This window comes from Bos mutus, chromosome 16 (assembly GCF_027580195.1).
Source record: "Bos mutus isolate GX-2022 chromosome 16, NWIPB_WYAK_1.1, whole genome shotgun sequence".
In the NCBI taxonomy this organism is placed as follows: Eukaryota; Metazoa; Chordata; class Mammalia; order Artiodactyla; family Bovidae; genus Bos; species Bos mutus.
Genome location: NC_091632.1, coordinates 30742716 through 31896148, shown reverse-complemented (window position 1 = coordinate 31896148; position 1153433 = coordinate 30742716). Strand labels below are relative to the sequence as shown.

General features: G+C 40.9%; 21 protein-coding genes, 1 long non-coding RNA gene, 11 other non-coding genes and 5 pseudogenes across 59 annotated transcripts; 13 read left to right on the top strand and 25 right to left on the bottom strand.

The window, feature by feature from the left end:
* Positions 1-27247: 27247 nt before the first annotated feature.
* Positions 27248-30144, bottom strand: LOC106700574 (PRAME family member 8). The gene is made up of 4 exons (XM_070384393.1): positions 29858-30144; positions 29563-29565; positions 28815-29369; positions 27248-27812 (listed from the first exon to the last, which is right to left on the bottom strand). Exons 1-4 carry the CDS (start codon positions 30142-30144, stop codon positions 27248-27250), a joined length of 1410 nt encoding a protein of 469 aa, XP_070240494.1.
* Positions 30145-35380: 5236 nt separating this feature from the next.
* On the bottom strand, positions 35381-38892 carry LOC102270742 (melanoma antigen preferentially expressed in tumors). The gene is made up of 3 exons (XM_014476398.2): positions 38606-38892; positions 37608-38180; positions 35381-35954 (listed from the first exon to the last, which is right to left on the bottom strand). The coding sequence occupies exons 1-3, from the start codon at positions 38890-38892 to the stop codon at positions 35381-35383; spliced, it is 1434 nt and encodes a 477-aa protein (XP_014331884.1).
* A 9440-nt stretch (positions 38893-48332) lies between these two features.
* Positions 48333-51154, bottom strand: LOC102270444 (PRAME family member 8-like). The gene is made up of 3 exons (XM_005889794.2): positions 50868-51154; positions 49861-50433; positions 48333-48855 (listed from the first exon to the last, which is right to left on the bottom strand). The coding sequence occupies exons 1-3, from the start codon at positions 51152-51154 to the stop codon at positions 48333-48335; spliced, it is 1383 nt and encodes a 460-aa protein (XP_005889856.2).
* Positions 51155-72276: 21122 nt separating this feature from the next.
* LOC138991142 (PRAME family member 15-like) lies at positions 72277-74763 on the top strand. Its single transcript, XM_070384392.1, has 4 exons — positions 72277-72563; positions 73031-73603; positions 73909-74020; positions 74431-74763. Exons 1-4 carry the CDS (start codon positions 72277-72279, stop codon positions 74761-74763), a joined length of 1305 nt encoding a protein of 434 aa, XP_070240493.1.
* Positions 74764-127316: 52553 nt separating this feature from the next.
* Positions 127317-129898, top strand: LOC102269604 (PRAME family member 8-like). The gene is made up of 4 exons (XM_070384391.1): positions 127317-127561; positions 128202-128328; positions 128476-128555; positions 129325-129898. The coding sequence occupies exons 1-4, from the start codon at positions 127317-127319 to the stop codon at positions 129896-129898; spliced, it is 1026 nt and encodes a 341-aa protein (XP_070240492.1).
* A 9114-nt stretch (positions 129899-139012) lies between these two features.
* LOC102269323 (PRAME family member 8-like) lies at positions 139013-178482 on the top strand (annotated as a pseudogene).
* Positions 178483-182596: 4114 nt separating this feature from the next.
* On the bottom strand, positions 182597-206570 carry LOC106700572 (PRAME family member 8-like). Its single transcript, XM_070384389.1, has 8 exons — positions 206495-206570; positions 203509-203695; positions 202517-203092; positions 201070-201617; positions 190517-190676; positions 187499-187728; positions 183123-183198; positions 182597-182684 (listed from the first exon to the last, which is right to left on the bottom strand). Exons 1-8 carry the CDS (start codon positions 206568-206570, stop codon positions 182597-182599), a joined length of 1941 nt encoding a protein of 646 aa, XP_070240490.1.
* Positions 206571-249404: 42834 nt separating this feature from the next.
* On the bottom strand, positions 249405-255075 carry LOC102266892 (melanoma antigen preferentially expressed in tumors). The gene is made up of 3 exons (XM_070384388.1): positions 254789-255075; positions 253242-253814; positions 249405-249978 (listed from the first exon to the last, which is right to left on the bottom strand). The coding sequence occupies exons 1-3, from the start codon at positions 255073-255075 to the stop codon at positions 249405-249407; spliced, it is 1434 nt and encodes a 477-aa protein (XP_070240489.1).
* A 24055-nt stretch (positions 255076-279130) lies between these two features.
* Positions 279131-294013, bottom strand: LOC102266921 (PRAME family member 12). Its single transcript, XM_070384387.1, has 3 exons — positions 293727-294013; positions 292718-293293; positions 279131-279704 (listed from the first exon to the last, which is right to left on the bottom strand). The coding sequence occupies exons 1-3, from the start codon at positions 294011-294013 to the stop codon at positions 279131-279133; spliced, it is 1437 nt and encodes a 478-aa protein (XP_070240488.1).
* A 17653-nt stretch (positions 294014-311666) lies between these two features.
* On the bottom strand, positions 311667-322807 carry LOC102266637 (PRAME family member 6-like). The gene is made up of 5 exons (XM_070384386.1): positions 322683-322807; positions 321919-322104; positions 321620-321874; positions 320351-320637; positions 311667-312322 (listed from the first exon to the last, which is right to left on the bottom strand). Exons 1-5 carry the CDS (start codon positions 322805-322807, stop codon positions 311667-311669), a joined length of 1509 nt encoding a protein of 502 aa, XP_070240487.1.
* A 91261-nt stretch (positions 322808-414068) lies between these two features.
* LOC102265494 (PRAME family member 27) lies at positions 414069-417760 on the top strand. The gene is made up of 3 exons (XM_005890846.2): positions 414069-414355; positions 414942-415514; positions 417187-417760. Exons 1-3 carry the CDS (start codon positions 414069-414071, stop codon positions 417758-417760), a joined length of 1434 nt encoding a protein of 477 aa, XP_005890908.2.
* Positions 417761-483124: 65364 nt separating this feature from the next.
* Positions 483125-486659, bottom strand: LOC102264645 (uncharacterized). The gene is made up of 3 exons (XR_011467145.1): positions 486507-486659; positions 485503-486085; positions 483125-484501 (listed from the first exon to the last, which is right to left on the bottom strand). It is a non-coding gene; the product is annotated as an uncharacterized protein (transcript).
* A 14281-nt stretch (positions 486660-500940) lies between these two features.
* Positions 500941-503056, top strand: LOC138991252 (histone-binding protein RBBP4 pseudogene; annotated as a pseudogene).
* Positions 503057-506655: 3599 nt separating this feature from the next.
* On the bottom strand, positions 506656-536782 carry CFAP107 (cilia and flagella associated protein 107). Of its 2 annotated transcripts, XM_005890840.2 has the most exons (4): positions 536495-536782; positions 519412-519525; positions 508643-508820; positions 506683-507098 (listed from the first exon to the last, which is right to left on the bottom strand). In XM_005890840.2, the coding sequence occupies exons 1-4, from the start codon at positions 536606-536608 to the stop codon at positions 506914-506916; spliced, it is 591 nt and encodes a 196-aa protein (XP_005890902.1). In that variant the 5' UTR covers positions 536609-536782; the 3' UTR covers positions 506683-506913. The 2 variants fall into 2 exon arrangements, with proteins under 2 accessions (XP_070240554.1, XP_005890902.1); XM_070384453.1 differs by lacking the exon at positions 519412-519525 and having other exon boundaries at positions 506656-507098.
* A 15111-nt stretch (positions 536783-551893) lies between these two features.
* AADACL3 (arylacetamide deacetylase like 3) lies at positions 551894-707507 on the bottom strand. 10 transcript variants are annotated; one of them, XM_070384926.1, is made up of 9 exons: positions 707204-707507; positions 698553-698639; positions 636518-636701; positions 631965-632202; positions 561425-561558; positions 558391-558607; positions 556338-556401; positions 555114-555165; positions 551894-554936 (listed from the first exon to the last, which is right to left on the bottom strand). In XM_070384926.1, the coding sequence occupies exons 4-9, from the start codon at positions 631972-631974 to the stop codon at positions 554391-554393; spliced, it is 1023 nt and encodes a 340-aa protein (XP_070241027.1). In that variant the 5' UTR covers positions 631975-632202; positions 636518-636701; positions 698553-698639; positions 707204-707507; the 3' UTR covers positions 551894-554390. The 10 variants fall into 10 exon arrangements, with proteins under 10 accessions (XP_070241027.1, XP_070241026.1, XP_070241019.1 ...); XM_070384925.1 differs by having other exon boundaries at positions 551894-555165; positions 631902-632202; XM_070384918.1 differs by having other exon boundaries at positions 551894-555165.
* On the bottom strand, positions 601847-601980 carry LOC138991313 (U2 spliceosomal RNA; annotated as a pseudogene).
* Positions 707508-707515: 8 nt separating the features above from the next.
* PRDX6 (peroxiredoxin 6) lies at positions 707516-717398 on the top strand. Its single transcript, XM_005890839.3, has 5 exons — positions 707516-707687; positions 711721-711877; positions 713731-713877; positions 714869-715015; positions 716311-717398. Exons 1-5 carry the CDS (start codon positions 707593-707595, stop codon positions 716437-716439), a joined length of 675 nt encoding a protein of 224 aa, XP_005890901.1. The 5' UTR covers positions 707516-707592; the 3' UTR covers positions 716440-717398.
* Positions 717399-720773: 3375 nt separating this feature from the next.
* Positions 720774-871207, bottom strand: LOC102287883 (ankyrin repeat domain-containing protein 45). 2 transcript variants are annotated; one of them, XM_070384930.1, is made up of 26 exons: positions 819442-819679; positions 812586-812686; positions 808668-808796; positions 806451-806616; positions 797566-797682; positions 796298-796459; positions 791146-791245; positions 786639-786782; positions 784212-784380; positions 778977-779058; positions 773072-773238; positions 772404-772502; positions 766173-766270; positions 764831-764950; positions 755800-755998; positions 754912-755100; positions 751014-751163; positions 750237-750288; positions 748352-748500; positions 746226-746351; positions 740168-740266; positions 736131-736298; positions 733299-733430; positions 724835-726763; positions 723367-723422; positions 720774-721364 (listed from the first exon to the last, which is right to left on the bottom strand). In XM_070384930.1, exons 1-24 carry the CDS (start codon positions 819674-819676, stop codon positions 726557-726559), a joined length of 3360 nt encoding a protein of 1119 aa, XP_070241031.1. In that variant the 5' UTR covers positions 819677-819679; the 3' UTR covers positions 720774-721364; positions 723367-723422; positions 724835-726556. The 2 variants fall into 2 exon arrangements, with proteins under 2 accessions (XP_070241031.1, XP_070241030.1); XM_070384929.1 differs by lacking the exons at positions 720774-721364; positions 723367-723422; positions 724835-726763; ... (19 more) ...; positions 812586-812686; positions 819442-819679 and adding exons at positions 840841-840979; positions 843425-843519; positions 856364-856531; positions 866377-866746; positions 871147-871207 and having other exon boundaries at positions 806471-806616.
* On the top strand, positions 833102-833789 carry LOC102287596 (putative large ribosomal subunit protein eL32'; annotated as a pseudogene).
* Positions 849702-851130, top strand: TEX50 (testis expressed 50). Its single transcript, XM_005890838.2, has 2 exons — positions 849702-850025; positions 850915-851130. The coding sequence occupies exons 1-2, from the start codon at positions 849702-849704 to the stop codon at positions 851128-851130; spliced, it is 540 nt and encodes a 179-aa protein (XP_005890900.1).
* Positions 871208-871248: 41 nt separating the features above from the next.
* KLHL20 (kelch like family member 20) lies at positions 871249-942878 on the top strand. 7 transcript variants are annotated; one of them, XM_005890837.2, is made up of 12 exons: positions 871258-871361; positions 886675-886738; positions 903590-904163; positions 919983-920141; positions 920840-920934; positions 923431-923546; positions 929384-929567; positions 930379-930522; positions 934576-934709; positions 935321-935529; positions 939075-939181; positions 941323-942878. In XM_005890837.2, the coding sequence occupies exons 2-12, from the start codon at positions 886716-886718 to the stop codon at positions 941405-941407; spliced, it is 1830 nt and encodes a 609-aa protein (XP_005890899.1). In that variant the 5' UTR covers positions 871258-871361; positions 886675-886715; the 3' UTR covers positions 941408-942878. The 7 variants fall into 7 exon arrangements, with proteins under 7 accessions (XP_070241016.1, XP_005890899.1, XP_005890898.1 ...); XM_005890836.3 differs by lacking the exon at positions 871258-871361 and adding an exon at positions 885611-885745 and having other exon boundaries at positions 941323-942877; XM_070384913.1 differs by lacking the exon at positions 871258-871361 and adding an exon at positions 885757-886103 and having other exon boundaries at positions 941323-942877.
* Positions 942879-956081: 13203 nt separating this feature from the next.
* CENPL (centromere protein L) lies at positions 956082-980356 on the bottom strand. Of its 2 annotated transcripts, XM_005890835.2 has the most exons (5): positions 979872-980355; positions 970208-970384; positions 961747-961998; positions 957894-958436; positions 956082-956681 (listed from the first exon to the last, which is right to left on the bottom strand). In XM_005890835.2, exons 2-5 carry the CDS (start codon positions 970379-970381, stop codon positions 956610-956612), a joined length of 1041 nt encoding a protein of 346 aa, XP_005890897.2. In that variant the 5' UTR covers positions 970382-970384; positions 979872-980355; the 3' UTR covers positions 956082-956609. The 2 variants fall into 2 exon arrangements, with proteins under 2 accessions (XP_005890897.2, XP_070241013.1); XM_070384912.1 differs by lacking the exon at positions 957894-958436 and having other exon boundaries at positions 979872-980356.
* On the top strand, positions 965184-970197 carry LOC138991251 (small ribosomal subunit protein uS10-like; annotated as a pseudogene).
* A 257-nt stretch (positions 980357-980613) lies between the features above and the next one.
* DARS2 (aspartyl-tRNA synthetase 2, mitochondrial) lies at positions 980614-1008357 on the top strand. 3 transcript variants are annotated; one of them, XM_005890834.3, is made up of 17 exons: positions 980614-981317; positions 981954-982053; positions 983309-983375; positions 985123-985224; positions 985611-985706; positions 987146-987269; positions 988933-988979; positions 991126-991232; positions 992020-992089; positions 992858-993037; positions 994319-994426; positions 997275-997337; positions 1001032-1001184; positions 1003705-1003923; positions 1004116-1004226; positions 1006158-1006233; positions 1007138-1008357. In XM_005890834.3, exons 1-17 carry the CDS (start codon positions 981197-981199, stop codon positions 1007350-1007352), a joined length of 1959 nt encoding a protein of 652 aa, XP_005890896.1. In that variant the 5' UTR covers positions 980614-981196; the 3' UTR covers positions 1007353-1008357. The 3 variants fall into 3 exon arrangements, with proteins under 3 accessions (XP_005890896.1, XP_070241011.1, XP_070241012.1); XM_070384910.1 differs by lacking the exon at positions 981954-982053; XM_070384911.1 differs by lacking the exons at positions 981954-982053; positions 983309-983375 and having other exon boundaries at positions 981190-981317.
* Positions 1008358-1011017: 2660 nt separating this feature from the next.
* On the bottom strand, positions 1011018-1011094 carry LOC138991340 (small nucleolar RNA SNORD81). The gene has a single exon (XR_011467359.1). It is a non-coding gene; the product is annotated as a small nucleolar RNA SNORD81 (small nucleolar RNA).
* A 132-nt stretch (positions 1011095-1011226) lies between these two features.
* On the bottom strand, positions 1011227-1011303 carry LOC138991289 (small nucleolar RNA SNORD47). Its single transcript, XR_011467318.1, has one exon. It is a non-coding gene; the product is annotated as a small nucleolar RNA SNORD47 (small nucleolar RNA).
* Positions 1011304-1011971: 668 nt separating this feature from the next.
* On the bottom strand, positions 1011972-1012052 carry LOC138991293 (small nucleolar RNA snR60/Z15/Z230/Z193/J17). The gene has a single exon (XR_011467322.1). It is a non-coding gene; the product is annotated as a small nucleolar RNA snR60/Z15/Z230/Z193/J17 (small nucleolar RNA).
* Positions 1012053-1012222: 170 nt separating this feature from the next.
* On the bottom strand, positions 1012223-1012303 carry LOC138991341 (small nucleolar RNA SNORD79). Its single transcript, XR_011467360.1, has one exon. It is a non-coding gene; the product is annotated as a small nucleolar RNA SNORD79 (small nucleolar RNA).
* Positions 1012304-1012544: 241 nt separating this feature from the next.
* On the bottom strand, positions 1012545-1012609 carry LOC138991302 (small nucleolar RNA SNORD78). The gene has a single exon (XR_011467331.1). It is a non-coding gene; the product is annotated as a small nucleolar RNA SNORD78 (small nucleolar RNA).
* A 242-nt stretch (positions 1012610-1012851) lies between these two features.
* Positions 1012852-1012912, bottom strand: LOC138991292 (small nucleolar RNA SNORD44). The gene has a single exon (XR_011467321.1). It is a non-coding gene; the product is annotated as a small nucleolar RNA SNORD44 (small nucleolar RNA).
* A 275-nt stretch (positions 1012913-1013187) lies between these two features.
* On the bottom strand, positions 1013188-1013256 carry LOC138991300 (small nucleolar RNA SNORD77). The gene has a single exon (XR_011467329.1). It is a non-coding gene; the product is annotated as a small nucleolar RNA SNORD77 (small nucleolar RNA).
* A 265-nt stretch (positions 1013257-1013521) lies between these two features.
* LOC138991339 (small nucleolar RNA SNORD24) lies at positions 1013522-1013603 on the bottom strand. Its single transcript, XR_011467358.1, has one exon. It is a non-coding gene; the product is annotated as a small nucleolar RNA SNORD24 (small nucleolar RNA).
* A 159-nt stretch (positions 1013604-1013762) lies between these two features.
* Positions 1013763-1013825, bottom strand: LOC138991303 (small nucleolar RNA SNORD75). Its single transcript, XR_011467332.1, has one exon. It is a non-coding gene; the product is annotated as a small nucleolar RNA SNORD75 (small nucleolar RNA).
* A 355-nt stretch (positions 1013826-1014180) lies between these two features.
* LOC138991291 (small nucleolar RNA SNORD74) lies at positions 1014181-1014260 on the bottom strand. Its single transcript, XR_011467320.1, has one exon. It is a non-coding gene; the product is annotated as a small nucleolar RNA SNORD74 (small nucleolar RNA).
* Positions 1014261-1014694: 434 nt separating this feature from the next.
* Positions 1014695-1043285, top strand: ZBTB37 (zinc finger and BTB domain containing 37). 4 transcript variants are annotated; one of them, XR_011467224.1, is made up of 5 exons: positions 1015297-1015661; positions 1016679-1017635; positions 1019312-1019411; positions 1019561-1019690; positions 1026036-1026169. XR_011467224.1 is itself a non-coding variant. In XM_070384908.1 (4 exons), exons 2-4 carry the CDS (start codon positions 1016713-1016715, stop codon positions 1026522-1026524), a joined length of 1512 nt encoding a protein of 503 aa, XP_070241009.1. In that variant the 5' UTR covers positions 1014695-1014931; positions 1016676-1016712; the 3' UTR covers positions 1026525-1043285. The 4 variants fall into 4 exon arrangements, 3 of the variants coding, with proteins under 3 accessions (XP_070241009.1, XP_005890894.1, XP_070241008.1); XM_070384908.1 differs by lacking the exons at positions 1015297-1015661; positions 1019561-1019690 and adding an exon at positions 1014695-1014931 and having other exon boundaries at positions 1016676-1017635; positions 1026036-1043285; XM_005890832.3 differs by lacking the exon at positions 1019561-1019690 and having other exon boundaries at positions 1026036-1043285.
* A 118-nt stretch (positions 1043286-1043403) lies between these two features.
* On the bottom strand, positions 1043404-1064626 carry SERPINC1 (serpin family C member 1). Its single transcript, XM_005890831.3, has 7 exons — positions 1054075-1064626; positions 1051750-1052116; positions 1050874-1051089; positions 1049928-1050065; positions 1047462-1047852; positions 1046483-1046547; positions 1043404-1043826 (listed from the first exon to the last, which is right to left on the bottom strand). The coding sequence occupies exons 1-7, from the start codon at positions 1054113-1054115 to the stop codon at positions 1043650-1043652; spliced, it is 1395 nt and encodes a 464-aa protein (XP_005890893.2). The 5' UTR covers positions 1054116-1064626; the 3' UTR covers positions 1043404-1043649.
* A 1704-nt stretch (positions 1064627-1066330) lies between these two features.
* RC3H1 (ring finger and CCCH-type domains 1) lies at positions 1066331-1142142 on the bottom strand. Of its 4 annotated transcripts, XM_070384903.1 has the most exons (21): positions 1141879-1142141; positions 1128310-1128403; positions 1108399-1108767; positions 1106102-1106222; positions 1105140-1105379; positions 1104585-1104760; positions 1103297-1103497; positions 1098999-1099131; positions 1094221-1094339; positions 1092785-1092897; positions 1089123-1089404; positions 1088572-1088786; positions 1086657-1087027; positions 1085935-1086102; positions 1081598-1081750; positions 1079371-1079584; positions 1078820-1078910; positions 1078562-1078694; positions 1076528-1076701; positions 1075122-1075237; positions 1066331-1073881 (listed from the first exon to the last, which is right to left on the bottom strand). In XM_070384903.1, exons 3-21 carry the CDS (start codon positions 1108627-1108629, stop codon positions 1073731-1073733), a joined length of 3402 nt encoding a protein of 1133 aa, XP_070241004.1. In that variant the 5' UTR covers positions 1108630-1108767; positions 1128310-1128403; positions 1141879-1142141; the 3' UTR covers positions 1066331-1073730. The 4 variants fall into 4 exon arrangements, with proteins under 4 accessions (XP_070241004.1, XP_070241005.1, XP_070241003.1 ...); XM_070384904.1 differs by lacking the exon at positions 1128310-1128403 and having other exon boundaries at positions 1098999-1099125; positions 1141879-1142142; XM_070384902.1 differs by lacking the exon at positions 1128310-1128403.
* A 148-nt stretch (positions 1142143-1142290) lies between these two features.
* On the top strand, positions 1142291-1148084 carry LOC138991250 (uncharacterized). The gene is made up of 3 exons (XR_011467225.1): positions 1142291-1143608; positions 1144643-1145312; positions 1146061-1148084. It is a non-coding gene; the product is annotated as an uncharacterized lncRNA (long non-coding RNA).
* The last annotated feature ends 5349 nt before the right edge of the window (positions 1148085-1153433 follow it).

Here is a 1153433-nt window from a genome sequence, read left to right as displayed (position 1 = left end):
GACACAGGATCACTGCTGGGTCAACACTGATAAATAAGATGCATGAGGTCTTATAAGCCCCCTGGAGCTGGCCACCCCAGAAGAAATAAGAATGCACATCATTTCAAATTGTGATGTTTGTTCTGTGGAGGAAACCAATAGAGTGAATGATGGGGAACATCAGAAGTGATCAGGGAGGGCTTCTCGGAGGAGGTGATATGGAAGCTGAGACCTGGAGGATGAGAACGAGCAAGTCTAGTAAAAAGGGAAGAGGGTGGGAGAAGGGTAGGAGAGGATTCCAGACAGAGAGGAGGTGTCCCCTGCCTATTTCCTTCCACTAACCCCACCTTCCAGAGCCAAGGTTACGCAGACCATTGAAGCTCCTGTATCACCCTCCAGCCCAGCCTGTGACAGTGGGAGATTTTACCCAGAGGGAGAAAGGCCACGTCTGTCTTGTTTGGAGGTGAGTTAATGTCCCCTGCAATGTGCTGCAGAAGAAGGTGACAGCTCTTTGATTTATCTCTTGCTGACATTCCTCCCAATCAGTGAAGAAGCAGCACCAAAATAGACCTGAAGTGCATTCGGAGAAGCCCACCTGCATATGTATTTTACTCAGGAAGCAGAAACTGCCTGGACAAAAGAGAAACTATGTGACAGCAAAATGAATTGTTGAGAAACTGAAAGGGTTTGGCCAAATCCATGTACAGACGGTGGATACAGGACAAGCTGCCAGCTTGATTACTTATTTATCACACTGACCAGATTCTCTTCAAGACAGCCTCAGTGAAATACAGCATGGAAAATCAATTTCAGCTTCTCTGCAAAGCAAAAATGAAACAAAACCCCACCACCACCATTAATTACTATAATATTTTATAAAGTTCCTTGATTATTCCAGAATATAAGCTTGAATCTCCAATGGTACTTGAATTAGACAAAATGAAGTCTTTTATTTTTTTCAAGTCTGTTTGTATGGAGCACGAGAGTCGCCTAAACTGACTTCAATTTTTATCCTTCCCTCTGACCTTGGAAATGGCATTTGCTTCCTTAAAAGTAACTTTTCCCTTTGACTTCCTTGCATGACCCTGGCAGATAAAACCCCTTTATTCCTTCTTTTCCCTTCTTTGTTTTGTTCACTGTCTTGGGTTTGCTTCTTTGTCCTAAATAGAGGCAATCACAAGAAAAGCTCAAAGATTCAAATCAGACTAGTTAAATATGTAGGTTGTACTCTGTGCTAACCAAAGAATTAAAAACAATGCATGTTTGCCTCCCTTGATAAAAGAACAAAGGGGAAAACGTAGTAAATCTTAAAATTGACCTCTCCTTTTGTTATCATTTGTTTTTCCTCAGGGGAAAGGGATCTTACAAGGTTGAGGATTTTTCAGAGAACTGTCATTAAAACCAACTCGGATTCTGCACTGACTTTTCCCTCCTGGGAGCAAAGAGAGATTTGAATGTTCAAGGAGGCTGAGCCCTCCGTGTGTAACCACATCAAAGTGGGTCATAGATCTGCTCCAACAGATTTCACTGTCAGATTGGAAGCTGGCACCAAGCCCAGCCCACGATGGAAAGTTAATAGACTAGTTCTCATCCTGGAGTGCTTGGATTGCATGGAGATGTTAGGGACGTGAAACCAGGCCACAGTGTTAAGTGGAAGAAAAATTTCATGTTTTGACAGCGAGTTAACTTTCAGACACCCTCTCCCACTGCCCACTCATGAATATGTATGTATTTCAAGAACAGTTGAGTGAGAAGCAATTACCTCCAGTATATTCCTTGGTTTTCTTCAAGTGTCTTCTTGAAATGTCTTCTCTCTTTTGCACTTCACAGCTTTTTCCAATGGGCTGAGTGCCTGGGTCCTAAATTCCTGGAGCAATGTCGACGACTGGCATAGCTGTATTTTGTGCTGTGACGTTGATGGCTACATCTCAGTCACTCAGCAGCGCCCTCAGCTAGAAGCAGGTTAGGCTAGGTGTAGTGGACTGTTAAGAGTCCCATCCAGACCCCTGTGCTGGGCATGTGCGCATGCATGGTAAGTCTCTTCAGTCATGTCCTACTCTTTGTGATCCTATGGACTGCAGCCCACCAGGCTTCTCTGTCCATGGGATTCTCCAAGCAAGAATACTGGAGTGGGCTGCCATGCCCTCCTCTAGGGACTCTTCCTGACCCAGGGACTGAACTATGCCTCTTATGTCTCATGCATTGCAGGAGATTCTTCACCACTAGCAGTCACCTAGGAAGTCCGTCACACCCATTCCCCACTGCTGTGAGGATTGATGACAAATGGCTCTCAGCTCTTGCTTCACCTAGAGAACTATTTCCCCCACCTCCCCAACAGAGTTCAGTTCAGTTCAGTTGCTCAGTCGTGTCCGACTCTTTGAGACTCCATGGATTGCAGCACACCAGGCCTCCCTGGCCATCACCAACTCCTGGAGTTTACTCAAACTCATGTCCATTGAGTTGGTGATGCCATCCAACAATCTCATCTTCTGTCATCCCCTTCTCCTCCTGACTTCAATCTTTCCCAGCATCAGGGTCTTTTCCAATGAGTCAGGTGGCCAAAGTATTGGAGTTTCAGCTTTAGCATCAGTCCTTTCAATGAACATTCAGGACTGATTTCCTTTAGGATGGACTGGTTGGATCTCCTTGGAGTCCAAGGGACTCTCAAAAGTCTTCTCCAATAATATAGTTCAAAAACATCAGTTCTTCGGTGCTCAGCTTTCTTTATAGTCCAACTGTCACATCCATACTTGACTCCTGAAAAAAACCATAGCTTTGACTAGATGGACCTTTTTTGGCAAAGTGATATCTCTGCTTTTTAATATGATGTCTAGGTTGACCATAACTTTTATTCCAAGGAGCAAGTATCTTTTAATTTCATGGCTGTGGTCAACATCTACAATGATTTTAGAGCCCAAGAAAATAAAGTCTCTCACTGCTGCCATTGTTTCCCCATCTATTTGCCATGATGTGATCAGACTGGATGCCATGAAGTTAGTTTTCTGAATGTTGAGTTTTAAGCCAACTTTTTCACTCTCTTCTTTCACTTTCATCAAGAGGCTCTTTAGTTCTTCGCTTTCTGCCATAAGGGTGGTGTCATCTGCATATTGAGGTTATTGATATTTCTCCCAGCAATCTTCACCCCAGCTTGTGTTTCATGAAGTTTGGCATTTTGCACATATGTACCTCATGCAAAATGCCAGACTGGAAGAAAGCAAAATGGCCATCCAAGGAGGCTTTACAAATAGCAGTGAAAAGAACAGAAGTGAAAAGCAAAAGAGAAAAGGAAAGATATACCCATCTGAATGCAGAGTTCCAAAGAATAGCAAGGAAAGATAAGAAAGCCTTCCTCAGCAATCAATGCAAAGAAATAGAGGAAAACAATAGAATGGGAAAGACTAGAGATCTCTTTAAGAAAATGAGAGATACCAAGGGAACATTTCACGCAAAGAAATGTTATGCAAAGAAATATCCATACCAGAAATGGTATGGACCTAACAGAAGCAGAAGATATTAAGAAGAGGTGGCAAGAATACACAGAACTATACAAAAAAGATCTTCAAGACCCAGATAATCATGAAGGTGTGATCACTCACACTCATCTAGAGCTGGACATACTGGAATGTGAAGTCAGGTGGGCGTTAGGAAGCATCACTATGAATAAAGCTAGTGGAGGTGATGGAATTCCAGTTGAGCTATTTTAAATCCTAAAAGATGATGCTGTGAAAGTGCTGCACTCAATATACCAGCACATTTGGAAAACTCAGCAGTGGCCACAGGACTGGAAAAGGTCGGTTATCATTCCAATCCCAAAGAAAGGCAATGCCAAAGAATGCTCAAATTACCACACAATTGCACTCATCTCACACGCTAGTAAAGTAATGTTAAAAATTCTTCAAGCCAGGCTTCAGCAATATGTGAACCATGAACTTCCAGATGTTCAAGCTGGTTTTAGAAAAGGCAGAGGAACCAGAGATCAAATTGCCAACATCCGCTGGATCATTGAAAAAGCAAGAGATTTCCAGAAAAACATCTATTTCTGCTTTATTGACTATGCCAAAGCCTTTGACTGTGTGAATCACAATAAACTGTGGGAAATTCTTCAAGAGATGGGAATTCTAGACCACCTGACCTGCCTCTTGAGAAACCTATATGCAGGTCAGGAAGCAACAGTTAGAACTGGACATGGAACAACAGATTGGTTCCAAATAGGAAAAGGAGTTCGTCAAAGCTATATATTGTCACCCTTCTTATTTAACTTATATGCAGAGTGCATCATGAGAAACGCTGGACTGGATGAAGCACAACTGGAATCAAGATTGCTGGGAGAAATATCAATAAGCTCAGATATGCAGATGACACCACCCTTATGGCAGAAAGTGAAGAAGAACTAAAGAGCCTCTTGATGAAAGTGAAAGAGGAGAGTGAACAAGTTGGCTTAAAGCTCAACATTCAGAAAACTAAGATCGTGGCATCCGGTACCATCATTTCATGGCAAATAAATGGGGAAACAGTGGAAAAAGTGGCTGACTTTATTTTTCTGGGTTCCAAAATCACTGCAGATGGTGATTGCAGCCATGAAATTAAAAGACGCCTACTCCTTGGAAGGAAAGTAACCTAGAAAACATATTAAAAAGCAGAGACATTACTTTGCCAACAAAGGTCCATCTAGTCAAGGCTATGGTTTTTCCAGCAGTCATGTATGGATGGGAGAGTTGGACTGTAAAGAAAGCTGAGCTCTGAAGAATTGATGCTTTTGAACTGTGGTGTTGGAGAAGACTCTTGAGAGTCCCTTGGACTGCAAGCAGATCCAGCCAGTCCATCCTAAAGATCAGTCCTGGGTGTTCATTGGAGGGACTCATGTTGAAGCTGAAACTCCAATACTTTGGCCACCTGATGTGGAGAGCTGACTCATTGGAAAAGACCCTGATGCTGGGAAAGATTGAAGGCAGGAGGAGAAGGGGACGACAGAGGATGAGATGGTTGGATGGCATTACTGACACAATGGACATGGGTTTGGGTGGACTCCGGGAGTTCGGGGTGGACAGGGAAGCCTGGCATGCTGCGGTTCATGGGGTCACAAAGAGTCGGACGTGACTGAGAGACTGAACTGACACTGCATGTAAGTTAAATAAGCAGGGTGACAATATACAGCCTTAACGTATTCCTTTCCCTGTTTGGAACCAGTCTGTTGTTTCATGTCCAGTTCTAACTGTTGCTTCTTGACCTGCATACAGATTTCTCAGGAAGCAGGTAAGGTTGTCTGGTATTCTCATCTCTTTAAGAATTTTCCACAGTTTGTTGTGATCCACACAAAGGCTTTGTGGTAGTCAATAAAGCAGAAATAGATATTTTTCTGGAACTCTCTTTTTCAATGATCCAAGGGATGTTGGCAAGTTGGTCTCTGGTTCCTCTACCTTTTCTAAATCCAGTTTGAACATATGGAAGTTTTGGTTCACATACTGTTAAAGCCTGGCTTGGAAAATTTTGAGCATTACTTTGCTAGTGTGTGCTGCTGCTGCTAAGTCACTTCAGTCTTGTCCGACTCTGTGCGACCCCATAGATGGCAGCCCATCAGGCTCCCCTGTCCCTGGGATTCTCCAGGCAAGAACACTGGAGTGGGTTGCCATTTCTTTCTCCAATGCATGAAAGTGAAAAGTGGAAGTGAAGTCAAAAGCTCAGTCGTGTCCGACTCCTAGCAACCCCATGGAATGCAGCCCACCAGGCCCCTCTGTCCATGGGATTTTCCAGGCAAGAGTACTGGAGTGGGGTGCCATTGCTAGTGTGTGAGATGAGTGCAATTGTGCCATAGTTTGACATTCTTTGGCATTGTCTTTCTTTGGGATTGGAATAAAAACAGACTTTTTCCAGTCTTGTGGCCGCTGCTGAGTTTTCCAAATTTGCTGGCATATTAAATGCAGCACTTTCATAGCATCGTCTTTTAGGGTTTGAAATAGCTCAACTAGAATTCCATCGCCGCCACTAGCTTTGTTCGTAGTGATGCTTTCTAAGGCCCACTTGACTTTGCATTCCAGGATGTCTGGCTCTAGGTGAGTGATCACACCATTGTGGTTCTCTGGGTCATTAAGATCATTTTTGTATAGTTCTTCTGTGTATTCTTGCCACCTCTTCTTAATATCTTCTGCTTCTGTTAGGTCCATACCATTTCTGTCCTTTATTGTGCCAGTCTTTGCATGAAGTGTTCCCTTAGTATCTCTGATTTTCTTGAAGAGATCTCTAGTCTTTCACATTCTATTGTTTTCCTCTATTTCTTTGCAATGATCACTGAGGAAGGCTTTCTTATCTCTCCTTGCTATTCTTTGGAACTCTGCATTCATATGGTTATATCTTTCATTTTCTCCCTGGCCTTTCACTTCTCTTCTTTTCACAGCTATTTGTAAGGTCTCCTCAGGCAGCCATTTTGCCTTTTTGCATTTCTTTTTCTTGGGGATGGTCTTGATCCCTGCCTTCTGTACAATGTCACGAACCTCCATCCATAGTTCATTAAGCACTCTATCAGATTTAATCCCTTGAATTTATTTGTCACTTCCACTGTATAATCATAAGGGATTTAATTTAGGTCATACCTGAATGGTCTAGTGGTTTTCCCTACTTTCTTCAATTTCAGTCTGAATTTGGCAATAAGGAGTTCATGACCTGAGCCACAGTCAGCTCCCAGTCTTGTTTCTGCTGACTGTATAGAGCTTCTCCATCTTTGAGTGCAAAGAATATAATCAATCTGATTTTGGTACTGACCATCTGGTGATGCCCATGTGTAGAGTCTTCTCTTGTGTTGTTGGAAGAGGGTGTTTGCTATGGCCAGTGCAGTCTCTTGGCAAAACTTAGTTGCCTTTGCCTTGCTTCATTCTGTACTCCAAGGCAAAATTTACCTGTTACTCCAGGTATCTCTTGACTTCCTTCCTTTGCATTCCAGTCACCTATATCACCTATAATGAAAAGTACATCTTTTTTGGTTGTTAGTTCTAAAAGGTCTTGTTGGTCTTCACAGAATTGTTCAACTTCTGCTTCTTCAGCATTACTGGTAGGGGCATAGACTTGGATTACCATGCTATTGAATGGTTTGACTTGGAAATGAACAGAGATCATTCTGTCGTTTTTGAGATTGCATCCAAGTGCTACATTTAGGACTCTTTTGTTGACCTTGATGGCTACTCTATTTCTTCTAAGGGTTTTGCCCATAGTTGTGGATATAATGGTCATCTGAGTTTAATTCATCCATTCCAGTCAATTTTAGTTCATTGATTCCTAAAATATGGACATTCACTCTTGCCATATCCTGTTTGACCACTTCCAATTTGCCTTGATTCATGGACCTAACATTCCAGGTTCCTATGCAATATTGCTCTTTACAGCACCAGACTTTACTTCCATCACCAATTACATCCACAACTGGGTGTTGCTTTTGCTTTGGCTCGTTCTCTTCATTCTTTCTGGGGTTATTTTTCCACTGATCTCCAGTAGCATACTGGGCACCTACCAGCCTGGGGAGTTCATCTTTCAGTGTCCTATCTTTTTGCCTTTTCATGCTGTTCTGTGGTCTCAAGGCAAGAATACTGAAGACCATTCAGGTATGCTGCTGCTGCTGCTAAGTCGCTTCAGTCATGTCCGACTCTGTGCGACCCCATAGACGGCAGCCCACCAGGCTCCCCCATCCCCGGGATTCTCCAGGCAAGAACGCTGGATGGGTTGCCATTTCCTTCTCCAATGCATGAAAGTGAAAAGTGAAAGTGAAGTCACTCAGTCGTGTCCGACCCTCAGCGACCCCATGGACTGCAGCCTTCCAGGCTCCTCCATCCATGGGATTTTCCAGGCAAGAGTACTGGAGTGGGATGCCATCACCTGACCTAAATCAAATCCCTTAAGATTATACATTGGAAGTGGCAAGTAGATTCAAGGGATTAGATCTGATAGACAGAGTGCCTGAGGAACTGCGGATGTAGAGCCCTTTTGGCAGTCCTGACTCAGGCGTCTCACAGCCATGACTCACTGACAAGGGAGAACAAAAGGCAACTCCCTGGATCCACAGCGTGATACACTCCCAACTCCAATGTAATACCCTGGAGGACAGGGAAGATCAGGTGGAATCAGGCTCCAGCTGGGACCATGTCCTTGATGGGCTTCTTCCCCTGCCTTCTCCATGTCCTTCATGCTCTTTTCCTTTTCCAGTTAACCTGTGTGCCTGCATCCTTGTATCAATTTCTGCTTCTAGGTACTGGTACCTAATACATTTAGATGTGCAGGTGCCCAAAAGTCACCAACAAGGCACACTTACCAACTGGGGGTAAACTCATCTTCATTACTGTTGCAGAAAAGCTTTTGCATTTGAGAGCCTAACAGTGCACATCGAGGGCATTTTCTCATCACACTGGGGTGTGGTGTTGCAGATTGCAGCTGCAACTGTGTTCACCTGGGGAATAAGTAACTTTCTCATAAAGCTCTTATACTTGTAATGGCTACAGTAATATGAGACTGAGTGAGTCAGGATTGAACATGGCTGGCAGATAGTGGCAAGGGTGAAAAAGAGCCAAGGAGGTAAAAGAGGGCATCTCTGACAGTGCTTGCATTATTGTGGGGAGTAGATTCAGCAGTAATCTGAGACCCTTAGAATGTATGCAGAACTTGACATCTCTATGGAAGTCTCCATAATGCCATTGCTTCTATTAGTATGATAGATATTTACACCTAAAGTAAAAATTCTGGCCTATAACAACATTAAAAGTGAAAGTGGAACTGAAAATCACTCAGTCGTGTCCAACTCTTTGCGACCCCATGGACTATACAGTTCATGGAATTCTCCAGGCCAGAATACTGAAGTGGGTAGCCTTTCCCTTCTCCAGGGGATCTTCCTAACCCAGGGATTGAACCCAGGTCTTCCTTATTGCAGGCAGATTCTTTACCAGCTGAGTCACAAGGGAAGCCCAAGAGTACTGGAGTGGGTAGTCTATCCCTTCTCCAGCAGATCTTCCCCACCCAGGAATCCAACTGGGGTCTCCTGTATTGCAGGTGGATTCTTTACCAACTGAGCTATCAGGGAATTAGGAAAATCATCTAACATTACTTGAGTTATTTGAAAAGTGAAAGTGTTAGTTGTTTAGTTGTGTCCAACACTTTGCGACCCCATGGACTGTAGCCTGTCAGGCTCCTCTGTCCATGGGATTCTCCAGGCAACAATACTGGAGTGGATAACCATTCCTTTCTACAGGGGATCTTCTTGACCTAGGGACTGAACCCAGGTCTTCTGCATTGCAGGTAGATTCTTCACTGTTTGAGCCACCAGGAAAGCCCAGAGTGTTAAATTTTATAGGCTCAGAAAAGGTTTTTTTTCTTTAGTAAAGAGCATCTTCCAAGAACCTACAGAAAATACAATTAATGGTGAATCAACAGAAAGCATTATAAGCAGTGTGGTGCTGGAGAAGACGCTCGAGAGTCCCTTGGACTATGAAATGAAACCAATCAATCCTAAAAGAAATGAACCCGAATATTCATTGGAAGGACTGTTGCTGAAGCTGAAGCTCCAATACTTTGGCCACCTGATATGAAGAACTAACTCTTTGAAAAAGACCCTAATGTTGGGAAGGATTGAAGGCAAAAGGAGAAGGGGGAGAAAGAGGTTGAGATGGTTAGATAGCATCACCGACTCAATGGACATGAATTTGAGCAAACTCTGGAGTCAGTGGAGAACAGAGGAACCTGGTGTGCTGTAGTCCATGGGGCCACAAAGATTCGGACATGACTTAGTGACTGAACAACAACAGCAACAAATAATATGCCTTTGTTAATTATTCAATATTGCACTAAGAGTCTTGGCCAATTTTTCAAGAAAAGGAAATAAGAGGTATAAATATTTGAAATGAATTGTGTGTTAATAAATGACATGATTGCCTACATAGAAAATCCAAGAGTATCTACTGGTAAACTTTACTGAACTCATCTGTTAGTTCAGCAAGATGTGTGTGTGTGTGTGTGTGTGCATGCTCAGCCACTCAATTGTGTCCACCTCCTTGCAACTGCATGGACTGTAGCTTTCCAGGCTTCTCTGTCCATGGAATTTTCCTGGAAAGAATACTGGAGTGGATTGCCATTTCCTAGGGGATCTTCCCAACCCAAGAATCAAACTTCCGTCTTCCTCTCCTGCATTGGCAGCTGGATTCTTTACCACTGCACCACCTGGTGGACAGGCACAAAATTAACGCGCACAAGTCAGGACCTCTTAGACTAACCAATTCTTGCACAAAAACTAACCACAAATTGAGGAATGTACAAGTAACTCAGTGGTAAAGAATCTGCCTGCCAGTGTAAAAGATGCAGGAGACATGGGTTTGATCCCTGGGTTGGGAAGATGCCCTGGAGAGGGAAATGGCAACCCACTCCAGTATTTTTGCTGGGATAATCCCCATGGACAGAAGAGCCTGGCAGGCTACAGTCCATGGGGTCACAAGAGTCAGACATGACTGAGTGACTGAGTGCATAGATAAAATATAATCCAAACTGCTTTTAAGTCAAATCCCTTATGATTATACAGTGGAAGTGAGAAATAGATTTAAGGGCCTAGATCTGATAGATAGAGTGCCTGATGAACTATGGAATGAGGTTCGTGACATTGTACAGGAGGCAGGGATCAAGACCATTCCCATAGAAAAGAAATGCAAAAAAGCAAAATGGCTGTCTGGAGAGGCCTACAAATAGCTGTGAAAAGAAGAGAAGTGAAAAGCAAAGGAGAAAAGGAAAGATATAAACATCTGAATGCAGAGTTCCAAAGAATAGCAAGAGATAAGAAAGCCTTCTTCAGCGATCAATGCAAAGAAATAGAGGAAAACAAAAGAATGGGAAAGACTAGGAATCTCTTCAAGAAAATCAGAGATACCAAAGGAACATTTCATGCAAAGATGAGCTCGATAAAGGACAGAAATGGTATGGACCTAACAGAAGCAGAAGATATTAAGAAGAGGTGGCAACAACAGACAGAAAAGCTATACAAAATAGATCTTCATGATCCAGATAACCATGATGGTATGATCACTCACCTAGAGCCAGACATCCTGGAATGTGAAGTCAAGTGGGCCTTACTTAGGAAGCATCACTATGAACAAAGCTAGTGGTGGCGATGGAATTCTAGTTGAGCTATTTCAAATCCTGAAAGATGATGCTGTGAAAGTGCTGCACTCAATATGCCAGCAAATTTGGAAAACTCAGCAGTGGCCACAGGACTGGAAAAGGTCGGTTTTCATTCCAACCCCAAAGAAAGGCAATGCCAAAGAATGTTCAAACTACCACACAATTGCACTCATCTCACACGCTAGTAAAGTAATGCTCAAAATTCTCCAAGCCAGGCTTCAGCACTATGTGAACCGTGAACTTCCTGATGTTCCAGCTGGTTTTAGAAAAGGCAGAGGAACCAGAGATCAAATTGCCAACATCTGCTGGATCATGGAAAAAGCAAGAGAGTTCCAGAAAAACACCTATTTCTGCTTTATTGACTATGCCAAAGCCTTTGACTGTGTGGATCACAATAAACTGTGGAAAATTCTTAAAGAGATGGGAATACCAGACCACCTGATCTGCCTCTTGAGAAATTTGTATGCAGGTCAGGAAGCAACAGTTAGAACTGGACATGGAACAACAGATTGGTTCCAAATTGGAAAAGGAGTTCATCAAGGCTGTATATTGTCACCCTGTTTATTCAACTTATATGCAGAGTACATCATGAGAAACGTTGGACTGGAAGAAACACAAACTGGAATCAAGATTGCTGGGAGAAATATCAATAACCTCAGATATGCAGATGACACCACCCTTATGGCAGAAAGTGAAGAGGAACTCAAAAGCCTCTTGATGAAAGTGAAAGTGGAGAGTGAAAAAGTTGGCTTAAAGCTCAACATTCAGAAAACGAAGATCATAGCATCTGGTCCCATCACTTCATGGGAAATAGATGGGGAAACAGTGGAAACAGTGTCCGACTATTTTGGGGGGCTCCAAAATCACTACAGATGGTAACTGCAGCCATGAAATTAAAAGACGCTTACTCCTTGGAAGGAAAGTTATGACCAACCTAGATAGCATATTCAAAAGCAGAGACATTACTTTGCCAACAAAGGTTCATCTAGTCAAGGCTATGGTTTTTCTTGTGGTCATGTATGGATGTGAGAGTTGGACTGTGAAGAAGGCTGAGCACCGAAGAATTGATGCTTTTGAACTGTGGTGTTGGAGAAGACTCTTGAGAGTCCCTTGGACTGCAAGGAGATCCAACCAGTCCATTCTGAAGGAGATCAGCCCTGGGATTTCTTTGGAAGGAATGATGCTAAAGCTGAAACTCCAGTACTTTGGCCACCTCATGTGAAGAGTTGACTCATTGGAAAAGACTCTGATGCTGAGAGGGATTGGGGGCAGGAGGAGAAGGGGACGACAGAGGATGAGATGGCTGGATGGCATCACTGACTCGATGGACGTGAGTCTGAGTGAACTCCGGGAGTTGGTGATGGACAGGGAGGCCTGGCGTGCTGCGATTCATGGGGTTGCAAAGAGTCGGACACGACTGAGCGACTGATCTAATCTGATCTGAAGCCCAGAAGGGGAAAAGGAAGTGTTCATTTACATTCTAGAACAAAGCAGAGCTTGAGACTAGAGTGGTGAGAAAGTGAACTAGCAAAATGAGTGATGGGGGAAAAGAGATGTTAGGGCAGGGAGTCATTATGGGCCCAGGAACCTAGGGGCCTGGGTTTTAAGACCCACATGGGGGACGAGTACAAAACTAGCCTGGAAAAGATAGGCAACTGGAATTAATATCACGACATAAAACTGTGTCATCAAGATCTTACTTTAAGTGAAAGGAGGAATTCTAGAAGTCCACCTGCCACTGCAGGGAGGTTCTGGGTGGGTAGGGAAAAAATTATTTCTCCTTATAAATTCAATTATCCAGCCCATTCCTTAGGTAGATTTGCAGCCTATTTTATTTTTAAAATAACTTTTTCCTTTTTATTTTGTATTGGGGTATAGCTAATTGGGGGCTTCCTAGGTGGTGCTAGTGGTGGTCAAGAACCCACCTGCCAATGCAGGAGATGTAAGATATGAGGGTTTGATCCCTGCATCAGGAAGATCCCCTGGAGGAGGGTATGGCAACCCACTCCAGTATTCCTGCCTGGAGAATCCCATGGACAGCGAGCCTGGTGGGCTATAGTCCATGGGGTTGCAAAGAGTCAGATACGACTGAAGTGACTTAGCATGCATGCACGTAGCCAATTGACAATGTTGTGATAGTTTCAGGTAAACATCAAAGAGACTCAGCCATACACATACATTCATCCATTCTCCCCCAAACTCCCCTCCCTTCCTGGTGTAGCCTATTTTATATGCACTATGTGGTCTAGGAGACTCTAAGATGAGAAATGAAGTTACAATTTGTCCCATGTCACTGACATCACCGGGACACTTGAAAATCACAGTAGCAAAAGGACCTTAGGATGGAATGGATGCTGTTGGAGAATAACCCAGTAGCAGAAGCTACAAAGAATTCCCACATATAAAGCCTGGTGAAGATGAACCCAAACCCAAATTATAGTACTCATTCTAAAATATTCCTCTAAGAGTCAGGATCAGCAAACCATAATAATCAGGAGGATTTGAACCCTGGAAATAATACAGATAGAACAATCTGGAAGAGGCTCTAAAATAAGATATTAGAAACGAATGAAAACATAAAGGAATTGAAATCTTAAAAGATACTAGTTTTAAAAAACCTATTTAAAAAAATAGAATCAAATAGAACTCTTTGAAACTCTTTATCCAAGAGATAAAAATTAAAAATTTCTCAGGATTTGTAGAAGACACCATCTTAGATTCAGGAAGCCCAATAAACCTGAGCTGAATAAAGGAAAATGAATCCATCTTGATAAACTATATGAAATTCAGAACGTCAAAGGCAAAAAGGTTACCTTAAGAGTGCCAGAGAGAAAAAACCAATTACCTACAAGGGAATGACCATTTGCTTTACAGCTGGCTTCTCAGCTCCATTAAGGGAAATCAAATGCCCTTCAAATAGGAACAGTATCTCCATATCATTAAGAATGTAATTGTCTTCTAAATTCAGCAAAATTCATTCAAGAGTGAGGTGGAATAAAAGCCTTTTATGATGACAACTGAATTTCCCACTTTTAGCTGTTGAAAAAGAAAATCACATCTATAAAAAAAGGTCTGAGATTCAAAAAGAAATGGTAAGTAAAGAAATTGAAATAAAGGCTGTTAATCTAAACAAACCCCAACTGTACAAAACAGAAATAATGACAAGTTTGGAGTACAAAAGCAAGGGGTAAATAAAATCCTAAACTCCTAGCCAACAATGTAATGTAAGAAAAGAGGAGTAATTGGCATTAATTTTTTTCCTATTGTTTAAAAGGAAGATAGAGACACTATTTTTCTTTTTTTTCAGTTTTTAAATTAATTTTTATTGGAGTATAGTTGCTTTACAGAGTTGTGTTAGTTTTTATTGTACAGCAAAATGAAACAGCTATGTGTGTGTGTGTGTGTGTTAATCGCTCAGTCATGTCTGACTCTTTGTGACCCCATGGCCTGCAGATTGCCAGGCTCCTCTGTCCGTGGAATTTTCCAGGCAAGAATACTGGAGTGGGTTGCCATTTCCTTCTCCAGGGGATCTTCCCAACCCAGGGATGGAATCTGGGTCTCCTGCATTGCAAGCATATACTTTACCATCTGAGCTACTAGGGAATCCCAGCTATATGTATACATATATCCAACCATGAAGAAGGCTGAGCACCAAAGAAATGATGCTTTAGAACTGCGGTGCTGGAAAAGACTCTTGAGAATCCCTTGGACTGCAAGGAGATCCAACCAGTCCATTCTGAAGGAGATCAGCCCTGGGATTTCTTTGGAAGGAATGATGCTAAAGCTGAAACTCCAGTACTTTGGCCACCTCATGCGAAGAGTTGACTCATTGGAAAAGACTCTGATGCTGGGAGGGATTGGGGGCAGGAGGAGAAGGGGACGACAGAGGATGAGATGGCTGGATGGCATCATCAACTCGATAGATGTGAGTCTGAGTGAACTCCAGGAGTTGGTGATGGACAGGGAGGCCTGGCGTGCTGCAATTCATGGGGTCGCAAAGAGTTGGACACGACTGAGGGACTGAACTGAACTGAACTGAATAAGACTTCCATCACCCAAACCTCCAGGCTCAGCTGTCTGATGTGATTTTTCCACACTTTAGGGTAATTCCTGTCTTACACAAGTTGTTCCAGAAAATAGACAGCAGAGAAAACTGTGCAGTTAGTTTATGAGGCTGCCTGTAACCTATGTTTCAAAGCTGAATAAGAACATTAGAAGGGAAGTAAATTATAGGCCCATTTGGCAAACATTCTTAGCTCACTGAATCCAATAGTGTATTAAAAAGCAGTATATCATGATTAAGTAAAGTTCATTCTGGGAATTCAAGACAACCTCTGAAAAACCTATCATTATAGTTCACAATGACAGACTTAAAAAGGAAAAGTATGATTCCCTCAAAAATTCAGAAGTTTTTTAGAAATCAAATCTTATTTTTTAATTAAAAAATTCTTGGAAAATGAAATGTCATAAACTAAAAAGTCACATTAAACATCAGATACAGTGTAGAAACTTTAGCTATCTTCCTACCCGGTTTGAAGTAAGATAAGAATCTTTGTGGGCAGCTGTGCTCACCACTATGTGACCAGTGCTGCCCAAACCCTCAGAATCTTTGGATTCAAAGACAGCTATGGTATTATGGTCAGTAGCAGAGACTCCAGAGCCAGACTGACTAATTTAGGTTCGAAACCAGCTCAGTCCTCTTTGCCTGTGTGACCTTGTGTGTGTGTGCTCAGTCATGTCCTACTCTTTGCGACTCCATGGACTGTAGCCTTCCAGGCTCCTCTGTCCATGAGATTTTCCAGGCAAGAATATTGGTCTGGGTTGCCATTTCCTCATCCAAGACAGCTTCCTGACCTAAGGTTCGAGCCCACGTCTCCTGCATTGGCAGGAGGATTCTTTACCACTGCGCCACCTGGGAAGCCCTTTGTGACCTTGTACACACTTGCTTAATCTCTCTGTGCTTCAGTTCACTCACGTATTCAATGGGGTAATAACAATGTCTACCTTAGAGAATTACAATGGTGTTTGCCATGACAACTAATATTGCTATCATCATTATTAAATTTTAAAAATGTTACCAATTGAAAAAGTAAGTAAAGAAGGTCTATAGTTTAGATAATTATAGGTTCACCAGGATTTCCCTGTTGTTCTGGAAGTATTAATAATAATAGCACTTTTGTTCACTCTTCAAAGGATTTCTGGGTTGGGCAGTTAATTGTAGTATCAAGCTGTCTATAGCACTATGTGCTATGCCATGTATATGAATTCAGTTCAGTTCAGTTCAGTCACTCAGTTGTGACCAAGTCTTTGCGACCCTATGGACTGCAACATACCAGGCCTCCCTGTCCATCATCAACTCCCAGAGTTTGTTCAAACTCCTGTCCATTGAGTCGGTGATGCCATCCAACCATCTCATCCTCTGTCATCCCCTTCTCCTCCTGCCCTTAATCTTTCCCAGCACCAGAGTCTTTTCAAATGAGTCAGCTCTTCGCATCAGGTGGCCAAAGTGTTGAGGTTTCAGCTTCAACATCAGTCCTTGCAATGAACATTCAGGACTGATTTCCTTTAGGATGGACTGGTTGGATCTGCTTGCAGTCCAAGGGACTCTCAAGAGTCTTCTCCAACACCATAGTTCAAAAGCATCGATTCTTCAGTGCTCAGCATTCTTTACAGTCCAACTCTCACATCCATACATGACTACTGGAAAAACCATAGCCTTGACTAGACGGACCTTTGTTGGCAAGGTAATGTCTCTGCTTTTTAACATGCTGTCTAGGTTGGTCATAACTTTCCACACAAAAAGTGACACTACATATTTTATAAGGATACGTGCAAATTTAAGGCTAGGTCACATGGTAGAATAGTTACCTATGGTGGGGAAGGGAGTGGAAGTGAATAAGGGGAATAAAAGGGAATTTATACAGTTGTATATACATATACCTGCAAGTGAGGGCCTCTTGTGGACCAATTATGACCGTGAGCCATGAATGAAGAATCTAGAATAGTCCAATTCTGAAAGATGGAGAAGGAGGAAAGGGAGGGAAAAGAAGAAGTAAAAGAGAAAGAAGAAAGAAGAAAAGAAGCAAAATATGAAATTAGTGTCTTTAGTGGGATGAATTGGGATATTGTGATTGACATATACACTATTGATTGTTGTTGTTCAGTCACTAAGTCTGAATGTCACCAACTCCCAAGGGCAAAAATGAACATTTGGGAGTGTGGAAATATGCTGTGCTTGATTGTGTTGCTGGTTTCACAGGTGAATACATTTGTCAAAACTTATCAAATTGTAAACTTTAAGATGGTAACAATAACCCTGTATGCCAGACAGCAAAAGAGACACAGATGTATAAAACAGTCTTTTGGACTCTGTGGGAGAAGGCGAGGGTGGGATGATCTGGGAGAATGGCATTGAAACATGTATATTATCAGTCATATGTGAAACGAATCGCCAGTCCAGGTTTGATGCATGATACAATACGCTTGGGGCTGGTGCACTGGGATGACCCAGAGGGATGGGATGGGGAGGGAGGTGGGAGGGGGGTTCAGGATGGGGAACACATGTACACCCATGGCTGATTCATGTCAGTGTATGGCAAAAACCATACAATATTGTAAAGTAATTAGCCTCCAATTAAAATAAATTTATATTAAAAACTGTAGACTTTAAATGTGTGTAGTTCCCTATCAATAAATTATAACATAATAAATCTATATGAATCAATATGAATAAATCTCAAAGACAAAATCTTGGCCAAAAAATGCACATGGAAAAGGATATATAGAGTATCGTGTGTACTATGTCGCTTCAGTCAAGTCCAACTCTTAGTGACCCTATGAACTATAAGCTCACCAGCCTTCTCTGTCCATTGGATTCTCCAGGCAAGAATACTGGAGTGGGTTGCTGTGCTCTTCTCCAGAGGGGCAGGGATTCCTGACCCAGGGATCAAACCCACATCTCTTATGTCTCCTGCATTGGCAGACAGGTTCTTTACCACTAGCGCCACCTGGGAAATTCAACATAAAGTGTCACATTTATGTAAATTTTACCAGCATCTGAAATTAAATGCTATTTATGGAAAAATTAATTTGAAAACACTGAGTTGGCCAAAAAGTTTGTTTTTTCCCCTAACATCTTATAATTAAAACGTGCATAGTAATAGTATATGACAAGTTTAAAATAATGGTTATCTTAGGAAGGGAGGGAGAGACAGAGGTTCAAGGATAGGGGAGAATTCCCCAGAAAGAGTCATCTGTACCTATAATATTATAATGGACTTACAAATAGCAAATACGAGAGAAGGTGTGGGGAAAGGGGAATTGCCCTACACTGTTGATGGGAATGTAAATTTGTGCAGTCACTATGAAAAACAGTATAGAGTTTCCTCAAAAAACTAAAAATAGAGTTGTCATATGATCCAGCAATCTCACTCCTGGGCATATATCTGGACAATACTCTGATTCAAAAAGATACATGTACCCCTATGTTCATAGCATCACTATTCACAATAGTCAAGACACAAAAACAACCTAAATGTCCATTGACAAATGAATGGATATAGAAGATGTAGTGTATTTATATGATGGGATACTACTCAAGCATAAAGAAAGAATGAAATAATGCCATTTGCAGCAACTTGGATGGATCTAGATATTATCACACTAAGTGAAGTAAGTCAGAAAGAGTAAGACATATTTCATATGATATCATTTATATGTGGAATCTAAAATACAGCATAAATGAAATTCTCTGTGAAACAGAAACAGACTCACAAACATAAAGCACAGACTTGTGGTTTCCAAGGGGGCGTGGGGTGAGGGAGGGACGGATTGGGAGTTTGGGATTAGCAGATGCAAACTATTATAAATAGAATGGATAAACAACAAGGTTCTGTTGTATAGCACAGGGAACTATATTAAATATCCTGTAATCAACCATAATGGAAAAAATATGAAAAAGAATATATATGTATAAAAATATTGTAATAGGCTTAAACATTTTAAATGAATATGGCAAAATGTGGATTCAGAAGTGTAAAACTGGCTGTGAGTACCTATGTATTTTTATTTTATATTACTCAGCAAACTTCTCCGTGTATTTGAGAAATAGAAAAAACAATGTGAATATGTGAAATATTAAGACATGGAGATAAGGAATGTTGAGACCTCTTTAGAAAAGATTTGCTATCAAGGAAAAGAAATGAAACAAGAGATGGAGGATGCTATGAAGTCAAGTGAGGTTTTTCTTTTCTTTCTTTTTGCTTCTTTTTTAAACTGAAGATAGTGGACAGCCTGTCATAAGTTGATGAAAATGATCTAGCTTGAGGATGAAATGAATGATTCAGGAGAGATGGGGCTAAATACAGGGAAAAAACATTGCAAAACCAAAGAGAAGCTTTGGTGAGTATAAGGATTTTTTTACTCTGTGATTGATAGGAACCAAAAAATTGGAACAATATACATTTACATAAACAGGTAAAGGGTCAAATGATGGGCCATTCTTATTCTGAAATACTGTAGCCCTGCTAATACAAATGAGGACAGAGGTTTAAAGACCTGGCTTTAAAATTTTTTTTAAAGGAAGAAGATCAAAGCTACGTGAAAACACTTTTTCTATAAGAGAAGATGAAACCAGACATTTCCACATGCACATATAAATGTACAGAAAGTCAGGGAAAAGTCTCAGGAGATACACTAAATAGAACCCTCTGGAGAGGGGCCTGGGATGAGGAGGAAGTTCATGAAGAATCTTGTTCTGTCTATATTACTGGGATGGTTTGTGTGGAGAATACTTTCCTATATTACTTGGCTGAAACCAGCAAAAGCGAGGAGAACAAATGGAAGTTTTTCTCCACGTACAGTTTACACGGACAAATGTATTGACCACAGAAGCACAAGTGCTATTTCTTCCATATCCAACTTCTTAAACTATTGGTAGCCAACTAACAATGAGCTTCCCCAAATTTGCGTTTTAGTGAATGATAACAGTTGGCTATAAACTGATGATAAAGATTTCCATGAATCATGAAGCTGTAAGCATTTACTGCCACAACAGAGTCCGTGTTCAGCTATGGGACCACAGGGTGATACAGACATGGTCCCTGCCCTGTGGGAAAATCTCTAACAGGTGAGACTGAAAGGAAAAATAAAACCAAAACTGTAACCCATGCCCTCATCCAGAAATCTCACTCCTTGATATCCACCCAGATGAGCTGAAATCTTATGTCTATACCAAACATGCACACAGAGGCTAATGGAAGCTTTATTCATAATTACCAAATCTTGCAAGCAACCAAGATGTCCTTCAAGAGGTGATTGAATAAGCTGCAATATATACAGAATATGAAAAGACATGGAGGAAACTTAAATGTCTATTACTAAGTGAAAGAAGTCAATCTGAAAAGGCTACTTACTGTATGATTCCAATTATATTATATTTTGGGAAAGGTGAAACTCTGGGGACAGCAGAAAGATCAGTGGTTGCCAGGGCTGGTGGGAGGGAGGGATGAGTAGCCAGAGCCAAGAGGGTTTCTGGGCAGTGAAAGTGCTCTGTATGATATTACAATGATGGATACATGTCATTAAACATTTGACCAAACTCAAGGAGTTCGCAACACCAAGAGTGAACTTTAATGTAAACTGTGGACTTTGTGTGAAATGATGTGTCATTGTAGGCCCATCAGTTATCACAATTACCAACCCAGTGGGGGTTGTTGGTAGTGGGTGAGGCTGTGTGTTTGGTGGGGGCAGGAGGTAAACGGAAATTCTCTGTCGTTTCTGCTTGACTTACTGTGAACGTAAATCTGCTCTAAAAAGTAGTCTACTTAAAAAATAGATATAATTGAAATCCAGTTCTAAAATTTTATTATTCTAAATATTTTTAAGAAAATAAAAGTTGATGTATGGCAAAACCAATACAATATTGTAAAGTAATTAGCCTCCAATTAAAATAAATAAATTTAAATTAAAAAAAAAATAATTCCTGTTCATTGACCTTTAATATTAGTTTTAAAGTCTCATTTGTTTTTTTAATTTTATTTAATTTTTAAACTTTACATAATTGTATTAATTTTGCCAAATATCAAAATGAATCCACCACAGGTATACATGTGTTCCCCATCCTGAACCCTCCTCCCTCCTCCCTCCCCATACCATCCCTCTGGGTCGTCCCAGTGCACTAGCCCCAAGCATCCAGTATCGTGCATCGAACCTGGACTGGCAACTCATTTCATACATGATATTTTACATGTTTCAATGCCATTCTCCCAAATCTTCCCACCCTCTCCCTCTCCCACAGAGTCCATAAGACTGTTCTATATGTCACTGTCTCTTTTGCTGTCTCGTACACAGGGTTATTGTTACCATCTTTCTAAATTCCATATATATGCGTTAGTATACTGTATTGGTGTTTTTCCTTCTGGCTTACTTCACTCTGTATAATAGGCTCCAGTTTCATCCACCTCATTAGAACTGATTCAAATGTATTCTTTCTAATGGCTGAGTAATACTCCATTGTGTATATGTACCACAGCTTTCTTATCCATTCATCTGTTGATGGGCATCTAGGTTGCTTCCATGTCCTGGCTATTATAAACAGTGCTGCGATGAACATTGGGGTACACGTGTCTCTTTCCCTTCTGGTTTCCTCAGTGTGTATGCCCAGCAGTGGGCTTGCTGGGTCATAAGGCAGTTCTATTTCCAGTTTTTTAAGGAATCTCCACACTGTTCTCCATAGTGGCTGTACTAGTTTGCATTCCCACCAACAGTGTAAGAGGGTTCCCTTTTCTCCACACCCTCTCCAGCATTTATTATTTGTAGTTAAAGTCTCATTTGTTTTGAGGCTCCAAACCAAGTTAAATATTTTAAAAAATGTCTACATGCATTATTTAAAAGTACTATATATGCTTTATACTTTTAAAAGAATACTTACATTTTTAATATTATGTATGTCACAGTGCAAATATTTACATTCAAATAACATTTACATAATGTCAGATTTCGGAGAAGGCAATGGCACCCCACTCAGTACTCTTGCCTGGAAAATCCCATGGATGGAGGAGCCTGGTAGGCTGCAGTCTATGGGGTTGCGAAGAGTTGGACACGATTGAGCAACTTCACTTTCACTTTTCCCTTTCATGCATTGGAGGAGGAAATGGCAACCCACTCCAGTGTTCTTGCCTGGAGAATCCAGGGACAGGGGAGCCTGATGGGCTGTCGTCTACGGGGTCGCACAGAGTCGAACACGACTGAAGTGACTTAGCAGCAATGTCAGATTTAAAAAAAAATATGAACTATACACCTGCTTGCCAAATTGCTTAGTATCTTTTGACCTGATCTACCAGCAGATGGCAGAGGACACCTGAGGCTCAGAATGTCTATCACTAGCGATGACTCCAGCCTCTCCTGTGCTCTTCCCTCGCCCTCCCTGCATTGGCTGCTAGAGCAGCTGGAGAGACTCATGATACACTGATGCACTGCGCTTGCATACTCAGCTGTGCTTCACTCTTTGCAATCCCGTGCGCTGTAGCCTGTCAGGTTCCTCTGTCCATGGAATTTTCAGGCAAGGATACTGGAGTAGGTTGCCATTTTCTACTCCAAGGGATCTTCCTGACCCAGAGATCGAACTCCCATCTCCTGCATCTCCTACATTGGCAGGCAGATTCTTAACCACTGCAAAACCTGAGTTATTGTTGTTCAGTCACTCAGTTGTGTCTGACTCTTTGCAACCTCATGGACTGCAGTGTGCCAGGCTTCCCTGTCCTTCACTATCTTCCAGAGTTTGCTTATGTCCATTGAGTGAGTGCTGTTGTTGTTCTGTCATTCAGTCATGTCCGACTGTTTGCAACCCCATGAACTGCAGCACACCAGGTTTCTTTGTTGTTCACCATCTCCCAGAGCTTGCTCAGACTCATGTTCCTAGAGTCAGTGATGCCATCCAACCATCTCATCCTATGTCATCCCCTTCTCCTCCTGCCTTCAATCTTTCCCAGCATCAGAGTCTTTTCTAATGAGTTGGCTCTTGCATCAGGTGGCCAAAGTATTGGAACTTCAGCTTCATCATCAGTCCTTCCAATGAATATTCAGGGTTGATTTCCATTAGGACTGACTGGTTTGATCTCCTTGCAGTTCAAGGGACTCTCAAGAGTCTTCTCCAACATCACAGTACAAAAGCATCAATTCTTTGGCATTCAGCCTTCTTTATGGCCCAACTCTCACATCCAAAAATGACTACTGGAAAAACCAGAACTTTGACTAGATGGGCATTTGTTGGCAAAGTAATGTCTCTGCTTTTTAATATGCTAAGTTGGCCATAGCTTTTCTTCCAATGAGCAAGGGATTTTTAATTTCACCGCTCACAGTGATTTAGGAGCCCAAGAAATAAAGTCTGTCACTGTTTCCATTGTTTCTGCATCTATTTCTCATGAAGTGATGGGACAGGATGCCATGATCTTAGTTTTTTGAATGTTGAGTTTTAAGTCAGTTTTTTTCAATCCCCTCTTTCACCTTTATCAAGAGGCTCTTTAATTCTTCTTCATTTTCTTCCATAAGGGTGGTATCATCTGCATATCTGAGGTTATTGATATTTCTCCCAGCAGTCTTGATTTCAGCTTGTGCTTCATTCAGTCTGGCATATCTCATGATGTATTCTGCATATAAGTTAAATAAGCAAGGTGGCAATATACAGTCTTGACATACTCCTTTTCCAACTTGGAACCAGTCTGTTGTTTCATGTCCAGTTCTAACTGTTGCTTCTTGACCTGCATACAGATTTCTCAGAAATATTTCTCAAAAATCCTGAGAAATACCAGATCAGGTGGTCTGGTATTCCCATCTCTTTAAGAATTTTCCGTAGTTTGTTGTGATCCACGCAGTAAAAGGCTTTAGCATAGTCAATGAAACTGAAGTAGGTGTTTTCCTGGAATTCTCTTGCTTTTTCTATGATCCAACAGAAGTTGGCAATTTGATTTCTGGTTCCTCTGCCTTTTCTAAATCCAGTTTGGACATCTGGAAGTTCTCAGTTCATGTACTGTTGAAGTATAGCTTGAAGGATTTTGAGAATGACCTTGCTAGCATGTGAATAATGCAATTGAGTGGTAGTTTGAACACTATTTGGCATTGCCTTCTTTGGGATCGGAATGAAAACTGACCTTTTCCAGTCCTGTGGCCACTGCTGAGTTTTCCAAATTTGCTGGCATATTGAGTGCAACACTTTCACAGCACCATCTTTTAGGATTTGAAACAACTCAGCTGGAATTACATTACCTCCACTAGCTTTGTTCATAGAGATGCTTCCTAAGTTCCACTTGACTTCACACTCCAGGATTTCTGGCTCCAGGTGAGTGATCACACTATCGTGGTTATCTAGGTCATTAAGATCTTTTTTGTATAGTTCTTCTGTGTATTCTTGCCATCTCTTCTTAATATCTTCTGCTGGATGGCATCACCTGGGTGGCCACATGTAAAAACTGAGACCCACTTCAGGTCCAGGGCTTGTTCTCCTGGTCTTATAAGCAATAAAGTGTAGGCTAGAGGGATGAAGAGTCCTGGGGGTGTCTACTAGAAGGGAAAAAGAAAGAAAAGACTCATTTATTGAACTTTTACTGTATGCCAGATCCAGTGCTAAGCCCTCAAGTGCATCATCTCATGGGATTCTACAAATATCCCATAAGGTGGGTGTCCAACATTATTATCATTTCATGGAGAAACTGAGGTTCTTGCCTAAGGTTCTCTCACCCCTATATCATGTCCCCCTCTGAGCCAATTACACCAATCCCTGAAGCCCCAACAGGAAGCCTTCTTATGAGTGCCCTTTGTTTAGGGTCAGTGAGATGGATAGATTTTTTTGTGTGGATATTGGTTCTTGTAAAGGCATACCCAGATCACTAGTAAACCTTTAATTCTGGGTGTGTTTCGGAGAGTGTTTCTGGAAAAGAAGAACATTGGAATCAGTAGACTGAGTAAAGAGATTTACTCTCACCAACATTGGTGGGCATCATCCAGTCCTTGGGGTCTGAATGAAACAAGAAGACAAATTCTCTCCTGTCTTCTTACCCAAGAACATCAGAGCTTCTGTCTTGAGCCTCCATACTCTGAAACTTAAGACAGTGGTCCCCTTGGTTCTCAGGTCTTCAGCCTCAGACTTGGAGTAACACTATCAGCTCAACTGGTTTTCAATCTTAATCCTTAGTCTGAGTTATAGCACTGGCTTTGCTTGTTCTCTAGCTTACAGACAGCAGATTGTGGGACTTCTCAGCATCTGTAACCATGAAAGCCTGTTCCCATAATAAATCTCCTCTAATATATCCCTATATATGCACATTGCCCTGGAAACATGAATTTGAACTGCTCAGATTCATTTACACACAGATCCTTTTAAGAATACATATAGTTCTGCAGGATCTGAAGTTGGTGGAATCCAAGGATGTGGAAATGAGAGTATGGAGGGCAGACTGCAAGTTATATGGGGATTTTTGACTGAACAGGGCAACCCTGACTACCATGTTGTTACTACAATGATCCATTGTACCTTATTGGTAGGCTTCCCTGGCGGCTCAGACAAAGAATCTGCCTGCAATGCAGAAGACCCAGGTTCCATCCCTGGGTCAGAAAGATCCCCTGGAGAAGGGAAATCATGTACCAATCTGAGAGTTGGACCATAAAGACAACTGAGCGCCAAAGAATTGATGCTTTTGAACTGTGGTGTTGGGGAAGACTTGAGAGTTCCTTGGACTGCAAGGAGATCAAATCAGTCAATCCTAAAAGAAATCAACCATGAATATTCACTGGAAGGACTGACGCTAAAGCTGAAGCTCCAATAATTTGGCCAGCTGATGTGAAGAGCTGACTCACTGGAAAAGACCCTAATGCTGGGAAGATTGAGGGCAGGAGGAGAAGGGAATGACAGAGGATGAGATGGTTGGATGGCTTCACCAACTCAATTTGAGCAAACTCTGGGAGATAATCAAGGATGGAGAAGCCTGGCATGCTGCAATTCATGGGGCTGCAAAGAGTTGGATATGACTCAGCAACTGAAGAACAAAAACAAACCTATTGGCTATACTGTGTCTTACCACAGGCAAGGAGGTCACATATATCCATGGGTGTTTTGTTATACATCCTGATTATCTGATGGCAAAACATGCTATTCTAGTCTTCCCTGATGGTGAGAAACAGGTGTTATGGGAGTTTTGTAAATCTCTCATTGACATGATCTACCCTCTAAAGGATATAAATTTTTACATGTGGCATAGAAATAATAAAACTATGTTAAATGCCTATACTATTTTAGCATTTTGCTAAAATGAATTTGGATGTGCACAACTAGATTAATTCAAGAAGGACCACTACCCAGCCATGGCAGGCATGGTTTTGTGAGATCCAGTCTCCAGATTATTCAGTTTGGACTACCCCTCCCAGAACTGGAGGGTTTGCCTTATATAGTCAAACCCTTTCTCAGCAACACAAAGGCCAGGAACTAAGACTTATGGACCCACCAGGAGAACCATGAGGACTGCTCATGTCCAGGGTCATGACCTGTGTCAGCAGTGAGGACCCTGGAAAGAGCTCTTCACTCCACTGGTTCATTGGCCAATGAGTATGTTCCCCTTTGTGTGTATTAACCCAATTAACAGACACAGAAATAAGCAAGGAGGGATGAGATGCCCCAGATAGAATAAAGAACTTGCAGGAATAGTAAGGCTTCAGATCATAGACAACTCCATGTTTTTTTAAATTTTATCAGTATCTGGAAATTCCCGAGATATAAACTGAGAAAACAGGATAATACTTCATGCAGGATAGCAGTAGGTTTACACTAGGGGTCTTTTTATTTCTGACCATTTCTTTACAATCGTCCACCAGAGATAACTTTAACTTATGCTTCTCAAGCTCAAATCCCTCTAAAGTCATTTAGGTTCACATTTCTAACTTTGTGGGACACATGTTCCCGAAAGTCACATCAGCTCTCCAGGTCAACATTTTCCTTCTGCACCTTCATTGGCTCACTTTTCCTTTTCTCATTCACATGAGCAGATGTCTGAAACCATGGGCCTGGTTTCCCTTTATGATGTACCTGTGACATAGATTTCAGCTTCCAAGTGCCCAGAAGAAAGCTTTTGATAGGTGCACCCAACTAGGCAGGGATGTATTCAATAATTTCTAAATTAGAGTATTCGTCATAGCCATAGGAAGCAAAGAAGATGGAGTTAAGCCAGATGGTCCTGGGATGTCCCAAGTCTCTCAGAATCTCCAAAAGTTCAGCTCGAAGCTGGGCAAGTCTTTCTTCTGAAAGAACTGCCTGAGAGCTGTTACTCTCCAGAGGGGCTGGGTAAAACTCTTGACTTAACCTGGGCAGCCCTGAGGTGTGACGCAGCAGCTTCTCCATAGCAGCCATGGAGAGGAGGTTCCCACACATGCTGATGGACCTGAGCTGGGAGCAGTGGCTCAGGGCAGGCAGGATGGCCTCGATTTGGGAGTCCATGATCTCACACTGATTTAAGTCCAATACCTGGAGGGTATCTGCAACTTGCTCCAGCAGAACTTGAAGGAGCTCAGGACTAAAGTCAGCCAGGGTGATACCACTCAGATCCAGGCCTTTTAGCTGACTGATTCTTGGGCACTGGGACAGGTGGGTCAAGTCTGATTCTGTAAGGAGGCAGTGAGTTATCGTGAGGTTATCCAAGGGGCTCATCAGACACCTGTGAAGAAAGGGCCATTAGGTCTGAGAAACAGGGGAGGCAGGTGACCTCCAGGTAAGAAACAAGTGATTTGCCCAAGGCCAGGGTCATTCTGACCATCAAATAAAGGTCAATATCCAACATGCCCAGTCTCATTTTAGCCTGAGTTCTTTCACCTTCACTGTGTGACTGAATGAAGTACATAGAACCTTGAAATCTCTCTTTCCTAATCTGTCAAGCAGGGTGTAACATACTCTACTTCCTTATGAGGGTGAATGAACATAATGGAATATCTAGAACCTGCTCAGAGGGAGAGCCTGACATCACGTCTAAATCAAGTGCAGGCATCTCTGAGTGTTAGTATTGGGAGAGAAGGCAAAAGATACTTTCATCTCAGGCTTTCTTCTGTCTGTGCTGGGCTCAGGCACTCATATCTCAGGCTTGGTGAGGTACCTGGGTTACATGAATAAAAAAAACAACTTGGGTAATTTCCTGCAACTCAACTGAGCTTTCCAGTCTGCAGGGGCTCATTTACGCCCCTGTGTCATCTGCTAAGATCTACCACTTTCTACTGTCCCTTTGGCTCCTGCTCTATTATCATCATCTCCAGAACCATGCATTTCTCATATATTAAATATCTTATCTGAAGTGCAAAACAACATTTTAGGGACAGGGAATTTGAGAGAGGCTCATTGTGGCCACAGACTTGCAGAGCACAGAGCTTCCATTTAGAAATGCTCAGGTCCCTCCTCAAGACCCTTTCCACTTGTTTTCCTAAGTTATCTGGACATAGATCTCTCCTCCTAAAGTAGAAACCTCAAACTGTTCTTTGGTAGAGTCCAATCCCCTAGTTTATAGCTCCCTAGATGGTGTCCCTTTCCAGTGCCTCTATCCATTTGTTCCTCGACCTTGACTTGGGTAGCTGTGTGTTACCACACTTCAGACTAGAGCATAAAATAAGACAGTGCACTTGACATTGCAGAGTTGTGTTCATTGTTTCTCAACTAGTGGTGCCCCCCTCACCTGAGCATCTGGTCCAGGCGGCCTGACAGGAAGAAGGGAGATTCCAGATAGAGATCCCGGAGGTGGTGCAGCTTGAGGAACTGAGAGGTAAACTGGACAACAACATGCTGTTCCTGCTCTTTAGAGGCAGAAAGTATGAGTCTCTGCACGTTACTCATTTGGCCCAGGAGAGGAGCGAATGTGGCCAGGCTGGACAGATGCCAGTTCTGGTTGACTTCTACATCCTGGATACAGTCCAGCTGCACCATACTCAGGACCTTCATAATATTTTCCACAGGCATTCCAAAGATCTTCAGCTTCTTACAGCACAGGTGTATGGAACCTTTTCTCTGTTCTGCCCACCTCATGAGGTAGGTGAGGAACTCATCCATGGCCCATTCCTTGAGGTTCATCTCTATGAACACCTCCAAGGGAGCCAAGGGCTGCTTTGTCCTTGACCTGTCCTCAGGAACTGGTGCCGTCAGTGAGCTTGAGTACATGTGGTCCATGTATCCAGACCATATGCTCCAGAAGTTCTGGCCAGTATTCCTTAAATCCAACACCTGCAGTTTGCACCTCGTGTGGGGAAACAGCAGATGGGCAGCAATGGTTTAAAATCCAAACTGAATGAAACCACAGTCTCAGAATATAGGCTGAATGAAACCACAGTCTCAGAATATAGGCAACACTAAGACTTCTCACCTGAGTTTTTACTTCAGATCCCTGACATTACCTGCTGCCTTGCCCACTTCCTCTTCAGTAGGGATACTGCCTCACTTTCCTCTATCTCCTTTGCCCCTACATGCTTCCTGATTTTCTACTTCTACAATCCTTAAGAATCCCTGGGAAGAGGCTGGGACATGTTCTCTTAGGTTTCCCTGCATCTTAGACACTCCTACACTTCCAGAAGGCGTTTCCCAAAGAGGGCTCAGCAGTGGTCAAGGCCTCGAAATTCATTGACATCATCAGAAGCCTTTGGTGCATTCCTTGACCATTCACTCTATGACCCCAGCTGTCTTTTCAGGATGTCTAGTAACCTTCCAGGCTACCTGGATTAGACTCACCTGGGGTGCTCCTTCTGGGAAAGCAGGACATCAAGTCCATCCAGTACTGCTTGTAAGGTTATCAGATGAGGCGGCTCCATCAGGCCCCCCAGAGGCAGGCGGACGAAAGGCCAGGAATACACCATGGTCTTCAGGGTCTTAATGTGACTCCCATAGAAGGCTTCCATGAAGAGTAGGGGGAAGAGCTCAATGGGCAGAAACTCCAAAGAACTCATGGCCAAATTCTCATTCCTTAGCAGGCTCATAGCTGCCAGGTCCAGGAGTCTGGGTGGGGCCCAAAGACTCATTCTGATCTGACTCTGCTACAAAAGAAATCCTGTGAAAACTTCCAGAGAACAAGGCATCCTTCTCAGGCCAAACAAGAACACACCTCTCTCTCCCACTCGTCAAAGGAATCTTCCTGGCAGTAGTGCAAGTGCCTGTTAGTCCCAAGTACACTCTGGACCCAGTGAGCACAAAGCCATAGCTCTACCCCTATGGGCACTAGAGCATGATCTCACAAGGAGCAAGAAGGGAGAAATCCAACCATTAGTCCATCCATTTCCATCCACTGCTTTGCTTAATCATGTGTCACTGGGAAGTGGGTACCATGAGCTAAAGGCTGAGCTTCATCTTTTTTGGGGTAAAATTTTAATATATCATTTAGAGCCTTAAAACTATGGGAATAGGAGCATTATGTGGCCCAATATAGCCCACAGTTCACTGGGCTGGGAAAGGGTAAGAGATACCCCTAGTATGAATGATGTTTGTGCTCAAACTAAACATTTTAAATTTCAAGAAATAAAATTTCAAAAAAAAGAGAAAAAAATTTTAAAAAGAAATGAAATTCCAAAGATGTTTTTTTACTAAAAAGAGCATCTGCTTTGTTAAGACATTTAAAAAGAACCAATCAAATATTTGGGATTAAGTCAATACTACATTCAAGGTAAAACCAAAATCTTAAATCAGTATATATGAAAATAAATAATTTTTATTCATTTATTTTTATTTTTCAATTTTGGCAGCACGGCATGGGGTGTCTTAGTTCCCAGACCAGGAATGAACCTGCGATCCTGCAGTGGTCCAATTCCAGGATCCCTAGGGAAGTCCCCAGTAAGCAGTTTTTAAAATTAATCTCTCCTTTCATCCTGATACGCCTGCCACCATTCAAGACCAGTTGACCATGGGTACAGTGAAGGTGTCTTTAGTTGTATCTGTAACTTACCAGCTCTGTTGTGGTTGGTAGGCTGCTCACACTCAGACTTGAGAACCCCGGTGGTGACTCTGGAACCCTGAAGATTCTGCATCTCTTTGGTGTCTAAGGCTTATATAGACCTTTCTAATCACATCTTCCTTCTTTCCAACAACTAACTGCCAATCAGAAAGTGATACCTGATTAGATTTCAGACTGTCTATTGGGTTAATCCTGATTGGATCTTTGTTACCTTCAGAGGAACTGATTGAATCAGATTTCATTCAGGCAGGATAAAGAATGAGGGAGGGGTATTGGATTTCTTGATTCACCCACAAATATTGATTTGGCTTTACTAATATTAATAGTAATAGGCCTGGGTGTGAGACAGGAAAGGGGTTATCCTTTTGTGACAGGAAAAACAAAACTTTGAAGTACCGTTGTTTGGGGATCTTCAGCCATAAAAAAATTATCGAAATGTCCGAGAATTAACATTGCTTTATGAAGACAGTAGTGTTGTTCCCAAAGGAAGCAAAATAAAAGTATCCACCTCTATCAACTGTCACTCAGGTGTTATGTTGGACAAGTGGAGATCAGGAATCTACTCAGAAAGTAAAGGGAAGTCCTTTTGGGGATGTGACTGGTATTCCAATCTTAAGTCAAACGATCTCTGAAGACATCAGGTCAAAATCACATTTGAGAAGTAAGAGTGAGGGCTGGGTAGTTGGAGCTGGATGTCCCTAGAGGGACAATGTGAGTAACGCAAATAGTGTAAAATGTAGGTTTTTTTTTTTTTTTCCTTCTCTTGGGGAAGAAGGAAATTTAGAAAACTTTTCTCTGGGTTGTGTTTAGAAATTAAAAGGAGTGACTAAAAGGAAGCAGTATCATCTCTGAAGGGTTTCCTCTCCAAAAGTTGAGATTAGTACCATAAATTGAATGAAAAGATTGTTTTCACTTTAAAAATTTAAAATGAGAAATTGCAGAAGCCATGTAACTAAGAGTGTTATTAAGATGTGGGAGTCTGTCTGAGCTGGAAAGCTTTGAGATGCACATTTTTAAACATTCTTTCTTTACATATATAAGAATTACTGAGACAGGAAAGGGGCAAGGCACAACCTTTAAAAGAAGGACATGACATAAACTGATTAGAAACAACCAGGTCCAGGACGGTGGACTCAACTTGCACTTGCCCTTGATCTTCAGTATAGCTCATAGTAGCCACAACCCAGCTGCCACGATGGTTATGAACATTAATGGTCAAAAAGTGGGCAGTGGTCCAATTCCTGGAAATCCCCACCCCTTCCCCAAGATGAAAGGGGCTTCCCTAGTGGCTGAGATGGTAAAAGAATCTGCCCGCGATGCAGGAGACCTGGGTTCGATCCCTGGGTCAGGAAGATCCCCTGGAGAAAGGAATGGCTACCCACTCAAGTGTTCTTGCCTGGAGAATTGCATGGACAGAGGAGCCTGGCAGACTGTAGTCCATGGGGTTGCAAAGAGTCAGACACAACTGAGTGACTCTTTTATTGCCCCAAGATAGCTGGAATACTCCCACTCATTAGCCTATAAAATTACCCACCCCTATAAAAATTGACAAACCTGGTGCCTCTCTTGCTTTCCATGATGGCCCACTCTATCTCTATGGAGTGTGGGCCTTTATAAACCTTCTTTATCTTTACAAAGGTTCATTCTTGAATTCTTCCCTGCACGACGCCAAAACCCACATGTGGCAGCCTTCCCAGAGACTCTTATGTGACCTGGGATCTGATCATTCTCCTGCACCCCTACTTTCATTCCTGCAACATTACTGCTTTGGAAAGGAGTTCAGTGAATGGAACACTTCATACCCAGTTGTTATTGTTTCAGTCAATAAGTTGAGTCAGGTTCTTTTGTAACCCCATGGACTGTAGCCTGTCAGGCTCCTCTGGCAATGGGATTTCCCAGGCAAGAATACTGGAGTGGTTGCCATTGCCAACTCCAGGGGATCTTCCTGATGCAGGGATTGAACCTTTGTCTCCTGCATTGGCAGGCAGTCTCTTTACCACTGAGACACCAGGGAGAGACTTTAAAAATAGCATATGGAATGCTTTTAAGTTTCTGTTTAGAAAGCCTAACTAGTAAAATTTTAAAAACTGCCAAGTATGTGAGTGTCAGTAGCACACCAGCTCTGATGGGGTTGGCAGGATGGTCAGACCTCAGACCCCTTGTAGAACCCAGGAAATGCTTCTATATTCCTTCTTTGGTGCCTGAGGCTTTTAGAGGACTTTCTAATCATTTCTTTCCCCTTCCAACAAGTAACTTCTGATTGGAAAGTGATACCAGGTTAGATTCCAGAATATCCAGATGGTTAATCCTTAAATTTGTGTTTCTCCAGATAGATTGAATCAGATTTTCATTTCAGGAAAGAGAAATAATTAGGTCAAAGGGAAAGTCAAAACACATTCCTGGATTCACTCCACAAACACTGATCGAGTTTTACTAATACTGGCAGTTGTAGCCCTGGGTGTGTCAAGGAAGGGATTAATCTGTGCCTGACACTGCACCAAAAAAGGAAAACCTGGAAGCATCATCTTTGGGGGACTCTTTGGCCATATTAAAACTATTCAAATGGCCTAGAAATAAAGCAGCTTCACAGGAACAGTGGTGCTGTCCCAAAGAAAACTAACTAAACTTCTCCTTGTATCAAGTTGTTGTGCCAGTGTCATGTTGGAATAATAGCAGATCAGGAGCCTATTCAGGGAGCAAGGGCAGTCTCCCGGGGATATGGTTGGTCCTCCAGTTTAAGTCATGGCTTCTCTGATGGAGATCAGGTCAAAGTCACAGTGAGAAGTGAGGGTGGGGTAGGGCAGCCTGGAGCTGGGCATTCCTACAGCAGCCCTCTGAATGACTGAAGACAGTGTAAAATATGGATATATTGTTTTCCACTGACTTGGAGAGAGATTAAAAGACTTTTCTCTGGGTGAAAGTGAAAAGAAAGTGAAGTTGCTCAGTCGTGTCCAACTCTTTGCGACCCCATGGACTGTAGCCTACCAGGCTCTTCCATCCATGGAATTTTCCAGGCAAGAGTACTGGAGTGGGTTGCCATTTCCTTCTCCAGGGGATCTTCCTGACCCAGGGATCAAACCCGGGTGTCCCGAATTTTCTCAGGGTAAAGTTTAGAAACTAAAGGGTGTGGCCAAGAGGAACAGTGTCGCCTTTGTTGGTGTTACCTTTCCTGAAGATGGGATCGGACTAGCAAACTCATTTGAAAGACTAAACCTAAGAATGTGAGCAGAGAGAGAGGTGACCAGTCCTGGAATATGAGACATTTCCAAGTCTGAGAGCCCCTGATGGAGGTGCTGTGGGCTCTTGAGGAACTTGGACCCAGGGAGAGAATTAAACATGAGTCAGTCACACACAACCTTGTCATCATCATGCCAGCTGCTATCAGAAGTTATCTTCCAGCTCCTTCCCAGAAGGCAGATAGCCCCAGCCATTGTCCAGGGGCCTGAGATGTGGAACCATAATCTCATTAGCCGATTTCCAAGTAGTATGTATATATATATGTATGTATGTGTGTATATATATATAATGACAAACCTAGATAGTGTGTTGAAAAGCAGAGACACTACTCTGCTGACAAAAATTCACATAGTCAAGGCTATGGTCTTTCCAGTGGTCAGGTATGATTGTGAGAGCCGGACCGTAAAGAAGGCAGAACACCAAAGAATTGATGGATTAGAACTGTGGTGCTAGAGAAGACTCCTGAAATTCACTTGGACAGCAAGGAGATCAAATCAGTCAATTTGATTTACTGGGGATCAATCCTGAATATTCACTGGAAGGACTAATGCTGAAGCTCCACTATTTTGGTCATTTTATGTGAACAGCTGACTCACTGGAAAAGTCCCTGATGCTGGGAAAGATTGAGGGCAGAATAAGGTGTCAGAGGATGAGATGGCTGGACGGCATCACGGATGCAATGAACATGAACTTGGGCAAACTTTAGGAGATGGTGAGGGACAGGGAGGCCTGGCGTTCTGCAGTCCATGGGGTTGAAGAGTTGGACACGACTGGGCAACTGAACAACAACAATCCAGGGACAATTGCAACATGTGAATCTCAAGTTCAAATCCAGCTAAATAAATTTAGGTTCCTATCTCTGACTCTACAGGACACATGTCCACAAGCATTGCATTACTGGGGAGACTACATTTCCCCCTGCAATCCTGCTCCCCTGTAGGACCACCTTTCCTTTTCACATTCACATTGAGTAGATGTCTGAAACAATATGTCTGTTTTCCCTTCACGATGTATCTTGTCCAAGATTTCAGTTTCCAAGGACTCAGTAGAGAGCTTGGGATTGATGCACCCAACTAGGCTGGAATGTTACCGCCATATATGATGGGCTCAGGATGATAGAATGTGTTATCTCCACAGTGTGGACAGGGGGTGAAGCAAATCCAGATGGTCCTGGGGCGTCCTAAGTCCTTCAGAATCTCAAGCAGTTCAGTCCGACACTGGGCAAGTCTCCCAGGTTGGAGGATCCCCTGAGAGCTGAAACTCTCCTGAAGGACAGGGTACAGCTCTCGACTTAAACTGGGCAGCTCAGAGGTATGTCGCAGCATCTTCTCCATGATGGGCATGGAGAGGAGGTTCCCACGCAGACTGAAGGATGTGAGCTGGAAGCAGTGGCTCAGGGCAGGCAAGATGGCCTCGAGGTGGGAGTCCCTGATCCCAGATTGCTCTAAGTATAGCTCCTGAAGGGTGGCTGAAACTTTCTCCAGCAGAGCTGGGAGGAGCTCAGGACTAGTGTAGGTCATGGTGACCCCAGTCAGATTCAGGCTCTTTAGCTGACTGATGTTCGGGCTCTGGGACAGATGGGTCAAGTCTGAATCTCTAAGGAGGCAGTGAGTTATTGAAAGGTTGTCCAAGGGCTTCATCAGGCACCTGGGGAGAAACAGAGACATTAGGTCTTAGAAACTTGAGGTGAAAATTGACCACAAGTTGAGAGACAAGTGATCTGCCCAAGCCCAGGTTTGGTATGATGATCTGATAAGGATTGAAACCCAGAATGGCCAGTCTTATTGTAGCCAGAGTCATTTACCCTTCTGTGTGATTGGGTCAAGTACATAGAGTCTTGAAAACTCTCCTCATTAGGCAAGCAGAGAAAAACTCACTCCACTTCTGTCTGAGGATGAATGAAGATAATGGGATGCACTAGGACAAGTTCAGAGGAGAGCCTGATACCTTGTTTCAATTGAGAGTGGGTATCACTAAAATTTAATACTAAGAGATATACTTAAAATGCTTCCAATCCATGCTTCCTTCACACATGCTTTGGCCCCAGGTACCCATCTCAGGCTGGTGAGGCTTTTGTGTGACATGCATAGAGGGCCAACCTGGACAAGATCCCACAACATCCACTGAGGATGCCAGTCTGCACAGGCTCACTTACATCCCTCCTTTATCTGCAAACCATCTACCAATTTTTATGATCCCTTTGATCCCTACTCTATTACCATCATCTCCAGAGTCATGCATTTCCCATATATTAATAAGCTTATCTGAGGCTTCCCAGGTGGCACTAGTGGTAAAGAATTGGCCTGCCAATCCAGGAGACATAAAAGACAGGGGTTTTATTCCTGGGTCGGGAAGATCTCCTGGAGGAGTGCATGGCTACCAACTCCAGTATTCTTGCCTGGAAAATCCCATGGAAAGGGAAGCCTGATGGGCTACAGTCCATAGGATTACAGAGAACTGGGCATGATTGAGTGACTTAGCATACACACATGGAGAAAAAAATCGACTTTTATAGATGGGGAATTAGGCTCATTGTGGTCACAAAACCAGTGAGCATGGAGCTTCTGTTTAAATGCTTATTTATGACTGATGGAATTTTCCATCTTCAACGCTCCATTCCCTTAATTATTTTCAAGTCACCTAAGCTATTGTTGTTCAATTGCCCGGTCATGTCTGACTCTTTGTAATCCCATGGACTGCAGCATGCCAAGGCCTCTCTGTCCCTCACCATCTCCTGAAGTTTGCCCAAGTTTATGTTCAATGAGGCAGTGATGCCATCTAGCCATCTCATCCTCTAACACCCTCTTCTGCTTCTGCCCTCAATCTTTCCCATCATCAGGGACTTTTCCAATGAGTCACGTGTACGCATCAGATGACCAAAATACTGGAGTTTCAATTTCAGCATCAGCCCTTCCAACAAGTATTCAGGATTGATTTTCATTAAGATTGACTGGCTTAATTTCTTTGCTTTCCAAGGGACTCTCAGGAGTCTTCTCCAGCACCACAGTTCAAATGCATCCATTCTTGGTGTTCTGCCTTCTTTACAGCCCAGCTCTCACAATCATATATGACCACTGGGAAGACCATAGTCTTGAGTATGTGGACCTCTGTGGCCAAGGAATGTCTCTGCTTTTAAAACACTGTCTAGGTTTGTTATAACTTTCCTTTCAAGAAGCAAACATCTTCTGATTTTATGGCTGCAGTCACCATCTGAAGTGATTTTAGAGCCCAGGAAGAGGAAATCTGTCACTACCTCCAGCTTTTCCCCTCTATTTGCTGGTCAGTGTGGTACACACTCACCTGAGCATCTGGTCCAGGCAGCCTCCAAGGTAGAAAGGGGATTCCAGATGGAGATCCTGGAGGTGGTGCAGCCTCAGGAACTGAGAAGTAATTTTGACAATGTGCTGCTCATCCCACTCCTCAGGATCAGGCAGATGGATGTGGGAGACAAACAGTTTCTGCACATTGCTCATCTGGCCCAGGAGAGGAGCAATCATGGCCAGAGTGGACAGATGCCAGGTGCAATTCACATGTAACTCCTGGATACAGTCCAGCTGCACCATGCTCAGGACATTCATAATATTATCCATGGGAAATGAAACAATTTTCAGCTTCTTACAGCACAGGTGTATGAAAGGGTCTCTCTCCTCTACCCACTTTAGGAGGTAAGTGAGGAATTCATTCATGGTTCTTTCCTTGAGGTGAAGTTCTGTGAACACCTCGAAGGGAGCCAAGGGCTTCTCGATCCTTGACCCATCCTCAGCCATTGGTACCATTGATGAGCTTGAGGACACATGGACACTGGATCCAGACCACATTCTCCAGAAGTCCTGGCCAGAATTCCTTAAATCCAGCACATGCAGTTTGCACTTCCTGTGGGGAATCAGCAGATTGGCAGCTATAGTTTTTAGATTCACACAAAATTAGGCAACACTCTGACTTTGCACCTCAGCTTTTACTTCACATTCCTGACATCACCTTCTTCCTTGCCCTCTTCCCTCTCTGCCTCACATCCCTCCATCTCCTTTCCCTTGCCATTTCCCCTAACTTTCTACTCTAGTACCCTTAGGCATCCCTGAGAGGAGGCTGGGCATGTACTTTCACATTTCCTTGCATTTTAGGCACACCTGCACTGCTGGAAGGCATTCAGCAAAGTGAACTCAGCAATGACCAAGTCTCTGTTTCTTCACTGGCATCATCAGAAGCCACTGGTCCATCCATTTGTCATTTACTCTCCTACTGTCACTTGTCTCTTCAGGACTGCCCATCTCTTACCAGGTTACATGCATCTGACTCACCTTGGACGATCCTTCTGTGTGAGCAGGACATCAAGTCCATCCAGCACTGCTTGTAAGGTTCCCAGATGAGGTGTCTGCATCAGGCCCCCCAGAGGCAGGCGGACAAAGGGCCAGGCTTGCACCAAGGCCTTTAAGGTCTTTCTGTGTCTTCCACAGAACGCTTCCATGAAGAGTGGGGGGAAGAGCTCGATGGGCAGATACTCCAGAGCAGAAATGGTCAAGGCCTCATCAGTTAGTAGGCTCTTCCCTGCCAGGTTCAGGAGTCTCAGGGGGTTCCGGACACTCATCCTGAATCTGCTCCTAAAGGAACCCTATAAGAACTTGAAGAGGAAAAGGCATCTTTCTCAGGTAAGCATGAACACCCCCTCACCTGTCTCCCCACCCTTCAGAGGAACCAACTCAGAGGAAATCTGTGCTCTGGCAGTTGTGGAACAGCCTCGGTTTTGCACAGTTTTACTCTGGGCTCAGTGAGGAAAAAGCCATAGCTCCGCCCCTATGGGCACCAAAACAAGCATCTCATAAGGACCAAGGAGGAAGAAACCCACACTAGCCCATCCATTTCCATTCACTGTTGTGCTCAATTTATGTTGCACTGGGAAGTGGATACCAGGAGCCTGAAAGGTGAATATTTTCAGGGGGAAACCTTTCACTCACTTACTTAGGGCCTTGTGGCTTCAATGGTAAAGAATCTGCCTGTAGTGCGGGAGACCTGGGTTCGATCCCTGGGTTAGGAAGATACCTTGGAGAAGGAAAGGCTACCTACTCCAGTATTTTGGCCTGGAGAATTCCATGGACTGTATAGTCCATGGGGTTGCAAAGAGTTGGACACGACTGAATGACTTTCACTTTCGGGCCTTAAAACTATGGGAATAGAGCATCATGAAACCCACTGCAGTCTCCAACCTCAGCTTCCACAGTTAACGGCCTTGGAAAAAGGCAGCAGATACCCCTAAAAGTGAATGCCATTTGCACAAACTATTTTTAATGTCAAGAAATAAAATGCCAAATAATTAGATGTTTTCATTACATAAAATCTAGTTGGTTAAGATATTTTTAAATGCCATAAAGGAAAGCATAGATCAAGATATTTGGGGCTAAGGAAAAATTACACTTAGAGACTAAATGATACATCTGAAAAGAAAGAGGAAAATCTCCCTGACATCCATTGCTGCTTGCCACCAATGGAAACCTCACCATCAAGATGAGGATGTCCTTTGCTGAGGGCTGCCCAGGTGGTGCTAGCGGTAAAGAACTCACCTGTCAATGAGGAGACATAAGAGACTGAGGTTTGATCCCTGGGTTGGGAAGATCATCTGAAGGAGGGCATGGCAAGCCACTCCAGTATTCTTGCTTGGAGAATCCCATGAACAGAGATGCCTGGTGGGCTACAGTCCATAGCATCTCAAAGAGTTGGACACTGACTTAGTTGGAAGTGACTTAACACACATGCCCTTTGCTGAGGTCTGTAACTTACCAGCTTTGCAGTAGTTGGCAGGGTACTCAGAGGTCGGATCTGGTGGAGAAGCCAGGCAGTGACTCCAGAGGAAGAAGTTTCTGCACCTCTTCTTTGATGCTTCAGCTTTTTATAGGCCTTTCTAATTATGTCTTCCCCTACCCAACTACTACCATCCAATAGGGAACGTGATGACTGATTAGATTTCTGAATGTCCGTCAGGTAAATCCTGATTGGATCTTTGCCTATAATCAGATGAATTGATTGAATCAGATATTCATTCAGGAGGGATACATGGGGGGAGGGGTGTCAAAGACTCAATCATCGATTCATTCCAGGAACACTGATTGGGTTTAACTAATAGGGTCATTGACGGAGGATGCCCAGGTGGTGCAGTGGTAAAGAATTTGCCAAGCAGGAGATCTTAGAAACCCGGGTTCCATCCCTGGGTTGGGAAGATCTCTTGGAGAAGAAAATGAGAACCCACTCCAGTATTCTTGCCTGGGAAATCCCAAGGACAATGGAGCCTTGTAGGCTACTCTCCATAAGGTCACAAAGAGTCGGACATGACTAAGCATGGCACACACACACCCTCCACACACAATAGGGTCAGTTATAACCATGGGTGTGAGACAGGGAAGCCATTAATGTTTCCTGAGATTGGAAATTAAAACAAAATTTGAAAGCCCATTGCTTTGGAATCTTTTGATAGATCAGTATAATCAAGTTCAGTTCAGTCGCTCAGTCGTGTCTGACTTTTTATGACCCCATGAATCGCAGCATGCCAGGCCTCCCTGTCCACCACCAACTCCCGGAGTTCATTCAGACTCACATCCATCGAGTCAGTGATGCCATCCAGCCATCTCATCCTCTGTCGTCCCCTTCTCCTCCTGCCCCCAATCCCTCCCAGCATCAGAGACTTTCCAATGAGTCAACTCTTCGCATGAGGTGGCCAAAGTACTGGATTTCAGCTTCAGCATCATTCCTTCCAAAGAACACCCAGGGCCGATCTCCTTCAGAATGGACTGGTTGGATCTCTTTGTAGTCCAAGGGACTCTCAAGAGTTTTCTCCAACACCACAGTTCAAAAGCATCAATTCTTCGGCGCTCAGCTTTCTTCACAGTCCAACTCTCACATCTATACATGACCACTGGAAAAACCATAGCCTTGACTAGACAGACCTTTGTGGGCAAAGTAATGTCTCTGCTTTTCAATATGCTATCTAGGTTGGTCATAACTTTTCTTCCAAGGAGTAAGCGTCTTTTAATTTCATAGCTGCAGTCACCATCTGCAGTGATTTTGGAGCCCCCAAAAATAAAGTCTGACATTGTTTCCACTGTTTCCCCATCTATTTCCCATGAAGTGATGGGACTGGATGCCATGATCTTCGTTTTCTGAATGTTGAGCTTTAAGCCAATTTTTCACTCTCCTCTTTCACTTTCATCAAGAGGCTTTTGAGTTCCTCTTCACTTTCTGCCATAAGGGTGGTGTCATCTGCATATCTGAGGTTATTGATATTTCTCCCAGCAATCTTGATTCCAGCTTGTGCTTCAGCCCAGCGTTTTTCATGATGTACTCTGCATGTAACTTAAATAAGCAGGGTAACAATATACAGCCTTGATGTACTCCTTTTCCTATTTGGAACCAGTCTGTTGTTCCATGTCCAGTTCTAACTGTTGCTTCCTGACCTGCATATAGGTTTCTCAAGAGGCAGGTCAGGTGGTCTGGTATTCCCATCTCTTGAAGAATTTTCCACAGTTTATTGTGATCCACACAGTCAAAGGCTTTGGCACAGTCAATAAAGCAGAAATAGATGTTTTTCTGGAACTCTCTTGCTTTTCTGATGATCCAGCGGATGTTGGCAATTTGATCTCTGGTTCCTCTGCCTTTTCTAAAACCAGCTTGAACATCAGGAAGTTCACGGTTCACATAGTGCTGAAGCCTGGCTTGGAGAATTTTGAGCATTACTTTACTAGCTTGTGAGATGAGTGCAATTGTGCGGTAGTTTGAGCATTCTTTGGGATTGGAATGAACACTGACCTTTTCCAGTCCTGTGGCCACTGCTGAGTTTTCCAAATTGCTGGCATATTGAGGGCAGCACTTTCACAGCATCATCTTTCAGGATTTGAAAGAGCTCACCTGGAATGCCATCACCTCCACTAGCTTTGTTCGTAGTGATGCTTTCTAAGGCCCACTTGACTTCACATTCCAGGATGTCTGGCTCTAGGTCAGTGATCACACCATCATGATTATCTGGGTCGTGAAAATTTTTTTTGTACAGTTCTTCTGTGTATTCTTGCCACCTCTTCTTAATATCTTCTGCTTCTGTTAAGTCCATACCATTTCTGTCCTTTATCGAGCCCATCTTTGCATGAAATATTCCCTTGTATCTCTAATTTTCTTGAAGAGATCTCTAGTCTTTCACATTCTGTTGTTTCCCTCTATTTCTTTGCATTGATCACTGAGGAAGGCTTTCTTATCTCTTCTTGCTATTCTTTGGAACTCTGCATTGAGATGCTTATATCATTCCTTTTCTCCTTTGCTTTTTTGCTTCTCTTCTTTTCACAGCTATTTGTAAGGCCTCCTCAGACAGCCATTTTGCTTTTTTGCATTTCTTTTCCATGGGGATGGTCTTGATCCCTGTCTTCTGTACAGTGTCATGAACCTCCGTCCATAGTTCATCAGACACTCTATCTATCAGATCTAGGCCCTTAAATCTATTTCTCACTTCCATTGTATAATCATAAGGGATTTGATTTAGGTCATATCTGAATGGTCTAGTGGTTTTCCCTACTTTCTTCAATTTCAGTCTGAATTTGGCAATAAGTAGTTCATGATCTGAGCCACAGTCAGCTCCTGGTCTTGTTTTTGCTGACTGTATAGAGCTTCTCCATCTTTGGCTGCAAAGAATATAATCAGTCTAATTTCAGTGTTGACCATCTGGTGATGTCCATGTGTAGAGTCTTCTCTTGTGTTGTTGGAAGAGGGTGTTTGCTATGACCAGTGCATTTTCTTGGCAAAACTCTATTAGTCTTTGCCCTGCTTCATTCCGTATTCCAAGGCCAAATTTGCCTGTTATTCCAGGTGTTTCTTGACTTCCTACTTTTGCATTCCAGTCCCCTATAATGAAAAGGACATCTTTTTGGGTATTAGTTCTAAAAGATCTTATAGGTCTTCATAGAACCAACCATTCAACTTCAGCTTCTTCAACGTTACTGGTTGGGGCATAGACTTGGATTACTGTGATATTGAATGGTTTGCCTTGGAAACGAACAGAGGTCATTCTGTCGTTTTTGAGATTGCATCCAAGTACTGCATTTCGGACTCTTTTGTTGACCATGGTGGCTACTCCATTCCTGCCCACAGTAGTAGATATAATGGTCATCTGAGTTAAATTCACCCATTCCAGTCCATTTTAGTTTGCTGATTCCTAGAATGTCGACGTTCACCCTTGCCATCTCCTGTTTGACCACTTCCAATTTGCCTTGATTCATGGACCTGACATTCCAGGTTCCTATGCAATATTGCTCTTTACAGCATCAGACCTTGCTTCTATCACCAGTCACATCCACAACTGGGTATTGTTTTTACTTTGGCTCCGTCCCTTCATTCTTTCTGGAGTTATTTCTCCACTGATCTCCAGTAGCATATTGGGCACCTACTGACCTGAGGAGTTCCTCTTTCATTATCTTTTCATTTTGCCTTTCGTACTGTTCATGGGGTTCTCAAGACAAGAATACTGAAGTGGTTTGCCATTCCCTTCTCCAGTGAACCACATTCTGTCAGACCTCTCCACCATGACCCGCCCATCTTGGGTGGCCCCACAGGCATGGCTTAGTTTCATTGAGTTAGACAAGGCTGTGGTCCTAGTGTGATTAGATTGACTAGTTTTCTGTGATTATGGTTTCAGTGTGTCTGCCCTCAGATGCTCTCTTGCAACACCTACCATCTTACTTGGGTTTCTCTTACCATGGACGTGGGGTATCTCTTCACGGCTGCTCCAGCAAAGCGCAGCCACTCTCCTTAATGTAATGAAAATGTCCCACAATTAAAGCAGTTGCAAAAACACTGTGATGTCATTCCCGAAGGAAACAATATAAACTATCTGTATCAAACTGTTAGTTAGGTTGTACATCAGAAATATAGCAGATCATGAGTCTGTTAAAGGGAGGAAGACAAATGCAACTGGGGATGTGCTTGGTCCTCTGGGCTTCAGTTCAGTTCAGTTCAATTAAAGGAAAAGTTGCCAAAGAACTCAATGTCCACCATTCTATTGTCATTGGATATCTAAAGCAAATTGGAAAGGTGAATAAGCTCCATAAGTGGGTGCCTCATGAACTGACAGAAAATCAAAAAATTCTTTTTGAAGTGCCTTCTTCTCTTATTCTATGCCACAACAATGAACTATTTCTCAATCAGATTGTGACCTGTGATGAAAAGTGGATTTTATACAACAACTGACAATGACCAGGTCAGTGGTCAGACCAAGAAGAAGCTCCAAATCTCTCCCCAAAGGCAAACTTGCACCCAAAAAGATCATGATCACTGTTTGGTGGTCTGTTTCCCATCTGGTCCACTACAGCTTTCTGGATCCTGGGAAAACCATTACATCTAAAAGGTATGCTCAATAAATCAATGAAATGAACTGAAAACTGCAATGACTACAGCTGGTGTTCATCAACAGAATGGGCTAATTCTTCTCCACAATGACATTTGACTGCAGATCACACAATCAACGCTTCAAAAATTGAACATATTGGGCTACAAAATTTTGCCTTATCCACCATATTTACCTGACCTCTCACCAAACAAATACCACTTCTTCAAGTATCTTGACAATATTTTTCAGGGAAAATGCTTCCACAACCAGCAGGAGGCATAAAATGCTTTCTAAGAGTTCATTGAATTCTGAAGCATGGATTTTTACACTACAAGAATAAACAAACTTATTGGCAAAAATGTGTTGATTGTAATGGTTCCTACCTTGATAAATAAAGATGTGTTTGAGCCTACATATAATGATCTGGTAGCTCACAAGTAAAAGAATCCACCTACAATGTGAGAGACCTGGGTGTGATCCCTGGTTTGGGAAGATCCCCTAGAGGAGGGCATGGCAATCCACTCCAGTATTCTTGCCTGGGGAATCTCCATGGACAGAGGAGCTTGGCAAGCTACAGTCCATTGGGTTGCAAAGAGTCAGATACCACTGAGCAACTATGCACGGCAAAGCACATAATGATCTAAAATTCATGGTTCAAAACCACAATAGAGGGATGGTATGGGGAAGGAGGTGGGAGGGGGGTTCAGGATGGGGAACACATGTACACCTGTGGTGGATTCATGTTGATGTATGGCAAAACCAATACAATATTGTAAAGTAATTAGCCTCCAATTAAAATTAAAAAATTAATTAAAAAAAAAACCACAATAATGTTTGCACAGACTTAAATAGTTGAGGATTCCAGGCTCTTGAGCACAAGTTCAGGCTTAGTTACTCTGGGGCATGTTCGAACTTCCCAGATCAGAGATTGAACCCGAGTCTCTACTTTGGCAGGTGGATTCTTTACCACTGAGCCACCAGGGAAGCCCCCTACTCTTACTCCTTATTATGATTTTAAGCCAACTTTTTCAGAGAAGTCCTGACTTAAGCCCAGAGGGGTGAAACCACACTTAGAATAAAACCCCATACCCGCCAGAGATGCTAGGAGGGCTCAAACAAAAGCTTGTGTGCACCAGGACCCAGGGATCACACTAGAGACTGAGACAGACCTGCCTTTGAGTGTCTGAATGCCTCCTGCAGCAGCACGGGTCAGCAGTAACCTATCATGGGGACAGGAGCTCTGTCTGTAGCAGATCTGGGAGACAGGGCATATGAGCCCCACCATAGAGCCACTGAACAGACAATCTACAGCCTGGAGGGCACAAACAAAACCTTGTGCCCACCCTGACCCAGGAGAAAGGAGAAGTGACTCCATAAGAGACTGATCCAGACCTGCTTGTGAGTATCCAGCAATCTCTATTGGAGGCGTGCGTTGACAGTGGCTGCCATGGGGTTATGGGCACTGAATTAAACAGTCCTGGCATAAGCCCCAGAAAAGGCGATGGCACCCCAATCCAGTACTCTTGCCTGGAAAATCCCATGGATGGAGGAGCCTGGTGGGCTGCAGTCCATGGTGTCGCAAAGAGTCGGACACGACTGAGCAACTTCACTTTCACTTTTCACTTTCATACATCGGAGAAGGAAATGGTAACCCGCTCCAGTGTTCTTGCCTGGAGAATCCCAGGGATGGTGGAGCCTGGTGGGCTGCCGTCTATGGGGTTGCACAGAGTCGGACATGACTAAGTGACTTAGCAGCAGCAGCAGCGGTGGCATAAGCCCTTTTGGAGGAGGTCACCAATACTGCCACTCAGTTCAGTTCAGTCGCTCAGTCACATACCACTCTTTGCAACCCCACGGACTGCAGCATGCCAGGCCTCCCTGTCCATCACCAACTCCCTGAGCTTGCTCAAACTCATGTCCATCGAGTCGGTGATGCCATCCAACCATCTCATTCTCTGTCATCCCCTTCTCCTCCTGCCTTCAATCTTTCCCAGCATCAGGTTCTTCGTATCGGATGGCCAAAGTGTTGGAGCTTCAGCTTCAGCATCAGTCCTTCCAATGAATATTCAGGACTGATTTCCTTTAGGATTGACTGGTTTAATCTCCCTGCAGTTCCCTTAGTTCTCAGATCTTGGCCCCAGACTTAGTGTAACATCATCACCTTACCTGGTTCTCAGCCTTAATCCTCAGTCTGAGATAAACCTCTGTCTTTGCTGGTACTCTAGTTTATAGACAGCAGACTGAGAGACTTCTCAGCCTCTAGGCAGACCCATTCCCATAGTAAATCTCCTCTAATACATATACAGGTGACCCTGGAAAACACTGGTTTGAAATGCTCAGATGCACTTAAACACAGATGTTTTCCAAGAGTATATATTGTTTTATAGGATCTAGTTGGTGGAATTCAAGGATGTGGAAAAGAAGAAAAGAAAGGCAGAGAATAAATGATACAGGGAACTCAACTGAACAGAGGGTAGTGCCTCTAATGGACACATTGCTCAACAATCAGTTATACCCCTAGTGGTTACTCAGGAGAACCCTGACAAATACAGTATCTTACCACAGGCAAGGAGGTCACATACACCCACAGGTGTTTCCTTACACAACCTAACATCTGATGTCAAAACATGCTATTATAGACTTCTGTAATAGAGAGAGACAGGGGGTTTTATGGAGATAAAGACAATTTCTCATTAATATAATGTAATCCTTGAAAGAATACAATTTTTGATGAGGTATAGAAATACTGAAACCATGATACATGCCTCTATGATTTTAGTATTTTGCTAAAGGAAATTATGTAACTTCCCTGGTCAATAGATTAATTCAAGAAGGATCATTATCCACCATGGGTAATAGGTCAGCAAGGCTCAGAAGTTTAGCTTATCTGCAGTGTGGATGACCCCTTCCAGAATTGGGAGCCATGCCTCTTTCAGTAAAACCCTTTCCACCCCCACAAAGAGGTCAGTAACTGAAAGTTATGGAGGGACCAGGACAACCAAGAGGGCTGCTCATGTCCAGGGTCATGGCCTGAGTCAGCAGTGAGAGGCCTGCCTGGGGTCTGCACTGGAGTGGCTCACTGGCCACTGAGTCTGTTTCTCTGTGTGTATATTACCCCACTGAACAGCTCCAGAAGTAAGCAAGGAGGTAAGAGATGCACCAGGTTGAATAAAGACCTGGTGGGAATGGTAAGGTTTTGGGATCATAGACAACTCAGTGCTTTTTTTTTTTTTTTTAATCAATGTCTGGAGATTTCCCTGATATGAACTGAAAAATCAGGAAAAATACATCATGAACACCAGCAATCCATTTACAATGAGGGACTCTTTATTTCTGACCATTTCTTTACAGCCATCTTCCCAGGGATTACTCCAACATGTGAATCTCAAGCTCAAATCCACCTAAAGAAATGTAGGTTCTTAGTTCTGACTCTACAAGCATTCCTATTCCAGGAGACAGTATTTCCCTCTGCAATCCTGCTTCCCTGCAGGATCACCTTTCCTTTTCACATTCACATTGAGCAGATATCTGAAACCATGGCTTATTTCCCTTTCATGATGTGTCTTGTCCTAGATTTCAGTTTCCAAGTGCTCAGAAGAAAGCTTTCCACTGATGCTATGGACTAAGCAAGGGTGTTATCACTGTATATGATGGGCTCAGGATGATAGAATGTGTTATCTCCACAGGGTGGACAGGGGCATGAAGCTAATGCAGATGGTCCTGGGATGTCCCAAGTCCTCCAGGATCTCAACCAGTTCAGTCTGACACTGGGAAAGTCTCCTGGGTTGGAGGATCCCATCAGAGCTGAAACTTTCCTGAGGGACAGGGTATAGCTCTTGACTTAACCTGGGCAGCCCAGAGGTGTGTCGCAGCAGCTTTTCCAGGATGGCCATGGAGAGGAGGTTCCCATGCAGACTGAAGGACATGAGCTGGAAACAGCGGCTCAAGATATGCAGAATGGATTCCAAGTGGGAGTCCCTGATACCACATTGCTCTAAGTACAGCTCCTGGAGGGTGGCTGAAACTTTCTCCAGCAGAGCTGGGAGGAGCTCAGGACTAGAGTAGGTCATGGTGACCCCACTCAGATCCAGGCCCTTTAGCTGACTGATGTTTGGACTCTGAGACAGATGGGTCAGGTCTGAATTTGTAAGCAGGCAGCGAGTAATCCCAAGGTTGTCCAACGGGGTCATCAGGCACCTGGGGAGAAAGAGAGGAATTAGGTATTGGAAACTGAGGTGGAAGTTGATTGCAAGTTGAGAGACAAGTGATCTGCCCAAGCCCAGATTTGAACTGATCATCTGATAAGGATTAATACTCAGAATGGCCAATCTCATTGCAGCCAGTCATTTCACCTTTTTTGTGTGACCAGGTCAAGTACATAGAGTCTCAAAACCTCTCTCTCCTCATTACTCAAGCAGAAAAAAATGTTCTCTGCTTCCTTATGAAGAGGAATGAAGATAATGGAATGGACTAGAACAAACTCAGAGGAGAGCTTGACATCTTGTCTCAATCAAGATTGGACATCGCTGAAAGTTAATAGTAAGAGATATACTTAAAATGCTTCCTACCCAGGCTTCCTTCTGAACACACTTTGGCCCCAGACATCCATCTCAGGCAGGTGAGGCTCCTGGGTGACTTGCATAGAGGACAAACCTGGGCAAAATCCCACAGCATCCACTGAGAATGCCAGCCTGTGGGGCTCACTTATATCCCTGCTTTATCTGCAAACCAGCTTCTAATTTTTATGATCCCTTTGACACCTGCCCTATTACCATCATCTACAGAATCATGCATTTCCAATATATTATTTACCGTATCTGGAGCAAAAAATATCCTTTTACAGACAGGGAATTTGAGATAGGCTCATCCTGGTCAGAAAGCTGAAGAACCCAGAGCTTCAGTTTAGAAATGCTCAGGGCTGTTGGAGTTGTCCGTGTTCAATGCCCTTACCTATTATCCTAAGTCACCTAGAAAAGATAACTCTTCCTAAGAAGAAACCAAATAACCATCCCCTAGATTCTAACCCCTAGTCTATAGTTTCCAGCACAGTGTCCCTTTCCAGAGCCTCCTCCCAGTTTGGACCCCTACCTAGATTTGGGTGGTTATGTGATACCACAGTTCACAATGGAGCAGCAAAGGGGACGGTGCATTTGATATTCTAGTGTTGGGTTCACTGTTACCCGGTCAGTGGTGCACACTCACCTGAGCATCTGGTCCAGGCAGCCTTCGAGGTAGAAGGGGGATTCCAGATGGAGATCCCGGAAGTGGTGCAGCCTTAGGAACTGAGAAGTAATTATGACAATGTGCTCTTCCTCCTGCTCCTCAGGATCAGGCATGTGGATGTGGGAGATGAGGAGTTTCTGTAAATTGCTCATCTGGCCCAGGAGAGGAGCAAATGTGGCCAGGGTGGACAGATGCCAGGTGCGATCCACGTATACCTCCTGGATACAGTCCAGCTGCACTATGCTCAGGACCTTCATAATTTTATCCATGGAAAGTGAAAGAATCCTCAGCTTCTTACAGCACAGGTGTATGGACGCTTTCCTCTGCTCCACCCATCTCATAAGGCAGGTGAGAAATCCATCCATGCTCCTTTCCTTGAGGTGAAGTTCTATGAACACCTCGAAGGGAGCCAAGGGCTGCTCGGTCCTCGGCCTGTCCTCAGCCCCTGGTGCCATTGAAAAGCTTGAGGACACATGGATGCTGGATCCAGACCACATTCTCCAGAAGTCCTGGCCAGTATTCCTTAAATCCAGCACACGCAGTTTGCACCTCCTGTGGGGAAACAACAGGTTGGCAGTGATGGTTTTAATAATATCCACACAAACTTTAGGCAACACTCGGACTTCCCACATGAGTTTTTACTTCAAATTCCCAACATCATGTGCTGCCTTGTCCTCTCCCCTCTCTGCTTCACCTTCCTCCATCTTCTTTTCCTCTTCCATTTTCCTTAGCTTTCTACTTCTAGTGGCCTTAAACATCCCTGGGGGGAGGCTGGGGCTTGTACTTTCAGATTTCCTTGCATCTTAGGCACTCCTACACTGCTGGAAGGCATTTCCCAAAGTGAGCTCAGCAATGGCCAAGTCTCTGTGTTTCTTCATTGGCATCATCAGAAGTCACTGGCCCATCCATGTGCCATCTACTTTCCTGTCTTCAGCTGTCTGTTTGGGATTGCTCACATCCTACCAGATTACCTGCATCTGACTCACCTTGGACGATCCTTCTGTGTGAGCAGGACATCAAGTCCATCGAGCACTGCTTGTAACGTTAGCAGATGAGGCATTTGCATCAGGCCCCCCAGAGGCAGGCGGACAAAGGGCCAGGCTTGCACCAAGGCCTTTAAGGTCTTTCTGTGTCTTCCACAGAACGCTTCCATGAAGAGTGGGGGGAAGAGCTCGATGGGCAGATGCTCCAGAGTAGAAATGGTCAAGGCCTCATCGGTTAGTAGGCTCTTTCTTGCCAGGTTCAGGAGTCTCAGGGGTTTCCGGATACTCATCCTGAATCTGCTCCTAAAGGAATCCTGTAAGAACTTGGAGAGAAGAAGGCATCTTTCTCAGGTAAGCATGAATATCACTTTATATGTCTCCCCACCCTTTAGAGGAACCAACTCAGAGATAAAGTCTCTGCTCTGACAATTGAGAAGAGCCTTAGTTTTTCAAAATTTCACTCTGGGCTTAGTGGGCATAGTGGCATAGCTCTGCCCTTATGGGTACCAGAACAAGCACTTCTTAAGGATCAAGAAGGAAGAAACCCAACCACTGGTCCATCCATTTCCATTCACTGCTTTGCTTAATCATGTTTCAGTGGGAAGTGGTACCAAGAACTGAAGGTTAGGATCCATCTTTTAGGGGGAAAATACTGAAATCACTTACAGCCTTAAAACTATGGGAAGAAGAGCATCATGTAGTCCAATACAGCCTCCATCCTTATTTCCCACAGTTAACAGGCTGAGAAAGATGAAACAGACTCCTTAAATGAATGCCATTTGCACAAACTGAATATTTTTAATGTCAAGAAATAAAATTTCAAAAATATGAATGTTTATCCTCCAATTAAAACAATTTAATTAAAAAATTAGACGTTTTCATTAAAAAAGGAAATCTTGTTGGTTAAGATATTTTTAAATGATATAAAGGAAAGCACATATCAAAATGTTTGGGATTGAGGCAAAATTACACTTAGAGGTAAAACCAAAGCCTTACATGTACACATCTGAAAAGAAAGAAATCTCCCTGACACCATTGCTGCATACCACCAGTGGAAACCTGCTGACCATAGGTAAGATGAGGGGTCTTTTGCTGAGGTCTGTAACTTACCAGCTCTGCTGGGGTTGAACGGTGCTCAGAGGTCAGATCTGGTGCAGAAGCCACCAAGTAGCTTGGAGAAGACAGGCAGCGAATCCAGAGAAAGAAGTTTCTGGACTTCTTCTTTGATTCCTCAGGTTTTTATAGGCCTTTTTAATCACATCTTCCCCCTGTCCAACTGCTACTATCTAATCAGAAAGTGATGCCTGATTAGATTTTCAAATGTCCGTTAGGTAAATCCTGATTGGATCTTTGCCTTTAGTCAGATGGATTAATTGAATCAGATATTCACTCAGGAGGGATACACTGGGGGAGGAGAGTCAAAGTCTCAGCCATGGATTCACTCTATGAACACTGATTGAGTTCTTCTAATTGGGTCACTGACTGAGGCTTCCCAGGTGGCTCAGTGGCAAAGAATCCAAGCAGGAGACTCGGGTTCCATCCCTGGGTTGGGAGGATCCCCTGAAGAAAGAAATGGCAAGCCAGTATTCTTTCTTGGAAAATCCCATGGACAGAGGAGCTTGGTGGTCTATAGTCCATGGGGTCACAAAAGAGTCAGACACAGCTTAGCGACTAAGCAGCAACATCAAGTTGTGACTTTTGTTTTACACTGGAAACAGCAGATCATGAACCTATTAAAGGGAAATGCAATTGGAAATGTGCTTGGTCTTCTGGGATTAAGTCAGGGCTTCTCTGTAATAGCTGACTCAAAATCACAGTAAGGAGCAAGGGTGTGGTCTAGGCAGTGTGGAGGGGGTCATTCCTAAAGGGACTCTGAATGACCCAAACAGAATAAAATAAGTTTTGTCTGGTTTTTTTTTTTCCCCCTCTTGAGGAGGAGGGAAACTAAAAGACTTTTGGTGGGGTTTAGAAATTAAAAAGGAAACTGTTAACTTTGAGAGCGTTTCTTTCCATAAAGATGGGATCAGCAGAGAAAACTGACATGAAAAGATTAAATCTGAGAATGTGAGCGCAGGGAGAGTTGTGAGCCCTGGGAAACCAGACATTTCCAAGACTGAGAGGCACTGATGGTGGGTCCTATGGGCTGTTTGAGAACTTACCAAGGGGAGGTAAGTAAACTAGTTAACTTGCACCTAACCATGTCCTTCTTATGGCAACTGCTTGCTTTTGCTGTTGTTTATTTGCTCAGTCGTGTCCGACTCTTTGCCACCCCATGGACTGGAGCATGCCAGGCTTCCCTGTCTATCACCAACTCCCGGAGCTTACTCAAATGCATGTCCAGCCAGTCAGTGATGCCATCCAACCATGTCATCCTCTGTTATCTCCTTCCCCTCCTGCCTTCATTCTTTCCCAGCATTAGGGTCTTTTTCAGGGAGTCTGCTCTTCCCATCAGGTGGCCAAAATATTGGAGCTTCAGCTTCAGCATCAGTCTTTCCAGTGAATATTCAGGGTTGATTTCCTTTAGGATTGACTGGTTGGATCTCCTTGCAGTCCAAGGGACTCTCAAACATCTCCAACACCACAGTTCGAAAGCATCAATTCTTCGGTTCTCAGCCTTCTTTATGATCCAACTCTCACATCCATACATGACTACTGGAAAAACTATAGCTTTGACTATAGGAACCTTTGTCAGCAAAGTAATGTCTATGCTTTTTAATATGCTGTCTAGATTGGTTATAGCTTTTCTTCCAAGGACCAAGCAAGCTTTTTTACTTTCATAGCTGCAGTCACCATCTCAGTGATTTTGCAGCCCAAGGAAATAAAGTATGGGTTTCCCTCGTAGCTGCAGGCAAGTAAAGAATCTACCTGCCATGCAGGAGACCTGGGTTCCGTTTCTGGGTCAGGAAGATCCCCTGAAAAAGGAAATGGTAAGCCACTCCAGTATTCTTGCTTGGAGAATCCCATGGACAGAGGAGCCTGGCAGGCTACAGTGCAGGGGGTTGATAGAGTCAGACATGACTTATTGACTGAACCACCAGTTTTCTTTGTTTCCTCATCTATTTGCCATGAAGTGATGGGACTAGATGCCAAGATCTTCATTTTTTGAATGTTAAATTTTAAGCTTTTTCGCTGTCTTCTTTCACCTTCATCAAGAGGCTCATTATTTCCTCTTTGCTTTCTACCATAAGCATGGTGTCATCTGCACATCTGAGGTTATTGATATTTCTCCCAGCAATCTTAATTCCAGCTTGTGCTTCATCCAGTCTGGCATTTCACATGAGGTACTCTGCTTAGAAGTTAAATAATCAGGGTAACAATATATTATATACAGGGTGGCAGCTGCTACCAATATGCATTTTCTTTTAGGTTCTTCCCACATGACACTAGTGGCAAAGAACCCTCTTGTCAATATAGGAGATGAAAGAGACCCGGTTTCGATCCTGGGTTGAGAAGATCCCTGGAGGGCATGACAACCCACTCCAGTATTCTTGCCTGGAGAATCTCACAGACAGAGGAGCCTAGTGGGCCACAGTCCATAGGGTCACAAAGAGCTGGACATGACTGAAATGATGTAGCACACACATACAGGTCAGCATGCACAGAAGTTACTCTTAGATGGCAATTTACTCCAGCCATTTTCCTTGGGGCTTGGTAGCCTAACCAAAGTCCTATGGGCTTTTTTCCAAGTAAATTTTGATAATTCTATTTCTTCAAAACTAGAGAAGTTGAACAAAAATTCTGACCAAAGTGATGCTATTCCCCAGAAAATAAAATTCTGTTCTCCTTGTAGTGTGCATTTGTTCACAAATACCAACAGCTTTCGCTACAAAATTCAGACGCTCTCTCTCCATATATATGTATTAAGGATCTGCCATGTACAGGGAAGACTCCCACCCCGGGCTGCATCTCACAGAGATTTTTTGCAGTTTCAGGATGCAGAGAAAACAAGACTCTCTCTCTACCCCCAAGAAGTCTCCATGCCTTTCTTTCCTCCATTCACTGAGATGGCCAAATAATTCAGTTATAAAACAACCAAAGAAAGCTAGGGGTTGTATTTTATTCATTCATTAATTTATTTTTGGCTGCACTGGGTCTTCGTTGCTGCACCACTCTAGTTGCTGTGAGCAGGGGCTACTCTTTGTTGGGGTGCTCTGGCTTCTCACTGCAGTGGCTTCTCTTGTCTCAGAGCACAGGCTCTAAGGCACAAAAGTTTCAGTAGTTGTGGCACTTGGGCTGGAATCTCCCCAACCAGGGATCAAATCCATGTCATCTGCCTTGGCAGACAGACACTTGTCTCCTGAAATATCAGGGAAATCCAAGACTAGGAGTTTTGAATTGTGTTCTCTACCTTGGTATCCTTCCAAAGGATTCCTTTCACCATATTTCTACCACGGATATAAGTGGCCTTTGCATAAAGTAAGCTTAAATTGGATTGTACTTAATTAGACATTTTAACTCCTTAGGCTACCAAAAGCCTTTATTAATGACCTTCCATGGAGTGACTTAGTAACAATGATAATCACGAACATCTCTGTTTACTGAACACAGACTGGATGAGCAAGGGTGTCGGCACTTTTTACCCACTACCCCAAGTAAGCTTCATAGGAAATGTAAAGTTCACTGCTCTTTTCCAAATTTTAGCTTGGTGGATTCAGGGCTGGGCTTGGGAGAGGAAGTTGTGACATCCATGCTGTGAATAATTGGTAGATTCCCTCAGTTGAAAGGTTCAGAAGGCCCCCTGAGTTGTCAGACAAGTTAAGTTGTTAGGATGGACTGACTTACAGACTTCATGTGATGTCAGTGAAAATGAGGAAATAGCAGAGTCCAAGCTGAGGATGTTTGTATGAGAGTCCAGCTTCTGTGAGATCCAAGGAGGTAGAAGTAGTCCAAGTGTTGGAGTATTCTAGAAACTATAAAAGCCCAGCCCTCTCCCTTCCCCGAGTAGAGTGTAACATCCTCTGTTCACCTCCAAACAGAGCCTGTTTGCTCAGGAGACACACTTTGTGTCAAGGAGAAGAGAGCCTATGTGTATAGAGGTACCATCCTTCCTCCCCCAGTCCTGGGCCAGTAGGACTCCCAGAGTCTGGTGAGGAGCCTAGGTTTAGCATTTTTGCCATCTTGGCTGCTTTTCCTCATGGCCTTACTTGCTGCACAGGTCAGGGCAGCCTCTTGAGCCCATCAGGGAGTTGTTCTGTCCTGATTCTCCAGTCACAGGATCCCAAGTGAGACTGCAAAACGTCTCTTTTGGCTTTCTGCTCCAGCATTTAGAATGTTTCTTTCTGTGCATCCAGTTCCCTCTCCCAGCATAAGCCAGCTCAGAGCCCCCTCTCTCTCTCTGCAGCCTACCAACGTCTCCTCTCCTAGAACCTGGAGCATGGCCACAATGTTGAGACACCCTTCCACTGAAACCAGCAGAAATGGTCTCAAATTCCTCTGGGTTATTTGGAGTTTTATGACTAACCCCAAGGCATAGTCAGTTTGCACTGCTCTTCTGGACCCATTAGGCACCCAGGAATGCTGGAGGCAACTCCACCCAGGTTACAGAGGAGGACCCTCACTCCTCTGCTCTTCCTAGAGGTGACAGCTTTTAGGAGACCCTTGGGACCAGTTCCCTGCAGAGGCCCTCTCTGTGGCTCTCTTGTTCCAGTGCTGGAGCTGACCAAGTTTTTCTCAGGTCCAAAAAGTCTCTTACTCTCCCAACTCAGATCTCTTCTTTCCCTGAAATGTCTTGCCCTTTGTGCTTTTTAAAAAAGACCAGGTGTCTGATTGGTGGCCCTTGCCCCCTGTAGTGCTCAACAGGCTCTGGTCCCACTTTAGATCCATTACCATCTTGCTGTAAACAAGGAGCTGTTTCTTTTTCAGTTCAATCACTCAGTCGTGTCCGACTCTTTGCCACCCCCATGGACTGCAGCACGCCAGGCTTCCCTGTCCATCACCGACTCCCAGAGCTTACTCAAACTCATGTCCATCGAGTCAGTGATGCCATCCAACCATCTCATCCTCTATCGTCCCCTTTTCCTCCCACCTTCAATCTTTCCCAGCATCAGGGTCTTTTCCAATGAGTCAGTTCTTTGCATCAGGTGGCCAAATTTTTAGCTCTAAAACTTCCAATGAGTATTCAGGACTGATTTACCTTAGGTTGGACAGGTTGGATCTCCTTGCAGTCCAAGGGACTCTCAAGAGTCTTCTCCAACACCACAGTTCAAAAGCATCAGTTCTTCAGTACTCAGCTTTCTTTATGGTCCAACTCTTACATTCACACATGACCACTGGAAAACCCATAGCTTGGACTAGATGAATCTTTGTTGGCAAAGTAACATCTCTGCTTTTTAATATGCTGTCTATGTTGGTCATAGCTTTTCTTTCAAGGAGCAAACAAGCTCTTTTACTTTCATGGCTGCAGTCACCATCTGCAGTGATTTTGGAGCCCAAGAAAATAAAATCTGTCACTATTTCCATTCTTTCCCCATCTATTTACCATGAAGTGATGGGACTAGATGCCATGACCTTAGTTTCCTGAACGTTGAGGTTTCTAAAATCAACATGAATCAGCCAAAGGTGTACATATATTCACTCCCTTTTGGGCCTCCCTCCCATCACCCTCCCCATCCCACCCATCTCGGTTGATACAGAGCCCCTATTTGAATTTTCTGAGCCATACACCAAATTCCCTTTGGCTATCTATTTTACATATGGTAATGTAAGTTTCCATGTTATTCTTTCCATGCATCTTTCCCTCTCCTCTCCCCATGTCCATAAGTCTGTTCTCTATGTGTGTTTCTCCATTGCTGCCCTATAAATAAATTCTTCAGTCCCATTTTTCTAGATTCCACATATGTGCATTAGAATGTGATATTTATCTTTCTCTTTCTGACTCACTTCACTCTGTATAATAGGTTCTAGGTTCATCCACCTCATCAGAACTGACTCAAATGCATTCCTTTTTATGGCTGAGTAATATTCCGTTGTGTATATGTACCACACCGTCTTTATCCATTCATCTCTTGATGGGCATCTAGGTTGCTTCCATGTTGTAGCTATTGTAAATAGTGTTGCAATGAACAATGGGATACATGTGTCTCCTTCAATTTTGGTTTCCTCAGGGCAAATGCCTAGGAGTGGGACTCCTGGGTCATCAGTTCAGTCAGTTGAGTCATTCAGTCATGTCCGACTCTTTGCAACCCCATGAATCGCAGCACGCCAGGCCTCCCTGTCCATCACCAACTCCCGGAGTTCACTCAGACTCACGTCCATCGAGTCAGTGATGCCATCCAGCCATCTCATCCTTTGTCGTCCCCTTCTCCTCCTGCCCCCAATCCCTCCCAGCATCAGAGTCTTTTCCAATGAGTCAACTCTTCGCATGAGGTGGCCAAAGTACTGGAGTTTCAGCTTTAGCATCATTCCTTCCAAAGAAATCCCAGGGCTGATCTCCTTCAGAATGGACTGGTTGGATCTCCTTGCAGTCCAAGGGACTCTCAAGAGTTTTCTCCAACACCACAATTGAAAAGCATCAATTCTTCATCGCCAAAGATGGAGAAGCTCTATACAGTCAGCAAAAACAAGACCAGGAGCTGACTGTGGCTCAGACCATGAGCTCCTTATTGCCAAATTCAGACTTAAATTGAAAAGTAGGGAAAACCTATAGACCATTCAGATATGATCTAAATCAAATCCCTTATGATTATACAGTGGAAGTGAGAAATAGATTTAAGGGACTAGATCTGATAGATAGAGTGCCTGATGAACTATGGACGGAGGTTCGTGACATTGTACAGGAGACAGGGATCAAGACCATCCCCATGGAAAAGAAATGCAAAAAAGCAAAATGGCTGTCTGAGGAGGCCTTACAAATAGCTGTGAAAAGAAGAGAAGCAAAAAGCAAAGGAGAAAAGGAACGATATAAACATCTCAATGTAGAGTTCCAAAGAATAGCAAGGAGAGATAAGAAAGCCTTCCTTAGGGATCAATGCAAAGAAATAGAGGGAAACAACAGAATGGGAAAGACTAGAGGTCTCTTAAAGAAAATTAGAGATACCAAGGGGACATTTCATGCAAAGATGGGCTCGATAAAGGACAGAAACTGTTTGGACTTAACAGAAGCAGAAGATACTAAGAAGAGGTGGCAAGAATACACAGAAGAACTGTACAAAAAAGATCTTCACGACCAAGATAATCACGATGGTGTGATCACTGACCTAGAGCCAGACATCCTGGAATGTGAAGTCAAGTGGGCCTTAGAAAGCATCACTACAAATAAACCTAGTGGAGGTGATGGCATTCCAGGTGAGCTCTTTCAAATCCTGAAAGATAATGCTGTGAAAGTGCTACACTCAATATGCCAGCAAATTTGGAAAACTCAGCAGTGGCCACAGGACTGGAAAAGGTCAGTTCTCATTCCAATCCCAAAGAAAGGCAATGCCAAAGAATGCTCAAACTACCGCACAATTGCACTCGTCTCACACGCTAGTAAAGTAATGCTCAAAATTCTTCAAGCCAGGCTTCAGCAATATATGAACCATGAACTTCCTGATGTTCAAGCTGGTTTTAGAAAAGGCAGAGGAACCAGAGATCAAATTGCCAACTTCCGCTGGATCATTGAAAAAGCAAGAGAGTTCCAGAAAAACATCTGTTTCTGCTTTACTGACTATGCCAAAGCCTTTGACTGTGTGGATCACAATCAACTGTGGAAAATTCTTAAAGAGATGGGAATACCAGACCACCTGACCTGCCTCTTGAGAAACCTATATGCAGGTCAGGAAGCAACAGTTAGAACTGGACATGGAACAACAGACTGGTTAGTACGTCAAGGCTGTATATTCTCACCCTGCTTATTTAACTTATATCTAGAGTACATCATGAGAAACGCTGGGCTGGAAGAAGCACAAGCTGGAATCAAGATTGCCAGGAGAAAAACCAATAAGCTCAGATATGCAGATTACACCACTCTTACGGCAGAAAGTGAGGAGGAACTAAAAGCCTCTTGATGAAAGTGAAAAAGCTGGCTTTAAGTTCAATATTCAGAAAACTAGGATCATGGCATCTGGTCCCATAACTTCATGGGAAATAGATGGGGAAACAGTGGAAACAGTGTCAGATTTTATTTTTTTGGGCTCCAAAATCACTGCAGATGGTGACTGCAGCTATGAAATTAAAAGACGCTTACTCCTTGGAAGGAAAATTATGATCAACCTAGATAGCATATTCAAAAGCAGAGACATTACTTTGCCAACAAAGGTCCGTCTAGTCAAGGCTATGGTTTTTCCTGTGGTCATGTATGGATGTGAGAGTTGGACTGTGAAGAAAGCTGAGGGCCGAAGAATTGATGCTTTTGAACTGTGGTGTTGGAGAAGACTCTTGAGAGTCCCTTGGACTGCAAGGAGATCCAACCAGTCCATTCTGAAGGAGATCAGCCCTGGGATTTCTTTGGAAGGAATGATGCTAAAGCTGAAACTCCAGTACTTTGGCCACCTCATGTGAAGAGTTGACTCATTGGAAAAGACTCTGATGCTGAGAGGGATTGGGGGCAGGAGGAGAGGGGATGACAGAGGATGAGATGGCTGGGTGGCATCACTGACTCGATGGACATGAGTTTGAGTGAACTCCGGGAGTTGGTGATGGACAGGGAGGCCTGGCGTGCTGCGATTCATGGGATCTCAGAGTCAGACACGACTGAGCGAGTGAACTGAACTGAACTGAACTGATGTGCAGCATTATGTCACCTGCAAACAGTGAGAATTTTACTTCTTTTCCGATCTGGATTTCTTTTATTTCTTTTTCTTCTCTGCTGTAACTAGGACTTCCAAAACTATGTTGAATAATAGTGAAAGTGGACATCCTTGTCTTATTCCTGATCTTAGAGGGAATGCTTTAAGTTTTTACTGTTGAAAATAATGTTTTCTGTAGGCTTATCATCTATGGCCTTTACTATGTTGAGTTAGGTTCCTGCTATGCGCATTTTTTGAAGAGTTTTCATGATAAATGGGTACTGAATTTTGTCAAAGGCTTTTTTTCTACATCTATTGAGATGATCATATGGTTTTTATCTTTCAATTTGTTAATATGGTGTATCATATTGATTGATTTGCATATATTGAAGAATCCTTGCATCCCTAGAATAAACCCAACTTGATCATGGTGCATGAACTTTTTGATGTGTTGCTGAATTCTGTTTGCTAAGATTTTGTTGAGGATTTTTGCATCTATGTTCATCACTGATATTGGCCTGTAGTTTTCTTTTTTTGTGTCGTCTTTGGTTTTGCTATCAGGGTGATGGTGGCCTCATAGAAGAAGTTTGGAAGTGTTCCTTCTTTTGCTATTTTTTGAAAGAGTTTTAGAAGGATAGGAATTAGCTCTTCTCTAAATGTTTGATAGAATTCTATCAAACATTTGATGGCTTCTATCTGTGAAGCCATCTGGTCCTGGGCTTTGGTTTTGGGGGAGATTTTTTTTTTTTAATCACAGCTTCAATTTCAGTGCTTGTAATTTGGTTGTTTATAATTTATATTTCTTCCTGGTTTAGCCTTGAAAGATAGAACTTTTCTAAGAATCTGTCCATTTCTTCCAGGTTATCCATTTTATTACCATATAGTTGTTAATAATAGTATCTTATAATCCTTTCTGCTTCTGCATGATCTGTTGTAACCTTTCCTTTTTCATTTCTGATTTTGTTGATTTGATTCTTCTCTCTTTTTTCCTTGATGAGTCTGGCTAAATGTTTGTCAATTTTGTTTATCTTCTCAAAAAACCAGCTTTTAGTTTTATTAATCTTTAATTTTATTTCTTTTTCATTTATTTCTGCTCAGATCTTTATGATTTCTTTCCTTCTACTAATTTTGGTGTTTTCTTTTGATGTTGTTCTTTTTCCAGTTGTTTTAGGTATAAAGTGATGTTGTCTATTCGATGCTTTTCTTTTTCTTCTTGAAATAAGATTGTATTGCTATAAATTTCCCCCTTCAGTTCAGTTCAATTCAGTCGCTCAGTCGTGTCCGACTCTTTACGACCCCATGAATCGCAGCATGCCAGGCCTCCCTGTCCATCACCAACTCCCAGAGTTCACTCAGACTCACGTCCATCGAGTCAGTGATGCCATCCAGCCATCTCATCCTCTGTCATCCCCTTCTCCTCCTGCCCCCAATCCCTCCCAGCATCAGAGTCTTTTCCAATGAGTCAACTCTTCGCATGAGGTGGCCACAGTATTGGAGTTTCAGCTTTAGCATCATTCCTTCCAAAGAAATCCCAGGGCTGATCTCCTTCAGAATGGACTGGTTGGATCTCCTTGCAGTCCAAGGGACTCTCTAGAGTCTTCTCCAACACCACAGTTCAAAAGCATCAATTCTTCAGCCCTCAGCTTTCTTCACAGTCCAACTCTCACATCCATACATGACCACAGGAAAAACCATAGCCTTGACTAGACGGACCTTTGTTGGCAAAGTAATGTCTCTGCTTTTGAATATGCTATCTAGGTTGGTCATAACTTTTCTTCCAAGGAGTAAGCGTCTTTTAATTTCATGGCTGCAGTCACCATCTGCAGTGATTTTGGAGCCCAGAAAAATAAAGTCTGACACTGTTTCCACTGTTTCCCCATCTATTTCCCATGAAGTGGTGGGACCGGATGCCATGATCTTCGTTTTCTGAATGTTGAGCTTCAAGCCAACTTTTTCACTCTCCACTTTCACTTTCATCAAGAGGCTTTTGAGTTCCTCTTCACTTTCTGCCAAAAGCGTGGTGTCATCTGCATATCTGAGGTTACTGATATTTCTCCCAGCAATCTTGATTCCAGCTTGTGTTTCTTCCAGTCCAGCATTTCTCATGATGTACTCTGCATATAAGTTAAATAAGCAGGGTGACAATATACAGCCTTGACGTACTCCTTTTCCTATTTGGAACCAGTCTGTTGTTCCATGTCCAGTTCTAACTGTTGCTTCCTGACCTGCATACAAATTTCTCAAGAGGCAGATCAGGTGGTCTGGTATTCCCATCTCTTGGACTGCTTTTGCTGCATCCCATAGGTTTTGAGTTGTCGTGTTTTCATTGTCGTTTGTTTCTAGAAATTTTTTAATTTCCCTTTTGATTTCTTCAGTAACCTGTTGGTTATTTAGAAATGCATTGTTTAGTCACCATGTGTTTGTGTTTCTTACAATATTTTTCTTGTAATTGATATCTAGTCTCGTAGAGTTGTGGTCGGAGAAGATGCTTTATACAATTTCAATTTTCTTAAATTTACTGAGGTTTGATTTGTGAACCAAGATGTGGTCTGTCCTGAAGAATGTTCCATGCACACTTGAGAAGGTGTATTCTTCTGCATTTGTATGGAATGTCCTGAAGATATCAATGAGAGCTATCTCTTGTAATGTATCATTTAAGATTTGTGTTGCCTTATTAATTTTCTGTTTTGATGATCTGTCCATTGGTGTGAGAGGGATGTTAAAATCTCATACTATTATTGTGTTACTATCAAATTCTCCTTTTATGTCTGTTAGTGTTTGTCTTATGTATTGAGGTGCTCCTATGTTGAGTGCATAGGTGTTTACAATTGTTATGTCTTCCTCTTGGATTGATTCCTTGATCATTATGTAGTGTCCTTCCTTATTGCTTGTATTCTTTATTTTAAGGTCCATTTTGTCTGATATGAGGATTGCTACTCCAGCTTTCTTTTGCTTCCCATTTGCATGAAATATATCTTTTCATCCTCTCAGTTTCAGTCTATATGTGTCTTTGGGTTTGAAATGGGTTTCTTATAGATAGCATATATATGGATCTTGTTTTTGTATCCATTCAGCCAGTCTGTGTTTTGGTTGGAGAATTTAATCCATTTACATTTACAGTAATTATTGATATATATGTTCCTATTGCCATTTTCTTAATTGTTTGGGATTTATTTTGTAGATCTTTTTTTTTCTTCTCTTGTTTTTCTTGACTATATAAGTCCCTTTAAGCAGGTATTGTAAAGCTGGTTTGGTGGTACTGAATTCTCTTCACTTTTGCTTTTCTGAAAAACTTTTTATTTCTCCATCAATTTTGAATGAGAGCTTTGCTGGGTAGTGTAATCTTGGTTGTATATTTTCCCCTTTCAGTACTTTAAATATATCCTGCCATTCCCTTCTGGCCTGCAGAGTTTCTGATGAAAGAACAACTGTTAAACGTATGGAGTTTCCCTTGTATGTTACTTGTTGCTTTTCCTTTGCTGCTTTTAATATTCTTTCTTTGTGTTTAGTCTTTGTTAGTTTGATTAGTGTATGTCTTGGTGTGTTTCTCCTTCAGTTTATCCTGTATGGAACTCTTTGTGCCTCTTGGATTTGATTGACTATTTCCTTTTCCATTTTGGGGGAATTTTCAACTGTAATCTCTTCAACTATATAACTAACTATAATCTCTTTCAACTATAATCTCTTTCCCATACCTTTTATTTATTTTTTCCTTCTTCTGGGACCCCTATAATTTGAATGTTGGTGCATTTGATACTGTCCCAGAGGTCTCTGAGACTATTCTCAGTTATTTTCATTCTTTTTACTTTATTCTGTTCTTCAGAAGTTATTTCCACCATTTTATCTTCCAGCTCACTGATTTGTTCTTCTGCTTCAGATATTCTATTGATTCTTTCTAGAGTATTTTTAATTTCAGTAATTGTGTTTGTCTCTGCATGTTTAGTTTTTAATTCTTCTAGATCTTTGCTAATTGATTCTTGCATTCTCTCCATTTTATTTTCAAGGTTTTTGATCATCTTTACTCTCATTATTCTTAATTCTTTTTCAGTAGTTTGCCTATTTCCCCTTCATTTATTTGGATTTCTGTATTTCTAGTTTGTTCCTTAATTTGTGTAGTATTTCTCTGCCTTTTCATTATTATTATTTTTTATTTTTATTTTTTGCTTTTTAATTTAAATTTATTTATTTTAATTAGAGGCTAATTATTTTACAACATTGTATTGGTTTTGCCATACATCAACATGAATCCGTCACGGGTGTACATGTGTTCCCAATTCTGAACCCCTCTCCCACCTCCCTCCCCATACCATCCCTCTAGACTTTTATTTTATTTTATTTTATTTTTGTTGACATGTGTGGTTTTTATTTTTTTTCTTCCAGTTTTATTGAGATATAATTGGCATATAGCACTGTGTAAGTTTAAGGTATAAACTTATATCATGAAATGATTATGACAATGAGTTTACTGAACATTCATCATCTCATATAGATATAAAATTAAACAAATAGAAACAAATTATTGTCTTGTGATGAGTGTTTGAGGTCCCCTTTTCCCAGGCTTCAGAGTTGAATTCTTTCTTCCTTTTGGTTTCAGCTCTCCTAAGGTTGGTCCAGTGGTTTGTATAAGCTTTGTATAGAGTGAGATTTGTGCTGAGCTTTTTTTTTTTTTTTTTTTTTTGTATGTTTCTTCATTTTTCCTCTGATTGGCGAGGCTGAGTGAGGTGGTTATCCTGTCTGCTGATGATTGGGTTTGTATTTTTGCTTTGTTTGTTGTTTAGATAAGGCATCCTACACAGTGTGCTACTGGTGGCTGGGTGCTTGGATGCAGGGTCTTGTATTCAAGCGGTTTCCTTTGTGTGAGTTTTCACTATTTGATACTCCCTAGGGTTAGTTCTCTGGTAGTCTAGGGTCTTGGAGTCAGTGCTTCCACTCTAAAGGCTCAAGGCTAGATTTCTGTTTATGAATGAAGATTCCACAAGTGGTTTGTTATGGTATTTAGTGAGATTAAAACAAATAGCCAAAAACAAGAAACCAAAGATGAACCCCAGACAAATGGCAGTTACAAAATCAGGCACATAATAATTAAAATAATGGAATATACACATATACATATACACTCATAGCAAAGTCAAAACAGTCCAACAAGAATAAAGTACAGTAGATTGACCCAGTGGACAAAGGAAATCAAAAATTATATTTACCATTTAAGAACAAAACTAGCTAAAGCACAAACTGGAGAACAAAACTAAAGTTAGATGCCAAGTGGGGAATAAAGCAATGAAAACAAAACTAACAAACATGTTGAGAGGAAAAGAAAGAAAATAAAGAAAGAAAGACTAGATATGTAAAGTTAAATAGAGGTAGATGAAGATTTATATACATTAAAGGTTACCTGAAAGGGAAAAATAGTAGGAAAAGCAAACAAAAGAATAAATATAGAAAAAATGAGAGAAAAAAAAAAAAAACAGCTCAAAAGCTTAATTAGATTTCATAGTGCCAAGAAAATGGACAACTACATAGAGAGCAGGGAAAATAGGCTAAAAAAAAAAAAAAAAAGAATAGAAAAAAGTCCAAAAGAATCTACAGAACAAGTCAAAACTTAAGAATAATAAATGTTTTTCTTGAGTCATTGCTGTCAGAGTCCTTTCCCTCGTTGGGAGTTACAGTCCACCTTAAATTCCTAGGATGCCCTCCAACACTGTGCTGATCTCTGGACCTGCTGTAGGGGCAGCTCAAATTCTAATCTGGTCCTGTTCCTGTGTGTTCTTGCCTCCAGTGTCCACAGCTGTCAGAACTAGTGTGTTTTCTTTTGCAGGAGCTCTCAATGTCCTTTTATACATTCCATAGACAGAGTCTGCCTAGTTGATCGTGTGGATTTAATCTGCAGCTTGCATAGCTGGTGGGAAGGTTTTAGGTCTTCTTCCTTAGCCACATTGCCCCTGGGTTTCAATTGTGGTTTTATTTCCACCTCTGCATGTGGGTTGGCTCCTGAGCCTGCCCTGGAGGACTTGGGTTTGCCTCTGTGTGGGCCAGGTGTGGAGGTGGTGCAGCTTCTTGGGTCGCATGGGTTCTGGCAGCACCGGGTACTCAGGGGAGTTGGCGGCTAGGGAAGCAGGAAATATAGTGCTCTAGAAGGCTACAGCAACCAGTATTGGCCCAGACGCTCCAGGATGCTTGCCTGGAGAACCCCCCTGACAGAGAAGCCTTGTAGGCCACAGTCTACAAGGTCTCAGAGCTGGACACCACCAAAGAGACCCCACATGCATAAACGCAAGACTTTTTTTTGCTTGTGACAGCTTTGCCCCGGTGAGAGTTGAGCATGAAGGGAGTGCAGCTGCTTGGCTTGCAGGGACCCTGTCGGTGTCAAGTGTGCAGGGACACAGATTGCCTCCTCTGCAGGAGTTATGGCCCTATCAGAGTCTTTTTTTGAGCCTCTTGTAGCTGGTGATCAGAAGGACTCTTTGGCCAGTCTTTCTCTGTAGCTCTGTTATCTGTTCAGGCACTCAGATCAGGCACTTAATGGTGCACCCTGGTGTGGTCCTGCTCTGTAGTTCAGTACCTCAGGCATTTGATGGGCCAGCCTCTCTATTGTTCAACTCCGGATGCTGATGGCTCCACCCCCTACACATGACTTAGCAGTATTGCCTTGCTTCCAAGGCTGCCTGGCTTTCCTCCACCGGCATTTCCCACCACAGTCTCCTCCCTCACAGCCCCTCGATCTGACTCTCCACAGTCAACAGCAGCCCTTGCCTTGCTATTGTTCCATAATCCCTAAACTCCAGCTCCCAGCCACCAGGCCTTCTAGGAGACCGGCGTCCCTGTCTGGGGTATGCATGGCTGTGGCAAGGACTGTTTGATTCTCATTCCATTTAGGCTGCCACAGATCAACTGTTTCAGTCTCAGCCTTAAATGTTTCTTCTCTGACTCAGACAATTGCCCTGATGTGGGGATGGAACTCCTGCTTCAGTCCCCCACCCGCCGAGGGCAGGTCCAGTCCTACTAACACTCTTATTTTACCCCCTAGTTCCTTCATCCTACCGAGTTTTGCATCGTTCTTGCTAAGAGTCAGATACGACTGAGTGACTTCACTTTCACTTTTCACTTCCATGCATTGGAGAAGGAAATGGCAACCCACTCCAGTGTTTTTGCCTGGAGAATCCCAGGGATGGGGGAGCCTGGTGGGCTGCCATCTATGGGGTCGCACAGAGTCGGACACGACTGAAGCGACTTAGCAGCAGCAGCAGCATATATTCTTTTCCACTGGTCAGGTACTCCTGTTCGCTCTCAGCTGGTGTTCTGCATGCACTCTGTGTCTGAAGGTGTATTCTTGATATATCCGTGTAGAAAGATGTACTCCACATCCACCTACTCCTCTGCCATCTTGTTCTCTCCCAATCCCAATTCTCATTCTTTTCCCGTCCCTTCTGTTAACTATAAATTTTCTTTCTAGATCTGTACTCTATTTCTGTTTTGTAAATCAGTTCATTTATACCATTTTTAAATGGTCCACATATAGGCAATATCATATGATTTGTCTTTTTCTCTGGCTTACTCAGCATGACAATATCTGGATCCATCCAAGTTGCTGCAACTGGCATTCTTTCATTCTTCTTTTTAACCGACTAACAGTTCATTGTATATATGTACCACATCTTCTTAATCTATTCCTCTGTTGATGAACACTTGGGTTGCTTCTGTGTCTTGGCTTTGGTAAACAGTGCCACAATGAACATTGTGGTGGATTATGTAATAGTTTTCTTCAGTATATGTCCAGGGGATTGCTGGATCATATAGTAGCTCTATTTTGAGCTTTTTAAGGAACAGCCATACTGTTCTCTATAGTGATTGAACCAATTTACATTCCCACCAACAGTGTAGGAGGGTTTCCTTTGCTTCACACCTTGCTAGCATTTATTACCTGTAGATATTTTTATAATGGTATTCTGATGCTGTGAAGTGATACCTCATTGTAGCTTTGATTTGCATTTCTTCAGTAATTAGTGATTCTGAGCATCTTTTCATGTCCTTTTTGGCCATCTATATGTCATCTTTGAAATAGATGACATAGATGAAATAGACATCTAAATGTCTATTTAGATCTTCTGCCCATTTTATGATTGAGTGGTTCACCTTTTCTTTTTTTTTTTAATATACATATGTTGAGCTGCATGAGCTTTTTGTACATTTTGGAGATTAATCCTTTGCTGGTTGCTTCATTTGAAAACATCTTTTCCCATTCTGTGTGTTGTCTTTCTGCTTTGGTTCCCTTGCTGTGCCAGAACTTTTTTTTTGCCAGAACTTTTAAGTTTAATTAGGTCCCATTTGTTTATTTTTGTTTTTACTTTCATTACTCACCAGTGAATCCAAAAAGATCTTGCTGCTATTTGTGTCAGAGGGTGTTCTGCTGTTTTCCTCCAAGAGTTTTATAGTAGCCAGACTTACATTTATAGTATCCGGGCCTCCCTGGTAGCTGGTAAAAAAATCTGCCTATAGTGCAGAAAACCCAGGTTCGATCTTTGGGTCAGGAAGATCCCCTGGAGAAGGAACTGGCAACCCACTCTAGTATTCTTGCCTGGGAAACCCCATAGACAAAGGATCCTGGTGTGCTGCGGTCCACAGGTCACAAAGACTTGGGCACAACTGAACGACAGACAGTTTTGGCCCTTCACTTTGGATTTATCATTTAGTTCTTTAATCCATTTTGAGTTTATTTTTGTGTTTAATGTTAGTGCATGCTTAAATTTTATTCTTTTTATGTTGTCCAGTTTTCCCAGCACCACATATTGATGAGAGTGTCTTTTATTCCATTGTATATTCTTGCCTTCTTTGCCATAGATTAGGTGACCACTGACCCATGGGTTTCTCAGTGGACTTTCTATACTGCTTCATTGTGCTATATTTCTTTCTTTGGGTGAGTGCTACAACGTTTTAATTACTGTAGCTTTGTTGTAAAGTCTGAAGTCAAGGAGCCAGATGAGTACATCTCCATTTTTCTTTCTCAAGGTTGCTTTGGGTATTCGTGGCCTTTATTGTTTCCATACAAATGGTAAAAATTTTGTTTCTAATTCTGTGAAAAACGTGATTGGTAATTTGATAGGGATTGCACTGAATCTATAGATTGCTTTGGGTAGCATAATCATTTGACAATATTGACGCTTCCAAAAAAGTCCATGGTCTAGCTCTGCATCTGTGCATGTTGTCTTTGACTTCTTTCATCAGTATCTTATAGTTTTCTGAGTACAGAACTTTTGCCTTCTTATATAGGTTTATTCCCAGATATTTTATGCAATGCTAAATGGGATAGATTCCATAATTTTTTCTCTGGTATTCAATTGTTAATGTATAGGAATGCAACAGATTTCTGTGTATTAATTTTGTATTCTCCAGTGTTTCCAAATTCACTGATGAGTTCTAGTTGTTTTCTGGTAGCATCTTTAGGAGTGAGTATGAATATACCATGTTCTTTGCAAACACTGAGAGTTTTACTCTGTCTTTTACAAACTGGATTTATTTTTCTTCACTGACTGCCATAGCTAGGACTTCCAAAACTATGTCAAATAATAAGGGGAGAGTGCATATCCTTGCCTTGTTTCTGATATTTGAGGAAATGTTTCCCGTTTTCCAACATTAAGGTTGATACTTGCTGTGAGTTTGACTTATATTTTTTTTATTATGTTGAGGTAAGTTCCCTTTCTGCCCACATTTTTGAGAGTTTTTATCATAAAATAAAAAGGTGTCAGTTGTTAACTTTCCTTTCATATTTTACTGATTTGAGTACATGATTTTTCTTACTGAGTGTGGCTTAACATTGGCCAGTTTCATTTATCCTTTCATTTTTATCATAAATGAACTTACTTGCAGAAACAGAAAGACTCATGACTTAGAAAATGAACTCATGGTTTGTGTGTGTGTTTGTGGGGGCGGGGGGAGGGGTGTGTGGGAGGAATGGTTGGGCCTTGAGGGAAGTCATGACCACACCACTGTGGTTAGAGTGGATAACCACTGGGAAACTATCATATAGCTCATGGAGCTCCACTCAAAGTTTTGTGCCACACTGTATTGAAGGGCTGTTCTGGGGAGAATGGATACGTGGGTTATCTATACTGAATATCTTGGCTGTTCACCTGAAACTATGGCAACACTGATAAGTGGCTATATTCCAATGCAGAATGCTTTTGAAATTCACCAAACAAATTTTTGAAGCAGAGAACTTGTGAAGAATAAGGAGATCCTCCAGGTTACCAAAACGGAAAAAATAAAAAATGAGAGGGGATAAATTCACACATATGACTTATTGACTATATGGTTTAGCAAGAAAATAATAGGACATTATAAAGCAAATCGATCCCAATAAAAATTAATTAAATGAAATAAAGAAACACTCATGGAAAACCTACTGCTGTCCTCCCTGACATATTATTCTGAGTTCAGTTCAGGCCTCGATGATCTCAAGTCACTTACTAAAAAAGAAAACAACGGCACCGTGTTGTCCATGGTACAAAACCTGACTATTCTCAGAGTTTCTTTATTTCTGTGTGGAACATCTTCTTGTGTGTGTGTGTGGAGGGTGTGGGCACATGCACTAGGGCAAAAGAGGGCATGCTGGTGTGTGGGCGTGTCCTGGCTTAGTAACTCAGTCATGTCCGACTCTTTGGAACCCCACAGACTCAGGCCCACCAGGCTCCTCTGTGCATGGAATTCCTCAGGCACAGACACTTTAATGGTTTGCCATTCCCTTGTCCAGGGATCTTCCCAACCCAGGGATGGAACCCAGGTCTCCCACATGGCAGGCAGATGCTTTACCAGCTGAGCCACAAGGGAAGCACGACTGTCTATATCTCAGTTCTCATGGTAGAATTCAGTCATTGTTTGCAAAGTGAATGGTGAATGCAGAAAGGATCCTGGATTACCCGGCCACCCCATCAATCTCTGCTCCCTGAATCGACTGATAGAAATGAAGATCCAAGCGGGATCAATCCAACGAGAGCTCTATAGACTAATCAGGTGCCCGTTTCTGATTGGCTTCGCAGTGGGCCAGAGGGATGATGGGAATAGAAAGTCCTTTTCTGGCTCTGGAGTCACAGCTGGGTTCTCCGCAGTGTCGATGTCTGAGCGCCCTGCAAGCCACAGCAGAGCAGTAAGTTACTACCCTCGGATAAGGACGTCCTTTCCTTCCTTAAGGTAAGCGAGCTAATGTTGAAGGGTAGCGTGTGCCTCTGGATGGCAAGGAGAGTTTTCAATAAAATCATTTGTTTCCCAAGAACGCATTTCAGGGTCTGATTTGGCCTCTCAAGGTAGTTTTACCTGCATCTCATCACATTTTCATCAGTGATGTAGCTGGAATCATTTTAAATGTCTTTACCGAGCAGATGTCATTCATGAAATACATCGGTTTGGAATTTTCGTTCTTTGCAGGAAGTTTAACATGCATATCGACACACAATCGGCATTCGTGTTTTGGCTCCTCAGTACGAATGAGATGTGTGTTCCAAGCGGGCAGAGAGATAGCACTTTGTCCCCCACTGGGCCCTGTCTAGTGTTCCATGGCTACGTGCCGCACTTGCACCCCCGCTAGCACAGTGACCTTGGCCCTGAGTGGCTTGCATGGAAGGGAAGGGAGACCGTGTAAGGTGTGCTCCTGCATTGTCTAAAACGGATCCCTTGATCCCTGGCAGCTTCCACAGGAGTCGTCTTGGAGCAGAGTCAGGATGAGTGCCCCAACCCCACCCAGACTCCTTGACCTGGCAGGAAGGCACTTGCTGAGGGCCAAACACTTGGACGTTTCTACTCTGGAGAGTCTGCCCACGGAGCTCTTCCCGTCCCTCTTCCTGGAAGCCTTTGACGGATATCGGACTGAGACCCTAAAAGCCATGGTGCAAACCTGGCCCTTCGTCCGCCTGCCTCTGGGGGCCCTGATTGACCTGCCTCATGTGGGGCCCCTACAAGCCATGCTGGAAGCACTGGATGCTCTGCTTGCCCAGAAGGTTGGATCCAGGTGAGTCTGTCATGGGAACCTGGTCAAATCCTGGCAGTCCCAAGGAAGACGGCTGGGCTGAGAGAACGTAGATGGAACGGGATGGATCAGGGGGTTCTGGAGATAGCAACGAAGAAGCCTTGGTTGGCTATGAGAAGTACCTTCTGGTAGCGTAAGGGTGCCTTAAATGAAGGGGAGCCTTCTAGACTATCCCCCACCTCTACCCAGTCATGCTTAGACTTACTAGAGTGGACAATCAGACAGGAAAAGAGGGCAAAGGGGAATGGAGGAAAGTGAGGCAGAGAAGGAAGAGGGCAAGGCAGCTGGTGACGTCAGGAAGATTAAGTTACAGCACAGGTAGGCAGTCTGTTTTCCAAATGGGAGGCTGTTGTTTTGCTTTTTCGATTTCTGTTTGTTTGTTTGTTTATTTATATATTTTTGACGGTGTGGATCTTACTACATCATTACCAATCTCCTTCTTCTCCCAGGAGGTGCAAACTGCGGGTGCTAGATTTACGAAACACGGGCCAGAACTTCTGGAGCATGTGGTCTGGAGCCAGCAGTTATGGGTGCTCAGGCTCACGGATGGCAGCAGTGGCTGAGCCCAGGTCGATGACGAGGCAGCCCTCGACTCCACTGAAAGTTTTTCTAGACCTGTGCCTGAAGAAAAGGACCCTGGACAACTTCCTCACCTACTTCCTTTGGTGGGTGGAGCAGAGAAAGTCTTCCATCCACCTATGTTGCAAGAAGCTGAAGATCGTCTCCATGCCAATGGACAAGATCTTGAAGGTCCTGAGCATGGTGCAGCTGGACTGTATCCAGGAGGTGCAAGTGAGTTGCACCTGGAGTCTGTCCACCCTGGCCACACTCGCTCCTTTCCTGGGTGAGATGAGTAACTTGCAGAGACTCCATCTCTCCCACGTCCACGTGTCTGCCTTCAAGAAGCAGGAGCACGATCACGTTGTGCAAATCACCTCCCAGTTCCGGAGGCTGGGCCACCTCCGGGATCTCCATCTGGAGTCTCCTTCCTTCCTTGAAGGCTGCCTGGACCAGATGCTCAGGTGAGTGTGGTAACCTTAAACACAACATTAGGACGTCCAAAGGACCGTCTCTCACGGTGCTCTGTCCTGAGGTGTGGTGTCCCACAACCCCGCAAGTCAAGGGAGGGGGTGAAACTGATCGAGTGGGGCCTGTGAGGCAGTAGAGAGTATTATCTGGGGGTGTGGGCCTCCCAGAGTCGGTAATTTCCTCCTAACTTGGAGGCATCTATGTTATCACGGTAAAAATAGGGAAGCAAACAGGACACTGAAGTGGGGAAACGACATCAGATGAGAGCATCCCTGAAGAGAAGCTCTGTGCTCCCCAGGTCGGTGCCCCCAGTGAACCCTGTTGTAAAGGCCCTGTCTGTAAGAGATGGTGTTGTGCTCTACAGTTGGTTCCTGAGGCATGTCTCCCTAGAGCCTGGCCTGGCCAGAGATGTAGGATCTGGGGTTCCACCTGGGGCTGAAGGAAGCCTTACCCGAAACCATTTTTTGATCTCCTTCTCACGCTAATATTCAATAATGTCCACACTTGATGGAGGTGCTCTATGGCTCTCCTCACAGCATGTTCTTGCCATGCCATGATCTTCACTTGTCCTCAGAAGGAAGTGGAGCACGTGGTACTCCGCTCCATAGATGAGGAGAGAGTGTCTTTGAGACACTGTGCAGGGATTCGGTGCCACAGTGAGGCTGACAGCCCTCCAACTAGAATGAGACGGGGCAAATCAGCGTGTTGACCCTCAGTGGATGGTCAGGCTAATGTCAGTCTTTGTAGCAACCTTTTGTCTATCAGCTGTGTGCTACCTGGCACTCGGTTCCCAAGAGCTAATTGCTTGGTTTCTCCCCAGGTGCCTGAGGTCCCCCCCTTGGACAGCCTGTCAATAACCAAGTGCCGGCTTACAGAATCAGACTTGACCCACGTGTCCCAGAGCCCAGACATCAGTCAGCTCAAGAGCCTGGATCTCAGCGGTGTCCCCATGACTGACTTTCGGCCTGAGCTCCTCCAAGTTCTGCTGGAGAGAGTCGCAGCCACCCTCCAGGAAGTGGACTTGGACGCGTGTGGGATCACGGACTCCCAGCTGGAGGCCTTCCTGCCTGCCCTGAGCCGCTGCTCCCAGCTCAGGGCCATCAGCCTGTGTGGGAACCTCCTGTCCACGGCCGTCATGGAGAAGCTGCTGTGACACACCGCTGTGCTGCCCTGTTTAAGGCAAGAGCATTATCCCGCCCCTCAGGAGAGTTACAGACCTCAGGGTGTTCTCCTGGAAGCGAGACTTGCCCGGCTTCGGGCTCAGCTGTTGGAGATTCTCAGAGACTTGGGACGTCCCAGGATCATCTGGATAAGCCTCAGCCCCTGTCCTCGCTGTGGTGAGGATGTATGCCATCACATGGAGCCCCCTGCATAGAGGGTTGCCTATCAGAAGCTTTCTTTTGTGCACCTTGAAACTGAAATCTAGAACTTGGGGACATCATGAAGGCAACAGACCCAGGGTTTCAGACATATGTTCATCGCGAAAGGGAAAAGGAACCATGTTAGAGGGCGGCAGAGGGCCTTGGCGGTGGCGCAAGATGGCAGTGGGGAATTATAGAGTCTGGGAGAGGATGGGACGTTCATGTACATGTGCTTTTAGACTCTGATATGAACCCGCTGTGTCCACGTGTAGACCCACGTGTTAAAGTTACTCCTGGGGAGAAATTTGTCAAGAAATTGTCGGGAAATCGCGTATGACACCCTTTATACGTGGAATGCAAAAGGAAATGACCCAAATGAACTTACTTGCAGAAACGGAAAGACTCACGACTTAGAATATGAACTCCTGGTTTGTGTGTGTGTTTGTGGGGGGAGCGGGGCGTGGGTGTGTGGGAAGAATGGTTGGGCCTTGAGGGAAGTCATGTACACACCACTGTGTTTAGACTGGATAACCACCGGGAACCTATCATAGAGCTCATGGAGGTCTGCTCAATGTTTTGTGCCAGCCTGGCTTGGAGGGCTGATCTGGGGACAATGGATACGTGGGTTGTCTATACTGAATCCCTTGGCTGTTCACCTGAAGCTATGGCAACACTGTTAAGTGGCTATATCCCAATACAGAATGCTTTCGGTGTTAAACAAACAGATTTTTGAAGCAGAGAACTTGGCAAGGATAAAAAGATCCTCCAGGTTACCCAACCGAAAGAAAATCTAAAATTAGGGTGAATAAATGCATCGATATGACCTATTTATTGTGTTGTGTAGCAAGAAAATAGTAGGACATTATAGACCAAATCTACCCCAATAAAATTAGTTAAATGAAATAAAGAAAGTCTCATGGAAAATCTGCTGCTGTCCTCCATGACGTATTATTCTTTTTTTAACATATGTTTTGCCTTTGGCTTCTCCAGGGAATCTTCCTGACCCTGGAATTGCCCTCGGTCTCCATCATTGCAGGGGATTCTTTTGTTTCTCGGGTAATTTGTAAGACTTTGGTGCAGCTCTTAGCTCCTAGTTTTCTCCTGTGACTGTTTAGTGGGTCAGTATACAGAAAGGGGAACATACTCAGTATCCCATGAACTATCAGTGCGGAACTCTCAGAGGGTTCTCACTATTGACTAAGTCCATGATCTTTGCATTGCTATTTTTCATGCTTCTACCAGTCAGAGCATGAGTCTCAGTTTTCTGCCTTTGTGTGTGCTTCACTGCCAAAGCAAAGTCCTCATTTCGACAATATGTTTTCCACACTGGCAACGTGGTTGAACCTGGTTCTCCCCATTCCATGCCTAATGTGTGTGGATAGTGTTCCTCATGGACATAATCGAGTGGTGGGCAGACTTCCAATTTCTTTTAGTAAAATGCTAAATTAACAAAAATATAGATCCCCTGGAGAAGGAAATGGCAATCCACTCCAGTACTCTTGCCTGGAAAATCCCATGGATGGAGCAGCCTGGTAGGCTACAGTCCATGGGGTTGCAAAGAACCAGACAGGACTGAGTGACTTCACTTTTGTTATGTATCATTTTGGCTGGTTGGTCATATCAGAATTGGCTGATAATTCCCACTAAAATTCCAGTCCCTCCCTATCAGAAAATGATATATATTACATATCATTCACAGTTGGCTCTCTGTATCTTCAGTTCTTCATCCTTAGATTCAACCAACTACATATGATGTAGACCAAATTTACTGTGTAAAAAGCCTCATCTAAGAGACCCATCTAGTCAAAGCTATGGTTTTTCCAGTAGTCATGTTTGGGTGTGAGAATTGGACTACAAAGAAAGCTAGGTGCCAAAGAATTGATGCTTTTGCACTGTGGTTTTGGAGAAGACTCTTGAGAGTCCCTTGGACTGCAAGGAGATCAAGCCAGTCAATTGTAAAGGAAATTAGTCCTGAATATTCATTGGAAGGACTGATGCTGAAGCTGTAACTCCAATACTTTGGCTGCCTGATGGGAAGAACTGACTCACTGGATAAGACTCTGACTCTGGGAAAGATTGAAGGCAAGAGGAGAAGGAGACAACGGAAGGTGAGATGGTTGGATGGCATCACTGACTCAGTGGACATGTGTTTGAGCAAGCTCCAGGAGTTGGTGATGGACAGAGAAGCCTGGTGTACTGCAGTCCATGGGATCACAAAGAGTTGGGTCACAACTGAGAGACTGAACTGAACTGATGTGACCCTGAGCAGTTCGAGCACATTTGTTCAGGATTCACCTTATATATAAACACATATGTAGTTTGAGAAGAGGCTGACATGATCACAGAGGCTGAAGAGTCTCACTGCCTGCTGCCTAGAGAACTAGGAATAACTCTAGTATAATTCAGACTTAATTTTAAGTTTGAAAAGTAGGAGAAGTGATGGTGTAGCTCTAAGTCAAGGCTGAAGGCCTGGTAGCCAGGGGACCACTTGTGTATGTCCTGGAGTTTCAAGGTTCAGGAGACGGAAGCTCCAGTGTTCATGGCCAAGATGAGAGAGTGAGAGCAGTAGTGCTTGTCCCATTCAAGCCCCCAGAGGATAATAGGATGCCCACCCCACACTGATGAGGGCTGATCTCTTGACTTTGTATACTGATTCCAGTGCTAATCTCTTCTAGGAATTCCCTTCAGATTCTCCCAGAAATTAATATTTGACCCACGATCTGGGCATCTCATCTCACAGTGAAGTTGACTCGTAAATATAATCTTCACAGGGCATCTAAACAGAATGCAGCCAAAGGAAGTTTCCCTGCTAAGGGTTCAGAGACCAGGATTGTTTATTCTGGGGAGGAAGTAGATTTAGGGCCGGGAGGACATTAGGCAGAGCTTTGTTTTCCCCCACAATAAATGTAATGCTGCACACAGAACTTATGGGATTTTTAGTAGGATCCAGTGATACATTGCTTGCTGAGGGTTTGGCTCTGGAATTGTTGAGCAAGAGCTCCTTATTATGTGAGAACTCCCCAATGCTTTGTTGTTGTTGTTGTTGTTTTGCAATCTTCTCCCTGCTAGTGAAGAGCCTAAGTCTTCATCCCTTGAACTTACCCTCTATTGTTTACAACAGTGAGGAGGGCAAACCCCAGGGATTGAAATTAGTCTCACATATTTCATGGTGTCACCAATGAATCAGGATTCACCCAAGCTGTTCCCATAGCCAGTGCAGGGGGTTGGGGGTGGGAGGGAATCAGTTCAGTTCAGTTCAGTGCAATTCAGTTGCTCAGTCGTGTCTGACTCTTTGCCACCCCGTGGACTGCAGCACACCAGGCCTCCCTGTCCATCACCAACTCCCAGAGCTTACTCAACTCATGCCCATTAAGTCGGTGATGCCATTCAACCACCTCATCCTCTGTCATCCCCTTCTCCTCTTGCCTTCAATCTTTCCCAGCATCAGGGTTTTTTCAAATGAGTCAGTTCTTTGCATCAGGTGGCCAAAGTATTGGAGTTTCAGCTTCAGCATCAGTCCTTCCAATGAATATTCAGGACTTTAGGATGGACTTGTTGGATCTGCTTGTAGTCCAAGGGACTCTCAAGAGTCTTCTCTAACACCACAGTTCAAAAGCATCAATTCTTCAGTGCTCAGCTTTCTTTATAGTCCAACTCTCACATTCACACATGACCATTGGAAAACCCATAGCTTTGACTAGATGGATCTTTGTTGGCAAAGTAATGTCTCTGCTTTTTAATATGCTGTCTAGTTTGGTCATAACTTTTCTTCCAAGGAGCAAGTGTCTTTTAATTTCACGACTGCACTCACCATCTGCAGTCATTTTGGAGCCCCCTCAAAATAAAGTCTGTCACTGTTTCCATTGTTTCCCCATCCATTTGCCATGATGGGACCAGATGCCATGATCTTAGTTTTCTGAATGTTGAGTTTCAAGCCAACTTTTTCACTCTCCTCTTTCACTTTCATCAAGACACTCTTTAGTTCTTCTTCACTTTCTGCCATAAGGGTGGTGTCATCTGCATATCTGCATATCTGAGGTTATTGATATTTCTCCTGGTAATCTTGATTCCAGCTTGTGCTTCATCCAGCCCAGTGTTTCTCATGATGTACCCTGCATATAACTTAAATAAGCAGGGTGACAATATACAGTTTGGGGAGGGAATAGGAGAGAATAGATTCGTCTCCAGTGATAGATATTCTGAGCCTCAGGTCTCCTAGACCTCCTGCTGCTTGATTAGACCAGAGGAGAAAAATCAACTCTGTAGTCAGGACTGTATACTTTAGATCTTTCAATAAATCTTTCTATCCTAGAACTTCTCTTGTGGTCTGTGGGCTCGACTCCATACTTCCAATGCAGGGGGCCCTGGGTCAATCCCTGGTCAGGGAACTGGATCCCATATTCTGCAACTAAGTGTCCCTGTGCCATAACTAGAAGATCCTTACACTTCCCGGGTGGTGCAGTGGCCAAGGATCCAGCTGCCAATTCAGGAGACCAAGGAGATGTGGGTTTGATCCCTGAGTTGATAAGAACCCCTGGAGGAGGAAATGGCAATCCATTCCAGTATTCTTGCCTGAAAAATTTCATGGACAGAGGAGCCTGGTTATAATCCATGGGGTAACAGAGTCAGACATGACTGAGTATGGAGATACAAATACACAGGGCACCAAGGAAGAGCAAAAGTTCCATGTGGGTGGCTAAGACTAGGCTCAGCCAAGTAATTAACCAAATGGATATTTATAAAATTTTACAGTCATGTACATGTCACATAAGTTTAAGTTTTTTCACAGAGATTTATATACAAAATTTCTCAAAAGTTTATTGAGGTAATATAGTTTTTTAAAGAATGCATGTAGGTAATTTTAAAACATTTTACTTGCTTTGAAGCTGCAAAAAAAAAAAAAAAAAAGCAATTTTAAAACTGTTTTTGACCCTAAATGAGCAAGAATTGTTTCCTTGAAAAAAATTATGCAGATCAATAAAAATTTGAGCCCAAGGCTTCCAGGGATATTTTTGAATGTAGGCATTGTGTTTTACAGCAGCTTTAGGTTCACAATAAAATTGAATAGAAAGCACAGAAAGTTTTATGAAATGAAAATATTTTCTGCCATTTCAGTAAACAAGAAATATTGCAGCCATCAGCGATTTTTGGCCTCAAACTGTGAATGAGGGCTCCCAGACCTCCAATCTAGAAAATGCTGCCACCCCACAGTGATGACTGAGAAACTGGGGGAATGCAAGAAGCAACCATCTGCCACCCCTTAAGGTGAACAAGGAAACAGGATTTGATCCCAGAGAGCTGAAGTGCATAGGAAAGGGATGGATTCAGGGAGCCCAGAGGCTTGCATCTTCCCATACATACAGTGCTAAATTCCTTAATTTGATTTCTGATTTTTTTTTTAACCTCACAACAATCTTTGATGTTCAGACTGCCTTCTGTCTTTGTTACAAACTTGTATGTAGCCTGTCTCCCTCTTCTGCTTCCTTGGAGCAATTTTCTCAGAGCTACTGAAATGCTGTATCCCAGGCTTCTTATCTTATGTCTTATGTGTATGTTAGTTAGTTGCTCAGTCATGTCTGGCAGTTTGTAATCCCATGGACTGTAGCCTGTCAGTCTCCTCTGTCCGTGGTACTCTCCAGAAATGAACCCTGGAGTGGGTTTCCATTTCTTTTTCCAGGGGATCTTTCCAACCCTGATATCCAACCCTAGTTTCCCACATTCCAGGCAGATTCTTTATTGTCTGAGCCACCTTGGAAGCTCAGGATTGGATCCTAAATATTCCCACCCAATAAAATAACTCTCTACTTTCAGGTGGTTACTAATGTTTTAGTTGACAGTTTTCATCCAATTCGTTGAACTCTGGTGAGTAGGGACAGGACAGACAGTGTGGGTTGGTTTAAGGTCTTAGAAGTTCATGCCAAATGACAAAAAATGCACAACCTAAAACATGACAAATATGTTTTATTTGGTGACTTACTTTACAGAAGATTGTAGTCGGAAAGATGGCTTCTCAGATAACTCTGAGGAACTGTTCAAAAGTTATAAGGGAGAGCCAGTGTATTTTCTTCATTTGCCAAAGAAAAATTCAGAAAACATCAAAACTTTACTGCCTATGAGAAAAAAGATACAAACTAATGACTTTCATACAATTTAAAATTGTTTATTTTTCTGATCTTATTTATTTACTTATTTTGGCTGTGCTGGGTCTTCCTTACTGAGTGCAGTAAGGAAGACTTACTCTCTACTTGAAGTGCGTTGGCTTCTCATTTTGGTGGTTTCTCTCATTGCAAGGCATGGGCTCCAGGGTGCGTGGGCTTCAGTATTCATGGCTCCCAGGCTTTAGTCCAGTGCTCAGTAGTTGTAAGGCATGCATTTAGTTACTCTACAGTATGTGGGATCTTCCCAGACCAGGGATCCAACCTTTGTCCCTTGAACTGACAGGTGGATTCTTAACCACTGGCCCACTAGGGAAGTACCTTTCCATGCTTTTTTATGTATGTGAGAGGGAAGAGTCTGGGCTTCTTTAAGTCATTCATATGATATGCATCTTAACTACCTTAGGGCACACTGTCTTGGGGGGAGGTGGAATTTAGTAGATAATGGCCTTTTGGCTGCAACAGGCTTTGTTTACTAAGATGGCAAGTGAAATATTTGTCCCCAAGAAAAAGCTTAGAAGACCGAAAGTTAACTGAGAGAGAATGTCTACTGTGTCCCCTCTAGATGTTTCTGCTCACCAGGTTACAGAAGTGAAACTGGGAAATCGTTCTTATTCTGACCAAAATTTATTCAGGCTCATGAACCTTCTCCTAGAATTATCTGAGAGCTTCCTTGTAAAATTCAGTTTGAACAAGATTCTAAGTCAATTCAGCAAGAACCCAACTCTTGATATATGATCACTGCAAAAATCTGATCAAAATTCCTCACTGTTCTCTATTAGTACCCAGTCCAGCTGGGCTGCTGTTAGCAGAAAATCTATTAGCTTGGTTCAGCCAGAATCCTCCACAGACCTCATGTCTCCCCTTAGGAATTTACCAGCTAGGAAACACACTGCTTCTTAGCTGTGAGTACCTACCACCTGGTTCTGTTGAACTTGAACGAAGACAGATGCTAGGGTATCCTTGCCTCTACTGTCATCATCCTAAGTAATATTTGATGTCACCTCTCACACCTGTCTCTGTCTCTGATTATCCTTGGACATAATTCCTTCAGCTGACTACTGCTCAGGCAAGAAGGCTTCTTCCACATATCCCCAGATTCTCATACACCAAGAATGACCCACTTGGAGTCTGGCTACTTTGGTAGCTTCTGTGACTTTGGTAGCTTCTGTATCGAAACCTGGAGTTTTTTCAGAGAGTTAGTTTCAAATAGCTACTTTAAAACAATGTTCTTTCTGATCTCATAGTAATTGTAATCCCATGGGAACGTCCCTAGCTTATATTCTGAAATTTCCACATTTGCACTCACATCACGGGAAGTCTCCTGAACAGCCCTTTCCTACATTTATATTGTCTGACAATTGGAGGGATCCTTCTCATCCCTTCAGCTAATCATTCACTACTCAGAAATGGGCAGATTCCTCCACCTGGCAAAGACCTTGGCTCGCCAGCCTAAGAATGGGGGAATAGTAGTGATATTCAGATATCAGTAGTGAATAAAAACTGCCCACAGAATTGCCTACCCAGTTGTCTTCAAAAAACAGAGATGTTTATGAGTAACATTATTACTAATCTCACCCTATTGTAGGTCATTAATAAAAGGGATTGATGACTTAGGGTTTAAAATGTCTATTGAATAAAATCAATTTAACCCTACTTTGATGGACTTAGAAAAGCCTATAAAAGTCTCAAGTACTGAAGAAGATAAGCAGAATCTTCTGGCTCTGGAGTGACCAGTTAGGTTCTCCACAGAGTCTGAGGTCTGAGTACCCCTCCAGTCACATCAGAGTAACTTTCCAACCTCCTATAAGGACACCATTTTCTTACCCATGGTTAGCTAATCTTAAAGAGTAACGTATATTTCTTGATGGCAAGGAAAGTTTTTCAAAAAATTATTTTTCATATGACCACATTTAGGAGTACATCATGAGAAATACTGGGCTGGAAGAAGCACAAGCTGGAATCAAGATTGCCGGGAGAAATATCAATAACCTCAGATATGCAGATGACACCACCCTTATGGCAAAAAGTGAAGAGGAACTCAAAAGCCTCTTGATGAAAGTGAAAGAGGAGAGTGAAAAAGTTGGCTTAAAACTCAACATTCAGAAAACGAAGATCATGGCATCTGGTCCCATCACTTCATGGGAAATAGATGGGGAAGCAGTGGAAACAGTGTCAGACTTTATTTTTCTGGGCTCCAAAATCACTGCAGATGGTGACTGCAGCTGTGAAATTAAAATATGCTTACTCCTTGGAAGAAAAGTTATGACCAACCTAGATAGCATATTCAAAAGCAGAGACGTTGCTTTGCCAACAAAGGTCCGTCCAGTCAAGGCTATGGTTTTTCCAGTGGTCATGTATGGATGTGAGAGTTGGACTGTGAAGAAAGCTGAGTGCCGAAGAATTGATGCTTTTGAACTGTGGTGTTGGAGAAGACTCTTGAGAGTGCCTTGGACTGCAAGGAGATCCAACCAGTCCATTCTGAAGGAGATCAGTCCTGGGATTTCTTTGGAAGGAATGATGCTAAAGCTGAAACGCCAGTACTTTGGCCACCTCATGCGAAGAGTTGACTCATTGGAAAAGACTTATGCTGGGAGGGATTGGGGGCAGGAGGAGATGGCTGGATGGCATCACTGACTCGATGGACGTGAGTCTGAGTGAACTCCAGGAGTCGGTGATGGACAGGGAGGCCTGGAGTGCTGTGATTCATGGGGTCGCAAAGAGTGGGACACGACTGAGTGACTGAACTGAACTGAACTTGCGTCACAGTGTAGTTTTGCCTGAATCCCAAACATTTTAATTTGTGCTTTGCCTGATACTGTTTGTATGTGTATGTGTAAATTAATTTATTTACTTTAAGTGAAGTGAAGTCGTTCAGTCATGTCCGACTCTTTGCGACCCCATGAACTGTAGCCTATTATGCTCCTCCGTCCATGGGATTTTCCAGGCAAGAATACTGGAGTGGGTTGCCATTTCCTTCTCCAGAGGATATTCTTGTCCCACGGATTGAACCCAGGTCTCCTGCACTGTAATTAGCCTCCAGTTAAAGAAAATAAATTTATTTACTTCAACTGGAGGCTAAGTACTTTACAATATTGTGGTTTTTGCCATATACTCACATGAATCAGCCATGGGTGTACATGTGTTCCCCATCCTGAACCCTCCTCCCACCTCCCCCACCATCCCATCCCTCAGGGTCATCCCAGTGCACTGGCCCTGAGCACCCTGTCTCATGCATGGAACCTGGACTGGTAATCTATTTCACATATGGTAATATACATGTTTCAATGCTATTCTCTCAAATCATCCCACCCTCACCTTCTCCTACAGAGTCCAAAAGTCTGCTCTTTACATCCATGTTTCTTTTTCTGTCTTGCATATAGGGTCATCATTACCATCTTTCTAGATTCCATATATATGCATTAGTATACTGTATTGGTGTTTTTCTTTTTGAATTACCTCAATCCGTATAATAGGTTCCAGTTTCATCCACCTCATTAGAACTGATTCAAATGCATTCTTTTTAATAGCTGAATAATATTCCATTGTGTATATGTACAACAACTTTCTTATCCATTTGTTTGCCGATGGACATCTAGGTTGCTTCCATGTCCTGGCTATTATAAACAGTGCTGCGATGAACACTGGGGTACACGTGTCTCTTTCAATTCTGTTTCCTCAGTGTGTATGCCCAGCAGTGGGATTGCTGGATCATAAGGCAGTTCTATTTCCAGTTTTTTAAGGAATCTCCACACTGTTCTCCATAGTGGCTGTACTAGTTTACATTCCCACCAACAGTTTAAGAGGGTTCCCTTTTCTCCACACCCTCTCTAGCATTTATTGCTTGTAGACTTTTTGATAGTAGCCATTCTGACCAGCGTGAGATGGTACCTCATTGTGGTTTTGATTTACATTTCTCTGATAATGAGTGATGTTGAGCATCTTTTCATGTGTTTGTTATCCATCTGTATGCCTTCTTTGGAGAAATGTCTGTTTAGTTCTTTGACCCATTTTTTGATTGGGTTGTTTATTTTTCTGGAATTGAGCTGCAGGAGCTGCCTGTATATTTTTGAGATAAATTCTTTGTCAGTTGCTTCATTTGCGATTATCTTCTCCCATTCTTAAGGCTGTCTTTTTACCTTGCTTATAGTTTCCTTCATTGTGAAAAAGCTGATACTGTTTTTAAGTGACCTGACTAATTAGATATTTTAAATGAAAGCCATCAGTTTGAAATTGTATTTATCCAAACTTAAAATGATTTTTATACACAAATATAATTCAAGTTAGGTGTATATCCTTCATTTTACCAACCACTTTAATGGGAGCAACTGAGGATGGAGGCTGTGTTGATACACATGACTCTCCTCTTCCTATAGATTTAGGGCTCTAAGTCATAGTTGGAACATTTTCTGCAAATAAATATTGGAGTGAGCTTTCAGGCTCCTTGGTACTGACTTTCAGGTGAGACATGAATTAGGCAAAGCAGTGGATGTACCTGAATGGGCTAGTGGTTGCATTTTTCCTCATCAGTACTTGTGAGATGCTTGTGCCAAATCCAGTAGGGAAAGAGGTATTGCTTTGTGCCCCTGAGCTCACCGTGTAATATGGGCTGTTTTGCCTCATTCCCACCTTTTCCAGCTTCTTGTTGTGTGCTGTGTGATCTTTGAAGAAAAAAAAAGTTATGTGCCCGAAAATATCTCCTACCTTCCTGTACACTCTTTCTATCCCATTTATGTGTGTCTGAGTCAATTCATGCCATTATAACCATACTCATTGAGGGGCTTAAACAAAGAAAATTTACATCTTCCAATTCTGGAGGTTGAAAGCCTGAGATCAGAGAGGCAGTGAAGTTAGGTTGTGGAGGGAACAATGTCCCTAGTTTCCTCATTTGGTGTGTGAAGGGGAGCACAAGTCTCTTCATTTGATTCTAAGGGCACTGAATGACTCAAGGATCTCCAGCTCCATGATCTCATTCAAATCTAGTTATATCCTAAGGTAACTTCAACTTCCATCACCCTGGGGAGTAAAGCTTCAAGGTATGGATTTGTGGTGTGTGTCTGTGGGTGTGTGTGTGTGTGAGGTAGAGTAGGAGATAGGGAACAAATATTCAGTTCATAGAAACCCATCACCGTGAAGAAAAGGCAAGATTACAGTGTACCCATCAATATTCTGGTGGTCATCCTTCTCTCTATGTTTTTGCCACATCCACACCCAAGCTGCCTGCAAACAGCCAAGGCCATGGCATCTCCTGTGTCTGTCCATTTATGTGTGTCCAACACGACTGCTCTGATCAAGCCAAGATGCAGGTTGTGCCCTTTCCTTTCTCTCCATTCCTGCTTCTCTGTCTAGCAACAAAATCATTTCCCATCAACCATTGCAGAGATTGAGAGAATATTACTCAGATCATGGAAATCTTACAAAGTATTTCCTCTTTATTCCAAGCCCATGTGACCTGCCTGAGCCCTCCCTGCCCAGCAGCAGTGATCTTCATCTGTTCCCAAGTTGACCACACACTTCACTACATCAGTGTTTGCTCAGTCCACCCAGTGTCCCAACAAAATCCTCCCAACTAAAACCATTCTTTGTTTGATCAACAATTATTCAGGTTCCTGAACTTCTCCCAGGAGTGTCTGAAGGTTTTCACATAAAATTCACTTTGAATAAGAATTGTAACTCTGTTTAGGAAGAAACCACACTCTTAATATCAGGTCACCCCCAAAATGTTACCAGAATTCCTCACTGTCCACTCTTGTTATCTGATAAAGTGTTCAGCAAGAAAATTGGTTTAGCCAGAATTCCTCCCAGAAGTGATATCATCTCTTCAGAATTTACCAGCCAGCAAAACTCTGCTTCTTGGTATTGAATCCGTACTTGCACCTGTTGAATTGTGAATGAAGTCCATTTACATAATGGGGTATGTTTTCCTGTATTGTATAGTTTTGAATAAAAGTTGACTTTACCACTGACACCTGTGTCTGTGTCTGAGTTTCTCTGTCATAACTTCACAGGTGATTACTTCTCAGGCAGGAAAGGTCCCCTGAATACCCTCCATGTTCCCAATTCCTTGAATGGCCTACTTGGAGTCTGGCTACATTTAGAGCTTCCTTATCAGTCTTTGGGGGACTTCTCTGATAGCTCAGTTGGTAAAGAATCTGCCCGTAATACAGGAGACCACAGTTCAATTCCTGGGTTGGGGAGATCTGCTGGAGAAGGGATAAGCTACCCAGTCCAGTATTCTTGGGCTTCACTTGTGGCTCAGCTGATAAAGAATCCACTTGCAGTGTGGGAGACCTGGGTTTGATCCCTGGGTTGGGAAGATCCCCTGGAAAAGTGAAAAGCTACACACTCCAGTATTCTGGTCTGGAGAATTCCATGGACTGTATAGTCCATGGGGTCACACAGAGTCAGACACGATGGAATGACTTTCACTTTTCACTATCAGTCCTCGCTCCCAGCATGTCCCACACTTCTGAAAACTGCCACATCATCGCAGCACAGTGTGAATCACCTGGAGGTCTATCACTCTGTCAGAGAGCAAGTGGCTGCAGATATACTCTCAATTTTAAAAAGGACCATCTTTGAAGTCTTGGAATCACAATCTGTGTTATATTGTTCCTGTGCCTCCTCCAAATCTTCCCAGTTCATGCAGTGGTAAGGAACCTGCCTGTCAATACAGGAGACCCAAGAGACTTGGGCTTGATCCCTAAGTCATGAAATTCCCCTGGAAGAGGAAATGGCAACCTACTCCAGCATTCTTGCCTGGAAAATTGATGGGCAGAGGAGCTTTGGGGCTACACCCCTCAGGTATGACTGAGCATGCATGCATGCACCCACTTCCTTCAAACCTACAGGTTCCTTTCTTTACAAGTCCACAAATAAAGAAGTGTCAAACAAGGAGTATCATGAGTGCAGAAGACAGGCTTGAATGTCAGGAGAAACTGGAGGGACCTGCATTACCTCCATTTCACACAAGAGAAAACTTAGACCTAGAGATATAACATGACTCCAAGTTCTCAAAACTTGTTACAGACCCTCAATGAGTAATGTTCATTGAATGAATGACTTATGGGAGAATAGGAAAGAGACGAAGGTTGGGGTGAAGACACAGTGACAGCTGAGCTGGAGTCAGCTGGCCTCCTCACACCTCCTGCACCATGCATTCATCCCACAAACATCTACTGAGCCACAGTCAAGCCAGACTCTGGCCTTCAGTCCAGAAGGAAAGAGATATTAAGCAAATACTGATGTGAGAGTGTGATGTCAGGGGGCAGGCTTACAGAAGTGGGTACTTTGTAGGTCAGTGGGTCCTAAGGGAGTTCCCTGGGGGTGTGTTGAAGTGGAGGGGCACATGGCAGCAGCAATGGGGTTATGAGGACATGACCTAATCAGAGACAGCTTCCTTAAAGAGGAAACATTCATGTTGAGACTAGAATGCTGTGAGGAACCATCCAGGTGCAGGGACATTGGGAGGGAGGACTAGGTGATGCAGACTGTAAAGATGGCATGTGTTGGCACAGCTGGGAAGGAGCTTCAAGGGTTTGCTGAAGTCCCAGAAAGATGGTGTATTAAGTCCAATTGCAGCTGTAACAATAAACAAAAGCTCCAGTGTCTTAAAGCAACACAGGTTTATTCCCTTAGAGCTCTAGAAATGAGAAGTCCACAGGACGTTCTGTGCTCCCTCTGGAGGCTCTAGGAGTGAGTTGTTTGCTTGTCTTCCAGGAAGCACCTGCATTCATTGGCTCCTGGCCTCCTCCTCCATTTCTAAAGCCAGCAGTATAACATCTTCTTTCCTTCCTGTCTCCCTCTATGTAAGGACCCTGTGATTACATCTGGCTCACTGGATAACTAGCCTGATCTGCACATCTCAAAAAAGTTCATCACAACTGCAAAGTTCCCCCTGAATATAAATGATCAAATTCACATATTCCAGGGATAAGGATGTGAATATTTAGGGGATGGGCATGATCAATCTGCATCCTGGAACCAGGCAGGAGTCCTCTGGCTTAGTACCTGTTCCATCACTTAGACCTCAACCCATCTATTCCTTTCTGGGCAGTTGAGAAGGTGGAAGACAATGGTTGGGGGTTAAGGTGTACTGAATGGATCCCAGTGCTCTATAAACTTACACACATGAACACACATGCACACACACGCACATATGCACACACACACAGAGTCCAACGTTGACTGTTAACCCTGCACTAACTGGAAGTCTGTGAGACAGACTGCTAAGCGTTCAGACATAAGACTGAAAGTTTACTACCGGGTTAACAATGGGGCTGCCTGACCACTAGCTCTAAAAGAGTGGAAATGAGGGTGGAACTGAGCCAGAGAGGACCTTCATCCCACATCCCTGTTTCCCCTGCACTCTCACAGTGAGGAAGCTCAGCCTCTTTGATGGATGTGGTGAGGACTAAGGGAAGTGCTTATTCAAGCACTGATGTGGGTCTCACCCTCTGAGTTTCTGGATCAGTAGGTTTGGCATGGGGCTCAAAAGTCACTTTTTAAAAAGTTCTCAGGGCTCCCCTGATGGTCCAATGGTTAAGAACCTGCCTTGCAATGCAGGGGACACTAATTCTACCCCTGGTCTGAGAAGGTCCCACCTTTCATTGACTACTACTGAGCCAGTGATCTAGAGCCAATGAATCACAACAACTGAAGCTGGATTGCTTAGAGCCTGTCCTCCACAGCAAGGAATGCCACCGCATAAATGGCAGGCACATCAAAAACTAGAGTGTAGCCCCACTCTCTGCAGCTAGAAAAAGCCTGATAGCAGCAGTGAAGACCCACCACAGCCAAAAATAAAATAAATGGTAAAATAAATGAAATCTTTAAAAATAAAATTTTTTAAAGTTCCCAACTGATGTTTATGCTGCTGGTTGGGGGACAAGACATTGAGAGCCACTGTAGTGGGTGGAGCTACTCCATTGTTATTTTATCTGTACAGTTTTTGGAGTAATAGATTCTTCAGAGAAAACAATGTGGAAAAAATCTGAATCTCATGCTCCTTAAAACTTCCTCCTGGAAGTGAAAAGCCTGTGACTCCAGGATTTTATTACAAAGCTCAAAGTGGGCAGAACACTGCTGGCACAGTGCAGTATTTAAGAGCATCAACAAAAAGAACTTCCAGTTCCATGACTTACAGGCTGTGTGCCTTGGAAGAAATTACTGCCCCTTCTCTCTCCTCTACTGAATGGGTACCATACTGGACTCAGATAAAAACACTAAGCTCAGAGTTTGGTGCAGAATAAATCCTCCATAAGTGGCAGGGCTATCTGACATTCAAAGACCACAAGCATTGAAATAGCCAAGGCCACAGGGACAACCAGAACCTGAGGCAGAGTCTCACATGCTAGCCATTCCCCCTTCCAAACTGTATTGTTTTGATCCTAGAAACAAGTATTTTAAGAGAAAACCCTGGGAACCAAGTTCAGCCCATTGACTGGGAGAAACCTGGTGGCCAATTGGACAATTACCTATATTTGGGTACGGCTCAGGCTCCCACTGAGTGGCCCAGTGGTAAAGAATCTGCCTGCAATGCTAAAGACCCAAGAGGCAGAGGTTCCATTACTGGGTTTGGAAGACCCCTGGAATAGGAAATGCCAACCTTCTCCAGTGTTCTTGCCTGAAAAATTCTATGGACAAGGGAGTCTGGCAGATTACAGTCCATGGAGTGGTAAAGAGTCCATGGAGTCCATGGAGTTACAGTCCATGGAGTGGCACCTATATGACTTAGACTCAGGATTTCTCTGATTGGCACTAATCCAGGGAGCAGATGTGAGAGAAAATCGAAATCAGACTTCTCCATCCAGCGACTTTCTATTCTTTCTTAGAAACCATCTGTGTGTACAGATGTAGGTATACAGACATTAGGATAAGTCATGCCTAAATGGAAAGACTAAGCCTTGTTGACCCACAAACCATTTGGAGCTTACTCCAAGGTCCCAGTTCTGGCCAGACATTACCTTGCTCACAGCTCAATTCAGACCTTGGGCCTCAGGATCTTTGTTTGAGATAGAGATTGTTTCTGAGGGTCCTGTGACACAGTAGGTACCCTGGGTGATTCCTGAGTCTGACTTTCCTGCTGGGTCATGTTTATCCTGGACTTGGACTTGGAGTTGGTTGGCCCCCAACCCACACTTGGGGGTCTTCTCACCCATTGCTCACTGCTGAGCAGTTTTCTTCTCTCTCTGGTATAAACCTCCAGTCTCAGGTCAAACTGTCTGGCATCTTCCTGCAAGAGACAGAAATCTCATATCCCCAAGGCCAGGTGGTGGGTGAGTGAAGGACTGTAGGTGGGGGCCAGGGAGACCTGGAGGGCAGGGGAGCTCATATCAGAGAAGCTGTTTCTGAGTTAATGCTGAGTGATGCCCTTTAAGAAGGTGCATCAGTGCTGCTACATGTTTCTTTTACTATTTTTTTCCCCAAGGGACATTAGGGAATAAATTTTGAAATAAAATCTGATTTTCTTCTTTCTGAATTATTTTATTCTGTATGATAGACTCTAGTTCCATCCGAATCTATGCATGTGGTACAATTTTGTTCCTTTTTTAAGGCTGAGCAACATTCGGTCATATAAATGTCACATCTTTAACCTCTCCTCCATTGGTAGATATTTAGTTTACTTCCAGGACCTGGCTATTGTAAATAGTGCTGCAATGAACAATGGGATGCATGTATCTTTTGGAATTATGGTTTTCCTTAGGGATATGTCCAGGAGCAAAATATATATGGAATCTAGAAAAAATTGTACAAATGGACTTACTTGTAAAGCAGAAATAGAGACATAGATGTAGATAGCAAACATATGGACAACAAGGAAGACAATGGAAGGGATAAATTGAGGGACTGGGATTGACATGGACACACTACTATGTATAAGATAGATAACTAATGAGAACCTACTGTATAACACAAGGGATAAAAAATGTACAGTCTGTTTGTAGGATGTATATTAATTAACCTTAAAAATGCAACCAATGGATTGCAGCACAACAGGCTTCCCTGTCCTTTACCATCTCCTGGAGTTTGCTCAAACTCATGTCCATTGATTCAGTGATGCCATCCAACCATCTCATTCTCTGTCACCCCCTTCTCCTCCTGCCCTCCATCTTTCCTAGCATCAGGGTCTTTTCCAGTGAATTGGGTCTTCATATCAGGTAGCCAAAATATTGGAGCTTCAGTCATCTTCTTGCTCTATTGAATGATTACCATATAATCTCTAACTCAGAAAAAAGCTCTGAGCCTCCAGTTTGGTGCAGAATAAATCCTCTGTAAATTACAGGGCTGCAAGCATAATCAAGACAATATTGAAGGCCACATATGATGGAGAGCCTCACATGCCAGCCATTTCCTCTGCCAAGTTGCGATGCTTAGATTATGGAAGCCAACACTTTAAAAGCAAGCCTGGGTGTCTCTGCCTGGAGTTCAGTCTATTGGCTGGGAAAAGTCTGTCCTCTGATGGCCAATTTGACAATTCTTTAACATTGGCTTTGGCTTCAGGATCAGGGTTTTTCTGATTGGCACTAACTCCAGGGAGCAGGAGTGAAAGAAAATCTAAATCAGATTTCCCCATCCAGTGACTTTCTCTTTATTCTTGGAAATTTCCTGGGTCCTGTTGGTGATTGTAGGTTTAGGGATGCTCAGAGAATTCATGCCTGAATTGGAAGGCTAAGCCTTGTTGACCTACAAACACTTCGAGGCTCACTGCCAGGTCCCATTAAATTTCTGGCAGCTCAATTCATGCCCTGGGCCTTGAGTGAGTTCTTTTTTTGAAAAATAGTTTTTGGGGTTTTTGTGACACTGTAGGTGCCCTGGATTGCTCATGAATCTGGCTTTTAATGTTGTATCTTGTTTATTCTTAATATGGACTCCCATGGCCACTGGAGAAAAAGCTTGGGCATATGTGGTTCCTGAGACCCAGGACTCCAACTCCCACCTGGGAGTTAACACCATCACCCCCAGCCCCCATTTCCCACTGAAGTTGTGGGAGAACAGAATTCTTCTTTCCCTGGCGCAAACCCCCAGTCTCAGATCCAATTGTCTGGGATCTTCCTACAGGAGACAGGAGCCCCACATCCTTCAGGGCCAGCTGGAGGGTTAGTGAAGGATGACAGGTGAGTAGGGAGACCTGGAGCGCATGGGACCTCACATCAGTGCACTGCTTTTGAATGAATGCTGAGAGAAGGTCTTCAGGAAGGTGGGTTCAGTGTTGTTACATTTTTCTTTAAATATTTTCCCCCCAAGGGACACTGGAGAGTAAACTGTGGTGTAAAACATGGTGTTCGGTCTCTGGTCACAAATTTTATTTAAAATCTTGTGTGTGGTACATATGTGGCCACCCTGTAGCCTCTGGTTTGAGAAAACTGTTAAGCCTGGAACTCTAACCTGTCCCACAGTGACCCTTACGATATCAGAGGAGAAAATGCATGTCTTTGTTGTTCTAGACCTAAGACCTCCCTTGGTCTGTGGGCTTGGTGGGGATGTTGCTGGGGCTGGAATTGCCTTTGCCCCTCCATGATTCTGCCAAACCAAATACAAAATTTAAATTTCATAAGAGACATTTACCATTAGCACTTGAGTGAGTATGTGTATGATTTTATGTGAATAGGATTTTGTTTCAGGTGCTATTCGGTACTTGATATTTCTTTTTACTTAAGGCTGTCACTATTTCAAATCTAATGTGACTTAATAGATTACTTATTTTATTTTTCCATACCTGCTCCTGCCTCATCCTTCCCAGTCTCAGGAACCCACAACATCCTTATAAGAGCAAGGTGCTTCTGATTCTGCCCCCAGAACATCCTCAAAGCTGTCCTGAGGCCCACTCAAGTGCTGTCCCTCACCTCCTGCCTGGAGCAGCAAAAGGCCTCCTGCTGGTGTTCTGTTTCCTTGTCAACCCTCCCAACATGGTCGAACAGCAACCAGGTGAACTGGGAAATGGGCAGCAAGTCATGTCTTTACCCTACTCACAAAGTAAGTATCAAAGTAAGTCAAGTATTATCAATGTAATATCAGTAATTACTTAGAAAAGGGGCCAATGTGGTTATAGTTCCATTCCAAGAGTCCAGAGAATATGCCTGGGGTTAATTGCCATCTCAGGTGCATCCTCTGTGGGAAGAACTGCAAAGACAATATTTACCGGTAACAGCTGCTACATTGGGGACAAGGTTAGATGGGACTGATCCATGCTTATTTCACTCCTCACCCTAAGTTCGCAGAGTCGACACTGACCACCTTCACTGGCTCTCAGATGTGAAAATGTACTCCTTCATAGAACTAACTAGTCATGTCTCCCTATGCTCACATTTTCAGATTTAGTCTTTGCAAGTCAGTTTGCTGTCCTGACCTCAATATTCTAGGAGGAAAACCCTCAAAGAAGACTGTCTCCTCAGCCACACCTGTTTATTTTCTAAATATCACCCAAAGAAAAGTCTTTAATGTCTGTCTTCCTCAGATAAAAAATAAAAAACATCCATGAGGCTGTTTGAGTCATTCATAGGGTCCCTTTAGGAATGGCCACTACCACACTGCCCAGCAAGCACCCTCAGTTCTCACTAGGATTTTGACCAGATATCCTTTAGAAAAGTTAGGACTTAAGCCTGAATGGTCAACTGCATTGCCAATTGCACATTCCTTGCTCTCTGATTACACTCACAATCTGCTGTGTTTTCCATATAATCCCTAAGAATAACTTGGAAGCAAAAGGAGTTAATTTTGTTTCCTTTGGAAATGACACCCCTACCTTTATGAAGCTGCTTAATTTTGATATTTAATCAATTTATTTGGCCAAAGATCTCCCAACAATGATGTATTCAGGACACTTGGTTTTGTTTTTCATATGATGTCAGGAACTCATAACCTTTCTCCTACTCAGAAACACAACTGCCCATTTTAGCAAAACTCAATTCAATTGTATGGTGTGAATCAAGAAATAAATCCTGGATCCTTCGCCCCCTCCAACAAACCCCATTCTTTCTCTTTCAAGAATGGAGTCTGACTCAATCAATTCACCAGGAGATTGACAGTAACCCAATCAGGATTAACCCGATGAACACTCTGGAATCTAATCAGGTAGTGCCTTGTGATTGGAAGTTAGCAGTTAGAAGGAGGGCAGACGTGGTTAAAAAGTTCTATAAAAGCCTAAAGCAACAAAGAAGAGACACAGAAGCTTTTCACTCTAAAGTCAATGCCTGTGTTCTCCACCAGGTTTGGTCTGAGAAGCCTGCAACATCAGATCTGGTAAGTTACCAACTTCAGGGAAGATATTCTGCCAATGCCAGCATGTATGAAAGATGGAATGTAGTCTGACATGACAAGAAGAATTTTCCTCTTTCTTTTCTTTTGGTTAAACAAATTTTAGGCTTTCTTTTTGGCTCAAAGTGTAGCTTTGCCTTCATCCTAAACATTTTGATTTTGGCTTTGGTTTATATCATTTAAATGTCTTATCAAGCAGTTTTTCTGGATAATAAAAGACATCTGTTTGAAATGCTATTTCTTGACATTTAAAGTTTCAATCTATGCACAAATGGCATTTCTTTTAAGGTATCTCCGTAAGCCTTCCAATCAAAGTTAACTTTGGGAACTGAGAATGGAAGCTCAAGTTCCACATGAACTTCTAACCCCATAATTTGGGCCCTATGCGATACTTTACATGTTTTCTCCTTTGAAAAGGGGAGTCAGCTTGTTCAATCTCCTGAAACAAATGCACAACAAGGAAACACATTAAGCAAAGCAGTGGAAGGAAATGAATGAGCTACTGGTTGCCTTTCTTCATTCTTCGTACTGGAGAGATTCTTGCTCAAGTGCCAGAAGGGGCAGACCTATGGCTTAATGCCTACCAAATCCAGACTGGAAGTCAGACAAACTGAGTTTCTTCCATTCTGGTTCATCATTCCCGAGACAATGACTTTGGCTCTGATTTGATTTTCCTGAAGGATGGGGAGAGAGACCACCCTAATGGGTATGATTGACCTGAGAAGAATGCTTTGTTCCCTTGCATTTTCACAGGATTCCATTCAGACAAGAGTCATTATGAGTGCTTATGACCCACACAGACTTGTGAATTTGGCAGCAATGAGCCTAGTGAGAGATGAGGCCTTGGCCATCTCCTCTTTGGAGTATCTGCCCATGGAGCTGTACCCACCACTATTCATGGCTGCCTTCTCTGGAAGACACAGTGAGACCCTGAAGGCCATGGTGCAAGCCTGGCCCTTTGCCCACCTGCCTCTAGGAGGCCTGATGCAGAAGCCTCACCAAGGAACCATACAAGCAGTGCTGGATGGCCTTGATGTCCTGTTGGCCCAGAAAGTTCACCCCAGGTGAGTCCAAACCAGGTAGCTTGGTAGGATCTTGGGTGTCCTGGAAGACACTGCTGGTGTCAGGGAGAGTGAATGACCAAGGGGTGGACCAGAGACTTCTGAAAATGCTCAGAAGCTTTGAGCATTGCTGAGATCACATTGGGAAATACCTTACAAAAGTATAATGAGAAGGATGGAAGGGGAAAAGGAGCTGGAGGAAAGTGAGCAAGAGAGGAAAGAGAAAAGACAGAAGGTATATCAGGAATGTGATGTAAAAGCACAGATGGGAAGTTAGAATGTTGCCTAAGTTCTGAAGCTGTAGTTTCATTCAGTGAGTATTTTAAAGAATCCCACCCAATCTTCTGTTTCCCCACAGGAGATGCAAACTGCGGGTGCTGGACTTGAGAAATACTGGCCAGGACTTCTGGAACATGTGGTCTGGAGACATGGACCATGTGCCCTCAAGCTCACTGATGGCACCAGTGGCTGAGGACATGTCACGGACAAAGCACCCATTGACTCCCTTGGTGGTATACATAGAACTTTGTATCAAGACAAAGACCTCGATCAAATTCCTCACCTACCTCCTCAGGTGGGTGGAGCAATGGAAAGGCTCCATGCACCTGTGCTGTAAGAAGATAAAAATTATTTCAAGGTCCAAGGAAAATATTAAGAAAATTCTCAGTATGGTGAAGCTGAACTGTGTACAAGAGGTAGAATTGAGTCTCACCCAGAAGCTGTCCACCCTGGCCAAGTTTGCTTCTCTCCTGGGCAAGATGAGAAATGTTCAGAGACTCCTTCTTTCCCCGATTCATGGGTCTGTTGCTGAGGAACAGGACCATCAGGCTCTTGTTCAATTTACCTCTCAGATCCTCAGGCTGCAGAACCTCTGGGATCTCCGTATGGAAGGTCCATCTTTCCTCGAAGGCCGCCTGAACCAGATGCTCAGGTGAGGGGACTAGCAATGATTGAGTAACAGTGAACACAATAGTAAAGTATCAAGTGCATTGTCTCATTTGCTGCTCTACTGTGACCTGTGGTAACACATATGCAGAGCAATCAGGGTGTGAGAAAACCAGTATAGAAAGGTTAGCAAAGGGACATCAGGTTAGGAATCTACAAATAGGGGGGCATAAATATAGTGCAGACATGTATGTGATTTCTTCTTTGGGAAGGGATATCTCTGTTTGGATGACTTAGGCAAACAGGTTAGTGAAGGTGGCATTGACAAGGAAAAACCACATCAGACCTTAGCATTTCTAAACAGAAACTCTGTCGTCACTAATCTGTGACCACAATGAGCCTGTCTTAAAGTCCCAGCCCTTAAAGGTGGTCTTGTGTTGCACATAAGGTAATATTCCGGAAGTGCATGACTCTAAAGTTAATGGTAATGAAGCAGAAGCAAAAGGAGAGTGAACAATGATAGAAGGTTTGTAGATGATGCCTGGTTGGAAGTTGCTGAAGTTTGGCAGCCCCAGGGCAATGTATGGGGTCTTATTGTTTCTACACATCTTACAAGTGCTTGACCTGGCCAGAGATACAGGCATCTGGAGCCCAAGCATCGACTGAAGGGATCTGAATTAAAAGCATATTTATCTCATCTCCCGATACTAAAATTCAGTGGTGTCCACACTTGATGGTGACTGTCTCAGGCTCTCCTTTGAGCATTTCTAGTGCATTCTATTATCTTCATTCATGCTCCTAAGGAAGTGGAATGTGTTGTACTCTGCTTGACATATGAGGAAAAGGAATTTTCAAGATTCTTTGAGCTTGATCCAGTCACAAAATGAAAATGGCAGGACTTAGGTAAAATGAGACTTGACATTCTGGGTACTGAGTTTTATCAGATGGTAATAACAAACTTGGCTTCAGGCCAATCATTTATCTCTCAAGTGGAGATCACTTATCACTCTGGTATTCCAGATCTAATTACTTGTTTTTCTTTTTTTTTCCCCTCCAGATGCCTGAAGACCTCCTTGTACAACATCTCAATAACCAACTGCCTGCTTACAGAATCAGACTTGACTCATCTGTCCCAGTGTTGGAACATCTGCCAGCTAAAGGGCCTGAATCTGAATGGTGTTACCTTGACCAACTTTCATCCTGAGCTCCTCCAAGTTCTTCTGGAGAAAGTTGCAGGCACTCTTGAAGAGCTGGACTTAAACCTGTGTGGGATCATGGACTCCCACCTCATGGCCATCCTTCCTGTCCTGAGCAGCTGCTCCCAGCTCAGGGTCCTCAGCTTGTGTGGAAACCTCATCTCCATGACTGTCCTGAAGAGTCTCCTGCGTCATACTGATAGGTTATCTGCTTTAAGTCTAGAGCTTTATCCTGCCCCTCGGGAGAGTTACAGCTCTCTGGGTATTCTTCACCAGGAGAGACTTGCCCAGCTAAAAGCTGAGCTTTGGGAGTTCCTTACAGACTTAGGATGTCCCAGGAAGATTTGTGTTAGCCCCAGCCCCTGTCCTCACTGTGGTGATGACATGTGTGATCACCTGAGTCCCAATGCATAATACTGTAATACCCTGCTTGCTGCTGCTGCTGCCAAGTCGCTTCAGTCGTGTCTGACTCTGTGCGACCCCATAGACAGCAGCCCACCTGGCTCCTCTGTCCCTGGGATTCTCCAGGAAAGAATACCTGAAGTGTGTGGCCATATATTTCCTTCTCCAAATACCCTACCTAGGTGGTTCCTTCTATCGAAAACTTTCTTCTGGATACTTGGAAACTGAAATCCAGGGCATAGGTCCATTATGAAGGGAAAATGCACCCCTGGTTTCTGATATCTGCTCAGTGTGATTGAGAGAAGCAAATGTGATCCAGCAGGGGTGCAGGATTCTAGAAGGATGTGTTGATTTGGGTAGTTGCTGGGGACTTTTAGAGACATATTTATAAAGTCAAATATGAACTTGAATTTCTGGATGATTCAGTTTGAGTTATTTCTGTATGAACAGTTGTACAAATGATCAGAAATAAAGAGACCTTCATTGCAAATGAAAAATGTTGTCCATGATATCATCATGCTTTCTGTGTTTACATCTCTGGAATCTCCAGTTTCTGATGTGAGTGAAAAGCACTCCATAGACTATGATCTGAAACTCCATCATTCCTTTATATTTTTTTCCTTTTGATTTCCTTACTTTCTTCTATTGGTTAATACAAGCAACAAAGGAATCATACTCAGTGTCCTCAACAACACATCCCAGTTGGGAACAAGATGGCAGAGGAGTAGGTCGATGTACATCTCTCTGCAGGTACATCAGGAATACACCTTCAGACACAGAAGTGCTTGCAGAACTCCAGCTGAGAGTAGGCAGGAGTACCTGACCACTGGAAAAGAATATATAGAACCACGCAAAACTCAGTAGGATGAAGGAACTAGGGGGAAAAACCGGAGTGTTAGTAGGACTGGACCTGCCCTCAGTGGGTGGGGGAACTGAAGCAGGGGTCTGATCCCCACATTGGGGCAATTGTCTTGGTCAGAGGAGAAACATTTGAGGCCAAGAGTGAAGAAGCTGATCTTTGACAGCCTAAATGGAATGAGAATCAGACAATCCTTGCCACAGCCCTATTTACCCTAGACAGGGATGCAGGTAACCTAGAAATAGCTAGGAGCTGGAGCTTAGGGATTGTGGAACGATCCCAGGGCAAGGGCTGCTGTTGACTGCTGGGAGACTGACCAAGGGGATGTGAGGGAGGAGATTGTGGTGAGAAATGCCTGTGGAGGAAAGCCAGGCAGCCACGGAAACAAGACAATACTGCTGAGTCATGCATAGGGGGTGGGGCCATCACCATAACCTCTCCCCACCTGTCAGCATTGGCAGCTGGACAATAGAGAGGCTGCCCATCAAGCGCCTGATGCATGGAACAACAGAGTAGGACCCCACCCAGGGTGCATGATGCAAAGAACAACAGGGTAGGACCCTAGCCAGGGTGGCCACTTTATGTGCCTGAGGCATTGAACAACAGAGAAGGACCCCAGGCAAGAGAATCCTCTAAGTGCCTGAACCAGTGGAGCAATGGAGAAAGACTAGCCAAAGAGGTCTGATCACCAGTTGCCAGAGGCTCCAAAAGACTCTGTTAGGGCCATAACTCCTTAAGCTGAGGCAGTCCGTGTCCCTGAACACTTGGTGCCTCCAGGGTTCCCATGACCAAGCAGCTGTGCCACCTTCAGGCTCAGCCCTCACTAGGGCAGAGTTGCCATAGGTAAGAAAAGTCTTGCTTCTATATATGTGGGGTTGCTTCAGTCATGTCCAACTCTGAGACCCTGTGGACTGTGGCTTGCCAGGCTTCTCGGTCAGTGGGGTTCTCCAGGCAAGAATAGTAGAGTGGGTTGCCTTCCAGAGCACTATTTTTCCTACTTCTCTAGGCACCACCTCCCCTGAGTACCTGGTGCTGCCAGGGCCCCTGCGACCCAAACACCTGCTCCACTTCCACACTTGACACTCACTGGGGAAGACCCAAGTCCTCCAGGACAGCCCCAGGAGCAAACCCCAGTGGACGACCCACATACAGAGGTGAAGATAAAACCACAGGTGAAACCCAGGGGCAGTGTGGCTAAGGAAGAGGACCCAAAACCTTCCCACCAGCTGTACAAGCTGCAGGTTAAATCTACATGATCAACTAGGCAGACTCTGTCTATGGAATATATAAAAGGACATTGAGAGCTCCCACAGAAGGAAACACACTAGTTCTGACAGCTGTGGACAGTGGGGGCAAGAACACACAGGAGCAGGACCAGATTAGAGTCTGAGCCTGCCCCACAGCATGTTCAGAGTCCAGCACAGTGTTGGAGGACATCCTAGGGAGACAAGGTGGACTGTGACTCCCAGCGAGGGAAAGGGCACTGACAGCAAAAGCTCAAGAAAAGCATTTATTAACCTTATATTTTGACTTTTTCTGTAGTTTATTCTGATTTTTTTTCCCTTTTTCCTCCCTCTGTTGTCGTTGTTGATTTTATTAGCACTATGAAATCTATTTAAGCTTTTGAGATTTTTTTTAATCACACTTTTTGTTTCTGTTATAAACTTCTGCCTCTATGCTGCCCTTTTGCAGTTCTATAAAGTTTTCCTTTTGTACTTTTCCCCTTTTTTTAATTTAAATTTTTAAAGTTTATTATTTTTCTACATTTATTCCTTTGTTTGCTTTTCCTACTGTTCTTTTCCTCTTGCAATTAATCTTATATATATATATATATATATATATATATATATATATATTCTTTTTATCTACCTCTAACTTTACATTTCTATTCTTTCTTTTCTTTCTTTTTCTCACCATATTTGTTCATTTTGCTTTCATTGCTTTTTTATTTCCAATTTGGTACCTTGCTTTAGTTTTGTTTTCCAGATTTTTTTTAAGTTAGTTTTGTTCTTAATTGATGGATATCATTTTTGGTTTTCTTTGTTCACTGGGTCAATCTATTGTACTTTATTTTTGTTGGACTATTTGATTTTGCTTATGGGTGTATATGTTCTGTGTATATTATTTTAATTATTATTTGCCTGATTTTGTAATTGCTATTTGTCCGGGATTTGCCTTTGGTTTCTCATTTTGGGGTATTTGTTTTAAACCCATTTAATGTCATAACAGACCACCTGTGAAATTTCCATTCCTGGCCAGAGATCAAGCCCTGAGCCTTTGGAGTGGGAGTGCTGACTCCAAGGCCCTAGAGTAACAGAGAAATCCTAACCCTGCTGCTGCTGAGTCACATCAGTCATGTCCGACTCTGTGCGACCCCACAGACAGCAGCCCACTAGGCTCCCCCATCCCTGGGATTCTCCAGGCAAGAACACTGGAGTGGGTTGCCATTTCCTTCTCCAATGCATGAAAGTGAAAAGTGAAAGTGAAGTCACTCAGTCGTGTCCGACCCTCAACGACCCCAAGGACTGCAGCCTTCCAGGCTCCTCCATCCATGGGATTTTCCAGGCAAGAGTACTGGAGTGGGGTGCCATTGCCTTCTCCGAATCCTAACCCTAGGGAGTATCAAATAGTGAGAACTCCCACAAAGACAAACACTTGTATATAAGACCAAGTATCACCCAACTACCAGCAGCACCCTGTACAGGCCACCTCATCCAAACAACAAACAAGACAAAAATACAAATCCAGTCATCAGCAGACAGAATTATCAGCTCACTCAGCCCTGTCCATCAGAGGGAAAAATAAAACTCACCTCCTCCCACTAGAATGTAAGCACAAAGTTATACCCTACATGCAGCTTATACAAACCACTGGGACAATCTCAAGAGGGCAGAAACCAAAAGAAAGAAAGAGTTCAGCCTTGAAATCTGGGAAAAGGAGACCTCAAACACAATAAGTTAAAAAACATAATGAAAAGGCAAAGAAATACTGCACAAATGAAGGAACAAACTAGAAACACACAAATCCAAATAAATGAAGAGGAAATAGGCAAACTACCTGAAAAAGAATTCAGAATAATGGTAGAAAGATGATCCAAAATCTTGAAAATAAAATGGAGAAAATGAAAGAATCAATTAACAAAGACCTAGAAGAATTAAAGGATAAACATGCAGAAACAAACAACACAATTACTGAAATTAAAAATACTCTGCTACTGCTATGTCACTTCAGTCATGCCCGACTCTGTGCGACCCCATAGATGGCAGCCTACTAGGCTCCTCTGTCCCTGGGATTCTCCAGGCAAGAACACTGGAGTGGGTTGCCATTTCCTTCTCCAATGCATGAAAGTGAAAAGTGAAAGTAAAGTCCCTCAGTCGTGCCCCACTCTTAGCGACCCCATGGACTGCAGCCTACCAGGCTCCTCTGCCCATGGGATTTTCCAGGCAAGAGTGCTGGAGTAGGTTGCCATTGCCATCTCCAAAAAATACTCTAGATGGAATCAACAGCAGAATATCTGAAGCAGAAGAATGGATTAGTGAGCTGGAAGATAAAATGGTGTGGAAATAACTGCTGAAGAGCAGAATAAAGTAAAAAGAATGAACAGAACTGAGCATAGTCTCAGAGATCTCTGGGACAATCTTAAATGCACCAACATTCAAATTATAGGGGTCCCAGAAGAAGAAGAGAAAAAGAAAGGGTATGAGAGAATGTTTGAAGAGATAATAGTTGAGTTTGAGTAAGCTCTGGGAGTTGGTGATGGACAGGGAAGCCTGGTGTGCTGCAGTCCATTGGGTCACAAAGAGTTGGACATGAATGAATGACTGAACTGAACTGATAGTTGAAAAATTTCCCAACATGGGAAAGGAAATAGTCAGTCAAGTCCAAGAGGTGCAAAGAGTCCCATACAGAATAAACCCAAAGAGAAACACACCAAGACAAATACTAATCAAACTAACAAAGATTAAACACAAAGAAAGACTATTAAAAGCAGCAAGGGAAACCCCATATGTTTAACAGCTTACCTTTCAGCAGAAACTCTGCAGGCCAGAAGGGAATGGCAGGATATATTTAAAGTACTGAAAGGGGAAGATGTACAATGAAGATAACTCTACCCAGCAAGGATCTCATTCAAAATTGGTGGAGAAATCAAAAGCTTTATAGAGAAGCAAAAATTAAGAGAATTCAGTTCTACCAAATCAGCTTTACAACAAATATTAAAGGGACTTATATAGTCAGGAAATACAATAGAGGAAAAAGATCTACAAAAACAAACCCCAAACAATTAAGAAAATGGCAATAGGAACATATATATATATCACACAGTCAGTCAGTTTAGTTACTCAGTTGTGTCTGACTCTTTGCAACCCCATGGACTGCAGCATGCCAGGCTTCCCTGTCCATTACTAACTCCTGAAGTCAGCCATCTCTTCCTCAGTCATCCCCTTCTCCTCCTGCCTTCAATCTTTCCCAGTATCAGGGTCTTTTCCAGTGAGTCAGTTCTTCACATTAGGTGGCCAAAGTATTGGAATTTCAGCTTCAGCATCCGTCCTTCCAATGAACATCCAGGACTGATTTCCTTCGGGATTGACTGGTTGGATCTCCTTGCAGTCCAAGGAACTCTCAAGAGTCTTCTTCAACACCACACTTCAAAAACATGAATTCTTCAGTGCTCAGTTTTCTTTATAATCCAACTCTCACACCCCAACATGACTACTGGAAGAACCATAGCTTTGACTATATGGACCTTTTTTGGCAAAGTAATGTCTCTGCTTTTTAATATGCTGTCTAGGGTGGTCATAGCTTTTCTTCCAAGGAGTGTCTTTTAATTTCATGGCTGCAGTCACCATCTGCAGTGATTTTGGAGCCCGCCCCCCCCCCCCAAAAAAAATAAAGTCTTTCACTGCTTCCATTGTTTCCCATCTATTTGCCATGAAGTGATGGGATGGGATGCCATGATCTTCATTTTTTGAATGTTGAGCCAACTTTTTCACTCTCCTTCTTCACTTTCATCAAGAGGCTCTTCAGTTCTTCTTTGCTTTCTGCCATAAGGGTGGTGTCATCTGCATATCTGAGGTTATTGATATTTCTCCTGGCAATCTTGATTCCAGCTTGTGTTTCATCCAGCTTAGCATTTTGCATGATGTACTCTGCATAGAAGTTAAATAAGCAGGGTGACAATATACAGCTTTGACATACTTCTTTCCCAGTCTGGAATCAGTCTGTTGTTCTATGTCCGATTCTAACTGTTGCTTCTTGACCTGCATACGGATTTCTCAGAAGGCAGGTAAGGTGGTCTAGTATGTGCATCTCTTTAAGAATTTTCCATAGTTTGTTGTTATCCACACAGTCAAAGGCTTTGGTGTAATCAATAAAGCAGAAGTAGATGTTTTTTCTGGAATTCTCTTGCTTTTTTTGTGATCCAATAGATGTTGGCAATTTGATCTCTGGTTCCTCTGCCTTTTTAAAATCCAGCTTGAACATCTAGAAGCTCATGGTTCACGTACTGTTGAAGCAGGGCTTGGAGAATTTTGAGCATTACTTTGCTAGCATGTGAGTTATCTCGAAAGAGAAGATGAGTGCATGTCCTTCTACTCTGCCAGCAGTAAATAAATAGATATACATCAATAATTACTTTAAATGCAAATGGACTAAATGCTCCAACCAAAAGACACAGACTGGCTGAATGGATAAAAGAGCATGACCCATATATACGCTGTCTACAAGAAACTCACTTCAGATCTAAAGACACATATAGACTGAAAGTGAGAGGATGTAAAAATATATTGCACGCAAATGGGAAGCAAAAGAAAGCTGGAGCAGCAATCCTCACATCAGACAAAATAGACCTTAAAATAAAGAATATTGCAAGAGATAAGGAAGGACACTACATAATGATCAAGGAATCAATCCAACAGGAAGACATAACAATTGTAAATATCTATGCACCCAACATAGGAACACCTCAATACATAAGACAAACACTAACAGACATAAAAGGAGAATTTGACAGTAACACAATAATAGTAGGAGATTTTAATACCTGACTTACACCAATGGACAGATAATCAAAACAGAAAATTAATAAGGAAACACAAGTCTTAAGTGATACATTAGATTCTTTGCCACTGAGCCACCCAGGGAGCCCCCATAAGTGACCCTATTAGTCGAATTCAGTCAGTGTTCATAGAGTGAATCCATGGTTGAATATTTGACTCCCTTCCTGCCATGTATTCCTTTCTGAATGAATACCTGATTCAGTCAAATCATGTGATTATAAGCAAAGATCCAATCAGGATTTACCTGATGGACGTTTGGAAATCTAATCAAGCCTCACTTTCTGATTGGATGGACAGAGGAAAGATGTGATCAGAAAAGCACATAAAAACCTGAGGCATCAGGAAGAGGTGTAGAAACTTCTTCCTCTGGAATTGCTGCCTGGTTTCTCCACAAGATCTGACCTCTGAGCACCCTGTCAACGCCAGCAGAGCTGGTAAGTTACAGACCTCAGCAAAGGAGCCCTCCTCTTTCCTATGGTTAGCAGGTTTCCACTGGTGGCATGCAGCAGTGGATGTCAGGGAGATGTCTTTCTTTTCAGATGTATACATGTAAGCCTTTGGTTTTACCTCTAAGTGTAATAATGCATTAATCCCAAACATTTTGTTATGTGCTTTCCTTTATATCGTTTAAAAATATCTTAACCAATAAGATTTTATTTTCTAATGAAAACATCTAAATTTTTGACATTTTATTTCTTGACATTGAAAAATATCCAGTTTGTGCAAATGATATTTATTGAAGGAATATCTGTTTCATGTTTCTCAGTTCAGTAACTGTGGGAACTGAGGATGGAGGCTGTGCCGGGCTACATGATGCTCTTATTCCCATAGTTTTAAGGCTGTAAGTGATGATTTAAATATTCCCCCCCAAAAAAAAGATGGAACTTAACCTTCAGCTCATGGTACATGCTTCCCAGTGAAACCTGATTAAGCAAAGCAGTGAACGGATATGAATGGACTAGTGGGTTGGGTTTTTTCCTCTTTCAGTTCAGTTCAGTTCAGTCACTCAGTCCTGTCTGACTCTTTGAGACCCCATGAATCACAGCAGGCCAGACCTCCCTGTCCATCACCAACTCCCGGAGTTCACTCACTCATGTCCATCAAGTTGGTGATGCCATCCAGTCATCTCATCCTCTGTCATCCCCTTCTCCTCCTGCCCCCAATCCCTCCCAGCATCAGAGTCTTTTGCAATGAGTCAACTCTTTGCATAAGGTGGCCAAAGTATTGGAGTTTCAGCTTTAGCATCAGTCCTTCCAATGAATACCCAGGACTGATCTCTTTTAGAATGGACTGGTTGGATCTCTTGCAGTCCAAGGGACTCTCAAGAGTCTTCTCCAACACCACAGTTCAGAAGTATCAATTCTTTGGCACTCAGCTTTCTTCACAGTCCAACTCTCACATCTGTATATGACCACTGGAAAAAACATAGTCTTGACTAGACGGACCTTTGTTGGCAAAGTAATGTCTCTCCTTTTGAATATGCTATCTAGGTTGGTCATAACTTTCCTTCCAAGGAGTAAGTGTCTTTTAATTTCATGGTTGCAATCACCATCTGCAGTGATTTTGGAGCCCCCCAAAATAAAGTCTGACACTTAGTCCTTGTGAAATGCTTGTTTTGGTGTCTATGGGTCATAGCTATCACTTTTTCCTCACTTAGCCTGGACTGGCATGAAATTGTGCAAAACTGAGGCTATTCCACAACTATCAGAGCAGAGACTTTCACTCAGAGATGGTTCCTCTGAAGTGTGGGGAGACAGATGAAGGGGTGTTCATATTTACCTGAGAATGACGCCTTCTTTCCTGCAAGTTCTCACAGGATTCCTTTAGGAGTAGAATCAGGATGAGTGCCCCAAACCCCCAGAGACTCCTGAACCTGGCAGGAAAGAGCCTACTAACTGTTGAGGCCTTGTCCATTTCTGCTCTGGAGCATCTGCCCATCGAGCTCTTCCCCCCGCTCTTCATGGAAGCATTCTGTGGAAGACGCAGAAAGACCCTAAAGGCCTTGGTGCAAGCCTGGCCCTTTGTCCGCCTGCCTCTGGGAGGCCTGATGCAGACGCCTCATTTGGGAACCTTACAAGCAGTGCTGGATGGCCTTGATGTCCTGCTTGCACAGAAGGATCAGCCCAGGTGAGTCTGGTGCAGGTAATCTGATAGGTTATGAGCAGTCAAGAAGAGACAGCTGACATCCGGAGAGTAGATGACACATGTATGGATCAGTCACTTCTAGTGATGCCAATGAAGAAACACAGAGACTTGGCCATGGCTGAGCTCCCTTTGGGAAATGCCTTCCAGCAATGTAGGAGCACCTAAGATGCAAGGAAATGTGAAAGTACATGCACCAGCCTCCTCACAAGGATGCTTAAGGGAACTAGAGTAGAAAGTTAGGGAAAATTTAAATGGAAAAGGAGATGGAGGAAGGTGAGGCAGAGAGGGAAGAAGAGGGCAAGGCAGCTTGTGACATTGGGAATGTGAAATAAAAGCTCAGATGGGAAGTCAGGGTGTTGCCTAAATTTTTTGTGGATCTTAAAACCATCACTGCCAATTTGCTGTTTCCCCACAGGAGGTGCAAACTGCGTGTGCTGGATTTAAGGAATACTGGCCAGGACTTCTGGAGAATGTGGTCTGGATCCAGTGTCCAAGTGTCCTCAAGCTTTTCAATGGCACCAGGGGCTGAGGACAGGTTGAGGACTGAGCAGCCCTTGGCTCCCTTCGAGGTGTTCATAGAACTTCACCTCAAGGAAAGGAGTGTGGATGGATTCCTTACCTACCTTATGAGATGGGTGGAAGAGAGGAAAGCTTCCATACACCTATGTTGTAAGAAGCTGAGGATTATTTCATTTTCCATGGATAATGTTATGAAGGTCCTGAGTATGGTGCAGCTGGACTGTATCCAGGAGTTACATGTGAATTGCACCTGGCATCTGTCTACCCTGGCCATGTTTGCTCCTCTCCTGGGCCAGATGAGCAATTTGCAGAGACTCCTCATCTCCCACATCCACATGCCTGATCCTGAGGAGCGGGAAGAAGAGCACGTTGTCAAAATTACTTCTCAGTTCCTGAGGCTGCACTGCCTCCGGAATCTCCATCTGGAATCTCCCTTCTACCTCGAAGGCTGCCTGGACCAGATGATCAGGTGAGTGTGCACCACTGACCAGGTAACAGTGAACCCAACACTAGAATATCAAATGCACCGTCCCCTTTGCTGCTCCATTGTGAACTGTGGTATCACATAAACACCCAAATCTAGGTAGGGGTCCAAACTGGGAGAGAGGCTCTTGAAAGGGGCACTATGATAGGAAGCTCTAGACTAGGGGTTAGAATCTAGGGTGTGGGTATTTGATTTCTTAGGAAGAGATATCTTTCCTAAATGACTTAGGAAAATAGGTAAGGAAAGGGGGCATTGAACACAGAGAACTCCTCTAGCCCTGAGCATTTCTGAACTGATGCTCTGTGTTCTCCAATTTTGTGACCACGATGAGCCTATCTCAAATTCCCTGTCTGTAAAAGGTTGTTTTTTGCTCCAGATATGGCAAATAATATATGGGAAATGCATGATTCTGGAGATGATGGCAATAGGGCAGGTGTCAAAGGGATCATAAAAATTGGTAGATGATTTGCAGATCCCTTGCAGACTGGCATCCTCTGTGGATGCTGTGGGATTTTGCCCAGGTTGGTCCTCTATGCATGTCACCCAGAAGCCTCACCTGCTTGAGATGGATGTCTGGGGCCCAAGCATGTTCAGAAGGTAGCCTGCCTAGGTAGCTAGTAAGTATATCTCTTACTATTAACATTCAGTGATGTCCACTCTTTATTGAGACAAGATGTTAGGCTCTCCTCTAAGTTTGCCTGGTACATTCCATTATATTCATTCCTCTTTGTAAGGAAGCAGAGTACATTTTTCTCTGCTTGAGTACTGAGGAGAGAGAGCTTTTAAAACTCTGTGTGCTTGGCCCAGTCCCACAAAGAAGGTGAAATGACTGTCTACAATGAGATTAGCCATTCTGAGTATTAATCTTATTAGATGATCAGACCAAACTTGGGCTTGGGCAGATCACTTGTCTCTCAACTTGTGATCACCTTCCACCTCAGTTTCCAATACCTAATTCCTCTCTTTCTCCTCAGGTGCCTGATGACCCCGTTGGACAACCTTGAGATAACTCACTGCCTGCTTACAGATTCAGACCTGACCCATCTATCCCAGAGCCCGAATATCAGTCACCTAAGGGGCCTAGATCTGAGTGGGGTTACCATGACCTACTCTAGTTCTGAACTTCTCCCAGCTCTGCTGGAGAAAATTGCATCTACCCTCCAGGAACTGTACTTAGAGCAATGTGGGATCAGAGACTCCCACCTTGAAGCCATCCTGCCAGCCCTGAGCCACTGCATCCAGCTCACGTGCTTCAGTTTCTGTGGTAACCTCCTCTCCATGGCCATCATGGAGAAGCTGCTGCAACACACCTCTGGGCTGCCCAGTTTAAGTCAAGAGCTGTACCCTGTCCCTCAGGAAAGTTTCAGCTCTGACAGGATCCTCCAACATGGGAGACTTGCCCAGTGTCAGACTGAACTGCTTGAGATTCTGAAGGACTTAGGACGCCCCAGGACCATCTGGATTAGCTTCACACCCTGCCCACACTGTGGAGATAACACATTCCGTCGTCCTGAGCCCATCATATACGGTGGTAACAGCCTTGCCTAGTTTGGTGCATCGATCAAAGCTTTCTTCTGAGCACTTGGAAACTGAGATCTAGGACAAGATACATCATGAAGGGAAAATAAAGCTGGTTCCAGACATCTGCTCAATGTGAATGTGAAAAGGAAAGGTGATCCTGCAGGGGGAGCGGGACTGCAGGGGGAAATGTAGTCTCCCTGGTAAAGGAATGCTTGTGGACATGTGTTCGTCCTGTAGTGTCAGAACTAGGAACCTAAATTTCTTTAGGTGGATTCAAGCTTGAGACTCACCTGTTGGAGTTATCCTTGGGTATATAGTTGTAAAGAAATGGTCAGAAATAAGAGACCCTCATTGTAAATGGATTGCTGTCATCCATGATGTATTATCTTAATTTTTCAGTTTATACCACAGGAATCTCCGGACACTGATTTTTTTTTTAAGGCACTGTGTTGTCTATGATTCAAAACCTTACCATTCCCACCAGTTCTTTATTCTTTGGGGGCATCTTTGACCTCCATTGTTACTTCTGGGGCTGTTCTGTGGGTTAATACACACAGAGAGGAGCATACTCAGTGTCCAATGAGCCACTCGAGTGAAAGCCCAGCCAGGATCTTTACGGCTGACTCAGGCCATGACCCTGGTCATGAGGAATCCTCATCATTTCCTGGTCCCTCCATAAGTTTCAGTTTTTGACCTTGACCTTTCTTTGTGGGAGGAAAGGGTTTAACTGCAAAAGGCATAGGTACCAATTCTAGAAGGGGACTTCAGGACTTCAGATAAACTGAACTTCTGGACTTTGCCAACTCATTACCCAGGTGGATAATGATCCTTCTTAATTAATCTGCTGGGCTAGGGAAGTTATTATATATCTTTTAGCAAAACACACAAATCATAGAGGCATATAACATGGTTTTAGTATTTCTATAACTCATTAAAATTATATTCTTTCAAGGACAGGGAAGCCTGCCTTGCTGTAGTCCAAAGAGTAGGACACACAACTGAGGGACTGAACAAAAAATAATATAAATGTGTAGGATATAAAACAAATAATACTTGCAGGCAGTATATATTTTCACATGAATTGCCTATAACCTGAATTAATGAACAACTGTTAGAGTCATAGGGAATTTTATGCAAGAGTGGATTACATTATAAAGTCAATCATACCACCTGTATTTTACTTTAACCTACTATATAAAGCACCAACTTCTTATGTGTTGTGTGATTTTTCAAGAAAAAGAAAATCATGAGCCCACAAATATCTTCCACCTTCCTTCACAATCTTTCTATCCTATCATGCGTGACTGAGGCAATTCAGGCCATTATAATAATCCAATGGACTGAGGGGCTTAAACAAAGAAAATTTACATCTTCCAATTCTGGAGGCTTGAAGACTGAGATCAGAGAGGCAGTGAGGTTGGGTTATGGAGAGAACAAGCTTCCTAATTTCCTCACTTTGTCAGGGGAGGGGAGCTCAAGTCTCTTCATTTGATTCTAAGGGCACTAAATGGCTCAAGGATCTTCAGCTCTATAATCTCAGCTAAACCTAGTTACCTCCTAAGGTAACTCCAAATCCCATCACCCTGGGGACTAAGGCTTCAAGATATGAATTTGTGGGGTGTGGGGTGTATGGGAGGTGGGGTAGGAGTTCATAGAAACCCATCACCATGAAGAGAAAGCAAGATTACAGTAAACTCATCAATATTCCAGTGGTCATCCTCCTCTCTATGTTTTTGCCATATCCACACCCTAGCTGCCTGCAAACAGCCAAGGCTGTGGTGCCTCCCGTGTGTCCAATACGAGTGCTCTGATCAAGCCAGGTTGAAGGCTGTGCTCTCTCCCCACTCTCCACTCCTGCTCCTTTGTTGGCTGACAAAATCATTTCCCTGCAACCACTGGAGAGAGAGAGAGAATATTACTCAGATCATGGAAATCTTACAAAGTATTTCCAGTTTATTCCAAGCCCCACGTGACCTGCCTGAACCCTCCCTGCACAGCATTAGTGACCTTCACTTTTTCCCAAGTTAACTACATACTTCACTACATCAGTGTTTGCACAGTCCACCCAGTGACCCAACAAAATCCCGGTAATTAAAAGCATTATTTGTTTCACATACGATAATATACATGTTTCAATGCTATTCTCTCAGATCATCCCACCCTTGCCTTCTCCCACAGAGTCCAAAAAAGTGTTCTATACATCTGTGTCTCTTTTGCTGTCTTGCATGTAGGGTTATCATTACCATCTTTCTAAATTCCATATATATGCATTAGTATACTGTATTGGTGTTTTTCTTTCTGGCTTACTTCACTCTGTATAATAGGCTCCAGTTTCATCCACCTCATTAGAACTGATTCAAATGTATTTCAGGATGCGGAATACATGTAAACCCATGGCTGATTCATGTCAATGTATGGCAAAAACCACTACAATATTGTAAAGTGATTAGCCTCTAATTAAAATACATAAATTTTAAAAATATATAAATAAAAGCATTCTTTGTTTGATCAACAATTATTCAGGTTCTTGAACTTCTCCCAAGAGGGTCTGAGGGTTTTCATGTAAAATTCATTTTGAATAAGAATTGTAACTCTGTTCAGGAAGAAACCACACTCTTGACATCAGATCACCTCCAAAATCTGATCAAAATTCCTCACCACCCACTCTTGTTATCTGATAATGTTGTGTTCCCTTCAGCAAGAAATCTTCTAGATTGGTTCATCCAGAATCCCTCCCAGATCTGATGTCTCCTCTTAGAAATTTTACACCTAGCAAAATCCTGCTTCTTAGCATTGAATCCATACTTGTGCCTGCTGAATTGCAAATAAAGCCCATTTTCATAATGGGGTATATTTTCCTGTATTGCATAGTTTTGGATAAAATGTGACTTTACCACTGACACCTGTGTCTGTCTCTGATTTTGCTGTGTCACAACTTCACAGCTGATTACTGCCCAGGCAAGGAAGGTCCCCTGAATACCTTTCATGTTCCCACATCCTCGAATGGCCCATTTGGAATCTGGCCACATTTAGAGCTCTTGTATTAGCTCTTGCTCCCAGGATGTCCCACACTTCTGAAAACTGCCACACCACCACAGCACTGTATGACTCACCTGGAGCATCATCTCCACATCTCAAAATCCTTCATCACAACTGCAAAATTCCTCTTGAATATAAACAATCTTATTCATATATTCCAGGGTTGAGGTTGTGGATATTTTGATCGGGGAGGGCATGATTCATCTGTATCCTGGAACCAGGCAGGAGTCCTCTGGCTCAGAACATGTTCCATCACTTAGCCCTTGATCTATGTACTCCTTTCTGGGCATTGAGAAGGTGGAGGACAAAGGTTGAGAGTGGAAGTGGGCTGATGAATTCTAGTGCTCCATGACCTTACACACACACACACACACACACACACACACACAGTCTAAAATGGGCTCTTAAACTGAACTGACCAGAAGTACTTGAATCAGATTATTAAGGGTTCCAATGTAAGTTTAAAACTTTGCTACCAGGTTAATAATTGGGCTCCTTGACCAGTAGCAAGCACTAACATGGTTGGTGGAGGATTTCCCTACTCTCTCTAAAAGAGTGGAAATGAGGGTGGAATTGAGCCAGAGAGGACCTTTATCCTTCCTCTCTTCTTCACCTGGTCTCTCAAAGTGAAGAGGCTCAGCATCTCTGGCAGATGTGGTAGGTACTGGTGGGGGTGGGGGTGGGCGGTGCTTGTTAAAACACTGATGTTGGTCTCACCCTCTGAATTTCTGGACAGTGGGTCTGGGCTGGGGCTGGGAAGCCACTTTTTGAAAAGTTCTCAGGGTTTCTCTGATGATCCAGTACTTAAGAAGTCTCCTTGCAATACAGGGAACACTGGTTTGACCCCTGGTCTGTGAGAGTCCCACATGCCATGGAGCTGTGGGCCCCTGCACCACCACTACTGAGCCAGCGCTCTAGAGCCTGAGATCCACAACTAGGCAGCCAGATCGTTCAGAGCCTGTGCTCCACAGGAGAAACCACCACACGAGAAGTGTGTAGCCCCTCTCTCTGCAACCAGAGAAAGCCTGAGAGCAGAAGTGAAGACCTACCACAGCCAAAAATAAAATAAATGGATAAAATAAATAAAATCTTTAAACATAAATTTTAAATAAGTTCTCAATTGATGCTGATACTACTGGGGGACCAGACATTGGGAACCACTGTAGTAGATGGAGCCACTCCACTTTTATTTAATCAGTGCAGTTTTTGGATAACAGGTTCTTCAGAGAAAGCAATGTGGAAAAATCTTAATCTTGTTCTCTTTCATACTTCCTCCTGGAAGAGAAGAGCCCATGACTCCAATATTTAATTACAAAGCTCAAAGTGGGCAGAACATAGCTGGCATAGAGCAGTATTTAACATCAACCAACAGAACTTCCAGTTCCACGACTTCCAGGCTGTGTGCCTTTGAAGAAGTTACTGCTCCTCTCTGAATCTCTCTCTCCTTCTATGGCATGGGCACCATATGCTCTCTAACTCAGATAAAAACACAAAGTCCAGAGCTTGGGGCAGAATAAGTCCTCTGTAAATGGCAGGACTGTTGTTTGACATTCAAAGACCACAAGGTGAAACAGCCATGGCGACAAACAGAACCTGAGGCAGAGTCTCACATGTCAGCCATCCCCGCACTGGGACGACCCAGAGGGATGGTATGGGGAGGGAGGAGGGAGGAGGGTTCAGGATGGGGAACACATGTATACCTGTGATGGATTCATTTTGATATTTGGCAAAACTAATACAATTATGTAAAGTTTAAAAATAAAATAAAATAAAATAAATCTTTGCCTAAACAATTTAAATAAAATTTTGCCTACACAAAAAAGAAAAATTGTGATGCTTTGATTCTGGAAGCCAGTAACTTAAGAGAAAACCCTGGGGGCCAAATTCAGCCCACTGGCTGGAACAAGGCTGTCCTCTGGTAGCCCATTAGACAATTATTTATAGTTGGCTATGGCTTAGGCTCCCAGTTGGCACAGTGGTAAAGAACCTGCCTGCAATACAGGAGACTCAAGAGGTGGGGGTTGAATCCCTGGGTTGTGAACACTCCCTGAAGTATGAAACAGCAACTCACTCAAGTATTCTTGCCTGGAAATTTCCATGGACAGAGGAGTGTGTTGGGCTACAGTCCTTCGAGTGGCAAAGAGTCAGACTCAATTGAGCATGCAGACACCTATAAGGCTTAGGTTCAGGGTTTCTCTGATTGGCACTAATCCAGGGAGCAGATGTGAAAGAAAATCTGAATCAGATTTCTCCATCCAGCGACTTTCTGTTTTTTCTTGGAAACCATCTGAGGTGTTTTTAGGTGTACAGATGCTAGGAGAAGTGATACTTAAAATTGAAAGACTAAGCCTTGCTGCCCTACAAACAATTTGGGACTGATTCCAAGGTCCCAGTTTTGAGCCAGACATTATCTTGCTCCCAGCTCACTTCACACCCTGGATCTCAGGTTCTTTGTTTGAGGAAGAAATTGTTTCTGATGTTCCTGTGACATGTTAGGTACCCAGGCTAACCTCTGAGTCTGACTTTCCTGCTGGGTCCTGTTTATCCTGGAATTTGACTCCCACAGTCACTGGAAAAGAAGTTTGGCTGCAGGTGATTTCTGAAACCCAAGTCCCCAACTGCCACCTGGGGCTCTTCTCATCCATTGTCCACTTCAGTTGTAGGAGAGCAGTTTCCTCCACTCAAATCCCCAGTCTCTCAAACTGTCTGGCATCTTCCAACGGGAGACTGTAAACCCACATCCCCAGGGCCAAGTGGGAGGTGGGTGAAGGACTGTAGGTGGGGGCCAGGGAGACCTGGAGGACACTGGACCCCACATCAGGGAAGCTGCTTCTGAGTTAATGCTGAGTGATACCGTTTAGGAATGTGCATCAGTGCTGCTACATGTTTCTTTTACTGTTTTTCCCCAGGGGATATTGGGAGTAAATTGTGAAACAAAACTTGATTTTTCCTTCTGAAATACTTCATTCTGTATGACAGTCTCTAGCTTCATCCCTGTGTATGCAAGTGGTATATTTTTTCCTTTTTAAGGCTGAATAATATTCCCTTGTGTATATATGTCACATTGTCTTTAACCACTCCTCTATTGATAGACATTTATGTTGCTTCCACGTCCTGGCTACTGTAAATAGTGCTGCAATGAACATTGGGATACATGTATCTTTTGGAATTACAGTTTTTTCTGGGTATATGTCCAGGAGCAAAGGATATATGGACTCCAGAAAAAAATAGTACAACTGAATCTACTTTCAAAGCAGAAATAGAGACATAGACATAGAAAACAAACTTACGGACATCAAGAAAGGAAGGGGGAGGGATAAATTGGGAGACTTGGGTTGACATATGCATACTGCTATGTATAAAATAGATAACTAATAAGAATCTACTGTATAGCACAGGGGATAAAAGAGAATGTACAGTCTGTAGGATGTATATTAAGTTAACTTTTAAAATACATTCCAAAATACAGTAGGTTCAGACAGATATTGCTTGATTTCACTTATATGAATTACCTAGAATAGGCAAATTCATAGAGTCAGAAAGTACATTGTTGGGGGTGTGGTGTGTGGGGGTGGGGAAGGACTTAGTATTTAATGGGGACAGAGTCAGTTTCAGTTCAGTTCAGTTCAGTCACTCAGTCGTGTCCAACTCTTTGTGACCCCACGAATCACAGCACGCCAGGCCTCCCTGTCCATCACCAACTCCCAGAGTTCACTCAGACTCACATCCATCGAGTCGGTGATGCCATCCAGCCATCTCATCCTCTGTCATCCCCTTTTCCTCCTGCCCCCAATCCCTCCCAGTATCAGAGTCTTTTCCAATGAGTCAGCTCTTCGAATGAGGTGGCCAAAGTACTGGAGTTTCAGTTTTGATGAAATAGAGTTATATCATTTTTGTGTTGACCAATCATGATACAATGGTATTAAGTGAGTAATAGTTACATAATCATAGTAGTGAAAGATGTTAATTATTTTCACAATCAATAGCCAGACAAAAATAAAAGATAATTACAATTGCAAGCCATAATGTGAACATGATTAATGATTCCCTGGTGGCTCGGATGGTAAAGAATCTGCCTGTGATGCCAGAGACCTGGGTTCAACCCTTGGGTCAGGAAGATCCCCTGGAAAAGAAAATAGCAACCCACTCCAGTATTCTTACCTGGAAAATCCCATGGATGGAGGAGCTTGGCAGGCTACACTCCATGGGGTCACAAAGAGTCAGACACGACTGAGTGACTTCATGTTCGTTCATAAAATAATTAAGTACAGTTTGGGGGCGGGGGTCAAGCCAAGTGATGTGGTAAGTGGAAGTGAATACATGCATATGTTTTCATCCACCCAGTCTGTCTATGTCTTTTGAATGGTGCACTTAATCCATTTACACTAAAGGTAATTATAAATATGTATGATCCTATTACCGTTTTCCTAATTGTTTTGCGTTTATTTTCTGTAGGTTTTTTCCTTCTCTTGTGTTTCCTGCCTAAAGAAACTCCTTTAGCATTTGTTGTAAAGCTGGTCTGTGGTGCTGAATTCTCTTAACTTTTGCTTTACTGGAAAGCTTTTGATTTCTCTATCAAATCTGAAGGATAGTCTTGCCGTGTAGAGTATTTTTGGTTGTAGTTTCTTCCTTTTCATTACTTTACATATATCATACCACTCCCTTCTGGCTTGTAGAGTTTCTGTTGAGAAATCAGCTGATAGCCTGATGGGACTTTGAATGTTATTTGTCATCTTGCCCTTGGTGCTTTTAATATTTTTTCTTTATCTTTAATTTTTGTCAGATTGATTACTATGTGCTTGGTGTGTTCCTCCTTGGGTTTATCCTTCCTGGGACTCTGTGCTTCCTGGACTTGGTTGACTATTACCTTTCCCATGTTTGGGAATGTTTTAGCTACTATCTCTTCAAATATTTTTTCAGGTCCTTTCTCTCTCTCTTCTCCTTCTGGGACTTCTATAATGCGAACATTGGTACGTTTAATGTTGTCCCAGAGATCTCTTAGGCTGTCTTCATTTCTTTTCATTCTTTTATCAATATTCTGTTCTGTGGCAGTGATTTCCATCATTCTGTCCTCAGGTCATTTATCTGTTCTTCTGCCTCAGTTATTCTGCTATGGATTTCTTTTAGTGTATTATTCATCTCTCTTTGTTCTTTAGTTCTAGCTCTTTGATAAACAATTCTTGCATCTTCTCAATCTTTGCCTCCATTGTTTTCCCAAGATCCTGGATCATCTTCGCTATCATTATTCTGAATTCTTTTTCTGAGAGGTTGCCTATCTCTACTTCATTTAGTTTTTTAGTTTTTTAATTTATTTATTTATCTTAATTAGAGGCTAATTACAATATTGTGGTGGTTTTTGCCATACATCGACACGAATCAGCCATGGGTGTACATGTGTCCGCCCATCCTGAAACCTTTCCCACCTTCATCCCCACTCCATCCCTCTGGGTTGTCCCAGAGCACCAACTTTGAGTGTCCTGCTTCATGCATCAAACTTGCACTGGTCATATGTTTTACATATGGTAATATGCATGTTTCAGTGCTATTCTCTCAAATCATCCCACGCTTGCCTTCTCCCACATCATCCAAAAGTCTATTTTTTACATCTGTGTCTCTTTTGCTGTCTTGCATATAAGGTTGTCATTACCATCTTTCTAAATTCCATACATATGCATTAATGTACTGTATTGGTGTTTCTCTTTCTGACTTACTTCACCCTGTATAATCAGCTCCAATTTTATCCACCTCATTAGAACTGACTCAAACGCATTCTTTTTCATCGAAAGTGAAAGTGAACTCTCTCAGTCATGTCCAACTCTTTGTGACCCCATGGACTGTAGCCTGCCAGGCTCCTCAGCCCATGGGATTCTCTAGGCAAGAATACTAGAATGGGTTGCCATTTCCTTCTCCAGGTTATCTTCCTGACTCAGGGATCAAACTGGGTCTCCCACACTGCAGGCAGATTCTTTACTGTCTGAGCCACCAGGGTCTCCTATATTCTTTTCCATAGCTGAGTAATATTCCATTGTGTATATGTACCACAACTTTCTTATCCATTTGTCTGCCAATGGACATCTAGGTTGCTTCCATGTCCTAGCTATTGTAAACAGTGATGCAATGAACATTGAGGTACACGTGTTTCTTTCAGTTCTGGTTTCCTCAGTGTGTATGTCCAGCAGTGGGATTGCTGGGTCACATGGCAGTTCTATTTCCAGTTTTTCAGGGAATCTCCACATTGTTCTCCACAGTGGCTGTACTAGTTTGCAGTCACACCAAGAGTGTAAGAGGGTTCCCTTTTCTCCACAGCCTCTCCAGCATTTATTGTTTGTAGTCCTTTTGATGGCAGCCATTCAGATGAGTGTGTGATGGTACCTCATTGTGGTTTTGATTTGCATTTCTCTGATAATGAGTGATGTTGAACATCTTTTCATGTGTTTATTAGCCATCTGTATGTCTTCTTTGGAGAAATGTGCGTTTAGTTCTTTGGTCCACTTTTTGATTGGGTTGTTTATTTTTCTGGTACTGAGCTGCATGAGCTGCTTGTATATTTTGGAGATTAATTATTTGTCAGTTGCTTCATTTGCTATTATTTTCTCCCATTCTGAAGGCTGCCTTTTCACCTTGCTTATAGTTTCCTTCATTGTGCCAAAGCTTTTAAGTTTAATTAGGTCCCATTTGTCTATCTTTGCTTTTATTTCCATTATTCTGTGAGGTGGGTCATAGAGGATCTTGCTGTGATTTATTGTCAGAGAGTGTTCTGCCTTCTAAGAGTTTCATAGTTTCTCTCTTACATTTAGATCTTTAACCCATTTTGAGTTTATTTTTATGTATCGTGTCAGAGAGTGTTCTAGTTTCATTCTTTTACAGGTGGTTGACCAGTTTTCCCAGCACCACTTCTTAAAGAGATTGTCTTTTGTCTATTGTATCTTTATCTTTTTGCCTTCTTTGTCAAAGATAAGGTGTCCATAGGTGTGTGGATTTATCTCTGGGCTTTCTATTTTTTTCCATTGATCTGTATTTCTATCTTTGTGCCAGTACCATACTGTCTTAATGACTGTAGCTTTGTAGTATAATCTGAAGTCAGGAAGGTTGATTCCTCCAGTTCCATTTTTATGGGATTTTATCTCGTCCTTTCATCTGGGACATGACTTTCTTATTTTTTTATCATGATTAACTCTGTAATATAGTTTTTGTTTCAGCTGCTGTGAGACTATGCTTCTTCTTGCTTCTTATCTGTGGCCTCTGGTGGATGAGGCTAAGAGGCTCGTGCAAGCTTCTTGATGGGAGGGAATAGCAATGGGAAAACCTGGCTCTTGCTCTAGTGGGCAGGGCCTTGCTCAGTAAAGCTTTAATCTAATTATCTGCTGAGGGTTGGGGTTGCATTCCTTCCCTGGTAGTTGTTTGGCCTGAGGCAACACAACTTGGGGTCTATGGGCTCTATGATAAGGTTAATGGTGAACTCCAAGAGAGTTTATTCCACTAGAGACCTTCCAGTGCATCAGTCCCTGTGATGAGCCCTTGCAGACCCATGCCTCCACAGGAAACCCCCAAACAATGGCAGGTAGCTTTGATTCAGGCTCCTGTAGGGTCACTGCTCCTCTCCTCTGGGTCTTAGCGTGTGCAAAATTTTGTTTGTGCTCTCCAAGACTGGAGTTTCTGTTTGCTTCAGTTCTCTGGAAGGCCTGTAATCAACTCCCATTGGCTTTCAATGCCAGATTCCCTGGGGATTCCCAGTCGCTTTTCAGATTCTTAAGCTGGGAAGCCTGATGTGGGGTTCAGAACCTTTAAAATAGCTCAAGAACTTCTTTGGTATTATTGTTCTCCAGTTTGTGGGTCAACCACCCATGTATGGGATTTGATTTTTTCATGATTATGCCTTTTCTACAGTCTTGATGGGGCTTCTTCTTTGCCTTTGGATGTGGGGTATTGACTTTTTTTATTTTCATTTTTTAGCAGGTTCCAGCATCCTCCCGTCCATGGTTGTTTAACAGCTGGTTGCACTTTTGGTGTTCTCGCATGATGAGAGGACCACATGTCCTTCTACTCTGCCATCTTGAACTGAAAGCCTAATGCACTGTACTTATTATAATTCTCTGGATCTCCTGTCTTACTAGTCTATTAAGATGCAGAAAATATTTTCCCTTGTTCTGTCTTCTCATATCTAGAGTTGTACTATTACAAATATTCTCTGTAAGGTTATAGATATGCCTCATGACCTCAAGATGTTTAACTATGTCAGAAGCCTGAGTTCAAATTGAGTAGTGCAAGAGACACTGATTTTATGAAGTAGATGAGATATAAGATATATAGGTAGTTACACTTATAAATTCATAATCAAACAAAGAGAGGCACAAGACACAAATAATTTGAAAACAAGTGAGAACAAATTAAGCAATGATTAGTAGAACTAATTATCATCTGATGTCAGTAATCCATCAGGTTCACAGGGTAGCCATCTGGAAAAGCCAAATTCTGGAAGAGTCAGTTAGAGAAAAAAAGATAAATGCTTCATCTTTGTTTACAAGGGTATAAATTACCAACTCTTTGAAAGTCATTGTAAAAGGAAAGGTTTTGTGGAAAACAAAGATTAATATTAAAACCTGTACAAAAACCACTGAGCTGAAGTTGAGACCAGAAATAAAATTTCCAAACCGATTTTTGTTTGCTTGTTTCATTCATTTTAAACCAATGGACATCTTAGGTTAGTTATTATATGTTTGTATTTTTATCTACTTTTAAGGTTTTTTTTTTTTAATAGATACCAATAAAGTGGCTCTTCATAAAAATAGGGGTGAGAGGGAAATTCAAGAGAGAGGGGATACATGTATGCTGATGGCTGATTTGTGCTGTTGTGTGGCAGAAACCAACACTACATTGTAAAGAAATTACCTTGAAAATTAAAATTCAATTGTTAAAAGTTGATAACATATTCTTTTGCAACTTATGGAGTCTTGAAGCACAGTATTATTTTTAGAAAAACAAAATTTTCCAATTGAGAAGTTTCTCCAGTTTAAGGATTTACTGAAGAGTAGTATTTTAATAGCAATTTATACCAATAGAGATGCAAGAGGCATTCACACATGATGGTGCAAACGATGTGGCTTTCATAACCTCTAGAAACCTCAGTCCCAATAAATAGACTAAGAAAGTAAAAAGTCTCTTTTATACAGCTGATGAAACAAAGGTTAAGTTGACAAAGGTCTCTGAAAGTTGGCATAGAATCCCAGTTTATTAGATTGGTTGTCAGATGTATAACATATGTGTACCTTCCTCATGGCAGTGACCAAGGTATCAATACTTCTCAAAGAAGCAGGATGATAAATACAAGTTACTCCTCAAAGTCCTTTGCATTTGTTTTTGTTTGTTTGTTTGTTTCTGTAAGATTAGAATTCTGAAAATATATTTTATCAAGCTGGCTTTTCCTAAGTATTTGCAAAACTATCAAATTTGGAATATCAAAAGAACCCCATTTGGTCCTCTGTTGTCATAGTCCTGAATAAAATTTATCTCCAACACTTAAACTTGGGTCTGTCTCTCATTTTCTTTGGCACAATTCCCACAGCTGATGACTGCTCAGACAGGAAAAGTTCTTCTCGGTATCCCCAGGTTCTCACATACCCAAGAATGACAAACCTGGAGTCTGGTCACTGTTGTAGACTTCCATATCAGCTGGCGGGTTTTCTTCAGAGAATTATTTATAATTTTTTTTAAAAACAACTTTTGGCTGTGCTCAGTCTTTGTTGCTGCATGGGCTTTCTCTAGTTGTTGTGAATGGGGGCAACTGTTTACAGCAGTGCTTGGTTTCCTCATTGTGGTGGCTTCTCTCTTTCTTTTTAATGGCTGGATAATATTCCATTATACACACTCACACACAACTCATCTTCTGTTTCCATTTTTCTTTTGATGAATGTCTAGGCTGTTTCCATTCTTGGCTACTGTAAATAATACTATGAATATAACTATGTGTGTATCTTTTTGAATAATTGTTTTTTTCTGGATATTTGCCCAGCAGTGAGATTGCTAGACCATGTAACAATTCTATTTTTAGTTTTTGGAGGTGTCTCCATACTATTTTCCATAGTGGTTGCACCAATTTACATTCCTACCAACAGTGTAAGAGGCTTCCCTTTTTGTCACACACTCACGCATTATTAAGTAGTTTAAAATTCCCTTTTATTTATTACTTGACTGGAGATGCTAACTACAAAGGAATGAAGGATGAGCCTTCAGAACAGTGCCTCTTTGGAATTTAATAGAAGCTGTGATCCCATAGAGACAACTTAGACTTCTCAATTTCCAAATTTCCACTAACATCACACTAAGTCTCTCTGACCATTGTTTCCAACATTTAGGTTTCCTGGCAACTTGGGGGACTCCTTCCAATCCTGTCAGCTAATTATTCTCTGCACAGAAATGGGCAGGTTCCTGTACTTGGCAGTGACCTTCGTTCAACAGTTTACACATAGGGAAAATATGAGTGAAGTTTAGGTTTTCTCTTAAGGTTACCCGAAGGAATGCATAAAAAGTGTCTGTGTGGTTGCTCACCCAGTTTCTGTTCAATAAAAGAGATGTCTATGCTTATTGTTGTTACTAATCTCAATCTAATTGCAGGGCATTAATAAAAGATATTGATGGCCTAGGATTTAAAATGTCACGAGTAGAATCCAGTTTAAACCTATTTTATGTAAAAGCCATTTATATAAATGAGAGAAATATGGTAAAAGTGATCTTCCGGAAAGTGACCAAGACAGAATACCCCTCAGAGTATCTTCATCTTGGTGGCCACAGATGTTAAGAATAATTTGGGCATCAAATAACTGGGGTGGGTGTTAAACTGACTTAAACTAAAACTGAAGTCGCTCAGTCGTGTCTGACTCTTTGTGACCCCATAGACTGTAGCCTACCAGGCTCCTCTGTCCATGGGATTTTCCAGGTAATCGTACTGGAGTGGATTGCCATTTCCTTCTCCAGGGGATCTTCCCAACCCAGGGCTTGAACCCTGGTCTCCCGCATTGTAGACACTTAACCATCTGAGCCACCAGGGAAGTCCAGGGTGGGTGTTAGGCATGGAAAATTATTAAAGGTGGACAAAGGGTCTCCCTTTATGTGTGGCCATAGACTTCAAAGAAATCCTTGTATGATGCAGCCTCAAGTGGAAATCATACCTGAATGTGGTAGAACATTAAATACCAATAAGTGTTTCCATATTTAGTGCAGAAAAGTTGTTGGTATTTATGAAGAGAAAAACAGAAACTTATTTCTGTGCCTAATGGTGTCACTTTGATCAGAATCTGTGTTGAACATAGCTAGTTAGGAGGAAACAGTAATGATCTAAATGCACTAGGGAAGGGGCCAATGCAATTATGGTTCATTTGGCTTCTACTCCAGTATTCTTGCCTGCAGAATCCCATGGATAGAGGAGCCTGGCGGGCTACAGTTCATGGGGTCCTAAAGAGTTGGACATGACTGAAGTGACTTAGCATGCACCCATGAAAAATGGCTGGGAAGTTTGCTATTTGAAAATCGTCCTCAGTGAAAAAAATAAATAAGTAAATAAACAAACCTCAGCTGGTAGCACTTGCCCCTGGATGACAGGGTTATTTGGAGCTGAACAAGGTTTATTTCTTCTCTGGCTCCAAGTTCCCAACGAACCCAGAGTGCCCACCTTTAGTGCCTCTCAGTCTTGGAAATATCTGATTCCAGTATTCACACCCCTTCCTCTTCTCACATCTTAGATTTATTCTTTTCTTGCAGTTGGTTGTTCTGATCTCAACTTTTGGGGAAAAAATGCCATCTAAGATGACAGTGTCTCCTCTAAACCATTCTCTTTTCCTATATTTCTTTATTTTATTTTATTTATTTTTGTAGCCCGGAGTCATCATTTCTGTGGGGGCTTTTCTCTACTTGTGTTGAGAGAGGGCTACTTTCTAGTCGCTGTGCATGGGCTTCTCACTGCAGTAGCTTCTCATTGTGATAGCTTCTCTTGTTGTGGAGCACAGGCTCAATAGTTGTGGCACATGGACTCAACTGCCCTGTGTCATGAAATCTTCCCCAACCAGGGATCAAACCTGTGTATCCTGCATTGTTTGGTCAGATTCTTCACCAATGAGTCACAGGGAAGCCCTCTTTTACTATCTTAACATCACCTAGAGCAATGTCTTTAAATTTCCCTGTTTCCAAAAAAATAGAAATAAAGAAGAAAACTTTAAAAAAGAAACATTGCTGCTATCACTCACGTTGTCTCTTTAGGAATGCCCAGCTGCAAACTGTCCAAACCCCTCTTATTCTCGCTGAGATTTTGACCTGTCCACCTTCAGAGAAGGCTTGACTTAAGGCTGGAAAAACCACCACATCCCCAAAGCTCTTCCCTGGCTGCCTGAATAGGCTCACAATCTCCTGGGTTTCCCAAATAACTCCTGAGTGAAAAGCTGATACAGGGATGAGTGTATTTTGTTTTCTTTTATAACATACCATTGTTTTCATGAGACTGTTTTAATCATGGACATATTGCTAATTTTGATTTGGCCAAAGTTCCCCCAACAATGTTTCTGTCAACTTTTTTTTTTCCTTGTTCAGTGGCAGGAACCAAAAATCCCTTTCCTGTCTGACACACAAGAATACAACTGTCCATATTGGTAGAATTCAGTCAGTATTAGAGAAGTGAGTCTGTGAATAGGTCCTGGATCACCCAGACACACCATCATTCTATTTGTTTCCTGAATGTGTATCTATTTCAATCAACTACTCTAGATAAATATGATGATCTAATCAGGATAAATCCAATGGATCCTCTATATTCTAATCAGGTGTTCCTTTCTGATTGGATTAACAATGGGATAGAGGGGTTATGGGGGAAAAAAAGGTATATAAAAGTCTGAAGCACTGGAGAAGAGAGGCAGAATCTTCCTGCTCTGGAGACATAAGCTGAGTTCTCCAGTGTCTGGGGTCTGAGCACCCTGCCAGCCACTTCAGACCAGTAGGTTACCACTGTCATAAAAGAATACCCTTTCCTTCCCCACAGTTAGCTACTCTTGAAGACTGACTTGTAGTTCTGGATGGCAGGGAGAGTTTTCAAAATTTTATTTCTTTATGATGAACCCATTTCAGGTGTTAGTTTTGCCTCTCAGTGTAGTTTTGCCTGAATCGCAAACATTTTCATTAGTGCTTTAGCTGGTATCATTTTTTTTAACATCTTTACGATATTTAAAATATCTGTTTGGAGTTTTGTTTCATGAGATTTCAAATACACATTTTTTACACAAATGGCATTCATGTCAGGGGAAACTAAGGATGGAGGCTGTGTGGGTCCCCATGACCTTCCTCCTCTCATAGATTGAGGGCTCCAAGTGGTGGTCTGATGTCTTCCGCTCATAAAGATTGGAGTGAGCTTTCAGGCTCCTTGCTACTCACATCCAGGTGGGACACAAATTAAGCAAAGCACTGGGTGGAAATGAAATGGCTAGTGGTTGCCTTTCCTCCTCATTGATACTTGTGAGAAGCTCGTTCTGAATCCAGTAGGGAAAGAGTCATAACTTTGTGCCCATTGAGGCCTGAATGTCATATGGTCTAATCGAGGCACTTACACGTCTGCCAGAGCTGAGACCTCAGTCCTGAGTAGATTTCTCTGAAGGGTTGGGGGATTGTCTTAGATGTGTTCCTCTTTGGCTTGACATGGATTCTTTGTTCCTTAGCAGTTTCCAGAGGATTCCTTTTGAAGCAGAGTCAGGATGAGTCCCGACCCCACCCAGACTTTTGGACCTGGCTGGAATGCACCTGGTCAGGGAAGATGCCTTGGTCTGTTCTGCTCTGGAGTTTCTGCCGACGGAGCTCCTCCCACTCCTCTTCATGGACGCCTTCCATGGGAGACACATCAAGACCCTAAAGGCCATGGTGCAAGCCTGGCCCTTTGTCTGCCTGCCTCTGGGGGGCCTCATTGACCTGCCTCATGTGGGGCCCCTACAAGCAATTCTGGAAGTACTTGATGTCCTGCTTGCCCAGAAGGTTCGTTCCAAGTGAGTCGGATCCAGATAGCTTGATAGGGTTCTGGGCATCCTGGAAGAGATATCTGGGCTGGGCTAAGTGGATGGCCAATGGATGGGCCAGAGGGTTCTGAGGATGGCAGTGAAGAAGCTCAGAGGCCTTGGATCACTATGGAAAATATTTTACTGATGTGTAAATGTGCCTACAATGCAAGGGGGATTGAAAGAGCATGCCCTATCTCCTTCCTATGATGCTTAATCCCACTAGAAGTGGAGAACTAGAAAGGAGAAGAGGAGAAAGGGAGTTGGAGGAAAGAGAGGCAGAAGAAGGCAAGGCAGCAGGTGATGAGATATCTGAAATAAAAGCATGGGTGGGCAATTATTTATGAAATTCTGAGACTGTGGTTGCATTCTGTGTGGATTTTAATGCATCCCTGTTAATCTCCTGTCCTTATAGGAGGTGCAAACTGCAGGTGCTAGATTTGCGGAATACTGGCCAGAGCTTCTGGAGCATGTGGTCTGGAGCCAGCACCCATGGGTTCTCAAGATTAGGAATGGCACCAGTGGCTGAGCAGAGCTCAAAGACCCATCAGCCCTTGGCTCCCCTGAAGATTTACATAGAGCTTTGCCTAAAGAAAATGACCCTGGATAACTTCCTTATCTACCTCCTCAGGTGGATGGAGCAGAGAAAAGCTTCCATTCACCTCTGCTGTAAGAAGCTGACCATCTTTGCAATGCCCGTGGAAAATGTCATGAAGATCCTGAATATGGTGCAGCTGGACTGTATCCAGGAGGTGCAAGTGAGTTGGATTTGGCATCTGTCCACCCTGGCCAAGTTTGCTCCTCTCCTGGGTCAGATGAGCAACATGCAGAGACTCCTTCTCTCCTGCATTCACATGTCTGCCCTTGAGAAGCAGGAGTAGCAAGTTGTCCTATTTACCTCTAAGTTTCTCAAGCTGTACCATCTCCAAGATCTCTATTTAGACTCTCCCTCCTTCCTTGAAGGCTGCCTGGACCAGATGCTCAGGTGAGTGTGTACAACTGGCTGTTAGCAGTGAACACAACATTGGCAAGTCAAGCACACTGGGTTCTTTGCTGCTCTATCCTGAGCTGTGCTATCATCACCACCGAAATCAAGGTAGAGGAACAGGGACACCATACTAGAAAGCTGTGGATATGGTTGTTTGGATCCAATGAGGGTGGGCATGGGTTCTTCCTTAGAAAGGGAAAACTATGTCAGATAATTTAGTAAAATAGGTAGGTGAAGAGGGCATTAAAGAAGGGAAACCACCTCAGACTTGAGCAGTTTCAAAAAGATGGTCTGGGATTTCCCTGATGGTCCAGTGGTTAGGACTCTGCTCTTTCAGTGTTGAATACTCAGGTTTGATCCCTGGTGGGGGAAGTAAGGTTGCATAAGTGGCATATGTGGTACAGCCAGAAAAAAAGACAGTGAGGGAGAGAGACAGAGAGAAGAGGTCTGAACACAATGAGCTTGTCTCAAATGACTAGTCCCTAAAATGTTATCTTTTGCTCCAGTTAAGTTAGTTAATATTTAAGATATACATGATTCTGAGAGGATGGTAGTGAAGCATGTCCAGAGATCATACAAAGCTGCAGGTGGTTTGCTGGTGATGCAGAGATGAAATGTCAGCTAAAAGGAGAATAGTCATTCTGGGTACTGATGCAGTTAGTAGGACCTTGTCTTTGTGCAAATCACCTATCTGACAACTTTAGCTCAGCTGCTACCCTGCTTTCTCAGACCTAATTGCTTCTCCCCGCCCCCCCCCCTCCCCCAGATTTCTGAGGACCCTCTTGGATCACCTGGCAATAACTAACTGCTGGCTTACAGAATCAGACCTGACCCATCTGTCCCAATGCCTGAACATCCATGAGCTGAAAGGCCTGGATCTGAGTGGGGTCACCATGACTGACTTTAGTCCTGAGATCCTCTGCATTCTTCTGGAGCAAGTTGCAGCCACCCTCAAGGAACTGAACTTAGAGCAGTGTGGGATCACAGAGTCCCAACTTGAGTCCATCCTGCCTGTTCTGAGCCTCTGTTCCCAGCTCAGGACCTTCAGTCTCTGTGGGAATGTCCTCTCTATGGCCATCATGGAGAAGCTGCTGAGTCACATCACTGGGCTGATCAACTTAAGTGATGAGTTTTACCCTGCCCCTCAGGAGAGTTACAGCCCTCATGGAATCCTCCAGCTGGGCCGACTGGCTGAGCTTCGGGATAAACTCATTGAGATTATGCAGGATTTAGGATTTCCAAGGGCCATCTGTCTTAGCTCCAGCCCATGTCCTCGCTGGAGCAATAAGACATTCTATCCTGAGGAGCCTTTTCTGTATCAATGTTACATGTCTGCCTAGTTGGATAAATCTGTCAAAGCTTTCTTCTAAGCACTTGGAAACTAAAATCTAGGCAATAGATGCACCATGAAAGGAAAACTGATCCATGGTTTCGGACATCAGTTCAGTATGAATGGGAGAAGGAAAGATAATACAGCAAGGGTGATTATAGAGAACTGTAGACTCTGGGAGTGACAGGACATTTGGGAATATGTGTTTATACATTCAAATATGAACTTATAGTTTTGGAGGTCAATATAGGCTTGAGATCCACATGTTGGAGCTTTTCCTGGGTAGATGTTTGTAAAGCAATGATCAGAAATAAAGAGATCCTCAGTGAAGACCAACTGTTGCCCTCCATGATTTATTACTCTCTTTTTCAGTTTATACCTCAGTAATCTCCAGTTATTAATCTAGAAAAAGGCACTGAGTTGTCTATTATCCAAAGCCTTATCAATTCTGCACATTCCTTATTCTGTCTGGAGCACTTCTTACCGTATCTTTGCTTACATCTTTTGCTGTTCAGTAGATTAATAGACAAAGAGGAGCATACTCAGTAAGACGGTCAGCAAGCCAAATGACAAATCCTGAAATTTACAGCAGAATCAGTGTTTATTTACAAGACAGTCACAAGATGAGACAGGAGAACAAATCTGAGACCTAGCACTTCAAAGAGAAAGGAGCAGGGATATTTGTAGTGAAGAGCATAGGGAGATTGCAGGTTCAAGAAAAGGTTAGTGAATGCAGGGAAAATCTGAGGTAGCTGCTGCTCTCTGCAGGTTTATCAGAGTTTCATGCCTTTTCATGGAATACACATCCAGAAGATGGTGGCATTAGCATGATCTGAGGATAGAGATTTTGGCCTTCTCTTGGAAAAAGGTCATCTACTGTACACTCATGGAAACCTAATTGAAAGTTCCACGGTCAGTACTGGAGTGAACTGGGTAAGGCTAGATCCATGATCCAAAAAAACTTCAAGAACCATTACTATAGTGACTGTATACCAGAGATGTTAAAATGGGTGTGGTTAAGGGAGTCTTGTCATAAACTGTTTAAACTCTGGGATACTTGCAGGGTAATGCAATTTGCTTGAACACTGAAAGTGAGCATGACAGGTAAAGACAGGTGAAGACATTTGTTGTTGTTGTATTTAATTTAATTTTATTTTTTAACTTTACAATATTGTATTGGTTTTGCTATGTTGTTGCTGTTCCATAGCTAAGTCATGTCTGACTCCTTCTGACCCCAGGGACTTAGCACGCCAGGCTCCTCTGTCCTTCAGTATCTCCCAGAGTTCATTCAAATTTAGGTCCATTGAGTCAGTGAAGCTATGTAACCGTCTCATCCTCTGTCACTCCCTTCTCTTTTTGCCTTCAATCTTTCCCAACATCAGGGTCCTTTACAATTAATTGGCTCTTCACATCAGGTGGCTAAAGTATTGGCACTTCAGCAACAGCCCTTCCAGTGAATATCCAGGAATGATTTCCTCTAGGATTGACTGGTTTAATCTCCTGTCAGTCCAAGGGACTCTCAAGAGTCTTCTCCAGCACCACAATTTGAAAGCACCAATTTTTTGGCAGTCTTTCTTATGGTCCCACCGTCACATTCGTACATGACTACTTGAAAAACCATAGCTTTGTATGAATCACTGTCAGCAAAGTGATATCTTTGCTTTTTAATACTCTGTCTAGGTTTGCCATAGCTTTCCTTTTAAGGAGCAGATGTCTTTTAATTTCATGGCTGCAGTCAATGTCCACAGTGATTTTGAAGTCCAAGAAAATAAAATCTGTCACCTCTTTCACTTTTTCCTCTTCTATTTACCATGACATGATGGGACGAGATGGCATAATCTTATGTTTTTTAATGTTGAGTTTCAAGCCAGTTTCTTCACTCTCCTCTTTCACCTTCATCAAGAGAATCTGTTTTTCCTCCTCAATTTCTGTTATTAGAATGGTATCATCTGTATATCTGAGGTTGTTGATATTTCTCCTAGAAATCCTGATTCTAGCTTGTGACTCATCCAGCCTGATATTTCACACGATTAAACTCTTCAAAGCAGTTAAATAGGCAGGGTGACAATATGCAGACTTATCAAGCTCCTTTCCCAATTTTCAACCAGTTAGTTTTTCCATGTTGGATTCTAACTGTTGGTTCTAAACCCTCATACAGATTTCTCAGAACACAGGTAAGGTAGTCTGGTACTACCTCTTTCAGAATTTTCCATAGTTTGTTGTGATACACACAGTCAAAAGCTTTAGTGCAGGCAATGAAGCAGAGTTCAGTTCGGTTCAGTCAGTCACTCAGTAGTGTCTGACTATTTGTGAACCCATGGACGGCAGCACGCCAGGCTTCCCTGTCCATCACCAATGCCCGGAGCTTGCTCAAACTCATGGCCATCGAGTCGGTGATGCCATCCAACCATCTCATCCTCTGTCATCGCCTTCTCCTGTCTTCAGTCTTTCCCACATCAGGGTATTTTCAAATGAGTCAGTTTTTCGAATCAGATGGCCAAAGTATTGGAGTTTCAGCTTCAGCATCAGTCCTTCGAATGAATATTCAGGACTGATTTCCTTTAGGATTGACTGGTTTGATCTCCTTGCAGTCCAAGGAACTCTCAAGAGTCTTCTCCAACACCACAGTTCAAAAGCACCAATTCTACAGCACTCAGCTTTCTTTATGGTACAACTCACATCCATACATGACTACTAGAAAAACCATACCTTTGACTAGACAGGTCTTTTTTGGCAAAGTAATGTCTCTGCTTTTTAATATGCTGTCTAGGTTTATCAAAGCTTTTCTTCCAAAGAGCAAGCATCTTTTAATTTCATGGCTGCAGTCACCATCTGCAGTGATTTTGGAGCCCAAGAAATTAAAGTCTCTCACTGTTTCCATTATTTCCCCATCTATTTGCCATGAAGGGATGGGACTAGATGCCATGATCTTTGTTTTTTGAATGTTGAGTTTTAAGCCATCTTTTTCACTCTCCCTTTTCACTTTCATCAAGAGGCTGTTTAGTTCCTCTTCACTGTATGCCATAATGGTGGTGTTATCTGCATATCTGAGGTTATTGATATTTCTCCTGGCAATCTTGATTCCAGCTTGTGCTTCATCCAGCCTGGCATTTCACTGATGTATTCTGTATATAAGTTAAATAAGCAGGGTGACAATAAACAGCCTTGATGTACTCGTTTTCCAATTTGGAACCAGCAGAAGACTTTTTTCCTGAAACTCTCTTGCTTTCTCCATGATCCAATGAATGTCGGCAATTTGATCTCTAATTCCTCTGGCTCTTTGAAATCCAGCTTATATATACATCTGGAAGTTCAAGTACTGTTGAAGCATAACTTGAAGGATTTTGAACATTACCTTACTAGCATGTGAAATGAGTGTGATTGTGTTAATGAGGTAGTTTGAACATTCTTTGGCATTGCCCTTCATTAGGACTGGAATGAAACCTGACCTTTTCCCATCCTGTGGCCTCTGCTGAGTTTTCCACATTTGCTGGCATATTGAGTGCAGCCCTTTAACAGCATCACCTTGTAGGATTTGAAATAGCTCAGCTGTAATTCCATCACCTCCTCCTGCTTTGTTGGTTGTTATTCTTCGTATGGCCCGCTTGATTTCACACTCCAGGATTTCCAGGTCTAAGTGACCATACCATTTATGGTAACCTGGGTCATTAAGACCTTTTTTGTGTAGTTCTTGTGTGCATTCTTGCCATCTCTTCTTAATCTCTTCTGCTCCTGTTAGGTCCTTACCATTCTGTCTTTTATCATGCTCATCCTTGCATGAAATTTTCCCTTGACACCTCCAATTTTCCTGAAGAGAGCTCTAGTCTTTCCCATTTTATTGTTTTCCTCTATTTCTTTGCATAGTTCATTTAAGAAGGCTTTCTCATCTCTTTTCTGTTCTCTAGAACTCTGCATTCAGTTGTGCATATCTTTCCCTTTTTCCCTTGCCTTTTGCTTCTCTTCTTTCCTCAACTAACTGCCAAACCTCCTCAGACAACCACTTTTCCTTCTTGCATTTGTTTTTCTTTGGGATGGTTTTGGTCACTGGCTCTTGCACAATGCGGAAGTCTTTAACCAAGCTGTTTCATTCTCTGCTTCTCTGTGAAGCAAACTCAAGGATTTCTGTTAGTTACCAGTTTCCATTAACTCCAAGAGGCAGATTTCAATTCAGCAAGAGTGGAGCTCATGTAATCTTCACTTCCCAAACCCCATATAGATCCAGTGAAACCTCTGGAATATAATAAAGAATTTGTATTTTTTACAAAATTTTTTACAAATTTCAACTTATGTTGAAATAATGAATGAAAGAATGATTCTTTTATTCATAAGAAATTTTATGTAAGAATAGATTACATTATAAAGTCATTCATGTGACCCGTGTTTTCCTTTAACCTGCTATGGACAGCATCACTTCTTATTGTGTTTTGTGTGAGTTGTCCAAAAACAAACAAAAACACACACACAATAACACGAGTTTCCATATACTTTATGCCTTCTGCACAGTGTTTCTGTCCCATTCATTATGCCTTAGTTGACTCAGTCTATGAAAACAAAACAGAATATCATAGACTGGGTGGCTTCAATAAGGAAAATTTATTTCTTATAGTTCTGGGGGCTGGAAGCCTAAGATCAAGGAGGTAGCACAGTCTGATTGTGGAGGGATCCAGGTTCCCAGTTTTGCCACATGGTGGTGAAATAAGTGGGGCACAGGTCACTTCATTTACTTCGAGGGGCATTAAACCTATCTTGGGGCTTCACCTTCACCATCTCATTCAAAACTAGTTACAGCCTAAAGGCCAATGTCCAAATACCATTATCCATTACCTTGGGGGTTAAGGCTTCCAGATATGAGTTTGTGGGTTGTGGAGGGGCATGTGCAGGAAGTAGGATATGGAGAACACATGTTTAGTTCATAGCAATCCATTAACATAAAAGACCAATCAACACTTCAATGAGCATCTTCTTCTCTTTGTTTCCCCTACACCCACACCCAAGCCTCCTGCAAACTACCACTGCTATGGTGACTCCTGTGACTGTCCACCTCTGTGAGTGCCCAGTAAGACTGTTCTTTCCAAGCCAGGGTGCAGGTTGAAATCTCTTCCTACTCTGTTTTTCTGCTCCTTTGTCTATCGACAATATCATCTCCATGCAACAACTGAAGAGAGTGAGAGAGCATTAATCAGATCATGGAAATCTTTCAAAGGCTCCTCTCTTCATTCCACATCCAATGTGACCTGCCTGTGCCTTCTCTGCCCAGCATCAGTGACCTTCACCTATTCCCAAGTTGGCCACATGCTTCACTACATCAGTATTTGCACCATCCACCTAGCATGGTCTCTTCAACTGAAAACATCTCTGTTTAACCAAAATTTATTCAGACTCCTGAAACTTCCTCTACAAGTGTCCATGAACTTTGTTCTAAAATCAAGTTTGAACTAGAATTCTAAGCCAGTTCAGAGAGAATATTTACCCTTGATATCTGATCACCTCAAAAATTTGATCTAGAGGCTTCCTTGGTGACTCAGTGGTAAATAATCTGCCTGCCAATGCAGGAAACATGAGTTTAACCCCTGGTCCATAAAGGTACCCCATGCCATGGGGCAACTCAGCCACAACTATTGAGCCTTTTCCAGGAGAGGCAATTACTAAGCCCTCATGCTGCAACTAGTGAAGCCAGCATGCCCTAGGGCCCGAACTTTACAGCAAGAAAAGCCTCTGCAATGAGAAGCCTGCGTCCTGCAGCTGAATAGTAGCTCCCACTCACCACAGCTAAAGAAAAGGCTTTGCAGCAACCAAGACTCAGTGTTGCTAAACAAACAAACAAAAAAATCTGATCAAAATTCTTCACTGCCCACTCTTGGTATCTGATCATGCTGAGCTGTCTTCAACAAGAAATCTATTAGACTTGTACAACCAGAATGGGCTTCCCTCATAGCTCAGTTGATAAAGAATTCGCCTGCAATGTGGGAGACCCTGGTTCGATTCCTGGGTTGGGAAGATCCATTGGATAAGGGATAGGCTACCCACTCCAGTATTCTGGCCTAGAGAATTCCATGGACTGTATAGTCCATGAGGTCTCAGAGAGTCGGACATGACTAAGTGACTTTCACTTTCACAACCAGAATACTGCCCAGATTTAATGCTTCCTCTCAGCAACTTATGAGCCAGGAAGCATAGTGCTTCTTGGTTTAAATCGCTGCCTGTATCTGCTGAATTGTGAATGAAGTCCATTTACATGATGGAAAATATTTTCCTCTGTTGTCATAGTTCTGAATTAAATTTGCCTTTACCACTTACACCTGTGTCAGTTGCTGATTTTTATTTTTGGCACAATTTCCCAGCAGATTACTGCTCAAGAGCAAAGGTCCTTCTGAATATCCCCAAGATTCCCACATATCTGAGAATGACCAACTTGGAGCTTGTCCACTGTTGTAGATTTCTATATCAGCTCAAGATGTTTCTTCATATAATTAGTTTCTTTTTAAAAGATTTAATTTAAATATAGTTGATTTACAGTGCTGTGTTTAATTTCTACTGTATAGCAAACTGACTCAGTTTTACATATATATATATACACACACATTATTTTGCATATTATTTTCCATTATGCTTTATAACAGGATACTGAATATAGTTTCTTTTGCTGCACAGTAGAATCTTGTTGCTTACGCATCCTGAAGATGGTGACTGCAGCCATTAAATCAAAAGACGCTTGTTCCTTGGAAGGCCAGGAGGAGGGCATGGCAATCCACTCCAGCATTCTTGCCTTTAGAATCCCATTGACAGAAAAGCCTGCCAGGCTAGAGTTCATGGAGTTGCAAAGAGTCAGAGTTGCTACACAACTGTAGCAACTTAGCACCCATGTTCCTTGGAAGAAAATCTATGATAAACCTAGATAGCATATTAAAAAACAGAGCCATTACTTTGCCTACGAAGATGTGTATAGTCAAAGCTATGGTTTTTTCAGTAGTCATGTATGGATGTGAGAGTTGGACCATAAAAAGGCTGAGTGCTGAAGAATTGATGCCTTCAAACTGCAGTGCTGGGGAAGACTCTTGAGAGTCACTTGGGTAGCAAGAAGATCAAATCAGTCAATTCTAAAGGCAATCACCCCTGAATATTCATTGGAAAAACTGACGCTGAAGGTAAAGCTGTAATACTTTCGCCACCTTATGTGAAGAGCTGACTCATTGGCAAAAAGCCTGATGCTGGGAAAGATTGAAGTCAGGAGGAGAAGGGGACAACACAGGATGAGATGGTTGGGTAGCATCACTGACTCAATGGACAGAGTTTGAGCAAGCTCTGGGAGATGGTGAAGGACAGGGAGGCCTGGAGCACTGCAGTCCACGAGGTTGCAAAGATTCGGACACAACTGAGCAACTGAACAACTATATATGACAGTTTGAATCTGCCAATCCAAACCTCCCCTTCCCCATACCCCTCCCCAGTGGCCACCACAAGTCTGTTCTCTATGCCTTTTATTCTGTTTCATTTTCATAGGTGAGCTCATTTGTGCCACATCTTTGACTCCATATATACATGACAACATAGGGTATTTGTCTTTCATTTTTTCACTTGCTTCGTTAGTATCGTCTCTAAGTTCATCTTCATTACTGCAACCAGCAATAGTTTATTCTTTTTAATGGCTCAATAATATCACATCTTCCTTATCCATTCTTCTGTCAGTGGACATTTAGGTTGTTTCCATGTCTTGGGTATTTTAAATGATGCTAATATGAACCCAGGGGAACACATATATTTTTGAATTACAATTTTTTCTTCTGGGTATATGCCCAGGGGTGGGGTTGATGGATCACATGAGAATTCCATTTTTAGTTTTATGAGGAGCTTCCATACTGTTTTCCCTGGTGGCTGCACAATTTACGTTCCCACCAACAGTGTAAGAGGATTCCCTATTCTTCAGAGGCTCACGGGCATTTATTAATTTGATTTAGAGTCCCTTTTATTTATCATTGAACTGAAGGTGCTGGACTGCAAGGGGATGAAAGGTGAGCCTTTAAAACAGTGTTCTTTTTAGATCTCATAGAAGCTTTGATCCCATAGAATCATCCCAACCTTAGACTTTGAAATTTCAAAATTTCTACTAACATCACGTGAAGTCTCTCAGACAGTCCTTTCTAACATTTAGGTTTCCTGTCAGCTCTGGAGCAGACAGTGGTCCTTTGGATACTGTCAGCTAAATATTCTCTGCAGGGAGTTGGGAAGATTCCCCTGCTTGACAGTGACCTTGGTTCATCTGCCTACAAATGGGGAAAATATGAGTTAGGTTTAGGTTTTCTCTGATGGTTATCTAAAGGTTATATAAAAGTGCCCACACGGTTGCTCCCCAGTTTGTGTTCAAAATCAGAGATGCTTATGATTATCATTGTTACTAATCTCACTCTATTGTAAGTATGTATTGATGGCCTGGGATTTAATATGTCTGTTGAGTAGAATCCAATTTAACCATGTTTTATGCAAAGGGCATTCAAACCCATAGAAGAAACATGGTGAATGGAATCTTCAGGAAAGTGACCAAAGGAGTGAACAGCTTTCAAATAGTCGTCACTAAGGTGGCCAGAGGTGTACAAGAATAGTTTGGGCATCAAATAAATGGGGTGGGAGAGAGGCAAGGAAATTGTTTAAGCTGGGTTCCCTTTCATGGGTGCCGTTACACTCAAAAGAAACTGTGTGGTGCAGCCTCGGGTGGGAGTCACCCCTGATTGTGGCACAACTTGAAACACCGGATTCTTGACCTTGGGACCACCAGGGAAGTTCCCAGAAAAGTGTTGATCTTAATGAGCACAGAAACACAATTTTCTTTCTGTACCTAATGGAGTCACCTTGACCAGAATCTGTATCGAACTTACCTAAGTTTGAAGAAATAGTAACTGTCTAAATACACTTATAAAAAAGGTGGATTCATGTTGATGTGTGGCAGAACCAATAAAGTAATTAGCCTCCAATTAAAATAAATAAATTTATTATACAGAATGAAGTGAGTCAAAGAAAAAGGTAAATATTATATTCTAACACATATATACAGAATCTAGAAGAATGGTACTGAAGAACTTATTTGCAGGGCAGCAGTGGAGAAACAGACCTAGAGAATAGACTTATGGACATGGGGAGAGGGGAGGAGAGGGTGAGATGTATGGAAAGAGTAACATGGAAACTTACATCACCATATGTAGCATATACAACCAATGGCAATTTGCTGTATGGCTCAAGAAACTCAAACAGGGGCTCTATATCAACCTAGAGGGGTGGGATCGGGAGGGAGATGGGAGGGAAGTTCAAAAGGAAGGGGATATATGTATACCTATGGCTGATTCATGTTGAAGTTTGACAGAAAACAATAAAATTCTGTAAAGCAATTATCCTTCAAGAAAAAAAAAAGAAAAAAAAAAAAGAGGGGGCCAATAAGATTATAGCTTGGCTTCCATGACCACTGGAAAATGGTTCAGGCTGCTAGCCATCTGGAAGCTGTCCTCAGTGAGAAAAAAATCTTAAGAAAACCTCTTCTGATAGCACCTGTCCCTGGGTGACAGTGTTATTTTCCAGTGACCCACATTTATTTTCCTCTGGTGCCATGCTCCCGAAGAGTCCACAGTGCCCACCATTAGTAACTGTCTGTCTTGGAAATGTCTGATCCCAGGACTCCACCTCTCCCTCTTCTCACGTATTAGATTACATCTTTTAATGTTGTTTGCTGGACTGATCCCAAATTTCTAGAGGAAACACCCTCCAAGATGGCACTGTCCCCTGTGAGCCACCATATTTTCATTTCAAAATATCACCCAGAATAGCAGCTTTAAATCTTCCTTTTTCTTAAAATAAAGGAGAGAAAGACATGTATTTTACACTGTTGGGATCATTCACAAGGTCCCTTTAGGAATGCCCGGTTCAAAACTCTCCTGATCCACTCTTACATCTCCTTTGTTGCCTGTATAGGCTCACAATCTTCTATGTTTCCTACATAACACCTAAGTGACAAATTGATACAGGGACACTTTTTTATTATTTTTGTATCTTTTGGGAATATCTGGACTGTTTTTATGAAGCTGTGTTAATTCTGGGACATTCTGATAATTTTGACTGGGCCAAAGTTCCCCCAACAAAGTTGGTTTCAAGTTATTTTCTTTCTTGTTCAATGTCAGGAACCAATAAATTGTTCCATGACCAAACCCAGGGATATAATTGTCCATATTGGTGCATATCAACCAATGTTTGTGGAGTGAATCCATGTGTGAGTTCTTGATTCCCCGATCATTATTCTGTTTCCTGAATGTATATCTGATTCAGTCACCTAATGTGGAGAAAAATGAAGATCCAATCAAAATCAATACAGTGGGCATTTTATAATCTAATCAGGCACCCCTTTCTGATATTGCTAGTAGTTAGACAGAGGGTTGATGGGATTAGAAAAACCTGTAAAAGTCTCAGCCTCTGAAGAAAGGATGCAGAATCTTCTGACTCCTGAGTCACTGGCTGAGTCCTCCACAAGGCCTATGGTCTGAGCACCACACCAACATCACAGTGGTAAGTTACTGTCAGGACTGTTCTCAGACATCTTTAGCTGACCTTAAGGGTGGCATGGAACTCAAAATGACACAGAGAGGTTTTGTGTTTTTTTAATTATTTCTCTTTAGATGATAATATTTCAGGTTTTCATTGTACCTCTACTTGTATTTACCCTGAATCCCAATTATTTCGATTCATGCTGTAGCTGATACCATTTTCAGATAGCTTTACCATGATGATATTTTTAATAAAAATACCTGTAAATTTATTTTTTGAAATGTAAAATACTTTTTTTTGTGTACACCTGACTTTCATGTAGGAGCATTTTTTCAAATTTACTATTCGTTGTAACTGCAGTAACAGGATGGAGGCTGTGTTGCTCCACATGACAATCTTCTTCCCATAGACTAAATGATCATCTGAAAGTCTTCCCCAAATAAAGTTTGGAGTCAACTTTCAGGCTCTTGGTAACCACTTCTCAGTGGAACATGAATTAAACAAAGAAGTGGATGTATCTGAATGTGCTAGGGGTTGAGATGCTTGTTACTGAAACCAGTAGGGAAAAAGCTACAGCTTTGTGCCCAGTGAACCCACAGTATCAAAAGGAACAACTGAAGGGCTTCCACCCTTGCCAGTGCATAGATCTTGGCCTTGACTAGGTTCTTCTGAAGGGCTGGGAGACAGTCTATGGTGTGCTCACATTTGCCCTGAAATGGGTGCTTTGTTGCTTGGCATTTTCCACAGGATTCCTTTTGGCGAAGAGTCAGGATGAATGTCCCAACCCCACCCAGACTCCTGGACCTCGAAAGAACAAGCCTGCTGAGGGATGAGGACTCAGTCATTTCTGCTTTGGAGTTTCTACCCACGGAGCTCTTCCCACCCCTCTTCGTGGAAGCATTCCAAGGGGGACACATTGAGACTCTGAAGGCCATGGTGCAAACCTGGCCCTTTGTCCGCCTGCCTCTGGGGGCCCTGATTGACCTGCCTCATGTGGGACCCCTACAAGCAGTGCTGGAAGCACTTGACGTCCTTCTTGCCCAGAAGGTTCCCTCAAGGTGAGCCTGACTTGGGGAACCTGGTAAAATCCTGGGTGTCCCAGAGAAGACAGCTGGGGTGAGGGAATGTGGGTGCAAAGGAATGGACCAGACGGTTCTGAAGATGGAAATGAAGAAGGCTTGTCTCATTAAGGGAAGTGCCTCTGGAAGCATAAGAGTGCCTGTAATGAACAGGAGCCTGAAATATCATGTACTTCTCCTCTTAGTAATCCTTAAAGTTACTAGAAGTGAAGATTCAGAAAGGACAAGAAAAGAAAGCAAGATGGAAGAAAGTCAGAGAGGAAAGAGGGCAAGACAGCAGGTGACATCAGTAATCTGAAATTACAGCGGAGGAGAGCAGTGTGAGCTTAATTTTTGTGGCTATTTTTTCTTTCTGGGTGGATTTTAATGCATCTCTACCAATCTCCTTTTTCTCTATAGGAGGTGCAAACTGCAGGTGCTAGATTTGCGGGACACTGGTCATAAATTCTGGAGCATGTGGTCTGGAGCCAACAATCATGGATGTACAAGCTCAGGAAGAGCACCAGTGATTGAACCCAGCTCGATAACAAAGCAGCACTTGGTGCCATTGAGGGTTTTCACAGACCTTTCCCTGAAAAAAAGGACCCTGAAAAACTTCCTCACCTACCTTCTCCAGTGGGTGGAGCAGAGAAAAGCTTCCATACATCTGTGCTGTAAGAAGCTGAAGATCTTTTCAATGTCAATGGAAAATATTGTGAAGGTCCTGAGCTTGGTGCAGCTGGACTGTATCCAGGAGGTGCAGGTGAATTGCACCTGGCATCTGTCCACCCTGGCCACTTTTGCTCCTTTCCTCGGCCGCATGAGTAATCTTCAAAGACTCGTTCTCTTCCCTATCCACGTGTCTGCCTTTAGGAAGCACGAGCAGGATCACGTTGTGCAAATTACCTCCCAGTTCCTGAGGCTGGGCCACCTCTGGGATCTTCATCTGGAGTCTCCCTCCTTTCTTGAAGGCTGCCTGGACCAGATGCTCAGGTCAGTGTGCACCACTGTCTGGGTAACACTGAACATAACATTAGAATGTCAAAGTCACTGTCACTGAAGGGTGGTGTCCCATGACCATGGAAATAAAGATTGCGTGCTAAACTGTTATAGTGGCTCTTGAAAGGGACACCTTGCTGTGAAGGTATAGATTATTGACTGGGATGTTTGGATCTGGCCCTGGAGGGTTTGTAATTTCTTCATTCAGCAAAGGTGTTTATGTTCAAATGACTTCAAAATAGAGGAAATAAAGGGGACTCTGTTGGGGAATCACATCAGAGCAGAGCATTTCTGAAGAGAAGCTCTATGTTCACCAGGATTGTGGCCACAATGAGCTTGTCTTAAACTATCTGTCTGTATAACTTGTTTTTTTGTGCTCCAGACAAGGTAATTAATATAAGGGAAAGTGATGATTCTGGAGATTATGTTAATCCAGCTGAGCCAAATGGATAATAAATAGTGATGGAAAGTTTGTAGATGATCCAGGAATGTAAGTGAGCCCATTAGCCTGGCATCACATTTGATGTTGTAGAATCTTGTGTAAGTGTATTCTTTATGAATTTCTCTCTAGATCCACACCTGGCCAAAGATATAGGCATCTGGAGCCCAAAGTTGGACTGAAGGAATCCCTAGATTAAATAATTTTTTATTTCATCCACCTAGCAATAAAATTCAGTGACGACCACCCTTGATCGAGGCTCTGTGTCAGGCTCTCCTCTGAGCATGTTCTAGTGCCTTCCATTATACTCATTCATCCTCATAAGGAAGTGGAGTATGTTGTATTCTGCTTGATAGATGACGGAGAGAACTTTCAAGATTCTATTAATTGACTCAATCACATAGTGAAGGTAACAGGACTGAGCCTAGATTGAGACCGGGCAATCAGTGTATTGACCCTCATCAGATGGTCAGACTTAACTTTTGCCCTGAAGAAACCATTTGCTATCACATGTAGCCACCATGGGGCTTCCCGGGTGGCACTAGTAGTAAAGAACCCGCCTGCCAGTGCAGGAGACACAAGAGACTCCGATCGGATTCCTGGGTCAGGAAGGTACCCTGGAGAAGGAAACAACAACCCACTCCAGTATTCTTGCCTGGAAAATGCCATGGACAGAAGAGCCTGGTGGGCTACAGTCCACAGTGTTGCCAAGAGTCAGACTCGGCTTAGCAACTGAGTACCACACCACCGTGTAGCCACCTGGCACCCAGTTTCCAAGAACTAATTGTTTGGTTTCTCCCCAGGTGCCTGAAGACCACTTTGCACAACCTCTCAATAACCAACTGCTGACTTACGGAATCTGACTTGATCCACTTGTCCCAGTGCCCGAACATCTGTCAGCTAAAAAGCCTGGAAATTGTTGGTGTCACCATGACTGATTTTAGTCCTGAACTGCTCCAAGTTCTGCTGGAGAAAGTTGCAGCCACCATCCAGGAACTGTACTTAGACCAGTGTGGGATCATGGACTCCCAGTTTGAGGACATCCTGCCTGCCCTAAACCGTTGCTCCCAGCTCAGTTCCTTCAGCCTATGTGGGAACCTTCTCTCCATGGCTGTCATGGAGAAGATGCTGTGACATACCACTGGGCTGCCCTGTTTAAGTCAGGAGTGGTATCCAGCCCCTCAGGAGAGTTACAGCCCTCAGGGTGTCCCCCTGGAAGGCAGACTTGCTCACCTTCGGACTCAGCTGTTAGAGATTCTGAGAGACTTAGGCCAGCCCAGGATCATCAGGATTTTCCTAAGTCCCTGTCCGCACAATGGTGAAGACTTATGTTGTCATGTGGAGCCCATTATATATAGCTATAGTACCCCTGCCTTGATGGTTGTCTCTATGAAAAGCTTTCTTCTGGGCACTTGGAAACAGAAATCTAGGACATGTGTACTTCATAACATGAAAATCTATGGTTTCAGACATCAGCTCAATGTGAATGGGCAAAGAAAAGATGATCCAGTGGAAGTTCAAGATTGTAAGGGGAAATGTAGACTCTGGAAAATGATGGCACTTTCAATGACATGGGTTAAATAGCATAAGAATACAGAATGTAATTTTCTGAGTATACTGAAATGGTCAGAAATAAAGAAATCTTCAGTATATATGGACTGGTGCCCTCCAGGATACAGAATCATTTTCTCTGTTTTCACCTCAAGATATTTAGTTACTGATGAAAGAAAATGCAATGAATTATCCATTATCTGAAACCTTACTATTCCCACTAGTTCTCCATTCTGTCTTGGATTCAGCATTTATACAAAGCTACCAAAGAATTATAGTTCACCTAAGCTGCTTTAGCAGCCAGCACAGGGAGGAGCAAGGGAAAGAGTCCAGTCCTCTCTCTAGAGATAGACATTCTGAGCCTCCAGACTCCTAGGTTACCTGCTGGTACATGAGACCAGGTGACATGAACTAACATGGTGAGCAGGACTGTAGGTTTTAGCATGCTATAAACATTTGCTGTAATGTACATGTTCATTTAGTACAAATATTTGTGCTGTGATTTATATAAATAAGATCCATCTTTCAAAACTGTAAAAAAAGTTGAGTACTTAAAAAAATGCATGAAAGGCCCCATGGATTGTAACCTGCCAGGCTCTGCCTATGGAATTCTCCATGCAAGACTACTAGAGTGTGTAGCCATTCCCTTCTTCAGGGGTTCTTCCCCACCCAGGGATCAAACCCTGGTCTCTTGCACTGCAGGCAGATTCTTTACTGCCTGAGGTACCAGGGAAGTCCCAGATAGAGGAGCCTGGTGGGTCCTCTGGGGTCCCATAGAGTTGGACAGGACTGAGCGATTAACATGAGGAAATAAATGAGAAAACTGTTTTTAAAAACTAAATTATAATACTAGGTAGTTCTCTGACTAATGCACGTGGATAATTTTATAAAATGCTTGAGTTCGTTTGGAGCCACCAAAGAAAATAAATTATTTTAATAATCATTCAAAAAGAACAGTTTCTTCTTTAAAAACTAATTAGAATAGGGACCTCCATGTTGGTCTAGTGGCCAAGACTCCATGTTCCCAATGAAGGGGCCCCGATTGGATCCCTGGGCAGGGAATTAGATCCCACATGCTGCAACTAAGGGTTCCCGTGCTGCAACTAAAGATGGATCCTGCATGCCACAATGGAGTTGGATGGACTGTCCTGAATGCCACAACCAGACCTGGAGCAGCCAAATAAATAAATGAATAAATAAATGTTTTTAAATTAAATAAGTCAAAATAAAAATCTGAGCCATGTGATTCCAATAACTATTTTTTAAATTTAATTTTATTTTTTAACTTTACAATATTGTATTGGTTGTGCCACACATAAAAATGAATCCACCACAGGTATACATGTGTTCCCCATCCTGAACCCTCCTCCGTCCCCATACCATCCCTCTGGGTCGTCCCAGTGCACCAGCCCCAAGCATCCAGTATCATGCATCGAACCTGGACTGGCATCTCGTTTCATACATGATATTTTACATGTTTCAATGCCCTTCTCCCAAATCTCCCCACCCTCTCCCTCTCCCACAGAGTCCAAAAGACTGTTCTATACATCAGTGTCTCTTTTGCTGTCTCGTATACAGGATTATTGTTACCATCTTTCTAAATTCCATGTATATGCATTAGTATACTGTATTGGTATTTTTCTTTCTGGCTTACTTCACTCTGTATAATAGGCTCCAGTTTCATCCACCTCATTAGACCTGATTCAAATGCATTCTTTTTAATGGCTGAGTAATACTCCATTGTGTATATGTACCACAGCTTTCTTATCCATTCATCTGCTGATGGGCATTTAGGTTGCTTCCATGTCCTGGCTATTATAAACAGTGCTGCGACGGACATTGGGGTACATGTGTCTCTTTCAATTCTGGTTTCCTCAGTGTGTATGCCCAGCAGTGGGATTGCTGGATCATAAGGCAGTTCTATTTCCAGTTTTTTAAGGAATCTCCACACTGTTCTCCATAGTGGCTGTACTAGTTTGCATTCCCACCAACAGTGTAAGAGGGTTCCCTTTTCTCCACACCCTCTCCAGCATTTATTGCTTGTAGACTTTTGGATCACAGCCATTCTGACTGGCGTGAAATGGTACCTCATAGTGGTTTTGATTTGCCTTTCTCTGATAATGAGTGATGTGGAGCATCTTTTCATGTGTTTGTTAGCCATCTGTATGTCTTCTTTGGAGAAATGTCTATTTAGTTCTTTGGCCCATTTTTTGATTGGGTCATTTATTTTTCTGGGATTAAGCTGCAGGAGTTGCTTGTATATTTTTGAGATTAGTTGTTTATCAGTTGCTTCATTTGCTATTATTTTCTCCCATTCTGAAAGCTGTCTTTTCACCTTGCTTATAATTTCCTTTGTTGTGCAGAAGCTTTTAAGTTTAATTAGGTCCCATTTGTTTATTTTTGCTTTTATTTCCAATATTCTGGGAGGTGGGTCATAGAGGATTCTGCTGTGATGTATGTCGGAGAGTGTTTTGCCTATGTTCTCCTCTAGAAGTTTCATAGTTTCTGGTCTTATGTTTAGATCTTTAATCCATTTTGAGTTTATTTTTGTGTATGGTGTTAGAAAGTGTTCTAGTTTCATTCTTTTACAAGTGGTTGACCAGTCCTACTCAAACTCTTCCAGAAAATTGCAGAGGAAGGTAAACTTCCAAACTCATTCTATGAGGCCACCATCACCCTAATACCAAAACCTGACAAAGATCCCACAAAAAAAGAAAACTAAAGGCCAATATCACTGATGAACATGGATGCAAAAATCCTTAACAAAATTCTAACAATCAGAATCCAACAACACATTAAAAAGATCATACACCATGACCAAGTGGGCTTTATCCCAGGGATGCAAGGATTCTTCAATATCTGCAAATCAATCAATGTAATACACCACATTAACAAATTGAAGGATAAAAACCATATGATTATCTCAATAGATGCAGAGAAAGCCTTTGACAAAATTCAACATCCATTTATGATCAAAACTCTCCAGAAAGCAGGAATAGAAGGAACATACCTCAACATAATAAAAGCTATCTATGACAAACCCACAGCAAACATTATCCTCAATGGTGAAAAATTGACAGCATTTCCTCTAAAGTCAGGAACAAGACAAGGGTGCCCACTTTCACCACTACTATTCAACATAGTTTTGGAAGTTTTGGCTACAGCAATCAGAGCAGAAAAAGAAATAAAAGGAATCCAAATTGGAAAAGAAGAAGTAAAACTCTCACTATTTGCAGATGACATGATCCTCTACATAGAAAACTCTAAAGACTCCACCAGAAAATTACTAGAACTAATCAATGAATATAGTAAAGTTGAAGGATATAAAATCAACATACAGAAATCCCTTGCATTCTTATACACTAATAATGAGAAAATAGAAAGAGAAATTAAGGAAACAATTTCATTCACCATTGCAACGAAAAGAATAAAATACTTAGGAATATGTCTACCTAAAGAAACTAAAGACCTATATACAGAAAACTATAAAACACTAGTGAAAGAAATCAAAGAGGACACTAATAGATGAAGAAATATACCATCTTCATGGATTGGAAGAATCAATATAGTGAAAATGAGTATACTACCCAAAGCAATTTATATATTCAATGCAATCCCTATCAAGCTACCAACAGTATTCTTCACAGAGATAGAACAAATAATTTCATGATTTGTATGGAAATACAAAAAAACCTCAACTAGCCAAAGCAATCTTGAGAAAGAAGAATGGAACTGGAGGAATCAACCTGCCTGACTTCAGGCTCTACTACAAAGCCACAGTCATCAAGACAGTATGGTACTGGCACAAAGACAGAAATATAGATCAATGGAATAAAATAGAAAGCCCAGAGATAAATCCACGCACATATGGACACCTTATCTTTGACAAAGGAGGCAAGAATACACAATGGATTAAAGACAATCTCCAATAACTTTAAAAAATATTTAGAATAGCAAAATTTCAGAGCTGGAAGAATTACAATTGTGTTTTTAAAAATGCATTTTATATTTTAGAGAAGTTTTATCTTCTATCTAAAACTGAGCAGAAAGTAAGGGACTTCCTATGTAAATCCTGCCCTCAGCACATGCATAGCCTTCTGAGCTATCAACATTCCCCACTGGATTGGTATATTTGTTATCAATGATGAACCTACATTGATGTATCATTATCCCCCCTACATATATAGTTTATATTGAGGTTCCTTCTTGGTGTTGTGCATTCTCTGAGTTTTGTCAAGTACATAATGACATTGTAGAATCACACAGAGTGTTTGCTCTGCCTATTTATCCCTCCTCCACCTCAACCCGGAGAAAAATCTGATTATGTCACCATTCTCAGAGTTTGCCTTTTGCAAATTTTTTTTTTGCAAAAAAATATTCATAAAAAAATAATTGTCATGTAGTTGGACTCACTTATGTAGCCTTTTCAGATTGGTTCTTTCGCTTAGTAATAGACATTGAGGATACCTCCATGTCTTTTCATGGTTTGATACCATTTCATTGTTTGAATATATCACAGTTCACTGGTTCTTTCACCTTTTGAAGGACATCTTGGCTTCTTTCAAGTTTTGGCAACAATGAATAAAGCTGCTATAAGCTTCCATATGTATGCTTTTTTTGTATGGACAGAATGGACTGATACCAAGGAATGAAACTGTTGGATTGTAGGATAAGAGTACATATTAAAATTATTTTTTCTTGACAATCCCCCCTGTTAGACAGATACCTTTCCATGAAGAGTAGGAACAGTGTCTCTACCACCCTATGGTCCATATCAGACCACAAGGCTGTTAAGGTAGTAAATAATTACAACTGCATGATCCCTGGAAAGCTTTATCATCAGTTTATGGTCAAATGTTATTTTTTATTGAAAAGTCAATTTGGGGAAGATCAATGTCATATTATTGAATACCAGCCTTTGACTGTGTGGATCACAATAAATTGGAAAATTCTGAAAGAGATGGGAATACCAGACCACCTGACCTGTCTCTTGAGAAACCTATATGAAGGTCAGGAAGCAACAGTTAGAACTGGATATGTAACAACAGACTGGTTCCAAATAGGAAAAGGAGTACGTCAAGGCTGTATATTGTTACCCTGCTTATTTAACTTATATGCAGAGTACATCATGAGAAACGCTGGGCTGGAAGAAGCACAAGTTGGAATCAAGATTGCCAGGAGAAATGTCAATAACCTCAGATATGCAGATGACACCACCCTTATGGCAGAAAGTGAAGAGGAACTAAAGAGCCTCTTGATGAAAGTGAAAGAGGAGAGTGAAAAAGTTGGCCTAAATCTCAACATTCAGAAAACTAAGATCATAGCATCTGGTCCCACCACCTCATTGGGAATAGATGGGGAAGCAGTGGAAACAGTGTCAGACTTTGTTTCTTGGGGCTCCAAAATCACTGCAGATGGTGATTGCAGCCATGAAATCAAAAGACGCTTACTCCTTGGAAGGAAAGTTATGACCAACCTAGATAGCATATTCAAAAGCAGAGACAATTTGAATCAGTTCTAATGAGGTGGATGAAACTGGAGCCTATTATACAGAGTGAAGTAAGCCAGAAGGAAAAACATAAATACAGTATACTAACGCATATATATGGAATTTAGAAAGATGGTAACAATAACCCAGTGTACGAGACAGCAAAAGAGACACTGATGTATAGAACAGTCTTATGGACTCTGTGGGAGAGGGAGAGGGTGGGAAGATTTGGGAGAATGGCAATGAAACATGTAAAATATCATGTAGGAAACGAGTTGCCAGTCCAGGTTCGATGCACGATGCTGGATGCTTGGGGCTAGTGCACTGGGATGGCCCAGAGGGATGGTATGGGGAGGGAGAAGGGAGGAGGGTTCGGGATGGGGAACACATGTATACCTGTGGCGGATTCATTTTGATATTTGGCAAAACTAATACAATTATTTAAAGTTTAAAAATAAAATAAAATTAGAAAAAAAAAAAAAAAGCAGAGACATTACTTTGCCAACAAAGGTCTGTCTAGTCAAGGCTTTGGTTTTTCCAGTGGTCATGTATAGATGTGAGAGTTGGACTGTGAAGAAGGCTGAGCACCAAAGAATTGATGCTTTTGAACTGTGGTGTTGGAGAAGACTCTTGAGAGTCCCTTGGACTGCAAGGAGATCCAATCAGTCCATTCTAAAGGAGATCAGTCCTGGGTGTTCATTGGAAGAACTGATGCTAAAGCTGGAACTCCAGTACTTTGGCCACCTCATGTGAAGAGTTGACTCACTGGAAAAGACCCTGATGCTGGGAGGGACTGGGGGCAAGAAGAGAAGGGGACGACAGAGGATGAGATGACTGGATGGATCACCGACTCGATGGACAAGAGTTTAAGTAAACTCTGGGAGTTGGCGATGGACAAAGAGGCCTGGCGTGCTGCAATTCATGGGGTCGCAGAGTCAGACACGACTGAGTGACTGAACTGAACTGAATATAAATATGTAAGATATAAAAGAAATAATACTGCAGTTAATATATATGTCCATGTGAATTACCTATAAAACAAAACTCCATGTGTTTTCCATGCTCCCAGTCATACAATAATGTCATAAGGATGTACTGTACAGTGTGGGGATAAAAATTACTAATACTATATCTTACATTTGAGTACTGCTAAAAGAGTAGGTCATAAAAGTTCTCACCACAAGAAAAAACTATAACTATGTGACATAATGGTTGTTAAGTATTTATCGTGATGATCATTTTTAAATATATATATCAAATTATTTACATATACACACAAAATAAATACAATGCTATATGTCAATTGTATTTTAATAAACATGGGAAAAAATGTAATCTGAGAAAATATGCCAGAAGAGAAACTAGAAAAAAAGAGACAAAGGTTTTACTATGAAAACAGTAACAAATATTTGTATTTCTGATTGATTCAGCTGCATAAACTGAAATGGCCAGCTGAGATGGAGCAGAGAAAGTGTTGCTGGGTGATCCTGTACTAATCTTCAACACTCAGACAAAACCAAGTGTGACTGGGTGGCATGGACGTGATTAAATACCAATTTAAGGAGGAAGGATCTGTCACCTAACTTTCTCATCAATAGAGGAAAACTACCCCTTATTTTTGGTAAACTTTCTTCCTAGATTAGCAGTATTCAAAGTTCTGGTCTCAAGACTCCTTTATATTCTTAAAATGTACTGAGGATCCTAAAGAGCTTTGTGTATGTGGGGTATGTCTATCAATATTAATCATATTAGTTAAAGTGGAAGGATGCTTAAAAACTCATTTATTAACTCAATTATGCATACCAATTCAAACCTATTTCATATTTTTACCAAAAGTGGTTATGTTTTACAAAAAAATGAGCATAATATAAAAGCCAATACAATATTGTAAAGTAATTAACCTCCAATTAAAATAAATAAATTTATATTTTTAAAAAAAGAGTCATACCTAAAAACTAATAATTTTATTGGGATGTAATTTAAATATTTTATAAAACATCCAGTTAATCTCACCTGGTGGCTCAGATGGTAGAGTCCACCTGCTATGCAAGATACACAGGTTCAATCCCTGGGTTGTGACGATCTTCTGGATAAGGGAATGGGAACCCACTCCAGTATTCTTGCCTGGAGAATTTCATGGACAGAGGAGCCTGGTGGGCTACAGTCCTTGGGGTCATTAAGAGTTGGACACATAAATTTGGTCACATAAAGACTAACACACACACATACAATTTATATATCTTACAAAATATACACTTAAAGTATGCAATTCAATGTTTTTCAGTATACTTACAGAACTCCATAGCTGTCACCAAAATCTTAGAACATTTTTATCACCCCCAAAGAAACTCTATACCCACTAAGAGCAATGCCCCATTTTCTCACAAATGTCTCAGGTCTTGACAGCCTCTGATGTACCTTCTGACTTCACGAATTTCCCCACTTCCACTGACATTCACGTGATGGTCTGTCAGTCAGTCCTTTCCAACAATTAGGATGTCCGACAGCTCAGTGGAGGGGATCCTTCTGAGTCTCCTGCTTGAGGGAATCTACCAATCACTCACTTCCTGGAAGAGGGCAGTCTCTACTCCCTGGCTCAGATCAGAGTTTACCAGCTTAAAAAGAGGGAAAAGGGCAGTGGCATTTATATTTTCTGTGAAGATTTTTTGAAGAAGTGGATGATAAGTGCCCTTTCAATGGATGTTCAACCAACAGAGATGTTTATGATTATTATTGATACTAATCTCACTCTACGGTACCTCATGAATAAAGAATTGAAGAACTGGTTATTAAAAGTCTATTTAGTACAATCCAGCTGAACTCATTTTAATGCAAAGACCTTGATACCCAGAGTAGAAATGTAGTAAATGAAATCTTTTCAAAAGATACCAAGGTGGAGAACACCCTTAAGAGAATCTCAGCTTTGGCAGCCAGTGGTGCAGAAATATTTGGGCATCGCTCTGAATGGGGGAAAGAAAGGTATGGAGAATTCATTGGAGTTGAGGGAGATTCTCACTTTATGTCTTGAAATTTCAAAAGGATCACTGTGTGGAACCCAATGTGGCAGTCACCACTGAAAATAGCAGGCAAACACCAAATATAGCTTCTGAATTCTTAGGGGAAAGGTGGTGAAATTTGTGAGCATGCTAAATATGAGGAGAAAAACAGAATTTTATTTCTATTCTTAATTGCATTGCCTCAATCAGAAATTGCATTAAACTTAGCTAAGTGTGAAGAAGCAATCATTATCAAAATATACTTGGGGGAATTCCCAGGTTGTCCAGTGGTTAAGAATCCACCTTCTAATGCAGGGGACATAGGTTTGATCCCTGGTCAGGAACTAAGATCCCACCTGCTGTGGGGCAATTAAGTCTGTGTGCCAAAATGATGGGCTTGCACATGTAAGACTGCACATGTAATATCCTGCATTCTACCACTAAGACTCAATACAGTCAAATAAATAAACATTTTTTAAATATATGTACGTGGAAAGGGCCAATGGGATTATGGCTGGGTTCCCAGGATCCCTGGAAAATGGCTGCTGCTAATTGCCAATTGGGAAGCATCTCCTGTGGGAAGAATCTAGAAGAAAATATGTCCTGGTAACAGCTGCCATGATGAGGATAGGGCTATTTGCAACTGACTCTTGTTTATGTCTCCCCTGGCTCCAAGTTCCCAAAGAGCCCACACTATCCATCCTCAGTGGCTCTCAGGCTTGGAAAGGTACGAGTTCCCAGGATTGGATGCCTCACTCTCCACTCACACTCTCATAGTTAGTGTTTTTAAGTAAATTTGCTGAGTTGATCCCATCCTTATGGGAAGTAAGGAGCTCAAAATTAACACTGTCTCCTCATAGTTACTCCCTTCAAATTTCTAGACTCCATCCAGAGAAAAAATTTAATCTTGATCTTACAAAATAGGAATAAAATATTTTACACTGTTTGGGTCATTCACTGGGTACTTTTAGATATGTGAGTGCCTGCTAAATCACTTCAGCCATGTCCAACTCATTGCAATGCTGCCAGGCTCCTCTGTCCATGGGATTCTCCATGCAAGAATACTGGAGTGGATTGCCATTTCCTTTTCCAAAGGATCTTCCTGATTCCAGTGATTGAACCCACATCTCTTATGTCTCCTGCATTGTCAGGAGTGTTCTTTACCACTTGCAGATACACTCAGCTGCCATTCTTAAGAAACCATTGTCTTTAGAAAGAGTTTTAATTCTGGGACATTTTGATTATTGCTTTTGGTAATTGTTTACTATTATTATTATTAGTCTCATTCAGGAAGACATTAAACTCTCCTTATTTCACATCTAGGACTACATGGGTACCTATTAGTAAAACCCAATCAATGTTTGTGGACTAAATCCAGAAATGATTCCTTGATTGCCATGACCCCCTGTCCCCCATTTTTTCTCTTTTTTGAATGAATATGTGGTTCTATCATTTCATCTAAATAAAGACAAATATACACTCAGGATTAACCTGATGGGCTGTGTGTGTGCTTAGTCTCTCAGTTGTGTCTGACTCTTTGTAACCCCATGGACTGTAGCACTCCAGACTCTTCTGTCCATGGGGATTCTCCAGGCAAGAATACTGGAGTGGGTTGCCATGTTCTCCTCCAGGGGATTTTCCCAACCCAAGGACTGAACCCGGGTCTCCCACATTGCAGGTGGATTCTTTACCATATGAGTCACCAGGGAAGCCCAATCTGATAGAATATAATTAGGTACAACTTCCTGATTGGAAGGTAGTAGTTGAAAAGACAGATAATGTGATTAGAAAGGTCTACAAAAGCCTTACCCCTTACCCAGTCACCCAGGAAAAGATGCAAAATTTCCTTGCTCTGTAGTCACTACCTGGGTTCTCCACAGAACTGAAGTCTGAATACCCTGCCAGTCACAGCAGAGCTGGTAAGATAACAGTCTAAGGACACCCAGGTCTCCCTTATGGTAATCTGTTCATGAATGATGGCATACAGTTAGGGATTTCAGGGAGATTTTCCTTTTTCTTCCTTTTCAATGAATAGATTTCAGGTTTTGGTTTTGCCTCTAAGGGTAACTTTACCTTTAATAATACTTTGATCTGCAATTTGATGTATATCATTTTTAAATACCTACACCAACTAGATTTACTTTTTAATGAAAAATCTCTATTTGGAACTTTATTTCTTGACATTTAAAATATTTAGTTTGTGCACAAATAACATTCATTTTAGTGGTATCTCCTTAATCTTTCCCAGCCAGTTTACTGTGGGAACTGAGGATGGAGGCTCTTTTGGCCCACATGACTCCCCTATTCCCATAGGTTAGGGCTGTAAGTGATGGTCTGAGAATGTTCCCCCAAAACAGATTGTGATCAGGTTTCAGGCTCATAGTACCCACCTCCCAGTAAGACATGATTAAGCAAAGATATGGAAAAAATGGATAGGGTAGTGACTGATGTTTCCATCTCCATGGTACTTGTGAGACACTACTTGAGGTTCCAGAAATGGTAGACCTATGTCATTTTGTTAGGGGAAGCACACTGATTGAAACTGCCCACCCTGGCCATGCACCATAGTAACCATTTGCATGAGTTGTTTTACGACAGGAGGTCCTGGTAAGGAACATGGAACTAATAAGCCACCACCAACCAGAAGAGTTCAGGAAAGGTCAAAAGGAGACACCATATGTCTGACCACCTCCCAGAATCCTTCTCTCTGGCATCCATCTTGGCTGAACAAGGCATGCACCACCAGGAAGGACTCTGAGTCAGAATGATTGGCTAAAGACAACCAGGAAATTAATCCATCACCATAAAACCTAAGACCACAAACCATGTGGCAGAGCAGTTCTCCTGGGTTCCCTTACCCTACTGCTCTCCGCCCAGGCTCCCTTTCCCAGTAAAATCTCTTGCTTTGTCAGCATATGTGTTTCCTCTGACAATTCATTTCCGAGTGTTAGACAAGAGCCCAGTTTCAGGCCCTGGAAGGTGTTGCCTTTCCTGCAACAATTTTGTCAACAGAGCCCAGAGTATAACTTGTGTAAGCTAAGGCTCTTCCACTACTGCCAGAGGAGTAACTATGGCCACAATTTGGTTCTTCTGCAGTGTGAGGAGACACATGAAGGTCACGCTTGGCCTGAGAAGAATGATTTATTCCCTAAAAATACTCATGGGATTCCTTTTGGAGTAGAGTCAGCACGAGTGTCTGGAACCCTCTCAGACTCCTGGACCTGGCAGCAATGAGCCTGTGGAGGGACGAGGCCTCAGCTATCTCCCCTTTTGAGTACCTGCCCACCGAGCTCTTCCTACCACTGTTTATTTCAGCCTCCTTTGGGAGACACAGTGAGACCCTGAAGGCCATGGTGCAAGCCTGATCCTATGTCTGCCTGCCTCTGGGGGATAGTCTGATGTAGTTGTTTCACAGAGAGAACCTACAAGCAGTGTTGGATGGGCTTGATGGCCTGCTTGCCCAGAAGGATCACCCCAGGTAAGTCTGATCCAAGTATCCTGGTAAGATCCTAGACATCCTGAAGAGATAGCTGGTGTCATAAGAGTGGATGGCCAAGGGATGGACCAGAGGCTTCTGATGAGGCTGATGAAGAAGCTCAGAGGCTTTGGCTATTGCTCAGTTCACTTTGAGAAATGCTTTCCAGCAGTGCAGGAGTGCCTAAGATGCAAGGGAACCTGAAAGTACATGTCCCGGCCTCCTCCTTAAGGGTACTAGCAGTAGAAAGCTAGAGAAAATGGAAGAAGAAAAGGAGATGGAGAAAGGTGAGGTGGAGAAGGAAAAAGAGGGCACGGCAGCAGATGATGTTAGGAATGTGAAGTAAAAGCACACATGGGAAGTCTGAGTGTTGCCTAAAATTCTGAGACTGTGATTTCATTCTATGTGAATCTTAAACCATTACACCCAATCTGCTATTTCTCCACAGGAGATGCAAACTGGAGAAGGGCCTTGGATGAGGAGGAAGTAAGTGGAAATCCTCATTCTGTCTGTATTACTGGGATTTTTACAATGAGAATATTGCCCTGTACTCCTTGGGCATAATCAACAAAAGCATGGAAAACAAAAAAAGTTTTCTTTAATTGCTGAACCAAACCTGCTTGCTCACCACAAAGCAGTGAAACTAATATACTAACTGGGAATGGCAGAGAAAAGTGCAGGATTTACTACAGGAACTAAGAAAAGAACAGGGACAACCAGTTACTCAAAAGGACAAAATTTCCAGATGACTTTCAGGAAAAGACTTTTGAAGACAAGGTGAGGGAGAGTGTTGTGGAGAGCAGCTCCTGAACATTCTTCTGATTGGTTGGTGGTGATGTAATTAGAAGCCAACTTCATCAGCCTTCTTCTTCCAACTGCTCTGTGGTCTACTCGCTTCTGGTCAGCATGCAGTTAACTTCTTCCACATGGTGGGAGTTTCAGTATATACAAATGGCTCAAGAATATGGCTATAGCCCCTGAAGTGGTTTTAAAGATCCTTGAATTTGATTAATGGCTGCTGCTAAGTCACTTCAGTCGTGTCCGACTCTGTGCGACCCCATAGACAGCCTCCTACCAGACTCCTCTGTCCCTGGGATTCTCCAGGCAAGAACACTGGAATGGGTTGCCATTTCCTTCTCCAATGCATGAAAGTGGAAAGTGAAAGTGAAGTCGCTCAGTCGTGTCCGACTCTTAGCGACCCCATGGACTGCAGCCTACCAGGCTCCTCCGTCCATGGGATTTTCCAGGCAAGAGTACTGGAGTGGGGTGCCATTGTCTTCTCCAGATTAATGGCTAAATTATTATTATCTGTTGCTTGATTGTTCCCCCCTGTTTCCCCATTTTCTCATATTTTCTGTTTATATTTATTCTTTGGAACTTGAAGAAGGCCTAGAAGCCTAAAGGTTCTCTACAAACAAGAGGCAGGAGGAGAACTTGGTGGAGGATCAGTCCAGGAATGCCCCGTAGGGTCCTGTTTTGTTACACTTTCATATACAATTTACATTGTGCACTGTATTGACCACAAGTGTTATTTCTTCCATATCCAACCTATTTGTGATATTGATAACCAACTAGTGTTGAATTTCCCAAGATTTACATTTCAGTGCAAAATAACATTTGGTTATAAACTGACTTTAAAGGTTTTCAGGATGTTACTGCTTTACTGCTCATCAGGCTTCTTGTTCATCTGTGGGACCACAGGGTGAGAGAGTTCCTGCCTTTTATGGGATAATCTCTAACAGGTAAGATTGTCAAGGGAGAAAAATAATTGCAATACATACCCTTTTCATATAATCCAGCTATCTTTCTCCTTGATATTTAATGAGTTTAAAACATGTCCACATAAAACGTGCACACAGATGCTTGTAGTGGCAAACCAAGGAAGCAACTAAGATGTCTCTCAGTAGATGAATGAATAAATAATGTCTGGTACATTCAAACAATTCAACATGAAACAGGAAAAGACACAGAAGTAACTTACATGTATATTACTAACTGAGAAGCCTGCCTACTGGACAATTCCAATTATATAACTTTCTGGAAAAAGCTTCCTTGATAGCTCAGTTGGTAAAGAATCCACCCACAGTGCAGGAGACCCCAGTTCGATTCCTGAGTTGGGAAGATTTGCTGGAGAAGGGATGGGCTACCCACTCCAGTATTCTTGGGCTTCCCTGGTGGCTCAACTGGTAAAGAATCCGCCTGCAATGTGGGAGATCTGGGTTTGATCCCCGGGTTGGGAAGATCCCCTGGAGAAGGGAAAGGCTCCCCACTCCAGTATTCTGGCCCGGAGCATTCCCTGGACTGTGCGCATGAATTGGTGGCCATATGTCCAAGGTGAGTCCCACTTTAGGTCCTGGGTATGTTCTCCTTTCTATTGTAAGGAATAGAGGGTAAGCTAGAGGACTAAAATATCCTGGGGATTTCTGCTAGGAGGGAAAAAGTAGGCAAAGACCCATTTAATAGTGTCTTGCTATATGCCAAGTTGGGTGCCAAACTCTCAAGTGCATCATCTCATTGATTCCTAGAAAATTCCAGAACCTAGGTTTGTATCATTGTCTTCCTTCACACACACACACACAGAACAGAAAAACTGAGCTCTTGCCTGACACACCTTCTTTCCAATATTCCCTCTCTCCTTGAATCAGCATCACCAGTCCATGAAACCTCAGCAGACTGTTTTTCTGTGAATGCCCTCTGTTTAGGGTCAATGTGATGGTTAATTTTCTTGTGTAAATGTTCCTATGCAAAAAAAAAAAAAAAAAGTGCTGGTAAAACATGAGTTATGGTTGAAGATGTTTCTGGAAGAAATTAGCATTGAAAACAACTGAATGAAGAGATCTGCCCTTACCAATGTGGATGGGCATCATGCAGTCCTTGGGTTCTAAACGAAACAAGGAGGGAAAATTCTCTCCTCTCTCTCTTCTTACCCACAAACGTTGAAGCTTCTGGCTCTCAAGTCTCCATGCTGTGAACCTTAAACAGTAGTCCCCTGCTTCTTTGGTCTTTGGTCTCAGACTTGGAGTAACACCATCACTTTACCTGATTTTGAGCCTTAATCCTCAGTCTGAATTATAGCACTGGCATCTCAGGTTGTCTAGGTTACAGATAGCAGACTGTGGGACTTTTCAGACTGTGTAACCAAGCAAGTCCATTAGCATAACAAAAGTCTTCCTATATATATCTGCATATACAGGTGACCCTAGAAAACACTGGTTTGAAATGCTCAGATTGACTTACACACAAACATGTTTTAAGAGTAAATGTCATTATACAGGATATAGTTGGTGGAATTCAGGGATGTGGAAATGAGGAAATGGAGGGTAGACAATAAATTATATGAAGATTTTCATCTGAGCATGGGTAGCACCGCTCACTGACACATTGTTTAACAATCAGCTGTACAGTATTTTTTACTCAGAAGAACCCTAACAACTACAGTGTCTTACCACAGACAAGGAAGCAATCCTTTCAGTGTTTTGACTGATATCTGGGGTCAAAGCACGCTATTCTCATCTTCCTTAATGGGGAGATACTGAAGGTTCCATGGGATTTAAGTCAGTCTTCCATTAATATAATCTAGTCCCCAAAGATGTAATTTTTAATGAGATATACAAAAACCATGTTACATGCCTGTATAGGTTTAGTTTTTTGTTCAGAGAAATTTGTATAACTTCACCGGTCCAACTAGAATAATTCAAGGACTACTACTCACTGGGGTAATTGGTTGGTGAGGTACAGAGGCTCAGCTTATCTACAGTGCAGATGACCACTTCCAGAACTGTGAACAATGCCTTGTGGAAAAAAGCCCTTTCCCAACACACAGAAGGGCCAAGAACTGAGACTTATAGACCTATCAGGAGAAACATGGGGACTACTCATGTCCAAGATCAAGGACTGAGTCAGCAATGAGGGCCCTGCCAAGAACTCTTCACTCCAATGGCTCAGTGGACACTGAGTATGTTCACCCTTCTGTATATTAACCAATTGGACAGACATAGGAATATGTAAGGAGGTAAGAGATGCCCCTTAAGTCTCAACATTCAAAAAACTAAGATCGTTTAGTTGGAATGGCATCCAGGCCCATCACTTCATGGTAAATAGATGGGGAAAAAGTGGAAGCAGTGACAGGTTTTATGTTCTTGAGCTTCAAAATCACTGTGGACAGTGACTGCAGCCATGAAATTAAAAGACTCTTGTTCTTTGGAAGGAAAGCTATGGCAAATTAGTGTATTAAAAATCAAAGACATCACTTTGCTGACAAATGTCTGCATAGTCAAAGCTATGGTTTTTCCAGTAGTCATGTATGGATGTGAGAGTTGAACCTTACAGAAGGCTGAACGCCAGTGAATTGATGCTTTCAAACTGTGGTGCTGAAGAAGACTCTTGCAAGTCCCTTGGACTGCAAGGAGATCAAATAAGTCAATCTTAAAGGAAATCAACCCTGACTATTCATTGGAAGGACTGATGCTAAAGTAGAAGCTCCAATACTTTGGCAACCTGATATGAAGACCTGACTTATTGGGAAAAGACTCAGATGCTGGGAAAGATTGAAGAGAAAAGGGGAGGGGATGGAAGAGGATGAGATGACTAGATAGCATCACTGACTCAATGGACAAGAATCTGAGCAAACTCTGGGAGATAGTGAAGGACAGGGAAGCCTGCAGTGCTGCAAACCATGAGGTCCCAAGTAGTAGGACATAAATTTGCATCTGAAAAACAACAATGAGCTGCCTCAGACAGAATAAAGAATGGGTGGAAATGGTAGAAACTCAGAAACTCTGACTCTTTTTTCATCTGTATTTGGAGATTCCTGCAATGTAAACTGAGGGGGAAAAAAGCTCATACATGGAAGGCAGCAGTTGGTTTATACTGAGCATCTCTTTATTTCTGATTATTTCTTTACAACCATCTACCCAGGGATAACTCCAACATGTGGGTCTCAAGCCTGTATCCACCTTCAGAAATTCAGGTTTATAATTCAGGTTTATAAACCAGAAATTCAGGTTTATAAACCAGAAATTCAGGTCTTACTCTGTGGGACACATGTACACAAAGTTCCATTACCACTCAGCATCAGCTATTCCCTCTGCAGTCCTGCACCCCTGCAGGATCACTTTTCCTTTTCACATACACATTGAGTAGATGTCTGAAACCATGGGTCTGTTTTCCCTTCACAAAGTACCAGTATCATAGATTTCAGTTTCCAAATGCTCAGAAGAAAGCTTTTGATCAATGCACCCAACTAGGCAGAGGTGTTACTGCCATATGTGATGGGCTCAGGATGATTGAGTGTGTCCTCGCCACAGTGAGGACAGACACTGGAACTAATCCAGATGGTCCTGAAACATCCTGAGTCCTTCAGAATCTCAAGCAGTTCAGCCCAACCCTGGGCAAGTCTCCCCATTTGGAGGATTCCTAGAGAGATGAAACTTTCCTGAAGGACAGGGTAGAGTTCTTGACTTAAACTAGGCAACCAGGAGGTACATCACAGCATCTTCTTCATGATGGCCATGGAGAGGAAGCTCCCAAGCACACTGAAGAAACTGAGCTGGAATCAGTGGTTTAGGGCAGGCAGGATGGCCTCGAGTTGTGAATCCATGATCCCACACTGATCTAAGTACAGTTTCTGGAGTGTGGCTGCAACTTTCTCCAGTAGACCTGGAAGGAGCTCAGGAATGGAATAGGTCAGGGTGAATCCACTCAGATTCAGGCCTTTTACCTGACTGTTTTTGGACACTGGGAAAGATGAGTCAAGTCTGAAATTGTAAGAGGCAGAGAGTTATTCCAAGGGTGTCCAAGGGGTTTGTCAGGCACCTGGGGAAAAATAGAGTTATTATCTCTTAGAAACTGGTGTGAAGGTGACCTAAAGATTACAGACAAGAGATTTGCTGAAGGCCAAGTTTTGTCTGACCATCTGATGATGATCATTATCCAGAATTCCTAGTTTCATTTAAGCCTGAGTCCTCTAACCTTCACAGTATGACTAGGTCAAGTTCACAGAACCTGGAAATCTCTCTTTCTTCATCTATGTGGCAGAGTAAAACACATTCCACTTCCTTATGAGGATGAATAAGATAATAGAATGGACTAGAACAAGCTCACAGCAGAGCCTGACATCTTGTCTCAGTCAACAATGGGCATCACAAATGTTAATAGTAAAAGACATACTTAAAACGCTTCCTACTCAGACTTCCTTCCACCCATGCTTGGGCCCCAGGCATTCATGCCCAAAAGCCAGGTAAGGCTTCTGGGTGACATGCATAGAGGACCAACCTGGGCATGTACCCACAACATCCCTCAAAGACGGCAGTTTCCAGGAGCTCACTTACATCCCTACATTATCTGCAAACGATCTACCAGTTTTTATTTTCATAAAAAATATTCATCTACCAGTTTTATCCCCATTGCTCCTGTTCTATTACCATCACCTCCAGAATCATGCATTTCCCATATATCAATTATCCTATCTGCAGCAAAAAGCCTTTTACTGACAGGGAATTTGAGACAGACTCATTATGGTCACAAAAGTATTGAGCACAGAGCTTTGGTTTAGAAATGCTCAGACATAGAGTTTTCCATCTTCAATTTCCCCCTTCCCTTACTTATTTTCAAGTCATCTAAACTAAGATGTCTCTTCCTAAAGAAGAAATCATATTCCCACCCCACTAGATCCTAACCCTTAGTTGATAGCAACCTACAAGATGTCCCTTTCCAGAGCCTCTATCCAGTTTGGACTCCTGCCTTGATTTGGGTGGTTATGCTTGGACTGCAGGGAGATCCAACCAGTCCATTCTGAAGGAGATCAGCCCTGGGATTTCTTTGGAAGGAATGATGCTAAAGCTGAAGCTCCAGTACTTTGGCCACCTTATGCGAAGAGTTGACTCATTGGAAAAGACTCTGATGTTGGGAGGGATTGGGGGCAGGAGGAGAAGGGGACGACAGAGGATGAGATGGCTGGATGGCATCACTGACTCGATGGACGTGAGTCTGAGTGAACTCCAGGAGTTGGTGATGGACAGGGAGGCCTGGCATGCTGCGATTCACGGGGTCGCAAAGAGTCGGACACGACTGAGTGACTGATCTGATCTGATCTGTGATACCACAGTTCAGGATACAGCAACAAAGGAGACAGTTTGTTTGACATTCTAGAGGGTTTTTTGTTTTGTTTTGACCAACCAAAAAACGTGTTTTTTTTTTTTTTTTTAAATAGTCTGGGTATGCCTGGGTTCTGGACCCTTCAGCACCTTCCCCAAGTCAGCCCATCTGAGGCTCCTGTGACAGGGGTTTGACTGTCCCTTCCTTGGGTGCCTGAACTCTTTCCCCAGAGGCTAGGCACAAAATGTTAAGCTGGAGCTTCTGCTTTCTGCTTCTCAACTTTGCCAGCTACTGTGCCTCAACCTTTGCAAGTCTCCCTACCCCAGACTTTCTCCTGATGTAGATAAAGAAATACTGTGCATTTATATGTTATAGCCCACCTCTCATTTGGAGGCCTACAAAAATTCTGAGGAGAAGAGGATGACAGAGGATGAGATGGTTGAATGGCGTCATTGACCTAATGGACATGAGTTTGAGCAAACTCCAGGAGATAGTGAAGGACTGGGAAGCCTGGAGTGCTGCAGTCCATGGAGTTGCAAAGAGTTGGACATGACTGAGTGACTGAACAGCATGAAAATCCTAGAGGAATTCTCCTTTCATATCCCATCCTCTGTTGTCCCAGCCCTGGCCCCTGGGCTCTAAGAGCAACAGCACAGACTTCCCCAACTCAGATACCAGTGAAACCGAGTTCTGTGCCTGGAGGGGTGGAGGGTGGTGAGTTGTGTTCACTGTTACCTGGCCAGTGGTGCATAGTCACCTGAGCATCTGGTCCAGGCATCCTTCCAAGAAGAAGGTAGATACCAGAAGGAGATCCTGGAGGTGGTACAGCCTGAGGAACTGAGAAGTAATTTGGACAACATGCTGCTCCTTCTGATCTTCAAGTGCAGACATGTCCCTGTGAGAGAGAAGAAGTCTGCACATTGCTCATCTGGCCCAGAAGAGGAGCAAACATAGCCAGGCTGGACAGATGCCAGGTGCAATTTACTCACACCTCCTCAACACAGTCTGGCTGCACCATACTCAGGAACTTCATAATACTGTCTTTGGGCATTGACTCTATCTTTAGTTTCTTACAGCACAGGTGTATGGAAGCTTTCCTCTCCTCCACCCATCTCGTGAGGTAGGCGAGGAATCCATCCATGGTCCTTCCATTGATGTGAAGTTCTATGAACACCTCCAAGGGAACCAAGGTCCACTGTGTCCTTGGCCTCTTCTTAGCCACTGGTTCCATGAATGAGCTTGAGGACACCTGGACACTGGATCCAGACCACATTCTCCAGAAGTCCTGGCCAGTATTTCTTAAATCCAGCACACGCAGTTTGCACCTTCTGTGGGGAAATAGCAGATTGGCAGCAATTATTTGAAGATCCACTAAAATGAACCACAGCCTCAGAATTTAGGCAACACTCAGACATCCCACCTGGGCTTTTACTTCACATTCTTAACATTTCCCTCTTCTTCCGTCTCTGTCTCAGTTTCTTTTTTTTTTTTTCTGTCTCAGTTTCTTACATCTCCTTTTCCCCTTCCATCCTTCCCTGTTCTCCATTTCTAATATCTTCCATAAGCATCACTAGAAGGAGGCAGAGAGTGTACTTTCAGGTTCTCTTGCACATTAAGCATTCATACACTTCCTCAAACTTTCCCCAAAGGGTGCTCAGCAATGACCAAGTCTCTGTACTTCCTCACTGGCATCATCAGAAGCCTCTGACCCTGGCTGTCTCTTGAAAGACTCCCCTAACTCTACCAGTCTACCTGAATCAGACTCACCTGGGGTGATCCTTCTGCACAAGCAGGATGTCAGGTCCATCCAGCACTGCTTGTAAGGTTCACAGATGAGGCATCTCCATCAGTTCCCCCCAGAGGCAGGTGGACAAAGGGCCAGACTTGCACCATGGCTATCAGTGTCTCATTGCAACTCCCATAGAAGGCTTCCATGAAGAGTTGGGGGAAGAGCTCGATGGGCAGAAACTCCAGAATAGTGATGACCAAGGCCTCGTGCCTCAGCAGGCTTATTGCTGCCAGGTGCAGGAGTCTGGGTGGATTCCAGGCACTCATCCTGACTCTGCTCCAAAAGAATGCTGTGGAAACTTGCAGGGAACAAGGCATATCTCTCAGGCAAGCATGAGCACCCCTTCATTGGCCTCCCCACTCTTCAGAGGAGCCAACTCATAACCATATCCACTCCTCCCACAGGGCTGGAAAACCCAGGAATAAAACCCTGGTCTCCACCATTACAGGCAGATTCTTTACCATCTGAGCCACCAAGGAAGCCCAGAAGACTCCCAGTTTACCAGAATTCTACTCTAATCCCTATGGGCACAAATCCATAATGCTACTTCTATGGGAACCAGAGCAAGCATCTCATAAGTACCAAGGAGGAAGAAGCCCAACCACTTGTCTATTCATTTCCATTCACTGCTTTGCTTTACTTTGATGAACTGGGAAGTGGGTACTCCCAGCCTGAAGATTGACCCTAATAGTTTTGATGGAAACTTATAGACACTTTCTTAGGGCCCTAAAACTATTGAATAGGAGCAACTCAACTTTCATCAATTCCCACAGTTAACTGAGCTGGGAAAGATGAAGGACATACCCCTAAAATGAATGCTGTTGCACAAACTACATATCTTAAATGTCAAGAAATAAAGCTCCAAACAGTAAGCTATTTTAATCAAAAGGAGAATCTGTTTGGTTAAGATAGTTAAAAATGATATAAACCAAAGGACAAATCAAAATGTTGAGAAAGAGGCAAAACTACACTGAGAAGAAAATTAAAGCGTTAAATCTGTTCATCAGTAAAGAACTAATTAGGGACTTCCCTGGTGGTGCAGTGGATGGGAATCCATCTGCCAATGCAGGGGACATGGCTCAATCCCTGGTCTGGGAAGATTCCACCTGCTGCAGAGCAACTGAATCAGTGTGCCACAACTACTGAGCTCACATCCTGCAGCTACTAAAGCCTGTGCACCTAGAGCCTACGTTCTGAAATAAGAGAGGCTAACACAGTGAAAAGCCTGTGCACTGTAATGAAGAGTAGCCCCTGCTAGGTGATATTAAAGAAAACCCAAGTGAAGCAATGAAAACAGCACAGCCAAAATCACTGCAGATGGTGACTGCAGCCATGAAATTAAAAGACGCTTGCTCCTTGGAAGAAAAGTTATGACCAATCTAGACAGCATATTGAGAAGCAGAGACATTACTTTGCCAACACAGGTCCATCTAGTCAAAGCTTTGTTTTTTCCAGTAGTCATGTATGGATGTGAGAGTTGGACTATAAGGAAAGCTGAATGATGAAGAATTGATGCTTTTTAACTGTGGTGTTGGAATAGAGGAGATCTAACCAGTTTCCTAAAGGAAATCAGTGCTGAATATTCATTGGAAGGACTGATGCTGAAGCTGAAACTCCAATACTTTGGCCATCTGTTGTGAAGAAATGACTCATTGGAAAAGACCCTGATGCTGGGAAAGACTGAAGGTTGGAGGAGAAGGGGACGACTGACGATGAGATGGTTGGATGGCATCATCGACTCGGACCTGAGTTTGAGTAAACTCTAGGAGTTGGTGATGGACAGGGAGGCCTAGCATGCTGCAGTCCCTGGGGTCACAAAGAGTCAGGCATGAATGAGTGACTGAACTGAACTGGCAGCTGAACCATAATCCTATTCCATAAACCTTTCCAAGTACATATAAATAATGCTATTTCCTCAAAATTAAGAAAGTTCCAAAAAATTCTGACTAAAGTGATGCCATTAGCCACAAAATAAAATTCTGTTTTTCTCATATTAAGCACTGTTCACGAATACCAACACTCTTCCCTACAAAATTCAGAATCTATCTGTCTATGTATCTACCTATCTTTCTATCCTAAGGATCTGCCATGCTCAGAAATGACTCCTACCCTAGGATGTATCACCCAGAGATTTTTTGCAGTTTCAGGATGCAAAGAAAGCATGACCCTCCCTCTATCTCCAAGAAATCCCCATGCCTTTCTTTCCTCCGTTCACTGAGATGTCCAAGTAATTCAATTATAAATCAATCTACCAGGACTAGGATTTTTGTAGTGTTCTAAATCTTGTTAACCTTCCAAAAGATTCCTTTCACCACATTTCTTCCATGGGTATAAATGGCCTTTGCATAGAATTGGGCTAAACTGGATTGTACTCAATATTCTTTGTAACTCTCAGTCTACCAATCACCTTTATTCATGAGCTGCAGTAAACTGAGATTAGTAACAACAATAATAAACATCTATGTTTGCGGAACACAAACTGGGTGAGCAACGATGCCAGTAATTTTCATCCACTACTTTAAATAATCTTCACAGAAAATGTAAAGTTCACTGCTTTTCCCCATTTTTAGCCTGGTGGATCTGAGCCTGGGCTTGGAACAGACACCTGCCCAATTCCACATAGTCAATAATTGGTAGATTCCCTCAGGTGAAGGGTTCAGAACATCCCTGGAGCTATCAAACAACCTAAGTTTTAGGATGGACTGACGGACAGACTTCATGTGATGTCAGTTGATACTAAGAAATTGCAGAGTCCATGTTGGGGATCCCAGGGTCCCTGATATTCAAGGAGGTAGAAGGGTTCAAAGTGTTGAAATGTTCTAGAAATTATAAAAGCTCAGCTCTTCCCCTTACCCCTGAGAAGAGTGTAACCTCCCCTGTTCAGTCCTGAGAGACTATACTCAGGAAACACACTGTTTCAAGGAGGAGTAAGAGGGAGACCATGTGCACAGAGGTGCACCCTTCCCACCCAGTTCTGGGCCAGTAGGACTCCCAGGTCTGGTGAGACTCTGGATTTGGCATTTCTCTCCTCCTCTGATTGTCTGTCCTCATGACCTTGCTTGCCACCCAGGTCAGAGCAGTGTCCTAGCCCGTTAGAGTGTTGTTCCGTCCTGATTCTCCAGTCACAGTATTCCACATGAGATTCCAAAACATCTGCTCCCCAGTCCTTCCACTGGAGTTTAAAATGTTTCTGTGCAGCCAGTTCCCTCTGCCAGAATGAGCTGAATCAGCAGCCCTCTCTTTCTGGAGCTCACCAATGTCACTTCTCCTATAGGACTAAAGTAGACTTTCCTTCCAGTTATACTCAGTCTTCTCCTAGTTTCAGAAGGATATGTATTAACTCCTCACTAAATATCTGATAGAATTTGCCTGTAAAGACATCTGGTCCTGGAATTTTATTTTTTGGAAGTTCTATAATCACAGTTTCAATCATAGTACTTACGACTGGGCTGTTTATATTTTCCATTTCTTCCTTTGTGTAGTCTTAGACAGTTGTAACTTTCTAAGAATTTGTCCATTTCTTCTAGGTTGTTCATTTCATTGGCATATAGTTGCTTTCAGGAGTCTCTTAATTCTATATATTTCTGTGGTGTCAGTTGTAGCTTCTACTTTTTCATTTCTACTATCATGGATTTGAGCCCTATTTGCTTTTTTCTCGATGAGTCTGGCTAAATGTTTATCAGTTTTTTAAAAAATCAACTTTTAGTTTCACTGATCTCTTTTATGGTTTTATTCATCTCTGTTTCATTTACTTCTCATCTATTATTTATTATTCCTTTCCTTCTACTTACTTTGGGGTTTGCTTTAGATTTAAGGTAAGGTTATTTATTTGAGATTTTTCTTGTTTCCTGAGGTTAGGTTGTGTTGCTATAAACTTGTCTCTTAGAACTGTTCTTGCCATATCACATAGGTTTTAGATAATTGTGATTTCATTGTCATTTGTCTCTAGCTATTTTTTTTAATTTCCTCTTTGATTTCTTTGGTGATCCATTGGTTGTTTAGTAACATATTGTTTAGTCTCACAAAAAAACAAGTTTGTGGTTTTTATTTTACAGTTTCTTTTTCCGTGTATTTTACTTCTAATATCATAGGACTATGATCTGAAAAGAAGCTTAATAAGATTTCAATTTTCTTAAGTTAACCAAGGTTTGATTTTTGGCCCCAGATGTTATCTATCCTAAAGAATGTTCCATGTGAACTTGAAAAAAAGGTGTATTCTGCTGCTTTTGAGTGGAATGTTCTACAAATATCAAGTTCATCTAGTCTAATGTGCCATTTAAGTCATGTGTTTCCTTATTGATTTTTCTCCCTGGATTCTCTGTCCATTGATATATATCAGATGTCACAGTCCCCCACTATTATTATGTTGCTGTTTATATCCTCTTTTATGGCTCTTGGGAGAAGGCAATGGCAACCCACTCCAGTACTCTTGCCTGGAAAATCCCATGGACGGAGGAGCCTGGTAGGCTACAGTCCATGGGGTCGCAAAGAGTTGGACATGACTGAGCAACTTCACTTTCACTTTTCACTTTCATGCATTGGAGAAGGAAATGGCAACCCACTCCAGTATTCTTGCCTGGAGAATCCCAGGGACGGGGGAGCCACTGGGCTGCCATCTATGGGGTTGCACAGAGTCGGACATGACTGAAGTGACTTAGCAGCAGCAGCAGCAGCATGGCTTTTAGTCTTTGCCTTATTTATTGAGGTGCCCCTATTTGGGGTTGCATATATATTTACAATTGCTATATCTTCTTCTTAGGTTGATCCCTTGATTGTTATATAGTGTCCTTCCTTGTCTCTTGTAACAGTTTATATTTTCTGATATAAGTATTGTTACTGCAGCTTTTCTAAAAAAAAAAAAAAAAAAAGCATGTTGCATAGGCTATCTATTTCTATCTCCTCACTTTCAGTCCATATTTGTCCCTAGGTCTGAAGTGGGTCTCTTGTAGACAGCATATATATGGGTCCTGTTTTTGTATCCATTCAGCCAGTCTATGTCTTTTGGTTGGAGAATTTAATCCATTTATATTTAAGGTATTTATTGCTATGTGTGTTTCTATTAACAGTTTTTTGTTTTCAACTTGTTTTTGTTGAACTTTTTTCTTCTCTTCCTCTTCTATTTTCTGCTGTTGTGATTTGATGGCCATCTTTAGTGTTCTGTTGGGATTGCTTTTTATTTTTCTTTTTTTGTTTGTTTGTGTATCTTTTGTAGTTTTTTTATTTCCAGTTCTCATGAAATTCTAATTTAGAAGTCTTTAGCATTTGTTTTGTAAAGCTGGTTTGATGCTTCTGAATTCTTTTAGCTTTTGCGTCTCTGTAAAGTTTTTGGTTTCTCCATCAAATCTGTATGAAAGCCTGGCTGAGTAGAGCATTCTTGGTTTTATGTTTTTCCCTTTCATCACTTGAAATATATCATGTTACTCCCTTCTGACCTGCAGAGTTTCTGCTGAAAAATCAGCTAATAACCTTATGGTTATTTCTTTGTATGCTGTTTGTTGCTTTTAATATCTTTTCTTGTCTTTAATTTTTTTCAGTTTGATTAATATATGCTGACATATTCTTCCTTAGTTTCACCCTCTATGGTACTCTGTGCTTCCTGGACTTGAGTGAGTGTTTCATTTCTCATGTCACTGAAGTTTTCAGCTATCAGTTCAATTCAGTCGCTCAGTCATGTCCGACTCTTTGCGACTCCATGAACCGCAGCACTCCAGGCCTCCCTGTCCATCACCAACTCCCAGAGTTTACCCAAACCCATGTCCATCTAGTCAATGATGCAATCCAACCATCTCATCCTCCACTGTCCCCTTCTCCTCCTGTCTTCAGTCTTTCCCAGCACCAGTGTCTTTTCCAATGAGTCAGCTCTTCACATCAGGTGGCCAAAGTATTGGAATTTCAGCTTCAACATCAGCCCTTCCAATGAACACCCAGGACTGATCTCCTTTAGAATAGACTGATTGGATCTCCTTGAAGTCCAAGGCACTCTCAAGAGTCTTCTCCAACACCACAGTTCAAAAGCATCAATTCTTCTGTGCTCAGCTTTCTTTATAGTCCAACTCTCACATCCATACATGACCACTGGAAAAACCATAGCCTTGACTAGATGGACCTTTGTTGGCAAAGTAATGTCTCTGCTTTTTAATAGGCTGTCTAGGTTGCTTATAACTTTCCTTCCAAGGAGTAAGTGTCTTTTAATTTCATGGCTACAATCTCCATCTGCAGTGATTTTGGAGCCCAGAAAAATAAAGTCAGCCACTGTTTCCACTGTTTCCCCATCTATCTGCCATGAAGCAATGGGACCGGATGCCATGGTCTTAGTTTTCTGAATGTTGAGCTTTAAAATCTCTTCGAATATTTTCTCAGGAACTTTCTTTTTTCCTTCTTCTGAGACCCCAATAATAGGAATGTTGGTGTATTTAATGTTGTCCCAGACGTCGTTGAGTATATTCTCCTTTATTTTTATTCTTATATGCTTTATTTTGTTCTGTGGCAGTGATTTCTGCCTCTGTGTCTTCTAGCTTACTTATTCATACTTCTGCCTAAGTTTCTGCTATAGATTTCTTCTGGTGTATTTTTTCACTTCACTTATTATTGTTTATCTCGGTTTGCTCTTTAAATCTTTTGGCTCCTTGTTAAACATTTCTTGTATCTTCTTGATCTGTGCCTCCATTCTTTTTCTGAGATTTGAGATCATCTTTATGATCATTATTCTACAGTATTTTTCAGGTTGACTGTTTATCTCCTCTTCATTTAGTTTCTGTGGGTTTTATTTTGTTCCTTCATTTGCAATGTGTTTCTCATCGTTTCATTTTGTTGAACTTTCTGTGTTCATGGTCTCCTTTCTGCAGGCTGCAGGATTGTAGTTCCTCTTGCTTCTGCCCCCTGGTGGGTGTCTGCCCCCTGGGGGTGAGGTTGGTCCAAGGCTGCAGGCTTTCTTATGGGGGAGAACTGATGCTTGCCCTCTGATGGGTCAAGTTGGACTTTGTTCCTCTGATGTGAAGGGCTATGTCAAGGAGTGTGTTTTGAGGTAGCTATTAGTTCAGTATGACTTTAGACAGCTTGTTTGCTGAGCATCAGTTCCTGTCTTGCTGGTTTTTTGGTTTGAGATATTCCATCTCCCCTTGTTGTTGTTCGGTCACTAAGTCTTGTCCGACTTTTCACTACTGCATGCTACAGCATGCCGGATTTCTCTGTCCTTCACTGTCTCCAAGAGTTCGCTCAAACACATGTGCACTGAGTTTGTGATGCCATCCAACCATCCCATCCTCTGTTGCCCCTTCTCCTGTCCTCAATGTTTCCCAGCATTGGCATCTTTTCCAATGAGTTGACTCATCACATCAGGTGCCAAAGTACTGAAGCTTCAGCTTCAGCATCAATCCAACCAGTGCATATTCAGGGTTGATTTCCTTTAGGATTGACTGGTTTGATCTCCTTGCTGCTTTTAAGAGTCTTCTCCAGCATCACAGTTTGAAAGCATCAGTTCTTCCATGCTTAGCCTTCTTTATGGTCCAACTGTCACATCCATTCATGACTACTGGAAAAACCATAGCCTTGACGAGACACTAGATAAACTTTTGTTGTCAAAGTAATGTCTCTGCTTTTTAGTAGGTTATCTAGGTGTGTCATAACTTTTCTTCCAAGGAGCAAGATTTTAATTCTGTGGCTTCAGTCACTATTCACAGTAATTTTGGAGTCCAAGAAGAGAAAATCTGTCACTGTTTCCACTTTTTCACCATATATTTGCCATGAAGTGATGGGACCAGATGCAATGGTGTCAGTTTTTTGAATGTTCAATTTTAAGTCAGCTTTTTCACTTTCCTCTTTCACCTTCATCAAAAGGCTCTTTAGTTCCTTTTCACATTCTGCCATTAAAGGGGCATCATTTGCATATCTGAAGTTGTTAATATTTCTCCCAGCAGTCATGATTCCAGCTTGTGATTCTTCCAGCCTGGCATTTTGCATGATGTACTCTGCATATAGGTTAAACAAGCAGGGTGGTCATATATAGTCTTGATGTACCCCTTTCCCAATTTTGAACCAGTCTGTTGTTATAGACTACTGGGTGGGATCAAGGCTTGGTGCCTAAAATGAGGACCTCTGGGATAGCTCATGTTGACTAATATTCCCTGGGGCCTCTACTGCCTGTGTCCTTGCCCACACAGTGAGTCACTAACAACCCCCACTACCCCAGGAGACTCTCCAAGAGTTAGGTCTACCCTGATTCCTGTGGAGGTATAGCTATATGCTGTGTTACAGTGCTTGTGAGTTCTTATGTGCATGCTCCAAGAGTGAAAATTCAGTTTTTCCCAGCCCTGTGGCACTCATGCACTGAGGCCCCACTGGCCTTCAAAGCCAAAAGCTCTGTGAGTTCTTCCTCTTGTCTTGGAGGGCTATTTTCTATGTGGGAATGTCACTGTGTAGCCTGTGTAGGTTTAATATTTTTGTGGTGCAAAAGCTGTTTTTAATATGTATATATGCCTCCTCTTTCCTCTGTGTATGAAGGCCATTATCCTATTGAAAGGAAGTGTGACTGAGGTTGCGATGACCTGAGCCTGCACTGGATATTAAGCAGGACTGCCCCTTTGGTCTGTGGTTGTCACTGCCCTGTCAGGAGCCAGATTTGCTCCCTAGTTGTTGGAGTAGAGACCTTCATATCTTTTCCTGAGCTGTGTTTGTGATCTGATTGGAACATTCCCACTGGGAGAGTAGTCACTGAGTTTTCCTCATCTGGAGTGGTTCACCTTTGAGTGTACTCTTCTTATGTCACTTTTTATCCATTGGGCTGACTCAGAAACTACACTGCTATTGGAAGAACTCTCAGCCCCACCTTAACTATGGTCAGTTCAGTCAGTCAGCTCAGTCTCTCAGTCATATCTGACTCTTTGCGACCCCATGAATCGCAGCACGCCAGGCCTCCCTGTCCATCAACAACTCCTGGAGTTCACTCAAACTCATGTCCATCAGGTCGGTGATGCCATCCAGCCATCTCATCCTCTGTCATCCCCTTCTCCTCCTGCCCTCATCCTCTGTCGTCCCCTTCTCCTCCTGCCCTCAATCCCTCCAAGCATCAGAGTCTTTTCCAATGAGTCAACTCTTCACATGAGGTGGCCAAAGTACTGGAGTTTAAGCTTTAACATCAGTCCTTCCAATGAACACCCAGGGCTGATCTCCTTCAGGATGGACTGGTTGGATCTCCTTGCAGTCCAAGGGACTCTCAAGAGTCTTCTCCAACACCACAGTTCAAAAGCATCAATTCTTTGGTGCTCAGCCTTCTTCACAGTCCAACTCTCACATCCATACATGACCACAGGAAAAACCATAGCCTTGACTAGACAGACCTTTGTTGGCAAAGTAATGTCTCTGCTTTTGAATATGCTATCTAGGTTGCTCATAACTTTTCTTCCAAGGAGTAAACATCATTTAATTTCATGGCTGCAATCACCATCATCAGTGATTTTGGAGCCCCCCAAAATAAAGTCTGACACTGTTTCCGCTGTTTCCCCATCTATTTCCTATGAAGTGATGGGACCAGATGCCATGATCTTAGTTTTCTGAATGTTGAGCTTTAAGCCAACTTTTTCACTCTCCTCTTTCACTTTCATCAACAGGCTTTTTAGTTCCTCTTCACTTTCTGCCATAAGGATGGTGTCATCAGCATATCTGAGGTTATTGATATGTCTCCTGGCAATCTTGATTCCACCTTGTGCTTCTTCCAGCCCAGTGTTTCTCATGATGTACTCTGCATTAACTATGGTAATACAGGCAATTGGTCCTGGTGTATCTCAGGTATTGTTTCCACCAAGCCACCTGCTTGAAGTCAGGTCCCAGGACCTCAGGAATCATGCACCTGAACCCACTGTAGGGGCTAAGGTGGCAGCTCTCATTCTGTCCTGAACCAATCCCCATGGATATATGCCCAAAGCCTACAGCTGCTAAAGGTAGACCTGTCTCCACTGTGTGAATGCTCATCCATTTAGATGTTCCACGGGCACTGAGTTCACAAAGCTAGCAGCTGGGGTGTAAATCCATGGTTCACAGTCTCAAGGAGAGATTTCAGCTCTTCTCCCTTAGTTGCACAACTCCTGGGGCTCAGCTGTGGCTTCAGCCCCACCTCTTTGTGTCATCCTCCCACCAGTATCTGCTCCAGGGCTGACCTGGAGCACATTTCCTCACTCAGGCGAACAGATGCAGAGGTGGTGATGGGCTAGGAGACTGAGTCCCCTGGGGCTCTCAAGAGTCTGGGACGCTGTGGTGGGTGAGGTATGCAAGCCTGTTCAGGTGGGTGCTGCTCCTTATACCCATGGAGCCTGGGACCAGAATGTGTGGAAGCCTCCATAGTGGCCCTGCCCCTGGTGTGTAACTCAGCAGTGTCACTGTGGTTCTATGGTAGCCTGAGCTTCTTCCACAAACACCCCTGGCTGTGGAGCTCCTTACTCCCATCCCTTCAGTCTGTCTCTTTGCACCTGACAGCAGCCCATCACAGGGTCTGCTCTCCAAATCCCATGTTCCAGTGTTCAGCCTCCATCCACAATGGCAGACCCACATCTCAGGCTGGGGCATGCAGGATAGTAGCATGGACCTTCAGCGGATGTCTTATTCTGTCCTGTCTGCCACAGACATGTTGCTGCACTATCCTCTGAGCCCCTGAAGCTCCCCTCCTGTCTTAGCTGATCTCTCAACCAGTGAGGGGGCTTTTCCAAGTGTGGGACCCTCTCTTCTCCTATTCCTTCACCCCATGGATGTATGTACCATTCTGTTTTCTCTTTTCTTTTATGTTTCTTTCATCCTACCTGGTTGCCAGGGTATTTTTCTAGTCCTTTTAGGTCCCCAAGGTATTCTACTAGTGTTAAGCAGGTGCTCTGTGATAACTGTTCCATTTGCAGATGTATTCTTGAAGTACTTGTGGGGAGAGGTGAGCTCACATCCTCCTATTCTGCCAATTTGACTCCACATCAAAAGGTTTTAGAGGTCTTTTCATTTCATTAATGGCTGAACTAGTCTCGCTTGACTATTTCCCCACTTTCTCTTATTTTCTTTTGCTTTTTAAAATTAGAATTGTTTCACTATGGTTTACTAAATAATAAGCACTCCCAAGGCACAAACAGGATTTATTAGACGTTTAATTTTCATACAGTTTTCAAGGACAGTGCTGGTGCATACAGATGAGAAATCCCAACAGCCTAGGAGGAAGTTCCTGAGGTCTAAAATGTATTCTGCACCTCTCCTTGGATTACCACACAACCGCTGGTAACAGCCTGAATGGCTTTCAAATATGCTCCAAAAGCATCTCTATGGGGTCCCAGAAATAGGTACGTTTTCTCCTTTACCTATCAGTTATCCTCCAGAGTTCACTATGACCACAAAGGACCTCCTCTCCTCCTGCTATCTTCCCATTTACTCACTCATTGAAAAGAAACCACTGAAAACTAAAAACCAAGAAAAATTCAAACAATACCTACTTTTAAAATTCATGTCAGTTCTATATGATGGTTATAGTCAGTTATGGGAGAAAGAGAATAGATGACAAAGAAAGAAGACAAAGTCACAAACAGTACAATGACACTCACCTGGGGTGGGGTGAATGGCAAAACCAATACAATATTGTAATGTAATTAGCCTCCAATTAAAATAAATAAATTTATATTTTAAAAAAAGATAGGTAAAGGCAGAATCTCTGCAATAACATTCTCATTGGTGGCATTAAAGCCATGGTCACTGAATATTTTTTAACTCTACGTTGCGCTCTGAAGATCGGAGTCTTGGCAAATTCACTTGTCAATTCTCCCATCTACCCCCACATGCACTCTCAAAGGACCTAGCCTCAAGGCCTCACACATGTTTACTGAATGAAAACAAAATCAAGTGCCCTCTGACACTCCCACTAGAGTCCAGACTCCTGTTAATAAGTGTGCAGCACAGGACACATCAAAAGGCATTTGGGGAAAGGAGAGTCGACTGTCAACCATCTCAGACTAGCCCTAAGGCCTAAAAACACTACTTTGGACCAGAGTTCCTCATATTTTTAAATAGTAAAACCTTCAAGAAATAAATTAAGAGGATAAGAAAATTATGTGATATACAAGATTAGAAAGAATTTTATAACATGAAATGGCATTAATTTTTAAAAACTATTTTTCAATTTAATTGTTCAAAACATTGATACTGCTCCTCACTGGTAGTTCCTTACTCTACTTATTGCAGTTTCATTATTTTTTCATACTACAAGAACAACAAAATGCTATGCTTTTAAAAGTTCTGATTCTCATTAACTCATCTGAGTTGGGCAAAAAGTAAACTACACAACAATTTATAGATGGCAACTCCTATCACTATTTAATATTAATTTGACTCAAGAAAATTCAAATTCCATTAGATATGGAAATGATTCCACCACTTTCTATTGATACTGTTTTTAACAAATTATCATAAATTGTATACAAGCTAAAAAGGCATACTGTGAAAAAATCCTGCTCAAATGTGTAGGCTCCACCTCTAGCCTAGGCACAAAACACAGTGTGGAGACTCCAGACATTTTTATCTCTGCCCATTTGAATAAAAGCGGGTATGTTAGGCATGGGAAAGCATATGAAGTACAGATTGCCTTTGCGGCCTTTGCTGAAGGACGGAGTCAGGTCCTTCAGCTCCAGGTGTGTCCCGAACCCCTGTGGACCCATAAGCCACATTGGAGGTCAGGTACTTCCCAATGCTTTTAGGACTTTCCACTTCTTCCTCTTCAGCAATGATGTCTTTGGGTTCTAAATAAATAAGTTTGACCAGGGTCCTACCAATATCCATGCCAAACCAGGGAAAAAGGGGCCACTTCTTCCTGAGGCTTTTGAGGGCCTGACTGGAGATAGAGGCAGCCCCATTGGAAGAGCCGGTCCTGTCCCCGCTTACGTCCTACATGAAGGGGAAGCCCAGGCGGAGGCCCGGGTGACAGGAGCCGACGCGCTGCTCGCCCTGTGCAGCCCACTGGGGCCCCGGACACCGGCTCCCGGGCTACAAGGCGGAAGTGGGGCAGCCCTGCCCTGATGCCGAGCAGAGCTGCTGCATCCACAGCGGCCTCCGCTGCCACCCGAGCCAGCCCCTCATGCCCATCGCCTCCTCGCCAACTCCATGGCAGACCAGCCGGAGTAGAAGAACACCTTCTGCAGGCCACCTCTTCCCTCTCTTACTTTCTTACTAAATTCACTCACTGGGACTCAGGGAAGGCCTAGGAGGCTAAATGTTTTCTATAATGAAGAGGTAAAAGGAGAATGTGGGGTATCTGGCCTGGGAAGGACCCATAGGTTCCTGGTTAGTTATACTTTGATGTACAGTTTACTGCACAAATGTATTGAGCACAGTGCTATTTCTTCCCTATTCACTTTATTTATGTTATTGGCAGACAACTGATGTTGAATTTCCTCAAGTTAGCATCGCAGTATGAAATAACATTTGGATATAATCTAATGTTAATTATTTTTAAGACCCAAGTTAGATGCATTTAGTGTCACACCAGGCTTTTTGTTCCGTTGTGAGAATCACAGGATGATAGACACAAAGTCCCTGCCTTTTGTGGGACCATCTCTAACAGGAAAGATGGATAAAAAAGAAAAAAAAATTGTAATGCATTCCCTTTTCATTTTTAAAATTTTCTTTAACTTTTAATTTTGTTTTGGGGTGTGGCCGATTAGCAATGTTGTGACAGTTTCCAGTGAACAGTGAAGGAACTCACACATGCATATACATGGATCCCTTCTCCCCTAAACTCCCCTCCCATTCTAACTGCCGCGTAACCTTGAGCAAAGGTCCATGAGCTCTACAGTAGGTCCTTGTTGATTATCCATTTTAAATAAAGCAGTGTGTACATGTCCATCCCTTTCTATATGATCTGACAGTCTCACTCCTTGGTATCTACCCAAATGAATTTAAAACTTATGTCTCCATCAAATGTGAACATAGATACTTATAGCAGCAAACTAAGTAACCAAGATACACGTCTGTAAATGAATGAATAAATAACCTGTAGTGCATTCAGGCCAGAGAAGGCAATGGCACCCCACTCCAGTACTCTTGCCTGCAAAATCCCATGGATGGAGGAGCCTGGTAGGCTGCCATCTATGGGGTTGTACAGAGTTGGACACGACTGAAGCCACTTGGCAGTAGCAGCAGCAGCAGCAGTGCAATCCGACAGTGGAATATTGTCAAAACATGAAAAGTCATAGAGGAAACTTATATGTATATTACTAAATGTGAAGCCAATAAAAAAGACTATATACTGTATGATTCCAATTATACGACATTTTGGAATAACTGTGGGGAATGCAAAAAAGACTAGTGGTCTCCAGGGTTGTAGGGACAGAAAGATAAAGAATAAAGTAAAGCTGGCAGGCTACAGTCCATGGGGTCCGAAAGAGTCAGACATGACTGAGCGACTAAGAACAGCAAAGTGGAGTAAAGAGGATTTTTAGGGCAGTACAATTACTCGGTAGGATATCAGTTTAGTTGCTCAGTAGTGTCCAACTCTTTGCGACCCCACGGACTGCAGCACACCAGGCTTCCCTATCCATCATCAACTCCTGGAGCTTACTCAAACTCATGTCCATTGAGTTGGTGATGCCATCCAATCATCTCATCCTCTGTTGTCCCCTTCTCCTCCTGCCCTCAATCTTTCCCAGCATCAGGGTCTTTTCAAATGAGTTATTTCTTGGCATCAGGTGGCTAAAGTATTGGAGTTTCAGCTTCAGCGTCGGTCCTTCCAATGAATATTCAGGACTTTAGGATGGACTGGTCGGATCTGCTTGCAGTCCAAGGGACTCTCAAGAGTCTTCTCCAACATCACAGTTCAAAAGCATCAATCTGTAGGATATAGAAGTACATATTTCCCCAAACTCATAGACTCCACAATTCCAAGAGTGAATCTTAGTGTGAACTATGACATGTGGGTGATAATGATGTCTGTCTCAGTGTAGGTTCAAGAATTATAACAAATGTATTGCTCTGATCATGATGCTGGTAGAATGATTGTGAGTATGTCGGGTGAGGAGCTAGACGGAAATTCTCTGTACTCTCTGCTCGATGGTTTAGTCGCTAAGTTGTGTCCAATTCTTGGGACCCCATAGACTGTAACCTGCCAAGCTCCTCTGTCCGTAGGATTTCCCAGGCCATTTCCTTCTCCAGGAGATCTTCCCAACCTAGGAATCGAATCCTGGACTCCTGCATAGCATACAGATTCTTTATGGACTGAGCTACGAGGGAATAGTTATAGTGTAAATGTCAAACTGTTCTTACAAATAAGTCTGCTTAAAAAAACATGATTTCAATCCTTCCAGCTCTAAAATTTGATTATTTTTAAGGGAGAAAAAGAACTTTGTTCATTGATTTTTAAAATCAGTTTGAAAATCCTATTAGAAACCAAGTGAAGCATTTTTTAAAATCCACATTCATTCTTTAAAAGTAATTATTTTATAACTTTCAAATGACATTTATATCTTTAATATTTAGGTAAATCACAGCACAATTATTTAGTCAACTAGCACTTACATAGCAGCAGCTTTAAAAATAAACCAAAACTGAAGTATACAGACGTGCTTACAAAACTGCTTTATGTCTCATGGTCTGATCTACCAGCAGGTGGCCTAGGAGACCTGAGGCTCAAAATGTCTATCTCTAGAGATAACTCCAGTCTCTCCTATACCCTCTTCAACCCTTCCAGTGCTGGCTGAGACTTACAGGCCCAGCAGGAGAGCCATGAGGACTGCTCATGTCTATGGTCATTGTCTCAGAAAGCAGTGAGGGCCCTTCCCAGAGCTCTCAGGTTGCTCACTGACCACTGACTGTGTTTCTTTTTGTGTGTATTAACCAACTGAAGAGCCACAGAAATAAGTATGGTGGTAACAGATGCCCCAGGCAGAATATAGAACCTGTATGAATGGTAAGGTTTCAGAACCTAGCAACTCAGTGCTTTTTTCTATTATCAGTGTCTGGAGATTCCTGAAGTATACACAGAAAACTGAAGAAGACATCACAGAACACAGCAGTAAGTTTACACTGAGGATCTTTTTGCTTTTGACCTTTTGTTTACAAATATACAACCATGGATAATGCCTACATATGTGTCTCAAGTTCAAATCCACCTAAAGAAATTTAGGCTCATATTTCTGTCTCCATAGGACCCATCACCCCAAGACACCCTTTACCTCTCAGACCCAACTTTTCCCTCTGCAACCCTGCATCCTCACTGAATCACATTTTCTTCTCATATTCACATTGAGCAGACATCTAAAACCATGGGTTTCTGTCCACTCACAATGCAACTGTGCCTTAACTTTCAGTTTTCAAGAAACTTTTGACAAACACACCCAGCTTGGCAAGGATATTGCCCCAGTATATGAAGGGCTCAGGATGATACAAAGTGGCATCTCCACAGTGTGGACCAGAGATGGAGCTAATGCAGGTGGTATTGTGGTGACCTAAGACTTTCAGTATCTCAAGCAATTCGGCCCGACACTGGGCAAGTCTTCCCAGTTGGAGGATTCCCTGAGAGATGAAACTCTCCCAAGAGACCAGGGACAGCTCTTGACTTAAACTGGGCAGCTCGGAGCTGTGTGCAGTGTCTTCTCCATGATAGCCGTGGAGAGTGGGTTTCCATGCATACTGAAGAGTGTGAACTGAAAGCAGTGGTTCAGGGCAGGCAGGATGGCCTCAAGGGGGGAGTCCCTGATTCAACACTTTCCTAAGTACAGTTCCTGGAGGGTGGCTACAACTTTCTCCAGCAAAGCTATGAGGAGCTCAGAACTAGAGTAGGCCAGGGTGACACCACTCAGATTCAGGCTCTTTAGCTGATTGATATTTGGACACTGGGAAAGGGGTCAAATCTGAAGCTGTAAGGAGGCAGTGAGTTATAACAAGGCTGTCCAAGGGGGTTGTCAGGCATCTGGAATATAAAAAGAGGAATTATGTGTTAGAAACTGGGGTAGAACGTGACCTCAAATTGGAAGACAAGTGATCTGGCCAAGGCCACAATTTGTCTGACTGACCATCTGATAATGATCAAACCCAGGGTGCCCAGTCTTATTTTAGCCAGAGTCTCAATTACATAATATCTTGAAAGCTCCCTTTCCTCATCTGTCCTGCAGAGTAGAACATACTCCACTTCTTTATGAGGATGAAAGAAATTAATGGAATGGACTAGAACAAACTCAGAGTAGAGCCTGACACTTTGTCTCAATCAGTGGGCATCCATGGTACTTTCAATGAGGTGAAGTCCTGTGAACAACTCCAAGGTAGCCGAGGGCTGCCCTATCCTCAACCTGTCCTCAGTCACTGGGTCCATTGATGACTTTAAGGACATAAGGACACTGGATCCAGACCACATTCTCCAGAAGTCCTGGCCAGTATTCCCTCCTGTGGGGCAACAGCAGATGGTTTAAGATCCGAACACAGTGAAGCCAGTCTTAGAATTTAGGCAACAGTCTGACTTCCCACCTAAGCTCTTACCGCACGTTCCTGATGTCACCTGCAGCCTTGCCCCCTTCTTGTCTCTCTGGCTCTGTTTCCTCCCTCTCCTTTTCCCCCTCCATCCTTCCTAGATTTCTACTTCTAGTACACTTAGCATCACTAGAAGGATGTGTAGCATGTACTTTTAGGTTCTCTTGCATCTTAGGCACTCTTGTACTGCTGGAAGGCTTTTTCCAAAGAGAGCTCAGCAATGGCCAAGGTCTCTGAGCTTCTTCGTTGACATCATCAGAAGCCTCTGGTCCATCTTTTGGCCATCCACTTTCTGATCCCAGGTCTCTCTTCAGGTTGTCTATTAACCTACAAGGCTACCTGGATTAGACTCACCTGGGGCAATCTTTCTGGGCAAGCAGGACATCCAGCACTGCTTGTAAGGTCCCCACACAAGGTTTCTGCATCAGGCCTCCCAGAGGCAGGAGAACAAAGGGTCAGGTGTGCCTCATGGCCTTAAAAGTTTGTTTCTTCCATAGAAGGCCCTCATGAACCGTGAGGGGAAGAGCTCAATGGGCAGATACTCCAGAATAGTGATGGCTGAGGCCTCATCCCTCAACAAGCTCATTGCCACCAGGTCCAGGAGTCTGGGTTGTGTTCAGAGATATATCCTGACTCTGCTCCAAAAGGAATCCTGTGGAAACTTCCAGGGAACAAGCCATCCTTCTCTGGCCAAACAAGAACACACCGCAGCCTGTCTCCCCATGTTCAGCAGAAACTTTTCTGGACCAAGGGCAGTGACTGCCCTGGCAGTGGTGCAAGTGCCTGTTAGTCCCAAGTACACTCTGGGCTCAGCAGGCACAAAGGCATAGCTCTACTTCTTTGGGCACTAGAGCAAGAACCTCACCAGCAGCAAGGAGGAAGAAACCCAACCACTAGTCCATCCATTTCCATCCACTGCTTTGCTTAATCATGCTCCACTGGGAGGCGGGTACCATGAGCTGAAAGCTAAGCTTCATCTTTTTTGGGGAAAATTTTAATCCATCACTTAGAGCCTTAAAACTGTGGGAATAAGAGCATCATGTGGCCCAACACAGTCTTTATCCTCAGTTCCCACAGTTCACTGGGCTGGGGAAGGGTAAGTGAAGTGTGAAAGTCACTCAGTCGTGTCCGACTCTTTGTGACTCCAGAGATTATACAGTCCGTGGAATTCTCCAGGCCAGAATACTGGAGTGGGCAGCCGTTCCCTTATCCAGGGGATCTCCCAACCCAGGAATCGAACTTTGGTCTCCTGCATTGAAGGCTGATTCTTTACCAACTGAGCTATAAGAGATACCCCTACAATGAATGCTGCTTATTCACAAATTAAAATTTTAAATTTCAAGAAATAAAATTCCAACAGATGATTTTCACTAAAAATAGCATCTGCTCCTTAAAAAAATATTTTAAAATGGTATAAACCAAGGCACCAATTAAAATATTTGGGATTAAGTCAAAACCACAGAAGAGGCAAAATAAAAACTTTAAATCAGTACATAAAAAAATAAATAATTTTTGTTCATTTTAATTTATTTATATATTCAATTAGGCCATGTGGCATGCGGGATCTTAGTTCCTGGACCAGGGATTGAACCGATGCAGTGGAAATGCAGCATCTTAACCGCTGGTTTGCAAAACTGTGCAAACCTAGACGGCATATAAAAAAGCAGTAATGTCACTTTGCTGCCAACAACAGCAGAGCTGGTGAGTTACTGATATGAAGTATTCCTTCCACTAAACTCCATTCCTTCATATCCAGTACAAAGACTCCACTCTCTGAAAATAGCATATGGAATGTTATTTTAAGCCTCTATTTAAAAAGCCTAGCTAGTAAAATCACAAAGTGTATGAGCTATAATCTAAGTGCAGAAACGAAATACTTCAAATGTCAAGAAATAAAATTCCATACAGTCAGGTGCTTTTTATTTTAAAAAATGTACTTAAGTCAATTAAAAGTTATATAAACCAAGCACACACAAAAGATATGGAAATAAGGCTAAACTACACTTTGATGAAAAATCAAAGCCTTAAATTTATCTTGAAAAAAAGAAAGCGGACGACTTTTTCTGCCATCCTGAACTGTTTGCCACCATTCAAGACCCACTGGCCATGAGTAAGATGAGAATGTTTTTAGCTGAGATCAGTAATTCACCAGCTCTGCTATTGTTGGCAGGGCACTAAAACCTCAAATCCCTGTAGAATCCAGGCAATGACTCTACATCTCTTCTTTGGTGCCTGAGGCTTTTATAGGACTTTCTCATAATTTCTTCCCCCTTCCGATTAGTAACTCCCAATTGGAAAGTGAAACCTGGTTACTACTACTACTAAGTCGCTTCAGTCATGTCCGACTCTGTGTGACCCCATGACGGCAGCCCACCAGGCTCCCCCGTCCCTGGAATTCTCCAAGCAAGAACACTGGAGTGGGTTGCCATTTCCTTCTCCAATGCATGAAAGTGAAAAGTGAAAGTGAAGTTGCTCAGTCATATCCGACTCCCAGCGACCCCATGGACTGCAGCCTACCAGGCTCCTCCATCCATGGTATTTTCCAGGCAAAAGTACTGGAGTGGGTGCCATTGCCTTCTCCAGAAACCTGGTTAGATTCCATAATATCCAGCAGGTTAATCCTGATATTTGTCTGTCTCCAGATTGATTGAATCAGATTTTCATTTTTAAGAATTAGGTTGAAGGGGAAGTCAAAACACATTCCTAGATTTACCCCTACAAACACTGATTGAATTTTATTAATACAGACAACTGTAGTAGGGTGTTATCAAGGAGGGATTAATTTGTTCCCAACACTGGGCAAAAAAAGAAAAACCTGAAAGCATATTCCTGGAAAATCTTTGGCCATATCAAAAGTATCAAAATGTCCTACAAATAAGACAGCTTTGCAAGGGCAGTGGTGCTATATCAAAGAAAACAAAATAAATTTCTCAATGTATCAAGCTGTCTGGTTTCAAATTGAGAAATGAGTACATCATGGTTGTATATTGTCACCTTGCTTATTTAACTTATATGCAGAGCATATCATGCAAAATGCTCGGCTGGAAGAAGCACAAGCTGGAATCAAGATTGCCAGGAGAAATATCAATAACTTCAGATATGCATATGACACCACCCTTATGGCAGAAAGCAAAGAGGAACTAAAGAGCCTCTTGATGAAAGTGGAAAAAAGAGAATGAAAAAGCTGGCTTAAATCTCAACATTCAAAAACAAAGATCATGGCATCCGGTCCCATCACTTCACGGCAAATAGATGGGGAAACACTGGAAACAGTGAGATATTTTATTTTCTTGGGCTCCAAAATCACTGCAGATGGTGACTGCAGCCATGAAGTTAAAAGACACTTGCTCCTTGGAAGAAAAGCTGTGACCAGCCTATACAGCATATTAAAAAGCAGAGACATTACTTTGACGAAAAAGGTCTATCTAGTCAAAGCTATGGTTTTTCCAGTAGTCATGTATGGATGTGAGAGTTGGACCATAAAGAAAGCTGAGCACCAAATAATTGATGCTTTTGAACTGTGGTGTTGGAGAAGATTCTTGAGAGTCTCTTGGACTGCAAGGAGATCAAACCAGTCAGTCTTAAAGGAAATCAGTCCTGAATATTCATTGGAAGGACTGACGCTGAATGTGAAGCTCCAATACTTTGGCCACCTGATGTGAAGAACTGATCCATTGGAAAAGACCCTGATGCTGGGAAAGATTGAAGGCAGGAGGGGAAGGGGATGACAGAGGATGAGATGGTTGCAGGGCATCACCGATTTGATGGACATGAGTTTGAGCAAGTTCTGGGAGTTGGTGAAGGATAGGGAAGCCTGCCATGCTACAGTCCATGGGACCACAAAGAGTCTGAGCTACTGAACTGAATTGACTGATCAAGTCGCCTCTCCAGTGTTATGTTTGAATAATAGCTGATCAGGAGCCTATTAGGTAGCAAGAGCAGTCTCTTGGGGATGTGGTTGGTTCTCCAGGCTCAAGTCATGGCATCTCTGATGGAGATCAAGTCAAACTCACAGTGAGAAGTGAGGAGGGATTAGGGCAGCCTGTAACTGGGCATTCCTACAGCAACCCTGTAAATGACTGAAGACACTGTAAAATATGAGTATATTTTCCCCCATTGAGTGGCAGAGAGATTAAAAGATCTTTCTGAGTGGAGTTTAGAAACCAAAGGGTGTGGCCAAGAAAAGACAGTTGTCACCTTTGAGGGTATTTCTTCCCAGAAAGATGGGATCATTTGAAAGACTAAATCTGAGAATGTGAGCAGAGGGAGAAGTGACCAACCCTGGGACCATCCCCAGTGATCAAATATCAGAAACCATGAGTGGGTGTTCCCTTCATAGTGTCCCCAAGTCCTAGATGTCAGATGTCCCCAAGGGCTGAGAGGAAAGTTTTATAGAGGCAATCAACTAGATGTGAGTATTACAGCTGTATACAAGGGTGCTATGTGATCACATATGTAATCACCCTGTGTGGACAGGGGTTGAGGGTAATCCAGATGCTCCTGGGACATCCTAAGTCTCTCAGAATCTCAAACAGCTCAGCCTGAAGCTTGGAAAGTCTCCCTTCCAGGAGAACACACTGAGGGCTGACACTCTCCTGAGGGGTAGGATACCATTTATGACTTAAACAGTTGCAGCATCTTCTCCATAATGGCCATGGACAGGAAGTTCCCACTTAGGCTGAAGGACGTGAGCTAGGAGCAGCAGCTCAGGGCAGGCAGGAGGGCCTCACACTGGAAGTTCCTGATCCCACACATATCTGAGTCCAGTTTCTGGAGAGTAGTGGAAACTTTCTCCAGCAGAACTGGGAAGATCTCGAGACTAAAGTCAGTCATGGTGACACCACTCAGATCCAGGACTTTGAGCTGACTGATGTTCAGGCACTGGGACAGATGGATAAAGCCTGATCCTATAAGTTGGCAGTAAATTATTGAGAGGTTGTCCAAGGTGGTTTTCAGGCACCTGGGGGAGAAACATCAGTTAGTTCTTGGAAACTGAGGTACCAGGTGAGCTGGAGGTGAGAGACAAAAGATTACTACAAAATTAGTCTGACCATTGGATGCTGGCCAATACACTGGTTGTCCAGTCTCATTCTAGGCTGAGTCCTGTCACCTTTACTGTGTAACTTCACAGAATCTTGAAAGCTCTTTTCCTCAAATATCAAGCAGAATACAACATACTCCACTTCCTTATGAGAATGAATGAAGATAATGGAATGCACTAGAGCATGTTCAGAGAAGAGCTATAGAGAGCCACAGTCAAGTGTGGCCATCCTTAATTTTAGTACTGGGAGATGAGATTTTAAAAATCATTTCACTCAGATACCTCAGTCCTTGCTTGGGCTTCAGACAACTGTATCTCTGGCCAGCTGAGGCTCTAGAGAGAAATGCATAAGGAACCCACCTGCACAAGCTCCCACAACATCAACTAGAGTTGCCAGTCTGCATGGACCCACTTACATCCTTGCATCACTTTATAGAACCTATTACTTTTTACTATTCTTTAGGCCCTGATCCACAATCATGATTTTATTATATATTAGTTACATGCTCTGGAGCATGAAACAACATTTTACAGCTAGGGAATTTAAGACAGGCTCACTGTATGCAAAAACACAATGTGAGCATATAGCCTCTTCAGAGATACTGTGTTCTGATGTGATTTTCCTACTTTAGTGTCCTGTCTACTTAACCTAGTTTTCTAAGTCATTGTGTGATCATTGACCTAGAGCCAGACATCCTGGAATGTGAAGTCAAGTGGGCCTTAGAAATCATCACTACGAACAAAGCTAGTGGAGGTGATAGAATTCCAGTTGAGCTATTTCAAATCCTGAAAGATGATGCTGTGAAAGTGCTGCACTCAATATGCCAGCAAATTTGGAAAACTCAGCAGTGGCCACGGGACTGGAAAAGGTCAGTTTTCATTTCAATCCCAAAGAAAGGCAATGCCAAAGAATGCTCAAACTACCGCACAATTGCACTCATCTCACATGCTAGTAAAGTAATGCTCAAAATTCTCCAAGCCAGGCTTCAGCAATTCATGAACCATGAACTTCCAGATGTTCAAGCTGGTTTTAGAAAAGGCAGAAGAACCAGAGACCAAATTGCCAACATCTGCTGGATCATTGAAAAAGCAAGAGAGTTCCAGAAAAACATCTATTTCTGCTTTATTGATTATGCCAAAGCCTTTGACTGTGTGGATCACAATAAACTGTGGAATATTCTGAAAGAGATGGGAATACCAGACCACCTGATCTGCCTCTTGAGAAATTTGTATGCAGGTCAGGAAGCAACAGTTAGAACTGGACATGGAACAACAGACTGGTTCCAAATAGGAAAAGGAGTACATCAAGGCTGTATATTGTCACTCTGCTTATTTAACTTATATGCAGAGTACATCATGAGAAATGCTGGACTGGAAGAAGCACAAGCTGGAATCAAGATTGCTGGGAGAAATATCAATAACCTCAGATATGCAGATGACACCATGTGCATAAAGTGGCAGAAAGTGAAGAGGAACTCAAAAGCCTCTTGATGAAAGTGAAAGAGGAGAGTGAAAAAGTTGGCTTAAAACTCAACATTCAGAAAACGAAGATCGTGGCATCTGGTCCCATCACTTCATGGGAAATAGATGGGGAAACAGTGGAAACAGTGTCAGACTTTATTTTTTTGGACTCCAAAATCACTGCAGATGATGACTGCAGCCATGAAATTAAAAGATGCTTACTCCTTCGAAGGAAAGTTATGTCCAACCTAGATAGCATATTCAAAAGCAGAGACATTACTTTGCCAACAAAGGTCTGTCTAGTCAAGGCTATGGTTTTTCCAGTGGTCATGTATGGATGTGAGAGTTTGACTGTGAAGAAAGCTGAGCACCAAAGAATTGATGCTTTTGAACTGTGGTGTTGGAGAAGACTCTTGAGAGTTCCTTGGGCTGCAAGGAGATCCAACCAGTCCATTCTGAAGGAGATCAGTCCTGGGATTTCTTTGGAAGGAATGATGCTAAAGCTGAAACTCCAGTCCTTTGGCCACCTCATGCGAAGAGTTGACTCATTGGAAAAGACTCTGATGCTGGGAGGGATTGGGGGCAGGAGGAGAAGGGGACGACAGAGGATGAGATGGCTGGATGGCATCACTGACTCGATGGAGGTGAGTCTGAGTGAACTCTGGGAGTTGGTGATGGACAGGGAGGCCTGGCGTGCTGCGATTCATGGGGTCACAAAGAGTCAGACACGACTGAGTGATTGAACTGAACTGAACCTCTTCCTAAGGAAGAAATCAAAATCTCCCCATTGCTAGATCAAAACATTCCAGTCTATAATCTGTACCTCCCTAGCAAAGTGTCCCTTTCAAGACTGCTAAGTCGCTTCAGTCGTGTCCGACTCTGTGCAACCCCATAGATGGCAGCCCACTGGGCTCCTGTGTCCCTGGGATTCTCCAGGCAAGAATGCTGGAGTGTGTTGCCATTGCCTTTTCCCTTTCAAGGCTACTATCCAGTTTATCTTCCCCTCCTTTCTGATTCTCTGCTTCAAGTAACTTTAAGGAGGTGGGGCATGTTCTTTCAGGTTGCCCTGCATCATAGACACTTCATGCTTCCAGAAGGCATTTCCCATAATGAACCATAGCCTCTGAGCTTCTACACTGCCATCTTCAGAATCCTCTGGTCCATCCATTGGCCATCCACTTAGTCTATGCCAGGTGTTTCTTCTGGGATGTTCAGGACCCTCTCAGGCTACCTGGATCTGACTCACCTGGAATGAACCTTCTGGTCAGGCAGAACATCAAGTGCTTCCAGCATTGCTTGTATGGGCCCCACATTAGGCAGATCAATGAGGATCCCCAGAGGCAGGCAAACAAAGGGCCTGGCTTGCACCATGGCCTTCAAGGTCTCAATATGTCTCCCATAGAAGGCTTCAATGAAGAGGGGAGGGATGAACCCCATAGGTAGCTCTTCCAGAGCATAAATGGCTTAGGCTTCATCCCTTAGCAGGCTTGATCCTGCCAAGTCCAGGAATCTGGGTGGGATTGGGCACTAATCCTGACTCAGTTCTAAAAGGACTCCTGTGGAAACTCCAGAGAACAAGGCATCCATTTCAGGCCAAACTTGAGCAAATCTTAGACTGTCTCCAAACCCTTCAAAGGAATTCACTCAGTGCCAAGATCACTGCCCTGGCAGGGGTGGAAGCACCTCACTTATGCCCAATTACACTCTGGTCTCAGTGGATACAAAACTATAACATTATCCCTACTGGATCGAGAACAAGCAGCTCAAAGGTACTAGTGAGGAGGAAAAGCAACCACTGTCTCATTCAGGTCCATCCTCTACTTTGCTTAATTCATGTTCCACTGGGAAGTGGGTACTTACCAGCCTGAATGCTAACTCCAGTTGCTATTCGGGGGAAAACATCCAGACCACGACTTACAGTCCAAAATCTATGGGAAAAGATTGTCATGTGGAACAACACAGGCTATATCCTCCTCAGTTACCCCAATTAACCTGGCTGGTGAAGATGAAAGAGAACCTTTAACATAAATTCCATTTATGCACAAAATATGTAGACGACCCAGAGGGATGGTACAGGGAGGGAGGAGGGAGGGGAGTTCATGATGGGGAACACGTGTATACCTGTGGCAGATTCATGTTGATGTATGGCAAAACCAATACAATATTGTAAAGTAATTAATCTCCAATTAAAATAAATAAATTTGTATTTAAAAAAAATAAAAATTAAAAATTAAAAAATTTCAATAAATAAAATTCCAAAGAGAAACTTTCATTAAGAACATCTGCTTGATTAAGATATGTAAGAATGATATTAGCCAAATCACTAATCAAAATGCTTAATAATAATAATAATAATAATGCTTAATAATCAGAATTCAGGCAAGATTACTTTGAGAGGCAAATCCAAAATATGAAAGAAGTCTGTTACTCTAAAGGAAATGATTTTATTTAAAACTCTTCAGACACTCTAGGAAGAGTTTGTTAGAGTTCGTTCCTGAAGCTAACCTTCAAGATTAGCTAGATAAGGGAAAGGAAAGAGTCTCCTTATATGAGGTTGGAAACTTATTGCTCTTATGTGGCTGGAGGGGTGGATCAGACCTCAGACTGCAGATCCCAGACCTCAGACCGCAGACCCTGAGCTGAGAACCCAGACGGTGGCTTCAGAGCAAGAAGATTCTGCTTTTCTTTTCTTTGGTGTTTGAGAGTTTTATACACCATTCTAATTCCCTCCAGAGAAGGCAATGGCAACTCACTCCAGTACTCTTGCCTGGAAAATCCCATGGGCGGAGGAGCCTGGTAGGCTGCAGTCCATGGGGTCACGAAGAATCAGACACAACTGAGCGACTTCACTTTCACTTTTCACTTTCATCCACTGGAGAAGGAAATGGCAAGCCACACCAGTGTTCTTGCCTGGAGAATCTCAGGGACAGGGGAGCCTGGTGGGCTGCCGTCTATGGAGTCACACAGAGTCGGACACGACTGAAGCGACTTAGCAGCAGCAGCAGCAGCAGCTAATTCCCTCATCCCTGTTCACAACAAACTGTGGAAAATTCTTCAAGAGGTAGGAATACCAGACCACCTTCCCTGCCTCCTGAGAAACCTGTATGCAGGTCAAGAAGCAACAGTTAGAACCAGACATGCAACAACAGACTGGTTCCAAATCAGGAAAGGAGTATGTCAAGGTTGTATATTGTCACCCTGCTTCTTTAACTTCTATGCAGAGTACATCATGAGAAATACAGGTCTAGACGAAGCACAGGGTGGAATCAAGATTGCCAGGAGAAATATCAATAACTTCAGATATGCAGATGACATCACCCTTACGGCAGAAAGCAAAGAGGAACTAAAGAGCCTCTTGATGAAAGTGAAAAAAGAGAGTGAAAAAGCTGGCTTAAATCTCAACATTCAAAAACAAAGATCATGGCATCCGGTCCCATCACTTCACGGCAAATAGATGGGGAAACGCTGGAAACAGTGAGATATTTTATTTTCTTGGGCTCCAAAATCACTGCAGATGGTGACTGCAGCCATGAAATTAAAAGACACTTGCTCCTTGGAAGAAAAGCTATGACCAAACTATATAGCATATTAAAAAGCAGAGACGTTACTTTGCCAACAAAGGTCCATCTAGTCAAAGTTATGGTTTTTCCAGTAGTCATGCATGGATGTGAGGGTTGGACTATAGAGAAAGCTGAATGATGAAGAATTAATGCTTTTGAACTGTGGTGTTGAATAAGACTCTTGAGAGTTCCTTGGACTTCAAGGAGATCAAACCAGTCAATCCTAAAGGCAATTAGTCTTGAATATTCATTGGAAGGACTGATGCTGAAGCTGAATCTCCAGTATTTTGGTCCTCTGATGCAAACAGTGGACTCTTTGGAAAAGACCTTGATGCTGGGAAAGATTGAAAGTGAAAGAAGGGAATGACAGAGGATGAGATGGTGGGATGGCATCACCGACTCGATGCATATGAGTTTGAGCAAGCTCTGGGAGTTGCTGATGGACAGAGAAGCCTGGCATGTCAGGCTGCAGTCCATGGGATCGAAAAGGGTCAGACACAACTAAGAGACTGAACTGAATTGAACTGAACCCAAAACAGATTCCTGATTAGATTATAGAACACCCATTGAATTTATCATGACTGGATCTTCACTTTTCTCCAGATTGGTTGATTGAATCAGATATACCTGCAGGGTGCAAAAAAAAAAAAAAAAAAAAGATGGAGGGGGAATCAAGATTTCATTCATTGATTAACTGTGCAAAAGTTGATTGAATTCTATTCATATGTACAGTTACTTCCTGAATATGAACAAAAAAGTAAATTATTGATTTCTAACATTGGACAGAAAAAACCAAAGTGGAAAGTATCATTGCTGGGGGGACTTTTGCCATATAAAAATTATAAAAATATCCCTGAATGAACACAGCTTTATGAAAACAGTCATGTTGTTCACATAAGAAACAAAATACAGAGGTCTCTGACAAAAATGTCACTCAGGTGTTATGTGGGAAGCATAGGAGGTTGTGAGGCTATTTAGGCAGCATGAAAGACCTTTAGGGGGTTGGGGGTTGGTTTCCTAGGCTTAAGCCAAGCCTTCTCTGAAGGTAGACAGGTCAAAATTACAGTGAGAAGTAAGAGTGGGTCTGGCTGGGTTGGATCTGGGCATTCATAGAAGGTCCACATGAATGATCCACAATGTAAAATAGAGTTTTGGGTTTTTTTTCTCTTTTATGAAAGAGGTAGATTTAAAGAAGTTATTCTGGGTGATATTAGGAAAGTGAAAGAGAGTGGCTCAGAGGATACAGTGTTGTCTTTGAGAGTGTTTCCTTCTAGAAAGTTTGCTCCACAGAGCATTTGATCTTTGAAGTTGTTCAGTCACTAAGTCCTGTCCTGCTCTTTGTGACCCCATAGACTTCAGCATGCACAACAGGCTACACAGCCCTCCACTATCTCCCTGAGTTTGCTCAAGTTCATGTCCATTGAGTCTGTGATGCTATCTAACCATCTCATTCTCTGCCACTCTCTTCTCCTTTTGCCTTCAGTCTTTCCCAGCATCAGGGTCTTTGCCAATGAGTCGGCTGTTCTCATCAGGTGGCCAAAGTATTGGAGCCTCAGCTTCAGCTTCAGCATCAGTCCTTCCAATGAATAGTCAGGATTGATTTCCTTTAGGATTGATTATCTCCTTGCTGTCTGAGGGACTTTCAAGAGTCTTCTCCAGCACCACAATTGAAAAGCATCAATTCTTCAGTGCTCAACTTTTTTTATGGTCCAACTGTCACATCCATACGTGGCTACTGGGAAAACCATAGCTTTGAATATACAGACCTTTTTCAGCAAAGCGATGTCCCTGCCTTTTAATATGCTGTCTAGATTTCTCATAGCTTTCCATCCAAGAAGCAAGTATCTTCTCTTCAAATCTCAGAATCTTCTGGTTTTTCTTGCTCACTCTAAGGAAAATTAAACTGGCCTAGTAACAGAATATCATAATTCATATTTGTGATCATCTTAATCAGCAGCTGAAATGTCCAGAGGGTTATCATTATGATAAAAGTGCTGGTGATAGCAAAGTTCTTTGGAATTTTTATTGTGTTTCTGTTCAACTTTTTGTATTTTATTGAATATTCTCTTATTATCAGATTCTTTCTCATGACCAGTGTTGAAAATAAAGGCATCATCCTTTCAGAAAAGCAATCTTGAGAAAGAAGAATGGAACTGGAGGAATCAACCTGCCTGACGTCAGGCTCTACTACAAAGCCACAGTCATCAAGACAGTATGGTACTGGCACAAAGACAGAAATATAGATCAATGGAACAAAATAGAAAGACCAGAGATAAACCCACACACCTATGGACACCTTATCTTTGACAAAGGAGGCAAGAATATACAATGGAGAAAAGACAATATCTTTAACAAGTGGTGCTGGGAAAACTGGTCAACCACTTGTAAAAGAAGGAAACTAGAACACTTTCTAACACCATACACAAAAATAAACTCAAAATGGATTAAAGGTCTAAACGTAAGACCAGAAACGATAAAACTCCTAGAGGAGAACATAGGCAAAACAGTCTCTGACATAAATCACAGCAGGATCCTCTATGACCCACCTATCAGAATATTGGAAATAAAAGCAAAAATAAACAAATGGGACCTAATTAAAAATTAAAAGCTTCTGCACAACAAAGGAAACTTTAAGCAAGATTAAAAGACAGCCTTGAGAATGGGAGAAAATAATAGCAAATGAAGCAACTGACAAAGAATTAATCTCAAAAATATACAAGCAACTCCTGCAGCTCAATTCCAGAAAAATAAATGACCCAGTCAAAAAATGGGCCAAAGAACTAAACAGACATTTCTCCAAAGAAAACATACAGATGGATAACAAACACATGAAAAGATGTTCAACATCACTCATTATCAGAGAAATGCAAATCAAAACCACAATGAGGTACCATTTCACGCCAGTCAGAATGGCTGCTACCCAAAAGTCTACAAGCAATAGATGCTGGAGAGGGTGTGGAGAAAAGGGAACCCTCTTAACACTGTTGGTGGGAATGCAAACTAGTACAGCCACTATGGAGAACAGTGTGGAGATTCCTCAAAAAACTGGAAATAGAATTTCCATATGACCCAGCAATCCCACTGCTGGGCATACACACTGAGGAAACCAGAATTGAAAGAGACACATGTACCCCAATGTTCGTCGCAGCACTGTTTATAATAGCCAGGACATGGTAGCAACCTAGATGTCCATCAGCAGATGAATGGATAAGAAAGCTGTGGTACATATACACAATGAAGTATTACTCAGCCATTAAAAAGAATAATTTGAATCAGTTTTAATGAGGTGGATGAAACTGGAGCCTATTATACAGAGTGAAGTAAGCCAGAAAGAAAAACACCAATACAGTATACTAATGCACATATACGGAATTTAGAAAGATGGTAACTATAACCCTGTATACAAGACAGCAAAAGAGACACTGATGTATAGAACAGTCTTTTGGACTCTGTGGGAGAGTGCAAGGGTGGGATGATTTGGGAGAATGGCATTGAAATATGTATAATATCATGTGAAATGAATCGCCAGTCCAGGTTTGATGCAGGATACAGGATGCTTGGAGCTGGTGCACTGGGATGACCCAGAGGGATGGGATAGGGAGGGAGGTGGGAGGGGGGTTCAGGATGGGGAACACATGTACACCCATGGCGGATTCATGTCAATGTATGGCAAAACCAAAATAATATTGTAAAGTAATTAGCCTCCAATTAAAATAAATAAATTTGTATTTAAAAAAAATACGCTAAAATGTTAAAAAAAGTAAACACACAGTGAATTGGAGAATTAAAGAGAGTTTAAGAAGCTTGCATAAAGAAACAAAAAGAGAAGTTCAGTTATTTAGATTTCACAAGAAAATGAGAATATACAGTGTTTATCTTTCTCTGACATATTTCACTGAACATAATGCCCTCAAAACACATCCTGTTTTGTGGAATATGGTAGGATATCCTTCTTTTCATGGCATAATTATATATATATATATATATATATACACACACACACACACACACATATACATATATGTACTTGTACACACACACTTATGAGGAGAAAGTTCAGGGGAGTAGCTTATTCTATCTGTAGTACTAGAATGTTTTTTTTTTTTTCTTATTGTTTGGGAAAATTAAGAAATACATGGAAAACAAATGGGGTTTTTGTTCATAAGCCTTTTTCATGGACATATACATTGACCAGAAAAGTTATTTCTTCTGCATGTTTATATTTCTGTTATCAGCAGCTGGTTAGCATTGATTTTCTCCAAGTTGGCTGATCCAGTCTTGCCTGTGAGTGTCCAGGAATCTCTGGCGGAGGCGTGGGTTGGCGGTGGCTTGATGCAGGGTCAGGGGCACTGAGCTTCCATAAGCCTCTTATCCATATTAGAGGGGCAGACAGAATGAAAACCACAATCACAGAAAACTAATTAAACTGATCACAAGGACCACAGTGTTGTCTAACTCAGTGAAACTATGAGCCATGCCATGTAGGGCCACCCAAGACAGATGGGTCATAGTGGAGAGTTCTGACAAAACGTGGTCCAATGGACAAGAGAATAGTAAACCACTTCACTATTCTTGCCTTGAGAACCCCAAGAACAGTATGAAAAGGCAAAAAGATAGGACACTGAATCCTGAGGTCGGTAGGTGCCCAATATGCTACTGGAGAAGACTGGAGAAATAACTCCAGAAAGAAGAGATGGAGCCAAAGCAAAAACAACACACAGTTGTGGATGTGACTGGTGATGGAAGTAAAGTCTGATGCTGTAAAGTTTTCCAGGGACCATGCATTTATAACCATTTACTGCCTTGCCTTTCTCCATGATCAGTTATGGGCCACAGGAGCATGGTTCCCTACCATTTTTTGGACAATATCTGTCTAACTTGGGAGTTTGCTAAGAAAAAAAATAATTTTAATACATATTAGTATCTTACAATCCACCAATTTTGCTCCATTCAGATGAGTTGAAACATTCTTTCCAGGCAAACATATGCACATGGAAGCTTATAGCAGCTTTACTCATCTTTGCCAGAACTTGAAAGGAACCAAGCTGTCCTTTAGTATGTGAAAAAACCAATGAACTGTGATGTATACTGACAATGAAATGGTGTCAAGCCATGAAAAATAATGGAGGAAATCACAATGTCTATTACTAAGTGAAAGAATCAATCTGAGAAGCCTACATAAAGTGAGTCAAAATACAGGACATTTTTGCAAAAGGCAAAATCACAGAAGAGTGAAATAATCAGATTTTTTTCCCCAGAGATTGAGATGGAGGAGGGATAAATAGGCAAAGCAAATACTTTGTGTGATTCTGCAGTGTTATTATATACTTGATAGAAGTCATAGAACACACAACGTTAAGGGGGAAACTCCATGTAAACTCTCTACTTTGGGTGACGATGTTATGTCAATGTAGGTTCATCAATTATAACAAATATTCTAATCAAATCAAATGGAGACTGTTGATAGCTGGGGGTCAATGCATGTGGAGGGAGGATTTAAGAGGAAATGCTCTGTACCGTATCCTCTATTTTACTCTGAACACAAAACTGCTCTTCAGTAGAAAGTCTACTTTAAAATTTACAATTGTAATCCAGTTCTGAAATTTTCTTATTCTAAATATTTTTAAGAAGAAATTATTAGTTTGAATGATCTTCAAAATCAGTTTTAAAGGTATTTTTACTTTGAAATTCCAAATCAAGTTAAGTACTTTTTTAAAATATCCACATGCATTCTTTCAAAGCACTAAATTTTCTTCATAATTTTAAAAGACAACGTTTATCTTCTATATTTATATCAATCACAGCACAAATATGTATATTAAATGAGCATTTACATTGCAGCAGATGTATACAGGATGCTGAACCCGACAGACCTGCTTGCAATATTAGTTCATGGCACCTGGTCTGATCTCCCAGCAGGTGGCCTAGGAGTCCTGAAGCTCAGAATGTGTATCACTAGAGAGGAATGGACTCTTTCCTATGACCTCCTCCTGACCCTCCCTGTGCTGGCTACTAGGGCAGCTTGGGGGAATTCTTATTCATTCAAGGCCTCATGTAAATGCTGAGCCCTCCTTCATTCTTTTCTGTCATAGAAATATAGAGTAAGCTTGAGGAATGAAGAATCCTGGGGGTGTCTGCTAGAAAGGGAAAAGAAGGAAATGACTCTTTTGTTGAGCTCCGACTGTATGCCAGCTCCAGTACCAAGGCCTCAACATGTTTCATCTCCTTGATTTACAGGAACCCCATACACTGTGGGTGCATCATTACTTCCATTTTATGGAAATCAGAGCCTCTTGCCTAAGATCCCTCAGTCCAATATCCACACCATCCCCAGAGCCAACAATACAAGCCCTTGAATCCTCAGCAGGGCCTTCGTTTGGGTGCACCTTTTTTATGGTCTTTGTGTTGGTTACATTTATGTGACTTTAAGGGTGGGTGTTTCTGAGATGGTGTTTCAGGAAGAGAGTAGCATTTAAACCCATCAAGTGACTGACGAAATGTGCCCTCACCAATGTGGCTGGGCTTCATTCAATTCCTGAGGGCCTGAATGGAACAAGATACCATCTTCTCTCCCTCTTCTTGTCCATGAACATAGCAGCTTCTGGATCTTGAGACTTGAAACTCCAGGACTTACACAAGTGTTTCCCTGGTTCTCAGGCCTTTAGCTTCACACTTGGAGTTACATCACCAGCTCCCCCAGTTTTCAGCCCTAAGCACTGGCCTGAGATAGAAAACTGGATTTGCTGGTTTTCTCACTTAGAGTAGACCATGGGACTTCTCCATCTCTGTAGCCCCTTTGAACCCATTCCCACAATAATCCCTTCTAATACATACTACATATACAGATCACTCTTGACCAACATGACTTTGAACTGCTCAGATCCTCTTCCTTGTGAACATTTTTCTACAGTAAATGTAATACTACCCCACCTGCAGGTGATTAAATCTGAGGATGTGGAACTGAGGACAGAGAGAATTGACTATAAGATGTATATAAGAATTATTTTGGAGAGCAGGCTGATATGTTGATAAAACATGTTACTAGTCTTCCCAGATAGGAAGAGATAGTAGGTGTTACAGGAATGTCAATCTCTCGAATACATGACCTACTCCCACAAAAGAATACAATCTCTTAATGTGGTTTAGAAATAGTAAAACCATGTCATATGCCTGTATGATTATAGTATTGATGACTCAGTGGTAAAGAATCCTCCTCCTGATGCAGGAGATGTGGGTTCAATCCCTGGGTCAGAAAGATCCCCTAGAGAAGGATATGGCAACTCACTCCATATTCTTGCCTAGGGAATCCCAGTGGAGCCTGGTGGACTACGGTCCATGGGGTCGCAAACAGTCAGGTGTGACTTAGCGACTAAACAACAGCAAAGAAAACTGTGTATCTTTGCTGGTCACAACTACTTTAATTCAAGGACAACTACACATGCATGACAAGCGTGGATTGGTGAGGACAGGGCCTCTGGTTCATCTGCAACGTGGGTGACGTCTTCCAGAATGGAGGATCCTGACTTGTATTAAACTCCTTTCCCAGCACAGAAAGGCCAGGAACTGAGACCTACGGACCCACCAGGAGAACCATGAGGACAGCTCACATCGAGGGTCACGGCGAGTCAGCACTGAGTACCCTGTCTAGAGATCTTCACTCCAGCGATTCAGTGGCCGCTGAGCATGTTGCCCTTGTTGTGTGAAGTAACCAAGTGAACAGCCACAGAAGTAAGAAAGAAGGTAACATGTTCTCAACGGAATAGCGAACTAGTGGGGATAGTGGGGTTTCTGATCATACACAATTCTGTGTGTTTTCTGTCATGAATAACTGGAGATTCCTGAGGTGAAAACAGACAAACACGATAATGTATCATGAAGGGCACCAGATACAAATACAATGCAGGTTTCTTTATTTGTGACCATTTATTTCCAATCTCCACTCAAAAATAATGCCACATATGCATACAAAATTTCCATCCAGAAAATTAGATTCATCTTTGTGATGCTATAAACCCAAGTCTCTGAAGGTCCCAACACCTCTCAGAGTCTACATTTCTCCTTGAAATCCTGCATCTCCACTGTATCATCTTAACTTTTCCCATTCATACTGAGCTGATGTCTGAAACCATGGATCAGTTTTCCTTTTATGATGCATCTATTCCCCATGTTTTAGTTTCCAAGTGCCCAGAAGAAAGCTTTGGCAGGTGCATCCAACTAGGCAGACATGTAACATTGATACAAAAGGGCTCCTCAGGATAGAATGTCTTATTGCTCCAGCGAGGACATGGGCTGGAGCTAAGCCAGATGGCCCTTGGACGTCCTAAATCCCGCATAATCTCAGTGAGTTTATCCCGAAGTTTGGCCAGTCGGCCCAGGTGGAGGGCTCCATGAGGGCTGTAACTCTCCTGAGGGGCAGGGTAAAACTCATCACTTAAGTAGAACAGCCCAGTGGTGTGACTCAGCAGCTTCTCCATGATGGCCATAGAGAGGACATTCCCACACAGACTGAAGGTCCTGAGCTGGGAACAGCAGCTCAGGACAGGCAGGATGGACTCAAGTCGGGACTCTGTGATCCCACACTGCTCTAAGTTCAGTTCCTGGAGGGTGGCTGCAACTTGCTCCAGAAGAATGCAGAGGATCTTAGGACTAAAGTCAGTCATGGTGACCCCACTCAGATCCAGGCCTTTGAGCTGATGGATGTTCGGGCACTGGGACAGATGGGTCAGGTCTGATTCTGTAAGCCGGCAGTTAGTTATTGCTAGGTGGTCCAAGGGGGTCATCAGGCATCTGGGGAGAAAAAAAGTGATGAAGTCTGAGAAACCCAGGAGGGGCAGCTGTTTTGGGAAGGTGATCGGCCCAAAGACAAGGTCCTACTAACTGTCTCCTGAAGATCAGTACTCAGAATGATCAGTCTCCTTTTAAACCTGACAATTCATCTCTGCATCACCTGCAAACCATCTGTGGTTTGTATGTTCTCTGGTCATACTTCACTACTATTGTCTCAGAATCACGCATTTCTTAAATATTTACTAGCATATCTGGAAAAGGCAACATTTAGGGCCTGGTAATTTGAGACAAGTTCAGAAACTTGGAGAGCACAAAGTTTTTGTTTTTTTTTTTTAATTTAAATTTATTTATTTTAATTAGAGGCTAATTACAATACTGTATTGGTTTTGCCATACATCAACATGAATCCGCCTGTGAGAGCACAGTTTTTCTTTCTGTCTCTGTCTCCCTCTGTCCCTCACGTTCTTTTCCTTTTTTTTTTTTTTTGCTGGCCATATCACATGTGCGGCTTGTGCAATCTTACTTTTCCCACCAGGGATCAAACCTGGACATTCAGCCCTGAAAGAGCAGAATTCTAACCATTGGACTGGCAGGTAATTCCCCAGACCATCTCTTTAAAATTGCTCTGATTATAGGTGACTTCCCTTCTTTGATCTCCTTTCACTTACCTATTTTCCTAAGTCATGTTACATAGATTTCCCTCCTTAAGAAAGAATCTGCCCTCACTGGGTCCAAGCCACACCATACACAGCTTTCTAGTACGGTGTCTGTGTTTGTTTTTCTACCTTGATTTCGGTGGTGAAGTGATACCACGGCTCAGGATAGAGCAGCTAGGGACCCTGTGTGCTTCACATGCCAGTGATGTGTTCACTGTTACCCAGCCAATGTTCCACACTCACCTGAGCATCTGGTCCAGGCAACCTTCAAGGAAGGAGGGAGAGTCTAGATAGAGATCCTGGAGATGGTGCAGCTTGAGAAACTGAGAGGTAAATTGGACAACTTGCTCCTGCTGCTCCTGTTTCTCAAGAGCAGACACGTGACTGCGGGAGAGAAGGAGTCTCTGCACGTTGCTCATCTGACCCAGGAGAGGAGCAAACTTGGCCAGGGTGGACAGATGCCAAATCCAATTCACTTGCACCTCCTGGATACAGTCCAGCTGCACCATATTCAGGACCTTCGTGATATTTTCCACAGGCATTGCAAAGATGGTCAGCTTCTTACAGCAGAGGTGAATGGAAGCTTTTCTCTGCTCCATCCACCTGAGGAGGTAGGTAAGGAAGTTATCCAGGGTCATTTTCTTTAGGCAAAGCTCTATGTAAATCTTCAGGGGAGCCAAGGGCTGATGGGTCTTTGAGCTCTGCTCAGCCACCGGTGCCATTCCTAATCTTGAGAACCCATGGGTGCTGGCTCCAGACCACATGCTCCAGAAGCTCTGGCCAGTATTCCTCAAATCTAGCACCCGCAGTTTGCACCTCCTATAAGGACAGGAGATTAACAGGGATGCATTAAAATCCACACAGAATGCAACCACAGTCTCAGAATTTGACAAATGATTGCCCACCGGTGCTTTTATTTCACATATCTCATCACCTGCTGCCTTGCCTTCTTCTGCCTCTCTTTCCTCCAACTCCCTTTCTCCTTTCTAGTTCTCCACTTCTAGTGGGATTAAGCATCATAGGAAGGAGATGGGGCATGTTCTTTCAATCCCCCTTGCATGGTAGGCACATTTACACATCAGTAAAGTATTTTCCATAGTGAGCCAAGGCCTCTGAGCTTCTTCATTGCCATCCTCAGAACCCTCTGGCCCATCCATTGGCCATCCACTTAGCCCAGCCCAGATGTCTCTTCCAGGATGCCCAGAACCCTATCAAGCTATCTAGATCTGACTCACCTGGAACGAACCTTCTGGGCAAGCAGGACATCAAGTGCTTCCAGCACTGCTTGTAGGGGCCCCACATGAGGCAGGTCAATGAGGCCCCCCAGAGGCAGGCAGACAAAGGGCCAGGCTTGCACCATGGCCTTTAGGGTCTTGATGTGTCTCCCACAGAAGGCGTCCATGAAGAGGGGTGGGAAGAGCTCTGTGGGCAAAAACTCCAGAGCAGAACAGACCAAGGCATCTTCCCTGATCAGGTGCATTCCAGCCAGGTCCAAGAGTCTGGGTGGGGTGGGGACACTCATCCTGGCTCTGCTTCAAAAAGAATCTTGTGGAAACTGCCAACAAATAAAGCATCCATGTCAAGCCAAAGAGGAACACATCTAAGACAATCCCCCAACCCTTCAGAGAAATCTACTCAGGACTGAGGTCCCAGCTCTGGCAGGGGTGAGAGTGCCTCAATTAGACCATAAGACATTCAGGCCTCAACGGGCACCAAGTTATAACTCTTTCCCTATTCAATTCAGAACAAGCTTCTCACAAGACCAGTAAGGAGGAAAGGCAACCACTAGCCATTTCAATTCAATCCAGTGCTTTGCTTAATTCATGTCCAAGCTAGAAGTGTGAAGCCAGGAGCCTGAAAGCTCACTCCAGTCTTTATGAGTGGAATATGTCAGACCATCACTTGTAGCCCTAAGTCTATGGGAAGAGGAAGGTCATGTGTACCCACACAGCCTCCATCCTCAGTTACCCTTAACACAAATGCCATTTGTGTAAAAAATATGTATTTGAAATTTCATGAACAAAACTCCAAACAGATAGTTTAAATATCTGCTGGGTAAAGACATTTAAAAATGATACCAGCTAAAGTACTAATCAAAATGTTTTGAGATTCAGGCAAAACTACACTGAGAGGCAAAACTAAAACCTGAAATGGGTTCATCATAAAGAAATTATTTTTTGAAAACTCTCCCTGCCACCCAGAACTACAAGTCACTCTTCAAGATTAGCTAACCATGGGGAAGGAATGGTTATTCTTATATGATGGAGGTAACTTACTGGTCTGATGTCGCTGGCAGGGTGCTCAGACCTCAGACGCTGTGAAGAACTCAGCTGGTGTCTCCAGAGCAGGAAGATTCTGCCTCTCTTTTCCAGTGCTTCAGATATTTATACACCTTTCTTGTCCCATAATTCCTCTGTCCCACTGCTAATCCAATCAGAAAGGGACTGATTTAACTATAGAAGACCTGTTGGATTGATCCTGATTGGATTATCATATTTATTTAGAGTAGTTGATTGAAATATATACACAGTCAGGAAACAAAAAGAATGATGGTGTGGCTGGGTGATCCAGGACCTATTCACAGTCACTTCCCTAAAACTGACTGAATTCTACCAATATGGACAGTTATATTTTTGAGGGTCAGACAGGAAAAGGATTATTGGTCCCCACCACTGGACAAGAAAAAAAGTTGACAGAATCATTTTGTTGGGGGAACTTCGGTCAAATCAACATTAGCAATATGTCCATGATTAAAACAGTCTCATGAAAACAGTGGTGTGTTATGAAAGAAAACAAAATACACTCATCCCTATATCAGCTTTTCACTGAGGAGTTATGTAGGAAACACAGGAGGTTGTGTGCCTATTCAGGAAGCCAGGGAGGAGCTTTGGGGATGTGGTGGTTTTTCCAGCCCTAAGTCAAGCTTTCTCTGAAGGTGGACAGACTGGAATTTCAGTGAGAATACGAGTGGTTCTGGACAGTTTGGAGCTGGGCATTCCTAAAGGGATAATGTGAATGATAGCAGCAATGTAAAATAGAGGTTTATTTTTTATTTCTTTTTTTTTTTAAACAGGGAAATTTAAAAACATTGTTCTGGGTGATATTAAGATAGCAAAATAGGGTTTCCCTGTGGCTCAGTGGTGAAGAATCTGACCACCAATGCAGGAGACACAGGTTTGATCCCTGGTTGGGGAAGATACCATATGACACAGGGCAACTAAGTTTACACGCCACAACTGTTAAGCCTGTGCTCCACAAAAGAGAAGCTACCGCAATGAGAAGGCCATGCACAGCAACTAGAAAGTAGCCCCCTCTCGATATAGGTAGAGAAAGGCCCCCGCAGCAGTGATGACCCAGGGCAATAAGAATAAATAAATAAACTGAAGAAATACAGTAAAAAGAGAGTGGCTCAGAGGAGACACTGTCATCATAGACGGCATTTTTTCCCAAAAAGTTGAGATCAGAACAACTAACTGCAAGAAAAGATTAAATCTAAGATGTGAGAAGAGGAAGGCGTGTGAATACTGGAATCAGATATTTCCCAGACTCAGAGGCAGTGAAGGTGGGCACTCTGGGTTCTTTGGGAACTTGGAGCCAGAGAAGAAATAAACCTTGTTCAGCTCCAAATAACCCTGTCATCCAGGGGCAAGCGCTACCAGCTGAGGTTTGTTTACCCATTTATTTATTTATTTTTCTCACTGAGGGCACTTTTCAGACGGCAAATTCCCCACATTTTTCAGGAGTGCATGCGTTTGTGCGCCAAGTCACTTCGGCCGTGATCAACTCTTTGCAACTCCATGGACTGTGGCCCACCAGGCTCCTCTATCCATGGATTTCTCCAGACGAGAATGTTGGAGAAGAAGCCAAACAAACCATAATTTCATTAGCATTTTTCCTAGTGCATTTAGATCATTACCATTTTACTCATAACTAGCCATGTTCAGCACAGATTCTGATCAAAGTGACACCATTACGCACAGAAATAAAATACTGCTTTTCTTGTCATAAATGCCAACACCTTTTCTGCACTAAATATGGAAACACTTATTGGTGTTTAATGTTCTACCACATTCATGTATGATTCCCACTTTGGGCTGCATCATACAAGGATTTCTTTGAAGTCTATGGCCATACATAAAGGGAGCCCCTTTGTCCACCTTTAAGAATTTTCAGTGCCTCTCATTCACCTAGTTATTTGATGCCAAAATTATTCTTATACACCTGTGGCCACCAAGGTGAAGACACTCTGCAGGTAGTTCTCAGTCTTGGTCACTTTGGGGACGATGGCTTCCACCATATTTCTCTCATGTATATAAATGGCCTTTACATACTACAATTTTAAAAAAATTAAAAAAAATTAAACTTTTTCAGATTTAACTATTAAAAAAGAAGATTAAATTGGATTCTACTCAAGTGACATTTAAATCCCTGGCCATCAATCCCTTTTATTAATAACTTGCAATTAGATTGAGATTAGTAACAACAATAAGCATGAACATCTCTGTTATTGAACAGAAACCGGGTGAACAATCATGCAGGCACTTTTTATTCATTCCTTCAGATAACCTTAAGAGGAAATCTGAACTTTACTCATATTTTCCCTATGTGTAAGCTGTTGATTCAAGGTCACTGCCAAGTAGAAGAAATTGCCCATTTCTGTGAAGAGAATAAGTAGTTGACAGGATCGGAAGAACATTCCCCCCTCCTCCGCCACCAAATTGCCAGGAAACCTAAATGTTGGAAATGACAATCAGAGAGATTTTGTGTGATGTTCCTGGAAATTTGGAAATTGAGAAGTCTAAGCTGGGAATAGATGATGTTGTGAAAGTGCTGCACTCAATATGCCAGCAAATTTGGAAAACTCAGCAGTGGCCACAGGACTGGAAAAGGTCAGTTTTCATTCCAATCCCAAAGAAAGGCAATGCCGAAGAATGCTCAAACTACCGCACAATTGCACTCATCTCACACGCTAGAAAAGGAATGCTCAAAATTCTCCAAGCCAGGCTTCAGCAATACGTGAACCATGAACTTCCAGTTGTTCAAGCTGGTTTTAGGAAAGGCAGAGGAACCAGAGACCAAATTGCCAACATCTGCTGGATCATTGAAAAAGCAAGAGAATTCCAGAAAAACATCTATTTCTGCTTTACTGATTATGCCAAAGCCTTTGACTGTGTGGATCACAATAAACAGTGGAATATTCTGAAAGAGATGGGAATACCAGACCACCTGATCTGCCTCTTGAGAAATTTGTATGCAGGTCAGGAAGCAACAGTTAGAACTGGACATGGAACAACAGACTGGTTCCAAATAGGAAAAGGAATACGTCAAGGCTGTATACTGTCACCCTGCTTATTTAACTTCTATGCAGAGTACATCATGAGAAATGCTGGGCTGGAAGAAGCACAAGCTGGAATCAAGATTGCGGGGAGAAATATCAATAACCTCAGATATGCAGATGACACCACCCTTATGGCAGAGAGTGAAGAGGAACTCAAAAGCCTCTTGATAAATGTGAAAGAGAGTGAAAAAGTTGGCTTAAAACTCAACATTCAGAAAACTCAGATCATGGCATCTGGTCCCATCACTTCATGGGAAATAGGTGGGGAAATAGTGGAAACAGTGTCAGATTTTTTTGGGGGCTTCAAAATCACTGCAGATGGTGACTGAAGCCATGAAATTAAAGGACTCTTGACTTCGGAGGGAGGAGGGAGGTGGGGACTCAGCAAAAAAATAAATAAATAAATATAAATAAATAAAAATAAAAAAATAAAAATAAAAGACTCTTATTCCTTGGAAGGAAAGTTATGACCAACCTAGATAGCATATTGAAAAGCAGAGACATTACTTTGCCAACAAAGGTCCGTCTAGTCAAGGCTATGGTTTTTCCTGTGGTCATGTATGGATGTAAGAGTTAGACTGTAAAGAAAGCTGAGTGATGAAGACTTGATGCTTTTGAACTGTGGTGTTGGAGAAGACTCTTGAGAGTGCCTTGGACTGCAAGGAGATCCAACCAGTCCATTCTAAAGGAGATCAGCCCTGGGATTTCTTTAGAAGGAATGATGCTAAAGCTGAAACTCCAGTACTTTGGCCACCTCATGCGAAGAGTTGACTCATTGGAAAAGACTCTGATGCTGGGAGGGATTGGGGGCAGGAGGAGAAGGGGACGACAGAGGATGAGATGGCTGGATGGCATCACTGACTCGATGGAGGTGAGTCTGAGTGAACTCTGGGAGTTGGTGATGGACAGGGAGGCCTGGTGTGCTGCGACTCATGGGGTCGCAAAGAGTCGGACACAACTGAGCGACTGAACTGAACTGAAGCTGGGAATGTTTCTATGGGATCACAGCTTCTGTGAGATCAAAAAGGAGCACTGTTCTAAAGGCTTACCTTTCATCCCCTTGTAGTCAGTATCTCCAGTCGACTAATAAATCAAAAGAAATTTAAATCTGCTTAATAATGCTAGTGAGTATGTGATGAAAATTGTAGCCTCTTACACTGTTGATGGGATGTAAATTGGTACAGCCATTATGGAAAACAATATGTAGGTTCCTCCAAAGCTAAAAATAAAGTTGCTACATGGTCTAGCATCCCACTTCTATGCAAATATCCAGAAAAATCTATTATTCAAAAAGATACACACACCATTATGTTCATAGCATTATTTACAATAGCCAAGAATGGAAACAGCCTAGATATTTATCTACAGAAGAATGAAAATAAAGATGAGTTTTATATACAGATATAGGTAAAGAATATTAAAGAATATATAGCTCAGTTGGTAAAGAATCTGCCTGCAAGCAGGAGACCCTGGTTGGATTCCTGGGTCAGAAATATTTGCTGGAGAAGCAATAGGTTACATGCTCCCAGTATTCTGGGGCTTCCCTTCTTGCTCAACTGGTAAAGAATCTGCCTGCAATTTGGGAGACCTGGGTTCAATCCTGGCTTGGGAAGATCACCTGGAGAAGGGAAAGGCTACCCACTCCAGTATTCTGGCCTAGAGAATTCCATGGACATAGTCCATGGGATCCCAAAGAGTCAGACACGACTGAGTGATTTTCACTTTCACTTTCACTTTCACTGGAGCACACCAGGCTTCCTGTCCATCACCATCTCCCGGAGCTTGCTCAAACTTATGTCCATTGAGTCAGTGATGCCATCCAACTATCTCATCCTCTGTTGTCCCCTTTTCCTTCTGCCTTCAATCTTTCCCAGCATCAGGGTCTTTTCCAAGGAAGTCAGTTCTTCAAGTCAGATGGTCAAAGTATTGGAGCTTCAGCTTCAGCAGCAGTCCTTCCAATGAATACTCAGGACTGATTGCCTTTAGGATTGACTTGTTGGATCTCCTTGCAGTCCAAGGGACTCTCAAGAATCTTCTCCAACACCACAGTTCAAAAGCATCAGTTCTTCAGTGCTCAGCTTTCTGGCTATGGGAAAAGCCATAGCTTTGACTAAACGGACCTTTGTTGGCAAAGTAATGTCTCTGCTTTTTAATATGCTGTATAAGTTTGTTCGTGGGGTCGCAAAGAGTCAGACACGACTGAGCGACTGAACGGAACTGAACTGAACTGATAGGTTGGTCACAGCTTTTCTTCCATGGAGCAAGCGTCTTTTCACTTCACGGCTGCAATCACCATCTGCAGTGATTTTGGAGCCCAAGAAAATAAAGTCTTTCGCTGTTCCAATTGTTTCCCCATCTATTTGCCAAGCAGTGGTGGAACTGGATGCCATGATTTTCGTTTTTTGAATGCTGAATTTTAAGCCAGCTTTTTCACTCTCCTCTTTCACTTTCATCAAGAGATCTTTAGTTTTTCTTCACTTTCTACCATAAGGGTGGTGTCATCTGAATATCAGAGGTTATTGATATTTCTCCTGGCAATCTTGATTCCAGCTTGTGCTTCATCCAGCCCAGTACTTCACATGACATACTCTGCACAGAAGTGAAATGCAGGGTGACAATATGCATCCTAGATGTACTCCTTTCCTGATTTGGAACCAGTCTGTTGTTCCATGTCCAGTTCTAACTGTTACTTCTTAACCTGCATACAGATTTCTCAGGAGGCAGGTCAGGTGGTCTGCTATTCCCATCTCTTTCAGAATTTTCCACAGTTTGTTGTGATCCACACAGTCAAAGTCTTTGGCATAGTCAATAAAGTGGAAGTAGTTTTTCTGGGACTCTCTCACTTTTTCTATGATAAATGGATGTTGGCAATTTGAGCTTTGGTTCCTCTGCCTTTTCTAAATCTAGCTTGAACATCTGGAAGTTCACAGTTCACATACTGTTGAAGCCTGGCTTGGAGAATTTTGAGAATTACTTTGCTAGTGTGTAAGATGAATGCAATTGTGCAGCAGTTTGAACATTCTTTGGCCTTGCTTTTCTTTGGGATTGGAAGGAAAACTGAACTTTTCCAGTCCTGTGGCCACTGCTGAGTTTTCCAAATTTTCTGGCAAATTGAGTGCAGCACTTCACAGAATCATCATTTAGGATTTCAAATAGGTCAACTGGAATTCCATCACCTCCACTAGCTTTGTTCATTGTGATGCTTCCTAAGGCCCACTTGAGTGTGCACTCAAGGGTATCTGTCTCTAGGTGAGTGATCATACCATTGTAGTTATCTGGGTCCTGAAGATATTTTTTGTATAGTTCTGTGTATTCTTGCCACCTCTTCTTAATATCTTCTGCTTCTGTTAGGTCCATACCATTTCTGTCCTTTATTGTGCCCATCTTTACATGAAATGTTCCCTTGGTATCTCTAATTTTCTTGAAGAGATCTCTAGTCTTTCCCATTCTATTGTTTTCCTCTATTTTTTTGCTCTGATCACTGAGGAAGACTTTCTTATCTCTCTTTGCTATTCTTTGGGAACTCTGAATTCAGATGCTTATATCTTTCCTTTTCTCCTTTGTTTTTCACTTCTTCTTTTCTCAGCTATTTTTAAGGCCACCTCAGACAACCATTTTGCTTTTTTGCATTTCTTTTTCTTGGGAGTGGTCTTGATCCCTGCCTCCTGTACAATGTCACAAGCCTCCATCCATAGTTCTTCAGGGACTCTATCAGATGTAATCCCTTGAATGTATTTGTCACTTTCACTGTATAATCGTAAGGGATTTGATTTAGGTCATACCTGAATGGTCTAGTGGTTTTCCATACTTTCTCCAATTTAAGTCTGAATTTGGCAATAAGAAGTTCATGATCTGAGCCATAGTCAGCTCCTGGTCTTGTTTTCACTGACTGTATAGAGCTTCTCCATTTTCGGCTGCAAAGAATATAATCAATCTGATTTCGGTATTGACCATCTGGTGATGTCCATGTGTAGAGTCGTCTCTTGTGTGGTTGGAAAAGGGTGTTTGCTATGACCAGTGTGTTCTCTTGGCAAAACCCTGTTAACCTTTTCCCTGCTTCATTTTGTACTCCAAGGCCAAATTTGCTGTTACTCTGGGTATCTCTTGACTTCCTACTTTTGCATTTTAGCCCTCTATGATGAAAAAGACATCTTTTTTGGTGTTAGTTCTAGAAGGTTGTAGGTCTTCATGTAACTTTTCAACTTCAACTTCTTTGACATTAGTGGTTGGGACATAGACTTTAATTACTGTGATCTTAGATGGTTTGCGTTGGAAACTAATAGAGATTATTCTGTCATTTTTGAGATTGCACTCAAGTACTGGATTTCAGACTCTTTTGTGGACTATGAGGACTACTCCATTTCTTGTAAGGTATTCTTGCCCACAGTAGTAGCTGTAATGGTCATCTGCATTAAATTTGCCCATTCCAGTACATTTTAGTTCACTGATTCCTAAAATGTCGATGTTCACTCTTGTCATCTCCTGTTTTAACACTTCCAATTTACCTTGATTCATGGACCTAACATTCCATGTTCCTATGCAATATTGTTCTTTATAGCATTGGACTTTACTTCCATCACCAGTCACATCCACAACTGGGCATTGTTTTTGCTTTGGCTCTGTCTTTCTTTCTGGAATTATTTTTTCTGCTCTTCTCCAGTAGCATTTTGGGCACCTACTGACCTGGAGAGATCATCTTTCAGTGTCATTTTTTTTTCTTTGTCTTTTCATACTGTTAATGGGGTTATCAATGCAGGAATACTGAAGTGGTTTGCCATTCCCTTTTCCAGTGGACCACGTTTTATCAAAACTCTCCACTATGACCCATCTGCCTTGGGTGGCCCCACACAGCATGGCTCATAATTTCATTGAGTTAGGGAAGGCTGGGGCCCTTGTGATCAGTTTGATTAGTTTTCTGTGATTGTGGTTTTCATTCTTTCTGCCCGCTGATGGATAAGGATAAGAGGCTTATGGAAGCTTTCTGATGGGAGAGACGGACAGGAGTCTGTTAGGTCATATTAGACTTGATATGGTTACAACATTAAGTAAAAAGAAATATCAAGTACCGAATAGCACTTGCAACAAAATCCTATTGATGTAAAATTATATACATACTCATTCAAGAGCTAATGGTAAATTCCTCTTTCAAAATTTCAACTTTATACCTGGCATAGCAGGATTGTGGAGGTGCAAAGGCAATTTCAATGCCAACATCATCAAAACCAGGCACACAAACCAATGTAGGTCTCAGGTCTAGAACAACAAAGACATGCATTTTCCCTTCTGATTTTTTGAGGGTCATTGTGGGTCATATTAGAGTTTTTTTTTTTTTTAAGAGTTTTTTGCTGAACACTTTTCTCATATCAGAGGCTATAGGGTTCCCAAATATATCCCACACACAATGTTTTAACAAAGAAAGTTTGTTGTCAGAGACAAAGAAAAAAAAAAAGTTTTATACTAAATTTCCTCTGCACTGTCCCTTGGTGGAAAAACATTTAAAGAAAAATGTAGCAACACTGGTCCCAATTTCCTAAATGGCATCACTTGGCATAATTAAAAAGCAGCTCACTGATGTGGGGTCCCATGCCCTCCAGATCTCCCTGCTCCTCTGTCATCCTTCACTCACCCAACCTGATCCTGGGGAATGTGGGGTTCCTTTCTCATGGAGAAAAATGTCAGACAATTTGACCTGAAGCTGGGGTGTTGTAACAGGAAGAGAATAATACTGTTTTCCCCATAACTTCAGTGGGCAATGGAGGGGACGACCCTCTGGTGTGAGTTGGGATCTTGGGTTTCACAAACCACATTTACCCAAGATTCTTTTCCAATAGCTATGGGAGTTCAAATCAAGCATTTTTAAAAACAACAACAACATAAAGGCAGATTCAGGAGGGACCCAGGGCACCTACATTGTCACAAGAACCTCAAAAACAATTTATTTTTCCAATAAAGAACCAGAGACCCAGGGCATGAAATGAGCTGCCAGAAAGTTACTCGAAACTCCCAGGGAGCTCATAAGGGTTTGTAAGTCAACAGAGTTTACCATTCTCTAAGCATTCCTATACCTATGATCAACTAAAGGCCCCAGAAATTTTTCAAGAAAAAAAAAGAAAGTCATTGGATGGGGAAATCTGATCTGGATTTTCTTTCTCCTCTGCTCCATGGAGTTAGTGCCAATCAAAGAAATCCTGGGTATGAAGCCACAGCCAATGGAAAGAATCGTCAAACTGACCACCAGAGGACAGGCTTGTCCCAGCCAATAGGCTGAACTCCAGGCAGAGACACCCAAGGTGACCTTTAAAGTGCTGGCTTCTGTAATCAAAGCATCACACCTTGGCAGAGGGAATGACTGACCTGTGAGATTCTGCCTCAGGTTCTGATAGTCACTGTGGCCTTGGTTATGGTCTTGATTATGTTTGCAGCCTTTAGGTCAAACAACAGCCCTGCCATCTATGGAGAATTTATTCTGCACCATGCACTTGGCCTAGTGCGTTTTTATGAGTTAGGGATTATATGGTACTCATTCAATACAGTGAGAGAGAGACTCAGTGGAGAGCAGTAACTTCTCCCAAGGCACACAGCCTACTGATGGTGGAACTTGAAGTTCTGTTGTCAGTGCTTCTGAATATCAAACTGTGCTGTCCCAGCGCCCTCCAGTGTGTCGACTGACCACTGTGAGCTTTGTAATAAAATACTGGAGTCATAATTTCCTCTCTTATAAAAGGGAGAAGGAACAAGCATGAGGTTCAGGTATTTACCATGTTGCTTTCTCTTCAGAATCTGTTATTCCAAAAACTAGGCAGATAAAATAAAAGTGTAGTAGCTCTACTTACTGCAGTGGTTCCCAATGACTAGTCCCCTGACCAGCAGCATCAGCATCCCTTGAGAATTTTTAAAAGAAGTGGTTCTCAGCTTTTCCTCAGATCTACTCATTCAGAAACACAGAAGGACCAACATTGGTGTTTAATGAAAACCTTCCCCATCCCCTACCACATCTGGGGGATGTGCAGACAGTCATAGGCTCTGACAACCACTTATCTCACCTCCATCCCCAACCACTGTCCCTCCACCTTGTCAACTGCCTTGAAAGGAGTAGATGGATTTAAAGCTAAGCAATAGAATGTGTACTGAGCCCAGAGAACCCCTTCATTCTGTGTTCCTAACATTGACCAGGAGGCAGTGATCAAAACCATTCCCAAGAAAAAGAAATGCAAAAAGGCAAAGTAGTTGTCTGAGGAAGCTGAGAAAAGAAAAAAAGCAAAAGGCAAAGAGGAAAGGAAAATATAAACCCATCTGAATGCAGAGTTTCAAAGAATAGCAAGGAGAGAAAAGAAAGCCTTCTTAAGTGAACAATGCAAAGAAATAGAGGAAAACAAGAGAATGGGAAAGACTAGAAATCTCTATAAGAAAATTAGAGAAACATTTCATACAGAGATGGGCACAGGGAAGGAAAGAAATGGTATGAATCTAACAGGAGCAAAAAATATTAAGAAGAGGTGGCAAGAATACACAGAGAAACTGTACAAAAAGGTCTTAGTGACCCATAACCATGATGGTGTGATGGCTCACCTAGAGCCAGACATCCTGGAGTGTGAATTCAAGTGGCCTTTAGGAAGTGTTACTAAAGCAAAGCTACTGGAAGTGATGGAATTCCAGCTGAGCTATTTAAAAATCCAAAAAGATGATGCTATTAAAGTGCTGCACTCAATATGCCAGAAAATTTGGAAAACTCAGCAGCGGCCACAGGATTGGAAAATGTCAGTCTTCTTTCCAATCCCAAAGAAAGGCAATGCCAAAGAATGTTCGAACTATTGCTCAATCACACTCATTTCACATGTTAGCAAGCTAGTTCTCAAAATCCTTCAAGCTAGGCTTCAACAGTACATATACCAAGAACTTGCAGTTGTATAAGCTGGATTTAGAAAAGGCAGAGGAACCAGACATAAAATTGCCAACAAACGGTGGATCATAGGAAAATTGAGGGAATTAAAAAAAAATCTCCTTATGTTTCATTGACTATGAGGAAGACTTTGATTGTGTGGATCACAGCAAACTGTGTGGAAAATTCTTAAAGAAATGGGAATACCGTACCACCTATCCTGCCTTCTCAGATATCTGAATGCAGGTCAAGAAGCAACATTTAGAACTAGACATGGAACAACAGAGTGGTTCAAAATTGGGAAAGGAGTACGTCAAGGCTATATATTGACATACTACTTATTTAATCTACACACAGAGTACATCATGGGAAATTTCAGGCTTGTTGAAGGTCAAGATGGAATCAAGATTGCTAGGACAAATAGCAGTAACTTCAGATATGCAGATCATACCACCTTAATGGCAGAAAGTGTATAGGAACTAAAGAGCCTCTAGATAAAGGTGAAAGAAGAGAGTGGCAAGGCTGGCATAAAACACACTTAAAAAACTGCAATTGTGGCATTATGTCCCATCACTTCATGGCAAATAGATGGGGAAAAAATGGAACTAGTGACAGATTTTATTTTCTTGGGCTCCAAAATCATTGTGAATGGTGACTGCAGTCATGAAATAAAAGAGGCTTGTTCCTTGGAAGAAAAGCTATGAAGAACCTAGACAGCATATCAAAAAGCACACCTTGCTGACAAAGTTCCATAGAGTCAAGCTATGGTTTTCCAGTAGTTATGTACAGATGTGAGAGTTGGACCATAAAGGAAGGCTGAGTGCCAAAGAATTGATGCTTTGGAACTGTAGTGTTGGAGAAGACCCTTGAGAGTCCCTTCGATGGCAAGGAGATCAAACCAGTCAATCCAAAGGAAATAAGTCCTGAATGTTCATTGGAATGACTGATGCTGAAATGGAAGCTCCAATATTTTGACCACCTGATGGGAAGAGCTAACTCATGGGAAAAGACCCTGATGGGGTCTTTTGGGACGGATCGAGGGCAGGAGGAGAAGAGGGTGACAAAGGATGAGATGGTTGGATGGCATCACCAACTCAATGGACATGAGTTTGAGCACACTTTGGGAAATAGTGAAGGACAGGGAAGGCTGGTGTGCTGCAGTCCGTGGGGTCACAAAGAGTCAGTCACAACTGACTGACTGAACAACAACTCAGTTCCACTTCCAATCTTCTCTTAAGCTTTTTCTTGGGGACAAGTATTTCACTTGCCATTTCAGTAAACAAAGGGTGTTGCAGCCAAAAGGCCATTATCCACTGCAGTTCCCCTTCCCTCAAGATAGTCTGCCCTGACGTAATTCAAGAAGGAGAAAACAGGATGGTTTCCTGAAGTAGTTAAGATGCATATCGTATGGATGACTTCAGTAAGTCCAGACTCTTTCCATACATAAAAAACCATGAGAAGGAACTTCCCTGGAAGTTCAGTGGCTAAGAATTAACCTGGTAGTGCAAGGGATACAGGTTGGATCCTTGGTCCAGGAAGATCCTACATGCTGTGTAGCAAATAAACCCATGCCCCACAAACACTGAGCACTCGACTAGAGACTGGGACCCATGACTACTGAAGCCCACATGCACTGGAGCCTGTGCTCTGCAATAAGAGAAGCCACCAAAATGAGAAACCAATGCACTTCAACTAGAGAGTAACCACTGCTCACCAGAACAAGAGAAAAGCTGTGATCAGCAAGGAAGACCCAGCAGAGCCCCCCCCAAAAAAAAAAGGTAAAATAAAATTATAAAAATAAATAACAATTTTAAAAAGCATGAAAAGCATTAATTTGAAATGTATCATTTTTATAATATGCAGTAATCTTTTAATATTTTCTGAATTTTTTTCCAGCAAATGACCTTATGTACTCTAGCTCCCCTTATGAGAAGCCACCTTTCTGGCTAAAATCTTCTGTAAATTCACCAAATAAAACATTTGTCCTATTTTAGGTTCTGTATTTCTTATCATTTTACATGCTCTTCCAAGACATTTTCCCAATCCACAGTGTCCTTTTCCCATTCACCTGAGTTCCAGGGGTTACATGGAAACTGTCAGCTAAAACATTAGTCACCACCTGAAAGCAGAGAGTTATTTTATTTGGTGGAAATGTTTAGGACCGAAGCTGGGGAGACAGCATCTCAGAAACTCTGAGAAAACTACTCCAAGGAGGAAGGAAGGAGAGTCAGGCTATATACAAGTTTGTAACAAAGGGAGCAGGCAGTCTGAATATCAAAGATTACTGTGAGGTAAGAAAAGTCAGGTATCAAGTTAAATTTAGTTTTGTATGTATGGGAAGATGCAAGCCTCTGGGCTCACTAAATCCATTCCTTTCATGTGCACCTCAGCTCTCTGGGGCCAAATCCTGTCTCCTTGTTCACCTTAGGCAGTGGCAGACATGACAGATGGCTGCTTCTTTCATTCTCAGCTCCTCAGCAATCACCGCAGGGAATGGCAACATCTGCTGGATTGGAGGATTACATCACTGTGCAAGGATTTGTACTCAAGTGGCATTTATGGGACAGCATAATTGTTTTTTAATATTTATTATTTTGATTATTGGACTGCACTGGGTCTTAATCATGCATGTAGGATCGTTGATCTCCCTTGCGCCCCTGAGGGATCATTTAGTTGTGGCAGGTAAATGCTTAGTTGCAGGATATGGGATATAGTTCCTTGATCAGTGATTGAACTCGGGCCTCCTGCATTGGGAGCATGGAGTTGTACCCACTGGCCCACCAGGGAAGCTCCAGGATAGCAAGAGTTATTAAAAATTCTAAAGTATACAGTCCTGATTAGGAAATTGATTTCTGTCCTCTGGCCTGATCTACCAGCGTGTGACCTAGGAGATCTAAGGCTCAGAATGTCTATCACTGAAGATGAATCCAGTCTCTCTTATTTCCTCCCACACCCAGTTTCCCTGTACTGGCTACTGGAACAGCCTAGGTAAACCCTGATTCATTGGTGACCCCCTGAAATATGTGAGTCCAATTTCTGTCCCTGGGTTTTGCTTTCCTCCCTGTTGTGAGCAATAGAGGGATAAAGACTTATGCTATTCACTAGGAAGGAGAAGATGGATTGGGGAGGGGAAAGCATCATGGAGTTCTTTCATGATAAGGAGATCTTTCTAAATAACTCTAGAGCCAATCCCTCAACAAGCAATATCTCACTGGATCCTACTAAAAATCTCATAAACTGTGTGTGCATCATTCTATTCATTGTGGGGGAAACAAAGATCTGCCTAAGAGCTACATTTCATCCCTATATCCCCTTCCTCCACAGAATAAACAATTGCAGCCTCTGAATGCTTCTCAGTGAAACTTTATTTGGCTTCATTCTGTTTAGACGCACTGTGAGGATTAAATTTATGTGTCAACTTCACTGTGAGATGAGATGCCCAGATCTCGGGTCAAACATTCATTCTGAGGGAATCTGCAAGGGAATTCCTAGAGAAGATTAGCATTGGAATCAGTAGACTGAGTTAAGAGATCAGCCCTCACCAGTGTGGGAGGGCATTGTCTTATCCTCTGGGGGCCTGAATGGAACAAGGGCAATTGCTCTCCCTCTCTCTCTTCTTGGCCATGAATACTGGAGTTTCTGGTTCCTGAACCTTGAAACTCCAGGACATATACAAGTGGTGCCCTAAATCTCTGTCCTTTAGCCTTAACTTAGAGCTACACCATCATTTCCCTGATTTTCAACCTTAATGTCTGAATTATACCATAATCTATCCTAGTTCTCTAAGCAACAAACAGCAGACAGTGAGACTGTTCAGCCTCTGTAATCAGAGGCTGTAATCAGCCTCTCGTCACCTGTCTGTATAACTGGTGAATCTTGAACAACCCATGGTTGAACTGCTCAGGTCACTTAGACAAAGATATTTTTAACAGTGAATTTAGTCTGCATCATATGTAGTTGGTTGAATCTGAGGACGATAAGCTGAGGATAGGGAGAGCCAACTGTGAGGTATATGTAATACATAACATATATTTGTTGTATATTTGAACATTCTGATATCCAGACAAGCTATCTTTGACCTTTCTGTTAGGGAAGGACTGGAATTGTAATGTGAATTATCAATTTATTCCAATATGACCAATCACCCAAAATGATATATATATATGGAATGTGGTATGGAAATAATAAATGCACGTTAAATGTTTTTGCTCTTTTAGCAATTTACTAAAAGGAATTTGGATGCCTGGCCACAACTAGATTATATCCATGAGGACCACTACTCATCCATGACAAGCATGGAATGGTGGGAACCAGATTCAACCTTATTGGCAGTGTGGAAAACATCTTGCAGAACTGAGGAGCTTGCCTTTGGCAGTGAAACATACAGAAACGCAAGCGACTGCAATGTACACATCCACTGGTACAAGCATGAAGAATACCCATGCCCCAGGTCATGGCCTGAGTCATCAGTGAGAGCCCTGCCAAGAGCTCTTCATTCCAGTGGGTCAGTGGATACACTTTGTGTTCCCGTTTGTGTTATTAATGCACTAAACAGCCAAAGAAATAAGCACAGAAGTGAGAATTGCCCCACAAGGCTTACATGGTGGCTCAGACAGTACAAAATCTGCCCACAATGCAGGAGTCCAAGGTCTGATCCCTGAGTCAGGAAGACACCCTGGAGAAGGGAATGGCTACCCACTGCAGTATTCTTGCCTGGAGAATCCCATGCATAGAAGAGCCTGGCAGGCTACAGTCCATGGGATTCCAGAGAGCCAAACATGACTAGGTGACTAACCACACACACACACATATACAAACACACACACAAACACAGGAGATGCCCCAGACAGAATAAAGAAATTATAGGAATGGTAAGGTTTTGAATCACGGACAACAGTGTGCCTAATTTTATCAGTAGCTGGAGATAACGGAGTCATAAATTGAACACAGAATAATACATCATGGAGGACAGCAGTTGATTTTCCATGATTGTCTCTTTATTTATTTCTGTTAATTATTTTTTATTGGACAATGTCACATTATGTTCTTTTACAACAAAATAAATGTCACATCTATACATTTATCCAGTCTCATTTTAAATTTCTTTCCTGTTTAACTCACCAAGAGGATTTCTTTATTCCTAACAATTTCTTTTTTTTTTTAATTTTTTTGAATTGTATTTTTATGTTTTTAGCACCAAAAACATTTTGTATTGGGGTATAGCCTATTAACAATGTTGTGATAGTTTCAGATGAACAGTGAAAGGACTCAGCCATATACATACATGTATCCCTCAAACCCCCCCTTCAATCCAGGCTGGCACATAACACTGAGCAGAGCTCCATGTACTATATGGGCTCCATGTGATGGCATACATCCTCCCCACAGCGAGGACAGGGGCTGAGGCTTATCCAGATGATCCTGGGACGTCCCAAGTCTCTGAGAATCTCCAACAGCTGAGCCCCCCAAGCCGGGCAAGTCTCGCTTCCAGGAGAACACCCCCGAGGTCTGTAAGTCTCCTGAGGGGCGGGATAACGCTCTTGCCTTAAACAGGGCAGCACAGCGGTGTGTCGCAGCAGCTTCTCCATGACGGCCGTGGACAGGAGGTTCCCACACAGGCTGACGGCCCTGAGCTGGGAGCAGCGGCTCAGGGCAGGCAGGAAGGCCTCCAGCTGGGAGTCCGTGATCCCACACGCGTCCAAGTCCACTTCCTGGAGGGTGGCTGCGACTTTCTCCAGCAGAACTTGGAGGAGCTCAGGCCGAAAGTCAGTCATGGGGACACCGCTGAGATCCAGGCTCTTGAGCTGACTGATGTCTGGGCTCTGGGACACGTGGGTCAAGTCTGATTCTGTAAGCCGGCACTTGGTTAGTGACAGGCTGTCCAAGGGGGACCTCAGGCACCTGGGGAGAAACCAAGCAATTAGTTCTTGGGAACCGGGTGCCAGGTTGCATACAGCTGATAGACAAAAGGTTGCTACAAAGACTGATATGAGTCTGACCATCCACTGAGGGTCAACATGCCGATTTGCCCCGTCTCATTCTAGTCTGAGGGCTCTCAGCCTCACTGTGGCACCGAATCCCTGCACAGTGTCTCAAAGACACTCTCTCCTCATCTATGGAGCGGAGTACCACGTGCTCCACTTCCTTCTGAGGACGAGTGAAGATCATGGCATCGCAAGAACATGCTGTGAGGAGAGCCATAGAGCACCTCCATCAAGTGTGGACATTGTTGAATATTAGCGTGAGAAGGAGATCGAAAAATGGTTTCGGGTAAGGCTTCCTTCAGCCCCAGGTGGAGCCCCAGATCCTACATCTCTGGCCAGGCCAGGCGCTAGGGAGACGTGCCTCAGGAACCAACTGTAGAGCACCACACCATCTCTTACAGACAGGGCCTTTACAACAGGGTTCACTGAGGGCACCGACCTGGGGAGCACAGAGCTTCTCTTCAGGGATGCTCTGATCTGATGTCGTTTCCCCACTTCAGCGTCCTGTTCGCTTCCCTATGTTTACCATGATAACATAGGTGCCTCCGAGTTAGGAGGAAATTACCGACTCTGGGAGGCCAACACCCCCAGATAATACTCCCTACCACCTCACGGGCCCCACTCGATCAGCTTCACCCCCTCCCTTGACTTGCGGGGTTGTGGGACACCACACCCCAGGACAGAGCACCGTGAGAGACGGTCCTTTGGACGTTCTAATGTTGCGTTTAAGGTTACCACACTCACCTGAGCATCTGGTCCAGGCAGCCTTCAAGGAAGGAAGGAGACTCCAGATGGAGGTCCCGGAGGTGGCCCAGCCTCCGGAACTGGGAGGTGATTTGCACAACGTGATCGTGCTCCTGCTTCTTGAAGGCAGACACGTGGACGTGGGAGAGATGGAGTCTCTGCAAGTTACTCATCTCACCCAGGAAAGGGGCGAGTGTGGCCAGGGTGGACAGACTCCAGGTGCAACTCACTTGCACCTCCTGGATACAGTCCAGCTGCACCATGCTCAGGACCGTCACGATCTTGTCCATTGGCATGGAGACGATCTTCAGCTTCTTGCAACATAGGTGGATGGAAGACTTTCTCTGCTCCACCCACCGAAGGAAGTAGGTGAGGAAGTTGTCCAGGGTCCTTTTCTTCAGGCACAGGTCTAGAAAAACCTTCAGTGGAGTCGAGGGCTGCCTCGTCATTGACCTGGGCTCAGCCACTGCTGCCATCCGTGAGCCTGAGCACCCATAACTGCTGGCTCCAGACCACATGCTCCAGAAGTTCTGGCCCGTCTTTCGTAAATCTAGCACCCGCAGTTTGCACCTCCTGGGAGAAGAAGGAAGAAGGAGATTGGTAATGATGTAGTACGATCCACACCGTCAGAAACAAACAAACAAACAGAAACCGAAAAAAAAAAAACACAAAACCACAGCCTCCCATTGGGAAAACACACTGCCTACCTGTGCTGTAACTTAATCTTCCTGAGGTCACCAGCTGCCTTGCCCTCTTCCTTCTCTGCCTCACTTTCCTCCACCCCCCTTTGCCCTCTTTTCCTGCCTGATTGTCCACTCTAGTAAGTCCAAGCGTGATTGGGTGGGGGGAGCGGATATTCTAGAAGGCTCCCCTTCATTTAAGCCACCCTTCCGCTACCAGAAGGTATTTCTCATAGCCAACCAAGGCTTCTTCGTTGCTCTCTTGAGAACCCTCTGATCTATCCCGTTCCATCTACGTTCTCTCAGCCCAGCCGTCTTCCTTGGCACTGCCAGGATTTGACCAGGTTCCCATGACCGACTCACCTGGATCGAACCTTCTGGGCAAGCAGAACATCCAGTGCTTCCAGCACGGCTTGTAGGGGCCCCACATGAGGCAGGTCAATCAGGGCCCCCAGAGGCAGGCGGACAAAGGGCCAGGTTTGCACCATGGCTTTGAGGGTCTCAGTCCGATATCCGTCAAAGGCTTCCAGGAAGAGGGGCGGGAAGAGCTCCGTGGGCAGACTCTCCAGAGTAGAAACGTCCAGGTCTTCGGCCCTCAGCAAGTGCCTTCCCGCCAGGTCAAGGAGTCTGGGTGGGGTCGGGGCACTCATCCTGACTCTGCTCCAAGACGACTCCTGTGGAAGCTGCCAGAGATCAAGGGATCCGTTTTAGACAATGCAGGAGCACACCTTACACGGTCTCCCTTCCCTTCCATGCAAGCCACTCAGGGCCAAGGGCACTGCGCTAGCGGGGGTGCAAGTGAGGCTCGTAGCCGTAGGAACACTAGACAGGGCCCAGTGGGGGACAAAGTGCTATCTCTCTGCCCGCTTGGAACACGCTGTCTCACTGTACCGAGGAGCCAAACACGAATGCCGACTGTGTGCTCGATATGCATTTTAAACACCCTGCAAAGAAGGCAAATTCAAACCGATGTGTTTCATGAATGACGTCTGCTCCCTAAAGACATTTAAAATGATTCCAGCTACATCACTGATGAAAATGTGATGAGATTCAGGTAAAACTACCTTGAGAGGCCAAATCAGACCCTGAAATGCGTTCTTGGGAAAGAAATGATTTTATTGAAAACTCTCCTTGCCATCCAGAGGCACACGCTACCCTTCACCATTAGCTCGCTTACCTTAAGCAAGGAAAGGACGTCCTCATCGGAGGCTAGTCACTTACTGCTCTGCTGTGGCTTGCAGGGCGCTCAGACGTCGACACTGCGGAGAACCCAGCTGTGACTCCAGAGCCAGAAAAGGACTTTGTATTCCCATCATCCCTCTGGCCCACTGCGAAGCCAATCAGAAACGGGCACCTGATCAGTCTATAGAGCTCTCATTGGATTGATCCCGCTTGGATCTTCACTTCTATCAGTCGATTCAGGGAGCAGAGGTTGATGGGGCGGCCGGGTAATGCAGGATCCTTTCTGCACTCACCATTCACTTCGCAAACGCTGACTGAATTCTACCATGAGAACTGAGATATAGACAGTCGTGCTTCCCTTGTGGCTCAGCTGGTAAAGCATCTGCCTGCCATGCCGGAGACCTGGGTTCCATCCCTGGGTTGGGAAGATCCCCCGGACAAGGGAATGGCAACCCACTGCAGTGTCCGTGCCTGGGGAATTCCATGCACAGAGGAGCCTGGTGGGCTAGAGTCCGTGGGGTTCCAAAGAGTCGGACATGACTGAGTGACTAAGCCAGGACACGCCCACACGCCAGCATGCCCTCACTTGCCCTAGTGCATGCCCCCGCCCTCCCATGCACACACATACACACACGCACACACACACACACACACACACACACACACACACACACACACACAAAGGAGATGTTCCACACAGAATAAAGAAACTCTGAGAATAGTCAGGTTTTGTACCATGGACAGCACGGTGCTGTTTTTCTCTTTTTGAGTAAGTGACCTGAGATCATCGAGGCCTGAACTGAACACAGAGTAATACGTCAGGGAGGACAGCAGTAGATTTTCCACGGGTCTTTCTTTATTTCATTTGATTAATTTTTTTGGTGTAGATTTGCTTCTTAAGGTCCTATAATTTTCTTGCTATACCACATCATCAATAAGTGATATCTGTGCATGTATCCACTCTCATTTTAGATTTCCTTCCTCTTTGGTAACCTGGAGCATCTTCTTATTCTTGACAAGTTCTCTGCTTCAAAAACTTGTTTGTTTAACAGCGAAAGCATTCTGTGTTGGGACGTAGCCACTTAACAGGGTTGCCATAGTTTCAGGTGAAGGGCCAAGGGATTCAGTACAGATAACCCACGTACCCATTCTCCCCAGATCAGCCCTCCAATCCGGGCCGCACAAACTTTGAGCAGAGCTCCATGAGCGATAGGATAGGTTCCCGGTGGTTATCCAGTCCAAACACAGTGGTGTGTACACGACTTCCCTCAAGGCCCAACCATCCCTCCCACACACCCACGCCCCGCTCCTCCCCCCCCCCACCCCACACACACACACACAAACCAGGAGTTCATATTCTAAGTCGTGAGTCCTTCCGTTTCTGCAAGTAAGTTCATTGGGGTCATTTCCTTTCGGATTCCACAAATGAGGGGTGTCACACGCGATTTCCCAACAATTTCTTGACAACTTTCTCCCCGGGAGTAACTCTAACACGTGGGTCTCCCACGTGGACCCACGCGGGTTCATATCAGATGCTAAAAACACGTGTACATGAATGTCCCATCCCCTCCCAGACTCTATAATTCCCCCCTGCCATCTTGCGCCACCGCCACGGCCCTCTGCCACCCTACTAACACGGTTCCTTTTCCCATTCGCGTTGAACAGATGTCCGAAACCCTGGGTCTGTGTTGCCTTCATGATGTCCCCCAGTTCTAGATTTCAGTTGCAAGGTGCACAGAAGAAAGCTTCTGATACAGGCCACCCCCTAGGCAGGGGCAGGACAGCTGTATACAATGGGCTCCATGTGATGGCATACATCCTCCCCACAGCGAGGACAGGGGCTGAGGCTTATCCAGATGATCCTGGGACGTCCCAAGTCTCTGAGAATCTCCAACAGCTGAGCCCGAAGCCGGGCAAGTCTCGCTTCCAGGAGAACACCCCGAGGTCTGTAAGTCTCCTGAGGGGCGGGATAACGCTCTTGCCTTAAACAGGGCAGCACAGCGGTGTGTCGCAGCAGCTTCTCCATGACGGCCGTGGACAGGAGGTTCCCACACAGGCTGACGGCCCTGAGCTGGGAGCAGCGGCTCAGGGCAGGCAGGAAGGCCTCCAGCTGGGAGTCCGTGATCCCACACGCGTCCAAGTCCACTTCCTGGAGGGTGGCTGCGACTTTCTCCAGCAGAACTTGGAGGAGCTCAGGCCGAAAGTCAGTCATGGGGACACCGCTGAGATCCAGGCTCTTGAGCTGACTGATGTCTGGGCTCTGGGACACGTGGGTCAAGTCTGATTCTGTAAGCCGGCACTTGGTTAGTGACAGGCTGTCCAAGGGGGACCTCAGGCACCTGGGGAGAAACCAAGCAATTAGTTCTTGGGAACCGGGTGCCAGGTTGCATACAGCTGATAGACAAAAGGTTGCTACAAAGACTGATATGAGTCTGACCATCCACTGAGGGTCAACATGCCGATTTGCCCGTCTCATTCTAGTCTGAGGGCTCTCAGCCTCACTGTGGCACTGAATCCCTGCACAGTGTCTCAAAGACACTCTCTCCTCATCTATGGAGCGGAGTACCACGTGCTCCACTTCCTTCTGAGGACGAATGAAGATCATGGCATCGCAAGAACATGCTGTGAGGAGAGCCATAGAGCACCTCCATCAAGTGTGGACATTGTTGAATATTAGCGTGAGAAGGAGATCTCAAAATGGTTTGGGTAAGGCTTTGTTCAGCCCCAGGTGGAGCCCCAGATCCTACATCTCTGGCCAGGCCAGGCGCTAGGAGACGTGCCTCAGGAACCAACTGTAGAGCACCACACCATCTCTTACAGACAGGGCCTTTACAACAGGGTTCACTGAGGGCACCGACCTGGGGAGCACAGAGCTTCTCTTCAGGGATGCTCTGATCTGATGTCGTTCCCCACTTCAGCGTCCTGTTCGCTTCCTTCCTATGTTTACCATGATAACATAGGTGCCTCCGAGTTAGGAGGAAATTACCGACTCTGGGAGGCCAACACCCCCAGATAATACTCCCTACCACCTCACGGGCCCCACTCGATCAGCTTCACCCTCCCTCCCTGACTTTGTGGGGTTGTGGGACACCACACCCCAGGACAGAGCACCAGAGAGAGACGGTCCTTTTGGACGTTCTAATGTTATGTTTAAAGGTTACCACACTCACCTGAGCATCTGGTCCAGGCAGCCTTCAAGGAAGGAGGGAGACTCCAGATGGAGATCCCGGAGGTGGTCCAGCCTCAGAAACTGAGAGGTAATTTGCACAATGTGGTGCTCTTCCTGCTTCTTGAAGGCAGACACCTGGATGGGGAGGAGAACGAATCTCTGCAAATTACACATCTCACCCAGGAAAGGAGCCAGTGTGGCCAGGGTGGACAGATTCCAGGTGCAACTCACTTGCACCTCCTGGATACAGTCCAGCTGCACCATGCTCAGGTCCTTCACAATATTGTCCATTGGCATTGAAATAATCTTCAGCTTCTTACAACACAGGTGGATGGAAGATTTTCTCTGTTCCACCCACCCAAGGAAGTAGGTGAGGAAGTTGTCCAGGGTCTTTTCCTTCAGGCAAAGGTTTATAAAAACCTTCAATGGAGCCAAGTGCAACTTTGTTGTTGACCTGGGCTCAGTCCCTGGTGCCATTCGTGAACCTGAGCACCCATAACTGCTGGCTCCAGACCACAAGCTCCAAAAGTTCTGGCTTGTGTTTTGTAAATCTAGCACCGACAGTTTGCACCTCCTGGGAGAAGGAGATTGATGAGGATGCATTAAAAGGTACACAGGGTACAAAAAAAAAAAAAGCCTCACAAATTGACAGAAGACTGCCCACCTGTGTTGTCACATTCCTGACATCACCAGCTGCCTTGCCTTCTTCCCTCTCTGCCTTACTTTCCTCCATCTCCCTTTCCCCTCTTATCCTTTCTGATTCTGCACTTCTAGTAACTCTAACCATGACTGGGAAGAGTTGCGGAATATTCTTTCAGGATCCTCTTCTTTGAAGGCACTCTTATGCTTTCAGAAAACATTTCCCTTAGTGAGCCAAGGCTTCTTCATTGCTATCTTCAGAACCCTCTGAAGATGTCGTTACTTCACCCCAGGTGTCTCCCCTGAGACACCCAGGATTTTACCAGATTACCCGGAATCAGACTCACCTGGATCGAACCTTCTGGGCAAGCAGAACATCAAGTGCTTCCAGCACAGCTTGTAGGGGCCCCACATGAGGCAGGTCAATCAGGGCCCCAGAGGCAGGTGGACAAAGGGCCAGGTTTGCACCATGGCTTTCAGGGTCTCAACAAGTCTTCCAAGGAAGGATTCCAGGAAGAGTGGTGGGGAGAGCTCCATGGGCAGACTCTCCAGAGTAGAAAAGTCCAAGTCATTGGCCCTCAATGACTTGAGGTGCCTTCCCGCCAGATCAACGAGTCTGGGTGGGGTCTGGACACTCATCCTGACTCTGCTCCAAAATGACTCCTGTTGAAGCTGCCAGGGAGCAAGGGATCAATTTTAGACAATGCAGAAGCACACATTAGAATGTCTCCCTACTCTTCCAAGGAATCCACTCAGGGCCAAGGTCATCTATCTAGCAGTAGAACAAGAGAGGCACTTAGCCATATTACACTAGGCAGGGCTCAGTGGAGACAAAGTGATGACTCTTTCTGTATTTTGAATATACATTTTACTAGTACTGAGGAGGCAAAGGCAACCACTAGCCCATTTGGGTCCATCTACTGCTTTTCTTACTCATTTGCACCTAGAAATGAATGCATACTACAGTGCAAGAAAACTGACTCCATCTTTATATGGGGGAAATATTCTGACCATCACTATGGGAAGAGGAGAGTCATGTGGATCCACACAGCCTCCACTGTCAGTTATTCCTAAGATGAATGCCATTTGTATACTAATATGTATTTTAAATTTCATGAAATAAAATTCCAAACTGATATATTTCACCAAAAATATCTGCTTGGTATAGACATTTAAAGTGATACCAGCTAAATCACAACTCACAGTGTTTGAGATTCAGGCAAAACTACCCTGAGAGGCAAAACCAAAACCTGAAATGTGTTCATAGGAGAGAAATGATTCTTTTTGAAAACCCTGCCTACCATCCAGAGACACATGCCTCCCTTCAACATTAGCTAGCCATAAGTAAGAAAAGGACATCCTTATCTGAGGGTGGTAACTTACTGCTCTGCTGTGGCTGGTGGAGCATTCAGACCTCAAACTCTGTGGAGAACCTAGCTCGTGTCAGAACCAGAAAAGTCTACACCTCTTCTCCAGTGCATGAGGCTTTTAAGGGCCATTCTATTCCCATCATCTCTATGTCCCACTACTAACCCAATCAGAGAGGGACATCTGATTAGATTATAGAGCTCCCACTGTATTGGTCTTGACTGGATCTTCATTTTTTCTGTAGGTTAGTTCATTGCATCTTATATACATTCAGGAAGGAGAAAATGATCAGGTATCTGGGTAATCAAGGACCTATTCACTTCCTAAACATTGACTGAATTTTACCAATATGAACAGGTAAACTCTTGGGAGTCAGACAAGAAAGGATTGTTGGTTGCTAACATTGAATACAAAAAGAAACAAAAGTTCAAAGTATCATTATTGGGGGAATTTTGGTGAAGTCAAAATTAGCAAAATATCCCGGAATTAAAATAGCTTCTTTTGTGTATGGTGTTAGAAAGTGTTCTAGTTTCATTCTTTTACAAGTGGTTGACCAGTTTTCCCAGCACCACTTGTTAAAGAGATTGTCTTTTCTCCACTGTATATTCTTGCCTCCTTTGTCAAAGATAAGGTGTTCATAGGTGTGTGGGTTTATCTCTGGGCTTTCTATTTTGTTCCATTGATCTATATTTCTGTCTTTGTGCCAGTACCATACTCTCTTGGCAAAACCAATACAATATTGTAAAGTAAAATAAATAAATAATAATAAAATAAAATAAAATGGCTTCATGAAAATGGTGATGTTGTTCCCAAATAAAACAAAATGCACTCATCCATGTATCAGCTTGTCACTCAGGTGTTATGTAGGAAACACAGGAGACTGTCAGCGTGTTCAGGCAGCAAGGAAGAGCTGTCCAGGATATGGTTGGTTTTCCAGCCTTAAGCCACATCTTCTCTGAAGGTGGACAGGTCATGACACTTCTCAGAAGTAAGAGTGGGTCTGGACAGGTTGGAGTTGGGCGTTTCTAAAGGGACCATGTGAATGATAAACAACAATGTAAAATTAAAGATTCTCTTACTTTTTGGAAACAGAGAAATTTAAAGATGTTATTCAAGGTGATATTAAGATAGTAAAAGAAGGCTCCCCTAGTGACTCAGAGTAAAGAATCCCCCTGCAGATTCAGGAGACACTGCCTTGATTTTTGATCCAGGACGATACTACATGCTCCAGGGCAACTGAGCCCAGGAGTCACAACTACTGAGCCTGTGCTCTACAAGAGAAGCCACAATGAGAAGCCTGGGCACCACAAGGAAGAGTAGCTCCCTCTCACCACAACTAGAGAAAGGCCTGCGCAGCAGTGAAGAACAAGGCAACCAAAAATCAGGAAAATAAATTTTTTTTTAAAAAGGAGAATGGCTCAGAGGAGTCACTCTCAACTTCAGTTCAATTCAGTTTAGTCGCTCAGTCATGTCCCACACTTTGTGACCCCATGGACTGCAGCACGCCAGGCCTCCCTGTCCATCACCAACTCCCTGAGATTTCTCAACTCATGTCCATTGAGTGGGTGATGCCATCCAACCATCTCATCCTCTGTCATCCCCTTCTCCTCCCATCTTCAATCTTTCCCAGCATCAGGGTCTTTTCAAATGAGTCAGCTCTTCACATCAGGTGGCCAAAGTATTGGAATTTCAGCTTCGACATCAGTCCTTCCAATGAATATTCAGGACTGATTTCCTTTAGGATTGACTGGTTGGATCTCCTTGCAGTCTAAGGGACTCTCAAGAGTCTCTCCAATACCACAGTTCAAAAGCATCAGTTCTTCAGCAATGAGCCTTCCATAAGGTCCAACTCTCACATCAATACATGACTATGGGAAAAACCGTAGCTTTGACTATGTGCATCTTTGCTGGTAAAATGGTGTCTCTGCTTTTTAATATGCTGTCTAGATTTGTCATAGCATTCCTTCCAAGGAGCAAACACCTTTTAATTTCATGGCTGCAGTCACCATCTGTAAGGATTTGGAAGTCCAAGAAAATAAAATCTGTCACCACTTCCACTTTTTCCCATTCTGTTTGTCATGAAGTGATGGGATTGGATTCCAGGAACTAGTTTTTTTAATGTTGAGATGCAAGTCACCTTTTTCACTCTTCTCTTTCACCACCATCTGGAGTTTCTTTAGTTCCTCTTCACTTTCTGTATATCATCTCCATATCTCAGTTTCTTGATACTTGTCCTGACAATCTTGATTCTAGCTTGTGACTCATCCAGTCCAGCTTTTCCTGTGATGTACTCTGCATAGAAGGTAAATAAGCAGGGTGACCATATATGGTCTTGTCTTAATTCTTTCCCAGTTTGGAACCAGTCAATTTTTCCATTTCTAGTTCTTGACCCCCATACAGGTTTCTCAAGAGACAGATAGGGTTTCTGGTACTTCCATCCCTTTAAGATTTTTCCACAATTTTTTGTGATCCACACAGTCAAAGGTTTTAGTGTGGTCAAGAAAAAGTAAATGTTCTTTTGGAACGCCCTTGCTTTCAACCTGATCCAAAGAATGTTGGCAATTTGATCTCTGGTTCTTCTGCCTGTTTTAAACCCAGCTTGAATATCTGCAACTTCTTGGCTCAGTACTGCTGAAGGCTAGATTGAAAGATTTTGAGCATAACGTTGCTAGTATGTGAAGTGAGTACAATGTGCGGTAGTACTCACACCATGCAGAGGGATTAAATAGTACAACTCACAATGCCAGCACCCATGGCATTGCCTTATTTGGGATTGGAATGAACTGATCTTTTCCAGCCCTATGGTCACTGTTGAGTTTTTTTAAGTTTGCTGACATATTGAGTGCAGCACTTTAACAGCATCATATTTTAGGATTTTAAATAGCTCCAACTGAGCTATTTAAAATCCATTCACCTCAAACCACTAGCTTTGTCCATAGTAATGCTTTCTAAGGCCCACTTGATTTCACACTCCAGGATGTCTGGCTCTAGGTGAGTGATCATACCATCATGATTATCCAGGTCATTAAGACTTTTTAATGTATACTTCTTCCATGCATTCTTGCCATCTCTTTTTAATGTCTTCAGCTTCTCTTAGGTCCATACTGTTTCTGTCATTTCTTGTGGCCATCTTTGAATGAAATGTTTTCTTGATATCTCCAATTTTCTTGAAGAGATATCTAGTCTCTCCCATTCTATTGTTTTCCTCTATTTCTTTGCATTTCCCTTTAAGAAAGTCTTCTTATCTCTCCTTGCTCTTCTCTATAACTCTGTATTCAGTTGAGTATATCTTTCCCTTTCTCCCTTACCCTTCACTTCTCTTCTTTCTTCAGCTATTTATAAAGGCTCTTCAGACAATCACTTTGCTTTCTTGCATTTCTTTTTCTTAGGGATGATTTTAGTTTCCTCCCATACAATGTTATAACCTCTGTCCATAGTTCTTCAGGCACTCTGTCTACCAGATCTAATCCTTTGAATCTATTCTTCACCTCCACTGTATAATCATAAGGAATTTGATTTAGGTCATACCTAAGTGGTCTAGTGGCTTTTCCTACTTTCTTCAATTTAATCCTGAATTTAATAACACGGAGTTCATGATCTGAGCCACTGTCAGCTCCAGGCCTTGTTTTTTACTGACTGTATAGAGCTACTCAATCTCTGACTGCAAATAGCATAATAAGTCTGATTTTGGTATTGATTCTCTGGTAATTTCCATGTGTAGAGTCATGTCTTGGAATGTTGGATAAAGGTATTTGCTATGACCAGCTTGTTCTCTTAAAACTATATTAGCCTTTGTCTTTCATTTTGCACTTCAAGGTCAAACTTGCCTATTGTCCCAGGTGTCTCTTGACTTCCTACTTTTCATTTTAATCCCCTGTGATGAAGAGGACAACTTTTTTGATGTTAGTTCCAGAAGGTATTGTATGTCTTCATAGAACTGATCAACATCACCTTCTTTGGCATTATGGTTGGGGCACAGACTTGAATTACTGTGCTATTGAATGATTTGCATAAGAATCATTTCAAGTTTATTCTGTTGCTTTTGAGATTGCACCCAAGCACTGCATTTCAGACTCTTTTGTTGACTATGAGGGCTACTCCACTTCTTTTAAGGGATTCCTGCCCATGGTAGTAGATACAATGGTCATCTGAATTAAATTCACCCATTCCCATCCATTTCAGTTCACAGATTCCTAGAATGTCCATGTTCAATCTTGCCATCTCCTGCTTGACCACATCCAATTTACCTTAATTCATGGACCTAACATTCAAGGTTCCTATGCATTTTTTTTTTTTCCAGCATTGGACTTTACTTTCACTACCAGACTTATCCACAGCTGAGGGTCATTTCTACTTTTGCCCTGCCACTTCATTCCTTCTGGATGAATTAGTGATGGCCCTCTACTCTTCACCAGCAGCATATCGGACACCTTCTCACCTGGGGGGCCCATCTTACAGTGTCATATCTTTTTACCTTTTCATACTATCCATGGTGTTCTCTAGGCAGGAATACTGCAGTGGTTTGCCATTTCCTTTTCCAGTGGTCCATGTTTTCACAGAATTCTTCACCATGACCCACCTGTCTTGGGTGGTCCTGCGCAGACTGTGTCCTACCTTCACTGAGTTACTGAAGCCCCTTTGCCATGACAAGGGTCAGGAAACTAAGATCCCTCATGCCCCACAGCGTGGCTTAAAAAAAAAAACCTTTATTATTATAGCTCAGTGAACAGAATGAACCTCATTTAAGCTATGATCCTTTCATGGGAACTACAGAGACCCCCACATGATGGTGTTCTTATATCGGGTTTACTTCACAGCTTAGGAACCCTGACCTTAGGGAACTCAAATCTTTTATAAGTAAGCATTCTTGCCTGGCTTTTTCCCAATTTTTTTTTCTTCTTAAGCTTTATTTTTTAGAGGAGCTTTGACTGTAAAATGTTATCAACTAAAACACAAATTAAAATGTTTCAGATTCAGGCAAAACTACAATGAGAGGCAAAACCAAAACCTGAAATATATTAATTAGAAAGAAACAATCTTTTGAAAACCCTCCCTACCATCCAGAGATACATGCCTCCCTTCAAGATTAGCTAACCATAAGTAAGAAAAAGGGTGTCCTTATCTGAAGGTGATAACTTACTGCTCTGATGTGGCTGGTGGGATGCTCAGACCTCAGACTCTGTGGAGAACCCAGCTGGTGTCTCTAGAGCTAGAAAAGTCTGATCCTCTTCTCCAGAGCTTGAAACTTCTAATAGGCCTTTCTATTCCCATCATCCCTCCATCTCACTGCTAAGCCAATCAGTAATGGGCACCTGATTAGATTACTGAGGTCCCAATGGATCTTCATTTTTCTCTAGGTTAGTTGATTGGATCAGATATACATTCAGGCAGCAAAGAATGATGGGATGACTGAGTAATCAAGGACTGATTCAAGGATTCACTTCACAAATACTAATACCAATTCTACCAATACAGACTATATTTGAGTCAAATAAGAAAGTGATTATTGGTCCTGCCATTGGACAAGAAAAAGCGAAAGTTGAAAATATCATTGTTTGGGATCTTTGGTCAAATCAAAATTATCAAAAAATCCCTGAATTAAAACAGCTTCATAAACACAATGATGTTGTTCCCAAAGGAGAAAAAAAATACCCATTCCTGTATCAACTTGTCACTCAGGTGTTATGTAGAAAACATAGGAGGTTGTGAACCTATTCAGGCAGCAAGGGAAGAGCTTTGGGGATGTGATTGGTTTTCCACCCTTAAGCCAAGTGTTCTCTCAAGGTTGACAGGTCAAAATCACCCTGAAAAATAAAAGTGTGTGTATACAGTTTGAAGCTGGGAATTCATAAGGGATGCACTAATGATGACAACAATCTAAAATAAAGGTTTCTTTCTTTCTGTTCTTTTTTTTTTGAAAAGACAGAAATTAGAAATGTTATTCCTGGTGATATTGAGAAAGTAAAGGAGTGAGTCAGACTGATTCTGGAAACACTGTCACCTTAGATGGTGCTTTTTTCCCCAGAATCCTGGCATCACCACAACACACTGCATGAAGAAAGTAAGCCTAAAAATGCCAGGAGAGAGAGAGGATGAGTCCTTCTATCAGACCTTTCCAAAACTGAGAGGCACTGAGGGTCAGCACTGCAGGCTCTTTGGGAACTTGGAGTCAGAGAAGAAATAAACTTGGGGCAGTCCCAAATAACCTTGCCATCCAGAGGCAGCTGCTGCCAGGTGAGATTTGTTTATTTATTTATCTCACTGATGACATTTTTTTAAATTTTATTTTATTTTTAAACTTTACAATATTGTATTAGTTTTGCCAAATATCGAAATGAATCCGCCACAGGTATACCCGCATTCCCCATCCTGAACCCTCCTCCCTCCTCCCTCCCCTACCCTCCCTCTGGGTCATCCCAGTGCACCAGCCCCAAGCATCCAGTACCGTGCATCGAACCTGGACTGGCGACTCGTTTCATACATGATATTATACATGTTTCAATGCTATTCTCCCAAATCTCCCCACCTTCTCATCACTGATGACATTTTACAGATAGCGAATTTCCCTAGTCATTTTCCAGGGGTGATAGAAGCTACATCTTATTTTCACTGCCCTGTTTCCAGGTGTATTTAGATCACTACTGCTTCCTCAAACTTAGCTATGTTCAACACAGATTCTGATCAAAGTGACACCATTAGGCACAGAAATAAAATTTTGTTTTTCTCTTCATAAATGCCAACACCTTGCCTGCACTAAATACAGAAGCCCTTATTGGTGTTGAATGTTCTACCACGTTCAGGATGACTTCCACTTTGAGCTGCATCACACAAAGATTCGTTTGAAGTTTAAGCTCACAAATAAAGGGAGACCCTTTCTCCATATTCAAGAATTATCCATGCCTCTCTTCTACCACATTTATTTGGTGCACAAGCTATTCTTGTATACCACTGGCCACCAAAGTGAAGACTCACTGAAGGGTGTTCTTCCTCTTGGTCACTTTGGGGAGGATTCCTTTCACCATATTCTCCCGTGTATATAAATAACCTTTGCATGCATGTGTTAGGGAAATTAAATAATTAGCCTTGCTTGGCCTTCAGAGACAGAGCAGAGCAGGCCTCTGACCTTGCTTCTAACCTGCCTGGACACTGCCCTGACTGTGAGTGACTGCCTCCTGTGAGTGCAAGTCTTCTAGCACTATAGATAAGATGTTGTTATTCAGTTGCTCAGTTGTGTATTGCCCTTTGCAATCGCATAGACTGCAGCACACCAGGCTTCCCTGTCCTTCACCATCTCCCAGAGCTTGCGCAAACTCATGTCTGTTGGTTGGAGAATGTACTGCGCTGGGTGAGAGGTTAGGTCCTCCTCTCTGCCTACTTTAGCATACATGAATCTAACTTAAAATCATCTGAAGAGAAGTTAAAATTAGAAAAAGAATTATGCAATTTGTAAGGACCATTGTCCATGTTACAATGGCAAAATTATACTTCAGGTGATCAAGTCTTCATTTTCTGAAGTTGACTCTCCCTTGAGCTGGCCCACAACCCTAACTACCCTTTCTCTTTCCTTTCTTTGTCCAGTTGCCACCTACCCCCCCATCTCTCCCTGTCTCTCTCTCCATCAGCTAGTCCCTTTTAACTTCCCCTATCTCTCTGGGAAGGTGGGGAGCTTAGTTTCCCCCACTCTAGCAAGTTTCTATCTGCCCCTATTATCACAGTCAATTTGAGCGCTATTGGGTCTGTATTTTAGCTGTAAAACTATGACTACAGGGGGAGGAGCCAAGATGGCAGAGGAGTAGGATGGGGAGAACACTTTCTCCCCCACAAATTCATCAAAAGAGCATTTAAACGTCGAGTAAATTCCACAAAGCAACTTCTGAATGCCGGCAGAGGACATCAGGCACCCAGAAAAGCAACCCAACTCTTCGAAAGAAGAGAGAAGAAATACAGCTCCACCCACCAGAACACCGACACAAGCTTCCCTAACCAGGAAACCTTGACAAGCCACCTGTACAAACCCACACACAGCAAGGAAAAGCCACAATAAAGAGAACTCCACAAACTGCCAGAATACAGAAAGGACACCCCAAACTCAGCAATTTAAACAAGATGAAGAGACAGAGGAATACCCAGCAGATAAAGGAACAGGATAAATGCCCACCAAACCAAACAAAAGAGGAAGAGATAGGGAATCTACCTGATAAAGAATTCCGAATAATGATAGTGAAATTGATCCAAAATCTTGAAACTAAAATGGAATCACAGATAAATAGCCTGGAGACAAGGATTGAGAAGATGCAAGAAAGGTTTAACAAGGACCTAGAAGAAATAAAAAGAGTCAATATATAATGAATAATGCAATAAATGAAATTAAAAACACTCTGGAGGCAACAAATAGTAGAATAACAGAGGCAGAAGATAGGATTAGTGAATTAGAAGATAGAATGGTAGAAATAAATGAATCAGAGAGGATAAAAGAAAAACGAATTAAAAGAAATGAGGACAATCTCAGAGACCTCCAGGACAATATTAAATGCTACAACATTCAATCATAGGGGTCCCAGAAGAAGAAGACAAAAAGAAAGACCATGAGAAAATACTTGAGGAGATAATAGTTGAAAACTTCCTAAAATGGGAAGGAAATAATCACCCAAGTCCAAGAAACCCAGAGAGTCCCAAACAGGATAAACCCAAGGCGAAACACCCCAAGACACATATTAATCAAATTAACAAAGATCAAACACAAAGAACAAATATTAAAAGCAGCAAGGGAAAAACAACAAATAACACACAAGGGAATTCCCATAAGGATAACAGCTGATCTTTCAATAGAAACTCTTCAAGCCAGGAGGGAATGGCAAGACATACTTAAAATGATGAAAGAAAATAACCTACAGCCCAGATTATTGTACCCAGCAAGGATTTCATTCAAGTATGAAGGAGAAATCAAAAGCTTTTCAGACAAGCAAAAGCTGAGAGAATTCTGCACCACCAAACCAGCTCTCCAACAAATACTAAAGGATATTCTCTAGACAGGAAACACAAAAACGGTGTATAAATTCGAACCCCAAACAATAAAGTAAATGGCAACGGGATCATACTTATCAGTAATTACCTTAAACGTAAATGGGTTGAATGCCCCAACCAAAAGACAAAGACTGGCTGAATGGATACAAAAACAAGACCCCTACATATGTTGTCTACAGGAGACCCACCTCAAAACAGGGGACACATACAGACTGAAAGTGAAGGGCTGGAAAAAGATTTTCCATGCAAATAGGGACCAAAAGAAAGCAGGAGTAGCAATACTCATATCAGATAAAACAGACTTTAAAACAAAGGCTGTGAAAAGAGACAAAGAAGGTCACTACATAATGATCAAAGGATCAATCCAAGAAGAAGATATAACAATTATAAATATATATGCACCCAACACAGGAGCACCGCAGTATGTAAGACAAATGCTAACAAGTATGAAAGGAGAAATTAACAATAACACAATAATAGTGGGAGACTTTAATACCCCACTCACACCTATGGATAGATCAACTAAACAGAAAATTAACAAGGAAACACAAACTTTAAACGATACAATAGACCAGTTAGACCTAGTTGATATCTATAGGACATTTCATCCCAAAACAATGAATTTCACCTTTTTCTCAAGCGCACATGGAACCTTTTCCAGGATAGATCACATCCTGGGCCATAAATCTAGCCTTGGTAAATTCAAAAAAATAGAAATCATTCCAAGCATCTTTTCTGACCACAATGCAGTAAGATTAGACCTCAATTACAGGAGAAAAAATATTAAAAATTCCAACATATGGAGGCTGAACAACACACTGCTGAATAACCAACAAATCACAGAAGAAATCAAGAAAGAAATCAAAATTTGCATAGAAACGAATGAAAATGAAAACACAACAACCCAAAACCTGTGGGACACGGTAAAAGCAGTCCTAAGGGGAAAGTTCATAGCAATACAGGCACACCTCAAGAAACAAGAAAAAAGTCAAATAAATAACCTAACTCTATACCTAAAGCAACTAGAAAAGGAAGAAATGAAGAACCCCAGGGTTAGTAGAAGGAAAGAAATCTTAAAAATTAGAGCAGAAATAAATGCAAAAGAAACAAAAGAGACCATAGCAAAAATCAACAAAACCAAAAGCTGGTTCTTTGAAAGGGTAAATAAAATTGACAAACCATTAGCCAGACTCATCAAGAAACAAAGGGAGAAAAATCAAATCAATAAAATTAGAAACAAAAATGGAGAGATCACAACAGACAACACAGAAATACAAAGGATCATAAGAGACTACTCTCAACAATTATATGCCAATAAAACGGACAACGAGGAAGAAATGGACAAATTCTTAGAAAAGTACAACTTTCTAAAACTGGACCAGGAAGAAATAGAAAATCTTAACAGACCCATCACAAGCACGGAAATTGAAACTGTAATCAAAAATCTTCCAGCAAACAAAAGCCCAGGTCCAGACGGCTTCACAGCTGAATTCTACCAAAAATTTAGAGAAGAGCTAACACCTATCCTGCTCAAACTCTTCCAAAAAATTGCAGAGGAAGGTAAACTTCCAAACTCATTCTATGAGGCCACCATCACCCTAATACCAAAACCTGACAAAGATGCCACAAAAAAGAAAACTACAGGCAAATATCACTGATGAACATAGATGCAAAAATCCTTAACAAAATTCTAGCAATCAGAATCCAACAACACATTAAAAGATCATACACCATGACCAAGTGGGCTTTATCCCAGGGATGCAAGGATTCTTCAATATCCGCAAATCAATCAATGTAATACACCACATTAACAAATTGAAAAATAAAAACCATATGATTATCTCAATAGATGCAGAGAAAGCCTTTGACAAAATTCAACACCCATTTATGATAAAAACTCTCCAGAAAGCAGGAATAGAAGGAACATACCTCAACATAATAAAAGCTATATATGACAAACCCACAGCAAACATTATCCTCAATGGTGAAAAATTGAAAGCATTTCCTCTAAAGTCAGGAACAAGACAAAGTGTGCCCACTTTCACCACTACTATTCAACATAGTTTTGGAAGTTTTGGCTACAGCAATCAGAGCAGAAAAAGAAATAAAAGGAATCCAAATTGGAAAAGAAGAAGTAAAACTCTCACTATTTGCAGATGACATGATCCTCTACATAGAAAACCCTAAAGACTCCACCAGAAAATTACTAGAGCTAATCAATGACTATAGTAAAGTTGCAGGATATAAAATCAACACACAGAAATCCCTTGCATTCCTATACACTAATAATGAGAAAACAGAAAGAAAAATTAAGGAAACAATTCCATTCACCATTGCAATGAAAAGAATAAAATACTTAGGAATATATCTACCTAAAGAAACTAAAGACCTATATATAGAAAACTATAAAACACTGGTGAAAGAAATCAAAGAGGACACTAATAGATGGAGAAATATACCATGTTCATGGATTGGAAGAATCAGTATAGTGAAAATGAGTATACTACCCAAAGCAATTTATAGATTCAATGCAATCCCTATCAAGCTACCAACAGTATTCTTCACAGAACTAGAACAAATAATTTCACAATTTGTATGGAAATACAAAAAACCTTGAATAGCCAAAGCAATCTTGAGAAATAAGAATGGAACTGGAGGAATCAACCTGCCTGGCTTCAGGCTCTACTACAAAGCCACAGTCATCAAGACAGTATGGTACTGGCACAAAGACAGAAATATAGATCAATGGAACAAAATAGAAAGCCCAGAGATAAACCCACACACCTATGGACACCTTATCTTTGACAAAGGAGGCAAGAATATACAATGGATTAAAGATAATCTCTTTAACAAGTGGTGCTGGGAAAACTGGTCAACCGCTTGTAAAAGAATGAAACTAGAGCACTTTCTAACACCACACACAAAAATAAACTCAAAATGGATTAAAGATCGCAACGTAAGACCAGAAACTATAAAACTCCTAGAGGAGAACATAGGCAAAACACTCTCCGACATACATCACAGCAGGATCCTCTATGACCCACCTCCCAGAATATTGGAAATAAAAGCAAAAATAAACAAATGGGACCTAATTAAACTTAAAAGCTTCTGCACAACAAAGGAAACTATAAGCAGGGTGAAAAGACAGCCTTCAGAATGGGAGAAAATAATAGCAAATGAAGCAACTGACAAACAACTAATCTCAAAAATATACAAGCAACTCCTGCAGCTCAATTCCAGAAAAATAAACGACCCAATCAAAAAATGGGCCAAAGAAATAAACAGACATTTCTCCAGAGAAGACATACAGATGGATAAGAAACACATGAAAAGATGCTCAACATCACTCATTATCAGAGAAATGCAAATCAAAACCATAATGAGGTACCATTTCACACCAGTCAGAATGGCTGCTATCCAAAAGTCTACAAGCAATAGATGCTGGAGAGGGTGTGGAGAAAAGGGAACCCTCTTAACACTGTTGGTGGGAATGCAAACTAGTACAGCCACTATGGAGAACAGTGTGGAAATTCCTTAAAAAACTGGAATTAGAACTTCCATATGACCCAGCAGTCCCACTACCGGGCATACGCACCGAGGAAACCAGAATTGAAAAAGACACGTGTATCCCAATGTTCATCACAGCACTGTTTATAATAGCCAGGACATGGAAGCAACCTAGATGCCCATTAGCAGATGAATGGATAAGAAAGCTGTGGTACATATACACAATGGAGTATTACTCAGCCATTAAAAAGAATACATTTGAATCAGTTCTAATGAGGTGGATGAAACTGGAGCCTATTATACAGAGTGAAGTAAGCCAGAAGGAAAAACACCAATACAGTATACTAACGCATATATAAGGAATTTAGAAAGATGGTAACAATAACCCGGTGTACGAGACAGCAAAAGAGACACTGATGTATAGAACAGTCTTATGGACTCTGTGGGAGAGGGAGAGGGTGGGAAGATTTGGGAGAAGGGCATTGAAACATGTAAAATATCATGTATGAAACGAGATGCCAGTCCAGGTTCGATGCACAATACTGGATGCTTGGGGCTAGTGCACTGGGAGGACCCAGAGGGATGGTATGGGGAGGGAGGAGGGAGGAGGGTTCAGGATGGGGAACACATGTATACCTGTGGTGGATTCATTTTGATATTTGGCAAAACTAATACAATTATGTAAAGTTTAAAAATAAAATAAAATTTTTAAAAAAAAAAAAAAAAAAAACTATGACTACAAAAAGGAAAGATAACTTTTTTTGACACAGGATGGCCATGATATTCTTTAGACTCTGGAGAAAACTGGTTAAAATGATTCTTATTTCCTTTGAAACAGCAAAATCAGTTCTTCTAGCATATGCAATTTAAAACAGCTAGTCATTAAAAAGGCCTGCCTAGGAAAAAAAAAAACAAAAACTTGAAGTTAAACTTTACCTGGGCTTTCTGCTGCTGCTGCTGCTGCTAAGTCGCTTCAGTCATGTCCGATTCTGTACGACCCCAGAGATGGCAGCCCACCAGGCTCCCCCGTCCCCGGGATTCTCCAGGCAAGAACACTGGAGTGGGTTGCCATTTCCTTCTCCAATGCATGAAAGGGAAAAGTGAAAGTGAAGTCGCTCCATCATGTCCGACTCCCAGCGACCCCATGGACTGCAGCCCACCAGGCTCCTCTGTCCACGGGATTTTCCAGGCAAGAGTACTGGAGTGGGGAGCCATTGCCTTCTCCGACCTGCGCTTTCTAGATGGGGCTAAAGGGAGAGAATCTTTCTGCCAATGCAAGAGACACAAGAGATACAACAGATATGGGTTTAATCCTTGGGTTGGCAAGATCCCTTGGCAAGATCCCTTGGAGGAGGGCATGGTGGCCTCCAGTACTCTTGCCAGAGGATCCCATGGACAAAGGAGCCTAGCAGGCTGTAGTCCTTGGGGTCACAAACAGCTGGAGATAAATGAAGCGACTTAGCAGAGCATGCAACCTTTGCCATGTCCTTGAAATACTTTGCCTGAGACCTCAGCCTTGGGCAAATTGGAATTTCAAGACAAGGTGGGTGGAGGGAAGAGTCAAAGAGACATTTTAAATATCAAGTGGAAAGCTATTAGATCTCTGGCTGCCTCTCTGGATTTATCTATGTCTCAGTGTGTGTCTTTGTTTTTGGAGTTTCACTTGTAAATGAGTTCTAATTCAATTGGCTTAAAGAAAAGTAAGCACTTACAAATCAAACAGTTACAAGAGAAACTAACTAAATGAATTTCAGGTTCACATGTACTGGGAAATATTAAATATCAGGTATTAATTTTATTATTAATAAATATCAAATATTAATAAATATCAGGTATTAATATCAGGTATTGTTTGCTAATCTCATCATGTCTTGAATTATCAGCAATGTGTAATACTTTTATTGTGCCTAGATTTAATTTAAGCTAAATTTGCCAACAAGGAAAGTAACTCAAGTAAAGAAACTTTTAAAACAGAAAAATATATAAATGAGATGAGAGCTTTTAGATAAACTCTATTAAGAATAATTATAGTTAAACTGTTATAGTCAGATCTCTGTAGGTAGCAGTGGAAGGCAGTTCTTGGCAGATTCATAGGGCTTCCTGGAAGAGGAGAGATCTAACCAGTGTGTGTTTTCCAGGGGTATGAAGAAGAGGAGGGACATTAAAGGGTAAGGCAGGCCCTATCAGAAGAAACTGAACAAGAACACCAAAGGATGAAAACTTCTAGCCCAAAAAGATCAACAACTTTCATGTTTTCTGAAATAATTTTGCTAAGTGTGTTAGGGGAACCCATTACGATCTAGGTAGCCTGGATTCTCTGCTCTAAACTATTTTATGACCTTCCAGTGAAACTGGAAGTTCAGTCTCTCAGATTTGTTTTTTTTAAGTTCAGCTGATCAGTTCAGTCTCTCAGATTTGTTATTTTTTTATTATCTATAAAATGGGGGTAATATTTGTCTTACTTATCTTGCAAGATTTGGTGAAGATCAAATAAAAGAATGAATGTGAAAATATTTTCAAAAGTATGAATCATCATACATCAAAAAAAGAAGAAGAAGAAGAATTATACTTTAAGGATGTCTAAGAGTCTCTCCAGACCGGGGTAACTTGAATTTCTGCTACTGCTGCTAAGTCGCTTCAGTCATGTCCGACTCTGTGCGACCCCATAGATGGCAGCCCACCAGGCTCCCCCATCCCTGGGATTCTCCAGGCAAGAACACTGGAGTGGGTTGCCATTGCCTTCTCCTACTTGAATTTCTAGGGTTGTCCTAAACTAAGTGATGAAAATTTATTGAATAGCTAGGTTATTTCCAAATAAAATAAGATTTTGAAACATTAATCACTAAGCACTAACTCACTCTTACAGAGAAACTAAAGAGATTTTGGACTATTAATAATTATGCTTGGTGCCATCCTGAGATGTTCTCTATAACAAAGCAAATGTTTTTAGAAATTATTACTGGTATTTATGTTCACCAGTCTACAGAATGCTAATATGAAGGACAGTTTATGGTTACTTAAGGAAAGTAGCATGTGTGTTTTTAGTAAAAAAAGGGTGTAAAAAATGAAATTACATTTTATTAAGAAAAAACAAAGTAGGCCTGACTTAAAGGTGGCTGTTTCTAATTGAACAAAGTGTTTAAAAAAAAAAGAGGTCTATGAAAAGTGGACCCCAAGAAAAGAATTTTGTGTTTTCTTGAGATGTTGAACTGCCCTTGATAATGGATTTTAAATTTCTTTACCTCTAAAGTGATCTGTTCTATGTTTACCTTTGAAAGCTTCTGTTACTTTGGCTAAGTGAATAACTGTTGTTTCACAGTGACCTTATATTATCCTATCTCAATGAGTGTTATAAACCCTTTTGATATTTTTTGGCAGAACTTCCTAAAATTAAATCCTAATAAAGTTCTTTTAACATCTAGCTGACTTTCAGGTGCTTCAAAAGGCCCATGAGACATCCCAAAGAGAAATATCAAACTGCATGTGTTCATTTGACACGTTAAATTACATGCAAAGTATTGTTGGAGGACTGGTAAGTTTTCTTAGGTTATACTGTATGATTGATGTTGCTAATATAAGTATCCTAAAAATTAGGTGAAATTCTTGAAGATTTGATATGTCCTGATAAAATATTGTCAATTATAGTTCTAGTTATCATTTTAAAGAGTTAGGTGTCACAGCAATGACCAGGTTGCTTTGTCAATTCCAGTACAATCACATTTTAAACATGCCTTCTATGATTTCACTCTGATGCCTTTGGAAGAATACTGCTACTTCTTACAAATTTATGGAAAAGATGTTTTAACACTAACCAGATAAACAAATTTTGTTATTAAGTGTAAGCTGATACACACAGGAATTTGATTTTCTCTCTCTGTTAAGAGAACAAAGTTTTCTTAGAATGTGGCTTTTGATAACAGATTGTTAATTTCTTTGCCTTTATGTGATTTATACTTGTTTTAAAAATCTTTTGTTATTTTAGTAAAGTAAATAAGTATTATTTCACAATGATCTGTGAAGACTATGGTATGTGTAAATAAAGCACATCCTGCTTCTACAAAATTAACACCTCACTGTCAAACTATTGCTATCCTGATGCCCTTAAAACACGGACAGGTTTGTCTACCGCTGAAGACTAGCTTGAAGGATTTTGAGAATAACCTTACTAACATGTGAAATGAGTACAATTGTACAGTAGTTTGAACATTCTTCGGCATTACCCTTTTTTGGGATTGGAATAAAAACTGACTTTTTCTAGTCCTCTGAACATGGCTAAGTTTTCCAAATTTGCTGATATATTGAGTGCATCATTTTAACATCATCATCTTTTAGGATTTGAAATAACTCAGCTGAAATTCCATCACTTCCACTAATTTTGTTCCTAGTAATTTTTCCTAAGGATTCTTCATTCAAGGATGTATGGCTCTAAGTGAGTGTTCACAACAGTGTGGTTATCTGGGTCATTAAGACCCTTTTTATATAGTTCTGTATATTCTTACCACTTCTTATTCCTCTATTCTGTTTTTATTACATCCCATTTCTGTCCTTGTTCTTGCCCATCCTTGCATGAAATGTTCCCTTGATCTCTCCAATTTTCTTGAAGAGATCTCTAGTGTATCCCATTCTATTGTTTTTCTCTATTTCTTTGCATTGTTCTCTTAAGAAGCCCTTGTCTCTTCTTGTTTTTCTCTGGAATGCTGCATTTAGTTGGGTATATCTTTCCCTTTACAAATCTTCTACCTTTTAACAGAGGGACAAGAAGAAGAGCTGATATAGGGCCGAAAATGAGGGCAACAGAGGGAAATTGCAGATAAGCTGGAGATCATGTACTTTGGCTGTCACAGGGCTGTGTCCTTTCAAGTCTGGGGACTTGTGTCTAGACCTCTGAGGGTCACTGCAGGCCTGGATTTGTGCTTGTGAATTTCTAAAAAACTAGAACTTTCTTATACTGACCTGCATTAGACTACACTGACTGACCCACCCCCACTCCAAGGGTACAGAGTGGCCAATGGCAGTTTGGAGAAACAGTGAATAGCCTCCATTCTGTTTTGTTATTTTTAATTTTATTTTAAATTGGGGTAAAGTTGATTTGGGGCTTCCCTGATGGCTCAGATGGTAAAGAATCTGCCTGCAATGCAGGAGACCCAGGTTTGATCTCTGGGTCAGGAAGATCTCCTGGAGAAGGAAATGTGAATCCATTCCATTGCCAATCCAATCCGAGTATTCTTGTCTTGCCTGGAAAATTCCATGGACAGAGAAGCCTAGCAGGCTACAGTCCATGGGGTCACAAACAGTCGGACACTATTGAGTGATTAACAATGTGTGACTAACAATTGAGTGACTAACACACACATAGCAGATTTACAAACAATGTTGTGACAGTTTCAGGTAAACAGTGAAGGAACTCAGCCATACATGTACATGTATACATTCTTTCCCATATTTCTTCTCTCCCACCCAGGCTGCCACCTTACATTAAGCAGAACTCCATGTGCTATACAGAAGCTCCTTGCTGGTTCTCCATTTTAAATACTGCAGTGTGTACATATCCATCCCAAACTCTATAACTACCCCTTTCTCCTATCCTTCCTCCAGGGCGAGCATTCTCTAAGTCTGTGAGTCTCTTTCTGTTTTGAAAGTAAGTTCATTTTTATCATTTCTTTTTAGATTCCCACATATAAGGGATGTCATACCATATTTATCCTTCTCTGTCTGACTTATTTCACTTGGTAATTAATGACCATTCTGGATGCAAAGATGAGATGCAATTTGGGTGGTAAGTGGAGGATCCCCCATCTTGGCTGAGGACAAGGAAAGGGATGAATGTTCTTTGGAAATTTTGCAATTTAGTCTTCTCACACATCACAGCCTTCAGACTTTGAGAATTGTGCTTTACAGAAGGAAATGAGAAACTATGAGGCCTAGTACCGTGCTGTTGTCATCCAAGTGTTACCAGGTTGTCTGCTTTGATCCATAGAATGTCATGGGAGATGAAAGTCAAACCACATCCCTTTGGTTGCCTGACACAGATCAAGGAGGAACATAGGGACCTGCAGTGGCTTCAGGGGCCCTGGCCCGGCCTCCCCTTTGTGGGGAAACTTCTTTACTGTCCAGAGCTGAGGAAGCAGTGAAGATGCTGATGGGTAGAGTGACTGCACCCCACTCCAGTACTTTTGCCTAGAAAATCCCATGGACGGAGAAGCCTGGTAGGCTGCAGTCCATGGGGTCGCTAAGAGTCAGACACAACTGAGTGACTTCACTTTCACTTTTCACTTTCATGCATTGGAGAAGAAAATGGCAACCCACTTCAGTGTTCTTGCCTGGAGAATCCCAGGGACGGGAAGCCTGGTGGGCTGCCGTCTATGGGGTCGCACAGAGTCGGACACGACTGAAGCGACTTAGCAGAAGCAGCAGCAGCAGCAGCAGAGTGACTGCATGTTGTGGGGTCATGTGTTAATGAGCCCTCAGTGTACTTTCTTCTCAGTTTTACTTTGAAGCAAAAATTACTCTAAAAAGAAAATCTAGTTTTACAAATATAACTGTAACCCTTCCTGCTCTAAAATTTTATTGTACTAAATATTTTCTAAAGTAGAAGAAAAACTAATGCTCATTGATTGTCAAAATCAGTTTCTAAGTCCTATGTTTTTGAGATGCCTAACCAAGTTAAACATTTTGAAGAATCCACATTAAAATAAAACTAAAATTTTAAAAATTAATTAAAACTCCAAACAAAACAGTTATATCCTTTATAACTTTTTGAAGAGCATTTATATCTTAGGTATTTAAATGAATATTATTTAGTCACACAATTATTTAGTGAACTAGCATTTACAGAAAAGTGACTTCCCAGGTGACTCAGTTTATAAAGAACCAGTGTATGATGCAGGAGACACAGGAGACTGGGGTTTGACCTGGGTCTGGACAATCCCCTGGAGGAGGAAATGGCAACCCACTCCTATATTCTTGCCTTATGGAGGGACCAAGGCAATCACAAGGACTGCTCATGTCCAGGGTCATGGCCTGAGTCAGTAGTGAGGCTCCTCCTGGGGTCTGCACTCGAGTGGCTCACTGTACACAACATGTTCCTCTCAGTGTGTATAAACCCACTGAACCACCCCAGAAGTAAGCAAGAAGGTCAGAGATGCCCCATATAGAATAAGGAACTGGTGGGAGTGTTAAGGTTTTAGATCATAGACAACTTAGTGGCTTTTAAAAAAAATCAGTGTTTGGAAATTCCCGTGGTATGAACTGAAAAATTAAGACAACACATCATGCACAGCAGCAGCAGTAGCCTTACAATGAGGGTCTCTTTGTTTCTGACAATTTATAACCATCTACCCAGGGATAGCTTCAACATGTGAGTCTCAACCTCAAATCCACCTAAAGAAATTTTGGTTCCTATTTCTGACTCTACAGGACACATGTCCACAAATATTCCATTACCACAGAGACTACATTTCCCCCTGCAATCTTGCTCCCTGCAAGATCACATTTCCTTTTCACATTCACATTGAGAAGATGTCTGACACCAAGGGTCTGTTTTCCCTTCACAATGTACTTTGTCCTAGATTTCAGTTCCCAAGTACTCAGAAGAAAACTTTTCATTGATGCACCCAACTAGGTAAGGGTGTTATTGCTGTATATGATGGGCTCAGGTTGACAGAATGTGTTATCTCCACAGTGTGGACAGGGGGTGAAGCAAATCCAGATGGTCCTGGGACGTCCCAAGTCCTTTAGAATCTCCAGCAGTTCAATCCGACACTGGGCAAGTCTACTTGGTTGGAGGATTCCCTGAGAGCTGAAACTCTCCTGAGGGGCAGTGTACAGCTCTCCACTTAAACTGGGCAGTCCAGAGGTGTGTCGCAGCATCTTCTCCATCATGGCCATGGAGAGGAAGTTTCCACGCAGACTAAAGGATGTGAGGTGGATGCAGAGGCTCAGGGCTGGCAGAAGGAATTCCAGGTGGGAGTCCCTGATCCCACATTGCTCTAGGTACAGCTTCTGGAGGGTGGCTGAAACTTTCTCCAGCAGAGCTGGGAGGAGCTCAGGACTAGAGTAGGTCATCATAACACCACTCAGATTCAGGCCCTTTAGCTGACTAACTTTCGGGCTCTGGGACAGATGGGTCAGGTCTGAATCTGTAAGGAGGCAGCAAGTTATCGTAAGGGTGTCCAAGGGGGTCATCAGGCACCTGGGGAGAAGGAGAGGAATTAAGTCTTAGAAACTGAGGTGGAATTTGACTGCAAGTTGAGAGACAAGTGATCTGCCCAAGCCCAAATTTGGTCAAATCATCCAATAAGGATTAATACCCAGAATGAGCAATCTCATTGCAGTCAGTCATTTCACCTTCTCTTTGTGACTGGGTCAAGTACATAGAATCTTTTTTTTTCCTTATTAGCAGATATTTTTATTCATGAAAAAGATCAAGATATCAATTTTTAGGTTGACATTTTAAGGAATTTTCTTTTATTTTTTTAATTTATTTTAATCGGAGGCTAATTACTTTACAATATTGTGGTGGTTTTTGCCATACATTCACAAGAATCAGCCATATGTGTACATGTGTTCCCATCCTGACCCTCCCTCCCACCTCCCTCCCCATCCCATCCCTTAAAGTATATAGAATCTTAAAAGCTCTCTCTCCTCATTACTCAATCAAGGAAAACTTACTTTGCTTCCTTATGAGGATGAATGAAGACAATGGAATGCACTAGGACAAGCTCAGAGGAGAGCCTGACATCTTACTTCAATCAATAGTGGACATCACCAAATGTTAATAGTAACAGATATACTTAAAATGCTTCCTAGGCCGGCTTCATCCCATCAGGCTTTGGCCCTGGACACCCATCTCAGGCAGGTGAGGCTTCTGGGTGACATGTGTAGAGGACCAACCTGGGCAATATCCCATGACATCCACTGAGGTTAACAGTCTTCAGGGGCTCACCTACATCCCTGCTTTATCTACAAACTATCTACCAAATTTTATGATCCCTTTGACCCCTGCTCTATTACTATCAACTTCAGGACCATGTATTTTCCATATATTAATTGCATTATCTGGATCCACAAACAAGCTTTTACACATAGGGTATTTGATTCCCCACCCCCTCGGTGGTATCAGATTTTTTTTATATATAAATTTATTTATTTTAATTGGAGGCTAATTACTTTACAACATTATATTGGTTTTGCCATACATAGACATGAATCGGCCACAGGTGTACATATGTTCCCCATCCTGAACCCCTCTCCCACCTCCCTCCCCATCCCATCTCTCTGGGTCATCCCAGTGCACCAGCCCCGAGCATCCTGTATCATGCATCAAACCTGGACTAGCGATTCATTTCACATATGATATTATACATGTTTCAATGCCATTCTCCCGAATCATCCCACCCTATCCCTCTCCCACAGAATCCAAAAGACTGTTCAATACATCTGTGTCTCTTTTGCTGTCGGGCATACAGGGTTATCATTACCATCTTTCTAAATTCCATATATATGCGTTAGTATACTGTATTGGTGTTTTTCTTTCTGGCTTACTTCACTCTGTATAATAGGTTCTAGTTTCATCCACCTCATTAGACCTGATTCAAATGCATTCTTTTTAATGGCTGAGTAATACTCCATTGTGTGTATGTACCACAGCTTTCTTATCCATTCATCTGCTGATGGACATCTAGGTTGCTTCCATGTTCTGGCTATTATAAACAGTGCTGTGATGAACATTGGGATACACATGTCTTTTTCAATTCTGGTTTCCTTGGTGTGTATGCCCAGTAGTGGGATTGCTGGGTCGTATGGAAGTTCTATTTCCAGTTTAAGGAATCTCCACACTGTTCTCCATAGTGGCTGTACTAGTTTGCATTCCCACCAACAGTGTAAGAGGGTTCCCTTTTCTCCACACCCTCTCCAGCATCTATTGCTTGTAGACTTTTGGATCGCAGCCATTCTGACTGGTGTGAAATGGTACCTCATTGTGGTTTTGATTTGCATTTCTCTGATAATGAGTGATGTTGAGCACCTTTTCATGTGTTTGTTATCCATCTGTATGTTTTCTTTGGAGAAATGTCTGTTTAGTTCTTTGGCCCATTTTTTGATTGGGTCATTTATTTTTCTGGAATTGAGCTGCAGGCGTTGCTTGTATATTTTTGAGATTAATTCTTTGTCAGTTGCTTCATTTGCTATTATTTTCTCCCATTCTGAAGGCTGTCTTTTCACCTTGCTTAGAGTTTCCTTTGTTGTGCAGAAGCTTTTAATTAGGTCCCATTTGTTTATGTTTGCTTTTATTTCCAATATTCTGGGAGGTGGGTCATAGAGAATCCTGCTGTGATTTATGTCAGAGTGTTTTTCCTATGTTCTTCTCTAGGAGTTTTATAGTTTCTTGTCTTACGTTTAGATCTTTAATCTATTTTGAGTTTATTTTTGTGTATGGTGTTAGAAAGTGTTCTAGTTTCATTCTTTTACAAGTGGTTGACCAGTTTTCCCAGCACTACTTGTTAAAGAGATTGTCTTTTCTCCATTGTATATTCTTGCCTCCTTTGTCAAAGATAAGGTGTCCATAGGTGTGTGGGTTTATCTCTGGGCTTTCTATTTTGTTCCATTGATCTATATTTCTGTCTTTGTGCCAGTACCATACTGTCTTGATGACTGTGGCTTTGTAGTAGAGCCTGAAGTCAGGCAGGTTGATTCCTCCAGTTCCATTCTTATTTCTCAAGATTGCTTTGGCTATTCAAGGTTTTTTGTATTTCCATACAAATTGTGAAATTATTTGTTCTAGCTCTGTGAAAAATATTAGCTTGATAGGGATTGCATTGAATCTATAGATTTCTTTGGGTAGTATACTCACTTTCACTATATTGATTCTTCCAATCCATGAACATGGTATTTTTCTCCATCTATTAGTGTCCTCTTTGATTTCTTTCACCGGTGTTTTATAGTTTTCTATATATAGGTCTTTTGTTTCTTTAGGTAAATATATTCCTAAGTATTTTATTCTTTTCATTGCAATGGTGAATGGAATTGTTTCCTTAATTTCTCTATTTTCTCATTATTAGTGTATAGGAATGCAAGGGATTTCTGTGTGTTGATAGGGTATTTGAAATAGGCTTATAGTGGTCACAGAACTGGAGGGCACACAGCTTCAGTTTATAAATGCAGGCCTGGTTGAGTTGTCCATATTTGATGCCACATTCCCTGACCCATTTTCCTAAGTCATCTAGGAAAGATAACGCTAACTAAAAAGGAATTCCAATACCCACCCCACTATATTCTAACCCCTAGTCTATAGCTTCCTAACAGGCTGTCTCTTTCCAGAACTTCTGTCCCAGTTTGGACCCCTACGTTGATTTGATGGTTGTGTGATACCACATTTCGGGATAGAACAGCAAAGAAGATAGTGCATTTGATATCCTAGTACTGTTTACTGTTACCTGGCCAGCGATGCACACTCACCTGAGCATCTGGTCCAGGCAGCCTTCAAGGTAGAAGGGGGATTCCAGATGAAGATCCCGGAGGTGGTGCAGCCTCAAGAACTGAGATGTAATTTTGACAACGTGCTGCTTGTCCTGCTCCTTGGGAGCTGGCAGGTGGATGTGGGAGATGAGGAGTCTCTGCACTTTGCTTATCTGGCCCAGGAGAGGAGCAAACATGGCCAGGGTGGGCAAATACCAGGTGCAATTCACGTGTACCTCCTCGATACAGTCCAGTCGCACCATGCTCAGCACCTTCATAATATTTTCCATGGGAAATGAAAGAATGCTTAGTTTCTTACAGCACAGGTGTATAGAAGCTTTTCTCTCCTCCACCCACTTTAGGAGGTAGGTGAGGAATCCATCCATGCTCCTTTCCTTGAGGTGAAGTTCTATGAACACCTCGAAGGGAGCCAAGGGCTTCTCCGCCCTCAAACTGTCCACAGCCCCTGGTGCCATTGATGAGCTTGAAGACACATGGATCTTGGATCCAGACCACATTCTCCAGAAGTCCTGTCCAGAATTTCTTAAATCCAGCACCTGCAATTTGCACCTCCTGTGGGGAAACAGCAGATTGGCAAGGATGGTTTAAGATCCACACAAAATTTAGGCAACACTCTGACTTCCCACCTGAACTTTTACTTCATATTCCTGACATCACCTGCTGCCTTGCCCTCTTCTTCTGTCTCTGCCTCACCTTCCTTCATCTCCTTTTCCCCTTTCATTTCTCCTAGCTTTATACTTCTAGTGCCCTTATGCACCCCTGGGAGGAGGCTGGGACATACTTTCAGATTCCCTTGCATCTTGGACACTGATGCACTACTGAAAGACATGTGCTTAGTCCCTTCAGTCATGTCTAACTCTTTTGCGACTCCTTGGGTTGTAACCCAGGTTCCTTTGTTCATGGAATTTTCCAGGCAAGAATACTGGAGTGGGTTGCTATGCCCTCCTCCAGGGGATCTTCCTGACACGGGGATTGAACCCATGTCTCCTATGTCTCCTGCATTGGCAAGCAAGTTCTTTACCACTAGTGCTACCTGGTATTTCTCAAAGTGAGCTCAGCAATGGCCACATCTCTGTATTTCTTCATTGACATCATCAGAGGCCACTGGCCCATCGATTTGCTATCTACTCTCCTGACGTCCCTGATAACTCAGTTGGTACAGAGTCTACCTGAAATGCAGGAGACCCTGGTTCTATTCCTGGGCCGGGAAGATCCACTGGTGAAGAGACAGGCTACCCATTCCAGTATTCTTGGACTTCCCTTGTAGATCAGCTGGTAAAGAATTTGCCTGCAGTGCGGGAGACCTGGATTTGATCCCTAGGTTGGGAAGGTCCCCTGGAAAAGGAAAAGGCTACCCACTCCAGTATTCTGGCCTGGAGAATTCCATGGACTACAGTCCACGGGGTTGCACGGAGTCAGATGTGAGTGAGTCACTCAGTCGTGCGACTTTCACTCACTTCACTCCTGACTTTGGCTGTCTCTTCAGGACTGCCCATATCCTACCAGGTTACCTGCATCAGACTCACCTGGGCTGATCCTTCTGTGCAAGCAGGACATTAAGGCCATCCAGTACTGTTTGTAAGGTTCCCAGATGAGGCGTCTGCATCAGGCCTCCCAGAGGCAAGCGGACAAAGGGCCAGGCTTGCACCAAGGCCTTTAAGGTCTTTCTGTGTCTTCCAAAGAACGCTTCCATGAAGAGTTGGGGGAAGAGCTCGATGGGCAGATACTCCAGAGCAGAAATGGCCAAGGCCTCATTGGCTAGTAGGCTCTTTCCTGCGAGGTTCATGAGTCTCAGGGGGTTCTGGACACTCATCCTGAATCTGCTCCTAAAGGAATCCTGTGAGAACTTGCAGGGAACAAGGCATCTTTCTCAGGTAAGCATGAACACCCCTTCACTATCTCCCCACCCTTCAGAGGAACTTACAGTCAAAGTCACTGCTCTGGCAGTGGTGGAAGAGCCTCAGTTTTTGTACAATTTCACTCTGGGTTCAGTGGGCAGAAAACCATAGCTCTGCCCCTACAGGCACCAGAATAAGCATCTCAGAAGGACCAAGGAGGAAGAAACACAACCCACTAATCCATCCATTTCCATCCACTACTTTGCTCATGGGAAACTTGTACCATGAGTTGAATGTTAAGCTCCATCTTTTTAAGGGGAAGAAAACTTTAAATCGTCACTTATAGCCTAAAGCTATGGGATTAATAGCTTCATGTACCCAACACAGCCTTTACCCTCAGTTCCCACATTTAACGTGCTGGGATGAAACAGATACTCCTTATATGAATGCTACTTGCACAAACTATTTTCAATGTTGAGAAATAAAATTTCAAAAATTTAGATGTTTTCTTTGAAAAATAAAAGCTTATTGATTAAGATATTTTTAAATGACATAAACCAAAGCACAAATTCAGATTTTTGGGATTAAGGCAAAATTACACTTAGAGGCAAAACCAAAGCCTTACGTTTACACATCTGGAAAGAAAGAAAAAGGAAAATCTCCTTGACATCCATAGCTGCACACCACCCGTGGAAACCTGCTGACCATAGGTAAGATGAGGGTGTCCTTTGCTGAGGTCTGTAACTTACCAGCTCTGCTGTGGTTGGCAGTGTGCTCAGATGGATCCCAGGCAGTGACTCCAGAGAAAGAAACTTCTGCACCTCTTCTTTGATGCCTGGGGTTTTTATAAGCCTTTCTGATCACATCATTTCCCTGTCCAACTGCTACCATCCAATCAGAAAGTGATGCCTGATTAGATTTGGGACTCTCCTCCAGGAAAATCCTGATCAGATCTTCACATATAACCAGATGAATTGGTTTAATCAGATATTCATTCAGGAGGGAATATATGGGGGGGGGGGAGAGGAATCAAAGACTCAATCATGGATTCACTCCTGGAACATTAATTTTCACTAGTAGGTCACTTCTGGGGGCTTCCCAGGTGTCTGAGTGGTAAAGAATCTGCCTGCCAAGCAGGAGACTCAGGTTCTGCCGAGGTTGGGAAGATCCCTGGGGAAGGAAATGACAACTCACTCTAGCATTCTTGTCTGGGAAATCCCATGGACAGAGGAGCCTGGTGGGCTATAGTCCATGAGGTCGCAAAAAGAGTTGGACACAACTTAGCACTAAACAGTAACAACAAATGGGGTCTGTTATAGCCATGGGTGTGAGACAGGAAAGCCATTATTTGTTCCTGCCATTGGAAAGCTAAAATGAAGTTTGAAAGCATCATTGTATTGTTTGGGAATGCTTTGACAGATCAATATAAACAAAATGTCCCACTATTAGAGCAGCTTCAAAAACATGGTAGTGTCATTCCCAAAGGAAACAACATAAATTCCTCTCTGTGTCAAGTTGTCACTTTGGCTTTACATCAGAAATAGCAGATCATAAGCCCATTAAAAGGAGCAAGGGAAATGCAATTGGGCATGTGTTTGGTTCTCTGGGCTTAAGCCAAGGCTTCTCTGAAAGAGCTGGCTCTAAATCACAATAAAGAGTAAGGGTGGGGACTGAGTAGTGAGGCAGGGGGCTGGGCGTGGGGGTGGGGAGGGGGGCATGTTCCTAAAGGGTCCCTGTGAATGACACAGTGTAAAATATTGTTTGTCTGTTTTTTTGTTTTTTGTTTTTCCTCTTGGAGAACAAGAAGAATAAAAAGATTGTTGGTGGGTTTAGCAATTAAAACCCTTGTATGAATCACTGCCTTATCATGGCAAAAAGGCTTGCGTAACTCAGTGAAACTATAAGCCACCCAAGACAGATGGGGCATAGTGGAGAATTCTGACTAAACATGATCCACTGGAGGAGGGAATGGCAAACCACCCCAGTATACTTGCCATGAGAACCTCATGAACTGTATAAAAAGACAAAAATATAGGACACTGAAACATGAGCCCCCCAGGTCAGAGGTGTCCAATATGCTACTGGGAAAGAGCAGAGGACAACTACTAATAGCTTCAGAAAGAATGGAGCAGGTGGGCCAAAGTGGAAATGATGCTCAGCTGTGGGTATTTGGTGAAAAACGTAAAATTTGATACTCTAAATAACAGTATTGCATAGAAACCCAGAATGTTAAGTCCAGGAATCAAGGTCGAGATGGAGATGACCATCTTAGGAATCAGTGAACTAAAATGGATGGGACTGGGTGAATTTAATTCAGATGACCGTTATAGCTACTACTGTGGGCAAGAATCCCATAGAAGAAGTGGAGTAGCCCTCACAATCAACAAGAGTCCAAAATGCAGTACTTGGGTGCAGCCTCAAAAACGACAGAATGTTCTTGATTCATTTCCAAGGCAAACCATTCAACATCACAGTAATCCAAGTCTATGCCCCAACCACTGGTGCCAAAGAAGGTGAAGTTGTCCAGTTCTATGAAGACCTACAAGACCTTCTAGAACTAATAACAAGAAAAGATGTCCTTTTCATCATAAGGGATTAGAAGGCAAAAATAGGAAGTCAAGAGATGCCTGGAGTAAAAGGCAAGTTTGGCCTTGGAGTACAAAATGAAGCAAGGCAAAGGTTAACAGAATTCTGCCCAGAGAATACACTAGTCATAGTGAACCCCCTTTTTCAACAACATAAGAGATGACTTTACACATGGACATCACCAAATGATCAATACCAAATTCAGATTGATCACATTCTTTGTAGCCAAAGATGGAGAAGCTGAAATCAGTCAGCAAAAAATAAGACCCAGAAATGACTGTGGCTCAGATCATCAGCTCCCTATAGCAAACTTCAGGCTTAAAATAAAGAAAGTGGGGAAAACTACTAGGACAGTCAGGTACTGACTTGAATCAAATTCACCATGAATATAGAGTGGAAGTGATGTATAGATTCAAAGGATTAGATCTAGTAAACAGAACACCTGAAAAACTATGGACAGAGGTTCTTGAAGAACACTGAACAGGAAGCAGTGGTGGAAACCACCCCAAAGAAAAAGAAATGCAAGAAGGCAGGCTGGTTGTCTGAGGAGACTTTATAAATAGCTGAAGAAAGAAAAGAAGCAAAAAGTAAGGGAGAAAGGGAAAGGTACACCCAACTAAATGTTGAGTTCCAAAGAATACCAAGGAAAGACAAGAAAGCCTTCTTCAACGAACAATACAAAGAGAGGAAAACAACAGAAGGGGAAAGATTAGACATCTCTTCAAGAAAGTTGGAAACATCAAAGGAATATTTCATCCAAAGATCATTACAATAAAGGACAGAAATGATAAAGACATAATAGAAGCAGAAGAGATCAAGAAGAGATGGCAAGAATACATAGAAGAACTGTACAAGAAAGATCTTAATGACCCAGAAAATAACAACGGTGTGGTCACTCACTCAGAGCCAGACATTGTGTAGTAAAGTTAAGTGAGACTTAGGAAGCATTCCTGCCAATAAAGCTAGTGGAGGTGATGTAATTCAAGCAGAGCGATTTTAAAGCCTAAAAAATTATGCTATTAAAGTGTTGCACTTAATATGTCAGTAAATTTGGAAAACCAGCAGGGGTCACAGGACTGAAAAAGGTCAATCTTCATCCCAATTCCCAAGAAGGGCAGTACTAAAGAAAGTTCAAACTACCAGACAATTGCACTCATCTCCTATGCTAGTAAGGTTATGCTCAAAGTCCTCCAAGCTATGCTTCAGCATTACATGAACTGAGAACTTCCAGACATTCAAGCTGGTTTTAGAAAAGGCAGAGGAACCAGAGATCAAATTGCCAGCATCCCCTGGATCATGGACAAAGCAAGGGAATTCCAGGAAAAAAATATCTACCTCTATTTCATTGACTATGCTAAAGCCTTTGACTCTGTGGATCACAACAAACTGTGGAAAACTCTTAAAGAGATGGAAATACCAGACCACCTTACCTGTCTCCTGAGAAACCTGTATGCAGGTCAAGAAGCAACAGTTTGAACCTTATATGGAACTGATTGGTTAAAATTGAGAAAGGAGTACTACAAGGCTGTTTATTGTCACCCTATTTATTTAACTTATATGCAGAGCACATGATTTGAAATGTCCAGCTGGGTGAGCTACAAGCTGAAATCAAGGTTACTGGAAGATATATCAACCACCTCAAACATGCAGATGATACCACTCTACAGTAGAATGTGAAGAGGGACTAAAAAGCCTCTTGATGAGGGTGAAAGAGGCGAGTGAAAAAGTCAGCTTAAAACTCAATATTAAAAAAACTAAGATCATGGCATCTGGTCCCATCACTTCATGGCAAGTAGAATGGGGATTTAAAAGGTGGAAGCAGTGACAAATTTCCTCTTCTTAGGTTCTAAAAATCACTGCAGATGGTGACTGCAGCCATGAAATTAGAAGATGATTGCTTCTTGGCAGACAAGCTATGACAAACCTAGACAGTGTATTAAAAAGCAAAGACGTCCCTCACTTTGCTGACAAAGGTCCGTATAGTAAAGGCTCTGGTCTTTCTAGTACAGTTCAGTTCAGTTCACTCGCTCAGTCGTGTCCGACTCTTTGTGACCCCATGAATTGCAGCATGCCAGGCCTCCCTGTCCATCACCAACTCCCGGAGTTCACTCAAACTCAAGTCCATTGAGTCGGTGATGTCATCCAGCCATCTCATCCTCTGTCGTCCCCTTTTCCTCCTGCCCCCAATCCCTCCCAGCATCAGAGTATTTTCCAATGAGTCAACTCTTTGCATGAGGTGCAAAGTACTGGAGTTTCAGCTTTAGCATCATTCCTTCCAAAGAACACCAAGGACTGATCTCCTTTAGAATGGACTGGTTGGATCTCCTTGCAGTCCAAGGGTCTTTCTCGTAGTCATGTACAGATGTGAGAGCTGGACCATAAAGAAAGCAGAGTGATGAAGAATTGATGCTTTCAAACTGTGGTGCTGGAGAAAACTCTTGAGAGTCCCTTTGACAGCAAAGAAATCAAACCAATCTTAAAGAAATCAACCCTGGATGCTCATTGCAAGGACTGATGCTGAAGCTGAAGCTCCAATACTTTGGCCACCCAATACAAACAGCTGACTCATTGGAAAAGACCCTGATGCTGGGAAAGATTGAAAGCAGAAGGAGAAGAAGGAAACAGCAGATGAGATGGTTGGATGGCATCACAGATTCAATGGACATAAGTTTGACCAAACTCTGGGCGATGGTGAGGGACAGGGAAGCCTGGCATGCTGTAGTCCATGGGGTCACAAAAAGTCAGATATTACTAGTGACTGAAGACCACAACAAATAAATTAAAAAGGAAACAGGATCATCTTTGAGGGTGTCTCCTTCCAGAAAGATGGGATCAACACAGTAAATTGGCATGAAAGAATGTGAATGGAAGGAGAGCTGGGAAGCCATACATGTTTAAGACTGAGATGCACTGGTGGTGGGCACTGTGGGTTCTTTGGGAACTTGGACCCATTGGAGAAAGTGAACATAGACAACTTGCATCTAACCCTTCCCTCATCATGGTTGCTGCTACCAGTATACATTTTTTTAGGTTCTTCCCAGGTATCACAAGTGCTAAAGAACCCACCTGCTAGTGTAGGAGATGAAAGAGATGGGTTCAATCCCTGGGATGGGAAAATCCTCTGGAGGAGGGAATGACAATCCACTCCAGTATTGTTGCCTGGAAAAATCCAATGGCCAGGGGAGCCTGGCAGGCTACAGAGTCACTAAGAGTCAGACATGACTGATGGGACTTAGCACACGTCAGCACACGCAGTAGATACAACCAGATGGCAGTTTGCTCCAGCCTTTTTCCTGGGGGCTTGGCAGTGAAACCATAATCCTATTGGCCCCTTTCCAATATGTTTTGATAATTCTATTTCCTTAAAATTAGAAAAGTTAAAAAAAATTCTGGCCAAAGTAATGCCATTAACTACAAAATAAAATTCTTCTCCTCACAGTATGCACTGTTTACAAATACCAACACCTTTCCCTACAAAATTCAGAGGCTCTCTCTCCATATATGTGTATTAAGGATCTGCCATGCTCAGGGATCATTCCCACCCTGGGCTGCATCCCACAGAAATTAGAAAAAAATTTTGCAGTTTCAGAATGCAGAGAAAGACCTTCCGTCTACCCCCAAGAAATCTCCATGCCTTTCTTTCCTCCATTCACTGAGATATCCAAGTAATTCAGTTGTAAAACAGCCAAAGAAAGCTAGGAGTTTTATTTTACTACTTACTTACTTTATTTTTTTATTTGTGGCTGTGCTGGATCTTCGTTGCTACACAGGCTTTCTCTAGTTGCAGCAAACAGGAATTCTCTTCATTGCTGTGTTCTGGCCTCTCATTACAGCGGCTTCTCTTGTTTCAAAGTATAGGCTCTAGGGTGTGAAGTTTTCAGTGTTGTGGTACACAGGCTTAGTTATCTGGCAGCATGTGGAATTTTCCAAGTCCAGGGATCAAACCTGTGTCCCCTGCCTTGACAGACAGATACTTGTCCACTGAAGCATCAGAGAAATCCAGGACTAGGAGTGCTGAAGAGTGTTCTCTCCCTTGGTATCCTTCAGGAGGATTCCTTTCACCATATTTCTACCACAGATATAAATGGCTTTTGCATAAAGTAAGGTTAAATTGGATTATACTCATCAGACATTTTAACTCCCAGGCCACCAAAAGCCTTTATTAATGACCTTCCATAGAGTGAATTAGTAACAAGGATAATTGTAAACATCTCTGTTTACTGAACACCAACTCTGTGAGCAAAGGTGCCAGCACTTTTTTTACCCACTACCTCAAGTAAGCCTCACAGGAAATGTAAAGCTCGCTGCTCTTTTCCCATTTTTAAGCAGGTAGATTCAGGACTGGGCTTGGGAGAGGAAATTGCCAACTTCTACATGGTAGAGTCCCTCAGGTAAAAGGTTCAGAAGGCCCCCCAAGTTGTCAGACAACCTAAGTGTTCGGGTGGACTGACTGACAGACTTAATATGATGTCAGTGCAAAATAGGAAATATCAGAGTCCAAGCTGAGGATATTTGTATGGAATTCTGGCTTCTGTGATAGCCAAGAAAGTAGGAGCACTCCAAGTGTTGGAGTATTCTAGAAATTATAAACGCCCAGCCCTCTCCCTTCCCCCTGAGTAGAGTGTAACATCCTCTGTCCATCTCCACACAGAGCCTGCTTGCTCAGGAGACACACTCTGTGTCAAGGAGAAAGGAGCCCATGTGTACAGAGGTGCTGTTCTTCCCTCCCCTGCCCCCAGTTCTGGGCCAGTAGGACTCCCAGGGTCTGGTGAGGAGCCTGGATTTGGCAGTTCTGCCTTGTCCTGGTTGCCTCTCTTCATGATCTTGTTTGCTGCCCTGGTCAGGGAAGCCCCTTGAGCCCATCAGGGGATTGTCCTGTTCTGATGCTCCAGTCACAGGATTCCAAGTGAGATTCCAAAACAGCCTCTGACTCCCTGCTCTGGCATTTAGAATGTTTCTTTCTGTGCATCCAGTTTCCTCTCCCAGCATGAGCTGGCTCAGAGCCCTCTTTCTTCAGCCCACCACCATCTCCTCTCCTAGAATCTGGAGCGTGGCTACAATGTTGGGGCACCCTTCCACTGGGACCAGTAGGAATCAAGGGATTCTTCTCAAATTCCTCTGGATTATTTGAAGTTTATGACTAACCTCAAGGTGCAGAGTTCACCACTGCTCTTCTGGATCCATTCAGCACCCAGGAATGCTGGAGGCAACTGCACCCAGGTTACAGAGGAGAACCCTGACTCCTCTGCTCTTCCTAGAGGTGACAACTCTAGGGAGACCCTTGGGACCAGACACCTGCAGAGGTCCTCGCCTCTGTGGCTCTCTTGTTCCAGTGCTGGAGCTGACAAAGTTTTCCAGGTCCAATAAGTCTTTTACTCTCCCAACTCAGATCTCTTCTTGCCCTGAAATGTCTTGCCCTTTGTGCTTTTTTAAAAGTCCAGGTGTCTTGATCAGCCTTCCTTTCTCCTTCCAGTTCTCAACAGGCTCTGGTTCCACTTTTACCATCTTTCTGTAAGCAAGGAGTTGTTGCTCTTTCTTTCTCCTCAGTAAAGGCTTGATGACATTATTACCCTGGGTCCAGGCAATTAATCCTGAGGGACAGACATACAGATACATGGTGGTTGGGGAGGATGTCTGGGACTCTCTCCTGGTGGTATTGGAAAACAGAGACTGGAGTCAGCTGAACAGGAGACCATGTCTTCTGACTCTCACAGGGCTGTGTCCCTTAAAATCTGGGGACTTCTTTCTGAGGCCATTGGGGGCACTGAGGACCAGAGTTTGGAAGTGTGAATTCCGGAGAGACTGGATTTGCTTGCCCTGGCCTGCCTTAGGCTCCAGTGTCTGCCTTCACCCCCAGGCCAAGGGCACAGAAACAATCTGGAGAGAGAGAGTGAAGAGTATCCATTCTGGATGCAAAGACGAGGAGCAAGTTGTGTGGGATATGATGCAGGGCTCCTATCTTGGTTGAGGCCAAGGCAAAGGATAAATATTCTTTGGAAATTTTTATTGCAGTCTAGTCTCCTCACTCATCAGAGCCTCCAGACTTTGAGAAGTGGGCTTTTCAGAAGGAAATGAGAAAGAAGGAGGTCTGGCACTGAGTCCTTGTCATCCAAGTGACCTTAGATTGCCTACTTTGACCCATAGAAAGGTCATGGTAGATGAAATCTCATGTGCCACTGGCTGCCTGGCACAAATGAAGGAGGAGCACAGGGAGCCGCAGGGGTTTCAGGGGCACTGGCCTCCCCTTTGTGGGAAAACTCCTCTAACGTCCAGGGCTGAGGACAGCAGGAGCCCAGAGTGAGGGACTCTGTGACACCTGCACTAAGTCTCCAGTACACGACACCCCTAACACTCAACATCTGGTATTGCCCCTCACTCCTCTCAACCTGATTCATTTCAAAATCCTTGTTTATTTTTTTTATAACTGAAATTTTGTACCCTTCAACTTCTTCTCTCCATTCTCCCTGGCCCAGTGCCTGGCAACTACCATCCTATTCTCTGTTTCTGTGAAATCATTTTTTTGTTTGTTTTGTTATGTTTTTATTTTTGGATTCTATTTTTTTTCAAGACCTTAATTTTTATTTTATTTTTATTTTTAAATTTATTATTATTATTTACTTTACTAAATACAAATGATTCCATAAAACATTTGTCTTTTTCTCTCTGGCTTACTTCAGTTAGCATCAGATCAGATCAGTCGCTCAGTCATGTCTGACTCTTTGTGACCCCATGAATCACAGCACACCAGGCCTCCCTGTCCATCACCAACTCCCGGAGTTCACTCAGACTCACCTCCATCAAGTCAGTGATGCCATCCAACCATCTCATCCTCTGTCGTCCCCTTCTGCTCCTGCCCCCAATCCCTCCCAGCATCAGAGTCTTTTCCAATGAGTCAACTCTTCTCCAATGAGTCAACTCTTCGCATGAGGTGGCCAAAGTACTGGAGTTTCAGCTTTAGCATCAGTCCTTCCAAAGAAATCCCAGGGCTGATCTCCTTCAGAATGGACTGGTTGGATCTCCTTGCAGTCCAAGGGACTCTCAAGAGTCTTCTCCAACACCACAGTTCAAAAGCATCAATTCTTCAGCGCTCACCCTTCTTCACAGTCCAACTCTCACATCCATACATGACCACAGGAAAAACCATAGCCTTGACTAGACGAACCTTTGTTGGCAAAGTAGTGTCTCTACTTTTGAATATGCTATCTAGGTTGGTCATAACTTTCCTTCTAAGGAATAAGCGTCTTTTAATTTCATGGCTGCAGTCACCATCTGTAGTGATTTTGGAGCCCAGAAAAATAAAGTCTGACACTGTTTCCACTGTTTCCCCATCTATTTCCCATGAAGTAGTGGGACCAGATGCCATGATCTTCGTTTTCTGAATGTTGAGCTTTAAGCCAACTTTTTCACTCTCCACTTTCACTTTCATCAAGAGGCTTTTGAGTTCCTCTTCACTTTCTGCCATAAGGGTGGTGTCATCTGCATATCTGAGGTTATTGATATTTCTCCCGGCAATCTTGATTCCAGCTTGTGTTTCTTCCAGTCCAGCGTTTCTCATGATGTACTCTGCATAGAAGTTAAATAAGCAGGGTGACAATATACAGCCTTGATGAACTCCTTTTCCTATTTGGAACCAGTCTGTTGTTCCATGTCCAGTTCTAACTGTTGCTTCCTGACCTGCATACAAATTTCTCAAGAGGCAGATCAGGTGGTCTGGTATTCCCATCTCTTTCAGAATTTTCCACAGTTTCTTGTGATCCACACAGTCAAAGGCTTTGGCATAGTCAATAAAGCAGAAATAGGTGTTTTTCTGGAACTCTCTTGCTTTTTCTATGATCCAGCGGATGTTGGCAATTTGATCTCTGGTTCCTCTGCCTTTTCTGAAACCAGCTTGAACATCAGGAAGTTCACGGTTCACATATTGCTGAAGCCTGGCTTGGAGAATTTTGAGCATTACTTTACTAGTGTGTGAGATGAGTGCAATTGTGGGGTAGTTTGAGCATTCTTTGGCATTGCCTTTCTTTGGGATTGGAATGAAAACTGACCCTTTCCAGTCCTGTGGCCACTGCTGAGTTTTCCATGTTTTCACAAATGGCAGGATTTCCTTCTTTTCATGGCCTAGTAATACGCTGTTACATACATATACATATACATATAATATACATATACATTGGAGAAGGCAATGGCAGCCCACTCCAGTACTCTTGCCTAGCAACTCCCATGGACCAAGGAGCCTGGTAGGCTGCAGTCCATTGGGTCGCTAAGAGTTGGACACGACTGAACGACTTCACTTTTACTTTTCACTTTCATGCATTGGAGAAGGAAATGGCAACCCACTCCAGTGTTCTTGCCTGGAGAATCCCAGGGACAGCGGAGCCTGGTGGGCTGCCGTCCATGGGGTTGCACAGAGTCGGACACGACTGAAGCGACTTAGCATACTTTTATTTATTCATTCATCCACCAAAGGACATTTAGATTGTTTCCATATCTTGACTATTATGAATAATGCTGCAGTAATTATGGGTGTTCGGATATCTCTTCAAGGATCTAAGACACTCATGGTGACTATAGTTAATAATACAATATTGTATAGTTGAAATTTTCTGTAAGTAGATTTTAAGCATTCACAACCCGCACAGCACACAGCAGTTAACTATAAAGTGATAGGTGTCTTTTTTTAAGGTTTTCCCATTTATTTAATTCTTATTTTATATATAATTTATTTATTTGGCTCCCTTGGGTCTTAGTTGCAAAATGCAGGATCTTCACTGCAGCCTGTGGGACTCTAGTTTTGGCATGCAGGCTCCGGAGCTTGTGGGCTTCAGTAGCTGTGGCTCAGAGGATTAGTTGCCCTGGGGCACATGGGATCTTAGTTCCCCAACCAGGAGTCGAACCTGGGTCCCCTGCATTGCAAGGTAGATTCTTCACTAGACCACCAAGGAAGTTCCAGATAGATGTCTTAAGTCTCCTGATCTTGATAATCATTTCACAATGTTTTTGTCTATCCCATCATCATCATTGTGTATTTTAAACACCTACAATTACATTTATCATTTATTACACAATTAGAAAAGTATATAAATGTATTTACTTAGTGTCTAGGGTGTGCCAACTAATACTCTGGGTGTCAGGGAAACATCCAATCGATGTGACATGATACTACTCTCATGTTACCTCTATGAATAGTTCTTACATTCTATTGGTTTAGACAAAAAAATATATAAACTGAAAAGCAAAATTAAGAAAATTCTTCAAGAGACGGGAATACCAGACCACCTGATCTGCCTCTTGAGAAATTTGTATGCAGGTCAGGAAGCAACAGTTAGAACTGGGCATGGAACAACAGACTGGTTCCAAATAGGAAAAGGAGTTCATCAAGGCTGTATATTGTCACCCTGCTTATTTAACTTCTATGCAGAGTACATCACGAGAAATGCTGGACTGGAAGAAGCACAAGCTGGAATCAAGATTGCCGGGAGAAATATCAATAACCTCAGATATGCAGATGACACCACCCTTATGGCAGAAAGTGAAGAGGAACTCAAAAGCCTCTTGATGAAGGTGAAAGAGGGGAGTGAAAAAGTTGGCTTAAAACTCAACATTCAGAAAATGAAGATCATGGCATCTGGTCCCATCATTTCATGGGAAATAGACGGGGAAACAGTGGAAACAGTGTCAGACTTTATTTTTTTGGGCTCCAAAATCACTGCAGATGGTGACTGCAGCCATGAAATTAAAAGACGCTTACTCCTTGGAAGGAAAGTTATGACCAACCTAGATAGTATATTCAAAAGCAGAGACATTACTTCGTCAACAAAGGTCCATCTAGTCAAGGCTATGGTTTTTCCAGTGGTCATGTATAGATGTGAGAGTTGGGCTGTGAAGAAAGCTGAGCACTGAAGAATTGATGCTTTTGAACTGTGGTGTTGGAGAAGACTCTTGAGAGTCCCTTGGACTGCAAGGAGATCCAACCAGTCCATTCTGAAGGAGATCAGCCCTGGGATTTCTTTGGAAGGACTGATGCTAAAGCTGAAACTCCAGTACTTTGGCCACCTCATGCGAAGAGTTGACTCATTGGAAAAGACTCTGATGCTGGGAGGGATTGGGGGCAGGAGAAGGGGACGACAGAGGATGAGATGGCTGGATGGCATCACTGACTTGATGGACATGAGTCTGAGTGAACTCTGGGAGTTGGTGATGGACAGGGAGGCCTGGCGTGCTGTGATTCATGGGGTCGCAAAGAGTCAGACACGACTGAGCGACTGAACTGAACTGAACCTATACTATAGTAGTGAAGGAAAGTGAAGGTATTAAAACGCCACCCCCAAAATGTGCCATGTTGGTATGCATTTTTTCTTTTTTTGAGCTGTAGGCAATCAAGACACTACCAATTGAAACAAAGAAAACTTTCTTTCTCTGAACTACCTGAAATAACTTAGAAAGGGAGCCTGAGAGAGCTATTACCGAGACAACTTCCTCTGAATGACATCTGTATGGCAGATTGCTATTGTGGTTATTTAGTCACTAAGTTGTGTCTGATGCTTTTGTGACTCCAAGGACTGTAGCTCACCAGGCTCCTCTATCCATGGGACTTTCCAGGCAAGAATACTAGAATGGGTTGCCATTTCATTTTCCAGGGATCTTCCCAACCCAGGGATTGAAGCCACATCTCCTACATTGGCAGGCAGATTCTTTACCACTGAGCCACCTGGGAAGCCCCCTGTATGGCAGGATAAACTTATAATTATCAAATGCCTGCTTTTCTATAAATCACCCTTTTCTTGAAGCCCAGGGCCCATCTCCCTATCTATGTCCTGAGATCATACCTAAGCTTCAATTTCTTGGCTTCTGCTGGGGACTTACTGTGCTTGTTGGATTTACAAACATTTCCATTTAAATTTATCTTCTTTTCTCATTTTAATCTGCCTTATGTAAACTTCATTAGTAGACCAATTAAAGAATGTAGGGAGATTAGACGAATAATTCCTCCCCACAATGATAAAAATGAATATGCAAACAGAAGCTACAATACTATGTTAATAGTCAGTACAAAAAATTATGATTATTCTCCAACCTTTAAAAAAATTTGAGAACTTTCTTGCTGTGATTATAAATATGCAGATGAATGAAAACTAGTAAATTAATATTTACTTGCTGCTAAGTCACGTCAGTCGTGTCTGACTCTGTGCGACCCCATGGACTGCAGCCTACCAGGCTTCTCCATCCATGGGATTCTCCAGGCAAGAATACTGAAGTGGGTTGCCATTTCCTTAATATTTACTTAGCACACTGTAATTTAAAATGTAGAGAAATGCAATGTTTTGTTTCTTTGTGAGAAACTTCTCTAGAGAAGTGTGAGCAGTGACTGCTTTCTTCTCATGGCATAGCTGAAAACAGGGTCTGAGCATCTCTTTTATGCTTTGTAAATTGTCATCCTGAGTTTGGATCAGTCTCCCACATTGGATCCTTCATCCTTCCAATGTCATGAAATTCCCTGAAAGTCCTGTGAGTGTGAAGTTTTGGCCCAGCATCACCTCCTCTGGGGCTTCTTCATTTTAAATTTTTTTTGCTTAATTATTTATTTCCTTCTTTGCTGTGATGTACCTTTGCTGCACGTGGACTTTCTCTACTTGCGGAGATCGAGGGCTACTCTCTAGTTGGAGTGCTTGGGTTTCCCAATGTGATGGCTTCTCTTACTGCAGAGCATGGACTCTAGGGTGCCTGGGGCTTCACTCTTGTGGCTGGGGGGTCCTAGAGTGTACAGCTTGCAGTAACTGTAGCATGAGGGCTCTGTAGTTGCAGCACTTGGTCTTAGTATCTTCCAGGCATGTGGAATCCTCCTGGCCCAGGGATAGAACCCATGTCCCCTGCATTGACAGGCAAATTCTTATTCACTGTACCACCGGAATGTCCTCTTCATTCATTCGTTTCTTCATGCAATTTCCTCCTTCCTGCCTCTCTTGGAGAAGGTGAGTGCAACCCTGAGAGGAACAAAAGCCATGGAGAGAGGGTCACCCTTGACTGATTCAAAGTCACACGTGGGAAAATGAAGGGGAAAGGGTCTGATTTACATACTTTTTATTCACAGGAGATGCCTCACCATGTTGTCTCCCCATGCAGGCTGGCTTCACTGAAGGATAAAGAACACTCATCAGAAAGTCACTGGAACATCAGGCAGGAAACATTCCTACCAGATTTAATGGGGTGTAGCTGATGGAAGCTGGTTTCTGTTTGTCAGCAGAAACTCACAGGACACTGGGGAACAAGGATCAAATGAACCATGGAGTTGGGAGGAGTTTTTTCTCCTTGGGCTGGGAAGCCATGGGGCTGGGGCAGTGTTTGAGGCCACACCCACCCACTGGGGACTCAGGAACTCTGGGAGGGGGAGGATGAGGGACAGAGACAAGAACCCACCCCATGCCCTGAGTACAGGTGAGCCCTTTCCTCTCTCCCCTCTATCAAGTGCAGAGTCAGAAGCCAGCTGGGGCAGGGGTCCCCATGCACCCCAAGTTCCTGCTGTAGAGGAGTCTCAGCTTCAGGACACCTGCATCTGGCCCTGTGCAGGAGAGGATCCCAGAGCCCACCCAGTCCAAAATACATATGGGACCAGAGTCATTTTTCAGTGGGTGTAGGTTGTGGGAGGGTTGTCCCCCGGGTCCCCTCCCCTCCTTTGAGTTCACAGAAGGTTTCTTTCCCTTTAAGTACTTCTGGGATCCTTGCACTTGGAAATCAGGCCAGGGTCAGTCATGGTCCAGTATGAAGGAGAAATTCTACTCAATATTCTTTAATAACTTATATGGGGAAAGAACCTGAAGAATAACGGATATATGTGCATGTACAACTGAATTACTTTGTCATACCCCTGAAACTGACAGAACATTGTAAATCAACTATTTGTTGTTGCTGTTCAGTCGCAAAGTCCTGACGGACTAACTCTGCGACCCCATGCACTGAAGCCCACGAAGCTCCTCTGCCCATGAGATTTTGCGGGCAAGAATACTGGAGTGGGTTGCCATTTCCTCCTCCAGGGGATCTTCCTGACCCAGGGATGAAACCCACATCTTCTGCGAATCCACATCTCCCATGTCTCCTGAATTGGCAGGCAAATTCTTCACCAGTGAGCCACCTGGGAAGCCTGTGACATATGTATATATTGTGAAATAATCACAAGAAATAAGTTATCATCCATCACATCATCAAATCATGTTTGTTTGTTTTTTTATGATTAGAACTTTAAAGATCTACTCTCTCAGCAATTTTCAAACACAAGATACAATATTGTTAACATTTGTCACTGTGCTGTGACAGACACATTACATCCCCATGGCTTATTTATCTTATAACCGGAAATGTGTTTTGCTTTGGTTCCATCTCTTCATTATTTCTGGAGTTATTTCTCTACTCCTCTCCAGTAGCATATTAAGCACCTACCAACCTGGGGAGTTCATCTTCCAGTGTCATATCTTTTTGCCTTTTCATACTGTTCATGGGGTTCTGAAGGCAAGAATACTGAAGTAGTTTGCCATTCCCTTCTCCAGTGGACCCCATTTTGTCAGAACTCTCCACCATGACCTGGCCATCTTGGGTGGCCCTACACAGCATGGCTCATAGTTTCATCGAGTTAGACAAGGCTGTGGTCCATGTGATAAATTTGATTAGTTTTCTGTGATTGTGGTTTTCATTCTGTCTGCCCTCTGATGGATAAGGATAAGAGGCTTATGGAAGCTTCCTGATGGGAGAGACTGACTGTGGGGGAAATTTGATCTTGTTCTGATGGGCAGGGCCATCATCATCATCTTTGAGACAACCTAGAGGGGTTTGGGGGTGAAATTCAAGTGGAAAGGGACATATGTATACTTACAGTCAATTCACATGGTTTATGGCAGAAGCGAACACAATATTATAAAGGAATTATTCTCCAATTAAATACAAATTTAAGTTTTAAAGAATACAAGAAGGAAACTTTGAGAAACCAAAGAGAGGCTTTGGTGAGTATAAGGGTTTTTTCACTCTATGGCTGATAGAACAGAAACAATTGCATGCTAAGTCGTTTCAATCATGTCCCACTCTTTTTGACCCTACAGACCATAGCCCACCAGGCTCCATTGTCCATGGGATTCTCCAGGCAAGAATACTAGAGTGGGTTGCCATTTCCTCCTCCAGGGGACCTTCCTGACCCACGGATCGAACGCACATCTCTTATGTCTCCTGCATTGGCAGGTAGGTTCTTTACTAGTAGCTCCACCTTGGAAGCCCCAGAGAAACAATTGAAACAACCTAAATTTACAGGAGCAGGCAAGAGGTTAAACTGCGGAACATTCGTTTTCTGAACTACTATATGCCAGCTAATACAAAGGAGGACAGATTTTTTAAAGATTTTTCACTGCATTTTTGTCTGTGCTGGGTCTTGGTTGCAATGCACAGTCTGGCACTTCATTGCTGTGCCTGAACTTTATCTAGTTGAGGCTTGTGGGCTTCTAGCTGTGCTGGTCTCTCTTGTGAGGAACATGCACTCTAGGGCAGGTGGGCTTTAGTTGTTGCGGGGTGTAGGCTCTGAGTTGCAGCACTCAGATTAGTTGCTCTGCAGTATGTGGGATATCAGTTCTTGGACCATGGATGGAACCCATGTTCCCTGTACTGGCAGGTGGATTCATAACCACTGGACCACTAGACAAGTTCCTGAGACCTACTCTTCTTTTTTTTTTTTTTTAATTTCTCATTTTATTATTATTATTTTAGTAAAAAATGCATACCATCCTATATGCACTCGATAGTGTCTGACCTTGGAAGCTAGGCCTGGTTTAGTACTGAATGGGAGACCTACTCTTAAATGAGTAAAAGCAAGGTGACCAAAACCATGCTAGGTGCCTGTTCTATAAGGGAAGATATACCAGACATTTGTACGTGCACATAGAAATGTACAGAAAATCAGAGAAAAGCCTGGAAAGTACTCCACATGGGGAAGCCTGAAGAAGGGCCTGGGATGAGAAGGAAGTACAGTAGAGATGCTTATTCCCTCTGTATTATTGGGATTTTTTCAATGAGAATATAGTCCTGTCTTACTTGGGCATAACAAAAAAAGAAAACACACACACACAAACAAAAACAAAAATTTTTTTTTTTCCTCACTGAATCAAACTTGGGTCTGCACACCAGCATGCAATGAAGCCAGTATTCTGACACTAGGATTGGTGAAGGAGCGTGCAGGATTTATTGCAGATGCCAAGCAAAGATCAGAGACAACTATTGCTCAGAAGACCTAAATTCCTGGATAGCTATCAGGGAAAGACTTTAAAAGACAGGATGAGGGAGAGGCTTGTGGGGTGTGTGCTCATGGCTATCCTTCTGATTGGTTGTGCTTGTGCTCAGTCACTCAGTGGTGTCTGACTCTTTGTGGCCGCATTGACTGGAGCCCACCAGGCTCTTCTGTTCATGGAATTTTCCAGGCAAGAATACTGGAGTGGGTTGCCACTTCCTACTACAGGGGTTCTTCCCGACCCAGGGATCAAAACCCCATCTCTCGCATCTCCTGCCTTGGCCAGGAGACTCTTCACCACTAGTGCCACCTGGGAACGTGGTGTTTAATTGAGAGTCAACATCATCAACTTTCTGCTTTCAACTGGCCTTTGGTCTACTTGCCAGTGGTCCGCATAAAATTAACTTCTCCCACCTGGTAGGGATTTCAATATCTGTAAAACATGTCATGATATTATCTATAGCCCCTGAAGATGTTTTTGTTTCTGATTTCTTTTTGTTAGGCAAAGAACTTTTGATTCTTTTTTCTTTTTACTGGAGTATAGCTGGTTTACAATGTTGTATTAGTTTCAGCTGTACAACAAAGTGAATGAATAACACATATACATATATCCCTTCTTTTTAGATTCTTTTCCCACACAGATCATCACAGAGTATTGACTGGAGTTCCCTGTGCTATACAGTAAGTCCTTATTCATTATCTATTTTAATATAGTGTGTATATATCAATCCCAAACTCCCAATGTATTCATCCCCCTTTCTTTCTGGTAACTATAAGCTTATTTTCTACATCTGCGACTCTACTTCTGTTTTGTAAATAACTTCATTTATACCCTTTTATAAGATTCCGCATATAAACAATATCATATGATATGTCTTTTTCTGTCTGACTTAGTATGGCAATTTCTAGGTCCATCAACATTGTTGCAACTGGTATTATTTCATCCTTTTTATGATTGACTAATATTCCATCAAATATATGTACTACATCTTCTTTATCCATTCCTCTGTAGATGGACATTTAGGTTGTTTCTGTGTCCTGGCTATGGTAAAGAGCACTGCTATGAAGAGTTGGGTGGATGTAGCTTTTTGAATTATATAACAATCTTCTCCAGGACATGCACAGGCAGACTGTTGGATCATATTGTTGTTGTTGTTTTTCAGTTACTCAGTTCAGTTCAGTTCAGTTCAGTTACTCAGTTGTGTCCAATTCTTTGTGACCCCATGGACTGCAGCACACCAGACTTCCTGTCATTCACTATCTCCCGGAGTTTGCTCAAACACATATCCATTGAGTCAGTGGTGCTATCTAACCATCTCATCCTTTGCCACCCACTTCTCCTCCTGCCCTCAATCTTTCCCAGCATATGGGTATTTCGATATGGTAGCTCTATTTTGAGTTTTTAAAGAAACTTCCATACTGTTCCACAGTGGTTGAATCAATTTGCATTCCACCAACAGTGTGGGAGGGTTCCCTTTTCTTCATATCCTCTCTAGCATTTACTGCTTGTAGATTTTTTGATGATGGTCATTCTGAGGATGTGAGGTGATACCTCAATGTAGTTTTGGTTTGCATTTCTTCTATAGTTAGTGATGCTGAGCATATTTTCATGTGCTTTTTGGCCATCTGTGTGTCATCTTTGGAGAAAAGTCTATTTAGATCTTCTGCCCATTTTCTTGACTGGCTGTTTATATATATATATAAATATATATATATACACACACATATACATAAATATATATACACATACATGTATAAATATAGAGAGAGAGCTGTATGAGAATTTTGTATATTTTGGAGATTAATCCTCTTGTTGGTTGCCTCATTAGCAAATATTTTCTCCCACTCTGTGTGTTGTCTTTCTGTTTTTTGTTTGTTTTTTTATGGTTTCCCTTGCTGTTCAAAAACTTTTAAATTTATTTAGGTCCTATTTGTTTATTTTTATACTTTCATTACTCCAGGAGGTGGATCCAAAAATATTTTTAATTAATTTAAATTGGAGGCTATTTACTTTATATTAGTGGTTTTTGCCATACATTTATGGGTGTACATGAGTCCCCCATCCTGAACTCCTCTCCCACCTCCCTCCCCATTCCATCCCTCAGAGTTTTCCCAGTGTACCAGCTTTGAGTGCCCTATTTCATGCATCAAACTGACACTGGTCATCTATTTCATATATGGTAATGTACATGTTTCCATGCTATTCTCTCAAATCATCCCACCCTTGCCTTCTCCCACAGAGTCCAAAAGTCTGTTCTTTATATCTGTGTCTCTTTTGCTGTCTTGCATATAGGGTCATTGTTACCATCTTTCTAAATTCTATATATATGTGTTAATATACTTTATTGTTTTTCTTTCTGATTTACTTCAGTCTGTATAATAGGCTCATTTCATCCACTTCATTAGAACGGATTCAAACATGTTCATTTTATTAACTGAGTAATATTTCACTGTGTATATGTACAACAGCTTTCTTATCCATCTGTCTGCCAATAGACATCTAGGTTGCCTCCATGTCCTAGCTATTATAAACAGTGCTGTGATGAACATTGGGGTACACATGTCTCTTTCAATTCTGGTTTCCTCAGTGTGTATGCCCAGCAGTGGAATTGCTGGGTCATATGGCAGTTCTATTTCCAGTTTTTTAAGGAATCTCCACACTGTTTTCCATAATGGCTGTACTAGCTTGCATTCCCACCAACAGTGTAAGAGGGGTCCCTTTTCTCTGCACCCTCTCCAGCATTTATTGTTTGTAGACTTTGATAGCAGCCATTCTGGTTTTGATTTGCATTTCTCTGATAATGAGTGATGTTGAGCATCTTTTCATGTGTTTGTTATCTATGTGTATGTCTTCTTTGGAGAAATGTCTGTTCAGCTCTTTGGCCCATTTTTTAATTGGGTAGTTTATTTTTCTGGTATTGAGCTGCATGAGCTGCTTGTATATTTTGAAATGAATACTTGCTATTATTGTCAGAGAATGTTCTTCCTATGCTTTCCTCTAAGAGTTTTACAGTATCCAAACTTACATTTAGTTCTTTAGTCTATTTTATTTTTGTGTTTGGTGTTAGGGAATGCTTGAATTTTATTCTTTTTATGCTGTCCAATTTTTCAGCACCACTTATTGAAAAGACTATCTTTTCTCCATTGTATATGCTTGTCTTCTTTGTCAGAGATTAGATGACAATTGATGTGTGGGTTTACCACTGGACTTTCTATCCTGTTCCATCGTTCTATATTTCTGTTTTTGTGCCAGTACCATACTGTTTAATTGCTATAGCTTTCTTGTAAAGTCTGAGGTCAGAGAGCCTCATTTTTCTGCCTCATACAGCTATATTTTTCTCTCTCAAAGTTATTCTGGGTATTCATGGTCTTTTTTGTGTTCATACAAATTTGTAAAATTCTTGGTTCTAATGCTGTAAAAAATGCTATTGGTAACTTGATAGGGATTGTGTTGAATCTATAGATTTTCTTGTGTAGTATGGTCATTTGACCATATTGACTCTTCCAAAAAAAAAAATACATGGTCTACCTCTCCATCTGTTTGTGTTATCTTTTACTTCTTTCATCTATACCTTATAGTTTTCTGAGTACAGGTCTTTTGCCTCCTTAGATAGGTCTTATTTCTAGGTATTTTATTCTTTTTATGCAATACTAAATAGGATAATTTGTTTGATTTCTCTCTCTGATATCCTATTGTTAGTATATAGGAATGCAACAGATTTATGTGTATTAACTTTGTAAACTTTAATATTACCAAATTCATTGATGAGGTCTACTGGTTTTCTAGTAGTATATTTAGGATTTTGTATTTATACAGTCATATTATCTGTAAACAGTGAGAGTTTCACTTTATATTTTCCAAACTGGATATTTTTTATTTCTTTTTCCTCTCTGATTGCCAAAGCTAGGACTTTAAAAACTATGTCAAATAATAGGGACAGGAGTACACATCCTTGTCTTGTTCCTGATCATTGAGGAAATGCTTTCAGTTTTTCACTGAAATAGGGCACTGTTAAGAATGATATTTTCTGTGAGTTTGTCATATATTTATTATGTTGAGACAAGTTCCCTTTATGCCTACTTCCCTGAGACATTTTTCATAAAAATAAGGTGTCACTTGTAACTTCTCCTTTTTCATTTCTAATTTTATTGATTTGAATCTTCTCTGTTTTTTACTTAAAGTGTCTGGCTAAAGGTTTACCAGTTTTGTTTGTCCTTTCATTTTAATCATAAATGGGTGTTGAATTTTGTCAAAAGATTATTCTACATCTATCGAGATTTTTTCATAGATGTTTTTCATTCTTCAGTTGGTTAATGTGGTGTGTCATGCTGATTGATTTGCATATACTGAAGAATCCTTGCATCCCTGGGGTGAATCCCATTTGATCATGGTGTATGATCTTTTTGATATAGTTGGGTTCTATTGATATCTGGTAGTGTTTTGTTAAGGATTTTTGTGCCTATGGTCATTGGTGATATTGGCCAGTAATTTTCTTTTTTGAGCGTATCTTTGTGTGGTTATCATGGTGTATGATCTTTTTGATACATTGTTGGATTCTATTGATATCTGGTAGTGTTTTGTTAACGATTTTTGTGCCTATGGTCATTGGTGATATTGGCCAGTAATTTTCTTTTTTGAGCATATCTTTGTGTGGTTTTGGTATCGGGGAGATAGTGGTGCCATAAAATGAACTTGGGAGTGTTTCTTGCTCTACAGCTTGATGAAACAGGAGGAGGATAGGTGTTAACTCTTTAAATGTTTGATAGAATTCTCCTGTGGAGCCATCTGGTCCTGGACTTTTGTTTTCTGGAAGTTTTTAAATCACAGTTTCAAATTTTCAGTTTTCCTGGAGAAGGAAATGGCAACCCACTCCAGTACTCTTGCCTGGAGAATCCCATGGAGGGAGGAGCCTAGTAGGCTACAGCCCATGGGGTCGCAAAGAGTCGGACACGACTGAACAACTTCACTTTCACTTTTCAATTGTAGTGTTTGTGTTTGGTCTGTTCATGTTTTCTCTTACTTCCTGGTTCAGTTTTAGAAAGTTGTACCTTTCTAAGGATTTGTCCATTTCTTGTAAGTTGTCCATTTTATTAGTAAATAGTTGCTTGTGGGAGTCTGTCGATCCTCTGTGTTTGTGATGTCAGTTGTAACTTATCTGTTTTCATTTCTAATTTTATGGATATGAGTCCTCTCCCTCTTTTTCTTGATAAGTCTGGATAAAGGTTTATCAATTTTGCTATCAGTTTTTAGTCTCATTGATATAAAAAACAAAACTCATTGATCTCTTTTATTGTTTTCATTTCTATCTCATTTATTTCTGCTCTCATCTTTAAGATTTCTTTCCTTGTACTAACTTTTGTACTAACCTTGTATAACTAGTTTCTGTTAGTTTTTTATTACCAAGTTAACAATCCCTACTTGTCAAAGTAATTTTTATCCTTTGGTCTGATCTATAAGCAAGTAGCCTAGGAGATCTGAGGCTCAGAATGTCTATCCCGAGAGATAACTCCAATCTCTCCTGTGCATTCTCCAACCTTCCCAGCAGTGGCTGAGACTTATGGACACAGCAGGAGAAGCATGAGGACTGGTCATGTCCAGGATCATGATCTGAATCAGCAGTGAGGGCTCTACCAAGAGCTCTTCAATGGCTCATTGAACACTGAGTATGTTCCCCTTTCTGTGTATTAACCCAGTGATCAGCCTCGGAAATAAGTGCAAAGGGAAGAGACAACCCAGAAAGAATACAGAACTTGATTAAATGGTAATGTTTCATATCATAGACAATTCAGTGCCTTAATCTTTTATCAGCGGCTGGAGACTCCTGATGTATAAAATGAGAAAACTGAATAATACCTCAGAGAAACAGCAGTAAGTTTACACTGAAAGCCTCTTTATTTTTGACCATATCTTTAGAAACATCCAACCATGGGTAACTTCATATGTCAAAAGCTCCAAATCCACCTAATGAATTTAGGTTCATCTTTCTGGCTTTTTAGGACACTTGTCCTCTAAGCCCCCTTTTCCTCTCAGAGTCAACTTTTCCCTCTGCAATCCTGCACCTTTGCTGAATCACTTTTTCTTCTCATATTCACATTGAGAAGATATCTGAAACCATGAGTTTCTATTCCCTTATGATGCAACTCTGTACTAGCTTTTAGTATCCAACAAAATTTGTCATATAGGCAGTCAACTAGGCAAGGATATTTCCCTGGTATATAATGGGCTCAGGATGATAGAATGCATGACCTTCACACTGTGGACAGGAGATAGAGCTAATCCAAATGGTCCTGGGACGTCCTAAATCCTTCAGAATCTCAAACAGTTCAGCCCGACACTGTGCAAGTCTCTGTGGTTGATGGATTCCCCTAGAGAGCAAACTATCCTGAGGTACAGGATACAGCTCTTTATTTAAACTGGGCAGTGCAGAGGTGTGTCGCAGCATCTTCTCCATGATAGCCATGGAGAGGAGGTTTCCACACATGCTGAAGGACTTGAGCTGGAAGCAATGGCTCAGGGCAGGCAGGATGGCTTCAAGATGGAAGTCACTAATCCCACACATGTTTAAGTCCAGTTTTTCAAGTGTGCCTGCAACTTTCTCCAGCAGAACTGAGAGGCGCTCAGCATTGGCGTATGTCAGGAGGTCACCAGTCAAATCCAGGCTCTTTAGCTGACTGATGTTTGGACATTGGGACAGATGGGTCAAGTCTGAATCCGTAAGGAGAGAGTGAATTATAGCAAGGTTATCCAAGGGAGTCATCAGGCACCTGGGGAGAAAAATAGCTGTCTTTTAAAATCTGGGGTGGACTGTAACCTCAAGTTAAGAGATAAAAGATCTGTCCAAGGCCAAGTGTGGTCTGACTATCTGATAATGATCAAACCCAGAATGCCCAATTTTATTTCAACCAGAATCATTTCATCCTCCTTGTGTGACTGGATTAAATACACACAGTCTCAAATACTCTCTTTCATTAGGTATCGAGAACAGTAAAACATATTCCACTTCATTATGAGGATGAATAAACATAATGGAATAGACTAAAACAAATTCAGGAGAGCCTGACATCTTGTTGCAACCAAGTACGTGCTGTGCTGTGCTTAACTGCAGTCAAGTCCAACTCTTTGTGACCACATGGTTTGTAGACTGCCAGGCTCCTCAGTCCATGGGGATTCTCCAGGCAAGAATACTGTGGTGGAGATTCTCTCCAGGGGATCTTCCCAACCCAGGGATCGAACCCAGGTCTCCCACATTGCAGGCAGATTCTTTACCATCTGAGCCACTAAGGAAGCCCTAATAAAAGTATGAGCGTCACTGAATTTTGGTCATAAGAGACATACTTAAGGGGCGGTCCTAAGATTGTGGAGCAATAGGACAGGGAGACCACTTTCTCCCCCACAAATTCATCAAAAGATTGTTTGAATGCCAAGCAATTTCCACAAACCAACTTCTGAACACTGCTGGAGGACACCAGGCACCCGGGAAGGCAGCCCATTCTCTTTGAAAGGAGATACGACAAAATATAAAAGACAAAAAGAGAGACAAAAGAGGGATGGAAACCTGTCCCGGGGAGGGAGTCGTGAAGGAGAAGTTTCCAAACACCAGGAAACCCTCTCACTGGCAGGTCTGTGGGGAGTTTTGGAATCTCAGAGGGCAGCATAACCGGGAGGGCGGAAAAAAAAATAACACTGAATATGCACCTAACTGCAACTCCCAGCAGAGAAGTAGCCCAGAAGTTTGCATCCGCTACACCGAGTGGGGGCTGAACAGGGAGGCGTGGACTGCATGCTTAGGGTAAGGACTGGGCCTGAATGCCCTGAGGACAATCTGAGGGAGCTAATTTGAGATAGCAACTGAAACTGTGGGATAGCCAGAAACAGAAAAAAAAAGAGAGAGAGAGAGAGTACATTCCCTTGAAAAGTTCTAACCTAAGGTGCAGCCTGGCCTACTCACAGAACACAGGGCTGAGCGAACACCAAAGGAGAGCTAGCTGGCTGTGGACCGGCCCATCCCCTCGCCAGAGGAAGAGAGGCAGGCGGGCAACAGCCAGAGTCAGAAGACAAGGGGCAATTTCAGCCCCAGAGATGGCATCCTACACCAAACTGTGAGCAGGCTCCCAGTTGCTAACCAAGTCTTTCTGGGATCCTGGATGACTGACATCTGCCAGGAGGGTCTCAGCCAGAGATCAGCTCCCCAGAGGAGACACATGGCAAACCTGAGACGGTGCTCTTGCAGTGCACCCAGGAAACTGAGCAGGGACCGGGGAGGTGATTAAGACACACTGGCCACCCGGGACAGTGCACTCACCAAGCATTGGTCGCCTGAGCTGCTTGGACCTGGGAAGGGCACAAAACACACGCCCACCTGAATCTGTGCCTTTGCGGCATACTTGAGAACCTGAACCTGAGCAGTTTAGCCCTCAGAAGTGCACAAAACCCAGGGCCCACTTAGGACAGTTCCCCTATAGAGCAACCTGGAGCCTGAGCAGTGTAGAAAGCACAGGCTGCGGTGAGCTGAGGCAAACCCAGTGTCGTCCATACACTGCAAATTCCCCACACACGCCAGTGATATTTGTTTACAGTGTTTCTCCCTCCCCATATCCCAACTGAACAAGTGAGCCTAAATAAATGATCACCTTCGCCCCCTTGTGCCAGGGTGGAAATTAGAAACTGAAGAGACTTGCAAACAGAAGAAGCCAAAATAAAGAAGAGAGACCCGCCCTGGAAGTGACAGGTGCAACAGATTAAAACCCTGTAGTTAGCATTGACTAAGCACTGGAAGGGGCCTATAGACCTTGAGAAGAAGTATAAGCTGGAACAAGGAACTATCTGAAACTAAACTGACTCCACACTGCCCTCAACAGCTCCAGAGAAATTCCCAGATACAGTCTCACTATTATCACTTTTTAATTTTTTAGTTCTTTATTACTCCTTTAATTTTCATTTTTAAAACTTACTATTACTTTTCAAAAAAGACCCTATTTTTAAAGCAAATTTCATATATATTTGTTATAGTTTTTGTGATTGATTTTGCTTTGTATTTTTAATATTTTATCTTTGAGAGTCTAACCTCTACTCTAGATTTTTAAGCTTTGCTTTTTGGTATTTGTTATCAATTTTGTACCTTTAAGAATCTATCTTCAGTACCCATTTTTACTTAGGGATATGATCACTGAATTGGTTGCTCTCTCCCCTTTTGACTCTCCCTTTTCTCCCCCGGGTCACCTCTGTCTCCTCCCTCCTCCTTCTCTTCTCTACTTAACTCTGTGAATTTCTCTGGGTGTTCTTGGCTGTGGAGAACACATAAGAGAACTGATTACTGGCTAGACTGGTCTCTCCCCTTTTGACTCCCCCTCTTCTCCTCCTGGTCACCTCTATCTCCCTCCTTCCTCTTCTCTTCTTTGTGTAACTCTGTGAACCTCTCTGGGTGTCCCTCACTGTGCAGAATCTTTTCACCATTAACCTAGATGATTTATCATCTGTGCTGTATAGATGGAGAAGTCTTGAGGCTACTGTAAGAATAAGACTGAAAGCCAGAGGCAGGAGGCTTAAATCCAAAACTTGACAACACCAGAAAACTCCTGACTTGAGGGAACATTAATCTACAAGAGCTCATCCGAAAGCCTCCTTATCTGCACTGAAACCAAGCTCCACCCAAGAGCCAACAAGTTCCAGAGCAAGACAGTGCCATGCTAATTCTCCAGCAATGCAGGAACAGAGCCCTGAGAGTTAAAATATAGGCTGCCCAAAGTCACACCAAAGACACAGACACTTCAAAGCTCACTACTGGACACTTCATTGCACTCCAGAGAGAAGAGATCCAACTCCACCCACCAAAACACCAACAACAAGCTTCCCTAAATGGGAAACCTTAACAATCCACTAGTCCAATTCCACTCACAAGGAGCAACCTCTACAATAAAGAGGAACCACAAACTTCCAGCATACATAAAGGCCACCCCAAACACAGCAATCTAAACAAAATAAAAAGGTAGAAAAATATCCAGCAGGTAAAGAAACATGATAAATGCCCACCAAACCAAACAAAAGAGGAGGAGATAGCGAGTCTATCTGAAAAGAATTCAGAATAATGATAGTAAAGATGATGCAAAATCTTGAAAACAAAATGGAGTTACAGGTAAATGGACTAGAGAAAAGGATTGAGAAGATGCAAGAAATATTTAACAAAGACCTAGAAGAAATAAAAAAGAGTCAATCAATAATGAATAATGCAATAACTGAGATCAAAAGCACTCTGGAGGGAAGCAACAATAGAATAGCTGAGACAGAAGATAGGATAAGTGAAATGGAAGGTAGAATGGTGGAAATAAAGGAAACAGACAGGAAAAAAGAACTAAAAGAAATGAGGACAACCTCAGAGACCTCTGGGACAATGGTAAACACCCAAACATTCAAACCATAGGACTCCCAGAAGAAGAAGACAAAAAGAAAGGCCATGAGAAAATACCTGAGGAGATAGCAGTTGAAAACTTCCCTAAAATGGGGAAGGAAATAGCGACCCAAGTCCAAGAAACCCAGAGAATCCCAAACAGGATAAACCTAAGGCGAAACACCCCAAGACACATATTAATAAAATTAACAAAGATCAAACACAAAGAACAAATATTAAAAGCAGCAAGGGGAAAGCAACAAATAACACCCAAGGGGATTCCCATAAGGATAACAGCTGATCTTTCAATAGAAACTCTTCAGGCCAGGAGGGAATAGCAGGACATACTTAAAGTGATAAAAGGAAATAACCTATAGCCCAGATTACTGTACCCAGCAAAGATCTCATTCAAATATGAAGGAGAAATCAAAAGCTTTACAGACAAGCAAAAGCTGAGAGAATTCAGCACCACCAAACCAGCTCTCCAACAAATGCTAAAGGATCTTCTCTAGACAGGAAACACAAAAAGGGTGTATAAACTCAAACCCAAAACAATAAAGTAAATGGCGACAGGATCATACTTATCAATAATTATGTTAAACGTAAATTGGTTGAATCCCCCAACCAAAAGACAAAGACTGGCTGAATGGATACAAAAGTAAGACCCCTATATATGTTGCCTACAAGAGACCCAACTCAAAACAAGGGACACATACGGACTGAAAGTGAAGGGTTGGAGAAAGATATTCCATGCAAATAGAGACCAAAAGAAAGCAAGAGTAGCAATACTGATATCAGATAAAACAGACTTTAAAACAAAGGCTGTGAAAAGAGACAAAGGACAACACTACATAATGATGAAAGGATCAATCCAAGAAGAAGATATAACAATAATAAATATCAGTTCAGTTCAGTTCAGTCCCTCAGTCGTGTCCGACTCTTTGCGACCCCATGAATCGCAGCACACCAGGCCTCCCTGTCTATCACCAACTCCCGGAGTTCACTCAGACTCACGTCCATTGAGTCAGTGATGCCATCCAGCCATCTCATCCTCTGTCGTCCCCTTCTCCTCCTGCCCCCAACCCCTCCCAGCATCAGAGTCTTTTCCAATGAGTCAACTCTTCGCATGAGGTGGCCAAAGTACTGGAGTTTCAGCTTTAGCATCAGTCCTTCCAAAGAAATCCCAGGGCTGATCTCCTTCAGAATGGACTGGTTGGATCTCCTTGCAGTCCAAGGGACTCTCAAGAGTCATCTCCAACACCACAGTTCAAAAGCATCAATTCTTTGGCGCTCAGCCTTTTTCACAGTCCAACTCTCACATCTATACATGACCACTGGAAAAACCATAGCCTTGACTAGACAGACCTTTGTTGGCAAAGTAATGTCTCTGCTTTTGAATATGCTATCTAGGTTGGTCAAAACTTTCTTTCCAAGGAGTAAGCATCTTTTAATTTCATAGCTGCAGTCACCATCTGCAGTGATTTTGGAGCCCCCAAAAATAAAGTCTGACACTGTTTTCACTGTTTCCCCATCTATTTGCCATGAAGTGATGGGACCAGATGCCATGATCTTTGTTTTCTGAATGGAGCTTTAAGCTAACTTTTTCACTCTCCACTTTCACTTTCATCAAGAGGCTTTTTAGTTCCTCTTCACTTTCTGCCATACAGGTGGTGTCATCTGTATACCTGAGGTTATTGAAATCATAGCGCATAGCATGGGCAGCTGCAACTGGCGCACATAGCACAGCCGAGATAAGCTACCCCACGTCCGAGGTCAGAGGCGGCGGCCAACAGTGCCAGGCTGCGACAGCGCAGGAGCAGCTGAGAGGAGCGACCCCACACCCGAGGCCAAGGGCAGTGGCCGGGAGGAGCAACCCCATGTCCAATCAGCGGTGGCTTCACGGGTGCAGAAGGGCCTAGAGGAGCTATCCCACGTTCAAGGTCGGGGGGGCAGCGGTGAGGAGATACCCCTCGTCCAAGGTAAGGAGCAGCGGCTGTGCTTTGCTGGAGCAGCCATGAAGAGATATCCTACTCCCAAGGTAAGAGAAACCCAAGTAAGACGGTAGGTGTTGCAAGAGGGCATCAGAGGGCAGACACACTGAAACCATACTCACAGAAAACTAGTCAATCTAATCACACTAGGACCACAGCCTTGTCTAACTCAATGAAACTAAGCCATGCCCATGGGGCAACCCAAAACAGGTGGGTCATGGTGGAGAGATGTGACAGAATGTGGTCCACTGGAGGAAGGAATGGCAAACCACTTCAGTATTCTTGCCTTGAGAACCCCATGAACAGTATGAACAGGCAAAAAGATAGGCTACTGAAAGAGAAACTCCCCAGGTCAGTAGGTGCCCAATATGCTACTGGAGATCAGTAGAGAAATAACTCCAGAAAGAATGAAGGGATGGAGCCAAAGCAAAAACAATACCCAGTTGTGGATGTGACTGGTGATAGAAACAAGGTCCGATGCTGTAAAGAGAAATATTGCATAGGAACCTGGAATGTTAGGTTCATGAATCAAGGCAAATTGAAAGTGGTCAAACAAGAGATGGCAAGAGTGAACGTCGACATTCTAGGAATCAGTGAACTAAAGTGGACCAGAATGGGTGAATCTAACTCAGATGACCATTATATCTACTACTGGGGACAGGAATCCCTTAGAAGAAATGGAGTAGCCATCATGGTCAACAAAAGAGTTCGAAATGCAGTACTTGGATGCAATCTAAAAAACGACAGAATAATCTCTGTTCATTTCCAAGGCAAACCATTCAATATCACAGTAATCCAAGTCTATGCCCCAACCAGTAACGCTGAAAAAGCTGAAGTTGAACAATTCTATGAAGACCAACAAGACCTTTTAGAACTAACAACCAAAAAAGATGTCCTTTTCATTATAGGGGACTCGAATGCAAAAGTAGGAAGTCAAGAAACACCTGGAATAACAGGAAAATTTGGCCTTGGAATATGGAACAAAGCAGGGCAAAGACTAATAGAGTTTTGCCAAGAAAATGCACTGGTCATAGCAAACACCTTCTTCCAACAACACAAGAGAAGACTCTGCACATGGACGTCACCAGATGGTCAACACCGAAATCAGATTGATTATATTCTTTGCAGCCACAGATGGAGAAGCTCTATACAGTCAGCAAAAACAAGACCAGGAGCTGACTGTGGCTCTGATCATGAACTCCTTATTGCCAAATTCAGACTGAAATTGAAGACACTAGGGAAAACCACTAGACCATTCAGGTATGACCTAAATCACATCCCTTATGACTATACAGTGGAAGTGAGAAATAGATTTAAGGGACTAGATCTGATAGATAGAGTGCCTGATGAACTATGGACTGAGGTTCGTGACACTGTAAGGGAGACAGGGATCAAGACCATCCCCATGGAAAAGAAATGCAAAAATGCAAAATGGCTGTCTGTGGAGGCCTTACAAATAGCTGTGAAAAGAAGAGAAGTGAAAAGCAAAGGAGAAAAGAAAGATATAAGCATCTGAATGCAGAGTTCCAAAGAATAGCAAGAAGAGATAAGAAAGCCTTCCTCAGTGATCAATGCAAAGAAATAGGGGAAAACAACAGAGTGGGAAAGACTAGAGATCTCTTCAAGAAAATTAGAGATACCAAGGGAACATTTCACGCAAAGATGGGCTCAATAAAGGACAGAAATGGTATAGACCTAACAGATGCAGAAGATATTAAGAAGAGGTGGCAAGAATACACAGGAGAAGTGTACAAAAAAGATCTTCATGACCCAGATAATCACGATGGTGGGATCACTCATCTAGAGCCAGACATCCTGGAATGTGAAGTCAAGTGGGCCTTAGAAAGGCCCACTTTCTAGGCATCACTACGAACAAAGCTAATGGAGGTGATGGAACCCCAGTTGAGCTATTTCAAATCCTGAAAGATGATGCTGTGAAAGTGCTGCACTCAATATGCCAGCAAATTTGGAAAACTCAGCAGTGGCCACAGGACTGGAAAAGGTTAGTTTTCATTCCAATCCCAAAGAAAGGCAATGCCAAAGAATGCTCAGACTACTGCACAATTGCACTCATCTCACATGCTATTAAAGTAATGCTCAAAATTCTACAAGCCAGGCTTCAGCAATATGTGAATCGTGAACTTCCAGATGTTCAAGCTGGTTTTAGAAAAGGCAGAGGAACTAGAGATCAAATTGCCAACATCTGCTGGATCATGGAAAAAGCAAGAGAGTTCCAGAAAAACATCTATTTCTGCTTTATTGACTATGCCAAAGCCTGTGACTGTGTGGATCACAATAAACTGTGGAAATTATAAATATATATGCACCCAACATAGGAGTACCACAATATGTAAGGCAAATGCTAACAAGTATGAAAGGGGAAATTAACAATAACACAGTAATAGTGGAAGACTTTAATACCCCACTCACACCTATGGATAGATCAACTAAACAGAAAATTGACAAGGAAACACAAACTTTAAATGATGCAATGGACCAAGTAGACCTAATTGATATCTATAGGATATTTCACCTCAAAACAACGAATTTCACCTTTTTCTCAAGTGCATATGGAACATTCTCCAAGACAGATCACATCCTGGGCCATAAATCTAACCTTGGTAAATTCAAAAAATTGAATCATTTCAAGCATCTTTTCTGATCACGATGCGGTAAGATTAGATGTCAACTGCAGGGAAAAAAAAAAAAACTAATAAAAATACAAACATATGGAGGGTAAACAACATGCTTCTGAATAATCAACAAATCACAGAAGAAATCTAAAAAGAAATCAAAATATGCTTAGAAATGAATGAAAATGAAAACACGACCCAAAACCTATGAGATTCAGTAAAAGCAGTGCTAAGGGGAAGGTTCATAGCAATACAAGCTTACCTCAAAAAACAAAATAAAAGGCAAATAAATAACCTAATTTTACACATAAAGCAACTAGAAAAAGAAGAAATGAAGAACCCCAGGGTTAGTAGAAGGAAAGAAATCATAGAAACCAGGGCAGAAATACATAAAAAAGAAACAAAGGAGACTATAGCAAAAATCAACAAAACTAAAAGCTGGTTCTTTGAGAAGATAAATAAAATAGACAAACCATTAGCCAGATCCATCAAGGAAAAAAAGGAGAATAATCAAATCCACAAAACTAGAAATGAAAATGGAGAAATCATGACAGACAACACAGAAATACAAAGGATCATTAGAGACTACTATCAGCAACTATATGACAACAAAATGAACAACTTGGAAGAAATGGATGAATTCTTAGAAAAGTATTACCTTCCAAAACTGAACCAGGAAGAAATAGAAAATCTTGACAGACCCATCATAGGCATGGAAATCAAAACTCTAATCAAAAATCTTCCAACAAACAAAAGCCCAGAACCAGACAGCTTCGTAGGTGTATTCTACCAAAAATTTAGAGAAGAGCTAACACCTATCTTAATCAAACTCTTCCAGAAAATTGCAGAGGAAGGTAAACTTCCAAACTCATTCTATGAGGCCACCATCACCCTAATACCAAAACTGGACAAAGATGTCACAAAAAAAGAAAACTACAGGCCAACATCACTGATGAACATAGATGCAAAAATCCTTAACAAAATTCTAGCAAACAGAATCCAAAAACACATTTTAAAAAATCATACATCATGACCAAGCGGGCATCCCAGTAATGCAAGGATTCTTCAATATTCGCAAATCAATCAATGTGATACACCACATTAACAAATTGAAAGATAAAAACCATATGATTATCTCAATAGATGCAAAGAAAGCCTTTGACAAAATTCAACATCAATTTATGATAAAAACCATCCAGAAAGCAGGCATAGAAGGAACATACCTCAACATATTAAAAGCCATATATGATAAACCCACAGTAAACATTATCCTGAATGGTGAAAAATTGAAAGCATTTCCCCTAAAGTCAGGAACAAGACAAGGGTGCCCACTCTCACCACTACTATTCAAGATAGTTTTGGCCACAGCAATCAGAGAGGAAAAAGAAATAAAAGGAATCCAGATTGGGAAAGAAGAAGTAACTCTTACTGTTTGCAGATGACATGATCCTCTACATAGAAAACCCTAAAGACACCACCAGAAAATTACTAGAGCTAATCAATGAATATAGTAAAGTGGCAGGATATAAAATCAACAAACAGAAATCCCTTGCATTACTATACACTAACAATGAGAAAACAGAAAGAGAAATTAAGGAAACAATTCCATTCACCATTGCAACGAAAAGAATAAAATACTTAGGAATAAATCTATCTAAAGAAACAAAAGATCCATATATAAATGCTATAAAACACTGATGAAAGAAATCAAAGATGACACAAATAGAAGAAATATACCATGTTCATGGATTGGAAGAATCAATACAGTGAAAATGAGTATACTACCCAAAGCAATCTATAGATTCAATGCAATCCCTATCAAGCTATCAACAGTATTTTTCAAAGAACTAGAACAAATAATTTCACAGTTTGTATGGAAATACAAAAAAACTCAAATAGCCAAATCAATCTTGAGAAAGAAGAATGGAACTGAAGGAATCAACCTGCCTGACTTCAGGCTATAATACAAAGCCACAGTCATTAAGACAGTATGGTACTGGCACAAAGACAGAAATATAGATCAATGGAACAAAATAGAAAGCCCAGAGAAAAATCCACGCACCTATGGACACCTTATCTTTGACAAAGGAGGCATGAATATACAATGGAGAAAGACAATCTCTTTAAAAAGTGGTGCTGGGAAAACTGGTCAACCACTTGTAAAAGAATGAAACTAGAACACTTTCTAACACCATACACAAAAATAAAATCAAAATAGATTAAAGATCTAAATGTAAGATGAGAAACTATAAAACTCTTAGAAGGAAACATAGGCAAAACAGTCTCTGACATAAATCACAGCAGGATCCTCTATGACCTACCCCCCAGAGTACTGGAAATAAAAGCAAAAATAAACAAATGGGACCTAATTAAAATTAAAAGCTTCTGCACAATGAAGGAAGCTATAAGCAAGGTTAAAAGACAGTCTTCAGAATGGGAGAAAATAATAGCAAATGAAGCAACTGACAAAGAATTTATCTCAAAAATATACAAGCAGCTCCTGCAGCTCAATTCCAGAAAAATAAACGATACAATCAAAAAATGGCCCAAAGAACTAAACAGACATTTCTCCAAAGAAGACATACAGATGGATAAAAAACACATGAAAGAATGCTCAACATCACTCATTATCAGAGAAATGCAAATCAAAACCACAATGAGGCACCATCTCACACCAGTCAGAATGGCTGCTATAAAAAAGTCTTCAAAAAATAAATACTGGAACAGGTGCAGAGAAAAGGGAACCCTCTTACACTGTTGGTGGGAATGCACACTGGTACAGCCACTATGGAAAACAGTGTGGAGATTCCTTAAATAAATGGAAATATAACTGCCATATGACCCAGCAATCCCACTGGTAGGCATACACACTGAGGAAACCAGAATTGAAAGAGACCTGTATACCCCAATGTTCATCACAGCACTGTTTACAAGAGCTAGGACACGGAAGCAACCTAAATGTCCATCAGCAGACAAATGGATAAGAAAGCTGTTGTACATATACACAATGGAATAGTACTCAGCTCTTAAAAAGAATGCATTTGAATCAGTTTTAATGAGGTGTGTGAAACTGGGGCCTATTATACAAAGTGAAGTAAGTCAGAAAGAAAAACACCAATACAGTATATTAATGCATATGAGTGGAATTTAGAAAGATGGTAACGATGAACCTATATACAAACAAAAGAGACACAAATGTAAAGAACAGACTTTTGGATTTTATGGGAGAAAGCAACAATGGGATGATTTGAGAGAATAGCCTTGAAACATGTATATTACCATATGTGAAATAGATCACCAGCCCAGGTTCGATGCATGAGACAGGATACTCAGGGCTGGTGCACTGAGATGACAGGATAGGGAGGGGAGGTGGGAGGGGGGTTCAGGATGGGGGACACAGGTACACCCATGGCTTATTCATGTCAATGTATGGCAAAAACCACTACAATATTGTAAAGTAATTTGCTTCCAATTAATATAAATAAATTAAATTTTTTTTTAAAGAGACTTACTCAAAGTGCTTGCTATTCAAGCTTACTTAGGCACATGATTTGACCTGAGGCAGTCTTATCTCAGCTTTCCCAGGTGGCTCAGTGGGTAAAAATTACCCTGCAGTGCAGGAGTCGTAAGAGAGGTGAATTCAATCCCGGGTTGGGAAAATCCTCTGGAGAAGGGCATGGCAACCCACCCCATATTCATGCCTGAGAATCCCATGGATAGAGGAGCCTGGCAGGTTATAGTCCTTAGGGTTTTAAAGAGCCAGGCACAACTGAAGTGACTGAGCTTGCACACACACCCTTATCTCAAGGCATCTGGGTGATATGCATAGAGGATCAGTTTGGGGAAGATCCTACAACATCCATTGGAAGTAACAGTCCACAGTGGCTCACTTACATCCCTACATTATTTGTAAGGCACCTACCAATTTTTAAGATCTCTTTTGACTCCTGCTCTATTATCATCATCTCCTGAATCATGCATTTACTATATGTTAATTACCTTATCTGGATAAAAAGATAACCTGTTACAGACTTGGAATTTGAGACAGGTTCCTTGCAGTCACAAAACCGGAGAGCATGGAACTTTCATTAAGAAATGCTCAGGACTAATGCAAATTTCCCTTTTCAAAGTCCCCCTTCCCTTATCTATTTTTCCAAAGTCATCTAGGAAAGATATCTCTTCCTAATGGAGAAATTGTGCTGTGCTCAGTCGCTTCAGTCGTGTCCAACTCTTTGCAACCTATGGACTGTAGCTGGCCAGGCTCCTCTGTCCATGGCATTCTCCAGGCAAGGATACTGGAGTGGGTTGCCATGCCTTCCTTCAGTGGATCTTCCAGACCTAGGAATCGAACCCATATCTCCGGTATCTCTTGCACTGCAGGCAGGTTCTATACCCACTGAGGCACCTGGGAAGCCCAGTGAAAAAATTACATACCTACTACCCGTACATCCTAACACTTAGTCTGTATCTTCCTAAAAGAGTGGCCCTTTCCATATCCTCCATCCTAGTTTGGGCCGCTACCTTGATTTGGGTGGTTATATGATATCACACTGGATGGCATCACCGACTCAATGCACATGAGTCTGGGTGAACTCCGGGAGTTGATGATGGACAGGGAGGCCTGGTGTGCTGCAATTCATGGGGTCGCAAAGAGTCAGACACGACTGAGCAACTGAACTGAACTGATGATATCACAGTATCAAAGGGAGGAGTGCTTTTGACTTTCTAGTGTTGGGTACACTGTTACCAGGCCAGTGGTGCACACTCACCTGAGCATCTGGTTCAGGCAGCCTTCAAGGAAGGAGGGAGTCTCCAAATACAGATCCCGGAGGTGGTACAACCTGCGGAACTGAGAGGTAATTTGGACAGCATGGTGATACTCTTCCTCCTCTTCAAATGCTAGCCCATGGATGTGGGAGAGATGGAGTCTCTGTATATTACTCATTTGGCCCAAGAAAGGAGCAAACATGGCCAGAGTGGACAGATGCCAAACGCAACTCACTTCCACTTCCTGAATACAGTCCAGTTGCACTATACCCAGGACCTGCACAATATTTTCTAAGGACATTGAAGCGATCTTCAGCTTATTAGAGCACAGGCGTATGGAAGCTTTTCTCTGCTCCACCCACCTAATGAGGTAGATGAGGAAGTCATCTATGATACTTTCCTTGAAATGCAGTTCTATGAACACCTCTAAAGGAGCCAAGGGCTGCTCTGTCCTTGACCTGACCTCAGCCATTGGTGTCATTGATGAGCTTGAGGACACATGGACACTTGATCCAGACCACATTTTCCAGAAGTCCTGGCCAGTATTCCTTAAATCCAGCACCCGCAGTTTGCACCTCCTGTGGGGAAACAGCAGATTGGCTGTTTGAAGGAAACCACAGAATAAAACCACAGACTTGGAATTGAGGCTACACTCTGACTTCCCACCTGAGATTATACTTGACATTCCTACAGCCTTGCCCTCTTCTTTCCTCTCTGCCTCACCTTCCTGCTTTTCCCCTTCCATCCTTCCTCAGTCTCTGCTTCCAGTACCCATAAGAATCACTAGAAGGATGTCAGGCATGTTCTTTTAGGTTTCCTGGCATCTTAGGCACTCCTCTCACTGCCAGGAGGCGTTTCCCCAAAGTGAGCTCAGCAATAGCCAAGGACTCTGAGAGTCTTCATTGGCATCATCAAAAGTTTCTGGTCCATCCTTTGACCATTCACTCTCATGACCCCAAGTGTTTCTTCATGATGTCTAGCAACCTACTGGGCTACCTGGATTTGACTTACTTGGAATGATTTTTCTGGGCAAGCAGGATATCAAGACCATCCAGAACTGCTTGTAAGGTCCCCAAGTGAGGCTTTTGCATCAGGCCCCCCAGAGGCAGACGGACAAAGGGCCAGGCATACACCATGGCCTTCAGGGTCTCACTTCGACTCCCACAGAAGGCTTCCATGAAGAGTGGGGGGAAGAGTTCGATGGGCAGATACTCCAGAGCTGTGATGGCCAAGGCCTCATCCCTCAGCAGGCTCACTGCTGCCAGGTTCAAGAGTCTGGGTCGGGTCTGGAGACTCATCCTGACTTGGTTCCAAAAGGAATCCTGTGGGTACTTCCAAGGAACAAGACATTTTTTTCAGGCAAATCAGGAACACACTTCAGTTTGTTTCTCCCCACCCTTGAGAGGAACCTACTCAGGGCCAAGGCCACTGCTCTAGTGGTGGTGGAATTGTTGCAGGAAGAGCCAATTCTCTCTCCAAAATAGATCTCTCTCATTGACTTGAATCTGTTGCTTTTGTTATTACAATCATACATAATGGCCTGCTTCAGGGAACCCTGGCCCTCTGCCTGAAGACTAAACTAAAAGCATCTTTTTTCAGCTCACAGGGAGATAATTTGCCCCTACCCAACTGTGAATGACTGCAAGAATGAAGAGATTAACACACCCCTTCCCCAAGGATGGACATTCCAGGAGATACTTGCAAGATATTATTGCCTTTCTACTTTACTTTCTCAACTCCTCCTCCTCTCTATTCTATAAAAGAATCTGGCACCCAGCCTCCAGCAAGATGGTTATTTTGAGACATTAGTTTGCCATCTTCTTGGTCAGGCTGTTTTCTGAATAAAAGTCATATTCCTTGCCTCAACACCTAGTCTCTCATCTCTTGAATTTATTGGCCTGTTGTGAGAGTGAGCAGACCAGGCTTGGATCTGGTGATAGAAGTGCCTTAGTGCCAGTTGCCTGTCACAAGTAGAGGGGGAAAAAATGCAACCACTGATTCATCCACTGCTTTGCTTAATAATGTTCCACTGGTGAGTAGTTACTGGGAGCTGGAGGCTGAGCTTCATCCTTTCAGAAAAAAAATGCTTAAAATATCACTTATAGCCTTAAAAGTATGGGAATAAAAGCATCATGTGGACCACACAGCTTCCATCTTGAGTTCCACAGTTAACTGGGGTGGGAAAGGTGAGGAGATACCCCTAAAATGAATGCTGTATGTGTACAAATTAAATATTTTAAATTTCAGGAAATAAAATTCCAAGCAAACATCTTTCATTAAAAGGGGCATCTGCTTGATTAAGACATTTAAAAATGATATAAACCAAAGCACCAATCCAAATATTTGGGATTAAGTCTAAACTACTTTAGAGGCCAAACCAAAACCTTAAATGAGTACACCTGAAAATATACTTTTATTCATTTATTTTTATTTATTCATTTTGGCCACATCACCTGTAGGATCTTTGTTCCTGGACCAGAGATTGAACAAGTTCCCCCTGCAGTGGAAGAGCAGAACCTTAACCACTGGAGCCCCAGGGAAGTCTCAAGAAATACTTTTTAAAAGCTCTCCTGCCATCCCAAGGTGCATGCCACCAATCAACACCAGTTGATCATGGGTAAAATGAAGGTGTCCATAGTCCGTAACTCACCAGCTCTGATGTGGGTGGCAGGCTACTCAGATCTCAGACATGATGGAGAGCCCAGGTGGTGCCTCTGGAGCTGGAAGATTCTGTATCCTTTCTTTAGTACTGAGGGCTTTTATAGACTTTTCTAATCACATCTTATTCTTTCCTACTACCAACAGCCAATCAGAAAATGATACCTGATAATGTTTCACACTGCCCCTCTGGTTAATCCTGATTGAGTCTTTGTCAATCTGCAGAGGAATGAATGGAATCAGATTACATTCAGGGAAGATAAATAATGAGGGAGGGCTATTGAAGTCAAAGGCTCCTTCCTAGGTTCATTCTAGAAACACTGATTGGGCTTTACCAATACCAGTAGTAGTAGCTGTGGGTGTGAAACCAGGGAGGAGTTATTGATTTGTGACAGCAGATAAGATGAAACTTTAAAGCATCACTGGGGATCTTTGGCATTAAAAATTATCAAAATGTCCAAGAATTAAAGCTACTTCACAAAGACAGTAGTGTTGTTCTGAAAAGAAGTAAAATAAGCCATCCACTTATCAAGTGTCACTTAGATATTGTGTGACACATGGAGATCAGGAATCTATTCAGGAAGGAAAGTGAAAAGTGAAGTCGCGTCTGACTCTTTGCGGCCCCATGGACTGGGGGCCCACCAGGCTCCTCCATCCATGGATTTCTCCAGGCAAGGGTACTGGAGTGGGTTGCCATTTCCTTCTCCAGGGGAATCTTCCCAACCCAGGGATCAAACCCGGGTCTCCCGCATTGTAGGCAGACACTTTACCATCTGAGCCACCAGGGAAGTCCATTCAGGAAGGAAAGGGAAGTGCTTTGGGAGATGTGATTGGTTTTCCAATCTTAGGTCAAGACTTCTCTGAAGGAGATCAGTTCAAAATCACATTGAGAAGGGTGGAGGCTAGGTAGTTGGAACTGGGCGTTTCAAAACTGAAAATGTAACTCAAATAGTGTAAAATGAACTTTCTTTTCCTCTCTCTTGGGGAAGAAGAAGATTTAAATCCTTTTCTCTGGGTTGTGTTTGTAAATTAAAGGGAGTGACTAAACGGAAACTGTGTCACTTTTGAGGGTGTTCTCTCCCAGAAATTTGGTATCACCACAAATTGGCTTGAAAACATTATTTGCTTTCATTTTAAAATTTTTAAATGAGAAATTGAAACTGAGTGGGGCCCTGTGGGTCTCCCAAGCACAGAGGTCTTTCTGTCTCCCCTTTCTTGTAGGCAAAACTTTAGCCTCCATGAGCTTACCTGAGTTCCCAGGGATGGATTCCAACAGTTGCTAATCAAGGGAGGATCAGGCAAGAAATCACCTAAGGAAAGATTAAAGGGACCTTAGAAGCTCATCAAGTTTAGGAGACCAGAACACCCTAGACCCTGCACACACCCTAATCTTATCAGAGACCCAACCTTTGACTCACTGTTATCAAAACTCTCATCAAGTTCTCTGGGTTTAAGACACATCATAGTTTTTGAGGCAGAAGCCTGGTGTGTCTACCTTTGCCTGCCAAGGCAATAAAGCTAGGTTTTTCTACTTCACCCCAAACTCTTCCTTCAGGATTTCAACGTCATGTTGGAATAATAGCAGATCATGAGCCTGTTAAGGGAGCAAAGGCAGTGCTTTTGGGGATATGGTTGGGTCCCTAGGGTTTAGTCATGGCTTCTCTGATGGATATCAGATCAAAATCACAGTGAGTAATGAAGGAGGATTCAGGCAGTCTGGAGCAGGGCATTCCTAAAGGGACCCTGTAATGACTCAAAACAGTTTAAATTATGATTGTATTGTATTCTTCGGCAGCGACCGGCGCACTAAGCGCGGGTGGCTGCGACCGGCGCACTAAGCACGGGCGAGAGAAGCGACCCCACGTCCGAGGTCAGGGGCAGAAGCCGAGAGGACCTCATGCCCGAAGGGCGGCAGCCAAGAGGAGTTACCCCACGTCCGAGGTCAGGGGAAGTGGCCGAGAGTGCCAGGCTGCGACGGCGCAAGAACGCCGAGAGGAGCTACCCCGCGTCCGAGGTCAAGGGCGGCGGCTGGGAGGAGCTACCCCGCGTCCGAGGTCAAGGGCGGCGGCTGGGAGGACGAACCCCACGTCAAAGGAGTGGTGGCTGTGTGGGCCCAGGAGGGCCTAGAGGAGCTATCCCACGGTGAAGGTCAGGAAGGGCGGCAGTGAGGAGATACCCCTTGTCCAAGATAAGGAGCAGCGGCTGCGCTTTGCTGGAGCAGCCATGCAGAGATACCCCGCGTCCAAGGTAAGAGAAACCCAAGTAAGACGGTAGGTGTTGCAAGAGAGCATCAGGGGGCAGACACACTGAAACCATACTCACAGAAAACTAGTCAATCTAATCACACTAGGACCACAGCCTTGTCTAACTCAATGAAACTAAGCCATGCCCATGGGGCAACCCAAGATGGGCGGGTCATGGTCGAGAGATCTGACAGAACATGGTCCACTGGAGAAGGGAACGGCAAACCACTTCAGTATTCTTGCCCATCAGATCAAATCAGATCAGTCGCTCAGTCTTGTCCGACTCTTTGAGACCCCATGAATCCCAGCACGCCAGGCCTCCCTGTCCATCACCAACTCCCGGAGTTCACTCAGACTCATGTCCATCAAGTCAGTGATGCCATCCAGCCATCTCATCCTCTGTCGTCCCCTTCTCCTCCTGCCCCCAACCCCTCCCAGCATCAGAGTCTTTTCCAGTGAGACAACTCTTCGCATGAGGTGGCCAAAGTACTGGAGTTTCAGCTTTAGCATCATTCCTTCCAAAGAAATCCCAGGGCTGATCTCCTTCAGAATGGACTGGTTGGATCTCCTTGCAGTCCAGGAGACTCTCAAGAGTCTTCTCCAACACCACAGTTCAAAAGCATCAATTCTTCAGCGCTCAGCCTTCTTCACAGTCCAACTCTTACATCCATACATGACCACAGGAAAAACCATATTCTTGACTAGACGGACCTTTGTTGGCAAAGTAATGTCTCTGCTTTTGAATATGCTATCTAGGATGGTCATAACTTTCCTTCCAAGGAGTAAGTGGTTTTTAATTGCAGGGCTGCAGTCACCATCTGCAGTGATTTTGGAGCCCAAAGTAATAAAGTCTGACACTGTTTCCACTGTTTCCCCATCTATTTCCCATGAAGTGATGGGACCAGATGCCATGATCTTCGTTTTCTGAATGTTGAGCTTTAAGCCAACTTTTTCACTCTCCACTTTCACTTTGATCAAGTGGCTCTTTATGTTCCTCTTCACTTTCTGCCATAAGGGTGGTGTCATCTGCATATCTGAGGTTATTGGTATTTCTCCCGGCAATCTTGATTCCAGTTGTGTTTTTTCCAGTCCAGTGTTTCTCATGATGTACTCTGCATATAGGTTAAATAAGCAGGGTGACAATATACAGCCTTGACGTACTCCTTTTCCTATTTGGAACCAGTCTGTTGTTCCATGTCCAGTTCTAACTGTTGCTTCCTGACCTGCATACAAATTTCTCAAGAGGCAAGTCAGGTGGTCTGGTATTCCCATCTCTTTCAGAATTTTCCACAGTTTCTTGTGATTCACACAGTCAAAGGCTTTGGCATAGTCAATAAAGCAGAAATAGATGTTTTTCTGGAACTCTCTTGCTTTTTCCATGGTCCAGAGGATGTTGAAAATTTGATCTCTGGTTCCTATGCCTTTTCTAAAACCAGCTTGAACATCAGGAAGTTCACGGTTCACATATTGCTGAAGCCTGGCTTGGAGAATTTTGAGCATTACTTTACTAGTGTGTAAGATGAGTGCAATTGTGCGATAGTTTGAGCATTCTTTGGTGTTGCCTTTCTTTGGGATTGGAATGAAAACTGACCTTTTCCAGTCCTGTGGCCACTGCTGAGTTTTCCAAATTTGCTGGCATATTGAGTGCAGCACTTTCACAGCATCATCTTTCAGGATTTGAAATAGCTTAACTGGAATTCTATCACCTCCACTAGCTTTGTTCATAGTGATGCTTTCTAAGGCCCACTTGACTTCACATTCCAGGATGTCTGGCTCTAGGTCAGTGATCACACCATCGTGATTATCTGGGTCATGAAGATATTTTTTGTACAGTTCTTCTGTGTATTCTTGCCACCTCTTCTTAATATCTTCTGCTTCTGTTAGGTCCATACCATTTCTGTCCTTTATGGAGCCCATCTTTGCATGAAATGTTCCTTTGGTATCTCTGATTTTCTTGAAGAGATCTCTAGTCTTTCCCATTCTGTTGTTTTTCTCTATTTCTTTGCATTGATCGCTGAAGAAGGCTTTCTCATCTCTTCTTGCTATTCTTTGGAACTCTGCATTCAGATGTTTAACTCTGCATTCAGATGTTTATATATTTCCTTTTTTCCTTTGCTTTTGGCTTCTCTTCTTTTCACAGCTATTTGTAAGGCCTCCCCAGACAGCCATTTTGCTTTTTTGCATTTCTTTTCCATGGGGATGGTCTTCATCCCTGTCTCCTGTACCATGTCACGAACCACATTCCATAGTTCATCAGGCACTCTATCTATCAGATCTAGGCCCTTAAATCTATTTCTCACTTCCACTGTATAATCATAAGGGATTTGATTTAGGTCATACCTGAATGGTCTAGTGGTTTTCCCTACTGTCTTCAATTTCAGTTTGAATTTGGCAATAAGGAGTTCACGATCTGAGCTACAGTCAGCTCCTGGTCTTGTTTTTGCTGACTCTGTAGAGCTTCTCCATCTTTGGCTGCAAAGAATATAATCAATCTGAAATGGAGTAGCGATAATGGTCAACAAAGAGTCTGAAATGCAGTACTTGGATGCAATCTCAAAAACGACAGAATAATCTCTGTTTGTTTCCAAGGCAAACTATTCAATATCACAGTAATCCTAGTCTATGCCCCAACCAGTAACACTGAAGAAGCTGAAGTTGAACGGTTCTATGAAGACCTACAAGACCTTTTAGAACTAACACCCGAAAAAGATGTACTTTTCATTATAGGGGACTGGAATGCAAAAGTAGGAAGTCAAGAAACACCTGGAACAGGCAAATTTGGCCTTGGAATATGGAACAAATCAGGGCAAAGACTAATAGAGTTTTGCCAAGAAAATGCTCTGGTCATAACAAACACCCTCTTCCAACAACACAAGAGAAGACTCTATACATGGACATCACCAGATGGTCAACACCGAAATCAGACTGATTCTTGCCCATGGACAGTATGAAAAGGCAAAATGATAGGATACTGAAAGAGGAACTCCCCAGGTCAGTAGGTGCCCAATATGCTACTGGAGATCAGTGGAGAAATAACTCTAGAAAGAATGGAGGGATGGAGCCAAAGCAAAAACAATACCCAGCTGTGGATGTGACTGGTGATAGAAGCAAGGTCCGATGCTGTAAAGAGAAATATTGCTTAGGAACCTGGAATGTCAGGTCCATGAATCAAGGCAAATTGGAAGTGGTCAAACAAGAGATGGCAAAAGTGAATGTCAATATTCTAGGAATCAGCGAACTAAAATGGACTGGAATGGGTGAATTTAACTCAGATGACCATTATATCTACTACTGCAGGCAGGAATCCCTCAGAAGAAATGGAGTAGCCATCATGGTCAACAAAAGTGTCCGAAATGCAGTACTTGGATGCAGTCTCAAAAATGACAGAATGATCTCTTCGTTTCCAAGGCAAACCATTCAATATCACAGTAATCCTAGTCTATGCCCCAACCAGTAACACTGAAGAAGCTGAAGTTGAATGGTTCTATGAAGACCTACCAGACCTTTTAGAACTAACACCCAAAAAAGATGTCCTTTTTGTTAAAGGGGACTGGAATGCAAAAGTAGGAAGTCAAGAAATACCTGGAGTAACAGGCAAATTTGGCCTTGGAATACGGAATGAAGCAGGGCAAAGACTAATAGAGTTTTGCCAAGAAAATGCACTGGTCATAGCAAACACCCTCTTCCAACAACACAAGAGAAGACTCTACACATGAACATCACCAGATGGTCAACACCGAAATCAGATTGATTATATTCTTTGCAGCCAAGGATGGAGAAGCTCAAAAACAGTCAACAAAAACAAGACCAGGAGCTGACTGTGGCTCAGATCATGAACTCCTTATTGCCAAATTCAGACTGAAATTGAAGAAAGTAGGGAAAACCACTAGACCATTCAGGTATGACCTAAATCAAATCCCTTATGATTATACAGTGGAAGTGAGAAATAGATTTAAGGGCCTAGATCTGATAGATAGAGTGCCTGATGAACTATGGAATGAGGTTCATGACATTGTACAGGAGACAGGGATGAAGACCATCCCCATGGAAAAGAAATGCAAAAAAGCAAAATGGCTATTCCAAAGAATAGCAAGAAGAGATAAGAAAGCCTTCCTCAGTGATCAATGCAAAGAAATAGAGAAAACAACAGAATGGGAAAGACTAGAGATCTCTTCAAGAAAATTAGAGATACCAAGGGGACATTTCATGCAAAGATGGGCTCCATAAAGGACAGAAATGGTATGGACCTAACAGAAGCAGAAGATATTAAGAAGAGGTGGCAAGAATACACAGTAGAACTGTACAAAAAAGATCTTCACAACCCAGATAATCACCATGGTGTAATCAGACCTAGAGCCAGACATCCTGGAATGTGAAGTCAAGTGGGCCTTAGAAAGCATCACTACGAACAAAGCTAATGGAGGTGATGGAACCCCAGTTGAGCTATTTCAAATCCTGAAAGATGATGCTGTGAAAGTGCTGCACTTAATATGCCAGCAAATTTGGAAAACTCAGCAGTGGCCACAGGACTGGAAAAGGTCAGTTTTCATTCCAATCCCAAAGAATGGCAATGCCGAAGAATGCTCAAACTACTGCACAATTGCACTCATCTCACACGCTAGTAAAGTAATGCTCAAAATTCTCCAAGCCAGGCTTCAGCAATACGTGAACTGTGAACTTCCTGATGTTCAAGCTGGTTTCAGAAAAGGCAGAGGAACCAGATATCAAATTGCCAACATCCGCTGGATCATCAAAAAATCAAGAGAGTTCCAGAAAAACATCTATTTCTGCTTTATTGACTATGCCAAAGCCTTTGACTGTGTGAATCACAAGAAACTGTGGAAAATTCTGAAAGAGATGGGAATACCAGACCACCTGACCTGTCTCTTGAGAAACCTATATGCAGGTCAGGAAGCAACAGTTAGAACTGGACATGGAACAACAGACTGGTTCCAAATAGGAAAAGGAGTTCATCAAGGCTGTATATTGTCACCCTGCTTATTTAACTTCTATGCAGGGTACATCATGAGAAACGCTGGACTGGAAGAAACACAAGCTGGAATCAAGATTGCCGGGAGAAATATCAATAACCTCAGATATGCAGATGACACCATTCTTATGGCAGAAAGCGAAGAAACACTAAAAAGCCTCTTGATGAAAGTGAAAGTGGAGAGTGAAAAAGTTGGCTTAAAGCTCAACATTCAGAAAATGAAGATCATGGCATCTGGTCCCATCACTTCATGGGAAATAGATGGGGAAACAGTGGAAACAGTGTCAGACTTTATTATTTTGGGCTCTAAAATCACTGCAGATGGTGACTACGGCCTGAAATTAAAAGCCACTTACTCCTTGGAAGGAAAGTTATGACCAACCTAGATAGCATATTCAAAAGCAGAGACATTACTTTGCCAACAAAGGTCCGTCTAGTCAAGACTATGGTTTTTCCTGTGGTCATTATGGATGTGAGAGTTGGACTGTGAAGAAGGCTGAGCGCCAAAGAATTGATGCTTTTGAACTGTGGTGTTGGAGAAGACTCTTGAGAGTCCCTTGGACTGCAAGGAGATCCAACCAGTCCATTCTGAAGGAGATCAGCCCTGGGATTTCTTTGGAAGGAATGATGCTAAAGCTGAAACTCCAGTACTTTGGCCACCTCATGCAAAGAGTTGACTCATTGGAAAAGACTTTGATGCTGGGAGGGGTTGGGGGCAGGAGGAGAAGGGGACGACAGAGGATGAGATGGCTGGATGGCATCACTGACTCGATGGATGTGAGTCTGAGTGAACTCCGGGAGTTGGTGATGGACAGGGAGGCCTGGCGTGCTGCGATTCATGGGGTCGTAAAGAGTCACACACGACTGAGCGACTGATCTGATCTGATAATGGAATATTACTCATGTGTTAAAAGGAATGAAATAAGGCCATTTACAGCAACATGGATGGACCTAGTGTCATACTGAGTGAAGTAAGTCAAACAGAGAAGTAAGTCAGAGAAACAGAAATATCATATGACACTCCTTATATGTGGAATCTAAAAAGAAATGATACAAATAACAATTACAGAACAGAAAAAGACTCACAGACCTAGAAAATGAACTCAGGGTTGCAGAGGGGAGGGATACTTAAGGACTTTGGAAAGGTCACCGTATACACTGCTATATTTAAAATGGATAACCAACAAAAACCTATTATATAGCACATGGAACTCTTCTCAATTTTATGTGCCAGCCTGGATGGAAGGGGAGTTTGGGGAAGAAGGGATACATGTATATGTAAAGCTGAGTCCCTTTACTGTTCACCTGAAACTATCAAAACATTGTTAATTGGCTATACCCCAATACAAAATGTTTTTGGTGTTAAAAAAATTAAAAATAAAATTTTAAAAAGAGAAAATGTCAAAGTTCCTTCTTTTTATGGTGTGTGTGTGTGTGTGTGTGTGTGTAAAATGCCATTTTCTCCATCATCCATAGATAGACACTTAGTTTCCATATCTTGGCTTTTTAAAATAATGCTGCAATGAACATGGGAGTGCAGTATCTTTTTGAAATAGCAATTTCATTAAATTCAGATATAAATCCAGAAGTAGATTGCTTGATAATATGATAGTTCTCTTTTTAATGTTTTGAGGAACTCCCATACTGTTTTCTCGGAGAAGGCAATGGCACCCCACTCCAGTACTCTTGCCTGGAAAATCCCATGGATGGAGGAGCCTGGTAGGCTGAAGTCCATGGGGTCACTAGGAGTCGGACATGACTGAGCGACTTCACTTTCACTTTTCACTTTCATGCATTGGAGAAGGAAATGGCAACCCACTCCAGTGTTCTTGCCTGGAGAATCCCAGGGATGGGGAGCCTGGTGGGCTGCCATCTATGGGGTCGCACAGAGTCAGACATGACTGAAGCGACTTAGCAGCAGCAGCAGCAGCATACTGTTTTCTACAGTGATTAGACCAATTTAAATTCCCACCAACCATGCACAAAGGCTTCCTTTGCTCCACAACCTCCTCAACACTTGTTCTCTCATCTTTTTGATTGCTGTCATTCTAAAAGATATGAGGGGATATCTCAAGGAGGTTGTGACTTGCATTTATCTGATTAGTGATGTTGAGCATCTTTCATGTAACCTGTTGATCACCTATATGTTTTCTTTTCTGGGATTATATTTAGTATGAATCCTGAGGTCACCTTTAATTTGCCAGCATATAGAGAAATAAGAGTTGCAGCTAAACCTGGAGTGGTTTTTGTAGGTTCAGGCAAACCTAGGGTCTGGGGTGGAGAATAGCTCCCCCAGGAAGCCTCTCAACATTGGGATCCAATAGAATGCTTTCCATCACCTAGTCCCAACCCAGGCCACACAGCCAGCCTTGTGGTACCTTAACTGGTCATCTGCATTGCCATTTCATTATTGTGGTTTACACTTGGAACACACACTACCTCCTGAAATGCCACCTAAAAAACCAAGTCAACAAATGTCACAGGGGTCTTGGGAAGTAAGAGATGTTCCTTGTACTTCTGAGGAGAATCGCACGTTCTCAACTTTATAACTGGTGTTTCCTCATCAGCAGCCCTGGTTCTCACTGTGCACAGTCATGGAAGTCACCTATGAACTCTTCCCACCCATATTCATTATATAGTTCTTCAGACCTTGGAAAAGTGGACACATAGGGTGGACTGAGATCCTGCAATTGTGTGTTCAGGGCCCAGTCAGCCCCAAATTTCCAAAATGATTCCCATCAGAGTCACTGACCCCCTGTGTAGTAATCCAATGCCACTTCTGTCTCCAGGAGCTGCCCACACCTGGCCTCTACCCATGGAAGAGACCACCTGCAGGAAGGAGCTGACTCAGAGTCCAGGTCCCAGGAGATTCACTGATAACACTCAGACACAGCCTCTCCTGCCCATGTTGGACATAGGTCTGTGATTGAGCTTAAACACTTCTGAAGGCAACTGTTCTCCATTTCCATTACCCAGCAAGTAGGTGCGTCTCAGGGAGGACTGAAGTAGACTTCTCTTTCCAGTCGCACTTGTGGTCTTCTCCTAAGCTTTTGCTTGTGGACAAAGAATGCCACCTGCCATTTCATATATGATGAATGCTTCAGCCAGAGTTTTCAGCCACTGCAGCTCCTCCAACAGAGCACCCTGAGGGGAATTCAGGATGGAGAAACAGGATACTGGCCCTAGATAGTTAAGATGCGTATCAAAGGAATGGATTCAATAAGCCCAGACTGTTATACCTTCCCATACATAGAAAAGTGTCATAATCACTAATTTGAGATATCTGGTTTTTGTGATTAGCAATAAATTTTTGATGTTTGACTTTTTTTTTTTTTCCATCAGGGTCTCCTATATACCCTGACTCCTCCCTTACCTCTTTGAAACAGTTCCTCAGAACTATTTGAGATTTCTCCCTGAACTGTAGTTCTCAGTAAGGCCACTATATAAAACATAATTCTCAACTTTCAGGCTGTGTACATTTTTACAGGAAACAGTTTTGGTGACCATGAAAGGAGCCAGAACTGACTTCTCTCCTTCACCTAACTCTACAAAGAAGCAGAGCCTTGGTACCAACAGAGTCCCCTTTTACAAGATACTTTCTGGGAGACTTCAGACTATGTTGGATTACTCTCTTCTGATTCTCAGATCCTCAATTATTGATTCATGATCCTGACTTTTATATGATGGTTAATAGCAGGCACTTGGCCCCACAGTTGAAAGACTCTGAGGGAGTCCAATTGGAAGACACTGGGACTTACTTAATTGAAAGACACTGAGCAGTCTTGGCTGAGTGGTTAAGTAGGAGGCTGACCTGACCTCTTTCCTCAATTTGGCTGTCTATAAGTGTTTGGGGTAAAAGTGAAAACAACACATGAGCATTTTGCTCCAATTAAGAGGAAGGAGATTCTTCCCAGTTGGTTAGAGTGTTCTCAAGTGACTCAGAGACTGAGGGGAGTGGTGGAGGCAGAGTATTCATACCTTACTGTTGTCCCACGGGGAAACCCACTTAGTAATTAAAAGACTTGCTTGTCCTGGGATGAGGTAGAAGAATTGGACATCAGTCAGCTGAGCACCCACAGCATTTTTAATTGGCTGGAGGGAACTGCTAAGTCGCTTCAGTCGTGTCCGACTCTATGTGACCCCATAGACGGCAGCTCCCCCATCCCTGGGATTCTCCAGGCAAGAACACTGGAGTGGGTTGCCATTTCCTTCTCCAATGCATGAAAGTGAAAAGTGAACGTGAAGTTGCTCAGTCGTGTCCGACTCTTAGCCACCCCATGGACTGCAGCCCACCAGGCTCCTCCGTTCGTGGGATTTTCCAGGCAAGAGTGCTGGAGTGGGGTGCCATTGCCTTCTCCGGGCTGGAGGGAGAAACAGAGACAATTCAGAGAGCTGCAATGTCTTCAGGGTGACACCTAGTGGAGTTAAGCTTGCAAGGAGCACACTGATCCACCACACAGTTTAAGTTTCATCCTTAACAAATACAATTTGATAGTAGGTTTCTCTGGTGGTTCAAATGGTAAAGACTCTGCCTGCAATTCGGGAGACCCGGGTTTGATCCCTGGGTCAGGGAAATAACCTGGAGAAGGGAATGGCTACCCTCTCCAATATTCTTGCCTGGAGAATCCCAGGGACTGTAGCTTCGCAGTCCATGGGATCGCAAAGAGCCAGACACGACTGAGTGACCAACACTTCCTCAGTTCCACTTTAATAGTAAACAGAGTCTCTCAAACAGAGAAAAGAGTGGTGTCAGAAAGCCAAACTGTAACACTCCAGCTTAATTTGTGTCCAATATATATGGAGCATATGCTTGTAAGTATTTACTGGACAGGGGAAATAATACTAAAGGAAATTTCAGCTTGAAAACAGCCAATTTGGGATTCTTTTGATATTCCATAAGTGGTAGCATAATGCTCACAGCTATATACACCAGGCTTGAAAAAAAAATCTTTTTTTCTTTCCTTTTCAGAATTCCGACCTTAAAGATACAAAAGCCCTTCTAGGGGGAACTTACATTTCTCTCCCAGTGTCTGTGAGGCGTAAATGTTTTATCTGAACATCTACGGCATTTTTATTTTCCTGAGTTTGAGAGCTTGGTCTCTGCCATCGGAAAGGTACACATATGGTGTATGCTTGGGATTCTGAACAGTCCTTTTGGCTGTACCAATTGTCAGGAGCCTTTCTCATCTTAACCTTTGTTACAGCCACCTGTGCAATGAAGGTACTTTCTTAGATTATTTTTTGGAGCAAACTTGTCAGATTTTGTGAGGATTCCATATAGCCTTTGCATTTTCTTGTGAGGATATCTCTTGTGTCTTATAGGTTTAAATCACTACTAAAATAATACTTACAAATGGCCAAAGAGTGGATACATTAAGTTGGAGGAAATTCTAAAATGAAAAATTTTATAGAGAGCTCTCAGCATAAACAACTAATTTATCGGTAACTATGGGAAAGAGTGGCAGAGGATGAGACGGTTGGATAGCATCATGGACTATTGACTATAGAACATGAACTTGGGCAAACTTTGAGACAGTGAGAGACAGGGAACCCCGGTGTGCTGCAATCCATAGGGTCGCAAAGAGTCTGACTGAACAACAACAAATGGGAAAAATCAAAATAGAAAGAAAGGGAAAATATATGTATAACTATGGGTGGTTCAGCTGGTAAAGAATCTGCCTGTAATGCAGGACACCGGGGTTCAATCCCTGGGTCAGGAAGATCCCCTGGAGAATGGAATGGCAACTCACTCCAGTATTCTTGCCTGGAGAATTCCACCGACAGAGAAGCCTGGTGGCCCCCAGTCCATGAGATTGGAAAGAGTTGGAGATGACTGAGTGACTAATACTTTCACTTTCATTAACCTAATAACTCACATATTTTAAAACAAATAAAAAACCAGTTTGGGAAGCCTCACTTATTATTTCAATTTCTCCTCAATTTGTTTCATAGATGCTAAGAAAAACATTAGGCTCATTAATGTTAATTAGATTGATTAACAAGGAAATTTTTTTAAAAAGATAGAAATTCTAAAGACTTCTTGCTGCTGCTGCTGCTGCTAAGTCGCTTCAGTCATGTCCGACCCCATAGACAGCAGCCCACCAGGCTCCCCCGGCCCTGGGATTCTCCAGGCAAGAACACTGGAGTGGGGTTGCCATTTCCTTCTCCAATGCATGAAAGTGAAAACTGAAAGTGAAGTCGCTCAGTCATGTCCGACTCCTAGAGACCCCATGGACTGCAGCCCATCCATGGGATTTTCCAGGCAGGAGTAGTGGAGTGGGGTGCCATTGCCTTCTCCAAAAGACTTCTTAACAAGCTGGAAAATTTAAAGGTATTCATCTCCCCAAAATAAAAATCTTTAGATGATTATTAAGACATGGAATAAGGAAAACAAATGTTAATGGGGGTTAAAATGTTCTGACACAACACTTCCCAAGGTGGGATGGGTAAAAGGGAGACACCTACGTTAAATGACCTCATACAATTCTGCTCTAATTATTCAGGTTTAAATATGCACATATACACTGGCTGAATCCCTGGCAACTTTTTATACAAAAACAGATAAAGTGGTCAATGGATAAAACGAAAGGAAGGCTTCTAGGACTCCTTATAAAACCAAGGCTTGTTGATAGGGTCCTAATGGAATCGGAAATTAAAGTTGTAAACTTGAAAAAAATGGAGATAAAATTTCATTAAAACGTGTGTACTTAAAATAGGCTATATGTAAGATGGCTATATCTCTTTTCCCTTATTATATTATGGAATAGACATTATATCTCATTAGGAATTGCTTCCTTAGTATAAGGCAGAACCTGTGAATCTGCCCCTCAGAAAGATTAGTTGAAAACACTAAAGGAAACTGATGTTACCTGAACCTGCCCAATACAAAGTAAAAATTAGAGAGCAAATATCCAGGGGCTAATAAAAATAATGATAGAGGGTTCTTTTTGTTGTGGTTGTTCTGGGTTTAACTTGCACAATCAAAAAGAGAGCCTTTGATGAACGCCTTGTGCCAGTTTTGAGGGCATCATAAATTGAACTCTCAAATTCTAGAATGTAGAACTCTTGACTTTCAGTTTACTTAGAAATCTTCTCACTTGCATATAAAAAAGGAAGTTAATGACTATACGGTTTGAAAAATCAATCATTTCACATCATTTCCCTGGCAGATCAGTTCTTCAGGGAAATAGAAGCAACTGCTTTGCTTTGCATCTCTGCAAATCCGAGAAATAAACACAGCACACAATAATCTGAGGCTGAACTCTATCAACTCAATCAAGTAAAACCTACAACTAGTTGAGGAGTAAAAAGGTGGGAAAAGAGGCCTTTTTAAACTGCTGGAAAGGCTCCCTTACCCCAAATCTAATTCATAGCCTCTTAAAGAATTGTCAAGCAAAAATACAAAATCTTAAAAAAGTTTTTCCCAAAAAAAAAAGAAAAAAAAAAGTTTTTCCCACATAGTAAAGCCTTAGTCATCTGAGAAAAAATTTTTTTAACTTTTTCCAAATGTTATTTATAAATGGTAAATTAACATTGTAATACCTGATTCATAACTGTTGAATTGAAGCTGTGAGTTCTCTAGTTTTGTCTGTTTATATATTCTACGTACATTATACATATGATATATCTCTACCTCTAGTTAATATTAAGATAAGTAAATTTATAATAAACCTAAAAGTATGTACAAAGTAAATATTTTAAATATAAATGAAACTGAGTAAGAATTTTAGGTTTATGTGACCTAAAAAATATTCAGTGACTATTCAGAAATATTCAACCCATTAAAATAATATCTGATATTAAATCTAGTTTAAAATTGTTGGTTTAATCAACACAGACATGCCTTAGTTCTTTTTTAGCTTTTTATTCTATATTGGAGAATAGCCAATTAAAAGTTGTGAAAGTTTCAGGTGGACAGCAAAGGAATTCAGTCATACATACACATGTATCCATTCAATCCCCAAACTCCTGTTCTATCCAAGCTACCACATAATGCTGAGCAGATTTTCCTGTGCTATACAGCAAGACCTTGTTGATTATCTATTTTAAATATAGCAGTATGTGCCTGTGAATCCCAAACTCCCTATCTCTTTCCCCCATTATTCCCCCTGTAAGATCAACTCTGAGTCTGTTCCTATTTTGAAAATAAGGTCATTTGTATCATTTCTTTTAAATTCTGCATATATGGGATGTCATATGATGGTTCTCTTTCTCTGTCTAACTTATTTCCCTTAGAAAGACATGCCTTACTTTTATTGTTCCTAGGTTTTCTGAAGGTCAATAAGTTCATGTTAGTTCTGTTGCAGAGTTTGCCAGCAAAAGAAAATAACTTGGCAAAATGATGATATTTTCTTGATTTATAGAGTAAACGTAGTATTTTTCAGGTAAATGTTAGAAATAATTATGTTTTGGGTATGTCTATCTAAAACAGTTTCTCCAGATTTTTGATAACTTAAAACTTTAGAATTTTGCAAAATTAAGTTAAATGATCGTTATTCACTGAGTATCCATTCATTTCAAGTAACATAAAATACAGAAACATTAATTGCTAATGAGGTCCTGGTTTATTTAATTTTGTCTTCTTACCCAAGGAAATCTAAAGATTTTGGAGTTTATTAAACACATTAAGCCCGGAGAAGGCAATGGCACACCATTCCAGTACTCTTGCCTGGAAAATCCCATGGATGGAGGAGCCTGGTGGGCTGCAGTCCATGGGGTCGCTAGAGTCGGACACGACTGAGCGACTTCACTTTCACTTTTCACTTTCACACATTGGAGAAGGAAATGGCAACCCACTCCAGTGTTCTTGCCTGGAGAATCCCAGGAACGGGGAAGCTTGGTGGGCTGCTGTCTATGGGATCGCACAGAGTTGGACACGACTGAAGTGACTTAGCAGCAGCAGCAAACACATTAAGGAATGAAACTCTGCTATGAGAAAATACATAGAGGCTACAATCTCTTCATGGCTGCTCCAGCAAAGTGCAGCCGCCGTTCCTTACCTTGGACGAGGGGTATCTCCTCACTGCCGCCCTTCCTAACCTTCAGCGTGGGATAGGTCCTCTAGGCCCTCCTGTGCCCGCGAAGCCACCGCTCCTTGGACGCGGGGTAGCTCCTCTCCGCCGCCGCCCCTGACCTCGGACGTGGGGTAGCTCCTCCCGGCCGCCGTCCCTGACCTCGGACGCGGGGTAGCTCCTCCAGGCCGCCGCCCCTGGCACCCAGCACGGGGTAGCTCCTCCCGGCCGCCGCCCCTGACCTAGACGAGGGGTAGCTCTTCCCGGCCGCCATCCCTGACCTCGGACGCGAGGTAGCTCCTCCGGGCCGCCGCCCCTGACCTCGGACGCGGGGTAGCTCCTCTCGGCCGCCGCCCCTGGCCTCGGACGCGGGGTAGCTCCTCTCGGCCGCCGCCCTGACCTGGCTTCGGCCGCCCCTGACCTCGGGCGGGTAGCCTCCAGGCCCCGCCGCCCCCCTGACCTCGGGCGCGGGCGAGCTCCTCCCGCCGCCGCCGCCCCCTGACCTCGGACGCCGGGGTAGCTCCTCCAGGCCGCCGCCCCTGGCACCCAACACGGGGTAGCTCCTCCCGGCTGCCGCCGGCCTCGGACCTCGCTCTTCTAGGCCGGCTCCTCCCGGCCGCCATCCCTGACCTCGGACGCGGGGTAGCTCCTCCCGGCCGCCGTCCCTGACCTCGGACGCGGGGTAGCTCCTCCAGGCCGCCGCCCCTGGCACCCAACACGGGGTAGCTCCTCCCGGCCGCCGCCTGACCTAGACGAGGGGTAGCTCTTCCCGGCCGCCATCCCTGACCTCGGGCCGCCGGTACGCTCTCGGCCGCCGCCCCTGGCCTCGGCGCTGGCTTGGTCCTCCCGCCGCCGCCCCTGACCTCGGACGCGGGGTAGCTCCTCCGGGCCGCCGCCCCTGGCCTCGGACGCGGGGTAGCTCCTCTAGGCCGCCGCCCCTGGCCTCCGACGCGGGGTAGCTCCTCTAGGCCGCCGCCCCTGGCCTCGGACGCGGGGTAGCTCCTCTAGGCCGCCGCCCCTGGCCTCCGACGCGGGGTAGCTCCTCTAGGCCGCCGCCCCTGGCCTCGGACGTGGGGTAGCTCCTCTAGGCCGCCGCCCCTGGCCTCCGACGTGGGGTATCTCCTCCAGGCCGCCGCCCCTGGCCTCGGACGCGGGGTAGCTCCTCTCGGCCACCGCCACTAACCTCGGACGCAGGGTAGCTCCTCCCGGCCGCTGCCCCTGGCCTCGGACATGGAGTTGGTCCTCCCGGCCGCTGCCCCTAGCCTCGGGTGTTGGGGAGCTCCTCCCGGCCGCCACCCCTGGCCTCGGGCATGGGCGCTTGGGGTAGCTCCTCCCAGCCGCCACCCCTGACCTCGGACGTGGTGTAGCTCCTCTCAGTCACCCCTGACCTCTGATGCGGGGTAGCTCCTCTAGGCCGCCGCCCCTGGCCTCAGACGTGGGGTAGCTCCTCCAGGCCGCCGCCCCTGGCACCCGACGCGGGGTAGCTCCTCCCGGCCGCCGCCCCTGGCCTCGGGCATGGGCGCGTGGGGTAGCTCCTCCCAGCCGCCACCCCTGACCTCGGACGTGGTGTAGCTCCTCTCAGTCACCCCTGACCTCGGACGCGGGGTAGCTCCTCCCGGCCGCCGCCCCTGGCCTCGGATGCAGGGTAGCTCCTCCCAGCCACCGCCCCTGGCCTCGGACGCGGTGCAGCTCCTCTCGGCCGCCACCCCTGGCCTTGGACACGGGGTTGGTCCTCCCGGCCGCTGCCCCTAGCCTCGGGTGTGGGGTAGCTCCTCCCGGCCACCACCCTGGCCTCGGACGCTGGGTAGCTCCTCCTGGCTGCCGCCCCTGACCGCGGACTCAGGGTAGCTCCTCCCTGCCGCCGCCCCTGGCCTCGGACACGGGGTTGGTCCTCCCGGCCGCCGCCCCTAGCCTCCGGTGTGGGGTAGCTCCTCCCGGCCGCCACCCCTGGCCTCGGGCGTGGGCGCGTGGGGTAGCTCCTCCCAGCTACCACCCCTGACCTAGGACGCGGTGTAGCTCCTCTCAGCCGCCCCTGACCTCGGGCGCGGGGGTAGGTCCTCCCAGCCACTGCCCCTAACCTCAGACTTGGGTAGCTCCTCTCGGCCGTTTCTGCGCCGTCGCAGCCTGGCACTCTCTGCCGCTGCCCCTGACCTCGGATGTGGGGTGACTCCTTTGGCCACCGCCCTTTGGGCATGGGGTACTCCCGGCTTCTGCCCCTGACCTGGGACATGGGGTAACTCCTCTTGGCCGCTGCCCTTCAGGCATGGGGTCCTCCTGGCTTCTCCCCTGACCTCAGACGTGGGATAGCTCCTCTCAGCCGCGCTTAGTCCGCTGGTCACAGCCGCCCACTGGTCAATCTAATCACACTAGGACCACAGCCTTGTCTAACTCAATTAAACTAAGCCATGCCCGTGGGGCAACCCAAAACAGGTGGGTCATGGTGGAGAGATCTGACAGAATGGGGTCCACTGGAGAAGGGAATGGCAAACCACTTCAGTATTTTTGCCTTGAGAACCCCATGAACAGTATGAAAAGGCAAAATGATAGGATACTGAAAGAGGAACTCCTCAGGTCAGTAGGTGCCCAACATGCTACTGGAAATCAGTGGAGAAATAACTCCAGAAAGAATGAAGGGATGGAGCCAAAGCAAAAATAATACCCAGCTGTGGATGTGACTGGTGATAACAAGGTCTGATGCTGTAAGTAGCAATATTGCATAGGAACCTGGAATGTCAGGTCCATGAATCAAGGCAAATTGGAAGTGGTCAAACAAGAGATGGCAAGAGTGAATGTCGACATTCTAGGAATCAGCGAACTAAAATGGACTGGAATGGGTGAATTTAATTCAGATGACCATTATATCTACTACTACAGGCAGGAATCCTTCAGAAGAAATGGAGTAGCCATCATGGTCAACAAAAGAGTACGAAATATAGTACTTGGATGCAATCTCAAAAACGACAGAATGATCTCTGTTCGTTTCCAAGGCAAACCATTCAATATCACAGTAATCCAAGTCTATGCCCCAACCAGTAACGCTGAAAAAGCTGAAGTTGAACAATTCTATGAAGACCTACAAGACCTTTCAGAACACTCAAAAAAGATGTCCTTTTCATTATAGGGGACTGGAATGCAAAAGTAGGAAGTCAAGAAACACCTGGAGTAACAGGCAAATTTGGCCTTGGAATACAGAATGAAGCAGGGCAAAGACTAATAGAGTTTTGCCAAGAAAATGCACTGGTCATAGCAAACACCTTCTTCCAACAACACAAGAGAAGACTCTACACATGAACATCACCAGATGGTCAACACCGAAATCAGATTGATTATATTCTTTGCAGCCAAGGATGGAGAAGTTCTATACAGACAATAAAAACAAGACCAGGAGCTGACTGTGGCTCAGATCATGAACTTATTACCAAATTCAGACTTCAATTGAAGAAAGTAGGGAAAACCACTAGACCATTCAGGTATGACCTAAATCAACTCCCTTATGATTATACAGTGGAAGTGAGAAATAGATTTACGGGCCTAGATCTGATAGATAAGGTGCCTGATGAACTATGGAATGAGGTTCGTAACCTTGTACAGGAGACAGGGATGAAGACCATCCCCATGGAAAAGAAATGCAAAAAAGCAAAATGGCTGTCTGTGGAGGCCTTACAAATAGCTGTGAAAAGAAGAGAAGTGAAAAGCAAGGAGAAAAGGAAAGATAAGCATCTGAATGCAGAGTTCCAAAGAATAGCAAGAAGAGATAAGAAAGCCTTCCTCAGCGATCAATGCAAAGAAATAGAGGAAAACAACAGAATGGGAAAGACTAGAGATCTCTTCAAAAAAATTAGAGATACCAAGGGAACATTTCATGCAAAGATGGGCTCTATAAAGGACAGAAATGGTATGGACCTAACAGAAGCAGAAGATACTAAGAAGTGGTGGCAAAAATACACAGAAGAAGTGTATGAAAAAGATCTTCACGACCAAGGTAATCACAGTGGTGTGATCACTCACCTAGAGCCAGACATCCTGGAATGTGAAGTCAAGTGGGCCTTAGAAAGCATCACTATGAACAAAGCTAGTGGAGGTGATGGAATTCCAGTTGAGCTATTTCAAATCCTGAAAGATGATGCTGTGAAAGTGCTGCACTCAATATGCCAGCAAATTTGGAAAACTCAGCAGTGGCCACAGGACTGGAAAAGGTCAGTTTTCATTCCAATCCCAAAGAAAGGCAATGCCAAAGAATGCTCAAACTATCACACAATTGCACTCATCTCACACGCTAGTAAAGTAATGCTCAAAATTCTCCAAGCCAAGCTTCAGCAATATGTGAACCGTGAACTTCCTGATGTTCAAGCTGGTTTCAGAAAAGGCAGAGGAACCAGATATCAAATTGCCAACATCCGCTGGATCATCAAAAAATCAAGAGAGTTCCAGAAAAACATCTATTTCTGCTTTATTGACTATGCCAAAGCCTTTGACTGTGTGAATCACAAGAAACTGTGGAAAATTCTGAAAGAGATGGGAATACCAGACCACCTGACCTGCCTCTTGAGAAACCTATATGCAGGTCAGGAAGCAACAGTTAGAACTGGACATGGAACAACAGACTGGTTCCAAATAGGAAAAGGAGTTCATCAAGGCTGTATATTGTCACCCTGCTTATTTAACTTCTATGCAGAGTACATCATGAGAAACGCTGGACTGGAAGAAACACAAGCTGGAATCAAGATTGCCGGGAGAAATATCAATAACCTCAGATATGCAGATGACACCATTCTTATGGCAGAAAGTGAAGAGGAACTCAAAAGCCTCTTGATGAAAGTGAAAGTGGAGAGTGAAAAAGTTGGCTTAAAGCTCAACATTCAGAAAACGAAGATCATGGCATCTGGTCCCATCACTTCATGGGAAATAGATGGGGAAACAGTGGAAACAGTGTCAGACTTTATTTTGGGGGGCTCCAAAATCACGGCAGATGGTGACTGCAGCCATGAAATTAAAAGACACTTACTCCTTGGAAGGAAGTTATGACCAACCTAGATTGCATATTGAAAAGCAGAGACATTACTTTGTCAACAAAGGTCCGTCTAGTCAAGGCTATGGTTTTTCCTGTAGTCATGTATGGATGTGAGAGTTGGACTGGGAAGAAGGCTGAGTGCTGAGGAATTGATGCTTTTGAACTGTGGTGTTGGAGAAGACTCTTGAGAGTCCCTTGGACTGCAAGGAGATCCAACCAGTCCATTCTGAAGGAGATCAGCCCTGGAATTTCTTTGGAAGGAATGATGCTAAAGCTGAAACTCCAGTACTTTGGCCACCTCATGCAAAGAGTTGACTCATTGGAAAAGACTCTGATGCTGGGAGGGATTGCGAGCAGGGGGAGAAGGGGATGACAGAGGATGAGATGGCTGGATGGCATCACTGACTCAATGGACGTGAGTCTGAGTGAACTCCGGGAGTTGGTGATGGACAGGGAGCGCTGATGTGCTGCGATTCATGGGGTTGAAAAGAGTCAGACATGACTGAGCGACTGAACTGAACTGAACTGAGAGGGTACAAGATAGATACCTTATTTTGCCAATGAGGATTGTTGGTGTGTTCAAAATTCCTTGCTTCTTGGCTTTTGCTGGAGATTTGGGTCTTTAAGAGTTGAGAATTCTAACTGAAATACGTAATTAAAGCTACAAGAAATATTAAGGGAAACATTTCAGTGTGCAAGGAAAGTAAGATGTGTGTTTTCAGCCAAAAGAAAAAGAAAAAAGATATGGGGAATGGAAATGTATTTTTTTAAAAGGAAAGAAAGTTATTTTGTACTAAAGCTGGTTGTTTCTCGACAGGAAAGAGAATAAAGAATAGACTACTATACATACAGAAAGCCGTGTAAAGTTTATAAACAGAGACCCCTAAGAAAAGATTTTTGTACAAAGTGAGGGTGTAATCAGATTGAATTTAATTAAGTAAATGAAGTTTGTCATTGAGAGTGGGCTGGTACAGGTCTGCATTTTACTGTTCTCTTTCTGTTAAGAGAACAGAGGATTTTTTGTTTGTTTTTTAAGTTGAATTATTTTTTTATAACAGACTGTGAGCTTCTTTGCTTTCTAATAATCTGTATTTGCCTTAAAAAATCTTCTATTGTCATGTTGGTTGAATGAATAAATATTGTTTCACAGTGACCTATGCTTCTCTATGACCACATTTGATACATTTGGATACCTTTGACATATTTTCCCATGTCAAATTCTAAATAAATTTCTTTTGACCTCTAGGTAACTTTGAGCTGCTTCCAAAGGCCCCAGAAAAGTCCCAAAGAGAAATATTAAACACATTAAATGTATTTGGTATGCTAATTCCGTGGAAACATCACATAGGTGGTGGTAAACCCTTCTTGGGTTATATTGTGTGGGTGCTGCTGCTGCTACTGCTGCTAAGCCGATTCAGTCGTGTCCGACTCTGTGCAACCCCGTAGACGGCAGGTCACCAGGCTCCCCCATCCCTGGGATTCTCCAGGCAAGAACACTGGAGTGGGTTGCCATTACCTTCTCCAATGCATGAAAGTGAAAAGTGAAAGTGAAGTCACTCAGTTGAGTCCGACTCTTCGTCCATGGGGTTTTCCAGGCAAGAGTACTGGAGTGTAAGTGTCATTCATACAGTTAGTCGCTCAAGTTGTGTCTGACTCTTTGCAACCTGCCAGGCTCCTCTGTCCATGGGATTCTCCATGCAAAAATACTGGAGTGGGTTGCCATTTCCTTCTTCAGGGTATCTTGCTGACTCAGGGATCGAACCCGAGTCTCCTATGTTGGCAGGCGGGTTCTTTACTGTCTGAGCCACAGGGAAGCCTGTCATTAATACAGATATTCTAAAATATATGTGGACTTTCTAAAAACCTGATATGTGCTGGTACAATGTTATCAGTCATAATTCTAGTTCTTATCTTGAAATGTTGTGTGTCACCGAAATACCCAAGTTTCCTTTCAATTGCATCATAATCAGATCTTTAATCCTACCACTTGAAGTCTTTTGTTATTTATCAACAATAATTGTTTTACTCTGATACTTTTATAAAAGGAAAATCTTTGAAAAGATTCATAAAGAGAACTTTTAGGCAAATATAAATTTCTGGTGATTTTAGACCATTCCATTGAACTGGGTAAGAAATTATAAAACTAATGGAAAACCTGATGACTTCATTCAGATCAATAGGAAATAATTGGGAATGGAATGAATGAACTGAAAATATGATTTATAATTTTATGATTTATTTTGAAATACATTGGCTTTTTGTATTTCTTTTCCAGAAAATCTTTACTCTTTGCTAACTATGACTTACAACAAGTTGATAAATTATTCTTTTGTAAACAACAGTGAAGCATTTATCCACTTCTCTCTTCCTGATACTTTAGAATTTGGCTTCTCCATCTGACTCCCATCTGGACTTGATGGTTTATTACAACCAGATTATAATTAGTTATGCTAACCATTGTGTTAATTTATTCTCTCTTGCCGTTTTCAACTTATTTCTACCTTGTGCTTCTGCTGTACTCAGACTTTATTAATATTATTAGTAGTATTACTTATATCTTGTCTATTTTATAAGGCTGTCGTCTGTCACATTACTCAATCGTTAACCAGGCCTCCAACAAAGTAATGATGACTGTGTGCTCAGTTGCTTTATTTGTGCCCAACTCTTTGAGACTCTATGGACCATAGCTCACCAGACTCCTCTGTTCATGGGATTCTCCAGCCATGAATACTGGAGTGAGTTGACATGCTTTCCTCCAGGGGATCTTCCCTACCCAGGGATCGAATCCAGGTCCCTGGATTGCAGATTCTTTTATCACTGAGCCACCAGGGAAGCCCTGTGTATGTGTTAGTCACTTAGTCATGTCCAGCTCTTTGTGATCCCATAGACAGCAGCCCACCAGGCTCCCCCATCCCTGGGATTCTCCAGGCAAGAACACTGGAGTGGGTTGCCATTTCCTTCTCCAATGCATGAAAGTGAAAAGTGCAAGTGAAGTCGCTCAGTCGTGTCCAACCCTCAGCAACCCCATGGACTACAGCCTTCCAGGCTCCTCCATCCATGGGATTTTCCAGGCAAGAGTACTGGAGTGGGGTGCCATTGGTTTTCACTGAGGATCCCTTTATTTCTGACCATTTCTTAACAACCTTAACAACATTTCAGTCAACTCAGGTATGACTCTAACAAGAGTATCTCAAGCCCTTTTCCCTCAAAGAAATTTAGGTTCACATTTCCAACTCTATAGGATACATGGCCCCCAAAGTCATATCAAGTCCCCAAGCCAACATTTCTGCCTGCAATCCTGCACCTTTACTGGATCACCTTAACTTTTCCCACTTGAAGTAAACAGATGTGAAAAACCATTGATCTCTGCTCCTATACAATGCCACTGTAGCCTCATTTTAGTTTCCAAGGAAGCTTTTGATAGAGGCATCAAATAGGCAGAACTATTGCAGTGGTAGGTAATAGGCTCCATGTGATAGAGCATGTCATCACTGCAGTGAAGAAAGGGGCTGGAGCTAAGCCAGATGGTCCTGGGCTGTCCTAAGACTTTCAGAATCGCCTTCAACCCAGCCTGAAGCTGAGCAAATCTCCCTTGGAGTAAAACTCCTTGAGACCTATAACTCTCCCGAGGGGCAGAATAAAATTCTTTACTTAAATTGGGCAGCCCAGCAGTATGGAGAAGCAGCTTCTCCGTGGCAGCCATGGATAGGATGTTCCCTCACAGACTGAGGACCAGAGCTGGAAGCAGAGGCTCAGGGCAGGCAGGATGGCCTCAAGATCTTGGGAGTCCAAGATCTCACAGTCATCTAAGCCCAGTTCCAGGACAGTGGCTGCTACTTTCTCCAGCAGAATTTGAAGGATCACAGGCCTAAAGTTGGTCACAATGACCCCACTCAGATCCAGGCCCTTTAGCTGACTGATGCTCGGACACTGGGACAGATGGATCAAGTCTGATTCCGTGAGCAGGCAGTGCATTATTGCGAGGTTTTCCAAGCTGGTCTTCAGGCACCTGAGGAGAAATCTAGAAATTAGGTCTGAGAAATCGGGGAGTCAAGTGACCTCCAGGTGGGAGACAAATGATTTGACTAAAGTCAAGGTCTTTCTAACCACCTTCAAATCAGCACCCAGGATGTCGTCTCATTTTAGCCTGAGTCCCTTCACTTTCACTGTATGACCAGGTCAAATTCCCAGAATCTGGAAAATTCTTTTCCTCATCTCTCAAGCAGAGTACAACATATTCCACTTCTTTAAGAGGATGAATCAAGATAATGGATTTTCTATAACAAGCTCATAGAAGAGCCTGACACCTTGTCTCAATAAAGAGTAGACATCACTGAATTGTTTTATTGGGGGGGAAGAAAAAATTCTCTCAAACCAGGCTTTTCTTCAATCATTTCTTGGTCCGAAGGCTTCCTTATCTCTTGGTCAGATAAGGCACCTCAGTGACATGAATAGAGAACCAACCTAGGCAAAACCCACAACATTAGCTAAGGTTGACAGTTAGCAGGGGCTCACTTACATCCCTGCATCATCTGTAAATCACCTACAGATTTTTACTATCCTTTTGGCTCCCATCATTTCCAGAATCTTTATTAAGATATATGGAGCAGAAAACAATCTTTTGAAGATAGGCGATATGAGACAGGCTCATTGTGGTCCCAAAGCTAGTGAGCATAGAGCTTCTCTTTAAAAACGTTAAAGTCTAATGTGGTCTCTCCCTCTTTCACTTTCCTATGTTCTTAAATCATCTGAACACAGATAACCCTTCCTAAGGCAGAAATGACAAACCCTCCATCAGCAGATATGAACTCCCCAATCTGTAGCGCCTTAGTAGTGTGTCCCTTTCCAGAGTCTGGATCCAAGTTTGGCCTCCTACCTTGATTTCTGTGGTCGTGTGATACCACACTTCAGGATAGAGCTGCAGAGGACAACATGCAAATAACATGCTAGTGTGGTGTTCACTGTTACTCGGTCAGTGGTGCCAGTCTCACCTTAGCATCTGGTCCAGATGGCCACTGAAGAAGGAGGGACATTCCATAGAGAGATCCTGGAGGTGGTGCAGCTTGAGGAACCCAGAGGTAAATTGGACAACCTGCTGCTCCTGCTCCTCAAAGGCAGACACAAGAATGGGGGAGAGGATGAGTCTCAGTACGCTGTGCATCTGACCCAGGAGAGGAGCAAACAGGGTCAGGGTGGACAGCTGCCAGATGCAATTCACTTGCACCTCCTGGAGACTGCTGCTGCTGCTGCTGCTAAGTCACTTCAGTCATGTCCGACTCTCATCAAATGCAGAAACTTCATAAGGTTTTTGATGGGGATTGAATCAATAGTCAGCTTCTTACAGCACAGGTATATCAAATCTTTTCTATCTGCCATCCACAAGATGAGGCAGGTGAGGAATTCACCCATGGTCCTTTCCTTGAGACAAAGTTCTATGAACACCTCCAAGGGAGCCAAGGGTATTCCTTTCCTTAAACTGTCCTCAGACATTGGTGCCATCAGTGAGCTTGAGGACCCATGGTCCATGTCTCCAGATCACATGCTCCAGCAGTTCTGGCCAGTATTCCTTAAATCCAGCACCTGCAGTTTGCACCTCCTAATGGGAAACAGTAGATTGAGTGGGATGGTTTAAGATACATATTGAATGAAACCACAGTCTCCAAATTGAGGCAATACTCGGACTTCCTACTTGTGCTTGTACTTCACCATTCTAACATCAGCAGCTGCCTTGTCCTCTTCCCTCTCTGCCCCACCTTCCTCTGTCTCCTTTTCCCCTTCCATCCTCCACTTTAGATAGCTTTTCAATTTCCACTATCTTTAGCATCCCTGGGAGGAAATGGGGGTATATTCTCCTAGGCTCTCCTGCATCTTAGGCACTCCTACACTTCCTGAAAGCATTTCCCAAAGTGAGCTCAACTATGGCCAAGTCTCTGTGTTTCTTCGTTGGCATCATCAGAAGCCTTTGGTTCATTCCTTGGCCATCCACTCTCCCTGACACCAGCAGTCTCTTCAGAGAAGTCTTTAAACTTGCCAATGTACCTGGATCAGACTCACCTTAGGTGAACCTTGTGGGTAAGCAAGGCATTAAGTCCATCCAGGATTGCTTCTAAAGTTCCCTTGTGAGGCATGTGCATCAGGCCCCCCAGAGGCAGATGGACAAAGGGCAAAGCTCGCACCATGGCCTTCAGAGTCTCTGGGTGTCTCCCATAGAAGGCCTTCTTAAACTTGGCAGGAAGAGCTCAGTGGGCAGAAACTCCAGAGCAGCGATAGACGAGGCTTCATCCTTCAGCAGGCTCCCTGCTGCTAGTTACAGGAGTCTAAGTGGGGTCTGGACACTCATTCTGACTCTCCTTCAAAAGGAAATCTGTGAAAACTGTCAGGGAACAAGGTATACTTCTCAGGCCAAGCAGGAACACACATTAGTCTGTTTTCCAGCCTTCAGAGGAACAAACTCAGAGCCAAAGTCACTGCTCTGACAGGGGTGGAAGAGCCTCAAGTTTTCCCAGTTCCACTCTAAGCTCAGTGGACACAATGCCATAGCTCTGCCTCTCCTGGCATCAAAACAAGTATCCCACAAGTACCGAGGAGGGAGAAAGGTAACCACTGTTCATCTCCTTCCACTGTTTTGTGAGTTATGTCCCACTGAGAAGTGGGTACAAAGGAACCTGAAACCTGATCCCCATCTTTTTGCAGGTAAAACTTTCAGTCCATCACTTAGGGCCATAACTCTGGGAAGGGAGCTATCATGTGGACCAATGCAGCCTCTTTCCTCAGTTTCCAGTTAATCTGGCCCGTAAAGATTAATAAGATAGCTCTAAAATGAATGCCATTTGTGCACCAAGTATTTTTTTAAATGTATTAGATATCAAGAAATAAATTTCAAACAGATAGGTTGTTTTCCTTAAAAAGAATATCTGCTTGGTTAAGATATTTTAAATGATATAAACCAAAGTCCAAATCAATATTCTGGGGATTACAGCAACAGTAAACTGAAAGGCAAAACCAAAGCCTTAAATCTGTTCATCTGAAAAGAAAGAAAAAGAAAAACTCAAAAAAAGAAAAAGAAAAACTCTCCCTTCCATCCAGAGTTGCCTGTCACCATTTGAGACCTGCAGACTGTGGATAAAACGAGAGTGTCCTTTTATGAGGCTGATAACTTACCAGCTGTGCTATGGTTGGTGGGGTGCTCAGATCTTAGATCTGGTAGAGAACCCAGGAGTCACTCCAGAGGGAGAAATCTCTGCATCTCTTCTTCAATGCCTGAGGTTTTTATAGGCCTTTCTAATCACATTGTCCCCCTTTCCAACTGTTTACACCTAATCAGAGACAAATGCATCATTAGATTCCAGAGTGTCCATCATGTTAATCCTGATTAGATCTTAGCCTATATCCAGGTGAAGTGATTGAATCAGATATTCATTCAGGAAAGAGTATGGAGAAGGGATGGATTCAAAGAATAATTCATTGATTCACTCCACAAATCTTGATTGAGTTTCACTAACAGGAATAGTTGCAGCCTTGAGTGTAAGAGACAAAGAAGGGTTTAAACAGTTTCTGAGATTATAAATAAAAACCAAAATGAAAATTATCATTATTGAGGGATTTTTGGCCATATCAAAATTATGAAACTGTTCCAGAATTGAAATAGTTTCCAGACAGTTGTGTCATTCCCCAAAGAAGCATCACAAAGTTGTCCCCATATCAGAATGTCAATTAGGTGTTATGTAGGTAACATAGTAGATTGTGAGCTAATTCAGGAAGCAAAGGAAACGAAATTGGGGACGTGGTTAGTCCTCCAGAGTTAAGTCAGGCTTCTTTAAAGCAGGTCAGGTCAAAATCACAATGAGAAGTAAGGGTGAGGGCTGGACATTGTGGAGCAGGGCATTCCTAAAGGTGTATTGAATCTTTTCTATCTGCCATCCACTGGCAGAATGACTCAAGTGTGAAGTGTGGCATCACATGACCACAGAAATCAATGTAGGAGGTCAAACTTGGATCCGGACCTTGGAATGACTCAAGATAGTGTATAAAATTGGGTTTATTTTTCTTATTACATTTTTACCAAAAACCCATGTTTTGCAAAACTAAAACAAAAAAGTAATGTGAATTGTATCATTTTAAAAATGTAACACCTTTTATTGTTGTTGTCCAGTCACTCCATCCTTTCTCACTCTTCATGACCCCATGGACTGTGGCACGCCAGGGCTCCCTGTTCCTCACAATCTCCTGGAGTTTGCTCAAGTTCATGTCCATGTAACATCTTTGTTGGGATATAATTTACTACTATGCAGTTCATCTTTTTCCTAATTTAATTTTTATTTCATATTGAGTTATATTTGATTTACAACAGTGTTCATTTCAGATGTATAGGTAATTGATTCAGTTATCCATATACACATATCCATTCTTCATCCCATACAGGTTGAATCTTTTCCTATAAAGGAATATTATAGAATATTGAGCAGAGCTCCTCCTCTACACAGGACTCTGGCCTGACTTCCAGGTGCAAGAAACCCAGGAGGACTTGAAGGAAACCTACTGTGAACTCAAGGGAAGGGAAGGGGCCAGGAGATCAACCCTCCCAAAATGTACCCCCAATTGCCAAATGCCTCTGGTCTCCTTGTGGATTTTGGACCCAGGTGGGTTCTGGGTCCTCTCCTACACGAGGCCAGGTACAACTGTCCTGCAACTGAGACTTCTCAAGAGCAGGGACACAGGACTGTGTGAGCACACCTGAGGCAGCGGGGCCCTGACTCTGCACCTGATAGACGGATAGGGCTCACCTGCACTGCAGGCCCTGGGATGGTCCTGGTCTCAGCCCCTCTGTCTCTCCCTCCCAGAGATCCAGAGTCCTGTAGGTGTGGTTCTGCCCTTGATTTCTGTTGATCCCATTGGAAGTTGCCCCAGCATTGCAGTCAGGCCCCAGGTTCTAGAAGAGGATACACTGGTGGGCTGGAGAGAAGGCTCTGAGCTGGCTCATGCTGGGAGAGGGGGCTGGATGCACAGAAAGAAACATTCTAAATGTTTTTGTGTGGGTGTAGATTCCAATTCATTCAGGGAGAACAAAGAAGTAAGATTGCTGCATAGTATGATAACAGCATGTATTACATTTTTATTCCTTGACAATCTCACCTGTTGGCAGAGATTGGCCCATAGGGCAGGAACTGTCTCTCTGCCACCCTGTGGTCCCACAACTGAACATGGACCCTGGTACCATAGTAAGCGCTTTTAACTGCATAGTGAATGGAAATCATTACCATCAGTTTATAACCAAATGTTACCTTTTCCTGAAATGTAAATTTGGGAAAAATCAACTTTAAATGGCTATCAATAATTTAAAAATTTGGATATGAAAAAAAAATAGCATTTGTGATGAATATATTTGTATATGAAAGAAAACCTGATATGTTTTCCAAGTTTTGCTGGTTTTGCCCAAGTAAGACAGGCCAACACTCAGGGTAAAATATCCCAATAATACATTTAGAACAAGCACCTTCCCTGAAACTCCTCCTCATCCCAGGTTCCCCTCCAGAAAGTTGGGGGGGACAGTGTAGCTTACCTTCTAGACCTCTCTGTGACTTTCTACACGTTTATATGAGCATATAGAAATGTCTGCTTTCATCTTTCTTGTAGAAACTGCCATTGTGGTTTTGGTAATCTTGTTTATTTTCACTTGAGGATAGGTCTTAAAGATCTATCCTCATTGATGTCAGCTGGCATCTAGTATTCAATAAAATGAATGTCTCACAGTTTAACCCTTTGCTTATGCATGTACATTTGATTGTGACTTCTTCTTTTTTTTGTTTGTTTTTTTGCTGTTAACACCCACAGACTCCCCAGGTAGTACTAGTGGTAAAGAATCCACCTGCCAATGCTGGAGACACAAGAGACTGGAGTTTGATCCCTGAGTCCAGAAGATTCCCTTGGAGAAGGCAATGGCAACCTACTCCAGTGTTCTTGCCTGGAGAATTTCTTGGACAGAGGAGCCTGGCAGGCTACAGTCCATGGGGTCATACAGTCCATGGGGTCATAAAGTCCATGGGGATAGTACTTTCACTTTCACTTTAAAGAGGAAACACTTGTCAACTAACTTTTTCATCAATAGGGGAACCCCTTTTATTTGTAATGAACTTTCTTCCAACATTAGCAGTTTTCAAAATTTTGAGCTCCCCTGCCACCTTGGTTTCTCAGATCTAATTGTGTATTTTCTCCCCAGGTGCCTGAAGACCCCACTGGTAAACCTCACAGTAACTAACTGCTGGCTTACAGAATCAGATTTGATCCATCTGTCCCCGTGTCTGGACATCTGTCAACTCTAAGGCCTGAATCTAAGTGGTGTCACCATGACTGAAATTAGTTCTGGGCTCCTCCAAGCTCTACTGAAGAAACTTGCAGCCACCCTCCAGAAACTGCACTCAGAGCAGTGTGGGATCATGGACTTTTAACTCAATGCCACCCTGCCTGCCCTGAGCAACCGCTTCCAGCCTAAGGCCTTTACCCTCTTTGGGGACCTCCACTCCATGGCCATCTTGGAGAAACTGCTGAGTCACACTGCTGGGCTGCTCAGTTAAAAGGAAGAGTTTTATCCTGCCCCTTGGGAAACCTATAGCTTTCATGGAGCCCTTCATTGGGCAGACTTGCCCAGCTTCAGGCTGAGCAGATTGAGACTATGAGGGGCTTTGGAGGTCCGAGGGCCATCTGACTTAACTCCAGTCCATGTCCTTGCTGGGGCAATAATATATTCTATCATGAAGAGTCCTTTCTATGCCACTGCAATTCTCCTGCCTAATTGGGTACATCTATCAAAAGCATTTTCCTGGGCAGTTGAAAACTGAAATCTAGGACACAGGTGTATGGTGAAGGGAACAGAGACCCATGTTTTCAGATGTCAGCTCAATTTGAACTTGAAAAAGAAAGATGATATGTGTGTGTGCGTGCATGCTCAGTTGTGTCCACCTCTTTTGCAACTGCATGGATGGTAGCCGCTAGTCTCCTCAATTGATGGGATTCTCCAGGCAAGAATATTGGAATGGGTTGCCATATTTCAGTGGATCTTCCCAACCCAGGAACTGAACCCATATCTCTTGCATCTGCTCCATTGGCAGGTGAATTCTTTACCACTGTGCCATCTGGGAAGCCCACAGGTCATTTAGAAGGTTTGCAGAACTGCTTTGGAAAATGTTGACTAGGAGAGTTGATGGGACTTTCTGGGACATGTATTTACAATCAGAAGCATGAACTTAAGGTTCTGGGTGTAAATGTGGGCTTGTGATATGTTGCAATAGTCCCTAAGTCCCTAAATCACAGCAAGATCCTCTATGACCCGCCTCCCAGAGTAATGGAAATAAAAGCAAAAATAAACAAATGGGACCTAATTAAACTTAAAAGCTTTTGCACAACAAAGGAAACTATAAGCAAGGTGAAAAGGCAGCCTTCAGAATGGGAGAAAATAGTAGCAAATGAAACAACTGACAAAGAATTAATCTCCAGAATATACAAGCAGCTCATGCAACTCAATATCAGAAAAATGGGCCAAAGAACTAAACAGACACTTCTCCAAAGAAGACGTACAGATGGCTAACAAACACATGAAAGAATGCTCAACATCACTCATTATCAGAGAAATGCAAATCAAAACCACAGTGACATACCGTCTCACACCGGTCAGAATGGCTGCTATCAAAAAGTCTAGAAACAATAAATGCTTGAGAGGGTGTGGAGAAAAGGGAACCCTCTTACACTGTTGGTGGGAATGCAAGCTAGTACAGCCACTATGGAGAACAGTGTGGAGATTCCTTAAAAAACTGGAAATAGAACTGCCACATGACCCAGCAATCCCACGGCTGGGCATACACACCAAGAATACCAGAATTGAAAGAGACACGTGTACCTCAATGTTCATCACAGCACTGTTTACCATAGCCAGAACACGGAAGCAACCTAGATGTCCATCGGCAGATGAATGGATAAGAAAGTTGTGGTACATAAACACAATGGAATATTACTCAGTTATAGAAAAGAATGCATTTGAGTCAGTTCTAATGAAGTGGATGAAACTGGAGCCTATTTTACAGAGTGAAGTAAGTCAGAAAGAAAAACACCAATACAGTATATTAATGCATATATATGGAATTTAGAAAAATGGTAATGACAACCCTATATGTGAGACAGCAAAAGAGACACAGATGTAAAGAACAGATTTTTGGACTCAGTGGGAGAAGGCAAGGGTGGGATGATTTGGGAAAATAGCATTGAAACATGTATATTACCATATGTGAAATAAATGACCAGTCCATGTTTGATGCATGAAACAGAGCTCTCAAAGCTGGTGCACTGGGACAGCCTAGAGGGATGGGATGGGGAGGGAGGTGGGAGGTGGGTTTGGGATGGGGACTCATGTACATCCGTGGCTGGTTCATGTCAATGTATGGCAAAAACCACCATGATATTATAAAATAATTAGCCTCCAATTAAAATAAATAAATTTAAAATAAAAGAAATGGTCAGAAATAAAGAGACCCTCAGTGTAAACTGACTGATGCCTCCATGATATATTGTATTGTTTTCTCAGTTTATACCTCAGAAATCTCCAGCTACTAATAAATAATTTTAAAAAGGCAGTTAGTTGTCTGTGATCTGAAACCCAAACATTCCCACTAGTCCTTTATTCTGTCTAAAGCGTGTCTTACCTGGCTACTTATTTCTGTGACTGTTCACTGGATCAATACACACAAAGGGGAACATTCTCAGTGTCCAATGAGCTATTGGAGTGAAGAGCTCTTGGCAGGGCCCTCACGGCTGACTCAGGTAATGACCATGGACATGATAATTCCTCTTGGTCCCCCTGGTGGGTCCATTAGTCTCAGTTCCTGGCCTTTCTGTGTGCTGGGAAAGGGCTTCACTACAGAGTCAAGGCCCCCAGTTCTGGAATGGGTCATCATACTGCACATATGCCTGTTTCTTGTTCTCACCAACTCATGACTGTCATGAATGGGTAGTTGTCTTTCTTGTATTAAACAAGCTGTCCCCAATAAAATCATTAAGATTCCTTTAGGAAAATACTAAAACCATATAGGCATGTAACACTGTCTTAGCATTTCTAAGCCACATTTGAAAAATCATATCCTTTGGCGGGGTAGGTAATGTCATGAGAGATGGATATTATTTCTATAAAACCCACTATGTCATCTTGTCAGGAAAGACTAGTGTAGTATAGCATGTCTTATCATGCAGGATATATAACAAACACCTCTTTTTTTTTTTTCTATTTCAATATTTTATTTATTTATTTTTGGCTGTGCTAGGTCCTCACCACTGAACTGGATTTTTTTTTTTCTTTCTCTAATTGTGGTGAGTGGGGGCCACTCTCTAGCTATGGTGCACAAGCCTGTCACTGTGGTGGCTCCTCCCATTACAGAGCACAGGCACAAGCAGCCAGGGCGCTTGGGTTTAACAGTAGTGGCTTCCAGGCTCTGGAGCACAAGCTCAGTAGTTGTGGTGGATGGGTCCAGCCTCCCCAGGACATGTGGAATCCTCCCAGACCAGAGATGGAAACTGTGTCTCTCATATTGGCAGGCAGACTCCTCACCACTGAGCCACCAGGGAAGCCCTAAACACCTCTTGTTACTGTTGCTAAGTCATGTTGTTGCTAAGTTGCTAAGTCACGTCCTACTCTTTGTGACCCCATGGACTGCATAATGCCAGGCTTTCCTGTCCTTCACCATCTCCCAGAGTTTGGTCACACTCATGTCTATTGAATTTGGTGATTCCATTTAACCATCTCATTCTCTATCACCCCCTTTCCCTCATGCCCTCATTCATTCCTAGCATCAAGGTCTTTTCCAATGAGTCAGTTCTTCATATCAGGTGTTCAAAGTTTAGGAGTTTCAGCTTCAGCATCAGTCTTTCCAATGAATATTCAGGATTGATTTCCTTTAGGATTGACTGGTTTGATTTCCTTGCTGTCCAAAGGACTCTCAAGAGTCTTCTCCAGCACCACACTTCAAAAGCATCGGTTCTTTGGTGCTCATCCTTCTTCTAACATCTGTACATGACTACTGGGAAAACCATAGCTCTGACTAGACAGACCTTTGTCAGCCAAGTGATGTCTTTGCTTATTAAAACTCTGTCTAGGTTTGCCACAGCTTTTCTTCCAAGGAACAAGTGTCTTTTAATTTCACAGCTACAGTCACCATCTGCAGAGATTTTGGAGCCCAAGAAAATAAAATCTGTTGCTGTTTCTACTTTTTCTCCATCTATTTGCCTTGAAGTGATGGGACCAGATGCCATGATCTCAATTTTTTGAATGTTGAGTTTTAAGCCAGCTTGTTCACTCTCCTCTTTCACCTTCATCAAGAGGCTCTTTAGTTCCTTTTCACCTTCTGCCACTAAAGTGGTTTCATCTGCATATCTGAGGTTGTTGATATTTCTCCTGGCACTCTTGATTCCAGCTTATGATTCATTCAGCCTGGCATTTTACATGATGTACTCTGGGCTTCCCTGGTAGCTCAGCTGGTAAAGAATCTACCTGCAATTCAGGAGACCCCAGTTCAATCCTTGGATTGGAAAAATCCCCTAGAGAAGGGATAGGCTCCCCACTCCAATATTCCTGGGCTTCCCTGGTGGCGCAGACAGTAAAGAATCTGCCGGTAATGTGGGAGACTTGGGTTCAATCCCTGGGTTAGGAAGATCCTCTGGAGGAGGGCATGGCAACCCACTCCAGTATTCTTGCCTGGAGAATCTCCATGAACAGAGGAGTCTGGCCAACTACAGTCCCTGGGGTCACAAAGAGTCGGACATGACTGAGCGACTAAGCACAGTACTCACATATAAGTTAAATAAGCAAGGTGACAATATACAGCCTTGATGTACTCCCTTCCCAATTTGGAACCAATCAGTTTTTTCATGTAAGGTCCTGTTGCCTCTTGAACTGCATACAGGCTTCTTAGGAGACAGGTAAGGTGGCCTAGTATTCCTTTCTCTTTAAGAATTTTCCACAGTTTGTTGTGATCTACGCTATCAAAGCCTTTAGCATAGTCAATAAAGCAGAAGTAGATGTGGGGGTTTTTTGGAATTTGATTACTGTTTCTATGATTTCTATGTTAGCAACTTGATTTCTGGTTCCTTTGCCTTTTCTAAATCCAGCTTATACACCTGGAAGTGCTCAGTTCACCTATTGTTGAAACCTAGCTTGAAGGATTTTGAGCATTACCTTGCTTGCATGTGAAATGAGCACAATTGTATGGCAGTTTGAACATTTTTGGCATTGCCTTTCTTAGGGATTAGAAGGAAAACTGATCTTTTCCAGTACTGGGGCCACTGCTGAGTTTTCCAAGTTTGCTGGCATATTGAGTGCAGCACTTTCACAGCATCATCTTTTAGGATTTGAGATAGCTTAGCTGTAATTTCATTACCTCCACTAGCTTTGTTCATAGTGATGCTTCCTAAGACCTACTTGACTTCACATTACAGGATATCTGGCTCTAGGTGAGTGACCACACCATCCTTGTTATCCAGGTCATTAAGACCTTTTTTGTATAGTTCTTCTGTGTATTCTTGCCACCTATTCTTAGTCTCTTCTGTTAGGTCTTTACCATTTGTTTCCTTTATTGTACCCATCTTTGCCTGAAGTGTTCCCTTGATATCTCCAATTTTCTTGAAGAGATCTGAAGTCTTTCCCATTCTGCTTTTTTCCTCTATTTCTTTGCATTGTTCACTTAAAAAGACTTCCTTATCTCTCCTTACTATTCTCTAGAACTCTGCATTCTGATGGGTATACCTTTCCCTTTCTCTTTTCCCTTTCATTTCTCTTCTTTTTCTTTTTTGCTATTTGTATGACCTACTCAGACAACCACTTTGCCTTCTTGCATTTCTCTTTCTTGGGGATGGTTTTGGTTACCACCTACTGTACAATGTTACAAACCTCCGTCCATAGTTCTTCAGGTACTCTGTATACCAGATCTAATCCCCTGAATCTATATTTCATCTCCATTGTATAATCTTAAGGGATTTGATTTAGGTCATACCTGAATGGCCTAGTGCTTTTCCCTACTTTAATGTAAGCCTGAATTTTGCAATAAGGAGCTGATAATCTGCGTCACAGGCAGCTCTAGGTCTTGTTTTTGCTGACTGTATAGAGCTTCTTCATCGTCTGCTGCAAAAAAATATAATCAATCTGATTTCAGTATTGATCATCCAGTGATCTCCATTCGTAGAGTCTTCCCTTGTGTTTACGGAAGAAGATGTTTGCTATGACCAGTGTGTTCTCTCGGCAATATTCTGTAATCCTTTACCCTACTCCATTTTGTATCCCTAGACCAAATTTGCCCGTAACTCCAGGTATCTCTTGACTTCTTACTCTTGCATTCCAATCACCTATGATGAAAAGAATCTTTTTTTGGTGTTAGTTCTAGAAAGTATATAAACACCACTTATATACCAGTTAAAACTCATAGTCATCCCTCTCTTTACTCACATTCATATCCCACAATTCAACCAACTATAGATGGTGAGGTACTGTATTTACCATTGAAAAATACCTACATGAAAGTGCTCATGGTCATCTCTGTATACAGACATATCTCAGAAGGTATTTATTATGGGAATGGGCTTGCACAGCAATTACAGATGCAGAGGAGTCCCATAGTCTCTTTTCTGTTAGCTAGAGAACTAGCAAATCTGCTTTTATAATTCAGACTGATGTTTAAAGCTTAAAACCAGGAGAGTTAAGGAAATAACCCCATGTCTGAAGCCAAATGCCTGAGAACCAGAGGACCACTGGTGTTAAGTCCTTGAGTCTCAAGTCTCAAGAGCTAGAAGATGCTATGTTCATGGGCAAGAAAAGAAAGAGGGATAAAAAATGCTGTTTTCTTCCATTCAAATGGCCCCCAGGCAATTGGATGATGCCCACCTACATTGGGTGAAGGCAGTTGATGAATTCAAATGCTAATCTCTTCCAGAAACACCATCTCAGAAACATCTAGAATCAATGCCACATAAAATTAATGAGCACTGAGTCCATAAACACGAAACACCCAAATGAAGGCCTCTTTCTGCGGATTTAAGATCTGGTATTATTGGCTCTGGGGATGGAGTGGACATTGGGCTGGGGAGAATCTTAGGGGAAGAGGCACAGCTTCTCCATAAAATACAGGTAACACTGTACATACAGCACGTGGTGTTTCTGTAAAGTCAATCAGACGATGCATGCTGAAGCCTTAAAACTGGATCTGGAATATCGGAAGAATACAATAAATGAGTCCTTTCCTTCTTTTCCCTTTCTAGCAGACATCCCCTGGAGAAAGCAATGGCACCCCACTCCAGTACTCTTGCCTGGAAAATCCCACGGATGGAGGAGCCTGGTGGGCTACAGTCCATGGGGTCACACAGAGTCGGACATGACTGAGCGACTTCACTTTCACTTTTCACTTTCATGCATTGGAGAAGGCAATGGCACCCCACTCCAGTATTCTTGCTTGGAAAATCACATGGATGGAGGAGCCTGGTGGGCTACAGTCCATGGGGTCACACAGAGTCGGACACTACTGAAGCAACTTAGCAGCAGCAGCAGCAGACATCCCCAGGATTCTTAATTTCTCAAGCTTATCCTCTATTCCTGCAACAGGAAGGAAAGAAGGAGGACACATCATTTACATGAGGCCATGAATGAATTGTGGGCTTCCCAGGTGGGCACTAGTGGTAAAGAACCGGGCTGCCAAAGCAGGAAGCTTAATAGAGGTGAGTTTGATCCCCATGTCAGGAAGATCCCCTGGAGGAGGGCATGGAAACCCACTGTAGTATTCTTCCCTGGAGAATCCCATGAACACAGGATCCTGGAGGGCTACAGTCCATAGCGTTGCAAAGAGTCGACACAACTGAAGCGACTTAGCATGCATGCACACATAAATAAACCATAACTCACCGAAGCTGCTTTAGCATCACCACTGGGAAGTTCAGCGGGAGGTCACAGGAAAGATTCCACTCCTCTCTAGTGATAGACATTGTGAGCCTCAGGACTCCTAGGCCACCCAATGGTAGATCAAACTAGATGACATAAAGTAGTGTTGTAAGCAGGTCTGTAGGGTTCAGCATCCTATAAATATCATGCTTGTTTAGTATAAATATTTGTGCTATGAGTTATGTAAATATAGAACATATAAGATGCTTTTTTAAAAATAAAAAAAGTTAGTAAGTTTAAAGAATGCATGCAAACACTGGAAAAAAAAAGTTCAACTTTGTTTGGAGCCTCCAAAGAAATGTGTCTTTAAAACTGATTTTAAAGATCATGCAAAAAAAACATTTTCTTCTTTAAAAATATTTAGAATAATAAAATTTCAGAGCTGGAAGCATTACAATTATACTTTTTAAAGTAGACATTATATTTAAGAGCAGTTTTTGTTCAAAGTAATATTGAGCACAGGTAAGAGAGTTTCCATTTAAATTCCTGACTCCAGCACATGCATCGCCTCTCTAGCTGTCAACATTCCCTTCTGGATTGGTTTATTTGTTATAATCAATGAATCTACATTGACATATCATCATCACCAAAGTACATAGTTTATATATTGTTGTTGTTGTGTGTGTGTGTGTGTGTGTGTGTGTGTGTGTGTATATATATATATATATATATATATATATACATACTTTATTACCCAAAGTTTATAATGAGGTTCTGTATTGCTATTGTGAGTTCTATGAGTTTTGGCAAATGTATCATGACACATATCCACCATTGCAGTGTCATGCAGAGAATATTCACTGCCCCCCAAAATCCTCTTTGCTCTGCCTATTTATCGTTCTTCAACTCCAAGCCCTGGAAACAACTGATTTTTTCACTGTTCTCAGAGTTTGCCTTTTCCAAAATGTCGTGGAGTTGGACTAATACAGTATTGATTCTTTCAAATTAGTAGTAGACATTGAGGGGTCCTTCATGCATTTTAATGGTTTAGTAACATTCCATTGTCTGTATATATCACAGTTTAATGATTCTTTCATGCACTGAAGGACATCTTAATTGCTTTCAAGTTTTCATGATGATAAATAAAGCTGTATGTGCTTGTATTTGTGTGGACAGACTGAACTCACTTAGACAGATACCTAGAAGTGAGAATGTTGGATTGTAGGATAACAGTGTGTATTAATTTTTTCTCAACAATCTCTTCTATTAGACAGATATTGTCCCACCAATGGAAAGAACAGTGTCTCTGTCACCCTGTGATCCCATAACTGACCTTGCAGCCTGGCATGGCAGTAAACAATTATGACTGATGGCCCATAGAATATTCTGCCATCAATTTTATAGTCAAATACTATTTTCATTAAAGTGCCCATTTGGGGAAAATCAATGTTATATTATTGACCACCAATAATATAAATATATAAGATATTGAAGAAATAGCACTTGTGGTCAGTAATATGTTAGTGTAAATTATCTATGAAAGAAAAATCCATTGTTTTCCAAGGTTTTGTTCAAGTAACAAAGAACAACATTTTTGTGTAAAACATTTTAATAATACAGGTAGAAGAAGTATCTCCTCTGACATTCCTCCTCATTTGTGTGCATATATATATATATAATGCAATAACAAGGACATCCTACCATATTCCACACACATACACACAAAAAAAGGATGGACTTTGGGGGGAATCATGCTAAGTGAAATACGTCAGAGAAAGATAAACATTGTATGTTCTCACTCATATGTTGGCTCTAAAAAAACTGATCTCCTCTTCTTTATTTATGAAAGTTTTGTAAATTCTGTCTCTTTATTTCTCCAATTCACTTTAGATTGTCTCTTGACTTTTCAAGATGGCAATATCTTTATTCTCATCACTGGTTATGAAAAAGTCTGATAATAGAAATGCTTAATACAATTCAGAAAATTGAGTGGACATATAATCAAAATCGCCAGAACTTTACAATCACCAGTTCTTTCATAATAGATCACCCCCTGGACATCTCAGCATAGTGATCTAAGATGCTCAGAAGTATGAATTACAATATTCTGTTACTGAACAGATTTTATTTGCCTAATGGTCAGCAAGCCAAATACCAGGATTCCAAGGTCGTTTATCTACAAGGCAGTTATGGGACAAGACAGGAGAACAAGTCGGTCTATCACGTCAAAGGCAGGGAGCAGGGATATTTATGGTAGAAAAGTGTAGGGAGATTGGAGGTGCAGGGAAAGGTGATTGAAGGCAGGATAAAGTGAGGTAATTGCTGCCCTGAGCAGGTGTATCTCTGTTACTTGGTACTTCACGGGATGCACATTTAGAAGATGGCAGCTTTAGCATGATCTCAGGATGGAGCTTTTGGCCTTCTCACATCAAATGGTTATCCACTGTACAATCACCCAGGCCCAGTTGAAACACAATGTTGTGCTTAATTTCCACTGTGCAACAAACTATATATATATATATATATATATATATATATACACACATATATTGCTGCTGCTGCTGCTGCTAAGTCGCTTCAGTCGTGTCTGACTCTGTGTGACCCCAGAGACGGCAGCCCACCAGGCTCCACCGCCCCTGAGATTCTCCAGGCAAGAACACTGGAGTGGGTTGCCATTTCCTTCTCCAATGCATGAAAATGAAAAGTGAAAGTGAAGTCGCTCAGTTGTGTCTGACTTCGCGACCCCATGGACTGCAGCCCACCAGGCTCCTCCATCCATGGGATTTTCCAGGCAAGAGTACTGGAGTGGGGTACCATTGCTATATATACTTTTTCATATTCTTTTCCATGGTTTATCACAGGATATTGACTCTAGTTCCTTGTGCTATAGAGTGTGTATGTGTGCGTGCCCGCGCACACACACGCGCGCGTGCATGCGCACTTCATCGTATCCCACTCTGTGACCCCATGGACTGTAGCCCAGCAGGCTACTCTGTCTATAGAATTGTACAGGAAAGAATACCTGAGTGGGTTACCATTTCCTACTCCAGGGGATCGCCCGACCCAGGGATAAAACCTGCGTGTCTTGTTTCTCCCACATTGGCAGGCGGATTCTTTACCTCTGTGTCACCTGGGAAGCCCCTGTGCTATACAGTATGACCTTGTTTAAGCATTCTGTATGTGAACGTTTGCATCTGCCAATTGAATACTCCCCATCTTCCCTCCCTACGCTCCTCCCCTTGGCAGCCACAAGTTTGTTCTCTATGCCTTTGACTCTGTTTCTTTTTCATAGATTGGTATATTTGTGTTGTATTTTTGACTCCACGTATGGACACGACTGAGCGACTTCACTTTCACTTCTCACTTTCATACATTGGAGAAGGAAATGGCAACCCACTACAGTGTTCTTGCCTGGAGAATCCCAGGGACGGGGGAGCCTGGTGGGCTGCCGTCTATGGGGTCACACAGAGTCGGACACGACTGAAGCGACTTAGCAGCAGCAGCAGCACATGCGATATCGGACTTCCCAGGTGGTGCTAGTGGTGAAGATCCTGCCTGCTAATGCAGGAGAGGTAAGAGAGACATGGGTTTCATCCCTAGGTCAGGAAGATCCCTTGGAGGATGGCATCACAATTCACTCCATTATTCTTGCCTGCAGAATCCCATGGACAGAGGAGCCTGGCAGGCTACAGTCCATAGAGTCGCACAGAGTGGACAGGACTGAAGTGATTTATCACAATATGTGATATTATATGGTGTTTGTCAATCTCCTTCTGACGCACTTCATCAGTATGATCATCTCTAGGTCCATCCATACTTCTACAAATAGCATTATTTCATTCTTTTAATGGCTGGAAAACATACACATACACACATCACATCTTCTTTGTTCATTCTTTTGTCGATGAGCAGTTAGGTTGTTTTCACATGTTGGCTATTATTAATAATGCTGCTATGAACATAGGGGTGTGTGTATCTTTTTTCTTGAATAATTTTATTTAGTTAGTTATTTTTCGCTGCACTGGGTCTTCTTTCTTGTGTGCAGGCTTTCTCTAGTTGCTTCGAGCTGGGGCCACTCTTTTACTGCGGTACATGGGCTTCTTATTGCAGTGGCTTCTCTTGTTACAGAGTTTGGGCTCTAAAGCCCGCAGGCTCCAGTAGCTTCAGTGAGTAGGCTCACTAGTTGTGGCACGTGGACTTAGTTGCTCTGCAGCCTGCGGGATCATCCCGGAACAGCAACTGAACCCATGTCCCCTGCATTGCAAGGAAGACTGTCAACCACTGGACCACCATGGAAGCTCCATGTATCTTTTTGAATTCTAGTTTTACTTGCAATGCAGAAGACCTGGGTTCAGCTTCTGGGTTGGGAAGATCCCCTGGAGAAGGGAAAGACTACCCTCTCCAGTATTCTGGCCTGGAGAATTCCATGGACTGTATAGTCCATTGGGTCGCAAAGAGTCAGACATGACTGAGTGACTTTCACTTTCACTTTTTGTCTGGTTATATGTTCAAGAGTAGGACTGCTGGATCATACGGTCACTCTATTTTTAGTAACTTGAGGAAACACCATACTGTTTTACTTAGTGGCTATACCAATTTACATGCTCACCAATAGTGTGAGAGGGAAAACAGCTTCTCATAGAAGCTGTGATCCCTTTCAACCATCCCTGGCTTAGACTCTGCAATTTCTGAATTTCCCTAAAATAATGTGAAGTCTTTCAGTCAGTTCTTCTCAATATTTAGGGTGTTTGGAAACTTGGGGGTCCTTCGGATCCCCTCAGCTAAATATTCTTTATAGAAATTGGCAGATACGTCTATCTGAAAATAACCTTGGTTCACCAAAGAATGGAGAAAATTTGAGTGAATTTTAGGTGTTCCCTGAAGGTTATCTGAAGGAGTAAATGAAAAGTGCCCACACTGCTGCTCACCCAGCTTGCGTTTAATAACAGAGCTATTTATGATTATTATTGTTACTAATCTCACTCTGTTGCAGGTATTTATAAAAGAGATGGATGGCCTGGGACTTAACATATCTATTGAGTAGAATCCAATTCAAACTTTTTTTTTATGCAAAGGTCATTTATAATCCTGAGAGAAGTATGGTGAAAGGGATCTTTGTCAAAGTGAACAAGGAGGTGAACACTCTTCAAAGAGTCCTCACCTTGGTGGCCAAAGGTATATAGGAAAAGTTTGGGCATCAAATAAATGGGATGGGAGAGAGGCATGGGAAACTCCGAAAGATGGAGAAAGGGTCTCCCTTTATTTCTTAACTTAAACTTCAAAAGATTCCCCCTGTGGTGCAGGTGGTCACTCCTGATTGTGGCAGAACCTGAAACCCCAATACGAGCTTCTGCATTTATATGGGAAAGGCATTGGTTTTTTTATGTGTTTGTTTTTACTTTTGCATTTTTTAGTTTTTACTTTTATTATGATGATCATTTAATTTTAGTTGTGTGTGTGTGCATGTGTGTGTGTGTGCACGCTGGGTCTTTGTTGAGGCACAAGGGCTTAGTTAACCAGTGGCATATGAGGTCTTAGTTCCCAAACAGGGATCAAATATCTCTTGCATTGGAGGGCAGATTCATAACCACTGGACCACCAGGGAAGTCCCTAGAAAGGTACTGGTTTTAATGAAGAGATAAATACATTTTATTTCTGTGCCTTTGATGTTACCCTGATCATCATCTATACTGAACTTGGTTAAGTTTGAAGAATTAGAAATTATCTATATTTACTTAGAAAGGTCAATCCTAAAGGAAATCAAACCTGAATATTCACTGGAAGGACTGATGCAGAAGCTGAAGCTCCAATACTTTGGCCACCTGATGTGAAGAACTGACCCATTGGAAAAGATTCTGATGTTGGCAAATATTGAGGGCAGGAGAAGAGGGTGACAGAGGATGAGATGGTTGAATGCCATCACAGATTCAATGGACATGAGTTTGAGCAGACTCTGGGAGATAGTGAAGGACAGGGAAGCCTGATGTGCTGCAGTTTATGGGGTGACAAAGAGTAGAACACGACTTAGCGACTGAACAATAGCAACAAATCAGAAAGGAGCCAATAAGATTATTGTTGGCTTCCAAGACCCCTAGAAAATGACTGGGGCTATTTTCCATCTGGAAGGTGTCCTCAATGAGAAAAAAATTTTAGGAAAACCTCTCCTGATAGCACATGCCCCTGGGTGACAGGGTTATTTGCCAGTGACCCACACTTATTTTTCTCTGATGCTTTGTTCTCAAAGAGCTCATAGTGCCCACCTTCAGTGGCTGTCAGTGTGGCAAATGTCTGATCCCAGGCCTCACACTCCTCCATCTTCTCACAACTTAGATTTAATCTTTTCATGTGGCTTTCTGGGCTGACCCCAAATTTCTGGGGGGAAACACCCTCAACGATAACACTGTCTTTTGTAAGTCACCATATTTTACTTTCTAAATATTACCCAGAATAACATCTTTAAATCTCCCTGTTTCCTGCTGCTGCTGCTAAGTCACTTCAGTCGTGTCCAACTCTGTGCAACCCCATAGACGGCAGCCCACCAGGCACCCCCGTCCCTGGGATTCTCCAGGCAAGAACACTGGAGTGGGTCGCCATTTCCTTCTCCAATGCCTGAAAGTGAAAAGTGACAGTGAAGTCGCTCAGTCGTGTCCAACTCCTAGCGACCCCATGGACTGCAGCCTACCAAGCTCCTCCGTCCATGGGATTTTCCAGGCATGAGTACTGGAGTGGGTTGCCATTGCCTTCTCCCCCTCTTTCCTAAAAGAAAAAAAAAAACTTTACATTGTTGTAATCATTCACATGGTCTGTCTGGGAATGCCCAGCTCCAAACTGTCCTGACACACTCTTACATCTCACTGAAATTTTGACCTGTTCACCTTCAGAGAAGGCTTGGCCTAAGCCTGGAAAACCATCCACATCCCCCAAAGCTCTTCCTTTGCTGCCTGAATAGGCTCACAATCCCCTGTGTTTCCTACATAACACCTGAGTGACAAGCTGATACAGGGGTGCATGTATTTTGTTTACATCCTGGGAACAACAGGATTGTTTTCATGAAGCTGTGTTAATTGAGGAGCATTTTGATAGTTTTTATATGGGCAAAGTTCCCTCAATAATAATGCTTTCAAGTTATGTTTTTTCTTGTTCAATGACTGAAACCAATAATTTTTTGCCCAACCAAACCCAGGAATATAACTGAGCGTATTGGTCAAAATCAACCAAGGTTTGTGGAGTGAATCCATCAATGAATCTTTGATTCCTTCTCCATCATTCCTTCTGTTCCCCGTATGTATATCTGTTTCAGTCACCTAAGGTGGAGAAAAATGAAGATCCAATCAGGACCAAGGACCAAGGGCCATCTATAATCTAATCAGGTACCCCTTTCTGATTGTGTTAATCACACAGAGAGATGATGAGATCAGAAATGTCTATAAGATTCTCAGCCTCTGAAGAAAGGATGCAGGATCTTCTGGCTCCAGAGTCACTGGCTGGATCTTCCCTAGAGTCTGTGGTCTGAGTCCCACACCAACCACATCACACAAGTAAGTTATTGTCAGTACTATTCTTATATGGTGTTAACTGACCTTACAAGTAGCCTATAACTCCACATGGCATGGAGAGTTTTTCTTTTTTAATTATTTCCTTTCAGATGAGATTTCAGGTTTCCATTTATCTCTCAATGTTGTTTTCCCTGAGTCCCAAATATTTTGATTTGTACTGTAGTTGAAATAATTTTTAAATGTCTTTACTAGGAAGATATTTATAATAAAATGTCTGTAATATTAGCTCTCAAAATTTAAAATACTTCTTTTATGTACACATGACATGTCCTGAGTATTTCTTTCATCTTTACCATCCAGCTTAACTAAGGATGGGGACTCGCTGCTTCACATGACAGTCCTCTTTCCATAGACTTAAGGCTCTAAATGACTATCTAAAAGTCTTCCCAAAATAAAGCTTGAGGTCAGCTTTCAGGACCTTGGTAACTTTCCCAGTGGGACATGATTTAAGCAAAGCAGCAGATGGATTTCAATGTGCTAGTGGTTGAAATGCTTGTTCTGAATCCAGTAGGGGAAAAGTTACAGCTTTGTGCTCACTGAGCCCACAGTGTCATATGGGCCAAGTAAGATGCTTTCACCCTTGCCAGTGCACAGACCTTGGCCTTGAGTAGGTTCTTCTGAAGGGGAGGGAGACAGTCTAAGGTGTGCCTCTGCTTGGTCTGAAGCCAATGCCTTGTTCTCTGACAGTTTACACAGTATTCCTTTTGGCATAGAGTCAGCATGAGTGTACGGACCCCACCCAGACTCCTGGACCTGGCGGGAATGCACCTGCTGAGGGATGATGACCTGGCCTTTTCTGCTCTGGAACAGCTGCCCGTGGAGCTCTTCCCACCCCTCTTCACTGAGGCCTTTAATGGGAGACACACTGAAATTCTGAAGGTTATGGTGCAAGCCTGGCCCTTTGCCCGCCTGCCTCTAGGGGGCCTCATTGACCTGCCTCATGTGGGGCCCCTACAAGCAGTGCTAGAAGCCCTTGATGTCCTGTTTGTGCAGGTTTGCGCCAGGTGAGTCTGACTAAGGTAACCTGGCAAAATCCAGGGTGTCTCAGGGGAAACACCTGGGGTGATGAAAACTGGGTGGGAAAGGGATGGACCAGAGGGATCTGAAGAAGACAATGTAGAAGCCTAGAGGCCTTGCCTCACCAAGGGAAACACGTTTGGGAAGTGTAGGTGTACCTGCAATTAAAAAAAAAAAAAAAGAGCCTAAAGAACATGCCACACCTCCTCACAATGATGCTAAAAGTTACTAGAAGTGGGGAACCAGAAAAGAAGGGAGGGGTAAGGGAGATGGAAGAAATTGAGTCAGAGAGGGAAGAAGGCACGGCAGCAAGTGATGTCAGGAATCTGAAGTTACAGCACAGTTGGGAAGTCTGTTTTCAAATTTGCAGACCAATGTTTCATTCTGGGTGGATTTTAATGCTTCCCCACCAATCTTCTTTTTCTCAATAGGAGATGCAAGCTGCAGGTGCTAGATTTGTGGGACACTGGTCATAACTTCTGGAGCATGTGGTCTGGAGCCAGTACTCACAGATGCACAAGCTCAGGAAGAACACCAGTAGCTGAGCCCAGGTCAATGACAAAGCAGCATGTGGCGCCACTGAAGGTTTTTATAGACCTTTCCTTGAAAAAGAGGACCCTCAACAACTTCCTCACCTACCTCCTTAGGTGGGTGGAGCAGAGAAAAGCTTCCATCCACCTGTGTTGCAAGAAGCTGAAGATCGTCTCAATGCCAATGGACAATATCGTGAAGGTCGTGAGCATGGTGCAGCTGGACTGTATCCAGGAGGTGCAAGTGAGTTGCACCTGGAATCTGTCCACCCTGGCCACATTTGCTCCTTTCCTGGGCCACATGAGTAATTTGCAGAGATTCCGTCTCTTCCCCATCCAAGTATCTGCCTTCAAGAAGCAGGAGCACGATCATGTTGTACAAATTACCTCCCAGTTCCAGAGGCTGGGCCACCTCCGGGATCTCCATCTGGAGTCTCCCTCCTTCCTTGAAGGCTGGACCTGGACCAGATGCTCAGGTGAGTGTGGACCACTGGCTAGGTAACACTGAACATAGCATTAGAATATCAAATGCACTCTCTCCTGAAGTGTGATATCCTGTAACCACACAAATCAATTTGGGGGTAAATTGGTGTAATGGTTCTTGAAAGGGACACTCCACTGTGGAGGTACAATTTATTGACTGGAATGGTTGATCTAGCACTAAAGGGATTATAATTTCTACCTTCAGCAGAGGTATCTGTGTTCAAATCACTTAAAATATAGGAAATAAAGAGGGCATTGAAGTGGGGAAACCACAGCAAACCAGAGCAATTCTGAAGAGAAGCTCTATGCTCATCAGATTACTGATCAAAATGAGCCTGTCTTAAATCCCCATCTGTAAAATATTTTTATTTTTTGCTCCAGATACATTAATTCGTATATGGGAAAAGTATGATTCTGGAGATGATGTTAATCGAGCTGAGAGAAAAGGGTAGTAGAAAGTGGTAGAAAGTTAGCAGGGATGTAAGTGAGCCCCTCTAGACAGGCATCACATTTGATGTTGTGAGATCTTGTGTAAGTTGCTTCTTTATGCATGTCTCCCTAAAGCCTCGGTGGCCAGAAGTATTGGCCTCTGAAGCCCAACTTTGGATTGAAGGAAGCCTTAGCTGAAAGCATTTTCTATCTCATCACCTAGTACTAAAAACCAGTGATGTCTATGCTTGATTGACACTCTGTGTCCAGCTCCTCTGAGTACATTCTAGGGCATTCCATTATATTCATTCATCCTCATAAGGAAGTAGAGTATGTTATAGTCTGTTTGATAAATGAGGAAGAGACCTTTCAATGTTCTATGAATTGACTCAGATACACAGTGAAAGTGACAAGACTAGCCTAGAGAGATACTGGGCAATCAATGTATTGACCCTCATCAGACTTAACATTAGCCCTGTAGAAACCATTTGTCTATCACCTGTAGACATCAATTTTAAGAACTGATTTCTTGGTTTCTCCCCAGGTGCCTGAAGACCACCTTGGACAACCTCTCAATAACGAACTGCCAGCTTACAGAATCAGACTTGACCCATCTGTCCCGTTGTCCAAACATCTGTCAGCTAAAAAGCCTGGAACTGAATGGTGTCACCCTAATGGACTTTAATCCTGAGCTACTCCAAGTTCTGCTAGAGGAAGTTGCAGCCACCCTCCAGGAACTGTATTTAGACCAGTGTGGGATCCAGGACTCTCAGTTTGAGGCCATCCTGCCATCCCTGAGCCGCTGCTCCCAGCTCAGGTCCTTCAGCCTGTGTGGGAATATCCTCTCCATGGCCGTCATGGAGAAGCTGCTGCGACAAACCGCTGGGCTTTCCTGTCTAAGTCAGGAGTGGTATCCTGCCCCTCGGGAGAATTACAGCCCTCAAGGTATTCTTCTAGATGGCAGACTTCCCCAGCTTCAGACTGAGCTGTTGGAGATTCTGAGAGACTTAGGGCAGCCCAGGACCATTTGGCTAACATTCAGCCCCTGTCCTCACTGTGGTGATGACATATGCACTCACGTGGAGCCCATTATATACAGCTATACTAACCCTGCCTAGGTGGTTGCCTCCATTGGAAGTTTTCTTCTGGGCTCTTGGAAACTAAAATCTAGGACATGGTCATATCATGAAGTGAAAACAGAGCTATGGTTTCAGACATCAGCTCAATGTGAATGGGAAAAGGAAGGGTGATCCAGCAAGGCTGCAGGATTGTAGTGGGAAACGTAGGCTCTGGGAGGTGATGGAACTTTCAGAGTTATGGGTTTATAGCATCAGAAAAATGCATCTTGTTTTCTGGAGGGAAATTTGGGATGTACATATTGTCATTGTCTCTGAGGGGATGATTGTAAAATAATGGTCAGAAATAAAGAAACTTTCAGTGTACATGGACTGGTGCCCTTCATGATATATTATTCTGTTCTCTGTTTCCACCTCAGAAATCTCCAGTGACTGATGGAAGGAAACACACCAAATAGTCTATGATCTGAAACCCTACTATTCCCACTAGTTCTCTATTCCATTGTGGACATCTTTTATCTCTTTACTTACTTCGTGGCTATTCAATGGATTGATGCACACAATAAGGGAAAACTACTCAGAGGCCAATGAGCCACTGGAGCGAAGAGCTCTTGGCAGGATCATCACTGCTGGCTCACGCTGTGGCCCTGGGCATGAGCAGTTCTCATGGTTCTCCTGGTGGGTCCATAGGTCTCAGTTCCTGGCCTTTCCGTGCTGGGAAAGGGCTTCACTATGCAAGTCAAGGCTCTCAGTTCTGGAAAGCATCATCCACACTGCAAATGAGCCAGAATCCCTTGTCCTCATCAACCCATGCCTGCCATGAGTGTGAGTTGTCCTTCTTGAATTAAACTAGTGTGACCAGTAAAGACATACAATGTCCTTTGATCAAATACTAAAATCACACAGGCATATATCATGGTTTTACTATTTCTGAACCACATTAAGGAATTATATCCTGGACTTCCCTGGTGGTCCAGTGGTATGAATCTGCTTGCCAGTGCAGGGGACAGGGATTGAACCTTGGCCCACATGCTCTGGAGCAACTAAGCGCATGGGCCACAGTTACTGAGCCTGTGCACCAGAGCCTGTGAGCTGCAACGACTGAGCTCACATACCTCAACTACTGAAGCCTGAGAGCTCTAGGGCCCTCAGGCCCCAACTACTGAGAGGGCATGCTGCAAATACTGAGTCTCCACCACTCAGAGCATGTGCTGCTCAACAAGAGAAGCCACGGGCCCACGCACCCAAATGAACAGTACCCCCTACTCACCACAACCAGAGAAAACCGGGGCACAGCAACAAAAACCCAACTCAACAAGAAGAAAAAAATTAATTAATTAATTAAAGAAAAATAAATTTTATCCTTTTGTGGGGTAGGTCATGTTATTGAGAGATGGACACTGTTCCTATAATACCTACTATCTCTTCCAAATAGGGAAGACTAGTACAGCATGTTTTATCATCAATTTATCAGCCTATATAAAAGAAACACTTCCTAAATACATCTTATCCCTCGTAGGCAACTGTCCCTACCCTCAGTTCCACATCCTCAGATTCAAGAGACTGCAGATGATGTAGTGTTACATTTATTATAGTAAAATTTCCATGAGTAAGTGGATCTGAGCAGTTCAAAGACATGATGGTCAAGATTCTTCTGTACATTAGGGAAATGGGTTCACACCATTAAGAGATGGAGTCCCACAGTCTGCTCTCTGTAAGCGAGAGAACAAGCAAAGTCAGGTATATTACTCAGGCCAAGGCTTAGGGCTGAAAACTGGGGGAGCTGATGATGTAACTCAAGGCTAAAGGCCTGAGACCCAGGGGACCTGGGTAAGTCCTGGCATCTCAAGTCTCAAGAGCCAGAAGCTGTTATGTTCATGGGCAAAAAGAGAAAGAGGGAGAGAAGATGCTGTCTTGTTCCATTCAGGACCCCAGGAATTGGATAAAGTCCACACACATTAGTGAAGGCAGATGTCTTCACTCAGTTGGTGGATTCAAATGCTCATCTCTTTCAGAAACACCATCTCAAAAACAGCTAGAATCAATGCCACATAAAATTAATCAACACAGAAACCATAAAAAAAGGGCACTCAAATGAAGGCTTATTGCTGAGGATTCTGGGGCTGTTTTGTTTTTGTTTTTGGCTCTGTTGATGGAGTGGACCTTGGGCTGGGGACATCTTAGGCAAGAGGCACCACTTGTCCATTAAATGGAGGTAATGATGAAAACACAGCAAATAGAGTTTTTATAGGATCAATGAGATGATGCATGTTGAGACCTTGGCACTGGACCTGGCACACAGGACGAGCTCAGTAAATGAGTCCTTTCCTTCTTTCCCTCTACTAGCCCCAGGATTCTTCATTCCTCATGATTACCCTCTATTCCTTCAACAAGAAGGAAAGAAGAAAGGACTCAGCATTTACATGAGGACACCAATAAATCAGAATTCCCCCAAGCTGCTTTAGCAGCCAGCACAGGGTCAAGCAGTGGGAGGTCATAGGAAAGATTCCACTCCTCTCTAATGATGGACATGCTGAGCCTCAAGACTCTTAGGCCACTTGCTGGGAGATCAAACCAGATGACTCCCCTGGTGACTCAATCATAAACAATCCACCTGCCATTGCAGCAGACACAGTTTCAGTCCTAGCATCAGGGCAATCCCTTGGAGTAGGGAATTGCAACTCACTCCACTATTCTTGCCTAGGAAATCTCATGGACAGAGGAGTCTGGCAGGCTACAGTCCATGGAGCCACAAAGAGTCAGACACAACTTACCAACTAAACAAGTGTAATGAGCTGATCTGTAGTGTCAACCATCTCTAACATCAACTGTAACGTAAGTGGTCATCAAATTAAATTCACCTATTCCTGTGGATTTTAGTTCACTTATTCCTAAAGTGTCAATGTTCACTCTTGCCACCTCCTTCCACTACCACATCCAATTTGCCTTGATTCATGGACCTAACATTCCAGGTTGATCTTTACAGCACTGAACTTAATTTCACCACCAGACACATCGACCACTGAGTGACTTCCCTGTTTTAGCCTACCCTCTTCATTCTTTATGAAACTGTTTCTCTGCTCTTCCCCAGTAACATGTTGGACACTTACCAACCTAGAAGATTCAGATTTCCAGAGAATACCAAGGCAAGATAAGAAAGATTTCTTAAGTGAACAATGCAAAGGAATAGAGGAAAACAATAGAATGGGAAAGACTAGACATCTCTTCAAGAAAATTAGAGATACCAAGGAATATTTCATGCAAAGATGTGCAAAATAAAAGACGAAATGGCAAGCACCTAATAGAAACAGAAGAGATTAAGAAGAAATGTCAAGAATACACAGAAGAACTATACAAAAGAAAAGTCTTAATTATTGGATAACCACAATGGTGTGGTCATTTGTGTAGAGTCAGACATCCTGGAGTGTGAGGTCAAGTGGGCCTCAGGAATCATTACTATGAACAAAGGTAGTGGAGGTGATGGAACTCCAGCTGAGCTATTTCAAATCGTAAAAGATGATGCAGTTAAAGTGCTGACCTTAATATGCCAATGAAAGAGTTAATAGCTAGGTAGGTCTCCCTAGGGAGGCCAGAGGTCCCCAGGCCTCAGGAGGAGACAAAGGGCAAACTTCGGATACTTTTTTTCTACACTCCTTTGCTCCAGCTTTAGGCACATAGGAGGGTCCTTTAATTCTGTGTTGCTATGATGTTAATCAGTTCTGCCTGAAAGTAACTTTTTTCCAACCTTGAGTTGTGAATCTCCCAACCAAGTAATACATCCTACTCACAGGAAATGTTTTTCTTAAGCTATGTTAATAAAACTATGTATCTTGTTTGGAAGCCTGTTTTCCAACAGCTTCTAAGGAGCATAAGATGCCTTGGTGAAACTGGCAAGGGGAGACTTACACAACATATCTGTGAGAGTCTGGGATGCCAGGCCTAGGAGACACCTCCTCCAGAGAGGACTCCCCACCAGCGCTGCAGATATGCCCAGGGAACAGAGGTGGACGAAGGTCTCCATGACAAAGGCCTTGTTATCAGGGAGGACTGCTGGCCGGTAAGCTGCACCTGGTGCAGCTCTCTCAGCCTTGAGTTGTTTCTTTTATCTATGATCAACAGCTTGCTAAGGAGTATAAGATGCCTTGGTGAAAACTGGCAAGGGGGTGCTTTCCTTCTAATATCTATGTCAGAAGCTTTCTCTATCTCTCTTATACTTTAATAAACTTTGTTACACAAAAGCTCCGAGTGGTCAAGGCTTGTCTCTGGCCCCAGATCGAAATCCTCTCCTCCTGAGGCCAAAAATCCCTGCATGGTTCACAGCTCACAGCCTCAACCTATCATCTTGGGGGCTTGTCCAGGATCCCAAGAGAAGGTGTGAGCTTTCATCTATCACCAGCAAATTTGGATAACTCAGCAGGGGCTATAGGACTGGAAAAGGTCAGTTTACATTCCAATCCCAAAGAAAGACAATGCCAAAAATTGTTCAAATTACTGTACAATTGCACTCATTTCATTTGCTAGCAATATTATGCTCAAAATCCTTCAAGCTAGGCTTAAGCAGTACATGAACCAAGAACTTACAGATGTAAAATCTGGATTTAGAAAAGGCAGAGGAATAAGAGATCAAATTGCCAACATTCATTGGATCATAAAAAGAGCAAGGGAATTTCAGGAAAACGTTTGTTTCATTGACTATGACAAGGCCTTTGACTGTGTGGATCAAAACAAACTGTGGAGAATTCTTAAAGAGATGGGAATACCAAACCCCCTTACCTGCCTCCTGAGAAACGTGTATGCAGGTCAAGAAGCAACAATTAGAATTAGACATGGAACAACGGACTGGCTTAAAATTGAGAAAGGTGTGTGTCAAGGCTGTATACTGTCACCCGCTTATTTAACTTCTATGCAGAGTACATCATGTGAAATGCCTAAGTTACAAGCAGGAATCAAGATTGCAGGAGAAACATGAACAACCTCAGACATGCAGATGATACTACTTTAATGCAGAAAGTGAAGAGGCACTGAAGAGCCTCTTGATGAGGGTAAAAGAGGAGAGTGAAAAGCTAGTTTAAAACTTAATATTCAAAAAACGAAGATCATGGCATCTGATCCCAACACTTCATGGCAAATACATGGGGAAAAAATGGAAACAGTGACAGACTTTATTTGCCTGTGCTTCAAAATCACTGTGGTTGGCGACTGCAGCCATGAAATTAAAAGATGCTGCTCCTTGAAAGAAAACCAATGACAAATCTAATTAATATATTAAAAAGCAGAGACATCACTTTGCTGACAAAGGTCCATATAGTCAAAACTACGGTTTTTCCAGTAGTCATGTAAGGATGTGAGAGTTGGACCATAAAAAAGGCTAAACACCAAAGAATCAATGCCTTCGAACTGTGGTGCTGGAGAAGACTCTTAAGAGTCCCTTGGACAGCAAGGAGATCAAACCAATCAATCCTAAAGGGAATCAACACTGAATGCTCATTGGAAGGACTAATGCTGAAGCTGAAGCTCCAATACTTTGGCCACTTGATGCAGGGAAAGATTTAGAGCAAGAGGAGAAAGGGGCAACAGAGGATGAGATGATTGGATAGCAACACTGACTCAATGGATATGAGTTTGAGCAAACTCATGGAGATAGTGATTGGCAGGGAAGCATGGCATGCTGCAGTTCGTGGGGTGGCAAAGAGTCAGAATTGCTTCAACAACAAACAAATGCTTGTTTAGTATAAATAGTTGTGCTGTGATCTATATAAATATAAAAGGTATAAACTGTATTTACAAATTATAAAGAAAGTTTAGTAGTTTTAAAGAGTGCATGTGGATATTTTTGAAAAATGTTCAACTTGGTTTGGAATCGCAAAAGAAAAGTATCTTTAAAACTGATTTTAAAGATCATTCAAAAAGAAGAGTTTCTTCTTTAAAAAATATTTAGAATAATACTTTCAGAGCTATATTAAAATTGTCTTTTTTCTTTTTAAATTTAATTTATGTATTCATTTTAATTGAAGGATAATTACTTTGCAATATTGTGATGGTTATTGCCATACATCAATAGTAATTGATCATAGGTTTTAAAGTAGACTTTATATTGTAGAGCAGTTTTGTGTTCAAAGTAAAACTCAATGTAAGGTAAGGGAGTTTCCCTTTAAATCCTGCCTCCAGCACATGGGTCACCTGCCCAGCTATCAGCATTCCCTGCTGGATTGGCATCCTTGTTATAAATGATGAACCTACACTCACATCCATCAAGTCAGTGATGCCATCCAGCCATCTCATCCTCTGTCGTCCCCTCTCCTCCTACCCCAATCCCTCCCAGCATCAGAGTCTTTTCCAATGAGTCAACTCTTTGCATGAGGTGGCCAAAGTACTGGAGTTTCAGCTTCAGCATCATTCCCTCCAAAGAAACCCCAGGGCTGATCTCCTTCAGAATGGACTGGTTGGATCTCCTTGCAGTCCAAGGGACTCTCAAGAGTCATCTCAACACCACAGTTCAAAAGCATCAATTCTTGGTGCTCAGCCTTCTTCACAGCCCAACTCTCACATCCATACATGACCACAGGAAAAACCATAGCCTTGACTAGATGGACCTTTGTTGGCAAAGTAATGTCTCTGCTTTTTCAATATGCTATCTAGGTTGGTCATAACTTTCCTTCCAAGGAGTAAGTGTCTTTTAATTTCATGGCTGCAGTCACCATCTGCAGTGATTTTGGAGCCCAAAAAAGTAAAGTCTGACACTGTTTCCACTGTTTCCCCATCTATTTCCCATGAAGTGATGGGACCGGATGCCATGATCTTTGTTTTCTGAATGTTGAGCTTTAAGTCAACGTTTTCACTCTCCACTTTCACTTTCATCAAGAGGCTCTTAATGTTCCTCTTCACTTTCTGCCATAAGGGTGGTGTCATCTGCATATCTGAGGATATTGATATTTCTCCCGGCAATCTTGATTCCAGCTTGTGTTTCTTCCGTTTCTCATGATGTACTCTGCATAGAAGTTAAATAAGCAGGGTGACAATATACAGCCTTGACCTACTCCTTTTCCTATTTGGAACCAGTCTGTTGTTCCATGTCCAGTTCTAACTGTTGCTTCCTGACCTGCATACAGATTTCTCGAGAGGCAGGTCAGGTGGTCTGGTATTCCCATCTCTTTCAGAATTTTCCATAGTTTATTGTGATCCACACAATCAAAGGCTTTGGTATAGTCAATAAAGCAGAAATAGATGTTTTTCTGGAATTCTTTTGCTTTTCCCATGATCCAGTGGATGTTGGCAATTTGATCTCTGGTTCCTCTACCTTTTCTAAACCAGCTTGAACATCAGAAAGTTCACAGTTCACATATTGCTGAAGCCTGGCTTGGAGAATGTAGGATCACACAAAGTATTTGCTCTGCCTGTTTGTCTTTCCTCCACCTCTGTAATAAAAAAAAATCTGATTGTTTCACTGTTCTGAGTTTGCCTTTTGCAAAATGTCATGCAGTTGGCCTCACTGCATGTGTGTTTCTCAGATTAGTTATTTCACTTAGTAATAGACACTGATGGTTCTTCATTCCTTTTCATGGTTGATATCATTTCATTGTCTGTATATATCACAGTTCATTGGTTCTTTCACCTACTGAGGACATCTTGATTCCTTTCAGGTTTTGACAATGATAAAGAAAGCTGCTATAAGTTTCCATGTGCATGTTTTTGTGTGGACAGAAAGCTTCAAATCATTTGGATGGATTCCAAGGGGCGAAATTGCTGGATTGTAGGATAACAGTATGTATTAAACATATATTTTTTTATTGACAATCTCCCCAGTTAAACAGATACTGTTCCACAAAAGAAAGGGTAGGAATAGTGTCTATCACCCTGTGGTCACAAAACTGACCATAAACCTGATAAGGCAAAAATGATTATAAATGCATAGTCCATGGAAAAATTTATCCTTAGTTTATAGTCAAATATTATTTTTCATTAAAATGCCAATTTGGGGAAAGTCAACATTATGTTATTGTCTGATAATAATGTAAATATGTAGGATATAGAAGAAATAACACTTGTGGTCAATATATATGTGAATGTAAATTACCTATGAAAGAAAACTCCATTTGTTTTCTACCATCTCTCGGACTTGCCCAAGTAATAAAGAACAACATAAAACATTCTAGTGAAGCAGACAGAGGAGGCATCTCCCCTAAAATTCATCCTCATGTGTGTATAAATATATATTGTTGCTCAGTCTCTCAGTCATGTCCCACTCTTTGTGTCCCCATCGACTACAGCACACCAAGCTTCCCTGTCCATCACCATCTCCCAGAGTTTGCTTAAACTCCTGTTCATTGAGTCAGTGATGCTGTCCAACCATCTCATTGTCCTCTCCTCCTCCTGCCTTCAATCTTTCCCAGCATCAAGGCCTTTTCTAATGAGTTGGTTCTTCACATAAGATGGCCGAAGTGTTGAAGCTTCAGCCTCAGCATCAGTCCTTCCAATGAATATTCAGGGTTGATTTTGTTTTGGATTGACTGGTTTGATCTCCTTGCAGTCCAGGGAATTCTCAAGAGTCTTCTCCAGCACCACAGTTCCAAAGCATCAATTTGTTGGCACTCAGTCTTCTTTCTGGTCAAACTCTCACATCCATAAATGACTGCTGGAAAAATAATAGTTTTGACTAGATAGACCTTTGTCAGCAAAGTAATGTCTCTGCTTTTTAATAAGTTGTCTAGGTTTATCATAGCTTTTCTTCCAAGGAGCAAGAATCTTTTAATTTCACAGCTGCATCACCATCGACAGTGATTTTGGAGCCCAAGAAAATAAAGTCTGTCACTGTTTTCATTGTTTCCCTGTCTACTTGCCATGAAGTGATGGGACTGCATGCTGTGATCTTTGTTTTTTGAATGTTGAGTTTTAAGCCAGCTTTTTCACTCTCCTCTTTCACCTTTATCAAGAGGCTCTTTGGTTCCTCTCGCTTTCTGCCATAAGGGTGGTATCATCGTCATATCTGAGGTTATTGATATTTCTCCTGGCAATCTTGATTCCAGCTTCTGATTCATCGAGCCTGGCATCTCGCAAGCAGGGTGACAAAATAAAACCTTGACACACTCCTTGCCCAATTTTGAGCCAGTCCATTGTTCCATATCCAGTTCTAACTGTTGCTTCCTGACCTGCACACATGTTTTTCAGGAAGCAGGTAAGGTGGTCTGGTATTCCCACTTCTTTAAGAATTTTCTACAGTTTGTTGTGATCCACATAGTCAAAGGCTTTAATGTAGTCAATGAAGCAGAAGTAGATATTTTTCTGGAAATCTCTGGCTTTTTCTATGATCCAGCAGATGTTGGCAATTTGACCTCTGGTTCCTCTGCCTTTTATAAATACATCTTGTACATCTGGAAGTTTTCAGTTCACTTATTTTTGAAGCCTAGCTTGAAAGATTTTGAACATTAACTTCCTAGCATACGAAATGAATGCAATTGTGTGGTAGTTTGAACATTTTTTGGCACTGCCCTTCTTTGGGACTGGGATGAAAACTGATCTTTTCCAGTCCTATGGCCACTACCGAGTTCCAAATTTGCTGGCACGAGTCCAGCACTTTAACAGGATCATCTTTTAGGATTTTAAATTGCACAGCTGGAATTTCATCATCTTCACTAGCTTTGATCATAGTACTGCTTCCTAAGGCCCACTTGACTTTGCACTCTAGGATGTCTGGCTGTAGGTGAGTGGTCACACCATCTTGGATATCTGGGTCATTAAAGATCTTTTTTGTGCAGTTATTCTGTGTATTCTTGCCACCTCTCCTTAATATCTTCTGCTTCTTTTAGGTCCATACATTTCTGTCCTTTATTGTGCCCAATTCTGCATGAAATATTCCCTTGGTATCTTTCATTTTCTTGAAGAGATCTCTAGTCTTTCTTATTTATTGTTTTCCTCTATTTCTTTGCCTTGTTCACTTACAAAGGCTTTCTCATCTTTTCTTGCTATTCTTTCGAACTCTGCATTCAGATGGGTATATCTTTCCTTTTCTCCTTTGCCTTTCACTTCTCTTCTTTTCTCAGCTATTTGTAAGGCCTCCTCAGACAATCATTTTGCATTTTCATTTCTTTACTTGGGGATTGTTTTGATCACTGCCTCCTATAAAATAAATATATATAGTGTATACACTATTATATATAATCCTACATATAGTGTATATATATATATATATGTATGATTATGCAATGAAAAGAAGGATATCCTACAGTATTCACAAAAGTGATGGATTTTGAGTGCATTATGCTAAGTGAAATATATCAGAGAAAGATAAATACTGTATGTTCTCACTTATACATGAAATCTGAAAAATGAAACTTTAATTCTTTTTTCAATGGAAGCTTCTTATACTCTGTCTCTTTACTTCTCCAATTCACTGTAGGTTGGCTCTTGATTTTCAAAAATGGTGATACTTTTATTTTCATCACTGGTCATGGATAACAATCAGATAATAGAAAATGTTCAATAAAATACAGGGTTAAGTGGAAATATCACAAAAATTCCCTGAACTTTGTAATCACTGGTGCTTTCATCATAATGACCACCCATGTGCATCTCAGCATGCTGATCTAAGATGCTCGCAAGTATGAATTACAATATTCTGTTACTGAACCAGTTTCTTCTGCTTGACTATCAGCAAGCCAAACATCAAAATTCAGAGGTTTGCAGGAGGGAGAAGTTTCATTTACAAGGCAGACAAGAGAGGAGACAGGAGAACAATTTTGAGATCTATCATTTCAAAGACAAGGGAGCAGGGATATTTATGGGAGACGAGTATAGGAAGATTGGAGGATCAGAAAAAGGTGAGTGAAGGCAGGAAAAAGGTGAGACAATCGCTGCTCTTTGCAGGCTACTCTGAGTTACACGCTACTTCATGTTCAGATGAGGTGACTAGCATGATCTGCAGATGGAGGTTTTGGCTCTCTCCTATTGAATGGTCATCCACTGTGCACAGGTACAGGCTTAATTGAATGGTGGATGGTCTTGACTAGTTTGAACTGGACAACACTAGATCCAGGACCTGAAAAAAATAAATTACCATTACTATAATGACCCATTTCTCAGAGCTGATATCTATAGGGAGTGGTTTAAAGGTTGTTTTTAATATATTGCTTGAGGTATGGGAAGTTTTCAGCATATGCAAATTGCAGGTACAATGAAAGGAAGTTTGAAAGCTGAAGGCAAGATACAAAAGATCTTTATTTTATTATTTATATTTTAAGTAAATATATTTATTATTTTATTTATAGTTTATAAATTATGTATTTATTTTTGGTTGTGCTGGGCCTTCAGTGGTCTCTGGATCTTCACTGCTGTGCATGGGTTTTCTGTAGTTGCGGTGAGCAGAGGCTGCCCTTAGTTGTGATGCCTGGGTTCTCATTGTGGTGGCTTCATGCTCTAGACGCACTGTCTTCAGTAGCAGAGGACCCAGTAGTTGCAGGGTGTAGGCTCTAGGAGGCAGGGGCTTCAGTAGTTAGAGCACACAGGCTCAGTGATTGTGGTGCAGGAGCTTAATTGCCCCATGGCTTGAGGGATCTTCCCAGACCAGGGATTAAAGCTGTGTCCCCTCCATTGGCAGGTGGATTCTTATCCACTATTCCACCAGAGAAGTTCAAGAGGAAGGTTTTAAATAAGGTTCCATTCTCTGCTGTTCTGAGGCATACTCAAGAACATCTATTAATAGTTCTATTAACCCCATGAGGAGGGTTTCATTCACACAAGTGTGAAAGTGAAGTCGCTTCAGTTATGTCTGACTCTGTGTGACTCCATGGGCTGTAGCCCACCTGGCTCCTCTGTCCACGGGATTTTCCAAGCAAGAGTACTGGAGTGGGTTGCCATTTCCTTCTCCAGGGTATCTTCCCAACCCAGGGATCACACCTGGGTCTCCCTCATTGTAGGCAGATGCTTTACCATCTGAGCCATCAGGGAAATCCTATACAAGAATTGGATCCATGCAATTTTCACTTCATAAATTTCTTCTAGGCTTAGTGGATATGGGAATATAATACATATTTATAAGACATGACTTGTAATAATGAATGAAAGAATGATTATTATATTCCTAAGGAATTTTATGTAGTGGATTACATTATAAAGTTTATCATATGACTTGTACTTTAATCTACTATGGACAGCACCAACTTCTTAATGTGTTCTCTGTAATTTTTTTCATGAGAAAATGATCATGAGCCTACAAAGACCTTTCCCCTTCCTGTACACTCTTTCTATTCCACTCTTAGTCAATTTAGGCTATTATAACAGAATAACATGGACTGAGGGGCTTAAACAAAGAAAATGTGTATCTTCTTATTATGAAGCCTGGATAACTGTGATCAAGAGGCAGTGAGGTCCAGGTGGTGGAGGGAACAAGCTTTCTAGTTTCCTCACTTGGTGGAGGGGCAGGGAGCTCAGGTCTCTTTATCCAGTTCTAAGGGCTCTAACCTGTCATGGAGCTCCAACTCTACCTCCTCATCAAAACTTAGTTACCTCCTGAGCGAGTGAGTGAGTGTTAGTCACTCAGTCATGTCCAACTCTTTGTGACCCCATGGACTGTAGCTCATCAGACTCTGCCCATGGAATTCTCCAGGCAAGAATACTGGAGTGGGTTGCCATTTTCTTCTCCAGGGGATCTCCAGGGGAAAATCCCCAACCAAGGGACCGAATCCTGGTCCCCGACATTGCAGGAAGATTCTTTACTGTCTGAGCCACCAGGGAAGCCCAGTTATTTCCAAAGGTAACTTCAAATCCCATCACACTGGAGCCTAAGGCTTCATGATATGGCTCAAGATGTGGGGTGTGTGTGGGTGTGTATGGGAGATGGAGTAGGAGATGGAGACTGATGAAACATTGATGATGAAACTGATGAGACATTCAGTTCATAGCAACTCATCATCATATATAGAGAATAAGACTCCGTTGGACCCGTCAACATTCCAATGCCCATCCTCCTCTCTTTGTTTCCGCTACAGCCACATCTAAGTGTCCTGCAAACTGCCACTTCCATGGTGACTCTTGTGACTGTCTACCTCTGTGGGTCTCCAACACAGCTGCTCTGTCCAAGCCAAGATACAGGTTGGGCTCTCTACCTGCTCCTCTTTCCTGCTCCTTTGTCCACTACAACGTCATCTCCAAGCAAACATCATAGAGAACAAGAAAGAACTCATCAGATCATGCAAATCTTTCAAAGGACCAACTCTTCATTCCAAGTCCCACGTGACCTCTGTGTGCTCTCCCTGCCCATCATCAGTGACTTGCCTGTTTTCAACTTGGCCACATACTTCACTACATTAGTGTCAGCACATTCCCCCCAGTGCCTTAACACAATCCTCTCAACAGAGAACACCCCTCTTTTGACCAAAACATATTCAGGCTCCTGAACCATCCTCTAGGATAGTCTGTGGCTGCTTTTCTAAAATCCCAGTTTGAGCAAGAATTTTAAGTCAGTTCAGTAAATATTTCTACTATTGATAATTGATCACCCTTGAAAAATCTGATCAAAATTGCTCACTTCCCACCACTGGTATCTGATCACGCTGGGCTGTCTTCACCAAGAAATCTACTCTGGTTCAGCCAGAATCCCTCCCAAACCTAATGTCTCCTCTCAACAATTTGCCAGCCCAGAAACACACTGCTTCTTGGCTGTGAATCCCTACTTGTACCTGGTGAATTATGGGTGAAAACCAGTTACATGATGGGGTATCTTTTCCTCTATTGCCATATTCCTGAATAAAATTTGTCTTCACCACTAAAACCTGTGTCTGTCTCTGATTTTCTTAGACACAATTCCCTCAACAGATTGCTGCTCATTCAGTAAGTTCCTTCAGAATTCCCCTAGATTCCCCCAAGTCCTATATTATAACCAACTTGGAAACTGGCCACTATTGTAGACTTCAGATTAGCCCATGAGTTTTCTTCAGAGAATTAGCTTTTTTTTTAAATTAAGTAAGTAATATATTTTTATTGCTTCATTGCTACATTGGCTTTCTGTAGTTGGGGTGAATGGGAGCTACTCTTCATTGTGGTGCTCAAGTGTCTCATTGTGGTGGCTTCTCCTGTCTTGGAGCACAGGCTCTAGGGTGCACAGGCTTCAGTAGTTGCTTCCCATGGGCTCAGTAGTTGCAGTTCAAGGGCTCTAGATCACAAGCTCAGCAGTTGTGGCTTTTGGGCTTAGTTGCCCTGTGAGTTCCATGTGAGATCTTCCTGGACCAGGAATCAAATCGGTGATCCTGTATTGCAAGGTGGATTCTTAACCACTGGACCACCAGTGAAGCCCTAAATTCTTTTTTTTTTAAATTTTCTTGAAGTATAGTCCAATTACAATGTTGCGTTTAATTCCTACTGTACAGCAAAGTGACTCAGTTGTACAACTGTTTCATATTCTTCTGATTCATATTGTTTCATATTCTTCTCTGTTTCATATTCTTCTCCATTATGTTTATCATAGGATAATACAGTAAGACCCTGATGTTTACACATCCTATATATAATAGTTTGCATCTACCAATCCCAAACTCCCAATCCTTCCCTCCATCACACTCCTTGCCTTCAGCAACTATAAGTCTGCTGGTTCTCTAAATTCGTGACTGTTTCTGTTTTGTGAAAAATTGAAATTGAGTTGCTCAGTCCTGTCCAACTCTTTGCGACCCCATGGACTATACAGTGTGTGGAATTCTCCAGGCCAGAATACTGGAGTGGGTAGCCTTTACCTTCTCCAAGCCAGGGATCGAACCCAGGTCTCCCACATTGCATGCAGATTCTTTACCAGCTGAGCCACCAGGGAAGCCCAAGAATGCTGGAGTGGGTAACCTATACCTTCTCCAGTGGATCTTCCTGACCCAGGAACCGAACTGGGGTCTCCTGCATTGCAGGCAGATTCTTTACCAACTGAGCTATTATTTGTGTCATATTTTACACTCCACATATAAGTGATATTGTATAGTATTTGTCTTTCTTGTTCTGATTTACTTCACTTGGTATGGTAATCTCTAGGTCCATCCACATTGCTCCAAATAACACTGTTTCATTCTTTTTAGTAGCTGGATAATATTCCATTGTGTGTGTGTGTGTGTGTGTATATACACACACACACATATTCTTTATCCATTCTTCTGTCGATGGACATTTAGGTTCTTTCCATGTCTTGGTTATTGTATACAATGATGCTGTGACTATAGGGGTGCACATAACTTTTTTACTGTTAGTTTGTCTGAGTATTTGCCTGGGAGTGGGGATTGCTGGACCAGATAGCATGTTTTCCAAAGTGGCTGCACCAACTTACATTCCCATCAATAGTGTAAGAGGCTTCCCTTTTCTTCACACACTCACTAGCATATATTAAGTAGATTAAAAGTCCCTTTTGTTTATCTCTGGACTGGAGGTGCTGACTGCAAGGGAATGAAAGGTGAGCCTCTTGCTTCTTTTGGATCTTGCTCCTTTTGGATCTCATGGAAGCTGTAATCCTATAAGAACATCCCAAGCTTAGACTTCTCAAATTCCAAATTTTTGCTAACATCAAGTGAAATCTCTCAAACAGTCCTTTCCAATGTTTAGGTTTCCTGGCAACTTGGGAAAGTCCTTCTGATCCCATCAGCTAATTATTCTCTGCACAGAAATAGGTTACTCAAAGACATTTATGCTTATTATTGTTACTAACCTCACTCAACTGCATGTTATTAATAAAAGGGATTGCTGACCTGGGATTTAAAACACCTATTGAGTTGAATCCATTAAACCCTTTCTTATGCTAAGGCTATTCATACCCATGGCAGAAATATGGTGAAAGGGATCGTCCCCAAAGAGACCAAGTGGGAGGACACCCTTAGCAGAGTCATCACCTTGGTAGCCAGCGGTATGTAAGAATTGTTTGGGCATCAAATAAATGGGCTGGGAGAGAGGCATGGGAAACTCTTGGAGATGGGGAAAGCATCTCCCTTTATGTATGACCTTAAACTTCAGAGGTATCTTTGCATGATGCAGCCGAAAGTGGGTGTCATCCCTGAATGTAGCAGAAATTTAGACACCAAGGAGAGCTTCTGTACTTAGTGCAGAAAAGGTGTTGGTACTTATGAAGAGAAATCAGAGAATTTTATTTCTGTGCCTAATTCCATCACCTTGGAAAGAATTTGTGTTGATCTTAGCTAAGTCTGAGTAATGATGTAAATATACTGGAAAGGGGCCAATAAAATTATGGTTTGGCTTCTAAGATTCTGGGAAAATGGCTGGGGAAATTTGCCTTCTGAAAAATGTCCTTAGTGAGAAAAACATAAAGAAATAGGTGGATGTCTCCTGGTAGCAGCTGCCTCTGGATGACCGTTTGGGAATGGCCCACGTTGATTTCTTCTCTGACTCCAAGTTCTCAAAGTGCCCCCCAGGGCCCACCTTTGAGCCTCTTGGTCTTGGGAAAAGTCTTGATGACAGAATTTTTACTTCTTCCTCTTCTCACATCTTAGCTTGAATCTTTGCATGCAGTTTGCTGTGCTGATCCCAACTTTCTGAGAAAAAACACTAAGGTGACTGTCTCCTCTGAGCCATTCTCCTTTACTACCTTAAAAAAAAAAAAAAAAAAACTGTTTTATTTATTTTTGGTTGCCCGAGGTCTTTGGTGCTGAGTACGCTTTTTTCTTGTTGAGGCAAGTGGGGGTGCCCTGTGGTTGAGGGGCCCCTCCCTGCAGCACCCTCTGTGCTGTAGAGTGGGCTCTAGAGGGCATGGGTTTCAGTAGTTTCATTCCCAGCTCTAGAGCACAGGCTCAGTATTTGTGGGGCTCACGGTTAGTTGCTCCTTGACTTGGGCTATCTTCCCCGACCATGGATCAAACCCCAATCTCTTCACTGCCGTCAGATTATTTACCAATGAGCCACAGGGCAGCCTTCTTTCACTACCTTAATATCACCCTGAATAATGTCTTTGTGAATCAGTGAATGGGTCCTTGATGATCCAGCCACCCTGTCTTTCTCTGCCTCCTGAATGTGTATCAGATTCAATCAACTAACCTAGAGAAATATGATGATCCAATCAGGATAAATCCAATGGGTACTCAGTAATCTAAACATGTATCCCTTTCTGATTGGGTTAGTAGTGGGACAGAGGGATGATGGGAATAAAAGGTTGTACTGGAGAAGAGATGCAGAATCTTCATACTCTGGAGACACCAGCAGGGTTCTCCATGCGTCTGACGTCTGAGCACCTTCCAGACACATCAGAGCAAGAAGTCACCTCCCTCATATAAGAACACCATTTTTTACCGTTGACTAGCTAACACTTTCACTTTTCACTTTCATGCATTGGAGAAAGAAATGGCAACCCACTCCAGTGTTCTTGCCTGGAGAATCCCAGGGACGGGGGAGCCTGGTGGGCTGCCGTCTATGGGGTCGCACAGAGTCGGACACGACTGAAGTGACTTAGCAGCAGCTAACATTGAAGGGTGGCCTGTATCTCTGGATGTAGCGAGAGTTTTCAAAAAAACCATTTCTCTCACATGAACACATTTCATATCTTGATTTTGCCTAGCAGTGTAATTTTGCCTGAATCTCAAACATTTTGATTTGTGCTTTAGCTGATATAAATTTTTTAAAAATATAAATTTATTTATTTTAATTGGAGGTTAATTACTTTACAATATTGTATTGGTATTGTCATACATCAACAGGAATCCGCCACAGGTATACACGTGTTCCCCATCCTGTACTCCCCTCCCTCCTCCCTCTCTGTACCATCCTCTGGGTCATCCCAGTGCACCAGCCCTAAGCAACCAGTATCATGCATCAAACTTGGACTGGCGATTCATTTCATATATGATATTATACATATTTCAATGCCATTCTCCCAAATCATCCCACCCTCTCCCTCTCCCACAGAGTCCAAAAGACTGTTCTATACATCTGTGTCTCTTTTGCTGTCTCGCATACAGGGTTATTCTTACCATCGTTCTAAATTCCATATATATGCATTAGTACACTGTATTGGTATTTTTTTTTCTGGCTTACTTCACACTGTATAATTTTAAATGACTTTACCAAGGAGATATTTTTAATGAAAAACATCCATTTAGAATTTTATTTCATGAAATTTAAGATATTTTGACACAATGGCATTCATGTTGGGGGTAACTGAGGTTAGCTGTGCTGGTCCACATGACTCTCATCTGCCCATTAATGTAGGGCTCTAAGGATGATGTGCAGCTCTTCCCCAAATAAAGACTGGAGTGAACTCTCAGGCCTCTAGGTACCCACTTTCTAGGGGGACCTGCATCATGCAAAGCAATGGATGGAACTGAACAGGCTAGTGATTGTCTTTTTTCCTCTTTGGCCAGAGTGTCATATGGGCTAACTGAGGCACTTCCACCCCTGACAGAGCAGTGACCTTGGACCTAGTAGGTCCTTCTGAAACATTGGGAGATTGTCTTAGGTGTGCTGCTGCTTGGCCTGACATGGATGCCTTGTTCCTTGGCTGTTTCCACAGGACTCCTTTTCTTGTAGAGTCAGGACAAATGTTTGGAACCCACCCAGATTCCTGGATCTGGCAGGAAAGCACCTGCTGAGGAATGACGATTTGGCCTTTTCTGCTTTGGAGGATCTGCCCAGGGAGCTCTTCCCACCCCTCTTCATGGAGGCATTCTATGGGAGACACATTGAGACCCTGAGCCCATGGTGCAAGCCTTTCCCTTTGTCTGCCTGCCTCTGGGGAGCCTCATTGCCCTGCCTCATGTGGGGCCCTTACAAGCAGTGCTGGAAGCACTTGATGTTCTGCTGGCCCAGAAGGTTCGTTCCAGGTGAGTGTGATCAAGGCACCCTGATAAAATCCTGGGTGTACCAGGGGAGACAACTGGGTTGAGGGCAAGTGGATGGAAAGGGTTCTGAAGATGGCAATGAAGAAGCCTTCGCTTGCTAAGGGAAATAGCTTCTGGAAGCATTTGAGTGCCTTTAGTGAATGGGAGCCTGAAAGAACATTCAGAACTTCCTCACCTACATCCTCAGGTGGTTGGAGCAGAGTAAATCCTCCATCCACCTGTACAGTAAGAAGCCGAAGACTGTCTCTATGCCCGTGGATGGCACTGTGAAGTTCCTGAGCATGGTGCAGCTGGATGTGTCTAGGTGAGTGGGAATCGGCCGTGGCATCTGTCCATGCTGGCCACGTTTGCTCCTTTTCTGGGAAAGATGAATAATTTGCAGAGACTCTGCCTCTCTCCCATCCACCCGACTGCCTTCATGAAGCAGGAGTAGGATCACTTTGTCCAAATTACCCCTCAGTTCCTGAGGCTGGGCCACCTCCTGGATCTCCATCTGGAGTCTCCCTCCCTTCCTGAAGGATGCCTGAACCAGATGCTCAGGTGAGAGTGGACCACAAGCTGGGTAACACTGAACACAACCCTAGAATTTCAAAAGTACCCTCTCCTTTCTTGCACTCTCCTGAAGCGTGGCATCCCATAACCACACAAATGTAGGGGGTAGGGGGCTGAACTGGTCTCATGGCTCTTGTGAGATACCTGGCTGGGGAGATACAGAGGATTGACTGGGATGTTTGCATCCCAGCATTTGTAATTCCCTCCTTTTGTGGAGGTGTCTATGTTGAAATGATAAAATTAAGTAAGTTAGAAATGACATTGAAGTGAGAAAACATCAGATCCAAGCATTCTTGAAGAGAAGCTCTATGCTCCACAGGTTTGTGCCCACAGTGGACCTGTTAATTAACATGTGGGAAAAGCATGATAATGTTAATGGGCTGAGAAGCAAAAAATAAAAATCCACCTTAACTCTCAAGAAGATGATGATGGAGGGATGTATGTATTTAAATGCTGTCTTTGGTCTGGCATCACATTTCATGTTGTGGAATCTTGTTTGCAGTGATGGTCTCCAAAAAAATAAAGTCTGTCACTGTTTCCACTCTGTCATTTGATGATGATGGGACCGGATGTAAGTTGTCTTTTTTTCACTCTCCTCCTTCACTTTTATCAAGAGTTCTTTAGTTCTTCTTCACTTTCTGCCATAAAGATGTCATAATTTGATGATTGAAAGTCATGAATGTTTAATTTTTATTTTGGGCCAATTTTTGATCTACACCTTTTTCTCCCTTTAAGTTTTAATTTTTTAATTTTTTTCTAATTTTATTTTATTTTTTAAAATTTTACACAATTGTATTAGTTTTGCCAAATATCAAATGAATTAGCATACAAAAAGTAACTCTCTCCTTTTCTTGATGAAATGGATGCTGGCAAGATCTCTGGTTCCTCTGCCTTTTCCCCTTGAACCTGACACACATAATGTTGGGGTGGGGGAGAAATTTGTCTTACTGATGAGTGCAATTGTGTGGAGTTTGACTTTGGCATTGACTGGAAGTCCCAGCATTTGTAAATTTGCTGGCTTTGTTTTCAGTGTCATCTTTTTTGAAATGATCATCTCTCCAAATGACATTGACTTCTTCCAGGATCTGGCTTCAGTGATGTCCAAACTCGATGGAGACTCTCTCTGGCTCTCACTGTTCTAGTGATTCCATGACCTTCATTCATCCTCATGATTCTGGAGTGTGATGTGTTGACTGAACTCTGAGAGAAAAGGATAATAAAAAGTGATTGAAAGTTGAAGATGATGAGGGATGTACCCCTCTGGTCTGATTCTGTTGTGGACTTGTTGATTCTTAATCCTGCAGTGAGGGTGACAGTGCCTCAGCCTCATCACCCAACACTAATATTTAGTGATGAGACGTGACAATTCAGTGTATTGACCTGATAGATGAGGAGGTGTGAGATTCTGTGTCAGACAGTGAAGGTGACAGTGCTCAGCCTAGCATGAGACGTGACAATCAGTGTATTGACCCTGAATTGATGGTCAGACCAATGTTAGTTCTGTACAAACCATTTGTCTATCACAGTGTGTGCAACCTAGCACTCCAGTTTCCAAGAACTAATTATTTGGTTTCTCCCCAGGTGCCTGCCATCCCCCTTGAACAACCTGTCAATAACCAACTGCTGGCTGACAGAATCAGACTCGACCCACCAGTCCCAGAGCCCAAACATCAGTCAGCTAAAGGGCCTGGATCTGAGTGGGGTCACCATGACTGACTTTAGACCTGAGGTCCTCCACGTTCTGCTGGAGAAAGTTGCAGCCACCCTCCAGGACTGACTGCACTTAGGTCTGTGTGGGATCAAGGACTCCCGGGTGGAGGCCATCTTGTCTGCCCTGAGCCACTGCTCCCAGCTCAGGCACTTCAGTCTGGGCAGGAAACCTCCTGTCCAGGCTGTCATGGAGAAGCTGGTCCAACACCCCACTGGGCTGCCCGGTTTAATGCAAGAGCGTCATCCTGCCCCTCAGGAGAGTTACAGACCTCAGGGTATTTTCCTGGAAGCGAGACTTGCCGAGCTTCGGGCTCAGCTGTTGGAGATTCTGAGAGCCTCAGGATGTCCCAGGGCCTGTGGCTTAGCTTCAGCCCCATCCTCCCTGTGGTGAGGGCATCACGTGGTGCCCATTTTACACAGGTATACTGCCCCTGCCTAGAGCACTGGCTCCATCAGGAGCTTTCTTCTGTGTGCTTGGAAACTGAAATCTAAAACATGGGGATATCATGGAGGGAAAACAGCATGGTTTCAGACATGTGCTCAATGTGGATGTGAAAAGGAACAGCGATCCTCAGGGGTGGGGGTTGCTGTGGAAATGTAGACTCTGGGAGGGGTAGGACTGGCATGGACATGTGCTTCTAGAATCTAATATGACACCTGGATACGTGCTGGACACCCACATGTTGCAATTATCCTTCGGAAGATAGTTGTAAAGAAACTGTCAGGAAGAAAGTTATCTTCTTGGTGATCTAAACAGGAAGGAAATCTAAAACGAGAGTGGATAAACAGATCGATATGACTTATTTCGTTGTTAAGCAACAAACTAACATGACATTGTAATGCAAATCTACTCAATAAAAATGAATTAAAAGATAAGTAAATAAAGAGATGCTCATGGAAAACCAACTGCTGTCCTCCATGATATATTGTTCTGTGTGCGTTTGTGCATGCGTGCATAGTCATTCCATTGTGTCCAACTCTTTAAGACCCATAAAGAGTAGCCTCTTCTGTTCATGGGATTCTCCAGAGAAGAATATTGGAATGGGTAACGATGGCCTTCTCCAGGGGACCTTCCCGATCCAGGGCTTGAACCCCAGTCTCCTGCACTATAGGTAGATTCTTTGCCATCTGAGCCACCATGTAATGTAAGCCTCCTGGGGCCAACTCTTACCTCCTTGCTTATTTCTTTGGCTGTTCAGTGGATTAATACACACAGAGGGTAACACAGCATCTGATGAACTATTGGAATGAAGACGTCTCTGCAGGGCTCTCCCTGCTGACTCAGGCCATGACCTTGGGCATGGGTATTCTTCATGCTTCTATCAGTCGGTGTATAAGTCACAGTTTCTTGCCTTTGTGTGTCCTTCACTGTCAAAGGCAAGGTCCTCAGTTCTATTAAGTTTTGCACACTGCCAACAAGATTGAGACTGGTTCTCACCGCTCCATGCCTGTCAGGGAGGAGGAGTTATAATCTATATAATCAATTATAGGAGTGATATATAGAAGTGATATAGGAGTGATTATAGGAATGATATAGGAGGAGATATAATTGAGTTGTGACCAGACATTCAAAGTCTTTTAAGTAAAATGCTAAAATGTAAAAAAAAAAAAAAAAAATTGACATGAATTTTATTTCCACACCACATTCTAGATTTATATCAGTTTGGGTGGTTGATCATATCAGAATAGGTTGATAGTTTCCATTACAGTTCCAGTCTCTCCCTATTAGAAAAGTCAAGGGTAGCTTGTCTGGACATCAGAATGTTCAAATGTAAAAGAAATATATGTTATGTATTACATATAACTCACAGTCAGCTCTCCCTATCCTCTGTTCATCATCCTCAGATTCAGTCAACTACATATGATTTTTTTTTACTACTGTTAAAAAAATAAATCTTTAGAGCAGTGACCTGAGCAGTTTCCATAATGCTTTTTTTTTTTGGTTTGTTTGCAGTCTTCTCCCTCCTGGTGAATAGCGTAAGTCTTCAACCTTTGTACTTACCTCTATTACTCACAATAGGGAGGAAAGCAAAATCCAGAGACAGAAATTGGACTCAAATATTGCATGTGATCACCAATGAATCAGGATGCACCCAAGCTGTTCCAGTAGCCAGTGTGGAGGGGCTGGGGATGGGAGGGCATAGGAGAGACTGGGCTCATCTCCAGTGATAGACATTCTGAGCCTCAGGTTTTCTAGGCCACCTGCTGGTAGATCAGACCAGAGAATAGAAATCAATTTTGTAATCAGGACTGTATACTCTAGAATTTTTAATAAATCTTGCTATCCTGGAACTTCTCTGTTCCCAACTGAGTTCCCAATTGAACTTTTTGTTCCATGGTCCCAAAGCAGGGAGCCCAGATTCAATCATTGTCGGGGAACTAGATCTCACATACTGCAGCTAAGTGTTCTCATGCCACAACTAAAATCCCTCAGGCTTCCCAGGTGACTCGGTGGCAAAGAATCTGCCTGCCAGTGCAGGAGACAGAGGAGACATGGGTTCAATCACTGGGTTGGGAAGAATCCCTGGAGAAAGAAGTGGCAATCCACTCCAATATTCTTGCCTGGAAAATTTCAAGGATAGAAAAGCATGGTAGGCTACAGTCCATAGGGTCCCAAGTTTTGGACACAACTCAGTACCCTCCCCCACCTCCAAACACACACACACACAAGGACACAAGGAAGATCAAAGATGTTGTAGGCTGGACTAAGACCCGGCACAGCCAAATAATTGAATGAATAAATAAATAAAATTTTTTAATGTACTCTCCTGTAAATGGCACTTGAGTATAAATAAATACTTCCACAGTGATTTATATACAACATTTCTCTAAAAGTTATTGAGGTAATACAGTATTTTGAAGAAATCATGTGGGAAATTTAAAAACATTTTAAAGCTGCAAGAAATAAATTAGACTTTAAAATTGATTTTAACCATAAATAAGCAAGAATTTATTCTTTTAAAAGATATGTTCAGTTCAGTCACTCAGTTGTGTCCGATTCTTTGTGACCCTGGGGACCACAGCACACAAGGTCTCCCTGTCCATCACCAACTCCTGGAGTTTACTCTAACTCATGTCTGTTGAGTCGGTGATGCCATCCAACCATCTTATACTCTGTCCTCCCCTTCTCCTCCTGCTGTCAATCTTTCCCAGCATCTGGGTCTTTTCAAATGAGTCAGCTCTTGGCATCAGGTGGCCAAAGTATTGGAGTTTCAGCTTTAGCATCAGTCCTTCCAATGAACACCCAGGAATGATTTCCTTTAGGATGGACTGGTTGGACCTCCTTGCAGTCCAAGGGACTCTCAAGAGTCTTCTCCAACACCACAGTTCAAAGCATACATTCTTCAGCACTCAGCTTGCTTTTTAGTCCAACTCTCACATCCATACATGACCACAGGAAAAACCATAGCCTTGACTAGACGGACCTTTGTTGGCAAAGTAATGTCTCTGCTTTTCAATATGCTGTCTAAGTTGGTCATAACTTCCCTTCCAAGGAGTAAGCATCTTTTAATTTCATGGCTGCAGTCACCATCTGCAGTGATTTTGGAGCCCAAAAGAATAAAGTCTGTCACTGTTTCCACTGTTTCCCCATCTATTTGTCATGAAGCAATGGGACCGAATGCCATGATCTTAGTTTCCTGAATGTTGAGCTTTAAGCCAACTTTTTCACTCTCCTCTTTCACTTTCATAAAGAGGCTCTTTAGGTCTTCTTCACTTTCTGCCAATAAGGGTGGTGTCATCTGCATATCTGAGGTTATTGATATTTCTCCTGGCAATCTTGATTCCAGCCTGTGCTTCTTCCAGCCCAGCGTTTCTCATGATGTACTCTGCATATAAGCTAAATAAGCAGGGTGACAATATACAGCCTTGATGTACTCCTTTCCCTATTTGGAACCAGTCTGTTGTTCCATGTCCAGTTCTAACTGTTGCTTCTTGACCTGCATACAGATTTCTCAGGAGGCAGGTCAGGTGGTCTGGTATTCCCATCTCTTTCAGAATTTTCCACAGTTTATTGTGATTCACACAGTCAAAGTCTTTGGCATAGTCAGTAAAGCATAAATAGATATTTTTCTGGAACTCTCTTGCTTTTTTGATGATCCAGAGGACGTTGGCAATTTGATCTCTGGTTCCTCTACCTTTTTTAAAACCAGCTTGAACATCTGGAAGTTCATGGTTCACGTATTGCTGAAGCCTGGCTTGGAGAATTTTGAGCATTACTTTACTAGCGTGTGACATGAGTGCAATTGTGCGGTAGTTTGAACATTCTTTGGCATTGCCTTTCTTTGAGATTGGAATGAAAACAGACATTTTCCAGTCCTGTGGCCATTGCTGAGTTTTCCAAATTTGCTGGCAAATTATTGAGTGAAGCACTTTCACAGCACCATATTTTAGGATTTGAAATAGCTCAACTGGAATTCCATCACCTCCACTAGCTTTGTTCATAGTGATGCTTCCTAAGGCCCTCTTAACTTCACATTCCAGAATGTCTGGTTCTAGGTGAGTGATCACACCATCATGATTATCTCAGTCATGAAGATCTTTTTTGTACAGTTCTTCTGTGTATTCTTGCCACCTCTTCTTAATACCTTCTACTTCTGTTAGATCCATACCATTTCTGTCCTTTGTTGAACCCATCTGTGCATGAAATGTTCCCTTGGTGTCTCTAACTTTCTTGAAGAGATCTCGTCTTTCCCATTCTATTCTTTTCCCTCTATTTCTTTGCATTGATCACTGAGGAAGGCTTTCTTATCTCTCCTTGCTATTCTTTGGAACTCTGCATTCAAATGGGTATATCTTTCCTTTTCTCCTTTGCTGTTTGCTTCTCTTCTTTTCACAGATATTTGTAAGGCCTCCTCGGACAGCTATTTTGCTTCTTTGTATTTCTTTTTCTTGGGGATGATCTTGATTCCTGTCTCCTGTACAATGTCATGAACCTCCATCCATAGTTCATCAGACACTCTGTCTATCAAATCTAGTCCCTTAAATCTATTTCTCACTTCCACTGTATAATCATAAGGAATTTTATTTAGGTCATACCTGAATGGTCTAGTGGTTTTCCCTACTTTCTTCAATTTAAGTCTGAATTTTAAGTCAAGGCTAAGGGCCTGAGAACCAGGGCACCAATTGTGTATGGCCTGGAGTTTTCCAAGTTCAGGAGCCAGAAACACCAGTATTCATGGCCAAGGAGAGGGGGAGAGCAGTAGCCCTTGTTCCATTCAGGCACCCAGAGGGTAAGGCGATGCCCACCCATACTGGTGAGGGCTGATCTCTTACTCAGTCTACTGATTCCATGCTAATCTCCAGGAATTCCTTTGAAGATTCTCTCAGAATTAGTGTTTGACCTGAGATGAGACCTGGGCATCTCATCTCAGTGAAGTTGACACATAAATGTAACTTACACAGTGCCTCTAAACAAAATGCAGCCAAATAAAGTTTCCCTGCTAAGGATTCAGAGGCTGCAGTTGTTTATTCTGGGGAGGAAGTGGATATAGGGCTGGGATTATAGTCTTAGGCAGAACTTTGTTTCCCCCACAATGAAGATAAGGATGCACACACAGTTTATGGGACTTTTAGTGGGATTCAGTGAGATATTGCTTATTGAGGGCTTGGCTCTGGAGTTGTTGAGCAAGAGCTCCTTATTATTTAAGACCTCCACAGCGCTTTTTTTTTCCCCTCAGTCTTCTCCCTCTTAGTGAATAGCCTAAATCTTTATCCTGCTATTCTCACAACAGGGAAGAAAGCAAAATCCAGGGACTGAAATTGGACTCACATACTACTTGTGGTCACCAGTGAATCAGGGTTCACCTAAGCTGTTCCAGTAGCCAGTGTAGGGGACCTAAGGGTGGGAGGAAATAAAAGATAGTGGATTCATCTTCAGTGATAGACATTCTGAGCTGTAGGTCTCCTAGGCCACCTGCTGGTTGATCAGACCAGAGGATAGAAATGAATTTTCTAATCAAGACTGTATACATTAGAATTTTTAATGAATCTTGCTATCCTGGAACTTCCCTGGTGGTCCAGTGGGTACGACTCCATGCTCCCAATGCAGGGGGCCTGGGTTGAATCTCTGGTCAGGGAACTAGATCCCATATCCTGTAACTAAGTGTTCATATGCCACAAATAAAAGATCCCTCAGGGGCACAAGGGAGATCAAAGTTCCCACACGCATGATTAAGACCCAGCACAGCCAAATCATCAAAAAAAAAAATTATTTTGAAAAAATTGGGCTGTCCTGTAAATGCTACTTGAGTACAAATATTTGCACAGTGACATAAACCTCCAATGCAGCAGATTTCGCCATTCCCCAGGATGATTGCTGAGAAGCTGGGGGAATGCAAGAAGCAGCCATCTGCCACCCGCTAAGGTGAACAAGGAAAGAGGAATTGGTTCCAGAGAGCTGAGGTGCATATGAAAGGAATGAATTCAGTGAGCCAAGAGGCTTGCGTCTTCCTGTACATAGAAAGCTGAATTCCCTAACTTTGTATCTGTTTATTTTTTTTTAACCTCACAGTAATCTTTGATGTTCAGACTGCCTGTTCCCTTTGTTACAAACTTGTATATATCCTGACTCCCTGTGCCACCTCCTTGGAGCAGTTTTCTCAAAGTTTCTGAGATACTGTCTCCTGGGCTTGGGTTCTAAACACTCCCACCAAATAAAATAACTCTCTCCTTTCATGTGGTGACTAACATTTTAGTCGATAGTTTTCATCTAACGCCTGGAACTCAGATGAGTGGGGACAGGACACTGTGGGTTGGAAAAATGTCTTGGAAGAGCATGTCAAATGACAAGAAATTCACAACCTAAAACATAACATTTTATTTGTTGGCTTTACAGACGATTATAACCAGAAAGGTGGCTTCTCAGTTTGCTCTGAGGAACTGTTCAAAAGTTATAAGAGTGGAAAAAGAGTTATACGGTGGAGCCAGAGTCCATAATGTCATTTCCTGGGGAAAAAAAAATTTTTTTTTCAAAAAATTTCAAAAGATTACTGCATATGATAAAAATGATTCATCTCAAATTAATGATTTTCATGCTTTTTTAAAATTGTTATTTATCTCTATAATTATATTCATTTATTTACTTTTTTTTTTTTGCTGTGCTGATTTTTCCTTGCTGAGGGCAGCCTTTCTCTTGTTGTGGTGAGCAGGGTCTACTCTCTAGTTGAAATGCATTGGCTTTTCAGTTTGCTGGCTTCTCTCATTGCAGAGCATGGGCTCCAGGGCCTGTGGCCTTCAGTAGTCATGGGTCCCACGCTCTAGCTGAGTGCTCAGTAGTTGTGGGGCATGGTTTTAGTTGCTCCATAGCATGTGGAATCTTCCCAGACCAGGTATCTGACCTGTATCCCTTGCACTGACAGGTAAATTCTTAACCACTGGACCACCAGGTAAGTTTCTTTTCATGCTTTTTTTATGTATGGAAAGAGGCAAAAGTCTGGTCTTATTGAACTTATCCATATGATATGCATCTTGACTACTTTAGAACACCATCCTGTTTTCTCCTCCTTGAATTCCCGTTGGAGCATACTGTCTTAGGAGGGTGGGGGACTGCAGGGTTAATGGCTTTTTGGCCACAGCATCCTTTATTTACTGAAATAGCTAGTGAAATATTTGTTCTCAAGGAAAAACTTAAGAGAAGACTGGAAGTGGGGTGAGTGCAGTCACTCAGTCATTTCTGAGCTCTAATTTCTGAAGTCTGATTGAGGTCTGAGCAGTCCCTCAACCCCATCTGAGCTGGTAAATTATCAGCATTAGCTAACATGTTCTGCCAATGCCAAGCATGTACTGAGTGGTGAAACGCAGTCTGACATGACAGGAAGAGTTTTCCTGTTTGTTTTCTTTTGTTAAAAAAATTTCAGGCTTTCTTTTTGCCTCAAAGTGTAGCTTTGCCTTCAACCTAAATATTTTGATTTTTACTTTAGCTTATATCATTTAAATGTCTCATCAAGCAGTTTTTTGTTGTTGTTGTTGTTAATAAAAGACATATAACTGTTTGAAATTCTATATCTTGACATTTGAAGTTTTTACTTTATGCACAAATGGCATTCCTTTTAAAGGTACCTCTTACATTCTTCCCAGCAAAGTTAAGTTTGGGAACTGAGGATGGAAGCTGTATTCCACATGAACTTCTGTCCCCATAATTTGGGCTGAACATGACACTTTAAATGTTTTCACCCAAGAGAAAGGGAGTCAGCCTGTTCAGTCTCCTGATACAAATGTGCAAGAGGGACATGCAGTAAGCCAACAATGGAAGGAAATGGAGGAGCTACTCGATGCCTTTCTGTCTTCTTGGTACTTGTGAGATTCTTGCTCTAGTGCGAGAAGAGGCAGAGCTATGGCTTAGTGCCACCAAATCTAGCCTGGAAGCCTGACAAACTGAGTTTCTTCCTTTCTGGTTCATCGTTTCCACGGTGATGACTTTGCCTCTGATTTGATTTCCCTGAAGGATGGGGAGAGAGACAACTCTTATAGGAATAACTGACCTGAGAAGGATGCTTTGTTCCCTTGCATTTTCACAGGATTCCTTTAAGAGAAGAGTCAGGATGAGTGCTCACAACCCACCCAGACTTGTGAACTTGGCAGCAATGAGCCTGTTGAGAGATGAGGCCTTGGCCATCTGGTCTTTGGAGTATCTGCCCATGGAGCTCTACCCACCACTATTCATGGCCGCCTTCTCTCTCAGACGCAGTGAGACCATGATGGCCATGGTGCAAACCTGGCCCTTTGCCCGCCTGCCTCTAGGGGGGCTGATGAAGAAGCCTCACCAAAAACCTTAGAAGCAGTGCTGGATGGACTTGATGTCCTGCTGGCCCAGAAGGTTCAGCTCAGGTGAGTCTGATCCAGGTAGCCTGGCAGGGTCTTGGGTGTCCTGGAAGGGACTGCCGGTGTCAGGGAGAGTGAATGACCAAAGGGCAGACCAGAGACTTCTGAAAAAGCTCAGAAGCCTTGAGCACTGCTGAGATCACATTGGGAAATACCTTACAAAAGTGTACTAGGAAGGATGGAAGACGAAAAGGACTGGAGGAAAGTGAGCAAGAGAGGAAAGAGAAAAGACAGAAGGTGATATCAGGAATGTGAAGTCAAAGCAAAGATGGGAAGTTAGAATGTTGCCTAAATTCTGAGGCTGTAGTTTCATTCAGTGTACATTTTAAAGACTCTCACCCGATCTTCTGTTTCCCCATAGGAAGTGCAAACTGCGGGTGCTGGACTTGAGAAATACTGGCCAGGACTTCTGGAACATGTGGTCTGGAGACAAGTACCATGTGACCTCAAGTTCACTTATGGCATCAGTGGCTAAGGACATGCCAAGGACAAAGCATCCCTTGGCTCCCTTGGAGGTGTACATAAATCTTTGGCTCAAGAAAAAGACTTCGTGCAAATTTCTCAGCTACCCTTTCAGGTGGGAGGAACAGCAAAAAGGCTCCATACACCTATGCTGTAAGAAGATGAAGATTGTTTCAAGGTCCAAGGAAAATATTAAGAAAGTTCTCAGTATGCTGAAGCTGGACTGTATCCAGGAGATGGAATTGAATTTCACCCAGAAGCTGTCCACTCTGGCCAAGTTTGCTCCTCTCCTGAGCAAGATGAGCAATGTTCAGAGACTCCTTCTCTCCCCTATTCATGGGTCTGCTGTTGAGGAACAGGACCATCAGGCTCTTCTGCAATTTATGTTTCAGATCCTCAGGCTGCAGTACCTCTGGGATGTCTGTATGAAAGCTCCATCTTTCCTCGAAGGCCTCCTGAACCAGATGCTAAAGTGAGGGGAGCACCACAGGCGAGAAACAGTGAGCACAATAGTAATATATCAAATGCATTGTCTCATTTGCGGCTCTACTATGACCTGTGGTAACACATAAGCGGAGCAATCAAGGTGTGAGAAAACTGGTATAGAAGCTCTGGAAAAAGACATCAGGTTAGGAAGCTATAAATTAGGGGGCATAGATGTAGTGCAGGCATGTATGTGATTTCTTTCAGAAGAGATATCTCTGTTATGGTGACAGGTGAGTGAAGGTGGTATTGACAAGGAAAAACCACATCACACCTAAGCATTTCTAAAAAGAAACTTTGATCACTAATCTGTGAACACAATTATCCTGTCTTAAAGTCCCAGTCCCAAGTAAAAACCCAAGTAAGACAGTAGGTGTTGCAAGAGCGCATCAGAGGGCAGACACACTGAAACCATAATCACAGAAAACTAGTCAATCTAACCACATGGACCACAGCCTTCTCTCACTCAGTGTAACTAAACCATGCCCGTGGGGCCACCCAAGATGGGCAGGTCATGGTGGAGAGGTCTGACAGAATGTGGTCCACTGGAGAAGGGAATGGCAAACCACTTCAGAATTCTTGCCTTGAGAACCCCATGAACAGTATGAAAAGGCAAAATGATAGGATACTGAAAGAGGAACTCCCCAGGTCAGTAGGTGCCAAATATGCTACTGGAGATCAGTGGAGAAAGAACTCCAGAAAGAATGAAGAGATGGAGCCAAAGCAAAAACAATACCCCGCTGTGGATGTGACTGGTGATAGAAGCAAGGTCTGATGCTGTAAAAAGCAATATTGCATAGGAACCTGGAATGTCAGGTCCATGAATCAAGGCAAATTGGAAGTGGTCAAACAGGAGATGGCAAGAGTGAGCATCGACATTCTAGGAATCAGTGAACTAAAATGGACCAGAATGGGTGAATTTAACTCAGATGACCACTATATCTACTACTGTGGGCAAGAATCCCTTAGAAGAAATGGAGTAGCCACCACAGTCAACAAGAGTCCAAAATGCAGTACTTGGATGCAATCTCAAAAACGACAAAAGATCTCTGTTCGTTTCCAAGGCAAACCATTCAATATCACAGTAATCCAAGTCTATGTCCCAACCAGTAATGCTGAAGAAGCTGAAGTTGAACTGTTCTATGAAGACCTACAAGATCTTTTAGAACTAACACCCAAAAAAGATGTCTTTTTCACTATAGGGGACTGGAATGCAAAAGCAGAAAGTCAAGAAACACCTGGATTAACAGGCAAATTTGGCCTTAGAATACGGAATGAAGCAAGGCAAAGACTAATAGAGTTTTGCCAAGAGAACACACTGGTGATAGCAAACACACTCTTCCAACAACACAAGAGAAGACTCTACACATGGGCATCACCAGATGGTCAACACCAAAATCAGATTGATTATATTCTTTGCAGCCAAAGATGGAGAAGCTCTATACAGTCAGAAAAAACAAGACCGGGAACTGAATGTGGCTCAGATCATGAGCTCCTTATTGCCAAATTCAGACTTAAATTGAAGAAAGTGGAGAAAACCACTAGACAATTCAGGTATGATCTAAATCAAATTCTTTATGATTATACAGTGGAAGTGAGAAATAGATTTAAGGGCCTAGATCTGATAGACAGAGTGCCTGATAAACTATGGACAGAGGTTCGTGACATTGTACAGGAGACAGGGATCAAGACCATTCCCATGGAAAAGAAATGCAAAAAAGCAAAATGGCTGTCTGGGGAGCCCTGACAAATAGCTGTGAAAAGAAGAGAAGCGAAAAGCAAAGGAGAAAAGGTAAGATATAAACATCTGAATGCAGAGTTCCAAAGAATAGCAAGAAGAGATAAGAAAGCCTTCCTCAGCGATCAATGCAAAGAAATACAGGAAAACAACAGAATGGGAAAGACTAGAGATCTCTTCAAGAAAATTAGAGATACCAAGGGAACATTTCATGCAAAGATGGGCTCTATAAAGGACAGAAATGGTATGGACCTAACAAAAGCAGAGGATATTAAGAAGAGGTGGCAAGAATACACAGAAGAACTGTACAAAAAAGATCTTCATGACCAAGGTAATCACAATGGTGTGATCACTCACCTAGAGCCAGACATCCTGGAATGTGAAGTCAAGTGGGCCTTAGAAAGCATCACTACGAACAAAGCTAGTGGAGGTGATAGAATTCCAGTTGAGCTATTCCAAATCCTGAAAGATGATGCTGTGAAAGTGCTGCACTCAATATGCCAGCAAATTTGGAAAACTCAGCAGTGGCCACAGCACTGGAAAAGGTCAGTTTTCATTCCAATTCCAAAGAAAGGCAATTCCAAAGAATGCTCAAACTACCACACAATTGCACTCATCTCACACACTAGTAAAGTAATGCTCAAAATTCTCCAAGCCAGGCTTCAGCAATATGTGAACCGTGAACTTCCAGATGTTCAAGCTGGTTTTAGAAAAAGCAGAGGAACCAGATATCAAATTGCCAACATCTGCTGGATCATTGAAAAAGCAAGAGAGTTCTAGAAAAACATCTATTTCTGCTTTATTGACTATGCCAAAGCCTTTGACTGTGTGGATCACAATAAATTGTGGAAAATTCTGAAAGAGATGGGAATACCAGACCACCTGACCTGCCTCTTGAGAAACCTATATGCAGGTCAGGAAGCAACAGTTAGAACTGGACATGGAACTTGTCCTAAGTATTTTATTTCATTAATATTCTGTATATGTCTTTGAACACATTTCTGATTTTGTCCAAAACATACATTTCAAGAAACAAAATTTTTTTTTTCAAATAATCAGATACAAGTCAAAAGTCATGGCAAAAAAAAAAAAAAAAAAGAACTGGACATGGAACAACAGACTGGTTCCAAATAGGAAAAGGAGGACGTCAAGGCTATATATTGTCACCCTGTTTATTTAACTTATATGCAGAGTACATCATTAGAAACGCTGGGCTGGAAGAAGCACAGGCTGGAATCAAGATTGCTGGGAGAAATATCAATAACCTGAGATATGCAGATGACACCACCCTTATGGCAGAAAGCGAAGAGGAACTCAAAAGCCTATTTATGAAAGTGAAAGTGGAGAGTGAAAAAGTTGGCTTAAAGCTCAACATTCAGAAAACAAAGATCATGGCATCTGGTCCCATCACTTCACGGGAAATAGATGGGGAAACAGTGGACACAGTGTCAGACTTTATTTTTGGGGGCTCCAAAATCACTGCAGATGGTGATTGCAGCCATGAAATTAAAAGACGCTTACTCCTTGGAAGGAATGTTATGACCAACCTAGATAGCATATTGAAAAGCAGAGACATTACTTTGCCAACGAAGGTCAATCCAGTCAAGGTTATGGTTTTTCCTGTGGTCATGTATGGATGTGAGAGTTGGACTGTGAAGAAAGCTGAGGGCTGAAGAATTGATGCTTTTGAACTGTGGTGTTGGAGAAGACTCTTGAGAGTCCCTTGGACAGCAAGGAGATCCAACCAGTCCATTCTAAAGGAAATCAGTCCTGGGTGTTCTTTGGAAGGAATGATGCTAAAGCTGAAACTCCAGTACTTTGGCCACCTCATGCGAAGAGTTAACTCATTGGAAAAGACTCTGATGCTGGGAGGGGTTGGAGGCAGGAGGAGAAGGAGATGACAGGGGATGAGATGGATGGATGGCATCACCAACTTTATGTATGTGAGTTTGAGAGAATTCCGGGAGTTGATGATGGACAGGGAGGCCTTGCATGCTGCGATTCATGGGGTCGCAAAGAATCAGACACAACTAAGCGACTGAACTGAATTGAAAGTCCCAGTCTGTAAAGGTGGTCTCACATTTTGTAAAATGTAAGTTAGTATCATACAGGAAATGCATGATTCTGGAGATGATGGTAATGAAGCAGAAACAAAAGGAGAGTGAACAATGATAGAAAGTTTGTAGATGATGCCGGATAGGAGTTGCTGAAGTCTGGCAGCCCCAAGGCATGGTGTGGGGTCTTATTGTTTATACACATCCTCCAAGTGCCTCACCTGGCCAGAGATACAGGCATCTGGAGCCCAAGCATGGACTGAAGGGATCTGACTTAAAAGCATGTTTATCTCATCTCCCAGTACTAAAATTAAGTAGTGTCCATACTTGATGGAGACTCTGGCTCAGGCTCTCCCTTGGGCATATTCTAGTGCATTCCATTATCTTCATTCATGCTCCTAAGGAAGTGGAGCATGTTGTACTCTGCTTGATATATGAGTAAAAAGAGCTTTCAAGGTTCTTTTAGCTTGATCTAGTCACACATGAAAACGGTAGAAAGAGACTGGACATTCTGGATATTGAGTACTATCAGATGGTAATAGCGACCTTGGCTGTGTGCCAATCATTTACCTCTCATGTGGAGGTCACTTATAACTCTGGTTTCCCAGATCTATTTATTTGTTGCTGTTTTTTTTTTCCTCCAGATGCCTGAAGACCCCCTTGGACAACATCTCTATGACCAGATGCCTGCTTACAGAACCAAAATTGCCCCATCTGTCCCAGTGTCCAGCCATCTATCAGCTGAAGGGCCTGAATCTGAGTGGTGTTACCCTGACCAACTTTAGTCCCAAGCTCCGCCAAGTTCTGCTGGAGAAAGTTGCAGGCACTCTTGAAGAAATGGACTTAAATGTGTGTGGGATCATGGACTCCCACCTCACAGCCATTCTGCCTACCCTGAACCACTGCTGTCAGCTCAGAGTCCTCAGCATGTGTGGAAACCTTGTCTCCATGGCGGTCCTGGAGAGTCTCCTGTGTCATAACTCATGGGTTGCCTGCTTTAAGTCTAGAGATTTATCCTGCCCCTCTGGAGAATTACAGTTCTTGGATATTCTTCACCAGGAGAGGCTTGTCCAGCTAAAAGCTGAGCTTTGGGAGATTCTTACAGATTTAGGACATCCCAGAAACATCTGGGTTAGCCCCAGCCCCTGTCCTCACTGTGGTGAGGACGTGTGTGATCATCTGAGTCCCAATACATAATGCTGTAATACCCTGCCTAGGTAGTTGCTTCTATCAGAAGGATTCAGTTTGAGACATACATGTTTGAGTTGTTTTGGTGTGCGCAGTTGTAGAAATGATCACAATTAAAGAGACCTTCCGTGTAAATGAATAAATGCTGTCCATATTATTCTGATTTCTGTGTTTACATCTCACAGATCTCTAGTTACTGATGGGGGTCAGGGGAGCACTCTCTTGCCTATGATCTGAAACTCCATCATTTCCTAGTTGTTTTTTCCCTCTCGATTTCCTTGGTTCTGTGGGTTAATACACGGAGAAGGCGATGGCACCCCACTCCAGTACTCTTGCCTGGAAAATCCCATGGACAGAGGAGCCTGGTAGGCTGCAGTCCATGGGGTCGAGAAGAGTCAGACACGACTGAGGGACTTCACTTTCACTTTTCACTTTCATGCATTGAAGAGGGAAATGGCAAGCCACTCCAGTGTTCTTGCCTGGAGAATCCCGGGACGGGGGAGCCTGGTGGGCTGCCGTCTATGGGGTCGCACAGAGTCGGACACGACTGAAGTGACTTAGCAGCAGCAGTGGGTTAATACAAACAACAAAGGAAACATACTCAGTGGTCCTCAACAACACAGCCTTGTCATGGGTGGGTAGTGACATGTAAATTCCTATGCGAAGAATACTAAAATCATACAGGTAAGAAGCATGGTTTTATTATAACACATTTCAAAAGTATATCTTTTCAAGGCTGTGTGTGCGTGTGTTAATCCTTCAGTTGTGTCTGACTCTTTGTGACCCCATGGACTGTTGGTTGCCAGGCTTCTCTGTCCATGGAATTCTCCAGGCAAGAATACTAGAATGGGTTGCCATTTCCTTCTCCAGCGAATCTACCCAACGCAGGGATTGAACCCAGGTCTCCTGCATTACAGGCAGATTCCCTATCATCTGAGCTACCAGGGAAGTCCCTTTGAAGGCTAGGTCACGTCAATAAGAATTTCACTTTATTCCCAGAACACGTAGTGGTCTTCTCTATTGAGGAAGATTAGTATAGTAGGTTTTGACTTCAGTATATCAGGATGTATAATAAAATGACCGTAATATACAACATATAACTTATACTTGGCCATCTGCTTCCTCTGCTCCCCACTATCCCATTCAACCAGATGTTGATATCTGTATGTTACAGATCTGTTATAACATATTTATTAAAATTCTCTGGATCTCCTGTCTCACTAGTCTATTATGATGCAGAAAATACTTTCCCTTGTTCTTCTTCTCACATCTAGATTTGCACTATTACAAATATTCTCTATATGGTTGTAGATGTGATTGATGGTCTCAAGGTGTTTAGCTATGTCTGAAGTCTGAATTCATATTGGTTAGTGCAGGAGATGCTAATTTTATGAAGTATAAGGACTATAGGACATATAACTAATTACATTTATAAATTCATAATACAGTAAAGAGAGGCACAAGACATAAACAATTTGAAAAAAAGAGTTAGAACGAATTGAACAATGATTCGTAAAATGAGTTGTCATCCAGTGCGGTAATACATCAAGCCCGCAGGGGAGTCAGCTGGAGAAGCCAGATACTAGAGAATCAGGTAGAAAAAGATAAATGCTTCCATTGTTTACAGAGACATACTTTATGTACTTGTTGCAGGTCATAGTAAGAGTAAAAAGAAAAGCTTTGTGGAAAAAGTTTATTATTAGCATGCATGAGCACCATTGAGCTGAAGTTGGGAGCATAAATAAGGCTTTAGAAACCAGTTTTTATTTGCTTGTTTGATTCATTTGTTTAAAATAAGGTACATCTTAGGTTAGTCATTACATGGATGTCTTTTTTATCCACTTTCTAGTTTTTTCTTTTTCTTATAGATGCCAAAAAGTGGCTTTTTATAAAAGTTCTCTAAGGGTGGCAGAAAGGTTCATGAGGGAGGGAATAAACATATGCCATGGCTGGTTCATGTTGCTGGACAGCAGAAACCAACACAGCATTGTAAAAATATTATTCCCCAAACTAAAAACACATTTTTTAAAAGTGAGATCATATTCTTTGCAACTAATGGAATCGTGAAATAGTAGCATTTGTGCCAAAATAAAATTTATGTTTTCAAAAGTGAATCAAAAATTTTTTAACAGTTCTCTAAAATTTTCCAGTTTAGAAGTTTCTTCAATTTAAGGATTTATTGATGAGTAGTATTTTAATAACAATTTACACTGATAAAGATGCAACAGGCATTCCCATAGGACAATGCAAATAATGTACCCTTCATAAGCTCTAGAAATATTGCTCCCCAAAAATAATCTAAGAAAGTGAAGAAGTCTTTTTTATACAAGTTGATGAAACAAAGGTTAAGATGACAAAGGTCTCTGAAAGTTGGCACAGCCAAAAAGCTGCTCAGAACATCTGACTGATTGTCAGATGTGCAACATATGTGTACCTTCCTAATGGCAGTGACCAAGATATCAATACTCAGGGGGAGAAAAAGCAAACCAAAAAACTCCTAAGATCAGGTACAACAATTACATCTCAAAGAAACAGGGAAATAAATGCAAGCTACTCCTAAAAGGACTTTTGTTTCCTAAAGTTTAGAATTCTGAAAAAATATTTTATCAAGCTGGCTTTTCCTAACTCTGTGTGCAAAACTATCAAATTTAGAATGTCAAAAGAGCCCCATTTGGCCCTCTGGTGTCATAGTCCTGAATAAAATTTATTTTGAACACATAAACCTGTGTCTGTCTCGGATTTTCTTTGGCACAACTCCCACAGCTGATGACTGCTCAGGCAGGAAAGGTCCTTCTGAATATTCCCAGACTCCCACATATCAGAGAATGACCAACTTGGAGTCTGGCCACTGTTGTAGATTTCCATATCTGTCCAGGAGCTTTCTTCAGAGAATTATTTTTTATTTTTAATTGATTGATGATTGTTTTACAATATTGGTGATATTGATAATTATTGTGTATTATATATTATTATATATATTATGTATAATAATTAATATACATATTCTATATATAGAATATATATTTATAGATATATATATTTATAGATATAAATATATCTATATATATTCTATAAATATAGAATTATATATCTATATAATTATATTTATTTATTTATTATATATTTTATTATATTATATATTATTATATTAATTTCCCCCCCTCACTGAGGACACTTTCCAGATGTCAAATTTCCCCAGCCATTTTTCAGGGGTCTTAGAAGTCAAAATACCATAATTTCACTGGCCCCTTTTCAAGTGTATTTAGATCACTATTGTTTCCTCAGACCTAGCTAAGTTCTGCACAGATTCTGATCAAGCTGACAGGATTAGGCACAAAAATAAAATTCTGGTTTTTTTCTTCATAAATACCAACACCTTTCCTGCACTAAACACAGAAGCTCATTGATGTTTAATGTTCTACCACATTCAGGGGTGACTCCTACTTTGTGATACATCATACAAAGATTTCTTTGATGTTTAAGGTCACACATAAACGGATACCCTTTCTTCTGTAAGAATTTTTCATGCCTCTCACCCACCGTTATCATTGTTACTAATCTCACCCTATTGCAGATTATTAATAAAAGTTTTTGGTGGCCTGGGAGTTAAAACATCTATTGAGTGGAATTCAGTTTAACCCAAGTTTATGCAAAGGCCTTACCAGGGGTAGCTGCTGCTCCTGCTGCAGCTGCTAAGTCGCTTCAGTCGTGTCCGACTCTGTGCGACCCCGTAGATGGCAGCCCACCAGGCTTCCCCGTCCCTGGGATTCTCCAGGCAAGAATACTGGAGTGGGTTGCCATTTCCTTCTCCAATGCATGGAAGTGAAAAGTGAAAGTGAAGTTGCTCAGTCATGTCTGACTTTTCGACCCCATGGACTGCAGCCTTCCAGGCTCCTCCGTCCATGGGATTTTCCAGGCAAGAGTACTGGAGTGGGTTGTCATTGCTTTCTCTGACCAGGGGTAGAAATGCAGTCAAAGGCCAGAAAGGTAACAAGATGGAGAACACTCTTCAAAGAAACCTAGTCTTGGTGACCAGTGGTATATCAGAATTGTTTGGGCAACACATTGAATGAGGGTGGGGAGAGAGATGCATGGGAAATCCTATGGATAGAGGGAGGTTCTCATTTTCTCTGTGCCTTGAATTTCAAAAATCTCCACCTGATCCAGCCCAGAGTGGGATAGATAGAAGAACATATTGAAATCATTAAATATCAAATACAGCTTCTGAATTTTGTATAGGAAAAGTGTTGACATTTGTGAACAGTGCTTAATATGAAGGGAAAATCAAATTCTATCTCTGTGACTAACGGTGTCATCTTGATCAGAAACTGTGTTGAACTTACCTAAGTTTGAGAACATGGTAATTATCAAAATACACTTGTAAAGGGGCCAAGGGGATTGTGGTTCCACATCCCAGGCCCCTGGAAAGTGCCTGGGGCTATTTGCCCTCTGGGAAGCATCCTCCATGGAAAGAACCTGGAATACAACTTCTAGTAGTGGCTGTCATGATGATGACAGGGTTATGTGTGAGTGAAAGTGAAAGTGAAAGCTGCTCAGTTGTGCCCAGTTCTTTGCAACCCCATGGACTATACAGTCCTTGGAATTCTGCAGGCCAGAATACTGGAGTGGGTAGCCTTTCCCTTCTCCAGTGGATCTTCCCAGCCCAGGACTTGAACTGGGGTCTCTTGCACTGCAGGCAGATTCTTTACCAACTGAGCTATCAGGGAAGCCCTATGTGTGACTGACCTATGTTTAGTTCTCTGCCTGGGTCCAAGTTCCTAAAGAGCCCACCTCCCCTCCATCAGTGACTCTCAGACTTGGGAATGTCTCATTTCCCAGGGTTGGTCTCCTCTCCCTCTGTTCACATTCTCAGATTTAGTCTTTCAAATGATTCCAGCTTTCTGGGAAGAAACACCCTCAAAAGTGACACTGTCTCCTGTTGCCACACCCTTTAGTTCTAAACTCCACTCAGAGAAAAATCTTTGACTCTCCCTCCTACTCAATGGGGGGAAATATACCCATATTTTACACTGTCTTCAGTCATTCACAGGGTCACTGTGAATGACTCGCAGCTCCAGGCTGCTCCATCCCACAGATAGCTTATGGTGAATGGTGCCACCAGATTCAAGGTCTCCAAAGGAGAAGATTTAACTCCTGGACAAAAGAGAGTCTCAGTCACTCAGAGCTCTGTGTAGATTTTATTTAAAAGGGGCTGGTGCACTGGGATGACCCAGAGGGATGGGATGGGAAGGGAGGTGGGAGGGGGGTTCAGGGTGGGGAACACATGTACACGCATGACGGATTCATGTCAATGGATGGCAAAACCAATACAATATTGTAAAGTTAAAAAATAAATATAAAACTGAAAAAAAAAAGTGAAAGAGACGAAAAAAAGCTTTGACATAGACAACAGAAGGGGGCAGCAAAGTACCTGCCTTACTAGTGTAAGCGGGGCCTTATATACTTTTTCAACTAGCTGCTGAGAACAGATACAAACCTCAAGGTTGTAAGAGTTCCAACAGACTCTTTCCCAAGGCATACATCCTGAGATAAGTTCCGCACAAGATGAGCCAGGGAGAATTTGCTGGGCAAGGTCTCTTGGCAAGATACACTGTTGCTCTGTATTCACAGGTGCAAGTCTTGAGAAACAGGTTCCCAGGCAAGATTTGTTACAATTATAAATCATTAACATAGAGCCTAAGAAAAGCATTTCCATGACTAAAACATTGTGCCCTGTGATTATAAGTTCTGGGCCTAAAGAAATGCCAGTTCTCGGATAAGATACATTGTTGCACAAGGTTTCAGGAAAGTAAGAGCAAAATATGTTTACCTCCTGCTTTAAACTTTAAGCTTTAACTCTTTCATGACCCTCACTTCTCACTGTGAGTTTGACCTAATCTCCATCAGAGAAGCCATGACTTAAGTCTGGAGGACCAGCCACATCCCCAAAAGCACTGCCTTTGCTCCCTGAATAGACTCCTGATCTGCTGTTATTCCAACATTACACAGGAGCGACAACTTGATACATGAAGAAATTTATTTTTTCTTTGGGATAGCACCACTGCCCTTGCAAAGCTTTCTTATTTCTAGGACACTTTGGTAGTTTTGATGTGACCAAAGATCCCCCAGGAATGGGCTTTCAGGTTTTTCTTTTTCTGTCCAATGTCAGGACCAAATTCATCTCTCCTTGATCGCACCCTACTACAATGTCTGTATTAATAAATTCAATCAATGTTTGAAGCGGTAAATCTAGGAATGTGTTTTGACTTCCCCTCCAACATAATTATTTACTAAAATGAAAATCTGATTCAATCAATCTGGAGATAGGCAAATACAAGAATTAACCTGCTGGATATTTTGGAATCAACCAGGTATCACCTTCCAATTGGAAGTTACTCACTGAAAAGGGGAAGAAATGATTAGAAAGTCCTAAAAAAGCCTCAGGCACCAAAGCACAGACGTAGAGTCATTGCCTGGGTTTTATAGGGGGTTTTAAGTTGGAGCGCTTTGCCAATCACAACGGAGCTGGTGAGTTTCTGATCTCAGCTAAAAACATCCTCATCTTACTCATGGCCAGTGCATCTTGAATGGTGGCAAACAGTTAAGGATAGTTTTAAGGCTTTGATTTGGGGTCTAAGTGTAGTTTTGCCTTATTTCCAAGCCTTTCGTGTGTGCTTGGTTTATATCATTTTTAATTGGCTTAAGCAGGAAGACATTCTTTTTAATAAAAAAAAAAGAACACCTGTTTGGAATTTTATTTCTTGACGTTTGAAGTATTTAGTTTCTGCACTTTTATCATAGTTCATACACTTTGTGATTTCACTAGCTAGACTTTCTAAATAAAAGCTTAAAATAACATTCTATATGCTATTTTTAAAGAATGGAGTCTTTGTTCTGAATATGAACTATCCTTCCACTAAATCCCTTTCCAAAGTAGTAATTCTAATATTTGTAAAGAAAGAATGCATAGAAATGTATATCTCAAAGTTCTCCAGCTCAGATAATACTCTTTGATACATAGCTTTTACAATTTCTCATGTAAAACTTTTAAAGTGAAAACAAATCTTTTCATGCCAATTTGTGATCCTGATCCCTTCTGGGAGGAAACACTCAAAGATGACTTTTTAGTCACTCCCCATAATTTCTAAACACAACCCAAACAAAGGTTTTTAAATCTTCCTCTCCCCAAAGAGGAAAAAAAAACTACATTTTACATTATTTGGGTTATTCACTTTGTCCCTCCAGAAATGCCCAGCTCCAGCTACCCCTGAGGATGGTGACTGCAGCCATGAAATTCCTTATTCCTTGAAAAGAAAGCGATGCAAAACTAGACAACATATCAAAAAGCAGAGATACCACTTTGCTGACAAAGGTCCATCTAGTGTCTAGTCAGAGCTGTGGTTTTTCCAGTAGTCATGTACAGATGTGAGCGTTGGACCATGAAAAAGACTGAGTGCTGAAGAACTGATGCTTTCAAACTGTGGTGCTGGGGAAGACTCTTAAGAGTCCCTTAAACAGCAAGGAGATCAAAGCAGTTAATCCTAAAGGAAATCAACCCTGAATATTCATTGGAAAGACTGATGCTGAAGCTGAATTTCTAATACTTTGGCCACCAGATGCAAAGAACTGACTCATTGGAAAAGACCCTGAAGCTGGGAAAGACTGAAGGCAAAAGAAGTGAGCAGCGGAGGATGAGATGGTTAGGTAGGATCTCTGACTCAAGGGACACGAATTTGAGCAAACCCTGGGAGAGAGTGAAGGGCAGAGGAACCTGGCATGCTGAGTCCATGGAGGTACAAAGAGTCAGACAGGACTTAGCAATTGAATAACAACAAAACTACCCAGCCCCCACCCTTTTTTCTCAATGTGATTTTCACTTGATCTTCTTCAGAGAAGTCTTGACTTAAGATTGGTAAACCAATCACATCTCCCCAAAGCACTTCCTTTTGCTTCCTGAATAGGCTCCTGATCTCCCCATGTGTCATACACAACACCTAAGCAACCCTGGATAGATAAATGGGTGTATTTTGTTTCCTTTCAGCACAACACTACTGTCTTCACAAAGCGGTTTTAATTCTGGGACATTTGGGTAATTTCTTCCTGGCCATAGATCCCCAAACAATGATGCTTTAAAGTGTCGTTTTTCCTATTCACTGTCACAAATCAATAACTCCTTCCTTGTCTCCTACCCACACTGTTACTGTCAGTATTGGTAAAACCCAGTCAGTATTTGTGGAATGAATCAAGGAACCAGCCTTTGACTCCAGTGAGATATATAAACCTATTTTATATTAATGCAAGTGAAAGCGAAAGTGGCTCAGACCCCATGGAGTCCATGGAATTCTCCAGGCCAGAATATTGGGGTGGGTAGCTGTTCCCTTCTCTAGGGGATCTTCCCAAGCCAGGGATTGAACCCAGGTCTCCCACATTGCAGACAGATTCTTTACCAGCTGAGCCACAAGGGAAGCCCAAGAATACTGGAGTGGGTAGCCCATCCCTTCGGATCTTTCCAACCCAGGAATCAAACCAGACTCTTTACCAACTGAGCCATCAGGGAAGCCCTTGACTCCAATGAAAGTGAAGTCACTAAGTTGAGTCTGACTCTTTGCGACCCCGTGGACTGTAGCCTACCAAGCTCCTCCGTCCATGGGATTCTCCAGGTAAGAATACTGGAGTGGGTTGCCATTTCCTTCTCCAGGGGATCTTCCCGACCCAGGGGTTGAACCCAGGGATCAAACCTGGGTCTCCCGCATTGTAGGCAGATGCTTTAACCTCTGAGCCACCAGGGAAGCCAATACTCTTCCTCATTCTTTATCTTTCCTGAATGAAATCTGATCCAACCCATTCCTCTGAAGATTGAAAAAGATCCAGTCTGGATTAACCCAAAGGATAGTCTAAAGTCTAATCAGGTATCACTTTCTGATTAGCAGTTAGTAGATGGAAAGAAGGAAGATGTGATTTAAAAGCTCTATAAAAGAATCAGTTACCAAAGGAGAGATGCACAATCTTCAGGCTCCAGAGTCACCACCTTTGTACTCCATCAGGTCTGAGGTCTGAGTAGCCTGCCAACCACATCAGAGTTGGTAAGTTACAGAGATAACTAAGGATACCCTCATTGTACCCAAGGTCAACTCGTCTTGAATGGTGACATGCACCTCGAGATGGAAGGAGAGTTTTTAAAAAACATTTCTTGAGACTTCCCTGGGAGACCAGCCGTTAAGACTCCACATTTCCACTGCAAGGGGTGTGGTTTCAATCCCTGGTCCAGAAACTAAGATCCTGCATGCCACATGGCCCCCAAAAAATAGATAAATAAATAAAAATTAATAACAATTATTTCTTTTCTGATGTGCTGATTTAAGGTTTTTATTTTGCTTCTTCTGTGGCCTTGATTTAATCCCAAATGCTTTAATTGGTGCCTTGGTTCATACCATTTGTAAATATTTTGTTAAAGAGAAGATGCTCTTTTCAGTGAAAATCATCTGTTTGGAATTTTATTTCTTGAAATTTAAAATATTCAATTTGTACACAAGTAGCATACATTTTAGGGGTATCTCTTACCCTTTCCCAGTGCAGTGAATTGTGGGAACTGAGGATGAAAGCTGTGTTGGGGCCACATGAAGCTCTTATTCCCATAGTTTTAAGGCTCTAAGTGAAGGATTACAAATATTCCCCCCAAAAAGATGAAGCTTAGCCTTCAGCTCATGGTCCCCACCTCCCAGTGGAACATGATTAAACAAAGCTGTGGATGGGATGGATGGAATAGTGGCTGGGCTTCTTCCTCCTTGCTTCTTATGAGGTGCTTGCTCTAATGCCCATAGTGGTAGAGCTATGGCTTTGTGCCCACTGAGCCCAGAGTATAATTGGGACAAACAGACACCTGTACCACTGCCAGGGCAGTGACCTTGGCCCTGAGAAGTTTCCTTTGAAGAGTACAGAGACAGACTGAGGTATGCTCCTACTGAACCTGAGAAGGATGCCTTGGTCCCTCAAAGTTTCCACTGGATTCCTTTTGGAGCAGAGTCAGGATGAGTGTCTGGACACCATCTAGACTCCTGGACCTGGTGGCAATGAGCTCGCTGAGGCATGTGCCCTCAGTCATCAGTGTTCTGGAGTATTTGCCCATTGAGCTCTTCCCCGCACTGTTCATGGGGGCCTTCTGTGGAAGACACAGTCAGACTTTGAAGGCCATGATGCACACTTGGCCCTTTGCCCTCCTGCCTCTGGGAGGCATGATGCAAAAACCTCATATGGGGATCTTACAAGCTGTGCTGGTTGGGCCGGATGTCCTGCTTGCCCAGAAAGATTGCCCCAGGTGAGTCTGATCCAGGTAGCCTAGTAGGTTACTCGACATCCTGAGGAGAGACCTGGGATCTGGGATCAGAGAGCAGATGTCCAGAAGATGGGCCGGAGGCTTCTGATGATGTCAATGAAAAAGTTCAGAAACCTTGGCCATTGCTGAACTGTCTTTGGGAAAAGCCCTCCAGCAGTGTAAGAGTGCCTAAAATGCAAGAGAACCTAAAGGTACATACTACACATCCTTCTAGTGATTTTTAATTGTGCTAGAAGTAGAACACCAGAAAGGATAGAGGGGAAAACGAGAGGGAGGAATTTGAGGCAGACAGGGAAGAAGAGGGCAAGGCTGCAGGTGATATCAGGAATATGAGGTAAAAGCTCAGATAGGAAGTCAGACTGTGGCCTAAATTCTAAGATTGTGGTTTCACTCAGTGTGGATCTCAAAACATCACTGCCCATCTGCTGTTGCCCCACAGGAGGTGCAAACTGCAAGTCCCGGATTTAAGGAATACTGGCCAAGACTTCTGGAGAATGTGGTCTGGATCCAGTGTCCATGTGTCCTCAAGAACATCAATGGCACCAGTGACTGAGGACAAGTCTAGGACAGAGCAGCCCTCGACTACGTTGGAGGTGCTCACAGAACTTCACCTCATTGAAAGTACCATGAACGGATGACTCACCTACCTCATTAGGTGGGTGGAACAGAGAAAAGCTTCCATACACCTGTGCTGTAAGAAGGTGAAGATCGCTTCAATGTCCATGGAAAACATTGTGAAATCCTAAGTATAGTGCAGCTGGACTGTATCCAGGAAGTGGAAGTGAATTGCGTTTGGCATCAGCCCAATCTGGCCATGTTAGCTCTTTTCTTGGGCCAAATAGTAATATACAGAGACTCCATCTCTCCCACATCAACCTGTCTGCACTTTAAGAGCAGGAGGAACGTCATCACATTGTCCAAATTACTTTGCAGTTCCTCAAGCTGTACCACCTCTGGCATCTCCATCTAGAATTCTTATTACTTAAAGGCTGCCTAGACCAGAGAGGGCATCAGAGGGCAGACAGACTGAAACCACAATCTAGACAGAAAACTAGCCAATCTGATCACATGGACCGCAGCCTTGTCTAACTCAATGAAACTAGCTGTGCCATGTAGGGCTATCCAAGAGAGATGGGTCATAGTGGAGAGTTCTGATAAAATGTGGTCCACTGGAGAAGGGAATTGCAAACCACTTCAGTATTCTTACCTTGAGAACCTCATGAACAGTATGAAAAGGCAAAAAGATAGGACACTGAAAGATGAACTCCCCAGGTCAGTAGGTGCCAAATATGCTACTGGATATCAGTGGAGAAATAACTCCAGAAAGAATGAAGGGACGGACCCAAAGCAAACACAACACCGAATTGTGGATGTGACTGGTGACAGAAGCAAATGCTGTAAAGATGCTGTAAAGAGCAATATTGCATAGGAACCTGGAATGTTACGTCCAGGAATCAAGGCAAATTGGAAGTGGTCAAACAGGAGATGGCAAGAGTAAATGTCAACATTCTAAGAATCAGTGAACTAAAATGGACTGGAATGGGTGAATTTAACTCAGATGACCATTGTATCTACTACTGTGGGCAGGAATCCCTTGGAAGAAATGGAGTAGCCATCATAGTCAACAAAAGGGTCCGAAATGCAGTAGTTGGATGCAATCTGAAAAAACACAGAATGATCTCTGTTTCCAAGGCAAAGGATTCAATATCATGGTAATCCAAGTCCATGCCCCAACCAGTAATGCTGAAGAAGCTGAAGTTGAATGCTTCTATGAAGACCTACAGGACCTTTTAGAAGTATCTATGAAGACCTACAAGATCTTTTAGAACTAACACCCAAAAAAGATGTCCTTTTCATTTTAGGGGACTGTATTGCAAAAGTAGGAAATCAAAAAACACCTGGAGTAACAGGCAAATTTGGCCTTGGACTACAGAATGAAGCAGGTCAAAGGCTAATAGAGTTTTGCCAAGAGAACACACTGGTCATAGCAAACACACTCTTCCAACAACACAAGAGAAGACTCTACACGTGGACATTACCAGATGGCCAACACCGGAATCAGACTGATTATATTCTTTGCAGCCAAAGATGGAGAAGTTCTAAATAGTCAGCAAAAACAAGACATGGAGCTGACTGTGCCTCAGATCATGAACACCTTAGTGCCAGATTTAGACTTAAATTGAAGAAAGTGGCGAAAACCACTAGACCATTCAGGTATTACCTAAATCAAATCCCTTACGATTATACAGTGTAAGTGAGAAATAGATTTAAGGGACTAGATCTGATAGACAGACTGCCTGATGAACTATGGACAGAGGTTCGTGACATTGTACAGGAAACAGGGATCAAGACATTCCCCAAGAATAAGAAATACAAAAAAGCGAAATGGCTGTCTGTGGAGGCCTTGCAAATAGCTGTGAAAAGAAGAGAAGCAAAAAGCAGAGGAGAAAAGGAAAGGTATAAGCATCTGAATGCAGAGTTCCAAAGAATAGCAAGGAGAGATAAGAAAGCCTTCCTCAGTGATCAGTGCAAAGAAATAAAGGAAAATAATAGAATAGGAAAGGCCAGAGATCTCTTCAAGAAAATTAGAGATACCAAGGGAACATTTCATGCAAAGATGGGCTCGATAAAGGACAGAAATGGTATGAACCTAACAGAAGCAGAAGATATTAAGAAGAGGTGGCAAGAATACACAGAAAAACTGTACAAAAAGATCTTCATGACCCAGATAATCACAATGGTGTGATCACTCACCTAGAGTCAGACATCCTGGAATGCGAAGTCAAGTGGGCCTTAGGAAGTATCACTACGAACAAAGCTAACGGAGGTGATGGAATTCCAGTTGAGCTATTTCAAATTCTAAGAGGATGCTGCACTCAATATGTGAGCAAATTTGGAAAGCTCAGCAGTGGCCACAGGGCTGGAAAAGGTCAGTTTTTATTCCAATCCCAAAGAAAGGCAATGCCAAAGAATGCTCAAACGACCGCACAATTGCACTCATCTCACACACTAGTAAAGTAATGCTCAAAATTCTCCAAGCCAGGCTTCAGCAATACGTGAACCATGAACTTCCAGATGTTCAAGCTGGTTTCAAAAAAGGCAGAGGAACCAGAAATAAAATTGCCAACATCCTCTGGATCATTGAAAAACCAAGAGAGTTCCAGAAAAAAATCTATTTCTGCTTTATTGACTATGCCAAAGCCTTTGACTGTGTGAATCACAAAATCTATGAAAAATTCTGAAAGAGATGGGAATACCAGACCACCTGACCTGCCTCTTGAGAAATCTGTATGCAGGTCAGGAAACAACAGTTAGAAGTAGACATAGAACAGACTGGTTCCAAATACGAAAAGGAGTACATCAAGGCTATATATTGTCACCCTGCTTATTTAACTTTTATGCAGAGTACATCATGAGAAACTTTGGGCTGGATGAAGTACAAGCTGGAATCAAGATTGCCGGGAGAAATATCAATAACCTCAGATATACAGATGATACCACTTTTATGGCAGAAAGTGAAGAAGAACTAAAGAGCCTCTTGAAGAAAGTGAAAGAGGAGAGTGAAAAAGTTGGCTTAAAGCTCAATAGTCAGAAAACTAAGATCATGGCATCTGGTCCCATCACTTCATGGGCAATAGATGGGGAGACAGTGGAAACAGTGTCAGACTTTATTTCGGGGGGCTCCAAAATCACTGCAGATGGTGACTGCAGCCATGAAATTAAAAGACGCTTACTCCTTGGAAGGAAAGTTATGATCAACCTAGATAGCATATTGAAAAGCAGAGACATTACTTTGCCAACAAAGGTCTGTCTAGTCAAGGCTATGGTTTTTCCTGTGGTCATGTATGGATGTGAGAGTTGGACTGTGAAGAAAGCTGAGTGCCGAAGAATTGATGCTTTTGAACTGTGGTGTTGGAGAAGACTCTTGAGAGTCCTTGAACTGCAAGGAGATCTAACGAGTCCATCCTAAAGGAGATCAGTCCTTGGTGTTCATTGGAAGGACTGATGCTGAAGCTGAAACTCCAATACTTTGGCCACCTCATGCAAAGAGTTGACTCATTGGAAAAGACTCTGATGCTGGGAGGGATTGGGGGCAGGAGAAGAAGGGGACGACGGAGGATAATATGGCTGGATGGCATCATCAACTCGATGGACATGAGTTTGGGTGAAATCTGGGAGTTGGTGATGGGCAGGTAAACCTGGCGTCTGCGATTCATGGGGTCGCAAAGAGTCGGTCATGACTGAGCGACTGAACTGAACTGAACTGAACTGACAGTCCCATTATAGTAGTGGATCAAAAGGAAAGTGGACCAGGGGTTTCAGTGAGCACAGAGCAAGTTTGCCCCAGTGCCCCAAAGAAAACCGACTGATCGGCCTCCCACAGTTATTAATACCCAGGGGGCTCCTCAGGGACGTTGTGTGGGGATTCCCGGGTGCCTTCAGCCCTGATCGTATTGAGAGCCTGACACCTCTGGGGATAGTCTCTCCTCCACTGTGGTCCTTTACAGACAGGACAGGGAGCTGGGGGCATCTTAGACACCTGAGAGCAACTTCACCTGAGATGCCCCTCCTTTCCACAGTAATAGCAAGCCTGTCCCTTTTCACCTGGGTTCCTCTGGGCATTTTTCTCTTCAGGCTGATTCATAGCAGTTTTCACAGCCGTCACAGAGGCCCAGGCTCTAGTGGTTCTTTTCTGTTGTCATTTTTCCTCCTCATATTCTCTACTGTAATATACTGTCTGAGCCAGCTGCAACAGTTTTTCTAAAGACTGATTTGACCCAAACGCCTGTTTTTGTAACTTACAGCTGATATCTGGAGCTTAATGAGTGAGAAATTTATCTTTTAAGACTGTCTCTCTCTCTGCACTCTCAGGAGAATTATTAGTGAACTTTTGAAGGCCTTCCGGAAGTCCCTCTAGGAATCTGCCTGGAACTTCCCTCTCTCTTTGTTCTATGTCAGCCAACTTAGCACAACTTAGAGGCTTAGTTCGAGCTCTCTTAAGCCCTTCAATTATGCAATTGAAGAAGTGGGTCTGCTCCCATATCCCTTTCTCTTTATGATAATCCCAATCTGACTCTGCTATGGGAACCGCTTGACTCCCAGTAGGAACAAGGGTTATTTCATGTTCCCTCTGTCCCCTTGCCTCACGCTGAAGCCATTCATCTCCAAAAGTGGTAGCTTCTCCCAAAACTCAAGCTTTTGTGTCAGGAGTCAGTATCTGTCCCAAGACATATATTACATCTCTCCAAGTAAGCTCATAAAGTAAAGTTAGTCCCATAAAGGCTTCTATGTACTTTTCTGGATCCTCTAGATAGTCTCCCAGATCTCTCTTTATCTATTGTACCTCTGGGTAAGAAAAGGGCTTATGGATTTTTAAGGATTGGTTATTTTCCCCAGTGGGGGCCTCCTGAAGAGGCAGTAAGTTGTGTGGCTATTCCTCAGCCCCTCTAGCTACCCTTCACATATGTTCCCAGGGATAGATTAGAGAAACCTGCTTTTTCTCATCCTCATCCTCTTTCTCATCCTCTGTCTCATCGTTACTTTGGTTGTCTGTGCCTCCTCTACTTTGACTGTCTGAGTTCCTACTGAAACCAAAGTAGTCTGAGGCTGCATTGGAACTGGGGTTTTTTGAACTTCTATCGAGACTGAGGCAACCCTTCCTGGAGGGATTCCTTGACCCTCAGCCTGCTCAGTTGTGAGCCCCGGATACAGAGGCAGAGGCAGAGGCAGAGTAAGAGAACAGGAGGGAGCTGAAGGCTTTACACTCAAATCATAGCCTTAAGACATAAGTCTGGCATATCTCACAAAAAGAAAAAGAGTAACACATATGGCACTTCTATCCATTTCCCTTATCTTCTAAAAAACCAACAGTCTTGTAATTAAGAGACCCTTCAACCGACCATTGCCTGCTGCCCTCCAACAGATACTGTAGCCATGCAGTTTTGCAAAAGAAAGACAGGTGCGTCGTCTTTAAACTCTGAGGGTTAGACTTAACCCAGTTTTTCAGGACACAATCCAAGGGTATGAGTCTGGAACTTTAAGTAGCTCCCATCTGTAAGAGATAAAAAAATGATGACCAGTACCTTTGTTTCCTTCCATCGGAGGTGTCCCTCCCTGCTCTAGATGGGAGTGTAGACAGACTTTCCACCCAAGCTCCCCTTCCCTGGCCAGACTTAGTTTGTCCCTTACCAATGCAGGCGCCTTACTTGTCCCTCCTGGTTCTACCACCAAGGCGGGGTGGAGATGCACCAGGGATAGACCTGATGGCATCCCAAATTGATTTCTAGTTCCATACCACCACCGCCTTTCTATGACTTGACATAGTAGTTTCCCGGAATGTTTCCCAAGATAGTACTACTAGGGGAAGCATCTGTCTTATGTGTGCCCGTTCACATTCCTGAGTACAATCCTCTTTGCAGTAGAAGTGATGAATCAATGCCACATCAGTAAGCCACTGGAGAGCTTTATCTAGTCTGCTAAGATCTAGTACTACCAAAGGAAGAAGCCCACTGTACTCCCAAACTGGGATTCCTGACCTATGTTCTTACAAACCTCATGCTCACTAGCAGCACTTCCATCCATATAGTTTGGAGGCACAGCTACAAGGACTCACTATTTCCACTTAGTTCCTAAACATGCTCCTAGCAAGTCTGGGTTCCTGTGACTACCACGCTTGGAGTCTAAGTAAAAGTACATAGTAACAGCATGAATCACAAGTCCATTGAAAGTCTATGATCCAACAGATTAGGTTAGTAGTTCTAATTTCCCAAGCAATCATGAAATGGTCAGAGACCAGGAAAAACCGACCAAGAAAGGAGTTTGGGCCACACGATTTGCCCATTTCTGGTTGCTCCCCTCACAGGACCTTGGGTGTCTCTTGGCATTGGCAGGTTGGTATAAACCCCCGATAAGGCTCCCTTTTGGGGGGCTGCCTTCAGTCATTATGAGGCACCACAAAACCACAGAGCGGGACTCATCACTTGCTTCATGCAGGGCGTGTCATTCATTCACACAACTACACTGAAGAGTTAGTAAAGTAAAGCAGAAAACATGTATACTGAGAAAGCAGAGAAGCTAGTGCTCTGAGTGTTCTTACTTGTCTTGAAGATTCCAGATGAGCCCCCAAGATGAGCCCCCAAGATAACTTACAATTAACAATGGATTCGTGATCTCCGAAGAAGATTTAGCTTCAGGACCAGGGACCAGGCTTGATCACTCAGGGCTCTAGTGTGACAGAAGTTTTATTACAGAGAAAAGGGACAGAGAAGGTTTCTGACATAGACATCAGAAGTGGGCGGAGAGTGCCCCCTGGCTAGTGTTAGCAAGGGAGTTATATACTTTTTAAATCATTTATTAGAATAAATCAAAAGAATGTCTCAAGATTGTAAAAACTTTACTAGACCCACTCCCACAACTTACATTTTAGGATAATAGGATTAGACCTTAACAATAGAAAGGTCCTACCAGACCCACTCCCATAATATACATTTTAAGATATCAGGATTCCTCAGAAGGTTTTCAGGAAGAAGAAACTGTCCTCAAGCAGGATACATTGTTGTTATATAATTCCTAGTTCAGAGTTTAAACTGAGTTGTTTGTTGTCTAATCATCAGTTCTGGGCTTAAAGAAAAACAATATTTTATGTGACTAAGACTAAGGAATGTAGAGAGAGAGAAAAGAAAAAAAAAAACCATTTGTCCTTTCCTCCTCCTTGAGAACCCCAGACCCCTTTTTCCTACTTAGGGACCCCTGTCTTCTTATCAACCTGCCTAGAAATTGACTCTTTCACAGGTTTAGGGAAGAATGGATCATGTATACATATGGCTGAGTCCCTTCCCTAGTCACCTGAAACTATCACATTTGTTAATTGGCTATACTCCAACACAAAATAAAAGGTTCAAAAATAAGAGAATGCATTACAATTTTTTCTTTTATGTCAAATTTTCCTGTTAGAGATGGTCCCACAAAAGGCAGGGATTCTGTCTCTATCATTCTGTGATTTCCACAACTGAACAAAAAGCCTGGTGTGAAACTAAATGCATCTAACTTGGGTGCATAAAAATAATTAACATCAGTTTACAAAAGAGTTGTGTCCCACTCTTTGTGACCCCGTGGACTGTAGCCCGTGAGGCTCCTCTGTCCATGGAATTCTCCAGGCCAGAATACTGGAGTGGTAGCCATTCCCTTCTCCAGGGGATCTTCACAACCCAGGGATTCAACCCAGGTCTCCCACATTACAGGTGGTTCTTTAACGTCTGAGTCACCTATACCCAAATGTTATTTCCTACTGCAATGCTAATTTGAGGAAATTCAACATTAGCTGTCTACCAATAACATAAAGTGAATAGGGAAGAAATAGCACTGTGCTCAATACATTTGAACAGTAAATTATACATCAAAGTGTAACTATGCAGGAACCTATAGGTCCTTCCCTGGGCAGATACCCCCATGTTCTCCTTTTGCCTCTTATTTGTAGAAAACATTTAGCCTCCTAGGCGTTCCCTGAGTCTCAATGATGAATTTAATCAGAAAATAAGAGGAGGGGAAAGGTGGCCTGCAGAAGTTGTTCCGCTCCAGCTGGTCTGCCATGGAGTTGGCAAGGAGGCGACGGGCACTGAGAGGCTGGCTCAGGTGGCAGCGGAGGCCGCTGTGGATGGACCGGCTCTGCTCGGCGCCAGGGTAGGGCCGCCGCCACCTCCACTTGGTCGCTGGGGAGTCGGTGTCCGGTGGCCCCGATGGGCGGCTCAGGGCGAGCAGCGCTTCAGCTCCTGTCGTCGGGGCCTCGGCCTGGGCCTCCCCTTCAAGTAGGACGTAAGTGGGGACCGGACCGGCTCTCAGAGGGGGGCTGCCTTGGCCTCACTTCAGCGCGTCAACTCAGGAAGAAGCGGCTGCTTTTTTCTTGGTTTGGCTTGGATATTGATGTGACCCAGCTTGACCAGGGTTTCTTTATTTAGAACCCAAAGACATCATTGCTGAAGAAGAAGAGTAAGAAGTGGAAATTCCTAAAAGCATTGGGAAGTACCTGACCTCCAGTGTGGCTTATGGGTCCACGGGGATTTGGGATGGCACCTGAAGTTGAAGGACCTGACTCCATGTGGACACAAAGGCAATCTGACTTCATATGCTTTCCCACTCATAACATGCCTGCTTTTATTCAAATGGACAGAGATAAAAATGTCTCCAGTCTCCACACTGTCTTTTGTGACCTGGGAGGTGGAGAGTACAAATTTGAGCAGGATTTTCTCACAGTATGCATTTTTTAGCTTGTATACAATTTATGATAGTTTGTTAAAAATAATACTAATAGCAAGTGGTGGAATCATTTCCATTTCTAATGGAATTTGAATTTTCTTGAGTCAAATTAAGATTAAACACTGATAAGAATTGCCATTTAGATTGTTGTGTAGTTTACTTTTTGCCCAATGAAGATGAGTTAATGAGAATCAGAACCACTAAAAGCATAGCATTTTGTTGTTATTGTGCTGTTGCTGCTGCTGCTAAGTCGCTTCAGTCGTGTCCGACTCTGTGCGACCCCACAGACCGAAGCCCACTAGGCTCCTCTGTCCCTGGGATTCTCCAGGCAAGAACACTGGAGTCGCTTGCCATTTCCTTCTCCAATGCGTGAAAGTGAAAGTGAAGTCTCTCAATCGTGCTCGACTCTTAGCGACCCCATGGACTGCAGCCTACCAGGCTCCTCTGTCCATGGGATTTTCCAGGCAAAAGTACTGGAGTGGCTTGCCATTGCCTTCTCTGGTTGTTATTGCAGTATGAAATAAATTGTAAAACTATAATAAGCAAAATAAGGAACTACCAGGGAGGAGCAATATCATTGTTTTAAACAATTAAAATTGAAAAAAAAATTTTTAATTAATGTTGTTTCATGTTATGAAATTGTTTCCAATCTTATCTACCACATAATTTTCTTATCCGCCTTGTTTCTTGGCAGTTTTGCTATTTGGAAATATGAGGAAATCTTGTCCAAAGTAATTTTTTTAGGCCTAAGGGCTAGTCAGAGATGGTTGATAGTCAACTCTTCTTTCCCCAAATGCCCTTTGAACTACTGAACATGTTTCCTACTGAAGGGTTGTTTTCCTATTGAACCCAGAGTTTAATCCCTGGGTTGGGAAGATCCCCTGGAGAAGGGAATGGCAACTCACTCCATTATTCTTGCCTGGAGAATTCCATGGATAGAGAAGTTTGGTGGGCTATAGTTCATGGGTCGCAAAGAGTTAGACATGATTGAGTGACTAACACACACACACACACACACATACACCAGCTTAGTTTGGCAGGAGTCTGAACACTAGAAGAAGTGCCAGAGGGCACTTGATTTTGTTTTCATTCAGTAAGGCTTTGAAGCTAGGTCCTTTGAGGGTGGATGGAGGGGCAGATAAGAGAATTGACAAGAGAATTTGATCTGTAGATCAAAGAGAATTGATCCAGACTCTGATCTTCAGGGTGAAATGTAAATTTCAAATATCTCCAGTGACCATGCTTTTAATGCTACCAGCTATTGCAAAGATTCTGCCATTACCTATGTCATTTTTATGCTCCTCTTACTTGAGTGTCATTGTATGGTTGGTGGCTTTGTCTTTTTTCTTTGTCCTCTATCTCCTTTCTCTCATAACTGACTACAACTATTATATAAAATGACATGAGTTTTAAAAGGAAGTTTTTCTTGATTTTTTCTTTATTTTTGGTTTTCAATGGTTTATTTTCTACCAGTGAGTAAATGGGAAGATAGCAGGAGGAGAGGAGGTCCCTGTCTTTTGAGGTCATAGTAGACTCTGGATGATAACTGATAGGTAAAGGAACTAACTATTTCTGGGAGCCTGTAAAGATGCTTTTGGAACATATTTGAAAACCATTCAGGCTGTTACCAGAGGTTGTGTAGTAATCCAAGGAGAAGTGCAGAGTAGATTTTAGATCTCAGGAACTGCCTCCTAGGCTGTTGGGGTTTCACCAGCACTGTCCTTGAAAACTGTATGAAAATTAAATGCCTAATAAATCCTGTTTGTTCATTGGGAGTGACTATTATTTAATAAACCACAGTGAAGTAATTCTAATAAAAAAAGAAAAAGAAAATAAGAGAAAGTGGGGAAACAGTCAAGTGAGACAAATAATAATAGGCTAGCCATTAACCACGGAGAAGGCAATGGCACCCCACTCCAGTACTCTTGCCTGGAAAATCCCATGGACGGAGGAGCCTGGTAGGCTGCGGTCCATGGGGTCGCTAAGAGTTGGACACAACTGAGTGACTTCACTTTCACTTTTCATTTTCATGCATTGGAGAAGGAAATGGCAACCCACTCCAGTGTTCTTGCTTGGAGAATCCCAGGGACAGGGGAGCCTGGTGGGCTGCCGTCTATGGGGTCACACAGAGTCGGACACGACTGAAGTGACTTAGCAGAAGTAGCAGCCATTAACCAAATTAAAAGGCCTCTAAAACCTTTCGATGTGGAATCAAAGTGGCAGAATAAGGGGATATGGAGCACACCTCTCCCCACAAGTACATCAAGAATACATCTGCAAATAAAACAGTTCTCACAGAGCACCTGTTGAACACTAGTAGAATACCTTGAGAACTTAAAAGAACTAGAAAGATACCCTGGCAAGCAGGTAGGATGAAAGAAAGATAAAAGAAAAGAGAAAACAGAATGGGACCTACATCCATGGGATGAAGGAGTGGAAGGAGAGGAGAGGGTCCCACACCTGGGAAAGACCCCTCGATGGTTGGGAGACCAGCTAGGACAGGAGGGGAGCCTCGGAGGCTCAGAGGATAGTGCAGAAGCACATCTGTGGCAGGCAGGACAGAGTGAGATGTACACTGACGGTCCACGCCGCAGTGCTTCCTGCCCCAGCCTGAGGGCATGTCTGCTGTAGGTGTGCCCCTGCCCACCTGGGAAGTACACGTGGACAACTGCTCCATCAGCCTCTGCAGCAGACACCGGTGGGAGGACGACACAGAGAGGTGGGGCTGAAGCCACAGCTGAGCCCCAGGAGTTGTGCAACAAAGGAAGAAGAGCTGAAACCTCTCCTTGTGATGTTATTCATGGATTTACACCCCAGTTGCCAGCTTTGTAAACTCAGCGCCTGTGGAACATCAGAATGGATGAGCACTCCTGTAGCTGAGACAGGTCTAGCTTTAGCAGCTGTAGGCTTTCGGCACATACCCATTGGGATTGGCCCAGGACAGAATCACAGCTGCCACCTTAGCTCCCACAGTAGGGGGATGATTCAGGTGAATGATTCCTGAAGTTCTGGGACCTGACTTTAAGCAGGTGGCTTGGTGAAAACAACACCTGAGATACACCAGGACCAGTTGCCAGCATTCCCCTAATTAAGGTGGGGCTGAAAGCTGTTCCAATAGCAGTGTAATTTCTGAGTTAGCCAATGGATGAAAAGTGATGCAGCAGAGTACACTCACAGGTAAACAGCTCCAGAGGAGGAAGACGTGGTGGCTTCCCTCTCAGTGGGAGTGCTCCAGTCACACCTAACTCACACAGCAGATCACAAACACAGCTCAGAAGAAGATCTGAGGGTCTCTACTCAAACATCACTTCATGGGAAATACACGGGGGAAACAGTGGAAACAGTGTCAGACTTTATTTTGGGGGGCTCCAAAATCACAGCAGATGGTGATTACAGCCATGAAATTAAAAGACGCTTACTCCTTGGAAGAAAAGTTATGACCAAACTAGATAGCATATTGAAAAGCAGAGACATTACTTTGTCAACAAAGGTCCATCTAGTCAAGGCTATGGTTTTTCCAGTAGTCATGTATGGATGCGAGAGTTGGACTTTGAAGAAAGCTGAGCACCGAAGAATTGATGCTTTTGAACTGTGGTGTTGGAGAAGACTCTTGAGAGTCCCTTGGACTGCAAGGAGATCCAACCAGTCCATTCTAAAGGAGATCAGCCCTGGGATTTCTTTGGAAGGAATGATGCTGAAGCTGAAACTCCAGTACTTTGGCCACCTCATTCAAAGAGTTGACTCATTGGAAAAGACTCTGATGCTGGGAGGGATTGGGGGCAAGAGGAGAAGGGGATGACAGAGGATGAGATGGCTGGATGGCATCACTGACTTGATGGACGTGAGTTTGAGTGAACTCCGGGAGATGGTGATGGACAGGGAGGCCTGGTGTGCTGCGATTCATGGGGTTGCAAAGAGTCAGACCCGACTGAGTGACTGAACTGAACTGAAGTGAACTCAAACAACTAGAGAGCAAACTCTGCCCCTGACAGGGCAGTGACAACCCCAGAGCAAGGGGGCAGTTCTGCTTAATATCCAGTGCAGGCTCAGGTCACCATGACCTCAGTCACACTTCTTTTCAATAGGATAATGGCCTTCATACACAGAGGAAAGAGGAGGCAGATATACATACTAAAAACAGCTTTTGCACCAAAAAATATTAAACCCACACAGTCTACACAGTGACATTGCCACATTAAAAAAAAAAAAAAAGCCCTCCAAGACAATATGAGGGACAAGAATCAAGAGTTCTTACTGGCAGAACATTTGGCTTTGAGTGCCAGTGGCACCTGAGTGCAGGAGCACAACAGGGCTTGGAGAAACTGATTCTCCTCTCTTGGGGGATGCACATAAGAACTCACAAGAACTGTGACACAGCACATAGTAATACCTCCATAAGAATCAGGGTAGACCTAACTAGGGCACTTGGAGATCTGCTGGGTGAGTACAGGTTGTCAGTAGCTCACTGTGGGGACAAGAACACAGGCAGCGGAGGACCCAGAGAGTATCAGTTGGCATGAGCTCTCCCAGAGGTCCCCATTTTGGCCCCAAGCCTTGGCCCCACCCAATAGACTGTAACAATGGACTGGCTCAAAATTTGGAAAGGAGTATGTCAAGACTGTATAAGAGGGCCCTGCTTATTTAACTTATATGCAGAGTACATCATGCAAAATGCCAGGCTGGATGAATCACAAGCTGGAGTCATGATTGCCAGGAGAAATATCAACAACTTCAGATATGCAAATAATACCACCCTAATGGCAGAATGTGAAGAACAACTAAAGAGCCTCTTGATGAAGGTAAAAGAAGAGAGTGAAAAAGCTGGCTTAAAATTCAGCATTCAAAAAACTAACATCATGGCATCTGATTCCATTACTTCATGGCAAATAGATGGTGAAAAAGTAGAAACAGTGACAAATTTTCTTTTCTTGGGCTCCAAAATCACTGAAGTCGATGACTGCAGCCATGAAATTAAAACACACTTGCTCCTTGGAAGAAAAGCTATAACAGATTGAGACAGCATATTAAAAAGCAGAGACATCACTTTGTCAACAAAGGTCTGTCTAGTGTCTATTCAAAGCCATGGTTTTTTCAGTAGTCATGTACAGATGTGAGAGTTGAACCATAAGGAAGGCTGAGCACCAAAGAATTGATGCTTTCAAACTGTGGTGCTGGAGAAGACTAGAGAGTCCCTTGGACAGCAAGGAGATCAAACCAGTCAATCCTAAAGGAAATCAACTCTTAATGTTCATTGGAGGGACTGATGTGGAAGCTCAAGATTCAATACTTTGGCCACCTCATGTGAAGAGCCAGCTCATTGGAAAAGACACCTATGCTGGGAAAGATTGAGGACAGGAGAAGCGGGTAACAGAGGATGAGATGGTTGGATGGCATCCCAGATTCAATGGACATGTGTTTGAGCAAACTCTGGGATATAGTGAAGGACAGAGAAACCTGGCATACTGCAGTCCATGTGATCTCAAAGAGTCAGACAGGACTTAGTGACTGAACAACAACAAGGAGAGCTGGAATACCTCAAGCCAAACAACCAGAAAGATGGGAACACAGCCCCACCCATCAGCAAACAAGCAGCCTAAAGACATGAGCTCACAGCTACCTCAAAACATGGTCCTTCACATGGTCCTTCACATCAGAGGAAAGAGATCCAACTTCACCTACCAGAGGGCAAGAATCAGTCCTCCCCCACCTCCCTGCAGAAGTCCCTGGACCAACCTCACCCTTGAAGAGGCAGACACCATAAGCAAGAGGAACTACAATCCCACAGTTTTCAGAAAGGAGACCATGAACACAGAAAGTTAAACAAAATGAAACAACAGAGAAATATACTGCAAATGAAGTTACAAAATAAAACTCACAAGAGGAACTAAATGAAGAGGAGATCAGATCAGTCACTCAGTCGTGTCCGACTCTTTTCAACCTCATGAATCACGGAACGCCAGGCCTCCCTGACCATCACCAACTCCTGGAGTTCACTCAGACTCACGTCCAACAAGTCAGTGATGCCATCCAGCCATCTCATCCTCTGTCATCCCCTTCTCCTCTTGCCCCCAATCCCTCCCAGCATCAGAGTCTTTTCCAATGAGTCAACTCTTTGAATGAGGTGGCCAAAGTACTGGAGTTTCAGCTTCAGCATCATTCCTTCCAAAGAAATCCCAGGGCTGATCTCCTTCAGAATGGACTGGTTGGATCTCCTTGCAGTCCAAGGGACTCTCAAGAGTCTTCTCCAATACCACAGTTCAAAAGCATCAATTCTTCGGTGCTCAGCCTTCTTCACAGTCCAACTCTCACATCCATACATGACCACAGGAAAAACCATAGCCTTGACTAGACGAACCTTTGTTGGCAATAGTCAACTTGAAAAAGAATGTACAGTAATGATTGTAAAGATGACCCAAAATCTCAGAAAAAGAATGGAGGCATAGATCAAGAAGAAACAAGAAATGTTTAACAAGGAGCTAAAAGATTTAAAGCACACACTGAGATAACAATGTAATAAGTGAAATGAAAAATACACTAGAAGAAGTCTGTTACCTAAGAGTAACTTAGGCAGAAGTATGAATAAGTAAGCTAGAAGACAGAAAGGTGGAAATCACTGCCACAGAAGAGAATAAAGAAAAAAGAATAAAAAGAAAAGAGGACAAAGACAATGTTGACCTCTGGGACAACATTAAATGGACCAACATTCGCATTATTGGGGTCCCAGTAGAGGAAGGAAAAGAGAAAGTTCCTGAGAAAGTATTTGAAGAGATTATAACTGAAAACTTCACTAACATGAGAAGTGAAATACTCACTAAAGTCCAGGAATCACAGAGTCCCATACAGTAGGAAACCAAGGAAGAATGTGGCAACATATATTAGTAAAACTGAAAAAAAAATTAAAGACAAAGAAAAGATATTAAAAGCAACAAACAACACACAAAGGAATCACCATAAGGCTATCAGCTGATTTTTAGCAGAAACTCTGCAGGTCAGAAGGGAGTGGCATATGTTTCAAGTGATGAAAGGGAAAAACCTGCAACCAAGAATGCTCTAATCAAGACTTTCATACAGATTTTATGGAGAAACCAAAAGCTTTACATTGAAGCAAAAGCTGAAAGAATTCAGCAGCACCAAACCAGCTGTTCAAAACAAATGGTAAAGGAACTCCTCTAGGTGAGAAAGGGACCAGTAACTTACACTTGATCTTAGCCAAAAGGCCGAGAAGCAATGGACCAATAACTTAAAACAAACTTGTATATATAGACTTCAGAATCTCATGAGACCTGCAAACTAAAAAGCTACAAAAGATACACAAACAAAAAAAGAAAAAGCAATCCAAACACAACACTAAAGATAGGCAGCAAATCAAATCACAAGAGCAGAAAACAGAAGAGGAAGGGAAGAAAAAAATCCAACAAAAACAAATCAAAAACAATTAAAAAATTGTTAATAGGAACACACATACCAATAATTACTTTACATATAAATGGATTCAATTCTCCAATCAAAAGACATAGATTGGCTGAATGAATACAAAAACAGGGCCCATATATATGCTGTCTACAAGAGATCCACTTCAGACCTAGGGACAAATACAGACTAGAAAGTAAGGGGATAGAATTAGACTATGCAACAGGCTTTTTTTAAGCCACAGTAATGATACTCACATCAGAGAATAAAGACTGTTACAAGAACAAGGAAGGACACTACATAATGATAAGCGATCAACCTAAGAAGAAGATATAACAATCGCAAATATATATGCACCAAAAATGGGAGTACCTCAATATATAAGGCAAAGACTAAGAGCCATAACAGAGGATATAAACAGCAATGCAATAATAGTGGGAACTTTAACAGCGGACAGATAACAATGGACAGATCATCCAGGGAGAAAATCAATAAGGAAACACATGCCTTAAATGGCACATTAGACAAGACGAACTTGAAATTTGTGGAACATTCCCTCCAAAAGCAACAGAATACAGTTTCTTCTCAAGTTCACATGGAACATTCTTCAGGATAGATAACATCTTTGGGCACAAATCAAGCCTTGGTTAACTGAAGAAAATTGAAATCATATTAAGCATGTTTTAAGATCATATTGCAATGATATTAGAAATCAAATACAGGGGAAAACGGAAAAAAAAAAAAAAGAAGCACAAACACGTAGAGACTAAACAATACATTACAAAACAACCAATTGATCACCAAAAAAATCAGAGAGGATATTAAAAAAAAAAAACCTAGAGACAAATGACCTTTAAATCACAATAATCTAAAACAATGCAATGTAGCAAGAGCAGTTCTAAGAGACACATTTATAGCAACACAACCTAACCTGAGGAAACAAGACAAATGTCAAATAAACAACCTTACCTTAAACTTAAAGCAACTAGAAAGAGAAGAACAAGCAAACCCCAAAGTTAGTAGAAGTAAAAATCAGATAAAGATCATATCAGATCACAAATAAATGAAACGGAGATGAAGAAAACAATAAAAGAGATCAATGAAACTAAAAGCTGGTTTGTGAAAAACTGATAAACCTTTATTTAGCCAGACTCATCAAGAAAAAAGCCAATAGGATTCAAATCTATGAAATTAGAAATGATAAAGTAGAAGTTACAACTGACACCACAGAAATGGACAGAATTAAGAGACTCCTGAAAGCAACTATAAGCCAATAAAATGGACAACCTAGAAGAAATGGACAAATTCTTAGAAAGGTGCAACCATCCAAGACTACACAAAGAAAGAAATGGAAAATATAAACAGCCAAATCATAAGTACTATAATTGAAACTGTGGCTTTAAAGCGTCCAAAAAACAGAAGTCCGGGACCAGATGGCTTTATAGGCAAATGCTACCATGACTTAACCCTGCATATCACCACTTAACCAAGCACATCACCAGTTGCATTACTCTTGCTCCCTGAATAGCCTCATGATCTGCTGTGTTTCTGATACCACACCTAAGTGACAACTTGATATAGATAAGTTTATGATGCTTTCTTTGGGAATGATTCAGTTCAGTTCAGTCGCTCAGTCATGTCCATCTCTTTGCGACCCCATGGACTGCAGCACGCTGGGCTTCCCTATCCATCACCAACTCCTGGAACCTATTCAAACTCATGTCCATTGAGTCGGTGATGCCATCCAATCATGTCATCCTCTGTTGTCCCCTTCCTCTCCTGTCTTCAATCTTTCCCAGCACCAGGGTATTTTCCAATGAGTCAGTTCTTCGAATCAGGTAGCTAAAATTCTGAAGTTTCAGCTTCAGCATCAGTCCTTCCAATGAATATTCAGGGATGATTTCCTTTAAGATTGACTGATTGGATCTCCTTGCAGTCCAAGGGACTCTCAAGAGTCTTCTCCAACACCACAGTTAAAAAGCATCAATTCTTCAGTGCTCAGTTTTATTCATAGTCCAACTCTCACATCCATACATGACTAGGAAAAACCATAGCTTTGACTAGACAGACCTTTGTTGGCAAAGCAATGTCTCTCCTTTTTGATATGCTGTCTAGGCTGGTCATGGCCTTTCTTCCAAGAAGCAATCATCTTTTAATTTCATGATGCAGTCACCATCTGCAGTGATTTTGAAGCCCCCAAAAATAGTCTCTCAATGTTTCCATTATTTCCCCATCTATTTGCCATGAAGTGATGGGACTGGATGCCATGATCTTAGTTTTCTGAATGTTGAGTTTTAAGCCAGCTTTTTCACTCTCCTCTTTCACTTTCATCAAGAGGCTTTTTAGTGTTTCTTCGCTTTCTGCCATAAGAATGGTGTCATCTGCATATCTGAGGTTATTGATATTTCTCCCGGCAATCTTGATTCCAGCTTGTGCTTCATCCAGCTCTGCATTTCACGTGATGTACTCTGCATGTAAGTTAAATAAGCAGGGTGATAATATACAGCCTTGACGTACTCCTTTCCCAATTTGGAACTAGTCTGTTGTTCCATGTCCAGTTCTAACTGTTGCTTCTTGACTGCCATACAAATTTCTCAGGAGACAGGACAGGTGGTCTGGTATTCCCATCTCTTTAAGAATTTTCCAGTTTGTTGTGATCCACACAGTCAAAGGCTTTGGCATAGTCGATAAAGCAGAAGCAGATGTTTTTGGAACTCTTGTTTTTTTGATGATCCAGTGGATGTTGGCAATCTGATCTGTGCTTCCTCTGCCTTTTCTAAATCCAGCTTGAACATCTGGAAGTTCACAGTTCACATACTGTTGAAACCTGGCTTGGAGAATTTTGAGGATTACTTTGCTAGCATGTGAGATGAGTGCAATTGTGCAGTAGTTTGAACATTCTTTGGCATTGCCTTTCTTTGGGATTGGAATGAAAACTGACCTTTTCCCATCCTGTGGCCACTGCTGAGTTTTCCAAATTTGCTGGCATGTTGAGTGCAGCACTTTCACAGCATCATCTTTTATGATTTGAAATAGTTCAACTGGAATTCCATCACCTCCTCTAGCTTTGTTCATAGTGATGCTTCCTAAGGCCTACTTGACTTCGCATTCCAGGATGTCTGGCCCTAGGTGAGTGATCGCACCATTGTAGTTATCTGGGTCATGAAGACCTGTTTTGTATAGTTCTTCTCTGTATTCTTGCCACCTCTTCTTAATATCTATTTGAAGCTGTTTTAATTCTGGAACATTTTTATTATTTTGACCAAATACCCTCTTCTAATTTCCCATCCAATATCTGGAAACAATTTCTTCCTTGTCTCACACCCTTGGCTATAACACACCCTAATAGTAAAACTCAATCAATGTTCCTAGAGTGAATCAATGGTTGAGTCTGTGGCTCTCCTCCCCTCATTTAAACTCTCCTGAATGATATTGGATTCAATCAATTCAACTGGTTATAGGCAAAAACCCAATCAGGATTAATCTGATGGACAGTCTGGAATCTAATCAGGCACCACTTTCTGGTTGGCTGTTTGTAGTTGGGCAAGGGGGAAGATGTTATTAAAAAGGCCTTTAAAAGTCTCAGGCACCAAAGAAAAGATGCAGAAACTTTGCCTTCTGGAATTACTATCTGGGATCTCATCCAGTCTTAGGACTGAGCCCATCCTGACAACCACATCAGAGTTGGTAAGTTACTGACCTTAGTTAAGGACTCTCTTACCTTATCTATGGTCAGTGGTCTTGAATTGTGTCATATAGCTCAGGATGGCAGGGAGAGATTTTTTTAGTTAGTCTTTATCCATGTTTTTGTTTTTGTTTTTGTTTTTTGGCGTTGCTATGTCTCCATTAGCTTCATTTGCTCGGGTTTTCTCTGGTTGCACCTAGCAAGGGTTACTCTTGATTGCAGCGCACAAGCTTTTCAGTGCATTGGCTTCTCTTATTTCAGAGCATAGGCTGTAGATGCATGGGCTTCAGTAACTGCAGCATGTGGGCTTGGTAGTTATGGCACACTGACTCAGTTGCTCTGCAGCACGTGGAATTTTCTTGGACTAGGGATCGAACCCATGTCTCTGTATTGGCAGATGGATCCCCATCTGCTGCACCTTGTTAGTGGTAAAGAACCTGCCTGCCAATGCAGGAGACATAATGAGATGAGGGTTCAATCCCTGTGTTGGGAAGACCCTCTGGAGAAGGGAATGGCAACCTAGTCTAGTATTCTTGCCTGGGGAATCCCATGAACGGAGGATCCTGGTGGGCTACTAACAGCCCATGGGGTTGCAAAGAGTCAGACGTGACTGAAGCAACTTAGCACACATGCATGCGCCACCTAGGAGTCCCCTAGTTAGTTCTTTGCCGATGAACAAATTTAACATTTTGGTTTTGCCTCTCAGTGTAGTTTTGCCTCTTTCTCAACATTTTGATTTCTCCTTCGGTTTATATCAATTCAATTACCTTAAACAAGCAGATTTTCCTCTTACTAAAAACAGCTGTTTAGAGTTTTATTCCTTGTCATTTAAAATATGTAGTTTGTGCAAATGGTATTCATTTTAGGGGTCTGTCCTTCATCTTTTCCAGCTCAAGTAACTGTGGGAATTGAGGATGGAGGTTGAGTTGTGTCACATGATGCTTCTATTCAGTAGTTTTAGGGCCCTAAGAGGAGAAGACAATGGCAACCCGCTCCAAGACTCTTGCCTGGAAAATCCCATGGACTGAGGAGCCTGGTAGGCTACAGTCCATGGGATTGCTAAGAGTCAGCACGACTGAGTAACTTCACTTTCACTTTTCATTTTCATGCATCAGAGAAGGAAATGGCAACCCACTCCAGTGTTCTTGCCTGGAGAATCCCAGGGATGAGGGAGCCTGGTGGGTTGCCGTCTATGGGGTTGCAGAGAGTCGGACATGACTGAAGCGACTTAGCAGCAGCATAGACAGCAGCCCACCAGGCTCCCCCATCCTTGGGATTCTCCAGGCAAGAACACTGGAGTGGGTTGCCATTTCCTTCTCCGATGCATGAAAGTGAAGTCACTCAGTCGTGTCCGACTCTTCGCAACCCCATGGACTGCAGCCCACCAGGCTCCTCCGTCCATGGGATTTTCCAGGCAAGAGTGCTGGCGTGGGGTGCCATTGCCCTCTCCAGGGCTGCCGTCTATGGGGTCGCCCAAAGTCAGACATGACTGAAGCGACTTAGCAGCAGCAGCAGAAGCAGCAGGACCCTAAGAAAGTGTTAAAGTTTTCACCAAAATAATTAGGGTCAGCCTTCAGGCTTGGGGTATCCACTTCCCAGTTCATCATAATAAAGCAAAGCAGTGAATGGAAATTGATGGGCAAGTGTTTGGGCTTCTTCCTCCTTAGTACTTATGAAATTCTTGCTCTGGTCCCTGTAGAAGCAGCATTATGGATTTTCACCCATGAAAACTAGAGTAAAATTCTGGTAAACTGGGGGTCTTCTGGGCTTCCTTCGTGGCTCAGATGGTAAAGAATCTGCCTGTAATGCTGGACACCAATGTTTGATCCCTGAGTTTTCCAGCCCCATGGGAGCAGTGGATATGGCTATGAGTTGGTTCCTCTGAAGAATGGGAATACCAGTGAAAGGGTGCTCATGCTTGCCTTCTTCCCTGCAAGTTTCCACAGGATTCTTTTTGAGCAGAGTCAGAATGAGTATCTGGAATCCACCCAGACTCCTGGACCAAGCGGTGTTGAGCCTGCTGAGGGATGAGGCCTTGGCCATTTCTGCTCTGGAGTATCTGCCCATCGAGCTCTTCCCCCCACTCTTCATGGAAGCCTTCTATGGGAGTTGCAGAGAGACACTGAAGGCCATGGTGCAAGCTTGGCCCTTTGTCCGCCTGCCTCTGGGGGGACTGATGGAGATGCCTCACCTGGGAACCTTACAAGCAATGCTGGATGGACTTGATGTCCTGCTTTCCCAGAAGGATCAACCCAGGTGAGTCTGATTGAAGTAGACTGGTAGAGTCAGGGGAGTCTTTGAAGAGACAGCTGAGGTCAGAGTGTGAATGGCCAAGGGATAGACCAGAGGCTTCTGATGATGCCAATGAGGAAGTACAGAGACTTAGCCATTGCTGAACACACTCTGGGAAATGTTTTCAGGAAGTGTAGGAGTGCCTAAGATGCAAGGGAACCTGAAAGTACACTTTCTGCCTCCTTCTGCTGCTGCTGCTACTAAGTTGCTTCAGTCGTGTCTGACTCTGTGCGACCCCATAGACAGAAGCCCACCAGGCTCCTCCATCCATGGGATTTTCCAAGCAAGAGTACTGGAGTGGGGTGCCATTGCCTTCTCTGCTGCCTCCTTCTGGTGATGCTTAAGGAAGGTGTAGAAGTGGATAAAAGGAAAGATGGAAGGGGAAGAGGAGATGCAGGAAACTGAGGCAGAGAGGGAAGAAGAGGGAAATGTCGAGAATGTGAAGTAAAAGCTCAGGTGGGATGTCTGAGTATCGCCTAAATTCTGAGGCTGTGGTTTTATTTTGGTGGATCTTGAAACCATCTCTACCAATCTACTCTTCCCCCCACAGGAGGTGCAAACTGCAAGTGCTGGATTTAAGAAATACTGGCCAGGACTTCTGGAGAATGTGGTCTGGATCCAGTGTCCAGGTGTCCTCAAGCTCATTAGAAGAACCAGTGGCTAAGAAGAGGCCAAGGACACAGTGGACCTTGGTTCCCTTGGAGGTGTTCATAGAACTTCACATCAATGGAAGGACCATGGATGGATTCCTCGCCTACCTCATGAGATGGGTGGAGGAGAGGAAAGCTTCCATACACCTGTGCTGTAAGAAACTAAAGATAGAGTCAATGCCCAAAGACAATATTATGAAGATCCTGAGTATGGTGCAGCTGGACTGTGTTGAGGAGGTGCGAGTACATTGTACCTGGCGGCTGTCCAGCCTGGCTGTGTTTGCTCCTCTCCTGGGCCAGATGAGCAATATGCAGAGACTCCTTCTCTCTCACACAGACATATCCACACTTGAAGATCAGGAGGAGCAGCATGTTGTCCAAATTACTTCTCAGTTCCTCAGGCTGCACTACCTCCAGGATCTCTTTCTGGAATCTGCCTTCTTCCTGGAAGGATGCCTGGACCAGATGCTCAGGTGAGTGTGCACCACTGGCCAGGTAACAGTGAACACAACTCACCACCCCCCTCCCCTCCAGGCACAGAACTCGGTTTCACTGGTATCTGAGTTGGGGAAGCTTGCACTCTTAGAGCCCAGGGGCCAGGGCAGGGAAAACAGGATAGGGTATCAAAGGAGAATTTCCCTAGAATTTTTGTGCTGTTGTTCAGTCGTTCAGTCATGTACAACTCTTTGTGACCCCATGGACTGCAGCACACCATGCTTCCCTGTCCTTCACTATCTCCTGGAGTTTGCTCAAACTCATGTCCATTAGGTTGATGATGCCATCCAACCATTTCAACCTCTGTCACCCCCTTCTCCTCAAAATTTTCATAGCCCTCCAAATTACAGGAGGGCTATAAGATATAGGCTTGCAGTATTTCTTTATCTACATCAGAAGAAAGGTCGGGGTAGGGGGACATGCAGAGGTTGAGGCACAGTGGCTGGCAAAGTTTAGAAGCAAGGAGCAAAAGCTCCTACTTGATATTTTGTGCCTAGCCCCTGGGGAAAGAGTTCAGGCACCCTAGGAGGGGAATGACAAACCCCTGCCACAGAAGCCTCAGGTGCACTGACTGGGAGAAGGTGCTAAAGGGTCAAGAACTCAGGCCATGCACAGACTATTCAAAAAAAAAGCCACACTTTATTTATTGGTCAAAAAAAAAAAAACAAACCAAAACCCTCTAGAATGTCAAGCATACTTTCTCCTTTGCTGTTCTATTCTGAACTGTGGTATCACATAACCACCCAAATCAAGGTAGGTGTTCAAGCTGGATAGAGGCTCTGGAAAGGGACACCTTGTAGGTAGCTCCATAGACTAAGCTTTAGGATCTAGTGGTTGGGTATATGATTTCTTCCTTAAGAAGGGATATCTTAATTTAGATGACTTGAAAATAGGTAAGAGAAGGGGAAATTAAAGAGGGAAAACTCCATGTTTGAACATTTCTAAACCAAAGCTCTGTGCTTAACACTTTTGTGATCACAACAGGCCTGTCTCAAATTCCCTGTCTGTAAAAGGCTTTTTGCTCCAGATAAGATAATTGATATATGGGAAATGCATGATTCTGGAGGTGATAGTAGTAGAATAGGAGCCAAAGGGATCATAAAAGCTGGTAGATGGCTTGCAGCTAATGCAGGGATGTAAGTGAGACCCTGCAAACTGCCATCTTCATGGGATGTTGTGAGGCCTTGCCCAGACTGGTCCTCTATGCATGTCACCCAGAAACCTCACCTGGCTTCTGGGTATGCCTGGGGCCCAAGCATGGGTGGAAGGAAGTCTGAGTAGGAAGCATTTTAAGTATGTCTCTTACTATTAACATTCAGTGATGCCCATTGTTGATTGAGACAAGATGTCAGGCTCTGCTGTGAGCTTGTTCTAGTCCATTCTATGATCTTCATTCATACTCATAAGGAAGTGGAATGTGTTTTACTCTACTACATAGATGAGGAAAGAGAGTTTTCCAGGTTCTGTGAACTTGATCCAGACATACTGTGAAGGTTAAAGGACTCAGGCTTAAATGAGACTGGGAATTCTGGGTAATGATCATTATCAGATGGACAGACCACCCTTGGCCTTTAGCAAATTTCTTGTCTCTCACCTTGAGGTCACCTTCCACCCCAGTTTTTAAGACATTATAATTCTACTTCTCCCCAGGTGCCTGACAAACCCCTTGGACACCCTTGGAATAACTCACTGCCTCCTTACGAATTCAGACTTGACCCATCTTTCCCAGTGTCCGAATATCAGTCAGCTAAAGGGCCTGGATCTGAGTGGTGTCACCCTGACCTACTCTAGTCCTGAGCTCCTTCCAGGTCTGCTGGAGAAAGTTGCAGCCACCCTCCAGGAACTGTACTTAGATCAGTGTGGGATCATGGATTCGCAACTTGAGGCCATCCTGCCTGCCCTGAGCCACTGTTTTCAGCTTAATTTCTTTAGCATACGTGGAAACTTCCTCTCCATGGCCATCATGGATAAGATGCTTCGACACACCTCGGCGCTGCCCAGTTTATGTCAAGAACTGTACCCTGTCCCTCAGGAGAGTTTCAGCTCTCTGGGAATCCTCCAAATGGGGAGACTTGCTCAGTGTCGAGCTGAACTGCTTGAGATTCTGAAGGACTTGGGACGTCCCAGGACCATCTGGATTAGTTCCAGCCCCTGTCCTCACTGTGGAGAGGACACATTCGATCATCCTGAGCCCATCACATATGGCAGTAACACCTCTGCCTAGTTGGGTGCATCGATCAGAAGCTTTCTTCTGAGCATTTGGAAACTGAAATCTATATTATTGGTACTTTGTGAAGGGAAAAGAGACCCATGGTTTCAGACATTTGCTCAGTGTGAATGTAAAAAGGGAAAGTGATCCTGCAGGGGTGCAGGACTGCAGAGAGAATAGCTGATGCTGAGCAGTAATGGAAATTTGTGTACATGTGTCCTACAGAGTAAGAATTATAAACCTAAACTTCTGAAGGTGGATTCAAGCTTGTGACCCACATGTTGGAGCTATCCCTGGGTAGATGATTGTAAAGAAATAATCAGAAATAAAGAGATGCTCCGTGTAAACCAACTGCTGCCCTCCATGTATCATCTTTTTTTTTTTTTCCTCACTTTACATTGCAGGAATCTCCAGATGCAGATTAAAAAAAAATTCAGAGTTTCTGAAATTACCATTTTCACCCATTCTTTATTCTGTCTGAGGCATATCTCCAGAGTTTGCTCAGATTCATGTCCACTGATTCAGTGATGCTATTTAGCCATCTCATCCTCTTCCACCACCTTCCCCTTTTCCCTTCAATCTTTCCCAGCATCAGAGTCTTTTTCCAATAAGTCAGCTCTTCACAACAGGTGGCCAAAGAATTGGAGCTTCAGCTTCAGCATCAGTCCTTCCAATGAATGTTCAGGGTTGATTTCCTTTAGGATTGACTTGTTTGATCTCCTTGAAATTCAAGGGACTCTCAAGAGTCTTCTTCAGCACCACAGTTTGAAAGCATCAGTTCTTTGGTGCTCAACCTTCTTTATGGTCCAACTCTCACATCAATACATAACTACTGGAAAAACCATAGCTTTGACTATACAGACCCTTGTTGGCAAAGTGATGTCTCTGCTTTTTAATACCCTGTCCTAGTTTGCCATAGCTTTCTTTCCAAGGAGCGAGTGTCTTCTAATTTCATGGCTGTAGTCACTGTCCACAGTGATTTTGGAGCCCAAGAAAATAAAGTCTGTCAGTGTTTCCACTTTTTCCCCATCTATTTGCATGACATGATGGAACCTGATGCTATGATCTTAGTTTTTTGAATGTTGAGACTTAAGGGACATCTCTTACCTCCTTACATATTCCTATGTTTGTTCAATGGCTAATACATACAAGGGTGAACATACCCAGTGTCCAATAAGCCATTAGAAAGAAGATTTCTTTGCAGGGCCCTGATTGCTGACTCACACCATGACCTTAGACATGAGTAGTCCCCATGTTTCTCCTCGTGGATCTATAAGTTTCACTTCTTGGCACTTCTGTGTGTTGGGAAATGGCTTTTCTGCACAAGGCATTGCTCACAGTTCTGGAAGTGGTCATCTGCACTGCAGATAAGCTGAGCTTCTGCATCTCACTAGCCAGTTACCCCAGTGGGTAATAGTCCTTGAATTATTCTAGTTGGACCTGTGAAGTTATACAAATTTCTCTGAACAAAAAACTAAAACTATATGGGCATGTAACGTGGGTTTTTTTAAATTTCTTATTAAAAATTACATCCTTTGGGGGCTAGGTTATATTAATGAAAGAATGACTTTCATAACACCTTCTGTATCTCCCCATTAACGAAGATGAGCATAGCATGTTTTGACACCAGATATCAGGATTTATACAAAACATCTTTCAGTTTCCTTGCCTGTGGTAAGACATTTTAGTTGTTAGGGTTCTCCTGAGTAACCACTATTGTGCAGCTGATTGTTGAACAATGTGTCAGTGAAGGGTGCTACTCCTACTCAGCTGAAAATCCCCGTATAATTTATAGTCTACCCTCCATTTCCTCATTTCCACATCCTTATTTTCCCCAACCAGATCCTGTAAAATGACATTTACTCTTGAAAAATGTTTGTGTGTAAGTCAACTGAGCATTTCAAATCAGTGTTTTCCAGGGTCACTTGTTATGCATATAGGAAGACTTCCATTATGGTAATGGGCTTGCCTGGTTACACAATCTGCTATCTGTAACCTAGACAACCTGCAAAGCCAGTGCTACAACTCAGACTGGGGATTAAAGCTCAAAACTAGGTAAGCTGATGGTGTTAGTCCAAGTCTGAGGCCAAAAACCTAAGAAGCAGGGAACCACCGTTTAAATTTCATAGCATGGAGGCTTGAGAGCCAGAAGCTTCAATGTCTGTAGGTAAGAAGAAAGAGAGGAGAACATTTGCCCTCCTTGCTTCATTTAGAACCCAAGGACTGCGAGATGCCCACTCACAATGGTGAGGGCAGGTCTCTTGACTCAGTCCTTTCCAATGCTTATTTCTTCCAGAAACACCTTCAAACATAACTCATGTTTTACCAGCACTTTTTTTACATAAGAACATTTACACAAGAAAATTTACCATCATAATGACCCTAAAGAGAAGGCATTAACAGAAAAACTGTCTGCTGAGGTTTCATGGACTGGTGTTGCTGATTCGAGGTGTGGGGGGTGGATATAGGAATGGGGGACCTTAGGCAAGAGCTCAGTTTTTCTGGTGTGCATATGTGTGTGTGTGTGTATGTGTGTGTGTGTGTGTAAAGGAAGACAATGATACAAACCTAGATCCTGGGATTTTCTAGGATTCAATGAGATGAAGCACTTGAGAGCTTGGCTACCAACCTGGCATATAGTAAGACACTAATTAAATGGGTCTTTCTCTACTTTTTCCCTCCTTGCCACATGTAAGTTATTTCGATGTCTTTTTATGTCTCATGTTACCTGAATAAACCAGACATTATTTATTCATTCACCTACAGAAAGACATCTTAATTGCTTCCTTGGTTTGCCACTACACTCTGTGGTCCCACAAATGAACAGCAAGCCTGATGAGCAGTAAAAGTTTATAACTTCCTGAAAATCTTTAAAGTCAGTTTATAGTGAAATGTTATTTTGGACTGAAATGCAAATCTGGGGAATGTCAACTTTAGCTGGCTATCAATAACACAAATAAGTTGGATATGGAAGAAATAACACTTGTGGTCAACACATTGCACCATGTAAACTGCATATGCGCCTGTAACCAGACAGGACCCTATGCGGCATTCCTGGACTGATCCCCCACCAAGTACTCCTCCTGCCTCTTGTTTGTAGAGAACCTTTAGGCTCCTATGAACCTGTAACAAGACAGGACCCTATGGGGCATTCCTGGAGCTGATCCCCCACCAAGTTCTCCTCCTGCCTCTTGTTTGTAGAGAACCTTTAGGCTCCTATGAACCTGTAACAGGACAGGACCCTATGGGGCATTCCTGAAGCTGATCCCCCACCAAGTTCTCTTCCTACCTCTTGTTTGTAGAGAACCTTTAGGCTCCTATGAACCTGTAACAGGACAGGACCCTATGGGGCATTCCTGGAGCTGATCCCCCACCAAGTTCTCTTCCTACCTCTTGTTTGTAGAGAACCTTTAGGCTTCTAGGTTTTCCTCAAGTTCCAAAGAATAAATATAAACAGAAAATATGAGAAAATGGGGAAACAGGGGGAAACAAGCAACAGACAATAATAATAGTTTAGCCATTAATCAAATTCAAGGATCTTAAAAACCTCTTCAAGGGCTACAGATAATATCTGAGCCATGTTCTTGAGCTATTTGTAGACACTGAAACTCCCACCAGGTGGAAGAAGTTAACAGCATGCTGACCAGAAGCGAGTAGACCATAGACCAATTGGAAGAAGAAGGTTGATGAAGTTGGCTTCCAATTACATCATCACCGACTAATCAGAAGATTGCCTTGGAGCTGCTCCCCACAGCACTCTCCCTCACTCTGTATTCAAAAGTCTTTTCCTGAAAGTCATCCGGAAATTTTGCCCTTTTGAGCAAGTGGTTGTCCCTGTTCTTTGTTTAGTGCCTGTAATAAATTCTGCACTTTTCTCTGCCATCCCCATGTTAGTATATTAGCTTCACTGCATTGTGGTGAGCAAGCAGGTTTGATTCAGTAATTAGGGACAACTTTTTTTGTTTTCCATGCTTTTGTTGGTTATGCCCAAGGAAGACAGGGTGATATTCTCATTGTAAAAATCCCAATGATACAGACAGAACAAGCCTTTCCACTATACTTCCTCCTCATCCAAGGCCCTTCTCTAGTTTGCACCTCCTGTGGGGAAACAGCAGATGGGGTGTAATGCTTTAAGATTCACATAGAATGAAATCACAGTCTCAGAATTTTAGGCAACACTCAGACTTCCCATGTGTGCTTTTATTTCACATTCCTAACATCACCTGCTGCTTGGCCCTCTTCTTCTCTCTCTGCCTCACCTTCCTCCATCTCCTTTTGCCCTTCCGTTTTCTCTGGCTTTCTACTTCCAGTGCCCTTAGGCATCCCTGGGAGGAGGCTGGGACATGTACTTGCATGTTCTCTTGCATCTTAGGCACTCCTGCACTGTTGGAAAGCATTTCTCAAAGTGAACTGAGCAATAGCCAAGGCCTCTGAGCTTCTTCTTTGGCATCTTCAGAAACCTCTGGTCCATCCCTTGGCCAGCCACTCTTATGACACCAGCTGTCTCTTCAGGATGTCTAGGACCTTACCAGGATACTTGGATCAGACTCACCTGGGGCGATCCTTCTGGGCAAGCAGGAAGCCAAGCCCATCCAACACTGCTTGTAGGTTCCCTAGTGAAACATCTGCATCACACCCCTCCTCCCGCAAAGGCAGGCAGACATAGGGCCAGGCTTGCACCACGGCCTTCAAGGTCTCACTGTGTCTCCAAAGGAGGTTGAAATAAACAGTGGTGAGAAGAGCTCTGTGGGCAGATACTCCAAAGTGGAGATGGCTGAGGCCTCGTCCCTCAGCAGGCTCATTGCTGCCAGGTCCAGGAGTCTGAGAGCATTCCAGACACTCGTGCTGACTCTGCTCTAAAAAGAATCCTATGAATATTTGCAGGGAATAAGTCATCCTTCTCAGGCTGAGTATGACCTTCATGTGTATGACCTTCTCCTCAACCTTTAGAGGAAGCAAATCAGGGCCATAGTCACTGCCCTGGCAGTGGTGGAAGAGCCTTTGTTTACACAAATTATATTCTGGGCTCTTTTGGCACAATAACTTAGGTTCACCGATTCTGGCACCATAAGTAATGTCTTGCAAGTATCATGGAGATGGAAAGATCAACCACTACCCTATTCATTTTTTTCCACATCTTTGCTTAATCATGCCTTACTTGGAAGTGGGTACTATGAGCGTAAAACAATCTATTTTGGGGAAAAACTCTCAGACTATACTTAGACCCCTAATCTGTGGGAATAGGAGGGTCATGTGAACCAACAGGGCCTCCATCCTCAGTTCCCACAAGCAACCTGGCTGGGAAAGCTTAAGGAGATACCACCAAAATGAATGCTATTTGTTCTCAAACTAATTTTTTTAAATGTCAGGAAATAAAATTCCAAATAGATATTTTTTATTAAAAAGTAACTCTGGTAGGTTAAAGTGTTTTAAAATGATATACATCAAATTACAGATCAAGATGTTTGCTGTTAATAGCAAAGCTACACTTAGAGGCAAAACCAAAACCTTAAATCTATTCACTGAAAAGGAAGAAAAAGGAAAATCTCCCTGCCATGCCTAACTCCATGCCATCATTCAAGACCAGGTTACCACAGGGGAAAGCTCGATGTCCTTAAATGAAACTGTTATCTTACCAGCTCTGCTGTGGCTGGCAGGATATGCAGACCTCTGTTCTGTTGGAGAACCCAGGCAGTGACCACAGAGCAAGAAAATTCTGCATCTCTTCCTTGGTAACAAAGACCTTTCTAATCACATTTTTCATCTTTTCAATTACTACCTTCCAATCAGAAAGTCATACCTAATTGTATTCTAGACTGTCTATCAGGTTAATCATGATTGTATCTTTGTCTTTACTCAGATGAATTGACAGAATCACATATTCATTCAAAAAAGAGAAAGTATGGGTAGAGGGCATGACAGTCAAGGAATCATTCCTGGATTTGCTCTACAAACACTGATTGAGTTTTTCTAATAGGAGCACTCCGTAGCCCTAAGTGTGAGACAGGAAGGGTTTAGTATCTTCCTTAAGGAGACTAATAATAAAAATAAATAAATAAAACTAAAAGCATTATTATTGGGGATTTTTGACAGACCAAAATAACCAAAATGTCCCAGAATTAGAACAACTTCCTAAAGACAATGGTTTCTTTCTCCTTAAAATCTGAATATAAACAAGTCCTTGTATCAAGTTGCCACCTGTTATGTGGGCAACATAGCAGATCATGAACCAATCAAGGAGCAAGAGAAAAGCAATTGGGGATACGGTTGGCTTAAAGTCATGGCTTCTCTGAAGGAAGAAGATTATGGCTTCTCTCAGCTCATAATCACGGTGACAAGTAAGGATGGCAGCTGAGGAGAATGCAGCTGAGTATATCTAAAAGTACCCAGTGAATGACCCAAACAGTGTGAAATTTTTTTTTTCCTATTAGGTAGGATCAAGATTAAAATTTTTTCTCTGAATGGAGACTAGAAATTTAAAGGGAGTAACTAAGAGGAGATATTGTTAATCTTTAAGCTCTTTACTTTCCAGAATGATGGGATCAGCTCAGCAAATTGGCTTAAAAACACTAAATCTGAGAGTGTGAGTGGAGAGTGAGGCACCCAGCCCTGGGAACTCAGACATTTCCAAGTCTGAGGGCCACTGAGGGTGGACACTGTGGTCTCTTTGGAAACTTGGAGCCAGGGGAGAAACTAACGTGGGTCAGTTGCAAATAACCTTGTCCTCAACGTGGCAGCTGTTCAACCTCTTCACGGATCACTTCTTGTCATGGCAAAGAGGCTTGCATAACTCATGAAGCTATGAGTCATGCCATACAGGGCCACCCAAGATGGACAGGTCACAGTGAAGAGTTCTGACAAAATGTGATCCACTGGAGGAGGGAGTGGCAAACCACCCCAGGATACTTGCCATGAGAACCTCATGAACTGTATAAAAAGACAAAAAGATATGACGCCGAAGATGAGTCCCCCAGGTCAGAAGGTGTCAAATTTGCTACTGGGAAGAGAGAAGGACAACTACTAATACCCTCAGAAAGAATGAAGGGTCTGAGCCAAAGCAGAAATGACCTTCAGTTGTGGATATGTCTGGTGATGAAAATAAAATCCGATGCTGCAAAGAACAATATTGCATAGGAACCTAGAATGTTAGTTAGGTCCATGAATCAAGGTAAATTGGATGTGGTCAAGCAGGAGATGATAAGAATAAATATAGGCATCTTAGGAATCAGACAACTAAAATGGATGGGAATGAGCGAATTTAATTCAGATGACCATTGTATCTACTACCAGAGAAGGCAATGGCACCCCACTCCAGTACTCTTGCCTGGAAAATCCTGTGGACAGAGGAGCCTGGTAGGCTGCAGTCCATGGGGTCGCTAGGAGTCGGACATGACTGAGCGACTTCACTTTCACTTTTCACTTTCATGCATTGGAGAAGGAAATGGCAAGCCACTCCAGTGTTCTTGCCTGGAGAATCCCAGGGATGGGGGAGCCTGGTGGGCTGCCATCTATGGGGTCGCACAGAGTCGGACACAACTGAAGTGACTTAGCAGCAGTAGCAGCATATCTACTACTGTGGGCAAAAATCCCATGGAAGAAATGCAGTAGCCCTCATAACCAACAGAAGAGTCCAAAATGCAATATTTGGGTGAACCTCAAAAATAACAGAATGATCTCTGTTCATTTCCAAGGCAAGCCATTCAATATCACAGTAATTCACATGTATGCCTCTACCACTGATGCCAAAGAAGCTGAAGGTGATCAGTTCTGTGAAGATCTAGAAGACCTAGAACTAACATCAAAAAAAAAAAAAAAAAGATATTCTATTCTTCATTGGGGATTGGAATGCAAAAGTAGGAAGTCAAGAGATACCTGTAGTAACAGGAAAGTTTGGCCATGGAGAACAAAATGAAGCAGGGCAAAGGTTAACTGAATTCTGCCAAGAGAATGCACTGGTCATAGCAAACACCCTTTTTCAACAACACGAGATGACTTTACACATGGACATCACCAAATGCTCAATACCAAAATCAAATTGATTACATTCTATGTAGCCAAAGATAGCAAAGCTGTATACAATCAGCAAAGACAAAACCTGGAGCTGACTGTGGCTCAGATCTTCAACTTCTCATAGCAAAATTCTGGCTTAAACTAAAGAAAGCAGGGAAAACCATTAGGTCAGCCAGGTATGATTTAAATCAAATCCCCTATGGATATGCAGTGGAGGTGATGAATAGATTCAAGGGATTAGATCTAGTAAAGTGTGCCTGAAGATCTATGGACAGAGGTCCATATTGTACAGGAGGCAGTGAACAAATCATACCAAAGAAATAGAAAAGCAAGAAGGCGAAGTGTTTATCTGAGGAGGCTTTACAAATAGCTGAAGAAAGAAGAGAAGTGAAAGGCTAGGGAGAAAGGGAAAGATAAATCCAACTGAATGCAGAATTCCAAAGAACAGCAAAGAGAGATAAGAAGGTCTTCTTCAATGAACAGCGCATAAAAATAGAGGGAAACAACGGAAGGGGAAAGACTAGATATCTCTTTGGGAAAATCAGAAATATCAAGGGAATATTTCACCTAAAGATGGGCACAATAAAGGACAGAAGCGGTAAAGGTCTAGTAGACGCTGAAGAGATCAAGGAGAGATGGAAAGAATACATGGAAGAACTGTACAAAAAAGATCTTAACGACCTGCTCCCTTAAGGAAAGCTATAGCAAAACATAATACATTAAAAAGCAGAGACACTGCTTTTCTGACAAAGGTCCATATAATCAAAACTATGGTTTTTCCAGTAGTCATGTATGGATGTGAGAGCTGGACCATAAATAAAGCTGAGCTCCAAAGAATTGATGATTTCAGACTGTGGTGCTGGAGAAGACTCTTAAGAGTCTCTTGAACTGCAAGGAGATCAAACCAGTCAATCCAAAAGGAAATCAACCCTGAATATTCATTGGAACTACTGTCGCTGAAGCTGAATCTCCAAACTTTGGCCACCTGACGAAAAAGCCAACACACTGGAAAAGAGCCTGATGCTGGGAAAGATTGAAAGTAAAAGGAGAAGGGGGTGGTAGAGGATGGGATGGGTGGATAGCATCATCATTGGCTCACATGAATGTGAACCAATTCCAGGAGACAGTGGAGGAGAGAGGGGGTTCTCATGCTGCAGTCCATGGGGTCACAAAGAGTCAGACATGACTTAGTGACAGAACTACAACAACAAAAGGTATCCCGCCGCACCTGTCAAGCTCCCTTTCATTGTTCAAGTAAATTGCCTACCCTGCAAGCATTCCCTAGCTTGGACAGTACATTACAAGACTTCTTCCTCCACCTCTCTGGATAACTCGTCTGACATACAGGTCACTATAGAGCAATAATTCTTTAAGTTTTGTTTTTTTCAGATCATGGATCTAGGCTTTCCCAGTTTAAACCAGTCAAAACCATAGAACTTTCAAGTGGGCCTGCATAAATGTACAGTAGATGATTTTTTTTTTTTTCAGAAGAAAGCCAAAAACTCCATCCACAGATCACACTAATGCCACCATCTTCTGAACAAGTATTCCATAAAAAAGCATGTAACTCAGATGCACCTGCACAAAGCTGTGGTTTCCTCACCTTTTTTTCTGCCTTCAATCACCTTGCCCTGTCCCTTTGAGCTCCTTACACTCTGCACCCATAAATATCCCTACTCACCTGCCTTTGAAGTGATAGGGCTCAGACTTCTCATGTTTCCTCATGATTGCCTTGTAAATAACCCCTTTATCAGCTTCAAATTTCAGAATTTAGCATTTGGCTTGCTGGACTTCCCTGGTAGCTCAGATGGTAAAGAATCCACCTGCAATGCAGGAGACCCTGGTTCGATTCTTTCATAGTGAAGATCTGCTGGAGAAGGGATAGGCTACCCACTCCAGTATTCTTGGGCTTCCCTGGTGGCTCAGCTGGTAAAGAATCCACGTACAATGCAAGAGACCTGGGTTCAGTCCCTGGGTTGGGAAGATCCCCTGGAGAAGGGAAAGGCTACCCACTCCAGTATTCTGGCCTGGGGAATTCCATGGACTTTATAGTCCATGGGGTCACAAAGAGTTAGACACAACTGAATGACTTTCACTTCACTTGCTGACCGCCATACTGAGTATGCTCCATTTTGTCTATTAATTTATGAACAACGAAAGAAATAAGCAGAGAGGTAAGAGACCCTCCAGACAGAATAAAGAATATGCAGGAATGGTAAAGTTTTGGATCATATACAACTCAGTGCCTTTTTTAAAAACCACTAACTGGAGATTGCTGAGGTATAAACTGAAAAAGAGAGTAATAGATCATGGAAGGCAGCAGTCAGTTTTCAATGAGGGTCTCTATTTCTAACAATTGCTTTACAAATATCTACCCAGGGAAAATTTTACCATGTGGGTCTCAAACCTGTATCCAGCTCCAGAAACTGAGGTTCATATTTGATTGTATAAACACATATTCCCAAAAGTTCTGTCACATCCCAGAGCCTACATTTCACCTTGCAATCCTGCACCTCCGCTGTATCAGCTTTCCATTTCCCATTCACATTGAGCTGATGTCTGAAATCATGGATTGGTTTACTTTCATGATGCATCTATTGCCTAGATTTTAGTTTCCAAATGCCCAGAGGAAAGCTTTGACAGATGTATCCAACTAGGCAGATGTATAACAGTGGTACAGAAAGTGCTCCTCAGAATAGAATGTTTTATTGCCCCAGAGAAGACATTGGGCTGGAGCTAAGCCAGATGGCCCTTGGAAATCCTAAATCCCGCATAATCTCAATGAGTTTATCCCGAAGCTGGGCCAGTCAGCACAGGTGGAGGGCTCCATGAAGACTGTAACTCTCCTGAGAGGCAGGATAAAACTCCTCACTTAAGTTGATCAGTCCAGCGGTGTGACTCAGCAGTTTCTCCATTATGGCCATAGAGAGAACATTTCCCACACAGACTGAAGGTCCTGAGCTGGGAACAGCAGGTCAGAACAGGCAGGATGGACTCAAGTTGGGACTCTGTGATCCCACACTGCTCTAAGTTCAGTTCCTGGAGGGTGGCTGCAACCTGCTCCGGAAAAACGTGGAGGATCTCAATACTAAAGTTGATCATGGTGACACCACTCAGATCCAGGTCTTTGAGCTGATGAATGTTTGGGTGCTGGGACAGATGGGTCAGGTCTGATTCTGTAAGCCAGCACTTAGTTATTGCCAAGTGGTCCAAGGGGTCCTCAGGCATCTGGGGAGAGAACCAGCAATTAGATCTGAGAAACCAGGAAGGCAGCTGAGCTAAAGTTGTCAGATAGGTGATTGGCCCAAAGTCAAGGTCGTACTAACAGCCTTCTGAAGGTCAGTACCCAGAATGACCAGTCTAATTTTAGCCTGACATTTAATCTCCACATCACCTGTAAACCATCTGCAGTTCTGTATGATCTCTGGCTTCTGCTCTACTTCCATCCTCTTAGAATCATGCATTTCTTAAATATTAACTAACTTACCTGGAGCAAAAGAACATTTTAGGGACTAGTAATTTGAAATAAGTTCATTGTGTTCAGAAACCTTGTGAGCACAGAGCTCTTCTCTCTGTCTCTCTCCCTCACTTTTTCTTTTTTTTTTCCTGGCTGTACCACATGTGAAGTTTATGCAATCTTACTTCCCCCGTGAGGGATCAAACTTGGACATTCAGCCTTGAAAGAATAGAGTCCTAACCATGGACAACCAGGAAATTTCCAAGAAATTCTCTTAAAATTGCTCAGGTCTGAGGTGATATCCCTTCTTTAATGCTCTCTTCACTTACCTGTTTTCCTAAGTCATCTGACATAAGATTTCCCTTTTTAAGGAAGAACTCATGTCCACCCTCACTGGATCAAAACCACCCCATCCTTAGCTTTCTAATATGGCAGTGGTTTAGTTGCTAAGTCGTGTCCGACTCTTGCAACCCCATGGACTGTAACCTGCCAGGCTCCTCTGTCCATGGGATTCTCCAGGTAAGAATACTGGAGTGGGTTGCCATTTCCTTTTCCAGGGGATCTTCCTGACCCAGGGATTAAACCTAGGTCTCCTGCATTGCAGGCTGATTCTTTACCTACTGGGCTATGAGGGAAAACCTAGTATGGTGTCCCTGCTTGTTCTTCTACCTTAATTTCAGAGGTGAGGTGATACCACAGCTCAGGAGAAAGCAGCTAGGGACCCTGTGTACCTGGCATGCCAGTGATGTGTTCGCTGTTACCCAACCAGCGGTCCACACTCACCTGAGCATCTGGTCCAGGCAGCCTTCAAGGAAGGAGTGAGAGTCCAGATAGAGATACTAGAGATGTCGCAACTTGAGAAACTCAGAGGTAAATTGGACAACTTGCTGCTGCTACTCCTGCACTTTGGGCTCTTTGGGAACTTGGAGCCAGAGAAGATATAAACCTGGCTCAGTCCCAAATAACCCTGTCATCCAAAGGCAAGTGCTACCAGGAAAGGTTTTCTTTAAGTTTCTTTTTCTTTTCTCACTGAGGACACTTTGCAGATGACAAATTTTCCCAGCCATATTTCAGGGGTCTTAGAAGTCAAATAAACCATAATTTCAAAGGACACTTTTCAAGTATATTTAGATCACTGCTGTTTCCTCAGACCTAGCTAAGTTTCACACAGATTCTGATCAAGGTGACACCTTAGGCACAGAAATAAAATTCTTGTTTTCTCTTCATAAATAACAACAACTTTTCTACACTAAATACATAAGTTCTTATTGGTGTTTAATGTTCTACCACATTCAGGGGTGACTCCTACTTTGGGATACATCATATAAAGATTTCTTTGAAATTTAAGGTCATGCATAAAGGGAGACCATTTATTCTATAAGAATTTTCCATGCATCTCACCCACCCGTTATTTGATACCTGAACAATTCTTATACACCTGTGGCCACCAAAGTAAAGACACTCTGAAGAAGCTCTACAGTAAAAATTAAACACAACAATCTTATTTAACTATGCTTCAATAATTAAAAAAAAAAAAAACTTGGGGCTTCTGTGGTGGTCCAGTGGTTAAGAATAATCTTACAATGCAGGGATACTGGTTCAATCCCTGGCCCAGGAAGATCTGGCCTGCCACAGGGCAACAGCTACTGAATCTGAACTCTGGAGCCTTTGAGTTCCAACTCCTGAGCCCATGGGCAACAACAACTTAAACCTGTGCACCCTAGAGCCTGTGCTCCTAAACAAGAGTAGTCCCCACAGTGAGAAGCCCAATCAGCACAACTAAGAGCAGGCCCTGTTCGCCACAACTAGGGAAAGCCCACGCAGCAGTGAAGACCTAGCACAGCCAAAAATAGGAATCAGTCAATCAACCAGAAAAGAATTCTCTGAAGAAAACTCGTGGGCTAATATGAGAAACTCCAACAGTGGCCGGACTCCAAGTTGGTCATTCTCAGGTATGTGGGAATCTGAGGGATATTCAGAACCTTTCCTGCCTGAGTAGTCATCAGTTGTGGAAGTTGTGCCAAAGAAAATTATAGACAGACACAGCTTTAAGTCTGAAGGCAAATTTTATTCAGCCCCATGACAATAGTGGGCCAAATGGAGTTCTTTTGACATTCCAAATTTGATAGTTTTGCACACACAGTTAGGAAAAGCCAACTTGATAAAATACTTTTTCCAGAATTCTAACCTTAAAGAAACAAAAGTCCTTTTAGGAGTAACTTGCATTTAACTCCCTATTTCTTTGAGATGTAATTGTTCTACCTGATCTTAGGTGGTTTATTTCCCCTGACTATTGATATCTTGCTCACTGCCGTTAGGAAGGTACACATATGTTGTACATCTGACAATCAGTCAAATAGACTGGGATTCTGAGCAGCCTTTTGGCTGTGCCAACTTTCAAAGACCTTTGTCACCTCAATCTTTGTTTCACCAACTTGTATAAAAAGGACTTTTTACTCTCTTAGACCATTTTGTGGGAGGGAGCTTTCTAGAGCTTATGAAGGGTACATCATTTGCACTGTCTTGTGGAATGCCTGTTGCATCTTTATCGGTGTAAATTGTTATTAAAATGCTACTCATCAATAAATCCTTAAATTGGAGAAAATTCTAAATTGGAAAACTTTAGAGAATTTTTTAAATTTTACTTTTGAGAATATGCATTTTACTTTTGTACAAATGATATTGTGTTTCAAGATTCCATTAGTTGCAAAGAATATGATCTCACTTTCTTTTAAAATTGTATTTTAATTTGGAGAATAATTTTTTTTTGGTGTTTCTGCATTTTCTTTTCTTAATTTTTTAAATTTAAATTTATTTATTTTAATTGGAGGCTAATTACTTTACAATATTGTATCAGTTTTGCCATACATCAACATGAATCTGCCATGGGTGTACACGTGTTCCCCATCCCAAACCCCCCTCCCACCTCTCTCCCCATACCATCCCTCTGGGTTATGCCAGTGCACCAGCCCAAGCATCCTGTATTCTGCATCAAACCTGGACTGGTGATTCGTTTCTTATATGATATTATACATGTTTCAATGCCATTCTCCCAAATCATCCCACCCTCTCCCTCTCCCACGGAGTCCAAAAGACTGTTCTATACCTCTGTGTCTCTTTTGCTGTCTCACATACAGGGTTATAATGATAACCCTGTATGTTAGAATAATTTTTTTACAATGTTGTGGTTTCTGTACAGCAACATGAATCAGCCATAAACATACATATATTCCCTCCCTCTTGAACCTACCTCCCACCCCTAGAGAACTTTTATTAAAAGCCACTTTGGGACATATATTTAAAAAAAAAAAATAGAAAGTGGAGAAAAATGCATCCATGTAATAACTAACCTTTGTACCTTATTTTAAAACAAATGAACAAATCAAAAACTGGTTTGGAAAGCATTATTTATGCTGCCAACTTCAGCTCAATGGTACTTACACATGCTAATAATAAACTTTGCTTTCCACAAAACTTTTCTTTTTACCTGCAACAAATTCATAACCTATGCCTTCGTAAACGAAGATGAAGCATTTATCTTTTTCTTTCTACCTGATTCCTGCAGAATTTGGCTTCTCCAGCAGGCTCCTCTGTGAACTTGATGAATTACTGCCACCAGACGACGACTCATTTCACTAGTCATTCTTTAATTTGTCCTAACTTGTTTTCAATTTATTTATGTCTTGTGTCTCTCCTCACTGTGTTACATCTCCTCACATTACACTAATGAATTTATAAATGTAGTGAGCTATATATCTTATAGCCCATCTAGTGTATAAAATTAGTGTCTCCTGCAATACCCAATGGAAACCCTGGCTTCAGACATAGCTAAATATCTTAAGGCCATCAATTGTATCTACAACCATATAGAGAATATAATAGTGCAACTCTAGATATGAGAAGAGGGAACAAGGGGAAATATTTTCTGCATCATAATAGACTAGTAAAACAGGAGATCCAGAGAATTTTAATAAATATGTTATAATGGATCTGCAGCTGATTGAAGCAGATAGTGGGGAGCTGTGGAAACAGATGGATAAGTATAAGTTATATGTTGTGTATTACAGCTATTTTATTATACAACCTGATATGCTAATGTCAAAATACGCTATACTAATCTTCCTCAATAAGGAAGACTAATAAGTGTTATGGAAATAAAATGAAACTTTTATTGACATGAACTAGCATTCAAAAGATATACTTCTGAAATGTAGTATAAATGTAATAAAACCATGTTTCATGCCTGTATGATTTTAGAATTTTTCTCATAGGAACATGCATATCAGTTCCCACCCATGACAGAGATGTGTTGTTGAGGACCACTGAATATGTTTCCTTTGTTGTTTGTATTAACCCACAGCACTAAGTAAAGAAAGTGAAAGGGAAAATATAACTAGGGAATGATGGAGTTTCAGATCATGGTCAACAAAGTGCTTCCCTCACCACCATCAGTAACTAGAGATCCATGAGATGTAAACACAGAAATCAGAATAATATCATGGTCAGCATTTATTCATTTACACTGAAGGTCTCTTTATTTCTGATCATTTCTACAATTGTGCATACAGAAATAACTCAAACATGTGTGTCTCAAACTGAACCTCCAGAAACTTAGGTTCATATTTGACTCCATAAACATGTCTCTAAATAAATCCCAAACTCCCCAAGTCAACATATGCTTCTAGAATCCTGCACCCTTGCTGGGTCACGTTTGCTTTTCTCAATGACACTGAGCTGGTATCAGAAATCATGGGTGTATTTTCCCTTCATAATATACCTATCTACTAGATTTCAGTTTCCAAGTGTCCAGAAGAAAGCTTCTGATAGAGGCAACCAGCTAGGCAAGGTATTACAGTATTATGCATTGGGACTCAGATGATCACACACGTCCTCACCACAGTGAGGACAGGGGCTGGGGCTAATCCAAATCTTCCTGGGATGTCCTAAGTCTGTAAGGAGCTGCCAAAGCTCAGCTTTTAGTTGGGCAAGTCTCTCCTGGTTAAGAATACCCAGAGAGCTGTAACTCTCCCGAGGGGCAGGATAAAACTCTAGACGTAAAGCAGACAACCCATCAGTATGACGCAGGAGACTCTGCAGGACAGCCATGGAGATGAGGTTTCCACATATGCTGAAGACCCTGAGCTGGGAGCAGCAGCTTAAGGCAGGCACAAGAGCCGTGAGGAGGGAGTCTGTGATCCCACACAGGTTTAAGTTCAGCTCTTCAAGAGTATCCGCAACTTTCTCTAGCAGGCCTTGGATGAGCTTGGGACAAAAGTTGGTCAGGGTAACACCACTCAGATTCAGGCCCTTTAGCTGACAGATTTTCGGACTCTGGGACAGATGGGTCAAGTCTAATTCTGTAAGCAGGCAGTTGGTTATTGAGACGTTGTACAAGGGGATCTTCAGGCATCTGGAGGAAAAAGATAAAAAACAAGTAATTAGTTCTGGGAAACCAGAGTGATAAGTGACCTCCACTTGAGAGGTAAATGACTGGCCTGAAACCAAGTTGTTGTTACCATCTGATAAAATTCAATATCCAGAATGCCCAGACTCATTCCAGGCTGAGTCCTGCAATTTTCATGTGTGACTAGATCAAGCTAAAAGAATCTTGAAAAAAAAAAAAAAGAACCTTGAAAGCTCTTTTTTCCTCATCTATCAAGCAGAGTACAACATACTCCACTTCCTTAGGAAGATGAATGAAGATAATGGAATGCACTAGAATATGCTCAGTAGAGAGCCTGAGACAGAGTCTCCAAGTGTGGACACTACTTAATTTTAGTACTGGGAGATGAGATAAACATGTTTTAATTCAGATCCCTTCAGTCCATGCTTGGGCTCCAGATGCCTGTATCTCTGGCCAGGTGAGGCACTTGGAGGACGTGTGTAAACAATAAGACCCCACACCATGCCCTGGGGCTGCCAGACTTCAGCAACTCTCATCCGGGCATCATCTACAAACTTTCTATCATTGTTCACTCTCCTTTTGTCTCTGCTTCATTACTTTTAAAGTCCCAATCTGTAAAGATGGTCTTGGGTTGCATATAATGTAACTAAATAATATACAGGAAATGCATGATTCTGTAGATGATAGTAATGAAGCAGAGACAAAAGGAGAGTGAACAGGATAGAAGGTATGTAGATGATGCCCAGATGGGAGTCGCTGAAGATTGGCAACCCCAGGGCATGGTGTGGGGTCTTACTGTTTCTACACATCTTCCAAGTGCCTCACCCGGCCAGAGATATAGGCATTTGGAACCCAAGCATGGACTGAAAGGATCTGAATTAAAACATGTTTATCTCATCTCCCAGTACTAAAATCAAGCAGTGTCCACACTTGATGGAGACTCTGTCTCAGGCTCTCTACTGAGCATATTCTAGTGCATTCCATTATCTTCATTCATCCTCCTAAGGAAGTGGAGTATGTTGACTCTACTTGATAGATGAGGAAAAAGAGCTTTCAAGGTTCTTTTAGCTTGATCTAGGTTTTTCCTTGTCAATGCCATCTTCATAACCTGTCATCGAACAGAGATATCTCTTCCCAAAGAAGAAATCACATACATGCCCGCACTACACCTATGCCTCCTAATTTGTAGCTTCCTAACCTGATGTCTCTTTCCAGAACTTCTATACCAGCTTTCTCACACCTTGATTGCTCCACTTATGTGCTACCACACTTCACAGTACAGCACCAAATGAGACAATGCGCTTGATACTTTACTATTGTGTTCACTGTTGTTCAACCAGGGTTGGTCCCCTCACCTGAGCATCTGGTTCAGGCGGCCTTCAAGGAAAGATGGACCTTCCATACGGAGATAGCGGAGGTACTGCAGTCTGAGGATCTGAGAAGTAAATTGCAGAAGAGCCTGATGGTCCTGTTCCTCAGCAGCAGACCCATGAATGGGGGAGAGAAGGAGTTTCTGAACATTTCTCATCTTGCCCAGGAGAGGAGCAAACTTGGCCAGGGAGGACAGCTTCTGGGTGAAATTCAAGTCCACCTCCTGGATACAGTCCAGCTTCACTATTCGGAAAACTTTCTTAATAGTTTCCCTGGACCTTGAAACAATCTTCATCTTCTTACAGCACAAGTGTATGGAGCCTTTCCGCTGCTCCACCCACGTGAAGAGGTAGGTGATACATTTGCCCCAGGTATTTTCCTTGAGACAAAGATCTACGTACATCTCCAAGGGAGCCAAGGAGTGCTTTGTCTTTGGCATGTCCTTAGCCACTGATGCCATAAGTGAACTTGAGGTCACATGGTACTTGTCTCCAGACCACATGTTCCAGAAGTCCTGGCCAGTATTTCTCAAGTCCAGCACCCGCAGTTTGCACTTCCTATGGGGAAACAGAAGATCGGGTGAGAGTCTTTAAAATGTACACTGAATGAAACTACAGCCTCAGAATTTAGGCAACATTCTAACTTCCTATCTTTGCTTTGACTTCACATTCCTGATATCACCTTCTGTCTTTTCTCTTTCCTCTCTTGCTCACTTTCCTCCAGTCCTTTTCGTCTTCCATCCTTCCTAGTACACTTTTGCAAGGTATTTCCCAATGTGATCTCAGCAGTGCTCAAGGCTTCTGAGCTTTTTCAGAAGTCTCTGGTCTGCCCTTTGGTCATTCACTCTCCCTGACACCAGCAGTCCCTTCCAGGACACCCAAGACCCTGCCAGGCTACCTGGATCAGACTCACCTGGGCTGAACCTTCTGGGCCAGCAGGACATCAAGTCCATCCAGCACTGCTTCTAAGGTTTCTTGGTGAGGCTTCTTCATCAGCCCCCCTAGAGGCAGGCGGGCAAAGGGCCAGGTTTGCACCATGGCCATCATGGTCTCACTGCGTCTGAGAGAGAAGGCAGCCATGAATAGTGGTGGGTAGAGCTCCATGGGCAGATACTCCAAAGACCAGATGGCCAAGGCCTCATCTCTCAACAAGCTCATTGCTGCCAAGTTCACAAGTCTGGGTGGGTTGTGAGCACTCATCCTGACTCTTCTCTTAATGGAATCCTGTGAAAATGCAAGGGAACAAAGCATCCTTCTCAGGTCAGTCATACCCAAAGAGTGGTCTCTCTCCCCATTCTTCAGGGAAATCAAATCAGAGCCAAAGTCATCACCGTGGAAACGATGAACCAGAAAGGAAGAAACTCAGTTTGTCAGGCTTCCAGGCTAGATTTGGTGGCACTAAGCTATAGCTCTGCCTCTTCTGGCACTAGAGCGAGAGAATCTCACAAGTACCAAGAAGACAGAAAGGCAACCAATAGCTCCTCCATTTCCTTCCATTGTTTGCTTACTGCATGTCCCTCTTGCAGCTTTGTATCAGGAGACTGAACAAGTTGACTCCCTTTCTCTTGGGTGAAAACCTTTAAAGTATCATGTTCAGCCCAAATTATGGGGCAAGAAGTTCATGTGGAACACAGCTTCAGTCCTCAGTTTCCAAAGTTAACTTTACTGGGAAGGATTAAGGAGATACCTTTTAAAAGCAATGCAATTTGTGCATAAAGTAAAAACTTTAAATGTCAAGAAATAGCATTTCCAATAGTTAGATGTCTTTTATTAACAAGAAGAACTGTTTCATAAGACATTTAAATGATATAAGCCAAAGCCAAAATCAAATGTTTAGGATGAAGGCAAAGCTTCACTTTGAGGCAAAAGGAAAGCCTTTAATTTGTTTAACCAAAAGAAAAGGAAAACTCTTCCTGTCATGTCAGATCGCATCCCACCTTTCAGTACACACTGACCATTGGCAGAATATCTTCCCTGAGGTTATTCCCTGAGGCTCAGAGGTGGTTCTAGGGCTGCTCAGACCTCAGTCCTGGGGGAGAACACAGGCAGTGACTCAAGATTGAGAAGTTTCTGAGTCTCTTCTTTGGTGTTTGAGGCTTTTATAGAACTTTCTAATCACATCTGCCCTCCTTTCAACTGCTAACTTCCAATTAGAAGTCATTACCTGATTAGATTCCACAAATTCTCTCAGGTTAATGCTGATTGGGTTACAGTATATCTCCAGATGATTGAGGGAGGGGGTGGGACCTAGGACTTTTCATTGGTTCACTCCACAAAATAGGATTGAGTTTTGCTAATATGGATAGTTGTATTCCTGGGTGGGAGTAAGGGAAGGGATTATGTGTCCCAAACATTATACAAAAAAACAAAACCCAAGACAATGTCTGGAAAACCTCATTGTTGCATGATTTTTGTCCAAATTAAAATTATTAAATGTCCTAGAATTAAAGCAGCTTCATAAAAGCAGTGGTGTTATTTCCAAAGGAAACAAAATAAACTCTTATTTGTTTCAAGTTCACATTTAGGTCTTATATGGGAAATGGCAGATTATGAGTTTATTCACAGGGGCTTGCAACTGGAGATGTCACTGGCCCTCCAGGCTTAATCGCTGACAGAGAACATCTGGTCAATCCTGTGAGAACTAAGGGTGGGTGCTGGGCAGTGTGGTGGTGGCCCTTCCTAAAGGGGCCCTGTGAATGACTCAAACAGCCTCATGCATGTGGTTTTGTTTGTTTGTTTTTCTCTTGGAAAGAAGGACACTACAGGCTTTTCTTTTGGTGATATTTAGAAACTAAACAGGAGTGGCTAAGAGGAGACAGTCATCTTTGAGGGTGTTTCCTGCTAGAATGTTGAGTTCAGGACATCAAATTGACTTGAAAAGACTAAATCTGAGAATCTGAGTGGAAGGAGTCATGACCAACTCTGTGAAGGACATTTGCACACCTGAGAATCAGTGAGGGTGGTCACTGTGGGTTCTTTGGGAACTCAGAGACCAGGTGGGGGGAATGTGAATCAGTCACAGCTAACCTTGTTTTCACTGTGCCTGCTGCTACCAGTAACCATTGTCTTTTAGGTTCTTCACACAGAGGATGCAGCCAAGATAGCAATTAATCCCAGGCATATTCCTGGAATCCTGGGAGCTGAACCATAATCCCATTGGTCTCTTCTACATATTTTTTGATATTACATGGATATTGCTTGACTTATTCTGATACTTATTTTGTGAGTAGGGTAAAGACATGATTTGCTGTCTATTTCCCAGTTCCCCTGGTTGCTGCTGGATCATGTTGCAAGGATTAACAAGGGAGCAAGACACCAGCAGGGGATACTTTGCTGTACCTGGCTGCGAGTCAGGGGTTGCACTTGAATGGCCCAGGGTTTTTCTAGGGGCTGAATCAGAAGCACTTTGCTCTTACAGGGAAGTTTAAACAGAAGGATAACAGAGTCTTCAAGGAACCTCCAAGATTTAATTGTGACTTACTAAGATTGAGGACGATGGGAAAGGATCAGGTACGGAGAAAGAAAGTAAGGAGTCTGTTAGGTCATATTAGACTTGAGATGGTCATAACATTAAGTAAAAAGAAACATCAAGTACCGAATAGCACTTGCAACAAAATCCTATTCATATAAAATGATATACATACCCATTCAAGAGCTAATGGCAAATGTTTCTTGTGAAATTTAAATTTTATACCTGGAATGGCAGGACTGTGGGGATGCAAAGGCAATTCCAGCCCCAGCAACATCAACATCAGGCTAACAAACCAACATTGGTCTCAGGTCTAGAACAACAAAGACATTCATTTCCCTGTCATTGTAAGTCACGTTAGAGTTCCTTGCTGACCACTTTTCTCATACTAGAGGTTACAGGATGGCCAAATATATTCCACACACAGTGTTTTAACAAAAAAAATTTGTTGCTAGAGGAAAAGAATCCCATGTTTTATATCACAATTTCCTCTCCACTGTCCCTTAGCAGAAAAATATTTAAAGAAAAATGTAGCAACACTGAACCCAACATCACAAAAGGCATCAGTTCAGTTCAGTTCAGTCGCTCAGTCGTGTCCGATATTAGATATTAAAACTAATATCCACAAAAGATGTCCTTTTCATTATAGGGGACTGGAATGCAAAAGTAGAAAGTCAAGAAACACCTGGAGTAACAGGCAAATTTGGCCTTGGAATACGGAATGAAGCAGGGCAAAGACTAATAGAGTTTTGCCAAGAAAATGCACTGGTCATAGTAAACACCTTCTTCCAACAACACAAGAGAAGACTCTACACATGGACCATCACCGATGGTCAACACCGAAATCAGATTGATTATATTCTTTGCAGCCAAAGATGGAGAAGCTCTATACAGTCAACAAAAACAAGACCAGGAGTTGACTGTGGCTCAGATCATGAACTCCTTATTATCAAATTCAGACTGAAATTGAAGAAAGTAGGGAAAACCACTAGACCATTCAGGTATGACCTAAATCAAATCCCTTATGATTATACAGTAGAAGTGAGAAATAGATTTAAGGGCCTAGATCTGATAGATAGAGTGCCTGATGAACTATGGACTGAGGTTCCTGACATTGTACAGGAGACAGGGATCAAGACCATCCCCATGGAAAAGAAATGCAAAAAAGCAAAATGGCTGTCTGGGGAGGCCTTACAAATAGCTGTGAAAAGAAGAAAAGCAAAAAGCAAAGGAGAAAAGGAAAGATATAAGCATCTGTATGCAGAGTTCCAAAGAATAGCAAGAAGAGATAAGAAAGCCTTCCTCAGCCATCAATGCAAAGAAATAGAGGAAAACAACAGAATGGAAAAGACTACACATCTCTTCCAGAAAATCAGAGATACCAAGGGAACATTTCAGGCAAAGATGGGCTCGATAAAGGACAGAAATGGTATGGACCTAACAGAAGCAGAAGATATTAAGAAGACATGGCAAGAATACACAGAAGAACTGTACAAAAAAGATCTTCACGACCCAGATAATCACGATGGTGTGATCACTGACCTAGAGCCAGACATCCTGGAATGTGAAGTCAAATGGGCCTTAGAAAGCATCACTACGAACAAAGCTAGTGGAGGTGATGGAATTCCAGTTGAGCTATTTCAAATGCTGAAAGATGATGCTGTGAAAGTTCTGAACTCAATATGTCAGCAAATTTGGAAAACTCAGCAGTGGCCATAGGACTGGAAAAGGTCAGTTTTCATTCCAATCCCAAAGAAAGGCAATGCCAAAGAATGCTCAAACGACCGCACAATTGCACTCATCTCACATGCTAGTAAAGTAATGCTCAAAATTCTCCAAGCCAGGCTTCAGCAATACGTGAACCGTGAACTTTCTGATGTTCAAGCTGGTTTTAGAAAAGGCAAAGGAACCAGAGACCAAATTGCCAACATCCACTAGCCAATCCAAAAACACCTATATCTGCTTTATTGACTATGCCAAAGCCTTTGACTGTGTGGATCACAATAAACTGTGGGAAATTCTTCAAGAGATGGGAATACCAGACCACCTGACCTGCCTCTTAAGAAATCTGTATACAGGTCAGGAAGCAACAGTTAGAACTGGACATGGAACAACAGACTGGTTCCAAATAGGAAAAGGAGTATGTCAAGGCTGTATATTGTCACCCTGATTATTTAACTTATATGCAGAGTATATCATGAAAAACGCTGGACTAGAAGAAACACAAGCTGGAATCAAGATTGCTGGGAGAAATATCAATATCCTCAGATATGCAGATGACACCACCCTTATGGCAGAAAATGAAGAGGAACTAAAAATCCTCTTGATGAAAGTGAAAGTGGACAGTGAAAAAGTTGGCTTAATGCTCAATATTCAGAAATGAAGATCATGGCATCCGGTCCCATCACTTCATGGGAAATGGATGGGGAAACAGTGGAAACAGTGTCAGACTTTATTTTTTGGGGGGCTCCAAAATCACTGCAGATGGTGACTGCAGCCATGAAATTAAAAGATGCTTACTCCTTGGAAGAAAAATTATGACCAAACTAGATAGCATATTGAAAAGCAGAGACATTACTTTGCCAACAAAGGTCCGTCTAGTCAAGGCTATGGTTTTTCCAGTGGTCATGTATGGATGTGAGAGTTGGACTGTGAAGAAGGCTGAGCGCCGAAGAATTGATGCTTTTGAACTGTGGTGTTGGAGAAGACTCTTGAGAGTCTCTTGGACTGCAAGGAAATCCAACCAGTCCATTCTGAAGGAGATCAGCCCTGGGATTTCTTTGGAAGGAATGATGCTGAATCTGAAACTCCAGTAATTTGGCCACTCATGCGAAGAGTTGACTCATTGGAAAAGACCCTGATGCTGGGAAATATTGAAGGCAGGAGGAGAAGGGGACGACAGAGGATGAGATGGCTGGATGGCATCACTGACTCGATGGACGTGAGTCTGAGTGAACTCTGGGAGGTGGTGATGGACAGGGAGGCCTGGCGTACTGCGATTCATGGGGTTGCAAAGAGTTGGACAAGACTGAGCGACTGATCTGATCTGAGAGTACATCATGGGAAATCCAGGGCTGGATGAAGCTCAAGCTGGAATCAAGATTACTGGAAGAAATAGCAATATCTTCAAATATGCAGATGATACCACCATAATGGCAGAAAGCAAAGAGGAATTAAAGAACTTCTTGATGAAGGTGAAAGAGCAGAAAGTGAAAAAACTGGCTTAAAACTCAACATTCAAAAAATTAAGATCATGGTATCTAGTCCCATCACTTCATGGTAAATAGATGGGGAAAAAATGAAAATAGAGACAAACTTTACTTTCTTGGGCTCCAGAATCACTGTGGACAGTGACTGCAGTCACAAAATTAAAAGATCGTTGCTCCTTGGAAGAAAAGCTATGAAGAAACCAGACAGCATATTACAAGGCAGAGAAGTCACTTTGCTGACAAAGTCCATACAGTCAAACTATGGTTTTTCCAGTAGCTATGTACAGATGTGAGAGTTAGACCACAAAGAGGGCTGAGTGCTGAAGAATTCATGCTTTCAAAATGAGAGGCTAGAGAAGACTCAAGAGTCCCTTCAACAGCAAGGAGATCAAACTAGCCAATCCAAAAGGAAATCAACCCTGAATATTCATTCAAAGGACTGATGCTGAAGCTCAAGCTCCAATACTTTGGCCACCTGATGCAAAGAGCTGATTCACTGGAAAAGACTCTGATGCTGGGAAGGATTGAAGGCAGGAGGAGAAGGGGGCGACAGAGGATGAGATGGTTGGATGGCATCACCGACTCAGTGGACATGAGTGTGATAAACTCTGCAAGATGGTGAAAGATATTCCATGGGGTTGAAAAGAGTTGGACATGACTGAGTGACTGAAAAACTCATCTCCACTTCCAGTCTTCTCTTAAGCTTTTCCTTAGAGACAAATATTTCAGTTGCTATTTCAGTAAACAAAGGATGCTGAAGCCAAAAGGCCATCATCCACTGCAGCTGCCCCCAAAACAGTATGCCCCAAGGGGAATTCAAGCAGGAGAAAACAGGATGGTGTCCTGAGGTAGTTAAGATGTGTATCATATGGATATGGGCCATATGCATATCATATGGACTTCAATAAGTCCAGACTTTTGCTAATGCATATCATATTCATATTGATATATATATCACATGGACTTCAGTAAGTTCAGGCTCCTGCCTCTTTCCATACATAAAAAAAGCATGAAAAGGAACTTCCCTGGTGTTCCAGTGGTTAAGAATCCACCTGCCAATTAACAAAGACCTAGAAGAACTAAAGACTAAACATACACAGACAAACAACATAATTACAGAAATTAAAAATACTCTAGAAAGAATAAATAGAAGAATATCTGAAGCAGAAGAATAGATCAGTGAGCTGTAAGATGAAATGGTGAAAATAACTGCTGAAGAGGAGAATAAAGTAAAAAGAATGAAAAGAACTGAGAATAGTCTCAGAGATCTCTGGGACAATATTAAATGTACCAACATTCAAATTATAGGGGTCCCAGAAGAAGAAGAGAAAAAGAAAGGGTATGAGAAAATTTTTGAAGAGATTATAGTTGAAAATTTCCCCAACATGGAAAAGGAAATAGTCAATCAAGTCCAAGAGGTGCAAAGAGTCACATACAGGATAAACCCAAGGAGAAACATGCCAAGATACATACTAATCAAACTAAAAAGATTAAACACAAAGAAAGAATATTAAAAGCAACAAAGGACATGCAACAAGCAACATACAAGGGAAACCCCATAAATTTAACAGCTGATTATTCAGCAGAAACTCTGCAGGCCAGAATGGAATGGCAGGACATATTTAAAGTACTGAAAGGGGAAAATCTATAACCGAGATTACTCTACTGAAAGGATCTCATTCAAAATTGATCTCATTCAAAAGGATCTCATTCAAAATAAACAGCTTTTCAGACAAGCAAAAGTTAACAGAATTCAGAACCACCAAACCAGCTTTACAACAAATGTTAAAGGGAGTTATAGTGTCAGAAAATACAAAAGAAGAAAAAGATCTACAAAAACAAAGCTCAAACAATTAAGAATAAGGCAATAGAAACAAATATGTATACATATATATATATATATACACACACATATAAAATCACTTTAAATGTAAATGGAGACAGGCTGAATGGATACAAAAACAAGACACACATATATGCTGTTTATAAGAAACCCACTTCAGACCTAAAGACATACACACACTGAAAGTGAGAGGATGGAAAAATATATTCCATGCAAATGAAAAGCAAAAGAAAGCTGGAGTAGCAATCATCATATCAGAAAAAGTAGACCTTAAAATAAAGATTACAAGAGATAAGGAAGAACGCTACATAATGATCAAGGGATCAATCCAAGAGGAAGACATAACAATTGTAAATATCTATGCTATGGACCTAACAGAAGCAGAAGATATTAAGAAGAGGTAGCAAGAATACACAGAAAAACTATACAAAAAAGATGTTCATGACACAGATAATCATGATGCTGTGATCACTCACCTAGAGCCAGACATCCTGGAATGGGAAGTCAGGTGGACCTTAGGAAGCATCACTATGAACAAAGCCAGTGGAGGTGATGGAATTCCAGTTGAGCTATTTCAAATCCTGAAAGATGATGCTTTGAAAGTTCTGAACTCAATATGTCAGCAAATTTGGAAAACTCAGCAGTGGCCACAGGACTGGAAAAGGTCAGTTTTCATTCCAGTCCCAAAGAAAGGCAATGCCAAAGAATGCTCAAACTACCTCACAATTGCAGTCATCTCACACGCTAGTAAAGTAATGCTCAAAATTCTCCAAGCCAGGCTTCAGAAATATGTGAACCATGAACTTCCAGATGTTCAAGCTGGTTTTAGAAAAGGCAGAGGAACCAGAGACCAAATTGCCAACATCTGCTGGATCATCGAAAAAGCAAGAGAGTTCCAGAAAAACATCAATTTCTGCTTTATTGACTATGGCAAAACTTTTGACTGTGTGGATCGCAATAAACTGTAGAAAATTCTGAAAGAGATAGGAATACCAGATCACCTGACCTGCCTCTTGAGAAATCTGTATGAAGGTCAGGAAGCAACAATTAGAACTGAACATGGAACAACAGACTGGTTCCAAATAGGAAAAGGAGTACGTCAAGGCTGTATATTGTCACCCTGCTTATTTAACTTATATGCAGAGTACATCATGAGAAACACTGGGCTGGAAGAAGCTCAAGCTGGAGTCAGGATTGCCAGGAGAAATATCAATAACCTCAGATATGCAGATGACACCACCCTTATGGCAGAAAGTGAAAAAGAACTAAAGAGCCTCTTTATGAAAGTTAAAGAGGAGAGTGAAAAAGTTGGCTTAAAGCTCAATATTCAGAAAACTAAGATCATGACATCCAGTCCCATCACTTCGTGGCAAATAGATGGGGAAACAGTGGAAACAGTGGCTGACTTTATTTTGGGGGGCTCCAAAATCACGGCAGATGGTGATTGCAGCCATGAAATTAAAAGACACTTACTCCTTGGAAGGAAAGTTATGACCAACCTAGATAGCATATTCAAAAGCAGAGACATTACTTTGCCAACAAAGGTCCATCTAGTCAAGGCTATGGTTTTTCCTGTGGTCATGTATGGATGTGAGAGAGTTGGACTGTGAAGAAGGCTGAGCACCGAAGAATTGATGATTTTGAACTGTGGTGCTGGAGACTTTTGAGAGTCCCTTGGACTGCAAGGAGATCCAACCAGTCCATTCTGAAGGAGATCAGTCATGGGTGTTCATTGGAAGGACTGACATTGAAGCTGAAACTTCAATAATTTGGCTACCTGATGCGAAGAGCTGACTCATTTGAAAAGACCCTGATGCTGGGAAAGATTGAGGGCAGGAGGAGAAGGGGACGACAGAGGATGAGATGGTTGGATGGCATCATTGACTCAATGGACATGAGTTTGGGTGAACTCCGGGAGTTGGTGATGGACAGGGAGGCCTGGCATGCTGCGGTTCATGGGGTCACAAAGAGTCAGATATGACTGAGCAACTGAACTGAACTGAACTGATGCACCCAATATAGGAGCACCTCAATACATAAGACAAACACTAACAGACATAAAAGGAGAAATTGATAGTAACACAGCAATAGTAGGAGACTTTAACACCCAACTCATATCAATGGACAGATCATCAAGATAGAAAATTAATAAGGACCCACAAGTCTTATATGATAGATTAGACAAGATGAATCTCATTGATATCTTCAGGACATTCCATCCAAATGCAGATGAATATACCTTCTCAAATGCTCATGGAACTTTCTCTAGAATAGAATACATCTTGGGTCACAAATCAAACCTCAGTAAATTTAATAAAATTGAAATCATATCAAGCATCTTTTCTGACCACAATGCTATGAAACTAGATATCAATTACAAGAAAAAAAAACTGTAAAAATCACAAACTCATGGAGATTAAACAATACATTTCTAAATAATGAACACGTTATTGAAGAAATCCAAAAGGAAATAAAAAAATTCATAGAAAAACATGACAATGAAAACAAGACAACTCAAAACCTATGGGATGCAGCAAAAGCAGTTCTAAGAGGGAAGTTTATAGTAATACAATCCTACCTCAAGAAACAAGAAAAACATCGAATAGACAACCTAAGTTTACACCTAAAACAATTGGAAAAAGAAGAAAACCCAAAATTAGTAGAAGAAAAGAAATCATAAAGATATGAGCAGAAATACATGAAAAAGAAATGAAAGAAACAACAGTAAAGATTAATAAAACTAAAAGCTGGTTCTTTGAGAAGATAAATAAAATTGACAAACTTTTTTCATCAAGCAAAAAAGAGAGAAGAATCAAATCAACAAAATTAGAAATGAAAAAGGAGAGGTTACAACAGACAATGCAGAAATACAAAGGATTATAAGAGACTATTATGAACAACTATATGGCAATAAAATGGATAACCTGGAAGAAATGGACAGATTCTTAGAAAAGTTCAATCTTGCAAGACTAAACCAGGAAGAAATAGAAATTAGGGACAACCCAATTATAAGCACTGAAATTGAAACTGTGATCAAAAATTTCCCAAAAAACAAAAGCCCAGAACCAGATAGCTTCACAGGAGAATTCTATCAAGCATTTAGAGAAGAGCTAATGCCTATCCTTCTAAAACTCTTTCCAAAAATTACAGAGGAAGGAACACTTCCAAACTCATTCTAGGAGGCCACCATCACCCAGATACTAAAACCAGACAAAGATAACACACACAAAAAAGAAAACTACAAGCCAGTATCACTGATGAACATAGATTCAAAAATCCTCAACAAAATCTTAGCAAAGAGAATTCAGCAACACATCAAAAAGCTCATACACCATGATCAAGTTGGGTTTATTCCAGGGATGCAAGGATTCTTCAACATATGCAAATCAATGTGATACACCATATTAACAAATTGAAAGATAAAAACCATATGATAATCTCAATAATGCAGAAAAAGGCTTTGACAAAATTCAGCACCCATTTATGATGAAAACTCTTCAAAAAATGGGCATAGAAGGAACCTACCTCAACATAGTAAAGGTCATATATGAAGAACCTACAGCAAACATTATTCTCAATGGTGAAAAAATGAAACCATTCCCCCTAAGATCAGGAACAAGATAAGCATGTCCACTTTCACCACTAATATTCAACATAGTTCTGGAAGTCATAGCTAAAGCATTCAGAGAAGAAAAAGAAATAAAAGGAATCCAGATCAGAAAAGAAGAAGTAAAGCTCTCACCTGTTTGCAGGTAACATGACACTGTGCATAGAAAACCCTAATCAGAAAATTACTAGAGCTAAAGAGTGAATTTAGCAAAGTCACAGGATACAAAATCAATACACAGAAATCACTTGCATTCCTATATTCTAACAATGAAAAATCAGAAAGAGAAATTAAGAAATCAATCCCATTCACCTTGCAACAAAAAGATTAAAATATCTAGGAATAAACCTACCCAAGGAGACAAAATAACTGTATGCAGAAAATTATAAGACACTGATGAAAGAAATCAAAGATGACATAAAAGATGGAGAGATATTCCTGGTTAGGAAGAATCAGTACTGTGAAAATGAGTATACTATAGATTCAAACGCAATCTATAGATTCAATGAGACCCCTATCAAATTACCAATGCCACTTTTAACAAAACTAGAAAAAAATAAGTCAAAATTTATATTGAAACACAGAAGACCCCAAATAGCCAAAGCATTCTTGAGAAAGAAGATTGGAGGTGGAGGAATCAACCTTTCTGATTTCAGATTATTCTACAAAGCTACAATCATCAAAACACTATGGTACTGGCACAAAAACAGAAATATAGACCAATGGAACAAGATAGAAAGCCCAGAAATAAACCCATGCACCTATGGGTACCTTATTTTTGACCCAGGAGGCAAGAATATACAATAGGGCAAAGACAGCCTCTTCAATAAGTGGTTCTGGGAAAACTGTACAGTGACATGTAAAAGAATGATATTAGAACACTTCCTAACATCATACACAAACATAAACTCAAAACAGATTAAAGACCTAAATGTAAGACCAGAAGTATAAAACTCTTAGAGGAAAACATAGGCAGAAGACTCAATGACATAAATCAAAGCAAGATCCACTATGACCCACCTCCTAGAGTGATGGAAATAAAAACAAAAGTAAGCAGTTGGGACCTGATTAAACTTAAAAGCTTATGCACAGCAAAGGAAATTATAAGCAAGGTGAAAAGACAACCCACAGAATGGGAGAAAATAATAGCAAATGAAACAACTGACAAAGGATTAATTTCCAAAATACATAAACAGCTCATACAACTCAAAACCAGAAAAACAAACAATCCAATCAAAAAGTGGGGAAAAGACCTGAACAGACATTTTTCCAAAGAAGACATACATATGACTAATAAACACATGAAAAGATGCTCAACAACACTCATTATTAGAGAAATGAAAATCAAAACTACAATGAGACATCACCTCACAACAGTCAGAATGGCCATCATCAAAAAGTCTACAAACAATAAATGCTGGAGAGGTTATAGAAAAAAGGGAACCCTCTTGCACTGCTGGTGGGAATGTAAATTGATACAGCCACTATGGAAGATGGTATGGAGATTCCATTAAAAAAATTAGGAATAAAACCACCATATGACCCAGCAATCCCACTCCTGGGCATATACCCTGAGGAAACCAAAATTGAAAAAGACATACGTACTCCAATGTTCACTGAAGCCCTATTTACAATAGCTAGAGCATGGAAGCAACCTAGATGTCCATCAACAGATGAAAGGATAAAGAAGTTGTGGTACATATACACAATGGAATATTACTCAGCCATAAAAAGGAACGCATTTGAATCAGTTCTAATGAGATGGATTAAACTAGAGCCTATTATACTGAGTGAAGTAAGTCAGAAAGAGAAAGATAAATATTGTATACTAATGCATATATACAGAATCTAGAAAGATGGCATCAAAGAATTTATTTGCAGGGCAGCAAAGGAGAAACAGACATAGAGAACAGACTTATGGACATGAGGAGAGGGGAAGAGAGGGTGAGACGAATGGAGAGAGTAACATGTAAACTTACATTACCATATGTAAAATAGATAGCCAATAGGAATTTGCTGTATGTTTCAGGGAACTCAAACAGGGCCTCTGTTATCACCCTAGAAGGCTAAGATGGGGTGGGAAATGGGAGCGAGGTTCAAAAGGGAGGAGACATGCGTATACCTATGGCTGATTCATGTTGAGGTTTGACAGAAAAGCAACAAAATTCTGTAAAGAAATTATGCTTCAATGAAAAAACAAATTAAAAAAAAATAAAAGAATCCACCTGTCAGTGCAAAGGATACAGCTTGGAACCCTGGTCTGGGAAGATTCCATATGCTGTGGAGGAACTAAACCCACGCTCCATAACTCCTGAGCACTCGACTATAGCTTGAGACCTGTGACTACTGAAGCCCACATGCCCTGGAGCCCATGCTCTGCAATGAAAGAAGCCAGCAAAATGAGAAACCAATGCATTTCAGCTAGAGACTAGCCCCTGCTTGCCAGAACAAGAGAAAGGCTGCACTCAGCAAAGAAGACCCCGTACAGCCTCCCTGCCCCCCTCAAAAAGTACATAAATAAATAACAATTTTTAAAAAGCATGAAAATCATTGAGATGTATCATTTTTATCATATGAAGTAATCTTTTGATGTTTTCCGAATGTTTTTTCAGGAAATGACTTTACATAATCTGGCTTTCCCATATAACTTTTTTTCCTCCTTATAACTTTTAGTTCCTCAGAGCAATCTGAGAAGCCACCTTTCTGGCCATAATCTTCTGTAAAGTCACCAAGTAAAACATATTTGTCACATTTTAAGTTGTGCATTTCTTGTCATTTTACATGCTCTTCCAAGACCTTTTCCCAACCCACAGTGTCCTGTCCCCACTCACCTGAGTTCCAGGCGTTAGATGAAAACTGTCGACTAAAACACCTGAAAGTCACCACCTGAAAGTAGAGAATTATTTTACTTGGTTCGGAATGTTTAGGACCCAAGCCCAGGAGACAGCATCTCAGAGGCTCTGAGAAAACTGCTCCAAGGAGGCAGGAGGGGGGAGTCAGGCTATTTACAAGTTTGTAACAAAGGGAGCAGGCAGTAACATCAAAGATTATTGTGAGGTAAAAAAAAAAAAAAAGATATCAAGATAAGGAATTTAACATTGTATGTATGGCAAGATACAAGCCCCTGGGCTCACTGAATCCATTCCTTTCATATGCACCTCAGCTCTCTGGGGTCAAATCTTGTTCCCTTGTTCACGCGAAGGGTGGCAAACGTGGAAGATGGCTGCTTCTTGCATTCCCGACCAGCTCCTCGGCTACGACCCTGGGGAATGGCGACATCTGCTGGATTGGAGGTTTACATCACTGTGCAAATATTTGTACTCAAGTGGCATGTACAGGACAGCCCAATTTTTTTAAATATATTTATTATTTTGATTATTTGGCTGTGCTGGGTCTTAATCATGCATGCAGGATCTTTGCTCTCCCTTGTGCCCCTGAGGCATCTTTTAGTTGTGGCAGGCGAATATTTAGTTGCGGGATATGCGATCTATTTCCCTAACCAGGTATTGAACCCAGGGCCCCTGAATTGGGAGCATGGAGTCGTACCCAGTGGACCACCAGGGAAGTTCCACGATGTCAAGAATTATTAAAAATTCTAAAGTATACCATCTTGAACAGAAAATTGATTTCTATCTTCTACCAGCAGGTGATCATTTCTATGATCTACCAGCAGGTGGCCTAGGAGACCTAGAGCTCAGAATGTCTATCACTGAAGATGAATCCAGTCTCTTATTTCCTCCCACCCCCATCCCCCCTTCACAAGCTACTGGATCAGCTTAAGTGAACCATCATGTATTGGTGACCACATGTAATACGTGAGTCCAATATCAGTCTCTGGGTTTTGCTTTCCTCCGCGTTGTAAGCAGTAGAAGGATAAAGACTTATGCTATTCACTAGGAGGGAGAAGCTTGGGAGGAAAAAAAGCATTATGGAGTTCTTACGCAATAAGGAGCTCTTGCTCAACAACTCCTGAGGCAAGTCCTCAACAAGTAATATCTCACTGGATCCTACTAAAAATCCCATAAACAGTGTGTGCATCATTATATTCATCGTGGGGAAAACAAAGCTCTGCCTATGAGCTATATCCCAGCCCTATATGCCCCTCTTCCTCAGAATAAACAATTGCAGCCTCTGAATCCTTAGCAGGGAAACTTTATTTGGTTGCATTTTGTTTAGACACCCTGTGAGGATTAAACTTATGTGTCAGCTTCATTGTGAGATGAGATGCCAAGATCTCAGATCAAACACTAATTCTGGGGGAATCTGAAAGGGAATTCTTGGAGGAGAATAGCATGGACTCAGTAGACGGAGTCAGGAGATCAGCCCTCACCAGTGTGGGAGGGCATCGTCTCATCCTGTGGGGGCCTGATGGAACAAGGGCTACTGCTCTCCCTCTCCCTCTCTTTAGCCATGAATACTGGAGCTTCTGATTCCTGAACCTTGAAACTCCAGGACATACACAAGTGGTTCCTTTGTTCTCAGGCCTTTAGCCTTGACTTAGTGCTACACCATCACTTCCATTGTTTTTCAAACTTAAGATAAGGTCTGAACTAAACCACACTTTGTTCTAGTTCTCTAGGCAACAGACAGCAGACAGTGGGACTATTAAGCCTCTATAACCATATAAGCCTCTCTTTACCTGTCTATATGACAGGTGAATCTTGAATAAGTTCAACATGGTTGAACTGCTCAGACTAACTTAGATGAGGATTTCTTTTTAACAGTGAATTTGGTCTACATCATATGTAGTTGGTTGAATTTGAGGATGATGAACTAGGATAGGGAGTGCCCACTCTGAGTTATTTGTAAAACATAACATATATTTATTATATATTTGAAAATTCTGATAACCAGACAAGCTGTCTTTGACTTTTCTGATAGAGAGGAACTGGAATTGTAATGGGAATTAACAGCCAATTCTGATGTGACCAACCACCCAAAATGATACAATACTGAAATGTGGTATGGAAATAAAAAATCCATGTTAAATGTTTTGTTATTTTAGCATTTTGTTAAAAGGAATTTGCATGTCTGGCCACAACTCAATTATATCAATAAGGACCACTACTTACCCATGACAGGCATGAAACAGTGAGAACCAGTCTCAACCTTTTTGGATGTAGGGAAAACATCTTGCAGAAGTGGGGACCTTTCCTTTGGCACTAAAGCACACACAGTGGCAAAAAACTGTGATGTATACACTGACTGGTAGAAGCATGAAGAATACCCACGCCCAAAGTGAAGGCTTGAATCAGCAGTAAGAGCCCTGCTAAGAGCTCTTCATTCCAATAGTTCATTGCACACTGAGTATGTTCCCTTTTGTGTCTATTAAACCACTGAACAGACAAATAAATAATCCAGGAGGTAAGAGTTGCCTCAGGGGGCTTACATTGTGGCTCAGATGGTAAAGAATCTGCCTGCAGTGTAGGAGACCTAGGTTCGATCCCTGGGTTGGGAAGATCCCCTGGGAAAAGGAATGCCTGCCCACTCCAGTATTCTCTCCTGGCTAATCCCATGAACAGAACAGCCTGGTGGGCTACAGTCCATGGGGTCCCAAAGAGTCAGGCACGACTGATTGACTAAACACAAACACACACACACAAACACACACACACACACAAACACACACACACACAAACACACACACACACACACAAGCAATGCCCCAAGAAGAATTTCTTTATTCTGTCTTAGAGAATGAATAAATTATAGGATTGATAAGGTTTTGAATCATGGACAATGTGCCTTTTTTAATCAGTAACTGGAGATAGCTGAGGCATAAATTGAACACAGAATATATCATGGAGGATAGCAGTTGGTCTTCCATGAGTGTTTCTTTATTAATTGTTTAATAATTTTTACTGGAGATTAGCTTTACAATGTCACATTAGTTTCTTGCTTTACAACAAAAAGAATCAGTCATATCAATACATTTATCCACTCTCGTTTTAGATTTCCTTCCTGTTCAGGTCACCAGGAGGATCTCTTTATTCCTGACAATTTCTTCACAACAGTATCCCCAGGGTTAACTGAACCACATTTGGGTTTCCAGTGTGTATCCACCCAGGTTCATAACAGATTCTAGAAGAACATGTCCCTGAAAGTCCAATCCCCTCCCAGAGTCTACGTTTGCCCTGCAATCCTGCACCATCCCCCACCACTATCACCTTTCCTTCTCCCATTCATATTGTGCATATTCCTGAAACCATTCTAGATTTCAGTCTCCAAGAGCACAGAAGAAAGCTTCTGATAGAGGCAACCCCCTAGGCAGGGGCAGGACAGCTGTGTACAATGGGCTCCATGTGATGGCATACATCCTCATCACAGGGAGGACAGGGGCTGAGACTTATCCAGATGATCCTGGGATGTCCCAAGTCTCTGAGAATCTCCAACAGCTGAGCCCGAAGCCGGGCAAGTCTCGCTTCCAGGAGAACACCCCGAGGTTTGTAACTCTCCTGAGGGGCAGGATAGCGCTCTGGCCTTAAACAGGGCAGCACAGCGGTGTGTCGCAGCAGCTTCTCTATGATGGCCGTGGACAGGAGGTTCCCACACAGGCTGAAGGACCTGAGCTAGGAGCAGCAGCTCAGGGCAGGCAGGAAGGCCTCCAGCTGGGAGTCTGTGATCCCACACACATCTAAGTCCAGTTCCTGGAGGGTGGCTGCGACTTTCTGCAGCAGAACTTGGAGGGGCTCAGGCCGAAAGTCAGTCATGGTGACACCACTGAGATCCAGGCTCTTGAGCTGACTGATGTCTGGGCTCTGGGACACGTGGGTCAAGTCTGATTCTGTAAGCCGGCACTTGGTTATTGACAGGCTGTCCAAGGGGAACTTCAGGCACCTGGGGAGAAACCAACCAATTAGTTCTTGGAAAATGGGTGCCAGATTACATACTCAGTTCAGTCACTCAGTCATGTCTGACTCTTTGCAACCTCATGGACTGCATCAAGCCAGACTTTCCTGTCCATCACCAACTCCTAGAGCTTGCTCAAACTCATGTCCATTGAGTCAATGATGCTATCCAAACATCTCATCCTCTGCCGTCCCCTTCTACTCCTGCCCTCAATCCTTCCCAGCATCAGGGTCTTTTCAAATGAGTCAGTTCTTTGCATCAGGTGGCCAAAGTATTGGAGTTTCAGCTTCAGCATCAGTTCTTCCAATGAATATTCAGGACTGATTTCCTTTAGGATGGACTGGTTGGATCTCCTTGTAGTCCAAGGGACTCTCAAGACCCTTCTCCAACACCACAGTTCAAAAGCATCAGTGCTTCAGCGCTCAGCTTTCCTTGTCATCCACCTCTCACATCTATACATGACTACTGGAAGGACCACAGCTTTGACTAGACAGACCTTTGTCAGCAAAGTAATGTCTCTGCTTTTTAATATGCTATCTATGTTGGTCATAGCTTTTCTTCCAAGGAGCAAGCATCTTTTAATTTCATGGCTGCAGTCACCATCTGCAGTGATTTTGGCATGCACCCCACCCCCCCAAAAAAAAGTCTGTCACTGTTTCCCTTGTTTCCCTCTTCTATTTGCCATGAAGTGATGGGATTGGATTCCATGATCTTCATTTTTTGAATGTTGAGTTTTAAGCCAGTTTTTTCACTCTCCTCTTTAACTTTCATCAATAGGCTCTTTAGTTCCTCTTTGCTTTCTGCCTTACGGGTGGTGTCATCTGCATATCTGAGGTTATTGATGTTTCTTCCTGCAATCTTGATTCCAGCTTGTGCTTCATCCAGCCCAGCATTTCACATGATATGCCCTGCATATCAAGTGAATGATATGCAGGGCATATCATTTATCAAGTTAAATAAGCAGGGTGACAATATACAGCCTAACATACTCCTTTCCCAGTTTGAAACTAGTCCATTGTTCCATGTCTGGTTCTAACTGTTGCTTCTTGACCTGCATACAGATTTCTCAGGAGGCAGGTCAGGTGTTCTGGTATTCCCATCTCTTGAAGTATATTCCACAGTTTATTGTGATCCACACAGTCAAAGACTTTGGCATAGTCAATAAAGCCGAAATAGATGTTTTTATGGAACTCTCTTGCTTTTTCTATGATACAACAGATTTTTGCAATTTGATCTCTGGTTCCTCTGCCTTTTCTAAATCCAACTTGAACATCTGGAAGTTCACGGTTCACATACTATTGAAGCCTGGCTTAGAGAATCTTGAGCATTACTTTGCTCGCATGTGAGGTGAGTACAATTGTGTGGTAGTCTGAACATTCTTTGGCATTGCCTTTCTTTGGGATTAGAATGAAAACTGACCTTTTCCAGTCTGTGGCCGCTGTGAGTTTTCCAAATTTGCTGGCATATTGAGTGCAGCACTTTCACAGCATCATCTTTCAGCATTTGAAATAGCTCAACTGGAATTCCATCACCTTCACTAGCTTTGTTCATAGTGATGTTTCCTAAGGCCCATTTGACTTCTCACTCCAGAATGTCTGGCTCTAGGTGCATGATCATACCATTGTGGTTATCTGGGTCTTTAAGATCTTTTTTTGTATAGTTCTTCTGTGTATTCTTGACACATGTTCTTAATGTCTTCTGATTCTGTTAGGTCCATACCATTTCTGTTCTTTATTTCACCCATCTTTGCATGAAATGTTCCCTTGGTATCTCTGATGTTTTTGAAGAGATCTCTAGTCTTTCCAATTTTATTATTTTCCTCTATTTCTTTGCTTTGATCACCTAGGAAAGCTTTCTTATCTCTCCTTGCTATTCTTTGGAACTCTGCATTCAGATGGGTATGTCTTTCCTTTTCGCCTTTATCTTTAGCCTCTCTTCTTTTCTTAGCTATTGGTAAGGCCTCCTCAGACAATCATTTTGCCTTTTTTAATTTCTTTTTCTTGGGGATGGTCTTGATCACTGTCTCCTATACAATGTCACAAACCTCTGTCCATAGTTCAGGCACTCTGTCTATCAAATCTAATCCCTTGAATCTATTTGTCACTTCCACTGTAAAAGTGTATGGGATTTGATTTAGGTCATACATGAATGGTTTAATGGTTTTCCCTACTTTATTCAATTTACGTCTGAATTTGGCAGTAAGGACTTCATGATTTTGATAGCTTACAGTGAATGATGTTGGATTCATGATCTCCAAAGAAGATTTAGCTTTAGGATGAGGGACCAGGCTTGATCACTCAAGAACATTTGTGTAGCAGAGTTTTAATAAAATAAGAAAAGGGACAGAGAAAGCTTCTGACACAGACATCAGAAGGGGTATGGAGAGTGCCCCCCTAGCTAGTTTTATCAAGGCCTTATATACTTTTATGAGACCCATTCCTACAAGATACATCTTAAATTAACAAGATTAAAATGAACAATAGAAAGATTTTACCAGACCCACTCCCATAATATACATTTTAAGATGACAGGATTAGTCAGAAGGTTCTTGTTAAGGAGAAACATGTCCTCGAGCAAGATACACTGTTATATTGACTAAGACAAAACAATGTAGAAAAGAACATTTGTCCTTTTCTCCTTGAGAGCCCCAGACTGATTTCTCCAACTCCTCCTCCTCCACCTTCTCCTCCTCCTCCTCCTCCTCCTCAGGAACCCTGGACTTCTTACCAACCAACCTAGGTATTGACTCTCTCAATCTGAGCTACAGTCAGCTCCCAGTCTTGTTTTTGCTGACTGTATAGAGCTTCTCCTTCTTCGGCTGCAAAGAATATAATCAATCTGATTTTGGTATTGACCATCTGGTGATGTCCATGTGTAGAGTATTCTTTTGTGTTGTTGGAAGAGGGTGTTTGCTATGATCAGTGTGTTCTCTTGGCAAGACTCTGTTAACCTTTGCCCTGATTCATTTTGTACTCCAAGGCCAAACTTGCCTGCTACTCCAGGTGTCTCTTGACTTCCTCATACTTTTGCATTCCAGTCGCCTATGATGAAAAGGACATTTGTGTGTGTGTGTGTATTAGTTCTAGAAGGTCTTGTAGGTCTTCATAGAACTGTTCAACTTCAGCTCCTTCAGCATTACTGGTTGGGGCATAGACTTGGATTACTGTGATACTGAATGGTTTCCCTTGGAAACAAACAGAGATCATTCTGTCGTTTTTGAGATTGCTCCCAAGTATTGCCTTTCAGACTCTTGTTGACTATGAGGGCTATTCCATTTCTTCTAAGGGATTCTTGCCCACAGTAGTAGATATAATGATCATCTGAATTAAATTTGCCCATTCCAGTCCATTTTAGTTCATTGATTCCTAAAATGTCAATGCTCACTCTTACCATCTCCTGTTTGACCACTTCCGATTTACTTTGATTTATGGACCTACCATTCCAGGTTCCTATGCAATATTTTTCTTTACAGCATCAGACTTTTACTTCTATCACCAGTCATATCCACAACTGGGTGTTGTTTTCACTTTGGCTTGTCTCTTCATTCTTTTTGGAGTTACTTCTCCACTCTTCTCCAGTAGCTTATTGGGCACTTACCCAGGAACTGTGGTGTTGGAGAAGACTCTTTAGAATCCCTTGGACTGCAAGGAGATCCAACCAGTCTATTCTGAAGGAGATCAGCCCTGGGATTTCTTTGGAGGGAATGATGCTGAAGCTGAAACTCCAAAATCACTGCAGATGGTGATTGCAACCATGAAATTAAAAGACGCTTACTCCTTAGAAGGAAAGTTGTGACCAACCTAGATAGCATATTAAAAAGCAGAAACATTACTTTGCCAACAAAGGTCCGTCTAGTCAAGGCTATGGTTTTTCCTGTGGTCATGTATGGATGTGAGAGTTGGACTGTGAAGAAAGCTGAGCACCGAAGAATTGATGCTTTTGAACTGTGGTGTTGGAGAAGACTCTTGAGAGTCCCTTGGACTGCAAGGAGATCCAACCAGACCATTCTGAAGGAGATCAGCCCTGGGATTTCTTTGGAAGGAATGATGCTAAAGCTGAAACTCCAGTACTTTGGCCACCTCATGCAAAGAGTTGACTCATTGGAAAAGACTCTGATGCTGGGAGGGATTGGGGGTAGGAGAAGAAGGGGACGACAGAAGATGAGATGGCTGGATGGCATTACCGACTCAATGGACATGAGTGTGAGTAAACTCCAGGAGATGGTAATGGACAGGGAGGCCTGGCGTGCTGCGATTCATGGGGCTGCAGAGAGTTGGACACGACTGAGCAACTGAACTGAACTAGAGCCTCCAGAGGGAGCACAGCCCCTAGAGCTCCCTGTGGACTTTGCATTTCTCGATCGGGAAGGGAATAAACCTGTGTTTCTTTAGGACACTGAGATTTTGGTTACAGCCTCAATTGGACTTATACTATCTTTCTGGTCCTTTTAACAAACCTGTCAAACTCCTTCCCTGGTCAGTGCCAACACATGTAATTTCTATAGTCTGAGCCACTCTGTCCTCCCTCCCAACCTGTCCCTGCATCTGTCTCGTCCCTCTCAGCATTCTAGTCTCAGCCTAAATGTCTACTCATCAAAGAAGGCCTCCTTGGCTAGATCCTCATGGCCCCATTACTGCTGTCATGCACCCCTTTACTTCAGCACACCCCCAGGGAACTCTCTATGACCCACAGGCCATCAAGGCCCCCACTTTTGTAAGCCTGTCCCCTGACATCACACTCTCACATTAGTGCTTGTTTAACATTCCTTTCCTTCTGAATTGAAGGCTCTGAGGTCAGAGGTTGGTTTGACTATGGCTCAGTGGATGTTTGTGGGATGAATGAATGGTGCAGGAGTGCAAGGAGGCTAGCTGGCTCCAGCTCAGCTGTCACTTCTGTGTTCATCACAACTTTCCTCTCTTCTGTATTCTCCCATCAGTCATTCATTCAATAAAAATTATTCATTGAGAGTCTGTACCAAGTTTGCAGAACTTGGAATCATGTTATATTTCTGGGCCTAAGTTTTTTCTTGTGTGAAATGGGGGTAATTGAAGATCCCTCCAGCATCTCCTGACATTCACTTCTGTCTCCTGCAAACTAATGACATTCCATGTTTGATACTCATTTATTCGTGGACTGGTAAAGAAAACAACCTGTGGGTTTGGAGGAGGTGCCTGCAAGCATGCATGCTCAGGGCTGTCCAATTCTTTGTGACCCCATGGGGTGTAGCCCAACAGGCTCCTCTGTCCATGAATTTTCCAGGTGAGAACCCTGGAGTGGGTTCCATTTCCTCCTCTAGGGGATCTTCCCAATCAAGGGATTGAACCTGAGTATCTTACGTCTCCTGCACTGGCAGCAAGTTCTTTACCACCACATCAGCTGGGAAGATTTGGAGGAGAGGCAGGAGCTATACAACACAGACAGTGATTCCAAGACCTCAAAGGTGGGCCTTCTTTAAAACTAGTGGTGGCTCTGCAGCCACCTGCTCTCTGGCACATCCAACGGTATGGTGGACCTCCATGTGATTCACATGGTGTTGTGGTGGTGTGGCAGTTTTCAGAAGTGTGCTGGGATGTGCTGGGAGCAAGGGCTGATATGGAAGCTCTAAAGGTGGCCAGACTCCAAGTGGGCCATTCGAGGATGTGGGAACATGGAGGGTATTCAGGGGACCTTCCTTGCATGGGCAATAATCAGCTGTGAAGTTGTGACAGAGAAAATCAGACAAAGGTATCAGTGGTAAAGTCATATTTTATTCAAAACTATACAATACAGGAAAATATACCCCATCATGAAAATGGACATCATTCACAATTCAACTGGTACAAGTATGGAGTCACCACCAAGAAGCAGGGTTTTGCCGGGTTTGAAATTTCTAAGAGGAGACATCAGATCTGGGAGGGATTCTGGATGAACCAATCTAGAAGATTTCTTGCTGAAGGGAACACAACATTATCAGATAACAAGAGTGGACAGTGAGGAATTTTGATCACATTTTGGAGATGATTTGATATCAAGAGTGTGGTTTCTTGCTGAACAATTCTTATTCAAAGTGGATTTTACATGCAAACCCTCAGACATTCCTGGGAGAAAGTCAGGAACTTGAAAAAACATTGATTAAACAATGTTTTTAGTTGAGAGAATTTTGTTGGAGCACTGGGTGGACTGTGCAAATACTGATATAATGAAGTGTGTGGCCAACTTGGGAACAGGTAAAGGTCACTGGTGATGGGCAGGGAGGACTCAGGCAGGTCACATGGGACTTGGAATAAAGAGGAGCTACTTGGTAAGATTTCCACAGTTTGAGTCACATTCTCTATATCTCTGCAATGGTTGCAGGGAGATGATTTTGTCAATGGACAAAGGAACAGGAATGGAGAGCAGGGAGAGAGCACAACCTGCATCCTGGCTGGGTTAGAGCATTTGTGTTGGACACATGTAGGTGGACAGACACAGGGGCACCACAGCCTTGGCTGTTTGCAGGCAGCTTGGGTGTAGATGTGGTGAAAACATAGAGCTGAGGATGACCACTGGAATGCTGATTTGTCCACTGGGGTCTTGTCCTCTATTTATGGTGATGTGTTTCTATGAATTGAATGTTTGTTCCCCATCTTCTACTCCATCTCTCATACACCATCCCTCACACCCCAAAAATTCATATCTTGAAGCCTCAAACCCCAGGGTGATGGGAGTTGGAGTTTCCTTAGGAGATAACTCGGTTTGGATGAGGTCATGGAGCTGGAGATCCTTGAGCCATTTGGTGCCCTTAGAGCCAAATGAAGAGACTTGAGCTCCCCTCCCCACACCGAGTGAGGAAACTAGGAAGCTTGTTCCCTCCACAACCCAACCTCACTGCCTCTCTGATCTCAGACTTTCAACCTCCAGAATTGGAAGATGTAAATTTTGTTTGTTTAAGCCCCTCAGTCCATGATATTGTTATAATGGCCTGAACTGATTCAGACACACCTGAAAGGGATAGAAAGAGTGTACAGGAAGGTGGAAGGTATTTATGGGCTCATGATTTTTTTTTTCTTGGAAAGTCACACAGCACACTGTAAGAAGTCGGTGCTGTATATACTAGGTTAAAGTAAAATACAGGTGATATGGCTGACTTTATAATGTAATCCACTCTTAACAGAAAATTCCCTATGACTATAACATTCATTCATTATTTCAGGTTATAGGTAATTTACATGAAAATATATATTGACCACAAGTCAAGTGTTATTTCTTCTATATCCTGTATTTTTATATTATTATCAGCTGATAATATAATGTTGATTTTCCCCATATTGACTTTATAATGAAAAATAATATTTGACTATAAACTAATGATAAATTTTCCCATGGACCATGCATTTATAGTCATTTACTGCCTTGTCAGGATCTGTGGTCAGTTATGGGACCACAGGGTGATAGAGACACTGTTCCTACCCTTTATGGGACAATGTTTGCCTAACTGGGGAGTTGCTGAGAAAAAAATATTTTTAATACATACTGTTATCCTACAACCCAGCAGTTTCACGCCTTGGTATCCTTCCAAAGGATTTGAAACATTCTATCCACACAAATACATGCATGTTACCTGTAGCCCCCCAGGCTCCTCTGAACATGGGATTCTCCAGGGAAGAATACTTCAGTGGGCTGCCATGCCTTCTCCAGAGGATCCTCCTGACCCAGGGATCACACCTATCTTAGGTATCCTGCATTGGCAGGTAGGTTCTTTACCATTAGTGCCACTGGGAAGCCCATGATTTATTCATGGCCTCATATAAATGCTAAGTCCTTTTTCTTTCCTTTCTGTTGAAGGAATAAAGGGTAATCTTGAGGAATGAAGAATCCTAGGGGTGTCTGCTAGCAGGGGAAAAGAAGGAAACAACTCATTTCTTGAACCTCCTCCTCTATGCCAAACCTGGAGCAAAGGCCTCAGTGTGCATCTTCTCATTGATCCTACAGGATCCCCATATGCCTGTGTGCATTATTACCTCCATTTTATAGAAGCTGTACCTGTTTCTTAGATCCCCCTCCATCCCCAGACCAACAATATCAGCCCCTGAATCAGCAAGGAGCCTTCATTTGGGTGCCCTTGTTTACAGACACTGTACTGGTTAATTTTATGGGACATTGATTCTGGGCATTTCTGAGACGGTGATTCTGGGAAAGATTATCATTTGAATCCACCAACTGTGTGAAGGGATCTGCCCTCACGAATGTGATGGGGCTTCATCCAATGCCTGGGGGCCTGAATGGAACAAGATACTATCTTTTCTCCCTCTTTCTCTTCTTCCCCATGAACACAGCAGCTTCTGGCTCTTGAAACTTGAGACTCTGTGGCTTACATGAGTGGTTCCCTGGTCCTCAAGACTTTAGCCTCACACTTGGAATTATATCACCGGCTTCCCCCATTTTCAACCCTGAGTACTGGCCTGAGTTATAAAACTGGATTTCCTGGTTCTCTCGCTTACAGAGCAGACCATGGGACTTCTCCATCTCTATAGCCCCTTTGAACTCATCCCCACAATAATCCCTTCTAATACATACCTACATGTACAGATTGCTCTTGACCAACATGCCATGAAACTGCTCCGATCCTCTTACTCGTGGACATTTTTCTATAGTAAATATAGCACTACCCCACCTACAGGTGCTTAAATCTCAGGATGTGGACCAAAGGTAGGGAGAGTTGACTATGAGTTATAAGGTGTAAATAGAGGGAGTTAGGGTTAATAATATGTGGATGATAAAACAGGCTTCCCTGATAGGAAGAGATAGTAGGTGTTACAGGAATAAAGTACATCTCTCAATGACATAACCTAACATATAAAAGGATGCAATTTCTTAATGTGACTTAGAAATACTAAAACCAAGTGATGCACCTGTATGATTTTAGTATTAAGACAAAAGGAAATGGATGTCTTTACTGGTCAAAACTGCACACTCATGATAGGCATGGGTTGTAAGGACAAGGGGTCCTGGCTCATCTGCATACGGATGATGCCTTCCAGAACTGAGAGTCTTGACTTGTGAAGCGAAGCCATGTCACAGCACAGAAGGAGAAACTGAGACCTATGTGGAATCACTAGGAGAACAATGAGAACTGCTCATGTCCAGGTTCACGGCCTGAATCAGCAGTGAGGACCATGTCAAGAGTCTTCGCTCCAATGGTTCATGGTGAATGAGTACGTTTTCCTTGTTGTGTGCAGTTAACCCACTGAGCCATCACAGAAGTAAGGAGGCAAAGATGTCCCAGACAGAATAGAGAACTGGTGGGAATAATGGGGACTGAAGATCATAGACAATTCAGTTCCCTTTCTTTCAGTAACTGAAAGTAACTGAAGATTTCTGAGATGGAACAGAGAAAACAGGTCACATCAGGAAGGGCACCAGTCCATACACACCAAAGTTTTCTTTATTTCTATTTCTTTACAATCATCCACCCAGGAATGATGCCACATGTACATCCCAAGTTTGCTCTAAAAAATTAGATTCTTTTTCCTGATGCTATAAATACATGCCCCAGAAAGTCCCATCACCTCCCCGAGTCTATATTTCTCTCTGCAATCCTGAATCTCCCACCACCTTTCCTTTTCCCATTCAAATTAAACTAATATCTGAAGCCATAGGTGTGTTTTCATGTTAAGAAATCCCCATGTCCTAGAAGCCAGTTTCCAAGTGCCCAGAGAAAGTTTTGGATACAGGCAACCATTAGGCAGGGGTTAGTACAGCTGTATATAATGGGCTCCACATGATCGCATATGTCATCACTACGGTATGGACAGGGACTTAGGAAAATCCTGATCGTCTTGGGCTGGACTAAGTTCCCCATAATCTCCATCAGTGGAGCCTGAAGCTGGGCAAGTCTGCCTTCCAGAGGAACACCCTGAGGGCTGTAACTCTCCTGAGGGGCAGGATACCATTCTTGCCTTAAACAGGGCAGCACAGCAGTGTGTTATAGTGTCTTCTCCATGACAGCCATGGATAGAAGGTCCCACTTAGGTTGAAGGACTTGAGATGTGAGCAGTGGCTCAGGGCAGGCAGGATGGCCTCAAACTGAAAGTCCCTGTTCCCACATTGATCTAAGTACAGTTCCTGGAGGGTGGCTGCAACTTTCTCCAACAGAACTTGGAGGAGCTCTGGATTAAAGTTGACCAACCAGACACCACTCAGATCCAGGTCTTTTAGCTGAGAGATGTTCGGGCACTGGGACGGGGGGTCAAGTCTGATTCTGTTAGCTAGCAGTTAGTTATTCAGAGGTTTTCCAAGGTTGTCTTAGGGACTTGGGGAGAAACCAAACAATTAGTTCTTGGAAACTGGGTGTCAGCTGTCTACAGGTGATTAGACAGATGGTTTGTTCAGGGCAAATGTTAAGTCTGACCATCTGATGAAGGTCAAAACACTGATTGCCCAGTCTCGTTCTAGGCTCAGTCCTGTCACCTTCACTATATAACTGAGTCAATTCACAGAACCTTGAAAGTTTTCTCCCTCATCTATCAAGCAGTGTACAACATGACTCCACTTCCTTCGGAGGATGAATGAATATAATGCAATGCACTAAAATGTGTTCAGAGGAGAGGCTGACACAGCCTCAGTCAAGTGTGAACATCCCTAATTTTTACTGCTGTGTGATTGGATGAAAAATCATTTTGGCTAAGGCATCCTTCAGTCCACTGTTGGCTCTATATGCCTACACATCTGGACAGGTGAGGCTCTGGGGAGATGTGTGTAAAGAAGCAACTTACAGGATCCCACAACATCAAGTGTGATGCCAGTCTAGAGGGGCTCACTTACATCTCTGCATCCTCTACAAATTTTCTATCACTTTCTATTACCCTTTTCTCTCAGCTTGATTAACATCATCTCCCGAATCATGCTTTTCCCTTATATTAATTACCTCGTCTACAGCACAAGTCAATCTTTTACAGAGAGATCAATTAAGACATCCTCATTGTGGTGACAAACCTTGTGATCACAAGTTTTTCCTTAGAAATGCTCTGGTCTGATGTGTTTTCCACATGTAAAAGGCCTTGTATTTTCTATATTTTAAGTCATTTGACATAGACACCTCTATTGAAGGAAAAAAGTTATCAACCTTCTAGTGCCAAATCCAAACATTTCAGTCTATAATCTATACCTCCCTAGCAGGGTGTCCCTTTCAAGAGCTACTATGTCAGGTCAGCCCGCAACCTTGATTTGTGTGGTCATGGGGCACCACACTTCAGGACACAGCGCCTTTGATATTCTAATGTTATGTTCAGTGTCACCCAGCCAGTGGTCCACTCTCACCTGAGCAACTGGTCCAGGCAGCCTTCAAGGAAGGAGGGAGACTCCATATGGAGATCCTCGAGGTGGCCCAGCCTCAGGAACTGAGAGGTGATTTGGACAAAGTGATACTGCTCCTGCTTCTCACAGACAGACATGTGGACGGGGAAGAGATGGAACCTTTGTAAATTACTCACCTGGCCCAGGAAAGGAGCAAACACGGCCAGGGTGGACAGATGCCAGCTGCAATTCACACTCACCTCCTGGATACAGTCCAGCTGCATCATATTCAGGACCTTAGTGATACTTTTCATGGCATTGCAAAGATCTTCAGCTTCTTTCAGCACAAGTGTATGGATGCTTTTCTCTGCTCCACCCACCTGAAAAGGTAAGTGAGGAAGTTGTCCAGGGTCCTTTTTTTCAGGGAAAGGTCTATGAAAATCCTCAGTGGAGCCACATGCTGCTTTGCCATCGACTTGGACTCAGCCACTGGTGCCCTTCATGACTTGTGCATCTGGGAGTGCTGGCTCCACCCCACATGCTCCAGAAGTTAGGACCAAAGTCCTTCAGATCTAGCACCCATAGTTTGTACTTCCTATTAGGGAAAAAGAAGATTGGTGGGGATGCATTAAAATCCACCCAGAAAGAAGCTACAGCATAGAATCTGGCTACACGCTGCCCTCCTCTGCTGTAACTTCAGATTCCTGACTTCACAGGCTGCCTTGTCTTTTTCCCTCTCTGACTCCCTTTCCTCCATCTCCCTTTCCCCTCTTCTCCTCTCTGATTCTCCACTTTTAGTAACTCTAAGCAGGACTGGGAAAAGGTAGGGAACATCCTTTCAGCTTCCAGAAGATATTTCTCTTAGTGATCCAAGGCCTCTAGGCTTCTTCACTGCCATCCTCAGATTCCGGTAGTCCATCCCTTCCCATCCACATTCCCTCACCCTAGCTGTCTCCTCCAGGACACCCAGGATTCTACCAGGTTACTCACATAAGACTCACCTGGAGCGAACCTTCTGGGCAAGCAGGTCATCAAGTGCTTCCAGTACTGCCTGTAGAGGCCCCACATGTGGCATGTCCATCAGGTTCCCCAGAGGCAGGTATATAAAGGGTCAAGCTTGCACCATGACCTTCAGGGTCTCAATGCATCTCCTTTCGAAGGCTTTCCTGAAGAGAGGTGAGAAGAGGTCTGTGGGTGGAAACTCCAAAGCGGAAATGGCTGAGGCCTCACCCCTCAGCAGGCTTGTTCCTGCCAGGTCCAGGAGTCTGGATGGGCTCTGTGTGTTGCCAAAACTTTTCACTCTCATCTCATATTCAAAGAATTTGTTAACACAATAAACCACTCATTATATACAAATAAATAATACAGATATTTATTAGAGAATTATCTAGCTTACTTTCAATATACTAACATTAAAAGAAAAAAGAAATAGAAACAGCAGAGGATACATTACCAAACTGGGTTTTAACCAACATCCAGACTTAATCAGTGCTGCGAAGTCCCCTGTCACAGCACATCTGGAGTCCCAACTGGGAAAAGGTCACAAGCAGAGCATCAGCTCCGTGGGTGAGACATCAAAATTGCAGTTCAATGTTCCTGCTTATAATCCCAGGACCGAATCTTCATCAAACTGTAAGTCTGGTTTCCTGTTAATGCCGTTTGTTTTGTCTTGTAAAACTTGGAATGTTGTTAAGCCTGGGGCTTGGTTGGCCAGGCCCCCTCCAGTTCACTTCAGTCACTCAGTCCTGTCTGACTCTTTGTGACCCATGGATTGCAGCATGCCAGTCTCCCCTGTTCATCACCAACTCCTGAAGCTTGCTCAAACTCATGTCCATTAAGTCGGTGATGCCATCCAACCATCTCATTCTCTGTCATCGCCTTCTCTTCCTGCTTTCAATCTTTCCCGGGATCAGGGTCTTTTTCAATGAATCAGTTTGCATCAGGTGGTAAAAGTATTGGAGATTCAGCTTCAGTATCAGACCTTTCGATGAATATTCAGGACTGATTTCCTTTAGGATTGACTGGGTGAGTCTCCTTGCAGTCCAAGGGACTCTGAAGAGTCTTCTCCCCAGCTCAAAAGCATAAATTCTTCAGTGCTCAGCTTTCTTTCTATAGTCCAACTCTCACATCCATACATGACTAGGAAAAACCATAGCTTTGACCACATGGGCCTTTGTTGGCCTAGTAATGTCTCTGCTTTTTAATATGCTGTCTAGGTTGGTCAGAGCTTTTCTTCCAAGGGGCAAGTGTCTTTTAATTTCATGGCTGCAGTCACCATTTGCAGTGATCTTGGAGCCCCCAAAAATAAAGTCTCTCACTGTTTCCACTGTTTCTCCATTTATCATGAAGTGATGGGACCAGATGCCATGATCTTAGTTATTTGAATGTTGAGCTTTAAGCCAACTTTTTCACTCTCCTCTTTCACTTTCATCAAGAGGCTCTTTAGCTCTTCATTTTCTGCCATAAGGGTGGAGTCATCTGCATATCTGAGGTTATTGATTATTTCTCCCAGCTATCTTGATTCCAGCTTGTGCTTTATCCAGCCTGGCATTTCACATAGTATAGTCTGCATATAAGTTAAGCGAGCAGGGTGACAATATACAAGCTTGATGTACTCCTTTCTTGATTTGGAACCTGTCTGCTGTTCCATGTCCTGTTCTAACTGTTGCTTCTTGACCTGCATACAGATTTCTCAGGAGGCAGGTAAGGTGGTCTGGTATTCCCATCTCTTGAAGAATTTTCCACAGTTTGTTGTGATCCACACAAAGGCTTTGGCATAGTCAATAAAGCAGAAGTAGATGTTTTTCTGGAACTCTCTTGATTTTTCGATGATTTATAGTGTTGCAAGTCTTGCCATCACAGCAGGCAGTCACTCCCAGTCACTCCCAGTCAGGGCAGTGCCCAGGCAGGTTAGAAGCAAAGTCAGAGGCCTGCTCTGCTCTTTTGCCTCTGAAGCCTGAAGAAGACTACGTCTATTTTATTTCCCTAACACTCCACATACTCATCCTGACTCTGTTCCAAAAGGAATCATGTGGAACCTACCAGGGAACAGGGCAACCATTTCCAGCCAAAAATGAGCACACCTTAGGCTATCCTAAGGAATCCACTCAGGGCCAAGGTCACTGCTCTTGCAAAGGTAGAAGTGAGGCACTTAACCCATATTACACTGTGGGCTCAGGAGGCACAAAGTGATACCTCTTTTCCTACTGGATTTGGAACAAGCATCTCACAAGTACAGACGAGGAAAAAGGCAACAACTAGCTCATTCAGGTCCATCCACTGCTTTGCTTAATTTATGTCTTATCTGGAAGTGAGTACCGAGGACCCTGAAAGCTCACTCCAATTTTTACTTATTTTATTTGTATTTATTTTTATTGTTAAAAAAAAACAAAAGATTTTTATAGGGCTCCATGACTTAGAGCCCTAAATCTATGGGAAGAGGAGGGTCATGTGGATCAACACAGCCTCTATCTTTAGTTACCGCCGTTAAAGTTATTGAAAAAAATGAAAAATATACACCTAACTTGAATTATATTTATGTACAAGAATCATCTTAAATGTTAATAAATAAAACACAAACAGATGGTTTTCATTTAAAATATCTAATTAGTCAGGACATTTAAAAGTGATATCAGGCAAAGCACAAATTTAAATGTTTGGGATTCAGGCAAAACTACACTGAGAAGCAAAACAATACCTAAAACATGGTCATCTGAAAGAAGTAATTTTAAAAAACTTTCCCTGCCATCTAGAGATACATGCCACTCTTCAAAATTAGCTAACCATGGTTTTAAAAAAAAGCAGGGCGGGGGGCGGGGGGTGTCCTTATATGAGGTTGGAAACTTACTGCTCTGATGTGGCTGGTGGGATGCTCAGACCTCAGACCTCAGACCTCAGACCCTGTGAAAACCTAGCAGTATCTCCAGAGCCAGAAAATTCTGCACTTCTTTTCCAGTTCTGGAGATTTGTATAGGTTTTCCTAATCCCATCACCCCTCTATTCCACTACTAACTCAATCATAAAGGGATACTTGATTAGATTGTGGCGTGATCATTGAATTGATTCTGATTGAATCTTCATTTTTTCCCCGGTTGATTGAATCAGATATACATGCAGGAAGCAGAAAGATGGCAGGGGAATTAAGGACTCATTGATTCACTGCACAAATATCGTTTGAATTCTATCAATATTCATAGTTATATTCCTGAATATGATAAAAAAAAAAGAAGTTATTGGGTTTTGACATTGGACAGAAAAATTCCAAAGTTGAAAGTTTCATTGTTGGGGGGACTTTGGCCACATCAGAATTATCAAATGTTCCTGAATGAAAACAGCCTCATGTAAGCAGTGGGATGTGCCAAAAGAAACAAAATACAGGGTTCCCTGTATCGACTTGTCACTCGGTATTATGTAGGAAACACAGGAGACTGTGATATTCTTCAGGCAGCAAGGAAAGAGCTTCTGGGGCTTGGTTGGTCTTCCAGCCTTAAGCCAAGCCTTCTCTTAAGGTGGACAGGTCAAAATGTATGTAAAGAAGGAAGAGTGGGTCAGGACAGTTTGGAGCTGGGCATTTCAAAAGGGACCATGTGAATGATTGCAACAGTATAAAACAAATGTGTGTGTGTTTAATGAAGGGGGGAGATTAAAGACATTTTCTGGGTGACATTTAGAAAATAAAACATAATATCTCAGCACAGACAGTGTTTCCCTAGATGGTGTTTCTTCCCAGAAATTTGAGATCAGCACAGCACACAGCATGAAAAGACTAAGTCTAAGAATGTGAAAAAAGGTGAGGTGTGAGTCATGGGACCAGACGTTTCCAACACTTAGAAGCACCAAAGTTGGGCACTGTGAGCTCTTTGAGAACTTGAAGTCAGGAAGAAAAAAATGTGAGTCAGTCTCAAATAACCCTGTCATCCTGGGGAAGGTGCTACCAGGAGAGGTTTTCTTTAAGATTTTTTTTCTCACTAAGGACACTTTCTAGAAATAGTCCCAGCCATTTTCAAGGGGTCTTGGAAGCCAAACCATAATCCTACTGGCCCCTTACCAAGTGTATTTAGATAATAACTGTTTCCTACATCTTAGCTGAGTTCAACACAGATTCTGAACAATGTGATGCCATTAGGCATAGGAATAAATTTCTATTTTCTCTTCATAAATACCAACACCTTTCCTACACTAAATTCAGAAGCTCTATTTGGTATTTAATATTCTACCACTTTCAGGGATTACTTCCAGTTTGGGCTGCATCACAAAGAAGTTCTTTTTGAAGTTTAGGATGACACATAAAGGATGACCCTGTCTTATCTTCAAGAAATTTCTATGCCTTTCTCCAACCCCTCTTACTTGATGCCCATACAATTCTTTTATACCACTAGTAACCAAGGTGAAGACTCTTTGAAAGGTCCTCTCACTTGGTCACTTTGCAGACGATCTCTTTCACCACATTCCTCCCATGGGTATAAGTGGCCTTTACATGAAGTAGGGTTAAACTTGATTTTATTTGATAGACATTTTAAATCCTAGGTCATCAATCCCTTTCATTAATGACCTGCAATCGGGTTAGATTGGCAATAATGTTAATCATAAACATCTCTGTTTTTTGAAGACAAACTCGTTCAGCAATGGTATAGGCACTTTTTATTCTTTACTAAAATGTAAATACCACTACTATTTCTCCCATTCTTAGGCTGGTGAACCAAGGTCTTTGCCAAGTAAAGGAATCTGCCCATTTCCAAGTAGTGAAAAATTAGCTGAAGGGATGAGAAATACCCCTCCAATTGTCAGGCAACCTAAATGTTGGAAAGGGCTGATTGTGAGACTTCACCTGACATTAGTGGAAGTGTGAAAACTTCAGAATCTAAGCTGGGGATGTTCCTGTGGGATCACAGTTACCATGAGATCAAAAAGAATATTGTTCTAAAGTGGCAAGTTGAAACTAATTTTCTGAAAGAAAGAAAAAAAAACCTCGAGGGCCAATACGGAAGCTACAAAAGTGACCAGACTCCAAGTGAGTCCTTCTTGGATTTTTCAGAATCTGGGAGACACATGGAAGAACACTTCTCGCCTGAGCAGTAATCAGCTGAGGGTGTTTTGTCCAAGGAAAATCAGAGACAGACACAGGTATAAGAGACGACATCAAATATTAGTTAGGATGATGACAATAGAGACAAGGATACCCTAGCACTTCGTGTCATCCAAATTCAACAGATACAAGTGGTAGGAACTCAAGGAGCAGTGTATTTCCTGGCTGGTAAATTCCTAAGAGAAGACATCAGGTCTGCAAAGGATATTGGCTGAACCAACCTAATAGATGTTTTGCTGAGTGCAGCCCATCTGGACCAGATATTAATAGTGGGCAGTAAGGAATTCTGATCAGATTCTTAGAGTGATCAGATATCAAGAGTGGGATTTCTCGCTGAACTGACTTAGAATTCTTATTCAAACTGATTTTTATAAGGAAGCTCTCAGATAATTCTAGGAGAAGGTCCATGAGCCTGAAAAAATTTTAGTCAAACAAAGAATGTTTTCCCTGCTTCACTTCTGTAACCCAGTGAACAGGTTCATCTAGAGGGGATTCAATAGACATTCTCTCTCAGTTTCACTTGTGGTCATCTCCTAAGCTTTTCCTTGTGGACAAATATTTCAGTTGCCATTTCAGTAAACAAAGGCTGTTGCAGCCAAAAGGCCATTATCCACTGCAGCCACCCTCCCCTCTAGATAGTGCGCTGAGGGAGATTCAAGGAGGAGAAAAGTAGATGATGTCCTGTGGAGGTTAAGATGCATATCATATGGATGACTTCAATAAGCCCAGACTCTTGCCTCTTTCCATACATAAAAAGGCATGAAAAGGAACTTCCTCAGTGGTCCAGTGGCTAAGAATCCACCTGCCAGTGCAAGGGACATAGGTTGAATCCCTGGTCTGGAAAGATCCCACATGCTGTGGAGGAACTAAACATATGTCCCACAACTACTGAGCACTCAGCTAGAGCCTGGGAGCCATGACTACTGAAGCCCACATGCCCTGGAGCCCATGTTCTGCAATGAGAGAAGCGATCAAAATAAGAAGCCAACGCACTTCAACTAGAGAGAAGCACCTGCTTGCCAGAAGAAGAGAAAAGCTGTGCTCAGCAAGGAAGAAAAAATAAGTAAGTACAGTATCAGTACAGACAAAATAAGTAAAAAAATAAAAGTATAAAAATGAAAAAATAATTTTAAAATGTGTGAAAATCATTAATTTGAGATATATCATTTTAATCATAGGCAGTGATCTTTCAATGTTTTCTGAATGTTTTTTCAGCAAATGATCTTAGGTACTCTGGCTCCCCCTTAAATTTCTGAACAATTCTAATCTTCTGTAAAGTAACCAAATAAAACATATTTCTCATGTCTGAGGTTGTGCGTTTTTTTGTCATATGACATGCTCTTCCAAGACCTTTTCTCAACCCACAGCATCCTGTACCCACTCATCTGAGTTCCAGGAATTAGATGGAAACTGTCAACTAAAACATTAGTCACCACCTGAAAGTAGAGAATTATTTTATTTGGCGGGAATACTTATGACCCAAGCCTGGGCTTCCATGGTGGCTCAGACGGTAAAGAATCTGCCTGCAATGAGGGAGAACTGGGTTTGATCCCTGGGTTAGGAAGATACTCTGGAGAAGGAAATGGCAACCCACTCCAATATTCTTGCCTAGAGAATTAAAAGGACAAAGGAACCTTGCGGGCTACAGTCCATGGGTAAAATAAGAAGCCTGGGTAAAATAAGAACCTTCCAGAACCCAAGCACCACACCCAGAGAGCTGGAGAATTCAGGTTTATTACGCTGGAGGGCCCAGAAGTGTTAACACTTACAGCTCTGGGCCCTGATCAAAGGGGTTACAAAGTTTTATCTGGTGGATCCCTGTATTACCAGAAGGAAAGGAGCCATTGGCCAGGAAAACACTTTGTTGTGTACAGAACAATTACGAATTGCCCTCTTTTAAGATGAACTTTAGCGCGGGCGGCTGCTACCGGCGCATTTAGCATGGCTGAGAGGAGCTACCCCACGTCCGAGGTCAGGGGCAGAAGCCTGGAGGACCCCATGCCCGAGGGGAGGTGGCCAAGAGGAGTTACCCCACGTCCGAGGTCAGGGGCAGTGGCCGAGAGTGTCAGGCTGCGACAGCACAGGAACAGCGGAGAGGAGCTACCCCACGTCCGAGGTCAGGGGCGGCGGCCAAGAGGAGCTACCCCACATCCCAGGCCAGGGGTGGAGGCCGGGAGGACCTACCCCACGCCAGAGGCCAGGGGCCGCGGCCAGGAGGAGCAACCCCACCTCCAAGAAGCAGTGGCTGCGGGGGCGCAGAAGGGCCTAGAGGAGCTACTCCACGTTCAAGGTTATAAGGGGCGGCGGTGAGGAGATACCCCTCATCCAAGGTAAGGAGCAGCGGCTGTGCTTTGCTGGAACAGCCATGAAGAGATACCCCATGTACAAGGTAAGAGAAACCCAAGTAAGACGGTAGGTGTTGCAAGAGGGCATCAGAGGGCAGACACACTGAAACCATACTCACAGAAAACTAGTCAATCTAATCACACTAGGACCACAGCCTTCTCTAACTCAATGAAATTAAGCCATGCCCGTGGGGCCACCCAAGATGGGCGGGTCAATATGGAGAGGTCTGACAGAATGTGGTCCACTGGAGAAGGGAATGGCAAACCACGTCAGTATTCTTGCCTTGAGAACCCCATGAACAGTATGAAAAGGCAAAATGATAGGACACTGAAAGAGGAACTGCCCAGGTCGGTAGGTGCCCAATATGCTACTGGAGATCAGTGGAGAAATAACTCCAGAAAGAATGAAGGGATGAGCCAAAGCAAAAACAATACCCAGTTGTGGATGTGACTGGTGATGGAGGCAAGGTCCGATGCTGTAAAGAGCAATATTGCATAGGAACCTGGAATGTCAGGTCCATGAATCAAGGCAAATTGGAAGTAGTCAAACAGGAGATGGCAAGAGTGAACGTCGACATTCTAAGAATTAGCGAACTAAAATGGACTGGAATGGGTGAATTTAACTCAGATGACCATTATATCTACTACTGTGGGCAGGAATCCCTTAGAAGAAATGGAGTAGCCATCATGGTCAACAAAAGAGTTTGAAATGCAGTACTTGGATGCAATCTCAAAAACGACAGAATAATCTCTGTTCATTTCCAAGGCAAACCATTCAATATCACAGTAATCCAAGCCTATGCCCCAACCAGTAACACTGAAGAAGCTGAAGTTGAACAGTTCTATGAAGACCTACAAGATCTTTTAGAACTAACAAATACCCAAAAAAGATGTCCTTTTCATTATAGGGGACTGGAATACAAAAGTAGGAGGTCAAGAAACACTGGGGGTAACAGGCAAATTTGGCCTTGGAATACGGAATGAAGCAGGGCAAAGGCTAATAGAGTTTTGCCAAGAGAACGCACTGGTCATAGCAAACACCCTCTTCCAACAACACAAGAGAAGACTCTACACATGGACATCACCAGATGGTCAACACCAATATCAGATTGATTATATTCTTTGTAGCCAAAAATGGAGAAGCTCTATACAGTCAGCAAAAACAAGACTGGGAGCTCACTATGGCTCAGATCATGAACTCCTTATTGCCAAATTCAGACTTAAATTGAAGAAATTTAAGGGGAAACCACTAGACCATTCAGGTATGACCTAAATCAAATTCCTTATGATTATACAGTGGAAGTGAGAAATAGATTTAAGGGACTAGATCTGATAGAGTGCTTGATGAACTATGGACTGAGGTTCATGACATTGTACAGGAGACAGGGATCAAGACCATCCCCATGGAAAAGAAATGCAAAAAAAGCAAAATGGCTGTCTGGGGAGGCCTTACAAATAGCTGTGAAAAGAGGAGAAGTGAAAAGCAAAGCAGAAAAGGAAATATATAAGCATCTGAATGCAGAGTTCCAAAGAATAGCAAGAAGAGATAAGAAAGCCTTCTTCAGCGATCAATGCAAAGAAATAGAGGAAAACAACAGAATGGGAAAGACTACAGATCTCTTCCAGAAAATCAGAGATACCAAGGGAACATTTCATGCAAAGATGGGCTCGATAAAGGACAGAAATGGTATGGACCTAACAGAAGCAGAAGATATTAAGAGGAGGTGGCAAGAATACACAGAAGAATTGTACAAAAAAAGATCTTCGCGACCCAGATAATCACGATGCTGTGATCACTCACCTAGAGCCAGACATCCTGGAATGTGAAGTCAAGTGGGCCTTAGAAAGCATCACTACAAACAAAGCTAGTGGAGGTGATGGAATTCCAGTTGAGCTATTTCAAATCCTGGAAGATGATACTGTGAAAGTGCTACACTCAATATGCCAGCAAATTTGGAAAACTCAGCAGTGGCCACAGGACTGAAAAAGGTCAGTTTTCATTCCAATCCCAAAGAAAGGCAATGCCAAAGAATGCTCAAACTACCACACAATTGCACTCATCTCACATGCTAGTAAAGTAATGCTCAAAATTCTCCAAGCCAGGCTTCAGCAATTCGTGAACCGTGAACTTCCAGATGTTCAAGCTGGTTTTAGAAAAGGCAGAGGAACCAGAGATCAAATTGCCAACATCCGCTGGATCATCAAAAAAGCAAGAGAGTTCCAAAAAAAACATCTATTTCTGCTTTATTGACTATGCCAAAGCCTTTGACTGTGTGGATCACAATAAACTGTGGAAAATTCTGAAAGAGATGGGAATACCAGACCACCTGACCTGCATCTTGAGAAATTTGTATGCAGGTCAGGAAGCAACAGTTAGAACTGGCCATGGAACAACAGACTAGTTCCAAATAGGAAAAGGAGTACGTCAAGGCTGTATATTGTCACCCTGCTTATTTAACTTATATGCAGAGTACATCATGAGAAACGCTGGGCTGGAAGAAGCACAAGCTGGAATCAGGATTGTCAGGAAAAATATCAATAACCTCAGATATGCAGATGACATCACCCTTAGGGCAGAAAGTGAAGAGGAACTAAAAAGCCTATTTATGAAGGTGAAAGAGGAGAGTGAAAAAGTTGGCTTAAAACTCAACATTCAGGAAACGAAGATCATGGCATCTGGTCCCATCACTTCATGGGAAATAGATGGGGAAACAGTGGAAACAGTGTCAGACTTTATTTTGGGGGGCTCCAAAATCACTGCAGATGGTGATTGCAGCCATGAAATTAAAAGATGCTTACTCCTTGGAAGGAAAGTTATGACCAACCTAGATAGCATATTCAAAAGCAGAGACATTACTTTGCCAACAAAGGTCCATCTAGTCAAGGCTATGGTTTTTCCTGTGGTCATGTATGGATGTGAGAGTTGGACTGTGAAGAAAGCTGAGCGCCAAAGAATTGATGCTTTTGAACTGTGGTGTTGGAGAATACTCTTGAGAGTCCCTTGGTAAGCAAGGAGATCCAACCAGTGCATTCTGAAGAAGATCAGCCCTGGGATTTCTTTGCAAGGAATGATGCTGAAGCTGAAACGCCGGTACTTTGGCCACCTCATGCAAAGAGTTGACTCATTGGAAAAGACTTTGATGCTGGGAGGGATTGGGGGCAGGAGGAGAAGGGGACAACAGAGGATGAGATGGCTGGATGGTATCACTGACTCGATGGACGTGAGTCTGAATGAACTCCGGGAGTTGGTGATGGACAGGGAGGCCTGGCGTGCTGCAATTCATGGGAGTCGCAGAGTCGGACATGACTGAGCGACTGAACTGACTGACTACATGACATCAGACTTTAGCGGGCAGTTGCTGCTGCTGCTAAGTCACTTCAGTCGTGTCCAACTCTGTTTGACCCCATTAGACGTCAGCCAACAGACAGCAGCCAACCAGGCTTCCCCGTCCCTGCGATTCTCCAGGCAAGAACACTGGAGTGGGTTGCCATTTCCTTCTCCAATGCATGAAAGTGAAAGTGAAGTCATTCGGTCGTTTCTGACACTTAGTGGGCAGTGCTGACTGTTAATAGGCTCAACTAGGGGTTTCCCACTGGCACCCCACGCCAGTACTCTTGCCTGGAAAATCCCATGGACAGAGGAGCCTGGTAGGCTGCAGTCCATGAGGTCACTGAGTCAGACACGACTGAATTCACTTTCATGCATTGGAGAAGAAAATGGCAACCCACTCCAGTATTCTTGCCTGGAGAATCCCAGAGACAGGAGAGCCTGGTGGGCTGCCGTCTATGGGGTCGCACAGAGTCAGACACAACTGAAGCCACTTAACAGCAGCAGCAGCAGGGGTTTCCCACCAGCCGGGAACAGCTGTTAGGACACAGAAGGGGTGTGGGGGGTCCCTGACCTTTACACAAACAAACATTGTTTCAGTAGCTCTGAGAAACCTCTTGGGGGAGGGTGAGGCATGGGCAGGGAGCCGGGGGCGGGGGCGGGGGCGGGCTGGGAGGCTATATACAAGTTTGTAACAGAGAGAGCAGGCAGTCTGAACACCAAAGATTATTATGAGGTTAAAAAAAAAACAAAAATCAGGTATCAAGTTGTTGCAGAAGCAGGACCTTCCAGAACCCAAGCACCACACCCAGAGAGCTGGAGAACTCGGGTTTATTACGCTGGAGTGCCCAGAGGAGTTAACACTTTCAGCTCTGAGCCCTGAACAAAGGGGTTACCAAGTTTTAGGCAGTGCATGCCATCAGACTTTAGTGGGCACTGCTGACTGTTAATAGGCTAAACTAGGAGAAGGCAATGGCACCCCACTCCAGTACTCTTGCCTGGAAAATCCCATGGACGGAGGAGCCTGGTGGGCTGCAGTCCATGGGGTCACTAAGAGTCGGACACGACTGAGCGACTTCTCTTTCGCTTTTCACTTTCATGCACTGGAGAAGGAAATGGCAACCTACTCCAGTGTTTTTGCCTGGAGAATCCCAGGGACAGGGGGAGCCTGGTGGGCTGCTGTCTATGGGGTCGCAGAGTTGGACACGACTTAAGAGACTTAGCAGCAGCAGCAGCAGCAGCAGCAGGGGTTTCCCACAAGCCGGAACAGCCATTAGGACACAGCGGGTGGAGGGGGGAGGTTGGGGGGGGTGCCTGACTGTTTACACAAACAAGGGTTAGGCAGGATTATAGGGGCTGGGTAATTGCAAAAGTAGAACAAAGGGGAGTGCGGTAAATTTCAGCTCCTAGCGTTGTTGTAAATGTCTATTCCCCTGCAGCGTGGGTGGGCGGGCCAGAAACTATGTAACTTAAGTGTCTTTTCAAGGCACAAGCTGAGTTACAGAAGCAGAATAGGCATGAGGTTATTTCTAGCTGGGTGTTAAGTTTTAAATTTTCCTCTTCAAAGTTAAGGAATTTAGCATTGTGGGAAGATGGAAGCCTCTGGGCTCACCATAAGCACCTCAGCTCTCTGGGGCCAAATCCTGTTTCCTGCTTCACCTTCAGTTCAGTTCAGTTCAGTCGCTCAGTCCTGTCCGACTCTTTGCGACCCCATGAATGGCAGCATGCCAGGCCTCCCTGTCAGTCACCAACTCCCGGAGTTCCTTCACCTTAAGGGGTGGCAAGAAAGGCAGATAGCTGCTGCTTCCATTCCTCTAGCTCCTCAGCAATCACCCTGAGGAGTGGCGACATCTGCTGGATTGGAGGTTTGGGAGCCCTCATTCAAATTAGGGCCAGAAATCATTGGTGGCTGCAACATTTCTTCTTTATTGAAATGGCAGGAGATCTTTTCATTTCACAAAACTTTCTGTACATTCTATTCAATATTATTGTAAACCTAAAACTGCTCTAAAATATAGTAATATATTTAAAAAATATACTTGGAAGACTTGTGGCTCAAAATTTTATTGGTATACATATTTTTTAAAGAAGGAAATCTTGTTCATTTATGATCAAAATCAGTTTTAAAGTCTCATTTGTCTTTTTCTGGCTTCAAAGCAGTAAAACATTTTTAAATTACCCACATGCATTCTTAAAAATACTACATTACCTCAATAACCTTTAAAGAAATTATGTATATAAATCTCTGTGCAAGTATTTATACACAAATGGCATTTACAGAATTTTTTTAATATGTATTTATTTAATTATTTGGCTGTGCCTAGTCTTAGGTGCTCTCTTGGGATCTTGTGACCCTGTGTATGTGTGCGTGTGTGCTCAGTCATGTCCGACTCTTTGCACCCCATGAACCATAGCCTACCAGGCTCCTTTGTCCATGGAATTTTCCAGGTAAGAATACTGGAATGGGTTGCCATTTCCTTCTCCAAGGTCTTAACCAACCCAGGAATCAAACTCACATCTGGGTCTCCTGCACTGGCAGGCGGATTCTTGGCCACTGTGCCACCTGAGAAGTGTGAAGATCTTTTAGTTGTGGCTTACACTTAGTTGCAGGACTTGGGATCTAGTCAGTGCCCCCTGCTTTGGCAGCATGGAGTCATACCCCCTGGACCACAAGAAAAGCTCTAGGATAGCAAGACTTAATGAAAGTTCTAAAGTATACTGTCCTGATTACAAAATTGAATTCTATCCTCTGGGTCTGATCTACCAGCAGGAGGCCTAGGAGACCTGAGGCTCAGAATGTTTGTCACTGAAGATGAATCCAGTCTCTCCTATGCTCTCCCACCCCCAGCCCCCCTGCACTGGCTGCTGGAACAACTTGGGTGAATCCTGATTCATTGGTGATGGCATGAAATATGTGAGGCCAGTTTCAGTCCCTGGGGTTTGGTTTCCTCACTGTTGTCAGCAATAGAGGGTAAGTTCAAGGGATGAAGAGTAATGCTGTTCACTGTAAGGAAGAAGATTAAAAAAAAAATACCTTATGAAGTTCTTACATAATAAGGGGCTGTTGCTCAACAACTTCAGGGTCAAGCCCTCAACAAGCAATATATCACTGGATCTTACTAAAAGTCCCATAAACAATGTGTGCATCATTATATTCATTGTAGGCGGAAATCAAAGCTCTGCCTAAAGCTATAATCCCAGCCCCATATCCCGTTCCGCCCCAGAATAAGCAATCGTAGCCTCTGAATCCTTAGCAGGGAAACATTATTTGGTTGCATTTTGTTTAGACACACTGTGAGGATTAAATTTACGTATCAACTTCACTGTAAGATGACATGCCCAGTTCTCGGGTCAATCATTCATTCTGGGGAAATCTGCAAGGGAATTCCTGGAGGAGATTAGCATTGGAATCAGCAGAGTAAGTCAAGAGATCAGCCCTCACCAGTGTGGGAGGGCATCGTCTTATCCTGTGGGGGCCTGATGGAACAAGGGCTACTGCTCTCCCTCTCTCCTTGGCCATGAATACTGGAGCTTCTGGCTCTTGAACCTTGAAACTCTAGGACATACACAAGTGGGTCCTTTGTTCTCAGGCCTTTTGCCTTGACCATCACTTCCACTGCTTTTCAAACTTAAGATAAGGTCTGAATTAAACCGTAGTTTTTTCCTAGTTCTCTAGGCAACAGACAGCAGACAGTGGTACTGTTAAGCCTCTGTAAATCATATCAGCTTTTCTGCACCTGTCTATATAACAGGTGAATCTTGAACAACATGTGGTTGAACTGCTCAGACTCACTTCAATGAGGATTTTTTTTTTAACAGTGATTGAATTTGGTCTATATGTAGTTGGTTGAATCTGAGGATGATTAACTGAGGATAGGGAGAGCCGACTCTGAGTGACATGAAGTACGTAACATGTATTTGTTATACTTTTGAACATTCTGATAACCAGAAAAGCTGTCCTTGACTTTTTCTGATAGGGAGGGACTGGAATTGTAATGGGAATTATCAGCCAATTCTTATGTGATCAACCACCCAAAATGATATAATTCTGGAATGCAGTATGGAAATAATAAATCCATGTTAAATGTTTTTGCTTTTCTAGCATTTTACTAAAAGAAATTTGGAAGTCTGGCCACCATTCAATTATATCTATAAGGAATACTATCCACCCATGGGAGGCATGAAATGGTGAAACCAGTTTCAACCTTGTTGGCAGTGGGGAATACATCTTGCAGAAATGAGGACCTTGCCTTTGAAGTGAAGCACACACAAGGGCAAGAAACTGTGACTTATGCTCTGACTGGTAGAAGCATAAAGGAAACCCACACCCAAGGTCATGGCCTGTGCCAGCAGTGAGAGCCCTCCAAGACCTCATCACTCCAATAGTTCACTGGATACTGAGTTTGTTCCCCTTTGTGTGTATTGACCCCACTGAACAGTCACAGAAGTACTAAAGGAGGTAAGAGCTGCCCCGGGAGGTCGGGGGGCGGGATCCTACATGGTGGTTCAGACAGTAAAGAATCAGCCTGCAATGCAGGAGACCAAGGTTTGATCCTTAGGTCAGGAAGATCCCCTAGAGAAGGAAATGGCAACCCACTCCAGTGTTCTTGCCGGGAGAATTCCATGGACAGAGGAGCTTGGCTGTCTACAGTCCATGGGGTTGCATAGAGTCAGACATGACTGACTGACTAAGAAAACACACACACACACACACACACACAGGAGATGCCCCCAGAAAGAATAAAGAAGTTACAGGAATGGTAAGGTTTTGAATCATGGACATCACTGTGCCTTTGTTTTTTTTATCAGTAACTGGAGAAAGTTGAGGCAATAAATGAACACAGAATAATATATCATGGAGGATAGCAGTTGGTTTTCTATGAGTGTCTATTAATTCTTTTAATTAATTTTTATTGGAGTAGATTTGCTTTATAATGTCCTAGTATTTTCTTGCTATACAACAAAATAAATAAGTCATATCTATACATTTATCCATTCTCATTTTAGATGTCCTTCCTATTTATGTCAGCTGGAGGATCTCTTTATTCCTAATAATTTCTCATTTTAAAAATTTTTTTAAATTTTATTTTTATTTTTTTAACACCAAAAACATTTTTATTGGAGTACAGCCAATTAACAGTGTTGTGATAGTTTAGGTGAACAGCGAAGGGACTCAGCCATACATATACATGTATCCCTTCTCCCCTGCTAGCTCAGACAGTAAAGAGTCTACCTGCAGTGCAGGAGACCCAGGTTTGATCCCTGGGTTGGAAAGATCCCCTGGAGAAGGAAATGGCAACCCACCCCAGTATTCTTGCCTGGAGAATCCCATGAATGGAAGAACCTGGGAGCTACAGTCCATGGGGTTTCAAAGAGTCAAACTCGACTGAGCAACTCCACTCACTTATTCTCCCCTAAATCCCCCTCCCATCCAGTCTGGCACATAACATTGAGCAGAGTTCCGTGTGCTATACAATAGGTTCCGTTGGTTATCCACTCTAAATATAGCTCTGTGTACATGACTTTCCTAAAATCCCCAACCACCCCGTCCCTGCAGCAACCGTGAGTTCATGTTCTAAGTCTGTGAGTCTCTTTCTGTTTTGCCAGTAAGCTCATTTGTATCATTTCTTTTTAGATTCCACATATAAGGGATGTCATATGATATTTCCCGACAATTTCTTCACAACTGTCTTCCCAGGGATAACTCTAACACATGGGTCTCCAACGTGTATCCACTCAGGTTCATATCAGATTCTGGAAGCACATGTCCACGAAAGTCCCATCCTCTCCCAGAGTCTACAAATCCCCCTGCAATCCTGCACCACCCCCACTATCACCTTTCCTTTTCCCGTTCACACTGAGCAGATATCTGGAACCCTAGGTCTGTGTTCCCTTCATGATATCCCCAAGTTCTAGATTTCCATTTCAAGGTGCACAGAAGCAAGCAACGCCCTCGGCAGGGGCAGGACAGCTGTATACAATGGGCTCCATGTGATGGCATACATCCTCACCACAGCGAGGACAGGGGCTGGGGCTAATCCAGACGATACTGGGACGTCCCAAGTCTCTCAGAATCTCCAACAGCTGAGCCCGAAGCTGGGCAAGTCTCGCTTCCAGGAGAACACCCCGAGGTCTGTAACTCTCCTGAGGGGCAGGATAGCGCTCTGGCCTTAAACAGGACAGCACAGCGGTGTGTCGCAGCAGCTTCTCCATGACGTCCGTGGACAGGAGGTTCCCACACAGGCTGACGGCCCTGAGCTGGGAGCAGTGGCTCAGGGCAGGCAGAAAGGCCTCCAGCTGGGAGTCTGTGATCCCACACGCGTCCAAGTCCACTTCCTGGAGGGTGGCTGCGACTTTCTCCAGCAGAACTTGGTGTAGCTCAGGCCTAAAGTCAGTCATGGTGACACCACTCAGATCCAGGCCCTTTAGCTGACTTGATGTTTGGGCTCTGGGACAGGGAAGTCAAGTGTGATTCTATAAGCCAGCAACTGGTTCTTGACAGGCTGTCTAAGGGGAACTTCAGGCACCTGAGGAGAAACCAAACAATTAGTTCTTGGGAACCGGGTGCCAGATCGTGTACAGGTGATAGACAAATGGTTTCTACAGGGCCATGTGTCGTCTGACCATCTATTGAGGGTCAATATGCTGATTTGCCCAGTCTCCTTCTAGTCTGAGGGCTATCAACCTCACTGTGGTACTGAGTCACTTTACAGCCCCTCCTGTATCAAACGGAGTACAACACACTCCACTTCCTTCTGAGGATGAATGAAGTTCATGGAATCTCAAGAACATGCTATGAGGAGATCCAGAGAGAGTCTCCATCAAGTGTGGACATCATTGAATATTAGTGTTGGGAGTGTTGGGAGACGAGATTTAAAAATGGTTTCATATATGGCTTCATTAAGTCCAATCTTGAGCTACAGATCCTGTATCTCCGGCCAGGTGAGGCTCTAGGGAAGCATACAGAAGGAACAACTTACACAAGATCCCAGAACATGAAATGTGATGCCAGTCTAAAAGGGCTCACATTTCTGCATCGTTTGCAATCTTTCTATCACTTTTTATAATTCTTTTCTCTCAGATTGATTAACGTCATCTGCAGAACCATGCTTCTCCCATATATCAGTTAACTTACCTAGGGCAAAAAACACCCTTCTACACGCAGCGAATTTAGAACAGGTTCATTGCGGGCACCAACCTTGGGAGCATAGAGCTTCCCTTCAGGAATGCTCTGATCTGATCTGATGTAGTTTCCCCGCTTCAATGTCCTTTTTACTTACCTATTTTTATCATTTCATTATAGACACCTCCAAAGAAGGAGGAAATTACCAACTCTGGGGTGCAAACATCCCAGTCACTAATCTGTATCTCTCTAGCAGGGTGTCTCACAAGAGCCACTAGACCAGTGTAACCCGCTACCTTGATTTGTGTGGTTGTGGAACACCACATTCTAGGAGACAGCGACAAAGGAGACAGTGCTTTTGACATTCTAATGCTCAGTGTTACCCAGTCAGTGGTGCACACTCACCTGAGCATCTGGTCCAGGCAGCCTTCAAGGAAGGAGGGAGACTCCAGATGGAGATCCTGGAGGTGGCCCAGCCTCAGGAACTGGGAGGTAATTTGCACTGGGAGGTAATCCTGCTCCTGCTTCTTAAAGGCAGACACATGGATGGGGAAGAAACGGATTCTCTGCAAATTACTCATCTCATCCAGGAAAGGAGCAAACAAATGTGGCCAGGGTGGACAGATTCCAGGTGCAATTCACTTGCACCTCCTGGATACAGTCCAGCTGCACCATGCTCAGGACCTTCACAATATTGTCCACTGGTGTTGAAACAACCATCAGCTTCTTAACAACACAGGTGGATGGAAGACTTTCTCTGCTCCACCCACCAAAGGAAGAAGGTGAGGAAGTTGTCCAGGGTCTTTTTCTTCAGGCAAAGGTCCATAAAAATCTTTAGTGGAGCCAAGTGCTGCTTTGTCATTGACCTGGGCTCAGTCATTAGTGCCATTCCTGAGCTTGAGCACCCACAACTGCTGGCTCCAGACCACATGCTCCAGAAGTTCTGGCCAGTATATTTCGTAAATCTAGCACCCGCAGTTTGCACCTCCTGGCGGGGAGAAAGAGATTGATTAGGATGTATTAAAACGTACACAGAGTGAAAAAAAAAAAAAGCCTCACAATGCGACAACAGACTGCCCACCTGTGCTGTAACTTAACATTCCTGATGTCACCAGCTGCCTTGTCTTCTTCCCTCTCTGACTCACTTTCCTCTTTGCCCTCTTATCCTTTCTGATTCTCTACTTCTAGTAACTCTAAGCATGACTGAGAGGGGTTGGGGAATCTTCTTTCAGGCTACCCTTCATTAAAGGCACTATTATACTTCCAAAAGGTAGTTCCCACAGCAAGCTAAGGCTTCATCATTGTCATCTTAGAACTCTCTGATCCATCCCTTTTCATCCACATTCCCTCAACCCAGCTGTCTCCCTGGGACTCCCAGGAGTTTACCAAGTTACCTGAGTCAGACTCACCTGTATCGGACCTTCTGGGCAAGCAGGACATCGAGTGCTTCCAGCTTGTAGGGGCCCCACATGAGCCAGGTCAATCAGGGCCCCCAGAGGCAGGCAGCCAAAGGGCCAGGTTTACACCATTGATTCCAGGGTCTCAACACATCTTCCATGGAAGGCTTCCAGGCAAAGGGTGGGAAGAGCTCTGTAGGCAGACTCTCCAGAGTAGAAAAGGCCAAGTCATCATGCCTCAGCAGGTGCATTCCCACCAGGTCAAGGAGTCTGGGTGGGGTCTGGATACTCATGCTGACTTTGCTCCAAAATGACTCCTGTAGAAACTGCCAGGGAACAAGTGGTCCATTTTAGGCAATTCAGGAGCATACCTTAGGCAGTCTCCCTACCCTTCCAAGGAATCCACTCAGGGCCAAGGTCACTGCTCTAGCTGGGATGCAAATGAGGCACTTAGCCATAATGCACTAGGCAGGGGTCGGGGGACAAGGTGTTAACTCTTTCTTTACTCTGAATATGAACTAGCGAGATTGCTAGTACTAAGGAGGCAAAAGGCAACCACTAGCCCATTCAGGTCCATCTACTGCTTTGCTTTTTTCATGTTCCACCTAGAAATGCATACTGAAGTGCATGAAAGATGACTCTATCTTTATTTGGGGAAAATATTCTGACCATCACTTAGAGCTCTAACTCTATGGGAAGAGGAGAGTCATGTGGATCCATACAGCCTCCATTGTCAGTTATTCCTAAGATGAATGCCATTTGTGAACTAAATATGTATCTTAAATTTCAAGAAATAAAATTCCAAACTTAGGTGCTTCATTAAAAATATCTGCTTGGTAAAGACATTTAAAATGATACCAGTTAAATCACAAATCAAAATGTTTGAGATTCAGACAAAACTACACTGGGAGGAAAAATAAAAACCTGAAATGTGTTCTTGGGAGAGAAATTGTTTTTTCTGAAAACTCTGCTTGCCATCCACAGATACACACTACCCTTCAACATTAGCTAACCATAGTAAGAAAAGGACGTCCTTATCTGAGGGTGATAACTTACTGCTCTGCTATGACTGGCAGGGCACTCAGACCTCAGACTCTAAAGAACCCAGCTGGTTGGTGTTTCCAGAGCCAGAAAACTCTGCACCTCTTCTCCAGTGCTTGAGGCTTTTATAGTTCTTTCTATTCCCATCTCTGTCCCACTTCTAACCCAATCAAAAAGGGATACCTGATTTGATTACAGAGTGCCCATTGGATAAATCCTGATTGGATCTTCATTTTTCTCTAGGTTAGTTAATTGAATATTATATATATTCAGGAAGGAGAGAATGGTCAGGTAGCTGAGTAATCAAGGGCCTTTTCCCTGATTCACTTCCCAAACTTTGACTGAATTCAACTGATATGGACAGTTATACTGTTGAGGGTCAGACAGGAAAGGATTACTGGTTTGTAACATTGAATTAAAAAAAGAAAGTTGAAAGTATCATTATTGGGGGAATTTTAATGAAGTCAAAATTATGAAAATGACCCTGAATTAAAATAGCTTCATGAAAGCAGTGATGCTGTTCCCAAAGAAAACAAAATACACTCATCCCTGTATCAGCTTGTCACTCAGGTGTTATGTAGGAAACACAGAAGGTTGTGTGCCTACTCAGGCAGCAAGGGAAGAGCTGTCCAAGATGTGATCACGTCTTAAGCCACGTCTTCTCTGAAGGTGGACAAGTCAGAACACTTCTCAGTGAGAAGTAAGAATGGGTCTGGACAAGTTGGAGCTGGGCATTCCTAAAGGGACAATGGGAATGACACCAACAATGTAAAATAAAGGTTTCTTTTCATTTTTATATTTTTGGAAACAAGGAAATTTAAAGACGTTATTTGAGGTGCTATTGAGGTAGTAAAGAAGGCTTCCCTAGTGACTCAGAGGTAAAGAATCCCCCTGCAGATGCAGGAGACACTGGCTTGATCTTTGATCCAGGAGGATGCCACATGCTCCAGGGCGACTAAGCCCAGGAGTCACAACTACTGAGCCTGTGCTCTACAAGAGAAGCCACAGTGAGAAGCCTGGGCACCACAAGGAAGAGAAGCTCCCTCTTACCACAGCTAGAGAAAGGCCTGCACAGCAGTGAAGAGTCAGGCAAACAAAAATCAGGAAAACAAAGTTTAAAAAAAAAAAAACATAGCTAAGGAGAGTGGCTCAGAGGAGTCACTTTCAACTTAGATGGCTTTTTTCCTCCAGGAAGTTGTGATCAAGATAACAAATGGCATGAAAAGACTAAATCTAAGAATGTGAGAAGAGGAGAGGTCTGACATTTCCTTGGATCAGACATTTTCAAGACTGAGAGGCAATGAGGGTGGGCACTGCAGGCTCCTTGGGACTTGGAACCAGGGAAGAAAAAATTCTGGTTAAGTCCCAAATATCCCTGCCATCCAGAGGCAGTTGCTACCAGAAGAGGTTTCCTTTAAGTTTTTTTTTTTTTTTCTCACCAAGGACACTTTCCAGACGGCAAATTTCCCCAGTCATTTTTCAGGAGTCAAATCAGCGTGTGACTGCATGCTCAGTCATGTGCAGCTCTTTGTGACCCCATGGACTGTAGTCCACCAGGATCCTCTGTCCATGGAACTTTCTAGGCAAGAATGCTGGAATGGGTGGCCATTTCTTTCTTCAGAGGGATCATCCCTACCCAGTGGTCAAAAGCAAGTCTCCTGTGTTTCTTATTTGGAGGTGGATTCCTTACTAGTGTGCCACCTGGGAAGCCCTCAGGCATCTTAGAAGCCAAATCAAAATTTCATTATCCCTTTCCATGTGTATTTAGATCATTACTGTTTCCTCAAACTTAGCTTCCTTCAACAGATTTTGACCAAGGTGGTACCATTAGGCACAGAAATAAAATTCTTTATTTCTTTTCATAAATACTGACAAGTTTCCTCCACTAAATACAGAAGTTCTTATTGCTGTTTAACATTTTACTGTATTCAAGGATTACTCCCACATTGGGCTGCATCACACAAAAAATCATTTGAAGTTTAAGGTCACAAATAAAGGGAGAATCTTTCTCCACCTTCAAGAGTTATCCACGCCGCTGAACAACAATAATAATATCCACTAAATCAGTGATGCTGCCTAACCACCACATCCTTTGCTATCACCTTCCCCTTTTCCCTTCAACCTTTACCAACATCAGAGTCTTTTCCAATGAGTTGGCTCTTTGCATCAGGTGGCGCTTCAGCTTCAGCATCCATACTTCCAGTTAATATTCAGAGTTGATTTCTTTTAGGATTGACAGTGTGACAATATATGCCAGTAAATTTGGAAAACTCAGCAGTGCCAACAGGACTGGAAATGGTCAGTTTTCATTCCAATCCCAAAGAAGGGCAATGCCAAAGAATGTTCAAACTACCGCACAATTGCACTCACTCATTTCACATGCTAGCAAAGTAATGCTCAAAATCCTTCAGGCTAGGCTTCAACAGTATGTGTACTAGAACTTCTAATGTACAAGCTGGATTTTTAAAAGGCAGAGGAAACAGAGATCAAATTGCCAACACCCACTGGATCATCAAAAAAGCAAGAGAATTCCAGAAATCAACTACTGCTGCATCATTGACTATGCTAAAGCCTTAGACTGTGTGGATCACAACAAACTGTGGGAAATTCTTAAAGAGATGGGATACCAGACCACCATACCTGCCTCCTGCAAAATCTGTATGTGGATCAAGAAGCAACAGTTAAAACCGAATGTGGAAAACAGACTGGTTCAAAACTGGGAAAGGAGTACATCAAAGCTGTATATTGTCATCCTGCTTATTTAACTTCTATGCAGAGTACCTCATGTAAAATGCCAGGCTGGATGAAGCACAAGCTGGAATCAGGATTGCCAGGAGAAATATCAATACCCTCAGATATGCAAATGACACTACCCTTATGGCAGAAAGCAAAGAGGAACTAAAGAGCCTCTTGATGAAAGTGAAAGAGGAGAGTTAAAAAGCTAGCTTAAAACTCAACATTCAAAAAACTAAGATCATGGCATCCAGTCCCATCACTTCATGGCAAATAGATGGGGAAACAATGGAAACAGTGACAGAATTTATCTTCTTGGGCTTCAAAATCACCGTGGACCATAACTTCCATTGTGAAATTAAAAGACACTTGCTTCGTGAAAGAAAAGCAATGACAAACCTAGGCAGCATATTAAAAAACAGACACATTACTTTGCTGACAAAGGTCCATATAATCAAAGCTATGGTTTTTCCAGTAGTCATGTATGGATGTGAGAACTGGACAATAAAAAAGACTGAGTGCTGAAGAATTGATGCCTTCAAACTGTGTTGCTGGAGAAGACTCTTGAAAGTCCCTTGGACTGCAAAGAGATCAAACCAGTCAATCCTAAAGGAAATCAACTCTGAATATTCATTGGAAGGACTGATGCTAAACCTGAAGCTCCAGTACTTTGGCCACCTGAGGACTGGAAGACCTGACTTGTTGGAAAAGACCCTGATGCTGGGAAAGACTGAAGGCAGGAGAAGGGATTAACAGAGGATGAGATGGTTGGATGGCATCACCGAATCAATGGACGTGAGTTTGAGCAAACTCCGGGAGATGGTGAAGGACAGAGAAGCCTGGCATGCTGCAGTCCATGGATTCTCAAAGAGTCAGGCATGACTTGAGAGACTGAACAACAATAATTCTGCATAGAAGGTAAATAAGCAGGGTGAAAATATACAGTCTTGTCTTAATTCTTTCCCAATTTGGAACCAGTCGGTTTTTCCATTTCTAGTTCTAATAGTGCTTCTTGACCCCTATACAGGTTTCTCAGGAGACAGATAGGGTGTCTGGTACTTCCACCCCTTTAAGCCTTTTCTACAGTTTGTTGTGATCTACACAAAGGCATTAGTGTAGTCAAGAAGCAGAAGTAGATGTTTTTTGGGAACTCCCTTGACTTTCTCCATGATCCAAGGAATGCTGGCAATTTGATTTCTGGTTCTCCTGTCTCTTTGAAACCCAATTTCTACATCTGGAAGTTCTCGGTTCATGTACTGCTGAAGGCTAGATTGAAAGATTTTGAGAATAATGGTGCTAACCTATGAAATGAGTGCAGTTGTGTAGTAGATTGAACATTCTTTGGCTTTGCTCTTCTTTAGGATAGGAACGAAAACTGATCTTTTCCAGCCCTATGGTCACTGCTGAGTTTTTTCAAATTTGCTGACATGAGTGAAGCACTTCAGCAGCATCATATTTTAGGACTTTAAATAGCTCAGTTGGAGCTATTTAAAATCTGCTCACCACACTTCCACTAGCTTTGTCCATACAAATGCTTTCTAAGGCCCACTTGACTTCATACTCCAGGATGTCTGGCTCTAGGTGAGTTACCATTGTCTTTATCCAGGTCATTAAGATCTTTTTTGTATACTTCTTCCATGTATTCTCGCCTTCTTACCATTTCTGTCATTTATTGTGGCCATCTTTGAATGAAATGTTTTCTTTATATCTCCAATTTTCTTAAAGGGATGTCTAGTCTCTCCCATTCTATTGTTTTCCTCAATTTATTTGCATTTCCCTTTAAGAAAGTCTTATCTGTCCTTGCTCTTCTCTGTAACTCTGTATTCAGTTGAGTTTATCTTTCCCTTTCTCCCTTGCATTTCACTTCTCGTCTTTCCTCAGCTATTTGTAAAGCCTCCACAGACAATCACTTTGCCTTGCATTTCTTTTTCTTGAGGATGCTTTTAGTCGCTGGCTCCTGTACAGTGTCACAAAACTCTGTCCATAGTTCTTCAAGCACTCTGTCTACCAGATCTAATCCCTTGAATGTATTTGTCACCTCCACTGTAGTGATTTGATTTAGGTCATACCTGAATGGTCTAGTGGCTTTTCCTACTTTCTTAAATTTAAGCCTGAATTTTGCAATAAGGAGCTCAAGATCAGAGCCAGTCAGCTCCAGGTCTTGTTTTTTACTGTCTATATAGAGCTACTCCATCTTTGACTGCAAATAACATAATCAATCTGATTTTGTTATTGATCATCTGGTGATGTCCATGTGTAGAGTCCTCTCTTGGGATGCTGGAAAAAAGTGTTTGCTATGACCAGCTTTTTCTCTTAAGAAAGCTCTGTTAGCCTTTGTCTTGTTTCATTCTGTACTCCAAGGTCAAACTTGCCTGTTGTTTCAGGTATCTCTTGGCTTCCTACTTTTGCATTGCCATCCCCTGTGATGAAAAGGACAACTTTCTTGGTGTTAGTTCTAGAAGATGTTGTACATCTTCATAGAACTGGTCAACATCAGCTTCTTCACCATCCATGGTTAGGGCACAGACTTGGATTACTGTGTTACTGAATGGTTTGCCTTGGAATCAAACCAAAGATTATTCTGTTATTTTTGAGATTATATCCAAGTACTGCGTTTCAGACTTTTTAGTTGACTGTGATGGCATCACCAACTCAATGGACATGAGTTTGAGCAAGTTCCAGGAGTTGGTGATGGACAGGGAAGCCTGGCATGCTGCAGTCCATGGGGTAGCAAAGAGTTGGACAAGACTGAGCAACTGAACTGGATGAGGGCTACTCCATTTCTTTTAAATGATTCTTGCCCACAGTAGTAGATACAATGCTCATCTGAATTAAATTCACCCATTCCCATACATTTCAGTTCACTGATTCCTAAAATATCCATGTTCATTCTTGCCATCTCCTGCTTGACCACATCCAATTCACCTTGATTTATGGACCTAACATTCAAGGATCCTATGCAATATTTTTTTTTTTTTTTAGCATCAGACTTTACTTTCACACCCAAACTTATCTACAGCTGAGCGTCATTTCCACTTTGGCCTTGCCACTTCATTCTTTCTGGACTTATAAGTAAGTAGTGGTCGCCCACTCTTAACCAGCAGCATATTGGACACCTTCTGACCTAGGGGGGCTCATCGTACAGTGTCATGTCTTTTTGCTTTTTCATACTGTCCATGGTATTCTCTAGGCAGGAATACTGGAGTGGTTTACCATTTCCTTCTCCAGTGGACCGTATTTTGTCAGAACTCTTCATTATAACCTGTCTGTCTTAGGTGGTCCTACAGGGAATGGTTCCCGTCTTCACTGAGTTACCTAAGCCCCTTTGCCTTGACTGGGCTATGATCTGTAAAGGATTAGGGAAGTAAGGTCCCACAGACCCTGCAGCATGGCCCCCAAAAAAGACTTTTATTACTTATAGCACAGTAAACAGAATGAATCTCATTTTAGCAATGATTCTCCCAAGGAAACTACAGAAACCCCCCAGGTAATGGTGTGCTTTCGCCAGGTTTGTATCATAGTTTAGGAACCCCTGACCTTAGGGAACTCAAATCTTTTATAAGGAAGCACACTTGCCTGGCCTTTTCCCATTATTTTTTTATTAGTAAGCTTTATTTTCTAGAAGAACTTTGACTTTAAAATGTTATTAACTAAGAAACAAATCAAAATGTTGCAGTCAGGCAAAACTACACTAAGAGGCAAAACCAAAATCTGAAATATATTCATTGGAAAGAAACAATCATTTGAAAACCCTCCCTACTATCCAGAGATACATGCTTCCCTTCAAGATTAACTAACCATAAGAAAGAAAAAGAGTGTCCTTATCTGAGGGTGGTCAATTACTGCTCAGATGTAGCTGGCAGGATGCTCAGATCTCAGACTCTGTGGAGACGCCATCTGGTGTCTCCAGAGATGGAAAACTGCACTTCTTCTCCAGTGCTTGAGACTATTATAGGCCTTTCTATTCCCCTCATCCCTCTGTCCTACTGCCAAGCCAATCAGAAATGGGCACCTGTTAGATTGTAGAGCTCGAATTGGATTGATCTTGATTGGATCTCCATTTTCTCTAGGTTAGTTGATTGGATCAGATATACATTCAGGCAGCAGAGAATGATGGGGTGGCCAGGTAATCAAGGATCTATTCACGGATTCACTTCACAAATACTGACTGAATTCTACCAATATAGACAGTTATTTTTTCTTTTAAGGCACTGAGTTGTCTATAATCCAAATCCTTACCATTCCCACCAGGTCTTTATTCTCTCTGGAGCATCTCTGACCTCCTTGCTTACTTCTGGGGTGGTTCAGTGGGTTAATACACACAGAGATGAACATACTTAGTGTGCAATGAGCCACCTGAGTGAAAAGCCTGTCAGGACTCTCACTGCTGAGTCAAGCCATGACCCTGGACATAAGCATTCCTTGTGGTTGTCCTGGTTCCTCCTTAAGTTTCAGTTCTTGACCTTTCTCTGTGGGAGGAAAAGGTTTAACTTCAAAAGGCATGGCTCCCAATTCTAGAAAGGGTCTTCCATGCTGCAGATAAGCTGAACTTCTGGGCCTTGCCAACTCATTACCCAGGTGGATAATGGTCCTTCTTAATTAATCTACTGGGCTAGGGAAGTTATAAAAATATCTTTTAGAAAAATACTAAAATCATAGAGGCATATAACATGGTTTTAGTGTTTCTATACCTCATTAAAATTATATTCTATCAAGGGCTACATTATATTAATGAGAAATTGTCTTTATTCCCTTAAAATCTCCTGTCTTTCTCCATTACAGAAGGCTAAAATGGCATGTTTTGACATCAGATGTCAGGTTGTATAACAAAACACCTGAGGGTGTATGTGACCTCCTTGCCTGTGGTAAGATACTGCATTTGTCAGGGTTCTCCTGAGTAACCACTAGGCTGATTGTTGAGCAATGTGTCAGTTAGGGGCACTGCCCTTTGTTCAGTTGAAAATCCCCGTACCACTTATAGTCTACCCTCCATTTCTCCTTTTCCACATCCTTGGATTGCGCCGACTAGATCCCATAGAGCTATATTTGCTCTTGAAAAACATCTGTAAGTGAATCTGGGCATTTCAAACCAGTATTTCCAGGGTAATCTATATATATATATATATTAGGGGAGATTTACTATGGTAAAGGGCTTGCCTGCTCATAGAGGCTGAGAACCAGGTAAGCTGACGGAGTTACTCTAAGTCTGGGGCCAACGACCTGCGAGTCAAAGGTCCACTGCATAGTATGAAGGTTGAGCTCCAGAAACTTTGATGTTCCTGGGTAAGAAGTTACTGTTGTTCAGTTTCTCAGTTGTGTCCAAATCTTTGCAACCCCATGGACTGAAGTATGCCAGGCTTCCTTGTCTCTCACCATATCCCAGTGCTTGCCTTAAAAGAAAAAAAAAAAAATTAATGTCTGGAGATTCCTGTGGTATGACTGAAAAATTAGGAAAAATACATCATGGACGATAACAGTATGTTTACAATGAGGGTCTCTATTTCTGACTATTTCTTTACAACCATCTACCCAGGGATAGAAAGCTGAGCACTGAAGAATTTATGCTTTTGAACTGTGGTGTTGCAGAAGACTCTTGAGAGTCCCTTGGACTGCAAGGAGATCCAACCAGTCAATCCTAAAGGAAATCAGTCCTGAATATTCATTGGAAGGACTGATGCTGAAGCTGAAATTCCATTACTTTGGTCACCTGATGTGAAGAACCAACTCTTTGGAAAATACCCTGATGCTGGGTAAGATTGAAGGTGGGAGGAGAAGGGTACAACAGAGCATGAGAGGGTTGGATGGCATCACGGACTCAGTGGACATAAGTTTGCATAAGCTCTGGGAGTTGGTGATGGACAGGGAAGCCTGGCATGCTGCAGTCCATGGGGTTGCAAAGAGTCGGACATGACTGAGCAACTGAACTGAACTGAACCCCGGGATGACTCCAACCTGTGAGTCTCAAGCTCCAATCCACCTAGAGGAATGTAGGTTCCTAGTTCTGACTCAACAGGACATGTGTCCACAAGCACTCTATTACCACAGAGACTACATTTCCTCCTGCAGTCCTGGCTCCCCTGCAGGATCACCTTTCCTTTTCACATTCACATTGAGCAGATGTCCAAAACCATGGGTCTATTACATCTTCATGATGTATCTTGTCCTAGATTTCAGTTTCCAAGTGTTCTGAAGAAAGCTTTTCATTGATGCACCCAACTAGGCAGTGGTGTTACCGCCATGTATGATGGGCTCAGGATGATAGAATTAGTCAGCTAAAGGCCCTGGATCTGAGTGAGGTCACCATGACCTACTCCAGTCCCGAGCTCCTCCCAGCTCTGCTGGAGAGAGTGCAGCCACCCTCCAGGGGTTGTACTTAGAGCAATGTGGAATCAGGGACTCCCACCTCAAAGCCATTCTGCCTGCCCTGAGCCGCTGCTTCCAGTTCATGTCCTTCAGTCTGTGTGGTAACCTTCTCTCCATGGCCGTCATGGAGAAGCTGCTGCGACACACCTTCAGGTTGCCCAGTTTAAGTGAGAGTTTCTCAGGGAATACTCCACCAGGGGAGACTTGCCCAGTGTCGGGCTGAGCTGCTTGAGATTCTGAAGGACTTGGGACGTCCCAGGACCTTCTGGAATAGCTTCAACTGCTGTCCACATTGTGGAGATAATTAATCATGGGTAAGAAAAGGGTGTCCTTACCTGAGGGTGGTAACTCACGACTCTATGTGTCTGGTGGGGTGCTCAGACCCCAGACGCTGTGGAGAACCCAACTGGTGTCTCCAGAGCAGGAAGATCCTGCATCTCTTCTCCAGTGCTCCAGACTGCTATAAGCCTTTCTATTTCCATCATCCTTCTGTCCCACTACTAACCCAGTCAGAAAGGGACACCTGATTAAAGAGCTCGTTGGATTGATCCTGATTGGATCTTCATTTTTCTCTAGATTAACTGAGTGAATCAGATATACATTCAGGAAGCAGAGAATGATGGGGTGGCTGGGTAATCAAGGATCCATTCACTGATTCACAAAGATGCTATTCTGAGTGATATTGAGGTAGTAAAAGAGGGATGAACTGTGGTTCAGTGGTACAGAATCTGCCTGTCAGTGCAGGGACACGGGTTTGATCCCTGCTCAGCGAAGATGCCCTCTAGAGTCCATACCGACAGTAGAGAGGCGCCCCCCAGTGGCCTCAACTAGAGAAAAGCATGCTGCTGCTACTAAGTCGCTTCAGTCGTGTCCGACTCTGTGCGTAGACGGCAGCCCACCAGGCTCTCCCGTCCCTGGGATTCTCCAGGCAAGAACACTGGAGTGGCTTGGCTTGTCGTTTCCTTCTCCAATGCATGAAAGTGAAAAGTGAAAGTGAAGTCTCTCATTCGTATCCGACTCTTCGCGGCCCCGTGGACTGCAGCCCACCAGGCTCCTCCGTCCATGGGATTTTCCAGGCAAGAGTACTGGAGTGGGGTGCCATTGCCTTCTCCGAGAGAAAAGCATGCTCAGCAATAAAGACCCAGCTCGACCAAAAATAAAATAATTTCTTAAAAAAAAAAAAAAAAACAGTAAAAGAGAGTGGCTCAGAGGAGACAGTGTCTCCTTAGTTTTTTTCAGAAAGTTGGGATCAGCACAGCAAACTTCATGAAAAGCTGAAAACTAAGATGTGAGAAGAGGAAAAACTGTGAATCCTATGATCAAGACTTTTTCCCCAAGACTGTGAGGCACTGAAGGTGGGCACTGTGGGCTCTTGGGAGCTTGGAGTCAGAGAAGAAATAAACCCGGGTCATTCCCAAATAACCCTGCCATCCAGAGACAGCTGCTACCAGGAGAGGTTTTTTTAATTTATTTATGTATTATTCTCACTGAGGACATTTTCCAGATGGAAAATTTCTCCAGTCATTTCTCAGGGGTCTTAGAAGACAAACCATAATTGTATTGTCCCCTTTCCAATTATAATCAGCTTATTACTGTTTCCTCAGACTTATCTAAGTTCAACACAGACTCTGATCAAGGTGAAGCCATTAGGCACAGAAATAAATAATATTGTTTTTATCTTCTTAAATAGCAACACCTTTTCTGTGCTAAATACAGAAGCTCTTATTTGTGTTTAACATTCTACCACACTCAGGGATGACTCTCACCTTGGGATGCATCACACAAAGATTCCTTTATGTATTGTTGTACATAAAAGGAGATCCTTTCTCCATCTTCAAGAATTGTCCATGCCTCTCTTTCATCCCATTTATTTGATGATCATACTATTCTTGCATACCTCTGGCCACCAAGATGAAGACTCTCTGGAGGGTGTTCTCCTTCTTGGTAACTTTGTGGAAGACTCCTTTCACCATATTCTCCCATGGATATAAATAAGCTTTGCATGTATGTGTGCTCGGTCATGTCCGACTCTTTGCAGCCCCATGTACAGCAGCCCACCAGCCTTCTCTGTTCATGGGGTTGGAATGGGTTGCCATTTTCTCCTGCAGGGGATCTTCCCAACCCAGGGATTGAACCCTTGTCTCTTGACTCTTTTGCATTCGCAGGCAGATGCTTTACCAATGTGCCACCTGGAAGCAATGTGTTTGTGTAAAGAGGGTTAAATTGGATTCTACTCAAAAGACACTTTAAACCCCATATCATCAACCCTTTTATAATTACCTGTAATATGTTCATACATTTGGAAACCTCAGAGTGGCCACTGGAAAATATCACTTTTCATTCCAATCCCAAAGAAGGGCAATCCCAAAGAATGTTCAAACTACTATATAATTGTACTCATTTTACATGCTTTTGAACTGTGATGTTGGAGAAGACTCTTGAGAGTCCCTTGGACTGGAAGGAGATCCAACTAGTCAATCCTAAAGGAAATCAGACCTGAATATTCATTGGAGGGACTGATGCTGAAGCTGAAGCTCCCATACTTTGGCCACCTGATGTGAAGAACTGATTCATTAGAAAAGACCCTAATGCTGGGAAAGATTGAAGGTAGGAGGAGAAGGGGACAACAGAGCATGAGATGGTTGGATGGCATCACCAACTCAATGGACATGAGTTTGAGCAAGCTCCAGGAGATGGTGAGGGACAGGGAAGTCTGGCATGCTGCAGTTCTTGGGGTTGCAGAGAGTCTGACTTGACAGAGTGACTGAACAACAACAATACATGCCAGTCCACAGAGGTGGACTGACACAGGAAGCACCACATTCTTAGCTGTTTGCAAGAGGCTTGAGTGTGGGTGTGGAGGAAACAAAGAGGAGGGTGGCCATTAGTTGGTTGGTCCACCAGGGCCTTGTCTTCTCTTTATTGTGATGGATTGTTATGAACTGAATGCTTGTTCCCAATCCATTACTTCACCTGCCATACACACACCCCAACACACACCCCACAAATACATATGTGAAAGCTTTAATCTGTAGTAGAATGAGATTTGAGTTACCATAGGAGGTAACTAGATTTGGATGAGGTAATAGAAGTAGAGTCCCATTTTAGCTTTAGTGCCCTTAGAAGGGAATGAAGAGTCCTGCGTTCCTCCACCCCCCAAAATGTGAAGAAAGTAGGAAACTGGCTCCCTCCACAACCAGACCACGGTGCCTCCCTGATCTCAGGCTTCCAGCCTTCAGAATCATAATATATAATCTTTTCTGTCTAAGTCATTTGGTCCTTGGTATTCTGTTATAATAGCCTGATTCGACTAAAACATGTGTGATTGGGATTGAAGGAACATACGGGAAGGTGTAAGGTCTTCGTGGCCACATGATTTTTTCCTTTGGCCAAATCACCCAAAACACAGTAAGTAGGTGGTACTCTCTGGAGTAGGCTAAAGGAAAATTCAGTTCAAGTGATTGTCTTTATAATATAATCTATTCTTGTATAACACTCTCTGTGAATACAACAATTATTCTTTCATTCATTATTTCGGGTCATTTCTTACAAAGATTTATTATATTCCTGGGATTCCACTAGGCCTAAATGAGTTTTGGAAGTGAAAGTTACATGGATCCAATATTTATTGAAATGAAACCCACCACATAGGTTTAACAGAAGCTTATAAGTAACAGAAATTCTCGAGTTTGTGTCACAGAACAGCAGATAAGGGAACAACTTGTTTAAAACCATCTTCTTGTAAGCTGCCTTCACCTGTTCAGCTGGCCTTCATTGTTCTGAAAAATTGCATACCCTAAGAACTTCCCATAGCTTCAGTTCAGTTCCGTTGCTCAGTCATTTCAGACTCTTTGCAATCCCATGGACTGCAGCATACCAGGCTTCCCTGTCCATCACCAACTCCCAGAACTTTCTCAAACTCGTGTCCATTGAGTCGGTGATGCCATCCAACCATCTCATCCTCTGTCATCCCCTGCTCCTCCCACCTTCAATCTTTCCCAGCATCAGGATCTTTCCCAATGAGTCAGTTCTTTACATCAGGTAGCCAAAGTAATGGAGTTTCAGCTTCAGCATCAGTCCTTCAAATGAATATTCAGGACTGATTTCCTTCAGGATGAACTGGTCGGATCTCCTTGCTGTCCAAGTGACTCTCAAGAATCTTCTCCAACACTACAGTTCAAAAGTATCAATCCTTCGGTGCTCAGCTTTCTTTATAGTCTAACTCTCACACCCTTACGTGACTACTGGAAAAACCATAGCTTTGACTAGACGGACCTTTGTTGGCAAAGTAATGTCTCTGCTGAACGCTCAACCCCGGGATCCCCGCCGGCTTGCCTACCCGCCATGGCGGACAAGGAAGCAGCCTTTGATGACGCAGTAGAGGAACGTGTGATCAACGAAGAATACAAAATATGGAAAAAGAACACCCCTTTTCTTTACGATTTGGTGATGACCCATGCTCTGGAGTGACCTAGCCTAACTGCACAGTGGCTTCCAGATGTAACCAGACCAGAAGGGAAAGATTTCAGTACTCATCGACTTGTCCTGGGGACACACACATCAGATGAGCAAAACCACCTTGTGATAGCCAGCGTGCAGCTCCCTAACGATGATGCTCAGTTTGATGCTTCACACTACGACAGTGAAAAAGGAGAATTTGGAGGTTTTGGCTCGGTTAGTGGAAAAATTGAAATAGAAATCAAGATCAACCATGAAGGAGAGGTAAACAGGGCACGCTATATGCCCCAGAACCCTTGCATCATTGCAACAAAGACTCCATCCAGTGATGTTCTTGTTTTTGACTATACAAAACATCCTTCTAAACCAGACCCTTCTGGAGAGTGCAACCCAGACTTGCGTCTCCGTGGACATCAGAAGGAAGGCTATGGGCTTTCTTGGAACCCAAATCTCAGTGGGCACTTACTGAGTGCTTCAGATGACCACACCATCTGGCTGTGGGACATAAGTGCTGTTCCAAAGGAAGGGAAAGTTGTGGATGCGAAGACTATCTTCACAGGGCACACGGCAGTAGTGGAGGATGTCTCCTGGCATCTGCTCCATGAGTCCCTCTTTGGGTCGGTTGCTGATGATCAGAAACTCATGATCTGGGATACTCGTTCAAACAATACTTCCAAACCAAGCCACTCAGTTGATGCTCACACTGCTGAAGTGAACTGCCTTTCTTTCAATCCTTATAGTGAGTTCATTCTTGCCACAGGATCAGCTGACAAGACTGTTGCCCTGTGGGATCTGAGAAATCTGAAACTTAAGTTGCATTCCTTTGAATCACATAAGGATGAAATATTCCAGGTTCAGTGGTCGCCTCACAATGAGACTATTTTGGCTTCCAGTGGTACTGATCGTACACTGAATGTCTGGGATTTAAGTAAAATTGGAGAGGAACAATCCCCAGAAGATGCAGAAGATGGGCCACCAGAGTTGTTGTTTATTCATGGTGGTCACACTGCCAAGATATCTGATTTCTCCTGGAATCCCAACGAACCTTGGGTGATTTGTTCTGTATCAGAAGACAATATCATGCAAGTGTGGCAAATGGCTGAGAACATTTATAATGATGAAGACCCTGAAGGAAGCGTGGATCCAGAAGGACAAGGATCTTAGATCATGTCTGCACTTGTGATTTTTAGACTCCCCTTTTCTTCCTCTCAACTCTGAGATTGATTTAACACTGGTTTTGAGACACAGACTTTGGTTATCCCTCTATAATAAGTTCTATCAACAATGTTATTAGTCCAAACAGAAGGTGTTTTCTAAATATTAACTGGGGGCTTCTTGATTCAGCAAAGCCACAGACTTATATTTAAATTTTCTTTAGGAATTTTCTAGTAACAGAGTCTAAAAGTAGCCACAAAAAGGGGAATATTGTGTGTGGTTATTTTTCTTCTTATGCTATATCCCCAAGTTTTTCAGACTCATTTAAGTAAAGGTTAGAGTGAGTAAGAAATAGAGCTAAGTGGGGTAGGTGTCTGAGCCATGAAGTATAAATACTACAAGATGTTGTTTTTATTCAGGAAATAGGGGAGATTCAAGTCATACAAATTCCTACACGCTGAACTTTCCAGGATGCACATTTCCTTACATAGACCAGTCTCCTCTCAGTTTCTTCAGTTAAGTCAAAACAATGTGTTCCTCCTTCCCCATATATTTTTGCGTGTTAGTGTATTTCTTGAGCTGTTTTCATATTATTTCTTTCCTTTCTGTGAAATGGTTTTTTAAAAAAACTTGGGACCACCAAGTTGTAAAGATGTATGTTTTTACCTGACAGTTATACCACAGGTAGACTGTCCAGTTAAGTTGAGAAGAGTGAACCAATAGCTTGTATTTGTTTTTAAAATTAAATTAATCCTGGATAAGAGTTGCTTTTTTTTTTTTAAGGAGTTAGTCCTTGACCACTAGTTTGATACCATCTCTATTTTGGGTGACCTGTTTCACCAGCAGGCCTGTTACTCTCCTTGACTAACTGTGTTAAGTGCTTATAATGGAATAAATTGCTTTTCTACATAAAAAAAAAAAAAAAGTAATGTCTCTGCTTTTTAATGTGCTGTCTAGGTGGGCTATAACTTTTCTTCCAAGGAGCAACTGTCTTTTAATTTCATGACTGCAGTCACCATCTGCAGTGATTTTGGAGCCCCCCAAAATTAAGTCTCTCACTGTTTCCCCATCCTTTTGCCATGAAGTGATGGGACCTGATGCCATGATCTTAGTTTTCTGAATATTGAGTTTTAAGCCAACTTTTTCACTATAAAAATGTTGCCTGCCAATACAGGAGACATAAGAGACGAGGGTTCGATTCCTGGGTCACAAAGATCTCTTGGTGGAGGGCATGGTAACCTACTCCAGGATCCTTGACTGGAGAACCCCATGGACAGAGGAGCCTGGTGGGCTACATCCATAGGGTCGAAAAGAGTCAGACATGACTGAAGTGACAGCACAGCACAGAGAAACCCTGACCCTGAAGCCATACTGTTACTGCTACTGCTACTGCTAAGTCACTTCAGTCGTGTCCGACTCTGTGCGACCCCATAGACAGCAGCCCCCCAGGCTCCCCCGTCCCTGGGATTCTCTAGGCAAGAATACTGGAGTAGGTTGCCATTTCCTTCTCCAGTGCATGAAAGTGAAAAGTCAAAGTGAAGTCGCTCAGTTGTGTTCGACTCTCAGTGACCTCTTGGATGGCAGCCTACCAGGATCCTCCGTCTGTGGGATTTTCCAGGCAAGGGTACTGGAGTAGGGTGCCATTGCCTTCTCCACCCTGAAGCCATAACCAACTGTAAATAATTGTCAAGTTCGCCGCCAGAGGGCAGGCTTGTCCCAGCCAGTAGGCTAAACTGTAGAAAGTGGGTCGTGGGGTGCACCCAGGGTTTTCTTTTAAGATGCTGGCTTCCACAGTCAAAGCATCGCATCTTGGCAGAGGAATTGGCTAGCACGTGGGTCTCTGCCTCAGATTCTGGTTGTCGCCGTGGCCTTGGTTGTTGCAAAGGCCTGTGGTCTTCCAGTGTCAAACAATAGCCCTGATGTTTATGGAGGGTTTATTCTGCATCAAGCTCTGGGCCCAGTGGTTTTATCTGAGTTAGAGATCATATGGTACCCATTCAGTACAGGAGAGATAGATTCAGAGAAGGGTAGTGACTTCCTCCAAGGCACACAGCCTGCAAGTGGTGGAAATGGAAGTTCTGCTTGTCAGTGCTCTGTCCCAGTGCCCAACAGTGTGGTGCCCCTTCTGAGCTTTCTAATAAAATACTGGAGTCATAGGCTCCTGTCTTATTCGAGGAAACATGGAAGAGCATGAGGTTCAGATGTTTTCCTTGCTGTTTTCTCTGAAGAAACTGTTATTCCAGAAACCGCCCAGATAAAATAAAAATGGAGTAGTTCCATCTTCTACAGTAGTTCCCAATGTCTGGTCCCCCAACCAGCAGCATCAGTATCGCTTGAGAACTTGTTCTAAAAGTGATTTCTTTCCCCTCTGCAGACCTGTTGATCCAGAAACTCAGAGGGCGGGACCAACAATGGCATTTTAGGAAGTAGCTCCTCCAACCTCCACCACACCCGCCAGAGATGTTGAGGCTTCTTTTTTTGAGAGTCCAGGTAAAGCAAGGATGTAGGAAAAAGATCTTCTCTGGCTCAATTCCGCCCTTCTTTACACTCCGTCAGAGAAGGTCAGGAAATCCTTCACCAAACAGACCACTGCTGTAGGTGGGTGAGCCTAACTGTTAATCTGATAGCACTGTTTTAGTCTGACTCTTGAATGCTCAGTAATCCAGCTCAAGTACTTCTGGTCACTGCAGTGTTAACAGCCATTTTTCAGAGTGTGCGTGTGTGTGTGTGTGTGTGTGTGTGTAAGGTCATGGAACGCTGATCACATGTGGGCAGCCATAGACTCTGGAATACACTCAGTCCCACCTCCATCCCCAACCATTTTCCCTCCACTTTCTCAAATGCCTGGAAAAGACTAGCTACATGAATTGTGGTCTAAGGAATGAAACATGTACTGAGCCCAGAGAACTCCTGCCTGGTGTCCAGGCTGCAGATGAAAAAATGCCCACCCCTAGAATGACCACATCCTCATCCCTGGACTATGTGAATAAAACTGTTTATATTCAAGAGGAACTTGGCAGTTGTGATGAAGGATTTTGAGATGTGGGGATGACGCTGATTATCCAGTGGGCCTGATGTGTTCACAGCGTCCTTAGTGAGGGAGACAGACAGGAATGAAGATGCTACGCCGCAGTCTCTGGATGTGGAGGAAGAGGCCAGGAGTCAAAGAATGCAGGTGCCCCCTGGAAGCTGGAAAAGGCAAGGAAATAACTCACCCCTAAAGCCCCCGGAGTCTCCTGTGGACTTTTCATTTTTAGAGCTGTAGTTAAAGCTCTGTTTTTTTTCCAGTAGTCATGTATGGATGTGAGAATTGGGCCATAAAGAAAGCTGAGCACCGAAGAATGGATGCTTTTGAAGTGTGGTGTTGGAGTGGACTCTTGAGAGTCCCTTGGATAGTAAGGAGATCAAACCAGTCAATCCTAAAGGAAATCAGTCCTGATTATTCACTGGAAGGACTGATGCTGAAGCTGAAACTCCATTACTTTGGCCACCTGATGCAAAGAACCGACTCTTTGATGCTGGGAAAGATTGAAGGCAGGAGGAGAAGGGGACAACAGAGGATGAGATGGTTGGATGACATCACCGACTCAATGGACATGAGTTTGAGAAAGCTCTGGGAGTTAGTGATGGACAGGGAAGCCTGGTATGCTGCAGTCCATGCGGTTGCAAAGAGTTGGACATGACTGAGCACCTGAACTGAACTAAACTGAAGGGACTAAATCTGTGTTGCTCTAAGACACTGAGTTCACGGTATTTGTTTCAGCAGCAATAAGAACTTTCTGGGCCTTTACCTAACCTGCAAGGCTCCTTCCCAACTTGGAGCCTCACACAAGCCATCCTGCAGCCTGAGCCACCATTGCTGCCCTTTCTACCTGTCCCTGCACCTGGTTGGTCCCTCTCAGCATTCTAGTCTCAGCCTAAATGTCTCCTCTGCAGGGAAGCCCTCCCTGACCAGGTCATGTCCTCATGGCCCCCAGGACTGCTGTCATGCACCCCTTTACTTCAACACACCTCAGGGAGCTCTCTTAGGACCCCACTGGCCCACTGATTCCCCACCTCTGTGAGCCTACCCCCCTGACATCACCCTTTCACATCAGTATTTGTGTAACATCCCTTTCCTGCTGGATTGATGGCTCTGAGGCCAGAGGCTGGCTTGACCATGGTCCAGGGGAGGTTTATGGGATGAATGGAAGGTGCAGGAGGCGTTAGGAGGCCACCTGGCTCCAGCTCAGCTGTCCCTTGCGTCTTCACCACAACCTTCCTCTATTCCCTATTCTCCCATCAGTCATTCATTCAACAAAATTTACTCCTGGAGAGTAAGTAGCAAGTTGTGAGAATTCGGTATCATGTTACTTCTCTGGGCCTCAGTTTTCCCTTGTGTGAAATGAGGGAACTTAAGGGTCCTTCCATTTCTCCTGACATACAAGTGTCTCTTCTGCACACATGTGATACCTTGTGGCAAAGGATTTATTTGTGGGATGAAAAAGAAAGGAACCTGTAGGTTTAGAGGAAGGACTGGAACCATAAAACACAGACCATGATTTCAAAGGCCCCTCAGGTGAGCTTGATTTAAAACTCTGGGTGTATCTGCAGCTGCCTGCTGCCTGGCAGGTGGTCTCCAGGTGGGTCTCCAGGTGGCCCCACCTGTGCTGTGATGGGGTGACAGATCTCAGAAGTGTGGGACAGGCTGCAGGCGAGGGGGAGGCACAGGAATTGCATGCTCCCTCCGGGACATGGCACCTGCTGGTGGTCTGGGGTAGGAGGAAGTGTAAATGCTCTCTCTGAGGGTGGCCTCTGGTGGTGGGAGCCATTTCTGCTTCAGCTGTTCGTAGAGTCCGTAGTTTGTAGGGGGACCTGCAAGACAAACCAGAATCCAGGTGAATGAGGCTTAGAGGAGGAGGCCAGCATCCCCGGGACGGGAGAATGAATGGTTGGACTCTGGAGGTTCCCCAGGCCGCTGGACCAGGCACCTGGATTGTCAGTGTGCCCGAGAGGAGAGAGTAGTAGTAGGTGCGTTCTCAGTTGTGTCCAACTCTTTGCAACCCCATGGACTGTAGCCCACCAGGCTCCTCTGTTCATGGAATTTCCCAGGCAAGAATACTATAGGGGGTTGCCATTTCCTTCCCCCAGGGATCGTCCCAACCCAAGGATCGAACTCAGGTCAGAAGTTTACAAGAAAGTGCTGGTCCTGCCAACCCCTGAAATTCTCAGTGTGTGGCTTGCCTCCTGTTACTCAGGAGGGACCAGACATTGCTGGAGACCTTGGACAATTCAGCTCAAAGACTTGATTGAGCATGACCCCATCACCTCCTGGGTACTCACTGACCCGGCCCAGTTGGGAAGAGCATGCGCTTGGGAGAGTGATCTGCAGGAGAAACTCTTACAGAGAAATGCACTGTAACAAGCAGCTCGCCCTCTACCCTATATCCCTTCATATCCAAGGGTAGAACTGCAGAAAGATAAGAGTGAAGTGTGGTGGGAGCTTGCAATGGATGTCAGATCAAGTCACTCTCCCAGCAAATCTGAGCAAAGTCTTGTTTCTGCAGGAAGGACACAATCCACACTCTGGTGAGCCCCTACCTGGACCTCCTCTACCCCTGATGTGAAGCTTTTTCACTTGCTATGCCGTCCCTCCCCGAGAACACTCTTCCTCCTAGTTCCTGCATAGCTCCCTCCTTCTCAACTCAGATCTCCTCCACAAAGACCATCCCATGTCATCCCCCCCAAATGAGAATCAACATACCTGCCTCACTTTCTCCCCGTTACCCGCTGGTTTTCTTTTCTATGTACCACATATCCTAGTCCAATATGATAGTGTTTACTAGATCTTAGGTTGTCTTATTCATCGATAATATCTTCTCTTTTTTCTAAATTAATTAATTTATTTTAATTGGAGGCTAATTACAATGTTGTAGTGGTTTTTGCCATACATTCACAAGAATCAGCCATGTGTACATGTGTCCCCCTCGATGAAATCTTCTATGTCTCTTCACTGGGGTATAAATTCCCTGAGGGCAGGAATTCCTCCCTACTTGTCACTGCTGTGTCCCTGGGTGCTTCAATAGGACAGGCGCCTGGGGAATACTCAGTCGGTGTTGATGAAGTAGATGATGGATCTGAGTGTGCAGCGATGCTGCTCTCTATCACCTGTGCTCCAGGTAAACATGCTGCTGCAGGTGAGGGCTTCATCACACAGCAACATCATCTAGCATCACAGGGAGAGGGTGGGTGACCTGGGGGGTAAACAGGACTCTTCCCTTCCCTTCTCATTCTAATGCTCTGCTGGAGTCAGGGTCACCTGCTTGGGTCCTCCCACTAAGATGGGCACACCTCAGCCCTATGTGCTTATGAACCCCTTAGAGCCCAGTAAAGGGGATGATCCTGAAAGATAAAAATACCGAGTAGAGGGAAGTCGGCTTTCTCTGGGAGCCACAGCAGCTTATGTCTGTTCCACGTGCGGAGCTCCGGCAAGCCTGGGTGATAGTTATGCCGGTTGTAATGGTCGTCGTAGGTGCTGATCAGATAGCGTTGTGAGGGCTCCTGGTGGTGGGTGATCAGGTGTTTGTATGGGAGCCCCTGGAAAGACAGACACAGTGCATGTGTTACCAGTCGGAGCAAGGCATCCACCTGGCTGTGGCTGGAGGCAGAAGCTGCCCAGTATGCAGTCTGTGGTGTTGATGGAGAGGGTCCCCACTATGGAGATGTGTCCGCCTGAGCCCTGGGGAGCACCAGTGGGAGACACACTTGTCTGCCCCACCACGACACAGCTCACCTTCAAAGACACACCCCAGTTTGGCAGCAGTCAGGTCTCTGTATGAGGGGCCCCCAGCGAAGTCAACTCACCCTGAAAATGACTAAGGGGACACATTGAAATAAAAATCAAGACACCCAGCTGAACACGAAGAGCCTGTGCTATCTCATTGCATGCCCCTGTGATCTGAAATTACCCCCTTTGACTTGTCTTGAGTCTCATCCATCCAGGTGTCTATTTCCAAGGCAAGTGAAGGATGCTATACGGTGAGCCTGACATCTGTACCTTCTATTTCCATCAGTTACTATGGGAAGAGTCAGAGAATGCTCCATAAATTGCCTTCTCCTGCAAAGGATTTAAGTCTCCCTCAGCTGGAAACTCAGCGAGTGATTTCTTTGGTGGAGAAAATTACAGGGAGAAGAAAGCCGTGTTCTCCTGACACTGGGACATTTGCCTAAATCACTGCTTTTCTTAAGAAAATCCTCTTAATCCTAAAAGGGAATCCTAGAGGCCTGGTCTGATTTACAGGGGAGGATAACGTGGATTCCCAGGCTCCTCCTCTTGTCTGGAACAGACGGGGAGGTCCACGTCTGCTATGGCCTAAATACACTGGCTGCACCCAGTATTTCAAATGGTGGCTCCATAAACCAGTCAGATCACAATGCCAGAGGAAGTCAAGGGGGATGGGCACAGACATTAAGCCGGAGTTCCTAAGATCCACATCATCAGATCTGGATGTCTGGAGTATATTTCTGAGGTCAGGGAAAGCAAGTTCCCATCACCCAGGGGTTCCCATCAACCAAGGGAAGTTCTGAAGAGGCAACACAGCGCAGGAAGAAGAGAAGCCAGGAGGGATTTTCTTATTGTTTCTCTTGGTTTGGGGCACAGTCCTGCCTTCTTGATCATGTAGACAAGATTTTTGTTTCAGTCAGAAAAAGTTGGCTTAAAAATCAACGTTCAGAAAATGAGGATTATGGCATCCAGTCCCATCACTTCAAGGCAAATAGATGAAAGAAAAGTGGAAGCAGTGACAGATTTTATTTTCTTGGGCTCCAAAATCACTGTGGATAATGACAGCAGCCATGAAATTTAAAGATACTTGCTCACTGGAAGGAAAGCTATGACAAACCTAGACAGAGTATTAGAAAGCAGAGACATCACTTTGCTGACAAAGGTCCATATAGTCAAAGCTGTGGTTTTTCCAGTAGTCATGTATGGATGTGAAACTTGAACCATACAGAAGGCTGAGTGCTGAAGAATTGATGCTTTCGAATTGTGCTGGAGAAGACTCCTGAGAGCAAGGATATCAAACCAGTCAATCCTTAAGGAAATCAACCCAGAACACACATTGGAAGGACTGACGCTGAAGCTGAAGCTCCAATTCTTTGGCCACCTGATGCGAAGAGCCCACTCATTGGAAAAGACCCTGATTCTGGGAAAGACTGAAGGCAAAAGGAGAAGAGGGTGGCAGAGGCTGAGATGGTTAGATAGCATCACTGACTCAATGGACGTGAATCTAAGCAAACTCCTGGAGATAGTGAAGGACAGGGAAGCCTGGCATGCTGTAGTCTATGGGGTCACAAAGAGCTGGACACATTTTAGCAACTGAGCAACAATAACGACTGTAAGCTGACATAGAGAGGACTGCCTTTGTTTTTGTTTGTTTGTTTGTTTGTTTGCTTGTTTTTTATTGCTGTAGGTCATTGCTGTGCATAGGCTTTCTCTGCCTGCAGCGAGAAAGGACTACTCTTCGTTGCAGTGCACAGGCTTCTCTTTGCAGTGGCTTCCCTTGTTGCAGAACATGGGCTCTAGAGCACATTGGCTTCAATAGTGACAGCATGAGGGCTCAGGAGTTGCGACACACAGGCTTAAGAGCCCCATGGCATGTGGAACTTCTCTAATTCCAAGGATCTAATCTGTGTTCCCTGCATTGGCAGGCAGATTCTTATCCATTGTACCACCACGGAAGTCTGAGACAACTGCCTTTGAAAGAAGAGATTATCACTTACAATTCCTAAGAGAAGGGGCATGTCACATCTCACAGGGCCACATGGGAAGCACCAGGATGAGTCAGGAGACGGAAGGAGTGAAGAGAGCATGGTCCAGAGTCTTTGTTCTGGTTCCTGTGAAATGAAAATATCTCCTGCCATATTGATTAACAGGAGATATCACAGCCATCAATAATTCCTGCCTTCCAAATGTAAATGAGGGCTCTCAAAATGCTCTCAAAACTGATCCAGTAGATATTGCCACTACCACTACCTCCCCTCCCCACAACGGTGATTCCTGAGGAGTTCAGGGGAATGCAAGAAACAAGGGAAACAAGAAAACAGGATTGGCCCCAGATAGCTGAGGTGCATATGAAAGGAATGGATTCAGTGAGCCAAAGGGTTTACACCTTCCCATACACAGAATGCTAAATTCCTTAACTTGATACTTGATCTCTGTTGTTCAGACTGCCTGCTCCCTTTGTTGCAAATTTGAATATAGCCTTACTTGCTTCCTGCTTGCTTGGAGCATTTTTCCTAGAGCTACTGAGATGCTGTCTCCCAGGCTCAGAGTCCTAAACATTTCCACCAAATAAAATAACTCTTTACATTCAGGTTGTGACTATATTTTTAAGTCGGCACTTCCAACAGAGTATGGGCAAGGCAGGGTGGGCAAGTTTGAGAGGTGTAGGATTGCAAAGTTCCAATAATTCCAGGGTATCTCTGGTTGTCAGTGCTTGGCTCTGGAGTGGGAGATATTGGCCTAGCATGTGAGCCTTAGATAAAGGAGGTGGTTGGAGGGATGGGCTGTGAATTGGTTAGTTTGCATCTGAAAAGCAGATGGCAGGCAAGTTCTGTATTATCCCTAGGAATTAGCCCTGGGAGGGAGAGCCTCGCCTGGATTAGCAAGGTCCCTAAAATATCAAAGTGTCATTAAATACAGAAAATTTTAAAACATGATTAATACATCTGCCAAGGGTATAAAATAAACAGGGTGACAATATACATCCTTGACATACTCCTTTCTCGATTGGGAACCACTCTGTAGTTTCATATCCAATTCTAACTGTTGCTTCCTGACCTGCATACAGATTTCTCAAGAGGCAGGTCAGATTGTCTGGTATTCCCATCTCTTTCAGAATTTTCCACAGTTTATTGTGATCCACACAGTCAAAGGCTTTGGCATACTCAATAAAGCAGAAATAGATGTTTTTCTGGAACTCTCTTGCTTTTTTGATGATCCAGCGGATGTTGGCAATTTGATATCTGGTTCCTCTGCCTTTTCTAAAACCAGCTTGAACATCTGGAAGTTCACGATTCACATGCTGTTGAAGCATGGCTTGGAGAATTTTGAGCATTACTTTACTAGCGTGTGAGATGACTGCAACTGTGCAGTAGTTTGAGCATTCTTTGGCATTGCCTTTCTTTGGGATTGGAATGAAAACTGATCTTTTCCAGTCCTGTGGCCACTGCTGAGTTTTCCAAATTTGGCGGCAAGTTGAGTGGAGCATTTTCACAGCATCATCTTTTAGGATTTGAAATTGCTCAACTGGAATTCCATCACCTCCACTTGCTTTGTTCATAGTGATGCTTCCTAAGGCCCACTTGACTTCACATTCCAGGATGTCTGGCTCTAGGCCAGTGATCACACTATCGTGATTATCTTGATTGTGAAGATCTTTTTTGTACAGTTCTTCTATGTATTCTTGCCACCTCTTCTTAATATCTTCTACTTCTGTTAAGTCCATATTGTTTCTATCCTTAATTGAGCCCATCTTTGCATGAAATATTCCCTTGGTATCTCTAACTTTCTTGAAGAGATCTCTAGTCTTTCCCACTCTATTGTTTTCCTCTGTTTCTTTGCACTGATCCGTGAAGAAGGCTTTCTTATCTCTCCTTGCTATTCTTTGGAACTCTGTATTCAAATGGGTATATCTTTCCTTTTCTCCTTTGCTTTTCACTTCTCTTCTTTTCACAGGTATTTGTAAGGCCTCTTCAGAGAGCATTTTGCTTAAAGCTCAACATTCAGAAAACTAAGATCATGGCATCCAGTCCCATCACTTCATGGGAAATAGATGGGGAAAAGGTGGCTGACTTTATTTTTCTGGGCTCCAAAATCACTGCAGATGGTGATTGCAGCCATGAAATTAAAAGACGCTTACTCCTTGGAAGGAAAGTTATGACCAACCTAGACAGCATATTAAAAAGTAGAGACATTACTTTACCAACCATGGTCCATCTAGTCAAGGCTATGGTTTTTCCTGTGGTCATGTATGGGCATTTGATTTTTTTGCTGTAGACCTTTGTTTTCCAGAGCTCCCATATATTTGTTTCAATTAGGCTAATAGTTGCTTTTTAAATCCAACCAGTCCATTCTGAAGGAGATCAGCCCTGGGATTTCTTTGGAGGGAATGATGCTGAAGCTGAAACTCCAGTACTTTGGCTACCTCATGCGAAGAGTTGACTCATTGGCAAAGACTCTGATGCTGGGAGGGATTGGGGGCAGGAGGAGAAGGGGATGACAGAGGATGAGATGGCTGGATGGCATCACTGACTCGATGGATGTGAGTCTGAGTGAACTCCGGGAGTTGGTGATGGACAGGGAGGCCTGGTGTGCTGCGATTCATGGGGTCACAAAGAGTCAGACACGACTGAGCGACTGATCTGATCTGATCTGATCTGATGGCTGATTCATGTTGAGGTTTGACAGAAAACAACAAAATTCTGTAAAGCAGTTCTCTTTCAATTAACAAATGAATAAATTTGTAAAAAATAAAGCAGAAAGCAAATATAACATATTAACACATATATATGGAATCTAGAAAAATAGTATTAATGAGCCTATTTGCAGAGAATGAATGAAGACACAGATGTAGAGAATGGACTTCTGGACACAGTGAGGGAAGGAGAGGGTGGGACAAATAGAGAAAGTAGCATTGACATATATACACTATCATGTGTTTTAAAATAGGCAGCTGGTGGGAAGTTGCTATGTAACACAGGGAGCCCAGTCTGGCACTCTGTGATAACCTAGAGATAAGGGGATGGGAGGGAGGCTCAAGAGGGAAGGGATATATGTATGATTATGGCTGATTCATGTTGTATGGCATAAACCAACACAACACTGTAAAAAAATAAATAAATAAAAGAACTACGAAAATAAAATAAAATTGTATTTGTGTCTTTGGTGCAAACTAATGCTAGTGGTTGGCAGCCCCATGCAGGATGGTCCCCATGCAGCACCAGTATGGTCCAGGAATGCCAGTGGACCAGGGATGCTAACACAGAACTGAAAATCTGACACTGTTTATCCTAACATGAATTTCCAGATGCAGAAGTTGTCATTGCTGTTGTTCAGTCACCAAGTTGTGTCCAACTCTTTGCTACCCCATGCACTGCAGCACACCAGGATTTCCTGTCCTTCACTATATCCTGGAGTTTGCTCAAACTCATGTCCATTGAGTCAATGATTCTATCCAGCCATCTCATCCTCTGCCACTCTCTTCTCCTTTTTCCTTCAATTTTTCCCAGTGTCAGGGTCTTTTCCAGTGAGTTGGCTCTTCTCATCAGGTGGCCAAAGTATTAGAGATTCAGCATCAGTCCTTACTGTGAATACTCAGGGTGAATTTCCTTTAGGATTACCGCATTTGATCTCCTTGCAGTACAAGGTAGATGAACAGTCAACTCTAGCAGATGATAAAACAAGATCTGAGGAACCTCCTTGCTTGACTGTTTGATTTGCTGATCAGCCCCTGCTCAGTGCCTTACCGACAAGCTACAGATTTTAGATGAGACACTCACCACTCTTGGGCACATTTTATCTGAAAATGAGAGTGTTGAGCTGGACAATCCCTTGGGACCCTTCCAGTTCTAAAATGCTCCATCCTGGTAAATATCCATCCCTCACCCAGAATTTAAGCAGAGGTAGGGTTACGCGACTGACCGTGCAGCAGAAGTGCACCGGCTGTGACGGACCGTGCAGAAGCATGGCCAAGAGGAGCTACCCTTGCCCGAGGTCAGGGTTGGCGGCCGGGAGGAGCTACCCTACATCCAAGGAGCAGTGGCTGCGCGGCCGCAGGAGGGCCAAGAGGAGCTACTCCACGTTCAAGGTCAGGAGGGGCGGCAGTGAGGAGATACCTCTCATGCAAGGTAAGGAGCAGCGGCTGCACTTTGCTGGAGCACCTGTGAAGAGATACCCCACGTCCAAGGTAAGAGAAACCCAAGTAAGGTGTTGTGAGAGGCATCAGAAGGCAGACACACAAACCATAATCACAGAAAACTAGTCAATCTAATCACATGGACCACAGCCTTGTCTAACTCAATGAAACTAAGCCATGCCCTGTGGGGCCACCCAAGATGGGCGGGTCATGGTTGAGAGGTCTGACAGAATGTGGTCCACTGGAGAAGGGAATGGCAAACCACTTCAGTATTCCTGCCTTGAGAACCCCATGAACAGTATGAAAAGGCAAAATGATAGGACACTGAAAGAGGAACTCCCCAGGTCAGTAGGTGCCCAATATGCTACTGGAGATCAGTGGAGAAATAACTCCAGAAAGAATGAAGGGATGGAGCCAAAGCAAAAACAATACCCAGTTGTGGATGTGACTGGTGATAGAAACAAGGTCCGATGCTGTAAAGAGAAATATTGCATAGGAACCTGGAATGTTAGGTCCATGAATCAAGGCAAGTTGGAAGTTGTCAAACAGAAGATGGCAAGAGTGAACGTCGACATTCTAAGAATCAGCGAACTAAAATGGACTGGAATGGGTGAATTTAACTCAGATGACCATTATATCTACTACTGTGGGCAGGAATCCCTTAGAAGAAATGGAGTAGCCATCATGGTCAACAAAAGAGTCAGAAGCACAGTACTTGGATGCAATCTCAAAAACAACAGAATGATCTCTGTTCGTTTCCAAGGTAAACCATTCAATATCACAGTAATCCAAGCCTATGCCCCAACCAGTAACACTGAAGAAGCTGAAGTTGAACAGTTCTATGAAGACCTACAAGACCTTTTAGAACTAACAAATACCCAAAAAAGATGTCCTTTTCATTATAGGGGACTGGAATGCAAAAGTAGGAAGTCAAGAAACACTGGGGGTAACAGGCAAATTTGGCCTTGGAATACAGAATAAAGCAGGGCAAAGACTAATAGAGTTTTGCCAAGAGAACGCACTGGTCATAGCAAACACCCTCTTCCAACCACACAAGAGAAGACTCTACACATGGACATCACCAGATGGTCAACACCAAAATCAGATTGATTATATTCTTTGCAGCCAAAGATGGAGAAGCTCTATACAGTCAGCAAAAACAAGACTGGAAGCTGACTATGGCTCAGATCATGAACTCCTTATTGCCAAATTCAGACTGATATTGAAGAAATAGGGGAAACCACTAGACCATTCAGGTATGACCTAAATCAAATTCCTTATGATTATACAGTGCAAGTGAGAAATAGATTTAAGGGACTAGATCTGATAGACAGAGTGCCTGATGAACTATGGATGGAGGTTCATGACATTGTACAGGAGACAGGGATCAAGACCATCCCCATGGAAAAGAAATGCAAAAAAGCAAAATGGCTGTCTGGGGAGGCCTTACAAATAGTTGTGAAAAGAAGAGAAGCTAAAAGCAAAGGAGAAAAGGAAAGATATAAGCATCTGAATGCAGAGTTCCAAAGAATAGCAAGGAGAGAAAAGAAAGCCTTCCTCAGCAATCAATGCAAAGAAATAGAGGAAAACAATGGAATGGGAAACTAGAGATCTCGTCCAGAAAATTAGAGATACCAAGGGAACACTTCATGCAAAGATGGGCTCAATAAAGGAGAGCAATGCTACGGACCTAACAGAAGCAGAAGATATTAAGAAGAGGTGGAAAGAATACACAGGAAAACTGTACAAAAAAGATCTTCACGAACAAGATAATCACGATGGTGTGATCACTCACCTAGAGCCAGACATCCTGGAATGTGAAGTCAAATGGGCCTTAGGAAGCATCACTACAAACAAAGCTAGTGGAAGTGATGGAATTCCAGTTAAGCTATTTCAAATCCTGAAAGATGATGCTGTGAAAGTGCTGCACTCAATATGCCAGCAAATTTGGAAAACTCAGCAGTGGCCACAGGACTGGAAAAGATCAGTTTTCATTCCAATCCCAAAGAAAGGCAATGCCAAAGAATGCTCAAACTACCGCACAATTGCACTCATCTCACACGCTAGTAAAGTAATGCTCAAAATTCTCCAAAACAGGCTTCAGCAATACGTGAACTGTGAACTTCCAGATGTTCAAGCTGGTTTTAGAAAAGGCAGAGGAACCAGAGGTCAAATTGCCAACATCTGCTGGATCATCAAGAAAGCAAGAGAGTTCCAAAAAAACATTTATTTCTGTTTTATTGACTATGCCAAAGCCTTTGACTGTGTGGATCACAATAAACTGTGGAAAATTCTGAAAGAGATGGGAATACCTGACCACCTGACCTGCCTCTTGAGAAACCTGTATGCAAGTCAGGAGGCAACAGTTAGAACTGAACATGGAACAACAGACTGGTTCCAAATAGGAAAAGGAGTACATCAAGGCTGTATATTGTCACCCTGCTTATTTAACTTATATGCAGAGTACATCATGAGAAACGCTGGGCTGGATGAAGCACAAGCTGGAATCAAGATTGCCGGGACAAACCTGAATAACCTAAGATATGCAGATGACACCACCCTTACGGCAGAAAATGAAGAGGAACTAAAAAGCCTCTTGATGAAAGTGAAAGAGGAGAGTGAAAAAGTTGGCTTAAAGCTCAACATTCAGAAAACTAAAATCATGACATCTGGTCCCATCACTTCATGGGAAATAGATGGGGAAACAGTGGAAACAGTGTCAGACTTTATTTTTTGGGGCTCCAAAATCACTGCAGATGGTGACTGCAGCCATGAAATTAAAAGACGCTTACTCCTTGGAAGAAAAGTTATGACCAACCTAGAGAGCATATTGAAAAGCAGAGACATTACTTTACCAACAAAGTCCATCTAATCAAGGCTATGGTTTTTCCAGTGGTCATGTATGGATGTGAGAGTTGGACTGTGAAGAAAGTTGAGTGCCGAAGAATTGATGCTTTTGAAGTGTGGTGTTGGAGAAGACTCTTGAGAATCCCTTGGACTGCAAAAATATCCAACCAGTCCATTCTAAAGGAGATCAGTCCTGGGTGTTCTTTGGAAGGACTGATGCTAAAGCTGAAACTCCAATACTTAGGCCACCTCGTGTGGAGAGTTGACTCACTGGAAAAGACTCTGATGCTAGGACGGATTGGGGACAGGAGGAGAAGGGGACGACAGAGGATGAGATGACTGGAGGCATCACCGACTCGATGGACACGAGTTTGGGTGAACTCTGGGAGTTGATGATGGACAGGGAGGCCTGGTGTGCTGCAGTTCATGGGGTCGCAAAGAGTCGGACACGACTGAATGACTGAACTTAACTGAACTGAGGGTTATGTAGGAGCCTGGCAGGGTACAGATCATGGAGTTGCATAAGAATCGGACACGACTTAGTGACTAAACAACAGCAACAACAATAGGGTTATGTGGGGTAGAAGTGAGGGGACAGACATCACCTCTATAAGCAGCAGACTGGCAGAAGAAGAGCTTGGGGTAGCACCCAGATTGTAGTGAGAAAAGGGCATACTTGTGCACCCAGTGGGTGAACACTCACCAGCTTATTCTCCCCAGGCTGAGCCTAGTGGGTGGCACCCTCAAGGCTTGATATAAGAGGAGGCTCTCTCCTGTTTCTGTAAGGGCCAGGATTTCTGAGCTTCAACACTCTCTCACCTAATTTAATAAATGTCTCAAATGTGTGGTCTCACACCTGGGAGACAGGTTCTGAGGCTGCAGTGCTCTGCTCCCTGCTCTGGCAGCCTGGAACTCAACCATACTCACAAGTAGACACTCAACGAGTGACAGCAAACTGAATGGCCCTTGACTTTTCATACAAAAGAACAGGATGCTTGGCCATCGGTAATATTATACAAACACTGTCTATGCAAACATCAAACTACTCACTTTTGGAGTGCCTTGTGTTGTTCCTGACTACACTTACCCTAACTCAACATCAACCTTTGTTTGTTTCACACATCCGTTGCCTACCTCCTGTTGGAAGGGTATGGAAGGATGGGGAAAATGGCCCAGAAAAAGTGCTGGGATACCCAGAAAGGGAAATGCCACCTGCATGAGATCAGGTGGACATCTGCCCACCCAGTGAATAAGGGTAAATGATATCAGCAGCCTCCCTGCACCGTGCTTGGCTGGGGAGGGTATTAATGAGACCACTCCTGTGTCCCCAAGAGAGAATTGAACCTAGAAAGAATCTGGTTGTTTAGTGTCTCCTGAGCACTGGGAGGGGGCCAGGCAGAGTGTGGGACCCTGAGCCCTCTTACCTCAACTGTCCTCTTGCTGTACCACCTGGACATCTGGTCAGGTCTGTGGCCTGGGAAAGGGACGTACTCTTTTCTGTAAATGGTCTGGGGGGTTTTCTCAGTGGCTTTTATGAACTGAAAAAAAAAAAAATGTTTTTTTTTAAGGATAGTTTCTGTGATGCCCCTTCTCAAACTTCTGCTGCATCCCCTCAGTTCCCAACCATTAGAAGCTGGGCAGGGAAAGGGTAAATAGGCGTCCTGCACAATGTGGACTTGATTGTACCCCCTCCCTTCAGTACTTGAAAAGGAGTGCGTTCAGGGACTTGGCACTCCAGTCCAAGACCCCTTGGGAAAGCTGTTTGGTGTCACCTGGTCGCTCACGGTCTACACCTGTTTCCTTTCTCTCTTCTCACTCCCTGCCCCTCCTCCCTCCTGCTTGACTCTTCCCTTTCTTTTTCTTCTTTGTTTCTCACTCTTCCAAGTTCTATGCTTTCTTTCCCCTGAAAATGAATGTTAGAAGCTCAGTTGTGTCCAACTCCTTGCAACCCCATGGACTGTAGCCCACCGGGCTCCTCTCTCCATGGAATTCTCCATGCAAGAATACTGGAGTGGCCAGGGCCACCATGCCTTCCATTGGCATTGGCCCATCTCAGTAGGGTGAGAACAGCCTCTGCACTGGTTTTGTGTCTACAAGAGACACTGGGCACCCTCAAGCTTTTCCTTGGACTCACAGAAGAGGTGGCCCAAGTCCTCTGGAGCCCCACCATTGCAGTTGAAATAGAAGCCCAGAGAGAGAATTTCTGTTGATCAGCAGGCTCGGGAGCTGACTGCAAGTAACACCAGAGAGGCACTCACGAGCCTTTTGAATTTCAACCACCAGTAGCACCTGTGCAGGATGCCTCATCTAAACAACAAACAAAACAAAAATACAAACCCAATCATCAGTAGACAGGATTACCACCTCACTCAGCCTTGCCCATCAGAGGAAAAACAAAGAAACAAAAATTCAGCACAAATCTCACCCTATACAAAGCTTACACAAACCACTGGACCAATCTTAGGAGGGCAGAAACCAAAAGAAAGGTAGAATTCAACCTTGAAGCCTGGGAAAAGGAGAACTCAAACACAATAAGTTAAAAAGACAAATAATGAAAATGCAGAGAAATACTACCCAAATGAAGGAACAAATTAGAAACACAGTAGTCCAAATAAATGAAGAGGGAATAGGCAAACAACTGGAAAAGAATTCAGAATAATGACAGTAAAGATGATCCAAAACCTTGAAAACAAAATGAAGAAAATGCAAGAATCAATTAACAAAGATCTAGAAGAATTAAAGAATAAACACACAGAAACAAAAAACACAATTACTGAAATTAAAGCTAATTTGGAAGGAATCAATAGCAGAATATCTGAAGCAGAAGAACGAATTGGTAAGCTGAAAGATAAAATGGTGGAAATAACTTCTGAAGAGCAGAATAAAGTAAAAAGAATAAAAAGAACTGAGGATAGTCTCAGAGACCTCTGGGACAATATCAAACACACCAACATTCAAATTATAGGGGCCCCAGAAGAAGAAGAGAAAAAGAAAGGGTATGAGACAATTTTTTAAGAGATTATAGTTAAAAATTTCCCCAACATGGAAAAGGAAATAGTCAATCAAGTCCAACAGGCTCAAGTCCAAGTCCAAGGAGTCCCATACAGGATAAACCCAAAGACAAACATGCCAAGACACATACTAATCAAAGTAACAAGGACTAAACACAAAGAAAGAATATTAAAAGCTGCAAAGGAAACACAACAAGTAACACACAAGGGAAACCCCATACATTTAATGGCTGATAATTTAGCAGAAATTCTGCAGGCCAGAAGGGAATTTCTGGATATATTTAAAGTACTGAAAGGGAAAAATCTACCACCAAGATTACTGTACCCAGCAAGAGTATCATTCAAAATTGATGGAGAAATAAAAAGCTTTTCAGACAAGCAAAAGTTAAGAGAATTCAGTACTACCAGACCAGCTTTACAACAAATATTAAAGGGATTTATATAGTAAAGAAATACAAGAGAAGGAAAAATACCTACAAAATCAACCCTAAAACAATTAAGAAAATGGCAATAGGAACATATATATCAATAATTACTTTATATGTAAATGGATTAAATGTTCCAAGAAAAAGACGCACACTGGCTGAATGAATATAAAACAAGACCCATATTTATGCTGTCTACAAGAAACCCACTTCGGACCTAAAGACACATATAGAATGAAAGTGAGAGGATGGAAAAATATATTCCAGGCAAATGGAAAGCAAAAGAAAGGTGGAGTAGCAATCCTCACATCAGACAAAATAGACCTTAAAATACAGACGATTACAAGAGGGACACTTGTAATTAAGATTAAGGAGGGACACTACATAATGATCAAGGGATCAATCCAAGAAGAAGATATAACAATTGTAAATATCTATGCACCCAACATAGGAGCACCTCAATACATAAGACAGACACTAGCAGAAATAAAAGGAGAAATTCACAGTAGCACATTAATAGTAGAAGACTTTAACACCCCACTTGCACCAATGGACAGATTGTCAAAACAGAAAATTAATAAGCAAATGCAAGTCTTAAATGATACATTAGATGAGATGTATCTCATTGATATCATCAGGACATTCCAACCAAATGCAGAAGAATACACCTTCTTCTCAAGTGCACATGGAACATTCTCCAGGATAGACCACATCTCAGGTCACAAGTCAAACCTCAGTAAATTTAAGAAAATTGAAATCATAACAAGCATCTTCTCTGACCACAATGCTATGAGACTAGATATTAATTACAGGAAAAACTGTAAAATGGAGATTAAACAATACATTTCTAAATAACCAACAGGTTACTGAAGAAATCAAAAGGGAAATTAAAAATTTTCTAGAAACAAATCACGGTGAAAATATGACAACTCGAAACCTGTGGGCTGCAGCAAAAGCAGTTCTAAGAGGGAAGTTTATAGTAATACAATCCTACCTCAAGAAGCAAGAAAAACATCAAATAGACAACTAACTTTACACCTAAAGCAACTGGAAAAAGAACAACAACAAAAAAAACACAACAAAATTAGTAGAAGAAAAGAAATCATAAAGATATGAGCAGAAATACATGAAAAAGAAATGAAAGAAACAACAGTAAAGATTAATAAAACTAAAAGCTGGTTCTTTGAGAAGATAAATAAAATTGACAAACTTTTAGCCAGACTCATCAAGCAAAAAAGGAGAAGAATCAAATTAACAAAATTAGAAATGAAAAAGAAGAAGTTACAACAGACAATGCAGAAATACAAAGGATTATAAGAGACTATTATGAACAACTATATGGCAATAAAATGGATAACTTGGAAGAAATGGACAGATTCTTAGAAAAGTTCAATCTTGCAAGACTGAACCAGGAAGAAATAGAAATTAGGGACAACCCAATTACAAGCACTGAAATTGAAACTGTGATCAAAAATCTCTCAAAAAACAAAAGCCCAGGACCAGATGGCTTCACAGGAGAATTCTATCAAGCATTTAGAGAAGAGCTAATGCCTATCCTTCTAAAATGCTTTAAAAAATTGCAGAGGGAGGAACACTTCCAAACTCACTCTGGGAGGCCACCATCACCCTGATACCAAAACCAGACAAAGATAACACATAAAAGAGAAAACTACAGGCCAATATCACTGATGAATATAGATGCAAAATTTCTCAACAAAATTTTAACAAACAGATTTCAGCAATGCATCATAAAGCTCAAACACCATGATCAATTTGGGTTTATTCCAGGGATTCTTCAACATATGCAAATCAATCAATGTGATACACCATATTAACAAACTTAAAGATAAAAACCATATGATAATCTCAATAATGCAGAAAAAGGCTTTGACAAAATTAAGCACCCATTTATGATGAAAACTCTTCAAAAAATGGGCATAGAAGGAACCTACCTCAACATAGTAAAGGCCATATATGATAAGCCTAGAGCAAACATTAGTCACAATGGTGAAAAACTGAAAGCATTCCCCTTAAGATCAGGAACAAGATGAGCATGTCCACTTTCACCACTATTATTCAACACAGTAGTCAACATAGGAAGTCCTAGCTACAGCAATAAGAGAAGAAAAAGAAATAAAAGGAATCCAGATCAGAAAAGAAGTAAAGCTCTCACTGTTTCCAGGTGACATGATACTGTACATAGAAAACTATAAAGAAATTATCAGAAAATTACTAGAGCTAACCAGTGAATTCAGCAAAGTCACAGGATACAAAACCAATACACAGAAATCACTTGCATTTCTATATACTAACAATGAAACATCAGAAAGAGAAATTAAGGAATCAATCCCATTCACCATTGCAACAAAAAGAATTAAATATCTAGGAATAAACTTACCTAAGGAGACAAAAGAACTGTACACAGAAAATTATGACACTAATAAAAGAAATCAAAGTCGACATAAATGGAGAGATATTCCATGTTCCTGGGTAGGAAGAATCAATATTGTGAAAATGACTACACTACCAAATGCAATCTACAGATTCAATGCAATCCCTAGCAAATTACCAATAACATTTTTCACAGAACTAGAACAAAAAATTTCACAATTCAAATGGAAACACAAAAGACCCTGAATAGCCAAAGCAGTCTTGAGAAAGAAGAATGGAGCTGGAGGAATCAACCTTCCTGACTTCAGATTATACTACCAAGCTACAGTCATGAAGACAGTATGGTACTGTCATAAAAACAGAAATATAGACCAATGGAACAAGATTAAAAAAAAAAAAAAAAACAGAAATAAACACATGCACCTATGGATACCTTATTTATTTATTTATTTATTTTTACAAAGAAGGCAAGAATACACAATGGAGCAAAGAGAGCCTCTTCAATAAGTGGTACTGGGAAAACAGGACAGTGACATGCAGAAGAATGAAATTAGACACTTTCTAACACCATATACAAAGATAAACTCAAAATGGATTAAAGACCTAAACGTAAGACCAGAAACTATAAAACTCTTAGAGGAAACTATAGGCAGAACACTCAATGACATAATTCAAAACAAGATCCTCTATGACCCACCCCCTAGAGTAATGGAAATAAAAACAAAAGTAAACAAGTGGGACCTGATTAAACTTAAAAGCTTTTGCACAAAAAAGAAAACTATAAGCAAGGTGAAAAGACAACCTGCAGAATGGGAGAAAATAATAACAAATGAAACAACTGACAAAGGATTAATTTGCAAAATACACAAGCAGCTCATACAGCTCAATACCAGAAAAACAAACAACCCAAAAAACTGGAAACAGAACTGCCATATGACCCAGCAATCCCACTGCTCGGCATACACACCGAGGAAACCAGAATTGAAAGAGACACGTGTACCCAAATGTTCATCACAGCACTGTTTTTAATAGCCCGGACATGGAAGCAACCTCGATGCCCATCAGCAGATGAATGGATAAGAAAGCTGTGGTACATATACACAATGGAATATTACTCAGCCATTAAAAAGAATACATTTGAATCAGTTCTAATGAGGTGGATGAAACTGGAGCCTATTATACAGAGTGAAGTAAGCCAGAAAGAAAAACACCAATACAGTATACTAACACACATATATGGAATTTAGAAAGATGGTAACAATGACCCTATATGCGAGACAGCAAAACAGACACAGATATATAGAACAGTCTTTTGGACTCTGTGGCAGAGGGCGAGGGTGGGATGAGTTGGGAGAATGGCATTGGAACATGTATAGTATCATACATGTGAAACAAATTGCCAGTCCAGGTTTGACACATGATACAGGGTTCTCGGGGCTGGTGCACTGGGATGACCCAGAGGGATGGGATGGGGAGGGAGGTGGGAGAGGGGTTCAGGATGGGGAACACATGTACACCCATGACAGATTCATGTCAATGGATGGCAAAACCAACACAATATTGTAAAGTAAAAATAAATAAGTAAATAAACCCATACGTCTGCTTAAAAAAAAAAAAATCAAAAAGTGGGAATAAGACCTAAATAGACATTTCTCTGTTTAGACATACACATGGCTAACAAACACTTGAAAAGATGTTAAACATTGCTCATTATTCAGTTCAGTTCAGTTCAGTCACTCAGTCATGTCCGACTCTTTGCGACCCCATGAATCGCAGCACACCAGGCCTCCCTGTCCATCACCAACTCCCAGAGTTCACTCAAACTCACGTCCATCGAGTCAGTGATGCCATCCAGCTATCTCATCCTCTGTCGTCCCCTTCTCTTCCTGCCCCCAATCCCTCCCAGCATCAGAGTTTTTCCCGATGAGTCAACTCTTTGCATGAAGTAGCCAAAGTATTGGAGTTTCAGCTTTAGCATCAGTCCTTCCAAAGAACACCCAGGACTGATCTCCTTTAGGATGGCCTGGTTGGATCTCCTTGCAGTCCAAGGGACTCTCAAGAGTCTTCTCCAACACCACAGTTCAAAAGCATCAATTCTTCGGCACTCAACTTTCTTCACAGTCCAACTCTCACATCCATACATGACCACAGGAAAAACCATAGCCTTGCTCAAAAAATAAAATTAAAAAAAAAAAACAAAAAAAACTCCCAGGTACCTGTAAAAAAAAAAAAAAAGAAAGAAAAATGCAAATCAAAACTACAATGAGCTATCACCTCACACCAGTCAGAATGGCCATCATCAGAAAGTCTACAAACAGTAAATGCTGGAGAGGGTGTGGAGAAAAGGGAATGCTCTTGCACTGTTTTGGGAATGCAAATTGATACAGTCACTATGGAAGATGGTATGAAAGTGAAGTGAAAGTGAAGGTCCCTCAATTGTGTCCAGTTGTATCCATGGACTATATAGTCCATGAAATTCTCCAGGCCAGAATACTGGAGTGGGTAGCCTTTCCCTTCTCTGGGGGATCTTCACCACCCAGGGATAGAACCAGGTCCCCCGCATTGCAGGCAGATTCTTTAGCAGCTGAGCCACAAAGGAAGACAGTATGGAGACTCCTTAAAAAACTAGGAATAAAACCACCATATGACCCAGCAATCCCACTCCTAGGCATGTACCCTGAGGAAATCAAAATTTAAAAAGACACATGTATCCCATTATTCATTGCAGCACTATTTACAATAGCTAAAATATGGAAGCAACCTAGATATCCTTCTAGAGATGAATGGATAAAGAAGTTGTACATATACACAACGGAATATTACTCAGCCATAAAAAGGAATGCTTTTGAGTCAGTTCTAATGAGGTGGATGAATCTAGAATCTATTGTACAGAGTGAAGTAAGTCAGAAAGAGAAAGAGAAATATCATATTCTAACACACATATATATGGAATCTAGAAAAATCGTACTGAAGAATTTACTTACAGGGCAGCAGTGGAGAAACAGACATAGAGAATAGACTTGTGGACATGGGGAGAGAGGAGGAGAGGGTGAGATGCATGGAAAGAGTAGCATGGAAACTTACACTACCATATGTAAAATAGATTGCCAACTGGAATTTGCTGTATAGCTAAGGAAACTCAAATAGGGGCTCTGTCTCAACTTAGAGGGGTGGGATGGGGAGGGAGATGGGAGAGAAGTTCAAAAGGGAGGGGATATATGTATACCTATGGCTGATTCATGTTGAGGTTTGACAGAAAACAACAAAATTCTATAAAGCAGTTATCCTTCAATAAAAATAAATAAATAAATTTTAAAAGAAAAGAATACTAGAGTGGGTAGCTATTCACTTATCCAGGATCTTCCCCATCCAGGTATTGAACCCAGGTCTCCTGCATTTATTTACCATCTGAGCCACCACCAGAAAAGCCCTATTATATCACAATTTTTCATTGTTTTTTGAAATTCATTGTAGTAAAAGATGCATAATAAAATTTACCATTTTGACTATTTTTATTTTTATTTGGCTGCAGTGCATATTAGTTGCAGCACAAAGGATTTTTAGTCTTGGCATGCAGAATCGTTTTAGTTGTAGCATGTGGACTCTAGTTCCGTGTGTGTGTGTGTGTGTGTGCATGCACGCACGCACTCAGTCGCTAAGTCATGTCCAACTCTTTTGTGACTCCATGGCCTGTAGGCTGCCAGGCTCCTCTGTCCATGGAATTTCCCAGGCAAGAATACTGAAGCGGGTTGCCATTTCCTTCTTCAGGGGATCTTCTGGACCCAGGGATCAAACCCTCATCTTTTGGTTCTCCTGCTTTGGCAGGCAGGTTCTTTACTACTGATCCACTTAATTAGGTGCGTCCCTAATTAGGGATCAAAACCCAGGTCCCCTGGGAGTTTGCAGTGTTAGCCATTGGACCACCAGGGAAGTCCCATTTTTAACTACTTTTAAGTGTGCAGCTCAGTGGCATTAACAACATTCACATTGATGAGCAACCACCACCTCCATCCACTTGCAGGACTTTTTCATCGTCTCAAACTGAAACTCTGTCCCCTTTAAGCAACAGCTCTCCATTCTCCCTTGCTCAGCACCTGGCAACCACCATTCTGCTTTCTATTTCTATGAATTTGACTACTCTGCTGTACCTCAGATCTTCCCAGGTGGCGCTAGTGGTAATTCCGCCTGCCAGTGCAGGGGATATAAGAGACGTGGATTCCATCCCTGGGTCAGGAAGATCCCCTGGATGAGGGTATGGCAACCCACACCAGTGTTCTTGCCTGGAGAATCCCATGGACAGAGGAACCTGGGGGAGGAGGTCCATGGGGTTGAAAAGAGTTGGACACGACTAAAGTGACTGAGCACACACGCACACACTGTATAAGTGGGAGTACACAGTATTTGTCTTCTGGTGACTAACACTGCACTATGGACGGAGGTTCATGACATTGTACAGAAGACAGGGATCAAGCCCATCCCCAAGAAAAAGAAACGCAAAAAAGCAAAACAGCTGTCTGAGGAGGCCTTACAAATAGCTGTGAAATGAAGAGAAGTGAAAAGCAAAGGAGAAAAGGAAAGATATACCCATTTGAATACAGAGTTCCAAAGAATAGCAAGGAGAGATAAAAAGCCTTCCTCAATGATCAATGCAAAGTAATACAGGAAAACAATAGAATGGGAAAGACCAGAGATCTCTTCAAGAAAATTAGAGATACCAAGGGAATGTTTCATGCAAAGATGGGCTCAATAAAGGACAAAAATGGTATGGACCTAACAGAAGCATAATATATTAAGAGGAGGTGGCAAGAATACACAAAAGAACTGTACAAAAAAGATCTTCACGACCCAGATAATCACTATGGTGTGACCACTCACCTAGAGCCAGACATCCTGGAATGTGAAGTCAAGTGGGCCTTAGGAAGCATCACTACAAACAAGCTAATGGAGGTGATGGAATTCCAGTTGAGCTATTTCAAATCCTGAAAGATGATGCTGTGAAAGTGCTGCACTCAATATGCCAGCAAATTTGGAAAACTCAGCAGTGGCCACAGGACTAGAAAAGGTCAGTTTTCATTTAAATCCCAAAGAAAGGCAATGCCAAAGAATGTTCAAACTACCACACAATTGCACTCATCTCACACGCTAGTAAAGTAATGCTCAAAATTCTCCAAGCTGTGTTTCAACAGTATGTGAATTGTGAACTTCCAGATGTTCAAGCTGGTTTTAGAAAAGGCAGAGGAACCAGAGGTCAAATTGCTAACATCCACTGGATCATCAAAAAAGCAAGAGTTCCAGAAAAACATCTATTTCTGCTTTTTGACTCTGCCAAAGCCTTTGACTGGGTGGATCACAACAAACCATGGAAAATTCTGAAAGAGATGGAAATACCAGACCACCTGACCTGCCTCTTGAGAAACCCATATGCAGGTCAGGAAGCAACAGTTAGAACTGAACATGGAACAACAGACTGGTTCCAAATAGGAAAAGGAGTACATCAAGGCTGTATATTGTCACCCTGCTTATTTAACTTATATGCAGAGTAAATCATGAAAAACACTGGGCTGGATGAAGCACAAGCTGGAATCAAGATTGCTGGAGGAAATATCAATAACCTCAGATATGCAGATGACACCACTCTTATGGCAGAAAGTGAAAAAGAGCTAAAGAGTCTCTTGATGAAAGTGAAAGTGGAGAGTGAAAAAGTTGGCTTAAAGCTCAACATTCAGAAAACTAAGATCATGGCATCCAGACTCATCACTTCATGGCAAATAGATGGGGAAACAGTCAAAACAGTAAGAGATTTTATTTTGGGGGGCTCTAAAATCGCTGAAGATGGTGACTGCAGCCATGAAATTAAAAGACACTTGCTCCTTGGAAGAGAAGTTATAACCAACCTAGACAGCATATTAAAAAGCAGAGACATTGCTTTGCCAACAAAGGTCCATCTAGTCAAGGCTATGGTTTATCCAGTGATCATGAATAGATGTGAGAGTTGGACTGTGAAGAAAGCTGAGCACTGAAGAATTGATGCTTTTGAACTGTGGTGTTGGAAGACTCTTGAGAGTCCCTTGGACTGCAAGGAGATCCAACAAGGCCATCCTATGGGAAATCAGTCCTGAATATTCATTGGAAGGACTGATGTTGAAGCTGAAACTCCAATACTTTGGCCACCTGATGAAAGAGCTGACTCATTTGAAAAGACCCTGATGCTGGGAAAAATTGAAGGTAGAAGGAGAAGGGGACAATGGAGGATGACATCTTTGGATGGCATCAGCGACTCAACAGACATGAGTTTGAGTAAATTCCAGGAGTTGGTGATGGACAGGGAGGCCTGGCGTGCTGCAGTCCATGGGGTTGCAAAGAGTCAGACATGACTAAGCAACGGAACTGAACTGAACATTGCTCTTAACTTAGTGTCTTCAAGGTTTATCTACACGGTAACATGTTTCATAATTTCCTTTCTCTTAAAGATTGAGTAATATTCCATTGTATGTATATGCTCTATTTTGCTTATCCATTCCTCACTGAATTACTTCTACCTTCCAGTTCCTGTGAATAATGCTGTTAATAATATAAACATGCAAATATCTCTCTGCAAGAGCCTGCTTTCACTCTTGACAATAAATTCTTTCATACATAAAGTTTAATTTTGGTGAAGTCCAGTTTATCTATTTTTTCTCTTGTTGTCTATGTTTAGGGTGTCATATCCAAGAAGTCAGTGCCAAATTCAATGTCATGTAGCTTTTCTCCTGTTTTCTTCTAAGAGTTTTATAATTTTAGGTCTTACATATAGACCTAAAGACCTTACATATAGACCTAAAGACCTTACATATAGGTCTTTGATTCATTTTGAATTAATTTTTGAATATGGTGTGAGGTAGGTGTCCAACTTCATTCCTTTGCATGGGTATGATTGTAGCTGGGCTTTTCATATATGGTCTTTATTATGTTAAGGTGAAGTGAAAGTCACTCAGTTGTGTCCAACTCTTTGTGACCCCATGGACTATACAGTCCATGGAGTTCTCCAGGCCAGAATACTGGAGTGGGTGGGTGTTTCCTTCTCCAGAGGATCTTCCCAACCCAGAGATCAAGCCCAGGTCTCACGCATTGCAGATGGATTCTTTACCAGCTGAGCCACCAAGAATACTGGAGTGGGTAGCCTGTCCCTTCTCCAGCATATCTTTCTGACCCAGAAATGGAACCGGGGTCTTCTGTACTGCAGGCAGATCTTGGCTACCAGGGAAGCCCTGTGTTAAAGTAGTTAAAAGCTAAGTAGAATTCACCAGTGAAGCCATCTAGTCCTGGGCTTTTATTTTGGGGAGCTCTTTGATTACTGATTCAATTTTCTTACTAGTTATATGTCTATTCATACTTTCTATTTCTTCATGATCCTTTCTTCAATATACCCTCCTCTTCTTTGGCTCTTGTAACATTTTTTTACTTAGACTTCATTTTCTATGAAATTAATACAGTGCCACCTCATTCTCTTTGAGCTGATATTTGCAGGGAGTATCTTTTTCTAGTCTTTTATTTTCAACTTTTGCATGTCCTTAGATCTAAAAACAGTCTCATAGATGGTGGATGAAAAAAAATCGTGTTTTTTCCCCCATTCTGCAAATCTCTTTTGATGAGCATTTAATCTATTTACATTTAAAGTAATTACTGAAAAAAAAGAAAAAATAAAGTAATTACTGTTATTTACTTTTACCGTTTTGTTATTTGTTTTCTTTTTTGTCTTATAGGGCTTTTTGCCCCTCATTTTCACCATTACTACTTTTCTTTGTGTTTATTTAATTTTTAGTAGTGGCCTATTTTTCTTTCTCATTTCCTCTTGTGTATATTTTAGAGAGATTTTCTTTGTAGTTATCATGGGAATTATACATAACATCTTAAATTTATAGTGATCTATCTTATTTTTTAATTAATTTTTCATCTTTTTATTTTATACTGGAGTATAGCTGATTAATAATGTGATAGTTTCAGGTGGACAGCAAAGGGACTCAACCATCCATACACATGTATCCATTCTCCCCCAAACTCTCCTCCAGTCCAGGCTGCCACATAACCTGGAGCAGAGTTCCCTGGGCTATATAGTAGGTCCTTGTTGGTTATTCATTTTAAATATAGCAGTGTGTACATGTTTATCCCACACTCCCTAATTATCCATTCTCCCCTCCCTTCCCGCACTGGGAACCATAAATTCATTCTCTAAGTCTGTGAGTCTGTTTCTGCTTTGTAAATAAGTTCATTTGTATCATTTCTTTTTAGATTCTGTATAAGGGATGTCATATATTATTTCTCTATGTGACTTACTTCACTCAGTATGATAATCTCTATGTCCATCCAAATTGCATAACAATCTATTTAAAATTCATACTATCTTGTGTTAACTCATTAATAAAAACCCACTCTGATATAGCTTTGCCCTCCCTCATTTTATGTTATTGATGTCACAAATTACATGTTGATATACTGTGTACCCATTAACATTAATTTATAATATTTTATGGTTTTGTGTTTTTTAATTGTGTAGAAAATAATGGAATTACAAACCAAAAGTACAATAATGATGGCGTCTATATTTGTGCATTTATCTTTACCAGGGGTCTTTATATTTTCATATAACTTCAAGTTACGATTTACCATTTCTCCATACTAACTTCAAGGACTCCCATTAGCACTTCCTGTAGGGAAGATGTAGCAGTACTCCCTCAGCTTCTGTTTATCTGGGAATGTTTTTATTTCTCCATTTTTGAAGGAAAGTTTTGTTGGCTAAGCTATTCTCAGTCAATAATGGGATGGGGTTTTTTGGGGTGTGGGGCTTGGTTTTGTTTAGGTTTTGGTTTGTGGGGACTAAGCCCTTTAAACATATCACCCCACTGTTTTCTGACCTCCAAAGTTTCTGCTGAAAATCTAATGATAATCTTATTAGGGCTCCCTTGTATGCGATGAGTCATTTTTCTCTTGCTGTTTTGAAGATTCTCTCCTTTTCTTTGACTTTCAACAGATTGATTATAATTGTCTCTGTGTGAGTATCTAGGGATTTAACTTATTTGGTCTCCACTGAGCTTCTGGGATTTGTAGATCCATATCTAGTGTGGGAAGTTTTCAGTCATTATTTATTCAAATAATCTCTCTGCCCCTTTCTCTTTTAATTTATCCCATAGTCAGTATATGTCAGCTTGAGGGTGTCCCACAAGTCTTTGGTCTCTGCTCATGTTTCTTTATTCATTTCTCTTTTTGCTACCTAGGCTCAATAATTTCAAACAGTCTATCTTCAAGTTTTCTGATTCTTACTTCTGTCTGTTCAAACCCACTTTTGAATGTCTCTAGTGAATTTTTTTTCATAAACGTTACTGTATATTTCAATTCCTTTATTTTTATTTGGTCTTCCCAGGTGACTGAGGGATAAAGAATCTGCCTGCGAATGCAGGAGACGTGGCTTTGATCCCTGGGTCAGGAATATCCCCTGGAAGAGGAAATGGCAACCCACTCCAGTATTCTTGCCTGGAGAATTCCATGGACAGGGGAGCCTGGTGGGCTACGGTCTATGGGGTCACAAAGAGTCAGACACAACTGAGTACACACACACACACACATTTTTGTTTGATTCCTTTTTAGAACTTCTATCTTTCACTAATATTCTCATTTTGCTTATATATTATTTTCCTGATTTCCTTCCATTCTTTGTTCACACTTCCTTTTAGCTTTTTAAGTATATTTAAGACAGGTTTCTTTTTGTTGTTGTTTTGTTTTTTAGTTTTTCTCTGGTACTACTGCTGCCTGTGTTTCTTCAGGGACTGTTTCTGCCACTTAATTTTTTTCCTTTGAGTGGACCATCTTTTCTTGTTTCTTTTTAAGTCTTATTTTTTTTTTTTTAACACTGAGCACTTGAGAGAAAAATAGCCATCTCTCCTGGTCTCTGCAGACTGGCTCCACACAAGGAAAGATCTCTACTAAGTAGTGGGCATGTTCTGAGCCTTGGAGTCAGTCAGGTATGAAGGTTTTAATTCTTCTTTGGACTTTTCTGAACATGAGCATGCATCCTGCCTACGACTCTGTGTCTGTGTGTATCTGTGCTTTTTATTTCTCCTTGTAAACATAGCTGCTTTAAAATTCCTTTATTTTTCCAAGAAGCCTCTCTCTGGTTTCTTTTCAGAGTCTTAGATGTTCTGTTGCATTCCTCTACCTATAATTTCTTACCCCCAGACCTTTGCAAACTTGTAGTCCCCTGGCAGCTTTCACTAGCTGTTGACCACTACTGCTTTCCAAGCTCTTCCTGGCCTGAAATATGAACCATCCACTTTTTCCTGTTTGAGCTCTGAGTTAGCAAAACAGAGACCAATCCCTCCGGCAGTTTCCAGACAAGTTACAGTGTTGCTCCACTCCCTCTGTGTTCCAGGGAGGGAACTGGGAGCTGGGCCACTGCTTCCCCCACACTGCACTGTGCTGTGCTGGGGCAGGAATGGGGGAGGGCAGGTAAAAACACCATGGAGTTTCCTACTATTTTGAATGTGGCTTTCTCTAAAATGGGCATTTGATTTTTTTGCTGTAGACCTTTGTTTTCCAGAGCTCCCATATATTTGTTTCAATTAGGCTAATAGTTGCTTTTTAAATCCAACCAGTCCATTCTGAAGGAGATCAGCCCTGGGATTTCTTTGGAGGGAATGATGCTGAAGCTGAAACTCCAGTACTTTGGCTACCTCATGCGAAGAGTTGACTCATTGGAAAAGACTCTGATGCTGGGAGGGATTGGGGGCAGGAGGAGAAGGGGACGACAGAGGATGAGATGGCTGGATGGCATCACTGACTCGATGGACGTGAGTCTGAGTGAACTCCGGGAGTTGGTGATGGACAGGGAGGCCTGGTGTGCTGCGATTCATGGGGTCGCAAAGAGTCGGACACGACTGAGTGGCTGAACTGAACTGAACTGGTGTTTCCGTGGGAAAAGAAGGGACCTGGAACTTCTTAGTCTGCCATCTTTCTGAAATTGCTCCAACTCTGCTCTCTTTTTTTTTTTTTTAATTTTATTTTATTTTTAAACTTTACATAATTGTATTAGTTTTGCCAAATATCAAAATGAATCCGCCACAGGTATACATGTGTTCCCCATCCTGAACCCTCCTCCCTCCTCCCTCCCCATACCATCCCTCTGGGTCGTCCCAGTGCACTAGCCCCAAGCATCCAGTATCGTGCATCGAACCTGGACTGGCAACTCGTTTCTTACATGATATTTTACATGTTTCAATGTCATTCTCCCAAATCTTCCCACCCTCTCCCTCTCCCACAGAGTCCATAAGACTGTTCTATACATCAGTGTCTCTTTTGCTGTCTCGTACACCGGGTTATTGTTACCATCTTTCTAAATTCCATATATATGCGTTAGTATACTGTATTGATGTTTTTCCTTCTGGCTTACTTCACTCTGTATAATAGGCTCCAGTTTCATCCACCTCATTAGAACTGATTCAAATGTATTCTTTTTAATATACTCCATTGTGTAAATGTACCATAGCTTTCTTACTCTGCTCTCTTTATGCAATCTCCTCTCAGTCAGTGTAGGATCAGCCCATAATCTCCCCGGGTACTGCTTTGCCTACCCGAAAGAATGCTTAACCATTCTTTCTTGCTCTTGGATTACACACACACACCTATTCCACAAACAAAAACAAGTGCAGTCAGAGCTAAAAAATGGCCCAAAGCTATGTCTGACCAGAAGGGTGACAAATGCTAAGGTTCCCACATGAAAGGAGCCTTTTCTAGCTCTCAGAAGTCACTATTAACCTTCCCCACACTTACACCAAAGCTACCAATTCTGTCTCACCCTCTTTCCTTTGACTATTTTCCAAGAAGATATGAAGATGTCTAGATGTCTCTGCAGAAACTTATGTGGGTCAGTCTTGATTGCCACAAACGAAGATACTCAATTTTATGCAGGTCAATTTAGGAAAAGTATTTTGAGATGGTCTTTAAGATACATGGGAACAACAAGAACACGCCTGTTCTGTTTTGAAAGTGAAAGGTGAAATGCGCAGGCAGGGCAAAGTTGTGGAACAGGCGCCAGAGAGCACCTGGACATGAAGACAAGGAGTGTCAAGCCTGCCTTGACAGGTAATACATCTGGAAGGACCAGCCCAGGGAGAGCAGATGTTCTTCAAATCAAGATGCAGCTAAATTAGGAACGGAGAATATCAGATGCGTAGAGACACTCCACTGACTATAGAACTTCAAGGCACAACCTTATTGACACCTGTACTATGATGTTTTCAAGATATAAATGGGGACTTTGATAACTGCTTGAATATAACTCCTCTGTGTTAGGGAGTCTCTCTGCACAGAGTTCCTAATGCCACCTTCTTAAGATCCAAGTATTTGTGGTCCTTGATTTAGAAATAATAATAATACCCTCGGGTGGTACAGTGGTAAAGAATCTGCCTGCTAATGCAGGAGACAAGGGATGGATCTCTGAGTCGGGAAGATCCCTTGGAGTAGGAAATGGCAACCCACTCTTTTCTTACCTGGAAAATTCCATGGACAGAGGAACCTGGCGAGCTACAATTCACGGGGTTGCAGAGAGTAGGACAGGACTGAGTGACTGAGCACACACGCACACAGTGCTCTCACTCATCCTCCCTGCCAGGTCTCCTTCTGAGCCCTCTGTCCACCTTCTTTTTACTTACCTTCCTCCTCTCCTCTGTCCAGTTTCCAGTGAGCACTCTGGTTGAATACTTGGTCTCAATCTTCCAGCTCGGCGTGGAGGATGACTGTGGACTTACGGCAGTAAGAAACTGCATTTGTCCCAAGCTTCTTTGACTTGACACAGTTTAAGGTTTCAGGGTGGGAGACGTTATGAAGCTGCTGAGTTTGGGGTGCCTTTTTTTCTTTTCAGCAGTCAGAATGGAGATGACACCCAGCTAAATTTGCAGGATTAAAGGGCCCTGAGAGTCCACTTTCAGCCTCCAGAAAGAGGTGATGTGATCTTGGATTCCCTACTGTTGACAATCTCCATGGTGATAGACTGTGAGTATAAATACTCTCCTTAAGGGGGCAGCTGATTCCTCAGAAGCAAAATTGATGTTAAAAAAGTAAATCAAACCAACAGCAGTCACCACAAAAGCAGGAGCCAGAAGGACCTGGTTTCCATGTCATGTAACTTCCTGGTTACCAAGAGGTATCATGCATGCTAGATTTTTATACCTAGATGAGCTGAGATAATTACATTCTACCGTTTAATGAATGCTGACATGCTAGGCCCATGCTGAGACCTTTACATGTACTCACTTGTTTAACCCTCAAAGAGTCCTATGAAGCAGGTGCCATAACTGTACCCATTTTATGGATGAGGACACTGAAGTAAAGAGGGATTAAGTAGCTACCTCAAGTCACACATCTGGAGACCTGAGATTTAAATCCATTCTGATTCAGTTGTTTTACCACTGGGCTCTGTTCATTGCTCGTCTGCCCCTTTGCCTAAGGGGCTTCCAGGAAGAATGCTAATAAATATGATTCATTCAGATCATCTTCATTCATTCATTCCACAGCCATTCTATCAAGCGTATGCTACATTCAGAGCACTGACCTGGAATTATTAGTACAATGCATCAGTGGCTAGACCAGGGCTCCATCCCAATAGAGCTCAGTCCACTGGAATAAAAACCATGACTTTGCTTATTCATTAAGCCAAAAAATCAAGAACCAACCATCTAGATATATACCAATGGAGGGCTGGCTCAACAAACTGTGGCATATCATATGATGAAATACCCTGTAGCTGTTAAATGCTGACATAGGAAGATGCCTTGCAATATATGGTTAAGAAAGAAATCAGTAGGCTCCCCTGGTGGCTCAGATGGTAAAGTGTCTGTCTGCAATGCAGGAGACCCGGGTTCAATTCCTGGGTTGGGAAGATCCCCTGGAGAAGGAAATGGCAGCCCACTTCAGCACTCTTGCCTGGAAAATCCCATGGATGGAGGAGCCTGGTGGGCTATAGTCCATGGGGTCACAAAGAATTGGACACAACTAAGTGGCCTCACTTTAAAGAAGCAGCACACTGTAGTCTTATTTTCAGTTTAGTTCAGTCTCTCAGTCATGTCCAACTCCTTGCAACCCCATGGACTACAGTACACCAGGCTTCCCAGTCCATCACCAACTCCCGGAGCTTGCTCAAACTCATGTCCATTGAGTCAGTGATGACATCCAACTATCTCATCCTCTGTCATCCTCTTCTCTTCCTGCCTTCAATCTTTCCCAGCATCAGGGTCTTTTCCAATGAGTCAGTTCTTCACATCAGGTGACCAAAGTATTGGAGTTTCAGCTTCAGCATCAGTCCTTCCAATGAATATTCAGGACTGGTTTCCTTGAGGATTGACTGGTTTGGATCTCCTTGTAGTCCAAGGGACTCTCAAGTCTTCTCCAATACCACAGTTCAAAAGCATCAATTCTTTGGCATTCAGCTTTCTTTATAGTCCAACTCTCACATCCATACATGACTACTGGCAAAACCATAGCTTTGACTAGATGGACCTTTAAAAGGTAATGTCTCTGCTTTTTAATATATGGTCTAGGTTGGTCACAGCTTTTCTTCCAAGGAGCAAGTGTCTTTTAATTTCATGGCTGCAGTCACCATCTGTGGTGATTTTGGAGCCCCCCCCAAAAATAAAGTCTGTCACTGTTTCCATTATTTCCCCATCAATTTGCCATGAAGTGATGGGACCGGATGCCATGATCTTAGTTATGTGAGTGTTGAGTTTTAAGCCAACTTTTTCACTCTCCTCTTTCACTTTCATCAAGAGGCTCTTTAGTTCTTCTTTTTTAGTAATCTTGCTTGCCATAAGTAAAGACATTCGATTTCAAGCAGGCAATTCAGAGAAAGTGTTTTCCAATGACCTTGAAACTAAAGTAGAGGAATTCCAGGCAACTATTTGTTCCATATTGAAACAAAGTATGTGGCAAGGAAAGGGCATGGTAGATAGAACAGAGCAAACTTCTATTTGGTAGGACTATAGTTTGAGTAGGGCTTAAGCCAGTAAGACGGGATGTCCTTCCAATCAAAACACAGGAGAGCTATGTGTTCTGTATGATTCCATTATCAAAAAACTTCTTATTATAAAGTGTAACACAAACATGAAAAATTACATTTAAAATAAATGAAATGGTTTATAGTCAATTTAGTTATAATAAATTCCATGCTTTCCATAAATGGAATCCTATAGCATGTATTCATCTGAGTCTGATTTCTTTTCCTCAATACAGTTAATGTTTTTAAGAATCATCTGTGTTGCATAAAGCTGTGCTGTGCCTAGGTGCTCAGTCATGACTAACTCTGTGCGATCCTATGGACTGTAGCCCACCAGGCTCCTCTGTCCATGGGAATTCTCCAGGCAAAAATACTGGAGTGGGTTGCTATGCCCTTCTCCAGGGGATCGTCCCAACCCAGGGATTGAAGCCAGGTCTCTCACATTGCAGGCAGATTCTTTACCACCTGAGTCACCAGGGAAGCCCTTGTAGCTGTGGTTCCTATAAGTTTGCGGGGGCACAGAACAAGTATCCTGATGGCCAGATATTGCCATTTTTCTAAAGCAGTGTTCTTTCAAATTTTTAGTCTCATGAAACCTATAGAAGACTCACAAGACTTCTTAAAGTGTGGATTATATTAGTGGTCTGGAGCCAGATTGTACCAGTTTGTGAGAGCTGACACTACATTCTAGTCATGTTGGCTACTTGAAATTGGTCATGGTAGGAATATTTACACCACAGAATTGGCCAATCCAATGAATTATATTATATATTAATATTTATTAATTTATAAGTAACAGCAAACTTTTGATCTATTGGAGTATGCTGTTTAGTTTAAAGGAGAAAATCAGTCTTACAGAGATATGTGGTTAGAAGAGAGAGAATAATTTAACTAGCCTTTGAAATTGTTTGGTTTGCTTTTTTTTTTTCTTGGCCATGTCTTGCAGTGTGTGGGATCCCACTTTGAGACCAGGGATGTAACCCATGTCTCCTGCAAGGGACATGCACAGTCTTAACCACTGGATTGCTAGGGGAGTCCCCAAGTGGCAGTTTTCAAAGGTTAATTGCACTGTGGAGTCTGAATGAAGTCTACTACTCAATGAACTCTTTGAGCTGTACTATATTAAAATCCACTGGTTGATCTTGTGCTTTGGATAGATCTTTAACCTACTTTTAATTTTGTAACATCATGGTGGTCTTTTGGAAAATATTATTTTATAGAGCTGTGTAGATAGATCTTCCAAATGTTAACATGTTTCATTATACAATATTCCCCAAAGTCACATTTGCTAATATCCCTACTGATATCATCAGAAAAGCACATAGTAGGAAGTTGACAAAGTCATATTGCTAGATACAGGTTTTCCCAAAATTCTAGGTTTAGCTTGAAAGCTCAAAGTTTTATTATTGGCAATAACTACTGACTATTGCTTTCTTTGAAGTGAGAGCCTTTCGTCATTCATTTTTTAAAACATATTTGGCAAATGTTCCAACTCTAATAACCATGGTTTTGTCTGCCAATTTTTCTTCCAACTAAAAGTTTCATTAAAAAAAAAAAGCCCTGGGAATTCCCTGGCTACCCAACGGTTAGGACTCTGTGCTTCCACTGAAAGGGGCTCAGGTTGATCACTGGTCAAGGAACTAAAATCCCACAAGGTACAAAAAAAAGCCCAACTCACTTCACTCACAACCCAAACAATTGCACACACAGCGTTCTTTCTCAAGAGAACCATTGAATGTGGACATGCCACAGCAGTGCTTTCTCACACGTGTCCTTCCCATTTCCTCACACAGCATGTAAAAAAGATGTCTGCTCAAATGTTGAGATTTAATAAAATTAATAATTTCTACTTCTTCATCAAGGACACTCTATGTGAAACTAGTGATTTTTTTTTTAAACTGCAAGTGTGTGATGGTGAAAAATATAACTGATAATGGCACTGCTCTGATTTATGCACAGGCTCTTGCAGTTTTACCCACCATCACTTTTGTACTGTCAATGCAAATGCCAAGAATATGGGAAAAGGCGAATAGTACCTTAATATTATTAAGAAGGCATACTCAGTCGCTCAGTCGTATCTGACTCTTTGAGACCCCATGGACTATAGCTCCCCAGGCCTCTCTGTCCATGGAATTTCCCAGGCAAGAATACTGAAGTAGGTTACCATTTCCTTCTCCAGGGGATCTTCCCAACCCAGGGATTGAACTTGAGTCTCTTGAGTCTCCTGCATTGGCAGGCACATTCTTTAACACTATGCCACCTGGAATAGTATTGACATTGAAGATCTCCTGAAAGGAGCCTGGGGATCTCCAGGGGTTCATGGACCAAGCTGTGAAAACCTCTGCTCTTGGATATATACCTAGGAGCAGGTTTTCTGGGTCATAGGGTATGCGTGTCTTAACTTTGCTAGACAATGCCAAACTAATAATATTTTCCAAAGCATTACATCAATTTATTATGCATCCTGTCAACAGTGTATAAGTCTTTGTTTCCATTACTCCACGTTTTCTAGAATTTTTAATCATCCCAAACAGAAATTATGTACCTATTAAGCAATAATGGTTAATTATTGCTCCCCATTCCATCATCCCTCAAGTGACCTCTTTTCTACTTTCTCATCTCCGTGAATTTGACTGCTCCACATACCTCATAACTTATTTCGCTTAACTTAATGTTTTCTAGATCCATCCATGTTGTAGCATGTGTCAGAATTTCATTCCTTTTTTTTGGATGCAAAACTCTATGAGTTTATTTAGTTAAAAATGACACACAAAGAGACAGAAACTAAGTAGTCAAACTGCATGAAATAACCTATCTTTGAAACAAGGTCTCTCTTGCTGCAGAGTCCTCAGTGCTGGATTTTTATGGCTGAATAATAATATTCTATTTTGCGTGTATGTGTGTGTGTATACATCACACTTTCTTGATCTGTTGATGGACATTTGGACTGTTTCCACCTTTCAGCTATGTGAATAATACAGCTGTGAAAATTGGTTTACAGATAGCTGTTTGACCTACACTCTACTGAGTTTTCACCTAAGAATGGAATTAGCCCCAAAAAACTATTTTACACAGCAACCACACCATTTTTACTTTCCCACCAGCAATGCACAGGGTTCTTGTTTCTCCATTTCTTTGCCAACACTTGTTATTTTTTCTTTTTGCTATGTTTCTTTTTTCTTTCTTTCTTTTTTTTTTTTTGTGTGTGTGTGATAACGTATCCTAATAGGTGTAAGGTAGTACCTCATTGTAGTTTCAATTTGTATTTTCCCAATATCTGCCTCAGTGCAGGAGATGTACGTGGGTTCAATCCCTGGGTTGGGAAGATCCCCTGGAGAAAAAAATGGATGGTATTTTTGCCTGGAGAATTCTATGGACAGAGGAACCTGATGGGCTATAGTCCGTGGGGTCTCAGAGAGTTGGACATGACTGAGTGACTAACACACACAAAGGGTATTGATCATCTTTTCTGTGCTTATTGCCCATTTGTATATCTTCTTTGGAGAAATGTCTTTTGCCCATTTTTAAATTGTGTGTGTGTGGGGGGATGTTTGTGGATGTGTGTGGGAGTGAGTTGTAGAAGTTCTTTAAATTCTGAGTATTAATCCCTTGTCAGATATAAGTTTTACAAATATTTTCTCTCATTCTGTGAGTTCTTTTTACTGTCTTGCTATCTCCTGTTTCTATGTATTTTATATTTTATGCTACTTAAATGAATTATTTTTATTTCATTTTCTGATTATTGTCTATATATTAAAATAGTTAATTTTTTAAAACAATAACTTTATAGCCATCAACTTTGTTAATTATCTTATTAATTCTAGTACTTTCCCTGTAGATTCTTTGAGATCCCTTATTAATTCTAGTACTTTCCCAGTAGATTCTCTCAAAGAATGCAGGAATATAGCATCTGCCTGCAAGATGCATGCAGGAATATAACATCTGCAAGTAACAACTATTCTATTTCTTCTTTTCCAATTCTAATTGGTTTTATACTTGTTTTTTACATTGGCTGGAAATAGCAACCCACTCCAGTATTCTCGCCTGGAGAATCCCATGGACAGAGGAGCCTGGTAGGCTACAGTCCACGGGGTCGCAAAGAGTTGGACACGACTGAGCAACTTCACTTTCACTTTCACCAGTACAGTGTTGATTAAAAATGACATGAGCAACTCTTGTCCTTTTCCTAGTAAGGAAAAAAGTTTAATGTTTTCTATTAAGGATGATGTTTTTGTAAATGCCATTTATTGAGTTCAAGAAGTTTCCTTCTATTCTAAATTTGCTGAGACAGCTTTCATAAATAATATTTAATTATTTGCATCTATTAAGATAATCACAGTTTCCTTCATTGAATCCATTAATGTGATAAATTATATTGATTAATTCTGCAACGTTAATTTCTAGTATAAACTGTCGTATATATGATCACGATATAGTATCTTTTTTCTAATATTTCTGGATTCTGCTTGCCAAATGTTTTTTAGAAATGTTTTGTTTCTATATCCATGAGTAAGACTTTTGTAGCCTGAATGTTTCATTTGCGCAATTTTTTTGAGATTTTATTATTATGATTAAGTTAACCTTGCAGAAAGAATATGCCTACTTTTTATATTCTCTAGGACAGTTTACATAAGATTAATGTGTTCAATCCCTAAATATTAAGTAAGTCAAGGCATCTGGGCCAGGAGATTTTTGTTTTGTTTATCTTTGTTTAAAGGCTTTTCATTGTAGACTTAATATTTGTTATTAGTTACAAAACTAATCTCATTTTTCTCTTTCCTTTTGTGTCCATTTGGCGAGTTGTGTTTTTCTAGGAATTTACACATTGCATCTAAATTTTCAAATTTGGGGTTGTACGTTGTTCATAATGTCCCCTTGTTTTTTTAAGTATTTCTAGGATCTCTGATGGAGTCCCTTTTTTATTTCTAGAATTTACTCTTGCACGTTTTTTTCTGTATTGGTCTCAGTAGATAATGATAAATTTTATTAGTCTTTTCAGACAGCCAAAATGTGGCATTGTTGATCAGCCCTTTTGCATCAGTATTTTAGAGACTTTGCCAAAAATATGCACATAAAGATAAGCATATTGGAAAGTATAAAATACTTTTTATAGTCTTTTTAATTGGAATATAATTGCTTTTCAATATTGTGTTAGTTTCTGCTGTACAACAACATGAATCAGCCATATGCATACATATATTGCCTCTCTCTTGAGACTCCCTCCCAACCCTTATCCCACGCATCTAGGTCATCAAACAGCACCGAGCTGAGCTCCCTGTGCTATATACCAGCTTCCCACTAGCTATCTAGTTTATCCATGGTAGTGAATATATGTCAGTGTTGCTCTTTCATTCACCCCACCCTCTCCTTCCCACCCCGCCCGTGTCCGCAAGTCCATTCTCAGTGTCTGCATCTCGATTCCTGCCCTGCAAATAGGTTCATCAGTACCTTTTTCTAGATTCCATATAGATGCCTTAATATATGATATTTACTCATTCAACTATTTTAGGAAATTCTCAGCTATTACATGTTCCAATATTGCTTCTGCTTCCTTTCTTTCTGGAACACCAGCTGCATATTTGCCACAACTTTCTCACTGAATCCTCAAAGTCTCTGGCCCCCTTCTGTATTTTCTATCCTTTTGCTTCTTTGTACTTCTGAATAGTATCTTCTGATCTATATCCCAGCCCACACATCCTCTCTCAAGTGTGCCTAATGTGAAATGAAACCTGTCCATTGATTTGTTGCATTTTTCAGTTCTAAATTTTACTTGATTAATAATCTATGTATATATGCTACTTTTTATAATTCCAGGTTTTTTTTAAACTTCTGAATTACAGATTATTCCTTGTTGCCACAAATGTTCAAATCTGTAGGTTTAAAAATCTACAGATTTATATATTTCAGACTTATAGATTGTAGTTATGTATTGTGTTAGTCACTAAGTCATGTATGACTCTTTGTGACACAATGGACTATATAGCCTGCCCGGCTCCTCTGTTCTAGGGACTTCTCCAGGCAAGAGTACTGGATTGGGTTGCCATTATATAAAGATTTATATATTCTATTTATATAGATTATATTTATAAATATATATATATATATAGACTTTACTTGGACATAATAAGCAGAGCTGTTTTATAGTCTGTGGCTTCCTTTCTTTTTACCTGTTGTTTCTGTAGGTTTCTATTGCTAGTTTCTCTCTTCTCATAGGTCTGGTATCTGAAAAACTAAATGTGAAAATGGTATGAGGTCTAGGATGATACTATCTTCCTCCAGAGATGATTGCCATTTGCTTTTCCAATCACCTATACCTATTAGAAATGGGATTACTTTATTCCAGCATAGGTTCAGACACTTTTGGTGTCTGCTCAGCACCACACAGGAGGAGCTACAGCAGACTCGGCAAGCCACAGGAGAAGGGTCTAATTTCAGAGAAGGTGGCACCCTTCTATGGTGGGACCTCACAGGTGGATAATGAACTGACTTCTCCCAGTCCAGTACATACTAGAAACACTTCTTAAAGATGGGCAATCAGCTTCGGGTTATTGCACAAGGAATGGGATTGGGGATGGGGGGAAGGGGTTGCTGAGTACTCAGACAAATTTGGCTTCCACTTCAAGTCCCACCTCTAATCAGCTGTTTCCTTTTGACCAAGTTCCTGGGTCAAGCCAGCTTTGGTGTCCTAATCTGTAAACTGGGAGTAATTTCATGGCTGCAGTCACCATCCACACTGATTTTGGAGCCCAAGAAAATAAAGTCTGTCACTGTTTCCACCTTTTCCCCATCTATTTGCCATGAAGTGATGGGACCAGATGCCATCATCTTATTTTTTTTAATGTTGAGTCTTAAGCCAACTTTTTCACTCTCCTCTTTTGCCCTCATTAAAAGGCTCTTTAGTTCCTCCTCGGAGAAGGGGGTGACAAAGGATGAGATGGTTAGATGGCATCACTGACTCAATGGACATTAGTTTGGGCAAAGTCTGGGAGACAGTGAAGGACAGGGAAGCCTGGAGTGCTGCAGTCCATGGGGTCACAAAGAGTCAGACACGACTTAGCAACTGAACAGCAAAAACAAAATTGGGAGTCAATATCCTATACTTCATGAAATAAGATTATGAGAATACAATGAAATGTCACCTACAAAACACTTCATAAAATACCTGTCACGTATAAGAGGTCAATAAATGCTCAATCCTCTCTTTCCTTTGTGCCTAAACCAAGCCTGCTTTAGCAACAAAGCCCATTCCTTTCCCTGTATTAGAGGAGTGAATTTGGGAAATTGGGGCAAAAATATCCCAAAGGGAACAATTGTATATTCTTTTTGAATAGAGAATTCCTGAGCACAAAAACAGCTTGTTACCCCACCAGGGGATAAGCTATGAGTCTGCTAACCAGCACATCTGTAACTGTCCACTGAACAGCAGATACCTAACCACAACTTACATTGATTCAGCCTGCTTTACACAAACACCCAGATGTGCTCAACATGATTATCCCCATTTCAAGGCAAGAAAACTGAGGGCTTAGAAGGTTAAATAAATGTCGGGCCTCCAACTGGTTATAGATTACGTGTCTGCCATCACTCTGCCTCTTTGCAGAAGCTGCTGTAACAAACCCAGAATGCAATATGTCTCTTCAACTTAAAATTAAAACTGCTCTATCCTTTGGTGATGACAAAGCAGGGAGTTGTTTCACAATAAGGAGGGCAGACCCACACTTGTGGGTTTTTCCCTGCAATAAGAAGTGCTTTGAAACTAAGCCCCAGGCACTGCCTTATCAGAGTCAACCTTGTACAGCCATTTGCAAGAAACCAGCTGCAATGTTGGAGCAGGGGTGATCTAGCCAATAGCGAGTCTTGGCAACCTGGGAAAGAGGAGCCAATCTGTTGACTCTGGTGTCCTTTACTTTGCTAGATGAAGATAAGGATGTTAGAGTTAACACACCAGTAACATTGCAGCCTGCCCCAACTCCTCAGATGATTCTTGGAGAGGTTCATTTGAGTTAAGGACATTTCCCTTTAAAATATAGACCTACCAGCCTGATAGGTCCCACGCAACCAGGTGTCAAGCACTTTTCAATTTTCTTTCAAAATCAATTTTCTTTCTGTTTTTGGGATTGGTGGTTACAATCCAACTACTTCCCTCCCAGCTGAGATCTGCTGGGGCAAAGGGGGGAATGGGACAGACATCTTTATTATTATTATTATTATTAATTTTTGGCTGTGCTGGGTCTTTGATGCTATGTTTGGGCTTTCTCTAGTTGTGGTGAGTAGGGGCCACTCTTTGTTGCAGTGCCCAGGCTTAGTTGCCCCATGGCACGTGGGATCTTCCCAGACCAGGGATTGAACCCATGTCCCCTGCATTAATAGGCAAACTTCCAACCACTGGACCACTAGGGAAGCCCTAACAGGCATCTGTACAGTATCTATTAATGTGGAAAATTGTGTCAGGCCAGGGATAGATTCAGTCCTTCTTGAATCTATCACAGAGAATCACACATATAGAAGCAGGCACATGCAGATACGTTCACTAAAAATTTGTAGGGAATGACTAAGAACTGTAATAGAGCCATCCCATGGATTACCATGCAGTTGCTATATAGAGCAAGAGCAATCTATATGGTTTGCTAGGCTAGATTTCTAAGATACATTGTTGAGTGAAAAAAAGTGGTACAACAGGTTCAGAATAATCTGTTATATACAATATACAGCAAAGCCATCCCACAAAATAATACTCTGTATTTCGTAGGTACCTATCTGTACATGTGAAAGCCTAGCAACAGGTTTTAAAGGGTTGGGAAACCAACCCTGCACACCTCAAAGAAGGTAACAGCTGATACATCCAGATCAAAAGGACTGGAGTTGAGGGAGGGTGGTCAAAGAGACTTTAGCTTTATCTCTAAAAGGAGATATTTTTATAAAAGGGAATTCCCTGGTAGTCCAGTGGTTGGGATTCTGTGCTTTTACTGTGGAGGAGGCAGGTTCCATCCCTGGTCTGGGAAGTAAGGTTCTGCAAGTAACATAGTGCAGCCAAAATAAATAAATAAAAGGAGACTATATTTGCATATCACTTGCTGCTGCTGTTCAGTCGTGTCTAACTTTTTGCAACCCCATGGACTGCAGCATGCCAGGCCTCCCTATCCCTTACCATCTCCCAGAGTTTGCCCAAGTTCATGTCCATCGCATGTGTGATACCATCCAACCATCTCATCCTCTGACACCCTCTTCTTCTTCTGCCCTCAATCTTTCCCAGCATCAGGGAATTTTCCAATGAGTCAGTTGTTCACATTAGGTGACCAAAATATGGGTGCTTCAGCTTCAGAATTATCCTTTCAGTGAGTATTCAGGGTTGATTTCCTTTATGATTGACTGGTTTGATCTTCTTGCAGTCCAAGGGACTCTCAAGAGTCTTCTTTAGCACCACATCACTTACATAAAGAGCCTCTTGATGAAAGTGAAAGAGGAGAGTGAAAAAACAGGCTTAAAACTCAACATTCAAAAAACTAAGATCATGGCATCCGGTCCCATCACTTCATGACAAATAGATGGGGATACAATGGAAACAGTGACAGACTTTATTTTCTTGGACTCCAAAGTCACTGCAGATGGTAACTGCAGCCTTGAAATTAAAATATGCTTGCTCCTTGAAAGAAAAACTATGATAAACCTAGAGAGTGTATTAAAAAGCAGCGACATTACTTTGCCAGCAAAGATCTATATAGTCAAAGCTATGGTTTTTCCATAGCTTTGGGCTTCCCTGGTGGGTCAGATGGTAAAGAGTCTGCCTACAGTGCAGGAGACATAGGTTTGATCCCTGGGCCAGGAAGATCCCCTGGAGAAGGAAATGGCAACCCACTCCAGTATTCTTGCCTGGAAAATCCCATGGACGGAGGAGCCTGGCAGGCTACAGTCCATGGACTCGCAAAGAGTCGGACATGACTGAGCAACTTCACTTTCTTTCTTTCTGTGGTTTTTCCAGTAGTCATGTATGGATGTGAGAGTTGGACCATAAAGAAGGCTGAATGCTGAAGAATTGATGCTTTTGAACTGCGGTGTTGAAGAAGACTTTTTTTTTTTTAATTTTTTTTTTTATACATGACGCAGAGGGATGGTACGGGGAGGGAGGTGGGAGGGGGTTCAGGATGGGGAATATGTGTATACCCGTGGCGGATTCATGTTGATGTATGGAGAAGACTCTTGAGAGTCCCTTGGAGTGCAAGGAGATCAAACCAGTCAATACTAAAGGAAAGCAACCCTGAATATTCATTTGAAGAACTGATGCTGAAGTTGAAGCTCCAGTACTTTGGCCACCTAATGCAAAGAACTAACTCATCAGAAAAGACCCTGATGCTGGGAAAGATTGAAGGCAGGAGGAGAAAGGGACGACAGAGGATGAGATAGTTGGATGGCATCACCAACTCGATGGACATGAGTTTGAGCAAGCTCTGAGAGATGGTGAAGGACAGGGAAGCCTGGCATGCTGCAGTGCATGAGGTCACAAAGAGTCAAACACAACTCAGCAACTGAACAAGAATGGAAATGAAAATATGATTGAAAGTGTGGTTAGCTGTAATACTGACCACAAGTATCTGCCACTCTTCTTATTCTCCTCTGTCCTGTCAACATCAAGCTTAGTTGACAGGACATAGGTTTTGTTTGCTCTGACCAGTGGAAGGTGAGCAGAAACAGTGAGCATCACTTCTAAACAGAAGCTTGGGGAGCCAATGTGAGTCAACATGCTCTTTTCCCCTCTTCCATGAGACTGGAGATATCTCAAATAGAGGCTGCTCCATCAGCCTGGATCTGGGGGTAGATGAATGTGGAGCCATGCTGCCACTGACCTTTGCTAAGGTGCTTCAGTCGTGTCCAACTCTTTGCAACCCTACGGACTGTAGCCAACCAGGCTCCTCTGTCCATGGGATTCTCTAGGCAAGAATACTGGAGTGGGTTGCCTTCCTCCAGGGGATCTTCTCGACCCAGGGATCGAACCCATATCTCTTACATCTCCTGCACTGGCAGGTGGGTTCTTTACCACAGAGCCACCTGGGAAGTCGCTGACATTTGAGGGTTGTAATACGTAATTCAGCAAGAAATAGACCTTTGCTTCATAAGATACTGAGACTGTGGTGCCATTTGTCACTTCAGTGGAGCCTGACCTGTACTAGCCTGTATATCACTAGCGAGCCCAGAGTTAGGAGGAGACAGCAGGCAGGTACTCCAGTGCAGAGGATACAGGGGTAGAGGGAGACAGGGTTTAGAGCCAGACAGGTAGGGAGGTCCTGGCTGGAGGTGAGAAGTACCCTGAGAAAGACACCATTTTTTTTTTTTTTTTTTTTACTTTGCCCTAAGATCTTGTCCTCAATTGCCTTCTGACAAAACAATTTTGGTTACAATGCGTTATCTTTTATCTGATGGCACTTGCCATGGGCAAACTGGCAGATCTTTGCAGGGAAATCCTGGGAACTTAGTGAGAAAACACTCCCGGAGTGTCTGGGCTTAAAGGTGGCTCCATCTTCCCTGAGCCGAGTTAGCAGGGCATGCCAGCTGTCCATTCCCAAATGGGGCTATGGTTACCTATTTCAAAGCCATTGTGACTTAGAGAAAGCTAAAGTAAAGCTGGAATCAAGATTGCCAGGAGAAATATCAATAACCTCAGATATGCAGATGACACCACCCTTATGGCAGAAAGTGAAGAGGAACTAAAAAGCCTCTTGATGAAGGTGAAAGTGGAGAGTGAAAAAGTTGGCTTAAAGCTCAACATTCAGAAAACGAAGATCATGGCATCTGGTTCCATCACTTCATGAGAAATAGATGGGGAAACAGTATCAGACTTTATTTTTTGGGGCTCCAAAATCACTGCAGATGGTGACTGCAGCCATGAAATTAAAAGATTCTTATTCTTTGGAAGGAAAGTTATGACCAACCTAGACAGCATATTGAAAAGCAGAGACATTACTTTGCCAACAAAGGTCCGTCTAGTCAAGGCTATGGTTTTTCCAGTGGTCATGTATGGATGTGAGAGTTGGACTGTGAAGAAAGCTGAGCACTGAAGAATTGATGCTTTTGAACTGTGGTGTTGGAGAAGACTCTTGAGAGTCCCTTGGACTGCAAGGAGATCCAACCAGTCCATCCTAAAGGAGATCAGCCCTGGGATTTCTTTGGAAGGAATGATGCTAAAGCTGAAACTCCAGTACTTTGGCCACCTCATGCGAAGAGTTGACTCATTGGAAAAGACTCTGATGCTGGGAGGGATTGGGGGCAGGAGGAGAAGGGGACGACAGAGGATGAGATAGATGGCTGGATGGCATCACTGACTCGATGGACGTGAGTCTGAGTAAACTCCGGGAGTTGGTGATGGACAGGGAGGCCTGGCGTGCTGTGATTCATGAGGTCACAAAGAGTCGGACATGACTAAGAGACTGAACTGAACTGAACTGAAAAGAAAAGTCAAGAAAGCAAAAAATAAATAAATAAAAGCTGCTGGCAAAAAGACTTGACACTATCAATCTGCCTCAGATCAGAGGGTAGCTAATACCTCGCTGCATGGGAAATGACTCACATAAGGTCATGTAACTCAGTCATGTCTTTCACTTTAATTCTGAATGATAGGAAAGAAATGAGCTAATGGGCTACAGGGCTTGGCAGAAAGGGTTTACTGTCTGACCAGAGCTGCTATGCTCAGTGTCCCACCAACTACAAGGCCTTGGGTAAACTACTGAATCAGCTCACCTTGAGCCTTACTAGAAAGTGTCAGGAAATGAGTGTTGTTAACATCTCTGGGCTCAGTTTCCTTACGTGTAAAATGGGCTTAAGAGTACACATTTTGTAGATTTCACGTGTACACATAGTGAAGGGTGGGGTGGGGCAGGACAGCGTAGCTGGTGTATTAAGACTGAAGATGATGGCTTGCTGAATGAGAGGGCACCAGCCCCTCACACAGGGTCAACAGGAAGCTCCCCCCACATCCAAACTCTCTCTTTGAGGAAGTGAACACGTAGGGGTCATTTCAACTGAAAGTACAACTTCAATAGACTCACACGAAGGAGGTAAAGTCACAGTATTTATTATTTACAGATCCCAGAAATGGGGGTGGGGTGGGGGTGTGCAATGAGCAGGGGCAGGGAGCGCAGTCCTCTGTTCCAGGTCATGAGTGAGCAGGAGATGAAGAACAGGACAGCAAGCAAGCACCTATTCCTTCTAAGGTGTTGGGGTGGAGGTCACTGACTTTTCACAGGATCAACTCTAAAATGGTTATTTTAAAAGATGACCAGGGAAAAAGCAGAAACTTGTGCTGGAAATCCTAAGCACGGGTCTTTATCATAATGTCCAGACTCTGGATGTGAGCAGAGCTGTCATACCATGAAATGCCTAGGCAGCAACCCAGCATAGCTGTTTTTCATCACAGTGAGGTGGCAGATTTAAACAGCCCTGTATGGAGCCTAGCATGCAGTGGACTCTCAGTGAACATTCATTCCTACCCCTTTTCCACTCCCTGAGCCTCTTCAGGAAGGACAGCCATGAAGCATAAAGGAGAAGAGAGGAGTATCATGTCCCCAGATCAAACCAACCATTGTGAGTGAAAGGGCTTCATCTCCCCCACTGCCTGCAGAAGAAAGCAGCCTCAGAAATAAGCCCACCCAGCACTCTTCCATACCTAGTGGAAGTGGGTGAAAGGGTAACCCACTGTCTCCACTGGGCACCATCTTCCTGTGGCTCAGCCACTCCTCACCATCCCACCATTGAAGAGCTGACCACCCAAATTTCCAGAAGGTCAGCTCACTTCCTTCCACCTATCTCCAGAGCTGGGGGTGAACCAAGGCCACAGTACAGGCCCAAGGCCACCAATCAGCTCAGAGACCTGTCTCAGAGGGGACAATTCAGTAAAAGCTATGTGCTTTTAGTGAGTGATTCCTAATTCTCCAACAAAGCTGGTCCTCCTGTTGTGAATGGACCAAGAAGCCATCCAGTGGGATTCCTCTCTGCCCCACATGTCAGCTTGAACATTCACCTGAATGCAACTTAAGGGCAAACATGGGGCCCTTTGTGCAGTAGACTTTGTGCAGGTCCTTTGGTTCTTGGCCTATAAAAGCCACTGGCCAGTCAGGAGCAGAGCCTCCTGAGGACCAGGTGGGGCCAGCCTGAGAGCTTGGGCTATCCCTTTCAAAGGAATTTTTATTCCTAAGTGGCAAGTGGTCAAGTTGCCCAGTGGTCCTTGACATCTCTTGCCACTTCCAAGGACCTTGTCTCAGGCTTCAGTTGGGCTTCTACAGTAGAGTAAGTGTTGATGTGAGGGAGAACTCATGCATCCCCCATGCCCATCCAAGCACAGATGGAGTTGACCCCACCCTCCACTCCAAGGAGGGCACAGGACTTGGGGCTGGTCAGTCATAAACTTCCATGTTCTTGGTTTTAGCAACTGGATACACCACTCAGAAAACCAACAGAGCCATCAAATTGCAGTGTGATTTTTGCTGGGACTGCTGAGAATTAAGTAAATTCATTATAATGAACTTGATTATGGGAAAAGACAAGCCAAATCTAGAGAGGGGAAGGTGAAGTTCATAAGCATAGAGTATAGTAAAGAGAACGTAGCTGGTGATACTGTTTGAGTTCCTGGATCAAACCATGACTGATTTATCCTTGCAGTTTGTAGTTACATTAGCCAATATATTCTCTTTGATTTAGGCCAGTTTGAGCTGGTTCTGTTTTCTTAAAGTAGTGATAGTTCTCACTAACATATCTTCAGTTCTTTGGGCCCTCCTTTGATTTCCACTGTGGACATGGTTGAGTTTGATCAGATTTCATCGTCATAGATCTCCAGCTTGGGACTTAGCTTCCCTCTGGACTCTGCTGCTTGAGCACATATAATATTGCTTACGAGCCTTTGGCTAAAAGCCTGACTTTGACTCCAAGAGCTCCAGTCTGTCTTTATCCACGACCAAGTGTCAACCACTATGGAAAACCTACTCAATCCATCTTCACTCCTCCAGTCCAGGCAGTTGAGACTCTGAGCTCAGAGAAAGGGCAGGAAAAATGTTACCATGTACCCAGAGGAGGAAAATGAAACCAGTTTCTGCACCACCACCCAGCACTAGGACATCAGGACCCCTGCCCTCTGAACCAGATTGGAAGAGGCCCACAAGATTGCACATGATGCTCCCAGCTTATTCCAAGGTCCAGACAAGTAGACACTCCTGTTGCCCAAAGCCTGGATCAGCCTGGGCAGCCTGAACTCTCCCTCAAGGAGGCCATGAATGGTCTTTACTTGCTCATTCTCTCTTGCAAATGGTCACTTAAGAATGTCAGCTGAATTTTTCCCTGACAGTGATCATGGACAGAGAGCCCACCTTTTCCCTAAACTTGTCTCTTCTGCTGTTCTCCTTTTAGACATCAGAGACATGCATTCTAGGATTCCAGAACCTGAAGTAAGATGACATGGTAACCTCCACACTCTCCGCAGTCCTACCCAGCATCACCTACGTGAACAACAGGGACCCTCGATGAGAACTAGATGATGGCAGAATCCACACTTTTGCAACTGCAGCAGGAAGGAAAGATGGTCACAGCCCCTTTATGAAATGAGCCACAGCATCCAGAATCCTCGAGGAGCAGGGGAAGTAAAAGAAGCTCATGTCAGCGGTGGTCAACACTCCATGAAAACCATCCTCCATGTGGTGCCAAGTTACTCTAACCCCTAGGTCCTCCAACCTCTTCTTGTACAACAGCGAATCGTCCCGAAGTATATCGTACTCACAGCTCACGATGCAAGCTTCAGGGAGCCGAGACACTACTTCATCGTCTGCAATCAAGGGTGAGTTTACCACATCTAGAGTGATTTTTGTCTCCAGATAGGCAGCCTCATTCAGGGGCTCACGGGACATAGGCAGGTAACCTCTCTTCTTAAACTTGTCTGGGATGTTTTCTGCACTCAACCACTTCCTGTACTTTTCCCAGACTTCGGCAGGCAAGTGGGCGCCTTTCAATACAGTGCTTATCCAGGAGGGGCTGATGTCCAGGTAACCACACCAACAATAGAAGGCCAAATTGTGGTTAAGCAGTGGTATGTTTTTGTTTTGCTGATGGGAAGGGGACTGGAAATTCAGGCCCTGGAGAGCGGAATAGATGAGGATCTGAGCACGAATCTTGGGGAGATCAGAACGGTCCACAAACTTTTGACAAAGAACCGTTGCCACGCTCCCGCCCACACTGTCACCACAGACTATGACCCGGGCTGGATCCACCCCATACGTATCCAAGGACTTCAAGAAGTGCATTGTACCCACCATGCAGTCTGTTAGTATCACTGGAAACCTATGCTTAGGCAACATGCGGTATCTGAAAAGGAATCAAGGAATATGGTTTACACTTACCACTCCTACAGGGCCCAAAACACCTGTGTCTAACATCCTTCTACCCATATTTCTTCTATAAAGTTCTTTTTCTGAGGCTTGAGAACGTGAACTCAAAGTAGAAGGCTTAAATGAGATGATAGACAAAGCCTTCAATGCCCAGGCACATAGGCTCAGAAATGCCTGAGGACTGACTTCTGTCAATTTTACTTACTTCACTGGTTATATCCCCACCAAGATGTTGGCAGTGGATATCTCTTCCTGGCATGTGCATTTAAATGAAACTGCAGGAACAACTTCACATCAGAAGGAACCACCCAGGCCCTGGGTGATGATGTGTCAGGCAGCAGGCAGGACACCCAGGGAAGGTCTCTGTGCCCTGTTGAGGTTCCAGGTCGTGTGGTGACTCGCCCAGATCAGTTAGGAGAGACAGTGGCATTTTCATTTTTCCTGCTTCCTTCAGTGGGTCTCACCAGGGTGGATCCCCCTCTCTGGAGCATGGAAATGATGTGGCAGTGTTTGAGGCTGTCCTGGTTACAGTGCAGGGCATTGTGTGCATTTGGTGGAGGGAGGTACTCAGTGTGTAGAAGGTGCAGGGCTGTTCTGCTTCACATACAGTATTCCACCCAGACATGCACTGGTAGTGAAGTTCTGCCCCGGATGTACTTTGCAAAGACCACCCAGATGTACTTTGCAAATACCACCCCCTATCCAGTTTCCAGATGATGCAATGCTCTAAAGGCATCCTCCCTTGTGGCTCAGCTGGTAAAGAATCTGCCTGCAATGCAGGAGACCTGGGTTTGATCCCTGGGTTGGGAAGATCCCCTGGAGAAGGGAAAGGCTACCCACTCCAGTATTCTGGCCTGGAGAATTCCATGGACTGTATAGTCCATGGAGTCGCACAGAGTTGGATACGACTGAGCGACTTTCACTTTCACTTTCAAGGGCCACCCGCAGGAGGGATGCCCCATCTCTGCCTCTCCCTGCTTCTCCCTTCCTCTCTTTCTTCCCTGCCCTCCTGCTCACCATCATCTCACAGCCCATCCTGTGCTCCTGGCATCCCTCAACACCTGCCTGCCACAGACTCCTGGCTCCCTCCCCTTTATTGCCCCTGGGGCTCCTGGAATCCCAGCATCTCTCCACCCTTGCCTTACTCACCCAACTGCTAGAACCACTGCATCACTCTTCTTGCACAAGTTACAGCATATGCCATGGTATGTTTCTAAAAAATAAAAGGTTTGAAACGTTCAAGCAAGGGAGGTTAAGTGGGCTCCTTTTGCCAGCCATCCTCACCTGCCCCTTCTTAAGGATAACCTCAGAGGTCAAAGGGCTGGGTTGATTCTAACAAGGGTTTGCAGATTCTCCTCCAGCTGTAGTCAGCCTTCCTCTCTACTTTCTCACTCTCGTCTGTCGAGCTGTCTCAACAGCTTTCTCTAAGATTCACCCCCACCCCACACTTGCAACCCTATCGATTCTACAGTGCATTCACAGCATCTGAGAAGATGTCTGACCATGGAGTACAGTAGTTCAGTGGGTGAGCTATGGATTCAGACCTGAGTTCAGATCCCAAGTTTTCCTCCTTTTAGCTTGACCTAAAGTTGTACCGGGTGGGTCCCTTCACCTCCCTGAGGCTTCATTTCCTCTTCTGTAAAATGGATATAATGACAGTGGTAGGGTTGCTGGGAACTTAGATGAGATGCTTTCCAATATATATTCGGTGCAGACAAATACTGTTTGATTCCACTTACACGAGGTATGTAGAATATAGAATAGTCAAATTCATATTCAGAGAGTACACTGGTAGATGCCAGGGTCCACTGGCGTGTTGGGAAGAGAAATGAGGACTAAGTGTTTAATGGGGACAGAGACTCAGTTTAGGAAGGTAAAAAATTCAGGAAATAGATGATGGTGAGAGTTGTACAACAATGTGGATGTATTTAGTGCCACTGAACTGTACCAATAAATATGTTTTATATTATGTGGCTTTTACTACAATTTAAAAAAATTTACAAAAAAGATTATGCATCTACACAGATTCCATAGTATCTGCCATGTAAATATTAATAATGTCAACAAATAAATATTGGCTCACTATCATTGATTATGCAAACCATAACAAAACCACGGTTGTATTAAATCCCTTATTCTCAAAGTCTACAGCAAAGAGACTCTGGCATTCCACAGATCAAGAAGTACTATGTAAAGGTGTTTTTTCTCCCTAATTTCTCCACAATAGAAAAAATTAAGACATATTAACACTGACCCAATTTTGTACTCATCCCCCCCCTCACTAATTTTCCTCTACTCTTTGGTCCTCCTGTCTGTCTGTACCAGAAATTTGTCTCAAGCAATACCTATTGTGAAACACACTTGTGTTTTCATTGTTTTTAATCCTTATTTACAACTAAATAGAGGTGGTGGTCACACATTTGAATGTACTAAATACCACCGAATTGTACACTTTAAAATGGTGAATTTTATGTTGTGTGAACTCTGTGTGTGTGTGTGTGTGTATAGAGAGAGAGACAGAGAAAGTGAAGTCACTCAGTCATGTCTGACTTTTTGTGATCCCATGGACTGTAACCTACCAGGCTCCTCTGTCCACGGAATTTTCCGGGCAAGAGTACTGGAGTGCATTGCCATTTCCTTCTCCAGGGGATGTTCCCAACCCAGGGATCAAACCCGGGTTTCCCACATTGCAGGCAGACGCTTTACCATCTGAGCCACCAGAGAAATCCTTAATATATATGTATGGTATATATCGGAGAAGGCACTGGCACCCCACTCCAGTACTTTTGCCTAGAAAATCCCATAGATGGAGGAGCCTGCTAGGCTGCAGTCCATGGGGTTGATAGAGTCGGACACGACTGAGCGATTTCACTTTCACTTTTCACTCTCATGCATTGGAGAAGGAAATGGCAACCCACTCCAGTGTTCTTGCCTGGAGAATCCCAGGGACGGGGGAGCCTGGTGGGCTGCCGTCTATGGGGTCGCACAGAGTCGGACACGACTGAAGCGACTTAGCAGCAGCATGGTATATATACATATGTATATGATCTGGGCCCCGGTAACTGTCCTGGTGTCCCCTGGCCATAATAGCAGCTTTGAGACCCCAGGAAGATGATAGGAGTGCCACCTCCTGCTGAAAGGTGTGTCCACCTGGCTGTGCTCTGGGACATCTGTGCAAGGGATCTAAGGAAAGGACTCTTACTCAAGCTCCCTAGGATGCCCCCACCACCATGGTAGAACACAATGCCAGGCCTGAGACCGCTCGCAGGTGCCTTGGGCTGATACAGCTTCACCGGGATCGTCCCAAACCGGAGGTCCTTGACCACCACATCTGGATGCTTCTTTAGTGGCAGCAGATCGTGAACAAAACGGACAAATTGGGGCATAGAGCAGATTCTCAGTTTCTCAAAAATCAGCCCCTGTTGGTGAGAGAAAAGGAAATGGGATGAGAAGCGTTTCAGAGTGTGCTGTGCCAGGGCTCTACCACCACAGTACCCTCTGCAGAGTGGCTGCAGACTGGACCACAAGCCTGCAAGTCCCCCACTATGCCTCCATCACTTGCAGAAAATCCATCCTCACTGAGACCCTCACTGCTCCAGTACCAGCACCTCTCAATCCTCTCTCTTCAGACACCCAGCCCCACAAACCAGGCTCTGGTCACCCTTCAAGGGACCCTAGAAAGGCTCCCACCTCAGCCTGCACATGTGGTCTTTTCCCAGGGAGGCCTTTCTGGACCATTCTGGTCATGATAGCCATCCTAAGCATCTGCTGCTATTTTAAAGAGTGGTAATTGCATAGTGGTTATGTTTTTTTAAAGGGATGGTGGGGCAGAGGGAGGTCTTATTTTTTAGAAATACCTAGAGAAATATTTTTAGATAAAAATAATATGATATCTGGGATCTACTTATAAGGAAATGGGAATGAAGGAAAACGTAAGGGCACAGATGAAGTAAGATTGGTTGGGAATCAATAATCATGAATAATATGAGTTGAATGTCTGAGGCTTCTTTATACTATTCTGTCTCCCATCTTTATTCTGTCTCCTGTCTTTATACTATTCTCTCTGGGTTATATCTGTAAGTTTGCATGATAAAAAATATAAACAAGTAATGTGGGCTCTCCCCCAGGCACTCTCTTTCTAGTGGTTCCTCATCCTTTCTGTACCAAGGGCATTTGGGCTTTTAGCAAAGTTTGTGGCCTTTTCACAGAATACATTTGAATATATAAAATAAATACATAGGATTATTACATTTTACTGAAATATAGTTATCAAAATACTAGAGTAAATGTATGCTGTAATAATATACCTTCAGTACTTCCTTATTAGCATACTAAATAGAAGATCTAGTGGCTGGTCTAATACTATCATAATTTCAAAAGAACAAGGTACACATGCGATTGTTTGCAATCTGCTATGCCTGTAATAGGCTCTGAGAATATCCGTGATTCCTCTTGCTGACAAAGTTGAGGGTTCTGCTGTCCCAATGGTGATTTGTTCCCTTCATGCATGATGGAAGGAAATACCACATTTGCATTAGATGTTAAGTGAAAATGGGGCAATTTTCACCCCATCCAAACTCATGGACTCTGCATTCTGTTACCCTTGGCGGTTCTAGGAACTCCAGGTTAAGAAACCCTACTATACTCTACTGTAGCCCTACTGTTTTACTCTCCTCACAGCACCTCCCACTTTGTCATTTGGTTTATTTGTAGCAAGTTTGCTTATTTATTGCTGACTCCCCACCTGGCACTGCCCTGAGTGTTCAGACTGCCTGCAAGTCACCTCTGTCTGGGGCTTTATTTCTCTCACTCATCACTAATCCTCAGAGCTGGAAAGGGAGAATGATACATAGCAGTTACACAACTTTGTAGGAAAAAAAAATCAAAAAATAGTAATAAGGCTAATATTTATGGATGGTTTACTCTGTGCTGGGCACATAAAGTCCACTCTGAGTAGATTAACTCATTACGTACCCACCAAGTGCTATGAAGCTGGGTCTCTTACTTTCCCTGATCCTGCAGATGAGGAAATTGAGTCACTGTATTTGGAAACCCAAAGTGTAGACTATGAGAGTCAAGGCCAGGAAAACCACAGGACTGAACCATCCCATCTCATACAAGCTGACCCTACAGGTAAGAAAATTGGCCCCTGAGTTCTCCTGCATCAAGGTTACATTGAGAACAAGTGCTTGCCATCACTTTTCATGAAGTAAGAGACTAAAATGTATCTTCTGTATTCAATCTCCATCAGCCCTCTGGAAAATCACAGCAAATACTAATTGGCAATATTTACACAATCCTTGCCATGATATACTTACAAGTATTTGATTAAATTATACAAACCAGCAACAATGAGCAGAATCTGACTATATTGCAGAAAGAGTTTTCCATCTCTCAAAAGCAATAAAGTATTTTTCTAAAAAGTCACATTCTGGAGTTGCACTCATCTCTACTCATTTACTCATCTGCTGCATCTCTTTATTTTGTGGTTGGCGGGTTCTAGGTAGCAGGTAGCCAACACAGGCCCCAAATTCAGAACAATTATCCCTGTCTTCACCACTCCACAGAATGGTGGATGTCATGGAGAAAATAAGACAGGAGGTGGGGTGGAATTTCTCTGTTATCTGAGGAAGTGAATCATTTTTGGAATGTTGTGGCTCTTAGCCCAGGCCAGCTTGAAAAACATCAGGAAGAGGTTAAGAACCATGTTATCCAATAGAAAATCTTCAGGTTTGGTAATACACCGTCAGCCTCCATAGCCATGATGTGACTGTTAGTTTAACTGAAAGCTACTGGTATGTTCTTTTTCTAGTTAATGTTGGTTGCTCAGTCATGTCTGACTCTTTGCGACCCTGTGAACTGTAGCCCGCCAGGCTTTTCTGTCCATGGGATTCTTCAGGCAAGAATGTTGGAATGGGTAGCCATTCCCTTCTCCAGGGGAGCTTCCTGACCCAAGGATTAAACCTGCAAGGGCAGGCAGATTCTTTACTGTCTAAATCACCAGGGCAGCCCTTTGTTTTCTTAATCTGCTCTTAATCATCTGGAAAGAAAGTGAAGTTGCTCAGTCATGCCCGACTCTTTGCAAACCCATGGACTGCAAAGGCCTGCCAGGCTCCTCCCATGGGATTTTCCAGGCGAGAGCACTGAAGTGAGTTGCCATTTCCTTCTCCAGGGGATCTTCCTGACCCAGGGATATTATTCTCTGGAGGAGGGGACAAACAAAACACAAAACTCACCCATGTTATCAAAAGCTGGAGGATGCAGTTGAGGACCCGCAGTCTCAGTGGATGGCTGATGGCAGCAGGGATATCTGTGGTGAGGAAGTGGTTGCTGAAGACCCATAGTCCGACACCCACGGAGGCCACACAAGCTATAGCAAGGAGCAGGAGGAAGAACGAGATCAACATCCTGCTGTTTCTACCATGGGAGAGGCCAAGAGGAGACTGTGCTCAGGACAGGACCATTTGATACAGCTGGGAGACAGCAGATGTGCTCCACTTATAAACCACCACCTGCACTCTCCACCTTCCCATATCTTGCAAGCATTGGTCCAGCCAGGTGAGTCACAAACTCAGGTGAGGGCCTGGTTTTAGGACAGGGCCCATACAGAGGACAAAGTGGCTTGTGCAACCTGACCCAGCTGGAAAGGAGAACTCCGAAGTCCAAGTTTGCATCTAGCACTGCTACTAGAAATGGCCTTAGCTAAATGACTGCAAGGAGATCAAACCAGTCAGTTCTAAAGGAAATCAGCTCTGAAGATTCATTGGAAGAACTGATGCTGAAGCTGAAGATCCAATACTTTGGCCACCTGATAGGAAGAGCCAACTCATTGGAAAAGACCCTGATGCTTGGAAAGACTGAAGGCAAAAAGAGAAGAGGGCAGCAGAGGAGGAGACAGTTGGATGGCATCACTGACTCAATGGACATGAGTTCAAGCAAACTCTGAGAGATAGTGAAGAACAGCGGAGCCTAACATGCTGCAGTCCATGAGGCTGCAAAGAGTCGGATGCAACTTAGAGGCGGAACAATAACAAAGTGAATGTGGACATCATACACAGTGTTCCTTCCACTAACACTCTGACCTCTTCACCACCTCCTAATTCCACTCTGGTTGCGCTGACTAATCCTCAACCTCCCAGAGGCCCCAGGGCCTTGGAACTTACTATTCCGTGTGCAACATTCTTCCCTGAGACTTCAGCTGGCCTCAATCACTCCCCTACTGTGAGTCTCTGCTCAAATGTCACTTTCTGAGTGAGGCCAAACCTGGCCACCTTATTTAACATTGTAAGTCCCCACCAGTATTCCTATACCCACCCTGGCCCACCTGCATACTCTATTGCTTTGGCCTTTATCATTGTCTGGGATACCACATGCTTCACTTGTTCACATATTACCTTGAATGTAACCTCTGTGAGGACAGGAATTTTTGTTTTGTTCCTCGCTTTCTCCTCAAAAGCTAGATCAGGGTTTGGTACTTAGTGGGTGCTCAGCAATGTCTACTGAACGAAAGAATGAATGAACAGGCTTTGTCCTTTTCATCATAAAGCAGAGAAGAAAAAACTGAACTCACCTCTTTCCAGACTGGGTCAGAGATTGATATCAGCATTCAGAATCTTCCCTAACCACAGTCCCTCGTCCACTGTAATAATGATGATGTCTGCCATTTCTCCCACCTCCCCCACCCTCATGTCAGGGCAGTGGTTTTTAAACAAGGGGATTTTACCCCGCCCCCCTGGGCACATCTGGTCATGTCTAGAGGCATTTTTGGTTTTCCCCACTCCGTGGGGTGGGGACTGGCACTGGCATCTTGCAGGTGGACCCCAGAGATGTTGGGAAGCATTGTACAGTGCACAGAATGGTCCCCAGAACAAGGAATTTTCTGGTCCAATGTATCAATAGTATTGAGGTTGAAAAACCCTGAGTTAGTAAGACTTGGATTTGTATCCTGCTGAATGCCAGCATTCTGATCATGAGCAAGTTATACTCTCTGATCCCTCATTTTCAAATCTGTAAAATGGGAAGGATAATAATAGTACCCCCATGGAGTTGTTGGGTGAAACAAAGGCACTGTGTCTGTAAGCACCTAGCCTGAGCCTGGGTGTTTTGTTGTTCAGTGGCTAAGTCATGTCCCACTTTTTGTGACCCCAAGAACTGCAGCACTCCAGGCTTCCCTGTCCTTCACTATTTCCCAGGGTTTGCTCAAATCCATGTCCATTGAGTCAGGGATGCCATCCAACCATCTCATTCTCTGTCATCCCCTTCTCCTGGATGTGGGAACACTCAATACATTTCAGAGAGCAAGGCTGAGACAAGGTTTATAACAAAAGACAAAATAGGGCATTATATAATGATAAAGGGATCAATATAAAAAGAATATCATTCATTAACATATATGCACCTAATATAGCAAATAATTAAGCAAATATTTATAGACATAAAGGAAGAAACTGATAATAATATTATAAGATTAGGGGACTTTAACAGCCAACTTACATCAATGGACAGATCACCCAGACAGAAGATCAATAAGGAAGCAGTGAGACATAACTTGAAGTTGAAAGGAATGTCTACAGGACATTCCAACCAAAAACAGAACACACATTCTTTTCAAGTGCATATAGAGCATTTTCTAGAACAGATCACATACTAGGGGGAAAAAACCAAGACTCAACAAATTTAAGATGATAGAAATTACGTTAAGTATTTTTCTGAACACAATAGTATAAAACTGGAAATCAAATACAGGAAGAAAATGGGAAAATTGCAAACATGTGGAGACTAAACCATATGCTACTAAACAAATGTGATCTTAGAGAAAATGCTTTAAATTTTCACTGTTGAGCATGATGTTAGCTTTGTTATAAATAGCCTTTATTATGTTAAGGTATGTTCCAATTACACCAACTTTGTAGAGAGTTTTTATCATTAATGGATGATGAATTTTGTCAAATTTTTTTTCTATATCTATTGACATGATCATGTGATTTTTATTAATGTTATGTGGTGTGTCACACTGACTGATTTGCAAATCAGTCAAATTTGCAAATTTGCAAATCAGTCAATTTGCAAATCAAATCCTACTTGATCCTAATGCATAATTCTTTCAGTGCATTATTAAATTTGATTTGCTAACATTTTGTTGAGCAGTTTGCATCTATGCTTGTCAGGGATATTGGCCTATAAATTTTTGTGTGTGTATCTTTGGTTTTGGTATCTGGGTAATGCTGGCCTCATAGAATGAGTTTGGAAGCATTCACTCCCTTGATGTTAGCTCTTTATATATTGGTAAAGTTCACCCGTGAAGCTTTCTGGTCTTTGACTTTAGCTTATTGATAGTTTTTAAATTACTCATTCAGTTTTATTATTATTAACTGGTCTACTCAGATTTTTCTGTTTTTCCTGATTCAGTCTTGGAAGATGATATGTTTCTTCAAAATGGCCCAATTTGTAATCATATAATTGTTCTCAGTATTTTTTATGATTGTTTGCATTTCTGTGATATTGGTTGTAACTTCTCCTCTCACTTCTAATTTCATTCATTTCGGTCCTCTCTCTTTTGTTCTGGTACATCACCATTTCTTTTCTCTTGTTTCTATCTTTCTCCAAGCAATTCTCAACATCTGACATACTGCGTATTTCTACATATTCTCTTGCTATGTCTCATCCATGAAATTAAAAGACACTTGCTCCTTGGAAGAAAAGTTATGACCAACCTAGATAGCATATTAAAAAGCAGAGACATTACTTTGCCAACAAACGTCTGTCTAGTCAAGGCTATGGTTTTTCCAGTAGTCGTGTATGGATGTGAGAGCTGGATTATAAAGAAAGCTGAGCACCGAAGAACTGATGCTTTTGAACTGTAGTGTTGGAGAAGACTCTTAAGAGTCCCTTGGACAGCAAGGAGATCCAACCAGTCCATTCTAAAGGAGATCAGTCCTAAATAGTCATAGAAGGACTGACGCTGAAGCTGAAACTCCAATACTTTGGCCACCTGATGCAAAGAGCTGACTCATTTGAAAAGACCCTGATGCTGGGAAAGATTGAAGGCGGGAGGAGAAGGGGATGACAGAGGATGAGATTTTTGGATGGCATCACCGACTCAATGGACATGAGTTTGAATAAACTCTGGGAGTTGGAGATGGACAGGGAGGCCTGGTGTGCTGCAGTCCATGGGGTCACAAAGAGTCGGACAAGACTGAGCGACTGAACTGAACTGATGTCTCATCAGAATTATCCAGTGACTTCCCTCCTCACCCTTAAGAAAAGCCAAACTAATCACAGTGGCTGAGAAAACTACCAGGAATGGTTTCTGTTACCCCACTGACCTCTTTTCATCCTATTTGTCTCCTCAGTCACTCTGCCAGTCACACTGGGCTCCCTGTTGCTCCTTGAAGGCATCAGGCTGCTTCCTGCCATAGAGCCTTAGTACTTTCTCTTCCCTCTGTTCATTAGGTTCATCTCACAGATATCTGCATGGCTAACACTCTCATTTCTTTCAGAATTTATGATCAGACAGGTCTTCCTTAACTATCCTATTTGTAATTCCATCAATTCCCCTCTGCACCAGAACTCCTCATTCTCTTTTTACTGCCTAGCAAATATCACCTTTTATCATACCATGCATTTGTTTATCTCATTTACTCCATGAATACTGTAAGTTTCATGAAAACAGGGGTTTTTGACTCACTTAAAATCATTTAAAGTGTCTCAATAAACAGTGGTTGAATGAATGAACAGAAGGCTGAAAAATAGGAAATGCAAAGGCAAAGATGTAAGGGATTTCAAGAAAATATTAAAATTCTAATTTGGCCTGGTTCCTTCTGAGATGCCTGATTGCATTGCTACAGTATTGTGGATACAGTGGTGTGGCATTTCCTGCCTTAGATGCTAACTCAATGGTGACTTTGCTAAAGGGAAGGAACCATTACATTTTGCATGGAGGTAGTGACTAACTTTCCCTCTCTCTACCAGATAATGTTGTTTTGAGCCTTCACTGCCACCAAAGGATCACTTCCAGATTTCTCAGCTGGGCAACCCATGGATTCTTTGACAACCCTTGGGATTCTACTCCTACAGAGTTATGCATTTCCTAACTGCTGTTCATTGTCACATAACAGGCATTTGGAGGCAGAGGAAAGGGAAGTCAAAGTTTCAGTTAATGACCTCTGTTGCTTTGGTGTGTAGGAGGCAAAATCATCTGTTGAGAGAGGGTTGAGCTAGGATAGAGATGATGAAATATGAACCATCACTGATGAGTCTGGGAAAGATGGCTGATAACAGAAAAGAGAGTGGTTGAGCAGGATAAATGTGTTTGGGAAAAACACAGTATTTAAGATGTTTGAAGTAGGTTTTAGAAAAATGCATCATTTGTGGTTTAAAATTTAAATGATTAACAAAATACATTTTAAAATTTCAGCCTCACCAATATCTTTAAAAATGTATATGTAGTACATATATAGGACTTCCCTGGTGGCTCAGATGGTAAAGCGTCTGTCTACAATGTGGGAGACCCAGGTTCGATCCCTGGGTCAGGAAGATCCCCTGGAGAAGGAAATGGCAATCCACTCCAGTACTATTGCCTGGAAAATCCCATGGAATATTACTCAGTCATAAAAAAGAATGAATTTGAGTCAATTCTAGTGAGGTGGATGAACCTAGAGCCTACTATACAGAGTGAAGTAAGTCAGAATAAGAAAAACAAATATAGTATGTTAATGCATTTATATGGAATCTAGAAAAATTATATTGATGAACCTATTTGCAAGGAAGGAATGGAGACACAGTTGTAGAGAATGGACTAGTGGACGGAGAGAGGGAGGGAGAGAGTGGGATGAATGGAGAAAGTAGCATCAGCACACATACACTATCGTGTAAAATGGATAGCTGGTAAGAAGTTGCTGTATAACAAAGGGAGCCCAATCTGGTGCTCTGTGATGGCCAAGAGTGGTAGGATCGGGGGGAGGGGACAGAGGCTCAGGAGGGAGGTGATATATGTATAATTATGGCTGATGCATGTTGTTGGATGGCAGAAACCAACAGAACATTGTAAAAATTAAAAAACAAAAAACGTATGTTAAATATTGATATATATTTTTTTCATACCAAAATACTTTAATGGGAATATCCAATCCTCGCAAAGGTAAGGAAGCAAGAATATGTACATAAAGCTGTTAACCTTTCAGAACACAATTCAGCTATATGTATCACAAGACTTAAAAATGCTTTATACCTTGAATATTAGTAGTAACTATTAGGTTGATGCAAAAGTACTTGTGATTTTGCAGTGTTGAAATTTGCCATTTGCTATTGGAATATATTCTTAAATAAATGTGGTTATGTTATACATCTTTTTAATGCACACTTCTCATTTTATGTTCTTTTGTTAATGACTTATTACTCGCTATTTATTTTAAATTTATTTGAGACTATAGAAAAAATGTTAGATAAAAAGCAAATTCCAGTGATTTTTTTTTTTTAATTCGAGTTCAAAATGGGTTATAAAGTAGCAGAGACAACTCACAATATCAACAATGCATTTGGCCCACGAACTGCTAATGAACACACAATGTAGCGGTGGTTCAAAAAGTTTTGCAAAGGAGACAAGGGCCTTGAAGAAGAGGAGCATATTGACCGGTCATTGGAAGCTGAAAACAACCAATTGAAAGGATCACTGAAGCTGATCCTCTTAGAACTACAGGAGAAGCTGCTGAAAAACTCAGTGTCAACCATTCCATGGTCATTCAGCATTTGAAGCAAACTGAAAAGGTGATAGAGCTCGATAACTGGGTGCCTCACGATCTGACCGAAAGTCAAAAAAACTGTCATTTTGAAGTGTCATCTTATCTTATTCTACGCAATAACAGCAAACCATTTCTTGATCGAATTGTGATGTGTGATGAAAATTGAATTTTATACGACAACTGATGATGACCAAGATCAGTGGTTGAACCAAGAAGAAGCTCCAAGGCATTTGCCAAAACCAAACTTACATCAAAAAAAGATCATGGTCACTGCTTGGTGGTCTGCTGCCCATCTGATCCACTACAGCTTTCGGAATCCAAGTGAAACCATTGCATCTGAGAAGTATGCTCAGCAAATCAATGAGATGAACCGAAAACTGCAACGCGTGCAGCTGGCATTGGTCAACAGAAAGGGCCAAATTCTCCATGATAACACCCAACTGCACATTGCACAACAAATGCTTCAAAAGTTAAACAAATTGAGCTACAAAGTTTTGCCTCATCTGTCATATTCACTCAACCTATTGCCAACTGACTACCACTTCTTCAAGCATCTTGACAACTTCTTGCAGTGAAAATACTTTACAACCAGCAGGATGCAGAAAATGTTTTTCAGGAGTCTGTTGAATCTTGAAACATGGATTTTCATACTACAGGAATATATAAACTTATTTCTTTTTGGCAAAAATCTGTTGATTGTAATGGTTCCTATTTTGATTAATAAAGATGTGTGTGAGTCTAGTTATAATGATTTAAAATTCATGGTTCAAAGCTGTAATTACTTTTTCATCAACCTAATAAATATGCTCTGGGTCCTTTGGCCCAGTAATTTCACATATTAAAAATATACATTAAGGAAATATTGCAAAGTACTAAAGAAAATTGCCTTATATATCAAGACAATCACTGTAGCACTTTTATAGCATTAAAATATCGGAAAACAACATAAGTATACAGCAACAGATATATAATTAAAAGGATAGGAACTATGATGCACACTTTTAAAATTATATCTAAAAGAACCACAAAAATGATTATACTGTAATATGAAAGAATAAAAGTAGAGTGAGAACAAACTATTCTAAAACACAATCATAACTTACAAAAAGGAAACAATACAGCATTAAACACAGTTATATATTAGAGAAGAGGTGAGAAGATTCTCTCTTATTCATATGACAACTAGAGAACAAACTTCAGGGCTATAACAAATTTAATGTAATCTGGGCAATTTGTTCAGTTCAATAAGCAAATATTGAGACCTAATAAATGCCAGGCAGTACCCTAGGTTCTATTGTGTATAAATGGCAGTTTGTGGCACTACAGAAGAATTTCAAAAGGAAAACATGTGTTTCAAACATGAGACATTTGAGTCTTGACAAGAAAGGAAGGAAAAAAGGAGAGAGAGAGGCAGAGAGGGAAGGAAAAGGGAAAAGTAGAAAGTAGAAGTATTTTATTGAGCTATCCCAGAGTTACAATATAGTTCTGCACTTCCTCAAAAATGCCATCATCCAAAGAAACAAAGAATATACAGTGGAGGAAAGACAGTCTCTTCAATAAGTAGTTTTAAGAAAACTGGACAGCCACAGGCAAAAAAGAAAGAAAGAAACTAGATCACTACCTCACACCATATACAGAAATCAACTCAAAATGGATTAAAGGCTTGAATGTAAGAACCAAAACTACAAAACTCCTAGAAGAACACATAGGCTGCATGCTCTTTGACGTCAGTCTTAGCAATATCTTTCTAAATACATCTCCTCAAGCAAGGGAAACAAAAGCAAAATTAAACAAATGGGGCTACACTAAACTAAAAAGCTTCTGCACAACAAAATGAAAAGACAACCTACCAAACATAAAAAGATATTCACAAACTATATATCTAATAAGGGATTAATATCCAAAATACATAAAGAACTCATACAACTCAGCAACTAAAGAGCAAACATTATCCAAAGAGTTGAGGACCTGAATAGGCATTTTTCCAAAGAAGACATACAGTTGACCAACAAGCACATGAAAAGGCATTTAACATCACTAGCTATCAGAGAAATACAAATCAAAACCGCAGTGAGATACCAACTCACCCATATTAGAATGGCTGTTATCAAAAAGACAAGCTATAACAAGTGTTTGTGATGATGTGAAGATAAGGGAACCCTTGTACACTGTTGATAGGAATGTAAATTTATGCAGCCACTATGGGAAAGTGTGGAGGTTCCTCAAAAAATTAAGAATAGAACTACTGTATGATCCAGTTACACCCCAAACAAGGTATTTATTCAAGAATATGAAAACACCAGGTGGCACTAATGCCTGCCAATGCAAGAGACAAAATAGACACAGGTTCAGTTTCTGGGTTGGGAAGATTACCCTGAAAGAAGGCATGGCAACCCACTTCAGTATTCTTACCTGGAGAATCTCATGGACCGAAGGGTCTGGTGGACTATGCTCCATAGGATGGCAAAGAGTCAGACACAACTGCAGCAACTTAGCACACAGGATGAAAACACCAGTTTGAAAAGATACATGCATGCACCCTTATGTTCATCACATTATGTATGATTGTTGAGATATGAAAATAACTGGACTTCCCATCAGTGAATGAACAGATGAAGAAATATATGTGTATCTACTCAATCATTTAGTTGTATCCTACACTTTGTGACCCAATGGACTATAGCCCACCAGTCCTCTGTTCATGGAATTTTCCAGGTGAGAATACTGGAGTGGGTTACCATTTCCTACTCCTGGGGATCTTTCCAACCCAGGAATCGAACCCATGTCTCCTGCATTGCAGGCACTGGCATACAGATTCTTTTTCACTAGCGTCACCAGAGAAAAACTGCAAGATATCATTGTTTTTATGGCTGAGTAGTAGTTCATTGTGTGTGTGTGTATATATATATATAAGCATGTATGAAGTCATATATATAAACACACACACAATGGAATACTACTCAGCCATAAAAACAATGAAAGCTTACCACTTGCAACAACATGAATGGACCTTGAGAGAATTATGCTAAGTGAAATAAATCTGATGCACAAAGACATATAATGTCACTCATATGTATAATATGATATAAAAATGAATAAAAATAATAAAAATAAATGGACAAACCAAACCAAACAAAAAGAAATGCATAAATATAGAGATTAGAGTAGTGGTTACCAGAGGTAAAGGGAGGATGTGGAGGGTGAAATGGGTAAGGAGGTCAACTATATGGTGATAGACGGAAATTATACTGTATCGTTCAGTTCAGTTCAGTCGCTCAGTCATGTCCGACTCTTTGCGACCCCATGAATCGCAGCACGCCAGCCCTCCCTGTCCATCACCAACTCCCGGAGTTCACTCAAACTCACGTCCATCGAGTCGGTGATGCCATCCAGCCATCTCATCCTCTGTCATCCCCTTCTCCTCCTGCCCTCAATCCCTCCCAGCATCAGGGTCTTTTCCAATGAGTCAACTCTTCGCATGAGGTGGCCAAAGTACTGGAGTTTCAGCTTTAGCATCAGTCCTTCCAAAGAACACCCAGGGCTGATCTCCTTCAGAATGGACTGGTTGGATCTCCTTGCAGTCCAAGGGACTCTCAAGAGTCTTCTCCAACCCCACAGTTCAAAAGCATCAATACTGTATACAGAAGTAGAAATATAATAGTGCTATACTGTATACAGAGGTAGAAACATTAATGTTCAATATATGAAACATATAATGTTACATAAATCAGTATTACCTGAATAAAAAATAAATTTTAAAAATAATTCTTAAAATGCCATCATCACCTGCAGTCCTGAAATCATTCCCCAAATAAATGTCATCAGTGATATACTAGTTCTAGACACCATTTCTCCAATGATATTTGTTTCAAATCTACAGATAGGTTTCCATTCACATGATTGTTTAAGGATAGGGAAGTAACACTAGCACTCAAAAATAAAATCGGAAAAATAAAAACATAAAAAATAAATTGACCCAATTTGGAGAAAAATATGGAAATCCCCAAAAATCAACCCACCTTATTGATCAAAAATGTTCATAATTATTCAAAACTAACTCAATATACTCAAAAATAATGATTAACACATTTAAATTGATATTTATGGTCACATAATTTTCATTTTATGTCACTTATTATTAATACTAAATAATTGCTGTTGTTGTTGTTCAGTCTCCAAGTCATGTCCAACCCTTTACGACCCCATGGACTGCAGCACACCAGGCTTGCCCATCCTTTACTATCTCCTGGAGTTTGCTCAAACTCATGTCCATTAAATCGGTGATGCCATCCAACCATCTCATTCTCTGTTCATTCTCTGTTGCCCCCTTCTCCTCCTGCCCTCAATCTTTCTCAGCATCAGGGTCTTTTCCAATGGGTTAGCAATTCACCTCAGGTGACCAAACTATTGGAGCTTCAGCTTCAGCATCAGTCCTTCCAATGGACATTCAGGGTTGATTTTCTTTTAGTATTGCTAGTTTGACCTCCCTGCTGTCCAAGGGACTCTCAAGAGTCTTCTTCTGCACTACAATTCAAAAGGATCAATTCTTCAGCACTCAGCCTTCTTTATGGTCCAATTCACACATCTGTACATGACTACTGGACAAACCATAGCTTTGACTATACAAACCTTTGCTGGCAAAGTGATGTCTTTTTATTTTAAATACGTTGTCTAGGTTTGTCATAGCTTTTCTTTCAAAAAGCAAGCGTCTTTTAATTTCATGGCTGCAGTCACCATCTGAAATGATTTTGGAGCCCATAAAATCTGTCATTGTTTCTACTTTTCCCCCTTCTATTTGCATGAAATGATGGGACTGGATGCCATGATCTTAAGTTTTTGAATGCTGGATGTTAAACCAGATTTTCCCCTCTCCTCTTTCATCCTCATTAAGAGGTTCTTTAGTTCCTCTTCACTTTCTATCATTAGAGTGGTATCATCTGTGTATCTGAGGTTGTTGATATTTCTCCCAGCAATCTTGATTCCAGCTTGTGATTCATCCAGACTGGCATTTCCTATAATGTACTCTGCATATAAGGTAAATAAACAGGGTGACAATATATGTCACCAGATGTACTCTTTCCCCAATTTTGAACCAGTTCATTGTTCCATTTTTTGACCTGCATACAAGTTTGCAGATGTTGGCAATTTGATCTCTGGTTCCTCTACCTTTTCTAAATCCAGCTTGTATGTGTAGAAGTTCTCATTTCACATACTGTTGAAGCCTAGGTTGAAGGATTTTGAGCATTACCTTACTAGCATAAGAAATGAGCACAACTGTCCAAGAGTTTGAACATTCTTTGGCATTGCCCTTCTTTGGGAATGAAAATGGACCTTTTCCAGTCCTATGGCCACTGCTGAGCTTTTCAAACTTGCTGGCATATTGAGTGCAGCACTTTAACAGCATCCTCTTTTAGGATTTGAAATAGCGCAGCTGGAATTCCATCACCTCCACTAGCTTTGTTTGTAGTGATGCTTCCTAAGTCCCACTTGACCTTGCACTCCAGGATGTCTGGCTCTAGGTGAGTGATCACACCATCATGGTTATCTGGGTCATTAAGACCTTTTTTGTATAGTTCTTCTGGGTATTCTTGCCACCTCTTCTTAATCTCTTCTGCTTCTGTTAGGTCCTTGCCATTTCTATCCTTTATTGTGCTCATCATTCCATGGAATGTTCCCTTGGTATCTCCATTTTTTTGAAGAGATCTCTATTCTTTCCCATTCTATTGTTCTCCTCTGTTTCTCTGCACTGTTCACTTAAGAAGGATTTCTTGTTTCTCCCTGCTGTTCTTTGAATTCTGCATAACACTTGGGCATATCTTTCCCTTTCTCCTTTGATTTTCACTTCTCTCATCTTCTCAGCTATTTGAAAGGCCTCCTCAGACAATCACTTTGCCTTCTTACATTTCTTTCTTTGGGATGGTTTAGGTCATCACCTCCTGTACAGTATTATGAACCTCTGTCCATAGTTCTTCAGGCACTCTTGTCTATCAGATCTAATCCCTTGAATCTATTTGTCACTTCCACTGTAAAACTGTAAGGGATTTAATTTAGATCATACCTGAATAGTCTAATGGTTTTCCCTACTTTCTTCAACTTAATTCTGAATTTTACAATAAGGAGCTCACGATCTGAGCCACAGTCAGCCCCAGGTCTTATTTTTGCTGACTGTATAGAGCATCTCCATCTTCGGCTGCAAAGAACATAATCAATCTGATTTCAGGGTTGACTATCTGGGGATATCCATAGGTAAAGTTTCTCTTGTGTTGTTGGAAGATGGTATTTGCTATGACCAGTGTGTTCTCTTGGCAAAACTCTGTCAGCCTTTGCCCTGCTTCATTTTGCACTCCAAAGCCAAACTTGCCTGTTTCTCCAGGTATCTCTTGACTTCCTATTTTTGCATTCCAGTCTCCTATGATGAAAAGGACATCATTTTTTGGTGTTAGTTCTAGAAGGTCTTGTAGGTCTTCATAGAACCATTCAACTTCAGCAAAATTAATAAGTAATAATATATTATTAATATATTACATACTAATTTAATCTTAAACTTTCATATTATTTTTTATTTTGTCTTCACAACATAAGGTTGATATTATTACTGCATTTTAGAATTGAGGAAGCTGAAGTTCAAAGAGGCTACATAATTTAAATAAGGCCAAATGTCCAGAAAATTTTAAAACATTTTAAACGTATAGAAAAGGGAGATCTTGGCAACTCTCTAGCCATGCTCTGTGCTTCAGCACAGTGCCTTCCCAGACTGAAGCTCCTAGAACAGCTTCAGTAGCAGCACAAAGTAGGCCCTCATTTAATATTACTGATTATTATTAATCAGGCTTCCCTAGTGGCTCAGTGGTAAAGAATCCACCTGCCAGTACAGGAAACACAAGTTAGATCCTTGGGTTGGGGAGATCCCCTGCAGAAGGAAATGGCAAACTGGTCCAGTATTCTTGCCTGGGAAATCCCATGGAAGAGAGCCTGGCAGGCTACAGTCCATGGGGTCACAAAAGAGTTAGACACGACTTAGCAACTAAACAACAGCAAACATTAATTGCCATGTAATTCAAAAATGATGAACTTAAAGTCTGATACCTAAGCAAAGCTGAATTACATTTCAAAGGCAAAGCAATACATCCTGAAAAAATTAATGTATTTTAATTTAATTAAAATCTCAAGTTTATTTTAACCCTAATTAGCCAACTTTAGTTCCTTATCTTTAGACACCAATTTAAAAGCAACACAGGACCTTTCTCTTTTCAAAAAACAGAAAATAAGATTATTATCTGTAGTCTCAGAAAGTTTGTGCCTTTCAGATACATATTTCAGTACTTCTGGTTTTCTGATCTAGGCTCAGTAACAATTACTACAAACTTCTGTTTTTGAAGACAGTATTGTATTTTGGTTTTCTTGGAAAACACCACTGGTTACACACTGTTATCACAATGAGGCAGCCCCAAGAGGAAGTGGACAAGTTTTATTAGGACCCTCCTCTTCATCATAAAAGGTTTAGAAAGGTTTGGAAACCCTAGTGGTCAAAAATAAAACTAGCCACTTAAGAAACCTAAACTTCGCTTTCAAAGCAGTGAAATAAAAGGTCATCAAAATAAAATGAAGAATCAAATTCTGAAAATAGCAAAATGGTTAAATAGTATTCTTCTGTCGAAACTTTCATTTAATGAGGATTTTATTCCTCAACTCAGAACTGACATCTCCACTAGGGTGGGGTCAAGTAACTATCTTTTTAAATCAATCATCCTGAAGGAGCTTTCTTACCCTGACCTCAGAAATGTATAAAAGAAAGAGTTCTAAGTTTAAAGTCAGCTGTAAGTTCTATTTATTTTCCTGACACTTGACCAGCTGTGTAAAAAAGAGAAAAGAACAGGTTCCTTCCTGATTCTCAGAGATATAGTGACTCTCAGATGTGGTAACATAGATGGAACTGCTTTATAAAGAACAAAGCCCAGAATAAGAGGGTCTTAAACGCTTTTCTTCCCAGGGTACATTTGCCAATGTCTAGAGACACTTTTGATTGTCACAACTGGGGGCACAGGTGCTACTTGGCATCTAGCAGGTCAAGACCAAATATACTGTTAAACATCTGACAGTGTACAGGACAGTAACTTATACAGGCTTCCCTTTATATACATGGGTGGATTCAGCTGGTAAAGAATCTGCCTGCAATGTGGGAGACCTGGGTTCAATCCCTGGGTTGGGAAGATCTCCTGGAGAAGGGAAAGGCTACCCACTCCAGTATTCTGGCCTAGAGAATTCCATGGGGCTGCAAAGAGTTGGACATGACTGAGTGAGATAGTTGGATGGCATCACCGATGTGATGGAGTTAAGAGTAGGCTCTGGGAGTTGGTGATGGACAGGGAAGCCTGGCGTGCTGCAGTCCATGGGGTCGCAAAGAGTCGGACATGACTGAGCAAATGAAATGCCTGACTGTACATATATACAAAGGAATACTACTCAGCCATAAAAAGGAAAAAAAAAACTGGGTCACTTGTAGAGATGTGTATGGACCTAGAAACTGTCACACAGAGTCAAGTCAGTCAGAAAAAGAAAAACAAATATATGTTAACGCATACATGTGGAATCTAGAAAAAATGGTATAGATGACCTTATTTGCAAAACAGAAATAGAGACACAGATATAGAGAACAAACATGAGTACCAAGAGGGGGAAAGGTGGGAGGATGACTTGGAAGATTGGGACTGACCTACTTACACTTTTGATACTATGTATAAAATAGATCAGTAATGAGAACATACTGCATAGTTCAGGGAACTCAGTGCTCTCTGGTGACCTAAACGGGAAAGAAATCCAAAAAGAGAATATATGTATGTGTATAACTGACTCACCTTGCTGTACAGTAGAAACTAACCCAACATTGTAAAAATTAATTAAAAAAAAAAAAAAAAGAATTATCCAGCCCCAATGTCGGTAGTCACAAGATGGATGATATCTGCTCCAGACAAATGTCAGCTATCCAGAGCTTCCCCAACCAATGCCTCAGACCCAGGAAATCTTCTAGGTGTGCCGTATGACTGTGACCCTGAAACAAAGCTTCTCATATCCAGATTTTCTCACTCAGCATGAGGGAAGAAGCAAAGCAGGCTTCCCTTTCTGTCCTAGGGCACAGCCCCAGGGTGAGGACGTGCAGAGGGCTGAGGGAAGGTCTGAGAAACCTTTTTTAGTCTCAAGGTTCCCAATATTCACATTTCCTAGCCGCTTTCATGGAAAGGCAAGTGGTCATGCTCTCCAACTGGATGGAACACACAGTTCTAAACAGTAAACACCCACCTGCTTGCCATTAAGAACAATACAGTTATCTAATAGATTTATATGTCTCTTACTTAATGAATAAAAATCTATGCTGTCACCATCTAGAAGTGTTGAATCTAGTGGATGAGATGACACAAATAACCAATGAAGCATCCGAGGCAATTTTGTCCTTTCAAATTTACATGTGGTATCCTGGGGTTAGTAGGATATAGACATGGATCAGAAGGAACAGAAAGGTCTTCAGGGTGGCAAGAGTAGCTGTGACACATAATTTTATGTGTCAACTTGATTGGGCCACAGGATGCCCAAGACAGCTGCGCAAACATTTTTTGGATGTTTCTATGAGGGTGTGATTTGAATGAGATTAACATGTGAAATGGTAGACTAAGTAAAGCAGACTGCCCTCCACAATGTTGGTTGGCCCCATTCAATCAGTTGAAGACCTGAATAAAACAAAAAGGTTACCCTTCCATCAATAGAGGGAATTCCCTCTGCTTGATCACCATTTACAGTGATCGTGACCTTTCAAAAACAGGTTAGATGATTTAATGAGGGAGGAGGTTTGTTTTCAGAAGTCTATAGCCCTCAGTGGAATTCCCTGGTAACTCAGCTGATAAAGAATCTGCCTGCAATGCAGGAGGTCCCATTAGATTCCTGGGGTGGGAAGATCTGCTGGAGAAGGGATAGGCTACCCACTCCCATATTCTTGGGCTTCCCCAATGGCTCAGCTGGTAAAGAATCTGCCTACAATGTGGGAGACCTGGGTTTGATCCCTGGGTTGGAAAGGTCCCCTGAAGAAGGGAAAGGCTACCCACTCCAGTATTCTGGCCTGGAGAATTCCATGGACTATACAATCCACTGAGTCTCAAAGAGTCGGACATGACTGAGCAACTTTCACATAGCCCTCAGCATATCCCCAGAGCATGGGGGAAATATAGAGTTCAAGAAATCTATATTTTTCAGATAAAAAAAATGAGCAAGCAGACACAGGAGAAAGCTTTTGTTTCTCTGGAGGTCTCCTTCCCCAGTCTAGCCTGAGAATGGCAAAGGCAGCTATGAGAGGGGAAGGGAGAAAGAGACGAAATAGATGGATTGACCTTCTTTCTCTTCCCTCTCCCTTTGTATCCATCCCCCATCTTTGCTAGCAGAGAGCTATCATGTCTATTAGGGCTGCAGGGCCTGGAAAACAGGAGAAACACCCTTCCTTCTTAGCCATATGTGGCAAATAGGGCCCACAGCACTGGAAGATTAACCATGGGCCAATGCCTATGAAAGAAGACACAAGGAGACTCTGGGAAGTAGAATCCAGAAACTGCAAAACAATCAGTAGAGCTTTATATCTATCCATTAGAAGACATTTAACACATTTGTATACACAGGCCCTTTGCCAGACTATGACAAAAATCTTGTCACCCAGTGGCCTGGCTGCTACAATTTCCTGCCCAAGTGGGATGAGCTACTGAGAGCTCTGGATGTCAAGTCAAGAGACTGAGGGTTAATCTCAACATGGCCACTTATTAGTGTGTATACCTGAACAACTTATTTTGCTTTTCTAGGCCTCAGTTTTGCCATTTGCAGAATCGAAGCATTATGGTACTTTTACAGAACTGTTATGAGATATAAATATGTGTCAGTGCCATGGAACAAGTACTAGACAAATCTCAGGTATATAGTATCCTATAAATGTTATTTTACTTCCTTCTCTTTTGGTATGGGCTCCAGTTGGTCCTCCATGGCACCAATTGAATATGAAATTGAATATGCAATTGAATATGAAATTTTTTTCATATTCCATTATAGATGTGTTCTAACCATTTCCTGTCCCTGAATTCCTGTCCTGAATCCCAGGTCCTGGATCTCGTAGATGTCTCCTCACCTCTTCTGGAAGTCTTAATGGCTCTAGGCTTACCTCTAAAATCCCTGCTCCTCCCCTTTTCTGATTACTTGTACCCCTATTCTGCTTATATAGAGTATAATCATATCACACCCATGGACATTCTTCTAATCCAACTTTCTGTTCTGAAAAGTAACTGTCATTGCTGATGTTATGGGAGTCTAATGAAGGTAGGAACTAGGACATTTGATCTCCAGCAGTCTCTCCTGATTCCAGAGGGAAGGGACCTGAGTGATGCTCTGACTGTGGATGTTCTTCCTGAGGCTTTGCCTGGTAACAGGCACAGCTCACACAAGGAATCCTTGGTAAATCACAATCTCAGTGTTAATTTCTCTAGGACTAGAAAATAACCCCAAGACCTGCCTTTTGGAAGTCCCAGGGTCCCTATGCTCCTTTATATACTTATCAGATGTTTGGTCATTTCATAAATGCTAATGATTAGCTGGTCTTATGGGATTCTCCCACCTTTAGCAGCTCCTATAATTTGAGAACAAGGATTCCTATAGGTAAATCACAATACGTTATTATTTCTTGTTTGTCAGTTTCTAACAGTAGGAATTGGGGTTCAATTCATTCATTCATCTTCCTAACAAAACAATAGCACAAATAATGCATAGTGCAAAAACCAACATCAAATACCTGACATACTACGTATTTCCCAAACACTTCGTTCTGCTCAACCACTCGGTTTTCTCTCCTCAGCCATGTTTCCCAATCTCTTCAATGACAGTTTATATTTAATAATCTCTACCCTACTTTCATCCTTTCACAGCAGATGGTTTTGCCTCCTACACACCAAGAGGCCATTAATTTAAAACTCCAACTTCCCTTTCCTCTACATCCTTATGTAATATGACAATGAACAGCAGTCAGGAAATTCATAGTTCTGCAGAAGTAGAGTCCCATAGGTTGGTCATATGGAAAAGCCCTGGTGGTGGTGAAAGTTCAAAACAACATTATCTGGGAGAGAGAGAAAGTTAGTCATTACCACCCCTTAAAGTGAAATATTTCCTTCCCTTTAGTAAAGTCAGCACTGAGCTAGTGTCTAAGGAAGGAGATGCCTCATTGCTGTATCCACAATACCGTAGCAATGCAAACAGGGATCTCAGAAGTCACCAAGCCAAATTAGTTTTAGCATTTTCTTAAAATCCCTTACATCTTTACATTTCCAGACTTTCATTCATTCATTTGACCACTATTTGTTGAGACTTTCTACATGATTTTAAGAGAATCAAAAATCCCTGTTCTCATGAAGCTTACAGTTTTCATGGAATAAAAGAGTTAAATAAATAAACGCATGGTATGTTAAAAGGTGATGTTTGCTAGACAGTAAAAGGGGAATAGGGAGGGGGTGCAAAAGGGTGGGGAGGGGAGTTGATGGGATTACAATAGATAGTTAAGGAAGAGCTGTGTGATCATGAGAATAAGTCCTGAAGGAAATGAGGGTGTTAGCCATGCATATATCTATGAAAACAATATGAACAGAGGGAAAAGCAAGTGCAAAGGCCCTATGGCAGAAAGCAGTCTGATGACTTCATGGAACAAGGAGCCCAGTGTGATTGAGGCAGAGTGACTGAGGAGATTCATAGGAAAAAAACAGGTCAGCAGGGTAACAGAAGCCATTCATGATAGTTTTTTCAGCCACTGTGATTAGGTTCCACTTTTCTTAAGGGTGAGGAGGGAAGTCACTGGATAATTCTGATAAAAGACATGGCAGGTGAATATGTAGAAATATGCAATATGCCAGATGTAAAGAACTGCTATGGAGAAAAATAGAAACAAGGGAAAAGAAATGGTGCAGTGCACCAGAAAAAAAAGAGACAGAGAGTGGACCTAATAAATAAAATTAGAAATAAGAGAAGTTACAACCAATATCATAGAAATACAAACAATCATAACAGAATATTAAGAATAATAATACAACAACAAATTGGATCACCTAGAGGAAATGGATAAATTCCAAGAAACATACCACCTTTCAAGGCTAAATCAGGAAGAAACAGGAAATCCAAACGGACCAGTAATGAAATTGAATCAGTAATTAAAAAAAAAACTACCAATAAACAAAAGTCCAAGAACAGACAGCTTCACAGGGAATTCTACCAAACATTTAAAGACAGGTTAATTCGTGTGCTTTTCAAACAATTCTGAAGTATTAAAGACTGTAGGGAATGCTTCCAAACTCATTCCACGAGGCCAGCATTATCCTGATACCAAAACAAGACAAAGACACTACAATAAAAATTACAGGCCAACATCCCTGATAAACTAGATGCAAAAACCCTCAGCAAAATATTAGAAAAGCAAATTCAACAATACATTAAAAGGTTCATACATCACAATCAAGTCGGACTCACTCCAGGGACATTTGCAAATCAATCAACATGATATACTACAAAACAGTAATAAAAATCATAGGATCAGCTCATTGGATAGAGAAAAGGTATTTAACAAAATTCAACATCTGTTCATGATAAGAACTCTTAACAGAGTGGGTACAGAAGGAACACACCTTAAATAATAAAAGTCATCTATGGCAAACCCATCTCTCTTAAAATATCAATGGCATTTTTCACAGAACTAGAACAAATAATCATAAAATGTGTACGGAATCACAAAAGACCCTGAATAAAGAAAGCAATCTTGAGGAAGAAGCAGGAGGTATCACACTCCCCAGCTTCAAATTATACTACAAAAATGTAATAATCAAATTAGTATTGTACTAGCACAAAATAGACACATGGATCGATTAACAAAATAGAAAACCCAGAAATAAACCCACCACATATATTTAACTAACACATGACAAAAGAGACAAGAATGGGAAAAAGAAAATTGGACAGTGCTAGGAAAATTGGACAGTTATTACACAAAAGAATGAAAATAGAACATTTTATCACTCCATATACAAAAATAAACAAAGTAGATTAAAGACTTAAATGCAAGGACTGAAACCATAATAGTTCTAGAAGAAAACTGGTTTTGTCTCCTCAGACAAGAGAAACAAAAGCAAAATTAAACAAAAAGGAGTATATCAAACTAAAAAGCACCTATACAATGAAGAGAACAATCAACAAAACAAAAAGGTAACCACTGAATGGGAGAAGATATTTTAAAATTATATATAAGGAGTTAATATCCAAAATTAAAAAAGAACTCATACAACTCAATATCAAAACAACTTGATTTTAAAATAGGCAGAGTACCTGAATAGGCATTTCTCCAAAGAAGACCTACAGATGACCAACAAGAACATGAAAAGATTTTCAACATCACTAACCATTAGAGAAATGCAAATGAAAACCATAATAATATCACCTCATATCTGTCAGAATGCCTATCATAAAAAAGACAAGAAATAACAAGTGTTGGCAAGGTTGTGAAGAAAAGGGAATCCTTGTGCACTGATAGGAATGTAGATTGGTGCAGCTAACTCTGGAAAACAATATGAAGATTCCTCAAAAAATTAACAATAGAACTATCATACAATCCAACAATTCCACTCCTGGGTGTTTATTAGAGAAAATGAAAACACTAATTTGTATGCACCTCACTGTTCGTTGTAGCACTATTTACAACAGCCAAGATATGGAAGCAATCTGTGTCCACTGACAGATGAATGGATAAAGAAGATGTTGTGTATATATAAAATGAAATATTAATCAGCCATAAAAAGAACAAAATCTTGCCACTTGTGATAACATGGATGGACCTAGATGGTATTACGTTAAATGAAATAAGTCAGACAAAGAAAGACAGTGTATTTTTCTTTCATTAAATAGAATCTAAAAAGCAAAACAAATAAATATAACAAAACAAAATCAGGCTCACAGATACAGAGAACAAATTATTGGTTGCCAAAGGGGAGGCTAGAAGGGTGATGAACAAAACAGATGACGGGGATTAAGAGGTACAAACTATCAATTATAAATAAGTCACAGGGATGTAATGTACAGCATAGGGACTATAGTCAGTAATATTATAACTTTGTATTGTTCCTAACCTATAAAACATAGAATTACTATCTTGTACACCTAAAACTGGGGCTTCCCCAGTGGCTCAGTGGTAAAGAATCTGCCAGCAAGGCAGAGACGTGGTTGACATGGGTTCAAACCCTGGGTCAGAAAGATTCCTTGGAGGAGGGCATGGCAACCCCCTCCAGTATTCTTGCCTGGAGAAACCCATGGACAAAGAAACCTGGCTGGCTATAGTCCACAGGGTCACAAAGAGTTGGACACAACTGAAGTGACTGAGCATGCATGTACAAACACCTACAACTAACATGATACTGCAAGCAAACTATACATCAATTCTTAATTGAAAAAAATAATAAATGGTTATACAACAGGGGAGGAACAAGGAACACTGTTGTTATTTTGCCCTTTTTCATCTTCTTTGCCTTTCTAACTCAACTGATTCTTTGAAGATCAACTCAAATAACATCTCCTCCAAGAAGCTGTCACTGAATCTCCCTCCCAAATTAGGTAAAAATTATCCTTTTCTGTGATCACATAGCACCATAAATAATCTTTTCTTACAGCACTTATCACACTGTATTTTGATACTCTGCTTACTGTGTTTTGAACAAACGCTATCAAAATGTTTGCTGGAGAAATGAAATGATGGATGGATAAATAGAATAAAAGACAGAGTGAACTGAAGTACAGAAAACAGTTCCTGAGGAGATATGGAATAGAAGTAGTGACAATGAAAATAAAAAGAGTCAGGTGTTAAAGACATTTAAAACATAAAATGACATTTCTGGGACTTCCCTGGTGGCATAGTACATAAGAATCCACTTGCCAATGCAGGGGACACCAGATCAATCCCTGCTCTGGGAGGATTTCACATGCCATGGAGCAATTAAGCCCATGCACTGCAACTTCTGAGCCCCTGCTCTAGAGACCATGAGCCACAACTCTTGAGCCCATGAGCCACAACTACTGAAGCCCACACACTCTAGGGCATGTAAATGGCAACTACTGAGCCTGTGTGCTGCAACTACTGAAGCCCCCACACCCTGGAGCCACACACTGCAACTATTGAGCCCTCATGCTACAACTACTGAAGCCTACGTGCCTAGAGCCTGTAGTCCATAAGAGAAGCCACATCATGAGAAGCCCATGTACTGCAAAGACGAGTAGCCCCCACTCATCACAACTAGATAAAGCCAGCACACAGCAACAAAGACTCAGTGCAATCAAAAATAAATAAATAAATATTAAAAAAATTTTTAAATGACATATCTGATAAATTTATGAATATTAAAGTAGCCAAAAAGTCCCTTGAATGATCTCATGGGTTCTAGTAAATGGAAAGCTTAAGAAAAATAGGAATTCTTGTTTTTGTATCCATTCAGCCAGGCTTTGTCTTTTGGTTGGGGCATTCAACCCATTTACATTTAAGGTAATTATTGATAAGTATGATCCCGTTGCCATTTACTTTGTTGTTTTGGGTTTGAGTTTATAAACCTTTTCTGTGTTTCCTGTCTAGAGAAGATCCTTTAGCATTTGCTGAAGAGCTGGTTTGGTGGTGCTGAATTCTCTCAGCTTTTGCTCGTCTGTAAAGCTTTTGATTTATTCTTCATATTTGAAAGAGATCCTTGCTGGGTATAGTAATCTGGGTTGTAGATTTTTCTCTTTCATCACTTTAAGTATGTCCTGCCATTCCCTCCTGGTCTGAAGAGAATCTATTGAAAGATCAGCTATTATCCTTATTGGAATCTCCTTGTGTGTTACTTGTTGCTTTTTCCTTGCTGCTTTTAATATTTGCTCTTTGTGTTTGATATTCATTAATTTTATTAATATGTGTCTTGGGGTGTTTTGCCTTGGGTTTATCCTGTTTGGGACTCTGGGTTTCTTGGACTTGGGTGGCTATTTCCTTTCCCATTTTAGGGAAGTTTTCAACTATTATCTCCTCAAGTATTTTCTCATGACCTTTTTTGTCTTCTTCTGAGACTCCTATGATTCAATGTTGGGGCATTTAACGTTGTCCGAGAGGTCTCTGAGGTTGTCCTCATTTCTTTTCATTCTTTTTCCTTTTTTCCTCTCTGCTTCATTTATTTCCACCATTCTATCTTCCACCTCACTTATCCTATCTTCTGCCTCAGTTATTTTACTGTTGGTTCCCTCCAGAGTGCTTTTGAATTCAGTTATTGCATTATTCATTATTGATTGTTTTTTATTTCTTCTAGGTCCTTGTTAAACATTTCTTGCATCTTCTTAATCCTTCGCTCTATTCTATTTATCTGTAACTCCATTTTGTTTTCAAGATTTTGGATCTTTACTGTCATTATTCTGAATTCATTTTCAGGTAGACTCCCTATCTCTTCCTCTTTTGTTTGGTTTGGTGGGCATTTATCATGTTCCTTTACCTGCTGAATATTTCTCTGCCTTTTCATTTTGTTTAGATTGCTAAGACCCCTATATATGCCATCTACAAGAGATCCACCTCAAAACAAGGGACACATACAGACTGAAATTGAAGGGCTGGAAAAGATATCTCATGCAATGGAGACCAAAAGAAAGCAGAAGTAGCAATACTCATATCAGATAAAATAGACTTCGAAATAAAGGCAGTGAAAAGAGACAAAGAAGGACACTACATAATGATCAAAGGATAAATACAAGAAGAAGATATAACAATTATAAATATACATGCATCCAACATAGGAGCACCACAATATGTAAGGCAAATACTAACAAGTATGAAAGGGGAAATTAACAGTAACATGATAATAGTGGGAGACTTTAATACCCCACTCACAGCTATGGATAGATCAACTAAACAGAAAATTAGCAAGGAAACACAAACTTTAAATGATGCAATGGACCAGTTAGACCTAATTGATATCTATAGGACATTTCACCCCTAAAACAATGAATATCACCTTTTTCTCAAGTGCACATGAAACATTCTCCATGATAGATCACATCCTGGGCCATAAATCTAGTCTTGGTAAATTCAAAAAAATTGAAGTCATTTTAAGCATCTTTTCTGATGACAGTGCAGTAAGATTAGATGTCAACTACAGGAAAAGAACTATTAAAAATACAAACATATGGAGGCGAAACAACACGCTTCTGAATAACCAACAAATCACAGAAGAAATTAAAAAAGAAATTAAAATATGCATAGAAACGAATGAAAATGAAAACACAACAACCCCAAACCTACAGGATTCAGTAAAAGCAGTGCTAAGGGGAACATTCATAGCAGTACAAGCTTACCTCAAGAAACAAGAGAAAAATCATATAAATGACCTAACTTTACACCTAAAACTACTAGGAAAAGAAGAAATGAAGAACCCCAGGGTTAGTAGAAAGAAAGAAATCATAAAAATTAGGGCAGAAATAAATGAAAGAGAAACAAAGAAGATTATAGCAAAAATCAAAAAAACTAAAAGCTGGTTCTTTGAGAAGATAAACAAAATAGACAAATCATTAGCCAGACTCATCAAGAAACACAGGGAGATGAATCAAATCAACAGAATTAGAAATGAAAATGGAGAAGTCACAACAGATAACACAGAAATACAAAGGATCATAAGGGACTACTATCAGCAATTATATGCCAATAAAATGGACAACTTGGAAGAAATGGACAAATTCTTAGAAAAGTATAACCTTCCAAAACTGAATCAGGAATAGAAAATCTTCACAGACCCATCACAAGCATGGAAATCGAAACTGTAGTCAAAAATTTTCCAACAAACAAAAGCCCAGGACCAGATGGCTTCGCAGGTGAATTCTACCAAAAATTTAGAGAAGAGCTAAAAGCTATCCTACTCAAACTCTTCCAGAAGATTGCAGAGGAAGGTAAACTGCCAAACTCATTCTATGAGGCCACCATCACCCTAATACCAAAATGAGACAAAGATGCCACAAAAAAAGAAAACTACAGGCCAATATCACTGATGAACATAGATACAAAAATTCTCAACAAAATTCTAGCAAACAGACTCCAACAACCATATTAAAAAGATCATATATCATGACCAAGTGGGCTTTATCCCAGGGAAGCAAGGATTCTTCAATATTTATAAGTCAATCAATGTGATATACCACATTAACAAATTGAAAGATAAAAAGCATATGATTAACTCAATAGATGCAGAGAAAGCCTTTGACAAAATTCAACATCCATTTATGATTAAAAAAAAAAAAAACTCTAGAAAGCAGGCATAGAAGGAACATACCTCAACACAATATAAGCCATATATGATAAACCCACAGCAAACATTATCCTCAATGATGAAAAATTGAAAGCATTTCCCCTAAAGTCAGGAACAAGACAAGGGTGCCCACTCTCACCACTACTATTCAACATAGTTTTGGAAGTTTGGGCCACAGCAATCAGAGAAGAAAAAGGAATAAAAGGAATCCAGATTGCAAAAGAAGAAGTAAAACTCTCACTGTTTGCAGATGACATGATCCTCTACATAGAAAACCCTAAAGACTCCACCAGAAAATTACTAGAGCTAATTAATGAATATAGTAAAGTTGCAGGATATAAAATTAACACACAGAAATCCCTTGCATTCCTATACACTAACAATGAGAAAACAGAAAGAGAAATTAAGGAAACAATTCCATTCATCATTGCAATGAAAAGAATAAAATATTTAGGAATAAACCTACCTAAATAAACAAAAGACCTATATATAGAAAACTATAAAACACTGATGAAAGAAATCAAAGATGACACAAATAGATGGAGAAATATACCATGTTCATGGATCAGAAGGATCAATACAGTGAAAATCAGTATACTACCCAAAGCAATCTATAGATTCAATGCAATCCCTATCAAGCTACCAACAGTATTCTTCACAGAGCTAGAACAAATGATTTCACAATTTGTATGGAAATACAAAAAACCTCGAATGGCCAAAGCAATCTTGAGAAAGAAGAATGGAACTGGAGGAATCAACCTACCTAACTTCAGACTTTACTACAAAGCTACAGTCATCAAGACAGTATGGTACTGGCACAAAGACAGAGATATAGACCAATGGAACAAAATAGAAAGCCCAGAGATAAATCCACACATCTATGGACACCTTATCTTTGACAATGGAGGCAAGAATATACAATGGAGAAAAGACTATCTCTTTAACAAATGGTGCTAGGAAAACTGGTCAAACACTTGCAAAAGAATGAAACTAGAACACTTTCTAACACCACACACAAAGATAAACTCAAAGTAGATTAAAGATCTAAACGTAAGGCCAGAAACTATAAAACTCCTAGAGAAAACCATAGGCAAAATACTCTGACATAAATCACAGCAGGATCCTCTATGACCCAGCTCCCAGAATATTGGAAATAAAAGGAAAAATAAACAAATGGGACCTGATTAAACTTAAAAGCTTTTGCACAACGAATGAAACTATAAGCAAGGTGAAAAGACAGCCTTCAGAATGGGAGAATATAATAGCAAATGAAGCAACTGACAAAGAATTAATCTCCAAAATATACAAGCAGCTCATGCAACTCAGTTCCAGAAACATAAATGACCCAATCAAAAAATAGGCCAAAGAACTAAACAGACATTTCTCCAAAGAAGACATACATATGGCTAACAAACACATGAAAAGATGCTTAACAAGAGAAATGCAAATCAAAACCACAATGAGGTACCATCTCACACCAGTTAGAATGGCTGCTATCAAAAAGTCTACAAACAATAAATGCTGGAGAAGGTGCGGAGAAAAGGGAACCCTCTTACACTGTTGGTGGGAATGCAAACTAGTACAGCCACTATGGAGAACAATGTGGAGATTCCTTAAAGAATTGGAAATAGAACTAACATATGACCCAGCAATCCCACTGCTGGGGATACACACCAAGGAAACCAGAATTGAAAGAGACACGTGTACCCCATTGTTCATCACAGCACTGTTTACAATAGCTAGGACATGGAAGCAACCTAGATGTCCATCGACAGATGAATGGATAAGAAATCTGTGGTACACATACACAATGGACTATTACTCAGCTACAGAAAAGAATGCATTTGAATCAGTTCTAATGAGTTGGATGAAACTGGAGCCTATTAAACAGAGTGAAGTAAGTCAGAAAGAAAAACACCAATACTGTATAATAATGCATATATATGGAATTTATAAAGATGGTAACAATGACCCTATATGCAAGACAGATAAAGAGACACAGATGTAAAGAACAGACTTTTGGACTCTTGTGGGAGAAGGCGAGGATGGGATGATTTGAGAGAATATCACTGAAACATGTATATTACCATATGTGATATAGATTGCCAGTCCAGGTTCAATGCATGAGACAGGGCACTCAGGGCTGGTGCACTGGTACAAGCCTGAGGGATGGGATGGGGAGGCAGGTAGGAGAGGGGTTCAGGATGGGGGACACATGTACACCCACGGCTGATTCATGTGAATGTATGCCAAAAACCACTACAATATTGTAAAGTAATTAGCCTCCAATTAAAATATTTTACACAAATGAATTATTTTACACAAAAAAAGAAAAGAAAAATAGGTATTCTTAAATGAGGAGCTTCTTTGGAAAAGTTATTATAATCACCAAGTCTAATTCATTCATCCATTTTAGCAGCCTTTTATTGAACTTTTTCTAAATTTCACTCCCTGTGATAGTGATTGCCAATGATTCAGTGGAAACGTGTCAGTGATTGTGATGAAGTCCTAAGTGAACATTGAGAGTTTTTATAAAACTTTCCAAATTTATTTTAGTTTTTGTGAGTTAGCTAAATATGAAAAGTAATTTGGTACCTACTCTCTTCCCTCCGATTTCCTCATAACACATTTGGTTTCTAAATGTTAAGCCCATGAGCCACAACTACTGAAGCCCATATACTCTAGGGCACATAAGCTCCAACTACTGAACCTGTATGCTGGAGCTACTGAAGCCCCCACACCCTGGAGCTGCACAACACAACTACTGAGCCCACATGCTACAACTACTGAAGTCCATGTGCCTGGAGCCTGTACTCTATAACTGTGATAAGAACTGATAAGAAAAAGACTAGATAATCAAGATCTCTGCCCTCTAAGATATATAGGTATAAGACTATACAAAGACTATAAGATGTATAGGTATCAGTTCAGTTCAGTTCAGTTCAGTCGCTCAGTAGTGTCCGACTCTTTGTGACCCCATGAATTGCAGCACACCAGGCCTCCCTGTCCATCACCAACTCCTGAAGTTTATTTACCCAAACTCATGTCCATCGAGTCGGTGATGCCATCCAACCATCTCATCCTCTGTCGTCCCCTTCTCCTCCTGCTCCCAATCCCTCCCAGCATCAGCGTCTTTTCCAATGAGTCAACTCTTTGCATGAGGTGGCCAAAGTATTGGACTTTCAGCTTCAGCATTAGTCCGTCCAATGAACACCCAGAACTGATCTCCTTTAGGATGGACTGGTTGGATCTCTTTGCAGTCCAAGGGACTCTCAAGAGTCTTCTCCAACACCACAGTTCAAAAGCATCAATTCTTCAGCCTTCAGCTTTCTTCACAGTCCAACTCTCACATCCATACATGACCACTGGAAAAACCATAGCCTCGACTAGACAGACCTTTGTTGGCAAAGTAATGTCTCTGCTTTTGAATATGCTATCTAGGTTGATGATAACTTTCCTTCCAAGGAGTAAGCCTCTTTTAATTTCATGGCTGCAATCACCATCTGCAGTGATTTTGGAGCCCAAACAAATAAAGTCAAATATAGGTATGCTGCTGCTGCTGCTAAGTCACTTCAGTCGTGTCCGACTCTGTGCAACCCCACAGACGGCAGCCCACAAGGCTCTGCCGTCCCTGGGATTCTCCAGGCAAGAACACTGGAGTGGGTTGCCATTTCCTTCTCCAATGCATGCAAGTGAAAAGTCAAAGTGAAGTTGCTCAGTCATGTCCGACTCAGCGACCCCATGGACTGCAGCCCACCAGGCTCCTCCGTCCATGGGATTTTCCAGGCGAGAGTACTGAAGTGGGGTGCCATTGCCTTCTCCATATATAGGTATAAGACTATACAAAGACTATACAAAGCAAGGCTATAGTACTACTGTACTGAAGTAATATTTGATGGTACTATTGTATAGCTGAACATGCAGGACTTTTTCATTGTTACTATCTAGTTTATTTAAACCAAACTGTGATAATACAGAGAGACTGAGGGGGCAGCTGCTCAGATCTTTGTGGATTACAGATGCAAACTGGCTGGAGAGAAGTCAATAACAGACTAATCAGTTGCATAAATACACAGAATGTAAGACACAAGACATTTCACAGCTTTTTGCTTCCAATGTAAACTGTATGTTACAACTTTACATTTTAAATTACTGCTCCACATATTCTGTAACAATAGCTAAGAATGTAATAGTTCTATCCCCCTGACATAAGCAGACATTGGAGAAAAGTGCAAGAGCTTCTAAGTCAAGGGGTCCTGTATTCCAGCTTTGCATCTAGATATCTGGGACCCTGAGAAAACTATCTCAATTCTGTAAACCTGGCTTTCTTTATTTGTAAAGAGAGAAACACGGAGAGAGAGAGAGAGAGAGAATAAAACCTACTTTTTAAGGTTAAAAAATATAATGAGATAATATAAGGGAAAACATCTACAATGATAACTTAGAATATTAGGTGCTTCAACAATATCATTTGGCTTCCTTCTCTTTTAGTCCAAAGTTCATGTCTGGCAGAGATTTAAAATTTCTATCAGCCTCACTTTTATACTTGTGTGTTTTTCATGTTGTAATGCACACTGTTAGTTTTATTTCCTAGAGAAAATTATTTCTAACTTCAACATCTAGAGATCAAATGTATTATTAGAAAATGGCAGGGAAGAGAGTATGTACTTTTAAATTAGTAATTTAAAATTACTTTTTAAATTTAGCTAACTCACAAAACTAAAATAAATTTTGAAAGCTTTAATACAAACTGTCAATGTTCACTTAGGACTTCATCAGGATCACTGCCACTGAATTATTGACAAAGCCACATATAGAAATAGAGATAGCCCTTCAAAGAGTTGGTTCAGTCTCTCTCCTTGGAACATTTCTGCTTTTTATGGCTGCAAGTACTTTTTTCAATGTACTTTTAAAGAGAGAGAAACTAATCTGGAGCCCTTTGATTCAAAAAGTCATATAGAGGCAGTCTCAGTTAATCCAGTGACTCTTTCTAATGATCATTAAATGAGAACAAAGAAAAATGTGCCTACAGCAAAACAAAACCAGGGTTTTGTTTTTTGTCAGCCTCTTGACAAATCTGTATGCAGGTCAGGAAGCAACAGTTAGAACTGGACATGGAACAACAGACTGGTTCCAAATAGAAAAAGGAGTATGTCAAGGCTGTATATTGTCACCCTGCTTATTTAACTTATATGCAGAGTACATCATGAGAAACGCTGGGCTAGATGAAGCACAAACTGGAATCAATATTGTCAGGAGAAATATCAATAACCTCAGATATGCAGATGACACCACCCTTAGGGTAGAAAGTGAAAAAGAACTAAAGAGCCTCTTGATGAAAGTGAAAGAGGAGAGTGAAAAAGTTGGCTTAAAGCTCAACATTCAGAAAACTAAGATCATGGCATCTGGTCCCATTCAGTCCAGTTCAGTTCACTTCAGTCACTCAGTCGTGTCCGACTCTTTGCGACCCCATGAATCACAGCACGCCAGGCCTCCCTGTCCATCACCCACTCCCGGAGTTCACTCAAACTCACACCCATCGAGTCAGTGATGCCATCCAGCCATCTCATCCTCTGTCGTCCCCTTCTCCTCCTGCCCCCAATCCCTCCCGGCATCAGTATTTTCCAATGAGTCAACTCTTCGCATGAGGTGGCCAAAGTACTGGAGTTTCAGCTTTAGCATCATTCCTTCCAAAGAAATCCCAGGGCTGATCTCCTTCAGAATGGACTGGTTGGATCTCCTTGCAGTCCAAGGGACTCTCAAGAGTCTTCTCCAACACCACAGTTCAAAAGCATCAATTCTTCGGTGCTCAGCCTTCTTCATTACTTCATGGCAAATAGATGGGGAAACAGTAGCAGACTTTATTTTGGGGGGCTCCAAAATCACTGCAGATGGTAACTGCAGCCATGAAATTAAAAGACGCTTACTCCTTGGAAGGAAAGTTATGACCAACCTAGATAGCATTTTCAAAAGCAGAGACATTACTTTGCCAGCAAAGGTCTGTCTAGTCGAGGCTATGGTTTTTCCAGTGGTCATGCATGGATATGAGAGTTGGACTATAAAGAAAGCTGAGCACCGAAGAATTGATGCTTTTGAACTGTGGTGTTGGAGAAGACTCTTGAGAGTCCCTTGGACTGCAAGGAGATCCAACCAGGCCATCTTAAAGGAAATCAGTCCTGAATATTCACTGGAAGGACTGATGTTGAAGCTAAAACTCTAATACTTTGGCCACCTGATGCGAAGAGCTGACTCATTTGAAAAGACCCTGATGCTGGGAAAGATTGAAGGAGGGAGGAGAAGGGGATGACAGAGGATGAGATGGTTGGATGGCATCACTGACTCAATGATCATGAGTTTGAGTAAACTCCAGGAGTTGGTGACGGACAGAGAAGCCTGGCATGCTGCAGTCCATGGGGTTGCAAAAAGTCAGACATGACTGAGTGATTGAACTGAGTATGCAATCTGAACTGAACTGAGAGTCAAAAGCGAAAGTGAAATTAAAAGTGAAAGGTGCTCAGTCGTGTCCCCTTCTCCAGGGGATCTTCCTAATCCAGGTCTCCCACGTTGCAGGCAGATTCTTTACTGGCTGAGCCACCAGGGAAGCTGAAGAATACTGGAGTGGGTAGCCAAACCCTTCTCTTTGTGACCCCATGGACAATACAGTCAATGGAATTCTCCAGGCCAGAATATTTGAGTGGGTAGCCTTTCCCTTCTCCAGGGAATCTTCCCAACCCAGGGATCGAACCCTGGTCTCCCACATTGCAGGCAGATTCTTTACCAGCTGAGCCACCAAGGAAGCCCAATACAGGAGTGTGTAGCCAAATCCTTCTCCAGTGGATCTTCCCCACCCAGGAATTGAACTAGGGTCTCCTACATTCCAGACAGATTCTTTACCAGCTGAGCTACTAGAGATTTGTCCAGAAAAAAACACAATCACACTGTATTTGAATACTGCTGCATTAGTGCAATGTGAAAGCTTTGCTCCCCTTGCCCCCGACTTTCTGCTTCCTATAGATAAGTGGTTTTGTGTCTGGAAAGGAAAAGATATACATCTTACAAGGTTGAATCTATATTAATCCGTCAACTTAAGTGACACAGGAAAAATATTTTAAGGCACAATGCTTAGCTTTGAAGAAGAAATGATGCGACGACAGCAGGAAGGATTCAAGGGAACCTTCCCTGATGCGAGAAAGCAAGAGATACGGATGGGTCAGATGGCGATGGGAGGTGCTATGGGCATAAACAACAGAGGCGCCATGTCCCCTGCTCCTGTGCCAGCTGGTACTCCAGGTCCTCCAGGACCAGCCACTATGATGCCAGATGGAACCTTGGGATTGACCCCACCAACAACTGAACGCTTTGGCCAAGCTGCTACAATGGAAAGAATTGGGGCAATTGGTGGAACCCCTCCTGCCTTCAACCGTGCAGCTCCTGGAGCTGAATTTGCTCCAAACAAATGTCACCAATACTAATAAAATTGCAGTGTCTAGTTTCCCAAAGCCCTTAAAAGAAGGACCCTTTTTGGACTTAATCGAATTCTACTCTGGAAAAGTGTTAGGGATTCCTCCCAATAGTTTAGGTCTTCCCTGCCTGTAGTACTCTAGGGACTATGTTGGAGGCAGAGGGTAAGGGAGGGGTGATATTTAACAAATCAGTTCTATGTGGTATATCCTTTCACTAATCAATTCTGTGTGGTGCATTCCTAAAATCTCATGTGATTGTTGAGAGCCTGCGAGGGCCAGGGAGCCATGACAAAATGGATCCAGTTAGAGCCCCCATTAATCTTAATCATTCCACTCTTTGTCCACCCTGTTCTATTTGCTTTCTTGTTCTTACACCCCCCTCGCCAACCCCAATCGGTAAAGAATCTGCCTGCAATGCTGGAGACCTGGGTTCGATTCCTGGGTCAGAAGATCCCCTGGAGAAGGAAATGGCAACCCACTCCAGTATTCTTGCCTGGAGAATCCCATAGACAGAGGAGCCTGGCAGGCTACAGTCCATGGGGTCGCAAGAGTCGGACACGACTTAGTGCACTGCCTCTCTTAGCTTTGAGGAGATAAGTTATGCAGGTATATAGCTTCTAGGAGCTATCAGGGAAGCCCATTATCACCAAAACTAGGATCTAATAGAAAAACCTGTAATCACTTTTTAAAATCCAGATGCGTATCAGAATTATCTTGAAATTTTTTGAAAAATACAAATGCTCAGGTATTGCTTTTCTCCCCAGTGCTCCAGATATGTTTCTAATGAGCTGTTATGTTTAAAAACTAGACTATATGATGACCTTTTACTTTTATCTAGTTTGTTTCACTTTATTTCATATGCAGTGCTTAATTTTTTATGTTCTCCAATTTTTCCATCTCTTCTCTTTTTTTGATGTTCTTTTAAGCCTTTATCAAGTGTAGTAGAAAAGCTTTTGTATACATATATAAAAATATGTATAATATATATATCTTTTTACAAAATTTATAAGTTTTTGCCTAATTAAAAAAAATTATGACATTTTGACTCCACTTGTTTGATCTAGTATGAATAGAATGCTAGATTTCTAATTAAAAAATAGATATGCAACAAGGTTTACTGCATAGCATAGGGAATATCTTATAAGGGATATCTATAGTCAATATCTTATAAGAACTTATGATGGAAAATAACTTCAAAAAATAATATATGTGTATTTTTATAACAATCATCTTGCTGTGTACCTGAAACATTTCAATTGTACTTCAATAAATTATATATATTTATTTTAAAAATTGAAAAAAAAAATGTAGGGAAATGGGAATACTGCATCACTAATCATATCACTAGTTTTTCCAGGAGATCCACATTCTATACCAAACAGGCAAGGCTGGAATCAGGTTACGTGGGGCCCAAAGCTTATACAGGAGAGGTCTCATTTAAGAAAAAGAATTTTTAAAATATGACTATAAAATCAGGTAAAAAGTGAATATTTATTAAGAAAAATAAGAGCAATTACTTTAAAAAAAGTAAAAGAAGGCCAAAAAATACAATGACATAATCCAGAAAATAACTTTTTATTAATTATATGTTTCTATAATACTATTTTCCTACATTTTCCTGTTTTCTAGCCAGCTACTCTTTTTTTCTTTTTTAGAATTTGCTTTCTTATTTTTTATTAATATGTAATTGACATATAATAAGTTTCAAGGGCACAACATAAATGATTCAATATTTGTATATATTGTGAAGTGATCACCACAATAAGTCTAGTTAACATCTATCACCAAGAATACTTACACATTTTTTCTTGTGATGAGAACTTTTAAGATATATTCTCTAGGAATTTTCAAATATACAATACAGTATTTATTAACTATAGTCACCATCAGGTACTTTACATCTCCAAAACTTATTTATTTAATAAACAGAAGTTTGTACCTTTTACCACCTTCATCCATTTCACCTACCACCACCCTACATCTGGAAACCACCAATCTATATTCTCTGTATCTATGAGTCTGAGCGTTGCGCCGGGGGCAGGTGTAGGTGGGTGTGGGAGGTTTATTCTACAAATAAGTGAGACCATACAAATGGCAAAATCTCCTTCCTTTTTTGGCTGAGTAATATTCCATTTTATATATGTATAGTCATACATATATATGAGACTATCATTTCCCCATTGTATTCTTTGCTCCTTTGTCATAAATTAATTGATATATATATATATATCTGAATTTCTATCTGTCTGACATGTATATCTGCCTGGGATTTCTAACAATGATCTTTGTGTTTGTTTTTATGCCAATACAATGCTGTTTGGATTACCAGTTTTGTAATACAGTTTGAAATTAGGAATCCTGTTGTCCCCTGTTTTGTTCTTCTTTCACACGCTTTCTTCAGCTATTTGGGGTTTTCTGTGGTTCTATACAAATTTTAGGATTGTTAATTCTATTTTTGTGAAAAATATTATTGGGTATTTTATAGGGATTGAATTTAATCTATAGTACTTCAGATATTTTAACACTATTACTTTTCTAACCCATAAGCATGAAATATCTTTCATTTGTATTTTCTTTGATTCCTTTCATCAATATCTTATACTTTTCTCTATACAGATCTTTCAATTTATTCCTAAATTTTTAAATTTTTGGCTGTATTTGTAAATGAAATTGATTTCTTAATTTCTCTGATAGTTCATTTTACTGAATAGAAATGCAGCAGACTTTTGTAAATTGATTTTATATTCTGCAATTTTAGTGAATTTGTTATTAGTTCTGATAATTTTTTGGTGAAGTCCTTAGTGTTTTCTATCTATAATATGTCATTTGCAAATATTTACTGTTTTATTTCTTCTTTTCTGATTGATGCCTTCTGTTTATTTATTTTTGCCTAATTGCCCTTCCTAGGACTACCAATACTATGTTGAATAAAAGCAGTAAGAGTCAATATCCTTGTCTTGTTCCCAAGCTTAAAGGAACTATGGACTTTTCATATATGGCTTTATTATGTTGAGATATGTTCCCTCTATACCCACACTTAAAAGTTTTATCATAACTGGATGCTGATTTTGTCAAATATTTTTTCTATATCTTGAGATGATCATATTTTATCCTTTATTTTGTTAATGTGGTTTATCATATTGATTGATTCACAGTTGGTGAGTTATCCTTGTATACCTGGAATAAATTCCATTTGATCATGCTATATGATCCTTTTAATGTATTATTGAATTTTATTTGCTAAATATTTTGTTGAGTATTTAGCATTTATGTTCATCAGAGATACTGAGCTACAATTTTGTCTTCTCATGGTGTTTTTGGCTGGTTTTGGTAACCAGGTAATCCTTGTCTTGTAAAATGTTTGAAAGTATTCTATGCTCTTCAATTTTTCAGAAGAGTTTGAGAATTGATATTAATTCTTTAAATGTTTGGTAGAATTCACCACTGAAGTCATTTGTTGTTGTTGTTCAGTGGCTAAGTCATTTACAATTATTTTAATCCCATGGACCATAGCATTCCAGGCTCCTCTGTCCTCCACTAACTCCTGGAGTTTGCTCAGGTTCATGTCCATTGAGTCAGTGATGCTATCTAACATTCCTTCACTACCCCTTTTATCCTTTTGCCTTCAATCTTTCCCATCACCTGGGTCTTTTTCAATGAGTTGGCTCTTCACATCAGGTGGCCAAATTATTGGAGCTTCAGCTTTAGCAACCGTTCTTCCAATGAATATTCAGGGTTGATTTCCTTTAGGATTGACTGGTTTGATCTTCTTGCAGTCCAAAGGATCCTAGACCTGGAGCTGACTGTGGATCAGATCATGAGTTCCTTATTGCAAAATTCAGGCTTAAGTTGAAGAAAGTAGGAAAAACCACTAGGCCATTCAGGTATGACCTAAATTAAACTCTTTGTGATTCTACAGTGGAGGTAATCAAGAGATTTAAAGGATTAGCTCTGGTAGACAGAGCGCCTGAAGAACTACGGGCAAACTTCATTACATTGTATAGGAGACAGTAGCCAAAACCATCCCAAAGAAAAAGAAATGCAAGAAGACAAAGTGGTTGTCTGAGGAGGCTTTACAAATAGCTGAGGAAAGAAGAGAGAAAAAAGGCAAGGGAGAATGGGAAAGATATATTCAACTGAATGCAGAGTTTCAGCGAATAGCAAGGATAGATAAAAAGGCCTTCTTAAATGAACAATGCAAAGAAATAGAGGAAAACAATAGAATAGGAAAGACTAGAGATATCTTCAAGAAAACTGGAGATATCAAGGGAACATTCATGCAAGGATGGGCATGATAAAGGACAGAAACAATAAGGACCTAACATAAGCAGAAGAGATGGCAAGAATACACAGAAGAACTATACAAAAAAGGTCTCAATGACACAGATAACAACAATGGTGTGGTCACTCACCTTGAGCTGGGCATCCTCGAGTGTGAAGGCATCTAGTCTTTTCTTTGTCAGGAGGCTCATGATTACTGAGTCCATTTCCTTATTCATTATTAGTCTGTTCAAATTTTCTATTTCTTCATGATTCAGTCTTGGAAAATTGTATGTTACTAGGAATTTATCTATTTCTTCTAGGTTGTCCAATTTATTGGCACACAATTGGTCATCAGTTCAGTTCAGTTCAGTCGCTCAGTCGTGTCTGACTCTTTGCAACCCCATGAATCGCAGCACGCCAGGCTTCCCTGTCCATCACCAACTCCCGGAGTTCACTCAGACTCATATCCATCGAGTCAGTGATGCCATCCAGCCATCTCATCCTCTGTTGTACCCTTCTCCTCCTGCCCCCAATCCCTCCCAGCATCAGAGTCTTTTCCAATGAGTCAACTCTTCACATGAGGTGGCCAAAGTACTGGAGTTTCAGCTTTAGCATCATTCCTTCCAAAGAAATCCCAGGGCTGATCTCCTTCAGAATGGTCTGGTTGGATCTCCTTGCAGTCCAAGGGACTCTCAAGAGTCTTCTCCAACACCACAGTTCAAAAGCATCAATTCTTCAGTGCTCAGCCTTCTTCACAGTCCAACTCTCACATCCATACATGACCACAGGAAAAACCATAGCCTTGACTAGATGAATCTTTGTTGGCAAAGTAATGTTTCTGCTTTTGAAAATGCTATCTAGGTTGGACATAACTTTCCTTCCAAGGAGTAAGCGACTTTTAATTCCATGGCTGCAATCACCATCTGCAGTGATTTTGGAACCCAGAAAAATAAAGTCTGACACTGTTTCCACTGTTTCCCCATCTACTTCCCATGAAGTGATGGGACTGGATGCCATGATCTTCTTTTTCTGAATGTTGAGCTTTAAGCCAACTTTTTCACTCTCCACTTTCACTTTCATCAAGAGGCTTTTTAGTTCCTCTTCACTTTCTGCCATAAGGGTGGTGTCATCTACATATCTGAGATTATTGATATTTCTCCCGGCAATCTTGATTCCAGCTTGTGCTTCTTCCAGCCCAGCATTTCTCATGATGTACTCTGCATATAAGTTAAATAAGCAGGGTGACAATATACAGCCTTGATGTACTCCTTTTCCTATTTGGAACCAGTCTATGTAGTCTCATAATTTTTTGTATTTCTATAGTACCTATTGGAACATCTCCTCTTTCAATTCTGATTTTATTTGAGTCCTCTCTTATTTTGGTGACAGTTTATATACTTTGTTTTCTTAGCTAAAGGTTTGTATATTGGGGGTGTTTTTTTTAATTGTTCTTCATTTCATTGCTCTTTTCTAGTCCCTATTTCATTTATTAGGGATTCCCAGGTGGCTCAGAAGGTAAAGCATCTGCCTGTGATGCAGGACACCCAGATTCAGTCCCTGGGTCAGGAGGATCCCCTGGAGAAGGAAATGGAAACCCATTCCAGTACTCTTGCCTAGAAAATTCCATGGATGGAGGAGCCTGGGGGGCTACAGTCCATGGGGTCACAAAGAGTTAGACATGACTGAGCAACTTCACTTTGATCTTTACAATTTCCTTCCTTCTACCAACTTTAGGGTTCATTTCTTCTTTCTATAGTTCCTTGAGGTGTAAAACTTGTTTATTTGAGATCATTCAAATTTCTTAATAAAAAATTTATCACTCTGAATTTCCCTTTAGAATTGCTTTTGCTGCATTCCATAATTTTTGGTATGTTGTGTTTCCATTTTTTCAAGGTACTTTTTAATTTCCCTTTTGATTTCTCCTTTGACTCTTTAGTTGTTCAGTAGTATGTTGTTTAATCTCTACATATCTGTGAATTTTCCGTTTTTCTTCTTGTAATTATTTTCTGGTTTCATACCATTGTGGTTGGAAAAGATAATTATATGAGTCAATCACCTTAAATCTAGTACAGCTTGTTTTATAGCTTAACATATGATCTACCCTGAAATACATTCCATGTGTGCTTAAGAATGTGTATTCTGTTGCTTTTGAACAGAATGTTCTGCATAGGTCTGTTAAGTCTATATTTTCTAATATAGAAAATATTAGAAATTTTTCTATATGTTGTTTAAGGTCCATATTCCCTTGCTGGTTTTCTGTTGACAGTAATCAAAACAGCATGGTACTGGCATAAAAGCAGACACACTGAAATGATGGAACTGAATAGAGACCCCAGATATAAACTCACCCATATATAGCCAACTAATACAACAATGGAACCAAGAATATACAATGGGGAAAGGATAATCTCTTCAATAAATGTATTGCTCAAATAAACAAAAACTCTTTGGTAACTTTAGTAATTTCAAAATATTAAAGGAGTCCCAAACTAAAAAGTTTGGGGATCACTAATATACACATACAAATAAGTCTCTTCCCCTTACCTATTTATTCCTCCAGTCACCATTTTCCCTGACCAGAGGCAACCCCTCTTGATAGTTTCCTATGTGTTACATGTGTATGTAAGTAAATGTATCATGTATTTTTTTCTTTTTATAAACAGCAGTTTATTATGCACACTGACCGAGAATTCTGAAATGAGGAAAAGTAGTTACCATCATTTCGTAACACTTTTCAACTCTTCCTTCTCCATGTCCTTGGAAACACATTGTGTGTCTACTCTTCCAGAAATTACTGAGTCTTTCAAAGCCACACACACTTTTCTTTGGATGCCCATCTGCCAATGACAGGGTGAGAAAAATGTATATCATATCTATGATTATAAGAAAATTTCCATTTGTAATATTTTTAATATCACCTTATCTTTGAGCTGGTAAGACAGTTCTACACTTGATCTTAGCCAAAAGGCCGAGAAGCGATGAGACAGTTCTAAATAATTAGAACACTAAGTCACTTTCTTCTCTTCAGGGGTGTAGTAACAATGCCAACATAACCAGAATGTAACCCAAAGACATATATGAAATCTAGCCAAAGAAAATATCCTTCTTTAACTGTCTCTGGTACATTCTTAATTATTTCTAACTTAAAGTTTCTATTTTTTCCTTAATCTGCATATAATCTGAAATTTAACCCTTCCATTGAGATTTTTTATTATAGTTGATTTACAATATTGTGTTAATTTCTGCTGCCCAGCAAAGTGATTCAGTTATATAAATACATACATCCATTTTTACATTTTTTCCATTATGGTTTATCACAGGATATTGAATATAGCTCCTTGTGCTATTATAAGAGAACTCCCATAAGTCTATCAGCTGATTTCTCTCCAATGAGTTTACTATCAATTACTCTATATTGTTCAGAAAACTCTATTTGATTTTTTTTCAAATGGCTAATCTCTTCTGTTTGTAAGGCCCTGTTTCTCTTTTATATTTTTATTCTCTCATTGGTTTATTTACTCAATTGCACATGTTTACTTTAGAAATTTGAATAATTCTGGTATCTAAAGTTCCTGGGAATTAACTCCTGTGATTTGTCTTGCAGGACATGGATTGAGGGTATGTCCTTCCAGACAAATTTAGCAATTTGCTTCTACCAGGTATCAAAGGATTCACTTTTATGGTAATTTATTGGTTTGATTTTTACTAAAGTATGTGGGAAACATAAATTTGAACCCCTAAACCATGTAAGAATAATCCTGTATGTACCATTCATCATGAAACACTTTTTTTCAGTTGGTACTGGACGAAAAAAGTTATTTTCTAGTCCACCTGTTCACTGTTGCTGCCACTGCAGGTATCTGCTTTGTGCACAAAGATCTCAATGTCATCTCTAGGAGACATAAGGCCATGTCTCCTGATCTTGTAAGGCCATCAAAAACTAAGCACATGGGTTACTGAGACCTACAAACCCTTTCTAGTTTACATTTTACCCTTGAGTTTTGGCCCTGGGAATTGCCCCTCTTTTCTTGCAAATTCTTGTAAGTATGCATTGAAAAGAATGCCTGTTGTAGTTTGTCCAGCATTTCTAGATTTTTTTTTTGCATTGGAAAAGGTACCAGATACTCTAGTCCACCATACTGCTAGAAACAGAAGTCTTCATCACACTTTACTGATCAAGGTTAAGTCACCTAAAGACAAAACCAAATTTATCCTCCAAATTATTTCTCTTCTCATATACAAATCACCATATTTCTCCAACTCTGTAAGACAATGGAAAGGCAGACTCCCTTGTCAAAGTTATTATTATCAACCTAATTTACATATTCCTCTCTTATGAAAAACTGTAAATTGTAGAATTAGTCATGTTTTCCTCTTCCCTTGACTACTAAAGAGTACATAATCACAGCCAATGTCAAAAATCTATATCCAACATTTCTCTTCTCAGCCTTCCAGGCAGTCTGGCCATCAGAGGCTTCTTCCTCTAGCCTTCCCTTGCACAGCACCTGGTTTTACAGGCCACTTTTTCTCCCTCCTTGTTTACATATCCCCAGCCTCAGCTTTTTCTCCCTCCCTCATTTTCTCTCTCTCTTTCTCCTGTGCCTCCTCTCTCCCTCCCTCCCTCCAGTCCACTCCAGATTACATCTCTGAGCATCTCTGAGCATGAATATAAAAATTCATCTAGATGTTCAACATATCTAAGGCTTTCCCATTTTTCCATCTTCCTTAGAAAGCAAAAAAAAAAAAAAATCTCCTATACCATCTCAGATCTATATCCTGAGAATTACTTCTCATAAATCTACTACGACCTTGTTCATTCTTGAACTTGAACTGGTAGTTCATCTTTTCCCTTCCCACCACACTAGAAAGCCAAGTTTTATCTCCCTCTCCCTACAATTCTGACAGCTTCTCCTCCTTGTTCTACCTCAGTCTAACCCATTCCATCCTAGTGACCCAGCTGGAATGTCTAAACCAACCCCTAAATAAAGTGAGGATGATTATCAATTACCATATGGCAGAAAGTGAAGAGGAACTAAAAAGCCTCTTGATGAAAGTGAAAGTGGAGAGTGAAAAAGTTGGCTTAAAGCTCAACATTCAGAAAATGAAGATCATGGCATCCAGTCCCACCACTTCATGGGAAATAGATGGGGAAACAGTGGAAACAGTGTCAGACTTTATTTTTCTGGGCTCCAAAATCACTGCAGATGGTGATTGCAGCCATGAAATTAAAAGACGCTTACTCCTTGGAAGGAAAATTATGACCAACCTAGATAGCATATTCAAAAGCAGAGACATTACTTTGCCAACAAAGGTCCGTCTAGTCAAGGCTATGGTTTTTCCTGTGGTCATGTATGGATGTGAGAGTTGGACTATGAAGAAGGCTGAGCACCGAAGAATTGATGCTTTTGAACTGTGGTGTTGGAGAAGACTCCTGAGAGTCCCTTGGACTGCAAGGAGATCCAACCAGACCATTCTGAAGGAGATCAGCCCTGGGATTTCTTTGGAAGGAATGATGCTAAAGCTGAAACTCCAGTACTTTGGCCACCTCATGCGAAGAGTTGACTCATTGGAAAAGACTCTGATGCTGGGAGGGATTGGGGCAAGAGGAGAAGGGGACAACAGAGGACGAGATGGCTGGATGGCATCACTGACTCGATGGACGTGAGTCTGAGTGAACTCCGGGAGTTGGTGATGGACAGGGAGGCCTGGCGTGCTGTGATTCGTGGGGTTGCAAAGAGTCGGACACGACTGAGCGGCTGATCTGATCTGATATAGTAATCAGTGGCCTGATGCTCAGAGATGCCTAACTCTGACATATAGACCATGGGGTTTCCAAGGATAAAATTTAGAGTTTTGAGTGACTCTTATTACAAAGACAGAAAAATATGAATTTTACAAACAAATACTTTATATAAGCCAGAATACTCTAGTATCAAAACCTTTCAATTTCATGACTTTGCTCAAGTGGGCTGCAAGCCATTTACCTGAAAAATACCCCCAAATCTTTGGGGAATGTTGGCCACAAATGCTGAGCTAACATTAATTCCTTATAACCAATAACACCACTCTACAGTATACCAGTCTGAGCAGGTGCTTATGCGAGTCAGGTGATAAGGAATTCTAACCCAATGTCAACTCAGTACCAGAACTTTCAAAGTTTACATAGAGGTTTAATGGGGTTCAGCCACATACACAATTCAGACAGATGGTCTTAAAAAACCTTACATTTTTAAGGCTTCATCTTTGAAATGGCCTTAACTATGGGATGGTGTGGGTAGAACATATTGGGGTGGCCAAAAAGTTTGTTCAGATTTTTCTGTAAAATGTTACAAAAACCTAAACAAGCTTTTTGGTCAACCCAAAATATTCCAAGTACAGGGCAGGAAGTAAGGCGCTTTCAATTGTCGAGGTCTAGCTCTTGGGTCAACCAGCAGCGATGTCCTCCACTTATACAAAGATCTTTATTTTGTTCACTGATGTATCCCAAATACCTAGAACAGAAAGAGGCAAACTCTTTTTTTTTTTTTTTTATAACTGAGATTTTATTGGTTGTTTTGAGGATCACTACACAGACATTTCAATTTGTACACAATTCTTCACATATGTACCAGAAATCTAAAATATCATGTAGTTGTGATTCTTAACAGTTATTCCAGTGACTTTCCAGCTTAAAATTTGGAGCAAACTTTCCTTAACAGGATATCAAGTACCAATATCTTCAAATATTGATATGTTGTTACATCATAAGTCCCACTGATTCACAATTTAATATCATATACACTACATACCCAAACTGTCAATCGTTCACAGCACATTAACCAAGTTACTAGGAAAACTGGACTACCACGACCAAAGATGTTATAGTATAGTGCACAAAATTCTGACCAGGAGAGCCAAGATCAAAAAGTGGTTTGCTGTAGGAAATAATTCTACCAAAACGATATGGGAAGAGAAGTAATTTAAAGTGTTCAAGACATTAAATGCACAACTGACTCCAAACTGCCATTTAGTATGCTTTTGTGTTACAGGATATAAAAGCTACCCCCCATCTATGGAATGTTAAGCTGACACCCAAGACAATCAAAGCCTCCCGTATCCAATATCCCACTATTTTCTGGTTGTACCAAAAAATAAACAACCAGCAAATGATTTCACCTCTTAAAAAAAAGCATTTACACTTAAAAAATGGGATGAGGTGGGATTCCCTTCTGTAAAGTTTCAGATGGCAGACATCTTGTGGACTATACAACTATTCAACTTGGCCTTCATAATTAGAAACCAGCTACAGATAATACGCAAGCAAACAGGTGTGGCTAGGTCCAATAAAACTTTATTTATGGATATTAAAACCTGAATTGAATATAGTCTTCACCTATCACAGAATATCCTTCATTTTATTTTTTCAACCACTTGAATATGTACAACAACAAAAAATTATTGGTTCACAGGCTGTACAAAAACAGGCAGCAGGCAGGATTTGGCCATGGGTCAGTTTGAAAACCACTGACCTAGAACATTGTAAGAGTGCTAATGGAAGCTTTTATGCCAAAGTACTCAAGGGTACTTGAAAGTGCTACATTATTTTAAGTATATTAGGCATTACTTATACAATCATGTTTATGTTGTTACTGTGTTTTCCAAGTGCAGAGGAAAATTTAACTTACTTTATACACTGTGAACTATGATATATATATTTTTTGATATATTTAAATTAGTGAGACTAGAATAAGGATGTCCTCAATAAAACAGTAGATGGTAAACTCTCTGAACCCTTCCAGGGTTCTGGGTCAGTGGTTTTCAAACTAGCCCAAATTTATCCAGCCTACTGCCTGTTTTTATATGTCCTGTGAACTGAGTGCTTTTTACATATTTAAGTAGTTGAAAAAATAAAAAGAAGAATATTCTGTGGTATGTGAAGACTACATTAAATTCAAGTTTCAATAGTACATGGTAAACAATTCTGGGTCCAAACATCTCATCTGTCTCAAATTATACCTAACCAAGAAGACCAAGTTCCCAGCCTGAGCCTTGGATTTGATTTTATTACTGTTTAAAAAGCAGGTACTATCGGGAAGTCAAGTGGTTAAGAGTCAGTACTTTCACTGCCTATGGGCCCAGAGTTCAATCCCTGGTTGGGGAACTAAGAGCCCACAAGCCACAGAGCATGGTCAAAGAAAAAATAAAGTTAAAAATAGCAACTAACAGGATTAGGAACTAAGCCAGTTATGATGACATGTGCATTTCTTATCGACTCATACTGAAAAAAAGAGTTAGTTAATCTCAGTGGCATAGAAAAGGCTGCATGGAGCAAAGATATGCACTATTGGACCTGGAGGATTATGTTAACATATTTTTAACCTGTGGGCCCCATTAAATAGAGAGCTCTGCGAAGGAAGTGGGGCCAGTTCCATTCCCACACTGGCTGGTTAGTTCAGGGATTATAGGCACATTCTGCTTTCCTAAGACTAAAGCAAACATTTCTCAGTCCCAGCCCGGCACACATAAAAGAAACAGGACCTTGGTATATAGTAGGTACTCAGGAAATATTTAAATGAATGGATGAATATATGGATAACTTTGAACTATTAGAGTAAAAAAAAATGCATTCTAGTAAAGAGGCCATTAACGAATATTATTTACTCTGTTCTTGTCTTTTCTGTTACGGGAAACACAAGAAATATAAGCTCCACTGATTGGCCACTTACTCATTCACTAATTTCACAACCATATTACTAAATACATATGTTACAGAAACTCTTCAAGGAGCTGGGCCTACAAAGCTAAGACACCGGAGGGGCGCACACTAACTCTCATGGGTTCTAGGCACTTTTGTCTTCATGGGTCCCTTCCTCCAATAAAACAATATTAAAAGTTTTACCTTGTGTTAATATAAACACAAACGTACTTGGACTGGATTCATTATTATACTCATGTGTGCAATGTGTGCTAAGTCACTTCAGTCCTGTCCAACTCTGTGACCCTATGGACTGTAGCCTATCAGGCTCCTCTGTCCCTGGGATTCTCCAGGCAAGAATACTGGAGTGGGTTGCCATGCCCTTCTCCAGAGCATCTTCCTGACCCAGGGACTGAACCCACATCTCTTATGACTCCTGTACTGGCAGGTGGGTTCTTTAAGACTAGACCCACCTGGGAAGCCCATTATACTCATGGTTATTATTATTTTCATTACTTCTTCTAAATTTAAATGAAATTAAGACTACAACAATGTGGTAGGCCCCCAAAAGTATCATGGGCCCTGGGTATCTGTCCACTGTGCCTTATAAATGGGTCAGCCCCACAACAGTCTCTGTCTTCCTGCCATCTCTCCTGAATAATTCAGTCTAAACATTAATTGAAGGGGCTGAGCAAGATAGGTAGGTGGGATTCCAGAGTGTGGGAGTCCTGCAGGGTAATTTTGGAGAGCTTCCAAGGTGGGGGCGGGGGGCACCTGTGGTGAAGGGGTAAGGAAGGCAGCTGTGTGGAGGGACAGTGGCAGCAGTGGGAGGTATTAGGATCTGAGCAGAGTGAGGAGGAAATCTAGTTGTGAGTCAGGGTCACTATAGGGATGGCAGGATAGCTGAGAAGGAGCGCAGGAGGAGAGGGACCTCACTGCTCAGTGCAGATTGCCGAAGCCTGAGTGGAGTAGGGCAGATGTCTACGCAAGGGTGCTAGGTGGTGGCAGTGGCCCATTAAGCTAGGTGGTGGCAGTGGCCCATTAAGAAGCCACTGGGGATCAGGAGGGACTCTTGGAAGGCTAGGAGAGCAGAAGAAATCTCCTGGAGTGGGGCCAAGCAGGATGATGAGGACATTAGCACAGTCTGGTGTGGGATGTCATAGCCTAGGCAGGGTGGATCAAAGGAAGTACTGTCAAACTGGGGACAATGTGATAACAGATTTGATAAATACTGATGACAACAAATTCAGTTCAGTTCAGTTGCTTAGTCGTGTCTGACTCTTTGTGACCCCATGAATTGCAGCACGCCAGGCCTTCCTGTCCATCACCATCTCCTGGAGTTCACTCAAACTCACGTCCATCAAGTAGGTGATGCCATCCAGCCATCTCATCCTCTGTTGTCCCCTTCTCCTCCTGCCCCCAATCCCTCCCAGCATCAGGGTATTTTCCAATGAGTCAACTCTTTGCATGAGGTGGCCAAAGTATTGGAGTTTCAGCTTTACCATCATTCCTTCCAAAGAACACCCAGGACTGATCTCCTTTAGAATGGACTGGTTGGATCTCCTTGCAGTCCAAGGGACTTTCAAGAGTCTTCTCCAACACCACAGTTCAAAAGCATCAATTCTTCGGCGCTCAGCTTTCTTCACAGTCCAACTCTCACATCCATACATGACTACTGGAAAAACCATAGCCTTGACTAGACGAACCTTTGTTGGCAAAGTAATGTCTCTGCTTTTGAATATGCTATCTAGGTTGGTCATAACTTTCCTTCCAAGGAGTAAGTGTCTTTTAATTTCATGGCTGCAATCACCATCTGCAGTGATTTTGGAGCCCAGAAAAATAAAGTCTGACACTGTTTCCACTGTTTCCCCATCTATTTCCCATGAAGTGATGGGACCAGATGCCATGATCTTCGTTTTCTGAATGTTGAGCTTTAAGCCAACTTTTTCACTCTCCTCTTTCACTTTCATCAAGAGGCTTTTGAGTTCCTCTTCACTTTCTGCCATAAGGGTGGTGACATCTGCATATCTGAGGTTATTGATATTTTTCCTGGCAATCTTGATTCCAGATTGTGCTTCTTCCAGCCCAGCGCTTCTCATGATATACTCAATAGATTAGAACTCAATAAATAAAATAGGAATCCATGAGGTCACACCAATATAAATGAATGAATCTGTTAACTGATTGATTTATAAGGAAAAGAGAAAGCTTTTCCTCATAGCAGAATACCAACTGATAAATGTAGAATGTAGAATGAATAAGCTACATAAGAAAATCACTATCTGACAATCAACTTAATAATATTGATTCAGACAAGAATAATCAATGGATGCTAAAACTGACAGGTGAACATTTGATGCAGGATGGAATATTCAAATAGCCTCAAAATACCTCCCACAAAATACTAACTATAAAGGGGGAAAGAATACTTCAACAATAAGGAAGGCTGATCAAAGCAAATGTCACCATTAATAAAACAAACTGGAATTGTGCACCACCTATTGGAGGCAGTGAAAAGACCATCACTACTGTGATATTCCTGCCAAAAAAAATATTTTTTTTAAAGCCTGACTGAGAAGGCGGTCCTAAGATGGCAGAAGAATAGGATGGGGAGACCACTTTCTCCCCTACAAATTCATCGAAAGAACATTTGAACGCTGAGCAAATTCCACAAAACAACTTCTGAATGCTGGCAGAGGATATCAGGCACCCAGAAAGGCAGCCCATTGTCTTTGAAAGGAGAACAAAGGACTGCGCAGAGCTAGCCGGCTGCAGACCGGCCCATCCCCCGCTGGAGACAGGCAGGTGAGGGCAGCCAGAGCCAGAAGAGGGCACTCACGGCCCCAGAGAGGCATCATCTACCTAACTGCAAGCAGCCTTCATTGTTAACCAAGACTCCGTGTGATTGCGGACAGTCAACATCCACCGGGAGGGTTGCAGCCAGAGATCAGCTCCCCAGAGACACATGGCACACCTGAGAAGGTGCACCCGTTGTACACCCAGAAAACCGAGTGGCTGGGATGGGGGAGGCGATAAGTCACAGCTCCCCAAGCACCTGGTCACCTGAACTGCTCAGACTGGGGAAGGGCACAAAACGCAGGCTCAATCAAGTCTGCGGCTTTGTGGAGTACCCGAGAACCTGAACAGCTTTGACCTGGGAAGTGCACTCAACCCAGGACTGGCCTCAGACAGTTCCCAGCAGAGCAACCTAGAGCCTGAGCAATATATACTGGGAAAGCACACACTCCGTGAACAGGGGCAAACCCATTGTGACCGAGAGACTGGGAGCACAGCCCACAGACGCCAGTGATATTTGTTTGCAGTGTTCCTCCCTCCCCACAGCACAGCTGAACAAGTGAGCCTAAAAAAAGTGACCACCACTGCCCTCTTGTGTCAGGGTGGAGATTAGACACTGAAGAGGCCAGCAAACAGAAACTAAACAGAGGGAACTGCTTTGGAAGTGACAGTTGCAATAGATTAAAACCCTGCAGTTAGCATCGACTACATAGGAATGGGCCTATAGATCTTGAGAAGTGTAAGCCAGATCAACAAACTATCTGAAAATGAACTGACCCCACACTGTCCACAACACCACCAGAGAAAGTAATAGATATATTTTTACTATTATCATTTTTTTAATTTTTTTAAAAATTTTAAGTTCTCTATTACTCCTTTAATTTTCATTTTTATAACTTACTATTACTTTGCAAAAAAAAACCCTATTTTTAAAGTAAACTTCATATATATATATATATTTTTATAATTTTTGTGACTTTGTTTTTTTTTTTAATATTGTATTTTTGAGAATCTAACCTCTACTCTAGATTTTTAATCTTTGCTTTTGGGTATTTGTTATCAATTTTGTACCTTTAAGAATCCAATCTTTAGTACCCATTTTTACCTGGGAGCAAGATTACTGGCTGGATTGCTCTCTCCCCCTTTGGACTCACCTTTTTGCCACCAGGTTGCCTCTATCTCCTCCCTCCCTTCTCTTCTCTACCCAACCCTGTGAATCTCTTTGTGTGTTCTGGGCTGTGGAGAACACTTAGGGAACTGATTACTGGCTGGAGCTGTCTCGCTTCTTTTGATTCCCCCTTTTATCCTCCTGGCCACCTCTCTCTCCTTCCTCCCTCTCTCTTCTCTGTATAACTCCGTGAACATCTCTGAGGGGTACAGACTGTGGAGAGCACATAGGAAAGTGATTACTGGCTACATTGCTCTCTTCTTTCAATTCCCCCCTTCTCCTCCTGGTCACCTCTATCTCCCTCCTCCCTCTTCTCTTCTCCTTGTAACTCTGTGTACCTCTCCAGGTGTCCCTCACTGTGGAGAAACTTTACATCATTAACCTAGATGTTTTATCATCTATACATCAGTACTGTATAGATGGAGAAGTCTTGAGGCTACTGTAAGAATACGACTGAAAACCAGAGGCAGGAGGCTTAAATCCAAATCCTGAGAACACCAGAGAACTCCTGACTCCAGGGAACATTAATCGATAGGAACTCATCAAATGCCTCCATACCTACACTGAAACCAAGTACCACCCAAGGGCCAACAAGCTCCAGAGAAAGACATACCACACAAATTCTCCAGCAACACAAGAACATAGCCCTGAACTTCAATATACAGGCTGCCCAAAGTCACAACAAACCCACTGACATCTCAAAACTCATTACTGGACACATCAGTGCACTCCAGAGAGAAGAAATCCAGCTCCACCCACCAGAACACTGACACAAGCTTCCCTAACCAGGAAACCTTGACAAGCTACACATCCAACCCCACTCACAGTGAGGAACCTCCATAATAAAGAGGAACCACAAACTGCCAGAATATGGAAAGGTCACCCAAAACACAGCAATATAAACAAGATGAAAAGGCAGAGAAATACCCAGTAGGTAAAGGAACAGGATAAATGCCCACCAAACCAAACCAAAGAGGAAGAAATAGGGAATCTACCTGATAAAGAATTCTGAAAAATGATAGTTAAAATGACCCAAAATCTTCAAGATGTCTGTAACTTCAACAAAATGGAGTTACAGACAAATAGCCTGGAGACAAAGATCGAGAAGATGCAAGAAAGGTTTAACAAGGACCTAGAAGAAATAAAAAAGAGTCAATATATAATGAATAATGCAATAAATGAGATAAAAAACACTCTGGAGGGAATCAACAGTAGACTAACAGGCAGAAGATAGGATTAGTGAGGTAGAAGACAGAATAGTAGAAATAAATGAAACAGAGAGGAGAAAAGAAAAAAGAATTAAAAGAAATGAGGACACCCTCAGAGACCTCTTGGACAATGTTAAACCCCCCAACAGAATCATAGGAATCCCAGAAGAAGAAGACAAAAAGAAAGACCATGAGAAAATACTTGAGGAGATAATAGTTGAAAACTTCCCTAAAATGGGGAAGGAAATAGTCACCCAAGTCCAAGAAACCCAGAGAGTCCCAAACAGGGTAAACACAAGATGAAACACCCTAAGACACATATTAATAAAATTAACAAAGATCAAATACAAAGAACAAATATTAAAAGCATCAAGGGAAAAATAACAAATAACACACAAGGGTATTCCCATAAGGATAACAGCTGATCTTTCAATAGATTCTCTTCAGGCCAGAACGGAATAGCAAGACATACTTAAAGTGATGAAAGAAAATAACCTATAGCCCAAACTACTGTACCCAGCAAGTATCTCATTCAAATATGAAGGAGAAATCAAAAGCTTTACAGACAAGCAAAAGCTGAGAGAATTCAGCACCACCAAACCAGCTCTCCAACAAATGCTAAAGGATCTTCTCTAGACAGGAAACACAGAAAGGGTGTATAAACTCAAACCCAAAACAATAAAGTAAATGGCAACGGGATCATACTTATCAATAGTTACCTTAAATGTAAATGGTAAATGCCCAACCAAAAGACAAAGACTGGCTGAATAGATACAAAAACAAGACTCCTATATATGTTGTCTACAAGAGACCCACCTCAAAACAAGGGACACATGCAGACTGAAAGTGAAGAGCTGGAAAAAGATATTCCATGCAAACAGAAACCAAAAGAAAGCAGGAGTAGCAATACTCATATCAGATAAAATAGACTTTAAAACAAAGGCTGTGAAAAGAGACACTACATAATGGAAAAGGATCAATCCAAGAAGAAGATATAACAATTATAAATATATATGCACCCAACATAGCACCGCAATATGTAAGACAAATGCCAGCAAGTATGAAAGGGGAAATTAATAATAACACAATAATAGTGGGAGACTTTAATACCCCACTCACACCTATGGATAGATCAACTAAACAGAAAATTAACAAGGAAACACAAACTTTAAATGATACAATAGACCAGTTAGACCTAATTGATATCTTTAGGACATTTCACCCCAAAACAATGAATTTCACCTTTTTCTCAAGTGCACATGGAACCTTCTTCAGGATAGATCACATCCTAGGCCATAAATCTAGCCTTGGTAAATTCAAAAAAATTGAAATCATTCCAAGCATCTTTTCTGACCACAATGCAGTAAGATTAGATGTCAATTACAGGAGAAAAACTATTAAAAATTCCAACATATGGAGGCTGAACAACACACTTCTGAATAACCAACAAATCACAGAAGAAATCAAAAAGGAGATCAAAATATGCATAGAAATGAACGAAAATGAAAACACAACAACCCAAAACCTATGGGACACTGTAAAAGCAGTGCTAATAGGGAAGGTTCATAGCAATACAGGCTTACCTCAAGAAACAAGAAAAATGTCAAATAAATAACCTAACTCTACACCTAAGTTTACTAGAAAAGGAAGAAATGAAGAATCCCAGGATTAGTAGAAGGAAAGAAATATTAAAAATTGGGGCAGAAATAAATGCAAAAGAAACAAAAGAGACCATAGCAAAAATCAACAAAGCCAAAAGCTGGTTCTTTGAGAAGTTAAATAAAATTGAAAAACCATTAGCCAGACTCATCAAGAAACAAAGGGAGAACAATCAAATCAACAAAGTTAGAAATGAAAATGGAGAGATCACAACAGACAACACAGAAATACAAAGGATCATAAGAGACTACTATCAGCAACTATATGCCAATAAAATGGACAACTTGGAAGAAACAGACAAATTCTTAGAAAAGTACAACTTTCCAAAACTGAACCAGGAAGAAATGGAAAATCTTAACAGACCCATCACAAGCACGCAAATTGAAACTGTAATCAGAAATCTTCCAGCAAACAAAAGCCCAGGATGAGATGGCTTCACAGCTGAATTCTACCAAAAATTTAGAGAACAGCTAACAGCTATCCTACTCAAACTCTTCCAGAAAATTGCAGAGGAAGGTAAACTTCCAAACTCCACCATCACCCTAATACCAAAACCTGACAAAGATGCCACAAAAAAAGAAAACTACAGGCCAACATCACTGATGAACATAGATGCAAAAATCCTTAAAAAAAAAATTCTAGCAAAGAGACTCCAACAACATATTAAAAAGATCATATATCATGACCAAGTGGGCTTTATCCCAGGGGTGCAGGGATTCTTCAATATCCACGTATCAATCAATGTAATACACCACATTAACAAATTGAAGAATAAAAACCATATGATTATCTCAATAGATGCAGAGAAAGCCTTTGACAAAATTCAACATTCATTTATGATAAAACCCCTCCAGAAAGCAGGAATAGAAGGAACATACCTCAACATAATAAAAGCTATATATAACAAACCCACAGCAAACATTATCCTCAATGGTGAAAAATTGAAAGCATTTCCCCTAAAGTCAGGAACAAGACAAGGGTGCCCACTCTCACCACTGCTAGTCAACATAGCTTTGGAAGTTTTGGCCACAGCAACCAGAGAAGAAAAAGAAATAAAAGGAATTCAGATTGCAAAAGAAGTAAAACTCTCACTGTTTGCAGATGACATGATTCTCTACATAGAAAACCCTAAAGACTCCACCAGAAAATTACTAGAGCTAATTAATGAATATAGTAAAGTTGCAGGATATAAAATCAACACACAGAAATCCCTTGCATTCCTATACACTAACAATGAGAAAACAGAAAGAGAAATTAAGGAAACAATTCCATTCACCATTGCAACGAAAAGAATAAAATACTTAGGAATATATCTACCTAAAGAAACTAAAGACCTATATATAGAAAACTATAAAACACTGATGAAAGAAATCAAAGAGGACACAAATAGATGGAGAAATATACCGTGTTCATGGATCAGAAGAATCAATATAGTGAAAATGAGTATACTACCCAAAGCAATCTATAGATTCAATGCAATCCCTATCAAGCTACCAATGGTATTTTTCACAGAACTAGATCAAATAATTTCACGATTTGTATGGAAATACAAAAAAAACCTCGAATAGCCAAAGCAATCTTGAGAAAGAAGAATGGAACTGGAGGAATCAACCTGCCTGACTTCAGGCTATAATACAAAGCCACAGTCATCAAGACAGAATGGTACTGGCACAAAGACAGAAATATAGATCAATAGTTCAAAATAGAAAGCCCAAAGATAAATCCATGCACCTATGGTCACCTTATCTTCGACAAAGGAGGCAAGAATATACAATGGAGAAAAGACAATCGCTTTAACAAGTGGTGCTGGCAAACTGGTCAACGACTTGCAAAACAATGAAACTAGAACACTTTCTAACACCACACACAAAAATAAACTCAAAATGGATTAAAGATCTAAACGTAAGGCCAGAAACTATAAAACTCCTAGAGGAAACCATAGGCAAAACACTCTCCAACATAAATCACAGCAGGATCCTCTATCACCCAGCTCCCAGAATATTGGAAATAAAAGGAAAAATAAACAAATGTGACCTAATTAAAATTAAAAGCTTTTGCACAACAAAGAAAACTATAAGCAAGGTGAAAAGACAGCCTTCAGAATGGGAGAAAATAATAGCAAATGAAGCAACTGACAAAGAATTAATCTCCAAAATATACAAGCATCTCATGCAGCTCAATTCCAGAAAAATAAACGACCCAATAAAAAAATGGGCCAAAGAACTAAACAGACATTTCTCCAAAGAAGACATACAGATGGCTAACAAACACATGGAAAGATGCTTAACATCACTCATTATTAGAGAAATGCAAATCAAAATCACAATGAGGTGCCATTTCATGCCAGTCAGAATGGCTGCTATCCAAAAGTCTACAAGCAATAAATGGTTTAGAGGTTGTGGAGAAAAGGGAACCCTCTTACACTGTTGGTGGGAATGCAAACTTGTACAGCCACTATGGAGAACAGTGTGGAGATTCCTTAAGAAAACTGGAAATAGAACTGCCATATAACCCAGCAATCCCACTGCTGGGGATACACACCAAGGAAACCAGAATTGAAAGAGACATGTTTACCCCAATGTTCATCACAGCACTGTTTATAATAGCCAGGACATGGAAGCAACCTAGATGTCCATCAGCAGATGAATGCATAAGAAAGCTGTGGTACATATACACAGCTGGAATAATACTCAGCCATTAAAAAGAATACATTTGAATCAGTTCTAATGAGGTGGATGAAACTGGAGCCTATTATACAGAGTGAAGTAAGCCAGAAAGAAAAACACCAATATAGTATACTAATGCATATATGGAGAAGGCAATGGCACCCCACTCCAGTATTCTTACCTGGAAAATCCCATGGGCAGAGGAGCCTGGCAGGCTGCAGTCCATGGGGTCGCAAAGAGTCGGAGATGACTGAGTGACTTCACTTGCACTTTTCACTTTCATGCACTGGAGAAGGAAATGGCAACCCACTCCAGTGTTCTTGCCTGGAGAATCCCAGGGACGGGGGAGCCTGGTGGGCTGCCATCTATGGGGTTGCACAGAGTCAGACACGACTGAAGCGACTTAGCAGCAGCAGCAGCAGCAGCAGCAACGCATATATATGGAATTTAGAAAGATGGTTAACTATAACCCTGTATGTGAGACAGCAAAAGAGACACAGATGTACAGAACAGTCTTTTGGACTCTGTGGGAGAGGGCGAGGGTGGGATGGTTTGGGAGAATGGCATTGAAACATGTATATTATCATATGTAAAATGGATCGCCAGTCCAGGTTCAATACATGATACAGGGTGCTCAGGGATGGTGCACTGGGATGACCCAGAGGGATGGGATGGGGAGGGAGGTGGGAGGGGTTCAGGATGGGGAACACATGTACACCCATGGTGGATTCATGCCAATGTATGGCAAAACCAATACAATATTGTAAAGTAAAAAATAAATAAAATAAAATTGTTAGCCTGGAAAAAATAAAATAAATAAATAAAATAAAGCCTGACTGAAATCTAATAATGACATCAGACAAATTCAAACTTAGGTACATTCAACAAAAATAACTGCCCTGCAATTTAATAAACTGTGAGAGCTCTGACAGTCGTGGAAAGTTTGAGAAAGTCCCCTATTTGAAGAAAGCTAGACATGACAACTAATTGCAATATACAATCCTGGACTTGTGGGTAAAACTTGAAGGTATCTACAGATTATATTGCATTGATTATATTGATGTTATTTTCCTGATTTTGATGGCTGTATTATCATTCGGTAGTAGAATGTCCCTGTGAGTGATACGCTAAAATATGGGGTGGGGGCATGGAGTGATAGGGTATTCATGCCAGAAATTTCCTCTTCAGTTGTTCAGGAAACAAGGTTATTATACTATTCTTGAAACTTGAGTTTGAAATTATTTCAAACTAAGAAGACAAAATTAAAACCAAGGACTACAGAATTTGTTACTTAACTATTGTGTATTCCTCAAAAAACATTTGCTTTTATTGATTTATAATATTTTTAAAATCAAGTATTTTTTCTGATATAAAAATATGGCTCCCACATGCAAACTTAATCTACAGTATGAGAAGCTAGGGCACTGGTTACCCTGGTGAGAGAGTAACAGGAAATAGTGACTAGAAAAGAGTGGTGAAAAGTTTCTGCAGTTCAAGTATTGTTTTCTAATCTGGGTGCAAGCTATGTATCCTTTATGTATTTCCTCACCCTGCACACATAAGATTTGTGCTCTTTTCTGTATGCAGGATATACTTCAATAAAATTTAAATGTAAATGAAAAAAGACATAATCTTTAACTTTTAAAAATCCACAATCCACTATATACTCTGCTACTGTTGCTGCTGCTGCTAAGTCGCTTCAGTCGTGTCCGACTCTGTGCGACCCCATAGACAGCAGCCCACTAGGCTTCCCCATCCCTGGGATTCTCCAGGCAAGAAAACTGGAGTGGATCGCCATTTCCTTCTCCAATGCATGAAAGTGAAAAGTGAAAGTGAAGTCACTCAGTCGTGTCCAACTCTTCGCAACCCCATGGACTGCAGCCCACCAGGCTCCTCCGCCCATGGGATTTTCCAGGCAACAGTACTGGAGTGGGGTGCCATCGCCTTCTCCGCTATATACTCTAGATGATGCCAATTTCTCAGAGTTGCATATCTAACACTCACAAATCAACAGTGAACCATAAAACTAACCTAAGAAGCTCTAAATTGGTGAGTAAACAAAAATTCAAGAGAGAAAGTTACTGGGGGCCCTAGTAGTCAAAAAATACACTCAACTAGCTGTTCATGACATCTTCTCATACAAAAGTGGAAGATGGAAATCAAGATCCAATTTCACTACTCCTTGTTACTGCTTTCCTCCAACAATGCGAGGCAGCATTCAAAATGTTTATGGTAAAGGGACTTGGTCAATGGGGAGACCTCCATATCTTTAATAGTTACAAGCCTATTCGAGTGAGCCCACGTGGTGCTTACACCTAAACAATGATGTCGGTAGGACTCCGAAGGATGTGAATAAAAATAAAGGCAGGAGCCCATCTACTCCTCCTGCATGATGGATGTAGCAGGGATAAACTTCCAACACACACTCCCATCTAAGTGTAGCAGCCCTTTCCTCCTCACTGAGGGTGAGGCGTTTCCCCCTAGAAATTCCAACTCCCTCAATCAGGAAAATAGCACAACTGTGCCAGCATGTGGACCCTGCTACCTGGATCAGGGCTTTTACTCCGCATGATGGTTCTGCCTCCTCAGTACTTGTCAGATTTCAACCTTGGGACTGGGATTGCAGGCGATTCAGCTTTCTAACATGGTTGTGCCAGTGCTGCTGATCAGCAGCCTCCTCTGGTCAGCCAGGTGATGGGAGACCAGCCCTCATTTATTTCATCAATCTGCTTCCCCTTTGTGGGGAAGGGTTCAACTGGTAAAACTTTAAGTGCACTGAGGAATCCATGGAGCTTCTCTACGATTATGCAAATACTCAAAACATATAATAATGAAGCCATCAAGAAGGGTGAGAGTAGATAGTGTCTCCTCCCACTGCTGTAAAAATACTCCAACCTTGGTTGGTCAAATCTGCAGATGCAGAATCCACAGCCTCAGACAGCCAACTACAAGTGGTGTGAGCATCCAAGTATGAAATGCCCTGTGGATACAAAGGGATGACTCAACTTTGCCCTTCTTGGCTATAGGAATCCCATTGTTCTGCATTAGACTTCAGCTCTGGAACCTGTAGGTTATGTGATTTAGGACAAAATACTTAACATCTTTGTACCTCTTTCCTCATCTATAAATCAAAATAATAATGTGTACTTTGTTCTGTGCATATTAAGTAAAACTTAGTCTGAGCACTCTTATATAACTAAGCAATGTTAATAGATAGTTAGGGCATAAAAAGAAGCCACAATCATGGAGAGAAAAGGTGAAACAGATATACAAGCAAAATAATAATGAAGACAAATAAAAATCACAGTGAATATTAATATGACTTACTGAGTGGCCAACCCTGTACTTCAGCTTCACATGCTGACACTTCACGTCATCTCACTCACTCTGTAACACCACTGTGAGGCAGGCGTTATTGTTATCACTCACTTAGACAGAAAAACTAAGCCCAAGAGGCTATTTGTGTGCAAGGAAATTCAATTTTTAAGTGGTAAAACAGAGCCAGGATTGAAACCCAGATCTGTCAGATCCCAAACTCCAAAAATAGCAAAATGAGATTCTGAATCATTTGTTTATCATAATCACCTGGAAGGCTTGTTAAAATCATAAACTCCTAGGCCCAAGCCAAGACCCACAAGTGTGATTCTTACACCTGCCACCAGTCCAGCCTGCCACCAGTCCACCCAACTGAATTTAGGAACCACTGCCTTCCTCTAATAATGTGGGGGAACATTCAAAAGATGTTTGTTGTGAAGGGATGTGGTCAGTATAAAGACCCTAATGATGCTTTAACAGTTATGAGCACCTCTAAGTGAGGCCTTGTACATGTTGGTTCTTACACTAATTTAGGGAAACTTGGACGCAGGAGCAGAGAAGGTAAGAAGAGGCCTCCTGGAGTCACCAGTTCACCATATCGCTGGCCTCCAGTTCATCCACAAATTCAAAGGCATCCAAATGTCCATTACTTCCTCCCTGCTTCCCGCCTGGTCCTCCTTGGAACTGAGCCTTGGCTGAGGACTTGCCTGAAGCCGAGTGATCCTGCTTTAAATCCCAGATTCCTAGAGCTGAAGGATGAAGCCCATTGTCCTGGAGGAAAACTCAAGGGGCTACTACCCCACTAAGAGACACTTCCCCAGTTGGGAATAGTCCTTGAGATGTTTTTTTCCTTTGTGAAGGTCTCTAATGCTTCTTTCTTTGACAGGAAGGACTTGGGGGAAGTCCCTATGACTTCCCCCTGCTGACACTGGTCTGCTGTGGCCCTTTGACTCATGTGGGCTTCCTAAAGCCTCCGCTACTGCAGACCAGAGAGGATCTCAGTTTCCATTTGCTTGCCGCTGCTGCTGCTGCTAAGTCGCTTCAGTCATGTCCAACTCTGTGCAACCCCATAGATGGCAGCCCACCAGGCTCCCCTGTCCCTGGGATTCTCCAGGCAAGAACACTGGAGTGGCTTGCCATTTCCTTCTCCAATGCATGAAAGTGAAAAGTGAAAGTGAAGTTGCTCAGTTGTGCCTGACTCTTAGCGACCCCATGGACTGCAGCCTACCAGGCTCCTCAGTCCATGGGATTTCCCAGGCAAGAGTACTGGAGTGGGTTGCCATTGCCTTCTCTGTCCATTTGTTTGGGGAGGGCTTAATCCAGGAGACCTCAGTTTCAGCTATAGCTCTGGTTTAATGGTGGTTCTGCCCTAGCTATCATGATAAATTATTTATCATTCTTCACCTGGGTTCTCTAATCTGTAAGAAAGTGTTTTTATGGAATTTCAAAAATCCTTCAGAATATAAGCCCCACCCAATGAGTGTCCCATTGTTGAATACCCATTCAGTAAATACTGTATCAAAGAAGAGTTAAATGAATCTTTTTAGACATCAATTGCCCTGCCACATTCTCTTGCTCACTTGTTGATTTCAGCCACAACCACAGTGGACAGTTCCTACCCTCTCCCACCTCAATACTGGCCCTGTAAGTCTTTCTGCCTCCATTTCTGACTCAGCCTCACCTCCACACAACCTCAAATTCAACAGAAAGAAGGAACCATTTATCTCTACGTCCCTCAAAAGTTGGACCATAAAGAAGGCTGAGTGCTAAAAATTTGATGCTTTCGAATTGTGGTGCTGGAGAAGACTCTTGAGAGTCTCTTAGGCTGCAAGAGATCAAAACCAGTGATCAAATCAACCCTGAATATTCATTAGAAGGACTGATGCCGAAGCTGAAGTTCCTATACTTAGGCCACTTGATGCTAAGAGTCGACTCATTGGAAAACACCCTGATGATGGGAAAGACTGAAGGCAAGAGGACAAGGGGGTGACAGAGGATGAGATGGTTGGCCAATATCACAGACTCAATGGACATGAGCTTGAGCAAATTCTGGGAGATAGTGAAGGACAGGGAAGCCTGGCATGCTGTAGTCCATGGGGTTGCAAAGAGTCAGACTTAGCAACTAAACAACAATCCTCAAATGTTGCTAATTCATGATTCCAGAGTGAGCAAGCATTAACCATAGAAAAGATCAATGAATTGAACTTATGTTTCTAAAAAGACATCATTAAGAAGTTAAAACGTTAATCATGGGCTAGGTGAATGTATTTGCAATATATGCATCAAGCAAATACTTGTATCTGGACTCATATCCAAAATATATAATTGCTGGAAATCAATCATAAATAAAAGACCAACAACTCATTGTCTTTTAGATATGGGCAAAAGCTTAAACAGCCAATTGACAAAACAGGATATCCAAAAGCCAATGAGTATATGAAAGTGTTCATCATTATTCAGTTCAGTTCAGTAACTCAGTCGTGTCCGACTCTTTGTGACCCCATGAATTGCAGCACGCCAGGCCTTCCTGTCCATCACCAACTCCTGGAGTTCACTCAAACTCTCGTCCATCGAGTTGGTGATGCCATCCAGCCATCTCATCCTCTGTCGTCCCCTTGTCCTCCTGCCCCCAATCCCTCCCAGCATCAGAGTCTTTTCCAATGAGTCAACTCTTCGCATGAGGTGGCCAAAGGACTGGAGTTTCAGCTTTAGCATCAGTCCTTCCAAAGAACACCCAGGGCTGATCTCCTTTAGGATGGACTGGTTGGATCTCCTTGCAGTCCAAGGGACTCTCAAGAGTCTTCTCCAACACCACAGTTCAAAAGCATCAATTCTTCAGCACTCAGCCTTCTTCACAGTCCAACCTCACATCCATACATGACCACTGGAAAAACCATAGCCTTGACTAGACAGACCTTTGTTGGCAAAGTAATGTCTCTGCTTTTCAATATGCTATCTAGGTTGGTCATAACTTTCCTTCCAAGGAGTAAGCCTCTTTTAATTTCATGGCTGCAATCACCATCTGCAGTGATTTTGGAGCCCAGAAAAATAAAGTCAGCCATTGTTTCCCCATCTATTTCCCATGAAGTGATGGGACCAGATGCCATGATCTTAGTTTTCTGAATGTTGAGCTTTAAGCCAACTTTTTCACTCTCCACTTTCACTTTCATCAAGAGATTCTTTAGTTCTTCTTCACTTTCTGCCACTTTCTGGGTGGTGTCATCTGCATATCTGAGGTTATTGATATTTCTCCCAGCAATCTTGATTCCACCTTGTGCTTCATCCAGCCCAGCATTTCTCATGATGTACTCTGCATATAAGTTAAATAAGCAGGGTGACAATATACAGCCTTTTCCTATTTGGAACCAGTCTGTTGTTCCATGTTCAGTTCTAACTGTTGCTTCCTGACCTGCATACAGGTTTCTCAAGAGGCAGGTCAGGTGGTCTGGTATTCCCATCTCTTTCAGAATTTTCCACAGTTTATTGTGATCCATATAGTCAAAGGCTTTGGCATAGTCAATAAAGCAGAAGTAGATATTTTTCTGGAACTCTCTTGCTTTTCATTATTAGTCATCATGAAAATACAAATTAAAACTGCAATGGATAACATGATACCCATTCAAAAGGGCTACAATTTATAAGGCTGAAAATAATAAGTATAGGTAAGTATGTAGAGCAACTACAAATCGCATATGCTCTGGTAAATGTATAAGTTGGTACAATCACTTTGGAAAACTATTTGGTAATATCTACTAAAGATATGCATTTTTTCTACGACCCAGAAATTCTACTCTTGATACATACTCAAAGAAATGAATGCTTATATCCACTAAGATATATACAGTAAAGTACAGAAAAACATCATTTATAGAGCCAAACCAGAAACAACCCAAATGTCCACCAGTGGTAGAATGGATAAATGAACTGAGGTATGATTCACCTAATGGAATACCACACAGGTGTGAAAAAGAATGAACAAATATTCTGTAAAAAAAAAAAAAGGAAAAACAAGGATGAATTTCACAGATGTAATCATGATTAAAGAAGCCAGACACCAGAGATCATATACCCTATGATTTCATGTAAATAGAGTTCACAAAAGGTAAATCTTTTATCTATGGTAATGTAAGTCAGAATAGTGAATATCTGGATGGCCTATAGACAGAGAGTGGCTGTAAGGGAGCATTCTGGGCTGCGGGAAACATTCTACAACTCCATCTTGGTGATGGTTCCATGGATGTATAAATGTATAAAGCTCATTGAGCTGTACACTGAAGATTGACACCCTCACAGCATGTAACCTATAGTTCAATTATTAAAGAAGTACCAGCCTTAGATCACATACCCACCCCTGGATCAATCGCTGTGGCCACGGAGCACAATGACGGGCTTGGGCCTGGGTCCTATGGTTCAGCCCTCAGGCTGGGGATGGACTCCACCCAGACAAAGAATGGACAGACAAGAAAATCTGGAGGTGTTTCTGGAAGATAAGGAAATGGATGTTCTGAAGGAGACAGGCAACTAATTCCCAATGGTCAGGATGAAGGTGGCCCTCACCATGAGCAAGTAGACTAGGAAAACCCAATCTTCAAAGAAAGAGAGAGAGAAAGAAAGAAATAGAACAGGGAGACACACCCAGAGTAACCTGGCTCTTGACTTTCTAATTCCTGGTTCTCGGCCCTATGAGTGAAGCCACTCTCCCTATTTTGGGGGTCTGTAAGATCCTCCTGTATCTGTGGGGAACTTCTCATTCTTTTTGGCCATCTGGCACATTGAACCTTCTTTTATTGTTTGGGGAAGTTCCCTACATTATGAATCTTGGTGGGAGGCAGAGCCACTTGCCACTGTCAACAATGAAAATGCCAAATGCTCACATTCCCAGGCTTCCTTGAAGCTAGAATGCAGTTGGGTGATACAGGCCAAAGGAGAGCACCACTCCTGAACTGCAGGGCCCAGAGGCACATCCATTCCAGAAGACGGTCCAGCAGCACTCGTGCAGTCCAGCTCAGGGCTCGGGGTGTTGGAGGAGTGAGTGGCAGTGGCCTGTGCCCAGTAGTGTAAGGCTGTGGTCCTCACACCGCTCTACCTTTGCCTGGTGAGGCCTCACACCTAGGTCTCCAGCCTTTCTGAAAATCTTATACTTGATTCAGCATCCTTTCAATAGTTCTTCTGTGGCCTTGATCAACCAGAATTACTGTGTGCTGCTTAAAACCAGGAACCCTAATTGATAACAGTTCCAAAAAATTCCCCTTTTACTTTATACTAGTTTTGGAAGGTTCTATTACTTACAACGTAGAGAAAATTAGCCTGAATCCACAGAAGTGATTCTACTGTATGAATTATCCAGGCCACTAGGAAGGTGTCTGGTGGCAAACAGGCCCTTTACCAGCCCACAAATCATATGACAAGAGGGAAGGGATGGAGCTAATAGATGCAAATGACTGTTAGGGCTTCCTCTTGTATTATGTTCTGTTCTTGTAATAGACCCAACAGATAGTACTGTATCCTTATACTAGTACTGCCATAATATACCAGATACTGGATGGTTGAGATGATAGGAATTTCTTTTCTCGCCATTCCACAGGCAAGAAGTCCAAGATCAAAGTGCTGGACAATTCAGCTTCTAGTGAAGTCTCTCTTCCTGGCTTGTAGCCAGCCACCTTCCCACTGTGTCCTCATAAGGTTTTTTCTCTGTTGCATGCATGGAGAGACAGAGACAGAGACACACAGATAGAGAAGCAGAGAACAGAGGTCTCTGGTATCTCTTCTTCTTGTAAGAACCTCAGTCCTGTTGGATTATGACAGGTTAACCCTATGACCTCATTTAACCTTATTACCTCCTTCAGTTCAGTGCAGTTCAGTTCAGTCACTCAGTCGTGTCCGACTCTTTGCGACCCCATGAATCACAGCACGCCAGGCCTCCCTGTCCATCACCAACTCCTGGAGTTCACCCAGACTCACGTCCATCAAGTCAGTGATGCCATCCAGCCATCTCATCCTCTATCATCCCCTTCTCCTCCTGCCCCCAATCCCTCCCAGCATCAGAGTCTTTTCCAATGAGTCAACTCTTCGCATGAGGTGGCCAAAGTACTGGAGTTTCAGCTTTAGCATCATTCCTTCCAAAGAAATCCCAGGGCTGATCTCCTTCTGAATGGACTGGTTGGATCTCCTTGCAGTCCAAGGGACTCTCAAGAGTCTTCTCCAACACCACAGTTCAAAAGCATCAATTCTTCGGCGCTCGGCCTTCTTCACAGTCCAACTCTCACATCCATACATGACCACAGGAAAAACCATAGCCTTGACTAGACGAACCTTTGTTGGCAAAGTAGTGTCTCTGCTTTTGAATATGCCATCTAGGTTGGTCATAACTTTCCTCCCAAGGAGTAAGCGTCTTTAGAGGCCCTATTTCCAAACAAAGTTACATTAGTGCTGAGGGTTCCAATATATGAATTTTGGGAGACACAATTCAATCTACTACAGGTATTGTCCCAACACTGAAGAAGAGAAATATGAGGTTAAAACCCTTGTCTAAGGTCTGAATGAAGCCTTTGCACCTCCCAGCCTCACTTGTGGTGGTGGTGGTTTAGTTGCAAAGTCGTGACTCTTAAGATCCCATGGACCATAGCCTGCCAGGCTCTTCTGTCCATGGTATTCTCCAGGCATGAATACTGGAATGGGTTGCCATTTCCTTCTCCAGGAGATCTTCCCAACTCAGGAATCAAACCCGGGTCTCCTGCATTGCAGCCAGATTCTTTACTGACTGAGCTACCATGAAGCTCACTTATGGCTTATGGTAGAAAGTATCATGGAGAAGGCAATGGCATCCCACTCCAGTACTCTTGCCTGGAAAATCCCATGGACGGAGGAGCCTGGTAGGCTGCAGTCCATGGGGTCGCTAAGAGCCAGACACGACTGAGCGACTTCACTTTGACTTTTCACTTTCATGCACTGGAGAAGGAAATGGCAACCCACTCCAGTGTTCTTGCCTAGAGAATCCCAGGGATGGGGGAGCCTGGTGGGCTGCCGTCTATGGGGTCTCACAGAGTCAGACCCGACTGAAGCGACTTAGCAGCAGCAGCAGCAGAAAGTATCAAATCCTAGAAACACAAGCTTGCCAGATGAAGAGTATGTGTTGACACAGAGTAGTAAGAAATGAACAAACACGGGATGATGTCAATGTGCCTGTCCAGTCTTCAGCCCTGAAGTCAGTGACTGGAATAGCCCAAATTCACCCACTGGCGCCTCTCTAAGCTCCAGCTGTATCCATGGCTGGCACACTGTTTTTCCCTGAATCTCATCATTCTGGGTCCAATGTTCGGGGCCTTACTCTCACACTACTTTGTGAATGCTGACAAAAACTCTGTCTTTGACAGAACAGTCAAGTTCCTTCAGAGCCACTGTACCAAGCCTCCTTCAGCCTGCTGAGTCCAGTTTTAGCAAAGAATACACTAACCCAGTCAATCAAGAATCAGCTCACCTTTTATATCCAATGAAGATTGAAGGCAGAAGAAGAAGGTGACAGAGGATGAGATGCTTGGATAGCATCACCAATATAATGGATATGAACTTGGGCAAACTCCAGGAGATGGTGAGGGAGAGAGAGGCCTGACATGCTGCAGTCCATGTGTCTCAGAGAGTTGGACACTAGACAACTGAACATGGAGAAGGCAATGGCACCCCACTCTAGTACTCCTGCCTGGAAAACCCCATGGATGGAGGTGTCTGGTAGGCTGCAGTCCATGGGGTCGCTAGGAGTCGGACACGACTTCACTTTCACTTTTCACTTTCGTGCATTGGAGAAGGAAATGGCAACCCACTCCAGTGTTCTTGCCTAGAGAAACCCAGGGACAGGGGGGCCTGGCAGGCTGCCATCTATGGGGTCTCACAGAGTCGGACATGACTGAAGTGACTTAGCAGCAGCAGCAGCAGGCGACTGAACAACAAAAACTAGTTCTTCTACCTTTGGCATTTAATCAAGTTTCTTAATAATTTTCCATCTATTCCCACACCTGTCCTTTGGCTATAAGTCCCCACTGTTACATTAAACAGTTGAATTCAATCTCTCTCACTATTGCAGTAAACTTAAATTCTTCCTTGCCATTTTAAATCTCAGGATAATTTTTCTTCAACAGTTTACTAGGGGTGAGACCTACATCTCACATTTCTCTTTACATATCTCCACAGAACTTAGCAAGTGGCCCAACTAGGGGTTTGTCAAGAGGTGAGCAATGCGCAGGCAGTTAAGTGACAGCAAAGAACTCCAGGGACCAGCTACAGAGAAAAGTCAAAAGCACCTTGATACCTATGAAGAGTGGCAGATAGGATCAACTTGAAACAGAAGGATGGAGGAGAACAAAGGGGAGAAAACAGGGGTGCCTGGCACACGTCAAAATCAAAGGAAACCACCTTACACTGCCGCTTTGGGCCACTCCAGATACAAAGGGCCCCAACCTTGAAGGTCCCCCAGCCCTGGGCTGGGCCTGAGAACCCCAGATCTAAGAGGCAGCATTTGGCAGATGAACAAACACAGGATGACTGCTCTGGCCCTGGTTTTGCTACTTTTAGTTGTATGACGCTGAACAGCTGATCCTCTCCATGTGTGAAATGAGAGTAACAGCTCCCTCACAGGTGCAAGGCGGAGAAGGCAATGGCACCCCACTCCAGTACTCTTGCTTGGAAAATCCCATGGGCGGAGGAGCCTGGTAGGCTGCGGTCGATGGGGTCTCGAAGAGTCGGACACTACTGAGCGACTTCCCTTTCACTTTTCACTTTCATGCATTGGAGAAGGAAATGGCAACCCACTCCAGTGTTCTTGCCTGGAGAATCCCAGGGACGGGGGAGCCTGGTGGGCTGCCGTCTATAGGGTCGCACAGAGTCAGACACGACTGAAGTGACTTAGCAGCACAGGTGCAAGGAGAGAAATATGTAAAAAGATTTTTTTTTCTTTTTTAGTAGTACTTAATAACTTATTGACGGAGAAGGCAATGGCACTCCACTCCAGTACTCTTGCCTGGAGAATCCCATGGATGGAGGAGCCTGGTAGTCCATGGGGTCGCTAAGAGTCGGACACGACTGAGCGACTTCACTTTCACTTTCACTTTTCACTTTCATGCATTGGAGAAGGAAATGGCAACACACTCCAGTGTTCTTGCCTGGAGAATCCCAGGGACGGGGGAGCCTGGTGGGCTGCCGTCTATGGGGTCGCTCAGAGTCGAACACGACTGACGCGACTTAGCAGCAGCAGCAGCAATAACTTATTGAAAGGAATGTAAATGCTTTTTCCAGGTAGAATGAAGGACCTGGGCAGAGTGCATGTTTTTGTTTGTTCTCTTCTCAGTAGACTTTTTCCAAATGTGCACATCTGCAGGCCTGCTGAAAGTTTGAAAGAAGAGTGACTTGTGTAAAACTGGTACATAGGAGAGAACAGATGTCACTGTCATGATTTGGCTGTGAGGCACATGTACCCACAGCAGTCTGACGGGGGCAGGTAGAGAACAAACAAAGCTGTAGGAGTGGACCCTTTGCGGGTTGGTGTGCTGCCCAAATCTGCATCCAGTGGGTGAAGCCAACTCAGGCATCTTTTGGGTTCATTCTTATCTCCAAAAACGGTGGGCAGTCGCTGGGACGTAGTGGGTAGTGGAGAAGTGGCAGCATAGTTCTCTGGGCAGACAGAGGCCGGCCATCGGGCGGGTGGCGGCTGCAGGGCTGAGGGTGGTCTGACCAGTTTGTGACAGGGGCCCAGCCTGCAGCTGGGGCTCAGGACACAGTCAGATTTGCAGGAGAGGGGTCCTGGGGCAGTAGTGTGATGCAGAGCAAGGTGCCAGCCCCTGGTGGCAGCTAACTGAACCACTATTTGTGGAACAAACAAAAGCATTCTAAAGGGATGGGAGGGAATCTGAGGGCGGGAAGAAGAGGCCACCAAAGGGACTGTGGCGGGAGGGGGCAGCGTGCAAAAGCCTGCACCCCCACCCAGGGCTGGAAGGTCTCCAGGCCTAGCAACCAACAACCTTCATTGTCATCAAAATACTGTGTCCTTTCATCCAGGGCATTACGACTGCTATTTTTAAAACACACACATTCCTGGTGGAAGGTGAGCATCCTCAGCACGCAGTTTCTAAAACCTCTGTAATCGTCATAACACTGAGACTGCAAACAGACAACAGCAAACACTGAGGCTGTGTTATTATCTCTGTTTTACACACAGAGCAAGGTAGTTTCTTGGGTCAGCATTTGCCAAATTGTGATCCATGAGATGGTAAGGATAGTGCTGAGCAATGAGGGGCAGAGGATTAAAAAAAACATTTCTGTAGCCAAACATTTGAAAAATAATGCTGCAGAGTCTCGTGTCCAAGTGCACAGACTTAGGAGTCACAGAGACCTAGATTTGAGGCCAGGTTCTGCTGACTATTAGCCAGGAAGCTTGAGCAAATAGCAGACTTGACTGCCTCATCTGTAAAATGGAAATAATAAAACACCAACTACATAAGGTTGCTGTGACACAAAGCTGGCACAAATAAAATCCTCAATAAATGTGAGCTCTTACTGGCTTTGCAGCAGGTTAGATACTGTTAACACCTTAAACCTGATCCTATAGTTCTAACAAGGAGATTGATTTTGTTAAGAAAACACCTTGATAAACCACTTGGAGGACTGGGCAGAGATGAGACTGAAGTTATAAGACAGTAATAGCTAAGACCAAAACCTGGAAAAAGAGGTTGGAAAAAACCAGGGTCCCATAGTGGGTGGGTCCCCAGTAAGGGGTCGACTGATTTCTCACTCAGGCTGGCATCATGGCATAGAGCTTAGGGCCACAGGGACAAGACACCTCCCCCTCCAGCTAGAGTCTTCACCTCCCTCTTTTGGGCACTCCTCCTCCCCTTTACACACACACACTCACACATACACAAATCCTTCCTAGGAAGAAAGCCACATGCTCCAGTTGAGTAGAGATCCTACTAATCTACTTTTCTTTCTTCCTCTTCACTTCCTGAACTTTTTCTAAAGAAGTCTGTTTCTGTAAGGTTATTTTCAATGAAAGGTAATACCTTAGTAACTAGATATAAAAGCAAAACACTTCTTTAAAAAATATTAAAGACTCTGCTCAGTTAGTAAAAGTTCCAGAAAGTGTTTCCTGACCACCTCCAACTTAGGTACCCCTCTCCTGAGCTTCCAGAACACCCCTCTATACCAACTCTACCAGCTGAAATTATCCAAGTGTTTGTCTCATTTGCCTTAACCAGGTATCAAGCTTCAGGCGTGCTGGGGCCCTGACTTACTCCTCGAGGTATTCCCAGCAGCTCATTCCACAGCTGACAGGCAATACTTTGGCACTGACGGATCTACAACTGAATCTGGACATCTCCCAAGGAGAAAGGCCCTCAACAAGAGACAGGTAGGGTCTGAAACGCTATCTACCTCCTCACTGCAGTAGGGATGCTCAGACAGTGCACCTTCCAAGGCCCAGAGCAGCGTTCTTACTTATTAACATCCTGGAAATCCCCTGGTCGCGGACTTTTGGAGTGACGTCCAGTATGCAAATACTCAGGGCCTGGTCCTGGTGAGCAGCAGAAACGATGCCTTGTGTGAAAGTTCCACAGGCAGCAGAGGGATCTTTTATTAGTCATTTCAATGCACACAGCTGTTAAGAATCTGGCGAAGTTTTATTTGGCTGGGGGGAGTGCATTTTCCACTTGTGGGCGTCTTGAAAACTTTCACACTAAAAAACAAAAAAAAGAGTTGAGAAAGTCATCAGTCCAAAGTGGGAAGCCAGAAATTGAGGGTAGAGAGACTAGGGCAGCAAATATAACAGAGAGAGGCCTGAACATAAACCAAAGACCCAAGTTCCCAGGCAGCCCTGCCACTTCCAGGTGTTCCATGGGCAAGTCAGCCCCTGCTCTCAGTATCCTCCCATGAGAAGAGAGATATCAATGCCCCCCTAGGAGGTGGGGAAGATTAGTGGGTGTGAGCCTGGGCCGACTGGCAGTATTCAAAGATAGGCATTATTTCCAGCTACAGAGGCAGAAGACAGGGAGTTCATAGAAAAGAGAGAAGGATGAATGCTGGGGAAGAGACACTGATTGAACCAGCTTCCACATCTTGCTGCATGCATGCGTGCTAAGTCACTTCAGTTGTGTCTGACTGTTTGCAATCCTATGGACCAGTAGCCCACCAGGCTCCTCTGTCCATGGGATTCTCCAGGCAAGAATATTGGAGTGGGTTGCCATGCCCTCTTCCAGGGGATCTTCCCAACCCAGGGATCAAACCCATGTCTCTTATGTCTCCTGCACTGGCAGGCGAGTTCTTTACCACTAGCGCCACCTGGGAAGTCCACGACTCTCTACAGTGCCTGCAGAAGATCCACGGGGAAAGGGGAGAGGACGAGAGAAAGCAGCCACGGGCCAGAGTCGGGTCAGGTGGCCAGGAGTGGACTCCCCTCATGTCTCCGCTATAACGGACTGAAGGATTTTTTAAGATTTTTTTTTTAAATAGGCTTCTAACTCCACTGATAATGTTACCCTGGCCTCAATCCTCCTCTGATTTTAACCTCAGTTTGTTCATGTTTAAGATGAAAAGCTGGATCCAAACACAATTCAGTTGGCCTGTCCTTTGGCAGCATCCCTATGCTTCTTTTCCCACTGGTTCTTCCCTCATGACACACCTGTGACATGTGTGTACTGAATGAGCTGCATGCAACAGAATGCAAGTAAAAAGCCCTTGTTTTTGCCTTGGTCCTTTCAGCCCCACTATCTGGAGATCCAACCAGTCCATTCTGAAGGAGATCAGCCCTGGGATTTCTTTGGAAGGAATGATGCTAAAGCTGAAACTCCAGTACTTTGGCCACCTCACGCAAAGAGTTGACTCATTGGAAAAGACCCTGATGCTGGGAGGGATTGGGGGCAGGAGGAGAAGGGGATGACAGAGGATGAGATGGCTGGATGGCATCACTGACTCAATGGACGTGAGTCTGAGTGAACTCCAGGAGTTGGTGATGGACAGGGAGGCCTGGCGTGCTGCGATTCATGGGGTCGCAAAGAGTCGGACACGACTGAGCGACTGATCTGATCTGATCTGAATATGTGTTTTCCCTGTCGTTTGGATGAAAGCTGAACAATACATGGATTTTCTAACCACTCTTAGGCGTGAAACAAAGAGGTCCTTTGTCTTCCTTTAAAAGACCAGCCCAAAGTAATAATAGCACCCCACTCGATGCAAAGCTTCCTCTCCAGTTTGTCTCTTCAGTCTTGGAAACCCACTGTACAGAGGAGGAGTGTGTGCGTGGACTTCACTATTTCTCCTGTTTTGCCTCTTCACCTCCTCTAGTTAGCTGCTAACTCTCAACCTGAGGTGTTGGGAGGGAGGGAACTGGGGGTAAAGACACAGTTGTTCACGGCTCTTACTGTCACCACACAGTCAGGGTTCTCTGAATTTGGCAAAGTTTAAACACTTGACTCCTCTAGGGCTGCTCTTAGAAATGTTGCAGTAAGATGATATGGCCATCAGGTGGCAGTAAAGGTCTTTTTTCCCTGTCAGAAGAGCCTACTATCAGGGCTAGTATTAAGACTAGGTAATTTCCCTAAGATGCTAAATTTCCTTCAGAAAGTTAAATATGCGTTCCCTCTATTTAAAAATGAAACAAAAAAATACATGACACTAAAAACATCAATCTGACTAGCATACATATATATTTTTTAATGATGCTAATAAACATTTAAAAGTTTAGTCAGACTCCTGAAACTTTTTTTAGGCCCATCTGTAAATGTCCTTGTAAAATCTAGTTTTAGCAAGAATGCTAAAAAAATCAGTTTAACCGGAAACCCCACCCTCAACATCTGATCACCATCAATATCTGATCAGGTTCCTCATCCTCCAGCATTCTGAGGTAACGTCTGATCACCCTGGCTGTCTTTAGCAAGACTCCTGTTAGTCGATTTAACCATCTTCCTCTTAGTAATTTTCCATACACTGACCCCCATCTGCTTCTTGGCTATAGATACCGCCTGCCCATATTGCAGTGGTCCCTGTATCTATTACAACTGAATAAAGTTGTATTCTGAATAAAACTTTGTATTCTGAACAAAGTCCTGAGTAAAGTCTGCCTTAGTAGGGAACAAACTTTCAAAGAGAAATCTCCGAAGTAATTAAATAAAGACATAATTTATCAATTCTCCCCCTCTCCCAGTTAACACCATGTGATTCTAAATCTTGTTCCCAGATTTCACTTATAATTTACCTTCCCCTAAATTAGATTCAGAAACTTTCACCAAGGGCTCCCTGTAAGGCATATTTCCATGTAAAGGACTTCATGGATGCTGGGGTCCCTTGCTGAGCTGTGTCTCTGCTGAGGGGGAAATATTTAACTACCTCATTCTGAAAGCAGTGTGCTCAGAACATGAAATTAAACTAAAGCTATAAGATGCACCGAGACTTTGCTGCTTTGGGCTGGAGGGTTCAGAGAAGGTTTTCATGTAGGAGCTGCACTGACAGGTTCTTGAAAGGGTTCCAGTACAAGATGGCACATAGAAGGCACCTGAACGCACCTCCTCTCATGGACACACCAAACCTGCAGATACACATGAGGCAACTCCCTCTGAAAGAAAACCAGAAATCAGCAGAGTGACTACTACACACTGGGTGAATAACAAAATACCCACATATAAAAGGAGCTCAACATATCTTCAACTACTGCGAGTCACTGAGAACAGCTTGGACAACATCATGAAGGTTTGAGAAACAACCCACAGCTCAGATCAAGCGGAATGATAAGTTCATTCCCTACACAAGACCTGGGGAAAGGCAGTTGTTTTAGCTGATGCACAGACATCAATACAGAGAGTCAAGGAAAATGAAGAAGACAAGATTATGTGCCAAATAAAAGAACAAGTCAAAACTTTGGAAATAGATCTTAATAAAATGGAGATAAGTGATTTACTGGATAGAAAATTCAAAACAAGGACCACTGAGGAAAACAGTGCATAAACCAAATGAGGTTTCAACAAAGAGAACATATTTAAAGGTACCAAACAAATCACAGAGCTGAAAAATACAATAATTGAACTGAAATATTCAATAGAGGGACTCAACATCAGACCACATCAGGCAGAAGAAAGGATCACCAAATTCAAAAATAAGGCAGTGGCATTCATCCAAACAAGGGAGAAAAATAAGAATGAAAAAGAGTAAAGATAGCTTAATGGGACTTAGGAGATACCATGAAGAAGATCAACTATTCATCACAGAGGTCCCCGAAGTAAAGAAGGGAAAGAGGAAGAAAACATATTTAAAGAAATAATGGCTGAAACTTTCCTAACCTAGGAAAGAAATAGATATCCAAATCCAGAAAGCCCAGACAACACAAAAAAAGGTCCAAAGACACCCACACTAAGACATGTTATAATTTTCAAGTTAAAAATAAGAAAATCTTAAAAGCAGAAAGAGAAAAAGAACCTGTTAAGTACATGGGAACTCCCATTAGACTATAAGCATATTTTTCAATAGAAACTTTGCAGGCCAGAAGGGAGTGCCACAATATAGTCAAAGTGATGAAAGAAAAGGTTGCTGACCAAGAATATACTACTCAGCAAAGCTGTCTCTCAGAAATGAATGAGAGATAGTTTCCAGACAAGCAAAATCTAAGGTTTCATCACCACTGGACCAGTCTTACAAGAAATGTTAAAAGGACTTCCTCAGGCTGAAGCAAGAGGATGATAATTAGTAATAGGAAAACATGAAAGTGTAACTCTAAAGTTAAATATATAATGAAATTCAAAATACTCTAATGTTGTAAAGGTAATGGATAAATCACTTATAAATCTAGTATAAAGGTTAAAAGACACAAGTAGTAAAAATAACTATAACTATAATAATTTGTTAATGGATACATAAGGTTAAAAAAGTAAATTGTTACACTGAAAACAAAGAAAAATGTGTGAGGAACAGTAAAAAGGGAGAGGTTTTAGTACATGTTCAAAAATAAACTGTTACTAGCCTAAAATAATGGAGAAGGCAATGGCACCCCACTCCAGTACTCTTACCTGCAGAATCCCATGGATGGAGGAGCCTGGAAGGCTGCAGTCCATGGGGTCACTGAGGGTCGGACATGACTGAGTGACTTCACTTTCACTTTTCACTTTCATGCATTGGAGAAGGAAATGGCAATCCACTCCAGTGTTCTTGCTTGGAGAATCCCAGGGACAGCGGAGCCTTGTGGGCTGCCATCTATGAGGTCGCACAGAGTCAGACATGACTGAAGCAACTTAGCAGCAGCAGCAGCAGTACATACACAAAATAGAAAGAGAAAGGAATCTAGGCATACTACTACAGAAATCATCAAATCACAAAGGAGGACAGCAAGAGAAGAAGAAAGGAAAAAAGGACTTACAAAGTAACCAGAAAACCACTACAAACTGGCAATTTAAGTCCCTAACTATCACTAATCACTTTAAATATAAATTAAATTCTCCAATCAGAATACATAGAGTAGCTATGTGGAATGAGGGAAAGAGAGTGTTTTCCCAAAAGTTTTACTTTCATTTTAGGTCCAAAGTATTCACTAACAAAAGAAACCACTCACACACACACACACACACACACACACACACACACACCAAACAATTTCAATATTTAGTAGAGGATCGTTTGACTTAATTTCAATATACAGTCATTAAAAAATGAGAAAAGAGAGAAGCAAAAGCACATACATCACCAAATTGGGGCAACCTACATCTAATCTTGAAGAGTGCTGGAAATACTCTCATTAACAGCAAACTGGAGTCCCAGTTGGGAAAAAGTCCCAGACGGTTCGTCCACCCACAGGTGAGACTTCAAATTGCAGTTTTGGGGACTCTGCTTATAATCCTAGGCTGTAAAGTGTTATTATCATCAGTTTTTCTGCAAAAATGCAGCTCAGGTTTTTCTTAACTTTTACAAAGCTCTTTGTTTCACCTGGTAAATCATAGGATTTTTTATACCCCAGAGGGTTGGCCAGACCCTCAGGGGCTCAAAAATGCCAAGACCCACTCCCCCCTTTCTTATCTAAAGTCTGCCTAACTTGCTGTGCTTGCAGACAGGCTAGAATCCCGGCACTGTCCAGGCAGGTCAGAAGCGGGTCAAAGGTCTACCTGCCTGCTTTTGAAGCCTGAACAAGACTTCCTCCATTTTAATTTCCATAACAAAGAAAGAGAGAGAGACTCCACTATATACTGCCTAAAGAGATCCACTTTAGCTTTAAATATACATAAACACAGTGAGAGTGAATGGCTGGGAAAAGATATTCTATGCAAATGGACACCAAAGCAAAGCAAGAGTAGCATATTATAACAGACAAAACATACTTTAAGACAAAGACTAGTAAGAGACAAAGAAGGTCATTATATAATGATAAAGGGATTAATCCAATAAGAGGATGTAACATTTGTATATACTTATGCATCCAACATAGGAGCAACTAAATATTTAGAGTAAATATTAACAGAATTAAAGGGAGAAATAGATCTCAGAGAATCCAATATACACTTTCAATAATGAGTAGATCATGCAGACTGAAATCAATATGAAAGCATGGGACTTAAAACCATATTAGACAAGGTAGACTTAACAGGCATTTACAGAAAATTCCATCCAACAGCACCAGATTACAAATTCTTCTCAACTGTACATTGATCATTCTCTAGGAAAGATCATATGTTAGTCCACAAAACAAGTCTTAATAAATTTAAGAAGACTGAAACCAAATCAGGTACCTTTTCTAACTACAATGAAATTAAAAATCAATTACAAGAGGAAAACTGGGAAACTCACAAATATGTGGCTATTACACAATATACCATTGTTTAATAATAATGCCTACATTAAGAAACAAGAAATATCTCAAAAAAACTAAATATACACCTCAAGAAACTTGATAAAGAAGAACAAATTGAGTCCAAAATTAGTATAAAGAATAAACTATTAAAGAGTGGAAATAAATGAAAGAGACTAAAAAAGACAATAGAAAAAAATCAATTAAATTCAAAGGTAGGTTTTGAGAAGAAAAACAAAATTGACACAGTTTTAGTTAGACTCAACAAGAAAAAGAGAGGGCTTGAATAAATAAAACTATAAATGGAAGAGAAGACATTACAACTGACATTACATAGGACAAATGAGCATAAGTGACGACTATGAACAGCTATTTGCCCACAACTTAGACAAATAAGAGAAAATGGATAAATTCCTAAAAATATACAACCTACCAAAACTTAATCAAGAAGAAATAGAAAATCTGAACAGATCAATTACTATTAAGGAGGTAAGGAGCTTGAATCAGTAATCAAAAACCTCCTACCAAAAAAAAAAAAAAGTTCAAGAAAAGATGGCTTCATGGTGAATTCTAAGAAACATTTAAATAAGAATAAATACCAATCCTTCCCAAACTCTTTCCAAAAAAAAAAAAGAGAAGGAGGAAACACTTGCAGACTCATTTTACAAGGCCAGTATTACCTTGACCCCAAAACCAGACAAGGATACTACAAGAAAGGAAAATTATAGGCTAATATCCCCAACTAACATAGATGCAAAAATTCTCAACAAAACATTAGTAAATATAATTCAACAGTACACTAAAAGGATCAAACACCATGACCAAATGGGATTTATTCCAGAGATGCAAGGAAGGTTCAACATTCACAATCAATCAATGTGATACAACCATTAAGAAGATGAAGGATAAAAGTCATAAGATCATCTCAAACAGTGCAGAAAGAGCATCTGAAAAATTCCACATCCTTTCATGATTTAAAAAAAAAAACAAAAACCACCTCTCAACAAATGAGTATATACAACACAAAGGCCATATAGGACAAGCCATAACTAACATACTCAATGGGGAAAGCTGAAAGCTTTTCCTCTAAGATCAGGAAAAAGATAACAATACCTACTCTTGCCACTTTTTTTAATCTAGCACTGGAAGTTCTAGCCAGAGCAATCAGACAAGAAAAAGGATATCCAAATTAGAAAGAATGAAGTAAAACTGTCAGTATTTGCAGATGACATGACATTATACAGAGCAAATCCTAAATACTTCAACAACAAAAAAAATGAGAATAATAAATTCAGTGAAGTTTTAGGATGCAATTAAAAATGTAGATTAAGTTAATATAGAAAAATCAATTGTGCTTCTATGCACTATTAACAAACTAAAGGGAAGAGAAATTAAGAAAATAATCCCATTAAAACTGCATAAAAAATAATAAAAATAATCAAGGAAGTTAAAGATCTCTCATGAAAACTATAAGATATTGGTGAAAGAAACTAAAAACACAATTACATGAAAGGTACTCTATGCTTATGGATTGGAGGAAGTAATACTATCAAAATTTCCATGCTGACCAAAGTGATCTACAGATTCAATCCAATCTCTTCCAGAATTGCAATGATATTTTTCATAGAATTAGAAAAAGCAATCCGAAAATGTGTAAAACCTCAAACAGTGAAAGAAATCTTGAGAATGAAAAACAAAGCTGAGGCATCAGCCTTCCTGATTTCAAGCTATATTACAAAGCTGTAGTAATCAAAACAGTAAGGGACTGTTGTAAAAGCAGACATATAGATCAATGGGACAATAGAGACCCCAGCTAATTTACCTCCTTTAGAAAAACAATAACAATCACCTCATTTTTCTCACACTGATATTTATGTTTCTATAATTTCTTTCTGTCTCTGGGAAACTGAAATTTAAATACAATAGCCAAACCCAACTTGTGCATCTGGCTTAAATTACCTAAAACATAATATAGCAATTTGGACCTAAACATAAAAACTCTAGTGTTACTGCACTATAGGGATACCACATGTTCAACACTTCTTTTCATTTCTGTTTTTTCTAGTCATATCTTTAAGTGCCTAATGATAACAGATTTACTAAGCCTGTGCATTACTACACAATTTGTTGCCCTATGGTGAGACTATAACAGGACAGAACATCAAAGGTTAAGGCTAACTTCTAGTGGAAAAGAATCTGTCTACAATGCAGGATACCCTGGTTCGATTCCTGGGTCAGGAAGACCCTCTGGAGAAGGGATAGGCTATCCACTCCAGTATTCTTGGTCTTCGGAGAAGGCAATGGCACCCCACTCCAGTACTCTTGCCTGGAAAATCCCATGGACAGAGGAGCCTGGTAGGCTGCAGTCCATGGGGTCGTGAAGAGTCGGACACAACTGAGCGACTTCACTTTCACTTTTCACTTTCATGCATTGGAGAAGGAAATGGAAACCCACTCCAGTGTTCTTGCCTGGAGAATCCCAGGGACGGGGAGCCTGGTGGGCTGCCGTCTGTGGGGTCGCACAGAGTCGGACACGACTGAAGCAACTTAGCAGCAGCAGCAGTAGCAGCATTCTTGGTCTTCCCTTGCGGCTCAGCAGGTAAAGAATCCGCCTGCAATGCAGGAGACCTGGGTTTGATCCCTGGGTGGGGAAGATCCCCTGGAGAAGGGAAAGGCTACCCACTCCAGTATTCTGGCCTGGAGAATATAATGGACTATACAGTCCATGGGGTCACAAAGAGTCAGACACAACTGAGTGACTTTCATTTTCTAGTGGAAACATTTGACAACAAGCAAACATTTAAAGGCATTTATACCCATAAAATGTTTAAAACAGTGCCAGGCAGAGAATGAGTGCTCAGTAGATGTAAGCTAGTTTCAATACCTGGGGACAAAATTGATGGTTAGATCAGGAAGTGATTTTATAACTAGTAAGTCATAAATAATGCAGAAATGGACAGAAGGAATGGTGGTGCCAGAGGCAAAAAAAAAAAAAAAAAGATTAAGAGAGAATGAAGAAAGTCCACTCATTCATTCAGTAGCCATTTAGCAAATGAGTGCTATGTGCCAGTTTTCAAAGGTTGAGGAGTTTGATAAAGGAGGCAGGTCTTTATAGTACAATGTGATAACTGCAATGAAAGAGTGATGCCCAGTGCAGCAGGGAAGCACAGACAAAGGGAACAAAAGCCAGTCGAGGAGGTCAAACAGGGGTCAGGGAAATGTCCTAGAATGACACCACAGCTGCCTCTTTCTGGGGCAGTGAGAGCTGGCCAGGCTAAAGCTGGGAAGATGGACCATTCCAGGTAAAAAAGGAACACTAAGCAGACACAGACTTAAAGCAGCCAAATGTGTACAGGGGAAGTGCGAACACTTCAGTTCCCCTCTGCCTTGGGAAACCAGTCAATTATTGAGCAACATGTAGTTACTAGAACTATATACACCCAACAAAGGTCCCATGAAGAAAGAAGACTTCTCGCATCGCTAGCCAACCTGAGTAAGAGGGTGAATACCACAAGATGGACTTTGGTGACATGGAGAAAGTTTTGTCTGCTTCACATACTAACCACTGAAGATATTGTTACATGTTGTATCTTAACTGTATTAATATCACTTGCAACCAAAAGAGACCTAATCAATACATGGTCTTCCACATTAACCCTCATAACCATCCTAATAGATTTTATTATCCCACCATAAAGATGAGGAAACTGATTCCCAAAGACATTAAATGATTTTTCTCAAGATCACAGCCACTAACAGAAAGAACAGGAACTGAATTTCAATAGTATGCATAATTTTATTTCCCCTTCCATTCTACCTCTTTAACGAAAATACAGCTTTCAAGACCTCGCTTGAATCTCACCTCCTTGCAAAGCTTTCTCTGGCCTCTGCTACAGCACATACAGCCTTTCATAGGCCAAGCACTCGGTAACAGTTTAATGTTTGAAGATAATAATCAATGATTGTTTAGCAAGGGCTGATCTGTGTGGGTACAATGTATCCACGGGAAAAAGAGCAACCACAGCAGCCTGGACTCAGGAGAGAAGTCTTATGTGAAGGGCTAGGCCCACTCCAGTGTTCTTGCCTTGAGAATCCCAGGGACCAGGGAACCTGGTGGGCTGCTGTCTGTGGGGTCGCACAGAGTCGGACACAACTGAAGCGACTTAGCAGCAGCAGCAGCAGGCTTAGGCAATGGCACCCCACTCTGGTACTCTTGCCTGGGGGATCCCATGGACAGAGGAGCCTGGTAGGCTGCAGTCCATGGGGTCGCTAAGAGTTGGACATGACTGAATGACTTCACTTTCACTTTTTACTTTCATGCATTGGAGAAGGAAATGGCAACCCACTCCAGTGTTCTTGCCTGGAGAATCCCAGGGACAGGGGAGCCTGGTGGGCTGCCATCTATGAGGTCGCACAGAGTCAGACATGACTGAAGCAACTTAGCAGCAACAGCAGCAGCAGGCTTTGACCCAGGTCTTGAAGACAGTGGAAGCTATGAATTACTAAATGCATCTGGGGTAGGAAGGGGAAAAACAATATTACATCTATCTTCTAGGTCTCTGGCTTTAATGTTATATTTTGCCAAATCTCTGATTATTAGAGAGAAAGAAACCATTCTGATTGAATCATCTTATATGTGCTTCTTTTTTGGGTGCCTTCTATGGACAAGACTCTGTGAGAGGTACCAAGATGAATTATTCACATACCTATCTTCTCCTGCTTGCAAGGAGAGGAAGACCTATACATAAATATCTCTAATAAAATGTACAAAGTTGAAACAACCATAAACAAGATATGGACTGCTATGGTTCATTAGAAGAACCTATCACTTCCAGGTGGGGGTCTTTCTGATAGCTTCCTAGAAACAATGGTGTTGCTGCTAGCTTTGCAAGGAGGATAGGATTTGCAAAGATGAAGATGGGTTCCAGGCTGTTCCACGAGGCAGAGAAACCCACACACAAAAAGAAAGGTAGGAAAGTTCAAATCCAGTAAAGATGTGTGAGGGGTCTCATTTTACTGCAACCTTGTAGATACAGAGTAGAAAATTAAGTTACAACACAAGTGAAGCAATATCATGGAGTGAAAAGAACATGAAACTTTGGAGTCCTGTGAAAAAATTACTATTCTATCATTTCCTGCTTATGTGGTCTTGGGCAAATTATTTAAATTCCTGAATGCCAGTTACTCAGTTACCTCATCTGTAAAATGGGACCAGACAGGAGGGTCCCCAGGCAAGCAATAATGTGATGTCCCTTCTATCTGATATTCTTTAAATATGGATTCAAATTTTCTAAAAGACAGGCTGAGCACTGAGTCAGGTAGAGACACCTGCCTTTCTTCTACTATCTCAAGCAATTTCAAAGTTCCAGGCAGTCAAACAACACCCTGTAGTTAATATGAGTGTTCTCCTCTCTTTGAACTATGTTCGGACCCTTCAATAGGAGTTCCTGGTGAATTCAATATCCCTTATAGGCTGTGATTTCGAACTTATGCCCTTCTGGCCCATCTCTTGGCTCAACTCTGTTCAAAGAATGCTTACAAGGATTAATGAGATTACAAAAATTGAGTGTTCTGTAAGAACAGCTATAGTTATCACTGAGAGACAAACTGAAGGAGGAGAAACTGAAGTAATGGAGACTGGCTAAGAGGTAATTTAGGAGGACTATTACATAATCCAAGAAAAAAATCTGAAGGCCTGAAATAAGAGAAAGGTGGTGGGGATAGAGAAGAAAGGATAAATTTAAAAGCTCTCACTGAAATAGAATCCTGAGGACTTGGCAAATAACTAATGTGTGAAATAAAGTAAAGGAAGAGGTTGAAATCTGGGCTCTATGAGGACTTTACTGTCACTAATAGAACTAGTGAGGAGGGAAAAAAGGAACAGATTTGGAAAGAAAATCACTGAATCTGTTGGGACACGTTCAGTTAGGGGCCAGTAATAGTGTAACCCGGCAGGGAAAAAAATAAGAAAGAGTTCGTTCTTTATAGATTCTCTCCTTGACCAAACTCTGCTCAGACTCCATGTCTGTCTCTGCATTTTAGCAAGAATCCTGCTAAGTCAGGTTAGCCAGAAACCCTATCCTCCATATGTGATCACCCTCCATATGTAATTGGGTTCTTCATCCTCCATGTGATGTCTGATCATCCTGGTCTGCCTTCAGCAAGAATCCTGTTAGATCAGTTAGCCAGAACCCACCCCCTTATCTTTGATGTTTCCTCTTATAACTGTCCATCCACTGACCCCTACTCTTCTCCTTCTCACTTGTTCTTCTGTTTTGAAATGAGCTAAGTTTTATACCAAGATCTTTTTCTCCTATTGCAATAATTTTTCTAAATAAAATCTATTTTTATCATTTTATGTTCATCTCTGTTTTTATTTTTTTAACAGCAGTTAAGAATTCAGCCTGTTCTAGGGAGAACTAGAGGGTTGACATTTACACAGCCTTTTGTATGTTCACACCAGCAGCAGGGAAGCTTAGTCAGCAAACTGTGACTAAATCATGGACTGTTTCTACATTCTAGACACTTTTGGTGTCTTTCTATTAAAATCACTCTTTGTAAACCTCCTGAAAACTTTCCATTCTTTCTGACTCTCAGTTATATGGACATTATAGCAAAACAACAGCTCCCCAAAGATGTCTATGTCCTAATCTTTGGAACCTGTTAATATATTTCTTTGGAAGGAAGAATGCTAAAGCTGAAACTCCAGTACTTTCATCACCTCATGCAAAGAGTTGACTCATCAGAAAAGACTCTGATGCTGGGAGGGGCTGGGGGCAGGAGGAGAAGGGGACAACAGAGGATAAGATGGCTGGATGGCATCACTGACTCGATGGATGTGAGTCTGAGTGAACTCTGGGAGTTGGTGATGGACAGGGAGGCCTGGCGTGCTGCGATTCATAGGGTTGCAAAGAGTCGGACACGACTGAGCACCTGAAATGAACTGACCTGAACTGAACTGAATATATTACCTTGTGGGACAAAAGGGACTTTGTAACCCTAATTAAGTTTAAATTTTTAAAAATGATGGCTTATTCTGGATAATCCCAGTAAACCCAGTGTAATTCCAAGTGATCTTATAAAAGGGATACTAGAGAGTCAGAGAGACAGAGAGAGACTGAAGATGTATTGGAAGATGTGACTAGCCTGCTGGCTTTGAAGATAAGAAAGGGGCATGAGCCAATGAATTTGGACAGCCTCTAGAAGCTGGAAAATGCAAGGGAACAGACTCTACCCTAGATGCTCTAAAAGAAATACAGCCATGTTAACACCTTGATTTTAGGCTAGTGAAACTCAGTTCAGACTTTTGGCCCTTGGAATTATAAAATAACAAATCTGTATTGTTTTAAGCTATTTCTGCAGTAATTTGTCACAGTAGCAATAGGAAACTAATACAATAGGTGTGGTGAATGGCCTAAGCTATTCAGTTGATTAGCACTTGAGAAATGGAAGGTTGTGGACAGATAATACTTAAGAATGTTAAATGTGGTTCTCACAAGAGGAATTTTGCCCTCCTCTCCCTAGGGGACATTGCAAAAGTCTGAGATATATTTGATGGTCATGACCACAGGGTGGGTATCACTGCAGACATTACATCAAAAAAAAAAAAAAACAGAATATACATTCCTTTCAACTGTACATGGAATATTTTCTAGGACTGATCACATGCTAGGGCACAAAACAAGCCTCCACAAATTTAAGAGCATAGAACTTATTTCCAGCATCTTTCTGACCACAGTTGCATGAAACTAGAAATCAGTAACAGAAAAAGAAAAGATAAAAAAAAAAAAAAATTACATGGAAAGTAAACAACATGCTACTAAAAAACGAGTGGATCAATAACGTGAAATCAAAAAGAAAATTTTAAAAATACTTTGAGACAAATGACAATGAAAACACTGCCATACAAAATCTATGCTGCTGCTGCTGCTGCTAAGTTGCTTCAGTCGTGTCCGACTCTGTGCGACCCCACAGACGGCAGCCCACCAGGCTTCCCCGTCCCTGGGATTCTCCAGGCAAGAACACTGGAGTGGGTTGCCATTTCCTTCTCCAATGCATGAAAGTGAAAAGTGAAAGTGAAGTTGCTCAGTCATGTCCGACTCTAGTGACCCCATGGACTGCAGCCTACCAGGCTCCTCCGTCCATGGGATTTTCTAGGCAAAAGTACTGGAATGGGGTGCAGATGCAGCAAAAGCAGCTCTTAGAAGGAAGCTCATAGCAACACAGGCTTTCTTTAAGAAACAAGAAAAATCTCAATCTAATCTTCTACCTGCCGGGAGCCAGCGAGAGACATTCCGCTTGTGACAAAGGTCATGAGGAAGGAGGCTCGGCATACGCAAAGGCGGGATCGAGCCTCGGGAGTCTCCCCGGATATTCTCGAGCATCTTCCCCCAAAAAACCAGAGTCTGCCTACTTTATTGCTTTGTGCTCTCACCTCTGACTTTACTGGGGGCTGTCCCCTACCACCATCTCGCTCTCTCTGTCAAAGAGTTAACTTACAGCTCCAATTAATAAAGTTCCTGGGCAATTAGGAATGTTTAAATCCAAACCCCTCAGATGGCTCTCTAACTCGCCTGACAAGTTTACCCGGACTCCTACAGCTATGCATACGATTGTTTACAGTCTCCCAGCCTCAAGAGGCACGGGAAGCTTAAGATATTCAAATATCTTAGAGCCTCTCAGAGAGTTAGAAACTGTCAGAATAAACTAGTAAAGGATTTCATTGATGAGCAAATGTTTGTTGCCAAGTTTTCACATCCCCTGAATTGTATCCTTGAATGTGTATTAATTAATATAGTTGGTATGTAGAAAAAATAAGTAGTGGCCTTGGTGTTAGTAACTTTAGACCCTTAAGGTAATAAATTCTTTCCTTTGTTGTAAACCCATTACACATCCACCCTATAGGAATGCAATTTTATCTTTGGAAGATGGCGCCAAACCTTAAAATAATTACTCTTAGAGAAAATAAGTCTTTGTTGATAAGTCCTTGTCAAGAGTCATAAAATGTTAGTAGGCCTTCTGGCCAGAAGATGATGTAAATCACCTAAACCATTTGTATACGATAAATTTGCAGGAAAGAAACCCTAGTTTTTGATAAGGATCAAAAACTGCTGACTTTACATCTCCTATTATCCTCTATGTGTAACTTAGGGTATATAAGCCCCTGTTGAAAATAAAGCTATGGGCCTTGCTCAACAGCGCTTGGTCTCCCCATGTCATTCTTCCCTTTAACTTCCAGCTGAGTCTCCATCTGGAGCACAGAACCCACCATGCTTACTAATTATGCCTGGGCTTCTAAGACCCACTCGAGAAGGTGTCTAGGGTGAGGCACCTTCTGCTATTCGAGAGGGCGCCTGCGGCCTACGTAAGTGGTGCAAACTTCTTGTCTTGAAGTTTTATTGGTCTCCCAGGTAAACCAAGCTACTCAGCCTCTTTTCTCCACTGAATTTTCCTACTGAGCTATCCTCATTCTATCACTCTTTATATCTCTAATTACCACTTGAATAGGTCGCCAACGCCGTCTCCCCTTCGAATACCCTGGATCAGCTGGGGCTGGTCCCTGGCATCTACCTAAAAGAATCAGAAAAAGAAGAGCAAACAAAATATAAACTCAGCAGAAGAAACAAAATAATAAAGATCAGAGAGGAAATAAAATAGAGACTTAAAAAACAATAGAAAAAAAAAACAATAAGGTCAAGAGCTGGTTCTTTGAAAGGGCAAACAAAATTGACAAACCTCTGGCCAGGCTCACCAAGAAGAAGGCAGACAGTAAACAAAATAAGAAATGAAAGAGGAGCAATCACAACTGATACCACAGAAAGACAAAAAACTATAAGAGAATACTATGACCAATTATAAGCCAAAAATTGGACAACCTAGAAGAAATGGACATGTTTTGCTTCTAGAAACATACAGTCCATCAAAACGGAATCACAAAGATGTAGATAACTTGAAGAGACTGATCAATAGAAGTGAAATAGAATCTGTAACAAAAAGAGAAAAACTCCCTACACACAAAAGTCCAGGACCATACGCCTTCACAGGAGAATTCTATTGAACATACAAAGAAGAACTTATACTAATCCTTCTCAAACTCTTCCAAAAGACTAAAGAGAAGAAAACACTCTTAAATAAGTCTACAAAGCTACTATCACTGTGAAACCAAAATCAGACCAAAATACCACTAAAAAAGAAAATTACAGGCCAATATCTTTGATGAATGTAGATGCAAAAATACACAATGAAATATTAGAAAACCAAATTCAACAATACACACAAAAAGATCACACACAATGACCAAGTGGAATTCTTCCTAAGTTCACAAGAATGGTTTAACATACGCAAATCAAAAAAGGTGATACACCACATCCAAAAAAAAGAAAACAGGAAAATCACATGATCATCTCAATAGATGCAGAAAAAGTATTTGACAAAATTCAACATCCATTCATGATAAAAACTCTTACTATAATAGGTATTACCTTAACATAATAAAAGCTATTTATGACAAACCCACAGCCAATATAATACTCAGTGGTGAAAAGTTGAAAGCCTTCATTAAAATCTAGAACAAGACAAGAGTGCCCACTCTGAACGCTTCTATTAAAAGTAGTATTGGAAGTCCTAGTTATAGCAATCAGACAATAAAAAGAAATAAAAGATATCCAAATTGGAAAGGAAGAAGTAAAATTGTCATTATATGCTGGTTACATAATATTATATATATATACATATAAAAAACCCTAAAGACTCCACACAAAAACTACTAGAACTTTTAAATGAATTCAGCAAGGTAGCAGGATACAAAGTTAACATACAGAATCTGTTGCATTTCTCAACACTAACAATGAAATATCAGAAAGGAAATGTAAAAAAATACCTTTTAAAATAACAATAGCACTGCACAAAATAAAATATTTAGGTATAAACCTAACCAAGAAAGTGAAAGATTTACATCCTGAGAACTATAGAACATTAATAAAGGAAACTGAGGATGACTCAAAGAAATGGAAAGATATCCCATCTCCTAGAAGAATTAATATTGCTAAAATGGCCACACTGCTCAAAGAAATCTACAGATTTAATGTGATCCCTATTAAATTATCCATGACATTTTTCACAGAACCAGAAAAAAATAATCCTAAAATTTATATGTAACCATAAAAGACCCAGGCTTGCCAAAGCAATCCTGAAGAAAAAAAACAATACAAGAGACCTAACCCTCCCAGGCTTCAGACAATACTACAAAGCTATTGTAATTAAATGGCGTGGTACAAAAACCTTTTGGTACAAAAACTGACATGGATCAATGGAACAGAATACAGAGCTCAGAAGTAAACCAACATACCTTGCAAAAAGCAAGGGAGAAAGGGAAAGATACACCCAACTAAACACAGAGTTCCAAAGAACAGCAAGGAGAGACAAGAAGACCTTCTTCAATGAACATTAAGGAAAACAACAGAAGGGGAAAGACTAGAGATCTCATCAGGAAAGTTGGAAATATCGAGGGAACATTTCACCCAAAGATGGGCACAATAAAGGACAAAAATTGTAGAGACCTAGTAGAAACAGAAGAGATCAAGAAGAAATGGAAAGAATACAAATAACTCCACAAAAAAAGACCTTAATGAACTGGATACTCCAATCGTGTGCTCAATCATCCAGAGCCAGACATTCTGGAGTATGAGGTCAAGTGGGCCTTAGGAAACACTGCTGTCAATAAGTGGATGTGATGGAAATCCAGTACAGCTATTCAAAACCCTAAAAGATGATGCTATCAGGGTGTTGCATGCAATATGTCAGCAAATCTGAAAGACCCAGCAGTGGCCACAGGACTGGAAAAGGTCAATCCTCATCTGAATTACCAAGAAGAGCAGAACTAAAGAATGTTCAAACCACTGGACAATTGTACTCATCTCCCATGCTAGTAAGGTCATGCTTAAAATCTTGCATGCTAGGCTTCAGCATTATGCAAACCAAGATTTTTCAGACATCCAAGCTGGGTTTAGAAAAGGTAGAACCAGAGATCAAATTGCCAACATTCACTGGATCATAGAGAAAGCAAGGGAATTCCAGAAAAACATCTACCTCTGTTTCATCGACTACACTAAAGCCTTTGATTGTGTGGATCATGACAAACTGTGGAAAGCTCTTAAAGAGATGGGAATACCAGACCATCTTACCTGCCTCCTGAAAAACCTGTAAGTGGGTCAAGAAGCAACAGTTAGAATCCTGTATGGAACAACTGATTGGCTCAGGACTGAGAAAGGAGTACAACAGAGCTGCCTGTTGTCATTCTGCTTACTTAACCTATATGCTGAGCACATCCTGAGAAATGCCAGGCTGGATGAGTTACAAGTTGAAATCAAGATAGGCAGGAGAAACATCAACAACCTCATATATGCAGGTGATAGCACTCTAATGGCTGAAAGCAAAGAGGAACTAAAGAACGTCTTGATGAGAGTGAAGGAGAAGAGTGAAAAGGCCAGCTTAAAGCTAAATATTAAAAAACTAAGATCATGGCATCCGGCCCTATTATTTGATGGCAAATAGAAGGGGAAAAGGTGAAAGCAGTGACAGATTTCCGCTTCTTGGGCTCCAAAACCACTGCAGATGGTGAATGCAGCCATGAAATTAAAAGACAACTGCTTCTTGGCAGGAAAGCTATGACAAATCTAGACAGTGTATTAAAAAGCAGACACATCATTCTGCCTACAAATGTCCATATAGTCAAGGCTATGGTCTTCCCAGTGGTCACATATGGTTGTGAAAGCTGGACTGTGAGGAAGGCAGAGCACCAAAGAATTGATTCCTTCAAACTGTGGTGCTGGAGAAGACTCCTGAGAGTCCCCTGGACAGCAAGGAGATCAAACCAGTCAATCTTAAAGGAAATCAACCCTGAATACTCACTGGAAGGACTGATGCTGAAGCTGAAGCTCCAGTACTTTGATCACCTGATACAAACAGCTGACTCACTGGAAAAGTCCCTGATCCTGGGAAGGATTGAGGGCAGAAGGAGAAGGGGGTGTCAGAGGATGAGATGGCTGGATGGCATCACCAGCCACAATGGACATGAACTTGGGAAAACTTTGGGAGATGGTGAGGGAAAGGGAAGACTGGCATGCTGCAGTCCATGGGGTTGCAAAGAGTTGAATGTCAGACAACTGGGCAACTGAACAACAACCTACAGCCAATTAATCTTTGGCAAAGGAGGTAAGTATACACAACAGGAAAAACAAAGTCTCTTCAGCGAGTGGCTTTGTGAAAGTCAGACAGCCACATTTAACTCAACCAAGTTAGAACACATCCTCACACCATGCACAAAAATAAACTCAAAATGGCTTAAAGACTTAAACATAAGACATGACACCATAAAACCCCTAGAAGAGATCATAGCAAAACATTTATCATACCAATGTTTTCTTAGGCCAGTCCCCCAGAGCAACAGAAATTAAAACAAAAATTAAAAAATGAGATCTAATTAAACTTAGAAACTTTTGCACAGCAAAGGAAACCATAAACAAAACAAAAAGACAGCCTTCCGAATGGGAGAATATATTTGCAAACAATGCAACAAACAAGGGCTTAATTTCCAAAATACACAAATAACTTATACAATTCAACAATAAAAAGAAAACCCAATCAAAAAAATAAGCAAAGGACCTAAACAGACATTTCTCCAAAGAAGACACAGATAGATGGTCAACATTGCTAATTAGTAGAGAGATGCACATCAAAACTACAAGATGGTACCACTGCGCACTGGTCAGATTGACCATCATTAAAAAACGTATAAATAATAAATGCTGGAGAGGGTGTGGAGAAAAAGGAACCCTCCTACACTGTTGGTGGGAATGTAAGTTGGTGCAGCAACTATGGAAAACAGTATGGAGGCGCCTCAGAAATCTAAAAATAGAATTATTATATGATCCAGCAATCCCCCTCCTGGGCATACATCCAGACAAAACTCTAATTCAAAAAGAGACACACAACCCTATATTCACAACAGTACTATTCACAATAGCCAAGTCATGGAAACAATCTAAATGTTCCCTGACAGAATGGCTTCGATCCAAAAGTCTACAGGCAATAAATGCTGGAGAGGCTGTGGAGAAAAGGGAACCCTCTTACACTGTTGGTGGGAATGCAAACTAGTACAGCTACTATGGAGAACAGTGTGGAGATTCCTTAAAAAACTGGAAATAGAACTGCCTTATGACCCAGCAATCCCACTGCTGGGCATACACACCGATGAAACCACAATTGAAAGAGACACGTGTACCCCAATGTTCATTGCAGCACTGTTTATAATAGCCAGGACATGGAAGCAACCTAGATGTCCATCAGCAGATGAATGCATAAGAAAGCTGTAGTACATATACATAATAGAATATTACTCAGCCATTAAAAAGAATACACTTGAATCAGTTCTAATGAGGTGGATGAAACTGGAGCCTATTATACGAGTGAAGTAAGCCAGAAAGAAAAATACCAGTACAGTATACTAATGCATATATATGGAATTTACAAAGAAGGTAACAATAAGCCTGTGTGCAAGACAGCAAAAGAGACACAGATGTATTGAATAGTCTTTTGGACTCTGTGGGAGAGGGCGAGGGTGGGATGAGTTGGGAGAATGGCATTGAAACATGTATGTTATCATATGTGAAATGAATCGCCAGTCCAGGTTTGATGCATGATACAGGGTGCTCAGGGCTGGTGCACTGGGATGACCCAGAGGGATGGGATGAGGAGGGAGGAGGGAGGGGGGTTCAGGATGGGGAACACATGTACACTCATGGTGGATTCAAGTAAGTGTATCACAAAACCAATGCAACATTGTAAAGTAAAAAAAAAAAAAAAAAAAAAGATATGCACATAAGTCCTATAAATATTCATACTCATTGATCAAATAATTTCATTTCTGAAAATCTTTTTTGGTATTATTTGCAAAAGTCAATAATTTTAAATGTGGAAAAATATTTATTGCACAAAGATGTATCTTTTGGTAGTGTTTATCATAGGAAAACTGAGAGTAATCAATAAGAGAATATTGGTTAATTGAACCATGGTAAAGCTACTCAATGAAATATGCAGTCAATTAAAATATGCTTTTGTAAAAATTTAAAAAAAATAAAATAAATGTTCCCTGACAGATGAATGGATAAAGATGTGGTACAAAGACACAATGGAATACTGCTGCTGCTGCTGCTGCTGCTAAGTCGCTTCAGTCGTGTCCGACTCTGTGCGACCCCATAGACAGCAGCCCACCAGGCTCCCCTGTCCCTGGGATTCTCCAGGCAAGAACACTGGAGTGGGTTGCCATTTCCTTCTCCAATGCATGAAAGTGGAAAGTGAAAGTGAAGTTGCTCAGTCGTGTCCGACTCTTAACGACCCCATGGACTGCAGCCTATCAGGCTCCTCCATCCATGGGATTTTCCGGGCAACAGTACTGGAGTGGGATGCCATTGCCTTTATTCAGCCATTAAAAAGGAACAAAATAATGCTATTTGAAAAAACATGGATACAACTAGAGGTTATCATATTAAGTGAAGTTAAGTCAGGAAAAGAAAGACAAATATCATATGATCACTTAGAGTCAGTGAAGGACAGGAGAGCCTGGTGTGCTGCAGTCCATGGGGTCACAAAGAGTAGGACATGACACAGTGACTGAATAACAATAATCACTTTTAAGTGGAGTCTAAAATATGATACAAATAAACTTATCTATGAAACAGAAAGAGACTTACAGGTATAGAAAACAGACTTGTGGTTGCCAAGGGGAAGGGGGTTGAGGGAAGGATGAGTGAGAGGTTGGTGTTAGCAAATGTAAACTATTATATATAGAAAGGATAAGCAACAAGGTCCTACTCTATAGCACAGGGAACTATGTTCAATATCCTATGAAAAATCATAATGGAAAATAATATTTAAAAAAGAATGCACATATATGTGTAACTGAATCACTCTGCTGTACAGCAGAAATTAACACAAGTATTAAAAAAAAAAAAAGAATGTCATGGGGGATAAAAAGAGTGATTAGTCTACTTACAAAGTCATTTTGAGAGAAAAACAAAACCTGAATCTGATCAAGTCTCTAGATCCAACTATTAATTTATTAATTTACAGGAAACAAAGAATGGACGATTCTGTTATATAGCATCCAGGGATCCAATCAGTAAAATCTACTGGACAAAGTTTTTCAACAGACTGCAAGAGTGATAAAATACGAAATGGAATGGGGTTGGGGAATGGTCGGGGGAATCTAAGGAAAAAATGGGACTTGAGACAAAGTAACCAATTGGAATACATGGAGATGATTTGAATTCTAATTCAAACAAACTATAAAAATGCACATATGCATTTATGAGATAATTAGAAATTTAAATACTGACTAGATGATGTATTTGTAGTGTTCTTGCCTGGAGAATCCCAGGGATGGGGGAGCCTGGTGGGCTGCCATCTATGGGGTCACACAGAGTCGGAGACGACTGAAGCAACTTAGCAGCAGCAGATGATGTATTATATAAAAGAATTATTGCTAATTTAGGTGAGTTGTCCTGTGGCTACTTTTTTAATGGAGTCCTTATCTATTAGAACTACATGTTGAAATGTTTACAGATGAAACAATATATCAAATTTCCTTCAAAATAATACAGGAGAGGGGCTGTGTTTGAAACTAGATTAGGCCATTAGTTGATAATTGCTGAAGTTGATGAAGGGCACATGGGGGGTTTATTATGCTATTCTCTCTAAAGTATGTTTAAAATTTTCCATATTAAAGCATTTTAAAAAGAATATTACAAAACTATCTGTTTCTACTTTAAATATGTCTATTTTTCAGAAAGAGAGAATGTCTCTCCCCTTTTCCTATATTCCCTCATTGCTCCAAATTATCTGTTCACATTTGCCATGCTCAGAAATGTACTCCAGATCAAAACAGAAGAAAACATACTCCGAGTTCACTTGCCATTAATTAGGTGCTAAATACATTTAAAATATTCCAGTTTCAAGTGTGTGGATTCACTTGTGAAGAGAGAAACTGGGAGGGCCCCTGTCCTGTGTTAGATTCCAATAGCTCTCTGTGGCTCTTATAAAACAGAGCAGATGGACGAAACGACCCTCAAAAAGCTGAGACCCAGGACTGGGCACGGGCTGGGCTACCACCTCCACCACCTGTGGGGGAAAAGACTACAAGCCGCATTCATCTCTTACCATCAGCCCCTGGCACTGTGCTGGCACTTGGGCATACTGCACATATTTGGAAGGCAGAGAAGGAGGGGGTTGATTTAGCAGGTTTAGTTGTTCTGTTTTTTGTTTTTAGTGTTTTATTTTTGAGGGGTGGGTTTTGTGTGTGTGTCGCTGCACTGGGTTTTCATTGCTGTGCGTGGGCTTTCTCTAGTTGTGGAGAATAGGGTCTACTCTCTAGCTGTGACGTGTGGGCTTCTCACTGCAATGGCTTCTCTTGTGGAGCAAGTGCTCTCGGGCCCCTGGCTTCAGCAGTTGTGGCTCATGAGTTTAGCTGCCTTGAGGTATGTGAGATTTTCCCAGACCATGGATGGAACCTGTGTTCCCCGCACTGGTAGGTGCATTCCTAACCAGTGGACCACCAGGGAAGCCCTGAGCAGGTTTAGTCTTTAAGTGAACATGGATAACATGTTTTATGGCATGTCAGAAATATCCTCCATTCCTCCACAGATGTCTTTGCTTTACAACCATCACACCCGTAAAGTGACCTCACCACCACAGATGTAGAGTTTCCTGTCTTAGCAGGAAATTTTTGGGAAGGTGCTGTAGCTAAAGCTGTCAGGTGCTGCTTTGTAAGACAAATCCTATATTTAAATAGCTACTCTTCACAAGTCCACTCCAGTGCACCTTATTTTTAACCTTTATCAGAGTTCTCAAGGTAAGATGTGGAAAGTCTCGCCCACAGCTGTTGAGTCACTCCTAAGCTCACCCCACCCCTCCTTACCTTGGGCTAGAGAGTTGCTATACAGCAGCTATGCTGTGCAGTAGAGAAGTAACATTATTGCATGATGTACTTAAAAACTTGCTAAAAGGGTAGATTTCCTGTTTAGTGTTCTTATCACAAACAAATAAACATATTACATAAATACATAAATAAAGGTGGGAGGAAACTCTAGGGAGGAGACGGATATGTTATGGCATATATTGTAGTGATAGTCTCACAGCTATCTCCAAACTCATTAAACTGTATACATTAAACACAATTGACCCTTGAAGAACACAGGTTTGAAGCACCCAGATCCAGTTGTACGCAGAATTTTTTTTCAATAATCCATACTACAGTAATACATGATCAGTGTTTGGATGAATCTGCCAGTGTAGAACCACAGATAAGGGGGAAACAAGGATACAGGGGAATCACTGATGAGGAGGGCCAACTCTATGTTGGATTTTTAGCACCCAGGAGGGTCAGTGTCCCAAGCCTTGAGTTGTTCAAGAGACAACTATATGTATAGTTTGTTGTTTAACAATCCTACCTCAATAAAGAAGCATTGCTGAGCTTGCTATTCAAAGGAACATGGGATCAAAGAACACAACAGGTTTACAGAGAACCCAATATTCAGCCAGCATTGAGAAAGAACAGCCTGCTGTTTAGAATGGTGTTTATTTACCCAGACAAAGATCTATCTATCAGACACAAAGATATTTCATACTGAGGGTACAGAATTCACAAATGCTTTCTTGGCACACTCTGCTGGTTACCAAACTTTCTTCATATTTTCCTGTTTAATATAAATGACTTCTTAAAAAGTCTTCCACGTTCTGTATCGAGAGCAGATGTTATGAAACTTAGCATGCTTAAAAAAACAGACATTTGATAGCCATCTGGCTTAAAGGAGACAATGCCAGAATAAAACCAGGCAAGACCCTATGGTCCTTCCCCACCCCCCATCCTCTGCCTGCCTTTTGTCTGTGAAAAAACTTTAACCAAAGAATAAGTTTAATCAGAGAAGCAAGAAAATGCAGAAACAAAGGAAAACAGTTCAACAAGACTAAACAATGATAGTCAGCAAACATAGTCAAGGACCTTTAGTTCCTTCTCAAGGGCTATAGATAATATTCTGAGCCATATCCTGTGAGCTGTCTTGTAGATACTGAAACCTCCACCAGGTGCGGGATGACCAGACAATGGGCACATGACATAAACTGCCACAATCCTGAGAACTGGCTTCAAAGAAATGGGCACAAACAAACCCTAGAAGAGTTACTGTACCTAAAACAATCAAGAAGATGCTGATCAGACCACCACAGCACCAATTTCAAGATGACTTGAGCTGACTGTGCTGTTTCTGCATGGTAGCCTCCTCCCTTCGTCTACAAAAGCTCTTGACCACTGACTATCACTGATGGGGAGTCAGTCTTTGGACAGAAATCCCCCCTCAACCTCTTGGCATCCAAAATAAAGCAAACTTTGCTATCCATCTGCCTGGCCTTTTATTGGCTTCTGAGTAGCGAGTAACCATATCCTACTTTTGGTTACAAGAGGAGACACTTTTAGCAAAGGAGAGTGGAACTATCATGGGGGAAGAGATAGAATAGGCATTTCACTGTTTTCCTCTTGTTGCTTGTTACAAGAATAATTAGCTTTGGCATTCATATTTCCTAGCAGATTCTTTTAAAGAGTGTGAGCATAGTAAATATGATTTCACTCTTAAGATAAAGGGACTATGAAGATATTCACAGCAGGAACTAACTTCATACTCTGTATGAACAAATAAATCATTGTACTACTTCCCTGGTGGCTCAGATCGTAAAGAATCTTCCTGCAATGCGTAAGACCTGAGTTCAATCCCTGCGTCGGGAAGATCCTCTGGAGAAGGGAATGGCTACCCACTCCAGTATTCTTGCCTAAAGAATTCCACGGACAGAGGAGCCTGGCCAGGCTACAGTCAATCAGTCCATGGGGTCCCAAATAGTTGGACGTGACTGAGTGACTGACACACACATACAACATATGCAATCCCAACATTTTATATAATTTGTCACTTAGGTCAGATATGACTCAGGCTGTATACTTAATTTAACAAAACAAAACCCAAGACAAGAAAGTCTTCCCCTTGTGCCCCAAGAGCCCACAAACCCCCACTTTCTCAGATCTTCAGAGCTCTGCTGGGGTGAAGATAATTGGCAATCAACCCTAGACCTATGCTGAAGACTTCTGTAAAATGAAGGATCCATTTATAATGTGAATACCAGCCTCCAAAGGGATATGTTTGAATTTTCACCTTTCATCTTAGTAAGATTTCTTACAATGTTATTTAGCCAATCATTATTTTTAGGTATTCCCCACTGCCATCCTCCAAAGAGCCAAAGAGCACGTTATTTATATTGTTAAATGAATATTTATTTATAGACTTAAAGTGGATGAATTACTATAGTTGTTTCAACTTTCTTTAGAGAATACTTTTACATTCTGAATATCTCCAAATACAATCTCTTTTTTAAGAAAGATCCTTTTAAGAAAGGTCCTTTAAACAGTAACCTTCAAATTGAGTTTGAAATTCAGAAATACTGTGGTGCCTTCCAGCTTAAGGTTCTTAAAGGTCTTTACCTTCTTAAGATGCTGGGTCATAAAGGGTGCTTTCAGCATCCTGGGGCAGCAATTGTTAGAAGTGCAACAGAAGAGAAACCTCACCCTGTCCTATGGGCTTTGCACCCTGCTGGGGCCTCCTACCAGCACAGAGAAACACTGCCCTTCATTGGACCTCAGCTCCAAGTGCCAATTCATCTATCTTTAGAGAACCAAACTCAGTTGAGCTTTCTCCCCAGGAAGAAGGTTGGCTGCTAAAAAGATTATTTTTGCCAGTACTTGCTTTCTGAATAAAGTATTTCACAGTTGGCAGATTGCTTTCAAATGTATTACCCTACATGCTGTCCTCAACTGACAGGAATCCATGGTCTCAGGATGCATGGCATAAAAGGAGCATTCAGGACCATAAACTATTTTGATGTTAGATGAAGTTTGGAGTTTTGATCCTGGCCAAGCACTTACTTGCAGATGACCTGAGGACACCACCTAACCTTTAAGAACCTCTGACCCTCATGGTAGAATGGGCTATATGAGAAATAAGTAAGGTAATGCCCCACTGAGCCCAAGATAGCTAGGTCTTTATTAGAAAATTGCAGTTAGAACCAGTTATATAGACTGAGTTGTGTCTCCCCAAATTCAAATGTTGAAGCCCTAACCCTCAGTGTGACTGTATTTGGAAATGGGGCCTCTAATGAGGTAATTAAGGGTAAAGGGTAAGGACCTATTCCTATAGTACTGGTGTCCTAAACGAAAAGGAAGAGACACCAGAGACTCTCTCTGCACACAGAGGAAAGGCCATGTGAGGATACAGTGAGAAGGTGGCCACCTGCAAACCAGGAAGAGAGGCTCAACAGAAACTAAGTCTGCTAACATCCTGTTCTAAGACTTCCAGCTTCCAGAACTCTGAGACAGTAATTTCTGTTGTTCAAGCATCCCTGTTTGCAGTGATTGGTTATGGTAGTCTTAGAAAACTAACACACAAAAATTTTTGATGACTTTACCTTTCATTTTCTTGCCTTGTGTCTAATTATGATATTACCTGTGTGTGGTAATTGTTATTATTATGATCTAGTTGCTATTGGAGGGCTTCTCTGGTGGCTGAGATGGTAAAGAATCTGCCTGCAATGCAGGAGACTTAAGTTGGATCCATGGGGTTGGGAAAGATGCCCTGGAGAAGGGAATGGCTACCCACTCCAGTCTTCTTGCCTGGAGAATCCCATGGACAGAGATGCCTGGTGGGCTACAGTCCAAGGGATGGCAAAGAATCAGGCACAACTGAGAGACTAACATTTTCACTTCTTTTCTTTCAGTTGCTTTTTAGTCCCTGTTAAGCCCCATAAATTACCTTGTGGCATTTCCTCTTCTTTTTGTACAAAAATCTTTGGAGACCTGGTAGAAAAATTGGTGAGTAAGCAAAAATGGGTGCACTGCAACAAAATAGGATATTTTGATGTAGCCAATTTGATCACTAATCTTTCACCTTTTTTTATCACCAAATGCTGAATAAGTAGACGATGCCACTGAGACTCAACATGGGAATGGGGTGAAAGATGGGGTGCAAGCAGAGATAGGCTGAGAGACTGTGGATGCACCGGGAGGGATAGGCAGGACTCTTCAAACTACTTAGTAGTTTTCAAAAGTTATAATTTAATGTTTGGGAGATTTTAGGGCCATGAAATGGAGTAGGTGTTAAAATGTGCAGGCATTCAATGCCACAGGGACCGAATGAGGGATGACAGCAAAGAGTCGCCTCTGCAGAGGTTGGCACCCATAAAGCCATCTGAGTAACTGATACACAGTGTCCTCAGAAAGTGGCAAATATAGACATAGATCACATGGTTTTTTATTATTATTATTTCTAACCTGGCAGACAAAAGAAGTAAATACAGGGAAATTCTGATGATAGGTGTGCTCTTTTCTGGGAGAGCATCCAGTACTCCTATGGGAGATGTGTGTGTGTATTAGTTGCTTAGTCATGTCCGACTCTTTACAATCCCATAGACTGTAGCCCACCAAGCCCCTCTGTCATGGGATTCTCCAGGCAAGAACACTGGAGTGGGTTGCCATTTCCTATGGGAGATGGGGAAATACTAAATAAACAGAACCCTCATCAACTAGCCTAGGTTCATCCCTAGGGTGAAGACTGGAATGCTGAACATGAATAATACTGAGGTTCCACCTGTAGGCTGGACCACCAAAGCAGGATGGGGGGTGGGGAGTGTGTTCAGTCACTTAGTCATATCTGACCCTTTGAGACCCCACGGACTGTAGCCCGCCAGGCTCCTCTGTCCATGGAATTTTCCAGGGTTGTGGGAAGACACAGCAAATGAAGTCTGTGGGAACTGCTAAGACTCCAAGCTTCATGGGTACTCATGGTCATCTCTGGCACTCTGATACCACAGGATAGGAAGCAAGGCTGAATCTTTTGGGTAATGACATCAAATGCCCCTATTCTGATGGATCCAGAAATTGACAAGAGAACAGAGCCATGCCTCCTAGAGATACTAATTAAAAGATATAACACAGGAAGCTGGAAATGGCCAAGGCAGAGCAAACACTAAAGTTCTAGAATTCACTAAATAACTGAGCTATTTATTAATATATGCTGTGGACTGAATTGTATCCCCTCAAAATTCTTGTGTTGAAGCCCTCACCCCTATTGTGGCTGTATTTGGAGTAAAGAAGTAATTAAGGTTAAATGAGATCATATGGATGGAGCCTTGTTCCAACAGGATTAGTGTTCTTATTAGCGGAGACACTCTCTCCGCAGCACATGAGGACACAGGAAGAAGGTGGATATCTGCAAGGTTGGAAGAGGGCCCTCACCAGGACTGGAATCCACTGGCACCTTGATTTTGTGCTTGGCAGCTGGTAGGTGATCTCCGGAGAAGGCAATGGCACCCCACTCCTGTACTCTTGCCTGGAAAATCCCATGGACAGAGGAGCCTGGTAGGCTGCAGTCCATGGGGTCGCAAAGAGTCAGACACGACTGAGCGACTTCACTTTCACTTTCCACTTTCATGCATTGGAGAAGGAAATGGCAACCCACTCCAGTGTTCTTGCCTGGAGAATCCCAGGGACGGGGGAGCCGTCTGGTAGGCTGCAGTCCATGGGGTCGCACAGAGTTGGACACGACTGTAGCGACTTAGCAGCAGTAGCAGCAGCAGGTGATCTCCGGGCCCCAGGAAGGGCCCTTACTGTCAAAAGTGTCTTTGTTTTCCTGGAGGACAGTCTAATGATGTGATTTATGATAGGAGCTTTGAGCCATGCTGTACCTTCAACTGCTGGAGGAATTAGAGACTAAAAGCATTAATCTGAGCCCCTGGAGTGGATGAAAACAGAGTCAGCCCTGTGGACAATATGTGATCAAGCTCCACTAAAAACTCCGGACGCCAAAAGCTCAGGTGAGCTTTCCTGATTGGCAGTATTCTGTGAGTGTTGTCACATATCGTGACCAGGAAGCAATGCCATCCGTGACTCAGTGGGGGAAGGAAAATCAGAAGCCTCATGCTTGGACCCCTCCCAGACTCTGCCCTTACTTGTTTCTTCCTTCTGTTGATTTTAGTGTTTTTCTTTTGTCCTTTTACTACAATAAAATTTTAATTATAATTATAGTGATTTCCTGAGTTCTGTAGTCATTCTAGTGAGTTACGAAACCTGAGGATGGTCATGGCTCTTTAGGTTTTTTTCTTTTTTAAGGATTTTAACTTTGTCTTTTATTCTGTAGTAAATCATTATTTACTTACTAATTTAACTTGTGGTAGTTTTAAACTATTGTGTAATCAGCTTTATCAATCTTTTCCGTTAAAGTTTTTGTTTATTTAAAAAGGCCTTTTTCACTAGAAAATGAAATATGTATTCATCTTTATTTTCTTCCTCTCTTTTCTGGCTCTGGCACCAGCTGCCTCTGCTTCCTTGGTCCTCCCTGCATCACACTGAAGCTCATGACAGTGGGGACACCAAGAACCCCAACTCATGCTCCTGTATCTGTATGTTCTAGTTTTTTACAGTATCATTTCTCTTTATTAACTAATTTCATTTGGGGTTTATGTTGCTATATGCTACTAAGTAAAAATCTGTTGTTACTTTTTTCCCCATACAGTTTCTCAATTGACTCAGCAACAGCTTTTGAATAATCATATTTTTCTACCTTGTTCCCACACGCAAAATTCCCACATATATTAGGGTTTGCATGTGGTCAATCTATTCTGTTGGATCTATATGGCTATCTTTTCTTGCACCATCCTGCTTTTAGATTTCTTGGCTTCATAACATGTATTAATATCCCTCTGCAGGCATCTTTCCTATTTAATGTTCATATTTAAAATCTTCTTGGCTTACCTTCCTATTTATTCTTCCACGACAAAATTTGCTGTGCCCCAAGAAAATGTTTTACTCAGAACATAAAAGAAAAATTAAAATCAGTTTGTCAATTCCCATCGACCTCCCGAAATAAAATACTAATATAAGTTTTCACTGGAATTGCATTAAACTTAAAAATTTGGGGAAAATTGATACATGTATTTATAAGGCTAAGTCTTTCCAGGCAGAAATATGATATGTCTCGCAGTAAAAATAAATACATTAAAAAATGCTGATGTTCTTCATACAGGTCCAGCAAGTTTCTTGTTAATTTCAGGGAAATAAGAAATTTTATGGTTCTTAATGCACATCGCTACATTATTTATCTCCACAAAATTTTCACAAAATATAAGACTGAAAATGCCCTCTTGCCAGTCTGAGCAGGTAAAAAAAGTATTCACTATAGATGTAATGTGCACTTCTTTGACTTTTCATGAGGTTGAATGATTCTGAACATATTGATTGATTAGTTGTATCTCTTTCTTTGTGAACTTTTGCCTATTTTTTATATTAAGAATAACATACTTTGATTCCCCAGATGGAAGTATTTTTCCCAGTACATCATTTGCTTCTTAATTTTGTTTATTATGTTTTTGGATATATAGAATTTTAAAATTTTCTATCTATGTAAATCTATTCTTTACAATTTCTTCATTTATACTTAGGAAGTCCTCCAATTCAAAGATCATATAACATTTGTGTCTGTTTTCTTATAGTCATGTATATATTCTTCTGTTTAAATTTTAATTCCCAAATCTACATTGATTTTATGTTTGTGATATAAATGGGCTTCCCTGGTGGCTCAGACAGTGAAGAATCTGCTTGCAATGCAGGAGACCCAGGTTCAGTTTCTAGGTGGGGAAGATCCCCTGGCAAAGGGAATAACTACCCACTCTACTATTCTTGCCAGGAAAATCTCAATGACAGAGGAGCCAGGAGGGCTATAGTCCATTGGGTCTCAAAGAGTCAGGTATGACTGAGCAACTAACACACACATAGTAAAAATGAAATAAAGCCTGGGATTCATTTTGAGTTTTAGGGATTAGTTTATTTAAGTCTGTATATTGAACCATGGTCATTCTCTTTTTGGAAGTTATTCTGTGTCAAAGTGATTTGGTTTACTTAGTAATTTTTAAGTACAGAATTTCTTGGCACACATTTCAGTGGAGTAATAAAATGTTCTCATTATGAAAGGAATTTAAGCAATTACAGCTGAAGCCTTCTCTAGTGTATCTAACAAGATACTTTTTAGCTTAAAGAATGTTGTGTATCATTCAACTGCTAGTTGCCATAGCATTAGGACTTTCCTGAATCCTCTGAAAGTTGCAAAGAGCTAAAGAGGTTGTTTTACCAGCACCATCTGTAAAAATGTGTTGCTACAAATCACTTGGAAGGCTCAATCCCCCAAGGGTACAGAGAATTAATTTACAGTCACAAGTTTGGCATTCTTACAACCAAAGGGAAACAAAACCCTCTGAGAAATCAAATGTGTTTGGCAGATCTGGTTCAAGATTTCCAGCAATGTACTATCAACACAGCAAACCTAAGAAGCAGGAGAAACCTCTCTCGAAGTCAAATACGGTACAGTACAAGGAACATTATATTGAATGTCTGAAAGCCAGGAGTCTTTGTTCCAACACCAGTGATTTGACCTTCATAAATCATTTTAATGAGTTTCAATTTCCTCTCTTATAAAATGGGTGACCTCATAGGACTACTGCAAAAACTAAATGAGAAAAATTACAGGGATATATTATGTAAACTGTAATGCACAGGTCCAAACATTAGTAGCTATTAATTAGCCTGTAATTGAACTTACTCTACTTTTCTAACTCAAGAGGAGAAGGTAACACCTGCTGTCCCTGGCCTGTTTAGCCTGTGCTGGGGAAACACTATATGGACGCCCACTGCCTCCCCTCGAGTCATGCCCCACCTCTGAACCATGCATGCTTCCTGCCCATAGCACTTCCCAGGGCAGAGAGTACATTAGCTTAAGCCTGGAGCCTTCAAGAAAGTAAGCACTGTGTCTAGGAAGGAAAAAGAGGAATAACATCTATTGAGTACCTACCATATGTGGAGCACTGAAAGATATGCTAGCAAAATAGAGACACATGAGGCCAGTCCTGGCACTTTTTGCTTTAATTTTCACTGTATCAGACTCATGAGGTCCATAACGATTCATTATGGACAAATATCACTGGCACATATATCATAGGCCAGAGGGTGTTTGCAAGTATGAACTAACTACATTCTCAACCTTGGGCAGTTATAGGACTGAGAAAGTGAGATAAATTTACATACAAGTTGGGTGGAGTCAATGGGATACTTGTAAAATGATTTAAAAGTTTAGCTAGCTCAGGACTTTCGTGGTGGTCCAGTGGCTAGGACTCTGCACTCCCAGTGCAGGGGACCTGGGTTCAATCCCTGGTCATGGAACTACATCCCACATGGGACAACTAAGAACTGGTGCAGCCAAATAAATAAAAAAGTTTGGCTGGCTCAAAGATGTGTTTGTGTACCTATAAGAATTAGGTTCAAAATTCTTGACATGAACCCAGGACCAAGTCTGGGCTCTTCTTTCAAGGAAACTGCCTGAGTCTGGATAAAGTCAAAACATAATGGGAGGGGACTTCCCTGGTGGTCCAGTGGTTAAAAATATGCCTGCTAATACAGGGGACATGAGTTCAGTCCCTGGTCTGGGAACTAAGATCCCACATGCCACAGAGCAACTAAGGCCATGCACCACAACTTCTGAGCCCATGATGCTACTACTGAAACCCACGTGCCCTAGAATTTGTGCTCCTCAACACAAAAAGCCACCACAAGGAGAAGCCGACACACCGCAACTAGAGAGTAGCCCTCACTGGCTGCAACTAGAGAAAGCCCACACACGCACGGCAATGGAGAGCCTCTGCATCGAATAAACAAGTTTTTTAAAAAACACAATGGAAAGGCATTGAGAAGGGAGGGACATGATCAGATCCGTGCTTTAAAAAGAATACTCTGGTTACAATTAGGTGTCATCTCATAATGGTCAGAAAGGCAATGATGAAAAAGTCTACAAATAACATGCTGGAGAGGGTGTGGAGAAAAGGGAACCCTCTTACATTGTTGGTGGGCATGTAACTTGGTACAGTCACTATGGAGAACTGTATGGATATTTCTTAAAAAACTAAAAACAGAGTTACCATATGATCCAGCAACCCCACTCCTGGGCAAATATCTGGAGAAAATCATAATTCGAAACGATACGTTTACTCCAGTGTTTGTAGCAGCACCATTTACAACAGCCAAGACATGGAAGCAACCTAATGTCCAATGATAGATGAATAGATAAAGATGTGGTATATATACACAAGGGAATATTAGTCATAAATCGAATGAAATAATGCCATTTGCAGCAACATGGACAGACCTAGAGATTACCATATTAAGTGAAGGAAGTCAAAGTCAACTATCGTATGATCTCACTTATATGTGGAATCTACAAATAATTTTACAAATGAACTTATTTATAAAAAAAACTAGACTCACAAACATAGAGAACAAACGTGGTTAACAAAAGGAAAAGTTGTGGGGAGGGTTAAGGACAAATTTAAAGTTTGGGTTTGACAGATACACACTACTATATATAAAACAGATAAACAATAAGGATCTACTGCATGGCACATAATCTTATAATAACCTATAATGGAAAAGAATATGAAAAAGAATTTATTATATATATATACTTTATATATATTGTATATGTGTCACATGCATGAAACTAACACAACATTGTAAATCAACTATACTTAATTGAAAAGAAAAACAGAACTTTGGTTGCTGTATGGACAATGGAGGGGAATGCTGCAAGAAGGGAGCAGGTATGCCTACATGGTGGTATGCAGCTGCTGGTTTGCTCTGGCTCAAGAAAGTTGACTGTGTCCATAATTTTCCCAAAGCCACATGTAGTGGCCTCAGGTTGGTAGGCTGAAGGAAGCCATGATGTGAATATTTATACCAAATAAACCTGCAAATACTACAAATCAGGACTTCCCGACCTGTCCACCCTCCAGAGCCAGTTTACCAGCACTGGAGAGGCTAGAAAGCTTCTACAGGGGATCAGGGAAGAGAGGCAGTGTGATCCAGAGTGGTGACAGTGGAGGTGAAGGGAAGTGGATGGATTTGGAAAGTATTTGCAGATGGAATCAGCAGGAGGTGCTGACAGGTTGGATATGGGATGGGGTGGTCAAGGTGAGGCAAGAGAGTGTTGTAGGGAGAAGCCAATTCTGACTCCATGTTGGAGCTATTTCTTTGATTTGCTTTTCATTGCTTTTTAAATTCCAATAATATATAATAGCCTGCCTCAGAGAACCCTGCCCCTCTGCCTGACTATTAAACTAAAGTGCCTTTGTTTAGCTCACAGCGAGATAATCTGACCCTGCCCACCTGTTGAAAAGAAGAGATTAACACACCTCTTCTAAAGGCTGGCCCTTCCCAGAGATGTTCAGCAAGACTGAACACCCCTTTTTACTTTACTTCCTCACTGCCTCTCCCTCTCTATTGTGCCTTCTGACTTTATTTCCTTATTGCTTTTCTCCCTCTGGCTCTATGAAAGAACCTGGCATCCAGAACCCACAAGATGGTTAACTTGAGACATTAGTCTACCATCTTCTCCAAAAGCAGGTTTTCCAAATAAAGTCATATTCCTTGCCTCAACACTTCATATCTTGGATTCATCGACCTCTCATGCAGCAAACAGAGCAAGTTTGAAATCATTAACAAGAGGAGAATATCTCCCAGGTTTTAATGAGTATGAAAGTGTGAGCATCAAAGGCAATGTTCTGAGTTTGGCTTTGAGACAGAGAATGTCTCGGACTCAGACAATGAGGTGATTTAGAAATACACACTCTACAGTTTTCAGTCACTTGTGACGTGACCCTAGTCCACCCTCCCAACTCACTTGGGGCATTCTCTTTCTGCTTCTCTGCACTAGACTCCAGTCCTGCCAGCCACCTTTCAGTTCTGCATTTAGAAAATTTACTTAGCCTCTGGGCCTTCCTACATTCTGCTCTCTCAGCGCACAATGTTCTTATCACAGCTCTCTGCATGGCTGGCGTGTTTCTCCCTCAGGTCCCTGCTAACAGAGGACACCTCCCTCCAACCATATCCTCTCTGTTAGTTTCCTTCTTGGCACTTATCACAATTTGTAATCATATACTTGTTGTCTACTCGCTTGTGTTCTGTTTCCCTCACTGGACTGTAAGTCTTTTTTAAAAATTGATTTCTGATTCTTTAACATTTGACACAATTTGCCAAATAAATAAACAAGAAGCATAGCCTGCCTGCTGCCTATAAACAACACAGACAAAGACTGTACCACCTCAGCAGCGTACACCTCTTAAGCGTCGGCAATAAAAAGCTGAATTTAGGGAAACAGTTGAGCCTTTGCAAATAACTCATTCACAGGACAGGGTGTGACAGGCAAAGGTAAGTCCAGGCTTCAGGCCAGTCACTTCCCCAAGTCTAGATCTGTCTAAAGAACCAGAAAGTTCTTACAGTGAAGGTTACAGCTGGAAAAAAAAAAAAAAAAAACACCTAAAGGATGGGTATAGTACGTCTCTGTATTAGTTCCAAGTGTAACAAGGAAGAGAATCTGACTCCAAGTTACATCTGTTTCTCTCATTTTAAGCTTTGCTCCCCATTGCTTTTGTTACCATAATCACTGAAAGGATGCTATCTATAGCTTAGTTGTTGTTCAGTCACTCAGTCATGTCGACTCTGTGACCCCATGGACTGAAGCACGCCAGGCTTCCCTTCCTTCACCATCTCCCAGAGTTGCTCAAATTCATGTCCATTGAGTTGGTGATGCCATCCAACCATCTCGTCCTCTGACGTCCCCTTCTCCTCCTGCCTTCAATCTTTCCCAACATCAGGGCCTTTTCTAATGAGTCACGTCTTCGCATCAGGTGGCCAAAGTATTGGAGCTTCAGCTTCAGCATCAGTCCTTCCAATGAATATTCAGGACTGATTTCCTTTAGGATGGACTGGTTGGATCTCCTTGCAGTCCAAGGGACTCTCAACAGTCTTCTCCAACACCACAGTTCAAAAGCATCAATTCTTTGGCACTCAGCCTTTTTATGGTCCACTCTCACATCCATACAAGACTACAGGAAAAACTATACTTTTGACTAGATGGACCTTTGTCAGTAAGGTAATGTCTCTGCTTTTTGATATTCTGTCTAGGTTGGTTATAGCTTTTCTTCCAAGGAGCAAACATCTTTTAATTTCATGGCTGCAGTCACCATCTGCAGTGATTTTGAAGCCCAAAACAATAAAGTCTGTCACGGTTTCCATTGTTTCCTCATCTATTTTCCATGAAGTGTTGGGACCAGATGCCATGATCTTCATTTTCTGAATGTTGAGTTTTAAGCCAGCTTTTTCACTCTCCTTTTCACTTTCATCAAGAGGCTCTTACTTCCTCTTTGCTTTGTGTCATAAGGGTGGTGTTATCTGCATATCTGAGGCTATTCATATTTCTCCTGCAATCTTGATTCCAGCTTGTGCTTCATCCAGCCTGGCATTTCTCATGATGTACTCTGCATATAAGTTAAATAAGCAAGGTGACAATATACAGCCTTGATGTACTCCTTTCCCAATTTGGAACCAGTCCGTTGTTCCATGTCCAGTTCTAACTGTTGCTTCTTGACCTGCATACAGATTTCTCAGAAGGCAGGTAAGGTGGTCTGGAATTCCTGTCTCCTGAAGAATTTTCCACAGTTTGTTCTGATCCACACAAAGGCTTTGGTATAGTCAATAAAGCAGAAGTAGATGCTTTTCTGGAACTCTCTTGCTTTTTCTATGATCCAACGGATGATGGCAATTTATCTCTGGTTCCTCTGCCTTTTCTAAATCCAGCGTGAACATCTGGAAGTTCTTGGTTTACCTACTGTTGAAGCCTCTCTTGGAGAATTTTGAGCATTACTTTGCTAGCGTGTGAGTCTATAGCTTTAAGCATATATAACAACCTGCCTCAAGGAGCCCTGCCCCTCTGCCTGAATGTTAAACTAAAATGTCTTTGTTCAGGTCACAGGGAGACATTCTGACCCTGCCCACCTGTGAATGGCTACAGAGAAGAAGAAATTAACACATCCAATTCCCAATACTAACTAAGCCAGGAGATATTCTGCAAGACTCATGGCCTTTTTATTTGACTTCCTCACCTCCTCCACCTCTGTGTTCTACAAAAGATACTGGCATCCAGACCCTAGTGGATGGTACTCTAGGACAGGGGTCCCCAACCTCCAGGCAGTGGACTGGTACCTCCTGTCAGATCAGTGGCAGCATTCATTAGCTTAGAAATAAAGTGCACAATAAATCTAATGTGCTTAAATCATCTTGAAACCATCCCCCCCAACCCCCAATTCGTGGATAAATTGTCTTCTACAAAATTGGTCCCTGGTGCCCAAAAGGTTGGGGACCACTGCTTTAGGACACCTATCCACCATCTTTTCAGAAGCTCAGTTTTCTAAATAGCCGCTCTTTCTTGCCACAAACCTCACCTCCCAATTATTGCCCTGCTGTGCAGTGAGCAGAACAAGCTTAGCTTCAGTACACAAGCTCACAAAAGGAGATTCACATTTCTTGGAGAAGTTTGTTGAGAGGATGTGACCTCAGGCTGACCCTAGAGTTGGACCCAGGCAATCAGGATTCTTATTCAATGCCCCTGTCCTTAGAGTGTATACTCCATACACTTCTGCTTAAGAACTATTTTCAAAGACATAACCTTGAGGGACTAAGGCATTGTTGAGATCATCTGGATAGTATATGTGATGGAACCTCTTGCAGAGAGGAAGCCAATTCTGACTCCATGTTGGAAACTGTTTCTTTGACGTGATGTTCCTTGCTTTTGTTATTATAATCATACTTAATAACTTGCCTCAGAGGACCCTATCCTTCTGCCTGACTGTAAACTGAAGTGCCTTTGTTCAGCTCATAGACAGATAATCTGTCCCTGCCCACTTGTGAATAGAAAAGATTGTTGTTGTTCAGTAGCTCTGTTGTGTTGATTCTTTGTGACCACCCTGGACTGCAATATGCCAGGCTTACCTGTCCTTCACGAGCTCCCAGAGTTTGCTCAAACTCATGGCCATTGAGTTGGTGATGTCATCCAACCATCTCATCCTCTGTTATCCCCTTCTCCTCCTGCCTTCAATCTTTCCCAACATCGAGGCCTTTTCAAGTGAGTCAGCTCTTCGCATCAGGTGGCCAAAGCTTCAGCTTCAGCTTCAGCATCAGATCAGATCAGATCAGTCGCTCAGTCGTGTCCGACTCTTTGCGACCCCATGAATCGCAGCACACCAGGCCTCCCTGTCCATCACCAACTCCTGGAGTTCACTCAGACTCACGTCCATCAAGTCCGTGATGCCATCCAGCCATCTCATCCTCTGTCGTCCCCTTCTCCTCCTGCCCTCAATCCCTCCCAGCATCAGAGTCTTTTCCAATGAGTCAACTCTTCGCATGAGGTGGCCAAAGTACTGGAGTTTCAGCTTTAGCATCAGTCCTTCCAAAGAAATCCCAGGGCTGATCTCCTTCAGAATGGACTGGTTGGATCTCCTTACAGTCCAAGGGACTCTCAAGAGTCTTCTCCAATACCACAGTTCAAAAGCATCAATTCTTCAGCATTCAGCCTTCTTCACAGTCCAACTCTCACATCCATACATGACCACAGGAAAAACCATAGCCTTGACTAGATGGACCTTTGTTGCAGTCCTTCCAATTAATATTCAGGGTTGATTTCCTTTAAGATTGACTGGTTTGATCTTCTTGCAATCCAAGAGATTCTCAAGAGTCTTCTCCAACACCACAGTTCAAAAGCATCAATTCTTCGGCACTTGGCCTTCTTTATGGTCCAATTCTCACATCCATACATGACTACAGGAAAAACTATAGCTTTGACTAGATGGATCCTTGTCAGCAATGTCTCTGCCTTTTAATATTCTGTCTAGGTTTGTCATAGCTTTTCTTCCAAGGAGCAAGCATCTTTTAATTTCATGGCTGCTGTGACCATCAGCAGTGATTTTGGAACCCAAGAAAATAAAGGCTGTCACTGTTTTCATTGTTTCCCTATCTATTTTCCATGAAATGATGGGACTGGATGCCATGATCTTCATCTTTTGAATGTTGAGCTTTAAGCCAACTTTTTCACTCTCCTCTTTTACCTTCATGAAGAGGCTCTTTAGTTCCTCTTCCCTTTCTGCCATAAGTATGGTGTCATTGGCATATCTGAGCTTATTGATATTTCTCCTTTTATAGCCACATGTTCCAGGAAACAAACTCACTCACAAATGCAGATAGTGGAGTCCAGTTTATTACACTGGCAGGCCCAAGGCAGAGTCTCCTCTTAGCCAAGGACCCCAACCAGTTTTTGTGAAAACCTTATATACCCTAAGTGTACGTGCCCAAATCCACCTCCCCAAATTCCCTGAAACTAGTCTGAACAAAGGAAAAGAAAGATAAAATCAAAGTTAACCCATGATCATATGCCTTAGGCCTAGGTGTTAACAGTGGACAATTATCAATAGGCCTGTGGTCATACCCCAATAAGCAGAATAGAATTTATGATTCTATTCGATTACACAATTAGGGTATTCTTTCAGGCGATGGAGAGTCTAGGTGCAAGCCCTGGGGCTCTTCCATCCAGGGGTCTGGTTTTGCAGTTGGCATGTTGTTTCCATAGATACTGGGCATATAGCTCAAACTCCACAGTCCAGCCCAAGATGGAGTCCTGCTTTCAAGATGGAGCCTGTTCTGTCTGTTTCCTCCTTTGCTCCCAGAAAGCTCCCTGCTGAGAGAAGAGATTAACACACCCCTTCCAAAAGCTGGCCATTTTCTTGGAGATGTTTTGCAAGACTAAAGACCCTTTCACTTTTCTTCCCCACTGTCTCTCCCTCTCTATTCTGCCTTATGACTTTAGTTGCTTCTTTCTCTCTGACTCTACAAAGGAACCTGGCATCCAGACCTCAATAGGATGGTTATTTTGAGGTGCTAGCCTGCCATCTTCTCAGTCAGATGGCTCCCTGAATAAAGGTTCTTCCTTGCCTCAACCCCTCATCTCTCAGATTTATTGGCCCATCACGTGGCAAGGAGAGTGAGCTTGGACTGGGTAACAAACCCAGCTATATGTAAAACTTTTTAAGATTCTGGTGAGCAGGTACCGAGATCTACTCTTTTAGTGGCCTCCCCCAAGGCAAGCCTTACAAGTAAGTTCCCTTGCTTATTAAAAACATCACCTGCCCATCTGGAGTGGGCTGCCTCTTTCTTCAGTCTCTCCTTGCCCTTCATGTACAGGTACCAGTTTGCAAACCAATAGCATTTTTTATGAATTATTACATTAATCCAGTGAAGCAGGCAAAGCAGATCTCAGTATTCTCTGCATAGAGATGAGACAGTTGACATGTATAAAACTGAATTAAAGTCCAGGTCATCTGCCTCCAAGTTCAAAACCCTCTGCATTCTCCAGTTTCATTTAGAATGTATTTTTGTGCACCTGTTGCAGTGAAAAAGAATTTTTAAAAAAGAATGAGTGTCAGGAAGCATTTAACAGGAGGCTTCCTGTGTGCTATTTTGGATCTGTCATGAATCCTCTGTTCCTTATTAATTCCTGAATATTCAGGAATTAAGAGGAGTGGCAAACCGCTCCCGGGGCTGAGGAATGCATGCATTTCCTTTGTTAGTTTTTCCATACGGTGATAAGTAACTACTTACGACCTTCTTCCTTTTTATGAACCATATGGTAAAAGTGATTATTTACAACACTTTTCCTTTGATATGGATTTCCTTATGTTTCCTTGATAATTTGTAAGTCTGGACTTTTGATCTTTATCTTTGCTGAACAAAGCTACCTTGTAAGACAGTATATATACCCACACTATGTTGAATAAAACACCCTTGTTCCATCCGAGCTTGGGTCCCCATGTCTTTCTTTTTCTCTCTCTTTCTTTCTCTCTCTCTCAGGCTAATTCTTTGGAGAACAGAAGCTCTCTGAGCTCACTTTTTGCCCGGGCTTGCAAGACCCTCGCAAGAGGGCGCCCTGTGCCTATGTGAAGCAGTGCAAGCCCCATGGCAAGGGCTTTATTGGTTTTCTGCATAAACCAAGCAATATCAGCCTCTTTCTCTCTTTTACTTTCTTATCGTGGACTCCAGACCACCAGGTTCCAGTCCATTAAAGGACCTCAACAAGTGGCGCCCAGAACAGGCCTGGTACACGTGGCAGATTCGGATGGAGTGACTTAAGGACCTACTGAGGTCGGTAAGTATTAAGACATGGGTCAAACGGCTGGAAAGCCCCATCACTTTTCTATTTTACTTCATCACGTATTTAAAGTTCAGGGACTTTCAGTTTCACACCAGCAAATAGAGGCTTGCCTTCAGACAGTGGTTGAATGTAACCCTTGGTTCCCTGATGAAGCTAGTTTTGATTTAGAAATTTGGCACCGGGTGAAAGAGAATGTTAAATGAGCCACCAGACAGGGAAAAAATATTCCGATAGATTTCTGGCCCCTATGGGCTCTCATTAAAGCTGTGATTCTGACATTTCAAGGTAAGTCTAGCCCTCCTGATATTCAGCAACAGGCAGAACACTTATTACATGAATATGATTTAGATGATGAAATCTTACAGAAGGTCCCATTAGAACAACATAAAATATTCCAGAATTTTCCTACAAGCCCTGCCCCAGTTGTTCCAAGTGCTCCTCCCCTGCCAGTGGGCACAAATCCCAAAGTCTCTCCCTTGCTAGAACCTAATGATTCTGGCAACAACTCCCCTAAGACACCCTTTGACCAACAACACCTTTCTGAATAACAATAATAAGTTTTTACCACATACTCTTAATTGTAAGAATGTGCTACCTACTCACTCTCCTTTACGACAGAGGCTCTCTGAATTGCTGGCTTTGCAATCACAAGTCTCTGAAGCTGATGGTTTCTCCACCTTTCCAGTTTTTAGAAATCCTGACGTTCAAGGGCACATAATACCTCAATATGAGGGTATTAACTTTTATCACATGCAACAAATTAAAAAAGCTATAACTATGTACGCCCACATTCACTTTTTACCAAAGTACTTCTAAATTCTATAACATCCTCTATTGGAAATTTTATTCCCCATTATTGGCAAACTTTAATAAAAGCTCTCCTTAAACCAGGAGAATATCTTCAATGGATAATGTGGTTTCATAATATAGCCAGAGATCATGCTAAGAGAAATGCTCGAGCTGGTGCTCCCCAAAATCAAATTACTTTTGAGATGCTAACTGGTACAGGACAATTTGATGCTGCTGCTACTGCTGCTAAGTCACTTCAGTCGTGTCCGACTCTGTGTGATCCCATAGACAGCAGCCACCAGGCTCCCCCATCCCTGGGATTCTCCAGGCAAGAACACTGGAGTGGGTTGCCATTTCCTTCTCCAATGCAGGAAAGTGAAAAGTGAAAGTGAAGTCGCTCAGTCGTGTCCGACTCTTCGCGACCCCATGGACTGCAGGCTACCAGGTTCCTCCATCCATGGGATTTTCCAGGCAAGAGTACTGGAGTGGGGTGCCATTGCCTTCTCCGAATTTGACGCTATCGCTATAGAAGCTCAAGTACAGTGCCCTCCTTTGTTGCATGAACAATTAAAAACAGTGGCCCTTGAAGGTTGGGATCGAATTACTCCTCAAGGGAAGCCTACAGGGAGCCACACTAAAATATTGCAAGGACCTAATGAAACATATGCTGATTTTTTAGCTAGCTTAGAAACTGCTATTTCCTGTACTGTAATCGGAGAAGAAGCCAAAAGGCAACTAGAGAAATTACTTGCTTATGAAAATGAAAATCAGGAATGTCAAAAGGCTATAGCTCCAATTCGTGAGACAGGGACTATTATTGATTATTTGAAGGCTTGTCGCAATCTAGGATCAGAAACTCAAAAGATGCAAATGCTAGCTGAAACAATGGTTGCTGTCTTAAGAAAGGGAAATGAAGGATGCTTTACATGTGGAGATAAGAACCATTTTAAAAGGGACTGCCCTAAGAAAGCTAATAAAAAAACCTCCAAAAATCTGCCCTCACTGCCATAGAGGAATGTATTGGGCCAAAGACTGTAAATCTAAATTTGACATTGAAAGGAAACCTATTCTGGGAAACTCCAAGCAGGGGACCCCACAGGTCCCCTTCAACAAAACCCAGGGGCAAATTCCATCTTTTCCCTCAAACCCTCAACATCCGGCAGTGCTGCCATTGATATACCAGTCCTAAATTACTTTCTCCTTTACCCTCAAGCAGTCCCCTCTAGAATACCTACAGGACTTTTTGGACCCCTGCCCCCACAAACCTTTGGTCTTTTACTTGGCCAATCTAGTTTGACTTCTAAAGGAATTACTGCTCACCCTGGAGTAATTGATTCAGATTATAAAAGAGAAATTCAAATTATGATGTCATCTCAGATTTTATGGCAATTCAAAAAGGGGGATAAAATTGCTCAATTATTTCTTTTATCTTACATTTCTATTAACTCCTCTAATGATGTATGGATGGGCAGATTCAGCAGTACAGATCAAAAACAGTCCTTTTGGACATCATTAGTATCTGAATTTGCCCGACCGACTATAAACATCAAAATTAATGGTAAAAGATTTTCTGGTGTCCTTGACACTGTATCTGATATTACTATTATTTCCAAACATTTATGGCCCAAATCCTGGCCTGTACAAAAAATTTCTTGCCAAATTCCAGAGATTTCTCAAACCAAAGTACAAGAGGTTTATCAGAGTACTCATATTTATCCATGTGAGGGACCAGAAGGCCAACCTGCAACATTAAGACCTTATGTGATAGATACACCACTTAATCTAATAGGAAGTGACTTACTTATGCAATGGAAAACTCAGATATACATTCCACATTTTCCCTAGGGGCCACTGCTCATTTAACAAACAATACAATTATTAAAATAACTTGGAAGAATGACGAGCCTATTTAGACAGAGCAGTGGCCCCTCACGAAAGAGAAATTACAGGCGGCTAAGGCAGAGTACATAATGAGAAACGCTGGGCTGGAAGAAGCACAAGCTGGAATCAAGATTGCTGGGAGAAATATCAATAACCTCAGATATGCAGATGATACCACCCTTATGACAGAAAGTGAAGAGGAACTAAAACGCCTCTTGATGAAAGTGAAAGAGGAGAGTAAAAAAGTTGGCCTAAAGCTCAACATTCAGAAAACTAAGATCATGGTATCTGGTCCCATCACTTCATGGGAAATAGATGGGGAAATAGTGGAAGCAGTGTCAGACTTTATTTTGGGGGGCTCCAAAATCACTGCAGATGGTCATTGCAGCCATAAAATTAAAAGACACTTACTCCTTGGAAGGAGAGTTATGACCAACCTAGATAGCATATTATAAAGCAGATACATTACTTTGCCAACAAAGGTCCATCTAGTCAAGGCTATGGTTTTTCCTGTGGTCATGTATGGATGTGAGAGTTGGACTGTGAAGAAAGCTGAGTGCCGAAGAATTGATACTTTTGAACTGTGGTGTTGGAGAAGACTTATGAGAGTCCCTTGGACTGCAAGGAGATCCAACCAGTCCATTCTAAGAGAGATCAGTCTTGGGTGTTCATTGGAAGGAATGATGCTAAAGTTGAAACTCCAATACTTTGGCCACCTCATGCGAAGAGTTGACTCATTGGAAAAGACCCTGATGCTGGGAGGGATTGGGGGCAGGAGGAGAAGGGGATGACAGAGGATGAGATGGCTGGATGGGATCACCGACTCGACATGAGTTTGAGTAAACTCCGGGAGTTGGTGATGGACAGGGAGGCCTGGCGTGCTGCAATTCATGGGGTCACAAAGAGTCGGACATGACTGAGTGACTGAACTGAACTGACTGAAAAACGCCAAAGCTTCATTCTGGTCTCTTAAGGAATATAAAGTCTTTTATACTAAATTTCATTCTGCTCAACAAAATGAATTATTCGCTCTTATTAAAGTTATTTGCCTACATCCTTACCCCATTAATATAGTCTCTGACTCTATATATTCAGTTTTTGTATTAAAAAATATAGAAGTCTCCACCATAAACTCCAATCAACCTATTCAACAACTCTTTTTCGAACTACAATCTGTTGTTAGAAACTGCAATTCTCTCACTTATATTACACATATTTGAGCACATTCTTGCCTTCCTGGTCCCATGACTCATGGTAATGAGCAGGCTGATAAACTGATTTCCTTTGCTACTCCGGAGGAACAGCGTGCTCTGTTGCATAACACTGCTGGCTCCCTACACCAGCTATGGAAAATCCCATACCACCAGGCTAAAGAAATTATTAGTAATTGCTCTACTTGTAGACGCCTACATCTTCAACCCATTGCACAAGGTACTAATCCTCGCAGCTTGCAACCTAATGAACTATGGCAAATGGATATAACTCATTGTCCTGAACTTTCTCCATTTTCTTTCTTGCATGTCCGTATCGACACTAATTCTTCTTTTATTCGGGCCACACCTCTTCACAGTGAGGCTACACAACACATTATAACTCACTTATTAGCTGTACATTTTGCTGTAATGGGAACTCCTAGTTCTATAAAAACAGACAATGGCCCTGCCTATATTTCTAGACACTTTAAACAATTTTTACAATCTTTTTCTGTTAAACATATTACAGGTATTCCTTATAATCCACAGGCACAAGGCATAGTCGAACAAGCACATCACACACTAAAGTTGCAAATAAAAAAATTTTTAAAGGGGGAATACACAGGAACACTACTGTCTTCCTTATCTAAAACAGACTTTACTAGATTCCAACATTAGATATTTTCTGTACCTGTAACTATTGTTAATACAGCTTTATTTGTTTTAATTTTTTAAAACGTACCACAGGGAGATATCTTAACAAGAGCAAAAAAGCATTTCGAGAAATTGAAGGACATTTCTCTTCCTCTGCCCATTTGGTACCAAGACGGGTTAACGAAACAATGGAAATCTGGGAAACTAATCTTACGGGGAAAGGGGTATGCTTGTGTTTCCCCAGATGGATCCAACGAACTCATGGCTTCCTCTTCAGAAGATTCAACCCAAGGGGGCCCCCGGCCTTCAAAATAGAGACAAAACAACAAAAACCCCAGGAGGAAGAAATTCCAATACGGGCCATGGCGGCTCTAAAGATCTCCAGGAAGCACCGCCCTTGGCGACATCAACCTTATGATCTCCCCACTTGGGGACAAATAAAAACCCTTACTAATCGAGCTGAAAATTTGGTCTCTCAACAAGAAATGCCTCGGAGTCCTGAATACATCTCCTGGCATACTGTCTGCTTGCCTGTGCCTCCCCCATTCGAGCTCTAACTAATCATACTTACTGGGCTTACATATCCAACACCCCTCTACTACAGGTGGTCGAATGGATGGAGAGAGGACCAATCGTTTCAACCAATGACTCTATACATATGCCTTCTCCCTGGAGCATTAAAGGGCCCTCACACCCTGAAGAAGAAGGAAAGCTAATTAATATTTCTCTAGGTTATGAAGTCCTTCCTTTGTGCATGGGCCCAGCAGAATTATGCATAAACGTTAGCCGACAAACTTGGGCTTTTGCCCTGCCTCCCAAAAAGGACTTTCAGAAGTTGATTGGATTATTTACTGCCCTTTCTTTGTCTGTGAACCACGTTTATACTACTGAGACTTTAGGGAAAGAGTTAGGGAAAAAACAAAGAACATTATACAAAGGGTTTACTTATAAGAACTTTACATATACTCCTGTTCGTTGGGACAAATGTCAAGCCAAATCAGGAAAATTAATGTTTGTGGCTAATCATACAATTGTTGATTGGGGACCCCACGGTATGTGGTTATCTAACTGCTCAGATGATATTAACAGCACTGTGTATGTGACTATGCTACTCAAGTGACATGGGAGGTCACTGACACTAGGATGGAGCATTACCATGACAAAGGACTTCTTGGGTGGCTTGACGGTGGATTAGCCCCACCTGGTCCTAGGATCGTCCTTGATAAACAGAGTGGGCCTGAACAATGGGACATTTTGAAACTTGCTGGGAGCACTGAAGAACTTGGGATTTGGACTGGACATTTCACAGGGACCAGTCATAGTCATAGTAACTATTTCTTTCGCTATAATCAATCATATTTTATACAGGCCTGTGTCCCACTTCCTTTTTTTATAGCCATAGGAAATTTACAATTTAATAAGACTTTACGTTCTGTAACTTGTATTAATTGCAAACTATACACTTGTCTTAACTCCTCTATTTCTTTAAGAAATTATTCACTTTTGATTCTTCGATCTCAACATAATTTGTGGTTACCAATAAATCTCCAATGACCCTGGGAAGAAGGTCCCATGGCTGGACTTGCTTCCAGATTATTAAGCTGCTCCAACAATCTAAACAATTCATTGGATGGCTGATTCTTGGCATTTTGGGGTTAATAGCTATTTGCACCACTGCTGCTGTCGCCAGCGCTGCTTTATATACCTCGATTCAAACACATAATTTTATCCAAAATTGGACTGAAGATGCTCATAATATACGGGCTACTCAGGCTCAGGTAGATGAGGATATTCAAGAGGAAATACAGGAACTAAAAAGAGCCATCAAATGGGTTGGAGATCAATTAATAGATTTGCAAAAACAAGTGACACTAAAATGTGATTAGAATTCTACTGAATTTTGTGTTACTCCTGTTCATTTCAATCATAGTGCCTACAACTGGGAACAAATCAAATTTCATTTACAAAACATACATGATAATGCCTCTCTGAATGTACAATTACTGTAAAAGGAAATCTTTGAAACCTTTTCTAAATGTCTGCCCTCTTCCACTAATTTGGAAACTTTAGCTGAACAACTAGCTGATCAATTATCTGGGCTAGACCACGAGGATGGTTTCAAAGTATTACCCACAGCATTGGGTCTGGAACTGTAACTTTGATGATTGTCTTGGTAATTATATTTGTTGTTTATCGTTGCCTTTCTATAAGGTTGGCAAACTCAATTGGTCAGGACCCTTTTTACAAATATAATAAAATAGGGGCAATTGTCAGGAATCATTTAACAGGAGGCTTCCTGTGTGCTATTTTGGATCTGTCATGAATCCTCTGTTCCTTATTAATTCCTGAATATTCAGGAATTAAAAGGAGTGGCAAACTGCTCCCGGGGCTGAGGAATGCATGCATTTCCTTTGTTAGTTTTTCCATACGGTGATAAGTAACTATTTATGACCTTCTTCCTTTTTATGAACCATATGGTAAAAGTGATTATTTACAACCCTCTCTCTTTGATATGGATTGCCTTATGTTTCCTTGATAATTTTAAGTCTGGACTTTTGGTCTTTATCTTTGCTGAACAAAGCTATCTTGTAAGACAGTATATATACCCACACTATGTTGAATAAAACACCCTTGTTCCATCCGAGCTTGGGTCCCCGTGTCTTTCTTTCTTTTTCTCTCTCTTTCTTTCTCTCTCTCAGGCTAATTCTTTGGAGCACAGAAGCTCTCTGAGCTCACTTTTTGCCCGGGCTTGCAAGACCCTCGCAAGAGGGCGCCCTGTGCCTATGTGAAGCAGTGCAAGCCCCATGGCAAGGGCTTTATTGGTTTTCTGCGTAAACCAAAGAATATCAGCCTCTTTCTCTCTCTTTTACTTTCTTATCGTCGACTCTGGACCACAAGGTTCTGGTCCATTAAAGGAACTCAACAAATAAGTTTTTCTATCCCTTTCCTGAGAACAAAGAAGATAAAGAGAAGACTAAGCAGGTATATGTTTTCTTAGACCTGTAAGCATTTTGTTCCTCATCACCAACTTCTGACTGTGAGCCCTTATCTTATATAAGCCCCTAAGTATTTATTGGAAGGGCTGATGTTGAAGCTGTAATTCCAATACTTTGGCCACCTGATGTGAAGAGCTGACTCATTTGAAAAGATCCTGATGCTGAGAGAGATTGGGGACAGGAGGAGAAGGGGACAACAAAGGATGAGATGGTTGGATGGCATCACCGACTCAATGGCCATGAGTTTGGGTGAACTCCGGGAGTTGGTGATGGACAGGGAGGTCTGGCGTGCTGTGGTTCATGGGGTTGCAAAGAGTTGGACACAATTGAGCGACTGAACTGAACTGAACTGAGGCCCCTCAAGGTGGCGGGGTGGTGGGGGGGCAGGCACAAGTTTCGAGGCAGGAGCCTACTGTGTTCCCCTCTCCGTTGGCTGAGAATTAAAGCCACCTTTCTATTTCCTCCAAACTCTGTCTCCACATTTTTCATTCAGCTTCATTGGGCAGAGGAAGACAAGATTTTAGCCAGCAACACACCGACTATATGACAGATAAATGGGGGTACAGGGGAAATATAAAGCATAATCTTTGATCTAACAGAGTAAAAACTTGGAAAACAATTTGAGACTGCTCCCACCATCAATCATCAACACCTGCTAAGCTGATGGACTGCAGGAACTTGAGAGACAGAAGAGCATGTGTAGGCTGAGAGCCAGGAAAAGCTGTTGCAGAAGGTAACTTTGAGTTCTGCAGACAAGTCCTGACACCCCATAAGTGAAGAGGAGAGGACTTGCGTTCACTGCATCTCTGCTGAGCTCATCTCCTTGACTTTAACTGATGAAGACATTTCAGAATAAAGACCTTCTTTTCTAACCAGAAACATGCTGTACATGCAAATATCTGAGATTGTTGCAGCCAGCAGGACTCTTCTCACTCCAATTACTCCCTGTTCAGGCTTGCATCATCTTGCTTTTCTTTTTCCTGCTCTGCCATTTGCCACCTACAACATTCAATTCCTACTGACTCAGCACCAGATGACACTTTTCTTCTCTGGAATCCTCTACTCTCTCCATAGTGAGAGTCTGCCATTGCTGATCACAGCTGCCTTCCTTTTGATGGATCAACTGCGTGCAGCATGTGCAAATAGGGGTATCAGCGGCCTCCACCAACCCCATCTCCTCAAGATGGGATTCCATGCCACCCCATGCATCATTCTCACACACCCCAAGTGGCAGTCAGTGGCCACGATCTCATTATCTTTCACAGAAATTGAGAAGGAGCCTGAGAAGAAAAGAGACACACCCCATGCGTCATATATGATGAGAAGTTAAGGGCCACCAATTATGACTTTAGGAGAAAGTCAGTGACCCTGAGACACAGGCTAAGTCTGCCAGAAAAGCTGCTGAATGATTCTAGAGACTTGCTTGTGATCAAGAGGCAAGTATGACCCCTGCCCCTACCACCACCACCAAGCACACAACTTGTAAATAATCAATCAAATGTACACTCCTCCACGGTGGGAAACCCAGTTCTGTACATTCTTAATTTCACCTGCTTGACAGTGCTGCTCATCGATGCCAGTGTTGTCTGGCAGCAGAAGCTTCAATCAGAATTTAATTTTCATCCTTGTAGATACCTGAGTCTCATTCACTTTCTCATTTAAGTAAGAACCAAGCATTTCATTCAAAGCCATTAATGAAACAATAAGCCAGTGAAGCCTCCTGTTGAAATACCTCTTCTCATTTATATTTGTTTGCATTGTATGTTCTTCATACCAAGTCCTAAATAGACCAAAAACAGGGTTTTTTTAAGATTTATTTTTAAATAAACATTGTTTTCAGGTATAATCTATAGATACTGTGAGATGAGGCATTTAAATCTCTCTTAAAATAATACAATCTGTCAAGTTTAAAATCCCTCAAACCAAAATGCAGCCTATATTTATATAATGTAATATAAATTACTAAAATCTTAAATTCTAAATAATTTTGCCACAAAGTGAAGACGTTCAAAATTCTGTGAGAAAATACCTTCATTGTCAAAAATAAACAATAAAATGGAAAATAAGAATCAAAGCTCCCCAAAAAAGAATAAAAGCTTCCTCAGCAGATGAATGCATAAAGAATTGAGATACACACACACACACACACACACACACACAGTGGAAAATTACTCAGCCATAAGAAAAAAATGAGAAGTTAGAGTTTCTTTGAGCACTAACTATCCTGGTGATTCAGAGGTAAAGAATCCACCTGCCAGTGCAGGAGACACAGGTTTGATCCCTGGGTTGAGCAGATCCCCTGAAGAAGGAAATGGCAACTCACTCCAGTATTCTTGCCTGGGAAATCCCATGGACAGATGAGTCTGGTAGGCTACAGTCCATGGGGTCACAAGAGTTGGACAAGACTTGATGACTAAACAACAAAACAACAATAAATGCTGCATTTTCCTTCACCATAAAAAAAAAGAATGAAATTTTGCCATTTGCAACAACATGGATGAACCTCAGAGGGCCTTATGCTTTAAGAAGTAAGTCAAACAGAAAGACAAATATCATATGATAAAACTTACATGTGGAATCTAAAACGTAAAATAAATTGCATGAATATAAGAAAACAGAAACAGATTCACAGACACAGAGAACAAAATATTGGTTATCAGTGGGGAGAGGGAAGAAGGGAGAGGCAAGATAAGGGTAGAGGATTAAGAGGTACAAAGTACTATGTATAAAATAAATAAGGTACAATGGTACAGGACAGGGAATATAACCAATATTTTATAGTAAGTTTAAATGGACTGCTGCTGCTGCTGCCAAGTCGCTTCAGTCGTGTCTGACTCTGTGCGACCCCATAGACAGCAGCTCACCAGGCTACCCCGTAATACTGAAACTAATGTTGTACACCTGTAACTAATACAATATTGTAAATCAACTATACTTCAATTTGAAAAAAAGAAACAAAAACACTAAAGCTACTTCTATTGTTGCTCACCCCTGGAGTGCTGCTCAGAGTAGGGTAACACATCTCCCATCTTTTTGTTTAAATGAAACCAGAACAGAATTAACTCTAACACCACCAGCAGCATCCTCATCCTTTACCTCACCATCTACCTTTGCTCCTACCTGCCCTTTACATATTTTCCTCTCTGCACATTTTTTCTTATCTTTTCCCTCTTTTTCCTCCATTCCCCCCTCCTCTTTCCCCCATTCTCTAACTCCGTCTTTCCCTGCCCTCCCTTGCACCTCCCATTCCTTGCCATTCAAAGGCTATAAAATGAAGTCCAAACACAAATTGTTATTGTTTGATTTGAGAACTGTTTGTTTTCATTTTTAAAGTGGGTGCTTTGAATATTTTCCATTTTTAACTCTAAAATAAACATTTACTTTTCCCACGGATGTGTGTTTGTGCCTACAGGTGTTCACAGTGTTCCCCATGAGGATCAGTGGACCTTGAAAGAGAAAAAGGATATATGCTCTAGAGTTATAATACATTGGGACAAGCCCTTTCAAATCTGCTTGAGCTCACTTATCTCTTCTGGATGCACAGACACCTGAAGATAAAGTTCTGAGGAGGGGGCTGACACGTTCTTACCAGGTTCACACGAAGCATCCCCCAAAAGACGGCTGGAGTTTCCAATTGCTCTGGCAAACTGAGGAATGAGAAGTCATGTCATGCCAGTAATATTTAACTTGGTCAAGGGTAAAATCTGAGTTGTAGCACTTGCTGGTTACTATGGCGTAAATGCTCCCATCATGACCAATTTCAAGCTACTACCATGGCATCACTGAACACGGAGTTGAGAGTCAATGCACAGTAAGCCCACTGTTAAACAGTATTTCTACCATGCAGATACACTAGATGTAAATAACCTCAAGGATAGATAATACTAAATTTTGCTAAAATAATTAGAAAGTAATGGGGTTTTAGTATTTTTACCTTTGTTCACAGTTTAACTTATTTAAGTTTAAGAATACATAATTTATTTTTTAATAATGGCTATACTGGACAACTAGCTTGCAAAATTTCTGAAAATGTAACATTCTGTTCTCATAAACTGGTACAAGCCAGCTCCCACACACCTCCTTGAGGAAAGTCACCTCCTCTTTTCCAGTTATATGGGAAAAGCTGGCTGCTCAGAACAAATGGGATTTTAAAAGCTGCAGTAATACTAGAATAGAAGAAGGTCTCTTTACAAATAATGAAGGAAAACTAGCACTCAAGTAATCAATGTTGTTGGCATTGGTGTAGAAAGACTGCACTTCATCAACAGAAAAAAATCTTCTTGGTGCCTGTGATGCACCAAACACAGCCATTTGCCACCAGCTCAGCCTCCTCAATCATCACTTTCATCAAGGTCTGTCACACTGTGCCTTTCCACCTCGTCTCCAATAACTTCTCCTTTGCCCAGACCGACTTAAGCATTTTTCTCCAAGCACATGTCTCCTTAGCTCCACTTGGTCTGTCCGGCTGTACTTCCCTGCTGGGAAGCCCTTTGACTTCACATTTCAGGAACTAGCTTGGATGCCACCTCCAACTTTTCAACCTCAGGATCAGGGGGCTCCTATAGCTCTGGTTAACTGCATGTGCCTTAATCTGCATGCTGCCTGTATGTACTCACAACAAATTTAGAAAAGTCAGCAGTGGCCACAGGACTGGAAAAGGTCAGTTTTCATTTCAGTCTCAAAGAAAGGCAAAACCAAAGAATTTTCAAACTACTGTATAATTGTGCTCATTTCACATGCTAGCAAGGCAACGCTCAAAGTCCTTCAAGTAATGCTTCAACAGTACATGAACCAAGAAATTCCAGATGTACAAACTGGATTTAGAAAAGGCAGAGGAACCAGAGATCAAATTGCCAACATCTGTTGGATTATAGAAGAAGAGCAAAGGAATTCCAGAAAAACATCTATTTCTACTTCATTGACTACACTAAAGCCTTTAACTGTAGATCACAACAAACTGGAAAATTCTTAAAGAGAAGGGAATACCTGACCACATTACCTGTCTCCTGAGAAACTACTATGCAGGTCAAGAAGCAACAGTAAGAACGAAATATGGAACAATGGACTGGTTCAAAATTTGGAAAGAAGTATGTCAAGGCTGTATATCATCACCATGCTTGTATGAGTACATCATGTAAAATGCCAGGATGAAGCAAAGCTGAAATCAACATTTCCAGGAGAAATATCAATAACCTCAGATATGCAGATGATATCACTTTAATGGCAGAGAGTGAAGAGGATCTTAAAAGCCTTTTGACGAGGGTGAAAGAGGAGCGTGAAAAAGCTGGCTTAAAACTCAACATTCAAAAGACTAAGATCATGACATCGGGTCCCATCACTTCATGGCAAATAGAGGGGAAAAAAGTGAAAACAGTAACAAATTTTATTTTCTTGAGTTCCAAGATCACTGCAGACAGTGAATGTAGCCATGAAATTAAAAGATAGCAATATAGATAAATGAAACAGAATTGAGAGTCTGGAAATAAACCCTTGTATTTATGGTCAGTGGGTTTTTAACAAAGTTACAAAACAGTTCAACAGAGAAATTATGCTATTTTTGACAAATGGTGCTGGAACATTTGGACATTTAGAAGCTAATAATATATGTATTATACATATATGTATATATATATGTGTGTATATACATATTATGTAAGAAAGATAGACCTTGACCAATACCCCCTATCTTATACAAAGTCAACTCACAGACCTAAATGAAAAATCTAAAACTAATAAAATTCTAGGGAGAAAAAGTAGCTTGCAGTCTCATCAGAACAAAAAAATTCTCTATGTCCAGTGACAATGTCAACTAGTTTTTTTGTGGTGACTAGATTTAATGTTATGTGTCAATTATACCTCAGCACACACACACACACACACAAAACACGTAGCTAGCTTGCTCTTCTGTATTTAAGGAACCTTCCCCAATATACAAAAACCCTACAATTACCTCATCTGGAGCAGAAACCTCACAAAAGAGAGGATGACCATTCTCCTTAAAACCCACCCCAAATATCCCTATTTTCATTCGTCTCATAACAAAGGTTACATTTCTGCAATGTCCTGGTGGCCTGGAAGTGGTAGCACATCTCTGGGTACAACTGGTGCTGAGTGCAGGTTCTCAGATTTGCCCCTTCTTCCAAGGAAGCACTGCCTCCTCTTCAGAATAAGTATGGACCAAAATAGTCTATATATTATGCCTTCACTAAACCCCTGCTATAAAACAGTCTGAGGTGGGACTTTCCTGGTGGTCCAGGGGATAAGACTCCAGGCTCCCGATGCAGGGGACTTGTGTTTGATCCCTGGTCAGGTAACTAGATCCCACATGCTGCAACTACATCAAATAAAGACAAATAAGTATTAAAAAACAAAAAAAAAGACTGCAGTATGTGTAGCTCCCATCTCTGGCCTTGTTTATTTTCAGTGGTTATATAATCCTTTGACCAACAGTTTCTGGCTCCAACTAAGGACCCAAAGCTGAAGTACAAAAACAAACTCCAGCTTGGAAGGGAAGGTAGAAATGTTTGTTCTCACAGAATCTGTCCCCATGACCACTGAAATAACCAGCTCAGATTCTGTTTTTATTCATTGTGATCAGTAAATATCTATTAAGTAATCATAAGAGATTTATTGTGCAATTAAAGTTGACCATGTAGTATGCAACCATGAGAAGACACAAAGCCAGATTAGTGCACAGTCCATTCTTGATGAAGAGTAAGCATACACCTTTATGTTTTCACAGACTGTGTTTACAGAGCAATTCCAAACTCTTTTCATTGGGTGGCATGCTTCTGTGTGACTAAAGTTTCTAGGCTCCATATGCACAAGGTAGCTAGGCAGAGAATCCCCTAAAACTCAATCCCGTTGTTTCTAAGGGAAATAGGGGTTGTACTTACACTGGAGGAGGATAAAGATAGACTTTGAAAGAGCAGGTGGTTAGAGGTTAGCGTCCATCATCATGGAACTGATCTTAGTAAGGTAAGGATCTCATTGCTTGTGCTACCCCAAGTCCCCAACTATCCCACCAGCAGGTATTGTTGGTGACAAGGTAAACCCCAGGAGTAAAGCCCATCACTGCTATAAGAACTACTTAAATGTTCCTGATTTGAGTTGTTTCTTTAAGCAAAATATATATATATATATATATATATATATTTTTAATCATATACTTGAATAATAATGTAAAGGGCAAAAGGGATGAGAAAGGAGAAATGTTTAGGGGAAAGAGAATGACAAAGGGATTAAAAAGTAGACCAGGACATGGAAGCAACCTAGATGTCCATCAGCAGATGAATGGATAAGAAAGCTGTGGTACATATACACAATGGAGTATTACGCAGTCATTAAAAAGAATACATTTGAATCAGTTCTAATGAGGTGGATGAAACTGGAGCCTATTATACAGAGTGAATTAAGCCAGAAAGAAAAACACAAATATAGTATACTAACGCATATATATGGAATTTAGAAAGATGGTAACGATAACCTTGTATACGAGACAGCAAAAGAGACACAGATGTATAGAACAGTCTTTTGGACTCTGTGGGAGAGGGAGGGATGATTTGAGAGAATGGCATTGAAACATGTATAATATCATATATGAAACGAATAGCCAGTCCAGGTTCGATGCATGATACTGGATGCTTGGGGCTGGTGCACTGAGACCACCCAGAGAGATGGTACGGGGAAGGACGAGGGAGGGGGGTTCTGGATGGGGAACACATGTATACCTGTGGTGGATTCATGTTGATGTATGGCAAAACCAATACAATATTGTAAAGTAATTAACCTCCAATTAAAATAAATAAATTTATATTAAAAAAAAGTAGAGAAGAAATAAGGAAGGAGAACATTACCCTATAAGTTCACTGAGGCCATATACCAATACCTTGTACAGTACCTTGCACTTAGAGAGGGAAATGCTTATTCAATGAATGAATGAATGAACATTCATAAAAAATGAGAGAGAAACAAGATACATGAATATGTTAACTTATAAATAGGTTTAACTCTCTAAATACTAAGCACATGTGCCTTTATATAAAAAGATAACACTAGTGATACTCCTTCCAAGCTCCTCCAATCAGAAATATGTACTTCCTATTGTTTATCCTCTATTGGATATCAATCAGCCATATATCCTACCCACCTCCCTTTATCACCAGGATGTTGATCCCAGAATGGAAAAGAGCAACAGATGCCTATTAGATCTGAACCCACAATTTGGTTTCCAGTGGAACTATACTCTCAACTAACATGAGATGGAAATGAAGGCTGAATGCCTATTTATAAGAACTGACTACATACCTAGTGCATATACAAAAAAAAAAATAAATAAACCAAAGGTATAAGATGAAATTCTGGGCTTCCAATCTACAAAAATTTCACAAAAGATTTTATTGTTAATTGCAAAATAAGCCTATTTGCCCATGGAGACCCTTGGAAACAGTGTCACTGACTGGATAATATATATAAATACTTTGCATATATAACCTTAATTGCCTGGCTTCCTGAAAAATGAAAGAATTTAATTCAGAAACATTTGAGCTCAGTATCTAAGGACTACATTCCTTCTCCTGGGAACACAGAGATCTTTTATTTCAACAACTAAATTCCAGCCATATGCTAAAGATGACTCAGTGCCCAGAAAGCTCAGGAGAACAAATCTCAAAGAGAAACTGCCTCTGTGAAATGCCCCACTTCTCCCACCCACTATTTACATGCCACCTTAGTATCACCCATGTGGTCTGAAAGCCATCAAAGAGACAATGCTGATAGGTCCAAAAGTGAACAACAGTTACCACAGATATACTTAAGGAGAATTCTTCTACTCAGGAGCCTGAAAAGTACCTCTCAAATTTAGTTTTCACACACTGGCTGAGAATCTGGAACCTAGTATTTATTGAGGTTATTTGATCCATAGTCACTCTACAGAGCAAATAGTGATTCCTGGAAGAAGGGGCAAAACTGGGACCCTGGATTCAGCACCAGTTATATGAAGAGACCTGCCCACTTCCAAGCCACTAGAACATGCTGCAATGTAACCCTAGTTATGGGTCTAATGACAATAGGAGTGTTTGGGGCAGGTTTTTTAAAGCTTTTTAAAACGTCTTTATTGAATTTATTGTTTCTTCTCTTATGTTTTAGTTTTTTGGCCATGAGGCATGTGGGATCTTATTGTCCCAACTAGGGATCAAAGCTGTACCTCCTGCACTGAAAGAAGTCTTAACCACTGTACCACCACGGAAATCCCTCGGGTAGGTTTTAAGGAGGATGGGCATCTTCTCTTTTGTAAGCTATCTGCTCCAGGTGAGGTAACTGTAGGGTTTTTGAGGGAGAAAAAGACTCCTCAGATACACAGGTGCAGGCAAGGGAGACTAAGAGTGACTCAAGATTCTCAAGTTTCAAGTTCAACCAAAACTCCTCATTTCAAGTTTTGGGACCTCATTCCTTCCTTATCAATGACCTACTTTCCCATGGAACACCTTGCAAGGCTGTGAACTAAACTGATGTAATTCTGCAATCTGCACAATCAAATTTTGCATTTGATTTTCAATAATATCATGCCTGTGACTATAAGAAATAAAAGGTCCTTTTAGGGTTTCTGTGGAAACTCTCGGGTTCTCAGGCCAAGAAATGAAGTTGTTTAAGTTGTTTAAGAGTTTAAGATCCTGAGATTTTCACTTTCTTTCTGTAAGCACTCCACTGTACTCAGTAATAGCCAATCTGCAACAAGGTCCTTGCAGTGATTGCTGCTTCTGTAACAGGTGCGGCAGCCACTTGTCCCCCCCCCCCCCAAAGCACATGTGTTTCATCACCATCAACCACATGTGGCTATTTGATTGTGATGCCACTGAGTGTCATGTATAAGTAGCATCACATTTCCCCTTGGCAAGGGGCTCAGACCAACCTACCACAGAAACAATCTTCAAGAGTTTCTCTCCTCGGACTAATCCTAATACCAATTTCTATTTCAGTCAGGGTTCAGTTAAGATGCAGAAACCACAGCAAAAAAAAAACAGGGAAAGCATAATATAATGAATTATTCACTTGGTGAAAAGGTAGTTAGCTACTAAAAGAGTGTAAGAGAATTTTATGGGAATAGAAATGGCAACCACAGAATACAGCTATTATTCTCAGAGCTGAGGGAAGGATAAATAAGGAGGAAACTTCAAAATGTAGAGAAAAGCTGCTCCAGGCTAAGATTTGGGTCTCTAAGGAGATGGCTCAGCTATTAAAGAAACATGTCACTCACCACTTGGATGAAGAGTAAACCTTCTAGAGGACACTCACTAGCTGGAGCCATGGGAGCAATTCACCACCACAAGGAACACTGACAAGGCCAGCTGTGGCCTGATTCATTCACTGTTACATGGAGAAAAACAATCAAGATGAGTCCTTCATTCTCCAGTTTAGAGAATTCCATCAGCACACCCTTCACCCCCAGTTGGTCAAACCCAACATCTGGCAGAGAAAAAACTGTAGCTTGCAAGTGTACAGTTCCAGGATCATATAGCAGTATGATGAAAGGCAGATGTGGAGCTAAAGGAAAATCAATGAGCAATTGGAATACCTGAACATAAACACTAGGAGGAAAGATGGAAAGAGGTAAATAATTACAAGATATACTTAGAGGCAGAAGCACTTGTACTTGATTTTGAGTCCTTTTGGAAATGAGTAAAAGGAGGGCTCAGGATGACGTTCTCCTAAGAGAGAAGGGGGAAAACTGGGGATGTTCAGTCTTGTATCAAATGAGTTTTGTTTGGTGGGGGAGGTAGGGAATTAAGAATTATATTTTGGGCATATTCCATATATCTATGACAGAGGTCAAGGTGTCAAATGGCAGACAGCAATGCAAAGCTTGAGGCTGGCTGAAGATAAAAATGGGCATCATCAGCAGGTAGATGCTATTTCAGGTCACAGGACTAGATGACATCACTCACAGAGAAACTGTACTTAGATAAAAGGGCAACAAGTGTGCTCTGAGAAGCTCGAACACTTATAGAAATCAGAGAAGGGATGAGGCGTGAGTAAAGGAGACAGATTAGCCAGTGAGAGAGGAGGAAAAAAATCAGGAGAATTTGGGGTTACGGAGGCAGAGTAAGAAGGGTTTACCCCCAAAGTAGTCAATTCTGTCAAATACCAATCCCACTGGATTTAATAAGATGAGTTTAAATGAACAGAGGAAAAGAGAAAGGAGCAGAGAAGTGAGTTGTAGCAAGAGGAAACGGTGGGTCAAGGTAGGACTTTTAAACTGAGCTGTTTGATATGGGAGCCTCTAGTCACAGGTAGTTCCTGAGTACCTGAAATATGACTAGTGCAAATTGAGATGTGCTACAGGTATAAATAATGCACCAAGTTTTTAAAACTTAGTACAAAAATGTATAAAATATCTTGTTAATAATTTTTATATTACTTGCATGTTAAAATGGTAAATTTTGTATACAATGTGTTAAGTAAAGTATATTACAATTAGATTTTCTTCTTTTCACTTTTTTTGGTAGAATTTTATTTATGTATTTTAATTGTTGGCTGTGCTGAGTCTTCACTGCCCCGTGTGGGCTTTCTCCAGTCATAGCGAGCGGGGAGGGGCTACTCTCTAGTTGCGGTGCTCAGGCTTCTCACTGTCGCGGCTTCGTTTGTTGTGGAGCACCGGCCCTAGGTCTGAGGGCGCAGTAGTTGTGGTGCACGGGCTTAGTTGCCCTGTGGCATGTGGGATCTTCCAAGATGAGGGATCAAACCCATGTCCCCTGCATTGGCAGGTGGATTCTTATCCACTGGACCACCAGGAATATCCATCTTTTCACTTTTTTAAGGTGGCTATCATAAAATTTTAAATACATACATGGCTCACTTTATATTCCTATTAGAGAGAACTGTATTAGGGCATGTTTGCATGCTAACAGAATGAGCAGGGGAGAAGCAGAGATTGATAAATGTAGAAAGAGAAAGCAGAAGAGGGAAATCATAAGTAAGCTTTAAGAAATAAGGAGAAGTGGGGAAACAACCATAAATTGATGGACAGAGAGAAAGACAGATGTACACATGCAAATATTTCTCATATCCTTTAAAAAGAAACGGTGTGCACTCAGTCACATCCAACTCTTTGCGACCCCATGGACTGTAGCCCACCAGGCTCCTCCATCCATAGAATTCTCCAGGCAAGAATACTGGAGCAGGTTGCCATTTATTTCCTTCTCCAGTAAACAGAGGTTATCCAATCTTTATATATGGCCATGAAGCATTAATAAACATTTACCAAGGTCTAGACTGAACTCTGGGAGTTGGTGATGGACAGGGAGGCCTGGCATGCTGCGATTCATGGGGTCGCAAAGAGTTGGACACAACCGAGCGACTGAACTGAACTGAACTGAAGGCTGCAAATAAAATCTTAATATGCTTTCAAAGGTACAGTTCATATTGCAAGAAAATAAGAAATTCACAAGAAAAAGGCAGCAAACTCAATCTAACCTCATGAATCATATAAAACAGTTCTCTAGACAACTCTTGGGTTATCTAGAAGTCAAAACTAAAATACAGAATGTTTAGAAATTAAAAAAAAAAACAACTACATTTCAAAATTCATCTGATTCCACCAAAGCCTTAACGGATGGAAACATTCAGAATTTTTAGTGATCTTCTTAACATACTGAAGACAAACTAAATGACTTAAGCATTCAAATCAAGAAACTAATAAAAGAACACACATAAGAAATACAAAGAAGAACTAACAAAAAGATCTTAATGGCCCAGATAACAATGGTGTGACCACTCACCTAGAACCAGAAATCTTGGAGTGCCACCCGAAGTCAAGTGTGCCTTAGGAAGCATCACCATGAACAAAGGTAGTGGAGCTGATGGAATTTCAGTGGAGCAATTTCGAATCCTAAAAGATGAAGCTGTTAAAGTGCTGCACTAAATATGCCAACAAGTTTGAAAAACTCAGCAGTGGCCAAAGGACTGGAAAAGGTCAGTTTTCATTCCAATCTCAAAGAAAGGCGATGCCAAAGAATATTCAAACTACAGCACAATTGCACTCATCTCACACACTAACAAAGTAATGCTCAAAATTCTCCATACGAGGCTTCAACAGTACATGAACTGAGAACTTCTAGATGTACGAGCCGGATTTAGAAAAGGCGGAGGAACCAGAGATCAACTTGCCAACATACACTGGATCACAGAAAAAGCAAGGGGATTTCAGGAAAACATCTACTTCTGCTTCATTGACTACACTAAAGCCTTTGACTGTGTGGATCACAAGAAACTATGGAAAATTCTTAAAGAGATGGGAATGCCAGACCTGCCTCCAGCAAAACCTATATGCAGGTCAAGAAGCACCAGTTAGAACTGGACATGGAACAATGGACTGGTTCCAAATTGGGAAAGGAGTATGTCAAGGCTGTATATTGTCACCCTGCTTATTTAACTTATATGCAGAGTACACCAGGACTTCCCTGATAGCTCAGTTGGTAAAGAATATGCCTGCAATGCAGGAGACCCTAGTTCGATTCCTGAGTCAGAAAGATCCACTGGAGGAGAGATAGGCTACCCACTCCATTATTCTTGGGCTTCCCTTGTGGTTCAGCTGGTATAGAATCTGCCTGCAATGCAAGAGACCTGGGTTTGATTCCTGGGTTGGGAAGATCTGCTGGAGAAGGGACAGGCTACTCACTCCAGTATTCTGGTCTGGAGAATTCCATGGACTGCATACTCCAGGGGATCACAAAGAGTATATCATGAGAAATGCCAGGCTGGATGAAGCACAAGCTGGAATCAAGACTGCTGGGAGAAATACCAATAACATCAGATATGCAGATGACACCACCCTTATGGCAGAAAGCAAAGAGGAACTAAAGAGCCTCTTGATGAAAGTAAAAGAGGAGAGTGAAAAAGCTGGCTTAAAACTCACATTCAAAAAACAAAGATTATGGCATCTGATCCCATCACTTCATGGCAAATAGATGGGGTAACAATGGAAACAGTGACAGATTTTATTTTCTTGGACTCCAAAATCACTGCCGATGGTGACTACAGCTATGAAATTAAGACACTTGTTCCTTGTAAGAAAAGCTATGACCAACCTAGACAGCACACTAAAAAGCAGAGACATTACTTTGCTGACAAAGGTCCATATAGTCATATAGTCAAAGCTATGGTTTTTCCTGTACACATGTATGGATGTGAGAACTGGACCATAAAGAAGGCTGAGTACTGAAGAATTGATGTTTTTGAACTATGGTATTGGAGAAGACTCTTGAGAGTCCCTCAGACAACAAGGAGATCAAACCAGTTAATCCTAAAGGAAATCAATCCTTAATATTCATTGGAAGGACTCTTGCTGAAGTTGAAGCTTCATTACTTTGGCCAACTGATGCAAAGAGCCAGCCCATTAGAAAAGACCCTGATGCTGGGAAAGATTGAAGGCAGGAGGAGAAGGGGACGACAGAGGACGAGACAGTTGGATGGCATCACTGATTCAATGACACAAGTTTGAGCAAGCTCCGGGAAATGATAAAGGACAGGGAAGCCTGGCATGCTGCAGTCCATGGGGTCGCAAAGAGTCAGACATGACTGAGTGACTGAACAACAATTAAAGAACATCAAAATAAACCAACAGAGAATAGGGGAAACTAAGTAAAAGTAGAAATTAATGAGCTAGAAAGCATAGGAAAACTGCATAAACCTGATAAAACAGTAATTTTGTTTTTGTTTTGTTGTTAAATACTACAACATAAAAACCATTAGTTAGCAGAACCAAGAAAAAAGGAAGAGGAAATAAAAATATATACAGTGAGAAAGTGAATATAACCAAAAATAGACTAAAATTATAAAATTTCCAACATATACCAATAAATTAGAATCCCATGGACGGAGGAGCCTGGTGGGCTACAGTCCACAGGATCGCAAAGAGTCGGACACGACTGAGCGACTTCACTTTCCTTTCACATGAAATAGACATATTTTAGAAAGATATAAATAACTAATATTGACTCTTTAAGAGTGAAAAATAGCCTAATAATTAGAGAACTTAAAAATGTAGCAAAAGTTCTAACTTCAAAAAAGCACTAGTCGAGACTGTTTTACCAGAGTCCAGATTAAAGAACAGATAATTTGAGTTATTTAAATCATTCAGATAATAAAAACTATGACAAGCTTCCCAATTTACTTTTTTAAGAAGTTTATCCTGACTCTAAAAAGTGACTATGTGGACTTCCCTGATGGCAGAGTGGGTAAGATCTGCCTACCGACGCAGGGGACATGATTCGATCCCTGGTCTGGGAAGATTCCAAATGCCTTGGAGCTACTAAGCCCGCACACTAGAGCCCAAGAGCTGCAACCACTGAGCCTATATGCTGCAACTACTGAAACCCATGGGCCTGGAGCCTATGCTTGGCAACAAGAGAAGCCACCACAGTGAGAAGCCCGTGCCCCCTAACAAAGAGTAGCCCCTGCTCACCATAACTAGAGAAAGCCCTCGCATAGCAATGAAGACACGGTGCAACCAAACAAATAATAAAAAATTGTAAATAAAAACTAACAATACTAGCAAAAATAAAATAAACCTTGGGTCATTTTCACCAAGGAATATAAATTTTAAAATCCAAAGTAAAATATTAACAAATCTTTTACCACACTATAGGATACTTTTGACAGCAACCAACAGAAACCATGATTCAAATTATTTTTAACCACATGAGTATTTCTTGACTCAGCTGGAAGTCTAGAGGTAGAGTAAGTTTTAGGACAGGCTGCAGTTCAATGATGTTATTAAGAATCCAGATTTTTTTCCATGTCTCTGCTGTGCCATTCTTGGTGTTATGTCATTGCTAGTCTTGTAGAAATATGACAGCAGTATTTTCAAGCATCCAGGCACAATTCTCAGAGGAAGATGAAAAAATGACTCCCTTTGATTTTCACTTCAGAGAAAGTGAAAGGTCCGTCTAGTCAAGGCTATGGTTTTTCCAGTGGTCATGTGTGGATGTGAGAGTTGGACTGTCAAGAAAGCTGAGTGCCGAAGAATTGATGCTTTTGAACTGTGGTGTTGGAGAAGACATTTGAGAGTCCCTTGGACACCAAGGAGACCCAACCAGTGCATCCTGAAGGAAATCAGTCCTGAATATTCGTTGGAAGGACTGATTTTGAAGCTGAAGCTCCAATACTTCGGCTACCTGATGCAAAGAATTGACTCATTAGAAAAGACCCTGATGCTGGGAAAGATTGAAGGTAGGAGGAGAAGGAGATGACAGAAGATGAGATGGTTGGATAGCATCACTGACTCAATGGACATGAGTTTGAGCAAGCTCCAGGAGTTGGTGATAGACAGGGAAGCCTGATGTGCTGCAGTCCATAGGGTCGCAAAGAGTCAAATGCAAATGAGTGACTGAACTGAACTGATAAGAACAGATTTTTACTGAATTTATGAAAATATATTATCATGAAAATAAAAACATTCAATAAGCTTTTCCAAATTCTGGAGGCATCATGTAGGGGAAACGAGTAATTGTTTCACCCTTGTCCACAAAGGTATAACTTACCAAGCTGCTGTAAGTTAGCAGTATAATTTACCAAGCTGCTGTAAGTTAGAGGTAGCTCAGGGAAGACAGGAAAAGGTTTCTTTAAATCTGAAAAACAAAATATTAAAGAACCAGTAATGTTCCAAACAAAAATTAATAAAAAATTATAATCATTCTCACCAGTTCACTCAGTGTTATATACTTAATTGTTATTAGGCTGAAGAATTAATGCTTTTGAACTGTGGTGTTGGAGAAGACTCTTGAGAGTCCCTTGGACTGCAAGGAGATCCAACCAGTCCATTCTAAAGGAGATCAGTCCTGGGTGTTCTTTGGAAGGAATGATGCTAAAGCTGAAACTCCAATAGTTTGGCCACCTCATGCAAAGAGTTGACTCATTGGAAAAGACCCTGATGCTGGGAGGGATTGGGGGCAGGAGGAGAAGGGGACGACAGAGGATGAGATGGCTGGATGGCATCACTGACTCGATGGACATGAGTTTGAGTGAACTCCGGGAGTTGGTGATGGACAGGGAGGCCTGGCGTGCTGTGATTCATGGGGTTGCAAAGAGTCGGACACAACTGAGCGACTGAACTGAACTGATGTTTGATATTGGGTTTGCAGTTTGAAGACCATCAATTTCCCTATTTGAGTTCTGGAAATTTACACCCAGTTCAATGGCACAATCTTAAAAGTTATCAGAATTCTGTATTCTAAAGTATTCATCAAGGTCCTTTCCACTAACCTTTGAGGGCAAGCAATTTTGGATCATAGTTGCTTGCAAGTTTTCAGGAAGGCATCAGAGTAAAACAATAACTGTGAATAACAAAAGATTTAAAAATATCCACAGTTAAGGACTTAATAAGAGTCTATTTAGATACAATTGGGAAAAAATGGTTATTTCTAAGATATACAACGTTTTAAGATGATAACTGGAATTTAACTGATAACATTACACCAGGACATATCAGATTTCTCAGAATCTCATGTAATTTCTGTAACACTTACATGAATAATATATACATTATTTATACACAAATATAACCGCAAAAAGTCAAACATCACATCTTACTTGACAACACTTCTCATGTAATTTAACATGTCAATTAAGCCTAATTAGTTTAATATCTTTTTTTAAATTTTATTTTACTTAACTTTACAATATTGTATTGGTTTTGCCATATATCAAAATCAATCTGCCACAGGTATACATGTGGTCCCCATCCTGAACCCACCTCCCTCCTCCCTCCCCATACCATCCCTCTGGGTCGTCCCAGTGCACCAGCCCCAAGCATCCAGTATCGTGCATGGAACCTGGACCGGCGACTCGTTTCATATATGATATTATACATATTTCAATGCCATTCTCCCAAATCATCCCATCCTCTCCCTCTCCCACAAAGTCCAAAAGACTGTTCTATACATCAGTGTCTCTTTTGCTGTCTCGTATACAGGGTTATTGCTACCATCTTTCTAAATTCCATATATATGCATTAGTATACTGTATTGGTGTTTTTCTTTCTGGCTGCGACCCAAAAGTCTACAAGCAATAAATGCTGGAGAGGGTATGGAGAAAAGGGAACCCTCTTACACTGTTGGTGGGAATGCAAAATAGTACAGCCACTATGGAGAACAGTGTGGAGATTCCTCAAAAAATGGAAATAGAACTGCCTTATGATCCAGCAATGCCACTGCTGGGCATACACACTGAGGAAACCAGAATTGAAAGAGACACGTGTACCCCAATGTTCATCGCAGCACTGTTTATAATAGCCAGGACAAGGAAGCAACCTAGATGTCCATCAGCAGATGAATGGATAAGAAAACTGTGGTACATATACACAATGGAGTATTACTCAGCCATTAAAAAGAATACATTTGAATCAGTTCTAATGAGGTGAATATCTCTCTTTTTATAAGAAAAGAAATCTCTTGATATATTCTGGGGCTCTCTGATAAATTCGCAAGTTAGTTTATGGTCAAAAAACTTCATTTAGAATTTGATTTTGGGAAATTTGTCAAAAATATCAAAGGCTTAAAATGCATGATTAAATAAAATCACAGGTGTTATTTCATTGTGGCTTTGATTTTCATTTCCCTGATGATTAGTGATGCTGAACATTTTTACATGTGCCTGTTGGCCATCTGCATTTCCTCTTTGGAAAAATGTCTGTTCAGTTTTGTTTTGTTTTTTTTTTAATGTTGAGGTGTATGATCTGTTATATATGCTAGATATTAATCCCTTATTGGTCATATCACTTACAAATATTTTCTCTCATTCAGTAAGCTGTCTTTTCATTTTACTGATAATTTCCTTTGCTGTGCAAAAGCTTTTAAGTTTAATTAGGTTCCAACTGTTTTTATTTCCTTTACTTCAGGAGATGGATCCAAAAAAAATTGCTGCAATTTATGTTAAAGAGTGCTCTGCCTATGTTTTCTTCTAGGAGTTTTATAGTATTCAGTCTTACATTTAGGTCTTTAATCTACTTTGAGTTTATTTTTGTATATGGTATTAGAGAATGTTCTAATTTCATTCTTCTACAGGTAGCTGTTCAGTTTTCCCAGCATCACATATTGAAGAGATTGTTTTTCCACTGTATATTCTTACTGCCTTTGTCATAGATCAATTGACCATAAGTGTGTGAGTTTATCTCTGGGCTCTCTACCCTGTTCATTGATATGTGTCTGTTCTTGCGCCAGTATCATACTGTAGCTTTGTAATATAGCCTAAAGTTAGGACATGTGATTCCTCCAGCTCTGTTCTTTCTCCAGATTGTTTTGGCTATTTAGGGTCATGTTTCCATACAATATTTTTTAAATTATTTGTTCTAGTTCTGTGAAAAATGACATTGCCATTTTGATAGGGATTGGAGTGAATCTGTAGATTGCTTGAGTAGTATTATTTTAACAATATTGATTCTTCCAATCCAAGAATATGGTATATCTGTCCATCTGTTTGTGTTGTCTTCAATATCTTTCATCAGTGTCTTCTAGTTTTCAGAGTATAGGTCTTTTGCCTCCTTACTTAGGTTTATTTCTATGTATTTTACCCTTTTTTATGTGGCAGTAAATGGGGTTGTTTCCTTAATTCCTCTCTCTGTACTTCATTGTTAGTGTATAGAGATGCAACTATGCAATTTTACCAAATTCATTGATTAGCTCTAATAATTTTCTGACGGCATCATTCAGTTCAGTTCAGTTCAGTCGCTCAGTCCTGTCCAACTCTTTGCGACCCCATGAATCACAGCACGCCAGGCCTCCCTGTCCAGCACCAACTCCGGGAGTTCACTCAGACTCACATCCATCAAGTCAGTGATGCCATCCAGCCATCTCATCCTCTGTCGCCCCGTTCTCCTCCTGCCCCCAATCCCTCCCAGCATCAGAGTCTTTTCCAATGAGTCAACTCTTCGCATGAGGTGGCCAAAGTACTGGAGTTTCAGCTTTAGCATCAGTCCTTCCAAAGAAATCCCAGGGCTGATCTCCTTCAGAATGGACTGGTTGGATCTCCTTGCAGTCCAAGGGACTCTCAAGGGTCTTCTCCAGCACCACAGTTCAAAAGCATCAATTCTTCGGCACTCAGCTTTCTTCACAGTCCAACTCTCACATCCATACATAACTACCAGAAAAACCATATCCTTGACTAGACGGACCTTTGTTGGCAAAGTAATATCTCTGCTTTTGAATATGCTGTCTAGGTTGGTCATAACTTTCCTTCCAAGGAGTAAGCCTCTTTTAATTTCATGGCTGCAGTGACCATCTGCAGTGATTTTGGAGCCCCCAAAAATAAAGTCTGACACTGTTTCTACTGTTTCCCCATCTATTTCCCATGAAGTGATGGGACCAGATGCCATGATCTTCGTTTTCTGAATGTTGAGTTTTAAGCCAACTTTTTCACTCTCCTCTTTCACCTTCATCAAGAGGCTTTTTAGTTCCTCTTCACTTTCTGCCATAAGGGTGGTGTCATCTGCATATCTGAGGTTTTTGATATTTCTCCCGGCAATCTTGATTCCAGCTTGTGCTTCTTCCAGCCCAGCGTTTCTCATGATGTACTCTGCATATAAATTAAATAAGCAGGATGACAATATACAGCCTTGACGTACTCCTTTTCCTATTTGGAACCAGTCTCTTGTTCCATGTCCAGTTCTAACTGTTGCTTCCTGACCTGCATATAGGTTTCTCAAGAGGCAGGTCAGGTGGTCTGGTATTCCTATCTCTTTCAGAATTTTCCACAGTTTATTGTGATCCACACAGTCAAAGGCTTTGGCATAGTCAATAAAGCAGAAATAGATGTTTTTCTGGAACTCTGTTGCTTTTTCAATGATCCAGCAGATGTTGGCAATTTGATCTCTGGTTATTTCTTTACATTAAAAAGATCATACACCATGATCATGTGGGATTTACCTCAGGAATACAAGGATTTTTCAAAATCCACCAATCAATCAATGTGATATACCACATTAACAAATTGAATAATAAAAACCACATGATCATCTCAATAGACGCATGAAAAGTTTTTGACAAAATTCAACATCGATTTATGATAAAAATTCTTCAGAAAGCAGGCACAGACAGAACAGATCTCAACATAATAAAGGCCATACATGACAAACACAGAGCAAAGATCATACTTAATGGTGAAAACCTGAAAACAATTCCTCTAAGATGAGGAACAAGACAATGATGTCCATTCTCACCCTTTTTTATTTAACATAATCCTGAACATCCTAGTCACAAAGGAGAAGAAAAAGAAATAAAGGAAATCCAACTAGGAAAAGAAGAAGTAAAAGAATCACTCTTTGCAGATGACATGATACCCTATACATTTTATACACAAAAATTCCAAGTGGTCACTCACAATGACATAACTTGAGTTCTGTTACTTTAACTTTATAATCATTGAGCTATTGTTGCTTACCTAAAACCTGTTGTTTAAATGCAAGAATTATTACCTCAGGAGTCAGAGACAGAAACAATGCTGGAAAACAGCTTGAACCACAATGAATTTATAACTGAAATAAATGAGGTCTACAAATACTGAGAGGGCTGACTGAAGAGTGGAGAATTCTCCAAATTAACCTCTATGTAGAAGACTTTCTTAAAAAAAAAATAAAGGATAAGTAAGTTAAATGTGGGCTTCACTGGTGGCTCTGATGGTAAAGAATCTGCTTGCAGTGTGGGAGACCCAGGTTTTATCCCTGGGTTGGGAAGATCCTCTGGAGAAGGGCATGGCGACAGACTTGTCTAGAGAATTTCACGGACAGAGGAACCTGGTGAGCTACAGTCCATGGGGTCACAAAGAGTTGGACACGACTGAGCAACTAAGCACAGAACACACATAAGTTAAATGTGCTAACCTAGAGCTAAGGTATATATTACATTATTAATACTCACCAGTGACGGGAGCAGTTGTTTACAATTTAGACCAACATTAAGATTTTTCTAAGACAAGTATTTTATCACGAACATTGCTTAGAGGTGCCAGATCTTGATGCTAATGACAAGCAGCCTGATATTATTATAATCATCATCATCTTTAAATTCTCAGAAAATTTATAGCTTGATTGCCTGTACCTGGGGAGGACTTCTCTCACCACCTAGCTTTAGTTCACCCTGGCTGCTGCTGCTGCTGCTGCTGCTAAGTTGCTTCAGTCGTGTCTAACTCTGTGCGACCCCATAGACGGCAGCCCACGAGGCTCCCCCATCCCTGGGATTCTCCAGGCAAGAATACTGGAGTGGGTTGCCATTTCCTTCTCCAATGCATGAAAGTGAAAAGTGAAAGTGAAGTCGCTCAGTTGTGTCCAACTCTTCGAGACCCCATGGACTGCAGCCTACCAGGCTCCTCCATCCATGGGATTTTCCAGGCAAGAGTACTGGAGTGGGGTGCCATTGCCTTCTCTGAGTTCACCCTGGCAGTAAGCCTCAAAGAATTTAAGTTGGGAAGCTAGGAGGCTATCAGTTAGTATCCTGTATAAAGTATCCTTTAATGACTACGTGGGTTATCTTGTACCATTCAGCATCAGTCATCTGCTGTTCTGCTTCTAGAGTTCCTGCCACTTCCACTCTTCTCTGGGCCATCTCATGGCTTCTGCTTACTACCTTACTCAACCATTTTTCAGCTTCTACCTTTCCTGTGAACTACTTTGAACTGTTAACTTAATTGGTTGTCTTGCATTCCAGTCATCAAAAGAAGAACCAGTAACAAAACATTTTGTACCAGGCTCCCACAGGCTATTACCCAGTCTGCAGGTTGATTGCCTTTGAGTCAAGCACCCAGTCCTGGGCAACCACCAAAAGCCAGAGTGGCAGGGCCATGTGGTTGACTTTGCTGAGGAGAAATCAGGGCAAGGCAGGCATTCAAATTGGTTTCTCTCCCCAAACACTTCTTTTTCTCTCCTTTTTCTTTCTTTCTTCTTCCCTTTCTCAGCTCTTACTACTTGTCTATTTTCTTTCTCTTCTCTCCCTCTTTACCTTTCCCATCTCCTCTCTATGATAATCTCTGTAGATACACAGATATGAAGCTTCACAACTTGATATTCACTGCTCACTCTTTAAAAATATTAATTTGTTTCCATTACAGCATCAAGTCTCCTATGCTTAACTAAAAGCAGATAAGAAAATTGGTAACTTAATTCATCATCCTTTAAGTAATTCCAAGTTGACTTTTGGTCTTTGTTCTATCATGTTTTAAAATCTAATTCTTTAACCATTAATGAAAAAAATCCCCCCCCTCAAATTATTATTTGTGAAACTTACTAAACAGTCTCTTTCATTGTAAATAGTAAGCTTTCAGGAAGAGTGCTATATTTGGGGAAAGAAGTGTCAGAATTTACTGCTCCAATGTCCCTCTGAGAACTATTCATCATTCTAGCATTTCATAAGCTATTGTCTTTTCATTTTTACTCCCACATGTCCTATTTTGCTTTCTTTCCAGATTGTAGATGTCTTGTAGCAGACATGACAGGAAGGAGTAACCACATTAAACATGATACAGAAGAGCAGTGGAGAGATTATCAGCCCCACTCACACAGCAGCTTGACAGTACTGCCCTGATCAAGAGTTTCCTGTACTCCAGCCCTATATTTTTTTTCTGAAAAGAAAATCTAATTTAACAAGAAAGCTTTATAAGAATTACTTTTAAAAACATCATCCCACCTTTCTGACATTAATTTCAAGTTTTAAGTATTTCCTCCAAAGTGAAAGTGAAAGTCACTCAGTCGTGTCCTACTCTTTGCAACCCCATGGACTAAACAGTCCAGGGAATTCTCCAGGCCGTTCCCTTCTCCAGGGTATCTTTCCAACCCAGGTCTCCCGCAGTGCAGGCGGATTCTTTACCAGCTGGGCCACAAGGGAAGCCCAAAGTGGGTAAGAAGTTTTGCCTAGCTACTATTATAACTAGAGATACATTGCTCTTTCATTCCCAGCAGAAAATGGACAAGAAACTTTGCTGTTGTGGCTGCAGGAAGGTGGCCAAATGGTTCTCCAATACTTTGTGCAATCTAGTTCCACACCCATTATATCTAACAGGTCACAAACATTTATCACTAAAATATGGTCTAACCTTTAGTTCACAATCGTAATGTACTATTGTTCTTCCAAACGGCCATTGCCAAACCCTTCACTTTTTCCTTCCTACCTTTTAACTCTTAACAATTTGGCATCCTGCCCTCCCCCAACCCTCCATCAGCATTTACTGTTTTTATCATAACTGTATGTATATCTGCTTTCCTTCTAAGAGGAAAGACTCTCTCTTCTGTATCACCAAGCCTAGCATAGCACATAGAACACAGTTGGCAAAGCAAGGGTTATTGCATAAACTACTGTCATCCAAGTAATAGCTACCATTTCCAGAGGACTTACTGTGTAAACTACTAAGATAGTTATGAAAACAGATGCACCTGCAATTGGTATTACTGGCCTGGAAGTTGAGGGTCTTATCCCTACGAAAGAGCCCTTGGCGCACTATGGCAGATGTTAACTACTTACAGTTTATCTACATTATCCTGGAGGCTTTCCCTGAGCAGACCATCCAGTCCAAGTAGCACCTGTTACCCTCCAGCACATGCTGTTGTCTAATATATTCCTGTTTAATGATGCCTCCCTCACTATAATGAAAGCTCCAAGAGAACAGTCATCTTGCGTAACTTGGGCTTGGCAGGTAGAAAGTTAAATAAATGAATCTAAACTTCCATTTCCTTGGGTGGCCGTGTTGACTTGCACACAGTAGATCACAAGTAGGTTTTTATATTTATGCTTAAATTTCAGGATAATTGTGTTGAATATCTTATGGTCCATAATGAATTCTGGGAGTGGAATAAAACTAAAAGTTTCGTCACATTCCCCCAAGCACGTGTTGACATGATTGCTGGAATTTTTGGGGCAACACAGAAAGCCACTTCCTCTGACGTAAGGTGGCCCACATGCCTGCGTCTTGCCACATCCTCTGATAACAGAATTCAGGATGGCTAGGCTGGCTGGGGCGGTCAAGATTCCAGACCCTCACGCTAAAAGAGCCGGGAGTGCAGGGGTCTCTGGACCCCTTCGGCCTGCAGTCGGCCGTGAAGAGGTGGGCAGGAGGGTCTCCGCGGATTCTGGCGGCTCCGTAGGGCGGCTGTCCGCCTAGGGGCGCCCCTTCCTATTGCGTTCCTTTTCCTTTACCTCCAAAGCCCAGAACGCACCTCCAAGCCTCCAAAGGGCAACGTCATTGAGTCCCCTGTCACATGGAAGGCGCGACAGTGTTCACAGGCTCCCGGCAGGGCAGAGGCCTGGCGGGGTGCTGGACTGGGCCCAGAACAATCCGCCCCGAGCCCTGCCTCGGATTCCCGCCGGTTCCAGACTCTCGCCCGGGTCGCCGCCGCTGCCGGACGCCAGACGCGGCCCCGCCCACCCTGCAAGGACCTGGCCCCGCCCATAGCTCCCGCCGCGACCCCGCCTATCTGGACTCGGCTTTGGTCCCGCCCCTGAAAGCCCTATTTATTCCGCCCCCAGCACCTACACCGCCAGAACCAGCAGGCTAGTGGCTGTCGGTACTGCACCTCCTCTTACTTCCCGCGTCACTGCTGCCGCCATGCCCGGAGGTCTCCTCCTCGGGGACGAGGCTCCCAACTTCGAGGCAAATACTACCATCGGCCGCATCCGTTTCCACGACTATCTGGGAGACTCGTAAGTGGCCACCTCGTCGCCCTGCCCTAGCCTCGGGTTACGCCCGAACTCACTCAGAGGTGCCTTCCCTTTTTCCTCCCTTCGGTCCTCCTCACCGCTCGGCCCCCAGCTCGTCGCCCGTCTCCTCCCCACACCGGTTCCTGCACGTGCGTCTCGTTGTCTGGCCGCTCCTTCGCGGCGGCGCTGCGGAGGGGCAGCGACCCTCCGGCCCACCCTGCACCGGCCACTTGATAGCCTCTCGCTTCTCGGCCCCCGCGTGGTTGGTCTGGCTCCCGGATGAGGAAGGGGGAGGGGAAACAAAATTGGGTTCCCGCGGGTCCCAGGAACGGGAGGCCGGTGCGGAGGAGAGTTTGTCCATTTACTTCCTGTTGGGTAAACTGTGCGAGTAGCATGGTCCAGCCGAGGCCCGGAGCGGGCAGGGGCCGGGCAGCATCGGCGGTCAGTTCCCGGGACTCGTGCCCAGGGTCGTACCTCCCTCCCTGCCTCCGTTCTGCAGTTCATTCCCGGGGGAAGGCGGGTAGCCAAGGCCAAAGGGCACTGCTGCTGGCTGAAGGTTTAGGAAGGGCCCAGCGTGTTATCTGAGGGTTCTGCTTGCTGCAGTGGTATTTGCAGGCTTCTCAGCACAAAAAAATTTAGACCACCAGCTGCCAAATTGGTGGCTGAAAGACTTTTTGTCCAGAGCCTCCCCCAGCTGCTAGAATTTGATTTGATAGCAGCTTTGGGAGGAACCCAGAACACTGTTTGCGGGTGTGTCCTTTATTCCAGAACTTACAGCACCCTGAGGGAAGGGCTTTCTGAGGTTGTTCAGTTTTGCAGTAACTGTGGATAGGTCATGGACACCAACGCCTCCCACTTTGAGGCCCTTTTGTTTCTCAGCAGAGTGCCTCTTACTGCCCCTCCCCCTTCTGCCTTGCTCCCAGCCGCACGCAGTCTTGCCAAACTGGTGACCCGTGATCTAGCCTGGCAATCATACTATTATGACTAGGAGTATATTGGTGGAACTGTGGTTTTACAGCTTCTGCATCAGCAAACGTCAAGATGATTAGATTTAATATGAAACATCCCAGCTGTGTCTAGTTATATTTCTGGGGTTCCAATGCCTGCACCCCCCCCCCCCCGACACCCACACACACACACACACACACACACACACACACACACACACACACACACACACACAGCACCTGGGAGAGATTCTTAGGCCTAACCAACCTCTTCGAAGTGTGTTAGTTGCTCAGTTGTGTCTGACTTTTTGTGACCCCATGGATTGTAGCCTGTCAGGGAGAATCCATGGGATTCTCCAGGCAAGAATACTGGAGTGGGTATCCATTCCCTCCTGCAGGGGATCTTCCCAACCCAGGGATCAAACCCGGGTCTCCCATATTGCAGGTGGATTCTTTACCACCTAAGCCACTGGGGATTTTTTTTCCAAGCACTGATTAAGGGAAAAGGTAAGTTCTTTGAAAGAGAGGACTAGGCTAGAAAAAGGATGAGAAATGGAACAGTCAGACCTTAAAAGCAGGCAAAGACTTCAGAAATACAGACCATGTCCGGTCTCATACTCAAGGATCTAGTTATTAGTATTTCTCCAAAACTCCATGGGATTTTCAAAGAATGTTTCTTCCCATTCTTACCTACAGCCCCCACCCACATAAAACAAAATCTTGCCAAAGCTCTTAGGTTGTATAGATTAAAGCTAAATATTATTATGAAGCATATTATTGTAGCAATAGTTATAAATGATGTCACCATTTAAGCTGACCCTAATTGTTTGGATTTTTTGTTGATCTGATTAAAAGTGGTACCTTCTCAGGGAATCAGCAGGAGGAAGATGAGAGAGAAAACTGCATCTATAAACAAATAATACACAAGTCTGCCTTGGGTCAAGTATGGGAGAGTACTATTTCCTGCCTTACCCCAAAAATAAGTTTGAGCCTTTTATAACACTATAATAAATGGATTGTGCCAAATAGAATTTTTCCCAACTCCATTCTTCATGTGATTTCAGTTCAGACTGTCAATTTTTGATCAGATGTGTTTTGAAGAAAAAAAATTACAATTTCAAACATTATGGGTACCTACCCTTCCCCTGGACAACTGGAAACAGCCAAGGGGTTTGGGAGCTTACTTAATGAGTTTATTGAGCCCAGTCACCATATATATGTGACAGAAGCAGCTTCTTCCCAGTACATCTTCACCAAACAAAATGTGGGTTTTTCCAGGGGGTTAGTGAGTTGGGACCATCTCCCTTAAAGGAGGAAACCTTTTTGTCTTTTGAAAATGAAGAAGGAAGGAAAGGGGATACTGTAATTGTATTCCTCTGAAGAGTAGCAGTAGGGAGACTTAGAAGGGAACAGGCCACAGTAAGACATTCTCAGGGGTTATTCTGTTCCTCGCCTGGAGCAAACTATAGAGTGTGGCTTCTGAAGGGGAGGATGTGAAGTGGCTTCAGACAAGTTTTCTTAACATGATTCAGCAAAACAGTCTCTTGACTCACAATGCAAAGAGAAGGCCTGATTTTTCTAACTAATCACCTCTTTAACAATACAAGAGGAACTGCCCTATTCATTTTTTTTCTCAACTTCTGGAGACTTTCCTTAAGTCTCATCAGACCCTTAAATAGATCCTTCACCATGGACTCTAAGGCCTAGATTGTACTCATAACTAGATTATTTTTATACATTTTAAATAAATCTTATTGCCCTTTATATATATATAAAAACATACCACACCCTCCCACAATCTTAAAAATATTACCTTTCTCTTCCCAGTCTTGCCACAGGGCCATCCATCCTTTTTATAAGAAAGTCTTTTCCTTTCCTGAAACCTTGGGAGCTGAGTGGCAGATGTAGGTGGGAATTAGGTACCCTGTCTCTGCTTTCTTATTTGTGCTTCAGGAAATTTGGCAGACTTCAAGGAGGACAGCGTGGCGTCTAGGCTACCGTGAGAAATCTACTAGTTTAAGGTCCCGCTTTAATGTTAAGTCAACTAGAGTGTGGAAACTGAGTGTTAGATTTTCAGTTGAAAGAATAGTTTCTGCTGCCCAGGAGAAGACAGTACTCCAAAGATTCTTGGTGACTTAGCTTGAAATGTGCTTAAAATTTATACAAGTTTAATCTTAGGCAATGATGATTTAGATAATACTATTACCCTAAGAATCTGTAGTTGTAGAAATCAACATTGAAGGCTATATTTTTTCTACCCACTTGGTCTAAAGGAAGAAGAAACTGCACGTGAAGAGATAGGTGAAAATCTTAAAATGCTGTTGTTTTGTCAGGGTACAAATATTGGGTGTCCTGTTTAGCAGGTTAGATCAGTAAACTAGTTTTACAAAAGTTTTTATAGCTTCATGTAAAAGAAGCCAAGTGTCAGCTTTAACTTTACATATAAATAGAGGAGGTTACATGATGTGTTTATTATTTAAGTCAGGCATTGGTCTAGATTCAGGCATACTGGCTCATCCATTATTGGAGGTGAATGTCAGCATATCTGTGCTTAGAAAAAAATGTAGAAAGTGTAAGGAGGGGGAAGCTATTTTAGTAAGTATTTAGTTTGAATAGCACAGATTTTTTCAGCTGAAAAGGACTCAGGGTAGCTCTGGAGTTACTAAAGTAGGCAATACCCTGACAGTCTTTTTAAATATTTACCATATTGAATTTCATATATTTGATTGAATTGGGCATGAAACAGGTTTTTCTGGAGATAATTGAAAAGCATTCCTCAACAAAAAAGTTTAAACGTGATTGTCTTCATGCGTGCATGCTAAGTCACTTCAGCCGTATCCCAACTGGAGTGGGTTCCCATGCCCTCCTCCAGGGGATCTTCCTGACCCAGGGATGGAACCCACATCTCTTACATCTCTTGCTTTGGCAGGCGGGTTCTTTACCACTAGCACCACCTGGGAAGCCCAGTTGTCTTCATACGCATTCATTTTAAAAAGAAAGCCATTTTTGATCTAGGATTTGTGATTTTTCACTGTACGTGATGTTGGTGATCATCTCTTCATTCACTTGTGACCTTTTTTCCTTATCAGATGGGGTATTCTCTTCTCCCATCCTCGGGACTTTACCCCAGTGTGTACCACGGAGCTCGGCAGAGCAGCAAAGCTGGCACCAGAATTTGCCAAGAGAAATGTCAAGATGATTGCTCTTTCCATAGACAGTGTGGAAGACCATCTTGCATGGAGCAAGGTATTACCTGTTGGCAAAGCTTTGAGGTTACAGATCATGTTATACATTTTATAGAGTAGCTTGGCTTTTTTGAGGTGAAGGTGATACTTTCTTTGATACTAAATGATAGAGGGTAGGAATTAGCTTGATTTAGGATAGAATAAAGCCAAAGCATATGGTTCTTTGCTTTTCATGGGTGTAATGTAATGCCTGTCATGCAAATAGCAGGGTTGAGAGTTACTGCATAGCAGTCATTGAGACTACAGTGGCAGAAGGAAGAGTTTATAGCCAATGATATGATACTCTTTAAAGTATAGGAACACACCCAGGTTCATGTTTCCTGGTGAGCTTGTGCCTTAGAATTTTCAGAATTGTGATCACATTAAATAGGAAACAAGTCCCAACTTTACACCTGGTTATGTAGGAAACCTCAAGGTGCCTGCAGCATGAAACCATATCCGTTGTTATTTTAGTGGTGGTGACATGATAGACTGCTAGTGACAGAAGGAAGAAAGTTAAGCTAATAGAATTAAGAAACATGGTATAATTTGTTATCCATTTCAAAGTTCATGAATGCTACGTTTATCCTGTGGCGTCTCTGTGGCGAAATCCACAGAGGTTCTTAATCTGCGATGCCACCAACTCTTGTTTTACTTTCACGGCGCCACTGAATACATAGACCTTATTCCAGCATTAAGTCTTTTTCCTTACTTCCTAAAACTCTACCCAGATAAATTCTTCATTCTCCAGTCAATAGTTTATACTCAGACTTGCCTACATGTTTCATTAATATTGCTTCCTCTCCCTAGAATGCCTTCCTTTGCCTTGTGAAAATTGTATCCATCCTTCAAGGCCCAGGTCAAAGTCATACCCCGTCCTTAAACCGTTTCCTAGCTCAGCAGTCTTACACATGGGGAGGCTGGTGTACTTCAGCTTCTGCCTTTTGCATATTACCATCTTGCATTTGTTGCAGCTTCTTATGGAAATCATCTAACCAAATTAGAAGTTCCCTTAGAGGCACGAACTTTACTTATCTGTGTCCCACATGTACTTACCATAATGCTTAGCCCACCTCAAGTGCAATTTCAATGCCAGATCAAATAATAAAGCTAGATTTTTTTTTTTCCCCAAAAAAACTTCCCAGGATAGAAAAATGAATAAAGTTTTTTCACTAGGGGAGGAAGGCATAGAGCGGAAGCAAGTACATTGTCCTTCAATTCAGACTTGGAATGCTTTGCTTTTTATGTGGATTTCACCCTAGTATAAATTCACCTCTGCCTTTTTACCCATAAGAGATTTACCTTTGACTTGTTCCTGAAGTGAATATTCAACTCTCTATTCTTTTTGCTCTAAGATTTGTATTTCTTCTCATTTCTTAATATCTTTGTTTCAGTAGCTTAATGTCTGAGTCAGGGTGCTTTTGAGGCAGGGGTCAGATCAGTACCATATCTACAGAATTATCTTTGCCTGTGACATAATTTCTGGATGTGAACTCATTGTTACTGATGTTTTTTTTTACAGTGTTTGGGTACCCAGAGGTACCTGAGATTGACGTCTTAACTCTGTATTATTCCACTTTTAGAGAGTTTAATGCTGCTTTCTCAAAGCATAAAAACACGCTGAATTTGAAGAGCCTTGGGCATGAAAAGGCTCTAGATTATAACCTAAGTACTATACCCTACTGTTATTTCTGTCAGTGAACAGTTGGGATAAGGAGTGTTCATTTATTAACTTTCTTATTAAAATTGTGTAGAGAAATTATTATGATTATGGTCCTCTCTTCCCTGTCTTACAAAATGATGGCTGTTAACTGATTGCATTTAGAGAATAAGACTGCTTTAGACTTCCCTTTTTCCCTTTCCCCTGCATTTCAGGATATCAATGCTTATAATGGTGAAGAGCCCACAGAAAAGTTACCTTTTCCCATCATTGATGATAAGAATCGGGACCTTGCCATCCAGTTGGGCATGCTGGACCCAGCAGAGAAAGATGAAAAGGGCATGCCTGTGACTGCTCGTGTGGTAAGTTGTGTACTACTAGATAATCTGACCAGGCAACATCTATCCGAGTAAATGCTTGGGGCAACTAAAGTAAATGAATGAGTATCTCCAGTTAGGAAATAAGTCTGTGCTGACACTCTCACTTTTTATCTAAATGCTATTTTAGTCTAATGCTAATTTAATCTAAATGTACAAAGTAAAAATTTCAGCTAACTTAGTAATAAACTGCTTAATTCACAGCTTTTGAAAATCTACATAAAAAGTTATCCTGTCATGTAGAATAGTGAAATCTTTTGCTATAGTTCTCCTGACAGCCCTCTTTAAAGCAGTGGATCATAGCCTTCTTAAGGCATCTCTTGTTTTGAATTCTTATTTGTTCTGTCCTTATCCACCAGAGAACAAACTTATTCCCACATCTGCAAAAATATACAAAATTTTGAGGACCAGTGTCAACTCCCATTGGGCTTCCCAAGTGGCTCAGTGGTAAAGAATCTGCATGCCAAAGCAGGAGATGTGGGTTTGATCCCTGGGTTGGGAAGATCCCCTGGAGTAGGAAATGGCAACCCACTCCAGTATTCTTGCCTGGGAAATCCCATGGACAGAGGAGCCTGGCAGGCTGTGGTCCATAGGTCACAAAAGAGTTGGACATAACTTAGCGAGTAAACAACACCATCAACTCCCATTAGTATTATTTTTATGATCATTTTCCATAGTTAACGTAGTAGCTTCCTGAGGCCTTTTCTGGATTCAGTTCACAAGTCAGTTTTTCTTACTGAGACAGCCAAAACCAAATATAATTCCCTTCAAGTTTAGAAATATAACAGAGAAGAAAATCATAACTATTCCAACTACCCAGTTTGTTTGGCATGTCTTTCTAGATACTTAGGGGCTTTTGTTATTTTGTTTTGTTATACCCTTGAACATTTTTAATGACTAAAGAGCCTTATAAGAGGCTTTAATATCAAAAACACTCAGAGAGTTTTTCCTGTTTATGTGTCTGTGTACTTCTCAGGTGTTTATTTTTGGTCCTGATAAGAAACTGAAACTGTCCATCCTCTACCCAGCTACCACTGGCAGGAACTTTGATGAGATTCTCAGAGTAATTATCTCTCTCCAGCTGACGGCAGAAAAGAGGGTGGCCACCCCGGTTGACTGGAAGGTAAAGATCCTAAAAGGGCAGAAACCCATCTTGCCTAGAGGGCCTATGGGGCCATCTGAATGGCTCCCTTTAGGGTGTTATCTAGGGCTCTGTTTCTGGCATGCAGATATATTGAGAGGATTTTTCCTCCTGGCTGAGTTTAGGATTTACCGCGAGGCCATTTTTCAGTGTCTTTAACACCTTTTATACAAAATACAAACTCCCTATATTTCTAACTTTTAGGTTATTTGGACAGATTAACTGGTTAGAATGATTCCTTTTCCTAAATAAAAGGATTAAAAAAAAAAAAACTTGAACTCTTCCCTGATGGCAAATATTTATAGCAGAACTTAGTTTGACCACTTAAGTCGTGGGTATAAAACTATTTGGTGTATTAATGTCTTGAAACATTTCTCTTAAGCTCCAGTCTTTTAAACCTATGTAGAATTCTCTGAAACCTGTTCATGAATTTTTAATCTCTATTATTCCGGCAATATGTAGGACATGGATAATACCACAAGAGTTTCTTAACGTCACTACATTGTTTAATCCGATAACCTGAATACCTGGTCTTGTTATTTTGTTTCTTCTGACTGGGAAACCATTGAAATTCTGTGTCCATTCATTGAACCTATGTTTACTGAGCCCAGACAGTGGGCACTGGGATTTAGCAGTGAACAATCAGTGTAAAGTCCCTGCCCTCACAAAATTTACATTCCAGTGGGTAAAGACCAACAGTAAAGTTTACAGTATCTTAGGTGACAGTGTATGACAGAGAGTAATCATGCAAAGGTGGGGAGAAGGGGAGCAGAGGTGGGAGGAGTTGCTTTTATATTTGGCTGTCAAGGAAGGAAGGCTCTTCTCTGAAGAGACCTTTGGGGAGGACGTAAAGAAAGCAAGAGACCAAGTCATGCATCTTTAGGAGGGAAGAGCCCTGCAGGCTTAAAGGACCAGCTAAGGAGTTTTCCTAAAAGTGAGCTTGGCACGTTCAAGGAACAGGAGAGCCAACATGCCTGGAAAAGCAGCAGCAGGAGGTAAAGGTAGGGACCAAGGGTGAAAGAGGAAGCTAGGTTCAGTCCCACAGGGTAGTGGAAAGGACTTACTTAGAATAAATTTTAAAATGCAGCAGCAAACTGTTACTGGGTTTAAAGCAGGACTATTTCTTATTAAGGTGGGGAAATACTTCTCTTCCCAAAAGTGTCAAAGATCAATTTGTGAAAGCAAAATTCCTTAGGGGGAGAGAGCAAAGCAAAGGAGATTTGATTATTCTCATCATGAAAGACTGAACTTCACCATTCTCAATGTCTTTTCAATAGAATGGGGACAGCGTGATGGTCCTTCCAACCATCCCTGAAGAGGAAGCCAAAAAACTTTTCCCTAAAGGAGTCTTCACCAAAGAGCTCCCATCTGGCAAGAAATACCTCCGCTACACACCCCAGCCATAGGCTCGCCATGGAGTTGGTTCTGGAGCTGCCCACTTAGCACCATGAGCCAGAGGATGCCAGCTGTCCATCATGTTTCCCCGCAGCAGTCCATTAAAAACATTCTGGTGTGATCACAGCCAAGGTCTTTAGGTTGCTATACTACTGGCTTATTAAATGAAAACAGCACTAAAAATTTCTTGGGATCCTTTGTGCCTTCAGCAGCTTTCTCCTCTGTTCGTATATCTTCACACTCTCTGCTGACTTTCTTCGAAATATGGGACTTACTTGGATCTCTGCAGGGTTTATGACCAAGAGGTGGTATCAGTTTACGGTTGAAAAAGCCTGCTTTGCTCCATCATACTGTGTTGACCAAAATGTTCATTTGGCTTTTTAAAACCTGAATGAACGTTTTGGCCAAGCCAATAGAATGACTATCAGGTTTGGGTTGTTTTTTTTTTTCTGTTCTAATCAAATCCTCTGTTACCCATTTTGGGAAGGAATAGAACTTGGGGTTCAACTTCCTCTGTACATATCTACGTGTGTAACCTAAGAACTTAGAGTAACCCGCAAGTTCTTCAGTATTCCATGTTTTGATCACAACTGGGAGAAAAAACCTTTTCAATTCAGTACTTTTCTAGTAGATAAGTGAAAGATGAGCCTGGGTAGAGAATCTTTAAATATTTTGCTATCAAGAACATTTTTCAATAAATTTCTGTTGAAAGCAAGAAGCTACAGAAAAGGCTCCACTTGCCTGCCGGAGAGGTGGAGCAGAAGGCATGAGCAACATGACTGTGCCAGGTGCCTTTTGGAGAATTTCTGGCTGTCAGTCTGTTCGACGATGATGGGCATGCCCACCGTGGGAAGAGGGAAGAGGATGACTGAAAATGTTTTATTATCTATTCTTGCAGTGGGGGAGGGAGATATTTTTCTGATTTTTGCTTCTTAGGGATCAGCAAATAAATCCTTTGTCAAAAACGTGATCAGAGGATTCTGTTGTCACATTTTGAAGTACTAGTTCAGACTCATGTCCTGAAGGCAAGACGTCTCCTCGCTAGGACTGACACTGATGCTTCTCTCCAAAGATAGGTGTATAAAAGTTCATGTAATGAAAATGGAGGAGCTGCTGATGAAAATGTGATCCTGCCACATCTCCAGGCCTACTTTGCACCTTTGTATTAACTGGGCCCTGTGGAATCTCTGACCCCTGCAACAAAGAGCTCCTCTAACCTAATACCTTAACAGGGGTGCTGGATTTAAGTATACCAATCTTGAGGGTGATGGGACATATTTTGCTTTTCTGGAAAGAGTATGCTGCTGCTAAGTTGCTTCAGTCTTGTCCAACTCTGTGTGACCCCATAGACGGCAGCCCACCAGGCTCCACTGCCCCTGGGATTCTTCAGGCAAGAATACTGGAGTGGGTTGCCATTGCCTTCTCTGGAAAGAGTATGAAGGATTCCCAACTCAAGAGTCTCTCAGACTTAGTATACTGTCCTAGGTTTAGAAAGAAGGGTCCCATACCTGGTATAATCTCTTGCATGTAGCCCTCTATACTTTTATTAAGTAGAATAACGTAAAATCTGATCCCTGGTGCCGTGTTTTAGAGAAGTCATTACTTTTTCATTTCCTTGATTTCACCACATGTAAAATTTGGGTGATGCTAAGAAGATGTTGAGAAGGAAGGTGAAAATTCCAAGTCATATCCTTGGTAATGCTGGTCTGAGAGATTTAACTGGGCTGGCATCTTGCTGTCACCTTTTCTCCAAGTCACTGTGGTTTGTACATAAAGAACCAAGACTATCTGGTGCTCTTTAGCACATCTCTTCTGAGTAACCCCTGGCTCCTCAAATCTTGTCACCTCCCTGCTAGGTTCCCCACTGCTCTCTTCCCTTGGCTATTCACCTTCAGTCCTGCCTCTCAGAGAGGGTCTGGCTTAAGTCTAAATCTCCAACATTGATTATTCACACACGAGTCTTAACTTTACTGATTGATGAGACATTGGCCATTAAGTTTATAAATTCAAAATCGAATTCATCAATTATTCCCCCAATAAATACATTGCCCCTCTTATCACTCAGGCATCCAAACCTTGATGTTTTGTTTAGCTATATCTACCCTACCCACATAGATTATGTCCATATAAAAATGCTGAAAAACTCAAGGAAAAGGGAGGTCATGTACCCACAAATTAACTTCTGGTTCTATCACGAAGCAGCCATGAGGCCATGGGAGTGTGAGAGTAGTCTCCAAATGTAAAATGTTACATAATGAATGTATGTTGAGGGGGTAGCAGTGATTATAAGTCCTTTTTTTTTTATTTTTTAACTTGGCATGGGAAGGAGAATTCCCCTTTCCAGAATTGTTGCTCTCAACTTTATAGGGAGAATAGATTTAATAAGATTTAATAAGTCCAATAATTTATTAAGTGAAAATGAATTATATGGCTGTTGTGGCTATGAGAGAAGCTTAGGAATTTAAGAGGCAGTCTACTGGGTGCCTTCTCAAAGAATCAGCAAATGCTTTGGCTAGAAGAGATAGCCATCTAAGATTCGGAGTGACTTGAGGTTGCTGGGTGGTCTTGCCAAAAGTCTGACCTTACCTCCAACCATTCCCCTGAGGGTAAGAATCCTCATTGAGAGGCTCAGGAAGGGGTAAGGAGCTAGAATGGCTGGGTCTAAAGGGGCATAACAAGATGCCACTTGGATGCAGTGAACTGGCACAGTTCACAGTTTGATTTGACCTCCACCGCTTTGGGCAATGCAAATTGAGGAAATACAACTTTGATTCAAACTTAAAGGATGCGTTAACTAGTTAAAAAGGCATTGCCACTTTGTCAGTGATTGGTTCAGCAATGAGCACTGAGACACAAATAGAGGATCATGAGTTTCTACAAGAATTCTTTCTCAAACAAGAGCAACTAGAAGCCGTTTTTCTCTCACACACTGAATATAAACAAAAAAACGAGATACTGATTGCTGCTGCAGCTAACTTACAACCTGGGAGCAGGGATCCAGCCATAGAATGAGGCTGTAAAGGTCAACAGCCAAGTTGAGAGAAAGGAAAACATCTGACCTTTCATGATCTTCACTGAGTCTAACAAGTGTGAACCCATCCTACCTCTGGACTATTATAACACAAAATAATAAATTACCAGATTTCCTTGGTGGCTCAGTGGTAAAGAATCTTGTCTGCCAATGCGGAAGACATTCATTTGATCCCTGATTCGGGAAGATCCCGCATGCCACAGAGCAACTAAGCCCGTGTGCCACAACTATTGAGCCTGTGCTCCAGAGCCCAGGAGCTGCAACTACTGAGCCCACGTTGTTGCCACAGCAACTGAAGCCTGGGCTCCAGAAGAGAAGCCACCGCAGTGAGAAGCCCACACACCGCAACTAGAGAGCAGTCCCCACTCTCCGCAACTAGAGAAAAGCCTGTGCACTATGAAGACTCAGCACAGACAAAAATAAGGAAAATTTTTTTAAGTAATAAAAATAAATCACCTTAGTGTTTAAGCATTTTTGAGTTGGGTTTTCTGGTACGAGGACAAAAGCGTCCTAACTGATACACATAGAATTAAGTGTTCTCTAGTTATTTCAAATAACATGATAATGTGCCTCATAAGATTGTAGAGCAGGCGTCTGTTTTTTTGCTACTTCTTTACCCCCTATCTTGTGGAACTCAAGCTTCAATATGCATTAAACCACATGAGGAGTGTGTTAAAATAAGCTGGCCAGGGCCCTTCCCCCAGACGTGGGTTCCACAAGTGGCCAAAAGTTCTCCATCTGTCACCACTCAGGTGATCGTGATGCAGTATACAGCAGACGCTGCAGTTCACCATAGCCATTTCCCCTTATTCTTCATGAAAAATACCCAGATTGTATTAAGGGTGGCAAGTTGAGGTGCCAGTTAAAATTCATCCTAAGATGATAGGTGGGTGTGGTCATGTGACTGTTGGCCTGTGGTGGGGTCTCTTCCTGAAAGTGCCTTGCCTCACTGAAAAGCAAATGGGATGACTGAGTTACAGATGTCATTTTGTCACCCTGAGGATAAAAGTCACAGGCCAAGGATGAAAGACAGGGAGTCTGAAAGGAAACCGGGTCTGTGATAACTTAGACAGCAGACAGTCGCGGCTGCAGGACTGCTGTTCGGTGTGGCTGCACCTAACGTTTGTTGACACATAAGTGCTCCATGAGCCACTCTGAGAAATACTGCCCTGTTCTAGGTATCTGGAGGGGCTTGACTTTTTCTGTTGTGTTTTCTTCTATTCTTTCTTCTATTATGGTTTTCCCTGGAGTAGAGAATCGTGTATTCTTTTAAAATCTTGTTGAAATGAAAAGGAATAATGGACCCTAAATATTAAACAATCATCATAAAATTCAATTTTATTTGACTTTTTTAAGTAAAATGAAAAGTGATATTAAATAGTTCTATGCAATGTAAGATTGTTAATTTCTCCTAAACTGCTTTTAATAACTATGGAACGTGGTTCCATTTTTCAGTATTTACTAGATTGAGGATTTACTAGATTTTACTCTGTAAAATGTTAGGGAGGCACTAGTTGTAGCAATAACACAAGTCAAAATTATAGTTCTTATGCTTTAGATAGTAGTGGGTTAATTGTACAATGCTTCTGATAACTTCTACTCTATCATAGGTTGCTCTCAGCTGGATGCAGGATTTCATTTGCTAAACCGTAAGTTTAAGGTATCTGAAGGATTTTGAACATCTCAAATATAAATGCAACTACTTAAAATTAGAGCTTTTGCAGCAGTCCATCAAAATTGTTTGTAAAATAAACGCAGAGGTAAATTGCTTTAGCAGTTTGTGAGTAAACTTGCCAGGTAATGTTTCAGCACTTGAGTCAGGATATTAGCTCCGTCTCTAAACTGACTCCACGAATCATGTAAGCGCCATTAAAGTCCTTTTCTAAAATGGGATCCAGTTTCCAACTATAAAAGAAAGTCAAAAGTAAAATATGAGACTATGAGCATTTCAGAAAAAAAGAAAAACAGTAAGTGCAATCGGAAAACCTACTGAAAAGTTTCCATTTAATTATCTGGAACACTCCCTTTAGAAGAGCTTACATATTAAAGACTTTGAGTAATTAAGTAGGTGTGCATCGCTATCCCAACAAGCATTATCTTGTAAAGAGATACATTCACTTAGTTACAGTAGTGTATCAAAGTTCACTTAAAGAGAAATGTGAGGAGAGCTGAATTCCTGTTAACTTTGTGACTGATTGCAAGGTAAACTGGAAACTTTTCTCCTAAATTGTAATGAGAATTTTTTAAATAAGGGGACCTGGAAGAGACTGGAAAGCGACAAGCCAAATTGCTAGATGCCTAATGAGGTGTCACATTTGTGAAATAGATCCCTTTAAGAAAGACAGAGGATGACCTAGGAAGACTGCCTACAAGGAATTCAGTTGCTTTGTTTAGAGGAACCAATAACCATCAGTTTGGTCAATGCAACTTTCCTTTCCCCAACAGACACACTGCAGACCACCCTGATTGTCATAAATGATAGTCATAGGCCCAGAATTTCTATTAAAAGTTTCTTAGGGTGGTGATCTGGTTGGGGGTGTGATCGTCAAGGGACTTACGAAGCTGCATTTCCACAGCACATCATTTTTTCATAGAAGACATGTTTTTTTGGAGTGACTTGGCAACTGCGGGAGGGAGGGTGCTAAAGGCTCCTGAAGCCCATTCTTGGCACCACTGCTGTTGCTACATGGCCCACTCCTGCGTTTGCCCACCGTCCTGTTGCTCTGTCATAGCTGTCTTCTCCAATCCACTCCGCTCAGCAGTGGGCTCTGGCCCAAGTGAACTCTCTTAGGGGCCCTCACAGAGATCCCTTGAGTAACAAGCTTTGCCGGCTACCCTGCTCCCCACCAGACTTGCCTCCATATTGTCCTTGCCCAGTGTGACCAGCCCTCTCCCTCCCTAACTCTAGGCACAGTTTCCAGCACTTCTCAGACTTTTCTAAATTAGTTCTGATTGATGAGGACACTAGGAAAAAATGTCATCAGGGCAACACCTAAGTGACTCTCCCTAATAAAATATTTGGAGGCCTCTTGTTTTATCTTAAATTCATGCAAATTTGTCATCCTACTCCATAGTATGTTTATTTCAATATACATTTTAAATAACCTAATAGTAAAATGAGTTAATGTCTCCCTTTGAAAGATTGTCAAATAAAATTGAAACCCTAGGAAAATGCCCATGATCAACCTGTGCTCTATACACCCACACCAGAGACCTACAGATCCATGGGAATACACACTCCAGAGAGAAACATCCATAATTAAATGCTAGTGTCTCACTGTATGATGGATGGGCCTCCTCATCCCTGATCCCAGATCCCTGATCCCTACTTTGAACTAAATATCAGGGGAGGACTTCCCCGGTGGTTAAGAATTTGCCTGCCAATGATCCCTGAGTTCAGGAAGATTCCACATGCCAAGGGACAACTAAGCCTGTGTGCCACAACTACGTGAGCCTGCGTTCTAGAGCGTAGGAGCTGCAACCATTGAAGCCTGCATGCCTGGCACCTGGGCTCTGCAACAAGAGAAGCCACTGCAATGAGAAGCCCGCACACCACAATGACAGTAGTCCCTGCTTGCCAGAACTTGAGAAAGGTCACAGATAGCAATGAAGACCTAGTGCAGCCAGAATTAATTTTTTTAAAGTAAATAAATAACAGGGAAGGGAATTAGGAGGGGAAAAATTGGGAGAGGGAATCATGGCAAAATTACGATTTTCAAAAATATTCTATAATTTTAACTGTTAAGTAATTCAGGTGAACTCTAATCCCAATTTTCCCGTATTAAAGTGTTGCCACTAAGAGTTTTTTTTCTCGCCACCTACATGTTGCTACTTGACTTCACAATTTATTTTCACTGTGTAGTTTAATAGTCACAATAAGAAAAATCCAAAGTGTCAAGTTAATTACCTAATCTTTTTTCTTCCACTGGTAGTTTCTCTTAGTCATTCCAAGACCAGTGTTGCCTGAGCCAATTCAAAATAAACGCATAAAAGAGAAAAATTACATTAGGAATTTCAGAGTACTGGTAGCAAGAGGATATTCTGAAATCTCAGTTTACTTCCTCCCTGTAAGTCTCCCCATTCAAATGGGCTTTTTACATTTTTCCCTCAAGGAGATTTGTGATCTAGGCTCCCAAAAATCCAATACAAGGGCTGGCAAATCCAAATGAGAACAGGCAGGTCACACAGACCGCGTGGTTTGGATATAACACAAGAGGGAGGGTGTGCACTGTGGCAAACCACAGAGCACCTGCTTCCTGTGTAGGAGCCAGTGATGCTCAGCTCTATCTGGTTGTTGCCACACATAGATAAAAGGACTGAGTGTTCAAAGACTTTCCAATTTTTTTTTTAAGAAAAGCTCAAAATTTGTTTTTTTTTAAATGTGAAATTTCTGGATGTTTATACTTCACAATTTTAAAAGAAAACACAGATGTAAGCCAAATACAGTGTACTGGCTGGATCAAGTCCATGGGACTGCCACTTGTGACTTTCATCCCAGACTCATTGGGGAATGCAGATAATATATTTCCCTCACTCTAAAAGTTCCACCAACTCAATAGCCCTTGGGGTGCCCTATGAGGGCTGACACTAGACCCTGAGCTCCCAGCCTTGCCATATACTCCTGTGCTCCAGGAGTGCTGTGAAAGCAGCAGAGCAGCAGACCTAAAGACACTGTGAAGGCTAAATTAGAGGAGCAAATCAAGGATGCTTGTGTTTTCAAGCTGAAGTAGCTGGGGAAATGGTGACCCTGGGCTTGGTAAGGCAGGATGCTAAGCACTGAACGAAAGATCTTGAATGCATTTTCCCTACAGCAAGGCCTTCCTAGAAAGTCTTCTTTACAGTATGCTTAGCACCATGATATAAGCAAATGGGCACTCATATGCACTTAGTGACAATAATTCTGTAGTGACTATCAAAGTCACCTCAAAGCAAGTCATCTGAGTTTTGGTTGTGACCATGGCTTGGACTATTCCATGAGCATGGGTTAGAGTCTATATTCTCTTTGGTCATTGAGAGAAAACCGGGTCCCACACCTGGGCCTGCTGTGTGAGTCTATTCCCCCACCCCCACTCCTGCTCTGTCTCCCAGCAGCACTATGGGGCTCCAGCCTATAGGATCAGAGTAAAGGTAGCAGCTGCTACCCCCAACAGGGTTGTGGAAGGAGACACACAAGAGAGTCAGAGCCACCTGGACTTCAGTGTCTGAAAGTCTCTGAAATGTGACCTCCCAGAAGCAGTGTGGCAGCCAGGATGGAGAATGGAGACAGATGACAAACGCACACAGCGCCCTCAAATCATTTTTTAGAATACAATGAAGCTCACGTATCAAAATTCTTTCTCAGTGGTTTGCCTACCACTAAAGAGCTACCCCCTTACCCATGACCTTGGCATTGCCATCATTTTTGTCAGGCGCAGGTGCTTGGATAACCAACAGCTTGCTTAAATCTGAAGTTCCCTGCACCTAAAGGAGAAAAGTCAAAATCAGTCAAAAGAGCATTCTCTGACCTCTAAACTGGCTGCCTCCTAGCCTTTCCAAAGAATATAAAAAAATAAGCCAAAACATAGAACTAACCTCCAACCTAAGCTCTATCTTTTTCATTTCAAATCCTTTTTTACCTTGTTTCAAAGAGTCTTGGATAGGTGGGGGATGGGTAGGTGGATGGATGGAAGGATGGAAGAACGGACGAATGAATGGATTCTTACATGGCTCACTATGTGAAAAAGTAAGTGATCGAAAATGTAAAATAATTTTAAGAAGTCTTGGACCAGAAAATTATCTTTTGCATTTTTATAAATATCAGAAATGAAGTTTCTACACCTTACTTGCAACCAATTTGGAAAATGGAATCCCCAGCATCCACTGAGTTACTTTTATTCCCACATTGACATTCAAGGGCTCAGGCCCTAGCCTTCCCAGATAGGAAAAAAATAAGCGTTTTTCCCTGAGCTTTTGCCCAACGGCCACAAAATCTGCCCTCCCAGAATGCAAGCAGCATACGTAAGTCACATATAACTATCATTTCTAGATATTACCACATTTTATCCCATTTAATCCCCACAAGAACCTTATGAGATGGCTGCTGCTATTATCCTCATCTTAGTAAGAGGAACCTGAGGGTCAGATGGCATCTTTCTAGGTGCCTAGCCTCACACACCTCGTGGGCACAGGCATCAGGTCTTAAATCCAAGTATGCCTGCCTCCAAACTCTGGTGTCTTAACAAAACTATGGGGATTGCTCCCGTGGTCCCCTACCCCTTATTTCAAAGTTAAAGTGATTTTTCACTTCCTATTAAAAAAAAAAATTGTAATTACCTTCACCTTTTGAACTGTTGAGGGGTTGACAAAATAAGTGTGTTAGGAAAGTGGCAAATGCACTCTTTAGGAGCTTAACCAACTTTTCTAGGACTCGAGTTTTCATTAAATTAACGACCTTTCTCAGCCTGAACAAGCAGAAAGGGTCTCTCCCCAAGAGGAGAAACTTGTTACCAAAATAAAGAGATGTTAACTCTTCTCACAGCCTTTTAGTCCTCCTCATACTTAGGCTCTGTCCTCACATCACTGTGAGGTCTAACAGCAAGTGGCTTCACCCATTAGGGACCTGGCTTCTATTCTTCCCATTCCCTGTTACTTTCCCCTTCCTTAGAGGCATGGAATGATGGGGTTTAGGGTCCTCTATTGAGTTGTGCCCCTAGGCCCTAATGTGGCAACAAAGTGACATGACCCTGACGCATCTCCCTTCTTATCGACCAGTGCAGATACTTCCAGAACCATCCTAGCAAGCAGTGTCACTGCCTGGCACACAAACTAGGAAAAATGCTCCCCATCCTTCTCTAGGGAGGCACAGCCCATGCCAGGGCAAAGAGCTTGACAAGCAGAGAGTAGGCAGATTCCTGCCCCACTGGACCCTCAGGTACACTCTCATGCAGGGCACAACTTGCACAACACAGCACCCAAGCCCTGGGGACATTTTGACTGTTTTGTTAAGGGCACGTGAGAATTATAGGGTCTTTCTAGGTTTAGAGAAACCTAAATTTCTTTAAGGTGGTTAGTTGAGTTTTTAAAGTCACTTACGGGGCACCAGGAAAAGCAGAAGACTCTTAAGAAATGACCCTCCTTACCTGTTCACAGGTTTTAGGTAAAATGCAAGGTGCAAAATATGGTACCTCCGTCTTGGTATCAATAACACTGCCATACACAAGAATAACAAATTTCATGTTCACATTATCAATAATCATTTCATTATAGCTTGATAAAGTCTCCACATATGCATGATTGAGCATCACACACTTCTGAAACTTTAGGTCCTACAATAAAATTAGATTTTTTTCTATAAATCATATAAAATAACACATGATATCAAGAAGAAGGCATATTCCACATGGAAAGATGTTCAACATTGTTAATCATCAGGGAAATGAGAATGGCTATCATCAAAAAGACAAGTAACAAGTATTGGCAAGGATGTAGAGAAAAGGGGGAATCTTTTGTGGACTGTAAACTGGTGCAGCCACTATGTAAAATAGGAAGTTCCTCAAAAAATTAAAAATTAAACTACCATATGATCTACAGTCTCACTCCTGGGCATATATCCAGAGAAAAGATACATGCATCCCAATGTTCACTGGACCATTATTCACAATAGCCAAGGCATGGAAACAACCTAAATGTCCAACAACAGAGAAATAGATAGAGAAGATGTGATACATATATCAGATCAGATTAGATCATTGGCTCAGTCATGTCGGACTCTTCGCGACCCCATGAATCGCAGCATGCCAGGCCTCCCTGTCCATCACCAACTCCCAGAGTTCACTCAGACTCACGTCCATCGAGTCAGTGATGCCATCCAGCCATCTCATCCTCTGCCGTCCCCTTCTCCTCTTGCCCCCAATCCCTCCCAACATCAGAGTCTTTTCCAATGAGTCAGCTCTTCACATGAGGTGGCCAAAGTACTGGAGTTTCAGCTTTAGCATCAGTCCTTCCAAAGAAATCCCAGGGCTGATCTCCTTCAGAATGGACTGGTTGGATCTCCTTGTAGTCCAAGGGACTCTCAAGAGTCTTCTCCAACACCACAGTTCAAAAGCATCAATTCTTCGGCGCTCAGCCTTCTTCACAGTCCAACTCTCACATCCATACATGACCACAGGAAAAACCATAGCCTTGACTAGATGAACCTTTGTTGGCAAAGTAATGTCTCTGCTTTTGAATATGCTATCTAGGTTGGTCATAACTCTCCTTCCAAGGAGTAAGCGTCTTTTAATTTCATGGCTGCAGTGACCATCTGCAGTGATTTTGGAGCCCAGAAAAATAAAGTCTGACACTGTTTCCACTGTTTCCCCATCTATTTCCCATGAAGTGATGGTACATATATACAATAGAGTATTACTCAGTCATAAAATAGAATGAAGTAATGCCATTTGCAGCAACATGGATGGATGGACCTAGAGATTGTCATACTAAGTGAAAGAAGCCAGACATTGACAAACAGGTGACATCATTTATTATGTGGAATCTTAAAAAATGATACAAATGAACACATATACAAACACATATACAAACACATATACAAACACATATACAAACATATATTATCAAAGAGTGAGGGAGGGATAATCACATACACACTACTATATATAAAATAGATAGCCAACAAGTATGTACTATATCGGAGAAGGCAATGGCACTCCACTCCAGTACTCTTGCCTGGAAAATCCCATGGACGGAGGAGCCTGGTAGGCTGCAGTCCATGGGGTCACTAAGAGTCGGACATGACTTGATCGACTTCACTTTCACTTTCCACTTTCATGCACTGGAGAAGGAAATGGCAACCCACTCCAGTGTTCTTGCCTGGAGAATCCCAGGGATGGGGGAGCCTGATGGGCTGCCGCCTATGGGGTCATACAGAGTCGGACACGACTGAAGTGACTTAGCAGCAGCAGCAGCAGAAGTATGTACTATATAGCACAGGGAACTATACTGATATTTTGTAATAATCTATAAGGCAAAAAGAATATGAAAAAGAATATAATATATACAACTGAATCACATTGCTGTACACATGAAAATAACAAAACATTATAAATCAAACATATTTCAATTTGTTAAAAAAAAATCCATGTGTAGGTATTTGTGTGGACATAGTTTTTTAATTCCTTTGGGTAAATATCAAAGAGAGTGCTTGCTGGATCATATGGCAACAGCATGTTAGTTTTGTAAGAAACCACCAAACTCTCTTCCAAAGTGGCTGTGTACCATTTCACATTCTCACCAGCAATGAAGAGTTCTTGTTGCTCCACACCCTGGCCAGCATGTGGTGTTGTCACTGGCCAATTAATAGGTGTGCAACAGTATCACTTCCTTCATGGATCACTGCCTTGTTGTGGCAAAGGGGCTTGCATAACACAATGAAGCTAAGAGCCATGCTCTGCAGGGCCACCCTAGACAGACAGGTCATAGCAGAGAGTTCTGACAAAACGTGATCCACTGGAGGAGGGAATGGCAAACCACCCCAGTGTACTTGCCATGAGAACCTCATGAATTCTTTAAATCGTCAAAAAGATAAGACACCAAAAGATGAGTCCCGAAGGTCTGAAGGCGTCCGATATGCTACTGGGGAAGAGCAGAGGAGAATTACCAATAGTAATGAATAGATTCAAGGGACTAGATCTAGTTAACAGGGTGTCTGAAAAACTATTGACAGAGATCCATAATAGTGTACAGGAGGTGGCAAACAATACCATCCCAAAGAAAAAGAAAAGCAAGAAGGCAAAGTGGTTATCTGAGGAGGCCTTACAAATAGCAGAAGAAAGAAGAGAAGCAAAAAAGCAAGGGAGAGAGGGAAAAGTACATCCAATAAACACAGAGTCCCAAAAAATAGCTAGAAGAGACAAAGAAGGCCTTCTTTAATAAACAGTGCTTAATAATAGAAGAAAACAACAAAAGGGGAAAGACTAGAGATCTCTTCAGAAAAACTGGAAACATCAAGGGAACATTCCACCCAAAGATGGGCACAATAATGGTAGAGATCTATAGCAGGAGAAGAGATCAAGAAGAAATGGAAAGAATACACAGAAGAACTATATTAAAAAGATCTTAGTGAACCAGATTACTACAATGGTGTGGTTAGTCACCCAGATCCAGACATTCTGGAGCGTGAAGTCAAGTGGGCCTTAAGAAGCACTGCTGTTAATAAAGCTAGTGGATGAGATGAAATTCCAGCAGAACTATTCAAATCCCTAAAGGATGATGCCATCAGGGTTTTGCATTCATTATGTTGGCAAATCTGGAAGACCCATCAATGGCCAGAGGACTAGAAAAGGTCAATATTCATCCCAATCCCCAAGAAGGGTACCAAAGAATGTGCTAACCATTGGACAATTGCACTCATCTCCCATGCTAGTAAGTGAAGTGAAAGTCACTCATTTGTGTCTGACTCTTTGTGACTCCATGGACTATACAGTCCATGGAATTCTCCAGGCTATAATACTGGAGTGGGTAGCCTTTCCCTTCTCCAGGGGATCTTCCCAACCCAGGGAATCTTCCCAACCAGGGATCGAACCCAGGCCTCCAGCATTGCAGGTGGATTCTTTACCAGCTGAGCCACGAGGGAAGCCCAGTAAGGTTCATGCTTAAAATCTTGCGTGTTAGGTTAGGCTTCAACCTTATGTGAACCAAGAACTTCCAGATGTCCAAGCTGGGTTTAGAAAAGGAAGAGGAACTAGAGATCAAGTTGCCAACATTCACTGGATTATAGAGAAAGCAAGGGAATTTCAGAAAAACATTTCTCTCTGTTTCCTCTGACAGTGTGGACCATGACAAACTGTGGAAAGCTCTTAAAGAGATGGGAATACCAGATCATCTTATCTGTCTCCTGAGAAACCTGTAAGCGGGTCAAGCAGCAATAGAAGTATGGAACAACTGATTGGTTCAAGATCGAGAAAGGAGTACAACAGGGCTGTCTGCTGTCACCCTATTTGCTTAACCTATACACTGAGCACATCATGAGAAATGCCAGGCTGTATGAGTTACAAGCTGGAATCAAGATAGGCAGGAGAATCATCAACAACCTCAAATATGCAGATGATACCACTGTAATGGCAGAAACAGAAGAGGAACTAAAGAGCCTCTTGATGAGGGTGAGGGAGGAGAGTGAAAGAGCCAGCTTAAGACTAAATATTAAAAAAACTAAGATCATGGCATCCAGCCCCATTGCTTCATGGCAAATAGAAGGGGAAAAGGTGGAAGCAGGGACAGATTTCCTCTTCTTGGGCTCCAAAATCACTGCGGACAGTGACTGCAGTCATGAAATCAGAAAACGATTGCTTCTTGGCAGGAAAGTGATGACAAACCTAGACAATGTGTTGAAAAGCAGAGACATTACTCGGCCAACAAAGGTCCATTTAGTCAAGGCTATGGTCTTCTCAGTGGTCACATACAGTTGTGAGAGCTGGACCATAAAGAAGGCAGAATGCTAAATAACTGATGCCTTCGAACTGTGGTGCTGGAGAAGACTCCTGAAAGTCCCTTGGACAGCAAGGAGATAAAACCACTCAATCTTAAGGGAGATCAACCCTGAATATTAACTGGAAGGACTGATGCTGAAGCTGAAGCTCCAGTATTTTGGTCATCTGATGTGAATAGATGACTCATCTCATTGGAAAAGTCCCTGATGCTGGGAAGGATTGAGGGCAGAAGGAGAAGAGGGTGTCAGAGGATGAGATGGCTGAATGGCATCACCAATGCAATGAACATGAACTTGGGCAAACTCCAGGAGATGGTGAGAGACAAGGAGGCCTGGCAAGCTGCAGTCAGTACCTGGGGTCACAGTCAAACATGACTGGGCAGCTGAACAACAACAACAACAATGGTATCACATTGTTTTAATTTGCATTTCCCTGATGACATAACTGTTCTCTTGAGAAACCTATATGCAGGTCAGGAAGCAACAGTTAGAACTGGACATGGTGGGAACACATGTATACCTGTGGTGGATTCATTTTGATATTTGGCAAAACTAATACAATTATGTAAAGTTTAAAAATAAAATAAAATTAAAAAAAAAAAAAGAACTGGACATGGAACAACAGACTGGTTCCAAACAGGAAAAGGAGTACATCAAGGCTGTATATTGTCACCCTGCTTATTTAACTTATATGCAGAGTACATCATGAGAAACGCTGGGCTGGAAGAAGCACAAGCTGGAATCAAGATTGCTGGGAGAAATATCAATAACCTCAGATATGCAGATGACACCACCCTTATGGCACAAAGTGAAGAGGAACTAAAACGCCTCTTGATGAAAGTGAAAGAGGAGAGTGAAAAAGTTGGCTTAAAGCTCAACATTCAGAAAACGAAGATCATGGCATCTGGTCCCATCACTTCATGGCAAATAGATGGGGAAACAGTGGAAACAGTGTCAGACTTTATTTTTCTGGGCTCCAAAATCACTGCAGATGGTGACTGCAGCCATGAAATTAAAAGACGCTTACTCCTTGGAAGGAAAGTTATGACCAACCTAGCTAGCATATTCAAAAGCAGAGACATTTCTTTGCCAACAAAGGTCCATCTAGTCAAGGCTATGGTTTTTCTAGTAGTTATGTATGGATGTGAGAGTTGGACTGTGAAGAAAGCTGAACGCTGAATAATTGATACTTTTGAACTGTGGTGTTGGAGAACACTCTTGAGAGTCCCTTGGACTGCAAGGAGATCCAACCAGTCCATCCTAAAGGAGACCAGTCCTGGGTGTTCATTGGAAGGACTGATGCTAAAGCTGAAACTCCAGTACTTTGGCCACCTCATGTGAAGAGCTGACTCATTGGAAAAGACCTTGATGCTGGGAGGGATTGGGGGCAGGAGGAGAAGGGGATGACAGATGAGATGGCTGGATAGCATCACCAACTTGATGCACATGAGTTTGGGTGAACTCCAGGAGTTGGTGATGGAAAGGGAGGCCTGGCATGCTGCAGTTCATGGGGTCACAAAGAGTTGGACATGACTGAGTGACTGAACTGAACTGAACTGATGACATATGATGTGGAGTATCTTTTCCTATATTTATTTGCTATTCATATATCTTCTCTGGTGAAGTTATCTATTATCAGCTTTGGCCCATTTTTTAATCAGGCTGGGTTTTTTCCCTACTGTTGAGTTTTAAAGCTCCTTGTATGTTTTGGATGATAGTTCTTTATATGATATGTCTATTGCAAGTATTTTCTCCCAGTCTGTGGTTTGTCTTCTAATTCTCTTGATATTTGCTCATTTTTAACCCAATATTGATATTCAGTATCACAATTCAATGAATGATCTTAAACTTCAGGTTTGTCACTTCCCCAGTTCCTGACTCATGGTAGGGGCTCAAAAAATTACTAAATGGAATGCAAATATAGGTTGTAAATTGTACCAGTCCAAGAACAGACCTGAACCGCTACTTTTTCAAGAGAAAGTTCATAGATGAGGCTTGGTAAACTCAATAAAAATTTGAAAAGGCAAATAATTTATAATAACATAGGTAGATAGGTAGATAGAATAGACTAATAAACACCAAACTTGTGCTCAGTAACTCACTAATTAATGATATGCTTGATTCTTGGGGAATCTACCTATTTAAGATTTGCTTACTCTCTTATTTTTAAGGGATGACGGGATAGCCTGAAAAATCAGCTGTCACAAGGGGACCGATGACCTGTAGGAACTCAGAATAACAGAGTGGTAAAGATTCTGAAATCCTACTTTGAAAGATTAAACATACCTTCTTTTCTCTGTCTCCAAAATATGAAATTTATTTTGTAAAAAAAAATACAGGAAATAAAACTTAATTCATATTTTAATCATGCAACTTACCTCATCAACAAGACTTGATTCAAAATACTGATAGGCAATACTGAGAGCAAGCTTCAGCCATATTTTATATTCCAGGGATGGCCAGAAGAAATCAAAGCCTTCATATAAATCCTCCAGGGAGATAAAGCAGACCTGAAATGACAAGGCATCAAACAGACTGCTTGACTTGAAAACAAATTATTAAATCATCAGAAAAACAAATGCCTGTAGGACTTCCCTGGTGGTACAGTGGATGAGAATCCACCTGTCAATGCAGGGGACACGGGTTCAATCCCTGGTCCAGGAAGATTCCATGTACCTCAGAGCAACTAAGCCCATGAACCACAACTACTGAGAGTGCACGCTGCAACCACTGAAGCTCTTGTGCCTAGAGCCTGTGCTCCACAGTAAGAGAAGCCACAGCAATGAGCAGCCTATGCACCACAAATAAAAGTAGCTCCCACCCCCCACAATTAGAGAAAACCCTCAGCAGCAATGAAGACCTAACACAGACGAAAATTTTTAAAAAGTCTGTAGGTTTCATCTTCACCTAACCTCCTAGAAAAACTATCTCTAGTATATTAATTATGATACTCTGCTATTTAAGTATAAGATGATAAAATGTACAGTCCAGTTAAAGCTATAGACAATACTAGTCCAGAAAATTTTATATTAATCAATAGCTAGGATAATTATGAACTTCCATATGTTCAAGATGGTTTTAGAAAAGGCAGAGGAACCAAAGATCAAATTGCCAACATCTGCTGGATCATTGAAAAAGCAAGAGAGTTCCAGAAGAACATCTATTTCTGCTTTATTGACTATGCCAAAGCCCTCGACTGTGTGGATCACAATAAACTATGGAAAATTCTTCAAGAGATGGGAATACCAGACCACCTGACCTGCCTCTTGAGTAACCTGTATACAGGTCAGGAAGCAACAGTTAGAACTGGACATGGAACAACAGACTGGTTCCAAATAGGAAAAGGAGTACATCAAGGCTGTATATTGTCACCCCGCTTATTTAACTTATATGCAGAGTACATCATGAGGAACACTGGGCTGCAGGAAGCAGAAGCTGGAATCAAGATTGCCAGGAGAAATATCAATAACCTCAGATATGCAGATGACACCACCCTTATGGCAAGTGAAGAGGAACTAAAAAGCCTCTTGATGAAAGTGAAGGAGGAGAATGAAAAACTTGGCTTAAAGCTCAACATTCAGAAAACTAAGATCATGGCATCCGGTCCCATCACTTCATCACAAATAGATGGGGAAATAGTACAAACAGTGTCAGACTATTTTTCTGGGCTCCAAAATCACTGCAGATGGTGGTTGCAGCCATGAAATTAAAAGACACTTGCTCCTTGGAAGGAAAGTTATGACCAACCTAGATAGCATATTAAAAAGCAGAGACATTACTTTGCCAACAAAGGTCCGTCTAGTCAAGGCTATGGTTTTTCCAGTAGTCATGTATGGATGTGAGAGTTGGACTATAAAGAAAGTTGGGCACCGAAGAATTGATGCTTTTGAACTGTGGTATTGGAAAAGACTCTTGAGAGTCCCTTGGACTGCAAGGAGATCCAACCAGTCCATCCTAAAGGAGATCAGTCCTGGGTGTTCATTGGAGGGACTAATGTTGAAGCTGAAACTCCAATACTTTGGCCACCTGATGCAGAGAGCTGGCTCACTTCAAAAGACCCTGATGCTGGGAAAGATTGAAGGTGGGAGAAGAAGGGGGCGACAAAGGATGAGATTGTTGGATGGTATCACCGACACAATGGACATGGGTTTGGGTGGACTCTGGGAGTTGGTGATGGACAGGGAGGCCTGGCATGCTGCAGTTCATGGGGTCGCAAAGAGTTGGACACGACTGAGAGACTGAAATGAAATGAACTGAACTGAACTGAGGATAATCATGAGCCCAAGATTATGGAACTAAGCCACATAAACTTATTTATTTTTATTGCCACAATGGGTAACGTGGGCTCATTCATAGTATTTGCGTTCAGAGCAAAGTGCCAATCCAAACAAAGAAGACGACTCTCAGAATTCAAGCTACGTGAACTTCAGCAAATTCAGTTCAGCCTTGTGAATACATTCATGCTTTCTCTTCTCTTCCAAAAGTGAAATGGTATGAAACTGATAAAGCAACATTCCTTTCTGTCTGTCACACTCCTAAGACTCTGCTCCTTGCTCCATTGCATCTAACAGTCCCCAAAGCTTGAGATTTCTTTGTAAGTAGGAACTTTCACTAATTTCTATTTGAATTGCCCACAGCTAGCCCACTATCAGATCACTTCTTTGTTAAATAAAATTCTTACTTAGCAAGTGAAAAATGGAAGAAAGAGATGTGAAACACAAGTATTCTTTAAAAACACTGCTCCCATAATGGTAGCCATTTATGGAGCACCTAAACATGCCAGGCATCTTATCTATGTGTTTTCCTTATCTTTATAACATCAGAAGTTAGATATTTTCTCTTCTAATTAAAAATAGTGACAAAGACTCTTTGGCTAAAATATCTGCCTCCAGTTCAAGAGGGAGGGGACATAGGTATACCTATGGCTGATTCATGTTGATGTTTGGCAGAAACCAACACAATACTGTAAAGCAATTATCCTTCAATTAAAAATAAATAAACTTAACTGTTTAAAAAAAAAATCTCCCTCCAGACACCATAGTGGATGTGAGACATCAAATTGGCCTTTCTCAGCTATACTGCTTCACAATAGCTGGTTGGGTTGACTAAGATAATAGAACCCCACCCCACCCCCCAAAAAAAGTGCTGCTACTCCTTACTAACTTGAGGAAGAATTAACACCCACAATACAGACACATCCAGGTGCTTACCTGCAAAATAGTTTCACAGATGGCAGTATATTCAATTTCACGCTTAAGTAGACAGCTTAATTCTCCAATTATGTCTCCACTGGTACAGTACTCTGTAAACCTAGTTGTGGACTCTCTGTCAGGCCTTAGGCTCCTGTCTATTCCAAAAGTAGGAGGTGAACTCTCCAACTGCAATGGGGAAATAATTGAGCAAAGGGAAATACAAATTAAGAGCCCTTGACCAAACCTTAGGAGCTCCCAGTGTTTCTTTCAATTATTACAATAGAAGGAAAAGATTCTTTATGAATCCTTTCAGATGGGAAGGAGGAATTAGGCTTTCAAAAATCATTTCTTTCACATTTCAACTCTCTAAGCTGAGACCGTTTCTAATCTTTAGCTTTACAGATGACCCCTATTTACCTGCCTTATATAAAAATTCCACCAAAAGTAGTCACTAAATGCAAGTACCCCCTCTAAGTCTATTAGATATTCTTAGCATAATGGGCTAGTGCCTCAGGTGGAAAAAATTTTTGATGGTATAGATGCATAAACCAGATTTCATGAATGAATATGCCCCCAAGCCAAGTCATAATTTCAGCAGAAATCTTGCCTCCCTTAAGATGCTTAAGAATAATTACCATGAGACATTAGCAGAAAAAGGTTTTAGGATGAACATAGGATGGTTGAGTTACTTCAGGAAAAGAACTGGTAGGCATGGGTGGGGGTAAAAGAAAGTCATCAGATTTCAGGAGGAAGATGCAAGAATTAACCAGAAGGATTACAGAACTTTCCAGAAAGTTTAGTTGTAAGTGCCAAAGAGGAAGGCTACTGCCCAATACACAAGAAATGGAAAAAAGTCACTGAAGGAATTGCTGTGAAAGTTGTACCCTCTCCTAGTGAGTTCCACCATTCAAACTTGTATAGGCACTCATGCTTCCAAAGAACTCTGACATTTTTTAATTTAACTTTTAATGAAGTCCAAAAGCCTTTTGAGTACAACAAGTCCCCTACACACAAACAAATTCCATTCTGAAAGTGTGTTCTTAAGTCCAATATGTTTGTAAGTCCAACAAAGTTAACCTAGGTGCCCAACTAATACAATTGGTTATATAGTACTATACTGTAATAGGTTTATAATACTTTTCACACAAATAACGTATGAAAACAAACACAAATAATAAAGAAAACGTTTTTAAGCCTACAGTACAGTATATTGAAAAGTACAGCAGTACAGCTGGCATACAGGGACATACTCGTATCTTTGAAAGTTTGCAACTTGAAGGTCTGTATGCAGGGGACTTAACAGTAAAGAAGAACGGTTCTGCTTTTTACAAACCAAGGAAAGATGATTACATTTGTGGCAAGCAGAATTTTAAAGAAGGCCTTCCAAGGTTCCTATCTTTTTGTTATTCAATCAAACATTGATCTATGAACTGCTGTGAAGGGATTTTGCAGATAGAATTAAGGTTACTAATCAGCTAAACTTAAAGAGATGATTCTGGATTATCCTGTGGGCTCCAGTGTAATCACATGAGCCCTCAAAGTAGAAAAGGAAGTAGTCATCAAGACTGGAGAGGGACAAATGAGTTGATTTCTCTGTCCGTCAGTTTTCTCATGAGGTTGATAGAAGGACAAAATGTCATAACATATTGCCATTCTCGATCATCTTTTTAAATGTCACAACTAGCCTCTTCAACTCTTGGTCACTGCTAACATATTACATATTTAACTTAGGTATTTTGTCCATTGTTCCATCTCCTTCTATGCTTCTACAAGAAATTAACTTCTAAGAAGACAGGGCTTTTTTATGTTTTCTCAGTTCTATGCCTAGAATGAACGTGCCTACTGCATAATAGTAATGAAGTAAATATTTGTTGAATGAATGAGTAAATGAATGAATGAAAAGTGCCAGACACTTAATAAGTGCTATACCAGTTGAGCTATTTCAAATCCTGAAAGATGATGCTGTAAAAGTGCTGCACTCAATATGCCAGCAAATTTAGAAAACTTAGCAGTGGCCACAGGACTGGAAAAGGTCAGTTTTCATTCCAATCCCAAAGAAAGGCAATGCCAAAGAATGCTCAAACTACCGCACAATTGCACTCATCTCACATGCTAGTAAAGTAATGCTCAAAATTCTCCAAGCCAGGCTTCAGCAATACGTGAACTGTGAACTTCCTGATGTTCAAGATGGTTTTAGAAAAGGCAGAGGACCAGAGATCAAATTGCCAACATCTACTGGATCATGGAAAAAGCAAGAGAGTTCCAGAAGAACATCTATTTCTGCTTTATTGACTATGCTAAAGCCCTTGACTGTGTGGATCACAATAAACTGTGGGAAATTCTGAAAGAGATGGGAATACCAGACCACCTGACCTGCCTCTTGAGAAATCTGTATGCAGGTCAGGAAGCAACAGTTAGAACTGGACATGGAACAACAGACTGGTTCCAAATAGGAAAAGGAGTATGTCAAGGCTGTATATTGTCACCCTGCTTATTTAACTTATATGCAGAGTACATCATGAGAAATACTGGGCTGTAAGAAGCACAAGCTGGAATCAAGATTGCTGGGAGAAATATCAATAACCTCAGATATGCAGATGACACCACCATTATGGCAGAAAGTGAAGAGGAACTAAAAAGCCTCTTGATGAAGGTGAAAGTGGAGAGTGAAAAAGTTGGCTTAAAGCTCAACATTCAGAAAATGAAGATCATGGCATCCAGTCCCATCACTTCATAGGAAATAGATGGGGAAACAGTGGAAACAGTGTCAGACTTTATTATTTTGGGCTCCAAAATCACTGTAGATGGTGACTGCAGCCATGAAATTAAAAGACCACGAAATTAAAATTTTCCTTCAATTACTCCTTGGAAGGAAAGTTATGACCAACCTAGACAGCATATTCAAAAGCAGAGACATTACTTTGCCAACAAAGGTCCGTCTAGTCAAGGCTATGGTTTTTCCAGTGGTCATGTATGGATGTGAGAGTTGGACTCTGAAGAAGGCTGAGCACCAAAGAATTGATGCTTTTGAACTGTGGTGTTGGAGAAGACCCTTGAGAGTTCCTTGGACTGCAAGGAGATCCAACCACTCCATTCTGAAGGAGATCAGCCCTGGGATTTCTTTGGAAGGACTGATGCTAAAGCTGAAACTCCAGTACTTTGGCCATCTCATGCGAGGAGTTGACTCATTGGAAAAGACTCTGATGCTGGGAGGGATTAGGGGCAGGAGGAGAAGGGGACGACAGAGGATGAGATGGCTGGATGGCATCACTGACTTGACGGACGTGAGTTTGAGTGAACTCTGGGAACTGGTGATGGACAGGGAGGCCTGGCGTGCTACGATTCATGGGGTCACAAAGAGTCGGACACGACTGAGCAACTGAACTGAACTGATACATGTGTTAGTATTTATACTTATAGTTTATTTCCATGATTAACTTTGGTTTTTTTAAGGTCTGAAACACTCATTCTAAAAATATAAAGCCAAATATATTATTTGCACTAATAATAAGTGTTTGTCACTTGTAACTGTCATATAGGATCTATTAATTATGTTGTCATAGCTGGGGCTCACCCATGGATCCAGCTAATGGTATTCAGTTTCTAAAGGATTCTTGTCCCTATCACTCTTACTGATTACAAAGACCTCCTATTAGTTAAAAATGGTATGTTCTTCATCCCTATTTGACCTCTGGGAGAAAGTGACACTGCGGTCTATTTCCTCAACCTTGACTCTCATTTCCTTTAGATGAGTAACCCAACCACTCCAAGTACTGGGTTCCTTATATGACCATCACATAAAAGACTGTCCCTGCCAGGATTGTTGTGAAGAATAAGTAATAATTATGAAAGCATTTTGTAAGATGGGAAGCACCTTTCAGATGGTGGGTGTTATAATTATCTCTCAGCTGTTGTGTTAGCTCCAAACAGAAATGGTTTCATTTGAAAAGAAATTATGTTAAAAATTTGAAATTTTCTTGGTTCCTAAATTTCTCCTTATGTGATAATTACAAATTTCAAGACACGTTTTTAGTAAAGAATAAATAGTTCCTTACGATTGCCATTCCTGAAATAATCAAGTAGATTCCTTGTGGCATTTCACCTTCTTTACAAATGACATCTCCATAGTCAAAATAGGCAAGTTTAGCTCTTTCCTGAAAGAAAAGAAACAGGAAAGGAAAGAAAAAGAATCAACACAAATCTTCATAATCTACTTCTCTAAAGAGAAATGAGATTTTAAAGCTAAAATGTAGCATAAAAACAAACTATATTCTTTGGTTTGTTAATGAGTTATAATGTTTTGACAAACCTCATTAATTTTTAGGGAAAAAAGGGACAAGTAAGCAAACTGCAGACTTTGTGCTTAGGACCTAGCAGAGTGACTGGCAGAAACACCCAATAAATGCTAGGTTGGATAAATGTTTACAATAAAGTATAATAATTATGGTCAAGGTGACAGGGGCGGAGCACTCTGGGAAACAAATTCAGAAAGGCCACAGAAACCCTGACTTGGGTGTCTAGGGAAGGAACAGCTAAACTGAGACCTGAAGGAAGAGTAACAGGACAGCCAGGATACCATGAACTGAAGACCATTCAGGGCAGAGGTTTCAGTTTATGCAAAGACCCATTAGCAAATAGAATAACTGCACTGTGGGGTAACACAGAAGATTCAATACATCTCAGGCAGGGAGGGATGGAGACCAGGGTGGAGCTATCCATTAGGCATCAATAGGCACAGTGTCCAGAGTTCACAGTACTTTTAGGGATTCACAGCAATGCTTTAGTTTCTTTTAAAATCAGAAGAAAATAAGACAACTTTTAGGTAGAGTAAAATGTCTTAATACTAAAGCATCTAATGCTAATATAGTCATCTTTATAGTAACAAAATCACAAAGTATAATTTTTTGGTGTTTTTTAACGGAGGAAAAGGCAGAAGTGCCTGGAGTCCGGGTGGAGGCAGGACTGGAGAGGTGAGTCGGAGCCAGGTCTCCAAGGGGCTCACATGCACAGTAAAAGCCCGCACACTGTGGAGCCCGGGCACCACAACTTCATAATCCGTGAGTCACAACTAGAGAGTCTACGCACTGCAAGGAAAGATCCCATATGAAGCGATGAGGATCTCATGTGCCACATAAGATCTGACACATCCAAATAAATTTTTAAGTTTGAGCTTTTCCCAAAACCAGGGGGTAGTCACTGAAGGGTTTCTAACAGGAGACTTACAGTGACACGTTTGCATTTTACAAAGATGTGGAGGAAACATATTTTTAAATCATTCATAGTAGTTGTCGCTTAGTGTAGGGTGGGGAGTGAAAGGATATCACTTTTTACTTCTGAATTATTTTACAGTGTTGAAATAAACGTGGATGACTTCACAATATTTTTTTTAAAAGCTGGCCTAAAGCCAATTATCCAGTTTATGTATTATTCAGATCTTTTTTATTTTCAATTGTTGTCTTTAGGCTTATCCTCATATACTATTACATTTTTAATTAACCACAACAGTTGAAGGATGAAAGGAGGAAGGAGTAGTGAAAATTAACCGTTGCTGCTGTGATAGAGATCAAGATTAAAATTACCATCTATAATAAGGGGGTGTTTCTTTTGTTTGCTATATGGATCTTTCCATGCATTCCCTGGGCTAACCCTAATGAGAATGATGTTCATGTGCTCCCAATTCATCACATTTTTTTTTTTACCCCAGTGAAATCTGACCTAAGTGGCTACCAATAACCAACATATTAAGGAAAAGGGCCACTTAATGAGTGAACCATTTTAGAGCCGGAGAGCCGCAACTAGCAAGCCCACGTGCAGCAACTACTGAAGCCCGTGTGCTCTCCAGCCTGTGCTCCGCAACAAGAGAAGCCACCGCAATGAGAAGCCCCAGCACTGCAATGAAGAGTAGCCCCTCCTCTCCGGACCTAGAGAAAATCCACACAGCAGTGAAGACCCAGCACCACTAAAAATAAATAAACATTTTTAAAAAAAGAGTGAGTCATGTCTGAAAGGGGGTGGAGAGAGTCTGACAGCTTTGCTTAGGCATGGCAGGTGAAGGAGTGGAGGAAGCTTGTGTCCTGGTTATAGATTCATCTCAGGTGTATGGAAATCATTAATTTATGGAGTTCCTACCCATTGTTTTTCCCATTCCTCCCCCATTCACTGAAGGATGGTCAGTTAATTATACTTGTGAGAGCATTACCTATAAAGAACCAAATTCGAATTTAAACTTGGATATTTAAAAAACCTGAAGAGGATGCAGATTGTAATCAACACCCCTTAGATACCTTCTTCCCAGTCCAAGACCATCCCTCACCTCCCACCCTCTATTCCCCAGACTACCTTCAGTGGCCCCTGCCCATTAGGTTTCCCACTTCTCACAGTCACACTTGTACTCCCCAAAGCTGGACGTTTGATTCAAGTTAAGCTAGTTGGATTTGTCTCTCAAGAATTTGAACTAAAGGACAAAGAGCCTGGGAGTGAGAACTGGGTCATCATAGCCATGTGCTAAAGGAAGAGTCCACAAATTCCTACCACTGACATTCCAGAGCTGGCCTGATTCCCACCCTGTTCAGGGTTAGTCTGTCAACTGTTTCTTGGTGTCTGTTGTTCAGTGGCTAAGTCATGTCTCACTCTTTGCAACCCCATGGACTGCAGCATGCCAGGCTTTCCTGTCCTTCACTATCATCCAGGGTTTGCTCAGATTCATGTCCGTCGAGTGGGTGATGCTATCTATCCATTCCCTGCTGCCCTTTTCTTCTCATATACCACTGCAATATATTGTTAGTAAGATCCCCTCTTGCTTAAACTAGTTGAAATAGGACTTTGTTACTTTCAACCATACAAGTCTTAATTTAATTAAATTTGAAATTAATTTCAAAAGTAAAATTCAAAAATTTCTGGCATGAAGTAAACACTAGTATGGCCTAAATGAAATCAGATCTTCAAAGCTCAGTAAAACCCTCTTATGACTGCTCTCTTCATAGAAAACAAGGAAAATGTTCCCTCATTATAGTTAAACAGATGACATATATCTCCATGTCTAGATCACAAGGTAGAGTACAACCAAATTTACAGTAAAACAAGTACCACTCTTTGTCACAGAGTTTTCCTGATTCCAACAAGTTGATGAAACAGTTATTATTCATATAATTCATATAACTATGATATAATTCATATAATTATCAGGGTTTCTCTGATAGCTCAGTTGGTAAAGAATCCACCTGCAATGCAGCAGACCCCAGTTCAATTCCTGTATCGGGAAAATCTGCTGGAGAAAGGACAGGCTACCCACTCCAGTATTCTTGGGCTTCCCTTGTGGCTCAGCTGGTAAAGAATCCACCTGCAATGTGGGAGACCTGGGTTCGATCCCTGGGTTGGAAGATCCCCTGGAAAAGGCATGGACTCTATAGTCCATGGGGTCGCAGAGTCAGACATGACTGAGTGACTTTCACTCATATAATAGCCATTTAAAACTAAAACCACAAACTGGTAGTCCATGAGTCATATCCAGTCCACAGATATATTTTGTTTGGCTTGCAAAGTATCTTTAAAATTCTGAATTGGTTGCCAAGTTTTAAAATTCACATAAAAATACATATGTATGGATTCTCCTTTAAAAATTTGACTTTTACATTATTAAATCTAATAGTCAATTTTCAGACTTCATCTTATGTGATCTCTCAGCCTCATATGACATAGTTGATCACTTTCTCCTTCTTGAAATACTTTCTTCACTTAGCTATGGGACACCATTCTTTTTTTTTTTCTCCTATTTGATGAATAATTCTCCTCAATTCTTCTTTTCCAGCTTTACTGAGACAGAACTACTCAGCAGTAAAGAGTCCACCTGCAATGCCAGAGACACAGGTTCAATCCCTCGGTCAGGAAGGTCCCCTGAAAGAGGAAATGGCAACCCTCTCCAGTATTCTTGCCAGGGAAAATACAGTGGAGAGAGGAACCTGGCGGGCTACAGTCCATAGGGCTGAGAAGAGTCAGACACAACTGAGTGACTGAGTACACACACACACACACAATATAAGTGTAAGGTATACAGCATAATGACTTGACATGCACATATTGCAAAATGACTATCACAATAAGTTTAGTTAACATATATCACTTCATATAGTTATAAAAATTTTTTTCCATGTGACAAGAACTTTTAGATTCTACACTCCTAGAGCTTTCAAATATACTGTACATATATGACTATATAACTATAGTCATCATGTTGTATACCTAGTAATTTTCTATCTTGTAACTTGGAAGTTTATACCCTTTAACCCACCTGTCTAATTTACCCAGCTTCCACTCCCCTCCTCTGGCAACCATCAATCTGATTCATAGCTCACAACTCAACCCTTGGATGTTCATAACAATTCCTTGAGTTATCAAGTTTCAAGGCCTTAAATATTATCTCTATGCTGACAACTCCAAAATGTCTTTCTCCAATTTGACCTCCCACCTACATTCTAGTCATGTATCTAACTGCCTACTCAACAGCTCCACTTGGATGTCTAATAGCCTTCTCAAATTTAACCTATTCAGAATCAAACTCTTGCCCAGCTCCTGCCCTATATAAATCTTCTCTTCTCCATCTAAATAAAGGGCTAATCCATTTTCAGATTATTTTCTATTTCAGCCTAAAATTCTAGAAGTTATTCTTTCTCTCTCTAGCACTCACTCCATCAACATTTATATGCTGTCTCTTCAAAGCCTATTGAGTCTGAACTCTTCTCATCACTTTCACTCATCAATCACATCCTACCTGGATGCCCTGGCTTGCCCTTGACCCCCTACAGCCTATCCTTAACACATCAGCAGATGATCATTTTTAAGTGTAAGTTAGATCATGTCATTTCTCTCTTCAAAACCTTTCAACACTTTTCCACTTAATTCTCAGTAAAAGCCAACGTCCTAAGAATGACCTACAAAGTTCTACAAACTCAAGCTTGCCACAAATGCTTAGTCTTTATCTCCTCCCTCCAGCACTGGTCCTTCCACAGGGGCCTTTGTGATGTTCCTTGAACAGAGCAGTCAGGGCTTCCCTGGTGGCTCCATCAGTAAAGAGTCTGCCTGCAGTGCAGGAGACCAGGGTTTGATCCCTGGTTCAGGAAGATCTCCTGGAGAAGGAAATGGCAAACCACTCCAGTATTCTTGCCTAGAAAGTCCCATGGACAAAGGAGCCTGGCGGGCTACAGTCCATGGAGTCACAAAGAGTTGGACACGACTCAGCGACTTCAGCGACTTGAACACAGCAAGCATATCCACCTCAGGGCACTGCATCTGCCTTCTCCCAGATATCAAAATGGTGTATTCGCTCACTTATTTCAGATCTCTGTCCAGAGGAAAGGTACTAGAGCAGTCTTCTCTAACCATCCATATAAAAGAGCTGCCTACCTATATTCTCCTTTTTCACCTTTTCTCCATGTAGCATTTGTCACCACCTGACAGACTATATATTTATGCATGGATATGTTTATTGTCCGTCTCCATCCATACAACATAAAGTCAGTGAAAGCAGGAATTTATTTACTTTGTTCACCACCATATCCCCAAACCTAGAACATTCTGTGGCTCAAAGAGGCTATTCAATAGCTATCTATTGAAAGAGTACACATTCCTGTAGGAATACTCAGCTGACTTCAGACAAAGCATGAACTCTGGAATATACTACAGTCCTGTTCCCTATTTATATTACACCCAGATGGTTTTACTTTTATATTATCTGCCTGGCCTGCAAAGTAACTTAAATATGAGACCCTTGATCTAAAAAAGTCTTTTACAGAGTGTGCATCTGGAAGTCTGGGGCTCTTCATCAGAAAATAAGATGGGACTGGGACTGGTAATAATTGGGTAATGTATTAAAAGAACGTATCATCCTAAGCAGATAAGCAATTATTAAAAAAAAAATCTTTGTGCTTTAGGCTCAAAATGAAATCCACTCTTCTTGGTTTTGCTGGGCCTCCATTTTGACTTATCCTTTACTGCCCATTACAGGAGTCTTACCTTGGATACGTTTTTTTTTTTTTTCTTTTAATTATTACTCTTATATTAGGGAATGAAAAATAATTATCATTGAACATGAGCTAGAATATAAGACAGAATCTTTACCTTGAAGAATTCAATGAGAACATCTTTATTTTCTAGCCAAATGATATTATGAAGATATTTGTCAGGAGTAGGGAGCGGGATTGCCATTGGAAAGTTATTCAATGATTTTATTTTTTCAAGAAGTACCTAAAACAAACAATCAAAATAATGGTGATCAGATCCTGTAACAGAAAGGGGACATCAGGTAAAAATGAAGGAAATTTTAAATAAAATACTGTTTTGCAGAGCATTTCTTCTTTAAATTGTCCTCTAATTTTTTTTTTGGGGGGGGGGATTCTTTTTCTCCACTTACTATTTTCACTAGTATATTAACTCATATTGAATTTATCCTTTTTATAATCCAATTAATAGCTATATTCTACCCTGTCTTAGTCTCAAACTTAACTGTTGATTACTATATGATTTAATGCCACATTCTCTCAAATTCTTTTTTCATGTGAGTGAGTTGCTTCTCTACATTCTTCTAGTTTTGGAGGATAAGGTTCTAGTTTTGTGGCCTTTCAGAAGTCTTCTCTGACTTCCCCAAGTAAGAGGTAATCGCTTACTTGACTTATTCCCAGTGTATCTCTTACAAATCTCCCTTACGGAACTCATTACATTGTAGTATTATTATGTTTACTTATCTGTGATATGTAACTTTTGTTGATTGCCTAGATAAATGACTAAATGAAAAAAAGAGGAAGAGTGTCCATGGACTTTGGAATCAATGTTGTACTCATTAAGTATCCAAGTCTCCTCAAGAGTCATGGGACATAGTAAGTATTCAACATATATTTACTCAGCCAAACTGGTTAGACTTATCTAGCTCCTTACAACCTGGGATTGATAATTATACATCTTCAGCCAACAATTAGGCAATTAATTAATAGGCATTCAACAAATAACTGTTGAATGATTGATTTGTCCATTACCTTTCTAAATAAACCTATAGGAAAAAATAAGTCTCTCTCTTCATAAAGGCTATTGTTTATTTAACTAATGGGTATCAATCATTCAATTGAACGTTATACAATCTTCAAAGTAATAAAGGGAAAATAGAAAAAAACACAACATGAACAGAGGTGGAACTTGAAGAAAACTAAAAAGTGGCCCTTCTCGTCCCTCTGACAGACACTAAGGAAAAATCATATTACCATTTAGTCCTGTGCCATGACCTTATAGAGACTAATGAGGCAGAGTTAAAACAGGAAAAGCTGGCCTGTCCCTTGCCCACTTCCCTGCCAGGGCCATGGAGAGAGGACTATGTTCAGAGAATGTCCTGAAGCACAGCCCAGGTGACATGTGGCTGAAAAGTGCCAGGGACAAGAATAAGCATGTGACACCCAGGAACAGCTTATCATTGGAAACACAGGCAGAATGTGGGACCAGAACTTCTATTTTTCTTCTTTATGCTATGAAGTAGATAAGACCCTCCTTGTACAGGAGAGAAAAAAGCATTACTATTTGCACAATTCGCAGTCTAGACAGTGGATGTGATAGCCTGGTAGAATTAAATATTAAACATTTTTTCCTCTTATGGTCTTAATTTTTTGCAAATTTGTAATTTTTCCAAGTCCATTTATCAGCCAACCACTTAGGGTGTCTCCCCTGTTCCTCTCAAACTCTTCCCTCCCTGATGTCCGCGTACACACACACACACACACACGTGGGTCCCCTCCCACCTATGTTAACATTATGTAATTACCACTTTCCTTGCTACAGTTACTGGGACTGGACTGTAGATATTTCACCAGTGGATAGAGAAGCAGAAAAATCTAATGAGTTTGTAAGAGAGAGCCAAAAGAAGATGCCACAGAGGGCAACCCTAATAGGAAATGGAGAAGCTGAACGCTTTCTAGGTCACTGCTCAAGTCCCTTTCTGAGGCCTGGCTGTGTGGTCTGGTTACCATGAGGTCTGTAAGATACTCTGTGTCCTCATGATAAATGCTCCATTTCTTTGTGAAACCTAGCTCAGGTTGGTTCTGGAAAACTAAGTGGTTTAGACATAGAGGGAAAGAGGTAGCAATGGCACTAGTTGCCACTGGCATTAACAAAGACTTAAACAACTACAGAGTTAACAACTGTCCTGACTCACCCTTTTCCCAATCTCCCTAGGAATCAAGTAGTATGGGAAACTGCTTACTTACCTTATTCATCTCGACACTCTCATATTTATCAATAATGCCTCTTGACGAAAGGAAGGTGAGGCTTTTCAGAGCTTTAGCAATCACATTCCGGATTGCCTGCTTGGTCTTCAAAGCAATGACAACATCACGACCCTCATGCTCTATGAGTCCTGAAGCAAATAAAAGTATCAGTAAGCAAGAAATTCAATAACCACAATAGTAACAAATATTTGCATAAGTTTATAATTTCCAAAGTATTTACTCAATATCTTTTCATTCCTGTTTTGTATAGAACTTGTGAGGCCAGTAGGACTACAGTTATTTTCACCTCCATTTTATAGATGAGAAAATTGAAAAAAGCCTTCCTTCACCAGTTAAGAGAACTTCACTCCATCTTTTTCTCAAGGTATCTCCTACATATCTTCATTACAGAACTCATTACGTGGTAGTATTATCATTCTTCCTTATTTGTCTCATCCTTCGTATTGTGTAATTCTTATTGGTTGGATGAATAAATGACTGAAAGTGTCCCTGGACTTGCACTGGTGGGTCTTTCTGAAATCAAACTGCATATTTTTTCCTCTTCAATGAGCATGAGAAGTCATGAGATGAACTGGGAGTCAAGGCTTAAAATCCATCTGTTTCATCCTTGTAATACTAATCTTGAGCACAATGCCTGACATCTGGAAGGGACTCAGTCATTTCTGAACTGAAATAAGCTGAGCAGTGAAATGAAGGACAGCATGGTGGAGAGCACAGGAGATCTCACCTGGTGTGAGATCTAGCTCACCTCTTACCAGCCATAGGACCTCAGGGGAGTTAAATTTTCTAAGCCTCAGTTTCATTATCTATAAATGAAGATGATAATAATATTTGCTTCATGGAGTAGTTATAAAGATCAAGCGAAATAATGCATATAAATCCATTAACACAATTCCTGACATAATTAGCATTCAATAGTAGGTTGCAGTAACAATACAGAAACAGGCACTCTTTCACATGACTGAATCAAGAACTCTGTGTAATATTCCATACTGACCTAAAACATAAGACAGCAGCTACTAGGCCCCTGACCTTTAAAAGCACGGAAATAAAAACCCGCCTAATATGTGAATGGAAACAGGGATCCTGGATTTTCTGAGACGGTGACAAAATATTCTGACCTACTGTCTCCAAATTTATAATTTCATTCATTAGACCATGCTTTTTCAGTCTTGTTAAGGTAAGTGTGATCCTCATAAATCCATATGGCATCTTACAATGCGGTTATAAAAACAAAGGGGCTTTGCTTTCTTTCTTTTACAGTAACATCCATTTGTTAAGGGCATACCAGGTGCCAGGCTCTCTACCAGGAACTATATTCTGGCAAACACTGAGAGCCTGGCCCACAGCCCCTTTATGAGGAAAGCAGATCTAAGAAGTTTTGTACAAAATCCTAGGGCTCCCCTGAATGTTTCAACCCAAGCAGAGTGGCAGTAGATGCTCAAAAAACTTCATCCCTCACAAACTCACTTTGTTTGAGTACCCCTACAAACAAAGTAGGGCGAAACAAAAACAACACTCTCTGTCATAGGTAATCCTTTGTGTGTCTTTTTCTTACAACCTTAAGGAATACGATCTTGCCACCTTAACACACTTTCTGCACTTTCCATTCTTGCTTTTATGCTCCCATAGCAAATAACAGAACTCCTCTAACTTTCTGCAATTATCTCTTGATACGCTCACACCTCCCACCAGGATGTGAATTTTATGTACATCTGGCCTATTATATATGTTCAATAAATGCTTATTGAATGAATAAATGAATGAGTCTGTGATTGAATCAAAGCATGAGTTTGTCTTCCTTTGGTTAAATTATGGGATGATAAGATGTGATTTCAGGAAATTAGATATCCCAACTACTTACCTAGTTCTTTGACAGCATCTCGTTTGTTGGTTTCCAAAATTTCATATAATTTCTGTGACAAATTAAGAAATGTATTAATTTCTAATTATACCAAGTACATTACTGGCTTTAAAATTTGAGGGAAAAAAAGGATGGTAGAAAAATCTCACTTAATTATCATTTGGGGGAGATATTTAATTCTTCTCTCTTTGTAAATTCACCTGCTTTTCCCAGGCTCACTCTCATAGTGCAATGAATGCTGTGTAGTAGCTTACAGAAGTACATAAGTATTGCATCTAATATTTCTCAGAAAAGACTAGTGTGCACTTCATTGTGTGCCAAAGAGAATCCTCAGAGATAGCACCCCACTAGAGGATGTCAAACAGAGCAGCCAATTGGAGAGCCAATCTACTGGGAGTGCAAAAACAAGTGGAATAATGAAAAATATGGTGTCAGGTAGGTCATGTTTCCTACAGATAACTCCTGACATAACTGAAGAAATAGCTCCACTCTGGGCTAAACAATCTCTGTTCTATCATACAATTGTTACTTGTTAACTTCCCACCATGGCCAAGGCATGCTCTTGAGCTTTGAGTCTTCTTGAAGTTTGATAATCAGAGCTGAAATTTAAAGAACAGAAACTGTTCTCTGCAGCACCTCGTATCACATAATAAACAACTGAATCCCTTTCACTTAACATAATTTATCTTTTGAGTCAAATACATGCAGAAATGGTCTTAAATTAAATCAATACACCTAAGGGATGTTTTTCCCAAATGACCAGTACTTGTCTCTCACCTGATCTATTGACTTTCGGCTAGAAATCTGTCTTATTAAAAACTTGGTATCCTCTAGACTTTTGACATAGCCTTTTGTAATACTATATGTCAAGCTGAGGCGCTTTTTGATCTGCACATCTACAATATTTATCAGCAGTGGTATTATTATCTGGAACAATGGAGAGAAAAAAAAACAAACGAAAATTTGATGAGGAAAGGCACCCTCTCAGGCAGATGTTCTCAACATGCCATTTCTAACAAGCTTGTTAGAATACAAATACTGAAACATCCACTGCTGAAACACAAATTCTCAGGCCCCACTCCAGACCTGCTGAATCAGAAATGCTGGGGACAGGCCCCCAGATCAATGCTTTAACAAGTCTCCCAGGTGTTTCTATGTACACTCAAGTTTGAGAGCCCCTCTCTAAAGAAAAGAAAGCTCAATGAATAACTGGTTCTGTAGCTTTAAGGCGAAGTGCTTACCACTCACTGCCTCTTCCCTTATTTTCCATACTCCCAGTTTTCAGAAGACAAGACAGGTCACCCCAATAACCTGGACAGTAGTTACCAACAGAATAAATCTCTCTACACCTCAGTTTCTTCACTTGCAAGATAAGGAATTTAGGGTAATCTGAGATTCTCCTTAACTCTAAATTTCTCAAATGACAAGCTGAAGCAGGAGAGTATAGTGACTAAAGGGAGTGGGATTTTTAAATAAGAACCTCCCTGAGTTCAAATACCAGCTCTCTGCTACTCACAGTGCTGTGACCTTGAACAAGTTACCTAGGGACTCCAAGGACTCAGCGTCCTCATCTGTTCAATGAGGATGATAACACCTAAGTACCAGGATTCCCAAGGAGCTGCCCCTCACAAGCAATGCAGTCAATCACAGAGGCACAACAGAGTACAGGCAGGGAGGTGAGGGGCCAAGTAACCCAAGGGGAAGACGTGATCAGGAAAAGAACATCACAGCAAAGGAATCACACGAGCAGAGAAAGCAGAGCTTTTCTTAAACTGTTATTTTGGTTGTGAAACTGGGGAGAAGGGGACATATTGAAGAGGATTTTTTTAATATGAAGTTTTATTCCATGATGCACTGGCTGATCTAAAGTAAAGTTCTTCAATATTCTTCCAGGTTACAGATTTGCTTTTTTTGGAAGCCTCACTCTGCTGAGACTGGCTACCAGGACACCTAACTTGATAAAGCAGGGACACCTACTTCCCAGTATTGTAACAATTTAACTAGATACGTATGTAAAGTGGTCTGCACAGATCCTAGAACACAGTAAGTGCTCAGTTTAAAAAAAAAAAAAAAAAGCTACTCATGATTATATTTACTTAACTGCATTCCACTGGGATTTGTCAGAGCACCCTGAACAGAAATAGCAAATGGTTCACACTGTAAACAGGGTTGACTTCTGTACTAATACATCTTTAAATCTTTATTTCACTCAGAGAGACTTTTTGCAAAGTATCCCTTCTAAAATACTTATTTTACATTCATCTGCATAAGATCCCAGTGTAAAAACTGATTACTTATGAAAGCCTCTACCTTCTATATTAAGACTTAACCTCACCCTACATATCCTAGAATACTTTGTATTATAATGAGATTATACCCTATGTGGGCACTTTGTTCTAAACTCAGCTCATAAGGAAAAAATAATAAATAATCAAAATTACCCCTGAAGCAGGTTTTATGTATATAACTATTAAAGTCATTCTTATGAATATTAAAGAATGGTAACATACTTCATTTCTATTCTATATTAAGTATATATATAGTGGTGTTTTAGTCACGAAGTCATGTGCGACTCTTGCAACCCCATGGACTATAGCCCACCAGGCTCCTCTGTCCATGGGATTTTCCAGACAAGAATACTGGAGTGAGTTGAAATTTCCTTCTACAGGGGATCTTCCCAACTCAGGAATAGAACCCGAGTCTCCTGCACTGCAGGTGGTGTCCTGCATTGCAGGCAGATTCTTTACTGACTGAGCCACCAAGAAAGCCCTAAGTATATAACACTTAATATAGAATAAAGGAAGGAACAAAAAAAGGAAAGTCAGTAAGCACAGGTCTGGGAATTCAGACAATTCTACCTAAGACAACTATTAAATTTCTTGGCAAATAGGGACCAGGTGGAGGATTCTAATGTCTGCCTTTCACCGTCAGGGTTTAGAGCAATATTTTTTAATATTAAGTTTATATATCTTCAATACATACTAATAGATTTATTTAATGTAGTAAGAATTGTTGTTTATTCACTAAGTCATGTCCGACTCTTTGGCGATCCCATGAACTGTAGCTAGGCTGCTCTGTCCATGGGATTTCCTAGGCAAGAATACTGGAATAGGTTGCTATTTTCTTCTCCAAGGGATCTTCCTGACCCAGGGATGGGACCTGCATCTCCTGCTTTAGCAGGCACATTCTTTACCACTGAGCCATCATAGAAGCTTCCTAATAAGAATTAAGCGACTCAAAAACATGGAGTGGCAAGAGAACTCATCTAAAACTCCCAAGTTAAAAGCCTATATTAATATCATGCAACTGCATTGGAAAGAGAGAAAGGAAGTTTAAGAACTGAGAGTTAAAAATCTGAAGATCTACTTTCAGAATCAAAATGAGAGCCACGAAAAGAAGAAATGAAGACATGGTCATTGTTAAGTAGTCATGTATGGATGTGAGAGTTGGACTGCAAAGAATGCTGAACACCGAAGAACTGATGCTTTTGAACTGTGGTGTTGGAGAAGACTCTTGAGAGTCCCCTGGACTGCAAGGAGATCCAACCAGTCCATTCTGAAGGAGATCAGTCCTGGGTGTTCTTTGGAAGGAATGATGCTAAAGCTGAAACTCCAGTACTTTGGCCACCTCATGCGAAGAGTTGACTCATTGGAAAAGAAGGATTGGGGGCAGGAGGAGAAGGGGACAACAGAGGATGAGATGGCTGGATGGCATCACTGACTTGATGGATGTGAGTCTGAGTGAACTCCGGGAGTTGGTGCTGGACAGGGAGGCCTGGCGTGCTGCACTTCATGGGGTCACAAAGAGTCAGACATGACTGAGCGACTGAACTGAACTGAACTGAAGGCGATTGAAGGCCACAGTAAAACTGAACCTCATAGGCAGTAGGCTAAGGAAGTAGTGTGTACTCTAGAGTAAATATTTTATGTTTCTGCACAGTTATGGCTTTATGAGCAAATTTTACTAAAACCTGGAGAACTAGTTTCCAGGTTATCCTGCTTCAAGTGGAGCTATCATTTTCATTTATTCATTCAGTACATGATTTAGTAAGTACTTACACAGGTGGCACGAGTGGTAAAGAACCTGCCTGCCAGTGCAGGAGACATAAGAGACACAGGTTTGATCCCTGTGTCGGGAAGATCTTCTGGAGTAGGAAATGGCAACCCACTCTAGTGTTCTTGCCTGAAGAATCCCATGGAGAGAGGAGCCTGATGGGCTACAGTCCATGGGATCGAAAAGAATCGGACACATCTGAGCGACTAACACTTTCACTTTCATATACTAGGTATCATTCTAGGTTACATCAGTAACCAAAACAAAGACCATTACCTCATGGAAAATACATACAACATATAGTAAAAAGGTGGTAAATGCTATGCAGAAACAAATTAATTTAAGCAAATGAAGAGGGACCAGGGAGATGGGGTGGAAAGCTGGGAGTATGGAGGGCAGGTTGCCATTTTACGTAGTATGGTCAGGGAAGGCCTTCTCCATGAGAAGGTGAGAGTTGAGCAGTGACTTGAACGAGTGAGAGGGTGAACCAAGCAGATACCTGTGGGGAGAGGGTTCCAGGAGAAAAGACAGCTCCCTCCCTCATTTCTTCTAAAATAATGAGTTTTCTTAATTCAGTTGACAAATAGTATAGAAAAAAAAATTTTTTAATGTGAAGTTTTACCTTGAGAAGAGGAAAAAATCTAATTATTCTTAAATAACCTATTATTACTGTAAACTGAATAAGAATCAAGTTGTCTGGTCTCAGTCTCACAAAGTATATACAAAATATATCAACAATTCCAATAAGCACAATAAAAAATTCCAAAGTATTCCAGTGCTGATGAAAGTATTTCCTTTTCAAAATTATTATCTGTTTAGAAAACATATAGAACATACATCATTTCATAGCAGTATACAAAGGTGGGGAGAGGGACTCTTAAAAATTAACAGTTAAATGCTCAACTACAAATGCATTACATTCCAAAAGCTGGGTTTTAAGTCATTCATTTGAAATTCAAAAAAATCCTTATAAATGTCTGACATCAAAGGGTATAATTTGATTTAAAATACATATAATCTATTATGAATCTGGAACACGAAAGAAAAGCAATGAAAAATAGTGAATTAATTCACTGAAACACTATTAATTATAATTAAAGTATGAAACAGTATGCTGATAAATCATCTTTGAAGCATTTATCCTAAAAAGTGGTCTTCATCTTACATCATGATAAGAACCTAGCAACCTATTTTTCTTTTATTCGTTTATTTATTCTTTGTATTGTTACAAGGAGTATTTGAGGAAAACATCAAATGCCTAGATTTTCAATTCTCTTTTTTCTTTGAGATTCTCTCCACTTTTATGATACTTCTCTTATTTGATATTCAAGACTGTGACTATTATACTGATTTCACTCAGAAAACTCAAAAAGAGTACTAAAATTCCATAATCCTATCAACTATTACAGCAAAAGGCTTCTGGTAGGAATTATTCCAATAAAATGACAAAATAGATTCAAGCTATCTAAATTGTTCTTTTTATAGGATACATTTCTATTTTAAATGGTACCTTCAATGCTGATTCTAACAGATATAAAAATACAAAATAGTAGTTTACGAATATCAGTCCTGACACATTTAATTTTCTTGCCGTTGGCCACAGATGCATTATCATAGGATAAATGTACATTATTCCTATAATATGTTCTGCATTTTCAAATTCTTCTGAAAATACAATGTGATATATAAAAATCAGAAATTTATTATGCCTGAAAAAAAAGAGATCAAATTAAAATGTCAGGTCACTTTAAAAGTATAAAAATTAAAATCTGAAGTTTATTTAAGTAAATATTAACATTTATTTGAAGAAAGATATAAAATAATAGATAATTAAAATTTAAAACATACTTTCTATACATAAAAATCATAAGGGAAAAAGATAAAAATATGGCTCTTAGTAATCTATATCAAGGTTGGGGAGCTTTTTTTTTAAGTTAATATCTTATACTTATCATTCACATAAGTAGAAAAAACACTTTCATTACCTCTGTAAAAACATTAAGTACTGTAAATACATATTCATTTGGGAGGGGTAGTATTTTGGGGTTCAGAGAAGGCAATGGCACCCCACTCCAGTACTTTTGCCTAGAAAATCCCATGGACGGAGGAGCCTGGTAGGCTGCAGTCTGTGGGGTTGCAAAGAGTCGAACACGAGAGCAACTTCACTTTCACTTTTTACTTTCATGCATTGGAGAAGGAAATGGCAACCCACTCCAGTGTTCTTGCCTGGAGAATCCCAGGGACGGGGGAGCCTGGTGGGCTGCCGTCTATGGGGTCGCACAGAGTCGGACACGACTGAAGCGACTTAGCAGCAGCAGCAGCAGTATTTTGGGGAAGGGGTGTTTTTCCTCCAGTTTCTTAAGATATAATTGACATACAGCACTGCATAAGTTTTAAAGTATACAACCTAATGATTTGACGTATGTACATCATGAAGTGATTATCACAATAAGTTTAGTGAACATCCTTCATCTCGTATGGATATAAAATTAAAGAAACAGAACATTTTTTCCTTTGAGATGAGAACTTTCAGGATTTACTCCCTTAACAACTTTCCTATATAACATACAGGAGTGTTCATTATATTTATCATGTTGCATATGACAATCCTAGTACTTATTTATCTTATAAATGGAAATTGTACTTTTTTACAGTCTTCATCCAATTCCACCTCCCCTACCCCACACCTCTGGTAAGCATAAATTTGATTTTTTTTGCTAAGAGTTTGCTTTGTCTTTAAAATATAATTGACCTACAACACATTAGTTCCTATTACATAACACACTGATTCAATATTTTTAGACATTTCAAAATAATAACTCCAATAAGTCTAGCTACGATATGCCACCATACAAAGATATTACGTAATTCCTGACTATATTCCCCACACTGTACGTTTCATGTTTGTTACTCAATTATTTTGCCACTGGAATTTTGTACTCTTTCATTTCCCTCACTATTTCTTTCTTCTCCTAACCCCTCCTTTCTGGATACTACCTATTTATTCTCTTTATCTAAGATTATTTCTCTTTCACTAAGTTTATTCATTTGTTTTGTTTTTTAAAATCCACATATAAGTGAAATTATACAGTATTTGACTTTCTCTGTCTGATTTCACTTGGTATAATACCATCTGCTGCTGCTGCTGCTAAGTCGCTTCAGTCGTGTCCAACTCTGTGCGACCCAATGGATGGCAGCCCACCAGGCTCCCCCGTCCCTGGGATTCTCCAGCCAAGGACACTGGAGTGGGTTGCCATTTCCTTCTCCAATGCATGAAAGTGAAAAGTGAAAGTGAAGTCGCTCAGTCGTGTCCGACTCTTTGCGACACCATGGATTGCAGCCTACCAGGCTCCTCTGTCTATGGGATTTTCCAGGCAAGAGTACTGGAGTGGGGTGCCATTGCCTTTTCTGATAATACCATCTAGGTCCATCCATTTGGCAAGATTTCATTCTTTTTAGGGCTGAGTAATATTTCATTATACAAACACAGGAATATACATTTGTTGTTGTTGTTCAGTCACTAAGTTGTATCTAACTCTTTGCAACCCCATGGACTGCAGCACACCAGGCTTCCCTGTCCTTCACTATCTCTGAGTCTGCTCAAATTCATGTCCATTGAGTCAGTGATGCTATCTAACCATCTCATCCTCTGCCACCCCCTTCTCCTTTTGCCTTCAATCTTTCCCAACATCAGGGTCTTTTCCAATGAGTCAGCTTTTCACATCATGTAGCCGAAGTACTGGAGTTTCAGCTTCAGCATCAGTCCTTCCAATGAGTATTCAGGGTTGATTTTGAGAGAGTAATTTCCTAGGCAGGTTGATAAGAAGTCTAGGGGTCCCCAAGGAGAGAGGGGTCTGGAATTCTCAAGGAGGAAAAAGGAAAAACTTTTTTTTCCTCTACATTCCTTAGGATTATATTATATTATATACATTATATTGTTAAATAATGTATCCTGCCTGAGGACAGTCTCTGGATTAAACCTTCTGTTCTGGCTAATCTGGTTATCTTAATATGTAAATTATGGGAGTAGATCTGGTGCAGTCTTTACAACCTCCAGACATTCTTTTGATTCATTGGAGAGTGCTGCTGCTGCTGCTGCGTCGCTTCAGTTGTGTCAGACTCTGTGTGACCCCATAGACGGCAGCCCACCAGGCTCCCCCATCCCTGGGATTCTCCAGGCAAGAACACTGGAGTGGGTTGCCATTTCCTTCTCCAATGCATGAAAGTGAAAAGTCAAAGTGAAGTCGCTCAGTCATGTCTGACTCTTAGCGACCCCATGGACTGCAAGCCTACCAGGCTCCTCCGTCCACGGGATTTTCCAGGGCAAGAGTACTGGAGTGGGGCGCCATTGCCTTCTCCGTCATAATATAACGCCATTGCTAACACTAGCAAGTGGGTACTCTTTCTGCCCCCTTCTGATGTCTATGTCAGAAGCTTTCTCTATCTCCTTTATTTTATTTTATTTATTTATTTTTTTTACTTTTTATTTTTTAAATTTTATTTTATTTTTAAACTGTACATAATTGTATTAGTTTTGCCAAATATCAAAATGAATCCGCCACAGGTATACATGTGTTCCCCATCCTGAACCCTCCTCCCTCCTCCCTCCCCACACCATCCCTCTTGGTCGTCCCAGTGCACTAGCCCCAAGCATCCAGTATCGTGTATCGAACCTGGACTGGCAACTCGTTTCTTACATGATATTTTACATGTTTCAATGCCATTCTCCCAAATCTTCCCACCCTCTCCCTCTCCCACAGAGTCCATAAGACTGTTCTATATATCAGTGTCTCTTTTGCTGTCTCGTACACAGGGTTACTGTTACCATCTTCCTAAATTCCTTATATATGCGTTAGTATACTGTATTTATGTTTTTCCTTCTGGCTTACTTCACTCTGTATAATAGGCTCCAGTTTCATCCACCTCATTAGAACTGATTCAAATGTATTCTTTTTAATGGCTGAGTAATACTCCATTGTGTATATGTACCACAGCTTTCTTATCCATTCATCTGCTGATGGACATCTAGGTTGCTTCCATGTCCTGGCTATTATAAACAGTGCTCACGATGAACACTGGGGTACACGTGTCTCTTTCCCTTCTGGTTTCCTCAGTGTGTATGCCCAGCAGTGGGATTGCTGGATCATAAGGCAGTTCTATTTCCAGTTTTTGAAGGAATCTCCACACTGCTCTCCATAGTGGCTGTACTAGTTTGCATTCCCACCAACAGTGTAAGAGGGTTCCCTTTTCTCCACACCCTCTCCAGCACTTACTATTTGTAGACTTTTGGATCGCAGCCATTCTGACTGGTGTGAAATGGTACCTCATAGTGGTTTTGATTTGCATTTCTCTGATAATGAGTGATGTTGAGCATCTTTTCATGTGTTTGTTAGCCATCTGTATGTCTTCTTTGGAGAAATGTCTATTTAGTTCTTTGGCCCATTTTTTGATTGGGTCATTTATTTTCTGGAGTTGAGCTGTAGGAGTTGCTTGTATATTTTTGAGATTAGTTGTTTGTCAGTTGCTTCATTTGCTATTATTTTCTCCCATTCTGAAGGCTGTCTTTTCACCTTGCTAATAGTTTCCTTTGATGTGCAGAAGCTTTTAAGGTTAATTAGGTCCCATTTGTTTATTTTTGCTTTTATTTCCAATATTCTGGGAGGTGGGTCATAGAGGATCCTGCTGTGATGTATGTCAGAGAGTGTTTTGCCTATGTTCTCCTCTAGGAGTTTTATAGTTTCTGGTCTTACGTTTAGATCTTTAATCCATTTTGAGTTTATTTTTGTTTATCTATCTCCTTTATACTTTAATAAAACTTTATTACACAAAAGCTCTTGAGCCATCAAGCCTCGTCTCTGGCCCCAGATTGAATTCTTCTCCTCCGGAGGCCAAGAATCCCAGCATCTTTGTATGGTTCAACAACAACCTTTCAATTTCCTTTAGGATTGATTGGTTTGATCTCCTTGCTGTCCAAGGGACTCTCAAGAGTCTTCTCCAGCACTACAGTTCGAAAGCCTCAATTCTTTGGCCCTCAGTCCTCTTCATGGTCCAACTTTCATATGGGTACATGACTACTGGAAAAACCATAGCTTTGACTAGATGGACCTTTGCCAGCAAAGATATGTCTCTGCTTTTTAATACGCTATCTAGGTTTGTCATAGCTTTCCTTCCAAGGAGCAAACATCTTTTAATTTCATGACTGCAGCCACCATCCACAGTGATTTTGGAGCCCAAGAAAATATAGTCTGTCACTGTTTCCACTTTCCCTGGCTTTTATTTGCCATGAAGTGATGGGACTGGATGCCATGCCCATTATATATATAGATATGTCCATTCATCTTCTTTATCCATTCCTATCAATGGGCATTTAGGTTGTCTCCATATCTTGGCTATTATAAATAATGCTACAATGAACATAGGGGTACAAATATCTTTTCTAATTAGTGATCTCATTTTCTACAGATAAATACCCAGGAGTGGAAATGGTAGTTCTATTTCTAATTTGTTGAAGAATCTCTATACTATCTTCCACAGTGGCTGCACCAGTTTACATTCCAATCAACAGTGCGTGAGGGTTCCCTTTTTTCCATATCCTCCCCACACTTGTTATTTATCTTTTTGATAATAGCCATTCTGACAAGTGTGAGATGATATCTCATTATGGTTTTGATTTGCATTTCCATGATGACTGATGATGCTGAGCATCTTTTCATGTGCCCACAGGTCATCTGTATGTCTTCTTTGGGAAAATGTCTATTCATATTTTATGCCCTTGTTAAATCAGGTTATTTGGCTATTTTTTTCAGTGTTCTTTGTATGTGTGCTTTGTGCTAAGCTGCTTCAGTTGTGTCCAACTCTTTGCAACCCTATGGGCTGTAGCCCACCAGACTCTTCTGTCCATGGGATTCTTCAGGCAAGAATGCTGGAGTGGGTTGCCATGCCCTTCTCCAGGGATCTTCCAGATGCAGGAATTGAACCCACATCTCTTACATCTCCTGCATTGGCAGGTGGATCCTTTACCACTAGCACCACCTGGGAAACCTGTTCTTTGTATAATTTGGCTATTAACCCCTTATAGAATATATTGTTTGCAAATATCTTTTCCCATTCAGTAGGTGGTTTTTTTTATTTTATTTTTTTGATAGTTTCTTTAACTGTGCAGAAATTTTTTAGTTTGATGTAGTCCCATTTGTTTATTTTTGCTTTTGTTTTTCTCGCCTGAGGCCACATAAACACACACACAAAAGTTAATAAGACAAATGTCAACGGGTTTACTGCCTATGTTTTCTCCTAGAAGTTTCACAGTGTCAGGTATTACATTTAAATTTTTAACCCATTTTGAATTTATTTTTATGCATGGTGTGAAAGAGTAGTCCAGATTGATTTTTTTGGTTATAACTGTACAGTTTCCCCAACAGCATTTATTTAAAAAACTGTCTTTCCTTATTGCATATTCTTGCCTTATTGTCATTGATTAATGGACCATATAGGTGTCGGTTCATTTCTGGGCTCTCTATTCTGTTCTGTTGATCCATTTGTCAGTTTCCATGCCAGTACCATTCTGTCTTGATTACTGTAGCCTTATAGTATTATTCTGAAGTCAGAAAGAATGATACCTCCAGCTTTGTTTTTTCTCAATACTGTTTTGGCTATTCAGGGTCTTTTGTGTTTCCATATAAATTTTAGAATCATTTGTTCTAGTTCTTGGGAAAGTGTATTTGATAGGGATTGCACTCAATCCATAGATTGCTTTGAGGAGTACGGTCATTTTAACAAAATTAATTCTTCCAATCTATGAACATGGTGCATTCTTCCATTTGTTCGCATTGTCTTCAATTCCTTTCATCAGTGTCTTACAGTTTTCAAGTACAGGTCTTTTACCTCCTTAATTAGATGTATTCCTAGGTATTTTATTCTTTTTTGATATAATTGCAAATGGGGTTATTTTCTTAATTTCTCTTTTTGATAGTTCATTGTTAGTATATAGAAGTGAAACAGATTTTTAAAAATTATTTTTATATCCTGAGACTCTACCAAGTTCAGGGATGAGTTCCAGTAGTCTTTTGGTGGCATCTTTAGGACTTTTTATGTATAGTATCACATTATCTGCAAACAGTGACAGTTTTACTTCTTCCTTTCCAATTTGGATTCTTTTTATTTTCTTATCTGATTACTGTGGCTAAGACTTCCAATATTGTGTTGAATAAAAGTAGCAAGAGTGGACTTTTGTTTTGTTCCTGATCTTGGAAGAAATGTTTTTCACTGTTGAGTTTGATGTTAGCTATGGGACTGTCACATATGACCTTTATGATGTTGAGGTGTGTTCCCTCTATACCCACTTTGCTGAGAGTTAAATTTTGTCAAAAGTTTTTTCCATATCTATTAAAATGATCATATGGTTTTTATTCTTCAATTTGTTAATGTGGTGTATCACACCAATAAGTTTGCAAACACTGAACCATCTTTGCATCCTTGGGATAAATCCCACTTGATCATAGTGTACGATCCTTTTAATGTATTTTTTAATTTGTCTTGTTAATATTTTGTCAAGGATTTTTGCATGTATGTTCATCAGGGATACTGGCCTATAATTTCCTCTTTTGTGTGATATCTTTGTCTGGTTTTGGCATCACGGTGATGTTGGTCTTCTAGAATGATTTCAGAGGTGTTCCTTCCTCTGCAATCTTTTGGAATAGTTTGATAGGAATATATGTTAACTCTTCTCTAAATGTTTATCTGTGAAGTCATGTGGGGCTGGACTTTTGTTTGTTGGGAGTTTAATTACTGATTCAATTTCAGTACTGGTAATCGGTCTATTCATATTTTATACTTTTTTATTTTCCTACTTCAGTCTTAGGAGTGTACCTTTCTAAGAAATTGTCTATTTCTTCTACATTGTCCATTTTATTGGCATATAACTGTAGTGATTTCTTATGATCCTTTGTATTGTTTTTATTTCAGTTGTAACTTCTTTTTCATTTCTGATTTTATTGATCTGGTCCCTCTTTTTCTTGATGAGTTGGGATGAAGGTTTGTCCGTTTTGTTTGTCTTTTCAAAGAACCAGCTCTAAGTTTCATTTATCTTTGCCATTGCTTTTTAATATCTTTTTCAGTTATCTCTGCTCTGATATTTATGATTTCTTCCTTCCTATTATGTTTGAGTTTTGTCTGTTCTTCTTTTTCTAGCTCCTTTAGGTGTAGGGTAGGATTATTTAAGATTTGTCTGAAGAGGATTTTTTAAAAATCAATACTAATAATAGCACACAGGAATAATGCAAAGATTCATACATCAAAAGCAAGAAACAAATAAATTGGTAACAATAACCCTGTATACAAGACAGCAAAAGAGACACTGATGTATAGAACAGTCTTTTGGACTCTGTGGGAGAGGGAGAGGGTGGGATGATTTGGGAGAATGGCATTGAAACATGTATAATATCATATATGAAACGAGTTGCCAGTCCAGGTTCGTTGCACGATACTGGATGCTTGGGGCTGGTGCACTGGGATGACCCAGAGGGATGGTATGGGGAGGGAGGAGGGAGGAGGGTTCAGGATAGGGAACACGTGTATACCTGTGGCGGATTCATGTTGATATATGGCAAAACCAGTACAATATTGTAAAGTTAAAAATAAAATAAAATATATATAAAAAAAAGAAAAAGAAAAAAAAAAACAAATTTAGAGAAAACATCAGCATTGCTTAAAATTAGGAACAGGACAAAATATTTTACTTAATAATTATTATGAAATATTTCTAAAATTCTTTCTATTCATCTAAAGTAGAAATTGACAAAAAGATGTTATGTAGATATATGTCAAAACCCTAGGGTTTTAATTTTTTATATTTTTCTGTAAACTTAATAAATCAAAGACAGTAAAAAAAAATGACCATAATTTACTATGAAAAGTATGTTAACATCCATTTAAAATTTATTAACATTAATGGTCTCAGTATCTTCTCATCTGACCTGCCTTGTTAGTAGAAAAATATTGTCTTTCTGGTCTAAAAAGTGTGTAAGTTTACAATTTATATAACAAAAGAGTCTACACGAGTTAGTAAAATACGTACCTTATGATATTTTGGACATTGGCTGTAGGTGTTTATTAAGGCCAGGCTGTGTTTTTCCTAAATATAGACATCAACAGAACCATCCCATGCCACAGGTGAAATTAAGTTGAGAGTTAAATCTAGTCTTTGAGTTTGCTATTTCTCACCCACAAGCACCCCAGAAGAATATGAAAGAAGTCCAACATGTAATGTGACACTAAGACAAGACTGTTACGACTTGAAGAACCCAAATGTAACCACCTTTTTCTTCTTTTTTCTACCCACATTCTACTAGAGGTGTCAATGAAATTGCTAAAACAGAATGGAAAAAGAGAAGTAAGCGCTCTGCTGCTTCCCTACTCAATCAATAAGAGTTGACTGTAATATTAGTTGAGGTTTTTCCTTAGGAAAAATCAAGGTAGCCTATTTTAACAATGTAGAAAAGGTCATATTTTCAAGTACATTGCTATTAAAGGTTCACAGTACTTACCCATATAGAATAAGAGGTGTCTTATCTTTATGATATTCCAAGAAAGTTAACATGTTTTTAAACTTCACAAGCCAACTTCTAGCTCTTACATAAGTTGAAACGTCATAAATACTCATGAATCTAATAAAGAAAAATATACATACATGATGAAAACCAAGTGCTATACCTTTGGGTAATATAAAATGAAAAGTTATAATAAATATAAATATAATATACATTTATTAAATATGCCTCTGTATCCCCCCACCTAACCACCCATGGTCATGGAACAGAAACAATTTTAGCATGAGACTCCTAAAGTCCATGTCCCTGAAACTTTTCTGACCTGAGGTAGAATATAATTAAAACTTCTCCAGTCTAATTCTTTGAGGTTCAGAATCAAGCTTCCTTTTGTCATGCCTTGCCTAGCCCAAGATTCTCCTTGGCCCTGAACTCCCTATCCTTCCCAAACTTTATTTAGGAACTGATGCTACACATCCCAAATATATCACCAGGCTGATGAAATGTTAACTATCACCCAGAAAGAATCTCCTAAAGTTGCTCTACAACTTTGTCTTAGAACATTCATTATTTAATGTTTACCAGAACTGTAACCGGATATCAATGTATCTCTAAGATACTGAGCTTTTCCCATCATATTTAATTGCACCTATCAGTTCCATGCACACACGCATGCTCAGTTGTGTCCAACTCTTTGTGACTCTATAGACTGTAACCTGCCAGGTTTCTCTGTCCATGCGATTCTCCAGGCATGAATACTGGAGTGGGTTGCCATTTCCTACACCAAAGGATCTTCCCGACTCAGGAAATGAATCTGCATCTCTCACGTCTCCTGCATTGACGGGCAGATTTTTTACCACTGAGCCACCTAGGAAGCCCCTATCAGTTTCATAGGCTGGAGCAATTCCTCCAGATCCTGCTCCACACCAGGGAGCAACTTAATAGTAGGCTCCAGGCCTTCTTACCTCCCCTATGCAGTAATTTAGTGAATACGATATAAAGACAAAAGAATTATAATCATAATTAAAACTACGTGGGTTCTTTTTAATGGCTCCCCTTTCCTCTCATATAATTGCTCTGCAGTTAAATCTTACTCCAGAAACTCCCAATGTCATCAAATTCATGAATCTTCAGGGAGAAAAGTATAAACAAGTAAAATAGGAAGTAGATGGATGGACAGACAGAGAGATAAGATTTTAAAAAATTGATCAATCTAAAGCAATTATCCTTCAATTAAAAAATAAATTTAAAAAAAGACTGATCAATCTGGACACTCAGCTGTCTTCATTCTTTATCACATACCCATTCAATTTTGGAAATATCAAAGAAGTATTATACTTACTTTCCTTGGATGTGGCAATAGCTTTTGGTTGCACCAATTAATGTCCGGGCTGCCTCAACACTGAGGACTCCATCATTACACTGCTTTTCAAAGCTACTCTAAACATAAAATTTTAAATAAAAATTACAAAGGACAAAATCATTAGTGAAATATACTCTACTTGACCTTTTACATAGCCCTCATTGTTATTATTGAACTCAGTATATGAAAATATACTTTTCAAAAACTATAGCAAGAAATAAGTTTCATTCAATTTGAATATTTACAGAATATTCAATTTTTGCAGAGTACTCCCTTGGATTATATAAAATACACAAAGATTTCTGGCTTCAGGAAACTCAAAATCTATACAACTCAAAGAATTTACTTCAAATGTTCAACATCACTAATTATTAGAGAAAAGGCAAATCCAAACCACAGTGAAGTATCATCTCGTATTGGGCAGAATGACTGTCATCAGGAAAGGCTACAAATAATAAATGTTGGAAAAAGTGTGTGGAGAAAACAGAACCCTTGTACACTGTTGGTATGAAATGTAAATTGGTGCATCCACTATGAAAAACAGTATGCAAGTTCCTTAAAAAATAAAAAATAGAGCTACCATATAATCTAGTAATCTTACTTCTGGGTATATAGCCTCCAAACCCCAAAACTTTATTTCAAGAAGATACATGCACCCCAACATTCATAGCAGCACTATTTACAATCACCAAGACACAGAAACTACCCAAGTGCCCACTAACACAGTTGGCTTAAGAAGATATAACTATATTATATATATACACATAAACATATCATGGAACATACATATATCATTGAATATATATAATAGAATATATATATATATAATGAAATATTACTCAACCATATAAAATAATGAAATATGCCATTTGCAGCAACTTGGGTCATCCTAGAGATTATCATGGAGAAGGCAATGGCAACCCACTCCAGTACTCTTGCCTGGAAAATCCCATGGACAGAGGAGTCTGGTAGGCTGCAGTCCATGGGGTGGCTAAGAGACGGGCACAACTGAGCGACTTCACTTTCACTTTTCACTTTCATGCATTGGAGAAGGAAATGGCAACCCACTCCAGTATTCTTGCCTGGAGAATCCCAGGGATGGGGGAGCATGGTGGGCTGCCATCTATGGGGTCGCACAGAGTCGGATACGACTGAAGCGACTTAGCAGCAGCAGCAGCAGAGATTATCAAACTAAGTGAAGCAAGTCAGACAAATATTATATCACTTATATGTGGAATCTAAAATATAATATAAATAAAATCTATATACAAAATGGAAACGGACTCACAGACATAGAAAACAAGCTTATAGTTACCCAAAAGGAAAGGGAGGAAGACAAATTAGGAATATGATACTCACAGATATAAACTAGAGTACATAAAACAGATAAGCAACAAGGATTTACTGTATAGCAAAGGAAATTATATTCAACATCTTAAAATAACCTATAATGAAATATAATCTGAAAAACTAAATCACTATGCTATATGCTTAAAACTAATACAATATTGTAAATCAAATATATTTCAGTTTCTTAAAAAAAATAACATGGAGTGGATCACTACATGGGATTGGTAGGGCATTATAACAATGGTCCCAATGAAACATAGCTGCCCATGTCTCTTTGTAACTAACATTGCTGCTCTTCCCTTCAAAGGCAGGCTTTTCTTTACTCATTGAATCTGGGCTAGCTTTGGGATTTACTTTTACTAATTGAATGGGAGTGAAAATGTTGTTATTCAACTTCCAGAGCCTAGGAGATAGAGGCCTTGCAGCTCCTCTTCTCACCCTGTTGGAACCTAGAGATCACCATGTAGTGAAGAAGCCCAGTTCACTCTATTGGAAGATAGGAGGCCATGTGGAGGAGAACCAAAGTGCCCTGAAATACAACATAGTCAACTGCCAAATCCGTGAGTAAGGTACATGTTGGACCCTCCAACCCCAATTCAACTAAAATGGTAGCCGACACATGAGTGGTCCCAAGCAAGACCAGCAACAAAATCATCCAGATTGCCAACCCACAGAACTGTGAGAAATACCAAATCATTGTTTTCAGCCACTAAGTCTTGTAGTAGAGCAAAGGCTAACCAAAACAGAAATCAGTACCAATTGTGGAGAGTCTCCACAACAAAAAGCTAAACCATGTGCTGTTAGTTTTGGGACTAGGTGGTGAGCAGAGGCTAGAAGGGCAATGAAGAGACTGGAAGTTGGAAAAGCAGTGAGAAAACTGATGCAGAATGCTGGAGGGAGGCAGCTGGGCTATGATGAGTCAGCACAACTGGCAATACTGTCACCTAAGGCAACTTGGAAAGTAGATGTGCCTGATAAATTTATGAATCTGGCTAAAGAGATTTCTGGATTTAAAATATTCTAGAAATAAACTTTTGGGGGGAATATAATTGCTTTACAATGTTGTGTTAGTTTCTGCTGTACAACAACATCAATCAGCCGTAAGGATAAATATATCCTCTCTCTCCTCAATCTCCCTCTCACCTCCACCTGCTATCTCACCTGTCTAAGTTGTCATGGAGCACCAAGCTGAGCTCCCATGGTATACAGCTGACTCCCACTAACTATTTTATACATGGTAGTGTATATATGTCAATCCCATTCTCCCAATTTGTCCCACCCTCCCTTTCCCCTCCTGTGTCCACATGTCTGTTTCTCTACATCTGCATCTCTATTCTCGCTTTGGAAATGACTCATCTGTACCATTTTTCTAGATTCCACATGTATGTGTTAATATACAAGATTTGTTTTTATCTCTAGCTGCATGTGATAATCAGAGAAGGCAATGGTACCCTACTCCAGTACTCTGGCCTGGAAACTCTCATGGACGGGGGAGCCTGGTGGGCTGCCGTCTTTGGGGTCGCGCAGAGTCGGACACGACTAAAGCAACTTAGCAGCAGCATGTGATAATGTATGAGAAGAGAGAGGTAAACCAAAGGGTAACAGTTCAATCTGTAAGCAGATATTACAGAAAATATAAAGAGGCCATGATTGGTTTGAAAACCCAAACCCATTTTCCATCTGCAGTCTCTCCAGGTGGTAAAATACAAGGGAATGAAAATCAAATCCAGAGTTTTGCCAGTAAAATATGGCCTCAGCTTCAAGATCAAGTCAAGGTTGTGGCTCAAGACCCTTGGATAAGACCACTTAGAGGTTAAAGGTAGTGCTTAGTTTACCCTCTCAAGCAGACTAAAGGGCTTCTCAGACCCATGTTGTCTGGTATGTGGTCTGTATGAAAAGGAATTACAGAGTAGAATAGACTAGAATCAGACTCATTGAAAACACAGAGCTTTTAAGGAAATTGTGTCAGGGTGGGCTTAAAAGACAATAAAGAGTTCTAAATGAATGGGAATTTCCATTTCTGCTGGCAGAAATCAGTCTGAGAAGATCACTGTCACAAACATGATTACATGCATGCATACTAAGTCACTTCAGTCGTGTCTAACTCTTTGTGACCCTATGGACAGTGCCTGCCAGGTTCCTCTCTGTCCATGGGATTCTCCAGGCAAGAATATTGGAGTGGGTTGCTGCTGCTGCTGCTGCTAAGTCACTTCAGTCGTGTCTGACTCTGTGCGACCCCACAGACAGCAGCCCACCAGGCTCCACCGCCCCTGGGATTCTCCAGGCAAGAATACTGGAGTGGGTTGCCATTTTCTTCTCCAGTGCATGGAGTGGGTTACCATTCCCTTTTCCAGGGGATCTTCCCAACACAGAGATCAAACCCTCATCTCTTACATCTCCTGCACTGGGAGGTGGGTTCTTTACCACTAGTGCCACACGGGAAGCCCAAACATGGGTTACCTCCTGTGATAATAGAATGAGGAGAACTAGGTCATATGCCCAGCTGGGTTTCAGAACTGCCAAGGACCAGTGATTAATCAACACTTCCTGTTCTCTTCCTTCTTGAACAGAAATGTCTGTTGATTACCACTGAAAGTTGGGAATAGGGATGGTGGTAGAGGTGGAGGCTGAGGAGACAAGTAACTTCTCTTTTTAGTCCACTGTTCTGTGTATCAAGAGGAATCATACTTAAAGAGATACAACCAAGGAGCCTGAGCAATCCTAGACTAAATGAACATCATGAGATACCAGACTTTGAATTTGCTACCATAATGCGATAAAGCTTATCTGAGTTGGGGGTGGGATACAGTGTCTTAGAAAAAGATGAGTGTGTTTTGCTTTGTACCTCCTCTGAAAGCTAAGTCATGTCCAACTCTTTGTGACCCTGTGGACTGTAGTCTACCAGGCTCCTCTGTTCATGAGATTTCCCAGGCAAGAATACTGAAGTTGGTTACCATCTCCTTCTCCAGGGGATCTTCCTGACCCAGGGATCGAACCCATGTCTCCCGTTTGGCAGGCAGTTTCTTTACCATTGAGCCATCAGGGAAGCCGTAGAAGGGATATAAATATCTGTGGCCAGTGAGCAGAACATGGTACATTTTATATGGTCACAGATTCTTTGCATCTCTTACCATCAAGAGTTTGAATCTACTATCCCAAGCCTTAAATTAAAGTGGCTTCATTTGCAAAGTCTGGTAGTAGGGTATTGACTCTCAGCTGTATGCCTCTCATCCTTCAAAGGCTAGGCCAGCTTCCTCACATGACAATCTCAGGGTGGTATTCAAAGTGGAAGATGGGGGAAGTTGTAACTCTCCTCAAGGCTCCAGTACATTCCCAAAGTCATTTGGCTACATATTCCTGGTCAAAACAAGTCACAAGAGCAACCCAAGTTCAACGATGGGGAGGGATATAGAAACTACCTCTCAATAGGAGATTGGTTCTACAAAGAATTCATGACCATACTTTATATCTCTGGGTAAGAACCTTCCAAATTCTGAGAACATTTTAAATTAACTATAGAAATGTTTTTAAATCAATATAGTGTTAATGTTTTTGTATTAAGAAGAAATATGTCCTTTTTTCAATAGGAAAAAAAAAGAGGAATTTATAGATTAAAAGAGACCTAAATTACATATTCTGGGCTTCCCCGATGGCTCAGCAGTAAAGAATCCACCTGCAAGTCAGGAGCCACAGGAGATGTGGGTTTGATCCCAGGGTCAGGAAGATCCCCTGCAGGAGGGTGTGAAAACCCACTTTGGTATTCTTGCCTTGAAAATCCCACGGACAGAGAAGCCTGGTGGGCTGCAGTCCATAGGGTTGCAGAGTCACATTCAACTGAAGCGATAGCACGCATGCAAGCAAAGTACATATTCATTAATTGCAATATATGATTTCATTGAAATGCAATTTAAAGATGTAAGCGGGAACTATGCATTGATCACATTTATGAGATAACTGGAAAACTGATCATTGACCAATATTTGATGTTATTAAGGAATTAATCTTTAGGCACAATATTAGTATTTTACTGTTTTTTAAGACTTTAAAATTTCAAGATACATACTGAAATTTTTGCAGATGAAATGATATATTGAATAACATCTGGGATTTGTTTCAAAATAAACTGGGAGATGAGAGAGTGACTGAGGGTGCAGACGGGGCAAGGCTGGTCATGTGTGGATGTTTGTGAAGGCTGAGTGATAGGTACGCAGAGGTTTGGTACACTATTTTATCTACTTTTGTATGCGTTAGAAATTCTTCATAATAGATTCTAAATTGAAAATAAAAAGGAAGGATTCCGGGCATAATGAGCAAGTACATACTTGTAAATTTGAATAAAATTTGTACTATTAGGATAAAACCCTAGTTTTAAATGTACAATTTGATAAGTTGATTCAAACTTGATTTTATCTCATAATCTATGTTTACACTATAACATTCAAATATTAAATCTTAAATATTTTAAGAGAATGTTTAATTCATTAGATTTTAGCTTATTAGATTTACAAGAGTTAAATAAGCACTTGAGAACATTTTATATAAAAGGAACTAACATACTTAAATCTGTGAAAGCAGTTTCAAATATTTGAAGATGTTTAATTGTGTAAATGGCACAAAATATTATTCAAAGGCTCCCTAAGAATGAACTGCTAAAATTTGCTAGACTTAGAAATAGAATAAGGTTTGTAACTTGAATTTAAAGCCTTAGAAATTTATTTTTCTAACTTTAATAAATCAAAGTTTAACAACCAATCAAAAGGTGAAAATTTTTCTAGTCATCTGAAAACCATATGTAAGAATTAAAAACATTGCAAGAATAAAATACATAAATGAAAAGCAGATTATGTGAAGGATACTAACTATTTGGATTATAGCTACATGCAATCGGGCTTCTTCTATTAAAACTTCATCTGTTGGGAACTCTTCCTTCGCCTTATTGTCACTGGAAACATGAGGAGTCTGAACAGAGACAGAGTTAAAAATAAGTAAAAAGGATTAGGAGCTGTCAAATACTCTGCTTGACTAAGATTCCAATAACTCAAATCAGAATTGCTAAAATGAAGGGCTGTGTGTAAGTGAAAAACATTCTCATGTTAGAAATGTTGATTTCAATTGTGGTGAAGTAACTACTCATTTGGGGAGATTTAGAAACCAAATTCTTCCCCAAACCGGTCTATGTTTGACTGCTCTCTGAAGCTGCCTGTGTTTTCTGCTTTTGAATAGTACTTGTATAGGGAGAGATCGCTCGCTTCCTCAACCAGCTGGAAAATATCACCCTGGCAGAAGCCATTCATAGTTACTCAATCAGCCTATTTGTAAAAACACCAGTTCTCTTGTATTTGGCAAATAAGGCTAGATCACCAATATCTGTTCAGAGACAGAATTCAGAGTATTTTGGCTGATAGAAAAAAGCTAGTAAATGTATCTCTCTTCAGTATCCTGTCCTATAACCAGCAGAATCAAGTTTTGCATAATAAACAAAAGAAATAGAAAGGGAAAGGACTAGTTTTTGCCAGGAATCAACTCACAGGAATGATGTATTCAATCTTTGTTTTTTCTTCTACTAAGGTCCAATTAACATTTGTCAAAAGTTTTTCTGTTTTAAATAAAGTTATTCTGCTCTGTATCATCTCCTGGATGTGCTTAATGGCATTTTGCATGGCCATCTGTCTTGGAATGGAAAGGACACACAAATCTATGACAAAGAAAAGGAAGGACCTTAATAAAATAGTGAAGAATGCACAGGGAATCGAAATGTTGCATGATGTAGTGAAATCTTGGCATCACCTGCAGAGCCAAATCAGAGTGCTTAGAGCAAGGACAACTATTTGCCCAAAATTTTCCAGGAAATTACCCAAATACCCATTTCCTTTTGGCTGTGCAGCTCAACTTTATCTGACTCAACTGCTAAAGAATGTTTTCTTAGTTTCTTTTTGTTTCCTATAGCTAGAAACATGACTCACTATTTCAAGTCATCCAGTCAGTATTTCTCAAAGTATGGAAAATTACCTGTACCTTCTACAGGTAGAAGAATTGCCTGTTGAATTATTCCTGGGCTTTGCCCCGTGTCTGGAGAATCTGACTGGCCTGAGAATTTTCATTTTAGCAATTTCTCCAACTGATTCTTATACATAATAAAATTTAAAGACCACTGCAATAGAGATGCCTCCAATTTAACATCTCCGTTTCCTGACCAGCAAATCTTTACGTCCAAAATTTGTGGCAGTTTGTATCATCCTGAAGTATCAATTTGAAGTTACAGCTATCAAGCTTGCTTACCAAAAGGAGAAATTTAATTAGTGAGCTCAGCCTACACACTCAGAATTCCATCTCAATAAAACTGTTCTCAATAAAAAATAAGATTCTACTGTATAGCATAGGGAACTGCATTAAACATCCTATGATAAAGCATAATGGAAAAGAATATAAAAAAGAATGTACACATATGTATAAATGAATCACTTTGCTGTACAGCAGAAACTAACAAAACATCTAAATCAACTATACATCAATTAAATGTTAATCTCTTCATAACTGCATATGAGATCTCAAAGAGTTTAAACGTTATTAAAATGTTTCAGTTTGACTTTATTGCATTCTCTACAGGACCCTGTGGTGTTTGATATTTGAAATTTTCAGGGATTAAAGAAGATTTGAAATCATATCCCTCTCAGTTCTCTACGGTCCACAGCAAAGATGCATTTGACTGCATGCTAAAGAGTTAGCATGTGTTAGCTTTGGATTTAAAATTCCCATAGCATAGAGCACACTAGGAGGAAGTTTATTCATTTGTGTAATTACATCCCACTCATTAGGATGAGCAACAGCCACTTTCCAGTTGCTCTGGGAAAACACGGGTATGAGGGGACGGATTGGTTGTACCAGTACATTTGAATGAACTCCTGTGTTTAAGATGATTCTGGAGGAATATGAGGATGAATCTTTCCCTCTCTCTCCTTTCTTTTAAATTTTATTGAAGTATAGTTGATTTACAATGTTGTGTTTAATTTCTGCTGGACAGCAAAGTGATAGTGTTATATATATACATGAGTGAGTGAAAGTTGCTCAGTCATGTCCAACTCTTTGCGATACTATGGACTATACAGTCCAGTGAAATTCTCCAGGCCAGAATACTGGGAGTGGGTAGCCTTTCCCTTCTCCAGGGGATCTTCCCAACCCAGGGATTGAACCCAGGTCTCCTGCATTGCAGGCGGATTCTTTACCAGCTGAGCCACAAGGGAGGCCTTGCTCTAATATACAAACATACACACACACACACACACACACACACACACATATTCTTTTCCATTATGATTTATCACAGGACATTGAATATAGTTCCCTGTGCTACAGAGTAGGCCCTTGTTGTTTATCCATCCTATATGTAAAGGTTTGTGTTTGCTAATCCCAAATTCCCAGCCCTTCCCTCCCTTCCCTCCTGGCAACCACAAGTCTGTTCTCTATATCTGTAAGCCTGTTTTTGTTTCATAAATGTGTTCATGTGTGTCTTATTTTTATTAGATTCCACATAAGTGATATCATATGGTATTTGTTTTTCTCTTTATGACTTACTTCACTTAGCCTGACAAGCTCTAGATTCAGAGGATGGCTCTCTTAAAAGCATTAGACCAGGTGGAAGAAGCTAATTTGAAATTCTGCCTGATAAAATTCAGTTTTGTCAATTACATGGTAACATGAGAGTAATTCCAGAAAGGATGAGCATCGATTCTGAGGATAAAGTATGTGCCATATATATTTGTTTCATAATGAAAATTCTGAGGTTCAGTTCAGTCGCTCAGTTGTGTCCGACTCTTTGCAACCCCATGAATCACAGCACGCCAGGCCTCCCTGTCCATCACCAACTCCCAGAGTTCACTCAAACTCACGCCCATTGAGTCGGTGATGCCATCCAGCCATCTCATCCTCTGTCGTCCCCTTCTCCTCCTGCCTTCAATCTTTCCCAGCATCAGGGTCTTCTCAAATGAGTCAGCTCTTTGCATCAGGTGGCCAAAGTACTGGAGTTTCAGCTTTAGCATCAGTCCTTTCAATGAACACCCAGGACTGATCTCCTTTAGGATGGACTGGTTGGATCTCCTTGCAGGCCAAGGGACTCTCAAGGGTCTTCTCCAACACCAAAGTTCAAAAGCATCAATTCTTCGGCACTCAGCTTTCTTCACAGTCCAACACTCACATCCATACATTACCACAGGAAAAACCATAGCCTTGACTAGATGGACCTTTGTTGGGAAAGTAATATCTCTGCTTTTGAATATGCTATCTAGGTTGGTCATAACCCTCCTTCCAAGGAGTAAGTGTCTTAATTTCATGGCTGCAGTCACCATCTGTAGTGATTTTGGAGCCCCAAAAATAAAGTCTGACACTGTTTCTACTGTTTCCCCATCTATTTGCCATGAAGTGATGGGACCGGATGCCATGATCTTAGTTTTCTGAATGTTGAGCTTTAAGCCAACTTTTTCACTCTCCTCTTTCACTTTCATCAAGAGGCTTTTTAGTTCCTCCTCACTTTCTGCCATAAGGGTGGTGTCATCTGCATATCTGAGGTTATTGATATTTCTCCTGGCAATCTTGATTCCAGCTTGTGCTTCTTCCAGTCCAGCGTTTCTCATGATGTACTCTGCATATAAGTTAAATAAGCAGGGTGACAATATACAGCCTTGACGTACTCCTTTTCCTATTTGGAACCAATCTGTTCTTCCATGTCCAGTTCTAACTGTTGCTTCCTGACCTGCATATAGGTTTCTCAAGAGGCAGGTCAGGTGGTCTGGTATTCCCATCTCTTTCAGAATTTTCCACAGTTTATTGTGACCCACACAGTCAAAGGCTTTGGCATAGTCAATAAAGCAGAAATAGATGTTTTTTTGGAACTCTCTTGCTTTTTCGATGATCCAGTGGATGTTGGCAATTTGGTTCCTCTGCCTTTTCTAAAACCAGCTTGAATATCTGCAAGTTTACAGCTCACGTAAATACAATAAAAAAAAATTGTATGGGAAGAAAAGGAGAAGAAAAAAATGTTTCCATGATAGTAAAACCTCTTGAACTTGTTTCTGAGTATCAGAGTAAGAGCAACCTCAAGCAAACAAGCACGGGAGAAAACCAGATGCTATGTCATAAGCCAAGAGAGCAGAGTGGGTCTGGATCCCTGAAAGCCTATGAAAATTGGTGGGAAGGGAGGTGTAAGCAAACCTTCAGGGATTGAGTTAACTTCACTCACACTCCAGCGTAGCAAGCTCATGCTGGCCCGAGCACAACTTTCCACTGCAAACAAGAGCAAACCCCATGACTGGGGGAGAAGGAGCGCTGCCAAAACTCTGCCCCATTTCCTAGTCCTATTCATATACTGGAGCCCTGGACTTTGAGGTCAGCTTTCACAAGAAGCTCTGCCATAGTTGATATGGCACAGTTTCAGGAGTGGGCAGAACTATGGCAAGATACAAGCAGAGAAGCTGAATTCACCAAGCTATTTCTCTATTTATAAGAACTCCCCTTCCTCAGTACCCTTCCATCAACCTCTCCCAAGTTCCACACCTTCCCAAAAACCTTCTGATTACCAATTTGATTTATTAAGGAAATTGGTATTTAGAGGTGAAAACCCTGAATAATGATCACAATTATTTCAGACACAGAAATCATCCTCATTATAAATTAATAAATTGATTTTCTGCTGCTTCTCTATTCTCCTGGGAGTGCAACAGATGTAAATTTCCGGCCATCTGATTAATTCTAGACACTCTGACAAAATCAGGTCTCTGCACCAGCAAAGCTGAGGATCAGGCCATGGGACACTGAATGATATTAAGGCCTTACTCCTCCAAGACTCTGTGTAATTCTGCCCCACCCTCTCTCTCCTCATGGACTCCACTGCTGCTAAGTCGCTTCAGTCGTGTCCGACTCTGTGTGACCCCATAAACGGCAGCCCACCAGGCTCCACCGCCCCTGGGATTCTCCAGGCAAGAGCGCTGGAGTGGGTTGCCATTTCCTTCTCCAATGCATGAAAGTGAAAAGTGAAAGGGAAGTCGCTCAGTCGTGTCCAACTCTTCGAGACCCCATGGACTGCAGCCTACCAGGCTCCTCTATCCATGGGATCTCCCAGGCAAGAGTACTGGGTGGGTTGCCATTAAACCACTGATTATCTTATCCTGATTTCTCTATTGATCATGGGCCTTTTTGTGATTTTATTATATTTATATATTTTATTATCAATAGCTTTACATATTTTCTAGAAACAGGCAACTCTGGCAGAGCCTGCTTACGGCTCCCCTTCATTCTCTTCTTTCTTTTCCAATAGAATCTCCATGCTTTGGCTAAGCACATGACCAGTCAGTTAAAATAGTACTTCCCATCTTCCTTTGCTGTTGTGTGCCCATGAGACTAAGTTCTGGCCAATGGTCTGTGAGTGGTAATGATATGTACAACTTCTAGAGGCAGAAGGAAGCTTCTTTAAATAAGCTCCTTACTCTCCACTGACACCATCACCACCACCATCACTCCCACCCCATTTTCCCTTTCTAGTTGACTGGATTGAAGACAACTGTGACTGTGAGCCCACTTCTACCCTGCAGACAAGAGCAACACTCTGGGAAGCAGAGGAGGAATGAAAGAGAAGGATTTGAAATCTCTGGACAACCTCGTAGAAAAGAACCATCCCACTCTTCTTGATTTTCTGATGGGGGGTGGTGGGAAACAACTTCTGTCTTGTTTAAGTCACTCTTAATGTGGTTTCTATTAACAGGGAGTAAATGAAAACTGAGTGATTTCATGATCAATTCCTTGAGCTCCAGAAGAAATGTCCCACCTCCAGCAACAATCTTTTCTTTTTATATACTTTATTCCAAAATTTGAAAACTTTGTTGTTTTTTAAAAATTTTTATAACTTTGGGAAAAAGACACAGATGCAAAAATGGCAGGTTTAGTGAGTTACAGAAAACATTAAAATCACCACAAAAGTTGATTTGAGTGTTTTTCAGTCTATAAATGGGATTGAGCTAAGCTTCTTAGCTCCTTTTCAAGTTCATTGCTCCATGTTCTTTGCCTCAGGGCTGACCATTCCATCCTAGGCCTTCCCTCCTCACCTCTTTTTTTTTTTTTAATTTAAATTTCTTTATTTTAATTGGAGGCTAATTACTTTACAATATGGTATTGGTTTTGCCATACATCAACATGAATCCGCCAGGGGTGCACACGTGTTCCCCATCCTGAACCACCCCCCCCCCCCCGCAACCTCCCTCCCCATACCATCCCTCTGGGTCATCCCAGTGCACCAGCCCCAAGCACCGTGCATCCTGCGTCGAACCTGGACTGGCAATTAGTTTCTTATATGATATTATACATGTTTCAATGCCATTCTCCCAAATCATCCCACCCTCTCCCTCAACAATCTATTCGCATTATTCTTCCTGGTTAAGTAGACTTTACCTAATGTCTTGGCCAAACGAGTCATCACGTATGAATTTATTCCCAAGGTCATTAAGGATATTACTTGTATGTACAATATAAACTGAAAGACAAAACAGACACACATTAATAAGTTCTCCAAAGGGAATCATTGTTCAGTTAATCACCAACAAAATTCAACCTTAATCCACATTTTTTTTTTTTTCACAAGAATCTTTCCTTTATTTTATTTTTTTTAAATTTTATTTTAAATCCTACCTCTGCTAAGTAAGAAGAAGCAAAAGGGCTGTTTTGAGGCAGGAAGTTCAGCAACAGCAGGCAGTGGTGAGAGGGAACTGCACCTACCACAAGCATTTACTACATAAAGCCTTATAAGAAGCTCTGAAGAACTGCAGTGGGGTTCAGAGAGGCACCGCACAGAAGCATAACCACATTTGTAGATCTTGGCTCTGCCATTTACTAACCATGGAATTTGAGGCCAGTGAACTTAACTACTCTGAGTCTCAACGTCCTTTACAGAAACATGGAGTTAGTAGCAGTGTGTCTTCAGAGAGCATATCCCAAATGACTAATCTTATTTAATAAGTACCTGAAGTGCTTCTTAAAGACACTGACTCCCAGGTTAATTCCCTGCAGATTCTGACTCTGTAGGTCTGGGGTGGCATCAAACAGATTCATAACATCAGACAAATTTGGGAAACACTGGAAAATGATACTCACATGTTAGTTAACATTTCATTGTCTTGGTTTTAGGCCAATTCCCTGCACAAAAGAAAACTGAGGGAACTCAAATACTGGTCATTATTCTTTTCCTCTGGAACATAGAAGGACCCAAACTCTCTGCAAAACCACAGGTATATTTGGACTCCAAATGCATTTCCAGACCATGCCCACAGACATGGAGTGTAAATCCTCAGGAAAGATAGCGAGGATTATGATACTCCATTATTTTTTAAAGCACCATTAAAAAATCAGCTCTTTCTCTTTGGGGAGTTAGGGTACTTGAGTTCTTTCACTAACATGCTATTTTTGTTTGGTTTTGGTTTCCTCACATACAAGATGAGGGAGGTGATACTTGCTCCTTCCAGAAAAGACATCTGAAAAACTACCGTACTCCTAGGATCTTCTTGGACAGGAGTAAAAGAGCAAAGAAGAGAAAATTCTGTACTTGCAGTAGGATAATATCAAAAAACTCTGTACATTTACCTCCAGATTAAGGTTCCTTGGGAGGTGGGTAGTACTCTTTCTTTATATAAGAATTTTTTTTGGAATGAACTGTTTTTAAAGTCTTTATTGAATTTGTTAAAATATTGTCTCTGTTTTATGTTTTGGCTTCTTGGCCCCAGTGGAAGTGGGATCTCAGCTCTCTGAATAAGGATCGAACCCACACCCCCTGCATTGGAAGGTAAAGACTTAACCAGTGGATCACCAGGGAAGTCCTGATGGGTAGTGTTCTTAATTCACATTATTTAGGCACTTTTTGCCTTCCCAGGAGTAGGTTTGAGATTCATCTCACCAGGAAGTGGCAGGAGTATCCTGGGACTTCTAGAAACTTCTAACAACCTATCCAGTGAGCTCACAGAGTACTGTCACAAATACCAAGGTACGCTAACACTGTCAGCAGATGTTCTGCGCTCTCTGGACCTTCCCTGGCATCTCACTGATGCTGCCACTGCCTGATTTCCCTCTGGCCTGGAAATCCACTGGGTGGCCCATGGGGAAAAGGTTTTGAGAGAGAGTAGAAGGGAAACCAAGTTCTGTCTTGCACTGTGGATAATGTAGCCTAGGCCAAAATTTTTAAGAAATTAATTTTTCATTTAGCCCTAAACGACATAAAGAATGAATGAAGAGACGGAGCCAAAGCAAAAACAACACCCAGTTGTGGATGTGACTGGTGATGAAAGTAAAGTCCAATGCTGTAAAGAGCAATACTGCACAAGAACCTGGAATGTTAGGTCCATGAACCAAGGCAAGTTGGAAGTGGTCAAACAGGAGATGGCAAGAATGAATATCAACATTTGAGGAATCAGCAAACTAAAATGGATTGGGATGGGTGAATTTAACTCAGATGACCATTCTATCCACTACTGTGGGCAAGAATCCCTTAGAAGAAATGGAGTATCCATCACATTCAACCAAAGAGTTCAAAATGCAGTCCTTGGATACAATCTCAAAAACAACAGAATGATCTCTGTTCGTTTCTAGGGCAAACCATTCAGTATCACAGTAAACCAAGTCTATGCCCCAAACAATAATGCTGAAAAAGCTGAAGTTGAACAGTTCTGTGAAGAACCTACAAGACCTTCTAGAACTAACACCCAAAAAAGATGTCCTTTTCATGATAGGGGACTGGAATCCAAAGTAGGGAGTCAAGAAATACCTGGAGTAACAGGCAAATTTGGCCTTGGAGTACAGAATGAAGCAGGGTAAAGGCTAATAGAGCTTTGCCAAGAGAACGAACCAGTCATAGCAAACACCCTCTTCCAACAGCACAAGAGAAGACTACACATGGACATCACCAGATGGTCAACACTGAAATCAGATTAATTAAATTCTCTGCAGCCAAAGACGGAGAAGCCCTATACAGTCAGCAAAGACAAGACTGGAGCTGACTGTGGCTCAGATCACGAACTCCTTACTGCCAAATTCAGACTTAAATTGAAGAAAATGGGGAAAACCACTAGACAATTCAGGTATGACCTAAATTAAATCCCTTACCATTATACAGTGGAAGTGAGAAATAGATTCAAGGGATTAGATCTGATAGACAGAGTGCCTGAAGAACTATGGACGGAGGTTCGTGACATTGCACAGGAGGCAGGGATCAAGACCATCCCCAATAAAAAGAAAGGCAAAATGGTTGTCTGAGGAGGCCTTACAAATAGCTGTGAAGAGAAGTAAAAAGCAGAGGAGAAAAGGAAAGATATATCCATTTGAATGCTGAGTTCCAAAGAACAGCAAGGAGAGATAAGAAAGCCTTCCTCAGTGATCAATGCAAAGAAATAGAGGAAAACAATAGAATGGAAAAGACTAGAGATCTCTTCAAGTGATAGAGGGATACCAAGGGAAAGATACTATGCATCTTTTCATGCTAAGATGGGCTCAATAAAGGACAGAAATGGTATGGACCTAACAGAAGCAGAAGATATTAAGAGGAAGTAGCAAGAATACACAGAACTATACAAAAAAGATCTTCATGAGCCAGATGATCAGGATATTGTGATCACTCACCTAGAGCCAAACATCCTGGAGTGTGAAGTTGAGTGGGCTTTAGGAAGCATCACTACGAACAAAGCTAGTGGAGGTGATGGAATTCCAGTTGAGCTATTTCAAATCCTAAAAGACGATGCTGTGAGAGTGCTGCTCTCAGCAAATTTGGAAAAACTCAGCAGTGGCCACAGGACTGGAAAAGGTCAGTTTCATTCCAATCCCAAAGAAAGGTAATGCCAAAGAATGCTCAAACTACCACACAATTACGCTCATCTCACACGCTAGTAAAGTAATGCTCAAAATTCTCCAAGCCAGCTTTAACAGTGAACCGTGAACTTCCAGATGTTCAAGCTGGATTTAGAAAAGACAGAGGAACCAGAGATCAAATTGCCAACATCCACTGGATCATCGAAAAAACAAGAGAGTTCCAGAAAAACATCTACTTCTGCTTTATTGACTACATCAAAGCCTTTGACTGTGTGGATCACAATAAACTGTGGAAAATTCTTCAAGAGATGGGAATACCAGACCACCTGACCTGCCTCTTAAGAAATCTGTATGCATGTCAGGAAGCAAAAACAGACTGGTTCCAAATAGGAAAAGGAGTACATCAAGGCTGTATATTGTCACCCTGCTTATTTAACTTCTATGCAGAGTACATCATGAGAAACCCTGGGCTGAATGGATGAAGTACAAGCTGGAATGAAGATTGCCAGGAGAAATATCAACAACCTGCAGATGACACCACACTTATGGCAGAGAGTGAAGAAGAACTAAAGAGCCTCTTGATGAAAGTGAAAGAGGAAAGTGAAAAAGTTGGCTTAAAGCTCAACATTCAGAAAACTAAGATCATGGCATCTGGTCCCATCACTTCATGGCAAATAGATGGGGAAACAGTGGAAACAGTGGCTGACTTTATTTTTTGGGGATTCAAAATCACTCCAGATAGTGACTGCAGCCATGACATTAAAAGATGCTTCCTCCTTGGAAGAAAAGTTATGATCAATGTAGACAACATATTAAAAAGCAGAGACGTTACTTTGCCAACAAAGATCCATCTAGTCAAAGCTATGGTTTTTCCAGTAGTTATGTATGGATGTGAGAGTTGGACTACAAAGAAAACTGAGTGCCAAATAATTGATGCTTTTGAACTGTGGTGTTGGAGAAGACTCTTGAGAGTCCCTTGGACTGCAAGGAGATCCAACCAGTCCATCCTAAAGGAGATCAGTCCTGGGTGTTCATTGGAAGGACTGATGCTGAAGCTGGAACTCGAATACTTTGGACACCTGATGTGAAGAACTGACTCATTTGAAAAGACCCTGCTGCTGGTAAAGACTGAAGGTGGGAGGAGACAGGGATGACAGAGCATGAGATGGTTGGATGGCATCACCAACTCAGTGGACATGAGTTTGAGTAAACTCCAGGAGTTGGAGATGGACAGGGAATCCTGGCATGCTGCAGTCCACGGGTTGCAAAGAGTTGAACACGACTGAGCGACTGAACTGAACTGAAAAGATATAAATATTCACTAGATCCTTAATTCAAACATTTATAAAATCTTTTTTTCTTAGTATATTTAATAAGCATTTCAGTTTTCATTCTGATGCTATAGGAACTGGAATGCTCTAGACAGGGTACTGGTTTTTTCATACTTTCTGACAGCTCTTGAAAAACAGCATTTTTATGTTCAACACCTATTGAACATTTACTAAGCTGTCAAGCGTTTTACTAAGCATCACTGTGATCCTCAACTTGAAGTCCCACAAGTATAAAAAACTCACCCAAGATCACTCAACCTGTGAATGGTGGGGCCCGAATTCAAATCCCAAGTGTATCTCACTCCCACAGCCATCACCATTACTTGATATTTTGTCCCTTTCACACCATCAACATAAACTTTCCTCCATAAGCTCCTTTCTAATTAAAAGAACACATTCTCCAAATCTAATTTTTTAAATGGTTAGCTTTTATTACTGGGTACTATGAAAACTGCTACAAAATAAAAATGAGTAAATATGAATAATCATGGGATATGATTTTTCTTACCAGCTGTGGTGACTCTACTCTTTGTTCAGCCAGATTATGAACTTCAGGAGCAAAGAGCAAGCTAAAAACTCCTTTAATTCCAGACCATGCTATAACAATTCCCCACCTCCAGTTGTACTCATAACTTGAATGCATCAGAATAGGGCTCACTAACACAACAGTAACAAACCTGTTGAAAGAAAAACATTTAGTTTAAACCACACCTTATGTATTCATGTGTTTTGGGTTTTTTTTTTAATATGGTTGATATTATGTAGTAAATACTAAATTTCATGAAAATTTTTTCAGAAAAGAGAAGTCAATCCAGTTTATTGATAAGTTGTTCAAACTTTCTGGGACTAACCAAATCTACTATCTAAATTTTGCATATAATACTCAAATCTTGAAAAATACGGCTAGAAGTTCTATACAAGTATAAGAAATTATCATTAATACTAGTGTGTGCTGCTTAGGATTTTAGTAGTAAATCCCTGCAGGGAAACTTCTTCAGATAACATTGACAAGCTCCCTGGAAGGTCATGACAGGATTCAGAAATTAGACCGGGAGGACCTGTCATGAGGAAAAAGTAAAATCATTGTAGACACTTTAATAAATTTAGCTCAACCAAATTTTTTTGAGCTGCTACAAGAAAGTGAAGGTGAAAGTCACTCAGTCATGTCCGACTGTTTGCAATCCCATGGATATACAGTCCTTGGAGTTCTCCAGGCCAGAATACTGGAGTGGGTAGTCATTCCCTTCTCCAGGGGATCTTCCCAACCCAGGGATTGAACCCAGGTCTCCCACATTGCAGGGGGATTCTTTACCAGCTGAGCCACCCTAAGAATCATACACTAAATCACACAAATAATTTCAATTCCTGCCTCCTTTCACTATAGATTATTTTTCTATAGGACTCTATGCTAAAATTTAAATTCCATCTGTAATCCACTTCCATCTCATTGTCCTTCAAATGAGATTTCAACAGAAATACAATTGATATATTTCAGCTTCAAAAAAGGTATTGTGTATCAGTCACTTAGCTATGAATTTCATAAGACAATTTAGAGGATTCCTGTTATCTACAATTTGCCATCTATAATATATATAATTAATTTGGACAAACTCTTCATGATCTACAGGTCCTCCTGGTCTAATTTCTGAATCCTGCCATGACCTTCTAAGGAGCTTGTCAGTGGCTCAGATAGTAAAGAATCCACCTGCAATGCAGGAGACCTGGGTTCGATCCTTGGGTTGGGAAGATCCCCTGGAGGAGGGCATGGCAACCCATTCTAGTATTCTTGCCTGGAGAATCCCCATGGACAGAGGAGCCTGGTGGGCTACAATCCACGGGGTCGCAAAGAGTCGGACATGACTGAGTGACTTAGCACAGCACAGCACCTCCACCTTGCATTTAAGTTTTTCACAAAGTGATTAGCAACATTTTCAGCCTTACTAAACAATTTTTATCTAAAATACCATTGAGTCCAGATGAAATAGAACTAATGTTATTTCTTGATATCAAAGAGAGAAAGGCAGTTTAGCAAAGGCTCTGGAGTCAGTCTACTTAGGTTCAAATTTAGACTTTTATTACCATGAAACCTTAAGCAAGTTATTTAATCTTTTCAAGCCTCTTCATTTGTAAAATGGAAAAATAATAATCACTGAATTGCCTCAAAGGACTTTCATGAAGATTCAACTAAATGAAGTAACATTCATAGGGCTTAGAATGATGGTGGTCCGCACTTAACACATGCTAGCAATGATTATGACATCCAGGCCTTTGTTTGACTCACCATCTCCAAAACATTTTTCTCAATAAGTCTCTTTACAGCATAAAGCGAAGAGGAACTAAACAGCCTCTTGATGAAGGTGAAAGAGGAGAGTGAAAAACCTGGCTTAAACTCAACATTCAAAAAACTAAGATCATGGCAGCTGGTCCCATCATTTCACAGCAAATAGATGGGGAAACAATGGAAACTGTGACACACTTTATTTTCTTGTGACATATCAGGCACAGTTTAATGTTAAATAAATGGCTTTATCATAGTTATGACAATAATAAATGATGATGAAGTCAACAAAATGTTAGGAGCCATTAATCTGGTTCCTGGGGTGCTCACACTTAAACATGTTGAAACAGTTCCCTGCATCTTATCTCCAGAGATTCAAATCAGTTAAATGAGATGGGCTCATGAATTTGCATCTCTATCAAGCTCATGGGTTCTGCTGATGCTGCTGTTCTGCCCCTTCTCTTTTTACAGATGAAACCTTGAAGAGTAAATAGACTTTCCCTCAGTTCCACAACAAGCTATTGTCAGGACCTTGACAACAATACAGGTTTCCTGACTGCATGTCCATAGCTCCTTTTGCTATAACCCACTTCTCAATTCTAATCCTGGACTTGAGAACCTGAGTCCAGTAAGCAAACTTTAAATTATAATCCTTACCTTACAAAATTCACTGTTACAAATAAGATAAACATGAAAACTACAGTGTGAAATTGAAAATATTTGACTTCTCCACATCCAATTACGACGCCAAAGAAAGTGTATATTAAATGTTGGAATATACATGAAAACATTATTAGAAACCTAGGATAAATGGAAAGGAAATCACACTTTAAGGGATGTGCTTTTTAAAAAAAAAAAAAAGTTTCCTTTTCACATAAAAGCATCTATCACATATCTACCATTCTTGTCTTAGTAGAGGTCTTTGCCTCCATCACCGCTACTATCAACATTTAAAAACTATTTTGTTGGAATCAGATTCACAGATATAGAGGACAAACTAGTGGTTACCAGTGGGGAAAAAGAAGAGCAAGATAGGAGTAAGGGATTAAGAGATAAAAACTACTATGTATAAAATAAATAAGCAAAAAAGATATATAGCACAGGAAAATATAGCCATTGTTTTATAATAACTTTAAATGGAGTAAAAACTATAAAAATATTGAGTCACTACATTGTATTATGTTGATATTAATAAACATTATAAATAAACTAGGAGGGATTGGGGGCAGGAGGAAGAGGGGAACGACAGAGGATGAGATGGCTGGATGGCATCACTGACTCGATGGACGTGAGTTTGAATGAACTCCGGGAGATGGTGATGGACAGGGAGGCCTGGCATGCTGCGATTCATGGGGTCACAAAGAGTTGGACACAACTGAGCGACTGAACTGAACCGAAATAAAAATTAATGAATTTCATTAAAAGTATTTTGTTGGAACTAAAATATATTGTTTCATATTCCCATCACCCTCATCACACCAATATCTGCGGGCTGCCTCTCTCACAGCAGAGTAGTAAGATCAAGGCAGAAAAATAAAGATTTCACCTCCCACCAAGTTGGTGATGTGGCGATTTTGCTGAGATGAGTTGGCAGCATATCCATGTCAGACGCATGACTGAAACCACAGCTGAGGCTGCTGCAAGGAGCCCCCTGTCTGGTTAACCCTCACTTTGTAATAGCTGACTGGATCCCCTCAACACGCTCTGCACTACTTCTCCCTTGGTGATTTGCATGAAAGTCCTTTATCCAGTATTCTTGTCTGGAGAATCCCATGGAGAGAGGAACCTGGCAGGCTACAGATCACAGGGTCACAAAGAGTTGGACATGACTGAGTGACTGAGCAGGCACACTCACGCCTTATCTTTTTTTTTTTAATTTATTTTTTTAACTGAAGGATAATTGCTTTACAGAATTCTGTGGTTTTCTGTCATACATCAATAAGAATCATCCATAGGTACACCCATGTCCCCTCCCTTCCAAACCTCCCTTCCATCTCCCTCCCCATCCTACCCTTCTAGATTGTCACAGAGCACCTGTTTGAGTTCCCTAAGTCATACAGCAAATTCCCATTGGTTATCTCTTTTACATATGGTAATGTAAATTTCTGTTACTCTCTCCATACATCCTACCCTCTCCCTCCTCCACTTCCCCCGGGTCCATAGGTCTGTTTTCTATGTCTGTTTCTCCATTGCTGCCCTGAAAAAAAACTCATCAGTACCATCTTTTCAGATACCATATATATGCATCAGTATATGATATTTATTTTCTCTTTCTGACTTACTTCACACTGTATAATAGGCTCATTAGAACTGACTCAAATGCATTCCTTTTTATGGCTGAGTATGGCACCCCACTCCAGTACTTTTGTTTGGAAAATCCCATGGACGGAGAAGCCTGGTGGGCTGCAGTCCATGGGGTCGCTAGAGTCGGACATGACTGAGCGACTTCACTTTCACTTTTCACTTTCATGCATTGGAGAAGGAAATAGCAACCCACTCCAGTGTTCTTGCCTGGAGAATCCTGGGGACGGGGAAGCCTGGTGGGCTGCCGTCTATGGGGTCGCACAGAGTCGGACACGACTGAAGCGACTTAGCAGCAGCAGCAGCATTCCATTGTATATATGTACCACAGCTTCTTTATCCATTCATCTGTCAGTGGACATGTAGGTTACTTCCATGTTCTAGCTATTGTTAATAGTGCTGCAATGAACATTGGGGTACCTGTGTCTTTTTCAATTTTGGTTTCCTCAGAACATATGCCTAAGTAGCGGGATTGCTGGGTCATATGGGCACACTCATGCCCTTATCTTGAAGGTCTCCTCTGATTTCTCATCTACCAAATTCCTAAAGATGTTGTGAGGCTGACTCTAACCCCATACTCTTCAGGAAAAATATCCTCAGCACACTCGCTGGACATGATACTCCTCTGAGTCCCCACAGTCCCAGTCATCTACAACACTATGGTTCTCAAGCAGAGAAGCACATTAGAACCACTCAAATTGCTTTCCAAACATCTACATGTCTTGTGACTTCCCTGGCCTTCCAGCGGTTAGGATTTCTCCTTCTAGGGCAGAGGGTATGGGTTTCGATTCCTGGTCTGGGAGCTAAGAACCCACATCTCGCAGCCAAAAAACCAAAACGTAAAACAGAAGCAACGTTGTAACAAATTCAATAAAGACTTTAAAAATGGTCCACATCAAAAAAAAAAAAACTTAAAAAAAACAAAAACAAAAATATACGCATCTAGCCCCACCTCCAAAGATTCAGTGCTTAGGGTGTGGGGCTGCTCTGGCTCCATGTGGTATCACACCTGGGTCTGGGCCAGGTCTGACTTGTACAGTCAGATCTCAAGTCCTGCCCCTTCTTGAACCCCTCTATTCAGACCTCCCCTTTCAGAGGACTGGATGACCGTCTGTCTGACCCACAAACCAGCCTCCCTATAGGTAAGCCTCAAGATCTACACTGGGAAAGAAGCATTAGGAAGCTTCATTTTAGCTGCAAATAGAAACCATGTTCTCTGATACAGCATTACTCCAATCAAGCAGACAGTCCAATTCTCTACCTGACTCCTGTCACTTGACTAAGTTGATTCAGATCTCCTAACAGAAAAGGGTATAAGTGGGACCTCAAACCCCACAGCTTAGTTTTATCAAAATTCAGAAATGATGGAATAACTGACTGAGTAGAAGAATTTTTTAAATGTCTCCATAGGACCTTAAGAAATGCCTTACATATAGTAAGATCCTGCTGCTGCTCCTGCTGCTGCTGCTGCTGAGTCGCTTCAGTCGTGTCGGACTCTGTGCGACCCCATAGACGGGAGCCCACCAGAATCCCCCGTCCCTGGGATTCTCCAGGCAATAACACTGGAGTGGGTTGCCATTTCCTTCTCCAATACATGAAAGTGAAAAGTGAAAGCGAAGCTGCTCAGTCGTGTCCAACTCACAGCAACCCCAGGGACTGCAGCCTACCAGGCTCCTCCGCCCATGAGATTTTCCAGGCAAGAGTACTGGAGTGGGTTGCCATTGCCTTCTCCAATAAAGATATAATTATTTATACTTATTCATAGTCTCTTAAATAAACACATCCATCATTTAACAATGAGTGTCTTCTGAGAAGGGACTTATTTTCAAAGCCCCAAACCTAGGATACAATGTCCAGGCCATAGGAGATAATAAGAAAGGCCTGGTTGAATACATAAAAGAATAAACAATTGAATGAATAGAATGAGTAATTTATAATGATGCTGACAGATAACATGACTGAGCTCAGAAAATGGTCCAAAGTTCAGACAAAAAGGATATGTTCTATGAACTAGTTATTACTAAGCTTCTGGTTTTTGAAAATCAATAAAGTGTCAATCACATATACACAAGACTAAAATAAGCTACAGAGGCCATTTTTTAAAAAGTTTGCAGAGTAATTTTTTTAAAAAGTACCATCTTCCATGACTGGAATTTCATGAGAGAAATGACATTTTAAACATCTAAGAAGTATGAAGGACATAATTCCAGAACAAAAAAATAGTCCTTTATATTAAAGCAACAAATCTTCACAGGAAAACTCAGGATAATGGCTTATTTTTCTCACTTCAACACTGGCTTTCATCCAATGTAAGAATTTATACACTAGACTATGAATTGGTATGAAATAATTCTGAGACAATTCTATAATTTAGCACAGCTGCTCAGAGAACAGCTAATGCATTTGTCGGAGAAGACAGGCAAATGGCTTTTACTCTGTCCACAGATATCCTTATTACACCAGAGGTAAAGCTAGATTAGAGTTTGCTGGTATTGCACCTTTCTGCTACTTTTCTTTTCCCAGCTCTTTTCGTACTATGATACTGTCATTCAGGTATGTTATGTAGAAAACAAAGGAATAAAGTAGTTTTTAAACTTCTCACAATTCAATTTTTATCAAAGAGTTAGAAGAAGTACTATGATCTCTGAGCCACTGATATTACATTATTCATAATAGGAATATCAATTCATAATAGGAATGTCAATAATCATTGGTAACTTAAGTTCTTTTCAAATATGACTGGCAGTGAAATTAAAAATTAAAAGATAGAAAAGTTATAAAAAGAAATTTTATTATTTTTATGAAGGCATTTAAGCACTAAACTTCTATGAGACCTATACCAAGTACAAAATACGAGACTTACTTAGTAATTATCAACTTGATCCTCGGTTTAAAGCTTAAGGAATCTAAATTTAGTCCTACAGTGGCTAAAGCAACTGTACCTGACATTCCCCAAAATTCCACTGAGGAGAAAAAAAAAGAATAAAATTAGTCGTGTTCAAATCTGTACATGGAGCTACTTCTCTTGAGTGATGAACTGGGAAATTTAAAACAGTCAGTAATTGAATTTCTTAGAAAGTTGCTTAAAGGGATTGGCCTAATACTTAGATTGGGGATTGACAAACTTTCTCTGTGAAGGATCATATGGTAAATATTTAGTATTTGCAGGTCACATGGTCCTAGTTGCTACTATTCACCTCAGCTGTTCTAGTACATAAGCAGCCACAGGTAATACATGACAAATGAGCACCCAATAAATAATGGACATTGAAATTTTAACTGCAAATAATTTTTGCATGCTGCAAAATATTTTTATTCGGGTTTTTTTTTAATGTAAAAACCATCCTTAGCTCATAGGCAATGCAAAACTAACAGGCATATTTGGCTATAGTTTGCCAACCCCTGCCATAGACCATCCTTGAGGAAAGAGCTGATGAAAAATAAGTTTAACAGCCTCTCCCCAGCACCTCAAGGACTCTGTGCTGCATGTCCTAGGGGTTGTGGCCCAAGCTCAGTGCTTTCTTGGTGACTGCAGGTCCTCAAGCCTACTGTTTTTTGCAATATAGGCACCCCTATGTAGTTCCCTGGGCTCTAAACAAATGTGTCAATGCAGTCTGAGGCAGGAAAATCAACTATGAAGAATGGTTGAACACCATCAATACCAACAGTCCTGAAGGTTACAGAGCCTTCAAATAGCACATTATAAATGTCAGACAGAAGGAAGGGAAAGTACATGCAAGATCAGAGTGGAAGCCCTTTAAGCAGGGCAGAGCTGGTTGCTCTGGGAATGTCACCTCGCCTTTCTCCATTAGTGTCCCTGTATCTGTAGAATGAGTGTAAAAGAATAATGCCTCACAGAATTGTGAGAATAAAATCAGATTACATGAAAAGTGCTTGGCATACTTTTAAAACAAGGGATAAATGGTCATCATTATTATTGCATTATTATTTTTAATGTTCACTTTACTGTTTATTAATTTGAAGAGGATTATATTATTCTTTTGATTTATCTAATCACTTAAAGCCACTTTAGATTTCTTTTAACCTATTTATTTAACTGTATTTAGCATAAATAACCAACGACAATAAACCAGCAGTATTAGGGACTGTGATAATAGGAAAATTATTCCTCGAAATTTTATTTCCAACTTCCTATAACTCAAACTATGGGATTTAAAAGCTTATAGTTTTTTTAAATAACAGTCACTACTTAGAAGAAACATCTGCTACAAGGAAACCACTAAGTAACTTCATTTTTAAACTGATATTATTTAGCATAATCCCAATATAACAAGAATGTATAGTGTAAATGCATACATTAATACATCTATGTACATATGTATTTTTTGAAAACTAAGTACATATAACAAAATGTATCATTGGTAAATTTATGGGTGATTTCTTCTTTGACTTTTCAGATTTTTTCCAAAATTCTACATGGAACATGTATTAGTTAAATTAGAAAAACAAAGTCTTTTGAAAATTACAAATGTTATTACTTTAAATAGTACTTTAAATGTACAAGCAGGGAGAGAGTCACAGAACATGTCATAAAGTAATTTTCATCAGCATAAACCCAAGTTGTTAAAAGTAGAGTTGTAAAGTTTTTCTCATTCAGTTGTAAGAAACCATCACAGGAAATTGATGCCACAGGAAAGTGGCTCTCTCTCTCAGACTCTCGCCCAAACTCTCTCTGGTTTAGAAAAAGTGAAGGTCCTCCTAATAGGAGAATCAAAGGGATTTTGTTTCCTAAAAACAACAGGATTCAGGAATGGATGTTTCCCAACAAGAAAATGTTAGGGTCATGACTGAAGTTACAGCCTAGACCAATGACATAAAAAAAGAGTGAGAACAATCAGCCTTGGCACAGGTTAAGAAAGGAACGCATTATTTTAAAACAATAAAACTGACTTAAAGGTGTTTCCATTCACCAGAAATTCTGACCAATGCCACTTGATAAAATATTCCTTCTGCTCTAACAGACCCCTCTCACCACCACTCTTGCTGTACCTCTGGCCTAGACTTATATACACAACCCATCATCTTACCTCTCTTCCTGTACCTCCGACCTAGACTTACACACAACCCATCATCTTACATGAATTATACGATGACTCTCTTGAAGTGCCTTTTATACACTAGGGTTTCCCTGGTAGCTTAGATGGTAAAGAATCTGCCTGCAATGCAGGAGACTGAGTTCGATCCCTGGGTAGGAAGACCCCTGGAGAAGGGAATGGCAACCCACTCCAGTATTCTTGCCTGGAGAATTCCATGGACAGACCATGGGGTCACAGAGTCGGACACGACTGAGTGACTAATACTTGCACTTTTGGGGCTTTCCTCATAGCTTAGTCAGTATAGATTTTGCCTGCAATGCAGGAGACCTAGGTTCGATTCCTGGGTCGGGAAGATCCCCTGGAGAAGGAATTGGCAACCCACTCCACTATTCTTGCCTGGAGAATCCCACAGACAGAGGCACCTGGCAAGATACAGTTCATGGGGTCCCAAGACTAAAATTTTTTCCGTGGGCTGATATATTAACATTGTTAGCCATACTACCTGTCAACCAACAATGTTCCAATGTGTCTTGTCTATGTGGCAATGTCTGTGCAATTTCCTGACTATTTTATTTTATGAAAAAAGAACAAATGGACTGGTTGGATCTCCTTGCAGTCCAAGGGACTCTCAAGAGTCTTCTCCAACACCACAGTTCAAAACCATCAATTCTTCTGCACTCAGCCTTCTTCATAGTCCAACTGGAGATCCAACCAGTCCATTCTGAAGGAGATCAGCCCTGGGATTTCTTTGGAAGGAATGATGCTAAAGCTGGAACTCCAGTACTTTGGCCACCTCATGCGAAGAGTTGACTCATTGGAGAAAAAAGAAAAAAGAACAAATGTGTTGACACAGGTTTTTTCTAAAACCCCAAGTACTGTGGATTTAAAAATGGAAATTACTACATGTGCTTCAAAGAGATGAGGTTTGGACCTCAATCAGACACTCCCTGGATTCAAGCCAGTTAACAATGTGTTCGTTAGTGAAGAAAAAAAATAAAATTAGATAATAAGACAGAAATGTCACATTAGAGAATGTGTAAATAAAAATTTTATCTATGTCTAGCTTTCTGGCAATGCAACTTCTCCTTAGAACTGTCTGTTCCTGACTTTTGTTGTCAGGATCTGATTAAGTATAAGAGGGGAGAACGGCCAGAAAATTGTTTTTAATTCCTGAAGCATAAAAAGTGTTATGGATGAGGGAATGGGCATTCATTTCCTAGGGCTGTTACCAAAGTGTCTTCAACAAGAATGTATTATCTCACAGCCTGGAGGCTAGGGGTCCAAGATCAAGGCTTTGTAGCAGATTCCTTCTGAGAGCAAGTGAGGGAGCATCTACTCCAGACCTCTCAAGCACTTGACCGAGAGCACCTACATGAATTAGGAGGAAAGGGGAAAGGAATCACCATTTATTGGCTGCCCTACCTTGAGCCCAGTGGCATGCTGGTAAATGTTTATCAGCAGCAGTCTGGGTGGTAAAAAAAAAAAAAAAAATGACTGTGTCTGCCAATTTCCATGGTCCCACTATGGCCTATTTCAAGCTACACCCACGTTATGTCACTTGAATAAAGTGCTGGGAAGAGATGTGAACAGTCAGCTCTCGTGAGCCGGTCAAAGTTACCTCCAGGACGCCAGCATAAGTGAGTCACACGACACACACTACCTCACTACGCCTGGCGTGCCCCTCTAAATTAGGCTGTGTTAGATCACGTTTATAGATGAGGAACTAACTGAAGTTTAAAGAGGTTAAGTAATATTCCAAAGTTACCAAGCTAATAAATCGTAAAGCTCTGGTTTGAAGTGAACTCTGCCTAACTTTCAAGCTCTTTAACGACTAATAGTTTATTCAACCAACATGTGTTTAATTATTTGGGCCTATGGTGAGCATTGGGCTTGACTCGGGGAACATAGAAAAGATAATAAATATAAAGATGGATAAGAGACAGCTCTGTCTCAAGGAACTTACGGTCCAAGGTGGGAAAAAAGGAAATATTAAATTAACTTTATTTCTTCAGGCACTTAAGGCATTCATAACAGGGACATAAGGGAGGAGAAAAATGAAGAGAGCAAGGAAATGAATCTTCAGTGAATGTTTTTCTGTAATTTTACTGATTTGGGGTGGTGAGCAACAATAGGTAGCAGTTTATCGTAGAAAGCAGTGCTGTTTGGTAAGTGGAGGTGAAAAGAGGAGTAATTAACCTCTTGATACCTGAGGCCTTTCATGGATGGAATTGCTCCACTGTGTGAGCTAAGAGGAGAAGCAGGATTTGGCTGTGTTTTTGCCATAGTTACTATGGCTTTGGGGGACTGGTTACCTCAGTTAATGGGGTAAAAACTTTAGTTCCCAAGCTCACTGGACTAAACTAGAAGAGGACTGTTTGAACGTCTCCCAGCATTAGGTACTCCGATTCCTGTGATTAGTCCTCTGTCCTGCTTTTCTTCCAGAGGTAGATATACCTGATTTCTCCAACTCCTTTCCTGCCTCCTAGCGTCAGGTAAGGGCCACCATTTCTACGGTCCCCTCAACCTGGTACCCACTGAATGGGTACTGCTGAACTGGAAAAGATCTCAGGAGCTTCTCTCCTAGCTTTCTCATTTTAGAGATGGGTTGCTAAGGGTCAGAGCAGAAATTGGCTCAGGTCTGTTTCCTCTTCCAGGGGACTGCCAGGGAATAAATGTAAGGTCAAAGGGTAGAGTTAAAAAAAGAATAAGAGAGTAACCACATGGAGGAGGAATGCAAGAGAAGGAACATGGAGTTGAAATTTAGGGGATGTTAAGACAATCCAGGAAAGAGCTAGAGGTGGAAGAAAGATAGTATGACAAGCCACACAAAGGAGCCACATTAAAAAAAAAAAAAAGCAGAAAAGCTGTTGGGAGGAAGCTGGATTCAAGAACAAGGGAAAATTTAAAAACACAAAATACACATCAAGGATGGAATTTTTGTATCTGTTTCTGTCTTACCAATGTAGAAAGTCATGTACACCATTGAGATGCAAAAAATTATATTGGTCAGTGTATTGCTGAACAGGTCAGTCAATATAAACTGAATGATCCTTGCACACCAATATCCACATGCTATGCTCCCCAAAATGTCCAAGGTGAGGCCCATGATTACATGTAACTCTAGAAAAAGGAAATAAGAAAAAAGAAAGGTGAAATATAATTTTTTTCCTTTATTAATTGCATTTGGGCAATGCCCATCGGTTTGCTCTTGAGATTTTGAGTGAGAACCTTGTTCTTCAGCAGATGGAAGTTTCCCATGAAAGCCTGGCAAAAGAGGCTTTCTGGGGATACATTTACCCCACAGTCTGCAGCTTGAGGTTTGCTTATCTGAGGACAGCAGACTCAAATGCTGTCAGGAGTCAGGCAAAGAGCATAAATGTGAGTTGGTGATGGACAGGGAAGCTTGGTGCGCTGCAGTCTGTGGGGTCGCAAAGAGGTGGACACGACTGAGTGACTGAACTGAACCGATAAATGTGAAAAACTCACCTGGTGAGTGAACAATGAGCCAAAATATATTTAAATATATATATATATTTTTTTTTTACAAACTACATCAGGGCCAAGCGCACCATGCTCAGGATCCCCACCAACCTGCAGCCTGTTTGCACTTCTGCTCATTATCACTTCTAGAACCTGACTCCACAGTACTACTTTCACCCTCAGACTCAAACTCAGGACCAAGCCACGTTTTTTTTTTTAATTGGAGGATAAATGCTTTACAGTGTTGTTTCTTTCTGTTGTATAACAATGTGAGAATCAATTCTTAACATTCACTCACTGAGATCCAGACTGGTCTAGGAAAGAGGTTAATCTGAGCTAGATGACACAACTGCATGTGTGTGTGCGATGCCTGTTGAGAGATATGAAATCATTTCTTTCACAACTTTCCCCTCTAATCTAAGGAAACACTCAGTGGCAGTTATTTTCTTCTTACCTGATATACTATTTTAATTGGTCCATAAGTAAAGAATAGGGGAAGTGGCAAAGTTAAGACATCTTGAATATATTTTAATTTTGGTATGAATTAAAAAGGACTACATAAGAATGATTTTAGAAAATACACAGATGGGACTTCAATAGTGATCCAGCAGTTAAAACTCCACCTTACAATGCAGGGGGCATGGGTTCAATTCCCAGCCAGGGAACTGAAGTCCCACATGCCATGGAGGATAGCCAAAATTTAAAAAATAAATAAATAAATAAATAGAGAAAAATAATGCTCTTACCTCTAAAGTTGGACATTTGAAGTATGCCTGTCTTAAAAACTGCAAAAAAAATGGATGTGAAGCCACAGATGATCATTGATTCTCCTCTAATGATATCAGTATACATCTTAGAAATGCCTGGAAATGGAAAAACATAATTTAGTACGGTACATGATAATGATGCTCTTTCACAGGAAATACAGAAACAGAAGAGAAGGAATATGCTAGAAAAAAAAAAAAGAAGGCAGTCATTACTGTGATGGATCTGTAAGATAATCACAATCACCATTTTTTAACTTCTCCATTGTGCCTTCTGTATCTCCAATGGCAAAGGAACATGGTGATGGCACATCCTGAAATGTCCACTGCCTCAAAGCATACTAGAACTTCAAACTGAGACAAAGCACTTCTCAGGTCACTACATTTAGCTTGAATAAAGATGAATCGTTAGACTCCAAAAGAACCACATTTTAGAAATAAGTATAAAATATGACTTAGCAATTCTGCTCCTAGACATATACCCAAAAGAGCTGAAGACATACATCCACACAAAATACCCAAAAGAGCTGAAGACATACGTCCACACAAAGATTTGTACATGGACAGTCTATCTATAGGTGATCTATCCCTATAAGGGAATATTGCTGCTGCTGCTGCTAAGTCGCTTCAGTCGTGTCCGACTCTGTGCGACTCCATAGACGGCAGCCCACCAGGCTTCCCTGTCCCTGGGATTCTCCAGGCAAGAATACTGGAGTGGGTTGCCATTTCCTCCTCCAATGCATGAAAGTGAAGTCACTCAGTCATGTCTGATTCCTAGCGACCCCATGGACTGCAGCCCACCAGACTCCTCCATCCATGGGATTTTCCAGGCAAGAGTACTGGAGTGGGGTGCCATAATGGAATATTACTCAGCCACAAAAAGGAAGGGAGTACTGACTGATACATGTTACAACATAGATGAATCTTTAAAAAATTACAAAGTGAAAGAAGCCAGACACAGAAATCACATATTGTATGGTTTGATTTATGTGAAATGTCCAGAATATGCAGATTCATAGACAGAAAATAGAACACTGGTTGCCAGGAACTTGGGGGATGAGGGAATGAGAATTAATGACTGCCAAAAGGCATGAAATTTCTTTTGAGGTTAGTGAAAATGTTCTAAAATTAAGTAGTGAAGATGCTTGCATAACTGTAAATCTACTAAAGACCACTGAATTTTATAATTTAAAAGGCTAAATTTTATGATGTGTGGGTTACATATCAATAAGGCTGGTATTTTAAAATTAAATATAAAATTTTATTGACATTTAACATTTACCAACAGTTTGATAGAAAATACAATCAAATTAACTGCCCACTGTTATACAACTTGTAAGAAGGATGATAGTGATTGGTACCTGCCCATCTAGTATCTATCCTCTGTTCTTGGTAACAAGACTGGTTTTACTCAGGGTGGCAATGTGCTCAGCTAAATGACAACTGTTCCCCAACTCCTGGGCTTCTAAGAGTGGCCACTGACATTTAAGTGGAAGTCACTGAGTGGAACTTTTGGGAAACTCCTTGGAGGGAGAGGTGACTTGGCTGAAAGGAACATCTTTCCATCCCTTGTTCTTCCGTTTCCTGCCTGAAATATGGAATGATAGCTGGAACTTTAGCAGTCAACTTGTAATACTGACGATTGATGCCATACACAAAGGGGAGGAACAGATAAATAAACCCCACAATAGACAGCAACCATTTTTGCTTTAAATATTATCTTTTTAAAAGAGTAAAAATAAGAAAAAGTCATATTTTCCCATCGGTTTAAAATTATGGTGCTTTCCATTCTTTTTTGCAGATGAAATTTTCCATCTGGTTCCATTTTCTTTCAGCCTGAAGGACTTAACATTTTTGTAGTGCAGGTCTGTTAGTGATAAATTTTTTCAGCTTTTATATTTAACTCTTTATTTCTCCTTTACTTTTGAAAGATATTTTCACTGAGGATTTTAAGCTGGCAGTATTTTTTCTTTCAGGATTTTAAAAGTGTTACATACCATATTTTGGCTTGCAATGTTTCTGAAGAGAAGTCTGTTATCATTATTAGCTTTGTGTCTCTGTATATAATGCGTCTTTTTCCTCTGGCTACCTTTGAAAGTTTCTCTTGACACTGGTGTTTAGGAATTTGATTTTTATGTGCCACGGTATAGTTTTCAATTGTATTTCTTGGGCTTGGAGTTTGCTGAGCTTCCTGAGTCTGTGGCTTTATAGTTCTCATCAAATTTAGAAATTTTTCATCCATTATTTCTTCAAATAGTTTTTGTTGCTTTCTTTTCTCTCCTTTTAGGAACTTGTGTCTTAATACAGGCACTGAAGTTGCCCCACAGCTCACTAACGTTCTGCTTATTCTCTCAGCCTTCTTCCGTCTGTGCTTCATCTTGTGCGTGCTAAGTCGCCTCAGTCGTGTCTGACTGTTTGTGACCCTATGGACTGTAGCCTGCCAGGCTCCTCTTTCCATGGGATTCTCCAGGTAGAATAGTGGAGTAAGTTGCCATACACTCCTCCAGGAGAATCTTCTTGACCCAAGGATTGACCCTGCATTTCTTATGTCTCCTGCATTGGTAGGGAGGTTCTTTACCACTAGTGCCACCTGGGAAGCCCATCTTGGATAGTTTTTATTACTACTTCTTTAAGTTCACTAAATGGAAACCCACTCCAGTATGGAAAATCCATACTGCCTGGAAAATCCCATGGACAGAGGAGCCCGGCAGGCTACAGTCGATGGGGTCATAAAGAGTCGGACGCGACTGAGCTTTGAACTTTAAGTTCACTAATTCTTTCTTATGCTTTGTCTAATCTGACGTTAATTCCATCCAGTGTATTTTTCATCTCAGACATTGTGGGTTTCATCTCTAGAAATTTTATTTAAGGTCTCTTTTATATCTACCATGCCCAGTGGTGTACTGATAAACCAGCTTTCCAAAATTAAAAAAGGCCTGATTTGTGCTGATTTGTAGCATTTGCCAGCTTCATATGTAAACACTCCTACCATAACTAATTCAAAGCTACCAAAAGTTTAACCACGGGCTTGCAAAATTCTTATTGATTTAAAAATTGGCTCTCTTAAGCTGACAGGAGCAATTCTACCCCATACTCAATCTTTTTCTAACTTTTTGAACCAATGGAATATAGTTACAAGTGTCTTAATATATTTGTTGAATGAGTCTAATGGGGAAACAGTGGAAACAGTGTCAGACTTTATTTTTCTGGGCTCCAAAATCACTGCAGATGGTGACTGCAGCCATGAAATTGAAAGATGCTTACTCCTTGGAAGGAAAGTTATGACCAACCTAGATAGCATATTCAAAAGCAGAGACATTACTTTGCCAACAAAGTCCATCTAGTCAAGGCTACGGTTTTTCCAGTGGTCATGTATGGATGTGAGAGTTGGACTGTGAAGAAAGCTGAGCACCGAAGAATTGATGCTTTTGAACTGTGGTGTTGGAGAAGACCCTTGAGAGTCCCTTGGACTGCAAGGAGATCCAACCAGTCCATTCTGAAGGAGATCAGCCCTGAGACTTCTTTGGAAGGAATGATGCTAAAGCTGAAACTCCAGTACTTTGGCCACCTCATGTGAAGAGGTGACTCATTGGAAAAGACTCTGATGCTGGGAGGGATTGGGGGCAGGAGGAGAAGGGGATGACAGAGAATGAGATGGCTGGATTGCATCACTGACTCGATGGACGTGAGTCTGAGTGAACTCTGGGAGTTGGTGATGGACAGGGAGGCCTGGCATGCTGCGATTCATGGGGTCACAAAGAGTCGGACACAACTGAGCGACTGAACTGAACTGAACTGAACTAAATGAGTCTACCATCTACAGCATTGCTAGGTCTATTTCTACTTGTTTATGTACTCTTTATAGGCCATTTTTTCAGCTTCTTTGCATGTCTTTCAATTTTTTATTAAGATAACATAACTGTATGTATTACCTAATTAGGTGCTATATGTTTTTGTAGTCTCATATTCTTGAGCTTTGCTTTGTAATGCAGTTGTTACTTTGAAAAAATTTGACCCTTTTGAGGCTTGTTTTTTAGATTTGTTAGGTAGGGCCAGAGCAGCCTTTAGTCAAAGGTTAATTTTCCCGATACTCAAGCAATAACCTTCTGAGTCCTTTACCTGATGTCCTACAAATTATGATGGTTTTCCACTTTGGCTGTAGTGAACATGAAAGGGATTTTTCCCTTTAATCCTTTGAGTGTTTTCATTCCCAGCATTGTGCAGCTTCTTCACATGCATGCACTAATGAGCACTCACTCACCCAAAGACTCAAGCGGGTAGCTCTCAAAATTCCTTCTTCAGTACAGCTTTCATTCCTGCAGCAATTTGCCCCATGAACTTTAACTGCTTTGGCCTTCCTGGACTCCCAACTCTAGGTCTCCTCAACTCAAAGAAACTACCAAGCTCCACCTAGGTTACCTTTCCCTGCACAAAGACCTAGAAACTCTCTCCAGGTAATAAGCTATGGTAAGGACAATCAAGAACATACTTCTTTTTTCCTTTCTTGAGTATTACTGTCCCGCATGGCCTGATGTCCATTATCTGAGAACTATTTTTCATTTTCATATATTTTTGTCTGGCTTTTTAGTTGGCTCAGGCAGAAAGGTAAGTCTAGTCACTGTTACTCCATATTTTTTAATTTAACAAAGATATTTATTTATATAGCAAATATTAATGAAATCACTCAACATTCAAAAAACAAAGATCATGGCATCCGGTCCCATTACTTCATGGCAAATAGATGTGGAAACAATGGAAACAGTGACAGACTTTATTTTCTTGGGCTCCAAAATCACTGAAGATGGTGACTGCAGCCATGAAATTAAAAGACCCTTGCTCCTTGGAAGAAAAGCTATGACCAACCTAGACAGCATATTAAAAAGCAGAGACATTACTTTGCCAACAAAGGTCTGTCTAATCAAAGCTATGGTTTTTCCAGTAGTCATGTATAGATGTGAGAGTTGGACCATAAAGAAAGCTGAGCACCGAAGAATTGATGCTTTTGAACTATGGTGTTGGAGAAGACTCTTGAGAGTCCCTTGGACTGCAAGGAGATCAAAACAGTCAATCCTAAAGGAAATAAGTCCTGATTGTTCACTGGAAGGACTGATGATGAAGTTGAAACCCCAATACTTTGGCCACCTGATGCAAAGCACTGACTCATTGGAAAAGGCCCAGATGCTGGGAAAGATTGAAGGTGGGAGGAGAACGGCGACAGAGGATGAGATGGTTGGATGGCATCACTGTCTTGATGGAAATGAGTTTGATCAAGCTCTGGGAGTTGGTGATGGACAGGGAATCCTGGTGTGCTGCAGTCCACGGGGTCACAAAAAGTCAGACCCAACTGAGCGACTGAACTGAGTGAGTAGTAAATTTATTAATAAATTTACTAATATATCATTTAACTCTAAAACTTTAATAAAGATACAAATTAAATTCAAGTTAAGTGTTAAAGACACATTTCAAATAAGAATACTAATTAAAAGACATATAATGTTGTTTACCTGAAACTAAATCAACAGTGATGGCATTAACAGTGGAGATTTTAAATTCAAGTCCAATTCTGAATCTTTGTTAAATTAAGACTGTGGAGAGCCTCAGTTATCTACTTTTGAAGTACTTCAATAGGAATAGCAATTCTCTAAGATTTACATAATCTCATTGATTACTCATTAACAACTTCATGAGGTATAAACTGTTATTACCCTCATTTACTGATGAGAAAACTGAGGTAAATATAGCTTAGGATATTTGCCCAAGATCACAGAATTGGTAGGGGCTTCCCAGGTGACACCAGTGGTAAAGAACCTTCCTGCCAACGCAGGGGACACAAGAGGCTTGGGTTTGATCCCTGGGTAGGGAAGATACCCTGGAAGCGGGCATAGCAACCCACTCCAGTATTCTTGCCTGGAGAATCCCATGGGCAGAGGAGCCAGGCAGGCTGCAGTCCATAGGGTTACACAGAGTTGGACATGACTGAAGCGATTTAGCACACATGTATATAGTTGGTAAGGGGTAGAGGTGGGGTTATAACTTCCCCATCTACTAGCCAAAACACTAAGTTATTCTGCCTTCCATAGTACTAACCAAAAAGTGCTACTGTGAGCACAAAAATGAAGAAAGTATATAATACTAAGTATGGTGATTGTCACATAGTCAACACTCAACATATATTAACTAGTATTTTGTCATCATTACCCTCTCATATACCTCAGAGCCTTTTCTGCCCTTGGGAAATATGTTCCCTTTTCATCTTGGTCAACTTAAAACATGTCATCAACCAACTCTTCTCCAGCACCCATCCTTCACAGACCTGATCCTGTTACTCCATCTTAACTACAGGAGTTATATAGAGGAATCCAGTGTCCTCAGTGATTTCATGGAATTGCAGGCCAGCCCTGGACTTCTTTTACTTAAAAGCATAAACTCAAATTTAAGAACATATGACACACAGTGGTGCATTATGGAGCCTAATGTAAATACAAAATAATATAGAAAGAATTATACAACTACATAGTTTTTTAAAAGCAGCTATTAAATACATTTCATTGCACTAAAATCCAAACTGATCACATTAAATGATACTTTTTTAATGCAAGCAGAAATGATCTGATGAAGATTCTATTTTTTTCCCTTTGATATTTTGAAACACAAAATAATTAAAAATATATAGCTGAGGGTTCTCATTATTTCTATTTCTAAGATACTATGCATAGTTGAAAAGAGAGCAGATCTCTGCTTTCCAGTGTTTGATCTGAGTATATGAAATATCAGATTATAAAGAATCTGTCTACCTTTACAAAAACCCTCTGAAAGATAGGATAGATACCAGGATAATACAGAATTTCTGATAACTCAGTGCCTGATTATGGATCAGTATTCGGGCTGTTTATTTCTTTTCTTTGTGCCTCATTATTGTAGCCAATTCTAATTTGCTTTCTTTAGAAAGCAAAGAAAATAAAAGGCAAGGTAAATTATAATTATCTTATACTACTACTTGCTATTAATTTTGACTATGACAGAAGACACAAAATACTGGTTAAACAGGTTTGAAGATTATTGGCACATTTGATTTAGCTGGTGAAGAAATCCTTTAATTCTTCCCTCAGATTCAATAAGTCAACCAGGAGCAAACAGAGCATAAGGTTTATTGTATAAAGTTTTGAATTTGATGTATAGTTATTTTTAATAGTAAAATACCACAAGAATTACTCCCCACATTTTTATTGGCTTAATGTGAACTAACTTTATTAATTCACTGTAAAATTTTTTAAAGGGAATAATAAAACAGAAAATCATCTGTAATTCCATGACCCAGATAAAACCATTTGAATGTTAAAGGCTTTTTCAAAGCATATAATTCCTTTTACTTAAACTGAGATCATACTAAAACTTTGTATTTTATCCCTTTACAAGCTCCCAGTCCAGATTCATTTTAAAGTAAAAACTGTTTGAGCCTTTGCGTTCTTTTAAAATAGGTAATAGACAGGTTCCTTTTAACTTGTATGTGAACATCCATTATTTTTTTCAGTGAGTCAGTCCACCTCAGACTCAGACTGTGCAGATTTCACAGTGCTCCAGAGCACCACATCAAATGAAGAAACACTCACACTGTAGGAACTGCCGTTTTGTATATTATTCTGGCAATTTTAGGCACATGGCAAAAAATATATTTTTTTCCTTAAAAACGATAATGTATTACAACAATTAGATAGAGGATCCTTCTTATCTAATCCACACAAAGGTAAAGACATCATAGAACCCAGAACTATGTACCATCTGAGTATAACTGGCATAAAGAAAATATCAACTAAGAGTCAAATACCTTTAATAGTTTCCTTGTAAAGAAACAGAAGACTTTCTACTCTCTTTTTGAAAAAATTTTTGAATATAGAAACTGCAATAAATATAGTTTATTAGAGCCTCTTACAATTAAGAGATTGCGGAAAGGGGAGCAGCAAGATAATGAGGTGAATAAAACAAGTGGCAAATACAAATGGCTTAGAGAGAAAAACAGATGGAGAAAAGACAGAAAAATATTGCACCTACAGGAAAAAATGAGAGAGAAAAAGAAGATAGGGTCAGACTCTTTGAAAAATATCTGGCAACAATTTATATCACCATCAAAAGTGTCAAAACCTTTTATGTTTCCTCAACTGTAAGTATAAATGTGTATAGAAGGGGATATCACCTGCCAGAAGCTAGGTGTCCCACCCTAATCATAAGGTGATATATTTCCACTAAATACAACTGAAACCTTAAAACTGGTTAATTAAATATTTCTGAGTCAAAATCAGAAATAACAGCATCTAACCATGTTATGTGCTTTTTACTGCTGTGTTAATAAAACATAACAACAGATATTTCAGAGTGAAATTATCTTTTACCAAATAATACGGCAAGTAGTTCAGAACCCCTAGCCCTCTTGGGAATAAGCTTTTACTGAATAACGTATTTGCCAGAGTATACTTTCACCTCATTTCTTCTAAATAAGCTCCCTCTCTCACCTGCCCAAAGTTAGCTGCTTTAAAATAAAGGCCTTTCTAACAAGAAGAACCCAGGACTTAGAAAAGTGCTGCAAAGGTATAGTGCCAAATCTCTAGCCTGTGGCTTAGAACTCAATGGAATGGAGCTGAATACCAATTTTAATCACCTTCTAGAAAGATAACATTTTCTCCTTGAAAAAAATTATTTGAGATCATTTATCCCAGGTCCTGGGTTGCTTTATTGACTTTGCATACTCCATCTCCAAGAAAAACAGCATAAAATGGCTACTCTGCTGGATGCACAATTCACTCAAGCATATTATCAAAAGGAAATTTATCCTCATATCTTCAAAATAAGAGAGAGAAATAAATCCAACATACCAACAGTTTTCAGTGAATTCACAGAATAAATAGGATCTGTAATGCCAAGGGCCATGCTAAAGAGGAGGCAAGACTGCAAATCCCATGAATATTTATTGAATTTCAGAACCACATATCCAATTATGATGAATGTTGTAGCAAAGCTAATTAATCCGGTTAAGAAGACCTGCGAAACCAATTCACAATATAGTATTAAATTTAACACCTAAGCATGGCATGACTCCATTTATTCATGTAAGAATCAGATTTTGCTATATATTTTATACAATGACTCAGGAAGATAACTTTAAAAGGTATTCTAGTTTACCTGCCTCCACGAAACCATCCATTTCAAATGATTCTACCTGACTATGAGAAGACCAATGCACCCATCTTTCTTGTTGCTATTCAAGATTAATAGTTTTCCACATCAAAATGCTCTAAGATGGAGTGCAAATTTTTCTTGCTTCCATACAAAGCATTTCCTTGTTTCCACAGTGATGATCTACAGGGCTCCAGGCAGGCAACAATGGATGAAAACTACATGTCAGTTGACTTGGTCCCCTTATTAAGGGCTTTCAGGAAAAATCCACAGTTAGCAAACTGTTGTGTACATTTCGTTGCCCGATAGGTTTCTAACACTACCACACCTGTCAGGGATGCCAGGAAATGTAGCACTATTTCACACTTGGCCCACTACCATACTATACATACAGTAAGTCACTCCATTATTGAGAAAGAAAGGGACGGGCAATCAACAATGCCTGCCTTAAAAAGAGCAACAGAATGCAAAACTTTTAAACCAGCAGAAGGGAAAAAAAAAGAATAAAGAAAAAAATTTTTTTAAAAATACAGAAAATTGAATCAATTGACTGAGAAAGGGAAAAAGAATGAGGAAAAGCAAAGGAAAAGCATTATAAACTAAAAGTACAAAATCACATGGGACAGATAAATACAAATCTATTTCTTTTGATCTTTAAAAAGTTTACCTTTAACTTATGTACAGTAAAATTCACTCTCTGACTGTATAGTTATATGAGTTTTGACAAATGCATGTAGTCAAGTGAACATGGTCACAATGAAAAAACAAAACAGAGCCAACACACTAAAAGATTTCTTCATTCTGCCACTTTCTTCACTCATCCTGCTCCCTGGCAACCAGTGATCTGTTTTCCAAAGTATTGTTTTGCCTTTGCTAGAAGGAAGGTCTATGTACGGAATTATATTATTCCACAGGTACCCTTCTAGCCTGGTTTCTTTCTCTTATCATGCTGCTGCTGCCGCTGGTAGGTCACTTCAGTCGTGTCTGACTCTGTGCAACCCCATAGACGGCAGCCCAACAGGCTCCCCCATCCCTGGGATTCTCCAGGCAAGAACACTGGAGTGGGTTGCCATCTCCTTCTCCAATGCATGAAAGTGAAAAGTGAAAGTGAAGTCACTCAGTCATGTCCCACTCGTAGCCACCCCATGGACTGCAGCCCACCAGGCTCCTCCATCCATGGGATTTTCCAGGCAAGAATACAGGAGTGTGTTGCCATTGCCTTCTCCGTCTCTTATCATAATACATCTGAAATTCTTCCATATTCTACTTATCAATATTCTGTTTCTTTTTTATTGCTGAGTGAAAACACTAAAGACTTAAACATGTGGGGTGAAGCTAAAAAGTTATTAGCAGAAAACTTCAAACTTTAAATGCACAAAATAACAACAATAAAAGAAGCTAAAAGTCAATCAACTAATACCTAGCTCAAGAAATTAGAAAAAGTACAGAATAAAATTAAAGAAAATAAAACTGTTTGAAAAGGAAAATAATCTGGCAAGCATGATTAACAAAAAAAGAGGAAGGCATAAATAAAACAACCATAGCAGTTAAAATGGACAAGTCTACAGACACAGCTGAGAGGCAGTCAGAGGTGGGTTTGGACCCAGGCTTTGCCATTGGTCAGTCTTGTGACCTCTGAACTATAGTCGGCTTATATGTGAAATGGAGATGATATTAACTCAGTGCCTTAGTCACAGTAACTAATCTTATTTACAGATCAGCAAATATTTATTCCTTCTCCCTCCCCTCAACTCTCTTTAATTAGTGATTCTGAACAGCAAAAAGAATCAACTAAAAATGTGAGATTGGTGAAATATTAATGTGAGATTGATGAATTATTAATCTCTCTAGACAGATTCTCTGTCAACATGAGTAAGGAATAATGGACCATACTTTGTCTTAAAATGTGTTCTTACCTGCCAAAACACATTCTTGAGTATATAGAAGTCCACATCCAAAGCAGCCATAAATATAATTAAAGGTGAAAAATAACAATAAAGTGAAAAACTTGATGTTCTTAGAAGAGGGTAGACGACTTGGTGCATCTAAATAAACAAAGGCCAAAAAAAGTTACTTTGTTACCATTTTGAAGTATTAGAAATTAGGTTGATGATCTGCCAATTAATATGAATTTTACAATATTCCAATTTGTAACTAATGAAAGATAATCTACAATGCCAGTCCTGGGAGTCTTGTGGTAGATTTCTTGATCTAACCATCCACATGAGATAAATGCATAGTCCTCTATTCACCAGAAATATGTGTGACTTTAGGCTACGTAAATATTGTTTGTGGTAACTAATCAGTGTTTTCAAAAATGGTACTTCATCACTGGTTACCCCGAGATGATTTTAGGTGGTACTTTTTTATTTGACCATTAGGTAATTATTTTCATTTGTGTAAGAGTGGGAGAAAGACCTTTGCATGGGTACTTGTGATTTCACAGACATTTGCTTAGGATTTTAAAATATTTCAGTGAATTAAGTAGATAAAAATAATATATGGATAATAGTATAGATTGTATACATAGGATGCAAATCATGAAGGTTATATACAAATGAATAGAAAACACAGAAACAATGACTGAAGTGCCGTAAATATATCCTAAAAAGTCTTTGGCCCAATTAACAGTTTAATCTTCACCACTTAACATCTCTGTGCCTCAGTTTCCTCATCAGTAAAATGGAAATAGAGTACCTACTTTCATTGGATTGCTCTGAGGATAAATTAATTAACTCAGGAGTTAATAAGTTAATACAGGTTTCATAGGTGGGACTAGTGGTAAAGGATCTGCCTGCCAGGAAGGAGACGTTAAGAAATGTGGGTTTGCACAATGAGGTACCATTTCACGCCAGTCAGAATGGCTGCGATCCAAAAGTCTACAAGCAATAAATGCTGGAGAGGGTGTGGAGAAAAGGGAACCCTCTTACACTGTTGGTGGGAATGCAAACTAGTACAGCCACTATGGAGAACAGTGTGGAGATTCCTTAAAAAACTGAAAATAGAACTGCCTTATGACCCAGCAATCCCACTACTGGGCATACACACTGAGGAAACCAGAATTGAAAGAGACACGTGTACCCCAATGTTCATCGCACCACTGTTTATAATAGCCAGGACATGGAAGCAACCTAGATGTCCATCAGCAGATGAATGGATAAGAAAGCTGTGGTACATATACACAATGGAGTATTACTCAGCCATTAAAAAGAATACATTTGAATCAGTTCTAATGAGGTAGAAGAAACTGGAGCCTATTATACAGAGTGAATTAAGCCAGAAAGAAAAACACCAATACAGTATACTAACGCATATATATGGAATTTAGAAAGATGGTAACGATAACCTAGTATGCGAGACAGCAAAAGAGACACAGATGTATAGAACAGTCTGTTGGCCTCTGTGGGAGAGGGAGGGTGGGATGATTTGGGAGAATGGCATTGAAACATGTATATTATTATATATGAAATGAATCGCCAGTCTAGGTTTGATGCAGGATACAGGATGCTTGGGTCTGGTGCACTGGGATGACCCAGAGTGATGGTATGGGGAGGGAGGTGGGAAGGGGGTTCAGGATGGGGAACATATGTACACTCGTGGCAGATTCATGCCAATGTATGGCAAAACCAATACAATATTGTAAAGTAATTAACCTCCAATTAAAATAAATAAATTTATATTAAAAAAAAGAGAAAGAAATGTGGGTTTGAACCCTGGGAGGAGGGCATGGCAACTCACTCCAGTTTTCTTGCCTGAAGAATCAAATGGACAGAGGAGCCTGATGAGCTATGGACCATAGGGTTGCAAAGAGACACGACGAAGTGATTTAGGATGCACAGTAAGTTAATAAATCATTAAAATTTAAAAACCAAAGAACATAAAAGGGAATCTGGCACACAGTTAACACTCAAAAGATGATAGTTGTAGTGGTGATGTTTCAAAGAATAATAAGAGGCTTTTACAATCCTACATGCTCAAAATACTCAATTCTCCAAGCCAGGCTTCAATAGTACTGTGAACTGTGAACTTTCAGATGTTCAAGCTGGATTTAGAAAAGGCACAGGAAGCAGAGATGAAATTGCCAACATCTGTTGGATCATCAAAAAAGCAACAGAATTCCAGAAAAACATCTACTTCTGCTTTATTGACTACGTCAAAGCCTTTGACTGTGTGGATCACAACAAACTGTGGAAAATTCTTAAAGAAATGGGAACACCAGAGCACCTTACCTGTCTCCTCAGAAACCTGTATGTAGGACAAGAAGCATGGAACAACTAATCCGTTGTTCCATGTCCAGCTAGAACCGGACATGGAACAATGGATTAGTTCCAAATTGGGAAAGGAGTACGTCAAGGCTGTATATTGTCACCCTGTTTATTTAACCTATATGCAGAGTACATCATGCAAAATGCCAGGCTGGATGAAGTACAAGCTGGAATCAAGATCGCCAGGAGAAATACCAATAACCTCAGATACACAGATGACACCATCTTTTTGACAAAAAGCAAAGAAGAACTTAAGAGCCTCTTGAAAGCAAAAGAGGAGAATGAAAGAGCTGGCTTAAAACTCAACATTCAAAAAATGAAGATCATGGCATCTGGTCCCATCACTTCATGGCAAATAGATGAGGAAACAATGGAAACAGTGACAGACTTTATTTTTGGGGACTCCAAAATCACTGCAGATGGTGACTGCAGCCATGAAATTAAAAGACGTTTACTCCTTGGACGAAAAGTTATCACCAACCTAGACAGCATATTAAAAGGCACAGACATTTCTTTGCCAATAAAGGTCCGTCTAGTCAAGGCTATGGTTTTGCCATCAGTCATGTATGAATGTGAGAGTTGGACCATAAAGAAGGCTGAGTGTGGAAGAATTGATGCTTTTGAACTGTGGTGTTGGAGAAGACTCTTGAGAGTCCCTTGGACTGCAAGGAGATCCAACTAGTCAACCCTAAAGGAAATCAGTCCTGAAAATTCATTGGAAGGACTGATGCTGAAGCTGAAACTCCAATACTTTGGCCACCTGATGTGAAGCACTGACTCACTGGAAAAGGCCCTGATGCTGGGAAGGATTGAAGGTGTGAGGAGACGGGGATGACAGAGGATAAGATGGTTGGATGGCATCACCGACTTGATGGACATGAGTTTGAGCAAGCTCTGGGAGTTGGTGATGGACAGGGAAGCCTAGAATGCTGCAGTCCATGGGGTTGCAAGAGTCGGACACGACTGAGCGACTGAACTGAACTGAACTTTACAATCCTTAACAGATACAAGCACTGTCTCCATTTTGTTTTTAATAAAAAATGAGTGGGTTCAAATTGCTTATTCATTACTCTGCTGCTATACATTTAAACTTGTGTCAATAAATTAACAAAGTTTTTCTTAGATCTAAGTAATCTTTTGTAGGATGCATGTTTTGCACTTACATGCAATCATGTAAGTGCAATTAGAAAAGAGTAATCATAATTCATCACGACAGTAACTGAGCCTTTTGTAACTAGAGTCCCTGCAGGTGTGGAAGACTATAACATGAGAGAGTCCAATTGTATGTACAGAGAAAGGATACAAGAGCAAGGACCAAAGGCAGATGGTGAAGAATCCAAGAAGGCAATTAGATTTACTCACTTTCAAAGTACTATTTTAAGCCTCTCTAATTCATGTTTCCTTTCTTGGATGGTTTTTCATTTACAAAAATTTTAATACCAGATAAACTTTTCTCAGTAGCTATTCACATTAAAAAAAATCCATTCATTCAGGAATGGGGACATGAGTTGACCTTGTTTTTGGTCTTTGATCTTTAGTCTATCCTCTAGTTTATCGTATGTAAGTTACCTCAACAAAATTGTAGGCCAGTTGTCCTATCAAAAATCCAAATAGAGAAAGAATCGTCAAGACAATGACTTCAGAATTCTTTAAAAACGCCCTCAGAAGTCCTTTAAAAAAAAAAGTGTTATTTGGACATAAGGTATAATTTAAAAACAATTTATTATCTCTCTTTAGGTGTTTGATTTTAAACGTCCTCTGAATGTCATATTATGAATAACTGACAATGGTTATATAACCCTATCTCTTAGTATAAGACACACATAGTGAGACAGCACTCGTGTGAATTTGGAAAATTTGAAAGTTCCAACAACCTCCCATTTGCCTACCCAGTGGCACTGTCTGGGTATCTTGCTTCTGGATCTGATGAAGAGAAATTATGAAAACGAAATTTCCTATCCTCAAAGTATCAGCTCACTCATTTAGTCACTCAGTTGTATAAGACTCTTTGCGACCCCATGGACTGCAGCACACCAGGCTTCCCTGTCCATCACCAACTCCCAGAGCTTGCTCAAACTCATGTCCATCAAGTCGGTGATGCCATCCAACCATCTTATCCTCTGTCGTCCCCGTCTCCTCACGCCTTCAATCCTTCCCAGCATCAGGGCCTTTTCCAATGAGTCAGCTCTTCGCATCAGGTGGCCAAAGTATTGGAGTTTCAGCTTCAGCATCAGTCCTTCTAATGAATTTTCAGGACTGATTTCCTTTAGGGTTGACTGGTTGGATCTCCTTGAAGTCCAAGGGACTCTCAAGAGTTTTCTCCAACACCACAGTTCAAAAGCATCAATTCTTCCACACTCAGCCTTCTTTATGGTCCAACTCTCACATTCATACATGACTGCTGGAAAAACCATAGCCTTGACTAGATGGACCTTTGTTGGCAAAGTAATGTCTGTGCTTTTTAATATGCTGTCTAGGTTGATCATAGCTTTTCTTTCAAGGAGCAAGGGTCTTTTAACTTCATGGCTGCAGTCACCATCTGCAGTGATTTTGGAGCCCAAAAAATAAAGTCAGTCACTGTTTCCGTTCTTTCCCCATCTATTTGCCGTGAAGTGATGGGACCGGATGCCATGATCTTAGTTTTCTGAATGTTAAGCTTTAAGCCAACTTTTTCACTCTCCTCTTTCACTTTCATCAAGAGGCTCTTTAGTTCTTCTTTGCTTTCTGCCAGAAGTGTGGTGTCATTTGCATATCTGAAGTTATTGATATTCTCCCGGCAATCTTGATTCCAGCTTGTACTTCATCCAGCCTGGCATTTTGCATGATGTACTCTGCATATAAGTTAAATAAGCAAAGTGACAATATACAGCCTTGATGTACTCCTTTTCCTATTTGGAAACAGTCTGCTGTTCCATGTCCAGTTCTAACTCTTGCTTCTTGACCTGCATACAGATTTATCATGATGCAGGTAAGATTGTCTGGTATTCCCATCTCTTTAAGAATTTTCCACAGTTTGTAGTGATCCACACAGTCAAAGGCTTTGGCACAGTCAATAAAGCAGAAGTAGATGTTTTTCTGGAACTCTCTTGCTTTTTCAATAATCCAACGAATGTTGGCAATTTGATCTCTGGTTCCTCTGCCTTTTCTAAAACCAGCTTGAACATGTGGGAGTTCAAGGTTCATGTATTGTTGAAGCCTGGCTTGGAGAATTTTGAGCACTACTTTCCTAGTGTGTGAGATGAGCACAATTGTGTGGTAGTTTGAGCATTCTTTGGCATTGCCTTTCTTTGGGATTGGAATGAAAACTGACCTTTTCCAGTCTGTGGACACTGCTGAGTTTTCCAAATTTGCTGCCATACTGAGTGCAACACTTTAATAGCATCATCTTTTATGATTTGAAACAGCTCAACTGGAATTACATCACCGCCACTAGCTTTGTTCTTAGTGATGCTTTCTAAGGCCCACTTGATTTCACATTCGAGGATGTCTGGCTCAAGGTGAGTAATCACACCATTGTGGTTATCTGGGTCATGAAGATCTTTTATGTGCAGTTATTCTGTTTATTCTCGCTACCTCTTCTTAATATCTTCTGCTTCTGTTAGGTCCATACCATTTCTGTCCTTTATTGTGCCCATCTGTGCATGAAATGTTCCCTTGGTATCTCTAATTTTCTTGAAGAGATCTCTAGTCTTTCCCATTCTGTTGTTTTCCTCTAGTTCTTTGTATTGATCACTAAAGAAGGCTTTCTTATCTTTCCTTGCTATTCTTTGAACTCTGTATTCAAATGGGAATATCTCTCCTTTTCTCCTTTACCTTTCACTTCTCTTTTCTCAGCTATTTGTAAGGCCTCCTCAGACAACCATTTGGCCTTTTTGCATATCTGTTTTTCTTGGGGATGGTCTTGATCACTGCATCCTGTACAATGTCACAAACCCCCATCCATTGTTCTTCAGGCACTGTATCAGATCTAATCCCTTAAATCTATTTCTCACTTCCACTATATAATTGTAAGGGAACTGACTGAAGTTATACCTGAAGGGTCTAGTGGTTTTCCCTACTTTCTTCAATTTAAGTCTGAATTGGGCTTTCCTGGTGGCTTAGATGGCAAAGCATCTGCCTGCAATGCAGACCTGGATTCAATCCCAGGGTTGGGAAGATCCCCTGGAGAAGGAAATGGCAACCCACTCCAGTACTTTTGCCTGGAGAATCCCATAGACGGAGGAGCCTGGTAGGCTACAGTCCATGGGGTCGCAGAGAGTTGGACACAACTGAGCAACTTCACTTTCTTTCTTTGGCAATAAAGACTTCACAATCTGAGCCACAGTCAGCTCCCAGTCTTGTTTTTGCTGAATGTATAGAGCTTCTCCATCTTTGGCTGCAAAGAATATAATTAATCTGATTTCAGTATTGACCATCTGGTGATGTCCATGTATAAGTCTTCTCTTGTGTTGTAGGAAGAGGGTGTTTGCTATGACCATTGCATTCTCTTGGCAAAACTCTATTAGCCTTTGACCTACTTCATTTTGTACTCCAAGGCCAAATTTGCCTGTTACTCCAGACATCTCCTGACTTCCTACTTTCGCATTCCAGTCCCCTATAATGAAAAGGACATCTTTTTGGGGTGTTAGTTCTAGAAGGTCTTGTAGGTCTTCATAGCACCACTCAACTTCAGCTTCTTCAACATTACTGGTGGGGCATAGACTTGGATTACTGTGATATTGAATGGTTTGCCTTGGAAATGAACAGAGATCATTCTGTCATTTTTGAGATTGCATGCAGGTACTGCATTTCAGACTCTTGCTGACTATGACTGCTACTCCATTTCTTCTAAGGGATTCTTGCACACAGTAGTAGATACAATGGTCATCTGAGTTAAATTCACCCATTCCAGTCCATTTTGGTTCACTGATTCCTAAAATGTCGATATTCACTCTTGCCATCTCCTATTTGACCACTTCCAATTTGCCTTGGTTCATGGACTTAACATTCCAGGTTCCGAAGCAATATTGCTCTTTACAGCACTGGACTTTACTTCCATCACCAGTCACATCCACAACTGGGTGTTGTTTTTGCTTTAGCTCCATCTCTTCATTCTTTCTGGAGTTATTTCTGCACTGATCTCCAGTAGCACATTGGGCACCTACCGACCAGGGGAGTTCATCTTTTAGTGTCCTATCTTTTTGCCTTTTGAGGGATTGGGGGCAGGAAGAAAACGGGACGACAGAGGATCAGATGGCTGGATGGCATCACCAACTCGATGGACTTGAATTTGAGGGAACTCTGGAAGCTGGTGATGGACAGGGAGGCCTGGCGTGCTGCGATTCATGGGGTTGCAAAGAGTCAGACACGACTGAACTGACTGACTGTTCATGAGGTTCTCAAGGCAAGAATATTGAAGTGGTTTGCCCTTCCCTTCTCCAGTGGACCACATTTTGTCAGAACTCTCCACCATGACCCATGTGTCTTGGATGGCCCTACACGGCATGGCTCATAGTTTCATTGACTTAGACAAGGCTGTGGTCCATGTGATCAGCTTGATTAGTTGTCTGTGATTATGGTTTTCATTCTGTCTGCCCTCTTGGATAAGAATAAGAGACTTATGGAAGCTTCCTGATGGCAGAGACTGACTGAGGTAGAAACTGGGTCTGTTCTATTGAGTGGGGCCATGCTCCATAAATCTTTAATCCAATTTTCTGTTGATGGGTGGGGCTGTGTTCCCTCCCTGTTGTTTGACCTGAGGCCAAACTATGGTGGAGGTAATGAAGATAATGGGGACCTCCTTCAAAAGGTCCCATGCACACAATGCCACACTCAGTGCCCCTGACCCTGCAGCAGGCTACCACTGACCCAAGCCTCTGCCAGAGACTCCTGAACACTCACGGGCAAGTCTGGGTCTCTTGTGGGGTCACTGCTCCTTTCTCCTGGGTCCTGGTGCATACAAGGTTTTGTTTGTACCCTCCAAGGGTCTGTTTCCCCAGTCCTTTCTAAGTTCCTTCAGCGCTATGGTGTGGTTAATGGCGACCTCCTCCAAGAGGGCTTATGCCATACCCAGGTCTGCTGCACCCCAGAGCCTCTGCCCCTGCGGCAGGCCACTGCTGACCTACACCTCCACATGAGACACTCAAACACTCAAAGGCAGGTCTGGCTCAGTCTCTGTGGCATCTCCTGGTACGCAGAATGTTTTCTTTGAGCCCTCCAAGCATCTCTGGCAGGTATGGGGTTTGATTCTAAGTGCGATTTCACCCCTCCTACCATTTTGCTGGGGCTCTCCTTTGCCCTTGGACATGGGGTATCTTTTTTTGGTGGGGTCAAACATTCTCCTGCCAATGGTTGTTCAGCAGTGAGTTGTAATTTTGGAGTTATCGCAGATGATGAACCCACGTCCTCCTACTTTGCCATCTTGCAATGTCTTACTACATGTTAATCACTACTCATCCTAAGCTATAGTAACATATATTCTGTAGTTTTCTTAAACACCAGAAATACTTTTAAATGAAATCTAATCATAGGGAAAACTTCCTTTACCAATTAAGTGTTAAAGGACACTAGCTATTCTGTTTATATGAATCTTCTTGCCTTAAAACTCCCTCCATGCATGCGTGCTAAGTCATTTCAGTTATGTCCAACTCTGTGCAACCCCATGGACTGTATCACACCAGGCTCTTCCATCCATGGGATTCTCCAGGCAAGAATACTGGAGTAGGTTGCCATGCTCTCCTCCAGGGGATCTTCCCAACCCAGGGATCAAACCCATGTCTCCAGCACTACCTAGGAAGCCCCTAAAACTTCCTACTCTAAGATTATTCAGCTCATCACTTCCAGAGGCACTATATAGATTACAATCCAGTTAACTTATGCCTAAGGTGAGACTCATTGGCCTCTCAGAGTCTGTATTTCTTGCCTTTCACCTACAGGTCATGACAAATCAGTAAATATTTTTGAACACTTATGCATAAGGTTAGCCAGAGAAATGTTTCTCAAGCAATTTCTGCAATGCCCTTTACTGCTTGGAGCACCTGTCTCTATGTAATCATAAAAGATCTAAAGCTAGTGAGATTCATGGTCAGCAGCACTTTATTGTACCAAAAGGGACCAAGGTTGATGATGAGCATTTTAAAGACCCCAGAGAAAGCAATTTCACTCCCTAATGGGAGTAAAATTGAAGTTCTTCATGGGTGTTTGCTTTGTTGCTTCTCTGTAGTCTTTGTACCAGTTTCCCTGGTAAAGAATGTGCCTGGAATACACGAGACCCAGGTTCAACCCCTGAGATGGGAAGATCCCCTAGAGAAGGGAATGGCAACCCACTCTAGTATTCTTGCCTGGAGAATTCCATGGACAGACAGACCATGGAGTGGCAAAGAGTTTGACACGACTGAGCAACTAAAACTCACTTTTGTTCCAGAAAGCATTTTAAACCAGCTGACATTTTGCCCAAATGAAAAAAATTTTTAAGGGAACTAGAAAATGTTCTCTAATCACTAGTGTTGAATTATGGAATAAAGCATCTGTGTTTTTTAATATGTTGTTTTATCTGCATGAATATCATTCTTCATGCCTATTGAATACTTTATCATTGTGTAAGAGACCTTATAGGTAAAACTTTTCCTAATTCCCAGTGGGTGGAATGGTACATCTTCCCTAAAGAAAAAGCACATCAAAAGTCATAGTAGAATGGACAAAAGGATGATGTTAACTAAACAAATTGTGAACCATGTATCTGGGTTCTATTTGCCCTCCCCTCATCCCAGATATTTAGGTCAAGTTAGGCCTGGCCGGCTGGAGAAGGCAATGGCAACCCACTCCAGTACTCTTGCCTGGAAAATCCCATGGACGGAGGAGCCTGGTAGGCTGCAGTCCATGGGGTCGCTAGGAGTCAGACACAACTGAGCAACTTCACTTTCACTTTTCACTTTCAGGCACTGGAGGAGGAAATGGCAACCCATTCCAGTGTTCTTGCCTGGAGAATCCCAGGGACGGAGGAGCCTAGTGGGCTGCCATCCCTGGGGTCACACAGAGTCGGACACGACTGAATCGATTTAGCAGCAGCAGCAGGCCTGGCAGGCAAGAAGGAAGCCAGGCAGTGTAAAGCTCTCCCTCTCCTTTGTTACCAGAGATTCTGGACTATACCTTTAAAGTTATAATAATGACACTGCATTGCAATTATGTGTCTGTCTGTCTCCCACACGAAAAGCCTCCTTGAGGCTAAGAACTTTCATATTCTCCACACTGCTATGCTCAGCAAATGTCATGAATGAATGAAGGAGCATAGTAGAGATCAGACTTATAAATAAATGAAACAAGATTGATATCATTCACTCACATCTTATAATTTCATTGGTTTTCTTCTTTTGTTGTAATTGTGATCACTTTCTGCAGAAAGATTCAGAGGTCAGAGGAAAGATGAGATGTAAAAACAATCACCTACCTCCCAAAACAAGCGTGGACCATACAAGAATCAGGAAATGTCCCTTCCCAACAGTGTAGTCAGCGGCCCTTCCACAGAGTAAATCAGGTCTGTTACCTTCTTTTTGTACCCAGAAGGACACATTAGTTTTTGACATTGTTTTATCAGTCCCAGTTGATGAACCTGGATGAGATTTACTGTTGACACTTTCACTAGTACAGACTAACCTGTTATGATACACAAAAAAGAAGACCATGTGACTGGCCAGGATCCAATCCATCCACATTCTTTCTACCTAAGATTATACTACACTCAGATCTGAGCCCACAAGGTACAAATTAATACCTCCTGTTCCACCTCTGCTCCAAGAACGTTCTATGGGAACATTAATAGCAGCGTTTGTGTTTCTTCCTGATACTGCTACACAAGTATCGGGGAGAGATGGTATCGATTTTTGCATGTACCATTTATTGTACAATATGGTAATGTTTGTCTTCCCCATGGAACAGTGAGTTTCTTGAGGGTCAGGGCCAACTATTAATTTCTCTTAAGGCTATGCACAGAGCGTGTGGCACATAACAGGCTCTCCATAAATACTGGATGAACTCTTTGAGGGAGAATTCTTTCTCTGGGAGTACAAATCATTCTAGAATTTTCTTCTACTATTGCCATTTCTTGCCCCTTTTTAATCTCTCAGGCCCCTCCAACTCCAAAATGACAAGTGGGAAACAGGTCAAAGTTGAATCCTATTGGTTAAGGATGGGGGTGCAGAAGAATGTGAATAACCTAAAAACAAAGGAAAAAGACAAAAGTTGAGGTCTGATCACATGGTAGCTTTGAATGAATTAGAAAAAGTTCCCCCTTGCTAACAATAGGGCACACAGCTTAGCACGTGAATAACAGGCTAGATTTCAACCCCAGGACCCAACCCACCCCCTCAAGCTGCTGCCCTTGTGTGGAACCTAGTCTGCATAAATAGATGTGAATGTCCTGAGGACTCATTCTCTTTTTCTCTCCCTTGCAGCTAGCCTTAACCTAAAATTCCTAGAGGTTCCTGAAGTATCCCCAATAATATCTGGATCTTTGCTTTGCATCTGTTGGGTCTGAAAGTCACAGTGATTCTGACGTGAAGTGGACGATAGCCCAGAAATGGGATTCAAAACACTGTATCTTGAAACCTGTCCCTCCAGCAGCACCTCACATCCTCCGCACCTTCACAGCCTCTACTCAACTTGTCAGGACAGCCTTGCTCCCAAATCAAGTTCTCCAAACTTTCAAAACCAGCAATACCTTCAGCCAAGGCTAAGCAGGTTCAGAGTTGAAACCAAGGTGAAGGCACTGAAAATTATAAAAACTGCTCAGCTCTGCATCTGTTTGCCAGGGACAATACTGCCAACTGATATCAAATTGAAAGCTATTTCCATACCTAATTCCTATTGGTTGCTTCCCAACTTACTTTCATTCTGATTGGCTACAAACATTATGCCCACCCCCAATCCAGAAGAAGCTTAAGTGTTCCCAGGGAAACTTGCATTTCTTAATGCTCAAGTTGTGTCTATACACATAACTGTTTTAACTGATTTTCTTTGCCTGGTGTAATGGCTGAAATAGTCATTGACCATGTAGACAGAACTTCCTCCTATATGGTTTTTTAATATATACTCTGGTTTTCTTTCCTCAACTCTAACCCTTTTCAACTGCCTTGTCTCCTCTCTGACTTTTTCATTCATCCTTTTCTATTTTCTCTTTTTTTGCCTCTCCTTTATTTTCTATGGAGTTTCTCACTCCCCCTTTTCTCCTTAACTCCTATTTGTCATTGGCTTTTGGTCCTTGATTTGAAGAAACAATATCACCCATTCTTCATAGGACAAATGCATCCCAAATTCTGTGATACCCAATGTGATTTTTTTTTATGCCAAATCTAATCAATAAAATCAAATACAGTATAAATTTAAACAAATGAATCAGTTATTAATCAACTTGTAGTTTACTTTGAAGAGAGTTATTCTATGACAATGAAATTCTACTCTCTCCTTCCTGTACCACACTAATCAGGGCACCGAGGATAACACCACCACAACGAGATGATTTCATCTATCGTCAATCTTCTCCATCACTGTGTCAAGGACATTTTGACACATAGAAGCCCCAGTTCCTTCTTGAGACTGACTGGTTTTAGTCAACAGCTCTACGTCTGCCCTAACTGCAACAACCACCACTAGCACTCACACACCATTCTCCCAAAGTATTTCCTGTACAATGGTTTGTTGCTGTTGTCTGGTGTGGTTCTTTTATGTCACTGGACCCATTCCTACCATAAATCCTGAGGACTATGTTTTTCTAAAAGCTGTCTTGTACACAGGCTGTCTCCTGAGAGACCCATTCCTTACTCATTCCCAACCTGCCCTTACTGAGCCCTTCTGGTTACCAAGTTCACTGCTCTTTCTCCCATATTCATCTTAACCTCATCTCTATTGCTTGTCACCTTGATTTCTCTCCTAAACTGCCATGACTCACATCACTCTGAGTAATGTCCCTCCAGTTCTGTCTAGTTCTTATCCCAGTGCTATCCCCTCAGGCTCATTGGGTTCACCCATACCCTCCAAGTAAGAGTCATGCAGTTTTTACATTTTAAAAGTCAGATTCTCCATGGCTTTTGGGAAAATACCCATACCTCAAGAAACCCTGAACAAAATTCATAGAGTCAGATCTAGATTACATATGGTTCTGAGAGCTAGAGATAACACATAACTAGAATATACAGAGGTGATCAAATTTCTCTCACAACAATATTTCCCATAAAGCTTAAAAAAAAGCAATAATAAATTTATATTTCACCTTTTTTGGTACAGTACTTTCCTTGGTGACTCAGATGGTAAAGAATCTGCTTGCAATGCAGGAGAGCCCAGGTTCGATCCCTGGGTTGGGAAGATGTCCTGGAGAAGGAAATACAACCCACTCAAGTATTTTTGCCTGGAGAATTCTATGAACAGAGGAGCCTGGCAGGCTACAGTCCATGGGGTCACAAAGAGTCAGACAGGACTGAGTGACTAAAACTTCTGTACTTTTGATTTGTGGTAGAGCCAGTTGAATACTTTGATGGCTTTGAGAGTTGAGAGCTGAGAGGCTTCCCAGTCAGTCTCACCCAAACTCCATCTTCTGATGATAGACTACACTGTCTGACAGAGACAGGCACAAAACAGGTTGGTTAGTCAGAGCTCTCTGTCCCCCTAACACTATGGTTGGTTCAGAGCATGAGACTCAAAACCAATCTATTATCTAGAGACAGCTGGTCTCTTTCCATTTGACTTTAGTTGTGGTGATAACCCCTAGTGCAGCTACAGGCTATCTTTCCAGCTGCACTGAGAAAGCCGACCTCAAGTCTGAAGCTGAGCAAAGCCTTTCTGAGTCTGAACATTTCCATGACATACCACCTAAATATCACTGAGGTCTTAACCAATGACCTCCCAATCCTGCCTGAGATTTTATCTTTTCCCAGAAGCCATCTCTTAGTTTGATAACTTTTTTGCCATCTACAAAGGCTAGGAATGAGAACTAATTTTATTTTCAAACCTAGCAAGTACTGAATCCTTTATATTTCTTTTAAATTTTATTTGAAAACTGAACTGATCCTTTTAGGCTCATCTCTCTCCAATTTTAGTAGGAGAATACAGGTGGCACTTGAACACTATTTGGAAAAGTCCTGAGCAGGACCACTGAGTTCATTACTTGGATAAAAGCGTGGCCAAACTTACCACCATCACATAAGAAGGGTACCTTTTCTCTAGCTTCTAATAACATTTTCCTCTCTTTCCTAAAAATTCCCACTACAAGCCTCCTGTGCGTGAGTTTGTGCTCAGTTGTGTCTGACTCTCTGTGACCCCATGGACTGTTGCCTTCCAGGCTTCTCTGTCCATGGAATCTTCCAGGAAAAAATACTGGAGCAGGTTGCCATGCCTTCTCCATGGGATCTTCCTGACCCAGGGACTAAACCTGGGTCTCCCACATTGCAGGCAGATTCTTTACCATCTGAGCCGCCATGGAAGCCCCAAGAGCCTCCCAGACAGCCTCAAAGATTCTGCTAATAACCTAAGGCTCTGCAGGCTTTCACTAACACTCTCCTCTAGCCCATTCCAGCTTCTGTCTACTACCCAGTCCCAAAAGGCAATGCCGTATGTTTTAGGGTTTGTTATGTGGATTTCTCACTTCCAAGTTCTAAAATTTATGTGTTATAAATTGCCGCATAACAAACAGACACAAACCTTAGTAGTTTAAAACAACAATTATTTATTTGGCTGAAATCTACAGTTTTGGCATGGCTCAACAGAGGCTTGTCTCTGCTCCATACAGCACCAGCTGTGGTGGTTCAACTGGAGGATCTGCTTCCAAGATGATTCACCCACATCACTGATGACCGCTGGCTGGAGCTCAGCCAGGGCTACGAGCTGGGCCTCAGTGCCTGTCCATATAGGTCTCTCCACAGGTTGGTTTCCAAGAGCCAGCATCCCAAGAAAACTAGTTAGAAACTGTATCATCTTTATCTTTTATGATCTATGAAAGTCACATAGTTTTACTTTTACTGTAGTTACAGGCCTGCCCAGGTTCATGATGAGAGAGAACAGAGAACCACCTCTCTATGTGAGGAATGTCACGATCACATTGAAGAAGAGCAGGTGGGATGAGAGATGCAGCCATCTTAGAAAATGCAGTCTATCACAAATTAGATGAAACACTGGGATGGACTGTCAGCCTTTCACAATTATGGTAACCGAAGTAGCACCTGACTGCTTTAGCTTAGTCTAGAGCAACATATCTCAAAGGCTAGACCATATGCCAGTTGTTGTAATTCATTATATGAGTTCCCTCATACATGGAAAAATGAAAAACATAGAAGTCTATACTAAAAGTTAATTTATTCAATTTTAAAGAGTAGAGCCTTATACTGAAGTCATATCTTCCTGTTTTTTCTGGCGTTAATATTTCTTTTCTTTTATTAAATGATAGTCATAACAGACATTAGCTGTTTTCTTAATGATGTCATACCAATCTCCTCCCCCTCCTCTTTTTTTTTTTTTACAGTTTTCCAATCAATGAAAAAACACAAAAGCCTAAGGAACCGCCATCTAAAAGTAATCAGAACACTCTTATGTACCTTTTACTACCTCTTAAATAATGTGATTTAATTTACTAGTATGTACTTTGAAATAGTAATTAATTACTCTGTGGGTGTTCATCTTCAAAGTCATGCAGCTACCTGAGTACAGCTCAAAGTCATGCAGCTACCAGAATAATAGCTCAAACAGAATTCAGACAGGATTCACAAAGTATCAGGACCTGTGACACACCTGTAAATATACCTATAATTCAATGTAACATTAAGTCACAAGATACACCATGTCTCTCAAAACTTACTAAAGTTACAGATCTATAGATATAAACATATATTCAGACCCTCACATTAGTGAAACGCTTAAAATGAGATTCAGGAATTCCTTGATAATCACCAGGATCAAATGACTAAAAAGTAATAGGGGACTCAAGAAGAAAGCTTAGAAATAGAGAACAAACTAAATACACAATCGTAATTCTGGATGTAAGTGTGGCCTATCTTCTGGAGGAGCAGAAGTTGACGTGGGGCATTGGCACAGCAAAATATGGAGACAGGATTCAGGAGTCATTTCTACAAAGGTTAACAAGCTCTATAAATGAATGAAGACTAGTGAATTCTACGAATAAGGTGGTGCCAAAACTATTATTCACTAACTTACTATGTTACAGGCTCTTTGGGAATGAAGAAAAACAAGACAAAGTCCCTACCCTGAAAAAGCTCACAGTTGGGACTTTCCTGGTGGTCCAGTGGTTAAGAATCCTCCTTGCGATGCAGAAAACACTGGTTCGATCCCTGGTCAGGAAACTAATATCCCACATGCCTCAGAGCAACTAAGCTTGAGTGCCATAACTATTGAGTCCATGCACAACTAGAGAGTCCATGTACCACAACAAAAGATTCCGCATGCTGCAACTAAAACCCGATGCAGCCAAATAAACAATTAAATATGTTTTTAAAAAAAAGCTTATAATTCATATATGAACAATTACATAGAATATAGTACAGAGCTATTAATGTTATGTGTGCCCCAAGGGATTAGTTCTTACTAACATTGGGGATAGAGATCACGGAATAGAGAATTACAGATTGCTTTCCCAAGGGTTGGGATTGACTTTTTTCAGCTTTATTGAGGTACAATTGACAAGTAAAATTGAAAGATAGCATTGACTTTCGAAAAGTTCCCCTATCTTGAAGCCGGATGAAGAAGAGGAGCTGGTGTCTCAGCCCATTCAGGCTGCTGTAACAAACCCATCATAAGGTTTGTTGTAACTTATATACAAACATTTACTTATATTTCTGGAGGCTGGGAAGGCCAAGTTCATGACACAAGCAGACTCTCTTGAGTGTGCATTCTAGATGGATATCTTTCTGCTGTAACCTCACATGGTACAAGGAGCAAGGGAGCCATCTAGGGACTCTTATGTAAAGGGCCTCATCAGCAGCCTCACTGACCTTATCACCTGCCAAGGCTTTGCCTCCTAATACTCTCACAGAGGGCATCAAGTTTCAAAATAGTAATCTGGAGGAGGGGACACAAACATATTCATAGCAGCTGCTGAAAAGAGAAAAGTAGTCTGTAAGAAAGTAAAGGAACCATAAGGACATAAAGGTGCCAATGTGAATTTCAAGAACAAGATATAAAGATAAATAAAGGAGAGAGTTTATTTTCTACTCAGTCTTATCTAGGAATCTTTGAAGTGAGATTCAGAAATCCTTTCCTCGTTACTAGAAAGCGGTGTCATATTCACGATCAAGGCTCAGAAAATGTAGAATCAGAGCAGAAAGGACAAAAATGGCATCTGGCCTTTGCCCAAATTATTGCCGTGCTTAAAGGGAATAGACTCCTCACAATCTATAATATTGAGAGAATGGAACAAACACTGATCTCCTTTTTTGCACTACTCCATAATACCCACTAGATCTATCAATGAGGGGGCTGAGAGGCACTGCCCTGCTCTTCTGCTCAAGGCAACTAAATGTGAATAGCTCATACATTAAAAAAAAAAAATCTCAAAACTTTTACATTTGTGATACAGTGTTACCTCAAAACTGTGCCTGAGAAAATGTCAACTGACAAGGAATTACTGAACTGCTCATTTCGTTTCCTTCCCTTCAACAATGAAAAACTAGCTTTTAGGGTGGGACAAAGAAGAGAATAATTTTATTCCTATAGAACTTTTCCTGAAAGTCACAGAGTAGCAGAAGGTTCAGGGGCTCTTAGACAAACTAGAAAAAATGACATTTCAAATCACTAATATGAAACCAACAATTATATTTAAAACCTAAGTAATATAAAACAAAAGGAAAATGACATGTAATACAGTTAGGGGACAATAGAGGATGAGATGGTTGGATGGCATCACTGACTCAATGGACATGAGTCTGAGCAAGCTCTGGGAGTTGGTGATGCACAGGGAAGCCTGGCATGCTGCAGTCCATGGGGTCGCAAAGAGTCGGGCACGACTGAGCAACTGAACTGAACTGAACTGATTGTCAAACCTACAGATTAAGTGAAATCTAAATATAAAACTAAACAGATCTCTGTTTATCAATTTAAAAACAGAAGGAGGTTAAAGAAACAAGATTTACTAAGAGACCACGTGTATGCATGCGTGCTTAATCACTTCAGTCGTGTCTGACTCTATGTGACCCTGTGAACTGTTACCTGTCCATGGGATTCCCTAGGCAAGACTACTGGAGTGGGTAGCTATGTCCTCCTCCAGGAGATCTTCCTGAGCCAGGGGTCGAACCCACACCTCTTACCATCTCCTGCATTGGCAGGCGGGTTCTTTACCGCTAGTACCACCTGGGAAGCCCACTAGGAGACCACATCCCACCTTAAAGGTGAATTTTATTTTGGAGGTAAGAAACTAATATTTGTATAAGCAGAGGACTCTTATCTGAACCATCCTTAATATTTCCTTGCTCCAGAATGTCATCCCATAGCTTTCCTTTTGAGGAAGGGAGAATACATTTTTCCTCTGGAAATGGTCAATGTGTCTTAAAAAAAAACAAAACAAAAAAAAAAAAAAACCCTCAATTGAAGAGAAACTCCTGCCTCAGTTACATAGAAAACTGTCAGATTCTCTAAGCAGCTTTTATAACTCCCATCTGGTCTTTGTGAGTGACTCATACTCAAGTGTTCTCTGGAACTCACATTAGACTGATTTGCAAGGGCAGAGGCAAGGCCAGAAAGTCTGGACATAAGCATGCTGAATGGGATAAAACAAAACAAGCATGATTTAATTTCATATTTAAACATTTTTCTAAAACCCCACATCTGTTTTCTTAACTTCAGTGAGCACAGAAAGGTTTGCCTTTATAGACATAGAAGACGATGCGGCCTGTTATTAAAACACATACTCAATAGAAGGTATGATCTTGACTTCTTTTCTGATCGTGGCTTACTATACAGATTTGGCACTTTTCACTTGACCTGAAAGGAAGAAGATTTTTAAATTACATTTAATTAGCATGCTACAGAAAACAAAAATGAAGCCAGCTTTTAAAACACCGGGCATGAAATAAATCAGTATATCCAAGCCTGAAGCAGTCATTGATGAAATCCTGATGTTGGTAGGTCAATTCTCCCCCAACCTTTTTCTTTTCCCACAATATTTAAAGCTGTGAGGTCACACTTCTCATATAAACAGTACTACTGTTCCTAATTGAGCCATTTGAGTAAACTGCTTAACCTCACGTCTGAACTTTCTTCATTGTAAAACAAAGGGGTCGTTTCAGAGGTTCCATCAAGATCTAATATGAAGGTGTAAGATACTGAGGTGCTCGGAGGGGATACAGAGGACCTGGGTAAAGAGGCAATATTTAAAATTCAAATATAGTATATTTACAATGTTGTGTTAATTTCTGCCGTACAGCAAAGCGATTCAGTGTGTGTGTGTGTGTATATAAACAACTTTTTCATATTCTTTCCCATTATGGTTTCTTACAGACTATAGTTCCCTCTGCTATATAATAGGACCTTGTTTATCCATACTACATATAATAGTTTATATCTGCTAATTCCAAACTCCCAATTCACCCCTTCCCAAAGCCCTCCCCTACCTTGACAGACACAAGTCTGTATGTCTGTGAGTCTGTTTCTGTTCTGTAGATAAGTCCATTCGTGTCATATTTTAGATTCCACATACAAGTGGTATCATCATGGTACTTATCTTTCTCTTTCTTACTTCACTTAGTACGATAATCTCTAGGTCCATCCATGACGCTGTAAATGGGATTATTTCATTCCTTCTCATGGCTGAGTAGCATCCCATTGTGTGTGTGTGTGTGTGTGTCACATCTTTATCCATTCATCTGTCAATAAACATTTAGGTTGTTTTCATATCTTGGCTATTGTAAATACACTGCTATGAAAATAGGGGTGCAAGTATCTTTTTGAATTATAATTTTTTCTGTATGTATGCCCAGAAGTGAAACTGCTGGATCATATGGCAACTCTATTTTTAGTTTTTCGAGGAACCTACATGCTGTTTTCCATAGTGGCTGCATCAATTTACATTCCTTCAACAGTACAGGAGGACTTCCTTTTCCCTGCTCCCTCTCTGGCATTTCTTTCTTTGTAGACCTTTTATGATGGCCACTCTGACCAGTGTGAGGTGGTACCCCATAGTTTTGATTTGCACTTCTCTAATAATTAGTGATGATACACATCTTTTCATGTATCTATTAGCCATCCATATGCCTTCGTTGGAAAAATGTTTATTTAGGTCTTCTGCCTATATTTTGATTGGGTTGTTTGCTTTTTTTGGTGTATGATCTTTTTTATGTGTTGCTGGATTCAGTTTGCTAGTACTCGGTTGAGAATATCTGCATCTAATTTGTCAAAAACATTGGCCTATAATTTTCTTTTTTGGTGGTATCTTTGTCTACTTTTGGTATCTGGGTAATAGCAGCTTCATAAAATGTCTTTGGGAGTGTTCCCTTCTTTTCACTCTTTTGGAAGAGTTTGAGAAGGATTCATGTAAGTTCTTCTTTGTATGTTTCATAGAATTTTCCTATGAAGCCATCTGGTCCTGACTTTTGTTTGTAGAGAGCTTTTTATTACAAATTGTATTTCACTTTAGAGATTGGTCTGTTAAAATTACCTATATCTTCTTGATTCAATTTTGGTATGCTATATGTTTCTAGAAATGTCTTCTTTTTTCCTAAGTTGTCCCATTTGTTGGCATATAATGGTTTACAGTATTCTTTCATAGGTTTTTGTGTTTCTGCAGTATCAGTTGTGATTTCTCCTCTTTCATTCCTGATTTTGTTTTTTGTTTTTTTTAGATCATCTCTCTTTTCTTCTTGGTGAGTCTGGCTAGAGGATTGTCAATTTTGTTTACTTTTTTCAAAGAACCACTCAACTTTATTTTCTATTGCTTTTTAAATTTCTATCTTATTATTTCCTCTCTGATCTATATTATTTCCTTCCTTCCGCTGACTTTAGGTTTTGCTCGTTCTTCTTTTTCTAACTGTTTTAAGTGGTTCAGTTCAGTCACTCAGTCGTGTCTGACTCTTTGAGACCCCAAGAATCACAGCACGCCAGGCCTCCCTGTTCATCACCAACTCTCGGAGTTCACGCAGACTCATGTCCATCGAGTCAGTGATGCCATCCAGCCATCTCATCCTCTGTCGTCCCCTTCTCCTCCTGCCCCCAATCCCTCCCAGCATCACAGTCTTTTCCAATGAGTCAACTCTTTGCATGAGGTGGCCAAAGTATTGGAGTTTCAGCTTGAGCATCATTCCTTCCAAAGAAATCCCAGGGCTGATCTCCTTCAGAATGGACTGGTTGGATCTCCTTGCAGTCCAAGGGACTCTCAAGAGTTTTCTCCAACACCACAGTTCAAAAGCATCAATTCTTCGGCGCTCAGCTTTCTTTACACTCCAACTCTCACATCCATACATGACCACAGGAAAAACCATAGCCTTGACTAGACAGACCTTTGTTGGGAAAGTAATGTCTCTGCTTTTGAATATGCTGTCTAGGTTGGTCATAACTTTCCTTCCAAGGAGTAAGTGTCTTTTAATTTCATGGCTGCAATCACCATCCGCAGTGATTTTGTAGCCCAAAAAATAAAGTCTGACACTGTTTCCACTGTTTTCCCATCTATTTCCCATGAAGTGATGGGACCGGATGCCGTGATCTTCGTTTTCTGAATGTTGAGCTTTAAGTCAAATTTTTCACTCTCCACTTTCACTTTCATCAAGAGACTTTTTAGTTCCTCTTCACTTTCTACCATAAGGGTAGTGTCATCTGCATATCTGACGTTATTGATGTCTCTCCCAGCAATCTTGATTCCAGCTTGTGCTTCTTCCAGCCCAGTGTTTTAAGTGGCAGATTATTTATTTCAGATTTTTCTTGTTTCTTGAAGAAGGCCTGTATCACTATGAACTTCTCTCTAAGAACTGCTCTTGCTGCATCCCATAGATTTTATATGGTAGTGTTCTCATAGTCATTTGTCTCAAGGTAGTTTTTTTATTTTCTATTTGATTTCATTGTTGACCCATTCATTTTTTAGTAGCATGTTACTTAGTCTCCACGTAATAGATTTTTTCTTTTCTTTTTCTATGGTTGATTTCTAGTTAATGAAATTGTGGTCAGAAAAAAGATGCCTGAAATAACTTGTATACTCTTAAATGTATTCAGGCTTGTTTTGTACCCTAGTATGTGGTCAATCCTAGACTATACTCCATGTGAACTTGAAAAGAATGTGCATTCTGGTTTTTTGTTTGTTTGTTTTTGGATATAATATCCTGGACAAAATCAATTGTCTGTTAGATTTTGGTCTCCCCAGTGGCTCAGCAGTAAAGATTCTACCTGCAATGCAGGAGACACCAGTTTGATCCCTGGATCGGGAAGATACTCTAGAAGAGGACAACCCACTCCAGTATTCTTGCCTGGAGAATCCCATGGACAGAGAAGCCTGGTGAGTACAGTCCATAGAGTTGCAAAGAGTCAGACACAACTAAAGTGACAGCACACATGCACACACAGCATGTTGAATTTTATCATTTAGGATCTCTGTTGCCTTACTTATTTTCTTCCTGAAACATCTATTCATTGGTGTGAGTGAGGTGTTAAAGTCTCCTACTATTGAGGTATTGCCATAAATCTCTCCCTTTACATCTATTAGTATTTATTTTATGTATTTGGGTGGTTCTATATCAGGTGGATTGTATTGTATTGTTTGTATTGGATTGGATTGGATTGTTTGTATTGGATTGTTTGTATTGGATTGTATTGTATTGTTCCTTTTATCATTATATAGTATCTTCATTTTTATCTTTCTTTATGACCTTTAAAGTCTATTTTGTCAGATATGAGCATTGCTACAACCACTTCCTTGTCATTTCCATTTGCATGAAATATCTTTTTCCATATCTTCATTTTCAATCTATGTGTGTCCTCTGCCCTAAAGTAGGTCTCTCATATGCAACGTATTCAGTTTAGTTCAGTTTAGTCACTCAGTCGTGTCCGACTCTTTGCGATCCCATGGACCGTAGCACACCAGGCCTCCCTGGCCATCACCAACTCCCAGAGTACACCCAAATTCATGTCCATTGAGTTGGTGATGCCATCCAACCATCTCATCCTCTGTCGTCCCCTTCTCCTCCTGCCCTCAATCTTTCCCAGCATCAGGGTCTTTTTAAATGAGTCAGCTCCTTGCATCAGGTGGCCAAATATTGGAGTTTTAGCTTCAACATCAGTCCTTCCAATGAACACCCAGGACTGATCTCCTTTAGGATGGGCTGGTTGGATCTTTCCTTTTCTCCTTTGCTTTTTGCTTCTCTTCTTTTCACAGCTATTTGTAAGGCCTCCTCAGACAGCCATTTTGCCTTTTTGCATTTCTTTTTCTTGGGGATGGTCTTGATTCCTGTCTCCTGTACAATGTCATGAACCTCCGTCCATAGTTCATCAGGCACTCTGTCTTATCAGATCTAGTCCCTTAGATCTATTTCCCACTTCCACTGTATAATCATAACGGATTTGATTTAGGTCATACCTGAATGGCCTAGTGGTTTTCCCCACTTCTTCAATGCAACGTAGTGTAGGCTCTTATTTTTTTATTCAATCTACCACTGATGCCTTCAGATTGGAGAAGTAGTCCCTTGACATTTGAGGTAATTATTGATATGTATGTATTTATTGCCACTTTAAACTTTTTTTTCTGGTGACTTTGTATTTCTTCTTTGTTCTTTTTCTTTTAGTTTTTCCTTTTGTGGCTTGATTTCTTTTGTATTATTCTTGTGCTCTCTTCTTTTTGGTTTTTGTGAATCTATTGTATGTTTTTGATTTGTGGTTACCCTGCTTTTCAGTATGTTAACCCCTTCCTACATCTACTTGCTTTAGTGAAAGTGACATCACTGTCATGTCCGACTCTTTGTGATCCCATGGACTGTAGCCTACCAGGCTCCTCCATCCATGGGATTTTCCAGGCAAGAGTACTGGCGTGGGTTGCCATTTCCTTCTCCAGGGGATCTTCCTGTCCCAGGGATTGAACCCAGGTCTCCTGCATTGCAGACAGACGCTTTACCGTCTGAGCCACCAGGGAAGCCCACTTGCTTTAGACTGGTAGTCAAACAGGTTCAAATACATTCTAAAAAAAATATCATTTTCTTACTTTCCTCCCCCACATTTTATGACTTTGATGTTCTATTTTACATCTTCATTTATCCTTTTGCTGTTCATTGTGGTTATCACTTTCATAGAAAAAAATTTATTTCATTTTTAAAAATCTGTGTACTGCTCTCTTCCTCAGCTATGCATACAGAAGTGGCAGCCATCTCCTACTTGGCATCATGACTGCCCCCAGGCCCCTTGTGAAGTTCAAGATCTTCAAAAAGAGGCCAAGAAGTTCATCCAACACCAGTCAAATCAATATGTCAAAATTAAGTGGAACTGGCAGAAACCCAGAAACACTGACAACGGGGTGTATGGGAGATTCAAGGGCCACATCTTGATGCCTAATACTGGATATAGGAGCAACAAGAAACCAGAGCACATGTTGCCCAGGAGACTCTGGAAGCTCCTGGACACAACATCGAAGAGTTTGAAGTGCTGCTGATATGCAACAAATCTTACTATGCTGAGATTGCTCACATCTCCTCCAAGAACTGAAAAGACTGAAAAGCCATTGTGGAAAGAGCAGTCCAGCTGGTTATTAGAGTCAGCAATCCCAACATCAGGCTATGCAGCAAATAAAATGAAGAGACAGCTCATGTACACATTGTGTTTGTGTTAATAAAACCATGAAACTCATCAAAAAAAATGTGTTACTGACTCATTTAATTTATTTCCACCTGTGATTGGCTCTTTCCTATAGATTCTTGCTTCTTTTCTATTTAAAGACAATCTTTCAATATTTCCTTCAGAACAGGTTTGGTATTGCTCTATTGTTTTACCTTTTACTTGTCTGAGAAACTCTTGATCTCTCCTTCTATTTTAAATGATAATCTTGGTGGGTAGAATATCCTAGATTGCAAGTTTTTCCTTTCAGGATTTTCAATATATTTTGCTACTCCTTTCTGGCCTGCAACATTTCTGTAGAGAAATCAGCTAATAGCTTTATGGAGGTTCCCTTGTAAATCACTCAAGAGTTGGACATGACTTAGCGACTAAACCACCACTTTTCTCTTACTGCCTTTAGAACCCTCTCTTTATTTTTAACTTTTGCCATTTTAATTATGTTTTGGTCTGTTTGAATTCATCTTGTTTGGTACCCTCTGTGCTTCCTATACCTGGATATCTGTTTCTTTCTTTAGATTTGGGAAGTTTTCAGCCATAACTTTTTAAAATACATTTTCATTCCCCTTTTTCTTCTGCTTCTGGGACTCCTATTATGTGTAGGTTGGCACACTTTATCACTGACTCAATGGACAAGAATCTGAGCAAACTCTGGGAGATAGTCAAGGACAGGGAAGCCTGGCGTGCTGCAGTCTATAGGGTAACAAAGAGTAGGCCATAACTTAGTGACTGAACAACAAAATAATATAAAGGTCTTTTTATATTGCTTTCATTTTTTTTTAATTTTTCTTTCTGTCTGCTCTTCTGACTGGGTGAAAGTATTTAAGTCGCTCAGTCACATGTGACTCTTTGTGACCTCATGGACTATACAGTTCATGGAATTCTCCAGGCCAGAATACTGGAGTAGGTAGCCTTTCCCTTCTCCAGGGAATCTTCCCAACTCATGAATTGAACCCAGGTCTCCTGCATTGCAGGTGGATTCTTTACCAGCAGAGCCATGAGGGAAGCCCAAGAATACTGGAGTGGGTAGCATATCCCTTCTCCAGCGGATATTCCCAACCCAGGAATCAAACTGGGAAATTTCTGACTGGGAGATTTCCATTATTTTAACTTGCAGATCACTTATTCATTCTTCTACATTATCAATCTGCTACATGTTGCCTTACATTCAGTTTTTATCTCAGCAAATGAATTTTCTAATTTTTCTTGGTTCCTCTTTATAGTTTCTAGTTCTTTTTTTACAGTAATCTGCATGACTGAGTGACTTCACTTTCACTTTTCACTTTCATGCATTGGAGAAGGAAATGGCAACTCACTCCAGTATTCTTGCCTGGAGAATCCCAGGGATGGGGGAGCCTGGTGGGCTGCTGTCTCTGGGGTCGCACAGAGTCGGACACGACTGAAGTGACCTGGCAGCAGCAGCAGCAGCAGAATTTCTAATGAAAGCCCTGTTTAATTCATCTAGCATTTTCATTATTTCCTTTTTTAACTTGGTGTCTATTAAGCTGAAGAAGTCTGTTTCATTGTTCTTTCAGGGAAATTCTCTTGATCTTTCAAACAAAGATTAAAAGTGGGAGTGGTTCCTCTGATTCTTCATTTTACTTATATTTCTCTTATTCTATGAGTTTAGGAGAAACAATTATCTACTGTGGTCTTGAAGGGCTATTTTTATGTAAAAGTATCTCTACGTAGCTTGTGTCTGTTTAATATTTTTGGTACAAGGGCTGTTTTATAGTATGGATGCCTGCAGCATCTTTCCTCAGTGTGTGCTGGCCATTATCCCATTGATAGAAGGTATGACTGATGATGTGGATGCTGAATGGGGCCTCTTCTTTGCTCTGTGGTTGTCACAGCGCTGTTAGAGTCAGGGTCTGCTCCCTAGTTGTTAGAAGCCCCCAGATCCATTTCTAAGCTTCACTGTGTGGTAGGCAGGACTGGAGTGCTCCCACTGCAAGAGGAGCAACTGAGCATTCTTCCATTGGAGCTGTTCACCAGGAGCACACTCTGTGGTATCGCCTGTCACCCATTGTGGGGGCTCACAAAGTACACTATTGTGTACACTACCCTGGGCCCCACCTCCACTGTGGGAATACAGACAATCAGCCCTGTGTCCCTCACACACTGTGTTCACAAAGCCACTAATGCAGATCCACAGGCGCCAATCCACTGAAGTCAAGCACCAGGACCACAGCAGTTGCACAACTGGGAGATACGGAAGCAGCCCAGACCCCAGCCCCACCTTCATGTGCATGCACACACAAAGCCCACAGCTGCTAAGGCCAGACCTATCCCAGCCACAGGAGCACCCACTATCCACTTGCATGTTCCAGAGGCACTGAGTTACAAAGCCAGCAACAGTGTTGTAGATCATATAGCCATTGGAGAGAGGGCTCTGCTTTCAACTCTGCCTCTGAGTGTGGGCATCCTTGCATATCCCCAGAGTTCACACAGGCAGCTCTGAGAAAGAAGCACCTATGGCAGACCCCACCACCCCCTTCACTCCTGCATTAACAATGGGGTTTCAAGGGTAGCGCAGGCCAGCCATGAGACTGTCAAAAGTGAGGCTGCTATGACGGGCCCTGTCCTTCCTTTCGTGCACCTCTTAACAATGGCATTTCACTTCTATGGCAGGCTGGGCTTCTTCCACGTACACCTCTGCTTTTGGCCCACAAGACTAACCCCAGTTCTTTTCCCAAGTCTGTCCTCTGAAGCATGAGTTTCAGCACACAGCCTCTGCACACACCAGCAGGTGCATATCTCTGGCTGGGGACTGCAGCAAGGTGGTACAGGCCCTCTATGCTGGTGTCTCTCTTTTCTGCCTGCTACAAACTGACTGCTGTGTTCTCCTCCAAGCCTCTGAAGCTCCCATTCTGTCCTGGGTGATCTCACCACCAGTGTGACGACTTCCTAGGGCATGGAAACCTTTCCTCTTTTGCAGCCCTCTCCCAGGGGGCACAGATCCTGTCCTGCTTCCTTCCTTCTTTTTCTTTTATCCTACCCAGTTACATGGAGATCTTCCCTGCACTTCTAGGTATCTGAGATTTTCCACTCAACAGTGTTCAATAGTTATTCTGTGATAACTGTTCCACATGTAGATGTATTTCTTATGTATCTGTGGGAAAAAGGTGAGCTCCATGTCCTTCTATACCACCATCTTGATTAAAGCCTCTGTAATTATTTCCCAGAGGTGATAAGGGAAAGAGAAATGATTGTTGGGCCAGACTAACAATAGTGATAGCTCAGGGAAAGGTGGGAACTGACTGTATAAGCATCTTGACCATCTCCTTCCTGGACTACACTGGTCTCACTCCCTCTGGTCTCTTCTCCCTCCAAACCATTTTGCAAGGAAAGCCAGATTATTTTCCACTACTTAATCCCTCATTTTTCCTACTCCAAACAAAGCCCTTAATGGCAACCCATGGCCCTGAAAGTAAAGCCCAAACATCTAAGCTTATAATTCAGTACTTTTAATGAAATGATCACAAGCTAACTTTCAACATTATTTTCTACTCTTCCCCAATTCAGACTCAACTACAATCAGCCAGATGGATACTGACCACTTCCCTATTTCCGAATTTCAATTTTTCATCATCATATTGTACTTTCATTTCATAATTCCCTATGTACTCCACCCTGGCTACCTATCCTTCCAGGAAATTCCTCTTTCTTCATGCTTTCTCTTTATGTTTAGGCCTCCCTGAGTTACACAGCATTTAGTTTATCCTTTCAAGAATACTTGTTTACTCACAAACTGGGTAATGGACTCCTGAAAGACAAGAATAATGTAAAGGTATCTATTTCCCTTCAGGGACCTAAGACAGTGCAGTGGGTATGCTCATTCAATGTTAGATACAGATGGCAAGGGACAGTCTGTCATACTACTGAGGATATATTCAGTACCTTCACTTTTGAAAAACCACAGTTCCTTTTGATAAACATAAATATCTTAGGTATTGGGTATTCACATTCAAAAGAAAGAAGTTGGATTCCTACCTGACACCATAAACAAATAATAACTTAAAATGAATCACAGACATGTTTAGACATAAGGGTCAAAAAACTGTAAAAGTCTTACAAAAAAAACACATAAAAGTAAATCTTGGAGAACTTAGACAAGGCAATGTTTCTCTGATATGACACTGAAAGCACAATCAACAAAAGGAAAGATAGATAAATTAGATTTCATCAAACTTAAAGCCTTTTGTGCTTCAAAGAACACAATTAAGGAAATGAAACGATAATTCACATAATGGAAGAAAATATTTGCAAGTTATATATCTGATAAGAGCTTTATACCCAAGATATACAAAGAACTTTTACAATTCAAAAATAAGAAGAAAAACACATACATGTGGAGACTAAACAACATGCTGCTAAAAAAACCAATGAGCTAATGAGTCAAAGAGAAAAACAGAGAATACTTCAAAACAAATGAAAACGTAAACACAACTTTCCAAAATCTACAGGATGTAGAAAAGGAAGTTCTAAGAGGAAAGTTTACAGCAATAGAGGAATACGTCAAGAAACAAAAGATATCTCAAATAAACAACCTAACTTGCCTAACCTTCCTTTAATTTCATATAAAGGAATTAGAAAAAGAAAAACAAATAAGGCCCAAAATCAGCAGAAGGAAGGAAAAAAAATCAGAGAAGAAATAAATACAATAAATCAATGAAATCAGTACTTTTTTTTAATAAATAAAGTTGATAAACCTTTAGCCAGACAAATCAAGAAAAAAAGAGAGCCCAAATAAACAAAATAAGAAATGAAAGAGGAGAAATAACAACTGATATCACAGAGATATAAAAAAGTCATAAAAGAATACTATGAACAGTTACATGCCAACAAACTAAACAGCCTAGAAGAAATGGTCAAATTTCTAGGAACATAAATTTTCAAACACTAAATCAAAAAGAAACAATTTGAACAGATCAATCAGCAGTCGTGCAATTGAATTTGTAATTTTCAAAACTTCTAGAAAGCAAAAGACAGGACTGAATGACTTCACAAAAAGTTTACCTAACATACAAAGAAGAGTTAACTCCTATACTCCCAAATTCATTCTATGAGGCCATCATTATCCTGATACCAAAACCAGCCAAAAATAACTTCAAAAAAAAGAAAATTACAAGTCAATATCTCTGATAGACTGTATCTCAGAAAGTCTTGTCAAATACTACATACAATTACTTACATGTGGAATCTAAAAATTTTTTGCAAAAAACAATGAAAGTAATAAAATTAAAAGACTCACAGATATACAGAAAAAACTAGTGGTTACCAGTAGGAGGGGAAAGACAAGAGGGTAAAATAGGGGTAGAACAGTAAGAGATATAAACTACTACACATGAAAAAAAAAGCAACAGGGATATACTGAACAACACAGGGAAGTATAGTCATTGCTGCTGCTGCTACTGCTGCTAAGTCACTTCAGTCATGTTCAACTCTGTGTGACCCCATAGATGGCAGCCCACCAGGCTTCTCCGTCCCTGGGATTCTCCAGGCAAGAACACTGGAGTGGGTTGCCATTTCCTTCTCCAATGCATGAAAGTGAAAAGTGAAAGTGAAGTCGCTCAGTTGTGTCCAACTCTTAGCGACCCCATGGACTGCAGCCTACCAGGCTCCTCCGTCCGTGGGATTTTCCAGGCAAAAGTACTGGAGTGGGGTGCCATTTACTTCATTGTTAATAGAACTTCAAATTCTATTAACATATTGAATTACTATGTTGTATACCTAAAACTAATATATTATAAATCAAATACATAGTTCAATTTAAAAAACAAGGAGACAACTCAACTTAAAAATAGGCAAAAGATTCAAAAAGACATTTCTCCAAATAAAATATGCAAATGGCCAGTAAGCACATGAAAGAATGTTTAACATCATCAGTAACTAAGGAAATGCAAATGGGAACTACATTAAGATACTTCATACCCACCAGAAGAGCTAAAAAATATTTTTTAAGATAATAACAAATGTTGATAACAATGTGGAGAAAATTGGAATCCTCTTATATATTGCTTATGAAAATGGAAATTTGGAAACAGTTTGGTAATTCCTCCAAAGGTCAGAAATAGAGGTACCATGTGACCCAGCAATTCCCCCTCTAAATACAGACCCAGAGAAATGAAAACACGCGGCCACATAAAAATTTGTACACAAAAGTTCACAGCAGCATTATTTATAATAGTCAAATGAACAGAAACTCAAATGTCTATTAATGAACAGATAAATTTGAATCCACACAATAGACTATGATTTAACAATAAAAAGGAATACTGACATATATTACAACATGATGAAGCTTAAAAACATTATGCAAAGTGAAAGAAGCCAGACACAAAAGGTGACAGACTGTATGATTCTATGAAATGTTCAGAACAGGCAATCCATAGAGATAAAAAGTAGATCAGTGGTGCCAGGGACTTGTGGAACCAAGGAATGGGTAGTGACTACTAATGGGTATGGTGTTTCTTTGGGGGTAATAAAATGGAGAAATTATGTGGTAAAATTAGACAGTGGTGATGATTATATAACTGAAAATACACCGAAAACCACTGAAATGGACATTTTTAAATGGTAAATTTCATGGTATGAGAATTCTATCTCAATAAAGCTGATAGCGTTAAAATCTTAGGTACATGTGCCACCAAGATTCTGACAGTGTACCTTCTCCAATGACAGTACAGTATTCCCACAACAGGCTTTTGAAAGTATAGACTTTCATCACTGAAAAAAAAATTTTTTTTTCAAATTCTGCCTGTCTCCTTGAAAGACATGCTTTCTGGTTGAAAATCATTAGTCAAAACCATAGCAAATTGCATAAAATTAAATGATTAGTGATGGTAATAAGATTAGTACTAGACATTATAGAAATAACTCAGTCATTATTTTTAGCTATTATTAATATTGGAACTGAATGAAACTGAGTTATGGATTAGAGCTTATAAAAAGGTTAATGGCTACTTCATGAAGATTGTTGAAATCTGATTATCTCAGAAATAACAACACTGAATCTAATTTTTACGCAACTTTCAAATCATTTTTATCCAAAACTTACGTGGTGTAGCTATTTTCGTGAAGATAGGAGTCACAATGTCTTCCAATTGCTGTTTCTGCTCAAACAGCTCATTAATGGAAGCTTCCAAATGGGTTTCCAACCATTCATTTTTTACACGGCATGCACTGAGGAGGATATTCTAGAGACAGAAACAAGGAATTTACTTTCCACTTGTTTATTTAAAAATGAAACTCTATAGTATCTCTAAACCAGCACTCTGCAACAGAACTTTCTATGATGATGGAAATGATCACAGAAATATCTGCACAGTCTAATACAGTCACCATTAGATGCATATAGCCAGGGAGCATTAGAAAAGTGGCTGGTGTGACTGAGGAGTTGAATTTTTAATTTTAATTAATTCTAATTTATAGTCACATGAGGCTAGGGGGTACTGTATCCGATAGTACAGTACTAACACTAGTGAAATGTGTGTATAATGAAACTCATTAATCTAGAGTCATGATGCCTTGGGCCAGTCTACATCCTCTCCCTATTTCTTTATTTTCAGTGAGCTCTGCATGGCAAATAGATGGGGAAACAATGGAAACAGTGACAGACTTTATTTTCTTGGGCTCCAAAATCACTGCAGATTGTGACTGCAGCCAAGAAATTAAAAGACACTTGCTCCTTGGAAGAAAAGCTATGACCAACCCAGAGAGCATATTCAAAAGCACAGACATTACTTTGCCAACAAAGGTCCATCTAGTCAAAGCTATGGGTTTTCCAGTAGTCATGTATGGATGTGAGTTGGACTATAAAGAAAGCTTGAGCGGAGAAGAATTGATGCTTTTGAACTGTGGTGTTGGAGAAGACTCCTGAGAGTCCCTTGGACTGCAAGGAGATCCAACCAGTCCATCCTAAAGGAGATCAGTCCTGGGTGTTCATTGGAAGGACTGATGTCGAAGCTGAAGCTCCAATACTTTGGCTACCTGATGTGAAGAACTGACTCACTGGAAAAGTCCCTGATGCTGGGAAAGATTGAATGCAGGAGGAAAGGGGGACAACAGAGGATGAGATGGTTGGATGGCATCACCAACTCAAAGGACATGAGTTTGAGTAAACTCCAGGAGTCGGTGATAGACAGGGAAGCCTGGCGTGCTGCAGTCCTTGGGGTCGCAAAGGGTTGGACACTACTGAACAAAGAGTTGGACACGACTGAACTGAACTGAACTGTGGTAAGTGTTTGCAAAATTTGGGAAAAGTAGGTGGATGGTGTGCACTTCACGCAACTCAACAGACAATGCCAATATTTATTCCTTCTTGGGTGATTCACAGGAGAAGGAAGTGCAAGAAATGAGCAAAACCTCACTGAAAACCTCTCAATTTGCATTTCAAAACATCTCTTTGCACATGAGCAGCAAATTGCTGGTATCTGATTTAAGATGTTCATTATTCTATGATTTGTAATAATAAGGAGACATGAATAAATTTATTACACGTCCTGTCCATATTATTAAATAAGCAACATTATATGCAGAAGTATAAAGAATGAAGTGGATTTGTAAAGATGTCCATGATATATTCTTTAAAGGAAAAGAGAAAATTAAAGAATAATTTGTATAGTATGATCCTATTTTTATAAAAGCAAAATCTCTTATATTAATAAAACTATATATATGCATACATATATTTATATAAGTGAGGAAAAGTATACTGAGATTAGCACAAAATTGCTATTAGAATCACAGGGTAATAAGACTTGATAGGGTAAAAAGAAAATTATTAAGTCTACTTTAGATGTTTTGTTTTATTCTAACCATTAGTATAGGTACATAATATTTTCTAGCTCAAATAATCAAATATTTAAAAACTGAAATTAAAAAGGCTTTCACAGTAACTAGTTTGACAAAGCACTGTTTGTGCCAGAAAGATTGTTTTGCAAATCTTATAGATACAGTAGCTCTTCTAATAGAATTCTATCTATACTTTGTTTCATAAGAGATTTTGTAAAATGTTTTACAAACAAGTGAAATGTGTGTTTTATCATGTTCTCAGACTTGCTGATGTCTTACACTTTTAGCAGTAGCTAATTTTTTTTCATCAGAATTAAAAGTCACAGAAAACTCATACAATGTCCTGCCCAGAAATGCAAGAAATAATTTAAAACCCAAACACATTTCTAATACCTTTAGCATACCTTTTTTTTTAGTATACATCAAAAGAAATCAACTAGTTCACACGTAGTACTTAGTATATGACAAATGTGGCAAGCTGGCTTTACAATTAGCTATCTTTACACCTGTGTATTTTTCTATCATGTAAATTTTGATACATGAAAAAATAGGCAGTGTATATAAGTATATATGTAAACATATAGACCAAAATATATGATGTATATATAAGTTTTGAAGCAAACTAATGAAATGAGTATCTAATCAACAGAAGAACAAGAATGCTGCCAGTACTATTAATGCTGCTTCTGTCAGCAGTTTAATAAGAAAGGGGAAAAAAAAGGAAGGAAGGGAAGGAGAACGGAGCAGTGAGGATCACCACCTACCTCTAGTGCTTAAGTGTAGCAGTTAAATACAAGGGGTAAAAATCTCAAAAGACTTCAGAACAAAATATAAGCACAATGTTGTACCTTGTCTTCCTTATAAAGCTTCCCTGGTCCCTTTTCTGTATCTGTAACAGTTGCAGAGACCTTTGCAATATATTTTTTCAGTGCCAGCCTTGCTTCTGAAAGAAAAGGACAGTAAAAATGCTTAATAATAAGGCAAAGACCAAGAAAATTCACTCCACAGTTTATAATGTAATTTTATAAATCCAGAGCTTTATAAAGACTGTATAGGAGATTTGTTACAGTTTTCCTTGGGGAAATTCAAGAAAGATAACACTTAACTAACACAGTGATTCGGGGTACTTACTATATTAGTGTGTGTGTGTGTGTGTGTGTGCGCGCGCGCGCGCATGCATGCATGCATGCTCAGTCACTCTGTCATGTCTGACTCTTTGCAATCCCATAGACTATTGCCATCAGACTCCTCTGTCCATGGAATTTTCCAGGCAAGAATACTGGAATAGGTTGCCATTTCCTATTCCAGTAGAACTTCAATTGCGCTAAAAATTTTAAAGCGCAAATAAATACAAAATGTGACACCAAAGAAACTACAGTCTATCAAAATATCTACTCTGGAAAGTGAAAGTGAAAGTCGCTGAGTCGTGTCTGACTCTGCGACCCCATGAACTATACAGTCCGTGGAATTCTCCAGGCCAGAATACTGGAGTGGGTAGCCTTTCCGTTCTCCAGGAGATCTTCCCAACCCAGGGATCAAACCCAGTTCTCCCGCACTGCAGGTGGATTCTTTACCAGCTGAGCTAATCTGGAAAAAGGAACAAAAAGTATTTCCAATAGAAAAATTATTGGGACTTCCCTGGTGGTCCAGTGGCTAGGACCCCACGCTCCTGATGCCGGGGGCCCAGGTTCCATCCCTGGTCAGAAAACCAGATCCCACATGCCACAATTAAGAGTTTGCACGTCTGCATGCTGCAGCAAAGACTCAGTATAGCCAAATAAGTAAATGCCATTTGTTTTACCCTTCAAAATAAATTAAAAATAGCTTCCCTCTTAAAAAAGTGTTTAAAATAATTCCATTCTCTATAAACACCCATCACAAAATTTGCAAGACTTGTTTAAACAAAATCACAACACTGAAAGAAATATAGAGACGGACAGATTGAATATAATAAACAGTAGATTTGTTGTTGTTGTTTAATTGCTCAGTTGTGTCTGATTCTTTACAACCTCATGGACTGCAGCCTGCCATGCTCTTCTATCCATAGGAGTTCCCAGGCAAGAATACTAGAGTGGGTTATCATTTCCTTCTCTGGGAGATCTTCCCAGATCAGGGATCTAACCTGCATCTCCTGTATTGGCAGGAGGGGTCTTTACAGCTGAGCCACCTGGGGCTTCGACATGGCTCCAGCCCATGTAGAGTCAGAGAGGACTTAGCAACTGAACAACAAAACAGGATTAGCAAAGTATTAATAATACTTCAAATTAATTTAACAATTGATCATGTCCTGTGACTGCTGTAACAAATTGCCACAAATCTGGTGGCTTAAAACAATGCAAGCTTATCCTGTAGTAAATTCTAGAGGCCACAAGTCTGGAATCAGTTTAGCTAAGTGAAAATCAAGGTGTTGGTGGGGAAGATTCTTTCTATGGGTTCTGAAAGGAGAATCTATTTCTTTGCTGTTTTCTACCTCTAGCTGCAGCCTATACTCCTTGGCTGGTGCCTCCTTCTTCAATCAAAATACACCAGTCCAATGTCTAGTTCCATCATCAAATCACCTCCTCTTCTGTGTCAAATCTCCTGCCTCTCACTTATAATAAAGACACTTGTGACTACATTTAAGTCCCAGCTGGATAACCCACGATGATCTCTCCATCTAAAGATCCTTAGTTTAAGGATCCACAAGATCCCATATGAGGTAACATGCTCAGGTTCCAGGAGTTAGAACCTAGATATCTTTGGTAGACATTTTTCAGCCTACCATAGCCTACCCTCTGACCCCCCCCAAACTCACATCTATCCCACATGCAAATACATTTACTCCATGCCAGCATCTAAGTTTCAATCCATTACAACATCAACTCATGTTCAAATGTTCATCTAAAATATCATTAGCTCAAAAGTCTCATCTCCTCATACAAATAAGGTATGTGTGAGACATTGGTATGATCCATCTATCCTGGGGTAAAATTCCTCTATATCTGCAGACATGTGATACTAGAAAACAAGTTTTCTATCCCAAAATACACTGGTGGGACAGGCACAAAGCAACAGTTATAGATACTGCCATTCAAAACGTGCGAAATTAGAAGGAAAAAAGGAGTCACCTCGGTCTCAAGCAATTCTGAAATCCCACAAGGCAAATTCTATGAAGTATCATAGCCTGGGAGTGATACCTCTTGGCCTTCAGCTCCAGCCTCAGTCATCCTTCCTTTTTCATGAAAGATGAAAAGTTTTTGCAGCTGAACCATCTTGTCAATTACAGCTTCAAATCTACCATTCATGTTGCAAGCAGAATCAATTCTCTAAACTGGAATCTAAGGTTTAGGTTTTGGCTCCACTAGTTGGTGACCTGGAGCCAGTGGTGGTTCCAGAATTTCAGTACAGGAGGAAGTTAAGTACAGGAATTAGTTTGAAGAGGAGACTAAGGGACTTGTCATAAAACTGTATTTGTATAATAAGCATGCTGATTTTACTGAGTGCATATATTTATTTTGGGCGGCCTGGTAGAGAAAGCAGCTTACTGCAAGCATCTTCTAATGCCACCAGACCTATCTGAGCATTCAGGCAACAATATACCACAGACTGGGAAGTTTATAAACAACAGAAACTTGTTTTTCATAATTCTGGAGGCTGGCAAGCCCAAGATCAAGCTGCAACATGGTTGCAGTCTAGTGAGACCCCTCTTCCTTCACTGCCAGCACCTTCTCAAGGTGCCTTCACATGGTAGAAGCGCCAGGGAACTCTGTGGGGACACATTTTTATAAGACCACTAATCCTATTTATGAGGCCCCCACCTTCATGTCCTAAGCATCTCCCAAAGGCCCCATGTCCTAACACCATCACATCAGGCATTAGAAATTCAACATATGCATTTGTGGGGGAACACAAACATACAGACCATAATAGTATCTTAACCCCTCTAACCTCAGTTTCTCCATCTATAAAGTGGAAGTATTATAATACCACCTACATACGGTTGTTCTAAGAATTAAAACATAGTATAATACACGCAAATTTCTTGACACAGTGCCTGGCACACAGGAAAGTACTCAGTAAGTTTATTATTAGGTCACTCTTCTCCTCCAGACTTTGTAAGTAACTCCCTACTGGCTACTGAATAAAATGCAGGGCCCTCCAAGACCTATCTAGCCACAAACAATCTTTCCAGCTTCGTCCCTTCCTACATTCATCCAGAGACCCTATCAATCATTTACTTCCTGTTCCCTCTGCCTGCTGATATCAATAGGGCTCACTCCTTCAGTTCTTCAGGTCTGTCTTCAAACATCACCTTACCAGAGAGGCCTCTCCTGATGGCCCTCTGTAAGTATAAGCACACACTCACTCATTCACTTGCTGGCAACTTCATAACCTCCTTACCACTCTATTTTTCTTCATGGCACTTCACAGATAAATAGATTTAGATCATTTTATTTTCTGTATCTCCCTACTAGAAAGTAAACTCCATAAACATAGTTTTATGCCTAGGTGTGTAAGTATCCTCAGCCCCTAGAACAGTATTTACCTCATATGAGGTGCTCAATAAATATTTATAAATGGAATGTTGCTGCTGCTGCTAAGTCACTTCAGTTGTGTCCAACTCTGTGCAACCCCATAGATGGCAGCCCAACAGGCTCCCCCATCCCTGGGATTCTCCAGGCAAGAACACTGGAGTGGGTTGCCATTTCCTTCTCCAATGCATGAAAGTGAAAAACGAAAGGGAAGTCGCTCAGTCGTGTCCGACCCTCAGCGACCCCATGGACTGCAGCCTTCCAGTCTCCTCCATCCATGGGATTTTCCAGGCAAGAGTACTGGAGTGGGGTGCCGTTGCATTCTCTGAAATGGAATGTTACTCAGCCATAAAAAGGAATGCATTTGAGTCAATTCTAATGAGGTGGATGAACCTAGAGTCTATTATACAGAGTGAAGTAAGTCAGAAAGAGAAAGAGAAATATTATATACTAATGCATATAAATGGAATCTAGGAAAATTGTACTAATGAATTTATTTGCAAGGCAGCAATGGAGAAGCAGACATAGAGAACAGACTTATGGACATGGGGTAGAGGGGAGGAGAGGGTGAGATGAAAAACTGACTCATTAGAGGGTCAGCAAAATACTGACTCTTTAGAAAAGACTCTGATGCTGGGAAAGATTGAAGGCAGGAGGAGAAAGAGATGACAGAGAATGAGATGGTTGGATGGCATCACTGACTTGATGGACATGAGTTTAAGCAAGCTCTGGGAGTTGGTGATGGACAGGGAAGTCTGGTGTGCTGCAGTCCATGGGGTCACAAAGAGTGGGACATGACTGAGTCCCACTGAGTGACTGAACTGAACTAAACTGAATGGTTTACAGAATTTCTTTGCTTATCATGTTTCCTCAACCTAGATGGCCCTCTCTGCCATCCATCAAAATTCTACTCATTCTTCAAAGCTTACTCAAAATGCACTCCTGTGAAACTCCTAATTCCCCCTGGTAGAACTGAGTGCCCTATCATCCATTATATGATTATAATTTGATTTAGCCCTGAGTATAATCTGGAAACAGTGTCAGACTTCATTTTTTGGGGCTCCAAAATCACTGCAGATGGTGACTGCAACCATGAAATTAAAAGACGCTTACTCCTTGGAAGGAAAGTTATGACCAACCTAGATAGCATATTCAAAAGCAGAGACATTACTTTGCCAACAAAGGTCTGTCTAGTCAAGGCTATGGTTTTTCCTGTGGTCATGTATGGATGTGAGAGTTGGACTGTGAAGAAGGCTGAGCGCCGAAGAATTGATGCTTTTGAACTGTGGTGTTGGAGAAGACTCTTGAGAGTCCCTTGGACTGCAAGGAGATCCAACCACTCCATTCTGAAGGAGATCAGCCCTGGGATTTCTTTGGAAGGACTGATGCTAAAGCCGAAACTCCAGTACTCTGGCCACCTCATTCGAAGAGTTGACTCATTGGAAAAGACTCTGATGCTGGGAGGGATTGGGGGCAGGAGGAAAAGGGGACGACAGAGGATGAGATGGCTGGATGGCATCACTGACTCAATGGACATGAATTTGAGTAAACTCTGGGAGTTGGTTATGGACAGGGAGGCCTGGTGTGCTGCGATTCATGGGGTCACAAAGAGTGACTGAACTGAACTGATAATCTGTCCTGTAATTTTTTATTTTTCTGTTTTCTGCTTCTACTGCTAGACTTTAAGTTCTTTAAAAGCAGTCCTTCGCACCTTATCACACACCACACTAATCCACCATCTCTTTTTCATACAATCATGCCAAATTCCCCACCCCTCACCCACTACCTGGTAGTTACAACATTGTCACCAAAAAGATATGTCAAAAGGGGGAGTCACTCAGTATTTCCTTGACTAAATGAAGAGAAGGACATTCCTGAATATAATAAAAAACAGAAGCAGAAGCTAGGTTGTATGATATTACCATGATAATGATATTACCATGATATATGACTGTAGCTACTTGGTGCAGTGGTGAAGAATCTGCCTGCCAATGAGTGGGGAAGGAGACTCTAGAGCCACAGGTTTGATCCCTGGATTGAGAAGCTCCCCTGGAGTAAGAAATGGCAATCCACTCCATTATTCTTGCCTGGAAAATTCTACGGACAGAGGAGTCTGGCAGGCTACACTCCATAGCATTGCAAAGAGTCGGACACAACTGACTGCACACACATACATACACGCTTTTAAGTAGATGCTAAAGTACCATACTTCAAAAGGGTTGGAAAGGATACAGGTAAATGGTTTCCATGAAATTCTGTTAATATAATGATGATTTAAATTTATTGGCTATCAAAATATTAGCAAGTCTTCATTTTTTTCAGAAAACTGAAGAAGCTTAAACCATTCTGGCAAAAAAAAAAAAAAAGCAAGAAAAAAGTATCCCTAAGAAACCCAAAGTGATTGGTTAACCAACATCTTTTAGTCCCAGTGTGGTTCTTTATGACATCACTGAATTTATCCCTGAGTCACCATGGCTGATGATGTTACAATGATCATCAGTGTATATTTTGCTGCCTAGTTATCCTGAGTGCCTTGACTGGAGTACCAGGGCATTTCTGCTCTGTCTCTAAAAAAATTTTTGGCTGTAATTTTTTTTCCATTTGAGAAAGAAAGATGTCTACTCAAGGACTATCCCTGATTTTTACTCTGTTGTTTATCTGCTTTTTCAGGGAGAGCTTCTGCATTTGTGATGGTACTACCTGGACAAAGGTTGGATGGGAGATTTTTCCAGAAGAAATGCATTATTTGAAAGTTAAGACAGCTCCATCTCACTGTCTACCTTACCCTCTGGACAAACTATGCTGCAATTTTGCTAATATGGATATATTTCACGGTTGTTTAAATCTTATTTATATTTTAATACAAGCTCTCTTTTTAATCCTCTCTGTTTTGTCTGCACATTACCTGTGGATGAAGTGGAAGAAACACAAAAAAAAGGTGATGCTAATAGTAATAGTTATAGAATATCAAAGCGTTTAAAAGATAAGATTATCATCTTCTCTGGAGAAAGAACTGTGTCTTCTTCTTCATAACTTTCCCCACTCCCACCATTCACCCCAGCATCTATCATACTTTCTTGCACATATCAGGTGTTCAACAAAGGTGTACTGAATTAGAAGGTCTTTAAAATAACCTATTATTTTAGATAGTTTAAAGTTACAAAACACATCAAGAAAGTAATGAGCTACAATGAGTAGAATGTATAGGAAATGCAGTTATCTGTCTGGGCTGTTAGGTAAATCACTGTACCTTTCTCTGCTGTCTGATCAATAAAATGAAGGATGTAGAACAAGAGATCTTGTTAGATCCCTTCCTGGTCTATCTAAGAAAACTAAGTATACTAAAGTTGGTGTGTGTATTTTTTAATGTACTGTAAACTAATTTCTAATTTTAGGATAACTTTCTGGAAAATAACACTCAAACTGATTCCCCACTTTGCCAGTGTTACTATATTTTGAGGCAACAACTATATATTTATAAAATGTCTATGATTTTATCACATTACATCTTAAGGTGATTTAGTAAAGGAAAATAATGTACTACTAATATTCAAATAATTTCTCCCAGCAGAATGCTCTAATAATCATAGAAAGTACTTATTAAATGTTTGCTGAATGGTGATCATGATCACTACAGCCTTACACAAGGGCATATAAAAACGAGCATTTTTTCTGCATTTTTACCTCTCTTCTATAACAATTTTTTCTTTGTATAAATAAGTAAAGTGTGATATTTGGAGCTTAAGCATATATATCCAGAAAACAAACTTAATTTGAACTACAGTAATGAAAAAATTTTGTAATATCATTTGTTTTTCTTCTTTTAGCTAAAGAAACAAGTCTCCTTGGATACACCTGGTAAGGATCTAGAAACCCAGTCTGTCTATGACATTGACCAAATACTCTGCAGACTGGTGGCCACAACATCAATGATGACCAAGTACCTAAATCAGATGTCCCATCACCCTCAGGCTAAGAAAGCCAAGCACCGAAAACTAAAAAGAAAGACGACTGAAGGAGGAGAAGGAGGCAGAGAATATTAGACACATCCATACGCAAATATAACTCAGTCCACTGTGGAAACTACACAAGAAATCTATTGAGGAAAATCATGGAAGGACAAAAGTGATTCTTTGAGATGCTTTGTAATTTTTTGGCTAAACTCTTTACTGAAACTTTCCAATGAAGTCTGTACTGAAAAGTTATTTCTATTCAGCTAAAATAGCATCCATGCTTACTAAAAAGTACTAGGGGAAAGACCATATACAACCACCGCTTCATGTTTAAGTGTTCTGTTCTTTTTAATGTGTTAGATTGCTAATCATTAAGCACACTGTAGAATAGAATCTTGATTTAGTGTTTCAATAAATCTCTGATTTAAGCAATTTTTGTGATTTCTCTTAGTTTCCTGAGCAAATTTTATGGCCACATGGAGATGTTTCCCCATCTCAAATTGTTAAAATAGTATGGAAATAATAAGGAACAGATTAATTTCTAAGTATAAATGTTCCCCTTTTCAGTATAATAAATGAAGAATTAAGTATCAATACTTTTTTTTTAACTTCAAACTTCTATTGATAAGACACATCAGTTTTTAAAATATTTCACTTTTGTTGATAAGTCACCTCATTTCTTAAAATATGGTTTCTATATTTTTCAAAAAAAAAACTGAGAGACTGAGACCGACAGATTTTCTTAACAACCTATAAAAGAATCCCAGAAAAACATGACAGATTTATAATATACCTCCCATCAATAAAAGGAAAAAAAAACTTTAAAAAAATCCTTTGTAAGTAACAGATAATGCTATAGTCTTAACAAATAACAAAGGACTAAGTTCTGCCTTGCATTATTGTGGATTATTAAAAGTTTACTTATAGTTCCACTTTTCAGAATCTGCTCCTTACTTTCACTCTTAACACAACGTTACTCCCATATTTCCATGAATATTTGTTCCATACCTTCAGAGTTCTGATCAACTAATTCTATATATATGTGTGTGTGTACATATACATATACATATATATGTATATATATATGTATTTCTTTTAATATAGGACCCTTGAACAATTAAAAAGTCTATAAACCTTGAAAACCCAAAGAAATTGATCTCTAATAGTCAAATTTTCAGTAGCATGGAGGAGTCTCTGGGGTAGGGAGTCCTCAACCCTGTAAACCTCTCCAGGTGACTCCTACTCTGATCATTAGAGCAAGAAATGGAAGTGGTTTATATTCTTCTTAAGTCTTAATTAAACAAATGTTTAACTTTATGTTGAGTAGTTAGCATTTTTGACACTCCACAGCTACATTACCATGAATCCTTACAATTTCAACACTGATCTGGAAACAGAACACTAGTTTATAGAATTATAGTCTTTTATCTTCATTACTAGGAAATGGTAGGTCTAATTCCTCCAAGACTGTAAGTTCAGTTCAGTTCAGTTGCTCAGTTGTGTCCGACTCTTTGCGACCCCATGAACCGCAGCATGTCAGGCCTTCCTGTCCATCACCAACTCCTGGAGTCCACCCAAACCCATGTCCATTGTGTCAGTGATGCCATCCAACCATCTTATCCTCTGTCGTCCCCTTCTCCTCCTGCCCTCAATCCTTCCCAGCATCAGGTAAGGACCCAAACTAAACAGATGGACATTAGTGAGAAGGAAACTGAATTTGGGCGGAAAGGGCACACAGTGGTCCTCAGGGCACAGTGTGCTATGTGAGGCAGACTGCAGCCTCCTCCTCAGGGCCCTCCAGGCCCTCCAGGCCCTCCAACCTCAAGCTGGTGAGCTGGGGAGTCCAGGTACAGGCTGAGGGCTGCATCCTGCAGAGCTCCAGAGCCCTCCCCACAGCACCCACTGGCCAGGCTCAGGCCTTGAAGCAGCTGCTGACTCATCCCTATTTCTCCAACCTAAGGGTGGTGGTCTCCACAGGTCATAGTCCATGGGACCTGGCCCCCATTTGGGCAGACTGAGGGCCAGTTGGTCCTAGGCACCTAGCTCCCACAGTGATGACAGCTGGGTGGGATCTGGGGACCTGGCCCTGAGGGTGCCACCCGCTGAGATCTGACTCCTCAGCTGGACCTGAACACTGGCAGGAGGACCCAGACTGGGTGCTGGATGAACACTCCTGGGTAGGGTTACTGGCCCATGCAGTGACCCCTCCTCTTAGCCAGGGCCTGGACTTTGGAGGGCAAAAGTTGAGGATCTGGACTTTGGCCTTTCTTGTAGAATAGAGAATAACATTTGCTTTGATAGAGTTTTACCTAGCTGTGACCTGACCTCAAGAACAAAGGATCTGACACCAAGAAGTCTGCAACAACTAACCACGGCCCCTCCTTCGCCTTTCCTATAAAAGGGCTTTGTTGAGAGCTTTCAGGTAGCTCCCGGGTTTTTTAAGGCATGAGCCACCCATCTACTTACATGGCCCTGCATTAAACCTTTCTCTGCTCCAGACTCACGTTTTGGTACTGTTTGGTCTCACTGCATGTTGGGCCCGTGGACTTCCGCTCAGTGACAAAAACCAATGAAATCTACGCTCATAAGCCCCAACTTTCAGAAAAGTTACAGCAAAATTTGTTCCTGGATTGTATTTTTTTAAGTACCATGGGTCATTCTTCAAAACTGGATTTTAAATTATATAATGTGAATTTTGGTAGATTGCCAGTCCAGGTTTGATGCATAAGACAGAGTGCTCAGGGCCGGAGCACTAGGATGACCCTGAGGGATGGGATGGGGAGGAAAGTGGGAGGGGGGTTCAGGATGGGGAACATATGTACACCCATGGCTGATTCATGTCAATGTATGGCAAAAACCACTACAATATTGTAAAGTAATTAGCCTCCAAATAAAATAAATTAATTTTTAAAATAAATAAATAAAAATTATATAATGTGAATTTGGGGCTTCCCAGGTTACCCCACTCCAGTACTCTTGCCTGGAAAATCCCATGGACGGAGGAGCCTGGTGGGCTACAGTTTATGGGGTCGCTAAGAGTCGGACACGACTGAGTGACTTCACTTCCACTTTTTGCTTTCTTGCACTGGAGAAGGAAATGGCAGCCCACTCCGGTGTTCTTGCCTGGGGAATCCCAGGGATGGGGGAGCCTGGTGGGCTGCCATCTATGGGGTCGCACAGAGTCGGACACTACTGAAGTGACTTAGCAGCAGCAGGTGGTGCTAGTAATAAAGAACCCACCTGCCAATTCAGAAGACATAAGAGACATGGGTTCAATCCCTGGGTCAGGAAGATCCCCTGGAGGAGGTCATGGCAACCCACTCCAATATTCTTGCCTGGAGAATCACAATGACAGAGGAGCCTGGCAGTTACAGTCCACAGGGTGGCAAAGAGTTGGAGACAAGTGAAGCAACTTAGCATGCATGAATGTGAATTTCACCTAGAACTAGTTATTCATGAGGAGATCAATTAAATTTTTTGCTATTTTCTTTTTGCTTATGCATCTGATCATAAAACTGAAGGTAGTTACCCCTCAAAAATATTTAATGCAAGTGGACAATTATATACCAAATAATCTACAAAGTATAACTCATCTTTTTCTTCCCAAATATGTTATCTTCCCTCAATTTCCTTACTTCTATTAATCCTCCCAGTTCCCTTTTTATGTTACTGATAAACAACTCCTTAAGGCTGCCATATGATTCTTCCTAAATATCACTTTAATCCTCTTCCTCTTCTACATAAAATCTTCCAATGGCTCCCAGTGGCTACAAAAATGAAATGTACCTTACCCTGACATTTGGAGGTATAATCTGACTGGAATAATAGCAGCATCTGTGCTAAGACATGGTTTATAGCATCTCATCTCATTCTCACAACTCGCCCAAGAGATAAGGACTATTATGGGCCCCCTTTTCTGGAAATTAAGACTGAAGTATAAAGCATTTAAGTATCTTGCACAAGGTCACATAGGTTTCAAGTAGAGATACCAGTATTTCAACTCAAGCAATTTGATTCAAGAGCCCATGTACTTACTTCTCTTTTAGTAACCTGCCTGTGCTGTAGCCTGCTTGTGTAAATTATATTGACTTGCTCTTCCAGTAAGGCAAGCTCATCACTGTTGCCCCAACACGTCACTTTCAGTCATAAGGTTTTGCTCATACCTTTCTCCCCAGTCTGTGTATACAAATCCCACCATTTCTTCAAGGCCCATCTCAACTCCACCATACTCTGACTTCATGTTCTCTGACCACCCCATAGCATGACCCATCTGCTCTGCCAATTTTAACTCTTAATTATAGTCTTTCTGATATTGTTATTTAACTGTAGGATGCATCAATAGTTTATCACCCCACATACAACAAATGTCCAGAGAGCAGGAACAATCTATGTACCACAACAATGTCATGCTTGTAATCCTAGAAACACAAATGCAGAGAACTACATAAAATGAATGCCATGAACGTTGTTGGTCCTAGTTTTATAACCAATGTTTGTCACATACATAATTACACAAGTGTATCTTCCTGAAATCTCTAAGCTCTATTCTACAGGTTAAGGAAATATTGTAAGAAAAACAGTAAAACTCAAAATAGTACATAGTTTTTTGACCTTTGATTAAAGCACAAAACACATACAGAAAAGTGCAAAATTTACAAGGGTACAGCTCAATGAATTTTCACAAATGAGCACACCATGTTAACAGTCACCAAATTAAGAAAAAAGAGTATTATGCCCCAGAAGTACCCTCCCTCATGCCATAATGAAACCTGCTATTCAGACTTCTAATACCATGGATTAATTTTGCACAGCAAACCATTTTAAATTATTACAACTGTTTCTACTTGGGGAATCAAACATATTCCTCAAGTATGCCGTTCTTTTAAACATAGAAGGAATGGTCCACTCTGCTGAGGTCTCTCAGAAAATGGCCTTGAACCATGTATGTATATTATATATACATTATTATAGAAGATTATTGGAGAAATTGTTAGAAGGTGGTAAATCAACCAGCTTTGAATATAGTTTCTACTAAATACAATGTTTTAGGCCAATAACAAAAAAAAAAAAGGCAGATTTGATATATTATCACCAACGGTGACTATGGTTATGTCTACAAATAAAAATCCTAATAAAGTGAATATTTAATTCACTTCATTTAATTTTCATTTAATTCACTTTCATTTAATTCACTTCATTTAATTAGATGAAAATGTTACTCACCTCTTTGCTTTGTTAATGACACAGCCTGTAACTCTGTACTTACAGAAGGGAAACCCAGCAGTGAGGCAGTTTGCTACTACTACCTTGTAAGCTTCCTTACCTGCCCAATCCAGGAACTCAACACACTCAGTCTGGGAATATCGAGCAGCAACATCTCGAGCTCTCTCCTTCCGGAAGTTCAGAGCTTCTATATCAACATCCAGTTCCACCAGTGCTTTCAAAGTTTCCAATCGACCCCAGGCTGCAGCACAGTGTAAGAGTGTGTAACCTAACAAATACAATGAGGATGGTCAGGTCAAAAAGCCTACATTGTTTCAGGCTCTTCTACAGAGTAGAAGATAATAATGGTAATCAGGTGTTGAACAATTACTACAGGCCAAGTATTATCCTGTCTTCCCTGGTGGCTCAAATGGTAGGGAATCTGCCTGCAATGCAGGAGACCTGGGTTTGATACCTTGATCAGGAAGATCCCCTGGAGAAGGCAATGGCAACCCATTCCAGTACTCTTGACTGGAGATTCCCATGGACAGAGGAGGCTGGCAGGCTACAGTCCATGGGGTCACAAAGAGTCAGACACGACTGAGTGACTTTCACAGGTATTATCCTAAGTGCTTTACATATAATAAGTTCATTTAGTTGGTAAAAAAAAACCCTATGAGGTCACAAATATTATAATCTTCATTTTACAGATAAGGAAACAGAGGTCCAAGAAGTTAAACTTGCCCAAGGCCAGTAAATGATGGACACAAGGAATCAACACAGGCAATCTGAGCTCTTCAACATCTTATGCGGAAGACAGCAATCTCCCTAACAGTCATCTACTGGAACACAATTAGATTTATGACTTTAGTCTAAGAAATTTTCATCAACCTCTAATTACTCCATTATTGTTAACACAACCATACAAATTACAGCTGTGTATGCCTTTGATTCGGAGAAGGCAATGGCACCCCACTCCAGTACTCTTGCCTGGAAAATCCCATGGACGGAGGAGCCTGGTAGGCTGCAGTCCATGGGGTCGCTAAGAGTCGGGCACGACTGAGCGACTGCACTTTCACTTTTCACTTTCATGCAGAAGGAAATGGCAACCCACTCCTGTGTTCTTGCCTGGAGAATCCCAGGGATGGGGGAGCCTGGTGGGCTGCCACCTATGGGGTCGCACAGAGTCGGACATGACTAAAGCGACTTAGCAGTAGCAGTAACATGCCTTTGATTTGGAAATTAATCATTTGAATTAAAACTGAAATTGTGAGCTATCAAATTATAAAGTTATTTCTTAGATTTACTGAGGCAACTACCCCACAAAACTGGGAGCCAAGAAATACCCAGATATCACCTTCCCGAAGATGTATTTCTTCAGCCAAATGGCCCACGGCCCCTGATTTGTTGGGAAAGGGGACACTATTTACGGAAAAGACACCACGATAGCATGAGCAGGAGGCCATTTCAAATGAAATATTCTCGGTCCTTACATTGCTTTTCTCAGGGCTGAAGTTACTATTAAATATAATGTTTTAGGCCAATAGCACACACACAAAAAAAGGCCAGAGGTAACATCTAAAATTTTTCCTATTTTTTAATATAGTTTAAAAATAAGAAAACATGATTTCTAAACAGAGAGAGGCTTTTGCCAAAGAATTTGAAATCTTCATACGTGGTTTTGTTCCCCCTTGTGGGAGATGGTGTGTTTTCTAGAAGGAAACACACGGATCTTTGTACTACATTAATTCCATAGCCTTCCCAGAAGAAGAACATTTAAATAAGATGATTTCAAAAGCATCCAGACAAGAGGGGGGATTTTCCTAAAGTTCTCCCATGATACTGGCAATGAATAATTGAACCCAGAAGCAAGGCATAGAAGGTTACATGTTAGAAATCTCAGCAGGAAGAAAGGGACCATAAATGGAATACCAAAAAATCAGAATTGGTTCCAAGAGAAAAATAATCTCTACATGGAAGACTGCTGCTGCTAAGTCACTACAGTAGTGTCCGACTCTGTGCAATCCCATAGACGGCAGCCCACCAAGCTCTGCCATCCCTGGGATTCTCCAGGCAAGAACACTGGAGTGGCTTGCCATTTCCTTCTCCAATGCGTGAAAGTGAAGTTGCTCAGTCGTGTCCAACTCTTAGCGACCCCATGGACTGCAGCCCACAAGGCTCCTCCGTTCATGGGATTTTCCAGGCAAGAGTACTGGAGTGGGTTGCCATTGCCTTCTCCGACATGGAAGACTGCTGCTGCTGCTGCTGCTAAGTCACTTCAGTTGTGTCCGACTCTGTGAGACCCCAGAGACGGCAGCCCACCAGACTCCCCCATCCCTGGGCTTCTCCAGGCAAGAACACTGGAGTGGGTTGCCATTTCCTTCTCCAATGCATGAAAGTGAAAAGTGAAAGTGAAGTCGCTCAGTCGTGTCCGACTCTTCGAGACTCCATGGACTGCAGCATACCAGGCTCCTCCACCCATGGGATTTTCCAGGCATGAGTACTAAAGTGGGTTGCCATTGCCTTCTCCAACATGGAAGACTGCTGCACTACTGGTTACTAAATAGAGTCAACTGAGCATGCAGTTCACAATAAGGCAAAAGATCAGACAAGAGGAAAAGCAATCTTCTCCTCTATACAGGCACTGTTCTGTGTGCTCCACAATTATCAATTCATTTAATCCTCTCTGCAGTCCTATGATGTACAAAGTAGTATTGTTCTCATTTATAGATTAAAAAAAAAGCACAGAGAGGATAAGAACTTTTCTCAAGGTTGTTTAAATTGAGGAAGGTCATTGATAAGGTCAAAATCCAAAAATTGAGATGATGATAGTCACAAACAAGTAATAGGCCATGGAGCAAAATATTCACTTACCTAAAATATTTTTCACAACCTGCTGGCACCCCACCCCAGTACTCTTGCCTGGAAAATCCCATGGATGGAGGAGCCTGGTGGGCTGTGGTCCATGGGGTCACAAAGAGTCGGACACAACTGAAGCAACTTAGCAGCAGCAGCAGCCTACCACCAGCAGTACCAGACTCTGAATTCTCCAAATCATAGTTTCATGCCTCTATAATTTTGCATATGCTGGTTTTTTCTGAGAAATTTTTTTAAGTATAAATTTTATATTTATTTAGCATTAATACCAGTATTTGTAAATTGAGTTCAGAATTAATTTTTTAAATTAGTGAAACTAATACCCATTTTATTTTTTTTGTTCACTTTTTAAAATTAATTTATTTTTATTCTTGGCTGCCTTGGGTCTTTGCATGAGCTTTCTCTAGTTGTAGTGAGCAGGGAGTACTCTTGCTATGTGCAGGCTTCTCATTGCAGGGGCTTTTCTTTATTGCAGAGCACAGGCTTTAGGTGCACAGGTTTCAGCAGTTGCGGCTTGTAGGCTCTAGAGTTCAGGCTCAGTAGTTGTGACCCACAGGCTTAGCTACTTCTTGGCATGTGGAACCTTCCCAGACCAGGAATCGAACCATGTCCCCTGCATTGCAAGGCGAATTCTTATCCACTGAGCTACCAAGGAAGTCCAAGACTTATACATTTTAAATACAAAAATATATATACATAAAATATCAGATAAAAGCATAACTATCAAACAAATTTTAAGTATATACTGTCATTCTATTAGCAATATAAACTGTCAGATAAAACTAATAAAAACTAAAGATTAAAAAGCAAATACTATTAAAAATGAAAAACTATAATCATGAAAATCACAAATAAAACATTATTTTATTTTTTAAGTGGGTCAATGGTTTCAACAGGACATTTCTATGCAAATTTTTTCAGCTATTAAAGTTTTTCTCACTCAACATTAGTTTAAAGTAGTTATAAACCAACACCAAACACTTTCCTTCAAATTATCTCATTTCTAATTTTAAAAGACAGAGATATGTCTGAACAGTTTTTTGCTTTTTTAATAGAATTGCAATCTTTCTATTGAGAGTAGGCTGTAATCATTTTCTCCAAAGAAAACACTGATGGCTCATATTTGTCTTTTTTAGTTTCCAAATAAAAAGAGAGAGAGTCCATTTTAGTTTCCTTATCAATTTCAAATCTGTGAGATTCACATTCTACTGGTTTTGGAGGCTTGTGAACTCAAGAATTATTCTTACAATAGAATTTGCAATACCACAATATGGACCATCTACATTTGTAATCTTCAGTTTGTCTTTTTATATACACTGAGCAATTAAATCATTGCAATTTTTCTCAATCCAAAAATGACTCTAATTTCATATGTTTAAAATACCAAATAAAACTATTATACCTATAAAAAGGCCAGTATTTCATCACCTAAAATACTGGGTAAGTACACCAGGATAGCAAAAATATTTTAACACTAAAATCTGCTATTGCAGTTACTATCTGATACTGCAGCTACTGCCACCTGCCACGCCTTATCCTTCAACTTCCTTTGTCTGATAAACTCTTGGTCATTATTCAAGATTCTATATATTAGACTTCCTTGGTGGTCCAGTGGTTAAGACTCCACACTTCCACTGCAGGGGACACAGGTTCAATCCGTGGTAAGGGAATTAAGATCCCAAGTGCTACGTGGTGCAGCCAAAAAAAAGCTCAACATATTGCCTCTTCTATAAAGCATTCCTTGACCATGTCCAACACTTTCAGGTAAATCTGACTGACCTCTCCTCTGAGCTATCACTGTACCTTGTCTCATCATATATCATCTATTTACACATCTGTTTTCTGCTAACTGGTTGCTGAATTCATTCATCTTTCTATCCCCAGCTCCCAGCTCAAGACCTGGCTATTCCTTCACTTTAACAAATATTTACTGATTGTAGGGAAAGGCAGAGTTTAAAACAGTATTCAGTTTCAATCATGCTTGTTTGAGTGTGGCCAGGTTGAGAAACTAAAGCCTTACCAGAACCAAAGGTGGTTCCATGAGTAACCTACAAACTGCACACAAATGTCCTTGGCTCAAACAGAAAACAAGGCACTTCCCAACAGTCCAGAAGTCAGTAGTACAGAGAGCTTCATCCTCCTTCTTTTGGATCAAAGAGCTAAAACTGTAAGAACTGTTTCACCCTTCTTCCTTCAGATCAAAGAGATGAAATTGTAAGAACTGTTTCATCCTTCCTTTGAATCAAAATTGTCCAATTCTCCAATATTTAAAAGGAAAGGAAATCCTGAATACAAATGTTATCTCTGAGAATCATCCACAAATAAATGGCATACATCTTCTTAAAGAGATACCTACCACAGTTCTTCACCCAAAAGTCCCTTAATTTTAGGCCAATGGCTTCTTTATGTTGCAAAAATCAATAGTGTTCACAGATTCTTAAAAAAAGAAAATTCTATCATTTGTAACAACATGAATGAACCTGAAGGGCATTATGCAAAGTGAAATAAGTCAGAGAGGAAAAGCCAAATACCTCATGGTATCACTTATGTGGGGAAATATAAAATAAAAAATTAAACCCATAGAAACAGAGTAGAAAAGTGGTACCAGGGGCTTGAAGAGTAGGGGAAATAGGGAGAGATTGGAAAAAAAGTAAAAACTTCAGTTAGAAGAGGAAAATATCCCAGGACCTAATATATAACACAATGACTATAGTTAATAACTGTACTATATAATTGAAATTTCCTGAGAGTAGAACTCAAATGTTTTGACAAAAAAAAAATCTTTGCACTGATCTGTTCTCCCATGTAAACAAGCTCATGAGAGCTGAATCAATACCAACTAAACAAGAAATTTACTGGTAAACTGTAATGTAATTCATTATTTACACTGGGCGGAAGAAGCACAAGCTGGAATCAAGATTGCCGGGAGAATTATCAATAACCTCAGATAGGCAGGTGACACCACCCTTATAGCAGAAAGTGAAGAGAACTCAAAAGCCTCTTGATGAAAGTGAAAGTGGAGAGTGAAAAAGTTGGCTTAAAGCTCAACATTCAGAAAACTAAGATCATGGCATCTGGTCCCACCAGTTCATGGGAAATAGATGGGGAAACAGTGGAAACAGTGTCAGACTTTACTTTGGGGGGCTCCAAAATCACTGCAGATGGTGACTGCAGCCATGAAATTAAAATCGCTTACTCCTTGGAAGAAAAGTTATGAACAACCTAGATAGCATATTGAAAAGCAGAGACATTACACTAGATAGCATATTGAAAAGCAGTGATATTACTTTGCCAACAAAGGTCCATCTAGTCAAGGCTATGGTTTTTCCAGTGGTCATGTATGGATGTGAAAGTTGGACTGTGAAGAAAACTGAGCGCTGAAGAATTGATGCTCTTGAACTGTGGTGTTGGAGAAGACTCTTGAGAGTCCCTTGGACTGCAAGGGGATCCAACCAGTCCATCCTAAAGGAGATCAGTCCTGGGTGTTCATTGGAAGGACTAATGCTAAAGCTGAAACTCCAATACTTTGGCCACCTCATGCGAAGAGTTGACTCATTGGAAAAGACCCTGATGCTGGGAGGGATTGGGGGCAAGAGGAGAAGGGGATGGCAGAGGATGAGATGGCTAGATGGCATCACCAACTCAATGGACATGAGTTTGGGTGAATTCCGGGAGTTGGTGATGGACAGGGAGGCCTGGCGTGCTGTGATTCATGGGGTCGCAAAGAGTCGGACATGACTTAGCAACTGATCTGATCTGATCTGATTTGAAGATGGTGATTGCAGCCATGAAATTAAAAGACGCTTACTCCTTGGAAGTAAAGTTATGACCAACCTAGACAGCATATTAGAAAGCAGACACATTACTTTGCCCACAAAGATCCGTCTAGTCAAGGCTATAGTTTTTCCAGTAGTCATGTATGGATGTGAGAGTTGGACTATAAAGAAAGCTGAGTGCCGAAGAATTGATGCTTTTGAACTGTGGTGTTGGAGAAGACTCTTGAGAGTCCCTCGGACTGCAAGGAGATCCAACCAGTCCATCCTAAAGGAAATCAGTCCTGAATATTCATTGGAAGGACTGATGTTGAAGCTGAAACTCCAGTACTTTGGCCACCTGATGTGAAGAGCTGACTCATTTGAAAAGACTCTGATGCTGGAAAAGACTGAAGGCAGGAGGACAAGGGGACAAGAGAGGATGAGATGGTTGGATGGCATCACAGACTCAATGGACATGAGTCTGGGTAAACTCTGGGAGTTGGTGATGGACAGGGAGGCCTGGCCTGCTGCGGTCCATGGGGTTGCAAAGAGTCGGACATGACTAAGTGAGTGAACTGAACTGAACTGAAGTAATAATCACCAAGTTGACTGGTACAATTAGGTTAGCCAGTTCATGCAAATATTTCATTACAAAATCATCTTCATTGAAATGGCAAACAGGCTTACAATTTCCCAGAACATCATATATCATCTAAGTCCTGGTTCCTTTTAATTTAGCAATTCTTCTCTCAATTTCTCTGTCTCCTCTGGCATTTTACTATAAGCAGCAAGAAAAAAAGCAGGATGCACCTTCAACTTCTGCTAACTGAGAAGATTTCATAAGCATGAAATCAGAATGAAGATATGGATTATCTTAGAGTACATCATCAAAATCAAAAGACTACACCTATCTTCACACACTGGAAAATATCTAACAAGAGGATGGCAATACCCATATCAGTTAGTCAGAGCACCCTCTCCCTGGAGTGCTGGAGGTACACTATCAGATATTTGATTTAGGGCTCTCATTTTCTTTTATGTAGTACGATTTTTAGATATTACTATTAGTCCCATTTTTATGGATGTAATATTAGATATTACTATTAGTCCCATTTTTATGGATGAAGAAACTGTAGCATGGAAAGGTTATATAACTTGCCCAAGTTAAATAGTTTAAAATTCGATATTAGATAAATTTTGCTATAAGTTTTCCATAGCCTTAAGAAAGGCTTCTTCTGTTCCTATTTACCCAAAAGCTTTCATCATGAATGAATGCTACATTTTCTTCCAAAAGACTTTTCTACATCTATTGAGATGATCAGGTGGTTTTGTTTATATAATCTTTTAGTGTAGTGAATTATACTAGCAGTTTTTCTAATGTTAAAGCCATGCTTGAGGTTTCCCTGGTGGCCCAGTGGTTGAGAATCTGCCTGCCAATGCAGGGGACACAGGTTTGATCCCTACTCCAGGAAGATCCCACATGCTGCGGAGCAACTAAGCCCATGCACCACAACTTCTGAGCCTGCGCTCTAGAGCCCAGGAGCCACAACTACTGAAGCCAGAACACCTAGAGCCTGTGCTCCAAAACAAGAGAACCGCTGCATTGAGAAGCCCATACACCACAGCGAGAGAAGAGCCCCCGCTCTCCACAAGCACTCGAGCAGCAACAAAGACCCAGTGCAGCCAAAATTGATAGATAATTCTTTTTTAAAAAAGCAAATTCTTGCATAAATGGGATAAACCCAAGCTAGTCCAATAAATGCTTCAACACACATTAGATTCAATTTGTTAATATTTTAAGATGCTTGCATCTGTGTTATTAAATGATTGGCCTATAATTTTCCTTTCTAATGCTTGTCCTTAACTAGTTTTGCTATAAAAGTTATCTCATAAAATAAGCAGTTGTCCAACTCTCTTTATATTCTATGGAAACTCTGTATAAGCTAGAGATTATTTCTTCCTTATAAGGGTAGTAAACCATATCTTTTAAAACATTTGAGTTAGGAATTGGAAAGGGTGGGAGAATCAGGCAGATTCTGATTACTTATTCAATTTTTTAAAATAATCATAGATCTAATCAAGTTTCTTTTTTTTTTCTTGACTCAATTTTGATAATATATATTTTATTGAAAAAACTGTCCATTTCATCCATGTTTTCAAATGTATTATCATGAAGTTGTTTATGATATTTTCTAATTATTTTTTAAATCTATTCTTTTCCTGTGTGAATGCTTCATTTTAAAATTCCAAATATTATTTACACTCTCTCCTTCTTATAATATCACATATCAAAAATTATCAATATTGTCAAATGTTTTTTCAACTTTTCACTAGACCAGATTTTGGTTTTGTTGATTCTCTTTATTGTGTTTGTTTGTTTGCTTGTTTGTTTTGGCTGCACTGTGCAGCTTACAGATCAGGAATCTCAGTCCACCAGGGATCAAACCTGGCACCCTGCAGTGGAAGGTGGACTCCAAACCACTGGACTGACAGGGAATTCCCTTTCTATTGTTTCTTTATTTTCAGTGTCATTATTTTACTCTATTATTTATCTTCTTGTTTCTTTGGATTTTCAGTTGTTATTTTTCTAACTCCTTGAGTTAAATACTTTGCTTTCTAATTTTCAATATTTTTTATTCTAATATATGCATTAAACTAGAATTTTAATTTTAGTTTTATTTCACAGGGTCTGACATAGCAATCCTGTTGCCACCTAAATATTTCATAATTTCTATTATATTTTCTGTCACCGAGACAGAAAGTATAATAATATTTCAACATAATTGAAAGTATGTTCCTGTTTCCAAAATTATAGGGATTTTGAGTTATCTTTTTGTCACTATTTTCTAATTTTATTTTACTGTGGTCAGAGACCACAGACTGCATGCTATAGTTTATTTGATAATTGTTGACACTTCCTTTATGGTCTAACACATGATCAGTTTTTTTAACTGTTCCATGTAAGCATGAAGAAAATGTATATTTGCTATTTGCTAAAGACCACTGTTTCATTTTCTACAATGACCATGTCTTATAGGTCCAATCTGAAAAAAACAGTGACTTAATTTAGAGCTAATTGAATAATGAATATAAAAATGAATAAATCTTCTAAGGAAATAGGTAATAAGATTATTGAGCATTTACTATATACCAACTTTATATTATCATACTTAAGCCTCATAACCTACAAGGAAAACCCTATAAAGAAAATACAATCATCCTCATTTAGTAGATGAAACAGAGACACAAAATGATTAGGTAACTTGCCCAAGTCACCCAGTTAATAAATATCAAAGTCTGTATTCTTAATTACTAAGCTATACTATAATAACATGCATATACACACATTCATATATATATATATACACACACACACACACACACACACACAACATACGCAAAATTTAAAGCAGGGACATCAAATTTATCCAAATTTAAAGATAATACATGGAATCTTTAGGTAGTTATAAGTAATAGTGATGAGAGAAAAAAGACAAAATACCTCTGGTGGTTTTCTCATTCAGATTCACACCATATTTGGCCAAAGCTCTAATCACATCACTTTGCCCAGCCATGCAAGCTGCATACAGCAAATTTCTCCCAACGATGTCTTCCTCCAAGAGTAGCTGCATGGCCTGCTCATGGTGAGAGTTCTCAGGATCCTCAAAAATCTTCTGCAAACCTTCTACATCCCCTGTGAGAGCAGGTGGTAAGAGGGGGTTAATGGTGGCAGTTTCCTCTGCTTCTTTGGATTCTTCTTCTTCTTCACTATCATCTTCTTCTTCCTCTTCTTCTTGTGGTGAGGAAAATATTAATTTTTCTGAACTCTCTGACTCTGGGGGTATTTCTGACTCCATTAACTCCAAAAATACCTGAGATCAAAAAAGAGAAAAAGTAATAGAAACATACTCAAACAAATCAGCATTTGTTTATTTACTTGTTTGATCAGTCAACTGACAATATGAATGGAATGAAAATAGTTGGTTCAAAATAATTATAAAATAAGATACTTCATTCATTCAATCAGTAAAGTTTTTCATGCACCAATAGACTGCCTGAGTACATACTAAAATGCTGAATGTGTGATGCAAACAGTAAATTCAATAGGAACAGGAGAAAAAACATCAATGTGGGTGAGATTCATTAGGAAAAGATTGAAAGAGAATGTTAAAGGGACTCATCTGTTTAAACAAGGATCCATGTTGGGGAGAAGTAATCAATACAGTTGGATCATTGAAGCCAGATTATTAAGACCTTAAAAATTAGGTCACTTTGCCAACAAAGGTCCATATAGTCAAAGCTATGGTTTTTCCAGGAGTCAAGTACAGATGGGAGAGGTGGACCAGAAAGAAGGCTGATGCTTTCCAACTGTGGAACTGAAGAAGACTCTTGAGAGTCCCCTGGACAATAAGGAGATCAAACCAGTTAATCCTAAAGGAAATAGATCCTGAATATACATTGGAAGGACTGATGCTGAACCTGAAGCTCCAACACTTTGGCCACCCTTTGTGAAAAGCCGACTCACTGGAAAAGACCTTGAAGCTGGGAAAGACTGAAGGCAGGAGGAGAAGGGGCAACAGAGGATTAAATGATTGAATGGCATCATCAACTCAACACACATGAGTTTGAGCAACTCCAGGAGATAGTGAAGGACAGGGAAGCCTGGCATGCTGTAGTCCATGGAGTTGCAAAGAGTCGGATACAACTTGGCAACTGAACAACAACAATGTGAAACGAGCAAAACTGTGTGGTAGTTTGAACATTCTTTGGCATTGTCTTTCTTAGGGATTGGAATGAAAACGGACCGCTTCCAGTCCTGTGGCCACTACTGAGTTTTCCAAATTTGCTGGCATATCGAGGCAGGACTTCCACACCATCATCTTTTAGGATCTGAAACAGCTCAGCTGGAATCCCATCACCTCCACTAGCTTTGTTCATAGTAAAGCTTCCTAAGAGCCACCTGACTTCACACTCCAGGATATCTGGCTCTAGGTGAGTGAACACATCATTGTAGTTCTCTGGGTCATGAAGATCTTTTTTGATCACAGATAGTTCTATGTATTCTTGCCACCTCTTCTTAATATCTTCTGCTTCAGTTCAGTTCAGTCACTCAGTCATGTCCGACTCTTTTCGACCCCATGAATCGCAGCACGCCAGGCCTCCCTGTCCATCACCAACTCCCGGAGTTCACTCAAACTCATGTCCATCGAGTCGGTGATACCATCCAGCCATCTCATCCTCTGTAGTCACCTTCTCCTCCTGCCCCCAAACCCTCCCAGCATCAGGGTCTTTTCCAATGAGTCAACTCTTCACATGAGGTGGCCAAAGTACTGGAGTTTCAGCTTTAGCATCAGTCCTTCCAATGAACACCCAGGACTGATCTCCTTTAGGATGGACTGGTTGGACCTCCTTGCAGTCCAAGGGACTCTCAAGAGTCTTCTCCAATACCACAGTTCAAAAGCATCAATTATTCGGCGCTCAGCTTTCTTCACAGTCCAACTCTCACATCCATACATGACCACTGGAAAAACCATAGCCTTGACTAGATGGACCTTTGTTGGCAAAGTAATGTCTCTGCTTTTGAATATGCTGTCTAGGTTGGTCATAACTTTCCTTCCAAGAAGTAAGTGTCTTTTAATTTCATGGCTGCAATCACCATCTGCAGTGATTTTGGAGCCCAAAAAAATAAAGTCTGATACTGTTTCCACTGTTTCCCCATCTATTTCCCATGAAGTGATGGGACCAGATGCCATGATCTTAGTTTTCTGAATGTTGAGCTTTAAGCCAACTTCTTCACTCTCCTCTTTCAGTTTCATCAAGAGGCTTTTTAGTTCCTCTTCACTTTCTGCCACAAGGGTGGTGTCATCTGCATATCTGAGGTTATTGATATTTCTCCCAGCAACCTTGATTCCAGCTTGTGCTTCTTCCAGCCCAGCGTTTCTCATGATGTACTCTGCATAGAAGTTAAATAAGCAGGGTTACAATATACAGCCTTGATGTACTCCTTTTCCTATTTGGAACCAGTCTGTTGTTCCATGTCCAGTTCTAACTGTTGCTTTCTGACTTGCATATAGGTTTCTCAAGAGGCAGGTCAGGTGGTCTGGTATTCCCATCTCTTTCAGAATTTTCCAGTTTTTTGTGATCCACACAGTCAAAGGCTTTGGCATAGTCAATAAAACAGAAATAGATGTTTTTCTGGAACTCTCTTGCTTTTTTTTTCTAAAACCAGCTTGAACATCTGGAAGTTCACGTTTCACATATTGCTGAAGACTGGCTTGGAGAATTTTGAGCATTACTTTACTAGCATGTGAGATGAGTGCAATTGTGCAGTAGTTTGAGCATTCTTTGGCTTTGCCTTTCTTTGGGATTGGAATGAAAACTGACCTTTTTCAGTCCTATGGCCACTGCTGAGTTTTCCAAATTTGCTGACATAGCGAGTACAGTGCTTTCACATCATCATCTTTCAGGGTTTCAAATAGCTCAACTGGAATTCCATCACCTCCACTAGCTTTGTTTGTAGTGATGATTCCTAAAGCCCTCTTGACTTCCCATTCCAGGATGTCTGGCTTTAGGTGAGTGATCACACCATCATGATTATCTGGGTCATGAAGATCTTTTTTGTATAGTCCTTCTGTGTATTCTTGCCACCTCTTCTTAATATCTTTTGCTTCAGTTAGGTCCATACCATTTCTATCCTTTACTGAGCCCATCTTTGCATAAGATGTTCCCTTGGTATCTCTATTTTTCTTGAAGAGATCTCTAGTCTTTCCCATCCTATTGTTTTCCTCTATTTCTTTGCATTGCTCACTTAAGAAGACTTTCTTATCTCTCCTTGGTATTCTCTGGAACTCTGTATTCAATTGGATATATCTTTCCCTTTTTCCTTTGCCTTTCACTTCTCTTCTTTCCTCGGCTATTTGTAAAGTCTCCTTAGACAACTTTTTAGATATTGAAAAAACTAATATGTTTGTTTTAGATAATAGTTTTTCCCATAAGAAATATGTAACTTATGTTTACTATGCAGTGGGTTTATGCTATTGTTAAAATAATTAATATATCTTTTTTTTAATTCTGTTTTAAGTTCTAATTCTTACTAGATTTGTAATAGTTACTGTATGGATAGACATTTTCTTGGCCCAGAAAAGTTCTAACATGAATCAAAACTGCAACCCCACCACACATAACCAACACTTCATACAGAACATGACCATGGAGAGGAGAGGAGGTCTGGAACTCTGAAGGCAGAATGACAGAGCAGACTATGAGTCAGAAGACCCATGTTTTAGTCCTGGTTTATTAATAATGCAACTTTTCTGAACTCATTCTCAACAATGAATTGAGAATAGCTCTGCCTTACTAAATTAGTGTGAATTTTAACTATAAAAGTTGCATTCTTTGGAGGCTGCTAAGGCCCTCATGGGGCTTCCTGGGTGGCTCAGTGGTAAAGAACCCACCTGCCAATGCAGGAGATGTGGGTTCCATCCCTGAGTCAGGAAGATCCCCTGGAGAAGAAAATGACAACCCACTCTAGTATTCTTGGGCTATAGTACATAGGGCCTCAAAGAGTTCAGTGCCACTTAGAAACTAAACAACAACAATGCACTCCTAATATAAAATCACATAGGTCTCTACTTCACAGACATCAGAGTCTGGTGGGAAAGACACAAGCAAATCAGCAATGATGCAGTGGGATAAAGGACGTGTTAAGTAAAGGGTGCTTGGAAAGGAAAGAAACTGGACTCCCCGGAAGGCTTCCCAGAAGAGGTGACAGTTGGTATTGAAGAGCAGGAGCCTTAAAAGAAGGTAATGGGATAAGCAAAAACAAAGGGCCAGGAAGGCAGACAAGGCTGTATGAAGTTGTAGAGGGATAAATCTCAAGGGCCTTTTAAACCAACTGAATTTTTTCTTCGAAAAATGTAGTCCCTTGAGGATTTTAAGTGCCAGCTCAAGGAGAAGGCCTCAAAGGGCTCCTAGGGTTAAACAAAGGGAACGCCGGAGGACGAGGATGCGGAGAGTGGCAGCCTCAGTGGAGAGCTGGGAGTGGGCCGGAGGGGACATATGAAGCACAGGGTCGGCCCTCGGGGCGCGACCCGCGACGCAGCGCTCGGTTCTGAGGCAAAGCCTGAGGACGCCGCGGTGGCGCTCACTCTCCTCTAGCCAAACCGAACAAAGTGGCAGGGAGATGCTAGTTCTCCTCAACACCCACGCGGTGCGCCGACCCTCGCCCCTCTGACCGCGGACCCAGACCCAGGACCTCCGGATTCAGACTCACCGTTCCCGAGGCCCCTGGATTGCGTGGTTACCATGGCGACGGCGCACCCGGCGCTCGGCAGCGCCACCCCAAGCGCTGCGACTGCGGCGCGCAAACGTCAAGGTTGCAAGGTGCAGGAAGCGAGAGGCGGGAGACGCGGGAGACGCGGGAGATTTCGTCAAAACTATTTAATTTGCTGTGTTTGGACGGCGGAGTGCGGGATTTTTCTGCATTTTGTAAGTTTACAGTTATATGGTCCATATTTATTTTACAACTTAAAAAATACAATTTTAAAATGAGATACGTGTGTTGGTTGCCAGCCAGTCTTAGTCTGACCTTTAGCCTTTAAACGGAAGAATTTTCTGGAAATATGAGGATGCAGTCTAAACTACGAAAGGTTGTAATTATAACGGGCAACTTGCTTAATTTTCTGGTTTACTAAGGCTCTTTCTCCTATGGTTTATGGTCATTGTCACCAACAAGAAACGTTACAAGAGACCTCACAAGTGCCAACTATGGCAGGGGCGGAAGCACCTTGGAAACTATTTCTCTTGATTCAGGAATTTAAGATACAAAACAGTTGACCTTTTAAAAAGGGGAGAATGATGGAGGTGGGATAGGAGCATCGAAAGAAACCAGCAGAGAAGGGCAAAGCTTGCCCAGAAATTATGTAAATATTCACATCGATCACGGAGTGAAAACCGTCAAGTTTTTGTACTGAAGAGGAAAACATTCATTTCTTTACTATTTCTACAAGGAAGCATTAAGGAGGAGGTAATTTTAGAGGAACTCTATAGACATTTTAGCTGGAGGCTAAATAGCCTAGTGTTAAAGCGAACATTTGGCTTAGGCCCAAGCAAACTGTCACTATCATAGTTCTGAACTTCTGGAATACAAGAGTAATTTTGAAAAAAAAATTGAAGTATAATACTAAAATTTCTTATTCAAATAAGTTGTGGTAATCAGAATTGTAGAGTTGACATTGCAGTCGAAAACAATAGTCTAGAAGCTTTGTCAGCTCTTGGCTTCCTCCTGCCATCCCTGATATAGCACATTTGCTTTACTAAACACTCATTTCCTACTGAAGTTGGTGGAAGAGCAAGACATGTTAGGTGTTTCACTTTTAATATGTTCCTTTTCGTAGTATTTAGTTTCAGGAGAGTCTTTTAGTGTCTGGATGCAAGATGACTTATGATGCATGATTGTGCATGATTCTGTTTTTAATTAATCTTCATTGGATGTATTTGTGTATTCCCAAATACAAGTGTTTCTTGAAAGTCTAAAATTGAATTAAATAACTAAAAAATAAATAGAGTGCTTAAAGATTATTTGTAGGACTCTGAAAGCCAGGAAGAATGGGAAGACATTAAATAGGTCTGAGAATACTAGAAACAGAGGAGCCTTGTTCTATTCTTAACTTCATGTCAGAAACAGCTGCATGATTCATTGGGGCAGGCTAGGTTTGAAACTCGGAGAAGGCAGTGGCACCCCACTCCAGTACTCTTGCCTGGAAAATCCCATGGATGGAGGAGCCTGGAAGGCTGCAGTCCATGGGGTCGCTAAGAGTCGGACACGACTGAGCGACTTCACTTTTCACTTTCATGCATTGGAGAAGGAAATGGCAACCCACTCCAGTGTTCTTGCCTGGAGAATCCCAGGGACGGTGGAGCCTGGTGGACAGCCGTCTATGGGGTCGCACAGAGTCGACACGACTGAAGCAACTTAGCAGCAGCAGGTTTGAAACTGGCCTTAGGAAAGAGATTCCTGCCTCTACCATGGACCAAGTGCAGCAGATAGACTCCTACCATCACTTCTAACTCCCATGCCCCTCACCGAAAGCTTAAGATGAGAGTATTGAACAGAGAGCATTGGATCTGAAGGAGACAAATTAATGTACCAGAGGCGTATCAGCAACAACCTGTGAGTGCTATCAATGGGGGTCAAGGAATACAGTGAAGGCTTGTTGTACAGAAGACTTAAGGAACAGAGAAAATAAGCAGTCTTCAAGCCCCCCTGAAATTAGGTCAGCTTCAAGAAATTATGGTAGAAAGCTTTCCAAATTGATTGAATTTAAATTTTTTCTACTCTAAGAGAATGGGTCCTCGGAGTAGACTTTAAATTATTTTAATTATTGTATTTCTTGAATTCCATACTTTTATACTAAGAATTGCATTCTTTTTAAAATATTTTTTTTATTTAAAAAAAATTTTGGCCACACCACATGACATATGGGATTCTAGTTCCCTGACAAGGGATTGAATCCACATCCCATACATTGGAAGCTTGGAGATTAACCACTGGACTGCCAAGGAAGTCCCAGAATTATACTCTTTATACAATTTTATTTCTGATAAAATAATAGGATAAGTTAACTAGTTGAGAAAGTTACTCTAAGGTAACTCTATGTACTGTGTTGTTGTTTAGTTGCTTAGTTGTGTCCTACTCATTGCGACCCCATGGACTGAATGAAGCCCGCCAGGCTCCTCTGTCCATGGGATTCTCCAGGCACAAATACTGGAGTGGGTTGCCATGCCCTCCTCCAGGGGATCTTCCCAACCCATGGATCAAACCCACGTCTCCTGCATTGGTAGGCAGATTCTTTACCACTGAGCCACCAGGGAAGCCTCTTAATGTGCTATATTAATATTTATATTTTTTTACTGAAGTCCTATCGTGTGCTGAATACTGTGCTAAGTGATTCATATAAATAGTATCCAATCCTCAGAGCACCTCAATGAAAGTGGTATTTTATTCTTCAAACTAAGCAAACTCAGCAAAGTTGAGTCACCTACCTAAGACCACACAGCAAGGAAAGGGCTGAACCAGAATTTAAACCTAGATCAGTCTGGGTTTAAATTACCACAGGATTGCCACCAGTTAGCTATAGACTAATTACGTGTTAGAGGATGCCTGTCCAAACTGATAAGTTAATTTTAAAATATCTTGAGCCATTATTTTGGCAGTGATTAGATAATAGTGCCACTCCTGGTGTATGACAACAGGACTGTTTCTGCATATAACTAATCTCCACAGCTGAAACTTGAGGAAGGAGGTACTGAACATCCATTGTTTGTGCCTGCCCCTCCTTCCTCTTCTGGTAACAGCACACAGTTTTCTAGTACAGAATCCCTTTCATATACTCTCAGCCTGTGTTTGGATGGGGCTGATCCCACTCCAGATCAAGTCCTGGCTAAGCAGTGTTTTCTTCACCCCTGGCCACAGTGATTAGATCAGGAAAAGGCATGGAACATAGATCAGTGTAATCAAAGCTAGACCTGAATTTTTGCCAGAGCAGTATGTAAATAGGCATTCTTTTTTCAGCAAGATTTGATGAAAGGAGGTCAGGCTGAGTTGCCAGTACCATCTTGCCACCATGTGGAGAGAGCTTGACAGAGCAACAGAAGAGCCAAGAAGTGAATCCTGAGGGTGCCACTTGAGCTCTGGAGCTAGAATACCCAATGCCATTTTTTACCTTCCTTTTTCAATTGTGTAAGTCAATAAATTACTTTTTTCTAATTAATCCAAAAGAGATTGGATTTTTGTTACTTGCAACATCATTGCCCCATAATATGGAGGAGGCAGGAGGGGGAATATATAGGATGGCTTTATTTTAGAAACATGCTATCCTTAGGGGTAAATACCTCAAATTTGGAATGGATAATATTGCAGTTATGTGTTTCACTTACGGATGAACAACTGTGCTTGATATTATAGGTTAGTTGATCAATGTTAATCTGGAGGCAGATTTCTAGTAAAATGCCCTAATATTCTGCCACCCTCTTGATTTCAACATCTTTGAGTTAGTGACTTAAGTGTAAATATATAAGACATATTTATCAGATAACCAAAGGCTTGTAATAATGAATAATATGATAGTGGGTAGCAAAGTGAAAATCCAAACTCAAAAGATAACTAGAAATTCAACAGGCAGAGGAGTGGGAAATGGCAATCCAAAAGAAATGTAAAATTCACGGAGGCACAAAGTAAACAGCAAAGTGCATTAGTGAAACCTAAGTGGGTTGAAACAGCAAGAGTATGTGTTGGGGATAGAGGTAAGAGGTGTAGTTAGAAACATTGGAAGAGGTCAGACAGCAATGGGGAGAATGGTTTGGAGAGGACGAAATCGTAGACAAAGAGGAGCCTAAGTTGTTCCTGGGTTTCTGTCTCTTGTGACCAGGTGGCTTGTGGTTTCCTAAATATGGATTTAGGGACAGAACCAGGATAATGAGTTCAGTCTTAAAAAAATAAAGATAGATATATCGGTCTGCCTGATATCAGCGAACATATTATTTTAATCCAAAGCTTAGTAGACACAACTTAGCTGTTTTTTAGTCACTAAGTCATGTCTGACTCTTTTGTGACTCCCATGGACTGTAGCCCATCAAGCTCTTCTGTCCGTGGGATTTCCCAGGCAAGAATACTGGAATGGGTTGCCATGTCCTTCTCCAGGGGATCTGCCCAACCCAGCGATGGAACTGCTTCTCCTGCATTAGTAGGCAGATTCTCTACCACTGAGCCACCAGGCAAGCCCTAGTAGACAAGTGAAAAGTCATTCAGTCATACCCAACTCTTTGTGACCCCTTCTCCAGAACCATGCTACATAGTCTGTGCTAATAATGTGCTTTATGGCAGGGCCATGATCCATGCAGTATCAGCTCAGCCTCCGGAGTCATCTGTAACATCCCCAGGACAATCAATAAGCCCAGTTTTTAATTGGCATCTCCTACCATCAGTCTCAGAGAAGGCAATGGCACCCCATTCCAGTACTCTTGCCTGGAAAATCCCCTGGACGGAGGAGCCTGGTAGGCTGCAATCCATGGGGTCGCTAAGAGTCAGACACGACTGAGCGACTTCACTTTCACTTTTCACTTTCATGCATTGGAGAAGGAAATGGCAGCCCACTCCAGTGTTCTTGCCTGGAGAATCCCAGGGATGGGGGAGCCTGGTGGGCTGCAATCTATGGGGTCGAACAGAGTCGGACACGACTGAAGTGACTTAGCATACCATCAGTCTGGGCTGCAGTTGGCGAGCCACTACTGAACTTATTAGTGATTCTGGGTACCCTTCTCTCTAGCACCTTCCCTTTTGGTAAATGGTATCTCCTCTAGTCTGTCCCATGGATATTATTGCCTGGTGAGTCTTCCAGGCTTATGTCCATTTTAGCATGCTCACTTCTTTGAACTTTAAATCCCTTGATCTACTGTCTTGCATGGCAGTTCAATCTTCTTCATTTAATATGAGTCATCATACTTTCCATATGTATGAAACCATTCTGACAGCATGTTTACCCCATTTCCTGAGATCCTTGTCAGGTTGTTAAATCCTGTAACCCAAGAGAGTTGCTTCCAAATTATTAATTAAACTGCCTTAGAAACTCTGTATTCTATCCACATTGATCCAGCACTCTCAGAATTCAGTCCCATGTGTACTCACCAAGACATCCTGAACTCCTAGGATATAGTCCCTTTTACTCCATCATCATGTATACCCTCCTGGATCCTGAACACCTTGTCCCTTTCCTTCATTTTCAAGTCCATTACATCCCTAGCCAGGTTAGTTAGTGACTTAATTCTCCTGGCTCAAAGGGTTCATGGATCTTTGGGAATTAAATATTTCTAGGTACATGACCCCAGATATCACCATTCCATGTGTCAAGGTCCCACTTTTTCCTAATTAGCGCCATGTCCTTGGCATACTGGGGACTTCCCTGGTGGTCTAGTGGTTGAGTCTGCCTTGCAATTCAGAGGATGAGGGTTCAATCCCTAGTCAGGGAACCAAGATCCCACTAAGATCCAACATGCTGTGGAGCAACTAAGCCTGCATGCCACAACTAGAGAGCCTGCAATTAAGACCCAATGCCCACACCATCTTACCTGTCTCCTGAGAAACAACAGTTAGAATCCTGTATGGAACAACTGATTGGTTCAAGATTGAGAAAGGAGTACAACTGTTTGTTTAACCTATACGCTGAGACATCATGAGAAATGACGGGCTGGATGAGTTACAAGCTGGAATCAAGATACGTGGGAGAAATAACAACCTCAAGTATGCAGATGATACCACTCTAATGGCAGAAGGTGAAGAGGAACTAAAGAGCCTCGATGAGAGTGGAGGAGGAGAGTGAAAGTGTTGGCTTACAACTAAATATTAAAAAAACATCCAGCCCCATTACTTCATGGCAAATAGAAGGGGAAAAGGTGGAAGTTTTTTCAGATTTCCTTTTCCCTATGCTCTAAATTCACTATGCATTACAGGATTCACTATATGCCAATTTGTCATTCAGTTAGGTCCAATTGTTTTTCAATATTCAGGTATTGCTTCTTTCTCTTTTGATTAAATTTTATTTAAAAATTGTTAAAAGGGGATGACAGAGGATGAGATGGCTGGATGGCATCACCAACTCCATGCACATGAGTTTGAGTGAACTCTGGGAGTTGGTGATGGACAGGGAGGCCTGGCGTGCTGTGCTTCATGGGGTCGCAAAGAGTCGGGCACGACTGAGCGACTGAACTGAACTGAACTGAACTGAAAGATGTTTAAATAAAATGTCTTTAATTTTATTGAAATAAAAATTTTATTTAATAAGATAATAAGTAATAAATTTTATTTAAGTAAAAATATAGCTTCTTTAAATGAATTTTTAGTTATTAACATTTAATAAATAAAAATATAAAATTGAATACTTTCAGAGATATCTGACTTCTGTCCTTGATTTCTCTGTTCCTTCCTTTCCCCTCTAGCTAACCATTTTTATTCTAAGTTTATCTTTCTATTTAAAAAAAATAAGTACATACAGTATTTACATCACACATATTTCTATACCCTTTTAAAAGCAAAGTTAACATATTATAAACACTGTTCACTTAGGTTTTATTTCTTAACAATATATCCTAAAGATTGCACTGTGCAAGTATACAGAGATCATCCTCATTTCTTTTTTTAGCTGAATAATCCTATTATGTGGCTATCCTATTGCTTATTCAATCAGTCCCCTATTGAGAAGCCTTGGGGTTGTTTCCATGCGTTTGCTTCCAAAAAGAATCCTGCAGTTAATAACCTGATGCATAATTCTTTTTTCATTTTTGCAAGTATTTCCTTGGGATAGTGAGATTGCTGAGTTAGAGGGTAAATGCAAATATAATTTTGCTAAATCTTACCAAAACCCTGCCCAAAGAAGTTCAATCATTTTGCACACACACCAGCAATTAATGAGAATGCCTCCTTCCCCACAGTCATGCCAACAAAGCAGATTGTCCAGTTCTGGATTTTTGCCTACTGGTAGGTCTTCAGTTCGGTTCAGTTCAGTTCAGTCGCTCAGTCGTGCCCGACTCTTTGCAACCCCATGAATCGCAGCACACCAGGCCTCCCTGTCCATCACCAACTCTGGGAGTTCACTCAGACTCATGTCCATCGAGTCAGTGATGCCATCCAGCTATCTCATCCTTAGTGTAGCTATAATTTGCAATTTATTTTATTTTGAGCGAGACTGAATATATTTGCAAGAGTTTAAGGATCATTTCTATTTCTGTGAACTGCCTGTCCATATGTTTGCCAGAGTATCTGTATTATTTCTTCTTTCTCCATTTTTAGAAGATCTAGTACATTATGAATCCTATATTGCAAATATGTTTTTCCTAATTGTCATTTTCTTAACTTCATTTGTAATATTTTTTCCATGGAAACTTTTTTATGCATTCAAATTTGTCAATCTTTTTGCCTCTAGATTTTGATTTATAGTCAGGGAAGTTTTCCTGCATATTTAATAAAAAAAAAATCCATCCTTGTTTTCTTGTACTATTTTAGATTTTCATTACTTGCATTTAAACTTCTGATACATCTGGTTGTTGTGGGGTAGAAAGACCCAGCTCCTTTATTCCAACTTGTGACAACTCTGAAGGGCCATCCCTGCTTCTGAACTTCCCATAGTGTCATCATAGACCTTCATAGAGGTCTTTGTTGAAACTACAGTGGGGTCCAGCTCCTTATGCAGAGTACATTCAATGTTACCTTTTTCCATAGTTACATTGTATCATTTATGAAACAGTCCATGTATTCCTGACTGATGTGAGATAACAGCTTTATCAGGTGCTAAATTTCCATGTGTTCTTTGGTTTATTTCTGGATTTTTCTACCCTGCTTTATTCATCTGTCTGTTCATACACCAAAATCACAGTTTTAACTATAGAGGTTTTAGAACATGTTGTACTAATATCTGTTAGCGTGAGCCCTCCCATTTCCTGCTTCCATTTTTAGTCTGTTTCTGGATATTCTTATTTGTCTGTTCTTCCATATGAATGTTATAATCAACTCAGCTAACTCTGTCAAAACTCTAATATTAATTTACGTGGATTGCATTAAATTTATAAATGTATTTATGGAGCACCGTCATCTCTATAAAGCTGAGTTGTCTTCTCCAGTAACAAGAATGTCTTTCTCCTGCATTGCAAGTGGATTCTTTACCACTGAGTCACTGGGAAAACCCAGTATCTGAATAGAACTCATCCAAGAGAATTTACTCTTTTCCTCAGTAATATGTTCACAGCATGCTTAGAGGTATCCTTTTTCTTATTTAATCTCCATTTCTTTACTTGTGGGAATAGCTCTAAAGTCTGCCTGCATTTTTATGGACTTCAGTTACCTATTGCCTCCTAAGTTATTAATAATGAAATAAAATTGTACCCATTTGTGATTTTGTCATTGTTGTTGTTCAGTTGCTAAGTTTTGTCCAATTCTTTGCAACCCTATAGACTGCAGCACACCAGCCTTCCGTGTCCTTCACTATCTCCCAGAGTTTGCTCAAACTCATGTTCACTGAGTCGGTTATGCCATCCAACCATCTCATCCTCTGTCATCCCTTTCTCCTCCTGCCCTTAATCTTTTCCAGCATCGGGGTCTTTTCCAGTGAGTTGGCTCTTCACATCAGGTGGCCAAAATATTGGAGCTTCAGCTTCAGCATCAGTCCTTCCAATGAATATCCAGGGGTGATTCCATTTATGATTGGTGTTACTTAAATGTTAGATTGTTTCTCTACCACAAAATAATCCCATTTTGTGAAATGACTTTGCTTTACCCTAGCTAATAACTTATTCATCATATGACTGGAGTGTTAGTAGGAGGCAGGGAACAGATTTGAATTTGAAACTAATTTAGGTCACTTTCTCCTTAATGAAAGCAGTGGGACTCTGGAGGCAATCACATCACATGCCTTCACATTTAAATGCAGAGGGTTCACAGTATATTGAAGGCATACAGCCAACTCAGATTTAGAACCTCTGAATTAGGTGCTGACTAGTCCTATAGATTTTGATAGGCTTTAATTATGAGTCTAAATTTATCCTGTGGATAACTGAGAATCTATATTATATTTTAAGCAAGGGTGGAATGTGATTAAGTTATAGTTTTTAAGGAGCATAATTAAATCAAATCATTTAAAGGAGGTTCAAACATTAACATATTTGCCATTCAAACAGTAACAATTTGCCTATAATTCATATACATATTTTAAAGATAAAAGCAATACCTAGTTGGGATCTAGTTCCCTGACCAGGGATCAGACTCAGGCCCCCTGCATTAGGAGAACAGAGTCTTAGCCACTGGACCACCTAGGAAGTCCCTCCACATTTTCTTTATCCATTCATACATCGATGGACACAGATTGTTTCCATGTTTTGACTATTGTATATGATGCAGCAATGAACTTGGAAGTGTATATATCTTTTTAAGTTAGTGTTTTCATTTTCTTCAGATAAATACTCAGAATTGCTGGATCATATGGTAGCTCTGTTTCTAATTTTTTGAGGAACCTCTATACTGTTTTCCATAATGGTTGCACTAGTTTACATTCCCACCAACAGTACACAGTATTCCCTTTTCTCCACATTTTCACTGATATTTTGGCTGCTCTGGGTCTTGGATGCTGTGTAGGCTTTTCCTTAGTTGCAGAGAGAGGGGCTACTCTAGTTGCAGTGTGTAGGTTTCTCATTTCAGTGGCTTCTCTTGTTGCAAAGGACAGGCTTTAGGGTGCTTGGGCTTCAGTAGTTGTGGCTCATGGGTTCAGTATTTTCAGCACACAGACTCAATAATTGTGGTGCATAGACTCATGTGGGATCATGCATCATGTGGGATCTGTGTGGGATCATGCACCATGTGGATCAGGTATCCAACTGTCTCGTGCGTTGGCTGGCAGATCCACTGCACCATCAGGGGAGCTGACCTGACTTCTTGTCTTTTTGATTACAGCCATTCTAAAAGGTGTGAGGTGATATCTCATTGTAATTTCGATTTGCATTTCCCTGGTCATTAGTGATGCTGAGCAAATTTTCATGTGCCTGTTGGCCGTCTGTAAGTCTTTGGGAAAATGTGTATCCAGATCATCTGCCCATTTAAATTAGATTGCTTTTTGTTTGTTTTCTGCTGTTCAGTTGTGTGAGTTCTTTTTATATTTTGGATACTAACCCCTTATCAGATATATGTGTTGCAAATGTTTTCTCCCATTTAGCAGGTTGCCTTTTTGCTTTGTGCAGAAGCTTTTCCCACAATTCATAGTGATAGATTTTTAAATTTTAAGATGAGGGGGAGTGGTGTTAGATTGATTTTATTTAAGTGAATACTTCATTACCTACTAGCTTAACACTAACTAGCTGCAGAATCTTAAGTCAGTGATTTAATTACCTGTATGCCTCAACATCCTCATCTGTAGAGTGGGGATAATCTGTCTCTCCTAGTGTTTTGTTTTTAAGGCTGTTTTTGTAGAATTTGTGGTGATTATCTAATACTTCCTATAGCACCATGAATATTTTAATGTGCTTTTTTTCCATTTTACAGAGGAGTTTATGTAAGTACAACTGGGTTGTTTACTCGAGATCCATGTTCATCGCTGTTAAATCATAGATTTAAATTGATGTTACCTAAAACCAACCATATTCCAATTCAAAGATCCTAAAAATCCCTAGGATGTCCTATACCCCCTGTCAAAATTCACTGCTTTCTGGCTTAGTCTTATTATTTTGCACTCGAAGTCTACCTCAAATTCCCAGATGAGAAGTAAAAACTGAGAGCATCTTAGTGTCTACATTTGGTTCCTTTATAGGTCATTCGCACACTCTAGGCCTAATGATTAGCTATGAAAGGCAGCTATTTTGTATTATAGCCATTAATTAATTATATGATTGATTCATACAAAGGAAAAATATCTTTATTAAAGTCCCCAAATTTAAATAAAACCAGCCTTTATTTACCATCAATCATAGCAAGAACATTTCTGGAAATATTCATCCATATTCTTTCCCACATGTGATTGTCCCTGTAGTTAATAATGGAACATCTGCATTTTCCTCTTCTAATTTTCAAGGTTTTGAATTTAGGATCAATTGTTAAACCTAAATTGAGCTGAAATATCTCCACATATTTTTCCAGAGAATTTAAAATAAAATCAGAATTTCTTACAATAGCCTAGAAGACAGTATATGACCTTGTTCTTGCCTATTGCTCTTTGTTGTTGTCGTTCAGTCACCCAGTCATGTCCAACTCTTTGCAACCCCATGAACTGCAATACCCCAGCCCTCCCTGTTCCTCACCATCTCCCAGAGTTTGCCTAAGTTCATGTTCATTGCATCAGTGATGCCATCCAGCTATCTCATCCTGTGACACCCTCTTCTCCTTCTCCCCGTAATCTTTCCCAGGATCAGGGACTTTTCCAATGAGTCGTCTGTTCGCATCAGATGACCAAAATACCTATTTCTCTTACCTCATGTCTAATATTCAGAGAACGCAATGGCACCCGACTCCAGTACTCTTGCCTAGAAAACCCCATGGACGGAGGAGTCTGGTAGGCTACAGTCCATGGGATCGCGAAGAGTTGGACACGACTGGGCAACTTCAGTTTCACTTTTCACTTTTCACTTTCATCCATTGGAGAAGGAAATGGCAACCCACTCCAGTGTTCTTGCCTGGAGAATCCCAGGGACAGGGGGAGCCTGGTGGGCTGCCGTCTCTGGGATTGCACAGAGTCGGACACGACTGAAGCAAATTAGCAGCAGCAGCAGCATGTCTAATATTATTTCTAGTCAAACTGGCCTTTTCTAGGTTCATTAAACAGGAAGAGCTCATTTATGCTTCAGGTCCTTTCCCTTTGCTATTCACTGTACCTGAAACACTCTTCTCCCAGCTTTCCACCTGGATGTTTCTCCCTCACCTTTCAGATCTCAACCTACCTCCTCAGAGAGTGCTTCCCTGACCATGTTATTTAAAGTAGTCTCAAAATACTCACTCTCCATACCATCACCTGTTTGGCTCCTTCCTAGATGGCATTTGCCAGTGGCTGAAATTATTTTACTTAGTTATTTACTTGATTAGTCTATATCCTTTTACACACATTAGTATGCTTCTGGCTGCTAGTAATAGAAACCCCCATTTAAAAATATGATTTTTATTATTTCATATAACTACAATCCAGCAACAAGAAAGTCTGTGGGCAAGGGAGAATGAGTAGTTTAAAAATTCAATTGAAGGACCCAAATTCTTTCAGTCTCTCTGTTCTACCTCCCTTATTGTCTAGCTTCATTCTCCTCTGCCTTCCCTCATGGTTACAAAATGGTTGTGGTGCTTCCAGGTGTCTCATCCAGGCATAACAGTGGCCAAAGGGAAAAGATGCTATCTCTTCTTGTATCTCTTCTAAAAATGCTAGGGAATCTTATCCCACAGTCCCCATTAGATTTCTTCTGATTTCTTATTAGTCTGTATTGGTCATTTGCATGGAGGTGGTTTAGACTAATTACTCATAATGAAAAACATATTGGAAAATCAACTATCATAAATGTCGTGGTCCATGCACAGATTGGAAAAGAATTTCCAAACACGAGGCAGAATGAAAGAATAGAATTTATTAGAGTGGGGGAAGAGGTGGGTACTGCCAGTAAAATGGGCCAGCTTCCTGAGAGTCAGGGAGAGCTGACTTTGAATGTTGGTCTTTGGTCTGTTTTTATAGTCAGGGGACAAGGAACAGGGTAGGTGTCTTGTGAGTCATTTGCTGATTGAATGAGGTATGTATACATTCCCTATACAGGCCTTGGAGAAGAGTAAGACAAATACCTTTCCTTACATGGGGTAAGAGGGGGACAGGCCACGCTACTCAAGAGGGCTCAAAAATTCCACAACAGTTACAACATGCTGGGAAGGGTGATAAGGGTCTGGTTTTTTCTGTTCCTACATTCCAACACCTTTCTTGCTCATCTTGTTCTTTTGTCCTCAGGGCACCACAATAACCACATGAATGAGCACTAGAATTTAGGATAGTGTCTATCTTGTTCACGACCATTTCCAAAGCCTAGCATAGTACTTGACATGCAATAAGTGCTCAATTAATAAGTCCATTTAAGGTAAGAGGAGAGAATACTGACATTTGTTGAGTGCCTACTAAGTGCCAGACACAGAACATGATCTTCATTATAATTTACCCCTCTCAAAAATTGTGTAAAAAAGGGTATTGTTTCTCTTTTACACAAAAGAAACTAATACTTAAGAGATTAAGAAACTTGACCAAGACCACCAATCTAGTGAGTCGTAGGGCTACAATTTGAAACTATGGGTGTCTGGATCTAAAGACCATGCATCTCCCACTACAAGCTAATTAACAAAAGATATTCTTTCCCTTTCAGAAACAACTGCAAAAGTCTGTGTAGATTCCATTGTGAAGAACAGCTAAAGAAAATGTGGTTAAGTTCATGCTTAGCCTATAATAGTTATCGGGAAACCAGCAGCAGCCTTTCACTAATATTACTGACATTGTATCCTCCACCCTATCACTTGTTTTCTAAACATATAGTGAAAAATAGGTGGCTATGTGCTGTGGGAAAATCAGGCAAGGGACAAATTGAAAAAAAAAAAAAATTATTTTCCTCCCTAATGCTAAAGTGAATTCAGAGCAGTATTTGGTGAAGTGTTTGTTATAGAATACTAAGTGAAAGGGCAATCTGACATAACCTTAAAATCCTGAATAAAACCCTGGGGTCTTGAAAGCCAACCTGGGAAATCTGGAAAATCAGGTCTATTTCTGATCTGTCTGAGGATCCTCAGCAGCTTGCACACGGGAGTGGCCTCATAGATATATGTCAACCACATGTACACATGTGTCAATCATTCAACCCACAATTAGGGAAAAAATCGTGCCAACAGGAGACGTACCAGCTACAAATAAATCACAATTCCTGGCTTTCTGTGACTCCTCCCATCTTCCTATTGACTTCTGCTGAGGAAAACAAAGCAGAAAGGAGAAGCCTTCAGTAGTCAAACACTGCCAGTTCAGCAATGAACTCGCACATCCTCGGGATACAAGGAACTGGGTACAAGGACAGGCAGTCTTTGAGGGGACCGAAGCCCCAACAAAGAGCGCAGCTATATCCTGATCTGGGCCGGAACCTCTTGGTAAAGTATGTGGGTTCCAGAGGGAACGATTTAGTAACAGGACCACTTCCTGCGGCTGAAGTGGGGCGAGGGGTGGGGAGGAAATAGCTGGAGGAGCGGCATCCTCCTTGCTCTAGCTGAGGCAGAGAAGGAGCCAGAGAGGAGGCGGCGGGCAGAGGAGGCAGAGGAGACTAAGGCAGAGGAGAAAGTGTCGGAGCCGGTAGGTTAGCAGTCTTAGAGCAGAGGACAGTGGACAGCGCCCTGGACTCGCTTTGTAAATCTGCGGTCCCAAGTTGCGGGGCTGCCCATTGGGTAGGGGCCGTGCTTCGCCCGCCACCTGTCAGTGGGCACCGAGAAGGGACTGTTGGGGCACTGGGGCTGGGCCTTGCGGGGCACCAAACGGCGTTCAAGCGGGCTGCAGCCCTGCCCCGGAGCCACGGAAGGTGCTGGGCTGGTCTGCCTGAGGGCGTGAGGTTCCGCACCCTGGACAGCTTCCCTAGACAGAGGTTGAAATCTGGGGGGAAGGAAGTGGATACTGTGCGTCCCACCTAACCCGGGGACCAGCGAGATCTTGCCAGGTGGGTGGTGGACATCGTTTCGGGAACTGAGGGAAGGGCTGGTAAAGAGAATGTTAGTATTGGAGCCATAGTTTCTCTGCTCTGTTCTGTCTGGGCTGTCGGAAACGGAGTTGTTTATTTTTAAAGGCAAGTACCTGCTCATTCTTATATCGCTTCGGGACAAGTCACCAGCTTTCAGATCCGTTGTTAAGCCAGCGTGTTCGCTACCCGATCCATCATGCTAGTATTGCTGTGGCTATCTGGTGAATACTCTGTAGGGAATCGTTGATAGTGCGGTCAGAGTTAAATGTCTCCGGAGTACTTTTTGGAGAGAGACAAGAGTAGCCTAGCAATTGGGACTGTTTGGCGCACTTTCCCTCAACTTTACGTATAATCGTTTTAGCATTCACAGTAAAGATGGTCATCTTAAAGGAACTAGGTAAGGGTTATGAGTGTGCATCTGCAAAAGGCCTGTCGTGTAATATAATAGGATATAAAATTCTTTATCACTGAACGAAATCATTGTATAGAGATTGTTACTGGAAAGATCAGAAATAGTTTTTATTAAGTTACTGCTTTTCTGTTGTCTTAGGTTCGGCTTTAGAGTGTGGTGAAGGGTACTTTTCATGGTGCATGGAAGGAAAGCCAATGCGCAGGTAGGCATTTAGGAAGAAATCCTTCAGTTTCACTAAGTGAAATTCACATAATAATCCAGGGTTTCATTTTAAAAAATTTTTAAAGCTTTTCAAATCTTACCAAATTCTGCTTGGAACTAATGATTCTTGTTCTAAAATAAATCAAAAGTAATATCAGAAATTAATAGTTTTTAAAATAGAGTAAAATATAAAAGTTAAATTTCTAAAGAGTGCTAGGAGGTTTATGTAGTTAACATTTCCACTTTCCTTTTTACATGGTAATTTTTTGTGGTAACCATTAAATGTACTATAATACTATATGAGTTGATTATGGTTTTCAATTACCTATAGAATGTAGAGGTTTCTTTTGCCATATAAGACTAATGATTACTTATAATACACTGTATTGAATGTGTAATTATGGTTTTGGTTATTTTATTGATGTTCAATGTACATTTGTTCTATTAATTAAAATAGCTGCATTGCAGGGAAGATTGTTTGAGGACTAAAAAAAGTATTGGACGTAATAACTTAGTCCATAGAAAAATAGAACAATGTATGGGAAAATATAGACAATTTTAGGCCTTCCTAACCCTAGAATTTAATAATGTTTTTTCTCAATCTGTTCTAACAAACAGGACTCAAATCCTTATTGAAAATCACCCCAGTTCTAGTCCTTCATTTTTAAAACTCATTTTACATTTATTTAACTGTATTTAATCTTTTTTGTTTAACATCAAAAATAAATATATCTAGCAGACCCTTAGAAGAAACATGTTGTGATAGGAGTATGACTTAGAACCAGGAGGAAGAACTAGAATATAAATATTTTTTCCAAATCTGTTAAGGGTTTATTGATTCACCTTGACCTAGTCACCTTCGTTGTGTCACTTTTGCTAGAAGTCACCCCAGTTTATTTCCCTAATGTACCTGACCAGGATATTGGGAATTAATGAATGCTTGCAAATGATTTGAGATCTCCAGATGTAAAGATGTTATGGATATAAAATCATAGTACACTTAATCTTATTTGTATCTTACTCTAAAGTAGAAATAATATTTGACTGCAAGTACATGAAGACATTAACAACATGTATATTAAATGCTTCGTCACTTCAGCTTCTAACATGGTTGCAAAAACCACTGATGGCTTCTCATCCTCAGCTGCCATAAATGTCATATGTAATTGTTAAAATAGGAACTTATTTTTTTAAAAAAAGAGAAGGAAGCATGGGGATGTTTTTCATTTGTCATTAATTCCTATATAAAATATTTACTTAATCACTCATTTTTCTGTCTTGCTTTATTATGAAATATTGCCAGTTGTTTAAAATCATGTTGGAGAATTCTGGTGCCATTAATTGTTGAGTTACTGTTCTTTTTTCATCACCATCACTTGGCCAGAGCTTGGCCTATCATTGCTCCCAGGTTTTACTTTTACCTGCTACCTGCGTTAAGTTGTGGTCACATTCCCTACCCTTTCCTTATTGGGCTGTGATTCTTGCTGCCAGCAACCCAGACAGCAGTCTCTGGAAAGTAAGGTTGGGTTTATGCTTACCAGCTATTGGAGAAGCTTTGAATGAGAAATAACTGTTTATATTGAATACATGTTCATTCTCTCTGCTACAGTGGAAGCTCTTTGAGTCTCATGTGTCTTCTGTATCTTTGTATCCCTGGCACCTGGTGATCACTGAATAATTGTTTGAATGACTGAATAGCTGAAGTACCTACAGACTTTTCCCATGAGGGGGAAAAAAGCTACGAACAGGAAAAGATTGCAAAAACATTAGGGTATTCTGATGCTTAATCATAAAGTTTTATGAAGCCAGTTAGCATTTTGTTAGCAAAGCTTCATTGCATTAATTTATTTAACTAGCTATTATGTGTAAATGCTACAGAATTTCCAAGATAAAATAGGATATTCAGTGAAACTTAAGTCTCCCAGTGCTGACTGTAGCTCCCAATTTTCCTCTCCAGAGGAACCACTTGAAAACAATTTCTTACATATTCTTTCACAGTATTGTAATGCATATGTAGAACATCTCCTCTTTTTAAAAAGCACTGATATTTGCAATTATTCACATTTTTCTCTATTTTTTTTTCACTTCACATATTATCTTGTTCAGTTCAGTCGCTCAGTCGTGTCCGACTCTTTGCGACCCCATGAACCACAGCATGCCAGGCCTCCCTGTCCATCACCAACTCCCGGAGTCTACCCAAACCCATGTCCATTGAATCGGTGATGCCATCCAGCCATCTTATCCTCTGTCATCCTCTTCTCCTCCTGCCCTCAATCTTTCCCAGCATCAGGGTCTTTTCAAATGAGTCAGCTCTTCACATTGGGTGGCCAAAGTATTGGTGTTTCAACTTCAACATCAGTCCTTCCAATGAACACCCATGACTGATCTCCTTTAGGGTGGACTGGTTGGATCTCCTTGCAGTCCAAGGGACTCTCAAGAGTCTTCTCCAACACCACAATTCAAAAGCATCAGTTCTTCGGCGCTCAGCTTTCTTTATAGTCCAACCCTCACATCCATACATGACTACTGGGAAGACCATAGCCTTGACTAGACGGACCTTTGTTGGCAAAGTAATGTCTCTGCTTTTTAATATGCTGTCTAGGTTGGTCATAACTTTCCTTCCAAGGAGTAAGTGTCTTTTAATTTCATGGCTGCAACCACCATCCGCAGTGATTTTGGATCCCAGAAAAATAAAGTTTGACACTGTTTCCACTGTTTCTCCATCTATTTGCCATGAATTGATGGGACCAGATGCCGTGATCTTAGTTTTCTGAGTGTTGAACTTTAAGCCAACTTTTTCACTCTCCTCTTTCACTTTCATCAAGAGGAGTTTTAGTTCCTCTTCACTTTCTCCCATAAGGGTGGTGTCATCTGCATATCTGAAGTTATTGATATTTCTCCTGGCAGTCTTGATTCCAGTTTGTGCTTCTTCCAGCCCAGCGTTTTTCATGATGTACTCTGCATATAAGTTAAATAAGCAGTAAATTATGACAAATATATTTAGACCCACCTGTTACTTGTAGGTACTGTTAACCAGTCCCTTCGAGAGACATTTAAGTTATTTTATAGTTTGCTGTTACAACCAGTTCTTCTATGAATGTCTTTGTATGTGGTTTTTGACCAATTGTATAAGTATAAAATAAATTCTTAGATATAAAATTCCCCAAAGAGTATGTGCATTTTAAAACTTTGAATTACAAATTCCCATCCTTAGAGATTATACCTGTCTATAGTCTAACCAACAGTGTGACTAGTTCCCAAGATATTATTTTTTAATCATTGGTATAATTTAGAGACACTAAAATATTTTGCAGTATAATTCTTCCATCTTAAATATAGGAAACTGGGCCCGATTTTATTATGAATTGGTTTATTCACTCATCATTTATATCGTACTTGTTTTATGTTTGTTTACTGCATATATACAGGTAAAGTGATGGAAAGACATGTAAATAGATACTATAATGCATCATGAAGGATTTTAATAGAGATGTACACCTCTGCTTTGTAGAGATGAAGAAAGCTTCACAGAGTTGGTAATATGTGAGCTGGATCTTCTAGAAAGGATAAGAATTTGTTTTAAAGTAAAGAATATACTTGAAAGGATAAGAATTAAAGAAGGGAGATAGTAAAATATGCCATAAACAGAAGGAACGGCTGTGCTGCCCAAAAAACAAAAAGACCCCAAGATCTGAAAGTGTATGACATGTATAGAATGGTAAGTATATCTGGAGTATAGAGTATATGAGGGAGGAAGAAGGGAAAGGAAGGTAGGGGGAAAGAGCACGAAAAGTGAGGCTACAACCACTGGAAAGAGTCTATACCCTTTAGGTATTTAAGAACCAATGGATGTTGTTATACAATTGAGATTTGTTCTTTGGGCTGATATTTAAGAAGATAGGATGTGGACTAGAAAGAAGGAAGAAAGGATAGCAAAAAGTACTAATTTAAAGGAGTTTGTGGGGAATTCTCTATTGGTCCAGAAGTTAGGGCTCTGCACTTTCTCTGCTGAGGGTCTGGGTTCAACCCCTGCTTGGGGAGCTAATCCCACAAGCTGTGCAGCAATGAAGGAAAAAAGAAGCTGTGGTAGTTAAAGCTGATGAGAGCCTGAAGTAGATACATGGCAGTAGGGATTGAGAGAAGAGTTTGGAATTGAGAGTTTGTTTAATAGTAAAATCAAAAGGATTTGGTGAATATAGAGTGAGGAAAAGGTAATGATACAAGCAACTCCAAAGATCTCAGGTTAGTGCTGCCATAATGAAATAAAAAATACAGAAAGAGAACAGATTTCACTAAGCCAAGAATAGATTCTCTCTTACATTCTTTAGATTATTATGTCTAGGAAACAGCCAGGCAGAGATAGCCAGCATATAATTGGAATATGGGTCTATAGCAGAAGAATGGTTTGAAAATTGTGAGTCACCAGTATGCAGAAGATTCTTGAAGTTGTATGTGTGAATGAGAGTAGAACAGAAAAGGAGAATGCCAAAAACAGAATCCTAGGGAGTACCAGGGGTGTCTCAGGTGGGGCCTAAGATGAAAACCCAGTGAAGGTTCATCAGTGGGTAAGAAGCTTTAGATTCTTTGGGTCTTATTTAGTTGTATCTAGAGTTTTTATTGACAGTGTGCACTCATGGTGAAGATCAGATGAGCTCCTTGAGTTCAACATCAAAAGGCAAATCCCGTTCAGATCTCTTGTCTTTAGAATTTCCGATTTATTCTGCTGCTGCTGCTGCTGCTAAGTCGCTTCAGTCATGTCCAGCTCTGTGCGATCCCATAGACCGCAGCCCACCAGGCTTCCCCGTCCCTGGGATTCTCCAGGCAAGAACACTGGAGTGGGTTGCCATTTCCTTCTCCAGTGCATGAAAGTGAAAAGTGAAAGTGTTAAGTTGCTCAGGCGTGTCCAACTCCAGCGACCCCATGGACTGCAGCCTTCCAGGCTCCTCCGTCCATGGGATTTTCCAGGCAAAAGTACTGGAGGGGGTGCAATTGCCTTCTCCGCTGATTTATTCTAGTCAGTCTAAAATGTATTCCTCAAAATAAATTATAAGATACACCAGCTTGATTTGGCTCTTTCTTGGTGTGGCATACCCTGTAGGTTGGCTTGCTCAACACATCTCCCTTTCCTCCTCCTTCTATTTAGACACAAGAAAAATAAATGTTATACTTTATATCTTTAATATTATTTTCATTTGGGGGTGGCTTATGTAACACGTATGGGACTCCTCTGGTAGCTCACTGATAAAATAACCACCACCAACGCAGAAGACACAGGTTCGATCCCTGGATTGGGAAGAGCCCCTGGAGATGGAAATTCCAGCCCATTTCAGTATTCTTGCCTGGAAAATCACATGGACAGAAGAACCTGGCAGGCTGCAGTCCTTGGGGTCACAAAAGAGTCAGACATGACTTAGCAACTAAATAAGAAAAACGTGTAACGCAGTGCTGCCAATGAGATGTCAGTGGAAGTTGCTGAGAGGTACCCTAGGAAGATTTGTTTTTCTGACGTAAAGGGAGAAACCAGCTTGTTTGCATGACCTTCCTCCATCTTGCCTTGATTGCCGGGCCAAGGCACCTAGTGCTGACCCTTGTTTCACCCAGTAAACAGAGATGAGATGTCTTAGAATTGAAGTACTCATGACCTATTTTCAGATTAAGGAATTAACAGCCTGGCTTTCTGGTACGGAATCAGGTCTGGAATGTAGTGCCTAGTGGATGCTCTTCTAATAAGCAGCACTGGAGCATTGAGATGTTATTTCTGTTTTAAGGATTTGTATGCACAGATCTCTAGCTCTCCCTATACAGGTGTGCTTGGGACTTTAAATGAAGGTGACCTCAGCTGAATCTTTTAACAGCAGCCAGTGTTAGTCACTCAGTCGAGTCCAATTCTTTGCAACCCCATTGACTGTAGCCCATCAGGCTCCTCTCTCCATAGAATTCTCCAGGCAAGAATACTGGAGTGGGTTGCCATTCCCTTCTCCAGGGGATCTTCTTGACCCAGGAATCGAACCTGAGTCTCCTGCAGTGCAAGCAAATTCTTTACCATTTGAGTCACTGGGGAAGCCCCAAGAGAGGTAATCTGTGTCCAAATTAAGACAAATTTTTGAAGTTAAAAGGAGAGATGCTTGTTTAGTAGATAGGGAGCACAATTCCAAGCTAAAGAAAGAGAAAATGACTCTTTCCTCAGTTAAGACTGACTTTTGAAGTAGATCTGAGGAAGAAGTGCCATGATAGCTTTGCAATTTAAGTTGACTCACACATTTTGGATATGTGGAAAGGCTTTTTTTGAATGTACTTTTTGTTTAGTTGCTCAGTCATGTCCATCTCTATGGCCCTATGGACTATAGCCCACCAGGCTTCTCTGCCTATGGAATTTTTCCAGGGAAGAATACTGGAGCAGGTTGCCATTTCCTTCCTCCTCCAGGTGATCTTCCCTCCCAGGGATTGAACCTATGTCTCTTGTGTCTCCTGCATTGGCAGGCAGACTCATTACCACTAGTGCTACCTGGGAAGTGGTATAGAAAGGTACTAAAACTGTAATATTCCTTTAGTAAAAATGAAGAAGATTTAAAATATTTTACTTGTTGTTTGGTTTATGTTTTCTACATGCACATTACTTGATTCTTCTATCTTTTAAGGAGATTTTTATTTTCATGGGAATGACCCATCCATTTACCTAGCCTGCATTTCCTTAACCTCCTAAAAATCCTTAGGAATTTCACCTTCACTCACTTCAAAAATTCATTCCTACTCTCACTCAGAAAGGCTGTCTCTGAAATCGTTATGTCCTAATAACTTGTTTTCTGACTGTAACCTCTTGAATGCTCACTCCATCTGTTCTTTGACCTAGTCATAATCAACATGGCTTTTGTCTCTTGTGTTTTTACACAGTTTACTCCTACAACCACTTCAACCATTTTCTGGCCACTACTCACTCAACTCTTGAGTATGTACATGGCATTTCTAGATTCCAGATTAATGCAGGCATTTATATTCTCTAATTTGGGCTGCAGATTGTTGCTGGATAAAACCAGCCATGCGGAATTCATGCTACTGTAGTCAGAGTCTTTAATATCATTGAGCCAACAGTGTTATCCAAAATCAATGCTTGCTCATTCCCCACAACAGCTGTTTCACATCCTCACCCAGTCTTCTCATGACCCTCTTAGCACTCCTTTCAGTAGCAGCAAGTGATCTGTTCCCTCAGCTCCTACTTCACAAAAAAAATAGAGGCCATCAGGTATGAACTTCCTCTGGCTCTGACACCTCCTTACCCAAAAATATCTATCTGTTTCCGCACTGTGTTTCCTCCCACTCCTGTCCCCTGATCTCTTATGGGGAGCCCTTCTTCCTTTTATCTATGATCCATCCTTCTGTATTTCTTTATATTCCACTGTTCAAGAATTTTGGTCCATCATTTATTCTCTCCCTCTTTACATATATTTTAAAACTTCTCCCTCCTTCTGCTTCATTGCTTCAATATATAATCGTTTTCCTGCTGTTACTCTCTTTAAGTAGACGTAGAACTTTATGTCTCTTTTCACAGCCAAGCTTCTTTCTAGAAATACTGCATACTCATTGTTGCTTTCTTTGCCTTTATTGAGAACTGCCATCAAATACATCAGATTTTTACTGAATGTTTAGGAATAAAGAAAGAAGCCATAAAAGTTCTTAGCCATTCAACATTTTTTCACTGGCTGTTGCTGTCCTTAAGTCACAACCTGCCACCATTTTTAACCAGTCTTCATTTCTTTTGCTTTCTGGGTTTTTTTTTAAATTAATTAATTTATTTTAGTTGGGGCTAATTACTTTACAATATTGTAGTGGTTTCTGCCATACATTGACATGAATCCGACATGGGTGTACATGTGTTTCCCATCCTGAACCCCGCTCCCACCTCCTTCCCCATCCCATCGCTCAGGGTCATCCCAGTGCACCGGCCCTGAGCACCCTCTCTCATGCATCGAACCTGGACTGGTGATCTATTTCACATATGATAATATACATGTTTCAATGCTATTCTCTCAAATCATCCCACCCTCGCCTTCTCCCACAGAGTCCAAAAGTCTGTTCTTTACATCTGTGTCTCTTTTGCTGTCTCACATATACAGTCATCGTTACCATCTTTCTAAATTCCATATATATGCGTTAATATACTGTATTGGTGTTCTTCTTTCTGACTTACTTCACTCTGTGTAGTAGGCTCCAGTTTCTTCCACCTCATTAGAACTGATTCAAAAAAAAAAAAAAGAACTGATTCAAATGCATTCTTTTTAATGGCTGAGTAATATGCCATTGTGTATGTGTACTCCAGCTTTCTTATCCATTCGTCTGCCGATGGACATCTAGGTTGCTTCCATGTCCTGGCTGTTGTAAACAGTGCTGTGATGAACACTGGGGTACACATTTCATTCTGGTTTCCTCGGTGTGTATGCCCAGCAGTGGGATTGCTGGGTCGTATGGCAGTTCTTTCTGCTTTAATTCTCTCTCCCCCTAAAACTTTCTCCCTTTGAAATTACCGTTACTTTTTTATACTGAGTAGTTTGGGTCTTTTTGTTCCAATCTTGATACCTCTAGTGCTCTGTGCTCAGTCACTTCAGTCATGTCTGATTCTTTGTGACTGCATGGACTGTAGCCTTCCAGGCTCCTCTGTCCATGGGATTTTCCTGGCAAGAATAAAAACAGAGACTAAAAAACAAAGTCCTCTTTTATCTTTTAGATAGTTCATATAAGTGCATGGCATAACTTCATGTAAGACAGAGAGTGGTGGGGACTGTGTGAACTAAGATTCCAAGCCCTCCTAATGATATTTAAATTCAATTTAAATTTCAAAACATAAGAAACCAAAAAGTACTGCAAATGAAGGACATCTAATGATCATTCCAAGGGCTATCACCTTGCATTTTATAATTAAAAGGCCTAAACAGATATTTTTTTTTTAAAGCACCATCTGTCTCTGAAGTAAATGTTGCCCATTCCCACAGAATGTGTAAGAATAATATAAAAAAATTAATAACACCTTTTTTGTTCCCATTATACATAGAAATTCAAGTGTAGGAATTATTTCTTAAAATTATTTCATATATAATGTCTGATGCCTGTTTACAGAAGTTTTTAGGTTTACTGACATTTTGGTAAATCCGAATCCTTGTTTTATTTTATGTGTTTGTCAGTGACTTTGCTGTTACATTTTTTTCTCTTTATAGCTGCATTTTGAATCATTACTTTTTTCACATTGTTTTTTCCTTTCATCTTAGGTCAACATTCTTTTTGTAAAAACTGACAGCTTCCACTAAGAAATTTTATTTATTAGTCAAATTCATTCAGTTCAGTTCTGTCGCTCAGTCGTGTCCGACTCTTTGTGACCCCATGAATCACAGCATGCCAGGCCTCCCTGTCCATCACCAACTTCCGGAGTTCACCCAGACTCACGTCCATCGAGTCAGTGATGCCATCCAGCCATCTCATCCTCTGTCGTCCCCTTCTCCTCCTGCCCCCAATCCCTCCCAGCAACAGAGTCTTTTCCAGTGAGTCAACTCTTTGCATGAGGTGGCCAAAGTACTGGAGTTTCAGCTTTAGCATCATTCCTTCCAAAGAAATCCCAGGGCTGATCTCCTTCAGAATGGACTGGTTGGATCTCCTTGCAGTCCAAGGGACTCTCAAGAGTCTTCTCCAACACCACAGTTCAAAAGCATCAATTCTTCGGCACTCAGCCTTCTTTACAGTCCAACTGTCACATCCATACATGACCACAGGAAAAACCATAGCCTTGACTAGATGAACCTTTGTTGGGAAAGTAATGTCTCTGCTTTTGAATATGCTGTCTAGGTTGGTCATAACTTTCCTTCCAAGGAGTAAGCGTCTTTTAATTTCATGGCTGAAGTCACCATCTGCAGTGATTTTGGAGCCCCCAAAAATAAAGTCTGACACTGTTTCCACTGTTTCGCCATCTATTTCCCATGAAGTGATGGGACCAGATGCCATGATCTTAGTTTTCTGAATGTTGAGCTTTAAGCCAACTTTTTCACTCTCCACTTTCACTTTCATCAAGAGGCTTTTTAGTTCCTCTTCACTTTCTGCCATAAGGGTGGTGTCACGTGCATATCTGAGGTTATTGATATTTCTCCCGGCAATCTTGATTCTAGCTTGTGTTTCTTCCAGTCCAGCGTTTCTCATGATGTACTCTGCATATAAGTTAAATAAGCAGGGTGACAATATACAGCCTTGACGTACTCCTTTTCCTATTTGGAATCATTAGTCAGTTATTTGGAGAAGGCAATGGCACCCCACTCCAGTACTCTTGCCTGGAAAATCCCATGGATGGTGGAGCCTGGTAGGCTGCAGTCCGTGGGGTCACTAAGAGTCAGACACGACTGAGTGACTTCACTGTCACTTTTCCCTTTCACGCATTGGAGAAGGAAATGGCGCCCCACTCCAGTGTTCTTGCCTGGAGAATCCCAGGGACGGGGGAGCCTGGTGGGCTTCCGTCTATGGGGTCACACAGAGTCGGACAGGACTGAAGCGACTTAGCAGCACCAGTCAGTTATTAGTGAAACTTTAATTTGTGTTAAAATAATGCACTTGCAAATGCAGACTCTGGAACCATACCCTCAGAGATTTTGATTCTCTAGCCCCCTCTTAAGAATCTGTGTTTTTACCAAGCACCCTCACATAGCTGGTGTTGCTGCTAAGTCACTTCAGTCATGTCCATCTCTGTGCAACCCCATGGACTGCAGCCCACCAGGCCTGTCCGTCCCTGGGATTCTCCAGGCAAGAACACTGGAGTGGGTTGCCATTTCCTTCTCCAATGCATGAAAGTGGAAAGTGAAAGTGAAGTCACTCAGTCGTGTCTGACTCTTAGCAACCCCATGGACTACAGCCTACCAGGCTCCTCCATCCATGGGATTTTCTGGGCAACAGTACTGGAGTGGGTTGCCATTGCCTTCTCCATAGCTGGTGTTAGATAAATAGTATTTTAATACTTAATGTAACAGCCCAATAGGAATTGGGCCAGCCACTGTGAAGAAAGAGTATCTAGTCTTCTTCCAACATTTTTACTTCATTTGAAAGAAAAGATACAAATTCAAACCATACTTCTAAATTTACCAATACCATTTTTAGAAAATTGGATAATAATGGAGCAAGAGTCTCTATAATATACAGAAGTAGTTGGCCAGTCAAAGCAAGGGTTATTTTCTATATTCAAGTTGGTTAGTAAATTTAGAATATGTGGCTAATTTCACATATTAACTACTTGGTTTTGGTATCAGAAAGTTTGGGGTTAGAATTAACAGTTTCTTGACTCAAACTGGCTTAATCAATATAGCAGTCTTTTATTTACGTAACAAGGCCAGAAGTAAGGTGGGCTCCAGGGTTGGTCAATGCATGACTTGATAATACCATCTTGGACCCAAGTTTTCTCTGTGTCTCCAGTGTAACCTCTTCAATATTAGCTTCTGCTGCTGCTGCTGCTGCTAAGTCGCTTTAGTCATGTCTGACTCTGTGCGACCCCATAGATGGCAGCCCACCAGGCTCCCCCCTCCCTGGGATTCTCCAGGCAAGAACCCTGGATCGGGTTGCCATTTCCTTCTCCAGTGCATGAAAGTGAAAAGTGAAAGTGAAGTCGCTCAGTCGTGTCCGACTCCTGGCGACCCCATGGACTGCAGCCTACCAGGCTCCTCCATCCATGGAATTTTCCAGGCAAGAGTACTGAAGTGGGGTGCCATTAGCTTCATCCTAACCTAAAATTGCAAGAGAATTCAGGCTTCATCCTTATCGCTGGGTACATAATCAGCTTCCCTTGAAGTACATGGCTGGTAAAGAACAAACTAAGGTTATGTTAAGGTTTGAGAGAATTGATGGTAAATATGCAGGGAAGGCAATGGCACCCCACTCCAGTACTCTTGCCTGGAAAATCCCATGGATGGAGGAGCCTGGTAGGCTGCAGTCCATGGGGTCTCTAAGAGTCGGACACGACTACTCGACTTCCCTTTCACTTTTCACTTTCATGCATTGGAGAAGGAAATGGCAACCCGCTCCAGGGTTCTTGCCTGGAGAATCCCAGGGATGGGGGAGCCTGATGGGCTGCCGTCTATGGGGTCACACAGAGTCGGACATGACTAAAGCGACTTAGCAGCAGCAGCAGCAGCAGCATGCCATTCACAGACTTTATCTTGAAGTTCTGCTTTTCATAAGTGTTTAGTGAATACAAAGTCTGCTAAACTTATTGGCAAATTTTATACCCTTTTGGTTTTAGAAAGACTAACTCTTTCTTAGAATTAGCAGTCCTTTTGTGGGAGAAGGCAAAAGCTCTGTTTGGTCTCCATAGTTTGTTAACTGGATAGAATCCAGAAAAATCCTTCCACTTAGCTTCTTCAACCTTAAGACATATGTAGATTAGTCTTGCAAATTAAGTTAATAAAAATACTATTTGAGTTCAGTTTCTTTATTTAATATATTATACATATATTTATTGTAATATCCTTCATTCACTATTGGGATAGAAATCCACAGATTGAGAAATTAAATAGTTTGAGATCCTCTGGTTTCTCTAGATGAATTTTCACTTGGACAGTCAGGCTTGCTCCCCCAAACCTTTAATTAAAGGCTTTCCTAAAAAAAAAAAAAAAAAAAAATACATGTGAATTTACTTATAAAACAGAAATTGACTCACAGACATAGAAAACAAATTTATGGTTACCAAAGAGGTTAACCAGGGACGGGGGCGTGGGGGGAGAGGTACAAATCAGAAGTTTAGAAGATAAACACGTATACTTAACTATATTTAAAATAAGCAGCAAGGACCTACTGTATAGCACATAATAAACTATAATGGAAAATAATCTGAAAAAGAACATATAGGTATGTAAATCTGCAAATGCATGTACATGAGTGTGTATGTACAACTGAATCACCTTGCTGTGTGTGTGTTAGTTGCTCAGTCCTGTATGACTCTCTGCGAGCCCATGGACTGTAGCCCACCAGGCTCCTCTGTCCATATGATTCTCCAGTCAAGAATACTGGAGTGGGTTGCCATTTCCTTCTCCAGGGGATCTTCCCTACCCAGGGATCAAATCCTGGTCTCCTGTCTGAGGCACCAGGGAAGCCCACGTTGCTCTATACCTGAAACTAACACAACATTGTAAATTAATTATATTTCAATTTTTAAAAAATGGTTTTAAAAAAAGCTTTCCTAGGGTACTTTCCTCTTTAGGGGAGCAGTTCACGCTTCAGTTTATCACCCACCCCTCAAATCATTAGAATACTTAATCCATCAGAATCCAAACAAAGATATAAATATAGATGTGACAAGGTGTGAATGCAATCCATTTCTAGGATGCTTATTATAATTTCCCTTCAAAGTTGCCCAGAAAAACGTACAGGTATGTATGGCGAGTGTTGAGGGTGGGGAGCACTTTTGCCAGTAGAACTTTTTGGAGGTGATGAGAATGATGCAGGATGTGGGCTGAGCAGTTTTTTTTTTTTTTAAGTAAACATTTACAAAAACAAATAGCAGAACCACAGAAGAAATAACAATGTATGGAATTAACTATAACTTCTAGAATTAAATATAACTTCTCAGAAGATTTACAATGAGGTACCTCTTACAGTCTTGGTAATCCCTGTTCTTGCTCCTAAAAGAGCAGCGTACTCCAGCATGTGGCAGCATGCTGCTTTTTCTCCCCTCTAAGAACAACAGTCATGTAAACCAGATTGCCAAGATCATTTCCATTTCAAATGCTCCATCCAATTGACCAAAAAAGTTCAGGATAAAGCACTGACTTTGGAGTCAGTGAAAATGAAAGTCATTCAGTGGTGTCTGACTCTTTTTGACCCCTCGGACTATGCAGTCCATGGAATTCTCTAGGCCAGGATACTGGAGTGGGTAGCCTTTCCCTTCTCCAGGGGATCTTCCCAACCCAGGGATCAAACCCAGGTCTCCCTCATTGCAGCCGGATTCTTTACCAGCTGAGCCACAAGGGAAGCCCTTGGAGTCAGAGTACCTGGTACCTATTAATACATTTAGACAAATTCCAACACTGTCACTTTCCTTGTGAGGTAAGTGTACATTATTCCCGCGTTACAAATGATGAACTTGAGGATCAGAGAAGTTGAACAATTTGCCCAATATTATACCTTGTAAATGATGGAACTAAGATTTGAGTCTATGTTTGCCTGGCTACAGACTAGGCATTCTTTCAGGGGAACTAGACAAGAAAGTTTGGAGGGTATAGTTATTTTGGCAGGAAGAGCAGTTTAATTCATTTGACAACTATTTAATGAGTACTAAATCCAGGTGTTGAGGTATAGCATTGAGCAAAAGAGAACAATGGCTTTGTTTTCATGGAGCTTATGCTCTGCTTGGGAGAGAAAGCCAATACATTTTATCAGGAAATAATTATTTAAGAAGAAAAATTGAGCACAGTAAAGGGTACAGGATAGTAGAAGTAAGAGATGCTTTCTCGTGTAAGGTGGTCTGATAAGTTGACATACGAACAGAGATCTGAAAGAAATAAGGGAATGAGCTCTGCGGATATTTGGGGAGGAACCTTTCAGGAAGAAGAACTAAGGCTCTGAAGCAAGAAAGGCCTTGGCATGTCCCAGAAACAGCAAGGAAGTCTGTGTGACTAGAGAACCATGAGCAAGGGGAGAATGAAAGATGAATTCAGAGAGTTAGCTTGGGGAGGACTCATACAGAAGTTCGTAAGCTCTACAGGCTTTGTTTTTTACTATGAGTGTTTAAAAGATTTTGAGCAGAGAAATGGTACAATATGAATTTTCTAAAGGATTGTTTTGGTTGTTTAGAGAAGAGAATATAAATCAGCAAAGGTGAAAACAAGCAGATCACTTAGACAGCTACTACCATATAAAGAAGTGTGAAGATAGCCTGAATTAGGGTGTGTGTTCAGTTGCTCATTTGTGCCCAGCTTTTTGCAAACCCATGGACGGTAGCCCACCACGCTCCTCTGTCTATGGGATTTCCCAGGCAAGAATACTAGAGTATGTTGCTGTTTCCTTCTCCAGAGGATCTTCCCAACCCAGGGATCAGGAATTAGGATGAGACTAGTGGAAAATGAAGAGAAATAGTTGGATTCTAGGTATTTGGATGTCAGAATTGGCTGATGGGTTGCATTTGAGGGTATGTGGAAGGAAAAGGGCTCCAAAATGTTTGTAGAACAATGAAATTATCTTTAATTGATCTGGGAAGACTAGAGGAGAGACATGTACTTGGGTGAAAGTAGTCAAGGAGTCAAGGAATCAGTTTTAGTATTTGAGATATATTGAGTTTGAGTGATTTGGGGACATCCATATGGATCTGAATTCAGAACTTACCCAGGTAGGAGTTAAGAATCCTTTAGTCATTTATATACGGGCGATGGAAACCATGAGATTAAATGTACTTCTCAAGAATGTGTATAGAGAGCATAGAAAACAGAACTTAAGTAGATATGTAGAAATTAGCTTCCATGTACTTGGGTGAAATAAAAATTGTTTATATCTGGGTTCAACAGTACCATCTTTGTGTACATAATTAAGATTGCAACAAAAACTCTTTAATTTCAACATACAATGTCAGTGTTATAATGGGAATTTTTGAATTGGTCTTGTCTTTAATGGTGGTTCTTTTTTAAAGCTGGAGTGCACCACTGTTAACCTCTTGATTTATTCTTTCAGCATCTACTACAAACGACACCAATAAAGTACTGTGGCTAAAGGCTCTTTTGGTTGTTTATGTGGGTGGTAAAAATTATTTTTTAACTGCTCAGCTTTCAGTTTCAGTTTTAAATTGTCAGGCATAAATAGTGCTGTTTCTGCCAGATGTCAGGTATTATGAATAGTTTGTACTGTAGAATACATTTACCTGTAGGCTCAGGCCAAGCACAGATTAAATTTATAAGTGCTTTGGAAAAACAGATTGCAAAGAACTGAATGTAGTTTCTTCTTCCTAAAATGTTCTTTTAGAGTCTCCTTTCCTTTCCAGGGGATTCTCTTAACACTCTAGTGTTTTATTATATTGTAGGTCTTGTTGGTGCTACAGCTTTAGAGGTAGTAAACTAAAAAACACTGTCCCTTGTGGACCAGATATTACATTATCTCAGTACAGTCATAGATGATTAGTTTCTGAGACTAACTTTAGGCTGACCTAAAACCCAGTCATCAGGACACTGGAGTCACCTACCTCCCTTTTAAATAACATGATACCTTTGAAAGAATTGTACATCAGAAGACTGCCTAGCAAGTATAGAATCAGGAACAGAAGTATAGTGATCTGAAGCATGTGTGCTGCATATTTCACCTAAACTCTGGAAAAACCCAATGTAATATTCCTACTTCACACACACACACAAATACATACCCTTGTAATAACTGAGAGCTTATGCCAGTCAGGTATACGTTCCAGTATAAACAAATATTTCATAGTTTTTGCCTTTCTGAATCACATTTTTTATCCTGGTTACCCTCTTTCTGGCTATTCATGTATATCTCCTTGTTCTAGATAATTAGGTTTCCTCATTGCCTCTTTATATTCCTTTGAATTTTCCTTAGTCCATAGCTAAATGCTTTGTAAACTATAAAAATAGTAAAAAAAAAATAAATAAATATTTGTCAAAAACATAGTTACCATCTTAACTGAGGGGCACAGATTCTCTTTTTTTCTCCATGTTGATACAGTGTGATGGTTATGAAAATCCAAATATTTTAGTTCTAATTATTTGTCAATAATTTGTTGTGGCATTTACTTACTAAATTAACACCTGAATCTCTACATATGAAATACAAATGAAATGCTGGAATGAGCTTCTAAAAATATTGCCATCTTCTTTTCTCTCTCCTACCCCCATTCCTGCAGGTGTACCAACATTCGGCCAGGAGAGACTGGAATGGATGTAACAAGCCGCTGCACCCTTGGAGACCCCAACAAATTGCCAGAAGGGGTTCCCCAACCAGCCCGCATGCCCTATATCTCAGACAAGCACCCTCGACAAACCTTGGAAGTGATTAACCTTCTGAGAAAACACCGGGAGCTATGCGATGTGGTGCTAGTTGTGGGCGCTAAGAAGATATATGCCCATCGAGTCATTTTGTCAGCCTGTAGTCCCTACTTCCGAGCTATGTTTACAGGAGAATTGGCAGAGAGCCGTCAGACGGAAGTAGTGATCCGAGACATAGATGAGAGGGCTATGGAACTACTGATAGACTTTGCATATACCTCCCAGATAACTGTGGAAGAGGGCAATGTTCAGACCCTCCTGCCAGCTGCTTGCCTCCTCCAGCTGGCAGAAATACAAGAAGCCTGTTGTGAATTCCTGAAGAGACAATTAGATCCTTCAAACTGCCTGGGCATTCGGGCTTTTGCTGACACACATTCATGTCGTGAGTTGCTAAGGATAGCAGACAAGTTCACTCAACATAATTTTCAAGAGGTGAGTTGTACTTGGTGGTTTGAATGCATCCACAATGTATTTGTTAGGAGAACAATATAGTATATCAGATTATTTGGTGACCTAATAATCAGAAAAATGAAATTAGATGTTACCAAAGAATTTATTAAACCTGTTATTTTTCATTTATTCATTCATTTAATAAATATCTGTGAAGCTACTATACTTCCACCACTGTGCTTGGGAACAGAAGCTACAGTACTGAACAAGATGGCCTAGAGTGTCTGTTCTAGTGGAGAATTATAATCTGGCACAGAAGACAGCTACTGAATTCATAATTACATAAATAATTAGAGTTAATGAGTGCTACAAAGAAGCCCTGGGTAATTTAACAATGTATTACAGAGAGATTTAACTTTGGTTCTGGAACAGTTCATCCAAGATTCTGAGACATGAAAAAGCATAACAAGTTTCAGGAACTGAAAGAAACCCAGTGAGATCCAGAGAGCAATAAAGAATGTTACATAATGATTTTACAGAAGAAACAGGGCCAGATCACATTGGAGTTAATAGACTGTGTTAAGAATTTGAAATTTGATCTTAAGACCAGTAGAAAACCATTAAAGGATTTTAAGCAAAGGAATGGCATGTCCATTTTATTCTTTAGTCTCACTCTTCTATTCAACAGGATAACGTCCAGTGAATGGATCCAAGATTTAAAAAATACAAAGTGAAACCATGAAAATAGTAGAAGATGACACAAAACAATTCCTTTATAATCTTGAAGAGGCCTTTCTAATTGACTAACCCAGAAAGCATAGAAGAAAATATTGATAGATTTGACTATATAAATATTTAAAAATTTTGCATGGTAAAACAATAATGAGACAAAAAATTAAAGACTAAGGGAAAACATTTGCATCTCATATTACAGATGATATCTCCTTAATACATCAAGAGCTCCTTATTGGTCAATAACCTAGGCCAGTGACCTAAAAATGGGTAGTAAACAAGAAGTTCAGATTGCCCTTAAACATGAAAATCTGCTCAGGTTTATTCATAATAACTGAAACATGAATTAAAACTACACCAAAGTACTATTTTTTATCTATCAGATTACAAATCTGTAATCTACCAGATTACAAATATCCTGAAGTTTGGTTACATACCCTGTTAACAAGAACATGGAGAAATAGCTAATTGCTAGCATAAGTATAAACTTATATAACCCCTCTGAAAGGAAATTGGGCCGTAAATCAAAATTACACACATTTTGCTCATGCTCTTTGTCTTGGCAATCCCATTTCTGGGAATCTACTACAGATGTAATGGAAAGGGGAACAGCTTGAGGAGGAAAAACCATGGGTTCCATTTTAGATATATTCAGTTTGAGACACCTGTGAAATATCTACATAGAGATACTGAGCAAGTAACTGTTTATATAAGTCTGTATCTTGGCAAAGAGGTTAGGCTGAGATTAAAATTTAGTAGTTATCAACATAGTAATGCCTGCAATGCAGGAGAACTGGGTTCGATTCCTGGGTTGGGAAGACCCCTGGAGAAGGAAGTGGCAACCCACTCCATTATTCTTGCCTGAAGGATCCCATGGACAGAGGAGCCTGGCAGGCTACAATCTGTGGGGTCACAAGAATCAGACACGATTGAGTGACTAAGCACAACAACACAACAACATAGTAATGAAGATATAATTAAAATGTGTCTTAGCCCTTTTTAGGCAGGATATAACCCTGAAGCCATAAAAGAAAAGGCTGATAAGTTTGATTGTATATAAATTTAAAACTTTTATAACAAAAAGCATCATAAACAAGGTTAAAAAAATCAATGTCAATGTGATCACCTAGTAGGAGGAGAGAAAAGCCCTCAAGTTTTTCCAATATTGAAGGATGATTAGTGAAAAAGCAATTGGCAAATAAAACTGGGAATAACTAGAATAGATAGAGGAGGAAAACCAGCATGGGCATCATGAAATGCAAAGGCAGGGACCGTATAGGAAGGAGGATATACACACACACATACGTATGTACACACACACAGTTGGCCTTCCGTATTTGCTGGTTCTGCATTCACAGATTGAACCAACCGTGGATCAAAAATATGAAAAAAAATTTAATAAAGTTCTGAAAGGTAACATTTGAATTTGTCAGGTGCTGGCAACTATTCACATATCATTTACATTATATTCAGTTCAGTTCAGTTCAGTCGCTCAGTTGTGTCCAACTGCAACCCCATGAATCGCAGCATACCAGGCCTCCCGTCCATCACCAACTCCCAGAGTTCACTCAAACTCACGTCCGTCAAGTCCGTGATGCCATCCAGCCATCTCATCCTCTGTCGTCCCCTTTTCCTCCTGCCCCCAATCCCTCCCAGCATCAGAGTCTTTTCCAATGAGTCAACTCTTCACATGAGGTGGCCAAAGTACTGGAGTTTCAGCTTTAGCATCATTCCTTCCAAAGAACACCCAGGGCTGATCTCCTTTAGAATGGACTGGTTGGATCTCCTTGCAGTCCAAGGGACTTTCAAGAGTCTTATTAGGTATTATAATTAATCTAGAGTTCTTAAATATATGGGAGGATGTGTGTAAGTTACATGTAAATACTATGCCATTTTATATGAGTCTTGAGCATCTAGGAATTTTGGTATCCTGGGGACATGAAGGAGGTGGAATAGGGAAAAGTCCTGGGACCAATCTTCCTTAGATACCAAGGGAAAACTATTTATGCTAGAACATCCAGGAAGTTTCTAAAATTTAATATTAGAATCACTGTCTTTAAGAAATATGAAAACATTTTGAAACTAAAGACAGAGCAAATCAGTGTAGCTCTGAGTCCAAAAATAGTGGTTTTCAAATCAGTGGTTCAGTTCAGTCTCTCAGTCATGTCCGACTCTTTGCGACCGCATGGACTGCAGCATGCCAGGCTTCCCTGACTGCAGCATGCCTCAAGCTTGCTCAAACTCATGTCCATCAAGTTGGTGATGCCACCCAGCCACCTTATCCTCTGTCGTTCCCTTCTCCTTCTGCCTTCAATCATTCCCAGCATCAGGGTCTTTTCCAAGGAGTCAGTTCTTTGCATCAGGTGGTCAAAGTATTGGAACTTCAGCTTCAGTATCAGTCCTTCCAATGATTATTCAGGTCTGATTTCCTTTAGGATTGACTGGTTTGATCAAGTCAGTGGAGGAAGGTAAAATTGTTAAATATATGTCATTAGTAAAACTGGTTATTTGGGGAGGGGAAATAAACTCTTTAAACAGATGGAATTCTCAATGGATAAATAAACCCAAAAATTTAAATTCTAAAAGTACTAGAAGAAAACATTACTAGGCTTAGGGTAAAAATGGACTTTCTAGGCTGGTGGGCAGCAGTCCACGGGGTCACTAAAAGTCGGACACGACTGAGCGACTTCACTTTCACTTTTCACTTTCATGCATTGGAGAAGGCAATGGCACCCTACTCCAGTGTTCTTGCCTTGAGAATCCCGGGGACAGGGGAGCCTGGTGGGCCTGGGGTCACACAGAGTCGGACACGACTGAAGCAACTTAGCAGCAGCAGGCAGGATATAACCCAGAAGCCTGATAAATTTGACTGCATAAAAGTTAAATATTATTGTTCATAACAACAGTAACAAGCAAAAAGCACCTTAAACTAAATTAAATAATGCCAACTCTGAAAACCTATTTGGAGCATACATGACAGAAGAAACACGAATTCTTATAAGACTCATACAAATTGAAAGAGAAAAACCATTAAAAAAACACAACAGAAAAATAGGCAAAGGATATGAATAAGCAATGTATAAAAATACTAAATGTAAAATAAACATGAAAAGATACCATTACACATAACTAAAAAAAAATACATTAAAACAACATTTCTTAACCTATCAGATTGGAAAAAATAATTTTTAAATTTTATTTGAAAAAACAAAAGAAAAAAATATGAACATAAAAAACTGTAGGAAAAAGAAACTTTCACGTACCCTTTACTGAGATTCATCACTTGTTAACATTTTGCCACTTTTTCTTTATCATTTTCTCCTTATTATATGAATATTTTTCTTTCAGCAGTTGAGGATATGTTGCATACATCATATTCCTTTACTCCTGAACTTTTCAGTGTGTATAATCCCTTATCAGTTGTGTCATCTGCAAATATCTTTCTATTCAGTAGGTTGTTCTTCTGTTTTGTCAGTGGTTTCCCTAGCTGTGTAAAAGCTTTTAAGTGTAATTAGCTCACATGTGTTTATTTTTGCTTTTATTTCCTTTACTTTAGGAGATGGATCCAAAAAAATATTGCTGCAATTATGTCAAAGAGTGTTCTATTGATACTTTCTTCTAGGAGTTTCATAGTATCTGGTCTTATGTTTAGGTCTTTAATCCATTTTGAAGGTTTTTTTTCTATTTTTTTCAAAAACAGTTTAATTCATAGTATTATTCATAGAACTTTTGGTGGGGGGTGTTTATTTTTTTAATTTTTATTGAAATGTAATTGATTTACAATGTGTTGTTAGTTTTAGATGTACAACAAAGTGATCATTATTATTTTTTTTACATTCTCTTCCATTATAAATTATATGGTATTGAATATAGTGCTTGACAATAGGTCCTTGTTGGTTATCTATTTTATATATAGTGCATGCTTAGTCACTTCAGTCATGTCCAACTCTCTGTGACCCCATGGACCATGGCCCACCAGGCTCCTCTGTCCATGGGATTCTCCAGGCAAGAATACTGGAGTGGGTTGCCATTTCCTTCTCTATTTATATATAATATTATATGTATTTGAATCCCTACCGCTTAATTCATTTTGAGTTTACTTTTGTATATGATGTTAGAGAATGTTCTAATTTCATTCTTTTATGTAGCTGTCCAGTTTTTTCCAGCACAACTTGTTAAAGAGACTGTCTTTTCACCATTGTATATTCTTGCCTCCTTCAGTTTCAGATCAGTTCAGTTGCTCAGTTGGGTCTGACTCTTTGTGACCCCATGAACCTCAGCACGCCAGGCCTCCCTGTCCATCATCAACTCCTGGAGTTTACCCAAACCCATGTCCATTGAGTCGGTGATGCCATCCAGCCATCTCATCCTCTGTCGTCCCCTTCTCGTCCTGCCCTCAATCTTTCCCAGCATCAGGGTCTTTTCAAATGAGTCAGCTCTCCGCATCAGGTGGCCAAAGTATTGGAGTTTCAGCTTCAACATCACTCCTTCCAATGAACACCCATGACTGATCTCCTTTAGGATGGACTGATTGGATCTCCTTGCAGTCCAAGGGACTCTCAAGAGTCTTCTCCAACACCACAGTTCAAAAGCATCAATTCTTCTGCACTCAGCTTTCTTTATAGTCCAACTCTCACATCTGTACATGACTACTGGGAAAACCATAGCCTTGACTAGATGGACCTTTGTTGGCAAAGTAATGTCTCTGCTTTTTAATATGCTGTCTAGGTTGGTCATGACTTTTCTTCCAAGGAGTAAGTGTCTTTTAATTTCATGGCTGCAGTCACCATCTGCAGTGATTTTGGAGCCCCCAAAAATAAAGTCAGCCACTGTTTCCGCTGTTTTCCCATCTATTTGCCATGAAGTGTTGGGACCGGATGCCATGATCTTAGTTTTCTGAATGTTGAGCTTTAAGCCAGCTTTTTCACCCTCCTCTTTCACTTTCATCAAGAGGCTCTTTAGTTCTTCTTCACTTTCTGCCATAAGGGTGGTGTCATCTGCATATCTGAGGTTATTGATATTTCTCCTGGCAATCTTGATTCCAGCTTGTGCTTCATCCAGCCCAGTGTTTCTCATGATGTACTCTGCATATAAGTTAAATAAGCAGGGTGACAATATCCAGCCTTGACATACTCCTTTTCCTATTTGGAAGCAGTCTGTTGTTCCATGTCCAGTTCTAACTGTTGCTTCCTGACCTGCATACAGATTTCTCAAGAGGCAGGTCAGGTGGTCTGGTATTCCCATCTCTTTCAGAATTTTCTACAGTTTATTGTGATCCACCCAGTCAAAGGCTTTGGCATAGTCAATAAAGCAGAAATAGATATTTTTCTGGAACTCTCTTGCTTTTTCAGTGATCCAGTGGATGTTGGCAATTTGATCTCTGGTTCCTCTGCCTTTTCTAAAACCAGCTTGAAAATCTGGAAGTTCACGGTTCATGTATTGCTGAAGCCAGGCTTGGAGAATTTTGACCATTACTTTACTAGCATGTGAGATGAGTGCAATTGTGCGGTAGTTTGAGCATTCTTTGGCAGTGCCTTTCTTTGGGATTGGAATGAAAACTGACCTTTTCCAGTCCTATGGCCACTGCTGAGTTTTCCAAATTTGCTGACATAGTGAGTACAGCACTTTCACAACATCCTCTTTTAGGATTTGAAATAGCTCAACTGGAATTCCATCACCTCCACTAGCTTTGTAGTGATGATTCCTAAAGCCCTCTTGACTTCCCATTCCAAAATGTCTGGCTTTAGGTGAGTGATCACACCATCCTGATTATCTGGGTTGTGAAGCTCTTTTTTGTATAGTTCTGTGTACTCTTGCCACCTCTTCTTAATATCTTCTGCTTCTGTTAGGTCCATACCATTTCTGTCCTTTATTGAGCCCATCTTTGCATGAAATGTTCCCTCGGTATCTGTAATTTTCTTGCCTCCTTAGTTACAGCTTCAGTACAATTCAGTTGCTCAGTTGTGTCCAACTCTTTGCAACCCCATGAATCACAGCACACTAGGCCTCCCTGTCCATCACCAACTCCTGGAGTTCACTGAGACACATCCATCGAGTCAGTGATGCCATCCAGCCATCTCATCCTCTGTCGTCCCCTTCTCCTCCTGCCCCCAATCCCTCCCAGCATCAGAGTCTTTTCCAATGAGTCAACTCTTCACATGAGGTGGCCAAAGTACTGGAGTTTCAGCTTCAGCATCATTCCTTCCAAAGAAATCCCAGGGCTGATCTGCTTCAGAATGGACTGGTTGGATCTCCTTGCAGTCCAAGGGACTCTCAAGAGTCTTCTCCAACACCACAGTTCAAAAGCATCAATTCCTCAGCACTCAGTGTTCTTTACAGTCCAACTCTCACATCCATACATGACTACTGGAAAAACCATAATTGAACATAAATGTGTGGGTGTGTTTCTGGGCTTTCTGTCCTGTTCCATTGACCTATTTGTCTGTTTTGTGCCAGTGCCATACTGTATTGATTGGGCTTCCCAGGTGGCTCAGTGGTAAAGAATCTTCCTGCTGACAGAGAAGATATGGGTTCAATCCTGGATCGGGAACATACCCTGGAGAAGGAAATGACAACCTGCTCCAGTTTCTTGCCTGGTGAATCCCATGGACAGAGAAGCCTGACTTGCTATAGTGCATTGGGTCACAAAGAGTTGGACATGACTGAGCAACTGAGCATACACACAGCACACACACACCACACTGTTTCGATTACTGTAGCTCTGTAGTATAATTTGAAGTCAGGAAGCATGATTCCTCCAGCTCTGTTCTTTCTCCAGATTGTTTTGGCTCTTTGAGGTCTTTTATGTTTCCATACAAAATTTTAAATATTTGTTCTAGTTCTGTGAAAAATGTCATTGGTCATTTGATAAGAATTGCATTGAATCTATAGATTGCCTTGGGGAGTAGAGTCATTTTAACAATGTTGATTCTTCCCATCCAAGAACACAATATATCTTTCAATCTATTTATTTTGTCTTCAGTTTCTTTCATCAGTATCTTACAGTTTTCAGAGCACAGGTCTTTTACTTCTCAGGCAAACTTATTCCTAGGTATTTTATTCTTTTTGATGTGATGATATGTGAGACTGTTTCCTTAATTTCTCCTTCTGATACTTGACTGTTTATAGAAATGCAGCAGATTTCTGTGTATTAATTTTGTATCTTGGAACTTTACTGAATTCATTGGTGAGCTCTAGTATTTTTCTGAAGGCCTCATTAGGATTTTCTATGTATAATATGTCATCTGCAAACAATGACAGTTTTATGTCTTCCTTTCCAATTCGGATTCCTTTTATTTTTCTTCTCTGGTTGCTGTGGCAAGGACTTCCAAACTATGTTGAATAACAGTGGTGAGATTGGTCATGCTTGTCTTATTCTTGATCTTACAGGAAATGCTTTCAGCTTTTCACCATTGAAGATGATGTTAGCTATGGGTTTCTCATTTATACAGTTTGTATTATATCAAAGTATATTCTCTCTATGCCTACCTTTGGGAGAATTTTTATAATAAATGGACATTGAATTTTATCAGAAGTTTTTCCTGCATCTACTGAGATGATCATATAGTTTTTGTTCTTCAGCTTGTTAATATAGTGTATCACATTGATTGATTTGCAGATATTTGAAAATTCTTGCATCCCGAGGATAAATCTCGCTTGATCATGGTAGATGATCCTTCTAATGTATTGTTGGATTCAGTTTGCCAGTATTACTTTGTTGAGGATTTTTGCATCTTTATTCGTTGGTGATAGTGACATGTACTTTTCTTTTTTATGTGTGATATCTTTGTCTGGTTTCATGTCATAGTGATGATGGCTTCATAGAAGATTGCAGAAGTGTTCCTTCCTCTGCATTTTTTGGGAATAGTATAGGTATTAAGTCATCTTTAAATATTTGGTAGTATGTTTGAAGCTATCTGGTCCTAGACTTTTGTTTGTTGGGAATTTTTTAATTACTGATTCAATTTCAGTACTGGTAATTGGTCTGTTCATATTTTCTGTTTCTTCCTGGTTCAGTCTTGGGAAACTGTACCTTTCTAAGAAATTGTCCATTTCTTCTAGGTTGTACCTTTTATTGGCATAGAGCTATTCATCACAGTCTCTGTCCTTTGTATTTCTGTGGTGTTAGTTTTAACTTCTTCTTTTTCATTTCTGATTTTATTGATTTGGGCCCTTTCCCTTTTTTTTTTAATTGAAATGTAGTTCATATACAATTTTATGTTATTTTATGGTGTATAACAAAGTGATTCAGTTTATGTAGATAAAATATATGATATAGCATATAAGTTTATATACATATATATGAGAGACAATTTTATATATCTACATATTTGGTTATTTTAAAGATTCTCTTCCATTTTGGTTATTAAAAAATTCTGAATTTTTTAGGACCTTATTGTTTGTTGTTTATCTATTTTATATATAATAGGATATATCTGTTAATCCTAAACTCCTAATTTATCCTTCTCTTGGCCTTTCCACTTTAGCTAACCATTAATTTGCTTTCTATGTCTGTGAGGTGAGTCTGTTTCTGTTTGGTAAATTAGTTCGTTTGTATCCTTTTTTTAGATTCCACATGTAAGTGGTATCGTATAATATTTATCTGTCTGACTTGTTTAGTTGAGTATGATAATCTCTAGGTCCACCCATGTTGCTGCAAGTGGTATTATTTCATTTTTTATGGATGGGTAATATTCCATTGTCTTTGTGTATACACACACACACACCACATCTTCTTTGTCCATTCATCTGTTGATGAATCCTTAGGTTGCTTCCATGTCTTGGTTATTGTAAATAGTGTTGCTGTGAACCCTGTGCTGCCTGTATCTTTCTGAATTAAAGTTTTCATCTTTTCTGGATATATGCCAAGAACTGGGATTGCTTGATCATGTGATAGCTCTAGCTTTAGTTTTTTAAGGAACCTCCATACTCTCCATGGTGGCCACATCAATTTACATACTCACCAACAGTGTAGGCTGCTGCTGCTGCTGCTGCTGCTAAGTCACTTCAGTCGTGTCCAACTCTGTGCAACCCCATAGATGGCAGCCCACCAGGCTGCTCCATCCCTGGGATTCTCCAGGCAAGAACATTGGAGTGGGTTGCCATTTCCTTCTCCAGTGCACAAAAGTGAAAAGTGAAAAGGAAGTTGCTCAGCCACATCCGACCCTTAGCGATCCCATGGACTACAGCCTACCAGGCTCCTCCGTCCATGGGATTCTCCAGGCAAGAGTACTGGAGTGGGTTGCCATTGCCTTCTCAAACAGTGTAGGAGGATTCCTTTTTCTCCACACTCTCTCCAGCATTTATTATTTGTAGAACTTTTGGATGTCCGTTCTGACCATTGTGAGGTGATATCCCATTGTAGTTTTGGTTTGCATTTCTCTAATAATTAACAGTGTAGAATATCTTTTCTTATACCTGTTGGCCATCTGTATGTCTTCTCTGAAGAAATGTCTATTTAGATCTTCTGCCCATTTTTTGATGTGATTGCTTGTTTTTTTACTATATTGACCTATATGAGCCATTTTTGTATTTTGGAAATTAAGCCCTTGCCAACTGCATCATTTGCAAATATATTCTCCCATTCTGTAGACTGTCTTTCTGTTTTGTTTATGGTTTTCTTTGCTGTGGAAAAGTTTATAACTTTAATAGGTTCTACTTGTTTATTTTTGCTTTTGCCTTAGTAGACTGACCTAAGGCACCTGTGGTGCCTTGTTGATTTTCTGTGTAGACGATCTGTCCATTGATGTCAGTGGGATGTTAAAGTCTCCTATTATTGTATTCCTTGCAGTTTCTCCCTTTATGTCTGTTAGTATTACTTTGATGTATTTAGGAGCTCCTATATTGTGGGCTTATATTTTAGTAAGTATAATATCCTTTTCTTATATTGATCTTTTTATCAATGTCTTTTTATGATGTCTTTATCTTTCTCTGTGGTCTTTGTTTTAAAGTCTATCTTGTCTGATATGAGTACTGCTACCCCTGCTTTCTTATCATTTCCACTTGCCTGAAGAATCTTTTTTCTATCCCCTCACTTTCATTCTGTGTGTATCTTTCTTTCTAAAGTGCATCATTTGTAGGCAGCATATTTTAGGCTTTTGTTTTATTATCCAGTCTGCCACTCTGTGTCATTTGACTGGAGCATTTAGTCCATTGACATCTGAGGTAATTATTGATATATATTTATTTATGTCCATTTTAAACCTTATTTTCCAGTTGATTTTGTATTTCTTTATTCTTTTTATTTTTCCTTTTGTGTTTGATGGTTTTCTTTTGTATTATGCTTGAGTTCTCTTTTTGCTTTTTGTAAGTCTATTGTATGTTTTTGATTTGTGGTTACCTTGGTTTTCAAGTATGTTAACCCATTACTGTATCTACTTTAAACTGGTAATTATATAATCTCAAACACATTCTAAAAATTTCTACATTTTCTTACTTTCTTCACCTATATTTTATCATTTCGATGTCCTATTTTACATATTCATGTTAATCCTTTTGCTGTTGTATTTATAATCAATTTCATAAATTTTTTTACTTAAAAAGAAACCTCTGTACTGGTTTATTTAAGTGATCTACAATCCCTTTATATATTTGTTTTTCCTATTATGATTTTCTCTTTCCTATAGATTCTCTTTTTTAAAGATATATTTGTTTTATTTTTGACTGTGCTGGGTCTTCGTTGCTGCACATGGGCTTTCTCTAGTTGTAATAGACGGGGGCAACTCTTCATTGCAGTGCTTGGGCTTCTCATTGTAGTGGCATCTCTTATTGCAGAGCCATGGGCTCTGGGCATGTAGGTTTCAGTAATTGCTGCTCATGGCCTCAGCAGTTGCAGCTGCTGGGTTCTAGAGTATGGGCTCAGTAGTTGTGATACACAGACATAGTTGCCCTGTGGCATGTGGGATCTTCTGGACCAGGGACTGAACCCGTGTCCCCTGCACTGGCAGGCTAATTCCCCACCAATGGACCACCAGGGAAGTCCTTAATTTTTTTAGTATATAGGAAGGTTTGTATTTTTGTTCTGATGGTTACCTTTGTAAACTAGAAAAAGAAGAGCAAATTAAACCCAAAATAGAAGGAGCAAAGATTAAAAGATAGAGCAAAAATCAATGTTACTTTGAAAAAAACTGATGAACCTCTAGCTGTACTTATCAAGAAAAAAAGGAAAGAAGATACAGATTACCAGTATCAGAAATAAAAAAGAAGACAGCACTATAAATCCCTCAGACATTAAAAAGGATAAAACAGAATATCATGAGCAATATTTTGCTAAGTTCAACAACTGAGATGAAATTGACAAATTTTTTGAAAAACACAAATTACAAAAACTTAAGAAAGAAAACCAGAATAACTCTGTATCTATGAAAGAAATTAAATTAATAATTTTAAAACCTTCCCACAAAAAAGCAATCCCAGATGGTGAATTCTGTCAAACATGTCAGAAAGAAATAATGTAACCCTATATAAAATCTTCCAGAAAAACGTGCAGGAGGTTGCCAAATAAGGTCAAACTTACCCTAATATGCAAACCACAAACTCTAGAGGAAAACTGCAGATCAGTACCTCTCATGAATTTATATGGGAGAATCCTTAATATAATATTGATTCCAACAAAATATAAAAGAGGAATAACCATGACTAAATGGAGTTTATACTTCATTAAAATTAATTGCATCAGTATTTTATAGTCAAACTTAATTTTTCATTCAGAGTAAACTTCCTACAACTTCTTTAACAGATTTAACTTTGTTCCACTATTTTTAAAAATCAGATCCATTCTGCAAAAAATAAAGATTTGCCATCATTGAGGATTTCCAAAATAATTTGCCAAAGTCATTGGACCCCAGATTAAGAAATCCCTGCTTTAGAATCTTTGGGGATGATGGTAATGTTCTATATCTTGATTGTGGTAATGGTTATATGCGTGCATACATTTATCAAAATTTATTGAACTGTATGTTTTAAATAAAGCTGATTTTTTAAAATTTCTTGCTTTAAACATAGCTTGAGTTTTAGTTCTAAGATAGTTACAAATATCTGAAGAATATTCTTAATAGTACAGAAGGTTTTAGAATCCCTTGCAGTTCTAACCCTGCCTCCAAAGTGAACCTGATATAATGAAATTCCAGTGAAGAAAACCTTACTTTGTTCATGGACTAGAATGGTTCTGTGTAGATGCAAAATAAGTCACCACTTAGAGCTTACCACTTGTGATTCATTCAAATTATTTTCAGACTTAAATCTCTATTTAATTTCCTTCTATTTTCTTACACCTAACTTCATTCATCCTGGAGGAGGAAATGGCCACCTACTCCAGTATTCTTGCCTCGGAAATCCCATGGGCAGAGGAGTCTGGTGGGCTACAGTCCATGGGGTCACAAAGAGTCAGACATGACTTAGCAACTAAACAACAACAAATTTAATTCATACAGTGTTATGCTTGCTCATAAACATATTTTTTTCTTTCAATTCAATGCCACTGAGTTCACCATTCATTTCTGTTACAACTCTAGAATATTTTCCTTATTCGTTCTTGTTTTCAGCTTTATTAATTCTTCAAATTGCATCTACATTTATCTGAAGAAACTAAAAGTAAGCTTTTACCATAATAGTGTGGGACTTAAAATTTCCTGCAAACTCTTATTTAAAAAGCAGTTATTTGGGGGCTTCCCTGGTGGCCCAATGGTTATGACTTCACCTTACAATGTAGGGGATGCAGGTTTGATCCTACATGGGTCAAAGAGCTAAAACTCCACATGTCTCAGCCCCCAAAAGACGAAACATAAAACAGAAGCAATATTGTAACAAATTCAGTAAAGACTTTTAAATGATCCACATTAAAAAAAAAACTTCAAAAATAAATAAAAAGCGGGTATTTTAAAGCAGTATTTTCTTAACCTGGTTGTTTGGTTCGAGAATAGAATTTAGTGCTGCTGCTGCTGCTGCTAAGTCACTTCAGTCGTTGCCCTAATGGTAGATCATTAATATCTTTGTTCATCAAAAGTATTCTTTTTACTCTTATTTTTGTACCAAAAAATATTTTCTCACACAGATGTTTTTGTCTTCTTGTCCTCTAAGGTTTCCATTAAGTGACTCATTAATATCAGAGTGGTTTATTCATAAACTTTAAACTTGGTGATCCTTGATATTTATATAATATTTGTTTTATAATCACTAAATTGGGGGAAATTTTTATACTCTGACAAGATCCTAAAAGAATGTTAAGGAACTTCACAAAGATATATGATATGACTTGTCTTTAGTAAAGAAATTAGACTGAAGAAAAACTAAGAAGAAACATACAACCTTGCTAAAGTTTTGCATGCTGAAGGTCAGCAGACTTCATCTGGAACTAGGCTCCAAATCTGGCCCTTAATTTTACACCCCCCAACATAAGTCTGCCAGACAAAATACAGGGTGCCCAGTTGAATTTATTCCAGATGAACAAGTAGTTTTTAGTATAATCATGCCATATATTATTTGCTAAATCCAACAATACTGCTACAGAGGATACAGCGCAGGCATTCTAACTACTAAGTGACCTGGCCAAGCAACTTCATGTAAAATTTAAAGGTTTCCAATTTCATTTCCTGAGCCCCAGAGGGTTTCTCACTCAGATGATATGAAGACTTGTGCCATAAAAATTGAAGTGCTCTTTAGTATTTTCTACTATAAATACAGCTGACTTTTTATGGCCCTTAATTGTTTTGAGATTTGTATTTTTTTCTGATGTCCTTGGGAAAATATTCTTAACCAAGTAATCAACTTGTTATGGCTTATCTCAAATCCTGCTAAATATTCTGATTTTTTTCATGAGCATGTAAATAGCCCTGTCCTGAGAGAATATAGCATATGCATCAGAGGTTGCATGGTGGGAATTCAAGCTCTTAAACTATATCCTTCCTACACTAATAGACGTCCCAGGCAGAACAATGTTCTGAATGAGACAGAAGCCCCATGAAGTGTAGCAGTGACTGTTTGCATTGCACCCTGTCCCTTTTACTCTACATACAATCTTGACAAGATTTACAAGATTGGGGGATTTGTGGCTGAACTGCACAGATAACATCCTTGTTGCCATTTCATCTGCATTCTGACAATTCTTCAAATCTTGGATACAGATAAATTATATGTGTTTATAGTTTCATATATACATATGAGAACATGAATATATCTGAGTGGTGCGGTCCTCAGAGGGGTTTTCTTGGGTCTAATGGCTTATATCATTATGTTATTCTTGCTTATAGAAATGCTGACACCCTCATTCTTTTTTCAAACTGGCCCCTTGGTGTTTCTGTCCTAGACATTGCCCTTTCAGCAACTAACCTTCCTCTGAAAGTTTTTCCTGATTTTTTTATATGCCTCTTAATTTCTGGAGTTATAATTTGGTATAGTTTATATTTTGAATATAAATTTTCATCTTGATACTTCATACTGAGGGAAAAAAGCATCATTTTTTTCTTAAATTGTCTAAATCACAAATTACAATTTTTCCTAAATTTTAATTGTGCCATCTGAATTCTCCTATGTTCCCTTTTTAAAAAATTAATAAGCTTTATTTTTAGAGTAGTTTTAGGGTCACAGGAAAATTGAGCAGAAAGTAGTTCCCATATACTCTGTCTCCACACACACATGTTGTTCAGTCGCTAAACATGTCCAACTCTTTGTGACCCCATGGACTGCAGCACACCAGGCTTTCCTGTCCTTCACTATCTCCTGGAGTTTGCTCAAATTCATGTCCATTTAGTAAGTGACACACGTGACCTCTCCCAATAGCAACATCCTGCACCAGAGAAATATGTTTGTTACAACTAATGAACCTGCATTGACATGCTAGCATCCAAAGTCCATGACTTACATTATGGCTCACTCTTGGTATTGTACATTCTATGAGTTTTGACATGTGTCCACCACTGTAGTATCATACAGGATAGTCTCATTGTTCTAAAAACCTTCTGTGCTCTACCTATCTTTTTTTCTTTTTAAACTTTTCTTATCCTCTGGTACTATATTGAACTTCAGCTCCATTGTGAAATAAAGCTTTGCCCTACAACCCTGAAGGAAAATATTGAAACAGTCAAATCTGATCACAGGGTGTTTTCCCTTTTATTCTTACCTAACTTCAAACAGGTGATGGAAAGTGAAGAGTTCATGTTGCTTCCAGCCAATCAACTCATTGATATAATATCTAGTGATGAACTAAATGTTCGCAGTGAAGAACAGGTGTTCAATGCAGTGATGGCCTGGGTTAAATACAGCATTCAAGAAAGACGTCCTCAGTTACCCCAGGTACGCAGGGAAATGCTTCTTTAAGTAACTGTTTTGTACTGGATAAAATAATACATATTTGATTTGCAAAAAACAGTTATCACTGTCATTCATATTAGACTGTAAGAAAGACCATCTCTTTCCAAATAACCAAGGAGATTAAGTGTTAAGCATTTTAAGTGTTTATCATTATGAACTTTTTGCTCCATTGCTTCCTCTGTTTTGCATCAACTCTAGGTTTGGGCTATAGCATACATCAGAACCTAAATGGTACATAATGAACAAAAGAAGACAAGGATGGCTGTTATCATGTCTCCCTTCTCTATGATTTGGAAATCCCACCACAGTTTGAAGAGTAAAGGAATGATATGGGTCATAAGTGGTCACTGAATGACATGTTTGATGTTCTTGTTATTATGATTACAGTCCTTAGCAATTTGATAGTATATTCTTCTAGATTGTTATTAGAAGAGCTTATACTGCTGAAAGCATAAAGAAGCATGCTAAAGTGATACTGACTGTTCTAATTACTGAACTGGTGGTTGGAATAAATTTAGTTTTGTATTTATGCCTTCCACCCTCATTATTTATTAGATCAATTAATTAATCCAATTAGATCGCAAAACAATTGGAAACACAATCGGGGAGCATGAGTTACATATTTTCTTAAACACCTTACAGATGGCGTCTGTGCTCTAATAGTGTTTATTACCTCATAGGTGCTGCAGCACGTGCGGTTGCCTTTGCTTAGTCCCAAGTTCCTAGTGGGCACTGTAGGCTCTGATCCCCTCATCAAAAGTGACGAAGAATGCAGGTATGAATGGTCCTGGATGGGAAAAATCGACAACTAAACATTCTTGTTCTCTCCTAATTTCCTTATTTGTATTGCTTCCTAAATATTATATTTTTTAGTGGTGTAATCAAGGCAGTATTTAACAGATTTTTCTTCTGGGCCAGAGTCAAGAGGAGATGGAAGAAGAGAAGACTGAATTTCCAGTATTCCATTCCATTAGTTTGTTTTTTTTTTTTAATGCGTGGTATTTATTCATGTAGAAGTGGCAATAAAGAGGTAGATTTCTAAGATTTCATGCAAGCTTGAGTTTGAAGAGACAATTCTCTGCTAGTATATCTTTTCTTGAGATAAGTTAAATAATGTTGTTGACTCCATCATAAAAGTGTGCAGAAGCACTTTTTCATTCCATCACATATGCCTTGTTAGGAATAGGACCAGCCTTGCTTTCTGAGTTTGTAGACAGAGTTAAAGGTCTGCTACACCCTTAAAGCAGCTGTGGAAAGATTTCCACTAGAGTTTGATGGCACAGTTTCATAAATTTTTTTTGATTGAAAGAAATTCTAAATGTTTTTACAAGACAAAACATTTATTTTATTGGTCTGTCTCTGAACTACAGTATATATAAAATTTAATAAACTACTTTTCCATTTGACAGATTTTATGGTTTATTTTCAAATATGAAACCTCATGGTGTTTTTAACCATTTCTTCCCAGAAACAGTGAGTCAGAACTCTCTTTAAAGTACACAAACCTTTGGATCTCCCTTAGTGACTAAAGAAACTTGTTCCAGAATCAGGGATCTCTAAAGCAGAGATAGAACATAATAGATTCATTTGCATTTCTTCAATAATTTGAAGCCTGTTCCCTTACTAGGAGGTGTTAGAGAGGGTTTTTATATGTTTACCTTTTAAACTTAAAGACAAATGGTAATTAATTCCCCTGAATACTCGCAAAGTTACTTTTAAAAGAAGCCTGTTCCTACTTAGAGAAGGAACTTAACGGTTGTTGGGGGTGGAAGGAGGGGAAGAGATGGAGGTTTGGAATGGACATGTATACCCTGCTATATTTAAAATGGATAACCAACAGGACCTGCTGTATAGCTGAGTCCCTTTGCTGTTCACCTGAAATTATCACCACATTGTTAACTGGCTACACCCCAATACAAAATAAAAAGTTTTAAAAAAGGAAGCAGCCTGTTCCTTTTATCATGACCTTATTATTTACTAGCTGTGGGACCTTATTCAAGTTACTTGAACCTCTTTCTGGTACAGTTCCTTTATTTATAAAACAGTACCTATTCCATAGGGCTGTCGTGGAGAATAAATGAGTTAATATGTATTAAGCCCCTGTTATTCTTGTTACTATTGATTTTGTGTTTGCCCCTAAGTATTAGCTCTATAATATTCTTTCTAGGAATGCTTGAACAACTTAATTAAAAACCAGCAAGAAGGAGATCACAGTCTTTTGTATTTAGCTGAGGAAGCTAGAATAAGTTCTTGGTCATCAGGTTGGGATTTTGAGGGGGTTTGTTTTTATTTTTAGCATAAATTCGGAAGAGGCCTTAGCAAAATCATATACTGGATGTACATTATTGGGTCACGCCTGGCACTGGTCCAGCAGAAATAAATTACTTGTAATATAAATAGAGAAATGGAAATATAGTGTAATTTAGGAAGCACTTTCAGAGTTGAGAAAGAACAGAGTAACAAATTGGATTTGTATAGTCAGATACTGAATCACTCAAAGGACTCAAGTGAAGTAAGTACATAAATAGTTTAAGTTAGGATACTTTATTTAGCAAGTGTAATTACTAGGTTCTTCTCATAAAGTACCTTCATAGAAAAAGACAAAACTGTTCATCCTCAGTAGATTTATTGAGAGTGAACTATTCATACAGTCCCAAATAGAAAATTAATATTAAATGATAGTAGGGTATTTCTTTTTAGCAATCCAAATTTTGACCTAGTTTTATTACTTAAATTAATCTAGCAAATACCTAGTGTTGTGGCTGATGTGCTCCTTTGCCAGTATCCTGCGAAAGCTAAGCAAATTCACTAGAAGGCAGTAACTATGCAGACTGGTAATTAAGGTGTAATTTTTAGTTTCCCATAAGTCATTGTTAGTCTCAAGTATGTTGAGTTTTAGACTAATTTGCAGTAAGAGATGAAGTCATGATGCAAATACCAGTCAGTTCACAATTCATAGTGTGACTGGCATCATTGCTGTCATGTTTGTGACCTTTATAATACTGGCTGGCGGGATTTCCCTGACAGTCCAGTGGTTAAGACTCCAAGCTGCCAGTGCAGGGTACACGGATTCAATCTCTGAGATCCCACATGCCATGTGCCCCAAAAAATAAATAACTAGCCTAAATTAATAATAATGCTGGCTGGCATTCATGATTTGGTTTGATTTATGCTGCTCCCCTTTGCCATCTTACATATACCTTAACCATATTGGGATTTGACTAACAATATTATTTAGACATTTGGAATAAAGGCAGAATTTTTTTCACAGAGACTTGGTAGATGAGGCTAAAAACTATCTCCTATTGCCTCAAGAACGACCATTAATGCAAGGACCAAGGACAAGACCACGGAAACCTATTCGATGTGGAGAAGTACTCTTTGCAGGTTTGGATCTTAATATACTGTGGCTAAACTGAATATTTTCCACATGAGAAATTGTCATTTGAGCAGTCCTTTGGACAGTTGTGATATCCACTGTCATAAGAAATACATAATGACTTACCATGGGGACTTCCCTGGCGGTCCAGGGGTTAAGACTCCACACTTACACTGCAGCAGGCACAGGTTCAATCCCTGGTTGGAGAATTAAGCTTCTGCATGCCACACAGTGTGTGGCCAAGAAATAAATTTAAAAAAATTTTTAATGTTAAAAAAAATGTACAGCCCTTTTGAAAACAAAAAATAATTTATGTATCTTGCCTCTTAACTCATGAGCCAACACTGGTACTTTCGAAAGAATGCTGTATTTTTATATAACCTAAAAATGTCATGCAGTGGATGTTTTGTTATAATAAATCATATGCATGAATTTATATTCCAGTGTGCAAGTCACCTCATAAGTACATGGAATTGTCAAAAAACATTATCTTACATCAGACAATTACACTCTTTTGTACCTCTCCTGAGCTAGATTGAGCCCAAGACATCATGTTGTATCATTCTGCTGCTGCCGTCTGCCCCTGAATATCTGAGAACTTTCAATCTTAGATGTTTTACTTCTATCCACATAAATTCAGCTCCCTTAGTCACTTGAATAACAACTTTCACAATGTTTGGTAAAACATTTTCTCACTAGTTCTGTCTCAGTCCACTCAGACTGCTATAACAGAAAAGCATATACTGGGTGGCTTACAAACAGTAGAAATTTATTTATTTCTTACAGTTCTGGAGGCTGGGAAGTATTTTGGTGTCTGTTGAGGGCCCGCTTCATTCTTCTTCATAGACTCCATCTTTTCATCTTTTGCTATGTCCTCAGGTAGAGAAAGAGGCACAGGATCTCTGTGAAGTCTCTTTTATAGAAGCACTAATTCCATTCATGAGGACAGAGTACATCCCTAAAGCCTCACCACCTGATACTATCACATTGAGGATTAGATTTCAATATATAAATTTCGGAGGGACACATTCAATCTATAGCAAATTCTTTCTCTTCAATTTTTCTTTTCAAATCCTGATTCATGGAGAAAATGCAACCTATGGTAATCTTTTTATTTATGGTTCCCACATTTCAGAATTCCATTACTCTTAAATATAGGCTTCCTGGGATTCTGTTTGATGTGTGAAGTGTTCTATCACTTTTCATCAGGAAATCCCATAGAATCACTGGGTCATAGTATGCTTTCCCATCAACCTAACCGGTTGCCTATCTTTTCCCCTTTGTTTTTATTTTCTCTTGGCATGTGGGAATATATTTTCCCTTACATTTTTAGAGGAAAAGTTTGACAATTTATGTTTAATTTCTCCTTTTTAAATTTTTTCATCTCCATTTCTTCACATAGAGTATTGCTGCATTTCTTCAAGAAGAAAATGGATGCCAAGTTTTCTTTTTCTCTCTAATCTTCATCAGGCTTTTTTTCCTCTCTTTTGAAAGCATTCCTTCATTCTTCTTTTAGATTTAAAACTCAATTATTAATTTATCATGTACTGAATTCTCCTATACTCCTAGTATCCTAATGCCTTTGTTCATTGTTATTAGCAAATTTATTTCTATTATCATTCTTATTTATTCCTGTGACTTTTATTCCTATATATGCATGCTCAGGTATGTATTCACATACTCATATGGGTTTACACAGATGCTTGCTTACATGCTCACACCTATATACATCTGCCTCTTCACTCCCACATAGCATCTGTAGTTGCTGTCAGTTGGTGAATAAATTATTGCCAGATCTGGTTAAGTTCCCAGGGAAATCTTTATACCATTAGTTTAGCTTTGTTGGTTAAACTAGATAAATTATATTGTTAAAGGTCTTTTATTTATAAAAGCAGTTTGTTGTGCCAGCTCCCTGTACATATAAGAATGCTATAAACATCAGAGTTTCTGTTCCCCAATTGTGAAAGTTGGTTGTCTACTTTTTTTTTAATTAGAAGGATGCAAGATCTAATTATTTGATACCTGTGGTTTATTTTCATGATATCAGGTTGGTTTCAGGAATTCTAGTAGTAGGGCCATCTTTGTGGAGGTATATACATTGTTATCAAGATCTATTAAATATTTTACCTGGCTGTTATAGTACCTGAAGTAGGGATAACAATATACTACTGCTCCATGAGCCTCAGAACATTCTGGCGGAGATTAACAACTAGATTAAAGAAGAGGGGAGGATAATGGAAACTCAGGGGGAAGTGGAACAGAAGAGAAACCCTATATGATCAAAAGCTAGAGGCTAAACCAAATAGGTGTATGGGAAGTATATTTCACATCTAGGGTTCTTTCTGGATTGGTGGGAAGGTACCAATCCAGTGGAACTAGACAAGGTACACCTTTGGGGATGCTGAGAGAAAATAATGTAGCTCTATTAAATACAGATTTAAACTTGACTTCACCCTGGTAGGCTACAGTCCATGGGGTCACAGTCAGACATGACTGAGCAACTTAATTTTCTTTCTTTCTTTCTTTCACTTGGATTATTCAACAACCGCCATCTTTATCCTGCTGGTTCCCACCATTTTCTTCCAGCGTGACATGACTATAAATTGTCAGGTGCCATGTTTTCAATGTGTAACTATCTTCACTAAAATCTCATTCACCTCTTTTGATTGTATAATGGTGTTAATGAATCACACTTTGCCTTCTTTAGAAGCCATTTAAATTGGATCAATTTCATGATCTCAAACTCTTGCTAGTAATCTCATAATTTCATATTGCTGATTGGGTATCTGATTCCTCCACTATATTGTTATTACTTCAGAGCAAGGACCAGTTCTTATTTATCTTTGTAGTTTCTAGATTGTATAGCAATCTTGTCAGAACAGACACTAAATAAAGATTAATTGCATGCTGTTGATCCTGCTGAACACTAGTGAGAAACTAGCATTGACCCATCATTGTGAATAAAAAAGTAAAATTTGGAAAGAATAGTGTATTGTTAATGTCACTTTGTAAATGAAAGATTTATTTTTGAGTAACATTTTCTTTTTCTGAACATAGAAGTGAATACACGTGCAATATGGTGGCTCAGCTGCTAAAGAATCTGCCTGCCATGCAGGAGACCTAGGTTCAATCCCTGGATTGGAAAGATCCCCTGGAGAAGGGAATGGCTACCCATTCCAGTATTCTGGCCTGGAGAATACCATGGACTATATAGTCCATGGGGTCACAAAGAGTCAGACATGACTGAGCAACTTTCACTCACTCACACATGCAATATAGAAATTGATTAACAGAAAAATGTAAAGAATAAAAGGTAAAACATCTATCACTTCTTTACACTATCAAGGTTTCCATTTTCATTTGTAGAGAAAAGCCATTAGGTCTTTTCTAATGGCTTTTCTCTACAACTGGTATTGGTTTTCCCTGCTTTCTTAGTCTCTTTATGCCAGATCTGACCTTTATTCTTGAGTCATACTATTACACTGATATTTTAGATCTTGACTCATCTGTCTCTACTTAAAACTTAATCCTTAATTTTCTTTGATTATTATTGCAATTTTGTTTACATTATCTTCGGAATGCAAATTACCAGTTCTCACTTAACTTTGGAAAATTTAGTCTTCCTTTCTTCATCCTGGAAGCCTTAGATCAAATCTATAACCTCAGTAGTTTTTTTACTCAGAAGCATTTACTCCTATTGATGTCTTCTGGCTTTTCCTCTTGTTTTCCATTAGGTTTCTTGATGCTTCTCAATTCTGTTTCTTTCTTTTTATTTATTTATTTTTTTTAGTGTTCACAGTTCTTTGATCTTTATCACAGATACTTTATGAAAGTTGCCTACTTTAAGGTAACACTTTTTGACCAAATCTGTCTTTGAAGTAATTTTTTTTTTTTTAGAGTCAGCATCTCACACATATAAAACTATATGTCCCCTTTTCAGCAATATTTTTCTTTAAGTACATCACTTAACACAAATTGATAATTCTCACAGCAGAAACTATGCATACACTTTATCTTGCTAAATACCATGTGCATGTATGTGTACTCAGTCACTCAGTCATGTCCAACTCTGTGCAACCTTATGGATGGTAGCCCATCAGACTCCTCTGTCCTTGGAATTTTCCAGGCAAGAATACTGGAGTGGGTTGCTGTTTCCTCCAACGGATCTTCCATACCCAGGGATCGAACCCCACATCTCCTACATTGGCAGGCGGATTCTTTACCACTGAGCCACGTGGGATGCCCCACGTACAGTGTGCTTGACTTCTAATAATAACTTAGTTCAGTCCCAGTTATTGCAGTCACCTGCTGCTTTGGAAATTATAATTCACATAAAATTGCCATGAGGCAGTGGAATTGAACAGCTCTTTCCTTTTCTTGTTTCCCCGGGTCACAAGAAAGGTATAAATTTGATTTTTTAATGGCCTTTTTTCCCCTTTAGTATCAAAGAACACAGTTTATGAAGTGATATTAACTTCATTTGCAGCCATGAAATCCAATAAAAAGCTGGTTTCAATGGCTTTCATTATAAAATTGTGCCTGAGTTTTAATAATTAGGCTGTTTGATTTGTCTCAGGTGCTTGTAACCCTCATATTTGCAGCCAAATCTTATGTTAGAAGTGAAGGTGCTTTCTCTGATATAGAAACTCCAGGCATATATCCCAGAACAGAATTCAAATTGAAGCAAACTGATATATACAAAACTTACTGTGACTTAGTTGAATACTTAGTATTAGCTGAATATCCTAATTTAAATGAAACCATAATAAAATGTATACAACATATTGAGATTTGAAATAAGGAAGTGAGTTTTCAAATCCAGCAGAAGATGGTTAGAGACATTCTCATTTTATTCTGGCTCAGGAAGTTATTGCAGAGAAGGCAATGGTACCCCACTCCATTACTCTTGCCTGGAAAATCCCATGGACAGAGGGGCCTGGTAGGCTGCAATCCATGGGGTCACTAGGAGTTGGACATGACTGAGCGACTTCACTATATTTTTTCACTTTCAAGCATTGGAGAAGGAAATGGCAACCCACTCCAGTGTTCTTGCCTGGAGAATCCCAGGGACGGGGGAGCCTGGTGGGCTGCCATCTATGGGGTCGCACAGAGTTGGACTTAGCAGCAGCAGCAGCAGGAAGTTAGAGACCTCCTTGAAACCATTAGTTTTCAAATGTTTTGAGGTTAAGTTATCTTTAGACCTCACCCTCTATGCTCCAGAATCTAGCTCTTATTTTAGATTGAAATAGAGATGATTTTAAAGAATAACAAATTAAAAATTTCTGCTATAATTAGTTTTCTTTTTTTTTCAGGGAGCGCTCAGAGCTTTACTGAACTCTGTTTGAACCTTTTATTCTGAGTGTTACTTTTGAAAAATGTATTCAAAATGTTTTCTGATCTTAAATGTCATGTTGGATATTGTAGAATTCAATACAGACCAGATAAACAGAAAGCAAATATTTTGAAATATGTCATAAGAATTTCTGTATTATTTTTAGTCACAAGACAGTCTATAAAGAGATCATGAGTAGATGAGCCAAAAATCCCTCCCCAGAAAGAATAAGATTATGGTAATCCCAGTGGAATAAGCAAAAATCATAATTTATATTTTAACTTGCTTCTAGAGGCATCTGGCAAGTCCAAGCATTAGCTAGCTAGCTAAAGTCGCTCAGTCGTGTCCGACTCTTTGCGACCCCATGGACTGTAGCCCATCAGGCTCCTCTGTCCATGGGATTTTCCAGGCAAGAGTGCTGGAGTATCCAAGCATTAGGGCTGTTTAATGGTTAGCAGTGAGTGATATGCTTTAGGACAGACATTCTCCTGACCGTTTCTGTTACTTCCCCAGTTGGTGGTTGGTGCAGTGGAGATGCCATTTCTAGTGTTGAACGATATGATCCACAGACTAATGAATGGCGAATGGTAGCTTCAATGAGCAAAAGGCGATGTGGAGTTGGAGTCAGTGTTCTTGATGACCTGTTATATGCAGTAGGAGGCCATGATGGATCCTCTTATCTCAACAGTGTTGAAAGGTAAGGTCAATTTGAATTTTTTTCTCTACTATCCATATTGTTTTGTTTGAGATACTAATTAGAAACTGATGTAACTTGTTGCTTTAGTTTTGTGTCTGTGGCACTAGTTGGCAGCCTAAACCACTTACTGTAACAAATAAGTCCTTTATAATCTGACCTCCACTTATTTTTCCAGTCTGTCTTCCTCAGCACACCACTATTTCTTAAACACTCTAGTGCAGACCCACCAAATTGCTTGCAGTTCCTGGACATGCTATGTCCTTTTTGCCTATATGTTTGCATGCCATTCTCTTCCCTGGAATCTCTCCTAAAGATTCAAAGGTTACTTATTATATAAAGCCTTGTCTGGCACCATGCAGACTAGTTAATTACTCAGTCCTCTCATCTTTCACAAGTATTTTGAATATACTTGTACATGTGACATTGGTTATAATTGTTAAAATATATTCTCCCATATCTATCACAATGCCTGGCACACTGGAAACATACAATAATTGATTTTTTAATAACTTCTAGCTTCTTGTCACCTACCCTTTTTCATTCAGCCATGTTCCTGATACTTATGAAATACATCTATGAAACGTTTCAGTGTATCAAGATCTAGAGATAGATTCTGTAGTTGAAAATAACATGAACATCAGAAGAATCAGTGCCATAGAAGTTAAAACACACACACACACACTTAAAAACAAATTGAATTAAATAGGGTGGAAATGATTAAATATTAACTGTATCATATGCCATCACATTTATAAGCCTAGCCAAATTTTCTTTGTGTAATACAGACCCTGTCTTGATGTGTTCTCTGTAGGTACGACCCCAAAACAAACCAGTGGAGCAGTGATGTGGCTCCCACAAGCACCTGCAGGACAAGTGTAGGTGTGGCTGTGCTTGGAGGCTTTCTCTATGCTGTGGGTGGCCAGGATGGCGTGTCCTGCCTCAACATTGTTGAAAGGTGAATTTTTTAACTCATTTTCAGTTTTTTTTAAAAAGAATATAGAGGGCTTTTTTAAAGGAATAATTTAGAACACTAGAAATTCACTATCCAGTAGATTTCCCATGAGCTGTGAGGAAAAGGTTTTCAGTTAACCTTATAGTCTAGGAAGATGAAAGATATAATCCAGTTTTTACACTTATATGTTATATAGGCTGAGCCTAACAATGAAATGTTGGAATCATATTTTAAATTACATTTTATGTATGATGTCAAGCATACCACTTCTGAAATCTGTTCTGATTTTTTCCCCCAGTATTTAGAATGATTTTCCTCAGAGTTCCTTCAGGAAAATGATTAATTCTTGGTGCAGCATATATCTTATAAGGACTATAAAGTATTTTGTATATGGATTCTCATTAATTCTTGAAGTATACTTAGGGAAATATTAGTGGGCTGCCTTGATTTACTTTATACTTTTACAGATCAGTGAATTTTGGTGAAATAGATTCTATTTTTAATTTCTTGCTCCATCATTTTTTTGTCATTCTACCTTAGAGATTAGGTCTTGGAATCTCATGCACTTAATTACTGGCAAGAGCACACTATGCTTCATCCCCTCTTCTTCTTTTTTTATTTATTTTAGTTGGAGGCTAATTACTTTACAATATTGTAGTGGTTTTTGCCATACATTGACATGAATCTGCCATGGGTGTACATGTGTTCCCCATCCTGAACCCCCTCTCCCACCTCCCTCCCCATCCCATCTGTCAAGGTCATCCCAGTGCACCAGCCCTGAGCACCCTGTCTCGTGCATAGAACCTGGACTGGCAATCTATTTCACATAAGATAATATACATGTTTCAATGCTATTCTCTCAAATCACCCCACCCTCGCCTTGTCCCAGAGTCCAAAAGTCTGTTCTTTACATCTGTGTCTCTTTTGCTGTCTTGCAAATAGGGTCATCGTTACCAACTTTCTAAATTCCATATATATGCGTTAGTATACTGTATTGGTGTTTTTCTTTCTGGCTTACTTCACTCTGTATAATAGGCTCCAGTTTCTCCCACCTCATTAGAACTGATTCAAATGTATTCTTTTTAATGGCTGAGTAATATTCCATCATGTATATGTACCACAGCTTTCTTATCCATTCATCTGCTGATGGACATCTAGGTTGCTTCCATGTCCTGGCTATTATAAACAGTGCTGCGATGAACATTGGGGTACACGTGTCTCTTTCAGTTGTGATTTCCTCGGTGTGTATGCCCAGCAGTGGGATTGCTGGGTCGTATGGCAGTTCTATTTCCAGTTTTTTAAGGAATCTCCACACTGTTCTCCATAGTGGCTGTACTGGTTTGCATTCCCACCAACAGTGTAAGAGGGTTCCCTTTTCTCCACACCCTCACCAGCACTTATTGTTTGTAGATTTTTGGATAGCAGCCATTCTGACCGGTGTTAGATTTCATCCTCTCTTCTTAAAAAGAAATGTTTTGAAATAGCATTTACTAATAGTGTTATCATAATTAAGTAGACGAGTTTAACTCTGTCTTAAAGTTACAGGTAACTCTTGAAAGCAATGCCAGTTCCCGTTTATGTTTGTCAGGACACTTATTTCTCCACTTTGAAAACTCTATGCAAGGGGATTCTGGGAAGATAGTTGATTTATAATGTGTTAGGTTCAAGTGTACAGCAAAGTGAACCTGTTATACATATACATATATCCACTCTTTTTTAGATTCTTTTTCCATATAGGGCATTACAGAGTATTGAGTAGAGTTCCCTGTGCTATACAATAGGTCCTTATTAATTATCTATTTTATATATAATAGTCTGTATATGTCAGTCCAATCTTCCAGTTTATCCCTCCCCTGCCCTTACCCCCTGGTTATCATAAGTTCATTTTCTATATCTGTAACTGTTTATGTTTTGTAGATAAGTTCATTTGTAGCCCTTTTTTTAGATTCCACATATAGACGATATCATATGAAGTTTGTCTGTTTCTGACTTCTCTCAGTGTGACAATCTCTAGGTCCATCCATGTTGCTGCAAATGGCATTATTCATTCTTTTTTATGTTTGAGTAATATTCCTTTGTTGGAGAAGGCAATGGCACCCCACTCCAGTACTCTTGCCTGGAAAATCCCATGGATTGAGGAGCCTGGAAGGCTGCAGTCCATGGGGTCGCTGAGGGTCGGACATGACTGAGCAACTTCACTTTCACTTTTCACTTTTATGCATTGGAGAAGGAAATGGCAACCCACTCCAGTGTTCTTGCCTGGAGAATCTCAGGGACGGGGGAGCCTGGTGGGCTGCCGTCTATGGGGTCACACAGAGTCGGACACGACTGAAGTGACTTAGCAAGCAAGCAAGCAATATTCCTTTGTATATGTGTACCACATCTTCTTTATCCATTCCTACTGATGGACATTTAGGTTGCTTCCTTGCCCTGGCTATTGTAAAGTAATGCTGCAGTGAACACTGGGGTGAATGTAAGTTTTTGAATTATGATTTTCTCTGGATATATTCCCAGGAGGGGGATTGCTGGATCATAAGGAAGCTCTATTTTTAGTTATCTGAGGAACCTCCATGTTATTCTCCATAGTGGCCATACCAGTTTACATTCCAACCAACAGTATTGGAGGGTTCCCTTTCCTCCACATCCTCTCCAGCATTTATTGTTTGTAGATTTTTTGATCATGTCCATTCTGACTGGTGTGAGGTGGTACTTCATGGTACTTTTGATTTGCACTTCTCTAATAATTACAGATATTATCATGTGCTTTTCAACCATCTGTATGTCTTCTTTGGAGCAATGTCTGTTTAGATCTTCTGCCCATTTTTTGACTGGGTTGTTTTTGTTTTTTTTTTTTTTTTAATTGAGCTGCAGGGAGCTGCTTGTATATTTTGGAGATTAATCCCTTGTCAGTTGCTTCATTTTCAAGTATTTTCCCCCATTCTGAGGGTTGTCTTTTCATTTTGTTTATGGTTTCCTTTGCTTTTGAGTTTGTTTAGGTCTCATTTGTTGATTTTTGTTTATATTTTCATTACTCTAGGAGGTGGATCAAAAAAGATCTTACTGCAATTTATATCAGTGTGTTCTGCCTATATGTTTTCCTGCAAGAATTTTATAGTATCTGATTTTACATTTAGGTCTTTAATCCATTTTATTTTGGGGTATAGTGTTAGGTTGTGTTCAAATTTCCGTCTTTTACATGTAGCTGTTCAAGTTTTCTCAGTACCACTTATTGAAGAGACTTCCTTGTGAAGCCCTTCCTAAATTCCTGATTCATGGAAACATATGGTTAGTGTGGAAAGTCACTGAGTTTGGGGTGGTTTGTTACACAGTGGTAGATAACTGGAGCACTGGTACTGTTATCTCAGGAACTCTGGAACTGCTTCTCAGAGCTGTGACTAAAACTTCCAACAAGGCTTAGCTTTGGAAGTGCCAGAAAAAGCTGCTGCTGCTGCTGTCGCTTCAGTCGTATCCGACTGTGCAACCCCACAGACGGCAGCCCACCAGGTTCCCCCGTCCCTGGGATTCTCCAGGCAAGAACACTGGAGTGGGTTGCCATTTCCTTCTCCAGTGCATGAAAATGAAAAGTGAAAGTGAAATAGCTCAGTCGTGTCCGACTCTGTGCGACCCCATGGACTGTAGCCCACCAGGCTTCTCCATCCATGGGATTTTCCAGGCAAGAGTACTAAAGTGGGGTGCCATTGCCTTCTCCGAGAAAAAGTCTAGAAGCTGAAATTAACTGTGACAGCCAGAGTGAAGGGCCATTGCTGAGACAATATCGACAGGGTTGGCAAACAAACAGAAAGTGTCTAGTCTTTCCTTTTGGCAAAATCTAGTAGAGAGCCACCTTAGCAAAGGAGAAATGTAGTTTTCAGACTTCTAACCACAGCATCATAAGTCAGAATACTAATAACAATGGAAAATATGTTAGATAATCACTGTACACTGGACCATAGCAAATCTATATATCTAACATATCTTTAGCATGATTTCATACCTTATGGAAACAGCTTCACTTAACAAAAACATGCGTGCAGTCTTTGGTTTCTCTTACTGCAGGTATGATCCAAAGGAGAACAAGTGGACTCGGGTGGCTTCTATGAGTACCAGAAGACTAGGTGTAGCTGTGGCTGTGTTAGGAGGGTTCTTATATGCTGTAGGTGGCTCTGATGGGACATCTCCACTCAACACAGGTTAGTCCCTTCCAAAGTCAGTCTGGTTCCCCCAAATCAACACATTTTTCTTAGGAGAGTCCCCTTACAAAAAGTATAAGACGTCCATGTTATCCTATAATTTATTAAGAAAATTATTTTTCCACTAGGAGAGTGCAACTCATAGCTGTTCATCAGGTCTTCTGCAGCCATAGTCTACTGGTGTATTTCTAAAGTATTTCTTTCTCCCTTAATTTCACAAGTTACTGGGAATTTATAGCATTTATATAATGCTATATAAACTAACATGATATAAATGCTAGAGAGAGAAACTTATTACTATAAACCATTTTATAGCTATCCTCTCATTTAAACATACAAAGAGATGCCACAAGTCACCTAGCTTAGAACTAGGTACTTTGACTCCAACACATGTCCTTTCCACCAACCATACCTAAAAGAAATCAGTCCCTGATGAGAGTATAGTGGTATTGTCCAAAGGTAGATGAGTCTTTCTCAAAAGCAAAAATCAGACTGCTTATTGGAAAAAAAAAACAAAAACATGTTATCAAAAAGCAGAGTAGCTATGAAGAAAACTAGAGGTGGGAGGAAATGATTGAACAGTCACTTACTGGCTTTTCTTTTCCCTGCAGTGGAGCGTTATAATCCTCAGGAAAACAGATGGCACACCATAGCCCCTATGGGGACCCGGAGGAAACACCTAGGCTGTGCAGTGTATCAGGATATGATCTATGCCGTAGGAGGCAGAGATGACACTACAGAGCTTAGCAGTGCTGAGAGATACAACCCCAGAACTAACCAGTGGTCTCCGGTGGTGGCTATGACATCCCGCCGTAGTGGAGTAAGTGCCTGGCTACTGGAAACTGAAAAGCAAGCACCAAAAGAGGGAGGGCTGTGCAGAAGAAGTCTGATCTGTAAAATATAATACAAGGGGCACAGAGGGGATGCACTCTGGATGCAGAACAACCCCTATTACTTTTGTACTGGAAAAAAAAATGTTAATTTCTTTTGATTACTGTTATCCCAAGAAGATACGTAACATATCCAATCATATCTTTACTTAGAGAATTCCTTTTTATGATTTATTTTTATTGAAGTATAGTTGATTTACATTGTTTATTTCTGCTGTATAGCAAAGTGTATAGTTATATTCTTAATACTCTTTTCCATTATGGTTTATCCCAGACTACTGAATATAGTTCCCTGTGCTATACAGTAGGACCTTGTGGTTTATCCATTCTATATGTAACAATTTGCATCTTATGTTTTATCTTATAATCAGTTGCTTCTTTGAAAGCCATCTCCCTGTCTATCTACTACGTTTCCTAATTTTACTCATGTTCATTGATATCTATCAGATATATGGGTTCATCTATACCCAATGAAGGTAAATATTCCTACCTAGTGTTTCTAGGTGATATTCTAAGTAGTTGACATACCAATTGAATGTTTAGGCAGAAACACATCTGGCCCCACCACCAGTCTACACAGACTGGTTTGAGTCCATCCCATCTATAGTATAGATGACCTGTGTCGTGGTCTAGACCATGAACAATGACCTGTAACTACAAGAAACTTCCAGAGTGAAGTGTAGAAGTTATCCATTCTAGGAGATTTAACCAATAAACCATTGATCCCAACAGGAGCTCATCAATGCAGGATAACAGGTGGGATAACCCAGCTTTAGCTAACAATTTCATAATCTGATAAAAGGGAGTGAATTCTGGTTTGCAGAGATCCAAGACCACCACCAGTGGGCATCAGCTCGTCAAAGCATTCACATGCCTGTGGCTCTTTATTAGTGTCAACAGCAGCTTCTTTGTCATGTTCCTATTGTTTTCACTGCTACATTGTGTTGATTATATATCCACTCATTTAGCCAATACTTATCAAGTACTTCCCTGGTGCCTCAGACGGTAAAGCGTCTGCCTACAATGCGGGAGGCCGGGGTTCTAATCCCTGGGTTGGGAAGATCTCCTGGAGAAGGAAATGGCAACCCACTCCAGTATTCTTGCGTCGAAAATCCCATGGACAGAGGAGCCTGGTAGACTGCAGTCCATGCAGTCACAAAGAATTGAACATGACTGAGCGACTTCACTTTTCTTTATCAGGTGCTTACTATGTGCTGGAAAAGGTCAATTTTCATTCCATCCCAAAGAAAGGCAGTGCCAAAGAATGTACAAACTACTGCACAATTAATTGCACTCATCTCACACACTAGTAAAGTAATGCTCAGAATTCTCCAAGCTAGGTTTCAACAGTACATGAACCGTGAACTTCCAGAAGTTCAAGCTGGATTTAGAAAAAGCAGAGGAACCAGAGATCAAATAGCAAGGATCTGTTGGATCATAGAAAGAGCAAGAGAATTCCAGAAAAACATCTACTTCTGCTTCATTGACTGTGTGATCACAACAAACTGTGGAAAATTCTTCAAGAGATGAGAGTACCAGACCACTTTATCTGCCTCCTGTGAAACATGTATGCAGGTCAAGAAGCAATAGTTAGAACCGGACATGGAACAGACTGGTTCAAACTTGGGAAAGGAGTACGTCAAGGCTGTGTGTTGTCACCCTACTTATTTAACTTACATGCAGAGTACATCATGCAAAATGCTGGGCTGGATGATGTACAAGCTGGAATCAAGATTTCCAGGAGAAATATCAATAACCTGAATTATGCAGATGACATCACCCTTATGGCAGAAAGCAAAGAGGAACTTAAGAGCTTCTTGAAGAAGGTGAAAGAGGAGAGTGAAAAAGCTGGCTTAAAACTCAACATTCAAAAAACGAAGATCATGGCATCCAGTCTCATCACTTCATGGCGGATAGATGGGGAAACAATGGAAACAGTGACAGACTTTATCTTCTTGGGCTCCAGATGGTGACTGCAGCCATGAAATTAAAAGTTGCTTGCTCCTTGGAAGAAAAGCTATGACCAACCTAGACAGCATATTAAAAAGCAGAGACATTACTTTGCCGACAAAGGTCCATCTAGTCAAAGCTATGGTTTTTTCAGTAGTCATGTATGGATATGAGAGTTAGACCATAAAGAAAGCTGAGCACTGGAAAATTGATCCTTTTGAACTGTGGCATTGGAGAAGACTCTTGAGAATCCCTTGGACTGCAAGGAGATCAAACCAGTTAATCCTAAAGGAAATCAATCTAAATATTCATTGGAAGGACTGATGCTGAAACTGAAGCTCCAATACTTTGGGTACCTGATGTGAAGAGCTGACCCTGATGCTGGGAAAGATTGAAGGCTGGAGGAGAAGGGGACAACAGAGGATGAGATGGTTGGATGGCATCACTGACTCGATGGACGTGAGTTTGAGCAAGCTCTAGGAGTTGGTGATGGACAGGGAAGCCTGGCATACTGCAGTCCATGGGGTCACAAAGAGTCCAACACAGTTCAGTGACTGAACTGATGTTCAGTATAACTTGATTCCTATCCTCAAAGAGTTCCCAATTTAGTAAAGGAAATTAAAGTGTTTACAGCTAACTAAGGTTTCCCTGGTGGCTCAGTGGTAAAGAATCTCTCTGCAACGCAGGAGACATAGGTTTGATCCCTGGGTTCAGAAGATACCCTGAGTAAAGAAATGGCAACCCACTCCAGTATTCATGGCTGGGAAATCCCAAGGAGAGAAGAGCCTGGAGGGCCACAGTCCATAAGGTCACAAAAGAGTCAGACACAACTTACTGACTAAACAACACAGAAGACAAATCCTCTACTAGCGGCATGTGCGTTATAGGAGAACGTGGGAGAGTATGCTTAACACTTTGGAACAGTGAAGAGACTTACCAGAGTAAGTTACACGTAAAGTACCTTGAAAGAAGAGTAAGACTTTATAGAAGAGGGACAGAAAATATCAGGGAACAACACATGCAAAAGTATGGAGGCATTTAAAAAGTATGTTATTTTCTGGGACTAGCAACTACTCTGATATTAATGCAACATAGATTACATTAGAAAGTGAGGTTAAAAGGAAGGAAAGTATCGATTTCTGAAGGTCCTGACATAATAAGGACTTTAAATTTATCTTTCAAAAGAGAATTTTATTGACAACTTAGGTAGTGGATCAGAACAGGCAAATACTAAAAGAACTGAGAGCAGTTTGGAGGTTCTTGCTCACTCCCAGTGAATGTTTTACCTAACATTCAAGAAATAAATGTTTTCAACTCTGTGTAAATATTCTAGTTGGGTATATAATTTTATAGTTCTCATAATTAAATAACTTTTGTGATTAATTTTTTCTTTCTGTGTTCAAGTAAACCAGAATGTAAGGCCATAAAGACTTATCTTTTATTAAAGAGATTTATCTAGAAACCAGTCTAAATTTCATAGTGATTCTCTAGCTTCTGCAGCAGCCACCATGTTTCGGTCCCGTAGGTTGGCCTGGCAGTAGTGAATGGACAGCTTATGGCTGTAGGAGGCTTTGATGGCACAACGTACTTGAAGACAATTGAAGTTTTTGATCCTGATGCCAATACATGGAGGTAACTTTTAAGCTATGTTCAAATCACCTCACTGCTGACCTGAAATTCATGGGCTTGAGATAATAGTCTATGACCATCAAAATCAGGATGGTCAGTACATTGAATTACCTCTGGCAATATGTTGAAAAGGACTCAAAGTTACCCACATCCGATGGCTTATTTTGACCTCATTGCTCTAAAGGGGCTGATATCATACAAAATCCCTCTCTTTGGTAACTGTTCAGTTTTAAAATTAGAGATAGCAAAGACAGAAAAAAACAATCTCCTTGCTAGCCACACCATGTTCAGCTCAGGAAACTAAGGCACTGAGAAATAAAATGAGCTGCCTAAGCAAGTTAGTGAACGTTAGAATTAGAACCTGGACCTTTGTCTCCCAATCTGTCATTGCAGTTTTTATGCCCAGAAAAACAAACTGCAGTTACTGTTTAAAAAATATTTCATTTTAAAACTGATATTTTTCCTTGAGTTTTAAAAATACTTAAATATATTATTATTCTATTTTAAAGTCTGGCAAATTTTAACAGTCACTTTTAGAGAAGAGGCTACATCTTAGGAGAGTTTAACTAAGCTAAACTGTATTTATAGGTCTGACTTGACTTTGCTTTTAAATCGTCAGTTGTCTTAACAAATCCTTCCCAACTATTTAAGTAGTTCTTACAAATTCACATCATCAGGTAACTCTTGAATTTATTTTAAATATTCAAAAATGTATACAAATTTAGCAAAATTCTCTTAAACCTTTCAACTTAAAATCTGAAGTCTAAATCTTTGTTCAGTCATGCAGTTTTTCTTCATTCACAAAACTAATCTGATAGATGCTTTAATATTCCAAAATCTCTTAAAACACTACAAGATCTTAAAAGGTCTAATATATAGTTAATTCTCAAATTTAATATAAAACATTAGGAGTATGGGTTTGAGGTACTTTATACTAATATCTATTCTACATACTAGCTTTTCTAAGAAAATAGTTTTACCTCTGAAGCATTTGCAGGTTTCTTTCTCAGTAAGTTGGACTTACTTGCCTAAACAAGTCTGTGTAACCATCTCAGCAGTTGAGGTTGCACATTAACCACAGATAACAGTCTGGACATGAGATCTGAGGCAGCTCTCAAAGACTTTTTCATGACCATGCAAAATAAGCTGACGTCTTCTATAGTCACTATTCCAGAAGGGAACAGTCTTGGAAGTCCATTCCGGCTGCATTCTAAGTATTTCTAATTGAGAACCTGTAACTACCCACCCAGGTTTTTGCCATTAGTTTATAAGATTTAACTCATAGGTTTACTGGGTTCTTTCATCCCTGGGAAAACCACTTTGACAGATACCTGAATGACATTCTTTGGATTCTGCATCTCTCTCATGCTCTGCAGGGCTCAGTGGTCACAATACTAAAGTCAGACTTTTAACATTGTCGCACTCTTTGCTTCTACCTCTCATTTTCACAACCTCCTTCACGAAGTAAAGGTTTACTGAATGTTCTAGACCCTAGGGATACAAAGGTGAACAAAACAGTAAGCATAATTTGGGAAGACAGCCAAATTTATTTCTCATTTTCTGACCATGATCCTACGTAAGGACTTGTTTCTCAGCAACTATTACTAATATATGTTTGTAGTATTTGACCAAGTGATATTCATGAAATTCTTAAGGACCAATTGTTGAGGGATTATAAAGTTTTCTTTATAATCATATCCAGTTTTGTTCCATAAAGCTTTGAGAAGACTTCTAAGAGTCCATACAGAACAAAAGAATAAAAATAACTAACCAAAGGTTAGGCAAAAGGAAAATGTAGGTGGGGAAATATTATAGCCAGGGTCAAAATTAGCCACAAAAATGTAGAATATGTGATACTGCATAATTGTTATTCAGTCTAGATGTAGAGTTATAAAGTTATAAGGCAAAAAGTGTATATGGCACTTCTCTTAAAATAGTATTCTGTAAGTCAGAGAATTTAGTCAGTGTCTGAAATAATTCTGCTGCTTTCCAGTGCTCAGTTCCAGCTCCTAATCTTTGGAAGAGATGTACAAAGCTAAAAATATTAGTTGTGATAGACAAAGAAATGTTTTATTAACATTTATGTTATGGAAGAAACAATGCTTTTTTCAATTGGAAATCTGATTGTGTTTCTTTCTTTGCAGATTGTACGGTGGGATGAATTACCGTCGGCTTGGGGGTGGTGTAGGAGTTATAAAAATGACACATTGTGAATCCCATATATGGTGAACACACAGAAGACGGTCATGTATATCTTCCTCTGTATTCTGGAGCGCTTTGACTTTGGAGCTTTGTACAGCTCTAGAAAACACTAAACAAATCTTATTCTTTGCCGGTGCCTCAACATGTGGAAATACAAATACAGTGAAAGTACTTCACCTGCAAGATGCCACCTTTGCACAATAATTTTTGGTTCTGTGCACAAAAATATTTATTTTCGGTTTTAATTTATCATGGGACTTTTGTTGTTGGGGGGTGGTTTTTTGTTTCTGTTTTTGGATTTAGCCTTCCTCCCATCAAAAGAAAAAAAAGACAAAAAAAAAGATTTCAAGCAGTAAAACCTTATTTTTAAGATATTAAGTTTGAAACCACCAATAAGGGAAGAGGGCTATATGTGATCTAGTTGTCAGTTCTAAGCACTCCATCCACAAGACTCCACTACTTACAGAGACATACCAATGACAAAGATAGGAATACAAAGTGTATTAGTTAGCCATCATTCTTGCACTAAGCACCAGAAGACTTGAAAAATCTAAAAAACAAAAAAAAAATCTCATTTAACTAGGATAATTCAAAAGGAATATTAAATCGATAAAACCAGGACTCACATGCCAAAGTTCTCATCAGTGGAAGCTCACATCTTGTTTCCTTCCATATAAAACTTGTTTGCCGCTATATTTAAAGTCTTTTTTTCAAATATTTTCATTGAGTTTCTGCTAGATCTAGAGCTCTGCTCAGTGCCTCTACAAAACAGTGTACAATTCTTATACTGTCTTGAGAATCCCCCCGGTAGAATCATGTGCAACTCTGCAAGAGTTTTTGCTCAAAAACATTACTGACTGAAGCAACTTTCCTTTCTATTTCTTATTGCTACTAAGGACCAGCAGGGAGAAATGTCCTCTCCCCAGCAGTGAATACTGTTATGCAATTTACACTTGATGCTCAGGCCTGCTGAAGCTGAGGCTTACCTGTAATCATAGCCTTCCAGGGGATGAATTCTTCACTTCGTCTAATAGTACGCTAACGAGTGTAAAGTCACTTGAGGCATTTTATTAACAAAATCTTGGTTCTTTTATAAAAACTATATATCATTATCCTCATACTATAAAGCCACTGTTACTACTACTCTCAAATTGCACTTTCTGGTAAAAAGCTAACATTTTTAAGGAAAAAAAGATACATATTACAGTGGTTTAAGTTTTTTTGTTATTGTGTTCATAGATCAGTTTTTTTCAATGTATTTTACAGGAAAATCTTTGAATAAGACTTTAACCACGACCAAAAGGAATAATCTTTTCTCCCTCCCCTCACTACAGAAATGTTTGGCAACATTTGTGTTTACATTTAAAGATCATTTGCACCTTTACAAGGAAAAATATAAGTATTTGGTAAATAATTGTTTACATGTATCATTTATGCTTTTTTCTAGCATGTATAACTTTTTAAAATAAAGGTAGTACTTACCATAAAAATTTCTGGTTAGTGCTTTTTTAATGCCTGTATCTTTACTAGTTAATTTAGGTTTTTCTGTTTCTATATCATTTATATTTTCTACATGTAAAGTTATAAGTACTTTCAACGTGAAGGAATAAAGGGATTGATAGCTAGAATTATTAATTTTTATTGTATATTTTATCAATAACCTCACATATGCAGATGACACCACCCTTATGGCAGAAAGTGAAGAGGAACTAAAAAGCCTCTTGATGAAAGTGAAAGACGAGAGTGAAAAAGTTGGCTTAAAGCTCAACATTCAGAAAACTAAGATCATGGCATCTGGTCCCATCACTTCATGGCAAATAGATGGGGAAACAGTGGAAACAGTGTCAGACTTTATTTTTGGGGGCTCCAAAATCACTGCCGATGGTGATTGCAGCCATGAAATTAAAAGATGCTTACTCCTTGGAAGGAAAGTTATGACCAACCTAGATACCATATTAAAAAGCAGAGACATTACTTTGCCAACAAAGGTTCGTCTAGTCAAGGCTATGGTTTTTCCAGTGGTCATGTATGGATGTGAGAGTTGGACTGTGAAGAAAGCTGAGTGCCAAAGAATTGATGCTTTTGAACTGTGGTGTTGGAGAAGACTCTTGGGAGTCCCTTGGACTGCAAGGAGATCCAACCAGTCCATTCTAAAGGAGACCAGTCCTGGGTGTTCATTGAAAGGACTGATGCTGAGGCTGAAACTCCAATACTTTGGCCACCTCATGCAAAGAGTTGACTCACTGGAAAAGACCCTGATGCTGGAAGGGGTTGGGGGCAGAAGGGGACGATGGAGGATGAGATGGCTGGATGGCATCACCAACTCAATGGACATGAGTTTGGGTGAATTCTGGGAGTTGGTGATGGACAGGGAGGTCTGGTGTGCTGCGATTCATGGGGTCACAGAGTCAGACATGACTGAGCAACTGAACTGAACTGAACTGAACTGATTATCTATTTTATATAATAGCTATGTATTACCCAACCTCTAAACTCATTCTCTGGTGTGGAACTTAAAAATCGTTCAATTTTGAGCTACACATTCTTTTGATAATCATCTGGTCCAAACCGATTTATTTCTTTGCTTTAAGACTGAAAACCAAGGAAATCCTGCCTACAAGTAAATAGTCAATGATAGACCAACATTTGAAATCAGTTCCCCAAACTCCTACTCCATGTCTCTTTCTGTGCCACACAGCCACTGCTGGACCCGAAACATGGTCTGGAATTAAATATAATAATAGACCTAAAATTAATTCTAGTATGCAACATTGAAAAAGTATAAAAACTTTTATGAGATCCTTATGGTACTGCATCATTAATAGTCAGTCTTCAAGACAAAAATCACATTTTCTAAGACTCTGTTTCATATATTTGAAGGAAAGAAGAGGAATGATAACAGGAACAAAATTCTAAGAATTAGACTGTCCATAAGCAGGGAAGTCCCCAGTAAGAGCAATTCACATGGCAGTGATTCATGAGTAGAGACCCATGAATGAACACCCAGAGTGTTTGTTGGAGCCTAAAGGGGTTTTTCTTCCTTCCTGAAGGTGCTACAGTTTTAAGTGAAATGTATTTATTTTACAGAAGACATTGGTATAAAATAGAATATTTGCATAGTGATTTCTATCACTTCATGGCAAATAGATGGGGAAACAGTGGAAACAGTGGCTGACTTTATTTTGGGGGGCTCCAAAATCACTGCAGATGGTGATTGCAGCAATGAAATTAAAAGACACTCCTTGGAAGGAAAGCCATGACCAACCTAGACAGCGTGTTAAAAAGCAGAGATGTTACTTTGTCAACAAAGGTCCGTCTAGTCAAGGCTATGGTTTTTCCAGTAGTCATGTATGGATGTGAGAGTTGGACTATAAAGAAAGCTGAGCGCCAAAGAATTGATGCTTTTGAACTGTGGTGTTGAACTTGAGAGTCCCTTGGACTGCAAGGAGATCCAACCAGTCCATCCTAAAGGAGATCAGTTCTGGGTTTTCACTGGATGGACTGATGTTGAAGCTGAAACTCCAATATTTTGGCCACCTGATGCAAAGAGCTGACTCATTTGAAAAGACCCTGATGATGGGAAAGATTGAGGGGAGGAAAAGGGGATGACAGAGGATGAGATGGTTGGGTGGCATCACCGACTCAACGGACATGGGTTTGGGTAGACTCCGGCAGCTGGTGGTAGACAGGGAGGCCTGGCATACTGCGGTTCATGGGGTCACAGAGTCGGACAAGACTGAGCAACTGAACTGAACTGAACTTCACAACTCTATACCGTAAACTTGGAATTGAGTTGGGTTGGTGGTTAACTTCCTAAGTAAAATGACATGGTAGAAGCTGAACCTCAAATGCACATTTCCTGATTCCAAATACATTCTTCTTTATTCTATGCTCCACATTTCCCATATCTGATGTCACTGTTCCCGTTTTGTTCTCCAATATCTTACCTGCAAATATCTACACTGCAGAGACTAGTTCTTAACTGTGAAGTAGAAAAGGTCCTTCCTGAACAATATTTGAGTGAAAGTAAGGAAAAAGCATTTTAAATTTTATATTAATTTAGGAAACAGATGGAGGGGATGGGATAAGGAAAGAAATACAGGAGAGAAGAGAGGATGGAAGAAGCAAAAATAGCCTGCTGCTGCTAAGTCACTTCAGTAGTGTCCGACTCTGTGCGACCCCATAGACGGCAGCCCACCAGGTTCCTCTGTCCCTGGGATTCTCCAGGCAAGAACACTGGAGTGGGTTGCCATTTTAGTAAGCCCAAATATCACTGGCTGGTTGTCTTAAGTAGTTTATGACATTGGCTCTGTATATTGCTCTGAAGTCTCTGTACTGGGAGTGATTCATAAGAAATGACAAAACTTCAACTTTAGTTGTCTCAAGGGTCCTTAACAATAGTAATCTTTAGGTTATTTAGTCATTTTAGGTTAGGAACTTACATTCTTATAAATGTAGAAGATGGATGGTATTAAAAAAAATGAAACTGTCAGTCACTCAGTCACGTCCGACTCTTGGAAACCCCATGGACTGCAGCCCACCAGACTCCTCTCTGTCCATGGGATTCTCAAGGCAATAATACTGGAGAGGGTGGCCTTTTCCTTCTCCAAGGGATCATCCTGACCCAGGGATCGAACCTGGGTCTCCTGCATTTTAGGTGGATTCTTTACCATTTGAGTATTATAACAACATCAAATATTCAGTGTACCAATAACTGTCAGTAACCTATTTATATCCTAGAAAGTTAGAATATTTACTAAAGGTACTCCAAACTCCTAGGAAAAGAGGACAGATATCTCTGGTGTGAATTTAGATCAACGTACATTTGGACTCCTACTAAAGAGGTACAGTCCTTGCCTTCAAAAAGCTTAGCTTCACACTTCTGAGTTTCATTAGTGGTTCTCAAAGTGAACCCTGAAGTCCTCAGGATTCTTTCAGAATATCCAGAGGTCAAAGCTTTTTCTTTAGTAATTCTAGGAAGTTTACTTTTTTTTTTTTTTACTGTGATGACATTTGCACTGTCACAAAAACAATGGTAGATAAAACTGCTGAGGTATCAGCATAATTCAAAGGCTACTACTAATTATTCACCACCATCCACTTAGAGTTCAAAAGACAGAAAGTCAATTGCATCTAAGAAATTTCAACCTTTGGATATATGAAATGTTTCTGCTAATACCAAAACACAGTGATTGTCAAAAGAAAAATCTTGTGCGATTGTCTTGAGTTACAAGCTTAACAAGCCACTTCTTTTTGAAAGGATGACAAGGTTATTCAGATGTGTTGGTAGACATTTCCTGGAAAATGAACAAAGTGAGGCCGTTACTTCAAGGAAAACAACTGACAGCATTTATCATCAATAATAAAATTCAAGTTTTCAAGAGAAATTTGGGGGACAGTTGTATGGACCCACTGTGGTGGTTAATTTTGTGTCAAATTTGACTTGGATAAGGGATGCCCAGATAGCTGGTAAAACATTTTTTCTTGTTGTCTGTGAAGATGTTTCTAGATTAGCATTTGATTCAGTAGACTGAGTAGACTTCCACACGCACCAAGGTGGGTGGGAATCATGAAATCCATTTCAGGCCATACTGAACAAAAAAGCAAAAGAGGGCAGAATTCTCTCTCGCTTGAGCTGGGATGTCGATCTTTTCCTGCCCTTGAACATCAGAGCTACTAGTTCTCAGGCCCTTAGACTTGGACTCCTTATACTGCTGGCTTTTTCTTGGTTCTTCAGCTTGCAGAGGCAGACTGTGGGACTGCTTAGCCTCCAGGACTGCATGCACCAATGCCCGTAATAAATCGATAGATAGAGACAGATGACAGATAGAGACAGAGATATCACTCCTGTTGATCCTATTTCTCTGGAGAACCCTGAATGATACAATTACTATAAGCTTGGATTCAACCAAACTCAACAGTATAATGCTGTAGTCTTTACTATCGAAAAAAATCTACATATAAGTGAAAGTGTGAAAGTGTTAAGTCACTCAGTTGTGTCCAACTCAGGTTCAACAAATCCATGAATATCCATGTACCCACCATTCAGCTTCAAAAATTAATACTTTGCTGATCTTGTTTTACCTATTCCCTCCCACTCTCACTTCTCCCACCACCACTGGAGAATTTTAAAGCAAATTCCAGGCATCATATTATTTCACTCATACTTGAATATTTAGCAGGTAAGGTCTACTTACAACAATACTATCACATCTGATAAAATTAACAATTCCTTAACATCCCTAATAACCAGTCCATATTAAAATTTCCCTAATTACCATTTTATTTATCTCTACAATTATACCTTGGAGTTTTCTTTTTTCCTGTCCTTCCATTTACTCATCTGGTTAAATTGCTCTTTTGTTTCTTTGCTCAGTCATTTTTTGAAGTTCTTCTTTAGCCTCTGTAGTCTCTATTCTATGTATATGTGTGTATCCCCCATTGTAAAAGTAGTCAAACTTCTATTTCTCTATAAAAATATCTAAATATTTGTAAATACTTCATAAACATTCTATTGCATCAATCAGGACATACGTAAGATCTAAACAGCCCACTATGTCCCTTGTAACATTACTGTCACCCACTTATATATAGACCTCCATAAATAAATGTTTATATGTATATATACATATATATACATTTATAGCATTTATATTACATATATTATAGACACATAATCAAATATATTATTGCATTATTGTTTTGAACACACTGTCATATCAATTCAGAAATAAGAAAAATAAACTATTTTGCCTTCACTTATTCCTTCTTTGATGCTCTTACTTTACACAGATTCAAGTTTTTATCTATATTATTTTCTTTATCTCTGAAGAACTTCTTTTAACATTTCTTGCAAGAAAGGTCTACTGATGACAAATTTCAACTTTTATTTGTCCAGAAAAATATTTGCATCTCCTTCACTTTTGAAGATAATTTCACAGAATTCTAGGTTGGTGGTTTTTTTCTTTAAACACTCCACAGTCTTGTTTGCATGGTTTCTGAGAAGTCAGATGTAATTCTTATCTTTGTTCCTCTATAGGAAAGGTGTTTTCTTCCCTTTAGCTTCTTCCAGGATTTTATCTTTGATTTTTCTGTAGTTTGAATATTATATGCCTCAATACAGTTGTGCTGTTTTTTGTTTGTTTTTCAATTCTGTTTGGTGTCCTCTGGGCTTCCTCTATCTGTGGTTTGGTGTCTGGCATTAATTTGAGGAAATCCTCAGTCATTATTGTTTCCCATATTTCATCTTTCTCTCTCCTGGTATTCTCATTGTATGTTAACAGTTGACCCTTTAGCAACAACACAGGGGGTTAGGGACACCAACCCTCTGCACAGTTGAAAACTGGCCAACTTATAGTTGGCTCTCCATATACACAATTCCTCCATATCCATGGTTCCTCTGTATTTGCCATTCCACATCTGCAGATTCAACCAACCTTGTATCATGTAGTACTACAATATTTACTACTGAAAAAAATCTGTGTATAAGTGAGCCACTGTAGTTCAAACCCATGCTGTTCAGTCAACTGCATGTTAGACCTTTAACAATTGTCCCACAGACCTTGAATGTTGGTTGGTTTGTTTTTTCAATCTTTGTTCTCTTTGCTTTTCAAGGATTCTACTGATATATTCTTTAGCTCAGATTCTTTACTCAGCTGTATCATCTACTAATAAGCTCACCAAAGGCATTCTTCATTTCTGCTACAATCTTTTCTATCTTTAGCATTGCTTCTTGGTTCTTAGGATTTCCATTTCTCTGCTTACACTGCCCATCTGTTTCTTGCATGGAAATACTTTATCCACTGGATCCCTTAACATATTAATCATGATTGTTTTAAACTCTGATAATCCTAACATCTACCATGTCTGTACCTTCAAATTGCTGTGTTTGTTTTTTATGTTTTTCATTTTTGCCTTTTGGCACGCCTTGTAATTTTTTTCTTGATAGCCAGACATGATGAACCAGGTAAATGAAACAGCTATTAATATAAAAAGGCTTTTAGTAATGTGGTAGTGAGGTACTGGGAGAAGGGAAATGCTCTACAGTCCTGTGATTAGATCTCAGCCCTGTAGCAAGCCTATGCTTATGGACTGTGAACTTCACACAAGTTTCTCAGTTTTTTTCTCTCCGCTGAGGTGGGAGATGGCTAGAGTAGGCTACTGTTAGATATTTCCCTTTCCCCAGGTCAGTTGGGCTCTGCTTAACTAATCTCCCGTGAGGGTAGACTTTAAGAAAAACCAAGTGCTGTGATGTATTTCAAAATGTTCTTCTTCCCTCCCCTCTACCAGAAACCTAAGAGAATTTTTCTCCGATATTTACTGTGGAAACCTGGTTGAGCTCCTGGAGGTAAATTTCACAATACTGTGAGGGCTCCCCTATGACCAAGTCCCCCTGGAGTTCTTCTGAGGTTTATCCACACTGAGGCTCCAGAAATTCCATTATAATTCAGGTTTTCTGACCCAGGCACTGGTTCCACACTGGTTTCTGCTCATGAGTTGCTGCTCCTGCAAGCCATGACTCCCTGTATTGGCCTGTTTGTCTCCCCAAACTTGGGGCAGCTGTTTGTTCTGTCCTCCCACTTCTAACAGATCCAAAAATAGTTCATTTTTCCATCTGTTGATCTAATGACTTGTTAGGACAGAGTGGCAACTTTCAGGATCCTTACATGCAGAAATGAAAACCAGAAATGAAAGGTGTGGTTTTAAGTTAAAAAAAATAGTAAGTCATGAATCATCTCAATAGATGCAAAAAAATAATCTGACAAGATCCAACATCCATTCATAACTTAAAACAAACAAACAAAAAAACCTTCAGGAGGAATTCCCTGGTGATACAGTGGCTAAGACTCCAAGTTTTCATTGCTGAAGGAATGGATTCAATCCCTCGTTGGGGAACTAAGATCCCACAAGCCATGCAGCAAGGCCAAAAAAAAACAAACAAACCTTAAACAAAGTAGGAATAGAAAAGAACTTCTTTAACCTGATAAAGGGGATCTATGAAAAACCTAGGAAGCAACCTAGATGTCCATCCACAGATGAACAGATAAAGAAGATGCGGTACATGTATCAGTGGACTATTACTCAGCTATAAAAAGTAATAAATTTTGAGTCAGTTTTAGTGAGGTGGATGAACCTACAGCCTGTTATATAGAGTGAAGTCAGAAAGAGGAAAACAAGTAATCATACATTAATGCATATATACGGAATCTAGAAAAATGGTATTGATGAACTTATTTACAGGGGAGAAATGGAGATGCAGATGTAGAGAATGGACTTGCGGACAAAGTGGGAGGAGAGAGTGGGATCAATGGAGAAAGTAGTATTAACATATATACACTATCATGTGTAAAACAGATAGATGAGAAGTTCCTATATAACACAGGGAGCCCAGCCTGGCACTCTGTTATGACCTAGAGGGGTGAGAATGGGGCAAGGGGAGGGAGGTTCAAGAGGGAGGGTATATATGTATAATTATGGCTGATTTGCATTATTGTATGGCAGAAAATGGAGAAGGAAATGGCAACCCACTCCAGTGTTCTTGCCTGGAGAATCCCAGGGATGGGGGAGCCTGGTGGGCTGCCGTCTATGGGGTCACAACAGAGTCAGACACAACTGAAGCGACTTAGCAGCAGCATGGCAGAAAATAACACAACATTGTAAAGCAATTTTCCTCCAATTTAAAAACATGTATTAAAAAAAGATGCAATGTCCACTGGTCAAATACAACTATTCACTTAAATTAAAAAAATAGAAAAAAGAAAAAGACAGAAACCTACAGCTAACATCATACGTAATGGTGAAATATGCTTTCTCACTAAGATAAGGTACAAGACTGTGGACTTCCCTGGTGGCACACTGGATGAGAATCCATTGCCAATGCAGTGACACAGGCGCAGGTTTGGAGAGCAGCTAAGCCCATGCAACACAACTACTAAGGCTGCACTCTAGAGCCCTTAAACTACAACCACTAAAACCTGCAGCCTAGAGCCTGCGCTCCACAAGAGACGCCACTGCAGTGAGACGCACGCACACCACGACTGGAGCGTGGCCCTGCTCTCCCAACTAGACAAAGCCCACGCGCAGCAACGAAGAGCCAGTGCAGCCAAAACTAAATAACTAAAAATAAATTTTAAAAAAGACAAGACTGTACATTCTCATTACTTCTATTTGCCATTGGACTGGAAATTCTATCCACAGCAATTTGGCAAGAAAAAGAACTAAAAGGCATCCAGATTGAAATTAAGAAGTAAAACTGTCATTATTCACAAAAGACATACTCATATATAGAAAATCTGAGGAAATTCACCGAAAAAACTACTAGAATAAACAAGTTCAGCAAGATCACAGGATACAAGAACAAGACACTAAATCAACTACATTTCTACACATTAGCAACAAACAATTCAAAATTGAAATTAAGAAAACAATTCCATTCTCAATAGCACAAAGAAACAATTTAGAAATAAATTTAACAAAAAAGTGCAATACTTGGACACTGAAAATGATAAAACACTATAGAATAAAATCTTGAAAGGTTTAAATAAATGGAAAGGTAGCCCATGTTCATAGATTAGAAAACTTAGTACCATTATGATGGTAATGCACTCCAAATTAATCTACAGATTCAAAGCTATTACTATCAAAATCCCAGCTTTTTTACAATGATTGACCAGCTGATCCAAAAATTCTTATGACAATGTAAAAAAACAAGAACCAAAACAATCTTGGAAAAAGGACAAAGCTAGAAGACTCACCTTCTTGATTCAACAGACTACAAAGCTACAGTAATCAAGACAGTGTGGTATTGGTATAGGGATTATTTAGATCAATGAAATAAGTTTGAAAGTCCAGAAATAAACCCAAACGTTTATGGTCAATTGATTTTTAAGAAAGGTAACAGATAATTCAATAGGAAAACAATAGTCTTTTCAGTAAATGGTACTGGAACAAATGAATATTCATATGCAAAATGATTAATTTGAATGCTTACCTCACACCATACATAAAAACTCAAAATGTATTACAGATCTAAATTTAAGAGCCAAAGTTATAAAATTCTTATAAGAAAACATAGGAATAAATCTTTGGGACCTTGAACTAAGCAATGATTTCTTAGATACCACACCTAAAGCACAAAATACAAAAGGAAAAAAAATTGACAAATTGGGATTCTTCAAAATTTAAAATTTCTCCACTTCAAAAATAAATGAGTTCTGAATAAATAAATAAATAAATGAGTTCTGTTATTTCCAATTCAAAGTTAACACTATAGAGTTTCTACTTGATTTTATAATTGTGTTAAATTATACACTTGTACACTGAAAATCTTGGTTTCTAACATTGTTATAATTACATATATTTTATTATGAATAGTGATAAAATAAAAATGTTGTTGTTGTTTAGTTGCTAAATTATGTCCAGCTGTGTGACCCCATGGATTGCAGCCTGCCAGGCTCTTCTGTCCATGGGATTTTCTGGGCAAGGATACTGGAGAGGGTTGCCATTCATTCTCCAGGGGATCTTTCCAACCCAGGGATTGAACACATGTCACCTGCATTGCAGGTGGATTCTTTACTGAGCCACCTGTGAATATTGGTATAACACTACTGATATTATTAATAATAAGGTAACTGAACGCAATTTAAGATTCGTTTGCTAGGAATCTTTTCCTAGGATATAGCCCTCTCAAGGCATAGTCAAAACACAAGGATTTAGAGATACTAAAAATAACTCTTTGTATCTTTATGGCCTAAACATCATACAGTTAGGTTCAATTTCAAGTTTTAAGGATTTTTTTTTTCATTTTGATCTAATTTTGTTTTGTAATTATATAAAACACTTAGATGGTTCCAAACTACAAACAAGGAATATTCAGAAAACTTCTAAATTTATTCCTGTCCCCTCTCTACCCAGTTGGTTCCCCTCATTCCACTAGCAATGACTTTTACTAGTTTTTGGTTTATCCTTCCATTGTTTCTGAAAATGGAAGGAAATATACACACATACTCATATTCCCCACCCCATTCCTTCCATAAACGCATACAATACACTCTGTCCTCATCTTTCACAAAACTATATCCTAGAGATAACTCCAGTACTCTTGCCTGGAAAATCCCATGGACAGAGGAGCCTGGAAGGCTGCAGTCCATGGGGTCACTAAGAGTCGGACACAACTAAACGACTTAACTTTCACTTTTCACTTTCATGTATTGGAGAAGGAAATGGCAACCTACTCCAGTGTTCTTGCCTTGAGAATCCCAGGGACAGGGGAGCCTGGTGGGCTGCTGTCTATGGGGTCACACAGAGTCAGACACGACTGAAGCGACTCAGCAGCAGCAGCAGAGACAACTCCATGGCAATATTAGCTATCTTCCTCAAACCCTTTTATAACTACATAGTAGTAATTCACTATGCAGACGTAGCATAATTTATTCAAACAATCCCTCTCTGATGAGCATTTGGATTTTTTTTTAGTCTTGCTATTACATATACTGTTGTAATAAATAGCCTCATTCCCACTTCAATTTGTATTTTTGCTAGTGAATTTTGGGGACAGAATCCCACAGTGGGATTGCTAGCCAAAGGGTAAATCATACATAATTTTGCTAGACATTGCTAACTTCCCCATGAGGCAGCACCATCTCTAGCAAACTTTTTTCCCTTTTCCACTCTTGCGTACCTACAACCCTTTCTCCACTGTATCTTATAAAATCTTGTAGGATACAAATTGGGTCACATTAACTCTTCTGCTTAAAATATCAGTGGCTCTCCATTGCATTTAGAATAAAATCCACTTCCTTCACAGTACCAGTAAAAACATAAATGATGTTTATCCCTCCTCTATCACTTAGAATTAGGTTTGGACTATGGGCAAGAGAACCAAAGTAACAAGAGCTTAACCAAGATAGAAGTTTACATCTCTGATACATAAGTCTGAATAAACATCATCCAAGGATGGCACTGGGGTTCAGCTTCAAGTTCTCAGGAGGACTTTCCTGGTGGTCCAGGGGATAAGAATCTGCCTTCCAGTACAGGGGACTGGGATCCGTGGTTGGTAAACTACGACCCTACACAGCTCAGGGAAACTAAGCCCGCATGCCACAACTGGAGAAGCCCTCACAACTAGAAAAGTTTGTGTGCTGCAAAGAAGAGCCCACAGACCTCAACCAAGACTAAGCATGTGTGTATGTGTGCTCGGTCATTTCTGACTCTTTGCAACCCCATGGAGTACAGCCTGCCAGGCTCCTCTGTCCATGGAATTTTCCAGGCAAGAATGCTGGAGTGGGTTGCCATTTTCTCCTCCCAGGGATCTTCCGGATCCAGAGATCAAACTCGTGTCTCCTGAATTGACAGGCAGATTCTTTACCACTGAGCCATCTGGGAAGGCCCAAGACCAAGCATAGCCAAAAAAGAGTCCTCAGGGCACAAACTCCTTCCAGGCCATACTCTGCCATCCCTGTGACTTGACACTCACCCTAATGACCTAAAAAAGCAGCTAGAGAACCAGTCATTATATGCATTCTAAACAGCAAAATTGGAAGAAAAATAAGAAAAGGGCAAGGGGTGCATGCCTGTTTACTAAGCTCCTAGAAAATCTATATGACACTTGCATTTTTATGCCATAGGTCAGAACTCAAGTCATTTGACTTATAGCTACCTGAGAAAAGCTAAAAATGTCATCTTTATACTGGGCAGCCACATGCCCAGGCGAAAACTGGGAGACATAACACCATGGCCTAAGTAAGTCTCTGATGAACACTCTTTAGTTTCATCTCATGCTGCTCCACCCAAACTCCCCACGCTACGGCCACACAGACTTCCTTCATTCCTCAAAGAAGCCAAGCTCTTACCTTTCTCAAGGCCTTTGCACTTGCAGTTTCACCTGTCTAGCACACACTTCCTCAGATCTTCATACAGCTGGTTCTCTCTCATCATTTAGGACTCAGCTCAATGTCCTCATAGAGACATTGTTTGACAACTGTATATAAAATAGGCCCCATCCCAGTCACTCTTATTGCACTGCTTTATTTATAGCATTTATCTGTACCTGAATTTATTTATTTTTTGCCTTCCTCTCCTTGAATATAATTTTCATAAGCCAGGGCTCTTTTTTATCCTCACTACTAAATCTCTTATAACCCAATACAATTCTAAGTACAGAGTAGGAGCTTAACATTAGTTGAATCAAGAAATGTCTGACTCCAAAGCCCATGCTTGTTTCACTACCTCTGCTGTTCCTAGTATACGTGAAACAATAACCCATTCCAGAAGTTAGTCTTTGCTTTTTAATCACAGCCTATTAAAGTTATTTTCTTTCCGAGAAGATTCTAAAAAACATTTTTTCTTAAGTTAAACTGTTCCTCTGCTCAGTGAGTAAAAAGCAGTTTTAGACATAACATCTTATGCAAGTCTATGTTGCACTATTTTGCAGTGTTCATCTGTAAAATGGAAGAGTAGATTAAAATAAATTCACTTCATCTACAGATATTTAGTAAGCATTGTGCTAAAACAAAACTAAGGACATGAAAGTTACATAAAATAATCCTTGCCCTCAACAGAGACTCACAGCTGTCTTTCAACTCTCTGATTTGTATGATTCCACAATAGCCATTGTGTAACCTTTACAGAGAAAAAGCCTATAACTTCCCATTCCTGGGACATTAAATAAAGGTTCGTCATCAAGACACTGATAAACACAAGATTTCATTTTAAAAGTGAATATTTAATTCAACATTGCAATAAGAATTAAACAGTTAAAAACAGAAGCATATTAGTGGCTTAAAAAGGACAGCAACTTTAGTTTCTTTGGAGAGGATTTTGATTGCCGGTTGTCTACAGCAAAACGATGCTAGGAAAATGTCTGTAGAAGACAGAAAATCTCTCTGAATGCAAGTCTAAAATGCTTAAAAATAGGGATTAAAGGTTTTAAAGATGCAAACCAGAAGTATCCAGTATTAAGATGGCCAAAAAATGAACTCCACATAGTCTAGAGACTAGAATCCCAGACGATCATGACTGTTACACAGGCACCTGGCTGTGGTTCATCCACTACCACCTTCTTGGTTCTTCTAGATCCTTCTTGGCTTTCATCTGGGTAACTCCAAGGCACTGTGAGGAAAACAGATGGATAGATGCCCATTTCTCCTGTAGTCCCTCTCAGTTTGGCAATTAAGCAGTCAGTCAGTGAGAAAAAGGTATTTAATCCATAACTTATAGTCCCCATAAGACCTCACTCAATTTGAAAAACCGCCAGTTCTGTCAAATACGCCAGCACTCCAATAAGGTATTTAGGACACAAAATCTGGGGAAAAAAAGACATTTAAATTAACATACAATTAATTATAATATAGTTTGATATCTGATAAATATTCCAGACTTATTTTAAATTCCGTATCTATAAGCTAAGCTATGAATAGGAATTGTTATTCTAAGCCAAACAAGACTACTTAATAAAGATGCCTGACTTTAATAAATTTGCAACTATTAGTCAATGGTGCTTAGAAGGAATTAGATTAAGGTTCTTATTTATCCTGGCTTCCACTGATTAGCTACCTACCTGCTTAAAGAGAGGGGGTAGGGGAAGGGTATCTATGAACCCCTTGGACGTATATATCTCTACTTTCTAGAAAAAGTTTCATAGCTTCCTTCTGAAAAGTATGTACGTGCGTGCTAAGACGCTTCAGCCGTGTCTGACTCTTTGCAACCTGATGGACTGTAGTCCGCCAGGTTCCTCTGTCCATGGGGTTTTCCAGGCAAGAATAGTAGAGTGGGTTGCCATGTCCTCCTCCAGGGGATATTCCTGACCTAGAGATTGAACCCACGTCTCTTATGTCTCCGACCTTGGCAGGCAGGTTCTTTACCACTAGGGCCACCTCTCAAAGTTATACACAACACCAAAAATGTTTTGTAGAAACAAACCAGAGGCAGAAACTTAGTTAACACATTAATTTCAAACTTCTGAGAGGCAGTACAGTGTTGCAGTTAAAAATATATAAGTCTTTGAGTCAGATGCCTGGGTTTAAATTTCAACTCCACTTATTAGCTGTGTGATCCTTAGGGAGCCTATTTATCTTCTGTGCCACAATTTCCTCTTTACGACCTATGCAAGCAGGTTGTTGTGAAAACTAAATGGGACAATATGTATAAAAATGCTTACTAATGCTTGGCATGGTTAGTGCTTGACAAATGTTAGCTATCATCTGGCATTATTTGAACCTAGGAACCACAATTACTCTCTTACATCATTAAGAGAGGTTCTTAGAATAGTCCAGATAAAACAGGGCCACCCTCATATCCACAGATGGATACAAACACACTATATAAAACAGTTTGAAAATATACTTATTAATAGAATGTGAGCATATGGAAGTAAAATTTAAAATATATATAAGGACTTCATGAAATTGAATTCTAAGTATTTCAAAGTATTCCTTCATCGTGGAAAATATTATTGCTATGCATTCTGAAAACTATGCAAAAATAAGGAAAAATAACTAGATTTGTTCAAACTAACCTTTATTTTTCCATCAGTATGTGCTGAAGCTACAGATGTTGAAACACGAACCAATCTTGTGGCTGATAAATGAATTTTGAAATGCCTATGGAAATGTGAATACAGGCAGTCCATGAACAAGTCAACTTCCTCCTGGGTAACTTCCCCAGGTGTTTTGTGAACACTGTCCCATAAAGCTTTTGCATCTTCTGGATGTATGGCGTAAGAAATGTCCAGACTATGAGGGCTACAGGGTACAGACCAAAGAAATTCAGTAGTGGCCATATAATGGTCCATTTTGCATGCAGTCCACATAGCAGCCATCCAGGAAAGGTTAAATGCATTGATTGCTAAGGGACGGAAGTAACAGTCAAAAGTTTTCTGAAACCAGGTTCCAATTATAGCTGTATTAGTCTCTGCACCATTTACAAGGAATAAGGGTAGACAGGTGAAATCTTCTGAAACAGTCTCCAGAAGACTGTCTCCAAATACACAGCAGAACCAACCAGTCCACAACACTTTGCCTTCTTTGTGCTCAGATGGCAATTGAGATTTGGACAGAATCTATGAAGGAAAATCAAACAGGTTCATTAAATTCCAAAGTACATTTATTCTGGACTTCCCTGGTGGTCCAGTGGTTAAGAATCCGCCTGCCAATGCACAGGACAGGGGTTGGATCCCTGGCCAGGGTAGATTTCACATGCCTTGGGGCAACTAATCCCACAAGCCACAACCACTGGACCTGTGCCCCAGAGCCCATGCTCTGCAACAAGAGAAGCCACAAAATGAAAAGCCCTCACACTGCCAACTACAGAATAACCCCACTCGCCAAAATTAGAGAAGGCCTTCACATAGTAACAAAGATCCTCATACAGCAATGTAGCCAAAAATAAATAAAATAAAAAACAAAAGTACATTTACTCCTAAATTACATCGTCTCAGCGTTAATTAATATAGTACATTTAAAAATAAGAAGATATGTTGAATTAATATTACCTGCCAAAAACCACACAAAGAATTGTCTCCTTAATCATTATTAGGGTTTATTCAAGTTAATTGACCTTTCTCCTAATACTCTGATTAGGACAAAGTATATGGCAAGATCTTGGTGCAATCAAATGCAAAATAAGAATACCAATAAGGTATAATCAGGTACAGTATCCCGAAAAAAAAAATCTCAACCTGAGAAGGGACTGTAAAGTAAAAAGTTCACCAGATCCAACGTGCTGGAATTATTCCACTGGGAAAGATGCCACTATTTCCTAAGGCAGCTCTGTCTATCCACTTAAAATGCTCTTTTGTGTGTTAGATCCCATAGTTTCCAATCACTGGTCCTACTTTTTTCCTTACATGCATATAGATCAAATCTGATCTAATCTCTCTTCTACAGAAAAAGCCCGGCAAATATTTGATGGTCTCTATCATATGCTGCCAAGGTCAATATCTCCAGTTTCTTCAACCATTCTTCCTATGACATACGTTCAAGTTCTCACACTGTTTGGACACACTTCTCTGAAAACCTTTGGCACAGGAGTCATTCGTAAGTGAACGTAATTACTTCAAAAACATCTGATTACAGGACTGTTAACACCTTTAACCTATATTATACTCCTACTAATCTACCTTAGATTGCAGTAGTTTTCTGGTTTTTAGTTGAAAACGTTACATAAATTAGCCCTACATACTCATTTTCATTGTTAATAAGTAAATCCCCCACCCCCCACAACTTATACTAAGGCAATAAACGTATACCTATTAAAAATTTAATCTCTTTCAATTTGACCCACTGTGCCAATCCATTCAGATCTTCTAGAATCTTGATTATATTTTCCAGTAGATTGACTAACCCCTCAAATGTCAAATCTTCAAATTATATAACAAACATACCTTCCAGACAGTTATAGAAGTTTTAATTTAAGTTCAACCAGGACAACGTAAAGTTCACAGCCCTATATTATATATCCCTTTAGAGACAATCATGTAAACAATTACTTTGACCACTCTCCTCCTTGTTCAAAAAGTTATAAGAGACTTTCAAATACATTTAAAGCCCAGATATAGTATGTCTATCATATTTTCATAATCTAAAAGTCCTATAACTCTGTCAAGAAATAGATTTAATTTGAAAACTATTAGGATACTACACTAGGAATTCAAGAGGTCATTTATATTTCTCACAAGAATATTTGCTTGCCTGATAACATGCAAACCATATAACTTATTAAGGCCTCAACTGCTTTACATGACAGACTGCTAATTATCTACCCAGTATCTATTTTTCCTTCCACAATAATACAGAGATTTTACTTGGGCTGGCAAAGTACCTACTAAAAAAAATTTCTAGTCTCCCTTCCAACTGGGATGTAAAGAGAAGTTACTATTGGCTCTCAGCAAGTCTCATTCAAAATTTACTCAGTGGCAGGCAACCTGTCTGCCCTTCCCATCCTCCTCCTCCTCCTTGCCTTGAACTTACATATAATATTTAGAACTCCAGGAGCCAATTTAGATTACAATGAGACCATAAGCATGGAAGCCACGGACCAAGGATGATAGAGAAGACAGAAGGAGCTTAGATTATTAATAATTTCATGAAGCATTTATCAGCCTTGAAAAGCTTACCTCTGGACACTTTTTTGCAAAATAACTAAACCTCTATCATCACTGTTATTTAGACTTTCTGTTATATGCACCTGAACCTAATCCCAATAATCCTGAAAACCTTGCCAATACCATGAGGGTCAGATAGAAAGTAAATACTTTAGGCTTTGCAAGCCATATGGTCTCTGTAGCAACTACTCAATTCTGCTGTTGTAACACAAAAGCAGCCATAGACTACAGAAACAAATGAATGGGGATCTATTTCAAGAAAACATAACTTACAAAGCCAAGCTGCAGGCTATATCTGGGCTTCAGGTCATAGTTTGCTGACCCCTTATCGAACAAACAAAATTTCAACTGTTTCAGAACTTACCAATGACTAAAATGAGTTAACTCAGCAGAAACAGAAGTAGCAGGCATAAATAATAAAATAAATCTGGCTTCTTAATAAAACAAAGGATAGTCATACTACTTTTATACACTACATATAGGAAGAAATGTAAAATGTTACATTTTTAAGAGTAATTTGGCATGATATATCTACTTCTAGGATTTTAATCCCAGTAAAAACCATAGAAATATACAGATAAATTTACCAAAATGCAAAATTTACATTTAGTTACTCAAAATGACATGAGTTAACTAGTTACAGTGCAGATTATTAGTTTAAAAAGAAGCCATAATCATACTGCAAAAATATGGACCATATGACCACGATTTTAATAGATACAAATAGCCAAACAGACATATCTAGGTTCATGATGGAGTCTGCAGTTTTCTTACAATGTCTTTGCCTAGTTTTGGTATTAGGGTAATACTGGCCTTCCCCTTAGGAAGTATTCCCTCTGCTTCTAGCCTCTGAAAAAGCTTGTAGGAAACTGGTATAACCTCTTCTCTAAATGTTGGGTGGAATTCACCAATGAACCCATCCAGACCTGTTGCTTTCTGTTTTGGAAGGTTATTAATTATTGACTCCATTTCTTTACTAGACCTAGGTCTATTCAGATTGTCTACTGCCAAACAGACGTATACCAAACTGTTATCCTGTGGTTTTTAACTTTGTTTGTACTTAAATATTTAAGTTTTATTAAAAGAAACAGGGTTATATTGTAAAAGGAAAAATCTAATTGCTGTAATTTGATCAAACAAGATATAACATAGGTTATAAATCACACACTTGAGAATTTTAAAAACAGTAAGAATATAGTACAATTTCTAAACCAAAACAATGCACATTCCTTTCTCCTAGGAAGCAAGTATGACTTTTACAATATACCTGGACAAGAAATGCTTCAGGATCTCTTTGTGTTCCTTTCACTCCCATGAGAGTAGAGAAAACCACTTCGATGTTGAAGTCATCTCCCACTTCCACAGCAAGTCCTTTCTGCTTTTCAGCAGCAATAAATGCATTCAGAAGTTTAGAGTACTCTTTGAAATTAGTATAGGAGAATTTATATAAGGGAGTTAAACTATATAAAGTCCATTGTTTATGCAGAAGGAATGCAAACTTTTGAGGATCAACATCTTCCTAAAAAAAATCAAGACAAAAGAAGTCAGAGAATAAGGAAACATCAGGCGCTTCCCTGGTGGCCCAGTGGCTGAGAATCTGCCTTGCAACACAGTGGACACCAGTTCAGTCTGGGAAGATTCCACATGCCACAGAGCAACTAAGCCCCTGTGCTTGTGCAATCATAAATAAATAAATAAATAAAATAAAATAAAAGAATTTGGAAACTAAGAACTTAATCACAGTATTTTAAGTATTTAATACAGATCTATTATTGGATACCTGATCTTCGCATTCCAGTCAAACTGAGTTTGTAGGACTCTTTGAAGATCTTTGAACAGACTTTTGCATCTGCTGTGCCTTCCCTTTTTGATGTTCTTCCCAGAGTGTTTACAGGACATGGTCCTTCCCTTTCTCTGCCCGAACGTCACTCAAGAGGGCACCCTATCTAAAGCAGCACCTGCATCCATTCCAACTTTGTCACTCTGTATCTCCTGAACATGTTTCCCGCCTCCCCCCACCCCCACCCCGCCACAACATTTATTATGTGACATTATGTACTTGTCCATATTTTTGGAATCACAGGTACCATTAAAAACAAAATAGTTCATTTCTATTGGCCCTAGGGCATTGTTGAGGGTCTTCACATACACCCCCATATAAGCTTCTAGTTTTATCCTGAGTTGAAATTTTCTATAGAATCCATACTTCCTGATATAGTCTCACAGTTCCACCTCTTTTAGAACTTTCAACACAGTTTTCCACTTGACAAAAATATTTGTCCTGACTGAAGTACTCACGGAAAAGTCATAAAACTTTTTTCTTATTACTTCAAAAGATTTGGGGCAAAAAAAGGCTGGGGGGGGATTCCTGGCAGTCCAATGGTTAGGACTTGGTGCTCTCACTGCAGGGGCCCAGGTTCAACCTCTGGTTAGGGAACTACGATCCCACAAGCCCATTTGGTGCAACCAAAAAAAGATTTGGCAAAATTATTTGTATCACACAGAAAAAAGGAAACACTGAACCAGGCATTCTATTCTTGAATTTATATACAATCTCTGTTTTCTGGTTAAAAGCTATCACTTTCATTACCAGGACTAGGAATTTTTAAGGAAGTTTTCATAAAGAAGCAAAAATTTTCCCATATTCCAAAAGATACTAGACCTACAACAGAGAAAAGAAAACAAAGTTATAAGGAAGGCGTGGGTGACTTGGTCAGACTTCTTGCTAAGTGACTCAGAAGCATCCATCAAACTTGTATCCACTAGGGCTTTATTTCATGCTTCAATAAAATTAAAAATTATGAATGTTATATACAAGGTTTAGGGTTTTTTAATGAATGATCAAAACAGCATATTGCCACTAGACAAATCTGGGACAATATAAAAACCAAAATAATTTAGTAAGGAATTAGAAAAATTAAAAAAAAAACACAGGAATTCATAAGAATGAAATCAGAATACTCCCTAACACCATACACAAAAATAAACTCAAAATGGATTAAAGACCTAAATGTAAGACCAATCACAAAGGGGAAAATACAGCAAGAACTCTCTGACATAAATCATATCAAAATCTTTTTTGATCCACCTCCTGGAATAATCAAAATAAAAACAAAAATAAATGGGACCTAATTAAACTTAAAAAGCTTTTGCATAGCAAAGACAACCATAAATGAGACAAAAAGACAACCCTCAGAACAGGAGAAAATATTTACAAACAAAGCAACTGACATGGGATTAATCTCCAAAATATACAAACAGTTCATGAAGCTCAATATTAAAATAAAAAACAACCCAATCAAAAATGGGCAGAAGACCTAAATAGACATTTCTCCAAAGAAGATATACAGATGGCCAAGAGACACTTGAAAAGATGCTCAGTATCACTAATTATTAGAGAAATGCAGAACAAAACTACGATGAGGTATCACCTCACACTGGTCAGAAGAGTCATCATCAAAAAAATATCTAAGTATCACATGTTGACTCTTTGAGGAAGACATGGTTGCCACTGCCGGGAGGACCAACCCCATGTCCAAGGAGCCGTGGCTGCATGGGCACAGGAGGGCCTAGGGGAGCTATCCCACGTTGAAGGTCAGGAAGGGCGGCGGTGAGGAGATACCCCTTGTCCAAGGTAAGGAGCAATGGCTGCGCTTTGCTGGAGCAGCCATGAAGAGATACCCCACGCCCAAGGTAAGAGAAACCCAAGTAAGATGGTAGGTGTTGTAAGAGGGCATCAGAGGGCAAACACACTGAAACCATACTCACAGAAAACTAGTCAATCTAATCACACTAGGACCACAGCCTTGTCTAACTCAGTCAAACTAAGCCAGGCCCGTGGGGCAACCCAAGATGGGCAGGTCATGGTGGAGAGATCTGACAGAATGTGGTCCACTGGAGAAGGGAATGGCAAACCACTTCAGTATTCTTGCCTTGAGAATCCCATGAACAGTATGAAAAGGCAAAATGATAGGATACTGAAAGAGAAACTCCTCAGGTCAGTAAGTGCCCAATATGCTACTGGAGATCAGTGGAGAAATAACTCCAGAAAGAATGAAGGGATGGAGACAAAGCAAAAAGAATACCCAGCTGTGGATGTGACTGGTGATAGAAGCAAGGTCCGATGCTGTAAAGAGCAATATTGCATAGGAACCTGGAATGTCAGGTCCATGAATCAAGGCAAACTGGAAGTGGTCAAACAAGAGATGGCAAGAGTGAATGTCGACATTCTAGGAATCAGTGAACTGAAATGGACTGGAATGGGTGAATTTAACTCAGATGACCATTATATCTACTACTGTGGGTAGGAATCCCTCAGAAGAAATGGAGTAGCCATCATGGTCCACAAAAGAGTCCGAAATGCAGTACTTGGATGCAATCTCAAAAATGACAGAATGATCTCTGTTCGTTTCCAAGGCAAACCATTCAATATCACAGTAATCCAAGTCTATGCCCCAACCAGTAACACTGAAGAAGCTGAAGTTGAATGGTTCTATGAAGACCTACAAGACCTTTTAGAATTAACACCCAAAAAAGATGTCCTTTTCATTATAGGGGACTGGAATGCAAAAGTAGGAAGTCAAGAAACACCTGGAGTAACAGGCAAATTTGGCCTTGGAATACGGAATGAAGCAGGGCAAAGACTAGTAGAGTTTTGCCAAGAAAATGCACTGGTCATAACAAACACCCTCTTCCAACAACACAAGAGAAGACTCTATACATGGACATCACCAGATGGTCAACACCAAAATCAGATTGATTATATTCTTTGCAGCCAAAGATGGAGAAGCTCTATACAGTCAGCAAAAACAAGACTAGGAGCTGACTATGGCTCAGACCATGAACTCTTTATTGTCAAATTCAGACTGAAATTGAAGAAAGTAGGGAAAACCACTAGACCATTCAGGTATGACCTAAATCAAATCCCTTATGATTATACAGTGGAAGTGAGAAATAGATTTAAGGGCCTAGATCTGATAGACAGAGTGCCTGATGAACTATGGAATGAGGTTTGTGACACTGTACAGGAGACAGGGATCAAGACCATCCCCATGGAAAAGAAATGCAAAAAAGCAAAATGGCTGTCTGGGGAGGCCTTACAAATAGCTGTGAAAAGAAGAGAAGTGAAAAGCAAAGGAGAAAAGGAAAGATATAAACATCTGAATGCAGTTCCAAAGAATAGCAAGAAGAGATAAGAAAGCCTTCTTCAGCAATCAATGCAAACAAATAGAGGAAAACAACAGAATGGGAAAGACTACAGATCTCTTCAAGAAAATCAGAGATACCAAAAGAACATTTCATGCAAAGATGGGCTTGATAAAGGACAGAAATGGTATGGACCTAACAGAAGCAGAAGATATTAAGAAGAGGTGGCAAGAATACACAGAAGAACTGTACAAAAAAGATCTTCAAGACCCAGATGATCACGGTGGTGTGATCACTGACCTAGAACCAGATATCCTGGAATGTGAAGTCAAGTGGGCCTTAGAAAGCATCACTACGAACAAAGCTAGTGGAGTTGATGGAATTCCAGTTGAGCTATTTCAAATCCTGGAAGGTGATGCTGTGAAAGTGCTGCACTCAATATGCCAGCAAATTTGGAAAACTCAGCAGTGGCCACAGGACTGGAAAAGGTCTGTTTTCATTCCAATCCCAAAGAAAGGCACTGCCAAAGAATGCTCAAACTACCGCATAATTGCACTCATCTCACATGCTAGTAAAGTAATGCTCAAAATTCTCCAAGCCAGGCTTCAGCAATATGTGAACCGTGAACTTCCTGATGTTCAAGCTGGTTTTAGAAAAGGCAGAGGAACCAGAGATCAAATTGCCAACATCCGCTGGATCATGGAAAAAGCGAGAGAGTTCCAGAAAAACATCTATTTCTGCTTTATTGATTATGCCAAAGCCTTTGACTGTGTGGATCACAATAAACTGTGGAAAATTCTGAAAGAGATGGGAATACCAGACCACCTGACCTGCGTGCGTCTTGAGAAGCCTGTATGCAGGTCAGGAAGCAACAGTTAGAACTGGACATGGAACAACAGACTGGTTCCAAATAGGAAAAGGAGTTCGTCAAGGCTGTATATTGTCACCCTGTTTATTTAACTTATATGCAGAGTACATTATGAGAAACGCTGGACCGGAAGAAACACAAGCTAGAATCAAGATTGCCGGGAAGTATCAGTAACCTCAGATATGCAGATGACACCACCCTTATGGCAGAAAGTGAAGAGGAACTCAAAAGCCTCTTGATGAAAGTGAAAGAGGAGAGTGAAAAAGTGGGCTTAAAGCTCAACATTTAGAAAACGAAGATCACGGCATCCGGTCCCATCACTTCATGGGAAATAGATGGGGAAACAGTGGAAACAGTGTCACACTTTATGTTTGGGGCTCCAAAATCACTGCAGATGGTGACTTCAGCCATGAAATTAAAAGACGCTTGCTCCTTGGAAGGAAAGTTATGACCAACCTAGATGGCATATTCAAAAGCAGAGACATTACTTTGCCAACAAAGGTCCATCTAGTCAAGGCTATGGTTTTTCCAGTGGTCATGTATGGATGTGAGAGTTGGACTGTGAAGAAGGCTGAGCGCCGAAGAATTGATGCTTTTGAACTGTGGTGTTGGAGAAGACTCTTGAGAGTCCCTTGGACTGCAAGGAGATCCAACCAGTCCATTCTGAAGCAGATCAGCCCTGGGATTTCTTTGGAAAGAATGATGCTAAAGCTGAAACTCCAGTACTTTGGCCACCTCATGCGAACAGTTGACTCACTGGAAAAGACTCTGATGCTGGGAGGGATTGGGGGCAGGAGGAGAAGGGGACGACAGAGGATGAGATGGCTGGATGGCATCACTGACTTGATGGACATGAGTCTCAATGAACTCTGGGAGCTGGTGATGGACAGGGAGGCCTGGCGTGCTGCGATTCATGGGGTGGCAAAGAGTCAGACACGACTGAGCGACTGATCTGATCTGATCTGATCTCTGATGGTTGCCACTGCAGCAGAGCCCTTGCCACCTGCCCCTGCTCATGATTCATCACTGTGCTCTTGTGGACAAACAAGTAGGTTAGGAAGCCACATCACAGCCATGGCCTTTAAAGGCACCAGCAAGATTCCTGTGGAGCCAGAGGTGGCCATTAACCAGATTAGGATTACCCTCACCAGTCACAGCCTCAAGTCTCTAGAGAAGGAATGTGCCTACCTGATCAGAGGCGTGAAGGAAAAGACTCTCGAAGTGAAAGGACCTCTTCAGATGCCTACCGTGACTCTGAGAATAACTACAAGGAAAACTCCTTGTGGTGAAGGTTCTAAGAATTGGGATCAGTTCCAGATGAGGATCCAAAAATGACTCACTGACCTGCACAGTCCCTGTGAGATTGTCAAGCAGATCACTTCTGTCAGTATTGAGCCAAGAGTCGAGGTGGAAGTCACCACTGCTGACGCCTAAATCAAACTTTTTAGTAAACTGATAATCAGTTGTTAAAAATAAATAAATAAATACATAAATGCTGGAGAGGATGTGGAGAAAAGGGAACTCTCCTGCACTATTGGTGGGAATGTAAATTGATACAACCACTATGCAGAACAGTATGGAGATTCCTTAAAAAAACTAAAAACAGAACTACCATATGACCTAGCAATCCCACTTCTGGGCATATATCCTGAGAAAACCATAATTCAAAAAGACCCAATGTTCAATGCAGCACAGTTTATAATAGTCAGGACATGGAAGCAACCTAAATGTCCACTGACAAATGAATAAAGATGTAGTACATATATGCAATGGAATATTATTCAGCCATAAAAGAATGAAATCAAGTCATCTGTAGAGACATGGATGGACCTAGCGTCTGTCATACAGACTGAAGTAAATCAGACTAAAGTAAATCAGAAGGGAAAAAATATATCGTATATTAACGAATATATATGGAATCTAGAAAAATGGTACAGATGCTATATGCAGGGCAGGAATAGAGATGCAGATGTAGGGAAAGGACATGTGGACATGGCGGGGAGGGGGAGCTGAGATGAACTGGGAGACTGGGACTGATGTATATGCACTACCATGTATAAAAGAGATACCTAGTAGGAACCTACTGTGTAGCACAGGGAGCTGAGCTCAGTGCTCTGTGGTGACCTAGATGGGTGGGATGGGGTGGGGAGAGGTCCAAGAGGGAGTGGCTGCTAGGTCACTTCAGTCATGTCCGACTCTGTGCAACCCCATAGACGGCAGCCACCAGGCTCCCCATCCCTGGGATTCTCCAGGCAAGAATACTGGAGTGGGTTGCCATTTCTTTCTCCAGTGCATGGAAGTGAAAAGTGAAAGTGAAGTCACTCAGTCGTGTCCAACTCTCAGCGACTCCATGGACTGCATGCAGCCTACCAGGCTCTTCCGTCCATGGGATTTTCCAGGCAAGAGTACTGGAGTGGGGTACCATCGCCTTCTCCGAGAGGGAGTGGAGATACATGTATATACACACACATATAGCTGATTCACACATATAGCTGATACATATATATACACACATATAGCTGATTTACTTTGTTGTACAGCAGAAACTAACAACATTGTAATTATACCCCAACAAAAACATAAAATAAATTTAAAATAATAAATAAACAAGATTTAATGAATCCATACTGATAAATGGATAAACAAATGGAATAGAAATGAGAAGGGCCTAAAATATAATGCCAAAAGCTAGCTGGAAAATACGGAGCAAATAGAGATGGAAAATCATTATTTTGCAACCATTATGATAAAGATGGAATTACGCAACTCTACTCAGTGCTCTAAATGGGAAGGAAATCCAACAAAAAGGGGACATGCGTATATATATATAGCCGATTCACTTTGCTATACAACAGAAACTAACACAATGTTGTAAAGCAACTTTATACTCCAATTTATACTCCAATAAATACTAAGTTTAAGAAGAAAACCAGTAAGACTGAAAAAATTAAAACACAAATAAAAACTAATTTTTAAAAATAGGATCAGGCAAAAAACATCAATGGATAAGGGATGTTAAGTTTAAGGTGAAATTTTGACAAGGCACCAGATATATGTATTATCTTAAAGTGTCTCCCCACAGACTGCTTCTTAGTTGCAGGGGAAATAAAACAATAATTTCGGGGCAACACTTTCTAACAGTGTGATCAAAATTAACATCACCTATGTGCTATCAGGTGTTATCCTCCCAAAAAGGACACAACAGCACCTATACGATATTCCAGTTAGTGATACCTAACTTTAGTCTAATCTTGAGAAAACATCAGACAACTACAATATTCCTCATTTTGTATTGCTTCCCTGGTGGCGCAGACAGTAAACAATCCGCCTACAATGCGGGAGACCTGGGTTCTATCCCTGGACTGGGAAGATCCCCTGGAAGAGGGCCTGGCCACCCACTCCAATACAAAATGAAGGACATTCTATTTAAAAAAGGAAGAGGAGGAAACATATTCTTCAAAACTGTCAGTATCATAAGAGAGAAATATTGTGGAAACATTCCAAATTAAAGGAAGTTAAAAAACATATGGCACCGATAGTACAAATAATTGTTTTAACCATTTCTCATTCATTACTTGTGGGAGTAAGAAGATACTAAAAGTATCTTTTAGTTACAAATATTTATAATATATATATAATAAATAGTAACAAAATTTTTAAACGTTTTGCTCACATTCTCAGTTACTGGGAATACCAAGGAACACAAAAAACATACCTGCAGTTGTGAACCCTGGGGGATTTTCCTTCGTGGTGGAGTTGGGATAAATGAAGTCTGCTTCCTGACTGATTCTAATCGTTTCTGCAGAGGGGTGGCGCCTACAAAGAAATCTTTAAGCCTTGAGGAGGCGTCTTGTCTAGGAGTCAATTCCGGTGCATCATAAGAATCCATGGTCTGCATAAAAAGAAATAAAACCAGAATTCCAAACACTAAGACGTTAATTCATGCTTGTAGTTTCACTGATTCTTCTCCCTCCTATAAAGGAATTCTTTCTCTCTCCCTCTCTTTGCCTCAAGTTTTGGCTTTGTAACCAAATCTTGTATTTCTCATTGGCTAACAGGCTATCTTCATGAACATCTTACTGATACCTCAAACACAGTATGTTCAAAACTAAATTCACCTTCCATTCTCCTCCTTCTAAAAGCTAGCTGGTCCATTTTCAAATTCCTGTCAACTTTCTAAGTTAATTTAAATTTATTTACGTAGTCTCCCATTTCTACTTTTTAACATACAGTCATTAAGCATATTCTTTTGCGTTTTTTCCCTCAGTTTCCCCATTCATTCCCAAAGCTACTTCCTTAACCAGGGCTTATTACCACAACCGAGCGTTCCATATCTGAGGGCAATCCATTTTTCGGAAATGGCACTTTTAAAACAAAGAAAAAACAAAACAAACAAAAAGAAATGACACTTTATTATTAGTCCCCTGTACAAACACTTTACAGTGGTGAGATAAAGTCTCCTCTTCTGCTGGGTACTCTTTATTTCATAATGCAGCTTGTTCTTACCCTTCTCCTAGACATAAACACATTCTCATCTTCATGTGTCTGCCTATCAACTATATTCCCTATCTCAAGTGTTCTTTTTCCATTCCATCTCCATTAAGACTATGTTTGAATTTAATCTCCTTTCAAACAGCATGGTTTTATTAACCATTTCCCACCCCCCAGAAGACCTATGTTACACACTTCTGTGTCTGTATCAGTGGCTCATTCCCGGAAGCAGTGTACATATGCGTATAGAATGAGGTCTCAGGGGTAAATATTTTGAAAAAGCCCCAAAGCCCTCTAGATGACTCTAACAAAATCCCTCAAGAATATTCTACAAAGTCTTTGGAGATTAATAATACATTAGCCCATCCCCAGTGGCTCAGCGGTCAAGAATCCATTTGCCAATGCAGGAGACACAGGTTCGATCCCTGGATCAGGAAGACCCTCTGGACAAGGAAATGGCAAACCAGTCTAGTACTCTTTCCTGGGAAATCCCATGGACAGAGAAGCCTGGTGGGCTACAGTCCTTGGGGTCACAGTGAGTTAGACATGACTTAGTGACTAAACCAGCCCATATAGCTCTCTTTGATCACCTAGTCTATACCACTAATTTTGGCCCAAATTCATACTTCCTTATATTATTTTTTTGGTGTGTATTTCCTCTTTTCCCGGTAAGACTAAACTACTTTGAAACTGTGCTCTTTATATTTATCTTGTATAATTACCCTACTATAATGCTGAATACTCTGTTAAGGAAGTATTGGTTTAACTGAACAGAAGTATTTCATAGAACCCCGAAATTGAAAGGAGTTATGATCTAAAACACAAGAGAAGACTCTACACATGGACATCACCAAATGGTCAACACCGAAATCAGACTGATTATATTCTTTGCACTCAAAGATGGAGAAGCTCTATACAGTCAGCAAAAACAAGACCAGGAGCTGACTGTGGCTCAGATCATGAACTCCTTATTGCCAAATTCAGACTTAAATTGAAGAAAGTAGGGAAAACCACTAGACCATTCAGGTATAACCTAAATCAAATTCCTTATGATTATACAGTGGAAGTGAGAAATAGACTTAAGGGCCTAGATCTGATAGACAGAGTGCCTGATGAACTATGGACGGAGGTTCATGACATTGTACAGAAGACAGGGATCAAGACCATCCCCATGGAAAAGAAATGCAAAAAGGCAAAATGGCTGTCTGGGGAGGCCTTACAAACAGCTGTGAAAATAAGAGAATCGAAAAGCAAAGGAGAAAAGGAAAGATATAAGTATCTGAATGCAGAGTTCCAAAGAATAGCAAGGAGAGATAAGAAAGCCTTCCTCGGCGATCAATGCAAAGAAATAGAGGAAAACAACAGAATGGGAAAGACTAGAGATCTCTTCAAGAAAATTAAAGATACCAAGGGAACATTTCATGCAAAGATGGGCTTGATAAAGGACACAAATGCTGCTTCTAAGTCATTTCAGTTGTGTCAGACTCTGTGTGACCCCACAGACGGCAGCCCACCAGGCTCCCCCGCCCCTGGGATTCTCCAGGCAAGAACACTGGAGTGGGTTGCCATTTCCGTCTCCAGTGCATGAAAGTGAAAAGTGAAAGTGAAGCCGCTCAAGTCATGTCCAACTCTTAGCGACCCCATGGACTGCAACCTACCAGGTTCCTCCGTCCATGGGACTTTCCAGGCAAGAGTACTAGAGTGGGGTGCCATTGCCTTCTCCGAAGGACAGAAATGGTATGGACCTAACAGAAGCAGAAGATACTAAGAAGAGGTGGCAAGAATACACAGAAGAACTGTACAAAAAAGATCTTCATGACCAAAATAATCACGATGGCGTGATCACTCACCTAGAGCCAGACATCCTGGAATATGAAGTCAAGTGGGCCTTAGAAAGCATCACTATAAACAAAGCTAGTGGAGTTGATGGAATTCCAGCTGAGCTATTTCAAATCCTAGAAGATGATGCTGTGAAAGTGCTGCACTCAATATGCCAGCAAATTTGGAAAACTCAGCAGTGGCCTCAGGACTGGAAAAGGTCAGTTTTCATTCCAATCCCAAAGAAAGGCAATGCCAAAGAATGCTCAGACTACCGCACAATTGCACTCATCTCACACGCTAGTAAAATAATGCTCAAAATTCTCCAAGCCAGGCTTCAGCAATAAATGAACCACAAACTTCCAGATGTTCAAGCTGGATTTAGAAAAGGCAGAGGAACCAGAGATCAAATTGCCAACATCCGCTGGATCATGGAAAAAGCAAGAGAGTTCCAGAAGAACATCTATTTCTGCTTTATTGACTATGCCAAAGCCTTTGACTGTGTGGATCACAATAAACTGTGGAAAATTCTGAAAGAGATGGAATACCAGACCACCTGACCTGCCTCTTGAGAAACCTGTTTGCAGGTCAGAAAGCAACAGTTAGAACTGGACATGGAACTACAGACTGGTTCCAAATAGGAAAAGGAGTACGTCAAGGCTAGATATCGTCACCCTGCTTATTTAACTTATATGCAGAGTACGTCATGAGAAACGCTGGGCTGGATGAAGCACAAGCTGGAATCAAGACTGCTGGGAGAAATACCAATAACCTCAGATATGCAGATGACACCACCCTTATGGCAGAAAGTGAAGAAGAATTAAAGAGCCTCTTGATGAAAGTGAAAGAGGAGAGGGAAAAAGTTGGCTTAAAGCTCAACATTCAGAAAACAAAGATCATGGCATCTGGCCCCATCACTTCATGGGAAATAGATGGGAAAACAGTGGAAACAGTGTCATACTTTATTTTGGGGGGCTCCAAAATCACTGCAGATGGTGATTGCAGCCATGAAATGAAAAGACACTTACTCTTTGGAAGGAAAGTTATGACCAACCTAGATAGCATATTAAAAAGCAGAGAGATTGCTTTGCCAACAAAGGTATGTCTAGTCAAGGCTATGGTTTTTCCAGTGGTCATGTATGGATGTGAGAGTTGGACTATAAAGAAAGCTGAGTGCTGAAGAACTGATGCTTTTGACTGTGGTGTTGGAGAAGACTCTTGAGAGTCCCTTGGACTACAAGGAGATCCAACCAGTCCATTCTAAAGGAGATCAGTCCTGGGATTTCTTTGGAAGGAATGATGCTAAAGCTGAAACTCCAATACTTCAGCCACCTCATGCGCAGAGTTGACTCATTGGAAAAGACTCTGATGCTGGGAGGGCTTGGGGGCAGGAGGAGAAGGAGACAACAGAGGATGAGATGGCTGGATGGCATCACCGACTCAATGGACATGAGTTTGGGTGAACTCTGGGAGTTGGTGATGGACAGGGAGGCCTGGCGTGCTGCGATTCATGGGGTCGCAAAGAGTCGGACACGACTGAGGGTTTGAACTGAACTGAACTGATGATTTAAAAGTTATAAAAATTATTTCCAAGTACTGGCACAGTTGTGCTTCCCCGGTGGCTACTGGTAAAGAATCCACCCACTAATACAAGAGATGAGTGTCAGGAAATCCCATGAGGTGGGCACGGCACCATACTCCAGTATTCTTGCCTGGATAATCCCATGGAGCCTGGTGTCCTACAGTCCATGGGGCCACAAGAGTTGGACTCTTAGCAACTAAACTACAATTGGCATAGTTACCCTTTTAAAATTTTTTTCACAGGAGTTTTTATTACTATATTTAAACTTCATTAGGTCAAAGTATGACACACTCTATTATCTTGCACAAAACTCCATACATAATTAAATACATAGTTCTCAAAGCTCCTGAGTGATAATGCCCAGAGCAAGATTATATACCATACAATTTAAATAGCAGCTACTGCAAAGCAATCTAGCTTTAAATTTGCACAGAATTCTATTCAAAAAGGAATTTCAATCAATATCACTTACAGAGAATGTTTTCTTTTTCAAATTTGTTATTTGGAATAATTTCTAACATTTATTGAGTATTCATCATGTGCCAGGTACTTTCCTAAACCCTTTAACAATCCTATGAGGTGAGTTATATATTCCCAGCTGACAGATGCAAAGACAAAGAAATCAAGTAACTTGCCACAGTCATGCAGTTAAAGATGCAAAAGCCAGAATTTAAATGCAGACAGTCTTAACACCAGAGTAGGTGCTCTTACCTCCTTGTTTCATGCCACTTTTCAGTAGGCATCAATTTCAAGACAAAATAAGCCTAACTAAATTTGACTCCTCTTAAAAGAGAAATGCTATAAATTCCAAAAAATCATTAAAGTCTATCTAGGTAAGAGAAAACTGGAGATACCAAGGGAACATTTCACATAAGGATGGGAATGATAAAGCACAGAAACAGCAAGGACCTAACAGAAGCAGAAGAGATTAAGAGGTGGTGGCCAGAAAACACAGAAGAACTATACAAAAAAGGTCTTAATGATCCTGGATAACCACAATGGTGTGTTAACTCACCTAGAGCCAGACATCCTGCAGTGTGAAGTCATGCGGGCCTTAGGAAGCATTACTACAAACAAAGCTAGAGGAAGTGATGGAATTCCATCTGAGCTATTTCAAATCCTTAAAAATGATGCTTTTACAGTGCTGCACTCAATATGTCAGCAAATTTGGAAAACTCAGCAGTGGCCATAGGACTGGAAAAGGTCAGTTTTCATTCTAATCCTAAAGAAGGGCAATGCCAAAGAATGTTCAAACTACCATACAATTGCACTCATTTCACATGCTAGTAAGATGATGTCAAAATCCTTCAAGCTAAGTTTCAACAGTACATGAAGGCAGAGGAACAAGAAATCAAATTGCCAACATTCACTGGATCACAGAGAAAGCAAGGGAATTCCAGAAAAACATCTACTTCTGTATCACTGACTATGCTAAAGCCTTTGTGTGGATCACAACAAACTGTGGAAAATTCTTAAAAAGATGGGAACACAAGACCACCTTACCTGTCTCCTGAGAAACCTGTATGTGGGTCAAGAAGCAACAATCAGAACAAGACATGGAACAAAGGATGGGTTCAAAATTGGGAAAGGAGTACAAGAAGGCTGTTTATTGTCACCTTGCTTATTTAAATTCTATGCAGAGTACATCATGGGAAATGCGAGATTGGATGAATACCAAGCTGGAATCAAGATTACCTGGAGAAATATCAACAATCTCAGATATGCAGATGATACCACTCTAATGGCAAAAAGTGAAAGGGAACTAAAAAGTCTCTTAATGAGGGTGAAAGAACAGAGTGAAAAAAGCTGGCTTAAAACTCAACATTCAAAAAACTAAGATCATGGTATCTGGTCCCATCACTTCATGGCAAATAGAAGGGTAAAAAATGAAAGCAGTTGGAGAGGGTGTGGAGAAAAGGGAACCCTCTTACACTGTTGGTGGGAATGCAAACTAGTACAGCCACTATGGAGAACAGTGTGGAGATTCCTTAAAAAACTGGAAATAGAACTGCCTTATGATCCAGCAATCCCACTGCTGGGCATACACACTGAGGAAACCAGAAGGGAAAGAGACATGTGTACCCCAATGTTCATCACAGCACTGTTTATAATAGCCAGGACATGGAAGCAACCTAGATGTCCATCATCAGATGAATAGATAAGAAAGCTGTGGTACATATACACAATGGAGTATTACTCAGCCATTAAAAAGAATACATTTGAATCAGTTCTAATAAGGTGGATGAAACTGGAGCCTATTATACAGAGTGAAGTAAGCCAGAAAGAAAAACACCAATACAGTATACTAATGCATATATATGGAATTTAGAAAGATGGTAACAATAACCCTGTATACGAGACAGCAAAAGAGACACTGATGTATAGAACAGTCTTATGGACTCTGTGGGAGAGGGAGAGGATGGGATGATTTGGGAGAATGACATTGAAACATGTATAATATCATGTATGAAACGAGTTGCCAGTACAGGTTCAATGCACGATACTGGATGCTTGGGGCTGGTGCACTGGGACAACCCAGAGGGATGGTACAGGGAGGGAGGAGGGGGGAGGGTTCAGGATGGGGAACACATGTATACCTGTGGCGGATTCATTTCAATATTTGGCAAAACCAATACAATATTGTAAAGTTTAAAAATAAAATAAAATTTTTAAAAAAAGTGAAAGCAGTGACAGATTTCTTGGACTCCAAACCACTGCAGACAGTGACTACAAACATGAAATTAAAAGACACTTGCTCTTTAGACAAAGTGTATTAAACTTAGACAGTGTATTAAAAAGCAGACACATCACTTGGCCAACAAAAGTCCGTTTAGTGAAAGCTATGTTTTCAGTAGTAATGTACGGAATTGAGAGTTGGACCATAAAGAAGGCTGAGTGCCAAAGAATCAGTTTTCGATCTGTGGTGCTGGAGACAACTTTCAGAGTCCCTTGAACTGCAGGGAGATCAAAAGGGTCAACCCTAAGGCAAATCAACCCTGAATATGCATTGGAAGAACTGATACTGAAGCTGAAGCTCCAATATTTTGGCCACCTGATGCAAAGAGCCAACTTAACAGAAAAGACCCCAATGCTGGGAAAGATTGAAGGCTAAAGGAGAAGGGGGTGGCAGAGGATGAGATGGTTAGATAGCATCACTAACACAATGGACGTGAATCTGAGCAAACTCCAGGAGACAGTGAAGGGCAGAGGAGGCTGGCATGCTGTAGTCCACGGGGTGGCAGAGTCAGACAAGGCTTAGCAACTGAACAACAAAAGTGAGAGAAAGACTACTAGCTTAAAGGACTGGTTTTGAGAAAACATTTCCCTTAAGCATTTAATACTACAGTAATGTGAAATAGCCCAATCCATGCATTAAAGATCAGAAAATGATTTATATCTGTTTTATTTTCTCACTCCATACTCAACAATGAGTATTTTTGCCCTGCCTGATAATTAAAGAGGTTAAAAATATATTTTGATTCAATTCTTTACTTTCCTAACATTCTTCCTTCCAACTATAAGGAAAGAGGTCCTTTTACTTGCTTTCTAAAGTCAATCCATCAACTGATATTCTCGATCTCCATAGTCCTTCACATCCCCCTTAGGCACAATCTTCCATGTTTATTTCAAACCTCTATCATCTCTTATCTCTACTCCACAGGATACTTTTCTTCCACTGCTGAGCATATTTGTTTAAAACCTATTCATCTCATTCCTTTTGAGACCAATTTCCTGGAAATGTGGTATACAACTATTGCCTCCATTTACTAATAAATATTTTACTAGATATCTTTAGCAATCTCTTACGTATCTATCACTACAAAGACACTGCAATTTGAAGATTACCACTGGCCCTTTGAAGACTGTCAACAATGTTTTTGTGAAAATCATGGACAATCATTGGGTCATCAAGTTTGCTCATCCTTATTCCTCTAAACTTTCTGCTATCTTGTTCTTTTCAAACACTCAACTATTTCTCCTCCTTGTTTCTTATAGTTTCTTCTGATTCATTTGCTGACTCCTTTGCTTCCTCCAGTTGCAACAGCTGGTGTCTCCCCAAACTCTGAAATCACTTGTTCTCCATAAGGAAACATTCATTCAATATACGACTCCTCTAGTCCCATACTTTTGCACCTGCATTTCCAATTTCCTGTAAAACACTGAACTTCTGTGTCCTCGAACTCATTAAGTTCAAAGCTAAACATTATTCCCGACCAATCTTTCCTCTCCAACTACCCTGTTTCTCGGTAACAATTCCAACTCTTCCTTCTCATTTTTCTCCCTGCCTATTAAAATACGCCTTAGTCATCTTTTACTCTTCACTCAAGTTTTACATCCAAAGTACCATCAAATTGTGATATATTCCTTAAAAATATATTTATTAGCCCTCTCAAATCACCTTCACTTCCATTCTTAATTTTAGCCACTTATTTCCAACTCAAGCCCCTTTCCCCAACCCAACCCTTTTCCCAACCCAAGACTAGTTTTTCCATAGACACCTCTCTTACCTTGTCATTACCTTGCTTGAGATCCCGTAACAATTCCCACACACCTAAATAAATGGAGTCAGAACTCTCTGTCTGGGCTTCAAGGCACCACCTTATCTGATCATAGTATCTGACCCTATTTGGGTTCACTCTTTACTGCTTTAGTTATTACCCCAAGATCCATGGACAAACGGTCTTCCCAAAATCTAACAGCCCTCTAAGGTTGAATGCAAAATGTTTTATGCATGTGTAAATGGTAGGAGAAGGGGGTGAAGAAAGGTCTTTTTTTCCCTGTGGTTAAGTCTGTGAAGAAATGGACCCTTACTTAAATCACCTTTGTACCTTGCCACCAACACCTAAGTCCAATCGCCCAATAACACCAATGTATTACCAAATCCAAGCTCCCTCTGCTCACAAGACAGGTCAACGATTCAGAGATGAGGTGTTCAGGGAAGCCAATTATTTTCCAATAAAGAAAATAAATTTTCTTTATTTTATGACTGTATTCGGAAAGCCAGTTGACCAAGAAGATGGTAGACTAACATCTCAAAATAACCATCTTATCCGGCGCTAGATGCCAGTTCTTTTATAGATGAGAGATGGGAGGAGGTGAGGAAACAAAGTAAAAAGGCCATTAATCTTGAAAGTATCTCCTAGAAGAACAAGCCTTAGGCAGGGGATGTACTAATTTCTTCCTTCCTGTCATCTACAGGCGGGCAGGGTTCTAAACCAAGGCACTTTAATAACAGTCAGGCAGAGGTGCAGAATTCTCAGGCAGGCCACTATGTACTACAATAACAAAAGCAACTAAAAGCAAGTCAAAGAAACAGTTTCAACACGGAATCAGAATTGGCTTTACCCTGCAACAAATGCTTAGCCCAGAGCTAAGCAGGTCCTGTGAAACGCACTTGAGCAGCCAAGTATTGTAAAGGTAACGACCACACGACAGGGCAAAACACAAAGTTTACTGCTATGGCTGAACCAATAACAAAGTATCTTACCAATAAAATGCCGTGATGACGCTGTCACCCATTCCCTTCACGAATCATTCTTCAAGCCGGGATCCAAAACTCCATCAAAACTGCAATCCCTCGAGGTAAAAAAGCCGCCAAAATGACAGCAAAGAGAAAGTCCAGAAGAACCCCTGGCCCTCCCAAATTCCCTCAAGCTCCACCACAAGACGCTTCAAGACGGACGCAAACGAGCCCAGAAAGACCTCCGCTCCCAAAGACGCCAGCCCAGCCTGGCACCTCAAGCCGAAGGGATATATCCGCTGCCTCAACCACCAGCTCCGCGACCCTCGCTCATAAGGAGTCAGCTTCAGCCCGCGGAGGGAAAGGGCAAGGGACAGTGTGTCCCACCTCGCCCCTCTCCACTTGAGCCCTCAGAGGCCAACGCTAGCTCGGAAATCCCGCCTTTGAGAAGCGGCAAATTGGCGTTCAGCCACCTCTTCCGTTTAAAATCGTTTCCCGACTCGCTCTGCGGCCGGACGCAGGACGTCTCCGCGGTGCCGATACCAAGTCTGTGAAGCTAATGAAGCAACTACGGTCGCCATTTTAACTGAGGGCATGGGAACGATCTAACCGTTACCGTCTACTTCCCTTCTCTCTCTTCCTTTTTTACCGGCGTTAAGCATTCCTTCCAATTTCCTCCCGTAGTAAATATGGCTGCGACGACACCCTGCCTCCTCCCCCGCGCTCTGATTGGTTGACTCCTTCTACCGTAATTTTGGTTCGTCGCGGGGTGGGCTAAGGAGTGAATGGCGCTCAGTGGCATGTATGTGTGGTTCCAGGCCCTAAAAACATTGTGGATTTGCTTGCTTTCCTCCTTCTGAAGACTAGAGGTCGGCCGACAGGTTTGGGAGGTTTGAAATGCGGGGTTGATTTCTTCCCTGTTTTCTGGTTCTGCCCGCGGGAACCTTCAGGAAAGCGTGGAAAGACGGGAAGGGCGTGCGCCTGCTGACCGGCCTCTTGCTGCCTCTGCACGGTCGTGGTATCCCGCCTTGCGCTGCTGTATGGAGTCATTCGCTTGTCGCTTCTGGCCTACCTTTAATAGAAGTGCAAACGGATGCATTGAGAAGGGGGAAAGGGTATTAAAAAATCTTTACCCTACTCACTTTCCCCAAAGGCCCCAACGACTTTGCAGATTTATCTAGTTTACCTACACGAGCATTTGAACGTTCAGCGGACAAGGGCTTCAATATTAAAAAGAGTGGGAACTCCTGGCGTTTTAAGGGATTTGTTACAGTTCCTAAACTGACTTTTGACCACCATCCAACACCTGCAGCGTGAGATTCCTGAGCGTTTTACCATCCTGCGGCTCCAACATGTTTTCCTGTTGGTTAAGTCGACTGTGCGGGGAATTATCCACACCCACCAGAAGGACCACCCAGTTGATCTGGAGTTCTGCCGCCCGAAGTATGGTACTGAGTTCACAGAGAATTCCAGGTGAATGCAGTATGGAACTTTGTCCTCTGAACAGCACTGCCTCTTGTTCTCTGCAGCCAGAGTGCTTTATTCCATTTCCCCACAAGTCTTGACTGGCTAGCTTTATGTATAGAAGCACATTATTCACCCTCTTCCTTTTTTATTTTTTCCCCTGAAGTTTAAAAAGACCAGTAGAGTAATCACATGAATAGTCTGTTCATTTAGTTGATGCCTAAATAAGAAGCCTAAAATATTCTTGCATACTTGAGAATACTTTAAATAGGGTTTTCTAGTGTACAAGTGACTGTTTCACTCTAGATTCATATACTAAAACCAGTTACTGCACCAACAAACTTCTGTAATTTCCAGGACTTTTACTTCATTTGAGGAAGAATGTGCACTATAAAGAACAGATCGGTGCAAACACTGAGTGATCAAAAATATTTATAGTCTTAGGCAAAATTTTACATTGACAGTTATTCACTTGGATTTTGACATATTTGCAGGCAATTTTAATAGTGATTGATTACGTTCTTCAACTTTAGATTTTATCCATTGACATGAAATACCAAAGATGGTATGATTTAAGAGTCTATTCTCAGAAATTTGCAAATGATATACTTTTAATCTTGCCTTTTTCCCCCTCTTTTTCGAAAGAACTCAGTAGCTTTGTTGCCCGGACCAACACATGTGGAGAGTTGCGTTCTTCTCACTTAGGCCAAGAAGTCACCTTATGTGGATGGATTCAGTTCCGAAGGTAGATAGAGGCAAGTGGTGTAAGAACACATGATGATGGTTTTCCCAAGGCAGTTTCAAACCTTTATTAATTTTCAACCGTCAGAAGAATAAAAGCTTTGCAGCTCTTGCAGGATTCTCAGAAGTCACTGAGTTTTCAGTTTTATTTTGTTTTGAAAAACTCAGATAGTGTCACTCAGTAAGTACCAGTAACATTTGTTGAAGCGTATAATAATGAAGTGTGATCTACCAGAGGACAGAAATGTCTCTAGATTTACTAAGATTGAAGAGTTCCTAGAACTAGTAATTGGGTAAGCTGATAAGCATCAATAGCATAAAAAAGCATATTTTATTCTAAATTTAGGTAGAGAAAGGCCTAAAAATATGAACAATGATTCCTTGATGTTGAGTCCATTTTTTTGTTGTTTGGCTCTTTATTTCTAGAACATATGTGAATAGCACAGTAATTCACAATGAAGAGCTCCAAAATACATAGATTGTGTGACTTTCCTAAAAAATATGTCCCCTTTGGGTGGATATTTGACCCATACCTTTGGTGACTTCTATCTCCTGAAATGAAAATCTGAGGAGGCTTTTCTGTACCTCTTCTTGGTACTAAAAACGTGAGAAATGTAGGTTGAATGCTAAAATATTGGGATTTGGGGACCTTTTGATAGTTTGTAGAGGTTTAAGTTAGTATTAGACCTCTTTTAGAAAATTTTAGATTGCATCTCATATTTGGTGGTGGTGTTCAGTTGCTAAGTCGACCCCATGGACTGCAGCATGCCAGACTTCCTTGTCTTTCACTATCTCCCAGGGTTTGCTCAAACGCATGTCTTTGAGTCTTATATTTAGAAAAAGGTAAGATTTTATATTGCTGCATTTAAAAAAATGACCAATCAGATGTCTCTAATATCCTAAAATATTACTTTTGGATTTTAATATGTGCAAGGTTTCCAAATTTAGTTAAATTTTCTTATAAAGACTTAAGCTAATAAAATTTTTAAAAATCTGCCTTTTTATTAATAACTCATCTGGATATTATTCGTAAGCTGTACATACAGCTAATAAAAGTTGATATTGCAAATGAAAAAAGTGTTTTTTCCTTAATAACCTACATAGATAATTGCATGAATATAGATAGCTATGAAGCACAGTATTTATTATAAAAAAAGAACGTGAGAAATTGCATGGGCTTTTTGTTTAGTTTGTTTTGCCTGCTTAAATTTTGGTCTCAGAGATTTTATCCTAATATGTTCATTTTATTCATTAATCAGGCAAAATATCTTCCTGGTCCTAAGAGATTTCCATGGACTTGTTCAAGTTGTCATTCCCCAGGATGAGGTAATAGAAAGGTCCTCCTATTACCTGAAAGTTTCTTTGATGCTTTGAAACAAAGCATGTTGGATCAGTGTGCTTGAGGTTTTTGTTAAAACTACTGTAAGCAGCATTAAGACTGATGACAAACTGGGAAAAAATATGTACAATTCATGTTACAGACAAAGGACTAATTTCTCTAATACATAAAGGCTTCTACAAATCAATAAAAACATTTTTTTAAGACCAGTGATCCAGTAGAAATATGAATGCAGAATATGAACATAAAATCTATAGAAAAGAAGATATAAATGGCTGTTTTTTTATATGTCTGTAGACATATGAAAATGTGCCAACTTTACTCATAGGCAGAAAAATGTGAATTAAATTGCACAGAATTGGGGAATTCCCTGGTGGCCTAGTGGTTAGGATTCCAGACTTTCACTGCCATGGCCCAAGGTTGAAGAACTGAGACCCTGCAAGCCATGCAACATGGCAAAAAAAAAAAACATTATACAGAATTGTTATTTTTGATGCATTAGATTGACAACACACAGTGTTTGGGAAAATAAATGCTCATCCATTCCTGGAGGAAGTACAAGTTGGCACTAGCACTATGGAGGGCAATTGGCAATATCAAAATCATAAATGCATATATTCTTTGAACCATTCATTCCAGTTCCAATCAATTATCTTAAAATTATCTTACAAACAGACTAACATAGATGCAAAATGACACAAATATAATACCAGATTATTCACTGCTGAATTGTTTTTAATTGAAAGTTGGGAATAACTTAGACATTCCCCAATAAGAGACTGGTATAAAAATTAACGTACATCCTCACAGCAAGGAAAAGCTGGAAGAAGCTCTTTATATACTAATACGGGAAAAAATCCAAATTGTATTGTTAGATATGAAAACAGGATACAGAAGAGCATGTAGAGTGATATTATCTGTACTAAAAGGGCGTGTGTGTGTGTGTGTGTGTGTGTGTGTGTGTGTGTTACAAAATATACCTGAAACGACACATAACGTTGAGGAGGGGAATTAAGGGGTGGAGGGAAAAGATAGGAGAGAGACTTTTCACTGTAGATCTGTTTGTACCCTTTGAGATTGAGCCATATGAAGTACTACCTGCTCCAGAAATAATTACCATTAAAATTAGATAATTCTCGCCATGCTTCTTGGCCAATTGGTTTCTAATGTGGTAATATTTACAAATTTTTATATGCCTGAGAAAAATAAGATTTACTCAGCTGTTAATGTTTGAATTAAGTAAAGAGTCATGGGTTATCTTTCAGATATCAGAGATGAGCATAGCTAACCTAGGAGAAGTCTTTCATTGCTCCTGGATTTAACTGTCCCTAAGTTTAACCCTGGAGACAGTTGCCTTTCAAGTATGTGGGGCTTGTTTGCATTAATCATTCTTCTTACTTTCTATTAAGGAAAAAAAATTTGGAGACAGTTGCCTTTAAAGTATGTGGGGCTTGTTTGCATTAATCATTCTTCTTAGTTTCTCTTAAGGAAAAACAAATTTAATTCTTAACTAATAGTTTTATATACTCGGTTATATGGCATCAAAATGGGGATTCAATTTATCAAGTTTTTTTTTTTTTAACCAAATTCTTTAATAAAGTCATTAACAGCAGCCCTGGTATTTATGGTAATTAAGCTATGAGTATTAACATTTTTCTAAGCCATAATCTAGTTGCTGCAGAGTTCTTTAAGTTCACTTGTTTGTTGGAACTGTTTTTCCCTCTTACTCTGTAGTCTGCTGCTTCAGTGAAGAAGATTTTATGTGAAGCTCCCATGGAATCTGTGGTGCAAGTGTCTGGGACAGTAATTTCCCGACCTCCAGGACAAAAGAATCCAGTTAGTAATTTAGAAACCGTCTATTTAAATTTTACCTGTGTACATTTGCACAATCAACACATTCAAGCAACAGAGACTGTGTATCTATTAGATATCTAGCACTAAAGCTCTGCAGGTTCTACAGATGAACCTACAGATTTAAAAATCATCACTGCGAACATAAGCACCTAAATAAATATGCATGTTAAGACATTTGTTAATGAGCTCGTCAGCCACAAAGATGCATAAGAACATCAGTCATACACAGACATTTATGTTTTAGACTATGCACTATTAGCATCCCATGCGTTTTACATATGTAAATAAATGCTTGCATTTCATAAATATTCATTGTGTACATGACTGATTGAATGATTTTTAAAACAGGTCTTTTCTCTCTCTTTAAGAAAATGCCAACAGGTGAGATTGAAATCAAAGTTAAGACAGCTAAACTTCTGAATTCCTGCAAGAAGCTGCCCTTTGAAATTAAGGACTTTATGAAGGTGCCATCTTCTGTTACTAATAAAATAGAGTGTCTAGAAAATGCTGGTAACCAGCAAAGTGTTTTTGGAATTTTAAGAAAAAGTTTTTCTACGAAATTAAGCATTCTGTTATAGCTATGTCATGAATATTCTTCTAATTTTATAATTTCCTGGTAAACTGTTCTTAAATATCAACATTTCATTAAGCTAGAATGTTTTTTCAGACAGTTGGAAACATGGTTCTCTTTAAGACTTCAGTGTCATTTTGTTCAAGTTTTTTTGTTGCTATGGTTTTACATTTTGAAGGGAAATTTATATCTACCATTGGAATGGCTAAATGGCATATATTGAGCAATGCACATGTTAAGTTTAAGCCTCTAACAATGATAAAATGTTTATAAATCATACAAATATGATTACTTTAATTTAGGATATTCTTTGAGAAAGCTAGATAGCCCTGAATATGTAAGCCCAGCTACTTTTCAGCTTTGTGACAATTATCTACAATTGTCACAAATAATCTATAGCTACCTGTATAATACCTAATTTGTAAACTAACCTATAAAACATACATTTTTAAATTGTATGGCCACTTTGTCTTATATTTGAGTTCCCAGTACTTAATATTTTAATTAGAAAAAGCAATATAAGTACAGAGTTGACCTTGTTATTGGGGGGGGAGCAGGGAGGAAATGTACAGTTTTCCCCCAGCTATAAGCTCTTAAAAAGAGAAGTGGCAGACAGTTCTTCTATTTCTATTTTAGTATCAAAGAAATAACCTATTCTGGGGAAAGGACTTTTTAAAAAAAAGTTGTCAGCACAAGAGGGAGGCAAAGATTTACCATCTTAAAAAATAAGCAGACCTCCTCGTTATGTTCCTACTAGTACAGTTGTAGCGACGTCCTCTGTTCCCTTCATTTCACTTCTCCCATTCAGGTGAAAAGTCGTGGCTGTTTTTGGCTCTGCTGTTGATTTTTTAATAATCTTTGAAATCTTTACTTTTTTTATTTTTTCAAGACCAAACTCCAGGCTTAAAAATGAATAATGGATAGAGAGTTCCCGGTGACCTAGTGGTTAGGATTCCAGAATCCTTTCACTGCCATGGCCCAGGTTCAATCCCTGGTTGGGGAACGGAGATTTCAATAAGCCCCATGGTGTGGTCAAGAAAGAAAAAAAGAGGGCGGGCGGAAATGAATGGATACAAGTTTAGAAAAGTAGATAAATTTTAGTCAGTGAAGTGTGGTTCCCTGAAAAATGTAAAATCTGTACTAGTACAAGCCTAGAAATTGTGAGAATTAAGGATGCTGGTGTATATACAACTGGTAGAAGCTAAAGATAGAGCTAAAGTTTTTGAAAATTCAGTCTGTGTCTAAAGTTAATACCTTTTTAATGATTGAAACATTTGAAATATTTTAACATTTGAAGCATATTTAAACATAAAAATCTTTACATTTGTTTAGAAAACAGAGACTCTTCGTTTGCAGTACCGCTACTTAGATTTGCGTAGTGTCCAAATGCAGTATAACCTGCGACTGAGATCCCAGATGGTCATGAAAATGCGGGAATATCTCTGTAATCTACATGGTAAGGAAAGAAACAATAATTTCCATGTGTTTTATCCTAGAGCATAATTTAGTAACATAAAGCATAATTTAGTTCCCTCAGTTCAGTTCAGTTCAGTTGCTCAGTCGTGTCCGACTCTTTGCGACCCCATCAATCACAGCACACCAGGCCTCCCTGTCCATCACCAACTCTGGGAGTTCACTCAGACTCATGTCCATCAAGTCAGTGATGCCATCCAGCCATCTCGTCCTCTGTCACCCCCTTCTCCTCCTGCTCCCAATCCCTCCCAGCATCAGAGTCTTTTCCAATGAGTCAATTCTTCGCATAGGTGGCCAAAGTACTGGAGTTTCAGCTTTAGCATCATTCCTTCCAAAGAAATCCCAGGGTTGATCTCCTTCAGAATGGACTGGTTGGATCTCCTTGCAGTCCAAGGGACTCTCAAGAGTCTTCTCCAGCACCACAGTTCAAAAGCATCAATTCTTCAGCGCTCAGCCTTCTTCACAGTCCAACTCTCACATCCATACATGACCATAGGAAAAACCATAGCCTTGACTAGACAGACATTTGTTGGCAAAGTAATGTCTCTGCTTTTGAATATGCTATCTAGGTTGGTCATAACTTTCCTTCCAAGGAGTAAGTGTCTTTTAATTTCATGGCTGCAGTCACCATCTGCAGTGATTTTGGAGCCCAGAAAAATAAAGTCTGATACTGTTTCCCCACCTATTTCCCATGAAGTGATGGGACCAGATGCCATGATCTTCGTTTTCTGAATGTTGAGTTTTAAGCCAACTTTTCAACTCTCCACTTTCACTTTCATCAAGAGGCTTTTTAGTTCCTCTTCACTTTCTGCCATAAGGGTGGTGTCATCTGCATATCTGAGGTTATTAATATTTCTCCCGGCAATCTTGATTCCAGCTTGTGCTTCATCCAGCCCAGCATTTCTCATGATGTACTCTGCATATAAGTTAAATAAGCAGGGTGACAATATACAGCCTTGATGTACTCCTTTTCCTATTTGGAACCTGGGTCATAAATATAGACTTTTCAAGGTGATAGTGCCTGTGTATATCGGCTATATATTGCCCATCACATTGAGGTGGACCAGCCCTTTGGTTTTTATCTGTAAGTTTTCTTAATTGTTTCTCATGCTTATACATCATTTATTGGGAGCTCAGACATGTCACATGAGGGACTTGCCTGGTGATTCAGTGTTAAGACTGCACTCCCAAAGCAGGGGGCCTAGGTTTGATCTCTGGTCAGAAAACTAGATCCCACATGCCCAAACTAAAACCTGAGGCAGCCAATTAAATAAAATTTAAGAAAAGAAGAAGAAGAAGAAATGTCATGTGAATGAAACTAGACTTTTCAATCAGCCCTGGACTTTTTTCTACTATATTTGTGTTATATTTGCTATGCTAGCAGAACAGGAAAACCAGAACAGTTCAATACACAAGAATCCGTCAACAGAATTATTTCAGGACAAGAGTACAAACTTTATGAACAGAATAGAAAATCTTCAGCTTCCTTCTTGAACTGGTAGAAACCAGCATTAATGTGCTTGGTAACTTAATTACAGTCAAAATTCCTAATTAAATGGTAGCCTCAGATTTGTTGGACAGTACTTGGTAAATTCATATTTGGTAAATTCCCATCTATTAAATTCTGACATTTCTCTCTTTTTTAGGTTTTGTGGATGTAGAAACACCAACATTATTCAAGAGGACTCCAGGGGTATGTATATTCCTTAAGTCAGCCTACTAATAATGTCCTGCTAGTTATGAAACTAGACCACTTTGCTTTCATATTGCCTTAGTTCTATTTCTTTTATTTTACTGCCTTAGGATGGTCACATTAACTAGGTGTTTTTAGAGTTGAAAAAATAATATGGGTTAATACTTTTAGTCAGAATGTTTTAATCCTATATCATTTTCTTTCCATTGAGCTTTATAGCTACCAATCAATAATGAATTTGTTCTTTAAAACTAAATCACATGTTCACTAAGAACTGACATTTCCAAACACTGGTATTTATACAATCCATGGACTTATAAAATTATAGTTTAAGTTTAGATAAGCAATTAAGAATTACTTGCATAGGAACTGATGCACAAAATCCTTTTAGTTGGACTTCCCTCCTGGTCCAGTGGTTAAGAATCGGCCTGCCAGTGCTGGGACACGGATTCTATCACTGGTCCAGAAAGATTCTACATGCCGCGCAACAACTAAGCCCATGTACTGAAACTGCTGAGCCCATGCAACACACCTACTGATGCCTATGCACCCTGAGCCCATGCTCTGCAATTAGAGAAGCCACTGCAATGAGAAGCCTGCACACCACAACTGGAGACTAGCTCCTGATTGCTGCAACTAGAGAAAACCACCACATAGAACAAAGACCCAGCACAGCCAAAAATAATAAATAAACAGGATTCCAAATTAAAAAAAACAAAAAACTTTTAACTAGTAACACAATTGGGCATTCATCTCAAAAAGCATAATACTAAGTTGGGATCAAACTGCCAACATCCACTGGATCATCGAAAAAGCAAGAGAGTTCCAGAAAAACATCTATTTCTGCTTTATTGACTATGCCAAAGCCTTTGACTGTGTGGATCACAATAAACTGTGGAAAATTCTGAAAGAGATGGGAATACCAGCCCACCTGACCTGCCTCTTGAGAAGCCTGTATGCAGGTCAGGAAGCAACAGTTAGAACTGGACATGAAACAACAGACTGGTTCCAAATAGGAAAAGGAGTACGTCAAGGCTGTATATTGTCACCCTGCTTATTTAACTTATATGCAGAGTACATCATGAGAAACGCTGGGCTGGAGGAAGCACAGGCTGGAATCAAGACTGCTGGGAGAAACATCAATAACCTCAAATTTGCAGACGACACCACCCTTATGGCAGAAAGTGAAGAAGAACTAAAGAGCCTCTTGATGAAAGTGAAAGAGGAGAGGGAAAAAATTGGCTTAAAGCTCAACATTCAGAAAACTAAGATCATGGCATCGGTCCCATCACTTCATGGCAAAGAGATGGGGAAACAGTGGCTGACTTTATTTTGGGGGGCTCCAAAATCACTGCAGATGGTGATTGCAGCAAGGAAATTAAAAGATGCTTACTTCTTGGAAGGAAAATTATGACCAACCTAGATAGCATATTCAAAAGCAGAGACATTACTTTGCCAACAAAGGTCTGTCTAGTCAAGGCTATGGTTTTTCCAGTAGTCATTATGGATGTTAGAGTTGGACTATAAAGAAAGCTGAGCGCCAAAGAATTGATGCTTTTGAACTGTGGTATTGGAGAATACTCTTGAGAGTCCCTTGAACTGCAAGGAGATCCAACCAGTCCATCCTAAAGATCAGTCCTGGGTGTTCATTGGAAGGACTGATGTTGAAGCTGAAACTCCAATACTTTGGCCACCTGATGTGAAGAGCTGACTCATTTGAAAAGACCCTGATGCTGGGAAAGATTGAGGGCAGGACGAGAAAGGGACGACGGAGGATGAGATGGTTGGATGGCATCACCGACTCAATGGACATGGGTTTGGGTGGACTCTGGGCGTTGGTGATGGACAGGGAGGCCTGGCGTGCTGCGTGCGGTTCATGGGGTCTCAAAGAGTCAGACACGACTGAGCAACTGAACTGAATATTAAGTATACTTAATATGTACAAATATTATTATACTTAATATGTACAAATATTATTTAAAGCCTACTATGTGCCAACCTTTTGGGGACTGAAGGATGAGTAAGAAATGAACTGTCATTTGTGGGAACTTTACTCTTTAGTTGATTTCATTGAGGAACGACTTCCACCAGTTGTTGGATATGTTTTTTTAATAATATTTCTGCACTCCCTCTCTCTCATTCAAAGGGTGCAAAAGAGTTTGTAATACCATCCAGGGAACCTGGGAAGTTTTATTCTCTCCCTCAGAGTCCTCAACAGTTTAAGCAGCTTCTGATGGTTGGTGGTCTAGACAGGTGAGCTTTCTTTATGCTAGCAGTGGTCAGAAAAAAGGGAAAGAGGGGAAAGGAAACACAAAATTGTCTAATCTTTCAAAAGAAGTTTCGAAAATGTATGAGAGTTTGGAAAATACTTGTAAAATACCCTAAAAACGTGTAGTTATTATGTAAAGATTTATTCGGTGTCCATTATGTACAAAGCTCTATGCTAATAGATGGGACAAGGGGTTAAAAACAAAAAAGAATAGGTTTTGCTCTTGAGCTGATGAATCTAAGACAAAACAGGATAATAAAACCAAGTGTGACGTAAACCAAAAATAAGTATGCTGGGAGTTGCAAACTGGTTGCCTTAAGTAGTTGGAAATTATATTGTTTTGGGGAATATCATTAAAAACTTTGTGATCTAGGCCTTCTGGGATAGAGCTGCATTTCAGCAGGTGAAAATGAAAGTTGAAACAGCATAGCCCAGGAAGGCTCAAGTGTACTCATGGAGCAGTGGGTATTTCAGTTTGGCTGAAGCAAAAGAGTATGTATATAAAGAAGCATGGACTGTCCTGTGTGTCAGTCTAATATTTGGACGTCCAAAGGTGCCATTGTATGTTTTTAAGAAAATATACAGAGTAGTTAACTTCTCGTGGGTCAACCATATGTCGGAGTAGGTTAGAGCATCTTAAGGATTTTACAGTTTCTTGCGTTGCTTTAGTAGTAGTAGTATTTCATAGCCTACATTGCCAGGAACTATTAGGGGAAAGTGTGTGTGTGTTTCTAGAATCCTGACTGAATTAATGCTGTTTTCCAATTGTAGATATTTTCAGGTTGCCCGATGTTACCGAGACGAAGGTTCAAGACCAGACAGACAGCCCGAATTTACTCAGGTACTTATATTCATTCGCCTCTTATTGATTCAGCCTTGCTACACCCAAGAATGTGGACAGAAATTATACTTTCTTCTCATTCCATTTATCTATCAGATATTTAATTAAACCAACCTGTAGTTAAGGCATTAATTATTTAATTTTTGATCCATTTACAAAGAATATGGTCTCATGTTGATGTTTGACAGAAAACAACAGAATTCTGTAAGGCAATTATCCTTCAATTAAAAAATAAATTAAAAGAAAAAGAATATGGTCATAAACTAAGGACGGACAGATTCCTAAAGTGTTTCAATGATCATGATATGATAAAGTTCTTTTAAAAAAATCTCTTGTGCACTAAAACCAACAATTTCTCGTGTTGATATTTAATCTGTAAACAGATCTAGTCAGTGTGAACAAAGCTATTATGATTTAGTTTCTATGTGATATCATATTAACCAGTGTAGGTGAAGCACAAAAGCCGTAAGATTTAGAGATGGACAGACATTAAGATCAAATACAGTTTAACTGCACACACTCAGAAGTCACTTAGCCTCTCTGAGCCTTCAGCCATGGGATAGTTGTGGGCACTAACAGTTGGATGTATGTAGAGCATTAGCACAGGGCCTGGCACAAAACAGACATACTACAATATTTAACCTGCTCCCCCACGTAGTAAGAACAGAATCCAATGGTAATTTGAAACAAGAGGAATACATAACTGTGTATGTCTTTATTAATACGGTGGCTCTTCAAGTTAGTTTCCGTATGTTGTTTCGGTTTCAGATCGACATAGAGATGTCCTTTGTAGACCAGACGGGCGTCCAGAGTCTAATTGAGGGCTTGCTCCAGTATTCGTGGCCCAGTGACAAAGATCCTCTGGTGGTCCCTTTTCCTTCTATGCCTTTTGCTGAGGCACTGGCCAGCTATGGAACCGATAAACCTGACACTCGCTTTGGGATGAAGGTACTTTTCTTCACTTTTCCCAGGACTCTGCCCCCAAATGGTCCTGTAGTCAATTTTGAACCACTTTAACCTTTACAACCAGTTACACTGTTGTATCATATTTTTTGCTGTTCCCTTAGCTTGTTACTTTTGTTGTTACCCAGCGACAGCAAGAGAGAATAATAGCATGTTAACATTACAATCGGAGAAGGCAATGGCACCCCACTCCAGTACTCTTGCCTGGAAAATCCCATGGACGGAGGAGCCTGGTAGGCTGCAGTCCATGGGGTCACGAAGAGTCAGACACGACTGAGCGACTTCACTTTCACTTTTCACTTTCATGCACTAGAGAAGGAAATGGCAACTCACTCCAGTGTTCTTGCCTGGAGAATCCCAGGGACGAGGGAACCTGGTGGGCTTCCGTCTATAATGTCGCAAAGAGTCGAATACGACTGAAGCAACTTAGCAGCAGCAGCAACATTACAATACCTTTTCTCTATCTACTGTGTTCCAAGATCCATTTTCAAGAGCAAGGTTTTTCCTACTGACAAGTTATTAGTTATATGGATGTGAATGGTAACTTGAAAGAAAAAAAAACTTACTCTTTCCTCTTGAATTTTTCTTAAGCTAAAATGGACTTGGAAGGCAAATGATTAAGGGTTATTTATTCTCTTTCCCTGGTCTATAAAGAGCTCAAACATGGGAAATGTTTATTCGCAGAGCAGTTTCCCTTAGGAAGCCACTTTTTATTTTCTCTTAGAGAGCAACAGTTCTTCATTGCTGTAATGCTGATGACATTTATCTTGGTTCTCAGTGTAGATTCCTTAGAAACTGAATTCTGCCTGGTCCACAAATAGGCAGCACTTAATTCTTATAATAAAAAAAATGTAACAGAAAAAGTTATACCTACCTGCTTACAGCAGCCAGGTTAACTACTCCTTGTTTCTTTTGTAATATGAAATGGTGGTTCTTCTTAAGTTAGGCTGCCTAAGTTTAATTCTGGCTCTGCTACTTACTGGCTGTGTTATCTTGGGCAAGTCATTTCTTTGTGCCTTGGTTTCCTCTTTATTAAATGGGGATAATAAGAGGGCCTACCTCATACTCTTATTGTACAGATGAAATGAACTATTACTGATACATTAGTACCTTAACATTTTTATGGTGCCCAACCTGCAGTAAACACTGGATGAACGTGCTCTGTAAATGTTAAGATCTACTCTCCTCTTTAAAATCTTGTTTGTAAAAGGTTTTGTGATAAAAATGACCTCACGTTGAGTTACCTTCTTCTGTTCTATTTTCCAGATTGTAGATATCAGTGACATGTTCAGAAACACAGAAGTTGGATTTCTCCAAGATGCCCTTAGTAAACCCCAAGGAACTGTCAAAGCCATATGTATCCGTAAAGGAGCAGTAAGTGGAGCCAATTCTATGTCTTCTCTAGAATCTGTATTTGGGAAGTAAATATGTTCAACATTGGCATGTTTAAGCTTCAGAGAGAAACATTCTCTTTAAATAAAAATGTAATTTGTCATATAGAGTCTAATAGTGTCTTTAGAAGCAGAAGATATTAAGAAGAGGTGGCAAGAATACACAAACTATACAAAAAAGATCTTCATGACCCAGATAATCAGGATAGTGTGATCACTCACCTAGAGCCAGACATCCTAGAATGTGAAGTCAAGTGGGCCTTAGAAAGCATCACTATGAACAAAGCTAGTGGAGGTGATGGAATTCCAGTTGAGCTGTTTCAAGTCCTAAAAGATGATGCTGTGAAAGTGCTGCACTCAATATGCCAGCAAATTTGGGAAACTCAGCAGTGGCCACAGGACTGGAAAAGGTCCGTTTTCATTCCAATCCCAAAGAAAGGCAATGCCAAAGAATGCTCAAACTACCACACAATTGCCCTCATCTTGCACGCTAGCAAAGTAATGCTCAAAATTCTCCAAGCCAGGCTTCAGCAATATATGAACTGTGAACTTCCAGATGTTCAAGATGGATTTAGAAAAGGCAGAGGAACCAGAGATCAAATTGCCAACATCTGCTGGATCATAGAAAAAGCAAGAGAGTTCCAAAAAAACATCTATTTCTGCTTTATTGACTATGCCAAAGCCTTTGACTGTGTGGATCACAATAAACTGTGGAAAATTCTGGAAGAGATGGGAATACCAGACCACCTGACCTGCGTGCGTCTTGAGAAGCCTGTATGCAGGTCAGGAAGCAACAGTTAGAACTGGACATGGAACAACAGACTGGTTCCAAATAGGAAAAGGAGTACGTCAAGGCTGTATATTGTCACCCTGCTTATTTAACTTATATGCAGAGTACATCATGAGAATTGCTGGGCTGGATGAAGCACAAGCTAGAATCAAGACTGCTTGGGAGAAATATCAGTAACCTCAGATTTGCAGATGACACTACCCTTATGGCAGAAAGTGAAGAAGAGCTAAAGAGCCTCTTGATGAAAGTGAAAGAGGAGAGTGAAAAAGTTGGCTTAAAACTCAACATTCAGAAAACGAAGATCATGGCAAATAGATGGGGAAACAGTGGCTGACTTTGTTTTTCTGGGCTCCAAAATCACTGCAGATGGTGATTGCAGCCATGAAATTAAAAGATGCTTACTCCTTGGAAGGAAAGTTATGACCAATCTAGACAACATATTAAAAAGCAGAGACATTACTTTGCAAACAAAAATCCGTCTAGTCAAAACTATGGTTTTTCCAGTAGTCATGTATGGATATGAGAATTGGACTGTAAAGAAAGCTGAGCACCAAAGAATTGATGCTTTTGAACTGTGGTATTGGAGAAGACTCTTGAGAGTCCCTTGGACAGCAAGGAGATCAAACCAGTCCATCCTAAAGGAGATCATCAGTCCTGGGTGTTCGCTGGATGGACTAATGTTGAAGCTGAAACTCTAATACTTTGGCCACCTGATGCAAAGAGCTGACTGATTTGAAAAGACCCTGATGCTGGGAAAGATTGAGGGCAGGAGGAGAAGGGGACAACAGAGGATGAGATGGTTGGATGGCATCACCGACTTAATGGACATGAGTTTAGGTGAACTCTGGGAATTGGTGATGGACAGGGAGGCCGGGCGTGCTGCAGTCCATGGGGTCGCAAAGAGTCGGACACGACTGAGCGACTGAACTGAGTGTCTCTAGAACTATAAGGAGAGAATGATAAAACCTTATGAATTTGAGTTTACACTCTCAAGATCTAGTGCTTTTATTTTTCTTTTTAATGCTGTAAAGTTCTGTACTTCCTTTGGGATTATTTTTCTGTTTCCAGCCTCAGTTTGTCCAAAGGCTCCCAGTTCTGTATCAATTTTAGCATAGCCATTGCTTGTTGGTTCGGGTTTTCTGAGGCTCTGGGATCTATTGTATTAAGAATGGGAAGAGAAAGGAGGTGGAGCTATGAAAAGCAAAAGGAGTGGAAATGAGAGAAGGAGAATTGTTGGGTTGGTTAAGCATGGGCTCTTTAGTAATGGGACGTGTCTTTTTTATGTAGTTAGCACATCTGCTTTGGAAATAATTTAGGAAGAGGAATTCCAAATGTATTTTGAATAGGATGACTATTTTGAAAGACTACTCAGTTGAATATATAAGCATATTAGTATATTTAAAATGAGTATAAGAATTCAGTACCATTACTTTTTATTCACTTTATATGTTCAGTGGAAAGTAATTTGGTGCCCATACTCTAGTCCAGATATATTGAATGTGTCCAGGTAAGCTCAGTATAACATATATTGCTTGATATTATTTATCCCAATTTGAGTATATCCATTCTTTCCCAGGTAGATTAGAAGGGTCATGAGCCATGTAAACCTCTTTATATCTCCCGTACCTGAGCTCCATGAGTATTACTGATGATGAGAGCCATAGTATCTCACTTAGAAACACATTGGGATAATTTAAAGAAATAAGATATAAAGAATTTTAAGTGACCTGAAATAATCAAATTCCAAGCCTTCTTATTGATTTTGTTGATCTTTCACAATTCAGTTGTAAAGATACATTTTGAACATATTATGTATGCACAGTCTTCTGTGGAATACATTCACAGCTGTTTCCATTGAGACCTGCATAATTAGAAAGAATACACCTGAAACAAGCCTTAAAATTTTGTCATTTGACAATAGAAATTAAATCTTTATTGAATCTTATATTATAATGGAAAGACACAAAATATATTTCTTTCCCATTTCATTGACATGTTTGTGAGGCTATCATATTGATGAATTTACTTTTTCTTTCATCAGAAATACTTGAAAAGGAAGGACATTGAATCCATTAGAAAATTTGCAGCTGACCATTTTAATGAGGTAAGGAGCAGGTTTTTTCCTTTCTTTTAGGGATTCAATATTTTAACAATTAATTGCTTGTACTCTTATGCTATCATTAGTCTTGAGAGGTTTGTTATTTCAGATCAGTCTTCTACTTTTCTTCTTTTTCTTTTGAAAGTTAATCTTACCCCTGGATATAACTCCAGGACTCCAACTTAGTTGAATTTACCATTAATCAGAATGCAAATTTCAACCATAGCCTTTTAAAATAAATAATAGTACTTTAATGCAGTTGGGAAGATTAAATAAAGCCCAAGGTTTAATGGGCCCAAGGTTTAAATGAAGCATGGTTAGTGTGAAAGAAAGCCAATATTCATTATTCTTCCCATACCCTTTTTTTAAATTCTGAATATACCTGTCCTTAGATATATTTTGTGTTCTTGGCTTGGTGAACGGTAACACTAAAATCTGGAGGAAAAGGAGCAGGAAATGGGCATTCTTACACTGTCACTGGAAGTATGAATTGCCTCAATCATTTTGGAATCAATAACTTTAAAAATAGTCATGCTCTTTGAGTCAGTAATTTTCTATACCTTAAAGGAAGGATCTTGGATATGAGGACACTTATAGACAGTATTGAAAGGTTGTTGTTGAATGAAAAGACGCCGGGATTCTTGGCCGCCAGAGGAGAAGAATTCAATCCGGGGCCAGAGAGAAGGCTTGATCACTGAGAGCTTTTGTGTAATAAAGTTTTATTAAAGTATAAAGGAGATAGAGAAAGCTTCTGACATAGGCATCAGAAGGGGCCAGAAAGAGTACCCAGCTGCTAGTCTTCAGCTGGATGTTATATAGTCACTAGTAGTCTGTTAATGAAAGAAAGGAATGTCTTAAAACTCAGAATGGCACCAGGCCCCTAACCCATAAGATGCATTTTGGGATAATCTTGGCACCAAATGGTTCATCCTGGGCCATAAAATGATTAACTTGAATCTTGTAGGACAGATTACCATACAAATAGTTTCGTTTACATAGATTAGGGCAACGATATCTGAGTATAACATACTGGTTTTTCAAGTAGGTTCTGAGCCATGAGACGAACCGACTTGAAGACAGAGTTTGGGATAAATGCATAACACATTAGCATAGCTTAAGACAAATATTTCCATAGAAAAATGCATTGGTTATCTCAAGGTTTGAGAATAGTTAACTTCAGGTGAAACCAGGTGTCATTACGGCAACACAGTATTTTAAGAGAAACCTCCTTTTAAATTTGTATAGAGAAGGAAAAAAATATCACTAGGTTTTTTCCTCCTGCCACTTAAGAAAGATAAAAATGTCTGACACTTGTTGGAGACCCCTGGCCTTCCTGCCTGTTACCCTCTCAGTATTATTTACAGGAATAAAATGAAATCATATGGGAGTGGTTTAATTAAGGAAGAATTAAGGAAATAAATATTAAAGTTCCTTTTTGAAGTTTGTAATGTAGGGGAAATGTTCAGGTTATAATGATCTGTAAGAAAAGGAGAATACAGAATTATATACTCACTGATCATAACTATATAAACTCCATGGATTGAAAATGGACTACCCAGTCTCTTCAGCAAGTGGTATTGGGAAAGCTGGACAGTCACATGTAAAAACACACTTCAAACATACTGTCACACCAAAATAAAGTAAACTCAAAATGGCTTGAATGTTTAAAATATAAGACATGACACCTTTAAACACCTAGAAGAAAACATAGGCAAAACTTTCTCTGACATAAATTGTAGCAATTCTTTGTTGGATCAGCCTCCCAAGGCAAAAGAAATAAAAGTAAAAACAACCAAATGGGACCTAGCCACATTTACTAGCGTTAGCTCAGTAAAGGAAATCATAAACAAAACAAAAAGGAAACCTATGAACTGGGAGAAAATATTTGCAAATGATGTGACCACCAAGAGCATATTTTCCAAGTTTACAAACAGCTCATACAACTGAATATCAAAAAACCAAAGAACCCAATCAAAAACTGGGCAGAAAACTTAAGTAGACATTTCTCCAAAGAAGATATACAGATGACCAATTATTAGAAAAATGCAGACCAAAACTACAATGAGATATCACCTCACACTAGTCAGAATGGCCATCATCAGAAAGTCTATGTAAACAATAAAAGCCAGAGAGGATGTGAAGGAAAGGGAACTCTCCTACACTGTTGGTGGGAATGTAAATTGATGCAGCCAATATGTAGGACAGTATGGAGTTTTTTTCCTTAAAAAACTAAAAATAGAGTTAACTATTTGATCTAGCAATCACACTCCTGGCATATCTCTAGAAAAGAGGAAAACTCTAGTTTGAAAAGATAGATGCACCCCAGTGATCACAGCAGCACTATTTACAATAACCAAGACATGGAAGTAACATTCCGTGTGTTGCACACTTGAGGGGCCTTTTAAATATGAAGCTTAAGACCTCTCTTTGTAACTTGCCTGTCTCTTTTGTTTTCATGTCCTTTCCATCATTTTGTCTTTTTTATTCTTTCACGAAGATTTCTTCAGCTCTCCTGTTGAAATTTAAGTAGTCATATTTTTATATCCTATTAGTTCTTGCTTGCTTCTTTGCATTTTATTCTGGTTTTATTGATAAAGTATCTTTTTTAATACCTTTGAAGATTCAAGTTTTTTTTAGTCCCTAAATTATCTCTTTCCTCTAGGGGTCTTTTTTTTTTTTAATGCTATAGCTTATTCAATATGTAGTGATTATTAGTTATACATATTTAAGAATGAGCTATTTCAAAAGCTGTTTAAAGGGCCCTATGTAAATGGTTAGGTTTACTTTCGAGTAAGCAGCAAGATGGTTGCCTGTTTCCCAGCGGCCCTGTGCCTCAGAATTTTGCAGGGTGAGATCAGTTCCTTCTTTAAAAAAAAAAAAAAAATTCAGGCAATTCTTTACTGGGGCCCCTGCTGCAACAGAGGGGAGCAAGAACAAACGACAGTTTCCCTTAATTGTTTGTTCACTGGAGGATGGGGACAGGGCGGGCAGGGGACAGAAGTGAGCTTGTTCCTTATATGGGATGAAGATAGGGGTTTATCCACGTGTTGCTTGCTGCTGCTGCTGCTAAGTCGCTTCAGTCGTGTCCGACTCTGTGTGACCCCATAGACGGCAGCCCACCAGGCTCCCCCGTCCCTGGGATTTTCCAGGCAAGAACACTGGAGTGGGTTTCCATTTCCTTCTCCAGTGCATCAAAGTGAAAAGTGAAAGTGAAGTCGCTCAGTCAGGTCCGACTCTAGCGACCCCATGGACTGCAACCTACCAGGCTCCTCCGTCCATGGGGTTTTCCAGGCAAGAGTACTGGAGTGGGGTGCCATTGCCTTCTCCGATCCACGTGTTAGGCCATATCAATTCCTTCTTGTGCTGAAGCTGCTCCAGTGTTCTCTAGGCTAGAGTTTCCTTCATCTTGCTTCTTTGGTCATTCCTATTTCACTCACATGCAACCTGCCAAAAATTTTCACGAATCTCTTATTTGCTGGCATCCCTTCCCATCCTTCTTTCCTTTTTCTTTTTTTTTTGTTTTTTTTTTTTGTTGTTGTTTTGGTGAGATTACATTTTAGATTCCTTTAGTATCAAGGAGGAAATAGAGATAATCTCAAGATAACCTCTTCTTTTTCTTTTGGAGACAAGAAATCTTTGTACTACAGGAAAAATAAATCACCCCTGCTTTTTAAAAACTGTAAGTCTTTTTCTTTATCAGGAAGTCTTACCTATATTCCTGAAAACCAATGAAAACTGCAATTCTCCAGTTGCTAAGTTCATAATGGAGGAGCAAGGCTTGGGACTCGTCAAACTGTTGGAGACCCAAGAGGAGGACATGGTCCTGCTCACTGCCGGAGAGCACAAGAAAGCAGTAAGAAAAAATTACCTCCAGGCTTCTGTGCTGTTGGTGTTGAATGATGCCTCTCTTCTCCTATGTGTATCATACATACTTGAAATTGACTGTTAATTTCATAAAATGGAGCTGCTCTGCATGGTTTTATATATATGTTTTATAATTTTATTGATTTTTGGCTGCACTGGGTCTTTGTTGCTGCATGGGCTTTTCTCTAGTTGTAGCCAGTAGGGGCTTCTCATTGCACAGGATTCTCTTTTTGTGGAGCATACAGTTGGGGCGTGCAGTCTTCAGTAATTGCAGCACTCAGGCTTGGTTCTTGCTGCTCGCAGTCTGCAGAGCTCGGGCTCAGTAGTTGTTGTGCACAGGCTTAGTTGCTCCATGGCATGTGGAATCTTCCCAGACCAGGATTCTGGTCTTATTGATAAAGTTCCATGTGTCCCCTGCATTGGCAGGTGGATTCTTATCCAGTGCGCCAATAGAGAAGGCCAGTTTTTATATTAATAAATGTCTTTTGGCATTTTATAATGCATTATGTAAAAACTATAGTTTTTGCATCATCTGCCAGCCTCCATTGGCATTGCTCACACAGATTAGATTTGGCTGATTAGGAAAGCCACTTAGGTGGAGAGAGGGCTATTGATACTCATTGTACAACTGTGAAAAAATTTTTCAGTTTTGAAGTTTAGCAGATTAAGAAAAGTTGGTAGTCCCAAACTTTTGTACAGAATGCATTTCTGAAAATGTGGAGGGACGGATCAGACTGCTGAAGGGCTGCTGGGTTGGCAGACACTCCTGGTCCTACTTAGCTGAAACAGAATCCTTTTTCCTCAGGAGCAGCACCTGGCAGGTGGTACACGCTGCCACACACTGGCTAAATCACCATTCTTCAGGACATATATGGAACAGTGGATTTAACTTTAGAGATCACTGTAAAATATACAAAGTGTGGTTTGTGTGTGCATGCTAAGTCGCTTCAGTTGTGTCCAACTCTGTGACCCTATGGACTGTATTGTGCCCTCATTGTAAAATATACAAAGTGTGGTATAAAACTCAAACATGAATATTGAAAATATAATGTGGTGGAGGGGGGACTTCCATGATGGGCTAGTGATTAAGACTCTATGCATATAGTGGGTATTGGTTCAGTCCCTCATCAAGGAACTAATATCCCATGTCCCATGCAGCCAAAAAATAAAAAGAAATACTTAAAAAGAAATATACTGTAGGGAATTCTCTGGTGGCCCCATGGTTAAGACTTTGTGCTTCCACCCCATGGGAACCAGTTTCAGTCCTTGGTTGGAGAACTAAGATCCCAGATGCCACATGGCACAGCCAAGAAAAAGAAAGAAAATATACTAAATATACAGTAAATGTCAAGCATGATAAAAAGTCATCCTTGCACTATAGTATATCTTTATAGTGCCTAATTTGTACTTTATCAAGTTTATTCTAATTTATATTTGTGCTGTACTTATTTATCATTATTTCTTCCAAAGGAATAGTTTCAGGGTTCATCTACAAGCCTAAGTTAATCTACTACCCTTCCCTTTCCCTGCAGTAAGAGTGAAGAAAGCTATTTAATTACAACTTTTTTTGAAACTACAGTCATTTTTTAAATTAATTCATTTATGAAAATTGAGGCACAGAGGTTAAGAATTTTTTCACACTCACACAGCTAGGAGGTGGAGGACCCTGACTTCTAACCCACAAAATCTGTTTCCAGAAGTCACACTCTTAATGTAACCTCTAACCCATACTGCCTCTCTAATAATGGCCAACATTTATTGAATGTTAAGTGTAGACAGCCTCTCATCAGCTCCTCCCCACAATCCTTCAGGCACAGTAAGGAAATACTGATCATAATGGCTGGTTCATATTACAGAGCTTATCTGACTTGATCTTCACAACAGTCTTTAGAGTAGATACTTTATCTCCATTTTATTATGGGAAAAGGTGCACAGGAGTTAGTAGCCAAACTGAGATACAGACCTATGTTAATCAAGCTCTGGTACCTGTGTTCTCAAGTCACTGTGTTAGCAAATACTCACCAAATCTGCTGAGTGTGGCCATCATCCTCAGCAATGTCGCAAATCATCCTCAGATCCTTCTCTTCTGAGAGGCAGAGAGTGTCTCGTCTGTAAATTGGATAGCTCAATTGATAGAGAATCTGCCTGCAGTGCAGGAGACCCCGGTTCGATTCCTGGGTCCGGAAGATGCCCTGGAGAAGGGAAAGGCTACCCACTCCAGTATTCTTAGGCTTCCCTTGTGGCTCAGCTGGTAAAGAATCTGCCTGCAATGCGGGAGACCTGGGTTCAATCCCTGGGTTGGCAAGATCCCCTGGAGAAGGAAAGGGATACCCACTCCAGTATTCAGGCCTGGAGAATTTCATGGACTGAATAGGCCGTGGGGTCACAAAGAGTCGGACACAACTAAGCGACTTTCACTTCTCAGAGAAAGGCCTGGCTTTAGAATCCACATGTGTCATTTGCTGCCTGTTCTGTTACAGCAGTTAACGTTTGTATCTTCTGTTTGCAGTGCTCTTTGATGGGAAAATTACGACTGGAGTGTGCTGACCTTCTAGAAGCAAGAGGAGTGGTGCTTCGTGACCCGGCTCTGTTCTCTTTCCTTTGGGTGGTGGATTTCCCCCTCTTCCTTCCCAAGGAGGAAAATCCCCAAGAGCTGGAGTCAGCCCACCACCCATTTACTGCTCCCCATCCGAGTGACATTCACCTTCTTTACACTGAGCCCCACAAGGTATGATAGCTATACTTCCAAATTAAACGGAAATACGGAAACTTCAGGTTTCATGGTCTGACCCAGTTCCAGAAGCCCCAGAAGAAATTGTCAGATTTGAGCCATTGTCCCTAAGTAGCTACAGTTTCTTCAACCTACAGAACAGAAAACCAGAGATTTTTCTCTAACACAAAGGCTTTTTGAATCTTCTAGGTCCGTAGCCAACACTATGACTTGGTTTTAAACGGCAATGAGATAGGAGGTGGTTCTATCCGAATTCATAATTCAGAGCTTCAGCATTACGTCCTGGACACAGTACTAAAGGTAACATCATCTTCTAACCTGGCCTTTTTTTAAAACCCTAATATTTGTCTGTTTTGTTAAAATTTGTCATGAATGGAGGATTCACTAGCTACAGAATAGTGTCAGCTTATTTCTCTACCTTTAGTGTTAGACTTTGAAAAATAAATTAAAATAATGGGTATTTTTTAGTGACTACTATATGTCAAGTGCTGTTTAAGTACCTTATATGCATGGACACATTGAATCCTCACAATTATTTCTTTTGTGTCAGCTTAGCTGTGGACTCTATAGTTATCTACTCTCCGTCATTAGGCATGGGCTCTGGAACACATGGGCTCAGTACTTGTGGTGCAAGGGCTTAGCTGCTCAGCAGCATGTGGGACCTTAATTCCCCAACCAGAGATTGAACCCACATGTTCTGTGTTACAAGGCAAATTCTTAACCATTGGACCACCAGGGTAGTTCCCTCACACTTACTTTTTAAATTAAGACCCTTATTCTACTTATTTTAAAGATAAACAGATTAATGAACCTAGCCTAAAGTCACATAGCACAGAAACAAGCAGCGCCAGGATTCAGGCCCAGGCAGGGTTGCTCTTGAACCCAAGCTCCCAACCTCCTAATCACTGCACTGCTCCAAAATGGATGCGGTCTGAAGTGGTTGAAAATTGTGTTGTTTGGGGGGGTGGGGGGGTGAGGGGGTGCAGTTTTGGCCACACCACAGGGCATGCAAGATCTTAGTTCTGCAACCAGGGATCGAATGCATGCTCCCTACAGTGGAAGTACAGAATCTTAACCACTGGACTACCAGGGAGTCCTGAAAATATTGATACTGCTAGAGAAAAGGAGAGTGATTTGAAAGAATTTTATGTCACTTAGTATTTGAGGTGGGGTAGATTTTAATGATAATGACGGAGAGTGGGTTAATCAGAATTTTCAGAAGAGTCTTTATAGATGCAAGCCTAAGAATCTGTGGTTTGTTGATGACTCTTCAGGAGGCTAGGATGGATTTCAGGAGGCCCAAGAAATCCTTGGAAATCTTTGGTCCAGGAAGTCCAAGAGAGTCTGATCCTAAAAGATCACTTTGTGGAGTGGGTTATTTGAGATTGAGGAACTTTGGGAACAGCATTGGAGAACTCAGAACACACTCTAGCTTTAAAAACTTTACAAACTCCCTTAACTTTTCTCCTCTTAAGTCAAAACCCCTAACCGCTAGTTTCCCACTAGTGGGAAACCACTTCTTTTTTTCTTCATTCCTTTCAAGCTTCTCAAAATGTCAGTGAGAATACATTGCTTGAACTTCTTCTCTTCATTCACCCTAGTGCCTCTCGGCCCTTGTGCACATTAGAACAGAATCACCGGTAAAGCATTAAAAACAAAACAAGAAAACCACTCACTTTTCCTCAGCAGACCAATTAAAATAAAAAAGCTCTAGATGTGAGATTTGGACATTTGTTCCTTGAAGTTTCCCCGACTTGATTGTGACCTGTAGTCTGGTTGGGGACCCATTTCAGACACAGCTGCAACACTTCCACAGGCATTGCCCATAAAAGCTATCTTGCCCGTGGTCATCAGATCCAGCAGCCTCTTGTTGGCCCACAAGCTGTCTTATCTTCTGGCAGCATCTGCACTGTTGCCTTCCTGATAACCTCACCTCTTAGCCCATGTGACAAGACCAGGTCCTCCTTTTCACCCTTTTTCTGAGGCCACATCTCATGTCCTTAATTGGTCTTAACTCTGTCTGCATTATCAGCATAATAGCTGCATTTACTGAGCCCCAGGCATTTCTCTGCGTGTTGTAGTACCCCTGATTTGTCATATTCTCTTGCTAAATATAGGCCTCTAAAGGTACTTTTTAAATTCAACTTTTATTTTCCCTTTAGCAACTAATTATATTATTCTGGCACCTAGTGGGCCCTCAGTATGTATTTAAATTATCTTTTGAATTTCAGGAAGATGTGAAATTGCTCTCCCATCTGCTCCAGGCTTTAGATTATGGGGCGCCCCCTCATGGAGGAATTGCCTTAGGTAAACAATCTATCCTTTTTTAAGCCTTGTTTCAATCCATTGCCTAAGTGTCAAATTTGGGCTCTCAGTTTATGAGGAAGGGTGGGGTTGGGGAAGTGGAGGAGTAAAGAGGGTATGAGGTGAGCCCAAGAGTTCTAAAAGAATTTGGTGTTTTTCATTTTGATATTTTTTTGCCCATGCTATGTGGCTTGTGGGATCTTAGTTCCCAGACCAGGGATTGAACACGGTCTGAGCAATGAAAGCGTGGAGTCCTAACCACTAGACCACCAGGCGATTCCCTGATGATATATTTTTAAAAATATATTTAACCAGTTATAAAGATAAAACTTAACTGATAATTTGCATTTGAAAATGTCTTTTAATAGAATAAAACTATACAAGTCTTAAGTCAATATTGCTCACTTCCCTGGAAGCTCAGACACGTTCATTGGAGTATGAAAAGTACTGCTCCACAGTATTCAGCTTATGTGAAATTAGGAATATGCCAGTGCCTTTCTGATGGCCCAGGTTGCTCACATTGCTAGTTTTTTCAAACAAGAAAAGTGTGAGAGGTTCTAGGCAGCTTACCTAGATTGTAGGCCCTCAACAACAGGGACCTCCTTCTGTGTTTTTGGAGTCCTGTGCACAGTACCTAACTTTTTTTAAGCCTTCAGTGAGCACTTGCTAAGGTCTCATTAATTGCTGTGACTATTAATCCCAGTCACATGTGAATATTAGTCCTGAGCACTTTTCTAGAATGAGATAGAAAAGAACCTCTCAAACAGAAGTTCCCTAAAAAGGCCAGGGAACTGTGATTAGCTGCAACTTATTAAAGGCTCTTATTTGTTTTATACAACCTTTAAGAAAAACTAAGTCACCCTCAACCTTAGATTATGTTCTCAGTTATCAACTTTATATTTTACAGGGTTAGACAGACTGATGTGCCTTGTCACTGGAGCACCAAGCATCAGAGATGTCATAGCCTTCCCCAAATCCTTCCGGGGGCACGATCTCATGAGCAATGCCCCAGATTCTATCCCTCCTGAGGAACTGAAGCCATATCACATCCAGGTCTCCTGGCCAATGGATGCAGAAACAGAAAAGAGCTCATCGAATCATCCATGCCGTTCAGAAAGTTGAGCTATTGAGTTTTGTCCTTTGTTTCCCCAAGGCTAAAATCAGATCTAGAGTTCGGCCACAGATCTGACTTCAAGTTTTTCGATGGAAGAAATCCAGGCTACATTCTTCACCTCAATGAATAAACAGATAAAAGGTATCCAGTTTTCATGATAGCGTGCAATGCTGGGATTATTTGGAACTTTTTTAAAGTTTCTTTTTACTTGGAAAGGTGTGAAAGATGGCTCTTTGTTGGAGTAACATAAAGGCATAGTATTTTCTAATCACATTTTTTATACTCAGATAGTAGACTGTTCTCTTAGGACAGAGGTAGTCAAATCACATGTAAAAATGTGGAAAAATTCTTGCCCCATTAGACTGGTCAGTTGACGGAGGGGTCAGTGCAACCAGCTTCACCAAAAGAATCCTATAAAATAACCTGGATAATGACATTTATACTATCAATGTAATATAGTAAGAAGCAACATGACATAAAGCAAAAAAAAAATCACTGAAATAAAGGTCACAAATGTTAATCAGTGCTTTACCCCACAAGTTGTGTAAATCTCTCTTGGCCTCCCTTTCTGCATATATGAAATATAAATAGTACTTTCCCTGAATCTCTCTTCTTGTCAGAATCCTAGGAGATAAATATATGTGGAAGATAACTTGAGTAAATATGCTCTGAAAACCTTTCAGGCATTATTTAAATGAAATATTATCCACCTGGAAATAGAATACTATTTACTTTAGTATATAAAGTAAAATACTTTATGTAAAATACTAAAATACTATGTACTTTATAATTTTAGGTTAAAACTGACATCTATGGTAAAAAGGAAAACAATAATCTCACTAATCATTATTGTTTATATTTCTATTTTTTAAAATAATCATGAATTCCTGAACAAATTTTCCTCAATTATAACTGAAAATATTAACCTTAAACCAACCTCAAATGTAGAAAAGTGAACACTGGAATTTACTCATTTTTTTACACATTCTGTTGACACAAATAAAGACTTATAAAATGGGAATAAGGTCTTGATTGTCTTCTACTTTATCTTTTGCCTTGACATTCTTTTGATTTACAATTTATAAATACCAAATATTCTTACATTCCAGTCTGTTTTTCTCACATTGCCATAAGCAGTGTGATACAGTAATCACCTGTCCAGGTCTAATTTATGATGTTCAGTAGGCTGTGAAGAGTGCATGTCCTTCATGATGCTGTTCAGTCGCCCAGTTGTGTCCAACTCTGAACCCCATGGACTGCAGCACACATGGACAGGCTTCTCTGTCCATCATCAGCTCCCAGAATTTGCTCAAACTCATGTCCATTGAGTCGTTAATGCCATCCAACTGTCTCATCCTGTCATCCCCTTCTCCTCCCACCTTTAGCATCAGGGTCTTTTGAGTGAAAGTCGCTCAGTCGTGTCCAACTCTTTGCTACCCCATAGACTGTACAGTTCATGGAATTCTCCAGGCCAGAATACTGGAGTGGGTGGCCTTTCCCTTCTCCAGGGGATCTTCCCAACCCAGGGCTCGAACCCAGGTGTCCTGCATTGCAGGCGGATTCTTTACCAGTTGAGCTTATCAGGGAGGTGGAGCTTTTCCCTAGTTTGTCCCTTAACCCTATCTTTTCCCATTTGTGGATGTACTCTGGAGCCAGAAAAATCCTTGCTGGCAGAGATCTTATGACAAAGGTGTCCAGCTCTGCCTACCCTTTCTCAGTGTAATTTATAGATGCCCTTTGTTAGTTAAGAAAATGCAATTTTACATTTATTTATCCCACAAGTACAATACCTACTTTCTAAATGTAACTTTCGATTCACTGTTTAGAGCCTAATCCTGACCACAATAATGTCTTTCTGTCCTGAAAATGAGTTACAAGTGACTCCCTAAATCCAAAGAATTACTGTAGCCTAGACACCACACCCCAAGTCCCCAGAGGTTCATACAATGCCATGTTGCTATCAGTCGTTCAGTCCTGTCAGGGCAAAAAGAGGCTTATGCTGAAACACAGGGGATCATAAATCGGAAATAACACAACCAGGGTTTTGAAGCACACAACCTAATTGTAAACTCTAAGCGAGGTTTCAGTACTTTGGCCCAAAATACCTTTGTTTGCTTAGGGGTTTTTTCTCTACCACTCCGGTATTCCTGCCTGGAGAATCCAATGGACAGAGGAGCCTGGTGGGCACAGTCCATGGAATCGCACGAGCCGAACACGACTTATTTCTCAGTATCTTAGAGCTAACAATGGCTAAGGAAACCCACTCCAGTGTTCTTGCTTGGAAAATCTCATGGATGGAAGAGCTTAGTTGAACAGTGGTTATAACCATGCTTTGCTTACTCCCTGAGGCATGTCTGACTGTGACCCCATGGACTGTCAAGCATGGTCTGTGGGTATTCTCCAAGCAATAACACTGGAGTGGGTTGCCATTTCCTTCCCCAGGGGATCTTCACAACCCAGGGATCAAACTCTCCCAATTGCAAGGGCATTCTTTCCCGTCTCGGCCACCAGGTAAGATCCTTCTGGACATTGGATAATTGCTTTACAATGTATTGTTTTCTGCATCATGAATATCTTTATGCCCAGAATATCTTAAGGCTAATTCAAACTGTCATGGTCTAGAATATTCCAAGAAATAAACGTTCAAACTGAAGTTTCAAAATCCACATCAGGGCCTACTGTAATACTATATGCACTTAGTCCTGTCCAACTTTGTGACCCCATGGGCCAGAGCACACCTGGCAATACTGGAGCTGGCTGCCATTTCTTTCTCCAAGGTATCTTCCCAACTCGGGGATTGAATCTGAGGGTCTATAGTGGACCCCTAGTGCTAGGTAATGAGACTTGAGGCTTCCCTGGTGGCTCAGCCAGTAAAGAATCTGCATGTAATATAGTATACTCAGGTTTACCGTCCTGGTCCAGGTTTGATCCCTGGGTCAACAGTGATCAACCAGTGTGGCCAAAAAAAAAATGTCAACCTTTTACAGAAATAAATCCCAAACTGCTAAGCTTTCTAATATTAACTGAATTTTTGGCTATTTTAGCTATTAGGAACTTAAATGTTTTGGCAAGCAACCAAGACTTAAACCCCAACTTAATGTGGCTACACACCTGAGTGCCAAATTATAAAGCTTAAATTCGATTAGCAGGTACTTACACTTTTGGATGTTGCCAGAGCTAATGGTTTCCTTGGTAATTTAGGAATTAGCAACTCACTAATTAATTTTCTCATTAACTTGAACCACACTCACCCCCAACATCTGCAAAACCAGTATCCATTTTCTAGAGAAGGATGTTACAACTGCAGTATTTACCTTAAAGATCTCAAAAAACATGCCATGGGATCTTCTTGATTACAAGTGTCCTATTTTCCTACCTACACCTTATGAAATTAAAATGAGCATACTTCAGAATGATTTATAAACATTTATTAAAATAGAAAGCTGGACAATTTCCTGGGGTCCAATGGTTAGCGCTGAGCTTCCACTGCAGCAGTCACAGGTTTGATCCCTTGTCAGGAAGCTAGGATCCCAAAAGCTATGCAGAGCAGCAGTCAATTAATAGCTGTTTGCTCTTCTATCCCATGTGCATCCATCACGCTGCCTGTAACAACAGAGAAGCCATTTTTAGTCCCCTTTCCATGTTTCAATTCTAATGCCATTTGGGATACACACAGAATATCAGATCTTTGAACATCATCAAGGCATCAGTGAGAGAGTTCAAGTTGGGCTGAGATCATCACATATTCTTAAACAAAACAGTACAGTTATTTTCAAGGCTCACCTGTTCTATCTGACTGGTATCATAAATGCCCTGAAAAGACACAACCATATGTTAAATCACAGTAAACGAAAAAAAAAATGTGATACTTGTTGCTAAAGTAACCTCAGAATCAAAATGGAACGGTTTTTTGGTTGATATCATTCTATTCATTTGGCAGAATCATCACATCACTGGTTACCTTATAACTCATCAAAAATACCAGAAAATAACTTACCTTGAAATCTTCAGGACAACAAAACATCTGCCTGATTGAAAATGAACAATAAAGACGTTCATTTACAACATGGCCTTGTATATATGATGCCATTAAAATCTTCATTTAAAAATTTGCCCTTTCTCCCATTTTAACATTTTTCAAAAAAAATTCTAGGTCAGTGAGTCTGTTCTGGGCAAAGTGAATCTTTCTCATGATACATTTGGCCAAACCCAGAATATACAACACCTTGATTTAACTCCAGTGCAAGTCAATATGCAGTGTACAAGCTCAGCCGTGATCACACGGACTGTAGCCCTAGATTCAGAATCTGACGTGCCAATCTCATGCTAGATGTTGATAGTGAGATGAGGATGCTACATAGGAAGTTACTGTTCCATTTTGCTGTGAACCTGAACTGCTCTAAAAAGTTACTATCAAACATCAACTACTCATTCTGGTGTTGTCTACAGTTATGACATGGAAATTTCCTCAGTTTTAGCCTGTTCTTATCAAAATGTTAACTCCTAATCCTGAAATTAACTATATAGGACACTTACATTATACTTATCCAAATCCTGAACATTTCAGTGAGACAGACTAATATGACTAATTTCCACTTTCAAAGGTATAAAACAGAATTGTTGCAGCCAGATACATCAGATAGGAGCGAAAGACAGTATTTGCTCATCACTGTTAGTCTGCTGAACTATGTTTTCATCATTGTATCGGCTTTAAATCACAAAACACAAAAACCAAATTTGAGACTTCCATACCTTTGGTTAGAACTCTTGGTTCCTTGCATGGACGTAGTCTCTACCTCTCTTCACACCTGCAGAAATTAAGTTACTTTTAAAATAAGTAGTAATAGATTTCAAAATACTACTGATACTGATTCAAGATACTGTTTCAGTTTTTAAAAACTTCATTCTTTTTCAGAGAGATTCCCATCTGTTTTATTATAAAAATCATCACCAACAGTACCTTGCTTAATAATTAGGCAAGATTGATCTGTCCATCAGAGAACACTATCAAACGTCAACTACTTGGACCAGCACATTTCAGAAACAATGTAAGCCCAAATGCCAGTAGTGAGTGTTTTCGTGTCTTACCCCAAAGAAGTCATCCATAGAAAAAAACATGTAGCCATCATCTGTAAGGAAAAAGACCTTTTCATTAAAAGGTCAATCTTATTGTTAAATCCTCAAGTGTTTTGTCAAAGGGTTCTTCAGAGTTAGACTTGTCAACATGCTAATTTCAGGTCAGACATTTGCTCAACATCATTGCAAAAACCCTCTCCATCCTTTTCATACCATGCTCGACATGCAATTACAAACCAGGCAGATTAGCTTGGTAGTTAAACATTCAACTTCATCAGCAGTCTCTATAACAATGTTTTTGCCATTAATACTCACCAAAAAGGCCAACTGCTTTTGACAGGTCAAGGATTCAAGTTCACCTAAGAAATAAAAGAGTGGTTTTCTAATAGCCAAAGACAAATTTTCACCCCACAAATTTTTTAAATGCCTGAAATCAGATAGAGCTAATTAAGACCTTCATATTCAGTCAGCATTTGCTTATCATCACACAGGCTGTTTTTAAGAAAGGACAAGGACCTGGCTTTTATCTAATGCTTTCAGTACACTTTTCAAACATTTCAAGGTAGGACTGCTTCCTGTGCATTGGAAGGCAACCCAAAAATCATTAGTGGCATTCTGTCGTGTTTGCCCAGTCACCAATGTTTAGTTCACTGGAAATTTTACTTACCTCTTCAACTTCCAGTCAAGTCTGCTTAATGGCTACAAACAAAGAGAAACCAGATCAGTAGTAGTAGTTTACATCTACTATCAGCAAGTTTTACTAAATCAGATACATCAGATAAAATGGTTTCTCTTTCATGATTCGTATCTGTTGAACTATGCAACCATCACAGTATCTGTTTCTTCAGATTCCCCCTAGTATTCATTATAATAAAAGGACGCAAAGATTAACATTTGAAAAGGGAGAAGTTCCTAATATAAGCACCAGTATCCGCCTGGCACTCACTAGTCCCTTTTTGAAAAAAATTCATGGTAATTAAAAAATGGTTTCTCACCTGTCTGCTCATAGATACAGCATCAAGCTTGAGCTTTAAGACCTGGGAAGAAAGTTTCATGTCAAGGTAGGTGCAATCTCTGCGCGCTCTGAACAGCCATTTCGTGTGCCTCAGTTAGAATAATGGTGGTAATAATTCTCGTCATCCTCACAGTCAAGAGTAGCAAATAAACTCTCATCATTGTGGCACATTCAGGGGACTTTCAACCTAACTTTCCCTTGCAAGGGAATTTCAGTAACTCACCACAGCAGTAGTTGTCATCCTTCTGGTACACAACTAGAAAACAGACAAAGAGTATACAATGAAACATACTGTGGTGCTAAGCTAATCATTGCCTCAAGTATTTAAGCCTCAGAATATAAATTTTCAGAAATCCCTTCTGTCCACTACTCTGTAAACCATCACAGGCTTAAAGACCACGTCTAAGATTTCACGCTTCCCACCGTATCCAGCAGTTTCTTACCTGCCCACCAGAAGCCATCAAAATCCACACTGGAGTCATGCCTGCCGCGTTTCCTAAGAAAAGGTTGAGGAATTTTTAAAATGTATTTTGCTGTAAGTTTACGTCACTTACATATCATGTACACAAATCGTTTACACATCCATAACTGCATGAGAACCCCTCAAAATTAAGGTTAGACGATGACAAAATGGTGCAATGCGAAACGCCGCCATTTAAAGAACCACGTGGCCTTCCCGAGAACAGGAGACCGAGGAAGGTTCATTCCCAGGTTATTAACAAAGACCCATCCGGTGAGTCGGGTTACGCCGCCATCAGAGCCGTTGGCATTCATCAACAATCTCAGATGTCCCTACCAACACAGGCTTCATCAGAGGCAGAGCAAACGAGCTGCGGTTTTTCCCGCAGTTAGGCCCTATAATCAACAGAGTATAAACTAGATCCTCCCCGCACTCAACTCGCAATCCTCCACCATCTCATCTTGAGAGAGCCCTGCGAAGGCCTGCAAGTGGCCTAGGCATACCAGCCAACTCAAGGATACCCAAACTGCTAAGGGCTGGAGGACTCAGGCTAAGTACTTACTTAGCAGCATACAAAAACGGGGAACAACCGGCTCGCAGCCACGAAAGACCGAGATGGCGACCAGGCGCCTGTATATAAGTATTCTGCGCCATGACGTCATGACGCACACTCTCCGCCAGAGACGGCTTCAGCCCCTCCCCCCCCGCCTCAGTCTCCTCCTCTTCTATCCGCACCCCCGTTCAGTCCTCCAAGCCCGCCCCTCAGCCCCGCCCTCGGCCCCGCCTCACCTCGCCGTTGTGGGCGGGGATACAGTTGCCCACGTGATGCAGGATTCCCGCCCTCCTACAGACTGAGGAGGAGGGGAAGAGAGGGGAGGGGGCGCGAGGGACGGAAAGCGCTGGGGGAGGGGGAAGGGGGGCGGTATAAGGGTGAGTGATTTCCTTCCGGCACGTCGCCCGCTCCGGGGGAGGGGGTGGGGGGTTTCACTTCCGGGACGGTGTTCCGGCCCATTCCGGCCCATTTCCACCCCCGGAGGTAGGTGCTGCTCTTTGACTGGGCTCGGGCCCCACACGGTAGTCCCGCTGCCCTGCACTGGGGCCGCCTCGCCCGGTCTCCGCCGCAGCCTGCCCCTGGGGCGCTCAGCCACTTCCTTCCACCCCGCCTCAAGGAACCCGGAGACCTTCCACCCTCTTGGCCCCGGGCCGCGTCGAGCTGCGGGACCCGCCCCCTCGTGGGCCCCTCCCTCAGGACCCCGGGATGGGCGGCCCCCTCCCCCACCGCAGCCCGACACACCCAGATACACACACCCACCTCTGGGCAGCTCCCCGCCCGCTTACGCCTGCCGCCTGGACCGGGTCCCGGGGCGCCGCCCCCTTCCCGGTCCTCTACCCTCACCTGATTGCTCGCTCCGGATCCGCTCGCCTTCCTCTGCTCTCCGCCCCCGCACCTCAGTGACATTTCGCCCCTTTGCCTGTTCTCCGTTCCCCACGCTTCCCACCGCGGACTAAAGCCACTTGAATACCGGAGTGGCCAACCCCATGCCGTTCCCGATTCTCCCTCTTGCAGCTCTCACCCCTCCAGTGCCGACGGTAGAAAAAGACCTTACTCCAGGGGCTTCCTCCTCACTGGGGAATTGCCGGAAAGAACAAACAAAAAAAAGGCGCTGGTGTAGGCTCCAAAATAAACATCTGAATTCATGATGGCATCGACAGAGGCTCTTATTGGATTAAAAGTTTCAAAACAAACAAAAACGCTTTGGAAAAAGGTCAGATTGACTAAAGTTGGTTCTTGAACGCAGTGTATACATACACTTCCCTATTTACTGATAAGTGTGTTGTAATTTCGGGCAATACTGTGAGCTTGTCAGGATAACTTACTGAACTTTCAGATCTTAGGTAACTACGTGTGCTCAAGTCAGTGTCTTTCTAATGGGATTTATGCAGACTACTCTCAACCGGTGAAGATTATTGGATGCAGTTACAGGCTTGTTTTTTAAAAAATCTTTTAAAGTAAAAATATTGGCCATACTTAGCAAATGCTGTTTTTCACCAGCTTTGGGCAACTAAACTTTAGAATCAAAGTATTACCACCCTGAAAATTCCAACTTTGGATTTAGGTAGAGGCAGCTTTATCTACCCTTTCCTAATCCTGAGGGTAAACGTCTTCAGGTAATCTTTATTTTCGTGCTGACAAAACTTGGAGTTTTTCCTAACCTAGCATCTCCCTCCAAGTGCTAAACCCAAAGTCTTTTTGTGTGGGCTCTGACTCTTCAGCTTAGAAATAATGGTTTATGTGGGATATTGGTCACTTTGTAAAATAGTAAACGTTAATTCATGCAGCAAGTAGTAAAATGTTCAGATTTCCCACCTGTGTATAATTAAATCTATTCAGAAAGCTGCTTCATTATATTGTATGCAAATACGTTATGATCAACATTTAGAAAATAAAAATTGTCACACTGGTTTTTTATCCCCTCTATTCTGTTGAACTTCAGTTTTGATGTTACATAGTTTGTTAATAAGGAAAGTATGGGCATAACTTGAATTTTTAGGAGTCTTAATGTTTTTGGTTGTAATGGTATCTTGCTTAGAAACCTAACCTACTAAACCTGTTGCTATTTCTTTTCCATATTAAACATAAGGAAGGTATCTTAATCTACTTGGAGATTTTGAAATTTCAAGCAGTGAAATTGAAATTTCACTGAATAATATTTTAAAATAGGTTTGAATTGCAAAGGAGTGGTTGTAATTACTGATGAGGGTTCGGTTTTCTCTCGCAGCAGGGTTGAATGCCTGCCTACACCCTCAGGCACGACCATGGAGAAAAGTGGGAACATACAACTGGAGATCCCTGACTTCAGCAACTCTGTCCTGAGCCATCTGAACCAGCTGCGCATGCAGGGCCGTCTCTGTGACATCGTGGTCAACGTGCAAGGACAAGCTTTTCGGGCTCACAAAGTGGTCCTGGCTGCCAGCTCCCCCTACTTCCGGGATCATATGTCCTTGAATGAGATGAGTACTGTCTCCATATCAGTCATCAAGAACCCTACTGTTTTTGAACAGCTCCTTTCTTTCTGTTACACGGGGCGGATCTGCCTGCAACTGGCAGATATCATCAGCTACCTGACCGCTGCCAGTTTTCTGCAGATGCAGCACATTATAGACAAATGTACCCAGATCCTGGAGGGCATTCATTTCAAAATTAACGTGGCTGAGGTTGAAGCCGAATTAAGTCAAACGAGGACCAAGCATGCAGAGGGACCTCCGGAGTCTCACAGAGTTACACCAAATCTAAACCGCTCCCTCAGCCCCCGACATAATACCCCCAAGGGAAACCGGCGAGGTCAGGTGAGTGCTGTCCTGGATATACGGGAGCTCAGTCCTCCCGAGGAGTCCACCAGCCCGCAGATTATTGAACAGAGTTCTGATGTAGAGAGCCGGGAACCCATTCTTCGAATCAACCGAGCAGGACAGTGGTACGTGGAGACAGGGGTAGCAGACCGAGGAGCCCGGAGTGACGATGAAGTTAGAGTCCTGGGAGCAGTACACATCAAAACGGAAAATCTAGAGGAGTGGCTTGGGCCTGAGAATCAGCCTTCCGGAGAAGATGGGAGTAGTGCAGAGGAAGTCACGGCCATGGTGATTGACACCACAGGCCATGGTTCTGTAGGACAGGAAAATTATGCTTTAGGATCTTCAGGAGCCAAGGTGGCTAGGCCAACAAGCAGTGAGATTGACAGGTAAGTTGTTTTGTTTGCCCATCTAGTGGCTTACTGTGTAGACATAGCTAAAGCAGGCCCTCTGTGTGACACAAAGAGCATCTTCTTCCTTACTTGATGTTCTTCGTCAAAATAAGTTTATGTTGGGGAAACTGAAAGTGTGCCAAAAGACTTGCATTCTAATTTTTTTAAAGCAGGAAGCTTCTACTCCTGAAGTGTTCACAGTGTTGTGAGAACTATGGTAAAGTTAGACACTTCATGAATCAGAATAGCATCTGCAGTCACACTAGGATCAGTAATTGCCAGGGCCTCTTCAGAATTGAGGAAGAGAGCTGATCATCAGCTGTGAATCTGACAGCGTTGCCCTTCCTTGGTATGGTCTCACACAGGTAGGTGGCCTCTGGGAGTCTCATTTTCCTTTGTAGCAGTTTACCTTTCTTTGCCTCCCCTGCTACCAAATTTGAGGAAGTATGGTACTAGCAGTGATGGTTCTTTTTAGTGTAATCACAGTAATTCCAAAGAAAAGCTTTTTGAGTGTTTTTCATTCCTTTTTTTCACTTGTCATTTGACTATATCTTTTCCATTTCTTTCATTGATGACAGCTGCTACCATAAACCTGAGAGTTTCTTTTTTTCACCAGTGCTACTATGCGCTATGCCTTACTTTTCTCTTTGCAATACATTGTGATTGTTTCTTTTGGGGGTAAATAACAATAATTTTAATCTAAGTTGAAAGAAAGTCTTAAAGAGAAAAGTATTACCAACTTAGATTGGTAATATTCTTTTCCTTTCTTAAAAGTTTAAAATTGAGTGAATGAACAGTGGTAACTAAAGAAGCTATTCCTTTGGTTTGCATCTGTTCTTGAGAGATAAATGTGTCATAAATTCAGAGAGGATATACTGTATCTACTTCAGTTGGTCTTGGTTTGAGTATTTTCCTTCTTCTGTCTTTCATAGTTAAAATATTCTTGAGCCTAATACTTACTGTCACCTGTATGAGCATTGTTGTCCCCCTTGTTAGAACTGTGTCAGGAATTAAATAGCTTTAAAGGCAAAGGTTTTTGATCTCCACGGTCTGTATCTGAAATATATAGCAAATTATCATGGGACTTGGGGAAAGGATTAACCAAAAACCTAAAATTTACATAGAAGAAACAAAAGACCTAGTTTTAATTTATTCCTTTTTGGTTTTCTAGTACTTAACATAAGGATAGAAGCTTATATTTAGCCTTAGCTTCACCAGATCATATGGTCTATCAGCTGTGTCATTTTTTATTTCTTAAAAATTTAGTAGGGCAAACTTGTCTTATTTCATGCCAACGTGCTAAGTCGCTTCAGTCGTGTCCAACTGTGTGTGACCCCATGGACTGTAGCCAGGCTCCTCTGTCGGTGGGATTCTCCAGGCAAGAATACTGGAGTGGGTTGCCATGCAATCCTGCAGGGGTCTTCCTGACCTAGGGATCAAACCTGTGTATCTTATGTGTCCTGCATTGGCAAGCAGGTTCTTTACCACTGGCGCCACCTGAGAAGCCTTCTTATTGCATATGATTCTATATTGACTCCATGGAAGGACTTCTTAGAAATCTGTTGTTCGATTTGTTCCCCCTTCCTAGACTATAAAGGAGGCAGACGTCAGCAGTTTTTAAGCTCCTCGACACTACTTTCCTGTTAGTCCCCTTTTTGCTCCTCTTCCAACAGATTTAGCCCCTCCGGCAGTGTTGTTCCCTTGACGGAGAGACACAGAGCCAGAAGTGAGTCTCCTGGGAGAATGGATGAACCTAAGCAACCCACTTCCCAGGTATGTAGTGGATTTGAGATTGCTGCGGTGGTTGAAGAAATTGCCACTGTGTGTGAACATAGCATAACGAATAAGAAAGGAAAGATGTTTTGTTAAATAAATGCTGCATTTGATGACTTTTCTCTTTATTTTTGCTTGTGAGCATGCAGGAAATGCACTTTTGGTGTCAGCAGAGTTTGGGAAGTAGAAAAGGATAAGATTGTGGAACTCTTTCCTGATTATAGGAGCCAGTCTGTAGCCCTAAGTGTAATAAAAATAACCTCTGAAAACTTCATGCAGGTAATTTAGGACCTGGGATGGAGAAAGTTTGATTTTGTACATATGTGGTTATAAGACTACATATTTACTAGTTGATATGTATTGTGTCTTTGTAAACAAATTGCTTATGCCTTTTATATCCTGCTTGCTTTTTAGTATGTTTGTATCCTTTCATTTATTTTCTTCCTAAATGTCTTGTTAGACTAAAATGTTTGAGAGGATAGAAATGATGTCTTTAATTTGTGACTCCTTAGCAAATAGTATAAGTATGTAGTTGGTTGATATTTTTGTTTATATTTTCTCACAGGTGTCTATCATTTGAAGATTGGTTTTTAAAAAGTTTGTGAACTCACCAAGTAGAGCACAATAAATTATAAACACTGTGGCCCTTTAAAAGGAAACACTGGTAGATTAAGATTACGTAGCTAATTTTTTATCTTCTGCACAATACTGATAGTATCTTTTTAAATTTTTATCTAAACCATTGGATGTTTATTATGTATATAGTGTAGTAACAGCAGCAAGACATTATTATCAACTGTATCTATGTGTATATTATCATGCTGTTTGGTACCAGAAAAGGAATTGTAACCATGAAAGAATTTTTTAGTTTTAGTAAGGTGTCATAAAAAGTGTTTATGAACTTGAAGGAAAAGTAAATTTACTCGTATTATTAGGGCTCTTTTTCTTCTCATCTCTCCAATAGAATGTGATGATTATGTGACCAAAACTATTGTAAAAATAAATAAAGCAGTGAGACCAACCTTACAATTTAATGTGGGCATAAGACAAACTAACAAATACACAAAACACATACAGATAAGACTATATAAACTTAAGTAATGGTGTTGTGGGAATAGGAGTGCTTAAAATGCAGTTACAGGAATCAGTATCTGCTTAAGGAAAGTGTTACTCAGGAGAGTTTAAGTGTGGTTTTTAAAGTAACTAGAAAGAGATAATTTATTCCATATGTGAATAGGATAGGAGTAAAACTTGGAATTCTACAAGGGTATTTACCAGACTGAAACAGAAGGAACAGGCTGTAAAGAAATAGAAGATAAGTAGTATTGTCTGGAATTGATATTAAAAGATGAGTGTAAGATATGCCTTGACATGCATGAAAGTTTATTATGGTGAGTCTACTCACCAGTTATTGTTTTCTCACCACAGAGAACCAAAACAGGACATGACTTACATTATACTAAGAACAAATTTTGATAGGTTTGAAGAGCTTCTTGATTATAAGCGTGATTTGACTGGAAAAGACTACTAAGGGCACTCCTTTATTCTAAACATTCTGTGTTTTTCCTTTTTCTTTCATAGGAAGGTTAAAATACTTGGCCTGATTTTCTAAGTCATTTATAATCTTTCAAACCTGGCTTTTCCTACCGTTCATCAGCATTAACCATCCCAAACAGAAAGATTCTATGCCTCAGAACCACATCAAACTTCTGTCTCTGCCCCTTGAGTCAGGGATACTCACTCAGGCATCTGGGTCCACGCAAGGCCCGACTCTTAGTTCCATCTGTCCTAACTGTCCCTTTTGATCTCCCCTTCTTAAACCACTATAGCATTTACACGTGGCAACGTGTAATTTTTTCCTAATTCTCTACTGACTCATATAAATGATTTTCTGATTTACATTAATTTGTCTCCTAAATTGAAATCTCCTTGATAGCAAAGCCCACATTTTCTGATCTTCTTAGTATCTCGTGTTGTCTTATCAAGTGCCACTAAATGGGAGTCGTTTTACCTCTAAGTAGTTCTGAATAGCTAAAATTACTGAAAAGGGGCCCAATAAAGAGACAGCTACTAAATTAAGTCCTCAGTTTTAGAGATCATTAAATAAAATTAAGAACTAATCAGATGATTTTTGAATTCCCTTCAGTTCTTCGAGTCTCTGATTAGTAACTGAAGATTGGGATTGTGGACAGCTATGAAGCCCTTGTCAAGAATCTAGACGGGTATTTGTTTTAGAAAATATGGAAAGCATCCATTTATATGGAATTTATTCATTGTATGGAATAATTCATTTAGAAAACAGTTCTTGAATACCAGCTACATATCAGGGACTGTCAGGTTCTAGCATATTCAGCAATGTAGGATTGTCCCTGTGTGTAAAGAGTTTACAGTCTACTAGGGAATTGCCAAGTGGAAAAAGTGAAATTATCCACTTTTTTTAAAATACAAATTTATTTATTTTAATTGGAGGCTAATTACTTTACAGTATTGTATTGGTTCTGCCATACATCGACATGAATCCGCCATGGGTATACACGTGTCCCCCATCCTGAACCCCCCTCCCACCTCTCTCCCTGTACCATCCCTCTGGGTCATCCCAGTGCACCAGCCCCAAGCATCCTGTATCATGCATCGAACCTGGACTATTATACATGTTTCAATGCCATTCTCCCAAATCATCCCACTCTCTCCCTCTCCCACAGAGTCCAAAAGACTGTTCTACACATCTGTGTCTCTTTTGCTGTCTCGCATACAGGGTTATCGTTACCATCTTCCTAAAATTCCATATATATGCGTTAGTATACTGTATTGGTGTTTTTCTTTCTCTCTTATGTCACTCTGTATAATAGGCACCAGTTTCATCCACCTCATTAAAACTCAACTTTTATTTATTCATCTATTTATGGCTGCACTGGGTATTCATCATTGTGAATGGGCTTTCTCTAGTTGCGACAGGCAGAGGCTCCTCACTAGTTGCAGTGCTCGGGCCTCTCACTGCAGTAGCTTCTCTCGTTGCGGAGTCTAGGCTCTAGGGCGCTCAGGCTTCAGTAGTCTCAGCCTGTGGGCTCAGTAGTGTGGCATGAGGGCTTAGTTGCTCCAAGGCATGTAGAGTCTTCCCAAACCAGGATCAAATGTGTGTCCCATGCATTGGCAGGCAGATTCTTAACCCTGGACCACCAGGGAAGCCTGATCCAGCTCTTTGTGACAGAGACAACTAGGTGGCAGCTGTTTTTGTCCTTGCTTCTTTTTAGAGTTCAAAGGAATAAAACTACCAAAGAGACATTGTTTCCTATGACAAGGACCAATCTACATTTTATGCTCATTTATTTGCTCTTTTATTGCAACTTTATTGCAGTAATTTTTAGGTGAAATTGATCATAATGTGTGAGTTTTCTGATTATGGTTCATGATAGATAACTAGAACAAATTTACTTTCTTTTTGTGGACAGTACTGCTATGACACTATTTTCCTTAAAGTTAGGCCTTTTTTTTTTAGGGAATTGGTATCCTCAAGATTATGAATAGTATTAGCAATTTTTGTAATGTTTAATAATAGCTAACATTGAGTTATGCTAAGCACTTTATTAATTCATTCAGTGCTCATAGCATCTGCTCAAGGTAGATGCTATTATATTCATTTTACAAATGGAGAGGCTGATGCACAGAGTAGTTAGATAACTTGTTCAAAATCAAATAATAAGTGGGATGGAGATTTTTTGTTTGCTTGTTCCTTTTTTGGGGGATGGGGTTGCGCTGGGTCTTCGTTGTGGTGCATGGACTTCTCTCCCTGTGGTGTGCTGGCTCTAGAGTGTGCAGGACCACTAGGTGAAGCATGCAGGCTTAGTTGCAGGATGTGGGATCTTACTTCACTGACCAGGGATCGAACCTGGGTCCCCTGAACTGGAAGCATGGAGTCTTATCCACTGGACCACCAGGGAAGTTCCCAGATTTAAACCCAGGTTCCAACACTCTTAAATTGCTGTAAAGTATAACCAGAGGCTTTCAGGGACATCTCAAGGTATACTGTTATCATATTTGATTCTCATAAGAATATAATAGAATTGGCAAAACATACGCTAACTTTATTTTATGGATGAGGAAACTAAGCCTCAGAGAAGTTGTTCTGTGCTCTGTCAGTGCTCATCCAGGACCTTTTATTGGGATAATCCCTCATTCTTTATGTGAGTTCAGTTTTGATTATCCAGTGAATTAGAGCAGAAATGTTATATGAAATAAATCAGAATCATCTAAAGCCTTACCAGTCCATGCTTTTCTTTACATACTGCTTCCCAAACCTGCTGAGAACTGCCTCTCTTCTGTTGGAAATACTGAAGAGCACTATTGGCTAACAAATGTGAAAGGAGATAAAATGCATTTTTAGAAGTTCAAGAAAAGGATGTAAGATTAATTGCTAGATTCATCTTTCTCCAGTTAATCCAGAGTCAGCTTTCACATATTCTCCTCTTTGCATTGGTATTTTGCCTCTGCTAGATATATGTGTTTCCCTCCTACATACTTTAAATGCTTATATATATTTGTGTATATGTATATAATTTTTGTTCAAAACATTATACATAAAACATACATGTGTTATATATATACACACACACACACAATGACTTCAGAAGTCATTAGGATAAATCAGAAATTTATGAGTGGTGATATTTTAATACAGAATTTTAAATGCAAAGCTTTTATAAATGCAAGGTTTTTCAATTATTCATTCAAAAGAATATAGTATTCCCTCTCCCTTCTAGCTTTCAGATAGGAGGAAGACTTGTTTATTTCACATATTAAATACTTTAACTATTTAGATTATGTTCAGATTAGGTAAAACAAAATTAAGATTTTACTTGATATTAAGGAATTACTGGGAAGTTTTTAGGTGTGATAGTGGTATTTTAATTACATTAAGAAGAAAAGAATCCTTCTCTCTTAAAAATAACATACTAGAATATTTACATATGAAATTATGCCTGAGATTTTCTTCAAAAAATAATGTGAAAAAGACAAATGGGTGAAGGTAAAGAAAAAACAAAATTGCATGGGTTGAAATTGTTGGGTGATGAGGATTCAATATACTGTTGTGTCTAAAACTTAATAAAAAGTTTTAAAACTATATATATTTCCTCTTCAATTAAAAAAAAAAATTAGGGACTTCCCTAGTGGTCCATTAGTTGAGAGTCTGCCTACCAATGCAGGGGACATGGTTCGATCCCTGGTCCCTGAAGATCCCACATGCCATGGAGAGACTAAGCCTGCGTGCCACAACTGCTAAAGCCAAATGCCTAGAACCTGGACACCACAACGAAGAGCAGCCACTGCTCGCCACAACTAGAAAAAGCCTGCACGCAGCAGTGAAGACCCGGCACAGCCATAAGTAAATCAGTGAGATTTAAAAGTTAAATCAGAAAAGGAAAGCATTTATTTTTCAATAATGTAAAGGCTTAGTTATCTAAGTAGCAACAGCAGAGGTTTAATGCTTTTACGGTAATTGCTTTTTTTGAATGTCTTAAGTAATTCTCTTTCACAATGCAAGAAATGTAGCTTAGTAGGGAGATACTTGATAAATTAAGAGCGATTACAGTGAACTAGCGAAATCATTAGGAATATGTATTCCCCTTCTGTTTGTTTTGTCTGTTTTTTGTTCAGTTTTATCTTTCTGTTCAGAAGGCAAAATCAGAAATCAGGTCTTGTACTTCTTTCTCTGTGGCACCTGTCATTGTATTTGGTAGACAATAGCCAGTTGGTAAATACTGGATATCAAATTGTGAAGAGGTTATAGGAAGGAATAACTAAGTTAGTAAATTTATATCTCAGCCTAGTTTCCCAGTTCTTTTGCTAATTTTCTCTGAGGTCACTTAAATTTTGATCAGTCTTTAGAATAAAGAAAATATGTTGATGTGGTACTAAAATATTTTGGGATAAAAAGGAATACTGTCACCTACAAGTTATATACATTTTTATAAAGCTAGTTACTACTGGGTTAAATTTTGGTATTAATGATAATGCAAAAAATACAATTTATAATGTGCTTGCCATAGTGTATTCTGTACTGTCAGATATAATAGCTATTAGCCATGTCATGTGGCTATTTAAATTTTAATTAATTGAAAGCATTTAAAATGAAAAATTCAGTTCCTCAGTCACACTAGCATATTACACATGCTCAATAGCCACGTGTGTTTGATGACAACTATATTCGATGGTGCAGATTATCAAATAGTTCCATCATCACAGAAAGTTCTATTGGACCAACACTGCCAAAGTACCTACCTGGTTGTCTAGATTCTGATTGCAAATTAGAGTCCAAATGGATGGTAAGAGGGGGCTTAGATTCTCCTATCACTGTAAATTAAAAATTTAGCAGGAGGTTAATAAGCGTGAGGTTTTTCAGCCAGAAACTAACTCATTTGTCCTGTTCTTTTATGGTAATAGAGTAGAGTGGCCTCAGTGTTCTAAGATTCCTATCTTAAAATCTTTACTTTTGGGTAGTAATTAATTCACTGTTTGGATCTCTGCTAAAAATCATTTAGCGTAGAGACAGAAGTAAAAAACGATTTGATGTCTTTTACTGTATATACTTACATAGTTTCACTTGCTTGTTGTCCTCACCTGGTACAGGTAGAAGAGTCAGCAATGATGGGAGTAAGTGGCTATGTGGAGTATCTCCGAGAGCAGGAAGTATCTGAGCGGTGGTTCCGGTACAACCCCCGTCTCACCTGCATCTACTGTGCCAAATCTTTCAACCAGAAGGGGAGCCTGGACCGCCATATGCGCCTGCACATGGGGATCACACCGTTTGTCTGCCGCATGTGTGGCAAGAAATATACCCGGAAAGATCAGCTGGAATACCACATCCGCAAACACACAGGCAACAAGCCTTTTCACTGTCATGTTTGTGGCAAAAGTTTCCCCTTTCAGGCCATCTTGAATCAGCACTTTCGCAAAAACCACCCTGGCTGTATACCCCTGGAGGGGCCTCATAGCATCTCCCCTGAAACGACTGTCACATCTCGGGGACAAGCCGAGGAAGAATCACCTTCACAAGAAGAGACAGTTGCTTCTGGGGAAACTGCCCAGGGCTCTGTGTCCACTACTGGACCAGATTGAAACAGTGAGGGGAAGAGGGCAGACCCTCTTCCCCTTTGGGCCATAAGTAACCAGCATCAGGGCCATGGACTGGTACTTAGATTCATGAAATGCCACATCACCAGATCAGAAGATGCTCCCGAGATGTTGCCAAACTAGAGCATCAGCAACATACACAAAAGCACTAGAGGCTCTTCCCCTCTTTCTTCCCACCTCACACTTGGAAAATAATCAAGCAAATCAACTTTGTAATTCAGGGATCAACAGCCTTGGTTTGTTAACTTTATAAAAGTTTTTTTAACTAAACAGTGACAGATGATCATTTCTCTACCAGTCATGTTTGAACACTGTACTTTGGTCCATATCACCCCAGTGGCTGTCATTGCCCAGGTGTAAAACACAAAGCAGGAGCCTCGGTCATCTGAACCAGCCAGCCACGAAAGAGAAGGAAGTCATCATGATGGTGATGATAAGGGGGAGCTTCTCTTCTTCCTTCCCTGCCAGAACTTGCAGTTTCATATTTCAAGGAAAAAAAAAGAATCCTGGTAGTTCTTTTTGTTTTGAAAGATTAGACTTAATCTTTGCCCAGGCAGGGCACCGGATACTTTGCCTGATTGTTTCACGTAATTGGCCATCTTGGAGCAGTATTCTAATGGGCAGCAGCATCTGAAGCACTTTAGGCACCTGGAAATGAAATGAGCAGCCAAGTGTTTACAATAGGTATTCCTGCATTTGGGGGCTTGAGTGTTGTGTCGAGCAAGAGGGGAGCACGGGAAGGAAGTGTTTTTGTGTCGCAGTTACCGAATATCGAGTAACACAGAGCCAGCTGTACTGCAACTTCCTGATCAGTGTTTGTAAGCCATAATGCTTGCATATCTTCGGGTGTTAAGAAATGGCTCTAGTCCAGATGGATAAACGTGTAAGGCTGACTACCAAAGTTTCATCTAGTCTCTTCGGCTCCTAGTTTCACATAACAGCAATATTATACATCAAAAATGTCACTTTACAGTGAAATGAGCCTGGATTCTATTTTTAAATTCACAGGTCTCCATATTTGATAACTTTTATATGACATTTTAAACATTTTTTCTGCAATATTGTGGTTGTAGAAATTCAACACTATGGTTCTTACTGCAACCACAATTCCATTTCCTCCTGCATATGTGATAGTTTATATTTTCAGTCCAATAGAAGAACCTCACTAATCCATGTCTTGCGTCTGCAAACCTAGTAATTCATAAACCAACCATTAGCAAATTGCTGGTGACTCCAAGAGCTTTGCTTTTTAATAATACACTACAGGGCATTTACCAGAAAACATCATGCACAATCATGTTGCAATAAATTGATCAAGGGGATCAATTTTGATCAGGTTTGGTTACTTAATCATTCCTAAGATTTTTGAAACTTCAAGGGACCTTTTTGGTAATTCTGGGTATTTCTGAGATTCTTAATCCAGCACCAAGAGTCAGAAAGAATTTACCAAATGTAGAGCTTCAGATGCCCTGTCTTGCATGCAGAGAATGAAGGAGGATCATTAAGGGATGCAGGCAAGTAGATGCTTACAAGTTACAATGCAAATAGAAAGAAAACTCTCTGGCTTCTCATAATTGATCACTGATCTTTTAGAGAGTATTTAAATACGTAGTGGTGTAAGAAATTGTTTTGGTACAGGGGCATAGATGATTGTAAAAGAGATTTGGGAGAGAGTTTGATCATGCCTGCACTGGTGGTGAGCCATTCATGAGAACATTAGTGGTGTGCCCCCTTCCTGGGAATGCTTTGGTTATGTGGAAAAGTGGGTAGGAAAGAATGGCCTTGCTTTGATGATCGGAAGTTAGAATGTAGAGGGTAACTTTTAAGCAATCTGAGACCTGTATATATACATACATCTGTGCCCTATCACTAGTGAATGGTTATTTTTCTTTCTGGAAAAACAGAATGCGTCTTGTAACAGGAATGTAATAAGGCTACTACCATTTGATGAGCGCCTACCCTTAAAAGTCATGTTAAAGCCATGTTTGTCTTCAGAAAACAGACTCTGGCATTCTCTTTAGTTGCGCAACAGCATGATAGGGTGAAAACTGCCGCCGCGGGCCATCTTAGGGAGCAACTGTGCTCTGTGGCATAGAAAAAGTGGAGCTGAAATTAGACTGAAATCTTTAAAGAAGCATTTTAGCTGGCAGTCAAGGTTTTCAGTGGACAGATTCTGCCGTTACTAAATAGGCCAGAGGTGCGAGGTACAGAGTATGCTGCTTTAGAAGGACTGTTGAAGCCTACCAAAAATATATACGTCCATCTTACTTTTGAGAAGTATGCTGGGAAGTTCTGTATTGCTTTGTTAGTTTTTTAGATGTTATATGAGAAAATACAGCTTTTAAAACTATTACCAAATTGTAAAAGTGAGGTGCAGTCATTTCTGTGAAGAGGAACTTCAGCATTTGTCAGTGCTCCATCCGGGGTGAGCAACAGACATTTTAAGTGAACTAGGAACTGTTTGATAGACGTGGAAATGCTGTGAGGGTTTGATGGGTTCCCCCCTCCCTTTTTATTCACTGCTAACAGGTTTTTGCTGTATCTATACTGTGAATAGAGTGCTTTTCGGTCATCTAGGACCACTGCAGCACAATCATATTTGCTGGTTCTCGCCTCTTAATTGGCCTAGTGCAGAGCCATGAAATTCATGAAAATTCAAACCAGCCTAACTTTTAAACACATAAGTTTCTGAAAACAATTTCTTCATTTTAGTTAGAAGAGAGATTATTATTCTAAATAACTATCCAAGATTCTTATCCAGATTCACTGTGACATTGTCTTAGTTCTTAGCTAACATCCTTGTAGGGACATAGGAGTTAGTAGTGTTCTATCTACATTAATGAAAAGCTCTATAGGTATGTGCACAGAGGATACCTCTCTTAAGGATGTACTACATGGACTTTTAGCTAACGCTGAAACTCATTACCAAATTTTAGCTTGCACGTGTCACCTTGTGAAGGGAACAGCATTAGCAGTGAGAGCTAAATCATCATTAAATACTCTAATGCCGTGAAATAGCTAACACTGGGACTGTTTTCATTTGTTGAGTGGCCCTTAATTGCAAAGGAGCTACCTAATATTCTTAGCAAAAGAAGAGAGATGACATTAATCTACTTTCATTCTAAAAGGTACCTTTTATTTCTCTCTCAGAATTCTGATACCAGTTTAAAATATGGCATTGGCATGAACAGTAATACTGTACTTTAGGCAGAAGGCTCTTTCTAATGACTTGTCCTCTCTTTACTCAGAACCGTATTTACCTCTGAACAGAGTTGAGTTTTCTGTGAGTTGCAAACTACCCCCTAGTTATTCATTATACCAGAGGGTCAAAGCTAGTCTTGGATATGTAAGCATAAATTAGTTCCTGAAGGATAAAGATTGGTAAATAAGGGAGATAGCAGTTAAGGGAAGTTTTGGGGGGGTTTTTTTTAGTGTTTCCAATTCCCTCTATATCAGTGAAACAGGGTTTTCCAAAGATGGCATGACAATAGAAATAAACCATTTTCCTACTAACTTCATAGTTGAAATCTGACCTTGGTTGGAAGTGGTTTGATACAAGAGTGAAATAGCGAACTTCATCTTTAATAGCTGAATAGTCTTTGGTCAGGAAATAACTTTCAAAAGTTTTAACTGTTTCTTAACATTAATTTTATTTTAACTGGTAAAAACAACATTTTGTTTGACTAAAAGATCTAATTTAAAGAAATGAAAGCAATGAGCAATAGAAAGGAAATTAAATTTGAACAAAGATAAAAAGTTGTAGTCATAGTGGAAAGGCGTTTAATCAGGGAGGAGTTGGAATCTTGGAAGTTTTTATTTTTTCAGCTGTAACCGGCATCTGGATTTTTGTTTTGTTTTGTTTTTTCTCTTCCTCAGATGTTCTCCTTATCTGTATATTCATTCATTCAGTATTTTGGTTGCTGAGATTTAGAAAAAGAATAAGTAGCAATTAAGCCAGATAAATCCCTCCATTTGAGAGGATGCCCTAAGGGGGCAAAATATATCTCTAGGATTTAGGAATTAGATCAAGATTTCAGCAAACCACAGTGCCCAAGCCAAATCCTGAGGTCACCTTTATGTATAAAGAATGTGGTAGTGGAAGAGAGCCACCCCTATCCATTGAGGTGTTACGGCTACTTTGTACAGTCCTGGCAAAGCTGACAGAGACCACAGGGCCTGCTGTCTGGCTCTTGACAGAAAAGGTCGCCACGTCCAGAATTATTAATAGATTTAAAGAATTATGCCATCCCCCTCAATTTGTCGCTCTTGTCATTTTGCCTTTATAACAGGTTGGTTGAGGTTTTAAGTTTGTACTGCCGTGTGTGCATCGGTTTCTTGAAAGAAGTTGCCATCTTTTTCTAGATGCTTGTCTCATTTGTGCTCCTTCTTGAATCCCATTGCTTTAAAGCATTTCGAGCAGGCCTTATGATTTGTCCTTTCCTTTAAGGTAGATTAAGTTGAGGATGGTAATTACAGATTTAAGAAAGTAATTTTTAAAAATAACTCCCATGCATAATAATGTAAAGTTAAATGAATATCATGTTTAGAGAAAATACTGGGGAAGAGAAGTAATGTTTTTATAAGTAAATTTTGCCATTTCTCTAAGTTAACAGATGATGATGGCAAGAATGGATTTATTCTCTCTAGTATTAAAATTAATTTCTCTTAAGAATAAGTGGTTTGATTCCTATCCAAAATCTGTTTTTCTAGATTAGAAACTATCCATTTCTTCACTATAAATCTTCATTTTAATTTACTCAAGTAAACTCACTCTGTTCTATGTGGTGTAGTAAAAAGCCAAAATCTTCCTTTTTTAAAAAAAGAAAAGAATATTTTAAAACTTAAATATCTGAAGATTGAAAGTTCTTTTTAGAACTGTCGTCCAATTTGTTATTGTTTATAATTCTCAATATATATTGGGACATTATATATTTGCTTTGTGAATGTTCATTCTTACTGTTCAATTAGTTTATTTATGCTAGATGTGGAAAAGTAAATGGAAAATGTTAGGATGATAATAAACATAATTCCTTGCAAGAGGAAAATATAATGGCTCCCCATTTGTAAACAGTGCATGGACTTCTGAGTTAAATTTATCTGGGCAGAGTGTTCTAGGCCATGCTCATACAATACAGTGAGTTTGATTCTTACTTTGTTGTGAGTTCTACCAACACATGCAAAGTTTGGATGAGTTACCTAGCCGCATATACGGCACCTCTTCACTATACATTTTATTCTTAAAGTTGCCTTTTTCTAAGTTGGAAATTAGGTTTTATATGTTATATCCTCAGTAATAATCTTCATCTAGAAGGTTCCAGTATATTTGCATAGGTCAGATCTGCTTTGTCTTGGAGCACTTATATTAATAATGAATTCTTGAGATTTTAGAGTAGTTTTTCTGGTTAATTTGGGATTCCAGTCAATTTAGGGTATAGGACTTTGAAAGAAATTGTATTTAGGTAGTCCAGTGAATCATTTGCATACACCTCCATTTGAGGGCTTGGTAACAGATGTCATTTAAATAAGAATCTGTTGAAAATAATGGAGTTTGCCGAGCATTATGACTTCTTTGATAACTATCAATCTTAATGTGGTTTTGCCTCCTTTGCTTTCTAGTGTCTTTCTGTTTTTCACTCTTCTTATTATAAAGTGGTGCTTTTCCTGGGACCAGTCTTTTTACTTTGCATTAAGTAATTTTTCTTGCTCAGGACAAACCAAAGTTGGATAGTTTCATACTTTCAAACCTGACTTAATTACATTCCACACCTGCAAGATATCTGTACAGACTATCTGGTTTTGTGTAGGCAGACTATCCTTCCCTTTGTGAAGAACAGCAGTGGCTTAGAAGGCAAGCATTGCCTGAAATATGCATTACGTTCACAGTGGGTACACATATAAATAAATTTCTTATCTTATACCTTCCCCATTATCTGTAACGTAATTAGGAAAGGTCCATTAGCTCAAATAGTGGAAGCTTTAAACACAAAGCTTAGTTACAAAGGCAGAGCAGTTAAGGGGGGAAAACCACTTTTCTAATGCTTGCTTTTTTTATGTCGACTCAGTAAGTCCTGTTAAGGAAACTAGAATTCACCACCCACTTAAGATATTTGTTCAGCATCTCATACAACCAACAGCACAATTTAATATACTGTGAATCTTAGAATCTGAATTTATCCATAATGCCGGAAGTCAAAGTATGTATCTCATGGGGAAATGTTTCCTACCCTGTGAAATCACTTACATGGTAGGTAGCAAAAGGAGAATCTGTTGTATTAAGTACATTTTTGTTCCATTAAGTAGTTTTTGGTACCAGACAGTGTGCTTGGGATTTGTATAGCAAAACTGATTTTATACATAGTTTAGATGTGGCTTCCTGTACTTGAGAGTCCTAAACCCACTTGGTTAGAGGCTGATATATGTATTTAAAAGCCATGAGGGTGAAAAAGAAGGGGACAGAATTAACCATACTAAGTGCTCTAGAGACATAACTGCAGTAAATTCTCAAAATAACTCTCTGAGGTAGTAACAGAAGTAGCTAAAAATCACTGACTTTGAGTGTTAACTATGTGTTAAGCACAGTTTAATGTTCCTCACATTAATTAACTCTGCTGCTCCTTAGACAAACCCATTAGAGTAGATGCTGTTACTATCCTCGCTTTAAAAAGAAACAGACAGAGAGGTTGACCTAGGCAGTCTTTCTCTAGACTTGACACTCTTTAATGGACTATGTTGCCTTTAACAGGTATAATTATACCATATTTTATAGATGAGGAAACTGTTGAGCCCAAGATTATACGATCGATAAATCGCAGAGCCAATACTTACCAATCTGATTCCAAAGCCCAGACTATCTCCAGTACATCATGTTAACTCTGTTTACTTTAACAGAGTTGAAGTAAACTAGAATATACCATAGCCAGTAACAGCACTGGTTTTAGTGAACTTTAAATTCAGGAATAAGTGATCGGAAGGTTTCTCCAAGAGATAATGCAGTTGATTTCGAGCAGATATTGCATGGTGAACATTTTTTGGGGATATTGCCCACCAATTTAGAGGAGTCACCCATTTGGTGGTTCTAATTGTGAACAACTGCTTGAGTTACTACTACCAAGGCAGAAATTGAAAGATCGCATTCCAGTTACCTGTTGCCATGTAACGAACTCTCTAAACCTCAGTGACTTAAAACAGCAACTACTTCATACATTTCGTGATGTTGTGAATCAGAAATTCAGGAAAGGCTTGTCTGGGCAGTTTCATGTTCCCTGTGGTGATGATTCAGGTCATCTGATAGTATTCAGCAGGTGATTGGACTGGTCAGGGTGTCCAAGGTGAGCTCACGGTCCTGACACCTTGGTTGACCAGAAAACTTGGCCCAGCAGGCCTTGTCCGCATCTCTGGAGCCTCGGGGACCCTCCATCTGATCCCTCTGTCAGAGTAGTCAAATTTAGGAGATCGCAGCTCAGGCCTCCAAGTCCTCTTCAAGGCCAGGCCCAGAGCTTTCATAAGAGTCATCACCACACATTATTGGTCAAAGAAGTCACTGGTCAGCCCAGATTCGAAGGGAGAGGAGATACCTTACCACTTGATGGAAGATGTGTCAAGAATCTGAGACCATCTTTACAGGCAGCAGTATGTGTTCTGGATTTGTCTTAACTCGTGTGTTCATTTAGGTCAGTTGTTTGTGCTGTAAGAAACCATTTCTTCTACTTACCATGAGTTAGAAGAAGCTAGAAGGAGAATGAAACAAATACCTGGAACAGATTTCATTAGCTTCCCACCCCCAAGTTTCACTTACAGCAAAGTTTCCATGTTTTCTTTTGTACAAGTTCCAAATTATTGCATTTGCCCTTTTTTTTTTTTTCTGTGAAGCAACAGTAATTATCCATGCTAAACCAGAAATAATCTATAGAGGGAGTAAAAACCTTGCTGTTACAGACCTTGATTTATTAGAGATGTCAGCTGTAGTTCATTTTCAAATAGGCATAAACTCCTGTGGTATGGAAAATTCATATAGCTGCTAAATCTGTTTCAACAGGAGTTTCTATTAAGTGGCTAGATGGATTATATTTTTGACATAATTGAAAATTTTGCCTGCATATACTACATATCTTTGTTCTGTGCTCAGTCTCTGTCATGTCCAACTCTTCGCAACAACCCTTTGGACTGTAGCCCACTGGGCTCCTCTGTCCATGGGATTCCCCAGACAAGAATACTGGAGTGGGTTGCCATTTCCTCCTCCAGGGGATCTTCCCAACCCAGGGATTGAACCCTCGTGTCCTGTGTCTCCTGCATTGGGAGGCAGATTCTTTACCACTGAGCCACTGGGGAAGCCCCCTACCTATCTTTACTGCCACCTCTGGCACAAATTTGTGCTGGAGAAGAGGTTCATTCCATTTATATTACCTTCCATTTTGGACACTGTTGCTCCATTTTATAGTTGTTAATCCTTTAAAAATTATCAGTTGCTACTGGCTTTTGTTGTCTGAAATGACATATCATTGAAGTGTTATGATTTGGGGTTAGATTTGTCAAGTTTAGGATGCTTTAACTCCTTCTGGCTTATAAAAGGACTTTTATTGCTTTCAGAAGAAATAAGGGCAAAGAATAAATTATATTGGAAAAATGATCATCCCCAAATCAACTTTCTAAGAGAAGAAAGGTTTGGTGTTATCTATCCATTCCATCTGCAGTGGTTTCTTAGAGAATTAGTCGTGAGGGCCTCTTGTTGGTCAGTCCCAATTAGATCATATAGTCGAAGGGATCTCTGTTCTTGGGTCAGGCCTCAGGAATTACAAATACAGGAAATAAAAAGGGTACTCGGGGCTGAAAACTTAATTTAGGACTCTAGAAAATCCTGGGACGGGAAAAAAGGACTTTGGCATTTGTGGTTGAATAACCAGGTATGGAATGTTTGAGTCATTTAGACATCCGGATTAATTAGATTTTATCATATAATGATTGGGGCAAATTTTGATGAATAAAAATCAGTGAGCCTTAACATTTTCTGCTCTGCTGTACCTCAAAGTCTGCCCATTGTGACAGAGAAAACCTTTGAAAATATATTCCCAGGGAATGAAAAATTGGTTCTAGGTACTTTTGCTCTAAGCATCTTCGCCGTAGACATCTCTGCTGCAGGCATTTTCACCTTAATTACCTAATTCACTGCAAGGCAATTTTCCCATAAAAGATAAAATAGTAAAAAATAAAAGAGGGATATTAAAGAGGACATAATGAAACATGATAAATGAATGACAGTTTTTTTAGAAAACTTGAAAGCAAATTACAAAATATTTGAATACATCTAAAATGTGTGTAGTTCATGGCAATCCTGCACGAATAACTTGATTTTCATATTTTGTGTGTTGTACCTAAGTACTTGTCTCCCAAGTCTTTCATTCTTAGTATTGAGTATTTTGATCATCTCCTCATCAGCATTGTGCATTTTCTTTTTCCTTAAACTACTTCTTTCATTGAGAGAGGTGTCAGTTTCCAAATAACCAGGATGCATATTCGTAGCCATGCTTTCTGTCGCATCTTGAAAGCCTCTGCACTATTGTTTGTTCTTGGCATCTGGTCATATGTCTGTTCATACTTTCCATAGTTGTACAGGAAATGTGGGTTCAGCTCTGCACCTGAGACTTTTGGCCTGTTTATCCTCCAGTGTAGTGTATTTCAAAATAAGACACCAACTCATGGGGCCAATCATCATCATCTGTCAGCTCAATAAAACCATCAGTAATGTCACTAACTGGGAGACATGCCTGTCAAAACCAAACTATCAAAGCAAAACTGTCACCCAGTTATTTTATCTTTTGTGGCAAAATTGTCTTATGGCCAGTTAGTCATGGTGCAAAAATGTTTGCAGCAAAGAAGCTCATAGCAAAAATACTGGTTACTTGAAAAATCTTTGATAATCTATGAAGATGCCTCTCGTTCGGTGTCTTATAGCCCTTTGGGCCCTCCTGTAGATTCTCTGACTCTTAAATTTGAAATCATCTGGTGGTTGCACAAAAACCAAGTACAGTTGACTCTTGAACAATGTGGGAGTTAGGATGCAGCCCTCTGCAAGTGGAAAATCCACCTATATCTTAATAGTTGGGCCTCTGTTTCTGAGGTTCCTCTGTATCTGGGGATTCAGCCAACTGCTGGAGGTTAGTAATGTAGCATTTACTATTGAAAAAAACGTGGGTATAAGTGGATCATGCAGTTCAAACCTATGTTGATCAAGGGTCAGCTGTACTGTGGTCTCAAATTGAAAAAGAGGACAAAGAAGAAAGGGAACCTGTAGATTGACAAAATACTTTTTTTTTTTTTCAAAATACTTATTTTTTCTTTTCAGCATCATAAGTCTAAACTATTAAAGCTAATAACAACTACCTGAGAAATTACTATGGTTTAGACTTCTGCATTTAGCACATCTTAAAGCAGATATTTTTGACATATTTGAAGATGATCTACTGAGTTTCCTGTAAATTAACAGAATCCTAACTCTAGTGGTTCTTAAAGAGCTATTGCAAAAACCGAATTACAACACAGGGAACAAAACTTAAAATGTGTTTCCTCTGGAAGCCAAAATGCTAAAGCAGGGGTCACTAAGAGTGTGGCTGAAATCCACTTCAAGAATGGCTATCAGTCAGATAGCAAAGATATGTAAAATTTATATGGTATTTGCTATTTTTACAAAAATGATTTTAAATCATGTAACTTGAGAAGTGAGCCTGTTTTCTTTTTGGAAAAGTGGGCCAATAAAAATAACACTAATATAATTCAATTGTATATGCATGTGCATTGAACACAGAGTGGTATACTAAAGATAGTTCATGCAAATAACTTTTGTGGGAAGTTTGGCTATTTTCTTAATATCTCGTTTTCATAAATGTATGTTTATAAATATATTTACTCATCCTCTATAACCTTGGTAGCTTTAGAAGCATTTTGTTAGCTGTATCATTGATTATAAAAATCAATTTCTTGGCATAGTAGGCTATGAGAGCTTTTAGTTGCTTTGTTTGTATTTTGGCTAAGAAAATTATTTCTTGCACTTTGTATTTATAAAGATGTTATAACACTTTGCACCCACTTAGTGCAGCTGTTCTTTAGCGACAAAAGATGTAGGCGTTAAAGTGAAATGTATGTTTAGAAGCCCGGCAAAAGGAGGGTTCTCAAAAGAACAAATTTGGCTTGCATCTACCAGAGAAAAGCTGGGGGTTAATAGAAAATTTAGGTTGAAAATATATGTTGGAATAGGTGTGCAGTCACTGCAAGTTGCAATATCATTATGAATTGCCCGCTATATGTATGTGATTGTATGTATGTGTGTGAGAAAAAAATGTCTGATGAAGGCAGATAAGTCAGTGTAGAAAATTCTACCTCCCATTAAAGACAGAATATTCCAAGTTTGCCCTGTAGCCCCTTACGCAGGAGGCTGGATTCCTCAGCCACTGTCCACCTCATTCTCTTTTGTACTCGCTTTAGCTCCTCTACCTCTGAGCACTTGGCTGAAGAAAGTGTAGCTTTCTGTAGCAAGCAAAGGAAAGCCAGACCCGAAATATAGAGGTTGCAGTATCTCATGTCTCTTTGTCATCTTCACATGTTAATGTTTGGTTTTGTTGCCCAAATCAGTGTCAGAACACTTGGGTTTAGTACTTTTATCCACTGGCCTCTGTTTGGCAAGAGTAGCCCTTGGAAGTGGAGTCTTTCTGCTGTTTTTAAAGATGCACTCAATTCCTTTTAATGATGTGAAAATTTTGTTTGAATCCTGAGCTTTTTTTATTTTTTAATTGCCATTTGCAGCCCATTTTGGGGACTGGAATATCAACCATATTTTCCTGATGTTGAGCCTTCTGCCAGTATCTTGACATGCAGTTTTGCATGACCTGGATTTTTGGATGACCTATTTTGCTTTTAGACACTCTGAAATTCTTCTCTTTATAATGCCAAGAATGTTATAATAGTTAGGATGGCCTATTGTGGGTGTCAGGAAATTCAGTTTCGGTAGTAAATGCCACTAGGCAGACCACCTAATCTTTAAATGCAGTTGGAGCACTCAGCTGATCTGCTGTTGGGGGCACCCTAGTCCACTGAGCCAAATCAGGTTACCTACCTTTTGAACATTTGTTACAGCTGAGAAAGGACTGTGGGCCTTTCAGAAATATCTCAGAATGCTTTCCACCTTTTCATTCAAATGCACTGGTTAGAATAGCTGGTTGTAATGTCCAAACAGGGACTTGCTGGTTAGGAGTGAAAACGAGAGAGGGATCCATTTGCAGACTTGGAGAGTTTTCACATCCGTGTTTTAGGTACTAACTGATAAGTGTTTACTTTTCCTGTTGACTGGATAGGGCAAGTGACAGTACTGCCAGTGTGAAATTCCAAATTCAGTAAGCAGTACTCATTGGTGACGACTGATGTATTGGGTTGGCCAGCCCAATAGTAACCTTCATCCGTGTAACAGTATGAATTCTGTAAGGAGATGAGATACTAAAATCATGTGAATCTCTTCACCACAGCTATTTTTTTTCTAACTATAGAATAATTGTCAGCCTATAAGCCATGCTACTAAGAACCTAGACTCAGGAATTAACTTCTGCTTAGGAAAATTCTTCCTTCTGGCTTATCTTTTGTTTGTGCCCGGAGTCTTGGCCTAGACCTGTCCCCAGCTGTTTTGCTACAAACACATACTTAAGGTGCAGTCTTACCTAAGTCAATAATACACTGTCAGCCATGCAGTCTGTTTTATAGCCAAAGTGATTTATTGAAATACAAAACAAAAAAAGTGAGAGATGCCTAGGTCATTTCTGGGAGGCACGTTGAATCAACCTGTGAATCTGGGAGGAAGCATAGAGTCTTACCTTCTGTCTGGCTTGGGTGAACAGGGACTTTAATGCTTTCTATTAAAATACTGCAGAGCTAGTTGACCTCGGCAGGTAGTTCTCAATTTTGGCTGCACATTAGAATCACCTGGGGCTTTTACAAAATGACTGCCGCCTAGGGCCCCCTCTGGACATGCACGTTTAATTGGCTGGCTGTGCAGCCTGGGCTTTAAGACCTGCTCAGGTGATTTTAATGGGCAGCCAAGGTTGAGAATCATTTTCTAGGTAGTCCTGAGGGGTCTGTGGCAGGATAACCTCTACCCGGTTGTCTTTTGTCAGAGGTACCTTTATTAGTATCACAGGCATGGCTTGGCGTTTAAAACTTAGCACGGGCCACGGCTCAGGTGGTAAAATGGACCATCCGTTTGTCCGCAGAGTCATTCAGCAGAGAGCTGTTGCCATGCACCCAGTTTCCTCTCTGTACCAAAGCCTGCACAAGTCAGCAAAAGACATTTTCTGAGTCTGCTCCCTAGAATCCTCTTTCCCTTTCATATGTGATTTAAGTGGAGATTTTTAAAACTCTGCTAGCTAAAATAGAGCACTTGAACTTATTAAAAGAGCCAGGCACCGCCCCCCCCCAAAAAAAAGAGCCAGGCCCAAGCCACCTAGGGTGATTTTTATTTGTAAAATAATCAGGTAGCATTGTTAAAGTTAATGAAATAGAAGGGTCCTTCCTGGTGTGATGGTGATGTAGTTGATTATTTGTCCCTTAGCCTGTCTTCTAAGTGGGATTTCAATGTACGGTGACTTTCACTTTTCCATGTTCCTTTGTGAATTAAATGCACTAGCTAAGGCGTAAATATTTCTGAGTTTTACATGAAATGTGAAATGAGTCCTTTTAGCAGCTTTGTTCCAGGATGTCAAAGACTTAACCCAGTAATTCCCAAACAAGTTTTCATATCGTCGATTCATTCACCCACCCAGGTGTAAAAAACCTGCCCATGGCAACCTCAGTGTGGTAATGGGGAGAGGAGGACTGTTTGATTAGCCTTTAAAGAGTGAGAGCCACCATTCAAACTAATAAACTACTAAGTGATTTCTAATTCATGAAAGAAATTTGTGTTCAAGAGCAAGTTCAAATGTGATGGTCTCATCTGAGAGACTGCTGGCACTGTGGAAACTTTGATTCCTATACTGCCTGCAAATAATCGATGATTTAAATTTCAAATAGGTGGTGTGTTTGAGAAGAAACAAGTGGGTGGAAGGAAAGATTGTTTAAGTGCAGAGGACTGAATTAGCATCAGACTCTGACATTTCATTAAAATAACATTTAGGCCTGACTTATTTGCTTAGCATGTATATGCTGCAATGTCAGAAATGCCTCCTATGCCTTAGAAGATCTGAGAAGGCTTCCTTACGTTGGGTGGAACAGAAAAGCAATAGTAGCCTTGGAGACTTGTCTGCATCCAGAGAGAAGCCCATTAGGGTTCTCATACTGAGAAACCTTGAGTACTGTGAAATGTTGAACTTTATGCAGATCACATCGCACTGGATTTTAAAGATTTAGGGGAAGGAGAGTAGAGGAGGAGAAGGGGAAGTAATTAATGGTAAAGTATATATATATGAACTTGTACTATATTTTACACAAGTAATGAAACAAATTCCCTATCAGGAATTCTCTGTCAGGACTAACCAGCCATATTCTTCTGTCCTACTGATTGGCTTGTGATTCCTCTTAAACCTCTAAGTAATCCTTTCTGAAAGAGCTAAACAGAAACTAGTCTGACTGCAGTTTCACCACCCTGCCCCATTCCCTTACTCACAACAAAAGAAAAACATACCCAAACTATAGGCAAAAAAAAAAAGTCTCAGTATGTTAACTTTTCATCCTTTATGGTCTGTGTTCACTGTTGTAGCCTATTGCATTGTTTTGCAATATAATGGCAGAACTTAAGTAGATCTGCCACATAAGTCAGGAACCATTGGCTTCTCCTTTAAGAAATCTTAACACCAGAACTCTCAATCTTTAGCTTGTCAGCACAAGTGAGTAAAGGGAGAAGTACGTTGAAAGAACACAGGGAATTCCCTGGCCGTCCAGGGGTTAGAACTTCGTGCTTTCACTGCTGAGGGCCGGGGTTCAATCCCTGGTTGAGGAACTAATAGGATCCTGCAAGCCACTTAGATTTCCTGGCTTCTCATAATTTCAGGTGGGACCCACTTATGCTCTGTGTCTGAGAAGAAAAGACAGAGGGTTCAAAGATAGAAAAGTCAATGTAGTCAAAATGTGGTTTCCTTCAGATGGACATAATCTCAAAGACATCTGTCCAGCTGTTCTCAATGGTGCTTACACGATGGGTGACAGCTGTCTCCCATCTTCCCGTCCCTGGCACTGTGCCTTCCCACTGGTCACTGTGAAAAGCAGATCACACTGGACTCAGAGGCCAGAATCCAGGACGATTTCCCCCTTCTCATCACTTCTTCATACAGCTAATAATGTAGCATATACTTCTCTTTGGAAAATTCTTGGGTTTGACCCCCCCAAGAAATAGTAAAGCATTTAAAGGAAAAGTAAGATTCTGGTGGTAGCTATCAAAGATGACAGGAACATTTTAGCTTCCCCTTAGATGATATTTATTGATAGCAAGGACCAACTATGCCTCCTCATCCTCAGTTTCTAAGGATAGCATAATATTTCTAAGCAACAAAGTTATCTAACATTTTTTTCACAACTTGTTAATCAAGGATTCATATTAAAACCGACAATCAGTTTCTAAAATGTTGTTATCCCTGAAAGGGAATGAGATAGAGTTTTTAACTAGAAGAACCTGTTTTTTTTTCCCTTTGAAAAAACTAACACTTGAGGTTTGTGTCTTTTGTCTGCAATGATCGCTCCATAAAGATGTCTCAGAACAGTCAGTGAGCCAAGGCTAGCGCTCTCATGCCCCTGAGGGTGCTGGACTGGGTTTGTACATCTTATTTCCTTAGAGAATATCTGTTTTTATTATGCCCTTAACTATAAATACCTATATATAGGAATAGGATTTTCACCCCACCCTCTTGTAATCATTATCACTTAAGTGTAAACCACACCTCCCCCTGTCCCCACTTTTACTGAAAAAAATGCACTTTAATTCCTAAGGAGAGTGGCTGTTCCTGACCCCTAAGCCAGATTACTTCAGGAGGAGAGTTGAGGAGGGAGAACCCTAGGCAGACCCTGTGAAATTAACCAAATTCCTTAATGTAAACACACAAGTCAACCATTTTTAAGCTGCCCCCACCCCCAGCCAGAGGGCAAAAGAAACAACCAAATGCAAAAGTTCAAAATGCCTACCTTAATTTGAGATGTTTCACTAGGGGATATACCCAATATTTTCTCAGCTACCAAATTATCAGAAACTTGAGGGTGATTTTGTGGGAGGCTGAGACTCTTTTTTTAAATGAAAAGGCCAAGTGAATCACACAGGCTATAAAATACGATCCTGATTTGTGAAGTATCAGATTTGTTCTCTCCCTTAATTTGACAGGTGTTCTCAAGTCTCTCCTCCTGTAGATTCTGTCCTTCCCCTGATGACAAGCCAATAGTTCTTGGTGGGGTTGCATGTCTCCTAGAGCCCCAGGAGCCCTGTTGTGTCGGGGAAGGGGGGAGGGTAGGAGGGTGGGCAGAGACGGGCTGGGGGAGGGAGATTCAGAGAAAGAGTGAAGATATATGGGTTTATATAAACATATTTAAAGCAGTTTAGCAAAAGCTTTCTCGTTGAACAGCTTTAAGAACAATGTGAATGAAATTTAGCAACTTGGTTAGTAATTTGAAAAGTCTATTAATGTATACTTGAAATTCTGTTTGTATAAAAATACATTTTCCTCTTTATTTTAACACTGTGTAAAAGAACATTATGCATGTGAGTGGTTTGAGAATTAAATGATTTAATATTCATATTTGCATTTCTGTCTCTTCTGTATAGATATTAATTCTTTTTAAATTTTTGGACTTTTTTTCAGTATAAAGGGATTATCTAGATTTCAAGCTCACCCTGCCCTCTCAAGATGCCTACTGTCTTTCAAGATGAAGTAGTAACATACCTCCCTCCTTCACTTTCTTGACCCAGATGTGTTCACTGGTAGAGAAAAGTCGAAAGCCTCGTTATACCAAATGCCGAGCAGCATCTCTATCCATTTCTCCTTTCCTTGCCTTCATTTCAGATGGCAAAGTCCATTCATAATTGTCAGATATGGGAAGTTGTATTTATTTTTACTTGTATTCACAAACCAAAATAGGAAGAAGTACAAAGGATAACATTTTAATCAACACAAGGGTTGGCTACTCTACCCATGAATATAATAGTGTTCAGAGCAACTTCCCTGATGAGAACCAGGAAGGGCCTGTTGGCCTTGAAGGTCACCCTGTCCGAGTTCAGCGAACGACCAGCGATGCTAATGACGGTACTTGCTGCAGCTTCACTGCCTTCCTCATTTACCTGCAGGTCAAATGGGAAACAGACTGCCACGTTAGCTACTCTGCAGCTCATTACAAGAGGTACATCATCCATGGACACAGCAATTCCTCAAACATGCCACTTATTTTCCAGTTGCTATGAGTTAGGTCGGATCCCCTCTGGAACCTTACTTTTAGTCTTTTCTTTCATCCACTGTACTGATGAAAGACTTGTATTCATCCAAGCCTTGTGCTGAAAGAAAGTGCCAGGGTCCATTCAGATACTCTCTGAACCAGAAATCTGGATGTACACAAAGTTGTCACATTTCTGGCTGGCAATGTTGTACATGATACTGAACTGTATACTGAAAGACCTATTGACTCAAAATTAGAGCACCACAGTTGAGACAGTTCCACTCTGGATCATCAAGATCCTAGATAGAACTACTGTCAACAGCCACTCAGGAACTAGGGCCTGTGAAAAGAGGATGGTCCTCTGGCTGGATGAGATGAATATTTCTCAGAGTAATAGATTGAAAGGATGGTGTTGGAGTTTACTGATAAGTAGAACTGCCACAGATCTGGAGGGAGATGGGAGACACCTTTAGAAATTTTGCTTGAGTACCTAGAATGTCACTAAAACTGTGTCCCTGCCTCCAAGGAAAGCATTTCAGACCCCTGAGCTTTGAGAGAAGCTGGTTGATGATTTCCCCTTCCTCATTCCTTACCACCTCTCCCTTCTACACATGCTATCTAATTCACGATCGTTTTAGTACTAAGAGCAGACGAACTTTTGTAAGACCAGGGCCCTTTTACTCAAATCAGATTCTGGTTTTCAGTGGCTTCTCAGGAGACAATCAATTAGGGTCCTTGTGTACAGGGCTCCCAAGAGCCATGGAGGAACCTTGCATCATTGTTTAGTGGGCTCAGGTAGACAAAATGAAACTGAACTTTTGCTTCTTCTTGATCGTAACTCAAGGCCCTCATGGAGGTCTGAGTTGACCACTTCCATTTGGGGTCCATGGAAGAAGATTCTCAGTCATAGTTAAAATCCTGAGGACTCATCTTCTCTTGCAGTCTAAATGTTATTTCTTCCATAATCAATACGGCTTCAGTATTTTCACTTCCAAAATCATTAATCCAGTATTCATGTAAAATCCCCTGTTCTGACCTCAGTATCTTTTAAGATACATATCTTTCTACTCTTGCTTTGGTCCTATTGCTCTATAGAATATAGTCCCGCATTGAGGATTTTATTGCCTAGCCCATTGCCTTTCTAACCTAACTCCTGCTATCGTGTGACCTAGACAATTAAAATGTCTTGGTAGGAGACCCATTCAATACTCTAAACTTCCATTTCTTTCATCTCATTGAACCCAATGAGCATTGCCTTCACTTCAGCAAACCAGTCCGTGGCTACACTTTGAAGTTGCCATCTCTCAGAACATCTCGACCTTTGAAATTATAATTACATTATCCTCTCAGTCTATAACCTTCTGTTTTTTTCAAACTATCACATTTCCTCACTCCCATTAAAATTACCCTGGCTTTTTCCTGTCCCTTGATCCTTCCACTTTCCTCCTAATGACATATTTCCCACTGAGCTTGGACTTTGTAACTATATTTACTAGCACCATGCTCTGAAATCTATCTCTTCGACCACAGTCTCCTTTTTGAGATTTCTAAATTTTATGACCTCTAACATTGGCCTATCACATTTCCCTCATAGCCTGGGTCCCCCAAAGAATGGTCTACATAAGTGGTTTGCAAACCTGGATGCGCATCAGAATTCTTTGAGGAGCTTTGTAAATATACAGATATTCAGACCTTGAGTCAAGCTCTCTAGATAACTAATGCTATTGATCCATAGTTCAGTATTTGTTTGAGAGCCAGAAGTTCTATAGGCTTTACACAGCTCTTACTCCAGTAAAGGTTTCCATGGGCATCTTAGTTGGGGCAACACTGGGTTAAGCAATATTGAATCATTTTCTTCACTGTGGAACTGCTCAGACATCAACACTCCAATGTGCTTTGATTTTCTGTTAACTTCCCTAGAAGAGGATATACATTTATTTGACCACCTAACTTTTTATTACCTGCAGTGTAGTCTAGAGTTCTAGTTTTCTGGAACACACTGTAGGACACTACAGTGATGGTCTACACTTCACCAGCTCTTTCTTATTTTCCATTTGCTCTTCAATCATTACAATTAGGACGTGCCCCCACTACACTGTCCAAATGCCTCAGGGGAAAGTCACCTGCGGTCACTTTTCAGTCTTCTCACTAGATGCTTTCCATTTTCTTAAAACTCCTTCCTGGGTTTCCATAAGCTCATCATCTCCTGGTTCTCCTTTTAATGCCTTTGCTGGCTGCTTTTCCGGTATCACCTTCACCTTAATGTCTGTGTTCCCAGGAGAGGTAGCGGATGGAGGGTAGAACAATTAGACCACGAGGGCTTCAAGTTAGAGTTATGTATAGAGGAGGACACTATAGACTTGGGGTTTGAGGGACCTGGAAACATGCCTTTTATCACAGTTGTCACCTACTGTTCAAACATCTGCTGTCTACACCGTAAGAGCCAATGAAGGAATGACTCCAAAGTTACTCATCATATGAGATACTGATGTATTGAATAATAAAGCAGCATGGTAACAAAAAAAGCAAGCATAAGAAGAGAGAGCGGAGAGAGGTGTATTTACCTCAAGAAATGCCTTGTGGAATGCATCTGAGACATAGAGGTCGCTCCGACCTTCTGCAACAATACCTAGAAGGAAGACCAGAGAAAGATCTGTGAAATGGGAGAAAGTTGGCTTCAACCCACAGAGAGGAATTCAGTTTGGATTAAGAGGTCCTTTGGGACTTTTAGAAAAATAGAAATCCTGGACCCTCACCTAATGATACCCTCAAAATCAATACACATTAAAAATAATAAAATACTTTGGGTTTATTCAGCCTGGTTCCTATGAAGTTAATCTGGTGCTTTAGCTTATGGGGGTTTGGGGGTTAAGGCTGAGGACCCTGTTCTTGAAGAAATGCTCACTCCATCTAGTAGCAATGTCTTTCCTTCCAGGGTGACAACACCTTGAAGAAAGGGTATGGTTCTGAGACCTAGTTTAAAGACAGCCCATTACACATGAATCCACTTAACTAATGTTGTAAACTTCTTTTTAAAAATGAGATATTTTAATGCATATTTTTCAAAGATGGTGTGTTGGAAGAACCAAAACAACTTAACACTATTATCAGAGAATCACAACTGGGAAGGCTTGTCTGCATCTGTCCAGAAGCCCTTTAGAATATCAGGAAGGGCTATTAAATGTCAGCTACAGCTCTTTGGTGGGACTTGGATGTCCTTGGCTCTTAATCCTAGCTATCTCTTTGCTCTGAACTCTGGTGGTTTTCAAGTTTCTCTCCACCTGGTCCCACCTCTTCTATGAGTTACAGACGCCAAAGGTTCCAGTGCCAGCTGGGCCCATGGAGATCCAAGAGCCAGCTTCCCCTCGTACACAGGAGAGAACTGATCCCTTGAGAGGGAAGGGATTCCCCTGAGTTGGCAGTAGGACTGGGATTAGAATCCAGGTGTCTGGACTCCCTCTCGTCTACTCCTTCCCCATCTCTTCCACCTTTGGTCAGACAACTCTGAGGGTAGAGAAAGGAGGAAACCCTTCCTGCCCTCACCTGGGAGCCTGGACTTCTCAGGACTGAACAGGTCTTCGAGGCCCATGTCTTGTAGCTGCTCCTTCACGCTGAAGCTGTCCTCGATGCGGAAGCGGGGCATGTGGACCACCAGCAGCGTCTCTGTTAGCTCATCCAGCCACTCCTGCAGCATGTCTGGGGTGAGTTCCTGTTCCACCTTGGCCAGGGTCTTCTCCAGCTTGGGCAGGATGAGCACCATGGTGATGTCATCACCCTTGAAGGGCAACTCGAGCACCTGGGTGCTTTCTGCTACTCTCCGATAGCGGAACTTGCTTTCCTGGTACATCATGAGTACTGAACATGACTCCCCATCAGCCTTGTAGAACAGTTCCTTCCTTGTGTTCTCGGGACTGAACTTTGACTTCCACAGACCCTGGAGGAAGACACCAGGTGCGAGAATCACAAAGCAAGAAGACCAGAAACATCCGTAGGAGAATGCTGACAGGAAAAACAGTCAAAATATTTTATTACATTAAAAAAGTGAAGTTGCTCAGTCGTGTCTGACTCTTTGTGACCCCATGGACTGTAGCCTACCAGACTCCTCCGTCCATGGAATTTTTCAGGCCAAAGTACTGGAGTGGGTTGCCATTTCCTTCTCCAGGGTATCTTCCCAATTCGGGGATTGAACCCAGGTCTCCCTCATTGCAGACACTTTACCATCTGAGCCACCAGGGACGACCATGGAAGTGCAATTTTTAAGAACAAAGACCTAGAGGGATGTGCATAAAAAGGCTTTTTAATACTGACTGTGTCAGAGTGACAGAATCATGAGTGGGGTTTTTTTTTCAATGAATTTTCTGTATTTTCTAGATTTTTCATCAATGACTATTTGCTTTTATAACAAGAAAAACATAAAAACAAAAATAACCTACTGGCCTCTTGGCAAGTCTCTTCTGGAGTTTAAATCTAATTGCCTTTTGCCTTCTGCCTCCCACCAGCCTCCTTCTCAAAGACCATCCTCCAAAATGCTGGGCTTTCTCCCTGATGAATAAAGCCAGACAAAGGTAGTAACCCCAGGGAGTCATCTGGGAGTCCTGCCAGGCAGAGAGTGAGGCCTGGCCAACTTCCTGTTCAAAGAGGGAAGGGATACAAGATACTGCTTTGACATTTCCAAGATGTAGTTAGCATTCCTTGTCCTCTTCTGGCTCTTTGATTTGGGGACAAGTCACTTAACTCTTTCAGTGGTGGTTCTTCGCTTGTAAAATTAGGAGCTGGTTATTCCTAATATTTGTAGGATGCTTATTGTGTGCCAGTCACCGCTCCAGGCATTTTGTATGCATTGACTTAATCCCCTCAGTAACCCTGCGAGGCAGATGTATCATTGTTACCACTTTATAGATGCAGAAACTGGGACACGGAAAGGTCTTAAGTAACTCTCTCAAGTTTGTAGTCACAAGTGGAAGAGTCAGAATTTAAACTAAGTACTGTCTGAGCAGCTCAAGTTCTCATTTGTGATGTCATGAGAATCAGAAGGCAAAGTGTTTCATAAACTGCAAAGGGCAGTCAGTACACACTGTAGAAATGCAGCCTACTGCGTTCTTGGCATGAGGGAACCCCCAAGCAACAAAGCAGTTGGCAACAGCAGTGACGGGCTAACCCTCCAGGCCCAGTCGGGGAGAAGAACACATCTAGAGCATGACCCGGGAGGGCACAATTCAACCTGTGTTAAGCTGGTGGGCCTCCTGAGTGTCAGTGGTCTGTTTATTCCCACTATCCTCTCCCCTCATCCTTTTTCCTAAATGTAATCAAGTTGGAACAATCTTCAGAACTTGACTCTCTGAGAAAGACAAAGCCATCTGCATGATCATGTCACAAGTCCTCTGCAAAATTTGAGGTTAGTCTGGTACCAGGAGGTTCAGAAGCTTCAGGCAAGAGGAATTTTGAGATGCTGCAGAAGCTGCTCTAGATGATGGAGAAAACCTCATCACTGAGGATTGTCTATAGACTCTGTCATTTTGTTCCAGATTTCAAAATGAAGTTAACTGGACAGAAGAAATCATCACATACTTATGAGAATTTATTATCATGCACACCTTGCTGCTGAGCATGCTGGTCTATGAATGTGTACACTCTGCCTTGGGCCCAGAGACATTACCAGGCCCCCTTTGGACCTCAGTCCAGCAACCACAGCCCTAGACATGACTCTAGACTCAGCAAATTTGTATTTATGCCCAGACCACGCATGTACTATTTCTCAAAATGATCTGCCTACACATGCCCAATGGTATGAAGGAGAGTGAGCTGGAGGGAAATATGTCATCCCTGAGGTCTCTCCAGGGTCATTTTATTTTTTTGCATTTATTTTTTTTTTAATATATTTATTTTTAATTGGAGGATAATTGCTTTACCATATTGTGTTAGTTTCTGCCATACATCAACATGCATCAGCCATAGGTATACATATGTCCCCTCCCTCTTGAGCCTCCCTCCAGCACCATTTTTGAGTACCTTGAAGTAAATGGTGTTGACTAGCACCAGGACAGTGAACTCATTGATGGCTTGTGGGGGAATGACATCAGTGATACGCCCTTCAGTCTTATTGGATATCCATTGGTTGATAGTCAATCTGGACTGCTCTGCATTTCCCTGAGGAGAACAGGAAACAAACCTACCCAACTGTGCTATTCAATTGGCTTCTCCATCTCCCCATGCAGAATTTTATTTTGTCCATCATCCCTCCACTCTTTCCCACCATTTTGTTAAACCATCACTCTAACCCAGATTGGAGAAACCACACATATCTAGCATATTGTTGTGGATCTTCCATAGAGTTAATAAATATTAACAGAAGAAAGAGAAAGAAAAAGAGGAAGAAATAAAGAAACAGAAGAAGAGAAAAATAGTCTAGAAAAAGAAAACAAAATATTATCTTCTTTGACTTTGGAAACCTGAACTCTTATGAGTATTCATGAGATGTGTTCTCTAGGAAGCCAAGGAGTGATGGTGGAGGTGCAGGGGGCACAGGAGAGATGTCCATGTGATCCAAAAAGTTTGAGAAATACTTTTGAATAAAATCAGTAGACTTCTTTGTTGCAGGACTTTTTTTTTTTAAACTTTTTAAGTAAGTCTGTTTATTGAAAGGATCTGAAAATAGTAATAATGCTTGCAACATTTAAGGTCTACAATTGCTCTGTTATGTGAATGAGTGCCCACGTTCTGAATGCCACTGTTACAGGATTTTTATAACTTTTTCAGAGGAGCCTTTGCAATCCATAGATAGCACTGATTTCTCAGGTTTCAAATAAGAATACATATCCCAGGGGCTCTGACTTAAAACACCTCTTCCTGCCTTCAATTAGCATAGCAGTGTTCATTAGGATCCTGCTTCCTTGTCTCTTTAACATCTGAGTAGAGAGGAAGAACTCTGAGGTCTGGGATGACATCTGGAACTCACCTTGAAGTCCAGGGGCTGGAGCTTGGCCCCATATACCACCTCACTGATGTCCTGGTAGGTCTCATTGAATGTAATGGATTTGTCTCCAAAAAGACGGTTGGCTGATACCAACTCAGAGGATTTATTGGCTTTTCGATAGAGTCGGCAGTTCAGTTTGGCAAAGAAAAAGTGGATCTGATCAGAAGTTTTCTCAGAGATGGTATCAAACTTAAAAACCTGTAGAAGCCAAAAGAAAATAATGGTGGGTCTGGTGGGACAGCCTGGTTCACATGATCGGTGAGCATCATGCCAGGCAGCCCCTGACCAATAGTCATCAAGCACAGTGCCTGGCACAGCATAAACATTCAACTCATGCTTTCTAAAGGAATACATGGAAAAAAGAAGAAGAAAGCGGGGGCTTCCCTGGTGGTCTAGTGGTTAAGAATCTGCCCACCAATGCAGGGGACATGTGTTTGATCCCTGGTCTAGGAAGATTCCACATGCCATGGGTTAGCTAAGCCCATGCGCCACAAGTACTGAGCCTGTGTGCTGCAACCACTGAAGCCTGTGAGCGCTAGAGCCCATGCTCTGCAACAAGAGAAGTCGCCACAATGAGAAGCCCGAGCACCACAACGGAAGAGTGTCACCCTCTCTGGGCAACTAGAGAAAAACCCATGCAGCGACAAAGACCCAGCACAGCCATAAATAAATAAATAGATAAATAAATAAAGGATGTGTTAAAAAAAAAAGGGGGGGGGTGGGGTTAGGAAGGAGAGAGAGAAAAAGAAACACAAAGAGCCGGGGACACTACCCAAAGTCTCGAAAGGGTGCTTAAGCACATGGATGTTCTCTTAGGAGTTCCAGCAAGGAGCTGGGCAGAAGGGCTTTGAGTTGTACCTCCATCAACTGCTTGAGTGTGTTGTCACAGGCACCCAGCTTGGTCATAGCGAAAGCTGTGGAGATACTCAGGGGTGACAGGAAAATGTTGTCATTGTTATTCTTGGAGTCTGCCAAATGCTGATAGAAGGCAGTGGCAAAGTGGGAATTGGCCTTGGACAGTTCCCAGACCCGCCGGTTGGTGGCCCCAGGGATCTTCTGCTCGGAGCCTTGGCCCTCAGTTGCCTTCTTCTCTGAGGAACGGTAAATACACATGGGATTCACAGGAATGTCCCGAGGTTTGGCTGTGCAGACGTCTTCCACAGGGCTCCGATGACAGGTCACACAGCCCCAGAGGCCAAGCAGCAAAGGGAGAAGACATATACTCCTATAGGGGGACAGAAACCTGAGTTAAGCTAGGCTGAGAAATCCCCTCCCCACTGTCCACCACAGATTTACCCTAGTAGATCACCAGCCCACACTGTGTGGCCAGGAGGGCCAACACCTTTGAAAAGTACAAGGGCCAAGGACAAGTTCATTCCTGGACTCCTTACCCTGGACATAGTCCTGTTGAAATTAGAGTCAACTGTGGGAGTAACGATGTTATTAGAAGTCTTGTGTGCTCAATGCCTCATGCTGGAAGAAATGAAGAATGCGAAGCTTCCAACTGGTGAACTGGACAATGCATACATGAAATATGGCAGGGAATTTTAGTGCCCAGGGAAAACTTAGGTAAGTTGGAGGAGCCATTAACAGAAGCTATTTAGGGAAGGGATTTTAACCTGGATGTTAAAGGACTGGGAAGAGTTTGATTGACAGCAACACCAGAGGGCTAAGAAGGAATGTCTGGGGCAAAACTACAATCTATGTGCTGAAAACTCTGAAATCTCTAGCTCCAGTCCTAGTCTTTCCACTGAGTTCCAGACCAGTTGTTTGCTGGACAATTCCACCTGGATGTCCTGTTGATCCCTTAGTGAAATACAAATAAACTGAACTTGTCTCTCACCCAAACACCTGCTTCTCCTTCTATGTCCCCCAGCTCAGCAAATGGGACCTTCAGGTACCCTGTCATCCAATCTAGAGACCTGAGAGCCATCCAGGATTTCTCCCTCTCTCCCTTCTCAATAGTCAGACCCTAGATACTATGCATTGTTTTCTTGTTCTCTCACTGCCTTAGATCAGGTCCTCATCATTTTCTGTTGCCTGCAAATTTTAGTAACTTCCAAAGTGTGTTCACTAAAGTAAATAAAACCAGTCTCACTTTCAAAAAAAAAGGATATCATGAAATTGACAAACTAGGAAAATCGGGACACCCAATTAAGTAAACAAAGTGATAAACTCTATTATAGTGTTTTTATAGATAAGACATGAGGAGCCAGACACTTCCTCTGGTTGACTTGGGGCCCTAGGCCTACAGAAAGGAGTCTGTACATGGGTACTGACTCTTCACAATCTTCCCGCAGCAGAAAAAGACAAGACATGTAGGCGGTGTAGAAAGGACTCGCCAGAGTGGTCTTCCAGGCAAGTGTGGGGCTGGCTGGAAGCTGGGGGCAGCTGAAGGGTACTTGGTTTCTTGCATGATCTGAAGTCAACCCTGAAGTCTTTTTAAGAACAGAGGCACTGAGTGGGAGAGCGGAGGTGCTGAGCGAGCTGTGGACGACAGGGTGAGGAAGCAGGGAGAAACTTGCCATTCATCTCTCCAGCTGGCTTGCCTCTGTTTCCCATATTACCCCTCAGCTACCCTTAGAAATACAAGTGGAGGCTGTGGGGGCCCTGGGAGCTTTGTTAAGCACAAAGAAAAACCAAGGTGATCAAGCCAGAGCCTCACTTTTAGCTTCCTGTAAAAAAAAAAAGGAAGGAATGTGTATGATGTTAAGAGATGATCCTTTGTCAAAGGTCACTGAGACCTTGGGAGGGAGTTGGGGTTGTGACAGGAAAGTGGGGTGGGCAGGGCGGAATTGGGTGGAAGGAGCAAAAAGAGAGTTAGGAGGTCCTCACCCATTACATTGGCTCCCTCTTTCCGGATATATGGCAGGCCCAGCGCTTCCCCTTGGAGTGTCTCCTGGGCTGCTGAGAGGGCTGCCGCAGAGCAGCGTCTCTTCTGAGGGAACACATCTCCCTTGTTTCTTGGGTTGGGAATCCAAGGTGTGGCTTAGGGAAAGGCCTTATCCCAGGAACCAAGCGGGAGGGAGGGTACTCAGGATGATGTCTTCCAAACGAGTCTCATTATAACTACCAGGGAGAGAGGGCCCAGTCTTCTTGAAGGTGTCGCGGTCACCCCAGCAAGCCCCTCAGAGGTCAGGAAACCCAGTGAGGGCATGCGGAGGGGAAGCCCACCCCTCTTACCTTTTTCCAGCGGTGACGGTTCCTATCCCATTGGAAATCATGGTCACTAATCTTCCACAGGTCTGAGCGACTGGAGATAGTGTGGTCTGAGGCAATCCCTCTGGACTGGTTCTTTCCTCTACATCTGACTGGGGTTCCAGAGGCTAGGGTGGGGGATGGAGCTGGTGAGGAGGGGAGGCCCGAGGTCAAAGGCTGATGACCGGCTCCCAGGGTTAAGTAAAGTGTGGAGCCCAGTGTTGGTTAATTAGTAGAGAAGTTTTAAAGTTCAGTCAGGTCCAGAGAAAAAGGCCCACCTTTCTTACTCTTTTCATCTTTACAGAAAAGGAAAAGGACATGTTCACAAAATTTCATCAGAAAATACCTGACAGATGAGAACTCTGTCTGCAGGAACTTTTTTTTCCTGGTTAACCAAACCGGGAAGTAGAAAATAGTACATATTCTATATAAATAAAATAGTATTACTGTATGAGCCACCAGGGAAGTCCCAAGAATACTGGTTGCCATTCCCTTCTCCAGGGGATCTTCCTGACCCAGGGATTGAACCCAGGTCTCCGGCATTGGAGGCAGATTCTTTACCATCTGAGCCACCAGGGAAGCCCAGTATATAACTAGCCAAGTTGAATGTCCAGAAAATTCTAGCTTTCTACCTCTCAGTGCAATGCCCTCTTTCTCATAGCTTTTTAAGGAGACAGAATAAAAGAGGTGATGTTATCTAATCAGAGGGGAGAGAAGAGAAATCAAACAGGCGCTACCTTCAGGCCTCTGAGAGACCATGTGTCTGTGACCCAGACAGGTTACACCTTTGTGTAAAATGGCCTCATTCCCCATTCAGCCTTGAAGTGATTTGAGAGGGACACGATAGCAGGGGCCTCAAGGTGCCACCACAGACATTTCTTAAGGTGGAGGAGCTAGGTGAGGAATACTTAGAAAAATTCTATTGGGGGATTGGGAGACAGTGTGGGGCAGGCGAAAAACAAGCTTGCAACTGCTGAAATACTTCTAAAAAGCAAACAGAATGAATTATATTTATGTATATTGTTAATTTTACTTATTTTAGTAATTGGGGAGATGAAGTCAAATTAGTGGAGATAAAGGGCAAGGTTTATATTTATTTCCCTCTTCCTAAACAAACCAAAAACAGTATGACAAGGATTGCTACAAATGTAGATATAAGCCACCTTCTGTGTGATTGAAGACTAGTATTAAGTTGGTATTGTCATAGGCATTCTAAAGAGTTCTCTATTCATTAGACAGGAGAAACCTCTACCTAGACTGCAGTTGTGTCTAATTTATTTTTAAACTTTTTTGGCCGCACCCTGTGGCATGTGGGATCTTAGTTCAGGACTCGGGATTGAACTTGCACCCCTCGCATTGGAAGGCAGAGTCTATTCCCTAGACCACTGGGGAAGTTCCTATGTCTAAGTCTTGGCTGATTTAAACTTTGGACACTATGACGGCCTCTGTGTATGGTATGAATGGTTACAAGGAACAGTCCTAAAAAGCCCCAGAACGGTCAGAGTCTCTTGTCACTCCAGATTAAAGGCAATTGGGAAGTCTCCTGTTCAACCACTTGTCCTCAGCAAACATAGAGCACTACCTAGACAGCAGGCACTGTTGTAGAGGCTGGGAGCTCCAGTCAGGAAGACATGCAGCGATCACATAAAGAACCAATATATAAAAAATAAACCTGGGACTTCCCTTCCAGTGGCTAAGACTCCGTGCTCCCAATGCAGGGGGCCTGGGTTCGATCCCTGGTCAGGGAACTAGATCTCACATGCCGCAACTAAAGATTTAGCATGCTGCATCAAAGACCCCGCACAGCCAAATAAAATAAAATAAACTTAAAAAAAAAAATCTGTAACATGTTGTGTGTGCTTAGTTGCTCAGTCATGTCCCACTCTCTGCAACCCCATTGACTGTAGCCTGCCAGGCTACTCTGTCCATGGGGATTCTCCAGGAAAGAATACTGGATTGGGTTGCCATGCCCTCCTCCAGGGGATCTTCCCAACCCAGGGATCAAACCCAGGTCTCCCACATTGGTGGCAGGTCTTCCACATTGCTGGCAGATTCTTTACCATCTGAGCTACCAGGGAAGCCCACGTTAGGTATTAATAAGGGTTACAGAGGAAAATACAACAGGGCAAGGGAGTAGAAAGTGATGAGAGGAGATAGGGACATTATTGTAGAACGGTGGTAGGAAAGTCCTCCCTCAAGAACTAACATTAAGGAAACAGAATAAAGTTGGGGGCGGGGGGAGGAGGAACCACATAGTACTTTCAGGAAGAGCTTTCCACATAGAAGAAACAGGAGATAACAAACATCCTGAGGTGGAATATGCAGTTCAGACCTATTGTTCCAACTTGTAGAAGTTGTGAGACATGCCTTGGAGGAAGGCAGACGAAGAGATGGAGCACAAGGGGTGAAGAGGGTCTGGTGAACATTTGTGGGAAAAGAGATGAGGATGCAGATACCACCAGACCAGGTAGTGAAGAACTATACATCAGCAACTGGGTTTAATATGTTCATTCATTGAGTCATATGCTCATTTAATTAACATGCTTTTAATAAATGCCTATAGGTACCAGGCATGGTTGGTGCTGGGCCTGGGTATATGAAGATGACTTTGCTCTCCAGGAGCTCCATGCTTCACAGTAGACCCCAGACATGATGATAAACATGCCCATCAATGCTACTGGTCATCTGACTAAAGCTGGAGCAGGAGAGGGGAAGATCAGGAGGTGATAATAGTGTAAGAGATTTCCAAGACTAAGATACAAAGTCTTTTTATTTTAAAATAATTCTAAAGTAACAAGAAAGTTGCAAAAGTAATACAAAATATTCTTATACATCCTTTACCCAGATTCCCCAAATATTCACACTGTTCTCATCTTACATTTGCTTTCTGTTGTTTCATACCCCTCTCTTCCTCCCCATCTCTATATTTTCTGTATTGTTTTAGAATAATTTGCAGATATAAATGCCTTTTTATCCTTATATAGAGTGAGGTTCCTAAAAACCAGAACATCTCTTTATATGATCACAGTATAAAATACACAAGATTGATAGTAATACAGTACCATTTTCAAATCCATAACTCTTATTCTAAATTTACCAAATGTCTATATTCTTTATAGCAACTGGTTCTCAAAAATTTGGGTCTTAGGATCTCTTTTTAGTCTTGCTAAATTACATTTAAACATAATTATTTAAATAATACATACATAAAATAACTTTAACTTCATGCATACACTGAAAGGTTTGCATGGGGGAACTCCCAGGATCACACCTTGGGAAACATTAATTTTCAGGCCCTGAAAGTCCCTGCCCCACCACTTCCAGGTCCAGGGTCACACACTGCATTTAACTGTCATGCTTCTTTGGTCTCCTCTAGTTTGAAACAGTTGCTCTCTTTTCTTTGTCTTTCATGACTATGGAATTTTTTAGAGTACGGGCCAGCTATTTTTGAAGAATGTCTTTCAATTTGAGTATATCTGAGGTTTCTACAGGATTTGAAAGTTACACTTTTTTTTTTTTTGGTAGGAATACTAAAGAAATAATACTGTGTCATTCTCAGTGCATCATATCAGGAGGCACGAGGTATTAATTTATCCCATTAATTGGGATAATTGATGTCAGTCTTGATCACTTAAGTTAAATAAGATCAGGACTGTAAAATTATAACATTTCCCTTTTTATTAAGTAAGTATCCTGTAAGAAGATACCTTGAGAACATGATAACATTACTTTTCATCAAACTGTCACATGCTAATTTTAGCATTCCTCAGTGGTTCTTCTGTAAGGCTTTTAAAGCACTTTTCCTAGTTCCCATCTGATTCCTTAAGAAGAATTATCATTGAAACCATTAGAATTCAGACTTCAACTAAAGTTAGACAACACACTCTCTTGCTAGGGTGTGAGGAAAATGCCCTTTCACTCATTGCTGGTGGGAACGCAGACTGCTATAACCCTTTGAAGGAAAAGTTGGCAATACTAACATTACAAATGAGTTTACCCTTTGAGCTGGAAATTCTACTGCAGGAAGTGTATCCTACAGATATATCTGCATGGGTATAAGTAAGGTTACCAGTTATAACTTGATTTGCATAGCAAAAGATTAGAAACAATTTCCACTTACAGCAAACTAGTTAAACCAACATACATCCCCACAATGGAAGACTATGCCACTGTCAAAAAGAATGAGGCTCTTTTCTATGTGCTGATATGGAAGGGTTTCTAGGACCACTAAGTAGAAAGAAGCAAGCACTGCCAAGCAGTGCTTAGAATGTGCTACCTTTCGTATCACATATTGGGGTTGATAGGGGTAGGTGTCGACAGACAAGGGTGGGAGTGAGTTTTGTCAATATGAATCTTAATTAATTTTCTATTTTTGAACATGTCAATGCATCATTTAGTCAAGACGGTATGGACTTTGTGAGCAACAAGGGCATCAGTGTTGTATTCCACAGAGGCTTGGGGAGACAGGAGTATAAGGGCATGACGTGAAAAGTGGTGGCAGCACCAAAGAGAAACTAGACGCAGCTTGAGCCGCTGGCTGGTGACAGAGGAGGAAAGAAGAATGAGAGTAGCCAAGGTCAGTGTCTGCAGGTGGAACTGTGGTGTTTACGTGTGCTCTGCCTGGGAAGATAATTGCTAATGACTGTATCATATTTCACTGTCTAGAATTTTAACCATTGCTTCACAGTCAGTTCAGTTCAGTTCAGTCACTCAGTCACGTCCGACTCTTTTCGACCCCATGAATTGCAGCACGCCAGGCCTCCCTGTCCATCACAAACTCCCGGAGATCACCCAGACTCATATCCATCGAGTCAGTGATGCCATCCAGCCATCTCATCCTCTGCCGTCCCCTTCTCCTCCTGCCCCCAATCCCTCCCAGCTTCAGAGTCTTTTCCAATGAGTCAACTCTTCGTATGAGGTGGCCAAAGTACTGGAGTTTCAGCTTCAGCATCATTCCTTCCAAAGAAATCCCAGGGCTGATCTCCTTCAGAATGGACTGGTTGGATCTCCTTGCAGTCCAAGGGACTCTCAAGAGTCTTCTCCAACACCACAGTTCAAAAGCATCAATTCTTCGGCGCTCAGCCTTCTTCACAGTCCAACTCTCACATCCATACATGACCACTGGAAAAACCATAGCCTTGACTAGACGAACTTTTGTTGGCAAAGTAATGTCTCTGCTTTTCAACATGCTATCTAGGTTGGTCATAACTTTCCTTCCAAGGAGTAAGCGTCTTTTAATTTCATGGCTGCAGTCACCATCTGCACTGATTTTGGAGCCCCCCAAAATAAAGTGTGACACTGTTTCCACTGTTTCCCCATCTATTTCCCATGAAGTGATGGGACCGGATGCCATGATCTTCGTTTTCTGAATGTTGAGTTTTAAGCCAACTTTTTCACTCTCCTCTTTCACCTTCATCAGGAGGCTTTTGAGTTCCTCTTCACTTTCTGCCATAAGGGTGGTGTCATCTGCATATCTGGTGTTATTGATATTTCTCCCGGCAATCTTGATTCCAGCTTGTGCTTCTTCCAGCCCAGCATTTCTCATGATGTACTCTGCATAGAAGTTAAATAAGCTTATTTTCTTATTTTCTTATTACGTACGCCTTTTCCTATTTGGAAGCAGTCTGTTGTTCCATGTCCAGTTCTAACTGTTGCTTCCTGACCTGCATACAAATTTCTCAAGAGGCAGGTCAGGTGGTCTGGTATTCCCATCTCATTCAGAATTTTCCAGTTTATTGTGCTTAGGTCAAAATCTTTAAATCTTTGAATGATATAATAATAATATGTGGCATTTACTACACACCAGGATCTATGCTGAGTGCTTTATAGGCATTTGCTTCTACAATTCTCTTGTCAGCTCTACCAGGAATATATTATGCCCAGTTTACAGACAAAGCAACTACTATTTACAAGGGTTAAAGACTTGCCCCAAATTACAAAGCTGGCAAAGCAGAGATTCAAACCTTTGTCTGCCTGTCTCACAGGTCTTGGGCTCCTACAGGACAGCTATCAAGAAAATGTCCAGGGACTTCCCTGGTGGCACAGTGGATAGGAATCCACCTGCCAGTGTAGGAGACACAGGTTCGATCCCTGATCCTGCAGGATCCCACATGCCTTGGAGCAATGGAGCCCGTGTGCCACAACTCCTGAGACTGTGCCCTAGAGCCTGAGAACCACAACTACTGAAGCCCCACTGCTAGAGCCCATGCTCCACAACAGAAGAAGCCTCAGCAATGAGAAGCTTCTGTACCACAACTAGAGAGCAGCTCCCGCTCTCCACAACTAGAGAAAAGCCTGAGCAGCAATGAAGACCCAGCAAAGCCAATAAATATATAAATTAAAAAAATTTTTAAAAAGGTCAAAAAAAAACCAACTAAACAAACCAAAGTTACCTAGAATCAAATAAAAATTCACACACACACACAAAGAAAATGTCTGTTTTCCCAGGTTAAAACTTAGTGTCCAGTTGTTTTTCTTGAGGCAGGGTTTAAGTCACTATCTAGTCGCTCAGTCGCATCTGACTCTGCGACCCTATGGACTTGTAGCCCTTCAGGCTCCTCTGTCCATGGAATTTACCAGGCAAGAATACTGGAGTGGGATGCCATTCCCTTTTTCAGGGGATCTTCCTGACCCCTGGGATGAACAATACAATACAGGGATGGAACCTGTATTGCAAGCAGATTCTTTATTGTCTGAACCACAAAGGAAGCCCCTCCTGTGAGTAGTCTCTATCAACTTTGTCCAGGAGTCCCTCAAAATCCAGGGCTCAGAAGAAAACTCAGGGGCTGCCACCATTTCCTTTGTCTACCCAAATTTTATCACAGAGCATTTGTCTTTGAAGCACATTCCAAATGTGATTTTTCCAGGCAGTCCTTTAGAGTCTTTAATACCAGCCCAGTCTTTAATTCTCTTGCACACAACTCCTCTTGGCTTTCATTGTGAAGATTTTGATGACCCCAAATCCCTTTCCTCTTGGTACAGCTTAGACTGGTTTGGTACAGCTTAGACTGGTTTGATGAGGAAAAGAAAAAGCAGCTGGTATGTTGGGTGGACTAATTTGGGTCTCTGTCTCTGTCTACACACACACACACACACACACACACACACACACAGAGTCATTAGTATTCTGTAAAATGTTTTTTTTAATAACTATTTTTGACTGTGCTGGGTCTTCATTGCTGCGTGCGGGCTTTCTCTACTGGTGGTGAGCAGGGGCTACTCTCTAGTTGCAATGCGTGGGCTTCTCACTGTGGTGGCTTTTCTTGCAGTGGAGCTCGGGCTTTAAGGTACACCAGCTTCAGTAGGTACAGCATGTGGGCTCTAGAGCACAGGCTCAATAGTTGTGGTACATGGACTTAGTCGCTTTGTGGCATGTGAAATCTTCCCGTATCAGAGATCAATCACTTGTCTCCTGCATTGGCAGGCCAATTATTTACCACTGAGCTACCAGGAAAGCCCTGTGAGATGTTTTAATAATTATGTACCTTAAAATCAAATTCTTCATGGAAAGGTCTAACCGTTTCTGGAAGTAGAGGCAGACTTTCGGAACTTCTATTAGATAAAAAGTAGCACTACTTCTATGCTGAGCATAAACAAGGTTGGAAGGAGCTCAGAGGGCCTCTCTACGCTTTGCGCGCTGTGTGTAGGTTTGAGGAGCCATGGAGAGGAAAGAATGTAGCATTCAATTGTCCTCTCTTTAATGCTTCCTTCAAGGCCAGTAATAAAATATACAACTCTTTCCCTAGCCCTGCCTCTGGTCTCAGTAGTAACTCCTGTGAGCAGGAAATCGAGCTGGTCCTCACCATTACCACATATCCTAGGCTTTTCTTTCTATTCTTGTCTTTGGATCCAAGAGAAAGACCTTGGCAGAGAACAAACAGTAGAAATGAGCTCCTGCTGTGGTTACTGAGTAACTCAAAGCTTAATTCTTCCACAGAAATTCGGCAAAACATCTAGCACACAAACACACACACACACACAGAGTTGTCTCCAACTCTCCTGGGTTTCTAGTTTACTAGATGGCTACGGCCATCTAGTAATTAAGGTGAAAGAAAAATTTTCAAACTAAATCCTGCAGTATCATTTGGCAGCTACTCTCAAAGCATCTCACTGGTATTTGTCCAAATTCTCACAAATGTGAGAAAGTTCCGTTTCAGTTTCATGGAAATCAAATAAAACAAATACTTACTGAACATGCCCAGTGCACATGCCACTGGGTCTTGAATGTACCAGGTACTCAATAAATATTTGTGTTTGAAGAAACCCAGGTTCAGAGTAGTTTGGCTGACTTATTAAGAAGGAAGTATTTTAAATTTCTCCCAAATGGAACGTTAAGATTATCAAGTAAAGTAGAAAAGATTACTTATCCAGAGGAATTGACACCTTGTATGAATAGAAACACCTCTTGGAAGGTTGAGCAAGAGAGGGCTGCACGGGGTCGAAGTTCTAAGCAACTTGTAGGTGGTAAAAGAGAAACTGAGAAGACAGCAGAGGCAGTGGTTGGAGGTAGTGGGAGAAAGTTCCACGGAGAGAGGGTGGGTTAGACAGACCAAGAAGCAACAGGCAGAAACTAGCAGTAAAGCTGAAGTCAAGAGTGTATGTTTTGACAAGTACAGGTCAATTATGTGACTGGTGTCTTTTCCTACTTCTGCCAAAGGTTGCTTTAGCAAATTTAAGTCCACTTGAGGGTGGAGGAGGAAATGAGGGGGTAGAAATGAATGTAGCTTGGCAGCTTTTATCCCATCAAGACACAGTTGGTTTCAGGTCCTTCCCAAACAGCCAATGCTAAAAATCAACAGATACTGTACGGGTGCAGGCTTCTAACTTTGAACAGAAACAAGTTCTAAGAACCACATCTCTTGTGGCTTCACAGGTTCAGCTTACCAGGAAATGGTGCTGGATACCAAACCCTCCAGCCGCTCAGAGAGAAATGGGCCAGCCCACTCTGGAGAGACAGCCTGTATCATGCCCTAAGGCCAGGAGTTCATCTGGTTGTCTAGCTTGTTGTCAGGTTAACAAATGTCCAGTTAGATATAATGGTAAGCATAGGGACTGAGGAAAATTAGAGGGTATGCTTTAGATCCTAATAACCTGAACATTTTTGTACTTGAGAGGATAACAAGATGATGACAAACTAAGGTCGCTGTGCGTTTTCCTTAAAATTGAATTTTTTAAGGGCTTTGAAACTGTAAAAGTAATTTTTTCCCCTTTAACCTGATAATATTGGATCAGGCTGTGCACTTGGTCAAGGGAATTACGAGAAGCTGACTTTGGTGGCACCCATTTGGGTATTTAGAAATGCCAATCATACTCGTGCTGTTCTCAAGTATGGCCTAAACACTGTCTCAGAAATTCCTCCCCTCCTTTTCATTTTCTTTGTCCTGCTGCGAGCCCTCATCATTTCTTCTAAGTCTGTTGCAACAGATTTGTAACTGAGCTCTCTGCCTTAGGCCCTTTGTTGTTTAGTCACTCAGCTGTGTCCTACTCTTTGCAACTCCAGGGACTGTAGCCCACTAGGCTCTTCTGTCTATGGGATTTCCCAGGCAAGAATACTGGAGTGAACTGTCATTCCACTCAGGGGATATTCCTGATTTAGGGATCAAACCTGAGTCTCCTGCATCGCAGGTAAGATTCTTTACCACTGAGCCACCAAGGAAGCCATGCCTTAGGCCCTGTTCCACTTCAAATCACAATCATCACATCACTGTCAGGTTGAAAATCTTTACTAGTGTTTATTTGCTAAGGGAAAAAAATCACAACAGCTCAGAAGGGGTACATAAAGCTTTCCAAGTCCTGCCCTCAACCAAACTTTTCTATATCCCCAACTCCTTGAAGTTCTGTTCCAGGCCATATACTATGTGCTCCCAGGCTTAGAACTTCTACTTCTGCTCTGTTCCCCATACAAACACTTCTGTGCCTTTCAGGACCAACTCCTGAAATGTAAAAACTTTGCTGAGTCACCGTGCTTCTCCAGCCTTACATTTGTCTTTAAGTGGTCTCCGAGTTACCCTCGTTACGCCTCATATCTTATTCACTTCACTAAAATAGGCAGAAACTGGATCCCTCTGCTTCTAAAATTGCCTATCAAGAAAACCCCACTACTCCAAAGTGTGGTCTCTTTGGGGCTGGTTTTTGGACAGACAGCACCGGCATCATCTGGGAGCCTCTTGGACAATCTTGGACCCACTCCAGACCTGCTGAAACAGGAGCTGCACTTTAACCAGGGCCCCGGGTGAACTATATTCACCTTAGGATTGAGAAGCTTGCTGACACAGAGCCTATTCAATAAACATGACTAAAGAGGCACACATCTGATCACTTTAGTTCCCCAACTTATAACCCTTCCTTGGACAGCTTTTACTTTCAGAATAAAACCCAGCTTTGTGATCTGGCTCTACATCTGAAGCCATCTCACTCTCTCACTTCAATGACCTTCTTTCAGTTTCCGTAACAGTCTTTCTTTTTTTGTGGAGTTCACACATCTTTTTTTCTCTGACTAGGGGTCTCCTTACCCCCGCCACCACCGCCCCCAGAACTCCCCACCCTGCCCCAAGCCATTTCTTACCTTCAAGGCCACTGTCTCAGGAAAGCCTTTGGTGCCCAGCCAGGCAAGATTAAATCTTCCTTGAGTATAGTCTCACAGCTCCTTGCTCTTTTCTTGGATGAAATCGTGGATGAATAATCTTTTGGGTTGAGAAGGAAATGGCAACCCACTCCAGTATTCTTGCCTGGAGAATCCCATGGACAGAGGAGCCTGATGGGCTACAGTCCATGGAGTCGCAGAGTTGGGCATGACTGAGCCACTAACACAACAATGATCCTTTGGTAATTCTGTCTGTGGTGTTTTGTAGATGATTGTTACCTATCCATAAATGTACACGTCAAGTTCCATAACTGGAGTTTGAGCTCCTTGAGGGTAGAGAATATTCTTTGTTCTCTACAGTACTGTGCCATATGGGGAGTACTCAGTAAATTACTTTAGTAAATACTGTAGTAAGTATTCAGTGAGTAGTTGCAAGTTCTGATGTGCTAGGTGGTCCCAATAAGGGTGGCAAGTCATTCTAACTGAGCTACCATGTTGGAAAGCAGAGTTTATAAATCGATCATGTAGACTAGCTGGTTACTGGGACTGAAATGCTAATACACACAAAGACACAAACTTATTAATCAATGAGTCTCAGTGTAAAGGATCAGAAAGTAACCTGTTGCTTGTAAGCAGGGTGCGCCTGGGTAAGTGGTTAAGACAGTAGGTCTGGTTTTGGAATTCCCATTCTCGATTTTATTTTAGGCAATAGTTACCATCCCTCATACCCCCTGAGCTTTTTTTTTTTTGACTGTGGCCACTTCTCTTGAGGTCCAAAATGGTACCAATGGATACATAATGCTAACTGATAGTAGAAGGCGTGATGTTTGTTCACTGGTAATATACATCATTTTTCTTTTAAAAATATTTAGTTATTTTAAAGGAAACTCTACCCACTGTCAGTTATGTGTCTTCTAAAAATATGGACATTTTATTCTATAACAATGTGCTATTATCACACTGAACAAAATGTTATTCCTTTGTTTTTTCTAATAGTCAATGTGTAAGTCAAATTCCCCTAACTAAATCTTTGAATGTTTGGTTTGTTGAAATTAGGATTCAAAGTCCACACAGTGCATGTGACTTTTGTATCTCTTAAGTTCCTTTTAATCTAAAGTAGTCCCCTCCCTTCCCCCGCTTTTTTCTTTAAGCCACTGAGTTCTTGAAGAGGGTATATTTTCCAGTAGTCTCTAAAAACTCTCTAAATGTCAGGACTCATTAATTGGTGGGGATTGCAGGACAATTAGGAAAAGTGAGTAAGAAAGACAAAAAATATTTGCATCAGGAAGGTATTCGGAGTAAGGCCGTGTTGCTTAAGCATAAAAAGGTCCTGCTTTTAAGAGAAGGCATAAAAACCAGAACTTTGCATGTGAACCATGGAGTCTCACTGAACGCTGACTCTAGGATCTGAGAACCATTACCTTTATTCCTAATGTGCAGTCACTGTATAACAAATGAAGGATTCTGGACTGTGGTGTTGGATTAATTCCTGTGAAATCTATAAAACTGGCACTATGAGTATGCGTTTGTGTATATTATCTACTTCTCTATATTTCACCTAAAAAACAAACACAACTCCATAAAAAAGGTACAAACAAGTACATAATCCCAAGGGTTAGAATAAGATGGCACAGGCTCATTTACAAAAAAGACTACGCATTTCTCCTCATTAATTTATCATTTAATATAAATGCTGACAGAAAGCAGATAAAGACCTTGTAGACACTTTCATATATTTACAAACCAAAAAGCGGATCACCTCCGATCACCTCCTTCTACTGGTTAAAATAATCTTTTTATCTGCAACTTGTGGGAGCCTTAAACACTAATTTGGAGCAACATGAGGCTGAGTCAGTTTCCAAGATAATAAAGAAAATAACACCATTTTAACAAAAGTGGCAACTTTGATATAAACAGCATGCACACAGGTTGAACAAGATGGCCTCATCCTCTCAAAACCCTGCAACAAGTAGACTATATACTTACTCAGACCCATGCATTTAGCTGTCCTAAACATCTTTCTATTACTACTTTACCCCACCTCACTTTTTTTTAAAGGCCATTTAAAAACTGAACATATAAACAGATTTTTAAAGAGAGAAAAATGGTCTACTTCAAACACAGGGTTCTTCTTTCCTATTCCCAAAGAACTTCTAGGAGATAACGTCTTCAAATAATAAGATTTCACAGCTTGCCAGATGCTAATTTCACAGCTTGTGAAATTTCAACTCATTATCTGTCTTCACTTTTTAAAGAAAAGTTGGAAACACTTGGAAAAAGTGAAATTTCACAAACTTTAGCAATTTAAAAACGAGCTGTCCCTTTAAGGCTCAATATTTTTAATTCTTAACAGGTGGGTGAGGCAGGCGAGAAAGAACAGGGAGCTAAGGTAAGGGGAAAATAACAGAAATGCACAAAAACTTTTAAAAATGATATTCTGTCTAGCACTAATTTAAGAACAGGAGACATAAATTTTCACTATTCAAACTGTAAATGATTTCATGGTCATTTATAACCTGACTCAAATATAATGGGCTCCTTTATTAACCTACATTATTTTTGTCTTGTTAAATATACCTCTGTAGGGCACAATCACATACAATCAATACGATTGGTAAATTACACAAGCTCTATCCCAAGCAAATATGCATCAATATTAAAAAGTTATTAAAAAAAAACAACAAAATAAAACAAAATAAAATCCACCCAAAAAGGTGATAATGACTGCAGAATGTCTCGGGGAGACTGGTATGAGCCTAAAGACCACACTGACTATAGTCAGGGGAAAAGGGGTAACACGGGGAAGAGACCACACACAAGAAGAGGAATCTCACAACTGGAAAATGTTTAAGTGGGTGAAAGGTTTTGTTCATTATCTTAATTCATTTTTTCCATTTCTGTTGTTCTAAAAAGTCATAGATTTACTATAAAGTAAAATAATGAAGCCTATGGATTAGTGGTGGGGTGGGGGTGGGGGGAAAAATCAACTTTTTTCTTCTAAGTTCCTTTCATTCCCAGAATGTAGGAAGAAGAGAAAGGATGAAGAAGAAATAAAGGAAATTTAGGCAACAATACACTTGGAAAAAGTAGCTCTCAGAACAGTGTCTTGGTATGAACAGAGGATGTAAACATGATAAGCAAAAGCTTAAAATGCCTTGAAATCAGAGGAACATTTTACAGGGTGGCTCAGATATTACTGTGAGAATGGCAGTCAATTAGTGGAGAAAGATAACGCTAATAAATGGTGATTTCTTAAAAAAAAAAAAAACAGGCTACCGATTATCCACCCAATAGTTTGCTTCCATTCTTTTCCTGATCCTTTCATACACCAGCTGGAGTTGGAGGAGGGGGCCACCTGACAGTTTCCAGTTATAAGATGACTCTTGAGTGTACAACCTAGAATGGATGCCAAAGACTTGTGAGCTCTGTCTACTTAAGAGTTTAAATTAAAACAAAACCAAACCAAAAAAAAAAAAGAAAAAGAAAAAAACCACACAAAAAACCCCAACTAGAAACAATGAGACCTCAATACAAGAAAATAAATCACCTTATCTAGTATATAACATACATTAGGACAACAAACTCCACAGGATTTTATTTTTCTAAATACATATTTTGGACACAATATTTTGTCGTGAGGCTTATTTTAAATTCTCTCTCTCTTGGGTTATTGTGCCTTATTTTCTTTTGAAAATAAAAGTTATTAATCTAGGGATGTTCTGCTCAGGAATAAAGTTTAGGGGAAGGTCAGTGTTTGGCTGAAAACTCACAAGCTCTGTAATTCCAGTGGTGAGGTTAGTCCCTTTATCACAATAGAATTTCAAAGGGATCTTTACCCACTTTGTTCAGTGCAGTATTGAAAACTCACCCATTGGGAACATATTTATTATTAAAAGGTGTTACTTCTTGGTGGTGGCAGTTTTTTTATAAAGTAAACTTGCTGCTAGTGTTACTATCAGTTAGAATCTAAAACATGTGAAAACATCTTTAGCAAAGAAAATCTTAAGAATCAAATTGTAAGCTGGCATTTACTATAATTAATAGTGTCTTTTGACAAAAACATCTTTCTTGTTCCAAGTGGCTCAGGAAAGTTGAAATAAGAATTTAAAAAAATATATTAACTGCAATCCACCTGTAATTCCCAATAAGTAATTTCAGCAGGAAATTTTCATAAAGCTGAGTTGAAGCCACAAATAAATATAAAAACCATAGTTGTCCAAGGCAGAAAAGTGTGCATATAGGCCAGCAAAATGCACAGTCAGGTAAAATAATGACAGCAGTAGACTGCTTACTTTTTCAATCCCTAATGTAGAACATAGAATATGCTTTAGTTTAGAAGCCCTAATTTTTACCTAAAAGGATAGGCAGATTTTTCATGGAAGATATCACCTTGCAAACACAATAATCATCTATCATCAATAACAACAAAACACAATTGGACTTTTAGGGTAAAAATCTAAGTAAATACTGCAGTTAATTTCCAGACAGGTTCTTAATTTCCCCTAAAAAGTAACTGGGCCTTTTAATGACATATAAAACATTACAAGTGCTTTTCACAGACACAGTTTATACATGAAACCTTTACTCAACTCTTTAAAATGAGCAAAAAGAAAGCAGAAAAGAGATGGTTAGATCTCCATCTATCACCATTTATATATAAGCAATAGCAACCGAGTACTCTTTATCTTTAGTGAAAAGAATCTCTTTTTCTCTGAATCTGAATATAATCTAACAGGTACGAACCACAGTTAATTATTTTTCACCAATCACATGTTCATGGATTCTTTTACTCAGTCCCAAGACTTGATCATACTGACAATAGATTGTCTTATAGGCACAAGTAAAACAAAAATATAACAAGCTATCATGACAAGACAATCTCAGTATATGGGGGCAGGAACTGCTTACACACAATACTGTAAAAGATGACATTCATGGTTTTAGAAAAACTGATGGATTTTCATTACTTTTATATTTTATAAGGCCAGCTAACTTTAAGAGTCAACTTTAGACCTATCTCCCTACACAATATAATCAACTCATGAATACTAAAAGGTTTCACAATCAAAATGGCTATTTCCTCCCAAACCAAAACAGAGTAAAGCACAAGTCTTTGGCTCTCCTTTAAAGAAAACAGCAGGTTACCATTCCTAACCAGACCTTTGTTTTGCCTACCAGTAGGGCAAATACCACATTTGTGCATCACTGAGTAATAACACCATTAGAAAAGGCAACTTCACAGAAGTTATTGGCTAAGCGAATTCATTTGAATGCTCTGTTTTGAGGCAGCAAACTGTCACTGTTGCAGATTGGGGAGGGCAGTGGGTAAATCAAGGGGAATTTGCAAGATAGAGAAGGGCCAGAGAAAAAAGAAAAACAAAAGCAAACTTTGAGCTCCAACTTTGAAGACCTATGGAAAATCTGATGGAGTTACATATTCAAGATAGCAAATGAGAATCATACCAATTTTAGGTCTTTCAGACCGAAAAAAAAAAAAGGGAAAGACTAGGAGAAGGAAAGGGAAATAAAATGGGAAAAGGAAATTAGCCATATTAATGCTGTATGAAATATATTTTTATACTTTGAGTAGTTAAGTATGTTGTAGCTGGTATTAAAAATAGTGTCTTACTATTTGAATATTACTAGAAACCTATAACTAATTTTTCTTTTGATTAGAAAAGTAACAAGGAATGGATCTTTGGTCACATCAGCCTCTGTAAATTACCCAAGACATTGCAGCTACTGAACTTATGACAGTATCTACAAGCAAGGAGAAAAAACTACATATAGGTCAGAAAATTGAGTCTAGATATCTTATTCTCAGTTCTTCTACCCTTTTCCTAAGACCCAATGAATAAAGAAAAGGTCAAAGTACTTTTATACTCTGGTTATAATAAAATTATGGTGTTATCCAAACAGAACTGAAAGAAATGCTTATTACTCCTACCTTAACCCTTCAAAAGTGTTCATTTTCATCAGATGTCTGAGTATTGCCTTATAATTCAGAAGAAATTAACATCTGAATAAGCAAAAAGCCTAAAGATGGAATTTCCTATCTGACTGGCTTCATCGTTTTACCTGTCTCTGGGAATAAATCTAAGAAGCCAGAAAAGTCACTTTCTTTCACAGATTTTAAGAAAAAAGCAGTTAAAAAGTCAAACAGTTTTGCCAAACAGGCCATTTACCACCATAGGCTCATCATATGACAAAAAAATATCACAGGGAAAAGGAAAACAAAGTAAGAGAAAAAATTTTTGGAGGTTTTATTGAATTCCTAAAACTGCTTATAAGCACTGGAAAAGTTGTAAGAATTTCCATGAGGTAAGGCAAAATAACTAATCTTAAATAGGCGAGTTACAGGCACAGTGGGACAGTATAGCTTCCTCTTGCTGTTCTACCCACCCAGACTTCCTCTAAAGGGTGGGGTCTTAGAGAGGTATAGCTAGAATTAAGGCTATAATTTAAGAGATCTGCATCCTCACTCCATGAAAATACCTTAAAAAGAGAGACTATTTTAAGTCAGTTCCAAACAGTGGCTTTTCTGGTTTTATTCAGAATAGGAAAACATAAATTAATCTCTCTTTCTACCTAGCCTACAAAATCAAAATGGTGAAAGAATGAGTGTATTTGAAGGAAATAAACAAGAACAACAGAAGTTGAGTTATTAGGAGTTTCAACAGATACCCAAAATGGAATTTTACTTTTACTCCATATTTCAACAAAATCAACACCCATAAATTTCTTTTTAATACCAGAATCATTCTGAATTCCAAACTGAACCAACTGCTCCTAAAATTTAGGAATTATTTAACATGTCCAAAGAAGAAATAAGATCTGCCCAAATCTGCCTACAGAAGGTTAGAGGCCAAGAATGTTGCCTTTTATGGTTAGAGAGAGAAATTATAAAAATCTCAGGACTCTGTCAGACATAAAATTTCTCTCCTTCTCCTCCCCAAAACAATAAGTACTTAAATAGTAAATGTAAGAGGGTTTTAAGCAAAATAAACGAAAAAAGGCAAAAAAGCAAATGTATTTTTAAAAAATAGGAAAACATGGATATCAACTGATAAAATGCCTCATCTTCATTCAGTGCTTCTACCTCCCAATCAGTCATTTTATCGCAACAGCTGCGCTCATGCGAAAAAATCCATAAAACATACCCAATATATATACAGATATAGCTATGTATATATGTATATATATAATATATATATATAAATTTTTATTTAAATAAAAAGAAAGCTCGAATCCCAAGCCAATATGTGTATATCAAATCCTTGACCAGCCAGGTCTGTAGGGCATAATCAAATTCAATGTGAAATAGTATATAAACACGGTGCCTTGACTGGGCAAATTAAATAATTGCTACTCAAAAGAGTGTTCTGTTTGGACTCTCCTACTGGTAGGCAATGGCAGGACTGTATTACCCTCCCCCCTCCCTTACCCCCCATTTGTTTCATTTAATAGTACGATAGACACAGAGCTTAGACTGAGGTGGTTATGACCTCAGCAGGAGTTACGGGTTAAGAAAATAAGAAACAAGAAAAATACAAACTCTTGCTTTTACCCAACCAAAGCAATGCAGTAACTTATTACATAACCAGTGCTTTCTGTTTTAGTATAATCCAGAAAGGGAAATTTCTAGAAAATCAGGCAAACATAGGGATACGGTGGGTGACTATGTCAAATAATCCCCACTAAACACATTTTATATGGTCTTAGTTCAGTATAGACATGTGGCATCAGAATATGTGCAGCAGAACTAAATGAGAAAAATTATTCCTTATTCTCTTCAACATTTTCATGAAAAGTCTTTTCAGTATAGTGAAGCCAAGACTACAAAAATTGACTTCTAGGTACTTACTACCTACTTGCGCTAATGATTCCAAAAGGCAACTACCGATCAATTTGTAAACTATCCTTAAGATTCAGGCAGTTCTCATTTGCCAAATCTCCTTGAAAGCCAGGGGCTCCAGTATATAGGAATTTTGTACTTTTGGTTTTTGAGAGTAAAACAAAACATTCATTGAAATAATGTAGCTCTGCTCATTTTAAGTTCAATCAAGTGTTGAGCAGTTTTAAAACATGATGGATTATCCTGGTTTTTGAATATTCTATTATTTCAGAAGTTCAACTTGGAAAAGGATTGCTCTGAATTTCCAGTCATCAGCTCAATATAGGTAATAAACTAAATATGTATTTTCAGTGCTAATAAATTATAGTTCATCCTTAAAATAATTTCCATTTAAATCTAATCAAGCAGTCTAAAATTGACTTGGATTTCTGATTACATTAAGAGAATGAAAGTGGTTCATGATATGAAAATGAGGTCTTCAAAAATTAATTGGTAATTATTTCTCTGAAAAGCTGATATAAACAAAAAAACAGAAATAAAGCCCTCCTGAGCAACAACAGAAAGTTTTAATGCCATATGAAAAACCTCCCTACACATGAAGCTTGTGACCCAGAAAGAAAGCAAATTATAGCTTCCAAATAATGGCTCTTGGAAAAGTTGCTTTGCTGCACATTTTCTAATAACTAGTCTATTACTAATTCTCAAGCACCACAGAATTCTCAGAATGGCCGGGGCTTTTAGTCTGTGGTAATTTATGGGGTTGTGAGAGCTGGAAAGGATTGGGGATATGGAATTATACACTGGGTATGTAATAATACCAAAATACAAGAAAAACCTACTTCATTAAGATCATACAATTAATCAAACAGAGTGTATATATAATATCTTCTTCTTTTTTTTAAAGCCCTGGATCCAAGGCGTCCAAAGTTATTAAAATAAAGTTCATTCACAGAACAAAAACAAATTTAATCTGAATTGCTTGCAGATACTGCTAATTTTCTTTTTCTTTAAATTAAAAAATGCATTACTGTGAACTATGTGCAGGGTTTGTTTTTAGTAGTGGTGTTTGTGCACATTGCCTCCGGTGCTTTTCCTGGATTTCTCTGACCACCCTCAGAGAAAGGTTAAGAAGTTATCTGTTCTCCTACCCCTATGCCCCACAGATTGGTTAGGAGCAGAAGATAAAGGTAGGACTCCTCATATTTTATGGAGTAGAACTGGATGTAACTCCTGATCTCTGGGAGTCATTATTGTCCCCTCCTCCCTCAGGGTCCTCTGACAGGTTCAGAGAGCTGGTCTTGTTGGACAGGAGGCTGATATTCTCTTGTGTCAATGCTGATCCATTAGGCACGTCACTGTTAACATTTAAAAAAAAAAAAACGAGTTGGAATTTTAAAAGAGGAGAGAGAGAAAACTGATTATTAGTAGAATAAAATCAACAGGGCCTTTCTATATAGCACTTTGGAAAATACGTGAATGGCTTTCAAACTTTAATTTATAGCTCTATATCCATGCTTTATTTTAGCATATGGGTTGGCAAACCAAGACAAGCTAGGTGACTGGTTTCTGTTTTGTTTAGCTGTTTCTATAAATAAAGTTTTATTGGAATACAGCCTGCCCATCTGTTTACATATTGTCTATGACTGCTTTCACATTACAACAGCAGAACTGAGAGTTCTGACATGGATAGTAAGACTAATAATTTTAAATATTCACTATTTGGCCTTTAGGAAAAATGCTGACCCCTGCTTTAGCAGGTTTAATAGGACAAGATAACACATGGATTTAAACAGACAAAAACTTAAGCCTGGAAGCAACAGAGCATTAGAAATTGTTGTTGTATATCATCAGGAAGGCAACTCAGGACTATGCATTAAAAGCCTCAAAGTGCCCTAGTTGTAAAATATCCTAAGGTGCAAGATGTACAAAGAATTAACTACAATATATTTTTTGCAGGGTTGTTCATAATAGTCGATATGTATTCTTCTGTGCCTGTAGAAGACTAATGGGTGATATGGACAGACCAAATTAAAAACCAGGTGGGACAGAACAGGGGGTATGTGGGTGAAAGAGGCTAAATGCTCGCACACTTAAGGGTATATATACATCAAAATGTTAACAATGGTTTTAAATAAATTATAAAACAAGGCGAAGAAGGAGATGGAAGCAGAAAATTTCATTTCCTAGATATTAACTGATAATTCAACCTTGACTCTATTCTAAAATAAGTTTTATTAACTCCTTTTTGTTGTTTAGTTGCTAGGTCGTGTCCAACTCTTTGTGACCACATGGACTGTAGCACTTCAGGTTCCTTCTATCCATAGCATTTTCCAGGCAAGAATACTGGAGTGGTGTGTCATTTCCTTCTCCAGGGGATCTTCTAACCCAGGGATTGAACCTGTTTCTCCTGCACTGACAGGCAGGTTCTTTACCACTGAGCCACTAAGGAAGCCCCTTTACAAACCCCCAAATTTATGCAAAAATATTATTTTCTCAAAGTATACAAAATAATGATATTGTAAAAATCAAATTATATTTATGAGAGTGCTTCTATCATGACTGTATGAGACTATATGGAAGTGTCCCTTTCTTTACCTGAATGTTAATGTAAGGTCCTCAGCTGGAACCTTATTTTGTGGTTCTGGTTGTCCATTTTCTGCTTGCTTACTTGTATTCAATTTGCTTTTCACGTCCAGAGAACACTGGTTCTCCTTTGAAAGAAAAGGAAATAAATTTGATTATCTTCTATTTAATAGTGCTGATGGAGGAGAAACCAGCTACAAGTAATACAAAGTGATGAACAGAAATCATATTTAGTTATGTAAAATGACGAAAGAAACAGGCAGATTAAAAGAACAACAACACAAAAATATAGTGGAGTATGGTCCACTTGCTCATCATCCAAGATGGGCAATAAGGGGGCAATGTCTCATGTTAACATTGGAAAATCTCATAGGAAAACTGATGATTCAGAAAAATCAAGTCAAAGTATAGTAAGTATCTATAATACATTTATTGAAAACAGGAAAACAAATAAGCCCCATGTATTTCCTTTAAAAGAATGTGAAAACTATGCAACAACATCAAAAAGAAATATCAATTACCATGCAATCTGAAGGAATGTTTCAATCACCTAAGATTCAAAATTTACTGAAATGAGTGTTCATGTACCATAACATAAATCCTAAGCATATCTGTGGATTCAATTCCACAGGAAAGAATATGCTGATAGCATTTCATTCATGACAAAAAAAAAGGTCATCAATAACTTAAGGGCTGTGAAACCTAGAAATGTTACTTGGTAATATACCTTTGTATAACATATGATGTGAAAGTCACTCAGTCATGTCCAACTCTTTGCGATCCCATGGCCTACACAGTCCATGGAATTCTCCAGGCCAGAATATACTGGAGTGGGTAGCCTTTCCCTTCTCCAGGGGATCTTCCCAATCCAGGGATCAAACCCAGGTCTCTTGCATTGCAGGTGGATTCTTTACCAGCTGAGCCACAAGGGAAGCCCAAGAATACTGGATGGGAACCTACCCCTTCTCCAGCAGATCTTCCTGACCCAACCCAGGAATCTAACCAGAGTCTCCTGCATTGCAGGCAGATTCTTTACCAATTGAGCTTCAAGGAAGCCCTTGGATAACATAGCATTGCAAAAAATGCCATCCCCTCTGCTTCCTTAACCAACATGTTTAACAGAAATATAGTAACTTTCAGATAATCACCCTGTTTTCCTTGAAACTTTATTATAAATACAGAAATCTAAGACAAAAACCACACTCAAACCAATAGATAAATGAGGAGAAAAGTGATAAAATAAGAAGGCAGTCCATTTTCACGACACTCTTTCTAAGTATTAATCACTCATTTTAGCCTTGGGGTGATGATTTTATAGCTCTAGATGATTCTAGAACTCTAGAGCCACACGTTCAGTGACACAACTACACACAGGGTTTCCTTTCACCTTCCCTCTCTCTTTCCACAGTAACACTTACCATACTCAGTTCCCGGGTTCTCTTCCCAATTTCCCTTTCCACCTGGTGCAGTTCCAAGCTCAACTGCTCACTTGAAATCATTCCAGGCCATTTTGGAGGTGGTGGTGGTGGGGGCTGTGACTGGCCTGCCAAGGTGTTCGCCTCCCTCTGCAACACCAGTCTGTTACTAACAGCCTAGTGCATAAAGCCAAGCACATACACAGCTCAACACATTTCACACCAAGCATAGAATGACCAGGCCCGATTCCAGACCACAGCCTTAAGTAGCTTATTACTCATATATATTTGCAATAAAATCGATGCAACTATAAGGCACTGTTTCTTTGAATACCATTTGAATAAAAAAGGAAGAAGATGGGGGATTTAAACTTGGTGAACAGTAATTTAATCTTTGGTTTAAGTCGCTCTTCTTTTCTTATTTAAGACAGAAGTCAACTATAAATGTGGGGGGAAAAAACTATAAACATGCTTTTTTTTTTTTCTTTTTTAACTGAAAGAGAGAAGTCAACTATAAATGTGGGGGAAAAAAACTATAAATGTGCTTTTTCTTTTTTAACTGAATTTTCTCTGAAATAAATTCTATAATTTCTTTCAATGAAACTTCAATTATGACAAGGACTTTTAACCACAGTGAGTTAAACAATGCTGAAATTTTCTGGAACAGAAAATCAGTCTAGGAAATTTCAACTAAGATAAAAAGCCATGAAATAGTAAGGTAAAGAATTATATTTTATGAAGTTAAAGGTCCAAATCTTTAATAACTAGTTACCTGAAGATGAACATAATAAACATAGCATTCTTTTTTCTTACAATAGGAATTAGCAAGAAGTTTTGGACCAAGGTAAATAAAGCAATGGAAAAAGGAGACAAACATGAATACTATACAGGTTTATATTTCTAAACTTTATCACTTACACAAGAGTATAAGCCAGACACATGCTCAAAAATAAGCTCAAAAATAAACACACAAAACATCCTACCTATTGGTCTTGCTAATAAGAAAGTCTAAGACAGAATCAGTTAGAAATTTATTTCCAAAGCAATGCCTTACATATTATTAAAGATCCTGGTAGAAAGATAAAGACTAACGTTCTAAGAGTATCTTTTTCTTCAGAAGAGAGCAATGCATTTATCACTAGAATGTCTTTAGCTTTTCATATTCAAAGTCTATGTTCCAATCCAAAGGATAATATAAACAACCTAGTCTTCCTGATGTGGCACTTAAAGAACTTCAAGAATTTTTTGTCTTCTGACATTCTGTTTCTCTTAAGTACTAGACAGCATGGTGGAAAAAACAGTGAACTTAGAGTATGAAGACTTGGGTTCATGTTCAATCTCTGTGAAATTCATATCCTTCAACCAAAAAGGGAGGAAAATACCACCTGCCCAATCTACGTGTCAGGAACCCATATGGGTCAAATAAGATATGTAATAATAATTTATAAAGTGAAAAAACTATATTAATGAAAGGTATTGTTATTATGTAGAGGATTTTTTTTTTTTTAGGTCAAAGTTGTGAGCTTCTACTAAAGATACTGAGGAATAAAAGAAGTGAGAGAAATTTTTTAAAATTAAAGAAAATGTGAGAAATTAAAAACAAAATTTAAGTTAAAAGCATCTGTTGATTAAAAACTATATAGTATACCCTCAACTTAAATGTGTTATCAGGGAATATAAGCTCCTTTTATATATTTTATTTTATTTAATATTTTAGATAATCTAGGAAATTTAGATTATCTAAAATATTATACAGTATAAAAATATAAAAGGAGTTTATATATAATATATAATAACATATAAAAACATATAAAACATATAAACATATAAAATATGTTTTCTATTCTCAGATAATAGAAATTCTAAATTTCCTAAAGTCTGAAAACTTCAAAGTATTAAAATTCTTTGAAAAATGGACACCTATACTAACTCTTAAGAAAAAGACTTTAAAGTTTGAGGTTCATTGAACCTCAAAAGTTCCTCCTTTTAAAATCTCTTTGAGAAGCTTTAAAAACTGGAATATTTCTAAGCTTGTACCTCTAGTCCACGTAGCTGGGTCTGTTGGCTAATTTGATGGTTTAGCTGCTGTAATTCTAGTCGTAGCTGTTCCCTCTCAGCAGACGGAAGGGGTTTTCCATGACTAGCCACTTCTGACATAGATATTCTCTCCCTTTGGTGGGAAGGAAAATGTGGAATAAATTTTACATTTTATTAAAAAAAATACTATTGATCAGAAAAACAAAGCAAGTTGAGTAATTCTAAAGGTTTATAAAAGTAATAAGAATGACATAATACCTCTCACTGAAGTGTCCCTGAGAAGGTATGTTTTGATGAGGTGAATATGGAGAACCTCCCCAGCCACCATGAGTTCCATATGGACCATAATCTGTAAGAGAGTAATTTACAGTGAAATGATGCAATTCGTGGATTTGATTCTCCTTTTCAGGTAGTCACAATCTAAAAGTCAAAACTATATTCTGTACAGTTATCTTCAAAGATGGCTACCAAAATGGTAATAGGGTATTGATGTTTGCTTTTTCCCCACTAAAATATCAGTCTTTGTAATTTTTCCTCTGGTATGAATTTTTTAAAAATAAGATGTGTTATTTTAACAAAAACAATAAAACTATTAAAAAACACATAGGTTATCCCTCATATACAGATATTTTAGTTTGTACCCCTATAATTCCCCAGGTTATAATTACTTTTCTACAGGGCTAATTCCACAGAAAACTTTGCAGACTACTGTCCCTGAAAATTATGAAGAGCACTGATGGTAAATAGGGAGAAGGCAGTGTTGACAGTTGTGAATATGAACCCTCTAAAATCTGATTACATCTGATTACCTGAAATGTTAATAGATTTTGTGGGAGCTCCCTGAGGTGCCATAGCCTGCATTGGGCCAGCACCCTGATAGATCGTTTTGGAAGTTCGAGAAATGGCACCAAACCGAGATACTGTTGGTCGGTCTCCAAATGGGATGAGATCATCATCACTGGTTTCTGCTGCTCTTCTCTGAAGGTCCAATCGCTGGTCTCTCATTCCTTTACTCTCCACATTCTGAGAAAAAATGCAATGAGAAATCCACCCCTCACTTAGATCTCTAACATAATTTCCTTTAGCTCTGTAATAATTTACTGGTAAAAACTAAAATCATTGGTTGCTTTTAGTTGTCATATAAAACACTACCTTTTGAATCTCTGATCACTCCCTATAATGGTATTTTTTTCTACATCATCAGAAATATTTTTTACATCATTATCCAGTATACATACACACACACACACACATATACAAATATATATATGTACACATTCAAATAGATATATATAAACATTCTTTAAAAATATGTGCCAACATAGGCTTTTAAAAGGGATTACAGTCAGAAAGATAAATGGAAACTGAACTGTCCGACCCTTGCTACTTAAAGTGAAGTGAAAGTCACTTAATCGTGTCTGACTCTTTGTGACCCCATGGACTTCATAGTCCATGGAATTCTCCAGGCCAGAATACTGGAGTAGGTAGCCATTCCCTTCTCCAGGGGATCTTCTCAACCCAGGCATTGAACCCAGGTCGCCCACATTGTAGGCGATTCTTTACCAGCTGAGCCACGAGGGAAGCCCAAAGTATAGCCCAAAGTCCAGAAGCAACAGCATCACTACAGAACTCACTAGAAATGCAGAATTTCAGGTCTCATCCCAGTCTTACTGAATTAGAACTTGACCTTTAACAGATCCTTAGGTTAAATTCTAAGGATCAGAATTCACATCCAGACTCATGTTTGAAAAACACTGGGGGAGATTTTTATCCATTTGGGAAATGTTCAATAACATGTAGGTTAGGTTGGACAACATTTTTATTCTTCAGTAATTTATAAAACTTATTTTAATTACTCTTTCTGAAACAAGGGTTTCTATCTACTCTGCCTCCTTATCTCATTCCTGTTCTTAGAGAGGCTGTTTTTTATGGCCTAAAAACAATGTTGCCCTAAACCCACTACAGAAAAGCAAAAGGTTCCTTTCTGCTTTTTTCTCCTCTATATTCCTTTCTTTCTCTTTCTTTTTTTATTGCCTGGCATCTAATCATATTCATGCTATAGATGCTACTTCACTCATTTACAGCTATACTGGCATCTAAGTCTTGCTTTTCTATTACCAAGAACTGGTCTTCTCTCAACCTGCTGGACAAGTCTTCCTCTTTGAAAATCTATATCTTACAACCCAGGGAACCTTTCTTAGAATTAATAAGGGCAAATGGCTTAAGAATAATAGTAAAAAAAAAAAAAAAAAGTCAAGGCATACCTTTAACTCATTAACACTACTCCTAAACATAAATTTCATCCATGTAAACAAGGAAACATAGGCAAGAATGTTTACTGTAGCACTGTAGATAATAATAAAAGATCAAAAACAGCCTAAAAATATCAACACGAAAATGAATAAACAATTATATTTATTTATTGTATGATTATCAGTTATCATAAATGGTATCTGATAAAAGAAGTGAAAATGAATGAATTTGGACTTAGATATAAATTTGGATACATCTCAAAAAACAATGCTGAAAGAAAACATAGGCTGAAATTTATAATATGTATAAGGTCTATAAATATTCAAAACAAAATTATTTATAAGTCAATAAAAGTATCCATGAAATGATAAACTCTCAATTCAGGATAGGATTTACCTTAACTCCAGGGAAGGAGAGGAGCAGAAAATGAGATTAGGAAGGTATAGAAAGTCGGATTTAATTACTTAGGTAAAGTTTTATTTCTTTAAAGGATAAAGAAGCAATTAAGATAAAATAGTCATATATTTTAAGCTTGAGTATTAGATACACTGGTGTTACACTACTTTTGTTAAAAAATAAAATGATTTTAGTGTAATACATTTCGGTATACCACAGCTTATTTGAAGCTAAGTAACTATAATTGTGACACAAAAACTAGTGTTGTTCACTAGATTCAACTTTATTGTTTAAACTTAAGAGTTAAGAATTATAAAAGAAATCAAAAAGGTTTTAAATATAATTCAATCACACAGTATAGAACTATGGCTCAGTTGTTACACATACCATCATTTCCACACTCCCTGCTGCCACAACATCTTTAGGTTTTGCATCTTTGGTTCCAATGTAGGAGCCAATAGTGTCACATGACCAGGGTGAATACTGGCTATAATCATTTCCTTTGTATTTCCCAGCTACCTTCAAGTCTTCATCCAAAAACTAGAGATAGAAAAAAGAAAAAGGAAACAAAATAGGAAATAGGTCTATGAGTAACAACACCGAGAAAGCAGGAATTTCTTTAGAACAGCATGCTAAAGCAACAAAATAATGGTTATTTGATTTGTGTCACAATAGAAGATTTTTGTTGACTATGAAAAATGTAAAACAAACAAAAACTGATGTTGAGCCATTACATTTTGTTAACACAAAGTCAAAAAGAAGTATCTCAAAATCTTTCAAAGAATCAAATTAGGATTTTTGAAGCAATTTGCTCATCCCCTTTCTCAACAGATTAAGTTAACATTTAAGCAAATAAGTACTAGGCCCTGGTTTTGCTAGACTCTTTTTAATGTTTCTTTCAATAATATTTCAGGTAAACAAGAGCACTAAACACTCTTTAAAATGTAATCATAAATGTTCTATTTAAGTACATGATGACATAATGACTTTTTCCCTGAATCTCTTTAATAGCAACAACTTGTATCTTGAATAAAATCTGGTCCTTACGTTGAATGATTCAATGAAGTGAAGATTCCAAATTTTCTTAAGATGAGCTCTGAAGTTATATAATAACCAAATAGGTATTCTAAGTCTGATGTATTTTTACTTACATTCACATTTGTGTAACCTTTTACAGCCTTCTAAGTGCTTACACTATCTCATATGTTCTTCAAGTCCAGGTGAGACAACATGGGTGATCTGACCAAGGTTATACCAGTATAAGGAGTGCTAGGACACTATTAAATTGCCCTCACTTTATCACAGATGTATATACTGGCATACTAACACTCCAGGGGGATACTGGTACATTTAAATGGCTCTATGCTTCCCCTATACTGAAAAAAAAATAAAATAAAAAATTCTATTTTCTGAGTCATCATTCTGGTCTTCTGCAATGGCAGAAGGATCTGCTGTTCATAAATACCACTCATTTTCAAGCACAACTCCTGTTTCCATTGTGTATAACTTCTTCCCATTTTTTTCTGTCCTACTTCTATTTTAAAAATCCCATCTCTTTTTTACATGTCTTCTCCACACACAACTTTTGTATAAAACAACTAGTTTTTTAAAAGACATGGTCTACTAACAAGACCATTTTCTGCCTCCAACAGCAAGACATGCAAGATAATTGGTTAAGTAAAAACAAAAACCAAAAATATGCAAAACACAAAACCTGAAGATGTAATTACTAAATAATCCTATTAAAAAATATAATGATAGGTTAGTTCATGTACAGAAAAGTTGAAATACATATTAAAAAGTTGAAATATAATAAACTGACAATGATACAGAAAATGAGATTTTGGAGAAATTTCTATGTTACATTATTTTCATAATGTATCAGTTTAGTATAACTATATGTGGGGTTGTAATAATCAGAACTGAAGTTTAATTATATAGCTTTATGTTATTAATGAGACAAATTCTAAAGTTCCTTAACAGTCACACATTATTACTTTTTAGAAATAAAAAAAAATACAAAGTTATTATTTACTGAATGCCCACTATGTGCCAGATGCCTTGTGTCATATTTAATTTTCACCACACCACTATGAGGTAGGTTTTGTTATGCTTGATTTACAAATAGAGAAACCTGAGCCTCAAGGTTAAGGAAAGCTAAGTAACTTACGAAAGATCTGAGCCACAAAGCTGAACGTGACAGATAAGTGTATTTCATTCTAAAACTGGCTCACTTTTCATGGTGTCATATTGCTTTCCATATTTCTCAAAAAATGGTATTGCATAACAAAGCTCAGGGATGTCTCTAATAGTCAGGTTTTGAAAAAATATCATGTCATGTTTATCCTTTACAAGTAAAATGATATTAAGAGAAGATGTTACAGCTTTACTAATTAACCTAACCTACATTATTGTGGAAAATTCATACAGTGTTTAGACAGGAAAGCTAGATACTGTGAACTATCTTTAGTAATTTTACTTTCATACATCCCAAAGTTTACTGTTTATTATATGCAATATGGTATACTTTACTTTTCAACTTTCATTGCTTAGAAATACTGTTTAGAATTATAATTCTACACGTAAAGCATGTAAGACATTTTCCTTACATAAGATAAACTGCACCCATATGAAAAAAATCTATTTGACTTAAAATGGCTATACACATTGAACTGAGGCAGTATGTATAACAACAAGCCAAAATAAATACATAAGATCAACAAAGCAAAAAGATAGCTTTCTGAAGAGATAAAATTGATGATAAATTCCTAGTAAGACATTAGAAGTGGAATAAAACCTGTAGACATTAAAAAGATAGTAAGATAATACTCATAATAACTTTTAGCATTGTCTTGTTGAAATACTGATAACCTTGAAATTATTGTTTATTACTCTCTAGTTTATTCAACTATTCAACAGTTTATTCTAGTAACTCTATTTCAGTGTTTTTCTGCCTTTTACTACCTATATTAACCTGTCTCTTGTATTTGAATTAACCTTATCATCCTACTGCTTTCCTCGCTATTGAGTTCAACAAAACTTAGACATGTCTCAGTTATAAAAATAGTCTAAAACTAGAAATACAAGGAAACTTTATTAATCTGATAAAGATTACCTATGAAAAAGCTGACAGCAAACATCATAACGTTAAACTGTTAGAAGTTTCATTTGCTCAAAGACCAGAAATAAGAAAATCTATCATCATCTCTCTTTCTAATATTACACTGGAGATCTAGCTTACATAACTAATAAGAAAAAGAAAATACTTAAGAATAGAAAAGGAGAAAGCAAAATGGTCACCATTCATAGAGAACACAAAAATCCAAAAGAATCCACTAACAAATACAAGAATTAATAGGGAAATCTACCAAAGCTGCTGAACACAAGGATCAAATTCATAAAAATCTACTTAATTTTTCTGTAATAAGAACAAAGAGAATATGAAACTTCAAAAAGGATTCCATTTAAAACATCTTCAAAAACATTAGTTTTCTAGTAATAAGTTTAATGAAAGATGTGAAAGACACTGAAAACCATACAAGGTAGGACATTATTGAGAGAAATTAAAGAATATTCAAGAAAATGGAGAGTATACCATATTCGTAGAGACTCACTACTAGAAAGATGTTACTTCTCCTCAAATGGATCTAAAGCAACACTGTCCAGTGAAAAATATAACTGACCCACATATGTAAAATTTTTTAATAGGCACATTAAAAAATAAAAATATAAAATTCATTTTAACAATACATTTAATAATCCAAAGTGAAAAGGGGACTTTTCTGGTAGCTCAGACAGTAAAGAATTTGCCTGCAACAAAGGAGACCCAGGTTCAATCCCTGGGAGGGGAAGATCCCCTGAGAAGAGGTTAAATTGTTAAATAATTTTAACAATACCTTTTATTTAACTTAATAATCCAAAGTAGTATAATTTTAACATGTAATTAATATATATTACATATAATCATAATTACTTATATAGACTATATAAATTAATATAAATGTATTACTGAGGAGAAGGGGACAACAGAGGATGAGATGGCTGGATGGCATCACTGACTCAATGGATGTGAGTCTGACTGAACTCCGGGAGTTGGTGATGGACAGGGAGGCCTGGCGTGCTGCAATTCACGGGGTCGCAGTCAGACACAACTGAGCGACTGAACTGACTGACTGACTGAAATATTTTTGAGGGGGTACTAAATCTTCAAATCCAATATATGTTTTATGCTTATAGCACCAGGGAACTCAGATTAGGCTTAATTTAGGTATCATTATCCATATATGGCTAGTGGTTAGCATAGTGGGTTGTGCAGATCCAGAGATTCGATGTAATTCTAATAAAAACTGCAGCAGATATTTCTGTGGACATCCACATGCTGATTCTAAAGTATGTTTGGAATTTCCAAGGACAAAGAACAGCAAAGATAAACCTGAAGACCAAAACTGGAAAACACACATCACCACATGAAGACAGTGTGATGTTGGTAGAAGGACAGAGAAATAGATTAATAAAACTGAAACATATACAGTCACTTGACTATGACCAGATTATGATATTATATACAAAAATCAATTCTAGATGGATTACAGATCAAAATAATAATAATAAACCTTTCAGAAGAAAACATAAAAATATCTTCATGATCTTGGGAAGGGTGAAGATTACTTAAACCGCTGATAAAGGAAAATTTGATAAATGAGACTAAAAAGTCACAGGCTTACTTCCTCTTGATGGAAGGCAGAAGGCAATGTTGGTGAAGGTGCAAAAGGAGGTGGAGAGATAACCTTCCTTTCTTCTAGCTGTGCCATTATTTCCTTTCGTCTTCGATGTAACTCATCTAGACTAGGATGGGGCTGGGGAGGAGGCGGAAGCCGACTGTACGGAGGCTCCTGGAAGTGAAAAGATGAGTATAAATTGAAAAAGAATTTCAGGACACAATGATTCACTTAGCACACATTTTGAATAACTAGCCTGTATACTCATCTGCTGTGATTCATGGGACCGCAAAGAGTCGGACACAACTGAGCGACTGAACTGAACTGATACTCATCTTAACATCTGGAAATAGCAAGACTTAATAAAACAAAACAAAACCCCTAAAAGTTCTCAGGACTTCCCAAAGACCTAAATATAAGTTTCTTTTTCTTTGTCAGAGACCATACTTTCTAAATGAATCTAGAAACATTAATAAAACCATCTAACATTTTCAGAAACTAAGATGGGTTAGTGGGAGTGGGGCAGTAATTTATTTCCCTTTTAATAGTCAAAAAATAAATAAAACCTAAATCTATGAAGATTATGAAAAGGTGACAAAAGTTGCTTTCTTTTAAAAGAATTAACTGATCAAAGGTTTATTACCATGGTAAAAGGTTAAACAGAAAATCGCTGTAAAAAATAGTCTAATTAAATCTACATTAATAATAATAAAAAGAACTCAGCATACTCTGTTGTATGAAGGTCTGATCTGAGTTGGGTGTGCAGCCACTGGATAGTAACCTTCCATTTGTTGGTATCTTTCTCTGGGTTCTGGTACATAGGGTGGCACTGCTGCAGGTGGAATCTCAATGGGTATAGGACTTTCTCGGAAAATCTCCTCTCTTGCATAAGACTGAGCTGGGTATACTCGACGGCCATCATAGTGTGGTGGGTACATAGGAGGGTACTGTTGTGGCTGTGTGCCATACTGTGAGTTTACTACACGATCTTGGAGGTATGGTGGATAATGATCCAAGTAGGGAGCACCAGGTTCAGGAGCAGATGGTGGAGGTCGGACAAAACGAGACACACATTGTGGAGGTGGAGCATAGTACATACCTGTACAGTACAAAAGAGCAACCGAAAGCAACAATCAGCCAATCTATTTTTCTATGTAAGACTTTTCCTTTTAAAATATTTCAACAGCAAAGAATCAAAAATCCACTCATTTTTTAGATGTTTTCCCCTCTGCTTAGGTATGTAGTCAGGCTAGATTTATGAAAAATATCAAGCAAAAATTCTCCTTCCAAATTATTGAAAACACCAACCTATTCACAGTCTACAACAGTAAACTGGCTCTCTCGATTCTCTGATCATCTTTCTGGTGTGCCTAATATACTGCAAACACTGGAAAGCAAAAGAACTATATTTTCCTGAAGCTTAGGTTCCACAAATCTTTCATTTGCATAAGTTTAGAATGTGAGACTGAGTTAACTGGAAAGAGATATGGCCCTCAAAAGATCCATTCTGCTGGTACAGATAGAGTGGCTAACTGCATAACTCTAGAGTTATTTTTTTGGCCATGCTGAAAGGCACGTAGGCTCTTAGTTCCCCAATCAGGGACTGAACCCGTGTCCTCTGCAGTGGAAACATGGAATCTCAACCATTGGACTGCCAGGAAAGTCTCCTAGAGTTCCCGACCCAATAGTTGTGGCAGTAGCTTCCCAATTTCAAGACATTTGCCTCAACTGATGAGCTCCTCTGTTGGCAATCAGGACAGAAGCTTCCTATATGTATTTTCTTCATTGTTTATTTTTTTTTAATATGAATTACATTATGTGAAAACTCATTCTCCATACCTAGTATTACCATTAAAATTGGCTATGTCTGTTTTCTCAAATACCTGCTTCCTATTTTCTCACCACATTAGTCCAGACCTCAAGTCACACCTGGATTAACAATAGTCTTACTCCTCCTTGACTCTAGACTCTCATCTTTACAATCCATTTGTAAATTTTCCTTTCTATTCCCAAAACCTCTATTTAGGGCATTCTTCCTGAGTCTTTTGAGTCCTCAAGTTCTCAATGATCTTCCTTGAGTCTTGCAGTTAATTTCTACCACAGTAATATTCACCACCACAAGTGAACACCTCATTTCAAACATGCATATAGTTTTCTATTCTTTATAATATTGATTCTATACTATAAACTCTCTAGAAGTACGTACTTGCATTTTCTCATGTATATTACAGGACCTAGAAAAAAATATTACATGACAACTGAAAGGAAAAAATGTACCATGTGTGTTTAATTTATATTCACCATAATATTATATTCTTTTCTCATGCTTGAAGAAAACTTTTGTCAGGAAAATATATATTGTGCCTCAGCAAATTTCCATTGTCTACTTGAAGGACTTATTTCCATAAATATGTAAACACTTTTAATATACAACTGCTTCTAGCAGTTAGGGTAAACTGGTTTTCCTAGCTTTGCTACTTCATTTGTTTCATATTATTTAGCTGATCATATAACTTCAGTTTTTTCCCAAGTATTAAAAAAAAGCATTTTTTTGAGGAGATTACTGAAAATATGGTCACTCTTACTTGAAATCATTCTTCCAACTCCTAAGAAAAGTGAGTGACATAAATGAAAGATCATTACCCTGCTGATAAGGTGCTGATTCGAACGGCGGAGCGGCTCCTCGAGGATCCTGGTAATAAACATCAGCCTGCTGTGCTGGATAGAGCTGAGAACCTCGCGCCACCATCTGAAGAGGTTTAGTGACAGGCATAGGGGGCAGCTCTGTTGGTCCTCTTGGAGGTACAGGATGCGGATTAACAGGCAAGGTAGAAATACTCTTAGGGACTGATTCTAGCCTAGGGGAGCAAGAGTCTGCATGTCAAGTTTAAGGTCTTAAAAACATTTCTAAATGTATACAAACTGTTACATGTTTAAAAAAATTGCCAAAATTTGGGAAACAGGTTTCTTCCAATAACCATTGTTTTCCAGAAATCTTGCAAACTTTGATCTTATGTCACCTATACTGTTTCTCAAAAAATCACTGGCACATGAAATAGAAATAAAAAACAACAGAATAGAGCCCTCCAGTTAAGGGTTTTCCCCTCCCCCAAACAAAACACTGATTATTCTTTCTTCCTTCTACTTTATGTCAATAAAGAAACTTTAAATAAAAGTTAGTAAAAACAACGTACAAGTCAGGAGGGGACCCAGGGGCACTACTGCTCAAGTGATCGATCTTTCCTGGTTTCAGACTGGATTCGTAGCTGGGGTCTGTCCCTCGTGGAATCAGTTGTGTTACTGCATTCCCTGCTGATACAATCCCATTCGGCAGAGCAGGGGTTTTTCTGCTAGGCAGATCCACTGCCCCTTCTTCCGGAAGGATAGCTGTTGAAGGCAGGCCCACCTCATTAAGTTGACCCAAAGAGGCACTCAGGGGTCTTCTAGGAACCAGGCGTTTGTTCATTTTACGAAATCTATAGAAAAAGCAAAGGTGCACAACAAAAACCAAAATTGTGGAAGCAAAAATTAAGAAATAAAATGTATTTAAGATACAAAAGGAAAAGATTCTGAGCATATTACTTTCTAGAAATTCTCTTGAAACAATGGCTCTAGCTATCATCTTGGAAACTTGTGTGTGTGTGTGTGTATATATATATATATATATATATGTCTGTATATATATAGACACACATAGACAAACTTTGGAGTAGGGGTTGGGGAGGGATCACCCATCAACAGTAACTACTGTTAAGAGTTTGATATATAATACAGATTTTTCCACTCTATGCACTAGTTTAATATTCTTACATTTATAAGATTATTATTTACAGAAATAGGGTTATATATGGCAAAGAGTCAGACACGACTGAGCAACTGAACTGAACTTAACTGATGACTGCTTAGTAAATTTTTTCCTCTACTTCAAAATCTTAACTATTCCTTTATGTCAGTATACTTTAGGTTGCCCCTAATTTTTGCTATTAAAACAATGTGGTAACAGAAAATTATATACATATACTTCACACCTGTGTAAATAACCAAAAGCAGAATTACTAAGTCTAATGTATGCATATTAGAAATTCTTATAATGTCCAAAGCTATTATAACTCCTACTGATTTTTTTAAAAAAAAAAGGCTTTTTTTCAATATCTTATTAAACATTGGCTAGTCTCAGCCTCTGACAGTTAAAAAAAAAAATTAGGTTTTAATTTGCATTTCTTTAACAATTAGTGAAACTGAACATCGGAGAAGGCAATGGCACCCCACTCCAGTACTCTTGCCTGGAAAATCCCATGGACGGAGGAGCCTTGTGGGCCGCAGTCCATGGGGTCGCTAAGAGTTGGATACGACTGAGCGACTTCACTTTCACTTTTCAGTTTCATGCACTGGAGAAGGAAATGGCAACCCACTCCAGTGTTCTTGCCTGGAGAACCCCAGGGACGGGGGAGCCTGGTGGGCTGCCGTCTGTGGGGTCGCACAGAGTCGGACACGACTGAAGCGACTTAGCAGCAGCAGCAGCAGAACATAGTTTCACATGTTTGCTGGCCATTTGTGTTTCTTTGGTGAATTGTTTACATGTCTGATCCATGTATCTACTGGTTCTTCTCTTTCTTATAGATTTGTAGGAGATCATTTTGTGTTACAGGTATCATGTCATTTCACCACCACTTTTCCTTCTTACTTTTGTGGTATTTGAGCCATTATCTTAATTTTTAACTTTCATTTAATCAAATTTATTAATCTTCTTTATGCATGCAGGTGTCATTCTTCAAAAATCCTTTCCTGGGCTTCCCTGCCAGTGTAGTGGTAAAGAATCCACCTGCCAATGCAGGAGACACAGGTTTGATCCCTAGTCCAGGAAGATCCCACATGCCACGGGGAAACAAAACCTGGGTGCCACAGCTACTGAGCCTGTGCTCTAGAGCCTCGGAGCTGCAACTACTGAAGCCTGAGTGCTCTGGAGCCCATGCTCCGCAAACAAGAGAAGCCACATAAATGAGAAGCCTGTGCACTGCAACTAGAGTAGTCTCCACTCACCACAACTAGAGAAAAGCCCATGCAGCAATGAAGACCCAGTGCAATCAAAAATAAATAAATAAAATTATATTAAAAAAAATCCTTTCCTACATAAGATAATGTAACAACAACAAAAATCTCTAAGTACTCTATAATTTTCTCCTAAATATTTAAATCTCTGAGAAATTTATAATTCATTTTGGTGTAAAGGTTAAGAATCCAGCCCTAATTATTTTTCAAATAGAGTTGTTTCATCATCATATTTTTTTGATATTGATGTGAAATGTCACTTTTTTTCACATTGCTGAGTTCCTATATGTATCTGGAATTCTTTCTAGATTTTCTACTGTATTTCATTGGTCTATCTATTCCTATGCTAATATCACAGTTTTTATACTTTAGCTTCATAAAACAGGTTAATATTAATAGTTATTAGTCTAGTCCCCACTGAAGACTTTTTCCCTCAGAATTTCCTGGTTATTGGCAACTTTCTTCTTCCAAATGAACGAATTTGTTAGGGCCTAAAAATCATCCTGTTAAGATTCTGAGATTTCACTGAATTTACTGTTTAAGAGAAAATAAAACCTCTTTATTTTATTTAAAAAAATAATGCCAAGTCTCATCCAAGAACACAGTATGCTTCATTTAGTCAACTCTTATGTTCCTAGGTAGTTTACTAATTCAATTCAATATAGATCCTGGGTATTTATTAGATTATTTGGTGTTTAACATTTTTTGTTGTTAATGCAAAAGGGATGTTAATGTCACCTTAATTTTTAACTGGTTATGTTTCCCTTTTTAGTTTATATGAAAGCAATTCATTTTTTTGATTTGCTACTTACTAAATTATTGGTTCTTTTGATTCTAGCATTTCTCTTGAATTTTCCCATTTAATGATTTTGGATATTTTATTCTCTTGCTTACATACATTAACTACAACTTCTGGAATGTTAAGTAACACTTTTTACTAGCAGAAAAATTTCCCTGAGTCTTGTCTGAAAAAGGACTGTATATAATAAACTAATACCAAGTAAGCATCTGGCTCTTGACTTGAGATATAATTATCATGTTGGGAAAATATCTATGATATTTTTGTTCTACCAAGGAACCTTGATGGACATCAAATATTATTCAAATGCCTTTTGGTATCTTTGGCTATGATCACATGGTTACAAAACCCTTCTTCTCTAACCTACGGTAATTATACTGTGCTACCTTTGCACCTTTGTAATGGTGTCTATTTTAATGTACTGAATTCCAAGTTGTAATAGTTGGGATTTAAAAAATATCAAGTGAGATGAATCTGTAGCTTTCTTTAATTGTGCTATCTTCGTCAAATTTAGTGTCAGTGTTACACGGGTTTTATAAAACAATTAAGAGGTTTTTCCTTTCTTTTTACTCTGTGCTGGAGATTTAAAATCATTGAAATTATCTGGTCCTTGAAATTTGAAAGAATCTGTAAAAATGAGCCTGGCAGTAAATATTTTCTTGATAGACAAAGGGCAAAATTTTCCACTGGAAATGCAATTTTCAATTAGTTAAGTTCAATCAGTTAAAGCTGATGAAAATTCTGAGACTTTTAATTTGGGGGAGGGGGTAATGAAAATGACTCACTTCTAGATTTAGTTAACCATAAGTAGTTTTCCATTTGTAGGCACAATGTAATGAAAGGTAAGGAAACTGATTTGCTTTTCTTTTTTTAAAGTTTTGTATTACTTTCCAAACATTTCCTATTCATCAAAGGGAATGCAAATACATTTCTTCCTATTTCTCAATGGCAGCAAATTATTCTCTAACAAATTATTGGAAGGTTGAGTCTGATGACTTTCAAACTTACTTTTCCAGTTCCTCCTGTGAGTGTGCAAATGTACAGCTGGCCCCCCGAGGGCATCCTCCTCTCTGCTTCATGTCTCGACACATGTATGTTTTATATTTGCTATGCTGTGGAGGCTAAGATCAAAATTAAACATTAGCTATTTAAAATAATGTAAATTTTGTGTCACTATTTAAAGAACAATCCAGATGAATAACTCAGACTAACTTATACACTTACCTAGACTACTCAGAGCAAAAGTGCTGGAACATTATCCTGTCTGAGGTCTTAGAGAGTCCAAAAATAAATTACTTAAAAAATGTAGCTCTGATTTTTCTATGTTGATATTAACTATCAAACATGTAACATCACATAAATTCTTGATTCAATCTCATGAGGGCTCTATGATCTTCCCTCCAACATTGTACAGTGGACAAGCAAACCCCTGGAGTTTAGGACCTTCAAATACTTAACCTGTCTTTTAATAGTTGATTTGGATAGTGTTCAATGTAACTATGCTTACAATTATGTTCCTTTATAACATACTACAAAACATGGGAAGAACTTAAAAGTTAATATTATTTTTGTAACAGGGAGTTAAAAAGTAATTTTAACTAAATTTTAACATTAATTTTTCTAAATGTCTTAATCATAAAATAAAGTTCTGATCTTAGATTGGGAAAGCATATGTGTACTATTCGACTTAGCAGGACACTTTTAATATTTCTTAATTTTAAAGAAATTGTTAATATTTACCTGAGCCAGATAAATTAATAACAAAGTTTTAATTTCTCAAGCTTCCTATGGCAAAATAAAAGATAAAGTGAACCTAACATAAATTCTGAGGGTGAAATGAAATCTTTGGGAGTAAAATTTAAAATTCCAGCCATAACATAGGCTATTATATTTTACTGCCATATATTCCATTAAAAAATATCTGAGGAAAATTTGTCCCACTGGCATAAGAGACATTATGAATGAAAAATATTTAAATAGTAATAGAGAAAAAGCATTTACAAAATATGTGAACAGTACTGGAGAAATACAGCATTAGCACTAGAAAGTAACACTTATAATCAAACAGAAAGCAATAGTAGCCACGAAAAGAATAAGTTTATATAACTGGAATGACCTTTAACATGGAATCAAATGCTGCTATATCCAATGTGAAGTGACTCCAGCACGACATCAGGCCAGCAAGGATTACTTAATTTCAATGCCGTCAGACAAAATTACTAGGCTAATCCAGTAAACTGGCTGCTAACCATTCTCTATAAACCTTATTATTTTTGTTACATTTTTCTTGATGTCTAATGGAATAGGGAGTTAAAAATAGATTTTTAATTTTAATTTCTAGTCTTTACAGAGTCTAAAAATATTCTCGTCGTCTTATTGGGTTAATTTTTATCTGTAAGGATAACCACAGTAGCTTACTTTTAAATTTCAAACACCTCCCTTACCTGCTGTTGATCTGTTCCTTTTTTGCTGTGATTCTGGATATAATCAACCAGCCCATGTACCACTGTACGCACAGCAACCAACCCATTTTCTAGCTGTTCCCAAGTAGGAGAAGGAGCATCTATACAACAAATAAAAAATTTTTTTTCAAACTATGTTTTTCAAAGTTCTGCCCAATACTAAATTAGTAAAGGAGTGTCAGCCCTTCAGTGGAATTAAGCTAAGTTTTATACAGCTATTCATGAAATAGCTTATTCACCTAAACATCATTTTAAAGAAATAAATATATCCTTTTAAAGTAGGGGCTGCAATCTAAAATAACTACAGAGAGTGTGAAGGTAACATACAGGAATGAAATATGACAGATAATAAACAGCAACTGTCATCAGACCCTATTGTTGGAAATAACAATAAAGAGTAACAGGCCTGGTGCTCTGTGATGACCTAGAGGGGTGGGGTGGGGTGGGGTGGGTGAGAGATAGGAGGGAGGTTCAAGACAGAGAGGATATATGTATACTTATGGCTGACTGACGTTGTTGTATGGCAGAAACTCAACACAACGTTGTAAAGCAATTATTCTCCAATTAAAAAAAAAAAAACTCATATTAGAATCACTGAAAAATAGAGTAAAAAATAAATTCCTAAGAAATAAAGTACTTTTAAAAAAAAAAGGTGACGGAGACTGTGTTAAAGAGTATGTCTCCCAGCTAAGGTTACGGTGACTACTCAACTTTAGCTGACTGCTGTTATGTGAAGATGCAAGGATGACACTTTCAGATACACTTCTGTTTCCCAGGGAAAACTGAAATTTCAGATTTTTATGTAAAAAGTTTTAGTTTTTAAATGTTTGCACCTAAAAAAATGAGAGTATAGTACAGACCAACACACTTTGGATCAAATGTAATTGTGAACTGCCTATAGTCAAGCCAAATTGTAATGTCCATTTTGAAATTTTGTATAAGTCAAGTACTGGTAAACAGAATGCTTAAAAAGTTTAATAGAAGAGCCATTATATAAAGCAGCTGTGCTATACACACTCTTCATTTAGTAAGTGCTGTGATTTCCTAAAGGAAAAATTAATTACAAAGCTACATATGAAATGTTCTCTAAAAGAAATACAAAATGAAGCAAGAATGCATATGTATAAATGACTTCCTGTTGGAACACTGAAAAACTTCTGGGTGATGGCATTTGAACTACGCTTTGAAAGACACATGGAACTTCATCAGGAAAAAAGGATAAAGGCACAGAGAAAGTAAAGAGAACAGTCATACACAAAGTATTTTACTGAATACCTACAAAGTTTCAGGTATTATTCAAGTTGCTCAAGAAGCAGTAGATATCAAAACAAAAATCCTTATTCTATTCAAGGAGAAAAGCCAGACAATACATAAGATAAATAATCAAAACACAAATTATCTAGAGAATGATGAGTTGAATAAATAATGCAAAGAAAGGGAGTGGAACAGGTATGTGTAAAATTTTAGACAAGGTTGCCTGTAAAGGGATCCTTGAGAAGGTTACATTTGATTAGAGACTCAAAAGTAGGGTTTGAGTGTGCCTTGTGGATCTACTACGATATATGGGGAGAAAAACATTCCAAGAAGAGAGAAGAATAAGTACAAAGGCCCTAATATGGGAGTATGACATGTTAATGGAGGTGAAATTTGGAATGAATGCAGTGGGAAAAGAGTAAAAGAAGTAGGAGAGAGGTAAAGGAAGACCAGATCATTGTGAGGTCTGGTAGATCATAGAAAAGACTGGCTTGTATTGAGTGATGGAAACCACTGGAGTTTTTGAGCAAAGGGGTAATAGAATCACTCTGGTTCCTATGTTAAAACCAGACAGACAACAGGAGGCTATTCCATCATCCATGAAGATAGAAGAGGGAGGTAGTAGAGAGGTGATAAGTAGATGGATTCTGAACAGATTTTAAAGGTAGACCCTATGCGGTATGCTCAAAGATCAGATGTACCTTACGAGAGAAAGATGAGTTAATGATATCTCCAAGGTATTTGGCCTGAGGAAATGGAAGAATGGAGTTGCCACTAAAAGGAATGATGGGTGGGTGGCTGGAGGATATGGGCTGGAACTCACTTTTAGACAGACTACTCTTATAATTATTAGATTTTCAAGTAGAACTATTGGATAACAGGCAGGTAGATATACAAAAGAATTTAAGAAGAAAGTCTAGGCTGTAAATACTAAGTTACACAGATTTTTAAAACACCATCAACTATAATATGTATAATCATTTTATGTGCTACCAAAATAAAAAAAAATTGCTAATTATTACATGTCACTGATTATACAAATGCAGCCCAATTTCAGAAATACTAAAATCTGAAAAAATGTGAGCCTCAGAACTGATGAAATATACCAAGTTTGTGAGTCATACAAATAAAATCTAAAGCTGTGAGACTAGATGAGATTATCTAGGGAAAGAGTATAAATAGAAAAGAGAAGAGACACAAGGATTAAATTCCAGATGCACATCAAAGGTTAGAAAATATGGGGGGAAAAAAGAAAAAAAGTTTAGAGGTTATGGAGAGAAGAAGAAATCAGCAAAACAGGCCGAGAAGGAGATTTCAATGTAGTAAGAAGAAAACTAGGAGAGTACAGTGGCCTAGAAGTGAAAAGAGTGGTACAAGGAGTAGAGAGTAAACAACTATGTTAAAGGCTAACAGGTCAAACACAAAGAGAATCAAGAATTGATATTTGGAATTAGCTGCATGGAAGTCACTTGTGACCTTGAGAAAAGCCACTTTGATTGAGTGGTAGAGATAAATGTCTGATTGGAGTGTGTTCAAGAGAGTGCTATAAAAAGTATAGAATTGGAGTTGTAGGTAGATGGCAAATGATGTCAAAAGTGGATTTTGATGAAAAGAATGATAAAATGTTTGTATGTTGACAGAGCTACTCTATAGAGAAGGAAAACTGATGACATAAGAAACAGAGGCTACTGGAAGGATATACTTGACAAGATGATATTGATACATAAGGAAAGAGGGTAGCCTTAGCTAGAAGTATGGTTTATCCACTGTCACACAAGGAAGGAGTAGAATATATTGGCTCAGACTGATGTAGACATATTGGTGACTGATGAAGTAGTGAGCTTATGAAGTGATCTTTTGATTGCTCAGAATGTTCAAAGCACAACAGTGGGGGGAAAAATAAAATCACTGTGTTCTAAAAATAGATCTTAGAATCCCTGGCAGTCCAGTGGTTAGGACTCTGGGCTTCTACTGCAGGGGGCCCAGGTTCACTCTCTAGTCAGGGAACTAAGATCCTGAATGCTGTGCAGCATGGCCAAAAAATAAAAAAATAAAAATAGATCTAAACTGATTTGATTAAGCAACTTTGGTAATAAATTTACTACTCTGAAATGTCATGGTCAAGTGTTCCAAGCCTTATTCTACAGGCAATGCATGTCACTAAAAGTTTGAGTATTAAAATCAGAGATGTGATTTATTTTGCAGCAGTAAGCATATAAGATTAGAAGAATCAAAAGAGTAGAGGAGAATGAAAGGCATTTAGTTTCAGGAAAAGGAATGAGGCACTCATTGAAGCAGTATTAATCTATGGGTTAGAGAGATACTGTGAAAGAACAGACAAATCTTGTCTGAAATGGGGTGTAGAGCAAGTGAAAGGAAAAGATATGCGGTAAGACAAAAGACTCAGGTTTTAAGCTTGCATACCTCAGAGAATCAGGTCATTTATTGAGAAAGGGAACATAGGAAGAAGAGCAAGTATCACGTGAAGATGAGTTTGCTCTGAAACACTGAGCAGAGAGGATGTAGAATCTCAGAAAGCATTTGGGAAAGTATGTCTGGAGTGATGAACAGATAATAGTGACAGAGGTATTTGGGAGTCTATTATCTGTGAAGGAATAATACCTGATGCTGATAATGAATGACAAACATCTTCAACAGAGAGTGTAGAGAAAGCAAAATTCCAAGAACACAAGCAGCCTACTCTTCAGGGGGCAAGAGAGGAAAGAGCAGACAAAGTGAACAAAATAAGACAGAACTAGCATTCAGACAGGCCAGAAGAGAATCCTAAGACTACAGAAAGATAAGGTACCAAGACAGTTTATCAAGAAAGTAGTCGACAACATTACCAAATGCTGAAGACAAGTAATTTAAGAAGCCTTTGGAATTAGAAACTAGGAAATTACTAGTAAATATTAAAAGTTTTTAGTTCAGTAGTAGGAATAAACACAAAGACAGTAGCATATAAGCTAACACACCCAAGATTTAAGTATCAGGTGAAAAATGAAGCTTGGTTGATTTTCAGGTTAAGGAGAAGGAACAGGAAATGGCTTGACAAATTAGACACGCAAAAGAAGATATGTGATGGAACAAGATTATGGTGGAGAAGGGAAACTTGGAACCAAAAAAATGCAACTAAGGACATAGTATACAGAAAAAAATGAAAAAAAAAAAAACAAAAAAAACCACCAAACTTTAGTTTTGTCAAAAGAGATGAAAATGGTAAAAATATAGCACAATGTTGTGATGAGACAGGGAAGAAACATAAAGGATCCCAGAAAGAATCTATTTTCCTGGTGAAAAGTAAAAATAAATTAAAAAGTATTAAATAAATATTAGTTGAAGTAACAAACAGACAGACAAGATCAGGACCAGAAACTTAACTACTACGTAAGAGATTCAGAATTACTATTCTGGGAAATTCTAGAGAAATTTAACAAAAGACAAAAGAATCACTGAATAGTACTAAGGCACATATAGGATAGTCCATTAATTCCCCCTGGATTTACCTGGACTAGGGTCAATGTTTGCTAATAGCTCCAAATGGGGTCTTAGTCGATTCAAGTTTGCTGGATCTCCAGTCCGCTGGAGAGCAATTGTTAGTTCCTGAACACTTTGTGCAAAAGAGGCTGGGGTCTGCAACTTAAAAAAAGATAAATATTAACTTCCCCCAAAGACCAGATAATCCTTTTAAAATAAAGATTATTTACAAGATCACAATCAGTTTTTGCAATTAATTACATTTAATTTTTATCCTCCCCCAAATCCCATGTGTTGGCCAATTGGATCACTCGCTTCCTGAAGAAGCCTTGCACTTCTCTGCATCAACACGTTGGTATATTGTATACTCTCTTCTCTCTGTCATTACACTCCTCAAATGTGAGATCGTTCTCAACTCCTCAATTTGGAAATACTCTTTAGAGCTCAGGTTCTTACAGCACCATGTTAGTTTGCCTCCTGGATCCATTCAAATAATTGAAATTTGGAAATACAGTCTAGAGATAATGTTATACAACAACAAAAGCAATGAAACTGGAGTCAAACTGAGTTTGAATTCAAGTTCTGTTATAGACCAAAGGTTATGGCACTATATACAATATTTACAGACTCGATCTGAACTCACCTGTTGCACGGACTACATAATTTGAGCTAATTCCAGTTCGGAAAAATTCTGTATTTGGTTTGGGATTCTTGGAAGCTATCAGATTGCGTGTTTTCCTAAGGCTTAATGGACACACATACTTGCCCTAACTCTCCTAAGGGAGCCAATACATTTGACCGTTAAAGAAAAGATTAGGTGATGCTTCCCTAGTGGCTCAGTTGGTAAAGAACCTGCCTGCAATGCAGGAGACCCGGGTTTGATTTCTGGGTTGGGAAGATCTCCTGGAGAAGGAAATGGCAACCTACTCCAGTATTCTTGCCTGGAGAATTCCATGGACAGAGGAACTGGGCAGGCTACAGTCCGTGGGATTGCAGAGTCGGATATGACTATGTGACTAACTTCCACTTTTCACAACTAAGGGTTCTTATTTGAAAACATTTAGCTCTGTGGTTTATTAATATAGAAGAGGGCTGCTCTCACCTTATGAAACTGACTGCATCCTGCCTATGACATGCGCATCTTTCTACTTTCACTTAAAAAAAAAAATACACGTATGAAACTTTTTCTCCCCTACAGGTCGTTTTAAAAGGTATATTTTAAATAGCATACATTTAAAAAAACATGGAGTAACACAACTAACTAATCATTAAAATGGTGACATGCCTTTTATTCAATTTTTTCATCTTTGCATGTTTTTCACATACTTTTAATGGGCTATTTATAAACTTCTGGATTTGTTTACCATTAACATTATAACAAAGATATTTTTAAAATATCTAACTGTCTTTATTATAAAATACTTCAAAGTAATTGTCTAATATAATTCCTGTGCATCTATCACTGAGATTTAACAAAAATATTTCACTAACATTTTTAAAAAGAAATTTAATGCTATTTAATAGCTGAAGAGGGTATCTGTCCTGACATAACTGCAATTTTATTGGCCATGTAACTACTCAGTGTTCTGAGTAGATGAACGTTAACTTCTTTAACCATCCCCTTATAATAATCCTTTATAAATAATTTAGCAAATAACACTTTTGAATTTCTAACTTTTTTGAAAGTTTGGATTATTCCTTTAAAATAAATTCCTGGAAATAGTAACTTTGGTAAAGGCCATGAATATTTTGAGGTTTGGGGACTTCCCAGTGGCCTGGTGGTTAAGACTCCTCTTCTGCTGCAGGGAACTAAGATCCCGCATGTGAAAGTAATAGAACACTGTAAATCAACTATATTTCAATTTAAAAATGGAAAAATTTGAGGCTTCACTGACAAGTTAGTTCCCTCAAAATCTGTAATCCATTTTACAAACCACAGCAATGAATGAGAGAATATGTTTCTTTATAGTTTAACAGACAATATTTGTCATGTTACTGTTTTAGATGTGTATTTATTATTGGGGTCCATTCTATCCCATCAATTAGATACACTTCCTCTTTGTGAACTCCAAATTCATATTTATTAATTTAGTACGGTTATTGATTTTCTTGTCACTTTTAATAAGTTCTCTATTTCCATGGTCCAATACAATAGCCCTTAGCTACGTAAGGCTATTAAAAACTTTAAGTAATATAAAAATTTTAGTTTATCAGTCACATAAGATACATGTCAAGTGTTTAATAGCCAAGTATGGCTAATGATCACCATATTGGACAATGCGTGTATACAGAAGATTTTCATTATCACAGGAAGTTCTATTGCTCTATATAGTAACAAGATATCACACTGCAAACTTCATTTACCAGTTTGTTGCATGAAAGTTTAGGACATTAAATTCAAATTAAATTCACAATGTGAGCAAATTATTACAGAGTATACATTTAGGTATATAGTCCAGTTCAGATAAGAAGGTTAATAATCTCCTACTAGAGTTTTCACAAAAGTCAGTCAAGTTTCTCTTCAGAAGTAGAAAGGAACTCCTCTAAAAGATCATGATTAAGGTTATAATCAGTCTATTACATAATTTCACACCTAGGAGTGGCAGGTAAAGTTTTGGTAAAGGTATCTACTGCTACTGCTGCTGCTAAGTCACTTCAGTCATGTCCAACTCTGTGCGACCCCACAGACTGCAGCCCACCAGACTCCCCTGTTCCTGGGATTCTCCAGGCAAGAACACTGGAGTGGGTTGCCATTTCCTTCTCCAATGCAGGAAAGTGAAAAGTGAAAGTGAAGTCGCTCGGTCGTGTCTGACTCTTAGCGACCCCATGGACTGCAGCCCACCAGGCTCCTCCATCCATGGGATTTTTCCAGGCAAGAGTACTGGAGTGGGATGCCAGTGCCTTCTCCACAGGACAGAACAAATAATATATACTGAAAATTATGCATCACATAGTTATAAAACACATTTCCTAATTCTCCTTTGACATCGACCTACTACTCATTTCAAGAATCTTATCTTTAGGAAAAGCAACAACAAAAAAAGGGTGGGGTGGGGTGGAGAGAATAGCCTGGAAAGAGGTTTGCGTGGTTAAGAGCTGGATTCTTGAGTCAGAAGGTCCAAGTTCAAATCCAGCTCTGTCACTTATTACCAATATGACCCTGGAGAAATGTACTTAACCTGCCTCTGTTTCTGTATAAAAGGAATATTACAGGGCTGTTGAGAAGATTAAATGAATTATTTAAAACTACCAGACAGGGAGTTCCCTGGCGGTCTAGTGGTTGGGACTTGGCACTTTCACTACCATGGCCAGGGTTTAATCCCTGGTCAGGGAACAAAGATCCCACAAGCCATGTGGTATGGCCAAAAAGTAAAACATTCTAAGCAAAGTATTAACACATTAAAATAAAAAAATAAATAATTAAAACTACCAGACACACAGCAAGCTCTCAGTAAGTGTTAAATATTTTTTATTTAGGCTACTCTTACATACTGACATTTCTTTAAATTAAATATAGGGTGGACTCTCACATATAGTCTCATTTCTATGGTTATAAGGATTTAAGATAAAGTAGCAAAAATTAAGGAAAACAGAAAGTTTTTAAAAATCATTGAACATAATATATACAAATGGCACTTAAAGACTTTTATACAGCACTTTCACAAATTTCATGTTGAATTACAACAAAACCAGCTTAAATACTTACTCTATAGCTTTAAGATAATTAAATATAGCTTTTAGAGTCAGAAATTTTAGGGGTCTGACCTAAAATTCATGTGTACTTAAGTGATCTTTTCATCAGAACAAACAACAATTAAAAGTAGAGATAAACTGAAAATCTGATCAAATTTAGAATGGTTGATAATTTATTATGTGAGATTTTCCTGGCTGAGAGTCAAAAGAAACCTCAGTGTACACATCTTTCAGGCTATTAAATAGGTGCTCCAGGAAGAAGATAAAAGCACTGAGAAAATGAGTTTAACAAATATAGTGATCAAAACTCAGAGAAAAATAAAAGGGAGAGAGGCAATGAGAAAATAGAGACGGGAGACCCTCAAAGGGATGGAAAGCAGCACTGGATAAAATGTAAAACATTAATTAAATCAATTCTTATATAAGCAATGTCAGCTACACCTCAATTTAAAAACCTTTATATGAACAAACTGGTATTATGATGCGACTAGTTATGACATGACACTCAGCTATAGAGAATATAATTTACAAGAGCCTGATATATAGTATTCATTTTAATACATATTTATTAAATAAATGAATTACCAAACTCCATGATTAGTCCAAGAAATAAAGAACAAAAAAAAGAGTCTACCTTGTCAATAATGGACTGCATATGAGATTTGTGAGACTGGTCCCCATACAGCAAAGAGGACCACTGGTCTGGTGCAATTCGTAAGCCTGCTTCCATAGCAATCTGCACTATCTGGGAGTCATGTTCTCGCCGCAGAGCTTCATAGGTTCTAAATTCTTCTTTCAGCTGCATCAAAGAAGAGTCTTCATCACGTTTGGTGACCTAATAAGACATATGTAATCTCATGAGTCAAGTAAGAAACAAACTGTGTTTATATATTATAAGACCACATAGAGACATGAAAATACTTTGAAAAGAAGAAAATTCTCATGCAACTATTCTGAAAAACACTGCCTTTTTTAGTTTGAGTGTCAGATGAGGGGATGCGATGGCCTCCTTATAGCTTGTTATCAATTAACAATTTTTTAGACAGGCTCCCTGGCCCATGAAGTACTTGTTATATGTTGTGTCAAAAGCAGGAAACCATGACTTTAAGAAGGAAAACAAAATGAACAGCAAGAGACAACATACTGGACACCAATGTTTGAAGTGTGCCGATTCAATCTGGCATACAAAGGACTACGTTCTGCGTTACTGCATATACTAAAATCAAAATGGCAAATGGAGCTCCTGTGCTGTATATGTGGAATTATGTCAGGAGCAAATAGCCACGTAAAATGCACTCCTGCTTTAATGACTCTCTCTTTAGATCAATTCTGTTTGTAGTCTTGATGGAAAACTGACATGGCTTTATAGTCTCTTCAAATAAAAAAATCTATATGCCTTGATTTGATCTTTGCTGTTCAATATCTAATATAAAAAATTCAATGCAACAAAATTTAACTTTAATAAGACACCATCTCCCTGGACAAGGGAATGGCAACGCACTCCAGTATTCTTGCCTGGAGAATCCCATAGACAGAGGAGCCTGGTGAGCTATGGTACACAGGGATGCAAAGTCAGACACAGCTAAGTGACTACATTCTTGTTCTTTTTTTTTAGATTTTTTTTTCTTCTTTTCTTGATAAGGACTATTTTTAAAGTCTTTGTTTAACTTGTTACAATATTGCTTCTGTTTTATGTTTTAGTTTTTTGGCCAGGAGGCCTGTGGGATCTTATCTTCCTGACCAGGGATCCAACCCGCACCCCCTGTTTTGGAAGAAGTCTTAACCACTGGACCATCATCTACATTCTTTAAAAGAAAATCTGCTAAAATTTATGAAAAGATACAGGCAACTTTATTAAACTCAAGTTTTACTACTTAAGTTTGGGGAAAGAAAGTTTCCTTTTAACTTGAAATTTACCATACCTTGAAGCAGGAGGCTCTATAAAGGAGCTGGACAACATGCCCAATGCTAGTTTTAGAGGCTTGAGGAAACCGTGGCTCCAATCTTTGCACCACAAAGAGAACCAATACTTTTCTAGACAAAGCAGAACCATCTTCTAAGGCCAGGAGAACCAGCTTTAGGGCTTCCTCCTGCATTGCTAGGAAAAGTTGAAAAAAAAAAAAAATTTATCATGTACAGATACTAGATAAATCTATTTCTTAGAAGGGTGATATTTAATAATTTCTACAGGTACCACTTAATTAATGGGCAACACAACAACAACCAATATTCACAGCTACACTTTTTGAACCATATGGGGGCAATCTTGTATTACATTCCATATATTTAAGAAAGCAGGTTAATACAGTTAAGAGAAAAGTTTTAAGTGTACTGAAAAACTGACCTGGAATTACCCACGCCATGATTATAGGAAACCAAGTGAGACATTACTTGATAACAACAGAATATTGCAAAGAACTGGCCTTTTTATATCACCTATAGCGCCTACACTATACTTTAAATATAAAATTATATACCTGGTCCAAGGAACTGGCAGCCTCTAGCTCTGACTGCTGCCCAAAGATTGGAAGAGAGTTGCTGAGGATTCTGGTGTTGGAGAATGAGCTCTGTAACTGTTCGTTCACCTAAAGATCGGGCTGCCCTCATGGCACGAATCCTGCCTTCTTCTTCCACTAGTTGGCAGTGGACCAGCGTCACTAGCTTCCTCTGCATTGGGCGACTCAGAACACTCTGAGTAGTACTATTCAGACCCACGCCTTTAAAATAGAAGAAAGAGTTATTTCTAGGTTTCCAATGAAGTTTTGGAGTCCAGAAAAACTTCCTCTAATGGGCTGACTGACTTACAGGTATATGGAATAGTTCTGGGTTCTATCAGGATATTTAAAATAAACAATACAAATCACACAAATGAAGCCTAGTTTGTAGTTTAAAAGTATACAAAGCTGTTAACCACATGCAAGTGGAATACTCACGATGACATTAAATATATCATTATTCATTTTAAGCATAATTTTAAAAGGCTAGTCAATATTGATAATTAAAAATTCAAATCTTAGGTCCTAACAGATTTGGTACATTTCACAGTGGTTAAGCTCACCTTTTCAATGAAAACAAGCCATACTGGCAAGACAGTAATGGTAACTTTCAATTGTATTATATCCCCAATAGCACACCACACAAAACTGGATAGAAGGCAGACAATTCAGGGCTGTCAAATGATACAAAGCCCTTCTGAAACCACTAGTATGCTTATACCTACTTTTGCAACCCATTCAAAAAATGTTTCCAATAAACGGTACCTAAACTTTAAATTCACTACTTTATTTGATATGGTTTATAATGATATTATTTAACATCAGTGGGTTTGGCTTATAATAAATAAATGAATTTTGTTAACACAGCCCACAATTTTTATGGTCACAAAAGCATCTTTGATGAACATGTGCTTAATTAGCATGGATAATTTCATCCAATTTACCTCTAGCACTGCTGAGTGGTTTCAGGTACAGTGCTAATTCTTCTACACATTTCTTGGCTTCCTCATAATGTTTTGTATCTTCAACCCCACTACACAAAGTAATGGGCTGCTGCTCAGGAACCTAGAGGTCAAAAAAAGGGTGTTTGAGTGCTCACTAATTATGATCAAATGCTTTGTTGAATAGATTTTATGCACTCCTACTCTCCCTGGTGGCTCATGGTAAAGAAGCAGCCTGTAGTGCGGTTCACCCAGGAGTGGTAGTGTAGTGCGGGAGACCCAGGTTCAATCTCTGGGTTGGGAAGATCCCCTGGAGGAAATGGCAACCCACTTCAGTATATCTTCCCTGGAGAACCCAATGGACAAAGGAGCCTGGTGAGATACGGTCCATGGGGTCGGAAAGAGCTGGACACAAGTGAGCAACTGACACTTTCATTTGCACTCTATCACTGTCACTATCAAAACTCCCATTAAATTAACTGAATTCTTTCAAAAGATCTTTTCTATACATACATACAAAATTATAGCATTTTAAAATTTTTGTTTTATTTCTGTAACAGCTTTATTGAGACATAATTTGCATAACATATAACTGACCCATTTAAGGTATATATTCAATGACTTTAAGTATATTTAGTTATGCAACATCAAAATTTTAGAACATTTTCATGGCCCCTTAAAAGAATCCCACAGTCACGCCTGCCATATTTCCCCTCAAACCTCCTCCAGTTGTATGAAGAAACTATTTTTTGTCTCTCTGGATTTGCCTATTTACAACATTTCATATAAACAGAATCATATAATAACTTCCAAAGCAGCTGTACGATTTTGCATTCCCATCAGTAATAAATGAAGGGTCTCTGTTGCTTTATATACTCACCAGTATTTTGCACTGTGTTTTGAATTTTAGCTATTTTAATTCATGTGTAGTGGTATCTCATTGCTGTTTGCACAATTATTAAAGGTTATATTTTGTTTATACTTGCTATAAAATGTGGGCTATCTTTTCCTTATTGTAAAATATATCTTTGCCCCTTATTTATTTTCTACATAGTAGTTATACCTCTGACTGTCATTTTAATTTGCAATTTTTTAATGACAAACAATGCTGAGCAAGTTTTTATTTGCTCATTTGCCATGTGCATATCTTTGGTGAGGTGTACAGATCTCTATCCATTTAAAAATGATGTTCTTTTTATAATGGAGTTGAAAGAGTTCTTTATATGTTCTAGATACATGTTTCTTCTCAGATACATGATTTACAATTATTTTCTTCCATTCTGTGAGCTGTTCTCTTACTCTCTTGACAGTGTTGACGCACTATGCTTCTGGTTTCGTATTTGTTTTTTGGCTGCAGCTATTGAGATCTCAGTTCCCTGATGAGGAATTGAACCTGGGCCCTCGGCAATGGAAGTGCAGAGTCCCAACCACTGGATGTCCAGGTAAGTCCAGTAAGTTTTCCTTTTGAATAAGCTGTTCTAGAATCACTCTCTTTATCTCCAGCATACATAGTATCGACCTTCCTTACTTTTTATCCACTTAGAGGAAGACTGATTCAGCAAATATTAGTGGTACTAATATTAATATAAGTATTAATGTCCAAGTTCTAGTATATTTAGAACTTGGACAGAAAATAATTCACAGTAAACATAGGACACTTCAGACTCACACTATGCAAATCAGTGAGGGATTGTTTAAGTGAATCATATTTATCTCTGAAAAGCCTGCCTTCCTTGGCTTTGTGAAACCTTCTGAAGATACTACTGATCTCTAACTTGAGAATACTGACACAAAGCTTTCAGAGTATCACCTTCAGAATCACTAATTTTTACATTTTATGTATTAAAGGAGCATTTGCTCCTACTCTAGACAAAAGATTCCAAAGGCAGTGTTCTACAGTTTTCATTACCTTCTGTATCTTTCATTTCAGTTAGTATCTACTAAGTAAAATTGTCTGAAGCAGCTTCATTTTTCTTATTAAGTAAAATGCAATTGTTTAGCAAATAATATCTTCCTTAATATTAAGAAGTCCTTGTGACTTACCTCTAAGGTTTCTCTAGTGATCTGAGAGCTAAGGCTGTTGAGAAAATCTAACCACCAGATTGAATGTTACTGTGCAATGAGAAACACTGCACCAGCACAACAGAACCTAAGGTGCTGAAACAAAGTGTCTAAACAATACTTTACAGAATTGCATCTATTTAAATAGAAGGCAATAGGACTCAATCTTAATCAGTTTCTCTCAGAAGGAAAATACACATATACAGACATTTAAAAATGTAACAAGTTACCCAACTAACCTGAGCACCCACTAGCTGCAACAACGCTGAGTTCACTGGGAGGAGTTCAATGTCTGTATTGATAGTGGTCTGGTCAAATGGGCAAGCCTTGCGGTGGAGTTTGTTCAGGCACATCTTGCAGACAGTATGGCCACAACCCAAACTGATGGGCTTTCTAATTGTTTCGTCAAAAGTCTGAGTGCAAATTGGGCAGGAGAGGAAATCCGTCCACTGTGGAGCTTGCACAGGCATTGTTCTGGAGTTACAATTTACTCACACACACACAAAATCTAAAGCAAAGATTCCACTGGAATCAAAATCTTTGAAAAAAGTTTTTTTTTTTTTAAATATCTTCTGTAAATACAGTCAGCACATAGTGTGAAATATAACCTGAAAAACAAAGAAAGAAAATGACTGCCTTCCTTTACTGTACATTCTCACCCCACTACCTATAACATTTTATACCACATTTATATCAACACAGTCTACCTTTTTTGCATTTTGACAAAATCAGAGCCATAATAAAACAGCTAGTCTCATCCCTTCATTTTAGAGATGGAGAGTAGACCTCAGAAAAAGGAAGTAATTTGCTGTAGGTGACAATAACAAAGCTGGATCCAAGATCTAAGTCTCTCAATTTATCTAAGTTTATGATTGTTTTATATTTTAAAATTAGACTTAAGATAGCTAAGACTACTTTGATCTGCACACAATCTGTTCATCTGTGAAAATTCATGAAGCTCTACACTTAACAATGTATACATTTCAGTGTATGTTATACCCTAATAAAGAGTTTTTTTAAAAACTGGCCTAAAGTAAAAACTACCCTAAAATATTTTTATCATCAAATTCAGTGTGGGTAATGAGATTAAAAAGCGATTGTGGGGTTTTTAACATTTATCTTAAGAGTTTTTTTGTTTGTTTTTTAACTGGTAAAGATCTTTAAGCCTCTGTTATGGCTTATATTTGCTGCTATAGTATATTGTGTTATAGTTAAAATTATTTACTTCAAAAGATTTTTTAAATTCTCAAGTTTAAGAATGATAGAACAATACAGTTAACCAGAACACATATACATACAGTAAAATTTTACTGTCTCTCCACTTCCTTTTGGTAGGGGATAAAAATCAAATTACAAAACTTATCACCTGTGTCTAACATAAATTTTCTTTACATATAAAATCTAATCTGAAATTTCTTGCACATATCTTAAACAACCTGCTATACTTACTGTAACTGTAGTTTCTAAAAATGAGAACTGATGAACAGAACAATAAAGTAACACAGTATTACATGTTCTTAAAGATTTGATTATGCTCCCTAGAGACTGCTTATGGAAAAAAAGAAAAACTCATCTAAGCTGTAATTAATTAGAAAGGTAAATTATCTACACATTTTATTTTCCAAGCATTACATTTAATTTAGGTTTTACTGAAGTAATTCAACCTTAAATGCAAGCCCATTATTGAGAGAACAATTTCCATTAGTATGCTAAAAAATTTTATCCAGTCACTGAACAAATTTTTACTAAGCACTACTAGTACTGTGATCCAGACTCTGAATTATTAGGGAAACAATGAAACTCTGTAGTATCTGCCTTGTGAGTAACCTGAGCTTTGTCTGGATTTTTGTGCTATCAAACAAATGGATAATGGGGGAAAAAATATAAGAACCTAGACAGTTAACAAGTTAATTTCATATGTAGATCTAAAATTAAAGTTATCTGTGTATATGTTCAAATGGCCTGTGCAATAACAGGACAGAGTGAGTAAAGAAAATGCCCACATTTTTATTTCTATAATTAATTATAAATATTTTAAATAAAATATACCTGCAAATAGAATGAGTAGCTACAGGCATGTTTACATTAATTAAATCTTTATACTTAATAAAAAGAGCCCATCATCCGAAGTGTTAAAAAAGAAAATGAAGTATCTAATTACTCAATTGTAAAGTCAAATGCTACAATTTGCATGGGGTTGTAGAATGCTCCAAAATAAAGGAGAAAAGTGCTTAAAAGACATAATATTTAGAACAAGAACTGGTTATTAGTCAGAAATGTTTGCTGAAGTTGATTAAGTATCATCCAATCTTTTCTATAAATTAGCATGCAGCTTAAATTAATGCCTAAAAAGAATGTGATCTTAGGTTAAACCTTCACACAGTGAATGATTCCTTCCTTTTTACTAGTATGGCTGTGTAAAGAACTTAACATTTGTTAATTAATCATAAAACAAAGTTAAAACATGGCTCCTTATTCCCTTAACACTGTAAAACTATAGAAACCCAAAAGAGCACAAAACATAAATGCTTTATTGCACAATCAGTATAATTTTTACTATTTATATGTCATGTGCCACATACTATAAATGTACTAAATGCTTTACATAGAACAAAATGATAAAAAGTAGGTAACTACTGTTATCTCATTTTACAGATACAGTTGACCCTTAAACATCATAGGTTTGAATACCAAGGGTCCACTTGTACGTGGAATTTTTTTTTTTCAATAGTAAATACTGCATATTACAACGACCTGCTTCCCTGGTGGCCCAGATGGTAAAGAATCTGCCTGCAATGTGGGAGACCTGGGTTCAATCCCCGAGTTGGGAAAATCCCCTGGAGGAAGGCATGGCAACCCGCTCCAGTATTCTTGCCTGGAGAATCCCATGGACAGAGGAGCCTGGTGGGCTACTGTCCATGGGGTTGCAAAGAGTTGGACATAACTGAGTGACTAAGCACAGCACAGCACAACAACCTGCAATTGACTGAATCCTTGGGTGCAGAACCACAGATAAGGAGGAACCATACATATGGAGAGCTAACTGTAAATTAAACATAGATTTTCAACTGATCAGAGGGTCAATGGAGTTCAACTGTCAACTCCATGAGAAATGGAGGTTTAGTAAGGCTGAATAAGCTAAAAACAGAAAGAGCTGCAATAATAACCCAGATTTTATTGTTTAGTTGCTAAATTGCGTCCTGCTCTTTTGCAACCCCATGGATTGTAGCCCTCCAGACTCTTCTGTCCATGGGAGTCCCCAGGCAAGAATACTGGAGTGGGTTGCCATTCCCTTCTTCAGGGGATCTTCCCAACCCAGGGATTGAACCCAGGTCTCCTGCACTGCAGGCAGATTATTTACTGTTTGAGCCACCAGGAAAGCCCAATATGCGTTGTGTATAGATTTTATAACAGGTAAAAGAAAAACATAATCACAGATTCTGAGACTAAATTCAATATAGTACAAATGGGGAGCTTGAAAAAAAAATCAAAGCTACAGGGAAGCCAGAAACAAAACAAAAAATAAAACAGAGAGCAAGACAAAAAGATATGAGGTGAGACTAAAGAATTAGAGGGAACCAAAAACTATAGGATCTTTTAACTCATAACCAGTAGCTCATGGTAAAGAATCCACCTAAAAAGCAAGAGATTTTCCTGGGTCTGGAAGATCCCCTAGAGAAAGAAATGGGACCCACTCCACTATTCTTGCCTGGGAAATCCCATGTACAGAGGAGCCTTGGCAGGCTATAGTCCATGGAGTCACAAAAGAGACAAACATGACTTTGCAACTAAACAACAACAATGGTATCTGATCGTAATGTTAAGGCACTGAAGAACCAGGAAATGATCCACTTCATTGTTTTTTAAAACAAGGTATGCCTATACTATCAAAACATGCAGAATAATTAAAAAGAGAATTAAGCATGCAGAAATGTTAAGTTAAAGCAAAATTTTCAGACCAATATGTATGATGTCATTTGTGTTGGGGGGGAAAATCCTACAGTCTTGGTATCAATGAATATAAATGGATAGAAGAAAAAGATACAGAAAATATCTAACAAACTTGACAGCAGTTACACAGTTGGGCAACTTACAAAATGTATACAATCACAATTTACTTATATAAGTACAAAAAACCTGAAATAATGAAAACAAGAGAAGACAGACCACATTTAGAACACAAAGAATTACTATAAAACTATTAAAAATATTTTCTTTAATAAACTGATCTTCTTTTACTATACATATCTGGATGGTCAAGTCATCAAAATTACTTATTAGTTCTTTATAAAATTCATTAAAAACCCTTTAAGAACTTCTCTATAATTTATGTTTCAAAGAACTAGCATAGTTTATTACTTTTATAATGAAATGTATCATTTCCATCTGTATTAACCTAGTAAAATGAAGTATATAATTGCTAACCCCTCACACATTCCAGTTAAGTAGCTCTTAGAGGCATAACAAAGTTTATAGAATTATCATTCAGAATCAGCACCCAGTTCTTCGCTAAAAAGCACTCTTTTGACCAAAAACATGGGTTTGAGAGACAAGGAGAGAACAATATTTTAAAAGTTTGACTTTGGATAGAAAATTTAATGAATAAGAATAGGGTTAAGTCACACTTTGATGATTCTATTTCAATCAGCAAAATCAAAAACCAAAGCTTTTCTCAAGACTCAAACTGTTGTAGTAGATACAAGAAGAATTTCCACTTCCTCATTCTTTAAACATCTTTCTCCAAAGTCATCTTTTAAAACATTGTTCAAGCTTCTCAAAGACAGTTCTTTACACCACCTTCAACTACAAAACACATCTAAACCACAAAGGACATATGACTTTGCGAATATAATAAACATTCTTTCAATCAAGAGTAAACATGAGACACTTTAATCATAACAAGCATGAGGAGGCTGAGAAGACAAAGGAGCTGTCACTGGACAAAGAAACAGGAATTAAGTGACTTTGTTGGAATTCTAGGTGTGTCCAAAGAGATTATTGCAACAGGTGACCACCTGGAATAAAAATGAAAAAAATAAAAAAGTAACAGGAAGAGAGTGCCACACCCCACCTACGGCGACTGTGCTGGTATTTTGGTCTCACCACTCCAGTGAAATAAATGGCTCTTCTCAACATCACCAAGATCAAGCCCTGAGCTTTTGGAGTGGGAGCACTGACTCCAAGACCCTAGACTACCAGAGAACTAACCCTAGGGAGTATCAAATAGTGAGAACTCCCACAAAGGAAACCATAAGTATTCCTTGTGAGGAAAACACAAGTATTAAATAATACATTAGATGAGATGGATCTCATTGATATCTTCAGGACATTCCATCCAAATACAGAAGAATACACCTTCTTCTCAAGTGCACATGGAACAGTTAATTTAAGAAAATTGAAATCATTATCAAGCATCTTTTCTGACACACTAGACTAGATATCAATTATAAGAAAAAAACTGTAAAAAACACAAACACATTGAGATTAAACAATACATTTCTAAATAACCAACAGGTTACTGAAAAAATCAAAAGGGAAATCAAAAAATTTCTAGAAATAAATGACAATGAAAACACAACTCAAAACCAATGGGATGCAGCAAAAGCACTTCTAAGAGGGAAGTGTATAGCAATACAGTCCTACCTCAAGAAACAAGATAAACATCGAATAGACAACCTAACTTTACACCTAAATAAAGCAAGTGGAAAAGAAAAAGAAGAACAACAACAAATTAGCAGAAGGAAATAAATCATAAAGATTAGAGCAGAAATAAATGAAAAAGAAATGAAAGAAACAGTAGTAAAAGATTAATAAAACTAAAAGCTGGTTCTTTGAGAAGATAAACAAAATTGACAACCCTTTAGCCAGACTCATCAAGAAAGAGAGAATAATCAAATCAACAAAATTAGAAATGAAAAAGGAGAGGTTACAATAGACAACACAGAAATACAAAGGATTATAAGAGACTATTATGAACAACTATATGGCAATAAAACGGATAACCTGGAAGAAATGGACAGATTCTTAGAAAACTTTAATCTTCCAAGACTGAACCAGGAAGAAGCAGAAATTATTGAACAACCCAATTACAAGCACTGAAATTGAAGCTGTGATCAAAAATCTCCCAAAAAACAAAAGCCCAGGACCAGATGGCTTCACAGGAGAATTCTATCAAACATTTAGAGAAGAGCTAATGCCTATCCTTCTAAAACTCTTTCAAAACACTGCAGAGGGAGGAACACTTCCAAACTCATTCTACAAGGTCACTATCACCCTGATACCAAAACCAGACAAAGACAACACAAAAAAAGAAAACGACAGGCCACTTATCACTGATGAACATAGATGCAAAAATTCTCAATAAAATTTTAGCAAACAGAATTCACCAACACATCAAAAACCTCATACTCCATGATCAAGTTGGGTTTATTCCAGGGATGCAAGAATTCTTCAACATACGCAAATCAATCAATGTAATACACCATATTAACAAATTGAAAGATAAAAACCATATGATAATCTCAACAGATGCAGAAAAAGCCTTTGACAAAATTCAGCAGCCATTTATGATCAAAACTCTTCAAAAAATGGGCATAGAAGAAACCTACCTCAACACAGTAAAGGCCATGTATGATAAGCCTACAGCAAACATTCTTCTCAGTGGTGCAAAACTGAAAGCATCCCCCTAACATCAGGAACGAGACAAGGGTGTCCACTTTTGTCACTAGTATTCAACATAGTTCTGGAAGTCCTAGCTACAGCAATCAGAGAAGAAAAAGAAATAAAAGGAATCCAGATAGAAAAGAGGAAGTAAAGCGCTCACTGTCTGCAGGTGACATGATACTGTACATAGAAAATCCTAAAGATAGTATCAAAAAATTACTACAGCTAATCAGTTAATTTAGCAAAGTTGCAGGATTCAAAATCAGTACACAGCAATCACCTGCAATTCTATATACTAACAATGAAATACCAGAAAGAGAAATTAAGGAAGCAATCCCATTCACCATTGCAACAAAAAATAAAAATATCTCTAGGAATAAACTTACCTAAGGAGACAAAAGAACTCTACACAAAAAATTATAAGACACTGATAAAAGAAATCAAAGATGACATAAACAGATGGAGAAATATTCCATGTTCCTGGGTAGGAAGAATCAATATTGTGAAAATGACTATACTACTAAATGCAATCTACAGTTTCAATGCGATCCCTATCAAATTACCAATGGCAGTTTTCACAGAACTATAAGAAAAAATTTCACAATTCATATGGAAACACAAAAGACCCTGATTAGCCAAAGCAGTCTTGAGAAAGAACGATGGAGCTGGAGGAATCAACCTTCCTGACTTCAGATTATACCATAATGCTACAGTCATCAAGACAGTATGGTACTGGCACAAAAACAGAAATATAGCCCAATGGAACAAGATAGAAAGCCCAGAAATAAACCCACACACCTACAGGTATCTTATTTTGACAAAGGAGGCAAGAATATACAATGGGGGCAAAGACAGCCTCTTCAATAAATGATGCTGGAAAAATTGGATAGCTACACGTAAAAGAATGAAATTAGAACACTTCCTAACACGACACACAAAGATAAACTCAAAATGGATCAAAGACCTAAATGTAAGACCAAAAACTATAAAACTGTTAGAGGAAAACATAGGCAGAACATTTGATGACAGAAATCAAAGCAAGATCCTCTATGACCCACCTCCTCCTAGAGTGATGGAAATAAAAACAAAAGTAAACAAGTGGGACCTGATTAAACTCAAAAGCCTTTTGCACAGCAAAGGAAACTAAGCAAGGTGAAAAGACAACCCTCAGAATGGGAGAAAATAACAGCAAATGAAACAACTGACAAAGGATTAATTTCCAAAATATACAAGTAGCTCATACAACTCAATGCCAGAAAAGCAAACAACCCAATCAAAAGTGGGAAGGAGACTTAAATAGACATTTCTTCAAAGAAAACATGCAGATGGCTAGCAAACACATGAAAAGATGCTCAACACTGCTCATTATTAGAGAAATGCAAATCAAAACTCCAATGAGATATCACTTCACACAGGTCAGAGTGGCCATCATTTCAAAAAGTGTACAACAACAAATGCTGGAGAGGGTGTGGAGAAATGGAACACTCTTGCACTGTAGGTGGGAATGTAAATTGATACAGCCACTATGGAAGATGGTATGGAGATTCCTTAAAAAACTAGGAATAAAACCACCATATGACCCAGCAATCCCACTCCTAGGCATAAACCCCGAGGAAACCAAATTGAAAAAGACACATTTCCCATCGTTCATTGCAGCACTATTTACAACAGCTAGAGCATGGAAGCAACCTAGATGTCCACCAACAGATGATGGATAAGGAAGTTGTGGTACATATACACAGTGGAATATTACTCAGCCATAAGAAGGAACACATTTGAGTCAGTTCTAATGAGGTGGATGAACCTAGAGCCTATTATACAGAGTGAAGTAAGTCAGAAAGAGAAAGATAAATATTGTATACTAATGTATATATACGCAATCTAGAAAAATGGTACTGAAGAATTTATTTGCAGGGCAGCAACGGAGAAACAGACATATGGAATAGATTTATGGACATGAGGAGAGGGGAGGAGAGGGTGAGACGTATGGAGAGAGTAACATGGAAACTTACATTACCATATGTAAAACAGATAGCCAATGGAAATTTGCTGTATGTCTCAGGAAACTGAAACAGGGGCTCTGTGTCAACCTAGAGGGGTAGGACTGGGAGGGAGATGGAAGGGAGGTTCAAAAGGGAGGGGATATATGAATACCTATGGCTGATTCATGTTGAGGTTTGACAGAAAACAACAAAATTCTGTAAAGCAATTATCCTTCAATTAAAAAACAAATAAAAAGAGTAAACACAAAATAAAATTATTAAATACCAACATCTAGATTCTTTAAACTTCCTCAGAGCAAGGCTATGTAAGAAAAAAAATTTTCTATTAATTAATGCACATGTGCTCAAAGTCTGCAGGTAAAATATGTGTTAGAGCTCAGACTGAATCTAGCTCATTAAGAGTAATTCTACTGGAACCTTCCTAATCAGAAACAGAACATAAATGATGGATCCTCTTATTTCTAAAAAAAATACAAGAGTCACTCTGCTGCTCAATGATGAGAGCAATGGTTAACTTTCCCATCAGTTTAAACAAGACCTACTCTCCTTTGTAGATGGCAACAATTGGTGATCTTACTGTTGATAACTGGTAATAGATCATTCAGAATACAAATTAAACAGCACTCAGTCTGACCTTGAAGAGAGCCCAAACTTATTTTAAAAAATCATATATAACTTCCTAAATAAAATACACATTCTTACACCCACAGGAGTATGCTTAAACAGCATTTAGAAGGTCATCTTCTGTGCCTTCTTCCATACCCTTGATAGGAGTTACTAGACAGAATGTGACATTGACATTTTACTAATTCTTCCCAACTTCTAAATTCTGATTAAAAACCATCACTCAAAATATCTCTTATGCTGTTGATGTTCAATCACTCAGTCATGTCTGACTGTGCGATCCCACACACTGCAGCATGCCAGGCTCACCTGTCCTTCACTATCTCCCGGAGTTTGCTTAGATTCATGTCCATTGAGTCCATGATGCTATCTAACCATCTCATCCTTATCCACCTATATTAATAAAATTAATCTTCAATATTATCATCAGAGTTTTTTTTTCTTTTAAAAGGAAATAAAATCTTATCAGAGTAAGAAAATTATTTCAGTGAACAGTAAACAATAAAACCACTGACTCATTCCACCAGCTAAGTGACTAGTTTGCAGACATCAAACTCCAAGTCATGTAAATGCCTTGTAGTAACTCCTTTCAAACCCATGCCTCTGCAAAACAACAAACAACTACATGTTGTGAGCCTTAAGGTTTAAGGGTGATTAAAGCAATTCCCAAAGAGCTACTATAGGCAAAATTATGATAACATGATGTGTAACAGAGCTTGGCTTTCCAAAAGTAAACCATGTGTCATGTCTCATGCCAAGTGTTTTCAGGTGTGTCTCTCATTTAAATGTCCACCACAAATCTAAACCACAATCTAAACCACCACCAGTAACCAGTATTTGTTAAGCACCAACTAGGTGCCAGTACTTTCAGTGCTCTATATACTGTATCTAATTAATTAAATGTTCACAGCAACACTGTGATATAGTTATTTCCATTTTAAAGATAAAGAAACCAGAATACTAGTGAGTGGCTGGACTATGATTCAAATTCAGGCCAGCTTAACCCATAAGCTGGTACTTTAAAATTCTCTAATTTCTGCCACTTAACAGGTGCAATTAAGTCATTATGGCAAGGGAGCTTAGGATGATGGAAATGTTCTAAAATTGTGCCGATGGTTGCACAAGTCTAAAAATTTACTAAAAATTGTTGAACTGTACACTTAAGTAAATTTTACAGCATGTAAATTATACTTCAATAAAGCTGTTTAAATAGCCATTAAAGGTTTTTTATAAAGTCATAGTTTTTAATTTTAATGTAGTAATTTAAAAATATAAAGATACGTTTCAGACTGTTCTATGAGCACAGCAGTAATTCTAGTAGTAGTAGTAGTTTGGTCACTAAGTCATGTCCGACTCTTGCAATGCCAAGGACTGTAGCCTGCCAGATTCCTCTGTCCATGGGATTCTCCAGGCAAGAATACTGGAGTGGGTTGCCATTTCCTTCTCCAGGGGATCTTCCTGACACAGGAATTGAACCCAGGTCTCCTGCATTGCAGGCAGATTCTTTACCGACTGAGCTACAAGGGAATAGCTAAATTAAATAAATAGCTAAATTATACTGCTTTGAAGATTTCATTTAAATATATTCAAACTGACATTTTAAAAATTGTTAAAAAGTTATTACCATCTCCTCCATCAAGGTTTATTTTATGTGTGTCTGATTTAGAAAGAGAAGTAAGAAAATTAAAATTCCTCAAGCATCTATTCTGGCCTAGTCACTCTTCAGAAGCATTATTATACCCATTTTATAGGTAACTCTTGATCTTCAGCAGCATTAAATAACTTGCCCAAAGTTAATAAATTGTCAAGTTGAGACTAAAACTCAGTTCTTATGTTAATTCACAGCGTAAGTTACCTAGAGCAAGATATTACATCAAACAAACAAAACCTTACTGTCTGTAAGAAGAAAATCCTGGATCTCCTTCCACCCTGCCCTACCCCATGAGATGAGTTTAATTATTATCTTTGGCCTTAATTTGCCATTTGCCTGGGACATTTCCATAGCAACCAAAAAACAGGGCAACATCAGAGAAGAGAAAATTTTTAACTATCTTGAAAAGTGATGCTAAGAGCAGAAAATAAAAACAAAAAGAAGAAAAATAAATGAAGGTTTAGTACAATACCACTCAGGGTTATAATTCTCAGAATATTAGTTAATTCACATATAAAACAGTGTGAGATTTCTGAAGACTCAAGGTTTCTCCAGCAATAACACCCTGTGAAGACTCAATTTTGACTGTAAAAATACTTCTTCCCAAAATAAACAAACTGAATTGTAACTTTATACTGTTCACAACATCCTAGATATAAATAACTTAATATGCTAATGTTAGTGCAAATATAGACAAATTCTTAGGACCAGTATAAAGAGAAGGACTTCTGACTTAAGAGGAGGAACAGGCCTGGAAAACAGAACTCGATTAAAAGGGTTGAGAAAGCTACACAGGGCTAATTTAGGTGGCTTATTTTCCCAGAGTTCAGAGGGACAAAAGCAAACACTTCTATTTCCAATGTAAAGCCAAATTTAGCAGAAGAAATAGTAAGGAAGGATAAAGCCATTCACAGAGAAGCTGCTTGATCAAGCTGAAACACTGCAAGTGAAGGACAGCTACTAACTTTTGGTATAAAGTCTGAAGCTTCAGATTCCTATTCTATATAGCAAAGTTCTACACTGTGTGTAAAAACGTGCTCCACAAGAGGTCATTAGAGTTATTACAGAGGTGGTGAAATAAAAAGGCCAAAGTCAAAAGCATCATCTTAAAGGAGCTGTGAGGCAGTAGGCAGGGAAACTTATCTGTCATAGCAAAACATCAAAGAGTTTTTTTTTTAGTTTGCATTAATAGTCTGCTGAAGATTACATATGCTGTATGTACATATGTCCTCACCATTTAATGGTGGCCCAAAAATCAAAGAATAATGAGAATAACAAAGTCAGATATATGTTGTTAACTGCTTTCAAATTAATTGTAGATGTCTGAAACTTGTTTTCTTTGTGAAAACTGATGTCTTATGAATAATAACACTTCCTAAAAAACAATAACAAAACCAACACCAAGAACAATGCACAGAAACTGTTTTGAGCCCTTTCTGTATATTAATTCATTTTACTTTAAAAATTAAATATCTTTTAAAAAAAAAAAAAAATAAGAAAATAAGCTTAAAGACAGGAGAAAAAAAAAACTGAAGTCTCCTTAATTAAGACTCTTTTTTAAGCCAAAAAGATAACTCACTTATCTTTTGAAATCTGTCCTCCTGCTAAAATAATGGCTCCTTTTCATAAAGGAAGTTTACTCCTCCTGTCCCTAGAAGTTATTTTGAGACACAATGACAAATCTGATTGGCAAGTCCTCAATAATCTTGAATGTAAGGGAAAATGTTCACTATAAAAAAAAAAATTAACTTGTGTCTCAGAAATTTATATTCCAGATTGTTAAATACTAATTTATAAAACTCCTGAGGAATTCAATGAAATTGAGACATTTTAAGGTACAACACTAATACTGTTTCTTTAATGTATCCTAATTTATTAGTTCTTTCCTTGCTTATATGGAAGCATTTAAACTTAAATCTTTGTGAAAAGGAGCTAAAAAAAAAAAATTTTACTTCTATCTCCACAATGCTATAAGTAAAAAAAAAAAAAAAAGTAACTCAATCCCTGTGCCTATCCTCTGGTCTCTATTTTCTTCTCCCTCACCTCTGAGTTTTCAAATTATCACTTTATTCCAACCACTATTAGTGTATCAACAATCTTCTTATGAAATTCAACAGTCACATCTCAATCCTTATCTTCTTTCTATGTGTTTAGTAATGTTAACCAGTTTCTCCTGCAAATGCTGCCCTTCTGGGCTTCTATAATGGCATACTTTCCAGGTATTCCACTAATTAGCAGGCTACTCCTTACATGTCCCTTTTGAGGGCTTCTCCTTCTCTGCCCATCCTTGCCCTCCACCCATAAATGCAGTTCTTCAGAATTCCTTCCTCAATTCTCCTCTCTACAAAATTTCCCTGAGTGATTTCATCTACTTTCAGCCTTTGACTACCAACTGGATGCTTATGACTTCCAAAATTTCAAGCCACTCTTCTGAGTGCCAGCATCATATAACCAGTTGACTACTAGTCATTCATGTCCAACTGGGGTCTCAAACTATCTCAACCATACCAAACCTTTTGTTCCGTATGTTAATGATGAAGTGACTTACCTATTGAGAGAAGCATAAGTAATCATCCTTCACTATTCAGTTTTCCTCAAACCTGCTCTCCCCTCAACTAACAATCATTATGTCCCATTCATTTTATTTCCTCAGTGTTTTTTGAAACCTTTCCATCCATTTTTAAATCCTTACTTTAGGCTGCCAACATCTCTAACTGGGATTGCTGTGACAATTTCTTAAGTCCATGTTAAAAGTATCCTCAACAGAGCAGGTTCTTTAAAATCAGAGAATGTCTTGGGCTTCCCCCCGTCCCCTTTCTTGATATCTTCCCTATGGTTTTAATACAGAAGAAGCCAGCTAATATACAATAGCAAACATATCAAGCTGGAATATTTATGCTTTCACCAACAGAAAGTCAACTGAATTAATAGAAAGCTGCTAGAGAAGAAACCTAGGGCTTTACTATCCAAAGTATCACGTACAGATAAACAAGGATAGATAAGACTTGAATAACACTATAAATCAACTAGACTTAAGACATCCATAGAATGTTCAACACAACAGAACTCTTTAAGTGCTTATGCTTATGAAACATTCTCCAAGATAGACCATATATGCTAGATGATAAGACAAGTCTGAGTAGGCTTAAAAGGATTGAAATCATAAACACTGTAGTCTCTGAATACAATGGAATGAAATTACCAACAAAAAAACCCTTAAACTCACAAATATAGGGAAGTTAAACAACATACTGTTGCCATTTCCTTCTCCAATGCATGAAAGGAAAAAGTGAAAGTGAAGTCGCTCAGTCGTGTCCAATTCTTAGCAATCCCATGGACTGCAGCCTACCAGGCTCCTCCGTCCATGGATTTTCCAGGCAAGAGTACTGGAGTGGGGTGCCACTGCCTTCTCCAATACTGCTAAATAACCTAAGTCAAAGAAGAAATCAAAAGGGAAATTAGAAAATATTTTGAAATGAATGAAAATGAAGATACACCATACCAAAATTCATGGGATGCATTTAAAGTAAGGCTTAGATGGATTTTAATAGCCTTAAGTGTCCATATTAAAAAGAAGAAAGTCTCAAATCAATAATCTTACTTTCCCACCTTAAGACATTGGGGAAAAAAAGATATCTAACACCAGCAACACAATGACAAATTCTCTGTGGCCAAAATATAAGTTCTGAATTTAATATTGTTAAGTAATGCCAATTTTAGATGATTTCTTCCCTAAATACTACAAAAGAGAAACTTATAAACAAAAGACATTAAAAACTTAAAAACCCAAGTATTCTAATATCACAAACAGTTTAATATTAGTTAATGAGGTGTAAATGCAATTTAAAAAAAATCTTGACAGTTCCTTTTTACAAAGAATATACATATTTCAACTTGGAAGAGGGAGGTAGAGAGATACTTCAAGGCTGATGTACCCAAATATAAAATCTAGGGTTTTGTTTGATTATTTTAAGCAGATAACTTATAAGCAATCAAGTCTTAACATCAAAGCTAGCAAATAATAGAGGAAACAATTCTCAACTGTATCTTTCAGAGGGCCTCTGGGATACCACTTATTAGTAGCAAATTATGCTGGCATTCCTATCTTTGAAGGAGATTATCATAGGTTCAAGTAATAAGTGAGCAATATGACAACCCAGATAGCATACTAAAAAGAAAAGACATCTCTTTGCTGACAAGATCTATAAAGTCAAAGCTACAGCTTTTCCAGTAGTCATGTACAGATAGATGTGAGAGTTGGACCCTAAAGAAGACTGACAGCCGAAGAAGTGATGCTTTTGAACTACAGTGCTGGACTCTTAAGAGTCCCACAGACTGGAGATCAAACCAGTCAATCCTAAAGGAAATCAACCTTGAATATTCATTGGAAAGACTGATGCTGAAGCTGATGCTCCAATACTTTGGCCATGTGAGCCTATTCACTGGTAAAGACCCTGATGCCTGGAAAGACTGGAGGCAAAAGAAGAGGGCGGCAGAGGATAAGATAGCATCACCGACTCAATGGACATGAATTAGAGCAAACTCCAGGAGACAGTGAAGGATAGGGAAATCTGGAATGCTGCAGTCCATGGGGCTGCAAAGAGTTGGACATGATTTAGCAACTGAACAACAACATAAGCAAATGGAAATTTAAAGGAATGACAAGTTCTAAAATAATAATAGAATGTATGGATGGGTCAAAATATTCTAAAAACTTAGAGTGCTTTATTTTTTAATCCTCAGAATAACCTTGCAAAATATTATTACAACTTTGAGAAAATCAGGGCTCAGAAAAGTTAAGCAATGTTCTTAAGATCTCACAGCCACCAAGGGTTGAGATTCCAACCTAGTTTATCTAACTTTACTCTGAAAAAAGTTTTCCCTTAGGTTTTTGAATCATTTCCTGTGACAGTCTGCAAAGATGGCCACAGTTCCTCCCATCCCTTTAGCTACACCCCTTTGTAATTTGACTTTGCTATTCTTTCTATCAAGAAAGAGAATCTTTTCCTCCACTTTGAATCTGGGTGACCTTGGCTTACTTTGAAAACTGTAGTTGAATATAGCATTAGTGATGTTTGTAGAGCTCCCGACAGAACATAAAAGCCTCAAGAAACCTTGCAACTTTCCACTCTTACTCTCTTGGAACATGGTGCGACTATGTGAAGGGCACCTGAGCTAGACCTGAGATGAGACCAACAGAACAGAGAAAAATTGTCCCAGCTCAGACCCCTAGAACAATCAGCCCCAGTTTTAGCTGCCAGATGACTAACCTCTGAGACCAGCAGCAGAACCACCTGCAGCTAACCTAGTTCCAAGCACTAACTCAATTATAAGCAAACAGTTGCTGTTTTAAGCCACTCTAAATTTTGGAGTGGTTTGTTACTCAGCAATAGATTATCTGATTGTTTATATAGTCAAGACACAATTTTACATTTATAAATTTCACTAAAGCCTTTTGAGAAAAGAATAATACTGAATATTCATAGTAGAATCTAAAAGGTTCCCTCAACTGAATTATAAACTTTTAATAAAGTGAATCTCTTCTTTTTATAAGGCCTAAAAATTACCAATATATTTAAATACCTTCACAAACACCACATGCCTAAATTTAGCTTCTTATTCTTGCAGCATAAATTATCAGTAACTGAGAAGAGCACTCAAGTGTACCAAAATGGTGATATTTTCAAAGCACAGCATGAACAACAAATCCTTAGACTTAACAATATGTACTACTTAGGCTTAATTTGGAGAAGGCAATGGCAACCCACTTGCCTGGAAAATCCCATGGACAGAGGAGCCTGGTAGGCTGCGGTCCATGGGGTCGCTAAGAGTAGGATACAACTGAGTGTCTTCACTTTCACTTTTCACTTTCATGAATTGGAGAAAGAAATGCCAACCCACTCCAGTGTTCTTGCCTGGAGAATCCCAGGGACGGGGGAGCCTCGTGGGCTGCTGTCTATGGGGTCGCATATAGACGGACACGACTGAAGCAACTTAGCAGCAGCAGCAGGCTTAAATCTATCTGAATCTTTGTGTTCTATTCCAACCTAATACACTGAAACTGTCATCTATGTAACAGTCCTCCATGTTAATGTGCCAGAGCAGCATTATTAACTTATTGAAAGTGATTCAAATACTCCCAAGTTAGCTATTATTAGTCTTCACTGGTACAATCTAAAGGCCTAAACTTCCTTACCAGCATCACCTTAGTCATCTTCAACAGGCTATACTTGCTTTCACCCACCTCTAACTTACCTTTACGTACTCCCTGAATCTTTTCCCCCTCTATCCCATATCCCAAAACTGTGTGTGGCGGGGGTGGGATCTGGGTGCTAAGCACTTACAAACCATCTCATTTAATCCTCCAACAACCTTCTGATCAGGTTACAGCAACTTCTATTATTTCTTTGGAAGAGAACCACAAAGCATATTTTATTAGAATATTTCACTGAAAAATAATCAGGGGACTAAAACACAAAGTGAATTTTAATTTTATAAATATTTTAAGATACTTAATATATTGAAATATAACATACATACATAAAAGGTATACAGAGTGTTCAGCTCAATGAATTATCAAAGTAAGCATACCTGTATACCTCGTCCTTCCCAGAAAGTCCCTCACTATCCTTCTCAATCATTATCTCTTTATTCTTGTCAGAGCCCACTGCTATCCTAACTTCTAATATTGTAGATTAATTTTAACTATTTTAAAATTCTATGTAATGAAGTCATCAGCATGTGTTTTCTATTTTGGCTTCTTTCATTCAACATATTTGTTAAGGTTGTTTTTACTACACTTACATTACTAAACTGTTACAAAACATTCCAGTTAAACTACAATTAGAAAGCAAACCTTCATGAACTCATTTTTGGAGTACTGATGATATTTGATTTTGAATGAAGCAAATTTCTAGTGCTGAACTAGAAGGAAAACACCAGGTATCAAACAACAAAACTGGAGAACAAAGAATTCCCTCTTTACTCAAGAAAACAAAGCAGCACATGTGTTACACTAATAGCCCTCAGTCCAGTTCAGTCGCTCAGTCGTGTCCAACTCTTTGCGGCCCCATGAATCACAGCCCTAGGCCTTTACTTTTACTTGTTTCTACCTTTTTCTTCCTGAGGGAGCTTGTGTCCTAGACTTCCTTGTGGAACTTCGTAGCTACCACAGGGCTCTGACTGAGTCTAGAACTGGGCAGCAAAGAAAAAACAGGCACATGTATTCAGAATAGGTAAGCTTCAAAGGCAATGTGCTTCTTTTGCAATGGGTGGGTGATACTTAGTGCACACTCTGACCTAGGGAATCTTTGTGTTAAAGATATAACCTATTTAATAATAGCAAAATAACAATAACATTCGTACTATTAAAATGTCCCCATAATCTACTGGCCAAGGCCTAAGGACATTTTTATCACTGTTTATTTTAGTGAAATATGCCTAAAAGAATTCAAACTATTTCCAGAACACAAAGTCGCAAGGATATTCAACTGCACATACTTGAAAAAGAATGCTTAAAAAAAAAAGTATAGATTCATTTTCCACTTTAGAACTATTTCTAGACTGTTAATCTCAGGCAAACTTCTATTTTGAAGAGTTTAAAAGAATGAACCAATTGCTACATGGAGTCCAAACCCAGAAGCCTACAGCTACAATGTATCTTATTTACATATATCAAGTGGTTTGAAAAAGCCATATAAATTGTAAAAAGATATTTTGCTGTTCCCAAGTAGTAGCTCAGAGAAGGCAATGGCACCCCACTCCAGTACTCTTGCCTGGAAAATCCTGTGGACGGAGGAGCCTGGTGGGCTGCAGTCCATGGGGTCGCTAAGAGTTGGACACGACTGAGTGATGTCACTTTCACTTTTCACTTTCATGCATTGGAGAAGGAATTGGCAACCCACTCCAGTGTTCTCGCCTGGAGAATCCCAGGGACTGGGGAGCCTGGTGGGCCGCCGTCTATGGGGTCGCACAGAGTCCGACACGACTGAAGTGACTTAGCAGCAGCAGCAGCTACTGTTAGAGAACCTACTGATTTGTTACTACTGTACCAGAATTAAACACAAAACATTTCCTCCAAAATAGGTAACAATGATCTCTGAGGGAATAAATACGTGCTTAGGTCTGTGTAGTGTGTGCAACAGGCAACAGAGGACAAAAGGATGGGATACGCCAAACCGCCGTGGGTTATACAACAAACAAATCTAATTTTACATGCTATTCTTTCATAAAATAGGGGGCCTCCTTTCTTATCTTGGAGAAGGCAATGGCAACCCACTCCAGTACTCTTGCCTGGAAAATCCCATGGACGGAGGAGCCTGGTAGGCTGCAGTGCATGGGATTGCTAAGAGTCGGGCACGACTGAGCGACTTAACTTTCACTTTTCTAATCTTAAATCACGAACAATTTGTCCCTCTCCCAATCCTGAACTTTCTCCCTATTTCCCTACACATATTATTATGTGAATTCCCTGAGGGAGGGCCTCAGTTGATTACCTTATTTAAAATGGACCCCTCAACCCTAATCATACTACCACCACAATCTGTGCTTCCCATCTCATTCCTGATTAATTTTTCTCCAAAATACTTCTCACCATTCAATATGCTGTTTCTCTTATTTTGCTACAGTGTGGAACTGCCACTAGTAAAATTTAAGTTCCATGAAGACAGAGATTTTTGTTTGTTTCTCTCTCTCATCGTTTTTGAGTATATTTTATGTGCCAGGCACTATTCTAAATTTTACATGCATTATCTCACCTAGTCCTCACGATGATCCTATTAGATATCAGATATCATTATATCTTAATATTACAGTTGAAGAAACTCAGCACAAATGTTAGGTAATAAGCACAAGGTCACATGGTAATTAACTTGTCTCTATTTTTTTAAACTGGTAATGCCTTCTGTAGCCTTTGTTTCTTTAGTTACCTCACTACACAACGTGACACTCAATGTACACAACCTAGTAATCTGGTAAGCATCCTAGATTCCACCCTCTTCTACCTTCATTAAAAATTTTATATCATTTCTTACATCTGTATCTTCCTTTCTATCTCTCTTTCTATGATTGAAGGCTGTATTCATTCATTCATTCAAAAATTACTTACTGAGCACTGACCAAGTGCCACACACTGTCTTAGGATCTGAAGATGTAGTTCCTAGTGAAACAAAGTCCCTGCTCTCATACAGGATATATATAGTCTCTCTCACCTGGATCACACAGTGACCTTCTAAGTGATCTGTCTCCAGCTTTGTCTTCCTTCACCCTCCTCACAGCAGCTGGTCATTCACTTATGGTTTTCTTCTATGACCAAAAACAAAAGCAATAAAAAAGGACAATAACTTGAAAGATCCTCTTTCACAAGAGGATATCAAAATGGCCAATAAGTGTATCAGATACTTCTAAGAATCATCACAAGGGGAGTTTAAAGTAAAATGGCAATGAGAAACTATACCTAGCAGAATGGCTAAAAAAAAAAAACTAACTGACAATACCACATATTAAAGGCTATATGAGCATGCAAAATTCTCATACAATGCTGCTAGCAGTGTGAACCGGTACATTTGGAAAACTGGCAGTATCCTCTTAGATTAAACAAAAGCCGACTAAGGACTCCCAAATTTCACTGCCAGAGGAATGACTACATATGGTTACCAAAAAACGTATGCAATAATGTTCATAACAGCTTTACTCATAAAATGCCAAAAACAGACTGTAAACAACCCAAATGTTCATAAACAGTAGAGTGGATAAACTGTGACAATTTCATACAATGGAATACTATACAGCAAAAATAAAAACAGAACAACTGATCTACTGTTAAATATAACATGGCCAAATTTCAGAATACTACAATCAACAAAGCCAGATACAAAATAGCACCTTCTGCAGGATTCAGTTTATAGAAGGAGCAAAAAGAATACATGATGTACGATTTAGAAGAAAAACAGACTATGGTGCTAGAAGTGAGAATTTACTCTTGGGAAAGTTGGGAAACACTGGGGAGGAGAAAGAGTAGAAAGAATTCTTAGGTGCCAGAAACACTGAGTATCTTGATCTGGATGGTGGTTACACAAGTGTACATACATAAAAAGTCATCAAGATGTACACCTATGATTTTTGCCCTTTAGTGGGTGTGTTTTGTACCTCAAACATAAAACAAAAACAAAAAAAAACACAACTCTTTGATGGTGCCTTAGCAGAATTGATCCCAACTGCTTGAACACGTCATACAAGATCCCTGGGTTGTGGCCCCTACCTACCTCTCTAGCTTTATTTTTCATCACCATCTGCCTCAGGTTTTATATTTTAGCAACGAAAGTATGAAGATTTCCCCACACACAACATATGCTTTTTCACTCTAGGTCTTGACTGGCTCAAATAAGTTAGGGATGTTAAACCCCTATTCACCCTTTAAGTCTCATTCAATTCAGGAAACTCCAGAAATCTCTTTAAAGCCCAGTATATATTAGGTTGCTCCTCTGATGGCTCCAATACATTCTAAACTTTATCTATAAGAGAAAATCCATACTGTTGTATACTGCAGTATGCCATTTCATTATTGTTTAGTTGTTCAGCTGTGTCTCTTTGTGACCCCATGAACTGTAGGCCACCAGACTTCTCTGTCCATGGAATTTTCCAAGCAAGAATACTGGAATGGGTTGCCATTTCCTCCACCAGGGGATCTTCCCAACCCAGGGATTAAACCCACATCTCCATGTCTTCTGAATGACAGGCAGATTCTTTACCACTGAGCCACTGGGGAAGCTGCTCCATGGCACATATCTGCTCAATAATTTTTAAATGATTGAAAAATATCACTACCTGATTGTGGCATGTTTCACATTTCTAAAGATAGTGCTGGACAAGTCACATGAAAGGTAAGAGTGCAGAATATATCACATTGGTTCTATTTTTATAATTCTGGTACTTAATATTTAGAAGAAAGTATACCTCCAAAATTAACCACATTCTTAAAAATATCTATAAATGAGGCAAAGCTAAAACTGAAGTAACAGATTAAAAAGTTAAGGATAAAGAAGCTAATCTGAAAAGACTATATATTGTGTGACTCCAGCTACACAATATTAGATTCCACAGAAACATATGAAAAGATACTTCACATCATATGTTATCAGGGAATGCAAATTAAAACAATAAAACACCACTACACACTATTAGAATGGCCAAAATCTGGAACACAGACAATATCAAATGTTGACAAAGATGCGGGGCCAACAGGAACTCTAATTCATTGTGGATAGGAAGGCAAAATAGGCCAGTTAACTTGGAAGACAATTTGGCAGTTTCTTACAAAACTAAACATATTCTTACCATACAATCCAGCATGACTCTCCTTGATATTTACCCAAAGGAGCTGAAAATTTGTATCCACACTAAAATCTGCATGTGGATATTTACAGCAGCTTTATTCATAATTGCAAAACTTGGAAGCAATCAACCAAGACGTCCACCAGTGAATGGATAAATAACTGTGGTACAATCAGACAATGGAATATTATTCAGTTCTAAAAAAAAAATAAATGAACTACCAAGCCATGAAGAGACATGGAAGAAACTTGAATGCATATTACTAAATGAAAGAAGAATGCATATTGTACAAATCCATAGAATGTACAACACCAAGAGTGAACCCTAACCCTAATATAAACTATAGATTTAAACATCAATTTTAAGTTTATCAATTATAATCAATGTACCACTCTGGTGGTGAATGTTGATAATAAGGGTGGCTATGCATGGGTTGGGGAAAACTTGGTACCTTCTCAATTTTACTGTGAACCTAAAACTGCTCTAAAAACAAACAAAGTCTTTTTAAAGCTAAAAAGAATATTTTAAAAAGTTAATAACTGAATTTGAAATCTTCCTTCTCCTTTGCCACTTATCATTTTGTCATTATACAGCTGTAAAGATGAGTAAAGTTTTAATACTCTGAATACGGTGAATTAACTAATAATGCATGTCAATCATTAGGGGAATAAGTGCTACAGCTTCAATATTTAAAGGTGTTTTCAAGAGATTATCTGTTCTAAGCTACTCTTAAATGCTTTTAAAGAGATTTAAATATTACATTTTCTATCCTAAGGATTTTCTTATTCAAAAAACCCTCTCTCCCTCCTCCTCTCCTTTTAAAGCAGGAGAAAGAGAATAAATTGAAAGGAACTTTTGTGACCTTATGAGTAGATTTTATCAACTGCAGACTAACATAATAAAATGACATTTTCAAAAAACTTGACTCAGGTAACTCATAACTCAACTTTTCTAAATGTATGAAGAGCCTTACATTTTTTTAAAGTTTTTAATAAATTTAAAGAGAGGCTAGATTCAAGCAAAGAGTGACAGTTTTAATCAAAACAGTAATTAATGTAAAAACTGACATATAAAACATGGGTTTTAAGAGCAGTAATTACAGGGAAAGCATTTCAAAATGAAGGTTAAAATTCAGGCTTTTTTTTTTAATACAGTACTTGAACATGCAAGACTACTACTCTTTTAACAGAATGTCTTCACAAAAATGAACTTTTGAGCAAGCATAACTATCAATAACCTCAGATATGGAGATGACACCACCCTATGGCAGAAAGTGAAGAACTAAAAAGCCTCTTGATGAAAGTGAAAGAGGAGAGTGAAAAAGTTGTCTTGAAGCTCAACATTCAGAAAACTAAGATCATGGCATCTGGTCCCATCACTTCATGGTAAATAGATGGGGAAACAGTGGAAACAGTGTCAGACTATTTTTTTGGGCTCCAAAATCACTGCAGATGGTAATTGCAGCCATGAAATTAAAAGACACTTGCTCCTTAGAAGGAAAGTTATGACCAACCTAGATAACATATTCAAAAGCAGAGACATTACTTTGCCAACAAAGGTCCGTCTAGTCAAGGCTATGGTTTTTCCAGTGGTCATGTATGGATGTGAGAGTTGGACTGTGAAGAAAGCTGAGCGCCAAAGAATTGATGCTTTTGAACTGTGGTGTTGGAGAAGACTTGAGAGTCCTTTGGACTGCAAGGAGATCCAACCAGTCTATTCTAAAGGAGATCAGTCCTGGGTATTCTTTGGAAGGACTGATGCTAAAGCTGAAACTCCAATCCTTTGGCCACCTCATGCGAAGAGTTGACTCACTGGAAAAGATTCTGATGCTGGGAGGGATTGGGGACAGGAGGAGAAGGGGACGACAGCAGATGAGATGGCTGGATGGCATCACTGACTCGATGGACGTGAGTTTGAGTGAACTCCAGGAGTTGGTGATGGACAGGGAGGCCTGGAGTGCTGCAATTCAGTGATAGACAGGGAGGCCTGGTATGCTGCGATTCATGGGGTCACAAAGAGTTGGACACGACTGAGCGACTGAACTGAACTGAACTAAACCAGTGTACAGTGAAGGTCAAATCAAGACCATACACAGTATGGCTATTTTCAGCAAAAGCAGAGGTACAGCTTACCCCAAAAGAAAAGCAAGAGAGACTGACACAAGGCTCTCCATTTTTCAAGCTCTGGAAACTTGAACATGATAATCTGAAGAATGTTTAAGAAGATACAGGTTTATGTGGTAACCAAATTGGATGTTACAAAGTATTTGAATAGAATATAAACTACACCAGGGGCCAACAGAGAATTTTGGATGGCAACAATGTTCAGTTAAAATTCTATTCACTCTTACCAGCTAATATTCATATTAGTACAGGAAATTAATTTTTATTAGACAAAGTGGGTCATACACAGAGCAAAAAAGTTTTTCCATCATAACTGAATTATAGAGAAGAATCAGTGAAATAAATTTCATTTTCAAGTTCTCATTTTTTAAAGAATTAGTACATCATTATTTATTAAATCTATAGCTATAACCTCTACAGTTTTGATATAAATCACAGTCCCCAATAAACTCTTCAAACGTAACTGCAACTTTAAAATTACTGTAAAAGCAACCCCAACTAGTGGAAATCCCCAGAGAGAACTAGAAAAAGGAGTTCTAGATTCTGATCTAATTTCTGCCAGTTATTAGCTCTGAGACATGTTTACCTTTGATAAGAATTCAAAAGGTGTAGAGAAAAAACGAAGAAAAAGATGACTCTAGATTTTAGGGACAAGAAGAGTGGAGTAAAAGATGATGCCCTGATAGGAAACCACATTATAATGGACAGCATCTGAAAAGGCTGATTCTTTGGGAGAGTAAAGAATTTTAAATTATGTTAAGTTTAGGACTGCTGGCAGCATAAGCCAAAGCACTGAAAATGTAGGCTTAATGACAAATTGAGGCTGTGTAGGTAAATTCTCTGTGAGAGTGAATGTAAATGGAGAATCAGATTTTGACTGGTATCAGCGTTCTTCAATAGAACTTCTTGAGATGATGGAAATGTGCTATATCTGCATTTTCCAATATAGTAGCCACTAGCCACATGTAGCTACATGTAGTGATGGACAAGGAAGCCTGGCATACTGCAGTCCATGGGGTCGCAAAGAGTCAGACACGACTGAGCAACTGAATTGAACTGAGCCACATGTGGCTACTGAACCCTTGAAATGTGGCTGGTGCAACTGAGGAACTAAATTTTAAATTCTGATTTTAATTAATTAAAATTTAAATTTATCCATACAACAGAGCATTATTTAGCAATAAAAAGAAATGAGCTATAAAGTCATGGCGAGACAGGGAAGAATCTTAAACGTACGTTGCTAAGTGAAAGACAATCTCACCCGTAGAACCATACAATACAAATCATGAACTGTAAAGTAAACTATGGACTTTAGTTAATAATTTGTCAATACTGGTTTATCAATTATAACAAATGAACCAAACTAATGTAAGATGTTAACAGAAGTAACTGTGGGGAAAGGCATACATGGAAACATTACTTACAGTGCAGTTTTTCTATAAACCTAAAACTGCTCTATAAGAAAATCTAAATAATCACATGTAGCTAGTGCCTGGTAACAGCACAGGTTCATATTAATGAAAGACTGATGTGGGAAGAGAATGAGAATGGTATTTCATTCTTTACCACCAACTCCACCAGTACACAAGGTTTATTTTTATGTTGAATACTAACATTTGACAGCAGAAAATGTTCAAATATTCTAGATGAATATCTTTCTAAAGTGATTTTTATTAAAATTTAAGAAAGTAACATTTATTGAATGCATACTATACTAAAGATATGTTAACTCACTTAAATTTCGAAACAATCCTTTAAGATATTACCATTTCTGTTTTTAGAGACAAAAAATTATACAGTTATATGATAAAAGATGGGAACTAAGATACATCTGACTCCAAAGTCTATGTTTTAATATACTCTGTATATAGTTTTATGATTCCCAAATCACACACATAAGGGAATGTTCCCAAAATGAATCTACCATGAAGAACAACAGGTTATACTGCAAAATACAATAATTAATTAATTAATGATATACTCAGAAGTCTAAAGTGTCTTTGTATTTCATTGTCCCAAGCTAATGTGATAATGTAGGACTGGATAAATACAAGCTGGAATCAATACTGCTGGGAAAATATCAACAAATATGCAGATGATACCAGTCTAACGGCAAAGTGAAGAGGAACTAAAGAGCCTCTTGATGAGGGTGAAAGAGGAGAGTGAAAAAGCTGGCTTAAAACTCAACATTAAAAAAACAAAGATCATGGCACAAAGTCCCATCACTTCATGTCAAATAGAAGGGGGACAAGTGGAAACAGTGGGCTCCAAAATTACTGCAGATGGTGACTGCAGCCATGAAATTAAGAGACGTTTGCTCCTTAGAAGGAAAGTTATGACCAACCTAGACAGCATACTAAAAAGCAGAGACATCACTTTGCTGATAAAGGTCCATACAATCAAAGCTATGGTTCTTCCAGTAGCCATGTATGGATGTGAGAGTTGGACCATCAAGAAGCTTGAGCGCTTAAGAACTGATGCCTTCAAATCAGGGTGCTGGAGAAGATTCTTGAGTGTCTTTTGGACTGCAGGAGATCAAACCAGTCAATCCTAAAGGAAATCAACCCTGAATATTCATTGGAAGGACTGATGCTGAAGCTCCAATGGGAACAGCTGACTCATTGGAAAAGACCTTGATGCTGGGAAAGACTGAAGGCAAAAGAAGAAGAGGGTGGCAGAGGATGAGATGGTTAGATAGCATCACTGATGCAATGGACATGAGTTTGAGCAAACTCCGGGAGACAGTGAAGTACAGGGAAGCCTGGCATGCTGTAGTCCATGGGATTGCAAACAGTCGGACACAATTTAGAGACTGAACAACAACAACGGTGATTTTTATCTTACTACTCTTCCTGCTGTCCATCTTACCTAGAGTGCCTCTACTCCCACACCTAATTTGCATTTTTAATCTGCTGTGAAATTATATCAAACTTCTTAGAATAACACACAGTGCAAGAGAGGTTCTAAGCCAGTTGCCTTCATATAGATGATTTAGTTCATTAATATTTAATGAAGGCTTTTTGGCTATTTCTTATTCTAAATTGGGATCTGGCCAGATGATACACTGTTTTATAATGAAGCTAAGAATATAATGATCCTGTTTCATTCACAAATCTTACACTAAACCATATTTTCAAGCATAATCTCTAAACATAACCTCATTTAAAGATGTTCTTTTATGATTAAATGTATTAATTTAGCACACTAGCTTTCTAATAAATGTTACTAATAATTCTAATAATTAAATGTTCTAATAATTATGTTATCAACATAAACGAGGTATATGTAAACATAAATATTTACAAAGAGAGTTGAAATTTTCCTGAAAAAATTCACTAGTAAAAAAAAAAAAAAGAAGGGGACTTTGCTGGTGGTCCAGTGGCTAAGACTCCATGCTCCCAAGGCAGGGGACCTAAGTTTGATCACTGGTCAGGGAACCATATCCTACACCTGCAACTTCGACCAGGTGCAGCCAAATAAATAAATATTAAAAAAAAAAAGAGAGAATAAGAGAAAGCAGGAATTTTACGGCATTGAATTCTAAATATATCTATATAATTTTTTAAATCACTTTTAAAGTTGCTCTTAAAACACTTAATAATTAAATTTTCCCTAAAAGAGATGAAATTAGCATCAAAATTTAAATTTTTCTTCCCTGCTTAGAGCTTTTGTATCTGTAAAGTATTATAAATCTTTAACAGATAATATAAAATCTGTATTTCACTTCTCATCGTAAACATTAAAATTCAAATTTATTAGGGGAAGTACCTAATTTTGAATTTTGGAAAAGAATAAAAGAGTATTTTCAAAGCCCAAAATTGAAGCTTTAAATTCAGCAGTAATTCTAAATTTACAGAAGTCCAACTTTATTATACTTTATTCCAGAAAGAAAAAAAAGTCTGTTTATTTTCTCCCTCAATCAACCAACAAACATTTACAAACCAATTGCTTCTGTTTAACATGCTTTTGGAGGGAATTAGGTATAGAGTTGGAGAAGGCATTGGCACCCCACTCCAGTACTCTTGCCTGGAAAATCCCATGGACGGAGGAGCCTGATAGGCTGCAGTCCATGGGGTTGCTAGGAGTCGGACACGACTGAGCAACTTCACATTGACTTTTCACTTTCATGCATTGGAGGAGGAAATGGCAATCCACTCCAGTGTTCTTGCCTGGAGAATCCCAGGGACAGGGGAGCCTGGTGGGCTGCCGTCTATGGGGTCGCACAGAGTCGGACATGACTGAAGTGATTTAGCAGCAGTAGCAGCAGGTACAGAGTCCGGAGAAGGCAATGGCACCCCACTCCAGTACTCTTGCCTGGAAAATCCCACGGACGGAGGAGCCTGGTAGGCTGCAGTCCATGGGGTCGCCAAGAGCCGGGCACGACTGAGTGACTTCACTTTCACTTTTCACTGTCATGCATTGGAGAAGGCAATGGCACCCCACTCCAGTGTTCTTGCCTGGAGAATCCCAGGGACAGGGGAGCCTGGTGGGCTGCCGTCCATGGGGTCACACAGAGTCGGACACGACTGAAGCAACTTAGCAGCAGCAGCAGCAGCAGGTATAGAGTCAAGACCAAGGTTTTGAAGATTTAGTCAACAAGCAAATCCAAACAGCCTCAAATGTTAGCTGAATAAAAGTCATAAAGTTAGACTCATAAAGATAAAAGACCTTCAATCTAACCAGCATTTTCTACTGTAACTTCAAATAAGTTCTTGTTTATTAATATTCCAAGTTTATTTTATATATTAAGAAAAAACAAAAGGCAAACAAGTTGCAGACAACAGACTAAGTATTCATTGCTCACAATTGTAGAGAACATTAAAATTTAGTTAATTCTCACAACCCTAATGAATCTGAGAGTTTAAGTACAACTTCTCTGGAGTGATCAAAACAAAAACGTCAAAATGCTGTGACTTCCAACTTTTCTCCCATAAAGAATCCCTGGCAGCATGCCTACTGTACTTAGAGAAGAACACAAAGAATGAGGTGGTTTTTGATTCCTAACAATCATATCACAAAGTCTTTTCTTGCAATTTCAATTATACACAGCACTCGTGCTCAATCTTGGCTCAAAGTGATTTTATGTTAAATTCACAGAGACAGAAAGTAGTATGGTGGGTTGCCAGGGACTGGGGGAGGGGGAATGGGGAGTAACTGCTCAATGGGTACAAAAGCTTCCTTTTGGGGTGATAAAATGTTTTGGAATTAGACAGAGGTGGTGGTTGTACAACATTGTGAATGTATTGGCACTGAACTGTTAAATATGGTTAATTTTATATTATGCGATTTAAACCTCCATTTAAAAAAATTTATGTTACAACATATAGACCATTTTAGAGTTCTTCAAAAACATTGTTACCACATTCAAATGCTGTTTAGATCTTGGAGATATTTAGAAAAAAAGCATTACAAGCTAAATTATCACCATATATATACAGTAATAGGTGTGTATTGATATCAGTGCTAAAATGCCTGAGAAACATCGAAATATTGCTGACATACTTTGTAAATAATCTCAAAAAATATATAAATGAACCTTGCGATATTTAATCCTCTAGGACACAACACAATTTTAGTCAGCTCAACTGGGCATGTTAAGGTGAACTCAAAATTACTAAAATTTTTCTCTCAAACCTCAATCAGAAATACTGTAAACTGATGAGAAATGTCTAATATTACATAAAGAGTAAACAAGAATATAAGAAGTAAACAAGCACAAATCTGACCAACACTGGATATAAATAAATATGCTAAAGCTAACTGTCTTGCGGATGTAGCGCAACATCACTTCAGATTGAGTAAACTTCACACATGAAAATGTATAAACTCAACATTAAGAAACTTTGGAGTAAGAAAAATTCCTTTATATAAATGGTTGACAAAATTAATATTATGCTATACCCTCAGAGGCTAGTCCAAATACAGTCTAGACTTTAGGATTAAACAAAAGAGATGGTAATCTTAAAGTAGATCCTAATAGCAGGCTGATTTTGAAATATGTGACTGTCTTGATGCAGGTCAACCTGAGAATTTAAATCCACTTGAATCCAACCCCAAAGAATACCTGAACTCCTGAGCACATACAGGGCCAAAGCTAAACCAGGTCAGCATACCCTGCCAAGGAACATCCTGCTCCGAAGTGTCCACCAAACAAGGATCATTTATCAGTTTATTCTTCACTTTACTGGATACCAACCACATCCAAGATATATGCAAGAAAAGACTCATCAGGCCCCACCAAACTCCATTTCAAGCTCTAATATCTGGAGATAAAAAATGCTGCAGAATTCTAAATGGTCTATGGCTTTAAAAAATTATAAATGAAGAGCTTCAAATGTAAGCTGACCTGACCTTAACATCATTGAAAGTTACTAAAATCATTTAAAAATCTTCGTATTTATTTCAAAGGTACAATTTAGTTAACAAATTAAAGCCATGAAACAATTACAACATTACCACAAATCTGTTCTATGTAAACAGTATGAGTTTCTATATGTATGGCATTCAGATGTAATAAAACCAAAATCGAGGGTTTTTTCTGTAATTTACATGAGTAAATACTTTCTCAAACTTGTAAGTGAATACTGGCAGGGTACAAATAATGAAAATAGAAAGGATATTAGCACAAAAGGCAAACTCAATATTACAAAACATAGTTCATAGTTTAAAAAAAAGAAATTCGTCACAAAGGAGATGCAAATTTAACCTTGGGACATATGGCAGGAGTAGCAGTAGTAAAACATCTATTAATAAGTTGAGTCACAAGACTTGGGTTTGAGTAAGCTTTTTCATCTATTAATTAAGTGGTCTTTTTGCCAGTTATAGTAGCTTCTCCTTAGACTGAGACTCTTACTATATAAAATGAGAATACCAGCAATACTACAGACGAATTAGGAGGAATAAATGCAAATATTTTTATTCATTTTATAAATATGCTTTGAAAAACTGTAATTTTAGATTTTTAATGTATTAAAAAAAGCCTTTCAAATTTCTTCAAATGAATCAAACATATAGTAACTTTTAATATTACCTCAAAAATACAAAACTAATTCTTAAGCTGTAGTCCCAAAACTTCTTAGAGGAAATTCTTAAATTATCACTTGAGAAAATCTGAATTGACATAATTGGAATAAACATTAATATTGAGGACATGACAATTGAGGGGTCACATCTTAAAACAGCTTGACACAAACAAAAGCACAATTCTCCAAGAGCTTTTTCAATATCGAATAGAAATTGGGACCTAGCCTCAATGCTTGTTGGGTCAGCATCTAATTTCAAATACAAAACCATCAACACTTAAAAATCTTTGTTTTCAGGAAGATGATGAGGCAAATTAGTCCTTAACACAAGATCTGTTTTCACAACAAAGCACACTGACCACTTAAAATTTACAAAATCGTAAGTTACTACAATTGTTCTAATAGGTTTAGAGTCACAGATAAATTTAAGTATCAGTCACAGATAAATTTAAGTATCATGATATAGAGATTACTTGCACTCTGTATCAATCTAACACAATTCAGCAAAAAAAAAAAAAGACTGACTGATTAAATTATAACTTTGAACACTTTAAAAATGTCCCTTTTGAAATGTATTCCCAGAAAATTCATATCAGCAGGAGCCATGTGAAAGTTGTTCTCTCCCCACTACCTAAAAAGTCAAAACATCCGCAACGTTATTTATACTAGACATAAAATGAAAGTCATTCATATTCATCTATTATACTTCAATTCTAAACAATAAAATAGTCCAACCTCCACGTTTATTCAATTGCTAGTCTATTTACCGTGAGTTTTTGTGTAAGAACCAAGGACCAGTGCCTCTCATTAAAGTTCATATAACCTGAAAATGCTCTAAATTACAACAGACATGGACAATTCTAACTAGAAGTTCACCCTAAAACTGTGTAAAAGATATTAACTGGCATATTCTCTGCACAGCACAGGTTCTGTGAAGAACGCAAACCAGTTGGACCATGAGAGTGAATGTTAAATAGTGCAAAGCAGTCTTTCGGACGCATTCAAATATTTTTAATATAAATTTCTCCATACCGCCGTAGAAACTGAAATAGAAATAACTTGGATAATTTCCTCCTTGAGAAATTAAGTTTAGGAGAAATAGTAGTTAATTGTTTTGTTTTTTTTTTTTTTTTTAGTAGTTAATTGTTGACGTTTCAGAAATCACTACACAGGGCAACTACAATGCGTCTTGATAAGCCTAAACATTCAACAGAGTACAGTTGTTTCTACTTTTTGAAAATTGTTAAAAAAAAAAAAAAGACAAGTTCTAGCCTGGCGATGAACCTCTTCTGTCTCCTGAAGAAATGCTTCATTCGGTCTATTTTATCTAGTTAATATTGCTTCTTATGAGGCACACTAATAATTTAAAACGGTTCCTTTGAAGAAAAGTTTTATTCAAACATTACAATTTGTCTCCGCGTTGCCAGTAAGCGGCTTTGTTTCCAGTTTCTGGGACTATTCTGGGATGTCAAGAGTTACATTATTTACCGTTCCAAAAGAGCCCTTGTTTCACTCTCACCCTGGACGCGAACACAATTGATGTTTACAGAGAACCGATGCCTAGAGATGTTTAAAGAGGAACAGTCTTTAGCTCTCTCTCTCTCTCTCCATCCTTTGTCGATAATCACATTTTACCTGGTAGATTTCTTGCTGTTGTGCACTTAATTTTTTTTTTTAAACACCTGCAAACATAACCGCCCTAGCGCCGCCGGGAAGAAAAAAAGACTACCGGGCTCGCTCTGCAGTAGCTCCAGGCAAACAGACTTCGTAAAACCCACTTGGCCAAGGAAAGGGAGCGCTTAAGGGGTAGGGGAGAGGGAGCAGCCTTGAGGTGCAGGGAGGCAGAGGCGGCGCCTGTTTACAGACGCCTTCACCTCCTCCACCCCCGCAGCCTGAGGGTCCAAAAAGCATCCCCTGGGCGCTCTCTGCTCCCGCCGAGGTCCTCGGACTAACAGAGGGGCTGGGCAGCCTGGTGGCCCCCTCCCTATGGCCGAAGCCTCCCTCGCCCTCCCCACGTCCAGGGCGGCGTCTGTACCTCCCCACGGCCTACCCACCCCTGCAGGCCCTCCCGGCGGCATGCGGAGGCCTGAGGCCTAAAGGACGCCGGCCACTGACAAGCCCCTGGACCACCGGCGAGGTCCGAGACCGGGCGGGCGGACGCCACGGCCGAGGAGCCGAGGGCGGCCGAGGACAGACCCTGCCCCGCCGCGGCCGCCTATTGTTCCCGACGGAGGCCAGGCCGCGGCCGCCCGGCTCCCCACGCCGCCGCCGCCGCCGCCGCCGCCGCCTGCCGCTCGCTCACCGCGCTGGTCCGAGCAGTAGCTCCTCTCAGCTCCGAGTCCCCGCGGCCGTCGCCACCGCCGGGGCAGCCACCGCTGCCGCCGCTGCCACCGTCGACTCTGACTCTGTCCCAGGCCGCCGGGCCACGGCCGCCGCCGCCACCACCAGCGCCGCCTCCGGCCCCCCACCTGCTGCTGAGGCTGCTCCTGCAGCAGGGGCCATCTTGTTGGTCTGCCTCCTCTTCCTCCTCCTCCTCCTCCTCTTCCTCCGCCCCGTCGCTAGTTGTCCTCGTCCCCTTCCTCTTCCTCGGGCTCCGGCCCGCCCCAGAGACTGGGGCGGAGACGAGGGCGAGGCTCCTCCTTCCGGGGGCGGGCCATGCGGAGGGGGCGGGGCGGGCGCGGGAGCAAAGCTCTGAGTCACCCGCCACCAACGCCGTGGAGGGAGGGCGGCGTCGCTCCCCGCCTGGACCCGGCGCGCACCCACGCCCTGAGCCGAAGAACTGGTCCCCCAGCGCCTCGGCGTCCCGCGGGCAAGTGGCCAGACGGCTAGGGTGAATTCGAAAATTTCTGACATTTCCAACCGGTCCGGCGCTCACCTCTAGTCCCTTGGCTATCTCAACCCGTCCCTCTACTCTTGTTTCTTTTTCACGTCTCTCCTCCTACACCTCAGAAGAATTTGTTATCTCGTTTTATCCTGGTTCTTGATCACATCAGCTTTGCCCTAGTCACTCCTTTTACAGAGTCTCTGAAGAATTCAGCCTCCCAACAGGGCTGAACAGTCCAAAGGCCTGGACACTCGACTGCCTCAAAACGTCTCTCCAGGCCTATGTGACCAATTAACAGCTGTCTGAGGGAGGACAGGAAAAAGAACTGGCTCTTAGAAGAAAAAACTCGGATCTAAAAGCTAACCTTGTGGTTATTGAAAGTCTCTTCTCCCTTATGGAAAAGAAGTCATCTTCATTTGGGGTCATGGAAGACCCCTTCAAGACAATTCAGTTTAACCAAACATTTGCTTTTAAGAAAGGAGAGAAATGGGGATTCTTCTTATACCATACAGTCCTAATTTCAAAATAAATCAGCTAGAATAGAGAGAGACGGTCCTCAAATAAGCACGCAATTAATACTCTTCTGCATTATCATCCCTTTGTTTTTTCCTCAGGTCTGGCCAAGAGAAGAGAGATTTTGCTGTCCTGTCCTTTCTTCCCTGCATACATCCCCAACACCAAGAGAAGTACTATATTTAGAGAAGCTTCTGTTTTTAAGCTGATAAATTCAATTACTGTAACAGCCAATGTTTTTATATTATTTGTAAATAATATATCACACACCTTCCTAAATTCTGAGCAGAGAACAGTTCTTTTTAGTTGCTAACACCCTCCTGCAACTCAAATTTCAGCTTCTTTCTAGAAGACCTATTGATGCCTTTATACTGATTGGAATTTAGTCTCTTTGAAGTGGGCTGAATCAGTAACCATCTCTTCAACCCAGTAAATAGTAACCCCAGTCCTGACAAGGGCAAATTTCTAGCTACCATGGAGGGATTAGGTGGGTGTGTGCTAATCTAAAGGCTATCTTTTGGATAGCATTTCCCTTCTCAGCCAGGCCTCCCGTCTCCTGCTGGGAAAAAAAGATTAATCTGTTCCTCCAGTTTTTCCTCCTCCTCCCTTCTCACTCCTAGGGAACCTTCCACAACAGAAGGTTTCAGCGGCTGTTGCTAGGCAAACATGCCAACTTCCCTGTTTAGGTGAAGCAAGTAAGCCAACTTTCATTACAGTCAACCTAGATAATGTAATTTATTTGAACTGTTAATAGTTACACCTCAACAGGTAGACCCACTTCAAGGTTCCCTTAAAAAGTGAGATTTTTAAGTTAAATTTATTTTTATTTTGGTTAAAAATAAGTTTTAAATGCAGGGGCTTCCCAAAATTCATTTTAATGATATAGTTAAGAAAACATTTGGCAAAAAAAAAAAAAAGACCAGCTTTGAAGAAAGCAAGTGTTTGCAATAAAAACTAATCTACAAAAAGTAGTTTATATACTTTGAAGCCCCAGGTAGGGTAGATGTATAAAGTGCAGAGAATAATTTATCCCATGAGACTAAGTCTGTTTAGCAGATAATATGGTTATTCGGTGGAAAAAATATATATATATCCTGGATTTTATTCCCAAATTAACTCTGTAAGAATTCTAGCTAGTGAATTCAGCACTTTTCCCCCCTGATGCTGCTGTTTAAAATTTTTACTATGTTATTGTTAAGTGATAGTAACCATTTTTAGGGTGTTGAGAGTTAATATGAATAAGATTAAATAATTATGTTGAAATTTAAATTATATTTAAGCTTCTAAATGCTTAAATTATATAATTTGTTTTAATCCAGTGAAATTTATATGTAAATTTTCATGTAAAGGGCTTAGAACAGCACATGGCACACAAAAGGTATACAAATGTTCTTTAAAAATCCATTTTAGATATATATCATTATAGTCTTTAGTTTCTTGATCAGTCAAATAAGGATGACAGTAACCAAATACAATTTTGCTCTTAGCATGAACCCTAAAAATTTTTAGTGCTGTTTTTTAATGTCACACACAAATCAGTTAGAATAAGCCCTTATAAATTTTTTAAATGTGTTTTCTGATATGCCTATATAATGTTTTTCTTTTGATTATTTATTTAGAATAGGCTATGCTTTTTAGTTTATGCTAAGTGATTTTCTAAGTTACCATATGCTTTAAAATTGATCTGGAATGTGTAATTGTCAACTTAAAGCACTGCTTATTGTATTAGGGCTAGGAAAAAACCTTACTGCAAACCAACTCACTGCGACAGCTGAAACAGAGACTACTATAAGTTAGGTAGGTGACATATATACTCAACTCTTTGTTACAAATAAGTGCCATGTTATTGAGTAGGGAGGCTAGAGAGTGGGACGGACTGGAGGAGGAGGAAAAAATTCAAAGATAAATGAATCATGTGTCCCTGCCTTAAAAAAATGTAATAATCTAGTGGGAAGAATACAATGAGAAGTACTTATCAACAGCTAGAGTATAAAATAGATGATTCTTGCATAAAAATATAGAATTCTGTGAAAGTTAAAAGGAAAAACTAGTGGGAATTGTCATTCTTATGTCATAGAACCTACCTTTTGACAGATGTCAATACTGTGCGTTAGATCTGTATGTAGAGGCATATAAGTACAATCAGCTTTCAATAGACGCCTGATTGGAGGATTTGCTCACACACTAGCAAATAAATCTATTAATTAAGTTGAATTAGATCTATTAAAGTACAGCTGATTTTGGTATTGACCATCTGGTGATGTCCATGTGTAGAGTCTTCTCTTGTGTTGTTGGAAGAGTGTTTGCTGTGACCAGTGCATTCTCCTGGCAAAACTCTGTTAGCCTTCGATGACCTGCTTCGTTTTGTACTCCAAGGCCAAATCTGCCTGTTACTCCAGGTATCATTTGACTTCCTACTTTTGCATTCCAGTCCCCTATAATGAAAAAGACATCTCTTTTGGGTGTTAGTTCTAGAAAGTCTTGTAGGTCTTCATAGAACTGTTCAACTTCAGCTTCTTCAGTATTACTGGTCGGGGCATAGACTTGGATTTCCGTGATATTGAATGATTTGCCTTGGAAATGAACAGAGATCATTCTGTCATTTTTGAGATTGCATCCAAGTACTGCATTTCAGACCCTTTTGTTGACTATGAGGGCTACTGCATTTCTTCGAAGGGATTCTTGCCCACAGTAGTAAATAGAGTGGTCATCTGAGTTAAATTCACCCATTCCAGTCCATTTTAGTTTGCTGATTCCTAAAATGTCCACTGTTCACTCTTGCCATCTCCTGTTTGACCACTTCTAATTTACCTTGAATCATGGACCCAACATTCCAGGTTCCTATGCAATACTACTTTTTACAGTGTCAGACTAAACTTCCATCACCCGTCACATCCACAACTGAGTGTTGTTTTTGCTTTGGCTCTATCTCTTCATTCTTCCTGGAGTTATTTCTCCACTCTTCTCCAGTAGCAAACTGGGCACCTTCCGACCTGGGGAGTTCATCTTTCAGTGTCATCCCTTTAAAATCACTGCAGATGGTGACTGCAGCCATGAAATTAAAAGATTCTTACTCCTTGGAAGGAAAGTTATGACCAACCTAGCATATTAAAAAGCAGAGATATTACTTTTTTTTTTTTTTTTCAGAGATATTACTTTGCCAACAAAGGTCCGTCTAGTCAAGGCTATGGTTTTACCAGTGGTCATGTATGGATGTGAGAGTTGGACTGTGAAGAAAGCTGAGCACCGAAGAATTGATGCTTTTGAACTGTGGTGCTGGAGAACACCCTTGCGAGTCCCTTGGACTGCAAGAAAATCCAACCAGTCCATCCTAAAGGAGATCAGTCCTGGATGTTCATTGGAAGGACTGATGCTGAGGCTGAAACTCCAATACTTTGGCCACCTCATGCGAAGAGTTGACTCATTGGAAAAGACCCTGATGCTGGGAAGGATTGGAAGCAGGAGGACAAGGGGACGACAGAGGATGAGATGGCTGGATGGCATCACTGACTCGATGCACTTGAGTTTGGGTGAACTCTGGGAGTTGGTGATGGACAGGGAGGCCTGGCATGCTGCAATTCATGGGGTCACAAAGAGTCAGACACAACTGAGTGACTGAACTGAACTGAACTGAATTGTTCATGGGGTTCTCAAGGCAAGAATATTGAAGTGGTTTGCAATTCTCTTCTCCAGTGGACCACGTTTTGTCAGAACTCTCCACCATGACCAATCCGTCTTAGGTGGCCCTACATGGTATGGCTCATAGTTTCACCAAGCTATTCAAGACTGTGGTCCATGTGATCAGTTTGGTTAGTTTTCTGTGATTGTGGTTTTCAGTGTGTCTGCCCTCTGATGGATAAGGATAAGAGGCTTATGGAAGCTTCCTGAGGGAGAGACAGACTGAGGGGGAAACTGGATCTTGTTCTGATGGGTGGGGCTGTGTTTAGTAAACCTTTAATCTAATTTTGTTGATGGGCAGGGCTGTGTTCCCTCCCAGTTACTTCACCTGAGGCCAAACTATGGTGGAGGTAATGAAGACAATGGCAACCTCCTTTGAAAGGTCCCATACAGGCACTGCTGCACATTGCCTCTGACCCTCCAGCTGGCCACTGCCAACCCACACCTCTGCTGGAGACTCCTGCACACTCATGGGCATGTCTGGGTCAGTTTCTTGTGGGCTCACTGCTCCTTTCTCCTGGGTCCTGGTGCACAAAAGATTTTGTTTGTACCCTCCAAGAGTCTGTTTCCTCGGTCCTGTGTAAGTTCTGGTGGGTCAATGGTGGGGTTAATGGTGACCTCCTCCAAGAGGGTTTATGCTATACCCAGGTCTGCTGCACCCAGAGCCCCTGCATCAGGCCACTGCTGACCCATACCTCCACAGGAGACATCGAGTGGGTCTTAGGAAGCAACACTACAAGCAAAGCTAGTGGAGGTGATGGGATTTCAGTTGAGTTATTTCAAAGCCTAAAAGATGATGCTTTGAAAGTGCTGCACTCAATATGCCAGCAAATTTGGAAAACTCAGCAGTGGCCACAGGACTGGGAAAGTCAGTTTTCATTCCAATCTCAAAGAAAGACAATGCTGAAGAATGTTCAAACTACCACACAATTGAACTCATCTCACACACTAGCAAAGTAATGCTCAAAATTCTCCAAGCCAAGCTTCAACAGTACATGAACCGTGAACTTCCAGATGTTCAAGCTGGATTTAGAAAAGGCAGAGGAACCAGAGATCAGATTGCCAGCATCTGTTGGAGCATCGAAAAGGCAAGAGAGTTCCAAAGAAACATCTACTTCTGCTTTATAGACTATGCTAAAGCCTTTGACTGTGTGGGTCACAACAAACTGTGGAAAATTCTGAAAGAGGTGTGAATACCAGACTACCCGACCTGCCTCCTGAGACATCTGTATGCAGGTCAAGAAGCAACAGTTAGAACTGGACATGGAACAACAGACTGGTTCCAAATTGGGAAAGGAGTATGTCAAGGCTGTATATTGTCACTCTGTTTATTTAACTTACATGCAGAGTACATCATGAAAAATGCTGGGCTGGATGAAGCACAAGCAGGAATCAGTATTTCCAGGAGAAATATCAATAACCTCAGATATGCAGATGACACCACCCTTATGGCAAAAAGCAAAGAAGAACTAAAGAGCCTCTTGATGAAAGTGAAAGTGGAGAGTGAAAAAGTTGGCTTAAAGTTCAACATTCAGAAAACGAAGATCATGGCATCTGGTCCCATCACTTCATGGCAAATCGATGGGGAAACAATGAAAACAGTGACAGACTTTATTTTGGGGGGCTCCAAAATCCGTGCAGATGGTGACTGCAGCCATGAAATTAAAAGATGCTTACTCCTTGGAAGAAAAGCTATGACCAACCTAGACAGCATATTCAAAAGCAGAGGCATTACTTTGCGAACAAAGGTCCTTCTAGTCAAAGATAAGGCTTTTCCAGTGGTTATGTATGGATGTCAGAGTTGGACTATAAAGAAAGCTGAGCACCGAAGAATTGATGCTTTTGAACTGTGGTGTTGGAGAAGACTCTTGAGAGTCCCTTGGACTGCAAGGAGATCCAATCAGTCCCTCCTAAAGGATATCAGTCCTGAATATTCATTGGAAGGACTGATGCTGAAGCTGAAACTTCAATACTTTGGCCACCTGATGGGAAGAACTGACTTGTTGGAAAAGACCCTGATTTTGGGAAAAATTGAAGGCAGGAGGAGAAGGGGACAACAGAGGGCGAGGTGGTTGGATGGCATCACCGACATGGTGGACATGAGTTTGAGTAACCTGCAGGAGTTGGTGATGGACAGGGAAGCCTGGCATGCTGCAGTCCATGGAGTCTCAAAGAGTCAGACATGACTGAGTGACTGAACTGAACTGAAAGTACAGCTGGGTCCTGAGACCTCTCCAGTGTAAATTATTTATGTACGCAGAGGAAATGACAGCCTCAAAAATGAACACATGCACAAAATACAGGGTACTGGAGCTGAGTCATTTGGATTTTCTGAATTGCTTTAGGTAAATTAACTATGGGAGGCCAAGTTAGGCCTCTCTTTCTCACCCTCCTTTCCTTGTATATAGATTCCCCATAGTCTACATTTTCCCCCAATCTACACTCTTTACCAGTGTTCATTAAGATAAATCTGTGGGATAAGAAATAGAGGAAGGTGTCCCAAGGAAATAGGAAATCAACAGTTTCTGACCTGCCCTTAATCTTTACAGTCCAATCTCAAAAGAGGCCTGAGGTAGTAACTGCAAACTAAACCTAAAGGTTGCCTTAGATCCAGGGTAACAATCCAAAATGATCATGGAAGATGTAGCCAAGTTAGTTCTGGGATTTCTGGAACTAGATTCCTGTAGACTTGATTTCAAAAGAGCTAAATAATATGATGTTTCTGAGTCCTGCCTGTAATTGCTTTTGAACTGGCCTACCACCTTATTGCCAAATTCAGACTGAAATTGAAGAAAGTGGGGAAACCACTAGACCATTCAGGTATGACCTAAATCAAATCCCTTATGATTATACAGTGGAAGTGAGTAATAGATTTAAAGGACTAGATCTGACAGAGTGCCTGATGAACTATGGACTGAGGTTCGTGACATTGTACAGGAGACAGGGATCAAGACCATCCCCATGGAAAAGAAATGCAAAAAAGCAAAATGGCTGTCTGGGGAGGGCTTACAAATAGCTGTGAAAAGAAGAAAAGTGAAAAGCAAAGGAGGGAATGAAAGATATAAGCATCTGAATGCAGAGTTCCAAAGAATAGCAAGAAGAGATAAGAAAGCCTTCCTCAGCAATCAATGCAAAGAAATAGAGGAAAACAACAGAATGGGAAAGACTAGAGATCTCTTCAAGAAAATCAGAGATATCAAGGGAATATTTAATGCAAAGATGGCCTCGATAAAGGACAGAAATGGTATGGACCTAACAGAAGCCGAAGATATTAAGAACAGGTGGCAAGAATACATAGAAGAACTGTACAAAAAAGATCTTCACGACCCAGATAATCACGATGGTGTGATCACTCACCTAGAGCCAGACATCCTGGAATGTGAAGTCAAGTGGGCCTTAGAAAGCATCACTACAAACAAAGCTAGTGGAGGTGATGGAATTCCAGTTGAGCTATTTCATATCCTGAAAGATGATGCTGTGAAAGTGCTGTACTCAGTATGCCAGCAAAGTTTGGAAAACTCAGCAGTGGCCTCAGGACTGGAAAAGGTCAGTTTTCATTCCAATCCCAAAGAAAGGCAATGCCAAAGAATGCAAACTACTGCACAATTGCACTCATCTCACATGCTAGTAAAGTAGTGCTCAAAATTCTCCAAGCCAGGCTTCAGCAATACGTGAACAGTGAACTTCCAGATATTCAAGCTGGTTTTAGAAAAGGCCGAGGAACCAGAGACCAAATTGCCAACATCTGCGGGATCATCGAAAAAGCAAGAGAGTTCCAGGAAAACATCTATTTCTGCTTTATTGACTATGCCAAAGCCTCTGACTGTGTGGATCACAATAAACTGTGGAAAATTCTGAAAGAGATGGGAATACCAGACCACCTGACCTGCCTCTTGAGAAACCTATATGCAGGTCAGCAGATTGGTTCCAAATAGGAAAAGGAGTATGTCAAGGCTGTATATTGTCACCCTGCTTATTTAACTTATATGCAGAGTACATCATGAGAAACACTGGGCTGGAAAAAGCACAAGCTGGAATCAAGATTGCCAGGAGAAATATCAATCACCTCAGATATGCAGATGACACCACCCTTATGGCAGAAAGTGAAGAGGAACTAAAAAGCCTCTTGTTGAAGGTGAAAGTGGAGAGTGAAAAAGTTGGCTTAAAACTCAACATTCAGAAAATGAAGATCATGGAGTCTGGTCCCATTACTTCATGGGAAATAGATGGGGAAACAGTGGAAACTGTGTCAGACTTTATTTTGGGGGGCTCCAAAATCAGTGCAGATGGTGACTGCAGCCATGAAATTAAAAGACGCTTACTCTTTGGAAGGAAAGTTATGACCAACCTAGACAGCATATTGAAAAGCAGAGACATTACTTTGCCAACAAAGGTCCGTCTAGTCAAGGCTATGGTTTTTCCAGTAGTCATGTACGGATGTGAGAGTTGGACTGTGAAGAAAGCTGAGCACCGAAGAATTGATGCTTTTGAACTGTGGTGTTGAAGAAGACTCTTGAGAGTCCGTTGGACTGCAAGGAGATCCAACCAGTCCATTCTGAAGGAGATCAGCCCTGAGATTTCTTTGGAAGGAATGATGCTAAAGCTGAAACTCCAGTACTTTGGCCACCTCATGCAAAGAGTTGACTCATTGGAAAAGACTCTGATGCGGGGAGGGATTGGGGGCAGGAGGAGAAGGGGACGACAGAGGATGAGATGGCTGGATGGCATTACCGACTCGATGCACGTGAGTCTGGGTGAACTCCGGGAGTTGGTGATGGACAGGGAGGCCTGGCGTGCTGTGATTCATGGGGTCGCAAAGAGTCAGACACGACTGAGCCACTGAACTAAACTGAACTGAACTGAACCACCTATGAATTAAGAATATCTGAACATCAACTGATCTCCTGAGACCTATTCCAGGGTGATAGTAAACAGCACCCCTTTATGAATGAAACATCAGACAACTTGAGGCAGAGAGGTGCATTCTAGGTTCTATAATACTTTAAACAGTGTTATAGGAGAAAGTAGCTCCACTTTTAAATTGGGCAAAACTCACTGGAATGTTGTTGGTTTTCATTATTTTGTTAGTTTGCTAGGGCTGTGGTAACAAATAGCACAGATCGGATAGCTTAAACAACAGATATTTTTTCAAAATTCTGGAGGCTAGAAGTCCAAAATCAAGGTGTAGGCAGGCTTGGTTTTTTCCAAGGCCTCGCTCTTTGGCTTGTAGACAGCCATCTTCTCCCTCTGTCTTCACATGGTCTTCACCATCATGTCTGTCTGTGTACTATCTCCTCTTATAGGGGCACTAGGTATGTTAGATTAAGGCCTACCCCTATAACCTTATTTTACCTTAATTATCTCTCCAAAGGCCCTATCTCCAAATTCAGTCATGTTCTGAGGTACTCGAAGTTAGGGCTATAACATGTGACTTTGGTGGGAGCAAGAGGGATGGATAGACACAGTTCAGCCCATAACAATAATAAATGCTCATTTTTAGAGTATCATCAGATCAGATCAGATCAGTCGCTCAGTCGTGTCCGACTTTTTGCGACCCCATGAATCACAGCACGCCAGGCCTCCCTGTCCATCACCAACTCCCGGAGTTCACTCAGACTCACATCCATTGAGTCAGTGATGCCATCCAGCCATCTCATCCTCTGTCATCCCCTTCTCCTTTTGCCCCAAATCCCTCCCAGCATCAGAGTCTTTTCCAGTGAGTCAACTCTTCGCACGAGGTGGCCAAAGTACTGGAGTTTCAGCTTTAGTATCATTCCTTCCAAAGAAATCTCAGGGCTGATCTCCTTCAGAATGGACTGGTTGGATCTCCTTGCAGTCCAAGGGACTCTCAAGAGTCTTCTCTAACACCACAGTTCAAAAGCATCAATTCTTCGGCGCTCAGCCTTCTTCACAGTCCAACTCTCATATCCATACATGACCACTGGAAAAACCATAGCCTTGACTAGACAAACCTTTGTTGGCAAAGTAATGTGTCTGCTTTTGAATATTCTATCTAGGTTGGTCATAACTTTCCTTCCAAGGAGTAAGCGTCTTTTAATTTCATGGCTGCAGTCACCATCTGCACTGATTTTGGAGCCCCCCAAAATAAAGTCTGACACTGTTTCCACTGTTTCCCCATCTATTTCCCATGAAGTGATGGGACCAGATGCCATGATCTTCATTTTCTGAATGTTGAACTTTAAGCCAACTTTTTCACTCTCCACTTTCACTTTCATCAAGAGGCTTTTTAGTTCCTCTTCACTTTCTGCCATAAGGGTGGTGTCATCTGCATATCTGAGGTTATTGATGTTTCTCCCGGCAAAGTAAAAGGCACCCTAGTGAAAGTACAATTTTAAATCTACCCAGTGAAATCTGAAGCTACTTTTCTTTTTCTAATTACTCCTTGCACTATAAAATATCAATGCTTTGGGAGGCATAAATTAGCAACAGTAAATAGGATACTAGAATTATAAAAACCAAATTATCAAAATTATCTAAGTCACAGCTCAATGAGAGTTAGCAGAAGACAGATACTTGAAATTGAATAGACCCAAGATTAGTATGACTGGATTAAACATTTTTATCAAGCTAATGATTTGAACAGCATTTAGAGCTCTGCCTAAATAAGTAATTATAGATATTGTTGCTGTTGTTCAGTCACTCAGTCGACTCTGTGACCTCTGGAGCAGGATGCCAGGCTTCCCTCTCCTTCACTGTCTCCTGGAGTTTGCTCCAACTCATGTCCATTGAGTCAATAATGCCATCCAACCATCTCATCCTCTCTTGACCCCTTCTCCTCCTGCCCTCAATCTTTCCCAGCATCAAGGTCTTTTCCAGTGAGT

What these genes read in the sequence shown, in the direction of transcription:
- ZBTB37 (XM_070384908.1), top strand. Translation starts at nt 1,016,713, where the DNA reads ATGGAGAAAAGTGGGAACATACAACTGGAGATCCCTGACTTCAGCAAC. An exon ending in ACAAGCAGTGAGATTGACAG is followed by an intron (nt 1,017,636 to 1,019,311) that starts GTAAGTTGTTTT and finishes CTCTTCCAACAG; the next exon opens with ATTTAGCCCCTCCGGCAGTG. An exon ending in CTAAGCAACCCACTTCCCAG is followed by an intron (nt 1,019,412 to 1,026,035) that starts GTATGTAGTGGA and finishes CACCTGGTACAG; the next exon opens with GTAGAAGAGTCAGCAATGAT.
- CFAP107 (XM_005890840.2), bottom strand. Translation starts at nt 536,608, where the DNA reads ATGCAGTTTCTTACTGCCGTAAGTCCACAGTCATCCTCCACGCCGAGC. An exon ending in GGACAGAGGAGAGGAGGAAG is followed by an intron (nt 519,526 to 536,494) that starts GTAAGTAAAAAG and finishes TTTTTTTTTCAG; the next exon opens with TTCATAAAAGCCACTGAGAA. An exon ending in ACAGCAAGAGGACAGTTGAG is followed by an intron (nt 508,821 to 519,411) that starts GTAAGAGGGCTC and finishes CTGTCTTTCCAG; the next exon opens with GGGCTCCCATACAAACACCT.
- LOC102266921 (XM_070384387.1), bottom strand. Translation starts at nt 294,013, where the DNA reads ATGAGTCTCCAGACCCGACCCAGACTCTTGAACCTGGCAGCAGTGAGC. An exon ending in GCCCAGAAAAATCATTCCAA is followed by an intron (nt 293,294 to 293,726) that starts GTAAGTCAAATC and finishes GTTTCCCCACAG; the next exon opens with GAGGTGCAAACTGCGGGTGC. An exon ending in TGCCTGAACCAGATGCTCAG is followed by an intron (nt 279,705 to 292,717) that starts GTGAGTGTGCAC and finishes TTTTCTCCCCAG; the next exon opens with GTGCCTGATGACTCCCTTGG.
- LOC102265494 (XM_005890846.2), top strand. Translation starts at nt 414,069, where the DNA reads ATGAGTATCTGGAATCCACCCAGACTCCTGGACCAAGCGGTGTTGAGC. An exon ending in TCCCAGAAGGATCAACCCAG is followed by an intron (nt 414,356 to 414,941) that starts GTGAGTCTGATT and finishes TTCCCCCCACAG; the next exon opens with GAGGTGCAAACTGCAAGTGC. An exon ending in TGCCTGGACCAGATGCTCAG is followed by an intron (nt 415,515 to 417,186) that starts GTGAGTGTGCAC and finishes ACTTCTCCCCAG; the next exon opens with GTGCCTGACAAACCCCTTGG.
- LOC138991142 (XM_070384392.1), top strand. Translation starts at nt 72,277, where the DNA reads ATGAGTGCCCCAACCCCACCCAGACTCCTTGACCTGGCAGGAAGGCAC. An exon ending in TGCCTGGACCAGATGCTCAG is followed by an intron (nt 73,604 to 73,908) that starts GTGAGTGTGGTA and finishes TGTGCTCCCCAG; the next exon opens with GTCGGTGCCCCCAGTGAACC. An exon ending in AGCCTGGCCTGGCCAGAGAT is followed by an intron (nt 74,021 to 74,430) that starts GTAGGATCTGGG and finishes GTTTCTCCCCAG; the next exon opens with GTGCCTGAGGTCCCCCCCTT.
- DARS2 (XM_005890834.3), top strand. Translation starts at nt 981,197, where the DNA reads ATGTTTTCCTGTTGGTTAAGTCGACTGTGCGGGGAATTATCCACACCC. An exon ending in TATGTATCCGTAAAGGAGCA is followed by an intron (nt 994,427 to 997,274) that starts GTAAGTGGAGCC and finishes TTCTTTCATCAG; the next exon opens with AAATACTTGAAAAGGAAGGA. An exon ending in TTTACACTGAGCCCCACAAG is followed by an intron (nt 1,003,924 to 1,004,115) that starts GTATGATAGCTA and finishes TGAATCTTCTAG; the next exon opens with GTCCGTAGCCAACACTATGA.
- LOC102266637 (XM_070384386.1), bottom strand. Translation starts at nt 322,807, where the DNA reads ATGGTGCGAGCTTTGCCCTTTGTCCATCTGCCTCTGGGGGGCCTGATG. An exon ending in ACCCACAAGGTTCACCTAAG is followed by an intron (nt 322,105 to 322,682) that starts GTGAGTCTGATC and finishes GTCTGAGGACAG; the next exon opens with TTTAAGGAAAGGAATACCCT. An exon ending in CATCTGGACCAGATGCTAAG is followed by an intron (nt 320,638 to 321,619) that starts GTGAGACTGGCA and finishes ATTTCTCCTCAG; the next exon opens with GTGCCTGAAGACCAGCTTGG.
- LOC102270742 (XM_014476398.2), bottom strand. Translation starts at nt 38,892, where the DNA reads ATGAGTGTCCGGAACCCCCTGAGACTCCTGAACCTGGCAGGGAAGAGC. An exon ending in ACACAGAAGGATCGTCCAAG is followed by an intron (nt 38,181 to 38,605) that starts GTGAGTCAGATG and finishes GATTCCCCACAG; the next exon opens with GAAGTGCAAACTGCATGTGC. An exon ending in TGCCTGGACCAGATGCTCAG is followed by an intron (nt 35,955 to 37,607) that starts GTGAGTGTGTAC and finishes GTTTCTCCCCAG; the next exon opens with GTGCCTGATGAAGCCCTTGG.
- AADACL3 (XM_070384918.1), bottom strand. An exon ending in GGGCATCCTAGGGAGCTTGA is followed by an intron (nt 556,402 to 558,390) that starts GTAAGAGTCCTT and finishes TTTATTTTTTAG; the next exon opens with AAACATACCATGGCATATGC. An exon ending in GCAGTGGTTCTAGCAGTTGG is followed by an intron (nt 555,166 to 556,337) that starts GTGAGTAAGGCA and finishes ATTCCTTTTCAG; the next exon opens with ATACCGCATGTTGCCTAAGC.
- SERPINC1 (XM_005890831.3), bottom strand. Translation starts at nt 1,054,115, where the DNA reads ATGATTTCCAATGGGATAGGAACCGTCACCGCTGGAAAAAG. An exon ending in TCCAGCCCCTGGACTTCAAG is followed by an intron (nt 1,050,066 to 1,050,873) that starts GTGAGTTCCAGA and finishes TGTTCTCCTCAG; the next exon opens with GGAAATGCAGAGCAGTCCAG. An exon ending in TGAGAAGTCCAGGCTCCCAG is followed by an intron (nt 1,046,548 to 1,047,461) that starts GTGAGGGCAGGA and finishes TCTTCCTTCTAG; the next exon opens with GTATTGTTGCAGAAGGTCGG.
- CENPL (XM_005890835.2), bottom strand. Translation starts at nt 970,381, where the DNA reads ATGGATTCTTATGATGCACCGGAATTGACTCCTAGACAAGACGCCTCC. An exon ending in CCCAGGGTTCACAACTGCAG is followed by an intron (nt 961,999 to 970,207) that starts GTATGTTTTTTG and finishes GATTTTTTTTAG; the next exon opens with GAAGATGTTGATCCTCAAAA. An exon ending in ATACTGATGGAAAAATAAAG is followed by an intron (nt 956,682 to 957,893) that starts GTTAGTTTGAAC and finishes TTTTTTCCCCAG; the next exon opens with ATTTTGTGTCCTAAATACCT.
- KLHL20 (XM_005890837.2), top strand. Translation starts at nt 886,716, where the DNA reads ATGGAAGGAAAGCCAATGCGCAG. An exon ending in TGCCTCAACATTGTTGAAAG is followed by an intron (nt 930,523 to 934,575) that starts GTGAATTTTTTA and finishes CTCTTACTGCAG; the next exon opens with GTATGATCCAAAGGAGAACA. An exon ending in TGACATCCCGCCGTAGTGGA is followed by an intron (nt 935,530 to 939,074) that starts GTAAGTGCCTGG and finishes TCGGTCCCGTAG; the next exon opens with GTTGGCCTGGCAGTAGTGAA.
- LOC106700574 (XM_070384393.1), bottom strand. Translation starts at nt 30,144, where the DNA reads ATGAGTCTTTGGGCCCCACCCAGACTCCTGGACCTGGCAGCTATGAGC. An exon ending in CGCCTGGACCAGATGCTCAG is followed by an intron (nt 27,813 to 28,814) that starts GTGAGGGGGGCA and finishes CTTTCTTCACAG; the next exon opens with GTGTCTGATGAGCCCCTTGG.
- LOC102269604 (XM_070384391.1), top strand. Translation starts at nt 127,317, where the DNA reads ATGCACCTGGTCAGGGAAGATGCCTTGGTCTGTTCTGCTCTGGAGTTT. An exon ending in ACTGTATCCAGGAGGTGCAA is followed by an intron (nt 128,329 to 128,475) that starts GTGAGTTGGATT and finishes TTTACCTCTAAG; the next exon opens with TTTCTCAAGCTGTACCATCT. An exon ending in TGCCTGGACCAGATGCTCAG is followed by an intron (nt 128,556 to 129,324) that starts GTGAGTGTGTAC and finishes CCCCTCCCCCAG; the next exon opens with ATTTCTGAGGACCCTCTTGG.
- LOC102287883 (XM_070384930.1), bottom strand. Translation starts at nt 819,676, where the DNA reads ATGGTCTTCTTTTTTGTGTATCATAACAGGTTAGTCTGTACTAGTGAA. An exon ending in AGATGCTGTCAAAGAACTAG is followed by an intron (nt 748,501 to 750,236) that starts GTAAGTAGTTGG and finishes TATTTGCTTCAG; the next exon opens with GACTCATAGAGCATGAGGGT. An exon ending in TTCTCATTGAATTCTTCAAG is followed by an intron (nt 740,267 to 746,225) that starts GTAAAGATTCTG and finishes CTTTTCTTTCAG; the next exon opens with GAAAGAGCTAAACTTGCCTA.
- LOC102270444 (XM_005889794.2), bottom strand. Translation starts at nt 51,154, where the DNA reads ATGAGTATCCGGAAACCCCTGAGACTCCTGAACCTGGCAAGAAAGAGC. An exon ending in ACACAGAAGGATCGTCCAAG is followed by an intron (nt 50,434 to 50,867) that starts GTGAGTCAGATG and finishes GTTTCCCCACAG; the next exon opens with GAGGTGCAAACTGCGTGTGC. An exon ending in TGCCTGGACCAGATGCTCAG is followed by an intron (nt 48,856 to 49,860) that starts GTGAGTGTGCAC and finishes CTTTCTCCCCAG; the next exon opens with GTGCCTGATGACCCCGTTGG.
- RC3H1 (XM_070384903.1), bottom strand. Translation starts at nt 1,108,629, where the DNA reads ATGCCTGTGCAAGCTCCACAGTGGACGGATTTCCTCTCCTGCCCAATT. An exon ending in AAACATTGACCCTAGTCCAG is followed by an intron (nt 1,094,340 to 1,098,998) that starts GTAAATCCAGGG and finishes TTTGTTGTATAG; the next exon opens with ATGCTCCTTCTCCTACTTGG. An exon ending in TCACAGGAGGAACTGGAAAA is followed by an intron (nt 1,089,405 to 1,092,784) that starts GTAAGTTTGAAA and finishes CTTTTTCTATAG; the next exon opens with ATTTCGTAAAATGAACAAAC.
- LOC102266892 (XM_070384388.1), bottom strand. Translation starts at nt 255,075, where the DNA reads ATGAGTGTCCAGAACCCCCTGAGACTCATGAACCTCGCAGGAAAGAGC. An exon ending in GCACAGAAGGATCAGCCCAG is followed by an intron (nt 253,815 to 254,788) that starts GTGAGTCTGATG and finishes GTTTCCCCACAG; the next exon opens with GAGGTGCAAATTGCAGGTGC. An exon ending in TGCCTGGACCAGATGCTCAG is followed by an intron (nt 249,979 to 253,241) that starts GTGAGTGTGCAT and finishes CCTTCTCCCCAG; the next exon opens with GTGCCTGATGACCCCCTTGG.
- TEX50 (XM_005890838.2), top strand. Translation starts at nt 849,702, where the DNA reads ATGTCTACTCAAGGACTATCCCTGATTTTTACTCTGTTGTTTATCTGC. An exon ending in GGAAGAAACACAAAAAAAAG is followed by an intron (nt 850,026 to 850,914) that starts GTGATGCTAATA and finishes TTCTTCTTTTAG; the next exon opens with CTAAAGAAACAAGTCTCCTT.
- PRDX6 (XM_005890839.3), top strand. Translation starts at nt 707,593, where the DNA reads ATGCCCGGAGGTCTCCTCCTCGGGGACGAGGCTCCCAACTTCGAGGCA. An exon ending in ACCATCTTGCATGGAGCAAG is followed by an intron (nt 711,878 to 713,730) that starts GTATTACCTGTT and finishes CCTGCATTTCAG; the next exon opens with GATATCAATGCTTATAATGG. An exon ending in TGCCTGTGACTGCTCGTGTG is followed by an intron (nt 713,878 to 714,868) that starts GTAAGTTGTGTA and finishes TGTACTTCTCAG; the next exon opens with GTGTTTATTTTTGGTCCTGA.
- LOC106700572 (XM_070384389.1), bottom strand. Translation starts at nt 206,570, where the DNA reads ATGGTGGAAGCCATCGTCCCCAAAGTGACCAAGACTGAGAACTACCTG. An exon ending in GCCCAGAAGGTTCGTTCCAG is followed by an intron (nt 203,093 to 203,508) that starts GTGAGTCAGATC and finishes CTGTCCTTATAG; the next exon opens with GAGGTGCAAACTGCGGGTGC. An exon ending in TGCCTGGACCAGATGCTCAG is followed by an intron (nt 201,618 to 202,516) that starts GTGAGTGTGGAA and finishes TTTTCTCCCCAG; the next exon opens with ATGCCTGATGACCCCCTTGG.